Source organism: Pleurodeles waltl, chromosome 10, assembly GCF_031143425.1.
Source record: "Pleurodeles waltl isolate 20211129_DDA chromosome 10, aPleWal1.hap1.20221129, whole genome shotgun sequence".
Classification (NCBI taxonomy): Eukaryota; Metazoa; Chordata; class Amphibia; order Caudata; family Salamandridae; genus Pleurodeles; species Pleurodeles waltl.
Window position 1 is genome coordinate 476,416,737 of NC_090449.1, and position 1,051,196 is coordinate 477,467,932.

General features: G+C 46.0%; 1 protein-coding gene and 1 pseudogene across 2 annotated transcripts; one reads left to right on the forward strand and one right to left on the reverse strand.

Annotated features, from left to right (window-relative positions):
* Positions 1–12,203: 12,203 nt before the first annotated feature.
* Positions 12,204–12,312, reverse strand: LOC138262508 (5S ribosomal RNA; annotated as a pseudogene).
* A 130,024-nt stretch (positions 12,313–142,336) lies between these two features.
* NOS3 (nitric oxide synthase 3) lies at positions 142,337–923,249 on the forward strand. 2 transcript variants are annotated; one of them, XM_069210763.1, is made up of 26 exons: positions 142,337–142,474; positions 288,322–288,424; positions 404,161–404,309; positions 413,920–414,082; positions 467,604–467,695; positions 488,867–489,008; positions 531,631–531,770; positions 532,475–532,649; positions 539,328–539,429; positions 541,183–541,377; positions 543,806–543,885; positions 566,796–566,940; positions 582,582–582,686; positions 604,970–605,037; positions 659,630–659,746; positions 668,254–668,428; positions 730,054–730,186; positions 732,646–732,724; positions 747,238–747,425; positions 790,529–790,710; positions 798,101–798,311; positions 800,246–800,333; positions 824,946–825,067; positions 826,506–826,654; positions 862,509–862,703; positions 921,950–923,249. In XM_069210763.1, the coding sequence occupies exons 1-26, from the start codon at positions 142,362–142,364 to the stop codon at positions 922,058–922,060; spliced, it is 3,522 nt and encodes a 1,173-aa protein (XP_069066864.1). In that variant the 5' UTR covers positions 142,337–142,361; the 3' UTR covers positions 922,061–923,249. The 2 variants fall into 2 exon arrangements, with proteins under 2 accessions (XP_069066864.1, XP_069066865.1); XM_069210764.1 differs by lacking the exon at positions 142,337–142,474 and adding an exon at positions 197,413–197,512.
* The last annotated feature ends 127,947 nt before the right edge of the window (positions 923,250–1,051,196 follow it).

Sequence of the window (1,051,196 nt, forward strand, 5' to 3'; positions counted from 1 at the left end):
GGGCTGGATGTCAGTAGGAAGGGGGCAGAGTTCAGCGAACATGAAGGACTGTGAATGCATGTGCCACATGGCAAGGGTAGGGATGGGGGCCACTCACTTCGACGGTGCAGTTGCTAATGACTTCTCTTCTTCCCCTGTACATGTCATGTAGGTCGTCAGCGCCCACCAGAAGAAGGACATTTGGCGTGCCATCGCCAAGGACGTCCGGACCCTGGGGGTCCACCAGAGACGGGGCACCCACTGCCGTAAAAGATGGGAGGGCATTCGCCACTGGAGCAAGAAGACGGCGGAGGCTCAGCTGGGGATGGCCTCCCAACGTGGGAGGGGTGCCTGTCGCACCATGACCCCCTTGATGATCCGGATCCTGTCGGTGGCCTACCCGGAGTTGGATGGGCGCTTGAGGGCATCACAGCAGACACAAGGGGGTGAGTACACTCTCATTCTGCGGACTTTGTGCGCAGTGGAGTGGTATGGGTGGGGGAGGAGGGATGTGGGTTTCCCTAGGCCAGGGCGAGTTACGTAGGCTAGGCCACTCCGGAATGCAGGCCATGTGGCACTCCACCCCACCTCTGTAGAGTGCCAATGACAGGTATACATGCCCCTGTGTCATCTATGTGTGCAGATGACCACCATAGCCATGTAGGCCAGATCCCAGGAATTGCATCTGTAGAGGCCAAGAGCACGGCGTAGTGCAGTGGGCTGCTGTGTCTGTATTGACCGCCAACGGTAGCGGTAAGCCATGCACTCAACCTGTCTTTCTTCTGTCGTTCCCCCCCCCCCCTTTTTGTGCTCTCCCTGTTCTTGTGTGTATCAGCATCATCAGGCGGAGGTACAGTGGCACCGGAGCACGAGGGAGCTGCATCCCACATGGCCATGGAGGGCCACACCACAGACTCTGAATACACCAGTGGGATGGAGGGCGAAGGGAGGTTCACGTCGGTCACCGGATCACCAAACAGCGACACGGACTCGTCCGCCGATGGGAGCTTCCTTGTGGTGGCGGCACCATCTGTGCCCCCCACTTCTACAGGTGCAGCCGCCACCTCCCCTACCAGCACTGCCCTCCCAGCAGCACCTCAGCCTTCGCTCCGTGCCCGCTCACCCAGGAGGGTGGGCATCACCTTCACCCCAGGCACCTCAGCCCCTGCCCCAGTCACCCCTGCTGCCCTCAGTGAGGAGGCCATTGACCTCCTCAGGCCACTCACTGTTTGGCAGTCTACCATTGTGAATGCCATCCATGGTGTAGAAAGGGAGTTGCAACACGGTAATGCATTCCTGGAGGGCATTCATTCTGGTCAGGCTGCCCTTCATCGAACCCTGCAATCTCCGGCCTCAGCACTGATGGCAGCCATTGTCCCTTTGTCTAGCCTCCCCCTCCAACTTCCTCCACACAAACCCAGTCCCCTGTACCCCAGCCTATCCCAAGCACACCATCAGACAAGCATGCATACACCTCAACACAAAAAAGTAGCTCAGGCAAACATAAGCACCACACAACCCACAGGCACTCAAACAAGCATCACCCACATACAGACACAACAACATCCACTGCCTCCACTGTGTCCCCCTCCTCATCGTCTCCCTCCTCCCTCCCAGTGTCGTCTACACTCTCACCTGCATGCACTACATCTACAGGCACTAGGACTCGCACCAGAACACCCAGCACCACACCCCGCTCACCTGCACTCACCACCCCCACTACAATTTACACGTCCCCTGTGTCCACTCCCAGTGTGTCTGTGATGCCCCTTCCCAAAGTACACAAACGCGGGCACCCACACACCCAACATCCATCCACCTCACGACAGCCTCCAGTACCTGCACCTGCACCCAAATCACCTAGAGTTACACCTCCTACAACCACCTCCTCTTCCTCCACTCCCAGACCCCCTCCAGCTACCCATCCCAGTCTTCGTCAGAAACTCTTCCTCAGCAACGTTGGCCTCTTTGCCACCACCCCCACCCCTCCAATTCATAGGTCCCGTAGTAGCAACTCAGCCAAAAAAAGTCCAGTACCAGTGGTGCGTGTTAAAGGTGTGTGGAGTGCACCGGCCACCAGGGCAGCCAGTGTGACACGGAGCCAAAGCATTGCCAGTCCACCCCCTGTAAAGCACCTTAAGTTGGAAAGTGGCCGACGGGACAGGGTGAAGACTCCTGCCGGCAAAACTGCTCACAAGGGTCCCGGGGGGAGTGCTGAGTCAGCTGTGACTCCTCCCAAGGTGGTGAAGGGGCAGAAGAAGTCTCCAAAGTCCGGTAAGAGCAGCAGGGTGGAGAAGGGCGCCATCCTCCCCGGCGGCCAGGACGCCACCGCCAGCACTGTCGTCACTGGTCCGGAGACCACCGCCAGAGTCAGTGCCCTGGAGGGCAGCACTGTCGTCACTGGTCCGGAGACCACCGCCAGAGTCAGTGCCCTGGAGGGCAGCAGTATCGTCACTGGTCCGGAGACCACCGCCAGAGTCAGTGCCCTGGAAGGCAGCATTGTCGTCACTGGTCCGGAGGAGACCACCGCCAGAGTCAGTGCCCTGGAGGGCAGCACTGTTGTCACTGGTCCGCAGACCACCGCCAGAGTCAGTGCCCTGGAGGGCAGCACTGTCGTCACTGGTCCGGAGACCAGAGTCAGTGCCCTGGAGGGTAGCAGTATCGTCACTGGTCCGGAGACCACCGCCAGAGTCAGTGCCCTGGAGGGCAGCACTGCCGTCACTGGTCCGGAGACCACCGTCGGAGTCAGTGCCCTGGAGGGCAGCACTGTCGTCACTGGTCCGGAGACCACCGCCAGAGTCAGTGCCCTGGAGGGCAGCAGTATCGTCACTGGTCCGGAGACCACCGCCAGAGTCAGTGCCCTGGAGGGCCCCGGCAGGCACAGCCCCGCTGGGAAATGAGGGACCGTCATGCCACACACCAATGCACAGGTCAGAGACAGCAAAGTCAAGCACCGCTGAACAGGGCAGATACAGCCATGTTGAAGACTGCTGAACAGGGCAGAGACCGCCATGGTGAAGACCGCTGAACAGGGCAAAGCACCGCTGAACAGGGCAGAGACCGCCATGGTGCAGACGGCTGAACAGGGCAAAGCACCACTTAAAAGGGCAAAGACCACCATGGCAAATCACCGCTGAACAGGGCAGAGACCGCCATGGTGAAGACCGCTGAACAGGGCAGATACAGCAAAGGCAAGCACCGCTGAACAGGGCAGAGACCGCCATGGTGAAGACCGATGAACAGGGCAAAGCACCGCTGAACAGGGCAAAGACCGCCATGGCAAAGCACCGCTGAACAGGGCAGAGACCGCCATGGTGACGACCGCTGAACAGGGCAGAGACAGCAAAGGCAAGCACCGCTGAACAGGGCAAAGACCGCCATGGCAAAGCACCGCTGAGCAGGGAAAAGACCGCCAAATCAAGCATCGTTAGCCCATGAGCAGCTGTGACAGTGATGGAACAGGGACCGTCACGGGGAGCGTGATGCACTCTGGGCACCAGTCCCCCTCCAGAACCAGTGGAGACTGTTATCCACTTGAGAGACTGTGGCTTTGCACTCCCCAGGATGGTACAGTGGGCAAACCACCCACTGTAGAGACTTGAGAGACTGTGGCTTTGCACTCCCCAGGATGGTACAGTGGGCAAACCACCCACTGTAGAGACTTGAGAGACTATGGCTTTGCACTCCCCAGGATACATCAATGGGCATGGAGCCCCGTCGTGGATCTGGCGTGGTGCTGTAATCCGGCTGAGGTGCCCCCCCCTTCCCTTCCCCCTGAGGTGCCTGTTGTATTTCTATCTGATGCCCCTGCAGTGTTCTCTCCGTTTGTGGACAGGTATCTAGTGTGGGCCTCGCCCATGCATTTTGGGCCCAGTGGTCCACGGACATTGATATGTGCATACCTGCACTACTAATCGTAATGTATAAATTCTGGAATGTGTATATATCTGTATATATTTGGTTACTGTGGTTTGATACATTACAATGTTTGAACTGATTTCCTTTTGTCTTTGCATTCTTCCGGGGGGGTTGTGGGTTGTTACTTTGCTGTTTGGAAATGCATTGGTGTGTATGTTGTAGTGGGTGAGGGTCGGGTTGGGGGTGGGGGTGTTGCTTGTGTGTGTCCCTGACTTTTGCCTCCCCCCTCCCCTATGTCGTAGGTGCAGTACTCACCATTGTCTTCGGCGCCTACGTTGCTGGTGATCGTAGAGGAGCAGGAAGACAAGCGCAGGGAGTATTTGTAATTCAGGCTCCATGGTGGCATCCTTCCTTGTGGAGTGTTATAAGGTGAGCGTTTTCCCATTGCAAAAGCTGTTTCCGCCGTGTTTTTATCCACGGTGAATCCGACCCCGGAAAAGGTGGCGGATTGGCGGGTTGTGGTACTGTGGGCGGTACATTGTCTCCCGCCTGTCTGTTGGCGGTGACCGCTGCGCTGCTTGTCTGTACCGCCGTGGCGGGCAGAGTGTTAAAGTGGCTGTCTATGTTGGCGGTTTCCGCCACGGTCATAATTCCCTTTTTTTGTCCGCCGGCCTGTTTGCGGTATTACCGCAGCTTTAACACCGTCCGCCAGGGTTGTAATGACCCCCTTAGTGTTGGATTAGTATATGGAAATATGAGTACAGTTTTAGTATTATTATGAGTTAATTTGAGCCGCGGATAGGAGAGTTTGTTAGTTAGATTGACTGGAGGAATGGAGGGGTGGAGGAGGGAAGAATCCAGAAGTGTTGATTGGGAGTTTATGGTAATAGGATTTAGGCTTGGGATGTGTAAAGGGGGGATGGAGGAGGGAAGAGTCTGTGGAAAGGGTTAGGGAGATCATAGTAGCAGGGTGAGATAAATGAGGGAGAATATAGTAGGGTCGTTTGGGAGATCATGGTAATAAAGTGAGGTTCGGGTGAGTTAGATGTGGAAGCAGAGGGAAGAGCTTAGGCAGAGTTATTTAGGAGATGAAAGTAGTAGAATGGATTTGGGATGAGTCAGAGTGGGAATGGAGGAATGATTAATAGAGAAATGACATATGGTGATGGGTAGATAAGTGTGATATAAGATGAGAGCAGGGATTCATAAGTATCTATTATAACAACTTATCTAGGAGTTATGCAATGACCTATGAACATGTTAAGCACAGAATAACATACACACACACATATATATATATATATATATATATATATATATATATATATATATATATATATATATATATATATGTATACACACACACATACATACATGAATACACATACATGTGCACACATATATGTACATACATATACATATTTAAATCATGAGTAAATATACTTAGTTAAACAGGTTTAAAGAGTGTGTGTGTAGTGTATTGTTATGACATAGTAGCGATACATATTTTCTAAAGAACTATATATAACTAGAATATACACATAATCAGAACAAAATATTTATCAACATAAGCATATGCAGTCCATATTTGTTTGAATATGGTGGTTATGAAGGAAAGAGACAACTCTTGAGTAGTTTTCTGAAGACAAGATAGTTATCTGTGGCTCTTATAGTTGGGTTTAATGAATTCCATAGTTTGGCTGCTTGAACGCAGAAGGATGTGCCACCTAAAGTCTTTTTCTTGTATGGTGGTGTTCTAAGGAGTGGTGCCAATCTTGAGCGGAGGTTTCTTTGTTGAATGTATATAGTTATTTTGTTTCTGATAAAAAGTGGTCCTGTTCCATGTATAGCTTTGTGGGTGATACAAAGCAGCTTCAAAGTGCATCTTCTGGCAACGGGTAACCAGTGTGGTGCTCTCTAGGCAGGGGAGATGTGGGCTTGTGTCTTTACATGTAATAGTAGCCTGGCTGCGAAGTTCTGAATACGTTGTAGTTTTTTCATAATAGATAGAGATGATCCATGGTAGAGGCCATTGGCATAATCCAGTTTGGATAGTACAAGTGAGATAGTAGCTTGCACCTTGTGTGGAAATCCGAGGTGGGGGAAGATGCGTCATAGAGTATTCAAGGCGATGAAGCTTGTTTGTGCTAAGTTATCCACTTGGGCATTCATAGTTAACTTGGAGTCCATGGTGATTCCAATGTTTTTAACTTCCTTGGATAATTGAGGAGGTGGTCTGAGATCGTCAGGCCAGGCGCCCAGTGAGTCATAACTTTTCCAGTCACCACATATGAGTATTTCTATTTTGGAGGCATTTAGTTTGAGATGGCTCTAGGTCATCCATTGATCAATGGCTCTGAGGCAACTGAAGATTTCTGAGTTTACAATGTTTTTGGGGAATTCTAATTTAAGTCGTATTTGTGCGTCATCTGCATAGTTGTAGCATGTGAGATGAAAATCAATGATAAGTTCTGGTAATGATATCATGTAGATGTTGAAAAGCAAAGGTGAGATGATTGATCCTTGGGGGGCCCCTGCTTTTGTGAGGTAGGATTTGGACGAGAAGGGGGAGAATAGATGATATTAGATCGTTTTTGAAGGTAGGATGTAATCCAGTCGAGAGCAGTCCCTTCTATGCCAGCTTCGTGGAGTCTTTGAATTAGGGTGTCACGGTCAACCATATTAAAGGCAGCCGAGAGTGAAGAATTTTCTACTCTACCTTATACATATAATGCTACTGACCAGTTTTTATTGTCTCTATGGCATATAAAGGTATTGGGGGAATCTTCATTTTATATACTGTTAAAAGGGGGTTAAAGTGTCTATGCCCTGTTGCTCAATAAATTGCCTTTAGTGCATTTCGATGAGCAAGCGACTTGATACATGTGCAATATGCTCAGTGTCACTCAAGTTTGCCAACAATATTCTTCTAAGACACGAGTAGGATTTTACTAATTCTAAGATGTAATTAATAAACAAACAATTATACTTTATATTTATCTGACACCCCTTTGGACAAAAACCTCATGACCTTAGGTTTATATATATTTACCTTCAGGAATTGAGCATCCAGATATGATGACAAGTTATAAAGACGTCTCTGGACCTTTAGGGGTCAGGTCTATCATAACAATATTGTACATATAAAAGAGTATACCTAAAGGATAAGAGCCTATTATTGGGGCATCACCAGCTACCTTACTCAAAACATCAGGCAAATCTGCCATATAAAGCAGGAGAATGGCGTCCCTGTTTCAAGCTATTTCTGGTAGGGATTTTCAGAGTTATAACCCACCTGTCTCCTAACATAACATGATACCACGTTTCAGTATGAAGGGAATGAGTATGTTTCAAAAGGCCCTCTGGTTATCCCATGGTGCTCAACTTCCTCCAGAGGTTCTGACTGACTATCCCACCAAAAGCAAATGAGTATTCAAGATAGGCTGTACAAACAGGCATCCCCCTTCGCTCCACATATTTCTCCAATATAAGCTGTACTGCAGTTCTATGATCCAAAGTCGAATAGCCTGCCCTAAACCCTGCCTTTTCCGGTGGTATAATATTCTTTTCCCTGCCCAATCTAAGAGGTTAACTAACACACATTTAGAGAAAATCTTTCCTCTGGCGTCCAGCAGGGTAATCTGCCTATAACTGCTAGGTGAGTTTAAAGGGCCTTTTTAAGGTCGAGCCTGAGTAGCATGCGCTTGCGCATGCGTGTCGCTTGTGAGACGCTGTAGTAGTTAGAAAAGGGCTCAGAGCCCCGCCCATGTCACGTCAGTGTCATTGGTTCGTGGGCTTGCCTTTTAAAATCTGCTTACTTTTATTAGTGGAAGGCATGCATATGTCATGCCTTTTCCGGTGGTTAGCCCTCCTCGAGCACAGTGACCAAGTACTGAAAACATACGAGGCTTGCTGTTTTCCATCCGGTGTGTGGACTACTTTTTCACTTTATTCGCAGCGTGATCTCGCTTGTCTCGCTGTGCGATCGTGCCCATTTTTTTCCATTTAATGAGGCAAGAAAAGTCAGGTCAGGAGTTTACAACTGCTAATAGCTCTAACTCGGAGAAATGAGAGACCCGTTGCATTGCAAATGGTTGTTTATATATGGGCAGAATACCACTGACCCCCAAGAGCTAGGGGCCACTCCTGTGTAATAGCAGTAGCGAAAAAGTGCCACTAGGTAGGAAGCCCATAGGCACAGATCCAGTTTCATAACATTAATAGGTAATTGATCTGGCCCTGTAGCACCTGCATTGCTGGCAGCCATAAGATGATGCAACACCTCCTGTCTAGTCGGAGGGGAAAGAGGGGTAACTTCTCCTATCTGATATCTCACCTGGGAACTGTGTGTCATTGTTATAACCCTCCTGATGATTCAATGCATAAAGAGAAGTTATAAATTTTTACCAATACATGCTGGTTATATTATTGATCTTAGGTTTAGGGAAAGAACCACCACTGTTCTTCTCTATAATTTTCCGGAAGGCTTTATTATTTTTTTTATTTCACTGCTTTTGTTATTTTGTACCAAGAGGTGATCAGAGATTGATCTTTTTCTAATTCTCACTCACCTAGGTCTTCTTTCAAACAAGAAATCCACTTTTTACGCTCTTTACGTGATTAATAAGCTTATTAAAAACAATGTATTAAAATTATAAGACTGCTTTATAGGGTTTTTTAGGTCAAGCATTAGCGTTCGGCCTGCTGTATACTAAAGTATACAATAGAGTAAGTTCCAGCGTTTTGATTTGTGAGTTGCAGTGTCCTTCAAAAATCCTTGCTTGCTAGTGGTCAGTTCTGCCTCTTTGTCCTGCCTTTTTTCACTTTGGGAGCAGCACAAAGTTCAGTGTAATTGAGCTATGTCCTGTTTATCTCTTCTGTAAGGGACTTTTTGGGGGCATTTGCCTGTTTCACCTCAACAGTGTGGGTGCTTGTTCAGTCCCTCCTCCCCACCAGCTCCCTCTGTAAACATAAACCAACCCTCGCTCTCTTTATTTTCATTCTGTGTGGCAAGAAAAGTCCACTCAGTAATTTACAACGCTAGGAGCTGTAACTCGAGCAAACACAAGAGCATTGCATTACCCCACCCCACCTCCAGCTTTGTAAACTCCTAACCGGACTTTTCTTGCCACACAAATGAAAAAAACGCAGCGCGATTGCGCTATGTAAACCCCAGTGCGATCGCGCTTTGTTTTTTTTTCTTTTCATTTGTGTGGCAAGAAAAGTCCAGTTAGGAGTTTACAACAGTAATAGTTCTAACTCGAGCAAATGCGTGACCCGTTGCATTGAAAATGCTTGTTAACTCCTCTATTTAAAATGCTCTGGGTTACGTCCGATTCTCTCATCTTCACACGCGGCAGCAGCCCCTCCCCAACCTAGCACGACTATCAGATGGCCCCTCTCACACACTCAATTACAATGGACAACCCTGACCTATTTGCCAAAGGCCTTTAAGTTGTGGCTCCGGCAAGCACTCCCTCCAGATTTCTTCCGTTAGGTTAAATTCACCATCCACAATGTCCATCATCAGCCAATACCATCTAGCCACTTCTTTCCTTATTGGAGTATCCAGCTGCATCTGGTCCACAAGTCCATTAGTACTTCCCACATCCTCTGTCACATTCCCAACCCAAGTCTTCATCTGAAGGTATTTAAACGTAGACAGCCATCCTCCTACCTCCATATTAAGGTTATCAAACTCCCTAAGTTCACTATTATAACAGAGATGTCTCCATTGCACAAAACCTGCCTCTTTCAGAGGAATAGGCAGGGCGTCTTTAGTCCACTCCGGGGAGCCAGGAGAATCCCAAATCTGCGCATACACATTATAACATGACAACCTTGTGATCTTCCTCACCTCATACCACAACACTGCCCAATCATGTAGTATCTTAAATCGAATTTCTTTAAAGAACTTCGAATCCCCGAACTTATACAAAAAACTTCTCTGGACCTCCTGACCTTCCATCATAGCAATTAACAGCTGCCCCAGCTCTGAATGATCTAATGCATTAAATCTCTGTCTTACATTTTTTAACAGATAAGCCCATGCGTAGTACTGCATATCAGGAGCCGCCAGACAACCTTTTTCTTTCTTCCTCCTGAGCTTTTTCCATGATATACGAACACCTTTAGATGCCCAAATAAAACTGCTAATTTTCCCCTGCAATTTCTTTAAAGCAGCCTTGTTAAACATTAATGGCAATGCATTGAAAATCAAAGTTAATTTGGGAACAATCACCATTTTTACAACATTAATCCGACCTATTATAGTTAGTGGAAGATTAAGCCATTTTCTCAGTAAAAGGTCCACCTCCCTCATAAACCGAGCAAGATTTGTTTCCGCTATTTTACATATATCATGTGTTACAGTGATCCCCAAATATTTAACTTCTTTCTTTACATTCACTACATCATTGAGTTCCATATTCCATGCCATAATTTCGGTCCTTTGATTATTAACAGCATAACCAGAAATTCCCCCAAAATCCTCCATTAACTCTTGTAGAAGTGGTTTGGCCTGACTTAAATTCACTGAATAAATCATTAAATCATCCGCATATAAAGAAACTACACTTCTGTATAATACTGTTAAACCTGCTGCGTTAAGAAGAAATAATTTATTTTCTATACACAGAGCCTTTTGGACTCCCAAAAAAGTGTCCAGGCTGAGACAGGATACAGTGGTGAGGTGTAAGAAGTGTGGCTCTGCATCAGCTGACAATCTACATATGTTTAATGATTGCCCTTTACTCCGTAAGTTTTGGCAAGAGGTGGGTGATGCAATTAAGGAGATTCTTCCCACAAGTCCAAAGGTAAGACCTCTGATAGTAATGTTTGGCTGTTCATATGAGACGCAGAAGATGGGTAGAGATGGAGCTAAACTGTTGTTTTATATGATGCTTGTTCCCCCTACTTTTGTCGAATGGAAAAACTCTCTAATTTACCATCTTAAGTTAGACTGTCAGAAAGTTTGTAAGAGGATCAGATTTTGGAATCCGCTGAAACACTGGTTGGGAAGTGGTGAGGTATGAATAGATAGGATGTGATCCTATGATTATATTCTTTCCTCTGCTTTTCGCACTGGAGCTTGGGTGGAAAGTTTGTCCCAGACAGGGGCGACGAGGTCGGAGATGGGTGGTGAGCAGTTGTGTGAGAACCTTCGCTGATCACTCCGGCTGGGAGACATATCTCTTCTACACTACCATAACAAATCCAGAAATAAATGGGAAGGCAAGCCCTCTTCTTGCACTTTTTTCACTTAATGGAGAGGCTCTGTCACTCTGTAAGTGCCATCTGCAACATATTCGCCATGCCTTACAGGCAGAGGGTGGCCAGTCTTTTCTTTACTTTTGTCAAACCAGGGTCCCACAGAAAGTATTTAGGAGTTGTTGAAAAAATCAGATCTTTCATCATGGAATCCTTTCTCAAACAACATACAAAATAATGCCCCTTCTTATAATACAAGTAAAACTGAAAGAGACAGAGGTCTGTAGTTTAATGCTTAGGACATAACAGTGAGTAATGTGCTCTCTGCTGGGATGTTTTCCTATGTTGAACAGATTTTATTCTGCACACGCCCTGCTCAACCATTCTTTCTGTGGTCGATAAATTCATTGTTGAGTTGATGACACCTGTTACAGTGCCATGAAATGCCAGAAAATGCTTTGGGATGCTTTTACAACAACTCAAATTGTACGCACCTTTCCTCTTTTTATTCCCTGTTTCTGGAATGCTCTGCTTTTGGACTCTGTTACACTAGTGTCTGCAACTCATTTCATTCTTCCACACCGAATACATCATCGTCCTTTTATCACATTTACGACACGCTGTGCTGATTTTTTCCATTTGGTTGCCAATAGTGGGCTCAAGCACTATTTCTTGGGGGCTAAGGCTTATTCATGGCAAAGGTCTTAAAGAAAATAAGTGGGGGGACTGACCAAGTTAGACACTATGCAAGTGACATCACGGCACATGACACCACGGCATGTGAAATTGCACCTGGAATGACAGGTAGTGGCATCACAACCTATGACCTGACAGGAAATGACATCACAGGAAGTGAGATCTGGTCTTAAGACCTCAGGCATATGCTTACCGCAAAAAAGCAAAGCCTTAGCTAGGGATCCCTTTGCCCGTTGTAGAGCAAATGCTTTCTTCAGCTTGGGCCGAGTGTAAAGTGCAGAATAATTGTACGTTTTCCTTTGGAAAGTGTGTATTTTAGTGTTATTGCTGTTCTTTTTTATTTCTTTTTTTAAGACAGGAAAAAAAGAGTGCAGGAAATAAAAAAGTGGAAAATGAAATTAGCGAGGAAGCTGTGTAATTGAGCTAAGACGTGCAGCACCTAGTGTCTGGGAGAGGCAAAATGCCTACAGCACCTGGTATTCCCAGGCGGTCTCCCAACCAAGTACTAACCAAGCCTGACCCTGCTTAGTTTCTGAGATCAAGCGCATTCAGGGTGGTATGACCGTAGGCAGGAAAAGCTGCAGTTTCAGTTCTCTTCTGCTCACCAAGCCCACCGCCAGGAGCCTGCTGCTCTTAATCGCACCTGCACAGACTCCCCTTGGGAAGTCAGACATGTGCTCACTGCCGGAGGCCCAATGCCCCAACCCACATAGAACACCATTTTTAGGGTTGAGCCTGTGTTGCATGCGCTTGCGCATGAGTTTCGCTTGTGGGACGTATTAGTAGTTAGAAAAGGGCTCGGAGCCCCGCCCACGTCACCTCAGTGTCTTTCATTGGTTCATGGGCTTGCCTTTCAAAATCTGCTTGCTTTCATTAGTGGAAGGCAGGCATGCGTCATGCCATTTCCGGTGGTTAGCCCTCCTCGAGCGCAGCGACCAAGTACTGAAAACATGTGAGGCTCTCTGTTTTCCGTCCGGTTTGCAGACTACTTTTTATCTTTTCTCACAGCGTGATCTCACTTGGCAGAAGTCGAGCGCTTTGCATGACATCAACCCTGTTACATAGTTAATTGCACTTTTGCCTGTTACGTAGATAATTGCACTTTTGCCGATGTGGCAAGAAATGTCCAGTTGGGAGTTTACAACTGCTAATAGCTCTAACTCAGAAAAATGTGAGACCTGTTGCATTGCAAATGCTTGTTTTAAAGGCTACCTGCCAGAACTAGAGTCACCCTTACACGGTTTCCCATATGCTCCTCAAATATATCAATTGGTACGCAACCTGAAATAGGTTGGGTTTCAACAATTTTCTTTAATTCTACCGATAGCGACTGCATATCTTTCTTAGTCCATAAAATCTTCCCATTCACGGTACTAAATAACACATCATCACTATTAGGGATCTGCCATGGAAGTTCATCGTCTGCTTTCCCACTGATCGTTAGGATTAAAATATTGCCATCACTCCACATTTTATTGACTACCTTTAAATCCAAAAGATGGGGAAAACCGTATATGAGCTAACTGCGTAGTCAATTATCGTAAAGGATGTTACTGTAACATGGGTAGGATGAGCTGGAATATCACCTTGTAGTTTCCTATAAAGGAAAATTAAATTATGTTCCCTGCATGCCTCAAGGAGAAGCGTTCTTCTTTTTTCCTTAGAGCACACAGAGGCCCGTATATTAACAGCCTTTTTTCTGTTCTTTATCGGCAAATAAAGCGAGTGGATGGTTAGACACTGTAGCATCAAAATCCCCCACTGCTAGTGTAGTGTAGCCATTTTAAATATAGCCTCATGCACGTTAGTTTAACATACTAGGCCGCTGTGCACTTTGCCCTAGATGTATTTTATTCAGCTTCGCACTGTTATTTTACAATAACCGGTTTTTCGGTCTTGTTTTATTCTCTTTTATCACACTGTTCAGCTTAGTTCAGCACTGTGTTCTCAAATAATGCATTCTTGATCGCCCTGTGCTTTAGTCAAGGCTACAGTCTGGTACATTGCCGGTAAACGTGGTAGAAGTTTAGTCTCCAGTATTCATAGAAAATACACATCCTTACGTAGGGACATTTTCTTAGAACATCTGCGTGTTAGTTATAAAAACACTTCTTAGTCCTAGTACACGTCAAGAGGGAGATTCCAGTCAGGGACCCACAACTAGATGCTGAATGCCCCGTTGCAGATGCTGATGCAGATTACAGGCCTTTGCTCAGGTATGAGGATTGAAGTCCTCCCAGGGGAACCTGAAAGGCAGGCTTAGAGCTTATGATGCTGTACTCTAAATATAACTGAGAGAGAAAATAATCTAGCGGCACTATTATAGCCTTAGTCTTGTGCTTCACTCTCATCGTTACTATTTCAATCTTACTGTGTTGTATAGTTCTGGTTATTGCAGCTCATGCTTTGCTATCCAAAATGCAGTTGTTTTATTAACCAATCTTTAAAACTTAAACTGCCTTTGTCATTTATATATGAGACCGTACTGTGTATGAGAGAACCGGTTGTGACCTGAGTGACCACGACTTCCCTGAGAAGTACTAAGATGTCATGCGCTCGGCTGCCCATTGTCTCTTCCATTTGGGAGAGATGAGGCACTGCTAGTTAGCCGGAACAAAACCCGGAGTTCGACTGACAAGTGTCATTCACCGTGGGTTAGACTCAGTCCCCCACACCGTGGCCGATCTTGTTGCTCAAAATCCAGTAGTCTCATTAGGATAATGAGAGCCTACGCGACACTAGGACCTTTAAGGTACCGACGTTCCGCATTATCATATTTATAATTAAAAAACTTGCTTAACAAGTTGTTACTTGTTAAGCAGGTCAGGTAGCATATACATATTAATCAAACTGAAAAGGAAAATGGAGCAATAACCTGAATTCTGCTCTGGAAATACAATACACTGTAATAAGTTTGACTGATGACAATACACCTGACACGTCCAAGTAAAAGTTGTAGTTAATAATATCGCTAAACCACCACTAGCATGGCTTCTCTTTGACCTAATAGTAGGGCAGGTAATCACATAGTAATTTTCAACATTAAAGGTGGTACGGGCCCACGTTTCTTGCATGCAAACTACTACCAGATTTATAACATCCAAGTTGTGGATTTTCCTCAAATTATTCCAACACCCAGCTGCTATATTCCATGACAAAACTTTAATGGAATGGATCACATTACTAAACACCCTACTTCGACCTGTTTGGAGCAGCCACTTTTCCACTATTTCACCAACCCGCTAACCATGCCCATTGAAAAACATCATAGTTTTTTGGATTCATGCCAGGTTTGTAATCATTACATGAGACCACCCTGGAGCCAGCTTTACAAGAGACTATTATTAACTTTGCATTAGTGGATATCTCTTCCTGTGATGGAGCATATTCTTAAACGGACCGAAGATTTGACACATAATTATTCACACCTACAGGCAAAAACATATTTTTGGGAGGGGAGGGAGCAATATCAATCCCTTGTGCATAGAGAACCCACAATTGTTCAATGTAAAGTTTTCAATAATCGGTGACTTAAATGTATCCCTAGTTTTCTTCTCTAGTTGTGTGCCAAAAAGTTTCACAAATTCCATGTTACTACCCCTTACCAACTTGAGTTGATCAACCTTGACCAGAAGATGTTATATCCTCCTTTCTCCTTTGCATTTTTGGTTGAAACGTTTGAGGATGTTGGGGACAATTTTCCAAAACATCAGACTGTGGCTAAGGCACAAAGTCCGAAGAGATCGGGTTCACAGCCGATGAGGCTACCTTTTCTTTTTTGAGCCATTGAGTCCCAATACGCATGAACATTTGTTGTAGAGTTCTCAGACCAGATATCTTTTCAGCCTGATTAATTGAAAATATTTTTTTTTTGATAGCTTACCCCGGTTCTTTTGATAATTCTTAATCACCAGGATTCTCTGGAACATCCGATGACAATAGCCTGATCCCTATTTACGGGGTTTACTATGTTCAAAATAGGATATATTTACCTAGGGAATCGTACCTTTCTAAACCCTTTTCTGTTTAACCTTCCCAGCTTTTCTTTATCTTTTTTCTTTTCGTTCCTTTTTTTAGGTTCAAAACTGGTACCAAAGGCTTTTACTTTCCTTTTAAAAATTGAAAAGATCTCAATTTCAATGGGTTGTATTGAAGAAAGACAATGTTTAGCCGGAGCAGGCTTTGTGGAAGCTTGGAAAGAAATCTTTTTCCATAAAGAGAAGCTCCAGTGAGGATAAATCTGCTTCTAAAATTAGTTTCTACTTGTGTATTGGCATTTTTGAAATAGGATAGCCAACTTGTAAGCCAACGTCCCTGTTGAATCAAATTTTCTTGGACAGACTGCTTACCATCTAGTACAAACATCCCCTCGAATTTCACAGGGAGGTCTTTTAAAATTACTGTTAATATGTCCAAGATATGATCTGTCTGTTGTTTTTTCCAGAGGGTCATGCTAGGAGGCAAGATTCTCTCAAGGCACTGAAGTGTTTTAGAAAATCAGACATAATCAGCAGGGAGATTCACTGAAGGATTAAGCAATAATTCAGATGCCACAGAAAGATTTGATCCCCATGAGGCATTAACACTGGGTGTACTACATAAAAGTTCTATTGACTTTCTCTCATTATGTGATAATGGCAAGACTCTCTCGGAGATGCTCTTGCTCAAGAATGATAAAGCAGTCTTAAACAGGAATATCTCCAGCAGTGTATATTTAACCACTAACAAAGTGTCTCTAGAGTGGTCAGTTTGTGGGGTTCCCCGATTGGCCTTACCAGGACTCACCAATGGAGCTGGGTCAACCCGTGAGGTTCTCTGATTGGCCTCACCGGGACTGACCAATGGAGTTCGACCAAGAGAACATTGTATAGAATGCTTTATGTTGATGATACCAGCATCATCAAAACCAAACAAAAGAATTTCAGGGGTGTTCTCACTATATAACAGATCTTTAACAGTCTCCTCAGTTTCCTCAACAGGGCCAGTCAATTGTGATTTCGTTTTTATCACCGCTTTCATAGGTAACAAATCAATTCCGGCTTTAGGGTGTTCTTCACCAGTTCTCATGAAATATACTGGGATAATTTACCTCACTTTTAAGCTGTCGGCTTGCTTGACAGGAGCTGGAAGTTGAACAAAATGGCTCCCTTCCCTCCTACAACAGACTCCAGCCCGGCCTTTCTGGAGTGTCACTCCCTGCCAGCACTTTGAGGACTTCAGCCACTGACCAAGGCTACAATCTGATAGGGCCAAGCCACTGCAGAACAGTACCCGTCTGCCCTGCTCATCATCCTCCTTTTCCGTGAATTCTGTGGCCCGATTCTGCTCGGCGTCTGGCATCAGCAAACTGCCAAGACTCCACTCTGCTGGCAGTCAATCACTCCTGAGTTCCCAGTACTCACTGCTCCATGGATGCAACTCTCTTCTCAGCCTCTCTTTCCGCTAGCTTCTCATCCCAGAAGTGAAATACCCATACCGGCTGGCTGAAGAAGATATCCTGATCAACCTCCTTGCAAATAATGGTTGTCAGTGGTATCTTCAGAAGTAGTACAAGGAGGCAGAGTAGGGACATTGTGATGCCCCTGGCACTTGTGGGGTTGGGGGAGGACCCAGAAGGAACTCCTTTATACCTAAAGGAGCCCAAACAAATATTTGTCATAATGCAGGTACTGTGATACCCCATGGTACCGTCGTACTGTGCAAGCTTCTCTGAGGAAAGCTTGCATGGTACTACAGTACTATGTATGTGAAGCTAGAGTACATGTAACGCAGGACTGCCATGGTATCTGCAAAACATGAAGAAAAAAAAATAACAATAAATGAAATGTGGGTTGGGGTCTGCATAGCAATGGGCATCTGGGGAGGATTTAAGAATAGGGCCTGGCTGGGGTGTAGGACCTGAGCCATCCCCCAGCTGCACACTGCATTTGCTTGTGCACAGCAGGAGGTTGTTCATCCATGCTGCACATGGCCTTTGGCATTGTACAGAGTCTTGTAATGAGGGCAGTATGTGTTTGTGTATAGTCTTGTAATGAGAGCTGTGTGACACTGTGCAGATTCATTGTAATGAGAGTAATGCAGGCTTGTCGGAGTCTTGTAATGACATCACTGTGAGCTTGTGAAGAGTCTTGTAATGATTGCAGTGTGAGCTTGTACAGAGTCTTGTCATGAGGGCAGTGTGACCTTGTGCAGAGTCTTGTAGTGAGAGCACTGTGACCTTGTGCAGAGTTTGTAGTGAGAGCAGTGTGACCTTGTGCAGAGTCTTGTAGTGAGAGCAGTGTGACCTTGTGCAGAGTTTTGCAGTGAGAGCAGTCTGACCTTGTGCAGAGTCTTGTAATGAGGGCAGTGCGAGTTTGTACAGAGTCTTCTAATGAGGGCAGTTTGAGCTTGTCAGAGTCTTGTAGTGAGGGCAGTGCGACCTTGTGCAGAATCTTGTAATGCGAGCTCTGCGAGCTTGTACAGATTCTTGTAATGAGAACAGTGGGAGCTTGTGCAGAGTCTTGTAATGAGGGTAGTGCGAGCTTGTGCAGAGTCTTATAATGATTAGAGTATGATATTGCGCAGAGTCTTGTAATGAGGGCAGTGTGTCCTTGTGCAGAATCTTGTAATGAGAGCAGTACAAGCTTGTACATATTCTTGTAATGAGAGCAGCGCAAGCTTGTCCGGAGTCTTGTAATAAGGGCAGTGTGAGCTTCTGCAGAGTCTTATAATGAGAGCAGTGCAAGTTTGTACAGAGTCTTGTAATGAGAGCGGTGCGAGCTTGTGCAGAGTCTTGTAATGAGGCCAGGGTGAGCTTGTGTAGCCTCTTGCAGCGGGAGCACTGGGAGCTTGTACAGAGTCTTGTAGTGATGGCAGTGAGAGTTTGTGTAGAGCCTTGTAATGATAGCACTGTGAGCTTGTGCAGAATTCTGTAATGAAGGCAATGTGACCTTGTCTAGAGTCTTGTAATGAGGGCAGTGTGAGCTTGTACAAAGTCTTGCAATGAGGGCAGTGTGAGTTTGTGCAACGTCTTGTAATGATGGCACTGTGCCCTTGTCTAGAGTCTTATAATGAGGGCAGTATGACCTTGTGCAGAGTCTTGTAATGAGGGCAGTGTGAGCTTGTACAAAGTCTTGCAATGAGGGCAGTGTGAGTTTGTGCAACGTCTTGTAATGAAGGCACTGTGCCCTTGTCTAGAGTCTTATAATGAGGGCAATATGACCTTGTGCAGAGTCTTGTAATGAGGGCAGTGTGAACTTGTGAGCAGAGGCTTGTAGTGAGAGCAGTATGACCTTGTGCAAAGACTTGTAATGAGGACAGTGCAAGCTTGTACAGAGTCTTATAATGAGGGCAGTGTGAGCTTGTGCAGTGTCTTGTAATGAGGGCAGTGCAACCTTGTGCAGATTCTTATAATGAGAGCAGTGCGAGTTTGTACGAAGTTTTGCTATGAGGGCAGTGTGAGTTTGTGCAACGTCTTGTAATGATGGCACTGTGCCTTTGTCTAGAGTCTTGTAATGAAGGCAGTGTGAGCCTGTCTAGAGTCCAGTAATGATGGCAGTGTGAGCTTGTGCAGAGACTTGGACTGAGGCCAGTGTGTGCTTGTGCAGAGTTATGTAATCAGAGCAGTTCATGCTTGTACAGAGTCTTGTAATGAGGGCAGTGTGACTTTGTGCAGAGTCTTGTAATGGCAGTGTGAGCTTGTGTAGACTCTTGTAATAAGGGCAGTGTGATTTTGTGTAGGGTCTTGTAAAGAGGGCAGGGTGAGCTTGAGCAGAATCTTGTAATGAGGGCAGTGTGACCTTGTCTAGAGACTTGTACTGATAGCAGGGTGAGCTTGTACAAAGTCTTGTAATGAGGACAGTGTGACCTTGTGGAGAGTCTTGTAATGGTGGCAGTGTGACCTTATATGGAGTCTTGTAATAATGGAGTGTAAGCTTGTCTAGAGTCTTGTAATGAGAATAGTGTGAGGCTGTGCATAGACTTGTAATGAGGGCAGTGTGAGCTTGTACAGAGTCTTGTAATGTTGGCAGTGTGAGCTTATACAGAGTCTTGTAATGATGGCAGTTTGAGCTTGTGCAGAGACTTGTAATGAGGGCAGTGTAAGCTTGTGCAGAGTCTTGTAATGAGAGCAGTGTGACATTGTGCAGGGTTTTGTAGTGAGGGCAGTGCAAGCTTGTACAGAGTCCAGTGTCGGCTTGTACAGAGTCTTCGAATGAGGGGAGTGTGAGCTTGTGTAGAGTCCTTCAGTGAGGGCAGTGTGAACTTGTGCCGAGTCTTGTAATGATGGCAGTGTGAGTTTCTACAGTCTTATAATGATGACAGGTTGAGCTTGTACACAGACATGTAATGATGGCAGTGTGAGCTTGTGCAGAGTCTTGTAATTATTGCAGTTTGAGCTTGTGCAGAGTCTTGTAATGAGGGTAGTGCGAGCTTGTGCAGAGTCTTGTAACGATTGCAGTGTGACTGTGCAGAGTCTTGTAATGAGAGCAGTGTCATCTTGTGCAGAGTATTGTAATGATTGCAGTTTGAGCTTGTGCAGAGTCATGTATTGAGATCAGTGTAAACTTGTGCAGAGTCTGGTAATGAGAGCAGTGCCGGCTTGTATAGAGTCTTTGAATGAGGGGAGTGTGAACTTGTGCAAAGTCTTGTAATGATGGCAGTGTGAGCTTTTACAGAGTCTTGTAATGATGACTAGTTGAGCTTGTGCACAGACTTGTAATGATGGCAGTGTGAGCTTGTGCAGAGTCTTGTAATGATGGCACTGTGCCTTTGTCTAGAGTCTTGTAATGAGGGCAGTGTGAGCCTGTCTAAAGTCCAGTAATGATGGCAGTGTGAGCTTGTGCAGAGACTTGGACTGAGGCCAGTGTGTGCTTGTGCAGAGTTATGTAATCAGAGCAGTTCATGCTTGTACAGAGTCTCGTAATGAGAGCAGTGTGCGCTTGTACAGAGTCTTGTAATGAGGGCAGTGTGACTTTGTGCAGAGTCTTGTAATGGCAGTGTGAGCTTGTGTAGACTCTTGTAATAAGGGCAGTGTGACTTTGTGTAGGGTCTTGTAAAGAGGGCAGGGTGAGCTTGAGCAGAATCTTGTAATGAGGGCAGTGTGACCTTGTCTAGAGACTTGTACTGATAGCAGGGTGAGCTTGTACAAAGTCTTGTAATGAGGACAGTGTGACCTTGTGGAGAGTCTTGTAATGATGGCAGTGTGACCTTATCTGGAGTCTTGTAATAATGGAGTGTAAGCTTGTCTAGAGTCTTGTAATGAGGATAGTGTGAGGCTGTGCATAGACTTGTAATGAGGGCAGTGTGAGCTTGTACAGAGTCTTGTAATGAGGGCAGTATATGTTTTTATATAGTCTTGTAATGATGGCCAGGTTAGCTTGTGTAGAATCTTGTAATGAGCACATTGTGACCTTGTCTAGAGTCTTGTAATGTTGGCAGTGTGAGCTTATACAGAGTCTTGTAATGATGGCAGTTTGAGCTTGTGCAGAGACTTGTAATGAGGGCAGTGTAAGCTTGTGCAGAGTCTTGTAATGAGAGCAGTGTGACATTGTGCAGGGTTTTGTAGTGAGAGCAGTGCAAGCTTGTACAGAGTCCTGTAATGAGAGCAGTGTATGCTTGTACAGAGTCTTCGAATGAGGGGAGTGTGAGCTTGTGTAGAGTCCTTCAGTGAGGGCAGTGTGAACTTGTGCAGAGTCTTGTAATGATGGCAGTGTGAGTTTCTACAGTCTTGTAATGATGACAGGTTGAGCTTGTACACAGACATGTAATGATGGCAGTGTGAGCTTGTGCAGAGTCTTGTAATTATTGCAGTTTGAGCTTGTGCAGAGTCTTGTAATGAGGGTAGTGCGAGCTTGTGCAGAGTCTTATAACGATTGCAGTGTGACTTTGTGCAGAGTCTTGTAATGAGGGCAGTGTGAGCTTGTGCAGAGTCTTGTAATGAGAGCAGTGTCATCATGTGCAGAGTATTGTAATGATTGCAGTTTGAGCTTGTGCAGAGTCATGTATTGAGATCAGTGTAAACTTGTGCAGAGTCTCGTAATGAGAGCAGTGTGAGCTTTTACAGAGTCTTGTAATGATGACTAGTTGAGCTTGTGCACAGACTTGTAATGATGGCAGTGTGAGCTTGTGCAGAGTCTTATAATGATGGCAGTGTGAGCTTGTGCAGAGACTTGGACTGAGGCCAGTGTGTGCTGGTGCAGAGTTATGTAATCAGAGCAGTTCATGCTTGTACAGAGTCTCGTAATGAGAGCAGTGTGCGCTTGTACAGAGTCTTGTAATGAGGGCAGTGTGACTTTGTGCAGAGTCTTGTAATGGCAGTGTGAGCTTGTGTAGACTCTTGTAATAAGGGCAGTGTGACTTTGTCTAGGGTCTTGTAAAGAGGGCAGGGTGAGCTTGAGCAGAATCTTGTAATGAGGGCAGTGGGACCTTGTCTAGAGACTTGTACTGATGGCAGGGTGAGCTTGTACAAAGTCTTGTAATGAGGACAGTGTGACCTTGTGGAGAGTATTGTAATGATGGCAGTGTGACCTTATCTGGAGTCTTGTAATAATGGAGTGTAAGCTTGTCTAGAGTCTTGTAATGAGAATAGTGTGAGGCTGTGCATAGACTTGTAATGAGGGCAGTGTGAGCTTGTACAGAGTCTTGTAATGAGGGCAGTATGTGTTTTTGTATAGTCTTGTAATGATGGCCAGGTTAGCTTGTGTAGAATCTTGTAATGAGCACATTGTGACCTTGTCTAGAGTCTTGTAATGTTGGCAGTGTGAGCTTATACAGAGTCTTGTAATGATGGCAGTTTGAGCTTGTGCAGAGACTTGTAATGAGGGCAGTGTAAGCTTGTGCAGAGTCTTGTAATGAGAGCAGTGTGACATTGTGCAGGGTTTTGTAGTGAGAGCAGTGCAAGCTTGTACAGAGTCCTGTAATGAGAGCAGTGTCGGATTGTTCAGAGTCTTCGAATGAGGGGAGTGTGAGCTTGTGTAGAGTCCTTCAGTGAGGGCAGTGTGAACTTATGCAGAGTCTTGTAATGATGGCAGTTTCAGCTTGTGCAGAGTCTTGTAATGATGGCAGTGTGAGCTTCTACAGAGTCTTGTAATGATGACTGGTTGAGCTTGTGCACAGACTTGTAATGATGGCAGCGTGAGTTTGTGCAGAGTCTTGTAATGAGAGCAGTGCAAACTTATGCAGAGTCTTGTAATAATTGCAGTTTGAGCTTGTGCAGAGTCTTGTAATGAGGGTAGTGCGAGGTTGTGTAGAGCCTTGTAATGATTGCAGTGTGACAATGTGCAGAGTCTGGTAATGAGGGCAGAGTGAGCTTGTGTAGACTCTTGTAATAAGGGCAGTGTGACTTTGTGTAGGGTCTTGTAAAGAGGGCAGGGTCAGCTTGAGCAGAATCTTGTAATGAGGGCAGTGTGACCTTGTCTAGAGACTTGTACTGATGGCAGGGTGAGCTTGTACAAAGTCTTGTAATGAGGACAGTGTGACCTTGTGGAGAGTATTGTAATGATGGCAGTGTGACCTTATCTGGAGTCTTGTAATAATGGAGTGTAAGCTTGTCTAGAGTCTTGTAATGAGGATAGTGTGAGGCTGTGCATAGACTTGTAATGAGGGCAGTGTGAGCTTGTACAGAGTATTGTAATGAGGGCAGTATGTGTTTTTGTATAGTCTTGTAATGATGGCCAGGTTAGCTTGTGTAGAATCTTGTAATGAGCACATTGTGACCTTGTCTAGAGTCTTGTAATGTTGGCAGTGTGAGCTTATACTGAGTCTTGTAATGATGGCAGTTTGAGCTTGTGCAGAGACTTGTAATGAGGGCAGTGTAAGCTTGTGCAGAGTCTTGTAATGAGAGCAGTGTGACATTGTGCAGGGTTTTGTAGTGAGAGCAGTGCAAGCTTGTACAGAGTCCTGTAATGAGAGCAGTGTCGGATTGTTCAGAGTCTTCGAATGAGGGGAGTGTGAGCTTGTGTAGAGTCCTTCAGTGAGGGCAGTGTGAACTTGTGCAGAGTCTTGTAATGATGGCAGTGTGAGTTTCTACAGTCTTGTAATGATGACAGGTTGAGCTTGTACACAGACATGTAATGATGGCAGTGTGAGCTTGTGCAGAGTCTTGTAATTATTGCAGCTTGAGCTTGTGCAGAGTCTTGTAATGAGGGTAGTGCGAGCTTGTGCAGAGTGTTGTAACGATTGCAGTGTGACTTTGTGCAGAGTCTTGTAATGAGGGCAGTGTGAGCTTGTGCAGAGTCTTGTAATGAGAGCAGTGTCATCTTGTGCAGAGTATTGTAATGATTGCAGTTTGAGCTTGTGCAGAGTCATGTATTGAGATCAGTGTAAACTTGTGCAGAGTCTGGTAATGAGAGCAGTGCCGGCTTGTACAGAGTCTTCGAATGAGGGGAGTGTGAACTTGTGCAGAGTCTTGTAATGATGGCAGTGTGAGCTTTTACAGAGTCTTGTAATGATGACTAGTTGAGCTTGTGCACAGACTTGTAATGATGGCAGTGTGAGCTTGTGCAGAGTCTTGTAATGAGGGCAGTGTGAGCTTGTGCAGAGTCTTGTAATTATTGCAGTTTGAGCTTTTGCAGAGTCTTGTAATGAGGGTAGTGCGAGCTTGTGCAGAGTCTTGTAATGATTGCAGTGTGACTTTGTGCAGAGTCTTGTAATGAGGGCAGTGTGAACTTGTGCAGAGTCTTGTAATGAGAGCAGTGCGATCTTGTGCAGAGTCTTGTAATGATTGCAGTTTGAGCTTGTGCAGAGTCTTGTAATGATGGCAGTGTGAGCTTCTACAGAGTCTTGTAATGATGACTGGTTGAGCTTGTGCACAGACTTGTAATGATGGCAGCGTGAGTTTGTGCAGAGTCTTGTAATGAGAGCAGTGCAAACTTATGCAGAGTCTTGTAATAATTGCAGTTTGAGCTTGTGCAGAGTCTTGTAATGAGGGTAGTGCGAGGTTGTGTAGAGCCTTGTAATGATTGCAGTGTGACCATGTGCAGAGTCTGGTAATGAGGGCAGTGTGAGCTTGTACAGAGTCTTGTAATGAGGGCAGTGTGACCTTGTGCAGAGTCTTGTAATGGCAGTGTGAGCCTGTGCTGAATCTTGTATTTAGGGCAGTGTAACTTTGTGTAGAGTCTTTTAAAGAGTGCAGGGTGAGCTTGTGCAGAGTCTTGTAATGAGGGCAGTGTGAGCCCGTGCTGAATCTGTTAGTGCAGACAGTGAGATCTTGTGTAGAGTCTTAAGATGAGGGCCTTGTGAGCTTCTGCAGAATCTTGTAGTGTTGGTAATATAAACATGTGGAGACTCTTGCAGTGAATACAGTGTAAACGTGTTCAGCCTTTTAGTGAGGGCAGTGTGCGCTTGTGTAGAGTCTGGTAATGTGGGCAATTTATACTTGTGTAGAGTCTACTACTGAGAGTGGTGTGAGCTTGTGCACAGTCTTGTAGTGATTGCAGTGCGAGCTTTTGCAGAGTCTTGTAGTGAGTGCGGTGTGAGCTTGTGCAGAATCGTGTAATGGGGGCAGTGTGACCTTGTCTATAGTCTTCTATTGAGGGCAATGTGAGCTTGTACAAAGTCTTGTAATGAGGGCAGTGTGAGCTTGTGGAGAGTATTGTGATGATGGCAGTGTGACCTTGTCTAGAGTCTTGTAATAAGGGAGGGTGAGCGTGTCTATGGTTTTGTAATGAGGGCAGTGTGAGCTTGGGCATAGACTTGTAATGAAGGCAGTGTGAACTTGTACAGAGTCTTGTAGTGAGAGAAGTACAACTTTTTGCAGAGTTTTGTAATGAGAGCAGTGCATGCTTGTGCAGAGTCTTGTAATGAGAGCATGCAAGCTTGTTCGTAGTCTTCTAATGAGGGGAATGTGAGCTTGTGTAGAGTCTTTCAGTGAGGGCAGTGTGAGCTTATGCAGAGTTTTGTAATGACTGCTGTGTGAGCTTGTGCAGAGTTTTGTAATGAGGGCAATGTGACCGTGTGCCGAGTTTTATAGTGAGAGCAGTGTGACCTTGTGCAGAGTCTTGTAGCGAGAGCAGTGTGACCTTGTACAGAGTTTTGTAATGAGGGCAGTGTGACCTTGTGCAGAGTCTTGTATTGAGAGCAGTGTGAGTTTGTATAGAATCTTGTAATGAGGGCAGTTTGAGCTTGTGCAGAGTCATGTAGTTGGGGCAGCGCGACCTTGTTCAAAATGTTGTAATGAGAGGAGTGCGATCTTGTACAGATTCTTGTAATGAGAGCAGTGCAAGCTTGAGCAGAGTCTTGTAATGAGGGCAGTGCGAGCTTGTACAGAGTCTTGTAATGATGCCAGTGTTTTTCTAGTTGGACTCTTGCTCTAGGCAAGACTGCTGGTTTAGGGATGATAGCACTTTTGTTTGTAGGCAACCAGACAAATCCTACAACAATTCGCGACTGTTGGCTGAACCCTCCTGGCTCACAAACAGTACCTCACCAAAACCCAAATAGTGAAAGGTGATTTCTGGCAGCCTTTACGCATGGACTCAAGAGTCAGACATCTCAGGGGAGATGACCCTTTTCTCACGTGAGCAACAAGTCTCATTCACAAATAGGCAATGAAAGAGATGCAGTAAAGCTTTTAATAGGTTTTGTTAACAATACTGTAATCTACTGTAAACTGCATGGGCTGCAATGATTAGGATAATGAGCAATGCAAGAAACAGAACTGTAAAAACAAGAGTCATAAATATAAAGACCCCCACCATCTTGCAATAACATGAGATGAAAAATAGGTGTGAAATGAACCCTAACATACTAGCATGATGAACCTAATCTCTAATTCAACGAGAGCTCAGTGTGTTAAGCCTAATCTGCCATTTCCATGTCCATGAGAAGAGCCCCCCAACCCTTGTTACCTTGGAATGAGGTCTCTAGACCAGACTCCGTGGGGACATGAAGGCTGGATCTCCATCAAGGCGACGTGTAGCTCAGATATAGTTAATGGCATCTGGTAGGAATCCCTCTGATAACCCTGTTTGCATGAGATGTATTTATACAGATCTTGTAGGACTCCTGACGCAGGTATGTTCCCAACAATAAATAAGAAGGCATGCTTGGGTCGGCAATTATATAAACCATTCTCTAAAAAAGAACTTTATGCTACTGTCACACATAAGTGGGAAAGTACATGATGTGGATACCTACGTATCTCACTTGTCTTTGAGGCTGATAGTGACACCTTCCCATAACAGCACTGATAACTAGAAATCAAAACATCTTCCTAACTATAAACATAGTATCCATCTTGGAAGAAATAATTAAATAAATGTGCTAAAACAGAGCAGGCTAAGTAGTTTAAATGTCACTAGGTGACGGGGGCACCGGCTTGCAAGCCAGAAGGCTAAGCTATTTTCTGATTCCAAATAAGACTAAATAGGATCCACTCCATCCTCCCCATTGCCGGAACAAGTATGACACCATAATGATGACGTCAGAGAAGGTGGATGAACTCAAGCTACAATGCTCAGGACTAAAACAGGCTGAAATCATATCAAAATATAACTAAAATCTAATTAAAAACTTGTTAAAAATAGCTAAAACATACAAAGAGACAAAATATCGACCATGACAAGCACAGCAGGCCAAAGTTAAAGGCAATGTTGGTAAAACTTTGAAAGTCTAGAGTAAGCCAATGGTCAAATTTGTTTAACAGTAGTCATGATCTTGAAGAATGTCTTCAAAGCCTTTGAAAGGAAGGACATCCAGGAACGAAACCACATTGTCAGATGTTAGATGGATGCTAACACAAAAAGAGGGACCGGGAGTGTTGCTGGTCCAGTGTACAATCTCCCTGTAATAGTGACTATATAAAGGTACACTGTTCCAAAAATAGAAAAAAGGAAGATAAAAACAGGGGAGACCTGTAATCTCAGGAGCAAGAGCCCTCAAGCATCACTCTGGATGACTAGCATCATCATCGGGAATAGCTCCTCACTAGGCCGGCACTGCAATGCCTAGTGGGCACCCCGAAGTGGGGGCTCTCAGCCGAATTTTAAGATAGTGACTAGAAAATTCAATAGTGCAAAATAAGGGTGCCGTAAGTCACCACCAAAAGCAAAAAAAGGAGGAAAAGAGGTTTAAAATTGGTTATTCATCCATAAACTTCATCATTTAATCAGTCAAATGTAACAAGGATGAAGACCAAGGTTAAAAGCAGTTTTGAAAGTAAGATTGAGGATTATGCTCATAAACCTTTCAAAAGTAAATGAATGCACTAGAGTGTAGTAAAAATTATAAGGCACCTCTATGTTAGGGTCGACATGTTTCGCGTCTATTGGTCTATATAGATCCACTGATGCTTCATCAGGACCTACGTGACTAGGTAAACAAAACCTCTTTAGAAATACAGTACATGGAAACCGGTCACTTACTTAAGTTGACTGGTAATACAGGTACCCACCCCCTACTCGAGAACAGGTTCCATGGGTAAGGCGTCTCTAGGACTCATGGTGACAATACTCGGTCACTGGTCCTGTACTCGGACCTACCCTCGGAGACAGCCTCCCGGAAAACGTTTTTCCACTATTGAATTTTCTAGTCACTATCTTAAAATTCGGCTGAGGGCCCCCACTTCAGGGTGCCCACTAGGCATTGCAGTGCCGGCCTAGAGAGGAGCTATTCCCGATGATGATGCTAGTCATCCAGAGTGATGCTTGAGGGCTCTTGCTCCTGAGATTACAGGTCTCCCCTGTTTTTATCTTCCTTTTTCCTATTTTTGGAACAGTGTACCTTTATATAGTCAGATGTTAGATGGATGACTGGACTGGCAGACGGATCCACGGAGCAGTAGTGCGCAGCAGCCTCAAGCGCAGGATCACGTGTGAGGGCAGCACCATCCACAGTCCTTAAAAGAGCCAGATAGTCCACCAAGGGTGGCTTGTAAGTGGCATCGCAAATCAGCCTCCATCTCATGGGGCACGACCGTGAATGAACCCTCACCGGGAAGCAGTTCTAGGTTCACAGGAGGCACTGACAGAACAGCAAAGCACACAAAAAGTAGATGTTCGAAGAGGCACCAGGTGCAATGAAAGACTGGTTGCACCCACCTTAAGACTGGTCAAAATGACAGTGACCAATCATGCTCCAATTCTTCCAGCAACGGAGCACCAAAGAACTGCACCATGCAATCACGACACAGCAGGGCTGGTGGTAGTAGCTCCATCACTCCGCTTAGCTGGGAAGACACAACCACTGCGTATCAGGAACAACAGCAGCAGGATCCCACTCATCAATGCCAAAGTCACAGGAAAGCCTCCAAATACACAGGAAAAGAGTAAGTGGATGGCTGAAGGAATGACTCCAAAGACAGTCTGGAAGATGAACATGTATCCAGACCCAACAGCCTTAAAGATAAGCACAATCCCTGTAGTGCTTGTAGCATTGAATATTCTGGATACAGCTCTCCAAAGTGCTTGGGGAAGTTGGTATTTAATATGGATTGTATCTTGGCTGATCATCTTGCTATCTGGAGCGCATCCGTCTCTCTAGCCGATATTAACACAACTTGTTTCTGGAACAGTAGCGCCTTTAGTCTGTTCAACTTGTCATAATTTACATTAGTAGTATCAATGTGAAGCCACATTTCTGCTACTCTTATCTCTTGTGTGGGGGGGGGGGAATAAAACATGTCTGCAACAAGTTACAATCTTAGAGACTGAAATTGCATAGGCAATTCCCGGTCTCATACGCAACAGCTTTGTTCGTTCAGGACCACATAACTTCCATTCAAAAGTATATGAATTGCTGGACGAATCAAAGGGACGGGGGTACCCTTCAGAAAACAGGCTAAGTTTGCGACCCCCACATTGCAAAGGCCATGAAGGAACACTTGTTTGCAAATCATTGAACGACTAACAGTAGTCTCACATTCACTTCCGCAAGGAAAGACCTCTGTTTCGCCATTCAGACATTTATATTCAAAGGGCAACTCCCACTCTTCTTTAATATAGCTATCGTCTAGCCACTCGTATCTGCCCACAGCAAGATGTTTCAAGCATTTCAAAAAATGAAAGGTGGAAATGGGCAGATTTAGAATGCCATGTATGAGCCATATTGTCAATGGCCTTTCTGCAACTGCGAAAGGCAACTTTTCCAATTTCTCTATATGAAGCATGGTGAAACTTGCTTCCCTTTTAGCCATTGTCTGATGTTCCCTGGATAAATAAAAAGCAGCAAACAGATCTCTACTGTTAATATATATCCATGGAACGCAGCCATTTTTCAGAATCTGTAGTGTCCAACCTAATTGCATGATGGAACGCTAAGTGTAAAAAGGAGATGTCATTCTGAATTATGTTTATCACAGATGACACTGTTATTAAGGGTGTATATCCTGTTGGACAGAGTGTTCATGCCATTATCGAAAGCAGCTAAAGCCTTCTCTAAATTTTCCTTATCAATTTGCCTTAAACGCACAGCTGCTTCTATTTGAGAAAGCTTCCAGATCTCATTGTATATGGCATACATGAATCTTTTAGAGTATGGCTTTCTGGGACCTAACAAGAAATCTTGTGTAAGTCTTCAGATAGTTTGCTAAGGTGTTCTTTAACTGCTGCTAAGGTGTTAGTCTGCAACCATTGTTGGCACAGTTTACCCGCACAGCATGTAGTAACTAGTCTTGAGTGCTGACCCGAGACAAAGCGAGGGTCTGGACAGCTAATCTTGAAACCCCGTGAGGAATTAACAAAATGCGTCTGACACCCATTTGTGTCTATTGGCCACAATAACCACTGCCCGGGACTGGAAAGTGAAGAATTATAGGTACCAGTCTGAACCTTTGCATATAATTCTTCTTAGGTGACATTTAGGAAGGACTGCCAATTGGTAAATTTTGCCGGTGTGGGGATACTGGGTGCATTCATTTCCTTTATTTTTGCTAACCCTAAACAAGATGTCTGTTGAATTGTGTAATTTAAAAAAGACCATTTGGACAGGAATAATCTTGTGTTCCCCATACACTCTTTACATCAATAGTGTTCTTCCAGTATTCATATCCTTCAAATGCAAGTCGGGAAACAAATGAATCTGAATAAATCAATTTTGTGTAAACAAATTATTCCTAATTTTAGAAAGTGGTAACTTGAAGTATTATGATTCTGCATTCTTAATGTAATTCCCAGACAAATATGTGAATTTATCTGAATAAGGCTTTGGGTTCCCCACAGGCGGAGTTGAACAGTGTTCCCACTGTGTGTAATTAAATACTGATCAGTAACTAGTTGCTTGGTGCAGGTAGTAATGGCCCCAGTTATTATAACAAAACATTCCCCCATTATTCTTTGTGTTAGTGTACACATCATCACTTTCAAATACAGTGTAATCCTGCAATTCAGCTAGCATGGAATCAACTGTTTGAACATCCCAGTCATCAGAAAAACACCAGGTGTAATTACATTGGTCATTGAGATTTTGAAAACATATGGAATTTGAATGACCTCAGTAGGCCAGTATATATCAAATGGAACTTTATTCCACACAATCCCATTAGGAATTGGTACTGCTGAAATGTTCACAAGGGATAAGTCTATTCGGACCTTATGTGAGAAAAGATGTGGAGTTAAGACTTCATCCACTGGCTCGATGAAGGAGCGTTCAGGAAGATAATGACCATTTATAAGGAGAAAGAAAACATTCAGGAAACCAATCCATAAGAGAAAAGCAAGCAATGTCAGAAATATCCACAGATAGTTCCATGAATAAATTACATAGTTATTTTTATGCCATATGTACAGCTTACACGTCTTTGAATAAGTTTCAGCAGCAGATGCAGATGAAGTTGAAGAGAAGTAATCAAGATTGATGAAACAACCAGAAACAGTCTCTTCAAACACAGGAGCCGGTGCATTACTGGTGGATGGATCTACTTCACATGGAGATTCATAGTAGACGATGTCATCTGTTTGTGTGGAGTTGGAGTAGAAGACATCCCCACCTTGGACAGGTGTTGTCGTTGAAGTAGTAACAGGAATCAGCAAAAGCTCATTTTCCACCCTCGCTAGCTTGAGGAGGCATTTGTAGCATTGTTGTACATGCTTGTGTAGTCAGAAGTGTTGTTGTTTCTTCATTGAAGAGGTAGGTCCTGTCGGGGAGTGAGAGGTGCCCAGGAACTACCCAAGGGACCTCTGGGTCTATTGTGCAGGTTCGGCCACGTGATGTAGTTTGATGTTGTCAATGGAGGTGAATCTCTTTGTTTTAGAACAAGGCAGTGGTGGCAGGATGACAGTTCTGGTACCTTGTATTCCCAGGACTTGGACTGGTGTTCTGTAGGATGGGCTGAATTCCTTCTTCACAGCACTCTTCTCATGAACCAGAGCCCTGACTTTAGGAATCCAGCCAGTAGAAGTTTGTGGCAAATCCCTTATTCCTATGGTAGCAGCACTGGTGGATGAATTATCATTGCAAATTGCTGAAGCTCCTGTAAGACAATGAAACGTTCATTTATGTCAAAAGGTGTATCTGCTGCCGCCAAACCAGGGCCACCTAGATCTGGTGTGGCAAAGTAGCCTCTTTATAGCATGGTTACACCCATTTTGGGTCTGTTTGTCAGTGATTGTCAGTGTGTTTTTACTGTCTCACTGGGATCCTACTAGCCTGGACCCCAGTGCTCATAGTTTGTGGCCTACATGTCAGTATGTTTTACTGCTTTTTCATTATGCTTGACTGTGTCACTAGAGTCCTGCTAACCAGAACTCCAGTGCTTATGCTCTCTCTGATTCCAAATTTGTACTTACATACAGGTAACCCAGTATAAAACTCCAAACTGGCATACTGGACTCCCCTTATCAGTCCCTATTTTATGGTACCTAGGTACCCAGGGCATTGGGGTTCCAGGAGATCCGTATGGGCTGCAGCATTTCTTTTGCCACCCATAAGGAGCTCATACAAACACTTCTCCAGGATTGCCATTGTAGCCTTAGTGAAATAGTGCAAGCACTATTTCACAGCCATTTTCACTGCATCAGGTAACTTATAAGTCACATATATGTCTAACCATCAGTTTCTGAAGGCTAGGTGCAAAGTTACTCTGTGTGAGGGCACCCATGCACTAGCAGAGGTGCCCCCATGTTGCCCAGGACCAATTTCCCAGACTTTGTGAGCGCTAGGATGCCATTATAAGTGTGCACTACATTTATGACAATACATATATGTAGCTTTACAGTGGTAGCTCCGAATATGGCCATGTGAGGTGTCTAGGATTGAGAAAGTGTACCCCCATTCTGATTCTGGCATTGGGGGCCAATTCCAAGTACCCTGGGGGCTCCACCATGGACCCCCAGTACTGCCATACCAGTCTTCTGAGGTTTTCACTGAAGCTGCTGCCACCTCACAGACAGGCTTCTGCCCTCCTGGGGCTTGAGCAGCTCAATCCCAGGAAGGCAGAACAATGCATTTCCTTTAGGAGAGGGGTGTTACACCCTCTCTCTTTAGAAATAGGTGTTACAGGCAAGGGAGGGGTTTCTTCCCAGAGCCTCTGGAAGTGCTTTGAAGGGCACAGATGGTACCCTCCTTGCATAATCCAGTCTACACCGGTTCAGGGACCCCGAGTCCCTGCTCTGGCTAGAAACTGGACAAAGGAAAGGGAAGTGACCACTCCCTGTCCATCACCACCCCAGGGGTGGTCAGCCAGAGCTCCTCCAGGGTGTCCCTGGGTTCTGCCACCTTGTTTTCAGGATGGTCAGGGAACTCTGGGACCATCTGAGTGACCAGTGCCAGCAGGTGATGTCAGAGACCCCTCCTCATAGGTCCATACCTGGTTAGGTGACCAATCTCCCTCTGAGGGCTATTTAGAGACTCTCCTGTGGGTGTTTCCTCAGATTCGGATTGCAAGACTCCAGCAGGGATCCTCTGCATTCTTTACTTCTTCTTCTACCGTCGGATCAACAGCAGAACTGTTCCAGGAACTCTACAACAGAAACAAAGTATCCAAGAAGGCTATTGTAACTCTGTAACTTCAGCTGCTGCCAGCAACTGCAACAGTTTCCAGGTTGTGTACACTCCGAGGACTCCCTGTCTTCATCCTGCACCAGAAGAACCAAAAGAATATCCTGTGGAGTGACAGAGTCACTTCCCTGCTTCAGCAGGCACCTCTCTGCAGCGACGACTGACACTCTGGGTCCCTTCTCCTGACAATGAGCGTGGATCCTGGAACACAGGTGGTAAACTAAAGTGACCATGACTGTCCAAAAGTCCAGCTGTCCAAATTTGGTGGAGGTAAGAGCTTGTCTTCCTGTGCCAGACAGTACCCCTGTGAACCATGTTTTTTGCCACTCCTAGGGCATCTGTGCACTTCAACAAGAATTCCTTCATACACAGCATAGCCCATGTGAGTTGTTCCCCAGCAGCATGGGATCCCTTTGTGTAGTGCTGTAATAACCACCATTTGCCACTCCTTTTTCCCCGTGCTGGGAGACTCCAATGCATGCTGTCTGGTCTTCTGATGGCTCTCTGAGTTGCTGAGAGCCCCCTATGTCCCCACCTCCTGGGTAGTGTCGACCTGTTTCTTTCTTGCCCCGGACAGCACCTTTTTTCACAAAACGCAAGTTTTGGGTTTACCAAGGCTTGTTTGTGGAATCCAGTGACGCATATCAGACTGCATTCATCCATTCCACGTGGGGCATCGTCTGCACCAACTAGGAACCCGCATCTATCTTCTTTGGTGCAATACTGACTTTTGTCTTCTCAACCGTGGTTCTCCTTTTGCACCTTCATCCAGGTTAGCAGGGGCTCCTGTTCTCCCTGGACTCTTCAGTGCTTCTTGAACTTGGTCCCCTTCTTCCACTGGTCTTCAGGTCCAGTAATCCATCATTGGTGTCTTGCAATCTCTTCTGGGTCTTGCGCTGTCTTCTACCACGCCTTCTAGTGTGTTTTAGGAAACTTGCTATGTTTTACTCCTGCTCTCCTGGGCGCTGGGGTGGGGTATTTTCTTACCTTTGGTGTTTTCTTACACTCCCAGTGCCCCTTACCACTCTACACTTGCATAAGTGGGAAACCAACTCTCACATTCCACTATTTTAGTACATGGTTTGTGTTCCCCCTAGGCCCATTGCAACCTATGGTGATTTTCACTATTTGCACTATTTTCTTACTGTGTACTTACCTGTTTCTGGTTACTAGTGTATATATTGTGTGAGTTACTTACGTTCTAAGGGACTATAGTTTCCAAAAGTATTTTTGGCCTTGTGTCACTAAAATAAAGTTTATTTATTTTTGGTAACACTGAGAATTGTCTTTCATGCGTGTGAGTACTCTGTGACTACAGTGGTATTGTAAGACCTTTGCATGTCTCCTAGTTCAACCTTGGCTGCTCTGCCTACAGCTACCTCTAGACAGCGTGGCTTCTAGACACTGACTGAATTTCACTATTAAGTGGACCTGGTATAAGGTGTAAGTACCTGTGGTACCCACTACAAACCAGGCCAGCCTCCTACATCAGGGACATACATAGGTATCCCAAAGAGAACCTCATAAGGAGTGCGTCCTCCTAAGGACCGTTTTGGCAAATTATTCAGTGCTGTCTGGACCCCATATAGGTAATGAAGCCAACTGAGGCCAGAGCCTAGTATGCTAGCTGGTAAGGACTGCTTTAGATCTCGATTCCTCCTCTCCACAGCAAAATTTCCCTTGGGATGGTAGGTTAAGGAGTAATGGAGTTCAACACCCATCATCCTCATAGTGTCCCTGAATGCCTTAGAGGCAAAAGGAGGACCCTGGTCTGAATAGGATGCTTCAACCACATATGTACGGGTAAAGATCAGCAAGTCTTTTATAACAGTTCAAGCGTCAGCCGACCACTGAGGCCATACCCACAGTAATCCAGAACAAGAATCTACAGCGACTAAGATGTATTTGTATGCACCATCCGGTTGAAGCGGACCACAATGGTCCAGGTGCACACATTCTAGTGGCCTATTGGACAATAAGAGAGATGTCTGCAGTGGGCGTTTAATGTTTGAACCCTACATCTGCTGGCAAATGTCACAGCAAAGGGCATATTGCTTGGTCTGTTTGTGTAGACATGGTCACCAGAAGCGTTTATGTAAGCATGTTATTGTGGCCGCAACACCAGCATGTACAGAGGCAACACCCTCTACAATGAATGTAACATCCCCGCCCTCATCACCTAAGCCAAGCCCTATCAGATGTAGTCTTAATGCATATCTGACATTCTCAGGAATGACTATGGCGTTAGCCATATTATGAAACGGGTAGAGAGATGAAACACCAAATGAGGAGGAAGTCCTTTTAAGAGTTCGATCTCAAACAACCTACAGCCTAATTAGGTGCTTACTGTTCAGCTGAGGAGAATTAGCCCATTGACCACGAACGTCTCTGTATAATGGTACTTAGGGTACCTATTGTGTGTGAGACAGAGATACTCAGGGCATCTGTAAATTAGTGCCAAAACACCATTGTTGGTGGCACCATGTTATAGTTGGACTCTTGCTCTAGGCAAGACTGCTGGTTTAGGGATGACAGCACTTTTGTTTGTAGGCGACTAGACCAATCTTACAACAATTTGCGACTGTTGGCCCAACCCTCCCAGCTGACAAGCAGTACCTCACCAAAAACCCAAATAGTTAAAGGTGATTTCTGGCAGCCTTTACACATGGACTCAAGAGTGCAGCACCTCAGATGAGTCATGCTTAAATGGAAATTACCCTTTTCTCACTTGGGCAACAAGTCTCATTCACAAATAGGCAATGAAGGAGATGCAGTAAAGCTTTAAGTAACAAGACAGCAATCTACTGTAAATTTCATGGGCTGCAATGATTAGGATAATGAACAATGCAAGAAACAGAATTGTAAAAATGAGAGTCATGAATATAAATATCCCCACCATCTTGCAATAACATGAGATGAAAAATAGGTATGAAATAAACCCTAACACCCTAGCATGATGAACCTAATCTCTAACCTAAAGAAAGCTAGGTGTGTTAAACTTAATCTGCCAGTACCATGTCCATAAGAAGAGCCCCCCAACCCTTGTTATCTTGGAATGAGATCTCTAGATCATATTCTGTGGGGACACAAAAGCTAGGTCTGCATCAAGGAGATGTGCAGCATTGATACCGTTGATAGCATCTGGTAGGAATCCCTCTGATAATCCTGTCTGCATGAGATATATCTATACAGATCTTGTAGGACCCCTGATGCAGGTATGTTCCCAAACAATAGATAAGAAGGCATGCTTGGGGCGCAAATGTATAAACAATTCCCTGAAAAAGTACATTATGTTAATGTCACACGTAAGTCGGAAAGTACATGATGTGAATACCTAAATACCTCACTTGTCTTTGACGACGATAGTGACACCTTCACAGTACGGCATTGATAACGTGAGATCAAAACATCTTCCTAACTATAAACATAGTAGCCATCTTGGAAGAAATAATTAAATAAATGTGCAAAAACAGAGCAGACTAAGTAGGTTAAAAGTCACTAGGTGACAGGGATACAGGCTTGCAAGCCAGAATGCTAAGCTATCACAATAAAACTAAATAGGATCCACTAAAGTGTGAGCTTCTGTAGTGTCTTTCAGTGAGATTAGCGTGAGCTTGTACAGAGTCTTGTAATAATAGCAGTGAGTGTGTAGAGTCTTGTAATGGTGGCAGTGTGAGGTAGTGCAGAATCTTGTAATGAGGGCAAGTGTGGCCTTGTCTAGAGTCTTGTAATGAGGATAGTGTGAGCTTGTAGAAAGTCTTGTAATGAGGACAGTTTGAGTTTGTGCAACGTCTTGTGATTATGGCATTGCGACCTTGTCTAGGGTCTGGTAATGAGGGCAGTGTGAGCTTGTTTAAAGTCTTGTAATGAGGGCAGTGCGAGCTTGTACAGTCTTGTAAAGATGGCAGTGTGAGCTTGTACAGAGTCTTGTAATGAGAGCAGTGCAAGCTTGTACAGTCTTGTAAAGATGGCAGTGTGACCTTGTTCAGAGTCATGTGAAGAGGGCAGTGTGATCTTGTGCAGAGTCTTGCAATACGGGCAGAGTGAGCGCCTTCAGAGTCTGGCAGTGCAGACAGTGTCAGCTTGTGTTGAGTCTTGTAATGAGGGCAGTGTGAGTTTGTGTAGCTTCTCGTAATGAGGGCGCAGAGCTTGTGCATAGTCTTGTAGTGAGTGCACTGTGAGCGTGTGCAGTCTTATAATGAGGTCAATGTGAGCTTGTGCAGACTCTCGTAATGAGGGCAGTGTTATGTGCAGAATCTTGTGCAGAATCTTGTGTTAGTAGTATAAACAGGTGCAGGTTCTTGCAGTGAGGGTGGTGTGTGTTTCAGCAGAGTCTGGTAATGTGGGCAGTCTGAGCTTGTGTAAAATCTTGTAATCAAGGTGGTATGAGCTTGTGCAGGGTCTTGTGGTGAGCACGCTGCGAGCTTTTGCAGAGTCTTGTAGTGAGTGAGGTGGGAGCTTGTGCAGAATCTTGTAATGAGGGCAGTGTGAGCTTGTGCAGAGTCTTGTAAAGAGGGCAGTGTGAGTGTGTGCAGAGTCTTGCAATGAGGGCAGTGTGAGCTCCTGCAGAGTCTGGTAGTGCAGACAGTGTGAGCTTGTGTTAAGTCTTGTAATGAGGGCAGTGTGAGTTTGTGTAGCTTCTTGTAATGAGGGCACGAGAGCTTGTGCATACTCTTGTAGTGAGCGTACTGTGAGCATGTGAGGGAGTCTTGTAATGAGGGCAGTGTGACCTTGTGTTGAGACTTGCAATGCCTTTCCCTTTCCACATCCAGGGATTATCTGTCTAAGTCCAACTGTTGCTGCTGTAGCCTCAATCTGGCCTCTGCTAACCTCAGCTTTCTGAGTTCCCTATCTAGGGACTGGTCCTCAGGGTTAACCTGAGCTTTCTGAGTTCCGTATCTAGGGACTGGTCCTCAGGGTTATAAGTGTGGGATGCTTCTGAAACAGAAGTAACATGGGAATTGGCAGAGACAGATATTTCCCTAACTTGAGCCAACCTAGTGACCTGGCCTCTAGGTGTGAAAGGAGCCCTGCTAGTGTGTGATCCCTTCACACTCCCCAGTACAGTAGGGGGTTTGTGGACAGAAAGATCAGTGGAAGGACCCTCCCCAGGATTTTCAGAATGCTCCTCTGAGCTTGACTGGTTGTACTCTTCCTCTACCTCCCCCTCTTGCTGATCCTGAACAGTGCTAAGTCCCTGGTTATCCTTCGAAAGGAGATTTAAGAGGAATTCCTTATTGGGGTTCTTCCTAATCCCAAAACTCCTTCCAATGCAGAGATCCCTCAAACTTTTAAAGTTTAAACTTTCATATGTTGTTTTCACAACTCTAGGGGTAGTTCTATACCAGACATGTTGACAAAAAGAGTTTAGGAAAAAGAGTAAAAAGTTAGTAGATTAATAGGCCTAACTTTTTAGAGAAAAGAAAAACTTTTCAGAAACTTTGAAAAACTTTTGCAAAGTTTAAAAGAACTTTTCAGCAAGTTAAAAGTGACTTCTAGGTACAATTATGTATAGGTCTAAGTATTGGAGTAAGCTTTTCTTGTGAAAAGCACTAGTAACAAAGGGGTAAAGCAATTGCAAGTACTTATCCCACGGCTGCACCACCAATGTAGGAGGCTGGCCTGGTTTGTAGTGGGTACATTGGGTACTTACACCTTACACCGGATCACTTATTAGTAAAATGTAGTAGTGTTCTTGCAGTTTAGGCTGATAGAGGTAACTGCAGCAGAACAGCTTAGGCTGAACTAGGAGACGTGCAAAGCTCCTGCAATACCACTATAGTTACACAGTACTTATACACAATAAAAGACAATACTCAGTGGTACCAATAATGAAGGTACTTTATTTTAGTGACACAAGGCCAAAATATCTTAGAGGCAATATTCCTTCTGGAGGTAAGTATTATACACAATATATACACTAGACACCGAAATAAGGTAAGTAAATAGTCATAGGATAGTGCAAACAATAGAAAATACCATAGAATGCAATAGGAAGAAATAGGTCTCTGGCAACACAAACCATATGCTAAGAAAGTGGAATGCGAATCACAAATTCCCCTCTAGACCAGCGTTGTGTGTAGAGAATCGCTGGGAGTGTAGGAAAACCACAAAGGTGAGTAAAATACCCTACCCCAGAGCCCAGGAAAGTAGGAGTAAGTAATGCATGTTTCCTTAGGACACACTACAAGTCGTGATTAGAGTTATTGCAAGAACCAAGCAAGATTGGAAGCAACAGATGGTGGATTCCTGGACCTGCAGACCTGTGAAGAGAGGAGACCAAGTCCAGAAGTCGTAGAAGATTCCAGGAAGGTCAGGAGCCCCTGCCAACCTAGAAGACGGTGCAAAAGAGGATTCTCGGATTGGAAGAAGTCTGCAGAAGAGCACCAAAGAAGATGGCTGTGGGTTCCTGCATGATGCAAAGGATGTCCCACGTGGAGATGCTGGATGCAGTTGAATTGCAGTGCTGGGTTCATCCAACAAGCCTTGGTTCAAGCAATGCCACGGTTTGTGTCAAAATGATGCTGCCTGGACCCAGGAGGGACCTGGGGGCCTCAACTCAGACTGAGGAGGCAGAGGGGGCTCCCAACATTGGAGGGAACCCACAGATGACCAGGCAGCAACCACGGAGGTCCCAGGACACCGGGACAAAGAAGGTGCAAATTGCGGTTGCTGCAGCACTACAAAAGAAGGTCCCATGCCACCGGAGATCAACTCAGCGAGTTGAGCATCACAGGATAGAGTGCTGGGGACCTGGGCCAGGCTGTGCATGAAGGATTCTTGCAAATAGTGCACAGAGGCCTGAGGTGGTGAAGATGACGTAGTGCACAGGGGTACTGTCGCAAACAGGGAAGGCAAGCTCTTACCTCCACCAAATTTGGGCAGCAGGACCTTAGGACAATCTGTGTCGAAGGGGTCTACCACCTGTGTTTCAAGGAGCATGCTTGTCGCCAGGAGAGGAGTCCAAGAGAACCGGTCGGCGTCTTAGAAGGTGCCTGCTGGAGCAGGGAAGTGACTCCATCACTCCATGGGTGATTTCTTCGGGCCTTCGGTTGCAGGGTGAAGACAGGGAATCCGCTGAGTATGCACACTGTGGAAACTGTTGCAGGTACTAGCTGGAGCTGAGGTTGCAGAGTCAAAGAAGCACTTCTGGATAATTTGTTGCTGTTACAGCGGTTCCTGGAGCAGTCTGCGGTTGATCCGAGGTCAGAGAATGAAGCAGCGGTTGCAGAGGATTCCCGATGGAAACTTGCAACCAGAATCTGAAGTGAAACCCACAGGAGAGACCCTAAATAGCCCTGAGAGGGGGATTGGCTAATTAACCATGTATACTCCTATTAGGAGGGGTCTCTGACATCACCTGCTGGTACTGGCCACTCAGCAGCATCCACAGCGTCCCCACACCTTGGAAAACAAGATGGCTGAAGTCTGGGACACACGGGAGGAGCTCTGGGCACCACACTGGGGTAGTGATGGACAGGGGAGTGGTCACTTCCCTTTCCTTTGTCCAGTTTCGTGCCAGAGCAGGGACTGGGGGTCCCTGAACCGGTGTAGATTGTCTTATGCAAGGAGGGCACCATCTGTGCCCTTCAAAGCATTTCCAGAGGCTCTGAGAGGCTACCCCTCTCCAGCCGGTAACACCTCTTACCAAAGGGAGAGGGTGTAACACCCTCCTCCCAAAGGAAATGCTTTGTTCTGCCTTCCTGGGACTGAGTTGCTCAGACCCCAGGAGGACAGAACCCTGTCTGAGAGGTGACAGCAGCTATAGCTGCAGTGCAAGCCTCAGAGAGCTGGTTTGACAGTACTGGGGGTCCATGGTGGAGCCCCCAGGATGCATGGGATTGGCCCCCCAATACCAGATTTGGAATGGGGGGACAATTCCATGATATGATCTAAGACACCTTACATGGCCATATTTGGAGTTACCATTGTGGAGCTACATATAGGTATTGACCTATATGTAGTACATGCGTGTAATGGTGTCCCCACACTCACGAAGTCCAGGGATTTGGCCCTGGACAGCATGGGGGCATTTTTGCTAGTGCAAGGGTGCCCTCACACTTAGTAACTTTGCACCTAGCCTTCAGTAGATGAAAGTTAGACATATAGGTGACTTGTAAGTTACTTAAGTGCAGAGAAATTGGCTTTGAAATAGTGTGTGCACTATTTTATCCAGACAGCAATGGCAGTCTTATGAAAGGGTTTGTCTGAGCTCCATATGGGTGGCAAAAGAAATGCTGCAGCCCATAAGGATCTCCTGGAACCCCAATGCCCTGGGTACCTACGTACCATATAGTAGGGACTTATAAGGGGGGATCCAGTGTGCCAATTGGAATTGGTAAATGAAGTCACTAAACTATAGTGACTAATTTGGAAGCAGAGAGAACTGAAGCACTGAGGTTCTGGTTAGCAGAGCCTCAGTGACACAGTTAAGCAGTTAGTCCTGACCATTAGGATCCCAGTGAGACAGGCAAAAACATACTGACATACAGGTAAAAATGGGGGTAACATGCCAAGAAAAATTGTATTTTCCTACACTTGTGCAGAGTCTTGTAGTGAGAGCAGTGCAAGCTTGTACAGAGTCTTGTAATGAGGGCATTGTGAGATTGTACAGAGCCATGCAATGATGGCAACGTGAGCTTGTGCAGAGCCATGTAATGAGGGCAGTGTGAGCTTGTACAGACCTATGCAATTATGGCAATGTGGCCTTGTGCAGAGCCTTGTAATGATGGCAGTGTGGCCTTGTCTACAGTCCTGTAATAAGGCAGTGTGAGATTGTCTAGAATCTTGTAATGAGGGCAGTGTGAGCTTGTACAGAGTTTTGTAATGAGGGCAGTTTGACCTTGTGGAGACTCTTGTAGTGAGAAAAGTGCAAGCTTGTACATAGTCTTGTAATGAGAGCTGTACGAGCTTGTACAGAGTCTTGTAATGAAGGTAGTGTGAGCTTGTACAGAGCTATGCAATGATGGCAGTGTGACCTTGTGCAGATCCCAGTAATGAGGGCAGTGTGAGTTTGTACAGAGCCATGCAATTATGGCAGTGTGACCTTGTGCAGAGTCTTGTAATGATGGCAGTGTGACCTTGTGCAGAATCGTGTAATGAGAGCAGTGCAAGCTTTTACAGAGTTGTGTAATGAGAGCAGGGTGAGCTTGTACAGAGTCTTTTAACGAGGACAGTGTGAGCTTCTGTAGAGTCTTTCAGTAAGGGCAGTGCGAGCTTTTGCAGGGTCTTGTAATGATTGAAGTGTGAGCTTGTACAGACTCTTGTAATGAGGGCAGTGTGATCTTGTGTAGTCTTGCGATGAGGGCATTGTGAGCTTGTGCAGAATCTTGTAGTGTTGGTAGTATAAACAAGTGTAGATTCTTGCAGTGAGGGTAGTGTGCACTTGTTCAGAGTCTGGTAATGTGGGGAATTTGAGCTTGTGTAGAGTCTTGTAGTGAGCGCGCTGTGAGCTTTTGCAGAGTCTTGTAGTGAGCTCAGTGTGAGCTTGTCCAGAATCTTGTAATGGGAGCAGTGTGACCTTGTCTAGAGTCTTGTAATGAGAAGAGCGTGAGCTTGTACGAAGTCTTGTAATGAGGGTAGTGTGACCTTGAGCAGAGTCTTGTATTGATGACAATGTGAGCTTGTGCAGAATCTTGTAATGGGGCAGTGTGACCTTGTCTAGAGTCTTGTAATTAGAACAGCGTGAGCTTGTATGAAGTCTTGTAATGAAGGCAGTGTGACTTTGTGCAGAGTCTTGTAAAGAGAACAGTGTGACCCTGTGTAGTCTTGTAATGAAGGCAGTGTGAGTTTTGTAGGAGGCTGGCCTGGCTTATAGTGGGTACCTTGTGGTACTTACACCTTGTGCCAGGTCCAGTTATCCCTTGTTAGTGAATGTAGTGGTGTTCTAGCAGCTTAGGCTGATAGAGGTAGCTATAGCAGAGCAGCTTAGGCTGAACTAGGAGACATGCAAAGCTCCTACTACACCACTTACATCATATAGCACTATATCATAAGAAAACACAATACTCAGAATTACTAAAAATAAAGGTACTTTATTTTAGTGCCAATATGCCAAAAGTATCTCAGAGGATATACTCCCTTAGGAGGTAAGTAATATACACAAAATATATACACACAAACCAAAATCAGGTAAGTAATAGTTAGAAAAGTAGTGCAAACAACGTAAAACCCAATAGAATGCAATAGGGAGAAATAGGCCTAGGGGCAACACAAACCATATACTCCAAAAGTGGAATGCGAACCACAAATGGACCCCAGGCCTAGTGTAGTGTGTAGAGGGTCGCTGGGAGTGTAAGAAAACACTAAGGGTGCCCAAGATACCCCACCCCAAGACCCTGAAAAGTAGGAGTAAAGTTACCCTACTACCCCAGAAAGACAGTAAAGTCAAGATAGGAGATTCTGCAAGGACTACAACTGATTGCAAAACACTGAAGACGGACCCCTGGACCTGAGGACCTGTAAAGGAAGGGGACCAAGTCCAACAGTCACACAAGTGTCCGGGGGGGAGGAGCCCACTAAACCCCGGATGAAGGTGCAAAAGGGCTGCCTCTGGGTGGAAGAAGCCGAAGATTCTGCAACAACAGAAGGTGCCAGGAACTTCTTCTTTGGTCAGAAGATGTCCCTTGGCATGCTGGAGGATGCAAAGTTGTTTTCACACAGAAAGACTGCAAACAAGCCTTGCTAGCTGCAAGAGTTGCGGTTGAGGGTTTTGGGTGCTGCCAGGGCCCAGGAAGGACCAGGAGGTTGCCCCTTGGAAGAGGAGACAGAGGAGGCGCTCAGCAATACAGAGAGTTCTTGCAGAAGCAGGCAGCACCTGCAGAAGCACCTGAACAGGCACTTAGAAGATCTGAGGACAACGGTCAACTCAGAGTCACAAATGACGATCCCACGATGTCAGAGTCCAACTCAGCGAGTTGGGCAATGCAGCACGGAGTGCTGGGGACCTGGGCTAGGCTGTGCACAACATAAGTCTTGCAAAAGTGCACCGAAGCCCGAGCAGCTGCAGTTCACGCAGTACACAGGATTACTGTCTGGCGTGGGGAGGCAAGGACTTACCCCCACCAAATTCGGACAGAAGGGCCACTGGACTGTCGGAGGCACTTGGACCCAGCACCTGTGTTCCTGGGACCACGCTCGTCAGGATGAAAGGAGACCCAGAGGACCTGTGATGCAGAAGTTTGGTGCCTGCGTTGGCAGGGGGAAGATTCTGTTGACCCATGGGAGATTTCTTCTTGGCTTCCACTGCAGGGTGAAGGCAGACAGCCCTCAGAGCATGCACCACCAGGAAACAGTCAAGAAAGCCGACAGGATGAGGCGCTGCAATGTTGCTGGTAGTATGCAGGTGTCCTGGAGCAGTCAGCGGTCGATCCTTGGCAGAAGTCAAAGAGGGAAGTGCAGAAGAACTCTGGTGAGCTCTTGCATTTGTTATCTGGTGAGATACCCACAGGAGAGACCCTAAATAGCCCACAGAGGAGGATTGGCTACTGAGGAAGGTACGCGCCTATCAGGAGGGGTCTCTGACATCACCTGCTGGCACTGGCCACTCAAAGCTGTCCATTGTGCCCTCACACCTCTGCCTCCAAAATGGCAGACGTCTGGGACCCACTGGAGGAGATCTGGGCACCTCCCCTGGGGGTTGCTGGTCAGGGGAGTGATCACTCCCCTTTCCTTTCTCCAGTTTTGCGCCAGTGCAGGACTGGGGGGATCCCTGAACCAGTGTAGACTGGCTTATGCCAGGAGGGCACCATATGTGCCCTTCAAAGCTTTTCCAGAGGCCAGGAGAGGATACACCTCCCAGGCCCTTCACACCTATTTCCAAAAGGAGAGGGTGTAACACCCTCTCTCAGAGGAAATCCTTTGTTCTGCCTTCCTGGGACCAGGCTGCCCAGGCCCCAGGGGGGCAGAAACCTGTCTGAGGGGTTGGCAGCAGCGGTAGCTGCAGTGGAGACCCTGGAAAGTTAGTTTGGCAGTACCCAGGCTCTATGCTGGAGACCCGGGGAAGCATGGAATAGTCCCCATAATTCCATGATCCTAGACATGTTACATGGCCATGTTCGGAGTTACCATTGTGACGCTACATATAGGTAGTGACCTATATATAGTGCACGCGTGTAATGGTGTCCCCGCACTCACAAAGTCTGGGGAATTTGCCTTGAACAATGTGGGGGCACCTTGGCTAGTGCCAGGGTTCCCACAAACTAAGTAACTTTGCACCTAATCTTCACCAAGTGAGGGTTAGACATGTAGGTGACTTCTAAGTTACTTAAGTGCAGTGTAAAATGGCTGTGAAATAACGTGAACGTTATTTCACTCAGGCTGCAGTGGCAGTCCTGTGTAAGAATTGTCTGAGCTCCCTATGGGTGGCAAAAGAAATGCTGCAGCCCATAGGGATCTCCTGGAACCCCAATGCCCTGGGTACCTAGGTACCATATACTAGAGAATTATAAGGGCGTTCCAGTGTGCCAATGAGAATTGGTAAAATTAGTCACTAGCCTGCAGTGACAATTTTAAAAGCAGAGAGAGCATAACCACTGAGGTTCTGGTTAGCAGAGCCTCAGTGATACAGTTAGGCACCACACAGGGAACACATACAGGACATACTTTATGAGCACTGGGGTCCTGACTAGCAGGATCCCAGTGACACATAGGCAAAAACCAACATACATACAGTAGAAATGGGGATAACATGCCAGGCAAGATGGTACTTTTCTACAAGTTTGTGTAGCTTTTTGTAAAGAGGGAAAGGGAGGTTGTGCCGAGTCTTGTAGTGAGCGCACTGTGACGTTGTGCTGACACTTGCAATGAGGGCATTGTGAGCTTGTGCAGAATCTTGTGGTGTTGGTAGTATAAATAAGTGCATATTCTTGCAGTGAGGGTAGTGTGCACTTTTGCAGTGTCTGGTAATGTGGGCAGTTTGAGCTTGTGTAGAGTCTTGTAGTGAGCGCGCTGTGAGCTTTTGCAGAGTCTTGTAATGAGCTCAGTGTGACCTTGTCTAGAATCTTGTAATGATGGCAGTGTGAGCTTGTGCAGAGTCTTGTAATGATTGCAGGGTGCGCTTTTGATGACTTGTAATGAGTGCAGTGTGACCTTGTGCAGAGTCTTGTAAATAGGGCAGTGTGAGCTAGTGCAGAATCTTGCGATGAGGGCAGTGTGACCTTGTGCAGAATCGTGTAGTGTTGGTAGTATAAACATGTGCAGACTCTTGCAGTGAGTACGGTGTAAATGTGTTCAGCCTTTTAGTGAGGACAGTGTGCGCTTGTGTAGAGTCTGTAAATGTGGGCAGTTTGAGATTGTGTAGAGTCTTTCGATGAGGGCATTGCGAGCTTGTGCAGAATCTTGTAGTGTTGGTAGTATAAACATGTGGAGACTCTTGCAGTGAGTACGGTGTAAATGTGTTCAGCCTTTTAGTGAGGACAGTGTGCGCTTGTATAGAGTCTGGTAATGTGGGCAGTTTGAGATTGTGTAGAGTCTTGGAATGGGGCGGTCTGAGCTTGTCCAGAGTCTTGTGGTGGGCACGGTGTGAGCTTTTGTATAGTCTTGTAGTGAGCACAGTGTGACCTTGTGTAGAGTCTTGCAATGAGGGCAGTGTGATCTTGTGCAGAATCGTGTACTGTTGACAGTATAAACCTGCCTACGTTTTGCAGTGAGGACATTGTAAACGTGTGCATCTTTTTAGTGTGGGCGGTGTGAGTGTGATCGGGATCTTGTAGTGAGCTAGTGTAAAACTGTGCAGGGTCTTGTAGTGGGAGCGTGCTCGGAGTCTTACAGTGAGGCGATGTAAAACTACACTGAGGCTTGCATTGAGGAAGTGTAAATCTGTACAGTCTTCCAATAAGAGCAGTGCGAGCATATGCAGAGGCTTGCCGCGGGCGCAGTTGTAGTTTAGTTTGCACTGAGCCTTGCAGTGTAGACAGTGTTTAGAGTCTTGCAGTGAGACAGTGCAAACCTGTACATAGCAGTGATAACGTAAAGTTGTTCAGTCTTGAAGTGAGGGCAGCGAGAGTGTGTGCAGTCTTGCAGTGAGGCAAAGTAAAACTGTACAGAGTCATGTATTGAGGGTAGTGTGAGCTTGTGCAGAGTCTTGCAGCGGGTGCAGTTGTGATTTAGTTTGCTCTGAGCCAGGTAGTGTAGACAGCCGTAAAAGTCTTGCAGTGAAACAGTGTGAATCTGCACAGTCTTGCAGTGATGGTAATGTAAATATTTGCAGTCAGCGTGCGTGTATACAGTCTAGCAGTGAGGTGATGTAACACTGTACTGAGTCTTCTACTGAGGGTAGCGTGTGTGTGTACAATCATGCAGTGAGGTGATGTAACACTGTACTGAGTCTTCTACTGAGGGTAGCGTGTGTGTGTACAATCATGCAGTGAGGTGATGTAAAACTTTACTGAGCCTTGTACTGACGGTAGCGTGAGCTTGTGCAGAGTCTTGCAGCGGGCGCAGTGGTAGTTTAATTTGCACTCACTCCTAAAGTGTAGACAGTGTTTAGAGTCTTGCAGTGAAGGTAGGGTAAGCTTGTACGACGTCTTGCCGTGAGGGCAGTGTGGCCTTGCAGAATTTCGTATTTGATGCGCAGCACGTCCACTAAAGCCGCAGCCTGGCCAGGCTGGAAGTGAATAAATCAACGACGCACCATTTCCACTCACAGTCAATTGTTTAGTTCACGTTTCCCTCCCCAGCCTACAGGAAGGAAAAGGAGCTTTGAAAATGGGTGGGGTGCCCCTGCCTCTTACACCCTCAAGAAGTAGAACAATGCTGCTGTTCTCCATCAGTGCCAACCACAACCCATACCACCATTCATCAAAGTCTGGGGCAGGAGGCAGCAGTTTCACCGATCATCCTTCTGAAAACTAGCCTGGCCTTGAGGCAGGCACTGGAGGATACGAACGCTGTGCTTTTCTGCTATGCGGGTGCACTCTTCCAAATTGTGTATTTATTTACATACCTATGGATGCATACATCAATTAATGTGCGGCTCTATTAAGTTATGTACATATGTATTTGTTTCGGTTTTTTTTATTCAGAAGTTTCTTTTGCCTGAGCTTTCAGTAGCAGTGGTTGTTAAGCGCCTTATTGTAGTGGAAAATAAGCAGGAAAAATAGAACACCTTTTAAGGATGCATGGGAATAAACACAATCACAGTGCACAAAACAAGTAACAATTAGCGTGCATTTTTTCATAGACTGTTTCTTGTATGATGGTTGAAACAGGGAAAAATAGATCGGGATACATACTGAGCAAATCATAAATGATTTACTGTGGGGATTGATGATTTATGTCCTATCAAAGTAAAAACTGGGGGCCAGATTTACAAGGCCCTTGCTCCACACTAGCTTAATTTTTTTATCCTAATGTGGCTTTAAGGAGGCCATTTCCCCACATCATATTTACAAAGTGGTGCAATGCTAGCATTGAGACACTTTGTAACGCTGTGCGCCATGTGATTCCTGCGCCAGGTATGATTTATGCGAGGGGGTGTTCCGAGGCAGTAAGGCTCCAAAAAAATGGCACAGTGAAATCTACAAGTTTTTAACACCTGATTGGGGCATAGTAACCCTTGGGCCTCTCTAGTGCTTTACTGCACTAGTGCCATAACCTATGGCGCTAATCCAGCAAAGCACCACAGTAGCGTCATAAATTCTGACGCTATTGTGGAAACGAGCGCCATGGTGCACCGTATTGTAAATACGGCACAATCATGGTGTCACTAGGTGGGGCAGGGGCCGTGCAAGATTTTGTAGTTTTGACCCTAAGGGTGGGATTAAGAAGGCCCAAGATCGAGGGAGAAGCCAAAAAACAAAATAACCCCACTTTTTAGATTGCGGCATACCAGACAGTGCAGCTGTCTGGTTTGCTAAAGACATCTTGGGGACTTTCAGAAAGTTGACTTAGGAATGCATTCTGCCATTGATTACCATCGGCTTTGTGGTTTGTAACTCACATTTTCTGGCTTTCTATTTGCTGGCTTTATTTGCTTTAGGGCTTCTAGGTTCAATTTGTCCTTCCAATTGCCTAAAGTGTGGTCTTCTACAAACTCCCTTTCTGTAAACAGACCTTTAAAGCTTTTTCTTATCTTGTTACATTTGCTGTGCATTTAAGGACCTAGGTCAAATGTCAGGCGCTGTCTTCTGAGGGAGCTTGTTTACTTTTCTTTCTCTGACTTCAACGGAGAGGATTTATGTGCCAATCTTTCTGGATACTGGGGATAGGAAAGAGGTTTTTCTAGCACATGACATTTAAATGAACAGTGTAAGGATTTCAGAATATATCAGAATTAGGAACACAAATGAAGCACATTTTTTGTTATTTCTGAAGTGTTTTGGAAACAAATACTTTAATACGATCAAAACAAATCATTACACTAGATGATGCAATTTTCACACAATTTAATTTGTGCAATGTGTAGTTTTATTAGTGAAACTGTATTTCTGTGCAAATGTATTGTGAGTTCAATTGAAAGTGTGTTGTCTGCTTTGGCAGTGTGCAACTATACCATGCATACTCCACTCTACACCACTCCACTTCACACCACTCCATGCCACTGCACTCTGCACCAGTCCCCTCTATGCCACTGCATGCTATGCCACTTTACCCTTGTAGGAAAGTACCATCTTGCCTGGCATGTTACCCCCATTTTTCACTGTATATATGTTGTTTTAGTTGTATGTGTCACTGGGACCCTGGTAACCCAGGGCCCCAGTGCTCATAAGTGTGACTGAATGTGTTACCTGTGTAGTGACTAACTGTCTCACTGAGGCTCTGCTAATCAGAACCTCAGTGGTTATGCTCTCTCATTTCTTTCCAAATTGTCACTAACAGGCTAGTGACCATTTTTACCAATTTACATTGGCTTACTGGAACACCCTTATAATTCCCTAGTATATGGTACTGAGGTACCCAGGGTTTTGGGGTTCCAGGAGATCCCTATGGGCTGCAGCATTTCTTTTGCCACCCATAGGGAGCTCTGACAATTCTTACACAGGCCTGCCACTGCAGCCTGAGTGAAATAACGTCCACGTTATTTCACAGCCATTTTACACTGCACTTAAGTAACTTATAAGTCACCTATATGTCTAACCTTTACCTGGTAAAGGTTAGGTGCAAAGTTACTTAGTATGAGGGCACCCTGGCACTAGCCAAGGTGCCCCCACATTGTTCAGAGCCAATTCCCTGAACTTTGTGAGTGCGGGGACACCATTACACGCGTGCACTACATATAGGTCACTACCTATGTGTAACTTCACAATGGTAACTCCGAATATGGCCATGTAACATGTCTATGATCATGGAATTGCCCCCTCTATGCCATCCTGGCATAGTTGGCACAATCCCATGATCCCAGTGGTCTGTAGCACAGACCCTGGTACTGCCAAACTGCCCTTCCTGGGGTTTCACTGCAGCTGCTGCCAACCCCTCAGACAGGCATCTGCCCTCCTGGGGTCCAGCCAGGCCTGGCCCAGGATGGCAGAACAAAGGACTTCCTCTGAGAGAGGGTGTTACACCCTCTCCCTTTGGAAAATGGTGTGAAGGCAGGGGAGGAGTAGCCTCCCCCAGCCTCTGGAAATGCTTTGTTGGGCACAGAGGTGCCCAATTCTGCATAAGCCAGTCTACACCGGTTCAGGGGACCCCTTAGCCCTGCTCTGGCACGAAACTGGACAAAGGAAAGGGGAGTGACCACTCCCCTGACCTGCACCTCCCCTGGGAGGTGTCCAGAGCTCCTCCAGTGTGCTCCAGACCTCTGCCATCTTGGAAACAGAGGTGCTGCTGGCACACTGGACTGCTCTGAGTGGCCAGTGCCACCAGGTGACGTCAGAGACTCATGCTGATAGGCTCCTTCAGGTGTTAGTAGCCTATCCTCTCTCCTAAGTAGCCAAACCCTCTTTTCTGGCTATTTAGGGTCTCTGTCTCTGGGGAAACTTTAGATAACGAATGCAAGAGCTCATCCGAGTTCCTCTGCATCTCTCTCTTCACCTTCTGCCAAGGAATCGACTGCTGACCGCACTGGAAGCCTGCAAACCTGCAACATAGTAGCAAAGACGACTACTGCAACTCTGTAACGCTGATCCTGCCGCCTTCTCGACTGTTTTCCTGCTTGTGCATGCTGTGGGGGTAGTCTGCCTCCTCTCTGCACCAGAAGCTCCGAAGAAATCTCCCGTGGGTCGACGGAATCTTCCCCCTGCAACCGCAGGCACCAAAAAGCTGCATTACCGGTCCCTTGGGTCTCCTCTCAGCACGACGAGCGAGGTCCCTCGAATGCAGCAACTCTGTCCAAGTGACCCCCACAGTCCAGTGACTCTTCAGTCCAAGTTTGGTGGAGGTAAGTCCTTGCCTCACCTCGCTGGGCTGCATTGCTGGGAACCGCGACTTTTGCAGCTACTCCGGCCCCTGTGCACTTCCGGCAGAAATCCTTCGTGCACAGCCAAGCCTGGGTCCACAGCACTCTAACCTGCATTGCACGACTTTCTAAGTTGGTCTCCGGCGACGTGGGACTCCTTTGTGCGACTTCGGGTGAGCACCATTTCACGCATCCTCGTAGTGCCTGTTTCTGGCACTTCTCTGGGTGCTACCTGCTGCTGAGAGGGCTCCTTGTCTTGCTCGACATCCCCTCTCTCTTCTGGTCTAATTTGCGACCTCCTGGTCCCTCCAGGGCCACCGCAGCGTCCAAAAATGCTAACTGCACGATTTGCAGCTAGCAAGGCTTGTTGGCGTTCTTTTGGCGGGAAAACACTTCTGCACGACTCTCCACGGCGAGAGGGATCCGTCCACCAAAGGGGAAGTCTCTAGCCCTTTTTGTTCCTGCAGAAACCTCCGCTTCTTCTGTCCAGTAGAAGCTTCTTTGCACCCGCAGCTGGCATTTCCTGGGCATATGCCCATCTCCGACTTGCTTGTGACTTTTGGACTTGGTCCCCTTGTGCCACAGGTATCCTAGATTGGAAATCCACAGTTGTTGCATTGCTGGTTTGTGTCTTTCCTGCATTATTCCTCTAACACGACTTCTTTGTCCTTAGGGGAACTTTAGTGCACTTTGCACTCACTTTTCAGGGTCTTGGGGAGGGTTATTTTTCTAACTCTCACTATTTTCTAATAGTCCCAGCGACCCTCTACAAGGTCACATAGGTTTGGGGTCCATTCGTGGTTCGCATTCCACTTTTGGAGTATATGGTTTGTGTTGCCCCTATCCCTATGTTTCCCCATTGCATCCTATTGTAACTATACATTGTTTGCACTGTTTTCTAAGACTATACTGCATATTTTTGCTATTGTGTATATATATCTTGTGTATATTTCCTATCCTCTCACTGAGGGTACACTCTAAGATACTTTGGCATATTGTCATAAAAATAAAGTACCTTTATTTTTAGTATAACTGTGTATTGTGTTTTCTTATGATATTGTGCATATGACACTAAGTGGTACTGTAGTAGCTTCACACGTCTCCTAGTTCAGCCTAAGCTGCTCTGCTAAGCTACCATTATCTATCAGCCTAAGCTGCTAGACACCCTATACACTAATAAGGGATAACTGGGCCTGGTGCAAGGTGCAAGTACCCCTTGGTACTCACTACAAGCCAGTCCAGCCTCCTACAACCCTCCCCTCACTACTATACCTTGTACCACTCTACTCTATGCCCATGCACTCATTGCCACTCTACTCTTCACCACTGCACTCAACGCAACTGTACTCTACACCACTTCAGTCTAGGCCACACCAATCTACTCTGCACAACTACACTCTATGTCACTGTACTCAACTCCACTCTGCAACACTGCACTTTATGCCACTGCACTTAGTGCCAATACACTATTCGTCAATGCACTTTACCCTGTAGCACTCAAACCTCCTACACTTGCCAATCCACTGTATGCCACTCTAATCTACTCTGCACCACTGCACTCGATGACACTGCACTCTACACCACTTTACTCTATGCCATTACACTCTATGCCACTCTACGCAACTGCACTCTACCCCGCACCACTCCACTCTATGCCACTGCACTCTATGTCACTCTACTCTTAACCATTGCACAATGCATTCTACACAACTGCACTCTATGTCAGTGCACTCTATGCCACAGCACTCTACTCTGCATCACTGTACTCTACACCACTGCTCTCTATGCCACTCTACTCCATCTACGCCATTGCACTCTGACACTCCACTCTGCAACATTCCACTATACGCTACTCTATGCCACTGCACTCTATGGCACTATACTCTACTCTGCACCACTATATGCCCCTCTACTCTGCACCACTCTACACCACTGCACTCTATGCCACTCGACTCTACTCTGTGCCACTGCCCTTTGCATCATTCAACTCTATGGTACTCCGTTCTGCACCACTCTATTCCACTGTACTTTACTCCACCAATCCATTTACTCATCCATCTATCCACACTGTCAGATTTCCTTACCTCTGCCATCCTTTTAACTATCTCCATTCACCGATCTATTCACTCATACTTTCACCCACTCATTCATCTACCCACTCATCCATCCATCCTTCTTATTACGCTTCCTACCTTTCCCTTTCACTCTTCTTTCCTCTCACAATACCTTCCATTCAACACTCCTTTTTAGGTCAAGTGTGCAAGCGCTTTGAGCTGTTTTAAGTATTGTGGGCTTTTATCCACACCTATGTCACGCCCATCATTTTCATGGGCTTGCCTTTCAAAAATCACTTGATTTCATTTGTAAATGCTTTACGTTTGTTCCACCTTGAGGCTCTTTTTGTCACGCCTTGCAGACTGCCCCTGGTACATGGATTATTGCACGACTGTCAATATACTTCAGGGTGGGTGAACTATTTTTTTTTGTCTCTCCCCTTCGTACTGCATGGCGACCATGCCACTCACTGCGCAAACAGGCACAACAATTTGATTGGCGGTATTGGCGGTATTGGAGTGCTAGTTACATTGTTCACAGTTACATAATCAGAGCCATTTCTTGTGTAAATGTTTTACGTAAAACAGAAATCCACAAAGTGAAAGCAGATACTACAAAATGTACTGCACTCGGTAAAACTCGACCCTTAAATATTTGCAGGGCATTATGTGTACTAAACATTTTTGCTCATAACTCAACCTGTGGTGGTCCTAGGACAATGGGCCAAAACCAAAATGTTCACGACAACATGCTCTTTCTGTCTACATCATCCTTGGGTGCCCACATTAGGTTAGTAGGGACCCCAAAATAATAACCCCTACCACCATTCAGTGTCTGCTTAATCTCTCTCATGGCTGGAACTTTTCTCTTACAACCGGGAATAGCTTGGGATTTAAGGGCCTTGCTTGTAATATCATTGTTATAGGCTTGCTATCCCTGAATATATGTAATGTACAATGCTCTCAGGGGGCTAAATATATGGTTATACTGCATATTTACTGCCAAATTCTTTTTGTATGGTTATGCCCTCTCGGGGATACCTATATAATTATCTGACTGTGTTTCTTACAAATGCTATTTTCATTGTGCTGTCCTCTAAGGGCTGTTCTAAACATTACAGTGATATCAACATATTAAAATATTTGTGGCACGAAAACTCGCCCCATAATGCTTTGCAGGGCATTACTTTTACAAAACGTTTTTGCTCATAACTCAGCCTGTGGTGGTCCTAGGACAATGGGACTACCTTCAAAATGGCCTTTCTGTCTACATCATCCCTGGGTCCCCATCCTAGGTTAGTGGGGACCAAAATAATAACCCCTCCCACCAGTCAGTGTCTTTTAAGCTTTCTCATGGCTAAAATGTTTGTTTTACAGGTGGGAGAAGTTTTATTTTAAAGGCTTTGTTTGTAATATCACTGCAGTAGGCCTGATAGCTCTAAAAATGCCTTCTAGTGGCTAAGTATATGATTACAATGCATTACATTCTGCTGTTTTGTTTTAATGGGGTTATCGTGTAGGAAAGTACCCTCGTTTTGGCATGTTACCACCAATTTCTGCCTGATGTCAGTGTGTTTTACTGCGTCACTGGGATCCTGCTAACCAGGACCCCAGTGCTTATGCTCTCTCTCCTCTAAATTTTGTCACTGCATACTGGTAATCCAGTATTTCACCCACAATTGGCATACTGGGCACCCCCTATAAGTCCCTAGTATATGGTACCTAGTTACCAAGGGCATTGGGGCTCCAAGGGATCCCTATGGGCTGCAGCATTTCTTTTGCCACCCATAGGGAGCCCATGCAAAGGCTTCTACAGGACTGCTATTGCAGCCTGAGTGAAATGGTGCATGCACCCTTTCACTCCCATCTACACTGCACCAGGTCACTTATAAGTCACCCATATGTCAGGCCTTCCAACCCTGAAGGCTGGGTGCAAAAGTACCTGTGTGTGAGGGCACCCCTGCACTAGCAGAGCAGCCCCACGTCATCCAGGACCATTTTCCTGGACTTCATGAGTGCGGGGACGCCATTTTGCATGTGCACTATACATAGGTCACTACCTACGTACAGCTTCACAATAGTAACTCCGAATGTGGCCATGTTTGGTATCAAACATGTTGAAATCATATCCCAAGGCTTTTCGATGCTTTGGTTGATGATTCCATGCACTCTGGGGGCTCCTTAGAGGACTCCCAGTACTGCCATTCCAGCCTTCTGAGGTTTTCCAGGCAGCACCAGCTGCTGCCACCTCACAGACAGGCTTCTGCCCTCCTGTTGCTTGATCAGCTCAAGCCCAGGAAGGCAGAACAAAGGATTTCCTTTGGGAGAGGGATGTTACACCCTCTCCCCTTAGAAATAGGTGTTACTGGCATGGGAGGGGTAGCTTCCCAGAGCATCTGGAAATGGTTTGAAGGGCACAGATGGTGCCCTCCTTGCATAATCCAGTCTACACCAGTTCAGGGACCCCCAGTCCCTGTTCTGGGGCGAAACTGCACAAAGGAGAGGGAAGTGACCACTCCACAGTCCATCACCACCCCAGGGGTGGTGCTCACAGCTCCTCCAGAGGGTCCCTGGGTTTTGCCATCTTGGATTCCAAGGTGGTAGGGAACTCTCGGAGCATTTGAGTGGCCAGTGCTAGCAGGTGACGTCAGAGTCCTCCCCTGAAAGGTGCTTACCTGTGTAGCTGACCAATCACCCTTTCAGGGCTATTTAGGGTCTCTCCTCTGGGTGTTTCCTCAGATTCGGATTGCAAGACTTCAGCAGGAATCCTCTGCAACCTTTACTTCACCTTCTTACCAAATAAACTGCATCTGGAGACTCCGGGAACTCTACAACTGCAACAAAAAAGCAAAGACTGTAGGAGGCTGGCCTGGCTTGTAGTGGGTACCAAGGGGTACTTACACTTTGTACCAGGTCCAGTTATCCCTTATTAGTGTAGAAGAGGTGTCTAGCAGCTTAGGCAGATAGAAAAGGTAGCTTAGCAGAGCAGCTTAGGCTGAACTAGGAGACATACAAAGCTCCTACTATACCACTGGTGTCATATGCACAATATCATAAGAAAACACAATACACAGATATACTTAAAATAAAGGTACTTTATTTTATGACAATATGCCAAAAATATCTCAGTGAGTACCATCAGTATGAGGATAGCAAATATACACAAGATATATGTACACAATACCAAAAATATGCAGTAATAGCAATAGAAAGCAATGCAAGCAATGTACAGTCACAATAGATTGCAATGAGAGCACATAGGTATAGGGGCAACACAAACCATATACTCCAAAAGTGGAATGCGAATAACGTATGGACCCCAAACCTATGTGAGCTTGTAGAAGGTCGCTGGGACTGTAAGAAAACAGTGAGGGTTAGAAAAATAGCCCACCCCAAGACCCTGAAAAGTAGGTGTAAAGTGCACCTAAGTTCCCCACAGAGCACAGAAGTTGTGATAGGGGAATTCTGCAAGGAAGACCAACACCAGCAATGCAACAACAATGGATTTCCAGACGAGAGTACCTGTGAAACAAGGGGACCAAGTCCAAGAGTCACCCTCAAGTCGTGAGTGGGCAGATGCCCAAGAAATGCCAGCTGAGGGTGCAAAGAAGCTGCCACCAGATGGTAGAAGCTGTGGATTCTGCAAGAACGAAGAGGACTAGAAACTTCCCCTTTAGAGGATGGATGTCCCACGTCGTGAAGAAGCTTGCAGAGGTGTTCCCACACAGAAAGACCGCAAACAAGCCTTGCTAGCTGCAAAGGTCGCGGTTATGGTTTTTGGATGCTGCTGTGGCCCAGGAGGGACCAGGATGTCGCCAATTGCGTGAGGAGACAGAGGGGGCACCCAGCAAGACAAGGAGCCCACTCAGAAGCAGGCAGCACCCGCAGAAGTACCAGAACAGGCACTACGAAGAAGAGTGAACCGGAGCTCACCCGAAGTCACAAAAGAAGGTCCCACGACGCCGGAGGACAACTCAGGAGGTCATGCACTGCAGGTTAGAGTGTCGAGGACCCAGGCTTGGCTGTGCACAAAGGAAATCCTGGAAGAGTATACAGGAGCCTGAGCATCTGCAAATCACGCGGTACCCAGCAATGCAGTCTTGCGTGGGGAGGCAAGGACTTACCTCCACCAAACTTGGACTGAAGAGTCACTGGACTGTGGGAGTCACTTGGACAGAGTTGCTGAGTTCCAGGGACCACGCTCGTCGTGCTGAGAGGGGACCCAGAGGACCGGTGATGCAGTCTTTTGTTGCATGCGGTTGCAGGGGGAAGATTCCGTCGACCCACGGGAGATTTCTTCGGAGCTTCTAGTGCAGAGAGGAGGCAGACTACCCCCACAGCATGCACCACCAGGAAAACAGTCGAGAAGGCCGCAGGATCAGCGATACAAGGTTGCAGTAGTCATCTTTGCTACTTTGTTGCGGTTTTGCAGGCGTCCAGAGCAGTCAGCGGTCGATTCCTTGGCAGAAGGTGAAGAGCGAGATGCAGAGGAACTCTGATGAGCTCTTGCATTCGTTATCTAAAGAATTCCCCAAAGCAGAGACCCTAAATAGCCAGAGAAGGAGGTTTGGCTACTTAGGAAGGAGGATAGGCTACCAACACAGGTAAGAGCCTATCAGAAGGAGTCTCTGATGTCACCTGCTGGCCCTGGCCACTCAGAGCAGTCCAGTGTGCCAGCAGCACCTCTGTTTCCAAGATGGCAGAGGTCTGGAGGACACTGGAGGAGCTCTGGTCACCTCCCAGGGGAGGTGCAGGTCAGGGGAGTGGTCACTCCCCTTTCCTTTGTCAAGTTTCACGCCAGAGCAGGGTCCCCTGAACCGGTGTAGACTGGCTTATGCAGAGATGGGCACCATCTGTGCCCAAGAAAGCATTTTCAGAGGCTGGGGGAGGCTACTCCTCCCCTGCCTTCACACCATTTTCCAAAGGGAGAGGGTGTAACACCCTCTCTCAGAGGAAGTCCTTTGTTCTGCCATCCTGGGCCAGGCCTGGCTGGACCCCAGGAGGGCAGATGCCTGTCTGAGGGGTTGGCAGCAGCAGCAGCTGCAGTGAAACCCCGGGAAAGGCAGTTTGGCAGTACCAGGGTCTGTGCTACAGACCACTGGGATCATGGGATTGTGCCAACTATGCCAGGATGGCATAGAGGGGGCAATTCCATGATCATAGACATGTTACATGGCCATATTCGGAGTTACCATTGTGAAGCTACATATAGGTAGTGACCTATATGTAGTGCACGCGTGTAATGGTGTCCCCGAACTCACAAAGTCCGGGGAATTGGCCCTGAACAATGTGGGGGCACCTTGGCTAGTGCCAGGGTGCCCTCACACTAAGTAACTTTGCACCTAACCTTTACCAGGTAAAGGTTAGACATATAGGTGACTTCTAAGTTACTTAAGTGCAGTATAAAATGGCTGTGAAATAACGTGGACGTTATTTCACTCAGGCTGCAGTGGCAGGCCTGTGTAAGAATTGTCAGAGCTCCCTATGGGTGGCAAAAGAAATGCTGCAGCCCATAGGGATCTCCTGGAACCCCAATACCCTGGGTACCTCAGTACCATATACTAGGGAATTATAAGGGTGTTCCAGTAAGCCAATGTAAATTGGTAAAATTGGTCATTAGCCTGTTAGTGACAATTTGAAAGAAATGAGAGAGCATAACCACTGAGGTTCTGATTAGCAGAGCCTCAGTGAGACAGTTAGTCACTACACAGGTAACACATTCAGGCACACTTATGAGCACTGGGGCCCTGGGTGACAGGGTCCCAGTGACACATACAACTAAAACAACATATATACAGTGAAAAATGGGGGTAACATGCCAGGCAAGATGGTACTTTCCTACAGGAAGTACCATCTTTCTTGGCATGTTACCCCCATTTTTACCTGTGTGTCAGTATGTTTTTGCCTGTCCCACTGGGATCCTGGTGGTCAGGACGGGAAAACACTTCTGCACGACTCTCCACGGCGTGAGGGATCCGTCCTCCAAAGGGGAAGTCTCTAGCCTTTGTCGTTCCTGCAGAAACCTAAGCTTCTTCTGTCCAGTAGAAGCTTCTTTGCACCCACAGCTGGCATTTCCTGGGCATCTGCCCATCTCCGACTTGCTTGTGACTTTTGGACTTGGTCCCCTTGTTCCACAGGTACCCTCGACTGGAAATCCATTGTTGTTGCATTGCTGGTTTGTATCTTTCCTGCAGTATTCCCCTATCACGACTTCTTTGTCCTTTGGGGAACTTTAGTGCACTTTGCACTCACTTTTGAGGGTCTTGGGGTGGGCTATTTTTCTAACCCTCACTATTTTCTAATAGTCCCAGCGACCCTCTACAAGGTCACATAGGTTTGGGGTCCATTCGAGGTTCGCATTCCACTTTTGGAGTATATGGTTTGTGTTGCCCCTATCCCTATGTGTCTCCATTGCATCCTATTGTAACTATACATTGTTTGCACTGTTTTCTAAGACTATTACTGCATATTTTGGTATTGTGTATATATATCTTGTGTATATTTCCTATCCTCTCACTGAGGGTACACTCTGAGATACTTTGGCATATTGTCATAAAAATAAAGTACCTTTATTTTTAGTATAACTGTGTATTGTGTTTTCTTATGATATTGTGCATATGACACTAAGTGGTACTGTAGGAGCTTCACTCGCCTCCTAGTTCAGCCTAAGCTGCTCTGCTAAGCTACCATTATCTATCAGCCTATGCTGCTAGACACCCTATACACTAATAAGGGATAACTGGGCCTGGTGCAAGGTGCAAGTACCCCTTGGTACTCACTACAAGCCAGTCCAGCCTCCTACATTGGTTGTGCAGCGGTGGGATAAGTGCTTTGAGACTACTTACCACGCTTGTCATTGTACTTTTCATAAGAGAAAAATATACAAAACAAGTTCAGTGTATATACACATAACCAAAAAGTTTTGCATTTCCTCTTTTCTAAGTGCTGAAAAGTACTTCTAACTTTCTAAAAAGTTCTAAAAAGTTTAAAAAGTTTTTTTTCTCTGTCTTTCTAAAAAGCTCTGACAAACTTTTTATCCTTTTTTCTATCACTTTAACTCTTTCTAAAAATGTCTGGCACAGGCCAAAATGTTGATCTGTCCAAACTTGCATATGACCACCTTAGCTGGAAAGGAGCAAGGAGTCTCTGTGTAGAAAGAGGTTTGAGTGTAGGGAAGAATCCTTCCTTGGAATTGTTACTTAACATGCTTAGAGAACAAGATAAGGCTAAAAGTGCCCCATCTGTTGAAAAAGTAGCTAATGGTTCCCAATCTGATCCAGGGACTCCCCCAGGAAAAGATTCAGGAAAGAAACTTCCAAGCCTGCCCATTACTAGACAGTCTAGCATTGTTGGTACTGATGTTGAGTCACACCATACAGATAGTGTTGTCTCACATCATAGCAAGAGCATTCATTCTCATCACAGTAGAAATGATGTTTCTGTTAGCCAAGCTGTTAGAGTGCCCTCTGTAAGGGACAGGTCTCCTTCTGTCCATTCTCATCATACTTCTGTTTCAAGACATGTCCCTCCCACCCACCCTGATGACAGATTGTTAGAAAGGGAGCTCAATAGATTGAGAGCGGAACAAACCAGACTGAAGCTCAAGAAGCAACAGCTGGATTTGGATAGACAGATTTTAGAAGTAGAGAAGGAGAGACAGAAACTGGGTTTAGAAACCCATGGTGGCAGCAGCAGTATTCCTCATAGTCATCCTGCAAAAGAGCATGATTCCAGGAATCTGCACAAGATAGTTCCCCCTTATAAGGAGGGGGATGACATTAACAAGTGGTTTGCTGCACTTGAGAGGGCCTGTGCTGTACAGGATGTCCCTCAAAGGCAGTGGGCTGCTATCCTATGGCTATCATTTAGTGGAAAAGGTAGGGATAGGCTCCTTACTGTGAAAGAAAATGAAGCTAATGATTACAAAGTTCTTAAGAATGCACTCCTGGATGGTTATGGCTTAACCACTGAACAATACAGGATAAAGTTCAGAGAGACCAAAAAGGAGTCTTCACAAGACTGGGTTGATTTCATTGACCATTCAGTGAAGGCCTTGGAGGGGTGGTTACATGGCAGTAAAGTTACTGATTATGACAGCCTGTATAACTTGATCCTGAGAGAGCATATTCTTAATAATTGTGTGTCTGATTTGTTGCACCAGTACTTGGTGGACTCTGATCTGACCTCTCCCCAAGAATTGGGAAAGAAGGCAGACAAATGGGTCAGAACAAGGGTGAACAGAAAAGTTCATACATGGGGTGACAAAGATGGCAACAAGAAGAAGGATGGTAAGTCTTCTGACAAGGGTGGGGACAAATCTAAAAATGAGTCTTCATCAGGCCCACAAAAACACTCTGGTGGGAGTGGTGGGCCCAAATCCTCTTCTAATCAAAACAAGGAAAAGAAACCATGGTGCTATTTATGTAAAATAAAAGGCCATTGGACAACAGATCCCAGTTGTCCAAAGAAAAGCACCAAGCCTCCTACCACTACAACCCCTACTGCTACACCTAGTGTCCCTACTAATAGCAGTGGTGGTGGGAGCAAACCTACTAATAGCCAATCCAAGGGAGTAGCTGGGCTCACTATTGGTAACTTAGTTGGGGTTGGTCTTGTTAGGGAGACCACAGAGGCTATATTAGTCTCTGAGGGGGCTATTGATTTAGCCACCTTAGTTGTTTGCCCCCTTAATATGGATAAGTACAAGCAGCTACCCCTAATAAATGGTATTGAGGTTCAGGCCTACAGGGACACTGGAGCCAGTGTGACTATGGTCATAGAGAAACTGGTCCACCCTGAACAACACCTACTTGGTCACCAGTACCAAGTAACCGATGCTCACAACAACACACTTAGCCACCCCATGGCTGTTGTAAATCTCAACTGGGGGGGGGGGTTACTGGTCCAAAGAAAGTTGTGGTAGCCACAGATTTACCTGTAGACTGTCTACAAGGAAATGATTTGGAGACATCAGCTTGGTCAGATGTGGAGTTGGAGGCCCATGCAGCAATGCTGGGCATCCCAGGGCATATTTTTGCTTTAACAAGGGCTCAGGCCAAAAAGCAAAAAGGACAGGGAAGCTTGGATCCTGGAACAATGGACCAAGTGCTCCCTAAAGCTAGGGCTAGTAGAAGTAAAGCACTTCCTACTATCCCTCCCTCTACAGTGGATTCTACTTCTGAGGAAGAAGAATTTCCACCCTGTGCAGAACCTACATCAGAGGAGCTGGAAGCAGACACTGCTGAGCATTTGGGTGAAGGGGGGCCTGCCAGGGAGGAGCTGAGTGTGGCACAGCAAACCTGTCCCACACTAGAGGGTCTAAGACAGCAAGCTGTCAAACAGGCTAATGGGGATGTCAGTGACTCTCACAGAGTTTACTGGGAGGACAACCTCTTGTACACTGAAGCAAGGGATCCTAAACCTGGAACTGCCAGGAGGTTAGTGATTCCTCAGGAGTACAGAAAGTTCCTCCTAACTCTAGCCCACGACATTCCCCTAGCTGGACATCTGGGGCAAATGAAAACTTGGGACAGGCTTGTTCCCCTGTTTCATTGGCCTAGGATGTCTGAGGACACAAAGGAATTTTGTAAGTCCTGTGAAACCTGTCAAGCCAGTGGCAAGACAGGTGGCACTCCAAAGGCACCCCTTATTCCACTGCCTGTGGTTGGGGTTCCCTTTGAAAGGGTAGGGGTTGACATAGTTGGCCCCCTTGACCCTCCTACTGCTTCAGGCAATAGGTTTATCTTGGTGATAGTGGACCATGCCACAAGATATCCTGAAGCAATTCCTTTAAGGACAACTACAGCCCCTGCAGTGGCAAAGGCCCTCCTAGGAATATTTTCCAGGGTGGGCTTCCCAAAGGAAGTAGTATCAGACAGGGGAAGCAATTTCATGTCTGCATACTTAAAGGCCATGTGGAAGGAGTGTGGTGTGACTTACAAGTTCACTACACCCTATCATCCACAAACAAATGGACTGGTGGAGAGATTTAACAAAACTCTCAAAGGCATGATTATGGGTCTCCCTGAAAAACTCCGCAGGAGATGGGATATCCTGTTACCATGCCTCCTTTTTGCCTACAGGGAGGTACCCCAGAAAGGAGTGGGCTTCAGCCCCTTTGAACTCCTCTTTGGTCACCCTGTTAGGGGTCCACTAACACTTGTCAAGGAGGGTTGGGAACAACCTTTAAAAGCTCCAAAGCAAGATATTGTGGATTATGTACTTGGCCTCAGATCAAGGATGGCTGAGTATATTAAAAAGGCCAGTAAAAACCTTCAGGCCAGCCAAGAGCTCCAGAAGCAATTGCATGATCAGAAGGCTGTTTTGGTTCAGTACAAACCAGGGCAGAAAGTGTGGGTCTTGGAGCCTGTGGCCCCAAGAGCACTCCAAGATAAATTGAGTGGACCCCACACAATTGTTGAAAAAAAGGGTGAAGTCACCTATTTATTTGACTTAGGCACTGCCAGGAGTCCCCTTAGGGTGCTCCATGTCAACCGCCTGAAACCCTACTATGACAGGGCTGATCTCATCCTGCTCATGGCAACTGATGAGGGACAGGAAGAAGACAGTGATCCTCTACCTGATCTCTTCTCTTCCACAGAACAAGATGCTCTTGTGGAAGGTGTAGTTTTGGCTGATTGTCTTACTGCTGAGCAGAAAGACCATTGCATAAATCTGCTGGGTCAGTTTTCTGAACTCTTCTCTACTGTGCCAGGTACCACTTCTTGGTGTGAGCACACTATAGATACTGGAGACAGTTTACCTGTCAAAAGTAAGATCTATAGGCAGCCTGACCATGTCAGGGACTGCATAAAGCAAGAGGTGCAGAAAATGCTAGAACTGGGAGTGGTTGAGCACTCTGAAAGTCCATGGGCTTCTCCTGTGGTACTTGTACCAAAACCCCATCCCAAAGATGGAAAGAAGGAAATGCGGTTTTGTGTAGACTACAGAGGTCTCAACCAGGTAACCAAAACTGATGCTCACCCTATACCCAGGGCAGATGAGCTCATAGATACACTGGCATCTGCCAAGTATCTAAGCACTTTTGATTTGACTGCAGGGTATTGGCAGATCAAATTATCAGAAGATGCTAAACCTAAAACTGCATTTTCAACCATTGGAGGACATTACCAGTTCACTGTAATGCCTTTTGGATTGAAAAATGCACCTGCCACTTTTCAGAGGTTGGTGAACACAGTCCTGCAAGGGCTGGAAGCTTTCAGTGCAGCATATTTGGACGATATAGCTATCTTTAGCTCCAGCTGGGATGATCACCTGGTCCACCTATGGAAAGTTTTGGAGGGCCTGCAAAAGGCAGGCCTCACTATCAAGGCTTCAAAGTGCCAGATAGGGCAGGGTAAGGTGGTTTATCTGGGACACCTTGTTGGTGGGGAACAGATTGCACCACTACAGGGGAAAATCCAAACAATTATTGATTGGGTTCCCCCTACCACTCAGACTCAGGTGAGAGCCTTCCTAGGCCTCACTGGGTATTACAGAAGGTTCATTAAGAACTATGGCTCCATTGCAGCCCCTCTTAATGACCTCACATCCAAGAAAATGCCTAAAAAGGTATTATGGACAGCAAACTGTCAGAAAGCTTTTGAGGAGCTGAAGCAGGCCATGTGCTCTGCACCTATCCTGAAAAGCCCTTGTTACTCTAAAAAATTCCATGTCCAAACTGATGCATCTGAATTAGAAGTAGGGGCAGTCATATCACAACTTAATTCTGAGGGCCAGGATCAACCTGTTGCTTTTATTAGTAGGAGGTTGACCCCTAGAGAAAAGCTTTGGTCTGCCATAGAGAGGGAGGCCTTTGCTGTGGTCTGGGCTCTGAAGAAGTTGAGGCCATACCTGTTTGGCACTCACTTCATTGTTCAGACAGACCACAAACCTCTACTTTAGCTAAAACAAATGAAAGGTGAAAATCCTAAATTATTGAGGGGGTCCATATCCCTACAGGGAATGGACTATACAGTGGAACATAGACCTAGGAGTAGCCACTCCAATGCAGATGGACTCTCCACATATTTCCACTTAGACAATGAAGACTCATCAGGTCATGGCTAGTCTTATTGTCCTTCGTTTGGGGGGGGTTGTGTAGGAAAGTACCATCTTGCCTGGCATGTTACCCCCATTTTTCACTGTATATATGTTGTTTTAGTTGTATGTGTCACTGGGACCCTGTCACCCAGGGCCCCAGTGCTCATAAGTGTGCCTGAATGTGTTACCTGTGTAGTGACTAACTGTCTCACTGAGGCTCTGCTAATCAGAACCTCAGTGGTTATGCTCTCTCATTTCTTTCAAATTGTCACTAACAGGCTAGTGACCAATTTTACCAATTTACATTGGCTTACTGGAACTCCCTTATAATTCCCTAGTATATGGTACTGAGGTACCCACGGTATTGGGGTTCCAGGAGATCCCTATGGGCTGCAGCATTTCTTTTGCCACCCATAGGGAGCTCTGAAAATTCTTACACAGGCCTGCCACTGCAGCCTGAGTGAAATAACGTCCACGTTATTTCACAGCCATTTTACACTGCACTTAAGTAACTTATAAGTCACCTATATGTCTAACCTTTACCTGGTAAAGGTTAGGTGCAAAGTTACTTAGTGTGAGGGCACCCTGGCACTAGCCAAGGTGCCCCCACATTGTTCAGGGCCAATTCCCCGGACTTTGTGAGTGCGGGGACACCATTACACGCGTGCACTACATATAGGTCACTACCTATATGTAGCTTCACAATGGTAACTCCGAATATGGCCATGTAACATGTCTATGATCATGGAATTGCCCCCTCTATGCCATCCTGGCAGAGTTGGCACAATCCCATGATCCCAGTGGTCTGTAGCACAGACCCTGGTACTGCCAAACTGCCTTTCCCGGGGTTTCACTGCAGCTGCTGCTGCTGTCAACCCCTCAGACAGGCATCTGCCTTCCTGGGGTCCAGCCAGGCCTGGCCCAGGATGGCAGAACAAAGGACTTCCTCTGAGAGAGGGTGTTACACCCTCTCCCTTTGGAAAATGGTGTGAAGGCAGGGGAGGAGTAGCCTCCCCCAGCCTCTGGAAATGCTTTCTTGGGAACAGATGTGCCCAATTCTGCATAAGTCAGTCTACACCGGTTCAGGGGACCCCTTAGCCCTGCTCTGGCGCGAAACTGGACAAAGGAAAGGGGAGTGACCACTCCCCTGACTTGCACCTCCCCTGGGAGGTGTCCAGAGCTCCTACAGTGTGCTCCAGACCTCTGCCATCTTGGAAACAGAGGTGCTGCTGGCACACTGGACTGCTCTGAGTGGCCAGTGCCACCAGGTGACGTCAGAGACTCCTTCTGATAGGCTCCTTCAGGTGTTGCTAGCCTATCCTCTCTCCTAGGTAGCCAAACCCTCTTTTCTGGCTATTTAGGGTCTCTGTCTCTGGGGAAACTTTAGATAACGAATGCAAGAGCTCATCCGAGTTCCTCTGCATCTCTCTCTTCACCTTCTGCCAAGGAATCGACTGCTGACCGCGCTGGAAGCCTGCAAAACTGCAACATAGTAGCAAAGACAACTACTGCAACTCTGTAACGCTGGTCCTGCCGCCTTCTCGACTGTTTTCCTGGTGGTGCATGCTGTGGGGGTAGTCTGCCTCCTCTCTGCACTAGAAGCTCTGAAGAAATCTCCCGTGGGTCGACGGAATCTTCCCCCTGCAACCGCAGGCACCAAAGAACTGCATCACCGGTACCTTGGGTCTCCTCTCAGCACGACGAGCGAGGTCCCTTGAATCCAGCAACTCTGTCCAAGTGACTCCCACAGTCCAGTGACTCTTCAGTCCAAGTTTGGTGGAGGTAAGTCCTTGCCTCCCCACGCCAGACTGCATTGTTGGAAACTGCGACTTTTGCAGCTACTCCGGCCTCCGTGCACTTCCGGCGGAAATCCTTGGTGCACAGTCCAGCCTGGGTCCACAGCACTCTAACCTGCATTGCACGACCTCCTAAGTTGTTCTCCGGCGACGTGGGACTCCTTTGTGCGACTTCGGGTGAGCACCGTTTCACGCATCCTCGTAGTGCCTGTTTCTGGCACTTCTCTGGGTGCTACCTGCTACTGAGAGGGCTCCTTGTCTTGCTCGACGTCCCCTCTCTCTTCTGACACAATTTGTGATATCCTGGTCCCTCCTGGGCCACAGCAGCATCCAAAAACGCTTACCGCACGATTTGCAGCTAGCAAGGCTTGTTGGCAGTCTTTCGGCGGGAAAACACTTCTGCACGACTCTCCACGGCGTGAGGGATCCGTCCTCCAAAGGGGACGTCTCTAGCCCTTGTCGTTCCTGCAGAAACCTAAGCTTCTTCTGTCCAGTAGAAGCTTCTTTGCACCCACAGCTGGCATTTCCTGGGCATCTGCCCATCTCCGACTTGCTTGTGACTTTTGGACTTGGTCCCCTTGTTCCACAGGTACCCTCAACTGGAAATCCATCGTTGTTGCATTGCTGGTTTGTGTCTTTCCTGCAGTATTCCCCTATCACGACTTCTTTGTCCTTTGGGGAACTTTAGTGCACTTTGCACTCACTTTTGAGGGTCTTGGGGTGGGCTATTTTTCTAACCCTCACTATTTTCTAATAGTCCCAGTGACCCTCTACAAGGTCACATAGGTTTGGGGTCCATTCGTGGTTCGCATTCCACTTTTGGAGTATATGGTTTGTGTTGCTCCTATCCCTATGTGTCTCCATTGCATCCTATTGTAACTATACATTGTTTGCACTGTTTTCTAAGACTATTACTGCATATTTTGGTATTGTGTATATATATCTTGTGTATATTTCCTATCCTCTCACTGAGGGTACACTCTGAGATACTTTGGCATATTGTCATAAAAATAAAGTACCTTTATTTTTAGTATAACTGTGTATTGTGTTTTCTTATGATATTGTGCATATGACACTAAGTGGTACTGTAGGAGCTTCACTCGTCTCCTAGTTCAGCCTAAGCTGCTCTGCTAAACTACCATTATCTATCAGCCTATGCTGCTAGACACCCTATACACTAATAAGGGATAACTGGGCCTGGTGCAAGGTGCAAGTACCCCTTGGTACTCACTACAAGCCAGTCCAGCATCCTACACTTCCCCACAAACTGTGTAGCAGGGCTCACTCTGGGTAATGTAGTGGGTGTTGGTTTTGTTAGGGAAACCACTGAGGCTGTTTTAGTCTCTGGTGGTGGCATTGACCTTACCACCCTTGTTGCTTGTCCCCTTAATATGGATAAGTACAAGCAACAACCCCTAATAAATGGTGTTCAGGTTGAGGTCTACAGGGCCACAGGTGCCAGAGTCACAGTGGTGATGGAAAAACTGGTAGCCCCTGAGCAACATCTACTTGGTCATCAGACACAAGTGACTGATGCCCAGAATAACACTGTTAGCCACCCTATGGCTGTTGTTAATCTCAACTGGGGTGGGGGTTACAGGTCCAAAGAAAGTTGTGATATCCACAGACCTACCTGTAGAGTGTCTACTAGGCAATGATCTGTAGACTTCAGCTTGGGCTGAGGTGGAGTTGGAGGCTCATGCAGCCATGCTGGGTATCCCTGGGCATATCTTTGCTTTGACAAAGGCTCCGGCCAAGAAGCAAAGGGGACAGGGAAACTTGGATGCTGGAAAAATGTACCAAGTGTTCCCACAAACTAGGGGTAGGAAGGGTAAAAACATATCCACTATCCCTTCCTCCACTGAAAATTCCCCTTTTGAGGAGGAGTACTTCCTGTGCAGAACCCACACCAGAGGAACTTCAGGCTGATACAGCTGAGGTTTTGGGTGCAGGGGGGCCTGCCAGGGAGGAGTTATGCATGGCCCATTACACCTGTCCCACACTTGAGGGATTAAGACAGCAAGCTGTCAAAAAAGAAGCAGGGGATGTCAATGACTCTCACAGAGTGCACTGGGAAAATAATCTCCCATATACAGAGGCAAGGGACCCAAAACCTGGTGCTACCAGGAAACTCGTCATTCTCTTGCAGTATAGGGAGTTTCTTCTGACACTAGCACATTACATTCCCCTTGCTGGACATCTGGGGCAGAGCAAGACTTGGGACAGACTGGTCCCTCACTTTCACTGGCTTCACATGTCAGAAGACACAAAAGAGTTTTGTCGCTCTTGTGTCACTTGCCAAGCCAGTGGTAAGACTGGTAGCACCCAAAGGCCCCCTTGATCCCACTGCCAGTGGTTGGGTGTCCTTTGACAGGGAAAGGGTTGACATAATTGACCCCATTGACCCTCCTACTGCTTCTCCCAATAGGTTTATCTTGCTGGTGGTGGACCATGCCACTAGATATCCAAAAGCAATACCTCTGAGGACCACTACAGTTCCTGCAGTGGCAAAGGCCCTTCTGGGAATATTTTCCAGGTTGAGTTTCCCAAAAGAGGTGGTGTCCGACAGAGGCAGTAACTTCATGTCTGCATACCTGAAAGCAATGTGGAAAGAGTGCAGGGTAACCTACAAGTTCACCGCACCTTACCATCCCCAGGCAAATGTGTTGGTTGAGAGATTTAATAAAACTCTCAATGGTATGATTATGGGACTATCTGAAAAGCTCAGAAGGAGATGGGATGTCCTGTTACCATGCCTCCTTTTTGCCTACAGGGAGGTACCCCAAAAGGGAGTGGGCTACAGCCCATTTGAACTCCTTTTTGGTTACCCTTTTACGGTCCACTAGCTCTTGTAAAAGAGGGGTGGGAGCAACCATTGAAGCCCCTAAACAAGATTTAGTGGATTATGTACTTGCCCTAAGATCTAGAATGGCTGAGTACATGAAAAAGGCCACTAAATGCATCAGGCCAGCCAAGAGTTACAGAACCAATGGCATGACCACAAGGCTCTCCTGACAATGTACCAACCAGGACAGAAGGTGTGGGTACAGGAACCTGTGGCATCCAGGGCACTCCAGGACAAATGGAGTGGCCCAAACCTGATAGTGGAAAAGAAGAGTGAGGTCACTTAATTAGTGGACCTAGGCACTCCCAGAAGTCCTCTTAGAGTATTTCATGTGAACTGCCTGAAACCCTACTATGATAGGGCTGACTTAGACCCTACTCATGGCCACTGATGGGGGACAGGAAGATGTGAGTGACCTTCTCCCTGATCTCTTCTCCAACACCGCAGCCGAGGGCTTAGTGGAAGGAGTTATTATTGCAGGCTATCTTTCTGAAGAGCAGAAGGAAGACTGTAGGAACCTCCTAGGACAATTCTCTGAACTTTTCTCACTCACACTTGGTCAGACCACTTGGTGTGAGGACACCATAGATACTGGAGACAGTTTACCTGTCAAACGTAACATTTATAGACAGCCTGACCATATCAGGGACAGCATTAAGTCTGAGGTTCAGAAGATGTTGGACTTAGGGGTGATTGAGCACTCAGATAGCCCCTGGGCCAACCCAGTGGTGCTTGTACCCAAGCCTCATTCTCAAAATGGGAAAAAGTAGATGATGTTCTGTGTAGATTACAGAGGGCTCAACACAGTCACTAAGACTGATGCTCACCCTATGCCCAGGGTAGATGAGCTTATTGATACACTGGCATCAGCCAAGTATCCAAGCACTTTTGACTTGACTGCAGGGTATTGGGAGATCAAGCTATCAGAAGAGGCTAGACCTAAAACAGCTTTCTCTACCATTGGAGGGCATTTTCAGTTTACTGTTATGCCCTTTGGTTTCAATAATGCACCTACCACTTTTCAGAGGTTGGTGACACAGTCCTCCAATGTCTGAAAGCTTTTAGTGCAGCATATCTTGATGATATTGCTGTCTTCAGCTCCACCTGGGATGACCACATGGTCCACCTCTGGAAGGTTTTGGAGGCCCTGCAAAAGGCAGGCCTCACTATCAAGGCTTCAAAATGGCAGATAGGGCAGGGGAAGGTGGTTTATCTGGGACACCTAGTAAGTGGAGAACAGATTGAACCACTACAGGGGAAGATCCAGACTATATTAGACTGGTCTCCCCCTACAACACAGACCTAGGTCAGAGCCTTTCTTGGTTTCACAGGTTATTACAGGAGGTTTATTAGGAACTATAGCTCTATTGTTGCCCCTCTTAATGACCTCACATCCAAGAAGATGCCTAAAAAGGTATTGTGGACAGCTAGCTGTCAGAATGCTTTTTAGGAGCTTAAGCAGGCTCTGTGTATTGCACCTGTCCTACAAAGCCCAAACTACTCAAAGAAGTGTATTGTCCGAACAGATGCTTGAGAGGTAGGAGTTTGGGTTGTGCTATCACAACTTAATTCAGAGGGCCAGGATCAACCTATTACTTTTATTAATAGAAGGTTGACCCCTAGAGAAAAGCGTTGGTCAGCCATAGAGAGGGAGGCCTTTCCTGTGGTCTGGGCCCTGAAGAAGTTGAGATCGTACCTCTTTGGTACTCACTTCATAGTTCAGATAGAACACAAATCTCTCTTATGGATAAAACAAGTGAAAGGTGAAAACCCTAAATTGCTGAGGTGGACCATTTCCCTACAGGGGATGGACTTTACAGTGGAACATAGACCTGGGAGTAACCACTCCAATGCAGATGGACTTTCCAGATATTTCCACTTAGACAATGAAGGCTCATCTGGGCAAGGTTTGTCTTACTGTCACTCGTTTGGGGGGGGGGGGGGGGGAGTACCCTCTTTTGGGCATGTTACCCCTAATTTCTGCCTTATGTCAGTGTGTTTGACAGTGTCACTGCGATCCTGCTAACCAGGACCCCAGTGTTTATGCTCTCTATCCTCTAAATGTTGTCACTGCATACTGGTAACCCAGTATTTCACCCACAATTGGTATACTGGTCACCCCTTATAAGTCACTAGTATATGGTACCTAGGTACCCAGGGCATTGGGGTTCGACGGGATCCCTATGGGCTGCAGAATTTCTTTTGCTACCCATGGGGGCTGTAGGAAGGTAGCCTCTTTCTAGCCTTGTTACCCCCACTTTTGGTCTGTTTGTGAGTATATGTCAGGTTGTTTTTACTGTCTCACTGGTATCCTGCTAGCCAGGGCCCAGTGCTCATAGTGAAAACCCTATGTTGTCAGTGTGTTTGATATGTGTCACTGGGATCCTGCTAGCCAGGACCCCAGTGCTCATAAGTTTGTGGACTATGGGGGTTATTACAACTTTGGAGGAGGTGTTAATCCGTCCCAAAAGTGACGGTAAAGTGACGGATATACCACCAGCCGTATTACGAGCCCATTATATCCTATGGAACTCGTAATATGGCTGGTGGTATATCCGTCACTTTACCGTCACTTTTGGGACGGATTAACACCTCCTCCAAAGTTGTAATAACCCCCTATATGTGTTCCCTGTGTGGTACCTGACTGTATCACTGATGCTCTGCTAACCAGAACCTCAGTGTTTATGCTCTCTCTGCTTTCTAAAATTGTCACTGCAGGCTAGTGACTAATTTTTCCAATTCTCACTGGTACACTGGTAAACCCATATAATTCCCTTGTATATGGTACTTAGGTACCCAGGGTATTGGGGTCCCAGGAGATCCCTATGGGCTGCAGCATTTCTTTTGCCACCCATAGGGAGCTCAGACAATTCTTACACAGGACTGCCACTGCAGCCTGAGTACAATAACGTCCATGTTATTTCACAGCCATTTTTCACTGCACATAAGTAACCTATAAGCCACCTATATGTCTAACCCTCACTTGGTGAAGGTTAGGTGCCAAGTTACTTAGTGTGTGGGCACCCTGGCACTAGCCAAGGTGCCCCCACATTGTTCAGGGCAAATTCCCCGAACTTGGTGAGAGCGGGGACACCATTACACGCGTGCACTGCACATAGGTCACTACCTATGTGTAGCATCACAATGGTAACTCCGAACATGGCCATGTAACATGTCTAAGATCATGGAATTGTCACCCCAATACCATTCTGGTTTTGGGGGGACAATTCCATGATCCCCCGGGTCTCTAGCACAGAACCCGGGTACTGCCAAACTGCCATTCCGGGGTCTCCACTGCAGCTGCTGCTGCTGCCAACCCCTCAGAGAGGTTTCTGCCCTCCTGGGGTCTGGGCAGCCCAGTCGCAGGAAGGCAGAACACAGGATTTCCTCTGAGAGAGGGTGTTACACCCTCTCCCTTTGGAAATAGGTGTGAAGGGCTGGGGAGGAGTAGCCTCCCCAGCCTCTGGAAATGCTTTGATGGGCACAGATGGTGCCCATCTCTGCATAAGCCAGTCTACACCAGTTCGGGGATCCCCCAGCCCTGCTCTGGCGCAAAACTGGACAAAGGAAAGAGGAGTGACCACTCCCCTTACCTGCACCTCCCAGGGGAGGTGCCCAGAGCTCCTCCAGTGTGTCCCAGACCTCTGCCATCTTGGATTCAGAGGTGTTGAGGCACAATGGACTGCTCTGAGTAGCCAGTGCCAGCAAGTGACGTCAGAGACGCCTCCTGATAGGTGCTTACCTCTCTTGGTAGCCAAACCTCCTTTCTTGGTAGCCAAACCTCCTTTTCTGGCCATTTAGGGTCTCTCCTCTTGGCTATTCCTCAGATAACGAATGCAAGAGCTCACCAGAGTTCCTCTGCACTTCCCTCTTTGATTTCTGCCGAGGATCGACCGCTGACTGCTCCAGGACGCCTGCAAAACTGCAACAAAGTAGCAAGAAGGCTAACAGCAACATTGTAGCGCCTCATCCTGCCGGCTTTCTTGACTGTTTCCTGGTGGTGCATGCTCTGAGGGCTGTGTGCCTTCACCCTGCACTGGAAGCCAAGAAGAAATCTCCCGTGGGTCGACGGAATCTTCCAACGCAGGCACCAAACTTCTGCATCACCAGTTCTCTGGGTCCCTCATCCTGACGAGCATGGCCCCTGGAACAGAGGAGCTGGGTCCAAGTGTCTCCCACAGTCCGGTGGCCCTTCTGTCCAAATTTGGTGGAGGTAAGTCCTTGCCTCCCCACGCCAGACAGCAAACCTGTGTAATGTGTGATTTGCAACTGCTCCGGCTTCTGTGCACTTCTCCAAGGATTCCTTTGTGCACAGCCTAGCCTGGGTCCCCAGCACTCTGTCCTGCAGTGCTCAACACGCTGAGTTGGACTCCGACGTCGTGGGACCCTCCTTTTGTGACTCTGAGTTCATAGATCTTCTAAGTGCCTGTTCCGTTACTTCTGCGGGTGCTGCCTGCTTCTGCAGGGGCTCTCTGAGTTGCTGAGCGACCCCCCCCCCCCGTCTCCTCCTCCAAGGGGCGACATCCTGGTCCTTCCTGGTCCCCAGCAGCACCCAAAAACCTTCACTGTGACTCTTGCAGCTAGCAAGGCTTGTTTGCAGTATTTCTGCCTGGAAACACTTCTGCAACATCCAGCACGCCGTGGGACATCTTCCATCCAAAGGAGAAGTTCCTAGCCCTTTTCGTTGTTGCAGAATCTTTGGCTTCTTCCACCTGGAGGCAGCCTTTTTGCACCTTCATCCGGGATTTCCTGGGCTCCTGCCCCCCCTGGACATTATCATGACTCTTGGACTTGGTCCCCTTCCTTTACAGGTCCTCAGGTCCAGGAATTCGTCTTCAGTGTTTTGCTGGTGCTTGTGGTTCTTGCAGAATCCCCTATCACGACTATTGTGTCTTTCTGGGGTAGTAGGGTAACTTTACTCCTACTTTTCTAGGGTCTTGGGGTGGGGTATTTTGGACACCCTTGCTGTTTTCTCACAGTCTCAGTGACCCTCTACAATCTCCCATAGGTCTGGGGTCCATTCGTGATTCGCATTCCCCTTTTAGAGTATATGGTTTGTGTTGCCCCTAGACCTATGTTTGCCCATTGCATCCTATTGTGATCCTACATTGTTTGCACTACTTTTCTTACTGTTACTTACCTGTTTTGGGTTTGTGTACATATATCTTGTGTATATTACTTACCTCCTAAGTGAGGGTATTCTCTGAGATACTTTTGGCATATTGTCACTAAAATAAAGTACCTTTATGTTTAGTAGCTCTGAGTATTGTGTTTTCTTGTGATATTGTGCTATATGATATAAGTGGTATAGTAGGAGCTTTGCATGTCTCCTAGTTCAACCTAAGCTGCTTTGCTATAGCTACCTTCTATCAGCCTAAGCTGCTAGAAACACCTCTATTCTACTAATAAGGGATAACTGGACCTGGCACAGGGTGTACGTACCACAAGGTACCCACTATAAGCCAGGCCAGCCTCCTACAGGAGCCCATGCAAAGGCTTCTACAAGACTGCCATTGCAGCCAGTGTGAAATGGGGCATGCACCCTTTCAATGCCATTTACGCTGCACCAGGTCACTTATAAGTCACCCATTTGTCATGCCTTCCAACCCTGAAGGCTGGGTGCAAAGTACCTGTGTGTGAGGGCACCCCTGCACTAGCAGAGGTGCCCCCACATTGTCCAGGACCATTTTCCCAGACTTCGTGAGTGCGGGGACACCATTTTACGCGTGCACTATACATAGGTCACTACCTATGAACAGCTTCACAATGGTAACTCCAAATATGGCCATATTTGGTATCAAACATGTTAGAACCATACCCCAAGGCTTTTGCAAGCATTGGTTGTATGATTCCATGCACTCTGGGGGTTCCTTAGAGGACCCCCAGTACTGTCATTACAGCCTTTTGAGGTTTTCCAGGCAGCCCCAGCTGCTGCCACCTCATAGACAGGCTTCTGCCCTCTTGGGGGTTGAGCAGCTCAATCCCAGGAAGGTAAAACAATGCATTTCCTTTAAAACAGGAGTCCTTACACCCTCTTACCTTTAGAAATAGGTGTCACAAGCAGAGGAGGGGTATCCTTCCAGAGCCTCTGGAAATGCTTTGAAGGGCACAGATGGTGCCCTCCTTGCATAATCCAGTCTACACCGGTTCAGGGACCCCCAGTTCCTGCTCTAGCGTTAAACTTGACAAAGCAAAGGGAGTGCTTCTTGGTCTTGGTCCCCTTCTTCCACAGGTCTTCAGGTTCAGAAATCCATCATTGGTGTCTTGCAGTCTCTTCTGGTTCTTACATAATCTTCTTTCTCGTGTTCTTGTGTGCTCTAGGAAAGTTACTGTGATTTACTCTTGCTTTCCTGGGCTCTGGGGTGGGTTCTATTACTTACCTTTGGTGTTTTCTAATACTCCCAGTGCCCCTTTACACACTACTCTTGCCTAGGTGGGAAACCCACTTTCGCATTCCACTATTTTAGTTTATGGTTTGTGTTCCCCATAGGCCCATTTCTAACTATTGTGATTTTCACTATTTGCACTGTTTCTAAGTGCCTTTACAGCTATTTCTGCTTTCTAGTGTGTATAAACTGTGTATATGTCTTACCTCCTAAGGGAGTATAGTCTCTAAGGTATTTTTGGAATTTGTGTCACCAAAATAAAGCACCTTTATTTTTGTAGCACTGAGTATTTTGTTTCATGGGTGTGAGTACTGTGTGTCTACAGTGGTATTACATGAGCTTTGCATGTCTCCTAGTTAGGCTTTGGCTGCTCATTCACACTACTCCTAGAGAGCCTGGCTTCTAGAAACTGACTACATTTCACTAATAAGGGATAACTGGACCTGTTATAAGGTGTAAGTACCTTAAGTGCCCACTACAAACCAGGCCAGCCTCCTACCTATTCCCTCTAGGAGCTAACAATATGGTTACATGACCATGCATCCTACAAATGATATTTTTGTTATGGTGCCCTCTAGGGGCTGTTTTGAGCATTACAGTCTAATGCCAAAAGCGTATTTACGATAAATGTTTATTTGATAATTGTATGTTTTAATAATCTCTCTTTATTACAGTTATGACCATAATTCAGGGAAATTTAACATCCTTATTACACTATGACTGTTTGAACACTCTCCATATGTTTGGGTGACCCTTCTGGTTTATTTCTCCTCTGTGGCTGTCTTGTGTCTTTTTTAGGGAATTGTGGGCCAGATGTAGCAAAAATAAAAATTGCGACTCGCATTTTGCGAGTTGATGCGACTCGCAAAATGCAAGTCGCAATATGTAATGCCAGAAAAAAAAACTATCCGATATTGCGACTCGCAGCCGGACTCGCAACGCAGTGTGCGAGTCTGCAGATTGCGAGGTCGCTTTTTGCGAGTGTGCAAAAAACGAACTCGCAATTAGCGAGTAGGTGTCGCAAATTGCGATTACCTTGAAAATTGCTTGCAGGTGCAGCAGAACACTCCAGAAAGCACACCAGAACACTCTGGAAACACTTCCTGGCACATGATGATGACATCACAGCCAGGAAGTTTACAAATACACCTGGGAGGAGGGAGGACCACACCCTTTTATAACTGCCAGTCTTCACACAGAACAAACAGCAGCTGCCATGGAGGGAACCCCAATTTTCTGAGAGGGAGCTGGAGGTGCTGACAGAGGAATGCTGTCAGCACCATGATGAGCTTTTTGGGAGAGCAGCCCTCAATGTTCCTGAGGCCACAAAAAAACAACTCTGGCAGGACATTCAGGATAAAATCAATTCCCTGGGTGTGAGCCACAGGACAATCGAGGACATTAAGAAGAGGTGGTATGACCTCCGCTCCCGGACCAAGGAGAGGGTGGCTGAAAGGCTCCGGGAGATGAGAGGCACAGGAGGGGGACCATCATCTGTGCCACCACCCACACCCCTGGAAGAAAGGGTGGAAGAAACATTGGAGCAGGAGGCAGTGTGTGGATTTGGGGACCTGGACACCTCAGAGCCCAGCACATCAACCGGTGAGTACCATGTGATAAGCCTGTACCCCTATCAATGCCATACCCCCACCCACCATGTACACAGGTGCATGCACAACCAAAATAGCTCCATTTCAGGGTAGAAATTGCCAGAATGATGCATTATGGGAAATGTAGTCAAATAGGCAGTTCATAGGCAAATGTTTATTAGGATGTGTGCAATAGATAGTAGACACTGACAGTCTGTTCCCCATGTCCCACAGGTCTCCAGCAAGACACCCCCAACACCCCAAGCACCCAGGCCCAGGAGGACACCCCTGGACCCGCCAGCACCCCCACCTGCACGGTCAGCAGCATCCCTGCAGTAGCCACACCTGCTGCAACAATCACGCAAGAAGCTGCCCCAGCAACAGGCAGGGAGGACACAGGTGGGAGCACAGGGCGGCCACCGCTGCGCAGGCGTCGCAGGTCAAGACCATCTGGGCTGCAGTCTGCATCCGGGATACTTCCTCCAACCACCAGTGAGGCACATCTGCTGCGTGGTCAGCGCCTGCAGAACAGAATTTTGGGCAGGATTAGTGGTGTGCTGCACCGCTTTGTGCGAAACAACCATGCAAGCATGCAGCACCTCAACAGACTCATGGACATGATGTGCCAGAACACTGGGGACCTTGCCCTTGCCATTAGGGAACTGGCGGGAGGACTGCTGGCCCAGGCAGAGGCTGGGTGGCGCAGAGATCGGCAGATAATGCACAGACTGGACAGGATGGCCACATCGATCGGCAGGCTCGCCATGAATACAACAGGCCTGTCGAGGAGGACAGTTGGGCTGCAAGTAGAGATGGGCCATTTTGCTGGGGATGTTGCCAGGGGCCTGGGACGTCTCACCCACATCATCGAACTTATGGAGACACGGGAAATGTCGAGGGCCACAGGGGAAACACCCCAAGACAGTGAGGAGGGCTCAACAGTGAGCAGTGTCTCTGCCACTGACAGCAGGGTGCTCAGGAGTGGTAGGCAGAGCACCACGGACGCAGCAGGGACCAGCCAGGCTGGCAGGAGGGGCAGAAGATCATAGAGAACACCCAGGACCATTAAATGTGGCACATGGCGTTAATGTGCCACATGACTGGTTGGCATTTTCCTGCCCATGGACAATTTCGACTTGTATATAGTTTCTTAATTACAGTAATAAAACAGTTATTTTTGTTCCACTTAACAAATGGAGTTTTTGGTCAATAGGTGAGTATAGTGGGAGTTGACACGTACTGTCCAAAATATTGTGTTGCAATGTGTTCCTGTCTCAGTCTGCCTTGATTAGCTAGACTCCTATCCCCATGATGGCGATGTGGTTGTTCTTGCTCTTCATCATCAGGATCTGGGTCTGCAGGGGTGAGAGGTAGCCCACGTCGGGTGGCTATGTTGTGGAGGATGGCGCATGCGACCACAATTTTGAATGCGGTAATGGGGGTGTATTGGAGGGCGCCTCCACTGCGGTGGAGGCATCTGAATCTTGCTTTCAGGAGTCCGAAGGTGCGCTCTATCAGGTTCCTGGTCCTCTTATGCGCACTGTTGTATTGCCTCTCTGATTCAGTGCTGGGTGTTAAAAACGGAGTCATGATCCAAGGCCTGAGAGCATAGGCACTGTCACCTGTTGGGCACAAAAGTACACTGTTAGGAAGTCCAGATAGTCGTGCACAGTGACCTGTGTGTATGTCTGCAAGTGTCTGTGGCTCTACCTAGGAGGTAACTGTCTCCGAATTCCCCACGTTCCAGGCGTTGATGTATCCCACTATGCCTAAAAATGTATGAGTCATGGGTACTGCCTGGAAACTTAGCTACGATGTCCGTGATGACATAATGGGCATCACAAACAACCTGTATGTTGAGTGAGTGGGTACACTTTCTGTTGCGGAAAATGTGTTCCAGATTTGCAGGGGGGCATATTTGAATGTGTGTCCCATCTACACACCCTATGACATGGGGAAAGTGGGCAATCCTGTAAAAGGCCAGCTTGGTGCTGTTCATTTCTGCCTCATTCCTTGGTAAGTATATGAAGTGAGACATGTGCGTGACTAAGGCATCTAGGAAGGCCCTGAGGAACCTTGACACTGCACTTTGGGATACCCCACCTGCCAGAGCAATGACCCCCTGATAGCTCCCTGAGGCCAAGAGGTGCAGTGAGCATAGTACTTGCACATGCGTAGGAATGGCGCAGCCACGCAGAGTCTGGTGTTCTAGCTGTGGTTTGAGTAAATCTATTAATTCTAGAATGGCTGCGCTGCTAAGGCGGTATTTGTCATAGATCTCCTCTTCAGTTTGCTGAAAAAGAGTCTGCCTGGTTCTATATATCTTCTCCTGTCTGTGGCCCTTCCTCCTCCTCTGCTGGGCTGCGTAGACTCTCCTCCTCACTGCTATCAGGTATATCTCCGCCATCTTGAGTAACCCAGATGGCTTCTGGGTCCCCTTTTATACTTTGGTAATGGTTACCACCTGCTCTGAGTTAGTGGTAAATGGGACATGCAAACTGGGCTTTTTGCGACTAGTCGTAATTTGCGAGTTGCAATTGCATAAGGTTTGCGACTCGCAAATTGCGACTTGCTATTTGCGGGTCGCAAAATGGGGTCGCAACGGAAGTGACTCGCAAACGGGTCCCATCGCTTTTTGCGAGTCGGAAATGGGCTTTTTGCATCCCATTTCCGATTTTGCACTGTCGCAAATTGCGATTCTGCCCGTTTGCGAGTCGCAAACCTTTGGTACATCTGGCCCTGTGTTATCTAGCCAGCAACTCTGGCGGTGGGGTGATGAAAGTGGTATTCTATTGGAATTAGCATGGCAGATTGAAATTAGGATGCTAAATGGCAATAATTTCATTTTTTGCTGCAGATAGAGGAAGAAGGTAAACGGAAGTTCTTTTGTTATATGCAGGACCACTGGAATTATAAATCAGGAAAAGACGAAATTATGAGGCAGGATTGAGCAATTTATGTGGCAAGAAAAGTCCAGTTATGAATTTACTATGCCGAAAACCCTAACCCAAGCAAATGTGAGACCTATTGCATTGTAAATGCTTGTATCCCTTTTGTTTTTGCCCATATTCCGTTCTTTGTCACTCCCACTGCTCTTAAATTGATACGAGTATCCCTTTAAAAAGTTAATTATGAGCTTTTGTCTGCTAAGCTGCAGACAAAATGGGACCTTAAAGAATCATATTCCCGCATTAGTTGCTAAAGCAAAGGCTCACCAGGCCCCTGCCGAAGATGTACTGTGATATATTAGGGCTACTTTCCAGCAGTAGAGTAGAAGGTCTGGAGGTGTGCATAGCTTGTGAGCTTAGAGATCGTATACCTGGGTGCCCTCTGGAGAATCACTTGTTTTTGCGCTGAGCAGGTGCTTTTTTGGGCCTGCCTAAAAACAACCTTAACTGTCATGGCTAACTCATATCATCACAAACAGTAATTTATAAAAATACATACACATATACATTCATAGAGAATCAGTGGGTCATCCCTCTTCGTCCATTCAATCGCCATTCACATTTTGCTTTACCACATAACAGGATATAGCATGGGACAATGGGCGTTCCCACTTCAGATAGTGGCCCTCGTGCACTTCAGTGCTTTTTGCCTGATCATGCGCACATCTGCCTCAAATGAAGTCTTCGTCAGTGAAATGTTTGTTTTAGGAGTGCTGATTCATACTGCATGCATGTCCGTACTACTTTCCTATGCCAATGTTGAATCCTAGCCTGCTGCCAAGGCTACAGTTGTTAAATGCCTGCTTTCCAAGTTATAGGCTTAAAAGAGAAAAAGGGCTTTTAACAACTGGTACCATTGCACCTATTAAGGATAGAATGTTCTAAATTAAAAAGGGAGAGGCAGAAGAGATACATTGAAATATTGCAACAGAAAGCATTTATGTGCCATTATTGTCCCTCTCTTTATTTATTGTCTTAAACAGAGCTTTCGACATTCCAATGTTCCCGTTTATTTGCATTACTGATTGTTCTTTTACAGCTTTCCTTACACACCATGTTAGTAATTTCTGAGCTCTTAAGTCAACATTATTCTTTTTTCATATCGCTCTTAGTCATAATAGTCAGCCAATCAACAAAGATTTTCACTGCCTGCATTCTTGATCTAACCTTTGGCAGGTCCATTAAGTTTGTCAGAGACCTGAGCCTTTAGAAACGATGACAGAGTTCAGAAAGAGCATTGCCTGATTTTGAAAACTCTTTTTATTGAGGTCTATTACATGTCAACTTTCAACAAATAGGCACATCACATTGGATCTCAATATTCTCTTGACATACTGGTATTGCGTCCAAACAAAAAAATGGTGGTGCAATATTAGTACAGGATTTCAATTTGTATTGTGTTATCTGTACTGGCCTGAACTGGACCTTTACTTAAATGGAACCAAGTTGCTAGGTTAATAAGGATGTGAACATCTAAGAGTGAGGGAGGGGGGCAACTAAAGATTAGCATGAGCAAAGTCAGTAATATTATCTTTAGGGGGACAATTACGAGTAAGGGGGTGACAAGGGCCGGATCTGCTAATGTCATACACACAGCTCACTGGGCTTGCAAAATGCTTGGCAGGTTTTAACAGTGGTAACCGTAGGAGTTAATGACCCGCAGCAGTTTCCCTGCCAGGATTGGGGGCCAAGACTAGAAGATCTGTTGCAGGACGACAGGACAGTTCGGCACCTGGCGTTTATGGCGTGGAGGGTCTATTCTCACCAGCTCTTGAAACTGTGTGTACGTGGTGTACCAGGCTGCTGCTATGGGTTTTTTGCAGAGGTGCCTAGCCTCCTCATTATGCAGGTTGACTCTCACTGTACAGCTTCTCCCCAGTGGAGGAGTGCCTTTTGCTATAGTGTGAGAGCGGGAGGCAAGTCCGCACTCTAATGTAGTGTGAGGGTCCACTTGGCTAACAATAAGGCCTGGTTTGTAAATCATGCTCACATTTTGTGACCTTTCCTTCGCTTGAAAAAAACACGAGGCAGTTGCTGCCCATTTGTTCAGGTTGGTGAGTTCTGGGCCAGTGGCAAGAGTGTCACGTATGGAGCGCCAGTAGTGCGCTAGAGTGGGGCATTACCATAGCATGTGTTGTAGATCGGCAGCATTGGAGTGACATATGGGGCAGGTGAAGTTCGTCACAAAGAATATTTGATTCAGCTTGGTTGGCGTTAAATAGGCTCGATGTAGTATTGTATTTTTTATGCTCTTAAATATGGCGTTATGGAATACCCCCTCTAGGATCTCTAGTGTTGTGTTACATTCAGAATCATGTAAAGGAGGTGCAATGCTGTCTTTGGACACTGCTCTGAGGGGGGGGGGAGTCAGAAAGATCCCCATATGCTCTCCGAGGGCCTTGTATAGCCATGTAAGTAAGTGGCGCCCAGGGCCCATGGCATAAGAGTTTGCATGACTGCATGGGGTGGCGGTTCCTCATCTACTGTGTGCCAAAGAGGTTCCATGTAGCCAGCAGCTGACAATGGAGAAGAAATTGAACAAGCGGCATGCCATAATTCTGCATAAGTTGGTTGAAGTTTAATAAGTGGCATTCTTGAAACTGATCGCCCACATTGTCTATGGATTTATTGTGCCAGGGAAATAAGTCCTCAGGTGTAAAGGCTCCAGAGAGTCTCGGTAGGCCCTGGAGGGAAATCATGGGAGCCCAAGACTGGACATGGCATGTCAGTTAGAGGACCCAGGCTAAGCACTTTTGAGCTATCCATATATGCAACAACTGCAAGCGCTGTATTGTGACAGTGGGTTGCAGGAACTGCTGAAGGGTATTGGCTAATAGGAGCCTGTCCTCAATGCTGGTTTCATGCTGATTCCTACCTGCTAGCCAGAGGGATACCTAATGGAGTTGGGCTGCAAGGTGGAACAATTCGAAAGAGGGGGTTCCCAATTTCCCCCTCCTACCCTTAGTAGTTATACTTTGCTTAGGGCTATTCAATGCCACGTATCATCCCGATTAATTCCTCGGGCATCAAATTCAACTCTTTGAAGAAGTGCCTGGGTTGGTGAACTGGTACGTTTACAAAATATTACAATAACTGAGGAAGGACAATAATTTTTGAGAGGGCAATTGTGCCTATAATGGCATGTGGCAGATGTTCCTAGAATTTAACCTGGGATTTTAGGGCCATGAGTGTCCATCTCAAGTTTCCTTCAAACAGATCAAGCTGTGAATGACGTAGCTGGATGCCCAAGGATTGGACCGTGTCTCCTGCCCAGGCCAATATATCTCCACCTAATCTTATCTCCTGAGACGATGCATATCAGCATAGTGAGAAGATGTATGATTTAGTCCAGATTACTCATAGGCCCGCTGCTTTTTCAAAAGCTTGGTAGGTGGTGTGTAGCACTTTGGTGCTTGTGCTTGCATTTTGAAGATATAATGACAGGTCTTCAGCATAGGTCGATACTGCATGAGTTGTTCCATCGAAAAGGGATCAGTCATTGTTTTCCTTCGAAAGGAAGGCCGAGTGTTACGGGCTCCATGGTGATGGCAAAGAGTATGGGGGAAAGATGTCAGCCCTGGAAGGTACCGCAACCTACTGAGAATGGATAGTAATCAGCTAATTTGCATACAGGAGGATTGGTATGAGAAAGTAGCCTCTTTCTAGCATGGTTACCCCAATTTTTGGCCTGCTTGTGAGTGTTTGTCAGTGTGTTTTTACTGTCTCACTGGGATCGTACTAGCCAGGACCCCATTGCTCATAGTTTAAAACCCTATTTGTCAGTGTATTTAGCCTTTCTCACTGGGATCCTGCTAGCCAGGACCCCAGTGCTCAAAGTTTGTGGCCTATGTGTGTTGTCAGTATGCTTGACTGTGTCACTGAAGTTCTACAAACTAGAACTCCAGTGCTTATGCTCTCTCTACTTACCAAATTTGTCACTATAGTTTAGTGACTCCATATTCCAATTCTGATTGGCACACTGGACCCCTCTTATAAGTCCCTAGTATTGGTACCTAGATACCCAGGACATTGGGGTCCCAGGAGATCCTTATGGGCTGCAGCATTTATTTTGCCACCTATAAGGAGCTCATATAAACCTTTCATCAGGACTTGCACTGCAGCCTGACTGAAATAGTGCATCACTATTTCATAGCCATTTTTCACTGCACTAAGTAACTTATAAGTCACCTATATGTCTAACCTTCATTTTTTTGAAGGCTAGGTGCAAAGTGACTGTGTGTGATGGCACCCTTGAACTAGCAAAGATTCCCCCACATTGTCCAGGGCCAATTCCCCGGACTTCGCGAGTGCGGGGACACTATTATAAGTGTGCACTACATCTAGATGTCAATACATATATGTAGCTTCACAATGGTAACTCCGAATATGGCCATGTGAGGTGTCTAAGATCATGGAATTGACCCCCAATTCGAATATGGTATTGGGGGGCCAATCCCATGCACCCTGGGGGCTCCCCCATGGACCCCTAGTACTGCCAAACCAGCTCTCTGAGGTTTACACTGCAGCCCCCGCTGCTGCCACCTCACAGACAGGTTTCTTCCTTCCTGGGGATTGAGCAGCTCATTCCCAGAAAAGCAGAACAATGCATTTCCTTTAGGAAAGGGGTGTTACACTCTCTCCCATTGGAAGTAGGTGGTACAGGCATGGGAGGGGTAGCCTCCCAGAGCCTCTGGAAATGCTTTGAAGGGCAGAAACGGTGCCCTCCTAGCATAATCCATTCTACACCGGTTCCGGGACCCAGAGTCCCTGCTCTGGCACGAAACTGGACAAAGGAAAGGGAAGTGACCACTCCCTGTCCGTCACCACCCCAGGGGTGGTGCCCAGAGCTCCTCCAGAGTGTCCCTGCGCTCTGCCATCTTGTTTTCAAGATGGTCAGGGAACTCTGAGAGCATCTGAGTGGCCATTGCCAGCAGGTGACGTCAGAGACCCCTCCTAATTTATCCATACTTGGTTAGGTGACCAATCCCCCTCTCAGGGCTATTTAGGGTCTCTCCACTGGGTTTTCCTCAGATTCGGTTTGCAAGATTCCTCCAGGACTCCTCTGCATCCTGTACTTCAGCTTCTGACCATCAGATCAACTGCAGACTGCTGCAGGAACCGCTGTAGCTGCAACGAAGTATCCAGGATGACTCTTGTGACCTGCAACTTCAGCTCCAGCCAGCATTTGCAACAGTTTCCAAGGTGTGCACGCTCTGAGGACTGCCTGTCTTCACCCTGCAACAGAAGAACCAACTCCCGTGGAGTGACGGAGTCACTTCCCTGCTTCTTCAGGTAACCTCCTGCGATGACAACTGGTACTCTGAGACTCCTCTCCTGACTACGAGCGTGCTACCTGGAACACAGGTGTTCAACCGAAGTGACCCAAACTGTCCAAAGGACCAGCTGTCCAAATTTGGTGGAGGTAAGAGCTTGCCTCCCCGTGCTGTGACAGTACCCCTGTGCAGCACGTCTTCTGCAGGTCATGGGCTTCTCTGCACTTCTTCCAAAAGTTCTTCATGCACAGAGTAGCTCAGGTCTCCAATACTCCATCCTACGACGCACAGCTCCCTGAGTTGTTCTCCGGCAGCATGGGACCTTCCAGTGTAGTGCTGCGATGACCGCACTTTGCATCTTCTTTGTCCCCGTGTTCTGGGACTCCTTGTGGGTGTTGCCTGGTCTTCTGAGGGGTCTCTGAAGTGCTGAGAGCCCTCTCTGTCTCCTCAGTCTGAGTTGAGTCCTCCAGGTCCCTCCTGGGTCCAGGCAGCTCCTCTTTGATGCAAACAGCGTACTTGCTTGAACCAAGGCTTGTTGGCGGAATCTGGCAACGCAAACAGCCTGCATCCAACAACTCGACATGGGACATCTCCTGCACCAAGCAGGAACCCGCAGCCATCTTCTTTGGTGCACTTCTGTTCTTTTCTTCTGACCAGAGAATCCACTTTTGCACCTTCTTCTAGGTTGGCAGTGGCTCCTGTCCTTCCTGGACTCTTCCTTGACTTCTAGACTTGGTCTCCTCTGTCCACAGGTCTTCAGGTCCATGAATCCATTGTTTGTTGCTTGCAGTCTTGCTTGGTTCTTTCATAATCCTTTATCACGACTTGTAGTGTGTCCTGAGGAAACTTGCTGTACTTTACTCTTTACTGCTTTCCTGGGCTCTGGGGTGGGGTACTTTACTTACCTTTGGTGTTCTCTTACACTCCCATCACCCCTCTACACACTACACTTGCCTAGGGGGGAATTCAACATTCGCATTCCACTATTTTAGTATATGGTTTGTGTTGCCCCTAGACCCATTACAATATATTGTATTTTCTACTGTTTGCACAATTCTATGACTGCTTACTTACCTGATTTGGGTTACTAGTGTATATATTGTCTATAATACTTACCTCCAGAAGGAGTATTGCCTCTCAGATATTTTTGGCCCTGTGTCACTAAAATAAAGTACCTTTATTTTTGGTAACACTGAGTATTGTCTTTTATTGTGTATAAGTACTGTGTAACTATAGTGGTATTGCAGGAGCTTTGCATGTCTCCTAGTTCAGCCTAAGCTGCTCTGCTATAGCTACCTCTAGACAGCCTAAGCTGATAGAACACTGCCTAAATGTCACTAATAAGGGATAACTGGACCTGGTATAAGGTGTAAGTACCTTAGGTACCCACTACAAACCTGGCCAGCCTCCTACAATTGGGCAGTGTATAATAGTTTTGTGCATGCCAAGACGTGCATTCCTACAACTATCTTGGCCAGTACCTTGAAAAGGTAGATCTAGGACAGCATATCAAACAACTTCTCTAAGTCCAGTATCAAACATTCTACTTGTAGGAACCTCAGCGATCCATCCCATAAAATAGTCTTCTAAGATTGATCAGGTAGTGGAGGTAGTGGTCTGCGAGCATCTTCCCCAATATTTTGTAGTCAGCGCCCAGAATGGCTATGGGACAATAAGATGGCATGTTTAGGTCCACCAGGAATTAACCCACTATATCGGGCTTTGTAGCAGAAGATGCTCGATCAAGGGCAGAGTAATAGTCATTAAATGCTTGTAATAAAGCATGTTGCGAGTGCACAGGGGCCAGTAGTGGGGATTATTTCGGTAAAGTGAGGTGCACTGACTTCCCAACAAACCAACCATGCCAGGAGATGGCCTGGTTTGTACCCAGTCAAGTGCATCCAAGCTGTATAAGCCGTGAGGTTGAAACACTGCAAGTGATCTATTAGGGCTATGTGGCTGTCTTTGGCTGCTGCTATAGCTAAGCGCTTGGCAGCATCATGAGGGGCTTGCAGCTTGAGGTCTGCCAGAGTCACCTCAGCATCCGTGACATCCCTGTTTAGCGTCCAGCATACTCCTACTATTTTACGAATGCAGATGTCCCAGATGACCACCTTAAAGGAGTCCCACTGCACTATGCACGTAGTAACTGTGGCAAGGTACCCAACAAAAAAGTGGTCTATATGTCTAAGTTGAGAGATTCAGAAGACTAAGTCATCCAGGGTTTCCTGTGGTGGACACCAGATGGGAATTGGTGGGAGGGGTGCACTCCAGTTCATGTCGACCATGTGAGCTGCGTGGTCAGAGATGACGTGACCAAGGTAATCTGAATGCTATAAGTAGGGCAGTATGCATGCAAAGCATAGGAAATGATCAGGACAAACAAATAAATCATGGGGAGCCTAGAATAGAAGTGAAATTGTTGCTTGGTTTGTGGGTTTTGTGTTTTTCATGCATCTGACAGTGACCAGTGTAAAGCCCAGTGGGCAAATTGTGCTGAATAGTGATACATGGGCATTTGCGAGTGCGACCTGTCCAGATGGATGTTGAGGGTGCTGTTATAACCCCCAATTAGAACCCACAGAATGTCTACCATTTGGGCAAGGGCCCCTGAAAGTGAAATCCAAAACCTGGATTTGCCCACATTAGGAGCATAGATACACCCTAGGGGCACCTGTGAGTCATCCAAGCAGCCCTCAATGAAGACATAGCTCGGTTTGTTGTCAATTACCGTGGTGAGTGCCTAGAAGGGCGTACTAGGACAAAGCCAAATCAGTGCTCCTAGTGAATATGCAGAGTATGTTGTGCTGTAAATGGAGCCTCTCCAGCACTTTCACAAGTGTTGAAGCTCCTCAGAGGTGAGGTGAGTTTCCTGAAGGAAGCTTATGTGTGCAATTTGCCTTTTAATGCAGGAGTAGACAGAGTATGATCAGCATGCTGGGTGTATGCCCCTGACATTGAGAGTTAAAAATCTAACCCGGGGGGGAGCCACCATATATTGGGGATGCCTTTGGGGGCCTAAGCCTGATAATACGCTGTTGTGCATCCTTTTCGTCACTTGTCCCCTCCCACCCTGTGTATATTAGTGTGAATTCTGTGATGCGCATGCTAAAAACAGGGATGTAAGTGCATTAACATATAAACAAACTTGAGCAATTTAAAGAGCCTGTAGCAAACAGCTGCACAACTAAACAATAGCCAAGAAAACATTCTGTAGATTGGGGAAGTGTGCTGGGCAGTGACCCAGGAGAAAGATTGGAGGGGTGCAGGCAAATAGCAGTGAATCCGTACTCATGGTAGTTCAGTGTTGATGTGATCCGTGAGTAGACAGTGCAGCAGGATGTCGGGCCATTGGTGATCAAGTGTTATGGGTGGCATAGTAGGGCAGTGTACGCAGAAATGGTGGAGCCTTCAGCATACATAAATAAGTGTGCCTAGTTTAGCACTGGTTGTAGTTCAGCACCTGAGTCTGTAACTATTCAGGATAGGCAAGTAGGTCATTACAGCAGGTCACTGGCCATCTCTAGAGTGACCTGTTAGCAAGAAGCTGACTCTGACTGGCAAGAGATGTTGGCGGACTTGTCGTCCTTGCTAATGTTAGAGTTTGTATCAGAGTTAATTAGGAGTGAGGAGTGGCAGAATGGCAGCACTGTGTCTATGGCTGACTGCTGCTACCTCTGTAGCTCCTGTTGCGAGGATGTACGGGAGTCCCTGGGAGATCTGGCAGTGGCATGGTTGCCATAGCTGCATCCTGGCTTATTTATTTTGTTGTGTGCTCCTTTGTCCATTGGTGGACCGAGCACTAGTGTTGGTGGGTTGCTCATTCCAGTACCATGGTAATGAGGGTTCTGTGAAAAAATATGTGTTGGTCCTAGATGATCTTCAAATTCACTGGATATAAGAGTGAGTATTGAAGGTGGAGGTCGTGGAGCTGACATTTCACACCAAGGAAGGAGGATCACTAACGCTACACAGGTCAGTGTCTAATCTGGAAATACAGAGACCTAGCAGTTCTCTATTTCTTTTGAGGCTGCTTGCCGGGCCGCTTGCAGGATAGCGTCTCTGTCCTTATAGTAAGAAGCCTTGCTACAAAGGGACGTGGTGATGAGCCCAAAGGTGGACGGGCACCATACGCACCTGCTCGAAGGAGAAGTACAGGCATATGTCCTGCACAGGGGTGAAGGATCTCACCTAGTCGTCCAAAAAAGACCATCGTTCGAGAGCCCTCAGACCCCTCCAGGAGCCCCACCACTCTTCTACTGTTCCGTTGTGCCCACCCTCTGCAATCCCCACCTGGTCGTCGAGTCACTAGACCCTTTCAACAAGATCACGGGTACATTTTGCCTGGTTTTCTAGTTGGGATCTCATGTCTTCCAATGCACGTTCTGTCTTGGTCACCATGGAGGTCAGCTTAGGATGGTCTTTGCAGAGTAGGCCGAACTCTGAGTGCAACTCATCAATCTTGGTTTCTACTGATGACAGAGAGGTGTCTAAATCACTTGCAGTATGGTGTCCAGATTGTCTCCAGACTCCAAGGGGCCAGCAGGCTGAGGGCTGTCAAAGCCATCCTGTTCTAGAGAACGGTCCTGAAACCAGTGCTGGAGGGGTAGATTGCTTATGACTGAGCAGCTTCCCGATACCATATAGATGAGCATCCTGGGAAGCATGGGAGTGACAGATAGGAAAGATGGAGCAGGGAGGGTCGAGTGTGCTCCTGCATTCAAATGTCGAATCTGTGGGATGAAGCGTGGTCTTACCCTGTTAAGTAGAGGCACTGCATTCCAGAATTAACAGTAGTGGCTGCTGCTGATACGAGGTTCACGCCGATCACGTTTGTATTTTGCTAAGGGCACTCTCTTGCCCCTGTATTACTCTCTGGCCCAGGTTTGAGCCCACGTTGAGTCTCAGGACACTCAGTCTATGCTTGCAGGTGGGGACAGAGGGCAGGGAAGAGGTGCTGTTCTGCCTTACCCCAGTCGAACGTCCCTTGGTGACTTCATCGATGTTTGTAAAAGAGGATAGCTTTCAGCATTCGCCTAAATGTTTAGTGCCTTTAGGCCACCCCAGAAGTGACTGTGATTTACGCTCGGGTCCTGCTTGATCCTGCAGCACTCACATTAAGGATGCAAGTAGGGCAGAACCCATAGGAAACTATAGGGTAATGGCCCTGGCTCTTGCCAGTTCACTGTTTCTTGTTGGTGGTGCCTAACCCTGTGATGGTATACCACCTCACTGTATGGCATGTGCTGTATATGGGACACACCAGGCGCAGTCTCAACAGTGACCTGGGCTCGCGGTTAGGCCCCCATGGACAGCCGGTGTTTACAATCCTATCAGTGTGGGTGGGAGCGGGGGCGAAGGAGGCCACAGGGTTTTCAGCCTTGCCTTACCCCTGTAATTGGCTCCCCAGTGATGCCGCAAGGGTCAGTTATTTTGGGTCACTTTCATGTTCGCTGCCATCTTGTTGCGAGCTAAGGCAACCCACACTACAGCCGGCCCCACAGGCCTGAGCCTCCAGGCCAGTAGGCAGTGTGCTCCTGAGTGAACTGTGATGAGTGGAAGCATGCTCAACTGACCCGGGCCATGTCCTCAGACTGCCCCCTGGCTCTTCTACCTGGTGTGACAAGCTGGCCTGGTCTGTAGTGGGTACCACAGGTACTTACACCTTATACCAGGTCCAGTGATCCACCTTAGTGAAATGTAGGCAGTGTCTAGCAGTTTAGGCTGTCTAGAGGTAGTTGTAGCAGAGCAGCTAAGGCTGAACTAGGAGAAATGCAAATCCCTTGCAATACCACTGTAGTCACACAGTACTTACACACAAGAAAGACAATACTCAGTGCTACCAAAAATAAAGGTACTTTATTTTAGTGACAAAAGGCCAAACATATCTTAGAGGCTATACTCCCTTTGGAGGTAAGTATCATACACAATATATGCACTAGTAACCAAAATCAGGTAAGTAAACAGTCATAAAATAGGGCAAACAGTGAAAAACACAATAGATTGCAATTGGCCTAGGTGCAACACAAACCATATACTAAAACAGTGGAATGCGAATGTCAGTTTCCCCCCTAGGCAAGTGTAGTGTGTAGAGGGGTGCTGGCAGTGTAAGGAAACACCAAAGGTAAGTAAAATACCCCACCCCAGATGCTAGGAAAACAGGAGTAAAGTACAGCAAGTTTCCTCAGGACACACTAGAAGTCGTGGTAAAGGATTATGCAAAAACCAAGCAAGACTACAAGACACCAATGATGGATTCCCGGACCTGAAGACCTGTGGAGAGAGGAGACCAAGTCCAGAAGTCAATGAAGAGTCCAGGAGGAACAGGAGCCCCTGCTAACCCGGATGAAGGTGCAAGAGTGGATTCTCTGGTTGGAAGAAAAAGTCATTAATGCACCAGAGAAGACAGCTGTGGGTTCCTGTGTGCTGCAAAAGATGTCCCACGTCGAGTCGTTGGATGCAGGATGGCTTTCTTTGTTAGATTTTGCCAACAAGCCTTGGTTCATGCAAATGTCGTACTTGGTGGGTAAAGGCACTACCTGGGTCCAGGAGGGACCTGGGGGTCTCAACTTGGACTGAGGAGACAGAGGGTGCTCTCAGCACTTTAACGAGCCCTCAGAAGACCAGGCAGCACCCACAGGAGTCCCAGGACATGGGGATAAAGGAGTTGCAAAGCGTGGGTTTCGCAGCAATACACAAAGGGATCCCACGCCTCCAGAGAACAACTCAGGGAGTTGATTGTCGCAGGATAGAGTGCTTGGGACCTGGGATATGCTGTGCACAAGGATTTCTGGAAGAAGTGCACAGAGCCATAGGAGCTGCAAAACACACAGTGCACAGGGGTACTCTCTGGCTCGGCGAGGCAAGTCCTTACCTTCACCAAATTTGGACAGCTGGCCCTTTAGACAGTCAGGATCACTTCGGTCCACCACCTGTGTTCCAGGGATCATGCTCGTCGAAAGGAGAGGAGTCCCAGAGTAACAGTTGTCGCTGCAGAGAGGTGTCTGCTGAAGCAGGGAAATGACTCCATCACTCCACAGGAGATTCCTTCGGTCCTTCTGGTGCAGAATGAAGACAGGCAGTCCTCAGAGCATGCACAACCTAGAAACTGTTGCAGTTGCTGGCAGGAGCTGAAGCTACAGAGTTGCAGTAGCCTTCTTGGATACTTTATTACACTTACAGTGTTCCTGGAGCAGTCTGCGGTTGATCCGATGGCCAGAAGCTGAAGCACAGGATGCAGAGGAGTCCTGGTGGAGTCTTACAAACCCAATCTGAGGAAACACCCACAGGAGAGACACTAAATAGCCCTCAGAGGGGGACTAGTCACCTAACCAAGTATGGACATATCAGGAGGGGTCTCTGACGTCACCTGCTGGCACTGGCCACTCAGATGCTCCCAGAGTTCCCTGACCATCCTGAAAACAAGATGGCAGAACCCAGGGACACTGTGGAGGAGCTCTAGGCACCACCCCTGGGGTGGTGATGGACAGGGGAGTGGTCACTTCTCTTTCCTTTGTCCAGTTTAGTGCCAGAGCAGGGACTGGGGGGGGGTTACTGTGTGTGAGGGCACCTGAAGTAAGGCAGTTAAAGCAGCATTGGTTTTAAAATGAATTTAATCCAAAGGATAACAGGAGCATAAAATAGACGTGTATCCATAAAAAGGGGCACAAAGCTCTCTATGGCTCCAACTGTCACAATAGAACATGGAACACTATGACATCACAGAAATGATGTCAAGATGTTCCATGCTTACACAGATCACCACATTATTTCCCCTTTTTTTTTTTTTTTGAAGACTGAATTAATGAAGACTAAAATAAAACAACATCATAACTAAAGGGAAAAAAAAAATAATTACTTCCACATTACTGTAACTTGCTGTAATATACTTATGTTGAAATACATAACACATGCATATAAATATCATGCTAATATTGCTAATACACAACAAAATCTTGAAATTGTTTAGGTTTGTGACAAATTCTGGTACTTATTATACTTTTATAGTACCCACTACCTGGACTACTTATTTTGCTAAAATGAGTATTCTCAAGCCGTTTTGTATTCTCAACCTGTGTCCGGGCAACCGGATCTAATGCAATACGTGAAGTACTCCACCAACTCCCATCAGATAGCTTTACCGCATTCTTACGTATTTCACAGATTTGTTGCGAGTCTTTATATTTGGATAAACCCTTTTTAACTAATACAGGATTCTTTACTTTTACCCAATCACCTACTTGCAACTCCTTAAACTTAAATCTGTTATTCTCGTCTAACCTCTGGAAACTACTCAAATTGGCATGGTGTTCTGCAGCTTCCTAGGCCTCTTTCATGTCACAACCTTCATGGAATAACTTTATCATCCAAAAAGGACATATTTCTGTAGAAGCTAATCTTCCTCTCATCAGTTCAAAAGGGAATTTCCCTGTGGCAACATGAGGTGTGGTTCGATAAGACCATACTAGCTCCTTTATAGCCTGATCTACTGATGAGTGATTCCTGTAAGAAGCTTGAATACAGTCTACTAAGACACGATTAAATCGCTCTACCATGCCATTACTTTGTGGATGATAAAGTGGAGTTCTTATATGCTTGATACCACATTTACTCAAAAATTGGAACATCTCTGATGAAACAAATTGAACTCCATAGTCAGTTAAAATTTGCTCCGGGAAACCTTCACGACTGAAGATTTTCTTAAGACAATTAATCACCACTTGAGTAGTAGGAAACCTTACTGGTTCAACTTCTACCCATCTGGATAGATGGTCAATGATAACCACAAAATATCTCATATCAGGAGGCAGAATGTGATAAGGGCCAAGAAAATCTAAACCAAGCTTTTGCCAAGCTCTCGCGGGAGATGGAACAAATGCACTAGTCACACCTTCAGTAGTTAACACCTTATCACTGGTGTAACATCTCGTACAGTTTCTCACAAAATCATAAATTTCTCTATCCATCCCTGGCCACCAAAAATCAGATCTTAACCTTCTTTTAGTAATCGTGGCCCCTAGATGACCAGCATGAAATGCGGTAATCAAATTCCTCCTCAAACATAAAGGTGGAACTAGCTTCTTCCCTCTAACTAATTTGTCACCTTCGATGGACAATTCTTCAGAGATCTTCCAAAAAGGTTGTAGCTCTGAAGGTAAAACAAAATGATGATGGACGGAGTGCTGACAATGCAAACACTCACCCCCAGTCACAGATCTGGGTTTAATCCATCGTTTTTTTGCTGCCCATACCATTCCAGTTTGGACCCAGCCATATGCAAATCAGTCTTGACCCTGTTCCCTATGGGAACAGTCCAGCCCGAACTGCCAGGCCAGGTCTTCCCTGGACTGGAAACAAGCATCCTGGGACCGGTTTCGGGGTTTCACCCCTCATCAGCCAGGCTAGCTTGAATCCAGTGGCATGGGAAGCACGGGACCCACGTCTGGGCATACCCTTCCCACTTAGGCCGACATTAGTAAAACAAAATGATGATGGACGGAGTGCTGACAATGCAAACACTCACCCCCAGTCACAGATCTGGGTTTAATCCATCATTTTTTTGCTGCCCATGCCATTCCAGTTTGGACCCAGCCATATGCAAATCAGTCTTGACCCTGTTCCCTATGGGAACAGTCCAGCCCGAACTGCCAGGCCAGGTCTTCCCTGGACTGGAAACAAGCATCCTGGGACCGGTTTCGGGGTTTCACCCCTCATCAGCCAGGCTAGCTTGAATCCAGTGGCATGGGAAGCACGGGACCCACGTCTGGGCATACCCTTCCCACTTAGGGCGACATTAGTAAAACAAAATGATGATGGACGGAGTGCTGACAATGCAAACACTCACCCCCAGTCACAGATCTGGGTTTAATCCATCGTTTTTTTGCTGCCCATGCCATTCCAGTTTGGACCCAGCCATATGCAAATCAGTCTTGACCCTGTTCCCTATGGGAACAGTCCAGCCCGAACTGCCAGGCCAGGTCTTCCCTGGACTGGAAACAAGCATCCTGGGACCGGTTTCGGGGTTTCACCCTTCATCAGCCAGGCTAGCTTGAATCCAGTGGCATGGGAAGCACGGGACCCACGTCTGGGCATACCCTTCCCACTTAGGGCGACATTAGTAAAACAAAATGATGATGGACGGAGTGCTGACAATGCAAACACTCACCCCCAGTCACAGATCTGGGTTTAATCCATCGTTTTTTTGCTGCCCATGCCATTCCAGTTTGGACCCAGCCATATGCAAATCAGTCTTGACCCTGTTCCCTATGGGAACAGTCCAGCCCGAACTGCCAGGCCAGGTCTTCCCTGGACTGGAAACAAGCATCCTGGGACCGGTTTCGGGGTTTCACCCCTCATCAGCCAGGCTAGCTTGAATCCAGTGGCATGGGAAGCACGAGACCCACGTCTGGGCATACCCTTCCCACTTAGGGCGACATTAGTAAAACAAAATGATGATGGACGGAGTGCTGACAATGCAAACACTCACCCCCAGTCGCAGATCTGGGTTTAATCCATCGTTTTTTTGCTGCCCATGCCATTCCAGTTTGGACCCAGCCATATGCAAATCAGTCTTGACCCTGTTCCCTATGGGAACAGTCCAGCCCGAACTGCCAGGCCAGGTCTTCCCTGGACTGGAAACAAGCATCCTGGGACCGGTTTCGGGGTTTCACCCCTCATCAGCCAGGCTAGCTTGAATCCAGTGGCATGGGAAGCACTGGACCCACGTCTGGGCATACCCTTCCCACTTAGGGCGACATTAGTAAAACAAAATGATGATGGACGGAGTGCTGACAATGCAAACACTCACCCCCAGTCACAGATCTGGGTTTAATCCATCGTTTTTTTGCTGCCCATGCCATTCCAGTTTGGACCCAGCCATATGCATATCAGTCTTGACCCTGTTCCCTATGGGAACAGTCCAGCCCGAACTGCCAGGCCAGGTCTTCCCTGGACTGGAAAAAAGCATCCTGGGACCGGTTTCGGGGTTTCACCCCTCATCAGCCAGGCTAGCTTGAATCCAGTGGCATGGGAAGCACGGGACCCACGTCTGGGCATACCCTTCCCACTTAGGGCGACATTAGTAAAACAAAATGATGATGGACGGAGTGCTGACAATGCAAACACTCACCCCCAGTCACAGATCTGAAGGTAGACATTTTTCTTTAGGCCAGCCTACTCTGACCATGCGCATTACCTCACACAACATCTTGTCATTCAACACTGCCTTTGTCCATTACTTTTCATCTAAAGGCATGTCACTTTCAGTTACACAGGCAACAAAGCATTCCTCTATCTCTGTTTCCCATTCCTGTTCCTCACTATCCTCTACAGGTAATCTAGATAAACAGTCTGCCCTCCTATTTTTCCCACCAGGAATATATTCAACTGTGAAGGTAAACTCCAGTACCTTGGCAGACAATCTAGCAATTCTCGCCATTGAACGCTTCCTTTTCCTGCCCGATAGTATTTCCACCAGAGGCCTGTGATCCGTTTTCAACGTGAATGGTCTACCCCACAAATACTGCCTAAATTTCTCAATGCTCCACACACAAGCTAGAAGTTCCTTTTCGATAACAGAATACTTGCGTTCAACTTGTCTTAGTGTTCTTGATGCAAAACCCACTGTACTTTCTCTCCCATCGTCAGATAATTGAGAAAGAACAGCTCCAAGACCATATTCACATGCATCAACGGTTACAACCGTACTTCTTTTTTCCGAAAACGGTTGTAAAACAGGAACATCAACAATTTCACGTTTGATCTGTTCAAACATTCTGTTACATTCATCAGACCACGTGAATACAGAGTTCTTCAAAGCCACTCTAAAACATTCTGTATTTTTGGCGAAAAGTTTTAGGAATTTAGCATAAAATTCACATAGACCAAGAAAAGATAACAGTTGGTCTCTAGATTTTGGAGCTGGTGCTTCTAAAATGCCTTTGACCAAACTTGGTTTAGGCTTAACACCACCCTCTGAAAAAACATGGCCAAGATATTCAACCTCCCTGGCTTTGAATACACATTTGTCTCCTCTTAATGTCACACCTCTATTTTCTAAAGTACATAGAATCTCTTCTAGAATCTTATCATGTGTCAATTCATCACATGAAAACACCAAAATGTCATCTTGAAAGATCACTACGTTAGGATTATTAGGAAACATGTCCGACATTAATCTTTGAAACACTGCGGCCGCCGAAGCTAAGCCAAAGGGTAATCTGCAGAATTGAAAAGTTCCATCAGGAGTAATGAATGCTGTTAGATGTCTAGAATCCACCTCTAAATCTACTTGATGTAGGCCGACTTTAAGACCAGTTTGGTGAACCACCTGGCAGAACCAATCTTAGTAATTAAATCATCAATTCTAGGCAAAGGATAACTGTCCACCCATATTGCCTCATTTACACTCCTCAAGTCCACACACATTCTTAAATCACCAGTCTTTTTCTTGGCTAAAACTATAGGAGATAACCATAATGTTGCTTCCACTTTTTCGATCACCCCTTGTTGACACATTACTTTTAAAAGATCGGACAAATCAGATCTGACGCTTAGTGGGACATTTCTTAATTTATGTTTAACAGGAACAGCATCATGCTTGAGTTTTATCTTATGTGTATAATTGGTGATTTTACCTAGCCGTTCACAAAATAATTTTTTTAATTTCTGTTGCCAATCAAGTACCTGACCAGAAGCAACTTTGATAGAACTCAAATTTTCCTTTTCTATTACAACAGGTTTATCTTGACCAGGCTTGATGGTAAGGTTGAATTCAGCTTGATGAAGCAGCCCTAAAACATTCATACCTTTCTTGGCAACATAAATCTTACCTTGCAAAGTCTTATCTAGGATAGTCAATGATGCCCAAAAGTAACCTAATAAGTCAATTTTACTGCCCTCAAATGCAACAGTGACCACATCTGGAGGATAAAGAATCTTGGAGGCCCAACTTTCCTTATAACTGTCTTGTGCTATTATAGTTAAACAGGCCCCTGTATCTACTAATAATTTAATTTTAGTCCCTTCAATAATAACATCAACATCCGGATCAAATACAACCTTGTTGATACCAATAACATCCTTGACAACTAACACATACTCATTCATTCGTTCTCCCACAACACTTTCAGCTTCATCACTCAACACACAGCTAATGTTGTTCTTTCTGGCACTCCTGCATACTCTCGCAAAATGCCCAGTTTTGTTGCAATTTCTGCACTGTTGATGAACTGCTGGGCAGTTTTTAAAAGATGACACATGCATGGAAGAACCACATCTATAACAAATTGGTCTCTGATTAAACTTATTCTTGACTGAAGAGTTGTCTGTTTTTTTTACAAAATGGTCTTGTTTCTTGTTGTTGCTGTTCTGTGCATAAATAGTTGTTGCAGAAATAGTTGTATTGGACATAGAAGCTTCCAATTGTTTGGCGTCTTCCATCAAACACTCAATGCTTTTAGCAATGTCAATAGCTTTGTCTAATGAAGGATCCTTGCATGTTAATAATTTCTCTTGTATCCTTTTCGAATGACATCTGGCAATTAACAGATCTCTGATGAGTTGCGATGTGAAGTTCTCGAATTCGCACTTAGCTGCTAACACCTTCAACGCAGTGATGAAAGAGTCAATACTTTCACTGGAGCTCTGTGATCTCGTAAAAAACTTGTAACGATGTACTACAATGTTCTTTGTTTTAATAAAATATTTATCTAACTGTGCAATAGCTAATTCAAATTCATCCAGCTCTCCCTCTTCAGCCAACTCATAAGCCGGTAAATGATCAAAAATGTTCTGACCTTCAACCCCCAAATGATAATATAATAAACTTTTTTTTATTTCTGGTCTAAATCTGTGGCCATCTATAGCACCGAGATATGCCTTAAATGAGCGTTGCCACAATTTCCATTCAAGAGGTGGGTCACCAGGATCCTGTAGAAAAGGTGCCGGTGGTAAAACGTTTTGCATGTTTTTCTCTATTTCAATAAGTTTGTATTGCTTCTCACATATGTTTGTGTTGCTTCTTAAATTATTTTTTCTTTTATATTTATTTTTTCTAGATGTACAGGCGGAGTCGCCAACTAAAAGATGGCTGAAAAATGAATGAACAACCTATAAAAGTCCTTCGTCTATTGCAATGCTAGAGTTAAAACTGAAACCCTTTTCTATGTTTATCACAAAACTCCTTTTTTTTTTTTTTTTTATGAATTTCAGTTTGAGCGATCACCGATCTCCGGATTCAATGGACTTATGACATTCAATGTGAACGATCGCCGGTCTCAGGTAAGTGTTTTTACTTCCTTCTATTTTTATTTTTTTAACTGACACGCGCTCGTATCAGGACGCGCACACAATGTAAAAATGAAGATTGCACGCGCTCAAGCAGACGCGTGAGAGAAAGCATTCAGTCTCCACATGAAGCCAGTTGTACTCGTGCCGCGCCGCGTGAAACTGGTAGCGTTTGTGCAGTGACACAAGCGAATATGCTCAACGTATAAATAAAGTTAAAGTCTTTTGCACAACCAGTATAGCACGCCGCCCACACGCTCTGTGCCCCTTGATAGTTGAAAATGTAATAAAAAATAGCTCACGTAAACACCGATGAAAGTTTGGTGGAGACCGAACTACTAGTAAGAAGCTTCAAGCGATCCGTTTCCAGTGTTATCAATCCATTTTGATCCTCGTCGCCATTGAAGTAAGGCAGTTAAAGCAGCATTGGTTTTAAAATGAATTTAATCCAAAGGATAACAGGAGCATAAAATAGACGTGTATCCATAAAAAGGGGCACAAAGCTCTCTATGGCTCCAACTGTCACAATAGAACATGGAACACTATGACATCATAGAAATGATGTCAAGATGTTCCATGCTTACACAGATCACCACAGCACCCCTGCACTAGCAGAGGTGCCCCCACGCTGTCCAGGACCAATTTCCCGGACTTCGTGAGTGCAGGGACGCCATTATCAGTGTGCGCCACAGATAGGTCAATACATATATGTAGCTCCACAATGGTAACCCCGAATATGGCCATGTAAGGTGTCTAAGATTGAGAAATTGTACCCCCAATCTGATTTAGGTATTGGGGGGCCAATTCCATGGACCCTGGGGGCTCCACCATGGACCCCCAGTACTGTCATACCAGTCTTCTGAGGTTTTCACTGCAGCCCCAGCTGCTGCCACCTCACAGACAGGCTTCTGCCCTCCTGGGACTTGAGCAGCTCAATCCCAGGAAGGCATAACAATGAATTTCCTTTGGGAGGAGGCTGTTACACCCTCTCCCTTTGGAAATAGGTGTTACAAGCTTGGGAGGAATAGCCTCCCAGAGCCTCTGGAAATGCTTTGAAGGGCACAAATGGTGCCCTCCTTGCATAATCCAGTCTACACTGGTTCAGGGACCCCCAGTCCCTGCTCTGGTGCAAAACTGGACAAAGGAAAGGGGAGAGACCACTCCCCTGTCCATCACCACCCCAGGGGTGGTACCCAGAGCTCCTCCAGTGTGTCCCTGGCATTAGTCATCTTGTTGTCCAAGGTGTGGGGACATTCTGGAGATCTCTGAGTGGCCAGTGCCAGCAGGTGACACCAGAGACCCCTCCTGATAGGTGCAAACCTGCATAAGTAGCCAATCCCCCTCTCAGAGCTATTTAGGGTCTCTCCTTTGGGTGTCCCTTCAGATTCAGCTTGCAAGACTCCTCCAGGAATCTTCTGCATTCTCTGTTTTAGCTTCTGACCGTCGGATCAACCACAGACTACTCCAGGAACCGATGTAACTGCAACAAAGTATCCAGGATGACTCCTGTAACCTGCAACTTCAGCTCCAGGCAGCACTTGCACCAGTTTCCAAGGTGTGCATGCTCCCTGTCTTCATCCTGCACCAGAAGAACCAAAGGAATGTCCCGTGAAGTGACGGAGTCACTTCCCTGCTTCTGCAGGCACCTTCTGTGACGACGACCGGTTCTCTAAGACTCCTCTCCTGATGACGAGCATGCTCCCTGGAACACAGATGGTAGACCAACTGTCCTTAGTTGTCCTAAGGTCCAGCTGTCCAATTTTGCTGGAGGTAAGAGCTTGCCTTCCCGGTTTGTGACAGTACCCCTGTGCACCGTGTTGTCTCCTTGGGATTCTGTGCACTTCTTCCAAGAATCCTTCATGCACAGTGTAGCCCAGGTCCCCAGCACTCCATCCTGCGACACTCAACTCATGCTTTGTTGTCCGGCGGCGTTGTGCTGCACCAACTGCACTTTGCATCTTCTTTGTCCCCGTGTCTTGGGACTCCTGTGGGTGCTGCCTGGTCCTCTGTGGGCACTCTCCAGGGTTGGGAGCCCCCTCTGCCTCTTCAGTCCGTGTCAAGGCCCCCAGGTCCCTAATGGGTCCAGCCAGCACCATTTTGACGCAAACCACAACCTTGCTTGAACCAAGGCTTGTTGGACGAATACAGAGACGCAAATAGCGTGCATCCAACATCTCGACGTGGGACATCTCCTGCACCATGCAGGAACCCCCAGTCATCTTCTTTGGTGCTCTTCTGCAGACTTCTTCTAACCGGAGAATCCTCTTTTGCACCATCTTCTAGGTTGGCAGGGGTTCCTGTCCTTCCTGGAATCTTCTGCAACTTCTGGACTTGGTCTTTTCTCTTCAGGTCCAGGAATCCACAATTTGTTGCTCGCAGTCTTACTTGGTTCTTGCAATAACTCTTATCATGACTTGTAGTGTGTCCTGAGGAAACTTGCAGTACTTTACTCCTACTTTCCAGGGCTCTGGGGTGGGGTATTTTACTTACCTTTGGTGTTTTCTTACACTCCCAGCGCCCCTCTACACACTACACTTTCCTAGGGGGAATTCGTGATTCACAATCCACTTTCTTAATATATGGTTTGTGTTGCCCCTAGGCCTATTGCATTCTATAGTATTTTCTACTGGTTGCACTATTCTATGACTATTTACTTACCTGATTTTGGTCTCTAGTGTATATATTGTGTATAATACTTACCTCCAGGAGTATTACCTCTAAGATATTTTTGGCCTTGCGTCACTAAAATAAAGTTCCTTTATTTTTGGTAACACTGAGTATTGTCTTTTATTGTATATAAGTACTGTGTAACTATAGTGGTATTGCAAGAGCTTTGCATGTCTCCTAGTTCAGCCTCAGCTGCTCTGCTACAGCTACCTCTAGACAGCCTAAGCTGCTAGAACCCTGCCCACATTTCACTAATAAGGGCTAACTGGACCTGGTATAAGGTGTATGTATCTTAGGTACCCACCACAAACCAGGCCAGCCTCCTAAACACACCCTTTCTAACAAGGTATGGAATTCAGTGGGCATAATTTACTAGATTTATATGTTGAGCACTCTCCACTTTACTACAGCCTTATAGACCACTGCCAAGGGCTATACTGGTTGGTTAAAGGCCATGAACCTGAGTTACAGAACAGAGCTGTAAGAAAGAGTCCTTTAACTATAACAATATAGCCTGTGGCAAATCTGCTATAAGGCTATTAGAACATTCCACCCACCAAGAGTAAAATGGTCAAAAGGAGGGAGAATCAGAAAGACACACATAGGATTGTTTAGGCCACAGGCCAATCCGAGCCATTATTAGCCCTGAGCCACTCCATTGTCTTCTGTGGAACTCTCAACATTCCAATGTTATAATGCAGTTTAAGAGCACTCATATGGAAAGCCTAAAAGAAAACGGGATAAGGCCCCTGTGACAAGTCCACCAAACTAATCCCTGTTATTTCCCAGTCTTGTTAGTACAGTTACCACCGTGCCAATTATCTGGGAATGGCAAAGTAGCAGGAATCACAATTGTTTAGGGAATAATCTGGTGTGCACCAATCTCTGCACTTTCTCACTCAGTCTCACATGCCTGTGTTTTAGAATGTTCATCCCAATGTTTCTGACTGATACTGGTGGAAACTAACCCTGACTATGCCCTGGCATCTGCCAAACATGCCCATGGCCAGTGCTCTGAACAATAGGTATATGGTAAAATGGTACAATTACAATTGGCAATGACAGACCCTTGTAAGTCCCTAGTAAATAATAGGGCAAGGGGGATTCAAACTTCCAGTAAGTCCCTAGTATATGATAGGGCAGGAAAGTTTAGAGACCCAGTAGATTTCCTGCACTGGATTGTCCACTGCTGTGTTACCTGCTGTCATTTTTTAAAGACAGCCCTGCCTTGCAGACTGCCTTTAAAAAGTAAAATGTGTGCAAATTCGACTTTGGAATTAAAGGTACTCCCAAAGTGATAACCTACCTTATTGTTACATATAAGTCAACCTTAAGGTCTCCCCTCCATGCCCAGAGATGGGGTGCCATGTAACTATAAGCAGGGAAAATATAAACAATATTTTAGATGACCTGGTTGGGGAACTACTGCAACCTTCATTTTTTCTCATTGTAGATACTTGGCTTCATAGACATGGGGATATTTTCCATAAGCATAATATTGCTAGGAAGGAGCTAAATCTGTCATGAAAGGACTCAAAAGAATTGTAATGATAAATCCAACAAGGTGCCACTGTTGAATGTATCATAATTAATACAGAAAAGACGCTGTAAGACTTTTGTTTCTGTAAACCAAATTCCAGCCTGCTAGTGGCCTCTCTTGATTGGTCAGTCTTAACATGATTAGTCAGGCTGCTTTGAAGAGGTGATAAGTGGTCTACACTGAGCAGAGGTTATCTGATGGGGGAAGGTTGGCAGATGCTGAGGCCAGGCCAGGAAAGGGGCTAGGTAAATCAAACTGGGCTTCAAAGGAAGCAACACAGAAAGGAATACCAGCCAGGCCTACCTTCTCACCCTGTACCTCACAGATAGACAGCAGGCCCAGGAATGGAATTTGCAGATGTCCAGGGGTGGGAGGGGGGTGTTAATGTAAATGAGCCACACCAGTAGGTTGGTTTTGCCAGGCCTTGCTCCTCTGGAGGAGAATCGTCCATCTTGAAATTTAAAAGTGCAGTGCTTTATGGGACAAGAAAATGCCACACTTTGGAGGAAGCTGTCATGCGTTTGGGTGGCACCCTGCAGCTCATTGAACAAGTGTGCCACCCTCCTTGTCCCCCAAGATGATTGAATAAAAGGGGTTGATCTGCATTGCAAATCAGATCTGCTGCCTGAAAACAAAAGAAGGACTGCCCTGCTGGAACCCTGGTCTGCAACCCAGAGGACTGCAACTGAAGTATTGCTTTGTTGCACACTGCAACAACAGCCCTAAGGACTTTGCCTTGCTTCAAAAAGGACTATGGAGTGGACTCCCTGAAAGCAACAGGTTAACAGAGCTTGCCTGCACCAACTTTCACAAAAGTCCACAGCCTGGAGTGCGTCCAGTGGACTTTTAAGGATTTGGCCGTGTGCATGGTGCGAATTGTGGTCCTAAAGTTCAGAGGACCATCTCAGAGCTTCTAGATCCTTGGATGTGTGTTTTGGAGCCTTTGAACCCTCAAGAGGAACTTCAGGAAAATGTTCCAGAAGTTAGGTAAGGTTTGGAGCAATGTTTGGAAAACGTTCCATAAGTGGACCCATTCACCATTGTGAGTCAAGCCAACTACCTTCAGCCACGGCCCGGCCAGGATTTCAGCTTTGTGTCGCTGAAAGCTCCGGAGCACCAGACTTCCAGCATTTGACTGGGGCCTCGCGGAAAAGCAGTCCAACAATCTTGCATCGAAATCGGCTTGCTGAGGAGGACCGCATGACATTGAAAGACAAAAGCTCCAGAAAAGTTCCTAAGTGTGAAGGTTAAATTTTGACCAAGGCCTCCAGCTCAGTGTATCTGAGCAAGGCTCCATTGCGGTTGGCCTCAAACTTGACTTTGTCCCGGTCAAGCACGACCAGATGTCTGCGGCTAGCACTATTGGTTTCTAAGCACCAGAAAGCAGATTTTTTATTTAATCTTTAAAAATTCATAACACTGGTTCTCTATTTTGGATTTTTGTTGTTTTAAAGATGCAAATATTTACAGTTTTTATAATCTGGAGTGGGATTTTTATTGTGTGTTGTGTCTTTCATATTTACTGTATTGGTGTATTTAACTGTTTCACATACATGTCTCCTAAATTTAGCCTGCCTGCTCATTGCCAAGCTACCAGGGGTTGATCCAGGGGCTGATGTTTTTGAGACCTTGACTGGACCTAACAACGCCTGGGGGCATTATTGCTAGTGGTTGGTGTGTACTTACCCCTACTAAAAACCACCCTCCAATGTGTGAAAAACTGAGACTTATTATTCAATTGAGACCAGTAACTTCCATTACCAGAGCAATCAAAGTGTATGGGCCACTCATAATGAGGGTATATAAATGCAAAATCAGTATTTATGCAGAAGCTGCAACAAAATGAAAGACTACGTAACATCTGAAATATTGCTAAAAGGCTCCTGGAATGGTGTTATCCAAAAAAAGAAACCTACTGGCAAAGTGGCAAGTGAAATGATAAATTATGAACCCAAGACTGAAAGAGACGAAAGATGAATGAATGGTGTGTGTCATTACATGTAATACTGAAAGTAATATCTTGGAAAAAGCTTGCTAAAAGCATTGGAATGTTTTAAATCTAGAGGCTGCTACAATTTTCTCACAACCCATTTCAGTCTTACTATTCAGAGACTTGTGTACACAAAATAGAAGACAAGTCAGTGGGTACTGCGCATAGTTCAGATTTATCCCTACTTATGGGTAACTATAAGTGTAGTTCACTGTTAATACGGGAGATGGTGATGGAAACAAAATTCTTTAAATATTCTAAGACCATTACAAAATGTAGGGTTGTACAAGAAGGTGATTTTGAAGTTGACTGTTGGAAGCACTATTAACAATTATTGTTACTGATATTGGCAACTGACGTATGCAATAATAGAACAGAATTACCCCCACATTTCACATCTTCTGTTTTTTTTGGCAACAGGTTCCAGAAGCAGAAATCTGGATAACAATTCACAGGAAATGAATGGAATTTAGACTAAGGATAATTATGCCCTAAATAATTGTGCAGTCAACCATAGGTATGTGGAAAGAAGAAACACTATGTAAGTTTATTTCTGAGAGTGGATTAGAGGTCTCTCTCTTGTTCTCAAGGCAACTAAAAAAAAATTAAATTGGCTGTGATAATGAACAGCCACAATGAGTTTGACATCTCTATATTCTTATACGCAAGTTTACACTTCATGCTGTGCAGAGGATAAAATATGTACACAACAAAGTATGTTTTTGGTGGCTTTCAAAAAGTTAGAGAGCTGAGAATACCATAGTTTAAATGAAGGTTACCAAACAACATTACGTGTTGTCTAGAATGTGATTCAAATGAACAGGACAAAAAAGATTCTTATAAAATGTGATATGTGTTATTACTTTAAAATACAACCAATGACGAAGTTTGTCTAAAATTAAGTGTAGACTAACACTCTGTTTAACTTTGTCTATTTATTGTTATGTATGGTCACAGACAGATGTAGTTTTCTGCCTTACTTATTGTTATCAATGCAGTAAAATACACTATGGGGCCTATTCACAAACTTCACTTTGTAGTATGTGAAGTAGTACTACTGTAGCACTGCACATGTACTACAAACTGCTTTCACAAAGGAAACCTCCACCCCTCCTATCCTCTCCACCACAGTGTCGAAGACCTCTACACATGTAAGTAGACATTTTTGCATAGATGTGGGTGGAACAGGGGGCTACTGGAAAATGGGGAAAATTGAAACCGAAATAGAACGTGTTTAGGAAGAAGTAAGGAAGGAGTTAGGGAGAGCTAAGGAGGGGTTTAGGGAAAGACAAACACCCACCCAAAAAAGAGCAAGCCCATTGCAATTCACAAAATATACTTCTGTAGTTACTACAGTCAAAAAGGTCTGAAAACTGATATAAATGTTCTCCAGCTCAGCCTTGGAGTAAGACTAGCACTACATATAGCACTTCACAGTACCCGCACAACACTCCTGTAGAAAATAATACAGGCACAGACTTAAATTAAAATCTTGAAGGAAATAAGCATATTATATAGAACTATTTCAACTTATAAATATATATATATATATATATTGATTTGCTAAAACACATAGGCCCTCATTACATCCTTGGCGGTAAATCCCACTTACCGCCGTGCTGACAGCCGTCAAGATACCGTCGTATTACGACCCACATCTCGTAATCTGCCACAATACAGACACCCACACAAGTCCTCCACACCAAAGGTCAGTGATAAACTGGCGATAGCAAAACCTACACTGTCACGCCAACAAGAATACACCCACACTATCACGACCCACAATTCAACGCAGCGGTCATTCAACTGCAGTAATCCATTGGCGGTACACACCGCCGCGCTCAAAATTCACACACATTTACAAAACGCAACCACATAGAACAAATAAAAAAACACACAGCTGATAGACATACACATACCACACCACACCCACACACTCACAACACTATAAAACACACACCCATATTACCCACAACTCCTTACAACAACATTTTTGGAAGAAGCAGAGAGAGAGAATAACAAACTCAACACCAGCATCTACAGGCACACAACACCATCACTCATACAACATCCACGCACCTCAAAGAACACACACCAACACAACACATCACACAGCATAACAAACATCACCTCACACATCACCCACACCACATTATGGCACCTCAACGCCACCCCAGGTTTTCTGAGGAGGAGCTCAGGGTCATGGTGGAGGAAATCATCCGGGTAAAGCCACAGCTATTCAGATCACAGGTGCAGCAGACGTCCATTGCTAGGAAGATGGAGCTGTGGCGGAGAATTGTCGACAGGGTCAATGTAGTGGGACAGCATCCAAGAACACGGGATGACATCAGGAAGAGGTGGAACGACCTACGGGGGAAGGTGCGTTCCATGGTTGCAAGACACCAGGTAGCCGTACAGAGGACTGGTGGTGGACCCCCACCTCCTCCCCCACAACTAACAACGTGGGAGGAGCAAGTCTTGGCGATCATTCATCCTGAGGGCCTCGCAGGAGTATCAGAAGGACTAGACTCGGGTAAGCCAAATCTATACTACTATATCCCCCAGACCCTACCTGCAAGTCATCACAAACCCCCACCCCTGCTCTCACACCCATTACCTCAACACCCCACAGATACCCCACTATCACAACCCACACAACCCAAAACCAAGCCCTGCATGTAACACCAAAGCATGGACACCCATCACCAAAGCATGTCCGGTAGAGAGACTCAACCAGGCCCCAAAATCACCAATCACACAAGGGCCAAGCCAATAATGCAAGCACAGGAGTAGAGGGTAACTCACCCATTGCACAAGATGGCACACACAGATACAATAACTATGCATTTACACCCAAACAGGACCCCTACCCAAAGTCACCGGATAGAAGGTGCCAGCCATATCCAGTACCCCCACAGAAGAGGCCCACAGTGACGACAGCAGCTCTTCGCGCATGAATCAAGATGACCAGCCCGGCCCATCAGGGATCTCTGGACAGTCGGTTCCCCTGCCACAGTCACAAACCACCACTGAACCTCCCCCCTCAGGAAACACCACCACAGCACCCACCCAGCGGGCCCATTCCTTTATCCCCATTACACTTCAATCAGCAGTGTGTCCACCACTACAGGGACCCCAGGCAACCCCACTAACCTAAGACAATCAGGGACCTGGGTCAGTGGGCACACGGTTCAGGGGACAGAGGCACAGGATAACAGGGAAGCTGGGAGGACTGCTGTGCAACAGGGGGAGGACAGGCCCAGGGAACCCACTCTCCACGAGGCACTCTCCAACATCATGGGAGCATACCACCATTCCCAGGAGACCATGGGCACGATACTGGACACGTTTCAGGAGACCCAGCAGCTGCAGGAGGAACAGTACCTGGGGATCAGGGGGGACTTGAAGTCCATTAACACCACCCTGGTCACCATTTCAGGGGTGCTGGCAGACATGGCCAACACCATGAGGGAGACAGTGGCACACCAACGGGCCCCTGACACTAGCCCGAACGATGAACAGCCCTCCACGTCCGCCGGTGCTAATGGACAGGAGGTCCCGCCACAGGAACAACAGGCCACCAGCACCGCACCCCCTGTAGAAGGAGAACCACCCTGCAAACAGTCCCTGAGATCTAGGAACAAGACAGAGAACATTGCCAAGACCCCCGCCAGGAAATAAGACTCTCCTGATTGTCACCCTTCTGTCCCACTATGTCACCCCGACAACCTTGAACTGCCATTACTCCACCTCCTATGCCCCCTTGGACAATGCACCTGTGATACCAATAGACTGGACTCCACCATGGGCATTCCTCCGCCATCACCCCAGCCCATTGCACATACCCCTCCACTGAATAGCACTTAAATAAACACCCTTGAATCACAAAACGATCTGGAGTCAGTCTGTACTTCCATAAGTGTGTTATTACAACCTCTCTGACAAATAGCAATGTCGATGTTCATTTTCACATACCAATGTTCGACAGTTGTTGGGCAGCAGTAAACATAGCAGAAGGCAGAAAGTGGTACCCAGATCTGTGAAATGGAAAGCCAACGTGAACTGTCAGGGCCCATACACAGAGGTAAAAAGGCAGAATCATGCAATGTCCTACAGTAGTATGATATGAGGAGAGCAGTGCCAGTCTCTTTTCTGTGTCTCACTGGAAGTATTGCATGATGATGTTGTTTCGGTTGTCTATATCTTCTTCTTCAGGCTCCTCTTTCTCACTGTCCACAGGCTCCACTGCTGCCACAAAACCAACATCAGGCCCATCCTCCTGCAGAAAAGGCACCTGGCGTCGCAAAGCCAGGTTGTGCATCATACAGCATGCTACAATTATCTGGCACACCTTCTTCGGTGAGTAGTATAGGGAGCCACCTGTCACATGGAGGCACCAGAACCTGGCCTTTAGGAGGCCGAACGTCCGCCCTATTATCCTCCTAGTTCGCCCATGACCCTCATTGTAGCGTTCCTCTGCCCTTGTCCTGGGATTCCTCACTGGGGTCAGTAGCCATGACAGGTTGGGGTAACCAGAGTCACCTGCAAATATCGAGGGACAACTGTTAGACACACACCAACCCTTAGGGACTCTCCCATACCCAGACACCTATTCAAACTGTGTTGGGACCTTGGGCTCACCTATTAGCCACACACAGTGCCTGTGGAGTTGCCCCATCACATAAGGGATGCTGCTATTCCTCAAAAACGTAAGCGTCATGCACTGAGCCAGGATATTTGGTATTCACATGGGAGATGTACTGGTCTGCCAAACACACCATCTGCACATTCATGGAATGGTAGCTTTTGCGGTTTCTGTACACCTGTTGATTCCTGCGGGGTGGGACAAATGCCACATGTGTACCATCAAAGGCACCAATGATGTTGGGGATATGTCCCAGGGCATAGAAGTCACCTTTAACTGTGGGCAAATCCTCCACCTGAGGAAAAACAATGTAGCTGCACATGTGTTTCAGCAGGGCAGACAACACTCTGGACAACATGTTAGAGAACATTGGCTGTGACATCCCTGATGCCATGGCCACTGTTGTTTGAAAGGACCCACTGACCAGGAAATGGAGTACTGACAGGACCTGCACTAGAGTGGGGGGATTCCTGTGGGATGGCGGATAGCTGACATCAGGTCTGGCTCCAACTGGGCACACAGTTCATGGATTGTGGCACGATCAAGTCTGTAGGTGATAATGATGTGTCTGTCTTCCATTGTCGACAGGTCCACCAGGGGTCTGTACACCGGAGGATGACGCCATCTCATCATCTGCCGCAGCGGATGTGCCCTATGGAGGAGAAGGGGGAGCAGAGGGTCATACACCACATAGCTTGCACAAGGGTGCTTTGAACAATTGCGATGTAATCGATGTGTGGCGCTGTCTGTCCGTATTCCTGCCCAAAAGTGCTGTGATGCAGTTAGTTGCCATGCCATGTGGCCCCCTGAAATGGCGGCTGCCTGACCTGTAAGGAGGGACAAGGGGAAATGAGCTAACTGCGCTGGCGTTGTGCAGCGTCGCGGTAAGCGGACGAAGACCACGGTGCAATTCAGCATTGGTTATCATTGGGCCCTGTGGGTTCCAGGATCCAATGACGATGTACGCCGGCGGTGACGGTACGCACCGCCGCGGACGTAACTGCCATTTTCTATCTGTTCACTCACTTGATGCCTGACCTTCAACAGGAGAAGACCTACACTGCAAGTGCTGCTGTGACCTGAGTCTGGAAGCAACAATGGCTACAGTGTCTAGGGAAAGGGACCCTGCCTTCTCCACGGAGGAGTTGGACAACCTGGTGGCTGGGGTCCTCCCCAGTACACACTACTCTACGGTCCTCTAGACAAACAGGTGAGTACACTGTGAGCATGATGGATGGGACATGAATGTATGGAGTGGGGTGGATGGAAGATACGGGGGTGGGCTGTGGCCAGCATGTGAGGATGGTCAGTGTATGTGTTTCTGGGCCAGGGTGGGAAGTTGTGGCCAATGAGTAAGAAGAACCGGACGGGGGAGTAAAATCCATTCTTACTTCACTTTTCCTCTAGGTCAGCGCCCCCCAGAAGAAGGGTATTTGGCGTGCCATCAACAAGGAAGTGCGGACCCTGGGGGTCTACCATAGACGAAGCACCCACTGGTGCAACAAATGGGAGGACCTGCGCCGCTGGAGCAAGAAGAAGGCCGAGGCCCAGCTGGGGATGGCCTCCCAACGTGGAAGGGGTGCCTGTCGCACCATGACTCCCCTGATGTACCGGATCCTGGCGGTGGTATATCCTGAGTTGGATGGGCGCTTAAGGGCATCACAGCAGCCACAAGGGGGTGAGTACAGTCTCATTCAGCTTACTCTGCGCACTTTATGAGGTGTCTGGGTGGGGGAAGTGCTCTGTGGTTCCCCTAAGCCAGGGCAAACTTGCTAGGGTAGGTCCATTGTTAGGCAGGCTCTGTGACACTCCAAACCCAAAAGTGGTAGTGGCCATCTACACCTAGTCAGGCTCCTGTGGGTTCCAGGTGTGCATCAAATGGGCTTAGGCACAGTCCCCCACGGGCAGGTGATTTTCCGCAGAAAGCGTTAGTGCATGGCCTAGGGCATAGGGCTGCTCCCTGTGTGTTGTGTCCGCCAACGGTGGTGTTGTTGCTGGCATTGACCATGTGTCTCCTCTGTCTTCCCCCCCTTTTTGTTTTGTCACCCTGTTCTTGTGTGCATTAGCATCATCTGGTGGAGGAGCAGTGGCACCGGAGCAGGAGGGAGCTTCAACCCACATGGCCCAGGAGGGTGAATGTATGGGGTCTGAAGGCACCAGTGGGACGGAGGGCGAGGGGAGCTCCACGACGGGGACAGGAGGAGACACCAGCGACAGCAACTCCTCCTCTGATGGGGGCTCCCTTGAGGTGGCGGGCACCTCTGTGCCCACCGCAACAACAGGTACAGCCGCCACCCCCCTACCAGCACTGCCCTCCCATCAGCATTTCAGCGTGTTTCCCGTGCCTGCTCACCCAGGAGGGTGGGCATCTCCTTCGCCCCAGGCACCTCAGGCCCTGCCCCAGTCAACCCTGCTGCCCTCAGTGAGGAGGCTATTGACCTCTTGAGATCCCTCACTGTTGGGCAGTCAACCATACTGGATGCCATCCAGGGTGTCGAGAGGCATTTGCAGCAAACAAATGCATACCTGGAGGGCATTCATTCTGTTGTGGCAGCCCAACAGAGAGCATTTCAGGCTCTGGCCTCAGCACTGATGGCAGCCATTGTTCCTGTGTCCAGCCTCCCCCCTCCTACTTCCACTACCCAGACCCAATCCCCTCTACCTCTGCCTATCCCAAGCCCACCATCAGACCAGCATGCACACTCATCAACAAACAAACGTGGCTCAGACAAACATAAGCACCACACATCCCACAGGCACTCACACAAGCACCATACTCATGCAGACACACCAACATTCACTGCCTTCACTATGTCCCCCTCCTCCACATCCTCCACCTCCCTCCCAGTCTTGTCTCCACTCACACCTGCATGCACTACATCCTCAGCCACTACCTCCATCACCAGCACGCCCATCACCACACACGGCTCACGTGCAAACCCCACCCCCACTACCATGCACACGTCTCCTTTGTCCCCTCCCAGTGTGTCTGTGAGGCACTTCCCAAAGTACACAAACACAGGCACACACCCACTCAACAGCCATCTACCTCACAACAGCCTCCAGCCCATGCACCCTCACCCAAACTCAGCAAACATACACCTCCCACAACCACTTCCTTTTCCTCCACTCCCAAACTCCCTTCATCTTCCCATCCCAGTGTGTCTAAAAAACTTTTCCTAGCTAACATTGACCTATTCCCTACACCTCCCCCCATCCTTCCCCTAGGGCCAGGATGTCCAGATCCCAGCCCAGCACCTCAGCCACAAAATCCTCGAGCACTGTGATCCCTGCAAGTCCAGTAACATCGCAGGTGGCACCCATCAGGGCTGCCAGTGTGCCACCTAGTGAGGCCAAGGATCACCCTATTCTGCCACCTGCCAAGGTGAAGAAGGGGCCCACATGCCATAGGTAAAAGCTGCATTGACCACCCAGCAAAGCCTCCTCCAAGACATAAGAGGACTGTGCCAAGGTCCCAGCAGCGACTGCCAAGGTGGGGAAGGGACACAAGGCCAAAGGGAAGTCAGCTCAGGGCATGCAGCCTCCAGGTGAGGGACTGGTGTCACCCCTTCTGCAAGACAGAACAGCAACCTGTATGGCGGTGGCCACCGCCGCAACCACCGCCACCTGCACCGCCACCTGCACCACCACCTGCACATCTGCTGCTTCTGCTACAGTCCCCAGCATCATCCCCAGTGGGCAGCCGTCCATGCCTGCAGGAGACGTCCTGCTGTCTCCCTCCACAGGTCCTGACACCTGCACCACCAGCAGCATTTCCACCGCATACACCGCCAGTGCCACCACAGCCGACATCAGCATCATGCCCAGTGGGCAGTCATCCGAGGCTGCAGGAGACGTCCTGGACCCTGAACATACTACATGAGGCACCACAACCAGCACTGGCAGTACCAGCAGTTGGCAGGCAAGTCGCCGCAGGGTGGAGTGTGTCTCTGCCTCCACAGAGTATCATGCTACCTGTTCACAGAAAATCTTGTGGCCCAGACATCCAGGTGAGGGAATGGGAACCGCCACACCCCAAGTGCAGCACACTGGGCACCAAGCCCCCTCCAGAACCAGTGGAAAACAGCATCCTCTACCCCAGTCCTTGGCAGGATGAAGCACTCTGGGCACCAAGCCCCCTCCAGAACCAGTGGAGAACTACATCCTCTACCCCAGTTCTTGCAGGATGAAGCACTCTGGGCACCAAGCCCCCTCCAGAACCAGTGGAGAACAGCATCCTCTACCCCAGTCCTTGGCAGGATGAAGCACTCTGGGCATTAAGCCCCATCCAGAACCAGTGGAGAACTGCATCCACTACCCCAGTCCTTGGCAGGATGAAGCACTCTGGGCACAAAGCCCCCTCCAGAACCAGTGGAAAACTGCATCCACTACCCCAGTCCTTGGCAGGATGAAGCACTCTGGGCACAAAGCCCCCTCCAGAACCAGTGGAACATGTCACCCACTTGAGAGACTTGAGAGACTGTGGCTTTGCACTCCCCAGGACCAATCAGTGGGCAAACCACCTACTTGAGGGACTTGAAAGACTGTGGCTTCGAACTCCCCAGGACCAATCAGTGGGCAAACCACCCACTTGAGAGACTTGAGAGCCTGTGGCTTTGCAGTCCCCAGGACCAATCAGTGGGCAAACCACCCACCTGAGAGACTTGAGAGACTGTGGCTTTGCACTTCCCAGGACCAAGCAGTGGGCATGGAGCCCCCTCGTGGAGCAGTGGCACAGTCCCATCATCCGGCTGAGGTGCTCCCTCTTCCTTTCCCCCTGAGGTGCCTGTTTTTTTTCGACCCGATGCCCCAGCAGTGTTCTCTCCGTTTTGAGGCAGGTGTCATGTGTGGGCTTCGCCCATGCTTTTTGGGACCACTGGTCCACGGATATTGAATGTAACAGTATCCGGACTTGTGTACTTGCTGTTAATATTTGTATATGCTGATATTTTAAAGTTATGTTGGCCTATCTGGATTTTCGATGATTACACTTGTTACAATTATTTCATTTGGTCCTTGCGTTCTTCATGGGGTTACCGGGAGTAAATGTAATGTTGCTGCATGTGTTTATGTGTGTGTTGTTGGGGGTGGGGGTGTTGCGTCTGTGTGTCACTCTCTTTTTCCTCCCCCCCTTCCCTGTTTGCTAGGTGCAGTACTCACCGTGGTGGTCACAGCCGTCTTTGGTGTTCCTGGTAGAACAGGAGGTAAACCAACATTGGTAACACCTGTAACTCTGGCTCCATGGCGTCCTGATTCCTCGTTGGGTGTCGAGAGGTGAGTGGTTTCCGTTCCAAGTCCTGTTTCCGCCATGCTTTTGATGGTGTTGGTACCACCCCGGAAAAGCTGGCGGATTGGTGCCTTGTAAAATTGTGGGCAACAAAGTGTGGGCAAAACGTGTGCAAAAGACATTGGGGGTGATTCTTACCTTGGCGGGCGGCGGAGGCCGCCCGCCAAAGTACCCCCGCCAGAACACCGCACCGCGGTCGTCAGACCGCTGCGGTGATTCTGGGTTTTCCACTGGGCTGGCGGGCGACCGCCAAAAGGCCGCCCGCCAGCCCAGTGGAAAACAACCTTCCCACGAGGACGCCGGCTCTGAATGGAGCCAGCGGAGTGGGAAGGTGAGACGGGTGCAGTGGCACCCGTCGCGTATTTCAGTGTCTGCAAAGCAGACACTGAAATACAAAGTGGGGCCCTCTTACAGGGGCCCCACGACACCCCATACCGCCATCCTGTTCCTGGCGGGCGAACCGCCAGGAACAGGATGGCGGTATGGGGTGTCAGAATCCTCCATGGCGGCGCAGCGAGCTGCGCCGCCATGGAGGATTCATTTGGGCAGCGGAAAAGCGGTGGGAGACCGCCGGTTTTCCACATCTGACCGCGGCCAAACTGCCGCGGTCAGAATGCCCTGCGGGGCACCGCCAGCCTGTTGGCGGTGCTCCTGCCAACCCTGGCTCCAGCGGTCCATGACCGCCGGGGTCAGAATTACCCCCATTGTCTTCCGCCTGTCTGTTGGCGGTTACTGCCGCGGTGTTTGTTGCCACCGCCGTGGTGGTCCGAGTGTTAAAGTGGCTGTCTGTGTTGGCGGTTTACACCATGGTCGAGATTCCATTTTTTTTACCGCCGGCCTGTTGGCGGTATTACTGCCGCTTTATCACCGACCCCCGGAGTTGTAATGAGGGCCAAAATTATTAACTAATTATTATATTACTATAACACATAATATTAAACTGTTTTAACCGTAAAATTAAATTAAAAGTTTAACTTTTTTTTTAAATGTAAATCATTTCAGATATTTATTATCATATGCTTCAGTAGGTTTAGTAAATATCAGTAAACTTTTACTGTAGCTGTAATTTTTTTTTAAAGTTCATTTTGAAAATAATTGTATACATAAATTGAAAACAATTTAATAAATTATTCAATATACATTTAAGTTAATATGTTGTAACGTTTTATTTATTTGTTCTAGTTTTAAAATAAACATTTCAAATTATTTTACATTGCTATGTTACTATCATTTTTTAAAAAGTTTTATATATTTATTATTTTTTCCTATGCTTTACCATAGTAAGAGATCCGCCTCAGTGGCAGAGATCTCCATCTACATGTGAAACGTTACCACAAATAACTTTACACTCTTTAATTCTTCGGTCTTATCTGTCTCCACCTTCTCATTCACTGGGTGGAGACATGTAAGTCTAGAACTAGAATTACATTTTCAATCACAAACGGTGAACATCAAAAAAATGTAAAGTTATTACTATGTTCAAGAATATATGTACGTTTAAGTAATCTAAAATGTTTAAATTTACCTTTGTGATAGGCCAAGTAGAGTGGGTTTTAGCTTAGCCCCAGGCACGTTCATGCTTTCACCTTCCTTTGCAATGCACAAGGGGCTATTTTATATCTACATAGTGCATTCAATCATAACACATTCTTTTCTTTATCCTACACACTGTTACGGGGTGAACAAAAACACTCTTGAGACTCAAACAGTGACCATGCAGACTCTTCTTGGCAATCCTAAGGCAATATTTACTAACTGTCGTAACAGGGAGGAAAACACTGCGGACGCATCTCAGCCCTGCTTGACCTGCAACTACATTTTTCTCAAATGCCTGTTCACAGACAGGTCTTTTTATACACATCAGTACAATATTTTAATATACATGATCAATAATAGATAACTTGGAAGTTTTCAGAGAAGGCCAGAGGGGCACCACATGTGATCTGTTGTTTTAGTTTTTGCTGAAGAATTGTGTACTTGCATTGCACAATCAATGGAAATATATGTATTTGTGAATTTGCCAGAGAAGGCCAGAAGGGCACTGCATGCAATTTGTTTTTTATTGTTGAAGGAATGTGTATATGCATTTCCCAATCAACATAAATATGTGTATTTGTGAATTTCTCAGAGAAGGCCAGAAGGGCACATCATGCAAATAGTTTTTTTTGCTGAAGGGATTGTGTATGTGTGTTGCACAATCAACTAAATATATATATTTGTGAATTTTGTCAGATAAATCCAGAAGGGCACTACATGTTATTTGTTTTTTATTGTTGAAGGATTGTGTAACTGTGTTGCACAATCAACGGAAATATATGTAATTGTGAATTTGTCAGAGAAGGCCAGAAGGGCACTGCATACGATTCTCTTCTTTTTATTTTTATATGGACGGATTGTGTGCATGCTTTGCACAATCAAAAAGGCGCTTACATAACTAGTAGAATATTTTTTTGGGTTGTTGAGTAACTGAAGGTGACTGTGTGCAGCTGGATGAAGTGTGCCCACAGTGTGATGTTGTTGTGAGATATAGGTATACATATGAAAACTGTTGTTTCAAATGTATATTGCTTGTGACAAAAAGCTAATAGTGTAATGTGTCCCTGTAGACTTAGTAAACAGAACTAAAAGCTGAAAGCCTACTGTAAAATGGTAAAATAGAAAAAGTAGACAAAATTATTTCCCTCTAGAAAAGTCGTGTGATTCTACTTTAAAATGATTTAAATCTGGCAGCAGAAAAAATAAAAAGCAAAGGATTAAGAACATCTAAACATGGAGACTCCCTTGAAAACTTATGCTGAAGGTATTCCCCAGGGACAGAAAGAAATTACAAAACTATAGCCAGGAGTGGTTTAAGGTTCCCCAAAAGCATATGTATCTCTGGCCAAAAGAAGGAACATTTGATGATGGAGCAATCGACTGTAGATATGATTGGACAACTTGTATCTCGAGGAAGGGAACAGGAACAAAGAAAGACTGAAAGACTGAAAGCAGTCTGCCCCCTTTGCAGAAGGAGAAGGGAGGCATAGTAGTCTCACCAGAGAGTGTCTAGGACTAGCTATCACGCAGTCAGGATAGGAGAGAGACAAGGGAAGTAAGGACAGAAGTTTTAGAAAATTAGTTGACAGGATAGAATCCATACACCAGCGTGTGGAGAACATGGGTGAAATTCTTCAAACCTAAGAAGAAAATCACCATATTTATGTTCTCCAGAAAAGACCACTTATTGACTTAGACTCCACGAGGGACACATGCAGACTTCCTAACTGAATTCATGCAAGGGAAAGAGAGTGAGATGTGCTCCCTAGAAGCAGGAAGCCCCAAGCTACAGAGCTTGAGCAGTTACAATTCCAAAGCACCCATGGCCAGCAAGAACCCAGAAGGGGATCAAGTGACGTTAGGGATGGGTGACTTTCCACAACAGACCCGATCAGTAAATGAGTGCCCAAGCAAATTCATGCAGCACAGGCCTGACTCCAGTGAGACCGTCACTGAAGGAGAGGATAGATGGGAATTCGTACATGAGGGAATGTCTGCATATATGGCAGAAGTACATCTGACAGCACTGTCCCTAGCATGCCACCACCCCTTTCCATCATATGCTCCTGATATGTAAAGGCCCTGGGGCACCACATTATGTTCCTTGGCCACAAATGGACAAGGAAAACCTCAGAAAACTGTTGCCACTGCTTACAGAGAGAGCAGGGAAATGGATCAGATCATTTGAGAAGCAAACTGTGGGTAGCACCCTGGCAGTAGGGGATGTAAAAAGCCTGCTAAGTTCCCTCATAGGGGACAAAACAAACACAGTATTTCAAAAGGCTGGAGGTAGAAATGTGACCCTCACTGAGACCAGGTGTGATGGATCGTCATTAAATCTTGTCAGATCTGTAGTATGGGATCAGCTGAGGAAGATGTACGTCGAAAGACCAGACATGGATCTCTCATGACTCAGTCTATGCAACCCAATGAGGATCCTGCACAATACATCAATAAAATGAAAGAAAAATGGACCCAGGAAGAGAGTCAGGACTGGGAAGTGACAGGAGGTAATGCTGTATTGTTCTATAATGTAGTTAAGAAAGGATTGCCTCCTGACATACAGGATAGCTAAGATAACATAGTGGAACTGGAAGCCAAGCTCTGGACCGAAACTTCAAGCACACATCATCCATTTTTGCAAGAAGCAGGAAAAGGTGAAAGGTGAATAAGAAGTAGCAAAGAAAGCAGCAGCCAAGTTGGTGCAGCAGAAGTTAGTGAAGAAGAGAGCAGTGGAAGGTGGTGTAGTGGGAGTGGCTACTTAGATGACTGTAATATCTGTAGGAATGGTCCCAAGAGTCACCTAATGACAGTACTCGCAGCAGGAGGATGATATAAGGACTCAAGGAAATAGTAGAGGGGGACGAGGAGGAGTAGGAAGAGGTAGGATGGGTCCTCAAAGAAAGGATCAGGCATGTTATTATTGTCAGAGGTTTGGGCATCTTATTAGAGACTGGAACATAAGGAGATGGGAAAATAGAGGGTGCATCCAGTCAGAGGATGACCTGGTGTATAGATAGCTATCTACAGGAAAGTGAGTAGGGCCACAAGCTTTGCGTGCAATTTCCCTTGATCAGATTCACTTACCAGCTCACACTTCCAGGGATCATTTGGCAACACAAATATAGCAAGACTGGTTTGTCCCCAATGAGCAAGACACAATAACCATGTATCTACATAGCTGCATGATTTGTCATTAGTATTCCCCTAATCCCACTCTAAAAGTGATATGATCCACCATTCCACGACCACAAGGTCCTTTGAAAGCCCTTAATTTGAGCTTTGTGGTTATGATTGACAGGTGCAACAACTACAGGAACCTCACTCTGGTGGTCTGCCTATTTGCTAGATGGATTGAGGCAGGACCATGCGTCCATAGTGATGCCAAGTCAGCAGCCATATTCCTAGTTTGGGAAGTGATTCCCCAATGAGGGATTCCAGAAGCCATAAGATCCAACAATGCCACTCGTTTTTCTAATACAATATACAATACAGCACTGTTAGGGATAAAGCACAAACTTTCCTCTGTGTACCACCCACAAAGTAATGGAGTAGAGGAGCGCCTAAATGAATTCTTAAAGAGCAAGATCAGCAACTTGTGCGCCACCATGAGTAAAAAGTAGCTACACTGCTGGCCAATAGCTCTATTTTCCCTGAGGAATACCCCAAGCTCAGACTATCAATTTGCTCCTCACCAAATAGTGACAGGGAGATCCATCAATGTTGACGCTCCTGCCACTAGAACGAAAGATTCAGGGAGAAAGTTTGTCCCAAGCACTGAATGATGAAATTCATATGTACTTATATGCATATGTGTGAATTAACAAAATGTGCAAAGTTCATCTCTAAACAGATAACCAAAGGGAAAGAGAAGCGTGCCAACGCTGAGTTCGACCTCCCAGAAGTTAAAGCATGAGATTAAGTGTTCATATGCAATTTTGTACGTAAATGGAAAGAGAAACATTTCCAGGGCTCATTCACAATCACCATGGTTACACCAACAGCACTCAAAGTGGATGGTAGGAAACCCTGGATTCATCACAGCCATGTGCATCTCGAACCAGCTGTTCACCAAAAATAATGTACAGTTCAAATGGAACAAGAGGAAGGAACGCAGACCGTCACCTTAAAAGGACCCCCTCACAACTATATTCTGGACTATTTTTTGAAAGGACATTACAAAAGATATGTATTTTTGGTTGTGTATTTTAATTTTGTCTCTTAACTCAGTCCTTTCTTCTCTTTGCTAGCAAACTACCCCCAAATTCGAATATATTTTTTGTCCGGCGAGAGCTTTCTAGTAACAATATGTCTCATAACACTGTGTTAAATTGTATATGGTATTAGCATAACATGCATGATAAATGCAAGTCATTTTTTATTTTTTTTCAGCAACATGATTTTTTTTTGTATGTTTTTTTCAGCATTCAAGTGTGAGCTTCATTCTAAATTGGCTGCTTATTTTTTTTTTACATCAGGATGGCTGGATCCCAAATTGGTCACTCGAAATCTTGATCTTCAAATAGTTCAAGTGGCCATCTTTAGCATGCCCAGCAGTTCCCTCTGATCTTGCCTTTGGGTTGATGATACTTTTCAGTGTCTTCAGTGACCCCATTTCTTTCTGGAACCAGACTGCTATAATTCAGTGGGCCCTGTGCCTCCTTCATTCTTCCACTGTGCTGCTCTATGATGGTGTCTCAAGATGGCTGCTTAAAGTGTTGATTCTGTGAGAATTAGGTGGATATCTAATTTTCCATGCACCCAATGGCTCCCTCTCACTTTTCTGCCACCAGACTGATGCAGCTTTCATCATGCGGACAGGTCCTTTTCATCAGCTGCTGAGCCACTGCTGGTACTCCACATGCCTAGCAGCACCTTGTCATCCTGCTGCCAAGCCATTAATAACATAATTGACAAACACAATGGATCTGTATTTCAACTGAAGTCCAAGTCAGCCCCTTGGTTTTGCAAATTCATGTTTCAAGTGACATTACTGTGATTGTACTTGGAGCTACACAAAAAGCAGTGTATATCAACCCCTAAAAACACTTTCTTAGTATATATTACAGTAGATGGATTTGTAACTATATTGATTACAATGAGCTAAGTGAAGCAAAATAAGTGGCCTATCATTCTCTTTTAAGCCCATGTTAATGTTGTTTAGCACACCAGGAGGCAGATTTAAGGTAAGTGGCACTGCACCTAGTGCAGCACTACTTTCCTTGCGCCCCTTAGTGCCCCCTACCACCACTATGTGTGCACCGTATCTAAAATACAGCACACCATGACGCAGGGTAGGGGGCAATAGCGTCAACATTTCTGACTCTATTGATGTACTGTTCAGGATTAGCAGCAACATTTTGGCTCTAACCCTGAACAGTACATAGGGGCCCATTGTAAACAAAAAGTGCCGAAAAATATATCGCAAATAAATCTCAGAGATTTATTTGTGCCATTTGTTAAGCCCCCCTAACGGTGGGAACGTCCCCTTTGCATACATTATGCATAGCGCATGCATAATGAAGCACAAAGGGTTACAAATGGTGCAATGTATGCATTGCATCACTTTGTAAATATGGTGCAGGGAAAAGGCCACCTTAGCACCACCTAAAATGACGCTAAGGCTGCGCTAAAGTGGCACTGGGCCCAAGTGAGCTCATGCGGGTGTTGACTGCCATGAATATAAAAACATGTTTGACACACATTTAGTCAAATGGGGTACCAGTATGAATTACAATTAATAATTCCTTCTCATGAAAAACATGAAACTTTGCATTTTAGTTAAGATTTGCCACCCAGCATCTTTTTTCAAGATCAGCCATGTATAAACTTGAGCATGTGATCTATAACTGGTTAAACATTTTGAGTGCATTAAGAAAAACTATCAGACTTCTTCAGTGTCCAAAATAGCATTGACAGTATCTTTGAAATAATGTAATAAACTACATGTTTTGTTGCAGGCAGTTGTATGTAATAACTTTTTGGCTTGCAATCTAGGATAATGACTAAGGTATGAACCGACAAACACATGTATGAAGAGGACTTTTATGCACCGTTCAAAAAACAACCCTATTAAGTTCATAGCAGACTGACCCATGCAACATACTAGCAAGGATCGTAGGGGAGACAAGGAAGAAATAACTATGGTGGAAGGAGTTTGGACAACTTAGAATAAATGAGGACAAAGTGTGGTAGATGAGGACCATGAACATTATAACAGCGCAAACCAGTGGAACACAAAATGATAGCACCCCTGAATAATGCGATGAGTGGCCCCTAAATATCCCATATCTCACAGATATACGTTGGCCTTCGGCTGAATGGAGGCCCTTGAAAGGTTGGTGGCCCGTCTAAGGATTTGGGCTCTCTGTGCCCCAGCGGTGCAGTGGCTTGCGTTACACCCCTGACACAGAGTAGTAAGGGAACAGGTGGTAATGAAAGACAAGGTAGTGGAAACAGATAGAGAGTTATATTGGCAAAGTGTGAGTAAAGGTCAAGTGAGAAACTCAATGAAAAAATGGGTCAGCAAGTGGGCAAGGAGTGTGAAGAGTAGCTTAGGGCACAAAGACTGGTTCATGAGACTCAGAGTGGATCGCAGCATTAAGAGCATAAGCTGGGTTAGTGAGAATGTGAAAGGTTTATGTTGCAGGCTTAAATATGAAAACTGGCCTATAGAATACTTTGGGCCTCATTTACAAGCCCTTTGCATCACCGGTGCATAATTTTTTTACGCAGTGGTGGTGCTAGCAGTGCTCTAAACTGCTCCATATTTACAAATTGACATATTGGGCCCATTGCATCAGTTTGTAAAGCCCTGTGTCACATTATACCTGCACCAGATATAGTGTATGCACAGTAGGCATTCCCAAGGGAAAAGGCACACAGAACTCACACAGTGAAATTTACAACATTTCACTGCATCATTCTGCTATTTCACTGTGTCAAAATGTTACCGCCTGCTCACAGTAGGTGTAAAATTGATGCAGGGCTTTTTCCTATGGGAACCTCCTTGCATTGCTGGAGTTGCATCAGTTTAACAATGCAACTCCAGCAATGTGTGAGTTTAGCGCCAACAGATGCTTCAGAAATTCTGACGCATCTATGAAAACTTGTGCCATGGAGCTCTGTATTGTAAATACAGTGCATTCATGGCACCATTAGGGGATGTGCAGGAAGGGCAAGAAATCTGATGCATCAATGGCAATGTGTCAGATTCTTGTAAATGAGGCTCTTTGTGTGTGTGTGTGGAGAAATCAGAAACTGCCTTTGTGAATGCAGGTGATGTATTTTCTACTTCACCCGACTCTGTTAAGACCTGCCGAAAAAGGGCAGCACATCCTGGAGTGCAGAAGAGGGCTCTTGCATAAATGCAACCTTACATGGAGGTAGGAGGTTAACCATGCTTCAGATAGTGTAAAGGGGCATACTGCAGTAGGGGACTCTTATGGAGAATATCTGCCAAGCCTGTGAGTCCATCCTAAGCCTCTCATGGCAATGGAAACAGTTTTCCCCTCTGTGAAGCTGCCCTTTTCACGCAACCAGCTGCGCCCTGCAAAGCTAGAAAAGTTGAAAAAATATGTAAGGTTACAAATCGGTTGACCTTAGAACTTATCACACCAGTATAGTTTAAGTGGAGCGTTGCTCCACTGCCAGCAGCAGCAGCTGCAAAACTTTAAGAACAAAACAATAATAAACAATGTTTATTATCATTTTATTTTTATAGGGGAGGGGCTACGGGGGATGATAGGCACAGAGGGGGAGTGGTGTGCATTCCCCTCAGTGTGCATTTGTGTTTGGCCAAACACATGCTCACTGTGCAGTCCCCAATCTGAGCTGCGTTGCCGACAGAAGGCACCAGCTCCCAGTCTGCCTGGGAGCGCAAAGCTAGGGCGCTCAGGCCAATCCTGACACTGCTCTCATGAGGATTGGCTGCAGGACAGGCTTGGAGCCTGTGTCTGCATACAGTAGAGACCTGAAGAACAGTGGTGCTGCAATGTGGCTGGGATCGAGGTAAGTTTTTTTTTGTTTTGTTTTTGTTTACCCTTCTCCTCACCCCCACCCCACCACGCCACTTTGCACCACCACCATCTGCGACTGATAAAGAATTATGATGCCCCACGCTGTACAGTTTGAGATTCTAACAGAGCGATGTAAGAAGATCTGTGGTTGATTTATAAGTCTGTGTGATCAATTATCAACCTTACCATAAATCATGAGGAAGGATAGTAGGCAGCTAAGTAACACAAAGTGAATGAAGCATGAGAAGTATCTACTGCTTTGTTAAGTAGTTTGATGATGAACTGTGTAGTGAATAAGGAAGCAGAAGGAGGCAGTGAGTAAGGACACGACTAGGGCACTACAGCCATCCACAAGGGGTAAGTAATAAGACAGACACCCCCACCCCTCCTGACCATCAGCTTCACCTAGCGGCCCACAGAGGAGGGAGGGGCAGACTCAGCAACCCCACCCCACAATAGCCCAGCCCAACACCACCCTGCTGACCCTTTTAATGAAGCAGATCAAGCAAACACCGGCCACGTGGGGATGATTAATGCGTGGCCCACGTGAACTCTATAAATTGCGCTCTGCATAACTCTGGTGCTGATCAAGAAATCTTGTGCCCAAACTCTACGGATAACCATAGGTGGGAACTAGCTGCAGAATTCTCAAAGAATACAGACAAGGAGCCAGATTATGCTTTTGTGAGTGCAATGGTAAAACCTGGGCAAAAATTCCACACCATTTAACCATTGGCGACACTCCCAACACAGCACCAGAGTGAACAGCGGCCCTCCCACCTTTCATGCATAGGCCCGGGCTCCCCTGTCTGCAATGACATCCAGATCCTCTCTGTGATTCAGCCCGTCCTGCTGCCTCTTATAGGCCAAAGCCCTAAGCACAGACTTAGCTGGGCAGCTGAGTCTCCGATAGCAACCGGGGAACCTGCAGGACACGGAGCACCCCGGAGACCTGGAGAGGCTCTGAAGGGATCACAGACGAGGAGTGCCCCTTTCCCCCCGTAACATATTGTAACCAACAAAGCTCCACAAAGGTTTGCCGGTGCTGTGGTGAACACATATTGAGGGGCTCTGCATACCATATAAGGAACGGCCATTCTGTGGTTTTGCATTATGGCAACTGTCAAGTCTAAATAGGATCGCTCTCTCAAAGAAATGCTCATGAAAGAGTGGGATCAACAGGATATGCTGGAACACCCCCACATGAGGTAGCTATCGTCCCCCCTGCAGTGGTGGATAAGGAAGGCAGGTAACTAGATCATTCTTAGAGGCTCTTTTTTCTTCCCTCAAAGAAGATTTGCAAGCAGTGAAGAGGGACTTATCGGCAGACCTGAGGGAAGTTGGCCATAACCTACAGGAGCTTGGGGACAGAGTCTCAGAAGTTAGGACCACACAACGGGAAGAGATGAGGGAGTCAAATGGTTGTACCAAGAGGTCCTACACCTGCAGGAACAACACATTGAACTACAAACCCACGCTGAGGATCTTGAGAATCACTCCCGAATGAACAGCATCAGAATTCATGGTGTTCCGATGAAGGCAGAAGGACCGGACCTTGGATGGTACATGAAGGCTCTTTTCCATCACATTCTGGGTGCTACTGAAGACATGGAGATAAAGTTGGATCTGGTTCACCGGGCAGGGCCACCTAGTCTCAATGGGGCACAACCAGCAGACATAATGACTTGCACCCATGATTTTCACCTCAAAGAAGATATTCTTTGCAAAGCCAGTGAGAAACACCTGATACAATTCCAGGATCACACCCCTGTCCTATATCAAGACCTGTCCACAATAACACTACAAAAATTCTGTGAGTTTTGCCCCATAACATTCCACCTATGATATGCGGATTTTACTTACTCCAGGGGCCATCTGTTAAGGATCATATTCCGACATGAGAGAAAACTGCTCCAACAAAGGTCCTTACATGAAGCATGCAGCATATTGGGTATTGTGGATCCTAATGACCATTCTTGCCCGGAAGACTCGCCCTCAGATACAGCCCACAAGAAAGCCCTCTGGCAGCACTCCAAAAGCCACCTACCAATGTTCGCCTTGACTCTGCTAATATGACCAAAGAGAGACAGTCACTGCTCCAGGCACTTTCACGATGTGCTGATAGTCCTGGGGGGCACTGATAGCACAGATACCTGCTATAGACGTATTGTATCTGTTTTGGCATGGGGGCACTCTGGGGGTGGGGCCAGGGAGCCTGTTGTCCTGACTGGCAGCACACTGCAGACCACTTTACTCTCAGTCTGGTAATACTGGCCCTGGGCCATCCTCTTTGTCATCTACCAATGAAGGTTTCTATTGTGTTAAAAGTTCATAGTTCTTTGCACTTTTTCCACTACTGGGGTTATTCATCCTTCCTTATGTCCATGGGTACTGATATATGCCAAGGGTGAGTAGATTTGTGGCCTCTAAGCTACACCTGCTATGGTGAGCTTATACACCTTCCCATCTTCAGCCACCACAACTACAGGTGCCCCCTTAAGTGATTACCTTAGAGGTTAAAGTTTTGAGCCTCAATGTTAGAGGCTGCAACAACCCATGAAGTGGAGATTGATTCTGTCCCTCTTGGAACGCTCGGGAGTTATATCTGCTTACTCCAAGAGACTCACCTCCTCCCTAAATATGTACTCCACATGCACTCTAAATGGTTCCCGCTGCAACTGTGGTCCACTAACACCACGAAACTAGGGGGGGTGGCTATTTTATTTTCCTCCTGGTTTCAGGGCGACTTACTCTCAAAGGTGACTGAAATCCAGGGACGATTTCTGGCCTTTAGGACAGTAGTGGGGTCATTAAAGTTCACCTTAGCTAATATCTACGCCCCCAATGATGGTCAGGAAGCATTTTTTACAAACACACTCATTTCCTTATTACAAACCCTAGACACATCAATATGGATTGGGGGTGACCTCAATCCTGTCATTGACAACGATTTGGACCGATCAGCCCATCTCTTTGACCAAACTGGAATAATGTCCCCCTCTGGCCGTAGCTGGTTAGCAGACTACAAATTGGCTGATGTATGGCGAACATAACATCCTGCTGCTGACGATTATTCCCAGTATCCTGCGGCACATAAAATGTTCGCTCTGACAGATTATTTCCTGGCTATGTTGATCAGGACTCAAACATAGCTCCCAGATCACTCTCGGATCACGTCCCCTTGACTCTCATTATGCGTCTCACATACGCCCATCCAACATCCCGGCGATGGCACCTCAGGGACTCTCCCCTTCAGACCCCCACAACTCTCACAGCTATGTGACAGACAACACTTGACTATTAGCAAACCAACGATACTGGCCAGGTCACTATGACTTCCCTGTGGGAAACACTGAAGTTGGTCGAGAGGGGCAAATTTATTGCCCTTTCAGCCTCCGAAAACCGCCTTCACAAAAAAAACAAGAGTCCCTCGAACAGAAAGTGTCGGAACTCAAGATGATACATAAACGCAGAGGGGAGCTTGAGAGTCAGAAGTAGCTCATCAGCCTATACACTGACAAGGTGATTCTAGCCATCTCGGACCCTTTGGCAACCCTTCCGGCCCTCGTCCAGGAATTGCAGACTTTCGGTAACTGCTCCGGTTTCAAGGTCAACAAGGGGGAAATCGCTTATCCTGAACTTTTCCGCCTCTTCTCAGATGGAAGTGGCTGTCAGAGCCCAATTTCCATTTGACTGGACCATCTCGCATATCCCTTATTTAGAGATCCAACTAGTGAAGTCGCTACAACATACAATCTGCTTAAACTACAACAATCTGATTAGGCAGGTTAGGGCAGATGTCACTGGGTAGGATAAGATGGCCCTTTCTTGGTTCACCTGGATCGCGGCTATCAGGATGATCACACCTCCAAGAATCCTATACCTATTCCAGGCCTTGCCACTAAAGCCACATAGGCATGCCATGTCTTCACTGCAGCTCATTATCCGTGGTTTCATTTGGGGAGGAAGGAAACTCACTTGCAGAAAAAGCTTATAGATCAATCTTCACAGAACGGTGGTTTTGCTGCCCTGTTGCTCATGTGAAACTACCAGGCCTCGCAACTGTGGTTTATGGTGGAGTGGAGTAGACCGCTTACTGGGAAACACTGCTTTTTCATGGACCAGGCAGTGCCAGGCTCCCATATCTGGAAGAAACCATGGCTTCACAAGAAACACTGAGTCTGGGGGAACTATTCCTCACCTGTGACACGAGCTGTCTTCGACGTGTGGGACACAGTGGCAAGGAGAGGGGGGTGATGTCCTTTCCTTCCCCTATGACCCCAATATTGCACAACCAAGCGTTCACACCTGGGCTACAACCTGAGCACTTCTGACTCTAGCAGGAAGGGGCTGTAAAAGGATTGAAGCTACAAGGGATTATCCCCATTGAACAGTTTAAAACGGACTATGGCCTGACTGAGGTGGACCGGGTTCAGTACCTGCAGGTTCAACACTGAGTACTGCATCCCTCTGTAGGCCTTATTCAGAACGGGCGTTGACAAACTTCGAGCAATATCTAATTCTTGAACGCAATGACAAGCACTTCATCTCCGAACTGTATGCCATCCTCATCAAAGGGGAATTCCAAACTTGTACACCTGGACAATGGAGATGGAAAGAAATTCTTGACACATCTCTGTCTGATGATGAATGGGTAGACATATATCACAGAGCCAGACACATGGAACATAATATTTATTGTACAAAGACAGCATACAAGATGGCATCCTATTGGTAATTAACACTTGCTAAAAAAGGGGGTTGGCTTCCAGGGTGGACAAAAGAATGCTGGAAGGGATGCAGGTAGCAGGCACATTGATTCACCTGCTGTGGCACTGTCCCAAACTTTTGTGATTCTGGGAACAGGTACTGAATGATGTAGACAAGGTTTTCGAGACTTGGATACCCTATTTCCAAGCCTATACCTTGCTTGGACTCCCTAATCCTCTTACATTCCCTCTCCACTCTTGCAAGGGCCGGCTCATGGCAGTGGCACTGGGGGCTGTGCAACAAATCATCCTGGCCCTATGGGGATCTGATAAATCCCTCAATACACATCCTGGCTTCAGAAGCTATGGTTTATCTTAGGCAATGAAAGAATGTCCTTACTTTGGACCAACAGCTGGATGACTCTGCCAAGGACTGGGCCCCCTTCATATGTATATTATCCACAGAACTCAATGAACTGACCTGCCCTATTTACCTAAATTGTGAAGGCTGATAGCCCCCCTGGAAGATCCCATCCCTGGCTCAGCAACATAACTCCCCCATCACCGTCACACAACAGGCACTTCATTTCTAAATTTGATAATCGCTTGCATAATAAAGCTTACTCGAATTGGAGGAAGGAAGGGGGTGGGAGGGTTGGGGGAGGGATTGTAGTTTTGAAGTTTTTATGTTTTAGTGAATACACAAGTCGTGAATACTGAGAACGCTGCCAGCCTCTGGGTTGTGGGCAATGAGCTGTGTACATTTTTATTGTCCCGCTGCCGGCCCTTTGGTTTTGTAGGCAACTGGTTGTGTATAAAATGAATGCATGCATATTATTACATCATCATTAATGTTGTATTGATAAGTTTGCATTTTAAAAGTGTTTAATAGAACATAATAATTGAATGTATTGCATTCATTCACTTGCGTAAGGCCTGTTGGCCTTGTATTTTGTGTTTGTGCAGGAAATGCTGATTCATTTTTTCATAATGTGAGCTTTCTTTCAGACCTCGTTCCCATGAGAAGACTAGCTTCGGTATTAGGCCCTGTTGTTTGGACATAGAGAGAAAGTGTAACTGTGTCCTTTAAATCAGAACATCCTGAATAGATGGGCTAATAAATTATACAAATGTTTCAAACCTGTGTGGAGCTACATGGATGGATGGATGAGGTGCCCATGACGCACCTGGGAATGGAAGTCGATGCTTCAACCTGGAGTCTTGTGATCAATTATTATTGGATGAAGGCCTTTCATTGTAATGCTTTTCGGAGCAAATCAAATTGCTTTATGAACTTTAATATACTGATGACCAGTTGGACTTTGGTCAGAGATCCTTCCAGATGCCTGGTGATGAGAAGCTGAGCCCCAGTTCCTGTATTGCTGAATGCTGAGCACCTTGGAGAGGTATCTTCCTCGCTGCTTTGCCCCTTTGAGATGCCCCGCTGAGACTTAGAGAATCTTTCCTTTCCCCTTCCAGAAGACTCTTGACTGTGCTTCTGACATGCTGACACTTTCCCTTTTTACCTATCTTTTGTCCACCTTAGTTAGTACCTTGCTGCCCAAGACTCTGTTTTCCCAAATTCTTTTTTCCCTTTTTGCTCTTTTTTAGTCCCTGGCCCGCATATGTTCTGCCCCACACGTGTTAATCCTTAATTTGGCCAAGGTAGGGTTTTTCCTTGCTCAGCTGAAAACTGTAGCTCTAATGATTTGAAACTGACTGATACTTGCCAAGCCTGAGCAACGTCTATTTTCAATATCGCAATTGATCTTATTAATTTTTTGTCTTTTTCTTATTGAATGTTTAGTCTTATTAACGTTAGTTTGCCTGTATCTATTTTGCTGCATTGTGCAACCCTTGGTGATACTGTATCTTTAAAATTTTGTCTTGAGAGTAATTTACATGACTTTGAGCTTGAGCTTGTAATAAATCCCTGAACTTTATAACTGGCTGGAGTTTTACTTGTATGGCAAAATGGGCCATGCTGTTTAACTTAATTGGTCTGTATTGAAATTGGAATGGTTCTACCACACCCTGTTGCAGGGTCCAAAAGTCCTTCAGCCTTGATGAGCATTAACTTCTGCAAAGGATGAAAATTCTCTAGCAGATCTGGTAGCAGACCCACAAGGGGAGATAATCATTCCTGTGTAGTGTTAGGGGGATAGGATTGACCTATGTGATTGCCCAGTCCAACAATTGCACACTCCAAATTTTGTCCCATGGTCCATTCCGAAGACTGATGAGGCTCCAGCATTGTGCATACAAGTGACGGACATGTGAGTATTATAGGCTTTTGCACTTGCAGTGTTTTGCACTGGAGATTGCAGTGAAGTGTGATATTGTGAAGTGTTTGTGGAGTTGTCATACTCATTTGAATGTGGCACTTATTTCTAAAAAGAAAGTCAGTGTTGTTGTTGTTATTGTTGATGGATCTGTATTGGCCTTAGATCCCGGGATAATGGTCAAGTGTAGAAGACACTTGGTTAATTTATTGTCTGCAGTGAGATGTTTTTAATGAGGCATCACTGACAGTGCCAATAGTTTCTCTTGAGTGAGTTTGAGTCATGGTTGGTATTAAGTGAATCCTGTGTGCACGTTGAGAATCTGTATCAACCAGAGTGAGAATTGCTGGTCAAGTTTCACTCACTGTGAAATTGTGAAAGCTACTCAAAGACTTCAAAGCTGTAGGGAGATACACTTTCCCCATAAAGCTTTGAAGTCTTTGAGTTCTTACCTAGTAGTGCACAGCCAGGTTTTTGGTTTTTGCTTGCAACATTTTACATTAGAAGTGTGTGTTAGCAATTGTGTGAGAGACAACTGCAAAGTGACTGCAGCTGCTTAAAGAAGTGAGTGTGATGTAATTCCATGCCACGCTTGTATAGGTTGGTTGATGTGAAGTCGCGCTGGTATTGGTGGAAAGTATGACATTGCTATTAGTTGAGAACATCATATAAAAAGGATTGTGGGATTGAAATTACTTCCTGATTTGATCAAACGTTTTTGTAATTAATTGAATTTTATTAAAAATGAAGTTCTTCAAAGCTTTTAAGAGTCCATTTAGAGGAGATGTGTTTATTCCAGTTAGAGAGGGTATAGACTCCCCCTTGAAGGTACTGCAGGCTATTATGTGTCATCTGCAAAAGGATTTTCTGCTTGTTTGTGGCTTGAACAGTGGAGTCAAATTACTGAAAAGGAAGATGCTTTAGCATTTCTCTGTTATGGAACTCTTAACCTGAGAATTTTAGACAATTTGAGGTGACTAATGTATGAATTGAAACCGCTTCCAAGACTTGCACAGTTTGAAGTCCTTTGCGTTTGGAAACTCATAGCAAGAGAGAAATGGCCACTAAATATGAGAACAGGATGCAGAAAGCAATTAACACACTTGCAGAGGCTAGATGGGATACCGAACAGAAGATGTGGAGATCAGACGTACTTGATGGAGTCAGAATGTTTCCAGCTATTTCAAACGAATGAGTTCAACACACAAAACTTAAGACTATATAAAAAATAGGAAAGGCAGAACAGGCAACAGAAACTGAGGATAAAAAGACAGTAACATATGAGAGTGGTTCAGATGACAAATTCATAAAGCAGCTTTTGATGAATGTCGGCTTCCTTATCATTCAGTTGAGACAGGAACAACAAGTGGAGCAGCACAAAATGTAACCCCAAATGTGCCAACTGCCCCATTTGCACAGACCCCAATTCCCCAATTCAGATAGTGCCAGGTGAACCTGTAAATTCAGTGACCCAAGTTTCCCTAGTGTATCCATCCGTTCTGACTGTTGCTACAGTTCAGTCCGTACCGAGTCCAGTGGTGAACCAAATGTGTGAATCCAGTGGTCAGTCCAGTTCCATCAACGCCAATTATTTTTTTAAACAATTTTTATGAGGTTTGTAAAACAAAAGATACACCTCTCATCAAGTCAGGGTGGTATGTGGCACAGCATCATTCAACCATATGAGCATTATATTCTTGGTTTGAGTACATTGGCAGTAGGTATGGTAAATGGAGTCAATATGACACGAATAGCATGAAAACCGCCATTGACCCCTTTACTCAACACAATAAATGCCCTACACCCCTGCACCCCTGAGATCCCCCGCCAGCGTGAGTCACCCATCACATAAGTTATATCCCAGGTCTCTCTAACCAGTCCATCATGAGCTACCAGTAGCTCTCAGACCCCTTCTGAGTAGCTCACAGCCTAGAGTTCATTTTTAAATAAACACAGGGTCACAGTAAGGCTGTGCTTATTTTACATTATTGTAATTAGGTTGCAGATAGCAGAGCCTGATAAGGAGCAGTGCTGGAGTCAGATTTATGACCCAGGGCACAGAGGTGAAGAATTGAAGCAGTTAGGTTTTTAACGCTTAAATTAAAGTACTTGTCAACTCAATATTTGAGGTGAGATGAAAATTACTTTTCTCAATTTTGTTTCACTGGAGAAAATTTAAATGAAAAGTTACCTTATATTTAAGTTAACTTTTCATTTTCATTTTCTCAGTTCTTTTTCAAAGTGTTGCATTTACAAACAGCAGTCCTCTTGCTCCCAGTGGCCAGTTGAACTGTGTCATGTTTATAACTGAAAAACACTCATTTTTTAAATGGGAAAAATTTAAAGTGCAGAAAAAAGTTCCACACTATGAACATTTTTGCACTTTAAATTTATTTAATTTAAAAACAATAGTTATATGTTTGAGTTATACATGTAACGGTGCCACAAGTAGCAAAAGGTATGTCCATTGTCACAAGCCCAAATGACAAAGGCTCTCAGTTACCCCATACACATGTATCCCATTCATATGCACACATGTTCATACATGTCCAAAGACCATGCTCTCACTAACACACATGGGAGCCCTGTCATAGTGCCCTTAGTCAAAGTGTTTTGTTCAAACCATGGTATCTGGCACTATGGGCATTAGGCTTCAAGTCGACGTAGATGGGCATGGCGGTGTCTGGTAATAATGCATGAGTTATGTACCCTTCGGTAGCTCACAATGATTTTCAGTAATCAGAAGTAGCTCTTGCTACAGAAAAGGTTGGAGACCCCTGCATTAGATAATTATAGTGAATCTTTCTGAAGGTTTCTACACATTCAGAGGTACTGCAGCATTTGTTTTTAAGCTGACTTGAATTGAACTGAATCTAATATGTTTTTGCAACAAATATCAAATAGGTTTTAATGTGTTTAATTTTGAAATAGAGGTTCTATTTTTGTTCTTCATGTTAGCAAACATGCTTTCTCTTTCATATGAAAGAGCTATGCACCAAGGATTGAAGTGGTTTTTGAAAAAGGTGTTGGTATAATATGGGATAAACTACCCTCTGCCGTACATGATGAAGATATTGCAAGTCACCCCGGAGTTCCATAACCTTATAAGGGAGGAACCTTACAAAGAAGGAACTCAGCCTTTGGCCTTGTTCCTCTATATGTGTATGATACTCCTCAGTGACTTCCTACATCATGATAATGTATGGCAGGGATACATTATCCATTATATAAAAAGAACTCATCAATATGAGTAACCATACTTCACCATTGGCAAATATCATCTCCTTGATATAGTCAGCACTAGAGATTTTGTTACTAGATTACATAGGTAAAAGGTGGGTATATTTCATGTGATCTATGTCCACTCTGCTAAAATGAGATATAGACATTACAAACTGATACATGAACAGCGAAAGAGTTGGCTAAAGAGCATAACTGAGAGTGAGAATAAAGGAGAAGCTGGATTGCTTTCTTGGATAATGAGCAACATCCTGCTGTTATTTAGAGTGCACTGTAATATTTAAGTGGCATAACATGTTTATGGTCAGCACCCTATCTTTGGATACTAGCAGTTCACATTGTATTTTATTTTTGATACTTGAATGTTGACTAAATTTGTAATGGCAACAGGAACATTGATAGGCATTACATTCCCTGCTTTAGTTTTATAAAGGTGCTATTTCACCTGGCACCTGATTTATGTGGCCATTTATTCCACTTGATAAAAATAAGATACCATTTGGTCTACATCACAAGCATTCTTAGGTCTTGGCTCTACATGACGTGCATGCACTATCTCGAACCGAGACATGCTGTATCTACTCTTAGGTCTGCGAGCAATCCCATAATTTTTCATTATTTCTTTAGCACGTCCTATGAAATCCTTGGTTTTCATCGGTGCATTGGTTTTATTTGTCCCAGATTTAGGTATTTTTGTAGTAGTTCCCTTCAGTTTATTTCTTACAGTGCACTATTTGTTTAGTTGGTGTCAGATTGTCTTTTCAGAATATTGTGTTACGCTTAGCTGACAGAATTTTTATTTTACAATCACCTCGCAACGCGTCCACACAATGGGAGATACTGCACCCCCTCACCCCCCCCATGTTAAGTACCACAAACTCCACCCCAAGGTATTGGAGCGCTTTATGCAGAATACTCAAACTGCTCTAGCATTAGCGACATAGTCGGCTACTTTTTTTAGTTGGTGTCGGATCGTCTTTTTAGAACCGCACCCCCTCATCCTCCCGGCAAAGCTTTCCCGTATTCTTAATGTATGTGCTTTTGATCAATACAAAAATGTTAAATACCGCAAATTTCACCCCAAGGTATCTGAGCACTTTATGCAGAATACTCAACCTGCTCTAGCCCCAGCAGAAAGATTGCCCCTCGAGCACTAACTCTACATCCTCGAGCTCTGCATTTAAGATGTCTGGCACTCCTTTGGATGCACCATTATTATGCATTCCAAAGCAGCGCCAGATATCTTGTGTTTTTTTGGGCTGAAGTCTTGCACGACATGGATGAGTAGTGCTAGTTTTATTTTACATTTCGTTTCATTCTAGCCCTTCTTCTATTTTTATTAAAATCTTAGTCTTGTGAGCTACTCGTAATTGTGTCCACTTTAAACAGTTGTGCAGCATATCCTTAGAAGCTCAAAACTGTCCTGATTTGAAAACATGGGGCACTTCTTAGTGAGACTTATTGGCTATGCATGAAGTAACGCGTGTTAAATTTAACAAGGGCAGCATCGCTGATGGTTTCTTGGACACAATGTAGGGGAGGCATCTGCCTTTTTACGTGTTTGTCTTTACCTAGTGCACATAGAATTCAGTTGAAGGATGTTATGCACTTTCGCAAGACTGTTTAAGGTACATATGAATGCTGTGCCTTTAGTGATATTACGAGAAGCACAATCAACTGAAGGGCACCCACATGCATTTGCCGCTACACAAAAATAATGCTGCAGGAAATTGTTGCAGTCTTCAGAGTATTAACTTTCAGGAGCCCCCCCCCCTTCCAAAACCTCTACAAAAGACTATGGGTCTGATCCAGAGTTTGGCAAGCTTGGTTATGTCTGCCACCCTGACAGAGTGTGATTCGCCAGAGATAGTGATCACCTTGGTCCAACAGTGATCTCTATACCTTAATAGCAACCACCTTCATGACACATTTCTTTCAAGGTACAAAAACATTTGGAGGTTGGCTGCCGTCGGCTTTGACAAACTTTGCAAATAGCTTTGTTTTTCAAAAAACAAACTCCTAAAGTGGGAGTTTGTTATTGAAAAACAAATACATAATGATGCCCACAGCCAGTGAGCTTTTTTCCGTGGCTGTGGGTGTCATTATTTGCTTTTTATGTCCCTCAATGACGGACAGAAGAAAAGAAAAGCACCCCATCTACCCTAAAAAGGCCAGCAATGTAATGCCCTTCCTCAGACATCCATTATCCCATCAAGCCATGGGAAGAAGCTTTCCACTGACAACACCATCTGGCGCTTCATTGATGGAAAGGTGGTGGTCCTGTCAAAACAGTTTAGCAGAGGGAGTTCATGTTAGTGACAGAATACAGTATCTGCCAAACTCTAAACCAACCCTTGTGTTTTTTAGCCAACTTATGCTGATCAATGTGCTGTGAAATGCACCATCTGACAGCATTTAGAAATGGGTCATTAGAAACACCACTGGCCCAATTCACAAAGGTAAACTTAGACTGTTGGTCTAAATTTAGACCAAAAGTCTAAGTTTACGACTTTTCAGTATTCACAAAGGTAATTATGAGTGGTATCTTTACGTCCACACTTGGGGCAGAATCTCCACACTTTGGGAGGAGAGCCACCCTGAGTGCAGAGATTTCACTCCTGGTGCAGAGAGTACACTCCGGGTGCGGAGATTACACTTCGGGTGCAGAGTGGAATCTCGGTACTAGGGGGCACAAATTTCTCATTGAGTGTGGAGTTTCCGCCCCAATGTGGATGTAAAGATACCACTTGTAACTTACCTTTGTGAGTATTGAAAAGTCATAAACTTAGACTTTTGGTCTAAATTTAGACCAAAACTCTAAAGATTACCTTTGTGAATTGGGCCCGTGGTTTTTAATGACTCTTTATTAAATGCTGTCAGGTGATGCATTTCACAGCATATCTTTACGTGCGGACGTAAAGGTAATACTTGTAACTTACCTTTGTGAATACCGAAAAGTCCTAAACATAAGACTTTTGGTGTAAATTTAGACCAAAAGTTAACCTTTGAGAATCAGGCCCCACATTTGGTGATTGTGCATGCCCCCAAGGAACTGGGGCTTTCTTTGGCACTGAATTAAAAGTTGTTTGATTGCAAGCTCGTCATCTTTGTCACTCAAATGTCAATTACTTGTATTTAAGTATGTTTATTTATATGATGTTGAAAATGTTTAAAGTAAGAAAAACAAAAGGAGAATGTACTTTGAAAGTTCTATTTTTCTACGCCCATCTGCAGCACATCTTGGTCTCAACCAGAAGCGTTGTACAAAGTACAATCCAGTGTCATGCATCTCATTTCTTACGTTTAGTGCAAATTCTTCCATGTCATACATATTTATTTAAGAAGGAGCTAAACCAGCAATTTCAAACATTGTATCTATTGTTTTCTGTTCTCCTAAAACTGTTTATTTTTATGCAACCTTTGTAGCACATGCTAACGAGCATCTGTGGAGAACAAGTTGGACTAAACATATCTCACTATGTTGCGGATAACTTTTTTTCCGAAGGCCCTTTAGTGTGAGTTCTTTGTGCCTTAGACTGAGTAACTTATGCATTTGCTAGATCTATGTTTTAATTTGATTGGTTCTCTTCATAGGAACCATTTCTAGGTGTAAGGAAATGTAAAAAAATGTTAGTTCAATGTAGACGAAGTCAAATGCCTTTTCTCGTTGGCTTGCAGAAGTGTCTTTGTCTGCAGAATTTCCCTTTTCATTTCTTGCAAGCAGGTGCTTGCTGTTGCCTTTCAGAGGCTTTCTGGCAGAATCCATTCTTCCTGACTTCTCCCAAAATGTCCCTACTTTCCCCTTGCTTAACAAGGAAGTGTTACAGGAATGGAATTGTGCTGCTGAGAAAAGGCTGTCAATGGTATCACAGAATTTAAAGTGATACTATATATTGTCAAGAGACACGTATGTAGAGTGAAGAATAGTAAATGTATACCTACCTGTATGCGCGGTATTTAGGCAGTGAATATTCTGGCTGTGATATTGTGTTAGCACAATATTTAACACTCACCCAGGTGAACATTGGTGAGGCTCATACTCCTAGCTGTTGTCGACTGTAACCAGGGCTCCCGGTTTTATATTTATTTTTTTAGGACAGATATGTCTGTATCGATTTTTTACTATTTTTATTTGTGTTCATAAATATTTTTTTTGATTTTGTAAAAAAAAAAATCCATTACTTGTCATAGAAACAGTGATGAGCTAGGTGTCCTAGTAGAGTACAAAACTGTTCTTTTTTCCTGGTAGAATTTTCGATTGCCTTTTTGCTAGGCAAAGCCAGTGTATCAGTGAGCACCCAATGTCATGTATCCTGCACTCAGCTTTATGGCAGGTACACGTATGATTACTTGTTATGAATAACTTTCTCAAAGACACCGTATGACTCTCAAGTAATAGCAATTATCTGTAAAATTGACGACTTCTTAACCAATATTTTACGAAATAGTGCTGCACAATGCATCCTTTGGCTTTAATTTGTCTAATTTATGTGTGGGGAAATCCACCCCTACTCCTCGCCGGCTTATAATGCTCGCCCGCCTGGTGCAGTGTGCTGCTGCTGCATTTACTTTTCCTAGTGCTCTCGGCCCCTAGTCCAGCCTTGAAACAACACCCTGGAGTTACAGTTCTGTAGAGTGCCAGAGCATCTGCATTTTGGGATAATTCAGGTTTACAAGAGTTATGAGCTTGCAACAATTTGAGGTTCAAAGGACATTGCGTTTGAACTACATTTAACTCTGTAGTTTTTGGAATTTGGAATAATTCCACCTTGTTTGGATCTGACATAATGCCGTATGTAAGTGTCTGGAGTTCGGCCGTGTCCCACCTCGAGATGGTCGAAGTGTAGGATAATATTTATATACATTTAAAGAGGGTCTAAAGTCTGTGGTTTATTCAACTTTGGGGTGTTTATAATTGGGGTTAAATCTGGCAAAGGGTGATCTCATGCTGGGTTAATGGCAGATCTATATGGCAGAGTTTCAGATTCTTTCAGATCACTGACTTGGCCTGCTCTCTAAAGTAAAGCGTGCAGTATTCCCTCGGTACAGGGTCACAAGTGAGTCTTGTTTTAGCAGTATGATATACAAATGCAGCCTGCAGCCAATGGCAGGCAAGGTCTGCATTGATTAAGCAAAGCCCACTTCCCATTCTTCCTTCCAAAGAGGAAAAGCTACTTCCTGTCACCGCCTTTGCTCTTAAGATTTCTATCCTGCAGAGCAGAGAGCGACTCAGACAAGTCGCGATGGGCAACTCTACCAGTGAAAGCAAGGACTTCCCGAAGCCCTTCTCCCTGTGTAGCAGACGCAACAGTGCCGATAACGAAGAAAGTGTTCCACTGGAAAGTCAGCACAATGGGCAAGTACCACCCCTCCTTCATATTGAGCTGCTAGGCTCTCCATTGCAGTGCATCTTGAGAGAATAATGTGCTACCATGGGAGCTGGAAGCTCTATCCTTACTACTTCAAGCCCTATTTGGTGACCTTGTTGCAACTGATTGTTGCAAAAGATTCATGGGTGAGAGGTTAATCATTGTCCTTTCATGACTGTTGGTTGATTCTGGGTTCATGTTTGAAAATGATCAAGGGGTCTCAATGCCAATGCACAGAGGAGTTTTTGAGCATCCACTGCACATACCTGTCTCTCTAGCATTACATCTTGGGGTATACCACCAAATGTGTGCGATAGAACATACTGCTTCACCTACATGTCTTTGTGTTGTTCTTCTGTCATCTTGACTTGATAGATGCTGCCATTCTTGTGTATCAGGTGCTCTGGATTTCCAAGACTATTCACAGATAGAAGGGGTGCTCATACCATGTTTCATCACGGTACCCTTAGTTCCGGAGGTTGCATGGGGCTGTTGGATGGTGCTTGTGCTAGGTGTCCTGCAATTTTATGGCTAGTACCCCAGACCTGTTGGTATGTGGCGCTGTCTTTTTTGTGCCCAAGTGTTGGTTGAATCGGTGATACAATTTGTACATGGTCGTCGATATATGTGTCTGGCTGTGATACAATTTGTACATGGTCCTCGATATATGTGTCTGGCTGTGATACAATTTGTGCAAAGTGATTTTTGCACTGTTTTCTGACATATGAGGGTGTCGTGATCCTCTTTGCATCTTGATGTTTTTTGTAACGGAATGTTGCTGTGGTCCTGTTCGTTCTCTTTCAGATGCTCTATAGTCGGAGTTTTGTCACTGGATGGTTCTGGGGTCTTGTTTCCATAGTATGAGGTGCTGTATACTGTGTATGGTATCCATTTTGTGATTTTACGCCACTTAAGTCCTATTTGTAGTCTTTCAGGTGCTGCACAGTCTTTTGTCACTGGGCTTCTGCGGTCCTGTTTGCACTGTATGAGTTGCTGTTTAGTCTGAGTTTTGCCACGGGATGGAGCAGTGCTCATGTTTGTACTGCATGAGGTGTTTTATAGTGTGTGCTTTGCTGTTGCTAATAAAATGTTTTGTTTGCAAAAAGTTGCCTGTTCTATGTCCAGCAAATAGGACCTGCTGTGATATTGTGTGAAAAGTCTCCGTACTACGGTCGTGTGTTCTGCATCAGCTGTTGTATACTTTGATTTTTGTCCTTGGGTGATGCTGTGGTACTCTTCGCATTGAATTGCCGTGCTGTATTGTCTGTGTTTTGCCATTTGACGACATGGTGGCCCTGTTTGTACTCTTTTAGGTGCTGCATATTCTATGTTTTATCAATAGATTACGATATATTCCTGTTTGTGCTGTGGCTGTAGAAAGTGCTGCGTAGTGTGGGCTTCTTCAGTGGTTGTTGCTCCGGTTATGTTGCTACTGTATGAGGTTTATTGTCTGCGATTTGTTGTTGTTGAAGTTTCCTGCACGGTGCCCTATTAATAGATGATGGTGTGGCCGTGCTTGTACAGTTAGTTGCTGGTGCTACGGCTCTATGTGTACAATAGCAGGGGTGTTTAATTTGATCTTTCTTGTTGGATTGTGCTGTGGTCCGGTTTGTGTTGTATGTGGTGCCCTATAGTATGTGTTTTGTTATGGTTGATGCTAGGAACCTGTTTCTACTGATGAGCTGCCCGAGTCAGTGATTTAATTATTGGAAGACACTGTGGTCCTGATTCCATGTTGTTTCCTCTAATTTATGGTAAAGGGTCTTGTTTCATTTTTGACTCAGCTGAGCCTTCCCTTATTGTAGGACTATCATGCTCTAAGACTGTAAATGAAACAGCAATGACCTATGCTAATAACGAATTGCACAAGGCTGTACTTCTGTAAAAATCAACCTCAACCCAACTGCCTTCAGAGGAGTAGCTATCCCAGCTGTTCACTTACAAACTCGGAGAGCATTATGGAGCAGCTCTGAAGATTACAATAAGGCGCACTCTTTCCAGGTAATCTCCGAGCTCCACCTACTGCGGAAATGTCACTAATGCCTGTAATACATGACATGCATTCAAGGACACTGGAAGGTAATTCTGAAGCTAGGACAGATTCCACAGGAATAGAGATCACACGCCTCATGGCTAGGCTTAATTTGTGCAGTGGTTGCAGGTGGCAGGCACCACCAATCATTTTTGGGAACAGGACTTATTTTTTCATCATCAGACGTTGCCAAGAGAAAGGCACAAAAGGGAGAAAGAAGGAAGAAGCATGAAATGGGCAAAGAGTGACAAGGAAAATAAAGTAAATACGAAAAAGAACCTGCAAGTGGCAGGTAAAGAGACAGGAGGCGTAATATGGGGAAAGCAATGAAGAATGAGTTGGGCCCGTGGCTAGGCAGCCTCGGACTTCGTCAAACCGGGCATTTGGTAGTTCCAGCAGCGGGCACTGATCCTGCGTTTTTACAAAGCAGTGCTTCATAACCTATCAAGTTGTTGGAAAGGATGTTGCATGGGCAGCGCGGTGCAGCTCCTGATATTCTGCAGAAACCGCCTGCTCAGCTTTCACCTGACGACTGATGCCTTCCAACTTCAATGAGCTGAGGATGAACTATCCCCACCGGGGGCATGACGTAGGCCCCTGCTGCCCCTGCAGCGTGGGGGGGGGGCGACCCTTTTGGATGCGCACAACCCTTAAGGGGCCCCATTCCTCCCAAGGCCAATGAATATCTGTGAGACATTGGAGACTCTGGGCCCTTCATTACATTCTGCAGGGGGGCCCATCATTTTGTGCTACACCACGGATCCCCACACTACTATTCCTTAGATTCAGAACCTCCTGTTAAGATGCAGCAGTACTTTGGTGTTCAGTGGAAAACATACAAACCCAAATGTTCGAAAACCATCAAAACAGGCTGGGAAAATGATTATTTCTTTCTAGGGTAATGGAAGTAACTAAGGGCCACATGTAGGTAGCTTTTTGCACGTCGCAAACAGCGAATTTCGCTGTTTGCGATGTGCAAAAAGCACACCGCAATGTACAAACCCAGTTTTGCGATTCGGTAACCTGGTTACAGAATCGCAAAACGGGTTTGCGACTAGCAAAGGGGTGTTCCCTTCCTAATTGCGACTCGCAGTGCAATATAGGATTGTTTTGTGACCGCGAACGCGGTCGCAAACCAATCGCAGTTTGCACCCATTTCAAATGGGTGCTAACTCATTTGCAAAAGGAAAGGGGTACCCATGGGACCCCTTCCCTGTTGTGAATGTCACTGTAAAAAAAAATTCACAGCAGGCAGTGGTCCTACGGACCACTGCCTGCTCTGAAAAAATGAAACAAAAACGTTTAATTTTTTTGTTTTTGAAATGCATCTTGTTTTCCTTTAAAGAAAACGGGCTGCATTACAAAAAAAACCTGCTTTATTGAAAAGCAGTCACAAACATGGTGGGCTGCTGCCCGCAGCAGGCCACCATCCCTGTGACGGCTGCCATTCGCAAGGGGGTCGCAAATTGCGACCCACCTCAAGATTATTCATGAGGTGGGCATTTGCGACCCCCTTGCGAATCGCAGATGGTGTCAGGGACTCGCAATTTGCGGGTCGCAAATCCGAAATTTCGTATATGTGGCCTTACATGCTTAAAGCAGGGTTTAATGCTGAGGAGGAGCCGCTAGCAGGTAAGAAAAATGATATCCAATATTAGGATAATTGCTGCACACATAAATATTCCACCCATTGGATTTATGACACAGCCAGTGGTTCTTCTAATTATTTTCACTGATAGATAAAAGTCTTCTTATTTACCTCTTGGGTTGGGCTGTGGAAAATTTGTGTAATTTTCTTTTGCGTACTAATGCAAAATTTCAGACAAATTGTATGCAATTATGCAAAATGAAAAAAGGCATTTAGCTCTAGATTTACTTCTCCATTTCGGATACAAGGACGTATTAAACATTTTTTTAAAGGGCAAAAAACACAACCGCTGCCAAAAGCAGCCACTCGCGTTGATAACGCTGTTCCTGTGAATTCCTGCTGATTTTTTGCCATAGACGGCAGATTTTTATGCGGCGTGGTGTAGTGGGGTAATTTCTGGTATTTCTCGTAACAAGCATCATGCAACATTACCCAAGATTATGTTGGCGTAACTGAATTGAAACTTCATCCAAGCCTACTCTTGAGTGCGAAATAGACTTACATAATATTCCAACCAGTGCTTAATTTGTGCTTGTTGTTTCCGGTGCTGAGCACCGGCACTTATAGTTGAGGGCCGGGGCTTATTCTTCTGCCCCAAGCATTTGCTGCGAGCAAAAGACACATATGGGAAAGACAGAGGAAGGGAAAAACGAAAAAGCTTCACAATCGGAGAAAGCAGAAAGCTGCGAAAGTGTGCTGAAGTGGCAGGTTGCGAGTTTAAATGGAAAAAAGGGGCCCGAGATGGCTTCAGGATTAGGCTACCTCAATATTTCGTGTTCCCACATTTAATTGCAGCAGCTGCGTGTTTAAGAGGAGAGCTTTCAGCACCAGCACCTTGTTATTTACAAATTAAGCACTGATTCCAACCTAACTTAATATTAGTGGTAGAGAGAACGCCCTGAGAGCTTATGATGTTCCCGTGAATGGTGAATAAAATGCAGTATATTGTTTACTCCATAGATATGTATGTTTTTTCATAAAATTTCTGGACCTGGTTTACAAAGAAAAGTTGTTAATGTACATTCATCCTTTTACAAATGGGTGTAGATTTGCAAGTTTTAGCTTAGAGTTGCGCCAATCGCAGGTTCCGAGTCGTACTCCTGAGAAAGTCACTTGGCACTTTCACTTTCATGCATAGGCACTTCACCAATGAAGAATTGTATCCACAATACAATTTTATATTGGAGAAAATCAACACCACCAATATTTAGAACTGGCCCGGTCTCACCAGTGTCAGGTTTTCCAAACATAAAAAATAATAAATAATAAAAGTACACACATATATATATATATATATATATAGAGAGAGAGAGAGAGCGAGAGAGAGAGAGAGAGAGAGAGAGTGAGAGTAATGCAAAGGGTCCTCCTGCCCTACAAATTAGATTATGAACTGCCCACATTTACAGTGAAGTGTCCTAGATCCCTTGCATTAATTTCTTGGCAAATTACAGAGTGAGTATTGAAATCAAGAGGAGCGCCCTTCGTTTCTCCCAAATTAAGCTTTCAAGGCTGTGCTGAAAACTAGCACATGGCTGGGGGGGCTAATGTAAAGGACGCGCTGTGCATACTGTGAAGAAGAGGTCTTGCAGACAGCTCCACTGTCAATCCTGTCCTAGTTAAATAAATGTATTGAAGAATGCCTAAATAGCTGAGAAGCTTGGTATATGGGAGATATTTCAAGCATGCGTCTTTGTGCATCTTTGCCCACATAGGCAGTAGGATGGTTTGTTGAGATTTATGCTTGAAGGTGACATGTAGAGTGACTTGCAGATCATGAGATTCCACCCAGCACAGACCACTCAGTTTATCATTTTTTCGAGGTCAATTAAATGAGCACCATTATACTTGACAATAGACACAACTATTCTTGACAGGGCTAAGACATGGCAACATTGCAGCATTCAGAGATATATAAAACATGTTGCTGTTATTAGTCATTAAGCAGGGCAGGGGGTGCTAGTCCACGAGGGCATCTCAAGATGCTTTTCTGCACATGTGAACTGTCTCAGACTAAATCGTAGTCTACACTACAAACACTAACTCAGTAACTTACACTAACTCAGTATCTCTATTCATTACATACAGAAAGCACAGTGAGGAGCACAGGTGCACTGCACCCTCTGCACCTGTTCCTGGCTGCAGATGGAGGCTTTGTGAATATTTTCAATGACATCACACTATCTACAAAGTATACATTAACATAGTAACACTTCAGTTTAGTGCATGAGCTTCAGAGCCCACAAAAAAGGCAACCACCCTACATAACCGCTTCTGTGCATTCTCCCGCAAAATCGTCCTCTCTGTAGTACCCCTAGGTGATAGTCCATGGGCTGTGGGGAGTAGATCTCAGACACATGGAGCCGCAACCACTGCACTCGGCCCTTGTGTGCTTCTGTGCACAGGCTTAGAACACAGTGTTGATATGGCCCTAGGTGCTCTCCCTGTTCCTCATTCTGTTCAATAGGAAAACGTTCAGTTCTTAGCCATTAGTATAGGTCATGCGATATTGAGCTTTATTTTAAGTCTGGTGTTAACCAAAATGTTCTATATTATAGCTACTTGTAGAGGTTTCAAGCCACTCCTCTTCATTGATGTGTTATTGTGTCGGTCACATGTTTCTACCGCCCCCTAAGCCACACAGCAAGGCGCAGTGAGTCAGCCCACTCATAGGCTAACTTTGCTGTGAGTAATAACATTCTGCCCTCTCGCAAGGGGGGCATATTCACACTTAAAGTAATTTCCCTAAGGGTCAAGGACTACTATGTCAATGTGTGCTTTTGGAGACAAAAAAAGTATTTTTGTTTTTAGCCAATATTTTGTTTTTAGATTGACGAGGTCCTAGTAGCTAAAGTTGTAAAGTTTTGTATTAAAAAAAAAAAAAAAAAACATTAACAAAGCCAAAAGGCCGCCATTGTGTACGCCAGACCAATTGGCTTTGTAAAAGCTTGTTTTAAAACTGCTTTACTTATTTCCCACATGATGTGATACTCATAGAAAAGTTCCTTGAGCCAGCCCCTCCTGTTTTGATGCGCTGTGATTTTAGAAATGCATTTCGAAAAGTTAGCAGAGAGAAGAAAAATAGCTCATGCTCTTTTTTAAAGGAAAGGCCCGGCCTAGTCAGCAGTACGCTGAATTTTGCGACAGCTCTATTGAAAAAGTTGCTGCTTGATTAAGCAGTTAAATGTATTAAACCAAACACACCATAGTCCGACTCCAAACAGAGGAAATCCGACAACACCCAGGCTCGGGCTGTTTACAGAGGAGCTCGCAAAGAACAGCATCAAGAAAATCGTAAGCCAGAAACAGTCAATCACAAGCGAGGAACTGACTCATCATTAAGCAAAAGTTTCGACATAGTCAGATCCTCTTGTCGCAAGTTAAGCAACTGCTTCCTTTAATAAATAACGGACATCAGATGCTGCATCTCACAGAACTGACTTGAAACAGAATAGTTATATCGCCCCGCCCCCTCCCCGCAACTCACCTCAGTGCTTTCTTCCTCCCAGTGATTACAGCCTCGAGATGAACTCCGAGTCCCCTCTCCAGTTAGGCTCTGTTCATCGCCATCTTTGTTTCGTTTCACTGATTTGTAACGCGCACACCCTAGAGGGTATCCAGGCCCTCTTTGTTTTACTCCTCTTGCTGGGTTCAACCCAGTGACAGACGAGGCTGTTGTTACTTGGATGCACGCTTTTTAGCTCATGCTTCTGCCTATATTTATTTTACCGGCCAATTATCAGTTATCCATTTACTTTCACCTTTTTAGTATACCTCAGCCAGCACGTGAAACACCGTATTTTCTGCTCCCTCGATACTTTATAGCTCTTTTTAGAATTATTCCAAAGCGCAAACTGTTGTAATAGGAAAATTAGATAATCAGTGACCGCTGGAGCTTTTTTGGTCATTTGTTTTCAGTACGTTCCAGGCCAAAGATAGCGCTCTAGCCTCGTTGATATGGGCACTTTGTCTGTTGACGAATAGGCCAAGACTTCATTTAAAACAAACCAGGGCAATCTAAGTTCACAGCAGGCAAAAAGTTGTGGATACGCAGAAGTAGTGCCTCTCATATGCTGGGAATGGGGACAGGCCAGTGCTCCCAACCTGTTGACTTCTGTCGACCCACACTTTATCAATACTGGAACCCGGGATCCCCAGAATCATTATTGGAACACACACCCCAACACTGAGTCATTACTGAAAGCTGGTGACCTAATCTGTTAAAGTTATTACATTTTCTAAGCAGTCACAGACCCCCTGAGGAGGCTTCGCAGACCCACATGGGTCCCTGGACCACAGGTTGGGAATCACTGGTGTAGCCGGTATATTGGAAATCGGTGTTTAAATTGCATGCAAAAAACATACCAGATCTTTTTAACAGCCGCCACTGCTCAGATGGTCCAGTATGGGAACAGGGACCCCCTGTTGGATCCCCTGGAAGTTCTTAGCTGTGCAGACATCTGGCACAGTTTTTATCTCTCTAACTGGATCTGACTGTACGTACCTGTATCTGCTTGTGTCAGCACATCTTCACAAGTCTTTCCCTACCTGAGCCTTCCAGGGTGTTGTCACCTGTTTCTGCCTCTATCTTTACAATAAGAATCTTCCCATACTTATGTGCATCTGACTGAGCCGGTGCCTACTCACACCTATAGTTCTTGTCTGAAACTGCCTATCGCCAACAGCTCTCTGTACTTGGACCTATCTGTATATGTCTATCACAACCAGGGGCCTATGTCTGCTTCTACCTGTCTCTGCCTGAGCATTCCAGTCACGACCTGTTACTGACTGCACCTGCTAGCCTGTGCCTGTCTGTAGTAGGCTGTATCTGTCATTCTCTTCTATGACTACCTGACCTTTCTCTGTCTAACTGTCAGCACTACCTGCACCTTACACTCTGCAATTGGTTACTGTCTGCCTGTGACTCTGCATCTTTACCTCTGCTTGCTTGTAGCTGTCTGCATCTTTCTGCTCTCTCTTTCCATATCTGTAGGCACTTTCTGCTGGACGTGTTTTTGTTTAACTGTTGTGTGTATTCGTGACATTGTCTACACACTAGTCTCTCTGTAACAGCCTGCACCCACTGTTTTCTGAAACTCTGTTTCCATGTTGCTCCTTTTATCTGTACATATTTATTTATTAAAATTGTATTTACCACACGCACCCCTTTACAAAACGACTTGTTTTCTATACTTTAAAGATGGCCTCTGCGTTGCTTGAGGCAAGAGTGTTGTGCCGTCACATTGCATCATGAAATGCAAAACCATCTTCAAAGTATAGTAAACACTGTTTTCTGAACTTTGAGCATGCTTAGTTGCCAGTATTGATTTTGCGAGTCTGGCGCACTCTGAAACGCTTTAGCATTGATAAAGTCAATAATGTCAGTTGCACAACACTGGCAAAGCAAAACTAATTAGCATTGACAATGCTTGTTTGTGGAAGTGTTCTATGTTAATTTAACAGTACATTATTTTAAATGTTCTCTTCAGTCCAGATAATCCTAAACTGACATTGTTAGGTCTCACCTCTCAGCGTAGCGCACTGGAAGTCCTGGTTTACAATATACATAGAATGTACTTTGACCCCCAGGCTTTTAAGATCAGTGATGTAGCTTGGAATTGTTATCTAGTCTCCTCACTTCAACAGGGTGTCACCTTTGACTTTCACCATTTTATGCTGATGACTACCACCTCAACTTGGCAGCTAAAGGAGTTGAGATCCCCAGCAATATCACATTTTACCACCGCATCATCTATATCGTTAGACAGAAGTACTCAGGTTGTTGAAAACCCCTATAACTTGCAAGTGCAAGAATTTGAAGAAGACCATCAGAAATGATTTTTGGTTAAAGGGAGTGCTTGGTGCTGAAAATAAAGTAGGAAAGTAAACTGTCTATGTTCCGAATGGAGGTGTGTAGGGAACTAACCTTCAAGTCAAAAAATCAGAGGAACTCCCCTTTTTGAAATTACCTTCTTGCACAAAAATCCTGAGTTCCCCCTACAGCATGTTCCTGTTGACAGGCTCAGATGGAAGTGTAGGGCCAGATGCTGACTTGTCCTCTCTACTCTAGGATCTGCCCTAGATATCCTGCACCTCATAGATTCTGAGAGCAGAGAACAGGCTTCTGATAGTTTGTGGACCAATTCCTGCCTACAGAAGGTTTACAATAGGTCTCCAGGCTTTATGTGGATTAGAAAAAGGAGAAAATCCCTCAGTTGAGACCCAACCACACTCTTCCAATCACAGAATCTTAAGAGCAGTCGTGGTACAGATAATATCCATCATCCAATCTCATTGCAAAAGGTATTCCACATTAATATGGACTCCAGAATATCGAGCTACCAAAAATTTGGGACGAAATGCTTATGACCGAAATACTGACGACATAAGCTTGTGTACATAAGTTTAAGTTTGCTTTACTTAACTTCTCATATATATATACCCTGAAGATATAGGTAGATTTTCAAGCTACATAGATGTGGAGTTAAGGATATTCACAATATTTTGGTAGCATGATCTATCTGAAGCTGATTTTTCAACATACAACCTCCAGAATTGCCGCACTGACACCATCAAAACACCTGCTGCAGTGGCAGAGGTCCTCAGATCATCAAAAGATACATCAGCCAAACATTGAGCCCGATGTGTCAAAACAACATCACAGTCCAAACCCTTTTCATATGCTTATGCCAAGGGGCAGATATACTTAATCAAATACTTTGAGGCATGTTTGGCATAGGGACCACCCCTTAGATGTAGGTTCAAGCAGGTATATGTCCTCTGTAGAGCCTGGTCTCCTTTCTTTCAACCGGGTCATTCAAAAATACTTTCACCAGAATTCCTTGTTTTGATGAATCCTGCTGACAGCCCACTTCCCCAGGCCTGGCTACTCAGGTCCTTACAATCCAGTGCAACAGCAGTTTGGGCAGTGCCAAGGGCGCATGTCTGTCGAGATCCAGATTGCTCTTCAGTTAACTCCTCACCGGAACCAGTCTTCCATATACAGAGCTTAGAAGGGTTATTGCCCCCGGTCACTGTGCCGAGAATGAAGTGCTGGAATGTTTAGTTTGCTCCCTTTTAGATCTGTTTTACAATCAATCCCTTACCTTACTGCTAATGCATTTGGAAAGACAGGTACTCCAAAATGCACTATTTGGCCTCAATCTTTTGAGGCGAGAGCTCCCTCCCCCATTTCAAATCCAAGCATCCTGGGAGAAGATAGGGCTCACTGGATTCTGGGGATGCTAGTAACATTTTACTCAAGGTGACCTCTGATTCCTAGTCTGGCTTTGCTTTTAGGTGCTACAAGGGAAGGTGATTTAGCATGCTGGATTAGCCTGATTGTTCTCCTCCTGTTTTCCATATATTTGTATAAACTACGCTGCATTGAGTACTTCCTCATGCGCACCCTTTGCTCACTGCCAGATCCGCGCCCCAGAAGTACGATTTTGTACATTACGTTTATTGTAATTGTATAGCGTTCACAGTAACATATTGTCCAACAGTATCAAGCAGCAAAATATGATAAAATATATAAAAAGAGTGATCTAAAAGTACAAAACCAGCCAAGCAATAAAGTAAAGTTCATAGAAAATGCTTTTTGACCCTGTGGTGGGGTTGTTACACGGGTCACGTGCCAGGCTTCCCCTTCACCCTCCTTGCTGTTGGGTGCAACAGGCTTGGGCTGCAGTGTCAGGAGGACAGGAAAGGGCTCTTAGCACCCCCCATATAATAATGTGTCTTGAAAACAAGACTTCATGCCCTGCAAGTAGCAGATATTGCTATTTCCCAACTCAAGGTAGTCACTTTAGCAAGCTTCGGGAAGGACAGAGAGCTGGCCAGGCTTTGCCGGGATTAGAACACTGTGACCTGCTGACCAGTAACTTATCTTCAAGGCAGAACGTTTAAACTATTTCTCCCTCATTCGAACTGTGGCAGAGCCCACGCATAACCTATGGCAAGCCCTTGAATCCACGATTAGGGTGTATGTTTTGAACAACCGCATCCAAATATACAAGTGACAGGTAAAACAATGTCATACTCAGCCCGTAGGCTGCTACACACACCACCTTGCTTTTGTGTATTAGCAAAGGGTGCGTAACCTTTGGAGTTTTTGTGGCGCCACAGTCATTCACTAGTGAAAGGAAGGGACCGTGGTCTAAAGAATTCCTATGACTTGAACCTCAAAATAATATATAAAAATGCAGAAACAAGTATACTACAAACAAATACACAAACTATTAATTCCTTTATCTAATTCACAAGCAAAAACTATTAATAAATCGAACTTTTCATTTTAATGGGATTTTCAAAACTTGATTTTTTTTCTCAAAGTCGAAGCGACCTTCTAAACTCTATCATATCAATTTATTGCTTCTAAAGAAGGTCGTAGCATATAAGAACATCACTGGAGGCCACTAATCCTCCAACTAGATTCTGTTTACTGTACTCGCACTGGTACTTTAAATGAATCTAGGTATGCCAAGGTACGCTTAGCCTCCAATAATGAATTACTTCACATTTAAAGAGCATTTTAAAATGAGAAATTTCAATTTTTGATTTTTTAAATAGTTATGCTTTACAAGAATGCTAACATTCTATACTTTTTTAAAAAGTTACGGACAGCCTAAATAGATTTCTCTGGATCCCCAGGCATTTCAGGCCACAGATTAGGAGCCATGATTATATGGTGACAAAAAAATCTTTGGGTTTATGCAATTTTTAATTTGATGAACAGGTGTATGACCCAAACGCTGTACTTCAATTTTCCAATCGTCAAACTTAAACTGAGAAATGTTGCTATTAAATCCCTTATGGATGCACTCCAATGGGAGTACAATTATTTTCAGGAACATGCTGTGTACAAATTAAACAATTGAAAGGCTGCTTGAAACACAAGACAGTGTTGTCTCTACACAATCGTTTATCACAAAGCTTTTTAAAGATTAAGGGCCTCATTATGACCCTAGCGGCTGGCGGTACACTGGCGGTAACACCGCCAACAGGCTGGCGGTGTTCTGCCAGTGTATTATGACTGTGGCGCATTAGCCACGGAAATACCACCAGACCCTCCACTTGACCGCCAGGCTTCCGCCATGGAAAGGCTGGCGGTAAGGGGGACTCAGGGTGCACCTGGGGGGCCCCTGCACTGCCAGTGCGGGGGCCCCCAGGCACAGCCCCATGGCGTTTTTCACCGCCCGAATTTCAGACAGTGAAATGCGCGACGGGTGCTGCTGCACCCGCTGCACATCAACATTGCCGCCGGCTCTATTATGAGCCGGCTGCAACGTTGATGTGACTTTTCCGCTGGGCCAGAGGACGGAAACGCTGTTTCTGTGTGCTGGCCCATCCGAAAAGTCATATTACATATAAAAAAGGTATAGTGGTGCCTGCGGCTTTGGCGGTCTTTTTGAAAGACTGCCGAAGACGTAATGAGGGCCTAAATCCTGTCTGCAACGATCTATAAACCTCCATCATGGAAATCACAAAATTGTTGGCATCCCTTTCCCCCTGTATCTGCATCCTTCCGAGAAGCAAACTGCCATGTTCTATATTTCCATGCATTTCCTGTGAAATACTGCACAGTACAAAATATTAACAGAATTTAGCTTTAATTATTACACTGGCTTTTTTTATAGTTCTTTACATTGTAACGAATGGGAACTTTTGACCCACTAACCATCCATCAACTTTATATTAGGTTCTATGTCTTCATTGCTGCAAACCAAAAGCAGCAAATGAAAACATTTCTAACCATAAAACTCTAGTGACTCCATTATCATTTTACCCTTCAATCTCAAACAACCAATCCCACTTCAACAGGACTGATTAGAGTTTGGCATTTATTTAGAGACTTGAAAGCAGTCGTTTAAGATCTATCTATCTCTCTCTCTCTCTCTCTCTCTCTCTCTCTCTCTATATATATATATATATATATATATATATATATATATTGTAAAGCACTTTGGTCCTCATTATGAGTGGCCTGCAAAAATCCCTGTTATTTCCCCATTCCGGAATTAGCATTAGTGGGGTCGTAGTAGCTCTGGGACAGGAAAAACTGAGACTAAGGGATTTGGAGGAGTAACACCAGAAAATCAGAGTTTCGCCCCTATCCTGTCTGTTTTTATCTGGAGTTTCTTATGGAGATTTCAGACCTCTGGGTAAAACCCACATAACTTGTAACTCCATGGGAACTCAGGGGTCACCTGCCACGAGGTTTGGGAAGGGCTTTTGGCTAAAATCCTTGATTGGCAAAATGAATACCTATGGGCTGCAATCGCTGTTGATAACCTAGACCACTGAATCAGATACAAGGACGGGTTAGAGGCAGTGAAAAGGGCATTGCGCAAAAAATCAGCAAATTTGCTAGAAAGCAACAATATGATTTTGCAAATGCTAGAGTTCTGCTTAAAATATTATTTTCTGCTTCAACAAAAAATATTATATTCAAATGCAGAGAATGGCGAAGGGAGCAATATTTTAAAGAGCAATTCCTGGACAGAGGATGCTACTTCCCGTCACTTGATGCAACTGCTGAACATTTTAATAACACGGATTGTCGGTCAATCTTTAGGAAGGATTCGAACTGCAAAGAAAACACCATCAGATTCATGACTGGCTTCCACAACCGCCACGTTTACATTAGAAAAGTTCTGAAAAAAAACATTGGTATCTACTGGAGCCGTGTTAAAAGACAATATCAACAGTTATCCACTATTGGGCTTTGTCCTGAGAGAAACCTAAAATAACAACTGTGTGAATGGCATTTTGAGAATAGACTGACCGAAACAATCAAGAAAAAAAACACAAATATCCAGGGATTCTTTACATGCAGAAACTGCTCTATATGCAAACTAGGTTTCACCAAAAGCATATAACCCTTAGCAATGGATACCGACATATCAGCAAACTGATGAACTGCTACAACGCTTTTCTTACCTTTAACATCAAATTTCCATGTGACCACTGACAAATACTATATATTGGCATCACTACTAGGACTCACAAACCGAGAATTCAAGGGTATTTCCGCTATATCTATACAACGGAATCCAAACAACTTTTAGTGGAATGCTTTGGCTTTAAACAGAAACACACCAGAGCATTCCAATTATTGAACATATGCTTCGAAACCCTAGAGGGGGAGATTAGGAACTTACTCTGGGGCAAAAGGATCTTGCGCACAGACCCTGTAAAAATGATCTCAAATCAAGGCGCAGAAATGTACTATAGGTTACTCTATCAATCACAACTGCCCTCGGTTTTGCACTACAGCAGTTACACAGGTCTTTCCAAAATGTCCCACATACCACTGAGCATTTCTACAATAGAGGCAATGCAACATTTTATCTAATCCCATTCCCTCTCTCAACACCCATCACTCTGCAGGCCTACAGCCACTAACGTATCCTCCGGGGCTTTCGTTCATTTTCAGACTCAGCTGCTCCGGCTGGGATTGCACCTCATGTTCAGAATTCGATCTCACGATTGGATGACAATTAACACATAAAAGGCTCCAACAGCTCAACTTTATGTGGCAAAAATATAAAAAACATCACTAAAAATAAAGGTACTACACGCCAGACTCGTACTGCTACCTGCATTGGAGACTGAACCAAAACGCACAGATCCACAAACAATGAACGATGCAGACTTTGCGCACATCACCGGGAAGACTTCTTACACATCCTTTGTATTTGCCCCGCTCTGTTACCCTGGCGAAAGCTGTATCTGAAAAACATTTTTAACACCAGTTGTATCAGAACATGCCGGCAGGCTATCCTGTTTAGTCTGAAAGGATTGACTCCACAACACATGGCCTGTTTTGCAAAATTTATTTTAAAAACAGCCCATTCCTTAAAACATGCCATAAAAAACCAAGATGAGATAACAAGCCCTCACCTTGCGCAGAAGAAGAACACTGGCAGCCCCAGGGTTTAACTGGACTAAAAATCACAAAGAAAGCAGGAATGTATTAATTGTTTTATGGTGTTTCTTAATGCCTCCGCTTGTACGGTTGCAATGATTTTAAGTAATTACGCAACAAAGCATAAACTTCAACTTAAACCTTGCACCTGATGGCACCATACTGTAATGCCGCAAGTCTCCTTTGGCAATCAACTTTCTAAGTTTACATTTTCTGTCACGTCTCCCTCCTATCCTCTCTCAAATGCTTACAGACTGAGAACGGTTCTACAGGAACTTTCTTCTCCATTCGTACACAGGCTTCTAACCAAATATTTCAGGCCTACAGTTGGTGCGCAATCTTCTTGCATCGACGACCCCATTAAATGCGAAAAATCATTGTATTTGTAAGGGAACTATAATATTTCTTGTTCATGAAAATTATGCGTGTACATGCGAAACAAGGCAATGTCAAAAATACAAAACAAATGACTTCATTGTAGAATGAGACCTAACACAATACATTGTTTTTACCTACTTTCTTAATTCTATTATCTCGATCAAGTCTCCTTGTTTTGTTTATTTACTGGCGACTGAAGAGGATTCTTCCAAATTGAGCACAAATGCAGAACTTTACTCATTAATGTGCCTTTGATTGGTTTGGTGAAAATTTGAGTAGCACTTTTAAAGAAATTAGTGCTTAAAAAGGTGCTCAAGTCGGACATAAAGAGATAAATTTTTAGAGATAATTGCACCATTGATTTGCAGTTCCTCTGCCGAATTTGTGAATCCTCCTAATTCACAAATTCACAAACCCACAGTGGTTTTGTTAATCAAGTTATAAAAAATAAAGGCAGACCATTGAAAGAGGTAGATGTTTTTCCCATTAACCATTGCATATATACAAAGAAATGTAAAATACCAAGCATTTGCAATGCAATGGATCTCATATTTGCTCGAGCTAGAGCTATTAGCGTTGTAAACTCCTAACCGGACTTTTCTTGCCACAGAAATTGAAAATGAAAAGTCATACAGTTTCACATAAGCGTGCAGATTCAAAGCGCCACACCGTGAGCGTGAAAGAGACACACAAAAGGAAAAAGAAGTTCGCTCATAGTCAAATGTATCAGCAAAAGTGCAATTAGCCATGTAACAGGGTCAGTGTCCAAGGCGGTAACCAAACCGCCCCAAGGAAGGACAAACATAAAGCATTTACCAATGATAACAAAGGATTTTTGAAGGGCAAGCCCATGAACGAACGACAAGTGATGAGTGTGAGGTGGGTATGGTTAAAGGCCCAAATAGATTACAACACGTCAGAAAAAGCACTTGCGCGCTGCTATGCTCAACCTAAAAAGGTGCTTAATGCACTAATGCTGGGCTTGCCCAATGCAGTAGTTGGACACGGATGGGAAGTTGCAAGAGAGGCCTCGCTCTGGCCAACTCTGCTAATGTTTGAAGTGCATAGGCTGCAGGTGTTGGCTGCCCACAGAGAGTTGGGTGCACAGGCTGACTTGAGACCAGGCCCTGCTCGCAACCTCTGTCCACATGATCAAAGACCGTGCACACTGGGGTTAACAGACTGTGAAGCATTGAGCAATGGCCTTGCTACCAACCTGGCTGTGCAGTGCTGAAGGCTGTGCACTGCATGAGTTTTCCACCTATGAAATGCTCAGCAGAAGGTCTTACCATAGGCCAGGTCCTGCAGTCAACCTCCTCTGCAAATGGCCGAAGACAGTACGTTGTATGGCTACGTGTGATCAGTTAGGTACAGAGGTTGGCTGGAGGTCGGTACCTGCGACCAAATCCAGCTCTACAAGGCCATGTACAGCAGTGATTGGTCACTTGCAGATGCTTGGGAGCAGTGGAGGCCAGACTTTGTGATCAACGCCACTGCACATGGCAGAGGTCTGGCATTGCAGGTATTGACAGTCCATGGATTTATTTTATTTTTTAAAATATTTTTATTGATTTTCCATTCCAGATACATTTAGTATTCTTATGTAATTTCTTCACCAGGATTAGGTTTATCTGATTAAGTTTACATTCAAACAACTAAACAACCCAAAGTGCACACAAGTTAGATCCAATTAGAACAATCAATATAATTTCCTGCTGTGGTAACGGGCTACAAAAATGTATATTTTTGACGTTGAGGAGCCTCTCAAGTGATTACTGGATTGGTCTATTCTCTGCTGAGCCCAGCTTTTATAGTGACTAGGAGCTCCCTTTAGTGTGTTTAATGATGAGGTGTGGTGGGAGTGCATTGAGTATGTGCACTACATTTTGTCTTGCTCATGTGAGCTGGTAGGCGAGAAATCAGGTTTAGGGGGGTGAGGATACTTACTACTTATCAGTGTGGTACGCGTCAGACTGTTACATGATTGTATTATGTGTAGGCGGGTATCATCTGAGTGCATTGTAATTAATATATTCCCTACTTCATGGAGGCTTCTCGTCATTTTTGGCCTCTAGTCTGGTTACCAATGTTTCCCAGGCTTCGCAACCTGTATGTTGTTGACCATCTCGCGCTAGTTTCTTTAGTACCTGATATTCTATGCGGACCCAGCGCAGTGTGAGGGTGTGTCAGGTTTTCAGATCAGGTGCATTGGGCGCTTTCCAGTGCATAGCTATCAATCTTTTATACATCACACAGGCTAGATCCGCGAACTTATGTAGTTGTCTGTGTTTTTTTACTCTTGTCCTCAGCCCCAGTAGGCAGGACTTGGGATCTGCTGCTAATTCGAGTCCCGTCAAGTCCGTGATTTCTTTCACCACCCCGTTCCACTCTCTTTGTACTTGAGGGCACTCCCAGACCATATGATAAAAGTGTGCCAATGGCGCTTTACATCTAGGGCAGGTCGGCTCCGTATCGGGGAACATTCGGTTTATCCTAGCTCGGGATAAGTACGTTTGATGTGTGAAGTTAAACTGAGTGTAGCGAAATCTGGGGTTCCTCGACACCTCATGGGCATGGTATAGAGCTTTCGGATAATCTTCTTGGGGGATCGGGACAGGAAGCACAGTGTTCCACCTATCCTTAGCCCTCTCTAGGTCTGGTACAGGGGGCTTGCTGAGGATCTTATATAGGCTCGATACTACTTTTGCTTGGGCATCATATTGTAACATATGGTGTATTATAGGAGAAGTTTCTGGTTCTAGGGCTCCTGCCCCCCATGTTTTTTTAATTGCGTGGCATATGGCATGGTAAGCCAAAAATTGTCCGGGGTTCACTGCGGTGAGAGCCTGTATAGCCTCGAATGTCATTAGTTTACCATCTTCGAAGCAGTCGCCCACTACTTGTATGCCCGCTTCTGACCACACTGATGGTGGATGCGTTGCGGCCTCAGTCCACCCTGGGAGACGGTCCAAAGGGATGAGCGGGGTGTAGGTGAGCGTCTTGCGCCCCTTATGTACATATTTTCCCCAACATGCGTGTGCCACTTCCAGCAATGGGTTGGCAGGTTCACTTTTGGGGTTTTTGTTTGTTAGCCATGTTATCAGGGGGGTCCCTTGCAGCCAGGCCTCCAACCATACAGACTCAGCTGTCGCAGGCCTGTGGAGCCAATTCAGTATCCACTGTAGCTGTGCAGCAGCGTAGTAAAGTTCAAAATTGGGAGCTCCCAGTCCACTGCGCTGCAGTGTAGCGAGTGCCACTCGCGCTCTGCCCCCACCCCATATGATTTGCAACAACGTTGCATTCAGATTACGGAATAAACTTTTGGGGATGCTAAGTGGCAAAGCTGCAAAGTAATATAACAGCCTAGGCAATACCAGCATGTTCGCCACCGCCACCCTGCCGGGTGGTGATAACAGCAATTTATTCCAGAAGCGCAACAAGCCCTTCATTGAAGCCAGCGCTCTTCCCAGATTACCATCTCTAAGATCCTCGGCGTTATGGTATATATGTACCCCCAGATATTTGAATGTTTCGAAACACCATTTCAGTCGCCCCCTCGGGGCGTTATCCTGTCTTGCCGGTGGCCACCTGATTAGTGGGAACACACACGACTTTTCCCAGTTTACCACTAAGCCGGATATCCCTCCATAATCAGACAGTAGTGATATTACCGAAGGTATCACCACGCTACCTTTCCTTGTGTATATTAAGGCATCGTCAGCATATAATGAGATTGTGTGGTGTATCCCGTTCCTGATTATTCCCCATCTGTCTTCCATGGCGCGTATTCGTGCCGCTAGGGGTTCCGTTGCCATTGCGAAGAACAATGGGGAGAGGGGGCAGCCCTGCCTCGTACCCCTAGTGATTGGGAAGCTGTCGGATATGACTCCACCCGTTTTCACTCTGGCTTGCGGACTGGAGTATAATGTCTGTACCCAACACGTATAATTGGGGCCTATACCCAATCGCCGCATAGTGGCTAGGAGGAAGTCCCACTCTAGCGTATCAAAAGCTTTCTCAATATCTAGTGAGAGTACCATTTCGTCTTGTGCATCCGGGGGAGTGTCTCTCATTATGCTCAATAATCTACGTATATTTAAGAAGGTGTTACGCTTTGGGATAAATTCGTTTTGGTCATCATGTATCAGGGTGTGCATGAGGGGAGCTAACCTGTTAGCTAGTATCTTACCCAATATTTTACAGTCTAAGTTTAGGAGCGAGAGTGGTCTATAAGATTTGACGTCTGTAAGGTCGCGGCCCTGTTTGGGGAGGACCACTATCATTGCTTCTCTCTGGGATGGGGGCAGTAGTTCGTTGGCCCACGCCTCCTCAAACACCTTCAGCAGGTGGGGCTTCAAGCGTGACGGTTAGGTAGTGTAGTATTCTATCGGGAGGCCGTCTATGCCCGGCGCTTTTTTCCTAGGCATCTGCGCTAAAGCTAAATCTATTTCCCCCAAAGTCAAAGGAGCTTCGAGTGTCTCCCTATCTGCCTGAGAGATCTGCGGCAGTGGTGAGCCCTCCAGAAAGGAATCAAGTTGTTGGAATGTAGACAAGGTGCATTTGGTGTATAAGTTTGCGTAATATTCTCTGAACGTCTTGTTTATCTCGTCTTGCGTAATAACCGTTGTACATGCGCCAACCCGAATGGCCCCGATGGGGGATTGCTGTCGGTCCTCCAGTAGAAGCCACGCCAGCAGCCTTCCCGACCTATCTCCCTCTGTTTGCAGTCGCATTAAGTGATAATTATAATCGTGTCGGCGAAGTCTAATATCTACCTCATTATATTTTGTGTGCGCTTCTTTTAGCGCTGTGTAGGGAATTTCCTTGCGCGCCGCTGCTATTTCTGCTGTTCTGAGTTCCTTTTCTAGTTTACCAATTTCTGCATGCAGAGTGCATCTTACTCCCCATGTGGTTGAGATACATTGTCCTCTGGACACTGCTTTATGGGCATCCCATTCTACAGCTCGTGAGTTTGTGGATAAATCATTTGTTTCCCAGTACTGCCTCAGTGTAACGCTCAGTGTTTCTACAAATGCCTGTTCTTGAAGAGCGTCCACCTGTAGTCTCCACGTGGGAATCCCCTGGCATCTCTTGCCCCAGTTTAGTGTTATTCTCAGTGGGGAGTGATCTGATAAGGTCTTAGCTAAATATTCTGTCCCATTGATCAATGCGCCTATTTCCTGGGTTCCCCATATTATGTCAATTCTAGTGTGTGTTTTGTATGGGACTGAGTAGAATGAATATTCCCTCTGTTGCGGGTGCCTCATGCGCCATATGTAATAGAGTCTCATGTCTCCTGCCCATGTCTGCAGTGGGCTCGTGGCGTTTCTCTTTGCTAACGTGTTCTCTTGGGCGTTGGACCTGTCTAATATTGCGATCGGTGTGCTATTAAAGTCCCCTCCCTAAATGGCTGGGGCCGTTGGATTTGTCAATAGTGCCGGCGTGAGCGTGCCCAGGAATCCCGTTATCCCGCTGTTTGGGGCGTATATGCCAATTAACGATAACTGTCTGCCATCTAGCTGGCCTTCCACCACCACGTATCTGACACCGTGATCTATTTTGTGTGCCGTTTGGGCAAATGGGACGCCTCCTGCTATCCAGATCAATACTCCTCTCGCAAAAGCTGAGTATGATGTGCCTATAACCTGTCCTCCCCACTTCGCGCGCAGCTCCTGTAAGTCTGGCTGCAGCAAATGTGTCTCTTGCAGAATGGCAATATGTATGCCCTGGCGCCTAAGGCGTGCATATACTCAGGATCTTTTACTCGGCGCTCCCATTCCCCTCACGTTCCATGTCACTATATCGTATTGATGTGTGTTACGTTTCGCGCCATGTTACATTATAAATTGTGACTAATCGTGGAGCTCTCCCATTTGCAGAATCCTTCTAGTTTGCAACCCAACCAGCAGTGTAATTTGTTAAAGTTACCAATGTCAGCAGTGCTCCCTGCGTTTTGAGAGGATCTATAGTGTACATTTTGACTGGTTTTCTCCCCCCTCCCAACCCAACTGGATCCCTAACCGAACTATTAACGCATACAAAACTACTCAACCCGTGAGTGTGTAAAAAAACCTGTATCCGTCTGGATATCCATGTCAACCAGATGTGGCTCTTTTACGGGGCTCACATCTTTCTGCAGATTTGGTCTGCCGATGCAGTTGGGCACCCCCGGGATGCAATCTCCCCCCCCCCCCACCCGGCCGGCCCGCATAGTGCACTTCAAGAGGCAAATGTAGGTTTATACAAAAGATACTCGTCGTTGGGGGACTACAGCCTCCGGCGTCTGCTCCCGCCCAAGGGCTTTGTGTACCATCCACCTGTATCAACTGTAAGCACAAAAGAGGAGGCGATACGGCTGTGTATAATTAGAGTTCATCTGCAGTTCTGGGGGTAAGTTTCGGTCCCTTCAGCTCATCTGTTATTGTAGAGTCAGAGCTGGCCGCATCGGAATCCAAGCTGAGCTCAGGGGCCGTCCGGAGTGCCTCAAAGGTATTCTGTGTTAGCAGGGGGGTTTCTTTCAGCACTCTTGCTCTTTCCTCCGCTGCCTGTTGGTCAGTAGGTTGTCCCTTAGGTGAGGTACTGGGTTTTTCAGAACCGGTACTGATCCGGTAACCCAGCGGTGCCAGGGTACACCCAAAGACCTCAGGTACTTTCCTGATTCAGACCACAGAAACTCAGAGTCTTCTAGGTGAAGTCAAAGATCGAATTTATTGGCTGCAGCCAAGTAACAAGCGTCCTAGAAGTACAACAGCACGGTTTGTATGTTCTCAGGAGACTGTCTGTCAATGCAAATCAGGTTTCCTTATATACAGTTTTTTAAGCTCCAGGCAAACATTCTTGCCATTTTGGTTGGTCATTCACATGTTCTCACTACAAATGAAAAAACAGTGTCATGATGAAACCTCATATTTCATGTCATCCAACCCATAATAAATAACCCGGCAAGGCCTAGTATTTTCCATCAGATAAGTGTGGACCCCCAATAAAAACGGGCACCTCCCCCTCGTAAAGTAAGAAGAAGAAAAGAGCAGGTGCAGGTGTGAGCAAGATTAGGCAGGGTGTGTTAGCGATAATAAGGGTTTTATGGCATGGTGTGCCTTGATCCTATCTGATTCGGCCACTGGGAGAGGGACTGACCAAACAGGTTTGGCCTGAGGCAATGGTTCCAGCTTGCCCAGGTCAGAGAAAAGTCAATCAAGGTGTACGTGTCCTTGGAATCAAATCTGACTGTATTATAAGCCTATGTGAGGGCAACTTTTAAAAATGGCTGCCGTGTATAGAATGGGAGCCACGAGTGCAGGACGAAAATGGCGATTTCGAGGTGAAAACGCTGCTGGAATTGAGCGAAAATGCTCATGCTTAGTGTACTAGTCATTATCGGTCTTTTGATACTAAAATCGTACTGCTGTGGCAAAGTAAATTACATGGGTCCAGAATTTTTAGAACCACAAACCCTCCTTTTGCCCTTACATAGGCAATAAACCTATTCTCATGCTAATCTGAGTCCAGGTCTATGTTTCTAAAGTCGTTGAGATGTTGCTGTAACATCATCCTAGTATTTAGCTCGTCTCTTGGTGCAGGTTTCCTTATGCATGATGTAACACAGAAACCACATATCGCAGGAGCACACTGCACGCATAGACAGAACAGGAAAAGAATGGCCAAGATCATCCCAATGACCATCAGAATCTTCCATCCCCATGCTGATATCAGTTCCCAGAGCCATCCCATTAATGACCAATCTCCTTTATCTAAATGAATAGATTCAGAAATTCTATGCAGTTTGGAGATGACCTGGTATACTGTTGGAGCGTTATCTGGGACAAAAACACAGCAACTCGATTGGATCAATGTACATACTCCACCCCGGTCTGCAAGTATGACATCTAATGCGACCCTGTTCTGAAGGGTCATAAGACGATCCGACTGGAGCTCAGCAGTCAAGTTACCAAGGGCACCAGCGGTTTCAGCCATGGTGGATTCAACCACTCTTATCAATTGCCTTATGCTCCTGCTGTTACTTATTTGTCCCCAGAACGGCAGAAAACCCTTTACGAAGTCCCCAAATTCTTGTCCGGCAGTGTCTTCTTCACTGAAGACGCCTCTAACTATCCTTGTCTTGTAGTAATCTGCCGCTGCTGTGTAGGTAGGGGGCAACAGGAACGAAACGAAGCATATGCCCGAAAAGTCAGGGGGCAACCATGTAAAGGCTCTATCATGGCAGATGAAATAGGTACCCTTAGCTGCCAAGAGCGGAGGGGAGGTCTGAGATGCGAAGACATATGTCTCAGTGCAGACGCTTTCCCCTAGCTGAGCTCTGGGATTCTTGCCAGTGCCTTGCAGACATAGGTGACCCTGATGGGGTACAACCCAAATCAGGGAAGATATCTTAGCTTGCTGTTTCTCACTCATTGTGGCTTCATATCCGGTCATGTTCCATCCTATATATGCCATTGTCTCATCTCTGGGGATAGTCTCGTAGAAGATATTGTCCTTCATCATGTCTATGATACCTTTAACTAAAGCATTTTTCTTAGGGTTGTCTTCCGCAAAACGTAGGGGGTAGTGTGCATAGATGAATATCGTTCTGAATGCCCACACGGAACCATTGTGGCTGAAAGGCAGGATCAGATAAGGGATACCTTTATCTGCTGTGTGAGGCATAAGGCCACACACCTAACAGTTAGTTGTATTTATCACTAGTTGGTGTTGGTGCAAAAGCTGGATGAAGGAGTTATTAATGAACTCTAGTCTCCTAGCAGATTCATGTTTAGGGAGGAGTTGAAAAGAATGTGTGGAAACAGTGGAAGGAGGTAGTGTAGACGAGGTAGTGGGTGCCAATATCACGTTAAAACAGAATAAAATATATCCTATAAAAAACATAAGTATACTAAATAATATAAAAATGCACAGCAGCAAAAACCGTTTCCTGGTTATCGTTTCACATATTCTCTTCTTGAAACTCAGTCTTTCAACATGTTCTCCATTTTGGAAAGATTCCATCCTCTAACCGTTGCCGTTCGTGGCGGTTGGTTTACTTCACTTAGGAGTGTTCTGAATGTTCCAGGCCGCCCTAGAACAAACCAGACCTGTAGACCTTGTGTCCACAGGCTACCCCCCTAAGTCTTTTCAGCCACGATCCTACAGCTGAACCCGGATGGAGGTTCACAAAACACAAAAAAGCAAAAAGTCATTCAAAAATAATTTTCCATATTGGAGAACTTTGCTAAAGGGAAGAAAAGTAAACTGTTTTATTTGTCCTTTATTCTTGGTCGTAGATTATAACGGTTAGTCCCAGGTGTCGTGTGGTCCTGAAAAAGGAGTTCAGGTTCTGTAGTGTCCAATCGAACTGACGTGATACTGCTGATTGTAAAATGTCATCACTTTCTTTCTCAGTGAGTGTTCCTTTTATTCGTGCATCGCTGAAAGGCAGAAAACGTGGCACGGTTTCAGTCTCTGAGTCGGCGACACCTTCCTGGACCCACCGGTCATATGGCAGAGGTAGGGGTACCCTTTTGCAATGGGTCCCATGGATCCAGTGTTTCTTCCCTTCTACTCGAACAGCTGATCTTGAGAGAAGAACGAGGTGCGGTCCGGTCCACCTGGGCTGCTCGTTTTTGGTTCGCTGAAAGTTCTTTATTAAAACCCAGGATCCAGGCTCAATGGGATGACCTGGAGATTCAGAGACCGGAGGCAGGGTGTCGTGGACCTGTTGATGTAAGACACGCAATTTATCCGTCAATTCATACAGATAGTCAAGCAAAACAGGATGCTCTATCTCGCTAAACTTCTTGGGCCTAGGCACTCCCCATATATTGGCCGGGCGGCCGAAGACTATTTCATTAGGACTAAGTTTCACTCGTGAATGCACAGTCATTCTGGTTGATAGGAGTGCTAAGGGTAGAGCGTCAGGCCATTTGAGACCAGAGCTCGCTTGTATCTTGGCCAATTTTAGCTTTAGAGTGCCATTATAGCACTCCACTAATCCAGCTGATTGGGGGTGATTTGCAGCGTGAAACTTTTGGTTTATGCCTAGCCCTTCGCATACTTTCTTCATCACTTGACCCACAAATTCACTTCCATTGTCACTCCAGATCATTCTCGGCATTCCGAATCTAGGGAAGAACTCTTTCACAAGGGCTTTGGCTGTGGATAGCGCAGTATTGTCTTTTAGGGGATAGGCTTCCACCCATCTTGAAAAGGCACAAACAACAACGAGTACGTATTTTAAGTTGTTGCACCTCTCCATGTGGATGAAATCTAGCTGCAAAACCTCAAACGGATACGTAGGAGGTGCAAAATGACCAGCTGGAGTTGGGGTTCCTCTACCAGGGTTGTGTTTCAGGCATACCATGCAATTTTTAACCACATTTTCTGCGCACTTGGGAATTCCTGCATTTTGCCATACTGGGGCCAACAACTTACAAATCCCTTTCACAGTGATGTGAGCCATTCCATGAGCCATTGTAACTACTGCAAGCACATACGCATCGGGTAGCAACCATCTTTGATGTTCTGACAACTCGACCCAACAACCATTCGCATCCAATTTACCCGTACTTTCTCTCCACACACTCAATTCTCTCTCTGTGGCTTCAGCTTGAATCGATTTCATGCTTTCTATCGTGTCTTCACACATTCCAACATCACCAATCCATCTTGCAGGGCCCGCGACATACATTCGGCTCATCACATTCCTTGCCGTTTCTTTTGCGACCTCGTCAGCAAATGCATTCCCACGACCAACATCATCAGTCACCTTTTTATGTGCGCTACACTTCACAATCGCAACTTGCAACGGTAAAGTAAGTGAATCAAGAAGCTCATTTACCAACTGACCATGCTGTATTTTAGTTCCATGCGAGGTCAGGAACCCACGTTCCTTCCACAAACGCCCAAAACTATGGGCCACACCTAACGCATATTGGCTATCGGTATAGATAGTCACATTCATTCCTTTTGATACTGTACATGCTCTTGTTAGGGCTATTAACTCAGCTGCTTGGGCTGAATTATGTGGGATACGTGCAGCTTCAACAATCGTACACAAAGTTGTCACAGCATACGCCGCAGTCGTGTCACCATTCAGGAGCTTAAAGCATGAACCATCCACCCACAAAGTACCATCACTCTTTGCAATGGGAGTGTCCAGAAGGTCTATTCTCCCTTTCGTTTCTTCTTCTGTTCTATGGAGACAATCATGTTGTTCAGAAGTATCTAACTCCGTCACAATTGGCAATAACGTAGCTGGGTTAAGTGTAGTGCATCTTTTTATATGTACATGGCTTGCTAACAATGTCAACTTGTAACCTGACAATCGAGCACTAGTTAAATGCTATGTCTTGGTTCTGTTTAACAACGTGTCCACTGCATGTGGAACCATTACGATTAATGTGTTATTCATCACTAAACCAGCAGACTGTCGGATAGAAACAGCAGCTGCCGCTCTTAAGCAGCTCGGTAGTGCCTTAGCTACTGGGTCTAAGGTTGAAGAGAAATAGGCGCATGGACGCTCCCTGTCTCCAAACTGTTGTGTCAAAACTGCTAACGCACAACCTTCTTTCTCATGGACATACAATGTAAAAGGCTTGCTGTAGTTGGGGGTACCCAACACAGGAGCTGAACATAATGCATCACGTAATTCGACAAAACTTTTCTGACAATCTTCAGACCATGGGACGGGATTTGGTATATCTTTACAAGTTAATGCCACCAAGGGTTTGGCTATTAACGAAAAATTAGGTATCCATTGTCTGCAATATGATGTAATACCCAAGAAAGCACGCACTTCTCTTTGTGTTCTTGGCACACTCATTGCTGCAACAGCCCTGATTCTCTCCGAGGTCAGTTGCCTTCCCTCCTTCGAAAAGAGATGACCTAAATAGGTCACTTCTTTTTGACAATACTGTAACTTTGAAAGGGACACTTTGTGGTGTAAATCAGACAAATGACACAATAATGACAATGTTGCTTCTTTGCAGATCTCCTTAGTATCTGCGGCAACTAGCAAATCATCGACATATTGAATGAGAGTGGTGCCATCAGGTAACATAAGAGTGTCAAGTTGTGCTTTCAAAGCCTGACTATAGATAGATGGACTTTCACAATAGCCTTGAGGAGCTCTCTTAAATCTGAAGCTTCGTCCTCCCAAATTGAAGCCAAAAATGTCCCTGCTCTCTTCTGCAATAGGGATGCTGAAGAAAGCATTTTTCAGGTCTATTACTGAAAACCAAGTGGCTGAATCTGGAATCATTGTCAACAATGCAGTGATATCGGGGACGACTGGAAACTGTGGCACAACTATTTTGTTCACCTCTCTAAGATCAATTACAAACCTATAAACAGGTGGCTGAGTAGGGTCAGTATGCTTCAAGACAGGCAAAACAGGACTATTGCAAACGTTGCCTCTTGTCTCTTCAATTACATCCTTCTCAATCAGATCACGAATAATTGCCAACAACGCTTTTTCCCCTTCACTAGAGATCTTGTATTGGGGAATACGTGGCATTTTAACATTGGCTTTTAATGTTATCACATATGGCTGAATTTCCAAAAGACCTACATCATTAGGTCCAGTAGCCCAAAGAGTATTAGGAAGAGACGAAAATTCTGGTGGAAATCTGTCCTTTGACAAATACATTGGTGAAACCACTTTCTTACCCAATGTGAGTTGCACTCCAGAAGGAGAGCAATACACTGTCGCATACAATCTCTTTAACAGATCTAATCCTAACAAGTTCTCGCCACAACCTGTCGTCAAAATAAGGGGTGTTTCAAATTTACAAGGTCCAACAGAAAGAGATATAGGGTTAGAAATCGGATTTCTAACTGGGGCGCCGGAAAACCCTACTGATACATTTGTTTCGCCAGACAAACGTGCGCCAGGGAGTTTTGAGTGCATAATAGAACTCTTGGTAGCACCAGTATCCAACAGAAAAGGTTCTGACACACCTGATGCAATCACCTTAACATAAGGCCCACTCTGATCTACTGGAACTGAAACCACTCCCTCTCTTTGTCTATGGCTGTCCTAGCAATCATTACTGTCCAAATGCTCATCCTCTGTATAGTAATCATCAGTATAGTACTGAGCCGTCCTACCAGATGCATTAACCTGTTGATCAAATCTGTTCATTGAGTTTTGAGGGAGGAATGGGCGCGCGCTCTGGGGAACATATCCACGTCCTCTTCCTCTAGGTGCTTGTGGAACACCTCGACCTCTTAAACCGGGAGTACCATTTGCGCGCTGTAGCAAATCAGGGCAACTATACTTGAAATGACCCTCTTCCTTGCAATATGAACACTGATTGGGACCTACTGGGATACGTGGTTGAGCATACTCGGTTCTTTGCGAGTTTCTCTGAAACGGTTGGGGCTGATAGTTATTCTGATAGTTGTTCTGTGCACCACTATTCTGACCACCACGTGGCGGGTACGCTTGTTGTAACAGAACCTTTGTTTTCAATTCTTTTGTTTTCTTCTCTACTCTATCTCTCTCATCTTTATCTCTGTTTTCATAGTACTGTGCAGTAGCCAATATCTGTGCTGAAGAGGAAACTGCCCATGAACTTTCTGAGTCTTTTAACTTTTTACACAACTCAGGAAGCAGATTATGCACAAATTTATCGACGAACAAACGTTGACCACCTTCCGTGCTCATATCTTGACCACTGTGGTCCACAAACGTTTCTTCAAACCTGGTGAAGAAATCTGATACCGTTTCTTCTTTCTTTTGCTTACATGCAGACAATTTATCCCAGTTTACACGCATCGCAGGCATTATAGTTTTCATGTAATCAATAATCCTACCAGGAAGCTCTGTCACTAAAGGCTCAGGTTTAGCACCACCAATTTGTCGGGCATCTGCAGCAGCAATATTAGCCCATGTGTCACCTAACTCTTGAGCATGGTCTGTATGGCGAATCTTTCCCCATAAAGGCTGTGGAACAACATTCCCAAACAACATGTCTATGTCAGCTAAATTCATAATGCAAGACCCCGCAGTCTGTGATAATTCCTTGTAATACCCTGTAGGATTCTTACCGGGATCAGGCAATGTCTGCTTAAGGGCTAAAACTTCAGCTCGCTTCCATGGAACGTGTACCCATACACGCTGGAAATGAGGCAGGACAGGTGGATTAGCATTTGGGTCCCCTTCCCTCCACTGTGGGGGAACTTCTCTCATGGGGTACTGTTTCCCTTTCTTTTTAGCAGAAGAATCATATTTAAACAATAACCTGGAAACACCTTCAGTCCTAAACGACAATAACATCGCAACTGCTTTCTCGACATCTGATCCCACAATCAAACCAGTCGCAAAATCGAACCGTACACGACACAACTTAGGCGGATTGGGCTCCAAACCATTTTCCTCTAAATCCTCAGAAAGAAAAGTACACATTTTTTCAAAAACGTATCTCTGTTTCGGTTCTTCCCACTGATGGAAGACATCCATAACAGACTCTAGTTCATATCTCGCTGGTTCAGTAACCCATTTATGCGCCAAATAATTCAGTGTCTCTTTCTCCATACCATCAGGCAATTGGCTACGCAATTGATTACGCTCTGAAACTGGGGTCGTAGCTAATGACCCAAAGAGAGGGGATAAAAGACTAGTCACAGTGTTTGTCATTCTCTGACGGATAGAGGGAGAGGTTGACAAATGAACAGGAGGAAAAACAGAATGAGACAAGGCAGAGACAGAAGCAGTGTCAGAAACGATACCAGGAGTGGTAGTCGCTATAGTAGTCAAAGTTGTAGGAAGTAAAGGCAGAGCAGATGTCAAAGCCGGTGGCCCTTGAGGAGGCTGCACCGGAGGAATAGGAACCAACTGAAGAATAGCTGGTGGGTGCTGGGGAGGAGCAGGAGGCAATGCAACCACTGGTTGTGCACCTAGAGGTTGCGGAGGTGCCGTGGCATTCTGCGCATAGGGTGGTGGCGAACTTAGCAAATGCGACATTAGGGGATCTTTTTTGTTCAGAATCTTTTGCTGCATCTTGCTGAAGAGGCTGCAAAACTGGATAGCATTTATCTACTGTCATTTTATGTCGCCTATGCAACTGCTCATTCAACTGTTCTACTTCGTTATCTTTAAACTGTATAGCAGCTTGCATAATCGAAATACCTTTTTCTCTCTTATTTTTCTTAGCTAATTTAATTTCCTTTTGCTTGGCTTCCTTACGCCATAAGTGGAAAGAACCAAACATTGCCGGCCGGGCTTTCTTCTTAAAAAGTCTAACTTCGAGGTTATCTAAGATTTCTGTGTCAAAGCTACCATTTTGGGGCCATTTTAAAACACCATCTTTTCTGGTGTAACGGATCCATACTTCATTATATGTGATGGGGCCTACTCCGTGCTTCACATATAGTTCATAGGTTGGAGTTCCAATCGGAGGAACCGGACATGAGTCCTCCAACCGGGAGTCCCTTTTACAACCAAGACAAAACAAATTTCCAAGTCTGCTAAGACCAGGCATCTTCGCTCACTAGTCTAGCTTCAAACTTCAAAGGATTATCGTTTACGATAGTCTCGTGAATACACGAGTCCTTCGGCTTTGGTACTTGCAAGTTCCAAATCAAAGTGATCCCGAAGGGATAACAAACCAAATGTCCAACTAAGGACCAAACCAAGTGTCCAACTAAGGACTGGGAGACGCTCCACTGATACTTAACTGAAAATATCGATGACGTCACCAGAAGACTCGTCTTATCGTTTCGCTCTACCAAACATCAAGGGTCCAAATCAGGGCAATAGCCAGGGCAGCAGTCCTTCGTAGCCGTCGGGAAGCGGGGAACCTCGCAGCAAAGACTTTCGGACCACGTCGACATGCAGGGGTCGATGAAGTGGCCGCCTTCCTCCAGAATTTTCACACGAAGCTCCCCACGGACCTCAGGCTTGGACCGGTACCGCTGGTATCGCCCCACGTTGGGCGCCAACTGAGGTACTGGGTTTTTCAGAACCGGTACTGATCCGGTAACCCAGCGGTGCCAGGGTACACCCAAAGACCTCGGGTACTTTCCTGATTCAGACCACAGAAACTCAGAGTCTTCTAGGTGAAGTCAAAGATCGAATTTATTGGCTGCAGCCAAGTAACAAGCGTCCTAGAAGTACAACAGCACGGTTTGTATGTTCTCAGGAGACTGTCTGTCAATGCAAAATCAGGTTTCCTTATATACAGTTTTTTAAGCTCCAGGCAAACATTCTTGACATTTTGGTTGGTCATTCACATGTTTTCACTACAAAGGAAAAAACAGTGTCATGATGAAACCTCATATTTCATGTCATCCAACCCATAATAAATTACCCGGCAAGGCCTAGTATTTTACATCAGATAAGTGTGGACCCCCAATAAAAACAGGCACCTCCCCCTCGTAAAGTAAGAAGAAGAAAAGAGCAGGTGCAGGTGTGAGCAAGATTAGGCAGGGTGTGTTAGCGATAATAAGGGTTTTATGGCATGGTGTGCCTTGATGCTATCTGATTCGGCCACTGGGAGAGGGACTGACCAAACAGGTTTGGCCTGAGGCAATGGTTCCAGCTTGCCCAGGTCAGAGAAAAGTCAATCAAGGTGTACGTGTCCTTGGAATCAAATCTGACTGTATTATAAGCCTATGTGAGGGCAACTTTTAAAAATGGCTGCCGTGTATAGAATGGGAGCCACGAGTGCAGGACGAAAATGGCGATTTCGAGGTGAAAACGCTGCTGGAATTGAGCGAAAATGCTCATGCTTAGTGTACTAGTCATTATCGGTCTTTTGATACTAAAATCGTACTGCTGTGGCAAAGTAAATTACATGGGTCCAGAATTTTTAGAACCACATAGGTCGCCTCCTGGAGCGCCTCCTTGAGGTGGAGACTAGCCATTTTTCATCCCCCTCCGTGCCCTCTCGGGGGCGCGCAAGACCCTTGGCATGTAGCCATGTCCAGGCGTCCTCAGGAGAAGTGAATATGTGGGTGCGTTCCTCCGTTGCCACTCTTAATTTAGCAGGAAACAGTAAAGCGTATTTAATATTGTGCTCGCGTAAGCGCTGTTTGATTTTAACATAGGAGTTGCGTTGTCTTTGCACCTCTTGAGTGAAGTCTGGATAGGCATTGATAGTTGAGTCCTCATAGCTAAATGGGCCTTTGTTGCGGAACTGCTGTAGTATTGCATCGCGGTCCCTGTAATTTAAAAATCTGGCTATCAATGGTCTGAATGGCTGACCTGGGGCGGAGGTCTCCCCGGAACTCTGTGCGCCCTTTCCACGGAGAAGAACTTCGATGGGGCACCGTTTAGTACTTCTTTAATTAACCATTGTTCTAGGAATATGTCCATGCTTGATTCCTGTATTTTTTCGGGGAACCCCAGGAAGCGAACATTGTTACGGCGCGACCTACTCTCTGCCTCCTCTGCCCGTCTCCAGAGCACCTTCATCTCTGCATCCAGACGTTGGATTGGCTTTTGATTGTCCTTGGCCATAGGGGTTAGTTCAGACAACCCCTCTTCTGCTGATTTCACTCTTTCCGACAGTTTACGATGCTCCACTCGAAGTAGATTCAGATCTTGTGGGACTGCATCTATTCTGTTTTCCAGAGAGGATTTAGGCAGTCATTCTGACCGCGGCGGGCGCCACCCGCCATGCGGTCACCGCCGAATGGCCGCTCCGCGGTCAGGAGACCGCGGATGCCATTCTGGCTTTCCCGCTGGGCCGGCGGGCGACCGCCAAAAGGCCGCCCGCCGGCCCCACCGGGAAAGCCCCTGCAACGAGGAAGCCGGCTCCGAATGGAATGCAAAGCAGACAGTGAAAATCTGTATGGGGCCCTGTTAGGGGGCCCCTGCACTGCCCATGCCAGTGGCATGGGCAGTGCAGGAGCCCCCAGGGGCCCCACAACACCCGTTCCCGCCATCCTGGTTCTGGCGGTGAAAACCGCCAGAAACAGGCTGGCGGGAAGGGGGTCGGAATCCCCTGGGCCAGGGGAAAACCGGCGGGAAACCGGCGGGAAACCGCCGGTTCCCCTTTTCTGACCGCAGCTTTACCGCCGTGGTCAGACTAGCCCTGGAAGCACCGCCAGCCTGTTGGCGGTGCTTCCGCTGCCCTCCGCCCTGGCGGTCAGAGACCGCCAGGGTTGGAATGAGGGCCTTAGTGTCCATAATTGCCTGTAGCACTTTTTTGAATTGTGCGGAGTGGGTCATGAGCATGCTTTCTAATGTTTGTAAGGTCGGGTTTGGCTGTTGGTCGCTGGGTGCAGGTCCATGTACATTTCGGTCTTGATTTTTGGTTGATTTGGATCTACCTGCCATTGTACTAGTCTATTAGGTGCCTTGTATGGTGCGGCAGAATGCGTCCTGACGTTGCCCTCTCTACAGAGTACACTTTACCGTGCGTTGTTGGCTTAGTGCATATTTCCCTGCACTTTAGGTTCCCATTGGGCAGGCAGGGCTGAGGTGGTGTCCACTGTAGAATTTAGCTATCAGGCCCATGCTCCTGCTTATTATCGATCTGGTGCGGGGGCCCCCTTCCAGCCTGGCGACCCCAGGAAATAGTTGCCTTAAGATGTCCGATGCACCCCTTGTTGTACCAGTGTTGTGTGCCTCCCGTGCGACAATGCCATCTGCCACGAGGGCAACGGTGATGGCGGGCGGCAGCTACTCAGCGCTCCCCGCCCCAGCTCCCATCCACCCCTCAGATTATTTGGCCAAGTTTCGAGGTTCGGCGGACAGGGGGGGGGATCCGCTAGCTATATCAAACCGGGGGCAGCAGGCCTGGCTCTTGAGTGTGTCTTCCCCACACACAGCCCGGGCCCAGTCCTTCAGTGGTTGGCCTCCAGGATTAGTGCCCGCAAGTCTCCAGTGCTCCTCTCGGAGGTCAACGCGCTCCAAGCGCGAGGGCAAAAATGTTCGCGAGTGACGCGCAGCGGCCTATACTCCCCGGTGACTCTTCCTCAACAGAGGGAGGGGGGGAGGGAAGCCCCAGCCACGTCGCACTTCCCGCAGCCGGGACCCACACCCCTCAACCGCACCCCCGTACCTCAATGTTCTGTGGATGTTGCCGCCGTGCGCGTCACCCTCCGTTCGAGTCAAGGAGCCGCGGGCCCAGCTCACGAGTGTCTGCGTCGCACCCGGGGAAGCCAGCACCGGCGCCAACAACACGGATGTTCTCCTCGGGGCTCCCGTGGCCGGCCGCCACTCCTGTTGTTCTCGCAGGTTCCACCACTGCGCCGATTAGAGGCGTCACACCACTTTGCGGGGGCGCCGGGAGCCGCCTCGGCCTCCCCGTGTGGCACGGAAGAACTCCGGCGGGGGGTGAGAGGGAAGCCTCCCTCCAGTCCGAATCGGCCGTCGCGGCCGGTCACTCACCGATGTGAGCGCCCAGCCCGCGCCCAGCCCGCGCTCTACGGGGACCCGCAATCGGGTTCACAGATCGCGGCCCGCGCCGTGTCGGGCGCCACTGGCCAAATCACTTCTTAGGCCGTCACCCGGCCATCGACCAGGCTCCGCCACCGGGGCACCATTTCTGCGGCTGCACAGCTCCTCCGGTCCGCGCCAGTACGCCAAGATCGGACCCCGTTCTCGCAGGCACCGAAAACGTTCCGGGGGCGCCCTCCAGGATGTTTACAGCGAGCCCGGGACGGAGCTCACAAATTAGGCGTCCTTCCCTGCCGCCATTTTGGCTCCTCCTTGACAGTCCATGGATGACTGGGCCAGGTCCTGGCTTGAGGCCAGGCCCTGCAGTCAATTCTCCTGGCTGTTGTGTGATCTCTGTATTATGCGCCTAATTATAACTTGCTAATTTCAGTGGCTTTTCGGTTTTAATTCAAAATCATAACTGTATTATAACTGAGTTGTTTTAATTGAAAAAAAATATGCAGAGGGTTTTATAAGAAAAGCTAACCAAAACTTCACTATAAAATATAGTTTTTTCTCCGAATTTGTGCTTTTTTTATCATATCCCATACCTTATACAAATACTTCGAACCCTCCATGGGTGGCCAGCTTCAACTGCATGTGCCATTTAGATGTGCACAGCAGAGGATTGAGAATTTAGGTGTTGGCTGTGTGTGGAGGAAAAGGCACCCGTCCTGGCTTGAGGCCAGGCCCTGCATCCATTCCCCATTGCGCATTGCTGAAGGGCATGTGTATCTGAAGTTTATCACCCTTGGAGTGTCTCATCAATGGTAATTTCATTTATGGGTGTCCAGACAATGGTGATGTCATTGAAAGGTGTCTTGTGAACAGTGATGTCACTGTGTGTCTTATTGACTGAGAATTCATAGACATTCCTCCTAGACATTGTTGTCTTCAAGGCTTTTGGATCATTGGTCTTTTCTGTTCTTGGTGACACCGGTGTTGTCGACGATGATGTTGATGCTGTCACCAACAGAGTCTTGATGTAGATTTTTCTGTGGAGGCAGCCGTAGACCCTTCTTTGCTCATCAATGTGTGAAGCTTCATCAACAATAAGTTCTTCAGTGAGGGTGAGATGAAGGGAGATTGAGAAAAGGTAACTTCTGAGGCTCTGGATAAGGAGCTCTTGATTAAGTATGCAGCTTCTTTTGAAAGGATAACACCAGTTGATTTTTTTTTTTGGCTTTTTCACGGCCTTGGATTCCTGAAGAGAGGGACGCGCTGTCTATATGTTTCTAACTGCCTGTTTTAAGGTAGATGGATCCTCCTCATCTGTACTTGTTTCAGAAATGGGGGTTTCCTTAGATTGAGACCTTTTGTGGGTCTTTTTTTTTATTGAATATGAGTCTTCATCTGAGGTGGTTTCCCTTTTCAGTTTTTGATGCCAAAGAAGTCTTGCCTCTCAAACTGAAACTTTTTAGCATATCTTGCAGTCTTTAGGCTTGTGAGATGAATAAAGGCAATAAATATGGTCTCAATGATGTTCATTTTTTACCACAAAAGCACAAAGATCTAATAAGGCTCTTTTTGGAAGTACCTGACATCCTTATGTATTTTAACACAAAAGGGTTCAGAATTCACTTATAAAAAGTCTTATAACTCTGAAAAATCTATGGGGATAACTTAACTGGGATTTGAGCAGAGCTCAGAGAGTCTCACTTCATATACCATGTGCGGAAGAACTCTGAAGGATGGTTATCTTCAGTCTGATTATCTCTGATTGGCTGAAGTGTGGTTCTTTTAAATATTAAGTGACTAGGCAGCTTAGGAGCCCTGGTTAATGCATAGCCCTTGGCTATGTTTAACACGGGATGCCTATGGTAAGCATTTATTATTATATATATGTATATATATATATATATGTATATATATATATATGTATATATATATATATATGTATATATATATATATATATATATATATATATATATATATATATACACATATATATATATACATATATATATATATATATATATATATATATATATATATATATATATAAATAAATGTCTGTGTTTATCTATTACTACTTTTCTTCTCATATTATGCCCATTTTGATATTCCTTGAGCATATATTCCCTTACTATGTATTTACATATCTGTTTATTTATTACTCTAGTCCTACTGTACTAGAGAAAAATTAAATAAATAAAATATTGATAAATAAAGTTCAAATTATAAATGAGCATATTAAAAAAATATATAAATAATGATAATGAATAAATAAATTAAATACAAATAATGATAACAAATGTGTGTATATATATATATATATAATTATAAATAAAAAAATATTATATATACTTGTAAGCTTTACTTTGTCTACCCATCACCATATGTCATGTCTCTATCAATCTATCCTCCATCCCCACTCTGACTCATCCCAAACCCATTCTACTACTTTCATTTCCTAAATAACCCTGCCTAAGCTCTTCCCTCCTCTTCCACATGTAACTCACCCAAATCTCAGTTTACTATCATGATCTCCCAAACAACCCTACTAAATTCTCCCTCATTTATCTCACCTTTACTCATCCAAAACCCCTCCTGCTACTATGATGTCCCTAACCCTTTCCACAGACCTTTCCCACCTCCATCCCCCTTTACTCATCCCAAGCCTCATCCTATTACTATAAACTCCCAATTAACACTTGTGGATTCTTCCCTCCTCTACCCCTCCATTACTGCGGTCAATCCAACTAACAAACTCACAAATCCGCAGCTCAAATTAACTCATAATAATACTAAAACTGTACTCATATTTCCGTATACTAATACACCACTAATTCCTTTTGGGTTCCGGAGTGGCGTGCTACACGCCGAAAAGCACTTCGACACCTCGTCAGGGGTATTAAGCGCTATATCAATACTATTACAATACAATTACAATATATATATATATATATATATATATATATATATATATATATGCTAACATTACAATCGGAATATATACATATATTTTTTTTTTCAGAGACCAAAAGTTACAGGGACGTTGTAGTTAGGTTCACATTTTACTCCTACAAAGCCATAGAAATTCAGCAGTTATAGTTACAAATATCTCAATAACTCTAAATCGCGCCCTTAAGCAACTATAAGTCACCCCCCCCACCATGCACAGTTATCTCAGCAATAATTTTGCTGCAAATGTTACAGTGATATTATAACATCACTGTAACCTTAGTTTTTTTCAGTAAATATATATATATTCACTTAAAACCACACAACTCTGCCCGAGCACGCTGAAGAGTCTGTCTCTTCGGGTGTGAGAATAGGTGTGAGAGGGTGTCTCTGGGTGTGAGAGTGTCTGGGAGTGAGAGTGTCTGTCTGGGTGTGAGAGTGGGTGGTTGTGTGAGGGTCTGAGTGGTTCTGTGAGTGGATGTGTGACCTTTTGAGAGGGTCTGTAAATGGGTACGTGAGGTCTGAGTGGATATGTAAGTGGGTGCAAGAATGTCTGAATGGGTCTGTGAGTGGGTGCATGAGTGTCTGAGTGGGCCTATGAGTGGGTGCGTGAGGGTCTGAGCTGGTCCGTGAGTGGATGTGTGATGGTCTGAATGGGTCTGTGAGTTGGTGTGTCAGTGCCTGAGTGGGTCTGTGAGTGGGTGTGTCAGTGTCTGAGTGGTTCTATGACTGGGTGCGTGAGGGTCTGGGTGGGTCTGTGAGTGGGTGCATGAGGGTCTGAGTGGGTTTGTGAGTGGATGTGTGATGGTCTGAATGGGTTTGTGAGTGGGTGCGTCAGTGTCTGAGTGGGTCTGTGAGTGTGTGTGCCAGTGTCTGAGTAAGTCTGTGAGTGGATGCATCAGAGTATGAGTGGGTCTGTGAGTGGGTGCATCACTGTTTGCGTGGGTCTGTGAGTGAGTGCACAAGGGTCTGAATGGGTCTGTGAGTGGGTGCGCATGGGTCCAAGTGTGAGTGTGAGTGGGAGAAAGAGATGGAAAGAGAGAAATTGAGAGAGAAAAGAGTGAGAGGGAGAGAGATAGATAGATAATTTTTTTGGCTTTGATGAATGATATACTTACAATGAGATATTTCTGGACAAATTGAACAGAAAAATTTATTTGTCAAGTAAAATAGTGAGATGACCTTAAATATTTGAAGTTGAAAAGAAATTGAAGCAGAGAAATGGCCACTGATATTCCTAGGCTGGGGAGAACTTAACCACTAGGCCACGGGTGTCTGCAACACTAATCTCTCTCTCTCTCTCTCTCTCTCTCTCTCTCTCTCTCTCTCTCTCTCTCTCTCTCTCTCTCTCTCTCTCTCTCTCTCTCTCTCTCTCTCTCTCTCTCTCTCTCTCTCTCTCTCTCTCTCTCTCTCTCTCTCTCTCTCTCTCTCTCTCTCTCTTCCATCCCATAAATCTCTCTCTCTCTCTCTCTCTCTCTCTCTCTCTCTCTCTCTTCCATCCCATAAATCTCTCTCTCTCTCTCTCTCTCTCTCTCTCTTCCATCCCATAAATCTCTCTCTCTCTCTCTCTCTCTCTCTCTCTCTCTCTCTCTCTTACATTATGGGATGTAAGAGACAGAGAGAGTGACAGGACCGCAGGGGAAGCCTCAAGGCCCCCAAGGACCTAGCCAGCGCCCGCATCCTGCGAGAGCTGGCATTGTTCCCACAAGCAGGGATCTGCTTTGAATAACAGCTCCCTGCATTTGCGTGCGGGGAAGACAGATGAAAACTCTGCTTTCTGCAAGTGAGAGCTGTTTGACAGCTCTCAGTTGCAGAAAGTGGACTTTGCTTTTGCTTGGTGGGAGCTGTCAGCTCCCATCAAGCAAAAGCAAACAGCTATGTCCCAGGGGGTGGGCACTCCAGGACATAGCATGAGCCAGCCCTGGGGAGGTGGTGGTAGCCGGGGCTGGGGAGATGAAGGGGGCTGCAAGGCCTCCCTGCATTAATTGAAAAATAAGCCCCCGGGAGCTGGCAGTCCCTGGGGCACTGAAAAGCTCAGGAGGTGGTCCTCGTGCGCCCCCTCCTCATTTTTTACTTTGCCCCTGATACTTGGTCTACCTAAAGGTTTTTTTCAAAATAAAAGCCTGGGAGCCTGCGCTTGTTTAAAAAAAAGATTTACTGCAAATTTAGTGGATTTGTGGCAAAAAAAATAATTTTAAAAGCTTTTTTACCCTGTAGGGGGCCTTCTGGGGACCCAGCATCAGAGCTATGGGGTCAGAGTGTCTCTACACTGGCCCATTTTCTGTTTTTTCTCATTTCTTTTTGAGGGACCTGGCTGAAGATGAGTCCCAAGCTGGCTGCCAACAATTCCTCGGTGAAACGTTGGCAGCCAATTAGAGCGCTGCATTTTCCTGCACACGCTCTTCTTTATTTGCGAAGGTGTCGGGGAGGATCTGCGGCCTTAGATATACAATTTTTTTTCCTTCAATATCTACAAAACTACTGGACAGATTTACACCAAATAAGTGAAAGTGTAATCTGCAAACTGAAAGCTAGCTGTCAGACAAATTTTGTGTCATTCCACCCAGCGGTTCGGCTGTAGCTGTGTCTAAAGGTCCTATGGCAACTATAACTCGCACCCCCGCCATGTACTGCTGATTATCCTAGATATTAAAGCACTCATGACAACTTCCATAACATTATTAAATATAAATGAAACATTAGCAGTCAAATTATTGAAGAAAAAACTGTGCATGGCGAGGGCGTGAGTTATAGTTAGCTTAGGGCACGTGTTATACTTACATTAAATAACTCTAACAGCTGAATTTCTTAATTTCTTTTGTTCTGTTTGAGTAAATTAAGAACCTAACTATAACGTCTTTGTAACTTTTGTTTTTTTAGGTGAATATATATATATATATATATATATATATATATATATATATATATATATAATATTTATTTTATTTTTAATCAATCATTTTAATAATTACTGGACTTAACTGCACTGTAATCTCCCCAGCGATGTACTGGATTCCAATGTAATGGTTCAAAACCTCCACTGTGATGCAGTGACTCCAGATGTATTGGCAGGGATGTATTAACTTTTGACGTACAGTCTTCAGTATAGTGGGGGTGCATCCTTACATTGAAGACATTCAGCATGGTTGTATATTTTCATTCGTGTGCAATTATTTCCATAGTGTAGTAAGGAGATAAAACGAGGAGTGATGTTTCGCTATGCTTTTTTTTCTATCACAGTGCCCCATAATCATTGGGCTCTGATATATTGAAAAGTGCAGCAGAGCGGTGCTGCACCAAAAACAGCAGCGCCGGCCTGCACCACTTTTGAAATGTAGGGATGCACCGTATTTACAAGAATATGGTGCACCCCTGTGTTTCTCACTGTACCGGCCCTGAATTAAGCTGCCTCCGCCAACGCAAGCATCGTTACACCATAACGCAAATGTGTCTGCGTTGAGGGGATACAGTGTTTATGTGCAGGAAGGTGTCCCTTCCTGTACTTAAACAATCTATAATGGCGATTTGGCACTTCTATATGTGCTACAAAATGTAGCACACATAGAAGTACCATAGCATAATTTTAATATGATTGTTTATGTGTAGGAAGGGACACCTTCCTTCACATAAACAATCATCCTTGGCATTTTGCTCTTTCTATCTTTCTATGTCTGTTGCAGAATGCAGTAAACATGGAAAATGCAAAAAACGAGGAGGAATAAAAGCATTCCTCCTCATTTTACCATGCTAAAGCCACCCCTGGGGTGGCGTTAGTTTTTGGCGCTGCCACAGGTTTATAATTACTCGTAAATCTGGGGCAGCATCAAAAGCAATGGGTGTTGCGGTTGAATACCCACTGCAACACCCATTGCACGCCCCGGAAAACTGAGTCAGAGGGGCCCATATTTACAAGGACGTGTAAAGCTAAAAAAGTGGCGTTACACCTCCTTGTAAATATGGATTAGTGGTTAGCGCCCCGGGAGCATCACAAAAAGTGATGCTCCGGTGGCGCTAGGGGCCCTTAAATCTGCCTCTTGGTGCCTATTGATTATACATTTTGAACGAACAGCTCAAATTGCCATAGATCTGCTGAAAATATGACCTTGTAATCTATCACTAATGCAGCTGAGTTGTGAGGTAATGTGCCACATGGATTAATGCCCTGTCATCTATTCTCAGTACAGTTATGCCCTCCAAGCAGAAAATGTCCAACAAACAAATGTACCCTTTATCTCATTTCAAAGGATCCTTTCTTCCATGAACATCAAATGGTCAAGCTCAGGACTGTGAATGTCCTGTATATGTACCCCCATCTTGAGTTGCTGTGTTGGTGCAATTCTGCAGTGTAAAAGGGCTGACTAATTTCACTGCAGAATTGCAGACCGATTGGTTGCAAGGCATTCCACAAAGTGTCACATAACAGGTTGTCATCCATCACAGCTCAATAAGTCTGTTCCACAAACGTGATATTTGAGTTATTTTATATGTCCAGTCAGTGCTTAATTTGAGAAGCTGGTTTCCAGTGCTTGGCACCAGCACTTAATGTCCAACATCGGCACTTATGACAGCTGCCACATGGTGGCGCTGATTGTGAAATTTAAAGATGCGCAGAAAAACAGTTGTTTATTAATTCAATATACATTAAAAACAACTAACACCTGACACCCAAGCCATTGTTATAGTTTTGGAGGGCTCAAACAGTGTGAATTCTCACACTTGTAGCAGTGTGATGGTTAGTGTTAGACCTGGCATCCTTAAAGTGGTCTTACCTCAGACTTTTTGCCTTTACCTCCTGATTTGTTGCTCTAACTTTCTGTTGGCCTTAGGGCTCTGAGCACTTTATCACTGCTAACCAGTGCTAAAGTGCATGCGCTTCTCCCCTAAAACATGGTAACATTGGTGTTTCTACAATTGGCATACTAAAATCACATGTAAGTCCCTTGTAAAGTGATATGCCATATACCCAGGGCTTATAAACAAAATGCTACTAGTGGGCCTGCAGCACTGGGTGTGCCACCCACTTAGGTAGCGCTGTAAACATGTCTCAGGCCTCCCACTGCAGGGCCTATGTGTGCAGTCTCCCTGCCACCCCATCTTGGAATTCAGAACCTCTGCCAAGTCTTAAACTCCCCTTTTCTAGGAAGCCCATAGGGCAGGGTGCTAAATAAGCAAAAGGCATGACATATACTTTTACGTTTTTCATGTCCTAGTAATGAAAAACTCCCAAAGTCATTTTTTATTCCTGTGAGGCCTGTCCCTCTCAATTCCAGCATTGGGGATTCCTTAAAGTACTTTTAAGCTGTAGTTCCTGATCTGAGAGGAGTAGCTGCATCATGTTTAGTGTCATTGGAATGATCAGGATAAATCCTCTTTACTGGTAAAGTCGGGTTTATTATTACTGTTTTAAAAATGCCACTTTTAGAAAATGGGCATTTCTCTGCTCTCGCTGCCCTGTGTGTTTACAGCCTATCGCCAATGCATGTCTGATCTGGGCTGGGTGACAGCCACACTTGGTCATTCCCTCCAGACACCCACAACACAGGATACTCAACTGCATCTGCATTCATCTGCATACTGATGGGTCTACATGGGAAGAAGGTTGGGAAGGGCTCCGACTTACTTCTCAAGGACACTACTTTTTTTTACAAATGTAGCTGTGTCCAGCGAAATACAATAGACACCTCAATGTAAGGGAACATCTCCATACACAACAAAGTGCAGTTTTCACAGGGGTTGAGTTTTTGGTAATTAAGCTAGCTTTTTCCTACATGCCTGCTTCTGTTGAGCTTGTACCAGTGTTACATGTAACCTAGGTGTTTGATACAGTGTAATAGAAGCTGCACTGGTTTCAGTTTGCACCTCAGCTTTAACTCAGTCTGAACTGTCCTATGATAAGACATGCAAACTGTTATGCGAGGGTAGCTACTTCGCTTCATAACATCACAAACAATATCTCCAGAATCGGTCTTTTAACCTACAAGTCAGACCTGCCAGATGTGTTAGTCTAATAAACTCAATGGATGCAGCCCACAACAAAGGGGATAAATTAATTTGCCACATAAAATTCCAGCCCCGGAACGGTAAAACAACATTAGTTTGATATAAATGGGCAAGTAGAAACTGCCACTGCACTATTTGTTTTATACTGGGTAAAAGTGGACTGTCGTGTCACAGTATTAATTTATACCTAGAGTATACAGCAAGTATTTGTGCCCTGCTCCCGTCAATCCAATAAAGTGCATTATTCCAAGCACCCTCAACATCAACCCTAGGACACTCAGAAGGTCATTGGCACAGTGCAGTGTCTCCTTTCATCAATGGCTTTTTGATCAACACTTATCTCACCTGGCAAGTTGCCATTTTGAGCATTATTCTGGTACATGTGAGCGGGACCCTGGTAGGCTGGTGTATTTTGTTGCATATTGAAAACGACACAAACATTGTGAGCAGCCCAGTATTTTAGCACAGAATTTCAAACTGGAGATATTCCTGTGGCATTGTATAGTGTATGCGCATTTACTCAGTGGTGCTTGCTGTGTCAGGCTGACACTGCTTCTTCCAAGCACCTATATTTTTTGCATTTCTTTTTACATACAAACATGATTTTCTGTATTGACGAAATATAGCCCCTATGTACTGTGGCAGACCCCTAAGTATTGTATGATTTAATTGGCTGTCTTTCAGAATTGTCTGTAGATCCTGTTTCTTATTAGCCAATAGATTTGACAAATGTAATGTAATATTTATTGTTTGGTCAAATATTTCTAGCATTTCTTTGGTGGACAATTCTCCCTCCCTGCTACATCCCTCAAACCCACTGTTGAGGGTCAGGCTGACTCACATCCTGAAATGTGCGTCTGGTTTTTAAAATGTTGCCAATTAAGGCAACAGGAGACGAAGGATGCCCTCTGGACAATAAGATGACTCAGATCTCCAGTGTCCCTCCCATGCAGCGGACCATGCCCACGGCGTACACTACTGCTTTGGACACTTTCACACACTGCATGGGATGCAAGAATCAGGAAAGGGAGGCTGCACTCTGGACAGCGCGGGGACTCAGAGGTGTACAGTTCCTCTGGTGTGGTAGGCCCCACTCACTATGGACACTACATCTTTGGGGACTTACCTCCACTAAGAGTGTTGATGGAAGAAGGAGAAGGAGAGGATAGACACCCTTGCGACAGTGAGTTGACTCAGAGGTTCTGAGTCCCTTATATGTGGTGGGCCATGTCCACCACAGACACCACTTTTTTGGGTGCTTTCCTTCATTGCGCAGGTATGCCCAGGTGCAGCCTGGGCCAATAGTGGGCCAATCCATGACCCATCAGAGGCCTGATGAGGCTTGGCTGAGCAACCCTTCCAAGAGCTGTTGCTTGGGAGATTTTGAAGTAAGGGCTCTATCACAAGCATTAGGGTTTACAGTCAGTGTGTCCTCTGGGGCCTGTCAACATCCCTTTTTGTTTCAACCATGTATGCATAAATGAGTTTTAATTATTCATGAGAAAAATGTTACCATTGGAATTGTTTTAAGTAAAATGGAGAAATGAAAGGCATAGGCTGTGTTTTTCCCTGGAAACAAAACCTGAACAAGGAAGAAACGGCAAATGTATCTGTTAATCTGAACAAATAGAAGAATTATAGAGATGGAATCAGCAATCAATCGTGCTGGTGAAAAAACAATCAAACACAAAATAGAAGTTGTACAGAAAGCTAAATCAGAAAATCAAGCCAATGAAGCATGCTAGATAACATATTCTATCAAGTGTGTTCTGCAAGAAAATTGTGAGAATAATAATAGAGAGTAATAAGAGTATTAATAGAGAGTAATAAGAGTAATAATAAAGTATGCTATATTCCTATTGATACAGCATCAATAGTGTGCAGAATGCGGATGGGAATGGCCCCAGGGAAATAAATATACCATGTCATAATAGTCACATGACATTAGGTACTACTGATGAAGTAATAATATGTCTATTTAGTTGTTACAGGTGACGTGTTAGAAATGGGGTTGTTTGGACTCTGTCCAAGCAGGGACCCTCACTCAAGTCAGGGTAGAGTAGATACACACTTGGATAACCCCTGCTCGCCCACTTGGTAGCTTGGCACAAGCAGTCAGGCTTATCCCAAAGGCAACGTGTAAAGTATTTGTACCAACACACACAGTAATAAAGTGAAAACACCAAATAATGGACATCACACCCGTTTAGAAAAATAGTCAATATTTATCTAAATCAAACAAGACCAGAACAACAAAAATCTAACATACACAAGTAAAGTTATCAATTTTTAAAAATAAAGAATCTTACTCCATAGAAAACAATGGAAAAGTTGTTGTTACACAAAGTACCTGGTTTGCGTCAAAAATAAAGCCGCACAGGCAAGCGTGTGTCGGAAAAGTCAGCGATGTGTCAATTCCATACTACCAAGTGAGGCCGTGTGTTGTTTTTTCTCTGGTCGGGTAGGCAATGCATCATTTTTCTCTCCGAAAGAGAGTGATGCGTCGATTTCCGGATGGGCACCTCAGATCCGGGCAGGTTCACGTTAAGCTTGATGCCCAGCGATGTTGTGTGTGAAATCTGGACACACGGTGATGGAGAACCACGCTGCGTGGGGGTTGTATCGTTTTCAGCAGCCGCCAGCAGGTGTTGCATTGTTTTCCAGCTGTGATGCAGGTGATGCGTCAATTTCCCACCTGTGATGCAGGTGTTGCATCGATTTCTCAGCCGTGATGCAGGAGGTGCGTTGTTTTTACAGCCGTGTTACAGGTGATGTGCCGGATTTTTCCCCGCACAGCTCCTGTGCATGGATTTCCACTTTGGTTCTACCAGCTTTTCCTTTCAAGGGCTCAGGGACTGGATAGGGCACCACTTAGCAGGGCAGGAGTCTCAGCAGGGAGTCCAAGTGCTGGCAGAGGAAGTCTTTGATGGCCCTGAGACTTCAAAACAGGAGACAAGCTCAATCCAGCCCATTCTGGTGTAAATGACCAACCCCCCCACTCTAGCCCAAATGGCCCATCAGGATATTCAAGCTACACCCCAGCTCCCTTTGTGTCACTGTCTAGTGGAGATTCACAAACAGCCCAACTGTCACTCTGACCCAAACAGGGAATACACAAGAAGGCAGAGTCACAGAATGGTTTAAGCAAGAAAATGCCCATTTTCTAAAAGAGGCATTTTTAAACCAACAATCTAAAAACCTTCTTTAAGAAAGGATGTATTTTTAAAATGGTAGTTCAGAGAACCAAAACTCCATATCTCTATCTGCTCCCAAAGGGAAACTGCACTTAAAAGATATTAAAGGGCAGTCCCCCTGTTAATCTATAAGACTGATGGGCCTTGCAACAGTGAAAACCAAAGTTGGCAGTATTTCACTGTTAGGACATGTAAAAACACACCAGCATGTGTCTTACCTATAACATACACTGCACCCTGCCCATGGGGCTACCTAGAGCCTACCCTAGGGGTGCCTTACATGTTCAAAAAGGGAAGGTTTAGGCCTGGCAAGTGGTTACACTTGCCAGGTTGAATTGGCAGTTTAAACCTGCACACACAGACACTCCAGTGGCAGGTCTGAGCCATGTTTACAGGGCTACTCATGTGAGTGACACAATTAGTGCTGCAGGCCCACTAGTAGCATTTGATGTACAGGCCCTGGGCACCTCTAGTACACTTTCAGAGGGACTTACTAGTAAATCAAATATGCCAGTCAAGAAAAGCCAATTACACATACAATTTACACAGGGAGAACGTGCACTTTAGCACTGGTCAGCAGTGGTAAAGTGCCCAGAGTACCAAAACAAGCAAAAACACTATCCAGCACACAGTCAAAACATGGGAAGCAGAGGCAAAAAAAGAGAGGAGAGACTATGCCAAGGATGCCAGAAATAATGTCTATCCAATAGGAGTATCACAGCTGACTGCCAGTGTAAACGAAGGAGCTAATTCCTTAGTCAATAAGACTACTCATTGGCTAAGAACAGTGCTTCTTAAAAGTTTTAGAATCATGTCCCAATTTTCAACATGACAAACATTTGCGACCCACCCACCTTTAAAGAACATGAGGTGGGATGATTTTTTAATGTAACTAAAGTATTGTGCAGTAGCGTATTGTCATTTAGAGACAGCACATTTGCCAATGAAATGATCACTAAATACGCACAGACATACAGTTGTATTGACCACACAATATAGCACACAAGTAAAAATGTGTAGAAATTAAATCAGGTTTTGGAGAATATTTATAATTTGTTCATCACCAAGTAAGGTGTCTTGATTTATTATTATCCCATTAAAATATTTGTTTTCAGCATACTTTAGAATTACAATAATGGTGTGCTTCATTTTTGCTTTCCTAACTGCTGAAAGCACACAGTTCATTTACAGGTATTTGCATTTAGTTGCAAAAGCATCCTTTCATAATCTCTGTATTCCAGCAAGAGTGTCACATAATGCTCCTTAAAAACTCCTCTTACTTTGTAGTTAGAGAAAGAAGGGTAAATACCAATTCCCATGTTAAAAGAATAAGTAACAATTTGCCAGAAGACATAGCCTGATGTTTGACCTTTGTCTTTGATGTACCAGCAAATGTCACAAAATAAACAGAGGATTTAAAGGCATCTTTATTCATTGCTTGACTTTCTTCACCCACCAAAATATATTTGTGACCCATCCACAGTTCTGGAACAGCTGGCTTACAGAAACAAAGATTGCAAATCAGTAATCAAGAGTGATGTATTAATGCTAAAAAGGCTCACTCTGTTTTCCTATATAACCTTAGCCCTGTAACTCCCCTTTACCTTAGTAATAGAATTTACTTCCATATTTCAATCGGACACCTACAATCAAAGATGAAAAGCAAAAGAGTGTGTTAACGGTACTTGTAATATAGAGGTTATTGAAAAAATTAAGAGTTTTTATGTTGTTTTCGCCCCATTACCGGATGTTGCATGCAAAGATGGCTTGTTACCCTTCTTATAAAATTTGGGCTGCGCTTACAGAAAGAAGCAACAACGTTATGTTACTTGACAAAATCAGTCATATTGCAATATATCCTTTGTCTAGCCATTTAAAGATTGCTAGCAATGTGACTGAGGGGTAAGGTAATATTAAGCTAGGAGTTATGTTAATGTGTAGAAGGCAACTGAAGTGCTGGAAACTGTTCTTTAACTTGTGTGAATTTCAAGTTTTATTGTATTGCAGCATTTATATAGTTCTTGCTACCCCGAAGTGGGGCTCTGAAACGCTTGCCTTCATGTGTAGTACACTACGTTGTGTAGGGTGTGTGGCTGGAAGGATGATATATTTGTTTTTGTCATTTGTGGCAAGCGTTTTCATGTCATGCGTGATGACCACTGAAATGTGGTTATCGTGTTAAGGGACCCAAAAATATAGCAATGTGGTGGATGATTAAGTGTGACAAACAGACACACAGTTTTAGGGATTTCAGTAAGCTAGCAGCTTTGAACAACTCTGCAGGTCACGTTATGGCATTTCTTATAATATTAACTGATTGCAAAATATATGTATTATACAGTGATGGTTTGGGGGTTTTTGGGTTCATGTACTCCCATGTTGCCATGACCCCACTGTGAGTGCTACGCCATTGTTGAGATTTGCCTCTAATGTTCAGGATTTAGAGCTGTGAACAATGGGAAATGTATTATTTTGGGGCTTTTATTTTTACAACAGAAACAGAACAAAATATTTTTCAGCACTTTTATAAAGGTACTGAAGGTTCTCATTAGAGCGTTTGAAGTAAAAAAAAAATGGTAGTGGTTTTTCTTCTTCATTAGGGTCGAGCCTGCGTCGCATGCGCTTGCGCATGCGTTTCGCTAAGCGAGACGCTTTAGGAATTGAACAGGGCTCGGAGCCCTGTCCACGTCACATCAGTGTCTTTCATTGGCTCGTGGGCTTGCCTGTTAGAATCTGCTGGATTTAATTAGTTGAAGGCATGCTTACATCATGCCTTTTCTGGTGGATAGCCCTCCTCGAGCGCATCGACCAAGTACAGAAAACATGCAAGGCTTGCTGTTTTCGTCCGTGTCGTGGACTACTTTTTCTCTATTTTCCAAGCGCGATCTCGCTTAGCAGAAGGCAAGCGCTTTACATAATATCGACCCTGTTACACAGTTAATTGCACTTTTTCCGGTAACGTACATAATTGCACTTTTGCTGATAGGTTCATTACGAGTGAAAAGTCCGGTTAGGAGTTTTCAACGCTATCAGCTCTAACACGAGCAAACGCGAGACCCGTTGCATTGCAAATGCTGGTTTTGACCGCATCCTTTTTAGCTTCGGTTGCTTAAGTGGGGTTTGCTAACCTGCACATGTCAATACTAATAGACAAGCCAGTGAAACCCTGGCCTCCCTCCACACTAGGCGAAAAATTCCTCTGGATGCAGCACTAATGCCCAAGTAAGAATGCTTCCTGCTGGAGCTCTCCACTCCTCAATGAAGAAAAACTTGGTGAGGTAACGCACCTGCTGCAGGAAACAGCTGTGTGAAGCAGGCTGGTCATAGGTCCGAATCCCTGCAGGCATGTTCGCGTTTCAATCGCGACACGAGGTCCCATGAGGGCGATAATTAACATATAGTGAAAAGTAAAGGAATAAACGTCAACATTATGGCGCTATGTAAAATACGCATCAAGTACTTAAACAAAATTATACATGTCCTGCAACGTGCTTTTCGAGTGGGAAGATCATTTGCAGCAATCAGTCCCGCTGCATAATGTATGAAGGCTGTAGTGGGAAAATATGAGCGTTCTATTCTTTCCTTGGCCTCCATTCAGAAAGCACGGACTCACGGGTGACTGCTTCGTACCGTGGAGTGTGTCAGCCCCATCCCAGCAAGGCCTGAAGAGTACGACCCTGGTGCTCCCACGCCGCGCAGTTTGTGTACGTGCCACTTCTCATGGCATGCCTGGGCTCACGAGGAAAGCTTCCCTTGGAACACGCCGTGCGTCCTGCTCATAAATACCACCCGTGTAGTGTGAGAATAACCTTCCCGGGTGTGGGGCATGTGAGCAGGGTTATTCCTGGAAGGTAGCACGTCTTAATAACAAGCACTGCTCATGTACAGTGCTGACTCTCCCACGAGGTCTGTCGGTTGACACAGGATACATTACCTGGTACTGTGATACACGCGGCCTACCCCAGTATTTCTGAGCTGTGCTTTCTTAATTCCGAGAAATATTGGGATAAATAACTTGTTGTTCACACTGCTGGCGCAAAGAAACGGGAGCTCGAGCCAATCCTGATTATAGTCAGTAGGAGAATAATAAACACTCTTTCGTGGCTCCTTACAGCAAAGAAACAAAGGTAACTGCGATTCAGCAATAACACATTGTATGTGTCAACATTTTCTTCCACAGCAAAAGTTACAGGTGCTCATAATGAGGTTTTTAAACACTCTCCATCATGCTAATTCAAAAGATAAGTCACGCCTCTTTCAAAAATTCTTGCCACCTAATTCCACCTCCACTAATCTGCTTTCATAAAATGGAGGTAAAGGTGTTTGCGCGAAGCACTGTTTTACCACCACGGAGATTTAATAATAACAGCTAAAATCGTTTTGGCATCAGGCCTTCCGTTGTTTAGTGCGATTGGAAAGAAGGTAGGAGTCAAATTCTCTTAAAGTAAAAGGAAATATTTGCTTATGGAGTCTCCTGTATACTCCACAGAATTCCATAGCAATTGGTATTTTTTGATAAATTAACAGAAGATAAAACTGATACTACAGTATTATGGATAGGCTTTGAAGCTGAGCTTTAACCTATGTTACAACAAGATGCACCTCGAAAGACCCTTAAACCTGTATAATTCAGCGAAAATATTCAGTCACTCAAATCCTCAAAGCCCCAACTGTCTCAAATTCCAATCTGTCACTGCATTTCTGGCTCAGGAGATACTGCAGGCCTCAAAGGAATGCCTTTACATCAAATGTCCAGTTAACACAAATATGTTAAAATTCAAGGTAAAAAATCTTTATTGATTTAGTGCCCTGCTGGGAGCAATAAAATAATCATAAACCAATGAGAACTGCAAAAGATCTCTTTCTATGTGCAATGCTTAATAAGTGCAAACTTATGACCTAGAAAATACTTATAAAACATGTTTAAAAATCCACACTTTTTGTGGGTATATAGCTGGTCATAAAATTAGTGCTGATGCCCCCTCTGTTTTTTTGTTAAATAAAGGCCAATGTTTGTGTGAAGATATCGTTTTTCTTTATTTGATCATAACATTAGAGCCAAGATATCCTCTACATTGTACACTCGCGAATAGGTAAAATGGGATCTTTGAATTTAGCACGAATGTATACAAGCTCTGAACACCTAAAGAAGACATGGTCAGGGTTTTGTATTCCATTGTTACACGAAGGACAAATATGGAGTTCGGCAAGAATCCCACTGCAAGCTTCTAAAACTACTGCAGTGGACAATTTGCCCACTCTTAGCTTGAATACAGGTCTTCTAATGTTGTGATCAACAGGCAATAACAAATATAGTTGCTTCTTGCTCAATAGTGATGTGCTTGCAATAACATCATCGTTTTTGAATGAAGAAGAGCACAGTTTATCCAGATTCTAACTAATCAGAGGAATTAGTCTCTTTAAAACATGTCTTAGAGGACTATATTTCCTGGCTAATATGTGACTATAAGGTATTTCCAGGATGGATAAAGGTTAATATAGATTATCATTGAAGACATTCATCGTTTTTTTAATCCAAAAAACATTCTTCCTTTAAAAACTACCTTAATCCTGCTCTGTAATTTAAATTATACCCCCAAGGCACTATGGAGGCACAAAATAAAACATTGGCGCTTCAAATTCCCAAGTCTAATTGGAGAACCTGAACTGATATGCAAGGTGCTACAGAAAAAAAAATAAAGGCCAATGTTTGTGTGGGAATATGATATAAAATAAGGGCCAATGTTTGTGTGGGGATATGATCTATTCAGTAGGACAGCCTATTCCGTAGGACAGTATAGGCAGAATTTTGGCTATACGTATATCTTTATACCAAGTTTACAATTAATTTTTCCAACTGCCTTACAGAGTGTATTTATTGCTCTACTATGACTTAAAGCCTTCGAACATATATGTGCAATGTTGTGTTTTGCATCTAGGCTTTGGCATAGGAGTCTACCTAAGTAGGGATAGATTTTCTTACAGCTCAAAATATCATCCCCATATTTCCAGCAATATGCTCTATTTTGTTTTGTGAGACATCGTGGATGGCATGCTTAGCCTCAACAGGGTCCTCTCAACATGGGATGCAACTTGTCTACTAGCTGTGAGATGCTAAGGTCCTCTGTTAAGAAATAATGTCCCTGAGCAAAGCATGTCCCTCACCATTAGAAGATTAGAAGAGAAATGACGACCAGATCTGATGGTTAAGTGCTGTTTTATCAGCTGTTAATGCTACCTGTTAGGATAGGAGGAACATCATGCCTTCTCCTCTTCAGTACGCTTTAAGAGTGAGACTCAGAAGTTATCGTCGAGAAACATCACTTTACTCTTTCTTTTTAATTGATATCCTCCATTGTGCCTTTAAACATTACTGATGTGTATCAATAATCTGTTTTAAGAGACTTTTTGAGATCTCCGGCGGACAGCCTCTTACCTCAATAGCTCAGGCTCCTGCTACCGCAATTGACCTGAAGTCTTCATCATCTTTAGGCCATTTGTGGTTTTTGACACTGAAGCTAATTTGAAGGAAGAATTTCAATTTTCAGTCACCCACAGGCAAAGACATGATGATGCCAGTCACATTTTGCCCTGTATGCAAAAAAATATATATTTTGAAAGCTCTTTCATATGGATGTAGCCGTGCCCTAGGACTTCTCCTGCGGGTATAGTCCTAGCAGCCAAGGCACCCATCTGATATGAACAGAGAGAGCCCGCTAATGTAAAATGCTCTCTTATTGTTAGACTCCAAAATATTAGCATGGTTACACAAAGTTTCTCTCTGCATGCTTCTGGTTACCCGTTGCTACCTTTCTGTCTCGGTATTTCTCTCTTACGATCTGCATGTCTTTGTCTCTTCTGCCTTCATTTTAACTCTATTTCATTTATAGCGCTTTGACAACTCTACATTGCTTGGACGAAACTGTGTGCCCAGCAAATGCTCAGCATACATCTAAAATGTGACTCCACAGAAATGTTGTGTTTTTCTTCTCTGTGCATATACATTTTCCAGTGGAGGTTAATTTACACCATATATTTATGATTTAGATTGTTCATCTTTGTGTAAGATAAAATTGCATGCAGCTGTTGTGTTGGAATTTAAAAAGAATGGATGAATCGAGGGGTTTGGACACCAAAGGTCTGTCGAGGACTGGGACGTTGTCACTACTAGGCCTGTCTCTGGAGCCAGAGGGCCTGCATGGGTCGACCTACTAGCCTGCGTCCATGGGCCACGCAGTTCCTGTGCATTGGAACCACGGCCTGGTCCTCCGGGGAGGGCTGCTCTGATGCCGAGATGTATTTATACCGCCTGGATCGCATGTCACTGCGGACTCTGTGCCCCCGGAAGGTCAGGGCCGCTGCAACAGAAGCTCCGTGGGCTTCGCTCGGCAAAGTTAGTTCTTACACACCGATTTAGGGGAATTCAGTAACAGCAGAGCCAGGTGTGTCTCGCCTCTGTGGAGAGGAGGTTCCTCCCTTGCACCCTGTCTTGTTATGGAAGCCAGCCGTACTTGGCCCAGCGAGAGGTGACCTCTGACCCAGTCACGATGGAAAGTAGCAGGTAACGCACGCCTATATACCCACAGTCACCGGCAGGTCTTCCCTGCAGCTTAGTCATAGTTAAGTAACGTGTTGTTCCCACTAGTGTAGTGCCCGAACAGTGTGAATTTTTAGTACTACTTTACCATCGAAGTGCCTAGTCAGGAGAATCGACAAATTATATAGTGCGCAAATCCTTTATCAGTGGTCAAAGAAGTACACGCATAACAGGGCGAGTGATTAAAGACGCAATGACGCGGTGAGAGAATGGGCAGGCAACGCGTCGCTGACAGAGCTGGGAACTGGAGGGACAGAGAGCCAAGGCACTGGTGAAGCGTGCCAGCGATGCAGAGACTCAGAGACGCCGTCAGCCAGGCAGGCAGCAGTGAAGTTATGGTTCTATGAGGGAAAGATGCAGTGGGACAAAGGTGTAGTGTGATAATGGTGCAGGGGCGTTGTCACCCCCCTCCCCCCCCCCACCCCCGCTTTAGCGGCTACATTGGGGTGGCGTTTTTGATGGGCATCTTTTGTCTGCAACTCAGTGGCCAAAAGCTCATAATTAATGGAAAAGAGTAGGAAGGTGAATGAGTGCAAGGAAGGATGGCAGGGTGGACGAGTGAGTGAAATAGCAGGTGAGTGATGGGGTGGATGGACAGATGAACAGATTCATGAGTGAAAAAATGGATGTAATGATGGATGTGTGAAAGGCAGGAAGGATGGATGAATAAAGGGATGTGTGAAAGGATGAATGGATATAGAAAGAAAGAATCAATGAGTGAGGGAAAGGATGGATGATGAGCGAAAGGGTAAATGGATGGATGGATAGATGAATTGATTGGAAGGCTCAGTGGATGAAAGGATGGATTGGTGGATGAGTCAACAGATGGATGGATAAATGGATGGATGAGTGAAATAATGGAAGTAAGAATGGATGAGTGAAAGGGAGGAAGGCTAGATGGATGCATAAGCAGATGGATGGATGAGTGAAAGAGTGGATGGATGGTTGATGGATGGATGGATGATGAGAGAAAGGATGGATGAGTGAGTGAAAGGATGGATCAGTGAGTGAAATGTAAATGATGGCTCCATGAGTGGAAGGATGGATGGATCAACGGATTGCGTGAAAGGGTGAATGAAAGGATGAATGTAAGAATGGATGGATGAGTGAAGGATGGATGTAAGGATGGATGAGTGAAAGAACTGATATATGAATGAAGGGGAGAGTAGATGGATGGCTGAATGAAAGGGTGGACAGATGGATGAGTGAAAGGCTGGATCGATGCGTGAGTGACAGGATGGATAGATGAGTGAAAGGGTGAATGGAAGAGTGAAAGGGTGTATGGGTGGATGGATGGATGGGTTGAAAGGTAGATGGACGAGTGAAAGGATGGATGGCTGAGTTCAAGAACGGATGGATGGTCGGATGAGTGAAAGGGAGGGTGAATGAGCAAGAGGATGGGTGGATTGATGACTGAAAGAATGGATGGACAGATGAATAAAAGGGAAAATGAATAAGTGAAAGGAAGGATGATTGAATGAAAGGATGGATATATTTGAAGGACAGGTTTGAAGATAGAGGAATAGGTATGGAAATGGATGAGTAGACGTAGGGATGGAATAGTAACAGATTAAGGGGGTCATTACAACATTGGCGGCAAGCTGTAACCGCCATGCGGCCGCCAATGCAGCCGCATTCCCGCGGTGCCCACTACATCATCCCCGCTGGGCCGGTGGGCGCAAACCTAGTTTACGCCCTCCGGCCCAGCAGGGATGCGGCCGCACCGGCGGTGTTGCGGCCGTGCGACAGGTGCAGTTGCACCCGTCGCGCTTTTCACTGTCTGCTATGCAGACAGTGAAAAGCTGCACGGGGCCCTGTTAGGGGGCCCCTGCACTGCCCATGCCAGTGGCATGGGCAGTGCAGGGGCCCCTAGGGGCCCCAGGACTCCCCTTACCGCCAGCCTCTTCCTGGCGGTGCAAACCGCCAGAAACAGGCTGGCGGTAGGGGGGTCATCATCCCCAGGGCAGCGCTGCCCTGGCGGATTATCATCGCCGGGGCTAAAACGGCGGGAAACCGCCGGCCCCGGCGGTGCGACTGCGGCGCTACCGCCGCGGTCATAATACGGGTCTCCGTACCGCCAGCCTGTTGGCGGTACGGACACCACATTACCCCTGGCGGTCGGTAATGACTCCCTAAATGTTGGATGAAAGACTGAACGGATGAGAGAATGTAAAGGTGAAATGGTGGGTATCAGTGGGTGGATGGAAGAATAAAAAAATGAATGAATAAATGCATGGATGGAAGAGCCAAGCAAGCTCTTCTGGGGAGGGTCACAATGACTTGCTTTGCTTCCTTGAATCCATAAGAGCTTTGGTTCAAAGATGGGGTATTTTAATTTTCTGGCTATTCCCTTGTACCGGAGTACCAACCAAGGGATGCAGTTGGGCTCTGAACCAGTGAAGTTATGGTTCTATGAGGGAAAGATGCAGTGTGACATTGGTGTACTGATTGAGAGATGCCGCCAGGTTCTGAAGCAGTGAGGCAGCTGTGTAGTGAGGGATTTATGAAGCAAAGTACTAATACAGAGTGAATCCCGGAGCCGCAATATAGTTATGGGGTCTAGCATTGATGCTGTGCGTCAATGGTGCAATGACGGGCTGAAGCAGTGAAGCACTGGTGCGATGTGACCCCAGTTGAGCGACACTTCGAGGGGTTGTTCAGGAAATTAAGCTGTAAGGAAATGGTGCAATGAAGGATTGATGCAGTTAAGCACTGTTGCCATGTGAAACCAGTGCAGTGACGCAGTGATGACTCCGGCACTGAAGCTGTGAGGTAATGGTGCAATGCACGACTGATGTAGTGAAGCACTGGTGCGATGTGACACCAGTTCAGCAATACTTTGATGAGTCAGACAATGAAGCTGTGAGACAATGGTGCAAACAAGGATTGATGCAGTGAAGCAATGGTGCCCCGTGAAACCAGTGCAGCAACATAGTGGTGACTCAAGCACTGAAGCTGTGAGGAAGTGGTGCACTGAAGGATTCATGAGGTGAAGCACTGTGGCAGGGTGGTACGGTGCAACGGGGAAGTGATGCAGTCAGATACTGATGCAGGGAGGCAGAGGTGCAATGAGGGACAGATACAGAGATGCACTGGTGCAGAGTGACACCCGCCCAGCAACACATTGATGCAGTCATGCACTCATGTAGTGGTGCAATGAGGCAGCGATGCAGCAAAGCACTGATGCATCGAGGAAGTGCTGAAGCGAGGTTCTGACGAAGTGAGGTTACTGATGTGAGATATAGAAGCCACAGGGCACTGATGAAGTGTCCATAACCTGACATGTACAGTGAATGGTGTGTGAAGGGTGAGTGTTACTGGAAGGAAAGTGCTATCTAGGACGAGTGGAAGATACTTGGTAAGTTACTTGAGACGTGTCGAGCTGCTAAAGGATGCAGTACTTCCAAGAGTTTATGGAAGTTGTCAAAGTAATTTAATTGTTACTTGGAAGGTGCATGTATTGTTTTAGCACACATGTATTACTTACTACCAGTAAGTATTATCAGTTGTAAATGTTACTCAGGAGGGAGTGACAAATTATGGGCCTTAGTATCACTCAGGATGTGAGCATTATTACAGAGGGATGTGTAAGTGTTACTCATCAAGGAACAGAATAAGCATTTTTATGGAGCAAGGTTTGTTTGGTATTGTTAAAATAATGTTAATGAAGAAATTTTATACCAATGAGGTGTTTACATCTCTTCACGTTTCATTAGTGTTATCCCCGGTAAGTGGAGCTCACAGATAAATATTATTCATTAGCGTAAATAATGTTCATGATGAAATAATCACACATAAGGTAGTAGTCATGCAGGAGAAGCATGTCTTTTTTCATGGGGGAAGACCCACTCAAGGCAAATTTGACATGGATAAAGTAAATGATGCTGGATGTGAAAGTGTTACAGAAGTGTGTCTGAGAGTACAATCTCTGTTTTGTTTTGGGCTAGTGTTACTCCTGAAAAGCTGGTGGTGCCACAGGGTAGGATGGGGACTGACACTGTTTGGAAGAACATGTACCCAGGATGTTATGTGGGATAAGGGGTGCAAATGTTAATTAGTGCTTGTTAGTGTAAATGTATGTTTTACTGGAGAGTGCAAGTGTGTCTTAGGGTTGCATGTTGTTCTCCTGGATGCAGGTAACATTATAGTTTGGTTTGTGGGTGATTTGCTGTTCTCTAGTGGATTTGTAGGTGAAGAGTCACATCAAGGTGCCCATTAGACCCATCAGCCTTAGGGCGACCTTCCCCCAAACTTTTTGCCTGCTTCCCTCATATTTTTGCTGTATCTTTTTGTTGGCCTTAGCAAAGAGAGCACTTTACCACTGCTGACCAGTGCTAAAGTGCAAGCACTTTTCCCCTCAACATGGTGACATTGGTGTATACACAATTAGCCTATTTAATTTACTTGTAGGTCCCTTGTAAAGTGGTATACCATAAACCCAGGGCCTGTAAATTAAATACTACTAGAGGACCTGCAGCATTGATTGTGCCACCCACTTAAGTAGCCCTTTAAGCATGTCTCAGGTCTGCCAATACAGAGCCAGTGTGTGCAGTCTCAATGCCACTTTGACTTTACATTTAAAACCCCTTGCCAAGCCTTAAACTCCCCTTTTATTACATGTAAGTCATTCCTAAGCTAGGCTGTAGGTAGTCCATAGGGCAGGGTGTTACGTAACCAAAAGGTATAGCACATAGTTTTAAGTTTTACATGTCCTGGTAGCAGGAGCGGCTCGCAGGGCGCGGATGGGGTGGTGGATCGTTGGGGGGTGTGGTGGTGAGAAATAAACATTAAGGCCCTCATTACAACCAAGGTTTTACCGCTGAGCGGCCGCCTATGTGGCCGCAATCCCACCGGCCGCATTATGATATCCCCGCCGGCCCAGCGGGGATGTCAGCCGTAACATTGGAGCCGGCTCCTAATGGAGCCGGCGGTGTTGCGGCCTTGCAACAGGTGCAGCTGCACTCATCGCGCTTTTCACTGTCTGCTGTGCAGACAGTGAAAACCTTGGTGGGGCTGTGCCTGTGGGCCCCTGCACTGCCCATGCCAAGTGCATGGGCAGTGCAGGGGCCCCGCAACTCCCCTTCCCGCCAGCCTTTCCATGGCGGTCTCTACAGCCATGGACAGGCTGGCGGGAAGGGGACTCGTAATCCCCTGGGCAGCGCTGCAAGCAGCACTGCCCTGGTGGATTAAAACCGCCGGGACAACCATGGCGGGAAACAGCCAGATCCGGAGGTGCGACCGAGGCGCTACCACCGCGGTCGTAATACGCCAGATTGTACTGTCAGCCTGTTGGCGTTACAATCGCGAGACCACCAGGGTTGTAATGAGGCCCTAAATGTATTAAATTAGGAAAAAAACACTTACCGTCTCTGCTGCCGCTCCACTCCTCTGCTGCAGGCAGGCACAGGCTCCCAGCCTGTCCTGCGGCCAATCCTGACGCTGCTCAGTGCAGGGTCCGGATTGGCTGGGAGTGCCCAGCCAGGGTGCCCCCAGGCAAACTGGGAGACTATACAGGCTCTCTCCAGCCAGGCAACACAGTGTCGAGCTGGAGAGAATCTACTATGCAGGTGTGTTTGGCCAGCCGGTCAAACACTCATGTGCTTTAAGGGGGAGTGCTGTGCACTTCCCCTCACTGCTCGTCACCCCCATGACCCTGCCCCTTTAAAAGAAAATGCTAATAAACAAAGTTTATTATCGTTTTCTTTTAAATGTTTTGCAGCAGCTGCTGCTGGAGTGGGGGGGGGGGGGGTGACGCGCCTCTGCCCAAATGGAGGAGCCGCCCTTACCTGGTAGTGAAAAACTCCCAAAGTCATTTTTCACTACTGTGAGACCTACTCCTCTCATAGGCCAGCATTGGAAATTCCTTAATATACTTCTAAACTATAATTCCTGATCAGAAAGGAGTAGCAGTATCATGTGTCATATCATTGGACTGGTAATGATAAATTCTCTTTACTTGTAAAGTCGGATTTAACATTACTATTTTAGAAATGGCACTTTTAGAAAGTGGGCAATTCTCTGCTCTTACAGCTCCGTGTAACTCCAGCCTGTCTCCAATACAAGTGTGGGGTTGGTGACAGGTACACTTTGTGTATTCCCTCTAGACATCTACTAACACAAGAAGGTTAGGTGTGTCTGAGCACTCATCTGCATACATCTGCATTCTGATAGCTCCTACTGGACACGAAGAGGGAAGTGGAGCAGATACTTACACCTGACTAGGGAGTGCCTGTCCCCACACAAAGTGCTGATTGCCCCCTACTGATAGTCCGGAGCAAGGGCTAGGAAGAAAGGACATCTGTGCACTGCAAAGACCCTTCTTTGAAGTCACCCCCACTTCAAAGGCACTTTTGGGTATAAGAACTGGGTTTCTGACCCTACCAAATCAGTACACTACTGAACCTGTGAAGAACTCTGCAAGGATTAATGACTGCTGTTCTACAAGGAGTGCCACTCTGCTGGACTACTTTCCAAGAAGGACTGCTCTCCGCTTTGATGAGTTACTGTGAAGCCTGCCGATGAAGGACTGGAGCTCTCTCATCTGAACCCAGAGTGACTGCAAGGGCTTGTTGGCTTGCCACCTGTTCTCCCACAGTCTCTGGGACATCCAAGATTGTCTGCAACCAGCACCTGGACTCTGTCTGCTGTGAGTCCTGCTCTACCAAGTGGTGCCAATCGAGTCCTGGGCCCTTGGAAGTGAGTACCCATGCTGCAACTCAAGAAAATTGACGCATCGTCGATGTTGAGCTGATCCGAACCAGTGCGTTTCCACTCGATGTCAACACATCGCTGCTGTTGCCCAAACCGTTGACACCACTTTGCCGACTGCACAACACAATGTCCCTGAATTTTGATGCGTCTTCGACCTTGCGCTGCTCAGTGCCTTTGCTTTGCTCCAACCCAGCGGTTCGATGACAATACTTTGCTTCGATACCTAACACAGCCTGATCTTCTTATCTTTCTTTTTTATTAATTTGAAAGATACAGCAATACAAATGGATATGTGAGGTAACACTGTGCAATCAAGTTTTGCATTGTATCGGGTCTCATGCGGTATAACAATTGAGACATCACTATTCAATTGCCCAACAAAAAAAAAACAGGAGAAAAGAAAAATAACAAAGGGGGGACAGAAAGACAGAGGAAAGAAGTGGGGAGAGAAAAACCACTCAGTATACAGAAGCAAGTAAAGGACATCGCAGGGAATTTTCTGTAATTGGTTTACGGTCCTACAAATGCAATCTAAGCTCACCTGGCCCTACCTAATAGGTAGTCTGAGTTGTTTGGTCTGCAATGTCAGGGGCCCCATGTGGGACAGGCACCTCAGGTGTTGCCGTGATCTCTGAGCCCACCTTCTCCGAGGATGGGATCTGATGAGCATCAGCTCCCAACAAGCTGTTCTTGACAGTAAGCTGCGTTTCGCAGACATCAAGCTATCTGCAGAGTCAGTGTTGGCCCCAGTGGATTGCCACGCAATCTTTCGCAAGCAACAGGAGGTTTGGTATCAGTTTACGCATATCTGTGAGGACGGCCTACAAATATCCTAGTAGCGCCGTAAGTGGTGATTGCTCAAGTGCATATCCAGTGATCTCCTCTAGTATATCAAACACTTTGCTACAAAAATGTTGCCCACCAGGACTGAGCCACAAAAGGTCTAGAAAATTTGCTTAGGCACAGTACAGCACACACAGTGTGCATCATCTGTTTGTCCTATTCTATGCAGCCTTTCCAGGGTCCAGTATAGTCTGTGTAGATATTTAAAGTAAATTAGTTGCAGTCTGTAATTAGGGGACAGCGCTCGGGACTTGGTGCAGCAATATTTCCATTGGTTTTTCATGAGGTGTGTTTCCAGATCTGCACACCACACCTGCCTGCTGCAGGAGACACATATTGGTGCGGTCTCCTGCATGCGGGTGTAAAGCCTAGTGATTAGTTTACATGAAGAGGGATTTGTGAGTGTTGCCTCGAGCACCTGAAATAAAGTGGCCGGGGGGAGATAGAAAGGATGAATGAGCTGTCTAAATGGCTGCTCGCAGTTGATAGTAGGTGAGCATGTCCAGTTGGGTCATAGTACACCCCTGCAAAAGCCTGATGTGGTGTGATAAAATTGGTGTTTGGGTAGACCACACCCATGGTAGTTAGCTGCAAGCCATTTAGCCGGGCGTAGGTGCCGGATGGCAATGGGAAGGACAGGAAGTTCTAGGACAGGAACTGAGGGGGCAAACTGATATTCCAGCTGGGCCCATTGTTGAAGTTCATTTCATGCCCACATCCTGCATGCCACAGAATCGATCCGCACTCATGGGCACCAGGGGGGTCAGGTATAGTGCCATTCAATGGGGCATGGCACAACATGATCATGCTGCGGCGCTGTGTGCACCTGAAGCTGTGTAGGGAATAGCCAGTAATGTACAATCTGCACCTGTGTGCTGAAATAGTATAAGTCTAAGACCAGTGCATCCAGTCCTCCCTGCTCAGAAGAAGAGTGTTAATATTTCCAAGGCAATTCGAGGCTGTTAAGGGTATCCACAAAAGGGATACTAAGCATGAGCGAAGTTGACGTTGAAAGTGCAGAGTGAGCGGAGGATTAATGAATAAATAAAGGAATTTGGGAAGGATTACCAGCTTAGCAATGGCCAGTCTCCCAATTAAAGAAAGTGGGAGCTTTAGCCAACCATCTGTTTGCTCATTCAGCCAGGTTAGCAAGCATCTGTATTTGGCTCTCCATAGATCACCCAGATCTCTGCTTAGACCGATCTCCAGATACCTCACCACCTCTCTCATCCACTGCAGTGGGAACTCTGATATAAATTCCTCTATCATGTTTATCAGAGGGAATAAAATTGATTTAGCTCAATTAATAGAAATGCCAGAGAGACCGCCAAATTTGGTGAATTCTCTGATCAGTGGGTCCACATTTTGCTGCAGGTCTTTCACGTACAGGGAGGCATCATCTGCATACCTAGAGATGAGTATACTGCAGGGCGTAGGACAGACCTCAATGTAGATGGTGTTGCCATAAGGGGGCAGCAAGCAGCTCCATGATTATGGAGAATAATATCGGCAACAGGGGGCACCCCTGTCAGGTGCCCCTCATCACAGGAAAAGGGGGTGACCGTTACAATGACCTGCAGTTAGGCCATGGGTTGGGGATGCAAAAGGTGAATGACCTTAATAAATCGAAGGCTGAGACCAAGCTGTTTTAGGAGAACAAAAACGCAAGGCCACTCAAAAGAATCAAATGCCTTGGTTGCATCCAAAAAGATGGCAGCAGCCAGAATGTCCAGGTTGATGGTATGCGCTAGAACAAAGAAGGTACGCAGATTGTAAGCTTTCGATCTGCCCAAATCGAACCCTAACTAATCTGGTCTATGGATAAGTTGTAGAAGTGGGAGCAGACATGAGGCTATCAGCTTCTCTGGGATTTTATTGTCTGTATTAATCATAGATAGAGGACAATAGGATTTGCAGTGGTGGGGATATTTATCTGGCTTAAGTATTGTAACTTTTAGCCCTACATGCAAAGAAGGGGAGAGAGCTTCAGTCGCAAGTGATTTCTCACATAGCATGGAGATGTGGGGACAGAATCTGAGCATAGTCATAAAACACAGCAGAGAGGCCATCAAGGCCCAAGGCTTTATCTCCAGGCATTGCATTGATCACTGGGATTACTCAGCCATAAAGGGCTCGTCCAGAAACTCCTGTGTCCCTCTTCTAACCACAGTAACTGAATAGAGTCAAAGTGAGACAGTCCAGAGGGGGTTCAGTTTGTGTGGTATTATAGAGGGTAAAACAGAAAGGGGTCACTGCTTCCTGTATAGCCTCTGTATCTACATGCAAGTGAGAGTGATTGTCTTGTATTTTCACTATGTGGCCACTCACCCAGGGTTTGCGCAGTAAATTAGCCAGTGTCTTTGCCGCCCTGTTCCCCTCACCATGCTGATTGGGGCAAGCCTGTTTTGCAAAATAATGAGTTTCCCTATGTGTTACTTCTTTGTAATCAGCAAGCTTGTTTCTAATAGACACAAGTGTGAGAGCACTGAAATCTGCAAAGTACTGGGGTTCTAGGGCACAAATGTCTTTTTCCAATCATTTGAAGTCACTGTGCAATGCCCAAAGAGCCCCCGCCTCTTTCGCAATACATACGCCTCTAATAAAAGCCTTAAAGGCTTCCCATAGAGTGGACTGCAATGAGACTGAGCTCAGGTTATGTTCAAAGTTCTCTATGATGGCTGCCCTGACCTCCTCCCTGAAGACTTGGTCGCGCAGAGCTGTGGGTGGCAGATGCCAAGTGAAAGCTCATGTGCTGCAATTTGGCAGGGTCATCTCCCACAGAACCGGAGCATGATCAGATAGTGGTTGTCGCATGTGAGTGATGCTAGTGGTCCAGGTGTCAATATCTTGTTTGGCTAGCCAATAATGGATGCACGACCATGTGGTGTGATCAGCAGTTAACCATGTGCCCTCCATGCCATGAACATGTTGGGAGCACCAAAGATCTGTAAGATCATTGCCCTCCATCAGCAGTTTTATTTGAGCTGACGCTTTTGGTTATGGGATCGGGAGTCGCTAGGCCAGTCAGCATCAGGATCTAACACTATGTTAAAGTCACTTTACCACAGGAGTACCTCAGGCCATTAATCTCCAGATCTCAAAAAAGTAATGGTGGTTCATCGACATTGGGACCGTATACTGACAAGAGACAAAGGGGTGTCCCTGGAGTGTTTCAGAGAGCAGGACATATCTGTCCTACTCGTTGCAGAGCATGTGCCGCATACGCCAAGGGAGGCCCTTTCGGATTATTATTGCCATACCTCAGGCATAATTGAAGAAGCATGCAATATGGCACTCACCTATCCATCCCACCCTCAGTCACGCATGGGAGTATTCCATGAGGTGTAATTCCTGTAGCATGCACATGTCTACCGCATGTCATTGCAGGATTGTCGGAACCTGTCTCACCTTAGGACCTCTTACGTTCCATGTCAGGCATTTAATGGGTGACATTGGGAGGGGTCTGTTGGCAGGGCATGGTTGTAGCGCAAGCCATATGTGCCAATTATACATGCTAATACTTTTTCTGGAGAGAAAGAGAGAAACAAAACATACATGAAAGAATTGGAATATTATCCAGTTCAACAAAACTATATCAAACCTCCCTCCACCAACTTTGACCCCCAGTTGGGCCAAAGACAGCATCACTTCCCCACATTTAACCCAAAATACGTAACCAGTATGGACAAATTGAGAATCATCCAACTGGGGCAAGGAAGGGGCCCGCCAACCTCCCAGCCTGGGTTTGGCTGGCTGATCAGTGAGCATCAGTTTGAGGCTTCTGTGGCCAGCTCATCGCGTCCTCCTTGGCAGCCAACCTGTCTGTTGGTAGCATCAACATTGCTGTATTCACGGAGGTCTCTGTCATATTATTCCAGGGTGTCACTGTGGGAGCAAACTTTTAAAGTTGGCCGGGAGTGCACTATAAAGCAACACAACCAGAGTGACCGAGTTTTTAGGGTCGAGCCTGCGTTGCACGGTTTAGTCATTGTTGCTTAGTTGTCCCAAGTTCTGTTCCTGGGTCGCAGGAGGAGAACTTGGCACAGCCTGCGGTATGCGTTTAACAAATTTGGCTGCAACTTTGGGATCAGTGAAATTGTGAGTTTTCCCAGGAGGGTGAATTCTCAGTTTGGCAGGGTAAATGAGGGAGCCGTTGGCATCTGTTTTCTGCAGCAAGCATTTGTCGAGGGGAAATTCTCTTCGAGCAGCCTGTACAGAAAACTGTGAAGTCTGGGAAAATGGATATCTCATCTCCTTGATAATGGAGGTACTTCTGCTCTCTCGCCAGTTGCAGAACTGTGTGTCTGTCCCTCTAGTTCAACAGCTGGGCTATTATCGGACGAGCCTGTACACCCGGTAGGGGGCGCCGGCCGAGTGACCTGTGTGCCCGTTCAGTAATCAACAGGGTGGAGAGTGCATCTCCACTAAATGGGTGGTGCTTTGTTTCTTCATAGTCTTGCATTTGGTCCATCTCTGTCGATTTTGGTACCCCCACAATTCGAATATTGATTCTCCTCAAGTGTGCCTCCAGGTCTTCGTTTTTGTTGCAGATGATATCTGGGACTTTTCCATTTGGAGTAATCGCTCACTGGCCATAGACTGGCCATCCTCCATGTCTCACATGCTGCGCTCCAATTGATCGATTCTCTTGTTGTGTTTATGGACTTTCTCTTTCAAGCTGCAAATCTGTCCATCAACATTTCAATTTTTGACTCAATCCCCATCAGACTATGCTTGAGTTCCAGAAAAATGGTACCAATATCTTGATGCTGTGGGGCATCACCCTTAGCTCTGAAGCCCGTCTGGTGGCCATCAGATAGTGTCCGCAGTTCGTGTCTGTCTGTGTTGATCGAAGGTGAGCTTGGGTTGCCTGACATCTGTTTTCCTCATGGTGGCCCAGTAGGCTAGCGACGTATGGCAGATGAGTGGTGTATACCCCAGTGGGTGCAATGGGCTGGTGTCTTTTAGTATATATTTCCCTCTCTCCTCGTAAGGTGTTGCAGGTTCGGGGGGCATAAGCTGGTTCAAGTTGCACTGTGAGCACTTTTGTCAATCCACCAGGACGGCTGCTCTCAGTGTCTGTAGCCTGTCACTGGTGTCATAATAACAGCAGGTCTGGAACAAGTTGCAGTACTATGGCAGAGCAGTTCCCTTCTCTCTGCTGGGGGAGCTCTCACTATACCCACAAGGAGTTAATGTCCAGCTGCTCTATCCAACATCTGAGGAAGCAGGCTGTCTCTTGGCTAGGCAGTGATCATCTATTGGGTGGGGGGGTGCTTAGCACAGTTATCAAGGGGGGTTGAATGTCCTAGGGGGCATGTGAAGTTGCATGTCTCCCCTGAAGCCAGACTATCTTTGCAGCCAGTACTAGAATGGCTCTTATGCTAGGTTTAAAAGGCAGAATAAATCAGGAGCCCCCTCAGGGTCACAGCTTCTTAATTATGCAGGCTCTCCCCACAGGGCCCGCTGCACTCCTCAATGCACGGTAACCAATTCACCAGGTAACCTGACCCTCACATGCCACAACAGCACACTGTGAGGCAGTCATCAGGATGTGCAAGATCCACGCTACTTGCAGCATGGTCTCAGCAGCAGGGAGACCACATTACCAACACCTCAGCCCAATCAGAATACTGTTGCAAAGCTGCGCTGTTTGCACATAGCCTCCCCGCAGATTTACCCGGCAGCATGGGCTGTGGCATACTCACCCCCACCGGCCAGCACTCCAGCCGCCTCCAGGCCGTGTCCACTTTCTCAACGGGGCACAGCACTTCTCATCTCTTGAGGAGGTCATCAGGGGGGCCAGGAAAGTCTCTGCGGCAAGCACCCATAGAGTGCACCACCTCCATATTCAGCCCACTGTAGGCCACAGATCACGTAGTGATGGATCCATGCCTCCACGGTGACTCTGTATAAGGTATAGCATTTTAGCAGTGCAGAAGCACAGCACAAGCCTTCACATGCACCGACTGGCCACGATGATCACCTCGAGGCAGGATAAAAGCCAGATTAATGTTGCCGACCAGCAGAGCCTCGCGTCATGGAGGCCATCTTGTGGCTGGACTTGACCATGCCCCCCAACACAGCGTGATCTTCTGTGTGGCCTTGACCCTGTGCAGCTCAGAAGCAACGCATCACCTACATCTCCTCGATCGACAGCAACACATCTCCTCTGTTCCATATATCGAGTTATTGATGTTGACGCCTTTTCCATCCAAGGTACTTTCTCAGTGGACCCTGGGTGTGCTCTGTAGGTGGACTGCCCTCCATCCCGATCAGCCTGAACTTTGGATTTACCTCAGTCTAGCGCAAACTCAAGTAACCTTTTAATGCTATTGACTTCTAAGCACTATTTTTGGCTTATTCTTTAAAAATTCAAAACTCGAGTTCTACTGTTTGGATTTGTGTAATTCTGGTCTTGTTTTACTCATAAAAATATAATCTAATTTTCCAACCCTGTGTGGAGTACTTTTGTGGTGTTTTCATTGTGCTACTGTGTGTGTGTGTGCGTGTGTGTTGCACAAATACTTCACACATTGCCTCTTTAGCTAAGCCTGACTGCTCTGTGCCAAGGTACCAGAGGGTGAGCACAGTTTATCTCTGAGTGTGTATCTAGCTTACCCTGGCTGTAGGGGTGGTAGTTCCTGCTTGTACAGGGTGCATACTCTGACAACTAGAAACGCAGTTGTAACAGTAACAGAAAAGTGCTGTAACCCGTTGCTACTTTTCCGGACTGGTACAACCCAGTATTCTCTTACAATGATGCTTTGTTCTGCATTTCACTTGCGTTTCATTTGCTTCACGAAGTAATATAGTAATTAATTGCGGTTTTAAGTGGTGTCTAGTGTGGGTAATGTGTTTTGTAGTCAAAATTAAGTAAGAGAAAGGCATATGCACCGTAGCCCGAGTCATCAACGAATTGATGTACAGTGGTTTTATTTACTTCTTCATACTGCGGGTAGGAGGAGATTAGCCCACCTATAAGCATTTGCCATTTCTGCAGATAATGAACCTATGCATCTCTCGTTGAAGAGATTTGTCCAGAGTCACGCAATTTAGTGAAGTGTTGACTAAAGCTCAGAAACCATGGCCATCAAAACTAGAACCTCATAACACGACTGTGTGTCCACATCTAGAGTTATTTGGCTGACGATGGGAATTATCAAAAGGAGAGAAAAACTGTCGTGTACCTAAATATAATTTCGAAACAATGCTGCATGTATGATTGTGTTGTCTGGGTGAGACATTTGTTTGAAGAGTTCTCAGTTTTTAAACACATGAATTAAAGCTTTTTATCGAGTCTCAAATGGAATATTCAGTTATGTGCGGTTTTGATTTTGTTTAGTGCGTGTTGAAAATGCTCGCACGGCAATAAACAATTGAAATTAAAGTAGAAATTGCTTTTTTGAATCACTTAGGGAAGTAAAGTGAGACACATTTTCCTTAGTAATCCAACGAAATGTACATGCAGAGCTCTTCATACTTAATCACAAGATCATCATCTCTGATGATACTCCAAAAGGGACGAGAGTGAATATCTGTGGACAGAATAGCAAGAGCATCGCTGCACTCCCTACGTCTGGTGGTCAGAAGCATGCCTGTTGCTGGCACACTAGTAGGTAACATGACTCAATGTCATCAGGACATGGATCAAGTATGAGGTAATGCCAGCCAATCAGCATGCTTTGTATGCTGACATTAACTGCAGATATTTACCTGTATTCTATGTTCGGTGAATAGGTGAAGCAAGGAAATGAATTAGTGGGGACGATACAGATAACCTTATTACAAACATTCTGTTAGGCATTAAAAGCTTTTTAAAACACTAGTATGTTGCAAGCTCCACTGTAAGCAAATGAAGTGGCTCACGGACAAAAATGACTGGCGTAGATCTTCTGCTCCAGCATTTCAATGCTTGCCTTTTAGTTTCTTCCTATTTATTTTAGAATATACTGCCCTCAATGGAGGAAATGTTCTAGATTCACAAAAAATCTCCTGCCTTGGGCTACATCAGTTGTTAAAGTCCCTCTCCCGCTTCATGGGGCCTCGCATGAGGCTGGGGCCTGTAACTCACTCGGATTTGGAGTCTTTAACAACAGTTATAGTCCTCAACAGTGGGCTATAATGCTATACTAATTGGCTTTCATATTGCACCTTTGGTTGGAGCTCTTAATTGCCAGTTGGGCTATTAGCACTGGTTAGGATAGGCCAAAACGATTATATATTGCCTGCTGAGACATGTTAAATCTGTTTGTGGTTGCAAATGAAGAGAACACGGTTTCCAAAGTAAAGTGGGTGCGACAGGATTAATTTTGCGGAGAGGGTTTTCCTCCAAGATTCTTGTAGCATAAATATTGAAATATGTTTTTAAATTCTTAAGATCACATTTGGCATAAAATAAGTTTTGAAGGAACATCAATTTCATGGCACTTTAGGGATTTGTCATCACTCCTTCATCTGTCCTCCATGTTACAGTACATACAAGTGGATGGAATGTAGGGCTGTGATGGGGAGGGCTGTGGGTAAGGATAAAGAAGATTACCACTAAGTGATTAGATACTGTCCAGGTAGTCTGGTGCTTATAAGAGGTCAGACTTCCAGGGCATGGACAGAATCAGTCATGGAGAGAAGTGGTAGACAAACTGATGTGTGATTAAAAAAGAACCTCGAGCTCAGTACCAGCACTGAAGGAGGCTTACAAAGCTCTTTGTGCCTCTTCCATATTCTGTTCTAAAAATCACAAAATGTTTCCAGATAGATTAAAAGAGGGAAAGCAGTGCACCTGGTACTTTCTTGGAGATATAGAGTTAGAGTACTTAACCTGAACCCACCCCGCAAGCACCAATCCATCTCACTCTGTCGTTCACTTTCATTTTCAGAGCCCCGTGAGTCTGAGAGGAAGGACTTATCTGGAACAATTTTAAACCAACCTTTAATATGAACATGTATTGGAGTTCTGGCAATTAATACATTTTAGTGAGATTAGGCAAAACAAAGATTACGAGTGTCTAAATTCAGAATTCTAAATATTCTGGAACACCCAAACGGGAATGATTTTCAGGCTTTCATCATAGCTGAGCAGTTGAGAACGTTAGTACAAACGTAGGAAATGTGGCATTTGGAAAATCTACATTCTAGAGTACGATAAAGGAGTGAGAATGGACTTTAACACCAACCATTTAGGATTACCCAAGAATCAAGAGCCCTATTCTCTTCTGAAACACAATGTATTGGAAGGAGTTGTTGGAACGATATGCTGGATAACTTTTAGGGGGCTGGCCTGGTTTGTAGTGGGTACCAAAAGTACTTATACCTTATAGCAGGTCCAGTTATCCATTTTTAGTGAAATGTAAGCAGTGTTTAGAAGCCAGGCTGTCTAGAGGTAGCTGTAGGCAGAGCAGCCAAGGCTGAACTAGGAGACATGCAAAGCTCTTGCAATACCACTGTAGTCACACAGTACTCACACACACGAAAGACAATACTCAGTGTTGAAAACATAAAGGTACCCTATATAAGTGACACAATGCCAGAAATACTTTGGAGACTATACACCTTTAGGAGGTAAGTAAATTACACAATATATACACTAGTAACCAAAAACAGGTAAGTAAACAGTCAGAAAATAGTGCAAACAGTGAAAATCACAATAGGTTGTAATGAGCCTAGGGGGAAAACAAACCATATACTAAAATAGTGAAATGTGAAAGTCGGTTTCCCACCTAGGCAATTGTAGTGTGTAAAGGGGTGCTGGGAGTGTGAGAAAACACCAAAGGTAAGTAAATTACCCCACCCACAGAGCCCAGGAAAGCAGGAGTAAAACACAGCAAGTTTCCTAAAATACACCACTTGTAGTGATAGAAGATATTGCAAGAACCAGAAGAGACTGCAAGACACCAATGATGGGTTTCTGGACCTGAAGACCTGTGGAAGAAGGGGACCAAGTCCAAGAAGCACTGAAGAGTCCAGGGAGAACAGGAGCCCCTGCTAACCCAGATGAAGGTGCAAAAGAAGAACCACCGGTGAGAAGACAAATTCAGTATTGCACCAAAGAAGACAGATGCGGGTTCCTGGTTGATGCAGAAGATGTCCCATGCCGGATGGATGAATGCAGTCTGGTTTGTGTTGCTGGATTCCGCAAACAAGCCTTGACACACGCAAAGCTCATGGTTAGTGGAAAATGGCACTGCCCAGGATCAGGTGGGGCCTGGTGGCCTCTACCCAGAAGGGGGAGACAGAGGGAGCTCTCAGCAACTCAAACCTCAGAAGATCAGCCAGCGCTCACAGGAGTCCCACAGCACCAGGACAAAGAATTTGGAAATGGAGGCCCACACAAAACAAGGCAAAAGATTCCCACGCTGCCAGAGAACCACTCAGGAAGCTGTGTATTGCAGGATGGAGTGCTGGAAGCCTAAGCTGTGCAGTGCACAAAGAACTTCTTGGAAGGTCGCACAAAAGCGTTGGCAACTGCAAGTCACGCAGTTCACAGGGGTACTGTCTTGCATGGGGAGGCAAGCTCTTACCTCCACCAAAGTTGGACAGCTGGACGATGGGACTGTCGAAGTCACTTTAGTCTACCACCTGTGTGGCTGGATCCACGCTTGTCCTCTGAAGAGGGGACCCAAGCAACCGGACGTCGCTGCAGAGAGGTACCGGCTGAAGCAGGGAAGTGACTCCATCAACCCACAGGAGATTCCTTTGGTTCCTCTGGTGCAGGCTGAAGACAGGCAGTCCTCAGAGGATGCACAAGCTGGAAACTGTTGCAGTTGTTGGCAGGAGCTGAAGATACAATGTTGCAGAAGTCGTCTTAACTTCTTTGCTGCAGTTTTGTAAAGTTCCTGGAGCAGTCAGCGGTTGATCTGTCAGTAGAAGATGAAGTAAAGGATGCAAAGGATTTCTGCTGGAGTCTTGCAATCCGAATCTGAAGAAACACCCAGAGGAGAGACCCTAAATAGCCCTGAGAGGGGATTGGTCACCTAACAGGTAAGCACCTATCAAGAGGAGTCTCTGACATCACCTGCTGGCACTGGCCCCTCAAGATGGCAAATCCCAGGGACACTCTCGAGGTGATGGATAGGGGAGTGGTCACTCCCATTTCCTTTGTCCAGTTTCATGCCAGAGCAGGGACTGGCCGTCCCTGAACTGGTGTAGACTGGATTATGCAAGGAGGACACCATCTGTGCCCTTCAAAGCATTTCCAGAGGCTCTGGGAGGATGCCCCTCCCATGCCTGTAACACCTATTTTCAAATGGAGAAGGTGTAACACCCCTCTCCCTAAGGAAATCCTTTGTTCTGCCTTCCTGGGATTAAGCTGCTCAAGCAACAGGAGGGCAGAAACCTGTCTGTGAAGTGGCAGCAGCGGGGGCTGCCTGGAAAACCTCAGAAGGCTGGTATGGCAGTACTGGGTGTCCACCATGGAGCCCCCAGAGTGCATGGGATTGTGCAACCAATACTGGAATCAGTATTGGGGTACAATTCCCAGATGTTAGACACCTTACATGACTATATTCAGAGTTACCATTGTGAAGCTGGACATAGGTATTGACCTAGGTAAAATGGTGTAAGGAAATGCCTCCTTGGCATGGTTGCCCCCTGACTTTTTGCCTTTGCTGATGCTATGTTTACAATTGAAAGTGTGCTGAGGCCTGCTAACCAGGCCCCAGCACCAGTGTTCTTTCCCTAAACCTGTACTTTTGTATCCACAATTGGCAGACCCTGGCATCCAGATAAGTCCCTTGTAACTGGTACTTCTAGTACCAAGGGCCCTGATGCCAAGGAAGGTCTCTAAGGGCTGCAGCATGTCTTATGCCACCCTGGAGACCTCTCACTCAGCACAGACACACTGCTTGCCAGCTTGTGTGTGCTAGTGAGAACAAAACGAGTAAGTCGACATGGCACTCCCCTCAGGGTGCCATGCCAGCCTCTCACTGCCTATGCAAGTATAGGTCAGTCACCCCTCTAGCAGGCCTTACAGCCCTAAGGCAGGGTGCACTATACCATAGGTGAGGGTACCAGTGCATGAGCATGGTACCCCTACAGTGTCTAACCAAAACCTTAGACATTGTAAGTGCAGGGTAGCCATAAGAGTATATGGTCTGGGAGTCTGTTTTGCACGAACTCCACAGCACCATAATGGCTACACTGAAAACTGGGAAGTTTGGTATCAAACTTCTCAGCACAATAAATGCACACTGATGCCAGTGTACATTTTATTGTAAAATACACCCCAGAGGGCACCTTAGAGGTGCCCCCTGAAACTTAACCGACTGTCTGTGTAGGCTGACTACTTCCAGCAGCCTGCCCCACTAGAGACATGTTGCTGGCCCCATGGGGAGAGTGCCTTTGTCACTCTGAGGCCAGTAACAAAGCCTGCACTGGGTGGAGATGCTAACACCTCCCCCAGGCAGGAGCTGTAACACCTGGCGGTGAGCCTCAAAGGCTCACCCCTTTGTCACAGCCCAGCAGGGCACTCCAGCTTAGTGGAGTTGCCCGCCCCCTCCGGCCACGGCCCCCACTTTTGGCGGCAAGGCTGGAGGGAACAAAGAAAGCAACAAGGAGGAGTCACTGGCCAGTCAGGACAGCCCCTAAGGTGTCCTGAGCTGAGGTGACTCTAACTTTTAGAAATCCTCCATCTTGCAAATGGAGGATTCCCCCAATAGGGTTAGGATTGTGACCCCCTCCCCTTGGGAGGAGGCACAAAGAGGGTGTACCCACCCTCAGGGCTAGTAGCCATTGGCTACTAACCCCCCAGACCTAAACATGCCCTTAAATTTAGTATTTAAGGGCTACCCTGAACCCTAGAAAATTAGATTCCTGCAACAACAAGAAGAAGGACTGCCTAGCTGAAAACCCCTGCAGAGGAAGACCAGAAGACAACAACTGCCTTGGCTCCAGAAACTCACCGGCCTGTCTCCTGCCTTCCAAAGAACTCTGCTCCAGTGACGCCTTCCAAAGGGACCAGCGACCTCTGAATCCTCTGAGGACTGCCCTGCTTCGACGACGACAAGAAACTCCCGAGGACAGCGGACCTGCTCCAAAAAGACTGCAACTTTATCCAAAGGAGCAGCTTTAAAGAACCCTGCAATCTCCCCGCAAGAAGCGTGAGACTTGCAACACTGCACCCGGCGACCCCGACTCGGCTGGTGGAGAACCAACACCTCAGGGAGGACCCCCGGACTACTCTACGACTGTGAGTACCAAAACCTGTCCCCCCTGAGCCCCCACAGCGCCGCCTGCAGAGGGAATCCCGAGGCTTCCCCTGACCGCGACTCTCTGAAACCTAAGTCCCGACGCCTGGAAAAGACCCTGCACCCGCAGCCCCCAGGACCTGAAGGACCGGACTTTCACTGCAGAAGTGACCCCCAGGAGTCCCTCTCCCTTGCCCAAGTGGAGGTTTCCCCGAGGAAGCCCCCCCTTGCCTGCCTGTAGCGCTGAAGAGATCCCTTGATCTCTCATTGACTTCCATTGCGAACCCGACGCTTGTTCTAATACTGCACCCGGCCGCCCCCGCGCCGCTGAGGGTGAAATTTCTGTGTGGGCTTGTGTCCCCCCCGGTGCCCTACAAAACCCCCCTGGTCTGCCCTCCGAAGACGCGGGTACTTACCTGCTGGCAGACTGGAACCGGGGCACCCCCTTCTCTCCATTGAAGCCTATGCGTTTTGGGCACCACTTTGAACTCTGCACATGACCGGCCCTGAGCTGCTGGTGTGGTGACTTTGGGGTTGCTCTGAACCCCCAACGGTGGGCTACCTTGGACCAAGAACTGAACCCTGTAAGTGTCTTACTTACCTGGTAAAACTAACAACAACTTACCTCCCCCAGGAACTGTGAAAATTGCACTGTGTCCACTTTTAAAATAGCTAGTTGTGAATAACTTGAAAAGTATACATGCAATTGAAATGATTCAAAGTTCCTAATGTACTTACCTGCAATACCTTTCAAACAAGATATTACATGTTAAATTTGAACCTGTGGTTCTTAAAATAAACTAAGAAAAGATATTTTTCTATAACAAAACCTATTGGCTGGATTTGTCTCAGAGTGTGTGTACCTCATTTATTGTCTATGTGTATGTACAACAAATGCTTAACACTACTCCTTGGATAAGCCTACTGCTCGACCACACTACCACAAAATAGAGCATTAGTATTATCTCTTTTTACCACTATTTTACCTCTAAGGGGAACCCTTGGACTCTGTGCATGCTATTCCTTACTTTGAAATAGCACATACAGAGCCAACTTCCTACAAATGGCATCCCTGAACTCACGAAGTCTGGGAAAATGGGCCTGGACGATGTGGGGGCACCTCTGCTAGTGCAGGGATGCCTTCACACACAGGTACTTTGCACCCACCTGGTGCAGTGACAATGGCTGTGAAATAATGCATGCCCTATTTTACACTGGCTGCAATGGCAGTCCTGTAGAAGCCTTTGCATGGGCTCCTTAGGGGTGGCAAAAAAAATGCTGCAGACCATAGGGATCCCCTTGAGCCCCAATGCCCTGGGTACCTAGGTGCCATATACTAGGTACTTATACTGGGGTACCAGTATGCTAATTTGGGATGAAATACTGGGTTACCAGTATGTAAGGACAAATTTGGAACCAGAGAGAGCTTAAGCACTGGGGTCCTGGTTAGCAGGGCTCCAGTGACACAGTCAAGCATGCTGACAAAAACAGTGAAACATACTGACAAATAGGCCACAAACCATAAGCACTGTGGTCCTGACTAGCAGGATCCCAGTGACACAGTCAAAACACGCTGACAAACAGGCCAAAAATGGGGGTAACCATGCTAGAAAGAGGCTACTTTCTCACATAACTGCACATAACTTTAGGTTCTCTATTGCCAAAGTTACAAGTGCTGTGTGACTCAATCTATTTATTTTATTTCAGGGAAAACCATCAATGAAATCTATGGAAATTCTGGACCAGGGCCAGTGTGGGGAATGGCATAAGCAAGCCAGGCAGGCTTATCTCAGAGGCAAAGTGTAAAGTATTTGTACACATGCAGAGTAACACAGTGACAACACACCACAAAAGGACTCCACACCATTTTTGAAAATAGCCGATATTTATCTGAATAAAACAAGACCACAACGACAAAAATCCAACATCCACAAACATAGATATTACTGTTAAAACATTAAATGCAATTGTAGTTCCTTGAAATCAATGAAGCACTTCACTGAGGCAAAGTACTTGGGATGTGTCAAGATGCGTCAGTTCCTTACTGCTAGGCAGTGGAGGTGATGCATCCGTTCCTTACTCCCACAGGGGAGGTGGTGCATCATTTGCAGCATGACGCATTGGTTCCTAACTGCTGTGTGGTGACGATGAAGGAAATGGTACTCAGGGAAGATGCGTCAGCAGCCATGGCAAGATGCATCAATCTCACAGTGATGCAGCAGGAGCTAAGTCGGAGTCAAGGTGGTGAGACACGGACTTCAGTGAGGCGGTGCTTGAAACTTATGCAGTGGGGGTTCTTCCTCTGCGACGGAAAGCTGTGGCCTTTGTTGAAATCTGTAGTTGTTGCATCAAGTGAGTTATAGTTACCTTAGGGCATCAGTTATAGTTACTTTAAACAACTATAACTATATCAGTAGAATCTCTATGGTTTTCTACATTTGAAATATGAGCCTGACTATAACATCCCTGGAACCAAAGTTCCCTCTAATTTTGTTACTCGTTGTGCGGCAATGAATGATCTCTGTGCACTAGAGCTAAAGCTATGTGCACCAAAGACATGCATCAAATCATTTTGCAAGTGAGTGCAATGCATGAGCTAACAAATGCTAAAATTAGAACTTTTGATTCACATTGCCATCTCAGTGTCCATAAAAGGCAAACACCTTTACATGCATTCACAGCTGATCTGTCACCTCTGGTGGTATCTACATTTGAACAGTAGAATAGAGTCCAGCAATGTAAAAACCTTGGAAGAAAGGCTCTATCACATTACTTCCCTAATTTCAGTACATTCCACATTGCCAGAAGCTTTCTCTGTCCAGAAATCACATCTTGGGTATAAGTCTCCTGACACAAATAAGGTGCATCCAGGTAGTTTTGAGTGTCTCCAGCCATGGACCCAACTCCAACTTATGGTTGTGGTGTCTAACTAAGGCAAAATTATCAGCAGAACTGTGGTGTTGGAGTGTATTTTGGAAATTCTGACAATCCCACCTAGTCTCCATCATCATAAAGTTAATCAACAACTATCTAGAACCCCAAGCACAATAAAACCTGGCTTCTGCCTAACATGTGCTCCATCAGTTGCAGGTTATAAAATGCAAACTGTGATCCTGTATTTCTGTCACATACACTTTCAGGTGCAGGCGCTACTAAAAAGTAATTGCAACATGATTGGAGCAAACCTTCAAATCATACTACATGTAGGCTACATTATAAACTAATACCAATTATACACCACTACTAAGTTATTCAACTATCCAGAAAGTGCTTTAGGGACCTCATGATGGTTGTGTAGCACTTTGGTAATACTGTGATACAACACTATATAATACTTATATTGCATATGGCCTACTCTGTTAAAGGAAAACACTTTGCTGCACTGGAAACATTGGCATGGTCATTGCATTTCTGAAAACATAAGTAGACAGCTTCAGACAATAAACATTGATAAAACCCTTAACAGAGAGACAGTGGATGGCTCCACATGTTGTTGAGACATGTGGCAAGTTCATCAACCATTAATTGATGTTCTTTTTGTGTTATGTCCCAAATGAAGACCAAAGTATTAAAAAAGAATGTCTAAAAATTACTTAGAATGAAATAGTGTCTTCAGGCACCAACAGTAAACCACCAACTTGGCCCACCCCCCCTGGGGTGTTCCACATAAATATAGTTTCAAATATATTGTGCTATCATAATATTATGGAATAATATCTTTGCTTGGCGCTATCTGGAGTCTAACATCTAGATGCCAATAACATGGAAAGAAACAAAGGTGCACAACTTGGTTCAACTTCACAAGTGCTTAAGAGAAACTACTGGATGCAGGTTTTTAGCTCTGTTGAACTCCCTCTGAAAGATGTACCTGAACTCCAAGAATGCAGGATTTACTGGTCTGTATGAGTAAATGTACAACTATTTATTTTAAATACCACTCACTATATTTTTTATTTAATTGTTTTATGGCACTGCACATCACAGTGTAGAGGGTCAGAATGCTTTACAAGACACACAGAGGCACAATAAATCATACAAGCTTGCAAACAATTTATAAGAAATGTTACATAAGAGAATGTGGATTATAAGGTGTAGGAATAACATATCATCCATACATGTAAACATTATATATTAAGAATGAATGGGCGGGAAAACAAAGTCAAGGTATGAAACGTGTTGGACCTCGCCCTTTTTGCAGGGTTAGCCCTGAACTTTTTGAACTTCTTCCTCCTATCCTTCCTGCTAGCCAGCCCTAAAGCGCATATGCTGTCTGTCTAAAATGTAATGGTGATGGGTTTCTCCATGATTGGCATATTTGATTTACTAACAAGTCCCTAATAAGTGCACTATATGTGCCCAGGGCCTGTAAATCAAATGCTACTAGTGGCCCTGCAGCACTGATTTTGCCACCCACATGAGTAGCCCTGTAAACATGTTTCAGACCTGCTACTGCAGTGTCTGTATGTGAGTTTTAAGCTGCCATTTCGACCTATCAAGTACACCCACTTGCCAGGCCCAAACTTTTCCTTTTACCAAATGTAGGTCACCCGTAGGGTAGCCCGAAGGTAGCCCCAAGGCAGCCCCATGCGCAGGGTGCAGTGTATTTAAAAGGTAGGACATGTACTTGTCTGTTCTACAGGTCCTGATAGTGAAATAATGCTGAATTCGGATTTCACTATTGCACTGCCTATCCTCCCCATAGGGTAACATGGGGATTGCCTTGAAATATCTTTTAAGTGTAATTTCCCATTAGGAGTATATAGCGATTTGGAGTTTGGGGTCTCTGAACACAAAATTTAAAAATACATCTTTTGGTGAAGTAGGTTTTTGAACTTTGAGTTTGAAAATGCCACTTTTAGAAAGTGGGCATTTTCTTGCATACCGATTCTGTGCCTCTGCCTGCCTGCTGAATACAAGTCTGGGTCAGCATGACAGTTGGTCTTGTTTGTGCATTCCCTCTAGACAGTCACACAAAGGGAGCTGAGGTGTACCCTGCATATCCTGAGGGTCCATCACCAGGCTGATGGGTCTTCTTGAATTAGAGTGAGTGAGGAGCTGACACCTGCACCTGCATAGGTTTGTAACTGTCCTCACACAAAGTAGTCTCCAAGCCCCGGCAGTGTGTCTGGGACCAGGGCAGGGAAGGGCAGGGTCTTGTTCACCACAAAGTGGCCTACTTTGCCTACTTGAAAGACAGAAATGGGTGTAAGTACTGGAGCTCTGACACCACAAAGTTAGAATCCTTTTGGACTGAGGACATTCTGCTGAATGCTGTAGAGGGACTGCCACTCTTCCTGTTGCTTTGCTGTGGTGGCCTGCTGCTTGCTGCTTCTGTCCTGGGAGTGGAAGGACTGCACTTTCCTTTCTACATTCTGCTTCCATAGGTTCTCCAAGGGCTTGGATGGAGCAAGCCTCCTGTTAAGAAGTCTCAGGGACATCAAAGACTTTATCTGCCAGCACCTGGGCTTTCTTTCTGACACTCTTGACTTGCCAAGTGGTGCCAAATCCAGTTCCTGGGCCCTTGGGAGTGACTTCTGGTGCAACCAAGAAAAAAACAAGCACATCCACTCAAGAGCGACTTCAGAACCGGTGCTGCTGTCGGAGTCCGTCCCGCTGCCTGCACTGGAGCCGTGGTTCCAGCAGAGTGCAATGACCGCAGCTGACGCCGCAGGCCAGACACCACTACCGCGCCCTGAAGTATTGCTACAATGTGTATCCAGAGTGCTGTGCCACCGACATCCATGGCACCCAGCTCCAACTCCGTAAAGCACCTGTGGCCCAATGGTGTGAATGCGACACCGCGAAGTCAACGCCTCACATCTTTACCAGCTGGATTTATCGACCCTGCCTTGTCGTAAGGAACCGACTCCTCGCTGCAAAAGCCACTTCACCGCCCCTGCAACCGCAAGGAACCGACGGCTCACGTCCCCTGCGTAGCAGAAAGAAACCAATGCCTCACCTCCCCTGTAGCAATAAGGAACTGATGCCACACCAGCTCCAGTGATGCCTTACATTCCCGACTCCGTGCAATGTCTTTGCTTCCTCGTCCCCTTCTAAGGTACTGTATCTGAGGTCCATGCGGCTCTGTGCCTGGCCCACACTCTCTTGTGAGTTCAGTCAGACTGTTGGAAATTACTTCATCAAGACGTTGTGAAAGCCCCAGTTAGAACTAATGTATTTCTAAGTGCTATGCTACATTTAGGGACTGATTTCAGAAATGTGGTGCTGCACCAAGCGCTGCGCCACTTTCCTTGCACCACTTAGCACCCCCCTAACTCACCCATGTGTGTGCCGTATCTAAGATACAGCGTACCATGGCGGTAGTTAGGGAACTAGCGCCAAAATGTTTGATGCTAGTTCGGAGCTTTGGAGGATTGGCGTCATAAATTTTGACGCTAATCCTGGAAAGGCCATTAAGGCCCATTGAAAACAATGTTGTGCCTCCCTTTAATGCGTGCTCTGAGCAGGGGTTACAAATGTCCCAAAAATGACGCAAAGAAATCTCATAGATTTTTTGCACCATTTTTTCAGCCCCCCTAACGGGGGAACGTCCCCTTTGCATACATTATCCCTGGTGCAGGCATAATGCAGCGCAAAGGGTTTCAAAGTGCTGCAATGCATGCATTACGTCACTCTGTAAATTTGGTGCTGTGATTTTGGCCTCATTGGGCTACGTTAGCTTAAGAAAAATGATGCTACTGTGGCGCAAGGAGGCACTCAGGGCTCTTAAATCTGCCCCTTTCCCTTTAAAAATTTGTATCTCTGCTTTTGTATGTTAGATTTTTGTCATTTTGGTCTTGTTTTATTCAGATAAACACTGGCTATTTTCTAAACAGGTGTTGAGTACTTTTGTGGTGTTTCACTGTGTTACTATGTGTGTGTGTGTGTGTGTGTACAAATACTTTATACATTGCCTCTGAGAGAAGCCTGACTTCTTGAGCCAAGCTACCAAGTGTGTGAGCAGGGGATATCTTAGCTGTGACTCCCTTGCCCTGACTAGAGTAAGGGTCATTACTGCCAACTAGAGACCCCATTTCTAACAAAACTTAACACAGTGATTGTTGTCTGTACTAACAAGAATTTTTTAATTCCAAACCAAACCCTTCTTTGCAATCTTAGAATAACAAATTGAGAAAAATTCAATAAGGATCTAAACCCATCACTCGTAGTTTGCATGCAGCTCCTTAATGCTGATAGATCACTATGCTAAATTAGAGCACTTGCAACTTATGAACTGGAAATAACAAAATGATCTCAGAGTCAAAAGCAGTTGTTTAAAAATGACGAAATAATAATGTAATATTATTACAAAATGTGCTGCATTGTGCCACATAATTTGTGTTTTTTTGCGTCGTAATTTACTCAGTCTTGTCACATAAATATGGGCCTCTCCTGCCGCATTTTTCCAGTGGCCCTTGTCAAAACTATGACTGGACAAAACACAGAACTCTCCAAGAACTGTTCTAACCAGTAGGTATATCTAACCTATTACTATCCCTTGCCAAATTGTTGCGCACACAAAGATGTCTGCAGCAGGTTGCTTAACTCTGTCAGATATTTCGAAATGCAGCCTCTTTGTGACCAGTTATGTAAGCTGGAAGATATTTACTATTATATTTGTCCTTTGTTTCCAATTTCTTTGCATCAGATTATTTTTAAATACGTGATAAATCGACTTTCAACTCAGTTTTCCAATCTCTGCTCCTCGTGATTCCACCCCGGTCCTCTGCCACATTGTGACTCCTAATTAAAGTCTAGGCTACATACTGGAAGCACACAAAAATTGACTTGCCTCGATTGCGTGTCCCAGTGAGAGGGCTGAATGTATCTCAGTTCATTTAAAAAAACATACATTTTAATAAACATCTCGCTGTGCATTGATGTAATCTGCTTTACTAAAGTTAAACATTAAAGAAATACAATTCATTCTGTTTTGAAAAGGCTTTATCACATTTGTACTTGGTTTTTGTTGCATGGATTTACTTTACCAGTTATAATTTCAAAGCTGGGCTCTTTCAGTGAAGTGAGACCATAAACCTGTCTTTGCTCTACTTCTAAAATTATGAGCTCAAGCACATCTTCTTGTTAATCAAAGGTACAGCTGCCTTCCTTTACTCTGAGTAGGCCGCTCGCCCGCCCCCTACATCTCCATTACCTTCAGGCTAATGGCACAGCATGCTCCCATCATAGTGTTGGACATTTTGGCCTGTTTCCCGGCTGCGTTCCTTTATCTTTGTTAACATGCCATCCCATCAACAGACGTAATTCCTTTCACATACGTGCCTTTTTCAAAATGCTCTTGACTGGTTTCTGGAGAAGCCTGGGTGTTCCCTAAAAGACTCTGAGTGCTTCAAGGAAACAGGCTGCACTCTCACACACGCATACACCCTAGAGGGAATATAGCTTGTTTTTAAGTACATTTCTATGTTTTCTTTAAATTCTATTTCCTAACTATAATGTCCTTGTAATCTTTGTTTTTTTCAGTGAGTATATATGTGTGTGTGTGTGTGTTCGCTACTGCTGGTCACCAGTAGGTAGTTATAGTTAGGATCTAGTTTCCATAAGAAAAGCACGTTTTTTTTTGCTTTGCTAATAACTTTGGTGTCATTAAATAAATCTTCACAAAATTGTCAAATCTAGTGTACCAGGCACTTCAACTGATGTCTGTAAACTATTGGGGTGATTCTTCAAGCAGCTGCCGAAAAAAGAGGGGGTCCCAAAATGCGTGGTGCAATTTCCCATATTGATTCTAGTAATGAAAACAGCCCGAACCTCTGAACAGAATTACCCCAAAACTGGCAAAAAGCTAGATCTTGGTCCAGAAAGAGTGCTGTTTGTAATTCCATATAAATCTGTTTAGTAGTTTTGGATCAATTAAATCAATTAAAGAAAATAGATGTATGTGTCTCTAGAGACAGCGGATCCAACAGATCGCAAACTGATATCTGATTGGCTGCAACCACTTCAACCAGCAAGCGGTGGCAGCCATCTTAGGCCTGCTATGCAGACAGTGAAAAGCTCCATGGAGCCGTGGCAGGGGCCCCGTGACTCCCCTTTCCGGCATACCGCCATGAAAAGGCTGGCAGGAGGGGGACTCGTAATCCCCTGGGCAGCGCTGCAAGCAGCGCTGCCCTGGGGGATTACAACCGCCGGGACCAAAGTGGCGGGAAACCGCCGGGACCAAAGTGGTGGGAAAGCGCCGGGACCAAAGTGGCGGGAAACCGCCGGTCCCGGCGGTGCGACCGCGGTGCTTCCCCCACGTACGTAATTCCAAGGAAAGCACCGCCAGCCTGTTGGCGGTGCTTCCGACGAAACAGCCCAGGCGGTCTTTGACCACCAGGGTTGTAGTGAGGGCCATTGTCTTTTACCCATGTGATTTGGCCTGGAGTACAGTGGATGCACGTGGATTGGAGTGAAATTGTGTGTGTTGAATTGTGGCTCTTGGATTTGTTTGTCAATGCGGAAAAGAAGCAACAGGTCTTGAAGTTAGGAAAGGGCCCATGAAAGCAGATTGTATATGTTGGACACGTGTGAATTATTAAAGGACATAGGTCCTGACCTGGCATCTCATCCTGCCAATGCTGATAAAAAGGAGCTCCCTGTAGGTTGATATTCATAGTAGTGCAAGCAACGAGAGGGGAAGAGGGGTGGGTGGGACAGTCCCAGGGCCCACAGCATAGAATGGGCAAGCAGTAAGAAACACGTGAGCAAGCTACATTACCAGTGGGGGCAACCAGCAACCATGACAGTGGCAAGCAGCTACAAAGAAGGAGGCGACGGCCAAAAAAACACTGTTGAAGTGGTCCATTTTGTTTGTATGAAGGAATTGTGTTTTCTTAGTTTTTATGAAGTCCTTTTTACAGTAACAGTCAACAGTGAAAGTATATAATGTGTCAAAGTAATAAAGAGGGTGTAATGTACAAACCACTGAATTAATTTGTGAAGGTTTCCAGTAAAGAACATATTAATTTGAGTTTCTTTAAAGTATGTTAATTATACTGCAGATAATATAAACACATCTGAGGCATCACAAGCAGTTTGTGTGCTTAAGATAGCCGTATTTTTTTAAAAGGACACATTTGATCTTTTAAGCTATGTGATTAGGGACAAGGAGTCTGCGAGTGGTAGGTGATGTTTGAATAGTTTATAGGGCACTGTGAAAGTAGGATGTAGGTTATCCAGTAGCAGTCTGAGACTTTTCAGCAGCGCTGGGATCTGTCTGTGTGTCTCTAAGAAGACGCGGCGTGTGTGAGTTAGGGCACCTCACACTGAGCCATCTCCCTACTCCAGCCACTTCCTATCCTGTTCACGTTTATGTTTAGTAAATCGGCCCACTGAAGTTAAAAAACAGCATGACAACTCTTGTCATTGTCAGTGTGCAGCTGTGGCTTGACTGAGAAGGGGCTGCTGTGATCCAGGACGATGTTGGTCCAACCGTTAGAAATGCAGTGGGGAAGTATAACTAACAAAAAACAACAACACAGACTTCATGATGTCACGAAGTTAGGGGCATACAACGATGCAGAAAAGTATTGTCATCAAGTTATTCTGAAAAGATGCGGTTTTACAATTTACTTTTTTAATCGCATTTGATTTATCCATCAATCTGTGTCTCCCAGAACTGTATGTGAAGCACATAAAGAGGTCTTCAAACAATTTTTTGGCCATCATAAAAAATCACATGATTGAAAGTGTAAGATGGTAATCTATGTGGCTTTGTCAGGCACCAAACACCATTACAGTCTGTTTACAGAATTCTGAGCTGGAAGCCGCTGACTATATTGAGCGCTCCTGTGAAATGCTTTTGGAACCCAGATAAGTGTCAGGGAGACCCTGCCCCCCGGGGTATGCGCCATAGCGGCCCTGTCCTGACACCAAGCCCGGCTGCCACTTTTCCAGACAAAAAGGAAATTCCAAAAGCGGCTGGCCACGAACAGCAGCCATTTCAGAAGCATTAACAGACCTCAGTAGGTTTTCACCAGAGCCTGACCCTTTAAAGCAACACTTAGGGCCTGATTCTAACTTTGGAGGACGGTGTTAAACCGTCCCAAAAGTGGCGGATATACCACCTACCGTATTACGAGTTCCATAGGATATAATGGACTTGTAATACGGTAGGTGGTATATCCGCCACTTTTGGGACGGTTTAACACCGTCCTCCAAAGTTAGAATCAGGCCCTTAGACCCTAAAATAACAAGTGAGAGGATGTGGTGTAACATACAGAGCTGTCAACTGTGGCACTGGGGAACCGGGGTCGAGTCTCGGCATCGGCTCTCCCCATGCCTACAAAAAATAAGCTGATCTCAACAATGGTGAAACCAAAAATTACAAGTGCCTTACAAATGCTGATCCCAACTATTTCAAGCCTTCAAGTGAACACGCTTCGGGTGAATGCTTACAAGAACAAAAGCCCAAGCGAGGAGAGAGCAGAAAGAAAAAGAACAAGCATTTGGAATGCAATAGTCTTGTGTTTGCTCGAGTTAGAGCTCATAGGGTTGTAAATTACTGACTGGACTTTTATTGCCACACAGACTGAAAATAACAAGAGGAAGAGAGCGAGAGCGAGCTGGCTCTGGAAAAGCCCCCCTCCGATGTTGGTTTATGTTTACAGAGAGAGCTGGTGGGGAGGAGGGACTGAACACCCACCCACAGTGCAAGGCAAACAGGCCAATACTGAAAGAAAAAGTCCCCTCCAGAAAAGATAAACAGGACATAACGTAATTACACAGTACTTTGTGCTGCTCCCAAAGTAAAAAAAGCAGGACAAAGAGGCGGAACTGACCACTAGCAAGCAAGGATTTTTGAAGGACACTGCAACTAACAAATCAAAACGCTGGAACTCACTCTATTGTATACTTTAGTATACCTCAGGCCGAACGCTAATGCTCGACCTAAAAAGAAACAAGTATGGTCTCATGTGCTTGTTTTTTTAAGGCCCCTGGGTGGGCCAGATCGGGGGTTATAATTTGGAGGAGGGGAAGCATGTGGCCCACTCTCAAGGTCCATTTCAGGCTCAGGGACTCCATCCCCAGGGCCCAGTTCCATAATAAAGGGGGGAGGGGCACATGGCTCCCTCCCTGGGCTGATTTGAGCCCTGGGTCCCCACCTTCCAGGGCCCTTCAGATTTTCAAAAGGGGAGGGGGCACACGGGCTCGCTCCCCAGGCCGAATTCCAACCCGGGAACCCTATCCCACAGGGCCCGGTTGAATATGAAAAAGGGAGGGTGGCCATGCCCCCTCCTTGAGCCATTAATGGCATAGGCAGGGAAACCTCTATATACTCTCGCTTGATAGATGAAATTTAAATCTCATGCCAAGCGGGAGCAAACCCAAAATCCACTCCCAGCAGGCAAGAGCATGAAAAATGCTGATGTCCTCTAGGAGGGTACTTCAGATCTGTTTCCCTGCCCGCATTGATGCAAACAGGGTAACAGAGCTAAAGATTGTTGTCGCCCACAGGGAGCAGCATGCTTTACCTGCTACCTGCGGGCGGGGCATGCGGGTAGCCAGCTAAGGCTAAGGGGACCCCAACGATAGTATGGTGGGTGCCCTGGGTGGACACCCACCCTTTGTTGGGCTGGGCGCTGGGGATGGGTTCTCTGGGCCTAAAATCGGGATGGGGTCTATGGGGTTGAAATCAGCCTGGGGGGGGGGTTGCTTTGGGGGTTTGGTTACATGTGGGAAGTTGGCCACAGGACCTGGCCGAAGGCTAGGCCCTGAAGATAACGCTGTATATGGCCTTGGGCGGTACAGGACGGCAGAACTTTACGGTTAAAAAAACCTAGTAATTCACTGAAAAAAACAAAAGTTACAGGGACATTATAGTCAGGAAATAGTATTAAGAAGAGTAGAAATTCACTGAAAACAACAAAGGTTCCTGGTACATTATACTTAGGAAATAGAATTAAAAAACCTTATAAATTCACAAAAAAAACAAAGGTTACAAGAATGTTATAGTTAGGTTCACATTTTACACACACAAAACCATAGAGCAGTTATAGTTATCTCAAGTAACTATAACTCATGCCCTAAGGTAACTGTAACTCATGCGCTTGCCATACACTGATAATTACCCCACATATATAACATCAGTCATGACATCTTCTGTGGCATCATTGATAATATCACTGCAAGGTTTGCAAGTGAAATTATAGATGAGAAACCTGTGGATGGCAAGGGTTCAAGTTATAGTTACCTTAGGGCACGAGTTATAGTTACTTGAGCTTACTGTTATTATGACTTCTGAACTGCTATAGTTTTGTGTGAAAAATGTGAACCCAACTATAATGTCCCTGTAGCCATTGTTTTTATAGTGAATTTCTTGGCTTTTTTTATTCTGTTTCCTGACATATATATATATATATATATATAGACAGACACACACACATATATATATATATATATATATATATATATATATATATATATATTTATAAAACTAACATTTGAGTTAGAGTCCTTACTGCTGTTTGTAAACTTGATGTAATGGAAGTGATGTCCCCACCTTTTAAATGTCCATTATCTAAGCGAAATCACTGCTATATGAGCAAGTAAATCATGTCTGGCTCTGCGGTCCACAGCCTGACATTCTGAAATGTGAGTATTTAATTAGCATTCCACCCTGCCCCTTACAATAACCTACTTGAGGAGAATAGATGGAAAAATGGAAGAAAGTCAAATATGGAAGTTAAGGAAAAAGTAATTAAAAATGATAGACCATGTGAAATTGAGTTTTTTGAGCTTTTGTTTCTCCTGTGGGCTTTTTTGATATCTGGTTGGACATTGTGTTAAAAAATGCACTATTCTGGCATTACTTGCTAAAGAAATGCTTCACTTGAGTGAAAACCCAGTGCCTCTAGGGAGGGTCAGGCTTGCTTGACATATAATGAAAACTGTGAAATAAAACGTCACTCCATTTTCTAAGTCTAAATAAAGCAATATAATAGTGTAAGTAATGCCACTCTGGGATTTTGAGCATTATTGAGTGATATTACTTTATGATAACGTGCCCGGCTATAAACTTAGTTCCTCCTCCTCCAGTTACTATTGAGTGCAAATTCAAATTTGAAAGAAGAATTCAAATACAGAAGGAAGACTTTTCTCCAGGCAACAGAACAATCAGGGCCAGATTTACTATCATTTCAGGGGTCATTACGACTTCGGCGGACAGAAAAGGCAGTCCGCCGAAGTCCCGACTGGCAGGTTACCGCCATTGCGACCACCTTCCCATGGGCGTCAGTGGGAAACGGCCTACAGCATTGTCTCAGCAAAGCAAACAGTGAACATTGTGATGGTGCTGGCCGCCAGGGTGCTGCACTGCCCATGCCAAGTGCATAAGCAGTGCAGTGGCCCCCCTGGGAAACCCTGCACCCACTCTCTGCCAGGCTTTACATGGTAGTGCTAACTCTATGTAACCGATGGCAGAGAGGGGTGTCGTAGTCCCCAGGGCGGCAAGCTTGCAGCTTTGCCCTTGCGGATTAGGATCGCCAGCACCGGCAGTCCTACCTGTGGAGGTAAACTGGTGGGGCTGATGGTTCAACTGTGGCGCAACTGCCAGGGTTGTAATGTGGTGGTCAGACCGCCACATTGGCGGCGTTCCAACCACCACTGAGGCCCTGGCGGTCTTAAGACTGCCAGGGTCGTAATCACCCTCTTTGTGTCCTGGTTGCAACACTTTTTTGGCGCATCCGTGAGTCAAAATGCTAATAGATATTTATAAAGCCACGCAATGGGCAATTTGTACCGCCTTGCATGGTTTTGTAAAAAATGCAGTGCAGTGGCTTGGGCTACATTGCATTACATTTCATTCAAGAAGGAACTGCATGGGTGGAACATGGGTGTTGCCATGCAGCCACCCATGGATTTCACGCAAACCCAGATTAAAAAATGTTTGTAAAACTGAGATTGCTTGAAATCGCTACACCTCCTAGAGGATACCATAACAAGGAGAAAAAACTTTAATTCTCCTCTTTATTTCCTCTTTCTATGTGTGCTGCAATCTGCAGCACACATAGAAAGCGGAAAATACAGAAAGATATTGTTTTTGTGCAGGAACTTGTCCCTTCCTGCACAAGGACAATTCTCCTTCTAACCCAGGCACCCTTGCACCATGGTGCATAGGTGCCCGCTTTGAAGCTAGGCTGCCTGAAGTGCACCAGCGCTAGGAGTAGAAGTGTGGTATATCTTAGTAGATATGGCGCATTTCTGCTATCTCCCTTTCACGCAATGCAGCACAACAAGTTGCCTAACCTCACTGCGTTTCATGTCAGTCTCTGAAGAGAAATGAAGAAAACCATCAAAAATAGTTGCTAGAACTCCCCAGCTTCTTCTGGTCTGGATAAAAGACTTGACGCTCCTTTACTCCTGTGTCTACTACGTTACACTCGAGCACTGAGCAAACAGCGTCTGGCATGCCTGTCACTGCTGAGTCTTTGACAGTTCTCAGCCTTTGGCTGCCATAGTTGTTTTCAGATTATCGCATTGTTCTCAGCTTTTTCGCGCAATGCATTAAGGTGGGAGTGGATGTTTCAGCTTGTATACATCGCACACTGACTGCTTGGCTGTGTGACTTGATGTTGGGACCACTCTACATTTGTTGGCATTTGCTCATTTGTCCTTTTTGGACTACTTTTGGGTATGCCAATTTTTTAAGTGGGAAATGGAGCACATTCGAATCTTTTTTTCCGTAGTTATCTGCTCCTGTTCCCGATAATGAAGCCTATTGTTAATTTGTCGTCAAACAGATTTTTTTTTTAAATACAGACACGCATACCTTGTACCATACATATGTTTGGCTAAAAACAAAAAAGGAAATTAGTCTGTGGCTCTAGTAGACCGGGTGCCGATAGGAAACGTCAATGTACAGAAGCTCCCTGGTCGTGTTTGTACAGGCGTTGGAGACGGGGACAGGCAGCGTTGTGCACAGAGGTGTCATAGAGGAGCGCTGCCTGGGCGTGTCTGCTCTCGAAGGACATCCCGGCCTTTGTCTCGCAGAGACAGACTTCAATGGTCCGAGTCAGGCTAGCACCAAAGAAGAGTCTCACACAGAAGCCAGCAAGTGCTTGAGAGCGTGTGTAGTGACTGGCTCGAGCAACAGGCAGGGCCACTGGAATTATGTGACAGAAGAGCATCGCATTATGCGACAGGGTTGACTACATTATGTAGCAAGAAAGGCAAATTATGTGGCATAATGCGGCACTTTTTAAAAGTATTACTTCATTACTTTGTATTTTTCACACATTTTAGTTCCACCTGGACAAAGATTTTACATCATTAGTATCGGTTTAACAACTAATACACAAATAAGCAACTGAAAGATGAGAAGTTAACCTTTGCAAAGGGTCTTCCAATGTGTGGGACCACATATCACCACGTTTTTAGTCACTTTTGATCCATTCAAGCTAGAAACAATTCCTTTTTGTCAAAATTATGCAGCAAATGGATTATGTGGCAAGTGCAGCAAATCCTTAATTAGGCAAAAAAAAGCCATAGGTTCGCATAATTCCACTGGCACTGGGCTGGTCTGTGTTTACAGTGCAAAAGAGAGACCTGCGAACCTAAAGCAAGCTCTTTGCTTTGTGTTAAAAACCTGTTAAACCTACCCTGCCTTCTATATTATAACCCCTATGCGCATCCCCTCCCTTGTGATGTATAAATATGAAATCAATACCAATTTCCTGTGCCAGTGCATATAGTCATCATCCATCTGTCCTATTGTCCCCTAAGACCATGGTGCCCAGAGTCCTTACAGTGGAGGCCCCCTGTCCCTTATACTATAGTGCCTAAACTCAAAGAGGCAAAGCTGATATATTGACTCCCTATAGTTGAGGTCCCTTGTTCTTTATACTCTAGGGCCCAAGCTCAGTAGCCCATAGCTCATGTATCAAAGTCCATACAGTCAAGGAACCCTGTCTCTTATACTATAGTGCCTAAAGCCAATAACTCATGACTCATATGTTAGGGTACCTACACTCACGGCCATTGTCCTTTCTACTATTGTTCCTAAAGTCAAAGGCCTATAGCTCTTATACTTGAGCCCCTGCAATCAAGACCCACTATCCCTTATGCTTTAGTCCCTAAAGTCTACAGCGCTTTGGTTCATATGTTAGAGACCCTACAGTCAAGGCCATTTGTTCCTTATACAGTAGTCCCTAAACTCAGTGGTGCATAGCTCCTACGTTTCAGCCCCTGTAGTCAAGGCATGTTGTTCTTTATACTATAGTCAATGACGCATTGCTCCTATGTTAGGGTTCCTACAATCAAGGTTACCTTTTACTATAATCCCTAAAGTTCATTGGAAATATACAAATGCTCCAATGCAGTACAATAGCTCATATATTAAAGTTCCTACATTTAAGTCCACAATGTCCCATATACCTTTCTGATCCACAATCAATGGCCATCTGTCTTGTGCTATAGATCCTGTAAAAAGTCCTTTATTAATTGGGAAGGATAATAGTCCTTGGCATGTAATAAAACCTAAAGTTATGTTTGTTCAACACACAGTTTCGGTAAGTAACCATTTGCTTAATCCCTGGTAGTAATAGCACAAAGTAGCAAGGCTTCGCTTCAGAGAAAATGTGCTAGACATACACAGTAGCAAAAACATTCTTAAAGTCAAGGAATTACACAATTAAAACTCACAAATCAATCCAGAACGAAATTGAATACATTATTTAAAGGATCAACACAAAAATTCTCTCCATGGGTACCAGAGATAAGAAAAGTAAATACCTATTGCCTTTATCACTCTACTCTTTATAAACAAATAAAGCCTACAGGATTTAGTAGGTGGTGCCCATTTGCCTACACTGACTGTTTAAGATGCAGTTCTTCACTTTAGAATCAGTTTAAAAGAGCGGTCCTCTAAGTGGTTAATGAACTACCTTGGCTGTCCTGAGGGATGCTCCCACTTGGGAGACTTAGGGTGAGCCACTTTTTTTCCTGTGCTGGGGCACTTTTGGGTGCAGTGCAGTCTTCCACACAGTGCCTCCAGTTAGGTCTAGGTGGTGCCGGGCCCGCTGGGCACCTAGAAATGTGAGAAAAGGCCCCTTCTGTTATGGTTAGCCACTACTTTTTGCCTGATATTTAAAGTGGTCTCAAAGTTGTTAGTGTCCAGGTCCCTTGCTAACCAGGTTCTGTGGGCCAGATCTCTTTTCTAAAACTGTTGTGATGCATTTGCACAATTGGCAACATCCTTAGCTGCCACTAGAAGTCCCTTGTAACTGGTACTTTGGTAGCCAGGGCGTGGGGTACTAAGGGTAGGCCCCTGAGGGCAGCAGCTCAGATTGTGCCACCCTCAAGGGCCATTGCAGGCTGTGTGTCCTGGTGCAATCCTAAAAATCAAACTCAATATGGCACACAGCCTGTGTGCCCTGTTCACTACACACTCCATGCAGCTTCTCCAGCTCGTCCACAGGTCCAGCTGATGACCTCGACCTATCTGCAAAAGGAGACATTTGTAAACGTATTGCCTGAATTTATATATATTTTAAAAGTATTTCTCCATTGACTCGTATGGTGCATAATTACGTATAGAACTGAGACATTTTCTAAACTTTAAAAAGTAGTTGCCCTAACAGTGTAGGAGGTAGTGGAAGAACATCGGGTCCTGCTGCCTTTATATTCAGTATCCTGACAAGTCCCAGGCCTACCAGGATGAGCAATTGTAGCACTGGCGTAGCTTGGTCAGTAAGTCTGGGGGTGTCGGAGGGGGTGAGCTTCATATTTTCCAACTATCTCACTGGCATATTCTGTTTAAATACATTATAGCACAAGCAGGGTGCAGAACCGGGGCTAAGCCGCAGTGTAAAAGGAGAGAAATGTCGTTTGGTAGGACGAAACAGAATATTCTAAAAAATAACCAATATTTTGAGGACTTTTAAACAGGTTGTGTGTGCGTTTTTCGTCTGTGTGTATGCAAAAATTCCTGCTGAAATCCGACTGACATCTAACAATGCTCAACTGAAAGCACCTGTACCCAAATATTTATAAGAAAATACATTTATTAGGGGTCGTAACACTCCGAACACCCCCTATGAAGCTAGGCCCCTGAGTTCTAGTGGCAATCAGAGGCTAGTGGTGGTGTTTTTCCATGCACGTGTGTCTCAAGAAGCACCTCTCTGCTGTTGGACAGCAACCACACCCATTGTTATGCTGTGGGCCGCACTCCCTCCAAATACAGGCATAGGTAGCTGCAGCACTCGCTCAGAGGCACAGTCCAAGAGCTTCATTTGGGCCTGCTGGCTGAGGGGCACCCTTCATCATTGTGCCAACTCCAACAGGGAAAATCTTTGAAAACGTAAATTGTACATACGGCCGTTGCACTGGAGGCTTATGGGCTATTATAGGAGGAGAGCTTAAACCAACTGAACACTTGTAGTCTCAATTATAGAGAGGGGATATTTCAGGCCTTAATGCTTGCACTTTCCCAACAGTGGTGAGAGAAAATGCTGCATACAAATGGGGGTAGTAAACAGAAATATCAGTATCCCTGATGAACCAGTATCCTGCTCCAACTAATAGCACTCTGGCATATGGGGACAGAATGCATTTTGTGAGGGTTCCTGCAGCTCTTTTCAGCGTTTTGTGCCACTATCGCTGCAATAAGAGATTGGTACACTCACCCTTGTAGTCCACTACAATTCCCGGGTACAAGCTGCCATGGAATATGCACCACAGGTTTTCCCACAGATTAGAGAGTGCAAACAGGCCGTTCCTCTTTTTCAAGCTTGACTTCTTTTTCCATTCATTCTTTCACAAATCCAGGTGTGTTCTCGTAATCAGGTGGTATGGAGCTTCATTTATTCGAGGCACTAGCCAGTGGTGGGTGACAGGTCCCTATCCAATGTCTGGCTACCATGTTCCCACACCCTGCCTGCATCCTCTTTCTGCAAAACCTACTTGCCTAATACAAACTTTCTTCCAATCCACTATTCCCAGCAAATTCAAGATGGTGAAATCTTGAACACAGGTGGAGGCTCTGGAACCTCCTCTGGAGAAGTCTTCCCCGACTGTGAACAGCGGCTGCTTCCACTTGCTAACTGTGGGGGTTATTCTAACTTTGGAGGAGTGTTAATCCGTCCCAAAAGTGACGGTAAAGTGACGGATATACCACCAGCCATATTACGAGTTCCATAGGATATAATGGACTCGTAATACGGCTGGTGGTAAATCCGTCACTTTTCCGTCACTTTTGGGACGGATTAACACCTCCTCCAAAGTTAGAATAACCCCCTGTATGTGAATAAGTCTTGGCTCAGCCTCTGTCTTTGAAAGGTAATGACGTTCTTACTCCCTCCCAAGTGGTCCATCCTCAGATAAGATATCTGTGAACATCCCCACCCGCGCCTTCCTATTGCAGGGATAAGCTACTGTCCACCATCTGTGAATAGCTCACAGCCCATCAAAGCGCTGTGAACTGGCAGGAAAGGCGAGTCCAGGCAGCTTAACTTAACTCTTTTACTATATTTATCAACTATCCAGTTTTACCACTGAACTGGATTTTGATAACTATTAAAACAATCGTTGAATGCAGGCCTGTAGCATTTTGTAGGCCAAATGTACTTTACAATGGATTTTACATGTAAGCATACCTTTCCCTTAGAAAAACATCAGTACCTTTACAGTGAGATTACTTATGGGGGCTAGTCACTGCAGGAACATATATTAATGTCTTGCATGTCACACTTTTAAATATTACGCACCAAGCCTTGCGGTCTACAAGACACTAAAGGCTGACATAGCTAAAATTTAAAAGCAGGATTTTCCTCCTGTCAAATAAGTTTCATTTGAAAGGTCTCTCTGCAGGTTTCTAAGTTGCGGAAGCTATACTACACAGGTAGGCCCAGGGCCATGCTATTCCTTTCGCTCATAGGTGGCACAATACATGCTGCAATCCACATGTGACATTTAATCCCCAACACCACTAGTGTTCACTCCACCCTGTGATTCTGTCCACCTCTAAACGTTTAAGGATCCAGTTGGGTCCAACCGTTTTACCATGTTTTAGGGGCAGGATCACACCAAGTGGGGATTAGTCAGCAGTGTCCCAGTCTACAAAGGTTTAGAAACGCTAGCAGAACAGGTAACCTAGGAAAATGATCCACTTCCCTAGAGTCCTTCTTAATTTTACATGTTGGTGTCTCCAAAGTCGGTAGCCTGTCTCTGTGGTACTGTCCATGTAGTCAGGATTTTGGCAAGAACGTCTTGTTCTGTTGTTGTTAAAGTCAATTGCACTTAATATTTATGCCAAATCCCCTGCAGTCGAAGCCCCTTCTCCTTTACACCACAGCCCCTACATGCAGGGATACGTAGTTCATATGTTAGAGGCCCTACAGTTAAGCCACCTTTCCCTTATACTATAATTTTGTAATTGCAGCGACTCTCTGTTTTATACTATAGTCCTTAAAGTCTCTTGCATGTTAGTGTCCCTCTGGTCAGTACCCCTGTCTTGTGTTTTTTGTTGTAAAGCCAGTGCCCCCCTTTCTCATGTGTGAGACTCTTCTCTGTCACCTATGATATATTTTCTCTAGTCAGCAAGCCTCTGTCCCATGTGCTATTTTAAATGTACTCTGTGCCTATTTGTCTTGTGGTATATTTCCTGAAGTCAGTCACACATTAGAGTTCCCACAGTTAAGACACTTGTCTTATATAGTGTAGTGCCTAAAGTCAGTACCCTTCTTTTTGTGTGGTGGTCTCTTAAGCAAGTGTCTGCATGCCACGAATAACAGTCCCTGATGTATAGGCCTCCCCGTTGTGTGCTATAAACCTGTGTCAGTGTCCCAGTCTTTTGATACAGGGCAATGTTTTTTCATTCATCTATTTATTTTTCGACTGAGACTTGAAGCTTCGCACTGCTTCGGACTGCCACAGTATCAGGCTCGACAACACATGCTTTCTTTCTCTCACAGGTTCTGCTGTCTCAGCAATACCAACAAATTATTTGGTTGTATCACTTGACTTCTGTCAACAGTTACATACTGGCCTTCATTATTACATCAAGCTATCATTGAAATATCAGTGCCATCCATTTTAATCACCCTCTGATATAATCTGGCTTAAAAAGCAATGTGCAGAATTTTACTCGCCAGATATTTCACAGGCACAGAATCTTTTGGAGGCAGCAATAGTAATAGGACAACAAAAGTAATGCCGGAGGCAGAAGGCCTTTGATGTTAGACTAAACATAGAAAAAGGCTCAATAGTCGTATTTTGGTTACCATCTGACACCTATTTTAATTTGTGTGTGCACACATCCAGCAATTAAACAATGCACTATGTTCAAATTGGGTCATTTGGGTCATTTCTGAACCATCAGTGTTGAATGTTAAGAGTGTTTTCCACTGATTTAAAACAAAATTGCTGCCTTTTAGTTTCCTCATATTCTCAGAGGAAGTTTATTCCCTTTTCCTGCCATTGTTCACTGTAGAGTTGTTTTCCACCCCCGGAATGGAGTATCTACATTAAGTCATTATTAGGCTGCAGAAACCAATAAATTATCTAGCATATTTATTATCAAAAAAAATATCCACATCTGCAAATGTACACAGTGCAACCTGGTAAACACACCCTTCACCCAAGGAATTTTTTCAGACGCTTTAAAGACTAGACACATTGCATGCACACAAATTCCAGCCTCAAACCTAGACGTGGTGTCCACATTTGAACCAGTATCCTTTTGGCTAAAGAAAGCAATGGGGAGATTCTTCATAAGATAATGAAATACTGTAATTGCCAAGAAACATCATCTACGAGACTACGAATCTGGGTTTCGTCCTGGTTTCAGCAAGGAAACAGCCATGTTAGAAAACCTGGTTGCCTTTCACACTGCACTGGACAAAGGAGATGCATGTTTAGTTATAGATCTTGAACTTGTGAATGGCATTCGAGTCAGATGATGAAGCCAAGATCTGTGACACCACCTTGGCTTTGCTGATCAGCTCATAAGCCAGCATACCGCCTTCCTAACCAACAGACACCAAGTGATGAAGATTCTGAAATGTATCTCAGAAAGATTTGAATTGAATTGCAGTCTTCACCAGGGCTCGATCCTTTCCCCTGCCTTACATAACCTGTACATGGAGCCCCTGAGTTTGACTAAACACAAACTCACCTAAAAATATGGACAACGGTGTGCATTTCCACTGTTCTCACTTTTCCTGACAGATTCCGTAAAACGTTCCTTGTGCTTAACTATAAAAAAAACTCAGAATTCTTTCTCTTCGCACCTTCTCATAAAAAGAACATTGACCTGTCACTTCTAGAACTATTGAAAATGTAAAATGAATCCCCCTCTATCTGCACCTTTTCATGCAGGTTGCAATGGCAGTCCTGCAGAAGCCTTTGCACAGTCTCCCTATGGGTGGCAAAAGAAATGCTGCCGCCCATAGGGACCCCTTGGAACCTCAATGCCCTGGGTACTTAGGTACCAGATACTATGGACTTATAAGGGGGCACCAGTATGCCAATTTTGGGTGAAATACTGGGTTACCAGTATGCAGTGAAAAGATTTAGAGGAGAGAGAGCATAATCACTGGGGTCCTGGTTAGCAGGATCCCATTGAACACCGTCAAACACACTGACATCAGGCAGAAAATGTGGGTAACATGCCAAAAGAGGGTACTTTCCTACAGTATATACTGTCAAGTTTGGATTATAGTCACTTCAGGGATCATCCAATGTGATTGTGCCATGAAAGTGGCATTCTGTCCCAGAACTCAGAATGGACACCTAGCACAAAACACGTATTCACAGTGATGTCATTGTGCGTAATCAAAGATGCGTTAGGTCACACACTGTTGACAGCCACTTACACACTTTTCCTTGCATCAATTTATCATCACATCAGGGATGACTGTGGCCTAGTATCCATGAAAATATCACCCAACTAGCCAGTCACTTAATTCGGTTGTACCAATGACTGATTGATAATTTTAGAACTTGTGACCTTGGAAGACTACTTGCTACTTCAGATGCACATAAGCTTCACATCTACTTTTGACCTTGGCATGTACTGATTTTGTCATGGGTCTATTGCATACAATTCCAATTTGAGCATATGTTGGGTCTAGTGCAGCAGCACATGCACCATGGTCTACTCCGTCTGATCAAAAACAGACATCCAACAAGCTGGATCCAGTAAGTGATTTTATTTACAAGTGCACATAGGAGCAAGGTACAGTCCTTAGAGCAATAATACCAACATTGTTTGTAAGACATATAAGGCCTCATTACGAGTTTGACGGGTGGTGGAGGCCGCCCACCAAACGTATTCCTCCTTCACAACGGCGGCCCCATTAGGAGTTCACCGCAGGACCGGCGGGCGTCTGTCCGCTGGCCCTGCGGTGAACAGAGCCTTAACATTGATGCCGGCTCCTAATGGAGCTGGGGCCAATATGGCGGTGCAGCGGGTGCAGCAGCATCCATTGTGCATTCCACTGCCCGAAGCCCATGTAACCGCCATGGAAAGGCTGGCGGTAGGGGGACTCGTAATCCCCCACGTTGCCCTGGTGGATTCTAACCGCCGGGACCACCAGGCTGCAGGCTGGTGTGTCGGTGGTCAGACCGTGGTGGCCATGGTCCTAATAGGGCAGTTGGATCGCCATCGCGAGTGTGGGGGTTCTTGAGACCACCACACTCGTAATGAGGGCCTTAATGTCCAGACAGAGACCATGGGTGATCCATTACATTGGGCATGTTGAGGAGAGGAGTGTTTCAGTGAGGAGGAGAAGGCCACATTGACAGTCCACTAATGTGTGAGATCAACAGTTGGGACAGCACATTGAGGACAGTACCTGTTGTGAAGTTCATGGTCATCAGCACTGGGAAAATAAAAAACTGGCAATTTGGCACAGAGAAATGCTACCAGGAAGTTTTACTTTGGAATGAGGTGGCATCCACATCTTCCTCCTTTGATGTGTGTGGTGCTTGCTGTTGAGGTCAGGGTTGTAGGTGCCAGAGGCAACAGTGGCATACACACATCAGGGGCTGAAGATGTGGAGCCCCAGTCCACAGCAGCATTGCTCTGTGTCAACAAGTGAGGCAGCACTACATTGAGAGGGCCCTGCTGGTTTGCCAGCACAGCACCAACATCGGAGTGGTAGGCACCCATTGTAGCGATTTATGTGTCCTCCTTCTGCTCCATGGACTCCAGGATCTTGCGTATCCCCCTAGCTGTTTGGCAACTTTACTGGTGTCACTTTGGCAGGGCAGTTGTTTGTGTCTCTGCTTCATGACACCAGCGATGTCAGCAAGGGACTGTTGAAGTACACAGAGCAGAGAGTAGGTGCCTCATATAGCAGATGAGGTGTCCTTATTTGGACTGAGGCATTTAGGGACTGCCTCTAGGTTGCCGGCCACAGTCTCCAACCCCATCTCCCACTGGACTCCTACCGCACAATGAGGGACTTCAACTTGGGGGTCCTCAGAGTCCAGGGCTTGAGTTGGATGGCAGGTGGTGTTTGTTGGATGCTGGGTGGATCCTCCGAAGACTGTGCAATGCTGTTGGCCCTTCCTGCACCCAGAGATGGTGTGTCAAAGGAGGCCAGGATTTCCCCGAGGGTGTCTTGGTCAAGGATTGGCAGGCTGTCCTCCTCAGCCAGAGTGTCATTCCAGGCAGACAGTTGCTCAGGAAGTGTAGGTACATCCTCAGTAATGACAGAGAGCAATGTTAATAGTGCCCTATGTTAGATGTTGACATGAGAAATCTGATTGATAATCTGACTTGCTAATGTTTGACTTTCAATACAACATTGATGTGTAGGATGTCTGTTGCAAGGAGATACCTTTCAGATGGCAGTATCTCTGTATTGTTAATACAATCACTGTGTGACAAGGCAGACATTTTGTCATGGCACATATTTCAACCCAGTTACACAGGTCACTGGGACTACCATTCCTGGACATATGAGAAGAGATCAGGTCCACATCTGCCAAGGTGATTTGCATGACTTTTCATGATGCCTATAGTGATTGTGCTTTAACATGTTGACACCACTACTGATCAGATTGCACCTAATCCCCAGGGTGCCTGCATTCCTTGTGGCCATTGTAGGTGATGTGGCGTTGGTCATAAATTTATAATGATCCTGACATCTGGGTTTCACACTGTACACTATATCACTCTGTCTTATTGTGCTGTCTGCCATGCACAGTGTGGATTCATATGGGCAAGGGTTGATAGTGTAACACTTATACTGCACAACACTACACACCAAAAAAACCTTTATACTTACTTATCATGTATTTCCTGTATCTGTCTCCTCATTTGGAATGACTGGATACACTTTTGGCTCCATCACTGTGGACAGTCAGCACTGTGTTACAAATCTGAGGCTATCGTCAATATAACACTAGGTAGGCTGCTACCACTGACACTCACCCCAATTAATAATTTCCAGATAGATTTGGGTGTCTGTACAGTGTGACATATCCTTTGACTCAGGGCCGCTCACTTGTACATGTACTTGCCTCCTCTAACATTCCTCATTTAAGTCCAGGGATCCAACTTATCTCCACACAGTGATGTAACCCAGACCATACATTGACTTTCATGTGCCTACAACACCAACAATATGTGTGACCATGTCCAAATTACTGGCATGTCTGGCTGCTATTGAGGGCTATGGATCAAGCTCATCTCCCAACCATTGCTGACTCCTTCCCTTTGTGGTGGTAGACTAGTTTTTTCATGCCCCTTGAACAAATCCTTATTTCACATCCTCCAACGGAGACATATGTGGCATGGTAAGACATTTTCCCTTCAGACTCCCTCCTGACACATGCTATATCTTCGCCCATGACCTCATCAAATGTGGGATGTTGTACCCCAATGGGCTCTTCTCTGTTATTCCTTCCCAGCTGCCACTCACATGTGACAATGTCAGACACAGCAGTGAATATGGTTCTCTTGCAGAACACATATCCATTCAGATTGCCTTGCTATGCAATGTGTTCCCATTCAGACAGTGGCAGTTCAAACTATTTGTCCAGCACTTACGAAGCACTGCACACCCATGGGCCCACCACGGCGACACACCAGCTTTGGTTTCAACACGCATGGTCCTCTGATGAACATCACTTGCATTAACCCTGACTCAATCAGATTTTGTACAGTTCAGCCCGAACTGCCAGGCCCTCTCTGAACCAGAAACAAGCATGCTGGGACCGGTTTCAGGGTATCACCCTTCATCAGCCAGGCTAGCTTGAATCTGGTGGCATAGCAAACACAGGACCCACGTCTGGGCATACCCTCCCCACTTGGGGCAACAAATGCAAAAACAACAGATGATGGGCAGAATTTAGAACAAATCAAACATTCACACCCAGTCACAGATCTGGGTTTAATCTATCAGTTTATTTCCTTGCCGTGCCTTTCCAGTTTGCACCTAGCCATATGCAAATCAGTCTTGACCCTGTTCCCCATGGGAACAGTCCACCCTGAACTGCCAGGCCAGGTCCTCCCTGAACCAGAAACAAGGATCATGAGACCGGTTTCATGGTATCACCCTTTATCAGCCAGGCTAGCTGGAATCTGGTGGCATAGCAAGCACAGGACCAACTTCTGGGCAAACCCTTCACACTTGGGGCAACAAATGCAAAACAACAGATGATGGACGGAATGCAGAACAAATCAAACATTCATCCCAGTCACATATCTGGGTTTAATCCATCAGTTTTTTTGCTTGCCATGCCTTTCTAGTTTGGACCCAGCCATATGGAAATCAGTCTTGACCCTGTTCCCCATGGGAACAGTCCAGCCTGAACTGCCAGGCCAGGTCCTCCCTGAACCAGAAACAAGGATCCTGAGACCGGTTTCATGGTATCACCCTTTATCAGCCAGGCTAGCTGGAATCTGGTGGCATAGCAAGCACAGGACCAACTTCTGGGCAAACCCTTCACACTTGGGGCAACAAATGCAAAACAACAGATGATGGACGGAATGCAGAACAAATCAAACATTCCTCCCAGTCACATATCTGGGTTTAATCCATCAGTTTTTTTGCTTGCCATGCCTTTCTAGTTTGGACCCAGCCATATGGAAATCAGTCTTGACCCTGTTCCCCATGGGAACAGTCCAGCCCGAACTACCAGGCCAGGTCCTTCCTGAACCAGAAACAAGCATCCTAGGATCAGGTTCAGGGTATCACCCTTCATCAGCCAGGCTAGCTTGAATGTGGTGGCATAGCAAGCCCGGGACCCACGTCTGGGCATACCCTTCCCACTTGGGGCGACAAATGCACAAACAGCAGATGATGGACGGAATGCAGAACAAATCAAACATTCACCCTCAGTCACCAATCTGGGTTTAATCCATCAGTTTTTTTGCTTGCCATGCCTTTCCAGTTTGGACCCAGCCATATGCAAATCAGTCTTAACCCTGTTCTCCATGGGAAGAGTCCAGCCCCAACTGCCACGAAGCATAATTATTTGTACTTGTTTGACGCATTCCACACTCAGAAATCACACAGCACCAATTTGCTTCACTTTACATGCCACAAGTAAACCCTGTGTCACTTTAGGAGCAGGAGCGTCAGTTTTCCCTACATCATGGTGCACACAGATGCATTATTTGTTTGATACATGCAGGTTGTTCACTGCATATTGTGGCGTATTGTAAATACATCACATCCATGGTGTAGAATTCTGATATAACGAAACGCAAGTTATTTTGACACATCGCTGCCGCAATGCAGCGTTGCCTCAGTTCTTATAAATGAGGCCCCAAAGTGACTTATTGTCCGTGTTTTGAAGTTTATATTGGGGGTCTGCTTCCTTTTGAAATGTCCTCTCCTCTGTTCTCCCTTCATAAAGAGAGCATTCTGTCACACCAGGAGCAGCTCCAAACCTGGCACAGGCCACAGGAATCACGCATGGATGTCAGCCCCAGCAACATGTGTATTAAAAGGTTACAATGGGTCTCAACCCTACACTTTATGGCTTTCTTATCAGCCCACCCTCCTTCCTGAGATATGCCCCTGCCCCTTACCAGTGACCTAATTCTACATAAAAAATGCACCCTTTGGAGTCTACTAAAAAGCCTGGCTCTCCTATTCTCTAGAGTGTCCCACTCAGCAATACACAAATCTGTCTAAGTGATTACTCTACCTCCTCTGCTCATTGCTCTCCAGTCTGCCATGGGTCGCTGAGTCTCCCAAAATGGAAACCAGTGTCTTCCATGTATTGTACTATTCACAGGCAAACATACATCCAGCACATGCATATAGCATGCACGTGCTGCGGATCACTACATCCTTTAAATATTGCATTGTCAAAGGCACACATACACCCAAAATATACATATAATATATCCACACTACACAGCACTGCGCCATCCCTATATTGTGCCACTCATACCCAGCACATGTACCACACATGCACTGTGCAGCACTCCAAACCAAACTGATGCAGGTCAAGGGTGGGATATGCTTACAGCAGCAAAACCTTAAATAAGTGAGCCAGTAAACCTCACTCCAGTTACATTGGTAACATGCATTTGCAAAGCCAATAGGCCTCACCTTTAAAATGTGATGCATGTTATTATTGTAATCTAGTGGAATGTGTTTGAATGTGTGTGTGTTGTAATATTATTTTTATTGTTTAGACTATATCTATTTGTTTAATGTGTTTCTTTGCAAGCATGGTTTTATTCAATTACGTACTAATAATAACCGTTTATTGTGCATACAAAATATCATTTTTTGTTTAATTAATGCATAACTTGTTATAAAAGCAAGTGGTTATGAAAAATGTATAGACACAGGTATGCACAGGGGAGTAAATACAGGCTCAACTCAAAATACGAGCAGCAGCAGTAAATGATTCTCCAGTCAAATACTTGCTTTTATGAAATAAGGAGTATTTACATACAACTACAAAGTAAAATCTTACATTCATAAACTATATACACAGTCCCTGGAAGTCTGGGCTTTAAAGTTTCATAGTTGGGTCTCTGAGTTCCACTCCCTTCTTGTTAGAAGTAGTAGTTATTCCCCATTCACTATATGCAACATTCAGGTTAATCCCCACTAGTAGTCTGAGTCTTAGGTGTCACACTCCAACTCTTAAGTAAAGTCAAAAGTGTATCAGCACTAAAGCACTATCTGACAAGCTAGTTTCCCTGGAGCCGTCTTGCCCCCAAATAAGTCTTACTCGTACAAGCAGGATCAGAGCAACCAGAGTCTCTGAGTAAGCCCCCTTTGTCAGTGCTGAAGCTGCAGCAGCTGTCTCCAGTAAGTCTTTCACATGCGAGAGTCGTGTGGTTGGGTGTCCTTGAGTTCCTCACATGTGGTCCTACAGCAGCTGTGGGGTTCTCAACGTTCCTCCTGTGCTTAATTAGTTTCTCGGGTTCCTCCCCACAGGTGGGGGGGAGTGCAATGCTCCTTGTGCTGCTGGTGCCCAGTCACAGCTTGGGTCTGGTGAGGTCACCACAACAGCTTCCTTCCTCCACCAACGGTCTCAACCAGACCACGATCCTTATCAAGTACCCGTGGCCCCCCTGGTACATGAGGTTGCTGTTCCTCCTCTTTGCACCAGCTACAGCCTGATCAGCACTGTGACACTCTTCACAGTGGCCCCACCTGGCATTCAGGATCTCCAACCTTGGTCATGTTGGCCATCAGTCCTGATCACGGGCAGAAGTCTTCCAGAGCTTCATCTCCTCGCACAGCCTGACTGGTTTCTTGACAGTTGACAGTTTTTGGGGTCTCAAGGTCCCCTTCTTACATTCCACTTCCAGATACCAAATGTGATTTAAAGTTGTATCTTTGAAGTTTATGTTGGGGGTCTGCTTCATTTTGAAATATCCTCTCCTCTGTTCTCCCTTCCTCCGCAAAGCAGTCTGTTGCAGCAGGAGCAGGTCCAAATCTGACACAGGCTACATGAGTGACTAAAGGTTCACACATGAAAGTCAGCCACAGCAATATGTTTGTCAAAAGGTTATGCACGGGCCTCAATCCTAATCTTTATGGGAGTTTTTATCAGCCCTGTCTCCTTCCTGAGATGGACCCTTGCCCCTTACCAGTGACCTAATTCTGAATCAAAGTGCATTGTTTGAAGTGTACTAAAAAGCCTAGCTCTCCTGTTTTCCAGTGTATTCCACTCAGCTTACAGAATGCAGCAATACATAAATATGTCTGTGGAGGTTTACTCTACCTCTTCTGCTCATGGTCAGCCATGGGTGTCTGGCTCTCCCAAAATGGAACACAGAGTCTTCCATGTATTGCAACATTCACAGTCAGATATACAACCAGCACATGCACACAGCATACACGCACTGCACAGCACTACATCCTTTAAATGTTATACCTTTACAGACACTCATACACCCATCATGTAATAATACGCAGTGCACCATCCCTGTTCTCTACCATTTACAGGTACATATACACCGAGCACATGTGTACCACACATGCGCATTGCAGTTCTCCAAACCAAACTGATGTAGGGCAAGGGTAAGTTAAGCTTACAGAAATAAAACATTAAATGAGTTAGGCAGTAAGTCTCACTCCAGTTACACAGATAACAAGCTTTGGCAAAGCCAATAGGTCTGGCCTTTAATATGTGATGTATGTTATGTTTGTAATGAAGTGGAATGTGTTTGAATGTGTGTGTATACTGTGAGTGTTGTTAAATTATTTTTATTGTTTAGAATACATCTATTTGTTTTACATGTTTTTTGCAAAAATGCACCTATTCAACTATGTATAAGTACTAACTGTTTATTGTGCATGAAAAATATCCAATATTTATTTTTGTTCCTTAATCAATGCATAATTTGTTATGGAAGCAAGTGCTTATTAAAATAAATGTATCATTTTTATTTACAGTTGTTCATTCTTTTGTAGTTTTTGTTATATATCCCCTACGAAATAGATTTTTTTTTATTCATATAGTTGTGCATTCTTTTATTACCTTTGGAATATATCCATTACAAAATATAATTTCACACGGAAGAGGCAGTTGTTTTATTAATTCATCTGCTAAGCTGTCAATACGTGGCCTGATGAGAAAACAGTCCATGATGAGGTCATTACTAATATTCATCAATTGAAAGTTTTCAGAGTTTATCACTTGAGTGGTTAGTTTTTCTTGATTTGCTTCCTCTCTTCCGTACATGTGACTAGTTATGGTTTCTGGTGGTGGTTCTGTAATCTGTAAAGCAGAAATGTGTAAAAAATTATAACATTTTAATTTTTCTTTTAAAAAAAAGATTATTAATCCTTGTAGATAATTGTAGTCATACTTGTAGTTGACTGTGCTTTGCAGAGTTCAAAATGTTTGTATTCATATGCAGTTACATTAGCTATTTTAATGATGCAATCTTCGGTGATATATTTGAAATTGGTTGCTTCTCTCCAAAGTGCTATCTGTATACAGTCTGTTGAGTCTTGTGCTGTAATGGATTTCAAAACGAATTCTTGTCCAGCTATTAAGACTACCCTTGGTGTTTCTTCCTATGAAACATTTTTTTTTTTCATCAATGGTTTATGATGCGTGATTGAATTGAGTTTACATGTATTAGTTATTAGAGTTAGTTAGCGATAGAAGCTGAGGAGGAGACATGTAGTTTGGCTAGGGTGAAGGAGATTACTAAACAGAGAAATAGTAAGTGAAGGCAGTACATGCTGAGCACAGCTAATAAAGGAAAGTGACAATGAAGCCATGTACTTATAAGCATTGTTATTTTGTTATTATTTTATTGTACTGTTGTTATAAAAAATGTTAAATGAATTAATAAGGAATAATTTAAATGTATGTATTAGTTTGTTAATATTTTTATTAATTTGTAAGATTTTATGATTGTATTTATCTTCATACCAATTCCTAGTACTGTCACAAGTGTTTTTGCATCTGCCCTTTTTATTGTTTTACTTGGCAATGTTAGTGGAGGAGTTGGTTCCAGTAGATAGCCAGCTTGTTGTGTAATTGTTGTTGGGATGGAGATAGGTGGTGTCTGTGGGACTTTAGTTTGGTTTGTAATGATAATAATGTTCTTTTTTGACAAGATAATTCTTAAGGAGTATTCCATAACTTTATTTTTTCTTGCTGTAAGGTTTTTCGTTGTTGCATGTTGCTTTAATACTATACTACATGTGGTCTGCTAAAGCCAAATGATAGGGTACTTTGCAGTCCAGTTTTGAATTTTTGTAGTATGTTTTTTTCTGAGCATTTTACTGCATTTGCTTTAATCTGTATTTGATATGGTTTGTTGCTGTCACTTGTTGTGTTGTTGATGATGTTTTTGATTGAAAGCATCTAAAATTAAAGAAAGCAAAAGGTTAATTAGAGACGTTACCTTTTTTTATCATTTTATATCTGGAACAGCTATCCATAAAGCTTTGTGGCTACTGTAGTACTATTTTAATATTCCATGGTTTGTATTGTTTCATTAGAATAAAGGTGATCAAAGATGGATTTGCCATTTGTTGTATAGTTATTTATTAATTGAGAGCGTTGGAGTTGTTGTTTCATTCAATCTAGCAATATAGACATTTGCTGACACTTTCTGTTTATATCAATGCTGAAGTTGTCAAGAATGATAGATGTATAATTGTGGTAAAAGTTAATAATGTTTGTAAGTATTTGGGACACTGTTTGTATTGGTGTTTGTGGTGGTTGGTGTATTATGCCTCAATTACGTACTATTTGTGTTTGTATATGCAATGTGAAATGAAACATGTCTCTTCCTTTTTGATTTGTATAATTTATTACTAGGTGCATGTTTTATGTAGTAAATGACCATACCATGTTGAGAATGTTGATTATGATTATATTCAGGCATTGAAAAGGTATCATGATTTGAGAGTTGTATTGTGCTTATTTCCGCAAGACAAATAATCTCAGCATTCATGATATTATAATCAGATGATATGAATTGTAAATATTTTTTTAATAGATCTTATAATATGAAATATAATTTTAATGTGTAAGTTGTATGGGTTTAATTGGGAACTGAAATTTGGAAAGGCATTTTGTTTCTTAATCTTTTCATTTTTTGTTCTACAGTAGGATGTATGATTTTGTTTTTTTCATTAAATTTCTGAAGGTATACGTTATTTGCTCTACTTAAGGCAAGGTAGTGTAAATCATGTATTTTGTTATTGTTAAAGTGTATGTTAAGTGGTAATATATTATCCTCTCGAGTGCCATGTATTGTTCATGCTGATGCATGTGGTACCGGGAATTGTATGCATAACATAGTAATACAATTTTTGTTTATTAGAATTGTCCTGAAATAGATTGTACAGTCCAATCTTTAAAAATTGATGTGTGATAAAAGTGTTAGTTATTTTGTCTTGTAATTTTACCAACTGTATGAGTATCAAAAGCAATCCAAACAAGAGCGGGTGTATTGTGAATAGTTTCTATAAATATATGACTATTCATAATGCTACATTAGTTAATCCATTATTGACAGCAACATTACAAGAAAGATGATGGTGCAGTTGTACTGCAATATGTAGGGTGTAGAAAAGCCCCTTACTTTTGCCTGGATGTTTTGGTAATTTTTCTAATATTTTTTGTTTGACTTGGTATGTAACATCTGAAAAAATTGTGTCATTGGCTGCTATAGTAAAGAACAGTTATGTTTTTATATATTGCATTTAAACTGCATTGTTAATTTGATTGACTTTATTGTTAGTTGGCATTAAAGGTGAGACAATTTTGATGATGTAATGTGGTTTGATTTATCTTTGTTTAATGATTAAAATATCTTCCTTTGTATGTTTTCCTTCTCGTAATCTGTTTAGTAACTCGGAAAATGGAAGGTCATTTAGTTATCTCATAATTTTGTGCAGTTTATATAGTTTGAAGTATGTCGCCCCTAGGTTCCTACATAGTGCTCCATAAGAGTATCTTACATTTTTAAATATGTATGTGTCAAATACTGGTTTGAATTGGTAAACATCTCCAATAGCTAAAATTGAAATTCCTCCAAATGTCTAATTGGAAGCTTTGACCTCTTATAATCTGTTATGTGTAAAAATGAATATATTTGCTCCGACTATTGAGATTTCATCAATTATTAATACTTTGAGATGTCTTAGTTGATTTTGTAAGACATTTCTTTTTTCATTGGAAAAGTTGTTATAGGTAAAACTTTGTGATAGAGGCATTTTGAATGTGCTGTGTGTTGATATTATGTGTTGCTTTTCCAGTTGGAGCGGTAAGCAATATGTATATATTGTCTGGATTTTCACCAGCTATTGTATTGTAATAGCATAACAGAGCTTGATAAAGCACAATAATTAGAAAGCATTTTCCTTCTCCAGCACCACCAGTACAAAATGTATAGCAAGATGTGTCTTTTTTTGAACCATTGTAAATGATGGTAAACAAAGTTTAACTGTTCTGTTGTTAAAATATGCATTGTTATAGTACTGTGCTCTCTAGTATAGCTTCTTATAACTAAATCTAAAGATAAGTCATAACAATATTGCTGCTTTGAATTAATGTGAGTATATGAATTTAAATCAAATTAATTTAATCATGTTTGTATATTATTAGGGTTTAGAGCGAGAGGAGGTGTTAATGGTATGTCATTTTTAAGGTTGGTATCTAATTGGGAAATTATTTCATTACTTGAATTATATTGATTATGATTTAGATCAACAAGGGGGCGTGGCTAACCGCCGAAGATGGTGGTTGTCTGATCACGGAGCTCCCGATCCGGGCCCGCCAACACTGAAATATCCGTGTCAAAAGGGGCTCGTTTGCCAAAGAGAGGGGCACAAAATGTGTATGAACGAAATGGGCGGCAAACGGGGAGAAAATTAAACCCCGTTCAGGGTGGTAATGGCGAGAGTGACCAAGTGGAGTGTTGGGCCTAAGAGAGGGCCAGACCCGCCTGGAGGCAGATCATAACACCGAGGTGGGTCGGCTCTGTGCAGGGGGGCCCTACACGAGAACGGTCTAGACCAAGGACAACCGAGAGGGGCCTGGCTTAGGGTCCTTCCCCCCCTCCTCTGGGGCATGGAGTGGTGCGGCAAGGGGGCCTCGGCCTGAAGACGGGCTGACGCGTCCAGAGGCGGGAGATGTTGACAGCTGCATCTGGAAGTGATGCGCAGCGGAGAGACCCCAGTGCATTAACATGGCGGGGGAGGACGGTGGCATATAGCGGCAAGTACACACCAGGGAGGAGATCACCGAAGGGCCCAAGACAAGGGGCCGCCTTGGTTGTTCGATCCACTTCGGGGCCTGAGGACAGGGGTAGATAGCGAGAGCAATACTGATATTCACACCTGAACCCCACAATAGACAATCCACACCTGGGGGTCTCGCTAGTGATGCGGACCCCCCGACCCAGAAGTAGGTTCACTGACGTCAGGGGCTGCCCTGAGGGTCCCCCCGCTGGACTAAATATTGGGCCTAGAGTGTAGTCCTACCAGCTTGCATAAAGTCTATGCAGGCACGTGAAAATGGGCCACACAAAAGGAAAACACCTAGACAACGCCGGAACGTCGACATCAGAGACCTATGTACCGGCCACAGCGCCTGACCTGCCAATGGATAAACTGAATGTCATTCTGCAAGAAATTAGAGATTCACGGTTGGCAATAGAGCAAAGGCTGGGTTCCATCACCGCTGAACTTGGCATTTTAAAAGATGACAATAGGAAATTGGCAGACAGAGAAAAGCAAACGTAAATGAACATCGCCACCCTTCTGCCTGTCCAAAAAGACAATGAAAACGCAATTTAACATTTACAAAAACAAGTGGAAACCCTACAGGAGAGAAATGAAGACGCAGAAAAAAGATCACCCTGCAATAACGTTCGTATAGTTGGCCTTCCGAAGGGGACATAGGGGCAAGAAGCCACACAATGTGTGGAGACATGGCTAAAAACTATAGCGACCACCAGACTGTCCACTCATTTCACAATAAAGAGAGCACACCGAGTACCAAACAAGAGACCTCCGCCGCCCTGATCTATGGTGGCTCGAGTATTGAACTACAGGGATTGTGATACCCTCCTGCGATCAGCAAGAGAGGCGGACCCTATCATGGTGGAAAATGTATGAATGTCTCTGTATCCAGACTACACGTTGGCGGTCCAGAGGCAAAGGGCCTTCTTCCAGGCTGTAAAGAAACGACTCTGAGCTGAGGGACTAACCTTTGCCCTACTGTTCCCGGCCTGGTTACGTATCATGCACAATTAAAAAGCTCATTTTTTGAAACCCTGAACTAGGACGTGACTGGTTGGACAAGACCTTCCCTCACTCGGAACAGTCAGAACATTTCGATACCCCGCCACCGAAGAAGACCCGACTCCCACGTGGGGAATGACAAATGCAGCGGCGCCCAGCATGAAGGAATACTGGGCCAACACTATTGCAAGTATTGGAGAGTCAGAGAGCAGCAATACAAACAGCATACACAATATGAAGGGATGGATCTCCTCTACCAAGCATCGCCTCCTCTGCGGACAGCACTGTAGTGTCCAACTCAGAAGGAGTTATAGCATTGTTCCCTTCGATCACCCCTCAGACGGTACAAGAGTTATAACTAGACTGCTGCATAGACATGGATACTTGCTTAGATGTCATCAAATAGAGAGCAGCACTGACAATTGAAGGCCACCTGCCCAAATCAGAGGAAGATGTTGAACGGAAGAACATGCTATGACCTCCCACCTCATTGTAAGGACAGATCTGTGACTAGTAAAGAGAGACAGAACCAGCCATGAAAGTAAGACGTCACTGTGAGTGGTAAATTGTGGACCCCTCCTATAGTAGATGGGACCCTACTTCCTATGTAGGATGACCCTCCTTTCTTGAGTGGTGGGCCCGGGCGGACGGACTCTGGTATCAGTATACCATACGAGATATGTGGTCAATCGCAAGAGATACGCGTATAGCTTGCATCTTACACATCCTCCATTGCAAAGGCTTGTTTTATATAATGGTTGCAAACTGGTTACTTTCTTGTTATGTAATGGTTTGCCTGAGAAAGGTCCTACTCAGCCTAGAACTGAACACAGTTGGGGAAATGTTGACGGTATTGCTACAAAGACATCAACACTTTTATCGCAAACGACAAACGAAGGGTACAGCAGAAATATGTGGATTGTGAGGGAGAGTAGTACACTAATGACATCTCATGTTGTCCACGCGTACTTGCAATATTATCACTTGGAATGCGAGGAATGGGACCTATCCATAAAAGGCACAGAATATTAGCTCAACTGAACCATCGTAAATATAGTATACCTACAGGAAACACACATAACCACCCAGGAGGCAGTAAAGTTATGCAAAAAATGGAGAGGACAGCTGTTCCACACCTCATACTCTGTATTCGTTCGTGGGGCGGCTATATGGATATACTCCAGTGTCCCTTTTGAAGCAATAGACACAAAAGTGGATAGAGATGGCAGATACACTTTGGTTAAGGGTATTTTAGATGGGGAATCTGTGGTGCTAGGAAGCCTTTATGCCCCAAAGAGCAAACAACATGCCTTCCTGACACACCTCTCGAGAATCTTGTTGCAATGGGCACACCTGCCTTGGTATCTAGGAGGCAATTATAATGCAGTACTAGACACATCCCTCGACTGCTCCACCCCCCCTGTTATCGGGTACGGGTGCTCAGAGACAGGCAGAGGTGTTATGAAGATGGATACAGGGCTGGGTTCTCACTGACATATGGCGGGAAAGAAATAAGGGGCTGAGGGAATATTCCTTTTACTCTTATCCACATAAAGTACACATAAGACTTGATCATATACTATGCACTAATACCCTACAGACCAAAACAACCCAAGCTACATACTTAGGGAAAACATTATCAGATCATAACCCACTAGAACTAACGGTGACATGGGGAAGGGCATCCACGCCAATCCCTACATGAAGACTACAACCACTGCTCCTCGAAGATGCAGTACTGAAGGAGGAGGTATCCAAAGCAATAACAAACTTCTTCACTGACAACGAAGGGACCGCATCCTCAATGTTGCTGGAACGGGTGGCATGTAAGGTGGTAATTAGAGGGACGATACTGGGGGAGACAGTGGGTGCCCGAACAGTCATAATGAGGGAGTTAAAACATGTAGAGAATAGCTTAGGCCCCCTGGAGGTGGAGGCGGTGCTTCATGCCCCCAAGCCCAGATGTTGCAGGATGTTTTGGATGAACATGCAGAACTCCTTGAACGGCTGCGAGTGGTGGATTATACAAAATAAAAGGAACGAGCACGCAGGGAAGGGGATAAGGGAGGCACACTTTTAGCACATCTTATAAAAGACGAGCCATCTCCCACTCCAATCTTACATATCCTCACTCCGCAACTTGATAGCATAAATACGCAGGAAGAGATTAACACTGCATTTCGAGACTACTACGCAAACTTATTTTCTGCCCCCCCAGAACTACATCAAATGAAACTCTGTTCCTTTTTGTCTAACATTACCCTGCCGCACCTCAGTGGTGCTGAAAAGCAAACATTGGGAACGAAGATAACACAAGGGGAAATACAAGACGCCATCAAGAGTGTGGCTCGTAATAAATCGCCGGAGTCGGATGGCCTCCCGGCTGAGTTTTATTCCATGTACAGCACAAAATTGATTCCTCAATTGGAAAAATTATACCAGGTCTCGATGGCTACTGGCCACCTCCCTGATACAACAAAGCAAGCAATAGTAACCTTGCTGCTAAAACCTGGTAAACCGGCAACAGATATGTAATCATTTAGGCCACTATCGTTACTGAATACAGAATATACAATATTGGCTAAAGTATTAGCACAGACTCCTCCTTCTAATAAGTACATTTTTTGATATTTGTACTGTACTTTTATGGTATGTTTTTACTTACTGAAATAAAGTTTAAATGATTAAAAAAAAAAGTAAATTGATACATACGGATTAATGTGGATTTTTACCAACCAGCAATACGTCCCTCAATATACGCCACCTGTATCACATTATGGACCATGCGGGAGGGAGATATCCTCGAGCGAGTTGCCTTTCCCTGGATCTTTACCAGGCATTTCATACCTTAAAGTGGGACTACATGTTTGCGGTACTTAAGCGATTTGTGTCCCGAGAGAATACATTCATTGGGTGCGACTACTATATGCCTGTCCCATGGCAAGGGCACAGACTGGACAGAATATATTGGACTACTACCCCGTCTCTCGGGCACTAGACAGGGATGTCCACTGTCTCCCCTGCAATTTGTCCTGGCAGGGGAGCCCCTTGCACAGCGACTTAGGCGAGATGCTGAGACATGGGGTATTAAAATAGGCACTACGGTGCATTCGATATCTTTGTACTCCGATGACATTGTCTTGTACATGAAAGATTTGGGCCAGAACCTAAAGTTGGCTGCACAGATATTTGCAGATTTTGCACCATTGTCTGGACTTGAGATCAATTACACAAAATCCATAGCATTCTTATTCAGTAAGACGGACATAGGAGACACAATTGCTTTTGGTAACAAACCAATGCACGTAGCCACTGACACTTTCCGATACCTGGGAGTTCAAATATACAGAACCACAGTGGATCTGTTGGAGGGGAATCTACAGAGAGCAATAGCTTCGCTCAGGTCGCAGGTCTGCTTCTGGATAACGCTACCGCTGTCCATTGTGGGCCGACTGGCGCTGGCAAAGATAGTAATGCTACTTTGTATAATGTACTATATTGTGAACCCGCTGGTAATGGTCCCTAATGCTTATTTTAAAACACTGCATTCTATACTTCTAGACCTCATCTTGGAGACTGGTAGATGCCGGATAAGCTTAGCGAAGCTGCAAATGCCTGCAGGCCAGGGAGGTATGGGAGCACCAGATTTCAAAGCCTATTGTATAGCAAGTCAACTCTAATGGCTGGCATACTGGCTAACTGGACGCAATTTACATAAAATATGTTCACACAATCAATGCTTGACAGAGGCCGACTCCACTCTCCGATCTGTCCTGGATTCCGACCCCCGGAAGGGCTGCCTCTCCTACTGCGAGTGGCCCGACAATACTGGAAGCTTACCCTCAGGTACACTACTGACACAATTCCCTATGCCTCAAATATCCCATTGTTGGGGCTCCCCACGAATGTTGGAATATTGACCCAGGGTAGGATACAAGTGTGGACAAAGGAGGGAGTGGATGCAATTGAGGCGCTGTTCAAGGATTGCCAATTGCTCACACATACAGACTTCACACATGAACACATCTTGCCTACCTCACTATTTCTGTTACATGCGAACATAGTACGATGTATCAAGGTTCACTGGGCACCGGAGGGAATTGAACCCCCAACGCATGATTTCATTCATGTAATGCACATCATGAGGCATGGGAGACATTTAATTAGATGGCTCTATAAGGGCCTCAGAGTGTAGGTACAGCAGCAGCCACTAACACCCCTGAGAACCAAATGGGAGGAGGATATGGGTAGGGAACTCTCGGTTGAAGAGTGGTCTTCCGTTCTAATATACCCAAAACAACGATCCCGTAATACTAGATTTAAGTTCATACAATACACTATATTACATAGAGCATATCTTACGCCACATAGGCTACACATTTTGTTCCCGATGCTTTCGCTGGCATGCCCGAGATGCCAGACAGAAGACACAGCGCTACTTCATATACTCTGGAGCTACCCTAGTATCACTAAATACTGGGATAGGATTGGAAATATACTGGAGAAGGTGAGAGGGAGACATGACTGGTGGACGCCAGAGGCCTGCTTGCTCGGTCTATTCCCAGATAACAAAAAAGGGAAGGTGACATCACAATTTAAAGACTTAGCCCTACTGTTGGCAAAACACTTCTTAACTAGGCACTGGAAAGCAACAACAGCACCCTCAATGATGCAGAGATTGCCGTCCTCAAAGAAGTGAGGGAGATCCTCACTCAGCTCGAGTACCAGGGAGTAATTGAGCCCTGCATCTCTGCAATGAATACCCCATTATTCCCTTTTTCAAAACCCAACCATTCATACAGAGTAGTCTTTGATTACAGACATTTAAACAGTCATACACGCACATACGCTATACAAAATTCACATAGCACAGCACTAATAAACGACATCGTGTGTAAAAAATACAAAACAGTCTTGGCTATCTCCAACGTTTTTTTCTGCCATAACTTAGCACATGAAAGTCGGGACCTGAGTGCATTCTCATTTGGCTCACAGAAACACTTTTTTGCCTCTAATCCTGCAAAGCGCCACAATAGCATTGAAATCGTTGACGCTATTGTCTTAACATGCGCCATGGTGCATAGTATTGTACATATGGTGCACACATGGTGTTAGGGTGTGCAGGGTGACACAAGAAAAGTGGCTCATCAGGACTGATGCACCCCTTTCTTGTAAATATGCCCCATACTATTATTCCAGTCTGTGTATTTACTGTTGTCTTTAAAGCAGTTGTAATGTCAGGGTACAAAGGATCAGTACACTGTACGGTATCCCCATAATATGGTTTTCCTAGTTTTGAACATAGACGTTATCATGTTTTATTAATTAAGGTATGTCATCAAGATGCATATACATTCTTTGTTATTATAATTCATTTTTATAGAAATCATCCCCTATGGTCATAATTTAGTGTACATTGTCTGCTTGCCAAGTATTAGCTGGCTTGTAATAGTTATGTAAGTGCAAAAATACAGTTTGGGAAGCATTGTTTTCCTCGTGAAATGGGGTTAAATTTTTCATGTCCTTGATGATATTGTGCTTTTGTACTTGTAGTGTTATTGTATTATCATATAATAAAGAAATAACTTACCTTCTGTGGTTTTCTTTTCTGTAAAACATGTTTATTTGTAGTTATTTTGTAAAAACATTTATTGAAATAAATTAACTAGGTTTATAGAGTGGAACATTAATACTTAATTTTTACATAATGTTCATTGCAAGTTATAAATGTGAATGTGTATGGATTTATATAACAGGGTCTTCGAATGGAGTATAAGGTATAGGAGTTTATGGGGTTAGTAACTAAGACAGATAGTCGGTGTTTGTTAGCAAGAAACCTTAAAGTGGTTGTTGTTTTGTAAAAACAAAACATAAGTGTTAAAGCAGGATAGGAGAAAAATGTAGTCATAAACTCGCTATGGTGATTTAGAATTACTGAGATTGAACAATGTTTTGTGTGTATGGTGTCGGTGTGGCAACATAAACTCAAGATTTATATAGAAATGTTTATGTTTTTCATAACATTTAATTTTAGAAAATGTTTTCATTGTCAGCATGTTTTTAATGCACCTTTTTAAATAAAACTGTTGCTGTAAATTGATTATAATGGTTAATTTCTCGGGAATATCTATTTATTTTTCGACAATGGCAATATCCTTTCTCTTTCATAGGAAAGAGCTACGCACCATGGATTACAGTGGTTTGTGTTAAAGGTGATGATGTGACTGTGTATTGTGAGAAACAAAATAAATGTAGATGATAATGATGTTGGATGGCACTTTTTATTTGTATAACCTTGGTGATTTGCAATGTCATTATAATGTATTGCAGAGGTTACTGTATCCCATTTATAAGGCGTGTAGTAAAAAAATGCATGATTTTTAAACTGTAAGTTGTAGTAATAATCAAAATAAAAGGTATGCAATGAAGATATGCCAGAGAATGTTTAACAGCTACTCTACTTGTATTATGCTGTATTAGTGTGATAAATTATGTGCTATAGGGATGAGCAGAAAATGTTTTTGGGGACTTTAAGAGCATTTTAATCAGCAGGCACTTGACAGTATTTTGTAATTAACTTTGTGCAAAGGAATAAAAGAAGTGCACATGACCAGAAGATGAAAATATAATGGTTTAATTTATGGTATAGATCCAGGGAGATGTATTTTTTTTTATGTTGCCAGATGCTGTTGCGGTATTGTACTTGAATCTCGTTGTATTTTAACAAAGTTATAGCTATGGCCGTTAAGTTACATGTAATGCACATAAGCACTTATGAATATAGTGCACCAGAAATCACTTTTGATAGAATAATATGAGCTTGATGACATAGGTTATAAAGATGAAAAGGATAAGCTGCAGTGCTGTCCATACTTTTCAAAATGCCACATATTTTGTGTTTGAAAGGGCACAGATGTGTAAGAAATGTTTTTGTTACTTAGTGGCAGTCTGGGTTGAAGCTTGTGACTGGACCGCATAGCCACTTTACTAGACCCTTGAAACAAGAGAATATATTGCGTACGCAGTATTAATTTTATCAGATGGATGCTAATTTAAAGCGCGTTGCAGACATTAAATTGTAGCAGAGACACAGTACACTTGAAAGCTCTTATGAGGTACAGCGAGTGAATTTTGGGACTACAAGTGCATATTTATCCAGACGGCATATGAGAGCATTTCTGAGGTAACTTTCTGTAAACGGATAAAAGTATTGTGCATGGTCAACAGACCAAAATATTTGAATTGTCCTAATTAGCGCTATAGTGCCAGGGAGATTAATAGATTTGTTTAAAGTTGCCGGATAATGACACAGCACTGCACTTGAACCTAGTTGTATACTAGCAAAGTCATTAGCTATGGCTGTTATGATACACGTGTTATATATAAGTGCAAATGAATATAGTGTGCCAGAAAACACTTTTGATGGAAGCATATGAGATTGATGACACAGCTTTTCGGATGAATACCAATGCAGTCCAAGCGTCATGCCCTTTAAAATGTGACATACTTTGTGTTTGAAAAGGCAAAGATGGGTAAGAAATGTTTAAGCTGCTTAGTGGCGGCCTGGATTGGCGCTTGTGAGTGTACTGCATAAACACTTCACTGGAGCCTTGTAACAAGAGTAGATGTTGTGTCGCAGTAGTTGGCCTGTCAGCTGAATCCTTCTTTAAAGTGCTTGACACATATTAGATTGCAACTGACACAGAATATATTTGAACACTCTTTCGAAGGTACAGTGAGTGAATTTTGGGATTACGGGTGCATTTTCATCAAGACAGCGCACAACAGCCTTTTTTTTTAATTAAGTTTGCATAAAGGGATATAAGTACTGTGCATGATCATGTAAATAAAATATATGAATTGTAGTAATGTGTGCCCTAGGTCCAGAGAGTTTAATATGTTTGCTCCTAATTGCAGAGCGATGATGCGCCACCGAACTTGAACCTGGTTGAGCCTCAACAAAGTTGTTAACTGTGGTTGTTAGGCTGTACGTATTGCACCTAACCGCAGAGCGGCAGAATGCAGTTTTGTTGGAAGGTTATTGATGACACAGGTATTAAGATGAACCTGATCAACCTCATTGCTGTTCAATATATATATGTACTTTAAAATTCAATATATTTAGGAGGAACAGCAAGTGATTTTTGGTTGTACAGAAGCATTTTTATCTAGACGGCACTGGACAGCATTTTCCGCTGAACTCTCCAACTCAGCACATTTAATTACAACAATAACATTAATTTGCGTCAGTGGTCCAGGGAATTTGATACATTATCTCAGAAGAGGAGGATGATGAGGCAGCATGATGATGCTTTAAAGCGCTTTGCATAGATAACATTATAACAGCTTGAATAGTCTGTGGCATCTAAAGAAAGTCTCCTAGGCAAAGACAACAAATTATTGGATTTAAAGATGGCACATATTTTGTGTTTGAAAAGTCACACATCTTTTCAAGATGATAATGTTGCTTAATGGTGGCCTGGCCTACAACAGGTAACTGGACTGCTTGGGTGAAAACACTATGAGAGTCATGTTTCAGACTAGTCTATGCTTTGAACACGTATATACTTTATGTGCAGAAAATAAGCGCAGCTTCTAAACACGTGTTTCCATGGACTGCGGTATAGATCCCTGCCTACACTGCGGAAATAAATAATGTGTGTCGTTTATTGCCTTATTTAAGTGCACTCTGCAGCTAGTATCCATGTGAGTGGAACCTCTTTAGGAAAGTAAATATATTGTATTCACCGTAGTAGTGCTATGCACTGGATGATGCTTTAAAGCACTTTGCTTGGAGTACAGTGTAACAGAGGCAGAGTGTATATGAAAGCGCTTTAGGATGAACAGTGATTGAATTTCGGCACTCCCGGAGCACTTTTATCCAGATGGCGCTGAATAGCATTTGGTAAATCCCAAAAATAGTGTGAGGTGATGCTGCTTTAAAGCGCTTTGAATGTATTACATTGTAACGTTTTTAACAGACCATGCCATTTTCAGAAAGTCACATACAACAAAATGGCGATCAGAAACAAATGCTGATACGATTATAGCTCGGGAAAAAACAACACATGCAAATAGATGGACTGTTGAATAATCCCTGCCATTCAAAGAAAGTAATTTAGAACAATGTGAATTATTGGAAAAGTAAAAATGCATATATGAAAAAATGCAGATCCAAACATATCATCAGGTGAACACTGCTTTAAACTACGTTGTATGTATCACATTGGAACCCCTTGATTAATCCGTGCAATCTAAAGAAACTCACGTAAAATAAAATGCTGATAGGAAGGACGCTCACACGGACTGCTTTGCTAATCCGGGCCAGTGCAAGAAAGTAACTTATAAGAGTGTTAAATGTCTACATTTTAAAAATACTGATGTGCTTAAAATGCGCTTTTCATGCATTACAGTGTAACAGAGGCAGAGTCCATCTGAAGCCATTTTAGAGGGAAGAGTGACTGAATTTTATCTTTACAGAAGCATTTTTTCTGAGTGCAGAGACAGCGTTCTAGAAAATGACTTTGTGTCTGTAGTGTCGCACCAGTCAACAAACTGGTTGCCGGGCACTACCATTAAGGTAAAATGTGTAGGGGTAATGGCGGGCTCGCCATACCTGATTCCCACTCCGTTTCTGTAATTGTTTATTGCGCCTCAGGTCATGGGACCGATGTTATATTTAAAAAGGAATCCTGGGGGCGGGGTTATGATGTCCGTGCGAGCGCACCAGACGGAGCCGGACAGACCGTGCGGCTGACATCGGACCCTGCCCACGGGTTCGTATTTCAACAACCCTGTTCACGTTGTCAGATTCATTATTCAAAGCGTGAGTGGCGGAAACGCCCGACACTACATTTTGGCCACGAGGGTGTCGCGCACATTACATGCTGTTTCTCCCGTGGCGGCCACTCTCACCGCGGTGCTCGTGCCACGTGTGCGACGGCTGGTGCTGCCCACAACCAACGCTACATCCCGTGGCGGCCGCTCTCATAGCGGTGCTCGTGCCACGTGGACTGCAGTCCACAGCCCTCAGTTGTGCAGGGAGCGACGGTCGTTTTTTTGCTGACCAAGTCCTCTGAACCATGGATTTGGGGTCCCAGTCAACAACAGGCATTTGAGACAGTCAAGGATGCCCTATCGAGCGACACCATCCTACGATACTTCGACCCAAAGAAAGACACCAAAGTTGTTGTTGATGCAGGCCCGAAACGTCTAGGTGCCATACAATTCCAAAAGCAAGATGACGGTGACTGGGCTCCGGTAGGTTTCGCCAGTAGATCCCTCATGGAGACAGAAGAGAGATACTCCCAAATCGAAAAATAAGCTATTGCAGTACACTGGGGATGTAAACACTTCCACATCTACGTCTATGGCCGGCCTTTTTTGGTAACCTCTGACCACAAACCACTCATACCCCTGTTCAATGGCACCGCCTCCAAGCCCCCTCCAAGAATCGAAAAATGGATGCTTCAATTGCAAGACTACGGGGGCCAACTAGAATACCGTCCAGGAACCAACAACCCAGCAGATTACCTCTCCCGACATCCCCGAGCAGCCTCTCACCATGAAGTATGTGATGCAGAAGAAACTGAGGGGGAATCAGGTATGGCGAGCCCGCCATTACCCCTCCACATTTGACCGTAATGGTAGTGCCCGGCAATCAGTTTGTTCACTGGCGCGACACTACAGTGTCAAGAGATAACTATGGTGCATATGATCAGCATATGTAATTATATTAATTATATTAATGTGTGTTAGGAGTCCAGGGAGATTAATAAATTTGCTCAAAATTGCGGGACAATGATGCCGCACCATACATGAGGACGGTTTTACGTAAGCAAACTTGATAGCTTTAAAAAAGCAACGCATGAATCTACCTTAAAATGTTGCATATTTTTTGTTTGAAAATGCACAGATGTTGGTAAAATGATTCTGCTGTTTATTGGCGTCCCAACCTACAGTATGTGACTAGACCGCGTGTGTGACAATGCTGTGGGAGTCGTCTTTCTGGGTAGCCAATGCCTTAAACACACACACACACCTTGTGTGTGCAGAGAAGAAGCGTAGCTGCCAACCGCGTGCACTCACAGACCTCGTATAAATCCTTGCCTACTCTGGGAAATAAGTAATATGTGGAGTTTATTGCCTTAAAGTGCACCATGTAGCCAGTATCCATGTGACTGGAGCCTCTTCGCAACAGTAAATATATGGTGCTTGCAGTTGTAGTGATCTGAACTGGATAATGCTTTAAAGCGCTTTGCTTGTATTACACCAGTACAGAGGCAGAGTATATGGTAAATGGGTGGTATACGTCGGAGCTCGCTAAATAAAAACTGCGTTGCAAACAACTTGATCGTACATGGCACTCTGACTATAAATCTGAAGACCTCCCATGCTTTAGGTTGGCCCCAAATATCCTGTCCTAAATGGATGAGGGATGCAAAAAAAAAAGTTTATTTTACGTCCCAAGTGGAACAAGCAAAGCTTAACTCTAAAGTTTTTTTTTCACATTTCTAAATCTTTTCTGCAACCTAAAGCTTTATTGAGGGATATTCTCCCTTCTCAGGCTGTCAGTTTTTTTAAAGAAAAAATTTAAAAAATCAATAGGCCTTTGGCGCCAATTGTTCCAAACCATGTCTGTCACACGGAGATGTGTTGAATGCCCTGCTATCTCAATTTACCCTACCCAATTATCACCCTATCTCTCAAATACAATCACTGCAAGGTATCCTCTCATATAAATCAGGCTCCCCTTGAGATCCATGCCTGCTGGCTATGTTCCATAAGGCTATTGATACTGCGAACCCAGTGATAAACCAGATATTATCTCTGTCCCTTTCTTTAGCTTAAGGTCCAGGACCTTGGAATGTGGCAGAGGTTAAACCACTTTAAAAAAGCCTTTAGTAGACACCTTGATCTTGGCCAGTTTTAGACCCATCTCATTGCTCTCAGCACAAGATAAAATCCTAGAAAAAATGGTAAATAACCAACTGACTACTCACTTGGAAAACTCCAAAACACTACATTAACATAACATATGTATTTGTAAAGTACACATTCACCCAGAAGGGTAACTTGGCACTGAATAACAGATGTTTATTGTTACCCAACTCAATTGTACTCATTTTATTGACCGCAAAAGGATTAAAGGCTGAGTGGACTCACCAGGATTTTAACCCGTGAACACGAAGTCAAATACAGGCCCAACAGTGGGCACAATAGTCCACTGAGCCACCCGACCCAGCTTACTTTTCATTTCTGTCAATCTGGGTTCAGACCCAGGCACCCTACAGAGAGAGTCGGCTCTCATAGAAGTCTCAAAGACCTTTACAATGACTCTGGATTCTGGTAACAATGCTGTTCTGATCCTGTTTGATCTCTCAGCAGCGTTTGATACAGTTTCTAATTCTATACTGCTCCAACGTCTTCTGGACATTGGCATTTCTGACAAGGCCTGGGCTTGGTTTAGATCTTTTTGACTGAAGGAAACAATTTATATCCATTGGCTTGTTTGCTTCAAAAGAAAGATCACTTGGTGTCCCAAGGGGCTTATCACATAGCCCTTCAACATTTGCATTGTCTCTTTGATATCTTTGATCACACCTTTCGGAATTGCAACTACTTCCTATGCAGACAAAACTCAACGGATCCTGGCACTGGACAAGGGTTCTTTTGGGTCCGAACAGAATTTTTAAATCTGTTATGTAAAAATAATTTGTTAGATGGAAAAAAAAATCTAAAATGTACCACAGACAAGACAGAAATTCTATCGTTTGGGAAGTCAAATCTGTTTTCCCCTTGACATGGTGGCCAAACTTGGTGCCTCCTCCAACACTAGAAGTAGCTAAAAATGTGGGGGTTAAATTTGATAATGTATTCACTTTTCGACCAAAAGCACTATCAGTAACTGGTATGTGCTTCTCATTTATTAAACCTTCAAAAAGTTCTTTGGCTTTCTCCCCTTAGCCACCAGGAAAACTGTTGCTTTTGCCGTGATAACATCAAGGCTGGATTATTACAACAGTCTGTATGCAGAGGCCTCTAAACAACTGCTTCACAAACTCCAGCTGGTCCAACTTTCAGCTGCCCGACTGTAGTGACTATGGTCTGGACGTAAACATTAAGAAAACAAAACTTATGATATATAGTACCTCCAAGAAACGATCGCGCGTTAGTATAGAAATGAACTCGATTCCATTGGAGAAAGTAGAAAAGTTCGACTATTTGGGTTTCAGACTATCGACCACAGGCAAATGGAAGGCAGCCATTGATAAAGGGGCTCACATTATAAGCCAAAGAGGCGGGGCCCTTGTCCGTAGATCGAGAAAGGCTCCGAGTCCCCCCTTGAACATACTTGCGGAGATTTACAATGTCCAAATCAGAGCAGCGGCCCTTTATGGAGCGGAACTTTGGGAGTCCCACAAAAACCTGGATACTCTGCAAACCAAGGAAAATAATTTCCTTAGACAGATTTCCCGGTTAGGTATGGGCTCACCAATGACCCCTCTAAGGCTTGACCTAGGTTTAAACAGTATTAAAACCACAGCGGCCCTAAGGCCTCTCTCCTTTTGGATTCGTTTATGGAAATCTGTTGAACTCGAACCATATAGGCTGGCTATAAGAGAGCTCATAGCCGCCCCCCAGGCACTGGAGAAAATTCCATGGCTGAAGGAGATGAAATCTGCCTGGGTCAAAATAGGTTTTCCTTGCTACTGGAAATATCCAGATCAAATCCCCGATAATGCAAGGAAATTCGTCACAAAAAGATATTGGGAGAAAGTTAATGAAGACTCCTTGCACCAAAAGGGGGCGGGCAGGCTAACAATGGAATTTCTCCAACTCAAGCACAAGCCCTGGGCTGAGAACTTCTTGAACCTTCCCATGCCTCTGTACGCCCGTGCTTTATATCTCCAGCTAAGATATGGTACACTGCCTATTAATGGTTTTACGGCTCACTGGTCATCTAACATCGTTTCAAATGATAGATGTTTCTCTTGCCAAAATTGCAAAGAAACAATAGAGCATATACTATTTTTCTGCCCTTTGTATAAGAGTCCCAGAGGGAGGTGGATCATTCCCCTCTGCAAAAACATGTCATTACAGGATAGAGCAAACGCCACCAGAATCTGTACATATGACTCATCCTCCGTGGTAGCTATTACAGTTACCAAATATTTATCGGAGGCCTGGTACATCCGGCGTAGGTTTATTGTATCAAAGGGCATGTGAGCCATCCTGACATTAGTCCACAGAAGGAGTCTCAACTGTTATTTTCTAGTAGTATCAGTAGGAATTTTTAGCAGGAACTTGTTGCCCTCTATATGAACAATAGAGATTGTATAAGCTTATAGAGCCATTTTTTGAGCTGAAATCTGATAGGCTTCTTGTTAAAGTATCCTATATCTAAATGGGAACTCTATTTGTTTTTTGGATTGACGAGGGCCAGGTCTTACGGGAAAATAACTGCACACATTGGTATGTTAGACAAAATTTTATATCCTAGCTTTTATCTTTTTTCTCTTATAATTTTTAGCCATGTGTTATTTATTGTACTTTTTATCTATGATCAAAAACTTAGTCCTGTTTATTTTATTGTTATACTGTCCTGATTATTATTGTTTTTTATATTGCTATTATGTTTTTTTAACAAATATTATTTATCATGTATGATTGTTTTCTTTGTTACTCTAAATGGTCTAGATTTCTAGACCGAATGAACTCAAATAATAAAGCTGCCCGACTGGTGCTTAAACAAATAAAGCTCTGCCTCTAAAGAACTCAGTGCTCATTAACTCTCGATTAGATTATTGTAATTTCTTCTATCTGAACATGGATAGGAGAGATGTCAACAAGTTGCAGGTGATCCTGAATGCTGCTACCTGGCTCATTTTGAACATTCCCAGACAGGTATCGGTGAGGGAAGTTTTGCGGGCTCTTCACTGGCTTCCTGTCAGAAAGAGAATTTCTTTCAAACCCTATCTTAAAAGCACCAAACTGCTTAATGCCATGTTTCGTGGGGATGTATCAGCAAGACCTCTTAGATCTTCCTCTCGTAGACTGGATACTGTTCCTAGATTTTGCAAAGCCAGATGGTGAGGAAGGGCTTTCTCAGTGGGAGCATTCATATTGTGGAACACACTGCCGCCTGATATGGCAGATGCCGAAATCTTCTAAATCTTTAAAAACAACTGAAACCAAGCTTTTCACCTAGCAAGGCTTTGAATGAATGAGTGTTCCTCTGCTTCAGAGCAGATCTCTGCTAGCCCCTTGATACCCTTGGGCGTGGTGCACTCTATAAATGCTTATAACATAACATGACATAACATTGGCTACTGATTCATAAGAGTGTTTTAATTATGATTCTGTTTTTGATTTTTAGAGCTTTTCGCGCTACAGGTCGTAAATACCAAATTGAGAGGTTTTGCCATCATAGGACTCACAGGTCACTCAGTTCGTCCAATGCTAATTTATTTAAACCTTCATCATTTATGCTTAGATCTTGAGGAGGCAAATCATTCATGGTCTTGGGGATCAAAGCTAGGATCCAACTTCCAGGTCCGCATCACCTACTTGAGAACACAGCTTGTTCAAGAAGTCTTTGAAGTCCTGGCTATTTAAGATGTCAGATACTTTGGGGCATATTTATACTCTGTTTGCGCCGGAATTGCGTCGTTTTTTTTTACGCAATTCCGACGCACAACTAACTCCATATTTATACTTTGGCGTAAGACGCGTCTAGCGCCAAAGTCCATGGAGTTTGCGTCATTTTTTAGCGTGAACACCTACCTTGCGTTAATGATATGCAAGGTAGGCGTTCCCGTCTAAAAAATTGACTACGAGGCATGTGCGCCGTATTTACACTCCCAGGCAAAATTCACGCCCGGGAGTGGGCGGGTCAAAAAAAATGACGTCCAGCCGCTTTTGCGCCGTTTTTTAGCGCCTGGTCAGGGCAGGCGTTAAGGGACCTGTGGGCTCGGAAGGAGCCCAGAGGTGCCCTCCCATGCCCCCAGGGACCCCCCCTGTCACCCTTGCCCACCCCAGGAGGACGCCCAAGGCTGGAGGGACCCATCCCAGGGACATTAAGGTAAGTTCAGGTAAGTATTTATTTTTTTATTTTTTTGTGGCATAGGGGGGCCTGATTTGTGCCCCCCTACATGCCACTATGCCCAATGACCATGCCCAGGGGACATAAGTCCCCTGGGCATGGCTAATTGGGCAAGGGGGCATGACTCCTGTCTTTGCTAAGACAGGAGTCATTTCAATGGGGGTTGGGAGTCGAACAAAATGGCGCAAATCGGGTTGAGGCGAAAAATTTGCCTCAGCCTGACTTGCCCCATTTTTTGGTCCCAAGCTCCATATTCCCCTACGCCGACGCTGCCTGGTGTACGTCATTTTTTTTCACGCACACCACACAGCGCCAGCGGCTAATGCCGGCTAACGTCATTGAATACATACAGCGCCCGCATGTTGCTTCAGAATGGCGTTAGCCGGCGCTAATTTTTTTGACGCAAAACTGCGTTAGCGCAGTTTTGCGTCAAATAGTATAAATATGGCCCTTTGTGCCTCTCTTTATTATAGTGGGGTTTTTGGATGTATATTTTTTCCCTTTGTTATTTTTTCGGCTTTCTTACTTCTCCTGTTTGGACTGGTGTTTTGGGCTAGCACCAGGATGCTCCTGTTTGAGTGATTGAGCGCTTTATAAATATTATATTCATTCATTCATATGAAAGCACTTTAGCATGAAGAGCGAGTCAATTTGTGACACTATGGAGCATTTTTATCCAGACAGCATTGGGCAGCGTTTTTGAAAGACCTTTGTGAAAAGAGATACTTGTAGTGCACGAAGTCAGCATATTTAATAATAGGAATCATAATAATGTGTCAGAAGTACACGGAGATTACTAGATTTTCTCAGAACCTGAGGCTGATGATGCCACACTGGACTTCAACCTGGTTGTAGATCAGCAAACTCGTTATTAGCTTTATAAAAAGGCAACAGACGCAGCCTGCAAACAGATGAAGTCATATGGACTGATTTAGTAGTTGGAACAGGCCTGAAGCATGCACCTGGACTGCTAGTGTGTAGGAAAACATATAAGCCAAGGATCAAAGTTATAGACACGGAACAGCCTTGCAGGCAATTAAAGTAACTTTACATTTGGCATGATTTGTCACATATGTGTGAATTTTCTAGAATGTTGCTTGCACATCAAAGCACAACTGTTAAAAGTATGTGCTCTCACTTGTTAATAGTGTGTTAACGGCTGAATGGTCCCGTACTGTGAAAATATGTAAATGTAAGAAGCCACAGAGACTGAGTCTTGAAGGGCGTGCCTTTAGTTGTCACCTTAACTGCAAATATAAATCAAAAGATTTGTTTTTGCAAGTGCGATTATGTTTTTTCCTATGTGGCAATTGGGTTGTCATGCCTGCATGTCTATAATAGAAATTTAAGGGCTCATTTATAAGCCCCTTGCAGCACTGGAGCGTCACACTGTGCCCTGCTCCATATTTACAAGGTAGCATTAAGCCACTTTTCATGGCTTAGTGCAGCTTTGTAAATATTGGCTGCCCGACACAGTTTTCTGCGACAAAGGGGCATGCAATAGGTGTTGCTGTGGCCATTCCCACGCAATACTCATTGCTTTTTGACACTGCCCCAGATTTACAAGAAAACGTAAACCTGAGGCGGAGCCAGAAACTAATGCCTCCCCAGATGTTGCGAAAGAGTGGCGCAACAAGGAGAAATACTTTTATTTCTCCTGATTTATTCTCTTTCTATGTGTGCTGGATTCCGCAGCACACATAAAAGGAGCAAATCACCATTAATGATTGTTTTTGTGCAGGAAGGTCTCCCTTCCTGCACATAAACAATCACCTCCGCAACACAAGCATCCTTGCACCATTGCGCAAGGGTGGCTGCATTAGCGCTAGGCAGCTGATTTAGTGCCGGCGCAGGCGAAAACACAGGGATGCACCGTATTCTGCTAAATCAGGCGCATCCTTGCGTGTTGGAAATGACGCAGACAACGCGCTACGCTATTTCCTCGCAAATGAGGCCCTTATTTTCTTAATTACGTTTTTGACTAATATTTAAAGATCTAGTAGGAGTGTTAAGAAAAATCATGTTTTGAATATTCTTGTGGTTTTGAATGTACTCTGATGTAATAGCGACACAATTATTTGCAAAGCACTTATGGAAGTCAATTTGTTATTCTCTTAATAAAGTGAGCATGCCTAGGGCTTTAGTTTTATTAAAGTGCACCGTGCACCCTGCACTCCCTTGTCCGGACCATCGTTATTTAATAAAATATATATATATTGTGCATGCAGTAGTGGTGCTGTCATCAGGCTGCTGCTTTAAAGCCTTCCCACGGATGACATTGTAACCCCTTGAATAATCCGTGCAATCTAAAGAAACTCTCAGAGAGCAAAATGGCGATCAGAAAAAATGCTGCTGGGGATAGAGCTAGAAAAACAAGGCATGCAGTCAAACGGACTGCTCTTCTAATCCGAGCCAGTGCAAGAATGCGACTCAAAAAAAGTTAATGTACAATGCGAAGTGCTAAACATGCCCATCCGAAAGCAGTGCTAGCGGGCTGCTGCTTTAAATGCAGGCACGTGGACTGCTTTAATAATACGTGAAGTATCAAGAAAGTGAGGTCCAACGAAGTGCAATGGAGAAGCATTAAAATGTCGATGCGATGCAGATGTGAAAAAAGGCAGATCCGAAACACACAAAAAAGGGTTGCCAAAAAAGAGTTCTCAGAAGCACAACACCAGTACCGGAAGATGTGTAAAAATATAAAAAGCAAGTATCAGAAAAATGTAAAAATATTCAAACCGCTGATTCAATGCCGATGCAAATAAAGTGCCGATCCGAAATGAAAAAAAGTGTTTCCCCAAAAAAGTTTAGCCTCTTTACAAAAGTAAATACTTAGCTTTGGCCGTAGTAGTTCTGGGAACTGGATGGTACTTTTAAAGGAGGATTGCATTTTTAGGGAGGCAGAGTACATACCAAGGGGATTTGGCATGAACAGCGAGTGAATTTGCCTCACTGCAGCAGCATTTTTATCCAGGCAGAATTTTGTGCAAAGAGACAAATGTAGTGCAGATAATCAGAACATTTTGCTATTTATAAAGGCTTTTCACTGACTACATTGTAAGCCATTGAATAATCTGTGCCATCTAAAGAAACTGAAGTGGAACAAAATGGCGACCAGAAAAACATGCTGATACAAAGAAAGCTAGAAAAACAAATGCATATAGTCCCAAGGACTGCTTTACTAATCCATGCCAGTGCAAGGACGTAATGCAAAAGAATGTTAAGTGTATACATTATAAAAATGCAGATATACTACCTGGAAGGAGAGTTAACGCATGGACTGTTTAATAATACCGGCCATTTAAATCAAGTAATTTAGAACATTGCGAATAGTGGAAAAATGTATAACGCAGATATGAAAAAAAAACGCCGATCCTCAAATAATACTAGGTCGATGCTGCTTTAACCTCTTTGCATATTTTACTGCTCTACAAATCCATGCTACTACAAACTTGTAACTTAAAAGAATGTTAAATGTATGCATTTTAAAAATACTGATTTGCTAAATATGCCGATCCGAAAGCAGTGCTAGCGAGCTGCTGCTTTTAAAGCAGTCACATGGACTGTTTTAATAATCCGTGAAATTTAAAGAAAGTGAGAGTACAACAAAGTAAAATGGGGAATCATTAAAAATGGTGATCCGAAACAAAAAAAAAGTTCTCAGAAGCACTGTGCCAGTAGCAGAAGGACACAAATGAAGCAAAATGAATGTTTGTCCACGCATGGTGGCCAAATAACAGGTAAGTGATTGCAAGGCTCCAAGCCCTTTACTGTTTACAGTAGTTTCACTTCAAGATACAAAATCGATCTCTTTGATCTATTTCAAATATATTTTTTTCAACCTGAGTAATGCAATGGGTAATATTTCTTACTTCATTAAAGCTCATAAAGTCTACCAAAAATCAGAACTATTTGCTTTATCTCATGATTTCAACAAACCTATAGAAACATTCTTGATTTGTAGTCCAATCTTAATTGCTTTTGCTTTTTTGAAGCATATAATCCCATCTCCCCCAATGCCCCTTTAGTTAGAGACATTGGCAGAAGAAAAGTGACAATTCTCCCAGATCTTGTAAATACCTATGATCTATTTTTGTGTATTTTTGTATAGAAGGTAAACAATTTGAGTAGTGTGTAATTGTATCTTTGAAAGATCTTGCTCTATATTAAAGTAGTCCCTGCTGACCAATACAGATTTTTCTATAGATAGGATAGCTTGACTGTTTATGATTCATTCGAATTTTGTCCACTTCCACTCTTTCAGTAGTGTTAACATTTTTTATATTTCCTGAGAATGCTATTTGTGTCATGTATTCAACATTTGATGAGGTTGATTTCCCCATGTCCTTAGGCTCCAACTATATGTAACAGTATTGTCTCACAGGGCACAGAAACTTTTATTATTGAGTGAATTAATGTAACAAAGAAGGTCAGACCATGAGGCCTCCTTGGGCGCGGATCCCCTGTATTTTATTTTGCACACATGTAAAAAGTGTCATGAATTTGCTAGTTTGATACATTTAAGTCTGGCCTCAGTAATAGATTTGTTTTCACCGAGAGGCAGAGACCTGCTCTTCAGGAGTCCTCCATCCTGCAGGCTGTTTTTTCTCTGTGCCTATCTTGCATAATGATTGGGCCAATAACCTCTGCTGCTTGTTCGGCATCTTCTATGCAGAATGTGCAACATCTTTTTAGACTGTGGAGTCTTGCACTGCAAGTGTGTATAGCAAAGTGGTATGTCGAATCTTCTTTTTCTAACATACAATCTGATGATTAGTCTGTCTGGAAAAATAAACTGACGCTAGGGAAAATGTTTTGCAGTCAAGCACAGTAAAATACTTTTGTGGATAGCTTGTCTTGTTGATTTTGTTGCTTCTGTTGCACGATGCAAGTTGAAAGTTGCAAACCTTTACGAGCAGACAAACAAAATAAGTGCAAATGTTAACATCATAATCACCAAATGTATATGTTTTGTGTCGACATCCACTTTCAGCCAGCAAGTGGAAATGTGACAGAAAGTACATGGAACACCGGGATCTGTCTGAGGTGGCTTTGCAACGTTCTCCAACTAGAAAAGCATGTTCTGTAGAGCAGCTAAAGCAGGCATGAATTATTCATTGCTTTTATGCCGCTGTACTTCACCCAACAAAGTAAAACGGACTATTGTGATGCAGTCAGCACGGCAAAAGGAAATTGCCTACTCATATATCAAGCAAACGGTCCCTTTGTCCACAGTGTCGCCTGCCGCATTATGCATTACTCACAAAACACAATTTGTAGCCAAAGCGCGTACGTGTATGCCCGGTGGGAAAATAAGGAATTAGAAAAAATGTTACCTCTAAAGAATAAATAATAAAGTACCTCAGTTGCACGTGACTATGATGCCACTTACAGAGGGTGTGTTCACAAACGTGGACACAAATCAATGTCCTTTTAAGCATATCTTCGTCAAATAACTACATTCCCTAAAAAATCGCTCAAAAGGAATGCAGACTTAGAAATTGCTCTTCCTCATCTTTCAAATGTTGTCGAGTACCTCCCTTACCAGTTGTGAGTTGCTTATCTGTTCCTTACCACTCGGGTAGTTTTAATTTTGCATTTGTATTGAAAAAATGTGAAAAATACCAGATTACTAAGAAAAAACAAGCATTGGCAAGCCACCTGTCCCTGCCTTGACTGACCAAAACGTTTCCGGAGCAGTGTTTAACAGTTTATCACAATATAAACAAAAATCATAAGTGTGGCCTTTAGTAAGCATACACTGCAGTACTGAAAGAATATGGAACACAAAAAGAAATTATACAGCATATAGCATAGTATTTTATTTACAGTACTTAGAAATGGCAACTGTACAGTATAACCCTATATTAAACAACGACTCATTATTATTACGCTGTGTCTGATTTATATTTATATTACAACATTATTAGTACTAAAGATTAGTCCAGCTACGCCCAATTCCTACCAGAGAAGCACACATACTTTCTGCACAATCACAAAAATACATCCTACCCCCACTGATTAGAAAAGGCCTCTCCAACAAGTAGCTCATGACCTACTGAGAGCTCCCCAGCTACCTGTAAGTAGTTCACCTGTGTGCAGACCAGTCTTCTAAAATAGAAAGTTTTAGTTGTTGAATTGATGCATGCTTATCAAAATTGAAAAAGCATGTATTCAAAACTAAAGTGTGTGTGTTTTCAAAACTATTCTATCTAGTCGATATTTGGAGAACAACAATTAAAGATACAAAATATATTTAAAGTTGATGTTGGGTAATAAATAATTGGGAGTTGTATAACTCATTACTTCCTTGGTGCTAGGGGCATTGCTGCTTTGGCAACCCTACCTGATGCTGTGAGGTGATCACCATCGGTAATCTAGCATGTGGTGACAGCTAATGTAATCTTATGCGGTCACTTTTACAACACTAATACTATTAGTAGCTCAAGATGAATTTCATTGAACATAAGTTGCCCTTATTACAGAAAAGGTTGCAGACTCCTGGTTTAGAATATATACAAGTAAGAGTTAAGTCTATAGTCAAAGCACTTAGGTGGGAAAAGTAACGATTAAAATTTGCTAAAAACAAAATAAAAGAAAAATATTAACCCACTTATCAATGGAACACTTCCATTTTTTTAATTTGTTTTAAAAACAAGCCTCTGCATACAATTAGACATGGCTTCGCCTCAACATAATAGTTTCCTTAATAATTCCAGAAATGTCACACAAGGATAAGCAAAAATGATCCACTGCAGTTGAAGCATTCACCCACTGCTGCTATCCAATCATATCCCAGACTTCTGTGCGCAGGAAAATGCCATCACACGCCATAAATTACAGTGTAAGTACTGAATGCCTTTTCTGTGGGCTCAAAGACAAGACTGAACACCAAAACTAGCCAGGATTAAAGATGGGTGACCCATTCCCATACTTTATGGATGCTTTCCTGTGAGCTGATCCACTATTTCATTAATCCGCCAACAAATTATTAGCTAAGGGAAACTGACTCAAAGCCTCTTTGTGTAAATAATGTTGCTCGTTGCTCCCCTGATAAAAAACACTCAGGGGTTCCCCTAGGCACACCACCCATTACTCCCTGTGCCCATCACCGTGCCTCCTCTGTGGCGCAATAGCAAGTGCTCTGCTGAAGCATATTACCAAGGGCTCTCCCGAGGCATCAAACCCTTGTTTTCGGATGAGGCACAATACCCTGCATTCCTTTGAAGCATAACTGTGCACTTCTTTGGAGCACATTATCTTTCCTTCCCCTGGGCAGATCACATTGCTGAGACAGAACACTATGTGGTCTGCATATTTTTGAGAAATCCTATGAGACCCATCACCCCCTGCTCCTTGAGGCACATCACTTTGTGCTTGCCACAGTCACATCCCTCTTTAAGTTGCTGCTCTTTATTACCCTGTGCCCCTACTTCACTTTGCCACATGCTTCCCATGTGAACATCGCTTGGAGCTCCTCCTGCACATCACTGTTGGCTCTCCTGAAGCACTCTATGTTGCTTCTGCACAGATCTATGTCTGGGTGGATTTTTTTCTTCTAAGGTGCTGGCTGTGCATGTTAGCCTGTGACCACGGATGTCTGTTGTCATGGTTAGCATAGGCATTTGTATATCCAGTGGTTTGTATGCATTGATGCCAATATGTCTGTTAGGCAGTGTATATGTGCCTGTGGTTGTCTGCTTCAATGTGTTTGTGTATGTGTCTATGTGTGTTGGTCTGTATGCATGCATGTGTGCGCTTTGTGTGCCTGTATGCTGAGTGATTGTACTTTGAAAAAGTCAAGCCTACTGTCTCTTCAAAAGGGCCACCCAGGGTAAAGAAAACGGCAGTTCTCTTAACTAGGTCTGGGTGAAATTTCCATTAGCTGGTGTAATCTCACGTCAATTCAAGAATTTCATGTATGCATCTTATGCGATATTCCCCAAATTATGCCATTAAACCAAGTAGCGTGAGAGAACAGGAACAATGGCAACATCCAGAACATGAGCAGCTGTTGTTCGCAGCACTTGTATTTTTTTACACTATTAATTTTGTGTAATACATATCCTCATATCCATAATGCACACGAGGATGCATTTTGCACTAAAATATAGCGCTAAATGCTGACTTTACATTTTACATAATGTCACATAATTGTTTGCAGAATTTTTTGTAACTAAGTGAAAGCAAATTATGCAAATTTCACCCCATACTCTTTACCCGCTCCTACATTGCTACCAACCACAAACAATAGTCATTTCAGATTGTCTAAATGTTGGTTGATTTCAGCTTGAAGTTTGAAATACTGTGTAATCATTCACTGGACAGCCTTTTTAGATCGGCACAGCGGTCTCCAGACATTATGGCCCTCATTACGACCCTGGCGGTTTGTAACCGCCAGGGCCGCTGGACGCGGAGGCACCGCCGACAGGCCGGCGGTGCCCCGCGGGGCATTCTGACCGCGGCGGCTTAGCCGCGGTCAGAGAAGGGAAACCGGCGGTCTCACGCCGGTTTCCCGCTGCCCCCAAGGAATCCTCCAAGCCGGCGCAGCTTGCTGCGCCGGCTTGGGGATTCCGACTCCCCCTCCCACCATCCAGTTCCTGGCGGTTCTCCCGCCGGGAACCGGATGGCGGGAGGGGGAGTCGCGGGGCCCCCATAAGAGGGCCCCAAAATGTATTTCACTGTCTGCCTTGCAGACAGTGAAATACGCGACGGGTGCAACAGCACCCGTCGCACCTTCCCACTCCGCCGGCTCTATTACGAGCCGGCATCCTCGTGGGAAGGGAGTTTTTCCCTGGGCTGGCGGGCGGTCTTTTGGAGACCGCCCGCCAGCCCAGGGAAAAACTCATAATACCCTCCGCGGTCTTCTGACCGCGGAGCGGTATTACGGAGGGCGGAATTCTGGCGGGCGGCCTCCGCCGCCCGCCGGAGTCATAATGAGGGCCTATGTGATCAACCTAAAAAAGGGATTTAATAAGCATTATCAGGAGAGGGACTTTGGCTCCGCCCATATGTTGGTAGACAGGAGTACATGTTTTCATTGAAAGGAAGTTGTGTCCGTCTACAAAAAAAGTGTATGTCCTCCACGCAGCTGTGATCATTAATTAGATATTTTACGATGTTTGTTTTTCTCTGGCTGCAACATAGATGGGAGGAGGGCAGTCATTAACTTTAGTATTGTGTTTGAGAGCCCAGGACCACGCTTCTTTGCATGTCACCTGACCTTATCTGATGAACGAAAAATAGTTTTCTGAGTCTTACTGAGATAGGGCCTAATGCTCCAATCACATGCTGATGAACTTAAATACAGGATTTGGTTGGCCCAAATTAGCTGCTTCCACTAAAAAGACTGCCTCTACTGCACTTTTTAGCTTATGCCAAAGTTTATACTCAATACAGCAGGACTGAGTTGGTTATTGAGACGAGCCACTGATCATGGATATGGGCCAGATCTGTTTATTATGAAACGTTATGATAAAGCCACTGGGCCTGGCGTACTTATTCTAAAAAGCATATGTTAAAGTCAATAGACATAATTGTGTGGATTATTATTTCTCTACATTAAAACTACAAGTATTTTGTTAGATCGCATCTCACAGATTAGCATAGAAGGCAATAGTTTTCATGTTGGTCACCCAAGTGTGGCTAACAGTTTATATAGAAGGTTTGCTCTTAGAATTGTTGTTTGCCATCCTTGGAGAGATAGTTCCTATGTATTATGAAAAGTTAATATAAAGCCATTAGGCCTGGCTTATTTATTGGGAAAAGCATATGGTAAAGTCAATAGGCCTCTAAAAGTTTATCGTTGTTATATTATGCTACAGGCCATAAAAAGTTATTTTGTTACATGTAAATTAACGGATTACCATAGTAGGCAAGCGATTTGGTGTTGGTCACCCACTCTGACAAACTTGGGAGTTGAATTTTACTGTGATGATTCTTGTTAGGCCCCATTAAGAGAGCTTATATATTGTTTTGTCATCTGTAATTGTGTACATATTTGTGATTTTAAAAATATATTCACAATGATTGCAGTAATGTACATTTCAGAAGGCCCTTATTCCATATAGTGTTAAGCCATTGGAAAACTAAAAACAATTATCACTTCTATAGGAAAGTTATGTCAGATTCCTTAGGTGCGATCTGTTTACAATGAAAAGTTATGACAAAGCAAATAGACATTGCTTATTTAGAAAAATATGTGTTAAAAGACAATGGGGGCCATTATGAGTTCGGCTGACGGTTTTCACTGTCCGCCAAACTTCTGAAAGGGAGGCTGCGGCGCACAGGCTACCTCCCTGTTGGCCCCATTGCGAGTTTCCCGCTAGGATGGTGGGCAGAAACTGAGGTTTCCGCCCACAAGCCTAGCGGGAAACAGGCTACAGCAATGCCTCTGGCTCGTAATTGAGCCGTGGCAATGCTGGAGCCCGCAGGGTGCACCAGTACCCTTTCAATGCAGACAGTGAAAATTGCAATGATGCTGGCCAGGGCCAGCCTGGCGCAGAACAAGATCCTCATCTCCAGGGCAGTGTGCTGCTTGCAGCACTGCCCTGGGCGAATAAGATCTCCGCCACCTCCAGACCACCGGGATCCAAGATCCTGGCAGAGCTGGCAGTTCCCTTGTGGTCTGACCGCCAGGGTTTTATTGTGGCAGTCGGACTGCCGCATTGGCAGCAGTCCAGACTGCCACCACAAGTGTCATAAGACCGCAACACACATAATGAGGGTCAATATGTCTTTAAGGGTGAATCCGTATTACACAGTGCTGGAGCCTATGGGCAGGTATTTTATTACATACAATCTCAAAGGTTACTGTTGTAGACAGGTGTTTTGGTGTTGGAGTTTCAAATTTATAAAGCAATAGGGAAACACGATTTGCACAATGGCAATCCTCATTAGGCTCTATCAGCGGGGCTGCATTTTGCACACATTTGTAATTTTACTATAGTATACCTGATGGTTGCCTTATGAGGCTCACAGTAGGTCTGAGTTTGCTATGTGACAAGCCAATGATAAAGGGTATAGACGTGATTGTATATAATGACACATTGCAATAAAGGTAGTAGGCCTGAGATTTTGAGTGAAAAACATATGTTAAAGTCAATAGGCATTTAAGGGTAGCTTGCTATTACTCTATATTAAAGCCTACGGTTAGTGAGTGTGTTGCTTGAAATATCACAGGTTACCTTTTCAGGGAATAAGTTTGGTGTTACTCCCTCTGACAAATTCTAGAGAGTGAAAATTTGCATTGTAATAAGCATTGCCAGAATTTCTTCTTAACTATCAGTCAGGATTTTGTAATAAAAAATAATTAAATAATACATCCATCCATATATAAGTACATCCATATAGATAGATGGCCTTTGGGTCAGCTCTGTTCTGAAAATGGTCTGTCTGAGTGTCATTTACACTCTGTTCCATCCATAACAGCAAACTACATGTGGTAATGGTTCAGTCAGTATGCATTAGACATTGTCTCTCTTGCCCTATGAATGATAGACTTTTCTGATCACATGTGTACATCCACCTGAAAAGAAGTGCATTGCAGTGTCACGGCTGGTTGACTAGTCCTTCTAAGAGGACATTAGAGCTGTCCAGGCAGTGCTAATGGGTCGCTTGCTTGCTGTTCATTTCATCTGGCCACTGCCTGTAAACAAGGAGACCATTATGGGATGCTGCTCTCCATTGTGTATTATTGTTTTATCATTTAATGATGGCTAGCACTTTGTGTGGCAGCCATGCTTGCACTATAACACAAAAATAGACTGTATACAATACCTTTACAAGATGGGCAACTGCTGCTATGTTTACATTTGTTATAGCAAGTATGTGCCTGCCTTTCTATTTGTATTCGTTTAAGGTTTTTGCACAGGCTGTTGAGTTGGTATGTGTTTTACTGTGGTTGTATCACAAGGTGAATGCAAGAATGAGTCAGTGGGCTGATGGATGAATGGAATGAATGCAGGAGTGCAAAGAGGAGTGTCAGAGTGCATTTATGATTATTATTCAGTGCCTAAATCCATCAATGAACCAAAAGGCATCTTCATTCATAACCCAGACTTATTGGCATTGCCAGTGCTTGTTAACTGTTTGTTGACAATTTGATTCTGTATAATAAAGTATCACTGCTTAGCAGTGTAACACCAATCTGTTACCCATAGAGGACCCAAAGGCTGCATGCTATCCAGATATTTGCTGCACCAAGTGGCATCCACCATTTAGGGTTCAGTTTCCACTATTATTTCTTTTGTTGATTTTTTGTGCTGTTAGTGCACACTTCATTTTGTATGTTTTAATTAAAACTGAGCTGCTGTGGGACAGCACAGCTAGCCAAGAGCTAATACCCTCACATAATGTTTCACCTCTGGAATGGCACTATTACAGACCAGAGTTTCTGCTGGCAGATTGTGGATCCAGTTAGTTAGCAATCAAGGTCTGAAAACTGTTGATCAGTGCTAGAAATGGAAAATGTCTTCTCCAGGAATCCATTAATGGCCGGATGGCAGCTTAAGGGAAGTGGTATCATGAGGAGTGGCGCCATCAGAAGAGGAGTATATGACAGTCAGTCTATGCATTATTTGTTGCAAACTCTGCTATTTTAAAACAGGCAACAAGGGCAAATAACAGTAAAACTGTTATGGCTACTTGATTGTACGCAAGCACACTGTATTTTAAACATCTTAGAAGCAGCAGTGGCTGACATAGATATCTAGGGGAGGGACAGTGGAGAGGACAGGGGCAGGAGAGGACTGGGGGAATGAATTAAATGGAGAAAAAAAAAACTTACCACTCATCGCCACCGCTGTCCTCTCCTGCCGCCTCACTCATACTCCTTTCCTGATCTGGTGTCCCAGCATTTGCTGGGAAATCAGAAGAGAATCCCCATCAATCCTGGAGATGCTTACATGCTAAACATAGCATGTAAGCAGCGTCAGGATTTGTCTGAGCAGCAGTGACTGGCACTCAGACACAACCCTGGGGCCTGTGCAGTTTCAGCAGCCCGGCTATGTACAAACCTAAGTGAGCATGTGTATTTGGACAGCCGCCTTAGGCCATCCAAACACACATGCACACTTAGTGCACACAATTCCTCATCCCCACTCCCACCTGTAGGAAAGTACCATTGTGCCTGGCATGTTACCCACATTTTCACTGTATGAATGTTTGTTTTTGCCCATGTGTCAGTGGGATCCTGCCAGGCAGGACCCCAGTGCTCATAATGTATGCCCTGTATGTGTTCCCTGTGTGGTGCCTAACTGTATCACTGAGGCTCTGCTAACCAGAACCTCAGTGTTTATGCTCTCTCTGCTTTTCACAACTGTCACTGCAGGCTAGTGACTATCTTCACCAATTCTCATTGGCACACTGGAACACCCTTATAATTCCCTTGTATATGGTACCTAGGTACCCAGGGTATTGGGGTTCCAGGAGATCCCTATGGGCTGCAGAATTTCTTTTGCCATCCATAGGGAGCTCAGACAATTCTTACACAGGACTGCCACTGCAGCCTGAGTGAAATAACGTCCATGTTATTTCACATCCATTTTTCACTGCACATAAGTAACTTATAAGTCACCTATATGTCTAACCCTCACTTGGTGAAGGTTAGGTGCCAAGCTACTTAGATTGTGGGCACCCTGGCACTAGCCAAGGTGCCCCCACATTGTCCTGGGCAAATTCCCCGGACTTTGTGAGTGCGGGGACACCATTATATACGTGCACTACATATAGGTCACTACCTATATGTAGCGTCACAATGGTAACTCGGAACATGGCCATGAAACATGTCAAGGATCATGGGGTTGTCACCCCAATACCATTCTGGTATTGGGGGGACAATTCCCTGCATCCCCGGGTCTCTCGCACAGAACCCGGGTACTGTCAAACTCACTTTCCGGGGTCTCCAATGCAGCTGCTGCTGCTGTAAACCCCTCAGACAGGATTCTGCCCCCCTGGGGCCTGGGCAGCCCAGTCCCAGGAAGGCAGAACAAAGGATTTCCTCTGAGAGAGGGTGTTACACCCTCTCCCTTTGGAAATAGGTGTGAAGGGCTGGGGAGGAGTAGTGTCCCCCAGCCTCTGAAAATGCTTTGATGGGCACAGATGGTGCCCATCTCTGCATAAGCCAGTCTACACCAGTTCAGGGATTCCCCAGCCCTGCTCTGGTGCTTAACTGGACAGAGGAAAGAGGAGTTACCACTCCCCTGACCTGCACCTCCCAGGGGAGGTGCCCAGAGCTCCTCCAGTGTGTCCCAGACCTCTGCCATCTTGGATTCAGATTTGTTGGAGCACAATGGACTGCTCTGAGTGGCCAGTGCCAGCAGCTGATGTCAGAGACCCCTCCTGATAGGTGCATACCTCTTTCAGTAGCCAAGCCTCCTTTCTCAAAGCCAAATCTCCTTTTCTGGCTATTTAGGGTCTCTCCTCTGGGCTATTCCTAAGATAATGAATGCAAGAGCTCACCAGAGTTCCTCTGCACTTCACTCTTTGACTTCTGCCAAGGATCGACCGCTGACTGCTCCAGGACACCTGCAAAACCACAACAAAGTAGCAAGACGACTACCAGCAACATTGTAGCGCCTAATCCTGCCGGCTTTCTCGACTGTTTCCTGGTGGTGCATGCTCCGAGGGCTGCCTGCCTTCACCCTGCACTGGGAGCCAAGAAGAAATCTCCTGTGGGTCGATGGAATCTTCCTCCTGCCAATGCAGGCACCAAACTTCTGCATCACCGGTCCTCTGGGTCCCCTCTCATCCTGATGAGCGTGGTCCCTGGAACACAGTAGCTGGATCCAAGCGTCTCCCACAGTCCAGTGGCCCTTCTGTTCAAATTTGGTGGAGGTAAGTCCTTGCCTCCCCACGCTAGACAGTAATCCTGTGTACTGCGTGATCTGCAGCTGCTCCGGCTTCCGTGCACTTTTCCAAGGATTCCTTTGTGCACAGCTTAGCCTCGGTCCCCAGCACTCCGTCCTGCATTGCCCAACTCGCTGAGTTGGACTCCGACGTTGTGGGATCCTCCTTTGTGACTCTGAGTTGACCGATGTCCTCAGATCTTCTAAGTGCCTGTTCCGGTACTTCTGCAGGTGTTGCCTGCTTCTGTGGGGGCTCCCTGAGTTGCTGAGCACCCCCGTCTCTTGCTCCAAGGGACGACATCCTGGTCCTTCCTGGGCCCCAGCAGCACCCAAAATCCTCAACCGCAACTTTTGAAGCTAGCAAGGCTTGTTTGCGGTATTTCTGCCTGGAGACACTTCTGCAACCTCCAGCATCCTGTGGGACATCTTCCATCCAAAGGAGAAGTTCCTAGCCCTTTTCGTTGTTGCAGAATCTTTGGCTTCTTCCACCCGGAGGCAGCCCTTTTGCACCTTTATCCGGGGTTTGGTGGGCTCCTGCCCCCCCCCGGACACTTGCGTGACTCTTGGACTTGGTCCCCTTCTTGTACAGGTCCTCAGGTCCAGGAATCCATCTTCAGTGCTTTGGTAGCAGTTGTGGTTCTTGCAGAATCCACTATCACGACTATACTGTCTTTCTGGGGTAGTAGGGTAACTTTACTCCTACTTTTCAGGGTCTTGGGGTGGGGTATTTTGGACACCCTTACTGTTTTCTTACAGTCCCCGCGCTCCTCTACAACTTCCCATGGGCTTGGGGTCCATTCTTGATTCGCATTCCACTTTTGGAGTATATCGTCTGTGTTGCCCCTAGGCCTCTGTCTACCTATTGCATCCTATTGTGATTCTACATTGTTTGCACTACTTTTCTTACTGTTACTTACCTGTTTTGGGTTTGTGTACATATAATTTGTGTATATTACTTACCTCCTAAGTGAGGGTATCCTCTGAGATACTTTTGGCATATTGTCACTAAAATAAAGTACCTTTATTTTTAGTAACTCTGAGTATTGTGTTTTCTTATGATATTGTGCTATATGATATAAGTGGTATAGTAGGAGCTTTGCATGTCTCCTAGTACAGCCTAAGCTGCTTTGCCATAGCTACCTCTAACAGCCTAAGCTGCTAGAAACACCTCTATTCTACTAATAAGGGATAACTGGACCTGGCAGAAGGTGTAGGTACCACAAGGTACCCACTATAAGCCAGGCCAGCCTCCTACACCACCTCCCATGGTCCAGCCCTGCCCCTCCCTACACCTGCTGAAAATAAAATGATATTCAAATATTGTTTTATTTTTCTGCTGCTGGCTCTTAGCCAGTGGGGCGACGCTCCTCCGCCTTTTGTGAAGGAGCCACGGCTGCTTGGAGGTAAATGCACCTGCTGAGATCTAAATTAATCCAGCGAGTGAATCCAGTAACAATACAGTAGGAGAGGCCACAGCGTCAGTATCTTGTGAAATAGATATCAGCCTCAGCCTACAGCACCCAGTCGAGGCCCTGCCAGCCTGGACTCGGTTGCCAAGAATACCCACCATATGCCCCACATCTACACAGGAAGGAAAAAGAACAAATACAGTGTCAAAAGCAGACACCATTCTCTGCTAGAAGAAGTTGGGTGAGTAGCCATTTTATAGGGTATATGTGAGGGGAAAGGAAAGGAAAGGAAAAGGAAATCTTTTCATTTAAATGGTAATGGTGAGGTCTGACAGGTGGTACTGATAGGGATGCTTTTCATTATTAAGTACTGTGATGAGTATGAGAGCATACAGGTAAAAAAACAGTTGAGATCACCGTAATAGAGGACCAGTACGGAGATCCAGAAGAAGTGATCATTTAAGAGAGTCAATGTGGTTGAAAATTCGCAATGCTCATAATTACCCCTCGGATTTCTCCTTATGCAGGTCCGCCGTGGATTGTCCCATCCAAGTGCAGAAATTCCCGCGGATCAAGAACTGGGAAGAAAGAACCATTAATTATGACAAGCTAAATGTGCAGGCTGAACGGGTAAGTAGGACTGTTGCAGAACTTTCTGGTTAAATCACCAATTTAGTATGTGTCTTATTCATGATTCAAAGTTGTTTGGATACACAGCTTAGTTCTCTCCTGTTCGGGGATAGTTTGGTGACTGCTGCATCAAAGATTTTTTAAAGACTAAAATCTTCTACAAGCAAAGACAGTAAACTAACTGGTTGGTAATATGTTTTAGTAAGGAGGTGAAAGGTCCATTGTGGAAGGGTCACACAGCCCTTGGGTTTATTAGCATGGACTCATGGCATCAGGCATGACCTTGAGGGGTCTAATAAGGCAGCCTGCAGATCTATTCCATCTCAGATGGAGAGCCAGCTTGCTGTATTGGCTGTGCTTGTGATGTTCTCTCGCTTCTGCCAGATCTTCTTCAGCATCTAACAGTTAGGGGCATTTTTTGTGATGTGCAATGTTGCAGAATTACACACTTTCTGACAGTGTGTCAAAAATGATGGACTGTCATGCTGCCAGAAGTGATTGCCAAAGCTTAGATTAATTCAAGCATGCCTTTTTCTTATGTTCCTGCATGATAGAGAAGACATTATCTGTGACAGATATACCCAGATGTAGGACCAATGCTCACTGTTCTACAGGAGTCACTCCATACATCAATCACAAGGTTTACCCAGACCAGAACCTTTCTGGGGTTACTTGTCTTCCCATCTTGTGGGGACCTGGCATGGAAGTGTGAGCTGGAGTATTCCTATTGGAGCAGGACCAGACTGTTTTCAATATTCTTGATCTCTACAGAGAATATCATAGTGGGTAAAAACAATGGACTGGGGTGTGGCACGAACTATTGCCATTGGTGATGTGGCCAGAACGATCTCCATTGGCTGAGGTTAATTCATGCATTCCTTCCATCATCTGTCGTTTTTTGCAGCAGGCTTTCTGACAAGGCAGTAACACTGAATAACCAATGGGATTTCGATAGAGTTTGTTTCTTATCAAGGCAAAGCCTAGTACCCGGCTCACTCCTGCACTGCTCTTTCTGAGAGAATGTTTTGATTTCTAGTTGACCAGTTAACTGTTAGCAAGGGGCCCACCTCACACTCTTCTTTCCATCACATAGCACACTCCATGAGGTTCATGCACTGACAGATTACCTCAGTGTCTTGCAAGGATATTCTTGTTAACCAATACAGAGCCCTATTATATTCTTCTTTCATGGCGGTGTGGAGCTTCCCGGCCCAGAGTAGCAGCGGTGCTGTGGCTTCACATGTGGCCATTGCTAGGATTTCACACCAACAAAACTATGGTGACAAAGCATTATTAAAGAGTAGCTACACAAATAACACAACACTGCAGATTACAGATCACAGAGTCCTGGCAGTAGCCCGGTACATTTTCATTGTGGATAAATGGCCAGATAAAAAGATACTGTGACTCCCAATCATACTGCACCTAATTCTCAAACATATTGATCTTAGGATGACCCTTAATAATAATACTCTTTGGAAGCTCAGTGGTGTTTTTTGGCAAAACTGTGTGTCGACAGCCATGCCAGAAGAGAGATGTGTTGGTGATGCACCATGTGGGATTATCTCTTTCACCTTTATTTTATTGGAGAGCTATGTTCGTATGCAGACTTGATGCAAACATAATTTTACCCCTTATTTCATAGATAATCAGGTACTCAAGACAGATACGAAATGGAAAGTCCATGTACCCTGCCTGCTCTTTCTCTGTCAAAAATAGTATTAAACCTGCAAAGACTTCACCAGTTTGTTCCATATAGGACAATGGTAACTTGCCTATGCCTGCCCTGGTCATTCTTAGGTCAGGCTGTGTTCTAATACAATATTGAAAACAATTTCTGGTATAAGGTAAGAAAGGCCTTCTTGAGTTGATTGTATTTTTCATTAATGATTGAAATCCATTAATTTCACAAGTTTTCTTTACTACATCATTGTTAGTTTCTGTTATGCTCTGTCAGTATGTGATAGTAATTTTCAATAATACCAGTTTGATCAATCAATCAATTAATCAATCAAGGCATTTATAGAGTGCACTACTCACCCGTGAGGGACTCAAGGCGCGGGAGGGCTGCTGCTGCTCGAAGAGCCAAGTCTTGAGGCTTCTCCTGAAGGCATGGTGGTCCTGGGTGGTTCTTAGGTGGACGGGCAGGGAGTTCCATGTCTTGGCTGCCAGGTAGGAGAAGGATTTCCCTCCAGCGGTGGATCTGCGGATGCGAGGGATGGTGGCGAGAGCGAGGCTGGCTGAGCGAAGTTGACGGGTGGGTGTGTAGAACAAGAGGCGACTGTTGAGATATTCGGGGCCCTTTTTGTGGAGGGCTTTGTGTGCGTGGGTGAGGAGCCTGAAGGTGATCCTTTTGTTGACAGGGAGCCAGAGCAGGTGTTTCAGGTGGGCAGATATGTGGTTGTGGCATGGTATGTCGAGGATGAGGCGAGCGGATGCGTTCTGTATGCGCTGAAGACGATTCTGTAGCTTGGCGGTGGTTCCTGCGTTTAGGGTGTTTCCGTAGTCCAGGCGGCTTGTGACGAGGGCGCGGGTAACAGTTTTCCTAGTTTCGGCGGGGATCCAGCGGAAGATTTTTCGGAGCATGGGAAGGGTGTGGAAGCAAGAAGACGAGACGGCGTTGACTTGCTTGGTCATGGTGAGGAGGGGATCCAGGATGAATCCGAGGTTGCGTGCGTGGTCTGAAGGGGTTGGGGCAGTGCCCAGGGCAGTGGGCCTCCAAGAGTGGTTCCAGGTGGATGGGGAGTGTCCGAGGATGAGGACCTCCGTCTTGTCAGAGTTTAGCTTTAGGCGGCTGAGCTTCATCCATTCTGCAACGTCTTTCATTCCATCCTGCAGGTTGGCCTTGGCGGTGGCTGGGTCTTTGGTGAGGGAGAGTATCAGCTGGGTGTCATCAGCGTAGGAGATGATGTTTATGTTGTGTTTGCGAGCGATGTTGGCAAGGGGGCTCATGTAGATATTGAAGAGGGTGAGGCTGAGCGAAGAGCCTTGTGGAACGCTGCAGATGATCTCGGTGGGTTCTGAGCGGAAGGGCGGGAGGTAGACTCTTTGGGTTTGGTCAGAGAGGAATGAGATGATCCAGTTCAGGGCCTGTCCTTGGATTCCAGTGGAGCGGAGGTGTGTTATTAGGGTGCGGTGGCACACGGTGTCGAAGGCAGCTGAGAGGTCCAGGAGGATGAGGGCGGTTGTTTCTCCATTGTCCATGAGAGTTCTGATGTCGTCGGTGACTGCGATGAGGGCGGTTTCTGTGCTGTGGTTGGCCCGAAAGCCAGATTGGGAGGGGTCGAGCAGGTTGTTATCTTCAAGGAAGGTGGTCAGTTGCTTGTTGGCGGCCTTCTCGATGACCTTGGCCGGGAAGAAGAGAGATGGGGCGGAAGTTCTTCAGGTCGCTGGGGTCAGCCGTGGGTTTCTTCAGGAGAGCGTTGTCTTCTGCGTGTTTCCATTTCTCGGGGAAAGTGGCAGATGCGAACGAGCTGTCGTGGGCATTTCTGCCAGTTTCCATTATGAAATTAATATTTCAAGGCCAGTTTGCATTATACCAAGTCATACATAACAATGAATTTCCTCAGTGCTCTGCAATCACATCATTGCATCTGTGCATTTCTCACAGTTAACTCATGATACGCAGAAAACCCCTCTCGCACAGTTAGACGATTATATGGTGTTTATACGAAACACAATTAGAACATACTGTTCAATTGTCATTATTATCAGTTAGAAAATGATGGCTGTTTCGTTAGGCGGGGATAACACATTTGTTTCCAAATCACTGCCAGTTTCCAAAATGCTCATTTAGTGAAACATAATTTTCCTGTTTGCCCATTTCTGCATCATGCTTAGTTACCATGATGCCACGCTATCACATCATGACCATCTGCCATTGTGCCCATCTTGTACATTATCGGCAATAAGCATTATTCCCATTATGCACATCATGGACAATTTATATGAGCATTCTTGTGAGCATTTCGTGGCAGGTTTTGATTGGGATCAGTTAGTTTGTCCTGACTATTTATTGTTATACACTGATTAAACATCGTAGCCAGCTTCCATTACCAGTGTCTGGCACATTACAGACCATTGCGAACAGAAAGTATATGACCAGGTGCCGTTATTAAACGTTTTCATTCTAATCGCTTTTAATGTGTCCAGGCCATTTTACTGTTTGTGGATTACTCGCATTTTCAACAATTCCAACTTGGAATATTATGGCAGCTTCCATTCAATCTATTTGCATCATGACTACTAGTTTGTATTGTGCTTATTGAGATTATCATCGAAATTACTATTTGGCTTCTTTTAGCACATCGAGGCCAGCTGTCATTACTCCATATTATTGCATGATAACCACTTGCTATTGTGTTAAGTTAGCCTTAAAGTCATTTGCCACTTGTGAGGAAGTGGGTTCCGACTCTCAAAAAACTCCAGGTGTTTTATTTTGGCCCTTCAGGTTTTTGAATCTCTGTTGTGGAGCCATATTCACTGTAACCTTCTGTTAAAATGGGTTGCAGCTGGGATACGAGGCTCTGCGCTGGTTATACATGAATAAGTGTGTACATTTGTGCATACATTTGATGGCTGAACGAGGAAGGCTTTTTTCTACCTCAACCTGGTAACTGCTTACAGGTTGCCCTGCCACAGATTACGTCCAGAATAAATTGGTTCCTGTAGTGCATATCTGTATATTTACAGTTTGGGTGAAAACTATTTAAAACAAGCATTTCCAATGCAACGGGTCTCGCATTTGCTCGAGTTAGAGCTATTAACGGTGTAAAGAAAAAAAACGCAGCGCGATCGCGCTATGTAAAATGCAGCGCGATCACGCAGCTGGAAAATAAACAGATAAAGTAGTCCGGACTCCAGTCTGAAAACATCGAGCCTCGTATGTTTTCGGTACTTTACCGGTGCTGTGTAGGCGGGCTAAACACCGGAAAAGGCATGACATATGGATGCCTTTCACACATGAAAGCAAGCGGATTTTAAAAGGCAAGCCCACGAACCAATGTAAGTTACTGACGCGACATGGGCATGGTTTGAAGCCCAAAGAGAGATTACTGAATGGACTGAGCGCTTTGCGCTCGCCCATAAAAATTGATAAATTTTGGATTGACTCAACATAGAAAAGATTTTGACATCACTTCTCCAATGTTTCATTGGATCCTTAACACATAAAAATACTAATTTTGCCCTGGATATTTTCTTTGATGTATTTTGGTTTTTGTCATATTTCCCTGAGCCAGCACCAATGCGACCCACTTTTGAACTACTCTGCAAGACTAAATGAATTACTCTATTGGTCATATGGCAGTTCATAGTCACCAAACTGGACAGTAGGCCTATTTGGCAGGGTTAGCGTTCTCCTGCGAAGATAAAGGGGGAGGAATTTACGTACACTGATTATTTGCTGCAAGTTTGAAAGGTCTTGGTATGTTTTTCTTACAGCGAAAAAGCCAGAGCATACATATGTTTGGCACCAATGCCACCAGGTGTTCCCTTTGAGGTATGAGGGTAGAAATCAGGTCTGGGTGAGTAGAGCCAAGATTAGAGAAGAGGTTTCCCTAACCTTCACTTGATGCTATTTTGAAAATCCCTAGAATGCTGTACAAAAGAAGCCTATACGTTGCTCCAATAAAATGTCAGTCAGGTGATGTGGCATCTCTGATTGGGGTATGGACACCAACCTTCTTCAAATCAAATCAAAATCAGCTTTATTCGATTTTCATGAATTAGAACCATAAAGGCATATGGTACAAATATGAAGTGCACAATCGAGTACATAAAATATAATGATAATCAATTAAATATTAATAGCAGACAGTAACGCATCATTGCTGAGCAACCAGTTTTTTCCTTATTCATATTACTGACGATAAAAAGCTGCACATCCTACAGCAAATCGCAACAGAAGACAATTGTTGTAAAAACAATAATGTGGGTCAACATTGTTTGGAATTCAATTCGTAAAGGATTGGCAATACAAAACGCCTCCAGCTAATGTCACAGAAGGGAGAAAATAAAGTAATGTGCAAGGTAGCTTGACAGATAAATTGTCACAGGGACATTTAATCAGTGTGTCTGTCACTCTTTGATGCCAGGGAAAATAACTAAATGATGCAAAATGTCTAATCTATAACAGGCGAACACAAACCTGTGCGGACAGTGCGCGACGCTGAACCAAATTTGGCAATGCCGCGCCCCATCATTTTCAAAACGCAGGGATGTGCTGTGTATACTAGAATTCTGCGCACCCCTGTGTTTTCCCCTGCGCTAAATTTACTGCCGAGCGCCAACGCAGCCACCCTTGCGCCATGGTGCAAGGATGGCTGCACTGAGGGGGAGATTGTTTTTGAGCAGGAAGGGACACCTACCTGAACAAAAACAATCTTAAATGGAGATTTGCTCTTGCTATGTGTGCTGCATTCTGTAGCACATGTACAAAGAACAAAAAACGAAGAGAAATGAAAGCATTACTCCTCGTTGCGTCATTCTAACACCACCCCTGGGGTAGCGTTAGAGTTTAGCGCTTGTAGGAGGCTGGCCTGGTTTGTAGTGGGTACCTAAGGTACTAAAACCTTTTACCAGGTCCAGTTATCCGTTATTAGTGAAATATAGGCAGTGTTCTAGTAGCTTAGGCTGTCTAGGGGTAGCTACACCAGAGCAGCTTAGGCTGAACTCGGAGACATGCAAAGCTCCTGCAATACCACTATAGTTACATAGTACTTATGCACAATAAAAGACAAAACTCAGTGTTGCCAAAAATAAAGGTACTTTATTTTAGTGACACAAGGCCCAAAAATATCTTAGAGGCAATACTCCTTCTGGAGGTAAGTATTATACACAATATATACACTAGTAACCAAAATCAGGTAAGTGAACAGTCATAGAATAGTGCAAACAGTAGAAAATACAATAGATTGCAATGGGCCTAGGGGCAACACAAACCATATACTAAAATAGTAGAATGCGAATGTCGAATTCCCCCCTAGGCAAGTGTAGTGTGTAGAGGGGCACTGGGAGTGTAGGAAAACACCAAAGGTAAGTAAAGTACCCCATCCCAGAGCCCAGGAAAGCAGGAGTAAAGTGCAGCAAGTTTCCTCAGGACACACTACAAGTCGTGATAAAGGATTATGCAAGAACCAAGCAAGACTGCAAGCAACAACAAATGGATTCCTGGACCTGAAGACCTGTGGAGAGAGGAGACCAAGTCCAGATGTTGAAGAAGAGTCCAGGAAGAATAGGAGCCCCTGCCAACCAGGAAGAAGGTGCAAAAGTGGATCATCCAGTTAGAAGAGAAGTACAGAAATGCACCAAAGAATATAGCTGCGAGTTCCTGCTTGGTGCAAGAGATGTCCCATGTTGATTTGTTGGATGCAGGCTGTTTGCGTCGCTCGATTCCGCCAACAAGCTTTGGTTCAAGCAAGTATGTGGGTTGCGTCAAAGGGGAGTTGCCTGGACCCAGGAGGGACGTGGGGGTCTCAACTCAGACTGAGGAGACAGAGGAGGCTCTCAGCACTTCATAGAGCCCTCAGAAGACCAGGCAGCACCCACAGGAGTCCCAGAACACGGGGACAAAGAAGATGCAAAGTGCGGTCATTGCAGCACGACACTGGAGGGTCCCACGCCGCCGGAAAACAACTCAGGGAGCTGTGCATCACAGGAAGGCGTGCTGGGGACCTGGGCTGTGCTGTGCATGACAAACTTTTGGAAGAAGTGCACAGAAGCCCAAGGAGCTGCAGAAGAATCGTGGTGCACAGGGGTGCTTTCGCAGCACAGGGAGGCAAGCTCTTACCTCCACCAAATTTGGACAGCTGGACCTTTAAACAGTCTGGGTCACTTCGGTCCACCACCTCTGTTCCAGGGAGCACACTAGTTGTCAGGAGAGGAGTCCCAGAGTACTGGTTGTTGTCACAGAAGGGTGTCTGCTGAAGCAGGGAAGTGACTCCGTCACTCCACAGGAGATTCTTTAGGTTCTTCTGGTGCAAGGTGAAGACAGGCAATCCTCAGAGAGTGCACACCTTGGAAACTGTTGCAAATGATGACTGGAGCTGAAGTTGCATGTCACAGGAGTCGTTCTGGATACTTTGTTGCAGTTACAGCAGATCCTGGAGCAGTCTGAGGTTGATCCAACGGTCAGAAGCTGAAGCAGAGGATGCAGAGGAGTCCTGGAGGAATCTTGCAAACCGAATTTGAGGAAACACCCAGAGGAGAGAAGCTAAATAGCACGGAGAGGGGGATTGGCTACCTACCCAGGTATGCACCTATCAGGAGGGGTCTCTGACATTACCTGCAGGCACTGGCCACTCAGAGGCCTCCAGAGGGTACCCACACCTTGAAATCCAAGATGGCTAACACCAGGGACACTCTGGAGGAGCTCTGGGCACCACCCGTGGGGTGGCGATGGACAGGGGAGTGGTCACTCCCCTTTCCTTTGTCCAGTTTGGCGCCAGAGCAGGGACTGTGGGTCCCTGAACTGGTGTAGACTGGATTAGGTAAGGAGGGCACCGTTTATGCCCTTCAAAGCATTTCCAAAGGCTCTGGGAGGATTCCCCTCCCATGCCTGTAACACCTATTTCCAATGGGAGAGGGTGTAACACCCCTCTCCTAAAGGAAATGCGTTGTTCTGCCTTCCTGGGATTGAGCTGCTCAATCCCCAGGAGGGCAGAAACCTGTCTGTGAGGTGGCAGCAGCTGGGGCTGCAGTGGAAACCTCAGAGAGCTGAGTCGGCAGTACTGGGGGTCTATGGTGGAGCCCCCAGGGTGCATGGGATTGCCCCCCCAATACCAAATGTGGATTGGGGGGTCAATTCCATGATCTTAGATACCTCACATGGCCATATTCGGAGTTACCATTGTGAAGCTACATATATGTATTTACATATTTGTAGTGCACGCTTATAATGGTGTCCCCATACTCACGAAGACCGGGGATTTGGGCCTGGACAATGTGGGGGCACCGTTGCTAGTGCAAGGGTGCCCTGATACACAGTAACTTTGCACCTAGCCTTCAGTAAATGAAGGTTAAACATATAAGTTACTTAGTACAGTGATAAATGGCTGTGAAATTGTGTGTGCACTATTTCACTCAGGCTACAGTGGCAGTCCTGAAGAAAGGTTTGTATGAGCTCCTTTTGGGTGGCAAAAGAAATTCTGCAGCCCATAAGCATCTCCTGGAACCCCAATGCCCCAGGTACCTAAGTGCCATATACTAGGGACTTATAATGGGGGTCCAGTGTGTCAATCAGAGTTGGAATCTGGAGTCACTAAACTGTAGTGACAAATTTGGTAAATAGAGAGAGAGCATAAGCACTGGAGTTCTGGTTAGCAGAACTTCAGTGACACAGTCAAGTATACTGACAACACATTTAGGCCACAAACTATAAGCACTGGGGTCCTGGCTAGCAGGATCCCAGCGAGACAGGCAAAACACACTGACAAACAGGCAGAAATTGTGGGTAAAATGCCAAGAAAGATGGTACTTTCCTACAGCGCTCCAACAGGTTTACAAAAACTCATGAATCTGAGTGTAGGAGGCTGGACTGGCTTGTAGTGAGTACCAAGGGGTACTTGCACCTTGCACCAGGCCCAGTTATCCCTTATTAGTGTATAGGGTGTCTAGCAGCTTAGGCTGATAGATAATGGTAGCTTAGCAGAGCAGCTTAGGCTGAACTAGGAGACGTGTGAAGCTACTACAGTACCACTTAGTGTCATATGCACAATATTATAAGAAAACACAATACACAGTTATACTAAAAATAAAGGTACTTTATTTTTATGACAATATGCCAAAGTATCTTAGAGTGTACCCTCAGTGAGAGGATAGGAAATATACACAAGATATATATACACAATAGCAAAAATATGCAGTATAGTCTTAGAAAACAGTGCAAACAATGTATAGTTACAATAGGATGCAATGGGGAAACATAGGGATAGGGGCAACACAAACCATATACTCCAAAAGTGGAATGCGAACCACGAATGGACCCCAACCCTATGTGACCTTGTAGAGGGTCGCTGGGACTATTAGAAAATAGTGAGAGTTAGAAAAATAACCCTCCCCAAGACCCTGAAAAGTGAGTGCAAAGTGCACTAAAGTTCCCCTAAGGACAAAGAAGTCGTGTTAGAGGAATAATGCAGGAAAGACACAAACCAGCAATGCAACAACTGTGGATTTCCAATCTAGGGTACCTGTGGAACAAGGGGACCAAGTCCAAAAGTCACAAGCAAGTCGGAGATGGGCAGATGCCCAGGAAATGCCAGCTGCGGGTGCAAAGAAGCTTCTACTGGACAGAAGAAGCTGAGGTTTCTGCAGGAACGAAAAGGGCTAGAGACTTCCCCTTTGGTGGACAGATCCCACTTGCCGTGTAGAGTCGTGCAGAAGTGTTTTCCCTCCGAAAGGACGCCAACAAGCCTTGCTAGTTGCAAATCGTGCATTTGGCGTTTTTGGACGCTGCTGGGGCCCAGGAGGGACCAGGAGGTTGTAAATTGGACCTGAAGAGAGAGGGGATGTCGAGCAAGACAAAGAGCCCTCACTGAAGCAGGTAGCACCCGGAGAAGTGCCAGAAACAGGCACTACGAGGATGCGCGAAACGGTGCTCGCCGAAGTTGCACAAAGGAGTCCCACGTCGCCGGAGACCAACTTAGAAAGTCGTGCAATGCAGGTTAGAGTGCCGTGGACCCAGGCTTGGCTGTGCACAAAGGATTTCCGCCGGAAGTGCACAGGGGCCGGAGTAGCTGCAAAGTCGCGGTTCCCAGCAATGCAGCCCAGCGAGGTGAGGCAAGGACTTACCTCCACCAAACTTGGACTGAAGAGTCACTGGACTGTGGGGGTCACTTGGACAGAGTCGCTGGATTCAAGGGACCTCGCTCGTCGTGCTGAGAGGAGACCCAAGGGACCGGTAATGCAGCTTTTTGGTGCCTGCGGTTGCAGGGGGAAGATTCCGTCGACCCACGGGAGATTTCTTCGGAGCTTCTGGTGCAGAGAGGAGGCAGACTACCCCCACAGCATGCACAAGCAGGAAAACAGTCGAGAAGGCGGCAGGATCAGCGTTACAGAGTTGCAGTAGTCGTCTTTGCTACTATGTTGCAGGTTTGCAGGCTTCCAGCGCGGTCAACAGTCGATTCCTTATCAGAAGGTGAAGAGGGAGATGCAGAGGAACTCGGATGAGCTCTTGCATTCGGTATCTGAAGTTTCCCCAGAGACAGAGACCCTAAATAGCCAGAAAAGAGGGTTTGGCTACCTAGGAGAGAGGATAGGCTACTAACACCTGAAGGAGCCTATCAGCAGGAGTCTCTGACGTCACCTGGTGGCACTGGCCACTCAGAGCATTCCAGTGTGCCAGCAGCACCTCTGTTTCCAAGATGGCAGAGGTCTGGAGCACACTGGAGGAGCTCTGGACACCTCCCAGGGGAGGTGCAGGTCAGGGGAGTGGTCACTCCCCTTTCCTTTGTCCAGTTTCGCGCCAGAGCAGGGGCTAAGGGGTCCCTGAACCGGTGTAGACTGGCTTATGCAGAATTGGGCACCTCTGTGCCCAACAAAGCATTTCCAGAGGCTGGGGGAGGCTACTCCTCCCCTGCCTTCACACCATTTTCCAAAGGGAGAGGGTGTCACACCCTCTCTCAGAGGAAGTTCTTTGTTCTGCCATCCTGGGCCAGGCCTGGCTGGACCCCAGGAGGGCAGATGCCTGTCTGAGGGGTTGGCAGCAGCAGCAGCTGCAGTGAAACCCCAGGAAGGGCAGTTTGGCAGTACCAGGGTCTGTGCTACAGACCACTGGGATCATGGGATTGTGCCAACTATGCCAGGATGGCATAGAGGGGGCAATTCCATGATCATAGACATGTTACATGGCCATTTTCGGAGTTACCATTGTGAAGCTACATATAGGTAGTGACCTATATGTAGTGCATGCGTGTAATGGTGTCCCCGCACTCACAAAGTTCAGTGAATTGGCTCTGAACAATGTGGGGGCACCTTGGCTAGTGCCAGGGTGCCCACACACTAAGTAACTTTGCACCTAACCTTTACCAGGTAAAGGTTAGACATATAGGTGACTTATAAGTTACTTAAGTGCAGTGTAAAATGGCTGTGAAATAACGTGGACGTTATTTCACTCAGGCTGCAGTGGCAGGCCTGTGTAAGAATTGTCAGAGCTCCCTATGGGTGGCAAAAGAAATGCTGCAGCCCATAGGGATCTCCTGGAACCCCAATACCCTGGGTACCTCAGTACCATATACTAGGGAATTATAAGGGTGTTCCAGTAAGCCAATGTAAATTGGTAAAAATGGTCACTAGCCTGTTAGTGACAATTTGGAAAGAAATGAGAGAGCATAACCACTGAGGTTCTGATTAGCAGAGCCTCAGTGAGACAGTTAGTCACTACACAGGTAACACATTCAGGCACACTTATGAGCACTGGGGCCCTGGGTTACCAGGGTCCCAGTGACACATACAACTAAAACAACATATATACAGTGAAAAATGGGGGTAACATGCCAGGCAAGATGGTACTTTCCTACACAACCCCCCCCCCCCCAAACGAAGGACAATAAGACTAGCCATGACCTGATGAGTCTTCATTGTCTAAGTGGAAATATCTGGAGAGTCCATCTGCATTGGAGTGGCTACTCCCAGGTCTATGTTCCACTGTATAGTCCATTCCCTGTAGGGATATGGACCACCTCAACAATTTAGGATTTTCACCTTTCATTTGTTTTAGCCAAAGTAGAGGTTTGTGGTCTGTCTGAACAATGAAGTGAGTGCCAAACAGGTATGGCCTCAACTTCTTCAGAGCCCAGACCACAGCAAAGGCCTCCCTCTCAATGGCAGACCAACGCTTTTCTCTAGGGGTCAACCTCCTACTAATAAAAGCAACAGGTTGATCCTGGCCCTCAGAATTAAGTTGTGATAGGACTGCCCCTACTCCTAATTCAGATGCATCAGTTTGGACATAGAATTTTTTAGAGTAACAAGGGCTTTTCAGGACAGGTGCAGAGCACATGGCCTGCTTCAGCTCCTCAAAAGCTTTCTGACAGTTTGCTCTCCATAATACCTTTTTAGGCATTTTCTTGGATGTGAGGTCATTAAGAGGGGCTGCAATGGAGCCATAGTTCTTAATGAACCTCCTGTAATACCCAGTGAGGCCTAGGAAGGCTCTCACCTGAGTCTGAGTGGTAGGGGGAACCCAATCAATAATTGTTTGGATTTTCCCCTGTAGTGGTGCAATCTGTTCCCCACCAACAAGGTGTCCCAGATAAACCACCTTACCCTGCCCTATCTGGCACTTTGAAGCCTTGATAGTGAGGCCTGCCTTTTGCAGGGCCTCCAAAACTTTCCATAGGTGGACCAGGTGATCATCCCATCTGGAGCTAAAGACAGCTATATCGTCCAAATATGCTGCACTGAAAGCTTCCAGCCCTTGCAGGACTGTGTTCACCAACCTCTGAAAAGTGGCAGGTGCATTTTTCAAACCAAAAGGCATTACAGTAAACTGGTAATGTCCTCCAATGGTAGAAAATGCAGTCTTAGGTTTAGCATCTTCTGATAATTTGATCTGCCAATACCCTGCAGTCAAATCAAAAGTGCTTAGATACTTGGCAGATGCCAGTGTATCTATGAGCTCATCTGCCCTGGGTATAGGGTGAGCATCAGTTTTGGTTACCAAGTTGAGACCTCTATAGTCTACACAAAACCGCATTTCCTTCTTTCCATCTTTAGAATTGGGTTTTGGTACCAGTACCACAGGAGAAGCCCATGGACTGTCAGAGTGCTCAACCACTCCTAGTTCCAACATTTTCTGAACTTCTTGCTTTATGCAGTCCCTGACATGGTCAGGCTGCCTATAGATCTTACTTTTGACAGGTAAACTGTCTCCAGTATCTATAGTGTGCTCACACCAAGAAGTGGTACCTGGCACAGTAGAGAAGAGTTCAGAGAATTGATCTAGGAGATTTATGCAATTATCTTTCTGCTCAGCAGTAAGACAATCAGCCAAAACTACACCTTCCACAAGAGCATCTTGTTCTGTGGAAGAGAAGAGATCAGGTAGAGGATCACTGTCTTCTTCCTGTCCCTCATCAGTTGCCATGAGCAGGGTGAGATCAGCCCTGTCATAGTAGGGTTTCAGGCGGTTGACATGGAGCACCCTAAGGGGACTCCTGGCAGTGCCTAAGTCAACCAAGTAGGTGACTTCACCCTTCTTTTCAACAATTGTGTGGGGTCCACTCCATTTATCTTGGAGTGCTCTTGGGGCCACAGGCTCTAAGACCCACACTTTCTGCCCTGGTTGGTACTGAACCAAAACAGCCTTCTGATCATGCCATTGCTTCTGGAGCTCTTGGCTGGCCTGAAGGTTTTTACTGGCCTTTTTCATGTACTCAGCCATCCTTGATCTGAGGCCAAGTACATAATCCACAATATCCTGCTTAGGAGCTTTTAAAGGTTGTTCCCAACCCTCCTTTACAATCGTGAGTGGACCCCTAACAGGGTGTCCAAAAAGAAGTTCAAAGGGGCTGAAGCCCACTCCTTTCTGGGGTACCTTCCTGTAGGCAAAAAGGAGGCATGGTAGAAGGATATCCCATCTCCTGCGGAGTTTTTCAGGGAGACCCATAATCATGCCTTTGAGAGTTTTATTAAATCTCTCCACCAGTCCATTTGTTTGTGGATGATAGGGTGTTGTGAACTTGTACGTTACACCACACTCCTTCCACATGGCCTTTAAGTATGCAGACATGAAATTGCTTCCTCTGTCTGATACTACTTCCTTTGGGAAGTCCACCCTGGAAAATATTCCCAGGAGGGCCTTTGCCACTGCAGGTGCTGTAGTGGTCCTTAAAGGAATAGCTTCAGGATATCTTGTGGCATGGTCCACTACCACTAAGATAAACCTATTGCCTGAAGCAGTAGGAGGGTCAAGGGGGCCAACTATGTCAACCCCTACCCTCTCAAAGGGAACCCCAACCACAGGCAGTGGGATAAGGGGTGCCTTTGGGGTGCCACCTGTCTTGCCCCCGCTTGACAGGTTTCACAGGACTTACAAAATTCCTTTGTGTCCTCAGACATCCTAGGCCAATGAAACAGGGGAACAAGCCTGTCCCAAGTTTTCATTTGTCCTAGGTGCCCAGCTAAGGGAATGTCATGTGCCAGTGTTAGGAGGAACTTTCTGTACTCCTGAGGAATCACTAATCTCCTGGCAGTTCCAGGTTTAGGATCCCTATGCTCAGTGTACAAGAGGTTGTCCTCCCAGTAAACTCTGTGAGAGTCACTGACATCCCCATTAGCCTGTTTGACAGCTTGCTGTCTGAGACCCTCTAATGTGGGACAGGTTTGCTGTGCCACACTCAGCTCCTCTCTGGCAGGCCCCCCTTCACCCAAAAGCTCAGCAGTGTCTGCTTCCAGCTCCTCTGGTGTAGGTTCTGCACAGGGAGGGAATTCTTCTTCCTCAGAAGTTGAATCCACTGTAGAGGGAGGGATAGTAGGAAGTGGTTTGCTTCTACTAGCCCTAGCTTTAGGGAGCACTTGGTCCATTGTTCCAGGATCCAAGCTTCCCTGTCCTTTTTGCTTTATGGCCTGAGCCCTTGTCAAAGCAAAAATATGCCCTGGAATGCCCAGCATTGCTGCATGGGCCTCCAACTCCACATCTGACCAAGCTGATGTCTCCAAATCATTCCCTAATAGACAGTCTACAGGTAAATCTGAAGCTACCACAACTTTCTTTGGACCAGTTACCCCCCCCCCAGTTGAGATTTACAACAGCCATGGGGTGGCTTTGTGTTATGTTGTGAGCATCGGTTACTTGGTACTGGTGTCCAAGTATGTGTTGTTCAGGGTGCACCAGTTTCTCAATCACCATTGTGACACTGGCACCTGTGTCCCTGTAGGCCTGGACCTCAACACCATTTATTAGGGTTAGTTGCTTGTACTTCTCCAAGTTATGGGGGCAAGCAACCAAAGTGGCTAAATCAATAGCCCCTTCAGAGACTAAAGTAGCCTCTGTGGTCTCCCTAATCAGACCAACCCCAACTAAATTACCAAAAGTGAGCCCAGCTACTTTCTTGGATTGGCTATTAGTAGGTTTGCTCCCACCACCACTGCTATTAGTAGGGACACTAGGTGTAGCAGTAGGGGTTGTAGTGGTAGGAGCAGTGGTGCCTTTCTTTGGACAACTGGGATCTGTTGTCCAATGGCATTTTATTTTACATAAATAGCACCATGGTTTCTTTTCCTTGTTCTGATTAAAGGAGGATTTGGACCCACCACCCCCACCAGAGTGTTTTTGTGGGCCTGATGAAGACTCATTTTTAGATTTGTCCCCACCCTTGTCTGAAGACTTACCATCCTTCTTTTTGTTGCCATCTTTGTCACCCCCTGTATGAACTTTTCTGTTCACTCTTGTTCTGACCCATTTGTCTGCCTTCTTTCCCAATTCTTGGGGAGAGGTCAGATCAGAGTCCACCAAGTACTGGTGCAACAAATCAGACACACAATTATTAAGAATATGCTCTCTCAGGATTAAGTTATACAGGCTGTCATAATCAGTAACTTTACTGCCATGTAACCACCCCTCCAAGGCCTTCACTGAATGGTCAATGAAATCAACCCAGTCTTGTGAAGACTCCTTTTTGGTCTCTCTGAACTTTATCCTGTACTGTTCAGTGGTTAAGCCATAACCATCCAGGAGTGCATTCTTAAGAACTTGGAAATTATTAGCATCATTTATTTTCACAGTAAGGAGCCTATCCCTACCTTTTCCACTAAATGATAGCCATAGGATAGCAGCCCACTGCCTTTGAGGGACATCCTGTACAACACAGGCCCTCTCAAGTGCAGCAAACCACTTGTTAATGTCATCCCCCTCCTTATAAGGGGGAACTATTGTAGGAGGCTGGACTGGCTTGTAGTGAGTACCAAGGGGTACTTGCACCTTGCACCAGGCCCAGTTATCCCTTATTAGTGTATAGGGTGTCTAGCAGCTTAGGCTGATAGATAATGGTAGCTTAGCAGAGCAGCTTAGGCTGAACTAGGAGACGTGTGAAGCTACTACAGTACCACTTAGTGTCATATGCACAATATCATAAGAAAACACAATACACAGTTATACTAAAAATAAAGGTACTTTATTTTTATGACAATATGCCAAAGTATCTTAGAGTGTACCCTCAGTGAGAGGATAGGAAATATACACAAGATATATATACACAATAGCAAAAATATGCAGTATAGTCTTAGAAAACAGTGCAAACAATGTATAGTTACAATAGGATGCAATGGGGAAACATAGGGATAGGGGCAACACAAACCATATACTCCAAAAGTGGAATGCGAACCACGAATGGACCCCAAACCTATGTGACCTTGTAGAGGGTCGCTGGGACTATTAGAAAATAGTGAGAGTTAGAAAAATAACCCTCCCCAAGACCCTGAAAAGTGAGTGCAAAGTGCACCAAAGTTCCCCTAAGGACAAAATAGTCGTGTTAGAGGGAGAATGCAAGGAAAACACAAATCAGCAATGCAACAACAATGGATTCCTGTCTGAGGGTACCTGTGGAACAAGGGGACCAAGTCCAAAAGTCACAAGCAGCTCGGAGATGGGCAGATGCCCAGGAAATGCCAGCGGTTGGTGCAAAGAAGCTCTTACTAGGCTGAAGAACTGTGAATACTGCAGGAACGACAAGGGCTAGAGACTTCCCCTTTGGAGGATGGATCCCCCACGCCTTGGAGAGTCGTGCAGAAGTGTTTTCCCGCCGGATGGACGCCAACAAGCCTTGCTACACGCAAATCGTGCGTTTGGCGTTTTTGGACGCTGCTGGGGCCCAGGAGGGACCAGGAGGTCGCAAATTGGACCTGCAGAGAGAGGGGACGTCGAGCAAGACAAAGAGCCCTCACTGAAGCAGGTAGCACCCGGAGAAGTGCCAGAAACAGGCACTACGAGGATGCGTGAAACGGTGCTCGCCGAAGTTGCACAAAGGAGTCCCACGTCGCCGGAGACCAACTTAGAAAGTCGTGCAATGCAGGTTAGAGTGCCGTGGACCCAGGCTTGGCTGTGCACGAAGGATTTCCGCCGGAAGTGCACAGGGGCCGGAGTAGCTTGCAAAGTCGCGGTTCCCAGCAATGCAGCCCAGCGAGGTGAGGCAAGGACTTACCTCCACCAAACTTGGGCTGAAGAGTCACTGGACTGTGGGGGTCACTTGGACGGTGTCGCTGGATTCGAGGGACCTCGCTCGTCGTGCTGAGAGGAGACCCAAGGGACCGGTAATGCAGCTTTTTGGTGCCTGCGGTTGCAGGGGGAAGATTCCGTCGACCCACGGGAGATTTCTTCGGAGCTTCTGGTGCAGAGAGGAGGCAGGCTACCCCCACAGCATGCACAAGCAGGAAAACAGTCGAGAAGGCGGCAGGATCAGCGTTACAGAGTTGCAGTAGTCGTCTTTGCTACTATGTTGCAGGTTTGCAGGCTTCCAGCGCGGTCAGCGGTCGATTCCTTATCAGAAGGTGAAGAGGGAGATGCAGAGGAACTCGGCTGAGCTCATGCATTCGTTATCTAAAGTTTCCCCAGAGACAGAGACCCTAAATAGCCAGAAAAGAGGGTTTGGCTACCTAGGAGAGAGGAAAGGCTACTAACACCTGAAGGAGCCTATCAGCAGGAGTCTCTGACGTCACCTGGTGGCACTGGCCACTCAGAGCAGTCCAGTGTGCCAGCAGCACCTCTGTTTCCAAGATGGCAGAGGTCTGGAGCACACTGGAGGAGCTCTGGACACCTCCCAGGGGAGGTGCAGGTCAGGGGAGTGGTCACTCCCCTTTCCTTTGTCCAGTTTCGCGCCAGAGCAGGGGCTAAGGGGTCCCTGAACCGGTGTAGACTGGCTTATGCAGAATTGGGCACATCTGTGCCCAACAAAGCATTTCCAGAGGCTGGGGGAGGCTACTCCTCCCCTGCCTTCACACCATTTTCCAAAGGGAGAGGGTGTCACACCCTCTCTCAGAGGAAGTTCTTTGTTCTGCCATCCTGGGCCAGGCCTGGCTGGACCCCAGGAGGGCAGCTGCCTGTCTGAGGGGTTGGCAGCAGCAGCAGCTGCAGAGAAACCCCAGGAAGGGCAGTCTGGCAGTACCAGGGTCTGTGCTACAGACCACTGGGATCATGGAATTGTACCAACAATGCCAGGATGGCATAGAGGGGGCAATTCCATGATCATAGACATGTTACATGGCCATATTCGGAGTTACCATGGTGAAGCTACATATAGGTAGTGACCTATATGTAGTGCACGCGTGTAATGGTGTCCCCGCACTCACAAAGTTCAGTGAATTGGCTCTGAACAATGTGGGGGCACCTTGGCTAGTGCCAGGGTGCCCTCACACTAAGTAACTTTGCACCTAACCTTTACCAGGTAAAGGTTAGACATATAGGTGACTTATAAGTTACTTAAGTGCAGTGTAAAATGGCTGTGAAATAACGTGGACGTTATTTCACTCAGGCTGCAGTGGCAGGCCTGTGTAAGAATTGTCAGAGCTCCCTATGGGTGGCAAAAGAAATGCTGCAGCCCATAGGGATCTCCTGGAACCCCAATACCCTGGGTACCTCAGTACCATATACTAGGGAATTATAAGGGTGTTCCAGTAAGCCAATGTAAATTGGTAAAATTAGCCTGTTAGTGACAATTTGAAAGTAATGAGAGAGCATAACCACTGAGGTTCTGGTTAGCAGAGCCTCAGTGAGACAGTTAGGCACCACACAGGGAACATATACATGCACACCTATGAGCACTGGGGCCCTGTGTGACAGGGTCCCAGTGACACATACATATAGGCCACAAACCTATGAGCACTGGGGTCCTGACCAGCAGGATCCCAGTGACACATAACAACCATACTGAAAACATAGTGTTTTCACTATGAGCACTGAGGCCTGGCTATCAGGATCCCAGTGAGACAGTGAAAACAGTGACAAACACCCTGACATACACTCACAAACAGGCCAAAAGTGGGGGTAACAAGGCTAGAAAGAGGCTACCTTCTCACACAACCCCCCCCCAAACGAAGGACAATAAGGCTAACCTTGGCCAGTTGAGACTTTATTGTCTAAGTGGTGATAAGTAGAGAGTAGCTCTGCAATAGACTGGTTACTCCCTTTATCATCCACTATATGGTTACTTCCCTGTGGGGATGTAAACCACCCTGTTTGAAGTTTTTTAGCTAAGCAACAATGTGAAGATGTATTTTCAGAGTTTCTATCAGTAAGTTTTAGTTTAGAGCAGTGGGAATTGTCCACTGAACCTATTTGTAGTGATGGAAATGCCAGACAGGGATGCTGTCTCAGAAAAGCCATAGCTGGGCAAAAACTTTGTCCATCTGGCTGGAAGAGAGAACAGGGATGCTGTTTCTCTTGAGTTGGAGCCGGGCAGGGATGCTGTCCTATCAGCTCCACACTAGGGCAGGGATGCTGTCCTAAGTGTTGTGAGGCAGTGCAGAGTTTCTGCACTAAAGTTTTTCTGGGAGGGTTGGAGGGATGCTCCATGTTAACTAAAATGGTGCTCTTTTTCTCACCAATGTTAGTTATCCCACAGAGAGGTACTTCTACCTCAGGGAGTCCAGCTTTGCCAGCTGATGATTCCCTTGGAACAGGTGCCACCCTAGGAGAGGTTTCTCCCACCACAGGAATAGTATCCTGAATGGTAGGGTGGTTAGGGGATACTGTGATACCCTTTTTACCTGTTGATGGAGAGGGATCCTGAGTTTTCAGGCCTTCTCTCCTTTGCTTTTTCATTTCACTTGAAATGAGAGGGAACAATTCCTCAGGGATGCCCAGCATGGCTGCATGGGCATAAAACTCTACATCAGCCCAACCTGAGGCCTCTAGGTCATTACCTAAGAGACAGTCTACAGGTAAGCTAGGTGATACCACCACCTGCTTAGGGCCAGTAACTCCACCCCAACTAAACTGAATTATAGCTAAGGGAAGAAACTTAGTGGAGTTATGGACATCAATAATCTTATACTGTTGTCCAATGATGTGTTGTTCAGGAGGCACTAGGTTTTCAGTCACCAAAGTGAAACTGGCACCTGTGTCCCTGTAGGCCAAGGCCTCAACACCATTTATTGAAACTGTCTGCCTGTACTTATCCATTGTAAGGGGACAAGCAGCCAGTGTGGCAAGGCCAATGCCACTAGGTGTGACAGAAACTGTCTTGGGACTGATTACATCAGTTTCCACTATGGACCCATAAGTGAACCCAACTACACCCTTTGCTTGACTGTTGCCAGCAGTCCCACCACTAGTACCACTACTGCTAGGGGCACTAGAGCTTGATGTATTAGTGGTGGTAGGCTCAGGGGGTTTACCTGGACAGGACTTATCCCCTGGCCTATGGCCTCTGTTTTTACACACAAAGCACCAAGGCTTTTTAATGTGTGCAGGTTGGGAAGAAGAGGAAGAATTTGTTTTATCCCCACCCTCTGAAGAGTGTTTAAGATTTGAAGTGGGATCTTTGGTTTTACCCTTATCCCCATGCTTATCTTGAGATGTTTCACCATCTTTCTTCTTATTGCCATCTTTGTCACCCCCTGTATGAACTTTTCTGTTCACCCTTGTTCTGACCCATTTGTCTGCCTTCTTTCCCAATTCTTGGGGAGAGGTCAGATCAGAGTCTACCAGGTACTGGTGCAACAAATCAGACACACAATTATTAAGTATATGCTCTCTCAGGATTGTGTTATACAGGCTTTCATAATCAGTAACTTTACTGCCATGTAACCACCCCTCCAAGGCCTTCACTGCCTGGTCAATGAAATCAACCCAGTCTTGTGAAGACTCCTTTTTGGTCTCTCTGAACTTTATCCTGTACTGTTCAGTGGTTAAGCCATAACCATCCAGGAGTGCATTCTTAAGAACTTGGAAATTATTAGCATCATTTTCTTTTACAGTAAGGAGCCTATCCCTACCTTTTCCAGTGAATGATAGCCATAGGATAGCAGCCCACTGCCTTTGAGGGACATCCTGTACAGCACAGGCCCTCTCAAGTGCAGCAAACCACTTGTTAATGTCATCCCCCTCCTTGTAAGGGGGAACCATCTTGTGCAGATTCCTGGAATCATGCTCTTTTGCAGGATGACTATGGGGAATACTGCTGCTGCCACCATGGGTATCTAAACCCAACTTCTGTCTTTCCTTCTCTAATTCTAAAGACTGTCTATCCAAATCCAGCTGTTGCTTCTTGAGCTTCAGTCTGGTTTGTTCCACTCTCAATCTATTGAGCTCCCTTTCTAACAATCTGTCATCAGGGTGGGTGGGAGGGACATTTCTAGATACAGAGGTATGATGGGAATGAACAGAAGGAGACCTGTCCCTTACCAAGGGCACCCTAACAGCTTGGCTACCAGCATAATGTGAGAGCACATCATCAGTATGATGTGATTCAACCTCTGTACCAACTATGCTAGACTGTCTAGTAATGGGCAGGCTGAGAAGTTTCTTTCCTGAACCTTTTCCTGGGGGAGTCCCTGGATCAGATTGAGAACCATTAGCTACTTTTTCTACAGATTGGGCACTTATGGCCTTATCCTGTACTCTAAGCATATTAATTAACAGTTCTAAGGAAGGATTCTTCCCTACACTCAAACCTCTCTCTATGCAGAGACTCCTTGCTCCTTTCCAGCTAAGGTGATCATATGCAAGTTTGGACAGTTCAACTTTTTGGCCTGTGCCAGACATTTTTAGAGAGAGTTAAAGTGATAGACAAAGAGAAAAAAGTTTTCAGAACTTTTTGGAAAGACAGAAAAAAACTTTTTAAACTTTTAAGAACTTTTTGAAAGTTTAGAAGTACTTTTCAGCACTTAGAAAAGAGTGAAAAGAGGAAATGCAAAACTTTTTGGCTATGTGTATATACACTGACCTTGTTTTGTATATTTTTCTCTTATGAAAAGTACAATGACAAGAGTGGTAAGTAGTCTCAAAGCACTTATCCCACCGCTGCACAACCAATGTAGGAGGCTGGACTGGCTTGTAGTGAGTACCAAGGGGTACTTGCACCTTGCACCAGGCCCAGTTATCCCTTATTAGTGTATAGGGTGTCTAGCAGCTTAGGCTGATAGATAATGGTAGCTTAGCAGAGCAGCTTAGGCTGAACTAGGAGACGTGTGAAGCTACTACAGTACCACTTAGTGTCATATGCACAATATCATAAGAAAACACAATACACAGTTATACTAAAAATAAAGGTACTTTATTTTTATGACAATATGCCAAAGTATCTTAGAGTGTACCCTCAGTGAGAGGATAGGAAATATACACAAGATATATATACACAATAGCAAAAATATGCAGTATAGTCTTAGAAAACAGTGCAAACAATGTATAGTTACAATAGGATGCAATGGGGAAACATAGGGATAGGGGCAACACAAACCATATACTCCAAAAGTGGAATGCGAACCACGAATGGACCCCAAACCTATGTGACCTTGTAGAGGGTCGCTGGGACTATTAGAAAATAGTGAGAGTTAGAAAAATAACCCTCCCCAAGACCCTGAAAAGTGAGTGCAAAGTGCACCAAAGTTCCCCTAAGGACAAAATAGTCGTGTTAGAGGGAGAATGCAAGGAAAACACAAATCAGCAATGCAACAACGATGGATTCCTGTCTGAGGGTACCTGTGGAACAAGGGGACCAAGTCCAAAAGTCACAAGCAGCTCGGAGATGGGCAGATGCCCAAGAAATGCCAGCGGTTGGTGCAAAGAAGCTCTTACTAGGCTGAAGAACTGTGAATACTGCAGGAACGACAAGGGCTAGAGACTTCCCCTTTGGAGGATGGATCCCCCACGCTTTGGAGAGTCGTGCAGAAGTGTTTTCCCGCCGGATGGACGCCAACAAGCCTTGCTACACGCAAATCGTGCGTTTGGCGTTTTTGGACGCTGCTGGGGCCCAGGAGGGACCAGGAGGTCGCAAATTGGACCTGCAGAGAGAGGGGACGTCGAGCAAGACAAAGAGCCCTGACTGAAGCAGGTAGCTCCCGGAGAAGTGCCAGAAACAGGCACTACGAGGATGCGTGAAACGGTGCTCGCCGAAGTTGCACAAAGGAGTCCCACGTCGCCGGAGACCAACTTAGAAAGTCGTGCAATGCAGGTTAGAGTGCCGTGGACCCAGGCTTGGCTGTGCACGAAGGATTTCCGCCGGAAGTGCACAGGGGCCGGAGTAGCTTGCAAAGTCGCGGTTCCCAGCAATGCAGCCCAGCGAGGTGAGGCAAGGACTTACCTCCACCAAACTTGGGCTGAAGAGTCACTGGACTGTGGGGGTCACTTGGACGGTGTCGCTGGATTCGAGGGACCTCGCTCGTCGTGCTGAGAGGAGACCCAAGGGACCGGTAATGCAGCTTTTTGGTGCCTGCGGTTGCAGGGGGAAGATTCCGTCGACCCACGGGAGATTTCTTCGGAGCTTCTGGTGCAGAGAGGAGGCAGGCTACCCCCACAGCATGCACAAGCAGGAAAACAGTCGAGAAGGCGGCAGGATCAGCGTTACAGAGTTGCAGTAGTCGTCTTTGCTACTATGTTGCAGGTTTGCAGGCTTCCAGCGCGGTCAGCGGTCGATTCCTTATCAGAAGGTGAAGAGGGAGATGCAGAGGAACTCGGCTGAGCTCATGCATTCGTTATCTAAAGTTTCCCCAGAGACAGAGACCCTAAATAGCCAGAAAAGAGGGTTTGGCTACCTAGGAGAGAGGAAAGGCTACTAACACCTGAAGGAGCCTATCAGCAGGAGTCTCTGACGTCACCTGGTGGCACTGGCCACTCAGAGCAGTCCAGTGTGCCAGCAGCACCTCTGTTTCCAAGATGGCAGAGGTCTGGAGCACACTGGAGGAGCTCTGGACACCTCCCAGGGGAGGTGCAGGTCAGGGGAGTGGTCACTCCCCTTTCCTTTGTCCAGTTTCGCGCCAGAGCAGGGGCTAAGGGGTCCCTGAACCGGTGTAGACTGGCTTATGCAGAATTGGGCACATCTGTGCCCAACAAAGCATTTCCAGAGGCTGGGGGAGGCTACTCCTCCCCTGCCTTCACACCATTTTCCAAAGGGAGAGGGTGTCACACCCTCTCTCAGAGGAAGTTCTTTGTTCTGCCATCCTGGGCCAGGCCTGGCTGGACCCCAGGAGGGCAGCTGCCTGTCTGAGGGGTTGGCAGCAGCAGCAGCTGCAGAGAAACCCCAGGAAGGGCAGTCTGGCAGTACCAGGGTCTGTGCTACAGACCACTGGGATCATGGAATTGTACCAACAATGCCAGGATGGCATAGAGGGGGCAATTCCATGATCATAGACATGTTACATGGCCATATTCGGAGTTACCATGGTGAAGCTACATATAGGTAGTGACCTATATGTAGTGCACGCGTGTAATGGTGTCCCCGCACTCACAAAGTTCAGTGAATTGGCTCTGAACAATGTGGGGGCACCTTGGCTAGTGCCAGGGTGCCCTCACACTAAGTAACTTTGCACCTAACCTTTACCAGGTAAAGGTTAGACATATAGGTGACTTATAAGTTACTTAAGTGCAGTGTAAAATGGCTGTGAAATAACGTGGACGTTATTTCACTCAGGCTGCAGTGGCAGGCCTGTGTAAGAATTGTCAGAGCTCCCTATGGGTGGCAAAAGAAATGCTGCAGCCCATAGGGATCTCCTGGAACCCCAATACCCTGGGTACCTCAGTACCATATACTAGGGAATTATAAGGGTGTTCCAGTAAGCCAATGTAAATTGGTAAAATTAGCCTGTTAGTGACAATTTGAAAGTAATGAGAGAGCATAACCACTGAGGTTCTGGTTAGCAGAGCCTCAGTGAGACAGTTAGGCACCACACAGGGAACATATACATGCACACCTATGAGCACTGGGGCCCTGTGTGACAGGGTCCCAGTGACACATACATATAGGCCACAAACCTATGAGCACTGGGGTCCTGACCAGCAGGATCCCAGTGACACATAACAACCATACTGAAAACATAGTGTTTTCACTATGAGCACTGAGGCCTGGCTATCAGGATCCCAGTGAGACAGTGAAAACAGTGACAAACACCCTGACATACACTCACAAACAGGCCAAAAGTGGGGGTAACAAGGCTAGAAAGAGGCTACCTTCTCACACAACCCCCCCCCAAACGAAGGACAATAAGGCTAACCTTGGCCAGTTGAGACTTTATTGTCTAAGTGGTGATAAGTAGAGAGTAGCTCTGCAATAGACTGGTTACTCCCTTTATCATCCACTATATGGTTACTTCCCTGTGGGGATGTAAACCACCCTGTTTGAAGTTTTTTAGCTAAGCAACAATGTGAAGATGTATTTTCAGAGTTTCTATCAGTAAGTTTTAGTTTAGAGCAGTGGGAATTGTCCACTGAACCTATTTGTAGTGATGGAAATGCCAGACAGGGATGCTGTCTCAGAAAAGCCATAGCTGGGCAAAAACTTTGTCCATCTGGCTGGAAGAGAGAACAGGGATGCTGTTTCTCTTGAGTTGGAGCCGGGCAGGGATGCTGTCCTATCAGCTCCACACTAGGGCAGGGATGCTGTCCTAAGTGTTGTGAGGCAGTGCAGAGTTTCTGCACTAAAGTTTTTCTGGGAGGGTTGGAGGGATGCTCCATGTTAACTAAAATGGTGCTCTTTTTCTCACCAATGTTAGTTATCCCACAGAGAGGTACTTCTACCTCAGGGAGTCCAGCTTTGCCAGCTGATGATTCCCTTGGAACAGGTGCCACCCTAGGAGAGGTTTCTCCCACCACAGGAATAGTATCCTGAATGGTAGGGTGGTTAGGGGATACTGTGATACCCTTTTTACCTGTTGATGGAGAGGGATCCTGAGTTTTCAGGCCTTCTCTCCTTTGCTTTTTCATTTCACTTGAAATGAGAGGGAACAATTCCTCAGGGATGCCCAGCATGGCTGCATGGGCATAAAACTCTACATCAGCCCAACCTGAGGCCTCTAGGTCATTACCTAAGAGACAGTCTACAGGTAAGCTAGGTGATACCACCACCTGCTTAGGGCCAGTAACTCCACCCCAACTAAACTGAATTATAGCTAAGGGAAGAAACTTAGTGGAGTTATGGACATCAATAATCTTATACTGTTGTCCAATGATGTGTTGTTCAGGAGGCACTAGGTTTTCAGTCACCAAAGTGAAACTGGCACCTGTGTCCCTGTAGGCCAAGGCCTCAACACCATTTATTGAAACTGTCTGCCTGTACTTATCCATTGTAAGGGGACAAGCAGCCAGTGTGGCAAGGCCAATGCCACTAGGTGTGACAGAAACTGTCTTGGGACTGATTACATCAGTTTCCACTATGGACCCATAAGTGAACCCAACTACACCCTTTGCTTGACTGTTGCCAGCAGTCCCACCACTAGTACCACTACTGCTAGGGGCACTAGAGCTTGATGTATTAGTGGTGGTAGGCTCAGGGGGTTTACCTGGACAGGACTTATCCCCTGGCCTATGGCCTCTGTTTTTACACACAAAGCACCAAGGCTTTTTAATGTGTGCAGGTTGGGAAGAAGAGGAAGAATTTGTTTTATCCCCACCCTCTGAAGAGTGTTTAAGATTTGAAGTGGGATCTTTGGTTTTACCCTTATCCCCATGCTTATCTTGAGATGTTTCACCATCTTTCTTCTTATTGCCATCTTTGTCACCCCCTGTATGAACTTTTCTGTTCACCCTTGTTCTGACCCATTTGTCTGCCTTCTTTCCCAATTCTTGGGGAGAGGTCAGATCAGAGTCTACCAGGTACTGGTGCAACAAATCAGACACACAATTATTAAGTATATGCTCTCTCAGGATTGTGTTATACAGGCTTTCATAATCAGTAACTTTACTGCCATGTAACCACCCCTCCAAGGCCTTCACTGCCTGGTCAATGAAATCAACCCAGTCTTGTGAAGACTCCTTTTTGGTCTCTCTGAACTTTATCCTGTACTGTTCAGTGGTTAAGCCATAACCATCCAGGAGTGCATTCTTAAGAACTTGGAAATTATTAGCATCATTTTCTTTTACAGTAAGGAGCCTATCCCTACCTTTTCCAGTGAATGATAGCCATAGGATAGCAGCCCACTGCCTTTGAGGGACATCCTGTACAGCACAGGCCCTCTCAAGTGCAGCAAACCACTTGTTAATGTCATCCCCCTCCTTGTAAGGGGGAACCATCTTGTGCAGATTCCTGGAATCATGCTCTTTTGCAGGATGACTATGGGGAATACTGCTGCTGCCACCATGGGTATCTAAACCCAACTTCTGTCTTTCCTTCTCTAATTCTAAAGACTGTCTATCCAAATCCAGCTGTTGCTTCTTGAGCTTCAGTCTGGTTTGTTCCACTCTCAATCTATTGAGCTCCCTTTCTAACAATCTGTCATCAGGGTGGGTGGGAGGGACATTTCTAGATACAGAGGTATGATGGGAATGAACAGAAGGAGACCTGTCCCTTACCAAGGGCACCCTAACAGCTTGGCTACCAGCATAATGTGAGAGCACATCATCAGTATGATGTGATTCAACCTCTGTACCAACTATGCTAGACTGTCTAGTAATGGGCAGGCTGAGAAGTTTCTTTCCTGAACCTTTTCCTGGGGGAGTCCCTGGATCAGATTGAGAACCATTAGCTACTTTTTCTACAGATTGGGCACTTATGGCCTTATCCTGTACTCTAAGCATATTAATTAACAGTTCTAAGGAAGGATTCTTCCCTACACTCAAACCTCTCTCTATGCAGAGACTCCTTGCTCCTTTCCAGCTAAGGTGATCATATGCAAGTTTGGACAGTTCAACTTTTTGGCCTGTGCCAGACATTTTTAGAGAGAGTTAAAGTGATAGACAAAGAGAAAAAAGTTTTCAGAACTTTTTGGAAAGACAGAAAAAAACTTTTTAAACTTTTAAGAACTTTTTGAAAGTTTAGAAGTACTTTTCAGCACTTAGAAAAGAGTGAAAAGAGGAAATGCAAAACTTTTTGGCTATGTGTATATACACTGACCTTGTTTTGTATATTTTTCTCTTATGAAAAGTACAATGACAAGAGTGGTAAGTAGTCTCAAAGCACTTATCCCACCGCTGCACAACCAATGTAGGAGGCTGGACTGGCTTGTAGTGAGTACCAAGGGGTACTTGCACCTTGCACCAGGCCCAGTTATCCCTTATTAGTGTATAGGGTGTCTAGCAGCTTAGGCTGATAGATAATGGTAGCTTAGCAGAGCAGCTTAGGCTGAACTAGGAGACGTGTGAAGCTACTACAGTACCACTTAGTGTCATATGCACAATATCATAAGAAAACACAATACACAGTTATACTAAAAATAAAGGTACTTTATTTTTATGACAATATGCCAAAGTATCTTAGAGTGTACCCTCAGTGAGAGGATAGGAAATATACACAAGATATATATACACAATAGCAAAAATATGCAGTATAGTCTTAGAAAACAGTGCAAACAATGTATAGTTACAATAGGATGCAATGGGGAAACATAGGGATAGGGGCAACACAAACCATATACTCCAAAAGTGGAATGCGAACCACGAATGGACCCCAAACCTATGTGACCTTGTAGAGGGTCGCTGGGACTATTAGAAAATAGTGAGAGTTAGAAAAATAACCCTCCCCAAGACCCTGAAAAGTGAGTGCAAAGTGCACCAAAGTTCCCCTAAGGACAAAATAGTCGTGTTAGAGGGAGAATGCAAGGAAAACACAAATCAGCAATGCAACAACGATGGATTCCTGTCTGAGGGTACCTGTGGAACAAGGGGACCAAGTCCAAAAGTCACAAGCAGCTCGGAGATGGGCAGATGCCCAAGAAATGCCAGCGGTTGGTGCAAAGAAGCTCTTACTAGGCTGAAGAACTGTGAATACTGCAGGAACGACAAGGGCTAGAGACTTCCCCTTTGGAGGATGGATCCCCCACGCTTTGGAGAGTCGTGCAGAAGTGTTTTCCCGCCGGATGGACGCCAACAAGCCTTGCTACACGCAAATCGTGCGTTTGGCGTTTTTGGACGCTGCTGGGGCCCAGGAGGGACCAGGAGGTCGCAAATTGGACCTGCAGAGAGAGGGGACGTCGAGCAAGACAAAGAGCCCTGACTGAAGCAGGTAGCTCCCGGAGAAGTGCCAGAAACAGGCACTACGAGGATGCGTGAAACGGTGCTCGCCGAAGTTGCACAAAGGAGTCCCACGTCGCCGGAGACCAACTTAGAAAGTCGTGCAATGCAGGTTAGAGTGCCGTGGACCCAGGCTTGGCTGTGCACGAAGGATTTCCGCCGGAAGTGCACAGGGGCCGGAGTAGCTTGCAAAGTCGCGGTTCCCAGCAATGCAGCCCAGCGAGGTGAGGCAAGGACTTACCTCCACCAAACTTGGGCTGAAGAGTCACTGGACTGTGGGGGTCACTTGGACGGTGTCGCTGGATTCGAGGGACCTCGCTCGTCGTGCTGAGAGGAGACCCAAGGGACCGGTAATGCAGCTTTTTGGTGCCTGCGGTTGCAGGGGGAAGATTCCGTCGACCCACGGGAGATTTCTTCGGAGCTTCTGGTGCAGAGAGGAGGCAGGCTACCCCCACAGCATGCACAAGCAGGAAAACAGTCGAGAAGGCGGCAGGATCAGCGTTACAGAGTTGCAGTAGTCGTCTTTGCTACTATGTTGCAGGTTTGCAGGCTTCCAGCGCGGTCAGCGGTCGATTCCTTATCAGAAGGTGAAGAGGGAGATGCAGAGGAACTCGGCTGAGCTCATGCATTCGTTATCTAAAGTTTCCCCAGAGACAGAGACCCTAAATAGCCAGAAAAGAGGGTTTGGCTACCTAGGAGAGAGGAAAGGCTACTAACACCTGAAGGAGCCTATCAGCAGGAGTCTCTGACGTCACCTGGTGGCACTGGCCACTCAGAGCAGTCCAGTGTGCCAGCAGCACCTCTGTTTCCAAGATGGCAGAGGTCTGGAGCACACTGGAGGAGCTCTGGACACCTCCCAGGGGAGGTGCAGGTCAGGGGAGTGGTCACTCCCCTTTCCTTTGTCCAGTTTCGCGCCAGAGCAGGGGCTAAGGGGTCCCTGAACCGGTGTAGACTGGCTTATGCAGAATTGGGCACATCTGTGCCCAACAAAGCATTTCCAGAGGCTGGGGGAGGCTACTCCTCCCCTGCCTTCACACCATTTTCCAAAGGGAGAGGGTGTCACACCCTCTCTCAGAGGAAGTTCTTTGTTCTGCCATCCTGGGCCAGGCCTGGCTGGACCCCAGGAGGGCAGCTGCCTGTCTGAGGGGTTGGCAGCAGCAGCAGCTGCAGAGAAACCCCAGGAAGGGCAGTCTGGCAGTACCAGGGTCTGTGCTACAGACCACTGGGATCATGGAATTGTACCAACAATGCCAGGATGGCATAGAGGGGGCAATTCCATGATCATAGACATGTTACATGGCCATATTCGGAGTTACCATGGTGAAGCTACATATAGGTAGTGACCTATATGTAGTGCACGCGTGTAATGGTGTCCCCGCACTCACAAAGTTCAGTGAATTGGCTCTGAACAATGTGGGGGCACCTTGGCTAGTGCCAGGGTGCCCTCACACTAAGTAACTTTGCACCTAACCTTTACCAGGTAAAGGTTAGACATATAGGTGACTTATAAGTTACTTAAGTGCAGTGTAAAATGGCTGTGAAATAACGTGGACGTTATTTCACTCAGGCTGCAGTGGCAGGCCTGTGTAAGAATTGTCAGAGCTCCCTATGGGTGGCAAAAGAAATGCTGCAGCCCATAGGGATCTCCTGGAACCCCAATACCCTGGGTACCTCAGTACCATATACTAGGGAATTATAAGGGTGTTCCAGTAAGCCAATGTAAATTGGTAAAATTAGCCTGTTAGTGACAATTTGAAAGTAATGAGAGAGCATAACCACTGAGGTTCTGGTTAGCAGAGCCTCAGTGAGACAGTTAGGCACCACACAGGGAACATATACATGCACACCTATGAGCACTGGGGCCCTGTGTGACAGGGTCCCAGTGACACATACATATAGGCCACAAACCTATGAGCACTGGGGTCCTGACCAGCAGGATCCCAGTGACACATAACAACCATACTGAAAACATAGTGTTTTCACTATGAGCACTGAGGCCTGGCTATCAGGATCCCAGTGAGACAGTGAAAACAGTGACAAACACCCTGACATACACTCACAAACAGGCCAAAAGTGGGGGTAACAAGGCTAGAAAGAGGCTACCTTCTCACACAACCCCCCCCCAAACGAAGGACAATAAGGCTAACCTTGGCCAGTTGAGACTTTATTGTCTAAGTGGTGATAAGTAGAGAGTAGCTCTGCAATAGACTGGTTACTCCCTTTATCATCCACTATATGGTTACTTCCCTGTGGGGATGTAAACCACCCTGTTTGAAGTTTTTTAGCTAAGCAACAATGTGAAGATGTATTTTCAGAGTTTCTATCAGTAAGTTTTAGTTTAGAGCAGTGGGAATTGTCCACTGAACCTATTTGTAGTGATGGAAATGCCAGACAGGGATGCTGTCTCAGAAAAGCCATAGCTGGGCAAAAACTTTGTCCATCTGGCTGGAAGAGAGAACAGGGATGCTGTTTCTCTTGAGTTGGAGCCGGGCAGGGATGCTGTCCTATCAGCTCCACACTAGGGCAGGGATGCTGTCCTAAGTGTTGTGAGGCAGTGCAGAGTTTCTGCACTAAAGTTTTTCTGGGAGGGTTGGAGGGATGCTCCATGTTAACTAAAATGGTGCTCTTTTTCTCACCAATGTTAGTTATCCCACAGAGAGGTACTTCTACCTCAGGGAGTCCAGCTTTGCCAGCTGATGATTCCCTTGGAACAGGTGCCACCCTAGGAGAGGTTTCTCCCACCACAGGAATAGTATCCTGAATGGTAGGGTGGTTAGGGGATACTGTGATACCCTTTTTACCTGTTGATGGAGAGGGATCCTGAGTTTTCAGGCCTTCTCTCCTTTGCTTTTTCATTTCACTTGAAATGAGAGGGAACAATTCCTCAGGGATGCCCAGCATGGCTGCATGGGCATAAAACTCTACATCAGCCCAACCTGAGGCCTCTAGGTCATTACCTAAGAGACAGTCTACAGGTAAGCTAGGTGATACCACCACCTGCTTAGGGCCAGTAACTCCACCCCAACTAAACTGAATTATAGCTAAGGGAAGAAACTTAGTGGAGTTATGGACATCAATAATCTTATACTGTTGTCCAATGATGTGTTGTTCAGGAGGCACTAGGTTTTCAGTCACCAAAGTGAAACTGGCACCTGTGTCCCTGTAGGCCAAGGCCTCAACACCATTTATTGAAACTGTCTGCCTGTACTTATCCATTGTAAGGGGACAAGCAGCCAGTGTGGCAAGGCCAATGCCACTAGGTGTGACAGAAACTGTCTTGGGACTGATTACATCAGTTTCCACTATGGACCCATAAGTGAACCCAACTACACCCTTTGCTTGACTGTTGCCAGCAGTCCCACCACTAGTACCACTACTGCTAGGGGCACTAGAGCTTGATGTATTAGTGGTGGTAGGCTCAGGGGGTTTACCTGGACAGGACTTATCCCCTGGCCTATGGCCTCTGTTTTTACACACAAAGCACCAAGGCTTTTTAATGTGTGCAGGTTGGGAAGAAGAGGAAGAATTTGTTTTATCCCCACCCTCTGAAGAGTGTTTAAGATTTGAAGTGGGATCTTTGGTTTTACCCTTATCCCCATGCTTATCTTGAGATTTTTCACCATCTTTCTTCTTATTGCCATCTTTGTCACCCCCTGTATGAACTTTTCTGTTCACCCTTGTTCTGACCCATTTGTCTGCCTTCTTTCCCAATTCTTGGGGAGAGGTCAGATCAGAGTCTACCAGGTACTGGTGCAACAAATCAGACACACAATTATTAAGTATATGCTCTCTCAGGATTGTGTTATACAGGCTTTCATAATCAGTAACTTTACTGCCATGTAACCAGCCCTCCAAGGCCTTCACTGCCTGGTCAATGAAATCAACCCAGTCTTGTGAAGACTCCTTTTTGGTCTCTCTGAACTTTATCCTGTACTGTTCAGTGGTTAAGCCATAACCATCCAGGAGTGCATTCTTAAGAACTTGGAAATTATTAGCATCATTTTCTTTTACAGTAAGGAGCCTATCCCTACCTTTTCCAGTGAATGATAGCCATAGGATAGCAGCCCACTGCCTTTGAGGGACATCCTGTACAGCACAGGCCCTCTCAAGTGCAGCAAACCACTTGTTAATGTCATCCCCCTCCTTGTAAGGGGGAACCATCTTGTGCAGATTCCTGGAATCATGCTCTTTTGCAGGATGACTATGGGGAATACTGCTGCTGCCACCATGGGTATCTAAACCCAACTTCTGTCTTTCCTTCTCTAATTCTAAAGACTGTCTATCCAAATCCAGCTGTTGCTTCTTGAGCTTCAGTCTGGTTTGTTCCACTCTCAATCTATTGAGCTCCCTTTCTAACAATCTGTCATCAGGGTGGGTGGGAGGGACATTTCTAGATACAGAGGTATGATGGGAATGAACAGAAGGAGACCTGTCCCTTACCAAGGGCACCCTAACAGCTTGGCTACCAGCATAATGTGAGAGCACATCATCAGTATGATGTGATTCAACCTCTGTACCAACTATGCTAGACTGTCTAGTAATGGGCAGGCTGAGAAGTTTCTTTCCTGAACCTTTTCCTGGGGGAGTCCCTGGATCAGATTGAGAACCATTAGCTACTTTTTCTACAGATTGGGCACTTATGGCCTTATCCTGTACTCTAAGCATATTAATTAACAGTTCTAAGGAAGGATTCTTCCCTACACTCAAACCTCTCTCTATGCAGAGACTCCTTGCTCCTTTCCAGCTAAGGTGATCATATGCAAGTTTGGACAGTTCAACTTTTTAGCCTGTGCCAGACATTTTTAGAGAGAGTTAAAGTGATAGACAAAGAGAAAAAAGTTTTCAGAACTTTTTGGAAAGACAGAAAAAAACTTTTTAAACTTTTAAGAACTTTTTGAAAGTTTAGAAGTACTTTTCAGCACTTAGAAAAGAGTGAAAAGAGGAAATGCAAAACTTTTTGGCTATGTGTATATACACTGACCTTGTTTTGTATATTTTTCTCTTATGAAAAGTACAATGACAAGAGTGGTAAGTAGTCTCAAAGCACTTATCCCACCGCTGCACAACCAATGTAGGAGGCTGGACTGGCTTGTAGTGAGTACCAAGGGGTACTTGCACCTTGCACCAGGCCCAGTTATCCCTTATTAGTGTATAGGGTGTCTAGCAGCTTAGGCTGATAGATAATGGTAGCTTAGCAGAGCAGCTTAGGCTGAACTAGGAGACGTGTGAAGCTACTACAGTACCACTTAGTGTCATATGCACAATATCATAAGAAAACACAATACACAGTTATACTAAAAATAAAGGTACTTTATTTTTATGACAATATGCCAAAGTATCTTAGAGTGTACCCTCAGTGAGAGGATAGGAAATATACACAAGATATATATACACAATAGCAAAAATATGCAGTATAGTCTTAGAAAACAGTGCAAACAATGTATAGTTACAATAGGATGCAATGGGGAAACATAGGGATAGGGGCAACACAAACCATATACTCCAAAAGTGGAATGCGAACCACGAATGGACCCCAAACCTATGTGACCTTGTAGAGGGTCGCTGGGACTATTAGAAAATAGTGAGAGTTAGAAAAATAACCCTCCCCAAGACCCTGAAAAGTGAGTGCAAAGTGCACCAAAGTTCCCCTAAGGACAAAATAGTCGTGTTAGAGGGAGAATGCAAGGAAAACACAAATCAGCAATGCAACAACGATGGATTCCTGTCTGAGGGTACCTGTGGAACAAGGGGACCAAGTCCAAAAGTCACAAGCAGCTCGGAGATGGGCAGATGCCCAAGAAATGCCAGCGGTTGGTGCAAAGAAGCTCTTACTAGGCTGAAGAACTGTGAATACTGCAGGAACGACAAGGGCTAGAGACTTCCCCTTTGGAGGATGGATCCCCCACGCTTTGGAGAGTCGTGCAGAAGTGTTTTCCCGCCGGATGGACGCCAACAAGCCTTGCTACATGCAAATCGTGCGTTTGGCGTTTTTGGACGCTGCTGGGGCCCAGGAGGGACCAGGAGGTCGCAAATTGGACCTGCAGAGAGAGGGGACGTCGAGCAAGACAAAGAGCCCTGACTGAAGCAGGTAGCTCCCGGAGAAGTGCCAGAAACAGGCACTACGAGGATGCGTGAAACGGTGCTCGCCGAAGTTGCACAAAGGAGTCCCACGTCGCCGGAGACCAACTTAGAAAGTCGTGCAATGCAGGTTAGAGTGCCGTGGACCCAGGCTTGGCTGTGCACGAAGGATTTCCGCCGGAAGTGCACAGGGGCCGGAGTAGCTTGCAAAGTCGCGGTTCCCAGCAATGCAGCCCAGCGAGGTGAGGCAAGGACTTACCTCCACCAAACTTGGGCTGAAGAGTCACTGGACTGTGGGGGTCACTTGGACGGTGTCGCTGGATTCGAGGGACCTCGCTCGTCGTGCTGAGAGGAGACCCAAGGGACCGGTAATGCAGCTTTTTGGTGCCTGCGGTTGCAGGGGGAAGATTCCGTCGACCCACGGGAGATTTCTTCGGAGCTTCTGGTGCAGAGAGGAGGCAGGCTACCCCCACAGCATGCACAAGCAGGAAAACAGTCGAGAAGGCGGCAGGATCAGCGTTACAGAGTTGCAGTAGTCGTCTTTGCTACTATGTTGCAGGTTTGCAGGCTTCCAGCGCGGTCAGCGGTCGATTCCTTATCAGAAGGTGAAGAGGGAGATGCAGAGGAACTCGGCTGAGGTCATGCATTCGTTATCTAAAGTTTCCCCAGAGACAGAGACCCTAAATAGCCAGAAAAGAGGGTTTGGCTACCTAGGAGAGAGGAAAGGCTACTAACACCTGAAGGAGCCTATCAGCAGGAGTCTCTGACGTCACCTGGTGGCACTGGCCACTCAGAGCAGTCCAGTGTGCCAGCAGCACCTCTGTTTCCAAGATGGCAGAGGTCTGGAGCACACTGGAGGAGCTCTGGACACCTCCCAGGGGAGGTGCAGGTCAGGGGAGTGGTCACTCCCCTTTCCTTTGTCCAGTTTCGCGCCAGAGCAGGGGCTAAGGGGTCCCTGAACCGGTGTAGACTGGCTTATGCAGAATTGGGCACATCTGTGCCCAACAAAGCATTTCCAGAGGCTGGGGGAGGCTACTCCTCCCCTGCCTTCACACCATTTTCCAAAGGGAGAGGGTGTCACACCCTCTCTCAGAGGAAGTTCTTTGTTCTGCCATCCTGGGCCAGGCCTGGCTGGACCCCAGGAGGGCAGCTGCCTGTCTGAGGGGTTGGCAGCAGCAGCAGCTGCAGAGAAACCCCAGGAAGGGCAGTCTGGCAGTACCAGGGTCTGTGCTACAGACCACTGGGATCATGGAATTGTACCAACAATGCCAGGATGGCATAGAGGGGGCAATTCCATGATCATAGACATGTTACATGGCCATATTCGGAGTTACCATGGTGAAGCTACATATAGGTAGTGACCTATATGTAGTGCACGCGTGTAATGGTGTCCCCGCACTCACAAAGTTCAGTGAATTGGCTCTGAACAATGTGGGGGCACCTTGGCTAGTGCCAGGGTGCCCTCACACTAAGTAACTTTGCACCTAACCTTTACCAGGTAAAGGTTAGACATATAGGTGACTTATAAGTTACTTAAGTGCAGTGTAAAATGGCTGTGAAATAACGTGGACGTTATTTCACTCAGGCTGCAGTGGCAGGCCTGTGTAAGAATTGTCAGAGCTCCCTATGGGTGGCAAAAGAAATGCTGCAGCCCATAGGGATCTCCTGGAACCCCAATACCCTGGGTACCTCAGTACCATATACTAGGGAATTATAAGGGTGTTCCAGTAAGCCAATGTAAATTGGTAAAATTGGTCACTAGCCTGTTAGTGACAATTTGAAAGTAATGAGAGAGCATAACCACTGAGGTTCTGGTTAGCAGAGCCTCAGTGAGACAGTTAGGCACCACACAGGGAACATATACATGCACACCTATGAGCACTGGGGCCCTGTGTGACAGGGTCCCAGTGACACATACATATAGGCCACAAACCTATGAGCACTGGGGTCCTGACCAGCAGGATCCCAGTGACACATAACAACCATACTGAAAACATAGTGTTTTCACTATGAGCACTGAGGCCTGGCTATCAGGATCCCAGTGAGACAGTGAAAACAGTGACAAACACCCTGACATACACTCACAAACAGGCCAAAAGTGGGGGTAACAAGGCTAGAAAGAGGCTACCTTCTCACAACTATCTTGTGCAGATTCCTGGAATCATGCTCTTTTGCAGGATGACTATGGGGAATACTGCTGCTGCCACCATGGGTATCTAAACCCAACTTCTGTCTTTCCTTCTCTAATTCAAAAGACTGTCTATCCAAATCCAGCTGTTGCTTTTTAAGCTTCAGTCTGGTTTGTTCCACCCTCAACTTATTGAGTTCCCTCTCTAACATTCTGTCATCAGGGTTGGTGGGAGGGACATTCCTAGAAACAGAGCTATGATGGGAATGAACAGAAGGAGACCTGTCCCTTACAGAAGCCACCCTAACAGCTTGGTTAACAGAAACATTACTACCAGTATGGTGAGAATAAATGCTTTTGCTATGATGTGAGACAACACTATTTATATGGTGTGGCTCATCATCATTACCATCTATGCTAGATTGTCTAGTAATGGGCAGGCTAGGAAGTTTCTTTCCTGAATCTTTTCCTGGGGGAGTCCCTGAATCAGATTGGGAACTATTAGGTACTTTTTCAACAGATGGGGCACCTATGGCCTTATCCTGTTCTCTAAGCATGTTAAGTAACAGTTCCAAGGAAGGATTTTTCCCTACACTCAAACCTCTCTCTATACAGAGACTCCTTGCTCTTTTCCAGCTAAGGTTGTCATATGCAAGTTTGGACAGATCAACTGTTTGGCCTGTGCCAGACATTTTTTTGAGAGAGTTAAAGTGATAGAAAAAGAGAAAAAAGTTTTCAGAACTTTTTGGAAAGACAGAAAAAAACTTTTTAAACTTTTAAGAACTTTTTTGAAAGTTTAGAAGTACTTTTCAGCACTTAGAAAAGAGTGAAAAGAGGAAATGCAAAACTTTTTGGCTATGTGTATATACACTGACCTTGTTTTGTATATTTTTCTCTTATGAAAAGTACAATGACAAGAGTGGTAAGTAGTCTCAAGCACTTATCCCACCACTGCACAACCAATGTAGGAGGCTGGACTGGCTTGTAGTGAGTACCAAGGGGTACTTGCACCTTGCACCAGGCCCAGTTATCCCTTATTAGTGTATAGGGTGTCTAGCAGCTTAGGCTGATAGATAATGGTAGCTTAGCAGAGCAGCTTAGGCTGAACTAGGAGACGTGTGAAGCTACTACAGTACCACTTAGTGTCATATGCACAATATCATAAGAAAACACAATACACAGTTATACTAAAAATAAAGGTACTTTATTTTTATGACAATATGCCAAAGTATCTTAGAGTGTACCCTCAGTGAGAGGATAGGAAATATACACAAGATATATATACACAATAGCAAAAATATGCAGTATAGTCTTAGAAAACAGTGCAAACAATGTATAGTTACAATAGGATGCAATGGGGAAACATAGGGATAGGGGCAACACAAACCATATACTCCAAAAGTGGAATGCGAACCACGAATGGACCCCAACCCTATGTGACCTTGTAGAGGGTCGCTGGGACTATTAGAAAATAGTGAGAGTTAGAAAAATAACCCTCCCCAAGACCCTGAAAAGTGAGTGCAAAGTGCACTAAAGTTCCCCTAAGGACAAAGAAGTCGTGTTAGAGGAATAATGCAGGAAAGACACAAACCAGCAATGCAACAACTGTGGATTTCCAATCTAGGGTACCTGTGGAACAAGGGGACCAAGTCCAAAAGTCACAAGCAAGTCGGAGATGGGCAGATGCCCAGGAAATGCCAGCTGCGGGTGCAAAGAAGCTTCTACTGGACAGAAGAAGCTGAGGTTTCTGCAGGAACGAAAAGGGCTAGAGACTTCCCCTTTGGTGGACGGATCCCTCTCGCCATGGAGAGTCGTGCAGAAGTGTTTTTCCGCCGAAAGGACGCCAACAATCCTTGCTAGTTGCAAATCGTGCGTTTGGCGTTTTTGGACGCTGCTGGGGCCCAGGAGGGACCAGGAGGTCGCAAATTGGACCTGAAGAGAGAGGGGACGTCGAGCAAGACAAAGAGCCCTCACTAAAGCAGGTAGCACCCGGAGAAGTGCCAGAAACAGGCACTACGAGGATGCGTGAAACGGTGCTCGCCGAAGTTGCACAAAGGAGTCCCACGTCGCCGGAGACCAACTTAGAAAGTCGTGCAATGCAGGTTAGAGTGCCGTGGACCCAGGCTTGGCTGTGCACAAAGGATTTCCGCCGGAAGTGCACAGGGGCCGGAGTAGCTGCAAAGTCGCGGTTCCCAGCAATGCAGCCCAGCGAGGTGAGGCAAGGACTTACCTCCACCAAACAAGGACTGAAGAGTCACTGGACTGTGGGGGTCACTTGGACAGAGTCGCTGGATTCAAGGGACCTCGCTCGTCGTGCTGAGAGGAGACCCAAGGGACCAGTAATGCAGCTTTTTGGTGCCTGCGGTTGCAGGGGGAAGATTCCATCTACCCACGGGAGATTTCTTCGGAGCTTCTGGTGCAGAGAGGAGGCAGACTACCCCCACAGCATGCACAAGCAGGAAAACAGTCGAGAAGGCGGCAGGATCAGCATTACAGAGTTGCAGTAGTCGTCTTTGCTTCTATGTTGCAGGTTTGCAGGCTTCCAGCGCGGTCAGCAGTCGATTCCTTATCAGAAGGTGAAGAGGGAGATGCAGAGGAACTCGGATGAGCTCTTGCATTCGTTATCTGAAGTTTCCCCAGAGACAGAGACCCTAAATAGCCAGAAAAGAGGGTTTGGCTACCTAGTAGAGAGGATAGGCTACTAACACCTGAAGGAGCCTATCAGCAGGAGTCTCTGACGTCACCTGGTGGCACTGGCCACTCAGAGCAGTCCAGTGTGCCAGCAGCACCTCTGTTTCCAAGATGGCAGAGGTCTGGAGCACACTGGAGGAGCTCTGGACACCTCCCAGGGGAGGTGCAGGTCAGGGGAGTGGTCACTCCCCTTTCCTTTGTCCAGTTTCGCGCCAGAGCAGGGGCTAAGGGGTCCCTGAACCGGTGTAGACTGGCTTATGCAGAATTGGGCACCTCTGTGCCCAACAAAGCATTTCCAGAGGCTGGGGGAGGCTACTCCTCCCCTGCCTTCACACCATTTTCCAAAGGGAGAGGGTGTCACACCCTCTCTCAGAGGAAGTTCTTTGTTCTGCCATCCTGGGCCAGGCCTGGCTGGACCCCAGGAGGGCAGATGCCTGTCTGAGGGGTTGGCAGCAGCAGCAGCTGCAGTGAAACCCCAGGAAGGGCAGTTTGGCAGTACCAGGGTCTGTGCTACAGACCACTGGGATCATGGGATTGTGCCAACTATGCCAGGATGGCATAGAGGGGGCAATTCCATGATCATAGACATGTTACATGGCCATTTTCGGAGTTACCATTGTGAAGCTACATATAGGTAGTGACCTATATGTAGTGCACACGTGTAATGGTGTCCCCGCACTCACAAAGTTCAGTGAATTGGCTCTGAACAATGTGGGGGCACCTTGGCTAGTGCCAGGGTGCCCACACACTAAGTAACTTTGCACCTAACCTTTACCAGGTAAAGGTTAGACATATAGGTGACTTATAAGTTACTTAAATGCAGTGTAAAATGGCTGTGAAATAACGTGGACGTTATTTCACTCAGGCTGCAGTGGCAGGCCTGTGTGAGAATTGTCAGAGCTCCCTATGGGTGGCAAAAGAAATGCTGCAGCCCATAGGGATCTCCTGGAACCCCAATACCCTGGGTACCTCAGTACCATATACTAGGGAATTATAAGGGTGTTCCAGTAAGCCAATGTAAATTGGTAAAAATGGTCACTAGCCTGTTAGTGACAATTTGGAAAGAAATGAGAGAGCATAACCACTGAGGTTCTGATTAGCAGAGCCTCAGTGAGACAGTTAGTCACTACACAGGTAACTCATTCAGGCACACTTATGAGCACTGGGGCCCTGGGTTACCAGGGTCCCAGTGACACATACAACTAAAACAACATATATACAGTGAAAAATGGGGGTAACATGCCAGGCAAGATGGTACTTTCCTACACTGAGGCAGCGTAAAAATGCAATGGGTGTTGCTTTGGCACACCCACAGCAACACACATTGCACGCCCCTTCCATGCAAAGTGCTGCTTTTGAAGAGGCCGTACATAGAAGGTGGCGTTGAGTGGCATTACGTTGTAAATACGGTGCAGGGCATAGCGCCATTAGAGCGTCACAAAAAGTGATCCTCCGGTGGCGATAGAGCCTTGTAAATGTGGCCCTAGGTTTTTTTATTTCCCACAACAGCCTTCAGTCTTCAAGTGAGGATAAGCATTGTTTCTTTACGTCATTTCTACTGACATATTGTAGTGCTTCAGTGTAGGAAGGTAGCTTCTTTCTAGCCTTGTTACCCCCACTTTTGGCCTGTTTGTGAGTATATGTCAGGGTGTTTTTCACTGTCTCACTGGGATCCTGCAAGCCAGGGCCCAGTGCTCATAGTGAAAACCCTATGTTGTCAGTGTGTTTGTTATGTGTCACTGGGATCCTGCTAGCCAGGACCCCAGTGCTCATAAGTTTGTGGCCTGTATGTGTTCCCTGTGTGGTGCCTAACTGTATCACTGAGGCTCTACTAACCAGAACCTCAGTGTTTACGCTCTCTCTGCTTTCTAAATTTGTCACTGCAGGCTAGTGACTACATTTACCAATTCTCATTGGCACACTGGTACACCCATATAATTCCCTTGTATAAGGTACTTAGGTATCCAGGATATTGGGGTTCCAGGAGATTCCTATGGGCTGCAGCATTTCTTTTGCCACCCATAGGGAGCTCAGACAATTCTTACACAGGCCTGCCACTGCAGCCTGAGTGAAATAACGTCCACGCTATTTCACAGCCATTTTTCACTGCACATAAGTAACTTATGTCACCTATATGTCTAACCTTCACCTGGTGAAGGTTGGGTGCCAAGTTACTTAGTGTGTGGGCACCCTGACACTAGCCAAGGTGCCCCCGCAACGTTCAGGGTAAATTCCCCGGACTTTGTGAGTGCAGGGACACCATTACACACGTGCACTATACATAGGTCATTACCTATGTATAGCGTCACAATGGTAACTCCGAACATGGCCATGTAACATGTCTAAGATCATGGAATTGTCACCCCAATGCCATTCTGGTATTGGGGGGACAATTCCATGATCCCCCGGATCTCTAGCACAGAACCCGGGTACTGCCAAACTGCCTTTCCGGGGTTTCCACTGCAGCTGCAGCTGCTGCCAATCCCTCAGACAGGATTCTGCCCTCCTGGGGTCCAGGCAGCCCTGGCCCAGGAAGGCAGAACAAAGGATTTCCTCTGAGAGAGGGTGTTACACCCTCTCCCTTTGGAAATAGGTGTGAAGGGCTGGGGAGGAGTAGCCTCCCCCAGCCTCTGGCAATGCTTTGATGGGCACAGATGGTACCCATCTTTGCATAAGCCAGTCTACACCGGTTCAGGGATCACCCAGCTCTGCTCTGGCACGAAACTGGACAAAGGAAAGGGGAGTGACCACTCCCCTGACCAGTACCTACCAGGGGAGGTGCCCAGGGCTCCTCCAGTGTGTCCCAGACCTCTGCCATCTTGGAAACAGAGGTGTTGGGGCACACTGGACTGCTCTGAGTGGCCAGTGCCAGCAGGTGACGTCAGAGACCCCCTCTGATAGGCTCTTACCTTTCTTGGTAGCCAAACCTCCTTTTCTGGCTATTTAGGGTCTCTGCTTTGGGGAATTCTTCAGATAACGAATGTAAGAGCTCACCAGAGTTCCTCTGCATCTCCTTCTTTGACTTTTACCAAGGATCGACCGCTGACTGCTCCAGGACGCCTGCAAAACCGCAACAAAATAGCAAGACACTACCAGCCACATTGTAGCACCTCATCCTGCCGGCTTTCTCGACTGTTTCCTGGTGGTGCATGCTCTGGGGGTCACCTGTCTTCACCCTGCACCAGAAGCCAAGAAGAAATCTCCCATGGGTCGACGGAATCTTCCCCCTGCTAACGCAGGCACCAAAAGACTGCATCACCGGTCCTCTGGGTCCCCTCTCATCCTGACGAGCGTGGTCCCTGGAACACAGGAGCTCTATCCAAGTGAATCCCACAGTCCAGTGATCCTTCAATCCAAGTTTGGTGGAGGTAAGTCCTTGGCTCCCTACGCTAGACTGCAAACCTGTGTACTGCGTGATTTGCAGCTGCTCCGTCTTCTGTGCACTCTTCCAAGATTTCCTTTGTGCACAGCCTAGCCTGGGTCCCCAGCACTCCGTCCTGCAGTGCCCAACCCTCTGAGTTGGCCTCCGACATCGTGGGACCCTCCTTTGTAACACTGCATGGACTCCAGTTCATAAATCTTCCAAGTGCCTGTTCAGGTACTTCTGCGGGTGCTGCCTGCTTCTGTGAGGGCTCTCTGAGTTGCTGAGCGCCCCCTCTGTCTCCTCCTCCAAGGGGTGACATCCTGGTCCTCAGCAGCACCCAAAAACCTCTACCGTGACCCTTGGAGCTAGCAAGGCTTGTTTGCGGTATTTCTGTGTGGGAATACTTTTGCAACCTTCATCGCGACGTGGGGCATCTTCCATCCAAAGGAGAAGTTCCTAGTCCTCTTGGTTCTTGCAGAATTCCAAGCTTCTTCCATCCGGAGGCAGCTTCCTTGCACCTTCATCTGGTGTTTCCTGGGCTCCTGCCCCACGGACACTGTCGCGACTATTGGACTTGGTCCGCTTGCTTTGCAGGTCCTCAGGTCCAGGAATCCATTTTCAGTGCACTGCTGGTGTTTGTGGTTCTTGCAGAATCCCCCTATCACGACTATTGTGCTCTTTTGGGGTAGTAGGTGTACTTTACTCCTACTTTGCAGTGTCTTGGGGTGGGGTATCTTGGACACCCTGGCTGTTTTCGTACAGTCCCGGCGACCCTCTACAAGCTCCCATAGGTCTGGGGTCCATTTGTGATTCGCATTCCACTTTTGGAGTATATGGTTTGTGTTGCCCCTAGACCTATGTCTGCCTATTGCAACCTATTGTAATTCTACACTGTTTGCATTACTTTTCTGACTCTTACTTACCTGTTTTGGGTTTGTGTACCTATAACTCTGTGTATTGTGTTTTCTTATGATATTGTGCATATGATATAAGTGGTATAGTAGGAGCTTTGCATGTCTCCTAGTTCAGCCTAAGCTGCTTTGCCATAGCTACCTTCTATCAGCGTAAGCTGCTAGAAACACCTCCATTCTACTAATAAGGGATAACTGGACCCGGCACAGGGTGTAAGTACCACAGGGTACCCACTATAAGCCAGGCCAGCCTCCTACATTCAGTCTATGGAAAAAAGAACAGATGATTGACGGAATGCAGAGCAAATCAAACATTCACCCCCAGTCACAAGATCTGGGTTTAATCCATCGTTTTTTTACTCACCACGCCACCCCAGTTTGGACCCAGCCATTCCGTCCATCAACTGTTATTTTTGTGTTTGTCACCCCAAGTGGGAAGGGTATGCCTAGACGTGGGACCCGTGCTCACTATGCCACCAGATTCAAGCTAGCCTGGCTGAAGAGGGGTGATACCCTGAAACCTGACCAAGGATGCTTGTTTCTGGTCCAGGGAGGACCTGGTCTGGCAGTTCGGGCTGGACTGTTCCCATGGGGAACAGGGTCAAGACTGATTTGCATATGGCTGGGTTCAAACTGGAATGGCATGGTGAGCAAAAAAACTGATGGATTAAACCCAGATCTATGAATGGGGGTGAATGTTTGATTTTTTCTGCATTCCGTCCATCAACTGTTATTTTGTACTTTTAGAAACTAGCCATTTTCTTGCTTAACCATTCTGTGACTCTGCTTGTTTGTAGATTCCCTGTCTGGGTCAGTTTGACAGTTGGGCTGTTTACACCTCTCCTCTAGACAATGACACAAAGTGAGTTAGGATGTAGCCTGCATATCATGATGGGTCATCTGGGCTGAGGGGAGGAGTGGTCACTTATACCTGAGAGGGCTGTGCCTGCCCTCACACAATGCAGTCTCCAAGCCGCTGGTGTGTGTCTGGGGCCTGGCCTGGGCCAGGCAGGATCTTGAAAACAACAGAGACTTCTCTTTGAAGAAGGCCTACTTCAAAGGCAGAAAGGGGTATAAGAAGAGCACCCAAAACCCCTGAAAATCAGATTACTTCTGGAACCAAGAGGAACCTCGGCCAAGGAGAAGAGCTGGTAGCTGGAGGAGGAGTACTGCCCCTTTGCCTGTGACTGTGCTTTGCTGGGTTGGCCTGCAGTAGCTGCTTCTACCTGAGAGAGGACAAAGACTGACTTTGCTGTTTGCGAGGCGCAAAAGCCACATCGCGATGCCCATTCCCATTTTGCGAGTCGGTAACCTGGTTACCAACTCGCAAAATGGGAATGCGAGTCGCAAATAGGAAGGGGTGTTCCCCTTCCTATTTGCGAGTCGCATCGCAATTCGCAGTTACCACCAGTGTCACACTGGTGGTAACCCATTCGCAAAAGGGAAGGGGTCCCCATGGGACCCCTTCCCCTTTGTGAATGGCCCTGAAAAAATTTAACTGACACGTTTCATTTTTTCGTGTGTAATGCAACTCGTTTTCCTTTAAGGAAAACGGGCTGCATTACAAAAAAAAAAATGCTTTATTTAAAAACAGTCACAGACATGGTGGTCTGCTGTCTCCAGCAGGCCACCATCCCTGTGAGTGCTGCGACTCACAAGGGGGTCGCAAATTGTGACCCACCTCATTAATATTAATGAGGTGGACCTTTGCGACCCCCTTGCGACTCGCAGATGGTGACAGGGACACCATCCTGCATCCGGCATTGCGACTCGCAAATTGCGAGTCGCAATGCCGGAATTTGCGATATCTGGCCCTAAGACTCTTATTCTTTTTAAAATTCATAACTTGACTTGTGTATGTCGGATTTTTATGTTTGTGGTCTTGTTTTATTTAGATATATTGTATCTATTATTCTAAACCTGTGCTGTGTCATTTTGAAGTGTTTTCACTGAGTTACTGTGTGTGTTGGTACAAATACTATACACCTTGCTTCTGAAGTTAAGCCTGCATGCTCGTGCCAAGCTACCATGGGGGTGAGTGGGGGTTAGCTGAGGGTGATTCTCCTTTACCCTGACTAGAGTGAGGGTCCTTGCTTGGACAGGGGGTAACCTGACTGCCAACCAAAGACCCCATTTCTAACAGGCGGTGACAGGTGGGGTTTGAACAATCCCTTTCTTAAAAATGGGAACGATAAGAGACTCTGACCAGAAGTACAGTATGCCAGAACGGCACCAGGCCTCTAACACCCTGGTCAATATTGGACCCCAAAGAGGTATGTTGGTCTTAAACAGGTCGATAGGGATACCATCTGGACCTGGGGCTTTACCGCCCTTACTGCCCGTCAAATGCCAAAATGATTTCATCTAGAGTAGAAGATAGACTGCTAGAGTCTTGAACTGCATCTTCAGCTGTGACAGGGCTTGACCATGGGTGTTTGTGCTTAAACTGGAGTAAATCTCAGAGAAATGAGCACCCAGTCAGACTCATTAATGGCTAACCCTAACCTGTCACCAACCTTCTTAAACTGTCCACCTCTACTTGTAAACCCCTTAACGGGGCAGACAGCTTGAGAAAACTGAAACCACAGAAGAAGAAGGGCAGAATAGCTTGCTGATGTTCCCCGGTGTGCCGTGGAAGGACTGTGGACTTGTGCTTCCTAAACTTTGTTGCACTGTGACTTCTGTCTTGCAGACCGAGGAGGGTGGACGTGCTGGGAATTCTGAAGATAAAGGGTACTCTTGGGCTCCTGTGGACTGGTGCTATCATGGAGTCCCTTTGAGTAAGTCCTGCTGGAAGTGACCAGGAGGACTTGGACCTGGGGAGTGCAATCTGGGAGTGTAGTTTTCCTAGAGGGCTATCGGGTGTTGCTGCAACAAGACACCAGACTAGGACACTATCAGGAGCTTGGACATGATGACAGGGCCCCTCAGGTGGTCCTCCATCACCCTGACTGTCTTTACTCCATCTGTCAAACACTTGATTGGGCTATTAGTGTGGGATACGACCAGTCACTAATCATTTAACCTCAGGTGGCCAACGCTTATTCTAATTAACATGCTTCGGCCAGAAAATCTGTTAGTCAAGCAATAGTTAGATCATGTTTGGACTATAGTAATACCATTTATTTAAGCCTCTTCAAACATGCTCTCCAGCACTTGCACATCATTCAAAATGCTGCCACCTGGCTTCTCTAATGGCTGCCACATCACAAAGATATTTCAAGACATCTAAAACATCTTCATTGGCTCCCAGTTTAGAAACATGCGACTTTTAAAGCACTTTGCATACGCCATCAGGCTGTACATTGCTCAGGACCTTTTTCCTCCAGTCTCATTTCTCATGGTACTGCCCAGGACTGAATGTCAGTTCCACACATGCTGTTTTACCATTTATTCAGATGGAATAGGACTGGTAGATATTTCTATCACTTAGATGCTAATACATGGAAATCTGTATCTCTCCAAATGCTAGTTACTACCATTCATAGAACGTTCTACCTTAAAACGTGGCTTTTCATCACTCTAAGCCATGCCTTGCTTTTGAATCACTTAGCAGTGAAATCCCTAATATAGGTTACTTTTGCACTCTTACAAAGCTCATTTGTTTATTGATTCTTTCATTTATTCAGATGAATCTTATGTATTTGGCACTATAGCTCCATTAACAAAGGACCTAGGCTTTATGCTAGAATGTTTATAAGCAGTAGACCCAGATAAATTCTGATCTGCTGTCTCTGGGAGAAAAAATTCCTGTGCCCAACAATATATGTCTCTCATTTGTCTTTGCATATCCATTTTAGGTGGATTACTAACAACTCAGTGATGACTGGAGACATTTCCGAAAAAATTAGAAAGTGCCCCTGTTGAAAAAATTCAAACCCAATCACTTCTTAGAGATTTTCAAAGTATAAGCCTATTTTCAATTTAAAATCATACAATTTTTTGTCAATGACCAGTATCCACCTGCAGTCCTTCATTGTGTAAAATGGCATTGTTGATCACAATCAGGCCAGATTTGTCCGATCTAGCCTTACAGAAACTGTAGTCACTGAGGTCTTGGACGATCTATGGCTGATGACTGGAGGTTGATGGTGGCAGTGTCAGAGCGGTGATCTTATTGCATTTCCCTGCTAACTGTGACACTGTCAACCAAACCACTCTCCTTTATAAACTTGAAGAATGTGGTGTATATGGCCGCTTACAGTCCTGGGTGAAATTGTTTCCAAAAGATAGATGTTGAGTTTGTGGGCATACCAACTTACCAGCCCACACCTCAAATTCAATCATATAGCGTTTTGCATGAATCACTTCTGCTGATGACTGTTTTTAATCTGTTTATTTGATTTGTTTTCAATTAAATTGCTCTATGCTTGAGGAATGACATTTGTACACCCAACGTATACATGTTTCTTTCCTCTTCAACCAACATCCAGCTCTTCTTTACTTGTCTGCTGGCCTTTGATCAATGAATGGGGCCTAACTACCTAAAATTGATCCAAACCGACTAGCTCTTATTGAGAGGGTGACAAATGTCGAATTTATCATTGACACATGAAGTAACTTTAGCCCAATAAATGTTGAGGGTGCTGAGCGCAAGTTTAATATATTTTATAGTAGTTACAACATTTATATTTATCAGGGCTTTGCACGATGAATACCAGCTGTCATAGCTATGATACAGTTTACACTGGAGTATGCCAACTGCTTAAGCTAGCTTTGAGCAAGAATCCCATGAAGAACCTTACGAACGATGAGGCATGTGTATGCATGTATGCATATATATGGTATTTCCACTGTGCAAACCTAGCCAAAGGGCATTGGAACATTGAAAAGGATCAACGACCAGCATAAAGTCAACAAGTAATAGAAGAGGTAGCTTGTTTGCAGACTTAATGCAGTGTTATATAGTGTTCTTTAAAGAGGTTCATCTTCAACCCTTTCCTAAATTGGAGCAGCACTAGAGCGGTCCTGATGGGTATGGGTATGTAACCCAGATCCTGGGTGCATAGAAAGAAAAGACTTTCTAGCTTGTCTTTTTTTCTTCTCTTTTTTCACCTCCTGGACTGCAGTCTGATGATGTCCTGCCTTCAGGTGAGCTGAGAACTAGCAGAGATGGTGAGCTGTTCAAGATAAGAAGGGGTTATGTTGTTGATGGCTTTGCAAATGATGCAGCTGGTTTTGAAGATTGTGTGAGACAGCAAGGGGAACCAATGAAGTTCCATCGGGGTGATGTGATCATACTTCTTCAGGCCCTAGATGAGATGTGCTGTGTCATATAGGATGCCTTTAAGGGATGCCAATGTGGAATCTGGGAGACTATGGAGCAGTGTGTTAACACCTTCCTGGGGCAGAAGTACAAGAGCTTGAATAGCAGTTCTAAAGTCACTTTCTGGAAGAAACTGTTTTACTTTCTTTAACAGTGAGAGCTGGTACCAGGCTGTCTTTGTTTTTGTTTTGTTTGACAATGTGCTTTTATTAACCCTAGATGGATACGGATTACCTACCAGCTGCACTTTTTTGGTTGCATGTGAAGAAGTGGACACGTTTTGTGCATTCTGCGTGAACCGTCAAGAGCACCTAAGCTCCCTACCAGAGAACCTTGGTAGTAGTGTCATGGTTTAAAAAAAACAGATGTAGTCGCTCATGAGCAGTGTAGGCAGACTAGGCATGGAAATCCATCTGCACACATACAAACACAATAGAGGATCTCTTGTCTTTCAGATAAGAAATAAAAAGCTTTATTTTTCCAAAATCAAGTAAGAAAATTCTGTTTCTATCATGACATTGCCATATGACTCTACTCGCGATCCAGAGGCTATCTCAATAGTGATTGGTACATGGCACAAACACTCCTAAAATAATATAGCATACAAATTCTTCTTTCATTATGCCAGGTTAGCAGACCATGGCAATTTTCAATTATAGCTAATTGACAAGTTCAAAAAGTTAGCAAAAAAGAGAAGTTGCCATTATACCCAGTGAACAAATCAAGGGCAGTTGCCTTTGTTTCCAGTTACCACTTCGTGGGCCATTTCCATGATGCCTGTTCATCTTTTTCCATTATACTCAGTTAGTATATCACGGCAGGTCTACATCATGCCCAGAAAGTAGGTCACTGCCACTTTCCATTCTGCACAGCCAGTATATCATGGTCTATTCCTATAATTAATTTATCACATTATGTTTAGTTGTCATTCCACCCAGTTAGTAATCAAGATCATTTAGCATTTTGCCCATGCGGCACACCACTTTTTATTATGCCGATTTAGCACATTAGAGACTATTGTCATTAAGGCCCAATAAGAATACCATGTCCACTTGTCTTTGTGTTAAGCTGAACATCGTAACTGCTAACGCGTCCCTTTATGATAAATTATTACACATTGGGACTCGTTTTAGGCCAATGACTCTTTTGACCCAGTTGAGAGACACCTTAGGACGAGATAGCTAATCAACATGTCAATTAATACGTCAATAATGTCATCAATATTTATCACAATAATACATTTCACGTTAGTCAAAGACATTAATCAAACTCAAGACATCACCATGACCTTGCAGTCATGAATAACCACAGCAGTTTAGTATGAATTTAGTGATATTAATTCCCTATTGGTTACAATGCTACTAGCAAATTTATTAGTCCCAAAACCAAGAAACATAATAACATAGTCACAATATGGCAATTCTGATAGGACTTCCGCAAAGCAAGAATCACAAACATTAGAATATAGCACGGCGTGAACATAAACTATCATTAGCAGATTATATCAGCGTATGGTTCAACAAAGCGTAGATTCAGTCACTGTCCATTTGTGTCAGTTTTAGTGAACCCCTCACCTAACCTCAAATTAGCATTGGCATTTTGGGCTTCATGCGAAACAATTTCATAACACCAATTTGGAAAACATCTAACTATGGCTCCTGTCAAAATGAAGCAGTTGGTACCTAGAAAGAAAAAGCAAACAGACAATTACAATTTCATTGTCATATAGTTACCCTCCAAGTTTGGTCAGCACTCAGGTTCTGTCTTCATCTTCAGGACATCAGTTGATTCGCCATCAGTCAAGAACTCAGCTCACAGGGAAAGGGCAGTTCCCTCATAAGGAGGTAAAGTGTAAACGGGTAACCTAAGGGCAAGGATGGTTCTAAGTAAAATCAGCAAAGTCAGTAGGCAAAGTGACAAAGTCTCTGGATCATATCAAATCGCATCAGCATCTCCCTAACTAACTAACTCATTTCCGTGAGTCAAGGGGTTTTATCCCTTTTTCATTGTACATTCCCCTAAAATCTAATTGGACAAGGGGTTGCACCCCACTATCTATAACCAATTAAAAACACATTAAGTCATCAAATTTGTCACCCCACAACAGTTCCCACATATTTTATTGTTGCTTATGATTGACGTCTTTAGCGGGTGGTGTGTCCGGTATGATTTCATAGTCTTGTGGACCTTTGCGCATCTTCAATCAGTGGCTCCATTGTCCGTACCGGTTTAGGTGACCTTGTTAATCTACACTGTTGCATTTAGCTAAAAATGTTACAATAGGCAGGGTGAATTTGATGAGAACGGATCTACTACAGTTACATTCAGCTTCTAACTTTTGAAAAAACAAGAGTTCATGTCCTTTAGCAAGTCAGCACACTGCACGTTAGAAAAATACATTTAATATGAGAGTCAGGCAGCTAGGCCTCGACTCATGCTAACTAAGGCCTACTGCTTTATTAGCAAGAATCTAATAAAGTTAGCCTTTCAACATTAATGTAAAATCACAATTTTAATAAACATTTCACCATTATTAGTCAGTTTCATTAGTCCCCGTATACATTGACGGCCACTCCCTGTGGTCACATTTCAAGTGCACGTTTTAGCAAAACATATTAATACAGTTTCTATGCGGCATTAATATACATTAGTTCATAAACATTTCATGTTAATATTGATTATACAACCTACGCTCTCTCATAACCAATTCACCTTATTCCCAGTAACCACACCGTGACCTCCTGTAATTATGCTCTGCTAGCACACCACAAACAGTTTCCGTTTGGCCCATTAACCACAACCTAACCAATAGCCGTTATGCACACCAACAAGACCGTTTACTGTCCATCTGCCTTCAATATCAAACCTCCCCTATCCTGACAAAATCTAGAGAAGTTGTAGGACAGCTGAAGGAATATGCAAGAAGACGTGGCTTCAGGAAAACGTGCGACCACATCTTTAAAACAAGACGAGCAAGAGTCTCTGACAGTGGCGTAGCGTGGGTTGTCACCACCCGGGGCAAGGCAAGTAATTTGCGCCCCCTAACCCGGGGCAAGGCAAGTAATTTGCGCCCCCTAACCCGTGGATTTAGTCTCTTCCAAGATGTTGCGCCCGGTGCGGCCGCCCCCCCCTGCACCCCCCACGCTACGCCACTGGTCTCTGATACTGGCGGTGACTCAGTAGCGCCCAACCATGTGGCACCACGGGAGGGCCGGATCCAGCAGCGCACTGCCCCTCTTCCTTTGACAACATTTCTAAACCACGGTCGCTTTACTCTAATTAAAGGCCCCTTTACAAACTGCCACATAAACGCACCTAACTGTGAGCCAATACTTGGGAGGGAGATATTGTAGGGTTCTCTCACTGGTTAACACGTTCATAAAATGCAGCGGTCCCAACTCTAAATGGATCATAAATTATCAGCAAATGAAAGAAGGGCTGCGGCGTTCCCTGGCGCTAACTGCCTTTTCCCCAATGCTAAAAATCATTTTCTCACTGTCTGGACATGGGGCGTGGGGTCTGTGCATCCTGCTCAGTCTCATCAAGCCCAGAGACCCTTACTTTAGGTGATGTTTCACAAAATCCTTCGTTTTAAAGTCATGCACAAGGCTAAAGCTCGTCATCCAGTTTGCAGTGATCAGAGTATGGTGTGGGGTGATTGTACAAGTTGGGATGTATATAGAGAACATAAACCCCTTTAGCGTTTGATTGCAAAAAGGTTTGTTTATTAACATGTTTGGGCCTATACATTGTTTAGGCTCTGAATAATTTTAAAGGATAGTCTCTGGGATTCACATGAGTTTGAGTAATGCAAGTTACACTTGCAATATGTTACTCACTAGAGTAAATTAGAATAGATTGAAAATATTCACAGAGAAGGTTATTCAGATTACTTAGGTCCTGATGAAAGCCACATAATTTGATAACACAATTATGTAGGACAGAAACATGACAACCATAGGAACGATGAAGGAGGTTTCCTAACTAATCCAGTGCCCATTCTGAGGGTTTTAAATCGTGTGTGAGTAGAGAAGCGTACTAAATAAAGTAATTGTACTTGATTACTTAATAACGTTTCAAGCTAACCCTTCTTAAACATCAGAACATTATTAATAAAGAACCCTTGGAAAAGCCCACCTTAAAGCACCAGTAGCTGGTAAATTACGACTCCTGTAATGAAGCATACCACCTAGTGTGGGCGGGGGATTGTGTCCTTTTTATAAAATCATATATTCAGAGTTATAGGGTCTTGATCAACCTTTATGCCGGTGAACTAAGGTGGATTACTTTACCTTCGTGAGCAACTCAGCCTTTTTAGGTATTAAAGTTCTAGGTATTCATTATGTAAAATTCCAAGTGTACAAGAATGATGCGCAGATATACATTGATTGTGACAGTTCGAAAGTATAGCATCGCATAATTCCTAGACTACAATAATTCTGGATCACTGAAGTCCTGATCATGGGAGGGGTTGGCTCATAGTTACTTACTCTTAAGTGGCCGCCTAAGTTGGGCACTCCTCCGATCTCTTCCCAACAAGAATCTCGAGATTATTTTCTATTCAGACCTCAATTTTATCCAAAATATCACAGCAGTGGTAAAGGGAACTATCGCCCAGGTCTTTCCCGTGGAAAATGCTTCTGCCCCCACCAAAGTAGTCACTGAATTTAACTAACTCATTCTTTGGTCGTGGCCCATGTGAATTTCCGCAACCTCCTCTAAACAGGCATCCCAAAAAAAAAAAAAAATCACAAAACTGCAATGAGTATAAAATCAGGAATCCATAATGTATCTTCAAAAACTGGGCCACATGAAGCCATCCCGCAAAACTCTCCGTATTGAATCCAGGATGGAGTAAAGTTCAATGCTCTCTGCCTTCTGCACGAAGTATATTGGGGCAAACACCATGGTTACTTTCAAAATCTAATCTTGCACGGCAGTATACTACAGCCAGAAACCTGTGCTGCTCCTCGGCAACCCTCGGAGGACAATAACCCTTTAAGAGACTCAAATATGGCATGTCTTCAGGGCACAGTTATAGAAGAGTCTTAGCTGTCATCTCTGACTGGAAATGATTACCTCCAGTACAGTTTACCACTTCCTGAGCATTCTCCTATTGGATAGGCCAAACTCTCAATGAAACTCAGCATATGGAGCACTCACATCTCACTAATATTCCTCCTTAACTAATGTACTGCAATCTCTGAGCCATGTGTGCTTTATACAGGCTTCTCTTGCAGCCAGGTTGTGATGCTTCTCAAATTGCAAAATTGCACTTTATGCGCTCGCCATGATTACCTTACTACACTCCTATGGGGCTCACTATTCATCCTTCAGGAAGACATGCCTAAAACCACACATGCTTAGCTCTAGTTCTGGGAATAACTATTGTGGAGGCACCTATCACCCTAATAGCAGACTCGCTACACTCATTGAGTGCAATACAGACAGTTTTGCACACTCAAACACTTCTGATATCCCGTATTTGAGCTGTCATCAGACATTCAGTGGCACTCCATATCCAGCAACAACACTACACGACATCATTCTATTCTTGGCTATACCTGGCTGTACTTATGGCAAAACCTGTCAACAACATGCAATGGCACAGCACCAAAGCAGGGTTTGCAAATGGCTGCCTAGTCACAAGTACTTTCACCCACCACACCAACATACACCCTACTCCTCTCTAGTAACAAAATATGAAACTTGCATAAATTGGTGGTTTGGTCGTTATTTTATTGTGTTTTCTTTTTAGACCTCTAATGAAGCATTAGGTGCTAGTACTGTTCCCTAGGTTAAACTGAATTAATGCAATAGGACAAGTATTTTTAACTTGTGATTTCCGTTTTTCGAATCAATAAATCATATTTTATTGTCCTGGGCACAATACTTTTTAAGACCTTAGTACGTTTGCTTGTTTAATTCTTTTGTTTGCTTCCTTTGGGTCTCTTTTTTGCACATACTGCAACCGCCATTTATTTAATTTAAGACCATTAATGTTCAATTGAGAGATCGTAAAGCTGTCTTCTCTTCATCAGTGATAACTACTCTTTGTTGCCTACACCACTGTGTTTCTCACCAACTTTGCTCTCTTGGAAGCAGATGAATTCCTTACTCTGGAGAAAGATAGTAAACCATCAGCTTCATCGGCAGATCGTCTTCCTGTCAAGAATCTTTTGCTTCTTCTTTGATGAATGCCAAGTTATCTAATGGGGTTATTCTCTCTTATCTAAAGATACCCAATGCCATTCCTCTATTGATAAAAACACTTCTTGCATTCTAAGAATGTGAATAACTGTGACTGATCTCACTATTGCCTGATTTAGCAAAATTATTAGCGTGTGCCCTCATTAATTAACCTTTAGATTTTGTTGCTTCTCTTAATCTCTTACACCCTACACAGGCCAGCTTTTGAGCCAGATGCTGACCCGAGACTGTGTTGGTGGTAGCGCTAGATGAGTACCACTGCATCACTGATCTGGCTGTCCCAGATGCATTAATCATGCTAGGCCTTACTACAGAATTTGACTTCATAGATCACCAAATATTGCTAAAACGCCAGTGTCACGCACTCACTTGGTTCCAACTGGGGAGACGATGCTGGACCTCCAAACCCAGCTGGGGCAGCCTAGTGAAACAAATAACTTCTGTCTGATTCCCCAAACTGCCCCAGGGGAGAAAAGGGGATGGGATAAAACATGAAAAGATGAACTTGCATAACTGAGGGGACTGCTCTGCTAACTAGTGCACTGCCTAGTAGGATTGGGTACCCCAAAACCTTGTTATCCTCAATGCAGGTGTGGCACACTAAAAACAACAAGGGGCAATGCTACCCTTAATTTCACGACTCAGAATGATCTATCAGTTCTATGGCAGGACCGGAGGCAAGGACTATGCTTTAACTTTCCTTCATTTATTCTCCAGCAGCATTCAAAAAAACAACTACCTTTCCCAAAAGGGCACAGGAAAGAACTACAAAAAAACAACCAATCAACAGACAGCCAATACAGTCCTATATAAGCTGCCCTCTCCGTCGACACTTCCTCTTTCTTTCCTGTTCCAGCGAGAAAGATAAGGGTCTTCTGGTGTTTCAATTTTTGACTGTTTAGTTTATTGATTCTGATTCATTGGTATTGTTACTAGTCTTCCTTCTCACCGCAGGAACGCATTCCCTGCACCAATCACAGCTTTTTTCTCATTGTGATCAGTGCCCGCAGATTGCGATGAGGCTTGTCGGCCCCAAGAGAGCAGGGCGCTCCTGAAACACGTGTTACACATCTCGTTCTTCCATGGGGGAAGTGCATCTCTTTCAAATTGTCATAGAGACACCTTCCCCGCAGATGTTTCAATTGCCTCCCCCAAGTGCCTTGAAAGCTGTACGCCCCCATTGGGGTTCTGTATTCTAAAATGGATGCAGTGACGCCTGTGGTGGGTCTGTACTCTTGAGAGCAATATATTTTTTCCAAAGGTTTTATTTTAGGGGAGCACGTTGTGCTCTGCCACTTCAGGAGCAGGGACCAGTCTTGAACCCTTCCCGCATTAACACAGGGAGTTGCCCCAGGGCTTGACCTATAGTGCAGCAGTGCTTTTTCATGCAAAAATTCACCTGGGTTCTTTCCCGTTTAATACTATCTGTGAACCTTTTCTGAGAGGAACTTTCTGCTCCCCCTCAGTGTGCCACATTTGCCACGGTGCTTTTTCTGCACACCCTATAAGGGTACCATACATAAATTACACCAAGTGCTGTCTAACAACCTGCAGAGATCCTGTATATTTCACTGAGCGCTGATTACAGCTGTAAGATATCTCTTAGCACTACTCTCTGGAACCATGCAGGCAGCTGATGAGTACATGGAGGAGGAAACCATTTCAGTCCTCCCCGTTGACAATGAATTCTGTGAGGAAATGGGCACCTCGATCCATTATGATGTGGCCTCGGCCATCAAACTGCTTGAGCGGCGCCTTCAACTGACCTACTCCTAACCCATGCCCTTAAACCTTCCATTGACTCAACCCCTACCTAAAGCCACACTGTTGAGGTAAGACCAACCTGTACAATGCCCCCCTAAGCGCAGAATAAAATCTGGGATGGATCTGGCAGCCTTCAACAGAGAGAAACAAGCATTTCTGAAATTTTTAGCTCCCCCCTTTTGGCTACCTTGGAGGACACCTCATGCATCTTGGGGGAGGTACCCGAGGTTTTTCCTTCTGTGGATAAAGATGTTGATGATTTCCCTGGAGACTCCAATGACAAAGCCGGCCCCTCTTGGCTGTGCCTCCCAACTCCAGTGGTGGCCTCCTTGGGCGCAGATCCTATTTAAGGACCAGATGAACCTTCTGATATGTTGGACCCTGATGATCTTGTCCATCCCCGCCCGCTGTGTGGTTTCCCTCAAATAAGGTGGGCTCCTACGTGCCTAGCCATCTTAGAAAGCCTCTGGAGAAGAAGGTCCATGCAAAGCTATGGGCGGAATGCCCTCGCCCCTCTCTGGCAGGCAAAGTAGCCTCTGTTCCTGAGATTGATTCTTGCATGGCTACGTTTCTCCAAAAGTTTATTTATGATTCCAGAAAGGGGTTGACAGGTCTTGCCAATCATGCCAAGACAAACTTCTTGACGTGGTGGGCCCTCTCACCAAAATCCTCTAACTAGCAGAGGAGACAAAAACATTGGGTGCCACACTCTACCCTGAGGTCAAATGGTCATCTTTGTGGGCAACGCTTACTACACACTCTCCACAGAGAGGCACAGTTCGCTGCTCATTAAGGTGGATCCTAAACTCAGGGACCTCGCCTCCACAGAAGCTTGAGTGGTGACACAAAGGGGTCTCTTTGGGGCCCCTTTTGTGAAAGAGTTGGCCAAATTTGTATCTACCTTTGCGCCGTTGGTTAAGGCCCAGTTCTCGATCAAGAAAGTCTTCCAATCCTGCCTTTTTGTTGGGGCCAGTCGTGGTAGAGGGCGCTCGGCCTGCTGCTTCTACGTCCAAGACCCTTCAAGGGGACAGACCTACCATAAAAGACAAGACCACTCCCGCTCTGGAGAGTTCTTTCCCACCAGAAGGGACCAGCAGGAATGAATAATCAGAGTCCCCTCCAGTGGCCACTTCCAGGGATCCCAAACTGGTAAGTGAATTTTCCCATTCCCAACTAAAAGTGGGGGTCGTCATGCCATGTTTCTCCAAAAGTGGGAAGCTCTTACCTCATATACAGGTTCTGCAAACTGTCCGAGGCTTCCAAATATTATTTTATGTTTCCGCCTATTCAGTGTTCGCACCCACATCCTCTCTTTTTTCCCCATCAACAAGAGAGGCTCACAGACTAAGAAGTGGAGGAGTTGCTACACAAGGAAGCAATTGCTTGCTTCTAACTGCATCCTCAGGGTTTTCTGAGCAACATGCTTTTTAGTGGAGAAACAGGACGGCGGTCAACAGCAGGTCATCAACCTACAGAAATTCAACGGCTGGTTGGTCTACCACCATTTCAAAATTAAGGAGATCCATCTCCTCCATGACCTGTTACCTCCCAATGATTGGTTGGTATGTTTAGACCTCAAGGACGCTATGGCATATATTAGCAGAAGCGTTGTCTGATTGTAGAAGGTTCTTTTATTAGTTTAAGTAAGACAATCCAAGAAGCCCCATTCAGTCAGTAAAGAGAGTCTGCGATCTCTCTCCACAGCTTTCACATCAACTGCCACTAGCGTGTTCCTTGTACTATGTCATGATGCGTTCTACATTCCATGAGTACCTCGTCAGCAAGTCCAGTTGCGGAGCGTGTTGCAGCGACTCCTTCACAGGTAGAAAATGGTCGGCAGATGAACAAGTCCTTCATATCATCTGCCTGCAACTCTAAACAGGTTCGTTTGTGGTGCTGTGTTGTACCGAAAAAAAACTCAGTTGTTGCTTGTTGCAGAAGATGGACAATTTCTCAGCAGTTCCCTACATAAACCATCCAGGCCCCTCCCCCCCCAAAGAATTCTGGAGTTATTGCTTGAGCAACAGTATTTTGGTCCTAGCGGAATATCTTCTGGGGCATCCAACAAAATTGCAGATTGGTGCTGGAGGGAATGTCCCAACACCAGTTTGTGGCAGTTAGATCCACACGTTTTTTCACAACTAAATTCACGGTGGAGCCCCTTATCAGTTGATCTATTCACCTCCCGGTTGGATCATCAAGTCCCAAAGTACTTCAGTTGGAAGACGAATAATCCATCTTCGTCGATGGATGCCTTCCTTCAGGATTGGTTGAGGAAGAAAGGCTATGTGCTCCCTCCCTTTGTCATGGTCACAGGATTATCAACGCAGGTAAGGAGGCAGCAGGCAGACATGGTTCTGTTGCGTAGGCTCTCATTATTCTAATGAGACTACTGGATTTCGAGTGGCAGAATCGCCTGCAGTGTGGGAGACTGAGTCTGACCCACTACAGGTGACACCTGTCGCTCCAACCCGGGTTCTGCTCCGGCTAACTAGCAGTGCCTCATCTCTACCCAAGGGCAGGGATGATTGGGCCGCAAGCGCATGACATAACCGGTTTCTCAGGGAAGCTGTGGTAACTCAGGTCTCATCCGTTTCTCTCAGTTACATTAGTCTCATATAAACAATGACAAACAGAGGCAGTATATGTTTCAGTAATGCTTTTAATGAAGCGACTGCATCATAGATAGCAAAGCCTGGGCTGCAATAATCAGGACGATACAGCATGACAAGATTAAAATTGGGACAAGGAGAGTAAAGCATAGAAATAACGCTACCATATTGTCACTACAGTCAATAGGCTAATTCCTACCTAGGCTATAATAGAGCACAGCGTGTTAAGCTCTAATTCTGCCCTTCAGGTTCTCCTGGAAAGACATCATCCTCCAAACCTGAGCAAACGCCTGAAGTCTGCATAAGCAGCTGTACCGAAGCATTCAGCAATCAGAATGCAGTTGTGGTTCTCTGGCTGGAATCTCCCTCTAACGTATTTAAAACAGCTGATGTTCTGAGAAAATGTCCCTACGTAAGGATGTGTATTTTCTATGAATGTCAGAGACTAAACTTATACCACGTTCACAGCAAGCTATCTTGGTGCAGCCTTGGAGGAAGCACAGAGTGAGCAAGAATGTCTTGTTTGAGAACAGAGTGCTGACCTAGGCAAAAACAGTTAGATAGAGAGAAATAAAACAAGACCGTAGAAGTTGCTATTATAACAATAATAAAGCAAAGCCAAATAAAATATATCTAGGTTAAAGTGCACAGCGGCAGGCCTAGTATGTTAAAATAACTTGCATGCAGCTGTAACTAAAATGGCTACACAACACCCTCCCCTTGTCGGTTGAAGGTGGTTCAAAGCCTAAATATACATAAAAGCTACTAAGATCAACCTAAGATATATATGTAAAAATGTCAATAATGACAAGTTAAAAGGTCACATGAGTGTATAAAAGGACAATTTAAAACTCTTAACATGTGGCATAAAAAGGACCCAATTTCAAGAGACAGAGTTATTTTTAGAATTTCCAATCGATTCCGGAACAATGGAGGACAGTAAATCTTGCACTTCAGCAGGTGTTAAAGTTGGAAAGGCATCGTCGAGAAGGACCAAGGAGCAGTCGTGTTCCATAGCCTGAGGCTCAGCCAAGGCGGCATTCCGTGGTGTGCCCAATGATGAGTTAAGAGCCACATCCTCCAGGAAGGGTAATTCATAAATAGCTTCCGTTAGCAAACGCACCCTCAACGCACATGTCTGGTAATGAGCCCTCAGCAAGAACATCAACAGGTCAGCATCCAATGAAAGCGGGCGCTGCATAGAAAGACAAACTTCCAGTGCATGTTCGAAAAAGCACCAGAGGCACCGAAACACGGGCTGCATACAATGTAAAACCTGTCTGAATGACAGGGACCAGTCACGCTCCATTTGCTCCAGGAGTGTTGCTCCAAAATACTGCATCATGCGTTCACGACACAGCTGCGCTGATGGGAGCGCTTTCATTCCTCCTTTTTGTGGCAGGACAGCCATTGCGCATAAAAAATAGCAACAGCAAAACGCTAACTATTATAGCCAAAGTTATTGGAAATCCCCCGAAAATACTGGAGAATATTGAGTGGATGGCTGATAGTATTAAGCGGAACATGGAAGAGAAGGTGTGAACGAAACCAGAACCAACAGCCTTAAAGAAATTTGCGATTCCAGTAGTACTGGACGCATTAAATATTCTTCCCATGAGTTCACCTAAGTGTGTCAGAAAGTTGGTACTTAAAAGGGATTGTATCTCTGCTGACGACCTTGCCACCTGAAGTGCGTAGTTTTCGCGTGCAGATGTGAGAGCCACGTGTTTTTGAAACAATAAAGCCTTGAGTCTGCTCAACTTGTCAAAATTCACATTAGAAGTAGCAATATGAGGCCAAATGTCCGCTACCTCTTTTATTTTAGTGGGACGAAAGAGTATGTTCCAGCAGCATGTAACACTCTTAGATCCCGAAACAACATAAACTATTCCTGCTCGCATCCCACAACAGTCTTCACCATTGAGGAGGACATAGCTGCCGTTTGAAAGCACCTGGAACATATGTCTAATCAAGGGCACTGGAACTCCCTTCAGATAACAAGCCAAGTTTGCTGCAGATGCGTTACACGCTCCATGCAAGGACAGCTGTTAACAAACCATTGAATGGCTGACTGAAGTCTCGCATTCAGTACCGCTAAGAAAGACTTCTTTCATGCCACTGAGACATTTGTACGAAAAGGGAAGCTCCCACACCTCCTAGATGTAACTATCTCCCAGCCTTTCTTACCTGCCTACCGGAATGTGTTTTAAGCAGGAGGTGAATTGAAGTGTGGAAATAGGCAGATTAATGACCCCGTGTATTAACCACTCAGCAGACGGTATTTCAGCCACAGTAAAAGGCAACTTTTCTAATTTCTCGATGTTTAGCATGACATAAGTCGCTTCTTTCTTAGCCATTAGTTGTTGTTGTCGCGTTAAATTAAAAGAAGAAAATATTTCCTTTGCGCTGACATATTGCCAGGGAACTCGACTGTTTTTGAAGTGTCCAACCCAACTGCATAATGGGCCTTAGCTGACTCTGTCCATGATGTAAGGAAGACATATCTGTTTGTATAATGTCTATAGCAGAAGAGACAATGTTATTTAAGGTGTATATCCGGTCGGACAGGGTATCAATTGTAGGAACGTACAATCTTTCTTGGCATGTTACCCCCAATTTTACATGCATGTTAGTATGTTTTTGCCTGTCTCACTGGGATCCTGCTAGCCAGGACCCCAGTGCTCATAGTTTGTGGCCTAAATGTGTATGCCTGTGTAGTGCCTAACTGTGTCACTGAGGCTCTGCTAATCAGAACCTCAGTGCTCATGCACTCTCTGCCTTTAAATTTGTCACTATAGGCTAGTGACTACATTTACCAATTTCAATTGGCATACTGGACCCCCCTTATAAGTCCCTAGTATTTGGTACCTAGGTACCCAGGGCATTGGGGTTCCAGGAGATCCATATGGGCTGCAGCATTTCTTTTGCCACCCATAGGGAGCTCAGACAAACCTTTACACAGGACTGCCATTGCAGCCTGCGTGAAATAAAGCACACGTTGTGTCATAGCCATTTTCACTGCACTTAAGTAACTTATAAGTCACCTATATGTCTAACCTTCACTTGCTGAAGGTTAGGTGCAAAGTTACTACGTGTGAGGGCACCCTTGCACTAGCAAAGGTGCCCCCACATAGTCCAGGGCCATTTCCCCAGGCTTTGTGAGTGCGGGGACACCATTACATGCATGCAATCTATATAGGTCAATACCTATATGTAGCTTCACAATGGTAACTCCAAATATGGCCATGTAACATGTCTAAGATCATGGAATTGTCCCCCCATTCCAAATCTGGTATTGGGGAGCCAATTCCGTGCATCCTGGGGGCTCCACTATGGACCCCCAGTACTGCCAAACCAGCTCACTGGGGTTGCTCTGCAGCTACAGCTGCTGCCACCCCACAGACAGGGATCTGCCCTCCTGGGGTCTGCGCAGCCCAGTCTCAGGAAGGCAGAACAAAGCATTTCCTCTGAGAGCAGGATGTTACACCCTCTCTCTTTGGAAATAGGTGTTAAAGGCTGGGGAGGGGTAGCCTCGCCCAGCCTCTAGAAATGCTTTGAAGGGCACAGATGGTGCCCTCCTTGCATAAGCCAGTCTACACCGGTTTGGGGAACCCCCAGTCCCTGCTCTGGCACGAAACTGGACAAAGGAAAGGGGAGTGACCACTCCCCTGTCCATCACCACCCCAGGGGTGGTGCCCAGAGCTCCTCCAGTGTGTCTCAGACCTCTGCCATCTTGTTTCCTGATGTGTGGGGGCACTCTGGAGGCCTCTGAGTGGCCAGTGCCAGCAGGTGATGTCAGAGACCCCTCCTGATAGTGCATACCTGACTAGGTGGCCAATCCTCTTCTGAGGGCTATTTAGGGTCTCTCCAGTGGGCTTTTCCTCAGATTACGACTTGCAAGAATCCAGCAGGACTCCTCTGCACTTCTCTCTTCGACTTCTGCCAAGCATCAACCGCTGACTACTCCAGGACGCCTGCAAAACTGCAACAAAGTAGCCAGAAGACTACCAACGACATTGTATCGCCTAATCCTGCTGGCTTTCTCGACTGTTTCCCGGTGGCGCATGCTCTGGGGGCTGCCTGCCTTCACCCTGCACTGAAAGCCACAAAGAAATCTCCCATGGGTCGACGGAATCTTCCCCCTGCTTCAGCAGGCACCAAATTCCAGCTTCACCAGTACTCCGGGTCCCCTCTCATCCTGACGAGATTGGCCCCTGGAACACAGGTGATCGACCCAAGTGACCCAGACTGTCCAGAGGTCCAACTCTCTGAATTTGGAGGAGGTAAGTCCTTGCCTCCCCTCCCCAGACAGTAATCCTGTGCCCCATGTGATCTGCAGCTACAAGGACTTCTGTGCACATTTCCAAGAAATCCTGCATGCACAGCTGAGCCTAGGTCCCCAGCACTTCGTCCTGTGATGCTCAGCTCCCTGAGGTGACCTCCGGTGTCGTGGGACCTCTCTTTGCAGTGTTGAAATGACCACTGTGTTCAGTCTTCTTGAACCTGTGTTCAAGGACTTCTGCAGGTGCTTCCTTCCTGTCCGAGGGCTCTCTATGTTACTGAGGGCCTCCTCTGTCTCCTCTCCCAAGTGGCGACATCCTGGTCCTTTCTGGGCCCAGGCAGCACCCTTTTTCTGTAAACGTGACTCTTGCAGGTAGCAAGGCTTGCTTGTGGTATTTTTCCAAGGAAACAACTATGCATCCTCCATCACGCCATGGGACATCTTCTGCACAAAGCAGAACCAGATGCCTACTTTAGTTGTTGCAAAATCTGCAGCTTTTTTCAATCAGAGGCAGACATTTTGCACCTTCAGCCAGGGTTTAGTGGGCTCCTGCCCCCCCTGGACACTTTAGCGACTCTTGGACTTGGTCCCCTTCCTTTGCAGGTCTTTAGGTCCAGGAATCCATCTTCAGTGCTTTGCAGCCTGTTGTGGTCCTTGCAAAATCCTTTATCACGACTTTAATGTGTTTTTGGGGAAATAGTAGTACTTTACTCATGCTTTCCAGGGTCTTGGGGTGTGGGTCTTCTTTACACCCTTAGTGTTTTCTCACACTCCCAGCTACCCTCTACACAGTACACTTGCCTAGGGGTGCATTCATGGTTCGCATTCCACTTTCTTAGTATATGGTTTGTGCTGCCCCTAGGCCTATTGCATCCTATTGTGTTTTACAATGCCTGCACTATTTTCTGACTGTTTTACTTACCTGATTTGGTTAGTTGTGTATATTTTGTGTATGTTACTTACCTCCTAAGGGAGTATATCCTCTGAGATATTTTTGGCACATTGTAACTAAAATAAAGTACCTTTATTTTTAGTAACTATGAGTATTGTCTTTCTTATGATATAGTACCTATATGATATAAGTGGTATTGCATGAGCTTTGCGTGTCTCCTAGCTATAGCTACCTCTATCAGCCTAAGGTGCTAGAACACTACTAAACTCTACTAATAAGGGATAACTGGACCTGGCATAAGGTGTAAGTACCATTGGTACCCATTACAATCCAGGCCAGCCTCATACATTAATCCCATTATCTACAACAGCTAAAGCCTTCTTAAAATGTTCCTGGTCTATTTGCCTTAACCGGGCAGCAGATTCTTGTGTGAAAGCTTCCAGATTTCATTATATACTTCATATAGGAAGCGTTTTCTGCATTGTTTTTTGGGGCCTAACAGGAACTCCTGTAAGTCGGTGTTATTAGACAGGAGACTGAGGTGTTCTCTAACCGCATCTAGTGAGGAAGTTCTTAACCATTGCTGGCATAGTTCCCCTACACTGTATATTGTTACTATACCCGCATGTTCGGACAATATATAGCGAGGGTCCGGCCTACTAGTTCTAAAACCCCCCAAGGAGTTGGTAAAACGTTTGTGACACCCATTGGTATCTATTGGCCACAATAACCACCCGCCAGGATGTGTAAGTGAAACACTAAAGTTGCCATTCTATATCCATTCATCGAGCTGATCTTCAGTTGCATTTATATATTTTTGCCATTTATAGAATTTTGCAGGGGCAGGTATACTGGGCATGTTCAATTCCTCAATCTTTGCTAAGCCTAAACAACTTGTTTGTTGCACAGTTTCATTTAAAAATATAATTTGAACAGGTATCAGGCATGCTCTAAATAAAGCTTCCGTCCCCCGTATTTGCCAATGTCTAGTTCCCCACACACTTTTTAAGTCAATCCACTTCAGCCAATATTCATAGCCTGCTATAGTCAACCGGGAAACAAAGGAACCCGAATATATAAATTTCGTATTTGTCAATAGTATGCGTATGTTTTCTGTAGGTGGCAATTTAAAATAATATGACTCAGAATTTTTAACATCGTTCCCAGAAAAATATGTAAACTTTTCAGAATACATTTTGGAACTCCCTTGTGGTGGAGTTGGACAATGTTCCCATTGTGTATAATTAAAAACAGTATTTGGGCTGCTTGCTCTGTGGATGAAATGGTACTCATAATAATTATAGCAAAACATATCACCATAATTCTCTTTAGATTGATAAACATCTTTGTTTTCAAATACAGTATAATACTGCAATTCAGTCATCGTAGAATCAACTGTTTTCACATCCCAATCATCAGAAACAACTCCGGGTATTATTATATCGTTCATTGAAAGTTTAAACACATATGGTATTTGAATGACATCTGTAGGGCCGTATACATCAAATGTTACTTTATCCCAAACAATCCCATCAGGAATTGGTATAGCGGAAATGTTCACAAAAGACATGTCTCCGCTGACCTTGTGAGAAGAAAAATTTGGTTTTAGGACCTCATCCAACAGTTCAACTGTTGACTTTTGAGGAAGAAAATAACCAGGTATTAATAAAAAGATAGTGATGACAAATCCAGTCCAAAGCAGGAAGGCTAGTACAGTCAAGGAAAGCCACAGATAGTTTCATGAAAGAATGAAGTAAGTTACTTTAAGCCAATTTATCAGCTTACGTGTTTTTACCAGTTCAGGTGTCGAAGGGGAGAATGAGTCTGAGACATCATCATTGATTTCGGCAAAATATCCAGAAGCAGTTCCTGCAAAAACTGGAGCCGTGTTAGTTGGTGGAGTTGGTGTTTCCCGCGGTGGCACCGAATAAATAGCACCATCTGTCTGTGTCGAAGTTGTGTCAAATCAATCAGCTATTTCTGTATTATTTGTTGTTAGTGGAACCAATGCAAGATCATTTTCCACCCTCCCCAAGCTCATAGAGGTGTCAGTGTTGCTGCTTACAACTTGCAGAGGATCTTCTTGACCAGTAGTGAGAGGGATTTAGGAACTACTGGCTGTTCCGTTTGGTCAGCTGTGCAGGATCAGCCACACGGTGTAGTTTGACATTGTCGATGGAGACAAAACGATTTTCTTTGGCACCTACCAACGGTAGTAGAATGACAGTTCTGGTACCGTGTATTCCCAACACTGGGACTGGTGCACGATAAGAAGGACCAAATTCCTTTTTCACAGCAACCTTTTCACGTACTAGATCCCCCACTCTAGGAATCCAGCCGGTAGGCATTACAGCTACATCCTTAATTCCTATGGAGGCAGCACAGGCAGAAGAGTTGTCATCATGGAACTGCTGTAATTCCTGTAAGACAGACACGTTAATTTATGTAAAAAGGTGCTTCTGCCACCTCCACGCCAGGACCATCAAGATCTGGAACATACATTTGAGTTCTGAACAGGCACTCATATGAAGTACGACCCCCCAGGGACCTTTTAGGCAGATTGTTAAGTGTTCTCTGGACTCCATACAGGTGATTAAGCCAACTACGACCCGTACATAAGACTCGGGCTGTCAAGGATTGCTTTAAATCATGGTTTAATCGCTCAATGACACTATTTCCCTTGGGATGAAATGGAGATGAGTACTGGAGTTGGACCCCCAACAATGCCATGACGTCCCTGAATGCCCTTGAAATGAAAGCATGGCCCTGGTCTGAGTGGAAAGCCGCAACTGCATATGTACCAATAAAGACTCGCAAATCTTTAATAACAGTCCGAGCGTCAGCAGAGCATTGTGACCACACCCATAGAAATCTGGAGCAGGAGTCAACAGCGACTAAGATGTATTTGTATGCACTGTCCGGTGTTAGGGGACCGCAATGGTCCAAGTACACACATTGTAAAGGTTTACTAGAAATTAAGAGGGGTGTCTGCGGTGGGCGCTTAGAAGTGGAAATTTTGATTTGTTAGCAGATGTCACAGCAAAGTAAATACTGCTTTGCCTCCTTGTATATGCCTGGCCACCAAAAACGGGCCTGTAGCAATGATATTGTAGCCGCCACACCGCCGCAGATGCTTCCCCCTCATGAGCTGCTTTAATCAACTCTGGTCTTATATCTTTATTGGAAATTTCTCGAACCCCTACGCCTGGTATCTTAACTTCAGTGTTTAAGCAGCCTCCCATTCGGTAGGAATATTTAGCAGGAAATGCTTTTGGATAGGGCGCACCATCAGCCGTAGCTTTCACGGCGGCCCATACGTCTTTGTCCGGTTACGCTCCTGAGCGGGTTACTGCAGCAACAGTGGCTGTAGCAACTGGTGACTTTGCGGCTTCATCAGCCAGTGTATTCCCAGCCACGTGTATTCCAATGCACGGGTGTCCAAGTGTATGCACAACATGGACATTTGGAAGCGTTTCTTTCAGATCCGCTACTTTCCCCCACAGAAGTCTGTGTTTAATGGTGCTGCCTTTAGAATCTCTGAACCCATTCTGGCGCCAGTAATGCAGGTATTCATTGAAGGACTGGACACAATAGTACGAATCATAAACAATCAGCGTGTGCTGTGCAGGATCCGTATGTTCCAGTGCCATCACCAGAGCTTTCAGCTCTGCTAGTTGTGCTGTGCAGTCCCCTAGGATTTGCATGAATGTATGTTGGGGACAACATTTATTATCCTCCATGTAGGCACTTACGACTGCGCAAGCAGCGGAGTATTGATGCTTTGTGCTAATTGCAGGTTGTGCAGAGCCATCGGTGTACATGACTCTATGATATTGTTCAATAGGCAATGTATTTGCTGGAATTGGGTTTTCTAGTTCGTATTGCAAAAATACTTGAGTTTGTAATTTTGGGTCAAAAATGTAGTCTACATCAGTGACTGTCAAAGACGTGTCCCATTTTATCCAACGTGGATGTAATGCTTTAGCGTTTGGAACGCTGGCTTTTGTGATAGCCTCTAGGGCTGGGATGGGAGAAACGACAATAATGTGTTTGCCCTGGGCTGGAGGTCTTTCTTTAATGACAGCCTTCTGAACAGCAGTAAGAATTTTCTCAGTGAGAGCAAAGCGTTGTTTTGCTGCTGAGTACAAATGTGATTTGTAAGCAATCGGGACGGTCTCACCCTCATTAAAGGTTACATAGGTGAAACCTATGGCACCAGCAATTACTCTGATGACTGCGTGTATTTTGTTGTCCCTTGTGTGTAGTTGTTGTGCTGCAAGCGTGTCTGTCTGCAGGTCTCTGAGAATGCGTGTGTGCTCGACGGTCCAAAATTTACTTGAAAAGTCTGGACGTATTAAGTCATATAAAGGTTTTATGCGTGACGCATAATCTGGAATGTAAATTCTGCCAAAATTTAGGAAACCCAATAGAGATTGGAATTTTGTAATCGTATTTGGAGGTTGTAATTGTGCGCATTTTTGTAAGAATTGTGGCGCTAGGCTCTTTTCTTCACTCTATAGCTCATATGCCAGAAACAGGACGCTGAGGAATGCTGCTGTGGTTTTTTTGAAGTTGAATTTGTAGCCAAATTCAGCAAATCCCACAACAATGCAGGCTACCTGTCTTAAATGTTGTAGTAATTCATCATCCGTGAGATAGATACCATCTACATAGGACAGTGCTTCAGGGTCAATGTTGTGCAAAATTGCAGTCATACGAGCTGCGAACGGTCCTGGGCTGTTCTTGTACCCCTGGGGTAAACAAAATAATTTTTCTGAGAGCCTAGTGCACTGAAACTAGTTAAGTCTCTACTCTCAGGCGCTATATTCTGACAGAAGAAACCACTGGAAATGTCCAGTGTTGATTTGTATTTTTTGCGTACTATGTTGTTCATCAGTGCTGTGCTATGTGAGTTTTCTGTAGCATATGTGCGTGTATGACTGTTTAAGTGTCTGTAGTCTAAGACTATTCTGTATGAATGGTTTGGTTTAGCTACTGGGAATAAAGGATTATACTTTGGGGAGACACAAGGTTCAATTACACCCTGGTACTCTAGTTGTGTGAGGATTTCTCTCACGGGTGCTTTTGCATCGTGTTTTATTGGATACTGAAGTTGAGGTTGATTTTTAATCAGAATTACATGGTAGGGGGATTCTTTATCCCATCCTACGTGGTTACGATATAACACGGTTGCCTGTGCCAATGCCCAATCGATGGCGTAGGATTCAGCGAGTTCCTCTGGAACAAGGGGCGAAAAAGAAGGTTTAATAACATCTTCCCCATATGGGCAGGTACGGACAAATTCAGGTGGCCAATCTTTGTTGGCCAATAAAACATCATACATATTTACTACACGATCCCAAAAGATTGCATCTATTGTGCGTTCAATGTCTCCTTCTAACTGTGGCGTTACTTTATACACCCAATCAGGCGTGGAGACTCTCATGTCCGCAGTTTCTACTTGTAGAAAGTCATCAGTTGCTTTCACCTCCAAATGCTCTAGAAGACTCCAGCAAACTATTGTGAGATACTGCAACTGTTGCCACCTTTTTCTTTTTAAATTGGGGTTTTTGCTGGGGAGGTTTCTCTTCCTTTTTAACAGAAACCTCTGATGAGCGTTGTGATTCCTGTCTCGGTTTCACGTACTCTGTTCTTCGCTCTGATCGCCCACCTCTCTCACTGCCTTTTTCCGATGAGTCCTGAAAGGAACAAGATTGGCGTATATCAGTATATTGATATCTATCAGGCGTTTTTATATTATCTCTATTTCGGAGATTATGGCCCTCATTACAACATTGGTGGTAAATTCCGCTTACCACCATGCAGAAGACCTCCAACACACTGCTGTGGCAGTGGAATTCCTCTACAGCTATTACGACCCACAGCTCAGAATCCGCCAAAATCCAGACACCCACACAAGTCCGCCACACCAAAGGTCAGTGATAAACTGGTGATAACAAAACCTCCACCGTCACGCCAACAGGAATACGCCCACACTATCACGACCCACAAATCCACGCAGCGGTCTTTCAACCGCGGTATTCCATTGGCGGTACACACCGCCGCGCTCAAAATACACACACATTTACAAAACACAACCACATTGGACAATTCGAAATACACACACCTGATACACATACACACACCACTCCCACACACCCAATCCAATATAAAACACACACCCACATCACCCATAAACCCTTACGACCAAAATTGAGAAAGAAGGCCAGAGAGAGACTCCACCAGAAACAACACTAGCATTCACAGGCACACAACACCATCACTCACACACCATCCATGCACCTCAGGCAACTCACACAAACACATCCCCTCACACATCACAACCGACACCACCTCACACATCACCCACACCACATCATGGCACCTCAACTACGCCCCAGGTTCTCTGAGGAGGAGCTCAGGGTCATGGTGGAGGAAATCGTCCGGGTAGAGCCACAGCTATTCGGATCACAGGTGTAGCACACCTCCATTGCAAAGAAGATGGAGCTATGGCGCAGAATCGTCGACAGGGTCAACGCAGTGGGACAACATCCAAGAACTAGGGATGACATCAGACAGAGGTGGAATGACCTATGGGGGAAGGTGTGTTCCGTGGTCTCAAGACACCAGATTGGCTATACTGCGTCCTGAGGGCCTCGCAGGAGTAGCAGGAGGAATGGACTCTGGTAAGTCATATCTTAACTATTACATCCCCCACCCTACCTGCATGCTATTGCATACCCCCTCCCTCACCCCCATCACTCCAACACCTCAGAAATGTCCCACTATCACAACCCACACATCCCAACACAAAGGCCTGCATGCAACACCAAAGCATGGATACCCATCACCAAAGCATGTCCACAACAGATACTGACACAGACTCCAAACCAATTATCACACAAGGTCCTAGACAAGAATGCAAGCACTGGAGTACAGGGTCACTCATCCATTGCACACGATGGCACACACAGATGCAATAATCATGCCTTTACACCCCTGCAGGACCCCTACCCAATGTCACCGGACAGGAGGTTCCAGACATGTCCACTCCCCCCACAGAAGAGGCCCACAGTGATGACAGCAGCTCTGTCCAACTGGATCAAGATGACCAGCCCAGCCCATCTGGGACCTCGGGACAGTCGGTTCCCTTGACACTGGCACATGCCTTCAGGAAACACCAGCACAGCACCCACCCAGCTGGCCCATCCTTCTGTCCCCAGGACACGTCAAGCAGCAGTGTGTCCACCACTACAGGGAACCCAGGCAAACCCACCACCCCAAGAAAATCAGGGACCTGAGGGCAGTGGCTGTGGGCACACAGTTCGGAGGACAGAAGCACAGGAAAACAGGGGAACTGGGAGGACAGCTGTGCGACAGGGGGAGGACAGGCCCAGGGAACCCACTCTCCACAAGGCCCTCTCCAACATCATGGGAGCGTGCCATCATTCCCAGGAGACGATGGCAACGGTACTGGCCAACTTTCAGGAGACCCAGTGGCTGCAGGAGGAACACTATCTGGGGATCAGGGAGGAATTCAAGTTCATCAACACCACCCTGGTCATCATTGTAGGGGTGCTGAAGGACCTTGTCAACACCAGGAGGGACACTGTGGCACAACAAGGGGCCCCTGACACTAGCCTGGATGATGAACAGCCCACCATCTCCGCCGGCGCTAGTGGACAGGAGGCACTGCCACAGGACCACGACACCAGCAACCCACCCCCTGCAGATGGAGAACAGCCCTGCAAACGGTCCCTGAGATCCAGGAACAAAACAGAGAACAATGCCAAGATCCCCGCCAGGAAATGAGACCCCCCTGAATGTCATCCTTCTGTCCCACTTTGTCACCCTGTCCATCCATCAACTGCCCTAGCTCCACTTCCTATGCCCCTTTGGACAATGCACCTGTGAAACAAATAGACTGGACTCTGCCACAGACATTCCTCCACCATCACCCCTGACCATTTTACAGCCCCCTCCACTTATTTGCACAGAAATAAACACCCTTGAATCACAAAATAATCTGGAGTCAGTCTGTGCTTTCACAAATGTGTATTTACAATAACTATGGAATATAGCAATGTCAATTTTCTTGTCAACATACCGATGTAACACAGCTGTAGTCCATGAGGTAATATAGCAGAGGTCACACAGTGGGACCCACATCTGTTAAATGGAAAGGCAAAGTGACAAGTCAGGGTCCATACACTGGATAAAAGTGACAGACTTATGATAGGTCAAACAATTGTATGAGATGTGTGAGGCACTGATATCTTCTTACCTGTGTCTCACTGGAAGTATTGCTGGATAATGTTGTTTCTGTTGTTGATATCCTCTTCTTCTGCCTCCTCTTCTTCACTGTCCACAGGCTCCACAGCTGCCACAAGACCTCCATCTGGACCATCCTCCTGCAGAAAAGGCACCTGTCATCGCAAAGCCAGGTTGTGCAGCATACAGCAGTCCACGATGATCTGGCACACCTTCTTTGGTGAGTAGTACAGAGAACCACCTGTCATGTGGAGGCACCGGAACCTGGCCTTCAGGAGGCCGAAGGTTCTTTCTAAATCCTCCTAGTTCGCCCATGTGCCTCATTGTAGCATTCCCCTGCCCTTGTCCTGGGATTCCTCACTGGGGCCAGTAGCCATGACAGGTTGGGGTACCCAGAGTCACCTGCAAATGTCAAGGGACAACTGTTAGACACACACTAACCCGTAGGGACAACCCCAGACCCAGACAACTATTCACAGGGTACAGGGTCCTTGTCCTCACCTATTAGCCACACACGGTGCCTCTGGAGTTGCCCCATCACATAAGGGATGCTGCTATTCCTCAGAATGTAAGCGTCATGCACTGAGCCAGGAAACTTGGCATTCACATGGGAGATGTACTGGTCTGCCAAACACACCATCTGCACATTCATCGAATGGCAGCTCTTCCGGTTTCTGTATACCTGTTCAGTCCTGCGGGGGGTACCAAGGCCACATGTGTCCCATCATTGGCACCTATGATGTTGGGGATATGTCCCAGGGCATAGAAGTCACCTTTCACTGTAGGCAAATCCTCCACCTGAGGGAAAACGATGTAGCTGCGCATGTGTTTAAGCAGGGCAGACAACACTCTGGACAACACGTTTGAGAACATTGGCTGGGACAACCCTGATGCAATGGCCACTGTAGTTTGAAAAGACCCACTTGCCAGGAAATGGAGTGCTGACAGGACCTGCACTAGAGGGGGATCCCTGTGGGATGGTGGATTGCTGACATCAGGTCTGGCTCCAACTGGGCACACAGTTCATGGATTGTTGCACGATCGAGTCTGTAGGTGACTATTACGTGTCTCTCTTCCATTGTCGACAGGCCCACCAGCGGTCTGTACACCGGAGGATGCCGCCATTGCATCACCTGCCCCAGCGGACGTGCCCTATGGACGAGAACAGCGAGCAGAGAGTCAGCCAACACTGAGGTATTACAAAATGTAATTTGCACACATTTGTTAATCCGCAATGTGCCTGTTACTGTGTGTATGTAAGGCCTAGGTAGGTGTGATGCAGTTATTATTAATGCCATGTGGCCCCCTGAAATGGCGGCTGCCTGACCTGTAAGGTGGGACAAGGGGATATGAGGTAACTGCGCTTGCGTTCTACACCGTTGCGGTAGGCAGTCAAAGACTGCGGCGCAATCCTGCATTGGTTAACATTGGACCTTATGGGTCCCAGGAGCCAATGACGATGTACGCCGGCGGTGACGGCACGCACCGCCACAGACGTGACCGCCATTTTCTATCTGTTCCCTCACTTGATACCTGACCTTCAACAGGAGAGGACCTACACTGCAAGTGCTGCTGTGACCTCAATCTGGAAGCGACAATGGCTCATGTGTCTGGGGAAAGGGCCCCTGCCTTCACTTCGGAGGAGTTGGAGAAGTTAGTGGATGGGGTCCTCCCCCAGTACACGCTACTCTACGGTCCTCCAGACAAACAGGTGAGTACACTGTGAGCATGCTGCATGGGCAATGCCTGTTTGGAGTGGTGTGGATGGAAGATACATGGGGGGGGGACTCAGGCCTGCATGAGCGGACGGTGAGTGTATGTGCGTCAGGGCAAGGGTGGGAACATGGGCCAATGACTGTGACGGTCCGGACGGTTAAAGTTTTCCATTTTCCCCTATACTATTCCTGTAGGTCAGCACCCACCTGAAGAAGGCTATTTGGCGAGCCATCGCCAAGGACGTCCTGACCCTATGGGTCCACCACAGACGGAGCACCCACTGCCGGAAAAGATGAGAGGACATTCGCCGCTGGAGCAAGAGGACGGCGGAGGCCCAGCTGGGGATGGCCTCCCAACGTGGGAGGGGTGCCCATCGCACCATGACCCCCCTGATGTTCCGGATCCTGGCGGTGGCCTATCTGGAGTTGGATGGGCGCTTGAGGGCATCACAGCAGCCACAAGGGGGTGAGTACAGTCACATACATCTGACTCTGCGCGCATTACGAGGTGTCTGGCGGGGGAGGTGGCCAGTGGGTTACCCTAGGCCAGGGCGAGCTTTGTAGGCAAGGTCCCTTTGTGAGGCAGGCTATGTGGCACCCCAACCCCACCAGTGGTAAGAGCCATCTACACCTAGTCAGGCTCCTGTGACTTCCATGTGTGCAGCAATCTGGCATAGGCCTTGTACCCCATGGCCCTGTGAATTAACTAGGAACTATAAGTGCATGGTGTAGTGCAGAGGGCTGCTGTGTCTGTAGTGTCCACCAACGGTAGTGGTATTGCATGCACTGATCATTTCTTTCTTCTGTCTCCCCCCCTTTTTATGGTCTCCCTGTTCTTGTGTGCAATAGCATCATCAGGCGGAGGAGCAGTGGCACCGGAGCAGGAGCAAGCTGCATCCCACTTGGCCCTGGAGGGCGAGACAACGGAGTCTGAAGCCACCAGTGGGACAGAGGGCTAGGGGAGCTCCGCGTGGAGACAGGAGGTGAAAGCAGACAGCAACGACAGCGACTCCTCCTCTGATGGGAGCTCCCTTACGGTGGTGGGCCCCTCTGTGCCCCCGCATCAACAGGTACAGCCGCCACCCCCCTACCAGCACCGCCCTCCCAGCAGCCCCTCAGCGTGTGTCCCGTGGCCACTCACCCAGGAGGGTGGGCATCTCCTTCGCCCCAGGCACCTCAGGCCCTGCCCCAGTCAGCCCTACAGCCCTCAGTGAGGAGGCTATTGACCTCCTGAGATTCCTCACTGTTGGGCAATCTACCATTGTGAATGCCATCCTGGGTGTCGAGAGGCATTTACAACAAACAAATGCATACCTGGAGGGCATTCATTCTGGGCAGGCAGCCCAACAGAGAGCATTTCAGGCTCTGGCCTCAGCACTGATGGCAGCCATTGTCCCTGTGTCCAGCCTCCCCACTCCAATTCCTCCACCCAGACCCAAACCCCTGTACCTCAGCCTATCCCAAGCACACCATCAGACCAGCATGCACAAACCTCAACACACAAGGGTGGCTCAGGCAAACATAAGCACCACACATTCCACAGGCACTCACACAAGCATCATACCCATGCAGACATACCAACATCCACTGCCTCCACTGTGTCCCCCTCCTCCACGGCCTCTTCCTCCCTCCCAGTCTCGTCTCCACTCACTCCTGCATGCACTACATCTTCAGCCACTACCTCCGTCACCAGCACGCCCATCACCACACAACGCTCACGTGCCCTCACCACCCCCACTACCATTCACACATCCCCTCTGTCCTCTCCCAGTGTGTCTGTGAGCCCTCCTCCCAAAGTACACAAAGGCAGGCACACACCCACCCAACAGCCATCCACCTCACAACAGCCTCCAGCCCATGCACCTTCACCCAAATTCAGCAAACATACACTTCCTACAACCACTACCTCTTCCTCCACTTCCAAACCCCCTCCATCTACCCGTCCCAGTGTGTCTCAAAAACTTTTCCTGGCTAATATTGACCTCTTCCCTACACCTTCCCCCCGTCCGTCCCCTAGGGCCAGGTTTTCCAGGTCCCAACCCAGCACCTCAGCCACCACATCACCAGGCACAGTGGTGCCAGCAACTGCGGGCTATTGGAGTGCACCAACCAACAGGGCTGCCAGTGTGCCACCGAGTGAGGGCAAGGACATTCCACCACCTGCAAAAGTTAAAAAGTTACCCACACCCCAGTGGGAGAAGCCGAAAACACCTGCCACCAAGGGCTCAGGGAAAACGAAAGGGGATGGTGGCAAGACAGCTGCGCCACCATCCAAGGTGGGGAAGGGCCAGAAAATAAAGGGCAGGTCAGGAGAGGGCATGGTGGCACCGTCAATTGGACCAGTGTCACACCTTCTGTCCACGTCGACGCCAACCTGTACGGTGGAGAAGACCGCCACCTGCACCGCCACCAGCACCGCTGTCATTGAGGCCGCCGCCAGCACCGCTGCCACAGAGGCCGCCGCTAGCACCGCCGTGACTGACCCCGCCGCAAGCACCGCCAGCGGCCCCGTGACATCCTGAGCCAGTGGCACCACTGCAGACATGGCTGCCATCCCCAGTGGTCAGTCGTCCGAGGCTGGCAGTCAGTTCCAGGAGCCCGAGCAGCTTCCATGATGCACGACTTTCAGTGGAGAAAGGCATCCACTACCTCAGTCCTTGGCAGGATGAAGCACTCTGGGCACCAAGCCCCTTCAGAACCAGTGGAGTATCACATCCACTACCTCAGTCCTTGGCAGGATGAAGCACTCTGGGCACCAAGCCTCCTCCAGAACCAGTGGAGTATCACATCCACTACCTCAGTCCTTGGCAGGATGAAGCACTCTGGGCACCAAGCCCCCTCCAGAACCAGTGGAGAAAGGCATCCACTTCCTCAGTCCTTGGCAGGATGAAGCACTCTGGACACAAAGCCCCCTCCAGAACCAGTGGAGTATCACATCCACTACCTCAGTCCTTGACAGGATGAAGCACTCTGGGCACCAAGCCCCCTCCAGAACCAGTGGAGTATCACATCCACTACCTCAGTCCTTGGCAGGATGAAGCACTCTGGGCACCAAGCCCCCTCCAAAACCAGTGGATTATCACATGCACTACCTCAGTCCTTGGCAGGATGAAGCACTCTGGGCACAAAGCCCCCTCCAGAACCAGTGGAGACTGTTATCCACTTGAGAGACTGTGGCTTTGCACTCCTCAGGATAAAGCAGTGGGCAACCCACCCACTGGAGAGACTTGAGAGACTGTGGCTTTGCACTCCACAGGATAAAGCAGTGGGCAAACCATCCACTGGAAAGACTTGTGAGACTGTGGCTCTGCACTTCCCAGGATACAGCAGTGGGCAAACCACCCACTTGAAAGACTTGAGAGAGTTTGGCTTTGCACTCCCCAGGATAAAGCAGTGGGCCACCCACCCACTGGAGAGACTTGAGAGACTGTGGCTTTGCACTCCCCAGGATGAAGCAGTGGGCAAACCAACCACTGGAGAGACTTGAGAGAATGTGGCTTTGCACTCCCCAGGATAAAGCAGTGGGCAAATCACCCACTGGAAAGACTTGTGAGACTGTGGCTTTGCACTCCCCAGGATACAGCAGTGGCAAACCACCCACTTGAAAGATTTGAGAGACTGTGGCTTTGCACTCCCCAGGATAAAGCAGTGGGCAACCCACCCACTGGAGAGACTTGAGAGACTGTGGCTTTCACTCCCCAGGATTAATCAGTGTTCAAACCACCCATTGGAGAGACTTGAGAGACTGTGGCTTTGCACTCCCCAGGATACAGCAGTGGGCATGGAGCTCCCTCGTGGAGCAGTGGCGTCGTGCATTCATCAGGCTGAGGTGCCCCCCTCCCAGTCCCCCTGAGGTGCCTGTTTCATTTCGATCTGATGCCCCTGCAGTGTTCTCTCCGTTTGAAGTCTGGTGTCATGTGTGGGCCTCGCTCATGCATTTTGGGACACTGATCCATGGACGATGTTTGAGTAATATCCGGACTTGTGTAGTTGGTGTACATATTTGTATATACTGATTTTTGAAATTGCACTATCTGATTTTTATTGATAACAATCGTTACAATCATTTCCTTTTGTCCTTGCGTTCTTCCAGGGGGTGTATATGTAATGTTGCTGCATGTATTTGTGTGTATGTTGTTGTGGATGAGGGTGGGGGTGGGGGTGTTGCGTGTGTGTGTGTCACTCTCTTTTGCCTCCCCCCTCCCCTGTGTTGTAGGTGCAGTACTCACCGTGGTCATCTTTGGTGCTCCTGATATAGGAGCAGGAAGACCATCACAGGGAGTATCTGGAGTTCTGGCTCCATGGCGTCCTGGCTCCTTGTGGGGTGTGGAGAGGTGAGTGTTTTCCCTTCCAAGTCCTGTTTCTGCTGTGTTTTTGTTTGCGTTGGTTCCGCCCCAGAAAAGGTGGTGGATTGCCGGGTTGTGATAGGGTGGGCGGTGCATTGTCTTCCGCCTGTCTGTTGGCGGTGACCGCCGGGGTGTTTGTTGCTACCGCCGTGGCGGTCGGAGTGTTAAAGTGGCTGTCTATGTTGGCGGTTTCCACCATGGTCGTGATTCAATTTTTTTTTACCGCCGGCCTGTTGGCGGTCTTACCACCGCTTTAACACCGACCGCCAGGGTTGTAATAAGGGCTAATATCTATTCTGTGGGGTTTACGTACGCGGAGATTCTCCCCTTTCTTTTTTAGGAGTTTGTTGTTTTTTATACCAGGGTTTCTTGTTACCCTCAGGAGCTTGCTTGGAAAAACCTTTGTTTGATTTGCCCTGAAACTGTCGTTTAGTTGGTCTTGCCCCTAGACTATCTTGACTAATACTAGAATAGGTCTCTGCAATAATCTTTGGCAGCTCACGTTCTTGATCCTGTTGAGGAACATCCCGGAGCCGCATGCGCACTGCTAGTGTGACCGCTTCCCCTTTAAGGTTACTCAAAATAATTGAGGATACTGTGGCAAAATTGCTCATTAGTTGCATCCCCAATTCTAGGGCCGGGGCAGCCCCGTATTCATCTTGAATTTGTTTCAACACTTCCAGCAAGTTGGCAAGTGTCGGTGTACTGTGTGTGGTAGTGTAGAGCGCGGCAAACACCGTTCCCCATGTATTACAATTATCCACTGTAGGGACCATCCCAAATGGCAAGCACATCGTTAGAATTCTATGTTTATCCTGAGGTCCCGTATGGGGAAATACTACTTCCAGCGCATTTATTTTTTGAGCTAGCCAAAACGGAATTTCTTCTCGATTGGCAGGAACCTTACCTATGTTAAAATGTACAGTTGCAGGGTTAATACCTGGCGTCACTGCATGTGGTTGCGCTGGAGCAGCACGTGCTGGGTTTGTATTCAATGTTTGCATTACAAACTGTACTAATTGCTGTCAGTTCAGTATATAAGCTACAAACCTCAGCTACTGCTAAATTTGCTACTGCAGGGTGAGGTGTATAAGTGGCCAATAAAGGCCAGGTAGGACCATCATTGCTTAGAGGACCTAACGTAACTGGTAAGATCGTGTGGGGTAGGGCACCATCAAGCCAATTATTATGTTCTTGATAAGATAAGGGTATTTCTAAATATGCATATGCTCTGTATTGTCCAGGTACGTTTGCAAGTGTATAGTGATGAACTGTGTTTGTGTTCCCATCAGCTGCTGGAAATGTGACCCAAGAATAGAAAAGTTCTATCCTATAAGCTGGATGAGCATCCACCACAAATGTGACTGGACCCCCCTGGGCCATTAGGCCGTTTGCCAGTAAATGTGCAGTCAAGGGTTATCTCATATTGATTGCATTTGCTACCTGTTGCGCATTCGCCATAATAGATGGTAAATTTGTTCAGAGAAGGCACGCCAAAGAGGGATTTTCCTTTTAGAGTTCAAGCTTGAAGAACCTCCAGCGTCAGATAGGGTTTCCTACTTAGCTGAGGAGTAAATCCTCAATACCTCAGACGTCTCCGTATATAGTACTGAGGTGTCTTTGTATATAATGAGACAGAGATACTCAGGAGGACCCGAAAATTAGAGCCTGACCAAACATTGGCGGCGCCATGTTGCTTAGGCTCTCATTATTCAAATGAGACTACTGGATTTCCAGAGGCAGAATCGCCTGCGGTGTGGGAGACTGAGTCTGACCCACTACAGGTGACACCTATCGCTCCAACCCGGGTTCTGCTCCGGCTAACTAGCAGTGCCTCATCTCTACCCAAGGGCAGGGATGATTGGCCAGCCGAGCGCATGACATAACTGGTTTCTCAGGGAAGCCGTCGTCACTCAGGTCTCATCCATTTCTCTCAGTTACATTAGTCTCATATATACAATGACAAACAGAGGCAGTATATGTTTCAGTAATGCTTTTAATGAAGCAACTGCATCTTAGATAGCAAAGCGCGAGCTGCAATAACCAGGACGATACAGCATGACAAGATTAAAATTGTGACAAGGAGAGTAAAGCATAGAAATAACGCTACCATATGGTCACTACAGTCAATAGACTAATTCCTACCTAGGCTATAATAGAGCACAGCGTGTTAAGCTCTAATTCTACCCTTCAGGTTCCCCTGGGAAGACATCATCCCCCATACCTGAGCAAAGGCCTGAAGTCTGCCTAAGCAGCTGTATCGAAGCATTCAGCAATCAGCATACAGTCGTGGTTCTCTGGCTGGAATCTCCCTCTAACGTGTAAGGGACAGGGAAGTGTTTTTATAATAAAACATCTGATGTTCTGAGAAAATATCCCTAGTTAAGGATGTGTACTTTCACCGGCAACCTAGCTTGCTGCAGCCTTGGAAGAAGCACAGAGTGAGCAAGAATGTCTTGTTTGAGAACAGACTGCTGGCCTAGGCAAAAACAGTTAGATAAAGAGAAATAAAACAAGACCGTAGAAGTTGCTATTATAACAATAATAAATCGAAGCCGAATAAAATATATCTAGGTTAAAGTGCACAGCGGCAGGCCTAGTATGTTAAAATAACGTGCATGGAGCTATAACTATAATGGCTACACAACAGTTCAGATCCCGCACGTGTATTTTTCAGATTGCAAGTGTGGTTTTCAGATCCTCTGGATCTTCCTTGAGATTTTCCAGTCCTTCTTCCCACACGCCAGACATTCTTCAGGATCTTCTAGGCCAGAGTCACCCTTTAGTCCCCCAAGGCCATTTACCGCTAACGGTGTGGTGGATTACTAGGAAAGATGGAGAGTCCCAGGGCTTTCACAGGAGGCTGAAATAATCCTGGCCATGGCCTGGGCCGATAGCACCTACAAACAATTTAAATCTGCATGGTCCAGGTTGGTACGTCGGTGTATTCAACACAATGAGGATCCCATGGGGTGCAACATTGTTCCAATTATGAACTTCTTGGCGCCCCTGGCATCTCAAGGGCTAGCCTATTGGACAATCAATTCTTATAATTTGGCTTTAACGGAAGGTCTCTTGCCAGTGCAAGGAGCCCACGTAGGGGAACACCGGCTAATAAGTTGGGCTGCTGTGGGTAATCCAGCTATCTTCCCCTACGGAACCTCACTACTCTAACCTTTGGGATGTCAATGTAGTGTCGCTCTTGGCAGAGGAATGAACACTTCTCCAGCAAGAAATTGTTGGCTAAATTGCCGATGTTCTGTGTCTGATATCCTGTCGAAGGGTCTGGGATGTTAGAGCCCTGGACATTTCAAATCAGGTTTTTACCCCACAAGGAGGCACCTTTTACATTTCTAGGACAACTAAAACAGACTTTAGCATGGTTTCCTAACTGACCTTTGATAAACATCCCAAACTTTGTGTGATGGCATGCCTTAGGGTATACGAACATATGACATGAGAATTTCAAGGGCTTGTTGGCTTGCCCCCCAGTGCTTAGGTCTCAGGGCTTTCAAAGACTTAATTACACTCACATTGAGTGCTACACTCTAAGAGGGACCAGCGCCTGCTTTGGCTGATTTACGACTTTGCCATATAATGAGCCACAGTCTCCGCTGCTCGACATTGCCCGGTTTGTGTTTGCATCTATGCCGCAGTGCCAAGGAAAGCCGGCGACCTCAGACTCCAGCGTTTCCTTGCCAACCAAGGCATTCCCCTTTCCACATCACCTTGAGGCCAGCTCAGTCTTCCTGCCAGCCGAAGCTGCACTCAGAAGGGCAGGGCTAGCCGGTACTGCAATCTCTGCTTAGGCTGCCTGGGTCTGTGCCGGCTCCGACCTGCCAGCCCTGCACGACTGCATCCAAGACCATCTCCCAGCATGGAGAGTTCCCAATGTGGTCGGCCTCGATCAAGGAGTCTGACATCTTTGCTTCTCCCACTGGAACCCAGGTACGAGAAAGAGTGAAGCCCCTTGTTGTCAATCGGCATAATAAGGGCACGGCTTAAGCACCACTTTGTGGCCCTCTTTCTTAACACAATAACCACGTAGCCCCCCAGAGCTTTTGTGAACCTTGTTTTCTCACTTCACTGCTGGGGTAGCCCCATTCATGATCCCCAGATGGTAATCGTTGTGCATGGGGTCAGGATTACTGTAATCAATTGAAAATAGAAGTGCATACGTTCCTAAGTACTACATTTTAATACTTACCTTAACAAGCTATAATTTAAGAAAGACTGATTGGATTTTTGTTGTTTTGGTTTTGATAAACAGTCTCTATTTTTCTAATCTGGTCTTGACTATAATTAAGTGTTGCACAAATACTTTACACATTACCTTCTGAGTTAAGCCTGACTGCTTTGTGCCAAGCTACCAGAGGGTGAGATCAGGTTAATTTAGAAAGTGGAACTGACGTGCCCTGACTAGGACTGTGGTCCCTACTTGGACAGGGTGCCTACCCCTGCCAACTAGACACTCAACAGTTATGTATGCTGATGATACTCAGATCACCTTAAGGATCACTGATGATGTGCATCTAATTGTGAGAAATCTCCATGATGAACTACAAAACATCGAAGGAAGAATGTCTCTGAAGCTGAATGGTAGGAAGATGGAAATATTTACGACCTTCAGATCTTCTGTCTGTACTCTTTCCTACTGACCCTCTTGTCTGGGAAAAAACACCTACACTAGTAACCTGCGTGGAAAATGTAGGTATCAAATCAATTCTGCGGTTAGTTCCTGTTTGTTCCAAATCCATGTATGAAAAGTATCATTCGTAATTTCTCCTCTTCTTATAAGGTTGACATTCTAAATTCTTGTGTTCCACTGTATCTAGATTACTTCAAATCTACCTGAATTACCAGTTCGGTTTCTCAGAACTCTAGGGCCAGGCTAGCCCTTACCTCCTGCTTTGGTCTCTACATTGGCCTCACATGAGACAGATAATTCTGTTTACATATCTGTTTCTGACCTATACTTGTAACCACAGATTTCCCACCTTAGAATAAGAATGGATCTAAATGCTTTTTGAAGGAATGTTCCAGAGAGGCGTTAGGTAATGTTGTGCTGTTCCACCATGGCTCCTTTCCGGAGTTCTGAAAAAGATCAGGCCCATCTGTACCCTAATTGTCCTGGCGGGTTTGACCTGGGTCAGGAGAGTGTGGTACGGGGAGATTGTGTGCATGGGCATCTGTCCTCTGATGAGGCTGCCACTTTCCAAGGATCTCCGGTCTCTGCAACAGGGCAGGGTACACCATCTAAATCTATACAATCTATGCCTCCATTCATGGAAATTGAGCAGCAGCAGTTGATTGCATTTTATCAGCCGCCTGAAGTGGTGGATGTCTTTTTATGCTGGGTGCTGAGGCAGGTTTGTGGCCCGGTTTGCTAGTCTCAAGATTGACCCTTTACAAGCCAGGTCTTTGCAATGGGCACTATTAAAGGTTAGCTGTGAGCATTTGTGGTCTTTTCACGTTTACCAGATCAACCGTCCTTGTTTAAATCATCTGTTGTCATGCAGTTTATAAAAGGTTTGACACGTGTTTCTTCCTAATGCATTAGTAATGCCACAACAGGGTTTTAATGTGGTCTTAGCCTTTCTCATGTGCACGCCCTTTGAGCTGATGCTTAGTTTCTCACTGCATCTCTTGATGAGCTGGATCTCTTTAGAGCACTGGATGCGGGGCCTTTTGGAAATGATGATGTAACCACCCTACACCACCCTTTTTTCCACACAAACTGGGGTTGAGAATGCAGCCAACCTTACTGCCTAAAGTTGTGGCCCATTTCTATGTTGGGCAATCTATGACCCCACATGCGTTTTCATCCCCTCTTCACCCCTACAAGGGAGTATGCAAGGTGAGGATGCTCTGGTTAGATAGAGTATGCACCAGAAAAAGTGTTGCCAAAGGTAGGTAACTTGTTTGTCTGGTTAACAATACTTTCATTGCTACCCTTATGTCAGCGGTTTCATTTCTACAAGCCCAATCGCAGGTTCACTGGTCCGCCACTGAAAGTAGAACTTTTTCAGTCGTGGCAGCTGCACATTGGAATTCCCTTCCACTTTCCTTGCGATCACAATGCTCTCTTCAAGTTTAGGAATGCCTTGAAGACTTGGCTCTTTCCTTCTTCCTGCAAGGTGACGAAGATCTATGGGGGTCATTCTGACCCTGGCGGTAAAAGGCTCTTACCGCCGGTCAGAAGACCGCCATCATCCCGCTGCGGCCGCGGTAAACCGCCACGGTCATTCTGACCCACAACAGCCAAACCGCCAAAATCCCTACATCCAATGAAGCCCGCCTCATCAGCGGTCAGCGATAAACTGGAGATGACCAAACCTCCACCGTCACGCCAACACAAACACGCCCATGCCATTACGACCCACGAATCCACGCGGCGGTCTTTCAACCGCGGTATTCCATTGGCGGTACACACCGCCACGCTCAAAATACACACACCTTTACAAAACACAGCCACATTGGACAATTCGAAATACACACACCTGATACACATACACACACCACACCCACACACCCATCACCATATAAAACACACACCCACATCACCCACAAACCCCCACAAATCGAAATTCAGAGACAAGGCGCAATACACAGAGAGAGAGCACAGGGAACGCAAACCACAACACACACAGGAACCCAGCATCATCACCCACACCACATCTACGCACAAAACACCACACACCACCACACTCATCACCACAAACACCACCCCACACCTCATCCACACCACCCCATGGCACCCCAAAGACACCCCAGGTTCACGGACCAAGAACTCAGGGTCATGGTGGAGGAAATAATCAGGGTAGAGCCCCAGCTCTTCGGCACACAGGTGCAGCACACCACAATAGCCAGGAAGGCGGAGCTATGGCAAAGGATCGTCAACAGGGTCAACGCTGTGGGACAGCATCCCAGAAATCGGGAAGACATCCGAAAGCGCTGGAACGACCTACGGGGGAAGGTGCGGTCGATGGTGTCAAGATACAACATCGCTGTGCAGAAGACTGGCGGCGGACCCCCACCCACTCCACCCGAATTCACAGCATGGGAGGAAGAGGTCTTGAACATCCTGCATCCTGAGGGCCTCGCTGGAGTAGGCGGAGGAATGGACTCTGGTAAGTCTAATCTCAACTACTTCACCCCCCCCAACCACCAGCATGCCAACCCACACCCCCACCCTCACCCCTAACCCCCCAGCACACATACTCCCTGTTAATGTCTCACCAGCACAACCCCCCCAACCCAACCCAAACCCCTGAATGCCAACACAAACCTTGGACACCCATCACCTAAGCATGACCACTGCACATACCCATCCCCCACCACAAACCACCCTCACAACTCCTTCCACATGGGACTGCCAGCACTGGGGGACAAGGGCACCCACAAATCGCACGCCACGGCACACACAAAATCAATAACCATATTCTTTGACCCCTGCAGGGCCAGAACGTCAACACACCGGCCAGGAGGGTCCAGATTTGTCCATCCCACCCCCAGAACAGGCCCCCAGTGATGACAGCAGCTCTGTCGACCTAGAACCTGATGACCAGCCCGGACCATCGGGGACCTCTGGACAGTCGGTTACCCTCAGTCAGCCACAGGCCACAGCAGACCTACCCCCCTCAGGAAACACCAGCACAGCACCCACCCAGCGGGCCCATGCTTCTGTCTCCAGGACAGGTCAAGCAGCGGTGTGTCTACCAGTACAGGGCACCCAGGGTAACCCACAACCCCAACAACAACAGGGACCTGGGGGCACTGGTAGTGGGCACACCGTCCAGGGGACAGAGGCCCAGGAACAAAGAGGAACTGGGAGGGCTGCTGTGCGACAGAGGGAGGACAGGCCTAGGGAACCCACTGTCCAAGAGGCCCTCACCACCATCATGGGAGCGTTCCACCACTCCCAAGAGACGATGGCGACGGTCCTGGCCAGGTTCCAGGAGATCCAGGCCATGCAGGAGGGCCAGTACATGGGGTTCCGGGAAGAACTGCGCAGCATCAGTTCCGCAATGGGTACAATCGTGGTGGCACTCAACCAGATTGTCACCACATTGCGGGACCATGTGGCCCCCCAAAGGGCCCCTGCCACTAGCATGGAGGAAGAACAGCCCACCACCTCCGCCGGCGCTAGTGGTCAGGAGGCCCCGACACAACAGCAACGGCCCTCCCGGACCCCACCCCCTGCAGAACAAGAACCACCCCGCAAGAAAGGCCTGAGATCGAGGAAGAAGACAGAGTAGGATGTCAAGACCCCCGCCATGCACGGAAACCCCCGGATGTCATCCCACTGTCCCACTTGTTTACCCTGTCCAACCTTGAACTGCCCCTGCTCCACCTTCCACAGGCATATGGACAATGGACCGGTAGGAACGACAGTCTGGACACTGCCATGGACATGCCTCCACCATCACCCTGTTTGAACTATACACCTATTTTAAAACTTCAATAAACACAATTATTGCACATTAACCAACTGGATTCTGCTATCTATTTATTTAAACCAAATGTATTCGATATAACCAACAAAACATTTCTAGTTACATTGTGATGACAACATACCAGTGTCACACAGCGGTAGTCCATGGGGAAAAAAACCAGAGGGCACTCCGTGGGGATCAGATCACTGAAATAGGAAGTGATATACACAACTAAGTTACCATACATTGGGGTGAAAGGTCAGACAGTAGAGAGCCACTACAGTTACAGATATAATACAATGCAGGAGTAGATTCTTACCTGTGTGTCACTGGAAATACTGCAGTATCACTCTGTCCCTGTTGTCTGTGTCGTCCTCTTCGTCTTCCTCCTCTTCACTCTCCGCAGGCTCCACAGCGGCCACAACACCACCATCTGGACCATCCTCCTGCAGGAAAGGCACCTGGCGTCGCAAAGCCAGGTTGTGAAGCATGCAGCAGGCCACGATGATATGACACACCTTCCTTGGTGAGTACATTAGGGATCCACCAGTCATATGCAGGCACCTAAACCTGGCCTTCAGGAGGCCGAAGGTCCGCTCAATCACCCTCCTAGTCCGCCCATGGGCCTCATTGTACCGTTCCTCTGCCCTGGTCCTGGGATTCCTCACTGGGGTCAATAGCCAAGGCAGGTTTGGGTAACCAGAGTCACCAATTAACCACACACGGTGTCTCTGTAGCAGTTCCATCACATAAGGGATGCTGCTATTTCGCATGATGTACGCGTCATGCACTGACCCTGGGAACTTGGCATTTAAATGGGAGATGTACTGGTCAGCCAAACAGACCACCTGGACATTCATCGAATGATAATTTTTACGGTTCCTGTACACCTGCTCATCGTCTTTTGGGGGAACCAAAGCCACATGGGTACCATCAATGGCACCAATGATATTGGGAATGTGTCCAAGGGCATAGAAATCACCCTTCACTGTAGGCAAGTCACCCACCTCAGGGAAAATGATGTAGCTCCGCATGTATTTCATCAGGGCAGACAACACTCTGGACAACACCTTTGAAAACATAGGCTGAGACATCCCAGATGAAATGGCCACGGTAGTTTGAAATGATCCACTTGCCAAAAAATGCAGTACTGACAGCACCTGCACTAGAGGCGGAATCCCTGTGGGTTGGCGGATGGGTGACATCAGGTCTGGCTCCAGCTGGGCACACAGTTCCTGTATAGTGGCACGGTTGAGTCTGTAGGTGAGTATGACGTGTCTTTCTTCCATTGTCGACAGGTCCACCAGCGGTCTGTACACGGGAAGATTCCTCCGTCTCCTCGCAAGTCCCAGCGGACGATGCCTAGGAAGGACAACATGGAGCACAGAGTCAAGCAACCCACAGGTAAGTGCCCACAGCATGCCCAGTACACGAATCTCTCGGGATTGAATGGCTAGTATGATTGTCAGTGCAAGGCCTAGCCATGTGTGACGCAGTAGGAATGAAGCCATGTGGGCCCTTGAAATGGCGGCTGCCTGACCTGTGAAGTGTGACAATGTGAAGTGAGGTCATTGCGCAAGCGTGGCACACCGTGGCGGTAGGCGGTCGCAGTCCGCGGCGCAAAGCCGCATTGGACAACATTGAACCCTATGGGTTTCAGGAGCCAATGGCGGTGAGCGCCGGCGGTCGCGGTACGCACCGCCGCGGTACGCACCGCCGCGGCCGTAACCGCCATTTTCTCTCGGCTTGATCACACGAGACCTGAGCATCCACAGGAGAGGACCTATACTGCAAGTGCTGCTGTGACCTCGGTCTGGAAGTGACAATGGCTGCTGCGACTGGGGAAAGGGCGCCCGCCTTCAGTTCCGAGGAGTTGGAGAAGCTCGTGGACGGGGTCCTCCCCCAGTATGCGCTACTCTACGGGCCTCCAGACCAACAGGTGAGTACACGGGGGGCAATGCATAGTGCCCAATGCCTGGGCTGAGTGGGGAGGATGTACGATGGAGGGGAGGGCAGCGAATGACGAATGCATGGCACGACAGATGAGAGCATGTGCCACATGGCAAGGTTGGGGAGGGGGGGCCACTCACATCGAGCATGCAGAAAAGTGATGATGTTTCTCTTCCCCCCCTGTACATGTCACATAGGTCAGCGCCCATCAGAAGATTGACATTTGGCGTGCCATCGCCAAGGACGTCCGGGCCCTGGGGGTCCACACCAGAAGGGGCACCCACTGCCGCAAGAGGTGGGAGGACATCTGCCGTGGGAGCAGGAAGACCGCGGAGGCTCTGCTGGGGATGGCCTCCCAACCTAGGAGGGGTGCCAGTCGTACCTTGACCCCCCTGATGTCCCGGATCCTGGCGGTGGCCTACCCCGATTTAGATGGGCGCTTGAGGACATCACAGCAGACACAAGGGGGTGAGTACCAGCACATTCAGCTATTTTTCGTGCAGTGGAGGTGCCTGGGTGGGGGAGGAGGGCTGTGGGTATCCCTAGGCCAAGGCGATTTCTGTAGGATAGGCCCGTCCGTGAAGTATGGTCCTGTGCCCCCACCCCCCACCTCTGTAGGGTGCCTAGTAACACGATTCATGGACCAGTGTATACTGTGTGGGCAGTTGTCGCCCATAGGCTTGTAGGGCATGTCCCAGTGAATGAGTAGTGTACACCAAGTGCGCAGCGTAGTGCAGGGGGCTTCTGTGTCTGTCCTCTCCGCCAACGGTGTCCCCAATGCATGCACTCAACTTGTCTTTATGTTTTCCACCCCCCCCCATTTTCTTTGTTTTACTGTGAATGTGTGCTTTAGCATCATCAGGCGGAGGAGAAGTGGCATCGGCGCAAGAGGGAGCTGCATCTCACATGGCCCCGGAGGGCCATGCAACGGACTCCGACATGACCAGTGAGACGGAGGGCGAGGGGGGCTCCACCACGGGGACCCGTGGAGACGGCAGCGACACGTCCTCGGAAGGGAGCTCCCTTGCGGTGGCGGCAACATCCGTGCCCACCGATCCTACAGGTACAGCCGCCACCCAGCGCACCAGCTCCGCCCTCCCAGCAGCCCCTCGGCCTTCGGCCCGTGCCCGCAAGGCCAGGAAGCCGGCCATCTCCTTCGCCCAAGGCACCTCAGGCCCTGCCCCAGTCACCCCTGCTGCCATCAGTGAGGAGGTCATTGACCTCCTGAGGACCATCATTGTTGGGCAGTCTACCCTTTTGAATGCCATCCAGGGTGTGGAGAGGGAGGTGCATCAAAGCAATGCATACCTGGAGGGCCTTCATTCGGGTCAGGCTGCCCATCAACGATCGTTCAACGCTCTGGCCTCAGCACTGACGGCAGCGATTGTCCCTGTCTCCAGCCTCCCTCTTCTGACTCCCTCCACCCAGTCCCACTCCCCTGTTCCTCTGCCTATCCCATCCACACCTACAGACCAGCCTGCACACACCTCAACACCCAAGGGAAGGTCATCCAGACATAAGCACCACAGGACACACAAGCATTCACCCAAGCAACATCCAGATGCAGACATGCCAACAGCCACTACCTCCTCTGCGTCCCCCACCTCCTCGTCTCCCTCCTCCCTCCCTGTGACGTCTCCACACACACCTGCAAGCACACCACCATCAGCCATTGCACCCATCACCAGCACACCCTCCACACCAGTCCGCACACGTGCAGTCACCACCCCCACTGCCATGTACACGTCCCCTGTGTCCTCTCCCAGTGTGTCTGTCACCCCCGCTTCCCAACCACACAAACGCAGGCAGGCACCCAAACAACAGCCATCCACCTCACGTCAGCCTCCTGCCCAAGCACCTGCACCCAAAGACAGCACACTTGACTCTCCTACAACCACATCCTCTTCCTCCACTCCCATACCCACTCCAGCCACCCTTCCCATGGCTCCAAAGAAAATTTTCCTCTCTAAAGTGGACCTCTTTTCCTCACCTGACCCACCCCCTCCATCCCGTAAGAGTTCCACAAACACCTCAGCCACCACCAGCCCAGCAACTCCAAAGAACGTCGTGCCTGGTTTTTGGAGTCCGCCCTTTCCTTGGGCTGGGACATCGTCCAGCAGCAAAGGCACAGCCAGCCCCCCCCGGGAAGAGGATCAAAAAACTGAAGGGCAGGCGCGACAGGCCTGATACGCCTGCCCCCAAGGAGGGTAGCCTTGCACCGTCACCTGCCACATCGGGTAAGGGAGCCAAGGGCCACGGACAGTCTGCCAAGGAGGGCAAGGGCAGCAAGGAGCAAAAGGCAGGGAGCAGCCGACCTGGCCATGAGGGCCCCACAAGCCCCATTCCGGGGGTATCGAAGGAGAGCCAGGGCCCCAGGACTCCATCACAGGAGGGCCCCGCAACGGAAAGGTCCGATGCAGACTGAGCGGCAAGTATTGGCCAGGTGTGGTTCACTGGAAACACAAGACAGGCACCGCTGAACAGGGCCCCGCCGTGAGGAGCACCGCTGAACAGGGCCCCGCCGTGAGAAGCACCGCTGAACAGGGCCCCGCCGTGACGAGAACCGCTTTACAGGGCCCCGCCGTGAGGAGCACCGCTGAACAGGGCCCTGCCGTGAGAAGCACCGCTGAACAGGGCCCGCCGTGACCAGAACCGATGAACAGGGCCCCGCCGTGAGGAGCACCGCTGAACAGGGCCCGCCGTGAGAAGCACCGCTGAACAGGGCCCTGCTGTGAGAAGCACCGCTGAACAGGGCCCCGCCATGACCAGAACCGCTGAACAGGGCCCCGCCGTGAGGGGCACCGCTGAACAGGGCCCCGCCGTGAGAAGCACAGCTGAACAGGGCCCCGCCGTGAGGAGCACTGCTGAACAGGGCCCCGCCGTGAGAAGCACCGCTGAACAGGGCCCCGCCGTGACCAGAACCGCTGAACAGGGCCCCGCTGTGAGGAGCATCGCTGAACAGGGCCCCGCCGTGACCAGAACCGCTGAACAGGGCCCCGCCGTGAGGAGCACCGCTGAACAGGGCCCCGCCGTGAGGAGCACCGCTGAGCAGGGCCCTTCCTGTCAAGCACCGCTCCGCTGGGCCCTTCCTGTCAAGCACCGCTCCGCTGGGCCCTTCCTGTCAAGCACTGCTCCGCTGGGCCCTTCCTGTCAAGCACCGCTCCGCTGGGCACCGCCGTCTCTGAACTGCTCCGCTGGGCCCTTCCTGTCAAGCACCGCTCCGCTGGGCACCGCCGTCTCTGAACTGCTCCGCTGGGCCCTTCCTGTCAAGCACCGCTCCGCTGGGTCCTTCATCTCAAGCACCGCTGGCCCATTGGCAGTCCCAGTTCTGTGTCGGGCAGGCCTTCACGACGCACTCTGCCCACCATGCCTCCTCCATGACCAGTGGTCTCTGTAATCCACCTGATGGACTGTGGCTTTGCACTCTCCAGGATGTAACAGTGGGCAATCCACCCACTGTAGAGACTTGTGAGACTGTGGCTTTGCACTCCCCAGGATGCCACAGTGGGCAATCCACCCACTGTAGAGACTTGTGAGACTGTGGCTTTGCACTCCCCAGGATGGCACAGTGGGCAACCCACCCACTGTGGAGACTTGTGAGACTGTGGCTTTGCACTCCCCAGGATGCCACAGTGGGCAATCCACCCACTGTAGAGACTTGTGAGACTGTGGCTTTGCACTCCCCAGGATGGCACAGTGGGCAAACCACCCACTGTGGAGACTTGTGAGACTGTGGCTTTGCACTCCCCAGGATGGCACAGTGGGCAACCCACCCACTGTGGAGACTTGTGAGACTGTGGCTTTGCACTCCCCAGGATGGCACAGTGGGCATGGAGGCCCTTCGTGGATCTGGCGTCGTGGACTCATGTGGCTGAGGTGCCCCCCCTTCCCTTCCCCCTGAGGTGCCTGTCTTTTTATTTTAGTGATGCCCCAGCAGTGTTCTCTCCAATGGACTCGATCTCGTGTGTGGGCTTTGCCCATGTGTTGCTGCACATTGGCCCACGGACATTAGGACTTTGAATGACTGGGCCGGACTTTTGCTACTTGTATGGATAGAGTTCTAGATGTGTATTCATTCTTCATATATTGCTAAGGTCGCTATACTTTATTGTTGCAATAATATGGTTCTACTTTTACATTCATTGCCTTTTGTCTTTGTTTTTTGGGGGGGGGTTGGGGGTGTCACTCTGACTTTTTTATCTGCATAGGTGTGTAGGTATTTCGGTGGGGGTGAGGGTGGGGGTGGGTGTGTGGCGTATGTGTGTGCCCGTAACCTTTCCTCCTCCCCCCTCCCCTGTGTCGTAGGTGCAGTACTCACCGTTGTCGTCTGCGGCGAGGTTCGTGATCCTGGAAGAAGAGCAGGAAGGCAATGGCTGGGAGAATGTGGAGTTCGGGTTCCATGCTGTTCCGATTCCGCGTGGAGTGTGTTGAGGTAAGCGTTTTCCATTGGAGATGTCTGTTTCCGCCGTGTTTTTATCGGTGGGGCTCCCGCCCCGTAAAAGGTGGCGGATTGGTGGGTCGTGATAGGCTGGGCGGTACATTGTGTGCCGCCTGCCTGTTGGCGGTGACCGCCGCGCTGTTTGTTTGTACCGCCGTGGCGGTCGGAGTGTTAAAGCGGCGGCCTGTGTTGGCGGTTCCCGCCAGGGTCAGAATTCATATTTTTAGGCCGCCAGCCTGTTGGCGGGTTGGCCGCCGCTTTAACACTGACCTCCAGGGTCAGAATGACCCCCTATGTCTCTTCCCTGCTTACCTAAGTGTTGGGTTAGGTTGCAGTGCCAAGGTACTTTTATGGTGAACTTTATGCACATTAAAAATAACCCGAAAAAGCAACAAACTATGGTTTCACATTGTAATGGACAATCAACCCTCAACTGAGAGAAAAAAAGAAAATCCTTCATCACATCCACACGTACACACAAAACAAAACAAATTTCTTTCGTCAAACACTTTACTTTCATACTAACTCACTCAAATCATTTCAAAACTAAACGCTGAACAAACTCTATTAACTACAACAAACCAGAAAGTATCAACCAAATGAATCCTCCAGTTTGACTGATCCATTTACAGATGCATAGGAAAGGGCACCCAGATACAGAATGAGCTACGGTGTCATAACAATGGCGGATAGTGCTATACACATGTGGAAACTTTAATACCATAACATAACCAAGTCAGAGCTCCATTATCCATTTCCAGTAATCCCAGTTAGCAAACAATGACCAATATCCATTGTGTCCCCTACTAGTTTATGATCAGCTCTGATGTATCCAGGTAGCACTTAATGACCAGTTGCCTGGTTATCACATCATGGCCAGTGACATTATGCACGGGTTACATTACATTACTTATTTGTGTTTAACTCAATAGGCACTTTATGCCATGTGGCGTGTTATTGTCCAGATTCATTAAGCCAGTTAGCTTATCATAGTCAGTCTCCATTGTCACATCAGCATATCTTAGCCATTTTCCATTATAAATAAATAGCACATCGGGAAATCTGGAGATTAAGGGCCACATGTACGAAATTTCGGACTTGCGACCCTCAAATTGCAAGTCACAAATCCGAATGTAGGATGGTGTCCCTGACACCATCTGGGATTCGCAAGGGGGTCGCACATGCCCACCTCATGAATAATCATGAGGTGGGTCGCAATTTGCGACCCCCCTTGCGAATGGCGGCCCTCACAGGGATGGTGGCCTGCTGCGGACAGCAGACCACCATGTCTGTGACTGCTTTCAATAAAGCAGTTTTTTTTTGTTTGTAATGCAGCCCGTTTTCCTTCAAGGAAAATGAGATGCATTACAAAAACAAAAAATGAAACGTTTTCGTTTCATTTTTTCAGAGCAGGCAGTGGTCCGTAGGACCACTGCCTGCTCTGAATTTTTTTTTACAGTGACATTCACAACGGGGAAGGGGTCCCATGGGGACCCCTTCCCATTTGCAAATGGGTTAGCACAAAACAATCCTACATTGCACTGCGAGTCGCAATTAGGAAGGGAACACCCCTTTGCGAGTCGCAAACCCATTTTGTGATTCGGTAACCAGGTTACCGAATCGCAAAACTGGGTTTGTGTAGGAAAGTACCATCTTGCCTGGCATGTTACCCCATTTTCACTGTATATATGTTTGTTTTTGCCAATGTGTCACTGGGATCCTGCCAGGCAGGACCGCAGTGCTCATAATGTATGCCCTGTATGTGTTCCCTGTGTGGTGCCTAACTGTATCACTGAGGCTCTGCTAACCAGAACCTCAGTGTTTATGCTCTCTCGTTGCTTTAAAATTGTCACTGCAGGCTAGTGACAAATTTTACCAATTCTCATTGGCACTCTGGAACACCCTTATAATTCCCTTGTATATGGTACCCAGGGTATTGGGGTTGCAGGAGATCCATATGGGCTGCAGCATTTCTTTTGCCACCCATAGGGAGCTCAGACAATTCTTACACAGGACTGCCACTGCAGCCTGAGTGAAATAACGTCCACGTTATTTCACAGCCATTTTCACTGCACATAAGTAACTTATAAGTCACCTATATCCCGACATGATCTTTGGCTCCTGGTGGGACTACGAGTCCCAGGAGCATTTGCCGATCGGAGGGGGCTGGGCCATGCATCGCGGGCGCTACAAAGCGCGCCGCAATACCCCACAGCGCCATCCCGACCTGATCCTTGGCTCCTGGTGGGACTACGAGTCCCAGGAGCATTTGCCAACCAGAGGGGGCTGGGACCTGCATCGCGGGCGCTACAAAAGCACGACGCAATACTCTGCAGCACCATCCCGACCTGATCTTTGGCTCCTGGTGGGACTACGAGTCCCAGGAGCATTTGCCGACCGGAGGGGGCTGGGCCCTGCATCGCGGGCGCAACAAAGCACGCCGCAATACCCCGCAGCACCATCCCGACCTGATCTTTGGCTCCTGGTGGGACTATGAGTCCCAGGAGCATTTGCCGACCGGAGGGGGTTGGGCCCTGCATCGCGGGCGCTACAAAGCGTGCCGCAATACCCCGCGGCGCGGGACGCGCCCGGGCAAAGCCCGGGCCAAGGGCAGGCCCGTCCGTGCCCGTCAGAGACTGACAGAAGGCCGGGCTGGGCAATCCCTCTTTGTTGTAAGGTAGGAATTTCTATCATTTTAACTCTGTGTAGACACCTCCTCTTTCCAGGCTTTCAGGCATCCTTAAATTATAGCAAGCTGCTCCTGTGGGGAAACGTAAGGCCAGAAACAGCCCGCCAGGGGGAAATGCCCAGCCCAAGATTCCTAAGTTGTTCAAAACATCTTGTGCTCCGTCTGGTTGTGTGGCAGATGATATTGACATTCTAATAGAAGAAGTGGAGGCCTTGTTGACCAAAAACGATAAAGACCCACAGAAGTGCTAAAAAAATGGCTCCCTCACAACTTTTCTTAAACCCTGCGACAAGGGAAAGATCCGTACCAGCGATGTCACCACGAGGCTCTCGCCTTGCCAAAGCAAAGGGGGCCTACATGGAGTCTTGTCAAGTGTGGAGGAAACTCCAGCCAGAAGTGTGATTGTCCATGAGATCCCGTGTTCAAACCGTTTCTCTGTTTTGGAGTCCCTGGGCCATAACGACGATCTGGGCGTCTCCAATGATCAAGTCATAAGTCAACATTCTACTCTTTCTACTCAGAAGGATTTGTTAACTCTTGTTGTAGAATTAAAAGAAGAAGTGAAAGACCTAAAAACTTCTTTAGCTGAGGTCTTGTCTCTACTCCGCTCTAAAAGTACTCCCATGGAACTTTGCAATCTAAATAACCGTGAGCCATCTACTAAAACCAGGCCTTACAAAGTACCTGTTCCTAGGGAAATCAAGGAGAAATCTCCATTACGGGCACTCAGTGCCCAGGTTCAGGCAAGCTCTGTTTCACCGTCTGGCCATAACAGTCCCTTTGTAGCAAAAAATCCTTACGTGCCAACATTGGCCCACCCAAAGCATACAAGGGTTGCAAATCTTGCGCAAAATACACACCAGCTCAGAGACTGTGGCCATTCAATTTACATGTGCAGAGTTCCCTCCCTTGTAACAGATACTAAAGAAGACATGATGTCCCTAAAAAATAAAGGGGGTGATTTTAACCTTGGCGGACGGCGGAGGCCGTCCGCCAAGGTACCGCCGCCAAATGACCGCACCTCGGTCAAAAGACCGCGGCGGCCATTCAAACATTTCCTCTGGGCCGGCGGGCGCTCTCCAAAAGAACGCCCGCCGGCCCAGAGGAAATGCCCCTGCAACGAGGACGCCGGCTCAGAATTGAGCCGGCGTAGTTGCAGGGGTGCGACGGGTGCAGTTTGCACCCGTCGCGTATTTCAGTGTCTGCATTGCAGACACTGAAATACACAGTGGGGCCCTCTTACGGGGGCCCCTGCAGTGCCCATGCCATTGGCATGGGCACTGCAGGGGCCCCCAGGGGCCCCGCGGCACCCCCTACCGCCATCCTGTTCCGCCATGGCGGTAGGGGGTGTCAGAATCCCCATGGCGGCGGAGCGCGCTCCGCCGCCATGGAGGATTCCCCCGAGCAGCGGGAAGTCGGCGGGAGACCGCCGACTTTCCGCTTCTGACCGCGGCTGAACCGCCGCGGTCAGAATGCTCGTGGGAGCACCGCCAGCCTGTTGGCGGTGCTCCCGTGGTCGGTGGCCCTGGCGGCCACCGGCCGCCAGGGTCAGAATGACCCCCAAAGTCTTACATTGGATTTGGCACACTCGCCAATGCAGCTCTGTAATACACTCAGACATAATCTTTGCCCAGCGATATCCCTCATCGGAGGGTCAATTTGAAACAATAAAGCTGATATTATCCACCCTAGATCTGGTAAGGGGTCTTCTATCCCTAGAAACGCGAAACCCTTTGCAAAATGGCTCGAATATCCACTTCAAAATTTGCTGGCCTGAAGATGACCATGTGCCAATTATGAACTTACTAGCTCCTAAGAGAGCCTTGGTCCAACCCAACAACCAGGATAGTCCCCCCGTGAACGTTTTACCAACACTAAAGAGTCCTGTCCAATTACTCCTGGCAGATGAATCTGACTGACTTATTCCTGAACGGGACCATAGGGAGTCCCTCTACACCACATTCCTTGGGGAAAAGGGGGCCCCACCAGAGCCTCCCGCTCAAGGGAGGGAGAAATTTCCACTGTTAGGCATAAAAAATGTTCTACTTAACTCTACCAATAAAAACTCAAATGGTAATATGTGTAGTCTCACACCTCCACTGAAGAGGAATGTAAGCGAGGGGTATTTAACTCCAAACCTTCTGTCATGGAATCTGGCAGGAATTTGTACTAAATTAGCTGATCCAGATTGGGGGGGTCTACATTGACAACTTTGACATTTGCTTTTTTCATGAAACATGGATGATAGATAATGTATTTTTAGGCAAGGTTTCAAATCCTACTGCAAATCAGCAAGCCCTTCCCTGATGGGGAGACCTGCTGGAGGGCATATTACATGGCTAAAGATCACAGTCAAGGGGAAAATCAAAGAAATTGAAGTGGACTCAGAGGATATATTGGCCTTATCCATACAGCAGAAGTGTGGTTCCCTTCTATTATGCGTAAACATTTACAATAGACCAGGTCCCCCAAACAAATTGTCCAAAACCTTCCATGTATTAAATGCTCTAGTTTCAGAACATATAAGTTCGCACTTCATTTTTATTGTAGGGGATCTAAATGTAACGCTTGAACCAAACTGTGTTTTTTCGGAAGTAACTCAACTAGAAGACGTAGCATGGAACATTCCGCCCTTTTCCTCTCTAAAGAAACAGGCCAAATCAAATGGTAGAGTGCTTCAATTTATACACTTCATGATCGCCCATGGCCTTCGCCCTGCGAACGGGCGCTCTCCCTCGGATACACCTGCAAAGCACACTTTTTTTAGAGGCCAGTATAGTAGCACATTGGATTATGCGGTAATTGACACAAGAATTTGGATTTGCATACACAATATGCATGTAGGAAGGCAGTATACTAGCGACCACGCCCCAATTCTAGTCACCTACGAGGGCCTAATTTCAGAAAGAGAGGATACCCATTGTAACAAGAGAGTCTCCCTGCCCCTAACACTGTCCTCCAACAAGCGTACCCTGAAATGGGAGTGCTTCCAAAAGTCAACCAAATTGCGGAGGACTATGTATGATATAGTATCAACACACCATCTTGTGGAAACCCCCTCTTCTCATTCTCCTAATGAGATCTTGAGTCTCCACACGGCCCTATTTGTTACCCTTCAGGATCTTTTCCTAAAAACTAGTAAAGAAGCCAAACGCCCAGTGCGCTTCTGCCACAGGTGGTTTGACAAAACATGTAGGGATGCTAAAAATGGCCTGCCTAAAGCAATTAAATCCAGAGATAAAACCCTGATAACCAACGCCAGGCGAGATTATGCGCTAACAATAAAGCATGCCAAAAATAATTGGGAAATGGCGGCCTGGAAGAAGCTATTGACAGCAGCCAGGAAAAAGCACACAAAATGCTTTTGGTCCCTGGTTAGCTTCCAATGGGCGAAACCAGGACCATAGACTTGACTGCCATATCCCCTCTGACACTTGAGCTGATCATTTCACGAAACTGTACGAAGAGGAAGTTCATGATCTTGAGGTGTACAAAATGGGTTCTATCTCTGAGAACAACCCTATGCCATTTACACTATCCGAAACGAGAAAGGCCATTATGGCCCAAAAAGCGGGAAAGGCTCCTGGTCTCGATGGCATTCCGGCTGACTTATACAAATCTGACCCAGAGATATGGGTCCCATGCATAAACAAAGTATCAAATGCAGTCTTGGCCACCGGAAATTATCCTCGCACCTGGAGGGGTGCTATCATTATACCTATTTATAAAAAGGGAACCAGATCTGACCCAATAAATTACAGGCCAATTAGCCTTTTGGATAACCTCCAAAAAATATTCTGCCATCAGATTCTGACGAGAACCAAGGAATGGATGCAAGAATCACAAATCTTGAGCGACTTCCAAGCAGGTTTTAGGGAAAAAATTAGCACAATCGACCAGATATTCAGATTCCTCACGATTAAATGGAAGTCTGTGGACCTGGAAGGAGGGAAGCTATTCGTAGCTTTTGTGGACCTTAGATCCGCATTTGACTTGGTCCCACGCCAAAAGCTATGGGAGGTACTGGATAGAGTAGGACTCCCATGTACGCTATTAAATACAATCAAAAGCTTGTATAATAAGACCTTTGCTAAAATTAGATGGGGAGCAAATGGGGAAGTAACAAGAGAGATCCCAATTAAAAGGGGAGTGAGACAAGGGTGCGTTCTGGCCCCAACCCTCTTCTTAATATTTATAAACGCTTGTATTCTTTATCTATTTGCCTGCAACAATGATGCCCCCAAACTAGGGGGGGTGAAGACACCATGCCTGCTCTTTGCGGACGATACATTATTGTTATCTCAAACTGCTTCTGGTTTAACAAACTTACTCCAAAAATTCACGTCCTTCTGTAATGACCACGGCCTTGAAGTTAATTCTACAAAAACAAAGTATATGATCTTTGGTGATAACAAACACAAAGTAAGAAAAAGTATTTTTAGGGAAGGGGTAGAGTTGAAGAGAGTTGCTGAATTTGTGTATTTGGGGGTTAGACTGGAGGATACGCATGGATGGCAGGCTCAGATAACGAGGGCATATATGTCACTGAAGCAGAACCTGGGTGGTGTTCTGAGATTTGCAAATAGGTCCCCTAGGTTCGCAATCACTCCAGCAATGGAAATATACAAGCTACAAGCAAGAGGGAGTGCTCTGTATGGAGCGGAGCTATGGGGACATGGTAATCTGAAGGATTTGGAGATTGCTGAAAACTCTTTTATAAAGTCTATCCTCAGAATACCCACTAGTTCCCCTACGTTGCCTGTCCGCATGGACGTGAACTTAGACTCTATTGCACATATAGCAGCGCTGAAACCAACATTATACTGGATCACACTTAGCCCATATAGGACATGGCTGAAAGCTCTGATTAGTGAAAACTACACAGGAAAAATCCCTTGGTGCAATTACGTTAGAGCTAGTCTGACCAAACTGGGGTTGGCCCATTTTTGAATGGTCCCTTATGATCTACCCAAAAATGCGGTACATATTGTAAAGGATGTATATTGGCGGTGGCTAAAATTGGGAAAACTAGCAGAGGTCCCTTTAGGTAGTTTGACAGATAAGTTTACATCAGTCAAATGTCACTACGAGTTTGAATCATATATGGATCTGATTACATTCCCTCGAGCCCGCGCCCTCTACATCAGATTCAGGCTAGGCTCGTTACCGCTACGTTCTTTCACCTGTACTTGGTCTAAAGATGATCCTTATGCCAATTTCTGCCCGATGGGCTGCAGCCTTCCCGAGTGTAGTGCACACGTACTATTCCATTGTCCTGCTTATGATAAACAACGAATCAAATGGATTGTACCTCTTTGTAGAGTCATGGGCTTCCAGAATCGGTTTACTGCCCTTAGAATTTTTAGGTCAAATACCCAGGGCGTGGTGGCATTTGCCTTAGCAAGCTACTTAGATGAAATTTGGCGTGCTAGAACAAAAATGCTAAAGTCATCTCATCAATAGGAGCCTATAATGGGAATGCATTGTACTTTCATCCTATCTATCGTTTTTAACTAGGAATATATTTGTTCTATGATATTTATTATGAAAACATTTACATGTTTGCACAATTTTATAATATGGCACGATTTTAAAGGGAAAATGTTTTATATTCTAGGACTTTTATACATAGTCTATTTTTGTAAAATTGTGAATTTGTGATGCGCTTTTATGGTATTTGTGTTTTACCGAAAGAAAGCTAACAATAATGATGATGACAAGTCACCTATATGTCTAACCCTTACTTGGTGAAGGTTAGGTGCCAAGTTACTTAGTGTGTGGGCACCCTGGCACTAGCCAAGGTGCCCCCACATTGTTCAGGGCAAATTCCCCAGACTTTGTGAGTGCGGGGACACCATTACACGTGTGCACTACATATAGGTCACTACCTATATGTAGCGTCACAATGGTAACTCCGAACATGTCTAGGATCATGGAATTGTCACCCCCAATACCATTCTGGTATTGGGGGACAATTCCATGCATCCCCGGGTCTCTAGCACAGAACCCAGGTACTGCCAATCTGCCTTTCCGGGGTTTCTACTGCAGCTGCTGCCAACCCCTCAGACAGGTTTCTGCCCCCCTGGGGCCTGGGCAGCCCAGTCCCAGGAAGGCAGAACAAAGGATTTCCTCTGAGAGAGGGTGTTACACCCTCTCCCTTTGGAAATAGGTGTGAAGGGCTGGGGGGGAGTAGCCCCCCCCAGCCTCTGGAAATGCTTTGATGGGCACAGATGGTGCCCATCTCTGCATAAGCCAGTCTACACCGGTTCAGGGATCCCCCAGCCCTGCTCTGGCGCGAAACTGGACAAAGGAAAGGGGACTGACCACTCCCCTGACCAGCACCTCCCAGAGGAGGTGCCCAGAGCTCCTCCAGTGTGTCCCAGACCTCTGCCATCTTGGATTCAGAGGTGTTGGGGCACAATGGACAGCTCTGAGTGGCCAGTGCCAGCAGGTGACGTCAGAGACCCCTCCTGATAGGTGCTTACCTCTTTCAGTAGCCAAGCCTCCTTTCTCAGTAGCCAAACCTCCTTTTCTGGCTATTTAGGGTCTCTCCTCTGGGCTATTCCTCAGATAACGAATGCAAGAGCTCACCAGAGTTCCTCTGCACTTCCCTCTTTGACTTCTGGCAAGGATCGACCGCTGACTGCTCCAGGACGCCTGCAAAATCGCAACACAGTAGCAAGACGACTTCCAGCAACATTGTAGCGCCTCATCCTGCCGGCTTTCTCGACTCTTTCCTGGTGGTGCATGCTCTGAGGGCTGTGTGCCTTCACCCTGCACTGGAAGCCAAGAAGAAATCTCCCGTGGGTCGACGGAATCTTCCCCCTGCCAACGCAGGCACCAAACTTCTGCATCACAGGTCCTCTGGGTCCCCTCTCATCCTGACGAGCATGGTCCCTGGAACACAGGAGCTCAGTCCAAGTGTCTCCCATAGTCCAGTGGCCCATCTGTCCAAATTTGGTGGAGGTAAGTCCTTGCCTCCCCACGCCAGACAGCAAACCTGTGTACTGTGTGATTTGCAGCTGCTCCGGCTTCGGTGCACTTTTCCAGGGCTTCCTTTGTGCATAACCTAGCCTGGATCCCCAGCACTCTGTCCTACATTGCCTAACTCGCTGAGTTGGACTCCGACATTGTGGGACCCTCCTTTGTGACTCTGAGTTGACTGCTGTCCTCAGGTCTTATAAGTGCCTGTTCCAGTACTTCTGTGGGTGCTGCCTGCTTCTGTGGGGGCTCTCTGAGTTGCTGAGTGCCCCCTCTGTCTCCTCCTTCAAGGGGAGACATCCTGGTCCTTCCTGGGCCCCAGCAGCATCCAAAACCCTCAACCACGACCCTTGCAGCTAGCAAGGCTTGTTTGCGGTATTTCTGCGTGAAAACACTTCTGCATCCTCCAGCACACACTGGGACATCTTCTCACCAAAGGGGAAGTTTCTGGCACCTTCCTTTGTTGCAGAATCTTTGGCTTCTTACACCCGGAGGCAGCCCTTTTGCACCTTCATCCGTGGTTTAGTGGGCTCCTGCCCCCACTGGACACTTGCGTGACTCTTGGACTTGGTCCCCTTCTTTTACAGGTCCTCAGGTCCAGGAATCTGTCTTCAGTGCTTTGGTAGCAGTTGTGGTTCTTGCAGATCCCCTATCACGACTATACTGTCTTTCTGGGGTAGCAGGGTAACTTTACTCCTACTTTTCAGGGTCTTGGGGTGGGGTATTTTGGACACCCTTACTGTTTTCTCACAGTCCCAGCGACTCTCTACAACCTCCCATGGGCCTGAGGTCCATTAGTGATTCGCATTCCACTTTTGGAGTGTATGGTTTGTGTTGCCCCTAGGCCTATGTCTACCTATTGCATCCTATTGTGATTCTACATTGTTTGCACTACTTTTCTTACTGCTACTTACCTGTTTTGGGTTTGTGTACATATCATTTGTGTATATTACTTACCTCCTAACTGAGGGGATCCTCTGAGATACTTTTGGCATATTATCACTAAAATAAAGTACCTTTATTTTTAGTAACTCTGAGTATTGTGTTTTCTTATGATATTGTGCTATATGATATAAGTGGTATAGTAGGAGCTTTACATGTCTCCTTGTTCAGCCTAAGCTGCTTTGCCATAGCTACCTCTAACAGCCTAAGCTGCTAGAAACACCTCTATTCTACTAATAAGAGATAACTGGACCTGGCACAAGGTGTAAGTACCACAAGGTACCCACTATAAGCCAGGCCAGCCTCCTACAGTTTGTGCATCGCAATGTGCTTTTTGCACGTCGCAAACAGCGAAATTCGCTGTTTGTGATGTGCAAAAAGCTACCTACATGTGGCCCTAAGTCAGCTAGTTTATTTAAGGCCAGTGGCCATAATGTCGAATTAGCATATCAAGGTCCTCAACATGATTCCAATTACCTCAGCAAGCAAATATTGATTAAAGCTAATTAGCAAACCACACACAATTTCCAGTATGCACACCATGGACACATGGAATTTCAATGAGTCACACACTTGTGCACTAGGGGTCTGTGCAAGTGTGAGAGCAGGTGAAACTCACTTGTTGCAATGACTTTACCTAATGAAAAATGCAAATATACATTCTACACAGCATCAGTAATACAATCAAATTAATAATTAGGCCTTCAGTGTCACAGATGATGGCCCCGTTCTACGCCCCATGGCAGATAGGACTAAAATTTAGGGGAGGCATCTGTGGTTCAAAGGGGAACCCTCTGAACCATCCCGTCTTCAAAGGCCCACTACAGTATAACTATTGGTGCCACACTGCAGCAAAGTAGAGATATGCTTGTGGGGACGCAGGGCCGGAGATAATTGACTGCGTGGTGCACACTGCCAGAGGAATCTGTTGTGCACGAAGACAAATTTTTGCCATTGGAAGGGACTGCACACTCTTCCTGAAGAGTGGCTGGCCTGGGCTGATTGCCTGCTGCTGTGTGGCACCCGAAGTGTGCTCTCCAAGGGCTTGTTGGCTTGCCCCCTCTTCTCTAGTGGACGTCTCAGGGACATCAAAGACCTCCCACGAGGAATGTACACCTTCAACCTATGACACCCGAAGAGCAGTGTCCTCTTAAGTGCCCACATCATCTGCTGGATCCCACTTGGTAGCAGGGGTGCGAGCATGGAACCAAGTGCTGTGCCTGGAGACCAGATTGTCTGGTGTGGAGCCCCAAAGGAACTGCCAGCATTCAAGGAGTGTGGCCCTGCATCGTTGGTCCTCGACACACATAAGCGTCCAGTTGGAGGTGAGCAGACTCACCTGTTGCTGGACTCCACATGACCTGCTTAGTTGATTGTGCCACATTTTTTTGTGTGATACACCAACTGCATGCTCATTACATGCTGTGTCTGATTCACAGGTTGCGACCCTCGAAGGTGGGGCAGTACACGTAGCAGTGCCATATTCTACCTTGTGTGGCACCACTGAACCTGCGCCTGTGTGTCGCACTGTCTGGTGTGACTCAAGTCAATGCGCCCCTTCTCGGTATGCCTCATTTCCAGGGAGGTATGGAATTGTTAACTCTTCATTTGTGTGTCCAGAATTGTCTAGTGTGACTCGAATCACCGCACACCAGACGTTGTGCCTCATGTTCAGGGAGGTACGGAATTGGTAACTCTTTGTTTGTGTAATTGGTATTATCTGGTGTGACCCAAGTCACCATGCACCACATGTTGTGCCTCAATACCAGGGAGGTACAGAGTTGGTAACTCTTCATTTGTATGTGACCCAAATCGTCTGGCAGGGCTCGCACCACTGCGCCTCTGGAAGTTGTGCCTCATTCCCAAGGAGGTGCTAAATGTGCTGCTTAGCACTGTGTTTAATCAGAACTGTCTGGTGCGACTCCTACCATCGTGTGCCCTTCGGGTACCTCTTCCTTCCAAGAGGCTCCCCTGCTTCATCTCTCACATTTCAATTGCTCATTTTGATGACATCAGTGCAGCAGACCATCTGCAAGCTCCTCACCCGGCCCAACAACACCTTGTTACCAGGTTGTATTGACTGAACGGGCCTGGGTGGTGAGAGTAAGCAAGTGGGCTACAGAACGCTTCAGGGAACAACCAGAAGCAGGCCCATGGTATTCTCCCCCACCTTTGTGCCTCGCAGAACTAGGCATGTGTCTAACGGCATGGTTGGGCCACCTTTGATTAAAATTCCTGAGGGATGGCCAAACCTCCATTTGTTGACTGCCCCCTGAAACCGTCTCTTGTCTATCCCCCCACCTGTTTCTTCAAGACCCTGAATAAGTGTGACTCTGGCTGGGATCGACCTAGTGCCCAGAGGTGGGAAAGGTATCCTTCAACTCCAGTACATGGGGGGTGGGGTAGTCGGGCTTGGCTGAAGGGTGGAGGAAGGTTTTTGGGCCATGGGGCCTGCGAGTATAATGTCTACTGACATGCCAGATATCAGTGTGCCGCATTAGGGGGCTATGGGTGAGCAAGTGTGTGCCATTCAAACCTGCTGATATCTGTAGCACCGGGTTTTGGTGCTGAGTGAGTGCGTGGGATTGACTGCCTCTGATTAACAACACTGCACAACGGTGTTGCCCTGTGCGTTGATTCTTGCCAAGAGTGTATTACATTTAACATTGGTTTTACCTGTGCGGCTCCAGCCCACAGGGCTATTCAAAAGTGTTATAATTGCCTATGTGTACACATTAGCACTATCTTGGTGAACCAGGGCACACACTATAACTGTGTAGGATTGAATTAGAATAATTGCTTGAGTGGGTCTTGTGCTGACAACGTTTTGCACCGCATGAATATGCTGGGGGTAAAATAGGATCTTTCCCAAGTCCCAAAATGTACATATTACTGATGTCATTTTAACTCAGTTGGGCCTAGTAATGCTAATGATATTTCCAAACGTGATTTAAACCCAGAGATACTTGATGTTCTTGTTGTTTTAACTAATGTGTGTTGAATAAAAACTTTATTTACATATACCTTGTGTGAAGTCTCTTTTGTGACGCTCAGTGTATTTGTTGAGTGAAAGTGCTGTGCCAATGCTTTACACATAGCCCCTGTAATAAGCCTGACTGCTCAGTGACAAGCTATCCAAGGGTGAGCGGAAGTTATACAGTGAGTGTAATCACCCACCCCTGATGGGAGTGGTAGATTCTGCCTGGCTAGGGGCTTGCCTCAGCCATTCAGACTGTGCCGCCTCCAACATGCATCGCAGAATTTCACTGGTAAATTAGTGCATCTCCTCATATGTATTAGTACAAGCATATTGGTAACATCCCTCCTCATCAGCCTCTAGTATGACAGCCACCTGTGCCACTTCCGACCATGGCGCTAGTCTCTGCTTGTCAGTGTCAAAGTGGTGAGCAGAGAGAAGAATTAGCAGCACAGCCACTGCCAACGAACAAGGACACTACCACTCCTTAGAAAGAATGGATGGGACAAACTCCTCCTGCTGCAAACCAATAGTATCATCCAGCTGGCCAGATGGCAGGCAGCAACTGCATGACATCCTTGGTGCAACAATGTCCTTCTTTCTGACTCACTCTACCTCCTCTAGAGTGAGGCACAGTAAGAAAAGCCTCATTGTAAGGTCTGTCTCTTTCAAACCCCAGCTTTCCTCTCTTCTACATGAAATGCAGCGAGATGAAATCAGGACACCGCCTGGGTGATATGGGAAGAAGCGAGCCATTAACTGAAACACACCTCTACCCCCACAATTCCTCACAGCAGGGAGTTTGAGAGCAGGAGGATGAAAGAGTAGCATTCCAATTCTGGTCAGAACATAGCTGAAAGCTTATGTGGGTGTGCCTGCTTTAGCACCTATCCCCCAACCCCTAAGGAAAGAGGCAGGGGCATGATGGTCACTAATGGGCTTCTGTTATGTTATGTTTATGGAAAACAACCTGTAGTAGTTTCTTGCCCTGTAGTTAGCACAATTCTATAACAATTTAGAATGAGGAAAATATTTTAAAAAATGAGAGTTTCCTGGACCCAATTAACAATTAAAAAGCTGGAACATTACTTTTTAATGAAACAGTTGGAGGTGAGGGAGAATATTTAAAACTCATAGAAGGTTATTCCAGGACTTCGCTGCAGCCACGGAAATAGCCCTTTTGCCCATAGGTTATGTTCATGTTTTTAGGGATTTCAGGAACCATTGGTTGGTAGCATGCAGACTACAATGTGGCCTATAAACACCTAAATTGGCAGTCATAAAATCAGGGGAAGCTTGACGGACTGCTTAGAGGGCAATAACAAGAGTCTTAGGGCCTGATTTAAAGTTTGGCGGCTGGGTTATTCCATCACAAGCGTGACGGATATCCCGTCCACTGTATTATGATCGCCATAGGCTGTAATGGGGTTGTAATAAGGAGGACTAGATATCTGTCACATTTGTGACTGTAACCCCCTCAGCCAAACTCTAAATCAGACCCTTAAGCGAGGCACGTTCTCTGATAGTTCAGAGAATTCAAAACGTAGGTGATTTGATCCCTTTTCCTGCTATCGACAGTAAGTCTGCATTCTGAACCATTTGCAGCCTTCGTACCAGTTTGTCTAGAAGGCCAAGTAGATTCAATTGCCATAGTCCAGCCATGATACGATCTAGGCACTAAGTGCAATCACATGATGTTCCAAATCAAAAAAGATATGATAATTTTACTAGTTTAACCTGCCAGAAGCAGTTGGTAAGCACTTTTGCTACTTGTGCCTTTGAGGATAGTTCTGTGTCAGTGAGAATGCCAAGGATGCTAATGGATTTTGATGCTCAAACTGGGATGGCCATGATTTAAACACAAACCACTGCATTCCATTTAGTGTGTTTAATCCTAATCACTGGATTCCATTTATCATGTTTTTTCCTAGTGATGATGACCTCGGTCTTTGATGGATTAAACATCAGGGAGTTAAACGGCATCCGCCACCAAATGATGGCTCAGACATTTGTAAGATCAGTCTTCTGTTACAGTGGTATTGACTTAGGAGGATTAGAAGGGTAAGCCTGAAGATGAGCTTGCTTTAATTGTCTTCCATATGGCATTGAACTCCAGCCAAATGTAGCAAAATACCAGTGGCAACATTTATATGTTAAATAATAGTAAAAACAAAATGGAGTCCTGAGGAACACCATCGCCAATATTTTTAGACTCAGATTTAAAAGGAGTACGGATAGCAGTTTCTTCTCCCGTGGTCAGAAAAATCTTTACCCACTTAAGCATAATGTCTTCGGATCCCATGTATTTAAGTCTGATAATGAGAATAGGATAATCGAAGTTCTGAAAATGCACTTGATGAGGTAGCATTACCTAGAATATGACTTATCCTTGACTAATAAGGTTGCACTTGACATAAGATAATAGTATCATTGCATGTGAGACTGTAGAAGAATACTGAGATTGTCTCTGAGGATACAATGGCTTAACCTTGGTTTATGTGGGATGTAGCTGGGTGCATAATGGTTGAAGGCTGACCAGTGACGAATGCTGTGCAAAATAACGACCAGAGACCCAATTATGTTTGTGGAAAGAGAAAAGCATCTTGAGTCCCACTTTATTTATTAGCTGTGATTCAAAACCATTAAAAAACACTCATTCTAAAATTTAAAAGCAATGTAGTGATGATACAACATTATCAATCATGCAGACCCATGGTTAGCACCAGTGTTTGCATTTCCTTTACTACACACCAACTCCTTCATGGGTGAGCAACAATTTACATATTTTGTTGCAAACCCCCTACCCAAGAGCATTCTAAATTTAGAATTATATTCTCCCCAAACTGGTATTGAGTGCCCCATAGGCCCCCAAATACCAGTTTTAGAAGAAAATCCAGGGTAACTGGGCCAAATCCTGGACTGCTGATGCAGACCCATCACCCCTTACCCAATGGGTTATAGGTGGTGTATGCTTCTAAGCATGGAAAACACCAATAAACAAGCACTATTAAGTCAAACCACAAACCCACTCTCAGCCAACTACTGGGCTTAAAATCCGGTCAAATATCTTATATGTTCCTATACGTAATGATGTTATTTTAGAACTATCCCAATTATAAGGCTACACTATCGCCTAGAAAATAAAATAGAACCAAATTAAGTACTATTACAGCAATTATTAAAACAAGCCTCCAACAAGAATAATTATTACACCAAAACCATGTTCCATACAACCAAAAACAAAAAAGGCCAGTGGATGGAAAAACGGACAGTAGATGGCCCCAGTATTCTGATTGCAATCCAGGGCTGTGGCACAAGGCACCTGGGCATGAAGCGACTGCCTAAACGAAGAGGCCAAAGTGCCTCAGTTCTTGATTTTTAAACCCTAAGCTGCAAACATTGCACCCCAAACGTGCCATCCACAATGCAGGACAGAACTTTTACATTAAAACTGGAAGACCATCTTCCCCACAGCCTCACCCATCTTAAACCCACTGCTCCACAAGCTAGGAAGCACATTCTGCATATTTGAGGTTGATAGGCATACGTAACTGCACCAATTATATGAAGCTTTAGCTAGGATGTGATTTCTGCAAAAGGGCATAAGAGGTGCCTGTTAAACTCCATCATGGTGTTTACCTTTATTACTCCTTGTAGGAGGTTTGCCTGGTCTGTAATGGGTACCAAAGGTACTTACACCTTATACCAGGTCCAGTTATCCCTCATTAATGAAATGTAGTCAGTGTCTAGAAGCCAGGCTGCCTAGAGGTAGCTGATGGCAGAGCAGCCAAGGCTGAACTAGGAGACACGCAAAGCTCTTGCAATACCACTGTTCTCACACAGTACTCGCACACATGAAAGACAATACTCAGTGTTGCAAAAATAAAGGTACTTTATTTTAGTGACACAATGCCAAAAATACTTTGGAGACTATACTCTCTTAGGAGGTAAGTAAATTACACAATATCTAGACTAGTAACCAGAAACAGGTAAGTAAATAGTCAGAAAATAGTGCAAATAGTGAAAATCACAATAGGTTGGAATGGGTCTAGGGGGAACACAAACCATATATGAAAATAGTGGAATGCAAAAGTCGGTTTCCCACCTAGGCAAGTGTAGTGTGTAGAGGGGTGCGGGGAGTGCAAGAAAGCACCAAAGGTAAGTAATTTGCCCACCCCAGAGCCCTGGAAAGCAGGAGTAAAACACAGCAAGTTTCCTAAAACACACTAGAAGTTGTGATAGAAGAGAATGCAAGAACCAGAAGAGACTGCAAAACACCAACAATGGATTCCTTCACCTGAAGACCTGTGGAAGAAGGGGACCAAGTCCAAGAAGTATAGAAGGGCCCGGGAAGAACAGGAGCCCTTGCTAATCCAGATGAAAGTGCAAAAGGAGAACCACTGGTGAGAAGACAAAGTCAGTACTGCACCATATGCAGTCTGGTTTGCGTCGCTGGATTCCGCCAACAAGCCTTGGCTCACGCAAAACACTCAGTTGGCAAAAAATGGCGCTGCTTGGGACCAGGAGGGACCTGGTGGCCTCTACCCAGGAGGGGGAAACAGAGGGGGCTCTCAGCAACTCAGAGAGCCCTCAGAAGACTAGGCAGCATGCACAGGAGTGCCACAGCACAGGGACAAAGGAGGTGCAAATGGAGGCCCATGCAGCACAACACAAAGGATTCCCACGCCAGAACCATTCAGAAAGCTGTGCATTGCAGGATGGAATGCTGGGGCCTAAGCTGTGCTGGGCACAAAGAACTTCTTGGAAGGATGAACAAAAGCCTTAGCAACTGCAAGTCACGCAGTGCACGGGGGTACTGTCTTGCATGGGGAGGCAAGCTCTTACCTCCACCAAATTTGGACAGCTGGACATTGGAACTGTCCGAGTCACTTTAATCCACCACCCATGTCACTGGATCCACACCTGTCATCTGGAGGGGGGACCCAAGCCACCAGTCGTCACTGCAGAGAGGTGCCTGCTGAAGCAGGGAAATGACTCTGTCACTTCACAGGAGATCCGTCAGTTCTTCTGGTGCAGGATGAAGATAGGCAGTCCTTGAAAAAATGCACAACCTGGAAACTGTTGCAGTTGTTGGCAGGAGCTGAAGATACAATGTCGCAGAAGTCATCTTAGCTTCTTTGTTGCAGTTTTGTAGAGTTCCTGGAGCAGTCAGCGGTTGAACCGTCGATAGAAGATGAAGTAAAGGATGCAGAGGATTCCTGCTGGAGCCTTGCAATCCGAATCTGAAGAAACACCCAGAAGAGAGACCCTAAATAGCCCTGAGAGGGGGATTGGTCACCTAGCCAGGTAAGCACCTATCAGAATGCCCCACCACCTTGGAATCCAAGATAGCAAAACCCAGGGACACTCTGGAGAAGGTCTGGGCACCACCCCTGGGGTGGTGATGGACAGGGGAGTGGTTGCTCCCCTTTCCTTTGTCCAGTTTTACGCCAGAGCAGGGGCTGGGGGTCCCTGAACCGATGTAGACTAGATTATGCAAAGAGGGCACCATCTGTGCCCTTTAAAGCATTTCCAGAGGCTCTGGGAGGATACCTCTCCCATGCCTGTAACACCTGTTTCCAAATGGAAGAGGGTGTAACACCCCTCTCCTAAAGGAAATGCATTGGTCTGCCTTCCTGGGATTGAGCTACTCAATCCCCAGGAGGGCAAAAGCCTGTCTGTGAGGTAGCAGCAGCTGGGGCTGCCTGGAAAACCTCAGAAGGCTTGTATGGCAGTACTGGGGGTCCACTGTGGAGCCCCCAGAGTGCACAGGATTGTGCAACCAATACTGGAATCAGTATTGGGGTACAATTCCCAGTTGTTAAACACCTTACTTGGCATTATTCGGAGTTACCATTGTGAAGCTGTACATAGGTATTGACCTATGGCCAGTGCACACTTAAAATGGCGTCCCAACACTCATGAAGTCCAGGAAAATGGGCCTGGACGACATGGGGGCACCTCTGCTAGTGCAGGGGTGCCCTCACACACAGGTACTTTGCACCCAGCCTTCAGGGTTGGAAGACCTGATATATAGGTGACTTATAAGTGACCTGGTGCAGTGAAAATGGCTGTCAAATAGTGCATGCACTATTTCACACAGTCTGCAAGGGCAGTCCTGTAGAAGTCTTTGCATGGGTTCCCTATGGGTGGCAAAATAAATGCTGCAACCCATAGGTATCCCCTAGAACTCCAATGCCCTGGATACCTAGGTACCATATACTAGGGACTTATAAGGGGGGGCAGTATGCCAATTTGGGATGAAATACTAGGTTATCAGCATGTAAGGACAAATTTGGAACCAGAGAGAGCATAAGCACTGGGGTCCTGGTTAGCAGGATCCCAATGACACAGTCAAAACACACTGACAAACAGTCCAAAAATGGGGGTAACCATGCTAGAAAGAGGCAACTTTCTCACGCTCCTGCCTTAAGGAAACGCCATGCATTTATCACCCTCTGTGTTCTTATATTTCTTCTAGTTTCTCCCACCATACCACGACAATTCATATCTCATGGTCTGTCTCTTATTCCTGCGTCCCACCATCATCATTGGAATGCTTATTACTAGCTACCGGTGTTAGACAACTAGACAGGGTTCAATAGACTAAAGTGGCACAATGTAAACTGAAGCTGATGTGTTCTGCTAACATTGCAGCAGCGACATTCTGTGGCCTTTAGTCCATCTTGTCCGCTTGTTGTTGCAGCATGTTCCATGCACAGAAAATAGATGTCTGGCAAGTCTAATGTATCCAAACGAGATGATGTGCAGGCCCCCAAATGGACCCCGTCCAAGAGAAGAACTCATCTCCCTTGCACAGCAATTCATCAACCAATACTACAGCTCCAGCAAGCGGTAAGTATGTGCAAGAGAGGGTGTGTGAGCAGGTGGTAGAGGGCATGTGTGCTATATTTGGGAGGATTGAGCCTAAATCGCGGCAAAACTGGTCTTGGGTTGCGTGTGCAGTGGTTAAGGGAGGACTTAGCTTGGCAGTCCAGGCTGGACTGTTCCTACTAAAGCAGGGTCAAGACTAATTTGTATATGGTGTTGTATGGACCTTTTGGACCTGAGTTGGTCACCCTTGTTTTAGCTTTGTTTTACATTTTCTTATTTTATTCATTTTAGCTACACAGCTTTTAGCAGTGACATTTATTCATATTTCTTAGATAGGGCACGGCAGATGGGTACACCCACTGTGCTCTCAGAGTAGACTTAGGGTTGGGAAGGAACCCCTAGAAGTTCTAGAATCTCTAGAACCATATGCGGTATGGTAGGATTGTTCATCTTTTTTTACCATGTTTGTAAAGCTGATTTACTTTGCATTGTTTCATCTGTCTGATTATCACAGCTCGCTCCCTATATGCAAGATTGTGACTGTTTCATTAAATGTATTGAAAACGTATCTTGCATCTTTTGTGTCTTGCTTGTTCATGAATGAGTGGTATCACAAAAGGGGTAAGATCTGTTTCCATGACTACCCTGGGGAGTCAAAGTGTCATGTTCAGGTTGCCATAATCACCTTTCACCCTTGTGGGGTTGGAGATTGGGTGAGGCACTGTGGGTGCTAGCCAGGAGTTAGGCCGACAGGGACTAACAGTGTGGATGGGCTCAGTCTCCCACATTCCACTGGCCTGCCATCCTAAACACACAATCTTATTACCATGGAAGGAACCACATAACTATGGCTGGGTCCAAAATGAGGCTGCATGGTGGACAAAAGAACAATGGGCTGAAATGTTACCATGAGTGATTTCAAGTAGTAAGGCTTATTGCAATCATTCCTCCCACCACCATTTGGGTGTTTGATGTACCACCCCAAGTGGCAAGGCTATGCCCAGATGTAGGCCCCATGCTCACTGTGCAACTGGAACCAAGCTAGACCTGACTGATGAGCCCCAGTTGGGCAAAACCAGACTCGAGTTGCTGGTGTTCCGGTACAGGGAGGGCCTGACTTTTCAGTTCGGGATGGACTGTTCCTACTGACACAGGATCAAGACTGATTTGTGTATTGCAGGGTCCAAACTGGGTGGTGTGGTGGGCAAAAGAATGATGGGTTGGAATGCTACCCCAAGCGATTGCCAGTGGTAAGACTTATTGCAATCATTACTTCCATCGCTGTTTATCTGTTTGATTGTAAACAGTCCATCATTTTTTAAAGTTCAAGCATGGCTGCCACATTTAGAACCAACGTTTTGGCCACCTTGGAATGGTAAGACAATGATAACTTATGGACAACAGCATTCCATAAGGATTTTCTGGTTTAGAGGAAATGACCATGTGAATGCAGCACACTGCAGATGAAAAGATTAGCAACCAAGCAGCCAGTTAGCACTGCCTGGGGAGCTATACTATCCTCTTAGGAAATATTAAAATAAAGAGGGGATGCAACTGAATGAAAGTGAAACTATATAAAAAGAAAATCCCAACCTAAAAGACTGGCCAACCAGCCCTGATACTGAAGCAAATTCATTTTCAGGTGGGGTAAAAGAGCCAACAACTAATGCAGGCCGAACCAATACCCAATGCAGTTTGCTGTCATGGATGGAAGCAGAGTTTAAATGACACTCAGACTGACCAATGGCAGAATAGAGTGGGCCCAATATCCTTTGGTGTATCATTATGGATATATGTTTATAGATATGTATACATGTATTTTTTAATGATTTTGTTTAGGGGGAAAAGGAAGCTCAGACTACCACGCGAAGCCCCTGCAGATACTGTGGCAGAACCACTCATCACCCAGTCCAGTGCCTGACATGTGGCAAAACATGTGTCCTGTAAGAAGCTGTACCCGTTTGCAAACGTATGTTGCACCAGTAGGCACACTGAAATGGTGCCACAGAAAACAGTGAATACCACTGCTGGCCCTCTTGGAGAGGCAGAACCAGATGACCTGATGGACATGGATTGGATGAGCCAACTGATAGCCATTCTCGACTCTGGGACCTCCGGGACGAGTTTAATTACTGCAACATGTGTGCTGTGCCTGAATCTTTGCTCTCTCGCAGTGTGAACTTGTTGCATGCCATACCATTGTATTAATGGTCACAAGGGTGGTTCACCTTCTGTGAGCCACACAGGCCCTGACACTGCTGCTTCACTATCATTGCCACTGTCTAGCTATGGATCCTGTGGAGCACACGAGTCCCTGTGCCCTGCTGCTGCATTCTGCACAGGCCCCTGCCAAGCCTGGAGGACATACCTGCTCCCTGTCGGGTGTGCAGCATTCTTCACCAGGCTACATTTTCCTCACTGGTGCTGCACCTCTTCTGCCCGTGAGAGGATGCAGTGGAAGTTTGTGTTCACCAGAGGGCACAAAAGGCCACCGAAGCTGAAATTCTTCCTTGAGCATGAGTTTGGTGGAGTCTTGTGCCCATCAGAGGCCATCAGAGCCCTCCAATTAAGTCTCCTGCCTGTGCTGTGATTTGTCCACAGGGCGTATGATGGATTACTTGAGGCATCCTCATGGTCTGTACCTTGTTCCCCCCAGTGGACAAACACTGTGTCTTCTCGTCTTCAGCCCTGCCAACAGCTCCACTGCTTTCTTTTAGGCTATCACTCTTCACCCTTCATGCATTTCTGTTATCCTATGAGGACAGTCCAGCAAAGTTCACTCTGTTACCAGTGGCAATGAGTGGCATCCCTGCCATTCAGCTGTTCATCGTCTCAGAACCCCCCCCCCCCCCAGACACGCTACCCCAAATAGAAATTGTAGGTGAAAAGACTAGCCGTATACTTCATGGCCACAGAAGGCGATGATAAATGAAACAGAGCCTTACTGCTTCACCTTGCAGTAGCTGGACATATAGAAACTCTTGGGCACCCTCACAGCCGCAAGGGCTCCTTACACAATGATTGCAGCCTTGAATGCCTACTTTGAACCTATGGCAAATCCAGACTATGAGATTCATCTTTCGCCAGTCCTGCGAGGAACCAGACAAATCACTCATCGCATTCCATGCAAGGCTCAAAGAGTTGGCTACCACATGCACTTTCATGAAGAAACCTAAAGGGATATGTGCACACATTATCCAGAGGTGTGCATCCTCCCAACTGCAGGAGGACATACTCCAAGTTCTAGGCATGCCACTTAAAAAATCCCCATATTGGGCATTCCAAAGAGCTATCAAGGGCAAAAGCATTCCATATGGAGATGCGCTTCATAAACTGATAAATAAGTTAGAGCCTGTTAACCTGGTCACATCAACCGAATCGCCCACAAAGGGGAAACCCAGCCCACCACTGCAAGGTCTTTGCAGGGCCTGTTTGGCCCCCAGTGGAATGCCTTGTATGTGGCAAAACATGTGTCCAGCAAGAAGCTGAATCCTTTTTCAAAAGTCTGTAGGTGCTCTGAAAGGTTGCAGCAGAAAACAGTGAATGCTGTTGCTGGCCCTCCGGGAAAGGCAGACCAAAACAACCTGATGGACATAGACCATGATGATCTGAATGAGGTAGTCTCATGGTACAGGCAGTAGGATACACATACACCACAATCCTATCCCAGCCCTAGTGCTGGGTCCTGGTAGGGACATCCAAATTAGCAGCCATCATCAACACTGGGGCTGCCAACATCATCATGGCGAGAGCCCCGAAACAAGGGCTGCCACTCAGCCCAGTGAAAGTCACGGTCTACGGATACAGGTAGACACACCCACTAATACTAAAAAGCTGATTCACATCCCATATCACTTATGACGATCAGACAACTGACACCACCATATATGTCACCCACGAAGGCACCCGGAAGCTCTTGAGCTCCCAAACCACTGAAGAACTCAAACCTTTGCAGTTTGCACTATGGGTGTGCACCAACCAGTTGGATCACCTCATGGTTGACTTACAGGACAAATTTGAAGGCATATGTTGACTGAAGTACAGAATGGGGGCTCTCCACATAAACCAAGCAGTACAACGGGTCACTTTGAGGCATCGTCTTATAGCTTTTCATCTAGACCCAAAGTGGAGGCTGAATGATTGTTGTCACCAGGAAGTCAAAGCAACCAAGAGAGGTGAGGATATGTGTTGACATGCGATTCCTGAATGTAGCCATCAAGAGGGAACACAACATCACTCCAATGGCTGATGACATTTTCAGTGAACTGAGCGAGCAGGGTGGTTTTTAAAGATGGACCTTTCCTCTGGCTACCACCAGATCCTGCTGCACTCTACATAGCGATATATCGCAATGTTAATGATACACATAGACCTTCGTGGTACAAGAGACTCAATTCTGGAATACTTAGTGCCACCGAAGTGGTCCAGAATGTGATACTCGAAGTAGTAGCTGACCCTACAGTGATCAAATTAAACAATGATATCCATGTGTATGCCAAATCTGTAGAGAAGTACAATGTCTGACTGAGAGGTGTACTGTAATGGCTCTGAAAAAATGGACTGATGCTTCACACCAAAAAATTGTGAATGTCTGCAAACTACATCTTGCATCTCAGAAGTCCACAGTTTTCTGGGAATGGTGAATTACTGCAGTCGATTTATCAAGGATCACGAAAGCTCAGACCTCATGGACATAAGGAATAGTGCCACGAATAGGCTTTTTAAGGAACCACAGATGCTCTTTAAGCCGACACTATGCTGGTTTATTTTTTTTGTTTATTTTGATCAGATCCAGGACACTAACTTGTCAGTAGATGCCAGGCCCACAGGTTTAGGCAAAACAGAGATATGGAGATTGGGCACCAGGTGGCCTACGAGTACTGAGCACTGACTCCCACCTAAACGTGCTACTCCCAAATTGAGAGAGAAGTAATTGCAATCCACTGTGGATGCCACCATTTCCATTTATATGTGTAAGGACACCCTTTTCTAGTCCACACCGACTACAAGCCCAGAGGCTACAAGGGTCAGCATCCAAACCACCACCTTGCAAAGAAAAAGGCTGAAGGAGTACTCATTCAAGGTGGAAGCCGGATTCCCAGAATCCGTCAGACTATCTATTCTCACATCCCTGTGCACCAACTCTGCTAGAAGAGCGTGAAGACCAGGAGACTGAAATATGCCCAGTACGTCGTAGAACCATCCTGATCATGGCCTATGACTCTGGAGGTCATTCTGGTGGTCATGCAGCAAGATGACTGCCTGAACTTGGACCTTGGAGAGGCAGAAGCCGGGTTAATGGAGATGAGATAAGAGTACCATAAAGCCCAGAAAGTGATAGAGCACTGTTCAATGTGCACCATGAGTTGATGGCAAGGATGACTTCCATGTGGCCACTGCTGGTGGTCCCTGACTGCCTTATACCCCAAGCAATACAACTTGCACACGCCAGTCACCAAGGAGCTTCTATGTTTTTTAAGAACTGTATCTTAACCCCTTCGCTGCCAGGCCTTTTCCCCCTACGGTGCCAGGCCTTTTTTTGGCTATTTGGAGCAGTTCACGCTTAGGCCCTCATAACTTGTTGTCCACATAAGCTACCCTCGACAAATTTGTGTCCTTTTTTTCCAACATCCTAGGATAATTCTAGAGGTACTCAGAGTTTGTGGGTTCCCCTGGAGGAGAACAAGAAGTTAGCCAAAATACAGCAACATTTTATTTTTTTCAAAAAAATAGGAAAAAATGGCTGCAGAAGAAGGCTTGTGTTTTTTTTCCCTGAAAACGGCATCCACAAAGGGTTTGTGGTGCTAAAATCACCAGCTTCCCAGCTTTCAGGAACAGGCAGACATGAATCAGAAAACCCAATTTTTCAACACATTTTTTGCATTTTACTGGGACATACCCCATTTTTACTATTTGTTTGTGCTTTCAGCCTCCTTCCAGTTAGTGACAGAAATGGGTGTGAAACCAATGCTGGATCCCAGAGAGCTAAACATTTCTGAAAAGTAGACAAAAGTCTAAATTCAGCAAGGGGTAATTTGTGTAGATCCTACAATGTTTTCCTACAGAAAATAACAGCTGAAAAAAGAAATATTGAAATTGAGGTGAAAAAACAGCCATTTTTCTCAACGTTTTTCTCTGTAACTTTTTCCTGCGATGTCAGATTTTTGAAAGCAATATACTGTTAGATCTGCTGGACTCTTCTGGTTGCGGGGATATATAGGGCTTGTAGCTTCATCCAGAACCCTAGGTACCCACCGCCAATAAATGAGCTGCGCCTTGCAATGGGTTTTCATTCTATACCGGGTATACAGCAAGTCATTTGCTGAAATATAAAGAGTGAAAAATAGGTATCAAGAAAACCTTTGTATTTCCAAAATGTGCACAAGATAAGGTGTTGAGAAGCAGTGGTTATTTGCACATCACTGAATTCCAGGGTGCCCATACTAGCATGTGAATTACAGGGCATTTCTCAAAAGATGTCTTTTTTACACACTGTCTTACATTTGGAAGGAAAAAATGTAGAGAAAGACAAGGGGCAAACACACTTCTTTTGCTATTCCCTCAAGCTTCCCGATAAAAATGGTACCTCACTTGAAACCCAACATTGACATATCACATTTTTACATTGAAATCTGACATGTTTTTTGCAAAGTGCCCAGCTGTAGATGTTGGCCTCTAGCTCAGCCGGCACCTAGGGAAACCTACCAAACCTGCACATTTTTGAAAACTAGACACCTAGGGGAATCCAAGATGTCACCCAGAATCTTTTGCAAACCTCAAAATTTGGCCAAAAAAACACCTTTTCCTCACATTTCGGCGACAGAAAGTTCTAGAATCTGAGAGGAGCCACAAATTTCCTTCCACCCAGCGTTCCCCCAAGTCTCCCGATAAAAATGGTACCTCACTTGTGTGGGTAGGCCTAGCGCCAGTGACAGGAAATGCCCCAAAACACTATGTGAACACATCAAAATGATAAAACACTAAACTACCTGTTTTTGCGGGGGAACCTGCGTTTTTGGTCCTGGGCTCAGCAGCCATATAGGGAAACCTACTAAACCCAAACATTTCTGAAAACTAGACACCCAAGGGAATTCAGGGAGGTGTGATTTGCATGGATCCCCCAATGTTTTCTTACTCAGAATCCTCAGCAAACCTCAAATTTAGCTAAAAAATCACATTTTCTCACATTTCTGTGTGGGATCACCACACTGGCACATATTTCCTACCACCGAACGTTCCCCTCAGTCTCTGGGTAAAAATTATACCTCACTTGTGTAGGTGTGCAAAGTGCCTGTGACAGGGAAGAGCCAAAAACATGTCGAAATTGAGGGGGAACCAAAGGGGGGTCCAAAAGGGCAGTTTGAAAAAAAACATTTTTAGGCTGACAAGTGCGGCAGAATTTTTATAGATATAGATGGGACAATGCTGGGTGGCATGATTTTGTGGATTTCTGCAGATTCCGGAAAGTTCCATCACAAAAATGTGGGAAAAATGTGTGATTTCCAGCAAAGTTGGAGGTTTGCAGGGCATTATGGGTGAGATAATGGGGGGGGGGGGGTGAATGTGAAGCACACCACCCTGAACTCATCCAGATGTTTAGTTTTCAGATGTGCTGGTCTTGTGGATTTTTCTACATGGCAGCGTCCCAAAGTCCAAAAAGTGCAACCCTCACCATTTCAGGTGAGATGATTTTGAGAGTAGCCACGCTCTCATGGCCCAAATGTAAAACCAAAACCCAAAATAATCAAATGTCCTCTTACTTGCCATGGGATAAGATTTTTTACAGTGTGGGGGGAGAGCTGAAAGACTGTTACCCCCTTCAGTTGGGGTGGGGGCATAACCATGCCCATACTTGTTGGTAGCCACCACCACAGTATGTTTTTGTTTTTAATTCCCTGGCATCTAGTGGACTTTCCCCCGGAGTGTGGATCGAGGGTAATTGCCCCATCTGCCCACTGGTGGGCAGAACAACTTTGGCCCCATTTATTTGGGGTGGGGGTATGGCCATACCCCCACCCTCTTATTTAAAAAAAAAAAATCTTCCCTGGTCTCTGGTGATCTTTCTGCCCCCCTTGGGGGAAGATGGGCCTTCCAAAAATAGGCTGATCTATCCCCAAGGGTGGCAGATATGGCCAACAGTAATGTGCCCCCATGGGAAGCGACCCTTGCCCAAGGGACTGCCCCTCTCAAACAAAACACACACACACACACACACACCAATCCCTGGTGCCTAGTGGTTTCTGCCCCCCTTGGGGGCAGATCAGCCTAATAAAAATAGACCGATCTGCCCCCAAGGGGGGGCAGAAATGTCCTAAAATAAATTTGCCCCCCAGGGGAGTGACCCTTGCCTAAGGGATCGCTCCCCTCACTTGAAACTGACTACAAAAAAATCCCTGGTTCCTAATGGTTTCTGTCCCCCTTGGGCGCAGATTGGCCTAATAAAAATAGGCCGATCTGCCCCCAAGGGGGGCAGAAATGACCTAAAGTTCATTTTGCCCCCAGGGGAGCGACCCTTGCCTAAGGGGTCGCTCCCAACATATAGAAATAAAAACACAAATAAAAAAAAAGATCCCTGATGTCGAGTGGTTTCTGCCCCCCTGGGGGCAGATTGGCCTAATAATAAAAGGCCTAAAAATATTTATCCCCACTGGGGAGCGTCCCTTGCCAAAGGGGACGCTCCCCTTATGTATACATATCAACAAAAAAAAAAACCCTGCTGTCTAGTGGGCATTTCTGCCCCCCTTGGGGGCAGATTCACCTAATAAAAATCGGCCTGGCCTAAAGTAATTTGCCCCCCAGGGGAGCGTCACTTGCCTAAGGAGTCGCTCCCCACATATAAAAAATAATATATAAACAAAACAAAAAAATATCCCTGGTGTCTAGGGGTTAAAATATTTTGTCCCGTAAAATATTTTGCCCCCCTGGGGAGCGATTCCCCTTCCATCCCTGCCCAGAGGGGGGGGTGCTTGGCCATCGGGGGAGCGCTAGCTCTCCCCCAGGGGCCCATAGCAGAGCAAGCTGGTCCCGTCCTTGGCACCGTGCAACCGTTGCCAAGGGCGAGACCAGCTCATCCTGGGCACCAAAGTAGTTAAGGGGTTTAAAGCAGAGATTCAGGTCCTGCTCTCCCCATATACTTGAACAGTGGGTAATGGCGGATGTAGTTTGTTTTGTCTTGTGACTGTTGAATGGCACTGGCTGATAAGGCTTCAGTGTAACACTTCCATTTACTTCACAATCCAGAAGTACCAAACCCAAGGCCAACTGAGGACCCAAACCATGTATTGTGAATTCTGTGCTTAAGCAAGGCTAATGAATGTTGGTGACAAATAAATTGAAATGGTTGGTTGCATACCAGAGCTGTAATAAATAATCTAGGCACAGGACGCTGCATCCAGTAGGTATGATAGAAATGATGGTAGACTTTACATTTACTAGGCATATCAGTGCAGCTGTAAATTATCCAGATAGTGAGGCTCTGCACAATATGTAAGGCTGTTTAAATAGTTCAAAGTTCTCTGCATTTCAGTGCTGTTTAATAGCATAAGATGTGTATTGGTAAAGCACAGGTTCAGTCTTTATGGCATCATCATGCTGAATAATGATTCTAAGTACAAAGGTCTACTCCCTCTAGGTTAAACTCCAAGGCTCATGTGGATCGCATGAAGGAGGTTGAGCAGGAGATCCTCAGCACTGGAACCTATCAGCTTCGGGAAAATGAGCTCATTTTTGGTGCCAAACAGGCCTGGAGGAATGCCTCACGCTGTGTGGGAAGGATCCAGTGGTCAAAGCTCCAGGTAAGAAGGGGCACAAATATCCAGCGACCAACCATAAAGGACAATTAGGTGTGTGTTGAATGGGTGATGGGAGAGCAGAAATTAGAGTATGAAGAAAGTTGCAAGTGGCATTCATGTAATGTTACCAGATGACTCCTTGTCTCCAAGGTTACAGGACTACTATCCTGAGGTTTTCTTAAAAACCCTAATGCATGCTGCAAGTTATAGTTTGTGTTCACTTTTGTTGATCCTATTGAATTAAAACACCTGAAAGCAATTTTCACCCTTTAACTGTTGTGGTATTGTGCACTTCTGTGCTGTGCTTTAAAATAAAAAACATAATTTTTTTTTTTAAGCATATACCGCGGTGGCTCCTCCATTAGGGCGCAGGAGCGTCACTCCCCGCCAGCAGCAGAAGCTGCAAAACCTTTAACAAACGAAACAATATTGTTTCGCTTGTTAAAAGGGTGGGCCCACGGGGGTAACGAGCAGTGAGGGGAGTGCCCTGTGCACTCCCCTCAGTGACCATGTATGTTTGGCAGGCCATCTCGGGCCGGCCAAACACACAAGCACAGTGTGCTCTCTCCAGCCCGGCAAGAGAGCTGACACAGGCTATCAGTCTGCCTAGGAGTGCCCTGGCTGGACGCTCCCAGCCAATCCTGATACTGCTCTGAACAGTGTCAGGATTGGCTGCAGATCAGGCTGGGAGCCTGTGCCTGCAGCAACGGGAGAGAAGAGGAGTGGCACAGCGGATCAGCTAAGTTGTTTTTTTATTACATTTTACCCCCTCTCAGCCCTACCCCTGCGCACCCCACCCCTTTTAAGCGAAGCGAACAGAGACTGAGTATATATACCTTTTTAGTTTCTATGTACATCCGTAGGACAATATTTATAGGCACATTCAGGGCTACGTATTGTTCAAGTCCCACAGAAAGATCTCATTTCAGCCTGGAGAGCTAATAGAAAATGTGGAGATCTTGTCATTTTATAACCAAATGTGCTCAATATTTTGTTGCATTTCCTAAATACACAAACATAAATCCTGGAACACTAACTAATGAATGTTGCCCTGACTGCCTGGAGTCCGACAATACCAAATATAAGTGGATTTTCCTAGAAAATGTAGTCTGTACAATCAATTATGTAATATTAACACAGATCACAAAATTGTGGGAGATTCACTGTTTATGGTGCACTGTTCGTTTGACAGCACATTTCAAACTCAGGACTACATGGAAAGTATAAAAAAAATGTTTTCCTGCTCTGTAAAAAATAGGAAATCAATTGGTGCAAGACAGACGTACCTTGGCGTGAAGGGGTGGCCTGTAGAACACTTTGAACAAAATATTTCTCCTATTTTTAGCAATGTGTTTTTCTAAAACATGGCAATTCTCTCCAGCCTCCCTCACACAAGAACATCCCTCTGCCAAATGTTGGCCCTCCGTTTTGCTCCTCTGGGTCTCATGAACATGGGGGGTAATAGAAATGTATTCTGGTTTTCCTGGGTCCAGTGCACTCACATGCAATAAACAGGGTGTAATGCATTTTGAAAATCTGGAAAGCATCTGACGGCAAAATCCTGTTTCTACTACTTGTTTTTTAATCATAAATATCACCTGTGAACTAAAATCAAGGTCATACTGAACATGACATTTGTCAGATTTGTAACATATTACATCAAAGTTTGTAGGGAGTAAAGTTCAAAAATATTCATCATACAGAAATAAACTCCATCACAAAAAAGTATAGCGATTAAGGTCCAGATGTAGGTAAGTAAAAATTTTGCAACTTGCAAATTGCGAGCCATACCGACTCGCAATTTGCAACTCGCAGAATTGCATGCAGAAAGGTGTCTCAGACACCTTCTGCGACTCGCTATGGGGTCGCAAAGACCCACCTCATGAATATTATTGAGGTGGGTCGCAAATTGCGACCCCACAGCGAGTCCCTGCACTCACAGGTGTCTGTGACTGCTTTTTTAATAAAGCAGTTTTTTTTTTCTTTTTGTAGCCCGTTTTCCTTAAAGGAAAACGAGTTGCAAAAAGAAAAACTTCCGAAACCATTTGGTTTCGTTTTTTTCAGAGTAGGCAGTGGTCAATAGGACCACTGCCTTCTCTGAAAAATTTTTTTTTTCGGCATTCACAAAGGGGAAGGGGTCCCATGGGGACCCCTTCCCTTTTGCGAATGAGTTACCACCCACTTCAAGTGGGTGGTAACTGCGAGTTGGTTTGCGACCGCATTCGCGGTCACAAAGCAACTCAGCATGGTGATGCGGTCGCAAATAGGAAGGGAACACCCCTTCCTATTTGTGAGTCGCATCCTCAAATTGCTAGTCGGTACCAACTCGCAATTTGAGGTTGTGCATCGCGTTCGGCCTTTTGCATGCCGCAAACTGCGTTTTTCGCAGTTTGCGGCATGCAAAAGGCTTCCTACATCTGGCCCTAAGGGCCTGATTACGACCTTGGTGGATGGGCTACTCTGTCACAAAAGTGATGGATATCATGTTTGCCATATTACAAGTTTCATTATAGCCTATAGAACTTGTAAAATGGTGGGCGGGATATCCATCACTTTTGTGACGGAGTAGCCCATCCGCCATGGTCGTGATCAGGTCCTAAGTATTTTTATATATTATCAGTAAGGACAGTATACACATTAGTTAAAGTCATCAATATATCAGCATACTGAACATATCAGCCCTCATTTTGTCATTGGCCGCCAAAGTACCGTCAGGACGGCTACCATCCATCCACCACATTATGAACACTGCCGGACTTCCGCCACAATAAGGGCGGAAATCCGGCAGTTATCATATCACCAGCACCGCCACGCCAGTTGAATGCCGCCAGCCGTATCATGACCTTGGTATGGCCTGGCGGTGTTCTGCTGGCGGGCGCTGCTGGCGGTAGCAGCGTCCCTTCCCTGTTGGAAGACCACCTAGAACATGGTAAGTTGGGCTTCTGACAGTGGAGGTGGGTCAGGGGCGTCAGGTGTGTGTTGTGTGTGTGTGTCTGGTTGTGTGCATGAATGTGTGATTGTATGTGTGAATGCGTCTGTGTGTGTTGTGTTGTTTGCATGGTTGTATGCGTGTGAATAATTGTCTAAGAATGTGTGCAAGGATGTCTGGAAGTATCCGTGTATGAATGCGTGTATGCCAGTGTGAGTGATTGGGTGTATGCGTGGTGCGTGTCTGAAGTGTGTGCATGTATGGGGGTGGGGAGTGAGTGAGGGGATCGGGGGGATGAGGGGGGTGTGAGTATCGGAGGGGGTGGGGGGAAGTTTGGATGGAGGGGGTGGGGGGTGTCAGGTGTGTTATGGGGGGGGCTGCCTACTAGTGACAGGGAAGGAATTCCCTGTGACCGGTATGGCCTACCGCCATGGTTTCTGTGGCGTTGCTAACACCACGAAAACCATGGTAGTGGGCAAGCTCAAAATACCACCTGCGTACTGTGCCGGTCTCCTCGTCAGCTGATACCACCATGGCAGTATGAGTGGAGAAGTGGCGGGTTGGCTGCAGCCAACCCGCCATTCTCATAATGTGGCGTATGTACTGCCAGCCTGTTGGCGGTGCTACCGCCACATTATCACTCACCGCCGGGGTCATAATGACCCCCATAGTCATCATAATGTTCTCCTTATTCATCCATAATATCCATTACCATCAAATAAGAATTGGTTGAAATTCCTGTAATGATATATTCACATGAACGTACCAATGAATTTATTTCTCAATATGGTATTGATGCGCTATCCTAGCACTGAAGTAGCAAACACGTGTTTTGTGGAATCCCTGCTTCCTCAGGGCCATAAAATAGCAAAAAAAAGAGAAATCAAAAACATCAACACATTGAAAAATAGTTGGATTAAACCATTATAAACAAAGACATAGATATTCTGTACAGAGCGCACAGAACTCAGCCATACCTCACCAAATTAGAAAACACAGTGTATCGACTTCGCAAATAACAAAATAATAATATTAGTAATGCAAAATAATAAATAAAGACCCCAACCAAGACCTTATGTAATAGAATTCAAAATCTAAAACTAGACAAAAACCGCACATGCACAATTAAAAAATAATAAAGACAAGGTAATTTTAAAAATTAAAAACCAAAAATGGCACCCAAGTGATCAATCTGCACAATATACCAATTGACAAAAAGTGATCTGTGAAACCCTATACTGAAAACAGTGTTCATATTAATTTCTGCTTCCATTAAACACCCCCACATCAGAATCTACTACATACTCCAACAAATATAACCTTCGAGCAACCACCATTTTCCAAAACCATATTTTAGAGCTAACAGAGAATATAAGCAAAAAAACATACAGAGACATAAATTGCATCTGAGCACAAGTAGGTATCTGCATTATTCGTTACTTGTGAATAGGTGCAACCATCACCAACTATTACTTTCTAATATGTCCAGAACACTAAGGGCCTCATTACGAAGCTGGCAGTCTTAAGACCTCCTGCCTCGCGATGGCGGTCGGACCACCGTAGGCAGGGTGGTCCGACCGTTCCATTATGACCGCCGACACTGCCTGGCTGCAGCCAGCCTGCAGCCTGGTGGTCCCGGTGGTTGTAATCTGCCAGGGCAGCGCTGCCCTGGAGATTACGAGTCCCTATCCGCGAGCCTTTCCATGGTGGTAAACACCGCCATGGAAAGGCTGGCGGAATGGGGGTGTCAGGGGGTCCCCATTCACAGCCCCTTCCCGCATTTCACTGCCTGAATTACGGGCAGTGAAATGCGTGACGGGAGCTGCTGCAACCAACACACCACAACATTACCACCGGCTCAATTACGAGCCAGCGTCAATGTCGTGGTGAGTGTTCCGCTGGGCCAGCGGAACACTCCTAATATGGCGGGCAAAAGACTTCCACTACTGGCGGTCTTTTGCCTGCAGCGGCTTCGCCGGTCCTTAATCATGGCCTCCTAGTCATCTTCCAAAATGAGACAAAAAGAAAGAACAACGTATAAAAGTGCATAATCCCATCACGAATATACCAACCACTCATAATTGCCCCAAATTATAAAATACTATATGCATGATCCACCCCACACTAAGGAAATCCATCATGTTTATTTCTAAAAGAGGTGGATCATATTGCTCAATGTTATTCTCAAACAACCACTCACCAAAATACACTACGGGATCAGGTGAGTACACCATCATATTATCTGCCAATTTCCATATCCATCCACTTAAGATGATAGAACTTGAAAACAGAAGCCAACACCAAAACCATGCATTCGAGCAGCCATAAGTATCTGTTTAGTATGTTGGAAAACCCACACTCTAAATTCCACCCAAACTAAACTATAGAGAAAAGACATTATCAAAAAAGAGGAAGAAAGGAAAAAAAAACAAATGGATAGGCGCATCAGGAATTCATAGGTACTGTATTATCTAGATAACTTCCAAAAAGTACACTTGTCATGACTAACCACTTACACAAACAAGTAAACCACCGTTATTTCACTTGTCGACTCACACATACCCAAAACCTCAGGAAATAACCGGAGAGGAAATCTTCCCTTTTATTTATTTAGTACATCCTGTATTCACAGTAAATAAGCTCTAAATCAAAATTGGCAATCCTCAATCTCCTGCTAGGTACCACTAGAATCATCACTCACACGTTACAATGAATCAACCCCTTATCTCCCTCATCTCTCTTTCGTTACAGAATGTACGTAGCGTCATCTGACTGGCAGAATACTGATCAGAAAACACAAGAGAGAGAAAAACGGACCACAATTTGTCACTCAATAGAATTAAACCACACTTAAAAAAAAAAAAGATTATACCAGCGTATATACTTACAAACATTGCAATGTGTTCCTGCATAAACTTCCCAGGTGATCCTCAAAAACCAAAACATTTAAACAAACCTGTTTAAATATCCCAAGGAAAACTGACGATTTCCATCTAAATACTGCCACCTGGCTATGAGACAACCCCATTCGCTGGGCAAAATTTCAAAACTTTAAAGTCAACCACATATTATACAGAGTAAAAACAAAAAGACATAACGGATCACAAAAGACCTAATTTTAGGCACAATAGTATATCACACATGTTACGCAAATGAACCTAAAGGGAAAAATAAATAAAAAACAAACATCCTTGCATAATCAACATTTAAAAGCCATGCCTAAATCAAACACTAATATTACAAGAGATATCCTCCCAAGGCTAAAAGGAATATCATATCACAGCATATTCTAAAGAGCAGCCCCGAACACTGATATGCATGCAACTAACGTACTGAAAGCCATGGATACTGTATTGTTATGCGATGTAGGGAACTCAAACATCTCAATGTAAAATGAGTATCTGGGAACCTGCTGCTCTGAGCATCTTAAACGAACATACCTTCAAGACAAGTTACCCAAAGACATATCAACCAACTCAATAAGGATTTACCATTTATAATATAAAACAAGAAAGACCGAAAGCGTTTCTATATACAGAGGCAATCCGCATAAATTATTAAAGATGTATGTTCTGTACAGTTGTGTTTGATAAGTATCACATACCTCTATGTGACCAAACAATGAAGTGCAATTCCACTCCAAAAAAAATCAAGAAATCAAAACATCCATCCCTGAGGTGACTCCAACACCCCAAAGTCTCTGCACATGGGCAACTAGCACAAGCTCAATCCCATATTACCACACCGGAGCTTTCCAGTACAAACCACCAAACCTCTAGTCGCATATTAAGCCATCATATACTCCCTTATCAGGGGCAAATCTGCACACATTATCAATATTCTTACATAGAAATGTGTACTCAATTGAAACAAATGTTAAACTCCAACCATAATTAAAAAACGCAATAGACAAAAACAACCATCCCTAAGGTGACTCGAACACCTGAAAGTATCTGCATATTAGCTAAAGAGCACAGACTCAATCCCACACTACCACACAGGAGCTCCCCAGTCCAGACCACAAAACTCTCTCAAGTCACGTATTAGACCTTCATAACTCTATTAAGGGGGCAAGTCTACACACATTATAATTGTTCTCACACTGCAATTTACACTAAACAGATGTCAGACTCCATCCAAGTTGGCCCATTACAAAAAGCAAATATACAACACAAACTTTCACCACCAACATTCAATGTAATATCAATACAGATCGCAATGGGAAAAGTGATGTTATTAATAAGGAAAAGATCAAGAAAATGTGATATCAAGAGTGAGAAGTCCATACGTAGTCTCCACACAAAACATAAAACAAAATAATCTAACATCAGGCCATTATTCAAACTGTAGACTTAACTATTTAGAATAGTGTGCATTTCAGTGTCCGCATTAAGACCAAAAGAACGAGTTACTTACCTTCGGTAACGACTTTTCTGGTGGATACATTAGCTACCTGTGGATTCCTCACCTCATGAATACTCCCATGGCGCCAGCATTCGACGGAAATCTTCTTACTAGTCTCTGCACGTCGACGAGGACGTCACTCTAGCCCACGCGAGGCCGTCTGACGTCATACAGGCAATAAGAGGTCCTCGACGACGTGCGGACGTCAGTACCAATCATTTTTTACGTGCATGAGAACAACCAGGCAATGCAATGAAAGAGCAAGGCAACATCCCATTATATTGTAAAAATACACAACATTGTATGAATAACTGTAAATCTTTTTATATAAATATATATATAAAACTTTCTCTTTTAAAATATATACACACACCAAGTATATACACAAAGATATATACATATATACATATATATAAATATATTATATACACATCTATTGCACCTTCAAAGACCAAGAGGAGCGCACTCAAGGATTACTTGGTAAGACCAGAAAGGCAACGGGGAGGCGGGTGGGACCGTGAGGAATCCACAGGTAGCTAATGTATCCACCAGAAAAGTCGTTACCGAAGGTAAGTAACTCGTTCTTCTGATGGATTCAACTACCTGTGGATTCCTCACCTCATGAATAGAGCCCCAAAGCAGTACCACGCCCGGCGGTGGGTGCCTAAATGGTCAAACCAAGAAATCCTGCAGCACTGACCGTGCAAAATGGCCGTCCCTTCTAACCTCAGAATCCAAACAGTAATGTTTTGCAAAAGTGTGAAGGGACGACCAAGTTGCGGCCTTGCAGATGTCGACCACAGGAACACCCCTGGCCAAGGCCGAAGTGGCCGACTTAGCTCTGGTGGAATGAGCTCTAATGCCCTCAGGAGGATCCTTCTTTGCCAAAGAGTAACATATTTTAATGCAAAGAACAACCCACCTGGATAGTGTTCTCTTGTGGACTACCTTTCCTCTCCTCTTGCCCACGTATCCAATAAACAGCTGATCCTCCAGCCTGAAATCCTTTGTTCTATCAATAAAGAAGCTCAACGCTCTCTTTGGATCCAGACGGTGCAGTCTTTCTTCCTCTTTGGAAGGATGAGGCGGAGGATAGAACGTGGACAAAGTAATTGCCTGAGCCAAATGGAAGGGTGAAACAACCTTCGGGAGGAAAGCAGCCTTGGTCCTCAACACCACCTTATCCCCATAAAAAGTTGTATAAGGGGGCTTTACTGATAAGGCCTGCAACTCACTCACTCTCCTTGCTGATGTTATAGCTATCAGGAAGACTGTTTTTAAAACCAAATACCTCAAGGGGCAAGAATGCATAGGTTCAAAAGGGGACCCCATAAGGAAAGTCAGGACCAAGGACAAATCCCATTGCGGCATAACGAATGGCTTTGGAGGATATTGATTTAGAAGACCTTTCAAGAATCTGATAACAATAGGGGATTTAAATAAAGATGGTTGGTCTGGAAGACATATGAAGGCTGACAAGGCCGATAAATAACCCTTAATGGTAGCCACTGCACAACCTTTCTGCGCCAGAGATAGAGCAAAAGACAAAACGTCCGATAGATGAGCATGCAAAGGATCAATCTGCCTCTCTCCACACCACGCAACAAATTTAGACCACCTATTAGCGTAGATAGATTTAGTGGAGTGTCGCCTGGCCGCTAATATAACATCCACTACCTCAGGCGGGAGAGAGAAGGAACTCAGGTTGCCCCGTTCAATCTCCAGGCATGTAGGTGCAGACTCTGGAGGTTGGGGTGTAGAACCTGCCCCTGCGACTGCGAGAGGAGGTCTGCCCTGAAAGGGAGACGGAGCGGCGGGCACATTGAGAGTTGGAGAAGGTCGGAGTACCACACCCTTCTTGGCCAATCCGGAGCTATTAAGATTACTAGAGCCCGGTCTTGGCGAATCTTCCTCAATACTCGAGGAATCAAGGGTATGGGAGGAAACGCGTAAAGCAACTGGCCGCACCAGGTTATTTGAAACGCGTCCCCCAACGCTCCCTGCATCGGATACTGAAGGCTGCAGAACAACGGACAATGCGCGTTCTCTCGAGTGGCGAACAGATCTAACCGAGGAAACCCCCAACTCTGGAAGATTAAACGGACTTGATCTGGATGGAGACGCCACTCGTGGTCTGCCGAGAAGTGGCGACTGAGACTGTCCGCACGCACGTTCAAAACTCCGGCCAGATGGTTTGCTATCAAGCAAATCCGATGGTCCTTTGCCCAGGACCATAGTCGAAGAGCTTCTCTGCAGAGAAGGTACGACCCCACTCCTCCCTGCTTGTTTATGTACCACATCGTGGTAGTATTGTCCGTTAGGACCTGTACCGACTGACCACGAAGGGAAGGGAGGAAGGCCTTGAGAGCCAGACGTACAGCCCGTAACTCTAACAGATTGATGTGAAACATCTGTTCCTCTGGAGACCAAAGACCTTTGATCTCCAGATCCCCCAGATGAGCTCCCCACCCTAGAGTGGAACCATCCGTTATGACTGTGGCCACTGGTGGCGACTGCTGGAACGGCTTTCCTTGTGAAAGATTGTTGCTTGCAATCCACCACTTCAAATCCACAGCAGCATCTCTGGAGATCTTGACAGTACCCTCTAGATCCCCTCTGTGTTGAGACCACTGCCTTCGGAGGCACCACTGAAGAGCCCTCATGTGCCAGCGAGCATGCGTGACCAACAGAATGCAGGAGGCAAAAAGACCGAGCAGACGAAGGACCTTGAGGACTGGAACTACCGCTCCATTTCGAAACATTGGAACCAAATCCTGAATATCTTGAATCCGCTGAGGCGGAGGAAAGGCCCGACCCAATGTTGTATCCAGTACTGCCCCTATGAACAGGAGGCGCTGAGAGGGCTCTAGGTGAGATTTGGGCTCGTTCACCGAAAAACCCAGGTCGAACAACAACTGGGTTGTTGACTGCAGATGATGCGACACAAGCTCCGGGGACTTGGCTTTGATCAACCAGTCGTCCAAGTAAGGGAATACTGCTATCCCCTTCCTTCTGAGTTCTGCCGCAACCACCGACATCACCTTCGTGAAGACTCGAGGTGCTGAAGTAAGACTAAACGGAAGGACCGCAAACTGATAGTGTTGCGATCCCACCACAAACCGGAGATACTTCCTGTGTGACTTGAGTATCGGGATATGAAAGTAAGCATCCTGCAAGTCGACAGACACCATCCAGTCTTCCATGTTCAACGCCAAAAGCACCTGTGCTAGGGTCAGCATCTTGAACTTTTCCTGCTTGAGGAACCAATTCAAGATCCTCAGGTCCAGAATTGGTCTCAAACGACCATCCTTCTTGGGAATCAGGAAATACCTTGAGTAAACTCCTCGACCCCTTTCCTGCTCCGGGACCAACTCCACCGCGCCCTTTGAAAGCAGGACTTGCACCTCCTGTTCTAGCAACAGGAGGTGTTCTTCTGAACAATACGAAGGGCGGGGCGGGATGAGGGGCGGGAACTCCCGAAAGGGAAGGGTGTAGCCTTTTCCCACAACACTGAGAACCCAAGTGTCCGATGTAACAGTCTTCCATTTGGTGAGAAAATGCTGTAATCTTCCCCCTACAGGAGAGGAGTGAGTGGGAAATGGTGGAAGCCTAAGGCTGCTTCCCCTGCTGCACCCCGCCAGAGGATGAGGAAGAGGCAGAGTGCTGCTGAGAGGCTCCTCTGGTGCGGACCCTACCTCTCCCCCTGAAAGATCTATAGGGATGGGAAGAAGCAGGTTGCTGATATCTCCCCCGAAAGGAAGAGGAGGAAGAGCCACGCCCAAATCCACGAAACCTCCTGAAGAATCTGGAAGAGGCCGTGGAAGAAGGAGCTTGGAGCCCTAACGACTTAGCCGTGGCCCTGCTTTCCTTAAAACGTTCCAAGGCCGAATCAGCCTTAGCTCCAAACAGTTTGTCCCCATCAAACAGGAGATCCAACAATGTGGACTGTACATCTGCCGAAAAGCCGGAGTTACGGAGCCAGGCCTGTCTCCTTGCCACCACAGTTGTGCCCATTGCCCTGGCTACCGAATCGGTGGTATCCAGTCCCGTCTGGATAATTTGGGTCGCAGCAGCCTGGGCATTTGAGACAAGATCCAAAAGACCCTGAGGAAGCTCTGTAAACGAAGAGGAAATGTCATCCATCAGAGCATGAATATACCTCCCCAGGATACAGGTTGCATTGGTGGCTTTTAACGCCAGACTGCAGGACGAAAAAATCTTCTTCGACTGCGCCTCTAGCTTCTTTGAATCTCTGTCGCCAGGCACCGTCGGAAAAGAACCAGGCGCTGACTTGGACGAACAGGAGGCCTGCACCACCAAGCTCTCCGGCGTAGGGTGCCTAGATAGGAAACCAGGGTCAGTTGGAGCCGTCCGATACCTCCTGGCCACGGCTCTGTGAACTGCTGGGGAAGATGCCGGCCTCTTCCACACCTCTAACACCGGATCCAGCAGAGCGTCATTAAATGGTAACAGAGGCTCCACCGCGGCTGAGGCCGGATGTAACACCTCTGTCAAAAGGTTTTGTTTTGCCTCCACCACCGGCAAAGGCAGGTCCAAAAAACTAGCTGCCTTCCGTACCACTGCATGAAAGGAAGCAGCCTCCTCAGTATATTCCCCCGGGGACGAAAGGTCCCACTCAGGGGAAGTGTCCAGCCCACTGGCCGACTCCAGTCCACGCAGCCCATCACCCGAGTCCTCTAGCTCTCCTTCCTCTAGGGCTCGTTGGTACTCCTGCTCTTCTAATACACGGAGAGCACGTCTCCTTGAATGAAGTCGTTGCTCAATACGCGGAGTCGACAATGCCTCCGCCGAAGTCGAAGATCGGCGCCGATCTTCAGAAGCCACCGACGCCGCATCCGGCGCCACAGGTAACTTCGGCGCCGACGGAAGAGCAACTGCCGCAGATGGACCCACCGGAGTCACAGGCCGAAATCCCGACGTCGACGGGATGGAAATCCCCGGGGCCAATCCTTCTGAAGCCACCGGAGCGGCCACCGGCGCCGACACTGGCGCCGAGCCCACGTTCCCAAACGGGAGAAAGGGCATAAAGGGTGCCGGCCGAAGAGGCGCAGGATCACCCAAAGAAAAGGCCAAAGGCCCAGCCGGAGCACCCCCTGGAGCCATCTGTTGGAAGATGGCATACATCGCATTCAAGAATGCGGAACTATCGGCTCCAGGGGTGGGAAAAGCCGGATACTGGGGTGCCTGTCTCGGAGGCGACCCCGACGCCGGCCTCGGCATCTGCGCCGGAGAAAACACTTGAGGCTCCAATACCTCAATCACCGACGCCTGTCCAGGTGAAATTGGAGACGCCGGAGAGGGCAACGGCGTCGAAGGATGCGGCGTAACCGTGGGACTGACCTCCCATGTCCTTCGGCGCCGATCCGGAGACCTGGAACGAGTCTCCTTCGAATGACGCCGAGATTCTCTACGGCGCCGGGAGTCTCGATGACGCCGATGTCTTGGGGAAGAAGACTTCTTGTGATGTTTCTCCTTTGACTTGGCCATAAACAGCTTCGCCTCACGTTCCTTGAGGGCCTTTGGATTAATGTGCTGACATGAATCACAAGTCGAGACGTCGTGGTCGGAGCTCAAACACCAAAGGCAATCGGAATGAGGATCCGACATCTTGCCTCCACACTCACGACAAGGCTTAAATCCAGACTTTCTCTGCGACATTATTTCCACAGAGAAAGACTACGCAGCAAGATATACACTGTAACCGCAAGAGTAACAGTTGCTCCCTCGAAGATAACCGTTTCGAATGCACGGAAAAAAGGGAACTGACGTCCGCACGTCGTCGAGGACCTCTTATTGCCTGTATGACGTCAGACGGCGTCGCGTGGGCTAGAGTGACGTCCTCGTCGACGTGCAGAGACTAGTAAGAAGATTTCCGTCGAATGCTGGCGCCATGGGAGTATTCATGAGGTGAGGAATCCACAGGTAGTTGTATCCATCAGAATGTACAGTTTGTAGACAGTTGATCCACCAACTTTCCTTACGGCACAGCCTCAGATCTCTATCCCTACCTCTATGGCGGGCTGGAATATGATCAATATCCATGAATAATATATTACCCAGTTGATTCAATTAATGGTGCTTAGTGAAAAGAACAGACACAGGAGATCTAGGGTCCGCATGTCTAATAGACCCAAGATGTTCTCTCCATCTCAATTTAAGAGCTTGTTCGGTAGAGCCCACATATTGTAACTTGCACACATGTAAACAGATAGACACAGTGGGGGTCATTCCAACCCTGGCGGTCGGTGTTAAAGCGGCGGCTAACCCGCCAACAGGCTTGCGGTGTAAAAAATTGAATTCTGACCCTGGCGGAAACCGCCAACAGAGACCGCCACTTTAACACTCCGACCGCCACGGCGGGACAAACAAACAGCACGGCGGTCACCGCCAACAGACAGGCGGGAGACAATGTACCGCCCACCCTATCACAACCCACCAATCCGCCACCTTTTCCGGGGCGGTAGCCCCGCCGATAAAAACACGGCAGAAACAGACATTTCAAACGGAAAACGCTCACCTCCATACACCCCACGAGGAATCTGGACAGCATGGAACCCGAACTACACATCCTACCAGCCATTGTCTTCCTGCTCCTCTACCAGGAGCACGAACGCCGGCGCAGAAGACTACGGTGAGTACTGCACCTACGACACAGGGGAGGGGGGAGGAGAAAATATTACGGGCACACATACGCTACACACCCACCACCACCCTCACCCACTACAACACACACATCAATGCATAGCAATACATCACTGTTACAACCCCCAAACCTCCCGGAAGAATGCAAAGACAAAATGAAATGATCATAAACAGTCGAATATATTGTATTATCGGCATATAAAAATATCACACATTTAAAACGAATATATATATAAATATCAAAAGTCCGATAATTTTAGCTGTCATTGTCCTTGGACCACTGGGCCCAAATCACATGGGCAAGGCCCACACAGGATACCTGACACCAACGGAGAGAACACTGCAGGGGCATCAGATAGAAAAACTACAGGCACCTCAAGGGGAAGGGAAGGGGGGGCACCTCAGCCACATGAGTACACGACGCCAGATCCACGAGGGGCCTCCATGGCCACTGTCCCATCCTGGGGAGTGCAAAGCCACAGTCTCTCAAGTCCATACAGTGGGTGACTTGCCCACTGTACCATCCTGGGGAGTGCAAAGCCACAGTCTCTCAAGTCCATACAGTGGGTGGCTTGCCCACTGTACCATCCTGGGGAGTGCAAAGCCACAGTCTCTCAAGTCTCTACAGTGGGTGGTTTGCCCACTGTACCATCCTGGGTAGTGCAAAGCCACAGTCTCTCAAGTCCATACAGTGGGTGGCTTGCCCACTGTACCATCCTGGGGAGTGCAAAGCCACAGTCTCTCAAGTGGATGACAGTGACCACTGGTTCTGGAGGGGGACTGGTGCCCAGAGTGCTTCGTGCAGCCATGCCCGACACAGATGCGGCACTGCCCCTTCCGCCAATGGGCCAGCGGTGCTTGAGATGAAGGGCCCAGTGCAGCGGTGCTTGAGATGAAGGGCCCAGCGCAGCGGTGCTTGAGATGAAGGGCCCAGCGGAGCGGTGCTTGAGATGAAGGGCCCAGTTCAGCGGTGCTTGAGATGAAGGGCCCAGTGCAGCGGTGCTTGAGACGGCGGTGCCCAGTTCAGCGGTGCTTGAGATGAAGGGCCCAGTGCAGCGGTGCTTGAGACGGCGGTGCCCAGCGGAGCGGTGCTTGAGATGAAGGGCCCAGTTCAGCAGTGCTTGAGATGAAGGGCCCAGCGGAGCGGTGCTTGAGATGAAGGGCCCAGTGCAGCAGTGCTTGAGATGAAGGGCCCAGTGCAGTGGTGCTTGAGATGAAGGGTCCAGCGGAGCGGTGCTTGAGATGAAGGGCCCAGTGCAGCGGTGCTTGAGATGAAGGGCCCAGTTCAGCGGTGCTTGAGATGAAGGGCCCAGTGCAGCGGTGCTTGAGACGGCGGTGCCCAGCGGAGCGGTGCTTGAGATGAAGGGCCCAGTTCAGCAGTGCTTGAGATGAAGGGCCCAGCGGAGCGGTGCTTGAGATGAAGGGCCCAGTGCAGCGGTGCTTGAGACGGCGGTGCCCAGTTCAGCGGTGCTTGAGATGAAGGGCCCAGTGCAGCGGTGCTTGAGACGGCGGTGCCCAGCGGAGCGGTGCTTGAGATGAAGGGCCCAGTTCAGCGGTGCTTGAGATGAAGGGCCCAGCGGAGCGGTGCTTGAGATGAAGGGCCCAGTGCAGCGGTGCTTGAGATGAAGGGCCCAGTGCAGCGGTGCTTGAGATGAAGGGCCCAGCGGAGCGGTGCTTGAGATGAAGGGCCCAGTGCAGCGGTGCTTGAGATGAAGGGCCCAGTTCAGCGGTGCTTGAGATGAAGGGCCCAGTGCAGCGGTGCTTGAGACGGCGGTGCCCAGCGGAGCGGTGCTTGAGATGAAAGGCCCAGCGGAGCTGTGCTTGAGATGAAGGGCCCAGTGCAGCGGTGCTTGAGATGAAGGGCCCAGTTCAGCGGTGCTTGCTTTGGCGGTCCTTGCCCTGTTCTGCGGTCCTTGCCCAGTTCAGTGGTTCTTGCCTTGGCGGTCCTTGCCCTGTTCAGCGGTCCTTGCCCTGTTCAGCGGTGCTTGCCTTGGCGGTGCTTGCCCAGTTCAGCGGTGCTTGCCTTGGCGGTCCTTGCCCTGTTCAGCGGTCCTTGCCCAGTTCAGCGGTGCTTGCCTTGGCGGTCCTTGCCCTGTTCAGCGGTCCTTGCCCTGTTCAGCGGTGCTTGCCTTGGCGGTCCTTGCCCTGTTCAGCGGTCCTTGCCCTGTTCAGCGGTGCTTGCCTTGGCGGTGCTTGCCCAGTTCAGCGGTGCTTGCCTTGGCGGTCCTTGCCCTGTTCAGCGGTCCTTGCCCAGTTCAGCGGTGCTTGCCTTGGCGGTCCTTGCCCTGTTCAGCGGTCCTTGCCCTGTTCAGCGGTGCTTGCCTTGGCGGTCCTTGCCCTGTTCAGCGGTGCTTGCCTTGGCGGTGCTTGCCCAGTTCAGCGGTGCTTGCCTTGGCGGTCCTTGCCCTGTTCAGCGGTCCTTGCCCAGTTCAGCGGTGCTTGCCTTGGCGGTCCTTGCCCTGTTCAGCGGTCCTTGCCCTGTTCAGCGGTGCTTGCCTTGGCGGTCCTTGCTCTGTTCAGCGGTGCTTGAGTTGGCGCTCCTTCATTGCCCAGCTGGGCTGTGGCTGGCGCTCCTTCATTGCCCAGATGGGCTGTGGCTGGCGGGGCCCTCCTGGGCAGCTGGGCTGTGGCTGGCGGGGCCCTTCTGGGCAGCTGGGATGGGGCTGGTGGGGCCCTCCTGGGCAGCTGGCCTGCTGCCGGACTTGTCAGGCGTGCTGCCCTTCCCACCCTTCCCTGGTCGTTTGTGGCCCTTTCCCACCTTTGGCGGTGTGCCAGCTGGCACCCCACTTCCAGGCGGAGCCAGGGTAGGGATTTTGGTCCATGGTGTCCTTGGCCTCTCGCGCAGGGCACTGGTGATCTTTGGGTGTTTTTCCGGGGGTGGGCTGGCCGTGCCTTGGCTCCTACCAGAACTAGTTGCCCTTGAGGGTGGGGGACTCCACAGTCCTTGGACAACAGTCCTGATAGGTCCTGGTTTGGTGGTGGCTGAGGGGCTGATTGCAGTCTTATTCGATGGACGGGGTGGGGGAGTTGTTGGAAAGAGGTCAAGTTTGGAAAGGAAAATCAATTTGGAAAGAGAGGGACGGCTAGGTGTAGAGGGTATGGGAGTGGAGGAAGAGGATGTGGTTGTAGGAGTGTGAAGTCTGGTGTCTTTGGGTGCAGGTGCTTGGGCTGGAGGCTGTCGTGAGGTGGATGGCTGTTGGGTGGGTGGCTGCCTGCGTTTGTGTGGTTTGGAAGAGGGGGTGACAGACACACTGGGAGAGGACACAGGGGACGTGTAAATGGTAGTGGGGGTGGTGACTGCACGTGTGCAGAGTGGTCTGGTGGGTGTGCTGGTGATGGACGTAGTGGCTGAAGATGTTGTGCATGCAAGTGTGAGTGGAGACGTCAGAGGGAGGGAGGAGGGAGACGAGGAGGAGGGGGACACAGTGGAGGCAGTGGGTGTTGGTGTGTCTGCATGTGGATGTTGCTTGTGTGAATGCTTGTGTGAAGTGTGGTGCTTATGTCTGGATGAGCTTCCCTTGGGTGTTGAGGTGTGTGCAGGCTGGTCTGTAGGTGTGTCTGGGATAGGCAGAGGTACAGGGGATTGGGTCTGAGTGGAGGAAGCTGGAGGGGGGAGGCTAGAGACAGGGACAATTGCTGCCGTCAGTGCTGAGGCCAGAGCGTTGAACGATCGCTGATGGGCAGCCTGACCCGAATGAATGCCCTCCAGGTATGCATTACTCCGGTGCACCTCCCTTTCTACACCCTGGATGGCATTCAAAAGGGTAGACTGCCCAACAATGATGGTCCTCAGGAGGTCAATGACCTCCTCACTGAGGGCAGCAGGGGTGACAGGGGCAGGGCCTGAGGTGCCTGGGGCGAAGGAGATGCCCACCTTCCTGGGTGAGCGGGCACGGGGCAAACGCTGAGGGGCTGCTGGGAGGGCGGTGCTGGTGCGCTGGGTGGCGGCTGTACCTGTTGTTGCGGGGGGGGCACGGATGTTGCCGCCACCACAAGGGAGCTCCCTTCAGAGGACGAGTCGCTGCCACTGACATCAGCACGAGTCCCCGCTGTGGAGCTCCCCTCGCCCTCCGTCTCACTGGTGAAATCCGAGTCAGTTGCATGGCCCGCCATGGCCATGTGAGATGCAGCTCCCTCGTGCTCCGATGCCACTTCTCCTCCGCCTGATGATGCTAATGCACACATGAACAGGACGACCACAAAAAAGGGGGGGGGGAGAAATAAAGACATGTTGAGTGCATGGATTACCGCTACCGTTGGCGGAGAGGACAGACACAGAAGCCCCCTGCACTACGCTGCGCACTTGGGGTCCACTACGCAATCCGTGGGACATGGCCTACAAGCCTATGGACGACGACTGCACACATAGATGACACAGGGCCATGAATAGCTGTACTTGGCACCCTACAGAGGTGGGGGGCGGGGGCACAGGGCCATGCCTTACGGAGGGGCCCAGCCTACAGAAATCGCCCTGGCCTAGAGATACCCACAGCCCACCTCCCCCACCCAGACACCTCCACTGCACGCAAAGTCACCAGAATGAGAGTGTACTCATCCCCTTGTGTCTGCTGTGATGTCCTCACGCGCCCATCCAAATCGGGGTAGGCCACCGCCAGGATCCGGGACATCAGGGGGGTCAATTGACGACTGGCACCCCGCCTACGTTGGGAGGCCATCCCCAGCAGAGCCTCCGCCGTCTTCCTGCTCCCGCGTCGGATGTCCTCCCACCTCTTCCGGCAGTGGGTGCTCCGTCTGTTGTGGACCCCCAGGGTCCAGACGTCCTTGGCGATGGCACGCCAAATCGCGACTTTCTGGTGGGCGCTGACCTATGTGACATGTACAGGGGGAGAAAAAGAATCATCACCTTCTGCATGCTTGATGTGAGTGGCCCCCCATCCCCACCCTTGCCATGTGGCACATGCTCTCATCTGTCGTCTGATGCATGCCTCAATCGCTCCCCTCCCCACCATCTTTCATCCACCCGACTCAACCCAGGCATTGCCCACAAAGCATGCTCCCAGTGTACTTACCTGTTGGTCTGGAGGACCGTAGAGTAGCGCATACTGGGGGAGGACCCCATCCACGAGTTTCTCCAATTCTTCAGAAGTGAAGGCAGGGGCCCTTTCCCCAGTCGCAGCAGCCATTGTCTCTTCCAGACCGAGGTCACAGCAGCACTTGCAGTGTAGGTCCTCTCCTGTGGAAGATCAGGTATCGAGTGATTAAGTAGATAGAAAATGGCGGTCACACCCGCGGCGGTGCGTACTGCGACCACCGGCGCACATCGTCATTGGCTCGTGTAACCCATAGGATTCTATGTTAACCAATGCGGCTTTGCGCCGCGGTCTTCGACCGCCTACCGCCACGGTGTGCCACGCCAGCGCATTGACCTCACATCCCATTGTCACACTTCACAGGTCAGGCAGCCACCATTTCAAGGGCCCACATGGCTTAATTTCTACTGCGTCACACATACCTAGGCCTTTCCTCAACACTCATACAAACCATTCAATGCATAGTGAATCGTGTTGTGTGCAGGCTGTGGGAACGTACCTGTGGGTTGATTGACTCTGTGCTCGCTGTTGTCCTTCCTAGGCACCGTCCGCTGGGCAATGCGAGGAGATGGAGGAATCTTCCCGTGTACAGACCGCTGGTGGACCTGTCGACAATGGAGGAAAGACATGTCATACTGACATACAGGCTTGACCGAGCCACTATACAGGAACTGTGTGCCCAGCTGGAGGCAGACCTGATGTCACCCATCCGCCAACCCACAGGGATCCCCCCTCTAGTGCAGGTGCTGTCAGTGCTCCATTTCTTAGCAAGTGGGTCATTTCAAACAACAGTGGCCATATCATCAGGGATGTCTCAACCTATGTTTTCCATGGTGTTGTCCAGAGTGTTGTCTGCCCTGCTGAAACACATGAGGAGCTACATCATTTTCCCTGAGGTGGGGGATTTGCCTACAGTGAAGGGTGATTTCTATGCCCTTGAACATATCCCCAACATCATAGGTGCCATTGATGGGACACATGTGGCTTTGGTACCCCCCAGCAGGAGTGAACAGGTGTACAGGAACAGGAAAAGTTATCATTCGATGAATGTACAGATGGTGTGTTTGGCTGACCAGTACATCTCCCATGTTAATGCCAAGTTCCCTGGGTCAGTGCATGACGCATACATCCTGCGGAATAGCAGCATCCCGTTTGTGATGGGTCAACTCCAGAGGCACCGGGTGTGGCTATTAGGGGACTCTGGTTACCCCAACCTGTCCTGGCTACTGACCCCAGTGAGGAATCCCAGGACCAGGGCAGAGGAACGCTACAATGAGGCCCATGGGCGGACTAGGAGGGTGATCGAGCGAACCTTTGGCCTCCTGAAGGCCAGGTTCAGGTGCCTCCATATGACAGGTGGATCCCTAATGTACTCACCAAAGAAGGTGTGCCAGATCATCGTGGCCTGCTGTATGCTTCACAACCTGGCTTTGCGCCACCAGGTGCCTTTTCTGCAGGAGGATGGTCCAGATGGTGGTGTTGTAGCAGCTGTGGAGCCTGTGGAGAGTGAAGAAGAGGAAGCCGGAGAGGACGACATAGACAACAGGAACACAGTAATAGAGCAATATTTTCAGTGACACACAGGTAAGAGTACACACCGGCATATTACATTTACTTAAAAACTCCTACCTCTCTACTGTCTGACTTTTTCCCCCAGTGTATGGTAACTGTGTTGTGACTTTCCCTTCCGTTTTCAGAGCTGTGGGCCCCACTGCGTGACATCTGCTTTGTTACCCCATGGACTACAGCTGTGTGACAGCGGTTTGTTGGCATCACAATGTGAATAACAATTTTGGCACTGTCATGTCTAATACATTTGTTAAAATCACAGACAGACTCCAGATTGTTTATGTGCAATAAGTGTGTTTATTCAAGTGCTCTAAATTGGATGGGTGGTTGCAAATCGGTGAGGGGTGATGGTGGAGGATTGTCCATGGCAGAGTCCAGACTATCAGGTTCACAGGTGCATTGTCCAAATGCCTGTGGGAAGTGGAGCAGGGGCAGTTTAAGGTTGGACAGGGTGACAATGTGGGACAGTGGGATGACAATCAGGGCGGTATCCATTGCTGGCGGGGGTCTTGACATGTTACTCTGTCTTCTTCCTGGATCTCAGGGCCCGCTTGCGGGGTGGTTCTCCTTCTGCAGGGGATGGGGTTCTGGTGGCCTGTTGGTCTTCTGTCGGGGCCTCCTGTCCACTAGCGCCGGCAGAGGTGGTAGCCTGTTCTTGGTCCATGCTAGTGTCAGGGGCCCTTTGAGGTGCCACAGTGGTCCGCAATGTGGAGATTAACTCATTCAGGGCCACTACGATGGTACCCATGGCGGTACTGATGTTTCTCAGTTCCTCCCTGAACCCCATATACTGTTGTTCCTGCAGAAGCTGGATTTCCTGAAACCTGCCCATGACCGTCGCCATCGTCTCCTGGGAGCGGTGGTATGCTCCCATGATGGAGGAGAGGGCCTCGTGGAGAGTGGGTTCCCTTGGCCTGTCCCCCCCATGTCGCACAGCTGCCCTCCCAGTTCCCTTGTTTCCTTGGGCCTCCGTCCCCTGGACCGTGTGCCCACTACCACTGCCCCCAGGTCCCTGTTGTTGTTGGGGTGGTGGGTTAGCCTGGGTTCCCTGTAGTGGTGGACACACCGCTGATTGACGTGTCCTGGGAACAGAGGTATGGGCCCGCTGGGTGGGTGCTGTGCTGGTGTTCCCAGAGGGGGGAAGGTCTGCTGTGGCCTGTGCCTGTCTGAGGGGAACCGACTGTCCCGAGGTCCCCGATGGACCGGGCTGGTCATCTAGATCCAGGGAGACAGAGCTGCTGTCATCACTGTGGGCCTCTTCTGGGGGTGGAGGGGACATTTGTGGACCCTCCTGCGCGGTGACCTGGCGTTCGGGTCCTGCAGGGGTATAAAAGTATGGTTATTGCTTCTGTGTGTGCCAATGGCGTGCAATGGGTGGGTGCCTGTGTACCCCAGTGCTGGCATTCCTTTGTGGGGGCTGTTGTGACGGTATTTTGGGGGGGTGATGGGTATGTACATTGGGCATGCCTTGGTGATGGGTGTCCATGCTTTGGGGCCGCATGCAGGGCTAAGTGTTGGGATGGGTGGGTTGTGATGGTGAGACATTTGCAAGGGGTAGTTGTGATGGGGGTAAGGGTGAGGGTGGGGGTATGAGTTGGCATGCAGGTGGGGTGGGGGGGATGAAGTAGTGAAGATGAGACTTACCAGAGTCCATTCCTCCACCGACTCCTGCGAGGCCCTCAGGATGCAGGATGTTCAAGACTTGCTCCTCCCATGTTGTAAAATCTGGGGGAGGAGGTGGGGGTCCGCCGCCAGTCCGCTGTACCGCGATGTTGTGCCTTGATACCATGGAACGCACCTTCCCCCGTAGGTCGTTCCACCGCTTCCTGATGTTGTCCCTTTTTCTCGGGTGCTGTCCCACAGCGTTAACCCTGTCCACTATTCTGCTCCATAGCTCCATCTTCCTGGCAATGGTGGTGTGCTGCACCTGTGTCCCAAACAGCTGGGGCTCTACTCGTACGATTTCCTCCACCATGACCCTGAGTTCAGCATCTGAGAACCTGGGGTGTCTTTGAGGTGCCATGGGGTGGTGTGGATGATGTGTGGGGTGGAGTGTGTAGTGATAGGTGGGGTGCTATTTAGTGGTGTGTTGTGTGAGGTGTGTGGAAGTTCTGTGGGTATTGGTATTGTGTGCCTGTGGATGCTTGGTAGTTGACTGTGGTGTCTCTCTCTCGCCTTCTCTCTGAATTTCTGGTCGTAGGGGTTTGTGGGTGAGGTGGGTGTGTGTTTTATATTGTATTGGGTGTGTGGGAGTGGTGTGTGTATGTGTATCAGGTGTGTGTATTTCGAATAGTCCAATGTGGTTGTGTTTTGTACGAGTATGTGTAAATCGACCGCAGCGGTGTGTACCGCCAATAGAATACCGCGGTTGAAAGACCGCCACGTGGATTCGTGGGTCGTAATGGCATGGGCGTATTTCTGTTGGCGTGACGGTGGAGGTTTGGTCATCGCCAGTTTATCGCTGACCTTTGGTGTGGCGGACTTTTGTGGATGTCGGACTTTTGGCGGTTTGCCTGTTGTGGGTCAGAATGACCGTGGCAGTTTACCGTGGCGGTGTTATGGCGGTCTTCTGACTGGCGGTAAGTGGCTTTTACCGCCGAGGTTGGAATGACCGCCAGTATGTTGTGTTACAGTTCATAAAACTTCTAATCTGAAAAACCTTTGGAACCATCACTATTGTGGAATGAAGAAACTCCATCATTACATACTGGCAACAAACACTATTGCCACATTTGAAACTCCCAACAATCCCTGTATTTAACCAGGTGTTCCCTGTAACAATAGAGTATTTTGTGGTGTCACTCGGATTCAGTATCTTGGCAGTATACGGTTCAAATTAGGATCTAATTTCAACACTTCCCAATGTTTCAATAAAATTTTGTAAATCTGGCTATTTTTCTTGCACAAAAAGTCAGAATGGATCTAGTCTCAGGGTCAATAGTACGTATTGTTTAACTTTTGCTTTAGCATGTTGCATTAACAACAGAGTGAGTGCAGCTTTTCGAGCTCTGTCTAATGCAAACTCAAGGATTTTGTTGGGATGGTCTCTCTTATTCTAAATCTATGAAGACATTCTGATGCCTGTCGCTCAAACTCTTCAGGATCACTACAATTACATCTGAGTCTGAGCAGTTCCCCATAAGGAATATTGTTCTGTCTGAATGGATGCACAGAACTATAGTGGCCATTGGTTTTCAAAATGTATGACTATGTAAAGCATTGTCCTTCACATAAATCTGTAAATCCAGAAAACTAATTGTATGTCTATCATAATCAATTGAAAGCTCTACATATAAAGAACTGTTATTTAAGAAAGCACGTTCTTCCTCAGAGCCATCGCACATACAAAAGATATTGTCAATATAACAGTGCCATACAAGAACCTTGTGATAACCATCATGCAATCTCTCATTCCAGGTGTGCTTCCTGTCATACCAACCCATAAAGAGATTGGCATAAGAGGGAGCAAACGTGGCCCCTATAGCTGTGTCTCTAAGCTGAAGAAAACATTCCTTCTGAAACAAGAAAATATTATTCTCCAAAACAAATTTAGTCACATCCAAAATCATTTGTACATGTTTGACATGACTAGCACTCTTAAACTAGAAGAAATGTTGTGATGCCAGCAAAGCATATGTATGAGATATAATAGTGTAAAGGCTCTTAACATCCATGGAGACCAATATATACGAGTCCTCCCATGGAATACCAGATAGTTTATAAAGTAAATCCTTAGTATCACAAAGGGACGATGGAAGGGCACTGACCAGTGATGACAGATATATGTAAATATATTGCGACATCCTTTCAGTTGATGATCCTATACCAGAAATGATTGGTCAACAAGGTGGATTTGCACCTTCCTTATGTATTATAAGGAGAAAGTAAATAATAGGAATCATAGGGTCACGACCAATACATTTCTATACTCTTCAACATCAAAGAAAACATCTTTAAGCCAACCTTCCAACATGTTATGACATTTCTGTACAGAGTTCATACAGTCCTAATGAGTACATGTCTCATAATCCATTGTGACACTGAGTTGTCTTGAAGCCTCTTGTTTATAGTTGACAAAATCCATGAGCACCACGTTACCCCCTTTATCTATCTCACGTATAATTATGTTACAATCTTGTCATAAATTTTTCATTGCCATCATCTCTTTATTGATCAAATTCATACTAGATGAAACATTATGTATCAAATCCAAATCTTTCACAGTCAATTCATAGAAAGTAGCAATCAGATTCTCCTTTTAAAGAACAGGAATAAAAGTGCATTTCCTAATCAGCCCATGCGCTTGTAAGTTATGTTATTTAATCAACAAGCCCTTTGCTAAATCCCCAAAATCCATTTTGTCTAAAGCATCAAGACCCATTAACAAATGAGTAATCAACAAATCATGTACTGTAAGTGTTGATAAACAAGGTTCCAACTCAAGTGTCAATATTTAATGGGTTTATTCGAAAACTATTTTTTAAGTTTCAAAAGTCGTACAAATCTGTATAAGTCAGATTTGATTTGGAAATTATCAACATGATGCATGGGGGAAAAAGATAAACCTTTCAAAAACATTGATTTCATCAGTTATAAGGTGCGTGGATGACAAATTCACAATTAATCAGATATGTAACATTTTTATTCCAAAATCATGGTAATACCCTGCAGTCTCCCTTGTACAGGAACAGACCCTGCTACAAATTGACTCCCAACATTGTTCTTCTGGTACTCCTCAACATGGGCTCTCAGACAAGTATAGGTTTTCTATGGATTCAGGGTGCCCATAGATGCATTTTGGAAATTTGGAAAACATCTGCAAGTGAAACACGAGTTTAGAGTATCTGTATCGTAGTCAAAGATATCACCCGTGAGCTGTATGTAAACATACCACAACCATATGTTTTTAACATTTGCACATTTCAAAGTTTCTATTGCTGTATGTCACATATCCTTTTCTCTGATTGGTGGGGTGCAACATCACACCAAAGATGACGTTTCTCATACTTTTAGTATTTTTCCCAAAACATTGAACTCCCTGCAGTATGCCTGGCTCAGGAATAGATCCTTGCCAAGACCTGACCCCTAGATTTGTCCCACTAATTCTCTTGAGATTGTGGGTACGAGACATGTAAGGGTATTCTATGATTTCAGCATGCTCACAGGCAATAAACTGGGGGGCATATTTATGAGAGGCTTGATCCAGAGTTGCACCATAAATTGTGATGCAATGGTGGTGCAACGGTGGTGCAAGCAGTAAGTCATATTTTGAAAATGATGCATTTACCAGTGGTATAAAAAGAGCAACCCCACAAATCAATTTGGCAAACTCAACTATGCCATGGAGATTGTCATTTTTCAAATAGGAGTCGCTAGGAGACCCCAACAAGGTAGGCAGGGAAGGAGGAGTGAGTGTGTGTTACAGAAGCACTTAAACCCTATGGACCTCAGGGAGTTGAGGTCCTAAAATTCTACAGACTCATAAAGGAGTCTATCATTGAATTTCTGCATAAGACTGGGCCAAGGCTCCAGCCACCACCATTTCCTCCCATGTGAAACTTATGGCTGTGCACCACATGCTGGCACCCAGTTCCTTCCAGATCACAACAGCCACCTGGATAGAAATCCCACAGGAACACACCAGCTCATAAGACACAGTACATTTTCCTGATTAACAGAAGCGGTATCGAAAGGCAAGGCACTGGATATAATTGCAATATTATCCAATGTAGAGATCTCACCCAAATAAACATAAGGAACAACTAGATCACCACAGCATCAGTTGTTACAGTCCAAACAATGAAGGATGTCAAAACAATTGCAAGTGGGAACTGAACTGGCCCAGGAAGGGGCTGAGGTGGACGAACATTTGTCACGGTAGGCTTTGACTGAATTAAGGATGCTTTATAGAAGACCCCAAGAGGAAAAACACTAATAGCATATTTGGTAGTATCACAAAGGTAATATATAAAGAGAATATCCTCCACACCCCTTGGGTTTTTGAAATTAACAACCACACAATCACCTTAATATGTTGTAACAGATGAACCTACCCAAGATATTCGCCTAACAAAACCAAACGAAATACAGCTATGTATGAGTTGACTTTTTTAGCCAACATCTACACTACTTCCTTTTTTAATTAAGTTGTAGTTGCAGACAAATTAGATGGAAGAAAGGAACATTAGTCAAAACTAAAACATAAGGGCAGGTTTCAGGTAGTAAATGCAGAAAATTGTGATCCAGAGGTCGATCCCATAGTATTATTAGTGCAATGTTGATAGTAGTAAGAACACATACAAGACTTGCTTGACCGGAGAATGGATGTGGCAGAGTGGGTGCAGCAAGGCGACTGATACCCACTGTGGGATCGGGGCACTAGAAAGAGGGCAACAGCATCATGAGCATCAGCGGAATCAGAGACTGCCACAGCATCGGCAGCTGCTTGAATGACAGAATCGATGGCAACATATGTAAGTTAATCAGGGTCCTGCTCAATCTGCTCCAATCTACCACAGAGAATTAATTTTGCTCATGGACTTCTCCAGAAGATCTCTCAGCAAGGGAACAGTCAATATCTCATTAAGAGTTCTGCTCAGATGCTGGGAAGGCTTTGGCCATGAACAGGCAGCTTTTTTCTTACGCTTAGCATGCAAGCTAAAGGATGGATGGAGAAGTGTTACTGTGTTCAAAAACAGGAAACGAAGCAGGCCCTGGGTCTAAGTCAACAACAGTCACCTTTGAAGGAGCATTGACTCCCTAGGGTGACAGAAGTACGGAAAGTAGAGGGAGGAGAGAAGTGCCTTCAGGAGAGTACTACAGATTCACAAGTTCAATTTCTTTAGTAATCACACCTACGGCATGCTTGAGAAAACAGAGGGGCTATGTCTTGTGTTTCTACATTGGGCTTCAAAGCTCAAAATGCGTGGTCAGCAACGAAAGGGGTTTGGTCTATGCCCGCGCTGCAGGTGTGCAAAATACACTATATAACTAATGTTTTGGTGGGGCTCTATTGTTGTCATGTAAGTTGTATGTTCTTGTGGAACATAGAACATCAGCAGACAATAGTGGGCGCTGGACCGGGGAAGACATGTGCGGCTCCAGACAATAAAGTTGTGTTGAACTTCACATTGTGCGTGAAATTAATGACACAACAAGGTGGTGGCGAGGGTCGGGAGCCGAGGCCCATGTAAGGAGTGTGCTGTGGAATATAAACATGTACTGACAGAGAATCCAGAGTAAGGATTGATAGAGGAACAAGAAGCAGTCGGGACATAATAGTCGACACTCACTTATTAGTGTAAAAGGCCATTTATTAGGACAGGATTGCAAACATAACATAACATTGATATCCACTGTAACTTCAACTTATCGACCTTTCAACCTCCCCCTTTGAACTCTCCCCATTCTTCCTTTTTACTTCATTCCTCCAATCTTGCCTCCGTTCCAGCATCCACATGCATTCCCCCACAAATCCCTCTTTTCCTTCCGTCCCCTGCCTGTCTCGGGCATCCCCCACTCTGTCATCCTTCACCTGTTTCTTCTTCTCCCCGTGGAAGGGTGGCCAGGCCCGCATCTGGCTCTCCACCCTCCCCCATCTACTGCTACCACTGTGCAAACCTGCCCCAACTCTGGCATGCTCCCCCCTTTGCTCTTGCCCCATCACCCTAGCCCCCATTCACTTTACCTTATTCCCTATGTAGGGCGGGTGGGTGGCCAACTTCATGACAGCGCGGCAGGCTGTCGCGGAAGAGGCCGTCCCCCTAATCCCATTCCTCCTATATACTCCCACCATTAGACCCTCCCCCCACCTAGCCCCAGCCAATCCCTGTCCTGGTGTGTCACTTCCTGTCCCGAATGCCCCCGTGGAGAGACTAGACTGCGTCTGCTCTCCACGGGTCCCTACATCGGGACATAATAGTCGACACTCACTTATTAGTGTAAAAGGCCATTTATTAGGACAGGATTGCAAACATAACATAACATTGATATCCACTGTAACTTCAACTTATCGACCTTTCAACCTCCCCCTTTGAACTCTCCCCATTCTTCCTTTTTACTTCATTCCTCCAATCTTGCCTCCGTTCCAGCATCCACATGCATTCCCCCACAAATCCCTCTTTTCCTTCCGTCCCCTGCCTGTCTCGGGCATCCCCCACTCTGTCATCCTTCACCTGTTTCTTCTTCTCCCCGTGGAAGGGTGGCCAGGCCCGCATCTGGCTCTCCACCCTCCCCCATCTACTGCCACCCAGCAGAAACCCCTCTTGGGCGTTTTGCTGCCCCACCAGCGAACCCACAGCAACACTGCAACCTTAAGCCGTTCAGCTCATCATTTTCTTTTCTTTTCTTTTTTTTTTTTTTTTTTGATTTTGACACATTACCATAATGTAATATGCATTCCCCGTCTTCAGAAAAAATGCACCCGTCATCTGTGGAGTGCCCGCTTCCTTCACCATAAATGCCCTTGCATTCCATCACTCATGTAATGAATCCCAACCAAAAACCTTCATAGCCAGATTGATCTTCCTCCAAGCCCCTTTCGTGGGTATGTTTCATTGCCCCTCACCATCTTCTTTTGAGGACCGCTTAGTCCAGACAACACAAATTCCATGCCCATTCTGGGCAACATACGCTATGCCCCGTTGCATGTGTTGCCGTAGGGTGAGCCCCAGGGAGCCGTACCAGGCCATTATCCCCAGGTGTAACCAAATTGTCCATACAGCCCCCATGTTGGCCTAATAGGCATTCAAGAAATGCAAGCTTCCCCACTCCATGTTGCTCTTTCCTCCCACAAAAATGTTGTGATGGCCACCCCCAAAGGTCCAGCAAACCTCTGTAAAGTTGCCCCTCTGCATATATCCCCTCTCGCACATGACTGATGATGCTCAATGCAATGGAACCACGTCCGCTTACCCGGGGCCACTTATGTATCCTGCAAAGAAAACATAGTTTAATGGTGGACTAATCTGCAAAGAAGCACCATAGTTTAAAGGTAGACTATCACAAACCCCCCCCCTCTGCTTCCGCTACCATGCCCTTATACCTCTTGCCTTGACTCTCACTGCTCATGCCCCCCACCTGACGGACACTGCGTTTTACCACCACCCCAACCCACCAGAAGGAAAACCAGTGCCAACCTAAACTGTCTGCCACCGTGGCTGCTCCACATAAATGAAAAAACACGCAGACAATTGGCCTACTGCCTAACCCAGACAATGCCACCCTCAAGACCGCCATCAAATGGAAATGCATAATATATTTCCCCTTTTGCCCGACAAACAGCTTCCTTCCCTCACGTCACCCTGTGCGTCCCGAAACTGTCCCCCATTCACATACCAGCCATGCTGCTGCAACTCCCTCTGTGCTCCCCATGTCTGCTTCCCTGGCCCCCCATTTATTATTATATTATTATTATTTTTTTTTTTTTTAAATATATATATATATATATATATATATATATATATATATATATATATATATACCAAAAATACCAATTATCCCGCCAACCGCCACTCAACTAACCCCCCCCACACCTGCTAACCGACTTCCCTCCAATCGTCAACTCCTAAACTCCCATATGAGCCCCAAACCTATCTACCCTGCCGAAGCTGACCATGCCACTTCCAGTGCACCCAACCAGCATATTGGCAATACGTACAATTTCAAACCGGTGGACAAACGCAATAAACCTTGTTCACCGCTGTTCCCTACCCCAGGTCCTTTCTTTTTTTTTTTTTTTTTTTTTTTTTTTAAACCCCATCAACCTTTCCACAATATCGTTCTCAACGGGATAGCATTGTAAACCAAAATGCCCATGGAAAACACCTGTCCACTTGTCCACCCTTGTGACGTGCGGGAAACCCTTCCAACCCCAAGACAAAACCACGTAAACCCTCCCTTTCCAAGTACGGCTCAGCAGTCCCCAAATTGCCCCGTCACAAACCTACCAAATCTGAAAAACCAACCATGTCAAGCGGGAAACTTCTCTGCATGGGTGGGGCTAACGACCCTTCGGCCCGCTTAATGACCATCCACGCCCCTGTTCCCAAAAATTCCTCCAGAAACCTTGACCTGCCTTCGTTCTTGCTTGAGCCAGGCTTCCAAAATTATTGCCACCTCCAACGATCCAGTGCATCGGCAGCTAAACGCGCGCTGCCTTGAAACTTTTGTGGAGCAAAGCCCTGAAGCATGCAGAAAAATCCACCGCAGATGCAGCACCCTAAAGTCCCTTGCCCTCTGTCAGTTCAACAAAAAACACTACCTTCAGATTGCACACATGTGCTGATGGTTCGAGTGGCCAACCTCTCTCCCCATTCTGTCCAAACCACAAACAGTGAAAAAACTTCTAGAACACCATACTCCTGTCTTAACAAATTTGGTTCCAGCCGTATTGCCGTGCTGTACCGTACATCCCCAAAATTGGCCAACACCCAAGCAGCCCCTGTCGCATCAGGCAATATCCGCACCTGCCATACAGTACCTGTTTTCGCCAAAAACCCTGTATACCCTGTGTAAAACCATGCTAGAAACGTGTTCCACACCCGTATACCCTTCCTCCGGCCCCTTAGGAAATTAAAGTATGCACCCGGCATCTCAACAAATCCCACCCAGCTGCCACGTACCTTGTCCCCCCCATGCGCATATAATTTGATCGCAGTAATTCCTTACACCGCATAGTGCCCAGAAAAATCCCTGCCATGCCTCGTGGCATCTTGCCGTGAAGGCCACTGTGTCCAGTTTGATTCTCCATTGTCAGTACCCCCCCTGGTACCCTCTGTCTGCCATGGAGCCAACAGAAACACCACTCCCTTTTGCGAGCTGCTTGAAAACCTGCAAATCTCAAGCCCCCAACCCCAAAACCGTGTCCATCCCTCAAAGAGAAATCATTTCACCAGTGCAGCCCCGACCGGTGTCCACTCCCCTTGTGAAAGGAAACCAATCAGAAATGAACCAAAGGCTGCCGAGAAAGGACAGTGGATTACACATTCCATGAGCACTCCTGCCCCCTATATTGCCCCCCCCCAATAGCAATTCTCAGCACTGTAACAGTATCTCCCCATAAGTATTCAAATCGACAGTCGCTTCAACTGTCGCCTTCAGCCCATTCATCGCCTCTGCCACACCCCAAAATGAGCCGATTAGCCTCATCCGCTAGCGCATGTACCACCTGCGTCTCCACCCAGATGATGAAATCATTCACCAACGCCTTCCCCATCCATGACGGGTGTGTACAAATCTGAAGTACCACTTTTCGTGAGGGAAACCACACAACCCACTGCCTCACTTGCATGTTCCCAAGTTTTCCCTTTGACCTTTCTTTGTGCACTCCGTCATTTCCGAAACTGCCACTTCTGGTGCAGACCGCAATTTGTCAGCCCCAGCGTCAAAAACTCGGGCCCCAGTGACCCAAACTGAAATGATGTTGATGACCCCCATTCAGCTAGTGCGCCAGGACCATACCCATGCATCCATTTTTATATATATAATTTTTATTTTAATTGTTCAATGTAATTTAATGTTTTTTTTTTTTTTTTTTTGTTTCCTGGGAAGCAGCCCGCAACATCAACGCCTTCCTGTTTCCCCGCAACCTCATCTTTAGCTTACTCCACAAAATGAAAAACCAAAAACTTTGTCCAACCCCTGCACAAGAGCTTTAACCTGTGTCCCCTTCTCTGTCTCCTCACCTTCAGTCTCCCTTACCGATATCGTCTCTCCCTCCCCACTCGTAACTCTTTACTCTTGGGCCACTACCCCCTTCCTGGCGCTCCACCTGTGTTGCACCTATACCGAGGCACTCCGTGTATGGAGTAATCCCCCATCCCAATATGCCATGCAGTGCACCGTAGCTACCCAGCAAAGTATCACACTGGACCCCCAATTCACCATACCTGGCACCACTGTGCGCCTGCTCCAGTGTCCACCATTGCCTTGCAATCGCGATTCTCGTTGCGAAAAAATTCCTTATTTCCATCTTGGCATTCTGCAAAACATTAACTGACAAAAGGGGGGGGGGGTCATGCCGCACCTGCGCCCCTTCCCCTTCCCGCTTCAAAGTCCCACGTACTCATGAATCTCCCTTTCCTCTCAACCTCTACACCACCTCAAAATGAATTGCCCCACATCATCGTCTTTCCCACACACGTGTCCCTAGCACCTTCAGAAAATACGTCAAGCACTCACTCCCCAGCTCCTTACCCCTGATGGCGTGTGCCATATGTGTGGTGTCCACGTTCCCACGTTGTAGAGAAGGCCGCCGGTGACCCCTCTAGTGCTTCGGGCCAACGTCCGAGGGCCGTGTTGCGCCCCGTTGGTTTCGCCACCTTTCTGCCAGCCTCCACAGCTGACTTCGACTCTCGTCGACTTGCATGGCCGTGTGCGCCATGCACTACCTGCGCGCTGCCTGCCCCCTTGGCCGCTCCAGCCATCTGCCCCTTCCTAAGATCCTCATGCGGCACCCCCTCCTACTACTCCGACTAATTCAGGCCCTCTTGACCAAGGCGCCAGCGTCCCCCCTTTCCTTGTCCTGTCCACTAGCCCCCTGCCGCCCCCGGCTACCCGAGCCCACCTCCCTACTGTCTCCGATGTCCCCTGCCAGCCACGCAGATCATTGCCTTCACCCTCCCGAGGGGGACGAGGGGTGGGGGTGGGGGGGGGCCACCGCCACAGTTGCCGCTGTCCCCGCCATACCACTCCCCCCCGCCCGCTGTCATGCTCAACCAGAGGGGGGGGACCTGCACCGGGGTGCACCCCAAACCATCTCCTTTGGTACCCCCTGGGGGGGGAAACACAAACCCCACTATGCCTCTCCTCTCTACCTTTACATGCCCTTACAGCCTGCGTATTAACGGGTAACCTCTCTCCCCAGTTCCCCAGCTTCCCACCTCCCCCCACCACCAATAAAAGTTGAGACTGGGCAGGGCCCTGCTAGTTCCCCCCCCCCCCCACCCCGTCCGCTCCCAACCTCTGGGCCCTACTCCGCGTGAATGGGCTATCCCCGCCCTGCCGAAAAAACGCCCTGCCTGGCCGGCCTGGCCAGGAAAGAACAACATGCGGTGTGCAAATTTGTGAAAAAACAGGTGGGGGTGAATAGCCACACCCGCCCCACAGAAAACCGATTGTTCCCGCACCTGAGCCGCGGACGACGCGCTGTACAGCCGCCTCTCCGCCTTGCGCTGCGCCATGTTTCCAGCGCTCCTTGTCCCCCGAGGCCCGGCCCACAAAACAGGCCTGGGCAAATTTGCCTGGCTGGCCAGGCGACATCGCGGGGCACGGCCCGCGCAGCCCCCACTCACCGCGAGTTCCTCCAAGAACCTAGTAATCCACCCCCTACCTTTACAATATTGAACAAGAAAAAACCCCCACAGCCAACTTCATGACAGCGCGGCAGGCTGTCGCGGAAGAGGCCGTCCCCCTAATCCCATTCCTCCTATATACTCCCACCATTAGACCCTCCCCCCACCTAGCCCCAGCCAATCCCTGTCCTGGTGTGTCACTTCCTGTCCCGAATGCCCCCGTGGAGAGACTAGACTGCGTCTGCTCTCCACGGGTCCCTACATTGCGAGAGACGGAGTCAGTAACAGCTTGCATCTTCAGCTGTATAAAAAAAAAATACAAGATATAAACTTCAGGGAGACTTTAGGATTTTTAGATTATTTTTAACGTTATAGGAATGTTGCAAGGTACGCACGTTGCCGTTGCGAAGTGTGTGTGTTGCTGAAGAGACATGCGTGTGTTCTAGCTCGACTCATACTTCGCTGCATCTATTGCCCCTAGAAACAAATGCAGAAGCCACATCCAGCAAGCTTGGAGAACAAGGCCTGCTCTCCTTAGCAACGGCGTGAAAAGGCGTTGCAGCTGTTATGTCCGGCCCTGGAGTGTACCAGGAGCCCTGACGAGGGGTGACTCGCACCGATATGGTGATGAGAGCAGGGACCCTCTGTTGGTGGATCAAATGGTAGGGTCCTGACGTCAGGGCTCAGAGGAAATAAAGAGAGCCGGGCAGTTTGGCGCCGGCAGGTTGAAACTATGAGCACGGTGTACGGGTGAATTATTTGCTGCGCGAACGCTGCTCCCAATCGCACCGCTGGTGTCCCAGGCCGGTGGTACAAAGTAAACGTGCACTGTTTACAGGGCACATAACAAATTGGCGACGAGGTGGGATCACTCACCGCTCTTCCCTCCGTGTGCACGGAGCGACGGGGGAGAAGCGACGGAGCGCGGCGGCCGGGCAGGTCGGGAGACTCTTCAGGGGACGAGCGCCGGGAGCGGCAGAAAAAAAAAAATAATAAATAACCCCAGCACAGTCACGAAGCGGCACGAAGAGCGGAGGCGGAACAAATAAAACCACGTGGCGCCCGCACTCCGACAAGCCCACAAAGCAAATAAACAGCACCACGAGGCGGCATCATACACGGTGAGAGAAGGGGGCGTGGTTGTTCAAAAGGAGGGATCCCAAAAGGAGGGCAGGCCCGAGGACATTGTATAAGAGCACACACTACTAACTGAGGAGCCTCTATAAAGGACACAAAAAAAAAAAATTAAAAAAAAATAAAAATTTCACCAGTACAATGGCCACATTCCCAGCATTAGAGCTGTTCGTAGTGGAAGGGCCTCCATCAGCTCAGGCAGCTAAGTGGAAGTCGTGGGTGGAGCGCCTGGAAAACTATTTTGCAGCAATGGCGCTGGACCCAGACAGGCAGAGACCGATGCTCCTGCACATGGGGGGAGCCATGATACATAGAATTAGCAAAACAGTAGTGGAGGAGGGACCCCCGTTCAACTACCGAACTCTAAAAAGGGCAATCACAGCCTATTTTGAACCCATGGCAAACCCAGACTATGAACGATTCCTTCTCCGCCAGGCCAAACAACAAGCGGAGGAGTCAGTAGACACCTATTATGCCAGACTACGGGAATTAGCCAGCACATGCACATTACAAGATCCGGAGGATGAAATCAGAGCCCAATTCATCCAAGGATGTTACTCCACAAAACTAAGGGAACACATTCTGCAAGTACCTGGCATGGCAATGGCTGACATGTTAACAATGGGCAGATCAAAAGAACTTTCCAAAGTGAGAGCAGCACACATGGAGTCAGCGCTCATGCAAGGGATTAAAACAGAGCCAGTGAACAGTATCAACTCGGGATCCACCACAAAACGGAAAGACAAACCAAGGTTGGCGACCAACCCACGGCAATGCTACATGTGTGGGGGGACGTTCCCACATCAAGGAAGATGTCCGGCATTAGGAAAACAATGCTCAAACTGTCAAAAACCAAATCACTTCGCGAAAGTATGTCGTTCTGCGACAAAACCGAAGGTAGAGAGACAAAGAGGGAATCATGCAGCGAAAACCATTCAACAATCAGACGTAATTCCAGACATGGATGATGATGATGAACCGGAGGGGACAGTATACGTAATACACGCCACAGAACCTGGCAGCCGCACAAGAAAAAGAGCCCCGAAATGCAAAGTGAAAATAGCGGGCCACCAAGTGACAGCGCTAATTGACACAGGGGCCTCAATCAACATCCTAGCACAATCGGTGTTTAGACAGTTGCAACCAACTCCCCTACTTCGCCGCACAGCTGTGCAAGTATTTGCTTTTGGATCCACCACGCCGCTTCCGCTGGCAGGGGTATTCACAACAAACATCAGTCATGAAGAACACACGATCCAAGCCAAGGTGTATGTTGCCAAGATAGGAGCGGGGATGCTACTCAGCTGCCGCACAGCGGAAGAATTACAATTGGTAACCTTTGCATTCAGCATACATCTAGGAGCGCTGGATAACCTTCAGGAAGAATATAGTGGTCTGTTCAGAGGGATTGGGTGCCTGAAAGGAAGGCAAGTGAAACTGCACATCGACAAATCGATAGAGCCAGTGGCCCTAAAACACCGAAGGATAGCGTTTCATCTCAGGCCGCAAGTGGAGGCTGAACTCAAGAAATTGGAAGATGCAGGTATTATCGAAAAGGTGGAGGGGCCCACACCATGGGTCTCTCCCATCGTAGTCACCACAAAACCGAAACAGCCAGGAGAGGTGCGCATATGCGTGGACATGCGCCTACCCAATGTGGCCATTAGGAGAGAACGCCATCTCACCCCCACAGTCGATGACATCGTGACAGAGGTCAGTGGATCAAAATGGTTCTCAAAAATGGATTTGAGGGCCGGATATCATCAGATCATGTTAGCCCCGGAATCTCGGGCAATAACAACATTCTCAACACATGTGGGGCTGAGGCGGTACAAACGCCTAAGTTTTGGAATTGCCAGTGCGGCGGAAGTATTCCAGGATACCATACGAGGGATACTAGCCGGGCTGGAAGGAGTAATCAATGTTAGTGATGACATTTTAGTACATGCCCCCACAATAGAAATACATCTAAAAAGACTCCGGGCGGTGTTTCAACGACTACAAGTGAGTGGGCTGACCCTACACCGAGAAAAGTGTGAGTTTCTAAGACAGGACATTGCATTCTTTGGGTACCATTTTTCAGAACACGGTGTCCGACCTGACCCTGAGAAAGTAGCGGACATAAAGGCTGCGCCTGCTCCCACATCTGTCACCGCAGTCCGAAGTTTTTTGGGAATGGCGACTTACTGCGGAAGGTTCATGAAGAACCTAGCTTCACTCACAGCCCCACTAAGAGAGCTTACGAAGACAAACACCCCCTGGGAATGGACTCAAACACATGAGGCAGCGTTTCAGGCGACAAAGCAGGCACTGTCCTCAGAAACAACGTTAATGTACTTTGACCCGGCAAGAGACACTGAACTATCAGTAGATGCCAGCCCCGTCGGTCTGGGGGCTGTGTTATCCCAAAGAGGCAAAGATGGTGAGTGGGCCCCAGTGGCCTATGCCAGCAGAGCTCTGACGGTGACGGAACAAAGATACTCTCATATAGAGAAAGAGGCATTAGCCGTAAGTTGGGGATGCCGCCACTACCACTTATACCTATATGGCCATCCATTCCTTGTCTACACTGATCATAAACCTCTGATCCCTTTGTTTAACAAAACAGCGTCTCAACCACCCCCACGAATAGAGAAGTGGATATTACAACTTCAAGAGTATCAATTCTCGGTGGTCTATCGGCCGGGAACCCAAAACCCGGCTGACTATTTGTCACGTCATGCAAGACCGGCCTCAGATGCAGAAAAGGAGGAAGCAGAGAACGTTGAGGAGTACGTGCGACTAGTGGTAGAAAGGTCCAAACCACTGCCGATGTCGCTGAAAGAAATTCAGGAAGCAACTCAACGGGATGAAGTGTTACAGTTGGCCATGTCATGTGTTCAGGATGGGAAGTGGCATATGTTGAAACAAAACTTGGCACGAAGAACTGAGGATGCAGGTGTGGCGCTACAGGCATTATTCCGTGTTCGACATGAGCTGGCGGTATCGTCAGAGGACTGCCTTCTACGAGGCAGTCGCCTTGTTATCCCAGATGCCCTCCAACAACGCACAATTGATTTAGCTCACGCTGCCCATCAAGGCATGGTAAAAACCAAAGCCAGACTGCGAAGTAAAGTGTGGTTTCCGAAGATGGACTCAAGAGTGGAACAGACAATACAGAGGTGTCACGTTTGCCAGATGATGGGGCCAGCGGATCCCCCATCCCCCATAATCACAGAACCGATTCCATCCACCCCTTGGCACCGGGCAAGTGCCGATTTAGGCAGTTTACCAGATGGCAGACACATGGTGGTGGTCATTGATGACTTCTCAAAGTATCCGGAGGTAGAGTTGGTGGAGAGTACCACCACGGACAAGGTAATATCGTGCCTGGAAAAAATGATGGCCACCCATGGAATTATGAAAGAGTTGAGGACTGATAATGGTCCCCCATTTTCAAGTCATGATTTTGCCAAATACCTCGCGTCACACTCGATTCACCACCGCAAGATAACTCCCCGATGGCCTCAGGCCAATGGGGAAGCGGAAAGATTCATGCGTACCCTAAACAAAGTGATACGAATCGCAGTGGCTCAAGGAAAGAATCTAGACTGTGCTATATTTGAATTTCTCAGAGAGTATCGTTTGACACCACACAGCACCACCGGAATATCACCTAGCTTATTATGTATGAGAAGGAATGTGAGAGATACCATACCTCAGATTGACACGCCCACAACAATTCAGGATCAGGTGGAAAGGAAGCTACGAGACAGACAAGCTAAAAATGACAAGATGTCGAAGAAAAGACGAGCTCGGGTGAAAGACATGCAAGTGGGTGACAGAGTGTTGATAAAAAACCGACATCCGGGAGGGAAGTTCAGGACTCCTTTTGAGCCCTATCCATGGGCAGTGGTGAGAGTAAAAGGGACCCTAGTGACTGCCAAGAGGAACGAGGAGATCGTCACCAGGAATATATCTTGGTTTAAACAATACAACTATGATGACCAGGTCGTTGGAGAAACAACACCAAGGGATGAGGTCAAGGAAGAACCGGAGGAATTCGTGATACCCGAAGCACAGGGAAGCATATGTCCCCAGGTGACAGTCCACGGAAGCCCAGAAACTCGGCAAGGAGCGGAGGAAAACAAAGGCGGTGAGTTGAACCAAGATGTTGGAAGCAGAGAAGTGGAAGAGATGCCGGGAGATGGGGTGACAGAGAATGCGCAGAGAAGAGGTGGGAACAGGTATAACTTGCGACCCCGCATCCTTATCCCTAGGAAGCTCCAAGACTATGCCTGTGAATAACTTAATGTTTTGCACAAGGAAAAAGGATTTACCAAGGTACTGTGTTGTGTGATGCTAATGATTTTCATGCCAGAGACCTGGGATTATGTTTATGGTTGTTTTGGTTCATGTTAGATTAAGTTGAGGAGGAATGTTATGTCCGGCCCTGGAGTGTACCAGGAGCCCTGACGAGGGGTGACTCGCACCGATATGGTGATGAGAGCAGGGACCCTCTGTTGGTGGATCAAATGGTAGGGTCCTGACGTCAGGGCTCAGAGGAAATAAAGAGAGCCGGGCAGTTTGGCGCCGGCAGGTTGAAACTATGAGCACGGTGTACGGGTGAATTATTTGCTGCGCGAACGCTGCTCCCAATCGCACCGCTGGTGTCCCAGGCCGGTGGTACAAAGTAAACGTGCACTGTTTACAGGGCACATAACAGCAGCCATCCCCAAGGATTGGGATTGTAATTGGCTTTAACACTACGTGCCTGCTCCTTGGAGGTTTAAATTACGCCGATAGGCACAACTAAATGAGCACGTGTCCATTCTCAGTATTCAGGATATTAGTTACCGGTGATTGGCACACCTTACTATACATTTGCCTATCAACTGTGAATTAATTATATGGTGGTTGGCACACCTAAAAAGGAAACAAATTTAAATTCTCTGAACTGTGATATATCAATACGGTGATTGGCACACTTATAAAGGAAACATATTCCAATTACTCTGAAAAGTAATTACTACCGGTGATGGGCACACCTCATCAAATACATGCGTGTCAATAGTGAATTCATGAATACGGTGATTGGCACACCTTAAAGGAAATATTTGTTCAAAATTTTTTTTTTACAGAAATGAATATGCAATTCTAATAATTTACACAATGGCAACACATAATTTTAGTATATGTCCACATTACACATTTTGGTCAACAGGTATTGAACCCACTCTCAAATGGGTAGAATGAAAGGAGTATTTTGTAAATTATATAGCGACTGTAGATAAGGCTGGAAAAATGTCTGCAGACTAAAAAAAAGAGTATTGTATTTCATTTGTCCTTATGGATTAAAAGTATCTAACTAAATGTTGAAAGCTCCTATAGTGGGAGACTTGAATTTCTTTGAGGCAGCATTGAAAGATCTTGACGTCTATTTTGTTCCAAAGGTTTGTATTGCAGTAACCAGGTGTAATTTTTTCTGACGTAAACAAAATGAGGGAGAGACTGTGGGCAACTATGGAGCTGAATTACAAAAACTAGCTAATGATTGCAAATTTGGGTCATTACAAAATGAACTAATTAGAGATCAAGTGCTGATGCAAGTCAAAAACCAAGGGATTCAGGAACGTTTATGGGTTAATGGAGATTCATCACTTGAGGATGTAATGAACATAGTGCATAAAGCTGAAATTTCGGGTAGATATGCTAAGGAACTATTAACAAAGGATAAGGGAACAGAATTAGGGCCTGATTACAACTTTGGAGGAGGTGTTAATCCGTCCCAAATGTGACAGATATACCACCAGCCGTATTACGAGTTCCATAGGATATAATGGACTTGTAATACGGCTGGTGGTATATCCGTCACTTTACTGTCACTTTTGGGACGGATTAACACCTCCTCCAAAGTTGTAATCAGGCCCTTAGTCTGTAAAATAAATCCAAAACCTGCAAGCAAGAATTTCAATGCCCAATCAATGACCTCTTCAAAAAACAAAAATACAAAAGACAAAAATAGATGTTACAGATTTGCCAGTAAGGAGCATTTGGCTTGCAGCAAAACCTGTCCTACACTTAAAAAGAAATGTAGTAGTTGTGGTACTTTTGGTCATTTTGCCAAGGTGTGCAGGGAAAAAAATGGAATGTCAAATGTGTACTTGAAAATTCCAAACTGGAGGAGGTAGAAAATGGAGAAAATAATGATAAAAGATAGGACAATGTGATGAATCTCTCCAATGCCTTAATGTCAGTCCAAGAGCTTTACCAGTAGGCCACAAATGACTACTGTATTGTGCATCAAAACATCGCTATAACATTTGAACCAAACATATTGCTAGTGTAACACTATGAGAGAGAGAAAGTAAGAGATTAAGAAAGAGAGACATTAAGAGGAAGACTTTTTTCAAAGAGAGAGAGAGAGAGAGAGAGAGATAGAGAGAGTTTTTCTTGACTTTGATGGATGATATTCTTAGAATGAGATGTTTTAGGACAAAATGAAAAGAAAAATGTATTTGTCAAGTAAAAAAGAGTGCAATCACATTTTGGTATATACTTTAAATATTTTAATTTTAAAATTAAATAAAGCAGGAATGTGACTACTGACATACCTTGACTGCAATTTCCAGACATAGATATGAGATTCAACCAAAGATTTTGATGGCAATAAGATAAATGTTCCATTATTAGGAATGTTTAACAGTTAATACACTAGTAAATAAACAGACACACTGCCATGAGATACCGGGATTTGAACCTAGAACGACAGTCCAAGAGCTTTACCTGTAGGTCACCAGTGACTCTGCTGTACTATGCATCCAAACTAAGCTATGGCATGCAAACCAAACATCTTGCTTGTTTGCCACTTTGAAATCATTCTATGGAGAGGCTATTGTTATTTCCATGGTCTCTCCATAGAATGACTTTGAAGCGGAAGACAAGCAAGATGCTAGCTGTCAGGAGAAGACCGGGGGGAGCCTGAAGGCCCTGCAGTCCTAGCCGACTCCCACGGTAGCTGGCATTGCTCCCACAAGCAGGGAGCTGCTTTAAATAGCAATCTCTGGTGTCAGTAGCACATGACAAAAAATAATCCACTTGAGACAGTCACTACATGAGATACCGTGCTAAAAAAAAGCAAGGATGCAAACTCCTCCATCAAGGATTACAGTTAACCTTTCACAGTGGAAATGTAAAGAAAACACACTTGGTTTGTCTTGACATTGCGCAACAAATTAGGATGTTTAGTATTTAACAGAAGTGAAGCTTCAACTTGAGCACCTGTTTTGCTTATAGCTGTAGGTTCTTTCCGTTGAAGTTTAGTTTCTGTGAGATGAGCATCCTGTCTCAATGAATCCTGCCCTGTGTATAAATAAGTAGGGCAGGATTCTTTTTTTTATTTTTATAAACAATGGGGACCGCGGGGGGAGCCTCAAGGCCCTCCGCAATCCCAGCCAACTCCCTGCCTCGTGTGGTAGCCAGCATTGCTCCCGCACACAGGGAGCTGCTTGAAATGCAGCTCCCTGTGTACAGGAGCAATACTTTCATCTCTTACCCTGTCCACATGTCTGCGGGCAGGGAAAGAGATGTAATCTCCGCTTCCAGCAAGCAATTGCTGGAAGCAGAGTGTTTGCTTTTGCTTGGCGGGAGCTGTTATAGCTCTCTTCAAGCAAATGCAAACAGCTATCTCCCGTGGGTGGGCACCTCGGGAGGTAGCAAGAGCAGGTCCTGGGGCGTGGTGGTCCCCAGGGCCATACATGGCTCCAGAAGAGGGACGGCATGCCCCCCCTTATTCGACACAGGCTGGCCTTGTGGGGGTGGTGGTTCCCGGGACCATATATGGCCCAGGAAAGGGGCTGTAGGGTCCCTCTCCCTTCTTTAAAAATTTGAAAAACCCTAGGGAGGTGGTGGGCCCTGGGCCCTGGGGGGGTCGGTGAGGGCCTCCACACTAATTGCTGTATTTGCCCTGGGGTGGTGGTGGTCCCCAGGGAGGGGTCTGCACGCCCCCACCACATAATGGTAATTTCAGCCACGGGGAGGTGGTGGTTCCTGGAGCTTTAATAAGACCTCCATTATTTTCAATACCCACAATGCCCCCGGATCCTGGCCCACCCGGAGGCTAATAAAACAACAAGCGTGGAAGACTGTGCTTGTTTTTAAAAAAATGTTTGGCAAAATCCACTGATCCATCTGCGGATTTTGCTGAAAGTGTTTTAAAAAAAATACATTTTTTGGCCGTGGTGGGGCTCAGGGGTACCTCAGGACCAAGGCTAAGGGGTTAGGGTATTCGTACCCTGTCCCCTTTTCTTTTTTTTGGCCTTCATTTTTGGGACTTGGCTGAAGACAATTACCAAAATGGCTGCCAATACTTCCTGGATGAAGTGTTGGGGGCCAATCAGATTTCAGAATGAGATCTCTGGCATCCACAGAGCTTTTGGGCCCCTAGATACCTGCATATTTTAACCTTTAATAACTCGAAAACTACTGAACAGATTTACACCAAATAATAAAAAGCACAATCTGCACACCAAGATCTAGATTCCTATCAAATTTGGGGTAAATCCATCCAGCGGTTTGGACTGCAGGTGTGTCTAAATACCCTGTGGGAAACGAACGGGGGAAATGCGTTTTGGGACCCCCCCTTTTTCTCAACTACCCCGCTTGACAGATCACCCCCAAAATTTCAAGACAGCAGCTAAATTGACTGTCATATTAGTTTTGAAAATTTCATGAAGATTCATAAACAACACCAAAGATATTGGTAAAACAAAAAGATGCATTTTCTATGGAAACTAGGTCCTAACTATAACTCCCTACTGGCAACTGTGAGTAGGTTTTATATGTATATATATATATATATATATATATATATATATATAGATAGATAGAAAGATATATATATATATATACATATATATATATATATATATATATTCACTGAAAAAAATTAAGGTTTAGGGACGTTATAGTTAGTTTTGAATTTAACACATACAAAACCATAGAAAGTCAGCAATTATAGTTGTCTATATAACTATAACACGCTCTAAGGTAACTATAACTCGTGCCCTCCCCTTGTTCAATTTTCTTATCAACAATTTCACTGCAAATGTTGCAGTGATATTATCAATGATATCATAAAAGATGTCATGAGCGATGTAATATGTAGGGTAATTAGCAGTGCTTGGCGAGGGCGCGAGTTATATTTACATTAGGGCATGTGTTATAGCTACTTGAGATGACTATAACTGCTGAATTGCTATGATTGTGTGTGTGTTAAATCTGAATCTAAATATGATGTCCCTGTAAACTTTGTATTTCAGTGAATTTCTATTTTTTTAATATTGTTTCCTAACTGTAGAGTCCCTGTAAGCTTTGTTTTTTTCAGTGAATTTCTACAGTTTTTTAATGCTATTTCCTACCTATAACGTCTCTGTAACCTGAGGGTGTGAGTGGTTGTGTGGATGTTTAAGTGTGTGTGAGTGTGATGGGTGTATGAGTGTGTGTCTCACTGGATGTGTGAGTCTGTGAGTGAGTGTGAGTGACTGTGTGGGTGTGTGGGTGTGTGAGCAGGTGTGTGAGTGGCTGTGTGGGAGTGTAAGTGGTTGTGTGAGTGTGAGTGGGTGTGTGAGTGCTGTGTGGGTCTGTGAGTGGGTGTGTGGTGGCAGTATGGGTCTGTAAGTGGCTGTGTGAGTGGCTGTGTGGGTGTGTGAGTGGGTGTGTGAGTTGTGTGGGTGTGTAAATAGTTGTGTGAATGTGTGAGTGGGTATGTGGGTGGTTGTGGGGGGTGTAATTGGGTTTGTGAATGTGTGTGATTGTGTGAGTAGGTGTTTGGGTCTATGAGTGGGCGTATGTGTTTTTTAATTTTTGTTCTGGATCCACAGATCCACCTGAATCCATGAGTATCCTGGTAGATTTGGGTGGATCGGCGGATCATTGTATGCTCAAGAAAAACGTTTTGGGGCAATTTCTTGCTCATGAGAAGTCCCTCACAGACCTCTCATTAGTCCCATGGGGTCCAGGTACCTCTACCCTGACCCCTTCTATCACTTCCCACTGGAAACCGAGTCCTGATTAACAAAACAGCAGCTGCAACTTTCCTCTCAGGTTGTGGCTGCTAATCACGGCATTGCTGTTGGTACGTGGATCTGCTAATCTGCACCCGATCCATAGAGGGTCTGTGGCGGATCCACGTCTCTCGATATACATAAATCTTTTTACTTTAATAACTCCAAAACTGCAGAAAAGATTTACACCAAATTAAAAAAAGAGCTCTTTCTGGACCAAGATCTATGTGTCTGACAGATTTGGTGTAATTCTGCTCAACGGTTTGGGATGTAGTTGTGTCTAAAATCCCTATGGGAAATTGCATGGGGAAATAGTGTTTTGAGCCCCCCCTTTTTCTTGGTCGCTGCTTGACGGAACACCCCAAAACCTCACAGACAGCAGCTGACGTTTTGAAAATTCATCAAACAGTGCCAAAGTTATTAGCAAAAAACAAAAAACTTTGCTATTGAAACTAGGTCCTAAATAGAACAACATACTGGCGACTGGCAGTAGGCTATAAATATGTAGACAAATACATATAAAATACTCTTCCCTTCCATAAACAGGGGCTACTTTTCAGGCGTAGATCTGTGTACTACTTATCATATTTTCTTGAAGTAAATCTCACACGTGCAGTGAGTAGTGGGTGGATGAGGACATGAGGACACGCAAGTATGTCACTCCGTGACCATTCACAAATTCCTCTCCAGCCCAGGGCCTCTCATGGATGTGGATTTCATATTTTAAGGAAGTCTCAAAGGGTACCAAGAGTGCACTTGGAATTCAGTGAGAGTCATGGATTTCCAGGAGTAATCATGAAAAAAAGCATTTCTAAATTCCCACTTCAAGTGCTTGTAGAGTGGGAATTTGTTGTGAACAGTTTGGCACGTCTCACACTTCCCTCCTGCGAGTAGACCTTAACTTTTTGAAGTGTTGCCCTATCGCTAGGTAGTATTGCAGATGTGTCAATCAATTTACAATGCAAGTTCACCTTTAGTGAGATCCATTGCTTTCATCAATCAATCAATCAATCAGTGAATTTATAAAGCGCGCTATGTACCCGACAGGGTTTTGAGGCGCTGGGGGGGGGGCGCTGCTAGCGTTCGAAGAGCCATGTCTTGAGGAGTCTCCTGAAGGTGAGGAGGTCCTGGGTCTGGCACAGTGAGGTGGGGAGAGAGTTCCAGGTCTTGGCGGCGAGGAAGGAGAAGGATCTGCCGCCAGAGGTCTTGCGCTGGATTCGGGGGACGATGGCGAGGGCAAGGTTGGCAGAGCGGAGTTGACGTGTGGGGACGTAGAAGTTGAGTCTGGTGTTCAGGTAGGTGGGTCCGGTGTTGTGTAGTGCCTTGTGTGCGTGGGTGAGGAGTTTGAAGGTGATCCTTTTATCCCCAGGGAGCCAGTGGAGGTCCTTCAGGTGGGGGGAGATGTGACATCGGCGGGGTATGTCGAGGATCAGGTGGGCGGATGCGTTCTGGATGCGTTGGAGTCGTTTGATGTCTTTCGTTGGGATTCCTGTGTAGAGTGCGTTGCCGTAGTCAAGTCTGCTACTGACGAGGGCTTGAGTCACCGTCTTCCTGGTTCCTGTTGGAATCCACTTGAAGATCCTGTGGAGCATGCGGAGGGTGTTGAAACAAGAAGAGGAGACGGCGTTGATCTGTTTGGACATGGTGAGAGCAGAGTCGAGGACGAAGCCGAGGTTTCGTGCGTGGCTGGCTGGGGTGGGTGGGGGTCCGAGGGCGGTGTCGTTCCAGGCCGAGGGGGTGCATCCGAGGATGAGGACTTCCGTCTTGTCGGAGTTGAGCTTCAGGCGGCTGTTGCTCATCCACTCGGCGATGGATTTTAGTCCCTCGTGGAGGTTGGTTTTGGCGGTGAGCGGTTCTTTGGTCAGGGAGAGGACGAGCTGGGTGTCGTCGGCGTAGGAGATGATGCTGAGGTTGTGATGACGGGCCAGTTGTGCGAGGGGGGCCATGTAGACGTTGAACAACGTTGGGTTAAGAGAGGAGCCTTGGGGGACGCCGCAGATGAGGTTGGTGGCTTTGGAGCGGAAGGGTGAGAGTCGGACTCTCTGGGTTCTGTCGGAGAGGAAGGATGAGATCCAGTTGAGGGCTTTGTCTTGGATGCCGGCTTCGTGGAGACGGGTTAGCAGGGTGCGGTGGCAGACTGTGTCGAAAGCGGCTGATAGGTCGAGGAGGATGAGGGCTGAGGTTTCGCCGTTGTCCATTTGTTGTCTGATGTCATCTGTGGTGGCGAGGAGTGCGGTCTCAGTGCTGTGGTTTCGTCTGAATCCAGATTGTGAGGGGTCTAGGATGGAGTTGTCTTCTAGGAAGTGGGCGAGCTGTGCGTTGACGATCTTCTCGATGACCTTCGCTGGAAAAGGGAGGAGAGAGATCGGTCGGAAGTTTTTGAGATCGTTGGGGTCAGCCTTGGGTTTCTTGTGGAGGGGTTGGATTTCTGCGTGCTTCCAGCTGTCCGGGAAGGTGGCGGTGTTGAAGGAGAGGTTGATGATCTTGCGGAGTTTGGGGGCGATGGTGGCGTCGGCTTTGTTGAATACGTGATGTGGGCACGGGTCCGTGGGAGAGCCTGAGTGGATGGAATTCATGGTTGTTAGGGTTTCAGCGTCGTCTACTTGGGTCCAGGTGGTGAGGCGGCAGGCGTGGGAGGAGTCGTCGGGGGTGGGGTCTGGCGGAGGTGCGGTGTTGAAGCTGTCGTGGATGGCTGCGATTTTCTGGTGGAGAGATCGTCGCAGAGTTTCTGGGAGGGAGGGACGTCGTTGACGTTGGCGTTAGGGTTGGAGAGTTCCTTCACGATGCAGAACAGTTCTTTGCAGTCGTGGGCGTTGTTGTTGAGGCGTTCTGTGAAGTGGGCGCGCTTGGCGAGTCGGATCTGTTGGTGGTGTTCACGGTTGGCGTCCTTGAAGGTAGCAAGGTTGTCGGGTGTGCGCTCGAGGATCCATTTCTTCTTGAGTTTCTGGCAGGTGCGTTTGGAGGTGGTCAGTTCGTCTGTGAACCAGGCTGTTTTTTTCTTTTCTTGGTTGGCGGTGGGTTTCTTGAGTGGGGCTAAGGTGTTGGCGCAGTTGAGGATCCATTGATGGAGGTTGATGGCGGCGGTGCTCGGGTCGGTGGGTTCGGGTGGTGGGTATTTGGCGAGTGTGCTGGTTAGTTGGTCTTCAGTGACTTTTCCCCAGCGGCGGTTAGGCGGTAGAGGGATGCGGTGGTGTTCGGTGTTTTTCTTGAAGGTGAAGTGGACGCAGTGATGGTCGGTCCAGTGGAGTTCGGAGGTGTGGCTGAAAGAGATGTGGTTGCTTGAGGTGAAGAGTGGGTCAAGCGTGTGTCCGGCGATGTGGGTGGGGGTGTTGACCAGTTGACGGAGTCCGAGGTTGAGGAGGTTGGTGGTCAGTGATGTGGTGTTGGCGTCGTTGTTGTTTTCCAGGTGGAAGTTTAGATCTCCCAGGAGGATGTAGTCTGGAGAGGCGAGGGCGTGGGTGCTTGCGAGGTCGGAGACGGTGTCGCTGAAGGGGGCTCTTGAGGGGTCCTGGAGGGCGGTATATGAGGGTTCCTCTGAGGGTAGTGTTGGGGTCCGTGTGAATCTGGAAGTGGAGGTGTTCGGCTGTCTTGAGGGTGTCGTCCTATTGGGTGTGGATCTTGAGGGTAGATTTGTGGGCGATGGCTATCCCTCCGCCGATTCCGTTGGTGCGATCTCTTCTGGTGATCTTGTATCCGTCAGGTATGGCGATGGCGATGTCAGGGGCCGAAGAGTCGTTCCACCAGGTTTCGGTCAGGAAGGCCACGTCTGGGGCGGTAGTGTCGAGCAAGTCCCAGAGCTCGATGGCGTGTTTTCGTGCGGAGCGTGTGTTGAGGAGGATGCAGTGCAGGTGGTTTGTGTTGGTTGTTGCTGGCTTCGTTGTTCTGTTGCAGGAGAAGTTGCAGGTGCGGCAGGAAAAAGGTCCTTTGGTGTGCTTCGGGGTGGCCAGGAAGCACTCTGTGGAGGGGCCAGGGTTGAGGGCGAGGAGTTCGCGGGCCGAGTATCGGAGGCAGGGGTTGCGGGGGACGTGAGGACCAGTGGGGGTGGTGCTGGGCGCGGTCCAGGCGCGGACGGGCGCAGACGGGCTTGCCTCTGGCGCGCCTCTGGCGCGCCAGCGGCGCGGACGCGCAGCGCCAGCCATTAAGAGGGGAGGGGGGAGGGAGGAGCAGCTGGGAGGCGGGAGGCGGGAGGGAGCGGCGAATGGGGGCGCGAGGGGGGCGGGGCCGCAGGGAGGCAGCGGCAGGGAGCGGAGAGCAAGGGGGAGCGCACAAGGGGCGAAAACACGAAGGCACAAAAAGTCGAGCAAAATACAGTCACAATATGAGAACAATCAGAGAAATACACTAACGGCACAGTATACAATCGGGGAAACAGCAATCAGAGGGGCACAACGGGGGCAGAAGCGCAGGAGGCGAGGCGCTTGAAAAACAGTAAAAACGCACTACAGGGCGGCGAAAAGTGGCACAATCAGAAGGGGCACGGCGGGGGCAGAAGCGCAAGAGGCAAGGCGCTGAAAATAGAAAAACACTTACAGGACGGCGGAAAAACGGCACACGGGTCAAGTGAAGCCTCGAACACGCTAGCAGCAGCGTGGGCGGGGGTCAGAGGCAGGAGACAGCAGGTTGGTGCTGCGGACGTGGGGGGCGAGCTCAGGACCTAAAACAGGTCAGAGGTCGCTCACTCGCGACGCGCAGCGCCAGCCATTAAGAAGGGAGGGGGGAGGGAGGAGCAGCTGGGAGGCGGGAGGCGGGAGGGAGCGGCGAATGGGGGCGCGAGGGGGGCGGGGCCGCAGGGAGGCAGCGGCAGGGAGCGGAGAGCAAGGGGGAGCACACAAGGGGCGAAAACACGAAGGCACAAAAAGTCGAGCAAAATACAGTCACAATATGAGAACAATCAGAGAAATACACTAATGGCACAGTATACAATCGGGGAAACAGCAATCAGGGGGGCACAACGGGGGCAGAAGCGCAGGAGGCGAGGCGCTTGAAAAACAGTAAAAACGCACTACAGGGCGGCGGAAAGTGGCACAATCAGAAGGGGCACGGCGGGGGCAGAAGCGCAAGAGGCAAGGCGATGAAAATAGAAAAACACTTACAGGACGGCGGAAAAACGGCACACGGGTCAAGTGAAGCCTCGAACACGCTAGCAGCAGCGTGGGCGGGGGTCAGAGGCAGGAGACAGCAGGTTGGTGCTGCGGACGTGGGGGCGAGCTCAGGACCTAAAACAGGTCAGAGGTCGCTCACTCGCGACGCGCAGCGCCAGCCATTAAGAAGGGAGGGGGGAGGGAGGAGCAGCTGGGAGGCGGGAGGTGGGAGGGAGCGGCGAATGGGGGCGCGAGGGGGGCGGGCCGCAGGGAGGCAGCGGCAGGGAGCGGAGAGCAAGGGGGAGCGCACAAGGGGCGAAAACACGAAGGCACAAAAAGTCGAGCAAAATACAGTCACAATATGAGAACAATCAGAGAAATACACTAATGGCACAGTATACAATCGGGGAAACAGCAATCAGAGGGGCACAACGGGGGCAGAAGCGCAGGAGGCGAGGCGCTTGAAAAACAGTAAAAACGCACTACAGGGCGGCGAAAAGTGGCACAATCAGAAGGGGCACGGCGGGTGCAGAAGCGCAAGAGGCAAGGCGCTGAAAATAGAAAAACACTTACAGGACGGCGGAAAAACGGCACACGGGTCAAGTGAAGCCTCGAACACGCTAGCAGCAGCGTGGGCGGGGGTCAGAGGCAGGAGACAGCAGGTTGGTGCTGCGGACGTGGGGGGCGAGCTCAGGACCTAAAACAGGTCAGAGGTCGCTCACTCGCGACGCGCAGCGCCAGCCATTAAGAAGGGAGAGGGGAGGGAGGAGCAGCTGGGAGGCGGGAGGGAGCGGCGAATGGGGGCGCGAGGGGGGCGGGGCCGCAGGGAGGCAGCGGCAGGGAGCGGAGAGCAAGGGGGAAAGCACAAGGGGCGAAAACACGAAGGCACAAAAAGTCGAGCAAAATACAGTCGCAATATGAGAACAATCAGAGAAATACACTAATGGCACAGTATACAATCGGGGAAACAGCAATCAGAGGGGCACAACGGGGGCAGAAGCGCAGGAGGCGAGGCGCTTGAAAAACAGTAAAAACGCACTACAGGGCGGCGAAAAGTGGCACAATCAGAAGGGGCACGGCGGGGGCAGAAGCGCAAGAGGCAAGGCGCTGAAAATAGAAAAACACTTACAGGACGGCGGAAAAACGGCACACGGGTCAAGTGAAGCCTCGAACACGCTAGCAGCAGCGTGGGCCGGGGTCAGAGGCAGGAGACAGCAGGTTGGTGCTGCGGACGTGGGGGGCAAGCTCAGGACCTAAAACAGGTCAGAGGTCGCTCACTCGCGACGCGCAGCGCCAGCCATTAAGAAGGGAGGGGGAGGGAGGAGCAGCTGGGAGGCGGGAGGTGGGAGGGAGCGGCGAATGGGGGCGCGAGGGGGGCAGGGCCGCAGGGAGGCAGCGGCAGGGAGCGGAGAGCAAGGGGGAGCGCACAAGGGGCAAAAACACGAAGGCACAAAAAGTCGAGCAAAATACAGTCACAACATGAGAACAATCAGAGAAATACACTAATGGCACAGTATACAATCGGGGAAACAGCAATCAGAGGGGCACAACGGGGGCAGAAGCGCAGGAGGCGAGGCGCTTGGAAAACAGTAAAAACGCACTGCAGGGCGGCGAAAAGTGGCACAATCAGAAGGGGCACGGCAGGGGCAGAAGCGCAAGAGGCAAGGCGCTGAAAATAGAAAAACACTTACAGGACGGCGGAAAAACGGCACACGGGTCAAGTGAAGCCTCGAACACGCTAGCAGCAGCGTGGGCGGGGGTCAGAGGCAGGAGACAGCAGGTTGGTGCTGCGGACGTGGGGGGCGAGCTCAGGACCTAAAACAGGTCAGAGGTCGCTCACTCGCGACGCGCAGCGCCAGCCATTAAGAAGGGAGGGGGGAGGGAGGAGCAGCTGGGAGGCGGGAGGTGGGAGGGAGCGGCGAATGGGGGCACGAGGGGGGCGGGGCCGCAGGGAGGCAGCGGCAGGGAGCGGAGAGCAAGGGGGAGCGCACAAGGGGTGAAAACACGAAGGCACAAAAAGTCGAGCAAAATACAGTCACAATATGAGAACAATCAGAGAAATACACTAATGGCACAGTATACAATCGGGGAAACAGCAATCAGAGGGGCACAACGGGGGCAGAAGCGCAGGAGGCGAGGCGCTTGAAAAACAGTAAAAACGCACTACAGGGCGGCGAAAAGTGGCACAATCAGAAGAGGCACGGCGGGGGCAGAAGCGCAAGAGGCAAGGCGCTGAAAATAGAAAAACACTTACAGGACGGCGGAAAAACGGCACACGGGTCAAGTGAAGCCTCGAACACGCTAGCAGCAGCGTGGGCGGGGGTCAGAGGCAGGAGACAGCAGGTTGGTGCTGCGGACGTGGGGGGCGAGCTCAGGACCTAAAACAGGTCAGAGGTCGCTCCTTCATAAATTAAGTCATTTATCCGAGTAAATGCGGTTCACAAATTACTTTGTGAGTCTGAGTCCAGCCCTTCAATCAATCAATCAGCAGATTTGTAGAGCATGACTAGTCACCCGCTAGGGTCTCAACTGTAGCTTCAAACTGTGGCTATCCTAACACATTTGATGTGCATTGGTTGCTTTTGATGTTAATGTTTACACGTGTTGTTAGGTACTCAATTGAGAGTATTCATGACCAGTCCCAAGTTTTAGTCCATCATGAGATGGCCGCAGATCCCCGTGCATTTTGGGGTGGGGGGTGTTCTGAGCTGTATGCAGACTTAGCTTGTGTCTTACTCCGCAAGTGAATCTGATTGTTCTTGAGTGCTCAGAACATTTGGTAATCCGTATAAGGTCCGCTCCTATCTGGTGGTCCATTACAATGACTCTAGAACTTTCTGTCTGTTGGCGATCGCCCGTTCTGCCAGAAATTCGGTCTAGAATTGAGAAGCGAAACAATGTTTATAATGAAGAACATTTGTACACAAGGAATATGGAGAAGGAGAGGAAGTTTTTTAAAGTTTTAAATTAATCATAAGAGCGATATATTCTAATTTGCTGATTGTTTTAGATTTGGAAGACTTGGATGTGGAATACTGATTGTATATATTCGTTATGTATTTGCTCCAAATTGATTTTCTTCTTTTTAAGCCTCTAGTAAAATTTTCAATAGGAAGATCATTGTTTTTTAACTGTTTGGATTAGAAAAACAAAATAAAATAAATATTTTTTTAAATGAGATGGCCTCACAAGTGTGTGCATGCTTTAATGGATAGTTAACGGTAATGGATACTCTCAAAAGTGTGGTAATAAATAGTAGTGCGAGCTTGTAGCCGTGTTGTTTAGCAATCAAGTTAGTGGGTAAGCGTTTCTCGAGCTCACCACTAAATTTATACAATTTTGTGTGCTCAAATTACAGGTGTTCGATGCTCGAGATTGCACATCAGCCCAAGAAATGTTCACCTACATCTGTACCCACATCAAATATGCAACCAACAAGGGAAACATAAGGTATTGTACATTTATCAGAGTATTGCATCTCCAGGCACATATTTTCCTACTGTGCACTGTCCTCTATCTGGCATCAGCAGCTACCTGTTCCCACTGTTTCATCTACTAGTGCCTGGCATTTCAATGCACGTGCTCCTACAGTGTGCAGTATTTATTGGTGAATATCGCCAGGTACACCCTCATGCATTGTATGCACAGCCATCATGACTGCTAGCTGCACATATTCCCTCATGCGGAAGATTGGCGGAACACCAGGAGTAGGTGCCCAGCCATCTCTCATCTGCTTCAGTGCGACCATGGCTTCGCCTTGCCCTTCTGACTCGTGTTGGTGTCTGTCTCCTGACGTTTTCCTGTTAGCTTCTTGTTCTTCCCCTGACTTGGTAACTACTTTTTCTTACTATGCCATCTATTCTGTCTACCCCTGACTCTGTTTAACTGCTCCTTTTTGCACCCTTTGTTCCTGTCAGTTTGCCAATTTTTGTGTCCTTTGCCCTTCTAACTACTCTGTTTTTCATCTTGGTCTCTTGACAGTTTTTGCCTCCAACTTGCTCAACCAATCGCATTTTTCCACCTTACCGCTCCAGCCTGACTTTACCGCTCTCCCTGCTGGACTTTCCTGCTCTTGCTGAGCCTACCCCCTATGTTCCTCCTATTCTACAAGGCCCTAATTATTGGACTGAGCAGCAGAGGCACCTAGCGGATGTGCCATTTGCAGGCCCATTGACGCCCGTCCTTGCCTGGCCACTCCCAGCACCAGTGAGCCTGGTCCAAACACCTCCCATAGCTACACCACTGACAAACTCCATCTGCTCAACCCTGTGTACCACCACAAACGCTGCTGCCAAGCTGTACCTCAGTCCACACTGGGCCCACAGCACTAAACATGCACCCTGCACAGAAATACCTTCTCACATGCATGCTATTTGTTATGGATCAAATCTGTTTATTATTTTCAAGTTATTAACATGTCAAGTAAAACACTTCACAATAAGACAATCACAATGCAGCGATACTAGTCTGGAAGTGTGGGGGTAGACCATAGCAATCCACACCCGGTCAACCATGTCCAAATAGGCCACCTCCTCACCTCCTCTATGTACTCCCACCCCTTAGGGGTCACCCATCATCATGTGCTGCATTGTGAAGCAATCTCCATGCATGGTAATATACAACATAGAAATGATTAGTAAAACACCAACATTGTTTCCCTGAAATGGCCTGCCATACAGCAATCACTCGAATCCCCCGCCCTACCCCTGCATGGTCTCGGTTCTCCCAGGAATCCCTCCCGCAAACACACTCCGAAAAGCTCAGGTCAAACCCAGCACTCTCAAGTAAGCCGGGCATGTCAACTCCGTGAACTCAGTGGATAAGATCTGCAAGAATGGTTGCCACAGGTCCCTGAAATCACCGCCCTGCTGCTGTGAGGTCAGAGTAAGCTTCTCCATAGCGAGAATGAACCACAGCTTATGAAGCCATGATGTAAATGTCGGAATCCTATCAGTACCCCACATTGCTAGCATCAGCTGCAACGCCGCATTGAGGGCCAGGGCCATCTGCCGCCCTTTCAATGATCTCAGGGGAAAGGTGAGTGGGTTGGGCAGGCCCAACAAGATATACGATGGGAATCTGGGGATCTGAGTTCCAAACGCTGCATCAATAGTGTCTATAACACTCTCCCAGTATCTATGAAGTTTGGGGCAATGCCAGAGTAAGTGCACAAGCGTACCCCCCACCCCCACACCCCCTCCAACAGAGGCTCGACTTAGTGGAATCCCAAGCGTGAATCCTTGCTGGGGTGAAGTACCAATAGGAGGCCACCTTATATGCTGTCTTTGTGCCTGCAGCGTTGTAAGCCGTGTGGTGTGTCCTATAAAAGATGCTATCCCAATCTTCGTCAGACAGTTCCCTTTCCAGTTCCCTCTACCATCGCAACTGACCTTTAGATTTAGGCGGACGACCCTCCCCCTGCAATATTCCATAAAGCTCAGAGATCACCCGTTTATCATCCTTCTTCACTAGGAGCCATTTTTCAAACGGCGTTAGCGGCCTCTCAATTAATGCTCTATTAGCTGGCAACAGGGCCCAATGCCGTATTTAATAGTACATCATCCTGTCTGCCTCTGTTGAGCCATATGTCTCCCTCATCTGGTCAAAGGAGATCACCCCCTGCTCATCAAAAAGACACCCCACCCTTTTACAGCCCCCTTCATACCATCGGCGCAACGCTTCCACTTGTAAGCCCGGTCCAAAGTCAGGATTCGCACCCAGAGGGGTCATTGGGGATGGGAACGTCGTCAGTCCCAATCGACCAGCCACCATGTCCCATACACGCAACGTTACTTCGGTAATCGGGGATGAATAAAGACCACTCGCCCTGTGCCGGAGTCGGAGCCAGGGCTCCTTCCATATATGGGAGCCCGCCACCGCTTGGTCCATGAAGCACCAATGTTTCTCAGTAGACGGGCGACTCCACTCTAGTAACAAACGCAACTGCGCTGCCTGAAAATATCGTAAGAGGCAGGGAACCGCCAATCCCCCCATCCCCTTGGGGCGGTACAGAACCCGACGTGTAAGACGCGTCACTCTACCCTCCCAAATGAATCTCAAAACCGCTGTTTGAAGGGTTGCAATCGTCCGGGCGGAGGCGTCAAGGGAAGCGCCTGGAACACATATAGAACACGTGGTAGGATAGTCATCTTCACCGCCGCCACCCTTCCCAACCAAGACAGCTTAAGTCTCCCCCAGGTCTCCAGACCTCGCTGCACCTCCCGAACCAATTTCGTGTAGTTCAGAGTCGCCGTTCTAACAACGGAAGGTGCCAAATCAATCCCCAAATAAGGAAGTCGCGAGGACGACCATATAAAATGGAATCGGGCCCTCAGGTCACTTTCATGCTCAGCGCTAATAAATCGACTCAGGGCCTGTGACTTCTGCATATTCATCCGGAATCCCGAGACCCGGTCAAATTCATCAAGTATCCCCATTAGCGCAGGCAGCGAAGTCGCGGGCTCCGCCAAGGTAAGAATCACGTCGTCCGCATACAGGGAAATGAGATGTTCATTGCCCCCGAATTTCACACCAGTGATCTGAGGACTATCACGCAGCCGCTGCGCTAGGGGCTCCATATAGAGCGCAAACAATAGAGGTGAGAGCGGACACCCCTGCCGAGTCCCTCGTTGGATTGAGAACAGCAATGATAGCGTCCCATTGACCCAGTCCGCAGCCCAAGGCGCCTGGTAGATACAGCGGATCCATGCCATAAAGCCCTGGCCAAACCCAAAGCGTTCAAGCACCCTGAACAGATATGGCCAATGGACTCTATCGAACGCCTTTTCGGCGTCAATAGAAAGGAAAAGCGCCTCCCTGCGTGAACGATCCGTTTTGTCCAGCAGATGAAGCAATCGCTTTGTATTATCGCTACACTGTCTGTGCGGTATAAAACCCGCTTGGTCAGGATCCACAAGGCCCGGCATGTAGTAATTAAGGCGATGAGCAAGTATTCCTGTAAATAATTTGGCATCAATATTCAAGAGCGAGATCGGCCTATAGGAGGCGCAATCCTCGGGGTCTTTCCCCGGCTTAGGAATAACCACAATAGTGGCATCCAACATACTGGCTGTTAGAACTCCCATCGCTCGGAAGGAGTTGAAAAGCCGCACTAGTATCGGTACAAGTTCCACACAAAAAAGGTCTTAGAAAAAAGAGCCGTGAAACCATCCGGACCAGGGGACTTCCCCACCTGCAAACGCGAGATTGCTGATATAACCTCTTCCGGCCTTACAGGTTGATCTAGTTTAGTAGCCTCCCTCTCGCCTAGGGGAGTGATTGCTATACCCTCTAGAAATGCATCAGGAACCACATTACCCTGATCATCAGCCTCATACAATCCCCGATAAAACTCTGTGAACGCCTCCGCAATTCAGTCGCTCGTTCGTGCTTCCGCTCCCGAGGGAGAACGGACCAGCTTTATCGTCAATGATGCGCGTTGCGTTTGTAACCGGTGTGCCAAAACCTTCCCACATCTATTACTCCCAATATAATACTTGTGCTTAAGACGTGCCACTGCATACTCTGCCCTGTCCCAATCTAGCCGTTTCAGCTGCTTCCTTACCTTCTCCAGCTCCCGCCAGACTCTAGGGGCACCCGTATGTTTATGGGAGTGTTCCAGTACTGCCACCCTCTGTTCCAGCTCCTCCCTCATCAATCTCCTTGCTTTATTATCCCTAGCAGACAACAACATCACCTCACCTCTCACCACTGCCTTCAGTGCCTCCCACAGCGTCGCCAAGCAGGTGCTCCCATCGTCATTAAAACTAAGGTAGTCCGCTATTGCACGTCGGATCGACTCCACTGTTGCGACATTCTGAATCATCGAGTCCCTGAATCGCCACCCCGACGCCCCCACCCGCTCCATGGTCATAGCAACTTCTACAGTGACCAGGGCATGGTCCGATAGGGCCCGAGGGTCAATCGCCGACTCCCTAACTCAGGAAAGGAACTCTTGCGAAGCCAAGAAGAGGTCAAGCCGAGCATATGTCTTGGTCGCTGCTGAGTAAAAGGAATAATCCCTAAGCGTGCCCTTCTCCACACATCCTCCAAGCCACACTCAACCAGCCACTGGCGGCCAGCCGCTGTCAAGTACCCGGTCTGCCCATGGCGGTGACCGGAACGGTCCAGATCACCATCCATCACCAGGTTAAAATCGCCCCCCACCAAAATGGCACCATCCGGCGAGTGCAGCAGCGGGGTCAGAGCCTGCTTCAGGAAGACTTCCTGCTGGGTATTAGGAGCATATAGGGAAGCAATAGTAAAAGAAAAGGCCCCCAACCTCATCCTTATGGCCAAAAGCCTGCCTTGCACCTCATGCAATTTTGCCACCACTTCCCCGGGGAATGAGCGCACTAATAATATCGCAACCCTTACATGCTTCGAGGAAGCTGAAGACCAGAATTGCCTAGGGAACCACTTAGAACGCATGCAGTAGATGTCCTTCTGCACAAGGTGTGCCTCCTGCAAGAGGCAGATATGACTCCCGACCTCTCTAGGGCCGAAAGGATGGCTAACCTCTTAGTTGGACTATTAAGCCCCCGGACATTCAAGCTTATGAATTTAATAGTCATACCTCAAGATGAATAAGGCGGTTAAGAAGGGAGAAACTACACGGGAGAACCACACCCCAGACTGGACCATCAAGCACTGCAAACACCGGGGCCAGAACACACCTCCACACAAAAGCCAGCATCGCAGGGAAACACGCCAACATACAACCAGTACGCACAACAGGTGCTCACAACCAAAAAGTCCTCGCACATCCATCTCCACGAGGTAAAGTCTCCACAGGGCTGTAGAACCACTCAAGTTCATCGAACCAGGTCCATCGCCCCCGCGGCCCCGGCCCCTCTTCAGCGGCCACCGGGCCGAAAATAGTGCGACCATCAGCAGTCCATCTCTCCTTGGCCACCGCTCCCCTAGGCATTAGTTCCAGTGGCCACGCTGCTCAAGACAGATTCCCGCTCCAACCTCAGCTCCGAAGCCGTAGGGCATTGTAGTTTCCTCCTTTTCTCCTTCCGCCGCCAACGTGGGCGATCCCCGCCAGCCAAGCCCACCTTTTTGCTCTAATCCTGCCTGGGATCCTCCAGGCCCAAGATCCGACTGGCCTCCGATATGGACCTCACCTGGCGAAGCTGATCCTCCCACCGGAAGACAAGGCAGAACGGATGGCCCCAGGAGTAAGACACTTCATGCACTCGCAGGTGCTCCGTAATGGGCTTAAATTCTCTCCGCCTCTGCAAGGTCCGTACAGAGAGGTCCTGGAATAATTGTAGCTCATGACCTCTGAAATGTACCTGCTGAAGGTTGCGGGCCCGCTGCAAGATACTCTCTTTAAGCCCATAGTTGTGGACACAGGCTAAAATGTCCGGTGGTCGGTCTCCAGCCCCACCGACACGGCCCACTCGATGAACTCTGTCCAAGGTAATCTCCTGGGTCTCATCCAGGCCAAGTAATGAGCGAAACAGGCCCACCACGTAGTCTCCAATGTCCTCCTACTCAGCCTCCATCGGGACCCCTCTGATACGGATATTATGTCTCCTCGAGCGATTTTCTAAATCCTCCACCGCTATCTGGAGGAGGTCCTGCTGCTTCCGGATGCGGACGACCTCCTGCTGCAGGCCCGCCACTTCCTCGCCACAAGAGATCTCGCCGTCCTCCATCTGTGCTACTCGCTCCCCCAGGGACGTAACCTCACCTCGCAGCTCTCTCACCTCTTGAAAAATGTCCCTACGAAGATCCTGGATATCACTCCAGAGCGATTCAAACAAGGAAGTTAGGAAGCCCTTTGTGACCGGGGAGCTCTCGTCCAGCTCCGTCTCTGCCCGCATCTCTGGGGACTTCGTCGCCGGTGGTTCCTCAACCGCACCACCCGGTGCCAGGCGGGCCCCGGTCAACATTTCTCTAACTGATCGCTCCCGCTTAGATTTGGACACCGCCATGGCATGTGCGTGTTATCACAATCTTACAGGCTGCCCTCCTGGGGCCCTTCTCAGGATCCCTCTGGGACCTGACCACCAGAAGCCCCTTGTGCCCAGGACCGCAACTGGCCTTGCGCTCTTGTGCTTCCTCTTGCCAATCGTCGCCCTACTGTCGCCAGAACCATCACCTAGGGGCCCAGTCCTGCCCCTCAGCCCTGCGTCTTCTTACTTCAAAATCAGAGCGACCCAATGCACCCTTGTATCGCTGCCGCCACCTCCAGGCCTCACGTCGATCAAGGAAAGTCCAGCTGGGGGGGGCGCCTCCACCCGACCCTCAGGAAAAGCCCAGCATGCAGGGCGCCTCCATCTCACGAGGCTCCCACGACTCTTAGCTCCTCAGGCCCCGGCGCTGCCCTCACCACATCCTGGGCCCAGCGCCGCCCTCCTGGGCCTCCACCTCCGCGGCTCCACCTCCAAGGGAGCAGCCGGATCAGGGCCCGCCATGCGGCTCGGTCCGCTGCAAGGAGCACTCGGCAGCCTCGGGCGCAGGCCGAGGCCGGCCGCTCCTCGTCCGGGCTTCGCGGTACCGCCTGTTCCCAGGTCTCCACTGGGCACCGTCAGGTCCGTGGCATCGCTCACCGTCCCTGGGGGTCTTGGGCCAACCCCCTGCTGGGCCGCGCGTCAGTGTTCTGGGGCCAGGGCGGCGGAGCTCGGACGAACACGTCCACTCACGCCGCCATCTTGGCCACGCCCCCATGCTCCTTGTTAGACTTGGCATCATTGGTGTGGTCTCCCCTAACTTTTGGCCTCTGCTTCTCAGGTTGTTTCTGTGTGCTGGACTCTGTTTTTGATGTTTTGTTTGCTCTGGATACTTTACCACTGCTGACCAGTGCTAAAGTGTAAGTGTTCCATGTAAAACTTATATGTGTAAATTGGCTTTTCCATGATTGGCATATTTGATTTACTAGTAAGTCCCTAGTAAAGTGTCCTAGGGGTGCCCAGGGCCTGTATACCAAATGCTACTAGTGGACCTGCAGCACTGGCCATGCCATCCACACTAGTAGCCCTGTAATCATGGCTCAGACCTGCCAATGCAGTGTCTGTGTGTGCAGTTTTAAACTGCCAATTCGACCCACTTGCCAGGCCTACATCTTTCCTTTTCTACATGTAAGGCACCCCTAAGGTAGGCCCTAGGTAGCCCCATGGGCAGGGTGCAGTGTATGTTAAAGGTGGGGCATGCACTGATGTGTTTTACATGTCCTAACAGTGAAATACTGCTAAATTCAGTTTTCACTGTTGCAAGGCCTATCTCTCTCATAGGTTAATATGGGAGCTGCCTTTAAATATTATTAAAGCACAGATTCCCTTTGGGAGCAGATAGAAATTTGGAGTTTAGAGTGTCTGAACTCACAATTTGAGAATACATCTTTTAGTGAAGTTGGGTTTTAGATTGTTAGTTTGAAAATGCCACTTTTCGAAAGTAGGCATTTACTTGCTTAAACCATTCTGTGACTCTGTCTGTTTGTGGATTGCCTGTCTGGCTCAGTTTGACAGTTGGGCTGTTTGTGAATATCCTCTAAACAGTGACACAAAGGTAGCTGGGGTGTAGACTACATAGCCTGATGAGCCATCTGGGCTGGAGGGGAGGAGTGGTCACTTACACCTGAATGGGCAGTGCCTGCCTTCACACAATGCAGTCTCTAACACCCTGGTGTGTGTCTGGGGTCTGGCCTGGGCAAGGCAGGATTTTGTAAACAACAGAGACTTCTCTTTGAAGTAGGCCTACTTCAAAGGCAGAAAGGTGTAGAAGTATTGGAACCAACACCTCTGAAAATCAGATTACTTCTGGAACCAAGAGGAACCTCTGCCTAGGAGAACAGCTGAAGAGCTGGAGGAGGAGTACTGCCCCTCTGCCTGTGACTGTGCCTACTGGGTTGGCCTGCAGTAGCTGCTTCTGCCTGAAAGAGGACAAAGACTGACTTTTGTGTGACTTCCCGCTGGTGAAGAATCTCCAAGGGCTTGAACTGAGCCTGCCTCCTGTTGTTGAAGTCTCAGGGACATCAAAGACTTCTCTCTGCCAGCACCTGGACTCTCTGCGGAGACTACTGCCCTGCTAAGTGGTGCCCTAACCTGACTCTGGGCCGTCGAAAGGTGAAGCTGGTGGAAAAGGACAGAAATCCACGAACAGACCATCGTGTGGGGAAAACTTTAGACACACCATCTGCAACGTGGCTGATAAACAACGCGCCACCAGCCTCACGGCTAAAATCAATGCTCCGCCTGCATTGTGGCTGGAGGATTGACGCATCGTGGCTGGAGAAACGACACACAACACCCGCTAGCAGGTGCTGATAACAATGAAAGCCCCACGCAGCATTGTTTCCTGACACCATGCGACCGGATTTCAACACAACATCGCTGGGTGTGAAAAATCAATGCAAAGCATGCCCGGGCCTGAGGTGCCCGTTTAGGAGTTGACGCATCGCTCTCTTGCGGAAGAGAAGAAATGACGCACGCAGACCCGACTGGAAAAGGAACAACGCACGTTCACGCTTGTGAATGAGAAATCGACGCATTGCTGTTTTTTCTCAACACACACTCGCCCGTGCGGCTTTATTTTTTAAGCTAACCAGGTACTTTGTGTAACAACGGTATTCTCACTGTTTTCTAACAATTAAGACTCTTATTTTTTTTAAAATTCATATCTCGACTTGTGTTATGTTGGATTTTTGTCTTTTTGGTCCTGTTTGATTTAATAAATATTACCTATTTTTCCAAACTGGTGTGGTGTCAATTTTGTAGTGTTGTCACTGTATTACTGTGTGTGTTGGTACAAATACTTTACACATGGCTTCTGAAGTTAAGCCTGCCTGCTCGTGGCAAGCTACCAAGGGGGTGGGCATGGGTTAACTGAGGGTGATTCTCCTTTACACTGACTAGAGTGAGGGTCCTTGCTTGGACAGGGGGTAACCTGACTGCCAGCCAAAGACCTAATTTCTTACATTGGTGATCAGCGGTTTGGATTGGACTTGTATTTGTACTTGACATACAGTGATTAAGTATACACTACTGTTCTCAGTGCAGACCACATACTATTGTCTTTGTGATTTTGCTTTTTCTCTTTTTGGACTTTTTTCCTGCTTCCATATTTTTGGTGACCTCTTGATTTTTTGGAAATACTGATTGGGAAACTGGAGAGTTACACAGTGGCTCAGCTGAAGCAGTTTTGTAAGGATCTTGCCTGTCCCATTAAGGGCTCCACCAGGAAGGAGGAGCTGCATAAGGCACTGAGGGCCTGGGTGACAGCCAAGGAGGCTGAGGGGCACACAGAGGATGGGGTAAGGAGGTGCAAAATGTTGAGGATGTAATAGTAGATGTACCTGTTCTGCCTCGGGGGAGGGCCTCCAGGGCAGATAGCAGTGTGTCCACCGAGGGCCTTACTCCTGAAGAGTTGCAGGTCAGACAGGCAGTGAGGGAATACCAACTGGAGCTAGAGAAGCTCAGGTTCAAAATGTAGAGGGAGAGGGAAGAGAGAAGGATGGCCATTGAGGAGAAGAAGATACTTCTAGCTCATGAGCTTAGCTTGAGGGAGCTGGATCAAAGGAGCCAGTCTAGTAGAGATGGTGGCAGTAGTACCTCAGTGCAGCCAGAGAGGTGGGTACACATTCCTAAAGATCTGATGAAGGATTACATAAGGGAGGGTGGAATGTATTTGTGGTTTAAGGGTTATGAGTCTGCTCTCCACATAAACTTGGTCCCCGAAACACATTGGGGGTGGGTCTGTGGAAGCACTTTGAGGTAGAGGGGAGGGAGACCCTGACATCCTTAGGGGATCCCCAGGGGCTCACCTACACTATCATGGAGGACCCCCTACTCACAAGGTATGGTCTGACCCCTGAGCAGTATAAGGACAAGTTTAGGTCCTACAAAAAGAAAGAATCCCAAACTTGGCTATGTGTTGACTCCTTTTGCAGGTCACTGGATGGTTGGGTGAAGGGCAGTAAGGTAACAACCTTTGAGGGGCTGTACAATTTGATTGCTTGGGAGCATTTGTATAGTCCTAGTTTTCCAGAGCTGCGTCAGCACCAGATTGACAGCAAGCTGACTGACCCCAGGAAGCTTGCACAGGAAGCGGACTGTTGGGAGAACACCAGGGTCCAAAAGAGGTTTGGGGGAGACCTTGCCAGGGGTGGGCAGGGTCCCCATCAGAATAAGTGGGGGGAAGGGTAAACAGGGGGAGTTCTCTAAGGGGCCCCAACCTAGTTCCAAGGGTAAGGAATCCCAAACCCAAGCAGAAATGAAACCATGGGTCTCTACAGGGAAACCTGCTGAGAAGGGTCCCTGCAAGTGCTTTGCATGTGATCAGGAGGGTCACATCAGGTGGAACCCCAAATGTTCCATGTGGACACCGGCACCCACTGGTGCTCAGTCACAGGTTTTGGCCAGTGTAGCGCTTAGGAAGGAGTTGGTTCCAGGTGGGTGGGAGCCAGCTGAGATGACCCTTGTTTCACTAGGGGACAGTGAGATGGTCCAGAGAACCCTAGTGACTGAAACATTAAAAAGTACAGGCAGTGGGTGACCATCAATGGACAGAGGGTGGAGGCTCTGAGAGACACAGGAGCCAGTGTGACTACAGTGAGGAGTCACCTGGTGTCTGAAGAGCAGATAGGTCGCTGTGTACTTCACTAAGTAGTTGCAGTGGACAACTCAGAGCACCTGTGCAGAGTGGCAAAGGTTCCCTTTGAATGGGGGGGTTTCATGTTCCTTGAAAGTAGGTGTGAGTCCAACCATGCCTGTGGATTGTTTGCTTGGCAATGACCTGGAGGATTCCCTTGGAATGAGGTGGAACGCAGGTCAAACTTGGAGATATTGGGTCTGCCTGGGTGGGTGGGTGGGTGTGTCTACCTGGTCCATGGCACCCTGTGAGCCTGAAAGAGTGGCCCAGGTGTCTGCCAGAAGGAGGAAGGGCAGGGGGTGAAGGAAACCGGTTCCAACAGTTCGCACAGTCCAGGAGGAGGCTGAACCTGAGGTGGAGGCCCTGAAGCCTACAGGGGAACAGGTGGCTGACCTGGGTGGGGGATGAGCTGTCATAGTGGCAGCAGGAAGGGGGGCTCACCAGGGAGGCATTCTGTGAGGCACAGAAAGTATGCCCTACTCTGGAGGGCTGCGGCAGCAGGCTGCAGACCAGGCATCTGGCAGGGAGCCTGGATCACATTTGATTTACTGGGAGGATAGCCTTCTACATAGGGATCCTAAGGTTCCTGTGCCTTGGTCAGCTGGTGGTACCCCAGTGCTTCAGAGCCTTCCTGCTCGGTCTGGCTCATGATGTGCCTTTAGCTGGTTATTTGGGGCAGGACAAGAACTTTGAGTGGCTTGTCACCCACTTTTACTGGCCCCAAATGCGCAGGCACTCGCAAGCTCACTGTATGTCTTGCCAAACTTGTCAGGCAAGTGGCAAGAGTGGGGGGAAGTGCAAGGCTCTCTGCCCACCTTTTCCTGTAGTTAGTACCCCCTTTGAAATGGTTGGTATTGACATTATGGGGCCTCTGGATCCCAAGACAGCCATGGGCAACAGGTTTATCCTGGTCTTGGTGGACCATGCCACCCGGTACCCAGAAGCTATTCCTTTCAGCTCAATAATTGCCCCTGTGGTGGGACGTGCATTGATGGGTCTTTTTACTCGCATGGGGTTCCCCAGGGAAGAGGTATCTGATAGGGGTACCAACTTCATATCAAGATATATGAAGTCTCTGTGGAGGGAGTGTGGGTTAACGTATAAGTTTGCCACTTCCTACCAGCCCCAAAGCAATGGTCTGGTTGAGAGGTTCAACCGCACCTTGAAGGGCATGATTATGGGCCTGTCAGAGCCTTTGAGGCATAAGTGGTAGGTCCTTTTGCTCTGCCTTCTGTTCGCCTACTGAGAGGTGCCTCAAAAAGGGTTTGGATTTGGTCCTTTTGAGCTTTTGTATGGCCCCCCTGTCAGGGGACCTTTGAGTCTGGTAAAGGAGGCTTTGGAGAAAGCCCCCAGTAAACCCCCCCCAGGATGTATTCAGTTACATGCTGACTCTTAGAAACCAGACTGCCCACTTCAGGGGTTTCGCATAAGAGAACCTAGGGCAAGCCAGGAGGATATGAAACGCTGGTATGACCTGAATGCCAGGCTGATCGAGTTTCAGCCTGGCCAGAAAGTGTGAGTGATGGTGCCAGTGGAGCGTAGGGCACTCCAGGACAAGTGGATTGGGCCATTTGAGGTGGAGGAGTGCTAGAGTGAAGTCACCTACCTGGTGGACTAGTGGAATCCCAGGAACCCCTTGAGGGTCCTGCATGTGAACCGCCTCACGCCACACTTTGAGCGAACTGAGTTAACAATGCTCCTAGCAACAGCTGATTGGGTGGAGGAAGAGAGTGAGCCTCCTTCTGATCTCCTGCTTGCTAAGGAGAAGGATGGATCTGTGGTGGGTGTGAACCGCTCCTCCTCCCTGACCCCAGGACAACAGAGGGACTGTCGCCAGGTGTTGGGTCAGTTTGCCTTCCTGTTCTCCTTGATCCCGGGGATCACACACTTGTGTACACATGATGTGAACACTAGGGATAGTCCTCCTGTTAAACATAAAGTTTCCAGAGTGACTGACAAGGTTAGGGCGAACATCAAAGATGAAGTTTCTAAGATGTTAGAATTAGGGGTTATTGAGTTTTCCAGTAGCCCTTGGGCCAACCCTGGGGTCTTGGTCCCAAAAACTGCTGCTCCTGGTACCACTCCAGAACTCCGGTTCTGTGTGGACTACAGGGGTCACAATGCGGTCACTAAGACTGACGCTCACCCCATCCCCCAAGCTGATGAGGGGCTGCAAAATACCTACCTTTGATCTTACCTCTGGGTATTAGCAGATTGCCCTAACTTAGGGGGCTAAGGAGAGGCCTGCATTCTCCACACCAGATGGGCACTACCAGTTTAGAGTGATGCCCTTTGGGATGAGGAAAGCCCCTGCCACCTTTCAGAGGTTGGTCAATCAGGTGTTGGCTGGGCTGGATGATTTCAGTGCAGCCTACCTGGATAACATTGCTGTATCCATCTTGACTTGGGAGGAGCACTTACAGCAACTCTGTAAAGTGTTGGAGGCCCTGCAAAAGGCAGGCCTCACTATTAAGGCAAGTAAGTGCCAAATAGGGCAGGGTTCTGTGGTGTACTTGGGACACCAGGTGGGGAGTGGCCAGGTAGCACCCCTACAACCACAAATTGATACCATTCTGGCTTGCAAGCCTCCCAATACCCAGACTGAAGTGAGAGCCTTTTTAGATCTCACTAGATACTATAGGAGGTTTGTCAAGTGGTATGGCACTATTGTTGCTCCCTTGACTGAGTTGACTTCCAAAAAGCAGCCAAGAAATGTGATCTGGACTGAGTCTTGTCAGACAGCATTTGATGCCCTGAAGGCAGCCATGTGCACGGAACTTGTGCTGAAGGCACTTGACTATTCCAAGCAATTTGTTGTGCAAACAGACGCCTCAGAGCATGGTATTGGAGCAGTACTCTCGCAGCTTAATGAAGAGGGCCTAGATCAACCTGTAACCTGCATTAGCAGGAGGTTACTTCCCAGGGAATGTAGGTGGAGTGCAATTGAGCGTGAAGCTTTTGCTGTGGTCTGGGCATTGAAGAAACTAAGACCCTACTTGTTTGAGAGTCACTTCTGGGTTCAGAGAGACTACAGGCTCCTCAGATGGTTGATGCATATAAGGGGTGAGAATCCCAAATTGTTGAGGTGGTCAATCTCCCTACAGGGAATGGACTTTACAGTGGAACACCACCCAGCACAGAACACTCCAATGTTGATGGTCTGTCCAGATTCTTCTGCATTAGTGATGAGAACTCCCATGAGGTTGGGTAGTTGCTCACCAATTTCAGCTGGGGGGGACCCGTGTTAGACATGGCATCATTGATGTGGTCTCCCTGACCTTTTTGCCTCTGTTTCCCAGGTTGTTTCTGTGTGCTGGATTCTGTTTTTGCTGTTTTGTTTGCCCTTGGCACTTCGCCACTGCTGACCAGTGCAAGTGTAAGTGTTCCCTGTATAAATTATCTGTGTAAATTTGCTTATCCATGATTGCCATATTTGATTTACTATTAAGTCCCTATTAAAGTGCCCTAGAGGTACCCAGGGCCTGTATATCAAATGCTACTAGTGAGCCTGTAGCACTGGTTGTGCCATCCACATTAGTAGCCCTGTAACCATGGCTCAGACCTGCCTCTGCAGTGTCTGTATGTACAGTTTTAAACTGTCAATTTGACTTGGCAAGTGCACTCACTTGCCAGGCTTAAACCTTCTCTTTGTCTACATATAAGGCACCCCTAAGGTAGGCCCTAGGTAGCCCCATGGGCAGGGTGAAGTGTATGTTCAAGGTGGGACATGTACTGTTGTGTTGTACATGTCCTAGCAGTGAAATACTGCTAAATTCAGTTTTCACTGTTGCAAGGCCTATCTCACTCATAGGTTAACATGGGAGCTGCCTTTAAATATTATTAAAGTTTAGATTCCCTTTGGGAGCAGATAGAAATATGGAGTTTAGGGTCTCTGAACAGACAATTTGAAAAAACATATTTTAGTGAAGTTGTTTTTAGATTGTTAGTTTGAAAATGCCACTTTTAGAAAGTAGGCATTTTCTTGCTTAAACCATTCTGTGACTCTGCCTGTTTGTGGATTGCCTGTCTGGGTCAGTTTGACAGTTGGGCTGTTTGTGAATCTCCTCTAGACAGTGACACAAAGGGAGCTGGGGTGTAGCCTGCATATCCTGTGGAGCCATCTGGGCTGGAGGGAAAGGGAGAATTGGTGACTTACACCTGAATGGGCTGTGCCTGCCCTCACACAATGCAGCTCCAACCCCCTGGAGTGTGTCTGGGGCCTGGCCTGGGCAAGGCATGATCTTGTAAACAACAGAGACTTATCTTTGAAGTAGGCCTACTTCAAAGGCAGAAAGGGGTATAAGTATTGGACCCAAAACCCCTGGAAATCAGATTACTTCTGGAACCAAGAGGAACCTCTGCCAAGGAGAAGAGCTGAAGAGCTGGAGGAGGAGTACTGCCCCTTTGCCTGTGACTGTGCTTTAATGGGTTGGCCAGAAGTAGCTGCTTCTGCCTGAAAGAGGACAAAGTTTGACTTTTGTGTGACTTCCCACTGGTGAAGAATCTCCAAGGGCTTGAACTGAGCCGGCCTCCTGTTGTTGAAGTCTCAAGGACATCAAAGACTTCTCTCTGCCAGCACCTGGACTCTCTGCTGAGACTCCTGCCCTGCCAAGTGGTGCCCTAACCTGTCTCTGGGACCTTGAAAGGTAAAGCTGGTGGAAAAGGACATAAATCCACACACAGACAGCCGTGCTGGGAAAACTTTCGACACACCATCCGTAACGCGGCTGATAAACGACGCGCAACCAGCCTTGCGGCTCAAATCGATGCTCCACCTGCATCGTGGCCGGGAGACGATGCATCGTGGCTGGAGAATCAACGCACAACACCGCCAGCAGCTGCTGATAAGAATGCAAGCCCCACGCAGCGCGGTTTCCTGACACAGTGTGACTGGATTTCAACGCAACATCGCTGGGTGGAAAAAATCAACGCAAAGCCCGCCTGGACCCGAGGTGTCTGTCTGGGAATCGACGCATCGCTCTCTTGCAGGAGAGAAGAAACAATGTACACCGACCCAACCGGAGAAGGATCGAAGCAAGGTCTCGCTTGTGAGTGAGAAATCGACGCATGACTGGCCTTTTTTGATGCACACTTGCCCGTGCTGCTTCATTTTTTACGATAACCAGGTACTTTGTGTAACAACAGCATTCTCTAAGGATATTGGGCCAGATGTAGCAAAGGGTTTGCGCCTCGCAAACGGCAAAAATCGCCGTTTGCGAGGCGCAAAAGCCTCTTTGCTATTCAGAGATGCATATTGCGAGTCGGGACCGACTCGCAATATGCATTTCAGAATCGCAAATAGGAAGGGGTGTTCCCTTCCTATTTGCGATTCGGAGTGGAATGCAATTCCATTTGCGACCGCATATGCGGTCGCAAATGGATTCGCAGTTACCATCCACTTGAAGTGGATGGTAACCCACTCTCAAATTGGAAACTTTGTGAATGGACCCACAATGATTTTTTCAGGGCACGGAGTGGTCCAAGGGACCACTCCCTGCCCTTAAAAAATACGAAACTAAAGGTTTAGTTTTTTTTTTTTGTGTAGCTCGTTTTCCTTTAAGGAAAACGGGCTACACTTAAAAAAAAAAAAACTGCTTTATTTAAAAGCAGTCACGAACATGGAGGTCTGCTGACTACAGCAGGCCTCCATGTTTGAGAGTGCCTAGACTCGCTATGGGGCCGCAATTTGCGACCCACCTCATTAATATTAATGAGGTTGGTCATTGCGACCCCATAGCGACTCGCAGACGGTGTCTGAGACACCGTTCTGCATACCAATTTGCGAGTTGCAAATTGCGAGTCGCAGGGACTCGCAATTTGCAAGTCGCATATTGGCGTTTTGCTACATCTGGCCCTAAGACTCTTATTCTTTTCAAAATTCATATCTTGGCTTGTGTATTTTTGTCGTTTTTGTCTTGTTTGATTTTGATAAATATTACCTATTTTTCTAAACTAGTGTGGTATCCATTTTGTAGTGTTGTCACTGTATTACTGTGTGTGTTGGTACAAATAGTTTACACATTGCTTCTGAAGTTAAGCCTACTTGCTTGTGCCTAGCTACCAAGGGAGTGAGCTGGGGTTAACTGAGGGTGACTCTCCTTTACCCTGACTAAAGTTGGTGTCCTTGCTTGGACAGGGGGTAACCTGACTGCCAACCAAAGACCACATTTCTAACACTCCTTAACACGCTCAGTCGGCAAGCACTCCACCAAGGTTTGGGACCTCATCGACTCCAAAGCACTGGATCTCCTTTTCTTCAGTAAAATCTGGCTCAAGCCCACTACAGAGCCGGACATTGCTGCAGCCATCCATACTGGATGCAAAATCTCGCACCAAGGCTGACAACATAAACCAAGAGGAGGACTCACCATGATCCATAGAGACACCATCAAGTGTACCTCTCACAGTGACCCAGATGCCACTTTTATGAAACACATGCACTTCAAGCTTTAGACAGTAAAACCACTATCAAAGTCTGCCTCCACTCAGCCTCCCCTGCCGGCACCCAGGACCTCACACCCACTTCAACAACCTTCTCATCGACCTCACCACACCCTTTGCCATCGGCACCAAAGGCTTCATACTCCTAGACGATCTCAAGTTTTATGTCAGCGGCACCACGGACTCCAACTTCACGATCTTGCTCAAAAGTCTACAGAACATTGGCCTCACCCAGCTCGCACAAGGTCCTACCCACATCGCCAGTCACACTCTGGACCCTATCTACTCCACCAGCAACAAGGTTAAAGTCAGCCACATCACTCCACTCACATGGATGGACCACTCCATTGACAACTTCTACATAACAGGGCCACCAACCACCCCTAAAGAGGCTAGCAACACCCCAAGCATCTGCTGGAAAAAGTTACAGAAACAGACCAGCTCAACTCCCTTCAATTAAACTACAGAGACACAACCAGTGACCTCATCAACAACACAAACATCTTCAACAACTGCGCCAATACCCTGGTGCCCCTAAAAAACACCAAACCCAAAGGATCCAACAAATAAGGTTTGCAAACAACTCAAAAGGAAATGAAGAACTAGCCATGTACCCACTGAAAGAAACACCTACAAGGCCATACTTAGACACTATCACCATCAAGTAAAAGAGAACAAGAGGCCCTGACCATCAGAAATAAATCTAGCTCCAAAAACTGCAAGAAACGTTTCTCTATTATTAAGGAATTCACCAACACAACAGCTGCAACCAGCACCATCACCCCTACACAAGCACTCTGCAGCAACCTCTCCAACCTCCTCCTTTAAAAAAACGCCAAGATCTACATCAACGTCAAACCCCAACGTACCCTGATCACCTTCCCAGCCTGCTAACCTCTTCAACCAAAAACTACCAACTGACAGCATGGAACCCTTTATCCATGAAGGACAATGCAGCAATAATGAAGGCAGTGCATTCAGGGATGCCCACAGACCCATGTCCCCACTAGTTGTACAACCTGGGAAGAGCCACAAACAGAGCTGAACTCACTTCTGTCATCATCTCCTCACTCAAGACAGCCAGCTTCCCAGATAGCTGGAAACACACCAAATGCAGTGCCATTCTCAAAACAATACTCAGCTGACGAGAAGTACTCAGCAACAACTGACCCATCCGGAGAAGACCATCAACAGTCAACTCTCTGACCACCTAGAACATCTCAAACCTTAAATTCTGAAACAACCACAGCACTGAAACAGCCTTCATCATTACCACAAATTATATATGCCCCATCCTCGACCTTGGACAGACAAATGCCCTCATGCTCTTGGCCCTCTGTGCTGCTTTTGATACCATCTCCCACCACACACTTATCACCAGACTACACTCAGTGGGAATACAAGGACCAGCACCTCAAATGGATAGCTTCCTTCCTCTCCAGAAGAATACAATGAGTCAGGTTCACGTTGTTCATATGAGAATCCAAGTACTTTATATGCACAGTCCCACATGGATCATCACCCAGCCTCACATTTTTCAAAATGTACATGACTCCACTGGCTAACATAATTAGATCCCATGGAATCAACATCATCTTCTACGCTGACGATACCTAGCTGATTTTTTCCTTCTCAGATGACACCCTCACCACCAAGACAAACTACAAACTATGCATGACCAGAGTGGCCAGTTGGTTGAAAGAAAAGTGCCTCAAGCTTAACACCGACAAAAATGAAGTTCTGATCTTTGGGAGTAAGAGCTCACCTTGGGACTCCACCTGAAAGCCCACCAAACTCAGACGCACACTCACCTAAACCGACCATGCAAGGAATCTAGGTCTCATCCTAAACACCATCCTCTCTATAAACTCCCAGGTCATTGCTGTCACCTACTCAAGCTTCCACATCCTCAGCATGTTATGTAAAATCTTCAAGTGCCTTCCACTGGACACCAGACTTACTATCACACAGGCCCTAATCACAAGCAGATTGGACTATAGTAATGCACTCTATGTCAGCATCCCGACCCATCTTCTTCACAGACTTCAAATGATCCACAACGCCCTTGACCTCCCATGCGGAACTCACACCACTCTTCAGAGAGCTCCACTGGCTTCCCATCCAAAAGCTCTGCCAGTTCAAACTTCTCATACATCCATTCAAGTCATTACACAACACAGGACCCTCATACCTCAATCACTGGCTTCACTTTCACCAACCCACCTGAAAACTTCGCTCAGCATCACTTGCGCACACACCCTGCATCCACTGAAGCAGAACGGGAGATCAATCATTCTCCTATCAAGCTGCCAAATACTGGAACGACCTCCCCCAACAGATCAGGGCCTCTTCCTCACTTTTCGAATTTTGCAAGAAACTGAAGGCCTGGCTTTTCAATTAGTGCTCTTGCAGGACCATCAAGACTGCCTGTACTCAGGCCCAGCCTCACCACAACCCTACTCTCACCTACTGAGCACCTGGATACCCTCACAGGTGACAAGCAGCACTCTACAAATCCACCTTACATTATATTAAAACACAAGTATCTGTATTACTAGAATTAGTAGGAGTTCTGTATATCATTTAAAGCCAGTGGTTCTGAAACAGAAGGATTTGCTGAAAAGTTTCAGACTATTACAGGAGACATACCTACTTTGAGTGTGAAAGTCCAGAATTTGGAGGAGATAGGTCAGATATCATGCTAGGTATGAGGACCACTGGCACTTTCATCCTGACTTTCCTCCTTACTGGGAGTCATGGAGACAGTGGCTCAGCATCCTCCACGTTCACAGTGGTGAACTAGTGGAATCCATAACATTAGTTTTCACTGGGTAAATCCAGCACATCAGTAGCCTCTCGATTTAACAACTCTATGCAGCCGGTCAGAACGTGTTCCTTTAAGGGGGTCAGAGTCCCCTCTCAGTATCCTTTTTATCCACTGATTCAAGGCCATGGCTCAGTAACCTAAGTATTGGTATGTTGAGTAAAAGTGTATTTGTAAGGGTAAAAGTGGGATCCCATTATCTGTTGCAAATAAGACACACCAAGGGACAACTGCAGCAAATGTGGGGCTGCAATTGACTGAGAGCCATAACATCAAATACTTAATTGGCCTTCTTTTCAGTTTGCTTTACAACCGATAGGTTGTTGATTCATGAAAATACCAGGGATAGCAGAAGGGAAATCTTGTTACTTTGGCACGCATTGATATCCCAGGGTTCTAGGGTTCTCCCCTTGGTCCACCCTTAGGCTATCAATAGCCTCCTTGTTGCTTCCAAATAGTTAGGGGCAGGCCTTTTTGACACCTGAGAAGACATTTGTAGGAAGGCCTTGATGACTATTGAGGCTAAGGGTAGGAATGCTAGATCCAGGAAAATATAGGACAAGACACTGACCTGCTGGTATTTTGTGTTTGCTTTTCAGTGAGTTCATCTCAAGTTGTGTCACCTGCTTGCTCATTCCTATCCCCTCCTCTTATACTGCTATTCTTCCCATCACTGCATCCAGACAATCTTTATGGAATAGGGTTTGTAAGCGTCAATCACAAACTGTCATGACCATGCTTCTACTTGCATTTAACAGGTCAGCCATCACTATCTTCCCTCAAAGAACGGATGGACAGAGTGACTTCCGCATCTGGAACAGCCAATTAATTCGTTATGCCGGCTACAGGCAGGAGGACGGCTCAGTCATCGGTGACCCACTCAACGTCGAGATAACTGAGGCAAGGAATATCTTCTTTCAGACTATCTGATGAGAAGGACAGTGAAGGGCATGGTAGTGGTTGGAGCGTGTAGAGTAACAAGTATTGGCAAAGCCAATAGGGGTCGCCAATGAGAAAACTATTGGCTATGTTAATGCTTTTTAGCCATGTTGTACAGCAGAACGCCTGCTGCGCAGCATGACAAGAAGTGCAAAATAATACAATGTCAGAGCCAGCTCTGGGTGCAGGTGCATCATAGTGCACTGAAGGGGTGTGTGGGCGAAAACGCACTATGACGCGGGCAGCGTTTGCCACATCATAGCAATTTTTCACTTTTAGACATGTTGCTTTATGTTTATTGCGAGATGCAACACGGAAGGAAAACAGACGAGGTGAAACACAGAGGGGAGATCTGGCACAAGCTGACAACAACAGAGGCAACAGAGGGTGGGAGGGTGTTACTAGTGAAAAGATGACACTGCTTCGTCTTCTTTCTTTTCTGCTTTATTTCACCAATATTACAGCAATCAGGTTCCTGTATCCAACTCTGGCAAAGCCGTACCACCGACTGCCAACATTGTCTTTCTAAAAGCTTTTACATTCCACCCTCATAGCCAAGGCAACCAATAACATTCTAAATTCCTATGTTCTAGTTCTATCATGCAATACAACATTTCCCCTTTCGTAACAAAACAAAAAAAAATTACATTATCATAATAAACATGAAACATATACAAGAAACTAGACAGTAAGATAATCTCACAAGTAAATTGAGCTTATAAAAAAAACTAGAATAACGTACTCAGTCGGTATAATATTCTTTTAAATAACTCGGCTTCCTTCTCAATCTCTTCTCCATCCGTACATTTTCATCAACCTTCACCACACTTCCATCACCACCATCACCACTTTTCTGCAACTCGCCTTTATTACACTTCACCACACTCTCTGTACTCCACCTCTTTCCATCATCCAAAATCACACTACTGTATAGCTCCTCACACCAATCACCTGTTTAGGCATTGAACACTTCGATAAACCTTTCCTGTTACCATCACATATTCTGGTTCGCACCCAGTCTCCTTCCACAAACGGGCCTCTCTTTACCTCACTCCATCATACTTCTCTTGCACCTTTTTCACTCGACTCAATAACTTCTCTTTCCTTTACCAGCTCTCCCCATCCATCCTGGTATAGCAATGGTACAAGGTTTCCTTCCTTTCAACAACATGAAAGGAGTTTCCATCGTAAGGGAATGTGGGGTGGTACGATAACTCCACAGTAATTTTTTTATTTCTCTCCTCCAATCCAAACCACTTTGAAGTGACAACTGTACATTTTCATTTAGCGCCCTGTTAAACCTTTCTACAAGGCCATTTTTACCTGGGATGAGCTACAGCCGTCTTGATATGCTTGACACCACAACTTTCCAAATAGCTACTAAACTCCTTCGACGTGAATTGGGGCCCATTATCTGTGATAAGTACTTCAGGATACCCCTCCCTTCTCCAGACCTCTTCACAAAACTCAATGCCAGCTCCTGATTTAACATCTTTAACCACACTCACCTCCGGCCACTTGGAATAACAATCCATCATCACCATGGCATTACACTTCCCACTGCCACCAAATTCAAATGAACAACACACATCCATCCCCACTTTCTTCCACAGTTCAATCGGGAACGGTACCGATATAACCAGAGCCCTTTCACATTTATGTGTTTTGTCACTGCAAGCACAACTCATGCAATTTCTCACAAATCGTTCCACATCTCGATCCAAACCCGGCCACCAAAAATCTTCTGTAGCCTTTTCATAGCTGACATGCCCCCATACCCCTCATGCAAGATTTCCAATACCTGCTTTCTCAAACTATTAGGTACAATCAGTTTGTCCCCCCTTCTCACAACTCCATCTTGCTCAGACAGCTCTGACCATACATTATTGTAATTCGCCAACCTACTCACACTCCCATCCAACATGTGCCATGGTTTATCCAAATTTTCCTTCAACATTTGCATTTCCACATCTTCTGCAACAGCAGTCTTCCACATGTCTTCTGATATCGCTTTAATTTTTGAATCACGAATATCCGCCACCAGCCAATCCTTATCATCTTCTTCACTGGTATTCACCGACGGTAACCTTGACAGACAATCCGCATTCACATTCCTCACTCCTGGAACATATTTAACAATGAATGTATGTTCTTGCAAGCGATACAACCACTTTTCAGTTCTAGATGATGCCTGACTGGCCCCTCTGGTTGTGAATAAATCAATAAGTGGTCTATGTCCATTCGCAATTCAAACTTTCTTCCCCATACATAGGCCCTCATTACGATTCCGGCGGGCGGCGGAGGCCGCCCGCCAGAATTCCGCCCTCCATAATACCGCTCCGCGGTCAGAAGACCGCGGAGGGTATTATGAGTTTTTCCCTGGGCTGGCGGGCGGTCTCCAAAAGACCGCCCGCCAGCCCAGGGAAAAACTCCCTTCCCACGAGGATGCCGGCTCGTAATCGAGCCGGCGGAGTGGGAAGGTGCGACGGGTGCTGTTGCACCCGTCGCGTATTTCACTGTCTGCAAGGCAGACAGTGAAATACATTTTGGGGCCCTCTTACGGGGGCCCCTGCAGTGCCCATGCCGTTGGCATGGGCACTGCAGGGGCCCCCAGGGGCCCCGCGACTCCCCCTCCCGCCATCCGGTTCCCGGCGGGAGAACCGCCAGGAACTGGATGGCGGGAGGGGGAGTCGGAATCCCCAAGCCGGCGCAGCAAGCTGCGCCGGCTTGGAGGATTCCTTGGGGGCAGCGGGAAACCGGCGGGAGACCGCCAGTTTCCCTTCTCTGACCGCGGCTAAGCCGCCGCGGTCAGAATGCCCCGCGGGGCACCGCCGGCCTGTCGGCGGTGCCACCGCGTCCCGCGGCCCTGGCGGACGTAATCCGCCAGGGTCGTAATGACCACCATAATTCCTGAAATATTGGACAACTCACCAACATGCAAGTGCTTCCTTTTCTATTGCAGAATATGTACTCTCGCCACCCTTCAATGCTCCTGATGCAAATGCCACCACATGCTCCCTCCCATCATGCACTTGCATCACCACAGCACCTAATCCATGCATACTAGTATCTGTTGCTACAATAGTGAACCTCTGAGCTACAAAGGTTTTCAACTCTACAGCGCCAATCATGCACCTCTTAAGTTCCTCAAATGCACGCTGACACTCCTCCGTCTAAACATACTTTTGACTCTTCTTCATTAACTCACGCAACGGTTGCGCCACATCAGCAAACTTTTTTACAAAGTTCGTGTAATATTCTGCCAAACCTAAGAATGATCTCAATTGATCCTTTTTCCCCAGACTAGGCACTTTCTCAATTGCTTCCAACAACTTTATATTCCACTACCAGAGATAGTATGTCCCAGATACTCTACAACGGAACACCCAAACTTGCATTTACTTAACTCCACCGTCAATCCAACCTCCTCCAAAATTTGACACACTTTCCTCATTACACCATCATGCTCATCCGAATCTTCCACCCACACCAACACATCATCCTGAAAAAACCTCACGTTCTCAACCTCTCTTAGTAAACTTTGCATGACTCTTTGAAACACAGCAAAGGCAGACTCAAGACCAAACGGCATGCGCTTGAATCTGAACCCTCCATCTGGTGTGATAAAAGACGTGAGATTGAGTCCGGGTGCAACATTATTTGGTGGTAAGCGTTCGATAAGTCCAACGTCGAGAACACTTTACCCCCTTGAACCCCAGCCAATAGTTCATTAATGTTTGGCAAATAATGCCTATCAATCCAAATGTTGTCGTTCAAATCTCTCAAGTCCACACACATTCTGATACTACCATTGGGTTTCCGAGCCAACACAACCAGACTTAACCACTCCAATGACTCTATATCCTCTATAACATCCAACTTCAACAATCTCTCTAGTTCAGCCTTTAATGCCGCTTTCAGTACCACAGGTACACTCCTTACTTTGTGTACTCTCGGTGTTGCACCCTCTCTCAAAATGATTTTGACCATTGGAAACAGTCAAAACCTGAGATAAAACTTGTTCTACCGAGTTAAGGTCCAACAACACCTTCAATTCTCTCTGCTCATTCCATCCCAACAAACATCAACCCCTCTCTACCACGTACACCCAAGATGCTATTTTTCTGTGTTTAAACGCCAATGTACCATGGAAACATCCCAAAATGGGTATTTCATTTCCACGGTAACCTACCAGTTTGACTTCCGCCTTGGATAAACTACCTTGGCCCAGACTGTGCCAAGTCTATTTATCGATCAACGTATATGGAGAACACGAATCCACCGACATGTTAACCAACACACCATTAATTTGTACCATGCATTTTGGCGGTCTGTACTGAGTGTCCCCCAGCACCAAAAATGTTTTTTCAGTTACATTTCCTGCAACATCATTCAGCATAAATACCTCTATCTGACTATTTTCTTCCTCATCATGCTGCACTATCCCCTTGTCATCTTGGTGAATTACATTTACACTTTTCTTCTTTTTTTGCATTCCCTTTTGGTTGCAAACTTTAGAAAAATGACCCTTCTCATCGCATTTAAAACATTTGGCTTCTATAGCCAGACAATTTATAGTAGACACCAGATGCTTTGTACTCCCGCACCTATAACATCTCTTCAAGAGTTTTCTCTTTGCAAATTCCTTGTTACCTTTCTCTTTGTCAATCACCTGCACAGACACATTCCCCACATCCCTCTTTCCTAATTCTTCAACGTAACGGAAGGTGTCTTCAACACGCTTTGCAACTGCAACTGTTTCATCCAACGAAGGATCCTTCAAACTAAAATATTTTTCTTGAATTTTCAGATTTTTTTGTACGATTTATCAACTGATCCCTGATAATTTCTTCGTGCAATGCCCCAAATTTACATGTGTTTGCTAATGTATGCAATGCACATACAAATTGATCAATTGACTCGTCAGGAGCTTGCACTCTCGAAAAGAACATATGACGTTCCACCACAATACTAGTTCTCTTACAATAATGAGATTCCAATGCCCCGATCACCCTCGGATAGACATCATCACCATCGTTCTCTTCATCTGAAGCACCTTCCCCTTCTCCTAAACTACTCACTTGTGGTAAGGTTTTCAATACTTTCCTTCCCTCCACCCCCAAGTTATGTTTCAGAAGAGCTAACTTCCTTTTTGCAGTAGAAATGGCTCCACCTAATGCTTCCAAGTACGACTCAAAAGCATCACGCCAATCCTCCCATGTCATGCTTGGTTCCCCAGGCATTGGCAAAAAAATCTGTGGAGGTATTATCGATTGCATGTTGTACCCAAACAATTCACCCAAAACCCTGCCACACCACCAATTTGTGTAAGTCAATAAAAACAACAAACTATAATATAAAAAGTAGTCACCGATGTCACACGCCGATCCAAATACAGTTCCAATATCCGTATTCCAGCAATGTTCTTGTTAAATCACCTAATCATAGCTGCCACGAACAAGTTATCCATGGTTAATGCAGAACAAACGCCTAAAACAACATTTTCCACTGTTCACCACTTTTAAAGTCTCAGTATTGGCATGGAATGTGTAATAGTCACTCTATAAACAAACTTCACCTAGCTTCCCCAGGCAATCCGTGACGTTTCCTCCAAACTGCTCCTCGTTGTTGTGTGATCAATGGTGTAAGTCACGTTTCAGTAGATTGGCCAGGCACTTCACGAAGAGTTGCTAAGCAATTCACAATGCTGCGTGGTACGCGTCACTATGGCATGGCACGGTTCCCACATGTGACGTGCATGCAAAGGCTCGTGCACTTCACGAAGTGTTGCTAGGCAACACAGAAATAACAATACAATGCCGCGCGGTACATGTAACCGCGGCACGGCACATACTCCACCGGTGCTCGCGCACTCAACAGCTTGAGAAATTAACATACAAGCGCGCGACGAGCAAACGGCAACGAACAGAGGTAAACACCTACTTGACAACATTACCTTCTGTTAGCAGAATGCTTGCCAGTCATGTTGCTTTTAATGAAGTTCAAATAATACGAACGCATCCTTGCTTCACATGGGGTTCTTGCTACTCCTAGAAAGGAACTCCTTCTTTCTCAGAAGGAATATTGAAATCCAAATATCACCAGGGATGGTTAGAAACCCTGGTCGCCACTGAAAGGATGACACTGCTTCCTCTTCTTTCTTTTCCGCTTTATTTTACCAATATTACAGCAATCAGGTTCCTGCATCCAACACTGGTAAAGCCGTACCACCAACTGCAAACATTGCCATTCTAAAAGCTTTTACATTCCACCCTCATTGCTAAGGCAACCAATAACATTCTAAATTCCTATGTTCTAGGTCTATCATGCAATCCAACAACTAGGGGCAAGCACATGGACAACGATGGGAAAGGGTGGGTGCACGCAGACAGACAATGGTGAGAGTGAGGTGCTGGAAGCAAGCAGAAAGCAAAGGGTTGGTGGGTGGAAGGAAAATAGAGGTGTACTGGGGAGACAGCTCAAAATGGTACGCTCTTTCATGGAGTATTTCAACACAAATAAAAATAGGTTGACCAGATTCTCTATACCAACAATCGGGACATTTCATTGACATAGAAGTAGGACTATATTTATAGCCGTTTTCCACCTAGGCCCAGAGTATAACGTAGGTAGAGCGATAGTACCCCATGCTTTTTTGGCTACATCTGATTCTAAGTTGTTTGTCTTTTTCCCCAACCACTTTTACTGGGTGTGGGAGAAGTAAACACAATGTTTCTGGTTGGTAAAACCAGCTGAAACAAAAGCATGACACTTTGGCTAAAGGAGCCACGTCTCATTACACTTTTTTTCTGCTAGAATAATGCTTCCTTTCACTCCTATGGTTCCCTCAAACTCTCCCTCAACCTACACCACACCACAATGCACGCACATAGATTTACCACTTGCTCAGAGCAGATGGTAAATTTATGCGATAAAACCACAAGCAGTTTTACTCGTAATTAATTGCATGGTACTGGTGAATAATTACAGCTTGGTAACAGTAAAATCACATGTAATTTTATACCTATCCCATTACTATGCAACTTATAATCAGGACTTTTTCTACAATAACACAGAAGCTAGATAAAATGTTGCATCCATAAGACCATTATAATTATAATAATAATGATAATCATTTCACAACAAAACACAGGCATGTTTGTGGTAGTCACTGAGGATATTACATTCAAGTGTTCTGATCCATATTAAATGCCCGTTTAAGGCATAAAACATGGCAATGACTAGGTAATGGCAGGATGTGAATGTCTGACTTCTTTTATTTTATAGCCACACCTGAATTGCAGGTCGCAAAGTATCGCTTTTGAAATTGCTTTTCAAATGGCACGTGCCACAAAACTAAGGGTTGCTAGGTGGCATATGACTTATTAAGCCACGTAGCAACCTCTTTGCTCTGAATGAAGTTGATAGAATGGAACACTTGTTTTGGAAAAAGAATGTGCTATAGGAATTATCACAAAAGAAGGTCTTAATTATGAGCAGCATTTCATATGCAGAGCTCTGGCTGACCTGATTTTGCTTCAAAACAGGGACATTTATTTTCTTTGGAGAAAGCTATCGGGACATACGTCCAAAAAACTGGACTTTTTGGGCAAATCCGGGACATCTGAGCACTCTAAATAAAAATGTAGCAGCTAAAAATAATGAGAAGTAAAAGGACACAATTAATCCATTCATGCTCAAGAAGAGGGACAAATAAATGCAGAGGTAGGAAGCCTACGGCAGCTGACCAGTAAGAAGCAAGGAAAGGAGAGTGACATTTAAGCCAACCAATGGTAAATATTGGGTAGCCGGTCCCCCCCTACTGTTTGAAAGCAAAATGTCTAAAAGAGAACAGCATATCTGCTGTTTAGTCAAGATCTAAAAATCTCAAAAGTGGTCACATGGGGTGAGCGATAATATAGAAACTGTGCTCTGAAGAGACAAAGAAGCCCAAATTCTTAGCAAAGTTTTTGTGGCCTCTTAAATACAGAATGGAGCAAACAGATTTTGCTCCAATTATTATTAAATAAAGATTCTTGCTCCATGCAAAATTTAAAGAAATAATAGAGATTCGAACAAAGAAATCTTAGTCAAGTAATAAATTCTTTTCGAGAATTGACAAGACTGATTTTGCACTAATTTAGCTAATTATAAAAGCAAAATAGAACAAAATGATTTTGCCCTGAAAATAGGGTCTTACTTAGAGTTTGGGCATCAGTAATGGGGCGGGTGTCTTGTCTGCCCTACTACAAATGGATTACGGTCTGGGCACATGTATGACAGACCACATATGCGTCAAGTTGTGATGTAGTATCTGGTCTGCTAAACTCTCAAAAAGACCCTTAGTCCATGCTTCACATTTGAAGAACAGGCACAATGTATTTCCAACACGTCTCACGCCCTATTACTATTAATGAAACACTTTTTTCTCCACTGTATTATAAAAACACCAAAATGGTGCCAATGGTGTTTCCTTCTTATATATTGTATAAGGCCTTTAGAAACATTCTGCATTATGATTCTTTTAGAAAGGAAGACTATATCACTTTATTTCCACAGAGGATTGTTCAATGCAAATCTTGTTATTATGAGGTGCTCTTTTCAATTTTGTAGATCAAAACAATTAATATAAAGGAGACCGCAGCAATTTAGGTCATTGAGTTTTTTAAAATAAGTTGTCATTGTTATTTAACCAGTTTAAACATATGGAATATTTGTTAAAGACTGAGTAAAATATTTGATATATTGAATCCCTTGTGGTTGATAAACATAAAAGTAATTGTAGTCATTACCTCTATGTTGTTAAACTTCTATGGGACAATACCATATTAGCAAATTCTACATCAGTGGACTTCAAACCTTGATATGCCAAGCCCCCCAGGCAAAATGTTTGGTGGTCAAACCCTCCTTTCAAACCTTCAAAAGGTCAGACTGAAGCAAGGGTAAGAAGGCTTTCTAAATTGTCTGCACATTGGGAATTTCACAGGGCAAAAGCCCCATATAAGTCATCTCATCAAAGTCCATTCAGACCTTCTCTGCAAAGCACCATTCTGACCTGTCATTACAATCTCGAATCCTGAACGCTCTGCAAATTCGCACCTAAACCCGTTCTTTAGAGCCCTCAACTGGACCTCTTCCACAAAGCTCAGTACAGACTCCCATGGCAAAGCCCTACTTCTATTTTCTCTGCAAAGCACCACATGGATCCCACCTACAAAAACAATAGCCAGGCAAAATTCAGACATCCTTTATCAAGCTTCTTCCAGATACCACTCTGTAAGTCATCATTAGGCCCTCCCGTATAACACATTCAGGACCCCTTTTCAAAGTACCACCCACCTTCTAAAACCACTCTTCAAATGCCCAACCAAAACACTTCTGCAAAGTATCATTGTGGTGTCTTCTTTATGGCCACAACCAGCACCCATCTTGAGACTTCCATCCAGGCTCCTACTCAAAGCCATTGAAGAAAGCTATGTCATCACACCTGTAAAAATCTGTCACTACATGCCATTTCTAAAGTACAGTCCAAACATCCTATGCAAAAGCTCCTCCATACACTTTCTGCAAAGCCCATTCTGACCAATCCTTCCTAGTCAGGGTCAGAGTGGCCTATTGGGCAATCAGGCAGTGCCCCACGGGCTGGTGTGACAGGTCAGTGCGTGGGCCATTTTTTTGGCTGTTTGTCAGCCTATTTTATGGTCTGCTGGGTTGGTTTGTATTGTTGATTTCCCTAATATTAAAACAAGCACTGTCTGCAGCAAACTCAAATCCATGCAATCTTCCATCCTTGCAAAACACTTTTTACAGCATGTTTTTAAATGTTCAAAACTGCCCCAATTTGTAAACATGGGCCACTTTTTTAGCTCTCCGTTTCTCTAATGGAGGCAACTGTCATTTTGGTGCTAGGACTTCTCCTCTGTCCCAGTCTGACCCTGTCCAGGGCCCCAAGAAGATCCCCTCTGCAAGCACCATCCATATCACCTCTGTGAAGACCTATGCCTAGCAAGGCCCATATACAAGTTCCCATCCAGAAAACATCTACCCTACTCTGCAAAACCTAATTTCAGGCATCCTTGTAAAGAGTGTATATCACATCTGTAAACACCCATCCAGCTAACCTTGAAAACAGACTGTGTACCTCTTTTGAAAACCACATTACATTTCAAATCCTAATCACCCCATCCTCTAAAAGGTCAGCTCGAGTTTCCCATCTTGAAATCGCAATCCCACACCAGTTCTGAAAAGGCCCGTCCAGTGCGATTTAGAAAGTTTAATCTGTCTCCACTTGTTTAAAAATTCCCATGAAGTAATGCAATTCCATTTGATATGCCTCCATGAAGTTCCCACCAACCCTGTCCTTGTAAGCCATAGGCTGCACAAAATTCCGATTTACTCATCTTTCAGTCATATCTCTTGGCTGCTCTGAAGCAGTGGAGAAGATGTTGAGTTCTATACACAAACTACATATAAGAATATTGTAAATATTCAAGGTTACACAAAGCTACGTCAGGCACTGCTGAAGTTAAAATCCAGAAAGTATCATTACAGTCCTATAGGGTAAAAATGTATATTAACATCACAATCAACTGATGAGCTAGTGATAGCTCGAAAATGAAAATGAATGCAAGTTTTTCCTAATGAAGAATTAGGGGTTTGGACGGGTTACCACAGAGACAAAGGCCATACTTCTAAAGCCAATAAGAAATGTAATTACTTCAGTTTTCAAGGGATTAAAGTTGGACCATTTTCTATTTGGCGCCGTTATAGAGGGCATTCAGCCATTAGTATTGCAAAGCACTTTAATGAGTGCACGAAGGAAATAGCACAGAACTTACATATTGAGCTAACAAAAGTCTTGGAAGATTATACGCCAACACACGATACAGGCGGGATACTCACCATTTACAAGCCCAAATGTCTAAATTTTAGCTGTCTCCTGCCTCAAATCTCAACGTCCTAATGTATGTCAATTGGGAAGTCAATTCCACCTTTTTCCAAACCTCCCTCTTACCATGTTCAAAATGTTTGCATGTGTGGAAGACTGACTTCAACTTTGCAAATTTACTTCATGGCTCTGCCTTTACAAATTATATTGATTAAAGATGCATTCACAGCTGGAAACTAAGCAACCAGCAGGACAGTAATCAGTATTTTGAAACAATGCCAGATAAAAATATGTTTTGTGCATAAAAGGTCTGTGCTTAGCACATTCTAGGTGTCTGGCTCAATTTTAGGAATGCTGGAATAAAATGCCAAAATGCATTATATTTCTCCTGCCAAGCAGTCTTAAAAGTCTGCAGATAATTGAAAAATGAATTGTCTAACCATGATGGCACTTCATAGTGTGGTAGCTCCAGGAAAGACCGTTTCCCTGTTGTTTTATGGAATCTGCCCGAAACGGAGTGAGACTACAGAGAGTGGATCCTATTTTGTTACAGGATATGCTATTAAGGTCGAAACTCAGCAAGTGTGTCAAGTGCATGTAATTCTCTGGTGCTTCATGCATATAATTAATTTGGTGGCCATCTTTACAGGTTTTCCTCTCGCCTGCTTGTAGTTGCCTTAAAGGGGCCATACATTGTTGAGAAATACACAGTTCTCTTTATCCAGTCCTACATCAATAACCATCACCACCCATAAACATCTAGTCCTACATCGATAACAATCACTAAGAATAAACAATCTAGGACATTTTATTGTTTGATTATGTCTGCTTGTGTCTTGAGACATATTGTGACATCACTTACTTGATCGACCATTTAATACAAATGTGGTATGAGGGTTATACAAACACTTTGGAATAAAGACTTTCTAGCTGACTGGTCAAGAATTTTCAATTCTTTTAAGGACTCGGAGGGAGGGTTATGCTTCTCTTTCTTCACTGTTTATTGACATAACTTTCACAGCAGCCAATCAAAAATATACTTTAATATGAACTACATTTCCCATAGTTCTTGATATGGCATCATATATTCTGCAGTTATCATCATATATTTGCCTTTATAAGATGCTCTTTCTTTGCCTCATTGGCTGAACTTAACAATAGAAACTTTCAGTCCACTAAACTGGAGATAAGAGAGTCACTGGAGTAACAAGAGGTCCTCCCACATCGAGACTCAGGAACTTGAGTGATGCACTTGGCCAACTGGAGAACAATGAAATGCATACATGAAAACCTTTCCACTGTCACCTAGTCCTGCTTCTGGTCAGCATCTAAAGGAGGAATGGAAAATGTACACATAATACTTGTGCCATGTAGTCAACAAATCATGTTTATGCATGCAGTATTGCTTCTGGGTGGGTTAAGATAGTCATACATATAATAATAACATTTGACAAATTTTTTAATAGAATTGCTTAGGGTGGGATAATCCTCACCACCGAGTCCTTAATAGAACTGAATATTCTAGACATGTTAGCCAGAAATCTAAAGTCGTTCGGTTTAAGCTGTTCAAACACCACTGAAGCTACATTTAGAATTGTTTTTTAATAAAAAGTTTTGAAAGTTGAGTGTGTGGACCAATCTGCTGCACTCAATATGTCTTGTAAATAGGAACCTTAAGTGTAAGATTTTGATGCCATGGCCCCCTCACCGAGTGAGCTCCGAATTTAGTGGTGTCAACACCAGCTTCTGATAGAATCCATTTCCCCAGCATGCCAAAGTGGCCAATAACACTGGTTGATATGTTTTCTGGATAGCCATTAAAAGTTGACCCCCATTAGACTGACACAACTCCCTAGTGCGATCCTCATATTCTTTTAGATGATATAATGCCCAATTTTGGGTTATCTGGGAAACTAGATTATGTGATGTGTTTCTAGAAGGTTTTTGTTTTCCTAGTCAAGATAAGGAAACCCCATCTGGGGAAAATATCCTACCTGTTAAGGCCAAGGCTTTTACATCTGAAACTCTTCTGCAAGGAACTAAGCATAGAAGCATAGTCAATTTTGCTGAAAGTTGTTTCCTGGAGTGGTCTCAATTGGCTGGCCATATTTGCTAAACCTTTAGGATTATATTGCCGCCCCAGATAAAATAGTATTTCAGACGAGCAGAGTTAGTTAAATATGTGCCTCTCATGACCCTACTTACCAGGGGATGTTCGTTAATCAGTTTCCTCCTCACAAGGGAATGGCCTGCTGAGATTGCTGGATGACAAATTGTTCACCTACAAGTCCATGGCAAGAATCATTGGATCTGGTCTCAATGAGAAAATCATCTCAAACGGAGTGGATAGAAGGGCGGTAAAGAGGTCTGTGCGGCATGGACTCCATTGATCCTGAAGCAAGTGGAAGATTGTCGAGTGCAATTTCCACTTGCTGGAATCCCGGAGGTATCTCGGGTTCCAATGGGCTACCACATTGTTCTGACCGGGAAGATATTCCGATGTCACCAAGACACGATGCTGAAGGCAATAGTGCCAGAAGGTTTTTGCAATCTCCACTAACACTTGTGACTTTGTCCCCCCCAGTTTTGTTTATTTACTGAACTGCTGAGATGTTGTCCATTCTCAGCAGGATGTAACAACTGGATTTGCGAGTGGCTAGGGTCCTTATCACAAAGGATCCCGCTAGAAGCTCCAACCCCATAGACAGGGATTTGACTCCATAATGACATCTGGGTGGGAGCTGAATATTGCTCTGCCATTTCAGGCGGTCATACAGTCCATCTTCATTGGAGATCCACTTTGGTCTCTAGGGTTAGGCTCACTGTCTCCGAGTAGGCATAACCTCCCTGAAGATATTGTATCTTCAGTCATTGGAAAGGACTTGTTGTGAAGTGGGGCAGGGGAAATCTCTTGGATAGAGGATGCCAGAAGGCCCTATCCTAGCCAGGGCTTTTAAGGACACCTTGTCTCTGTGACCAGTGGAACGAATTTCCTTCTGAACTCTCTTCAGGTTTTCTAGTGGAAGGGACAGCAGAGCTGTTAGGCAGTCAATCTTAAACCCCAGAAAGTCTATGCATTGTGCAGGAACAAGGACGGATTTCTTTTGTTTACTAGAAAGCTTAGATCCTGGAGCAGTTGAATCATCCAACTAAAATGCCACAATAGTGAGGATTTATCTTGAGATATCAGAAGGATGTTGTAGAGACAGATAATCAGATGAATACACCTGGTGCGTAGATTCTCAACCACTTGATGCATAACCTTGGTAAAACATCATGGGGCGCAGGACAGGCTAAAGGGAAGCACCTTGAATTTTGTACCAACGGCCGTCCCAGACAAATTGATGGAAGGTACGATGAAGAGGGAGCATAGGGATGGAGATTTTCACTCTTTCAAGTTGAGACACAGCTTCCAGTCCTTGTCTCCAAGGAAATCTCTGAGTCAGTGAATTCCTTCCATTTTAAAATGGCAATAGAGAATCCACTAAGCAAACTCTTTCAGACTGATGACAAGCCTCTGTCCTTTTTGGTCACCACAAAAATATTGCTGAAGAACCCTGAAGGTTCGTGTTGACAGGGGCAAAGAGCATCTTTGTGCAGAAGTTGAGTTACCTCCTCTTGAGGAAAGTTCCAATCTTGTTGGGAAAAATTGATAGGGTGGGTAAGGGAGAGTTGAAGACAAATCCTATAGAACTAGATCTTGTAATCTGTTATTGTTTCCAGGACCCATATGTCAGACTTTAACTACCCTCATCTGGAGAGGAAAAGTTGAGTTCTGCCCCGTCAAGACAACTGATGAAGAATGTTGTAGTTACCTTTGGTGCGGAAGGAGCTACACTCGATCTTTAACGACTTCCTCATACTCTGCCAGAATAGAAGGTGTCTTAGGGCTGGTTGGAGTTACTGCAGCCTCTGTCTTAGGTGGCATTGTGGAGGCTTTGTGCATTTTCTAGGCCAGATAATGGCCCACTGTAATGACAACAAAGAAGTTGTGAAAAACGTTGTGGAGAGATGACTGGGCCTTATCGAGGGTCATAAAGGTGTGGACAAACTTGCCCAGGTATTTTACAAATTTGTCTCTAAAGAGCAAGCCCCTGGCATTAGCATTTTATTCTGCTGTGTGAATTCAAGCAATCTGTGGTAAATTTGAATAAGCATCTCCAATATTCTGCTGAGAGTGCAAAGTTTGTATTGCCCATTGGGCCCACCGTCCACTGGAGAATTGGTGTTCTTGACTGGCACCACCATTTCCAGTATTTTGCACAAGGGTCCGGTCTAAGACTTTGTCCAGATAGGCTTCCATGACCAGTCAATCACTTTCTTGGGGTCTTTGGTAGAGCATTTGAGAAACATGGGTAGGTTCAGGTCAAGCTTGGGAGTCTCCCCTACTTCTAGTCTGGGGCACTCACAGCAGAGACAACTATGGACGTCTCTATCATAGCTTTTGCATATGCGTTCATGGATGCAGCCGTTGACTGCAGGAAGAAGGGCCCAGTCAGAGGACTATTGGTAGATAATGGAGTCTGGGTCAAAGTCCAGGGAAGTGTCTGAGGCTGTGGGGGAGTAGGAGGCTTCCGATGTGGATTGGCCGTGAGGGCTCCACTGGGGTCATTTCAGATGTGGTGTATGGGCATTGTCGGAGTCAGATTAGGGTGTATGTGTACTGTCTGTGTGGAACACCTGCTAGTGGATAGGCCTAGTGCAGAATATGCGTGGTGGGGAGGGAGGGCTAGTGACATGCATGCTATGGCTGCAGAGTTGGGCCAATCGTCAGATTTAGCTGGGGTTTTGCCATGTTGAGAGCGGCTCAGGAGGTGCCAGATCCAGAGGGGGCAGAGACATACTTTAAAGTGGTGGGTAAAGGGTTGGAGGGCTACTGCCAAGGCCCGGTTGACCAATTGTGTGACAGAAGCATCTAAGGCTTCCACGATGCGGTTTGTGAGCATGTACTCTTCATCCTGTTCTTAGGGAATATCTGAGGCTCCTCTGCCATCATGAGAAGCAGCAGCTTAATGAGTTGTAAAAGCTGTATGTCACAGTGCTTAATTTGTAAATAAAAAGGTTCCGGTGCCCAAAGCCCTCCTCTTAAACACACAGTTGCTGCACTTAAATGTGCGAACATGGAATACTGAGGCAGCGTAACCCTGAAGCCATGTAGGGCCTCTTCAATCCATTTAAAGCCACTCCCTGCCCCTTCAGCTCACTTTTGCAGCTTTCTGCTTTCTACCATTGTGACGCTTTTTCGTTTTTCTCTTCCTCCATCTTTCCCATATGTGTCTTTTGCTCTCAGTAAATGCTTGAGGCTTAAAAATAAGTGCTGGCCCTCAAAAATAAGTACCAGTGCTCCGCATCGGGAACAACAAGCACAAATTAAGCACTGGTTTGTCACACCTCTAAGGAGGGATAATGGAGTGGGGCAACCACAAGTAGGCCGTGTTAGGGAGGCAATAAGATGTATAGAGGACACTGCCTCAGTAGTAGGCAAGGTCCGAGAGCCCCTCAGGAGAACCCTGTATAGCAGTATAATACCCCCTTCAGGTGCCAGTAGGTAGAGGCAGCCTATGAGGGAGGAATATGAGCACCTGTACAGACAATAAAACAAAGCACAGCAATAGAAAAGAGAATTAGCAAAAACCTATCTTGGAAGCGAAGCAGCAAAGAAAGAGGATTAAACGACGACGACAAAGCATTTTAGAAAGGTAAACACATGATGATTGGTGCAGGATGTATGATTTCATAGCAAGAACTATGGGAAATGTAGATCATTTTAATGTTTATTTTAGACTGGCTGTTGTGAAAATTATGTTAATAAACAGTGAAGAAAGAGAAGCATAATCCGAAGTCTCCAGTCCTACCAGAATCATAATGACTGAATCTCTGCCAATCAGTGATAAGGGAAGTGAATGAATGAGTTCTGTGAGTGAGGAAGTGCAGATGTGAGGGAACATTCCTATTTAGCAGCATGTATTAAGTATGCTTAGCAAACATAACTTGTTCTATACATCAGAACTGTATTGTATTTCAAGGTGTTGTAATAATTCATATCTATTTCAGAATTCACTCTTTCATTCCATTAGAACAAGTATAACGCTTGTATTTATTTTTAAACTGTTTTCCTTAAAAAATATAACATTCTATTTGGATAAACCTAAAATTGAAAAAATAAATATTTGAATGTGCTTTTTCGTCACATTGCTCAGGCTCCCTGCCCACCCTCCTCTTTTACCGAGTTTTCAGTGTTGTTTCTGCACTTTCTATACCTCCAAACTGAGCCATCTGCTGTACAAGTCCAAGTTCTGGTAAAAATAAGGCCACAAATGCACAATGACGGGAATAAGCTCAAAAATACAACAAAGGACATCAAGATTGACTGCATCGTGGGGCTCTCGCATGCCACTGGGGGACGTAGTCCCCCTTCAGGTGACTCTCTGCCCCACAGTTTGAAAACCACTGTTCTATTGCAATGCCAGGACCACAGGTTATCTGTTTTCATCTGAAAACGTGTAATCCTCGAAACTGTCTGACTTCTGTAATGTAGATTGTTACTTTATCATGGGTGTCAGGTGGAGGTGGGAAAACCAGCAAATTTACAGGGAGCCATAGCACAATCTGAGTCTTCAAATGATTTGCCACGTGAATGACACAATAAATGCCATATTGATCTGTCAGCGCCCTTATCTCCCAAGTGCGCTGGTAGTTTGGAATGGGAGCAATGTAGCCCCTATTGGATTTTAGTGTTCCCTGCTGGACCAGTCTCTCTAGTATTTTGATCTCAAATCATAGAACAATGTGAGAAAAGCATTCTGGTCAAAGAAAGACAGGCAAGGAGTAAAGTTTAAAGATTTACTCAATATACAATATTTACAGCAATGCATAAATTGGGTCATCAATTAGTAATATCAAAGCACATAAATTCAATAAGAAATGAGAAGTCAAAGAGCTCAGCAGAGGGCTAGTAGTGGGAAATCCAGCATAGATTCTCTTTCACAGAATAGGGAAAGAGCTTCCTCCTTGTATGGAGAAACCGCACTCTTTTATAGGTCTTAAAACAAAGGATTTCATACATTCCCTACATCAGTACATGGTTCACAGGCTTTTAAGCAGTTGGAAGCAAGTACAGAGAAACACCCAATGCAGAATATATTTGGTGACTGTCTCATTATTTTGGTACAGTAATTTAGGAGTTTCACAGCGTCTACACATAGAACGTGAAATGTTACATAGTTACACTCTCCATTCCCTCGACTTTAACATCCATTCTTTTTCTTTTTCTTCCATTCGTTGCTAACAGCTTCTTTGGTACACAAACCAGATCAGTATTTGATAAAAGTCTTCTACAGATTTTTAAGAAGAAAAGCACACATGCAGCAGCAATTAGTATGAACAAGAGAGGGATAATAGCAGCTTGAACATGCCTCCACCTACACTTCCTAACCATTCACCTATCTTTGCAAATACCTGTTCAATGGATCTGAATACTGACCCTACTCCTTCCCAGGCACCTACATCTCCTAAAATAGCTAGCTTATAAGTGATATTTGTAGTACTCATGATGTAGTTATTGATCTGGACATCTACTTTTCGGATGTAGGAACAGCATTCTCAAGCATGTATTACCTTGCAAAATCTACCGTACTGTGCAAGCAGCATGTTTAAAGCAAGGCAATTCTGGATGATCATAGCTCTCATAGCAAGCAATTTGGTGAGTGTTCTTGCTGTGTTAGCCACCAGTCTGTCTACAAAAGTTGACAGCTTCCTAATCTTTACGTGATTCAATGCCACTCCCAGTGCAGGAATGAGTGCTCCAAAGAAATCACCCATTATCTGCTTAAAACTCTGCTTATTTCATCTCAAGTATGTTTTGGTTTTTTTTGTTCATGTCATCAGTGTGATAGATTTTATGAAAAACTAAGACTATATAGCAACTACCTATCCAATTGTGCGCCAGCTGAATGTAAGCCGGTTTACCACACATATAGCAGAAGACTTTAATACTTACCTCAAGTTCGACTAAAACCCTATTGTTCGCTAAATAGCTATGTTCGAATTCCCTTCATCCTACATATTATGTTGTTTCATTTCCTCCTTGTCTGTGCACCATGCATAAATTGCCCTCGTTGCCTCATCTGGGCTCAACTTTGGAGGGGGATCCATCATTGTACTCTTTTACCTTCACTCTCTTTCTTCCAATTTAGTCCTTTCACCACCCTTCCTTCATCCTGCCTTATCCTCTCATTTCATAAGTCTACAAAGGTTCTGTCATTGTCAAGAAGTTTGCAGGTTAGCATCAGTGTTAGTGATTTTTATCCTACATCAACTGGGTACCGAAGGGCCCTTTGGTTCTCTGACCCTTGCCTTTTCTAGTCTCTCCATTGGCTTTTGTCAGAACCGTCTGATCAGGTTAAGTCTTTCAGCTTGTCATATCTACTTCATGGAGATTCCGCAAGGTCCATCAGGCAGTCATCAACCTCAGTGCCATTCTTTCCAAAAGAAGCCTAGCCAGGACCTGAATGCTTGCCATTTGCCTACTTCTCTAATCATCTCTGTTTTCTCAGTTTTAGTCAATAGTCTCTTGCTCCACTCTCTGGTCCCTAGGTACTTATTCCAGGCTGATCAATCTCTGCTTTCCAGGAGGTCCAACTCTCTCTGTGAATGCATAACTTCAATCTAGAGTCACTAGCACTACTTATATCTGTGGGACTGAGCTCCTCCTTCTTTTTTGGATGCCTCAGAAACCTCAAATCGGTGCAGACTCAGGGAGTTGGTGGATGTTGGCTCCCCTTCTTCCTCTGCTCATCTCACCTTCTTAGTATGGGAGGCATGGATCGAGTTTGGCAGAATGGTACACTTCACAACAGTGTTGGTGATCAAGATGACTTGGTAGGGTCCTCTCTGACACTCCTTCAAGCACACCTTGCAGATGTAATTTCTCACATGAGTCCAGTCACTAGGGCTCAGATCATGACAAAAAGCCTCTTTCACACATGGAATTGCAATCTTGACCTGGTGGAAGATTAAACACACCACCTCAGCCAGTCCTTAGCAACAATTGGGAATATCTTGTGATATTCACAAGAGTGGCTGTTGGAATTAAAGGGATTGAAGGGATTCTCATGCACTCCCCAGGAGTACTTTGTGGGGGGGAAAGTTCTGTTCTCCTGCATGGAGTGCTTTGAATGCTCATGAGTATTAAGGTAAGTGCACCTGGCCATTTGAGGGACTTTGAGGCACAACCTTTAGCTAGTTTGGCTTTGTTCATGCCAGTCATCCTCTCTAGTAGGCCTGAAGCTTCCGGTTTGGAACTGCAGTGAAATTTCTGGTCAATTCCTAAGGTGATATAAAAAAGCTGCATCACTACCTTCTTGAACTGACTTCCTTGATCTGATTTGAGAAGGACAGGCATTCCAAATCACAGGATCAATTCCCACGGTAGTAGTTTGGCAACTGTCATACTGTCACATCTCCTGGTGGGATAACCCAGCAAGAGAATAAACACACAATGATTAATATGTACCTTAAATTATTACATCAGGGTGTCTCCACAAAATCAATCTGGAGAGGGTTAAAGGGTCCATCTGATTTTCCAATATGGTTCATAGTTACAACTTTCTTGTCTACATTTTGCTTTTGACAAGTGGCACAGCACTTGTGCAGGCCTTTGGCCATAGCTCGAAAAAGGGGGTTGTACCAGTATCCCCTGAAATTCCTTACAATTCTATCCTGATCAATACGGTTTGGACCATGCACATCTCTTACCATAGCGGGCAACATGGAATCAAGCAAAATGGGTCTTCTTTCCCTAGATACCCATACGTCACTAGTATCCTTTGTGTGGCCTGTTTTTCCCCATCTGTCTTTCTCACTCTCAGGAGCTTCATGCTGTAGCTTCCTTAGCTCATTTAAAGTCTGTACTGTGCTTAAAAGCATGTTTAAAACGGGCGCGCCATCCCCACCACACAGCTCATCCAAGTGGAATGTGCTGGGCTCAAGAGCTAAATAGTGAACTTTCTCTTCAGTGTATCTATTGCCTCTTATAATAAAATCGTCCACACTCTGTGTGAAGCACATTTCACTGCAATCTTCCTCAGCAATTGAAGTGCATTCAACAGGTTCAGAATGTACAAGGTACTCTTGATTGGTGAGCCAAATGAGGTCAAGAATCTCCTCTGGGACAACAATTGCCTGAAGTCATGCACAACCCTGAACCTATGCTGGCTATCAGTATATATTGTGACTCTAGACCAATCAAATGTGCGATAGGCTTGAGTAAGGGCAATCAGTTTGGCTACTTGTGAGGAAGTTACATGGCAGAGTTAGGATGCGTCCACCACTCTGTTTAGGATACAGATGGCGTAAGATGGTCTTAAAACACCATGCCAGACTCTCAGACAAAAAACATCAACAAACAGGTTATGGGCAGATTCAACAAGGGGCAAATTCAATATATCTGGTCTTGGCTTTGTGCATAATTCGGCGGCATCAGTGCAGTTGTGGTCAAATGTGTACTTGTCATCTTCCTCATGGGTACGTAAGAGGCCATTTCACCTCCTCAGTGCCATATTTTCTGCAACTAAGATGATTTCCTCATAGCAAGTTTAGTGACTACAGTATAAGTCAGGTGCTGAGTGCATGTATGAGGCATGAGAATTTCAATGGAGTGAGGCACCATTGCTGCGGCTACTGGGTCAAGGGTAGCTGATAGGTAAACAATAGGTCCTTTGGTTCTCCATGAGTCCACATCCAGTCTCCAGATAGTACACACCCATCTTCTTTATGGCAAAATAGCACAAATTCTTTGATACAGCCTGGCATTCCAACAGCGGGTGCACAGCAGAGTAACTTTTTGAGATTGTGGAAGGCTTCCATGCTCTTGTCATTCATTGATACTGGGTCATTGACACCAGTGTGCCTGAGCCTCTGCAAGGTATTCGCCAGAAGGAAACAATTAGTGTTCCCTTGTCAGCAATAGCTAACCATGCCCAAAAACATTCACACTTCTCTCCGGGGGTTTGGTAATTTAATTTTGAGACCAGTTTCAATGTGCTCGTGGGACACTCTCCTAGCTCTCTTCTCAATTGAGTGTTCCAGATACTTGATCTCCTTTTGACAGTACTCAAATTTCTCAGGGGAAACCCATGCCTATTCTCAGCAAGGCAGTTGAGCAGGGCGACAGTGTTTTGCCTGCAAGCCTCTTTTGTTATCGATGCCATGAGCAGGTCATCAATGTACTACACTAGGGTAGAACTACATGGCAACTGAAGGGTCTCTAAGGGCCTGATTTAGATCTTGGCTGTAATGGACCCCAGCCACCCTTACCGCCATGCAGATTTGGATGTGCCTTGCTGCCAAGAAAAAAGTTGCGGTCCGACCTTGACTTCTGAGTTGGCAGATTAGGGAGGAAAATGGGGAAAACTCACTTTTTTCCCCATTGCACCCCCATCAGAGACTGGACATGACTGGACAACACCTGACGTCACTGCTGCTTCTGACCTATGGAGAAAAAATGAGCCCCCAATGCCAGACTTGAAGATAGGGACGCCGCATTGCATGGTACGTTGGGTGGGCACTGCACGGGAAGTCGGGACCACTGAAGACATATATACATGTCACAGTATTTTTTTAAAGTTACTGTGACATGCATATGTCATGGACACAAGTGGGCCAGACACGGGTGGAGACACACTGGTACACAACACATATCGCACACATATACAACTATAATTATGGTGCCAGTATTCATTGACAAATGCATGTTGGCACCACAATCATGGTATATTCACATCTGTCTACTGTGTCCATGTGTACATATTGCCAGGGAACCTGTTCCTGTCATGTTGTGCTGCGAGTTGTGTGTATGAGTCAGTATGTGTGAATGCAATGCAATTGGTTGGGTGAGGAGGAGGGAGCTGGGGAGCTGGAGTGGGTGCTGTGGTTGTGTCAGTATGTGTGCCACCTGCATATGGCTGTGATGCTGGTGTGGATGTTGTGTTGTGTGTTGTTTTGCATTGTGCAACATGCAGGTGAGTGGTGTTGAGTGGTTGTCGTTTTCATTATGTGTGTAGTTGTTCTTGTGTGTGAGTGTGTTTGTTAGATGAGCATGTAGTTGTGTTGGTTGTTGTGGTTGTGTGGGTGCAGTGTTAATGATGAATATATGTTGTGTCCTGGATGTCCATCAATGTTTTTGCAGCATGTACATGTTGTGTTGTAGTGTAATGACAATAGATACGTGAGAGTATGTGGTTTGTTGTGTTGTGTGTACTGCAGGGTAACACATTTGGAAGAGGTACAGTGTGTGTGTGTGTGTGTGTGTACGTGTATGTGTAACTTACATGTATTCCACAGCCACTGCCATTTTCTGCTGTCCATTGGGTACCGCAATGTCCTCCTTCTGTCAGAAAACCGCTGCCAGTCCACCGCTTGCAGAGCTGTAACATCTAAAAACAGCAGGAGGAACACCAGCAACTTGACAGTCTTTTCTGGTCCGCTGCCGACGTAGCTTGGGGGTGCGACTGCCAAGAACTATATTAGGCCAAAAGTTATTTTTCTGTATCTGATTCAAGTACAAGAGGCTCTCTGTATACACTTTAAGAGCAGAGCACCACACAAGAGTTTTCTCTTGGAACTGGAATGGGAAAAGATGCTGGCTCTCTTTGTGGAGGGAAATGGAAAAGAATGCCTGACATAAGTCAGTGACTGTAAACCACTGCACTTCTGCGAGAATGTGTAACAGGATTACGGCAGGGTTCAGTACTGCAGGATAGTATGGAATCACTATTTGTTTTATCTTTCGTAGGTCCTGCACTATTCTCCATTTTTTATTTGATTTTTGCAGGGCCATAATCAGAGAGTTACATGGACTCCCAGTTACTTCTTGAAGAATACCCTATTAACAATGATGGGAGTTATTCCTGCTATAGCTTCAGGTGTAAATTTGTAGATTTGTGTTTGGGAAAAAACACATTGGGTCTGAGGGTAATCTTTAATAGTTTGGCACCTTTGATCAGGGCAATATAATTTCCTCTAAAATCCCATACCTTCTCTCTGACTGTTTCTTTCACATCAAGGTGTAGGTCTTCTCTAGTGAGGACAGGGTACAGACTTACTATGAACTCTTGTGACTGAATTTTTATATCAGCATCAGCCGCCTGACTTTCTAGCTCAATTCCTTCTGGCATTCAATAGACCACGCAGTTGAGCTTACAGAGCAGGTTCACAGAACATGAATCAAAAATGACAAACTGTTGATGATCCTTGTTGGTCCTATTTTTACTGGTATGGGGCTTAAACTTTGTTACTGTGCTGCTGACTTCTTATGCCAACAGCTTGGATCTCTTTTCCCGAGAAGAGCAGGTTTCTTACCTCAAACATACTAACAGTTGAACAAGTGGCTCCCATGTCTATTAAAAAAGACACAGGATGTCCTTTAACTTCTCCTTCTACGTAAGGGCCATTCTGATACACTTCCAGCACTGCACCATCCTCCTCCCTCCTCAGGCACCATCATTGGGCCTGTTCAAATCCAACCGGACTTCCAAACATGATCAAATCAGTGGGGCATGATTCACAAAAGAGTTTTGTTGGGTTCTAGCACTGGGCTGGAAATTAGGATTTCTACTCTGCATCTTTGTGGGCAGTGAGGACGTCTGGGTGGTCCAGGTCCCTGAGCCTTCGGGTTCATCATGGAGGGTCTAGAAAAAGGGGGAAATTCCGCTTGGCTCGTGGTATTAGCCACTTAAGCATCAATCAGTACTCGGTCAGAATTCAACCAACACTCTCTTTTCCAGTGACTGACCTTGTTACAAATGTGACATGGCCTGACCTTCTTTAAAACCCTAATATTTGTGGCGTTTGCATTTCCTCGTCCTCTCTCAAAATCCTGCATGTTTCCCCTGTAAGTCATAGAAGCGCCCTGCACATTTGATACTGCGCTTGTATCAAATTCCAGAGCCAGGTCGCACGCATTCACAGCATTCATACCTCCATTCTGATCTGGCTTGGTTTGTGCAACCATAAACCTTTCATTCAATTGCTTTCGCTTGGTGTCCTGGTCATCTCTGCAATATTTTGCACACTGTTGTATCTTAGCTAAAGGCTTACTTTGCCAGCAGAAAACACCCTAAGTTATCTGGGTATTTATTTCTGGTCGGAGTCCATAAACAAAAGATGTGAGGAACCCTCAGATATTTTCGCCCAAGGGGATATTCATAATGCTATGTTCCCTGTATACATGCATCACTGTCTCCAATCAAGCATGGACAGACTCCTTCGGTTCCTGGGTTATCCCCAATATTTTGGGTCAATTTAACTCCTTCTGTGGAACTTTGGTTTTGAGATGCACAATAACTGTATTGTATTTGGTCATCACTAAGGGTAATGGGGCGTTAGTGTTTACTGCTCTCAAAGGTTCCTGTGTTGGCCAGTCTATGGCTCACTTGCATTCTGCCCACAAATCCTTTGGAACCATTACTTCAAAGAGCATGTCCAAATCTTCCCATAAAACCATAGGAATGGTTACAATGTGATCTATTTGGGTATACCGCTTGTACAAGTTTTCTCTCAGCTTCAGGAGAGTGTTCATGAAATGGAAGAGATCCACTCAAGATTAAGAAACATGCACATATGCTCCTCCCTGTACTTCACTCAAAGGGTATTCCTTTACCACTTCTCCTATGTTCTCCCCCTACACCTCCTTCGGGTTCCTGGTTCCTCTTCACATTCCACTTTTTTTCTTTGACCACAATTCCCTTCACTTCTCCAAATCACTCCATTCTCTGATGCATTCGATCAACTCTCTCACATATCTTCAGCCCTTTCAGCTTTAAGATCTTTAGAACCTTGTCACTCGTCATTGTCCCGGCATTCTTCGCCAATTTATTTCACTGAGTCAAATCAAATCAACATTCATCAGCCAATCTCCCCAGGTTTGCATATGCTTCCTTTGCTACTCTTAAGGCCTCTTTGCCCAGGTAGACAATTCACTCTCAATATCATGAGCTTGGAAGTCTAAACCTACATTACGCTTTACAATCTTTTCAAATTCACTTTTTAGCTTGGCAATATCTATACCTCGTGAGACTACTTCATTGGGTGGTGGACCTAATTCAGGAGCTACAGGTTGTACCTTTCATCTGGTAAGAGGATCTTGCTAAGCACTTCAACTTGTTTTCTAGTGGCTGACATGCTTCAAGCATCTCCAGTTGTTGGAGTACTTCTCGAGGGTTGCTGAGCTAGCGGTGTGCTAGTAATCATTGTGCTGGAAGGCATGCTTGTGCTAGTCAGGGTCTATGAGATGGTCAGTGTTGCTGAATTCAGAAGGCACTTTGGGTTGGGGATGTTGATGTGATGTCAGTTTCAGCATAACTAGGTGGAGCACATGCTTCTGTGGAGAGTGCCATAGAGGACTCATTTCCTGCCGGGGCTTAGATCATCTTCCATATCATGAGTGCTGCATTATATATGGGTGGTCATGTCCTTCAGATTTTATTTATAAAAGCATCTTCCTCCTTACTCTCTGCCTTTGTCTTTCAATCAGTCAATCAATCAATCATTTGTAGTGCGCTGTACTATCACCCCTTGGGGCATCTGGGCGCTGGTGTGCAAACTCTCTGTCGAAGAGCCTGGTCTTGAGTTTCTTCCTGAAGTCCGTTGAAGAAGGTGCTGTGCGGAGGGGGAGAGGCAGGGTGTTCCAGGCCATGGTGGCGGTGCAGGAGAAGAAGCAGCCACTGCTGCAGCTGCAACGGATTCAGGGAATGTGTGTGGGGTTATTGAGGAGGAGCGCAGGTGTCTGGCAGGTTGATGAAGGTTCAGTTGGTGGTTGATGTATGCTGGTCCTTGGTCCTGTAGGGTAGTGGTTCTCAACCTTTTCACTTCTGTGGACCACCACGTTTTCATTACTGGAACTCGGAGACCCCCACTGAATTATTATTGGAATCTATGGACCCCCCACTGAGTCATTACTGGAAGCCAGGGAACCCAGCCTAAACATTGTAGATAATTTGAACCGCAATACAATACAGAAAAATACAGAAGCAAGCATTTATCAAACACATACACAAATTATAACACATTTTATTTAATTTGCAAATGTATAAAAATAAAAAATAAACATTTTAATAGGAAGGTTGGAGCATTTCTAATTTTAATTGAAGCCACACATTATCCATACTATATTCTGTTTGATGCACCTCCACTGCTCCCACAAATCAATCTGAGGATGCTAATTAAATTTTGAGCCTCCAGTTTCAAATTCCTTGACATTTATAGTGTGTTTTTAAATGTTCAATTGTACATTTAGCCACTTTATTTATATACACTTAATTAATCTGTTTATATTAATTAATTTTACAAGAGGTCTTGGACCCCCTGAGGAGGCTTCACGAACCCCCAGGGGTCCCCGTCCAGAGGTTTGAAACCACTGCTGTAGGGCCTTGTAGGCGTGTGTCAGGATCTTAAACTGACATCTCTTCTGGATAGGGAGCCAGTGGAGCTCTCTGAGGTGGAGGGTGATGTGGGCACGTTTGGGGAGCTCCAGGATGAGTTGGGCTGCTGCGTTCTGTATGGTCCGGAGCCTTTTGAGGAATTGAGTGGAGATGCTGAAATAGAGTGTGTTGCAGTAGGCGAGGCAGCTGGTGATGAGGGCCTAGGTGATAGCTTTCCTCGTGTTAACTGGGATCCACCTGAAGATGTTGCTTACCATGCGGAGGATGTAGAAGCAGGAGGAGTTGATTGCTTTTATTTGTCACTTCATGCTCAGTTCACCGTCAAGGATGATGCCAAGGTTGTGTGTGTGATCTGTAGGTGTGGGGGTGGGTCTGAGTTCAGATGGCCACCAGTTGTGGTTCCAGATGCATGTGTTTCTACCAAAGAATGCTGTTTTGTCAGAGTTGAGTTTGAGACAGTTTGCTTTCATCCAGTTAGCTACATTGGTCACGGCGTTGCAGAAGTTCGTCGTAGTAGCGGATGGGTTTTCGGTGAGAAAGAGGATGAGCTGTGTATCGTCCACGTAGGATATAATGTTGAGGCCATGGGATCTGATGATATCTGCCAGAGGGGACTTGTAGGCGCTGAATGGTGTGGGGCTGAGAGATGAACCTTGGGGTAGGCTCCATATGATGTCCTTGGGTTCGAAGGTGAAGGGCGGCAGCCTGATGGTCGAGGTGCACCCTGTCAGGAAGGAGATGATCCATTTGAGTGTGTTTGCTCGAATGCCGATGCTGTCGAGTCTGCTAATGAGGGTGTGGTGGGACACAGTGTTGAATGTTGCTGGTTGAGGAGGATCAGGGCAGCAGTCTCCCCTAGAGCGTTCAGATGTTGTTCGTAGCTGCGATAAGTGGGGTCTCAGTGCTGTGGTTGGCTCAGAATCCTGATCAGGAGATGCCAAGCAGGTTGTTTTGCTCCAAGTATTCAGTGAGCTGTTGATTGATGGCCTTTTTAAGTACTTTGGCGAGGCAGCACAGTGGTTTCTTTAGGAAGGGTTCAATCTCTGGGTGTTTCCATTTGTCCGGGAAGGTTGTCATAGTGACAGAGGTGTTGAGGAGGCAGGTGAATTCATTGCTGATGAAGTTGGTCCCGAGGTTGAAATAGTGGTGGGGGCATGGGTCCGAGGGAACTCCGGAATGGATGGATAACATGATGGCTGAGGTGGATTGAGAGGTGAGCGGAGTCCAGGTGATGGTCGTTCAGATGGAGTGTGCAGGCTGGTGGAGGCTGGTGAGGTCGAGGGCTGCAGGTTAGGGGTCGATGTTGTTGTATTTGGTGGTGATCTTGTGTGAAAGTAGCCTGAGAGGGTCTTGCAGAGTTCTTGTGAAGAGTGGATAGTGTTATGTGTGGCTGTTGGGTTGGAGTTTTCTTTGACTCTTTTGAACAGCTCTTTCGTGCAGTTGGCAGCCTTATTGATGCAGGCTGTGAGGGCTGTTCTCTTGGCTTCCTTGATTTGCTGGTGGTAGTCGCTAAGGGCTGCTTAGTGCCTAAACACCAAAGTTGGGGGCGCCATGTTGTAGTTTGACTCTTGCTCTAGGCAATACTGCTGGTTTAAGGATGATGGTACTTATGTTTGTAGGCGACTATGCCCGTCCTACAACAAGTCGCAACTGTCGTCCCAACCCTCCTGGCTCACAAGCAGCACCTCACCAAAAACCCAAACAGTAAAAGGTGATTTGTGGCAGCCTTTACGTATGGACTCAAGAGTGTGACATCTCAGGGAGTGCCGTGGTTAAACGGAGATTACCCCTTTCTTACATAAACACCATGTCTCAATCGAAAACAGGCAATGAAGAAGATGCAGTAAATTTTCAATAGGTTTTATTTAGCAAAACTGCAATCTGCGATAAGTTGCATCGGCTGCAATGATTAGGATAATCAACAGTGCAAGAAACAGAATGGTAAAGACAAGAGTCATTAATACAAAGACCCCCACTATCTTGCAATAACATGTAATGACATGAGATGTGAAATGTGTCCTAATACCCTAGCATAATAAGCCTAACCTCTAACCTAAAAGAGAGCTAGGTATGTTAAACCTAATCTGCCAATGCCATGTCCATGAGAAGAGCCCCCCAACCCTCATTACCTTGGAATGAGGTCTCTAGCTCAGACTCCGTAGGCACACGAAGACTGGGTCAGCGTCAAGGCGCCGTGCAGCATCGATAGCAGCGATGGCATCTGGTCGGAATCCCTCTGACTATCTGTTTAAGTGAGGAGTATTTATACAGATCTATTTAGACCCCTGACGTAGGTCTGTTCCCAAACAATAGATAACAAGACATGCTTGGGATGGTAATTTATGTAAACAATTCCCTCGAAAGCGTGAAGAGGGAAAGTACCAAATGTGAACACCTACAGTTTGTTTATCTTTGTCGCTTGATATTGACGCCTTAGTGCGGTGGCTCTGATAACGCAAACTAAAACATGGGCCTAACTAAAAACAAGCCAGCCATCTTAAAAGATTTAATTAAATAAATGCGCTAAAACAGAGCAAGCTATGTAGGGTAAAAGTTACTAGGTGACAGGGGCACGAGTCTGCAAGCCAAAGGCTAAGCTAACTCCTGTATCCCATTAAAACAAACTAGGATTCACTACAGTTTCTCGAGTTGGTAGTAGCTGTGCATGGTAGTTCTGGGCTCTAGGGTGTGCCAGCTGGCTTGTCTTGAAGTTCTGTTGGTTCTGGCTGGCATCAGTGGGGAGACTCTGTTGGCGCATTTGTCGATTCAGGTGGAAAGGTTCCTTACAGCCTGTTCTAGATCTGACAAGGCTTCGAGTTGGGAGGTGCTGAGGCACTGGGACCACTGTGTCTCTGTTACCTTGCCCCAGCTGTGATGGGTAGGGTTGTGGCACCTGGTGATGGTGTGTTGATCGGCAGAGATGGTGAAGTGAACTATTGTGTGGTCAGACCAGGTGAGTTCTGTGATGTGGCTGAATTTGACTTTGTTGCTGGAGGTAAAGATAGGATCGAGTGTGTGTCCGGCTTTGTGCGTTGGTTTGGTGACCTGTTGAGCAAGGCTGATATTGTTCATATTTTCCAGAAAAGTGGTGTAGTTAGTGTCGCTGGGGTCGTCGACGTGGAAATTGAGGTCAACAAGTACGATGTAGTTGTTGGAGACGATGGCTAGCAGCGCGATAAGGATGGGAATTGCATCGCAGAACGCAGGTCGGCTTCCTGGGCGTCTTTACACAAGGGTGCCTCTTATAGTTGTCTTGGTGTCGGTTTGTAGCTGGAAGTTGAGGTATTCCATGAGAGGAGAGGGGATGTCATTGGTGGTGATGCATTGGATGGTTTCCTTGAAGATGATGGTGATGCCTCCACCGTGTTTATTGGTGCAGTCTCGGTGTATCATCTTGTAGCCATTAGGTGTGGCGGTGGCTACGTTGGGGTTTGAGGAGGGGTTGAGCCAGGTTTTGGTGGTGAAGGCTACGTCGGGGGACAGTGAGGGGATGGTGTCCCAGATTTTCCATGATGTGCTTACAGAGGGATAAAGCGCTGAGCAGTATGCACTGGAGTGGCTCCGGGTGGTCTGTGGTCTTCTGGTCAGGTGTGGCACGGATCCTGTGCAGGCTGGAGGTCCTGTGTTGCAGGAGAAGGGGCAGAGATGGCAGGGGAAGGGTCCTTTGGTGGCTCTGGGGGAGGAGGTGCAGCATATGTTGTTGCGGCATCCAGGGTGTAGGACCAGGAGCTCCTTAGTGGTGTAGCTGTAGGTGGGCAGAGGGCCAGAATTCCTGGAGCTGGGCACGGTCTAGGCATGGAAGAGCACGGATGAGCTTGCCTTTGGCACGTCAGCAGCACGCCCACTGCACGGTCGCACCGTGGCCTCCATTAAATAGGTCCTGGGGGGGATGGGTGCTGAGTGGCTGGAATCAGGAGGAGGGAAAGGGCAGAAAGCGAGCGGGTTTCGGCAAGGGCTGGTGGCGAGGGCAGAAATGGGTTGCAAAAGCAAAAGGAGGCAAAATCAGGGAAAGCAAAGAAGGAGGCAAAATCAGGGAAAGCAAAGAAGGAGGAAAAATGGATGTGGACAGCAGCGAGGCAAAAGCAAAAGGAGGCAGAATAAGAGGCAAAAACAAGCAAAGCAAAGAAGAAGGCAAAATCAGGGAAAGCAAAGTAGGAGGCAACATCAGGAAATGACAGTAGCAAGGTAAAAGCAAAAGAAGGCAGAATAAGGAAAGGGCAGCAAGAGGCAAAAGAAGACAAAATCAGGAGATGGGCAGCAGTGAGGCAGCAAGGAGGCGAGCAAAGTTGGACAGGCGACAAGTCGCGGCAAAGCCTCACTATCTATCAAAGGGTGTATGCCCAGTGTTTCAATTACATCCTCCCCCCATCACTTTTGTCTCACATCTTCTTACGCACTTATCCAGGAATAGTCCTTATTTTGGAATTTAAGCACAAACGTTTTCCTATTCTTTACATTTGCAGCCTGCTCACAAAGATTTAGTGCCTCGAATTTGGTGGATCTAGGCTGAGGCTTTTATTCATACATCTCTTTCAAATTCTTAAGTCTAGCTATGTAAAATGGCCCACACAATGGGAACCATAATTCCCCATCTTTCAAAGTATATTCATGCCATTGTTTGAGCCTTACACATGTGTGCAACCCTTTCTTGGCCATCATCTCTCTAGGTGGTCATCCCTCTAGTGGGAATTTCTTTTCCTGCTCTAGAGTTTTCTGTGTCTTTGGACAAGGATTTTCCATTTTTCCCATCTAATTACAGTGGTGATCATCATTCTCTTCTCACACACAAGCCTTTCTCTCACTCTCTGAGCTAACCCTGTCAAAGGTCATTCACTCAGCGTGTGCCAACTAACACTCTCACAAGTGACCAAGGCTGTTAGAGTATGATACATACCTTCGACCCACATATGAAGTTTTTGACCAATACCCATCCTTTCCATCGTTCAAAACTAGGACCCCCCCATTCTACTCTGTCAAAAGCCTTTTTGCCATGTAATAAGAGCAGAACATTTTCACCTTTCACTTCCCAAATCATAAGTTATAGAATTTGAAAATGATTGGTTGATCGATCGGGGACATACCATACATAGTCGGCATGTATCAAAAAAGGTAAATATTTTCAAAGTCAACTCACTAATATTTTTGCTAGTATCTTGATAGTGACATTAATGAACAATATAAGTTTGCAATAAAAACATTTTAGTGGGGCTCTACTGGACTTGGGTATGGGACATAGTTAGCCCTATTGAAATCTTTGGGTAGATTAACGTTTTCCAAGGTTTCCCACTATACCAATAACAGGAAAAAGACTATTAGTGATTTAGTAATTTTGTAAAAGACAATACGGAATCCATCCTCCCCTGAACCTCTACCAGTATTCATGTTGTCAATGGCTTTTGAATGTTTGTATCTAACAATTCTAATTGGCCTGTGGTCGGTTTTGAAATCGAGAGACCTTTCACAAAATCAGTTTCAGCAGCTAATATAATTTGGTCGTCCAACCTATCAGGTGTTTCATAGTAATTGCGGACTTTGGTACGAATGTCCAATGACTGTTCAGCGTATACAATAAGGTGGCCCCAAGGATTTGTTTCAGAACCTTTGTTGATCTTCTTTAGAGGGATCTGATTTGGCAGCGGTTGTATTGACCTATCTATGAAGTGGTTCCTTTGCTCATAATTCATACCGACATGGTTACCCGAAGCACTGGGGTTCATAAAGTAGGAGGGAACCTTGCATGCTGTAACCCCAGTGCTTGTATAATAGGAAGAGGTTTTACGTTGTTATCTCTCATGTAAACACATTAAGACGAGGTTTACATTGTGAACTTGGCTGCAAATTCAAAAGTAAGGGGTTTTACATGCAAACTCTGTGACAAATATTAGAGGAAGTGACATTACACTGTTTAATAATCCTTGTGAGTATGATCCAATGGGAGCTATGCTCTATTCTACCTCTGACCACTGTCATCTATGACCAAATATATGGAAACATGAGGGCCAGTGTTAGAAGCAGGGCAAAATGGAATGGGATAAGAGAGACAATAGAGGTACAGGACTACACCACTTCTGCCTCGTCACTTGGCTGGTCAGTAAACTCTGCAGAATATATTGAATTCCTAAAAGGCAAAGAAATATTGTAATTGTCGTGTCATACAGAGAACTAAACATAGCTTCAAATAAGAATGGAGAAACCTGAACTGTAGTTCTATGTAACCAACCCCCTGTGCTTCCACATAGAAATAGTAATTCCTGAACTACACATACAAATAATAAGTATCTCAAGAAAACGTGCATATTATGTCTCCCTATGATTGTAACTACCTCAGCTTTCATCCCTGCGCACCCTCTTGGTGGAAAGACAGTCAATATCATTAATATCATAATGCTCATAAATCTGAAATTATATGTTCTTACTGAAACTTACTGAATACCACATTCATGATGTTTGAAAAGATATATATAATGATCCATCTATGCATTATCCATATTACTTCGCAGGGCACCTTGGTAAAATATAATTCAGGACTAAACAGTGTAGATAAATGTTCAAAAGAATACTTCAAGTTAGCTTCCAGAAACAACACAACTTTAGAATATTCTTTGTAACTCCTTAGCATATTTAACCCACAGCTTCAGTTCAATTTCAACTATAATTTTCATCAACAACACGATCTCAGGATCCTTCTCTATGATTCAATGGTCCATACAAACGGTCTTCAAAAGGCAAAGGGTTTCTGCAAAGGAAAACTATTACACAAATAGCAAGGCCCTGGATTCATCAAAACTATAGCACAGTTTCTTAGGACACCGTGAACCATGAAGAAAATGATGCTTGATAATCCAAGATGACCACCATTTTTCTGGAACATGCAAGCCTTACGTCTGTCGGGCATCATAGTGTACTTCCAGTATGCTGCTGTGCAAAGCACCCTTCCTGTGCAAGCTGCTTTAGTCCACTCTGCGATGACTGCTGACCTTCCTTTGACTGAAATCATGCATCCCTGTGCCTGTTCATCACAGCTAGACTTGCTGAACACCCAGCTTCACTTCCGAACAGTTTTGGTTCCCCAAGGACTTTGGTTTCCCCCCTTAACTTCTTTAAGGTCATTTGATTGGGCAGCAGTTGAGTTAACCTTCCTATTAAGTAGTTGCATTGCCCATACCTCATAGAGACATTGTCAATGCAGATCCCATGTTAAATGCAGTAGGAAGGGACTTTGAATGATATAATTCTGTGGCAAATACAATAGGATAGGGTTTTACATTGTGACCTTTCTAACAAACACAATAGGACGCTGTTTTACATTATGAATTTTATGTTAAATATAATAGTACAGGGTTTACATTGTAAACTCTATGAGTAATACAGTAGTATGGGGTTTTTGATCTTGAGCTTTGACAAACAGCAAAGGAAGTGGCTTTGCATTGTTTAACACAGAAAGTCCCACTTACGCTGATCTCCAGTTCATGGTGCTAGAAATGTCTCATTCTCGTTGTGTGCATTTGCAGTTGTGTGTTTAGTTTTCAGTTGTGTGTGAACCTAAATACTTTCAAAAAAACTAAATGTACTCGCTAGACATTGATTTATTAGGTGTGTTTGTGCTTTGCCAAGCTCTAATTTTCTAAACCACACCACATTCCTCAGTAAGCCCTGGATTGCTCTTCCTCACTACTCTGAGGGTCAACTTTTAAAGGGATGTGCGATGCTTAGTTTTGGTCCAAAAGCAAGGTGGCCTTGGAGTTTGACACCGTTTCTTTGTTGATCGTTTTCTCTTATGGGATTTTATTAGGTAGAAGAGGAGTTAGCCCAGTTAGGAAGTAGTTCCCAGTGCTCCTAACTAGTAAAGACATTGTTAACACAGACCCTTTGCTATAGACAGTAGATAGGGATTTTGCGTGGCGAACACCTTGACATATCAGTAGAAAGGGATTTTAGACCTCCCTGACAAGTGACATACCAGGGAGTTTTACAGTACAAATTATGTGACAAAGTAGAAAGGGATTTACTTTGTGAATTCCATGGCAAATACCCCAGGAAGACAATGTACTTTGTTTAACATTGAGAGACGTTTTTATTCAAATATCTAGAATTAGAAGCAATTAGATAGGTCTGGTTTTGATTGTTTGCATTTGTAATTTTATGCATAGCATTTAGTATATCTTAAATTACATTTTCTTTTTAAAATTAAAAGAACTGGCTGGACATAGCTTTATTGTGTGTTTTTGAGATTTGCTGAGTTCTGTCTATCCAGCGCACTGCACCTTCCTAAGTAAGCTTTTGCTGCTGTGGCTTGCTACCCTGAGAATCAAGGTCCAAAGAGGGTTTACATGGTGTTCAGTCTGGGTCCAACAGTAAGGTGTCTCGAAGACAGTAGAAGTAAAAGGTTCCTTCTGTGACATTTGCTGCCCTGCAATCCCTACTTGCCCTGGAAACCCATTCCCCCTAACAATTCTCACGTCTCTACAGAAATCGCAATGGAGGTACCCAGTAACCCAGAAGAAACCAAATTCAATATTGTCCATCTTCCTCTGCTCCACTCCGCTATGGCGCTACAAGCTACAACAGCTGCAGTGCTAGCCGCTGATGAAAAAAGGCAATACTGCATCAACCACTGGTGTCAGCAGCAGCGGCGCCTGTATAATGCGTCACAATGTATTGTGGATTCCCTGTGCTGTGGACTCCCTACTCCTAAGAGGGCCACAGTGTCCAAAACGGATGAGGCGATGGTGTATGGAGTGGCTTAGTGTCTGCTGCATATTGCAGTTAAAACACAAAAGGCTAAGCTGCTGTGGTGTGCCCCCTGTCTGGTGTATTGCGTTATGTACTATTTAAACTGCAGGAGGGCTTTCCTCTGAGCTGAAACCCATCTATTCTAGATTAAAATGGCAGTTGTGGGTAGAGCCTCTGATGTGCTAGAGAGCCAGCATTGCGCTCTTCAATGCCTGCATAAGCACATGCTCAGTACAGCCTGGCAAACTGATCCTATTAACCTCACTGTACCGTACATGTACGAAAAGGCACTTTAGTACATATGTGATATATATATATATATATATATATATATATATATATATGGAGACAGAGGATCTGGAGTGGCTTCATGGTTAGTGTACTGGGACAGGGGTTGGCGAGAGAGTCAACCTACATCACTGCTGTGACACAGTAATGTGTGGTCAGAGACAGAGTTCCAGAACAGAGGATAAGTGTCTGTGACTGCTAAGGGTCTCAAAGAGAAAGGCTTAGACTGTGCACTGGATTAACTGTGCTTGGTGACAACTGTAGTCACAACCTGTTGTACACACGATTTGGGAGTCATTGATCCATATGGGAATAGCTGGAGGTTATGGGTGGCCAGCCATTGTTCACTGGGCAAGAGTTCTCAAAATCAAATAAATTGACACCTGTACCCTAATGCTCTTTCCAATCTTTGTAAAGCCTCATAGGGAGAACCAGACAAACATGGTTCACAAGCAAAGGAAGAGGACTCTGCCTAGGAATGCTTGCTGCAGTTTTGTTTCAAGAGTAATTCTCTTCCAGCAAGCAGTGCGTTCACAGTGTCTTTAGCCAAGGCCTCAACAAACACATAAGAAAAACTTATATTGGGAATGCAAAACTCCCTAAATTCCAAGAGCATTGTCATACCCCTGACAGCCTAACAGTCACACACTATTAGAAGCACATACAATCCCCTAACTAATTACCAGTCACATACCACCAGAATCATTTTTACACCCCTCACAGGCTAGCAGCCTTGTCCTACTGAGAGCACTCAAACACACAAAACATGGTGCTAGGAATGCTTGCAAATGTCCTTACCACTAACAATTGCTCAGGGTACCAATAGAAACCTCGCGTATTTTGCCCATCATGCCACCTCAGATAAGACACAATCATATGTATATCAGACTTGTCCTACTCCAAAAGGAACAGTCCAGCCTGAACTGCCAGGAGGGGTCCTCTCTGAACCAGAACACAAACAATTCAAAATCGAGTTCTGCCTATTTGGGCCTCTTCAATCAGGTGCAGCTTGGTTCAAGTGACATTCTGAGAATGGAACCATATCAGGGCTTACGTTTAGTCACTTAGGGTGTTACATCAAACACTCAAAATGTGATGGGAGGAATGCTTGTACATAATATAACCACTGGCAATCGCATGCAGTAGCATTCCAGCTCATCGTATTATGGCAGATGGGATATCCATCAAGTTTGTGAAAGAGTAACCCCTCCGCCATACTACGATGTCCATGGGATATAATGGAATTGTAATATGGTGGATGGAATATCTGTCACGTTTGTGAATGAGTAACCCCTCCGCCAAACTCATAATCAGGCTCAAAGGCAGGGAGAAGCCACAACATACCCTGACAACTATGGAGAGAAAGGAGGGCATACACCCAGATCTAGGTTAAACCCTAAAGTGCGATTGCAGGAGGCTGATATGTATGGTTTGGTTAGAAAATTGTGATCCCCAGAGTACATCCTCTGAGTAGTGCAGGAAAACAGTTTTAACAGTTGTGACAACTGAACATACATACTTTCACAGGAGCAAATATGCGGTCTTATTTGTTCCACCACACTGATTTCAATTTGTGGCCAAAACATCTGTTATGGTTATGCCAGCTGCTGCTTGTCATGGCAAAATGCAAGAGAATGTACTCATAGTACTCTACCAGCGGGCCAAGGTACATGAGTGTACACAGATGTGGGCTAAAGTTGGCCACATACATATGCGCAAGGGTGAACCTCTATGGTTAATTATTGCCAGTGGCTGCTGGTGGGGATCAGTGTAGTCAATTTTTGTGTACCAGGACTCTTTTGTTCCCTCCTGTGTGTGGAAATCAGCAGGTACCATCAGAAGGTTTGTGTGTAGAATCAGGCTGCATCTCCTTCCTAGCCTGACCTGCTTCGGGGTTTGTGGTGCTTTGGTTTCTTCTCTCTTCCTGCAGCGGGTGATGATGTCATTACTAAGGTAGCCTTACATGCAGCCTGCCTGTCATTCCCTTCTCCCAGCTTCCCATTGGTTAGCATTCATGAGCTGGAATGACTCAGGTGGCGTAGGGCAGGCCCTAGTGTAGGGCATGAGTGATAGCAGATAATAGTATGCTGGATTGACACCAGTCTAACTTGGCACAACTTAGAACTCCGCTATGTCCACCAGGATGGACTTTCTTCTCAAATTGATAATGAAATCACAGATGCATTAGCATTCCAATGAGAGTGAAACCGATTCTGCCCCACAATAATGACAGAGAAGAATACATTTGCAAAGCATAAAGGTTTATTTACAAATGAGTACAATTGCAAATCTCAAATTAAATCAATTAAGCATATAGCAAAATTCAGCTTAATATAGCATAGACGAATGGGATAAAAACAATTTAATTAAGTGGATACAAAGTTCCGCAGGTTATTAGAAGGAATTTATGTGAATCAATGTAAAAGCTAGTTTCCCTAGGTTATTAGAAGCAATATATATATATATATATATATATATATATATATATATATATATCAAGCTAAAACCTAGGGCCTCATTTACAAGGCCCTAGCGTCACATTATGCCACCAGAGTGTAATGTTTTTGGCGCTTCGGTGGCACAGTGTGTCAGCCCATATTTACAAGGCTACTCAAAGCTACCTCCCATAGGTTTTTATGGCCTTACAAATATGGACCCCTTTCAAGCATAACGCTGCATTAAAAGGGCATTTTATGGGTGTTTCTTGGGGTGTTCCCTTGCAACACCCATGGAAAACGAAGGAATCGGACACATTCCCACATTTACAGGTATGAGGATGCATCAGCTTCCTGCGCCACCTCAGGGGTGGTGTAACAATGACGCATTGGGGAGAAATATCTTTATTTCTCCCCGTTATTTCCTCTTTTTATGTGTGTTGCATTCTGCAGCACACATGGAAAGAGAAAAACACTCCTTGTGACTGATTTGGTGCAGGAAGGTATCCCTTCCTGTACAAAAATAGTCATCCCCGCAACACAGGCATTCTTGCACCATGGTGCAAGGGTTCCTGTGTTGGCGCTAGGCAGCAATTTGTGTGCCAGTGCACGGTGAGAAGACAGAAATGTGCTGCATCTTGTAGATATGGTGCATTTCTGCCCTTTCCCGGTGGCGCAGGTAGCGCAGGCCCTAGCCCTAGTTTAGCGAAGGCCCTAGTTTCCACAAGAGAAACTCACTAATACGAGCTACGATTGTGCGCAGGCTCAGCAAATATAGCGTCGAAAGAGGAGCCAGATGAAGGTTCCTATTAACATGAGAAGGAATGTGCTTGCTCTCAAGAGTATCTATATGAGGAAAATAAGGAGTATTTAATCTCAATAGAAGGGAGTAGTGGCTGCCTACTATGGTTGACAGGGGCAAGTGATCTAACTAACAAACTTCACATAGCGTTAAAACGCAACAATTCATACAAATGATACAATCTTCAGGTTCCCACCGAAAGAAACCAATCGGAATTCAGCATAACTGCTGCATTCAGGATCAGCCTCCTTCTCAGGAATAATACAATGCCAGCTTCTTCCATCACAGCAACCCACCTGAAAAGACCATAAAGGAGTAGTCATTAACCTACAGGTGCTGAGAATCATCGTCCAAATTTGCTAATGGCTATGCAACGACCTTCAAAATGTAAACAAAAACATGACCTTTCTAACTGAGAACACAAAAACTAGTGCGTGAAACAAAGAAGGGCTTATGCACAGCAAATTAAAACACACCATTTATTTCAAAATGAAGTGACAGCACATGTGCGCTGCCCAGGCCTGGCCTAAAAACAAAAAATAGCCAGCGTTCTGAGTCACAATTTGAAATAGGTGTATACATAGGTACATAGGTTCAAATTCTGGTTAGGTAGGATCAGTAGAATAAACACTACATAATATGTATATTGCAATTACTAAGGGCCAGATGTAGGAAGCACTTTGCGAGTCGCAAACGGCAAAATTTGCCGTTTGCGACTCGCAAATGCGTGATTCCTATGCAGAAATGCATTTTGCGAGTCGGGACCGACTCGCAAAATGCATTTCCGAATCGCAAATAGGAAGGGGTGTTCCCTTCCTATTTGCGATTCGCAATGGTATGCAATTCCATTTGCGACCGCGTATGCGGTCGCAAATGGAGTCGCAGTTACCATCCACTTGAAGTGGATGGTAACCCATTCGCAAACGGGAAGGGTTCCCCATGGGACCCCTTCCCCTTTGTGAATGGACCCCATATTATTTTTTCAGGGCAGGGAGTGGTCCAAGGGACCACTCCCTGCCCTGAAAATTCCGAAACTAAAGGTTTCGGAATTTTTTTAAATGCAGCTCATTTTCCTGTGAGGAAAACGGGCTGCACTTCAAAAAAAAAAAAAACTTTATTTAAAAGGCAGGTCGCTAACATGGAGGCTTGCTGACGTCAGCAGGCCTCCATGTTAGCGAGTGCCTATACTCGCAATGGGGTCGCAAACTGCGACCCACCTCATAAATATTTATGAGGTGGGTCTTTGCGACCCCATTGCGAGTTGCAGAAGGTGTCTGAGACACCTTTCTGCATGTCAAATTGCGACTTGCAATTTGCGAGTCGCACAGACTCGCAAATTGCAAGTCGCAATTTGATTTTTTCCTACATCTGGCCCTAATTTCTTTGTAAAGAGTTTTGCTGCGGAGACAAACGGAGGTTGGTACTGTCTACTGAGGCGTATAGGTGCAGCGTACTACTAGTGCAGCACAGGGCCAGTGTGATTGTGGCCTACTTAAGAACTTATGTGGACCCCGATCTCCAGGCAAGCAGTGTAGTCTGGATTGGTAAATGCTGGGACATGGGAAACGTGCGTCGCAGAATACTATTGTGAGGGTTTGGGTATCTCATTGGCAGATCCATTTTTGGAGGGAGATGTCATCTGGCGTCTAAGCTGCTGTTCCCAACCTCATCATTGAACTGAACTGAAAAATGCAGTCCTGCTTAAAATGATTTTTGATGAAGTTTTTTAGTTTTTGTATTTGCAAGAAACTCGCAAGGTGTACACAGTATTCAAGATACAGATGGCTAATGTCTAATTTAAGATAATTTGTCCCATGCTATGCGTTTGAAGGCTTCAAAAAAGAAAGTGGTATTTAACTGTATCAGTGAGTTGTCAATAACCCTAAATTAATACATTTGAAAAAGCATTGTGCTGAAAGAGTAATAGATTAGGGGTCCAAGGGCAATGTTATTTAAACGACTTCTGTCAATCCTGTCTAATCCACTAATACAATTCCTTGCACTTGGAGCCTGTTAGTCATATGTAGTCACTCATATAGATGCCAAAACTGAAAGCAGGACATGAGGAATCCTCCAGCTGGTCTTGCACACCCCCCGCCCACCTCCCCCATTTCTCTTTGCCACAGGATCAGGGACATTTGCAGCCGCCAGTTCCAGCTCTACTCTCAAGGGAGCTCTCCCCTATTTAATGACGTCTGTCACGGTTTTCCTTCAATTTTTTCCTGCAAATATTGCAGCCACTACTGTTTTTCACCGACTTCTATCCAAGCATTCTGTGACCTACTGATTCTTTATTAGTGTTGTCACCCAGGCACAGAACAAGCAGTCACGCTGCGTTGCCCACTGCATATCTGCTAATTCGTTTTAAACACAGGTTGGAAGGAATCTACCCAACACTGCCAGCTTTTGTGTGCTTCGTGCACTTCTGTCATTGGTATGACCTGAGAGTACTGTGGGTTGTACGGATGCCCCAGGATTGCACAACACTGTGCTTGTGAGTATTAGCCTTTAGTTGTGCTCTTTGGCCTCGAGGACAGGTGCAGTGCTGTTAAAATCAGCAGGGCTGCTCTGTTAGAGCGACTTGTCAAAGCACGTACTTGCTGCAGCGGCACGAGGACCACGCCCACCGTCCCCACTCCCAAACCAGACCATCAGAGCACGAGAAGATTTCACGAGCGCCCTGTCAAACTGCCCTTTCAGAGTTTATGAGCATTTAGCAAAGTGTAAGTCACTGTTGGACCATATTTTTTCAAATTTTTTCCTGGGAGGAGAATCCCCTGAATCCTCTTCAAGAAAGTCAGGCTCACTAGCTTGCTCCACTCAAGCTTTGGACATTATTGTCCATGCAGGCAGCGGGCAACACTGGTACTGGAGGTATGTGGTGGTAGTTGGGGCAATGAATGGTGACCTTGTAATAAGAATGTATGGTGCTGCACTTATTTTGTTTCACAATTTAGCACTGGAGAACCTATCTGCTTATATGATGTTTCCCTTCTAGCTGTGTACTCGCCTGGGCTGGAAGCCGAAGAACGGGCGATTTGATGTCTTACCTCTGGTGCTCCAGGCCAATGGCAAAAATCCAGAACTCTATGAAATTCCAACCAAGCTCATTCTTGAAGTGCCTCTTTGCCACCCAACGTAAGTGTGCTTGAAGCGCCCGGCGTACATCAAATTATATCAGTTCACTGCTTAATTTGTGAAAAAAATATGTGGGAGGCCAAGGTATTTCTTGAGCACCAAAGGCCTTCAGTTCTGAATGTGAGTCGCACAATTTCAAGGCCATACAGTCTGGATTCCACCTTATGTCTCCTTCTTCCAAAACCCTACACTTCAGTGTATTTACCTATCTCTTGCACTGCTTCTTCCAGGGTTTACATGTCTTCTCTTCCTTTTTCTTTCTTCAATTTCTGCATTTTACTCTCTTTTGCTCTGGGTCAAAGACGATGAAAAATAAGTACTAGTCCCCAGAAATGAGTACCAGTGCCCATCACTTGCAATCACCGATACAAATTAAGCATTGCCTACCACCCAGCATACATTTCTCTTCGCCTCTATACTGTGCTCCAGTGGCCTATGTATGTACTAGTCAGCTTTTCAGCTCTGCAGAGTTTTCAACGGCACCAGTCTTGTGGGAATATTAAAAATACCATGTTTTCACTGTTTTCCGGATATGCTGGGTGTTATGGGCGGGTGTTGAATGCATTCCCTGCTTTGTGTTCCCTCTACTGAGGATACATTGAGTACCATTACTCACCCATGTTCTTCTCTCTACCTACCAAGGACTTGGTTTGCCCTCCTTGGATGACCTCTTCTTCTGTGCCTGTCCTCCTGCTCTCCTGTAGGTATGAGTGGTTTGCTGACCTAGGCCTGCAGTGGTATGCCCTGCCTGCCGTTTCCAACCTGCTGCTGGAGATTGGAGGGCTGGAGTTCCCTGCGGTCCCCTTCAATGGCTGGTACATGGTAACCGAAATTGGGATGCGCAATTTATGTGACAGCCAAAGATATAACATTTCAGAGGTGAGCACTGCATTATTTCCACTAATTCAGAAGGTAAATATTTGTTTTAAGACCCTAACTGCAATCAAGATAATAATCCTGTTTTGAAGCAAACTCCCATTAGTAACTGAACGCCGATTCCGAGTGCACATGTACTGTTTCCCCGTGTGTAAATCACATACCCGATTTTTCATGATGAAGATCTTGTCGGTAAATAGAACGAAATTCCGATTTGTGAAAATTAGAGTTTCACACCGTTTGCTCACCCTAGAAAAAATTCCAGTTGTGAAAAATTGAATTTGTTTCACTGATTGCTAACAAAATCTTGCCAGGTTTCACCTGCTAAAAACATGTGAACAAATGTCACTGAGTACGTAATATGTACATGTGCTCCTTTTTGCATATGTGCTTGACTCCGGCCCTGTTTCAAGTACACCTGTAATGCAGTCAGACCTTCTGGTGTGATCAGGGCCCAAAAAGGCAATTAACGGATGTACTAAATATATTGTTTATACGTAATGATCTATTTGTATAAAGAGAGAACCCGAAAGGGGACATGAATTTTAGCAGCATGTTCTATTTCTTTTTTGCAATTGAGGGGACTTCCAGACATAATGATAAACCACCTGTTTGAATGCAATATTGAATCATAAAGAGCCTATTACCCAAATTATTTTAGATATACCGTGTACAACTATATATTTTGTTAGACTTCCAATAGTTTGAAAATTATAATACATGAACATGACATCATACCCGTGAATCGTTTCCCTTAATTTCTGGGTATAACATTCGAAGAGCTGTCAAAGAAATACTCTATATTGATTGTGCACCTTAAAATGTTTATTTACTTCCTTCATTTAGTCTGAGAAATAGGCCCTCTAAGCTTGTAAGAAAATGAATAACCTCACTGGGGAAGTAACTTGTTGATTTTTTTGCATCAAATTTTATATAACAGTAGTGTTTTTTCACGGGAACACGAGCTTACACCTGAAATTCGCTATGGTATTGTTTAATTTCTGGGTTTCCTCACTAAATCGGAACTAGAGAAATTGGACTAGAATTCAGCAATTTTTAAAACAACCTTCATAATGAAACACTGGCCCTCATTCCTAGATAGTCGCTATTGCAAAATCTGTCACAAATAGGTTTTTGCCCCCGATTCAGGTAGAATTCGGCATATGATAAACTTGTGAAATTTGCATAGGACAGAGATGTTGGAAACATATACAGTAATCAAGGTGTTAAAATTCACCACAACACGATCGCTTATCCTTCATTTCAGCATCATTAATTCCAATCAGGGCGGCAATACTGCAAGTTATGGTTGATGGGAGCCAAACCACAACAATTTACTGAAACCTGATAATCTATTTCATCTCAAGTTTTAGCTCGGACAGTTCAGCACTGCTGTTCCTGTTGATCCAGCAGCAACACGCACTACCCTCCCCAACATTAAAGCTACCGATTAGCAGAGAAAACATCAAACAGAAACTGGGACCACTCATCACTAAACTCTAGATCGAAAATTATTTTAAGAGGTTTATTACAGAATCCTTAATATAAACGATACAGAAATATGCATAGATTTCCACGTATGCACAGATACAAGAACAAAATCAGAAGAAGAATCCCTATTTAGGCAGTTAAGTCTCTACAGATACTAAGTGTCAAACTCATAAAGTGTATTAACAGCTTTCAAAGGGAGAAGACGGAAGCTTCAGATCTCTCGGACAGAGCCCTAAAGAGGTAAATGAGAAGTCACCCTGAACCTTCAAAACGAGGGATTGTTATGCACATTTTATGCATGAACAATTAGCAGAACTGCAGATATGGCATGGTTAGGTCGCCGTGGCAAATCAAAAGCAACATCGTAATAATTCAAACTCTTAGCAATAACCCATTTCCTAAGGTAAAAATGAAATCTTCTGTTTGCCTCCTCAGCTAATTCACTCCAGAAATGTACAATAAATAATGAAACATCTATCAAACAAAAGATCAGATAATTAAGTTCTTGTGCAGGCCTACAATGGAAATTCCAGCGGAAACCCTTCGAAATGATACACAGAGTACACTGTGAAAAGTTTCATTCACAACACATGTTTTTTAAAGACAATCAGCATTTCCATCATAGTACTCTGCGCTCTGCAGAAACTGTGGAGAGAGAAGACTTGCAACAGGTCACTGATTGGGAAAGAAATGAGCAGGAGCATGACCAGCAGAACACCATCAACTTCATCCATTCTAATAAAATGGGGTCTTTCATGGAAATGTGACATAACTACACTATATTAGAGCATTGGAATGTTGAGAGCGCCACTGAAGACAGTGAAGTAGCTTCAGGCATAAAGTGGCTGTTATAAGCCTGGAGCTCCGACATCCCAATGTTGCCTTCATGTTTCTCCTTTTTAACGTTCTACCCTTAGTGGGTTTTATGTTCTAACAGCCCTTATGCCTAGGGCTATACTGGTTGTTAAAGGCCCTCTCCCTCGTTATAGGCCCGTGCCGGAGTGTTCAAGGCCTTTAACAACCGGTATAGCCCTCGGCAGTGGGATATAAAGCTATATTATTAATCACCCTTCTAACCAAAATAACTAAGTTGTTCCAAGTGCATCTTCTTTAGTTCAATGGTCATGTCCATATGAATAATTAACTCACTAATCTGCCTAAATAATGTCACTCAAAATGTGCACTCAAAAAAAGTTTAACAGTGTCATATTTATCCCAGGAAAAAAATTCCAGCTGATAAATCTGTTTAAATAATGATGAGGGCCACTGTGTTTTGTTGCAAAGCATTCTTCGTTCTAAGGTTTGTCATTGAACTTGTTGCTCATGGGCAGTGGTGTATGTAGTCTTTAAGCTTTGTGCAGCATTTGAATGCAGTAGGATGACTGTTATGCACTGCACTCATGGGTCTGTGTATGGTGAGGGAGTTCACTGCCCTGCAAAACTTATACATTACACAGGGACATGGGGTGAGAGGAATTCCCTTTGTAATTTACAGGAACAATCAAGATTATTGATAACCCCTCTGCACTGTAACAGATTATACATGGCCAAAGGGCGGGATGGATAGAGCTGTTGAGGTTTCAATAACAAAAGTAACAAAGGTGCTGCAAGTGGGAGATGGTTCCATGGAACTAACAGTAATACAGTTCATCCATGAACTGGGAGTGAAAGGACCTATCAAGTCACATAACCTTTCAGCATTCTGATGCCATTCAATTCTGTTATTACTAAGACCCCCCAACAATAGCTTTTGAGTCAGCCCTTCGCCAGTCAGGACACCTTCACTCCACTCCTAAAGCCAAACAACAAACAATGTTTTTGCTGATTTCACTAGTAGCTTGCATGTTCTGTGCAGTAAAGAAAGCTGACTACACTAAGAGACCATTTACACATTGGGTGGCATCCAGTTGTTGATGACACTTCTTATTTTGAGTTAAAACAGGATTGCAAGTACTCAGTGTATTTAGAAAACAGACAAAAATTTGGGAGCAATGGTCCTGTCATACCACTTGGAACAGCCTTAAAAGCATGTTTTTAAGACCCTGAGTCTGCAATACCGCATGCAGTATTGTTCTGCTTTGTTACAAGACCACTTATTGGGCCTTAAATATGGTCTAGAGGCTGAGCATTTGTAGACAGAATTACCAAACCATGCAGGATTTAAGACTGCCTGCTGTTTTAAAATCTCAATTTGAGCCTACCCTGGTGCTATGTGCCCAATTCATTTCCAGTGTTTTCCCAAATATAAATATTATATACGTGGTCATAGCTGAAACTAGAGACAACCTTGACATAAAATTGTCCCTTCGAAGTACTGATGGCCCACGTCAAATGTATTAATACTTTTGCCCCCCTCGTAGATGAAGCCTCAGTAACTCTGCCCACAAGAGCACTAAGTTAGGTTCTACCATTGATGTCTCACCATCATCAGTATTCAAGGCATTTGTGAGCCACCCTTCGGCAGCCAGACGACAAAGTGACATTCTCAACACTTCTCTTAAGAAAATCACTAGATCAGTTTAATACCAAGTTAAGACAGCTCTTGTAGTACTGCTACTAAAATAACGTTCCTGGACCCCTCAGTTTTGTCACATTGTTCCTCCAATTTCTAATGTGCCTCACCAAGCCAACTTACAAGAGAGAGCTGCTATGCACACAATTCAGTCTTTCATTATAGCTTCTCTGTTAAAAGGTGTCCCAGATTGCCTACAATTGACGTCATGCATGTGGGGTTAATTATTTATGTATTTCATTCAATGCCTTAATTTCTTTTTTCAATTAACTTCCCTATAAGAATGGCTTGCTCGCACCCAGTGCTCAAAAGTCACAACAAGACAACGGACAGCATTCTGTGAAACTCTTTAATGAATGCAGACACTAAGAAAAGGGTTTACTTAGCTAGTCACTATATGGTATATGCTGGGGTATTATATTCAAGCATTTCTGTGGTGCTTTCTGACCTCTTGTCAAAGCCTGGAAGCACGTTCAAAATAGATAGATAGTTACCAAACCAGGTTTTTATTTCTCACCTGAATTCATAATGGTCACTAATCGTTATTATCCTCAATGGGGATTTATACCAGGACTTGCTTGTTTGTACTGGGAAGAAACTCCCACTAAGGTGGCCTTTCTTTTTTTTTTTTTTTTAAAGGGGTAATTTTGTGGTGGAGGTCAATCTTGCACTGAACCTTGTCCTTTGATTGTAAAACATGAGACTGGATTGCCCAGTGTGCAGAGGACTTTCAAAGATATTCTTCTTACCACTACTAAATAGTGAAGAGCTTTGAGAACTGGTGTGAATTTGGTCCAGTCTGTTTAAGTTCAGGGTTTACTTGGCTGCTTCATTTGAGTTCTTTGCAGTTTGCCCAGTGTTTTTCTAGAGTCCAATAAAAAGCCAACTTGAATAATACAAATAGGCTATCACCCAGGGACGAAATGCCTGTGTAATGTATTGGAAGTGAAGATACAGCGAAATAGCCTCATCATACAGAATGGCTTATTTCTCACTTTGTTTATTTAGTATTAAAGTGTGAGCTTTGAGCCAATGGTCAGGCCACGGTTTATTACTTGTTATTGGTGGGTATCCAATATTAAATGGCAAAAAGTATGTATTGTTATGATTGTGCCAGAATCCACAAGTAGTAATGCAATTTATGTTGATGATTTAAGTTTGAGGTGATTTCTTTAGCATCCAGTGTTAAACAGCCATTAAACATTTGCCCAATTCATAGGTAGCATTAAAAGTTTGCTCCAGTTTTAGATGATTTGATCAACATTATCATAGTTGTAGATGTGAAATTGAACAATTACACAAGGTTGAGAAGACAGGCTAAAGAAACATTAAAAAGTAGGACTTTTATCGCTTCAACTACTGGGCCAGATCCATACTTGAATAGCACAGGGTGAAAATTTGAAAGAGTTTACTGAGACAATTGGAGATTTTTCATTAAGTTAGGATTCCATCCATTGCAACACCGTGCCCTGAACACATGGTATTTTGGACTAGCAGCTGGTGATCGCTTGTGTCAAATGCTGACAATAGGTCTAGTAGATGTAGAGCAGCTCCTCTGTTATTGTCTGGGGAGATCTTGAGGTTATCCAAATAGAAGATCAGGTCTGATTCTGTACTTATTCTGGGGAAGAAATCCTTTTGTTTATTCAATAGTAGTCTGTGTTGATCAATGAAGGATGTGGCCTCGAAGTTCTAGGAGATAATAGAAGTGGGTGATATTTTGACCTTCCCAGATTCCTTCTGAAATGCCTGGAGAGTCCAGAATGCTCCAGACTATTGCCTTCTGGGCCTCTCCTACCTTACCAGTGCTGTACAGTTTACCCATAGCTTGACATGAAGCCTTCGGGGTTATGCACCTCACATACCTGCTTTCTGTGGCAGAGGCTCTAATCTGTGCCATGTGACAGTTAACACTTTTGCACTCCAACCCCATAAGGCCACTGAGATCTTCCACTGTATTAGTACCATGGTTAGAAGACCCTACAAACCCCTCTTGGCCAACAGATCATTCCAAGTAATGGCTCCCTCTGTGTGATTAACTGCTGCGCCATCTTTAAACTATTGAGAACAAGACATTCTTCAGTAAATCACTGATTGCTTGACTATTCCCTTCTAAATATTTCAGTAACATCTTCCCACATCTCTATCTATTGTCATCATCCTGTGGGCCATTCATTTTTAGCATTCAAACCTTATTTAACTTTAAGAAGCCTCCTTATAGTAAGACAAGTCAATACCACAGAGGTGAGAAGGGCCTTGCTGCAAAAGTAATGTAGGAACTGTGGAACGAAGTGAAGGGGATCTCCTTGTTGAGCTCATAGTCATGCAAGTTGTGGTGGCACAGGGACTGAGAGTGTCTCTTGCCAGGCTAACATTAAGAAAAGTAACAAAGGACCTGGAGGTTAGTGAGGGAGCTCTTTACATAGGACACATTAACAGTTTGTGGAGTAGCATGTGATGAGGGGAAGGTACTGAATGTGCACTATTTCGTTAAGCCTTTCAGAGTTCCCTTGTTGGCAGCATCTGGATCAAAGTGGCATACTAGTAATACAAAATGTCCTTTCCTTAATTGCTTGGAACTTTACATCTCTCGCCTTCATTTGAGGATGCTCTGTTTGATTCAATGGACAGCAGTGTGATATGGTGAATATTTGTCTCCTCTGATTTTTGTTGTACAGACAGTTGCTCTCCGCATGGGCCTGGACACAAGGAACACAATGTCTCTGTGGAAGGACAAGGCTGCCATTGAAATCAATATTGCAGTTATTCACAGCTTCCAGGTAACAGTAAATCTTGGGAAGTGCTGAGTCAGGGCAGGGTGTAAAGAGGGAGACGTGGAAGTTGGTGCTGTGCCAGTTGAAGGGTCACTATGGATGACATGTCTTTTGCCTTTTTCCATGGTACCATTGTGGATCATTAAGTAATCTTCACTCAATGCATTTCCTCGCCATGTCTACGCCATCTCTACTCCCTTTGCCTCAATTTAACACTGGTCTAATTGGCAAGGTGTCGCCTGCACAGGTCCACTCCCTGGCACATCTGCCAGGCTGCCCGTTCTGATTAACAGCCCAGGGCTACTACTGAGAGGTGAGGTAGGACCACTTCAAAAAGATTTGCAAAGGCTGAACATGGCTTTGGATGGGAGACTGGATGATCGTACATTGTGTAACATGGTAATGAATTTATTCATGGCAGCTGCAAGGATGAAGAGCAGGGGAAGAGCTCTCCGTGGAGTGTTGGGTGGAGCAATGGGGGAGAGGCAGGTGAAGAAATGGATAGAGAGATGGTGAAGAGATGATGATTGAATCAATAAGAGTGCAGAGGTTGTGATAGATTACTATATATGGGTAGAAAGAGGAGTGGACTGACGGAGGGATGAATTTAGGAATGGATTTAAGCATATTATTATTTATTCATTCGGTCTAGAAATTTAGACCATTAAAATACAAAAGAGAAAAAAAAAAAGAACACTCTTACATAATAAAGTATTGCATAGTAAAATTTGCACCATTTGAACGTAGGTAATACTGTTGGAACATAAAACCTGCAATCATATAAATATCGACAATGTGCTGGTTAGCATTAAAACTTCAGGCATACTTAAAAACAATAAAAACTGTATAATAAATACTTGGATATTAAGTTTTTGTAAAAAATTAAATATCATAGCAATTCGACTAAAATAACATCTCTATAAACTTGTGAGGTCTCATCTTTTTCTATACGGGGATACAGGTTCGTAACAAAGAAATTCCTGAAAAGACCTCATAAAAGTTTACTAGAGTTCACTTCAATGGCATAGTACCTATTGTATCTAAGGATTTAAAAATTAAACATCAAAAATGTAAATTTCATGTAAAAGCCACCTTCTGTATGCAAGAAAAGTGGTTCAGGAACCCGTGGCTGATTTGTACCGACGACGAATAGACCAGGCTTCAGTTAAGTATTTGGAGACTGCGCTAACTACCAGTGAAGAAGTATCGTATCTACATATTCTGGTGGCGTTAGCTCGGTCCTGCAATAATAGGTTTTTACAGAGGGGGATAATCCACCTCCCTCTAAGCATACATTTACAGTAGATCGGAGGGTTGATAGACAAACATGTGGCAAAATACATAGAGAGATAAGGTTAATTTAGGCATGAAGGGAGAGCTTTGTACTGAAGTTGACTAGAAAAACGGTGCATAGGAAAACGGATGATTAGGTTGATTCTAAGAGGGACGAGGAATGTAAACAGATTGATAACGAAATGGTTGAAGGAGGGTGGATGGAAAGATGCATGCTTTGATGAAGGTAGCGATGAATAGTGGAATAGATGGCGAGATGGTGGCATGATGAATAGTTTAATCGACAGAAGAATGGATGGAACTATGACGGGTGGTGGATAAACAGAAAGAGGGTAGAGGACCAGAGGGATGACTGCATTCGGGAAGGTTTCTAGGTCGCTAGCGTTTCACACTTCCCTTTAACCACTGACACATCACACTGAGTGAAACCAAGGACTCATCGATGTTTTCTCGTCTTTTCCTTAAGGCATCCCACGTGACTCTCGTGGACCACCACGCAGCCACAGAATCATTCATAAAGCATATGGAGACTGAAAACCGCCTGCGAGGGGGCTGCCCTGCTGACTGGATCTGGATCGTGCCTCCCACCTCGGGTAGCCTCACTCCAGTCTTCCACCAAGAGATGGTCAATTACCTGCTCAGCCCATGCTTCCTGTACCAGGTCTGGGAAACGGACGTGTGCACAGAGTCAGCCAGGACAGCACTCATTCTACACGCACACTCACCAGTGTGCATTTCAGAAAAATGCACATGTACACTCATTTGCACATATACACACTAACCTGTGCAAACACACATTTGCACTCATTTTGCACGCATACATGCACTACGTACACACACCTATAAACGTCCATGCACCTATACTTACATGCACATTCACATTTGTGCACGTCTGTGCTCACACGCTCATGATTACACATGCATAATCACCTGTGCACACACACTCCGCAAGGCAGTAACACCATTTATTACATAATGCTCATTACAAAATCTACCCGGCAAACGTAATTGTTTGAATTGATATATTCTGAAACAATCAAAACCCATTTGTATTTATACACAGCAGAAATATGAAAGTCTGCGTAGATCATGCCTGAGATGAGATGTAGTAACGATCTCACCAACAATCATTAGCATGGAAGTGCTAGTAGACAATGCAGCGCACATGGGGATGGCCCCAAACTCACACATATACCTTGACTGCCATAAAAGGGACCATTATAACCTGCTCCATAGACATAGCTAAGGTTGATTTGACTATAACGTTCAAGTATGGGATCTGGGATTCTCTAACATTGCCTACACTAATGAAGTTTGGTGCTACTTTAAACAGGTATGTTTTGGGGGTGGCCAACTTTCAGGGACCCTGCGATAAGTATATGTCAGAAATGAGCCTTCTGCAATCCTTGTGGGGAAAGTGATGTGTTGCTGGTTAAGCCAAGACGAGCTAATCTCTCCTCTGATTACTGCACATTCACAGCAGATCTTTTCTCCCATGTTTATCACTTATTTTTGTTTATCCCTATACTCACCATAGGAAGCACATTTGCCCTCTTTGTGGCAGGCATGTAATTCTCAAAGGGGCTGGTAACTCATTGCATCAAGAGTTATGCGTCCCGAAATGTTACTGTACCATTAGCGGGGGAATTGGGCCCAGAGTTGCTGACTAGCATATCAATTACCCATTTGTTATGGGCTTTCCTGGGTCAATCCATTATCCTCGCTAATAACGCCCCCAAATTTAATAGGATCCCAGGTGTCTTTAATTCCAGGTGGAATTGACACCCCCCAGCACAGGGGCACTTGTAGAGCGCACTAGTGTCTGCTCCTGGGGAATGGCTCATTGTCATTGTCAGTTGCGCATGGGTCTCACTTACTCCATAGAGACGCTCTCGTTGTGCCCATCGCCGGCACGTATGATAGCATCTTAGTTCATCAAATAAGTGTAATCCTTTCCTTATCATCTGGGGTAGAGTGCTCCACAGTTCCAGTTGCAGAGTTAGCTGTGTGAATGCCAATGTGCTTCCTCCTCGGGAACCTTCCACGCCATTAATCTCCCTCAGACCACACATTTTCCTGAGAATTATTTCTGTCTTATGTAGGGCTCTCATAGACAGATGCTATCATTTATTTCAGTTTCTAAATGTCATAACTCACTGCTATGACATGGCAAACGTTGCTAACAAAACTGGTTACTCACTGTTGTGATGTCATAAAAGCCTTCCAGACCAGGTAACAGGCTCTCCGAGAGCCTGCCAGCGCAGCAATGCTTGCCTGCTTTGAATGAAAGCAGAAAGCACAGCTACAGTAGGAAGAAGGAAGTCAAGGAAGGCGGGCGGGGTTGGTTAGGGATTATAGGCAAATTTTGTTTTAATTTGGAATAGGGAGAAGGGGCCATGTTCTGTGTGGCTCCCCCATTTATCCCCTGCTCCTTCATAGCAGATCAAAGCAGGGGAAGAAGATTTTGGGGCCATATATAATTATAGATGGATAAAAAGTGAATTAGGGGATGTTTTTCAACTCTGGGTTCTGAGTGACATCATAGATACATAGCACTTCACTCTCATTGTCTATTTCATGTCACTCAGAACACCATGGTGAAAAACACCCCCCTAGTTCACTGTTACCCATGTATAATTGTATATGTTATATATGAGTTGCATAGTCAATGATTATCGTTAACAGGCTTTTCAAAATGCCGTTATCAACTGTAGTAACATCACAGCAGTTGGAATGGGAAACAAAGCTTTTTTTCCTACTGCCGTAATGACACAATCTTCAGTCCTGGTATCCTTAACTCTATGTTTATTTCTTTGTTTAAAACACTATATTTCGAAACGCCTGTACTCAATAGTGAACAGGTTTGGAACCCATATAACAAAAAATTCTAGATCTATAACTGTGAATAAAGGGAATGTTTTTCACTTCAGAGTTTTCAGTGACATCACTCGAGCTTTGGTCTTGTTGTCTATTCAATGTCAATCAGTACCACTCAGTAAAAAACAAATGAAATTCACTGTTACTCAGCTATAATTCTATATTGACTAAAACAACCAATTAATTTTAAATGTTTGCATATCTGCTTCCAGCCGGATCCCTGGCGGACCCACACCTGGAAGGAACCAAACAGCACCATCACCCGGAAGAAGACATTCAAGGAGGTGGCAAAGTAAGTACATAATCATGTTTTTACGAAACATGGACTTCTGCACCTGCAGTTTGTAGCATAATATGGGTACAGATATCTGAATACCAGGGATGCACAAAAGTTTCCCTCAGCAAGCATGCAAACGTGCAGCAGACATAGGCTTTCAGGCATACTTGTTAAAAACATTTATGTTTTTCAATATTAATCCATACAAAGGCATTTTCTGCCTGTGTGATTGTATACCGTGTACAATTGCCCATGGATAAGTGATTTCCGTTGTGTGCCATTGCACGTTTTCTCCACTGGGAAATAGTTTTCCCATCCTCTGCTATATCCCCAGCACTGGAAGGGGTTCTCAAGCAATTCCCAGCCTGGAATGTCATTTACTCCTGCCTTTTACAGGTGTAAATCGATGGCTATTTCCAGAGTCGGAATGGGATAGAAAAGTGTTTGTGAATAGCCACAAACTAGTGAACTTGTAGCTTCCCAACCCAAGAACATCCATCCATCACCTTCCCCTTGGGATAAATATGCACAAAAATGTTTGTGTGAGTGTATTCTTTAGGAGAGTAAAACAAACAGTATGTATGGGTTACACTGCTGAAAAGGCAGGTAAGCTAAACATTTAGCTTGTAACCTTATACAAACTTGTAGCTTGTACTTTTAGGCATGTAAGCTAAACTCACAAGAATAAATAACTTAGTGAATCAGTTTCTTAATGTCAGTTGTTAATCCTCTCCCAGTCTTGCATGCTAAGTATTAAATCAATTGATACATAAAACAAGTCTGTCTAAGACAGTAATATGACATTCATTTTGCTGTTGAGGCTGCCCTTCAGATAATGTCTTTTTTCAAGTGTGTCCTGGTTCTGCGTGCAAATAAAGTTTTATCATTCAAAAACTGCAATAAGATCTGTGACCAATGTACCTATCAGAGATAGAAAGTTGTAGCTTATTTAAAAATACTAAATGCAGCCAAACATACTCGCTAGTGTTGTTTGGCTGGCATAACTTTTTATGTACTCATTTCTGACTCGTTTGCTACATGTGAATCTAGTGTTAGAAAATGAGGGGCTTATTTATCAAAGTTTTGCGCCGCCCTTGCGCCACTCACAGCGATGCAAAAACCTAAATGAGATTTATCAAGCCACGCAAGGCCACCTTTGTCACCCTGAGAGGCTTGATAAATCTAGACTGCTTTGCAATCCCAATTTAAAAACTGAGTTTTCCACGAACACCCCAAGTCTAGAGGGAAATGTTGCAGAAATGGAACTCACTTTTAATACTCGTTTTTTGAAATTGTCAATAAATTTGCCCCTCTAGCTCCTGTAAAACAAAAAACAAGATCTAAGCTATCAACCCCGTGGTACTCGCAGTCTTTAGCTGAATTATATCACAATTGCAAGCACCCAGAACGGAAATGGAGAAAGGCTTACTTGACTGAGGATCTAACTACATTCAAAAAGGTGTTGAAAACCTATCACAACCAAATTAAAAGTGCCAAAAGGCTTTATTTTGGTTCACAGATTGACAACGCTCAAGCCAACTAGAAGGCTATTTTCAAAATTGTTAATTCATTTTAGCAACCTACAGCAACAGTCAGGGATATTCCACCCTAACATTTCCTTCGTAATAAAATGTCTGACAATTTTGATGATAAAATACGTTCAATTCAACAATTTTTATTCCCACGGCGCTCCTCGCAAGCTTTTCAAGAAATCACTCTCGCTTCATCCCGCCAAACAATTCTGTCGTGTAATTCAGGATCTCCCTTTGACCCATGTCATCCTTGAATTCTTCACAAAGTGGTGGAGTCTATTAACCCACTTAATAATGACATCTTGAATTCCTCTCTGTTATCAGCTACAGTTCACCATGACTGGAAATTAGCATTACTAAAGCCTCTTCCCAAAAAGCAATTAAATTATCTTACAACATTGTCTAATCTTCGGCCCATTTCCCTAATACCAGTTTTAAGTAAAATGCTTGAAAAATTGGTAAATGCACAAATTATGGCGTTTTTAGAGCAAGTTACCATTCTAAACCCGAAACAATCTGGCTTTTGTCCTAAGCATTCTACAAAGACTACACTGCTAGAAGTTTCGGATACCATCAAAATGATATTGGATGGAGGCAAAAATGCAGTACTGATCCTATTAGACTTATCCACGCCATTTGACACCATCTCACATGACATATTGCTGCAACGAGCTCAGGACTGAAGTATCTCTCATCTGGCCCTAGCTTGGATTAAATTATTTCTGTCTAACCTAAAACAATTTGAGGAGGATCTTTTTCCTCATAAGAAAAATTGGTCAAGTCAGGGGTACCTCAGGGCTCTTCATTGAGCCCAGCATTGTTTAATATTTATATGGCCCCCTTAATCACCTTAATTTCATCATTTGGTATCGATGTTGCTTCCTATACGGATGACATGCAATTAATGCTGTCCTTAGATAAGACGTCCTTGGGCTCAGAGATCAATTTTAGATGATGTGTGACTGAAATTATTCGGTGGATGCAAGACAACCATCTCAAATGCAACACCGATAAAACTGAGATTATTCTCTTTGGAAGATCCAACACTTTTGACCCTACTCTCTGGTGCCCCATTTCTAAATCTACCCCGCCTTCCTCCCATCAGTCCAGGTAGCCATAAACGTAGGAGTCAAGTTTGATGCAGGCTTGTCCTTTCTGCCTCAAGAAACGGCTGTAGCAGGTATTTGTTTTGGCCTTATGAAAACCCTTAAAAGGTATTTGATTTACTCCCTTGTGCAGCCAGGAAATCAGTTGTCATGGCCTTAATAACATCAAGGCTGGACTACTGTAACAGCTTGTATGCTGGATCATACAATGCTACTATTCATAAGCTTCTGGTAGTCCAGAACGCTGCAGCCAGACTGGTATTGAAACTTCGTCTCCGGGTTTTAGCATCTGACGAAAACTACACTGGCTACCTGTTCATAAAGGAGTTCTTTTCAAGATCCTCCTTCTTGTATTTAGAGCTTACAGAGCCTTGGGACCTGAATACTTATCCATTAGATTCTCTCATTAAGCCCCTGTGCGCACATTGAGATCTTCAGAGGCTAATCTCATAAAGGTTCCTTCAGTCAAACTTAAAACCAAAGGAGGGAAATCATTCTAGGTCTTAGGAGCCAAGGCATGGAACTGCATGCCCACATACCTTAGGATGATTGAATCAGAGGACGGGTTTAAAGCACAGCTAAAAACCTGGATATTTGGTATATCTGAAACACTTTCCTGCTCTCTAATGATCTGATCAAGGGCTACTGGTTACTATCCTCACTAATTGCTGATATAGCACTAGGATGCTCCTTTGGGAGTGACAGTTGTGCTTTATAAAACACTCTCATTCTTAGAGTAATACGATGCAGCGCAAATCGCTGCCTTGCGTTACTCTACACCAGGGAGGCGTCCCATGGGTGGAGCGTGGGTGTTTCCATGCATCCATCCTTGGATTTTGACACATTCCCAGATTTACCAACTTTGATAAGCCTGGGAATGCATCAGAATTGTACTCCACCCCACCAGAGGTGCAAAGAGGTGAAATATTTTTATTTCTCCTCGTTGTTTCCTCTTTTTAAGTCTGCTGCACGAGGATTGTTTGGTGTAGGACGGTATCCCTTCCTACGCAAAAACAATTCTACCTGCAATGCAGGCAGTTTTCCAAAATGACGCAAGAGTGCCTGCATTTGCTCTAGGCAGCCGAAAGTGTGCCTGTGCTAGGAAAGGACAGGAATGTGCTGTATAATGATAAATAAGGCACATTCCTTCTCTTTTACGCAGCACAGCAAGGTGCCCAGCTCTGAGCATTCATTTTCAATAAATATGGCTCTGACTGTCACACACTGTGAACATGAACTACCACACTTTTTAGCTCGATTTACTTGTAGAAATGGGTACAGTCATTTGTGAGAAACTCGTGGGATGGGATGACCGAGCCAGAGGAGCGTCAGTCGTAACGCCCGGCTTCCAGCTCCTCCTTTGGCCTTACTACCACCACGGCTGCTGGCAGAATGCTAGAATGTGGTGCAGTAACAGCAAGGCAATAAATAAAAGATTATTGGGGCCCTAGATCCACCGGAAACCAAAGCAGCAGGGTCTCTGTGGTCCTCCCACTAAGGGAGAATGCCAGGAGAATGACACACGGAGCTCCATGAAGTGGTGAGGCCCGGTTCACTTTATTGGGTGAAGTGATCATTTCAAATAAGGACTTTTGTTGAAGTTGAATGCGACAGAGCTCTGAAGCCGATTGGTCAGCAATGAAGGTGAGAAACGCAGGAGGCACTTAAAGGCGTAATTTGAGCCCTACAGAGTTTTGCTGTCACTGAGAGCTCAGCTGTCAGGATGACAGAAACAATTGACACAAAGGCTTTTTCTCTCAAATGGCTGCTCTGAGACTCTTGAGGGGCCCTATTGCTGTGCTTTTCAATAACATTTATGTCAACCGCAGTTGCAGACAAGGGTATGAAGCAAAAGGGGCAATGGGCTTTGACAATAGAGAAAAAAGCAATATAAAGGCAAAAGAATAACAGACAGCGTACTAGGACTGCATACACCAGTACCCATCGGAGGTAAAGGGTAATTCTATTTTATGACCTACTTGATTTTTTTTTTAGAATCCCAGTGAATATCTAATTTTTTGGACCAAGACAGTACTGAGAATACTGAGCGAATACTGAACCTATAAGAGATGATACAAAAAGACGATATTGTGATAGATCTAAGGATAAATGTGTGAATGAAATCCCACTGGGGCGTCAAAGACTGAAAAGCCTCTTGCCAAATTATGCCTTCCAGTCCCCCCAGTAGCGTAAAGACCAGTAAGGCAGCAACATCAGTTAAGAAAGGAGGAAGCTCGGGCCTCAGCAGCTTGATGTTTGCCAAAGACCTGGAGTGAACTTTGCAGAAGGAATTGTGGAGAACATACAAGAAGCAGCTTTATGTATAGAAGACACAGCATCCACAAATTTGTCACTACGTTTTCATGAATTAAGAACGCAGGAAGATTAATCCAAGACGGCTCCATCTTCTCCTCCTCAAAGAACAGTGACGTCATCGACGATGGGGGGGAGGAGTTACAGGAGCAGAGGACTCAAGTCTTGATCTCACGGATGTAAATGTTCAGAGTGAAACGCCACTGCTAGCTCCAGTGTCGTGCTAGTAGAATTGCCATTTAATGGAATGACACGTAATTCAGAATCTGGTTGCCAACTAGCTGAGCATGCTAAAACAGCAGAACTGGTTCCCTTGTTTATGAAAAAGAAAGCCATTAGGAATCCATCAGGAACTACGAGAGGCAGTCACCTGGAAAATACTTTCTCAGACTTATTGGACAACAAAGTAGTCTAGATGCTCCATAGCTCATACACCACAAGATTATTGCTGAGAGATTTGTTGAGGCAACCTTAGCAAAAGAGAAGTCAGTTTAATCAAGCAACTGCAAGTTATGGACACTGCAAGTACCTGCAGTGCTGCAAGAAATATTTGTGGAGACCTAACCAATCAAACAGTGCTAACTACACACCACTAAACAACTGTCGGAGTGACTGACATAGATTTCAAACTGTAAGGACACCTCATCCAATGCTTTTGGTTTGGTTGATCGATATGCAAAACAAATAAGATCCCCCCATAATAAGCAGGATGAGCTTGTAAACCACTACAGACGACCTAAATTGAGAATAACCAGGATACCCAAACATAAAGATGAATCAATGACAATATCTTAAGTGAATACTTTGATTTGACATCATGTTCTTCCAGACTGTTCACAGAACTTGCCAATTATGCCAGTACACAGAGTTCCCTTTTGTGCTCCCCCCCATTTTCAAGTATGCGTAAATAGTGCTGGTTAAATTGGCAGACTTTAGGATTAAGAAAAAGGTACGGAGCAAAGCATTACATGAAAAATCCATAGATATTAATAATGAGCTTTGTTTCTGAATTTTCTCAATATGACAATTGATGAGGATTGCAAGGATCTTACATTTTAATGAAATTCTCTCAGCAGGACCAACAGGCTACTATAGTCCAGCCTGAAAAATTGAGACTTTTCTATAAAAGTTGCTTTCATCTGATTTGGTCAATAGAAGAAGTGCAAGTTTCTTTTTAATGAAGTCCAGCAACACCTCAGTAATTTGAAGGAATACATCTTCTATAATATGATGGAGAGAGGTTGGAGGGTATAGCAGGAGTAAGGGAGTAGGAAAGGTCTGGCACAACAATATGGTGCCAGTTGGCATAAGCACATAAGATGCACTAAGGTCACATGGGCAGGATCCCAGTGGATATGGTGGGATGGGCTAGGTAACTGCAGTGTAAAAAATGAGAGAACTTGCAGCTTCAGTAAAAAAGGGTCAAGTGATCAATTAGCTGAAAGTCTTTCCCTTAATTTTTGAAGAATAGACTATATGCACCTTATGCACTCTATACACAATATGTATTTTATGCATTTTATGGATAGTGTTTACATGTATTTTGCTTGGGGAGATGGATCGTACAAAAATCTAAAGTAAAGATGACACCTCAAAGTTATGGGCAGAAAATGATAGGAGAACCTTCTTGGACAAGGTGCTATTGTAGTTTCTCTTCATGCACTTTTCACTTCAGATTCAGAATCAAAACATGTTTATTCGGATAGTGAAACATCCATAAAAGTACAATACATTAAAAGCCCATAGACATGTATAATGCAGTATAATGTTATAATCTGTTAACATGGTAAAAATAGAGTTAAAAATAGTCTATAATCACTATACATTCAGCAGGACCATATTAATCATTGTACGTTGTGCACGAACAGCAGTTCTAAGAAATAAGCCTAGGTGTACACGTCTCCAAATCTGGCATTTGCATTAATATGCTAAAAGCCATCCTAAAATTCCGAATATTATGCTTTTTTATTAGTGGAAGTACAAGATCTTTGTATATTTTAAATAAAATTTACAAAGTGTGAAGTGCCACATAGTCTGACCAGGGCTCCCGTCGCAAGGGCAAGGGCACACATCGGGATTTGATTAGTACCCAAAAGAAAACATTATGGATATTTTAACATGACAGCCCTAAATCGAAACAGCAAACTTCGTTCCCAGCACCGCCTCACTGTGCAGAGACATTTAATAAAAGAGTTAACTGCAACCATACTCAAATAAACTGCCTGGGTTGACTTCCCCCAGTTCTCGTTCAGTTGAATGGTTCACTAGAAGTTAAGCAGGGTTTGCAGCACAAGTGTTTTTCGTCAATGTCCGCAGTACTTTCAGGATCTGTTTAGCTATTCTTACGAAGGCCAGACTCCACTCCTACCAACCATGGCGATAGGTGTCCGCTCTCGCACTCAAGACAATCCTTAATAATTCCCCTGGTCAGAGTGGCCTCTGGATTCTTCCATACTGCTAGCCACAGTAGAGGTGGGCGTGTTCTAATCTGATCTGATACATACGAAAGACCCAGTTTGCCATGACAGATCATAGATGAGGATGATATAGTGGCCGTCAGCACCCTCCTACAGAACCTGTATTCTTCAGTTTGGATAGGTTTGCAATTACAGGAACCCTATATCCCAAATGCATTAGGTTATATAAATGTGCAACACAGGTCCTGGGGCGCCCCCAGGCGGTTGGGGTAGATTGCATAATGAATCAACTGCCCTCGACAGCTTAGACCTACTCTGAGAGACATAGAGTGCCCAGCATCCTGATAAAGAAAAGGTAACCCCCAAAACAGAAACAGCGCTGATGCATCTTAGACTATTTGTGCCTACAGTAAGGATCACTAACTGTTTACTCTTGGACCACATGCCATGTTTTAGGACTGAGAAAAATTGGTTTGCAGGTCCATGGTACCCATAAAACCACAAAGGCATTCACTACAATTGCAGAGCTTTTGAGGCCCTTGCCATGAGCACAGCTTTATCTGAATAATCAAGAGAAGGGACTGGAAGGTCTTTAATTGTGGGTATGTCTGGAGTAGCAGTAATAACAAGTGTTTGCAATGCAATGGGTCTCGCGTATTTTGAACAAGATAATTGTCAGCTTTTGACAACACCGCCCATGAGCAAAAACAAAAAAAAACATGAGTGGAAACTGAGAAAAGACGACTTAAAAAAATTAAATAAAGTTAGCTTTAAAAAAAAACTTGACAATTTTTTTGTCTTGCTGGGCATGTTTTTGCCAGTCACAAGCCTTCTGTTTGCAGGAAACTCGAAGTTAGAATAACATAGTCCTCAATCACGTTGGGAGCAGCGGACGGGCACTAATTAAGTTGAAATCAATTAGTGCTTGACCCCTGCGCCACACAGAGGAACGGAAATTATGCCAGACATGCCTTGATGAATTATGAGGCTGTAAAGAAGAGTGCCACGCAAACCAACAAATGATGAGCAACAGCCGGGCTCCAAGACCTTTACTGATCACAACAGCGTCTCCCATACAAGACGCATGCGCAAGCGCATGCACTTGTAGGCTCAACCCTAAAAAGGGGTGAAGCTTATTAATATATAAAATAAATAAAAGAAGGGCCAAAAAGGCACCCTTGTCTCACCCCGTGAAATTTTTATGTCCTTTTCATCCATGCTAATTCTGACTCTGGCCTTCATACCTCTGTGCTAATATGCCAAAAATCACACCAGTGCTTCATCCATCCCACAAGAAAGGAGGGTCAGGTCCATAAATGTCATATATAAGTGGGTACACATAGCAGCAGTATATTTTTCTGTTACTGACAGATTTAGGCATTGTTCAACTGTTCCCACATGACTTCTAAAACCATATGGGCAAGGATATAAGATGGACGAATCCTGTGTCCACTCTTTAGTTCTGTTGTACAGCACTCTCCCTAGAATTTTGACAGATGTATCTATTAGGGAAATCATTCTGTAATTTCCTGGGTGTCAACGGTCTCCCTTCTTGAGGATAGGTACTATGACAGAGGTTTTCCAAGAGTCAGGTAATGAGGCGGTAGCAAGATTATCAAAAACATTTGCTAAAAGAGTGCCCAGAATTCCAGGTTACACTTCAGAAGTTCGATTGGTACCCCACCTGGACCAGGGGCCTTCCCACCAATACTTGTTAGTCATCATAACGGGATCAGTATCAGCTGACGCTGAGTCATAGATTTTTGTGAAATGTGCCTCCCACTACTAACTAGGTTTACAACAGCTGATTGGGCTCACAGTTAAGTTCGCTCTATGCGTTTTCGTCACAGCAGACTAGAAGGCTTTACTATTCTTAGTGTCTGCTGCGGGCACAAGGGAGTCCCATTGCTGTAGTGTCACTTCTCTCCACCGCTTGTGGGTTACTAGTTTACAGTGCTTCCACAGACTGGCCACCACCCAGGAAATTCGAGGTTTTGTCACAAGTGCCTGACGAAGTTGTCGATTAGCATCTGAGCATTCATGGTTGAACCACCTAGGGGTAGAATGTGTGGGACAGAAGGGTTTCAGTAAATCTTCTCTAATGTTTTTACATAAATCAGTAAAAATACCATTATCACTTGCTGGTTACTGTCTACCTCTACCAAATAGGCCTCTACAAATCATAAATTCTCCTTAATCACTTAGAAAAAGAATTGGGGTGGTTCGCTTAATCTTAACACCAGTTTAAGATTATCTGTTGACGTTTGCCGAATACTAGCTCCACTATCTACTCTACACTGGGGCCTAGGTGATATTAGAAAAGCTACTTCTATTGGACTGTGGTCACCAACGTTTGTGGGGACCACTTTCCCATACACAAGGTACTATATTAAAGGAAATAAATAGTAGGGGAACAACCTCTGCCTCTCAGGGTTGGCACCAAGCAGTTATTTGCACATGCCACATCTATTATATTCCTCAAGTTGCAGGAGGCAAGGTGTATCTGCAGCCCCAGCCCTTTAGAATCAGGACTCTCCAGTTGCGCGCTTGCAAACTAGTTGGATCACTCGTGGCAGCATCAAATGGAACAAGCAGCAAGGGGAGCCTCGTATTAAAAACACCGGCTAAGCACAGAAAAGCTTCCTGCCCTTTATTGACAACATCATCCAACAGTGAGTTGATATAATCAAATAAGACAGGGAATTTAGATTTAGAGGCATTAATAAAATCATTGTTATAGAATTTAACTAGGTACAGGGTCATATCCCTCCATTACCTCACCACTTGGAAGCTGTTATCAGGGGACTTAAGAGCCCTACCGCATCAACCAGCTGCTAAATTCATCCAGAAGGATAACCCCCGATGCACAGCTTGAGCGATAAGGAGTGGCCAAGGTGCTAGAGTACAGGAACCCATCAATTTCTGTTGTCTGGGTATCTGAAGTTTCTTGGAACATTATAATGTCATAGCACCTTATAAAAACTTGCCATTAGGGTAGCAAGATCTTGGACCGAAGCCCTGCCACATTCCAGCTCAATATCTTCTGTGTAGGGTTGGGACAACCAGAAACCTCGTCTAAGTGTTCTGTGTAGGGCATAGAAAGCACAAGTTGGGAGGCAAGCTGGGGGTGGAGGGGGCAGTCGCTATATGGTAAGATTTGTTTTCCTTTGTATTCACTGGTCTGTCTCCCAGTGAGTTTATGTCCGCTAAACCGTTTATCACGGCAATCCTATTTTGTAGTGCAGGTGGTGGCCCCAGGATGAGTGGGTTGAGGGCCTGTTGTGAGACATTCAGCATTCTTGGGGGCATATTTATACTCCGTTTGCGCCGGAATTGCGTAGTTTTTTTGACGCAATTCTGACGCAAAACTAACTCCATATTTATACTTTGGCGTTAGACGCGTCTAGCGCCAAAGTGCATGGAGTTTGCGTCATTTTTTAGCGTGGACACCTACTTTGCGTTAATGATATGCAAGGTAGGCGTTCCCATCTAAAAAATTGACTCCGAGGCATGTGCGCCGTATTTACACTCCCGGGCAAAATTCACGCCCGGGAGTGGGCGGGTCAAAAAAAATGACATACGCCTGCTTTTGCGCCGTTTTTTAGCGCCTGGAAAAGGCAGGCGTTAAGGGACCTGTGGGCTCTGAAGGAGCCCAGAGGTGCCCTCCCATGCCCCCAGGGACACCCCCTGTCACCCTTGCCCACCCCAGGAGGACACCCAAGGCTGGAGGGACCCATCCCAGGGACATTAAGGTAAGTTCAGGTAAGTCATTTTTTTTTTTTTTTTTGTGGCATAGGGGGGCCTGATTTGTGCCCCCCTACATGCCACTATGCCCAATGACCATGCCCAGGGGACAGAAGTCCCCTGGACATGCCCAATGGGCAAGGGGGCATGACTCCTGTCTTTGCTAAGACAGGAGTCATTTCTATGGGGGTTGGGAGTCGAAAAAAATGGCGCAAATCGGCTTGAGGCGAAAAATTTACCTCAACCTGACTTGCCCCATTTTTTGGCGCCCAAGCTCCATATCCCCCTACGCCGGCGCTGCCTGGTGTACGTCGTTTTTTTCCACGCACACCAGGCAGCGCCGGCGGCTAACGCCGGCTAACGTCATTGCTTAAATACGGCACCCGCAGGGCGCTTCAGAATGGCGTTAGCCGGCGCTAATTTTTTTGACGCAAAACTGCGTTAGCGCAGTTTTGCGTCAAAAAGTATAAATATGGCCCTTGGTTTGCAAAATGACCTAAAAAAATAGTGACATTCTAGATTTGTTACTGATGTTAGCCTCTTGTGCCTTCATTATGTATCTCACATAAGAAGGATTACGAAAATTCACCACAATGCAGTTCCCACTAATATCTTTTCTAGCGCCTGCCACCCAACCCACCCTCCACACCATTATGATCTCATTAATACCCTAGACTTGATGTATTTGTGATTGCCCACCTTGTGAGCAGTCTTGTTGCAAAGCTCCCCCCATGATTCCATTAGGTCACGTCTAAGAGGGGCTACTCCTGTTAAAGCTAGCACATAAGGGTAGTCTGCAGGTGGCAAATTTAGGATTTCAGTGTTATGATTTAGAATTCCTTCAGCAGAGCCTGTGGTGATGCCTGTGGTCTGCCTGTCCCCAGTTAAACCTCCGCCCCTGTGGCCACATTAGTGGTACTACAGGCAGCCTCCCTAGACACTGGCTCTGCCTGCTGAGTGGAAATCTGACGGTCTTCCTGCACTGTTGCTTGGGCCCTCGCTGACTCCTGTGTGTTATTGGCTCCGATGTAATGAGTGATATTCATTCCTTGTTGTGTGGGGGTGATAGAGCGGTCCGTAGTAATAATTTACCTGTGTTCGGACGCTCTTTAGGCCGATGAATCTTTTGACTAAGTGGGAACTCTCTGTACTCTTAATCGACCGATTGCATCAAATCAATAATCAATAACGAACATAGGCAATACCTTGATCAACATAACACTTAACAATTAATCCAGAATACATTTCGACGAACCCTGACCTTTCAGTCAGGAATAACCACACCAGTTTATTCAAAGTTAGTGAATTTTATTTCCCTATATTAACAAAGCTAGCACAATATAGATGTGTCTCAACACCAAATGATAAACATATATGAACATTAATAGCTGTCCATAACGGCGGAACAAGTGCAATCTATGTAGCATTTGAACCACAAGGCATTCGATAATAGCAATGCAAATCACCAATACGATAATCTGTAATGAACTAATTGCATACATTTAGTCAGCATAACAAGATCTCAAATTGCATCGTGCGACATATGGAATCCTCGTCTAACCTCAAATTAGCATCTGCATGTGGGACTTCATGCAAAAACAATTTAGCAACATTAATTTAGAAAAAACTCCTAACTAGGGACCTTATCAAAATCAGCAGTTGGTTACCTAAAGGAAACACAATGCAATTTTACAATTTTCCTTTCATATTTACCAATTACGATCAGCAATCAAGGAAGTCTTCGTCTCACAGGTACCGTTCTTCGGTCAGCATGGGTACCGTTTCTTGATCAGCATGGGACGGGGCATAAGGGGCAGGGGTGGACGGGGCAATTGCCTCACGGCGGCAAGGTAAAACTACTACTTCATGCAAAGGGACAAATCAAAGTTAAAGTCTCTAGGGCAAGAATCATTTAAAGTCTCTTTCTCTCGATTAGAGAAAGAATCAAAGTCTCTTTCAAAATGGCGTCGCAGCAAAGTGGGCCATAATAGCTACGAAGTCAAAATGGCGGGATGTCCGATGAGAGAGAGAGTTTCCTCTCGTGCACCTGGTTTTTATAGACAACAGTTCAAGTCCAGTAGGGTCTTCCATTGGAGGGTTCATAGGTTAGCTTCAAATTGACCAATCAAAAACGACAGTTCTCAAGCCTTTACTTAAGCATACATTATCCTTGGAGATGGGTACGCAAGTTGCAACATTGTCTACCAATTAGCTCACTTTCAGAGCCTCCATTGTCCGCACCTGCAAATCGACCTTGAAGTAAGGAGAAAATATGCCAGGCTGGCACGAAACCTTAAGATAAGCATGTGAACAGTTTCTGTGGAAAAGTACAGCTTCAAGCAAAAATACACGTTTATTAGCACAGTGGAAAAATACGAGCATCTAAAACGTGAGACCGGGCAACTAGGCCAAAGCCTCCGCTAAAGTCATGCTAAGCTAAAACAATTCAAACAAGCAAATCGTAGCACACGTTTATGATTATGTCGGATTAGTGCAATTCTAATACACCACGTTATATAAAGCTCGCGTATAAATGATGGCAAACTACTCTGAGGGCACATTTTGTCCCCGTACAATCTTTATTAGTTCGGTTAAAGTCACACATGATTATTTCACACTACGTTTACGCTTTAATAAATCAAAACCTTCATTTTCTGCTTCATCAGGGGCATTCCCATCTGGAGTGGTGGTAGACACTTTAAAACAGTCAGACATGCGGCGTTCCATAAACTTGAGACGCAATGCAATTGGTTTCAATTCCCCCTTTCAGATGATGCTAAATTTGTCACACAAAATATCATAATTTACGGAGTCTGGAATCAAAGAGTTGCATGTCTGGACCAGCTGATAGTTTCTGGGCTAAAAGCAAAGGAGAGAGCTGGTCCTGTTGCTAAATAGCTATTTTCCTTTTCGCCACAGGTGCCTTCCCTTTCGTTTTCTTCCTCTTGACTGCTGGACCTTGTTGCGACTGGGGTGTGGAAAGGCCCAGCGGCTCTGTCTCTTCCTCCGCACTCAAACTTACAGTCATTTGTTGAGGCCACAGACCAGGGTTCAAGGGCTCAAGTGGCACGATCATTAGACAAAAGATGGGCACTACGTTCCTTTATCCCCAACTATGTTCCAAAGTGAGCCTGCACTCAGTCAGGGCAATTTCAGTGGACATTATCCACACCGCCCTTTCAAGGATGCTATCAATTGTAACCGAAGCTCCGGGCATTACATTTGCCCCTGGACCCCCCACCAGCAGTTTTACGTTCAACCATTGTATGCAGAAAATAAGGTGCTCACCTCCAGCACCCGAACTGTGTATTGCCAAGATTCACACACTATAAAAAACCAACAAAAACTTCTAAACGTCACAGAGGATGGCACAGATAATCCCCCTCTACGCCCGGTCTTTGCTGCTAGAGCACTTTTAGCATGTTGCCTGTAAGCCCTTCCAGATGCTGTGAAGTCTGGGGGATGTAGTCCCATCCAAGATACAATGTTCACTGCAGTTTGCGGACAGATTGCGGCAGGCAAGGAAACAGTAAGCGAGCACCGTGAGTCCATGGCAAGGGCAGGGAAAGTAACAAAGATAGCAGTGGCAGTGACAGCATTGAACGAGTATCCAGGTGGCCATTCAGGAGCCCAGTCCAGGCCTTACAACATCTAGATGCAGGCGGACGGACAGTTGTTAGCCAGTTATAGCCTGATGAGGCAAGTACGACCTGTCAGGCCTGCTAGAGTCAATTGTGCGGCATTCGTTCAACAGCAATTAGGAGATGGCACTTGTAGAAAATGGGGACAGGTGTAAAGTCAAGGTGGTGCTAATGGTGCTAACTGAACAATGTAGCAGTGTGGCAATATAGTACCAGTGGTCACTTACCACTTCCCCCTGGTCTTGCTGAAAGCTGCGCCCGTCCACCCACAGCCACACCACAATGGACGATAGTACAATAGAGTTTCTGTCTCTGTTTCAAGGCACAAATAACCTGCTCATGGTATCCTGATAGCAATGGAAACTGAGCAAGTTGTCAGCAACCAGCCACAACCGCCAGGGCTTCGCAATTGGTGCGGGGAGCACCACAGCTGCAACTCCAGCATAGCACAACACACACCAGCCTGCAACCCTGCTGCCCTGTCATACACCCACACCCGCCCTTCTCCACAGGTGAGCCGAGTACAGTGGCAGCAGACAGAGACAGGAGCAGCGATGTCGGCAGCAGCTACATCAGGTGGAGGGCCTCCACAGAATCAGCCATGAGCGTAAGGGAAGTGAAGCAGGGACAGGCGGATGCAAAATGTAGCATACGGCCTGAGAGGACCTTGGAGGGCCCGTCTGGTTAGCAGCAACCGAGAAGCAGCCGCAATGTCCACTTCTTTTCCCGCTTCAGGTCTCCTGGCGTGTGATGCATGAGGGCGGGCATGAGCACGGCAAAAGGGGGAATGGCCAAAACCACAGAAGAGTACTCTTTTCACTTATTCTTCATCACTTGTATGTGGCATGCACTTTGCTTACACTTTATTAATTATATGTATACTGTAAGAAGCTGGCTTTTGATATAGTATACCAAAAAGAGATATGCTGTGTGAAGAGTCCAGTTATCCCCTTAGAAGTGGACAGGGATTTCTCTAAAACTCCCAAATGCTCTATTTGTGGCAGTGTGGTCAAGCAGCTTAGGCTTATCAAAGGGAGTGTTAGACATTTGCTGCATACACACAGTTTTTTAATATATTTTTTAACACCAAGTACTTCGTTATTGGGTAAGTACTTTTTAAGTTAGCAGTTCTGCAGTATACAGCAAATACACTTGCATTTACTTTAACGTGGTAATTTTATCCTAGGGGAAAAGAAGCATATACTACACATGGGTACTTGGCAACGACTTGCATGACTGTTCTTAATGAGTTAAGGTAAGTATGGGGAAAGGTCTAAGGCAGCACCAATAGGTCACCTTGGTTGGCTCTGGGTCATCCAGGTGCAGAGGTGCTTTTTAGCATCAGGTGCTCTAATGTTATCCTATAGAAAAAAACATATAATGCATACGGGTACTTGGCAAAGACATACAGGACTGTTTTTCCGGAGTTAAGGATAAGTATGGGGCAAGGTCCAAGGAACCACCAATAAGTCACCTCGGTCAACTCTGGGGCAGCTGGGTGCAGAGGTGCTTTCCAGCTTTGGGTGTCCCATTCACTTTCGTTGGAAACGGTCCTGAGGAAAAGAGGCTGCAAGTGGGGACTGGGTGACCAGTCTGGCTAATCCCAAAGGGGCCCTCAGGTCACAAGGGTCTTGGGCACACAGGCCCACCATCTGTCCACAGCAAACTCTAAGTGGGGGGTGCGTGTGCAGTGGTGCTTTGTCCGTTGGGGTCACTTTGTCACAACTCCTTCTGGTTCTTAGTTTCTGCACAGAAAAGACAGTAACCGGTGACTGGGGAACCAGTTTGGCCAAACCCAAGGTTGGGTTCAGCTCTGGAGGATTTCTGGACCTCATTGGCACCATTGTCCCACTTCGACTCGAGCTGGAGGGCTCAGGTGCAGTGATGCTGTTTGGGGTCAGGTTTTCCATGGTCCAGGGCTCTCACAGTTCTTCTTGGGTGCCTGCAGGGTGCAGGGGAGTAGCTCCGCTAACTCACGGGAGATGCTGGTGGTCCCTTGAAGTGCTGGCAATCCTCCCAGGCAGAGTCAAGTTCGGGTCAGTTGTCATGGACAGCAGGCAGGCCAGCAGGATTGGAGCCAAGTCAGTTGCTGCTCCTCAGTTCTTGCGTTTTGAAGCTTTTCAGAGTCTCTCTTCTTCTTAGGGCAGTAGATTCAGAGTTCCTGGTGTCAGGGGGGCCACCTAAATACTGAATGTAGGGGCATTAAGGGGAGTGAATCATACTGTAGTTGCCAATGGGCTGCTTACCCTTGGGGTCACTACACCTCCTATAGGACCATTTCCTGTGGGAAGTGAGCATAATCCTGTCCCAGAGTGCCTAATGTCACCACACACAAGATGGTGGAATTCCTATTTTCAAGCTCACTTCAGGTAGCCCACCCTAGGGGTGTGACTAGCCTGGGAGTGTAACACGCCTCCTGACTATATAATGTTCTACTTGTCCTGGTGCCAAATGGGCCTCAGGGAAGGGGGTGGCATCTCCCAGGACTGGAGGATGTCAGGGTCACATATCAAAGGCGGCAGGGACTAAATCACTAGCCATCCTGCTGGAGGAGGTGTGAACACCTTCCTACGGAGCAGGCATTGTTTTTGTCCTCCAAGAGCGTGGGCTCTCACCTGCAGGGGGTCAGAATCCATCACTGGAAACAGTGTGTGGTTATTAATACAAGGTGTTTGGTACAAAACACCATATGTTTCAGTGAAGCCATTATGTAGCAGCTGGGTGCCCAGTACATACTTTAAGATGGCTTCCCTACTCACTTGTAATGTCTAGCAGTGGCACCAGACATTACAGGGGCATATCCGCTCATGTAGGTATGTCCTCACATGTGCTACAATGCACAGGGCTCCACGGCCTGCTGTAAGGGTGACTTACATATAGACTATGCAGTGTCTTTGGAATGGCACACTGGTGTGTGCCATGTCATGTTTTCAGACATGGTTTGCACCATGTCATGTAACCTGCGATAGCGGTCTGTGTGTAATTTTGTGTGTGGATCCTTTAGGGTGGCATAAGACATCCTTCAGCCCTTAGGGACTCTCTTTAGTACTGATGTCCTAGATACCAGGAGTACCATTTACTAGGGACTTACAGAGATGCTAACGTCCATGCCCCTTGGGTTACAATTAGATGTTACTTGTTTTAGGGGGAAGAGCACTGTCACTAAGGTCTGATTAGCAGGCCCCAGGGAACTGTCATAGTCAAAAAACAGCATCTAATAGTTCTAAAGGGGGCATCAAGTGGGGGAACATCTCGAAGAAGTCCAATTTTCTACACCTACAGAATGGCTGACAGCAAAATTGGGATATGTGGCAGATTAGCAGTGAGGGATACCTATAGCAGCATATAATTATATATGCCCAAGGAAATGTAGTAATTTGGCGCATTTATATATATTTTGCATATTTTGTAAAGCATAGGTTGCTGGGGAGGGGAAGAGATAAAATGATGATGGATGATAGCTAGTGATAAACTGAAGATTACATTGTTTATTGTTAATGGTTTGTATAATAAGTGTAAGACGAAAACCACTGAAACAATTATAATAATCAATTCTTCAGATATAATTCAGATCCAAGAGATCCATGTAAAACGAGGCAAATTGGGTGATTTATCAATGTCCCATAGGTAGGGTAGGCTTTGAGTGTGTTTCTTCATCATGTGCATCTCACAGGGGTGTATCTACATGCTTCAGTAAGCAATTGCAGTTAGATATTTGTGCCTCTCAAAAACATAAGGCGAGTAGATGGGCATGGATTAGTGGACAGGTGGATGCTTTTTTACAGTGGCTCCAATATGTGTTCCAACTGAGGACTACCCAGCACCGTTCAAGCAAGTTCTTTTAGTGTATTATGGTCATTCCTGGTAAAGTAATTTTAGAAGGTGATTTCAACTTTCCTCAGTGTTCGAGCCTAGATTCATCAATAACCACTCATAGACAGAATAAAAGTAGAACATCCAGGGCATTGCAGAACTATCACAAGACTTTAAATCTAGTTGAGCCTTGGAGAGACAAATTTCTAAATCAGCGGGAATATACCTGTGTGTCAGCTAGATATTAGTCAGCAGCAAGACTAGACTATTTTCTAATATTGTCTGACTTTATCCTTAAACAACTAAACCACCTGAATGGCTTTCCAGACCATTTATTAGCAGAGATGCATATTTTTGGCACTCAGAAGCCTCGGTCTGCTTGCAGGTGGCTGTTTAACAAATTACATTTGGAAGAAGAACCCTGGGTTTTAAAACATAATACAGAAATAATTTGTTTGTTTTTATTATTTTTGTAGAATGAACACTCTGCAAGTTTTGAGATAGCCTGGGGTGCTTTCCAGGTCACTATTAGAACTGATATAATACCTAGAGATACAGCACAAAAGAGCAACTCTCCTTATATGTAGAACAATTTGAAGTTTCAGTTAAAAAGGCGCATGATATGTATTTGCAACACAAGACTACTATTAGCCATCAAAGTCTTGAGCAAGCAAAGCAGCAGATGCAGAATCTTTAGTATAAGTAGATGTGTATGCCTAGAGCAACTTATATGCAGAAGGTATACAATGAGAGTGAGTATATGGGGCGGTTTTTAGCCCAGTAGACACAGAAAAGATCAGCTAAAAACCCAATTGGATCACTTTATGATACTGAAACAAATACCAGAATTACAGCTTGTAAAAGCATCCACGATATGGTCCTGCAGCACTATTAAAAGATCGATGGCCACCGTCAAGTAGTGGAAATTTATAAGTTTTCAGCATGTTATAGACAGCTTTCGAATTCCAGCCCCGAATCAAACCTCAGTTCAAGCTTTGACAAACCCATATACTTTGGAAGAAGTTGATGAAGTGGTGAGATCTTTCACGAATGAAAAGCTTGTGGCAAAGATGCTTTTCCAGACAAGTTTATTTTTAAAAAATTCAAAGATTTTAAACTAATACATTTTGAGGCCTTCGACCTTGTTCATTGGGAGAGCCTTCTCTGTATTTAAAAACATTGGGATTCCCACCTAAGCTCTTTAAGGTAATAGCTAATTTGTATGAAGGGACAAAGGGTCGTTTGGCCATGATTCCCACAGATATTGGTATGTGCAAAGTAAAACAGGGAACAAGACAGGGTTGTCCACTGTTCATGATTTAGTTTACTTTTTTTATTGAGCCACTTGCTATTACCATAAGGAATATTGCGTTAGTTAAAGTCCTGATCAATAAGATGTCTAAAATTAATCTGTATGCTGATGATAGTGTGCTTTACATAAGACCTGATTTGGAGGTTCATCATAGGGTGTTTAACTTTTTTCTATCAATTTCAGGAGATGAGAGGGTATAAAATGAATATGTCGAAGACAGAGATTTTGATATGCAACTGAACCACATACACTTTAGGCCCGATGTATGTAGTTTTGACTTTGTGATTTTCTAATAGCGAATGTTAATGATTCAATATTAGGAAATCGCAAACTGGGATGTATAACAGTGTGTTTAACACTGTTTGTGATTCCCAATGGGGTCCCAAATGACCTGCCTCATCAATATTCATGAGGTAGGTCACAATTTGTTACCCCGATTGGGAATGGCCTCGCACACAGAGATGGTGGCCTGCTGGGGACAGCAGACCATCATGTCTGTGACTGCTTTTTAAATAAAGCATTTTTTTTTAATGCAGCCCGATTTCCTCAAAGGAAAATGGGATACATTTCAAACAAAAAATGCAAAATTTACTTTTCATTCTTTCAGAGTAGGCAGTGGTCCGTGGACCACTACATGCTCTGAAAAAATACTTTTGCTTCCATTCACATAGGGGAAGGGGACCCTTGGGGACCCCTTCCCGCTTGCGAATGAGTTACCACCAACTTGAAGTTGGTGGTAACTGTGATTGTTTTGTGACCGCTTCCACAGTCACAAAACAATCTTACATCCCCCTGCGACACGCTATAAGTAAGGGATGCCCTTGGCATGCCCCTTCCTAATTGCGATTCGCAAACCTATTCTGCGAGTCGTTAACAGGTTACCAACTCTCAGAATAGGAAGGCTTTCATATATCTTGCCCTTTCCTTTTAATACTGCTCCCACTGGTTAAACAGAAACTGAAAAGATACTTGGTAATATACACAACTATGAATATAGATGATCTCTTTGAATTAAATTATATACCGCTGATGGACAAAATTAAGTCCTTATTTATAAAATGGAACTCCCTCCCTCGTTGAGTTATAGTAAGAATATCACTAATTCGAATGTCGATTTTGCTGCTAATAATATTTTTAAACACAGCACTTCTGTGTTTTTAGCACATGCAATTTGTTAGAAAAAATAAGGGACTGTTTTCTGCATTTATCTGGGTGAATAAAGCACCTATGTTGGCATTAATGATATAATTTAAACTAGCAAATGAGGAAGGGCTGGCCCTCCCTGATGTAAAACAATGCTATTTTGCGAATTTCCTACAGTCTTCTTACCATTTTGATAATATACATTGAGTTTATAACACATTAGAGAATAGTTTTGTGGGTCAAATGCTTATGTAATATATAATCGGGACTTTCTGCACATAACTAAGTCGCCAAAAAACTTTGCTCTAAAACATTGCTGTGGGCGTTAAAAAAGACAGAACAAATGTCTATATATTATACTATTCCATGTCTCAGTGTACATACTCGACTAAAGGATATTTTATTAGAACAATAGCCCCCTTTGGAACAGACCATAGAGCAAGGCTGTAGAATGAATGGCTCATCTGGTAAATGTTTTAAACCAGGATACAAGGAAAACTTGGGGAAATATTCAATTGCATAATAGATTTTCTGTAATTAATCTAATAGCTGTGACTTCTCCCAATAAACAAATAAAAAGTAACCTCATGACCCATAGTTTAAGATAACTTATTTCTATTGGCATTTGTTAAAGCAGTTATAGTCAGAGTACGGCTGAGGCCCCTCGTGGGCATAATGGCCTTCACATGGTGCCACCTGGTGAACAGCAGCACTGGGCTGCTGTTTATTGAATGAGCACTAACATTGGTTGCAAGAGATATAGTGGACAAACAGGCACTTGTGAATACACACATATTAGAACCTCCACTTTTATGCAGACATGCTGAGCGTGGAAAAGCAGGACCAAGCTTCATTGTTGAAGAATGCAAGGACACAGACTAACGTGCCACAGTTAGATTCTTTAGATTAGAGGTTTCACACGTCACCACCCATGGCTAGTCATCTTTACCATTCACGAGTATTAGGTGAATAATCTCAAGCTGTGTACCAGTACTATTGTTTATATATAACAAACTCTTGAGACACTTATAGTTCTGAGAACCAGACAGACTGCTGCACGACTGCCAGTGGGAATGTGCGGGAGAGGTTGAGAGAGCGGGAGAGAAAGGATTATTTGGATATTTATGTTGATTGTTGTGCTTGTTCTCAATAAAAGCAGCATGTTTTGTAAGCACTGGGAAAAAACACGGTTAAGTGTATTTTTGCAGGGTCTGCTATGAAAATATTGATATCCAACTGCTTGGAAAAGACTTACAAAACGCGAGGATGAGTCACAAATCATAACCCTGGAAAAGTGGAAACCCTAAGCATAAGGCTACATGGACCACTCACGGTTTGGCACCCAAGTTTCATATAGACAGTTTGCTGCGCCAGACCATTATGAACTTGTTTACTCTTCCCTGTCTAGGAGAGTTGGAATATTTCAGGGGTTCTACTTCAAAGATACATATAAATCTCTGACACTTTGGCCAGCATATTTAGAACATTGAGCTTTAAAACGAATCATTGGCAGTCATCAAAAAAGGGGTAACTCCACCAAATCCCACTGAAGACACTGGTGTTTAATCAATGACCACATAGCAGATCAAAACTCTCTTCCCAGATTTGCATGTAGCTCGCTCGCCAGCCCTTTCCACTGTTGGTGGTACATTCCCAGCATGAAGATGTCTTTGATTAACAGGTTGAATTTCTGCTGTAGTTGATTATATGAATGACATCGTGTACCAGAACTGGAGTACTAAATTGCCTATTGTTCGAAGGTGAAGGCAGTTTAGACGAGAGCCCAGTCCATAGACGATGTACACCCATCGGTTTCAGCATTTTATTGAGCTCTGGCACTAGAGCTGACCAGACTAGTGGTGCTTCAATTTCATTATCATCTGCATTGTCTCCTTTTTATCCAGTGCTGTGAAATTTTCTGCAAAGCTGATGGGCCAAGCTATGGCGAAAAGAGTGAAGGCCACCATACTGTACGCCACAGAAACGGGGAGATCGGAGTCCTATGCCCAGAAACTCTGCAAAATCTTCAAACGGGCCTTTGATCCAAAGGTATGAGAAATGGGAGTTTAGAAAACACCACCCTGGAATGAAATAAAGGAATTAGAGACAGACATATCAAGCATGAAAGATAAAGGTGGAGAAATGCCTCATGTTGTCAAGGCATTTGCTTCACAAATATATGTGCAGTTTTAAGGCTAAGCTCCCAAATATTGGTAGGGTACTATTTTCATGGTTACTAGGCTGTACCCCGTTATTATAAGGCATGTGAAGAATTTAAGGAAAAGTTGACATGGCAGATACAAAACGTTGAGAAAAGAAATGAGGAGAATGTAATTTGCAAATAATAAATAGGATCACATAATACCTGAAAGAAAAAAATGAACGAGACGGGTAATTGGGCTTGTAACCATTTAATATAGCTCAATTAGGGGAAGAGGAACATAAACTAAAAGGGTCAAAAGGACAAGGGGCTCCATGCGTGCCCACTGATAAGCAAGTAAGGGAGTGAAGCACAGGAAGATAAAGTGATTTTATTCTACTATGAAACCATTTGGTTATGTATGAAAGGCAAGGACTGAACTCCAGATATAACGATTCCAGCATGGGAGGGAAGCAAATAGAGAAAGAGAAAACAAGGGGCGGCATTTGTGCACAGCACCCGAGGATCAGCTTTTGAAAATATTGTAACCCATGCCAACAAGGCGTAACACATATACTGACTTCCTAGCAACTGAGGACTTCATAGTCGTAAACAGGGGCTGCAAGCTGTGGAAAGGTTTGACTCGTGATGATTCGCCCTCTATCAGCTTATTGATGAGACTTAGGATATGAATTTCTAAACAGAAGACGATGCTTCAAAGGTGAAAGATTCTCTTGCTGGTTATCAGGGTGGAGATCCGAACTAAGCCGCATCCATGGGGATGAGCGGAATTACCCTGACTGAAATAAACATCCATATCCGGGTCTGTCTTCTGCCCTTTTGTAAAACTGCCTACATGTAGTCAATCAGCTGAAGCTCATTTTTGAACCTTAGCTACTAGTCCTTAAAAAGGCATTGTACGATGGTGGTACTCAAACATGACAGTTTAGGAAATCTATTGGCTTATGTCCCTCGTGGTGCCCTCATGTTGGATCCTTTGAATCCTAGGTTAAAATATTGATGCACTATTTTATGCTAACCGTCCTGCAGATGTGAAATACAAATTCACGCATTTGTGCTTAACGTTATGTGGTTAAAAAGTGTGTTAATGCACGACTTGTTTTCTGAGACTAGCAGACTTAGGCACTGATTCTGAGCTGTGGAAAGAAGGTGAGATATTTACAAAACCAGTAAATACCATTACGCCTAAGTTATTCATCCTTAATTATCGTAAAATCACAACAATCCATTAATTTTCTTTACTTTATTCAAATGACATCCAGAAGTAAAGCCAACACGTGTTTCGAGGGAAAACCCCCATCACCAAGGCCTATTAGACAACAATAATAAAATACTAACTATCTTTAAAATGTTTTTCCATGAATCACAAGCTATCTGTATTCTACTCTGTTGCCCAATATTGGTATCCGCGACTGAATCTCAGAAACACGTCTTCATGATGGACCTACATGAGCACCAGTTTGGCATGGTTTTGCCTTCCACTGCAGTCCTTTAGGTCTGACACGGAGACTGCTTAAGATCTTATTACCCTCTTGTTAGCAAAATAATTCATAAATACAAAATAAATACATACAGTATATACCTACTTGGAATGATTTGAGTCAGTTTCCTTTACCCATTGGTCTGTTCAGCTGTCATTGACATTTTGCTCTGCCCACCTCAGCATGGAGCAATAGGTTAGCCCACTTATGCAGCTGGCTCTCTTCCGCTTTGAACAACAGAATGTTTTCATACCAATATGTGCACATCGACCTACAAAGAAGTTCACTTCATTAGTGCGTCAATACGTTGGTTTGCCAATGTTTTTCTGTCCATTCTTTATAATTTTTTAGCTATCCTTGTGTGTTTATACTATGTTGTCAAATTACATTAATTCACAGTGAGTAGAACCTTTTCTTTGGACAAATAAGAATCATATTTTGATGAGCATTAAAAGTGAAAGGTTTTTCCATACCTGTTCTAAGCTCACATGCACAATAAGAAGCACCCACACTGTTATATCAAAATGATATGCATTATTTTTTCTTCAAATTACATTTTTTATAAGAAAATGTTTATTTTGTTTGTAGGTATAACAGGTCACATTGAAAACCGAGGGAGGCCAATACCAATACAATGATGAATATTACAGCTGATGGAAGCACATACCAAGAAATGACAGTCTCATCACATTGTTCTCACTATGAGTTCATACCCGTTGCCCCAAGCCATTTACTTTATACTTTGGTATATTTAGCAGGGGACCCAAGCCTCGTACACTGGCTTCTCTTGTTGGCCACTCCAGTCTGCCCCATGTCTCCACTGAGCCATTGTCAGGGACTTGGAAGCCCTCCAGTGGGCCGCTATGTCATGTTTAGCTACCATCAGTACTATCCCCAGGAGTGCTTGGTCCACACGTGTCCCTCCAGCACCCTCAAGTACTCCCAGTCGGATCGAGAACGGGGAGAGCTCTAACTCCAGGTTCAAAACATCGGACAGTTCAGTGATCACCGATTCCCAATACTGTGTCAGTCTAGGACAGGAGCACATCATACAAAAAAAATCAGCAAGGACTTGGGAGCATCGAAAGCATGCAGGACTGGCGAGTAGCCCTGCTTTGCATAGCCTATCTGGTGAGAGACATGCAGTGTCTAGATAGTATGTTTGTACCAAACGGAACCTGGATCATAAAGTGAGGACCTTAGCGGCCATCAGAGCGCCCTGCCAATCTGCGTTGTCTGTGGGTCTGAGCCAACCCTCCCAACGGGCTCTAAGGGACGTCAGCGTGTCCTGAGCATTAATGACCAGTGTGCAATAAATTTTGGATAGGCCCCCCTTACCTGATGCACCCATCATGATCTTTGCCTCTCTCAGGATGAACTCTGGGATCGAAGTATCAGGCGGAACATGTACCTGCAGTGCATGGTCCAGTTGCAAATATTTATGGAACTGTGTTCCGGACATAGAGTAAGCGCGCTGATGTTCCTGAAAGGAAGACATGTGGTTACCCTTTCACACATCTCCGAGGAGCGTAATGCCGATGGCATCCCACCGGCAAATCCTTCAAGTGCTCTACTTCTCTCAGCCATGTGCCATGTCACAGGGTGGTTTGTTCAGTGAGTTTGAACCACCACCCTGTGTGACTATGTGCTGCCCTCCATCCACTAAATATCAACCAGGTCACCTCCGGAGTGATTTGGGACTCGTGCCACCGTCAAGATTACCAGGAATGGGGGGAAACCTATTGTGTTATGTTCCAACCTGTAGGCTGAGTCAGACCACCCACCTCTGAGCCAATCGTTGATAACCAGAAGGTGAGATGCCAGGTAATACAGATACTGGTTAGTCATGCTGTCATAAGGGGCGTCTTCATAAGGGGTGGGTTTGCAGGTCCCAAACACCAGTCGCGGTCTGTAGTTGTGCCATAGGAAGGCGATCGCTGCTGAATCTATCTCCTGGAACCAATGGCGGAGAATTGCCTGTGGGAAATTTTGTAGGAGATAAAAGAATCACCACAATATCATCATCTTGTACAACAATATTCTCCCTGTGACATTCAACGGGAGTGTCTGCCACTTTTTAGATCATCCTTCACCTTGTGAGTAAGAGGGGTAATGTTAAGGGGCCATGTCAGTGCAGGATCCAGGGCAACTCAGATGCCCAGATATCGGAAACTGAGATGGCATATTGGGATACTCGTTTGCCAGTCCACACAGTCCAACAAGGGAATCAATGGGACCAGCACAGATTTGGCAGAGTTGACAGTTAATCTCGAGCTCTTGGAGAAAATATCACAGTAGCTGTAGACTTTGAGAGCCACTGGCAGCTGGATTTGCCTAGGACAGGAGAACTTGGTCCACATAAAGAACTATGTGGTCTTTGTGTCCCATAGCCCGTTCCCGCCCCTGTATTTTTGTGTCACAGCATATGAGCCTCACAAGGTGTTCAATAGTAAGTGCAAAAAGGAGGGGAACAACACTGGCGGGTTCCTTGTCGTATGGGGACCTCAGCGGAGACCACACTGGCCATCTGCCCATCGGATTGGAATAAAGAACTTGGACTAGACCTCAGAATCGTGGTGTGAAACCAGCCCTCTCAAGTACTCTAGTCCAGTACCTCAGGCCACAGTATCAAACGCCTTTTCGAAGTCTATAAAAAACAACGCTAACTGGAATGATAAGTGGTGATAGTGAGCAAGTGCCACATGAAGGCGCTGCAAGCAGTGCCTTGTGTTTCAGGCAGGCAAAAAGCCACATTGGAACAGGTGGATTGGCGTCCGGAGGACCCTTAGCAAGCAGGAATCCAGGAGAGTCATAAAACGTTTTACCTCCCCGTTGATAAGGTAAATGAGGCAACAGTTGGTGCAAAAGACCGATGGAGGAAGCGTCTCAGGTATGGCTAGTATTGCAGCTTGATCTAGGTCTCGTGTGAAGGAACCAATTCTAATTTCCTCCTTGTAGAGGCCCAGCAGGTGGGAATGAGGGCATCTTTGTATTTAACATAAAATTCTATGGGATAACCATTGGGCCTGATGTTTTACCAGTCCCCATTGTTGAGATGGCCTCACCAATCTCCTCTATTGAAATGGGTTCCTCTAATTCTTGGCACTCAGCATCAGAAAGGCAGGACAGTAGTACCTCATCAAGAAGAGGTGCAGCTAAATCAGCCGCTGACTGTGGCGAAGCTGCATAGAATGACGAGGAGCAATCTGCAACACCTTGAGCCATGGTGGGGGAAGTGCAGTGGACAAGGTCATCACCATCTATTTTCTCTGGGATTACCCTGCTGGCGAGTGGCCAGGATGCCAGCCAGTAGTGTAGCTTCCCATTTTATCTCCCCATCCATAAACCCACACCCTGGATGTGCGCCATATCTGTTTCGCTGCTTCTAAGGAGAAGAGTCCAATCTCCTCACAAGTCAAAGCCAAGTGCCTGGTGGTGCCACCCTGTGTTAAAGTGGGAGGATCTGTTTCTAGCTGGAAGGTCTAGGTGTCCAGTAGTGTGTCACACAGGTGCCTCTCTTCTTCTGCTTGTCTTAGAAGACTCGTTGCATGTCCCCTGATAGTGGCCTTGCATGGTGCCCACAGAGTGCCTACTGATTGCACAGATCCAACATTGAGTTGGAAGGATTGCGTGAACTGTTGCTGCATTGCGTGGGTCTTGTCTTTAAGGTGCTCGGCATTAAGGCGCCACATGGGGCGGTGGGCTACGCTGGACTCAGCAATGCAAAGTAGTATCAGAGCATGATCGGAAAGCCCACGTTGGAGGATTTGTACATGAGACACTGAAAGGACATTTGAGGCTGTCAGGAAAAGCATGTCAATGCGTGTGTGGGTATGGTGTGCTGCAGAGGTATGTGTGTTTTGTTGCTGTCTATTGTTCCAAATCCTCCATACATCGCAGAGGCCGAGAGTGTTTATCCATTTATAAAGTGATCTGGCTCTGCTACAACTGGTGTGTGATGGGGGTGCAGTGGAATCCATGGAGGGGTCGATGAGTGTGTAAAAGTCCCTCTATGACAGTGAAGCCTGGTGGGAGCCAATACCACTGGCGTGGTTAGGAAGCAGCCCAATGACACGGGGGTGACAATACACATGACCATTCCTGGTTCAGTGGGCAGCCCTCTATTGAGCCTGCCAGAGCGATATATCAGCCCTGAGGATCTGACCAGCACTAAGTCATTGCAATGGGAAAGGCCTGACGTAGAAGGATCGCCACTCCCTGACCCTCTCTTAAACGCAGCATGATGGACTCTATCAAAACCCTGTCGAGCTATGAATGGGCACCTGGAACCCGCTAAGTGGGTCTCTTGTAGCATCAATATGGATAGTAGGAAGCGTTGGGCGTAATGCAGCATCGCGGAATGCTTGATCTTATCTAACAGACCATTAACGTTCCACAACATAACATTGTAGGGAGTCATGGCGAGGAGTGCAATGTCAGTGTGAACAGGAACAAGAGGGCACTCGGAATTTTACAGACAGCAGTGTGTGAATTATCCTTTGAGGTAGGGTAAGTGTAGGAAACCCACTGCCAATCGAACAATGCCGGGTTAATGTGTTGACCTAAGGAAAAATAACATATGTAAACAGCAACACATGCAGCCTGTCAAAAGAACTCCTACCCCCAACTCTCTCCCTCCCCATACTTTACCCCAAAAAGCATCTGTCGCCCCCAAGCAGAAACCCCAACTCAAATTGAGTGTGTCTTGGATAGGCATGGAGTAGTGGACCTCTCCAGGTGGTACGATGAATGCAAGGTGGTGCTGGCATCTGTGCAAACATACTTGAGACCCTCAACCGTGGTCTGCAGGGTCAGCTTCCCATCAGGGCCCTGTCACTGGCTGACTGTGATAGAGTCAGACAGGAGATGGAGTCTTAGCCAGTCTGCCAACAGAGGCAAGGCCCGAGAGTCTCCTCCAATGTCCAAGGGCGATCTGACCTATGGAGCTGTGATGGGGCCAAGGACCCCGAGCTGGGGAAGGGTGACACATTTCTGGTGTTGCGCCTTGGTCAGGAGCGGGTGCAGACCCTTTCACAGTGTCTGGCGAACTGTTGTCCACTGGTAGGTATCTGTCGAGCACAAGGGGTGAGGAGAGAGATGAGTGGCACAGTTGTTTCTCCTCTGTGAGCCTCTCCCAGGCAGACTCTGGTGTTTCAAAGAAGTAGGATTTATCCTCATATATGACTTTAAGTCACTCTTGAATCAGGAGCATGTATGATAGTTTCAGAGCCAGGAGTTTTTGCTTAACAGCTTTGCACGACGCAGGTGTAGTCCAGAAAGATCAGTATTTTGGAGTTTTGATACTGGAGGTCCGGGTGCGCCCTAGCGTCTCTCAGGATACAGTCTAGATCCTTGAAATTAAAGAATCTCGCTATCATGGGCCATTGTTGTGAACCCAGAGGCAGCTTAGGGGTAGGCGCCCTGTGGGCCCGCTCCGCAGCAAACCAGGAGGAGAGTTTGTTTGTAAGCGTCCCGGATTTAAGTCATTCCTCAAGGAATTCAGTGTGTTGGAGCTCTCCACATCTTCTGGAAAACCTACAAAACATGGGTTGTTGCATCTGGAGTGATATTCAGCCAAGTTAGCGCAGTGATGAAGTTTGTGCAAGTACTGAGGCGAGCCACCTTGGCATTGAGGCTAGCGACCTCATCTTCCACTGTTGAGAGACGACCGCCCACTACTGCGATACGGCTAGGCGTTCCACAGGTCCTGGCAGAGGAGCACCAATTTCACACGCACCATTCCTATATTTGTCTCTACAGCAGTTTGTGAAGATTGCTTGGCTTGGAAGATTTAATCAAGACCACCTTCAGATGTTGCGCCTTTATCAAGTGTCTCCTCCCAGATGCTTCAGAAGGAGTAGTGAATTGATTGATGCGGGGAAGGGGTGGTTTTGTGGTCTTATCTTTTCCCAATGTTCTCTGTATAACAGGACAGACCTGGCACCTATAAGCTTGGCCTGCTTACTGCAACTTCACGGCAGCACTAGCAGCAGAGCAAAGGACTGGCCACCAGTATCAGACAGAGTCGGAGCAGCAGCGAAAAGAGGAACTAGGCTCCAGAGGGCAAATACAGCAGCAACCCATAAAAAAGAAAAAGAAAAAGGTTTTTTTCCAAGTTGGCGCCAACCTAAGATGCGATCACGGCATACGGCTGCCGATTTTCTCGAATAACTGATCCAAATCATGGTACTGAAACCACATATTATTTGATGCATCTTTCTATATTAACTTTTGCAATGACTATATATCATCAGACCATCTGTTTGACTATTGTGATGCCTTGAGAAAGCCCTAGGTGGACTCACCATCGAGGGCGAAACACGTGTCGGCTGTGTTTGATCTGCAATAATTGAATAAATGATTCAATATTAAGTAAAGTCTGCAAATTTGCAATTCAGCAAATTTGGATACCATTGAACAAAATAACAAGTGGGTTCTCACTCTCAACTAGCTCGAAATTATCAAAACATGTTAACCACACAAAGCCCCAGGTTTCACCTCCCGTTTATATAAGGATTTTCCATTATTTTGGCCACTCACATAACCTAACTGTTCAACTCTATTTGAAATAGTGGTATGACCTCCTCAACAATAATCGAAGTGCAAATCTCATTCATTTTAAAACAAGGGCTTGACTCAACTCAGTGCTCTTTTTACAAGCTTACAACCCTCCTCAATTTGGGTGTGAAATTATATGCAAAGAACCTAGTCAAAAGTTAGCAGTCTAGTTCTTCGTGGCAAGGCAGCGCATGTGCGCAACACACACACACAACAGGCATGCATCTGGGTGCATCAAAGGTGTGCCAAATGCAAGTCTGTCTGCATCTCATCAACACTCCACTAGGGCCATGGGCCAAGGACGACAGGTTTGTCCTCCCCTTGATCGAGGGTTACTAAGACCTTGCTTAGGCTTACTTAAAAACCCTATCCCGGCACACTACTCTTTGGGCCCCACCCCACCTGGCATCACTTTGTCCAGCTCCCTTCCTGTGTTTGCTCCCTAACAATTCCTATTGTTCCCTACACATGGCTCAACCCAATTCAAGGTCCTTGAGTAAGCAAAGAACTGAAATCTTGCTGGAAGAGAACTCACTAGACATACTGAGACATATTTATGACAAAGTTGAGTCACCCTTGCCTGGCTTGATAAATATAGAGTAAAGAAACGCAACACAAATTGCTAAATTGCTTTACTTTGCCCTGGGAAGGCATTCCACATGTCGAGCGTGGGTGTTCCCAAGCATCCACCAATGGATTGTGGTGCATCCCCAGATTTTACCATTACTGGTAGACCTGGGAATGCTTCACAATGCTACGCCTCCCCGGTGAGGTGTAACGAAGAAAAATATCTTTTCTTCTCCTCATTACTTTCTCTTTCTATATGTGTTGCATTCTGCAGCACACATAGAAGGAGGAAAATGCCTCTCAGCATTGTTTTTCTGAAGGGAGCTGTCCGTTCCTGCACAAAAACAATCCTGTTTACAATGCAAGCACCCTTGCACCATGGTGCAAGGGTGCCTGCATTGGCACAAGGCAGCACATTGTGCATCAGTGCAGGAAAAAAAACTGGAATGGACCATACAATGTTAAGCATGGCACATTCCTGCCCCACCACGCAGCACAGCACAGGAAGATAACTTGCTGCCCTACGTGATTTTTTATAAATATGCCCAACTCTGTCTTACAGACACCCTTTGCTGGAGGAGTCCTAGAGTCCTCTGTGCCTGATATCTTGAGGGCATTACCCTCTAAATATATTATTTTTAACATCAAAAGGAGGCTCTCACAAAGAAGGTGAGGGGTTGCTATTATCGTCTCCCGCACCCTTAACTCACCTCTTTGCGATCTGTACCACTATTCATCAAGTTGACTTTATGACTGTAAAAAATGAATTCCCCTCTTGCTGTCTAGTGTGCATGGTCATATAAAGGCCACTGTGCTGCCCACTGCACTGCATGTCCAACTTTACTGATTCCTTCTTGAGCTAATGTGCAGCCTTAGCACCTCATATAACCATCTGCTGGTACTTCGATTTCAACTTTTGGTACAATATCCCTCCAGCAAATTCCAAGGACAAAGAGTTCTTTGATCTCATGTCTTCTTTATCTTTCACACAACAGGTCCAATTACCTGCACATGCTAAGGGCATATTGTAGTTTTGGTATGATCACACAGCATACCTATCAAGACGGAGTTTTTTTTTTTTTGCATATGGTCAGATCACAATCTATTAAAATTTGAAGCATTTCTGCGGCCCAGCACTGCATTGAGTAATGCATACCTGAGCACCTTCTGCAACTGGAACAGGGTAAATCTCCAGGAAATGACTAATACCTCCTATGACCCAGTCCCCAACCCCTTTGTTGAACATACTTATGTTGTTTTTTTTTCAAATAGCTGCATCACACTCATGATGTACATAATTGCACTCTGTGGTTCATTGATTAATTGAAAGAGGCAAAGCTCAGTCTACGACAACTTGAAAGACAGTGGGGTAAGAGCTGTGGTACTGTAGAAAGAGAATATTTCAGTGAGGGCTTGAGAAAGTATAACGTTTAAGTTGTTAAACAAACTCACTTTTTCCAAGCGAGTAACCAAAGATTGAGTCCTCCTAAAGTCTGTGCGACACACTCCCCACGCATTTTTAGTGAGAACATTAAATTAATTTAGGATAGCATTCTGACCACTTCTCTGCCTCAACAACCTGGGGAGAATGTGGACTGTGACACCATTAATTCTCACTCCTTGGTACAGGTTTTCCCAGCTCCAGCATGAGACCCTTATATCTCTTATGCATCAGGTGAAATCTGGTCCCCTACTGGATCCCTGTTCCACTACTATTATGCAAGCCCTGTCTCTCATAACAGCCAAGACTCTGTTAGACCTTTTGAATAAATAATTCACTCAGGGCCTTGTCCCTGTCAGTTTTAAAACTTCTGCAAATCTTCCCTTGGTGAAGAAGCAGAGCAACGATCCTTAGCTGCTGAAAAATAATCACCCATTTCACTTCTCACCAACACAACCAAAATTTTAGAAATTATTGTTACTAAGGAGCTAAGGAGATTCCTTCATTCATCCAAATTTCCGCATCCTTTGCAGGCTTGTTTCCGTCCAGCCCACCATACATAAGAAATTATACTTTCTGTCCTTGATGGTCTAAGATGGGAGTTGGATTTGGGACAGGTGTCTGCTATAGTTCTCCTAAATATATAATCTGCCTTTGACACTGTCAACTACACAATTCTGCTGAATCATCTGAAGGCAGCTGGTCGATCAGGCCAAGCTCTAAGTTAGATGTTCTCCTTTCTAGGAGGCAGCACACATGGAGGGGCAGCTTGGCACGCTTTCTTTTTCAAAGACCCTTGTTGTTTTGGGGGTCACCCAGGAATCAGCATTATCTGCTTTGCTGTTTAATGTTTACATCTGCCCATTGATCTTATCCCTGGCTCGTCATGATTGTAGATTCTACAACTACGCTCATGACTCTCAGCTCATCTTCCAGCTATAGGGTACTGCCCAATCCCACCAGGAGTTTCACTCTACCCTCAAGGTTATTTGGAACTGGATGGGTACTAACTTCCTCAAGCTAAGCACCAACATGTCTGAGATGGGAGCAAGAGATAAAACAAGTCTGGGTTCTAGATTTAAGTCTCAACCCCCTTGGTTTTAAAAGGGCTAAACACCTTTATTTTCCAGATATCAAAGTGTGATCTACTTGTTTTCCCTGACTAAGAATCCATAGGAATATTCTTTGTTTATTGTATCCGAATTAAAGTACCTGGTTATCCAGGCTACCATTTTTACCAGAATGGCTGCTCCTCTCTGTAGGAAAGTACCACTTGGCCTGGCATTTTACACCCATATTAAACTGTATGTATGATATTTTAGCCCTTGTGTCACTGGGATCCTGCCAGGCAGGACCCCAGTGCTCATAGTATGTGCCCTGTATGTGTTCCCTGTGTGGTGCCTAACTGTATCACTGAGGCTCTGCTAACCAGAACCTCAGTGTTTATCTCTCTCTGCTTTCTAAATTTGTCACTGCAGGCTAGTGACTAAATTTACCTATTCTCATTGGCACACTGGCATACCCATATAATTCCCTTGTATATGGTACTGAGGTACCCAGGGTATTGGGGTAACAGGAGATCCCTGTGGGCTGCAGCATTTCTTTTGCCACCCATAGGGAGCTCAGACAATTCTTACACAGGCCTGCCACTGCAGCCTGTGTGAAATAACGTCCACGTTATTTCACAGCCATTTTCACTGCACATAAGTAACTTATAAGTCACCTATATGTCTAACCTTCACCTGGTGAAGGTTGGGTGCCAAGTTACTTAGTGTGTGGGCACCCTGGCACTAGCTAAGGTGCCCCCACATCGTTCAGGGCAAATTCCCCGGACTTTGTGAGTACGGGGACACCATTACAGGCGTACACTATACATAGGTCACTACCTATGTATAGCGGCACAATGGTAACTCCGAACATGGCCATGTAACATGCCTAGGATCATGGAATTGTCACCCCAATACCATTCTGGTATTGGGGAGACAATTCCATGACCCCCCGGGTCTCTAGCACAGAACCCGGGTACTGCCAAACTGCCTTTCTGAGGTTTCCATTGCAGCTGCTGCTGCTGCCAACCCCTCAGACAGGATTCTGCCCTCCTGGGGTCCTGGCAGCCCTGGCCCAGGAAGGCAGAACAAAGGATTTCCCCTGAGAGAGGGTGTTACACCCTCTCCCTTTGTAAATAGGTGTGAAGGGCTGGGGAGGAGTAGCCTCTCCCAGCCTCTGGAAATGCTTTGATGGGCACAGATGGTGCCCATCTCTGCATAAGCCAGTCTACACCGTTTCAGGGATCCCCCAGCCCTGCTCTGGCGCGAAACTGGACAAAGGAAAGGGAAGTGACCACTCCCCTGACCAGTACCTCCCAGGGGAGGTGCCCAGAGCTCCTCCAGTGTGTCCCAGACCTCTGCCATCTTGGAAACAGAGGTGTTGGGGGCACACTGGACTGCTCTGAGTGGCCAGTGCCAGCAGGTGATGTCAGAGACCCCCTCTGATAGGCTCTTACCTTTCTTGGTAGCCAATCCTTTTTTCTTTGTAGCCAAACCTCCTTTTCTGGCTATTTAGGGTCTCTCCTCTGGGGTATTCTTCAGATAACAAATGCAAGAGCTCACCAGAGTTCCTCTGCATCTCCCTCTTCAACTTCTACCAAGGATCAACCGCTGACTGCTCCAGGACGCCTGCAAAACCGCAACAAAGTAGCAAGACGACTACCAGCAACAATGTAGCCCCTCATCCTGCAGACTTTCTCGACTGTTTACTGGTGGTGCATGCTCTGGGGGTCGCCTGCCTTCACCCTGCACCAGAAGCCAAGAAGAAATCTCCTGTGGGTCGACGGAATCTTCCCCCTGCGAAAGCAGGCACCAAAAGACTGCATCACCGGTCCTCTCATACTGACGAGCGTGGTCCCTGGAACACAGGAACTCTATCCAAGTGACTCCCACAGTCCAGTGATCCTTCAGTCCAAGTTTGGTGGAGGTAAGTCCTTGCCTCCCCACGCTAGACTGCAAACCTGTGTACTGCGTGATTTACAGCTGCTCCGGCTTCTGTGCACTCTTCCAGGATTTCCTTCATGCACAGCCTAGCCTGGGTCCCCCGCACTGCGTCCAGCAGTGCTCAACCCGCTAAGTTGGCCTCTGACATCGTGGGACCCTCTTTTGTATCTCTGCATGGACTCCGGTTCACAAATCTTCCAAGTGCCTGTTCAGGTACTTCTGCGGGTGCTGCCTGCTTCTGTGAGGGCTCTCTGAGTTGCTGAGCACCCCCTCTGTCTCCTCCTCCAAGGGGCGATATCCTGGTCCTTCCTGGTCCTCAGGACTACCCAAAAACCTCTACTGCAACCCTTGCAGCTAGCAAGGCTTGTTTGCGGTATTTCTGCATGGGAATACTTTTGAAACCTTCATCGCGACGTGGGACATCTTCCATCCAAAGGAGAAGTTCCTAGTTCTCTTTGTTCTTGCAGAATTCCAAGCTTCTTCCATCTGGAGGCAGCATCCTTGCACCTTCATCTGGGGTTTTCTGGGCTCCTGCCCCCCCTGGACACTGTCGCGACTATTGGACTTGGTCCCCTTGCTTTGCAGGTCCTCAGGTCCAGGAATCCGTTTTCAGTGCACTGCTGGTGTTTGTGGTTCTTGCAGAATCCCCCTATCATGACTATTGTGCTCTTTTGGGATAGTAGGTGTACTTTACTCCTACTTTTCAGGGTCTTGGGGTGGGGTATTTTGGACACCCTGACTGTTTTCTTACAGTCCCAGCGACCCTCTACAAGCTCCCATAGGACTGGGGTCCATTTGTGATTCGCATTCCACTTTTGGAGTATAGGTTTGTGTTGCCCCTAGACCTATGTCTGCATTACTTTTCTGACTCTTACTTACCTATTTGTGGTTTGTGTACATATAACTTGTGTATATTACTTACCTTCTTACTGAGGGTACTCACTGAGATACTTGTGGCATATTGTCATAAAAATAAAGTACCTTTATTTTTAGTAACTCTGTGTATTGTGTTTTCTTATGATATTGGGCATATGGTATAAGTGGTATAGTAGGAGCTTTGCACGTCTCTTAGTTCAGCCTAAGCTGCTTTGCCATAGCTACCGTCTATCAGCCTAAGCTGCTAGAAACACCTCTATTCTACTAATATGGGATAACTGGACCTGGCACAAGGTGTTAGTACCTTTGGTACCCACTACAAGCCAGGCCAGCTTCCTACACTCTCTTACTTGGTCTTAGAAAATTTGAGACAGTTGCTCTTCATGTTGCCAAACTTCACTGGTTTTCCATATCTAACAGACATGCCTCCAATACACCCCATTGGTGCATAAAGCCATCCATAACCTAGTCTGGGGGTACCAGTGCACAATATTTGTGTCATGTGTACAGCCCCATCCTCGGAAATAAAGGTCACATTGAAAAAATCGTATTAATTTACACAATCATGAACTGCTACTATTTGGAACACCCCCTCCTCCAGTCTCCCTCCCCAATTTTTATTACACTCCATTGAGATCCTACAAGTTTAGAACCTTTAAACGCATTTCTTTAAAACCTAGTATAATATCTTGCTGACTTCAATACAAAGTGCCAGGATATTTTAAGGTATTAATACATTATATCAAGTTTAAAATTAATTAAATCATTCATTCAATCATTTTTAAAATAACAAAAACTGCAAGTTTATTAATATGAGTTATTGGTTGTATTAATGCACTATGAATGCACTGTTTAAAAATGACATAACTCTAGGTGCAAAAAAGGCCACACTTGAATTAATTTCAAATATGCCTATGGCAGAAAATTGGGCTTTGTATAGTTTACTCTGAGAAGAAAATAGGCTTGTAGAGCAGAAACTGAAAACGCAGGGATTTTATGATGTGGCAGATTTGCTGAGTGGAGCCCTCTGTAACCTAGAAATTCATTAGTGTTCAACCCACCAACATCCTGGGTCATGGCGGCTCCTTTGGAGCTAGTGGTATAACATGCACCTATACAGATGATGGGATTCTGTACATGTTCCTCTAAACAAAATAGCTGTACCCTACACAGGGTAAAGATAGGTGGTGGTTTGGAAATCACAATAGTGGGCTTCACTAAACTGCACCTTTGGGACAGAATTTTGACCCCTGCACTTCACCCCTACTCCTACTCCCTTCAAATGGCATAGTCTGTTCTGAGTATGGTGTCCATCTCTCTATCTAAAAGTGGCATCCTTGTTGACTCCACCAAAATCATGGCACTGGGTAGTATTGCAGACAGCACAGGCACTGTGAGGTATGATAGGCTGTAGATGGAGGAATTGAATTGACCCAAAAAGGGATGTTTTGAGCATAAGTGGCATGGCAACAAAAGGGGTGCTCGTTAGAGGTGGGACATCTAGAAAGGTTCAAGCCTTCCACTAGAAGTGGAAAGGCTTCCTGTTAATTTTGTATTTGAAGAAAGCTATGCATGCATTTACTATTTTGCACTATGTGTTACCTCTGTGTTGACAGGTGGTCTGCATGGACGAGTATGACATCATGAATCTGGAACACGAGACCCTGGTACTGGTTGTGACTAGCACATTTGGCAACGGCGACCCACCAGAGAATGGCGAGGTGAGGATTGTCTACTTCAAGCAAAGATTTCTGACTCCCTTCTCTTATGTGTATTTGCTTACCAGTTCATCCTTTTCTGCCCTGAAGGTCTGTAGAGATTAGGGCACTTATCATCACTGCTTTTAGATGTTAGCGTGGTCTCTCCCCTAAGTAGTCCAGACTTTGAGAAAATCAAAAGGATGGGCACATGTCTAAAAATTGTGAGTATAGTTTGTAAGAAGTAATAAGGGAAACAATGTAACAATAAGAAAAGAGATAAATGCTTCCCCTTCCATTATGTTACTTATAACCACCCTGAGTATTGTAACAAAAACTTTCTTAAGGAAGTCATGACTTGTATTGGAAGAAACTGTCATATATGGGCAATGTGAGGATTTCCTACTTGTGGGCAGTGCAAGGTAATGGTAACGGTAGGAAGTGTGGATACCTCTCAGTTGAGGGCATAGTGAGCAGTCTACAGTTGGTAAGCTAAAAGTAGTTTACTGTGCGAAAGATTGACATTGGTGACCATCTTTTGAGGCTCACACTGTTTGGTAATATTCCTCACCTTTAGGATATCCACGGTTGTCAGACTGAATTCAGAACATTTTAAATAGAAATGTTCCCATGCACTGGTAGGTGACGCCGTGCAGCTCTGCATTTAATTTGTTCTGCCCCGTAAGTGACAATGGAGCCACAAATAACCACCACCCCTGCCCATCGATCTCACTTCCTTTCTTTCCGTGCCTTCATACACAGATCTGAGGCTCACTCCGAACTTTTTCCTCATTAGTTGGCAAATTGTTTCCTACAAAATGATTTTTCCCCATTGTGCAATGTAAATATGGGTCCAATTTATATCTTGGCGTTATAGGTACTCCGTCACATGGGAAGAGAGTGCCTCCTATTCTTGGTAATGAGAGGTGCAGTGGAAGTATTTGATTTACAACTGCCAAGTATGGAATTCGAAACTAATGTATTGACACAGGTTTTGCAAATTTGGCAAATTTCCTTTCAATGAAGCACTCTTATAGGTACCTGGTCTAAGCCTTGTTGCAATCCACCAGTTGACCAGCAGTTTGCCATACACTGTAGGCCTGTGCCAGGTGGCCCTGATATTTTGATGCAGCACCCTGCACCAGAAAGTGTAGTGGGTCAGGCTTCCACCGGTAAGCTAATTCCCAATTCATTCCCCACAATGAATGACAGTCAAAACAATTTGAGACTTTTGGGAACCTGATGTTTTCCTCAGCCAGGCTGGCCCTCCGGTCATTCATTGCTAGCTCCTTGCTGGGTAGATATGCCCATTGTTTACGGGACATGGTTGGCAAGATCTTACCAGCAGTCATTGAAGAATTCAAGGCCAGCCTAGCTCGAACCATCCTCAACCTAGCACAAATCATCCGATCTGGGCTGAACACTAACAACTTTGGGCAGACCATTTGGCAGTAGCTTGGTGCTTCGGCAGCATGATTGGATGAAGTCCACAAGCTTCTCAGGTGATGTACAAGCCTTCTTAATGGACCACACCTGTTTGATGGATCTCACCTATTTGCCAAAAAGACTGATTCAGTGTCAGAATGCTTTAAAGAATGCCAGACCGTCACACATTCCTTGGGTCTTTCCACCCAAACTAACAGTACATTCAACAATGTTGCCCCTTTCATGGCTACTCCAGAGGTTTGGCTTACAGGCTTCGCAAAGGCTTAATGCCCCTGCAACAGGCACCCTAGTTGTTTTTGGGGGTCGGGTGGAGATCAAGTAGACATCACCAAGGCCATCAGCTGAAGTGCACTTACCAGTCCCACGCCCCTGCAGCATCATCTCCAAGACACTTCAGGTTCCCCTTAGTGGCACATAACTAACCTCTGGATTGCTAGATCAGACATTTTTACCAAGGGTGGCAAAAGATAACATTTCACTGTTGAGAACTTTAAATCGTTCAACTGGTTTATGCCCTTACATTCCTGTTTGATCTGCTGCACCTCCTGCCCACATGAGAACATCTTCAGAGGAGCACCTATACATTTTTCTACAAGGAGTGCAGGCTATTTTAGCCAAAGAAGCCAATAGGGGCTCCCGCTCTGGAAAAATTGGTTGATATTTACTCCTGCTGTTTTCTCATGCTGAATAAGGATGTCTCAGATCCCATCATAGATCTGCACCCTTTGAATGCCTTCTTGTGGAAGGACAAATTCAGGATGTTCCCACTGGACCAGTTTCTGTTTTCCCTCGATCTAGGCAACTGGATGATGGCTTTGGACCTGCAGAACTACAGGTGGCATGCTTGCGCTCTGAGGTAGAACCTTAATTCTCAGTGGGCCTACCCCCCAGGGGATCCTGTCAGATTCCTTTCTGGTTAAAGAGGAGACGGCAAAGGACCTGCAGTGGTTGGTCAACTGCAGTTAGGCCTGTGGCAGCTCCCTCTCTCTGGTCCACTCAGAGATGATGATGGTGACATATGCATCACTGCTGGGTTGGGGAGATCATGTGGGAGATTTGCTGACCACAGACACTGATCAGTGGCAGAGACTCGCCTCCACATCAACCTGTTGCATGCCACTCCCCTGGCACTGGAAGTCTTCCAATCATCCTCAAGGGGAGTCTGGTTCCAGTTCCCACCGACAAAACCACCACCATGTGATACTGCAACAAGCAGGGTTAGGTTGGGTTCTGGGTTTAGTGGCTTGAGGCACTTCAAGCTGGCTGGAGTGTCAGGGCTTTTCCCCAGCCATGACCCACCTGGCAGGATCTTTGAATGACAAAGAGGAAGATCTGAGCCAATGGTGCCTGGCAGATCATGAATCAAGGTTACAACCCGAAGGGGAACACAGCATTTTCCAGCATTAGGGAGAACTCTTGCTTGATCTTTTTGCCACTGCTGAGAATGTGCAATGTCAAACATTGTGCACACTGGAATTCCCAAGAATGCTCTCTTTTGGAAAATGAATCCCAACAGAGAGGAGCACAGGACTTCTATATGTCTTTCCGTTGCTACCTATCCTGAGTTATGAAGAAGATCATTTACAACCAGTTCCCGGGCCATTCTGATGGCTTCTGATTGGGCCAGGAGATTGTGGTACTTAGAACCTCTGGGCATGAGCTTCTGTTTCCAGATCAGCCTACAGCTTTGGGGGGATTTCCTGTTGCAGAAGCAGGGCAGAATCTAACACCCAAACCTGCACAATTTGCACCTCCATGCGTGAAGATTGAGCTGCAGCAGTTGACCATGTTTGATCTTCCACCTAAAGTTGTTGTGTAATCCTGGCTACCAGGAGTCTTTCTACAAAGACTGTCTAGACAGGACACTGAGGCAACTTTGTAGCCTGGGCTGGCACATGCAAAACTGACCAGTTGTAGGCAGAACTATCAGTTGTCTTATGGTTTTTGTTATTTCGGGCTCAGCAAGGACTTGCAGTGGGCACCGGTAAAGACTATCTGTCAGCCTCAAACCAACCATCCTTGTTCACATCACCGATTGTGATGATATTCTCAAAAGGTTTGACTCCTCCAAATCTTTTGTGATGCTACAGGGGATCTCAATTTGATCCTCACTTATCTCATGTGAAGGCCATTTGAGTCAATAGTCTGTCCCTGGTCGCGGTACAATTGGATCCCCAAGCTTTCTTGTTGCACTTGCCTCACACCACCTTTTTCCAAGTGGTGTTAAGGACCAGAGCAGCCTCCCAATGGTCTTTTCGCCACCTCACCCCTCACAAAAGTAGGAGTAACTCAATCTTCTGAATCTCTAAAGAGGCTTAGGCTTTTACACTGATCGCACCAAAGGCTATTAGGTGGTTGATCAGCTCTTTGTTGGCTTCTCCAGAACAAAGAAAAGTAAGACAGTGCAGAAAGAGACTGTTGTGGTGGCTAGTCCTCTGCATTATGATCTGCTAAACACTGGCCAAAAGGCAACTTCTGAATGGATTGAGAGCCCATTCCAACAGGGCCAAGGCTGCTACCACTGCACTGGCACATGAAGTGCATGACCTTGACACCTGTCAGGCCGGCAACGTGGGTGTCAGTGTACACACAAGTTCACAAAGCTTTTCTGCCATGTCTTGACAGCCAAGTCCAACGGGATGGGCATTTCGCCTTTTCCGTTCTTTAGGATGTTTTAATCTGATTAATTCCACAGACCTGCCACCTCGAGGAGCAATGCTTTGGTATCTATTCTAAATGAGAGGAATTTGTAGGTAGAAGTATTCCTTAGAAGAATGAGTTACTTTTCTTCACTAACTCTCTTTCTAATGGATACTCTGAACCAGATGTACTAACCTTTCACACAATGCAACACAAGTCTACTTGTTGTGCTGCGTATCGTGAAAACGAGAGAAAACTAAATGTGCTGTATTGATTCGATATAGTGAACTTCTCCCTCATAGCGCTGGTTACTTTGGGCAGCCTAGCACCAACTTAGGCACACTTGCACCATGGTGCAAGCATGCCTGCATTACAGGCAGGATTGCTTATGTGCAGGAAGGAATAGCTTCTTGTACAACAACAAGCCTTGGCGGCATATTCCTCCTTGTTTGTAGAGGAAGTAACAAGAATAAATATTTCTCCATGTTATGCCAGCCTAGAGAAGGTGCACCAGTTTGCAACAAACCCAGGTTCACTACCTTTAGTAAATCTGGGTTTGCATCAAAATAGATGGCAGATGCATGGGAACACTGCTGGTCCACCCATGAAACACATCCCCAACAAAGTTTAGCACAAGGTGCTGCATCACATTATTTTTTAATTTTACAAAGCTACGCAAGGCATCTCAAATTAGTCCTTGTGTGGGTTTGTATATGTGGGCTACCATTTTACACTGTGACTGTGCAAAAAAGTGGTACGACTACAATGCATAATTGAAGGAGGCTGGCCTGGCTTGTAGTGGGTACCAGAGGTACTTACACCTTGTGTCAGGTCCAGTTATCCCTTATTAGTGTGGAAGAGGTGATTCTAGCAGCTTAGGCTGATAGAAGGTAGCTATGGCAAAGCAGCTTAGGCTGAACTAGGAGACATGTAAAGCTCCTACTATACCACTGGTGTCATATGCACAATATCATAAGAAAATGCAATACACAGAGTTACCAGAGTTACTAAAAATAAAGGTGCTTTATTGTTATGACAATACGCCAAAAGTATCTCAGTGAGTACCCTCAATATGAGGATAAGTTATATACACAAGATATATGTACACAAACCAAAATTAGGTAAGTAATAGCAAGAAAAGTAATGCAAACAGTGTAGAATTACAATATATTGCAATAGGACCACATAGGTACAGGGGCAACACAAACCATATACTCCAAAAGTGAAATGCGAACCACGAATGGACCCCAAACCTATGTGAGCTTGTAGAGGGTCACTGGGACTGTAAGAAAACAGTGAGGGTTAGAAAAATAGCCCACCCCAAGACTCTGAAAGGTAGGTAGTAGGCACCTACTACCCCCAGAGAGCACAGAAGTCGTGATAGAGGGATTCTGCAGGAAGAACAAACACCAGCAATGAAACAACAGTGGATTTCCGGACCTGGGTACCTGTGAGACAAGGGGACCAAGTCCAATAGTCGCGACAGTGTCGAGAGTGGGCAGGAGCCCAGGAAATGCCAGCTGAGGGTGCAAGGAAGCTGCCACCAGTTGGAAGAAGCTTGGAGTTCTGGAAGAAAAAAGAGAGCTAGGGACTTCTCCTTTGGAAGACGGATGTCCCACGTCGCGATGAAGCTTGCAGAGGTGTTCTGGCACATAAAGACCACAAACAAGGCTTGCTAGCTGCAAGGGTCGCAGTAGAGGTTTTTGGGTGCTGCTGTGGACCAGGAGGGACCAGGATGTCGCCACTTGGAGGAGGAGACAGAAGGGGCGCCCAGCAACTCAGGGAGCCCTCACAAAAGCAGGCACCACCCGCAGAAGTACCTGAACAGGCACTTTGAAGAAGAGTGAACTAGAGTCCATGCAAAGTCACAAAAGGGAGTCCCACGACGCCGGAGGACAACTCAGAAGGCTGTGCACTGCAGGAAGGAGTGCCGGGGACCCAGGCTTGGCTGTGTATGAAGGAAATCCTGGAAGAGTGCACAGGAGTCGGAGCAGCTGCAAATCACTTGGTACCCAGCAATGCAGTCTAGCGTGGGGAGGCAAGGACTTACCTCCACCAAACTTGGACTGAAGAGTCACTGGACTGTGGGAGTCACTTGGACAGAGTTGCTGAGTTCCAGGGACCACGCTCGTTAGGATGAGAGGGGACCCAGAGGACCTGTGTTGCAGTCTTTTGGTGCCTGCGTTAGCAGGGGAAGATTCCGTCGACACACAGGAGATTTCTTCGGAGCTTCTGGTGCAGGGTGAAGGCAGGCTACCCCCAGAGCATGCACCACCTGGAGACATGTATGCAGACGTGAAGTTGCTACCCCTGTATGATACAACCTGTTTAGGGAAACCAACCCTGGAAAAGATTCCCCGGAGGGCCTTTGCCACTGCAGGAGCTGTAGTGGTCCTTAGAGGAATTGCTTCAGGATATGTTATGGCATGGTCCACAACCAGCAAGATAAACCTATTGCCTGAAGCAGTAGGAGGGTCAAGGGGGCCAACAATGTCAACCCCTACCCTTTCAAAGGGAACCCCAACCACAGGTAGTGGAATAAGTGGAGCCTTTGGAGTGCCACCAGTCTTGCCACTGGCTTGGCAGGTCACACAAGACTTGCAAAAATCTTTTGTGTCCTCTGACATCCTAGGCCAGTGAAACAGGGGGACAAGCCTTTCCCATGTTTTGATCTGGCCCAAATGCCCAGCCAAAGGAATGTCATGTGCAAGAGTTAGGAGGAACTCTCTGTACTGCAGGGGAATGACCAATCTCCTGGCTGCTCCAGGTTTTAGGGTCCCTTGCCTCAGTGTACAAGAGGTTGTCCTCCCAGTAAACTCTATGTGAGTCACTGACATCCCCATTTTGCTGTTTGACAGCTTGCTGTCTGAGACCCTCTAACGTGGGACAGGTTTGCTGTGCCACACTCAGCTCTTCCCTGGCAGGCCCCCCTCCACCCAAAAGCTCAACAGTGTCTGCTGCCAGCTCATCTGGTGAAGGTTCTGCACAGGGAGGAAATTCTTCTTCCTCAGAAGGAGAATCATCTGTAGAGGGAGGGATAGTGGGTAGGGATTTACCCTTGCTAGCCCTAGCTTTAGGGAGCACTTAGTCCATTGTTCCAGGATCCAAGTTACCCTCTCCTTTTTGCTTTTTGGCCTGAGACCTTGTCAAAGCAAAAATATGCCCAGGAATGCCCAGCTTTGCTGCATGAGCCTCCAACTCCACTTTTGCCCAAGCTGATGCCTCTAAATCGTTCCTTAGTAGACAGTCTACAGGTAAATCTGAGGCAACCACAACTTTCTTTGGACCAGTAACTCCCCCCCCCCAGTTGAGATTCACAACAGCCATGGGGTGGCTAAGTGTGTTGTTATGAGCGTCTGTCACTTGGTACTGCTGACCAAGTAGGTGTTATTCAGGGTGGACCACTGTCTCTATCACCATGGTAACACTGGCCCCTGTGTCCCTGTAGGCCTGAACCTCAACACCATTTATTAGGGGAAGTTGCTTATACTTATCTATATTAAGGGGACAAGCAACCAAAGTGGCCAAATCAATGGCACCTTCAGAGACTAACACAGCCTCTGTGGTCTCCCTAACAAGACCAACCCCAACTACATCACCAATAGTGAGCCCAGCTACTCCCTTGGATTGGCTATTTGTAGGTTTTCTCCCACCACCACTGCTATTACTAGGGGCACTAGAATTTGCAGCAGGGGTTGTGGTAGTGGGAGGTTTGGTGTTTTTCTTTGGACAACTGACATCAGTTGTCCAATGGCCTTTGACTTTACACAAATAACACCAAGGCTTTTTAGGTTGATTATTGGAAGAGGATTTGGACCCACCACCCCAGCACTAGAGGATTTTTGTGGGCCTGATGAAGACTCAGTTTTACTTTTGTCCCCACCCTTGTCAGAAGACTTACCATCCTTCTTCTTGCCATCCTTGTCACCTTCTGTATGAACTTTTCTGTTCACTCTTGTTCTGACCCATTTGTCTGCCTTCTTTCCCAATTCTTGGGGAGAGGTCAGATCTGAGTCCACTAGATATTGGTGTAACAAGTCAGACATACAGTTATTCAGAATATGCTCTCTCAGAATAAGATTATACAGGCTTTCATAGTAAGATACTTTACTGCTATGTAACCACCCCTCCAAGGCCTTCCATGAACAGTCTACAAAGTCTGTCCAGTCTTGTGAGGACTCTTTTCTGGTGTCTCTGAACTTCATCCTGTATTGTTCAGTGGTTAAGCCAAATCCATCCAAGAGTGCATCCTTCAAAACTGCAAAATTGTTAGCATCACTTTCTCTAACAGTAAGGAGCCTATCCCTACCCTTTCCAGTGAAAGATAGCCACAATATAGCAGCCCACTGCCTTTGAGGGACCCCCTGTACCATACAGGCCCTCTCAAGTGCAGCAAACCACTTGTTGATGTCATCCCCATCCTTGTAAGAGGGGGACTATCTTGTGCAGATTCCTGGAATCATGCTCTCTAACAGGATTACTATCAGGAATACTGCTGCTGCCACCATGGGGTCCAAACCCCAACCTCTGTCTCTCCTTCTCAATGTGTAGGGATTCCCTATCTAAGGCCAGCTGTTGCTGTTTAAGCTTCAGTCTGGTCTCTTCAACCCTCAACATTTTGACTTCCCTTTCTAACAAATTATCCTCCTTATGCTTGGACACAGAAGACAAGTTTGAAACAAGAGAGGGGGATCTGTCCCTAACTGACTGGACCCTAGAAACTTGGCCTCTAGGAATAAAGACTTCCCTACTGTGATGGGAACCTCCATTACTACCAACATTACCGTGTGTCCTGCTAGGGGGCACATCCTGATCAGAACCCTCCCTACCTCCCTCAATGAGATCCCCTGAGTCGGATTGGGAACCTTCTATTAACCTCTCATTTGATGTGCCTGCTTGGGACTCATCATTTACAATAAGCATGTTAAATAGAAATTCTTTGGTAGGGTTCTTTCCTATCACTAAACCTCTTTCTAAGCAGAGACTCCTTAGGCTCTTGTAATTCAAATTGTCATAAGTAGTATTGACCATTTTAAGAGTAGAGTCTTCTACAGACATGATAGCAAAAGGTTTAGAGACAGTGAGAAGGAAGAAAAAGTTTCAGGACTTTTTAAAGAACAGAGAAAAAACCTTTTTTAACTTTTAGAAAACTTTTAGAAGTTTTAGAAAACTTTTCAGAACTTTGTGAAAAGTTTAAGAGGAGAAAAGCAAAACTTTTTGGTTAGGTGTACATACACTGAACTGTTTTGTATATTATTCTCTTATGAAAAGTACACAATGACAAAGTGGTAAGTAGTTACAAGTACTTATCCCACCGCTGCACAACCAATGTAGGAGGCTGACCTGGCTTGTAGTGGGTACCAGAGGTACTTACACCTTGTGCCAGGTCCAGTTATCCCTTATTAGTGTAGAAGAGGTGATTCTAGCAGCTTAGGCTGATATAAGGTAGCTATGGCAAAGCAGCTTAGGCTGAACTAGGAGACATGTAAAGCTCCTACTATACCACTGGTGTCATATGCACAATATCATAAGAAAACGCAATACACAGAGTTACTAAAAATAAAGGTGCTTTATTTTTATGACAATACGCCAAAAGTATCTCAGTGAGTACCCTCAGTATGAGGATAAGTTATATACACAAGATATATGTACACAAACCAAAATTAGGTAAGTAATAGCAAGAAAAGTAATGCAAACAGTGTAGAATTACAATAGATTGCAATAGGACCACATAGGTACAGGGGCAACACAAACCATATACTCCAAAAGTGGAATGCGAACCACGAATGGACCCCAAACCTATATGAGCTTGTAGAGGGTCACTGGAACTGTAAGAAAACAGTGAGGGTTAGAAAACTAGCCCACCCCAAGACTCTGAAAGGTAGGTAGTAGGCACCTACTACCCCCAGAGAGCACAGAAGTCGTGATAGGGGGATTCTGCAGGAAGAACAAACACCAGCAATGAAACAACAGTGGATTTCCAGACCTGGGTTCCTGTAAGACAAAGGGACCAAGTCCAATAGTCGCGACAGTGTCGAGAGTGGGCAGGAGCCCAGGAAATGCCAGCTGAGGGTGCAAGGAAGCTGCCACCGGTTGGAAGAAGCTTGGAGTTCTGGAAGAAAAAAGAGAGCTAGGGACTTCTCCTTTGGAAGACGGATGTCCCACGTCGCGATGAAGCTTGCAGAGGTGTTCCCACGCATAAAGACCACAAACAAGGCTTGCTAGCTGCAAGGGTCGCAGTAGAGGTTTTTGGTGCTGCTGTGGCCCAGGAGGGACCAGGATGTCGCCACTTAAGGAGGAGACAGAAGGGGCGCCCAGCAACTCAGGGAGCCCTCACAAAAGCAGGCACCACCCACAGAAGTACCTGAACAGGCACTTGGAAGAAGAGTGAACCGGAGTCCATGCAAAGTCACAAAAGGGAGTCCCACGACGCCGGAGGACAACTCAGAAGGTTGTGCACTGCTGGAAGGAGTGCCGGGGACCCAGGCTTGGCTGTGTATGAAGGAAATCCTGGAAGAGTGCACAGGAGCCGGAGCAGCTGCAAATCACTTGGTAACCAGCAATGTAGTCTAGCGTGGGGAGGCAAGGACTTACCTCCACCAAACTTGGACTGAAGAGTCACTGGACTGTGGGAGTCACTTGGATCAGAGTTGCTGAGTTCCAGGGACCACGCTCGTCAGGATGAGAGGGAACCCAGAGGACCAGTGTTGCAGTCTTTTGGTGCCTGCGTTAGCAGGGGGAAGATTCCGTCGACACACAGGAGATTTCTTCAGAGCTTCTGGTGCAGGGTGAAGGCAGGCTACCCCCAGAGCATGCACCACCTGGAGACATGTATGCAGACGTGAAGTTGCTACCCCTGTATGATACAACCTGTTTAGGGAAACCAACCCTGGAAAAGATTCCCCGGAGGGCCTTTGCCACTGCAGGAGCTGTAGTGGTCCTTAGAGGAATTGCTTCAGGATATCTTATGGCATGGTCCACAACCACCAAGATAAACCTATTGCCTGAAGCAGTAAGAGGGTCAAGGGGGCCAACTATGTCAACCCCTACCCTTTCAAAGGGAATCCCAACCGCAGGTAGTGGAATAAGTGGAACTTTTGGAGTGCCACCAATCTTGCCACTGGCTTGGCAGGTCACACGAGACTTGCAAAAATCTTTTGTGTCCTCTGACATCCTAGGCCAGTGAAACAGGGGGACAAGCCTTTCCCATGTTTTGATCTGGCCCAAATGCCCAGCCAAAGGAATGTCATGTGCAAGAGTTAGGAGGAACTCTCTGTACTGCAGGGGAATGACCAATCTCCTGGCTGCTCCAGGTTTTAGGTCCCTTGCCTCAGTGTATAAGAGGTTGTCCTCCCAGTAAACTCTATGTGAGTCACTGACATCCCCATTTTGCTGTTTGACAGCTTGCTGTCTGAGACCCTCTAACGTGGGACAGGTTTGCTGTGCCACACTCAGCTCTTCCCTGGCAGGCCCCCCTCCACCCAAAAGCTCAACAGTGTCTGCTGCCAGCTCATCTGGTGAAGGTTCTGCACAGGGAGGAAATTCTTCTTCCTCAGAAGGAGAATCATCTGTAGAGGGAGGGATAGTGGGTAGGGATTTACCCTTGCTAGCCCTAGCTTTAGGGAGCACTTGGTCCATTGTTCCAGGATCCAAGTTACCCCCTCCTTTTTGCTTTTTGGCCTGAGCCCTTGTCAAAGCAAAAATATGCCCAGGAATGCCCAGCATTGCTGTATGAGCCTCCAACTCCACTTTTGCCCAAGCTGATGTCTCTAAATCGTTCCCTAGTAGACAGTCTACAGGTAAATCTGAGGCAACCACAACTTTCTTTGGACCAGTAACTTCCCCCCCCCAGTTGAGATTCACAACAGCCATGGGGTGGCTAAGAGTGTTGTTATGAGCGTCTGTCACTTGGTACTGCTGACCAAGTAGGTGTTATTTAGGGTGGACCACTGTCTCTATCACCATGGTAACACTGGCACCTGTGTCCCTGTAGGCCTGAACCTCAACACCATTTATAAGGGGAAGTTGCTTATACTTATCCATATTAAGGGGACAAGCAACCAAGGTGGCCACATCAATGGCACCTTCAGAGACTAACACAGCCTCTGTGGTCTCCCTAACAAGACCAACCCCAACTACATTACCAATAGTGAGCCCACCTACTCCCTTGGATTGGCTATTTGTAGGTTTGCTCCCACCACCACTGCTATTACTAGGGGCACTAGAATTTGCAGCAGGGGTTGTGGTAGTGGGAGGTTTGGTGTTTTTCTTTGGACAACTGGCATCAGTTGTCCAATGGCCTCTGACTTTACACAAATAACACCAAGACTTTTTAGGTTGATTATTGGAAGAAGATTTGGACCCACCACCCCTCACTAGAGGATTTTTGTGGGCCTGATGAAGACTCAGTTTTACTTTTGTCCCCACCCTTGTCAGAAGACTTACCATCCTTCTTCTTGCCATCCTTGTCACCCTCTGTATGAACTTTTCTGTTCACTCTTGTTCTGACCCATTTGTCTGCCTTCTTTCCCAATTCTTGGGGAGAGGTCAGATCTGAGTCCACTAGATATTGGTGTAACAAGTCAGACATACAGTTATTCAGAATATGCTCTCTCAGAATAAGATTATACGGGCTTTCATAGTAAGATACTTTACTGCTATGTAACCACCCCTCCAAGGCCTTCACTGAACAGTCTACAAAGTCTGTCCAGTCTTGTGAGGACTCTTTTCTGGTGTCTCTGAACTTCATCCTGTATTGTTCAGTGGTTAAGCCAAATCCATCCAAGAGTGCATCCTTCAAAACTGCAAAATTGTTAGCATCACTTTCTCTAACAGTAAGGAGCCTATCCCTACCCTTTCCAATGAAAGATAGCCACAATATAGCAGCCCACTGCGTTTGAGGGACCCCCTGTACCATACAGGCCCTCTCAAGTGCAGCAAACCACTTGTTGATGTCATCCCCATCCTTGTAAGGGGGAGACTATCTTGTGCAGATTCCTGGAATCATGCTCTCTAACAGGATTACTATCAGGAATACTGCTGCTGCCACCATGGGGTCCAAACCCCAACCTCTGTCTCTCCTTCTCAATGTCTAGGGATTCCCTATCTAAGGCCAGCTGTTGCTGTTTAAGCTTCAGACTGGTCTCTTCAACCCTCAACATTTTGAGTTCCCTTTCTAACAAATTATCCTCCTTATGCTTGGACACAGAAGACAAGTTTGAAACAAGAGAGGGGATCTGTCCCTAACTGACTGGACCCTAGCAACTTGGCCTCTAGGAATAAAGACTTCCCTACTGTGATGGGAACCTCCATTACTACCAACATTACCGTGTGTCCTGCTAGGGGCACATCCTGATCAGAACCCTCCCTACCTCCCTCAAGGAGATCCCCTGAGTCGGATTGGGAACCTTCTATTAACCTCTCATTTGATGTGCCTGCTTGGGACTCATCATTTACAATAAGCATGTTAAATAGAAATTCTTTGGTAGGGTTCTTTCCCATCACTAAACCTCTTTCTAAGCAGAGACTCCTTAGGCTCTTGTAATTCAAATTGGCATAAGTAGTATTGACCATTTTAAGAGTAGAGTCTTCTACAGACATGATAGCAAAAAGTTTAGAGACAGTGAGAAGGAAGAAAAAGTTTCAGGACTTTTTAAAGAACAGAGAAAAAACCTTTTCTAACTTTTAGAAAACTTTTAGAAGTTTTAGAAAACTTTTCAGAACTTTGTGAAAGTTTAAGAGGAGAAAAGCAAAACTTTTTGGTTAGGTGTACATACACTGAACTGTTTTGTATATTATTCTCTTATGAAAAGTACACAATGACAAAGTGGTAAGTAGTTACAAGTACTTATCCCACCGCTGCACAACCAATGAAGGAGGCTGGCCTGGCTTGTAGTGGGTACCAGAGGTACTTACACCTTGTGCCAGGTCCAGTTATCCCTTATTAGTGTAGAAGAGGTGATTCTAGCAGCTTAGGCTGATAGAAGGTAGCTATGGCAAAGCAGCTTAGGCTGAACTAGGAGACATGTAAAGCTCCTACTATACCACTGGTGTCATATGCACAATATCATAAGAAAACACAATACACAGAGTTACTAAAAATAAAGGTGCTTTATTTTTATGACAATACGCCAAAAGTATCTCAGTGAGTACCCTCAGTATGAGGATAAGTTATATACACAAGATATATGTACACAAACCAAAATTAGGTAAGTAATAGCAAGAAAAGTAATGCAAACAGTGTAGAATTACAATATATTGCAATAGGACCACATAGGTACAGGGGCAACACAAACCATATACTCCAAAAGTGGAATGCGAACCACGAATGGACCCCAAACCTATGTGAGCTTGTGGAGGGTCACTGGAACTGTAAGAAAACAGTGAGGGTTAGAAAAATAGCCCACCCCAAGACTCTGAAAGGTAGGTAGTAGCCACCTACTACCCCCAGAGAGCACAGAAGTCATGATAGGGGGATTCTGCAGGAAGAACAAACACCAGCAATGAAACAACAGTGGATTTCCAGACCTGGGTACCTGTAAGACAAGGGGACCAAGTCCAATAGTCGCGACAGTGTCGAGAGTAGGCAGGAGCCCAGGAAATGCCAGCTGAGGGTGCAAGGAAGCTGCCACCGGTTGGAAGAAGCTTGGAGTTCTTGAAGAAAAAAGAGAGCTAGGGACTTCTCCTTTGGAAAACGGATGTCCCACGTCGCGATGAAGCTTGCAGAGGTGTTCTGACGCATAAAGACCACAAACAAGGCTTGCTAGCTGCAAGGGTCGCAGTAGAGGTTTTTGGGTGCTGCTGTGGCCCAGGAGGGACCAGGATGTCGCCACTTGGAGGAGGAGACAGAAGGGGCGCCAGCAACTCAGGGAGCCCTCACAAAAGCAGGAAGCACCCGCAGAAGTACCTGAACAGGCACTTGGTAGAAGAGTGAACCGGAGTCCATGCGAAGTCACAAAAGGGAGTCCCACGACGCCGGAGGACAACTCAGAAGGTTGTGCACTGCAGGAGGGAGTGCCGGGGACCCAGGCTTGGCTGTGCATGAAGGAAATCCTGGAAGAGTGCACAGGAGCCGGAGCAGCTGCAAATCAAGTGGTACCCAGCAATGCAGTCTAGCGTAGGGAGGCAAGGACTTACCTCCACCAAACTTGGACTGAAGAGTCACTGCACTGTGGGAGTCACTTGGACAGAGTTGCTGCGTTCCAGGAACCACGCTCGTCAGGATGAGAGGGGACCCAGAGGACCAGTGTTGCAGTCTTTTGGTGCCTGCGTTAGCAGGGGGAAGATTCCGCCGACCCACTGGAGATTTCTTCGGAGCTTCTGGTGCAGGGTGAAGGCAGGCTACCCCCAGAGCATGAACCACCTGGAGACATGTATGCAGACGTGAAGTTGCTACCCCTGTAGGATACAACCTGTTTAGGGAAACCAACCCTGGAAAAGATTCCCCGGAGAGCCTTTGCCACTGCAGGAGCTGTAGTGGTCCTTGGAGGAATTGCTTCAGGATATCTTATGGCATGGTCCACAACCACCAAGATAAACCTATTGCCTGAAGCAGTAGGAGGGTCAAGGGGGGCAACTATGTCAACCCATACCCTTTCAAAGGGAACCCCAATAACAGGTAGTGGAATAAGTGGAGCCTTTGGAGTGCCACCAGTCTTGCCACTGGCTTTGCAGGTCACACAAGACTTGCAAAAATCTTTTGTGTCCTCTGACATCCTAGGCCAGTGAAACAGGGGGACAAGCCTTTCCCATGTTTTGATCTGGCCCAAATGCCCAGCCAAAGGAATGTCATGTGCAAGAGTTAGGAGGAACTCTCTGTACTGCAGGGGAATGACCAATCTCCTGGCTGCTCCAGGTTTTAGGTCCCTTGCCTCAGTGTACAAGACGTTGTCCTGCCAGTAAACTCTATGTGAGTCACTGACATCCCCATTTTGCTGTTTGACAGCTTGCTGTCTGAGACCCTCTAACGTGGGACAGGTTTGCTGTGCCACACTCAGCTCTTCCCTGGCAGGCCCCCCTCCACCCAAAAGCTCAACAGTGTCTGCTGCCAGCTCATCTGGTGAAGGTTCTGCACAGGGAGGAAATTCTTCTTCCTCAGAAGGAGAATCATCTGTAGAGTGAGGGATAGTGGGTAGGGATTTACCCTTGCTAGCCCTAGCTTTAGGGAGCACTTGGTCCATTGTTCCAGGATCCAAGTTACCCTCTCCTTTTTGCTTTTTGGCCTGAGCCTTTGTCAAAGCAAAAATGTGCCCAGGAATGCCCAGCTTTGCTGCATGAGCCTCCAACTCCACTTCTGCCCAAGCTGATGTCTCTAAATCGTTCCCTAGTAGACAGTCTACAGGTAAATCTGAGGCAACCACAACTTTCTTTGGACCAGTAACCCCCCCCCCCAAGTTTAAGATTCACAACAGCCATGGGATGGCTAAGAGTGTTGTGATGAGCGTCTGTCACTTGGTACTGCTGACCAAGTAGGTGTTATTCAGGGTGGACCACTTTCTCTATCACCATGGTAACACTGGCACCTGTGTCCCTGTAGGCCTTAACCTCAACACCATTTATTAGGGGAAGTTGCTTATACTTATCCATATTAAGGGGACAAGCAACCAAGGTGGCCAAATCAATGGCACCTTCAGAGACTAACACAGCCTCTGTGGTCTCCCTAACAAGACCAACCCCAACTACATTACCAATAGTGAGCCCAGCTACTCCCTTGGATTGGCTATTTGTAGGTTTGCTCCCACTACCACTGCTATTACTAGGGGCACTAGAATTTGCAGCAGGGGTTGTGGTAGTGGGAGGTTTGGTGATTTTCTTTGGACAACTGGCATCAGTTGTCCATTGGCCTTTGACTTTACACAAATAACACCAAGGCTTTTTAGGTTGATTATTGGAAGAGGATTTGGACCCACCACCCCCACCAGAGGATTTTTGTGGGCCTGATGAAGACTCAGTTTTACTTTTGTCCCCACCCTTGTCAGAAGACTTACCATACTTCTTGTTGCCATCCTTGTCACCCTCTGTATGAACTTTTCTGTTCACTCTTGTTCTGACCCATTTGTCTGCCTTCTTTCCCAATTCTTGGGGAGAAGTCAGATCTGAGTCCACTAGATATTGGTGTAACAAGTCAGACATACAGTTATTCACAATATGCTCTCTCAGAATAAGATTATACAGGCTTTCATAGTCAGATACTTTACTGCCATGTAACCACCCCTCCAAGGCCTTCACTGAACAGTCTACAAAGTCTGTCCAGTCTTGTGAGGACTCTTTTCTGGTGTCTCTGAACTTAATCCTGTATTGTTCAGTGGTTAAGCCAAATCCATCCAAGAGTGCATCCTTCAAAACTGCAGAATTGTTAGCATCACTTTCTCTAACAGTAAGGAGCCTATCCCTACCCTTTCCAGTGAACGATAGCCACAATATAGCAGCCCACTGCGTTTGAGGGACCCCCTGTACCATACAGGCCCTCTCAAGTGCAGCAAACCACTTGTTGATGTCATCCCTCTCCTTGTAAGGGGGGACTATCTTGTGCAGATTCCTGGAATCATGATCTCTAACAGGATTACTATCAGGAATACTGCTGCTGCCACCATGGGGTCCAAACCCCAACCTCTGACTCTCCTTCTCAATGTCTAGGTATTCCCTATCTACGGCCAGCTGTTGCTGTTTAAGCTTCAGTCTGGTCTCTTCAACCCTCAAGTTTTTGAGTTCCCTTTCTAACAAGTTATCCTCAGGGTGTGTGGGTTGGGAATGCTTGGACACAGAAGACAAGTTTGAACAAGAGAGGGGGGTCTGTCCCTAAATGACTGGACCCCAGCAACTTGGCCTCTAGAAATAAAGACTTCCCTACTGTGATGGGAACCTCCATTACTACCAACATTACTGTGTGTCCTGCTAGGGGGCAGATCCTGATCAGAACCCTCCCTACCTCCCTCAAGGAGATCCCCTGAGTCAGATTGGGAACCTTCTATTAACCTCTCATTTGATGTGCCTGTTTGGGACTCATCATTTACAATAAGCATGTTAAATAGAAATTCTTTGGTACGGTTCTTTCCTATCACTAAACCTCTTTCTAAGCAGACTCCTTAGGCTCTTGTAATTCAAATTGTCATAAGTAGAATTTACCATTGTAAGAGTAGAGTCTTCTACAGACATGATAGCAAAAGGTTTAGAGGCAGTGAGAAGGAAGAAAAAGTTTCAGGACTTTTTAAAGAACAGAGAAAAAACTTTTTCTAACTTTTAGAAAACTTTTAGAAGTTTTAGAAAACTTTTCAGAACTTTGTAAAAAGTTTAAGAGGAGAAAATCTAAACTTTTTTGTTAGGTGTACATACACTGAACTGTTTTGTATATTATTCTCTTATGAAAAGTACACAATGACAAAGTGGTAAGTAGTTACAAGTTCTTATCCCACCGCTGCACAACCAATGTAGGAGGCTGGCCTGGCTTGTAGTGGGTACCAGAGGTACTTACACTTTTTGCCAGGTCCAGTTATCCCTTATTAGTGTAGAAGAGGTGTTTCTAGCAGCTTAGGCTGATAGAAGGTAGCTATGGCAAAGCAGCTTAGGCTGAACTAGGAGACATGTAAAGCTCCTACTATGCCACTGGTGTCATATGCACAATATCATAAGAAAACACAATACACAGAGTTACTAAAAATAAAGGTACTTTATTTTTATGACAATACGCCAAAAGTATCTCAGTGAGTAACCTCAGTATGAGGATAAGTTATATACACAAGATATATGTACACAAACCAAAATTAGGTAAGTAATAGCAAGAAAAGTAATGCAAACAGTGTAGAATTACAATAGATTGCAATAGGAGCACATAGGTATAGGGGCAACACAAACCATATACTCCAAAAGTGGAATACGAACCACGAATGGACCCCAAACCTATGTGAGCTTGTAAAGGGTCACTGGGACTGTAAGAAAACAGTGAGGGTTAGAAAAATAGCCCACTCCAAGACCCTGAAAGGTAGGTGTAAAGTGCACCTACTACCCCCAGAGAGCACAGAAGGCGTGATAGGGGGATTCTGCAGGAAGAACAAACACCAGCAATGCAACAACAGTGGATTTCCGGACCTGAGTACCTGTAAGACAAGGGGACCAAGTCTCATAGACAGTGTCGAGAGTGGGCAGGAGCCCAGGAAATGCCAGCTGAGGGTGCAAGAAAGCTGCCACCAGTTGGAAGAAGCTTGGAGTTCTGCAAGAAAGAGAGCTAGGGACTTCTCCTTTGGAAGACGGATGTCGCACGTCGCGATGAAGCTTGCAGGGGTGTTCCCACGCAGAAAGACCGCAAATAAACCTTGCTAGCTGCAAGGGTCGCAGTAGAGGTTTTTGGGTGCTGCTGTGGCCCAGGAGGGACCAGGATATCGCCACTTGGAAGAGGAGACAGAGGGGGCGCCCAGCAAGTCAGGGAGCACTCACAGAAGCAGGCAGCACCCGCAGAAGTACCTGAACAGGCACTTGGAAGAAGAGTGAACCGGAGTCCACGCGAAGTCACAAAAGGGAGTCCCACAACGCCGGAGGACAACTCAGAAGGTTGTGCACTGCAGAAAGGAGTGCCGGGGATCCAGGCTTGGCTGTGCACAAAGGAAATCCTGGAAGAGTGCACAGGAGCCGGAGCAGCTGCAAATCACGCGGTACCCAGCAATGCAGTCTAGCGTAGGGAGGCAAGGACTTACCTCCACCAAACTTGGACTGAAGATTCCGTCGACCCACGGGAGATTTCTTCTGAGCTTCTGGTGCAGGGTGAAGGCAGGCTACTCCCAGAGCATGCACCACCTGGAAACAGTCGAGAAAGCCGTCAGGATGAGGCGCTACAATGTTGCTAGTAGTCGTCTTGCTACTTTGTTGCGGTTTTGCAGGCGTCCTGAGCAGTCAGCGGTTGATCATTTGGTAGAAGGTGAAGAGGGAGATCTAGAGGAACTCTGGTGAGCTCTTGCATTCGTTATCTGAAGAATTCCCCAAAGCAGAGACCCTAAATAGCCAGAAAAGGAGGTTTGGCTACCAGGTTAGGAGGATTGGCTACCAAGAGAGGTAAGAGCCTATCAGAAGGAGCCTCTGACGTCACCTGCTGGCACTGGCCACTCAGAGCAGTCCAGTGTGCCCCCAACACCTCTATTTCCAAGATGGCAGAGCTCTGGGACACACTGGAGGAGCTCTGGGCACCTCCCCTGGGAGGTGCAGGTCAGGGGAGTGGCCACTCCCCTTTCCTTTGTCCAGTTTCACGCCAGAGCAGGGCTGTGGGATCCCTGAACCGGTGTAGACTGGCTTATGCAGAGATGGTCACAATCTGTGCCCATCAAAGCAGTTCCAGAGACTGGGGAGGCTACTCCTCCCCAGCCTTCACACCTATTTCCAAAGGGAGAGGGTGTAACACCCTCTCTCAGAGGAAATCCTTTGTTCTGCCTTCCTGGGCCAGGGCTGCCTGGACCCCAGGAGGGCAGAAACCTGTCTGAGGGGTTGGCAGCAGCAGCAGCTGCAGTGGAGACCCCGGAAAGGCAGTTTGGCAGTACCCGGGTGCTGTGCTAGAGACCCGGGGGATCATGGAATTGTCCCCCCAATACCAGAATGGTATTGGGGTGACAATTCCATGATCTTAGACATGTTACATGGCCATGTTCGGAGTTACCATTGTGACGCTATCCATAGGTAGTAACCTAAGTATAGTGCACGCGTGTAATGGTGTCCCCGCACTCACAAAGTCCGGGGAATTTGCCCTGAACGATGTGGGGGCACTTTGGCTAGTGCCAGGGTGCCCACACACTAAGTAACTTTGCACCCAACCTTCACCAGGTGAAGGTTAGACATATAGATGACTTATAAGTTACTTAAGTGCAGTGGTAAGTGGCTGTGAAATAACGTGGACGTTATTTCACGCAGGCTGCAATGGCAGGCCTGTGTAAGAATTGTCAGAGCTCCCTATGGGTGGCAAAAGAAATGCTGCAGCCCATAGGGATCTCCTGGAACCCCAATACCCTGGGTACTTCAGTACCATATACTAGGGAATTATATGGGTGTACCAGTGTGCCAATGTGAATTGGGGAATTTAGTCACTAGCCTGTTAGTGACAAATTTGGAAAGCAGAGAGAGCATAACCACTGAGGTTCTGGTTAGCAGAGCCTCAGTGAGACAGTTAGGCATCACACAGGGAACACATCCAGGGCACATACTTATGAGCACTGGGGCCCTGCCTGGCAGGGTCCCAGTGACACATAGACCAAAACAACATATATACAGTGAAATATGGGGGTAACATGCCAGGCAAGATGATACTTTCCTACAATATTGTTAGTAAATCTGGGCCGTTAGCTCTCTGTTCTGTGGTACTGTCTCTTGTCCAATCTGAAAAGGTCCCAATTTAAGAATCAGCACACTGTTATCTCTGATTATTGCTGTGCTCTGTGTCTGAGGGCAGGGACAGAGTCAAGAAAGAAACTGACGTAGCGCAGGGATGCCACTTAAGTGTGGGTCCATTGTCACGTTTGTGGCGCACTAAGTCAACACAGAGCCACACAACTCCAACCATTGGTGCGTAGGGGCTATCTTGAAAAATCTTCCAGATCCAGTATGACCGTTGGCGAGATTGTAGCGGTGAAGCATCTGTGGTTAGATAGAGTACCCACCAGAAAGACCGTTACCAAAGTAACTAGTTCGTATAGAATATCTGAGCTGTATAGAAGAGGTGCAGTTTATTGTCTAATGTGTTGTGTTGAATATTTTGGGTATTGTGTGGATGAAGGTGCTATTGTGAGTGCAATAATAAGTAACAAAGTGGTGTATCTGCACCATGTTGGATGCATACAAAGTGTTCCATATTTTATTTTTTTATTGGACGTAAGATCTTGATGTCTAGGTGTTCTGCACACTTAAGGTTCTCTTGCTGCATGGTATATTTTAAAAATACCTTTGTTGGAAAGGGAGATTTTACAATGGAAAACTAAGGGTATGGCATCCCTTTCGTGATTCCTCTAATAAACCTCCATAATATAAAAGTAAGGTTATTTTTAAAAAACACTATTCATTGCATGGCATTTAGAAATCTTGAAGGAAAAGTGTCTTTCGACACCAAAAATATTTTGTAATGTCCGTGATGTAAGAGTTTAATTGAATATGTATTGCTAAAATAGATTTTCACAACCTTCAGTAGTTTCAATTAAGCTGCTTTCTGTGTGTCGAATATTTTCACATAATGTTTGCTTTCCTTCACATTTCAGAACTTTTCAGATGCCTTGATGGAAATGTCGTGTCCCACCATTATGATCCCTCAGCCAGAGCTGCAGAAGTGAGTCCAAAGGAGAACAGTGCCGAACATTAAGCACGAACAGACAAAAGAATGGTGTAGTACTGTAACCAGTGCCAGGTCATGTGGCACTCCCAGTCCCCATAGACCAGTGGCGTAGCGTGGGGGGTGCAGGGGGGGCCGGCCGCACCGGGCGCAACATCTTGGAAGAGACTAAATCCACGGGTTAGGGGGCGCAAATTACTTGCCTTGCCCCGGGTTAGGGGGCGCAAATTACTTGCCTTGCCCCGGGTGCTGACAACCCACGCTACGCCACTGCCATAGACTAAAGGTATACCAGTAAGGTACAAAAAGGGTAACAGCTTGAAAAGGTAAGCACTAGATCTAGAGCCAGGAAAAGACAGCAGACATACACCACCAAGCTATTGTATACTACAACTATAAAAGCCAGAACACCATATTGCAAAAATGCACCCATATAACCCAGAACAGGTATATATGTATTTAGGACTTTGTACCAGGACATAGCCCAGTGTCTACATTGCAAGCCTTGGGGAATTGAACCCAAGCAATTACAACGTAAATAATTATAACTAAAGTGACAGCAACATATAGCCATATTATATACCCAGTCTCCTTACATTACATATAGGAAACCCAGGCTATAGGTAGTAAATATATATAACACCAAGACCCATAGAGGGCCTGCTAGGGTCAGTCTGTTTAGGGTCGGAGGATCTATAACAGCTAGCTGAATGTCCTGCTGGGAATGGCTGAAGGCAGAGTGAGGGTCACTGAAGGACATCACAGTGGCCACATGAGGATGTATGTTGTTCATCTGAAGGCTCACCTTAAGGCATTTAGGGCCTGATTTATGAAACGTTAGTGCCGCCTTTGTGTCTTTTTTTGACGCAAAAGCGGACTAAACTTACAAAATATAATCATATTTTGTAAGTTTGTGCTGCTTTCGGATAAAAAAAATGACGTAAAGGTTGCGCTAACTTTTCATAAATCAGGCCCTTAATGTTTTGTTTTTTTAAGTTTAAGGGTGGGCCTGAGATCTTCAGGATTAGACAAGGTGTGCCTGATGGCAGACACAAGAGTGCTACGGCCTGAATAAGGGCAGTCCAATGCTCCTTGAGAGCACTCTGAAGGTGCCGAAGCGTTAACTGGAGAACTCTGACTGAACGCTGTGTGTTCCACTGGTGGTGAGATTTCAGTGCCAGGGGACTAGGACCAGGTAATTATTCTATAGGTTCTTTTTTAAAAATATCTTCCTCGGGTGTTCCCAAATCACAGTACATGCAGAAAAGCTTGAATTGTCTGGTGAAGATCTGACCAGCTTTTATTGGGATCTGTTTGTATTTCAAAAGCGCAAAAACGAAATGACTGTTTGTGGGACACAACCCATTTATCAGGTTCCTACATGCCATGTATGACACCTTCAGCAATCCCTGCTTTTTGCATTTGATAATAGTTTTAGAGTAAGTTTTTTTTCTGCCATACCATGTTAAAAGTGAGAGTAACAGTTTTGAAATGCATGTTGGGTAAAGTGACAGAACATGACTGACTGAAGTTATCAAATAAGACATGAGGCTCCTTAGTAGCTATTCGAATGTTAAGTAGTTGTGTGGTACAGTATACTTTTTTTGGTTGTAAGCAGTTGATGCGAAGAAATAGCCTCCTTTTATATTTCTGTTGTTTAAAGATGTGTTCTCTATACGTAAATTTTGAGATTCCGTGTAAACTTATAGATTCACATATGGGGCTTGGCCACCACCAAAAGACACATACAGGAAAAAAACAGATCAGTAATACCAACTCCATCAGCAGGACCAAAGGCAGATAACAAAGAGATGATAAGGATTTAAGGATACTTATGTAAGACATGTAAAGGCATGGGTTGTGTCAAACTATAGATAGACAGGAGTTATGAGATTGACATACATTGAAATACAAAGTCTTCAAATGGGCTTGATCTGAAGGATGGCTTACAGGCTATGAAGGCCAACGATGTGTGTCTTTTGGAGGTCAATGTGTGCCTATGAGGACAGACTACTGGCTTTAGCATAAATTGGAGGAATCTGAAAACTGCACGAGGACACTGTTTTCCTGTCTGAGACAACCAGACAAAGCGTAGAGGTCCCGAACAGGAATACTAATAAATAACCTCCACACTCTCGGTGAAAACTCCCAGCAAATCAGAGACATGGGTCTCTTGTAATAGGAAACGCATTACACACAAGACAATCATATCACCTTAAAGAGAAAATCGAGAGGCCTGTAATTCACCATTGACTGTCCTGCTTATGTAGGGGCGCCATTAATTGAGTAAGACTAAGAATATCCTCTGTTGCCTATCGAACACGTTTGACCTAGAGAGTGAGTGTGTCACATTTGAAGGCATGTTAGATGGAATTGATGTGTTTCTGGTTAGTGTATATGTTGTAGTACCGAACAGGCTTTATCCTGCAAGGTAATATGTCCTGTTTTGGCTAGGCCCTTCCCTTCTGCTTGTACTGGGGAAGAAAGTTTAATGGTGTGTGCAGTGTGCACATTAATAGGTCTCATACGCCCCTTCCCACTCCCTGGAAAAATATGTGTCCCAAGCCTCACAGCAATGGGCATCCCGGTGGGATTTTGTCGACTCCTGGAGGTTACACAATCCAACAACCAGCAATTACTCTTTCCATATGTGCATGAGCTACATGTCAGGTTAGACACAATTTTTGCAGTACACACTTGAATACCTCAGTTACTCAGACTGAATATCCTTGTAAAACCATCTCAAACCACAACCCTTTACTGTTGGGTGGTATAGACGATGGTTAGCATACATGTCACCATTTCACAACAGGAATGTGGGAGATTTTGAAACAATAATCAGGGGAATGTGTTTTCCCCATTGACTGCTATTGAAGCAGAAGCAAATGCCTGGATGGAGTCTATTGATATATATGGGTTAGAGTGACCATTCCATCTGGGGATTTCCAAACTACTGCACTGGGAGCACCTTCATTTAAGGGGACCAATTAGTGCACTGGTGAAATGTGATGTTTTTAAGGTAGTGATTTGCAGTCATTGCATCAGAACATCATTTAGATTTAGAAAACAGATTGAGAGGGAACTGTCCACATAGAAACCCAAATTCAGGAACTTGAGGTGATTATTGGGTGTGACCCCAAGAACTAGGATGAGTTTTCCCAAGGGAGAGACTAATATGCTACTGTGTTAGAGAAGTGCTGCAAGGATTATAAGGCCTACATAGTAAAACAACAGGAAGAGGCGGATAAGACCATGAGGTTATAGGCTTGGTTTATCAAGGCCGATTCCAAAGCATGATCGAAGATGAGTTGGAGGAAGGGATCTTAGATGGTGGTTTAAAGAGGGAGGATGAAGTGGGTTATAATAAGTATGTCCTGGACTTACTGAAAGATGAGGATGCTTGTGAAGATCTGCTTGGAGACGTAGAGAAAACATCTACTTTCAAAGAGGCTATTAAAGATCCTTTGGAACAAGAGATATTTACTCCAAATATTTTGAGACATCTTAGAAGTGCAGATTGGTGGACCTTGAAGCATGTAGGGAGATTAATCAAAGGATGGATAAGAAAATCATTAGATAAGGAAGTAAGAAGTGTTTTAAAGGTTGAGTGTTCAATACCTGATATTGATTTTTAAAAAGACCTGTTGTTGGTTAAAAGATTTGTAGCCCTCTGAATTTGAAAAACAGCTTGAGAGGGAACTGTCCACATAGAAACCCAAATTCAGGAACTTGAGGTGATTATTGGGTGTGACCCCAAGAACTAGGATGAGTTTGCCCAAGGGAGAGACTAATATGCTACTGTGTTAAAGAAGTGCTGCAAGGATTATAAGGCCTACATAGTAAAATAACAGGAAGAGGCGGATAAGACCATGAGGTTATAGGCTTGGTTTATCAAGGCCGATTCCAAAGGATAGCCAATTACCAGTGCTCAAAACAGTGAGGGGGAGGTATATTATACACAACAAGAGATTAACAAGGTGTTCCTATATTATTATTCTGATATATTAAGGCTAGATGGAGTAGATGGAGCCATTCATTTCAGAGATGGAAGGTTTTTGGGCTTCCACTCCTCTAATCAGGTTGAGTTCTTGGAGGATTCCCTAACTATTCAAGAAATGTGAAAAGCGATAACTACTCTAGCCAGAGGCAAGAACCCGGATACTGATTGGTTATTATTTGAATGTTATAGAACTTAGACGGTTACACTGGCTCGAAGTTAGTTGACATATATACAGTGGATATTGTGAAGGGTGTTTGACCTATTTTGACTAGGTAGGCCTTGATTACATTATAAGACCGGAGGCAACATTATGCATTACATCTTTTAATTCCACTACTGTAGCACTTTAAAGAACCACATTACATCAATAAAATAAACAATCTAGAATTTGAATCTCTTCAACCCATAAATAACCCCCACTCAGAACATTCTTCTTCTTTTAAATGCTGCTCATATGACAGATAAGTCATATTTTTACTGACCATTGTAAGGCCCATATTTATACTTTTTTAGCGCCGCATTTGCAGTTTTTTTTTGCGCAAACTTACAAAATACAATTGTATTTTGTAAATTTGTGCCGCTTTTGCGTTATAAAATGGCGCAAATGCGGCACTAAAAAAGTATAAATATGAGCCTAATTGTTTGATGACGGATTTGTGAATGGACAGAGGTGCTTGCCTCTAATTTATGGAAGCAGCGTATGTTTGTTATTTTTATTATGCCCATATGGAATGTGTTGCTTGTTTAGGAGACGGGATGTATCGTAAACAGATTAGAGTTTCGTGTGGCATGTTTAAAGTGAGGTCGATTATGAATGTGTAAAGATTAACATTTTTTGTTTGGGCGCACCAGAAATGTTTTTTTCCACTGACTTTTAAATACGCGTATATACCTCAAACTTGGGAGTTTTTTCCTTGCGCTTGGTGCATTTAGGCACACGTAACGAGCTCTTGTGCTCAAGTGTATGACTCCAACCATCAGTGGTGAAGGGCTGAGTGACGTGTGGGGAGTGTCTTGAAACACGCTGTCACGCAGTACTCTTGTGTGATTTCAGGCCATTTTGGCTTCGGCTATATCTCAGATAGGACAATGGTGATGTATTGGCGCATTTGTCACATGCTAGGACATCAAATCTGGGAGTTTCATTTAATTGAAACTGTCTAGTGTTAGGTGTCATGGATAGAGTCAAGCACTTTCTGAGGTGGGCAGTAAATGTTGGCAGTAACTTCTTTGAGAAGTTTTGAAACTTGGTTTGTGAGAAGAAAATGTCTTCAGAAAAGGAAAGGGATGTTGAAGAAATTCCTGGCAGAAACAAAATCAGGAGATTATAAAGAAATTGATTCATCATGAAATGAAGTCTTCTGTACAAGAAGCAATAGAGTCTGTGATGGGAAAGATAAAGAAGAATCAGGGTTCAGAGAATAAGTTTTGGTCTTTGTAAGATAAAGACACAAAGTGTAATAAGAAAGGCAGAAGAAAAAAAAAGACAAAACTCTTGGAGACAAAGCAAGTAAGCTTAACAGAGAAAGAAGGTCTGCACACCAGGAAGGGGAAAGGAGTCCTTATTGACACACTAGAGAGAGGTGTGCTTAGTGGCATTCAAGGCATGATCGAAGATGAGTTGGAGCAAGGGATCTTAGATGGTGGTTTAAAGAGGGAGGATGAAGTGGGTTTTAATATGTATGTCCTGGACTTACTGAAAGATGAGGATGCTTGTGAAGATCTGCTTGGAGACGTAGAGAAAACATCTACTTTCAAAGAGGCTATTAAAGATCCTTTGAAACAAGAGATATTTACTCCATATATTTTGAGACATCTTAGAAGTGCAGATTGGTGGACCTTGAAGCATGTAGGGAGATTTATCAAAGGATGGATAAGAAAATCATTAGAGAAGGAAGTAATAAGTGTTTTAAAGGTTGAGTGTTCAATACCTGATATTGATTTTAAAAAAGACCTGTTGTTCGTTAAAAGATTTGTAACCCTCTGAATTTGGATCCTGCATTAATAACTTTTTTGTTCAAAATGGGAAGAAGTCCATGTAAGGGTCTACAAAGCTCTTTAAAAATGAGTCAAGACAAGCATCTGGATGTTTTAGGCCCATTGGCATGTGTCCTGCATATGACAGAGAAAGCGTATCTGATATAAATTCCAATACAGTAGATCTGCATTTATTTAGTGGATGGAGCCAGGGGGCATTAGTTCTTTTATGCAATGATAATGCTGGATAAAATGCAGAACAGAGAAAGGCAGTAATTACCTTATTATACATCAGACCACTGGCAAGAATTTGTACAGGCCAAACAATATCACAACCACATAGAGAATGAGACACAACAAAGGTGTCCTTCTTTTCCTTCTAATATTTGGTTTGGTTATGGAACCCCTTTCAGTACAGTATAATACAACTTTAGAGTAGGAATAAAGGTATTCCTAGGGCTGATCATCACACATCATATTGTCATACACAAATGATGAACTGCTTTATAGGAGAGATGCATAAATGGACTTGGCCCATCAATAAATATGAAGGAGGCAATATCAGAACAACAGTTGAATTGATCAAAATCCTTTATATTCCGTATCAGACCTGTCATAGATGCATGTATCATAATATTCAATCAACAATATATTTTCTGTTTGGGGTCCAGATGTACCACAATGACCTAGATATCATAGAGGCTACATAGGCAGATCAGTGCGGACCCTAGACACCTATGCTTTTTTGCACAAATCCAAGAGGGAGGAAGAGTTGTTTAAGTAGAGACGGAAGTTGTTCCAAGTTTTGGGTGCACTATAGAAGAAGGCCCGGACCCTGCTTCTGGTCTTGTGTATTAATGAGACTTGTGTGAGGGCTAGTCCTGCTGACCTAGGGTGTCCTTTAGGGTGGTAGAAAAGGGTTCTACTGTTGGGGTATAATAGTCCAGTCTTGTGGAGTGCCATGAACGTGAGCATGAACTGCTTGAATGTGATTCTCTTATGGATCAGTAACCAGTGTAGGGTCTGGAGGTGAGGCGTGCTGTGTTCTCAAAGAGGGTTCTGTATGGTTTGAAGTTTGCTGGTTAGGTATCTGGGGACTCTAGCATAGAGGCTGTTGCTGTAGTCGAGTCTGCTTCTGATAAGGGCTTGTGTGACCATCTGCTTGGTGGCGGGTGGGAACCACCTGAAACTCCTTTTCAATATTTTGAGCATGTGGAAGCACAAAGAGGTCACTGCATTGATTTGAGCCAGCATGTCCAGTTTGTTGTCAATGATGATTCCCAGGTTTCTTGCTTTTGTGCCGTGTGTGGTTGTATCTCTAAGATTTGGCGACCACCAGGTTGAGTCCCATGAACGGGAATGCAGATCGACACAGGGTGGCCTTGAATAAACTTGTGCTTCCTGCTGATGATGCTGACTTAGGATTCCTTGATTTGACATTATACTAGTTGGCAGCACTATTGCAAATGGTGGCCAGGAGGCCTTATGAGACCAGCTTTGTCTGAAGCAGGCTAGATGCTACCAAATGTTAGAAGAAACTAATTAATTGCCTTATTGCTGAAGCCTAAAGATAAAATAGGTAGAGTTCCCCCAGTGGAGTGCATGCCTAGCAGTGTTGGGATAGGTGTCATGTGAAAACTTTGTGAAAAGCAACATAAAGGATAGTCCTGATCTCCCAATCTGAAGGCCATCAAGTTTACTGGGAACTGACTAGAAATATACTTCGGCAGTCTTGACTTATGCAGAGGTTATCCTTCTGAAAGATATGCTTGAGGCAGGAATTGCCAGGCCCTTTGAGAAGTTAATGCAAGACACTACCCTACCCTCTGCAAACAAGAAAATTGAGGGGTGTTGAAGGCGAGGAGCTGTGTGCTGTGCAAACTGCTCTCAACAGGGGTTAGGAAAAAAGATGGGACATTATTATACTGAGCCCTGTTAAAAGGCTCAAAGCGGACCTATGGCAAAAATGACCAACAAATGTAGGTCAGATCTTCAGTAAGGAAGATTGGCATGTTATACTGAGGCAGACATATAAAGTCTTTGGAATGCACCATTCAAGTTGCTTAGCTGCAAATTAACCTCTTACGCAGACAATTTTTCACCCTGAGGAAGATAAACAGAATTTACCCCACGCTCTGTTCTCTTTGTCCTAGATCCCAACATAAAGAGGCTGGATTCTGCCACATGACACGGACTTGTTTAGCAATATATGAATGATGGAGGTAATAAATGCAGTTACTGAAAGGGAGGGACTTCTAAAGCTAGAGATACACCTGCCGAGCTTAATGTCACGCCCTAAGACGAATATAACTGGCACTAAGTTAACTGGCCTTATGTTACTTCTAAGTATAAGGTGCATTACTGTGAGCTGGAAATCTGTAAAAGCAACAGATCTTTCCTCTAGAAAGGCAAGTGACATCCTGGGCTGAAATAGAAAGTAAAGCTTTGCACACAGATGGACAAAGGGGAAAACTGAGGGCAGACTGGCCAAGCTTGAGATGAGTTTGTGTAGATAGTTACTAACACTGATAATAAAATTGTGTCCCTCCTTTTGATGAGATTCGTTTGGACCTCAGACTCTCATTGTACAACAACACTGAGGGACTTAGACTGACTAGATTACACTCAGTCCAGTGTAAACCAGATATTGATTACTCAGCAGCAGTATATGTGTACATAACTATAGATCGATCAAACGTTCTCTTTGATATTGATATTATATTATTATTTGTATGTTAATCCACTGTTTCACCTTTCTTATCTGTTCAGATAAGTGCCTTGCAAGACCTATTGTATTCTTCTCTGAAATTAAAGATATATTCCAAGCAAGTACCACCTTCTTGACCTAAAGAGAAATTTAGCGCTGTGAAGTAGTGTCTTTTTCACACCCTACAGCTAGCCAATGATGGATCTGTCTGAGTCCTGCCCCCACTTTTAAGTATACCCTCCAACTTTGTTTGAAAGACAAACTGCGTCCTCAGGGTGTAAATGAGGAAATGTGTTGTATTGTGGCCCAGATTTACTAAAATTTTGCTTCAGGGTCACGTAATGTGTGTGGTGCAGCCCCCACACAAAATCCATTTTGGCATTCACTAAGTCATGCAAAGTCAGTTTTCAAGGCTTTGCGTGGTTTAATTAATATAAAGTTGCATACAGCAGCGCATAGTGCTGGGCTGCGTTATTTTACGTTGGGTAGGTGTTGCATGGGTGGAGCATTGGTGTTCCAGTGCATCGACCAATATATTTTGATGCAAAGTTAGATTTACAAAGACTTGTAGCTCTGGATGTGCTCCAAAGTGGTGCACCTACCCAAAAGAGGCATAACGAGTTAAAATATCGTAGTTTTGAGGAATATTGCATCTAAAGATTGTTTTGTGAAGGAAGGTATCCTGCGCTAAAAATGTCTGCCTGCAATGTAGGCACCCCTGCACCATGGCCACAGGTGCACCAGCCCCTAGCTGGTAAATTTGGCGCTTTTCAGTTCTGTCCCATTCAGTCAATGCAGGACAGCAACTTGCCTTGCTGCGCTGCATCGTGTGAAGTATTAGTAAATATGCCCCTGTGTACTTTTTATGAACATGTTTCGGGCCTCTTGAGTGTGGAGAAGTTGGGAAAGAAGGGTGACACCCCTTGCACCATGCAGAAGGAAAGACAGACCAGGACTAGAAGTGCACTGGTCTACTAGGAATTTCCTTCGTATCTGAAAAAGGTCCAATGAAGCTTGGAATTTATCTGACTCCGTTTCTCTGACGAACATATCGAGGGCCGCAGCTATTTACTGGATAATGAATGCCCTTTTAAGCAAGTAAGTGATGTGGTTAAAAACCATTTTTGAATGTATAAGATGTATCGTTTTAACTTTGCTTCCAACACTGATTTCACCGAATGTTATCGTTTTATTTCTTTGGATTGAAATGGTTTTATTAACTATGCAATAAGAGTGCTTTTGCAGGTTGCACCAAAACAATACAGCACTGCTCTCGCTACTGGAGGGCTTTGACTGTGTGCTGGCGTTAGTTAATTGCTGTTTTACACATCAAACCCCAGATCTCTTTATAGTATGAACAACAGCAGTTGATGGACCTCTGATAATGCATAGTCCTCAGTGGCCAACATAACTAGGAGTGTTACTTCCTGGTAAACACGTGACGTCACAGTTACCATGAGAACGGATAAGCTAGTCATTCTCAAAGGTCAGACAGGAGAGGTGAAATGAAGAAAATGTCGTCAACTGGGAAAAGGGTTTTTATAAATAAATATCCTCCGAGATTAGTAACAAGAGCAGAGGAAGCAGGAACAATAGACAAGCATCCTTCTGCGATTCAGCGGAGGCACCTGACCGTTACCGAGAAGCCTTACATCTTCACTTGTTTGGAAACCTGTCCTACATCTGGTTCCTCATGTTTCTCATGAGAGACGGCTCTTCCACCGCTGCAAGATGGTTGCTCCTGCACAACTGTTCTGACGTCATACGTCACCACATAAATATGGAGATTTCTTGGCAGGAAGCTGACTTTTTAAGACCCTATAGAACTGTTTCAGGACCAGGCACCTTAGACGTACACCTGCCATTGACATGTGACAGGTCTGTCTGCTTATTTCAGATGCATGCTTTACGTGTGACCCACCGCCCCAGCCTCATCAGATTATGAGAGCAACCGGCAGGGCTTTTCAGGAAATGTCCAAATTTCCCTAGTCCGACTCCAAACCTAACCCAACATCGCAGTGTGTTTCAGTGGTGGCTGGTGACTGAAAGCAGTGGTGGGGCACAAATACAAGACGGAATTGCACCTTGTGAGTGAGTCTCACTACCCACATATTTCCATTCACCTACTCACCCACTGCCTTTGGTTACCTACCCATTTACTCATCCACATTGTCATCCACTGCCATTCACACAACTCTTATACACAGACACCCACATTTTCTCAGCCACTCAGTCAAGCCCTGCAAACACTTATTCAAACAAACACACATTGCCTCACCCATCCAGTATCCAGCCGTTTCAGTGATAAAAGGTACACCTTTGAGCTGCAGATTACATGTTTAATACAACATATCACCTCAGTCTGCAGAAGAAATAAGACAAGCCTAACTAGCCATGATAAATTACTGGAACCATTACTGCCTTTGAGAGAGGAATCACCTACAGAGGCAGTGAAGGGAGAGGAGAGCTGAGAGAACAGATTTTTTTCTTATTGTCTGTAAAAAAGATAGAGCTCCAACTTACTTGTGTGCAGGGTTATCTTTGGCATATTTATGACTTGAGGTCTTCAGGTCACACTCCTGTCTCCCAGAGAGCCCTGGATGGAGTTATTTATTGTATTTATTCCATTTCTCTGCCACAGACTGCTTGTAATGCAGGAAAAGGGGATTTTCTTTGTGCAATGCCACATTCTTTTAATAAAATGTGACCTCTGGTACGTAGACCCTTCTCATCACACCCCAATTTGAGTAAATAGGAAAGGATGGATAATAATATCAGAGTGACATGAAGTTTTCAGAAACCTGGGCTGAACAAAAAACCTCCAGGCTGTTTACTATCAGGGCTTCTGGTGGAGGAGGAGATAAGCCAGGGGTGGGCAAGCCCTGTCAGCCCTACTGTGCACCTTTCAGCCACATCGGGACATGGACTCCGACACCCTTCTTTGGTGTAAAAGGCCATTTATTAGGACAGGCTTGCTCAGAAATATACATGTTAACAAATACAAACATAACTTAATACGAAACTTTATTTTAACCTTGTAACCCCCTTTCATCCACTCGCCTTTCAAACCTCCACTTATCCTTTGCATCTCACCAACTCCACTTCTATTTCCACGCATCTCCCTTTTCCTTTTCCCCTTTGCCTGACTCTGACCTCCCCCTGTCTGTCATCCTTCCTCTGCTCCTTTCTCCCCCCCTGGAAGGGTGGACAAGCCCGCATCTGACTCTCCACTCTCCCCCATTCACTACTCGTAAGAAACAGCCTGCCCTAAAACTGGCAAGAGAATTGACCCCATTCCCCACCCCCCCCATCCTCGTCTCCCCTACACACTACCTAACCTTACTTCCGAAAAAACTTCCCCCTTTATATTTTGCATATATTCTTTTATCCAATTTGCAGGGTGGGTGGGTGGCCAACTCATGCGCACAAAGAGGCCGATCCCTCCCAACCCACCCCTTTTATGCCCTCCCTCATGTCCCACCGCCACCCAGCAAGCCGCCTATCTGCTCCCAGGCCGTCTACATCCGGCCCGAGAGCTCCTGCGAATAGACTGGACTGCGTCCAGCTATTCGCGGGGCCCTATACTGACGCAGGCGCAGTGGGGCTTTTCAAAGTGCACAACTTTCACTCGGAAAATGTGCAGAAAATGTTTTACTTTCATCATGTAATTATATATATGCTCCACTAGAGAGGCCAGAAAAGACTAGGGGCGCAGCCCCTTAGCCCTTGAACACCAGCCGCCCCTTGTGTGTTTCTTGAGCACCACTTCCTTACCACCCCCGTCCATAAACAGCATAGTATGCAGGTATAGGAGACAGCAGCACTCCCATGCACCTCGTCGCCGCACTCTCGTCAGCCCCACACGCTGCCTGCAGTGCTCTGAGAAACGGAGCATTGAGGACACACAACACTGTCCTGCCACAAGCAACCTTGATAGTGTACTTGGAGCCGTACAACAGCACTGCAGCACCCAAGGACGAACAAAGGGGTTTCAGCTGACCCAGTAGCATTCTTAGGGGTGGCCTGGTTTGATGTCCTGTAAACTGTGAAGAGGGGACATGAAGAAAGGCCAGCACCTGTTTACATATTGCCTGTGAGGGAAGAGGCTGAGACTGGAGTGTGTCTGAAATGCGTGTTACCTTTATAGATGCTAGTAAGAAGGAGGATTGTAAACACCTCCGGTAAAGGGGCGCTACACCTACAGGTGACGACCGCTATGCATTTCATATAGCCCGGCCCAGTTGTAGATTGCCAGACTGAGCTGCTGGCAGTGCTCCACGACAGCAGTGCAGGAAGCAACATCAGTGCGTCTCACTGGCACATATCTCAGTGTCCCTTGATCCACGCCCACTCCCCGCTGTGCTCTGCGTTGGGGGTGTGTAGGCAGAAGCATAGTTGAGCACTTGCTGCAGTTTGCACATTATTACCATCAGTGACACTGCTTTAACGTTTATGAGAGGATAAAGTCAGGAGCTGAACAGGGTCCACTGGTTGTCTAGTCTCCTGAGGAGGGTCTCCCACGCCTAGCTGGTGGTGACTGACTTGTGTGTATGACTCCTGTATAGTGGCATTCCTAGTTTGAATGCTTCAGCAGCTTATGTGTTCTGTGTGCACTTTCTCATGAATTTGACAGGGTGGCTCAGTGCGGTGGGCCCTTACCAAAGCATCAAGGGCCTGATGTCCGACCAGGGCCGGCTTTCGCGCTACTGGTGCCCCTTGCAACATTCTTTTTTTGCGCCCCCCTTCCCCAATCATGACGTCATCCTCGGATTTTCCTCACTACCATCTGGCAAAAGTGCCCCTCATCTCACATACATTTTGTTTGTTTTAAAGTGCTGGTAAAAGCTGGCTTTACTAATCCACTCAGCTATGCACACAACGTACAGATCTGTTATTTGCAGCAGGTTCATTAACCCACTGAGCTACTTCATGGCAAATTAAAACTGCCACTAGGCAAAACTCAGATATTTATCTCTAGCAAGAACATTCATTACAAGAGTTATCTTTCCATTTTTATTTCTGACTGAAAGCTGGACGCACTAGAAACTCTGCAACATGTACTTTTAAATCATGCAATATTGCAAAACACAGCGCCCCCTCTTTCCAGGTCAGCGCCCAGTGCTGCCGCAGAGATCACACACCCCTAAAGCCGGCCCTGTGTACGGCCATTACAGATTGTGACTTGCAATTTGCGAGCCGCAAAACCGGATGTACAACAATGTACTTTACACTGTTTGTGATTCCCAGTGGGGTCGCAAATGACCTACCTCATGAATATTCATGAGGTAGGTCACAATTTGCGACCCCATTGGGAATGGCCGCCCTCACATGGATGGTGGCCTGCTGGAGACAGCAGACCACCATGTCTGTGACTGCTTTTAAATAAAGCAGTTTTCTTTTTTTTTAAATGCAGCCCGTTTTTCTTAAAGGAAAACGAGATGCATTTCAAAATCAAAAATGAAAAGTTTTCTTTTCATTTTTTCGGAGCAGGCAGTGGGACCACTGCCTGCTCTGAAAAAATATTCTCGCTGCCATTCACAATGGGGAAGGGGTCCCATGGGAACCCTTTCCCGTTTGCGAATGGGTTAGCACCAGTTTGAAACTGGTGCTAAATGCAATAGTTTTGTGGCCGCATTCACGGTCACAAAACAATCGTACATCGCACTGCGACTCGCAATTAGGAAGGGAACCCCCCTTCCTAATTGTGACTCGCAATCCTATTTTGCAATTCTGTAAATAGATTACTGAATCGCAAAATAGGCTCCGTACATACCAAAATGTTTTTTCCCTGTCGCAAACGGTTGGATTCTGCGAATTGGGCCGTTTGCGACAGGAAAAATGGTACGTACATGTGCCCCACAATCCCTTTCTTGGGAGTCGGTAACAGGATACTGACTCCCAAAATAGGGATGGTAGATTGTACAAGGCCATTTTACAGTCGCAAACGGCGAAATTCGCCTTTTGCGACCGCAAAATTGCTTTGTACGTCGGGCCCTAGAGATCCTGCTGCTGCATGTCTCCAACTCTTGGCATGGCTGGCGCGACCTTCCGAGTTCGGTACCTTCACAATGGGTGTTGTTGGTCACAGCTGTTGCTCCTGTAATCAGCTCCCAGCTGAAAGGGGTCAGCTCCTCGCCCGATGGGTTGAGCCTGTCCTTGCTTGACCTCTCGGCCTCTTGCTGTTTGTTGGGGATATTAGTCCCCTGTGGCTTGGGCTATGGGCTTGCCTGTCCTCCTCTTCCTGTTTTGAATGTGCGATGGTGATCTTCTGCGCCGCGTGGAGGCGTTTCGCCCTGGTCCTGCTTGTTGCTGTGCACTTCCAGTACTCTCCCTTTGAGGGTTTACCACCTGTTTAGCTAGTACGGATATTTGTTGTCTGACAGTTCTGGCAGTTCCCACACGGCTCTGGGCTTCCGCTAGGGCACCTGTGCGCCACGTGGAGTGATCTTGTAGATCACATTAATTCCTTTGTCATCTGTTCCTCTATTTGCCAAAAATAAGAGTGCCTCGAAAAAGGGTGAACAGAGCAGTATGTTATGTAAGTAACAATCATTTATGTAATCAGTAGGTTTTGCTTTTATTTAGTGTGGTCACAGAGACAAATGACAGGCTCACATGCAGAGAGAGTTACATTAGGGATATCAGTTCACACAACTTCCAGAAGCCATGAACGCAAGGACATACAGAAACATAAGAGCACATGGTATGGTATCGGAATATTGTAGCCAAAATAACCTCTGACACTAACATGTTCTGCTAAATATTGTTTGTTGCCTTATTAAAGTTAATTATAGAATATTTATACCCAATGGTGAGGTATTTTTGTAAACGCTATTATATGCAGCCAGACAGGCACATGTAAGCACTACATGCAGAATAAATGCAAACAAAGCAGCACACATACAGAAACCCATGTGCATAATGCACAGTTTTGTTCAGTAATCTCGCCTTTTCCTGCGTTTTAGGATTTTCAAAAGTCTCTTGATTTTGTGTTAGCATTTATATCAATTATTTTTTCGATATGCCCCTAATTCTGTCATGCTCCCCCATCTGTAGTTTTTTCCGCATGATTTTTCATAAGACTCTCACCTCCTGAATTCTCTTACGTTCTCATACACAGTTCCCAGAGTCACCCCACGTGGACAGCGCCAGGAGAAGATTCTGTGTGAGGGATGCTTGCACTTCTGCTGTACATTTTATAGCCGTTTTCTGTCTGTCAGGGATGCTGGCACTACTATTTTTCAGGCTTTGTCTGATCGGTTGGTGAGAGAAGCTTGTGCTGCTACTGTGCAAGCTGTGCCTGGCCTGTGTGTGAAAGAAGCTTCAGGTGCTGCCAAAGCTATGCGGTGGCTTAACGAATCGTGACGGCCCCCCCCACAAAGAATATGGAGGGGCCTCCCTCCGGCGTCACTCACGAGCTCTCAGGCCAGGGTGCTGTGTTGAAGGGGCCTCCTGGAGGTCGAGGGCAGTCTGGGCCCCTCCGCACTGCAGGGGATTTGGGGGTCTTTGTTACGCCACTGGAGCTATGCTTGGCCTGTGCGTGAAAAAAGCTTCAAATGCTGCCCCACAAGCTGTGCCTGGCCTGTGTGTGAGAGAAGCTTGCATATATTCTGTCTATGTTGTGCATCTTCTCTGAGAGGAACACATCGCTGTTGCTCGAGACATACGTAGCCTGGCGTACCTTGTTTGATGCAAGAGAATCTTGCGCACACAGCGTTCACAGGTGTAGGATGCGCTTGCTCTTTGAGTGGGTTATGTGTGTGTGTTTCTGAGAATGTTCCACCTGCTGCTGGCTGAACTGTGCCTGCACTGATGTCTGTATCAACGCTTGCACAGCTGCTGTTGGCTGTGCTGTCCCTGTTTATTATTTGAAGATCGAGGTGTTTCTACCATTGTTATATTCAGGTGTGAAAGAAGGGCACACTAATGCTGGCTAAAAGGCAAGAACTGCGTGGTTATTGATGTTTGTTACGATTTTTTCAATATGCAAATGCCAAAATGAGTTGCTTTTGAATGCTTTTTATTGGGTGCATTTGATTTATGGCTATTCTGCACGTCATAGAGATATAAATGCTGAAAGTTAATAAAATTAAATTAAAAGGCCATTAAGAACAAACATTGCTCATTAGGATTTATCTGAGCAATTGTCAAAAGGTAGTTGAAGCTTACTAAAAAGAGACAAGGATATGGAGAGTGGATAAGGGAGAAGATACATAAAGCAGAGCGTAGTAAAACATTGTTACTGATGTGATTTGCGCCAGACGGGTCCATTAGATCGTTTTATTAAGTAAATCATGTATTTTGCTGATTCCCTACTATCTGCCCTCCTGCAAAAGCGTACCGTCTTTGATTGGCTGTGCATGCGTGATGGCGTGCCCAGTGATGTCAGCATGGGGTAGTGATCCTTTCGTGAGTCAATGCTTTGCCTGCCTGGATTGGGGGCTCCTAATCACACTAACTGTGCTATGCTGCCGCCCCTGGGACCTCCTGACCTCTTTTGCCCTTGCTGCTGTGTCTCCTTTATTGCTGCTCATTTTGCTTTTGCCGTAGACTCCTTTCCATGTGATGCTTCTGTCCAGGTCTCATCTCCCCAGTGCACTCCACCTCACAAGTGACCCTCCCATGGCTGCATCTGCAACCCGAATTGCACCTGTTCTCTCAAAGAGAGGCTGAGAAGGTCAGACAGTTTCTGTGGGTGTGGTCTGTGAAATTAAGGAAACATCTGGGCTTTGCGGTGAGGTGGAGCACCAGCGCTGCCGTGGCTGGTGCCTCCTCAGACATACTCTGCTATCGTGAACGTTAACACAGCAGGGGTTGGGGTGCAGAGGTTCACTTTTTCTTGGGCTCAGGTTCCGTTTGGTGAAAAGAACCTGTTTCTTCATATTCAGACTGCGGTATGATTAGTTAAAGATAACCTGATTACCCTTTTATGTATTCTATGTTCTGATGTCTGCCAGTGTTTTTTAAAGTGTTTTAATTGGTATTTGTATCTATTGTGTGAGCTGTTTTTACCGTTTTTGGAGCTTCAATTCTTTCCATTTTCACCCCTTGTTTCTCACTAGTTTTTTCTGATTTGTCATTGTAGTTGGAGTGAAATTTTCGACTTGGGTGACATTTCTAGTGTGCTGCAGGGGCAAGTATTGGCTTAGCATTGAGGGCTCACCTCGTTTCTGTGCTATGTTCAGTAATCAGAGGGGAAGTTGCCATTTTTAGTCCTCGTGGTTGCTAGAGGTCCCATTTTGGGGAAGTCTGCGCTCTAGTCACCCGAGAAGTCAGATGAACTCTCCTTACTTAAGGAGGACAGTGGTGCGGATGCAGTGAACTGCAATTTGATTAATTAACAAGCATTTGCAATGCAATGGGTCTCGTGTTTGCTCGAGTTAGAGCTATTAGAGTTGTAAATTCCTAATTGGACTTTTCCTGCCACTTAAATTGAAAATGAAAAAAAAAACAGTTGACATAAGTGAGCCAACTCAAAGTACCATTGCCGCCATGAGCATGAGCGCAAAGGAGAGACACAAAAAGAAAAAGAAGTTCAGGTGCTGTCAAACACATCAGCAATCATGCAATTATCCATGTAACAGGGGCAGTCTGCAAGGTGGTAACAAAACCACCCCAAGGAGGGACGATGAAGCATTTAGCAATGATAACAAAAGATTTTTGAAAGACAAGCCCACGAATGAGTTAAAGTCATGGGCGTGGTTAAAAGCCCATAATACTTACAACAGGTCAAAGCGCTTGATCGCGCAACTAAAAAAGATGCTGATTGCCATTTTTTGAATTCTGTATTCTGATATCTGCCAGTTTTTTTCAAAATGATTTCATTGGAATTTTTATCTATTGCGTAAACTGTTTTTTTACTATTTTGGGGGGCTTCAATTCTTTCCACTTTCACCCCCGGTTTCTCACTTTTTTCTGCTTTTACATTGTGGTTGGAGTGACATTTTTGTTTTGGGGGGAATTTCTGTTGTGTTGCAGGGGCAAGTTTTTGGTTTAACACTGGAGGTGCTATTGCTCTGTTTAGTAATCAGAGGAGAGGTTGCCATTTTTACTCCTTGTAGTCGACTAGAGGTGCCAATTTGGGGTTTGCACTGTAGTCACCTGAGGAGTCAGATAAACTCTCCTTGTTTAAGGGGGTGTGGCACAGATGCACAGCAGATGCACACAGAGTGCATGCCAGAGGCAAGTCCGTCTGCGCTGATCCCAGTCCATTCCATGGAAGTGCCAGCCTGCTGCCCACAGGGGCACAGCCAGGCCACGTCGACTGACGTACACAGGAACTGTTGCCCTTCAGCCTTCACAATGGTGCCCTATTAAGCTGGAGGTGGACAAATGCTTTGGAGAGGCTGCTTGTCTCTATTGTCATGTGGTGTTCCCTCTTGAGAACTATTCAGGGCAGGGATGGGTGTGGAGGCTAGGCATCATATCTTATTGCCTCAGGCTATGAAGTTGTCAGCTATGTCAATCAATGTCTGTTCTCTGTGTGGGCATGTGGTTGAGATTTTTGATCTATTGTGTAATTCTAGGCTGGATCTCTTTTTCATGATAGAAGCCAGGCTTAATGATTCAACTGCACCTAATATCGCAATGGCTATCCCTGAACGTTATTTCCTGGTGCTCTTGGACAGGGTTCATAAGAGGGGTGGGGTGGGGGTGGGGGTGCGATTGCTTAAAAGCAGTCGCTGCACTGCTCTACCTTCCAACCACCAGAGTTACAATGAGCACAGAATTTTGTGTTCTGTCTTTCATTTTCTGCATAATGTTTGATACAAGGTGTTTTGATCTATCAAACAAGCAAAAGGTATGGCAGCTAAATTCTTTTCTAACCTCACTCAACAGGGAATTCCAGTGTTAGGAACACAGGATCGAAAGATTTTGGACGGAAAGGCCTCATCCACATTTTTGTGGCATGCTTCATCATCAGCCACACCGCACAACCTTATTAGGACAGTGCCAGCATGGTGGTCTCAACCTTACTGGAAGGGAGAACAAGAGAAAGTACTTCTGAGTAGTCGAGGGGTCCAGATTATATTCTAGAACTACCTCTGCGTAAACCCAGGTGATTCCCTTTATTTGGTGGGTATGTATGGTAGGGATAAAAGAACAATATTGGATGTTAATATGAGTTAATGTCTTAAACATCCATCAGAGTCAATAAATAGCCAACATGTTTCAGCCACTAAAAAAGGATTCTCTCATAAAAAGAAGGGGGGTCCAGGGTGTTCGTCAGGACAAAAAGTGAAATACCTCCAGATCGTCCTACATGCATATCCATGCACGTAGATAGAAATAAGTCTTATCTCTAATCATGCATTACACCTCTATTGCCTGCATTGAGAAAACAGTTAAAACCGCATTTATATCTGGATAACTTGTTCTTAATTTGGGGCCTAATTTAGACATTGGCGAACGGGTTACTCCATCACAACAATGATTGATATCCTGTCCGCCAAAATCTAAATCCCATAGGGAATAATGGGATTTAGATTTCGGGGGACAGAATACCCATCATTGTTGTAGTAGTAGTAGTAAAATTTAAAAACACAATATGTAAAAAGAGAGAGGTGTTAGGCTTAGTCTGCTTTAAAGGCAGAACTCTCTCTTATCCGGCGATCTCACAACTGAAAGGCGGATTGCCACCACAATTACTAGTGTTGATCCACAATTTAAGCACATATACAAATTGTCAATGTGCACAATTGTAGTGGGATCTATGTCTGAGTCCCACTCTTTCTCATGTACCACATAGGACACATACAGTCCTATCAAGAAAAGATCGTTCCATACTATCATGGTTCACAACAATGATTTAATGAAGCTATGGCTCCACAACAGAGACATTTAGCATATGTTATTGAAACACCTATAATGTAGGGGAGGCTATTTTTTAATACTGCATATCCCTTTTCACAAGAGTGAGTACTCCTGTGTCCACTTTCCTACAGACACTCATCCACAGTCAGCCAGTTTTGGCAACTGAGACACAACTGTACTGAGAAAAGTCACAATAAGAAACATGCTGAAATATTAAAAGAAAAACTCAGCGATAGAGAATACTCAATGAGGGTTATCATAAGAGACTAGAATAGAGTACAGAATAGCAAACGCAAGCAACTCCTCCAGACTAAAATGAGGGAACCTTGTAACAAACTTGTTTGTTTGACCACATATAGTCCTTTTTCTAGAAATGGAAGAAACCGATCAATAAGCAGCAGAAGTTCCTTAACTCAGTTCCACTAAATTTGGAAAAAACGATGTTTTCATTCAAACAAGCCAGGAGTATAATATATCTAATTGTACACACCAGACCCAAAAAACAATCTGTAACCCAGGGACAGAGAGCCCTATGGAATATGTGCCCTGTAATCGAACACTATCCAGGTGGAGACTATAATGTGTGCTGTCTCACAAAGAAAAGAAACAGTATTGATTTAGTCTGGAAAACAGTGTGGCTTTTGAAGCACCCTAGCAATTGCAATACTAAAAATGCCATCTATATTATAATCTGCAGTTGAGGGCTGATGTATGTAGGTATGACATCCAGGAAATTAAGAGTACAAATTAACAAATATAGGAGCACATTCATGTGTAAAAAGACAGTAACGAAGATGATGTGTCACTTCTTTGAGAAAGACCACCACAAGGATGATTTTACTCTGTATGTATTAGAAAAACTGCAGTCTGGTAAAAATGATATGACCAGTGACCTTCTGTGAATTGAATAGAGATGGATATACATACTGCATATGGACACCCTGGGTCTGAATGATGACATACCTTGGTCCCAGCTGGGTTTTGACTAATTTAGTCAAGTTACGTTAAGAGCTCACCTTACTAGTATGTGGTTGATTATACAGATTCAGTTGTTAACAAAGTCATCAGCATTGATTGGATATAATGCACACCCTTCTGAATAATAGTAAATTGACAGGCTCCAGGAACTGAGTATTAAACAGAGTGATGTGTTTCCAGTAACCTGTCTAATGTAACTGGCACACTCTTATTATTTTACCTTTAAATAAGAGAACATAACATGTTCTATTTCTTATCCTCTCAAGTGTATATGTGTCTGAAGGAAAGTGGACACTGGAGTACACACACTTGGGAGCAGGGATATGCAGTATCAATAAATAGTCTTGCCTACATTATAGATGTTTCAGCAACATATGCTATTTGTCTCTTAGTGGAGCCATAGCAGCGGGACTACATTTCCCCTCAACCCCTACCATGCTCTATTAGCACTGACATGTGGCAGGGGGGCGGAGTCTATGCTGCACTAACAATAGATGGTGGCCTGGGAGGCGATTGAAGAGCACACCAGTGGCATCATAGGTTACCTCGCGGGACCTGTGCCTTGACAAAGTAAGGTGTGTGGGGGAGGTCGCCATTTCTTAAATTCTTGGTGGGGCTGGACCCTTCTTTATAGGATTTTTATGGCAATTAAGTCTTGGAACAGCTTATAATTAATATTTCACAGACGTGGAAGGGGTGTGCAATGGGTGTTGCTGTGGGTGTGCCACAGCAACATCCATTGCATTTTGACGCTGCCATAGATGTGCGAGTTTTCGTAAACCTGAGGCAGCGCCAAAATCTAAAGCCACCCAAGGGGTGGTGTTGGCATGGCGCAACGAGGAGAAATGCTTTAATTTCTCCTCATTTTTTTATCTTTCTATGTGTGCTGCATTCTGCGCAAATTGACATTTGAGAATGTTTTTTGTTCAGGAGGTGTTCCTTCCTGCACAAAAGCAATCTCCCCCTCAACGCAGCCACCCTTGCACTATGGTGCAAGGGTTGTTGCATTGGCGCACAGCAGCAAATTTAGTGCCAGCACGGGGTGAAACATAGGGGTGCATCGTATTCTAGTAAATACAGTGAATCCCTGCGTTTTGAAAATGAAAGTGTGCTACTCTGCCAAATTTGCACCATCATTTTCTATTAAATCTTGCCCTTGATTTCTTCTTTCACATTGTTAAAAACCAGCACACTCACCAATCGAAGCCTTAAAATGTTTATTAACAAAAAGAGAAACATATATATGTGAATCACAGATTTAGTAGGATGCATGGGCCCTCATTACAACCCTGGCGGTAAATCCCGCCTACTGACGTGCAGAAGACCGCCAACATGCTGCTGCGGCCACGGAATTCCGCTACAGGTATTACGACCCACAGCTCGGAATCCGCCACAATACAGACACCCACACAAGTCCGCCACACCAAAGGTCAGTGATAAACTGGCGATAACAAACCAACACTGTCACGCCAACAAGAATACGCCTACACTATCACGACCCACGAATCAATGCGGCGGTCTTTCAACCGCGGTAATCCATTGGCTGTACACACCGCCGCGCTAAAAATGCACACACATATACAAAACACAACCACATTGGACAAATCGAAATACACACACCTGATACACATATACACACCACACCCACACACCCAATCCTATATAAAGCACACACCCACATCACCCACAAACCCTTACTACCAGAAATCTGAAATCAGGCCAGAGAGGGACACTACCTAAAACAAGACCAGCATCCGCAGACACACAACACCATCACTTACACAACATCCACGCACCTCAAACAACACACAACAAACACATCACAACACACACCATCTCACACATCACCCACACCACATCATGACCCCTCAACAACACCCCAGGTTCTCTGAGGAGGAGCTCAGGGTCATGGTGGAGGAAATTGTCCGGGTAGAGCCACAGCTATTCGGATCACAGGTGCAGCAGACATCCATTGCAAGGAAGATGGAGCTATGGCGCAGAATTGTCGACAGGGTCAACGCAGTGGGACAGCATCCAAGAACACGGGATGACATCAGGAAGAGGTGGAACGACCTACGGGGGGAAGGTGTGTTCCGTGGTCTCCAGACACCAGATTGCTGTACAGAGGACTGGCGGTGGACCCCCACCTCCTCCCCCACAACTAACAACATGGGAGGAGCCTTGCCAAGAGTCTTGGCAACACTGCATCCTGAGGGCCTCCCAGGAGTAGCAGGAGGACTGGACTCTGATAAGGCAAATCTTTACTACTTTATCCCCCACCCTATCTGCATGCCATCATATACCCCACCCTTACCCTCACACCCATCACCCCAACAACCCACAGATACCCCACCAACACAACCCACACATCCCAAAAACAAGCCCTGCATGTACCACCAATGGATGGACACCCATCACCAAAGCATGTCCACTACAGATACCCACACAGACCCCAAACCAACTATCACACAAGGACCACTCCAAGAATGCAAGCACTGGAGTACAGGGTCACTCACCCATTGCACACAATGGCACACACAGATGCAATAATCATGCCTTTACACCCCTACAGGACCCCTACCCAACGTCACCGGACAGGAGGTGCCAGACAAATCCAGTCCCCCCACAGAAGAGACCCACAGTGATGACAGCAGCTCTGCACAACTAGATCAAGATGACCAGCCCGGCACATCAGGGACCTCGGGACAATCGGTTCCCCTGACACTGTCACAAGCCACCACAGAGACTCCCCCCTCAGGAAACACCAGCACAGCACCCATCCAGCGGGCCCATCCCTCGGTCCCCAGGACATGTCAATCAGCAGTGTGTTCACCACTACAGGGAACCCAGGGAACCCCACTAACACAGGACGATCAGGGACCTGGGGGCAGTGGCAGTGGGCACACGGTTCAGGGGACAGAGGCACAGGTCAACAGGGAAGCTGGGAGGACTGCTGTGCGACAGGGGGAGGACAGGCCAAGGGAACCCACTCTCCACGAGGCACTCTCCAACATCATGGGAGCTTACCATCATTCCCAGGAGACGATGGCAACGGTACTGGCCAAGTTTCAGGAGACCCAGCGGCTGCAGGAGGAACACTACCTTGGGATCAGGGAGGACTTGAAGTCCATTAACAACAGCCTGGTCACCATTACAGGGGTGGTGCTAGACCTTGTCAACACCAGGAGGGACACTTTGGCACAACAAGGGGCCCCTGACACTAGCCTGGACAATGAACAGCCCTCCACCTCTGCCGGAGCTAATGGACAGGAGGCTCCGCCACAGGAACACGACACCAGCACCCCGCCCCTGCAGATGGAGAACCACCCCGCAAACGGTCCCTGAGATCAAGAAACAAGACAGGGAACATTGCCAAGACCCCCGCCAGGAAATGAAACCCCCCTGAATGTCACCCTTCTGTCCCGCTTTGTCACCCTGTCCATCCTTCAACTGCCATTGCTCCACTTCCTATGCCCCTTTGGACAATGCACCTGTGAAACAAATAGACTGGACATTGCTGGAATCTGGCCTTCAGGAGGCTGAAGGTGCGTTTGATCACCCTCCTAGTTCACCCATGTGCCTCATTGTAGTGTTCCTCTGCCCTTGTCCTGGGATTCCTCACTGGGGTCAGTAGCCATGATAGGTTGGGGGTAACCAGAGTCACCTGCAAATATCGAGGGACAACTGTTAGACACACACTAACCCTTAGGGACAACCCCATACTCAGACACCTATTCACACTGTATTGGGTCCTTGGCCTCACCTATTAGCCACACACGGTGCCTCTGGAGTTGCCCCATCACATAAGGAATGCTGCTATTCCTCAAAATGTAAGCGTCATGCACTGAGAATGGAAACTTGGCATTCACATGGGAGATGTACTGGTCTGCCAAGCACACCATCTGCACATTCATCGAATGGTAACTTTTTCTATATCTGTACACCTGTTCACTCCTGCGGGGGGGGGGGTACAAATGCCACATGTGTCCCATCCATGGCACCAATGATGTTGGGGGTATGTCCCAGGGCATAGAGGTCACCTTTCACTGTGGGCAAATCCTCCACCTGAAGGAGCACGATGTAGCTGAGCATGTGTTTCAGCAGGGCAGACAACACTCTGGACAACACGTTAGAGAACATTGGCTGGGACATCCCTGATGCAATGGCCACTGTTGTCCGAAAGGAACCACTTGCCAGGAAATGGAGTACTGACAGGACCTGCACTAGAGGGGGTATCCCTGTGGGATGGCGGTTAGCTCCAACTGGGCACACAGTTCCTGGATTGTTGCACGATCAAGTCTGTATGTGACTATTATGTGTCTCTCTTCCATTGCCCACAGGTCCACCAGCGGTCTGTACACCGGAGGATGCCGCCATCTCATCACCTGCCCCAGCAGACGTGCCCTATGGAGGAGAACAGCGAGCAGAGAGTCAGCCAACACTGAGGTATCCCAAAATGTCATTTGCACACATTTATTAATCCGCAATGTGCCTGTCACTGTGTGTATTCCAGGCCTACATAGGTGTGACGCAGTTATTATTAATGCCATGTGGCCCCCTGAAATGGCAGCTGCCTGACCTGTAAGGTGGGACAAGGGGATATGAGGTAACTGCGCTGGCGTTGTACACCGTCGTGGTGGGCGGTCGAAGACCGCGGCGCAATTCTGCATTGGGTAACATTGGGCCCTATGGGTCCGAGGAGCCAATGATGATGTACGCCGGCGGTGACGGTACGCAGCGCCGTGGACGTTACCGCCATTTTCTGTCTGTTAACTCACTTGATACCTGACCTTCAACAGGAGAGGAACTACACTGCAAGTGTTGCTGTGACCTGTGTCTGGAAGCGACAATGGCTCATGTGTCTGGGGAAAGGGCCCCTGCCTTCACTTCGGAGGAGTTAGAGAAGCTAGTGGATGGGGTCATCCACAGACTACCACAGACGGAGCACCCACTGCCGTAAAAGATGGGAGGACCTGCGCCGCTGGAGCAAGAAGACGGCGGAGGCCCAGCTGGGGATGGCCTCCCAACGTGGGAGGGGTGCCCGTCGCACCATGACCCCCCTGATGTTCCGGATCCTGGCGGTGGCCTATCCGGAGTTGAATGGGTGCTTTAGGGCATCACAGCAGCCACAAGGAGGTGAGTACACTCTCATTCAGCTGACTTTGAGCGCATTACGAGGTGTGTGGGCGGGGGAGGTGGGCAGTGGGTTTCCCTAGGCCAGAGCGATCTTGGTAGGCAAGGTCCCTTGTGAGGCAGGCTATGTGGCACCCCAACCCCACTAGTGGTTAGAGCCATTTACACTTAGTCAGGCTCCTGTGACTTCCAGGTGTGCTGCAATTGGGCTTAGGCCTCGTACCCCATGGGCATGTGATATATCTAGGAACTATAAGTGCATGGCGTATTGCAGAGGGCTGCTCACTGTCTGTTGTGTCTGCCAACGGTAGTGGTGTTGCATGCACTGAACATGTCTTTTTTCTGTCTCCCCCCCCCCTTTTTGTGGTCTCCCTGTTCTTGTGTGCAATAGCATCATCGGGCGGAGGAGCATTGGCACCGGAGCAGGAGGGAGCTGCATCCCACTTGGCCCTGGAGGGTGAAGCAACGGAGTCTGTAGGCACCAGTGGGACGGAGGGTGAGGGGAGTTCCACGGCGGGGACAGGAGCAGAGACCAGCGACAGCGACTCCTCCTCTGATGGGAGCTCCCTTGCAGTGGCGGGCCCCTCTGTGCCCACCACATCAACAGGTACAGCCGCCACCCCCCTACCAGCACCGCCCTCCCAGCAGCCCCTCAGCGTCTGTCCCGTGCCCGCTCACCCTGGAGGGTGGGCATCTCCTTCGCCCCAGGCACCTCAGGCCCTGCCCCAGTCAGCCCTGCTGCCCTCAGTGAAGAGGCTATTGACCTCCTGAGATCCCTCACTGTTGGGAAGTCTACCATTCAGAATGACATCCAGGGTGTTGAGAGGCATTTGCAACAAACAAATGCATACCTGGAGGGCATTCATTCTGGCCAGGCAGCCCAACAGAGAGCATTTCAGGCTCTGGCCTCAGCACTGATGGCAGCCATTATCCCTGTGTCCAGCATCCCCCCTCCAACCTCCTCCATCCAGACCCAATCCCCTGTACCTCAGCCTATCCCAAGCACACCATCAGACCAGCATGCATACACATCAACACACAAGAGTGGCTCAGGCAAACATAAACACCACACATCCCACAGGCACTCACACAAGCACCATACCCATGCACACATACCAACATCCACTTCCTCCGCTGCCCCCCCTCCTCCATGTCTCCCTCCTCCCTCCCAGTCTCGTGTCCACTCACACTACATCCTCAGCCACCACCTCCATCACAGCACGTGCACTCACCACCCCCACTACCATTCACACATCCCCAGTGTCCTCTACCAGTGTGTCTGTGAGCCCTCCTCCCAAAGAACACAAATGCAGGCACACACCCACCCAACAGCCATCCACCTCACAACAGCCTCCAGCTCATGCACCTTCACCCAAATTCAGCAGACGTACACCTCCTACAACCACTACCTCTTCCTCCACTCCCAAACCCCCTCCATCTACCCGTCCCAGTGTGTCTAGAAAACTTTTCCTGGCAAACCTTGACCTCTTCCCTTCACCTCCCCCACCATCCTTCCCGTAGGGCCAGGCTTTCCAGGTCCCAGCCCAGCACCTCAGCCACCAGATTCTCCAGGCACAGTGGTGCCAGCAACTGCGGGATCAAGGTGTGTGCCAACTATCAGGGCTGCCTGTGTGCCACGTAGCGAGGGCAAGGACATTCCGCCACCTGCCAAGGTGAAAAAGGTGCCCACATCCCAGAGGGAGAAGCTGAAAACACCAGCCACCAAGGGGTCAGCGAAAACTAAAGGGGATAGTGGCAAGACAACTGCGCCACCATCAAAGGTGGGGAAGGGCCAAAAACAGAAGGGCAGCTCAGTGTCACACCTTCTGTCCACGTCCACGCCAACCTGTACGGCGGCGAACACCGCCACCTGCACCTCCTCTGGCACGTCTACAGCCGCTGTGACAGTTCCCAGCCTCTTCCCCGGTGGGCAGCCGTCCGAGGCTGCAGGAGACATCCTGCTTTCTCCCTCAGCAGGTGCTGACACATCCCCTGACGCCACAGACCCCACCGCCTGCACCGCTGCCACAGACCCTGCAGCCAGCACCGCCACCATAGACCCCGCCGCCAGCACCGCCGCCACAGACCCCGCAGCCAGCACCGCCACCATAGACCCCGCCACCTGCACCGCCGCCACAGACCCCGCAGCCAGCACCGCCACCACAGACCCCGCCACCTGCACCGCCGCCACAGACCCCGCAGCCAGCACCGCCGCCACAGACCCCACCGCCTGCAGCGCCGCCACAGACCCCGCAGCCAGCACCGCCGCCACAGACCCCACAGCAAGCACCGCCGCCACAGACCACGCCGCCAGCACCGCCACAACAGACACCGCCGCCAGAACCGCCACAACAGACACCTCCGCAAGAACCAGTGGAGATTGACATCCACTACCTCAGTCCTTGGCAGGATAAAGCACTCTGGGCACCAGGCCCCCTCCAGAACCAGTGGAGATTGACATCCACTACCTCAGTCCTTGGCAGGATGAAGCACTCTGGGCACCAGGCCCCCTCCAGGAACCAGTGGAGATTGACATCCACTACCTCAGTCCTTGGCAGGATGAAGCACTCTGGGCACCAGGCCCCATCCAGAACCAGTGGAGAGATACATCCACTACCTCAGTCCTTGGCAGGATGAAGCACTCTGGGCACCAGGCCCCCTCCAGAACCAGTGGAGATTGACATCCACTACCTCAGTCCTTGGCAGGATGAAGCACTCTGGGCACCAGGCCCCATCCAGAACCAGTGGAGAGATACATCCACTACCTCAGTCCTTGGCAGGATGAAGCACTCTGGGCACCAGGCCCCCTCCAGAACCAGTGGAGATTGACATCCACTACCTCAGTCATTGGCAGGATGAAGCACACTGGGCACCAGGCCCCTCCAGAACCAGTGTAGAGATACACCCACTACCTAAGTCCTTGGCAGGATGAAGCACTCTGGGCAAAAAAAAAACTCCAGAACCAGTGGAGATTGGCATCCACTACCTCAGTCCTTGGCAGGATGAAGCACACTGGGCACCAGGCCCCCTCCAGAACCAGTGGAGAGATACATCCACTACCTCAGTCCTTGGCAGGATGAAGCACTCTGGGCACAAAGCCCCCTCCAGAACCAGTGGAGATTGACATCCGCTACCTCAGTCCTTGGCAGGATGAAGCACACTGGGCACCAGGCCCCCTCCAGAACCAGCGGAGAGATACATCCACTTGAGAGACTGTGGCTTTGCACTACCCAGGATAAAGCAGTGGGCAAACCACCCACTGGAGAGACTTGAGAGACTGTGGCTTTGCATTCCCCAGGATAAAGCAGTGGGCAAGCCACCCACTGGAGAGACTTGAGAGACTGTGGCTTTACACTCTCCGGGATAAAGCAGTGGGCAAACCACCCACTGGAGAGACTTGAGAGACTGTGGCTATGCACTCCCCAGGATAAAGCAGTTGGCAAACCATCCACTGGAGAGACTTGAGAGACTGTGACTTTGCACTCCCCAGGATACATCAATGGGCATGGAGCCCCCTAGTGCAGCAGTGGCGTTGTGCGTTCATCTGGCTGAGGTGCCTCCCCTCCCCCTCTCCCTGAGTTGCCTGTTTCATTTCGATCTGATGCCCCTCCAGTGTTCTCTCCGTTTCCAGTCAGGTATCATGTGTGGGCTTCGCCCATGCATTTTGGGCCCAGTGGTCCACGGACAATGATTGGTGGACTATCCGGACTTGTGTAGTTGGTGTACATAATTGTGTTTACTGGATTTTGAACTTTGCTAATGAGATTTCACATGATTACATTTGTTCAAATCAATTCCTTTTGTCCTTGCGTTCTTCCAGGGGGTGGAGGGATGTATGTGTACTGTTGCTGCATGTATTTGTGTGTTTGGTGTTGTGGGTGTGGGTGGGGGTGGGGGTGTTGCGTGTGTGTGTCACTCTCTTTTCCCTCCTCCTCCCCTGTGTTGTAGGTGCAGTACTCATGTGGTTGTTGCCGCCGTCATTGGTGCTCCTGATAGAAGAGAAGGAAGACCAGCATCGGCACTATCTGCAATTCGGGCTCCATGGCGTCCTGGTTCCTTGTGGGGTGTGGAGAGGTGGGTGTTTTCCCTTCTGTGTACTGTTTCCGCCGTGTTTTTGTTTGCGTTGGGTCCGCCCCGGAAAAGGTGGCGGATAGGCATCTTGTGATATGGTGGGCTGTACATTGTCTTCCGCCTGTCTGTTGGGGGTTACCACCGCACTGTTTGTTTGTACCGCCGTGGCGGTCGGAGTGTTAAAGTGGCTGTCTATGTTGGCGGTTTCCGCCATGGTCATGATTCCATTTTTTTAAACCGCCGCTTTAACACCGACCGCCAGGGTTGTAGTGAGGGCCATGGTCTCCCTGAACCATAAAAACAAGTGAGCTCTTGAAACAGAGACAAGAAACAGATATAGAGAATTTTGGATACAGGTTTTTAGTGAGACACTCATGACTTTGTAGAACAAAGTGAAAGGTCCAGGTGCAGAAGTTTTTGATCATGGTAAAGGGAGAGGTGGCATTTTGCTGTAAAAAGAACATAACATTCTGGCTAAGGAAGCTAGTTAACAGTTTTCACGCCCTGAGAGTCCAGATGTCGAAGGGAAGCTATAAGCCTCATAGACAGGCAAGTACTACAGGCACAGCTAGTATGAGCGAGAAGGGCATGGCTGTGATGGTTACATTTACAATAGTATGCAAGGTTCATGTACAATCCCTTGCTCCCAAACTATTATATTTATGTAGTTAACAACATTTCCATATTTATCAACCTGTTCACTTCCGGAGACAACATTTTTATAACCTTGCAAAGAAACCTAATCAGATTCCCAATCTTCATGATCATTGTCATCATTATACATTTTTAAAGGGCAAGAAGTAGCAATGCTCTTTAGGCTAGTATGATGAGAAGCACATGCAATACATACCTTTACAATAATGAAAATCAAAGTCAAGTTTGACAAAATTGATCAGTACAAACTCAAGAATCTTAATTTCCCATCCATCAATACATCTTTCCATCAAGACCAAACACTTTCAAACCAATTTCCTCATCATGAGAATATAATAATCCCGTTACACATTATCTGAAATGGTCAATATATTAATTTGTGCCTAAGGAAACTTTTGGGATACAATTGTAACGTTATGAACCTGTTTGTACACACCTTGGCAGTTAGGAGAAAATCAAGAGTAATTGTATTTTTTTAGTATCAGAGCTTGCTGTGTGCCCAGCAATTACTCTAAGAGCATTGGCAGTGGAATTGACTACCTCCTCCATTGCTTGGGCAATTGACATATTTTGCAAAGGGACAGCCAGTCCCATTTCGCAATGCATCCAGATCGCCTCCACATGCCTCGTTCTGGACATCCCCCGCCACTGCCACATCACAGACCACCTGAAAAACCTGCACTGGCTCCCAGTCAACAAGAGAACACATTCAAACTCCTCACCCACGCTCACAAAGCACTGCACAACACTGGACCAGAATACTTCAACAAATGACTCTCCTTCTACACCCCGACCTGGCATCTCGGCTGACCTCGCCCTCACAACCGTCCCACGCGTCTGCAGAACTACAACCGGCAGTAGATCATTTTCACACCTCGCCGCCAAAACGTGCAACATTCTTCCCACCCACCTGTGCCAGACCAAAGACCTCCTTACCTTCATGAAACTTCTCAAGACTTGGCGGTTTGAGCAGTAGCAGCACCTTCCCCCCACCTTCTCCACTCCCCTCCTCAGCACCTTGAGACCCTCACGGGTGAGTAGAGTGCTTTACAAATCCCTGACTGATTGGTTGATTTCGTAGTTAGGAAAAGTTACATCTAAAACTTTGCAGCTTGTAAATGATCATTGGGCTGTCTGTTAAGCAGGAGAGGGAGTTTTGTTGCTGAGAGTCTGATATCTGGCCTGCCAATAGCAGAGTAACAAAATCCTGTACGTCTGTGGGTACCCAAGCATAAGCACTGATACCACAGACAAAGTAACAGCCTGATGTCTGACACACCAATAGCAGAGTAACAAAATCCTGTACCTCTGTGGGTACCCAAGCATAATCACTGATACCACAGACAAAGTAAATGCAAGGTCGATCAGGTGCACTACTGCAATGAACAGTTCTCTAATGGGAAGTTTAGAATGATGAGCAATAGGATCAGTTATAGAGGCAAGGTAAAGATGTGTAGTGGGCAATGTAAGTAGGATGACTGGCAGCTGGTGCAATCTGTTGCTGGTGAAATGATAAATCTTAGCTTGAGTGTGGGAACATGGATGCCACATTATCTCATATGGGGATGAGATGCCTAGGTGCAAACAGTTTGCGTCATTGCTCTTCTCTAGCAAATGGGTCTCAGCCATGAACACTCCCCCATCAAAATCAGGGGGAAAATGGTTACAGATCCAATAAGAAAAAGGATTGATATTCTACGTATACTGCTCTTGTAGGAAAGTGTTGTATGTATAGGTAGAGCATTTGTCCTGGATATGGGCATCAGGCTTAATGCAGTTGCCTTCTTCGCCCACCTCCTCTAGACATGGCCACATGGTGAGCCAATCGAATAGGCTCATAAAGAGGGCTGGCCAAACCCATATAGGGATAGGGTAGATAGAAGGCTTTCCACTACTAAAGTTGAAGCCACGGGCAGTAGGAAGGACTACATCATGGTGGGCTTGTGTGGCGGAACAACAGCAGGATCATTTCCAAATGCCAAATAGAAAGAAGTTGATAGTCTAAGGTGGTTATTATTTTTACAGCAGTCGTAGGATATTCACTTGGTCGAGAACAGAAGCAGATGCGACTTGGTTGGCAGACCTTTTGGTTTGGTTATCTGCATGCAGTGCAATGCGTGAATCCAGGGAGGCAATCATTGGTATTTCACAGCAGTGTTTGGTCATGATCAGGACTTGGAAAGCGGTTCACCAACAGGGTTGACTGTTGCTGATTGATTTGAAAATGGACTGAGTCACCAGGCTGCAGGTCTTAGCAAGCTTAGATGGGGTAAGTGGGGGGTGCTGCTTGCACCTGAGAATAGAAGATGTTAAGACAGCATATCCATTGTTTGCAGCATCACAGTCAAGTTATCATTCAATGGAAAACTAAGCATAGTGGAAACAATAGATGGTGGCTTGGGAGGTGATTGAATCATGGAGAAGAGCACACCAGTGGCATCATAGGTTACCTTGCTGGACCTGTGCCTTGACGAAGTAAGGTGTGTGGGGGAGGTGCATAGTGGAAACAGTGGAGGTGTAGAAGGGAGGATCATTGGTCATCCATTAATATCGCATAAGAACTTGGTTTATTCTTGTGACTAGGAATGTCTCGAATTGAGTAGAGTGCCAAAAGTAGAGCATTCAGCCACTTCATCTACGTTTCACTAAACATTTGAGCTATTTCACTTAAATCACTCACCTTTCCCAGAATGCTCCAGGTAAATAAGTGTAAGTGAAGTGCTGTTTGATATCTATATCCTCACCTAGGCCCTGAACTACAGATGACAGAAAAACGGGTACGTTTGTCACTTCCTATCCAATGGAGTACACAAAATCATGATACAGTGTGAGAAGCTGACCTGGTTTGTAGTGGGTACCAGAGGTACTTACACCTTATACCAGGTCCAGTAATCCACCTTAGTGAAATGTAGGCAGTGTCTAACAGCTTAGGCTGTCTAGGGGTAGCTGTAGCAGAGCAGCCAAGGCTGAACTAGAAGACATGCAAAGCTCTTGCAATACCACTATAGTCACACAGTACTTATACACAATAAAAGACAATACTCAGTGTTACAAAAATAAAGGTACTTTATTTTATTGACACAAGGCCAAAAATATCTTAGAGCCAATACTCCTACCGGAGGTAAGTATTATACATAATATACACACTAGTAACCAAAATCAGGTAAGCTCACAGTCAGAAAATAGTGCAAACAGTGAAAAACACAATAGGTTGCAACGGGCCTAGGGGCAACACAAACCATATACTAAAATAGTGTAATGCAAATGTTGGTTTCCCCCCTAGGCAAGTGTAGTGTGTAGAGGGGCACTGGGAGTGTAGGAAAACACCAAAGGTAAGTAAATTACCCCACCCCAAACCCCAGGAAAGCAGGAGTAAAATACAGCAAGTTTCCTCAGAACACACTAGGGCCCATATTTATACTTTTTTAGTGCCGCATTGGTGTCATTTTTTGACGCAAAAGCGGCGCAGACTTGCAAAATACAATTGTATTTTGCAAGTTTGCACTGTTTTTGAGAAAAAAGTGGCGCAAAAGCAGCGCTTAAAAAGTATGAATATGGGCCTAGTAGTCATGGTAAAAGATTATGCAAAAAACAAGCAAGACTGCAAGAACCCAATGGTGTATTCCTGGGCCTGAAGACCTGCAGAGAGAGGAGACCAAGTCCTGAAGTCGATGAAGAGTCCAGGAAGAACAGGAGCCCCTGCTAACCCGGATGAAGGTGGAAAAGTGGATTCTCCGGTTGGATGAAGAAGTCAGAAATGCACCAAAGAAGACAGCTGCAGATTCCTGCTTGGTGCAAGAGATGTCCCACATCGAGTCGTTGGTTGCAGGCTGATTTTCATCGTTGGATTCCGCCAACAAGCCTTGGCTCATGCATATGTCACCGCTGGCGAGAAAAGGCACTACCTGGGCACAGGAGGGACCTGGGTGCCTCAACTCGGATTGAGGAGACAGAGGGGGCTCTCAGCACTTTAGAGAGCCCTCAGAAGACCAGGCAGCACCCGCAAAAGTCCCAGAACACTGGGACAAGGGAGTTGCAGAATGCAGGCATCGCAGCACTACACAAAAGAATCCCACGCCACCGGAGAACAACTCAGGGTGCTGAGCGTCACAGGATAGAGTGCTGGGGGTCTGGGGTACGCTGTGCATGAAGGACTTTTGGAAGAAGTGCGCAGAAGCCCAAGGAGCTGCAGAACACGGGGTGCACAGTGGTACTGTCTGGCATGGGAAGGCAAGCCCTTACCTCCACCAAATTTGGGCAGCTGGTCCTTTGGACAGTCAGGATCACTTTGGTCCACCACCTGTGTTCCAGGGATCATGCTCGTCGACAGTAGAGGAGTCCCAGAGTACCAGTTGTCATTGCAGAGCGGTGCCTGCTGAAGCGGGGAAGTGACTCCGTCACTCCACGGGAGATTGCTTCGGTCCTTCTGGTGCAGAATGAAGACAGGCAGTTCTCAGAGCATGCACAACCTGGAAACTGTTGCAGTTGCTGGCTGGAGCTGAAGTTGCAGGGTCAGGGTAACCTTCCTGGATACTTTGTTGCAGTTACAGCATTCCTGCAGCAGCCTGCGGTTGATCCAACGGTCAGAAGCTGGAGCAGAGGATGCAGAGGAGTCCTGGTGGAGTCCAACAAACCGAATATGAGGAAACACCCAAGGAGAGACCCTAAATAGCCCTGAGAGGGGGATTGGCTACCTAACCAGGTATGCACCTATAAGCAGGGGTCACTGTCCACTCAAAGGCTCCCAGAGGGTCCTCACACCTTGGAATCCAAGATGGCTAACGCCAGGGACCCTCTGGAGGAGCTCTGGGCACCACCCCTAGGGTGATGAGGGACAGGGGAGTGGTCACTCCCCTTTTCTTTGTCCAGTTTTGCGCCAGAGCAGGGACTGGGGGTCCCTGAACCAGTATAGACTGGATTATGCAAGGAGGGCACCGTTTGTGCCCTTCAAAGAATTTCCAGAGGCTCTGGGATGATACCCCTCCCATGCCTGTAACACCTATTTCCAATGGGAGAGGGTGTAACACCCCCTCTACTAAAGGAAATGCATTGTTTAGCCTTCCTGGGATTGAGCTGCTCAATCCTTCGGAGGGCAGAAACCTGTCTGTGAGGTGCCAGCAGCTGGGGCTGCAGTGGAAACCTCAGAGAGCTGGTTTGGCAGTACTGGGGGTCCATGGTAGAGCCCCCAGGATGCATGGAATCGCCCCCCATACCAGAATTGGATTGGGGGTACAATTTCTCTATCTTAAACACCTCACATGGCCATATTCGGAGTTACCATTGTGAAGCTACATATATGGTTTGACATATAGGTAGTGCATAATTCTAATGGTGTCCCCGCACTCACGAAGTCAGGGAAATTGGTCCTGGACAACGTGGGGGCACCTTTGCTAGTGCAAGGGTGCCCTCACACACAGTAACTTTGCACCTAGCCTTCAGTAACTGTAGGTTAGACATATAGGTGTCTTATAAGTTACCTGGTACAATGAAAATGGCTGTGAAATAGTGTGTGCACTATTTCACTCAGGTTGCAGTGGCGGTCCTGAAGGAGTGTTTGAATGAGCTCCTTATGGGTGGGAAAAGAAATGCTGCAGCCCATAAGGTTCTCCTGGAACCCCAATGCCTTGGACACCTAGGTACTATATACTAGGGACTTATAAGGGCGGTCCAGTATGCCAATCTGGATTGGAATATGGAGTCACTAGACTATAGTGACCATTTTGGAAAACAGAGAGAGCATAAGCACTGGAGTTCTGGTTAGCAGAACTCCAGTGACACAGTCAAGCATAATAACAACACAGTAAAACACACTGATATATGGGCCACAAACTATGAGCACTGGGGTCCTGACTAGTAGGATCCAAGTGCGATAGTAAAAACACACTGACAAACAGTTAGAAATTGGGGTAACATGCCAAGAAGGATGGTACTTTCTTACATACAGGAATTGTGTCAGCTCAGGAATAAGTATAGGCTTCAATTCATCTGGAAAACATACATGCCACAACATAAATTGAATTGTTTGAATGATATCAGTCTGAACGTGGATACAGGGACTCAGTGTTTCTGCATTTGCTGCAAACAAATTAACCAGCTCTCCTTAAAATCCATTTATTTGTCTTGCTTTCAGGCTGGGACGCTTCTGTCCCTGATCCGCTTTTCTACCTCATCCTTTACTGAGCAGTTTGATGCTGGCTCACACAATGCAGAGAGTTTTGCACTGGTGTTCCAATGTTCTCTCTTATTTCAACACCAGCTAGTCTCAGTGTAATGGTCAGAGTTATTAGTACCCTGAAATGAGTTTGATAGCTGCTGTGCATTGAATCAGGGACTCAGTCCAGTACTCAAGGGGATTGAGACCCAGCTTCTTCAAAGAGAGGCTTCTGCTGCAAATCCATTCATCACCACTTCTTTTAACAATGCCTGTAAAGAGCTTAATGTCGAATGAGTTTCTACCACACACCACCCTTACCTCAAAGTTCATTGTCCCAAAATTGTCCCTGATTACACAGGCTTAATCACTAGCTGGATTGCCTTTTGGCTCTTGAATAAGAAGCATATTGTTACCCAACACAACAGCACTCATTTAAATAAACTTGATAGGATGAAAGGATGACATTGTGTTGCGGAGATGATAACTTGACAGCAGCTGATTGAATATATGTGGAACATATGTCTTAAGCAAATATATTAGTCACTGTCTCATGTCTTGGTACGTACATAAAGTGCCTTTGAGCTTTAGATGACATACGTCAGCACATCTAATTGGTGCACATGCGCACTTGGAGGATCCAGAGCGCATACATGACTTCAGTCCAGTACTTTAGTCACTCAGTCAGTCAGGCAAATACTTTGGGCCATATTTATACTCTGTTTGCGCCGGATTTGCGTCGTTTTTTTTAATGCAAATTCGACGCAAAACGAACTCCATATTTATACTCTGGCGTTAGACGCGTCTAGCGCCAAAGTTCATGGAGTTTGCGTCATTTTTTAGCGTGGACACCTACTTTGCGTTAATGATATGCAAGGTAGGCGTTCCCTTCTAAAAAATGACTCCGAGGCATGTGCGCTGTATTTATACCCCCGGGCAAAAATGACGCCCGGGAGTGGGCGGGTCAAAAAAATGACGTCCTGCCGCTTTTGCGTTGTTTTTTAGCGCCTGGTCAGGGCAGGCGTTAAGGGACCTGTGGGCTCGGAAGGAGCCCAGAGGTGCCCTCCCATGCCCCCAGGGACACCCCCTGCCACCCTTGCCCACCCCAGGAGGACGCCCAAGGATGGAGGGACCCATCCCAGGGAACTTAAGCTAAGTTCAGGTAAGTATTTTTTTTTTTTTTTTTTGTGGCATAGGGGGGCCTGATTTGTGCCCCCCTACATGCCACTATGCCCAATGACCATGCCCAGGGGACATAAGTCCCCGGGGCATGGCCATTGGGCAAGGGGGCATGACTCCTGTCTTTGCTAAGACAGGAGTCATTTCAATGGGGGTTGGGAGTCCAAAAAAAAGGCGCAAATCGGGTTGAGGCGAAAATTTTGCCTCAGCCTGACTTGCCCCATTTTTTGACACCCAAGCTCCATATTCCCCTACGCCGGCGCTGCCTGGTGTAAGTCATTTTTTTTGACGCACACCAGGCAGCTAACGTCATTGAATAAATACGGCGCCCGCATGGCGCTTCAGAATGGCGTCAGCCGGCGTTAGATTTTTTGACGCACAACTGCGTTGGCGCAGTTGTGCGTCGAAAAGTATAAATATGGCCCTTTATTTGGTTGATAAAATCATAAAAGCAAGCTACATACAAAAACAATAAATACATTAAAGTATCAAGTTACCATAATATTGTTACGTTAACAAAAAAATACAAGGATAACTACAGCATTTCAAGTGTCCTTTCTTGCTTCTAAAGGCACCTGGCAAAAAGCTAGCCACATTGAAACAGACAATAGGGCTTGACAACATTTGGAGGTCGATCAGAGCGGGTCTTACTTGGCAGAATCGTATCCCCCCAAGCAATGGTACAATGTAACAATGTTGCAATTCAGTTTAATGATTGCAAAACATAATAAAATGCATAGCATCTTGGGGTGAACAATTTTCACTTAAAGAAGGCCCCAGGACTTCCAAATTGTGCTTGCCATGAGGCTCTGCTAAGAGCCAGTGCAGAAGATTCAGTCTGAAATGTGTTACCAGAAAGCGGTGATGGGGTATTGTAACCACTATCAGATAAGGCTCCTAGACAAACCAGTTTTTACAAGGGAGTGAGCCCTAACAGAAGGCTTCAAGAGTTCTTTAGCTTCTCTTTCAGCTTTGGTTCTAAGAAAAAATTGATTTTTACCCAGTGTAGGTCTTTCTTAGCAATGTTATCTGGAGACCCAAATAATATTGGGAAGCCCAGTTTCTCCAGTATGGATTTAATATAGAAGAGTCAATGTATAGCATAATCATTGTCTAAAGAAAGGCAGTCTCTGATGATTGCCTAAATCAGTTCTAACTCCGAACTTAGCCAGAGTTTAAACCACCTAGCAAGTGTCGAGAACGACAACATATCAGAGTTATATTCCAACCCAGGTTCTTCATGGGCTATAAAAGTGGCTACCCTATGAGGAAGTGACAACAATCTTCTTATAACGTTATTTTCCACTCTCTGGATAGCTCCACAATCCTTATAAAGCACACCCATAACTAGTGATGGATATGCACTTAGCTTGCTAGACTTTGACCATTGCCTACATGGGCATAGCCACCAGTCTTTTTGCAAAGTCAAAATGTCAGGCTACTTGATCTGGCTAATTTCTTTTAATCTTTCTCTGTGGTGCCCAAGAACTCCTCTTGTCGAAAGTCACTCCCAGATACGGAAAGGTAGAAACTCTCAGCGCTTGCTGACCTTCTCCAAATATCTTTTTTTGGTAGTTACTTCTACTACCAATAACCATTGTGTGGGATTTAGGGTAATTAGTATTCATGTCTAGAGAAGCCATGAATTCTACAAAGGAGTTTACAAGATGCTGGAGGCCCACCATTATTAGTATGGTGTTGTAAGTGTATATAAATGCAGGAATAAGCTGCGACCCCACCCAAGGTATATCCTTAGAAGTCACACACAAAGATGGGCCAAGAAGCTCAATGTACAACGTAAATAGGAGTGAGGCTAGAATGCAGCCTTGCCTAATACCTTTTTGTACCATTAATGGGGATGACAGGGACCCAGTCTGATTATATCTAACTGTGGCTGTAAGATCCCAATGAAGTTCATGGAGGAATTTAACCATAACTCAGTCAAACCCTGGATTGATCAATAAAGACCATAATTTTGCTCGATTGACATGATCAAAGGCTGCAGATAGGTTCATGAAGGCTCTATATCCTCTATATCTGCTGATTATCAAGTGAAAGTTAGTGCACTGGTCCGGTGTGCCTTTTCCTTGCCTAAACTCTGGAGAAAAGAAGTTACATTATTGTGTTCCAGCCAGTCAGACAGTCTAGCTCAAATAAGCCTGAAAAGGACCTTAAATGTTGGGTCAATCAGAGAAATTGGCCTGTAACAGCTGGGGTGAGATCTAGCTCACTTTTTGAACACAAGGACAATAATCAAGCTCTACCATAAAGCCAATGCACCTTTTCTTCAGGCAGCATTAAACACATGGGATAACATTTTTGCCCAGACCAGATGATCCTGTTTTAATAAATCTGCTGGGATCAGATCCGGCCCTGGTGCCTTGTTCTCAGACATATTTGCAATAGCAACTGCAGCCTCTTCCTATGGAATATAAAAGGAGAAAGCCCATTTCCAGGCTGGTTTTCATTCTAAGACAAGTACGATAGACCACTTTGTCAGATTCTTGCTTTGTAAGTAGAAGGTAGTAGATCTTAGAGGGGACAGCCTTTATGTGTCTTTCGACGGCTTAACTTCGGCCTTCAATATGGTCCCTAGAGAAAAGCTTTGATCCACCCTAAGCGAATTGGGTCTTACACTCCCCTATTGCATATTATAATCAGCTTGCACACTGATAACTTTGCTCAGGTGAGATGGGATCCAAATAGGGAGACAACTGAGAGAATTATTGTGGCTATGGTTGTTAGGCAAGACTGTGTTCTCACCCCAACTTTATTTCTTCTTTGTATAAATGGGTGTGCCGACGTTCTTTTGAATTGTGTCAATGCCTCACCTGTCTCTGGGGGCGTCAAAATTCCTGCATTACTATTCACAATTGGCACTTTGCTGGTGTCCAATACCCCAAAGGTGTTAGAAATCTTATTAAGCAGATTTAAGTTGTACTGCTCCAAGAAGGGGCTGACCATAAATGCCTCTAAAACTAATTTTATGGCCATTCACCCTGACATGAATGATTATAAGATTAAAGGATGTGGATCTTGATAGAGTGTTGGACTTTGGTTATCTGGGTATTCGCCTATCCTGTAGAAATTCTTGGACAAACCAAATTTCAAAGAGCACACTCCTGTTGAACCATAGGGAGCAGCTACAGTGCAAGTAACACTTCTCACCATCCCATATCTCCCCCTCTTGAAATATGGAGAGCCCAAGAGGTGCAAGCCCCAACTTATGGTGCGGAATTTGAGGCCACTGCAACACTCATCCCCTAGGAGTTGCTGAAAACAAATTTCTGAGGGCAGCTCTTAAACTCCCCCAGAGTACTCCCTTGATTTTTAAATATGACTTGGTTATCGAATCTATCACTTCTAAGACAAAACTAAAGCTAATTGTATGTTGGCTAAGGTTTTGGTACAGTACTGAGCTATGTCCCTATAGGGATGGTCTGAGAGACATTCTAGAAAGGCAGGCATCACAAACAACACTTCCATGGCTTACCTAGGTCCAAGAGACCTTATCAACCCTGGGCCTGAATTACCTTTGGCCCAATCCGATCTTTAATACCTCTAGTACACCAGGAATGGTTCAATTCCACTTCTGGGAGAACGAAGACAGATTCATGTTACACTCTCAGAATCGTGGTACTCTTAGTGACAGATTCCTGGAATTAAACCAGTACCAGAATCTGAGTCCTTTAGGAACACAATAGACCCTCCCTTCATTAAACCCCTATACATCAGATTCAGGCTAGGTGCCCTTCCAAATGCCAGTTTTACTGCCAAGGGGGAGGGTCATACTGAAGGAAATAAAATCTGTCTAGTCTGTCATAGCGCAGGGGAAATCGATGAGCTCCTTTTGTTCTTTTGCCCAGCATTTGCCCAACAGCATAAGCTCTATGTAGGAACCTAGGAGTTTGCCAGTGGAGGATTGCATTGAGAATATGTAGGACTGACACTTCATCTCACATAGTATTCTCAATCACAACATTTATTGAAAGTGTCTGGCCTATTAGATCAAAGCTTCTTCATCATCTTGGAGTGCCATGATCGAGTTTCTCTTGGGCTGGCTTTGGCCTTCTGGATGAATTTTTGCCTAGGTGCTATTGATTGTTTCCAAGGATCCAGTCTGTATTAGGTAATCTGAGTGTTTTATTTTTCTAATCTTAATGTGATATATATTTTGCGAGTTTTACTGTTCACTTTTTAAGATTGTTATACAAACGCACGTATGTACTTTATGATGTGCCACACTTATGAACATTTTTAAATTCTTTATCGCTGTCTTGATACATATTCTTTAAAATATCTTAAAATATGTAAAACTGTATGATGTTGTTTTGCGTTTAAGGTCTCTGACCGAAATAAAGTAATGATATTACTACTGAAGATGAGGGATCCATTCCCAGGGCTCCCATTTGCGTATCTAGGGTGACCTCTAATACACTACCGTAAATCCCAGAAAAGTGCTCATCCCACACATCTGGGGAAATGGTACAAGCTAAAGCACTATTTCCCACTCCAGTATAAAGAAGCTGATTTATAATTTCCCATAACTTAGCACTATTGCTAAGGGTATGGGGATGCAAAGGTCTTCCCAGACTTTCTCTTTTCCAGGTTGAAAAGGCATAGTTTTAGTCCTTCTTCTCCTGGCAATCTCATCCCTATATCTAGGGGAACTCTTCGGTGCAATTTATAAACTTTGATGGGTCTCAGAGCAACGGGAGTCAAATCATCTCTCACCATTGATAACCTTTTTACTACTACTAGTGTCCATAAGATTATTTGCAATTTGTTGGCTAATCCTTTTAAAACCCCTCAAAAGGGGCTCATCACTCGTGGAATCCTGAATACATAATAAAATATGTTCACAAGTGGAATAACAAGTATGGAAAAATAGTCAAGCAGAACCTTGCTCCATTTTAATCTTCTTCCCTGATCATGTGCTACAATTTTGCTGTTACCAGGGCTGGTATCTTTACTTAAATCATAAGACAGGCCCCCACTCCAGAGTCTAAATTGTGGTCACTGAACTGGTACCCTTGGATCGTGAAGTGGCGCACAAACTGGGCTAGGTAAGCTGAAACAAACACTTAATCAATTGCTGTTTTTTCCCCTCTACCAATAAAATTGGGGACAGTTTCTCCTTCTATACCAACTCACATGGAGACCAGGTTGAAATCCACAATCACATCATCAAGTCCAGTTTTTAATTTGTGCCAGCAGCTGAAGGGTGTTGGGGCGCTGACACTCATTATTTTTAAGGACCAGACTTATTTTTCATTCTGCTTCACACACTCCAAAATGCATCTGGAAACGTGTCCTTTTTTAGGTCTTTCCTATTAGACAGTGGATGCTGCGAGACATATTGATAGCTTTCAGTGGGCTGCGAGCCCGCACATTACTTACCATTGGTTGGTTACATTGTCAGTCTCATTTGCTTGCTTCCTGTTTGTAAGAATATGTGGGCTTTCTTTCCTCTTCTTGTGTTACCTTTTCCCCTGGGGCATGCATGCATTACTGTATCCTTACACTGCTCGATTTGTCAGACACCACTCTTTTCTTTTTATGTACGCACTCTAGGTAGGAGAGTGCATTTGTTTTCGCATTGTCTCCCTAGTGTGTTTGTCTTCCCATCTCCACGCTGCTCCCATTCTGCATTGTGCCTCTCCCCAACCCTTCCCTGATACTCTTGTCATGTGTTCCCCCACCTGTGTTGCTTTCTTGCCTGAGTGCTTCGACCCTATCCCAGTTTCACATACTCTCACTCATTTGCTCTCCTCGCCCTGCCCTAAGCATTCCGTGTTGCTCTCTGTCTCAACCGTTTGCTCCCCCTACATTCTCTGTGTTGCTACAGCTCCCACTGACCCACCATGTTGCTTCAGTGCCCCCCACCCACTTTGCCCCCACTGTTGCAGCCACACCCTGCACCCATGTTACTTCCCCCAACTTGCTTTCCATTAAAACATTTTGTTTGTTTTTTCTTTTTATTTGCAAACCCGAGCTGGATCATCAAATAAGGAAAAAATGGCCACATCATTTTGTAGGCGTGTGCATGCATTGTTTGTGTGCCTAGAAAATTACACACACAATAGGCCTTTTTTATTATGCCCTGCAGCACAGAATCAGGGATGTACAGCATAATTAAAAACTATTGATGAAGCTAGTATGTCACAAAGGCAAGACCTATTACCTTTGCCAGTGCTTGTTAAGTGACTTTCCACCTACCTGAAAGCAATAGTCCTGGTTCGCAGTGGTTTGTCGAGTTGCTCATGAGTTAATACCATCTCCTGCAATTTATAGTCTGCATGTTGAACCACTGACAATCTGAAATACAAGAGATTGCGAAGTAGTCATTTATCAACATGCACATATTATATACATGTACTTGAGGTTATCATCCTTGGTTTATATTCAGCGGTGGCTCCTCCATTAGGGTGGAGGAGCTCCCCCCCTCCCTGCCAGCAGCAGGAACTGCAAACCTTTAAAAATATTATTATAGTTTTATTTTCAAAGGGGGTCGGGCCATGGGGTGACGAGCACCAAAGGAAGTGCACAGAGTACTCCCCTCAGTGCGCATGTATGTGTATGTTTGGCCAGGCATCTCGAGCTGGCCAAACACAAATGCACACAAGGGCTCTCCCCAACCTAGGACTGTGTAGCTGAGTTGGAGAGACCCGTCCCGGCTCCCAGTCTGCATTGATGCACCCAGCCAGCGCACTCCTGCAAATCATAACACTGCTTTGAGCAGCTTCATGATTGGCCGCAGGGCAGGCTGGGAGCCTGCAGTGCAGCGGAGAGCGATGTCGACGTCTAGGTAAGTTATTTTTATTTATATTTGATTTTTTTTAGCCCCCTGCCCTGTCCCGCTACTTTTCCAAATTGCCAGCCGCGACTGGACCTTGATGAATCGCCTCTAATGGATATCATAAAAGGTCTTCAAACATTTTGGATTATTAATATTATTATTCTTACCATTTAAAACTGATCAGTTACTAAAAAACATTGAATAAAAAATCACTAAAATTAGTTTATTCACATGGATACTAATCATATAAAACTTCATGTTTGCCAGTGTTTCATGAATTCAGATCTCTAGATTTAGACTTTTTCCATGAAAAGAGAAGAGAGAGATAGCTAAAAGATAAAGCTATAAATCCTAAAAGTTGGCAGAGTGACTGTCCAATTTCTGGCTTAAATACATTTTCTGTCTTCTTTCCGTGAAACATTCTAAAGAAGCATAGACGGGGGAATTACGTTTCTTTGCTGCAAAGTCAATAATGAATGAAGAAAGCAGTTAGTCTGTAGTCGGTGAGTCGCATGGACTCGATGACAGTTCTTCTGCACGTGGGGATTATTCTTGTTAGAAAAATGGATTTAAGCCAATAACTGCATTCCATCTGCATGGCCATCGATGGTCACATTACCTGTATTGCTTTCTGATGCCAGGGTTGCACCAGCTGCCACATAGGGCTGCAATTGCAGGGCATCGTGGATGTTTAATAACAAGGTGTGCGTGGGATCACCTTGCCGGTGTACTCTTCAATGGTGGAAGAAAGCCGCCTCGTGGTTTTATTAACCGCTGTTTTGAAAACTGAAAACGGAGTTGCTGAGTGCCAGAGGTACCCTAGTTGTAGGTTTCTGATTGCATGATCAAGATATTCCGTTAAGGATGATGGTCCTTGAGTCTGCATTTCTGACCATATAAGTTGGTTTAAAGTGGCAATTACAAACTGCAGGGTTTATGGCAGAGTTATACATATTACCCCTGGCGCATTACATCTTGGCTGATGAACCTAAAATCAAGCCGTATTTGGGATGGGACTGCTCTGTGTGGCAACTTGAAGGCTTTACAATACACACTTGAGACTAGGCTGTCGAGAAGCTGTACATTCCTGCCACACAGGACTTTGGAGCCATGTGAGATGGTCAGGATGAATTTTGCCCTAATTATCTCAAAGAGTGGCCTCAATGAAAAAGATCCAGACATGCGTTTTGCCAATTTTATTAAGGCATTTTGAAGAGCTCCTGCCCTATTACGGATGTATTTTTTTGTTCAGGCAAGAGCCATGACTGACAGTTAAAAAGGCCAAATACATCTAGGTGTTGTCTTTAGGGAACCTGCTGCCATTTAGAAACCATTCCCCCACCTTTTTGATTTTGTTCCTTATGATTAATGTTTTGGTTTTTTGTAGATTCACTATAAGGTGATTCTTATTTAAATATATATAGAAAGTGTTTAACAGCTGATGGAGGTCTATTTTTGCCCAGCTCATAAGGAGTGCATTGCCTTCGCAAAACAAACAGCCCATGTGTTTTCAGCCTATTTTGGGGGGATGTGCTGAGAGGTCATTTAAAGAGATTTCCTGTTCAATCACGTTAGAATTGGGGTCTCTGGTTGACAGTCAGTTTGCACTCTGTCCAAGCAGAGACCCTCACTCTAGTCAGGGTAAGGGAAATACACAACTCAGATAAACCCTGCTCACCCCCTTGATAGCTTGGCACAACCAGTCAGTTATTTCAGAGGCAATGTGTAAAGTATTTGTATAAACACACATAGTAACACAATGAAAACACCACAAAAGCACTCAACACCAGTTTAGAACAATGGCCAATATTTATCTAAATAAAACAAGACCAAAACACACAAGCAAAGATATGAATGTTCAAAGAGTAAACTTCAATATAGCGCTTAGAAACACAATCGCTCCAACTGGGGCTATCATGACGTTGTTGACAGAGTAATTCCCAACAATCCAACACTACTTGCGAGGAGGGCAGTGCCGGTCATGGAGTCGCACAGACCCCAAGGTACAGGACCTTTGGTAAATGAGGAAACAAGCCGGTGCACATGGTTGAGGAGGTGAGGCGTCGCTGGATTCGGTGCAGCGTCTGTTCCTTACTGTAGAGTAGGAGAGGTGATGCGGCATTGGTACAAGGAGTCAGTTCCTAACGATCCGGCGGGGTCGATGAGTCTGGCGGGTCAAGACACGTTGGGCATCCTCTTAGGGTTGCGTTCATGCCACGGGGTTGCAGGCACCGCAGGGGAGTCAGGTGTCACGGACATCCGTGACACAGCACTTCGTGACTCACAGAGTCGCAAAACGTCAGTGAGGCGGTGTTGGGCATGTGGTGTCAGTCTGGGTCGTCGCACTTCAGCGGGGACATGGCTTCAGTTGCAGGCAGCAGTGCGGGGACTTGCAGCAGCACCAGTCCTGGAGTTGGGGTGCCTAGATCTTGTTTTCTCACCAGAACTCAGTTCCAAGGACCCAGGAACTGGATTGGCACCACTTGGCAAGTCAGGGTCCTCAGCAAGAGTACCCAGGTGCTGGCAGGTAAAGGATTTGTTGTCCCTGAGACTTCTCAACAGGAGGCAAGCTCAGTCCAAGCCCTTGGAGAAACTTCACAAGCAGGATTTCAGAAAGCAAAGTCCAGTCCTTTCCCTCTTTAGGCAGAAGCAGCAGTAACAGTCCAGCACAGCAAAGCAACAGGCAGAGTGACAGGTCCTCCTCAAGCATCAAGCTTTCTCCTTGGCAGGGGTTCCTCTTTAACCAGAAGTAATCTGAAAACTCTGGGGTTTTGGGTCCACTATTTTTACTAATTTCTGCCTTTGAAGTAGGCAAACATTGTGTGAGGACAGGCACAGCCCTCTCAGGTGTAAGTATCAGCTCCTCCCTCGTCACTCTAGCCCAGGGGACTCATCAGGATATGCAGGACACTCCTCAGCTTCATTTGTGTCTCTGGCCAGAGGGAATTCACAAGCAGCCCAAATGTCAGTCTGACCCAGACAGGGATTCCACAGGCAGTCAAGAATGGTTATGCAAGAAATGGCCCACTTTCTAAATTTGGCATTTTCAAACAGACAATCTAAAAACCAACTCTATCAAAAGATATATTTTTAAATTGTGAGTTCAGACACGCCATACTCCACATCTCTATCTGCTCCCAATTAGAAACTGCACTTAAAAGATATTTAAAGGCAGTGCTCCTGTTAACCTATGAGAGAGATTGGCCTTGCAATAGTGAAAACTGAATTTTGCAGTATTTCACTACCAGGACATGTAAAACACACCAGTACATGACCTACCTTTAAAATGCACTGTGCTCTGCTCTTGGGGCTACTTAGGGCCTACTTAGGGGTAGCTTACCTGTAGCAAAAGGGAAAATTTGGGCCTGGCAAGTGAGTACACTTGCCAGGTCGAATTTGCATTGCAAAACTGCACACACAGATACGGCAGTGGCAGGTCTGAGACATGTTTACAGGGCTACTCGTGTGGGTGGCACAATCAGTGCGGCAGACCCACTAGCAGTATTTGATTTACAGGCCCTGGGCACCCATAGTGCACTTTACTAGGGACTTACCAGTAAATCAAATGTGCCAATCAGGGAAAATCAATAACAATATCTTTTAGACAGAGAGCACTTGCTTGCCCTTTAGCACTGGTTTGTAGTGGTAAAGTGCCCAGAGTATCAAAACCAGCAAAAAAGAATTACAGCACAGAGTACAAAGACAGGAGGTCGGAAGTAAAAACGTACATGGAAACCATGCCAAGAGCTGCTAGGCCTAACAAACTGAAAAGAGGTTGATAAGAAGAGGGCAAGTATGCATTCTTGCTTCAAACCAGTGGTGTTTGGAATCTTTCTAGAAACAATAATTCCATCCCCCACCTTTATGCACACACACGTTTGCAGCTCCTTATGCTCTGAGATGGTGTGGATCCCAAGTGCTTCCAATATTGCCCATAAGAGGTGTCTCAAGATTGAGTCAAAGGCTGGCTTAAAGTCTTTGAAGCCGAGATAGAGAAGGTTACTATATAATTTAATTTTGTCATTCATAAGAGAGGTGGTCATTAGGTTGCTGATGGCACCCGTTTCTTTTCTAAATCTGGTCTGATGTTTTGGCACGATCTTGTTCTCAGATATTCAGGTCTCAAGTTTGTCTAAGAAGAGGCCCTCTTGGTCGTTTGTGTTGTTATTCAACAAAGAGATTTGTTGGTAATTTCCAGGTATTGAAAAGTCATCTCCTTTAAATATCGGGTGTACAAGAGCCCCTTGCCATGAGTCTGGACTCTGAACTTTCAGGATCGTTTGGTTCTGAGCAGTGTGAGGATTGGGCCCATGTAGACGGATTTGCTTTAAAAAGTGTCTGGTGAAGGCAATTAGGACTGGGCGCTCCGTCAGGCCTGCTTCTGCTGATAATATTCACTAGTTGTGATTCAGAACAGAAGGCGAGCAGAGCTGTCTGGGCATGTTGGTGGTCTGCCACAGTTAAGGTTTGGGGGTCCCTCGACAGCTGTGATGATTAAACATGTGTGACACAGGCATCTTCAGAGATGTTGGCATTGCTATCAGCTACCTGACCTTTTTCAAGGTTATTCATTATTCGTCAGAATTTTTGGGAGTTGCGGCTTTTGCTGGCAGGACGCAATTTGGTCCAAAAGGTGTAGGCATTGTTATTATTGTGCTCCGAGGGTTTACGTTTCTATTGTCTACATAACCCATTAACCTATTCGATGAGATCTTCATTCAAACCGATGTGGGCCAACAGGTGTGATTCCTTATTTAGAGCCTCTTTTACATGCCTCAAGGCTGGAGGAAGATTGTGTTGTCTTGCGTGACTGAGGGCCTGATTTAGAGTTTGGTAGACAGGTTACTCCGTGACAAACGTGACAGAGATCCTGTCTGCTATATTACGCTTCCCGTAGGATATAATGGAATCGTGATGCAGTGGACGGGCTATCCGTCACATTGTGATGGAGTAAACTCTAAATCAGGCCATAAGACTCAGTTGGTGGACTTTGTGAGTTGCTGTTTTTTGACAGGCGTGTAAGTTTGTTACTGAGTCCTTCCATGCATTAATTGTGTTTTGGGGGATGTTTAGGGGGCTGGCTCAAAAAAGCTGCAGGTGCTGACCCAGTGGAGTTTGCCAGTGAATCTTTCCAGAATAACCTCTTCAGGTCCATTGAGTGCACTGAGGTTCACAAAAGCATTTTGGATAAATCGGTCAAGCAGAAAAAAACAACACATTTATGCTGCTTTTATTGACTTTTCCACCACGACTTTTCACCAGGTTGATATTCCCCATTTTTTGGAAAAAACCAGCACAGGTGGGTTTGCCCAAGACAGTTTTGGAATTAGTCGCTGCCCTGCAAATCTCAACTTCTTAAAAGTCCTGCATGGGGAGATTGGGGGCTCGCTGAGCCAATTTGAATTGAAATCGGCTTAAAACAGGGATGCGTTTTATCTCCTCTAGGTTTTCTTTTTTTTAAGCGACTTACCCAACTACTGTTGTTCCATTAATAATTTTCCTCCTAAATTGGGAAACGTTAGGTGTCAATCACTTTGTTAGGTCGATGATCTAATTTTATTGGACATGGCTCCCATTTGCTTTCAAAGAAACTGGAAAGCCCTGCATGATTATACTGAGAAACACAATCTTACAATTCATTTGCAGAAAACCAACGCTGTGGTTTTTACTGTAAGAAAGAAAACATTAACATTTTGCTAGGAATTGGGGGGAAATTGTTTGACCCGTGAGAAACATTGCCCTATCTTGGCAGTATCTTCTCTCAGAATTTAGACATAAAACTTCAGTTTGTACATAACTGCTCGAAAGCACTAATCCACAGTGAAGTAATAAATATGTTTGATGAATCTGTTGGGAAAAGGCATTAACAATATCTCATAAAGGTTTTCTGCCAACTCTGTCCTACGAGATAGAATGTACTTCACCTAAATTTTGGACATTACCACAAAAACGGCGAGGAAAATGCTTTTTATATTCCTCAATGTTGCACCCAATATACTAGTTCAAGCTCTGCGCCTCGAATTTGGAATCTTGAACACCCATGTCTTGATCTGTGCTACTGTAATGAAATGGGGGTTTAATCTTTTAAATTCTAGAGCAGGTTCTATGAGATGGTTTTTAAAGGAAGAACTGCTTACCGGAAAAAAGAGTCTTGCATCTTTAAAGATAACTTGCTCCAAGCATTAGCTACATTGAAAATTCCTTTCAAATATTTTTCGCCTGGAAAGACAGCCACTGAAAGCTGCTGTTAAAAAGAATAATTCCCACCATTAGTTTTAAATTGGATAGATTGCACTGTACTACATTAAAAAGCTGTAACACTATTTTAACTACTGCAACATTGGGAAAGATGAAAGTGTACTTAATGATGGCCTCTGAATATTTTACAGGAAGAACTATACTTTTGTTGGGAGCTGAGAGACTGCCTTTAGTGACAATGTAATGATCAGCGTACTTGTCCTCTTTGCAGTGACAGAATACAGGACTCGAATCATTATTTTTTTACATGTATTCTGCCCATGCATTATCGTGCAAAATCTTTAGTTCCCTGCTTTCGCCATTTGAATGTGTCTTATGAAGGAGGCATTTTATCTTTAGTTTTATCCCTCACCAATGAAACACTAGGTCATCAATTGTTTAAAATTTGAAAATGGTAGGAAAATATTATTTCAGCCTTTATCTTGCTGTAAAGTTGTACTTTATTCCATTTTCACGGAACCTGTCTGTTTTTTTATTAAATGCATGTTGCTATTGTATATATTATCATATATTGTAGTCTCCAAAAAGGGACTAGATCCATAAAGAATTCACTTGACATGACTGTAAGAATAATATGCAATGGCAAAGCCGAAAAGACTGGTCTATTGTTAGGTGTAATATTTAGTAACAGCTGGGTGGCTTTATATGTTGTGTACATAGCTGTCGTAGAACGAAAATCCCATAGCAAAGCAAAATCTGTACTCTCAAAGAAGAGTATTATGAAAAGGAGTCTGAAGGTGAAGTTTGCACTGTAAGTGGTGAATTTAAAGTAACAGTGAACTTAAAATGCATACTCAGCAAAATATTGTACAGGGGATACTTTTGACAAGGAGACGGTATTTCTATTACACTTTAGGAAAGCCGAAGTGCAGGTATGTTTTCAATTTGTGGATAAAAAGTAAAGTATAATGTTTCTTTGACTAAAATCACCAAATCAAATCATCCATACAGCAGGATTTTGTGAAATGTCCTCCTTGCAAATTAGATCAAAGTCACTTTAGCCATCCTCGGTCAGACCAACCAATGTCCTTGATGCCACCATGTGTCACACAATATCATTTCCCTTCACATGGTCACCTGGTGAGGAGCCGATATCACACTTTGGCAGAGCAAGATGAGCCGGAAACCAGGGAACAGAAAGGTTTCCAGCTTGTCCTTGTGGGCATAGAACAGCTGATGTCCCTTACGGGTGTGAAAACACCCCAGGACATTGATGCCGGCCTCAGCAAGCTTTATTTCTTGCGAGGGAGAATTGCCTCTTAGGTAGTTCTCTGCCATATGGCCCGCTATCTACCACACGCCCTACCCACTCTTCACATGGTAAAATATTTTTTAATTTGGCAGGTCTGCCATATTTGCCTTCTACATCCAGAGGATTGTCTTCTAGCAAGAGGGAAATATTTTATTCTCGACTAATTGACTTGAATAAGCTGCCTCCTGTGGCTAAACTTTCTTTCAAACTCACCTCCCAACATTTAAAGGGGCCACTTAGTGAATGATGTAACAACATCTTATAGCCCCGATCAGTCATCACACAAAGGGACATTCCGAACTCTTACTGTTGGTGGTTGATAACGATGTAACATTAAGTAAGCATGCAAGCGTTGTAGTGTTGAAAGAATTAACTCTTTAGGACCGTTCATACCCATACACTATCTTAACATGGCCTGTATTACCACAAGGCAAGTCAGAAGTCCTGTAGCACCACCATTAGGTGAGTTTAAATAACAAGAAAAGTCGTGAATAAACATGAGTTCCCTTAGTGCAGAGGCCTTCAAACTGGGGGGGGGGGGGGGGGCCTCCCTAGGGGAGCCCCAAGTGATCCTAGGGGGAGCGCCAGAATCTGGCCAAAAGAAGCATTATACAGATAACAGGCCTTCGTTTTAAGCAGAAGCATGTTATTGCATCTTTAAAAAGGTAACAGTGCTTAACTGCAATGTTTAAATAGGCCTAGACATATTTAAACATTACCATCCTTATCAAATAATTGTGAAAAATTCTGAGGGGGGCCCAAGGATTTTTATTTTCCAACTGGAGGGTCGCGGCATTAAAAAGATTGAAGACCACTGCCTTAGTGTTTGGGGAGTGCTTCAGTGTCAAAATGCTATTTTTATTGGAATGCTGAACATTATTGCACATTCCTACATCTATTCTCCACAGTTCGTGGAGTCATTCATTATCCTCTGTGATGCTGGAAATCGGAAAAGCCACCAAATCAGAAAGTGCAAATCTTGTGCTCTCTCCCGGTACTATGGAATTCACCATATGAGACATTTTTGGAAAGGATTCCGTTTAAGGAAATGATTTTGTCTGAACCACGTTTTTGTGCTTTCATGTGCTCTCACTGTATAATGTAATTATTCCTGGTTTTATTCACATCTTTCCCGTAGCGCTGTGGAGTACTAGAATAAATAAAGCTACTGCATTATTTTCGGGGGCAGTGGGACGGGGGTTCTGCCTTTCACTAAAGTAAAAATAACCCTTCTACACGTGTTTCAGTTCGTCAGCACAAGCCTGCTTCTATCTTTGTGCTTGCCAGGCCGTTTCTTCTCCAACCAGTTGTTTTCTTTCCTGGTTCTTGCGAGCCAATAGTGTGACTAAGTGCATTACCAATAATTTAATAACTTCTCTTTCTCTCACTTTCTCTTTCATTCTCATCTGCCTTTTATCTTTCTTTCTCTCTCTCCCTCGCCCCTGTGTCTGACTCTTCCGACTTCCTGCCTCTCCCTCTCGGTCTTTCTCACTCTCTCTCGTTCCCTCTCTTTCTTCTCTCCACCTCTTGCGTCTCACTCGCTCTAATCTCTTGTTGTCCATGTTTCTGGCTCTTTCTTTCGTTCTTTCTTTCTTTGCTGTTTTTTTCTATTTTAGGAGCTACAAGACTCGCTTTAACAGTGTGTCCCAGACCGACCCCTTGGTCACTTCTTGGAAGAACAAGCGCAAGGAGTCCAGTAACACTGACAGTGCGGGCCCACTCGGCACCCTACGGTAACTCCCAGTCTGAAGATGTTGCATTTTACATTTTTGAGCCGTTTTCCCTGCATAGCGTCAGCCTGACCAGGAGATCTACCCAACTAGCCCAGGGGTGTCCAGTGTAGGGCGAATTTATGCAAGATTTTTAACTACTCCCTCTCTTTATATGAGTTCTGTTGTGATTTAATTTATGTAAATTTGTCTTGGGTGGAAAGTACAACAATCTATGAGAGCTCTGGATCGACACCCCTGGTCTAGCCCCACTTGAGCGGCTTCTATATAGAGTTTCCAATCCAAGCTGGCTGTTTGGAGAGCTTCCCTAAACCTAATAATCCATTGACCAACTCTCCCTTCCATGACCCTAAGCTCAATCAGAAAGATTTGAGAACACAGAAATCACTGGATCAAAATCAGAGGTCTGGCCGGCCTATGGGGAAATAGCAACTATTTTTATGTAGGCTTGTGCTGCTGAAAGAGTGGTGGACCCAGGGCCCAGTCAAATCACACATTGGCCTTTATCTGTAAGGTTTGTGGGCCTTTGTATTTCTTTTCATAATCACCAGGGGCACCCCTCAATATGACAATCCTACTGACACCCTGGTTAAAGCAACAATCTTCAAATTACACAGAATTTGTCCCACAAGCTTGTCTACCCCATGCGTTACACATATCGGCTTGATCCATGATCCTCACCACTCTATAGCTATAGGGTTACAGTAATATGCGAAAGTCGATTAATAGGAGCCTAGAATAACTCAGGAGACCTCAGCTGATTCAATTACTCTTCCAACCCAGCTTTCAGGTTTCTCTCAAGGCAATGTCGGCACCATTTCCCACAGCACCAGATCCTTACTCACTCCCCTCGCCTTTTCAATACTACCAAACCACAATACTCTGACTTTCACCAGTTACCAGCTGCATGGAAAATTATCACTTTAAGATTTATAGGCCAACTATCATTTCACCAAAGTCACTACTCTCAAAAAACTTTTCACTTTTCTTGAATTTAAGTGCCATCACATCCATCATTAAGTGCAAAAAAGTGTTAAAATAGTTATATGCAAAACACACTGACGTTGCACTCCTCCAGGTCTTGCACTTGTCAGCAATGGAATCCATCAAGTTGCAGAGGGTATGGGTAGGGTCAATGATAAGTAGTGGCAGACCAGAAGTTTCCAACTCAGTATCCTCTGATCTCTTACATATGCCAAAAACGTGTGAGGTAGCAAACCTAGTAAGGAAATCTCTTCCTTACAAAATTCTCCACCAGTGCCGGTCATGGTTGCCCTTGTAAAACTGAGAACCACAAACACAAAGGTAGTCATAGGTCTGTTTAAGCCCCAAACACTGATAAAATTGATTTTTGTATCCCATTTATCCAGACTCTTAACAGCACGTGGTCCAACCCGCCTTCTGATTGGAGGTAACCGAAATGTATTGCCTTGCTTGATTCTAAACAAAACAAGCCATTTGGACTGGAGTCACAACAATAAAGGTTAAATCTTCATGATGCACTAACCTACTTTGGTATGACTGACGCCTGCTGGCTATTTAACCCAAATGGCCGTGAATATACGTACATGTAAAGGGTCCACAAAACCTCAGTATACATAGACTACTATCGATGTGTGCCACACTCCTTACAGGATTATAATGTTACATATTTAAAGCAGTCATATCTCATTGTGCATACAATGCCTAATGTAAAAATACATGATACTTCCCTCCATGCTGTGACGGATGCCTGCATACAGATACAAGTAGCCATAAGACAAAAAACCCTCAGGCCGCAAATGTACTCCCACACTTTACAAAAAAGGTGCAGTTTCCTCTGCCCTACCTAAACAACCATCTAAAATGAAACAAGTACAGATAGAATCTTCTAGTTAATCCCTCTGGGCTCAATGTCAGGCAAATCCTTCTAAAATACCTTCATCGCCTTGAAAGAGAACATCTTTTGATGAATCTTCTGCTCTTGTCCAGTGCCGAATGAGCACTTATGAAACTTAAGTGTTAAAGTTATGTGAGGGGCGAGAAAGTTAGCTATTTGTAGGTGTATCCGTTGCATTGTGGGGAACTGCAGATTGCAATTTCCACAGTGAAGTGCACTGACGGTTCTCTAGTGATGCACCCAATGGAGATTTCAAATGTATTCGCCTCATAATATGCAACCCTTTGTCACTCGGTACCTCCGATTACCTGCTTTATCAGAACTCGGCTGTTGCTTGAATGGGATATCACGAAAAAATAGATCACTCAGGTGATTGCTGACCTTCCATCACGCAAGTCCCTGGGCAAGGACGGACTCTCCAATGAATTCTTTGAGAATAGGAAAAGACATGCTGGTTCTAATACTATATGGCATCTACAAGGAGGCTGAAGCTATTGGTAAATTAGGGCAGATTTCAAACAAATCAACATTAACACTAATACCAATATAGGGGAAAGGCCCTCTAGATTGCAGAAGCTGTCACTCTATATCATTGAGAGATACAGATGTTAACATACTAGCGAAGGTACTCACGTCACTGATATGTAAAGTGATCTCATCGCTAGTCCACGAAATCCAAGACCCATCTCGTTGCGCAACCACAGTTCAATGCTTTTTTATTTGCTTTGGGAAAAGCAGAATAGCCCAAACAGTGTTTCGACTATGTTATCAAAGGCTAAAAAAGCCTTCAGTTGAGTTGAGTGGGACTCTTTAGGAGTCTGGAAAGACCCAACCTGTGTTTGATGGATTTATAGTAACACAGCACAGGCAAACTGTACAGGATTAATCTCAGCCACCTTCCACATTAAGGCCCATATTTATACTTTTTGACGCTAAACTGCGCTAACGCAGTTTAGCGTCAAAAAGTTTTGCGCCGTCTAACGCCATTCTGAAGCGCCATGCGGGCGCCGTATTTATGGAATGGCGTTAGACGGCGCAATCAGACCGGCGCTGCCTGGTTTGCGTGGGAAAAAACCACGTAGACCAGACAGCGCCGGCGTAGGGGGAAAATGGCGCATGGGCGTCTTAAAATGGGGCAAGTCAGGTTACGTCGAAAAAATCGTCTTAACCCGACTTGCGCCATTTTTTAACGACGCCCATCCCCCATCAACATGACTCCTATCATTGTAAAGATAGGAGTCATGCCCCCTTGCCCAATGGCCATGCCCAGGGGACTTCTGTCCCCTGGGCATGGTCATTGGGCATAGTGGCATGTAGGGGGGCACAAATAAGGCCCCCCTATGCCACCAAAACAAAATATAAAAAAAAAAAAATTATACTTACCTGAACTTACCTGAATGTCCCTGGGGTGGGTCCCTCCATCCTTGGGGGTCCTCCTGGGGTGGGCAAGGGTGGCAGGGGGGGTCCCTGGGGGCATGGGAGGGCACCTGTGGGCTCATTTTGAGCCCACAGGCCCCTTAACGCCTGCCCTGAGCAGGCGTTAAAAAGTGGCGCAAATGCGCCGTTTTTAGCCACGCCAACTCCCGGGCGTCTCTTTTGCCCGGGAGTATAAATACCACGTAAAGGCCTGGGAGTCATTTTTTAGACGGGAACGCCTCCCTTGCATATCATTAACGCAAGGAAGGGGTTCACGCTAAAAAATGACGCACATTCCGGGAACTTTGGCGCTATTCGCCTCTAACGCCATAGTATAAATATGGCGTTAGTTGGCGTTAGTTTTGCGTCGAAATTGCGTCAAAAAAAACGACGCAATTTCGGCGCAAACGGAGTATAAATATGGCCCTAAACATGGTGCAAGGCAGGACTGCCTCCTCTCGCCACTTAGAGACTCTATCACTCTATCAGGTGCAATTTTCCAACCTCCCCTAATCAAAGGTATTGAACTCCTTTTTACACGCTGACAACATTTTAATGCTGTTAACTGATCATGAAACCTCACTCCACAGTCTATTGCATATAGTTGCTTCTTTCGCAACATTTTCAGGCTAGACAATGAATTGGTGCAATGTGTAGCTTTTGCTGTTGTCCTAGTTCACCACACTAGGAAAGCTGCTTCATCACCATATCCACTGGGTGACAAGGGCTATTAAATACCTGCATATCAAACTCAGTAGAGGAGTGGAACAGATTATGTAGAATAATCTGAGTCCTCTGATACTGAAATTCCAGAAAAACAAAATACCATAAAATATTGGAAGCCCCTGCAATTCTCAATTGGGAAGGACTTTAGATCAGTAACTATTTTTGAATATTTTCCTTCCTGGCTAGGATCCCAATATTATTTTGCATCAACACAATCAGAAAATCACCTGTATGGGCCCCAAAATGGCCCAGGCTGAAACCACATAACCTGCATGCACACACCACTTCGGGTGGGCTGTGAATGCCATTGATGCAAACGTATTACTGGCCTCATGCACTGACATGGTTTGTATTCACGCTACTTGTGGAAAATGAGGGTCTTTTGTTTGATGTCCTGGAAGATTTTTGCCTTAACCTGTTTTTTGCTGGCATTATAACCCTGTTAACCAGTACTAAACTGCATGTACTACTCCTTTCAAAATGATGACATTGGTATGTCATGGATATATTTGATGTACCTAAAAGTAGCTTGTATATGGTACAGGGAACTGTAAGTTAAATGTCACTAGTGGGCTGCAGCACCTATTGTGCCATCTGCTACAGTGACAGTGTAAAGCATGGCTTCAGGCATGCCAGTGTGGTGTAGAAAATCCTGCAGTTCGAGCCGTCAAAATATACTTTTTTAACAGGTCCATACTCCCCTTTCAAAAATTATTATGTCACCCCTGTGTAGGCCTTGTAGTTCACATGGCAGGATGAATAGTATTTAAAAGTAGAAACTGTATTACGTAAATGTCAACATGTCCTTACAGGGTCTTGTGTACAAAAGCTATATTTTACTGCAGCAGGCATAGCTGTCCCATGTAGAAACCCAGAGTACAGAGTAAAGTACTAATACTGCATCTCTGGAATGGGACCAGCTAAAAATATTTAAACAACTATTTTAATAGTTATTAAAAGCCAATTAAATGGTGAAATCGGATTTCTAATAAAGAGTAAGGAAAAGTAACTTTTACCAATTTACCTTTTCCCTGCCTGAAGTTCTTGGAGGCTAATTTGGATTTGCTCACCAGCTTCTCCCAGCCAGTGGCAAGCAATTGAATTAGTGTGAAATGCTTCCTCTGGGAAAATTATAGGCTTACATAAATGGGCAGAGATAACTCCTCTGAACCTGCCAGAGTTTCAGGCTGGGCACTGTAGGCCTCCTTTTCTATGCACAATGTAAAATCCTACTTGATGGGTCTGCATGTAACTCTTGAAAGTGATACCAAAAGAAATCTTGTGTATCCACTCTCTGGTTCCTGAAGGACCCTGCTTTTTCCATCCAGACATCTGTCTCTGTGTTTTACATATAACATTTGGGATGCACTTGAAAGGGAAGGAACAGGATGCCAAGACGGTCCTTGTGTATTCTCTGCCTGACTGCATGTGTCCTACTAGTCATCTGTCCCTGGGTTTATTGGGGTTATAGTGGCTACTTCATACTGCATTTCATTGCTAGATATGGGAGGACACTAGGATTACCACAGTACACTCCCCCCACACATGCCTAGCCCTTAAAGCCCAAGTTTAGTATAGCTGAACACTTTCATCTTCTTGAAAATGCACAATGCTGGCCCCGGAATATTTACCTCCTTGGTTAAAGCATGCCCAGAAGTCATTCCCACTCACTAGCTCATGCCAGGCATAAATTGGGGATCTCCAGGCACCCGCCTCAGAACCCTTAGGAAGAACAGAAGAGAACTGGACCTTCTGTCTGCAACCTGAGAGAAGCCATAGAGGACTGGACCTGCTCCCTCTTGTACCCAGGACAAAGAGGTGGACTCCAGGGGTCATAATGATGACCTCCTGCTCAAGCTACTGGGATACAATAAGCTACAAGAGGCCTTTCCTACAACTGTCCATCTGACTAGTGACAACTGGACCTGGTCTGGACCATCTGTTGCCTCTGCCTGACACCCTGTGAGTTTCCAAGTGTTGACCCTGAGATCCTAGGGGGGGGGGTTTAGAATTATACTCCTGTTGTGTATTGGGCTTGAAAAGGCTTAGGGCCTGATTTAGAACTCAGTGGATGAGTTACTCCGTTACAACAGTGACGGATATCCCATCTGTCGAAATCTAAAGCCCATAGGATAGTGTGGGATTTCGATTTCAATGGATGGGCTATCCATCACAGTTGTGATGGAGTAACCCATCTGACGAGTTCTAAATCAGGCTCTAAGAAAGAAGGTAGAACCTTTGACCAAGACAAACCTGGTTTGCATGTCTGACTTGCGCTCAATTGCGATTCTGCCTCAAATTGCACCTAGGTCCCATTCTACTGCAACCATTTTCTATCATTGGCACTTTTTTTGCGTTATCCCTACTTACATTTTTAAAATGTATAGCTCCAATTCCCCCATAGGAATTTGGTTATTTTGGTGTCATTTTCTATTATGTCTTACTCTATTGTCCTAATTAGGTTTGGGATTTTATTCATTGTTTTCCATTTTGCCTTTATTACAGTTTTGGTGCTGCATAAATACTTTACACAGTGTCTTAAGTTAAGTCTGTTTGCGCTGTCCATGGATACTGGGGGGTGAGCTCAAGTTCACTTAGTGACTTCGGGGATTCACTCTGACAAGGGTTGTTAATATTTCTTGGGGTGGGTAGCCACCCACCTCAAATAATAATCTAATTTCTTACACTGCTCCATGTTGAACATCCTCTATTAAGGGTGCGTTTGGAACATTTGGTCTTCAGAAAGGCTTAGCACCTAATGCCCCTCCACCAGTATGCCATGCAGAGACACCCAATTCCATCATATATGCAATCTGCCAAATTTGGATACACGCACAAAAATGGAGGTAGATTATTTAATCCACTGCTCTGCCTCCAGTGGCACAATGTGGGGATCCACATTGGGGACACCAGTGTGTACTGCACATGATGGAAACAGGCGAGGATCATGCCTCTACATCACATTATTATGGCCAGCAACCTTAAAACATAAGAAATTCAGAACGGAATTTTCCAGACTAAGAACAACGTTTGCTTTTGGCAATATTTACAGTTTAAACACTATATATGGCGGATATCAAGGGCAGACAATTGATCTAGTGAATTGACCCATTTTTCAATATATAAAAACCCGGGAATCCCACATGGGAGTGCCGACCAGCATTTGCATTGTCTTGGTCGACCAACTTTTTTCTGTCCCAACAATAACAGGTACTAGGCACTACTGGCAGGTGATATTACAGAGAGATTATCAGGTGGAAGATTGGTGGGGTCTAATAGAAGCACATGACAGATACTTTAGAAAGGCAAAACTGACATTACTGCATAGTCCATAGCTGGTACTGGTCCGCTTGCAAAATACACCAGGCACACATACTCCCATATTCCAACTGTTGGCGATGCCAGTCTCCTAGATGCAACTTGGTTCATGTCCTTGGGCCATATATGGGCCTTTTTCCATTCTCAACTGATATATGGTAAGACATAACAACATTCTTGTCCTCCCAGATTAACAGATCAGTACAGTTAAGACTACTGTGCTGACATAAGTGGCCTAACAGGGCTCACGAGACACCCACAAAGATGGTTGGCCACTGACCTTGAGGCGCCAAAGCTCTGCATTTTCATGCAAGTGGTGGTCACAATCTACAACCACACTGTGAGAATAGCTTCCTGAACTTTCTCGAATAACCATTTGTGAACACAGTATAAAAGCTACAGGCTTAGCTGACCACATTTACCTGCATATGGTGCTGTATCTTCTGCCCTTTTGTTGATCTCGACCAAATAGGTTCACAACAAGAGCAACCCTTATTAGGTCCCTTTACTGTACTGATGTGCGACTGTTAGGAATGCTGGGACTAACATTTGGAAACCTATTACTCTGAAAAGACATACATGCATAGTGCAGTACTGATCTGCTGTGGTTTACCTTTATATATTGACGGGCGACCACAAAGACTCCTCATCACCTTCCCTTTCATCATGTCCACCTAATACCATTCCTTCCCTGTCCACCATCTACACCCCCTTTTACTCTCTGGTGCAGCAGATGGTCTTCTATCTAGGGACACAGTATGCACCTTCTAGGCTTCACAATCATTTTGAATGTAATATAGAGTATCCTTATTCTTTGAATGGTTGATGATTTTCTTTCATTGTGTATATTAAATGTTCTGCTTATGTTGTCTGAAAAGCAATTTTATAATTGTACTAAAGTTCAAAACCAAAAGCGTGTGTTGTGGCATTTTAAGGTTTTCCTCCTTTTCAGGTTCTTATGCCCATATTTATACTTTTTTAGCGCCACATTTACGTCATTGTTCTATGCAAAAGTGGCACAAACTTAAAAAATACAATTGTGTTTTGTAAGTTTGTGCCGCTTTTGTGTCAAAAAATGACCCAAATGCGGCGCTAAAAAAGTATAAATATGGGCCTTACTTTTTGATTTTGGATCATAAGCCTATGTTTACATCTACCTTTGCTGTTTTAGGTTCTCAGTGTTTGGCCTTGGGTCCCGAGCTTATCCTCACTTCTGCGCCTTTGGTCATGCTGTAGACACACGGCTGGAGGAGCTGGGTGGGGAACGCATCCTGAAGATGGGTGAGGGAGACGAGCTTTGTGGCCAAGAAGAATCATTTCGAATCTGGGCCAATGAGGTTTTCAAGGTGAGAGTTTGCTGCCATAGATCGGTAAGGCAGGCAAATCTCTTGTTCCTACAATATACTTGTGTAACATATGTTTCTATATTTGTTGCTTGCCAACTTTGGACACTGTTCTACCCTTTATGGGACTGGAGGCTCCAGCTCCATCTACTCTGCATCTAGGTCAATAGGGAGAAAATTCGAGGTGTGTGCTTTTCTGACACCACACGAGCTATGGAGATATAAATATTGGAAGCTGTCTCTTCTTTGTCCCGGAGGCACTGCAAATGATCATCTACTTGCATCTACCCAGGCAACATTTGGGTGCATGTAAATGGGGCTCACAAATCTTTCATGGTTCTTTCGAAATAGTAGTTAATCTGCACGTTCCGGAGAGTGTCTTGGCAAGGCACCAAGATTTGCGTTTGCCATTTTGAGACTACACCTGAATGAGAAGATACCTCACTGTCTGAAACGTTTTGAGACATGACATTTTTAAGACATTTTTATATTGCTTGGAAAACAGGTTCTGCCTAAGTTGCTAGTCACACACATGGTCGGTGAGGACTAATGTGCACATAAATGTCAGAAAGGACCAGCTTCAGATAAGGTCTATGCAAGAGGGATGTTTGGGAATGAGATCCAGCCACAGGGAAATGATATGCCAGGTATCTATGTGGTTTAATAAAAAATATGTTAGGATTCAAAACGTTGAGAAATGTTTTGTGAAAAATGCCACCCATGAGTATTCCAAAAAAATAAAAATAAAAAAATAGAAAATTGTAATTGACTTGCAATCAATCCAGCCTGAAGAAGATAACACATACTAGAAATAGTGAAACATCTCCAACAAACCTTCAAACAGGCATTGGCAAAGCCAATAGGCCTCACCTATCCATGGCTTTGCCAACATGCTTTAGCCATGTTGCACACAAGCGTGGCAGCTGTTCAGCATGGCTAAAGTAAGTGGGATAAAGGAGAGTGGTGTAGAGAGTTCTAAAGAGGAATACAGTGAAGTGTTATGGAGTGGCGTGGAGTGGCATAAAATAGTGTAGAGTAGAGTGAAGTGGAGTGTCACGGAGTGGTGTGGAGTGTCATGGAGGGAGTAGAATGTTGTAGAGTGGAATGGCATAGAGTGGAGTAGAGGTCACCGGCATAAAGTATCTGAGTGGAGTAGAGTGTGGTGGAGTGGTATAGAGTGTCGTAGAGTGGTGTAAAGCAGAGAGGAGTGGCATAGACATTATTGTGTAGAGTGGAGGAAGGTGTTGTAAAGTGACGCAAAGCAAGGTAGATTGTCATGAAGTGGAGTGGAACAGAATGGAGTAGTGTAGGAGAGTGAACTGGCATGTAGTGGAGTGTTGTAGAGTTGAGTGGCTTAGAGTAAAATGAGTGTCATGGAGTGAAGTGGTGTAGAATGAAACGGCTTACAACGTAGAGGATTGGTGTAAAGTGGAGTGGAGTGATGTGTAGTAGAGAGGTGTAGAGTAGATTGATGTAGAGTGGCATTGAGGGGTATTGGCATAGAATAGGGTAGCATAGAGAGTAGTCGGGTAAATTAGAGTGGCGTGGCGTGGCATAATTTAGATTGAAATAGAATAGCTTGCAATGGAGTAGCATAGAGCTGAGAGGAGTAGAGTGTCATAGAACAGACTGCAATAAAGTGGCATGGAGGGGCATAGAGGGAGTTGCACAGAGTGTCAGAGTGTAGTAGTGTTGCAGAATGGTATAGAGTAGTGGCCAGCAACCTTAAAACATTAAGAATTCTGAACGTCAATTTGTAAATGTAAATGGGGCTCACAAATCTTTCATGGTTCTTTGGAAAGAGTAGTTCATCTGCACCTTCCAAATTTGTTGTAGACTGGAGTAGAGTTTAATGGAGTAATGCGTCATAGAGTGAAGTATCGTAGAGTATAATGTCATAGAGTGTTGTAGAGTGGCCTAGAGTGAAGTGGAGGTAAAGTACAGTGGTGCACAGTTGATTGATGTAGACTGCAGTGACATAAAGTGCATTGGTTTTGAGTTAAGTGGTGTAGAGTGCAATGATGTAGAGTATAGTGGCATAGAAAGCAGTGGCGTAGAATAGGGTGGTACAGAGTAGAGTGCAGTAGCATACAGTGCAATGGTGTAGATTAGATTGTCTCGGAGTAGAGTCAAGTGGCATAGAGTGGAGTGGTTCAGGGTAGAGGAGTGGTGCAGAGTAGAGTGCAGAGGTGTAGAGTAGAGTGGTGTAGAGTGTAGAGGTGAAGAGTAGAGTGGCATAGAGTGCAGTGGTGCAGAGTAGACTAGAGTGCCATGTAGTGATGCAGAGTGTAAAGGCGTAGAGTACAGTAGAGTGGTGTAGAGTTGAGTAGCATAGAGGGTGCAGAGAATAATTGATTGGCATAGAGCACAGTGGTGTAGAGTGCAATGGTGTAGTGGTGAAGAGTAAAGTTGTGTTGAGTTCAGTGGTGGAGAATGCAGTCTTACAGATTGTTGTGGAGTGCAATAGCACAGAGTAGAGTGCAGTAGAGTGGTGTAGATTTGAGTGGTGCAGAGTAGAGTGCAGTGGCATAGAGTAGAGTGGTTCAGAGTAGAGTGGTACAGAGTAGAGTGGCATAGAGTTGAGTGGTGCAGAGTATAGTGCAGTGGCATAGAGTAGAGTGGTGCAGAGAGGAGTGGAACAGTGAGCAGTGGCATAGAATATAGTGGTGCAGACTAGAATAGAGTGATGTGGAGAGCAGTGACGTAGAGCACAATGAGTGCAGTTGTGCAGAGTAGAGTGGTGTTGAATTCAGTGGCACAGCGTGCAGTCATGCAGAGTAGAGTGTCATAGAGTGCACCAAGTAAAGTGGCGTAAAGTACACTGGTACAGAGTATAACAGAGTGGCATAGAGTGCAGTGACATAAAGTGCAATGGTGTAGAGTGGTGTAACTTACAGTAGCCTAGAGTCCAGTGGTACAGAGTAGAATGGCGTTGAGTTCAGTGGCAGAGAGTGCAGTCTTACAGAGTAGAGAGGCATAGAGTGCAGTGGTAATGGGAAGAGTGGCACAGAGTAGAGAGGCACAGAGTAGAGTAGCAGAGAGTAGAATAGAGTGGGGTAGCATGCAGTGACGTAAAGTGCATTGGTTTTGAGTGAAGTGGTGTTGAGTGCATTGACATAGACTGCTGTGGTTTAGAGAAGAGTGGCATAGAGGACAGTGGCACAGAGTAGAGTGGTGCAGAGTAGAGTGGAACAGTGTAGAGTGCAGTGGCACAGAGTGGCACAGAATGGAGTAGTGTGACATAGAGTGAAGTAGCGTAGAGTAGATTGTTTCTGAGTAGAGTGAAGGGGAGAGTGGACTAGTGCATGTAGTAGCATAGATTAGTGGCATAAAACGCAGTTGTGCAAGTGACGGTGCAGAGTAGAGTGGAGTGGCATAAAGTGGAGTGGCACACAGTGGCATAGAGTTCAGTGAGGTAGAGTAGATTGTTTCAGACTAGACTGAAGTGGCATAGAGTCGAGTCATGCAGGGTAGAGTGGAATGGTGCAGGATAGGGTGCAGTGGTGTAGACTGGTTACATAGAGTGCACTGGAATAGAGTGTGGTGACACAGAGTGCAGTGTTGTAGAGTAGAGTGGCATAGAGTAGATTGGTGTAGAATGAAATGGTGCAGAGTAGAGTAGAGTGGCCTAGGCTCGACTGGTGTATAGTGCAGTGGCAAAGAGTGTAGTGGTGCATAGTAGAGTGGGGTAGAGTGCACTTGCATAGAGTAGAGTGGTGCAGAGCAGAGTAGGGAAGTGTAAAGTGAAGTGGCATAGACTGTCACACCAGGCGTTTGCAGTGCTAAAACCATCCCTGGTGGTAAGCTGTTGTTGTTTCAGTGGAACATGTTCTCTTTATTCATTGCTGACAACACATGCATCCACCAAATAGTACAAAAATTATGTTTTGATATAGGCAGGTTTTTTAAGGCTTTAGTGTAAATAATGTAGTTTTGTCCGGGCTCCTGTTTGTAGTCTTCTTGAAAGCAGTAATCTGTGTACTACTGCACCTTGCACATACTGAGGCTATTGCTCATTAAGTGTATTTGTGTAGGCTACACCTTTTAGCTTGCCACTGCATGTTATTATGAAAAGGGAACTCCCACTCACTAACTGTAAACAGAAAGATCATAAGACATTCACCAGGGGGTCACATTAATCAAAAGCCAACAATACTTTGGGAAAAGAGCCTTGACAGGAATACTTGTTGCTACGGAAAGTGTGTGCACCTCTTTCCTGGAGGCCTGTTTTAAGGGTTATGTTACAGCATTGTAAGCTGGAGCAAAGGAGGGGCACGAACGGGCTCCAAGAGGAGAGTAATCTGCATTCCTATTGCTTTCCTATAACTGCTCTAACTTTGAAGTCACAGAAAGAAAAGTAAACACCAAGCTCCCTCAGACGAAGGGGGCTGACATTTGATCTCTGTATTTTAATGCACAGCAAATGTGACTAGTTAAGAACAAGATTTAAAGGCATATTTTCAGAAAGTGAGATCGCAGAAGGATACAGTAAGGGCAGAAATGAACTCAAGCCGGACAGCCTACATCAAATAGAGCCAGCAAATAGAAAGCACAGAAATATGAGTTAGAGACCGCAAATCCAATGGTAAGCAATGGGCAGAATTCATTCCCAGGGAAGCTTTCTGAATGTTCCCAAGATGTCTTCAGCAAACCAAAAGCTGCGCTGTCTAGTAGGATTTAACCTAAAAATGAAAACACTGGAAGACAGTATTTTTAAATGGGAAGTACTGCAAAAATATAACATAACATTTTTTAGTTGTGATATTAATTTTTCAAATCTATCACAAATCCACATACCTATGTTTATGTAAGGCATTTCTAAAGGGTGTGTCTACCCCAGAGGACACTCTTGTGCTAGAGTCTGAAATTAGAAAGGCAAAAGAGAAGCTCACAGATTACAAAAAGCCAAGTTTCAAGATGTTTCTTTAAAGATTGGGATGTTCTCTGTGGTCCTGGGTTTAAAACGCATCACATTCCCGAGTTTGCTGGCCAAAAAACAATCACCAGAAACAACTCCTGTTGATAGACTGTTTTGAAGAAATCCAGATAGCAATTGCTTGCATGCTTTGTCAAAAAGAAGTTTCTGTTGTAGATGCTCCTCTGAAATAGAGATGTAGATTTGGGTATTGTCTACATAGGACATTATGCCCATACCGAAAGATGAAAATCAGAGGTTTGATGTAGACACTAAACAATGTATGGCTCAGCGATGAGCCCTGGGGTACCCACAGGTGACACCCAAGGTGTCTGAATGATACTATTGTTTTGGTTCTGTTTCAGAAAAGAACCAAGCCACTTCAGGTCTCTCTTACAAATGCCCATATCAAAAAGGCTAGTGATTAGTGTAAAGTGAGAAACTAGGTCAAAGGCAGCAACCAGGACCACAAGGACCAGTGCAGAAGGAAGTCCACTATCAAGGTGCATCTTTATATCGTTAGTCACTGCCAGAGGTCCGTTTCAGTGCTATGACCAGGGTGACAACTTAACTGAGTGGGTTCAAGCAGCCCATTAACTTCTAGGAACAGGGAAAGTTGCTTGTTTACAGTCTTCTCCGACATGTTTAGCAGGATGGGGTATAAAAGAGATCGGTCTATAGTTTCTAAGATTGTTGTGAGTATTGGAGAAAGGTTTCTTCAGGAGGGTGGTGACCTATACATGTTTCCAGGCAGAGTGAACAAAGCAATTCCTTATATAAAGATTGAAAGATCCTTTAAAACAGGACCAAAGAGCTCCTCGCCAAGGAGAAAAGACAGGTTGGAGAAGGATCAAGAGGAGAAGCAGATCTGATGCTATGTATCAAGACAAGGGCCTCCTGAAGTTAGAGAGATGTGAAAGATTCCAGTTTAAAAGGGTTCTAAAGTGCCACTGAGCATGAACAGAGAATCAGTAGTGGGCTGGGAAGGAAAGGAGTCACAATTTTTAAAGATTTTTTCTGGAAAAAGGAAGCCATGGTCTAAGAAAGGAGGGAAACGGTTGGTGCATGCTGTGGATGTAGGATGATCCTCAACGTTTGAAAAGACAGATTTAGAAGTATTTGAGGATGTACTAATTCTTTGGGCTAGGTAATTATGTTTAGTCTCTCAAAAGAGAACCTGATATTTGTTATGTTATGTTATATTGATTTGTATAGCACACAAATCACGAGAGGGTATCCAGGCGATTGGGCGTATGTGTAAGTGTGAGTCCCCAAGGTGCTTAAATGAATAGCCAGGTCTTTAGCTTCTTGCAGAACTCAAAATGTGAGGAGGAGGAGGCTTTGATGTGGTGAGAGAAGTTGTTTCATGCCTTGGATGTGATGTAGGAAAATAAACACCCTCCAGTTTTGCTTTTTTCAGATGCGGGAAATGTTTGTGAGTGAGAGTGAGGTGGAACGTAGGTGTCTGGTGGGTTGGTGAAAGTGTATGCAGCTGTTCAGGTATTCTGGCCCTGTGTTGTGCACGGTTTTCTATGTGTGAGAAGTTTGAATTAGCTCTTCTTGTCAATGGGGAGCCAACAAAGCTCCCTGAGGTGAGATGTGATGTGGGTGCTGCATGGGAGGTCGAGTATGAGCTTTGTGGCAGTATTTCTTTATAACTCCTTTGTATCTATGCCTAGAATTCTCTTCATACAATTGTCTCCAAGCCCATTCCATTAATTTGCAATTGCACTTCACCTCACGTAATTCTTCAGTATAACAAGATAGCAGAGAAATAGAAGGAAGAATAGGGCGTCAACTGGGTCAAGATAGAATTGAGATTATGATGAGAAGTAAAAGAATTGAGATTGTGATGAGAAGTTAGAGAATTTAATTAACAATGGAGCTAAAAATTCCCCTCAGTACCTTTTTGGAAGAATGTCTTGGGTCTAGAGGCCAATAAATAAGAACAAAAAAAGATAGTTAAGCAAAGAAAAATAGAGATGATCAGGAAAAGGTGTGGCAGTGAAACACTAGTTCAGCAGGAAGGTCAAGAAGGAGCCTGATCATTACGTTCCTATTGTCATTTTGACAGTAGAAGTGCAACAGATAAGTGTAGGAATATAATTAACATGCTCCATTGTGGGTCACTTAAGTTTCACCCCAATATTCATGTGCAGTTTGTGTCTGATACGCAGTGGCGCGATCAAGCATATGCTAACAACAGAAGCGGTTTTTATAGTGCCTACGAAGAGCATTCAGCTCACCAATAACCCTGACATGAGCAGAGCGTGGTCTCCTTGTCCCCACCTAATCCTTTCATTTGCTGGCCCAGCGGACAGCCAGCCAGTCTGTGACGGAGACAGGGTCTGGGATGGACAGTGCAAAGCCGACTTTTATGCCTGCACTCGTCATAACCCTCAATGATGCCTGCCTCTTTGTCCCCTACTGTCAAGTTCCTGTCTGCACTGAACCTGTTACCCACCAGACTCTCCACGGAGCCTTACTGCTCTTTATGCAGGTGCTAAACCTCCTGAGTACTAAGGGGGCAGGGGGCTGTCCTCCTAAGCCCTAGGAGGTCTGTCACCACAAGTCTTGCTGAAGCAGGCCGTGTGGCCCCCTCGACTCGCGTTCCTGTACCGTACGGCAACATGATCCTTGAAGGGAGGATAATGGAGTTGCCGGCTGTTTTCACTGCCACAGATATGCAGTGAGGTAGGGTAGGGGCCAAAAAACAGGAAATGAAAATTTTGGGTGCATGATTGCATTTCTGAATGTGTGCACATATATGAATAGGTGTATGTGTATCCATGTGTAAGAAGAGTCTGGGTGTTCTTTTGTGCGAGTATACATGAATGCCCTTGGTTGGGGTGCGGGGAACTTGTCTCTGGGTAGATGAAAGTCATTGAATTTAATTTTGTGACCCTGACACTTACAACTGGTGTAGTAGAGGCCTTCCCTGAACATTTTGGGGCATTACTGACAAGGTTTTGGCAACTCCTGGCATAAGATAATGGGGACGTTCTTGACAGCATTGTGACTATGACAGGCAGACCTGTGGGCCATACTTGACTTGTTGTGGGCATTTCACAGTAGAATACTGCTATCCCTGGCAAAAAGGTGTCCTATATGTGACATGTTGTTGACAACAAATTTGTCAATACTAGGGCCCGTATTTATACTTTTTGACGCTAAACTGCGCTAACGCAGTTTAGCGTCAAAAAGTTTAGCGCCGGCTAACGCCATTCTGAAGCGCCATGCGGGCGCCGTATTTATTGAATGGCGTTAGCCGGCGCTAGCAGACCGGCGCTGCCTGGTGTGCGTGGAAAAAAAACAATACACCAGGCAGCGCCGGCGTTGGGGAAAATGGCGTTAGGGCGTCTTAAAATGGTGCAAGTCAGGTTGACGCAAAAAAATCGCCTCCACCCGATTTGCGCCATTTTTAACGAAGCCCAGACACCATTTACATGACTCCTGTCTTAGTAAAGACAGGAGTCATGCCCCCTTGCCCAATGGCCATGCCCAGGGGACTTATGTCCCCTGGGCATGGTCATTGAGGCATGTAGGGGGGCACAAATCAGGCCCCCCTATGCCAAAAAATAAAAAATAAAAAATTATACTTACCTGAACTTACCTGAATGTCCCTGGGATGGGTCCCTCCATCCTTGGGTGTCCTCCTGGGGTGGGCAAGGGTGGCAGGGGGGGGTCCCTGGGGGCATGGGAGGGCAGCTGTGGGCTCATTTGGAGCCCACAGGTCCCTTAACGCCTGCCCTGACCCAGGCGTTAAAAAGAGGCGCAAATGCGGGTTTTTTTGACCCGCCCACTCCCGGGCGTCATTTTTTCCCGGGAGTATAAATACGACGCATTTGTGTCGCAGTCATTTTTTTGGACGGGAACGCCTACCTTGCATCTCATTAACGCAAGGAAGGCGTTCATGCAAAAAAATGACGCTCTTTCCTCATACTTTGGCGCTAGACGCGTCTAACGCCAAAGTATAAATATGGCGTTAGTTTTGCGCCGAATTTGCGTAGAAAAAAACGACGCAAATTTGGCGCAAAAGGAGTATAAATATGCCCCTTGGAGTCTATAATTTACATGTTGAGAACATTCTTGACAACCATTTTTCTTTCGCTCACATAATAGTGATATGTGGGCATTCATTAGAACATTTTGTCTCTCCTCGGCCCGATCGTGCGATATTCTTGATATACTCGGGAAATTGCACACAACATTCGGACTATTCTTGACATAATAGTAGCTCATTCTGATCACTGTTTTGCTTTCCCTCACATAATAGTGATATCTTGGCATTCTCGAGAACATTTTGGATATCCTTGGCACTGTAGTGTAATTTCCTTTACATACCATGGACATACTTGAAAACATTCTGGCTATCAAAGACATAATAGTTGCCCATTATTGACATGTTGTGGGCATCCCTGACAGCATTTTTTTTTAAAATGGGCACACACCTGAAGTGGTGTGGGCTTCCTCAACAACATTAGGCTACCTCTGGTGTAGGAGCACCCCAAACTGAAATGTTAAAGTCATTCGTGGCAAGTGCTTGGCTATTCCGAGCACATTTATCTTGCTACACTTTATATGTTGTGGTCCTTATTGACAATATTTTGGCTATTCCAGACCACATTCAGGTTATTCCTGGCTTAACAGTGCCCTATCCCTACTGTATTGGGGTATGTGTGTCACCATTTTAGCTATCCCTAGCATTACAGAGGCAATGACGTACTGGGACATTCGTGACACCATTCTGGCTATCTTCGACGTAAAAGTAACCAGTCCTCACTCTATTACAGGCATCCTTGACAATAGTTCCTGGTGTACTACTGTAGGAAAGTACCATCTTGCCTGGCATGTTACCCCCATATTTCACTATATATATGTTGTTTTAGTCTATGTGTCACTGGGACCCTGCCAGGCAGGGCCCCAGTGCTCATAAGTATGTGCCCTGTATGTGTTCCCTGTGTGATGCCTAACTGTCTCACTGAGGCTCTGCTAACCAGAACCTCAGTGGTTATGCTCTCTCTGCTTTCCAAATTTGTCACTAACAGGCTAGTGACGAAATTTACCAATTCACATTGGCATACTGGTACTTCCATATAGTTCCCTAGTATATGGTACTGAGGTACCAAGGGTATTGGGGTTCCAGGAGATCCCTATGGGCTGCAGCATTTCTTTTGCCACTCATAGTGAGCTCTGACAATTCTTACACAGGCCTGCCAGTGCAGCCTGAGTGAAATAACGTCCACGTTATTTCACAGCCATTTACTACTGCACTTAAGTAACTTATAAGTCACCTATATGTCTAACCTTCACCTGGTGAAGGTTGGGTGCAAAGTTACTTAGTGTGTGGGCACCCTGGCACTAGCCAAGGTGCCCCCACATCGTTCAGGGCAAATTCCCCGGACTTTGTGAGTGCGGGGACACCATTGCACGCGTGCACTGTACATAGGTACAGCGTCACAATGGTAACTCCGAACATGGCCATATAACATGTCTAAGATCATGGAATTGTCCGGTTGGACAATTCCATGATCCCACGGGTCTCTAGCACAGAACCTGGGTACTGCCAAACTGCCTTTCCGGGGTCTCCACTGCAGCTGCTGCTGCTGCCAACCCCTCAGACAGGTTTCTGCCCTCCTGGGGTCCAAGCAGCCCTGGCCCAGGAAGGCAGAACAAAGGACTTCCTCTGAGAGAGGGTGTAACACCCTCTCCCTTTGGAAATAGGTGTGAAGGCTGGGGAGGAGTAGCCTCCCCCAGCCTCTGGAAATGCTTTGATGGGCACAGATGGTTCCCATCTCTGCATAAGCCAGTCTACACCGGTTCAGGGATCCCCCAGCCCTGCTCTGGCGCGAAACTGGACAAAGGAAAGGGGAGTGACCACTCCCCTGACCTGCACCTCCCAGGGGAGGTGCCCAGAGCTCCTCCAGTGTGTCCCAGACCTCTGCCATCTTGGAAACAGAGGTGTCTGTGGCACACTGGACTGCTCTGAGTGGCCAGTGCCAGCAGGTGACGTCAGAGGCTCCTTCTGATAGGCTCTTACCTCTCTTGGTAGCCAATCCTCCTTCCTAGGTAGCCAAACCTCCTTTTCTGGCTATTTAGGGTCTCTGCTTTGGGGATCTCATCAGATAACGAATGCAAGAGCTCACCAGAGTTCCGCTGCATCTCCCTCTTCACCTTCTGCCAAAGGATCAACCGCTGACTGCTCAGGACGCCTGCAAAACCGCAACAAAGTAGCAAGACGACTACTAGCAACCTTGTATCGCTTCATCCTGCCGGCTTTCTCAACTGTTTCCAGCTGGTGCATGCTCTGGGGGTAGCCTGCCTCCTTTCTGCACCAGGAGCTCTGAAGAAATCTCCTGTAGGTCGACGGAATCTTCCCCCTGCAACCGCAGGCAACAAAAGACTGCATCACCAGTCCTCTGGGTCCCCTCTCAGCATGACAAGCGTGGTCCCTGGAACTCAGCAACTCTGTTCAAGTGACTCCCACAGTCCAGTGACTCTTCAGTCCAAGTTTGGTGGAGGTAAGTCCTTGCCTCCCCACACTAGACTGAATTGCTGGGTACTGTGTGATTTGCAGCTGCTCCGGCTCCTGTGCACTCTTTCAAGATTTCCTTCATGCACAGCCAAGCCTGGGTCTCCGACACTCTAACCTGCAGTGCACAACCTTCTGAGTTGTCCTCCTGCGTCGTGGTACTCCCTTTTGTGACTTTGGGTGGACTCCGGTTCACTTTTCTTCTAAGTGCCTGTTCAGGTACTTCTGCGGGTGCTGCCTGCTTCTGTGAGGGCTCCCTGACTTGCTGGGCACCCCCTCTATCTCCTCATCCAAGTGGCGACATCCTGGTCCCTCCTGGGCCACAGCAGCATCCAAAAACCCTAACCGCAACCCTTGCAGCTAGCAAGGCTTGTTTGTGGTCTTTCTGCGTGGGAACACCTCTGCAAGCTTCTTCACGACGTGGGACATCCATCCTCTAAAGGGGAAGTTCCTAGTCCTCTTCGTTCTTGCAGTACACCAAGCTTCTTCCAACAGGTGGCAGCTTCCTTGCACCCTCAGCTGGCATTTCTTGGGCTCCTGCCCACTCTCCACACTGTCGCAACTCTTGGACTTGGTCCCCTTGTCTTACAGGTACTCAGGTCCGGAAATCCACTGTTGTTGCATTGCTGGTGTTTGTTCTCCTTGCAGAATCCCCCTATCACGACTTCTGTGCTCTCTGGGGGTAGTAGGTGCACTTTACACCTACCTTTCAGGGTTTTGGGGTGGGCTATTTTTCTAACCCTCGCTGTTTTCTTACAGTCCCTGCGACCCTCTACAAGCTCACATAGGTTTGGGGTCCATTTGTGATTCGCATTCCACTTTTGGAGTATATGGTTTGGGTTGCCCCTATACCTATGTGCTCCTATTGCAATCTACTGTAATTCTACACTGCTTGCATTACTTTTCTTGCTATTACTTACCTAATTTTGGTTTGTGTACATATATCTTGTGTATATATCTTATCCTCATACTGAGGGTACTCACTGAGATACTTTTGGCATATTGTCATAAAAATAAAGTACCTTTATTTTTAGTAATTCTGTGTATTGTGTTTTCTTATGATATTGTGCATATGACACCAGTGGTATAGTAGGAGCTTTACATGTCTCCTAGTTCAGCCTAAGCTGCTTTGACATAGCTACCTTCTATCAGCCTAAGCTGCTAGAAACACCTCTTCTACACTAATAAGGGATAACGGGACCTGGCACAAGGTGTAAGTACCTCTGGTACCCACTTCAAGCCAGGCCAGCCTCCTACAACTACCGACCCATAATTGAAGTGTTTTGGGCACTCATGACAACATTTTGGCTGCACCTGGATTGATGGTGGGATATGCTTGACATAGTGTGGACATTTATTTACTTTCCCTGTATAACAGTGTACCATTCTTGACACATGAAGGCGAGCATTCTGAATTTCCCCAGAATAACGGTGCTTACTGTTGTCATATTGTGGGTGTTTGTGACATAACTGTGGCTATCCAGATCACAGTTGAGTCTGTCTTTGAATGGCATCCCTGGTATTTGGCGATGATTATAAATAAGCAAAAAAGTCAGAATTTGTCTTTATGACAGTAGTGCACATGAGTGCTTGGTGGGAATGACAAACTGCTGTTCATGTACAAAACATGGAGATGCTAAAAAGTGAAATCTGGTAGTGTAAAACAAAGAGTGTTTTGTCATGAAAACGACCACTCCTCGCAATGGGAAATGTGTTTATGCAAAAAACAGTTTATCCATAAAGGTCAGACCATCCCGGTCTAGCACCGCCTCTATGTCCAATGCTTGAAGTATAGTAGAAAGACGCTTGTGCTGGATTTTCTCTCTTAAGCAGATCATTTTCACTTATATCATTGTCAATCATCCAGCATTTGGTCCACCCCTGTCAATAGAAAAAGTACCCTATTTAGCTTGTTTGCCTGAATATTTGTAAAAATGTTTATGTCTGTTTTCATCTGCACAATTAGGGGTTGTGATGCACAGTATAATGGGCCCTTCCCAGATCTGGGGATTACGGTTAGCTCCATCTCTGACTGTGTGACTCCCAACATGCTCACTGAAAGTGTTAAATAGGTTTACTTTACGGGGTTAGCAGAAAATTGATAAATTATTCATAGAAGCTAATGGTATCAGTGTCTGGCCTTGGTGCTTTATTGGGTTTCATTTCTCTGAATGCTAACTTTACCTCCTGCATATCAACAGAACCAATGAGCTTTCCCTTTGCACCACAGTTTTTGTAGGGATTGGGACATACTCTTTGTATATTTTGTATCTCCCTGCTTTTTGGTCCCTATTGTTCTATAAGTGTTCGTAGAGAGCTCTAAAATGTCCAGTTTTACTTCCCTGCACCTAATGCATATTCTTTCCTACACATCTCCTATTGACGTTCACCTTGAGTCATTTGGCCTGCACCTTCTCTGCCCTGTTTCACTTTTCATAGAAAGTTTGCCAAAGTCTGAACAGGTCCTCCCTATTTGCCTTGGAATTTTCAAATGGCCTCTGATGCAACAAGGATCTAGTATTGTACTGCTGTTGTTGAGCCTCTAACTTCCAGTTTCCAGGTTAATCTCTTCTCATGGATTCTATGCTGTCTCCTCTTTTGGGCACCTAAGAGTATTAGGTTCCTATGAATCATAGTCTTCCAGACCTTCCAGTTAGTGGAAGGCAGAATAAGACCTTGATCATTAATATAAATGTTGGAAATTGCCCTTTCTGCAGGGTTATCCCCAAACTGTTTGCCTTCCTCCTCCTTTAGTTCTGACCTTTTTGTTAGTTTTAGGACTCTGGCCATTTTACCACTGCTAATCAGTACTAAAGTGCATGTGCTCTCTCCCCTAAATCTTGGTGTGATTGGCTTACACCTGTTTGGCATATTTTATTTACATGTAAGTCCCTTGTAAAATGGTATACAATATACACAGGGCCTGTAAATTAAATGCTACCTTTGGGCCTACAGTACTGATTGCACCATGCACTGAAGTAGCCTTTCAAACCTGTCTCAGGTCTGCCACTGCAGAGCCTGCGTGCACAGTTTACTGTCACGTTGACTTCGCATTTCAAACTACTTGCCAAGGCCTAAACTCCCCTTTTAGTACACCTAAATCATCCGGAGGCCGTAGGTAGCCCTATGGCCATTGTGCTGTGTCTGTAAAAGGTAGGACATATAGGGCCATATGTACGAACACATTTTCGCATAGACACAGAATGGGTAAAACCCTTTGCTACATCTGGCCCATAGTTTTATGTTTTGCATGTCCTAGTAGTGACAAACAGCCTATGTTTTTTTTCACTACTGTGAGTGCCGGCTTCTCTCATAGGTTAGCATTGGTAACAAGCTTATATATTTTTAAGTGGTAATTTCTGATCTGAATGGAGTAGTGTGGGCAATGTCTTGTATGTTTTGAATGGTAGCTGCAAATCATGCTTATTGGTGTAGTTGGATGTTGCATTACTATTTTAGAAATGCCACTTTTAGAAAGTGAGCATTTCTCTGTGCTTAGAACTCTATGTGCTTTGCAGTCTGAGTCCAAACCACGTCTAGGGCAGAGAGGCAGTTACACTTTGTGCATACTTTCCAGACAGCCACAACACAGGAGGGGCTGGGTGTGACAGAAGAGGCATCTGCATCGGTCTGCATATTGACAGTCTTCCTAGGCTTGGAGAGGGAGAGATCATTCACAACTTTCATGACAATAGGTTGTATCCTGCCCTCACACAAAGGGCTGATTTACTCCCTACTGATGTCTGGAACCAGGGCTGGGTTGAAAGGGGTTTGTGTTGTACTTCTAAGGTTTCTTTTGAAGTTCCTCCTTAGATCAAATACATTTTTGAGTATAAGTACAGGAGATCTGATCCTGTGTTTTTTAGAGCACCTTTGGAACTGGGACTGAACCGCTGGCAGAAGGAATGCTGTGCTGCATAAAGGACTCATCTAGACTGCTTTTCTGCTCTTGCCCTGCAACTGGCTGAGTGACCTAAGGGACTTGCTGGATTGCTTTTCTGCTTGTTGCCCTGCTGCCAGCTGCTTCTTGACTGTGGGTCACCAGGCACTTTTGGACTGCCAGGAAGAACTGCCATTGTTGCCCTCATGCGCTGGCCTGCCTGCCCTTTGGTGCGCCCAGCTGTTCTCCTTTGACTGGGCTGCCCCAAAAGTGGTCTTGAGATCGTGAGTCCAGCCCTCGCAGTCCCCTTTAACAGCTCATGTTGGGCATTGCCTTTTTACTTCCTCTTTTCATCAGTGCATGGTGGGCGTGTGGTTATCAGCCCCTGGCCTTTCAAGTCAAGCACACAGTGAGTGGTTTACACTGTCCTAATCTCACCTTCTACAACTAGCTCCGGGAGAGTGCTCATACTACTCTTCTCCAGGACATGCGCATTTTGCTGCTTTTCAGTACGTGTTGTGCTCTGTGAGATACCAGTGTACAATAGGTGCCTTCCAAGAAGCTCTGGTCTGCCATTGCCGCCACTACTCTAACAGGAGCCCCTGAGCACTGGGAGAGGCAGAGGGCAGCTCCAACTTTGGCATGGCCCTACCTGGCACACTGAGCCACCAAGCCGCATTCCACAGGATACTGCACCCAGCACAGCGAGAGACACCGGCAGACGTCCCTGTCACAGAGCCTGCCCTCACAGGACGAGGCTGAATAAGGTGACTTTGGCCCTGTTCTTAGTCTGCCCTGAAGCAGAGAGCTTAAGACTCACCAGAGAGTGTGGCCGCGTCCCTGAAAGTTCGGCAGTGGCCCGGTGCATTTGTCAAGGCACCCTGAGCAAGGGACCCAGCAAGGTCTCTCATGGATTGCATAGGTGTCTTTACCGTGGATTCTGGATACCATACCTAGGGACATTTTATTCTTGGGTGGTATCTTACTGCCTCAACAGAGGCCCACATCAAAGCCTTGTGGGTGCCAGAGCCCCGCATTAGAGAAATTACAGTGTATTGCCTAGTAGGTGCACAGGAGTCCCTGAGCCTTATGTTTTTGCAATAATTGCAGTAGGCTCTCTCATTACTGTAGCACACCTAATATGAGTGCCGGTGTGCTGCACCCTCAGGCCTTGTGGGGAATGTGTTAAGACCCATGCCTGTTTTGCAAAATGTGGTGATTCATTGGTGCTACTGTTGCATTTCATGTCCTGAACAAATAGTGTGTATTGTTTTTGATGCTCACAATGTCAGGATAGCAAGTAACATTTTAGTAATTACATATTATGCACAGTACTTATGAATTATGTTTTGCCCGCAAGACCTGGCCTGCAGCCAGACCCTGCGGCCAACCTCCCTAACCACCCAACCACATGCTGTGCATTGCCTTTTGGCAGTGCATGTCAGGAGTTGTCCGCGGCCTCACTGGGTGTGAGAATAGGTGTGCAAGGGCAAATCTGGGGGTGAGAGAGGCTGTCAGATTGTCTGGGCGTAAGAGTGCATACATCAGTGTTTTAGTGGGTGAGGAAGTGTGTGTGTGCGGGTCTGTGAGGGGGCGCATCAGGGTGTTGGTGGGTCTGTGAGTAGGTGTGTGACAGTCCGAGTGAGTGTGTGAGTGGCTGTGTAACTATTTGAGAGCGTCTGAGAGGGTGCATGAGGGTCTGATGGGGGTTGCAAGTGAGTGCGTAAGTGTCTGAGTGGGTGTGCGAGAATTGATTGAAAGAGGGACAAACAGAGAGAGAAACAAAGTGATAGGGAGAGAGAAAGAGTTATTTAGGCTTTGATGTCTGATATACTTAGAATGAGATATTTCTATACAAATTAAAGTAAAAAACGTATATTTTATTTGAAAAAATATAATATTTTTTTATTTTAAAATGAAAAATGGTAATTAGTCCAGCTGGACTCAAACCCCCAAAGCTCAATGTGAAGGTCTGCGACCTTCACACTGAGCTACGTTTTTTTATTTTTTTTTATTGTTTTTTATTTTAGCCCTTTTCTGGGCTTTCTGGGCCCTGGTCCTTCCTTATTTATTTATTTATATAAAATCTTTATTTTTAATGAAATGCCCTTTACGGGGTACCTGGCACTGCAGGGGAAGCCTTAAGGCTTTCCCTGCAGTGCCATTGCTTCAGCAAGCACGGAGCTGCCTTGACAGCAGCTCCGTGGTTGCTGAAGCATTTCATCTCTGTCCTCTGCACGCGTGCAGGGGACAGAGATGAAAGCCCTGCTGTTTGACAGCGGGACCTGCTTTAAAAGGTCCCACTGTCAGACATCAGAGTGTTTGCTGTGGCTTGGCTGTAGCCAATCCACAGCAAACAGCTATGATAGCTGGAGCCGGCCATGGGAGGTGGCGCTCCCCAGGGCCATCAGGGCTCTAAGAGGGGGCCCTCCAATGTGGACATTGATCCGGGGAGATGGTGGGCCCCCAGGGTGCGGGGGTCCCATAGGGATCCCCTTTCTTTTTTGAAGATTTGCCCAGGGTGGTGGTCCCAGGGGCAGTGGGAGTCCCCCCTCCAATGATAACATAGCCCTGTGGGGAGGTGGACCTTGGGGTTTGGGGGACCTCCTTTATTTTTTTAGTCATTGGCCTCGGTGGGGTTGTGGTCCCTGGGGCACGGAGGGTTGTGTGCCCCCTGCTCCAAATAAAGTGTAGCCCCGGGGGGTGGTACCCGCATTAATTAAATGTATAGCCCTGGGGAAGTGGTGGTCCCTGGGTCTGTGGGGGAGGCCATCAGGCCTCCTCCACTAACTTAAAAACATTTGTGCCTCAGTTGGTGGTGGGCCTGGGTCGTGGGGTGCTGCGGCCCCTGCCCTTATTTGGACATTCGCCCCGGGGAGGTGGTGGTCCCCGGGGCTTATTGAAGAACAAGGAGAGACGCCCTGGGCATCCCCCTTATTTATGATGCCCCCGGAACTGGCCCACTCAGAGACACATTTTTAAAAAGCACGGGAGGCCACGTTTTTTTCTTTAAAAAACATAGGAAAAATCTGCTGATGTATCTGCCGTTTTTTCCAATGTTTTTTTTTTTAATGCTTTTTAGCCCTGGCGGGGTCCCTCTGAGACACCAGCACCAGCCTAAGGAGTCAGGGTGACTCTACCTTGGCCCTTCTTTTTTTTGTCTTTTTTTGTCTTTTTATCTGGGACTCGGCTGAAGCCGAGTCGTAAGATGGCTGTGAAACACTTTCTTGCTGAGGCGTTCTGAGCCAATCAGATATCAGCACAGGGACAGTTGGATTCGCGGAGAATCCACATCCCGATATATCTATATTTTTTGGCCTTAATTTTCTCCAAAACTATTGAACAGATTCGCACAAAATCACAAAAGTGTGATCTTCGGAACAGAATCTAGCTTCATGCCAAACTTTGAATTATTCCGTTCAGGGGTTCGGACTGTAGGTGTGTCTAAAGGTCTAATGGAAAAATGCATGGGGAAAACATGTTTTGGGACTTCCCCTTTTTCTCAGCCCCCACTTGACAGATCACCCCAAAACTTTCAAGACAGAAGCTGAATGTAGCAAAGTATATGTTTTGAAAATTTTGTGAAGGTTCGTCAAGTGGCACCAAAGTTATAGGCAAAACAAAAAATGCTCTTTCTATAGAAACTAGGTCCTACCTACTACCTAATGGCGACCGCCACTAGGTTATATATATATATATATTAATATAAAAAAATATATATATATATATATATATATATATATATATACACATATACATATGAAATAAAAGCATACTTTTTATATAATCCTCTGTGGAGTCTCTTTTGCTCTTTTGTCTTTTTATTATGTCACTGGTACGAGAATATTACACAAATGCTTTACACATTGCCTCAGGGGATAAGCCTGACTGCTTTGTGCCAAGCCACCAGGGGGTAAACACAGGTTATCTCTGGTGCGTAACTTACTTGTAAAACCAAAAGAGGGGGGGCTCAGAGCCAATGAAGGTCCAGTACCCAGGCTCCACAAATACACATCTAATGCAAAAGGAGGTACTGTTCCTATTACTGAAGATAGTAACGGGCATCTATCTATTAATTCATGTTGCCCTCACACATCCCCTATGTATGTCATGCTTCATCATTGGGCTGCTCCATTTAGGACTGGCGCTGCAATGTCCTAAGGGCCCCTTGATGGGTCACTGTATGATGGAGCTGGTAAGTGTGAGGGTGTTCTAGTAATGCAGGATCAAGTATCTAACGGTAAGTGTAAGTGAGGAAAAAATGGTGAATGATTAAAACCATCTAAGAGATGCCAATGTCATTTATTGTTGTGGCACTCAGCAGAATTAAAAGAACTATATAAATCTGTGGGACGGCCATCTGGCTGCCAGCGGCTCGCCAGACTGGCCATGACAGCTGCAGACTTTATAGTTGCCCACTTTAGCAAGCACAACACAGCTGCTGTGCACCAGGCCAGCCAAGGCTTTCTGTAAATACAAAAGACAGCCCCTGGAGCATGCACGATAACAACATCACTGTGCATGCCCCAGTGTTTCCTGTCAGTCCATCTTTATTAAGGATGTCACTGCTGCTCCCTTGACACCACCAGCCTCCCCTCTGTGCTGGCCATGAAAAGAAGTGCAAAAAGCAACAGGGAGCCTCCTGTGGATCAGGCCAGCCTGATCTCCTCCTTGCTTCCTGCCGGGCAGTTTGTTTCCCTTCTTTGCCACCTGCCAGGCTCTTCTCCTCTCATTGCCGCCAACAGGCCTGCCCTTCTTGTCTTGTGATCTGGAGCCAGAAGCAGCAGGATTCTCCCTTGCATCGGGAGGGCCTGCCTTCCTTGTCCCGCACCAACCTGCTCATCTCGCCACCCAAAGACAGCTGCAGGACTTCGCAGGTAAGTGGTGACCTCTTTTTTAAAAATGGTTTAGTGTGGCCTTATTGAATGTTTAGTAAACTCTTTCAGATCCGTGGTGGACTGTTTTTTGGTCACTTGTGGACCTGGTTTATGGCCTGTTGAGTTGTTTTTATTGTTTTTCTTCACATTAAAACAAACATTGCCTAAATCAAGCTCAAATCCATGTAGTCTTACACACCTTGTGAAAACCTTATACAGCATGTCTTTACAAGTTAAAAACTGCCCTAATTTGGAAACGTGCACCACTTTTTTTTTAGCTTTTCTTATTCACTAATAGGGGTCATTTTTATTTTGGTGCCTGGGCCTATTTCCTGTCCCAGTCAGACGCTGGTAATACAAAATGCTTACTGGCAATAATGAATGTGACTTAATTGCCTTGTCTGAGCCCCTGCACAACCTTAAAACTAGTGGTGCTGCCCTGGGGAGTGGTGCATCCTTGTCGGATAGGACCTCTAATTGCCTTGACCCCCACTGCCTCCATCACTACCAGCTGCAGTCAAATAAAATAAAATATAAAAAATTGGCTTGTTCTTTTTTCACATTTTATTTCCTCCATTCCATGTGTTTTATCTTTTTTACAGGGTGTTGTATTTCTGTTGCTATTTTCATGCACTATGTTACTCCTGTACTGGGTGTGCTCTAAGAAGAGCAACCTCCATATCAGTTTGGGTTCATGTTGTGGGTAGGTGTTTATAAGAAGGCACAATTGAGAAGTATGCGGTTTAGGCCTAAGGCAAAGTGAATTTCTCACTGTACCAGTCAGTGGGTCATACGTGGGTTAACAATACATACTCATCCAATCATTGGCCTCTCTCTGCCGAGCGAGCACGAGAGCAATGGTCAAGTGTGCCAAATACAAATGTGCTTGTATGTGAAAGTGTGCGGATGAGGAATACAACTGTTGAAATATTGCCATGAAAAAAGATATATAAAATGTGTGCCCATTGTAGGTTTTATCTGTGCCTCCCCCTTAAAAATCACTCCTAGAAGTGAGCAAGTGTCTGGTGTTTTTATCTGGGAATGGTGGCAAATCTACTTATGGGACATTTTAAAAAGTGAAAATGCTTGTCTTGACTCCTTAGCTATCGCCCATAAAATATACTGTGGTCCTGTATTAGCTTAGTTTTCTGGCACAATTTTCTTCCACAGCTGATTTTGTGACCTTCGTTTTCTTTTCTTGGAAACCTTTATATGGGAAAGTACTTCTAAAAGCTGTAAATATACCTGGGGACCATCTCTACTCATGCTGATTTGTATAGTCTCAGTTAAGCTGATCTGCCAAGGCAAGAGAGCAGTGCTTCTCTAGATAGGTTTGACATGTGCCCAAAGGCAGCTAAACAGGCCATATTTAGTCTGTGCTTGCTCGACGACCCCAAATCTCCAGTCCAGACCCTGTGTACCTCCTGAAATAAGTATTAGTAATTTTGCTGCATAGTGAAGTGAGACATGACTGCTCGCTATTGCAATTTTTGGAAGGCCAGTTTAAAAAATGGATATCCAAACGGAATGAAATAGTATTTTTTTCACGACAGTGGTACATTTTGCTGTCAGTAAATACTGTCCAGTAACTGCCTACCACCAAAGGATCCACAGAAAAGGTTGTGAGTGGTATAAAAATGTTTGTTCCAACCTTTAATAAGGTAGGAAAGCCTCTGGGGTGGGCGGATATAACTAGATGTGGGCAAATGGGCTACCTTTTAGCCATCTAACTAGGATACTTGACATCTTACCCCAGCCTGACCACTCCAACTAATTATGTTGGGAATGAGCACTGTATTCTAAAGTTGGGGATGTTGAAGAGTGAACTCAGAAATAAGCTTACAGACGTACTTCTGAATGAGCTCTTGAGGCTTGCTGACTCCGACATAGTTCCAGATTACAGGATACTAATAGAAGACATGAAATGTAAAATAAGTTGCGAGTATACTTGTCCTGTCACTAACTTATGTAATTTTCGGAACCGGTTAAACCTCTGCTACAATGGGCCTCTGTTGAATATCAAATTAATGAGAATGATCATGCAATTCCTATTGAGTTTGCTATTGTGTCTGATAATAAAAATGCATTATCAAAATAGCAATAGAATGTGTTTTAGTGTTCATACCTTTAAACGTTCAACCATGGGTATTCATTTCTACCTCTTTTGTTTGAAAAGCTACCCCATGTAGCGGTTGCAGTTGAGCTGCAATATAAATCTGACTTTGAAATACAGCATAGTCCACTAATGTTTTGAAAAGGCGTGATTTTTTTACTCTAATAACCTGGCCCTGCACCCTACCTCTGCCCCACCTCAGCCCCACCCCCATCCACAGGTCCATCTGTGCAGCCCTCGGCCCCAAACCAGACCGTACTTTTGGCCCTCAAGAAAAAGTTTGTGAGTACCATTGATATAAATGGTAAGGGCTACCCTTGGGAAGTTATGAGCTCAAGTAACCTTAACACTAAGAGTGAATACAGGTCAACATGTTTTGTGCCTGCCGGTCCACAAAAATAGGATCCACAGGGCTTCTTCAGGACTACGAAAAGTAATTGGCCCCCGTATGGAAAACTCTAAGGTAATAGGGGTGGTACCAGAAAGGTCTTCACCACATATATTCTGCAAACAGGGCATGTAATAGTGTCCAGAACAAAAGGAGTTGCCTAACATAGTGATACCTGTTGTGTCATATAGTTGAGACATATGTTAATGTTCAGCCTGAAAAAGATTTGAAAGAATTAAAAATAAGAGACAAATGAATTAATGGGAAACTCAAATAGTGCTGTCATGCCACTGTTACAAGCCAAATCCTTGACTACGAAACAATGTCATAAGTGATTAAAAAGTACATGTCATGTCATTGTTCCATGCCATAGCCTTAATTATGAAAGCCAGACTAGTGATGTCGAGAGTATTTCCACCACTCGCCAAGTAGCACACTAAAGTGACTCCATTATCAGGCACACCACGGTAACACATATAATGAGACACAGCAAAATGGCCAATCGTACATAATAGTATAGAATATCTGAATCTCAGTCTAACACACTGCAGTGGTGCCCCCAGTGAAGGTAAACAGAAAGAGTGAGTCTTACACTGCGCATAATTGAGGAATGTCCCATAGGTCGAGGGCAGAGGCTAGCACACAGCTGCTAGCTATAACAATAAAAATTATGTCTAAAAAATTAAGTAGTAACAGGCATCAAAGACCTATTCGGCCGTACTTACAGGTCTGTTGTGCTTTGAACAGGGATGACCTACCTTCCTCTGCTCTCCTGGAAAGAGACTGAGCAGAGGAGGTGTTTCACTTTTTAAAGGGCGACCTAATTCCTAATTACCTTCAGGTGCTGCTAGGCCGTCTGGATATGCCCTTGTATCGACATAAAGGAAGGATCATCCCTTGACCGTATCTCGATTGGGCCGCCATGGTACAGAGGAACTGTTAATTCCATCTTTCTTAACTGTAAATCAAAAGTACATCAGGGGGGTCAGGGGCATAATACCTTAACAATGTCCTTGTCCCCATAACCAAAGCAGTCAACCTTGTAGTTGTCTAGTGTGCAAGAAGACATACAAGGTAAAGCGTGTCCGTAGTGCAAATGGCAGCCTTCTTAGAATGGTTTCGAAACTAGGGTATTAAAATACATCTAGAATATGCTCATCTCATTGTATAAAAACAATAGTTATGCAATACTCTTCTGTCCAATATTCTGCTCTCCATGTGAGGGCCTTATGGCTTAAGATCCAGGGGCTAGTGTATATTTATTTATATATATATATATATGTGTGCGTGTGGATATGACCCCCCCTTGTGTATGAATGGCTGGAGAGAGACAAAAGGTACTGGAACAATCACCTATTCACACCTTCCTCCACATGCCATCAATCGGTGGGTTTTATTAATCAAAAAATTAAAACCAGTGCAAGAAAATCAGACGAATGTGAGTGGTTTGTGAGGAAACAACGCTGTGTGCACCCTGGTCAGCTGTGTACACCCTCATAAGTTATCATCCATTGCTACCAAGTTGATTTAGTACATTGCCCCAAAGTTACACGGGCGTGACCCACACTATGGCCCATATTTATACTTTTTTGGCGCCACATTTGCGTCATTTTTTGACGCAAAAGAGGCTCAAATTTAAAAAATACAATTGTATTTTAAAGGTTCGCACCGCTTTTGTGTCAAAAAGCGGCGCAAATGTGGCGCTAAAAAAGTATAAATATGGGCCTATATATTTATGATATGACTTGCAGTGCTAAGACGTTCACCCACACCCACGCACTACCACATGTATCAGTTGGTGAGGGCAGATGAAAGTGAGTCAGAGTCCTGAGACTGTATCAGGAGAACAAGGGGGTGAGACTTATAGGTGTTAACAAATGTCTGTGGTCAAGAGGCATTACTCATGCCCCTCCCATTACATCTGTACTAATCAATCCCTGTGGGCTACAATCAATTCCTACCATGTAAAGACATCCTATCTCAAATATGTGATGGTGGGACAAAGTTCTATCTCACTCCTCATTAGTGTAGATCGCACTTCGGACCATGAGATATCATCGTTAAGGCCAAACGTATTCGTTGAAAGGCGTTTCTGAGTACAGCTGTCACGCCATTGTTCTTGAACGCCCTCAGCTTCTGATCGTGGATTGCAGCAGCAGCATGGACCCTCCTGCTCATAAAACCGCCAATACATTTTGTAAATTAGGCAGTGGCAGAAGGATGAACCCAAGGGTAGGAGGTCAGAACTAAATAACAAACTAAAATAATAAAGTTAGATACAAGACAGTAAGCACGTCTCTCTGTAGAAAAAACAATTAGGTTTCAAAATCATGGGTCGAATCTACTCCTTTTCACTTTCTTTGGATTCTGCAATTGAGAGCTAAAGTCAAGAGTCCTACATGGGAGAGACGATGGTTCAAACTATCAACATATCCTCGTCTTTAGGTTTCTCTTTGGTGCTAGTTATCTCCAAATCTGCCTGTCCGGCGAAGCAATAGATACTTAGAAGCCTTCCTTAAATGGCCAGCATTTCTTCAGTGGAAAAAAGAAGGGAAAACGCTGCATTTCTTGTGGACAATATACAAAAACTGAGAACCAAGTGTTACTGTAGTTTTAACTTGACAACCTCTTTGACATTCACCAAACCATTTAGTCGTGCAAACTTATCACTAAGTTGGTTCGATAATAGTATACATACATGAATAGGCATCTGTTCTTTTTCAAAGAACTTCATAGTGTGTTAATTCAAAAAGTTATGTGTATTCTCACTTCACACAGTTATCCCACCATAGTTCTGGACAGTATCATAAAAGTAGAAGTTTTTGCAGCTCAGTCTTTTCTCAATGTCTCTAGGTTTTTTAACCTATCCGTGTAGTGTGACTAAAATCACTTTGCTTCTTTAAACTCTTAACGTTTTTCATTAAAGATTGGGACAACAAACCACTGTCAAAGACAAATCCAAGTCTTGTAATGAAATTAAGTACTTATCTCATCTGGCGGATGTGCTGTGTCCTTTTTGAGTCACAGTCTTTGTCAGTAAGGTCAACTTTCTTCGAATCCTCAATGGGAAGAATCAAGAAGCCAAATGGTATGGCTTTTATTGGTACCTAAAATGGCTGCCGACACCTCCTGATCTTGCAAGAGCTTGGATTCTCGCAAGATTTGGCTGTCAATTAGCTGCGAGTAGGTCAAGTGGCTGAATTGTTGTAGGCTGTCAAGGCATGTAAAGTTTTTAGAGTGCACAGCGGGTCCATAACCAGATTCTGCAGGTGAGAACTGAGTGTGTTATGGTCAAGGAATATAAAACAGTAATTACTACATATATATTCATGATATGGCATTTTGATAAAAGCAATACCTTATCTCTCTTCATGAGCGTTCTATTGTGTTAAAGATTCTTCCAAGATAAATGCACCATGGTGTTTCCTGACAATATCTTTCCAAGATGCTGCCAAGGCTTAGATTCACTGATGAGTTGTCTCGAAGTAGAGATTGTAAAAATATACCACAGATTATTGAGTGTGGGTATCCCTCCCCTGAAGAACACCTCCCCCCCATCTAAAGAGCCTTTTCTTCTCATGGTAACTTCAGAACCAGCATATACTTGTCATCTTCCATGAAACTTAGAAGCTTCCCTCAATTCCTTACCAAGCATATATAATAAACATAACACAGTACCTCCTTCTGTATCCATTGCTTCTGCAACTCTTCTTGAAGTGGTCTCATCTTCAATCGTGCAAGAGGCATTAGATTGATTGCAGAAGACATCATGCCTAGCAAGGACTTGTACAGACGTACTGAAATTGACCTTTATCTTGAAACCTTGATTGCCAGATGTTTTCATTTGTGTTGTCATTGACGGTATTACAGGCAGCATGGGTTTTGTCATCATTGGTGCATTTGGTGTTGCCATCTCTCCGGGCAAAAGGAAGGAGAATGAGATGGCCTTGTATATTGTGATATTGCTGCAAGGTGGACCTTGACCAAAGTATGAACCAATCAAGATTTAGCCAGAAATAGGAGTTACAGCAGTATCTGCTCAGGTGCTGCTTTTAAAGGATGTAAGGTAGATTGGTGACACCATATACAGAATCTTTTCAGCTCCCACTCATGACAGCTGCCTGTTGTCCTGCTGAGTGTGTCAAAAGGGCATTCCCCCACGACCCTGGGAGCGGGTACCAACTGGCGTAGAAGTGGGCAGTAGGCCACAGTCATGACAACAATGTCTTTACCCTCCCGTTGCACGTGAATGCCTGTTGGAAAAAAACATCAATACCTAATTTATTTGGTGGTCAGCTTTTTAATTATTGTGCAGAATAGATGCCATTTTGCATCGAAAATGTTATGGTACTGAGAGACTGCATTGTTGAGAAAATATATCTGTCCTTGCCTCCAGCCACTTTCATGATGCAATGTTTCAAATGGTTCAATGGCATCTTGACCATCACCTGATGTCTCTCCTGGATTTTTTGTATTACTCCTTCCCCCACAGTGCCGATACTTGGAGTATATTTTTTATATTATAGGTAAAACATACATCAAGTCATGTAACAGAACTTCCTAAGTCTCAATAGTGGAGATATAGTGATCCTATAATCTATAAGTTATTCCATTTGTAATAATAATGTATGTTTTACTTTGTTGCACCTGTAATGGCTTCTTTTGACATTTCCTATTTATGTAACTGAAACAATTTCCCTCACTCCTATTGAGTAGCCCTAATTAATTCTATGTCAGATTTGTTTCTCTTTTGCCTAGAGTTAAGGAGATTGATTTCACTTACCATTGTGAGGAAGCCTATCAAGATTCAGTCCCTCCTTTCTCAAAGTACACTGACTTTGATTTACATTCCGGCATATGGGTATTTTTATATTAATATGATCCTAAAGCGCTGTCAGAGATTGGTGCAGTGTGAGGTCACGCCCACTGCCCCTCTTGTCTATGGCATACTCCTTTTTCTAGTGTGCTTGTTAAATCCGATGTACTGATTACTGCGTCTCTGTGGTGCTTGGGTTGAGTTACCTTTGCTACGTGTTGGTAAGTGAACTATAGTCATTACTGCACAATCCTATGAATGCCTGTTCCCTTTTTAGGTCAAGCCTAGCAGCACATGCACTGTCTCTCAAACCATGCTGTATTCACTCTGTGGGCTTACAGCCCGTCCACTGCCTTTTTCACTCCTCACTTCTCTTGCCCTAAAAATGGCTTCCTCGCTCGTGGTTAATCCTTCTTCTTTGTCCTGCCTTGTTGGCATTTGTATCCTCCAGTGAAGCAGTGCCTAACCGTCATATGTTTACGCTGTATCGTCTTTATGTGTTGTTTTTATGGAACTCTGTTTTTCTTTCACTCGCTCCAAGCTCCTTTGCAGTAATTTGTTCCTGCAACAGTACGGCACTATCATTAACCCAATTTTTAAAACTAAAATGCTTTGCCAACAAACACTTCTTATCGCGCTTAAGGTAAATCCATGAAAAGAAAAGTCAAGCACAATGCAATTTATTTTTCTATCTGTATCTCCGAGCACACTGAGCAGAGCTGAGTCACGAGCTAGGCTAACCACATTTTGTATTTACTCCACTCACATACACACATGGGGTGGAGCCGAGTCACGAGCTATCCATATGGTGCATCACTACTGTCCTTGTCGTACAACTTGCAATCATGCCCTGGAAATCCAGTTTAAAGACCTCAAAGCGCATGATGAAGCAAAACATATGCAATAGTGATTTATGTTAAAAATCAGCAGATGCCGTCAGATCTGGTTTAGTTTTGTGCCTGCACCTACATTATTTTTATTCTTCTACCCTCAAAAACACAAGGCGGAGCCAAGTCACTCCACAGGTGGTCTGCTGTCCCAGTGTTCCATTCAGGACCCGTCTCTGCCATCATTTCAATTTAAAGATCTGCATACGGTGCGTCACTCCTGTCTTTGCCATACAGTTTTTTATATATCTAGCTAAATGGACTGTGGGCAGTGTCCCGTCCCTCATACCTCCCGCCATGTTACTGTAGCTGCTTGAATTTTTAAGCACCTCTCACCTCCTCCCATGTTGCTGCATGCCCCTCCCACTTCCTCTTGTGCCTGGTTCAGTACCTCACCCCTCCCACCCGTTACCTATTCTAATTGTGGTGATCTTGGAATACCACTCCCAGGCTGCATCACACTGATAAATAGTAAGCCCACACTGGAACTCTGTGTTGCTGATGATGTGCATGGTATTGGTATCTGGTGAGTGCTTGTCAACCCATTGCAAGGCTCACAGCGCTTTCAGGGCAGTAGACTCCGTAGCTAACCTATTTATAATACTTGTCCATTTCTTTATTTTGAGTTGTTAACAGAAACAACATTTGAAAACTTCACTGCACAAAATAAAGCTTTCACAAAGAACACTAATGAAGAGAACTTTATAGGGGAATGCACTAGTGAGATGGAGGGCCATGATTAAGACAGACGGACTGCTCTTAGACTGAATGCTGTGTCTGGCTTTTGTCGAGCTGTTTTTCTGCCTCATTCAGTACATACAAACTTCTGACATTGAAGCTCCTGGAGGCCTGCTTTCTGCTACTTGGTATCCCAAGGCTAGTGTAATCAGACTGTAGTTGTTTTTCTGCTCAAGGATTGAGTTGCAGCTCGCAAGGCAAAACACTGCAGGTGAATGAGCTTCTGTCTTGTGTTAAGCCTCTTCGCCCTTTATGTTTTAACTACAATTTCTTTCAGTGACTGGAGAAGCTTCACCCACACCCTGCGACCATGCAGGGTTTGCGTACTCCTCGCAACATCTGGTCTCCTTCCCATGACCCATATAAATGAAGGGGTAATTGTGCTGTTCATCATTACAGAACTTTTTATCAGCAATACTTTTTTTATATATCCAGCTAGGCAGGGACCCTGTAGGCAGGGTCATTGGAATTATGCAGTTTTGAGCCATAGCATTTCCAGATAATTGTGGATTTGCCACATAATCCATCATACATTGCATAATCTTCAGATTTTAACAAACACTCTTGCTTCTAGCTCAAACGGATCCAAAGACACTAAAAACACAGTGACACGTTGCTTTGCAGTGGAAGGTACTTCACAAAGGTTGGCTTATCACTTGTCAGTTTCTTATTGTCGTGTTTGGATGTTACACTGGTACTTATGAGATAAAACCTTTGCCCAAACAATGTTGACACGAGTACAACTAACAAAAAGATCAAGAAATACCATCAGAAAATGTGCCACATTATGCCACATCATTTGCCTTTTCTTGCCGTATAATACAGTCAACGTGCTGCATAATTTGGTCCCACGTTGCCGCTGCTACTCGATCCCTGGTGGCGCAGCACCCAGAACCCAGTGCTGCATGGCTAAACACTTACAAGTTCCCAAAGGCGAGGTCTATTAGCTATGTCATGTTTACCAAATTCTCACAGGGCTATGAATCATGGGTTTCTTTTGATGTCACTTCTGTGAACATACTTTTCAAGCCAGATGCTTTTGAGCCAAACTAGTTTGTGCATTAATTGATTATATGAAGTTTGGGATAACTCCAAGCCTATTATAATGATCTGGGTTTGTGCTCCACCTTTTACGTATGAACGAACTTCAGTATTGCTCCACGCAAAAATCGTTTGCTGGATTCCTATACCCAAGGGCCAATACACATTGTAATTGGGCTCTTACTGTTGACTAAAAATTATAGGTAGAAGAAAAATAAATGATTTTACCACATTTGTCAAACTACACGCCATGCCTTGTAATAACCATATTGTAATTTTGAAGACTAATATGTTATCTAACATTGACGAATATTTTGTGACAAAAGCATGAGGTGCCTTCTGATTCTTTAACTACATATCCCAAAATTATCTAAACGTATTTTACATTATAATACCAAATTCTAAGCAGTAAATAACAAATTTAACACAAGGAACTACATCCTGGTCTGCTAGGTTATGTGCCTGTCACATTTGATAATTTACATTAGATTATATTGAAAAAGGTCAATGATGAACACACTGCCCTTTTTTAATTGTTTAATTAAGCACTAATAATTGCGCATCTGCAGCGTCTGGCAGCATGATGTTCTCCCTTTAATGTGAGTGAGAGTTTTTCTCCTACAATATCACAGATACAACTGAAACTGCCAAAGTAATGGTTAATGCCCTTTACCATATTAGTTTCCAGGACAGGTACACGCTACATGTCACCTCCTCCTTTTGTTAAAGTTATTTAGTTCAGCAGGTAAGCACATACTAATGGTCTCACCACATTACTTCCTTTTGATCATATCAATTTGTTAGAAATGGGGTCTCTGGTTGGCAGTCAGTTTACACTCTGTCCAAGCAGGGACCCTCACTCTAGTCAGGGTAATGGAGATACACAATTAAGATAACCCCTGCTCACCCCCTTGGTAGCTTGGCACAAGCAGTCAGCATTATCTCAAAGGCAATGTGTAAAATATTTGTACCAACACACACATTAATACAGTCAAAACGCTACTAAATAGACAACACACCAGTTTAGAAAAATAGCCAATATTTATCTAGATAAAACAAGACCAAAATGACAAAAATCCAACATACACAAGTGAAGTTATAGATTTTTAAATTAAAAAGAGTCTTACTCCATAGAAATCAATGGATGTGTTGCTGTTACACAAAGTACCAGGCTTGTGGCAAAAAATAAAGCTGCATGGGGAGCGTGTGTCGGAAAAGTCAGCGATGCGTTGATTCCTTCCTCACAAATGAGGCAGTGTGTTGTTTCTTCTCCGGTCGAGTAGGCAATACGTCGTTTTTCTCTCCCACAAAGGAGCTTTGCGTTGATTTCCAGAAGGGCACCTCGGATCCGAGAGGTTGACATCGATTTTGATGCCCAGCGATGATGCTTACGAAATCCGGTTGCACGGTGACGAGGAAACGTGCTGCATTTTCAGTAGCCACAAGCAGCTGTTGTGTCGTTTTTCCAGCCACGATGCAGGTGATGCATCAATTTCCCAGCCGCGATGCAGGTGGTGCGTCGATTTTTCAGCCACGATGCAGGTGGTGCGCCTATTTTACAGCCGCATTGCAGGTGGTGCATCAAAATTTTCCTGCATGGCTCCTGTCCGTGGATTTCACTCTTGGTTCCACCAGCTTCACCTCTCAAGGGCCTGGATAGGGCACCACTTGGCAGTGTGGGAGTCTCAGCACAGAGTCCAGGTGCTGGTAGAGGAGGTCTTTGATGACCCTGAGACTTCAAAACAGGAGGCAAGCTCAATCCAAGCCCTTGGAGACACTTCACATGCAGGAATATACCACAAGGCACACTATTTGTCCTCTTTCAGGCAGAAGCAGCAACTGCAGGGCAACCCAGCAAATCACAGTCACAGACAAAGGGGCAGAACACCTCCTCCAGCTCTTCAGCTCTTCTCCTTGGTAGAGGTTCCTCTTGAGTCTAATATATGTGTTTTGGGGCTCCTACTTACACCCCTTCTGCCTTTGAATTTGGCAAACTTCAAAGGAAAGTCTCTGTTGTTCACAAGGTCCTGCCTTGCCCAGGTCTGGTTCCAGACTCACACTGGGGGTTGCAGACTGCATTGTATGAGGGCAGGCACAGCCCTCTTTTTTTATGTGTAAGTATCAGCTCCTCCCTCCACTCTAGCCCAAATAGCCAATCAGGATATAGAGGCTACATCCTTGCTCAATTTGTATCACTGTCAAGTGGAGATTCACAAACAGCCCATCTGTCAGTGTGACCCAGACAGGGAATACACAAGCAAACAGAGTCACAGAATGGTTTAAGCAAGACAAAACCCACTTTCTAAAAGTGGCATTTTCAAACTGACAATTTAAAAACCAACTTTAACAAAATATGTATTGTTAAATTGTGAGTTCAGAGACCCCAAACACCATGGGGGTCATTCCGACGGGCCGGGGACCGCGGATGCACCGCCAACAGGCTGGCGGTGCATCCAGGCCAATTCTGACCGCGGCGGTAAAGCCGCGGTCAGAAAAGGGAAACCGGCGGTTTCCCACCGGTTTTCCCCTGGCCTGAGGAATCCTCCATGGCGGCGCTGCAGGCAGCGCCGCCATGGGGATTCCGACCCCCTTTCCGCCAGCCTGGTTCTGGCGGTTTTGACCGCCAGAACCTTGCTGGCGGGAACGGGTGTCGTGGGGCCCCTGGGGGCCCCTGCAGTGCCCATGCCAATGGCATGGGCACTGCAGGGGCCCCCTAACAAGGCCCCACAAAGATTTTCAGTGTCTGCATAGCAGACACTGAAAATCGCGACGGGTGCAACTGCACCCGTCGCACCCTTTCCACTCCGCCGGCTCCATTCGGAGCCGGCATCCTCGTGGAAGGGGGTTTCCCGCTGGGCGGGCGGGCGGCCTTCTGGCGGTCGCCCGCCAGCCCAGCGGGAAACTCAGAATTACCGCAGCGGTCTTTTGACCGCGCTGCGGTATTTTGTCGGGGGAACTTTGGCGGGCGGCCTCCGCCGCCCGCCGAAGTCAGAATGACCCCCCATATCTCTATCTGCTCCAAAAGTGAGACTGCACTTAAAAGCTATTTAAAGGCAGCCCCCATGTTACCCTTACTTACTAGTAAATCAAATATGCCAATCATGGAAAAGCCAATTACGCATACAATTTACACAGGGAGCACTTGCACTTTAGCACTGGTCAGCAGTGGTAAAGTGCCCAGAGTACCAAAACCAGCAAAAACAAAGTCCAGCACACAGTCAAAACATAGGAAGCAGAAGCAAAAAGACAAGGGAGACCACACCAAGGATGCCAGGTCTAACACCACTGATGGGCTCTTAGATTGGGTTTCTGTTTTCCTAATTTCACTGATCCAAATAGGTGAATCTTAAAGAATGCCTGATACTTATGCTTATCATTTAAACTTAGGTAAGCGTCCATGTGTTTTTATTTACAGCATTCCTGAAATTTTCCACTTCTCTTCTTTACTCTCCAAAGCTTCTGATTCTTTTGTTTCATGGTGGCTCCCTCTTCCATTTATCTATCCTGATGACACCTTAAATTTTCAGTTGAGGAGACAGTTGGAAAGAGATTAGCATCAACTCACCTGCTGCTGAACATAATAGTAGCCTCTGAATTGTTTTAGTCTGTGCTTTTTCCTGCAAGTTTTGTAGGCATGAATATATCACACAAGTGTAGCGTCCTCCCCAGCCTCGGTATTTGTAAATGATTACACCACACACAGAGCTTGATATTACACGTCTTTATTCATCAGTGTGTAACCATGAACTCAACAGTCTAAATCATGAATTCGATTCACCACGCGTGAACTCTTACATCACTCTGCGGAGTCCATCAGGAACAAAAAGAGACCCATCATCTCCAACTCAAAAAATACTACATCTCCCCCCTAGTTAAATAAAAAGTACAAATATTACATATATATAAATCGCAACTCTTCAATAAGTAGTCATGGAGCTTGAATCAATGGCCCATGATGTGCCCTGTGAGGCTGTGAATGTACAAGTGAGGTGTGTCTGACTGGCACTGCTGATATAGAAACAGGTGAGTCAGTGGGCTCTCAGAAGTCTCAGTTGAAACAGGTTTATTTCTGACATCTGAAATTGCCGAATGATGAGGCCGATGCTTGCAATGCGAACAATCTGGGTAACAGATTTTCCAGGATGGTAAGCAGTCACCATGTGTCCTTTACTAGCCATAACTTTAAAAGGTTCAGCATCAGACTTGTGTTTTTTCCTTTGTCTTACTAGAACTGGCTCCCCTTCTGTAAACACAGTGTTCTTAGTACATCAGCCTTGACTGCGTACATGTTCATCTTGTGCTTGTGATACAAATCAGTGTGATGCCGTTTACCATCATTTGTTGATCTTTCATTGGTCCGCCATGGCAACTTGGTCGTCATGCTCTCCCGGCCATCAGGGTGGCAGGATTTTCACCTCTTGTTGAATGAGAAGTTAACCAATAGGCATGAAGAGTAGAATGAAGAACTGATCTGAGGTCAAGCTTCTCCAGTCCAGCATTCTGAAGTTGTTCTTGAGTGTGCTCATAAACGGCTCAACAACGCTATTTGCTTGTGCCGTTCTTAAGAAAGCAGTTATTTCTAGAAACATCTCCAAATACATTATTTCTCTTTTTAAGGTCAGATTATTTTTAACAAGACACTTATACTATTCACAAGCAATATGAAGTTCTATTCTGCAGGGCTGTTTCTTAATGGAATGAGGCAATTCCAAGGACCAGTCAGAAAACACAACTGGGGTACACAGTGCAATACATGCACTTCTTTTACTGAATAAGTGTGCAGATGTGGACTTCTTTTCTGCTGGGTGCAATATTGTGTATTTTACATGAACTACTTTACTCTGAGACTTACAAGGGGTAGTATTTATAAAATGATGTTCCTGCGCTTCCATGCAGAAAAATATATGGTGAATACTATTTTCAATACGATGCTGTAAATACTTTGCGGTCTACCTACACTTTCTAGTCAAATGACAACATATTTGCAGACTAAGGCCCATACTTTCTGTCCTTCACACAACAGAAGGGAGCATGAAAAATTGCAGCAATGTGTTTCTTGAAAATCAACAAGTAGTGTATTACTTGATTTAACATAAGTTGCCTGCTGAATACATCATCAGTGGCCCTCATGCTAAATCTGGCTGTTCTGAGTGACATTCAGTCTCACGTTCTTGATTAAATGCAAGATAGCAGTGACTAGCCTAGGATTTGTACTCAAGGTACAGCCTCCATGAAAATAATATTATGAGTAAGAAACAGCACAATTGTGTGCTGAACTAAAAGGTGCATACATTTCACATAAACATATCAGACAATTTACTGCCTGGCCCCTTGCATGCTCCTTTCATGCACCTGCTTTTACTTCATGTTAGGACTTGCGCCAAGGCCAGATCAAGCAACTTCAGTAGATCAAGCTTTCCACCAAAACCCATAATGTTTGTGGGGGCCGAGCTCGGATTTGTCCTTTTTGGATACATTAATAGGAGATGACACTAAGAGCTTTGGGTCAACATTCAGCACAAAATAGCTGTTGCATGTAGATGACCATTCGACAGTGCCAAATCTACTTTGCACCACTTTCTGACAAGGGTACGTTACTGGTGTGGATAAACTTAAAACCCTTAGGCTTTGACTCAAACCTCGATCTACAAACATAGCCAGGCCAGACTCTATGTCAACAACTAAAACATAGTTAAAGTAGGCGAGGGGGAATGCATTAATTTGACCCAGAAACTGACACATTGCATTTGTCCTGCAGTGCACAGCATATAACCAGTGAGCTGGAACCTTCTGCAGTTGTCTACTGCGAGAAATTGGGTTGTTGGTTGACTACGGTTTGAGTCCTAGTCAAGCAGACAGCACTATTCCTGTCAGGGTAAGGCACAATAACGCCCTAAATTAACCTGTGCTTACCCCCTGGTAGTTTGGCACAGAGCAGTCAGGCTCAACTTGAAGACAGTGGGTGAAGTATTTGTGCAGCGCTTCAAACAGTAAAAACAGAGAAAACATCACAAAAAAGGGATCCTACACCAGGACAGAACATTAGAACTCAAGACTGAAACAGGAAATATCCAATAAGTAGAACTTGAGTTATGAATTTTTGAAGAATAAGTTGTAAAACAGCGCTTAGAAACCAAAAACGCAAACCAGGGCTATCTGGTTGCACCGGATTGGGACAAATCAAAAGTTCAGGCCGACCATGATGGAGCGCAGTCTGGCTACAAGAACCCAGTTAGGCCCACTGAACCAAAATCCTGGTTGAGGTGCATTGCGTTGGTCTGAAACAAAGATGCATTGCGCAGCCGAAGCGATGTGTCAGTTCCGATATGCAGGAAAGTTGTGGTGCCTGATCCTGATGCGCTGACGTTGAGGATCTTTTCGACAGGGCGTGCAATGTGAAGGCTGCTGTTGAGGATGCATGTCATAGTTGAGGCACTTTCACAGTTCCAATGGGCACTGAGTCTGCAATGCGGAGCTGTAGCAATGTTGTCTATGCTTTCGTCGATGAGGGATGTGAGGAGCTTGCGCTGGGGAAATTCGTTGCACGATGGCAGCTCCAAAGGTGATGAGCCAGTCCCAAGATTTAGGAATGCAAGTCTGTTGCATCAGTTCTGACCCACCAGTAGAAGTGATGCGCCAGTTCTGCTCCTAACAGCAGCGATGAGGCATCAATTCTGTTCCTGAAGCACAGGATGCATGGGTTTCCCTGGAGCAAGCACCTAAGGCCCACTTCCAACGGTCCAAGAATGGGGTGGCACCACTTAGCAGGGTAGACTCACAGAGGGCAGAGAACAGGTGGAGGAGCAGAGTGGTTGGAAGTCTTTTATGTTGCTTAGACTTCAGAAGCCAGCCAACTAACTGTTGGAGTCCCTCTGGGTTCTGGCTTGGAGAGATGCAGGTACAGCATTCTCACTTCCAAGCAAGAGGGCAGCAGGCAGCAGGTCAGTACACCAAAGAAGGAGTCCAGCAGAGTAGCAGTCCAGCAGAGTGCCAGTCCTTCAGAAGCACAGCAGTCCTTCTTCCTGGTGAAGTATCCACAGGTCCAGGAGTGTACTGAAGTGGTGGTGTCAGCGTTCCAGTACTTATACCCAGTTGTGCCTTTAAAGTGGGGGAGACTTCAAAGACATGTCTTTGAAGTGCACAGGGTCCCTCAGGGAAGTAGAATTCAATAAAATATCTATTTGTCCATGGGACATCTTGCTTCATATACCTACTTGCCCTGTAACACAATCAACTTGTCCCTGTGGTGCCATGTGGTATGGCGACAAATTATGCCAGAAATCTAGTTATATAGGAGCTCTGCTAATAGCCTCTCTGATTATGCCAGGGCTCATACTATAGTAGGGTTTGAATACTAGCAATTACCTTATTTTGCCACCTTTCCACAGATGTACATACTGTAGCTGAAGGGAGCAATAAGTAATAGATGCAGTCTTCAGCTTTGCGAAAAGGTTGGGCCACAAACCAGTAAGTGAGTTACTCTGCATTTACAAGAGTAAATGTGTGTCTATTGCAACATTTGGGGCCATATTTATACTTTTTGACGCAAAACTGCGCTAACGCAGTTTTGCGCCAAAAAAATTAGCGCCGGCTAACGCCATTCTGAAGCGCCATGCGGGCGCCGTATTTATTCAATGACGTTAGCCGGCGTTAGCCGCCGGCGCTGTCTGGTGTGCGTTGAAAAAAACGACGTACACCAGGCAGCGCCGGCGTAGGGGGAAAATGGCGTATGGGCGTCCACAAATGGTGCAAGTCAGGCTGAGGCAAAAAAATCGCCACAACCCGATTTGCGCCATTTTTTAACGACGCCCATCCCCCATTGAAATGACTCCTGTCTTAGCAAAGACAGGAGTCATGCCCCCTTGCCCAATGGCCATGCCCAGGGGACTTCTGTCCCCTGGGCATGGTCATTGGGCATAGTGGCATGTAGGGGGGCACAAATCAGGCACCCCTATGCCACAATTTAAAAAAAAAAAAAATACTTACCTGGACTTACCTTAATGTCCCTGGGGTGGGTCCCTCCATCCTTGGGTGTCCTCCTGGGGTGGGCATGGGTGACAGGGGGTGTCCCTGGGGGTAGAGGGGGGGAACCTCTGGGCTCATTCTGAGCCCACAGGTCCCTTAACGCCTGCCCTGACCCAGGCGCTAAAATCTGGCGCTAATGCGGGTTTTTTAGACCCGCCCACTCCCGGGCGTCATTTTTGCCCGGGAGTATAAATACGACGCATATGCATCAGAGTCATTTTTTAAGACGGGAACGCCTACCTTGCATATCATTAACGCAAGGAAGGTGTTCACGCAAAAAAATGACGCTAACTCCATGAACTTTGGCGCTAGACGCGTCTAACGCCAAAGTATAAATATGGAGTTAGTTTTGCGTCGAAATTGCGTCGAAAAAAACAACGCAAATTCGGCGCAAACGGAGTATAAATATGCCCCTTGGCGTGGGTATTTGGGGCTTTTCAAATTGCATTTCTCTGCAGATTGAACAAAACAAGTTCATACAAAGGTTTTGGCAGATCCACCGTCCATAGCAATATCATTCTGTCATGATGAGGTAGGGCTAACTTTTTTATTAAATTACAACCATGTTTACTATGAACACAAATCTGGAAAAACTGCTGAGTAGACTTATCTTGACAGATTGCATGAAAATGGATAATTCTGTAGAGATTCCTTGGTTAAATTATGTTAGAAAGAGCTTTCAGGGGTTGGGGACCACAGCATTTTACCATAATCCAGATGGTCTAACGAGCATTCCAGTGAGCAAAGTTAAAGAGCTTTTTTTAGAGCAGATGTATAGGGCATGCTTGCAAATTGGCTGTGAGGTAAGGGGAGCCGTATTTGGGACCACACCAGCCCATCCGGCACTTTGCTAGTTATAGAAAATTAGAGAAATAAGTTTCTACTGACAAGATTTTGACTTAATACAATGCGCTTTCTATTAGCCTAATGTGGTCTATATTGGCCTATATTGGCATTTGAGTCTGTGCAAACCTACGAACATACCTGTTTTAGGGATTTTCACCAGCTCTTCTCTAATCCTTTCCCATACTGAAAAAGCTTGGACATTTATTTCGGACCAGCTGAGTAGTAAAATTCCTTCCAGGGTTGGGAAAAAGTGGTTGGAGGGAAAGAGACCTTGTACAAGCTCAACAGATTTTCAAATGAGGAAATCTACAAATACATATTTGCTCGTGCTAAAATGCAGTACATAAATATTTTCTATTAGTACCATTTCCTGGCCTACTTCTGTATATCCTTGGTAATTCATAAAAGTCATAAATCTGCACTAATGTAAAGACATATACCATGAGTGCACTTTTGTAACCTTCTTGGGCTCCTAATTAGGTCTGGCATTAACCAAAACCTTTTGCTTGTATGAAAATTGTGTCTGTTTCTATCTACCGGATGACTTTACCATGAATGATCATCACTGTGCTCTTCGAGAAAGAGCATCTCGGCACACAAAGCAGTTTTGTTCAATGCTAGGAACTACTATGGCAATGTGTGCTTTTTGCGACCAAAACATATTTTGGCTTTTTGTCAGTGTTTGTTATAACAGTGGGAGTCTAGCAGCTCCCACAATATTAAACTTCTACAAAACCATGTCAAAACAGGACAAGTATTGACAAAACCAAAAGGCTCACCATCCTTGTCGCACCTAATTGGATTTGACAAGGCTTGTTTATTTTAATGTTTCTCAGTATCTTGCTGAAACTGCTTACCCTGATTTTCCATTATGAATATGTTTTTGAAATACTAGCATGCATCAACACATTTTAATAAATTATGCTTCAAAGAAATGGTACCTAAAATTTCACAGTAGTTTCGCAAAATTTCTTTTTCTAGTTGCATTTTTTTGTAAACATTTTATTTTGAAAGAAAAAAAGCATCAATCTTACTTTCAAGAATCTGTAATTATTTTCACCCAATTAGAGAGCATTCAGGGAGCATTATACTTAGCTTCATACTGTTAAACTTTGCAAACATGTGTACATATTTTTAAACTGAAACTACTATCAGTAGTGCAGTCTGAGCTTACAACATTTCCTTAGAGGGCGCAACCCAATAATAAAGGTTTTTACATTACTAAACCATAAATATAAGTTTGAGCATGCACTAACATATCGATGCAAATATTACCTTTGACAATGCCCTTACTTGATTTATATTGTGGTACAGTTCACTGGCAGCCAAAAGGTTTGTGCTACAGGATGTTGGGCCTGATTGTCCCAAGGACAAAATAAATATGAAAACATGTTGTCCTTGACCTCAAACAATATGTCCTGAGCATTAGGCTGTACGAATTCCACACCCCTCGTCCCTGTCCTATCCTGCCCTGGCTCACTACAAGGGGTTATGCAGTCCTTTGAGTGTGGGCAATACACAGCCTATTCAAGTGTAAGGGAGACTGTGCCCAGCTCCTCCTTCGCATCCTGCCCAGGATGGTCATCAAGGCCCATTCAGGTTACACGTAAAGTCCCATTATGTGGCTGTCTAGGAGGAATACATAAAGTCCAGCTGTCACCCCACCTCACCCTAAATGTGAGCAGAGACAGGAAGCAGGCACCAAATGGCTACAGTAAGAAAATGCCAACTTTCTAAAAGTGGCATTTTTAGAACTGCAATTTAAAATCCAACTTCGCTGTTCGACCTGGCATCCTTGGCGTGGTCTCCCCTAACTTTTTGTCCTCTGACCTTCTGTTTTTATGGCCTATTTTTCCTAGCCTTTAAAAATCTGTGCATTTTATCACTTCTGACCAGTGCTAAAGTGCAGGTGCTTTGTCCTCTAAAACATGGTTACATTGGCTTCTCCATAACTGACATATTTAATTTACTTGTAAGCCCCTAGTAAAGTGCACTATGGGTCCCGAGGGCCTGTAAATTAAATGCTACTAGTGGGCCTGCAGCACTGATTGTGGCACCCACTACGGTAGCCTCTCAAACATGTCTCCGACCTGCCACTGCAGAGCCTGTCTGTGCAGTTTAAAACTGCCATTTCAACCTGGCAAGTCTACCCACTTGCCAGGCCTAACCCATCCCTTTTATTGCATGTAGGTCACCCCTAGGGTAGGCCCAAGTTAGCACCTAGGTTAGGGCGCAGAGTATTTAGAATGTGGGACATGCATTTTTTAAGTTTAAGATGTCCAGGTAGTGAAAAACTGCTAAATCTATTTTTCTCAATTGCAAGGCCTTTCTCTCCCATATGATAGCATTGGGGACGGCTTAAAACATCTTTTAAGTGTGACTTCCAAATGGGAAAAGTTAGAAATATGGAGTTTGGTTCCCTGGACTCACAATTTAAAATCACAACTTATGGTGAAGTCGAAATTTAAATTGTAAGTCTGAAAATGCCACTTTAGAAAGTTGGTATTTTATCACTTTAACCCTCCTGTGCCTCTGCCTGTCTCTGAATACACATCTGGGGTAGATGACAGCTGGGCTTTGTGCATTCTCACTAGACAGTCACAAACAAAGGGAGCCTTGGTACGGCATTTGCATATTGATGGCCGATCACCAGGCTGATGGATCTTCCGAGCTGGATGGTAGGAAGGAGCTGACACCTACTTTTAAACAGGATATGCCTCTCCTCAGACAAACTGCTGCATACCTCCCTTTTGTGTGTCTGGAGCCTGGGAGGGCAGGAAGGAACCATGTGGACTTCAAAGGAAGGTCTGGAAGTTTCTCCAACCTTCCAGAACCTGGGCACCAAAGTATAAATGCTGGACCACAAACCCAACAAAATCAGAACTCTAATGGAACAAGGACACTCTGCCAGGAAGAAGGGCTGCTGTGCTTCCAGGAAGGGCTGCTGTGCTTCCAGGAGGGACTGCCACTCTGCAGCTGCTTTGCTGTTTTGGCCTACTGCTGCTATGTACTAACTTGTGGGAGGGACTGCCACCTCGTGTTGGCCTGCTGCCTGCTGCACCTACCCTGCAGGGGTAATGTGGCATACACTACTACTTGCACTTTGAATCAACTGTCATTGATTCCCACTAGCAATTATTCATGTCTCTCTCTGCTCTTCTCAATGGGTATTTTTTTATTCTCTCTGATTGACATTTTTATTTTTACCCTAAATCATGTCTCTGTTTGGAGGTTCTACATCTTAAGGGATGGCATTTGAGCTGGCCAAGCTAGAGGAGTACACTGCGGCCCAGCTCAGGGATTTCTGTAGGGGTTTGGGCTGCCTACAAGGAGCAAAAAGCCAGGATTACAAAAGGCAGTGAGAGCCTATTCTGAAGCCCGTGTTTAGCAAATGAGACCTCAGAGGAGACTGAGGAGAAGGTGGATATGAAGGATGACATGGACCAGTGTCTGTCTGGAGGCTTGGGCTGCTGTCTATAATAGAGGTGAGCAACTTACTCCCAGGATTAAGGGCCCTTTCCTGGGAAGGGAGCAGGGTGTCATCCAAGGTCCTGTCCCCAGAGGAACTGGATGACAGGCAGGAGGAAAGAAAGTTAAAATTAGAGCTGGTTAAGTTTGAATTGGAGAAGGAGAGGGCCTTGGAAGGGAAACGATTGGCCATGGACAGAAACCAAAAGAAACTAGCCATGGAAATGGAGAAGAGCCAGAGGAGATTGGCTATGGAGGAAAAAAGACGATGCTGGCTCAGGAGCTGAGCCTAAAGGACCTGGACATCAATGGTAGACAGGTGGAGTCCAGCAAGGATGGTGGCAGCAATACTACTGTGTCCTCCAAGATACACATACCCAAGAATCTGGTGTCTGATGTTGTGGTGGGGAATGACATTGACAGATCGTTGGCGACATATGAGATTGCCCTACAAATGCACAAGGTCCCTGAGGCGGATTGAGGGGCTGGTTTGTGGGGACACATCCTTAGTGAAGGAAGGGACATTCTTTTAGCCCTAGTATGGAGTGACAGGATGAAGTATCCCCTCATGAAGGAGGCTCTGATCAGAAACTTTGGTCTGACTCCAGAGTCAGACAGGCAGAAATTCAGTGATAGTCAAAAGCTTTCACAGTAGAACTGGATAGATTGTGTGGATACTTTTTTGCAAGTCACTGGATGGTTGGCTGAAGGGCAGTGGAGTAACAGATTACCAGAGGATGTACACTTTGTTTGCAACGGATCATCTGTTCAATCTTTGCTTTACAGATCTGCAATAACACCTTGTGGTTAGTAAGCTCATTGACCCCAGAGAGCTTGCTAGGGAGGCTGACCGCAAGCTTAACACCCAGGTACGTAGAAGGTATTGGGGGGCACTCCAAGGATGGGTAGAGTCCTCCAGAAGAAGGGTGGGACAAAAAGAGTAAGAAGTTCTCTAAAGGGCCCCAAAATAGTTCTGTGGGACAGGGTTCCTCTCCCACTTCGGAGAAGAAGAAAAAGTGGTGCCCTGAGACCAAGTTAGCAAGGAAGGCTCCTGTGAAGTGCTTCAAATGTCAGCAGGAGTGGCAGTACAAGGGATGTGTCAAGTGTCCCAAGCAGGCACAGCCCCCCACTGGTGGGCAGCCACAGAGCGTTTGCTAGTGTAGGGCTTGGGGAGGAGGTACAGTTAACCCTCGTGTCCCTGGGTGATGGAGCGGTGGTCCAGAGAGGCCGCTTGCCTGATAATACTAAAAAGTACAGGCAGAGGGTGACCATCAATGGCCAGAAGGTGGAGGCTCTGAAGGACACAGGACCCAGTATGACCACCATTAGGTGTCATCGGGTGTTCTCAGAGCAGATAGTCCCTAACACATTCGACCAGGTGGTTTGCTGCTGACAACCGTGAGAGCCACTACTCAGTGGCTCAGGTTCCCTTTGAGTGGGAGAGGAGGGGGCTCAGGTCTGCTGAAGGTAGCTGTGAGTTAGTCCATGCCTGTAGATTGTCTGCTGGGCAATGACCTAGAGCACACCATTTGGAAAGGGGTAGAGCTCAGGTTCCACTTGGAGATGATGGGGTTACCTCAGTGGGTGTGCCTGACCACACTGTCCACGGCAGCCCGAGAGGGTAGTCTGAGGGACCTGGAGCCTGAAACTATGGTCCAGGGTACTGCCAAGAAGAGGAAGGGCAAGGGGTGCGGGAAACCCACCCTAGAGATTCTGGTGGATCTTCTGCAGCAGGCCAAAGCAGAGGCATCTGGTGAAGCCCCGGCAAGCACTTGATCTATTGGGGGAAATGGTCTCCTGTATAGTAAGCCTGAGGATCCTGAGCCTGGTGCAACACATGTGTTGGTGATCCCCCAGTGCTACTGATCCTTCCTACTGGGTCTGGCTCATGATGTTTGACTGGCAGGTCATTTGTGGCAGGACAAACTACCCCTAAGGTAGGCCCTAGTTATCCCAAAGGGCAGGCAGTGTTGTATTTAAAAGGTGGAACATTTACTTTTTAAGTTTAACATGTCCAGGTAGTGAAAAACTGCTAAATCTATTTTTCACTATTGCAAGGCCTATCTCTCCCGTAAGATAGCATTTGGGTTGCCTTAAAACATCTTATCTTTTAAGTGTAACTTCCAAATGGTAAAAGATAGAGACACAGCGGTTGGTCTCCCTGGACTCACAATTTAAAATCACAACTTTTGGTGAAGTTGGATTTTAAATTGAAAGTCTGAAAATGCCACTTTTAGAAAGTTGGCATTTTCTTACTTTACCATTCATGTGCCTCTACCTGTCTCTGAATACACGTCTGGGGTAGATGACAGCTGGGCTTTGTGCATTCCCACTAGACAGTCACACACAAAGGGTACATGGGTGTGGCATTTCAGATTAGTGGCCCTTCCCCAGGCTGATGATGGGAGGGAGCAGCTGACACTTACTTCTGAACAGGACTGTGCCTCTCCTCAAACAAAGAACTACATACCACCCTATTGTGTGTCTGTGCCTGAGGTGGGCAGGAAAGGGACCTTGTGGACTTCAAAGAAAGGTCTGGAAGTTTTTCCAACCTTCTAGAACCTAGGCACTAAAGTACAAATGCTGTATCCCAAACTCCACAAAATCGGAACTCTACTGGGACAAGGACACTCTGCCAGGAAGAAGGAGTGCTGTATTGCCAGGAGGGACTGCAACCGCGTTGCTGTGTTGACCTCCTGCTGTTGTGTACTGACTTGTAGGAGAGACTGCCACCTTGCTGGCGCTCTGTTGTGTTGGCCCGCCTTGCAGGAGAAGGACTGGACTCTTCTCTCTGTCTCTGCTCCAAGAGTCTCCAAAGGCTTGCTGGCTTGCCCCCGGTTCTGCTGTGAGGTCTCCGGGACATCTCAGATCTTGCCTGCCCATCAATCACACTTGGTATGCTATCTGTTGCCAGAGCGCACCTCCCATCTCAAGAGTAAGTGTGCAAAGACCAAAGAGTAACGTATTGTGCCCTAACTTCCTCTGGGGCCACTGATCAGGCCGATATACACTGGGCCACAGCCTGCTCACACCAGAGAGCACTGGCCATGTGTTTGAGCCCGCTTGGATCAAAATCAGCAGTTTTTGGGGTCACCGCCGTCCCAAGGCCATGCCGTATCTACTTTCCCTGCCAGTGACGTGAGCTCTGAAGAGAAGAGTGAGGCCCACTGGCATCAGAGCATCAGGGCCCCAGGGCAGTGTTGCGCCACAAGGATAAGGCGCATCATCCCCCAGCTTGAGGAAAGTCGGAGGAAGAAGGGCTCACCTGTGTGGCCACATGGGAGTCTCCCTGCCTTGGGACGCAAGGCTGCATCAGCATCTCCTGGATTCCAGCAACCAAGAGGGCCACAGAAGGAACCACGCCATAATTCTTCTAACAGGAGCACCCCTCACTTCTCACCGCCCCACAGCACCATCACCGACTTCGCTACTTTGGACCTGGGCGGTCCCAACGGTCTACCCAAGCTCCTTGCCACACTCCCTCCCGATTACCATACCTCCCGAAAGGGAGCACCCATACATTTTCCGTGCTTTAAGTTCCTAAAAGCTATCACAGTGCATCATTCTAACAATGCAGTGGAAGGCTCATGAAAGCTGCTCCCTCATTCACTAGTAGCGATCAAGGACTCTATTCTGACATTCTGAGGAGCCCTAAATAAGTGGGTGATTACTAGCATGCAGACTCACTCTATTTAAGATATTCTGAAGGGCATAACTTTTGACTGGATAACTGCATTTTTGTTTTGTGGTCTTGTTTTACTCAGATAATTATAATCTATTTTCCTAACCTGGTGTGGAGTCTTTTTGTGGTGTCTTTCACTGTTTTACTTTAATTAAGTGTTGCACAAACACTTTACACATTGCCTTCTAGGTTAAACCTGTCTGCTCTATTCCTAGCTACCAGAGGGTGAGCACAGGTTACTTTATGTTGCATTTCTAACTTATCCTGACTAGGATTGTGGTCCCTACTTGGACAGTGTGGATACCTCTGCCAACTAGATACCCAATGTCTAACATTCACCATAGGTTGCTATTTTAAATTGTGATTCGAGAAACACTAAACTAAGATAATCAATCTTTTCTCAATTAGACGTTATACTTATAAAAGTTTATAAGGTACGTCCAATGTTATCCTATGGGAGTGATAGGTCTTGCAGTAGAGAAAAACACATGTAGGAGTTTTTCATTACCAACAAATGTAAAACTTAGTACACATCTGACTTTTTAAATTCCCTGCACCCTGCCCTTGGAGCTGCATAGGGCATGCCTTAGGGTTGACATATTTATTAAAAGGGAAGGTTTGGGCCTTGCAAAAGTGTTATTTTGCCAGGTCGACATGGCAGTTCAAAACTGCACACACAGGCTCTGCAATGGCAGCTCTGAGTCATGTTTCAAGGGTTACTTCAGTGGGTGGCACAATCAGTGCTGCAGGCCCACTACTAGCACTTAATCTGCAGGCCCTAGGCACAAGTAGTACATTTTACTAGGAATTTATAGGTAGATTAAATATGCCAATTGGGTATATGCCTATCTAATCATGTTTTAGGGAAATGGTACAAGCACTCTAGCACTGGTTAGCAGTGGTAAAGTGTGCAGAATCCTTAGGGTAGCAAAAACAAAGGCAGCCACAACAGGAGGTCTGAAGCCAAAACGTTACGGGAAACCACACCAAAGATGCCACGCGTCCCCTCTAGCTGATTTGAGTAGAGCTGCCCAACCCCTTGGGAATTCTCTTCACTAAGGGAGATTGTCCGCCACAACAGTTTGGGATTCTCACCCCTCATCTGCATTAACCATTTGAGGGGTCTGTGATCTGTCTGAACCCAAAAGTGAGTACCAAACAGGTACAGTCTCCACTTCATTGCCCAGACCACAGCAAAGGCTTCTCTCTCTATTGCACTCCACCTCTGTTCCCTGGGAAGTAACATCCTACTGATGAGGTAAATAGGTTGATCCAGGCCCTCTTCATTTATCTGTAAGAGCACAGCCACTATGCGACGGCCTGAGGTGTCTGTCTGCACAAGGAATTCTTGAAAGAAGTCAGGGGCCTTGAGCACGGGTGCTGTGCACATGGTCTCTTTCAGGGTGTCAAAAGATTTCTGGCCATCCTCGGTCCAGATCACCTGACTGGCTGCTTCTTGGAAGTAAGCTGTGTCAAGGGGGCAACAGTGCTGCCATACCCCTTGACAAATTTGTAATAGGCAGTGAGGTCTAAGAAGGCCCTCTCCCCTGGCTGGTTCTGTGATCCCAAGCCAGGATGATTTCAGTTTTGGCCTGGAGGGGCTGCACCTTGCCTCTTCCCACTTGGTGACCCAAGTAGACCACTGATTTATGCCCTATCTGGCACTTACTGGCATTGATGGTAAGGCCTGCCTTCTGCAAAGCCTGACACTCTTCCTTGAGGTGGCAGAGGTGGTAGGGCCCAGCTAGAACTGAAGACTGCAATGTCGTCAGCACTGAAGTTCTCCAACCCAGCCATGATCTCATCGACCAACCTCAGGAAGGTAGCAAGGGCATTCTTTAACCCAAAGGGCAATACCTGGAACTGGAAGTGCCTTTCTTAGTTAGGGAATGCAGGCATCTCTTAGGCCCTCTCGGTCAAAGCAAGCTGCCGGTACCCAGAAGTTAATTCAAATGTGCTGAGAAACTTGGAAGCTTCTAGCTGATCTTTGAGCTCATCAGCTCTGGTGATGGGGCATGGGTCAGTCTTGGTGACTGCATTGAGCCCACGGTAGTCCACAAAGAACCTAAGAGCATGTATGACACCCGTAGGGGCATCCTTGGGGGCCAACACCACTTGGCTGGACCCAGGACTATTTGAGGGCTCAATAACCCCTAACACCAGCATCTTTGAGAACTCCTCCTTAATGCTGGCTCTCATCTTGTCAGACAACCTGTAAATTTTGGAGTGAGTCCTGGGGTAAGGGAGAATAAATTGCCTTAGCAGCTGACAGCAGTCACTCTGTAGGTGTAGGGTCAGGGTAGAGGAGAGGCTGACACCCTCCAGTGACCCATCCTGGTTCTTAGAAGAAAGGAGGTTATATAGAGGTTCACTCTCTTCTTCCATCCCATCATCAGTGACTAGGAGTATGTTTAGCTCAGATCTCTCAAAGTGTGATTTGAGGCAATTGACATGAACGACCCTCAAAGGGTTCCTGGGAGTGTTGACGTCCACCAGCTAGGTGACATCACTCATTTACTTCTTCACCTCATACAGCCCGGAGCAGCGGTCTTGCAAGGCCCTGAGCTCCACGGGATCCATAACCCACACTTTTTGACCAGGCTGACACTCAACCAGAGTGGCATTTTGGTCATACTACCATTTCATGTCCTCCTGGCTGGTTTCCAGATTTTCCTGGGCAAGTTTCCGGAAGCACGTTGTCTGGTTGCAGAGTGCCAGCAGGTAGCTGACAACATCCTTGGGGTCCTATTTGAGAGCTTGCTCCTAGCCCTCCTTCACCAAAGTAATAGGTCCTCTCACAGAGTGCCCATGTAGAAGCCAACCCCCTTTTGCAGTACCTCCCTGTAGGCAAACATGTGAATTGGTCTCCAATCCTGGGAGCATGTTGCCTCCCTCCTCAACAGGTTGCAGTCCAAGACCCTAATGTGAGTCCTGCTCTGATCCTTCCTCACTCTCCTCATCCTCCTTTTCAAACTGCATTTGTCAAGCTGCCTCGGCCAGCTTGACATGCGTAGTTTAAACTTCTCCAAACCGAGCTTCATTAAACAGCCGGGTAAATAGACAGAAAAGGCCCCTAGTGCCAGTATGTACGCTGAGCCAGCCCGCTCCAAGCAATCCTGGCACTGCTTTCATGCTGGTTATCAGCATGAGAGCAGCATCAGGACTGGTTAGGGGAGTTGGCTCTGGGGATGTCAACCAGACTATCCTGGCGCCACCAGTACAAAACCACGCGTTGACCCAGGAGGACACCGTAGGTCAGTGCATCACTGCCCGCACGGAGGGAGCAGACCAGACCTTAGCGAAAACAGTCACGATCTCCACGAGTCAGGGAATGACTTGGTGATCTGCTTGTAAGGCTTTTTATGTCGTTGTCAGCCTTGGCAGCTGGTACGTGTTACACGGGGACTTGTGGGTTTTAAAGCATCGGGGGGGTGTTCGAATGCATTGTGCTTGCTGAAAAGGAGCCTGCCTCAACCCCAGCGGAAGGGTTCAGGGCATGTTTGTTTACTGTCTGTAAATAGTTTATCTTTCTTTCGTGTAACACCAGTGAGTGGAACAGTAATGTGTGATTTACCAGGCAATAGCTCAGAGGGTTATGGCGCTCAGCGCTGACAGCCGATCTACCTGTGATATACAGTTGACATGCTGGAGCCCCTTAGGGCCGAATCAGCCTTTCATGTTTCTGTAGTGAATAAAATGAGGAGTATGTTAATAGCAGCTCGTCTTAAAATTAGTCTTATTTTTCTTGGTGTTATTTTTACTCTTAAAGTGTATATGTTTTTCTGCATTTCGTTTAATATAGACTACTATTACCAGTGTCACACGTTTAGCTCTCTCTATTCCAATTTTGTCAGTATTGTTGTTAGTGTGGATTAACTTTCTTCTTTCATGTTGAGTGTCATTTTGTATTAATGTCCTTGTTTGCTACAGTTTTTGGTCTTTCGTTTTTTCGTAGATTCAGATTGAAGGTTTCTTGCAATGAACAAAGACAATGGTGAAATAAACAATTGGTTGTGCGACTGGTCCTTGTGCCTTGGTTCAGAGTCTGCGTGCCGGTGCTTCCCCGGAGCGCAGGAGTGAGTTCTGTTATTTGTGGTTATGGAAGGAAACGGCAAAGAAAGGAATATCAAATAGGAAGATAAATCTGTGAACTTTGAAGAGAGAGTGAAAAATGAAGGGATGAAATAGTGAAAGATGCCAAAGAAGCACGATTTGTGATAAGGGAGGACACGCCATAAAGAAGGATTTCAGATCGAGAAGAAAGGAAACAGTGAGAAAAAGCAAGACAGTAAGACCACCACTTTGAAATGTCTCCAGCCACCACTGTGGTTCAGGTGGAGTTAGGTTGGGTTTTGGAGTAGTATGGTTATATATTCTTGAGACTCATTCTGTGAATTGTTCCTTTTGCTCTGTCATTGTGAGAAGGTGCAAGAGAAACATACAGAATCTCATTTACTATTGTACCGTGTCGGCGCTTGTGTGCCACAAAACAGACCCACTGATTAACATTCCCGTCCAAAAGTGTTTTGCACTGGAATGGTGGAGTTTCACAGCGCCAAATCCACTTAATGTCGCTTTCTGTCTAAATAGTGCTTCTGGGGGCAGATTACTGCAAACAGCCATAGATTTTCATGCAAAGTGCAGTCTACCAAGGTGGCCTGGCTTAACTTTGTTTTAAAAATTAACACCTGGGTGCTAACACTGTCGTCTTTCCTGGGTGGGAGTTACACTTGATTCATGTGAAGCACCCTCTGGGGTTCCCAAGTGTTAGGTAGTTAACATATGAAATCTTTCTGTCACACTTCATAGAGACCACTCTATTTGTCTTCCAAAGCTTGATGGCAAATTGGCTTTAACACCAATAAGCCTGATTCAATTGGTACCCAATAAGCATTGCTTTCTGGCCTTACCACTTCTTCATTAGGTCTTGGCTAGCCTGAAAAGTCTTTGTCTTGTTCATCAATTGAGCCATCAGCTTCCTGAGGCCCAGAACATATTCCCTACATCATGGCTTGAGGACTCACAGGTACCATTGCAGAACTTTCTCACAAAATTGAGTTAACCAAGGACAGAATGCCAAAATAGTAGTTCACAATCGTTGTTCCACCCACATGAGTAGCCCTGTGAACATGTCTCAGACCTGCAACAGCAGTGTCCGTATGTGAAGTTTTAAACTGCCAATTCAACCTGGTAAATGTACCCACTTGCCAGGCCCAAACCTTCCCTTTTACTACATGTAAGGCACCCCTAAGGTAGCATCTAGGTAGCCCCATGGGCAGGGTGCAGTGTATGTTAAAGGTAAGACATGTACTGATGTGTTTTACATGTTCTAACAGTGAAATACTGCCATATTCGGTTTTCACTGGTGCAAGGCCTATCTCTCTCATAGGTTAACATGGACACTGCCTTTAAGTATCCTTAAAGAGCAGTTTCCCTTTGTCAGCAGATAGAAATATGGAGTTTGGGGTCTCTGAACTCACAATTTAAAAATACATCTTTTGGTATAGTTGGTTTTTAGATTGTCAGTTTGAAAATGCTACTATTTTCTTGCTTAATCATTCTGTGCCTCTTCCTGCTTGTGTGTTCCACGTCTGGGTCAGACTGACAGTTGAGCTGTTTGTGAATCTCCTCAAGACAGTGATACAAAGGGAGCGAAGGTGTAGCCTGCATATCCTGATGGGCCATCTGGGCTAGAGTGGAGGGAGGAGTGGTCACATACACCTGAAAGGGCTGTGCCTGCCCTCACATAATGCAGTCTCCGACCCCCCGGTATGTGTCTGGGGCCAGCACTGAGCAAGGCAGGATCTTGTCAACAACAGAGACTTTCCTTTGAAGTTTGTCTACTTCAAAGGTAGAAAGAGGTATAAGTAATGGACTCAAACCCCCAGACTTTTAGAATCTTTCTAGATCAACAGGAACCTCTTCTAAGGAGAAGAGCTGAAGGGCTGGAGTAGGAGTACTGCCCCTTTGCTGTGTGTGCTCTGCTGGATTGGCCTGCAGTTGCTGCTCCTGCCTTAAAGGAGAGGAGCAAAGGGTGAACTTTGCTGTGTATTCTGCTTGAGATAGTTGTCCAAGGACTTGGAGTAGAGCTTGCCTCCTGTTGGAAGTCTCAGGAATACCAAAGACGTCAGTTTCATCTGCCTACAGCACTGGGAACTGTGTGTTTTGTGCTGTTCAAGAAGAAAAACCACTGAAACGTCACCAATGACACCGCTGCCCTGCACCATTACCTGCTGATGCCGCACAGAACCGGACCGCCCGTTTCACACCGCAACCCTGGTCTCACCGATGCCACCATATGATGCCACCACCGAGCCGCTGCTTGCACCGTGGCCTGTGGGCCCCGCACTCCGGCATCACCTTGCTCACACCGCAGCCTGGGCATCCCCGACGACGACGCTCCTGCTGACACCGGCGCCGCTGCCTGCACTGTGGGAACATTTCTCTCCTTTTGATTTGAAACGGTGCTGCTCCAGCCACTTGTTCACTCTGTTGGCTAATTACTTGTCAGCTATCATAACAAACGTATCTGAATCCTTCTCAGTTAGTTCAGACAAGCACCATTTGAGCACTCTTCTCTAAAAAGCTCTGCTATGATTAACTGATTTAGGGACTGCTAATCTTTCACTTCGATCCCTCTCACCCATTAATTTCAATCAGATTATGTTATGGATTTAATTACCTAAGGAAATTGTACACGCCTTCTTGTTTCACTTAGTTTCTGCAAGTTCTGGGCTGGATTCAACCCAAATCGTCCAATCAGATCGTCTTTCATGCACATATAAATCAGATTATCATTCTCGAGCATCTAGTCAGTAACCGCAATTCTTTGAAAAACAAAGACGACTCATTACAGTCATTGCCTTAAACTTATCATTCAGCTTTTGTGCCTTGAGTGCCGTCTAAAAACAGTAGAACTACCCTAAAATGTCAGTGCTTGACAGATAATTATGTATCAGTGCATTTGGTGCATTAGTGCTGACATTCCTGGACTTGGTGGGTGAATCACTTTCCCCAGGGTTTACTCCTTTTTCAGCCACTAACCTGAGCCTCTCTTTTTCAAGGGCTATCCACTCCCTCTCAAATCCTCCAGCTTTAATTTTTCCTACCTCTCTTGTTCCCACTTCCTCTCTTCCCAGACCCACTGATCCCATCCATCTTTTCACCTCGCCTCTTCTTCTTCACAGGCTAATCCGCATTTCCCCCTGGAACTCCCTAATCTTCTTCTGCCACTCTTCCTAAGCTTTCTGGAGTGCAAGCTGAAGTTTCAAGGTCTCCGTAAAATCTAGCCTGCATGATTCCTGAGACATGTTACAGGGGAAACCTAGTAGTGGGTAGAAGAGACCAACTGGAGGAAACCCTAGGAAACACTTTAGGGGACACTGTGGGAAACGACTAGCAGAAACCTGTTTTAAGGACTCTGAGAGCCAGTGTCCACAGCCCTCTCCTCTGTTTATGGTGCCTTCTACTAAACCCTCTTTTTCCTACTACTCTATCCTTTTCTCTAATGGCCCGTTTCTCCAATTGAATCAGCATGAAGTCGATAATGGCCTCCCTATCTTTGGAGCTTGGAGCCCTCTACCCACTATCTCAACACACCTCCCTCAACTCATCTAGAGATAGGTTTCTCAAAATTCCATCCTTCCATTTGTAGTCTGTCATATGTATGTGCAGGATATATTTGAAGAAAATGGATTTATTTACCTTGTTTGCCATTACAGAGAATTTTAATTATCTGTCACCCTTTGCCACCCAGATTCTGTCAGTCAGCGCCTTTCACTCCCGGTGTTCTGGGGCTTAGCCTTACTGCTAAACCCCTAATTATGCACCATGTATACCTGTTAGCTCTTGACCCAGAGGGAAGCAAAGGCAAGCAGCCGAAGCTTACTCAAGGAGGAAATATTTAACTCTAATAACACAACGAAATGCTGTACATAATGTTCCTGAAACAATAAATATACCAATTAGTACCAATACTCTTCAGTAACTACTGAGGGGGCAGCTTATTCAGGTCCCCAGACTAACCTCCTAGGATACCTCTGTGTGCCAGTTCTAGTCTCTAGAGCTTCCCTTGGAGTGGTGTATTATTGGGAGTGTCCCCAAGCAGTGCACAACCGGTTGTAGGCCAGCATGCCAGAATATTTGTTCCCCGTTTGGTACAGATCCTGCTTCTCCCTCACGAATTTACCGGGTACCCATAATAGCTTTTCTGTTATCTGAGTCTGCTAGCGATAAAGGCTATGCCTGTCTTTTGCAGGTAGGCAGGGTGCGCTGCGTGACACAGTGTGCACTGCAAAATCCATGAGCGTGAGGAGCAAAGATCATTGCCTTGGGTCTGCTGACTGGTGCACCAGTGACATCTTTGGTCCTGGAACGAGGAGAGTAGTAGCAGTACCAGTCAAGGAGGCTGTGTGGAGTGTTAGTGCTCACATTTTGATGGAACCTGCAATCTCAGTTCCTCCTCCTACCCAAATACAAAACCAAGCAAAAATAAGCTAGGTGCCCACTCCTCATTTTTGTGGTGAGTATTTACTTCAGTTATTGTGGTTCATCTCTACTCCTCTAGTGTCTATGTTGCAGGAACCACAGACTGTGGACCAGTCTTTTTTAACACTGTATGGTTTCTTGGCACTAAATTCTGAAACTGAACACAACTGGGCCCAAGTTCCTCAATATCTCCATCCATGTGGTACCCAACTCCTCGCACAAGCCAGGGTCTCTTTAAGATCCCTGGACCACTCCCTTGCTGAAATATGCACAATCTTCCCTGCTGCAGCAGTGGGCATCTTCGGCTCGTCCCACCTCGGAACCTTCACAGACATCTCCATCTGAGGGACATCTTCCTGGTGCAAGTGCCCCTGCAATGTCCCTCTTAAGCAGTCAGTTAGCTCTCTCCCTTGAAGCAGAATCTATGCATCTCTTCTGACAGTCTTTCCTGCCCCAAACCTGTGAAGGGGAGGTGCCGGTGGATACTCCACCCCTACAGCATAATAGAATTTCTGTGTGGCTAGTGGGATGGAAACTCCAGAGTCTGGTGAAGCAATCTTAACAAACAGAATGGGCATTTCTGTCCTGTCTTTATATTAAAGTTGCAGGCCATAGTTGGACATTTCAACAGTACATTCTGGGACCAGTTCTTGGATTTTCTGCTTTTTATTTATTCCACTCAGACTTTCCCAACCAAGACCAAGGTCTTTAGTACAAGGTACTAGCTGGAATGTGTTAGGAGCTGCAAGTATTTAGGCAGGAGAAACCCAAAAAAGGGTAAAAAAAGAGAAGGAGGTAGTCCCACTTACCTGGCTGTAAACCAGTGTGTTGTAGCTCTTCCATAGAACAATAAGCCAGGCTAAGACAGTGGAAACTTGCTGTTTCTTTTAACCAATCTCAGTCCACTATAGTCCAGCAAGTTGGCAATAGTCACGCTACATGCTTCGTAAAAGGGGGGATCACATGGTGTTCCTTCATAGACCACATAGCCAAACACTGCAGCTCAGTCCATGTCAAAAAAGTATTTCCAGCGCACATGCATGACCATCGTGTGTATTGACGTGGAGAGATTAGCTACAACTTGCTATGATGAACTGGAAGCAGGTGCACACACTCTCCATATCCATGCATAGGGCTATTCTTTGTCCAAAACGAAAACGAAATGTAGCATTTTTGTCTACTATCCTGTTGTTGGGATGGGAATGTCAACTGTGTGGTATACATTTCTGTTCCCCTTCCCTGAGTCCCCAAATGCATGTGTCTAGTCTCTTGATTTTAGCTTTTTGGCCTTGCCATCATGCTACTCTGGCTTATATGCAGAGGCCTGGGTCTATCTCTTGAGAAGCGTAAAGTACTAGGCTTGTTCTGTGATGTAGTGGGATGGACCATGATCACCCGTATTAACAGGCAGTGGACTACTGTCCCTGTCATGCATTTAGCACATAGACAGGTGATTTGATCGCAGTGTACTGTGTTTTCTGAGTCCATAGATGTGGCCAGACATTTTTATCCCTTTCACTGGAGTGGAGGCCTACTGGCCAATTTGTGTAAAGCCTGATTTCTGTGTGCTTACCCAACGTGTAGTGCTAAGATCCCAAGCGCAGACCTCTTACACATCTTTCTACCTTTGTTGTGTGTGTTCCAGGCATGAGACAGTCCTGCTGTGAGAAATATCAATCTATGCAAAGGCTGTGTCTGGAGAGCAACCTAGAAAGTACACTTGAAAGGAGACACCCCCCTAAAACAGTTCTGAACGCATAAACAATGGCTACACATCTCCTGTTTGCTTTGACTCTATAAAACGTGTACCTCACCTATTGTTTGAGTACCAAGTTCTCTAGGACCAAGGGAAGGAGTGCTCTGAAGAGTACTCAGAGGACTAAGGCTGGTGTCTGCCTGACAACCAGCATCCTAGAGCCCAACTGAGTCCAACTCTCGCTGCTTACCTGTTCTGAAACACCTGGAAAGTACCCTGCCTGCTGAGAGAGGAAAGATGCCTACCAGTCCTGCAGGAGTGACTATCCTGGAGGATCAAGGTGCTGGTAGGATCTGTCAGAAGCAGGCATCTGCCTACAGTGATCTATCTGCCTCAGTGTCAGCGGGTAATAGGCCCTTCATCCACTTTTTCTGACTGTAACCTATCCATCACAGACTGAGCTACTGAATCACACCTGGTGACAACGGTAAATGCCCAGACCAATAGATATGCCTATGCATGTCTTTTGAAGGATGGCACACAGGAGCCAATCCTTCCCGAACTTCTTAGAATCCTGAAGTAAGGATGGAACGATTCCCGAAGCTACATTGCCTTTTCCGTAGTAACACTGGTTACAGAAAAATGCCTTGTGAAAAGCAGGGGCAAAGAGTACGAGAAGAAAAAAAAGCCTAAATGCATACAAATCCTTCTCAGTAGTATGCTCTGATTATATAACATAGGCGTGTACTACTGGATCAGGTAGAGCTGTCCAGTAAGGAAAACAGTTTTCAGTTCCTGACATGCAACTTTCAAACATGCAGGTTGTGACACCCAGGATGAATGAACCCGACAGCAAGGAATAGAAAACCAAATGAGTTGTAAAAGCACTAGAACCAGGAGCGCTAAGGTGAAGCAAGATCTACATGACAGAAAATGGCAACCTTGAAGGGGACACAACGATTTGGGGAGCATTTAATATTAGCATATTTAGTGAGTAAGTTGGTAATGTAGAGCAATGCCTCAACCATGGATAGCTCATCGTCTCAACAGTGACTTCTTGCCCTTATGTTTATCGGAGCTTCACCCTCCTTCTTACTTATTTTTTTTAATTATGTCAGTAGAGGTTAGTAGCCTGTTGTTCACTATTGATATAATAAACAAATGCTGACCCATTCTGTAGCCAGTACATCTGTATGATGGCTGGCAGCAACAGCCAGCCAATCAGATGTCACAATAATTGTAAAGAGTGTGCATCAGTATGACATCACATTTAGTAAACAGTAAAATGAGGCGCAAGCAACATCGCCCTTGGTGGAACACCAGCGTGAGTGTCACAAATAACTGTAAGCCAAGCTGTGAATCACGACCTTAGTAAAAAAAAAAAATTATTTATGTACAAAATCAGGTTTAGCTGTGAAACTATGTTGGTGGAGCAATAACAAGAGGGTGAAAAACATGTTTTGGAGCACAAATTCAACTCACTTTGCAATGCATTGATGCTTCGTTTCACTGTCAAGTACTACAATTAGAAGCATGCATTAGGCAACCGGACTAAAACCCCTAATAGCCAATAGCTAATAATGAGACTTAAATACTTCGCTGGCTGATTCAAAATGGGGATGACGCTTTTTTCAAACAATAGCTGAATAAGCGAACCCAAACAAACACATGGCTGAACTGTGCTAATTTAAAGTCCCACTTTGTATATGTTTTTTGATGTTGATGACATGAGCTGTAACAGACTGCTAAAGGTCTCTCTCCCTCAAGGCCTAAAAAGTGGTTCTGAGGTACTGGATGATTGTTGGAAGGTGTTGAGGTGCCAGCTGTATGTTTCCTTAGAAGAAGTAAACTCCTGCAGAGTTGATGCAAGATTAGCATGTATTAGATGTGATGTAATAGTTAACAAGCATTTGCAATGCAATGGGTTTTGCATCTGCTGGAGTTAGAGCTATTGGCATTGTAAATCCATAACTGGACTTTTCTTGCCATATAAATTGGTCAACCCTGCCTCATAATTTGGTCTTTTCTTGCTACATAATTTCAGTGGCCCTGCATATAACTAAAAGCATTTCCATTGACCTACTTCCTCTATCTTACTCAAAAATGAAAATGTTGCCAGTTGGCATCCGAATTTAAATCTGCCATGCTAATTCTAGTAGAATACCACTTTCATTAGAGTTGCTGGCTGGCTAACACAATTCCCAAAACAAGACAGCCACGGAGGAGTAACGAGAGAAATAACCTAGAAGGGTCACCCACACATATCGAGAGTGTTCAAACAGTAATAGTGTAATAAGGGTGTTAAGGTGGCCGAATCATGGTCATATTGCCAATGAGGAGAGATTCATAAAAAATATGCAATTTTCATATAAACCCAGTAAAACCTTTATCAGAAATAAACTTTTGGCATTAGACTGTAATGCTCAGAACAGCCCCTACAGGATACCACAATAAAAATCTAATTTGTAAGAAACATGGTCATGTAAGCATATAATTAACCCCTACATGGCATAATCACATGAAAACAGAATGGCACAAAGTAATGTAGTGCAACCATATATTTAGCCCCTAGACAGCATAGTGTCTTACACATTTTCAGGCCTAGCAGGCCTACTGCAATACTAAGGCCTTTAGAACACAAACTACTCCAACCAGTAAAACAAAAGTTCCAGCCATAAGAAAGCTTAAAAAGGACTGAATGGTGGAATATGTTATTTTGGGGTCCCCACTTACCTAGTGTGAGGTCCCATAGATGTCCTAACCAGAAAGAGTGCATCATACTGAACGTTTTGGTGGTGGTCCCATTGTCCTAGGACCACCACAGGCTGAGTTATGGGCAAACATATTTTGAAAAAGAATGCTTGCAAAGCATTATGGGTGACTTTTCCTGAGTGCAGTGACTATTGTAGTATCGGCTCTCCCACTGTGCTGGGAGAGTCACATTTTAGATTTCTGTGTTTTTTAGTAAAGCATTTAGCAATTGTAAGTATTTTTGGGAAAGCTATGGAGCGTGAAGGGGCGAGCCAAAAGAAATTACTCTGATTAGATAACAGTGTGAACAATGTGACCAGCGCTGTAATACCACCAATGGAGTATACGTTGCTGGCGCTGTGAGTGATGTGATGGCCAGGGCTGCCATGGAGCATGAAGGGAAGAGACAAAAGAAAAAAATAGTTTACCCATGCTGAAGTATATCGGCAATCGTGCAATTATCCATGTAACAGGGTCAGTCTGCAAGGTGGTAACAAAACCGCCCCAAGGCGGGACAAATGTAAAGCAATTACCAATGACATCAAGGGATTTTTGAAAGGCAAGCACATGAACTAGTGAAAGTGATGGGTGTGAGGTGGGCTTGGTTAAAAGCCCACAGTACTTACAACAGGTCAAAGCGCATGCGCGCTCTATCTAAAAAGAGTGGTCAGACATAGAAGATTACTGTTTCTGGTAACAGACTGATGTTCTGAGGACGGAAGGGGCCAGATGGCACACAGGATGGGTTTGTGCTTTGATTGCAGGACTGACTTCCATTGGGGATAATGTGATAAACTGTGAAAGTATAGTTGTGAATGATGTGGAAATGGGGATGTACGAGGGGAGTAGTGGAGCAGTCACCAGTGTTATCATTATGTTTCTTATAAAAGGGTAGGATTACACACTGTCTGGCAAGACTGATGAATACATACAATATAAAACAAACGTAAAGGGTTTTCAAGTACAGCACTGCATTACAAAACGCAAGTGACTGCTTGTCAATGGTGAATAATAACTGTCTGTATCATTTGGGAGCTTGGGTTAGTCATGCTAGTGAGTGTACAACTCAATCCCTTTGATTGATTGCATCAGACTCTTGCTCATTAGGAGAGCTGTTGATTTGTTTTCCAGAGATCGCTGTTAGCACCTGGTAGGTGTACTGGCACTCATCCGTGAATAATAGGTTTTTCAATTTTGAGGACTGGACGTTGTTGAGCGTGTGGGATGTTGTGTGGTTTGTGTGATTGCTGGTGTGGGCAATGTGAGCTAGTGGTATTGAGAGTACAATACAGTTTGCATACAGTTGGAGAATAATTTCTGATGAAGGTTTTATTACCTAAACATATTGCGATGTTAATCCTACTTTGGGGCACTGAACTACAAGTAGGGACTGGTGATGTATTATAAGGTTTTTCAAATTGTTTGCTATTTTGTGTGGTCTTTAATGTTTCTGCTGAGGCGCATAAAGGGATTTCACTAACTGGAGGATTCTGAACTTTTGGATAATATACTGGAATAAACCAGTTTTCATTTAGTTATATTTCACAGCATGTGCCTTTATTGAGGTTAAATAATTTGAATTGTGTACCTTGATGTTCCATGGAACATTTTGTAAAAGTATAGATTGTAGTAAAAAATGATTCAGGCTACATTTTAACTCTCCAAGATGTGTGAAGATGGCCAATTGGATTCTCCTTTGCATGGTACACAGCAAGGTTGTATGTCAGAATGTCCAGAGCATAAACATTGTTCTGCAAAAATATTGAGGTCAAAATATTGAAAACCAAAATATTGCGAAAGTAAGTATGTACAGAATTACCATTAATAATTCCACATTCATGTGTCTTGACAATATATTCAAGGTACACTGTTGTGGGGTTACACATTGTAAACAGATACTGACCTATACACACTTACCTTCATGTTATTTTGGTAATCAAAATTTAGAACACTATGGGGGTTATTACAACTTTGGAGGAGGTGTTAATCCGTCCCAAATGTGACGGATATACCACCAGCCGTATTACGAGTTCCATAGGATATAATGGACTCGTAATACGGCTGGTGGTATATCCGTCACTTTACCGTCACTGTTGGGACGGATTAACACCTCCTCCAAAGTTGTAATAACCCCCTATATATTTTTAGTGGACAATATTTCGTCTATTATGTCAGGTATTATTCTATATTCTTCAAATAAGAGACTAACACGTGGGTGTAATATGCATTTATGCGAAGCACACTCTGGTGTTTTTAGGTCAACCAACCGGCAGAATTTCATTAAATGGATGTCTGCTAGCTGATAGATGAAGTAGAACAACTTTCGCAGGAAATATCTTAACCAGGGCTCTCATCCTCAAGCAAACATAGCAACAGCTTTATCTTTTAATATTTGCTGCTTAAGAATTACATTTTCTACTGTTGTGTTTCCCCTTCTATCCCCAAACCCTTCCTTTTACATCCTTTATCCCACTCCACTCCGACAGGCCGCCTGTGACACATTCTGTGTTGGAGACGATGTTCAAGTCGATGGAAAGGACTTTTTTACAGCAAAGAGCAGCTGGAAGCGACACAAACACCGACTATCTCTTCACTCCAGCGCCCCAGACCTCCTGACAGGTAATTAAAGTGTCAGACCCTATTCAAAGGGCCAAAGGGTAGACAGGGCCTACTCGGCCAAAAGGGTGGTTGAAGTTGTTTGCCACGGACCTCACCTCGCATTACTAGGGACAGGCCTAGCCCTCTGTGCACACACTTGATTAGCATAATGACAGGACCAAACAGGAAGTCTGGACACCAGATCACACAACCAAGGCTTTCCATCCCCCCCCCCCCTCCGCAAGGCAGGTAAAGACACACACTCACCCCTGTACTTGAACTGAAGACTGAGTCAGCCTCCTGCAGTGAAAAGAAGAACAGCGGTTTCAAGCAGCTGTTTCATCGTTGACTAATGTGATGTTCTCAGTGCAAGTTTAAAACTCCAATTGGAATAGCGTATTTTTGGTAATGGGGTGACATTTTCTGTCTGTCAGGGGCAGATCGGAAATGTGTGCTTGAAGTGTAATACGGCCCATGGGGTAGGATTATATGCTGTGCACAGGCAGTTATGTACAGTATGTAGTTGGATTGGTGCCCACCTTTTGCATTGCACTACAATGTTGCACAAAAAATGACCTGTGCTGGAAAGCACTGGCATCTTTTGTGGACTTTAAACGTCTTTGTAGTTGCTGTTTGTAGCTGAAGATAGGCCGTTTTTGTAAAGCGTATTGAGAAATAGATCAACATCAAGAAGCTGCTCGAAAACCACAAGATTCAGGTTTGCTGTTAGTTTCTCAATTTTTGTTATTCTGTGGTTTGGTAAATGATATATAAATGGTTAATATTGAGGTTAGTCATTGATCCGACATTCTTATATTCTTATTTTCCAAGCTCAGTATGTAAGCGATGTCTTAAGTACAGAATTTGGAAAAGTATGAAGCTCACCTCTAAATCATAGATTATCTCTTAACCACTGTTGATATGACCAGCTTGGTATCTATGGCTCCTGGGTGGCACTGGTCCATCAAGGTTTTAGGCTCCAGCTAGCTTCTAGACTCGACTAAATGGAGTGCCGATGGCTTGGAAGTGAGGCATTTGTGCTGGGCACAGCAGGACCTGGAAATATGGAGCTCCTCCCTCACCCCTGAAGCTTGCTGCTCTGAACCCAAAACACACAAAGTGCAGTTGTGGCTGAATACGCCCCCGAATCTGCAAATTGGCTCAATAGTAACTGATAGATCCATGATTCGGCTGGATCCCGCTCTTCTCCAGCCCCTTATTAAGTGAACTCTGTTCCATAAGAATGACGCTACATTTATTATGTATTTTTTAATTCCAAAATGTTTTACTTTTAAGAATTGAAACCATACAATAAAAGTTGGTACAATGTCTTAAGACACAGTACAATGCACGAAGATCCGTGGAAGATCCAATCGTGAAAGAGAAGAAAAGAGACAGGGAGAGTACGAGAGAGAGTGGGAAGAAAGGGGGTGTCAGTGGGTGTTGTGTGTTTACGGAGGTTGCACTTTCTGTAAAAATATGTCAAGTTTCGACCAGAGTTGGTGGGAGGATCTGTTGTTAACATTAACGTTATGTATGATATTGTCCGAACTTCTGATAAAGCAAACCCAAGCCCACCATGTGTGATAGGAAATGTTAGTGTAGTTTTGCCAGTTGGATAAAATGGTCTTAATTCCAGCTCTTAATAAGTAAAGAAGCATTTTGTCCCAGAAGTGTAGAGTGCTTGGAAAGGTGTTGTTAGATTCTGCATGAATGCCCAGTGAGACTAGAGTATGAGTCAGTTGAATCTTGACTTTAAGGATATCCTTTAGAGTGTTTTCAGTATCTTTCCAGAAAGGGTGCACATGTTTGTAATAAAAGATTAAGTGGTTGAAATCCCCTTTTTGTTCATTACAGTGCCAGCAAGAATCTGATTCTAGCAGGCCTCTATATGTAGCCATGTCTGAGTCAAGTATGTTCTGTATATTGTCCAAAGTTAACATTGGGATGTTAGAGGCGAGATTCTGTATTTTGATAAGGAACCCCAAATATTTTTCCAGTTGTCGTTATTATTAATTAAACGTTTGTGAAATGCAGGTCAAGGAGCCGCCTCAGTGGTCACATTCTACAAAATAAATATACATCAATATGTGTCACAGAGTACAGAGTTATTGATCTGTATGCCAAAGAGCCCCTCAGGGTGAGAGGGAGAGCCTCCAAGAGATAAACCCAAATAAGCATGGTTTGCTTGGCCTGAAGCTTCAGTACACCTGCATGCATGCCAGAGACTTCTTATTCTTTTTAATTGCACGCACGCCAACACACATGATTCATGCAGGAGACACCTGATTTTTTTCACTTGTTTCATTTTACCATTCTTCCACCTAAATTTGCCTCCACTTTAATGCAAGTCAAGGGGGAAAATACATTTCATCGATTTTTTTTAGGTTCCCCTTTTACCTATTCCTAAATATTGCCGTGTATGCAACTGTATTTTTTGCATTTTGGCTCAACTGTGGAATAATGTCCTCTTGTCCCAGGTCTGTCCCAGCTGCACAGGAGGAAGGTCTTCTCTTCAACATTCATCTCCAAAAAAAACCTACAGAGTAGCAACTCCAGGTAATTTCTTGTAGTAAATGTAACTGACTGACTATAGATGATCCCATTTCCAAATGATGCATTTCTCTTATCAGTGTTGGTTATAACAAGATGTACCACGTTTATCCCGCCTAGAGCATCCTATGTGCCCCAACAGTGGCAGGCTGGGTCTCCGAATACTATATCAGCCTCAGTACTGTCAACAATCTGCATTGCTTTACTCTTACCTGCAGAAAACTGTGTCTCATTACTCCTAACGGTAGCACATATCTCTTTACTACCAGCTATCTAGCATGTGCTCCTTGCTGCCACCTTTGGCAGCATGTGTCTTTATAAGCCTACTATAAATGTTCTGTTCTTCTTTATTTTGCTACATACTCTTGTCTCCGAACTATGGTACTTGTGTTTGTAGTTTCTATTTGGAGTTGAAGTCAGATTGTTGTAGTGCCCGATTAATGAAACGGGTGCTCTTCAGCACGGAGCTAGTCATTTTTATTCCTTCGTACTCCTTGCTACAGCAGCCTGCATCTACTTACTTGTTGTATCTTCTTACGCTCAGATTTAGGGCCATATTTATACTTTTTGACGCAAAACTGCGCTAACGCAGTTTTGCGTCAAGAAAATTAGTGCCGGCTAACGCCATTCTGAAGCGCCATGCGGGCGCCGTATTTAATCAATGACGTTGGCCGGCGTTAGCCGCCGGCGCTGCCTGGTGTGCGTGAAAAAAAACGACGTACACCAGGCAGCGCCGGCGTAGGGGGATATGGAGCTTGGGCGTCAAAAAATGGGGCAAGTCAGGCTGAGGCAAATTTTTCGCCTCAACCCGATTTGCGCCATTTTTTTCGACTCCCAACCCCCATAGAAATGACTCCTGTCTTAGCAAAGACAGGAGTCATGCCCCCTTGCCCAATGGCCATGCCCAGGGGACTTCTGTCCCCTGGGCATGGTCATTGGGCATAGTGGCATGTAGGGGGGCACAAATCAGGCACCCCTATGCCACAAAAAAATTACAAAAAATACTTACCGGAACTTACCTTAATGTCCCTCGGATGGGTCCCTCCAGCCTTGGGTGTCCTCCTGGGGTGGGCAAGGGTGACAGGGGGTGTCCCTGGGGGCATGGGAGGGCACCTCTGGGCTCCTTCCGAGCCCACAGGTCCCTTAACGCCTGCCTTGTCCAGGCGCTAAAAAACGGCGCAAAAGCGGCCGTACGTCATTTTTCTTGACCCGCTCTCTCCCGGGCGTGAATTTTGCCCGGGAGTGTAAATACGGCACACATGCCTCGGAGTCAATTTTTTAGACGGGAACGCCTACCTTGCATCTCATTAACGCAAAGTAGGTGTCCATGCTAAAAAATGACGCAAACTCCATGGACTTTGGCGCTAGACGCGTCTAACGCCAAAGTATAAATATGGAGTTAGTTTTGCGTCGGAATTGCGTCAAAATAAACGACGCAATTCCGGCGCAAAGTATAAATATGCCCCTTAGTGATTTGTTTTTTCTTATGCCTCAATGTGGCATCCTATATTGCTTTACCCCACCTGCACAGGCTTGCTCTCCTTAGGCCCTGTTTCCTGTTACCCCCAGGTTTAGCAGTCTGAGGGCCAGCTTTATCAAGGCTTAGTGCCAGTTTAGTGTCACAAAACGTGATTCAAACCGGCACAAAGTCTTAAATTGGGATTTATTTGTGCTGGAAAGTAGCCCAAATATAATGCAAAGTAGTGCTTTGTGGTACTGTGTTGTATTTTGCGTCAACGGGGCTTCCTATGGGTGAATCATGAGTGGTCCCATGCAACCTTCAATGGTTTTTGATGTAAAACCCTATCTACTAAAAAAAAGGTAGACGGTCACTTCAACACAAATGTATGCCTCCTTGAGGCAGGTGTAATGCATAAGAAAAGCTTTCATTTCTCAAGCCCTTTCTTAATGTGGATGTGTGCTTATTGTAATGAAATGCTGTTATGAAAACATACAAATTTCACGATCAAATAAACTTTATTCGACTTGCGATCAAGTCATAAAAGCACAGCATTAAATTGCTATACATGCACAAATTAGCAGGAAAATCCATGTGCAATCCTCACTAAATACAAAAATGTTACAGTTAAAAACAGAGAACAAATCATTAAAAAAACACACCCAAAAACCGTAAATATATCTATTAGATAAAAATAATGTGTTAATCTTCACGGCTATTACTCAGTCTCAAAGCCACTTCTAAAAAACTAACCACATTCAAAGTGACGTCCACTGGAAGCATTTGAAGATACATATGGGCTGGGCGGACCTGATTAAAATTCACTTGCTTTAAAATAGGAATGATAAAAGTTTTCCTGTGAATCACATTAAAACTACAGAACATAATAAAATGCAGGGTGTCCTGCGGAGGCAGATTGCCCCAGCTGGTGCCCCTTCAAACAGCCCCTCTGAACAGCAAACAGAAATTGAAGCAAATCCAATCTAAATCTGGTAAGTCAAAAGCGATCATACGTACTGAGGCCCAATGTGAGGTGAAGCTCCACATTGGGACCTGTTCTCAACATAAAGTGATTACATACGTGTTGTTTGGATAAAGTAACCAGTTCTCTAATCTTAGCCCTCTGCTGCAGAAAAACTGAGCTTTAAGTTTGACTGGTCAGCCTTCACTATACGCTCAGGGGTAACAAATAGCTCACTCCTGCCTTGGGTATACAAAGTGTCCTTGATGTACTTGACCCATAGAATACTATGAGCATGGCCAGGGGAGAGACAATCTTTTAAATAATCTCTATTCAGCTTGGCCTTGGGTCTAATCCAGACATCTAACCAGAGGGAAAGGGGGCGAAACACTAGAATATCTGATATATAACCCGTCCCAAGTTCTTCATGTACTAAAAAAGTAGGGGCCCATTGAGGGACACATAAAAGACGCCACAAAAAGCATTTTCCAATGTTTGTATCTCAGACTGCTGAACATAACCCCATACCTCACTCCCTTATACCACCCTGGACGCACACTTGGCTCTATACACTTGCAGCAGGGCACCCACCGTTTTTCTACCCAAACATGCAGCGAAATTAGAAACTGCAACATTAGCGCTGACGAAAGCATTTCTTTTCTTGTTGACCAGAGGGAGGCAATTCAAATGTGAATCAAACATTATTCCTAAGTAGGAAAGTGTGCTAGTCTCGGGCAAAGCACTAGCACCTACATAAAACATATTTGTTTTAGTGCAGCGCAGACCAACCACAATGCTTAACTTGGAAGGCAATGTGTAAAATATTTGTGGAATAAATCATGCAATAAATCAGTGAAAACAACACAAAAGTACACCACACAGGTTTAGAAAAATAGAAGATATTTATCTGAGTGAATGAAAGTAAAAAAGATCCAGATTTGATAAGTACACTTTGAAATATCACTTTTGCAATGATAAGAAGAGTGTTAACTCTTTAAAAATCAGCAATTGTCGCTTGTGTGCACAAAGTATCTGGTATGCGTCAAAATTACATGCACAGAGATCGCAGAGGAGGAAATGCATAGAAAAAGGAAGGTGTGCGTCAGATTTCTGGGTGCACACAGTTGATGCATCGATTCTTTTCCAACCAGCAAGGGCTTTGCGCCAAATTCCGGTGTGCAGGCTTGAATCCTCCTTGTGATGCGGGGTCTTTTGATGCCCAGGGATGATGCATTTAAATCCTGGGCGAGCTGGACAAAGTCACAGGTGCTGCGTCAATCCAGTGGGCGATGCGTTGGAGTTTCTGTCGCACGGCAGGTGCTGAGTCGATTCCTCATGCAGGAAGTTGGGCTGCGTTGTTCCAGCTCAGCAATGCATCGATCCGGTCGCACCAGTGGCGCTGCGTCGATCTCCACTCGGGGAGCCAGGCTGCGTCATTCCGGGTCGGCAATGCAGTAATTCTTTCACCGCTAGGCAGGCTGTGCGTCGATTCTGGCAGACTGTGCATCGATTTTCACCGCACAGGGAGTTCCTTTGAAGAGAAGAAGTCTTTTTGGCCCTGAGACTTCAGGAAACAGGAGGCAAGCTCAATCCAAGACCTTGGAGAGCACTTCTCAGCAGAGCCAGAGGCCAGCAAGGCAGCAGGGCAACAGCAAGGCAGCAGCCCTTCGCAGCAAAGGAACCAGATGAGCCCTTTGGGCATCCAGGCATCTCCTTTTGGCAGGTTGCAGGACCTGGTTCAGAGTGTCTGTCCCAGGAAGTGGTAGGGTCAGGAACCCAGTTTATATACCCAAAAGTGCCTTTGAAGTGGGGGAGACATCAAAGAGTGGTTTTGAAGTGCACAAGGTCCCCTTTCAGTACAGGTCTCTCTGCTAAGGTCCCAGTAGAGGGTTTGGCAGTCCTTTGATTGAGGGCAGGCCACTAGCCTTTGAAATGTAAGTGTCAAGCCTCTCCACACTTCCAGCCCAGGAAGGCCCATTCAGTATGCAGATGTATGCAGGTGTGACTCAGCATCCTGTGTTTGTGGTTGTATGGGTGAAATGCACAAGGGAGCTGTCAACCAGCCCAGCCTAGCCAGATGTGGATTGGAGACAGGCTGTAAGGCACAGATGGATCTTAAGTACAGAAAAATGCTCACCTTCTAAAAGTAAAAAGAACAGATGAGGGAGAGAATGCTGAACAATGCAAACATTCACCCCCAGTCACAAAGATCTGGGTTTAATCCATTGTTTTTTTACTCACTACGCAACCCCAGTTTGGACCCAGCCATATGCAAATCAGCCTTGACCCTGTTCCACATGGGAACAGTCCAGCCAAAACTGCCAAGCCAGGTCCTCCCTGGACCGGAAACAAGCATCCTAGGACCGGTTTCAGGGTATCACCCGTCATCAGCGAGGCTACCTTGAATCCACTGACGCAGTGGGCACAAGACCCATGTCTGGGTATACCCTTCCCACTTGGGGCAACAAATGCAAAAAGAATAGTTGATGGACAGAATGCTGAACAAAGCAAACATTCATCCCCAGTCACAAAGATCTGGATTTAATTCATCGTTTTTTTTGCTCACCACGCCACCCTAGTTTGGACCTAGCCATATACAAATAAGTCTTGACCCTGTTCCTCATTGGAACAGTCCAGCCCGAACTGCCAAGCCAGGTCCTCCTTGGACCAGAAACAAGCATCCTATGACTGGTTTCAGGGTATCACCCTTCATCAGCTAGGCTAGCTTGAATCCAGTGGCGCAGTGAGCATGGGGCCCACGTTTGGGCATTCCCTTCCCACTTCGGGAGACAAATGCAAAAAGAACAGATGATGGACGGAATGCTGAACAGTGCAAACATTCCCCCAAAGTCACAAAGATCTGGGTTTAATCCATAGTTTTTTTGTTCATCACGCCACCCCAGTTTGGAAATAGCCATATACAAATCAGTCTTGACCCTGTTCCTCATGGGAACAGTCCAGCCCGAAAAGCCAGGCCATGTCCTGGCTTGGTCCAAGCTGGAATGGCATGGTGAGCAAAAAAACTGATGGATTAAACCCAGATCTGTGACTGGGGGTAAATGTTTGATTTGTTCTGCATTCCGTCCATCAACTGTTCTTATTGCATTTGTCGCCCCAAGTGGGAAGCGTATGCCCAGATGTGGGTCCCGTGCTCACTATGCCACTAGATTCAAGGTAGCCTGGCTGAAGAGGGGTAATACCCTGAAACCGGTCCCAGGATGCTTGTTTCTTGTCCAGGGAGGACTTGGTCTGGCAGTTCAGGCTGGACTGTACCCATGGGGAACAGGGTCAAGACTGATTTGCATATGGCTTGGTCCAAACTGGAATGGCATGGTGAGCAAAAAAGTTGATGGATTGAACCCAGATCTGTGACTGGCGGTGAATGTTTGATTTGTTCTGCGTATAGTCCATCAACTGTTCTTTTTGCATTTGTCGCCCCAAGTGGGAAGGGTATGCACAGACTTGGGTCCCATGCTCACTATGCCACCAGATTCAAGCTAGCCTGGCTGAAGAGGGGTGATACTCTGAAACCGGTCCCAGGATGCTTGTTTCTGGCCCAGGGAGGACTTGGTCTGACAGTTCGGGCTGGACTGTACCCATGGGGAACAGGGTCAAGACTGGTTTGCATATGGCTTGGTCCAAACTGAAATGGCATGGTGAGCAAAACAAAATGATGGATTAAAACCAGATATGTGACTGGGGTGAATGTTTGATTTGCTCTGCATTCCGTCCATCAACTGTTCTTATTGCATTTGTCGCCCCAAGTTGGAAGCGTATGCCCAGATGTGGGTCCCGTGCTCACTATGCCACCAGATTCAAGGTAGCCTGGCTGAAGAGGGGTAATACCCCAAAACCGATCCCAGGATACTTGTTTCTGGTCCAGGGAGGACTTGGTCTGGCAGTTCAGGCTGGACTGTACCCATGGGGAACAGGGTCAAGACTGATTTGCATATGGCTTGGTCCAAACTGGAATGGCATGGTGAGCAAAAAAGCTGATGGATTGAACCCAGATCTGTGACTGGGGGTGAATGTTTGATTTGTTCTGCATTCCATCCATCAACTGTTCTTTTTGCACTTTCTAAAAGTGGTATTTCTAAAATAGTAATATAAAATCCAAACTCACCAGTCAGCAGGATTTTGTATTACCATTCTGGCAATACTAAACATGACCTGTTTACCCATTTCTGATCAGAATCTACCACTCAAACAGTACATGACGGTAGCCCTAATATTAGCCTATGAAAGGAGCAGGCCTCACAGCAGTGGAACACGAATTTAGGAGTTTTCCACTACCAGGACATATAAAACACATAGGTATAGGTCCTGCCTTTTACCTACACAGCACCCTTCCCTATAGGTTACCTAGGGCCTACCTTAGGGGTGACTCATATGTAGAAAAAGGGGAGTTTAAGTCTTGGCAATGCCAAGTCAAAGTGGTAGTAAAAATGCACACACAGGCCTTGCAATGGCAGGCCTGAGACATGGTTAAGGGGCTACTTATGTGGGTGGCACAACCAGTGCTGCAGGCCCACTAGTAGCATTCAATCTAAAGGCCCTGGGCACAAGTAGTGCACTTTACTAGGGACTTACAAGTAAATCAAATATGTCAATTGGATATGAACCAATGTTACCATGTTTTGAGGGAGAGAGCATATGCACGTTAGCACTGGTTAGCAGTGGTAAAGTGGGCTGAATCCTAAAACCAGCAAAAACAGTGCAAAGAAGTGGAGGGAGGCAGGCAAAATGTCAGGTCTAACATGGGCATACAAAAGCGCCAGCAAACATCCTTGCCCTATCTGTGGACAATCCGCATTGTAGGAATTTAAAGCCTGTTCTAGATGGTTCACGAAAGGTTAAAAAGAATTGGGGCCAGAATACAGCCCTTCCTCACTCCCCAGTGGATACTAAAATCCTGTGCGTATTGAAGATCTTTGGTATATTGCACTGATACCCTGGTGTTCTTGTGCAGGTTCCTAAGAAATTAGACAATAGCCTGCTCCACCGCCATAGATAACATAATATGCCACAACTTGCCTCTGGATACCCAGAAAAAAGGCCAAAGTAAGATCCATGAATGCCAGATGCATGGATTCCTGTCTTGCAACTGTGTATTTGTCCAAAGTCATATACAAATTTAAACACTGGTCAACAGTGGAGAGCACTGCTCGGACACCATGCTGATCATCAGCTAAGATATTGTGCTCCCCAGCCCAGGTCTCAATCAATTCAATAAAACTCGTCCCCAGACTTTCACCACTGAATCGAGATGGGCTGATAACATTGGGAATTGTCCCTGTTGTCCTTCTTAAATACCGGGATGATAACTGGGGATGCCCGGGACCAAGGAGGCTCCACAACAACCATTGCATTGATAACTGATGTGACCACAGAGGCCCAAACCTCAGCATCACTAATGTACAAGTCAGGGGGAATGCCATCAGGGCCAGGGACCTTGTTTTTAGATAAACACAGTGTCCCCGCTTTGACCTCCTTAAGGGTAAAAAAGAACTTGGGCTTCCCCTTAAACAGGCTGAGCTCACTGTAACCACTACTTAGAGCTACGTCCTACGCCTACTCAAAATGGGATACCCAACTGTCCTCGATAATGTGGGAACTCAAAGATGTTATAGGCTCTAGAGCTAAAAAGAAACTATTGATTATCCTCCAAAATGTGACACTGTTTTTCAATATACTTGCCTCTAAAAGAGACTCCCAGGCAGCATCACTGAGGCCACGCTTATGCCTCCCCAGTTCTCACTTGTAATGTTTACAACAAGTTTTAACAAACTCCAGTTCCCTAGGTCTGGCACTTAGAGCACATTTCAAGTTCTTCAAGGCTAAAGAACTTCCCTTGTCAAACCATTTAGGGGATTCAGTTGTAGTCTCCTGCACCTCCCCCCAACATCAGAAGAAAGGACCCAGAGGTGGCAATCACCATGAAGGCCCCCAGAATGTCACCAGAGCTTGACATAGGAGATTAATAAACACTAAGTTCCATCCCACAGTGGGAATAAAGGGTCCTAAGAAAGCTATCATGACCAACTTGGGACCACCTAAGTCTTCTCCCATAATTACATGCTCTTATAGCACCCAAAACCTTCGAACCCTGCACCAGCATTGGTAGGAGCCATCCTAGGGATAGAGGGCCAGATGTAGCAAAGTATTTGCACGTCGCAAACAGCGAAAATCGCCATTTGCGAGGTGCAAATGCCTCTTTGCTATGCAGAAATGCATATTGCGAGTCGGTACCGACTCGCAATATGCATTTCCGACTCGCAAATAGGAAGGGGTGTTCCCTTACTATTTGCGAGTCTGAGTGGAATGCAATACCATTTGCGACCGCGTACGCGGTCGCAAATGGCATCGCAGTTACCATCCACTTCAAGTGGATGGTAACCCACTTGCAAATTGGAAGGGGTCCTTATGGGACCCCTTCCAGTTTGTGACTGGACCCACAAATATTTTTTCAGGGCAGGGAGTGGTCCAAGGGACCACTCCCTGCCCTGAAAAAATACCGAAACTAAAGGTTTCGGGTTTTTTTTAAGTGCAGCTCGTTTTCCTGTAAGGAAAACGGGCTATACTTAAAAAAAAAAAAAAACTGCTTTATTTAAAAGCAGGCACAAACATGGAGGTCTGCTGACGACAGCAGGCCTCCATGTTTGCGAGTGCCTATACTCGCTATGGGGCCGCAATTTGCGACCCACCTCATGAATATTCATGAGGTGGGTCATTGCGACCCCATAGCGAGTTGCAGTCGGTGTCTGAGACACCGTACTGCATACCAATTTGCGAGGTGCAAAGTGCGAGTCGCATGGACTCGCACTTTGCACCTCGCAAATTTTAAATTTGCTACATCTGGCCCAAAGTCACAGGATCATGATTGCTAAAGGGGCTTGACAAAATGTCCGCCTTAGTTACACGGGAGTAAAGGGGCGCAGAAACAAAGATAAAATCAATAAAAGATTCACACCCCCTCCCCATAAACATACAAAAGTAGACAGTTTAAATCTATGCCTAAGCATAGTGTTTTATACTCAAAGGGTTTTTCTCAAACCTTTTATAACTGTGCGTGGGTGTTGTAATGTACAGCATTCATAAAAAGTTAGAAATGTTTTAATTTATTTCTAAGCATATTTTTTGTACTGACAGGCTACCCTTCCAGTACAAAATCTCTGCTAGACATCATGCATACACACTTTCACTGTGGTGCAAGGGTTTCTGTACAGCTCACAGCACCCTAGAATGCATCAGGAGCACCATACATTAGTAGCTATGGCACTGTTCTGCTGTCTGCCTTTAATGCAACGCAGCACAGCAGATTTGGTCTAAGTAAATCAGGCCCTGTATCCCTCAACTTTCATCTGCAATAGACTGCATCTCGCCTAACGAAGCATAATATCCTGTAGCCCTTTCTTCAAGGTGTCACAGTAGTCTCTCCTCACTTATCTTCATACTCTGCACTTGGGAAGTCGGTGTTTCCTCACTGCAAGCTGTGGCAGCCTTTGTCTTATGTAGCTAGATTACTTTTAGACCAGCATCAAAAGATCACCCTTTTGGGTAACAGTGTTATATAAGTGAAGTCTGTCAGTTATGATGGGCCTTTATGTGATAGCTTAGTCAATCGCTTACCAAAGATGTGTCAATAATAGCCATCCAATAACCTTTCTTCCCTCAGTATTTACCTACATTACACCTCTTTGGCACTGTACAAGCTGGAGGCAAACTATTTGTCAGTGTGGCGGAGGGCATCACAGCTGCCACCCTAATGGACTACCACCTGCCAGGTTTACAGATCACCACCGGCCAGTGGTGATCTCTGTACCTTCAGTGGAACCACTGTTACAGCAGTTCCTCTGAAAGTGTCAAATGTTGGATGAACGGGGGATGTTAGTTTTGAGTTTCCGCCATCAAGCATTTTGGGTTTGTTATGTTATGTTGATTTGTCTAGCACACTAATCAATCGAGAGGGTATCCAGGTGCTTGGGCAGGTGTGTAGGTGTCTGGTACCCAAGGGGCTTAAATGAAGAGCCACGTTGTCAGCTTCTTGTGGAAATCAAGAAGTGAGAAGAAGCCTCTGATGTGTTGAGAGCATTTGTTCCATGTCTTGGGTGCAATGTAGGAGAATGACTGACCTTGAGTTTTGCTTTTTTGCTTTTGTAGAGGTGTGGAGTTTGGGCAAGTGATGCAGAGCATAGGTGTCTGGTGGATTGGTGAACGTGTATGCAGCTTTTCAAGTATTCTGGTCCTGTGTTATGTAGGGCTGTGTATGTGTGCATGAGAAGTTTGAATTGGTTGCACTTGTGAATGGGGAGCCAGTGAAGCTTCATGAGGTGCGGTGTGATGTGGGTTCAACATGGGAGGTTGAGTATGAGTCTTTTGACAGAGTTCTCAATGGTCTGGAGTATGTGTAGGAGTTGTTTGCAGAGTCTAGTGTAGAGAGTGTTGTCATAATCCAGTCTGCTGCTGATGAGTGATTGTGTGAAGGTCCGTCTGGTGTTCTGAGGCAACCATTTGAAGATCTTTTGCAGCATGCGTAGGATGTGGAAGCAGGAGGTGCACACTGTGTTGACTTGAGCTGTCATGTTGAGCTTGTCGTCTAGGATGATTCCTAGATTTCTTGCGTGGTCTATGGATGTTGGTACTAGCTCCAACAGCCACCAGGTGGAGTCCCATGGTGAGGTCTTGTTGCTGAAGATCAGTAGTACTTCCATCAGAGAGATATATATATATATATATATATATATATATATATATATATATATATATATATATATATATCTTGCCACCTAAAAACCCTACTCACCCTACACCCTAAAAATACTCTTACCACCTTAAAACCTATACCCATCCTAAACACCTTTTACCACCCAAAACCCATACCCATCCTAAACACCCCATACCACCTAAAAACCCATACCCACTATAAAATCTAAAAATGCCCTTACCACTCAAAAACCCATACCCAACCTAAACACCCATTATAACCCAAAATCCCTACTCACCTTGAAACCTAAAAATGCCCTTACCACCCTAAAACCCATACCCATCCTAAGACCTAAAAACATCCTTACCAACCAAAAACCCATACCCACCCTAAAACCTAAAAATGTCCTTATCAGCCAAAATCCCATACCCACCCTAGAACCTAAATATGCCCTTACCACCCAAAAACCCAGACCAACCCTAAATCCTAAAAATGCCCTTTCCACCCAAAAACCCAAACCCACCCTAAACCCGAAACATCCCTCACCACCCAAAAACCATACCCACCCTAAACCCTAAAAAATACTCTTACTACTCTAAATCACATACCCACCAAAAACCCATACCCACCTTAAAACCTAAAAACATCCTTACCACCCAAAAACCCATACCCACTCTAAAACCTAAAAATGCCCTTACCACCTACAAACCCATACCCACCCTAAACCCTAGAAATGCCCTTACCACTCAAAAACCCATACCCATCCTAAAATCTAGAAATACCATTATCATTCAAAAAACCATACCCACCCTAAAACCTAAAACCCCCCTTACCACCCAAAAACCAGCACCTACTCTAACCCCTAAAAACTCTTTCTCCCTCTCTCTCTCTATTTATGTATATAAATATATATGACTTAAAACGCATAGGTGGTCATTACATGTAAAAAGACCGCTGAGGGACTGCCGTGCGGAAGACCACCAGTGGTGGCGGTTGCCGCTCGGCCTATTATGACCGTTGGCAGCTCTCCATCCTTTTACGGATGGAGAGCCGCAAACAGCCATACTGGCGGGAGGCGGGGAAGTGGAGGTTGCTCCACCTCCACCGCCAAGCCAACAGAACACCGCCCAGCGAATCACGTCCTGTGATTCGCCGTGGCGGTGTTCTGTTGACGGTGTGGTGTCGGCGGAGCTGCCACCATGGCTCCCATACCCTCCCGGAGGATCGACAGAACAGGTAAGTCGATCGTCCGTTAGGGGAGGGGGGTGGGGGGTTGTTGTGTGTTGTGTGGGTGCATGGGGGTGTGCGTCTGTGTATGTAGAGGGGGTGTGTGAGTGCGTGTATGCTTGCGGGGGTGTTGCGTGTTTTGGGAATGAGTGTGTGTATGTCTGAGGGTATGCCTGTATGGATGTGTGCGTGTATGTTTGTATGTGGGTGTGCGTGTCTGACTGTGTGTGTGGATGTAGGCATGTATGTCGGTGTGTGTGCGTGCGTGCGTGTGTTGGTGGTGCCTGCGTGCGTGTCGTGTGTGTGTGAGTTTCTGTGATGTTGGGGATCGGGGTGGGGAGGGGGGCCCTGCCACCTTTGGGGGGTGGCAGGGGTGGTGGGGGGTGTAGGGGAGGGAGTCGGGGTGGGGGTGGGGGAGACCCATATCAGTGCCAGGGAAGGAATTCCCTGGCACTGATAGTGCTTACCGCCATGGATTTCATGGCGGTTCCAACCACAGGAAATCCACAGTGGTAAGCCGGGTCAAAATACCGCCGGCGGTATAGTGACGGCCTCCGGGCTGGAGACCCAGGTCTCCAGCCTGGCGGGCGGAACGGAGAACCAGCGGATGACCATGGCGGTAACCGCCATGGTCATAATACAAAAAAAAAGACCGCCAGCCTGTTGGCGGTCTTACCGCCGCTTCTCCGCCTTCCGCCAGGGTCATAATGACCCCCATAATTCTTACCTGTAAAACCTTTACCACACATATACCTTTATCATTCATGCCCTTACAAAATAAAAATTAAAAATACTTTTAAAACCTTTACCACGCATATGCCTTTACCATTCATGCCTTTAGAACAAAATTTGTTGTAAAGGCAAGCGTGGTAAAGGTACATTTGTGGTAAAAGCATGCATGGTAAAGGCATATGCGCAGTAATGGTTTTGTGGTAACGGTCATGCGTGGTAATGACTGCGTTGTAATGGCTGTTTCGCTTCTGATGGTGGTTGTCTTGTCTATCAGGGAGAGGATGAGTTGGGTGTCATCAATGTAGGAGATGACAGTGATGTCTTGTGATCGAATGATGTTGGCAAGTGGTGTCATGTATATGTTGAAAAGGGTAGGGCTATGAAAAGATCCCTGTTCGACTCTGCATATCAGTTACTTGGTCTCTGATGTGAAGGATGGCAGCCTCATCCTTTGGGTTCTTCCTGTGGTGCAGAAACAGATCCATTTGAGAGCTGATCCTTGTATCCCAGTCTTGTGGACTGTTCTGATAAAGGTGTTGAGAGAGAAAGCATTGAAGGCAGCAGAGAGGTCGAGCAGGATAAGGACCGCTGTTTCTCCTCGGTCTAGGATGATTTGAATGTCATTGGTAGCCACAATGAGTGATGTCTTGGTGCTGTGATTCTTTCTGATTCCAGATTGAAAGTTGTCTAGAAGATGATGAAGTTCAAGGTGGGTTGTGAGTTGCTTGCAGAGGGAATTTTCAATCACTTTGGCTAGAAAAGGAAGCAGGGAGATGGGTCGGAAGTTGCTCAGCTGATTTGGGTCAGCTGTAGGCTTTTTGAGGAGGGCATTGATTTCTGAAACTTTTGGTTATCATAAAACAAATAAATAATGGCCCCCACACCCAGGGAGGTTTTTTTTTTTCCTGAATGCGGAGGGCCACTATTTTAATATTTTTCTATTTGTCTCTGCAGGGTTTTTTCTGGTAATGACAAACAAGGACAACAAACAGTCAGCCCTAAATAGGTTGGGTGCAGTGATGTCTTATTCTGACTGTCAGCACTCTGTTAGAGTAAGCTTTCCATCAACTGAGTCAACAGGGGTACTACAGTCTGGAAGCTGGCAATTTGCCCTACTCCAAATCAATCAGGCAGACCTAGAGTTTGTTAAACAGGGTACTCCATCACACTTGGGATGGATTACCCTATCCGCCAAACTCTAAATTTAGCAGACCCCTTACCGTTAAGAGTCTGGTCGTAAATCCAAGCCAGGGGTCTGTTAAATATCGGTATGGACTAGAAAGCCATAGTTGGTACACACATTGCATCTTGCCCACATACTGCCAGTGAGATGCTCTAATTTATGAAGAATCCTTGTTTAGCAGCTGTTGAGCTTCTCCAAAATGTTCCTTTTAATGACCATTCCTTTTCCCCCTTTTCACCTGGGCACTTTGCAGCCGATCCACCATCCTCGTCCGTCTGGATATCGGAGGAAAGAAGGAGCTACAGTACGTACCTGGGGACCACGTTGGAATCTTTCCCTCCAATCGTTCAGAGCTGGTAGAAGCACTGCTGGAGCGAGTGGAAGATCCGCCACCTGACAACGAGACCGTCCTGGTTGAGGTCCTAGAAAAGAGTGATGCAGGTAACAATAACTTTACACAGCCTGTACGGCCACCACTCCTGCTCCTCTTAATGCGCAATTCGGGGTACGATTCTGTAGTCAATTCTAATATCAGCAAAAGGGAAAGCGCTAGTCTCAGTTTCTGAGGAGACCGAAAGAAATGCTGCTTTTTCCAGAGACCGGGGTTCTTGACGCTTCAATTAACTCTTTAAAGCAGGGGTGAATGTGAGGGAGGCCGCAGCATGTTCCGGTGCAGGCGCCAGGACGTGGGGATGGAGGGGGGCGGGGGGGGGGGGGGGGGGGGTATCATACATGCCAGCATTTTACACCAGGAATGTTGGAAATTTTAACAAATAATCGGGAAAGTGCATTTTCCCCACTGACCTCTAATAAAGCAGAGGCAAATTCAGGCGGCAGGCAGTGAAAATCAAGTCCTTTTTAGCTTCAAAATTCGTGACAGTTATTTTAGTAGCCTCCCCATACCACCCGCCCACACACCCCGATGCCCCACCCTCCCCCCTCCCACTCCAGGGTATTTTCTCCTTACAAGCTGAGGTAAAGCCCAATGATTCCACTACCAGTCGGAATCATCAAATCGCTTCGAACCCATATGTCACTGTTCCAAAAGTGTGAGCTGGGCCCAGGAGGACAGTAATAAAACCGTTGTATTTGGCAACAAGGCGTCAGCTCTGCAGGATGCAGGAGTGCGAGTGACGTGTCTGCGGTCTATCTTTGGAAGGACTGGGTGGCTCAGGGAGTGAGGTTATCAGCAGTGGGAAGGTGGTGGGACCAGGGCCAAGCAGGAAGCATTAGGCGGGGCAGGGAATAGGGCGTCTCAGGGCCTCATCTTAAGGTCATTTGTAGCGCACGAGGTCCCACTGTTCCTCTTCCTCCATTCTTTCATGAGAAAAACATTTTCACAGCCAGGAAGAGTCGCAAAAATCTGGACAGGGTGTCGCTGATAATGAAAACAGAGCGCGCTCTGTGTCCCACCCTTCCATAAAGGAAGTAGAATAAAATACAGAAGTTCTGATTGTAGCAGAAATCAGCAGTAGATGTTCGGGTTCACATGCCCGCCTTCAAAACGTCACAGTGATTATATACTGGCCTGGGACGGCTGCAGGTGGGGACTCTTCATTACTCACAATAAGGATACTTTCCAGATTCTGGCCATTCACAGATAGGGGCTGGCACACGGCTGCTAACAACATGGACGTGGTACCCTGATTCTAACACGAACACCTGGCACATCCTGACTGCACAAACACAGGACACCAGACCCACCCTGATTCTATCCGAACTCCTGGCACACCATGCATTTTCAAACACAGGGATTCTATGAGCACTCACACACAAAATACCTGACAAACGCAGTCGGCTACTAACAACAAGGGCACATGCCACACACTGCCCGCTACTAAATACCAAGGACATCTGGCACACCATGAATATTTCCACACAGAGCCCCTGCATACCACGGCTACTGACACAAAGGGTAACTGCAGACTCTGAGTAACAATAACAAGTGCAATTGGCACACCCTTGGTATAACCACCAAGGACAAATATGGCAATGTCACTTCTCCAGTCCAGGATGCACGGTATACCCTGGGTGCCCGCACACAGAACAACGGCACACTCTGAGCACTAGCGCAAAAGGCAGCGCCACACTCAGCATACCCAATACACAATACAGGACTTTTGGCATGCCCTGATTTTAATAAGAATACACAGCACAAGCTGACAACTAATGCCAATGACATATGTTGTACCCTGATCACATACATGCAACAGAGAAGCTGCACACACTGAATACAACACAGAATTAAGTACTAAAACAATACCTTTTGACTCATCCTGAATTCACAAACACTGGACACCTGGCACAAGATTTCTACTAATGTCAAGGACACCTGTCACATCCTGACTATACAAACACAGAACACCTGCTATATCCTAATTACACAAGTAAATGACACTTCCTATAGGGCTAAAAGGGCTTTAAACCTCCAGCACATCCACCTTGCCACCCCACAACCTTCAGGTGTCTTCTCCCGGGCTGCTGCAGCTTCCGGGACACACACAATTATGTGACTGTTGTCTGTTGGCCTGCGCTGGAGATCGGTCCCCATGTGATAGCCTCGAACAAAGTACTTTGGAGATCATCCACAGGTTCAAGTGCATAGAAAGTATAAAAACTGTGTTAAAGTAATCCAGGGGAACTGCATTTTTATATTATGAAAATTCAGTTGGTTTGTGCGATCACTGCAGATCTCTGTATGTGTGTAACCAGTCACAGAGCAGAATTCTGGTTGGTGCACTGTTTATGCCCCCGAGAAGACAGCATGCATTCATCCAGTGGAATTGGGGCTTCATGCAAGATTTACTGCCGCCGTTCGAACACTGGACCTCAGGCACGCAGCATGGTGGCCTGGGAGTGAATGCGTGGCCTCTGCTGGCTCGCAGTTAGTAAGCAACCGCACCAGTGAGGTAGTGATCTCCGCCTCACAGGGTTTCTCGTGAATGCTCAATTCCACCTTTGCAACGGGGGCCCTCCCTCAAGGGCTTCTTGGATTCTCTGATTGCCCAGGAGGCCGCAGAGGGGAGGGCCATGCCCTACTCCCTAAACAGGGCCTCTGAATCTGTGGCAGCTCACCGGGGCGGAGGCAGGACTACTGGGTCCATCACCGAGGACTTCTTGGGGGGCGCAGGCCCAAGGGACTACTAGCCCAGCAGCCAAGGCCCTCACAACTTTATTTGGCCAGTGGCACCAGCTGCTCATGCTGCTCGGGCTCTGTACCTGGTGTAAGCGGGTCGGTTGTGGCCTACAATGCCACTCACAGGCATACTCTGTGCCCCTGTTGTCACCCTTGGGGTAAAATAACACCACAAAGCCCACCACAATACATCTCAGATGCAAGTTACTCAAACTTAATAACTCAGGACGGGCAGAGAAAAGGGCCAATCAGCCCAAGTCAAGATGGACAAGTACACAATCCCCTCTGGAATACTGGGGATGCCTCGGGGACCATACGGGGTCCCCCCCACTCAAAACTAACATGTCCCTCAACCTCTAAGCTAGTAATGACTCTAAACTACTCTTGAAAACTAAAATTGGGGAGGTGCAGATGGATATTTCTCAACTGCGACAAGACCTTCGCCAAACTGTTGAAAGGGTCTCAGAAGAAGAAATGATAATTTCCACTCTAGAGGTGTAGGAAAGTACCATCTTGCCTGGCATGTTACCCCCATTTTTCACTGTATATATGTTGTTTTCGTTGTATGTGTCACTGGGACCCTGGTAACCCAGGGCCCCAGTGCTCATAAGTGTGCCTGAATGTGTTACCTGTGTAGTGACTAACTGTCTCACTGAGGCTCTGCTAACCAGAACCTCAGTGGTTATGCTCTCTCATTTCTTTCCAAATTGTCACTGACAGGCTAGTGACCACTTTTACCAATTTACATTGGCTTACTGGAACACCCTTATAATTCCCTAGTATATGGTACTGAGGTACCCAGGGTATTGGGGTTCCAGGAGATCCCTATGGGCTGCAGCATTTCTTTTGCCACCCATAGGGAGCTCTGACAATTCTTACACAGGCCTGCCACTGCAGCCTGAGTGAAATAACGTCCACGTTATTTCACAGCCATTTTACACTGCACTTAAATAACTTATAAGTCACCTATATGTCTAACCTTTACCTGGTAAAGGTTAGGTGCAAAGTTACTTAGTGTGAGGGCACCCTGGCACTAGCCAAGGTGCCCCCACATTGTTCAGAGCCAATTCACTGAACTTTGTGAGTGCGGGGACACCATTACACGCGTGCACTACATATAGGTCACTACCTATATGTAGCTTCACCATGGTAACTCCGAATATGGCCATGTAACATGTCTATGATCATGGAATTGCCCCCTCTATACCATCCTGGCATAGTTGGCACAATCCCATGATCCCAGTGGTCTGTAGCACAGACCCTGGTACTGCCAAACTGCCCTTCCTGGGGTTTCACTGCAGCTGCTGCTGCTGCCAACCCCTCAGACAGGCAGCTGCCCTCCTGGGGTCCAGCCAGGCCTGGCCCAGGATGGCAGAACAAAGAACTTCCTCTGAGAGAGGGTGTGACACCCTCTCCCTTTGGAAAATGGTGTGAAGGCAGGGGAGGAGTAGCCTCCCCCAGCCTCTGGAAATGCTTTGTTGGGCACAGATGTGCCCAATTCTGCATAAGCCAGTCTACACCGGTTCAGGGACCCCTTAGCCCCTGCTCTGGCGCGAAACTGGACAAAGGAAAGGGGAGTGACCACTCCCCTGACCTGCACCTCCCCTGGGAGGTGTCCAGAGCTCCTCCAGTGTGCTCCAGACCTCTGCCATCTTGGAAACAGAGGTGCTGCTGGCACACTGGACTGCTCTGAGTGGCCAGTGCCACCAGGTGACGTCAGAGACCCCTGCTGATAGGCTCCTTCAGGTGTTAGTAGCCTTTCCTCTCTCCTAGGTAGCCAAACCCTCTTTTCTGGCTATTTAGGGTCTCTGTCTCTGGGGAAACTTTAGATAACGAATGCATGAGCTCAGCCGAGTTCCTCTGCATCTCTCTCTTCACCTTCTGATAAGGAAACGACCGCTGACCGCGCTGGAAGCCTGCAAACCTGCAACATAGTAGCAAAGACGACTACTGCAACTCTGTAACGCTGATCCTGCCGCCTTCTCGACTGTTTTCCTGCTTGTGCATGCTGTGGGGGTAGCCTGCCTCCTCTCTGCACCAGAAGCTCCGAAGAAATCTCCCGTGGGTCGACGGAATCTTCCCCCTGCAACCGCAGGCACCAAAAAGCTGCATCACCGGTCCCTTGGGTCTCCTCTCAGCACAACGAGCGAGGTCCCTCGAATCCAGCGACTCTGTCCAAGTGACCCCCACAGTCCAGTGACTCTTCAGTCCAAGTTTGGTGGAGGTAAGTCCCTGCCTCACCTCGCTGGGCTGCATTGCTGGGAACCGCGACTTTGCAGCTACTCCGGCCCCTGTGCACTTCCGGCAGAAATCCTTCGTGCACAGCCAAGCCTGGGTCCACGGCACTCTAACCTGCATTGCACGACTTTCTAAGTTGGTCTCCGGCGACGTGGGACTCCTTTGTGCAACTTCGGCAAGCACCATTTCACGCATCCTTGTAGTGCCTGTTTCTGGCACTTCTCCGGGTGCTACCTGCTTCAGTGAGGGCTCTTTGTCTTGCTTGACGTCCCCTCTCTTTTCAGGTCCAATTTGCGACCTCCTGGTCCCTCCTGGGCCCCAGCAGCGTCCAAAAACGCCAAACGCACAATTTGCGTGTAGCAAGGCTTGTTGGCGTCCTTCCGGCGGGAAAACACTTCTGCACGACTCTCCAAGGCGAGAGGGATCCGTCCACTAAAGGGGAAGTCTCTAGCCCTTTTCGTTCCTGCAGAAACCTCAGCTTCTTCTGTCCTGTTGAAGCTTCTTTGCACCCGCAGCTGGCATTTCCTGGGCATCTGCCCATCTCTGACTTGCTTGTGACTTTTGGACTTGGTCCCCTTGTTCCACAGGTACCCTAGATTGGAAATCCACAGTTGTTGCATTGCTGGTTTGTGTCTTTCCTGCATTATTCCTCTAACACGACTTCTTTGTCCTTAGGGGAACTTTAGTGCACTTTGCACTCACTTTTCAGGGTCTTGGGGAGGGTTATTTTTCTAACTCTCACTATTTTCTAATAGTCCCAGCGACCCTCTACAAGGTCACATAGGTTTGGGGTCCATTCGTGGTTCGCATTCCACTTTTGGAGTATATGGTTTGTGTTGCCCCTATCCCTATGTTTCCCCATTGCATCCTATTGTAACTATACATTGTTTGCACTGTTTTCTAAGACTATACTGCATATTTTTGCTATTGTGTATATATATCTTGTGTATATTTCCTATCCTCTCACTGAGGGTACACTCTAAGATACTTTGGCATATGTCATAAAAATAAAGTACCTTTATTTTTAGTATAACTGTGTATTGTGTTTTCTTATGATATTGTGCATATGACACTAAGTGGTACTGTAGTAGCTTCACACGTCTCCTAGTTCAGCCTAAGCTGCTCTGCTAAGCTACCATTATCTATCAGCCTAAGCTGCTAGTCACCCTATACACTAATAAGGGATAACTGGGCCTGGTGCAAGGTGCAAGTACCCCTTGGTACTCACTACAAGCCAGTCCAGCCTCCTACATTGGTTGTGCAGCGGTGGGATAAGTGCTTGAGACTACTTACCACTCTTGTCATTGTACTTTTCATAAGAGAAAAATATACAAAACAAGGTCAGTGTATATACACATAGCCAAAAAGTTTTGCATTTTCCTCTTTTCACTCTTTTCTAAGTGCTGAAAAGTACTTCTAAAACTTTCAAAAAGTTCTTAAAAGTTTAAAAAGTTTTCTGTCTTTCCAAAAAGTTCTGAAAACTTTTTTTTCTCTTTTTCTATCACTTTAACTCTCTCTAAAAATGTCTGGCACAGGCCAAAATGTTGAACTGTCCAAACTTGCATATGATCACCTTAGCTGGAAAGGAGCAAGGAGTCTCTGCATAGAAAGAGGTTTGAGTGTAGGGAAGAATCCTTCCTTAGAACTGTTAATTAACATGCTTAGAGTACAGGATAAGGCCATAAGTGCCCAATCTGGTGAAAAAGTAGCTAATGGTTCTCAATCTGATCCAGGGACTCCCCCAGGAAAAGATTCAGGAAAGAAACTTCTCAGCCTGCCCATTACTAGACAGTCTAGCATAGTTGGTACAGAGGTTGAATCACACCATACTGATGGTGTGCTCTCACATTATACTGTTAGCCAAGCTGTTAGGGTGCCCTCTGTAAGGGACAGGTCTCCTTCTGTTCATTCCCATCATACCTCTGTATCTAGAAATGTCCCTCCCACCCACCCTGATGACAGATTGTTAGAAAGGGAGCTCAATAGATTGAGAGTGGAACAAACCAGACTGAAGCTCAAGAAGCAACAGATGGATTTGGATAGACAGTCTTTAGAATTAGAGAAGGAAAGACAGAAGTTGGGTTTAGATACCCATGGTGGCAGCAGCAGTATTCCCCATAGTCATCCTGCAAAAGAGCATGATTCCAGGAATCTGCACAAGATAGTTCCCCCTTATAAGGAGGGGGATGACATTAACAAGTGGTTTGCTGCACTTGAGAGGGCCTATGCTGTACAGGATGTCCCTCAAAAGCAGTGGGCTGCTATCCTATGGCTATCATTTAGTGGAAAAGGTAGGGATAGGCTCCTTACTGTAAAAGAAAATGATGCTAATAATTTCCAAGTTCTTAAGAATGCACTCCTGGATGGTTATGGCTTAACCACTGAACAGTACAGGATAAAGTTCAGAGAGACCAGAAAGGAGTCTTCACAAGACTGGGTTGATTTCATTGACCAGGCAGTGAAGGCCTTGGAGGGGTGGTTACCTGGCAGTAAAGTTACTGATTATGACAGCCTGTATAACTTGATCCTGAGAGAGCATATTCTTAATAATTGTGTGTCTGATTTGTTGCACCAGTACTTGGTGGACTCTGATCTGACCTCTCCCCAAGAATTGGGAAAGAAGGCAGACAAATGGGTCAGAACAAGAGTGAACAGAAAAGTTCATACAGGGGGTGACAAAGATGGCAACAAAAAGAAGGATGGTAAGTCTTCTGACAAGGGTGGGGACAAATCTAAAAATGAGTCTTCATCAGGCCCACAAAAACACTCTGGTGGGGGTGGTGGGTCCAAATCCTCCTTTAATCAGAACAAGGAAAAGAAACCATGGTGCTATTTATGTAAAATAAAAGGCCATTGGACAACAGATCCCAGTTGTCCAAAGAAAGGCACCACAGCTCCTACCACTACAACCCCTACTGCTACACCTAGTGTCCCTACTAATAGCAGTGGTGGTGGGAGCAAACCTACTAATAGCCAATCCAAGGGAGTAGCTGGGCTCACTTTTGGTAATTTAGTTGGGGTTGGTCTGATTAGGGAGACCACAGAGGCTACTTTAGTCTCTGAAGGGGCTATTGATTTAGCCACTTTGGTTGCTTGCCCCCATAACTTGGAGAAGTACAAGCAACTAACCCTAATAAATGGTGTTGAGGTCCAGGCCTACAGGGACACAGGTGCCAGTGTCACAATGGTGATTGAGAAACTGGTGCACCCTGAACAACACATACTTGGACACCAGTACCAAGTAACCGATGCTCACAACATAACACAAAGCCACCCCATGGCTGTTGTAAATCTCAACTGGGGGGGGGTAACTGGTCCAAAGAAAGTTGTGGTAGCTTCAGATTTACCTGGAGACTGTCTATTAGGGAATGATTTGGAGACATCAGCTTGGTCAGATGTGGAGTTGGAGGCCCATGCAGCAATGCTGGGCATTCCAGGGCATATTTTTGCTTTGACAAGGGCTCAGGCCAAAAAGCAAAAAGGACAGGGAAGCTTGGATCCTGGAACAATGGACCAAGTGCTCCCTAAAGCTAGGGCTAGTAGAAGCAAACCACTTCCTACTATCCCTCCCTCTACAGTGGATTCTACTTCTGAGGAAGAAGAATTCCCTCCCTGTGCAGAACCTACACCAGAGGAGCTGGAAGCAGACACTGCTGAGCTTTTGGGTGAAGGGGGGCCTGCCAGAGAGGAGCTGAGTGTGGCACAGCAAACCTGTCCCACATTAGAGGGTCTCAGACAGCAAGCTGTCAAACAGGCTAATGGGGATGTCAGTGACTCTCACAGAGTTTACTGGGAGGACAACCTCTTGTACACTGAGCATAGGGATCCTAAACCTGGAGCTGCCAGGAGATTAGTGATTCCTCAGGAGTACAGAAAGTTCCTCCTAACACTGGCACATGACATTCCCCTAGCTGGACACCTGGGTCAAATGAAAACTTGGGACAGATTGGTTCCATTGTTTCATTGGCCTAGGATGTCTGAGGACACAAAGGAATTTTGTAAGTCCTGTGAAACCTGTCAAGCCAGTGGCAAGACAGGTGGCACTCCAAAGACACCCCTTATCCCACTGCCTGTGGTTGGGGTTCCCTTTGAAAGGGTAGGGGTTGACATAGTTGGCCCCCTTGACCCTCCTACTGCTTCAGGCAATAGGTTTATCTTGGTGGTAGTGGACCATGCCACAAGATATCCTGAAGCTATTCCTTTAAGGACCACTACAGCACCTGCAGTGGCAAAGGCCCTCCTGGGAATATTTTCCAGGGTGGGCTTCCCAAAGGAAGTGGTATCAGACAGGGGAAGCAATTTCATGTCTGCATACTTAAAGGCCATGTGGAAGGAGTGTGGTGTAACATACAAGTTCACAACACCCTATCATCCACAAACAAATGGACTGGTGGAGAGATTTAATAAAACTCTCAAAGGCATGATTATGGGTCTCCCTGAAAAACTCCGCAGGAGATGGGATATCCTTCTACCATGCCTCCTTTTTGCCTACAGGGAGGTACCCCAGAAAGGAGTGGGCTTCAGCCCCTTTGAACTTCTTTTTGGACACCCTGTTAGGGGTCCACTCACACTTGTAAAGGAGGGTTGGGAACAACCTTTAAAAGCTCCTAAGCAGGATATTGTGGATTATGTACTTGGCCTCAGATCAAGGATGGCTGAGTACATGAAAAAGGCCAGTAAAAACCTTCAGGCCAGCCAAGAGCTCCAGAAGCAATGGCATGATCAGAAGGCTGTTTTGGTTCAGTACCAACCAGGGCAGAAAGTGTGGGTCTTGGAGCCTGTGGCCCCAAGAGCACTCCAAGATAAATGGAGTGGACCCCACACAATTGTTGAAAAGAAGGGTGCTCCATGTCAACCGCCTGAAACCCTACTATGACAGGGCTGATCTCACCCTGCTCATGGCAACAGATGAGGGACAGGAAGAAGACAGTGATCCTCTACCTGATCTCTTCTCTTCCACAGAACAAGATGCTCTTGTGGAAGGTGTAGTTTTGGCTGATTGTCTTACTGCTGAGCAGAAAGATAATTGCATAAATCTCCTAGGACAATTTTCAGAACTCTTCTCTACTGTGCCAGGCACCACTTCTTGGTGTGAGCACACTATAGATACTGGAGACAGTTTACCTGTCAAAAGTAAGATCTATAGGCAGCCTGACCATGTCAGGGACTGCATAAAGCAAGAAGTTCAGAAAATGTTGGAACTAGGAGTAGTTGAGCACTCTGACAGTCCATGGGCTTCTCCTGTGGTACTGGTACCAAAACCCAATTCTAAAGATGGAAAGAAAGAAATGCGGTTTTGTGTAGACTATAGAGGTCTCAACTTGGTAACCAAAACTGATGCTCACCCTATACCCAGGGCAGATGAGCTCATAGATACACTGGCATCTGCCAAGTATCTAAGCACTTTTGATTTGACTGCAGGGTATTGGCAGATCAAATTGTCAGAAGATGCTAAACCTGAGACTGCATTTTCTACCATTGGAGGACATTACCAGTTTACTGTAATGCCTTTTGGTTTGAAAAATGCACCTGCCACTTTTCAGAGGTTGGTGAACACAGTCCTGCAAGGGCTGGAAGCTTTCAGTGCAGCATATTTGGACGATATAGCTGTCTTTAGCTCCAGCTGGGATGATCACCTGGTCCACCTATGGAAAGTTTTGGAGGCCCTGCAAAAGGCAGGCCTCACTATCAAGGCTTCAAAGTGCCAGATAGGGCAGGGTAAGGTGGTTTATCTGGGACACCTTGTTGGTGGGGGACAGATTGCACCACTTCAGGGGAAAATCCAAACTATTATTGATTGGGTTCCCCCTACCACTCAAACTCAGGTGAGAGCCTTCCTAGGCCTCACTGGGTATTACAGGAGGTTCATTAAGAACTATGGCTCCATTGCAGCCCCTCTTAATGACCTCACATCCAAGAAAATGCCTAAAAAGGTATTATGGACAGCAAGCTGTCCGAAAGCTTTTGAGGAGCTGAAGCAGGCCATGTGCTCTGCACCTGTCCTGAAAAGCCCTTGTTACTCTAAAAAATTCTATGTCCAAACTGATGCATCTGAATTAGGAGTAGGGGCAGTCCTATCACAACTTAATTCTGAGGGCCAGGATCAACCTGTTGCTTTTATTAGTAGGAGGTTGACCCCTAGAGAAAAGCGTTGGTCTGCCATTGAGAGGGAGGCCTTTGCTGTGGTCTGGGCTCTGAAGAAGTTGAGGCCATACCTGTTTGGCACTCAGTTCATTGTTCAGACAGACCACAAACCTCTACTTTGGCTAAAACAAATGAAAGGTGAAAATCCTAAATTGTTGAGGTGGTCCATATCCCTACAGGGAATGGACTATACAGTGGAACATAGACCTGGGAGTAGCCACTCCAATGCAGATGGACTCTCCAGATATTTCCACTTAGACAATGAAGACTCATCAGGTAATGGCTAGTCTTATTGTCCTTCGTTTGGGGGGGGGTTGTGTAGGAAAGTACCATCTTGCCTGGCATGTTACCCCCATTTTTCACTGTATATATGTTGTTTTCGTTGTATGTGTCACTGGGACCCTGGTAACCCAGGGCCCCAGTGCTCATAAGTGTGCCTGAATGTGTTACCTGTGTAGTGACTAACTGTCTCACTGAGGCTCTGCTAACCAGAACCTCAGTGGTTATGCTCTCTCATTTCTTTCCAAATTGTCACTGACAGGCTAGTGACCACTTTTACCAATTTACATTGGCTTACTGGAACACCCTTATAATTCCCTAGTATATGGTACTGAGGTACCCAGGGTATTGGGGTTCCAGGAGATCCCTATGGGCTGCAGCATTTCTTTTGCCACCCATAGGGAGCTCTGACAATTCTTACACAGGCCTGCCACTGCAGCCTAAGTGAAATAACGTCCACGTTATTTCACAGCCATTTTACACTGCACTTAAATAACTTATAAGTCACCTATATGTCTAACCTTTACCTGGTAAAGGTTAGGTGCAAAGTTACTTAGTGTGAGGGCACCCTGGCACTAGCCAAGGTGCCCCCACATTGTTCAGAGCCAATTCACTGAACTTTGTGAGTGCGGGGACACCATTACACGCGTGCACTACATATAGGTCACTACCTATATGTAGCTTCACCATGGTAACTCCGAATATGGCCATGTAACATGTCTATGATCATGGAATTGCCCCCTCTATACCATCCTGGCATAGTTGGCACAATCCCATGATCCCAGTGGTCTGTAGCACAGACCCTGGTACTGCCAAACTGCCCTTCCTGGGGTTTCACTGCAGCTGCTGCTGCTGCCAACCCCTCAGACAGGCAGCTGCCCTCCTGGGGTCCAGCCAGGCCTGGCCCAGGATGGCAGAACAAAGAACTTCCTCTGAGAGAGGGTGTGACACCCTCTCCCTTTGGAAAATGGTGTGAAGGCAGGGGAGGAGTAGCCTCCCCCAGCCTCTGGAAATGCTTTGTTGGGCACAGATGTGCCCAATTCTGCATAAGCCAGTCTACACCGGTTCAGGGACCCCTTAGCCCCTGCTCTTGCGCGAAACTGGACAAAGGAAAGGGGAGTGACCACTCCCCTGACCTGCACCTCCCCTGGGAGGTGTCCAGAGCTCCTCCAGTGTGCTCCAGACCTCTGCCATCTTGGAAACAGAGGTGCTGCTGGCACACTGGACTGCTCTGAGTGGCCAGTGCCACCAGGTGACGTCAGAGACTCCTGCTGATAGGCTCCTTCAGGTGTTAGTAGCCTTTCCTCTCTCCTAGGTAGCCAAACCCTCTTTTCTGGCTATTTAGGGTCTCTGTCTCTGGGGAAACTTTAGATAACGAATGCATGAGCTCAGCCGAGTTCCTCTGCATCTCTCTCTTCACCTTCTGATAAGGAAACGACCGCTGACCGCGCTGGAAGCCTGCAAACCTGCAACATAGTAGCAAAGACGACTACTGCAACTCTGTAACGCTGATCCTGCCGCCTTCTCGACTGTTTTCCTGCTTGTGCATGCTGTGGGGGTAGCCTGCCTCCTCTCTGCACCAGAAGCTCCGAAGAAATCTCCCGTGGGTCGACGGAATCTTCCCCCTGCAACCGCAGGCACCAAAAAGCTGCATCACCGGTCCCTTGGGTCTCCTCTCAGCACGACGAGCGAGGTCCCTCGAATCCAGCGACTCTGTCCAAGTGACCCCCACAGTCCAGTGACTCTTCAGTCCAAGTTTGGTGGAGGTAAGTCCTTGCCTCACCTCGCTGGGCTGCATTGCTGGGAACCGCGACTTTGCAGCTACTCCGGCCCCTGTACACTTCCGGCGGAAATCCTTCGTGCACAGCCAAGCCTGGGTCCACGGCACTCTAACCTGCATTGCACGACTTTCTAAGTTGGTCTCCGGCGACGTGGGACTCCTTTGTGCAACTTCGGCGAGCACCGTTTCACGCATCCTCGTAGTGCCTGTTTCTGGCACTTCTCCGGGTGCTACCTGCTTCAGTGAGGGCTCTTTGTCTTGCTCGACGTCCCCTCTCTCTTCAGGTCCAATTTGCGACCTCCTGGTCCCTCCTGGGCCCCAGCAGCGTCCAAAAACGCCAAACGCACAATTTGCGTGTAGCAAGGCGTGTTGGCGTCCTTCCGGCGGGAAAACACTTCTGCACGACTCTCCAAGGCGAGAGGGATCCGTCCACCAAAGGGGAAGTCTCTAGCCCTTTTCGTTCCTGCAGAAACCTCAGCTTCTTCTGTACTGTCGAAGCTTCTTTGCACCCGCAGCTGGCATTTCCTGGGCATCTGCCCATCTCTGACTTGCTTGTGACTTTTGGACTTGGTCCCCTTGTTCCACAGGTACCCTAGATTGGAAATCCACAGTTGTTGCATTGCTGGTTTGTGTCTTTCCTGCATTATTCCTCTAACACGACTTCTTTGTCCTTAGGGGAACTTTAGTGCACTTTGCACTCACTTTTCAGGGTCTTGGGGAGGGTTATTTTTCTAACTCTCACTATTTTCTAATAGTCCCAGCGACCCTCTACAAGGTCACATAGGTTTGGGGTCAATTCGTGGTTCGCATTCCACTTTTGGAGTGTATGGTTTGTGTTGCCCCTATCCCTATGTTTCCCCATTGCATCCTATTGTAACTATACATTGTTTGCACTGTTTTCTAAGACTATACTGCATATTTTTGCTATTGTGTATATATATCTTGTGTATATTTCCTATCCTCTCACTGAGGGTACACTCTAAGATACTTTGGCATATTGTCATAAAAATAAAGTACCTTTATTTTTAGTATAACTGTGTATTGTGTTTTCTTATGATATTGTGCATATGACACTAAGTGGTACTGTAGTAGCTTCACACGTCTCCTAGTTCAGCCTAAGCTGCTCTGCTAAGCTACCATTATCTATCAGCCTAAGCTGCTAGACACCCTATACACTAATAAGGGATAACTGGGCCTGGTGCAAGGTGCAAGTACCCCTTGGTACTCACTACAAGCCAGTCCAGCCTCCTACAAGAGGATACTGTCAAACATCTTTCCTCACAGGTGACATAGGTTTCCTGTGACATATAACTCTTCTAAGACCAGAGAGAGGATGCTGAAAACAGAGCACGGCGCAGCAACCTTCACTTTATCAGCTTTCCAGAGGGGTCTGAAGTCTTCTGAGAGATTCCTTGAACAATGGATCTGCGCTTGGTTAAAACCTGAGGAACTCTTTGTTCTCAAACTGGTGCATCGATCCCTGGCGACCAAACACCCTCCTGGGTCCACCCATGCCCTCCTGTTGCTTGCTTTTTGAACCTCAGAGATTGTGATACAGTCTTGCGGGGTGCTCGACAAACCAGCAACCTTAAACTTTAAGCGGGATGAATATTGACTTTTCAGACTTCACTTACCTGGTTCAGGCACAGCGTAACTCCTTTGTCCACGTCAAGGCCAAGCTGCAATCTCTGCACATCTCCTACATGCTCCTTTCTCCCACAAAACTCAGAATCATTCATCATTCTGAAATGGTCTTCTTTGAAGCCCCTAAAAAGGCCTGGACTTGGTTCACGAAACAGTGTACCCTTTCTATGAACTCTCCTCTCCCCTGGGGTTCTTCTGGCCTTCCCCAGATGGACTAACAACACCCAGGGGGACAGCCAAAAGTCAACACCAACAAAAACATTCATTCCGGTGCCACATAGGCTGCATGGATTTGGATGCTGCTGCTGACTCTGAAGGGGAGGAGATTCAACAGCTCAGGAACGCCACACCTGGAGAACACCCTGTGCCCGATCCTAGCACTAACACAAATTGTGGTTGACTGGTCTCACTCTGTGGGAGGCGGATCAGTCTTATATGTGGGGTGTGGCCTGCTCCTTTATCCTTGGAGGCCGACCGCAAAAACATTGTTAGATGATTAAGCTTGAAACTTTGTTAAGAAATATTGATCTCATGGACCCAGGGACATTTACAGTTCTAGAAATATATCAAGCAGAATTAAATAGGACTTTGTTGCGTCAACTATGTCTGGACGAAGCCTGTAAATGCTGGATGGTATTCACATGCCAGGTCTACGAATGGGGCAACAAGTTGAGTAAGCCTTTGCAGTGACTTGCTACACACCAATCGGAGACCAGGGTGATACCTCTCGTTGTGGGGAGTTCCGGGTTGTGGGTGGAGGACTCGAAAGGGATTTCTGATGTCTTTGCTCAATACCATAAGGAGCTTTATGCCCATAAACCAAATCCCAAAAACACCACTGTGGTCCCCCTGGTGGAGGAGCTTCTTCTGCCCCATCTTTCTTCTCAGGTCAGGACCCAAGATATCACTAAAGTTGAAATTAGGGAGGCACTGGGAGACCTCATCTCCAGTAAAACTCTGGGACGGACTCCTGGTCAACATTAATCACAGGCTAGGCTCTGACTTGATCCGCCCCCACATAAACTGTATACTGAGGCAATATCTTACGGCCACTTCTCCCCAGGGATTGGCCAAGCCACAATCATGGTTTTACCCAAACCGGGTCGTGTCCCGACTACCTGCGCCTCTTGGCCCATATCCCTCATCAACAGTGTGGTTAAATTGTTTGCCAAGATCTTAGCTAATCTACTACTAAAGGTCCTCCACTTCCTGGACCCCCTGGACTGATGTGGGTTCATGAAGTATTAGACACTGTATCCATCACGTTCACATAGCATTGTCCCGCATCAGAGTTTTGGAGGCCCCACTGCCCTCCTGTTAATAGACTTTGAAAAAGCTTTTGATACAGTGAACTGGATCTACTTAGATGAGGTGCTTGGCGGAATGGGCTTTGGCACTCAGTTCCCGGCAGATGTGAGGGTCCTCTATGCAGTGCCTTGAGCACGGGTGAGGATTAACAGTGTCCTAGGATTAACAGTGTCCTATCAGACCCCTTTCTGGGGCACAGCGGCACCAGGCAGGGGTGTCTATTGTCCCAGCTTTTAGTCACGCTTTCCATTGAGCATCTGGAGGTGTGGATCCGGTGTGACACCTAGGTATAGGTATTTGACTTGGACTGTTGATGGAGGACCACATAGCCCTATATGCAGACAATGTCCTCTTGTTTATGTCTAGACTGGCTAAGACAGGGTCTATAGTGCTTCATAAATTTAGTGTCTTTGGGGAAGACTCTGGACTTCAGGTTAACTGGGGCAAACCTCTGTTGGTCCCAGTACAAAGGGACCACCAGGACGAGGCCTGGCAATCAATAATCCCGGATTGTCAGATTAGTTTCCAATACTTGGGGGGGTGCAAGTCTCATGGGAAATGGTCCTGGCATGGACCTTGAATCTCACCCCTGTGATGCACCGGTCCAAAGACAACCTCTGACTCTGGCTTAATCTTCCTGTCAACACTATGGGTAGAATAGCCTTGTATAAGATGATGATTTTGGCCAAATTCCTCTATGCTACTTACCTCTTCCATATTCCACAAAAATGGTTCGATTCAGTTTTTGCCATGGGGCGCAGATTCATCTGGGCTGGAGGCATCCCCAGAGAGGCCCTTGGGAAATGTACCTGAACAATGCATTAGGGTGACTTGGCCAGGGTGGACATTCAATTATATTATTGGAAAGTCCCAGCTTCTTCCCATTAATGACTGGGTACACATGGATGAGACGATCCGGCCTACAGGGGCAAACTGGCCCTACGGGGACTTAACAACGTGCTCCACATCTTGTATGGTGGCCCAATATCCTCTGATATTCTGGAGGTCACCCAGGTGGCCTTTAGGGTGTGGAGGGCACCTCTCTGCCAGTTGGGATGGAAAATTAGACTTACCTTGGAGAATCCCCTTTGGATGGACAGATGGTTGTCTCAGGTGTCCCCTCACCAGGGATTTAAAGGATGGGACTCTATTGGACTGTTACAACTTGGCAATGTCTGGGACGGCCAGCAAATGAGGTCCTTCCAGGACCTCCAGATGAAATTGCACATGTCTTCTTCTCAGTTCTGTCATTATTTGCAACTCCATCATTCCCTGCAGGCCAACGGTGATGAGCTCCAAGATCCCCCAGAATATAGCCCCTAGAAAATAAAATCCTCATGGGCCACCTGGGCAAAAGAGGGGTATCCCAGATTAATAAATCTGTAGTGCTCCTCTCCCCAATCTCATTGATTCAGCTGAAAGAAAGGTGGGAAAGCTCGATTTGCTCGTAATTGGACCTCCTCAACAGTCTCTGCGAAGAAAGTATGGATTAAAGGTATGGATTGGTGTGGCAAAATGAAAGAAATAATTTATAAGCCCTGGGGATGCCCCTGCAAATACAATAAAGTATGGAAGAAATGGTGGGACTATCACAGACTGGCGACCTAGCCGTCATTTATTACATCCCTGGCTTGAGTGGGGGGACTGCATTGTGGGTTTCGCTCCAATTTCCTGTCACTCACTATGAAGCAATTTATATTGGTTTTTATTCTGTACAAGGCAAAAGGTTTGTTATTTACCTGTAAAATGCTCAAAAAGTTCTTATAAAAAATGACTAAAGTAACACAGAGTAGTGCTGCACACTACTTTCAAGGAGGTGTACTATAGGAGGTTCATTTGTGTTCCCATGTAACCGCCCATGGGTTTTGCCACAAATCTCTATGTACTAACATTGGTGGACAGGGATTTGAGACAAAAATGTATCCCTTCTCAGGGCAGGCATAAAAGTAGAGCAACTTAAAAAAGTTTCCACATTTTTCCACCCTTGCATGTGTGCTGTACTGTACAGCACATTTCCAAAGTTGGGAAAGCTTTGAAGCATAGTTTTTTTGTACCGGAAAAGTCCATTCCAGGACGAAACATATGCTTGTCATCACATATACAAGTTTGTACTATGGTGCAAGGGGTGCGCTAGGCACAAGGCAGCATAAAGTGCACCATCACAGGGAGAGAGGGAAACAGTGCCATATCTTAGTAAGTATGGGGCTGTTCTGCTCTCTCTTTCACTCAACGCAGCAACATTCTTTTCTGAGCTGCACAACATGACAAGTTAGTTAATCTGTCCTTCGGTGTTTCACATCAAACAGGTGCAATATTTTTAGTAAGACCCAATCAGACTGTACCTAGTACAGACTTAAAAATATATATATATATGTTTCTATTAGAAGGATGCACTCAAGAACTGAGCTGAAACGTCTTTGCATTAGCTCTCAAAAATAATTAATCTTTGTCACCATGAATACTCAAATGACTCCATCAATTAAAGCCATATACTGGCTTCTAAGCAGCCTTTAGATTAGCTGATTAACCAATTGAACACCTTTGCATTTCTTTCAGGAAGTAGGTATCCTGGAGAGAAGGTGAGTTTTTTCTTTGTCTGCCTCTCTATTGGTTTGACACAAAAGGAGAACCTCTCCCCTTCTCTTTCAGCAAGAGGCACCTAAAGATTAGCATTTTCTGTTGTGGAACAGTTCGTTTAAAAAAAAATCAAAAATCAGGGCTATTATTGTAAAATTAAAAAGTTTGGGAACGTTGTGCCCAATAGATCCTGCCCAGTTCAACCACTGAGATCATTTAAAAGCTTTTTGAAGGTAGAGGGAGGAGGCTCTATTTAATTTTTTCAAGCTTCTCTCCACTTCCAGCCAACGTTGTCCCCTCCTTCCCTCATCCTCCACATCGCTCCCCACCACCCTCACTTTATAACAGCCCCCCGCACAATTTTACCACAGCCCCCCGCACACTTTCAAGTGGGTTTAGAGCATTTTAAAAATAAACTTTCAAAGCGGGAGTTTATATTCTCAATACAAAATACAGGTGGTGTTACACACACAGAGACGTCTCCCAGCGTTTGGAGGTCATTTTACATTTTTTATGTCTGTATCCACCATGTCTCGACAGGGAAAATGAATCATGGTATGCGCACCCTCAAGAGTGTGGGACGACCATCATTGTGACTTGGCAACCCCTTGGCAGATGGGCCCCAGGTCAGAGGTTGCACCATAAGAGCCAGCAGAGGACACACCAGTGTAAACATCTCCCTCCTGCCAGCGAGTTTGGCGAGGAGGAAGCACCTGCAGAAGTACTGTGGTGCTTCAGCAGTACAAAACTCTAAATGAGACCCGTAGTTGCCTCTCTGTCTTTGCTACTGGTGCCTTCAAGTTACCAGCATGATGTATATAGTGCTAACAAAAAATACCATAATCGTTTGATAAACTGCAAAGTATTGTTCTTTAGAGAGTAGGACAGGCTGGAGGTTGTTTTCACACATCCTGCTGAGGTCAGGGATGATAGTCAGTGCTGCATCCCTCCACCTTTGTATGTAAAATATATCCAATTTTTCATTTAGCAAAATATAGACCTGTAAGTGCACACATATATACCAGAGTTTGAAATCACTACATAAATGTCAACAACTCAGCCAACACAAATTCCCTTAATGATCTTGATATCTCTTTTATTTCAACTTCTATTCCTCAGGCCTCCAAACCTTCTATTTCAGGCAGTCTCCAATCTCAACAATATGCCCTGTGCAAAAAATACCATTACCCCACCCAAACTGTTTGCAACAATTTGCCCTCTTTTTTCTATAAGAAGAGGGAAGGATCGAGGCAATTCATCATTGTATTGGCCATCTTATGGTTTCATCCTGTCTCATGCGCCATAATGAAAAGCCTTATTCCTTTTTGTCACTCCTATAACAGCTTTCCCAATTATTAAGGAAAAGGAGACAGTTTACCCTTGTTTAGTATCCTACAGTTATATGTCCAGCTGGGACACTAAAATTGTTACATCTGCTTTTACCTTTACCCTTAAAATCTATTTTCATCTGTCACTGTGTGGCTAGTGGATGGAAGGAAGGGGTCGCCAAACCCCTTTTTGAGTAGTCAAACTTGGGCTCTAGGGCAGACACTAACTATAAACTCATTTCTATTATGCCAGCTGTCACTAAAATTGGTGATAATTCTGGCTCACCAACTTTCTACGCATCTCAAACAGTGGCAGTTCCTAGATGCTAGCCAGATTAGTCTAAAACCTGGTTTAGACACTGAGGTTTCCCCAGTGGATGTATTGAATTACATCAGAAAGATTACAATGAAGATATTTACACCTGTCACATCCTGCCATTGCAGTTGTTTCCTTCGTTTGCCTCCAAACGAGGATCTTAAAGAAACATCTTCTCTTTCATCTGTTCCACATAAAATCCTGTGTTAGTTTTACCATCATTTGTAGACTGAATTATGCCAATGCTTGCTACACTGGCCTTCCTGATTCAGCTATTTACAGTCTTAAAGGTGCTCAGACTATAGCAGAATGATTTGTCACAAACTTATTTTTCTTTTGTTGCTTCCTCTATTTGGAATGTACTCCGACTTGGCCTATGCAAAATAGAGGACCATGGAAAACCTCTGCTGAATGCGACCTTAGACCCTAAATTCCACAACAGAAACAGTTTTTATCCTTTGCGTTGCAACACTCCTTGCTCCTGCTGGTGTGTCTTTACTCCTACTTGTGTATCCTCACTACTTCTGTTGTCTCCTTGCTCCTGCTGGTATAGCATCACTTCTTCTAGTGTCTCCTTGCTCCTGCTGGTGATTCTTGCTCGTGTTTCTTCTCTTCTGAACCTTTCTACTGTATTCTCCTTGTTCTGGCATTTTCAACTCGCCTTGTCTGCGCCTTCTGAGCCTTGCTACAGTCCTGGTCTTCTACCATAGGGTACCAGTCCTCATCAGCCTCTCCAAGTGCCTTCAGAGGTTTTTTTCCCCATTGCGGGTTTTCATCTTGGGGGCTCCTTCTGGAGGACAATATCGGTTTAGAAATTCCATTGTCAGCGGCATCGTGGTTAGCAGAAGGGATGGCCCCTACCTTTAGCAGACAAGGACAGTCAAAACTTGGACTCACAAATTTTCCCATTGCTCCAAGGCTGCAAATAGAAGTCCATCCTCTGAGGAATCTGACACTTAAAGCACCTGAAGAACACCACTTAGAACACCTGGAAAATGGAAACTATGCTGAGGGCTGCCTTAGAACCTACATCCCAAAAGGGTGAAAATCCATGACCTAAACAACCAACTGTGTGCTTCCTACAACATATACCCTCAGGATGTACTTGCCAACAGGTCTTTTGCATCTCACATTAAAGTGTGCATGGTGCTGTGCTCCATACAATACTACAAAGCAAGGAGGAAGCAAATTCGGGCTCAAAACATAATTGAAAGTATGTTTTTATGATACCACATGCTACTAGAGTGCATTATTTCAGTTTCTGTTAGAGTGACCTCTTTACAGGACATTGCAAATCCTCCATATTATCTATGTGGTTTGGAGATTCAAAGAATACTTATATTCTTTGCATGCTAGAACACCATTTGTTGTAAAGTTATTTCAATCAACTAAATTTTTTGACAGTTCTTTAGGGTGGTGGCTTTCTGCATGGATGTAGCTCTGTCATGTCAGATGACAAATGATCAACGTGTATTGCTATTTTATTTTGATTTAAGATAGTACCTCATGATTGTCTTGAGGACTCCATTGGAATTCAATGTCACAGAAGATTACAATGATATTCATATTTATTACAATATGTTTGCAAAGGATCATAGTTGTAGGAGGCTGGCCTGGCTTGTAGTGGGTACCAGAGGTACTTACACCTTGTGCCAGGTCCAGTTATCCCTTATTAGTGTAGAAGAGGTGTTTCTAATAGCTTAGGTTGATAGAAGGTAGCTATGGCAAAGCAGCTTAGGCTGAACTAGGAGACATATAAAGCTCCTACCATATCACTGATGTCATATGCACAATATCATAAGAAAACACAATACACAAAATTAGTAAGGTACTTTATTTTTATGACAATATGCCAAAAGAATCTCAGTGAGTACCCTCAGTATGAGGATAAGATATATACACAAGATATATGTACACAAACCAAAATTAGGTAAGTAATAGCAAGAAAAGTAATGCAAGCAGTGTAGAATTACAGTAGATTGCAATAGGAGCACATAGGCAACACAAACCATATACTCCAAAAGTGGAATGCGAACCACGAATGGACCCCAAACCTATGTGAGCTTGTAGAGGGTCACTGGGACTGTAAGAAAAGAGTGAGGGTTAGAAAAATAGCCCACCCCAAGACCCTGAAAGGTAGGTGTAAAGTTCACCTACTACCCCCAGAGAGCACAAAAGTCGTGATAGAGGGCTTCTGCGGGAAGAACAAACACCAGCAATGCAACAACAGTGGATTTCCGGACCTGAGTACCTGTAAGACAAGGGGACCAAGTCCAATACTCGCGACAGTGTTGAGAGTGGGCAGGAGCCCAGGAAATGCCAGCTGAGGGTGCAAGGAGGCTGCCACCAGATGGAAGAAGCTTGGAGTTCTGCAAGAAAAAAGAGAGCTAGGGACTTCTCCTTTGGAAAACGGATGTCCCACGATGCGCTGAAGCTTGCAGATGTGTTCCCATGCAGAAAGACTGCAAACAAGCCTTGCTAGCTGCAAGGGTCATGGTAGAGGTTTTCGGGTGCTGCTGTGGCCCAGGAGGGACCAGGATGTCGCCACTTGGAGGAGGAGACAGAGGGGGCGCCCAGCAACTCAGGGAGCCCTCACAGAAGCAGGCAGCACCAGCAGAAGTACCTGAACAGGCACTTGGAAGGAAAGTGAACCGGAGTCCACCCAAAGTCATAAAAGGGAGTCCCACGATGCCAGAGGACAACTCAGAAGGTTGTGCACTGCAGGAAGGAGTGTCGGGGACCCAGGCTTGGCTGTGCACAAAGGAAATCCTGGAAGAGTGCACAGGAGTCGGAGCAGCTACAAATCACGCAGTAGCAAGCAATGCAGTCTAGCGTGGGGAGGCAAGGACTTACCTCCACCAAACTCGGACTGAAGAGTCACTGGACTGTGGGAGTCACTTGGACAGAGTTGCTGAGTTCCAGGGACCACGCTCGTCTGGCTGAAAGGGGACCCAGAGGACCAGTGATGCAGTCTTTTGGTGCCTGCGGTTGCAGGGGGAAGATTCCGTCGACCCACGGGAGATTTCTTCAGAGCTCCTGGTGCAGGGAGGAGGAGGCAGGCTACCCCCAGAGCATGCACCACCTGGAAACAGTCGAGAAAGCCGTCAGGATGAGGCGATACAAGGTTGCTAGTAGTCATCTTGCTACTTTGTTGCGGTTTTGCAGGTGTACTGAGCAGTAAGCGGTCGATCCTTTGCCAGAAGGTGAAGAGGGAGATGCAGAGGAACTCTGATGAGCTCTTGCATTCGTTATCTGGTGAGATCCCCAAAGCAGAGACCCTAAATAGCCAGAAAAGGAGGTTTGGCTACCTAGGAAGGAGGATTGGCTACCAAGAGAGGTAAGAGCCTATCAGAAGGAGCCTCTGACATCACCTGCTGGCACTGGTCACTCAGCAGTCCAGTGTGCCACAGACACCTCTGTTTCCAAGATGGTAGAGGTCTGGGACACAATGGAGGAGCTCTGGGCACCTCCCCTGGGAGGTGCAGGTCAGGGGAGTGGTCACTCCCCTTTCCTTTGTCCAGTTTCGCGCGAGAGCAGGGCTGGGGGATCCCTGAACCGGTGTAGACTGGCTTATGCAGAGATGGGCACCATCTGTGCCCATCAAAGCATTTCCAGAGGCTGGGGGAGGCTACTCCTCCTTAGCCATCACAACTATTTCCAAAGGGAGAGGGTGTTACACCCTCTCTCAGAGGAAGTCCTTTGTTCTGCCTTCCTGGGCCAGGGCTGCCTGGACCCCAGGAGGGCAGAAACCTGTCTGAGGGGTTGGCAGCAGCAGCAGCTGCAGTGGAGACCCCGGAAAGGCAGTTTGGCAGTACCCAGGTTCTGTGCTAGAGACCCGGGGGATGATGGAATTGTCCCTTAATGCCAGAATGGCATTAGGGTGACAATTCCATGATCTTAGACATGTTACATGGCCATGTTCGGAGTTACCATTGTGACGCTGTACATGGGTAGTGACCTATGTACAGTGCACGCGTGTAATGGTGTCCCCGCACTCACAAAGTCCGGGGAATTTGCCCTGAACGATGTGGGGGCACCTTGGCTAGTGCCAGGGTGCCCACACACTAAGTAACTTTGCACACAACCTTCACCAGGTGAAGGTTAGACATATAGGTGACTTATAAGTTATTTAAGTGCAAATGGCTGTGAAATAACGTGGACGTTATTTCACGCAGGCTGAACTGGCAGGCCTGTGTAAGAATTGTCAGAGCTCCCTATGGGTGGCAAAAGAAATGCTGCAGCCCATAGGGATCTCCTGGAACCCCAATACCCTGGGTACCTCAGTACCATATACTAGGGAATTATATGGGTGTACCAGTATCCCAATGTGAATTGGTCAATTTAGTCACTAGCCTGTTAGTGACAAATTTGGAAAGCAGAGAGAGCATAACCACTGAGGTTCTGGTTAGCAGAGCCTCAGTGAGACAGTTAGGCATCACACAGGGAACACATACAGGGCACATACGTATGAGCACTGGGGCCCTGCCTGGCAGGGTCCCAGTGACACATAAACTAAAACAACATATATACAGTGAAATATGGGGGTAACATGCCAGGCAAGATGGTACTTTCCTACACAACCCCCCAACCCCAAACGAAGGACAATAAGACTAGCCATGACCTGATGAGTCTTCATTGTCTAAGAGGAAATATCTGGAGAGTCCATCTGCATTGGAGTGGGTACTCCCAGGTCTATGTTCCACTGTATAGTCCATTCCCTGTAGAGATATGGACCACCTCAACAATTTAGGGTTTTCACCTTTCATTTGTTTTAGCCAAAGTAGAGGTGTGTGGTCTGTCAGAACAATAAAGTGAGTGCCAAACAGGTATGGCCTCAACGTTTTCAGTGCCCAGACCACAGCAAAGGCCTCCCTCTCTATGGCAGACCAACGCTTTTCTCTAGGGGTCAACCTTCTGCTGATAAAAGCAACTGGTTGATCCTGGCCCTCAGAATTCAATTGTGATAAGACTGCCCCTACCCCTAATTCAGATGCATCAGTTTGAACAATGAATTTCTTGGAGTAACATGGGCTCTTTAGGACAGGTGCAAAGCACATGGCCTGTTTGAGCTCCTCAAAAGCTTTCTGACAGCTAGCTGTCCACAATACCTTTTTAGGCATCTTCTTACTAGTGAGATCATTAAGAGGGGCTGCTATGGAGCCCTAGTTTTTAATTAATCTCCTGTAATACCCAGTGAGGCCTAAGAAGGCTCTCACTTGGGTCTGTGTTGTAGGGGGAACCCAATCCATGATTGTCTGGATTTTCCCCTGCAGTGGTGCAATCTGTTCTCCACCTACCAGGTGTCCCAGATAAACCACCTTTCCCTGCCCTATCTGGCACTTTGAGGCCTTGATAGTGAGGCCTGCCTTTTGCAGGGCCTCCAAAACTTTCCACAGGTGGACCAGGTGCTCATCCCAGGTGGAGTTAAAGACAGCAATATTATCTAGATATGCTGCACTAAAAGCCTCCAACCCTTGCAGGACTGTGTTCACCAACCTCTGAAAAGTGGCAGGTGTATTTTTCAAACCAAAGGGCATCACTGTAAATTGGTAGTGCCCTCCTATAGTTGAAAATGCAGTTTTAGGTTTAGCATCCTCAGCCAATTTGATCTGCCAGTACCCTGCAGTCAAATCAAATGTGCTTAGATACTTGGCAGATGCCAGTGTATCTATGAGCTCATCTGCCCTGGGTATAGGGTGAGCATCAGTTTTTGTTACCTGATTGAGACCTCTGCAGTCTACACAAAACCTCATCTCCCTTTTTCCATCTTTTGAGTGAGGCTTTGGTACAAGCACCACAGGACTCGCCCATGGGCTTTCAGAAGGTTCAACCACTCCTAGATCAAGCATTTTCTGAACCTCTTGTTTTATGCAGTCCCTGACATGGTCAGGCTGCCTATAGATTTGACTTTTGACAGGCATGCTGTCTCTAGTATCAATTGTGTGTTCACACCAAGATGTGGTGCCTGGCACAGTTGAAAAGAGTTCAGAAAATTGTCCAAGGAGATTTATGCAGTTGTCTTTCTGTTCTGCAGTCAGACAATCTGGCAATACTACTCCCTCCAATAAAGCATCATTTTCAGTGGTGGAAAGGAGATCAGGGAGAGGGTCACTCTCTTCTTCCTGTCCCTCATCTGTTGCCATGAGCAGGGTGAGATCAGCCCTGTCATAGTAGGGTTTTAGGCGGTTGACATGAATCATCCTAAGGGGACTCCTGGCAGTGCCCAGGTCTACCAGATAGGTAACCTCACCCTTTTTCTCAACAATTAGATGGGGTCCACTCCATTTGTTCTGGAGTGCTCTTAGGGCCACAGGCTTCAATACCCACACCTTCTGTCCTGGTTGGTACTGGATCAGAACAGCCTTCTGGTCATGCCATTGCTTCTGGAGCTCTTGGCTGGCCTGAAGGTTTTTACTGTCCTTTTTCATGTACTCGGACATTCTGGATCTTAGGCCAAGTACATAGTCCACTATGTCCTGTTTGGGAGCTTTTAAAGGTTGTTCCCAACCCACCTTCACAAGTGTTAGTGGACCCCTTATAGGGTGTCCAAAGAGGAGTTCAAAGGGGCTGAAGCCCACTCCTTTCTGGGGTACCTCCCTGTAAGCAAAAAGGAGGCAAGGTAACAGTTCATCCCATCTCCTCCTGAGTTTTTCAGGGAGTCCCATTATCATACCTTTGATAGTTATATTAAACCTCTCTACCAGTCCATTAGTCTGTGGATGATAAGGAGTGGTGAATTTGTAGGTTACACCACATTCCTTCCACATAGCTTTTAAGTATGCAGACATAAAGTTGCTACCCCTGTCTCATGCAACCTCTTTTGGGAAACCCACCCTGGAAAAGATTCCCAGGAGGGCTTTTGCCACTGCAGGTGCTGTAGTGGTCCTTAGAGGAATTGCTTCAGGATATCTTGTGGCACGGTCCACAACCACCAAGATAAACCTATTGCCTGAAGCAGTAGGAGGGTCAAGGGGGCCAACTATGTCAACCCCTACCCTTTCAAAGGGAACCCCCACCACAGGTAGTGGAATAAGGGGAGCCTTTGGGGTGCCACCTGTCTTGCCACTGGCTTGGCAGGTCACACAAGACTTGCAAAAATCTTTTGTGTCCTCTGACATCCTACGCCAGTGAAACAGGGGGACAAGCCTTTCCCATGTTTTGATCTGGCCCAAATGCCCAGCCAAAGGAATGTCATGTGCAAGAGTTAGGAGGAACTCTCTGTACTGGAGGGGAATGACAAATCTCCTGGCTGCTCCAGGTTTTGGGTCCCTTGCCTCAGTGTACACGAGGTTGTCCTCCCAGTAAACTCTATGTGAGTCACTGACATCCCCATTTTGCTGTTTGACAGCTTGCTGTCTGAGACCCTCTAATGTGGGACAGGTTTGCTATGCCACACTCAGCTCTTCCCTGGCAGGCCCCCCTCCACCCAAAAGCTCAGCAGTGTCTGATGCCAGCTCATCTGGTGAAGGTTCTGCACAGGGAGGAAATTCTTCTTCCTCAGAAGGAGAATCATCTGTAGAGGGAGGGATAGTGGGTAGGGATTTACCCTTGCTACCCCTAGCTTTAGGGAGCACTTGGTCCATTGTTCCAGGATCCAAGTTACCCTGTCCGTTTTGCTTTTTGGCCTGAGCCCTTGTCAAAGCAAACATATGCCCAGGAATGCCCAGCATTGCTGCATGAGCCTCCAACTCCACTTCTGCCCAAGCTGATGTCTCTAAATCATTCCCTAGTAGACAGTCTACAGGTAAATCTGAGGCAACCACAACTTTCTTTGGACCAGTAAAGCCCCCCCCCCCCAAGTTGAGATTCACAACAGCCATGGGGTGGCTAAGAGTGTTGTTATGAGCGTCTGTCACTTGGTACTGCTGACCAAGTAGGTGTTGTTCAGGGTGCACCAGTTTCTCTATTACCATGGTAACACTGGCACCTGTGTCCATGTAGGCCTGAACCTCAACACCATTTATTAGGGGAAGTTGCTTGTACTTATCCATATGAAGGGGACAAGCAACCAAGGTGGCCAAATCAATGGCACCTTCAGAGACTAACACAGCCTCTAACAACACCCTAACAACACCAACCCCAACTAAATTACCAAAAGTGAGCCCAGCTACTCCCTTGGATTGGCTATTAGTAGGTTTGCTCCCACCACCACTGCTACTACTAGGGGCACTAGAATTTGCAGCAGGGGTTGTGGGAGGTTTGGTGTTTTTCTTTGGACAATTGGCATCAGTTGTCCAATGGCCTTTGACTTTACACAAATGACACCAAGGCTTTTTAGGTTGATTTGAAGAGGATTTGGACCCACCACCCCCACCAGAGGATTTCTGTGGGCCTGATGAAGACTCATTTTTACTTTTGTCCCCACCCTTGTCAGAAGACTTACCATCCTTCTTCTTGCCATCCTTGTCACCCCCTGTATGAACTTTTCTGTTCACTCTTGTTCTGACCCAGTTGTCTGCCTTCTTTCCCAATTCTTGGGGAGAGGTCAGATCTGAGTCCACTAGATATTGGTGTAACAAGTCAGACACACAGTTATTCAGAATATGCTCTCTCAGAATAAGATGATACAGGCTTTCATAGTCAGAAACTTTACTGCCATGTAACCACCCCTCCAATTCCTCCACTGAACAGTCAACAAAGTCTATCCAGTCTTGTGAGGACTCTTTTCTGGTGTCTCTGAACTTAATCCTGTATTGTTCAATGGTTAAGCCAAATCCATCCAAGAGTGCATCCTTCAAAACTGCAAAATTGTTAGCATCACTTTCTCTAACAGTAAGAAGCCTATCCCTACCCTTTCCAGTGAAAGATAGCCACAATATAGCAGCCCACTGCCTTTGAGGGACCCCATGTACCATACAGGCCCTCTCAAGTGTCACCCCCTCCTTGTAAGGGGGGACTATCTTGTGCAGATTCCTGGAATCATGCGCTCTAACAGGATTACTATCAGGAATACTGCTGCTGCTGCCACCATGGGGTCCTAACCCCAACCTTTGTCTTTCCTTCTCCAGGTCTAGGGATTCCCTATCTAAGGCCAGCTGTTGCCGTTTAAGCTTCAGTCTGGTCTCTTCAACCCTCCACTTTTTGAGTTCCCTTTCTAACATGTTGTCTTCAGGGTGGGTGGGTTGGGAATGCTTGGACACAGAAGATAAATTGGAAACAACAGAGGGGGATCTGTCCCTAACTGAAGGAATCCTAGCAACTTGGCCTCTAGAAATAAAGACATCCCTACTGTGATGGGAACCTCCATTACTACCAACATTACTAGGTATCTTGTTAGAGGGCAAATCCTGATCAGAACCCTCCCTACCTCCCTCAAGGAGATCCCCTCAGTAAGATTGGGAACCTTCTATTAACCTCTCATTTGAAGTGCCTGCTTGGGACTCATCATTCACAATAAGCATGTTGAATAGAAATTCGTTGGTAGGGTTCTTTCCTATCACTAAACCTCTCTCTAAGCAGAGACTCCTTAGGCTCTTATAATTCAAATTGTCATAAGTAGTAGTGACGATTTTCAGAGCTGACTCTACTTCAGACATGATAGTAAAAGGTTTAGAAATAGTGAGAAGGAAGAAAAAGTTTCAGAACATTTTAAAGAACAGAGAAAAAAAACTTTTTCTAACTTTTTAGAACCTTTTAGAAGTTTTAGAATACTTTTCAGAACTTTGTAAAAAGTTTAAGAGGAGAAAAGCAAAACTTTTTGGTTAGGTGTACATACACTAAACTTGTTTTGTATATTATTCTCTTATGAAAAGTACACAATGACAAAGTGGTAAGTAGTTACAAGTACTTATCCCACTGCTGCACAATCAATGTTGGAGGCTGGCCTGGCTTGTAGTGGGTACCAGAGGTACTTACACCTTGTGCCAGGTCCAGTTATCCCTTATTAGTGTAGAAGAGGTGTTTCTAGCAGCTTAGGCTGAAAGAAGGTAGCTATGGCAAAGCAGCTTAGGCTGAACTAGGAGACATGTAAAGCTCCTACTATACCACTGGTGTCATATGCACAATATCATAAGAAAACACAATACACAGAATTACTCAAAATAAAGGTACTTTATTTTTATGACAATATGCCAAAAGTATCTCAGTGAGTACCCTCAGTATGAGGATAAGATATACACACAAGATATATGTACACAAACCAAAATTAGGTAAGTAATAGCAAGAAAAGTAATGCAAGCAGTGTAGAATTACAGTAGATTGCAATAGGAGCAAATAGGTATAGGGGCAACACAAACCATATACTCCAAAAGTGGATGCGAACCACAAATGGCCCCCAAACCTATGTGAGCTTGTAGAGGGTCGCTGGGACTGTAGGAAAAGAGTGAGGGTTAGAAAAATAGCCCACCCCAAGACCCTGAAAGGTAGGTGTAAAGTGCACCACCTACTACCCCCAGAGAGCACAGAAGTCGTGATTGGGGGTTTCTGCAGGAAGAACAAACACCAGCAATGCAACAACAGTGGAATTCAAAACCTGAGTACCTGTAAGACAAGGGGACCAAGTCCAATAGTCGCGACAGTGTCAAGAGTGGGCAGGAGCCCAGGAAATGTCAGCTGAGGGTGCAAGGAAGCTGCCACCAGAAGGAAGAAGCTTTGAGTCCTGCAAGAAAGAAGAGAGCTAGGACTTCTCCTTTGGAAGACGGATGTCCTACATCGCGATGAAGCTTGCAGAGGTGTTCCCACGCAGAAAGACTGCAAACAAGCCTTGCTAGCTGCAAGGGTCACGATAGAGGTTTTTGGGTGCTGCTGTGGCCCAGGAGGGACCAGGATGTCGCCACTTGGAGGAGGAGACAGAAGAGGCGCCCAGCAACTCAGGGAGCCCTCACAGAAGCAGGCAGCATCCGCAGAAGTACCTGAACAGGCACTTGGAAGGAAAGTGAACCAGAGTCCACCCAAAGTCACAAAAGGGAGTCTCATGACGCCGGAGGACAACTCAGAAGGTTGTGCACTGCAGGAAGAAGTGTCGGGGACCCAGGCTTGGCTGTGCATGAAGGAAATCCTGGAAGAGTGCACAGGAGCCGGAGCATCTGCAAATCATGCAGTACCCAGCAATGCAGTCTAGCTTGGGGAGGCAAGGACTTACCTCCACCAAACTTGGACTGAAGAGTCACTGGACTGTGGGAGTCACTTGGACAGAGTTGCTGAGTTCCAGGGACCACGCTCGTTGGGCTGAGAGGGGACCCAGATGACCAGTGATGCATTCTTTTGGTGCCTGCGGTTGCAGGGGGAAGAATCTGTCGACCCACAGGAGATTTTTTCAGAGCTCCTGGTGCAGGGAGGAGGCAGGCTACCCCCAGAGCATGCACCACCTGGAAACAGTCGACAAAGCCGGCAGGATGAGGCGATACAAGGTTGCTAGTAGTCGTCTTGCTACTTTGTTGCTGTTTTGCAGGTGTCCTGAGCAGTCAGAGGTCGATCCTTTGGCAGAAGGTGAAGAGGGTGATGCAGAGGAACTCTGATGAGCTCTTGCATTCGTTATCTGGTGAGATCCCCAAAGCAGAGACCCTAAATAGCTAGAAAAGGGGGTTTGGCTATCTCGGAAGGAGGATTGGCTACCAAGAGAGGTAAGAGCCTATCAGAAGGAGCCTCTGACGTCACCTGCTGGCACTGGCCACTCAGAGCAGTCCAGTGTGCCACAGACACCTCTGTTTCCAAGATGGCAGAGGTCTGGGACACACTGGAGTAGCTCTGGGCACCTCACCTGGGAGGTGCAGGTCAGGGTAGTGGTTACTCCCCTTTCCTTTGTCCAGTTTCGCGCGAGAGCAGGGCTGGGGGATCTCTGAACCGGTGTAGACTGGCTTATGCAGAGATGGGCACCATCTGTGCCCATCAAAGCATTTCCATAGGCTGGGGGAGGCTACTCCTCCCCAGCCTTCACACCTATTTCCAAAGGGAGAGGGTGTTACACCCTCTCTCAGAGGAAGTCCTTTGTTCTGCCTTCCTGGGCCAGGGCTGCCTGGACCCCAGGAGGGCAGAAACCTGTCTGAGGGGTTGGCAGCAGCAGCAGCTGCAGTGGAGACCCCGGAAAGGCAGTTTGGCAGTACCCGGGTTCTGTGCTAGAGACCCGGGGGATCATGGAATTGTCCCCCCAATGCCAGAATGGCATTGGGGTGACAATTCCATGATCTTAGACATGTTACATGGCCATGTTCGGAGTTACCATTGTGACGCTGTACATAGGTAGTGACCTATGTACAGTCCCCATGTGTAATGGTGTCCCCGCACTCACAAAGTCCGGGGAACTTGCCCTGAACGATGTGGGGGCACCTTGGCTAGTGCCAGGGTGCCCACACACTAAGTAACTTTGCACCCAACCTTCACCAGGTGAAGGTTAGACATATAGGTGACTTATAGGTTACTTAAGTGCAGTGGTAAATGGCTGTGAAATAACGTGGACGTTATTTCACGCAGGCTGCACTGGCAGACCTGTGTAAGAATTGTCAGAGCTCCCTATGGGTGGCAAAAGAAATGCTGCAGCCCATAGGGATCTCCTGGAACCCCAATACCCTGGGTACCTCAGTACCATATACTAGGGAATTATATGGGTGTACCAGTATGCCAATGTGAATTGGTAAATTTCGTCACTAGCCTGTTAGTGACAAATTTGGAAAGCAGAGAGAGCATGACCACTGAGGTTCTGGTTAGCAGAGCCTCCGTGAGACAGTTAGGCATCACACAGGGAACACATACAGGGCACATACTTATGAGCACTGGGGCCCTGCCTGGCAGGGTCCCAGTGACACATAGACCAAAACAACATATATACAGTGAAATATGGGGGTAACATGCCAGGCAAGATGGTACTTTCCTACAATAGTTAATTATACATACAAAACATAATATTTTAAAATAAAATAGATGTTTAAATTAATTACAAAGATGGCACTGGGCAATGTGCTAATCTGTTGTGTACAACCCAGGTGTAAGCAGTACAAAAATCTGTTAAAGTTCCTCAATACATGTCAAATAATTAAAAACTCGGACACTAATGACAAAAAAGACGGATTATTTGATGTCCAGTTTGAAAAAAGAGCTAACTCATGTTTCACCTGCTAGACTTAGATAGATAGATAGATAGATAGATAGATAGATAGATAGATAGATAGATAGATAGATAGATAGATCACAAAATTGAGATAGCATCCAAAAACTGGAAGTTGCAGGATTGGTTAGGTTCATGTTGGTGTGACCAGACAGCAGACACGGAGCACACTGTCTCTTGTGGCAAACCTCACCTTTGTGGGAAGTTCCACAATTTCTAACAGCACCCTGGAAATCTCTGGTTGTGGTGAGAGTCCCGTCCCCCACCTTCCCCTGGAACTGGACTACATATTCTCGCCTCATTCTCGAATTTAGCAGATTCAGTAACCGGACGACTACAAGGCCAAGGAGGGTTTCAGTCCATTTCAAATTAATACCAGCTGTCGCCTCACACAGTGAGGAGTGCCTCTCCCTGAGTTTCCGCTGGTTCCCTGATCATCACACCTCCATTGATGAAGACCGTTGGAGCTGAGGTATGTGGTGACTTATGTGGCATCACATCAGTAGCTCTATTTGCATGATGAGCTACGTAATACAATTCCAATCTTGTTCTCATTTTATTCACTCTAATTCCAAACAGCTTCTTATAAATGTCAGTGAAAGCATATTGCAGTTTAAGGAAGGCCAGACCTTGCACCCATTTTTGAAGACATGCGCATGTGCATAGTCGCACTGTTCACATGTGCGTGAACACAGACATACACACACTAACATTTTAATTCACAACAATTTTTTTCCCCTAAGTGCTTTAATGTGTGTTCATTGCAGCACTGGTCCCCATAGCCATGTCACCATGGAAATATAATGTTGAGGCGTGTGCTGTGTTGCCAGCGCTCCCTCGAAAAAGCAATTGTTATGTCAGCTCGACATCATTACATTAACACAGAGGGAAAGTGATGACAAATGCCCGTTCCTGAGCAGCCCTATTACGCTGTAATAAAAACAAACATTTGCAATGCAATGAGTCTCGCATTTGCTTGAGTTAGAGCTATTGCCATTGTAAATTCATAACTGGACTTTTCCTGCCACATGAAGTGGTCAACTCTGTCTCATATTTTTGTCTTCTCCTGCCCCCTTACCATATAATTCCAGTGGCCCGGCATATAACTAAAGCACTTCCATTTACCTTCTTCATCTATCTGCAGCAAAAAATTTAAATGCTGTCAATTAGCATCCTAATTTAAATCTGCCATGCTAATTCCTATAGAATACCATTTTCATCACCCCACCATCAGGGTTGCTGGCTGGCTAACACAATTCCACCCAAAAGACACAAGACAGCCACAGAGGAGAAATAAACTAGAAGTGTGACCCAAACCTAACAAGAGTGTTCAAATAGTCATAGTGTAATAAGGATGTTAAGTTGCCCTGAATCATGGGCAAAATTGTAATAAGGAGAGATTATGAAAACATATACAATTATCCTATAAACCTTTATCAGAAATAAACTGTTGGCATTAGACTGTAATGCTCAAAAGAGCCCCTAGAAGACACCATAACAAAAATATAATTTGTAAAAAAACATGGTCATGTAACCATATTATTAGCCCCTATAGGGCATAACTCCATAAAAACAGGAGAAAGTAATGAAGTGTAACCATATACTGAACCCCAGAGGGCATTTTTTAGGGCTAGCAGGCCTACTGTAATGATTTTTCAAACAAGGCCTCTAAAACAAAACTTCTCTCAACTGTAAAAAAAAAGTCCTAGTCATGAGAAAGCTTAAAAGACACTAAATGGTGGGAGGGGTTATTATTTTGGGGTCCCCGCCTAGTGTGGAGACCCAGAGATGATGTAGACAGAAAGAGCATTTTGAAGGTTGTGCCATTGTCTTAAAATGTTTTGTAAAAGCAATTCCATTCAAACCGTTATGTGGGAGGTCTGGAATACTATAGTATGTTGAATGCAATGCTCAGAACAGCCCCTAGAGGACAGCACAATAAAAACAGCATTTGGAAGAAACATGGTCATGTAACCATACAGGCAGCACTTAGACAGCGCATAAAAAAAGAGAAAGTAATTTAGTATAACCATATATTAAACCCCAAGAGATTGTAGTGTGCTACACATATTCAAGACTAGCAGGCCTATTGCAATGATATCACAAACAAGGTCTGTCAACCATAACTTCTCCCAGTTATAAAACTAAAGTTTTAGCCATGAGAAAACTTATAAAGATAATGAATAGTGGTAGGGGTTATTATTTTGGAGTCACCTCTAAGATAGCGTGGGGACCCAGAGATGTAAACAGAAAAAACACATTGTGGTCAATGTTTTGAAGGTGGTCCCATTGTCCTAGGTCCACCAGAAGCTGAGTTATGAGCAAAAATGTTTTTAGAAAAGTAATGCACTACAAAGCATTATGGGGCAAGTTTCCGTGCCATGAATATTTTAGTATTTGATATGACTATAATGCTTAGAACAGCACCAAGAGAACACCACAATGAAAATAGCATTTGTAAGAAACATGGTCATATAACCATAAAGTTAGCTTCTGGAGAGCATCACCACACAAAAAGAAAATGGCATTAAACAATGCAGTGTAACCCTATATTTAGCTCCTAGAGAATATAGTGCATTACACATTATCAGGGGTAGCAGACCTATAACAATACTATTTCAAACAAGGCCATTAAAACACAAGCTATTCCCAGCTGTAAAACAAACGTTTTAACCATGAGAATGCTTAAATATAAACTGAATGGGGGGAAGGGTTATTGTTTTGGGGTCCCCACTAACTTACTATGAGAATCTATAGACGATGCAGACAGAAAGTGCACGCCATGCTGAACATTTTGTAGGTGGTCCCATTGGACCGCCATAGGCTGAGTTATGAGCAGAAATGTTTTGTGAAAGTAATGCCCTGCAAAGCATTATGGGCAGAGTCTCCTGAGTGCAGTGGATGTTGCAGTATCAGCACTCCCGCTGTGCTGAGAGAGCCTCCTTCGCTTTGAGGATTTCTGTTTTACCTAAAGTATTTACCAATTTCAAGTGTTTTCAGGGGAGAGCCACAAGAAATGACTCAGATTAGGTAACTGTGAACAATGTGAGCAGCGCTCCAATACCACCGATCAAGTTCACGATATTGTGCTATTCGCTATGACAGCACCCTGGCCACCTTGCAGCATGAAGGAGAGAGACAAAAGAAAAAAAATAGTTCACCCACGCTGAAGTATATCGGCAATAGTGAAATAATCCATGTAACAGGGGCAGTCTGCGATGTGTGACAAAAACAGCCTCCAGGCGGGACAAACGTAAAGCATTTACCAATGACATAGAGTGATTTTTGAAAGGCAAGCCCAGGAACGAATGAAAGTGTTGGCGTGAGATGGGCATGGTTAAAAGTCCATAATACTTACAACATGTCGAAGCGCTTGCATGCTTGACCTAAAAAGAGTAATGGCTGTCTCTGGCAGGGCCTTGAATTAATGCGATTTTGGATGGTCTCTCCTAGTTCCAATTAAGGAACAAAACAGAGAGAGAACAGGAGCTTCAGAATTAAAAAAAGAATAAGAACAAACAACTGCCATGCAAGCTGCCCTGGTTGAGTCTTTAACAGCCAAAGGCAATCCCTCACCACTAAGCTCTATTCAAGGCGCTGCATGTTTTAACCCTGCTCTTGCCTCACCATACACAGCATCACTTGGCAGGAGCCTTGGACCTGCACATGGAGCCATGTCTATGCAAACCCAGCCTTCAACAAGTTTGGCGGATAGACAGGACTGCGTACATGGCTAGGGGGATGTCATTAGATAAACACACATATACATAATGGTGTACATAAATAGCTTCTAGGTGTATTTGTCCACATATAAATAAGCATGGGTATTGTGTGTGTGATTGTGACCATATATTTCACACTATAAAAGTGAGTGGCATGACCACAAGACAATTTTATTACATTAGAATGTTGGTTTAATTTAATAACAGGTATTTTTTTACCACCAGCTCAGTGGAAAAAATGATTATGTCCTTTGTTCACACAGTGACAAAAATTTTCTCATGTGTAAATAAATCTTGCATATGGAAAAAGTAAAGAAACTTTGCATGTAACAAAGGCAGGTGATATATGAAGCTAGTTTTTGTACGTGCAAGTGTGGTTGCATAAATACATATTATTGCCTTGCATGGTGTAGTGCGGGGCAGAATTTATGACATCACTACAACGTATTTTGGACTTGTGAAAACTGTGTAACATGAGCGGGATTTTCTCTTCATTAGTAAGTCCTACCCCGAGAATAGTTTTTGATGTACCTGTGGTAAGTGTGCTGGCAGGAGTCAGGAAAATGAAATGATCCAAACAAGTGTCAGATGATCCCTCTGAAGCTATTGGTAAGAAACGCTAATTCAGGGACTTCTGTTTTATTGTGTGTGCAGTGCTTCTAGTGTTCGCAGCTCCACAGAAAGGTGAAAATGTATTGGGAAGACAGTGTTCTCACTCAGTAGATAAGGCTCATGATAGTTCATTAATATATTAAGAACTGGAGCTCCGCCTCCTTAGTATCAGTGTTTGCTACAGACCGGAAGCTCTGCACCAAGATCTATTAATCACATTTTAATGGCACTCACTGATGCGAAAAGGGATTTTTGGAGGTGGGTTCAAAGAACATAACAGGACTCTAAAAGATAGCAGAAAAATGAATTGGTAGAGTTTATAACCCGTTATGATGTAAGGTAATGCACTGTGTGTGCTCAAAGTCACACCAAGACAGCCTTTTATATATCTACATTTTTTCCTTGTGTAAAAACCAACGTACCGCACAAATGCATCTTTGCTTCATTAAAAATGTAATCTTTTGTTAGGTCTGGGCTACAGACTCCTGCTATAAAGAAAAAAAGATACATTTAGGGTAAACAACACATATAGAGGGGCTTTGAGCCAGTTTGGTGACTGAAATGATTGCTCAGTGATCTGATGGTTGGATGTCAGGAAGAACATTTCAACAGTTAAAAAAGTCATAACTGTCCTGGTGAGTTTCTGTAATACTTACAGTTAAATGGGTTTTGTAATCTGCCTTTAGATGGGACCATGGAAGCTCTCGGAATTGAGAGATGTTTTTATTAAGAGAGCACCAGAAGCTCCATAATATGCAAAGTAGGATAGCGTGTGTGACGCATTACAGGCTTAAACCTAAATCTTAATAGCGTCCTGAATACAATTGCGTTATTAACCTTCTTTATTTCTCAAATTTGCTTGAAAATGCACCATTTGCCCACTCTTTTATCAAAATTTTCCCCAGAGGGAGAACTCCCCTGAAACTGCTTTATGACAGTTGGGCTCCCTCGCTATGCTCGCTCCCCACAGGACACTCATCCCAAACTTTTATGCCCCCCCCACTTTCAAATGTCACCAGCCACTACTGGTAGTTACAACACCAAAGTCAAGTGACACACCGGGATACCAGCAACCAGATTGAATGGCAAGACTTCACTACTGCAATCCAGGAGACTGGAATACCCTGTCTACTCACACATAGGATTATTGCACACCCTGAGTGCCAATGCAAAGGACACCTGTTACACCACAAATACACAAGTACCACAGGTATGTAAAGACACAATGAGCACTAACATCATGAGCGCCCAGCACGTCTTGGCCACAAAAACATAGGACTTCCGGTACTCCTTGACTACACAAAGACAGCAGTACTGGCAAACCCTGACTACACACACGCAAAACATTTCTCACGTGCTGATTACTAACACCAACAAAACTTGGAACATCCCAACTACACAAGCATGTGATACCCGGCACACCCTGGCTACACAAAGACAACAAAACTAGCACATCCTGACTACCTAAACACAAGACACCTGGCACACATTGATAACTAAAACAAAGAACACCTGGCACACCCTGACCACGCAAGCACAGTACACTGGGCACACCCTGATTACACAAAGACACCACAACTGGCACACCCTACTTACACAAATAGAAGACACCTGGCACTTGGTGACTACTAACATGAAAACATCTGGCACGCCCTAACAATACAAACACACGATTTCTGGCACACCGTGACTACAAAGACAGCACACCAGGCAAACACGGACTGCACAAACACAGAACACGTGTATACATTGGCTACTCATCACACTTAAATCAACTGCAGATTCTGGGTACTAACCCCAAGAACACTTGGCACCTTTTCACTACACAGCAGTAGATGTGCACCCCGATTCTAGCAAGAAGGCCTCGGACATAACCTGGGAACATACCCAGCACCCTCTGAAAAGGAAATCTGTTACATACTAACTACTCCAACTCAGGACACTTGAGTATCTTGCTGGCTCGCACAGGGTGACAGCAGACCCTGATTATCGACACCAAAGGCAAGTTGGGCATGTTGAGTACTAACAGAACTCCTGGCACAACTTCATAATTCCGGTCCAGGACGAGTGTAGATCCAGGCTACTCAACACAGGACAAACAGTTAGGAGCACACCTGCCTAACATCCCAGCAAATAATATGCCCCATTGCATCATGATAAATGTAGTTTCCTCAAAAAACGAACTCCGTTACTTTTAAATATTTCACCTCTAAATAGGTGCAGCCTTTGCTGTGCATCTCTGGACACATGTGTTTCTGGGTTAATCCCTTCTTCAGCAGAGAACAAGTTTGCGGGGTGCTGGAAATGCTGCCATTAATCATCCGGTTTCAATACCTCTTCACTGGCATGCTCCAGAGCTCGTCAGCCCAGTGGCTCAAGGGAGCCTTTTTAAAGTCACAAACAGTTAGGAGCACACCTGCCTAACATCCCAGCAAATAATCTGCCCCATTGCATCATGATAAATGTAGTTTCCTCAAAAAACGAACTCCGTTACTTTTAAATATTTCACCTCTAAATAGGTGCAGCCTTTGCTGTGCATCTCTGGACACATGTGTTTCTGGGTTAATCCCTTCTTCAGCAGAGAACAAGTTTGCTGCCATTAATCATCCGGTTTCAATACCTCTTCACTGGCATGCTCCAGAGCTCGTCAGCCCAGTGGCTCAAGGGAGCCTTTTTAAAGTCACAAACAGTTAAGAGCACACGTTTTTTGAGGAAACTACATTTGGGATGTTAGGCAGGTGTGCTCCTAACTGTTTGTGACTTTAAAAAGGCTCCCTTGAGCCACTGGGCTGACGAGCTCTGGAGCATGCCAGTGAAGAGGTATTGAAACCAGATGATTAATGGCAGCATTTCCAGCACCCCGCAAACTTGTTCTCTGCTGAAGAAGGGATTAACCCAGAAACACATGTGTCCAGAGATGCACAGCAAAGGCTGCACCTATTTAGAGGTGAAATATTTAAAAGTAACGGAGTTCGTTTTTTGAGGAAACTACATTTATCATGATGCAATGGGGCAGATTATTTGCTGGGATGTTAGGCAGGTGTGCTCCTAACTGTTTGTCCTGTGTTGAGTAGCCTGGATCTACACTCGTCCTGGACCGGAATTATGAAGTTGTGCCAGGAGTTCTGTTAGTACTCAACATGCCCAACTTGCCTTTGGTGTCGATAATCAGGGTCTGCTGTCACCCTGTGCGAGCCAGCAAGATACTCAAGTGTCCTGAGTTGGAGTAGTTAGTATGTAACAGATTTCCTTTTCAGAGGGTGCTGGGTATGTTCCCAGGGTATGTCCGAGGCCTTCTTGCTAGAATCGGGGTGCACATCTACTGCTGTGTAGTGAAAAGGTGCCAAGTGTTCTTGGGGTTAGTACCCAGAATCTGCAGTTGATTTAAGTGTGATGAGTAGCCAATGTATACACGTGTTCTGTGTTTGTGCAGTCCGTGTTTGCCTGGTGTGCTGTCTTTGTAGTCACGGTGTGCCAGAAATCGTGTGTTTGTATTGTTAGGGCGTGCCAGATGTTTTCATGTTAGTAGTCACCAAGTGCCAGGTGTCTTCTATTTGTGTAAGTAGGGTGTGCCAGTTGTGGTGTCTTTGTGTAATCAGGGTGTGCCCAGTGTACTGTGCTTGCGTGGTCAGGGTGTGCCAGGTGTTCTTTGTTTTAGTTATCAATGTGTGCCAGGTGTCTTGTGTTTAGGTAGTCAGGATGTGCTAGTTTTGTTGTCTTTGTGTAGCCAGGGTGTGCCGGGTATCACATGCTTGTGTAGTTGGGATGTTCCAAGTTTTGTTGGTGTTAGTAATCAGCACGTGAGAAATGTTTTGCGTGTGTGTAGTCAGGGTTTGCCAGTACTGCTGTCTTTGTGTAGTCAAGGAGTACCGGAAGTCCTATGTTTTTGTGGCCAAGACGTGCTGGGCGCTCATGATGTTAGTGCTCATTGTGTCTTTACATACCTGTGGTACTTGTGTATTTGTGGTGTAACAGGTGTCCTTTGCATTGGCAGGTGTGCTCCTAACTGTTTGTGACTTTAAAAAGGCTCCCTTGAGCCACTGGGCTGACGAGCTCTGGAGCATGCCAGTGAAGAGGTATTGAAACCGGATGATTAATGGCAGCATTTCCAGCACCCCGCAAACTTGTTCTCTGCTGAAGAAGGGATTAACCCAGAAACACATGTGTCCAGAGATGCACAGCAAAGGCTGCACCTATTTAGAGGTGAAATATTTAAAAGTAACGGAGTTCGTTTTTTGAGGAAACTACATTTATCATGATGCAATGGGGCAGATTATTTGCTGGGATGTTAGGTAGGTGTGCTCCTAACTGTTTGTTACTCAACACAGGACAACTGCACATTCTACGTTAATGTCAATGGCATCAAGTGCACCATAACTGCAGAAACACAGCATACCTGCACATCCCGATAGCTCACAGCAAGGACATCTGGCACACCATAACTATTAACGGCAAGGACATGTGGCACACGCTGACGACAAATTCACAGGAGCTCTGGCTAATCCTGACGACATATACTAAAGGCACCTGGCACACCTTGAAAACACATGCACAGGACCCCTATCACGTCCTTGTCACTACATACCTAGTTATCCGGACTACACAAATACAGGACAGCAGATACGCCATTATTACTAATAACAATACACAAGGCACACATCAATTGCACTAACACGGTGCACTCTGATTTTCAAAATGAAAGTAATGCATATTTATGAACTGAGTAGGCACAAAAACACATGGCCCACATTTGCTAATCTGCAACTTTTTCTCAACTTGTCTGGGTGGTCTCAGAGGGGTGTGGGACCACATTTTTGATGTGCTGCAGGCAGTGTGCGTGGTAATATTCAAGAAATGAGGCGGTGAAATTCACTAAATTCCTCCCGTATCAGAAAGATAAACACATTGACACATCCCTGCCCTTTCAATCACAACGTGTGATTGGTCCTTCCGCGTTGCATGCAATGAGATAACAGCATCCACAGCCTGCACCGTGGTGCTTGCTACTGCCGCCAAGCCTTCATTTAAAGATATTTACAACACGAGACTAAAACAGGCCCACAGACCGATCTGTCAGAATGGCCCATTTGACACTGCCAGAATGCACTATAGCTCGATCTGACCCTGTCGGTGTCCTCCCAGCCTATGCTGGTGCAACGGATGAAAAGGCCTCCCATTTTGAACAAAACTACAGAGAGCTCTCAGTAGACTGCGGTATGTAAAAAGTATTACATATGTATGGTACCCGTAACTAAGAGACATCTATAACACTTGACTCGAGATCGTGTTTAAATTTATATATTTACATGAGTGCAAGTCGATCTGTTTTAACGTGTTGTATTCTGTTATGCGCTTGTTCCTGATGGTATGAATACTTTTTGGGACAAACTGTTGTTTGAGCATTTCCTTGTTTGTTTCTAGTGACAAGATCGGGGGCCATAAGCACTTGGGTGTCAGATAGCCGGCTACCACCCTGCACCCTGAGGCAGGCGCTGACCCACTTCCTGGACATCACCACCCCGCCGACGCCACAGTTTCTGAAGCTCTTGTCCACGTTGACTGAAGACTCGTCGGAGAAGGAGAGGCTGGAGCTCTTAAGCCAGGTACTGATCCTAACTTTAGGATCGATAAGGCCTCTGGGCTGAAAGACAGACCAAAGCCATTGCTACGCTTGTTTACAGTTAACAAGACTTCTTGCCAGGGTGCTGCTGCTGCCTGAAAGAAAGGTAAATGTGCACAACTGATTTTAACTGCAAATGTAAAGGGTGCCTGGAAGCCGGTATTGGCTTTAATTGATGGAATCACTTGAAGCTAATTGACGACACACATTTATTCTTTTTAAGAGGTATTGTAAGGGAGCTGCCAGCTAAACTGTGAAATCTGCGCTTTTAAAAGACAGGTTATAGCACTAAACATACACGAGTCACTATTTTCAACTGAACCAACGAGGATCTATGCAGAGGCGGCACGTCCATTAGGGCGGAGGGGCCACGCCCCCCCCACTTTTTGCCCCTCATGAAGAGTGTCTGTCAGGCTGAACAAAGGTCAGCCTGACAGACACTCTTCATTTTCAGCTCAGACAGCCAGGAGTGAGCCATGCGTGATTTGCGCAGACTCCTGGCTGCCTGAGCTGAACTTTGCTGGGCTGAGGAGGTCACAGCTCCTATGGGCGTGACCTCCTCGGCTCAGCAAAGCTGCCTCGAGGCCCTCCCCTGGGTGACGAGGAAAGCGTCACCCATTGACACTCACCCTGGGCGCTTCAGGTTTAAGCCCTGAAGCACCCAGGGCGAGTGTCAATCAGGGCGAGCTGTCTCACTGACCCCATCCCACTCTGTGACGAGGCTGGGACTGCTGCCTTCCCTCAGGAAGGCAGCAGCCCCAACCCTCCTGGGTCCTGGAGGCTGAAGGTAACTGTGTGTGTGTGTGTATGCGTGTGATGTTTTAAATTGAATGTTTGGTGAATGCGTGCATGTTTGAGTGTAATGAGTGTTGTTAATGGATGTGCGTGCGTGCGTGTGTGTGTGAAAGAATGAGTGTGTGCGATCTTTTAAAATGAATGTTTGGTGCCTGCGTGCATGTTTGAATGGTATGAATGTTGTTAATGGATGTGCGTGCCTGCGTGTGTGAAAGAATGAGTGTGTGTGATGTTTTAAAATGAATGTTTGGTGCGTGCGTGCATGTTTGAATGGTATGAGTGTTGTTAATGGATGTGCGTGCATGTCTGTGTGTGAAAGAAAGTGTGTGTGTGTGTGTGTGTGTGTGCATGTCCCGCCCGCCCCCTCCCTCCTAAAGCTGCCCGCCGCCACTGGATCTATGGCTCTCTGGTGCAGTGCGTTAACTAATAGAGGTTTCATCATGTACAATAGTGCATTTCCCACTGAATAACATAACTTGCATTTAATTCTCATTTAAGCTGTGTTACTAAATATATAGTTACATGAAGGTGAAAGACAGAAAAAAGTTACAGAATATTTTTTTTTTTTAGCCATGCCTTTGACCACGCCCCAGTGTTCACTAAACCCACCCCCATTGCGTGCAGCATCACTGTTCCCATGCTTCTTTTAATACACTTTTAATGCACTTATGATGGTGGCTCATCATCTAATTCTCAGGTGCTGGAACCACATGTACCCACCTTACCATAATTCTGTGCACCCCCTTTCATTCTGCAATGGCACCTCAGGGGGATTGCTACCTGCATGGCAAATCCTCAGAATCTGACCTAGGATAAGGCAATTCTCCATCCTAACTTGCTTGCTTTGTGCTGGCATAATCGCAAATCTCAGAATCTTGACTTTCCTGCTCTGCGAGTACCCCCATAGGTCAACTTGATCTCATTATATCACTACTTTACTAAATTTCCAAAGCTTCATTTGTCTAAGGATTTTAATAAATTCCTACCTGAAAATCATAAAATTTGAAATACAATTGAGTAGAAAAATATGCCTAATTCAACAAATCTGTAAATGTTTAGAGAAGAGAGAACAGACATCATTAATCGTGTATGTACAATGGGTCAACTGTAACTGCCATCACTGCCAAATGCCAGTATAAACAATCCCTGCTAAACTTAACACCCCCACAAATGTAACAGTGTGGACAATTCCAGGCAATTCAAAGCAATAGGAAGGGCCTGGATGCGGTAGATTTGTTTTTTTTAAAGTGTATTTCATTATTAATCTGAAGTGCGGTGTACAAAAATAGGCAAACAGCTCCACCATGTAGTGATCTGTCATAAGTTAGTGCCGATGTTAACAATTAAGTGCTGGTTCCGAGAACCAGAAAATGCCGGCACAAATTAAGGACTGACAAGGGTATGCTACCAAAATAAATAGAGAATGGGAAAAAAGCCACCGCCTATACGTGACAGATATGTGCTTGTAATCATATATTTAAAAAAATTTAAATACATAAATAATACTGGTGCTTCCTAGCAGGCAGACTGAGAACAGGTATATAAACCATTTTCTGTTTTACCGCACATTACATGAAAATATGATTATTATTGGTACAAAGAAATTGGAGTATTTGCGTTCACTTGCTGTAACCTTAAGACATAGTTTAACCACAAAGCAACACTAAACAAATAAAAAAGGATAAAGAAGGAAAAGGAAAAAGTATTGGCCCACAGCTTCTGGCACTGAAGGGCACTTCTTTTTAGCTGGATATGCACTTGTGTTGTGAGCACGCAAATTGCCACCACTCACAGTGCAAAGACAGTCAGTGGTTGAAGTGGGCTGACCAATTTGACCCTTAACGCATGCTGTGGTGGGCAGAACGAAACAAGAATGACAGTTGAATAGACTAATGAATGAAGAGAGGTGACCCAAAGCCCATGTAAGTATGTATGTGAGTTACGTGTTTTTCATCCATTCATCCATTATTTTTTCATTACACATGGAGAAGCTAAAGTTGTCTCCACGGCAGACCTAAAAAGAAACTTTAAAAATATGGAGATTAAACTAAAGAAAATTTACTGGATTTCCTGGTAAGACAATGCAAACATAACAGTATTAGGGCAGGGGAAGGATCTGTCACATGGGCTATCTTGGGCTAGCCATTCTCATTTGGGGCAACCTGGCATACGAGTGTCCTTCCAGCACCACAGTTCCATTTCCATGTACATTTTGCTGCCCCACTTCCTGTTCAATCGAGCTATTTTTGATGCTTCTGTGGTTAACCTGTGCCTCATTGATGGAGACAGCTGCCTGGTGATGTGTTAATATGGCACAGAGTTTGCCACTAATCTACTCATAAATCCTCCCATTTTACTATGGACCAGTATGCCAGAACACCATTCAGAGGGCCACAGGGTAAGCAATTGCTACTGGGCCCAACCACTGGGGTTGAAGCTTTTCATTTCTGATATCCGGGGTCCAAACTACTGTGGTCCTGAGTAATGAGACCAAGTACTACCCTGTCCAGCACTTGACTCTCAGAAGTAGGTCAAGTTGAGCAGTCTAAGGCTGTTCAGAGAGATGTAGGTGGAACACATACACATTCTCCAACTCAGTTAACTATAAGGTGATTTTCCAGTCAAATATTTTCTTTTGTGAAAAAAGGAATATTGTGAAGTAACACACAAAGCATATCCTAGGCACGCTACAATAACCTCAACGGCCTCTTAAGTTTGGCAAGTTAACATTGTCCTGGGCAGAATCTCTGCTGTAACTGTCCAGACCGAGTGTCTCACACTTCATAAAGAGCTTGACAGGATCCCCGCTGGGCCCCACTCCCTCCAGGGTCTATCCTTCTCCTTAAGGGGCTCACTGGTCTTGGCTGGCAGGCAGACTCTAAGCACTCTCCTCCTCATAAGGTACTCTGGTCTTGGTGGGAAAGCAGAAGACTGGTGCTTCAGGCTCAGGGCAAGTGTCTTCCCCTCACCCAGCAGGAAGACTGGCAGACATATGGCCCCAAGCCCTGGTTCTAGCAGCATAACATTTTAGTGATCTTCCGTCTCCTGACAAGAGGGTACTGTTCAGCAAATTATGGGACTCAATCTCATTCCCCCACCTTTACAGTCCAAATCCTGACACATACATGATTTAGTGCCTTGCCTTTGAAATTCGCGTTGGGGTGTCAGTTTCTTTCAAGAGCTTTTCTCCTCTACACTGCCCTTTGTCAAAGGGACAGACTGCCACAGCAAGAGTGGCTCAACTTCTGCTTGACCTTCAATACAGGCCCAGGGAGTAACAGAGATTCACGCCAGACTGCCAGCCTCCACTGAAAGATGCCTCATGAAGTTTCTAAGGCCAATCTCTCTCTTTCAAGATTCTCAGGTAGTACCAGTCTTATCAGTCGCCTAGGTCATAGCGCACATGCTTGATCTATGTTCGCTCATGACCAGAAATCATTACTAGGTATCCAGATATCCATGCTGCTCAGGCAATCAGGGCAGGAGTGCACATTTGTCATTATGCAGAGGGCTTTTCCATCCCAAAATAGTATGCGCCAGCTTTTACCATCACTGGTCTCTGCCCCACTAAAGATCCACTAAAAGTACTCAACACAGATGGTGGAAAAAATACAAACTGTATGCTCACTGTTTCTAATGCAAAGTAACACTTTGCTAAGCATTTTGTGTTGGAAATAGCCTTAAAACTATGAGCTGCTTTGCTCTACTTTTTTTCAAGTGTGCATCCCATGAACATTCCCACACAACCACCCATGTTATTCTATTCAAAGCCATTTCTACTGTCATATGTAAGCAGGGTTTTATGCCAAAAATGTATGCCTCCTCAAGGGAGGCATAAAGTTGGAGAAATGTTTTCTTTTTTCCAGACTTTCAAGCGTGCTTGTGCTGTGTAGCTGTAGGAGGCTGGCCTGGTTTGTAGTGGGTACCTAAAGTACTTACACCTTATACCAGTTCCAGTTATCACTTTTTAGTGAAATGTAGGCAGTGTTCTAGCAGCTTAGGCTGCCTAGAGGTACCTGTAGTAGAGCTGCTTAGGCTTAACTAGGAGACATGCAAAGCTCCTGCAATACCACTATAGCTACACAGTACTTATAAACAATAAAAGACAATACTCCATGTTTCTAAAAATAAAGGTACTTTATTTTAGTGACACAAGGCCAAAATTATCCTAGAGGCAATACTCCTTCTGGTGGTAGGTATTATACACAATATATACACTAGAAACCAAAATCAGGTAAGTAAACAGTCATAGAATAGTGCAAACAGTAGAAAATACAATAGACTGCAATGGGCCTATGGGCAACACAAACCATATACTGAAATAGTGGAATGCAAATCACAAATTCCCCCCTAGGCAAGTGCAGTGTGTAGAGGGGCGCTGGGACTGTAAGAAAACACAAACACCAAAGGTAAGTAAAGTACCCCAGCCCAGGAAAGCAGGAGTAAAGTACAGCAAGTTTCCTCAGGACACACTACAAGTCGTAATAAGAGATTTTGCAAGAACCAAGCAAGACTGCAAGCAACAAACAATGGATTCCTGGACCTGAAGACCTGTGGAGAGGGGAGACCAAGTCCAGAAGTCCCGCCAGCCTAGAAGATGGTGCAAAAGCGGATTCTCCAGTAAAAAGAAGAGTACTGAAGAGCACAAAAGAAGATGGCTGCGAGTTCCTGCTTGGTGCAGGTGATGTCCCACGCCGAGTTGTTGGATGCAGGCTGTTTGCGTAGCTGGATTCTGCCAACAAGCCTTGGTTCACGCAAATAGGCGGTTTGCGTCAAAATCGAGTTGCCTGGACTCAGGAGGGACCTGGGGGTCTCTACTCAGACTGAGGAGACAGAGAGGGCTCCCAGCACTTCAGAGAGCCCACAGAAGACCAGGCAGCACCCACAGGAGTCCCAGAACACAGGGAAAGAAGATGCAAAGTGCGGTCATCGCAGCACAACAAAGGAAGGTCCCACGCCACTGGAGAACAACTCAGCGAGTTGTGCGTTGCAGGATGGAGTGCTAGGGACCTGGGCTACACTGTGCAAAAAGGATTCTTGGAAGAAATGCCCAGAAGCCCAAGGAGCTGGAGAAGACACAGTGCACAGGGGTACTGTTGCAGCACAGGGAGGACCCAAATTTGGACAGCTGGACCCTAGGACAGTCGGGGTCACGTTGGTCCATGGGTTCCAGGGAGCACACTAGCCATCAGGAGAGGAGTCCCAGAGTACTGATCGTCGTCACAGAAGGGTGCCTGCAGAAGCAGCGAAGTGACTCTGTCACTCCATGGAAGATTCCTTTGGTTCGTCTGGTGCAGGATGAAGACAGACAGTCCTCAGAGCATGCACACCTTGGAAACTGTTGCAAATGCTGGCTGGAGCTTAAGTTTGCAGGTCAGATGAGTCATCCTAGATACTTTGTTGCAGTTACAGCGGTTCCTGGAGCAGTCTGCGGTTGATCCAACAGTCAGAAGCTGAAGCAGAGGATGCAGAGGATTCCTGGAGGAGTCTAGCAAGCTGAATCTGAGGAAACACTCAGAGGAGAGACCCTAAATAGCCCTGAGAGGGGGATTGGCTTCCTCCCCAGGTATGCACCTATCAGGAGCAGTCTCTGACAACACCTGCTGGCACTGGCCACTCAGAGGTCTCCAGAGGGTCCCCACACCTTGGAATCCAAGTTGGGGAATTGGCCGGAATTGCTAGTGCAAGGGTGCCCTCACACTTAGTAACTTGGCACCTAGCCTTCCATAAATGAAGGTTAGACATGTAGGTGACTTATTAGTTACTTAAGTGCAGTGAAAATGGCTTTGAAATAGTGCGGGCACTGTTTCACTCAGGCTGCAGTCGCTGTCCCGAAGAAAGGTTTGTCTGAGCTCCTTATGGGTGGCAAAAAAAATGCTGCATCCCATAAGGATCTCCTGGAACCCCAGTGCCCTGGGTACCTAGGTACCATATACTAGGGACTTCAAAGGGGGGTCCATTGTGCAATTGGATTTGGAATGTGAAGTCACTAAACTATAGTGACTAATTTGGTTAGTAGAGAGAGCATAAGCACTGGAGTTATGGTTAGCAGAACTTCAGTGACACAGTTAAGCATACTGACAACACACACATAGGCCACAAACTATGAGCACTGGGGTCCTGGCTAGCAGGATCCCAGTGAGACAGTAAAAACACACAGACAAACACTCACAAACAGGCCAAACGCAGGGGTAACCATGCTAGAAAGAGGCTACTTTATCACAGTAGCCCACATATAAAGTTTTAAAAGCTTTAAACTATGATAAGTGTGTTTTATTTGTACGGGAAGGGTACCCTTACAGTAAAAGAACCTATGCTAGGCATGGCATAGGCACACTGAACTACAGTGCACGCGTGTATGCATGGCACAAGACAGCTTAAAGTGTACCAGCACTGGAATGAGAGCAACAGTGTTATATGTTAGTAGATATGGCACAGTCCTGTTCTTTCTGTCTCACACAAAGCAGCAGCCACTTTGGCAGCATTGCATGACTTCTAAGTAAATTTGTCCCGGCTCCCTTAAAAGACTGCGTTGTTGTTCGCCCTTGTACCTTAATGCATCACCTGTTTTCTCCTAGGATGCTCGTATCTACGAAGAGTGGAAGTGGTTCCAGTGCCCCACGCTCTTGGAAGTTCTAGAGGAATTCCCATCTGTCTCTATCCCATCCTCTTTCCTCCTCACACAGCTCCCCTTGTTGTCACCTCGCTATTACTCCATCAGCTCCTCCCTGGATGTGCACCCCAATGAAATCCACATCACTGTGGCAGTGGTTTCTTTCCAGAGTCAGGGTAAGTGTGGCTTTCTGTCTGATGAGCCTGGATGCCATTCTCGATTAAGCAACTGGTATTGGAATCTCGCCTGTAGACCTATCAGGCTGGGCACAAACGGGGAACTGGTTATAAACCAGCCAACTAACAGGTGATAACACTGATTTGATTATTTATGCAGGGCTTCCTACAGCACTTTTGCCAATTCTGTGTCTATAAATAACAAATAACTTGTTCTTATTACTTAGTGGTGTTCAAGTAGCCAACCTTGGAAGGATAGAAGGTTCCAGTCCAGCTCTGTCATGGATACAAGCCCATGCCCTTCTGTTTGCTGCATATGTCAGCAGGGACCATTCAACTCAATGAGCCTTCATGCTAGCAATACCAAAAGGACATTGTTTGGGAAAGAACTGGGCATCAGATGCTGACAAAAATGTGGCCCCTTGCGCACCTTATAGATGAGGCCCATCTAGGCTTAACCCTATCAGCGGTTGCTTGTGTCCCTGTTCAGAGGAGACGGGGCCTGGCAGTTAGGTTTGGGACGTTTGTTTTGGAGGAGGACCAAGTCTTATTTGCATATGGCATTCCTGTGTGAGGTGACATCATGACCAAAATAACAATGACTGGATTGAAGCACAGAGTAATTAGCGTGGTCTGAGATTAATTTGTCCGATATCCTCTAAGGGCTTGTTTAAGAGATATTGATCAGGAGTAATTTGAGTGCAGTGTCGACATAAATTACTACAGTCATACTTTTTTCTATTGCGATGGCACCATTATCCTTTGCCTGCAACGTTCACACCATTTTCCATAATTTTCCCCACAAAAATAGAGTTAAACCTAACACAAATTTAAAAGAATCCCCTCATCACCACGATCACTTCCCAAGGAGAAAGTCTTGAAGGACAACAAAGAGATGTAGGAGCGTGGTATAGGAGCTCTGCCTTCACCCCGTGAGTGGATCTGAAGCACTCTCTGAGGAGGAGGTGGGCCACCTCCTACTGGGTCATCACGGATACTGTGTCCAGCCTGAACTTTTGTGTGATCATCTAATGCATTCTGGGCATTTTTAATCTACCGCTTCTTCCACTGAACTAATTATGATAACAATGATTTGTAGATGAAAAAGACAGGAATGGATGGGGTATGCATGGTGGCCTGAAATGAGGAGTTCACCATGCTGGGAAGTGTGAAGACCATGATGCAGTAGAACTTTAATGTCCAAAGCACGTATTCACGTTCCTTACAAGAGCACCACGTCATGAGCACATAAAATTGCACAAAAGTCATGAAGCGGTTCACTAACATTGTGTGCTAAACAAAAAACTCATTCACGTGCTCCGTGCTGTCAGCGAGTGAGACCGGTGCTGGGCAGTAAGTGACCAGTAACAGTTAATGACCAGCAGGGACTGGAGGCACTTGGGTAGCATTCCATGCTGTCGCATTATGAGTCCAACATAACACTCAAAATGAGTGGCTGGAAACTAGCACTTGTTATAGGTTGGATATTTCCACTAACTGCAAATGGTTTGGGGCACAATGGGACCTTAGTTGTGTGTGTCTTGGCACTGGGCAGGACACTAGCTGACATCCCTGCTCCAGTTCCTGTACGCCCTTGCATCATTCGGTCTGCCCAAGGACATGCACCGGTCACATTTTAGGTCCATGTTGCTTCAATAGCTCATGATTAAACATATAACACGTGTGTCTAGCTTACACTTCCCCTACCATCCGTAGATGCCCACTCTTTTAATACGTTTGTATAGGATATTTCTGCCTCCTGAAGCCAAAGCCCGCTAGTTATGTGCCTGCTTATTTGATAATGTTTGGCGTGGTGCAAGATGCCCTTCAGCTCCCTACTCAAGCCCCTCTATCTGTTACTTTCAACAATACATTCATTTGATATCAACGTCCTTTGTTTCTTTTTCCTTTGTTTCTTTCTTTCGGCTGCATAGACGGCAAGGGGCCCGTACACCAAGGAGTGTGTTCAACTTGGCTGGACCAGATCAAGCCTGAAGAGAGTGTTCCCTGCTTTGTGAGGGGGTAAGAAGCGCCTCAAGGCCTTGAGCAGCAGTTTAATTCAGTGGCCTCTATCATCTCTCCCAGACTGGCCAACAGCAGAAGCATCTTACTGCGATAGAAGGAAAATGTTTTCCACCTGTCACACAAGCTTCCAATCCTACAATGATCCTCATGAGCCACATTATACACACGTTTCCATCTAAGGCACTGCCATGGCGTAGGGTCCTACCGGTCTGCAATGTGCTTCAGAGCCTCGCCAGGGGAGGAAAGCGCGATATAAATGCAATTAGAATAGAATACCAAAGCCTTCCGCGAACTGAATCTGCCTATGTTGTTATGTGATATAATCCAGTGATTTGTAAAGCATTTAGCTCTAAAAGGCCTTAAGAGTTGAGTGCACTAACGGGCCAATTTAGACCCATGAGCTAGCGCTATAATGGGTGTAAATTATATTTTCACCTGTTTTAGAACGAAATCACAATAGGTATTAAGTGAAAATTGCACAAGTCTCTCATTGGGCGCAAGGCTTACCTGGCATTTGCCACCAGGTTTTTCCTGGAGGTAATTGCCAGGCCTCCCAGTGGACAAATCAAATACCACGAGCAAAACACACGCAATTACCATTTACATGAATGATTCTATTTATTTTTGGTGTTTTATATAGCGCAAACTCGACCCGAAGGTATTGGAGTGCTTTCCATGAGTACCAGTTACATTACACAGGGACATATTCATGTTTTGAGAGGTACAGGGAGATAAAGCGATTTGCCCAGAGTCACTGAACCCTGAGGTGACGCCAAGACTCAAACCTGGTTCCCTAGCTTCCAAGTTGGTAGCTCTGACCGTTACCCCATATTCTCTCCCCTGATACTAAATTATTATACACCTCGTGTATATAAATTACCAAAAAACAGACAAGCCTGGAGTGCTATTTGGATGTTATTAGAATATGTTATTTTCACCTAGGTGTAAATGACTACCTCAAGTTTCACTTCAGCATTATTTATTGATGTGTTTATTTACTTATTGAAACGGCTCCCTGTAATGCTCATGCCACATATAAGCCACTTCAGAGCACTAATTGGTGATAAGTACACTCTTAGATTCAGTAAGATCCAGGAAACTCCCTGCAGTTATAGTGGTTCAGGTAGAGCATTCCCCGAGGTTTAAGTATCGCTCGGCTCATAGTAGAGAGAGAGCTCAGTCTGCTTGGGCAATATTAAAGATGACTTGGTAGGTTCCAGCATGTAGGGAGAGGTGTGGTTGCATTCAGGCACTATACTAAAAACACACATTATGTACTTATACTATCTGGGCACACAACACAAACAACTCAACACTTCGGATGCGGAGTATAGCATGGGTCCAGAGTACTGTATATGAATTGTAATTGCATTTCTATAGCGCTTACTACCCCCGAAGAAGTGCTGAAGTGTTTTAAGCTGGATAGCACGCTTCTACAGAACCCAATGTTAGTGGCTAATTTAGTGGTTATTGCTGGAAACTGGGGTCGGTTTTGTGATCTCAAGGAGACCATTCCATGCATTCACTCAAGTATCTTTGTAATAAGTTAAATTACAAGTAGTGTGATCATTAGTGAGGGGTTTGTGTGTTCATGCTGATGGTAGGTGAGATTAGTAGATGAACTAGAGGAGATCAGGTATGTCTAGGTTGCAGGGTAGGACTGCCAAAGAAGTGCAGGGCGTGATACTTGAGATGAGGTGTGGGCAAAAAAGAAATATAAAAATATAGGTTAAGGCAAACATGCACAGAATATGCTGTACTGAGAGAAAGGACGCACGCAGAAGATGAAATCTAAGAAGAGGGACTTTCAAAGACAAACAAAGGCAATAACTGGAATTTTTAATTCAAGGTCAAAATTTTCCTATGGGTTTTTTGGGACATACAGTAGATTTTTAGATAGCATGCACTCCAATGATGCAAAACTGTAGAAAGAAACATCATTATTTACATGTGAGATTGTGCTATATGAGGTACATTTTGATAGGCACTAGCTTTAGATCTTTTCCACTGTTAGGCTATTGATAGTCCACTGTTTCAGCAATGACAGGTGATCAACTCAGGGTCTGGAGGCAAAAAGCAAGTTTTGGACACATATATAGGGAAATATTATGAGCTTTAGGCTTTGCTTAATCGAAGAATTAACTTTATGACCAAAGCAACATTAGTCAGTACACAGGTTACTAAAGCAAACATCTAGTACAAAATTTGAAATGGAAATTCTGTAAATGCTGGAGAAGATTCCTTCTTTAACCTTAAAGTTTGTCTCGAAGTATTAATTACCAAAGCAATTTGGGATCCATTTGAATCCCTCTGGTTTAGCATGGTACTGGATGACTTGAGCATTTTGTACCAGACAGTGGAAGTGGAATGCCTTTATTGCTAGGATGGTTGGAGAAGGCCTAGACATTGAAGTGAGAAAGGGGAGACTGAGGTACTTATAGAAAGTCTATGAGACCTCTTGTTTAACAGGGCGATGCAGATTTGTCCTCTGGGCACTATCATTTGGTAGATGGTGGGGCGAGGGGTGGGACTGCTGTTGCTGTTATTAAAGGAGGTGAAGTATCTAAGTCCAGCAGGTCGTTTATCTGTCTCTGATTGCTGATCAGTAAAAATGACTTAGCCAGGTGCTGAGATTTCACACTTCATTAAGCGTTTGTTTTTGATGCTTCTGCTTGGACCCAGCTCCAATGCTGCCTCCTGCAAGAATCATTATTTTGAAAGACGGTGTCTCAGGCAGCCTGAGAAAGAGAGCTGAAAGAGAAGCTACCCCAACCCAATGCGTTCTTTATATTTGTGTGCATGAGATAAAACAATCAGGCTATGCAACAGGAAGCTGGTTGAAGCCTCTGTGCAGGCGCTGCTTGAACTCTACACACAAAACATAGGAGAGCAATAAAAGGGCCATTAAATGTGTGAATCAGAAGCCTGTAGAGCCTGAGAATTTTACAAGCACTCACTCCGACTGTTTGTGTGAGACCCCAGAGATTGTGCTGCACACCAAAGAATAAAGGGGTCAGGACACACAAAAGTTGCTATTGGTTGGCCTGCCCACGTGTAGAGTACCACATCCGGCACGCGCTCAGCAATTTATTACTTTATTACTGGGCCCACATGACCAGCAGGCAATTCCACTGATGTCCTGTTTACAGGGGATGGAGGAAACTGGGAAATCCCCCTACACAAAGTGTTACCCAGTTTATGCACCAGGAAGACTACATCCCTCCTTAACCTTGGAATAAATTACATAAACAGTCAACACAATGCAACATACAGTACGATTATAACATGAAGTCTCTTAGTTTGATTGTGGGGGTTGGATTCAGCCATAGGTGATACCTCATCTGGTTGGATGGCCACCTGTTGAGGGCAGCTTGATGGGTCTTTGTGGGAGGGCCTGCCTGACATCTCACTGCTGGTTCTGAGACCCCCAGCTGATGGGTCATGAGCAATCTAGGGAAGCTGCTTGTGGATGGTCACCATCCCCAAGACTAGCGTTCTCCTCGTGTCTCTGGGTGACATCTCCAGGGTTGTGATCTGCTGTCTGAATCATTTGAAGAGTGATGTTTTCCAGGTGACCTCTTCCCTGCTGCATCATGCCATTACCAGAGGGTCTTGTCCAGAGGAGCTCATCCAGGGTGTTCCTGCAAATGGGAGTCTGAACTTGCTCTCTGGGAACCTGTCTTTTAGTAGGACATAGTTTCCCACTTGAATGTCCGAGGTCTTCGCTCATAGTCGGGTGCTGACCTGGTCATTTGTAGCTGTCTGTCTCTTTTCGGTCAACCACCAGTGGCCTCCATTGATGGTGGTGTGGGTTGAAGACAAATATTACTCTCCCCATGCAGACAGGCTCCAGGGTTTTTCCTGTGGTTGAGCATGGGATCTGCTGGTATTCCCGAAAAAAAAGAGTAGCTGTCCCATTCTAGGAGCTGCTAGTTGGCATGGGCTATACAAATTACTTTGAGTGTCCTCATAAATCTCTCTATTTCTCCATTAGCCTGAGGCCACCTGGGGTAACCTTCCTGTGCATGATGCCGAGTCAATGTATTTAGTTTGCTAACTCTTGTCCTTGGAAGGGAGGGCCGTTGTCGGTATGTACATTTTTAAAAGCCCATTGGTGGCCAACATTTTCTCCAATTTGGGAGTGACTTCACTGGCTTCCTGGGTACTGACTAGTTTATTTCTGGATATTTGGTGTAGTCATTGATGGGGACTATTGTGTACCTTCCATCTGGCAGACACCCAAAGTACAAGCTGAACCGCTACCATGGGTTCCAGGGACTCAGCTCCATGATGACCATGGCCAGGGGCTTCTTGGACCCGTCAGCTTGGCACCATGGGCAGAACCAGACTGTCATCTTTATGAGTTAATCCATAAAGGGGAACCACACTTTGGTGCAGAGACAACTTTTGGTCTTGATGAGATCCTGGTGGCCTGCATGTGCTATTTGGACTGCTTAGGTGGTGATGCTTGCTGGTATTGCAATCCTGTGATCATGCAGGAGGCACCCACCAGATCTGCTGCGAGCTTGTGGCATATCTGATGCATGGAGTCAAGTACTGTTTACATTTCAGGGGCTCAATGAGGCCAGTGTGTCTTGAGGTTGTCCCATTGACCTGATTGGATGGCTGATAGCCCTAGTTGGAGACACTTGTTGGATTGATTGGTTGGATGGATTGTTTCCAGAGACAGGGGTATGGGTAGGGACCTTTCAACCACATAACAGACGTATTCCTCGGTCTCTGCTGCCCTATTCCCTTTCATTTCGGTTGCACTCCAGGGGTGTCTTGACAGGTAGACGGCTTGGTTGTTGCGTCCTGGACGATACTCTACCCAGCAGTTGTATTCTTGTAGTTGCAGGATCCACTTTTCTATCCTCTGGGGTATTTTGGAGGATGTGCCTCGGAAGAAGGGATGAGTGGCTTGTGGTCTGTGGTCACCACAAGCAGGTGTTTGTATACGTAGATGTGGAAGTGTCTGTGCCCCAGGAATGGGGATGGGCTCCTTTCCTATTTGGGAGCAGTATTGCTCTCTGGGGACTAATGATCATCTGGCACCGGGACCACTCTCCATAACTTTGTTTTTGGTGAGGGCCCTCTCCCAGTCCTTTTGGGTCTACATCCACTGCTAGGACTGTCTCTCTTCGGGGTTCAAAATAGCTAGGATGGTGGTTGCTGACAATTCATCTTCCATGGCCTGGAATGCTTGTTCCTATTGTTCTCCCCAGGTACATGTTGCAGATGCTTTTATGAGGTTTTGGAGTGGATCAGTCAGGTTGGTGAGATCCTTGGTAAAACTACTGCAGGACTTTACCATGCCAGGAAAACTGCAGATTTCCAAGACATTTGTCGGAGGAAGGGCTTTCTTCACATCCTGCTCCTTGTTGGAGTCTGGGGCTACACCCTCAGCTTAGAACATATACCCCAAAAAGCTGAAGCGTCTCATCAGGAATTATCACTTTTCTCTGTGTAAAAAGAGTCTGGCTTCTTGTATCCTTTGGCGGGCCTCATTCAGGCGCAGGTTGTACTCTTTCTCTGTAGTGGCATATGCAAGGATATCGTCACTTACGTTGAGGACTCCTGACAGCTCTGTCAGGACTTCTTGAACTGTGTTTTGGAACACTTTCTTTATGCTTGATAGTCCAAAATTTGGTTACTGCTATCAGTGGAGTCCCACATGCGTGGAGAATGTTGTTATATACCTGGAACCTTACTGAGCTGGTGATAGCCAGCTAAAGTTCTACTTTTCAGAACCAGCTGGTGTAGGAAAGTACCATCTTGCCTGGCATGTTACCCCCATTTTTCACTGTATATATGTTGTTTTAGTTGTATGTGTCACTGGGACCCTGGTAACCCAGGGCCCCAGTGCTCATAAGTGTGCCTGAATGGGTTACCTGTGTAGTGACTAACTGTCTCACTGAGGCTCTGCTAATCAGAACCTCAGTGGTTATGCTCTCTCATTTCTTTCCAAATTGTCACTGACAGGCTAGTGACCATTTTTACCAATTTACATTGACTTACTGGAACACCCTTATAATTCCCTAGTATATGGTACTGAGGTACCCAGGGTATTGGGGTTCCAGGAGATCCCTATGGGCTGCAGCATTTCTTTTGCCACCCATAGGGAGCTCTGACAATTCTTACACAGGCCTGCCACTGCAGCCTGAGTGAAATAACGTCCACGTTATTTCACAGCCATTTTACACTGCACTTAAGTAACTTATAAGTCACCTATATGTCTAACCTTTACCTGGTAAAGGTTAGGTGCAAAGTTACTTAGTGTGAGGGCACCCTGGCACTAGCCAAGGTGCCCCCACATTGTTCAGAGCCAATTCACTGAACTTTGTGAGTGCGGGGACACCATTACACGCGTGCACTACATATAGGTCACTACCTATATGTAGCTTCACCATGGTAACTCCGAATATGGCCATGTAACATGTCTATGATCATGGAATTGCCCCCTCTATGCCATCCTGGCATTGTTGGTACAATTCCATGATCCCAGTGGTCTGTAGCACAGACCCTGGTACTGCCAGACTGCCCTTCCTGGGGTTTCACTGCAGCTGCTGCTGCTGCCAACCCCTCAGACAGGCAGCTGCCCTCCTGGGGTCCAGCCAGGCCTGGCCCAGGATGGCAGAACAAAGAACTTCCTCTGAGAGAGGGTGTGACACCCTCTCCCTTTGGAAAATGGTGTGAAGGCAGGGGAGGAGTAGCCTCCCCCAGCCTCTGGAAATGCTTTGTTGGGCACAGATGTGCCCAATTCTGCATAAGCCAGTCTACACCGGTTCAGGGACCCCTTAGCCCCTGCTCTGGCGCGAAACTGGACAAAGGAAAGGGGAGTGACCACTCCCCTGACCTGCACCTCCCCTGGGAGGTGTCCAGAGCTCCTCCAGTGAGCTCCAGACCTCTGCCATCTTGGAAACAGAGGTGCTGCTGGCACACTGGACTGCTCTGAGTGGCCAGTGCCACCAGGTGACGTCAGAGACTCCTGCTGATAGGCTCCTTCAGGTGTTAGTAGCCTTTCCTCTCTCCTAGGTAGCCAAACCCTCTTTTCTGGCTATTTAGGGTCTCTGTCTCTGGGGAAACTTTAGATAACGAATGCAAGAGCTCATCCGAGTTCCTCTGCATCTCCCTCTTCACCTTCTGATAAGGAAACGACCGCTGACCGCGCTGGAGGCCTGCAAACCTGCAACATAGTAGCAAAGACGACTACTGCAACTCTGTAACGCTGATCCTGCCGCCTTCTCGACTGTTTTCCTGCTTGTGCATGCTGTGGGGGTAGCCTGCCTCCTCTCTGCACCAGAAGCTCCGAAGAAATCTCCCGTGGGTCGACTGAATCTTCCCCCTGCAACCGCAGGCACCAAAAAGCTGCATTACCGGTCCCTTGGGTCTCCTCTCAGCACGACGAGCGAGGTCCCTCGAATCCAGCGACACTGTCCAAGTGACCCCCACAGTCCAGTGACTCTTCAGCCCAAGTTTGGTGGAGGTAAGTCCTTGCCTCACCTCGCTGGGCTGCATTGCTGGGAACCGCGACTTTGCAGCTACTCCGGCCCCTGTGCACTTCCGGCAGAAATCCTTCATGCACAGCCAAGCCTGGGTCCACGGCACTCTAACCTGCATTGCACGACTTTCTAAGTTGGTCTCCGGCGACGTGGGACTCCTTTGTGCAACTTCGGCGAGCACCGTTTCACGCATCCTCGTAGTGCCTGTTTCTGGCACTTCTCCGGGTGCTACCTGCTTCAGTGAGGGCTCTTCGTCTTGCTCGACGTCCCCTCTCTCTGCAGGTCCAATTTGCGACCTCCTGGTCCCTCCTGGGCCCCAGCAGAGTCCAAAAACGCCAAACGCACGATTTGCGTGTAGCAAGGCTTGTTGGCCTCCTTCCGGCGGGAAAACACTTCTGCACGACTCTCCAAGGCGAGAGGGATCCGTCCACCAAAGGGGAAGTCTCTAGCCCTTTTCGTTCCTGCAGAAACCTCAGCTTCTTCTGTCCAGTCGAAGCTTCTTTGCACCCGCAGCTGGCATTTCCTGGGCATCTGCCCATCTCCGACTTGCTTGTGACTTTTGGACTTGGTCCCCTTGTTCCACAGGTACCCTAGATTGGAAATCCACAGTTGTTGCATTGCTGGTTTGTGTCTTTCCTGCATTATTCCTCTAACACGACTCTTTTGTCCTTAGGGGAACTTTGGTGCACTTTGCACTCAATTTTCAGGGTCTTGGGGAGGGTTATTTTTCTAACTCTCACTATTTTCTAATAGTCCCAGCGACCCTCTACAAGGTCACATAGGTTTGGGGTCCATTCGTGGTTCGCATTCCACTTCTGGAGTATATGGTTTGTGTTGCCCCTATCCCTATGTTTCCCCATTGCATCCTATTGTAACTATACATTGTTTGCACTGTTTTCTAAGACTATACTGCATATTTTTGCTATTTTGTATATATATCTTGTGTATATTTCCTATCCTCTCACTGAGGGTACACTCTAAGATACTTTGGCATATTGTCATAAAAATAAAGTACCTTTATTTTTAGTATAACTGTGTATTGTGTTTTCTTATGATATTGTGCATATGACACTAAGTGGTACTGTAGTAGCTTCACACGTCTCCTAGTTCAGCCTAAGCTGCTCTGCTAAGCTACCATTATCTATCAGCCTAAGCTGCTAGACACCCTATACACTAATAAGGGATAACTGGGCCTGGTGCAAGGTGCAAGTACCCCTTGGTACTCACTACAAGCCAGTCCAGCCTCCTACATTGGTTGTGCAGTGGTGGGATAAGTGCTTGAGACTACTTACCACTCTTGTCATTGTACTTTTCATAAGAGAAAAATATACAAAACAAGGTCAGTGTATATACACATAGCCAAAAAGTTTTGCATTTCCTCTTTTCACTCTTTTCTAAGTGCTGAAAAGTACTTCTAAACTTTCAAAAAGTTCTTAAAAGTTTAAAAAGTTTTTTCTGTCTTTCCAAAAAAAGTTCTGAAAACTTTTTTCTCTTTTTCTATCACTTTAACTCTCTCTAAAAAATGTCTGGCACAGGAAAAAATGTTGAACTGTCCAAACTTGCATATGATCACCTTAGCTGGAAAGGAGCAAGGAGTCTCTGCATAGAGAGAGGTTTGAGTGTAGGGAAGAATCCTTCCTTAGAACTGTTAATTAATATGCTTAGAGTACAGGATAAGGCCATAAGTGCCCAATCTGGTGAAAAAGTAGCTAATGGTTCTCAATCTGATCCAGGGACTCCCCCAGGAAAAGGTTCAGGAAAGAAACTTCTCAGCCTGCCCATTACTAGACAGTCTAGCATAGTTGGTACAGAGGTTGAATCACACCATACTGATGGTGTGCTCTCACATTATACTGGTAGCCAAGCTGTTAGGGTGCCCTCTGTAAGGGACAGGTCTCCTTCTGTTCATTCCCATCATACCTCTGTATCTAGAAATGTCCCTCCCACCCACCCTGATGACAGATTGTTAGAAAGGGAGCTCAATAGATTGAGAGTGGAACAAACCAGACTGACGCTCAAGAAGCAACAGCTGGATTTGGATAGACAGTCTTTAGAATTAGAGAAGGAAAGACAGAAGTTGGGTTTAGATACCCATGGTGGCAGCAGCAGTATTCCCCATAGTCATCCTGCAAAAGAGCATGATTCCAGGAATCTGCACAAGATAGTTCCCCCTTATAAGGAGGGGGATGACATTAACAAGTGGTTTGCTGCACTTGAGAGGGCCTGTGCTGTACAGGATGTCCCTCAAAAGCAGTGGGCTGCTATCCTATGGCTATCATTTAGTGGAAAAGGTAGGGATAGGCTCCTTACTGTAAAAGAAAATGATGCTAATAATTTCCAAGTTCTTAAGAATGCACTCCTGGATGGTTATGGCTTAACCACTGAACAGTACAGGATAAAGTTCAGAGAGACCAAAAAGGAGTCTTCACAAGACTGGGTTGATTTCATTGACCAGGCAGTGAAGGCCTTGGAGGGGTGGTTACATGGCAGTAAAGTTACTGATTATGACAGCCTGTATAACTTAATCCTGAGAGAGCATATTCTTAATAATTGTGTGTCTGATTTGTTGCACCAGTACTTGGTGGACTCTGATCTGACCTCTCCCCAAGAATTGGGAAAGAAGGCAGACAAATGGGTCAGAACAAGAGTGAACAGAAAAGTTCATACAGGGGGTGACAAAGATGGCAACAAAAAGAAGGATGGTAAGTCTTCAGACAAAGGTGGGGACAAATCTAAAAATGAGTCTTCATCAGGCCCACAAAAACACAACCAAATCCTCCTTTAATCAGAACAAGGAAAAGAAACCATGGTGCTATTTATGTAAGATAAAAGGCCATTGGACAACAGATCCCAGTTGTCCAAAGAAAGGCACCACAGCTCCTACCACTACAACCCCTACTGCTACACCTAGTGTCCCTACTAATAGCAGTGGTGGTGGGAGCAAACCTACTAATAGCCAATCCAAGGGAGTAGCTGGGCTCACTTTTGGTAATTTAGTTGGGGTTGGTCTGATTAGGGAGACCACAGAGGCTACTTTAGTCTCTGAAGGGGCTATTGATTTAGCCACTTTGGTTGCTTGCCCCCATAACTTGGAGAAGTACAAGCAACTAACCCTAATAAATGGTGTTGAGGTCCAGGCCTACAGGGACACAGGTGCCAGTGTCACAATGGTGATTGAGAAACTGGTGCACCCTGAACAACACATACTTGGACACCAGTACCAAGTAACCGATGCTCACAACATAACACAAAGCCACCCCATGGCTGTTGTAAATCTCAACTGGGGGGGGGGGGGTAACTGGTCCAAAGAAAGTTGTGGTAGCTTCAGATTTACCTGTAGACTGTCTATTAGGGAATGATTTGGAGACATCAGCTTGGTCAGATGTGGAGTTGGAGGCCCATGCAGCAATGCTGGGCATCCCAGGGCATATTTTTGCTTTGACAAGGGCTCAGGCCAAAAAGGACAGGGAAGCTTGGATCCTGGAACAATGGACCAAGTGCTCCCTAAAGCTAGGGCTAGTAGAAGCAAACCACTTCCTACTATCCCTCCCTCTACAGTGGATTCTACTTCTGAGGAAGAAGAATTCCCTCCCTGTGCAGAACCTACACCAGAGGAGCTGGAAGCAGACACTGCTGAGCTTTTGGGTGAAGGGGGGCCTGCCAGGGAGGAGCTGAGTGTGGCACAGCAAACCTGTCCCACATTAGAGGGTCTCAGACAGCAAGCTGTCAAACAGGCTAATGGGGATGTCAGTGACTCTCACAGAGTTTACTGGGAGGACAACCTCTTGTACACTGAGCATAGGGATCCTAAACCTGGAGCTGCCAGGAGATTAGTGATTCCTCAGGAGTACAGAAAGTTCCTCCTAACACTGGTACATGACATTCCCTTAGCTGGGCACCTGGGTCAAATGAAAACTTGGGACAGATTGGTAACATTGTTTCATTGGCCTAGGATGTCTGAGGACACAAAGGAATTTTGTAAGTCCTGTGAAACCTGTCAAGCCAGTGGCAAGACAGGTGGCACTCCAAAGGCACCCCTTATCCCACTGCCTGTGGTTGGGGTTCCCTTTGAAAGGGTAGGGGTTGACATAGTTGGCCCCCTTGACCCTCCTACTGCTTCAGGCAATAGGTTTATCTTGGTGGTAGTGGACCATGCCACAAGATATCCTGAAGCTATTCCTTTAAGGACCACTACAGCTCCTGCAGTGGCAAAGGCCCTCCTGGGAATATTTTCCAGGGTGGGCTTCCCAAAGGAAGTAGTATCAGACAGAGGAAGCAATTTCATGTCTGCATACTTAAAGGCCATGTGGAAGGAGTGTGGTGTAACTTACAAGTTCACAACACCCTATCATCCACAAACAAATGGACTGGTGGAGAGATTTAATAAAACTCTCAAAGGCATGATTATGGGACTCCCTGAAAAACTCCGCAGGAGATGGGATATCCTTCTACCATGCCTCCTTTTTGCCTACAGGGAGGTACCCCAGAAAGGAGTGGGCTTCAGCCCCTTTGAACTTCTTTTTGGACACCCTGTTAGGGGTCCACTCACACTTGTAAAGGAGGGTTGGGAACAACCTTTAAAAGCTCCTAAGCAGGATATAGTGGATTATGTACTTGGCCTCAGATCAAGGATGGCTGAGTACATGAAAAAGGCCAGTAAAAACCTTCAGGCCAGCCAAGAGCTCCAGAAGCAATGGCATGATCAGAAGGCTGTTTTGGTTCAGTACCAACCAGGGCAGAAAGTGTGGGTCTTGGAGCCTGTGGCCCCAAGAGCACTCCAAGATAAATGGAGTGGACCCCACACAATTGTTGAAAAAAAGGGTGAAGTCACCTACTTGGTTGACTTAGGCACTGCCAGGAGTCCCCTTAGGGTGCTCCATGTCAACCGCCTGAAACCCTACTATGACAGGGCTGATCTCACCCTGCTCATGGCAACAGATGAGGGACAGGAAGAAGACAGTGATCCTCTACCTGATCTCTTCTCTTCCACAGAACAAGATGCTCTTGTGGAAGGTGTAGTTTTGGCTGATTGTCTTACTGCTGAGCAGAAAGATAATTGCATAAATCTCCTAGGACAATTTTCAGAACTCTTCTCTATTGTGCCAGGCACCACTTCTTGGTGTGAGCACGCTATAGATACTGGAGACAGTTTACCTGTCAAAAGTAAGATCTATAGGCAGCCTGACCATGTCAGGGACTGCATAAAGCAAGAAGTTCAGAAAATGTTAGAACTAGGAGTGGTTGAGCACTCTGACAGTCCATGGGCTTCTCCTGTGGTACTGGTACCAAAACCCAATTCTAAAGATGGAAAGAAGGAAATTAGGTTTTGTGTAGACTATAGAGGTCTCAACTTGGTAACCAAAACTGATGCTCACCCTATACCCAGGGCAGATGAGCTTATAGATACACTGGCATCTGCCAAGTATCTAAGCACTTTTGATTTGACTGCAGGGTATTGGCAGATCAAATTGTCAGAAGATGCTAAACCTAAGACTGCATTTTCTACCATTGGAGGACATTACCAGTTTACTGTAATGCCTTTTGGTTTGAAAAATGCACCTGCCACTTTTCAGAGGTTGGTGAACACAGTCCTGCAAGGGCTGGAAGCTTTCAGTGCAGCATATTTGGACGATATAGCTGTCTTTAGCTCCAGCTGGGATGATCACCTGGTCCACCTATGGAAAGTTTTGGAGGCTCTGCAAAAGGCAGGCCTCACTATCAAGGCTTCAAAGTGCCAGATAGGGCAGGGTAAGGTGGTTTATCTGGGACACCTTGTTGGTGGGGAACAGATTGCACCACTTCAGGGGAAAATCCAAACTATTATTGATTGGGTTCCCCCTACCACTCAGACTCAGGTGAGAGCCTTCCTAGGCCTCACTGGGTATTACAGGAGGTTCATTAAGAACTATGGCTCCATTGCAGCCCCTCTTAATGACCTCACATCCAAGAAAATGCCTAAAAAGGTATTATGGACAGCAAGCTGTCAGAAAGCTTTTGAGGAGCTGAAGCAGGCCATGTGCTCTGCACCTGTCCTGAAAAGCCCTTGTTACTCTAAAAAATTCTATGTCCAAACTGATGCATCTGAATTAGGAGTAGGGGCAGTCCTATCACAACTTAATTCTGAGGGCCAGGATCAACCTGTTGCTTTTATTAGTAGGAGGTTGACCCCTAGAGAAAAGCGTTGGTCTGCCATTGAGAGGGAGGCCTTTGCTGTGGTCTGGGCTCTGAAGAAGTTGAGGCCATACCTGTTTGGCACTCACTTCATTGTTCAGACAGACCACAAACCTCTACTTTGGCTAAAACAAATGAAAGGTGAAAATCCTAAATTGTTGAGGTGGTCCATATCCCTACAGGGAATGGACTATACAGTGGAACATAGACCTGGGAGTAGCCACTCCAATGCAGATGGACTCTCCAGATATTTCCACTTAGACAATGAAGACTCATCAGGTAATGGCTAGTCTTATTGTCCTTCGTTTGGGGGGGGGTTGTGTAGGAAAGTACCATCTTGCCTGGCATGTTACCCCCATTTTTCACTGTATATATGTTGTTTTAGTTGTATGTGTCACTGGGACCCTGGTAACCCAGGGCCCCAGTGCTCATAAGTGTGCCTGAATGGGTTACCTGTGTAGTGACTAACTGTCTCACTGAGGCTCTGCTAATCAGAACCTCAGTGGTTATGCTCTCTCATTTCTTTCCAAATTGTCACTGACAGGCTAGTGACCATTTTTACCAATTTACATTGGCTTACTGGAACCCCCTTATAATTCCCTAGTATATGGTACTGAGGTACCCAGGGTATTGGGGTTCCAGGAGATCCCTATGGGCTGCAGCATTTCTTTTGCCACCCATAGGGAGCTCTGACAATTCTTACACAGGCCTGCCACTGCAGCCTGAGTGAAATAACGTCCACGTTATTTCACAGCCATTTTACACTGCACTTAAGTAACTTATAAGTCACCTATATGTCTAACCTTTACCTGGTAAAGGTTAGGTGCAAAGTTACTTAGTGTGAGGGCACCCTGGCACTAGCCAAGGTGCCCCCACATTGTTCAGAGCCAATTCACTGAACTTTGTGAGTGCGGGGACACCATTACATGCGTGCACTACATATAGGTCACTACCTATATGTAGCTTCACCATGGTAACTCCGAATATGGCCATGTAACATGTCTATGATCATGGAATTGCCCCCTCTATGCCATCCTGGCATTGTTGGTACAATTCCATGATCCCAGTGGTCTGTAGCACAGACCCTGGTACTGCCAGACTGCCCTTCCTGGGGTTTCACTGCAGCTGCTGCTGCTGCCAACCCCTCAGACAGGCAGCTGCCCTCCTGGGGTCCAGCCAGGCCTGGCCCAGGATGGCAGAACAAAGAACTTCCTCTGAGAGAGGGTGTGACACCCTCTCCCTTTGGAAAATGGTGTGAAGGCAGGGGAGGAGTAGCCTCCCCCAGCCTCTGGAAATGCTTTGTTGGGCACAGATGTGCCCAATTCTGCATAAGCCAGTCTACACCGGTTCAGGGACCCCTTAGCCCCTGCTCTGGCGCGAAACTGGACAAAGGAAAGGGGAGTGACCACTCCCCTGACCTGCACCTCCCCTGGGAGGTGTCCAGAGCTCCTCCAGTGTGCTCCAGACCTCTGCCATCTTGGAAACAGAGGTGCTGCTGGCACACTGGACTGCTCTGAGTGGCCAGTGCCACCAGGTGACGTCAGAGACTCCTGCTGATAGGCTCCTTCAGGTGTTAGTAGCCTTTCCTCTCTCCTAGGTAGCCAAACCCTCTTTTCTGGCTATTTAGGGTCTCTGTCTCTGGGGAAACTTTAGATAACGAATGCAAGAGCTCATCCGAGTTCCTCTGCATCTCCCTCTTCACCTTCTGATAAGGAAACGACCGCTGACCGCGCTGGAAGCCTGCAAACCTGCAACATAGTAGCAAAGACGACTACTGCAACTCTGTAACGCTGATCCTGCCGCCTTCTCGACTGTTTTCCTGCTTGTGCATGCTGTGGGGGTAGCCTGCCTCCTCTCTGCACCAGAAGCTCCGAAGAAATCTCCCGTGGGTCGACGGAATCTTCCCCCTGCAACCGCAGGCACCAAAAAGCTGCATTACCGGTCCCTTGGGTCTCCTCTCAGCACGACGAGCGAGGTCCCTCGAATCCAGCGACACTGTCCAAGTGACCCCCACAGTCCAGTGACTCTTCAGCCCAAGTTTGGTGGAGGTAAGTCCTTGCCTCACCTCGCTGGGCTGCATTGCTGGGAACCGCGACTTTGCAGCTACTCCGGCCCCTGTGCACTTCCGGCGGAAATCCTTCGTGCACAGCCAAGCCTGGGTCCACGGCACTCTAACCTGCATTGCACGACTTTCTAAGTTGGTCTCCGGCGACGTGGGACTCCTTTGTGCAACTTCGGCGAGCACCGTTTCACGCATCCTCGTAGTGCCTGTTTCTGGCACTTCTCCGGGTGCTACCTGCTTCAGTGAGGGCTCTTTGTCTTGCTCGACGTCCCCTCTCTCTGCAGGTCCAATTTGCGACCTCCTGGTCCCTCCTGGGCCCCAGCAGCGTCCAAAAACGCCAAACGCACGATTTGCATGTAGCAAGGCTTGTTGGCGTCCTTCCGGCGGGAAAACACTCCTGCACGACTCTGCAAGGCGAGAGGGATCCGTCCACCAAAGGGGAAGTCTCTAGCCCTTTTCGTTCCTGCAGAAACCTCAGCTTCTTCTGTCCAGTCGAAGCTTCTTTGCACCCGCAGCTGGCATTTCCTGGGCATCTGCCCATCTCCGACTTGCTTGTGACTTTTGGACTTGGTCCCCTTGTTCCACAGGTACCCTAGATTGGAAATCCACAGTTGTTGCATTGCTGGTTTGTGTCTTTCCTGCATTATTCCTCTAACACGACTCTTTTGTCCTTAGGGGAACTTTGGTGCACTTTGCACTCACTTTTCAGGGTCTTGGGGAGGGTTATTTTTCTAACTCTCACTATTTTCTAATAGTCCCAGCGACCCTCTACAAGGTCACATAGGTTTGGGGTCCATTCGTGGTTCGCATTCCACTTCTGGAGTATATGGTTTGTGTTGCCCCTATCCCTATGTTTCCCCATTGCATCCTATTGTAACTATACATTGTTTGCACTGTTTTCTAAGACTATACTGCATATTTTTGCTATTGGGTATATATATCTTGTGTATATTTCCTATCCTCTCACTGAGGGTACACTCTAAGATACTTTGGCATATTGTCATAAAAATAAAGTACCTTTATTTTTAGTATAACTGTGTATTGTGTTTTCTTATGATATTGTGCATATGACACTAAGTGGTACTGTAGTAGCTTCACACGTCTCCTAGTTCAGCCTAAGCTGCTCTGCTAAGCTACCATTATCTATCAGCCTAAGCTGCTAGACACCCTATACACTAATAAGGGATAACTGGGCCTGGTGCAAGGTGCAAGTACCCCTTGGTACTCACTACAAGCCAGTCCAGCCTCCTACAGCTGGCTCCACTTAGTTCTCTGTTTATTTAATCAATAGTCATGGTCCTGTTTGATGGTTACATTTGGTTGCCTCAGACCCAAGCATATGCGAACTTCTCCAGGACGCTTGGGTTTTCTTGTGACGACAATGCAGGACACTCAGAGGTAGGTCCCTTGACTTTCTCAATGATGATAGCTATCTTGAGTTTTTCCAGATCTTGTTCCACTTTTGGTCTGAGATGGAGCGCTATCTGATGGTGTCAGAGGGCTATTGGTTGTATCGATTTGTGGATGTGTAGAGCTATTGTTTGTGTTTCTTCTCAGGCTGCTGGTCCCTTGGAAAATGTCTTTGAATTCAATCGATTGGTATGTTTTGTGTGACATAATATCAATGGATGCTATGTGTCGATGATTGTGATGATGGCATTTCACCCTACTTTCAACTTACACTCTGGGGGAGAGCGTCAGGTAGCAGGAGCGCTCCCTATCATGAATGCTGAATGCACCATGTCTTCATCATTCATGTCTTCCATCCCAGTGTAGATATTCTGTTCATTGTTGCTGTTGCCTTCCTGTCCAAAGCAAACCTTCGCAAAGTGGTTGTACCTCCCACATATTGTGTCTTTTTTTCCTTTTGCTGGGCACTCTTCGGGTCAGTGGCTTTCACCTCCACAGTTGCCACACGTCTTCGGTGTTTCTGAGGCCTTCTTTTGTTTCCCTGGTGGTCTTGTGTGACAATGCAGTCACCGGTTCTGCTTTTGTAGTGTTCGATAGTTCTTTTGAATGCCCCAGCGTAAGTATGGTGGCCAGAAATTTGCTGTATTATTGTAGAATGCTTATTCAGAGCTTTACTGAAGGGCAGCCACAAATTTCTTCCTGCCATATTGTCAAATGCACAGGTGCTTGTTAGTTCTTTCAACCTTGCACAAAATGCATCTAACGATTTTTCTTGCTCTTTCCTGGATTGTCAAACTACAAAGCATTAGTAATCCGTCTTCGCCATGGGTTTGATGTGGGCACTCGAGACCACTATTAGTTTGGGGCCAATTGCATGACCATTTTGGATACTTTGTCTATATCTATTTTTACAAAGTGCAGCAACAATGCTCTTTTCCTGCTTGCTGTGGCCTCTGTGACCTCAAAGTAGAGTTCTAACCTTTCCACCTTGGTGCTTGAGTGGATGGGGCCCCTTCGATGGCGAATGGCTCTATGGGTAGTATGTGCAGCGTGGCTGGAGGTAGGCCTTGCATGCAGCCTTGTGAGTCGTCCTGGCTGCTCAGATATTTTGACCCATCTGCTGAGCTTGTCAGTAATCTTTATGTTGCATTCTTCATTGTGTGGCATCTTTTACCGGTGATAGTATAGCTGGGCTCTTAATCGGCCTCCAGTATGTCAGGATGTCTATGTTTTTACCCTTCCTGCACCACTGTGGTGCTTTGTTGATGGTGTCTGTGCGTGTGGAACAGGCACCGCTGGTGCTTTCTCTCAACTGGGCGGCTGACACCCATGGCTGTGTACTTCTCGCAGAGTGCCATGCCAGGCAGGTGTTCTGCATTTTATTATAGACCCATGTGACCCACGGGAAACCTCACTGATCTCCCAATATTGAAAACTCCCCCTTACACATGCTATCTAATTTGCGATCTGGGAACACCTCAAAGCAAGCATGCACCTACATTACAAAGTCAATAAATATGTGTGACTGTTGCGCGTAGCACCGCTCACAACTTTAGCAGCGCAACAGACAAAGAGCGAATGAAATGATAGCGAGATTCCCACATATCATGGTACAGAGTGTTGCTGTGTTGCTCAACCTGCGCTGTAAACAAAACACAGTGTTAGCAGAGACTTCCAGCTCATCCACTCTCTGCCCTTAAAATGCAACCCCTCCCTGGACTCCACCTTTACACTTCCTGTGTTAGCACTTTCATCCCCTGCATGAGGCCTAGGCTGTTTTTTTAATGAATCCACTCTGTTACCCCCTCTCATTTTGTACTGATGATTCATTCGTGAACTGCTTACATTGTAACAGTGACTATATAGAGCTTGATGCCAATGCCTTGCTGATGCTTGGCAATTTACATACAGGTTCAATTATTACCCAATTGCAAGGCAGTTTGTATAGCTTATGAAAAGAAGAGGTACAAATATTCAGTACTGACCAGACAAAGTGCCTGATTTAGAGTTCTTCGGAGAGAATACTCTGTTACAAAATGTGTTGTCTACCTTATTATAAGTTCCATAAGATATAATGCATTTGTAATACTGCAGACAAGATGTCTGTCACGTGTGTGAGAGAGCATCCTAGTCCACCAAACTTTAAATCAGGCCCAAAGCCGCCCAAATAAAAAGCTGTGTAGTCCGTTTCACAGATAGAAGTAGCAGATATGGAGCAATCTGAATTTTCTCCCTTCTTGGTACGAGTGAAAAACTTCAAAGAAATAGTACAACCTAAGTGTTGCGCCGCGTGGTGCGGCGCGAGCCGAGCATTCGGCTCGCGCCGCGCAGCGCGTTCTCAGGACGCGGCGCGCCCCGAGTCTTCTTTGTACAGCGCGAGGCCCCAGATATTATTTTGGGCCTCGCTCTGTCTTCTGTGGTGTCCCTGTTCTCCCCTGACCCCTCCTTACCTGTTTCTTTTTCTTTCTTCTTCTTCTTTTTGTTCTTTACTTTTTCGAGGCATTTTCTGTCCTTTCTTTATGTCTTTCCCCCTTCCCATGTTACCTTTTTCTTCCCAGCATTCCTTGGTCCCTATTTTCTATGGTTCCTGTTCTATTCTATCCTATGTACTTTTTCCCTATCTAAAAAGGTGTCTTTTTACTTCCTGTTGGTCACTTCCTGTTTCTTGGTATATAAGGGCTCTGTTTTCTCCCTTTCCTTGCGCTGCATCACTTTCTGCTCAGATTGTGTCTTCGCTCCTGATTCTTAGCCTTCGGTTCTGAATCTTTTCAATTTGGCATTTACCTGCATTTTGTTCCTGTTTGATTCCTGGTTTTGTTTTCGTTTCAGGAATCCATTTTTTTGAGGTTTTTTCCCCTTTATTGGGGTTTTTTCCCTCTGGCACTAATTCTAAAGGGCACGGTCTGTTCTTGGCGTTTCCACTGCCTGCAGCACCGTGGCTACTAGAAAGAGTCGCCCCGTTCTGGGCCAAAGCCGAACCCTCAAGACCTACGCCACTAGATCTGCGGTTTCCAGGCGCCAGCAGCACGTGAGTCGTGACAGAATGCAGCGCCAAACCATTCCGACATCTTCTGATACTATGGATGACACAGTGGCGGCGGCTGCAGATCCTGATTCATCTTTTTTGACTACTATTCAACAACAAGCTCAGGAATTGCAACAATTGCGCAACGAGAATGCGGTCTTACGACAGGCTTTGGCCCTCCGCAGTGGCGATGTTCCGACTATCTCCGCCTCAACGCCTCACTTCTCTGGTGAACCAACTAAACTGCGTGAATTCCTGGATGCATTAACGGTTTACTTCGCCTTCAGACCTAGCCAATTCTCTCATGACAGGACAAAGGTGGGATATCTTATTAGTGCATTATCCGGTCCTGCATTGGCCTGGGCAACCCCGATGGTGTCATCCAACGATCCAGTATTGTCGGACTATTCTGCCTTCGTGACCCGCTTCAAACAAATGTTTAGTCGCCCAGGATTGGAAGCCTCGGCAGAGGAAGCATTATGTGATATCCAGCAAGGTTCCCAGGATGTCCTCCGATATATTACACGTTTCCGTCAATTAGCGGCAGAGACCACTTGGGTGGAGCGTACCCTGGTAACTTTGTTTCGCAGAGGACTTAAGGAAGAAATTAAGGATGAATTAGTACATTCCACCAGAGTTGAAGATCTTCGTGGCCTCATGGATCAAGCACTTTCCATCGAGTATCGTCTTCAAGAACGACGAATGGAGAAGAGAAGGAGTAGAGGAGCGTCTCAGCCAAGCTCTTCACGGATGTATCCACCCCATCCTGAGGAATCTCGTCCTCCTGCTAAAGATATAGAAGGGGAACCCATGCAAGTGGATACTGCTCGAGGGCCACTCTCTGCTAGTGAGAAGGAAGACAGACGGAAGAAGGGATTGTGCCTCTACTGTGGTTCTGCTGGTCACCTGCTTCGTACATGTCCTGTACGTCCACCTAGACCCTTGGGAAACGCCACCTCCCGTCCTCTGTAAGAAGGGAGGGGACGGGATCATCAGCTATACCTTCTATCAGCTCATTCAACGACAATACAACTTACTTGTTCGTGTTACCAGTCATATTACAACTACCTGATGGCCGCCAAGAAAGAACTATGGCATTATTGGATTGTGGTGCTAGTGGTATATACATGGATAAGACATTGGCCACTAATCTGCAAATTCCCACTCAACCCAAAGACATTCCTGAACAAGTACACAACGTGGATGGATCTTTAATATCCTCAGGTCCAGTCGATACTACGACCTTGATGTTAAATTTACAGTTTGGTAATCATCAAGAACACCTCTCTTTTGATCTCATTTCATCTCCCAACCATACCGTTATTCTCGGAATTCCATGGTTTACTAGACATAACCCATATGTGAACTGGGTAACCCAGACAATTTCTTTATCCTCACAGTTTTGTCAAGAAAATTGCTTTGCTTCCGATAAATATTGGTCACCAAACAGATTAACACCTATGAAGAGTACTACGGAGTATTCCATCAACACTGTCCAAGGGGTTCCTGAACATTATTTAGAGTTCCAAGACGTGTTTCAAAAACCATCCAGACCTGTATTACCTCCACATCGAGAGTACGATTGTGCTATTCCTTTGGAACCTGGAACAGTCGTTCCCTTTGGGAGGATGTATTCTCTCACGGAACCTGAAAAGGAAGTTCTTAAGGAGTATCTGGAGGAAAATGTACAGGGTGGTCTCATTGTTCCATCATCTTCTCCAGCAGGGGCTCCTCTCTTTTTTGTACCTAAGAAGACCAAAGATCTTCGTCCTTGCATAGACTTTCGAGGCCTAAACAAGATAACTATAAAGGATCGTTATCCTTTGCCCCTCATTAAGGATATTTTAGAGGCAGTCAGAGGGGCTCAACGTTTTACCAAGTTGGATCTTCGGGGAGCTTACCACCTTTTATCGTTTTCATCGTTTGTTTCCCTTCAAACCTAGACTTTCGGGGGGGGGACCTACTGTTGCGCCGCGTGGCGCGGCGCGAGCCGAGCATTCGGCTCGCGCCGCGCAGCGCGTTCTCAGGACGCGGCGCGCCCCGAGTCTTCTTTGTACAGCGCGAGGCCCCAGATATTATTTTGGGCCTCGCTCTGTCTTCTGTGGTGTCCCTGTTCTCCCCTGACCCCTCCTTACCTGTTTCTTTCTTCTTCTTCTTTTTGTTCTTTACTTTTTCGAGGCATTTTCTGTCCTTTCTTTATGTCTTTCCCCCTTCCCATGTTACCTTTTTCTTCCCAGCATTCCTTGGTCCCTATTTTCTATGGTTCCTGTTCTATTCTATCCTATGTACTTTTTCCCTATCTAAAATGGTGTCTTTTTACTTCCTGTTGGTCACTTCCTGTTTCTTGGTGTATATAAGGGCTCTGTTTTCTCCCTTTCCTTGCGCTGCATCACTTTCTGCTCAGATTGTGTCTTCGCTCCTGATTCTTAGCCTTCGGTTCTGAATCTTTTCAATTTGGCATTTACCTGCATTTTGTTCCTGTTTGATTCCTGGTTTTGTTTTCGTTTCAGGAATCCATTTTTTGGAGGTTTTTTCCCCTTTATTGGGGTTTTTTCCCTCTGGCACTAATTCTAAAGGGCACGGTCTGTTCTTGGCGTTTCCACTGCCTGCAGCACCGTGGCTACTAGAAAGAGTCGCCCCTTTCTGGGCCAAAGCCGAACCCTCAAGACCTACGCCACTAGATCTGCGGTTTCCAGGCGCCAGCAGCACGTGAGTCGTGACACTAAGGGTAGAATCCAAATAGCATCCAGGACTCCTGTCCAATAGTTGCAACTCAGTCACTAGTCTGCATTTCCCTCTTGCTATTCCCAAGTCACCCTTGGACCCGGCAATGCGCCTCTTGCTTTAAGAGTTCAGATACTCACTAGTCCAGAGTGTATTCTGAAGTGTCTGAGACGTAACCCTGCCCTTGATCCCTCCCTCTGAGATCTTCCCAGATGCCTTCTCTTCTGCCTCCCTGCTGGCCTCCAGAGATGGAACTACCATATATCGTATATCTACAAGAATTCTAATGCTTCAGCCTACACCCAGGCGGTCCTACCACTATAGGAGTTGCCTCCAAGGCAGATGTTCCGCCTGCTGGGCCAGCTCCATCTCAACCATCAAATTGTCAAGAAGAGAAACTTAGTGATCATGAAGCACAGCTGAAGAGCTGTGGAGGCACGTACTCTAATTTTCTTATGATGGCCCAAGGGGACATTCACCTTCAGGAGGTGGATCCTGTTCCTTGGCACTACGAGGGAACTTTTTGTTACTCGTTGGTCAGAACACGTGGAAATCTTACAATCCAGACCAGAAGAGAAAATTACTTTGGCAGCCATTTATTTCCTACCTTCACCTTCCATTTTCCTTCAGCATACCATTTTGTCTGATAGTCATCAGGGCACTAGCTACACACTTTATAATACTAGCTCCTTAGGGCTTCTTCCTGCAGCTTTAGTTTGGAGACTCATTACCTGCCTCCTCCTAGGGGTCTCAACAGTTACATAAGTGCGACACCTTAACTTCCCATTCACTTTGCCTCCTTCTGCTTTCCATCCCTGGTGCAGAAACTGGAGCCTATCAGCATTTGTGCAGGGAATGGGTATTGGTTGTAACTAGTTACTTGAGCAAAAATGTGAAAATTCAGCTATTTATCAACACAGTGCCTCCAAGAGCCCATGACATCCTCTCTTCCACTAACATTCATACAAATACGTTTAGGGATGTCCTTTGCAACATGTCATTTAGCAAGAGAAACAGAAGCATGTCTGATGCATGATAGAAATAAAAGAAAAAATATCTGCATTACTCCACTACAGAAAACCCCCCTCCTTCAAGTTTTAACAAGAAAATACCATTTTACTCCTGAGAGTTAAAATAAAGGATTCCCCACGGCAGTAGACACAAGAACATCCTTCTCAGGATTTTCTTTGGCAGAATATCTGGCTGAAGTTGGTCAGTGGAAGAGGTGCTATCTCTTTCTCTCCTTATAGCAAATCCCCTTTATTTCTGTCATCACACGTGTTACCACCACCTTGTTGTCGATAAGCGTTGCCCCCACATTTCATTCCACTCGACATGGAACCTGATTATTTCCTAAGTTATGAGCAACCAAGATATTTGTAGCAATTTTCTCATCAGCCTCTCAGGAAATGTTTACCTCGAATAGAGGGCCTTTAACAGCCGGTACAGCCCTGAGAAGCGAGCTATAATGCCATAGTAACACGTTTTACAAATTAAAGTCATTAGCAGCAAGCCGTGCGGATTATAGACAACAGCATGTTATATGCATTATTGTAGAAGCTGGTCAGCACTGACAGGCATAGGGTCAATTTCAGGGCCTTTTGGGGGCTTTGGATTGTTAAGGTGATGAACGGGAGAATGTTGGTGTTAAAATGACTTAGAAAAGTAGTAGAATTTGAGTGCAATATTTTCTTTTGATTTCATTTTTTCTTCAGAGCAAACTCCTTCCGGTTGCCTGCAGATCCAACAGCCCCCTGCATGCTGGTGGGACCTGGCACCGGCATTGCCCCATTTAGAGGATTCTGGCAGCAGAGACTCCATGACATTGAGGTGAAAGGTATGGTGTTCTAGAACATGACTCCATAGGGGGTGCATGGTTTTGTATTAGAGTTTCTAGCATAACTGCTTCTCCACGTCTTGAAAACGTTACTTAAGACCCAAAAACTGAAGGCAGGGTAGGTGGCATGCAAGGTTGGTCCAGTTTAGAAATCTACAGACTCCATAACTAAGGGCCCATGGTAATGTAGAATTAATATGCCCTGTGGTTAGTGCTTAATTTGTAAAAAAAAAAAAAAACGTGACGGTGCCCAAAGCCCTCCTCTTAAACATGCGGCTGCTGCAATTAAATGTGCGAACACGGAATACTAAGGCAACGTAAACCTGAAGCCATCTCGGGCATCTTCAATCCATTTAAAGCCACTCACTGCCCATTGAGCTCACTCTTGCAGCTTTCTGCTTTTCCCATTTGTGACGCTTTTTCGTTTACCTCTTTCTCCATCTTTCCCATATGTGTCTTTTGCTCGCAGTAAATGCTTGAGGCAGAAAAATAAGTGCCGGCCCTCCAAAAATAAATGCTGGTGCTCCATTCCGGAAACAACAAGCAAAAATTAAGCATTGCCTGTGGTTTGTCTGTAACCTACTTGTTAAAGTTTACCAAATATTGAAGGTGTTGTGGTTGCCCTCTCACTCACTAATAGTGGTTCGGAGGTGCGTATGCCGACATATAGACAACTTAACTTTTGTTTCGTAGAGTATGATAGATGTACTGTAACCAGTGTTATCACTGAAGGTGACCTTTTTACCAATGTTAGGGACAGATTTATAAGCCCTTTGCGCTACCTTGCGCCATATTAACATACATTTTTTTTCGCTAATGTGGCCCAAGAAGGCCAAAATCCTGGCACCACATTTACAAAGAGGTACAATGCATGCACTGTGCCGGTTTTTAACACTTTGTGCTAAATTATGCCTGTGCCAGGCATAGTGTATACAAAGTGGGCGTTTCCCCTATTAGGGGGACGAAAAAATGGCCTTGCGTCATTCTGTTCGGCATTTTTAACGCCTGCTCAGGCAAGGCGTTTATAGGGGCTTCCATTGTTTATAATGGGCGCTTATGTACTATGCAGGAGTAGCGCCAATATTTTGGCGCTACTTCTGCAGAGTACATCAATAGCGTCATGAGAAATTACGCTATTGCTCCCTATCCTGCGCCATGCTGCGCAGTATTTTAAATACGGTGCACACGTGGAGGCGGTAGGGTGGTGGTAAAGGGCACAAGAAAAGTGGCGCGCCACTTTTCTTAATTATGCCCCTTAGTATTTAAGGAGCTGAACAAGTTACTTAGCCAGTGGTGAGTATTTAAGGTGCTGTAAATGTGATGCACTCAATGATTAATATTAACAATGCCTGTGAATGTAGCCCACTAGTTAACATCTTCTCTGAATGGTTTTAGTGGAGACTTAGTTTAAGTTTTGTGTTGTCTCACACTGGTGCAGGTCAGAGACCTGGGGAAATGGTTCTCCTCTTTGGCTGCCGATGTGCTGAATTTGACCACCTCTACAAGGAAGAAACTCTGGAGGCCATGTGCAGAGGAGCCTTAACAGAGGTGATCACAGTCTATTCACGGGAGCCAGGGATACCCAAGGTAGGTCATTTAATTCTAAAAGGCTAGTGTTACAGAGTATGCCAATAAATGATCCTGAGAATCTGTGAAGACTCATCTGAAGATAACAAGCTTCAGCACAATTTATACTTTCAAAATCATTGCTGTTGGCCTGGCCCCAGCTGCTCCTCATAGCGGACCTAGACACCTGCAACATGTGCTTTTTTCTCTGGAACCCAGACAGTAAACGGAAGGTAGTGTGGGAATTTGTCTGTCAAAAATGAAAGTTTTGAGAGCAATAATGCTGGGCCTTGCGTTTCAGCCCTTAGAAGAAGACAACAGTGGCAACCAGGACAAATTCAGAGATATAAAGCATTGGGAGTGAAAGTTGCAGCATTCTGTACTACCAGCACAGACAAATAGTCTATTTGTGTATTTCAAAGATCCTTCTCAAGGACCAGTTTCCATGTTTTCCTGGCTTTTGTGTATTATAAACTGGTCAAGCCACAATCTTTGATCACTAGTGTAGTGTCTTCCCCAGCCTGGTATCTGCTGAATGTCTAGGCCACACCATTGTCAGGCTTCATAGTGGCTGTCAAACACCATGTTGCAATATGCCATCAAGTTTTTCGATTACTCGACTGTGTGTTGTGGATGAGAGAACTTTGACCAATGGAACACATGAATATTCATCTCTTATCTCCATTAAAGGATGTCCATCGTCAAGTGGGCCAAAGAAATCAATGGCTACTTTCTTCCAGGCATGTTTAGGGAGTTCCGACATGCTTAGCTTATGTTGAGTGACTTTGGTTGAAAGGCAATTGCATACATGACAGGCTTTGAGCACCTTTTCAACTATTTAATCGAGGTATGGAAACCAAAATCAATCTCGCAGAGCTCTCTTTGTAGCAACAATGAAACAATGTCTTTCATGACCAAATTCTATCACTTTTTGTCATAGACTCACTGGAATCAACATTCTTGATCCTTGCAGGATAACTCCTTCTGAATTTATGGGCAATTCATCCTTGACATTATTGTACTTTTGATATTCATCATCTTTACTTAGAGGTTGACCATGTCTGTGCCATGACGGATGTGTAACTATGTCTTTGAACTTTGACATGTCACTATCCTAATTCATAGCAGTGACAATCTGGGATAGCGATAGAGCAGCTGGTGTACTTGACTTGACAATTACATTGATGTAGGCCTCAGCCATTTTGGCAGGACTGCAATGACTTGAATGGACACTCTTGAAAAATAGCAGGATTCAGATCCTTTCAGTTTGATGCACAATTGTATAATTATATGCTTGCAATTGTAGTCCTCATCATTCAATTTGAGGAGGCATCTTGGTTTTTTAATTGCCAAAGATGACTAGCAAGGCTTGATGATCATTTGCCAGCATAAAAGGCCTTCCACCCAGAAATTCATGGGAATTTTCACAAGCCCATACTACAGCCAAACTCTTTTTCAGGCTGTAAGTAAGCACTTTCTGTTTGAGATAAACTTCTACTAGCAGAGGCCCTAATATGTCATCTTGCTTTTCGGTGTCCACTATGCTGTACAAGTATAGGGCCTAACCCAAAGGGGCTAGCGTCAACCACAATGTTGGTATGGAGCTTTGGATTGAAGTATGCCATTTCTGTAGCATTTTCTATGGCATTTTTAATTCTCTTGAAACTCTTTTCATATGCCTGTGACCATTTAAAAGAAACATTTTTGATCTCTCAGAGACTTCTAGCTGCAGATTCATTACCTTTGAATTCCCTGGCATCAGCTTCAAATCCTGAATTTTTTGCTGAGCAATACCCTGCGCACGCTGTCGGGCAGCATCGTTCCGATCCGCGTGCGTCGTCCGGCTCCGCATGGCTTTGTCAGAGTTGTTGGAGCCATCTGTGACGTCACCTATAAAGGCACCACCAGTGGGCTCGTACATCAGTTCTTATCCGTCCGCACTGGTTAAGCGAAGGTTCGGGATTGAGCTACCCTTTACCTTTTTTGCAAGCCTTTTTTCAACCGTTTTGTCGAAGATCTTTTCATGTCCGTGCAAATCACGGGACCACTCCAGGATCCCCAAGTCCTCTTCTTCGCACTCGAGGTCCTCGGGGCACTTGGGGAAGAGGCACAAGAAGAAGAAGAAGTCCAAGCGGACTTCGACTTTGCCATGCCCGTTTGCCGACGAGGTGTCACAGGGACGTCAACGTTCTGACCACAGTTCCGTGGAGCCGATGCCAGGGCCGACTTCACGCCTCCCCCCTAATCCAGGAGCTGGAGTGACCACCGCTCAAATTAAAGACTTCTACGAAGCCAAGTACCTCGATTTTTAGCAGGCTGCCCCCGTAGGTGGATCTTCAGACGGGGACAGCACAGGCCACATCGGGTTCAACGTCGGTGGCTTTGGCCTCAGCGCCATTGGCGACCCCAGGATCCGATATTGGATCCACACAGTCAGCGTCCTCCTGCGCCGGATCTGACATCGACGCACCCCCCACTGCCAGCACCCACCGGTGGTGGGAGGCCCATCCTCATTCCAGATGATCCGGAGCTGGAACGACAGCGTACAATGCCAATTCTGACTTCAACGGTGCCGACACAGCCCAGATCCGTGCCGGAGGCTTATTTTGAACAGCCAGGCGAGGAATGGCAGGGCCCTGAGGACCCTGTAGAGTATGGATTAGAGGAGCAGGACTGGTATGAGGATCTAGGGGAAGCCAGCAGTCTGGATGCTTCTTCAAATGCTGGTATGCTCTCACCTCCTTCTGTGGCTATGGAGGAGGGAGCGTCATATGCAATGGTGGTGCGAAAGGCAGCTGAGGTCTTGGACCTTGACTTGCCTACTGTGATGGTCAGGACTAACATCCTGACAGAGGTGCTTCAACCGTGGGTTGCTACATCGGAGCTGATGTTACCCTTTATTCCTCCATTGAAAGAACAGCTGATGGAGGATCATTTAATCTTGCTCCACAAGGAAGTTGCAGCTCCCTTGGCCAAAAAAGCCATAGAAAAGGTCCCGATGTCAGAAGTAGGTAGTGGTTGTTATTCCCAAAAAAGAACAAGGGTCTTCGCCCTATCTTGGATTTAAGGGACGTCAATCTCCTCCTCAAAAAGGAGAAATTCAGGATGCTCACTCTTGCTCAGGACTTGTCTGCCCTAGACCAAGGAGACTGGATGGTAACGTTGGACTTGCAGGATGCTTATTTTCACATCCCCATCCTGCCTGCCCACAGGCGATACTTGCTGTTCAAGGTGGGCCACGAGCACTTTCAGTTTACCGTGCCCCCCGTTGGTCTCACCAGTGCCCCTCAGATTTTCACCAAGGTGATGGTGGTGGAGGCAGCTCATCTGCATAGGGTAGGGATTTCAGTCTTCCCCTACCTCGACGACTGGCTGCTGAAGGCTCCTAAGCCCCAGGCTCTCATCACCCACCTTCAGACTACAGCAGACCTCCTGCATTCGCTCGGGTTCACTATAAACGTGCAGAAGCACACCTGACTCCCCCTCAGAACCTCCCTTTCATCAGGGCTGTACTGGACACAGTGCAGTTTGCGGTTTATTCTCCCGAGCAGCAAGTCCAGGATATTCAGGTTATGATACCAATGTTTCGGCCTCTCTCCTGGATTTTAGTGAGACAGACTCTGAGGCTGACCCAAGGGTAGGTCGCTCCCCCTGCCGCTGCAGCTCCTCCAGCTCCTCCAGGTTCCTGAGTTCCTGAGACCCACCTCACAGTAAGTACCCCCCACCTCCCAGCCCCTCGCTCTGCCCCGCGCTACTCACCCTCTCTCCTGCTCCTGCTTCTTTTCTTCTTTTCTTCTTCTCTGTTCTTTCTTCCTCGCTCCTCGTCTGTAATCTTCTTCTGTACTCTTCTTTTCCCCGTCTTCTCTCTTCTTCTGTGTGCTTCTCAGCCTCTCCTGTCGCCTCTCTTCTACCTCATCTTCTTCTGTGGTCTTCTGCCCTCTGTTCTTCGTTTTCTGTATCTTCTTCTGTGTTCTTCTGTGTTCTTCTGTGTTCTTCTGTGTTCTTCTGTGTTCTTCTGGTCTTCCGGTCTTCTGTTCTTCCGGTCTTCCGTTCTTCCGGTCTTCTGTTCTTCTGTTCTTCTGTTCTTCTGTTCTTCTGTTCTTCTGTTCTTCTGTTCTTCCGTCTTCTGTCTTCTGTCTTCTGTCTTCTGCCTTCGGCTCTTCTGCCTCCTCCGTCTTCTTCTCCCTGCGCCTGCCCTCCTGCTCCTGCCTCATCCCCCTCCCTCACTCGCATCCCCCTCTCTATCTCCCCTATCTAACCCGTTCACTATCTACCTCCCTCACTCCTCCTATCTACCTATCTCTCTATCTCTCTATCCCACTATCTAACTCCCTCACTCTCCACCTCCTCATATCTTCCTATCTCTCTATCTATTTCTCTATCTATCGATTTCTCTATCTATCTATTTTCTCTATCTATTTCTCTATCTCTCCCCCCCTCCCGCCACCCCCTCTATTACCTATCTTCCTATCCTCTCACTCTACCTCTCACCCTCACCCACCTCTACAACCCCCCCTCCCCTATCTTCACAACCCTACTCCTATCTTTCTCCCTAATCTCCTAAACCTCCTAACACTCACCCCCCTCCACCCTTAAACCCCCCTCCCCCAGCTCTTCTCACTCTACCTGTCCCCCCCTCCCTCGCGCTTTCCCGCCGCGACCTCCTGCACGCCCCCGCCCCCCAGCTCCCATTCGCCCCCAGCTGACCCCTCCCCCCCCCTCCTACCTAATATGGCGCCCGCTGCGCGACAGTGGTAGCGACCCTTGACCCAAGGGTAGGTCGCTCCCCCTGACGCTGCAGCTCCTCCAGCTCCTCCAGGTTCCTGAGTTCCTGAGACCCACCTCACAGTAAGTACCCCCCACCTCCCAGCCCCTCGCTCTGCCCCGCGCTACTCACCCTCTCTCCTGCTCCTGCTTCTTTTCTTCTTTTCTTCTTCTCTGTTCTTTCCTCCTCACTCCTCGTCTGTAATCTTCTGTACTCTTCTTTTCCCCGTCTTCTCTCTTCTTCTGTGTGCTTCTCAGCCTCTCCTGTCGCCTCTCTTCTTCCTCATCTTCTTCTGTGGTCTTCTGCCCTCTGTTCTTCGTTTTCTGTATCTTCTTCTGTGTTCTTCTGTGTTCTTCCGGTCTTCTTTTCTTCTGTTCTTCCGGTCTTCCTTTCTTCTGTTCTTCTGTTCTTCTGTTCTTCTGTTCTTCTGTTCTTCTGTCTTCGGCTCTTCTGCCTCCTCCGTCTTCTTCTCCCCGCGCCTGCCCTCCTGCTCCTGCCTCATCCCCCTCCCTCACTCGCATCCCCCTCTCTATCTCCCCTATCTAACCCGTTCACTATCTACCTCCCTCACTCCTCCTATCTACCTATCTCTCTATCCCACTATCTAACTCCCTCACTCTCCACCTCCTCCTATCTTCCTATCTCTCTATCTATTTCTCTATCTATCGATTTCTCTATCTATCTATTTTCTCTATCTATTTCTCTATCTCTCCCCCCTCCCGCCACCCCCTCTATTACCTATCTTCCTATCCTCTCACTCTACCTCTCACCCTCACCCACCTCTACAACCCCCCCTCCCCTATCTTCACAACCCTACTCCTATCTTTCTCCCTAATCTCCTAAACCTCCTAACACTCACCCCCCTCCACCCTTAAACCCCCCTCCCCCAGCTCTTCTCACTCTACCTGTCCCCCCCTTCCTCGCGCTTTCCCGCCGCGACTTCCTGCACGCCTCCCCCCCCAGCTCCCATTCGCCCCCAGCTGACCCCTCCCCCCCTCCTACCTCATATGGCGGCTGCTGCGCGACAGTGGTAGCGACCCTTGACCCAAGGGTAGGTCGCTCCCCCTGCCGCTGCAGCTCCTCCAGCTCCTCCAGGTTCCTAAGTTCCTGAGACCCACCTCACAGTAAGTACCCCCCACCTCCCAGCCCCTCGCTCTGCCCCGCGCTACTCACCCTCTCTCCTGCTTCTTTTCTTCTTTTCTTCTTCTCTGTTCTTTCCTCCTCGCTCCTCGTCTGTAATCTTCTGTACTCTTCTTTTCCCCGTCTTCTCTCTTCTTCTGTGTGCTTCTCAGCCTCTCCTGTCGCCTCTCTTCTTCCTCATCTTCTTCTGTGGTCTTCTGCCCTCTGTTCTTCGTTTTCTGTATCTTCTTCTGTGTTCTTCTGTGTTCTTCTGTGTTCTTCTGTGTTCTTCTGTGTTCTTCCGGTCTTCCGGTCTTCCGGTCTTCCGGTCTTCCGGTCTTCTGTTCTTCTGTTCTTCTGTTCTTCTGGTCTTCTGGTCTTCTGGTCTTCTGGTCTTCTGGTCTTCTGGTCTTCTGGTCTTCTGGTCTTCTGTCTTCGGCTCTTCTGCCTCCTCCGTCTTCTTCTCCCCACGCCTGCCCTCCTGCTCCTGCCTCATCCCCCTCCCTCACTCGCATCCCCCTCTCTATCTCCCCTATCTAACCCGTTCACTATCTACCTCCCTCACTCCTCCTATCTACCTATCTCTCTATCTCTCTATCCCACTATCTAACTCCCTCACTCTCCACCTCCTCCTATCTTCCTATCTCTCTATCTATTTCTCTATCTATCGATTTCTCTATCTATTTTCTCTATCTATTTCTCTATCTCTCCCCCCCTCCCGCCACCCCCTCTATTACCTATCTTCCTATCCTCTCACTCTACCTCTCACCCTCACCCACCTCTACAACCCCCCTCCCCTATCTTCACAACCCTACTCCTATCTTTCTCCCTAATCTCCTAAAACTCCTAACACTCACCCCCCTCCACCCTTAAACCCCCCTCCCCCAGCTCTTCTCACTCTACCTGTCCCCCCCCTCCCTTGCGCTTTCCCACCGCGACCTCCTGCACGCCCCCGCCCCCCAGCTCCCATTCGCCCCCAGCTGACCCCTCCCCCCCTCCTACCTCATATGGCGGCCGCTGCGCGACCGCGCCGCTGGCGCGCCGGAGGCGTGCCAGAGGCAAGCCCGTCCGCGCCTGGCCCGCGCCCAGCACCACGACCCCTGGTCTCCCAAGCCACGCTGATCCGCTAGGACCCCACCACCCTCCACGCCCTCAACCCAGCACGCTCCAACACCTGCTTCCAAGCTCACCCCAAACGCACCCACGGACCCTTCGCCTGCAACTCCTGCAAACGCATCTTCCACCATGCAACTACCACGACCACAAGCCCACGCGCCATCAACCACCTCAAGTGCAACCTAGTCAATGCTCGCTCCGTCCACAAACACGCCGTTGAACTCTGGGACCTCCTGGACTCCACAGCACCGGACGTCGCCTTCATCACGGAGACCTGGATGAACGCCTCCTCTGCTCCAGACATCGCCACTGCCATCCCCGAAGGCTACAAGATCTCCAGGAAAGACCGCACCAACCAAGCAGGAGGAGGTATCGCCATCGTCTTCAAAGACTCCATCAGCGTCACCACCTCCACCGAAGACACCCCTCTCGCCGCTGAACGCCTGCATTTTCAGATTCGCACCGACCCGAGGACCACCCTCAGAGGATCCCTCGTCTACCGTCCTCCCGGACCACGCGCCCCTTTCAGAGACGCCATCGCCGACTTCATCTCCCTGCACGCCCTCGCCTCACCGGACTACATCCTCCTAGGCGACCTCAACTTCCATCTGGAACAAAACAACGACCCCAACACCACCACCCTGCTCGACAACCTCGCCAACCTCGGCCTCAAACAACTAGTGAACACCGCCACCCACATCGCCGGACACACGCTCGACCCTATCTTCTCCGCCAGCAAACATGTCTTCTTCAGCCACACCTCCGCCCTACACTGGACCGACCACAGCTGCGTCCACTTCACATTCCGACGCGAGACCCGCCACCTCCGCACTCAACCCATCCCTCGTCGACAGTGGAACAAGATCCCTGAAGAGCAACTCCTCGCCGCCAACCAACCCACCCTCACCACCGACCCCAACGACGCAGCCCTCAACCTCACAAACTGGATCGCCAACTGCGCAGACAACCTTGCTCCCCTCAAACGCACGCATCGACAGACCAACACCAAAAAACCTCTCTGGTTCTCTGACACCCTCAAAGAATCTAAGAAAACTTGTCGCGCCCTTGAGAAAGCCTGGCGCAAGGACCACACCGCTGACAACATGACCGCCCTCAAGAACGCTACCCGCGAACACCACCACCTGATCCGCGCTGCCAAAAGGAACTTTTTCACCGACAGACTGGACAAAAACAGCCACAACAGCAGAGAACTCTTCAGCATCGTCAAGGAGTTCTCCAACCCCAGCGCCAACGCCGTCACGCCCTCACAGGATTTGTGCGAATCCCTCGCCACTTTCTTCCATCGCAAGATCAGCGACCTTCACGACAGCTTCGGACACCAGACCCAACCAAACACCACCGAACCCGCATTCCCGGCCATCACCCTCAACAACTGGACCCACATCAACACGGAAGAAACCAAATCCATCATGAACTCTATCCACTCCGGCGCTCCTTCGGACCCCTGCCCGCACTTCATCTTTAACAAAGCCGACGACATCATCGCCCCGCACCTCCAGACTGTCATCAACTCTTCTTTTTCTTCTGCTACCTTCCCCGAATGCTGGAAACACGCCGAAGTCAACGCCCTACTAAAGAAACCTACGGCTGACCAGAGCGACCTGAAAAACCTCCGCCCCATCTCTCTTCTGCCTTTCCCAGCCAAAGTAATAGAGAAGACCGTCAACAAACAGCTGACCACCTTCCTGGAAGACAACAACCTGCTCGACCCCTCACAAACCGGATTCCGAATCAACCACAGCACTGAAACCGCCCTCATCTCAGTCACAGACGACATCAGAACCCTGATGGACAACGGTGAAACAGTCGCCCTCATTCTTCTCGGCCGCCTTTGACACCGTCTGTCACCGCACCCTAATCACCCGCCTTCGCTCCACCGGGATCCAAGGCCAGGCCCTGGACTGGATCGCCTCCTTCCTCGCAAACCGTTCCCAAAGAGTTTACCTCCCTCCGTTTCGCTCAGAACCCACCGAGATCATCTGCGGTGTACCTCAAGGCTCATCGCTCAGCCTGACACTCTTCAATGTCTACATGAGCCCCCTCGCCAACATCGTATGCAAGCACGACATCATCATCACCTCCTACGCCGACGACACCCAACTTATACTCTCCCTCACCAATGACCCCGCCAGCACCAAGACCAACCTACAAGAGGGTATGAAGGACGTCGCAGATTGGATGAGGCTCAGCCGCCTAAAGCTGAACTCTGAAAAAACGGAAGTCCTCATCCTCGGCAACACCCCGTCCGCTTGGGACGACTCATGGTGGCCCACGGCCCTCGGCACCGCACCGACCCCCACAGACCACGCCCGCAACCTCGGCTTCATCTTGGACCCTCTTCTCACCATGACCAAGCAAGTCAACGCCGTGTCCTCCGCCTGCTTCCTCACCCTCCGCATGCTCCGCAAGATCTTCCGCTGGATCCCCGCCGACACCAGAAAAACCGTGACCCACGCCCTCGTCACGAGCCGCCTGGACTACGGCAACACCCTCTACGCCGGGACCACAGCCAAACTCCAAAATCGCCTGCAACGCATTCAAAACGCCTCGGCCCGCCTCATCCTCGACGTACCCCGCAGCAGCCACATCTCCGCACACCTGAGACACCTGCATTGGCTCCCAGTCAGCAAAAGGATCACCTTCCGACTTCTCACCCACGCACACAAAGCCCTCCACGACAAGGGACCGGAATACCTCAACAGATGCCTCAGCTTCTACGTCCCCACCCGCCTCCTCCGCTCCTCTGGCCTCGCACTCGCTGCTGTCCCTCGCATCCGCCGCTCCACGGCGGGTGGGAGATCTTTCTCCTTCTTGGCGGCCAAGACCTGGAACTCCCTCCCCACCAGCCTCAGGACCACACAGGACCACTCCACTTTCCGGAGACTCCTAAAGACCTGGCTGTTCGAGCAGCGATAACCCCCCTGTTTCCCCTAGCGCCTTGAGACCCGCACGGGTGAGTAGCGCGCTTTATAAATGTTAATGATTTGATTTGATTTGATTTGGGACTCATGGCCTCCTGCATCATGTTAGTCAAACATGCCAGATGGCATGTGAGGGCTCTGCAGTGGGATCTGAAGTTCCAGTGGGCACAGCATCAGGGAAATCTTATCAGCATGGGTCAGATCTCAGCAGGAACTGCAAAAGACCTACAGTGGTTGTTAGTGAACTGCGATTGGATCAGAGGCAGACTCCTCTCCGTTCCCCAGCCAAATCTCACAGTAGTGACAGATGCGTCACTTCTGGGATGGGGCAGACCCCTGGGAGAGGCGGAGATCAGAGGCACGAATCCGGACTCCATATCAGCTTGCTGGAGCTACGGGCGATCAGACTGGCGTTGAAAGCATTTCTTCCCGTTGTGAAAGGGAAGCTAGTGCAGGTGTTCACGGACACCACCACCACAATGTGGTACTGCAACAAGCTGGGCGGTGTGGGGTCGTGGGCCCTTTGTCAAGAGGCTCTGCATCTCTGGACATGGCTGGAACAGCAGGGCATAACCTTGGTGGTTCAACACCTGGCAGGTTCTCTGAATGCCAGGGTGGATGAACTCAGCCGTCAATGCCTAGCGGATCACGAATGGTATCTCCATCCGGAGGTGGCGCAAGGACTTTTTCAGCAGTGGGGAGAGCCTTGGTTAGATCTGTTCCTCCACAGAGAACACGCAATGTCAGCAGTATTGCGGATTGGAGTTTCCAAGGCAGAAATCACTCGGCTACGCTTTTCGTCGCGAGTGGAATTCAGGCATGCTGTACACTTTTCCACCCAGACCACTTCTGCCCAGAGTTCCCAAGAAGATCAAGCACGACCGGACCCAAGTCATCTTAGTAGCTCTGGATTGGGCACAAAGAGTCTGGTATTCTAAGTTTCTCAAAATGAGCATCAATCCTCCGATCAGTCTGCCCCTTCTGGAGGATCTTCTGTCGCAGTTGCAGGGGAGGGTTCTCCACCCGAACCTGTTAACTCTGCGCCTTCATGCATGGAGATTGATTGGCGGCAGTTGATGGCTTTTGACCTTCCTCCCGAAGTCTGTAAAGTTATTTAAGCAACCAGGCGTCCCTCCGCTAAAACGGTATACGCCTGACATTGGAAACGCTTTGTGTATTATTGTACAGAAAGGTCTATCGATCTGCTTCTCTTTCTGATATTCTTCTCTTCATACTTTCCCTTGCCCAGCAGGGTTCTGCCTTGGGGACTCTCAAGGGCTATCTTTGTGCCTTATCGACATTTCTTCTGCTCCCTGATCAGCCATCTCTGTTTAAATCCCCCTTTGTACATAGATTCCGCAAAGGGGTGGTACACATGTTTCCCCCCTACGCCCTTTGTTATGCCCCAATGGGACTTAAACCTGGTCCTCACATTTCTGATGTGCGTTACTTTCAAGCCTTTGCACAACTGTCCACTCCGGCTGCTCACCATCAAGACAGCCTTCTTAGTGGTGAAAACATCTGCCAGGAGGGTGAGTGAGATGCAGGCTCTGTCATCGAAGCTATCATATCTCGCTATGTGTCTGGACAAGGTGGTACTCAGAACTCGTGCCTCTTTCCTCCCCAAGGTGGTGAACCTATTTCATCTGGGTCAGGACATCACCCTGCCCACCTTCTTTGCTCCACCGCATCCCTTTAAGAAAGAGGAGCGACTCCACCGACTGGACCCAAAAAGAGTTTTGACATTCTACCTTGACCGCACAAAAGAGTTCCGTGTGGATAACCAACTCTTTGTGGGGTACGTTGGAGCAAATAAGGGTCAGGCAGTGCAGAAGCAAACCATTTCGTGCTGGGTCGTTCTCTGCATCACGATCTGCTACGCATTGGCCAGGAAGCATCCTCCTGAAGGATTGAGGGCTCATTCTGTCAGGGGCAAAGCTGCTACCACTGCGTTAGCTCGGGTGTTCCAGTCCTGGAGATTTGTCAGGCAGCAATGTGGGCATCTTGCACACGTTTGCAAAGCATTACTGCCTGGACAGTCAGGTACGGAGAGACCAACAGTTTGCCCATTCAGTCCTACAGGACTTTTTATTGTAAGTAGAGGTAACTGCAGCCCACCAACAGGAGGTTATGGCTTGGGTATCTATTCAAAGGTAAGGAATCTGCAGCTAGAAGTCTCTGCCAGATCAACAAGTTACTTACCTTCAGTAACGCATTATCTGGTAGAGACTCTATCTAGCTGCCGATTCCTTACACCCATCCATGCCTATCCTCTCTGCGGATATGTCTAGTAGGGTTAGGGTTTATCCCTTTTGAGGGCCCTAGTATTGCACAGACAAAATGTTGGTTCTATCCATGACTCTGCGCTTCTGGCTTGGAAGTTTTGTGGATGAAAGAACTGATGTACACATGCTGGGGTGGTGCCTTTATAGGCGACCGTGACTTCACAGATGGCTCCAACAACGCTGACGAAGCCACGGGGGAGCCGGAAGACACACGCAGATCTGATCAATGCCACCCAACAGTGCACACAGGCTATTGCTCAGCAAAAAATTCTGGATTCGAAGCTGACGCCAGGGAATTAAAAGTTAAGGAATCTGCATCCAGATAGATTCTCTACTAGACAATGAATTACTGTAGGAAAGTAACTTGTTCTTTGTTAACTCTTGTAATGGAGCACTGACAGTGGCAACGTCCTTCATGTATTGTGAGCAGTACCTGGCCATTCCAAGAAATAAACCCGATCAGAAAATTTGTGGCCAAAGGATTTCAGTTTTGTTTTATTGAACTCACACTTGTCGGCATTTAAAGTCAAACCTGCATCACTGAGTAATTGAAATACTTATGTGAGGGCTCTATTGTGCGCTTTCTGTGTAGCTCCAAAAAACAATATGTTATCTCTATAGTTAAATGCATTTAGAGGTTTATGAGTCGTATGACATCTTGGAAGAGCTCGGAAGCCGAGGGCTCACCAAAACTATCAATCAATCAATCAATCAAGGAATTTGTAGAGCGCACTACTCACCTGTGAGGGTCTCAAGGTGCTATGGGGGGCGCTGCTACTGCTCAAACATCCAAGTCTTGAGAAGTCTCCTGAAGGTAAGGAGGTCCGTGTTCTGATGCAGGTGGGTGGGAAGAGTGTTCCACGTCTTGGCGGCGAGTTGCTAGAATGATCTGCCTCCGGTTGTAGTTCTGCAGATGCATGGGACGGTTGCGAGGGTGAGGTCGGCGAAGCAGAGTTGTCGGGTCGGGTGTAGAAGGTGAGCTGTCTGTTGAGGTATTCTGGTCCGGTGTTGGGTAGTGCCATGTGAGCGTGGGTGAGGAGTTTGAAGGTGCTCTTGTTGACGGGGAGCCAGTTCAGGTCTCTCAGGTGGCCTGTGATGTGTGCAATGGCGGGGTATTTCCAGGATGAGGCGCTCAAAGGCGTTCTGGATGCGTTGCAGCCTTTTCTGGAGTTTGGCCATTGTTCCTGCTTAGACAGCATTGCCGTAGTCCAGTTTGCTGCTTACGAGGGCTTGGGTGACGGTTCTTCTGGTTTCCGTGGGGATCCATTTGTAGATCTTTCGGAGCATGCGTTGGAGTGTTGAAGCAGGAGGAGGAGGTCGCGTTGACTTGCTGGGTCATGGACAGTGAGGAGTCCAGGATGAATCCTAGGTTGTGTGCGTGGTCGGTGGGAGTCGGAGCGGATCCGAGTGTGGCAGGCCACCAGGAGTCATCCCAAGCAGACGGGGTGGAGCCGAAGATGAGGACCTCAGTCTTGTTGGAAATTAATTTAACTAAGTCTTTGTATTTGAACAAACCAACTGGTGTAGCAAATAGAATATATCTGCAGTTTTCCTTGAGTTCTAACTGATGAGCACCTTCATTTAAATCAAGTATAGAAAAGATTTTGTCACCATTCAATTGAGTAATCATGTCTGCAATGTGTGGCCCTATATGTTGCTCTTATTCAATTGCTTTGTTCGCTTGGTGCATGTGACCTCATATGTGCACAGCTCCTTCATGGAACTTCCTAGGCACTACTACTATGGGAAAGACCCACGGCATTGGACCAGTAGAACGCCCAATAATGTCATTCATTAGCAAGGATTTGAGTTCTTTTTTAACAGTTTCTTGTAAATGAAAAGCAACTCGTCTATGTCTCTGAACAACAGGCCAGACATACTTATTAATATGCAGTTTTGCTTTCATAGGCTTTAACTTCCCAAACCATGAAACAATGAAGGGAATTGACTCACTATTTTGTGATGAGCATTCATGTTGTAATTCACTGAAATCAGTCCCATGTCAGCAGCCATGTTGAAGCTGAGCAAACATGCACTTGCTGCTGTACCTTGAAGTACATGGATCGGTGCTTGAACTTTTGTTTCCTTATGTCTCACTGTCACCATAAGTGAACCTTTACTTTTCATGGGTGTAGATGCAGCCCAAGTGTATACTTTAGTCTTTGACGCTGTGAGTTGCAGTAATGAAGACAGTTCATTCTACTTTTCTTCATGCATATTTATCAAAGAACAACTGTGAGAAAGTAGCCTCTTTCTAGCATGGTTACTCCCACTTTTGGCCTGTTTGTGAGTGTGTGTCAGTGTGTTTTTACTGTGTCACTGGAATCCTGCTAGCCAGGACCCCAGTGCTCATAGATAAAAACCTATATGTCAGTGTGTTTTGCCTGTCTCACTGGGATCCTGCTAGCCAGAACCCCAGTGCTCATAGTTTGTGGCCTAATGTGAATGCCTGTGTAGTGCCTTACTGTGTCACTGAGGCTCTGCTAACAAGAACCTCAGCGCTTATGCTCTCTCTGCTTTTAAATTTCTCACTGTAGGCCAGTGACTTCATTTACCAATTTCAATTGGCATACTGGACCCCCCTTATAAGTCCCTAGTATATTGTATCTAGGTACCCAGGGCCTTGGGGTTCCAGGAGATCCATATGGGCTGCAGCATTTTTTTTGCCACCCATAGGGAGCTCAGACAAACCCTTGCACAGGCCTGCCATTGCAGCCTGCGTGAAATAATGCACACGTTATTTCACAGCCATTTTCACTGCACTTAAGTAACTTATAAGTCCCCTATATGTCTAACCTTCACTTGCTGAAAGTTAAGCGCAAAGTTACTAAGTGTGATAGTGACAGATAGTTCAGGGCCATTTCCCCAGACTTTGTGAGTGCGGGGACGCCATTACACACATGCACTACATATAGGTCAATACCTATATGTAGCTACACAATGGTAACTCCAAATATGGCCATGTAACATGTCTAAGATCATTGAATTGTCCCCCATTCCAAATCTGGTATTGGGGAGCCAATTCCATGCATCCTGGGGGCTCCACGATGGACCCCCAGTACTGCCAAAGCAGCTCTCTGAGGCTTGCACTGCAGCTACAGCTGCTGCCACCTCACAGACAGGGTTCTGCCCTCCTGGGGTCTGGGCAGCCCAGTCCCAGGAAGGCAGAACAAAGCATTTCCTCTGAGAGCTGGGTGTTACACCCTCTCCCTTTGGAAATAGGTGTTACAGGCTGGGGAGGGGTAGCCACCCCCAGCCTTTGGAAATGCTTTGAAGGGCACAGATGGTGCCCTCCTTGCACAAACCAGTCTACACCGGTTCAGGGACCCCTTCTCCCCTGCTCTGGTGAGAAACTGGACAAAGGAAAGGGGAGTGACCACTCCCCTGTCCATCACCACCCCAGGGGTGGTGCCCAGAGCTCCTCCAGTGTGTCACAGACTTCAGCCATCTTGCTTTGCAAGGTGTGGGGGCACTCTGGAGGGCTCTGAGTGTCCAGTGCCAGCAGGTGATGTCAGAGACCCCCTCCTGATAGGTCCATACCTGATAAGGTAGCAAATCCCCCTCTCAGGGCTATTTAGGGTCTTTTCAGATACTGCTTGCAAGTTTCCTTCAGGAATCCTCTGCAACAACTTCAGACTCTTCTGACCTCGGATCAACCGCAGCCTGCTCCAAGAAATGCTGTAACTGCAACAAAGTGTCTACAAGAGATACTTTTCTTCAGCAACCTCAGCTCCAAGTCAGCAACTGCAACAGTTTCCACAGTGTGCACACACGGGAACTCCCTGTCTTCATCCTGCACCAGAAGGACCGAAGAAATCTCCTGTGGAGTGACAGAGTCACTCCCCTGCACCAAGCAGGCACCTTCCAAGACGAAGACCAGTACATTGGGACTCCTCTCACAGCGACAATCATGCTCCTAAGGACACAGAGGGTGGACATCATCGACATAGACTGTTCTGAGGTCCTGCTGACGCAATTTGGAGGAGATAAGACCTTGCATTCCCCAAGAACGAGGTACCCCTATGTACTATGTCTTCTTCGCCTCCTGAGGCCTCTGTGCACTCTTTGCAGAATTCCTTCATGCACAGCCTGGCCCAGGTCCCCAGCACTCCATCCTGTGATGCACAACTCGTTGAGTTGATCTACGGCGGTGTGGGACCTTCTTTTGTTGTGCTGCATCAACCATGTTTTGCACCTCCTTTGAACCCGGATCCTGTGGCTTCTGGGGGTGCTGGCTGGCATCCTGAGGGCTTTCTAAAGTGTTGAGAGCCTCCTTTTCCTCCTCCTATAGAGTTGAGGCCTCCAGGTCCCACCAGGGTCCATCCAGAGCCATTTTGACAAAAACACACTTTTGCCATAGACAAGGCTTGTTGGTGCCTTCCAACACAAAATCTCATCTGCAACGATCGTCACTCCGTGGGACATCTTTTGCATCATGCAGAAATATGCTGGCATCTTCCTAGGGTGCACTTATGCAGTCTTCAACTAACAGGAGACTCTTCTTTTTCACCCTCTTCTGGGTTGGCGGGGGCTCCTGTCCTTCCTGGAACTTCTTTCGACTTCTGGACTTGGTCCCCTTCCTTTGCAGGTCTTTAGGTCCAATAATCCAGCAGTTGTTCTTTGCAGACTTGGTTGGCTGCTGCAAAATCCCCAAAACGAGGTGTAGTGTGTCCTGAGGAAACTTGCAGTACTTTACTCCTGCTTTTCTGGGCTCTAGGATGGGGTAATTTACTTACCTTTACTGTATTCTTACTCTCCCAGCGATTCTGCACACACTACACCTGTCTAGGGGGGAATTCGTGATTCACATTCCACTTTTTTAGTATATGGTTTGTGTTGCCCCTAGACCTATTTTCTCCCAATGCATTCTATATGATTTCCTACTGTTTGCATTGTTCTATCACTATTTACTTGTCTAATTTTGGTGTCTAGTGTATATATTGTGTATAATACTTACCTCCAGAAGGAGTGTTGCCTCTAAGATATTTTTGGTACTGTGTCACACAAATAAATACCTTTATTTTTGGTAACACTGAGTATTGTCTTTACTTTTGTATACATACTGTGTAACTATAAGTGGTATTGCATGAGCTTTGCATGTCTCCTAGTTCAGCCTAAGCTGCCATGCTATAGCTACCTTTATCAGCCTAAGCTGCTAGAACACTACTACATTCACTAATAAGGGATAACTGGACCTGGTATAAGGTGTAAGTACCCAAGGTACCCACTACAAATCAGGCTAGCCTCCTACAACCACTATTGATGATGTAAGGTATTGAATATCCATTTATTTTCAAGGTAATCTTTGGACAGTGTTTTGTTATATTGGCACGTCGCCCTTTCTTTGACTGACTTTCCTCCTCACAGGCAACTAGTCTGACATGTGCATGTTTTTCTGAGGTAAGCATTGACGTGGCACAGTCGCTTTCTTCACTTTCACTTATTATCAAGGCTGAAGAATTGTTTGATGATGATTTAGATAACAACCATCTATTTGACTGAAATTATGTCTCAGCTTGGCCTTGTGGGCATGCATCGAACAATGCTTCTGGAATGTTCTGGCAGCCATTTTGTCTTTGTGCCATAATGCACTTGGTTTTTCCTCCACTCTCCACATTGTCACAAAATGGCTCTCTTTATCACAGCCTTTGCATATCTAACCAATGGAGGGACTCTTTGCTTCATGTGGAAACTTAAATCCACATCAGAAACAAACACAACTTATTTTTGTGTGTAGACATCACTTTGTGTCCTTCAGTCTTTTGGTTCAAATTTATTTTCAAACTCATGACTGACTCCTTCTGGGCACCTCTGCCCTGCATGTCTACAGCTTGTCTGTCAGCATGTTCCACAGCTCTGGCAGCCATCAACACTCGCTCCAGGCTCAGACTTTGTCTTAGCATTCATCATCTGAATGAATCGGACAAGCATCCATTGATTACTCTAAGCCTCATTGCTTCTTCATCATTAATTTAATTGAACTTACAGTGTTTGATAAGTGTGTTAAGCCTTTCCACAAATTCATAGATTGTTTCACCATCTCTTCGACATTCTTGACCGAAGACATATCATTCACAGTCAACATTTGGTACTGGATTAAGCTTGATATTCAGCGCCATCTTAATATGATGATATGTGACATTTTTGTCAGTTCTTGGCATTTTCTTCATGACTCCTTTCATACCATCACCAACAAGATTCTAGAGATATTTAATAATCTTTTTATCAGTGTCTTCAAGTGCATCAATGAAATCTTCAAATGTCTCGATCCATGCAATCCATCTATCTCCAATATTTTACTTTTTGGCAATGTTGAATGGTGGTGGTAGTTTGAGGAAAGTGGCAGCATTGTAACTGTTCCTAGGAGGGGCTGATGTCGATGGTGGAGCTCTGTTAAATGCTGTCAACTGCCCCTGGGAAAAAGCATCATCACAGAGGCCCGGTGATGTTTCAGCCTCTGGATCATCCAGCACACCTTTGGAGTTTTGACCTTCCTGATCTCTATTGGGGCCTCGTCACTCATGGAGACCTCTGGCATTGTTCTGAGTCTCCATTTGACAGCTTTGATGGTGACAGTTCACATATTGGATAGATCAGTAAGCACAACCTGGGTGCTTCTTCTTAGGTCTCCTCACCTGGTGCTGAGGTCATAATGCTCCACTTATTAAGACTCAGGTAACAGTAATATCAGTATGCTTCCTTTTTCCTTATTCTGTCAGCCAACACTATTTAATATCTGATAACTGTCTAGAATTGTGCTTTGTAAACTTGTTTGCCTCTGCCTTTAGTGTTAACGCTCTGTACATTGTATAACTTTACCTTTTTGTAGGATCTTAGTCATAGTCTCTTAACCAATGATGCGTAGACTTTTTCCCGTAAACTCTCTTTCTATTCACATGCTTCATATTGGCTGGAGTTGTGCTTTTACTTCACATACGCCAACCATCGACTCAGCACTTTGACAAAGGCACACGTGACACGCACAAGCAGTTTGCTTGGACCACAGCAAACTCTCCCAGAGAGCAGTTTCTTCTTCAGGTTACTTATCCCCTATCTAATTGCCAGTTGTAGCATCTTCCCCAGCCTGGTACCCGCAGAAGGACTAGGCCACACACAGAGCTGTAAATCACACGTCTGTATTCCTCTCTGTGTGGCTGTGAACTCCAACATCCTAGCGCAAACTCTCATTTATTTTATTATAGCAATTAGGTCATACACTGATACAGATTCCTCGGGGAGCCAGAAAGGTTCCTTTCTAACTCATGCAAGACACTACAACTAGTGTCTACAGAAAAGAGGGTTGGGCTTGGAGCTGCTTGTCAGGGAGACTCAAATCAAAGGCACAAAAGCAAGTGCAAGACTTTCTCACTAAGCCATCTCGCAACCATTGGTCGGTAAAATTTTTGTGAACTAATAAATCAAAAAGTGGGTAAGGACTGGTCTCAGGGCACAAGTTGGGGGGGGTACACTCAGGTAGAGGGTGTCCACCAACTATTTTCACAGGGCGGATGCCATCTACCCTGTCAAGAGGTTGGGTCCCACTAAAATATGCTGAACTTCTCCTGGTATCATTTGCAGACACCAGGACACATTCAGCAGTGCCTGCATGTTATCTGGTTTGGTTCTGAGAAGCAACTTGCAGGCAGCGAGGGGGCTTTGTTAGTTTAGATTCCAGCTGGGCACAAAACAAAGCCCGAAATTAAGGGGCCATCAGGTGTTCTTTTGTTGGAGTGTCCTGACTGGGAGCTAAAGGGAGCCTCACCCCTAGATGTAAATGCAATGAGGGGAAACTAAGGCACATAGCTTGTTGTTAGTTCACAAGTACTGAACAGAGGCATGGTTTTGACTTTGTTCAGTGCCTGTATATAAGAGATATGCGTGCACTGTTAAGAATTTCGAATGCATTGGTCTGTGCCAAGATTCACACAAATAACAATTCAAATACCACTATTTTGTTTTATTTCTTTCATAGCGCTACTCATCCAAATCCAAGGTCTGAGAGCACTTTACATTACATGCACACATTCCAGTTGGGCACAAAACAAAGGCCAAATGCAGACTTTGCAATAAATTAAACAAAACATGTTTCTCCTTGTTGCCTATTACTTTGTGGCAGAGATTTTACAAAATGAATGTATAAGTCGTGGCCCAGATTTTGCGCTGGAGTTGTATCACTTTTTTGGCACAACCAGATGCAAAATCTAATTTGTTAAATCTTAGAATGCACCAAAAGTTCTCAGGACAGACTTACTAATAATATGTATGAGGTGTTAAGAACTGATGTCACTTCTTGTGATGTCATTTTCTGTGACATCATGGGTTGTGGTGGCACTTCCTGTGATGCCACATAGAATGTCACTCACCATGATGTCACTCGATTATTGCCTAACTTGGGTAGTGTGAACGCTGAATTTTTACTAAAACATATTAATGTTCTCTGAATTATGAATCTGCAGAGACTTTAGACTTAGTATAGAAAATAATGCATGACTTGGAAAATGTTCCTACTTGAGTGGCCGTGAGGAATCACGAAGTGTCCTTATTATTTGTTTATTAAAATGGATTGATGTGCTCATGTTTAGATAAATGTAGTATTATGTTATATTAATGATTACTTATTGTGTATTTTCTTCATATAATTGTAGGCCTTAAATTAGTGAGGTTTTGGGCCTATTTGCACAGCCTCATGTTAAAAAATGTTTGCTTGGAGGAACTAGTACCTGAATTGTTCTTTACCACTGCGTTGACCAAACACTAGTTATTATTTTATTTTCCCATGAGAACTGCTTGCTAGAATATGCTGTATTAGCTATTTTTACAATGTAAAGTTTAGTGTGTGAGAAAGCGATTTTCCCAGGAGCTAACAATGGATGTACTGACTGAAGGACAGAGAGACATAAAGGCCCTCATTACATCCCTGGCGGTCAGTGTTAAAGCGGCGGTAAGACCGCCAACAGGCCGGCGGAAAAAAATGGAATCACGACCACGGCGGAAACCGCCAACATAGACAGCCACTTTAACACTCCGACCGCCACGGCGGTACAAACAAACAGCATGGCGGTCACCGCCAACAGTCAGGCGGAAGACAATGTACCGCCCACACTATTATGACAGGCCAATCCGCCACCTTTTCCGGGGCGGATTCAACGTGAAGAAAAACACGGCGGAAACAGGACTTGGAAGGGGAAACACTCACCTCTACACAACCCACGAGGAACCAGGACGCCATGGAGCCTGGATTCCAAATACTCCCTGCGATTGTCTTCCTGCTCCTCTACCAGGAGCACGACCGACGGCGGCGACGGCGACGACCGCAGTGAGTACTGCACCTACAACACATGGGAGGGGGGAGGGAAAAGAGAGTGACACACACACGCAACACCTTCACCCCCACCCTCACCCACAACAACACACACACCAATACATGCTGAAACATTACATTTACACCCCCAAATCCCCTCTGGAAGAACACAATGACAAAAGGAAATGAGTAGAACAATTGTAATCATGTAAAATCCATTAGTCAAAATTTTATATACACTATAAACAAATATGTACACCAAGAATTCAAGTCCAGGTACTGCACCAATATAGTCGGTGGACCACTGGACCCAAAATGCATGGGCGAGGCCCACACAAGATACCCGATCGAAACGGAGAGAACACTGCAGGGGCACCTCAGGGAGGAGGGAAGGGGGTTCACCTCAGCCGGATGAGTGCACCACGCCAACTCCACGAGGGGGCTCCATGCCCATTGATGTATCCTGGGGAGTGCAAAGCCACAGGCTCTCAAGTCTCTCCAGTGTGTGGTTTGCCCACTGCTTTATCCTGGGGAGTGCAAAGCCAGTCTCTCAAGTCTCTCCAGTGGGTGGTTTGCCCACTGCTTTATCCTGGGGAGTGCAAAGCCACAGTCTCTCAAGTGGATAACAGTCTCCACTGGTTCTGGAGGGGGCTTTGTGCCCAGAGTGCTTCATCCTGCCAAGCACTGAGGTAGTGGATGCCTTTCTCCACTGGTTCTGGAGGGGGCTTTGTGCCCAGAGTGCTTCATCCTGCCAAGGACTGAGGTAGTGGATGCCTTTCTCCACTGGTTCTGGAGGGGGCTTTCTGCCCAGAGTGCTTCATCCTGCCAAGGACTGAGGTAGTGGATGCCTTTCTCCACTGGTTCTGGAGGGGGCTTGGTGCCCAGAGTGCTTCATCCTGCCAAGGACTGAGGTAGTGGATACCTTTCTCCACTGGTTCTGGAGGGGGCTTTCTGCTCAGAGTGCTTCATACTTCCAAGGACAGAGGTAGTGGATGCCTTTCTCCACTGGTTCTGGAGGGGGCTTTCTGCCCAGAGTGCTTCCTCCTGCCAAGGACAGAGGAAGTGGATACCTTTCCCCACTGGTTCTGGAGGGGGCTTTGTGCCCAGAGTGCTTTATCCTGCCAAGGACTGAGGTAGTGGATGCCTTTCTCCACTGGTTCTGGAGGGGGCTTGGTGCCCAGAGTGCTTCATCCTGCCAAGGACTGAGGTAGTGGATGCCTTTCTCCACTGGTTCTGGAGGGGGCTTTCTGCCCAGAGTACTTCATCCTGCCAAGAACAGAGGTAGTGGATGCCTTTCTCCACTGGTTCTGGAGGGGGCTTTGTGCCCAGATTGCTTCATCCTGCCAAGGACTCAGGTAGTGGATGCCTTTCTCCACTGGTTCTGGAGGGGGCTTTGTGCCCAGAGTGCTTCATCCTGCCAAGGACTGAGGTAGTGGATGTGACAGTCCACTGACGGTGGGGCAACATGGAAGCTGCCCAGGCCCCTGGAACTGACCACCAGCCTCGTACGAATGACCACTGGGGATGGCAGCCATGTCTGCGTTGGTGCCACTGGCTCAGGATGTGGCGTGGCCGCTGGCGGTGCTGGCGGCGGGCTCAGTAGAGGCGGTGCTTGCGGCGGTTATTGGGCAGCGGTGCTGGTGGCGGGCTCACTGACGTCAGTGCTGGTGGCGGTGTCATGAGCGGCGTTGCTGGTGGCGGGCTCACTGACCTCGGTGCTGGCGGCAGTGTCATGAGCGGCGGTGCTGGTGGCGGGCTCACTGACCGTGGTGCTGCTGAAGGACACAGTGTCTGCGGTGCTGGTGAAGGGCTCAGTATCTTGGGTGCTGGCGGGAGTGCCCGTGGCAGCGGTGCATGTGGCGGTGCCGGTGGCGGTCTTGTCCGCCGTGCAGGTTGGCGGCGACGTTGACTTGCCTTTCTTTTTCAGGCCCTTCCTCACCTTAGATGGTGGTTCAGCTGTCTTGCCACTTCCAACTGTTGTCTTGGCTGAGCCCTTGGTGGCAGGTGTTTTGGCCTTCTCCCTCCGGGATGTGAGCAACTTCTTCTGTTTTGGAGGTGGGGGAATGTCCTTGGACTCGCTACTTGGGACACTGGCAGCCCTGTTGTTTGGCGCACTCCAAAATCCGGATATTTCTTGCACCACTGTGTCCGGTGATGTGGTGGCTGTGGTGCTGGGTTGGGACCTGGAAAGGCAGGCCCTAGGGGACGGACGGGGGGGAGGTGTAGGGAAGAGGTCCACATTTGAGAGGAAAAGCTTTTTTGACACACTGGGACGGGTAGATGGAGGGGGTTTGGGAGTGGAGGAAGAGGTAGTGGTTGTAGGAGGTGTTCGTATGCAGACTTTGGGTGAAGGTGCATGGGCTGGAGGCTGTCGTGAGGTGGATGGCTGTTGGGTGGGTGTGTGGCTGCGTTTGTGTAGTTTGGGAGGAGGGCTTACAGCCACACTGGGAGAGGACACAGGGAATGTGTGAATGGTAGTGGGGGTGGTGACTGCACGTGAGTGGTATGTGGTGATGGGTGTGCTGGTGATGGAGGTAGTGGCTGAAGATGTAGTGCATGCAGGTGTGAGTGGAGACGTGACAGGGAGGGAGGAGGGAGATGTGAAGGAGGGGGACACAGTGGAGGCAGTGGATGTTGGCATGTCTGCATGGGTATGATGCTTGTGTGAGTGCCTGTGGGATGTGTGGTGCTTATGTTTGCCAGAACCACCCTTGTGTGTTGAGGTGTGTGCATGCTGGTCTGATGGTGTGCTTGGGATAGGCTGAGGTACTGGGGATTGGGTCTGGGTGGAGGAAGTTGGAGGGGGAGGCTGGACACAGGGACAATGGCTGCCATCAGTGCAGAGGCCAGAGCCTGAAATGCTCTCTGTTGGGCTGCCAGGCCAGAATGAATGCCCTCCAGGTATGCATTGGTCTGTTGCAACTGCCTCTCTACACCCTGGATGGCATTCAGAATGGTAGACTGCCCAACAGTGAGGGATCTCAGGAGGTCAATAGCCTCCTCACTGAGGGCAGCAGGGCTGACTGGGGCAGGGCCTGAGGTGCCTGGGGCGAAGGAGATGCCCACCCTCCTTGGTGAGCGGCCACGGGACACACGCTGAGGGGCTGCTGGGAGGGCGGTGCTGGTAGGGGGGGTGGCGGCTGTACCTGTTGATGTGGGGGGCACAGAGGGGCCCGCCACCACAAGGGAGCTCCCATCAGAGGAGGAGTCGGTGTCGCTGGTCTCTGCTCTTGTCCCCGCCGTGGAGCTCCCCTCGCCCTCGGTCCCACTGGTGACTTCTGACTCTGTTGTCTCGCCCTCCCGGGCCTTGTGGGATGCAGCTCCCTCCTGCTCCGGTGGCACAGCTCCTCCACCTGATGATGCTAATACACACAAGAACAGGGAGACCACAAAAAGGGGGGGGGAGGGGAGAAAGAAGAAAGACATTTTCAGTGCATGCAATACCGCTACTGTTGGCGGACACTACAGACACAGCAGCCCTCTGCACTACGCCATGCACTTAGAGTTCCCTAATTAATCACAGGGACATGGGGTACATGGCCTATGCCCGATTGCGGCACACCTTGAAGTCACAGGAGCCTGACTAGGTGTTGATGGCTCTTACCACTGGTGGGGTTGGGGTGCCACTTAGCCTGCGTCACAAAGGGTCCTTGCCTACAAAGCTCGCCCTAGACTAGGGGAACCCACTGCCCAGCTCCCCCACCCAGACACCTCCAATACACGCAGAGTCAGATGGATGTGACAGTGCTCACCCCCTTGTGACTGCTGTGATGCCCTCAAGTGCCCATCCAACTCCGGATACACCACGGCCAGGATCTGGAACATCAGGGGGGGTCATGGTGCGACAGGCACCCCTCTCACGTTGGGAGGCCATCCCCAGCTGGGCCTTCCCCATCTTCTTGCTCCAGCGGCGAATGTCCTCCCATCTTTTCCGGCAGTGGGTGCTCCGTCTGTGGTGGACCCCCAGGGTCTGGACGTCCTTGGCGATGGCACGCCAAATATCCTTCTTCTGGTGGGCGCTGACCTAGAGGAATAGTACAGGGCAAAAGGAAAAACTGTAACCGTCCAGACCGTCACAGTCATTGGCCCATGTTCCCACCCTTGCCCAGATGCACATACACTCACCGTCCGATCATGCAGGCCTCATTCCCCTCCCGCCCCCGTATCTTCCATCCACACCACTCCAAACAGGCATTGCCCATACAGCATGCTCACAGTGTACTCACCTGCTTGTCTGGAGGACCGTAGAGTAGCGTGTATTGGGGGAGGACCCCATCCACTAGTTTGTCCAACTCCTTCAATGTGAAGGCAGGGGCCCTTTCCCCAGACACATGAGCCATTGTCACTTCCAGACTGAGGTCACATCAGCACTTGCAGTGTAGGTCCTCTCCTGTCGAACATCAGGTGTCAAGTGATTGTACAGACAGAAAATGGCGGTCACGTCCGCGGCGGTGCGTACCGTCACCGCCGGCGTACATCATCATTGGCTCCTGGGACCCATAGGGTCCAATGTTAACCAATGCAGGATTGCGCCAAGGTCTTCGACCGCCTACCGCGACGGTGTGCAACGCCAGCGCAGTTACCTCATATCCCCTTGTCCCACATTACAGGTCAGGCAGCCATCATTTCAGGGGGCCACATGGCATTAATTTTAAATGTGTCACACATATCTAGGCCTTGCGTACACACAGAGACAGGCACAAAGCGGATTGACAAATGTGTGCAATTAAATTGTATTTTTCCTATCTCAGTGTTGGCTGACTCTGTGCTCGCTGTTCTCGTCCATAGGGCACATCCACTGGGGCAGGTGATGAGATGGCGGCATCCTCCGGTGTACAGACCACTGGTGGACCTGTCGACAATAGAAGAGAGACATGTAATAGTCACCTACAGACTTGATCGTGCCACAATCCATGAACTGTGTGCCCAGTTGGAGCCAGACCTGATGTCAGCTATCCGCCATCCCACAGGAATCCCCCCTCTAGTGCAGGTCCTGTCAGTACTCCATTTCCTGGCAAGTGGGTCTTTTCAAACTACAGTGGCCATAGCATCAGGGATGTCTTAGCCAATGTTCTCAAACGTGTTGTCCAGAGTGTTGTCTGCCCTGTTGAAACACATGTGCAGCTACATCTTGTTCCCTCAGGTAGAGGATTTGCCTACAGTGAAAGGTGACTTCTATGCCCTGGGACATATCCCCCAAATCATCGGTGCCATTGATGGGACACATGTGGCCTTGGTCCCCCCACACAGGAGTGAACAGGTGTACAGAAACCGGAAGAGCTACCATTCTATGAATGTGCAGATGGTGTGTTTGGCAGACCACTACATCTCCCATGTGAACGCCAAGTTTCCTGGCTCAGTGCATGACGCTTACATTCTGAGGAATAGCAGCATCCCTTATGTGATGGGGCAACTCCAGAGGCACCGTGTGTGGCTAATAGGTGAGGACAAGGACCCTATACCGTGTGAATAGTTGTCTGGGGTTGTCCCTAAGGGTTAGTGTGTGTCTAACAGTTGTCCCTCGACATTTGCAGGTGACTCTGGTTACTCCAACCTGTCATGGCTACTGACCCCAGTGAGAAATCCCAGGACAAGGGCAGAGGAACGCTACAATGAGGCACATGGGCAAACTAGGAGAGTCATAGAGAGGACCTTCGGCCTCCTGAAGGCCAGGTTCCGGTGCCTCCATATGACAGGTGGTTCCCTCTACTACTCACCAAAGAAGGTGTGCCAGATCATCGTGGCCTGCTGTATGCTGCACAACTTGGCTTTGTGACGACAGGTGCCTTTTCTGCAGGAGGATGGTCCGGAAGGGGGTCTTGTGGCAGCTGTGGAGCCTGTGGACAGTGAAGAAGAGGAGGCAGAAGAGAAAGACATAGACAACAGAAACAACGTGATCCAGAATACTTCCAGTGAGACACAGGTAAGAAGACATCACTGCCTCCTACATCTGATAAAATTGTAAGACCTATCATCTGTCTGTCACTTTCACCCAGTGTATGGGCCCTGACTTGTCACTTTGCCCTTCCATTTCACAGAAGTGGGTCCCACTGTGTGACCTCTGGTATGTTACCTCATGGACTAGAGCTGTGTGACATAGGTATGTTGACAAATTGAATGGACATTGGTATTTTCCTCAGTTATTGCAAGTACACATTTGTGAAAGCACAGACTGACTCCAGATTGTTTTGTGATTCAAGGGTGTTTATTTAAGTGCAAAATGGTGGAGGTGGTATTAAAGTGGTCAGGGGTGATGGTGGAGGAATGTCCATGGCAGAGTCCAGTCTATTTGTCTCACAGGTGCATTGTCCAAAGGGGCATAGGAAGTGGAGCTAGGGCAGTTTAAGGATGGACAGGGTGACAAAGTGGGACAGAAGGATGACAATCAGGGTGGTCTCATTTCTTGGTGGGGGTCTTGGCATTGTTCTCTGTCTTTGTCCTGGATCTCAGGGACCGCTTGCGGGGTGGTTCTCCATCTGCAGGGGGTGGGGTGCTGGTGTTGTGGTCCTGTGGCGGTGCCTCCTGTCCACTAGCGCCAGCGAAGGTGGTGGGCAGTTCATCGTCCAGGCTAGTGTCAGGGGCCCCTTGTTGTGCCACAGTGTCTCTCCTGGTGTTCACAAGGTCCTTCAGCACCCCTACAATGGTGCCCAGGGTGGTATTGATGGACTTGAGTTCCTCCCTGAAACCCAAATACTGTTCCTCCTGCAGCCACTGGGTCTCCTGACATTTGGCCAGTACCGTTGCCATCGTCTCCTGGGAATGATGGTACGCTCCCATGATGTTGGAGAGGGCCTCGTGGAGAGTGGGTTCCCTGGGCCTGTCCTCCTCCTGTTGCATAGCAGACCTCCCAGTTCCTCGGTTTTCCTGGGCCTCTGTCCCCTGAATGTGTGCCCACTGCCACTGCCCCCAGGTCCCTGCTTTTCTTGGGGTGGTGGGAGTGCCTGGGTTCCCTGTAGTGGTGGACACACTGCTGCTTGACGTGTCCTGGGGACAGAGGTATGGGCCCGCTGGGTGGGTGCTGTGCTGGTGTTTACTGAGGGGGGAGGCTCTGTGGTGGCCTGTGACTGTGTCAGGGGAACCGACTGTCACGAGGTCCCAGATGGGCCGGGCTGGTCATCTAGGTCAAGTTGGACAGAGCTGCTGTCATCACTGTGGGCCTTTTCTGTGGGGGGAGTGGACATGTCTGGAACCTCCTGTCCGGTGACGTTGGGCAGGGGTCCAGCAGGGGTGTAAAGGCATGATTATTGCACTGTGTGTGCCATGGTGTGCAATGGGTGGGTGACCCTGTACCCCAGTGCTTACATTCTTGTGTAGGACATTGTGTGATATTTGGTTTGGGGATCTGTGTGGGTATGTGTAGTGGACATGCATTGGTGATGGGTGTCCATGCTCTTTTGTTGCATGCAGGGCTTGGTGTTGGGATGGGTGGTTTGTGATAGTGGGACATATGTGAGGAGTTGGAGTGATGGGGGTGGGGTGAGGGTGGAGGTATGTGATAGCATGCAGGTAGGGTGGGGGATATGGTAGTTAAAGATTTGACTTACCAGAGTCCATTCCTCCAGCTACTCCTGCGAGGCCCTCAGGATGCAGTATAGCCAAGACCTGCTCCTGCCATGTTAGTTGTGGGGAAGGAGGAGGGGGTCCACCGCCAGTCCTCTGAACTGCAATGTGGTGTCTTGAGACCACGGAACGCACCTTCCCCCGTAGGTCATTCCACCTCTTCCTAATGTCATCCCGTGTTCTTGGGTGCTGTCCCACTGTGTTGACCCTGTCCACGATTCTGCGCCATAGCTCCATCTTCCTAGCTATGGAGGTGTGCTGCACCTGTGATCCGAATAGCTGTTGCTCTACCCTGATGATTTCCTCCACCATGACCCTGAGCTCCTCATCAGAAATTCTGGGGTGTCTTTGCGGTGCCATGGGGTGCTGTGGGTGATGTATGAGGTGGTGTGTGTTGTGATGTGTGAGGTGATGTTTAGGGGTGTGTGGTGTTGTGTGCCTCTGTCTGCTGGTGTGGTCTTTGCTTTTCTGTCTCTCTGCTTCTTCCAAATTTTTTGTTGTAAGGGTTTGTGGGTAATGTGGGTGTGTGTTTTATATTGTATTGGGTGTTTGGGAGTGGTGTGTGTATGTGTAGCAGGTGTGTGTATTTTGATTTGTCCAATGTGGTAGTGTTTTGTAAATGTGTGTGTATTTTGAGCGCTGCAGTGTGTACCGCCAATGGAATACCGCGGTTGAAAGACCTCAGCGCGGATTCGTGGGTTGTGATAGTGTGGGCGTATTCCTGTTGGCGTGACGGTGGAGGTTTTGTTATCGCCAGTTTATCACTGACCTTTGGTGTGGCGGACATGTGTGGGTGTCGGACTTCCGCAGCGGTGTGTTGGCGGTCTTCTGCACGGCGGTAAGCAGGATTTACCGCCAATGTTGTAATGAGGGCCAAAATTGTTTCCTGACGAGTCCAACAATGGGAACAGGAGAAGAGGAGCCAATCATCGACATGTGAAAGACAGTTTAGTTATATCTTGGATTTGACGGTCTACTTTCATTGGACTAAATGTAAACTTCCAATTCTTTGACCAATGGCAACATGGGAAGAGTTTTAGATGATTTTAACTTAGCCTGACGGCACAGAGAGGGATGAGGCATATTCCCATTTTCATTCTCCACCGATGAGGTGTACTCGCCTTGATTCTTTTACTTAGAGAAAACTATCTTTAACTTTATTGCTTAGACTTCTGATGCTGAATGCTGATCCTTAAGCTATGCTTTACAAATGGTTCAGATAGCTTAGTCCCTTTAGTCCCCTTAGTCCCCTGTTCTGAACCATTTCCTTTCATGGTCCGTTGCTGATGCTGACCGAACCGATGTCCAATTGACAAAGACAGTCGCAGCTTGCTGATCCATACTGAGTAGAGGTATAATCAAATGTTATTATGTTTGATGTAATTTGTCTTTTGTTTCTAGGTACCAACCGCTAATTTTGATAGTGCCCTAGCTAGATGTTTTTCCAAATTTGGGTCGATTATTAAATTGTTTTGCATGAAGTCAAAACATGCTATTCTAATCTGAAGGTTAGTGAGGGATGACCATAAATGCCAGTAGGTTGCTATTAATATTTAATGGATGTAACTCAGTTGCTGAATCTAAATGTATGCTATTTCTGTTGTGCAATTGTTCCTACTATTGATTTGTACGGTGACTCTAGAGTGCGTTGTGATTCATGCTTTGGTTAAATAGAGATTCTTTAGAAGATTTGGTCAACAAGTGTTGTTTCTGTATGTATATCATTTGATTTTGAGATTGAGTTACGTGATATTAGCATTGTTAATATAGGGAAATAAACATTCTAATTTTTACATAAAGGTGTGGTTATTCATGGTTAAAGGGGTCATGGTGCATGGAATTACTGACTCCAAAGATTACTGATAAAGTAGATTGATATTTGTTCTTGATTTGTATTGAATTTGAGTCTTATGGTGGGAGTTACTCTAAGCGCAGTCAAAAGGTCCATCGAACCTCTAACGCATCCCTTTAGGAATTAACCCAAATAAGGTTGGATGCGCTAACAGTAGCCCACACTTCTGCTTTTTAGGACTTGTGCTCTGACTGTCCTTATATTTCGAAGGAGCCCATTGTCTCCTATAATCCATGCCCTATAGTGTGGTTCATTTTAAAGGACCCTAATAATGCTTCTTGGGAGCCATGTATCAACACACTGTCTTGCAAGCTCACTCCAAACTTCATCTTATTGACCACGCACATACAGGAGTTTGAAAGTGGATTCGTAGTAGTATCAGACAAACTCAGTATGTGCTCCCTAGCCTCATCCTACTTACACATCTATAATGTAAACACACATGTGGCATCCATGTCCTACATGCCAGAATGCAGGGGATTGCAGACAACTTAAAGCAAGAGAGACTGGTAGGCTACTCCTCGGTTCAGGTAATAGGTAGAAAGACCTGTCCTGCATGTATAATCTAATCAGTTGTAATTACTCTGGTCTGAATTCAAGTCCATTGGATTTGTTTTCACTGTGTCGTTAGAGACATGGACCAACCCTGCCAGATACCTCATGCTGCATATTCTATTCTTTTAAACGTGTCTCTTTGAAGCGTCCCTATATGCGTACAGACACCCTGTTGTCCACACATATCTTTGAGCGGTCTGTGTGCTCTGCTGGTTCATCAACCCAAATTACAAAACCACCCTTTTTAAAATGTCATAAATGTACTATAGTTATTTCTTTCCAAAGTCTTTCTTCAATTCGCTCCCAGAATTTCATAGTATGAGATTATGTTTTAAAAGTATGTGAAAGAACTAGAAAGCAATTGTCTACAATTGGTGCAAATCAAACATGATTCTAATTGTCATTTTGGCATCATTGTTAAAACATTAGGGCGAAAAGATAATCACATTCAAATCAACTGAATGGCATTCTTTATTTGGAGGACACTGTGAAAAGAAATTACAATTTTTCTTTAAAAAATTGCAACCTCCCTTGAAAAAACAGTAATTATGTCACCAGAGCTGGCTTTAGTGTGATGAAACCAGTGCTGCCGCACTGGGCCCTGACCTGGAAGGAGGGCAATGACCATGGGAGACTGCTGTGTTTAGCAATAACATGATTTAAAAGCACCTGCTGCAGTGTTCCTTGTGCATCCAGCTTTCACGCAGCAATAAAAATGTGAAGATAACTCTTATGATTAATGTTCCAGCTAGAGAGAGAGATAGAGTTTTGTCTAGTGGCAGTTTTGACTCGCCATAAAGTAGCGCATATGGTTAATATGCCTGATGCAAAGAACAGTTTTGTACTTTATGTGGATAGCTGAGTGGATTAATAAAGCCTGCCTTTACCAGTGCTTTGAAACAAATGAAATGTATGTGAGAAGGGGCTATGGAGAGATGAGGGGCACTTTTGCTGTGTGTAGGAAAGTGCCGCTTTTGACAGGGTCCCCTCTCCCCACTTTCTTGCCTGGTTTCCATTGTAATCATGACAAAACGTGCATTGGGCCCCTGCTAAACAGGTCCCCAGTGCCAGATCACATTCCCTAAAATGGCACAGTCGTTATTCCCAATTGGCAAACCTTTAGTTACCACTGTAAGGCCCTAGTAAATGGTACCCCGGATACCCAGGGCATGGGGTACTAAGGTAAGGCCCCTGTGAGCTGCAGCACAGATTGTGCCACCCTCAAGGACCCTCTCATTTAAGTACACACAGTACTGCCTTTACAGGCTTTGTATGTTGGCGCAGACCCAAAATGAAAACACGACATGGTACACAGCCTTTGTGCCCTCTCCTCTAACACTGCATGTAACATATGTTAGTCACCCCTCCGGCAGGCCTCACAGCCCTAAAGGCAGGGTGCATTATATTACATGTGGGAGCATGCCTGCATGAGCAGATATGCCCCTGGTATGTCTGTCCGATTATCAGACATAGTAAGTGAACAGTGAAGCCATTTTATGTACACGTGCTGAGCTCTGGTCATTATGAGTTCCCCAGCTACATGATGGCTTCACTGACGATAGGGATGTTTGGTATCAAACATCTTGTATTAATAAACCCTTGCTGAATCCAGTGATGGATTGATTAATACATACACTCTGAGGGCACCTTAGAGGTGCCCCCTGCAACTCCTACCAACTCCTAGCGTGTGCACTGACTGGTCAAAACCAGTACAGCCACCTTAGACAAAGTTCTGGCCCATGAGGTGAGAGCCAGTGCTCTTGAAGGCTCGGAACAAAGGCATGCTCTGGGCAGAGGTGTGACCTCCTCTCCTAGGGAGGATGAATATTCCAGGGCGGGGAGATTCAGAGGCCTTTCCGCATTTGCAATGTGACCCAGGCCTCTCCAAATGGTGGAGGAGTTCGACCCCCAGTTCCAGACCCCACTTTTGGCTGCAGGACTGGCAGGAAAATTAAGTAAATTAGTAAGAGTACTCACTTCATCCCAGACCCACCCCTAAGGTGGACGAGCTGAAGTGGACACTACTTTTTAAATTCCTCCATCTTGCATGGAAAGAATTAGGCCAATAGGGTTAGGGCTATGCCACTTCCCAAAGGAAATGCCATATAAAGGGTGTAGCCACCCTAAAGATGAGTAGTCCATTAGCTACAACCTGGCATTCCCTTTAACACCTCTAAATTCAGTATTTAGGTGGCACCCCTTAACCCTAGAATCAGATTCCAGCAACCTAAGAAGAACCAAACCTGTTGCCAGCAGAGAAGACTGAAGATACCCACTGACTTGGACTTAGCCCTACTGGCCTGTCTGCAGCCTTCAAAGAACCCCGCACTCAGAAGACGACCGTCCTGCAGCCCAGTGACCTCCAAAGCCTTGGGAGTACTACCTGCCTTCAAAAAAGAACAAGAACTCCTGTGGGCAGTGGACCTGTCCAGAACTAACTATCTTTAAAGAAGAGGAAGCTTGCCTGATGAACCGAGAATCCCGGCATCAGAAGTGACTACTGCACCTGACGCCCCTGGCCCGAGTCCATGTGGCCCACCCATCCAGTGAAGGTTCCCCAGCACTTGGGACGCAGAGTCCTCCGAGGGCTAACCCCTGCCAGACTCCCCAGAATGCCTGCAGCCTAAATCTGAGGGATCCCCCAGACCACGACCTGCCTTGTGAGCTGATTCTGACATTTAAAGGCACCCCTGCACCCAGAGGCCCTGGGCCTTGGGGAGCTGAACTGATAGTGTCCCTATGAACCCTGGCATCTCAACGTACCTGAGTAGCTGTGGGTTGACCCCTCCTGGCCAAAGCCTGCAGGCCATTTCTGGCAGCCATCTCCTCGATTGAAATACATTGGACGTCTGATGCTGTGTTGGCACTCTGCACCCAGCCGCACCATAGCCGATGAGGGTGTAAGTTTGGTGCTGCCTTGTGGCTCCCCTTGTATTTACCTCAACTTCAGGAGATCGACCCCTGATCAGGCTTTACTCACCTGTAAGCAGCCCTGCAGCGGATACTCCCTGTCTCCATTGTAGAACATTGGGCACCCAGCGCTGTGTTGGCACTCTGCATTTGGCCGCACCTGAGAGTGTACGTTTTGTGCTGACTTGTGGCCCCCCGGTGCTCAACTTAATGCACGGAGAGCAACCTCTGCCACCTCTAGTACTTACCTGTGAGCAGCGCGTCAACTCCCCCCTCCAGACTCCATTGACTAACATTGTGCACTGACCACAACTGCAGCCTCAGCACTCAGCCACCTCATGCCACTGTGGGCACACCTTGAATACCAACATGAACCTTGCCCGATGCTAGTCTCAACCCCTGAAGACTGGGACCTTAAGTTGTGTACTTACCTGCAAAACTGCATCTTTTTTTCCTTCTATAGGTTAACAATAAAGACCTTGAAAATTGCAGTGTTGATCTTTGAAACAGCAAAGTTTTTTTTATTTGAAAACTGCTTACCTTATAACAAAGTTCTTTGGTTCAAAGCATATTTATTAAAGCAACTGTTATTTTTATAAATTGGCCTCCGATTTATTGTTTGAGTGTATGCCTCATTTATTGCGTCTGTGAGTACAACAAATGCTTAAAACGACTCCTTTGATAAGCCTAGCTGCTCACCCACGCTACCACAAATAGAGCTCTAGACCTATCTGTTTCTGCCTCTGCACATCTTTGGGGATCCACTGGACTCTCTGCACAGTGTACTTCATTTTAATACACTAAATAGAGAACCAGCTTCCTACATTGTGTGGTAGTGAGGGATTCGAGTAGGAGGTCATAGAGGCACCAGAAAAGAGTGTTGCACCGGGTGCCACCAGTGCTAAAGCCAACTCTGTATGTTACATGTCTTGAACATATGCTTGAGCTGTACAGTGTGTTTGATCTGAGCCCCGTGCCTGCATACTACCATGCATTTGGGATATGCTGTGTGCCTGTGCAATGCGCTGTGACTTGTGGTAAACGGCTATATATGCCTGCACTGTGCCTCTTGTGTGAGTGCTGACATGCACCAGTGTGTCACATGCCTGATCTGTTTGTTCTCTATGGTCAGGAAGCAGAGTATATATGCAAAACATGGACAGGCATATAGACAAAGAAAGAAATCAAATCCCTACTCGGTTGTCTGTTGGGAATGTCCTGTAAATGTTGCTCATTCTTCATTAGTGCTTATGTCTTCTTCATTATGTTGACTTACAATAGGAATGCAGCCCATTGAGGTTTTTGAAGTCAGTCTGCCAATACGGTACATCAGCCAATGCCGGCTACAAGGTGTTACAAAGTTAGCATCCATGAACAGGAATGCATATATGGTATGCGTTTTTGTCTATGTTTTTTCATTACTAATTTGTGTCCGAGTGGTAACTGCCATGTACCTCTTGTGCCAAACAGACCTACGTGCAGAACGTCCTACAGGCCGAGCTAGCAGAAAAAGTCTACACCTTACTGTGCCACGAGAACGGGCACATGTATATTTGCGGCGACGTCACCATGGCAACTGATGTGCTCCAGACTGTCCAGCAGATTCTAATGTCTGAGGGGGGCATGACGGTCACCGAAGCAGGAGACTACATCGGCCAGCTCCGGGTAGGTCTGCAGTCTCCCAAAGCCCTCTTTGGATGTCTGAACTTCAAGCTGATAAAATACCTTTGTAGTTAATTCACCTACATCAGAAATCTGTGTCGGTGAGCAATTAGGCTCGCCCCTTCATTTTCCTAGGATTGATACAAGTCGCATTTGCTTCCAGTACCTAAATATACATAAAACCTTATTAGATTCATTTATTTGGATAGAAGGCCCCTAACCCCACCATGCACCCACACCCACACAGGCACAAGCACTCTCTATAAGTCAAGTTCTTTCCTTCATAACCCAGTGCCCCTTGTATGTCCTGATTAATATATTTGCACATTGTACTAGTCATCGTTTTCCCCTAACGTCCTCTTCTAAGTGGTCTGAGTACCTATAGAAAAATGGCAGAGCTCCAGAAACCAATCAGATGGAGGCTAAGTGATAGGCCATGCCTTGCCTGACCTGTGTCAGACACCACCCCTGAACTCGCTGATCAGAGATTTATCCTGCCCAAGAATGTCCCAGATTCCATCACATCAGCATGTTGCATCAGGAGTTTATGAATACAGAACAGTAGTTGTAATTTGTAAATCTTTATAATACACTAGAGCCTGCAATCCCTGTATAAAAACCCGTCTCTAATTTCCTTATTCCAGGTGATGTATGATATCCATAGCTGCCTGTAATTAAGAAAGGACTAGCTGATCGACTGTGATATGCTTTACAGTTGAATTCTGACAACATAATGCCTGCTACCAGAGCCAGCAGCCAACTAGGTCTTGGAGCATAATTAAAGTTGTACTTTAAAAAACAAACAAGAAATTTGACTTTTCCTCCTGCTCTGTTTTGCTAGATGAAGAATGATAAGCATGAAAGAGCTATTTATGGCAACATGTTTATTTTTCAATGCTATAGGTAAGGTAGGAAAGCTAGAATATGTCTGCATGTTTCTACACATTCTGAGCTGCAGCATTTTTTTTACTCCAACTTGCATTTAACTGGTTCTAATGTCTTTTTGCAACAATCCTCTAACTGCTTTTATGTGTTTCATTTTGCACTAGAGATTCTAATTTTATTCTTCAAGTGGGAAAACATTCTATCTCTTTCACATGAAATCACCAATGATGTGGCCCATGGCTTATAAGGAATAAAGTACTCCCTTCCATACATTATAAAAATGTTGCAAATCACCTCGAACTTCCAAGACCTTTTAGGGAAATTCGGCTTTCGGTCTTGTTTGTCTCTGTGGTCACTGAACTCTCTGGTCACTCGCAATATCCTTAAAATATACAGCAGCAGATACTCTATCCCATTTAAATTGCCAGAAATTGCTATTAATTCCACCAAACACGTACAGTTCAATATTCTCTGTGCACCAAGCGCAAGGAGAGGTTTTTCTCTTCTTCATAAGACCACCATCCAGCATCATATGTTTTAATTACAAGTACTCCTCTTTAGTCGTTCTCTTCTGAGTTTGACTGACTACCTTGAAAATTCCACAACTTACATCCACACCCTTAGTAACTCCCTTAGAACCACATCACTGCAGGCACTACCACTCACTCTACATATGGCTCCTGGCATACCTGATTACATCATCTTCCTTTCTAAAAAGATAAACAACGTTTTGCTTCTCCCTAGGCCACCCAAATAGTGGCTTACCAAGGGCTCTTCGAAACCATGCATCTGCTGGAGCATTCTCTGCACCCTGTAGTTAATGTTTTACATATATGGTTGCGAAGACAGCAGCGATCAATATGAGGTGAGACAGGGTCTGATTTTATAGCATCAGACTTTGTCCATGAAGAATAGAGACAAAGAAAGAAAGGGGAAATAGAACGAGAACGAGAAACAAAAACAATGACAAAAGTAGAGAGCATGGCAGAAAAACAACCCATAAGAGTGGGAGAAAGATTGCTAATGTAGGTTGGTGTAGGAAAGGAGTTATGAAGTTGAAATAAGGCAGTCTTGGTATCTTGCAGATCAGACATTTGGCAGCACCAATAGCGGGCCTCTAACAAAAACATTGGACATGCACTACGTTTTTTATTTATTATTTATTTATTTGCTTTATGTATTTATTTTACAAATTAAGCACCGGAAGAAGGCCCTAAAAATAGAAAGCTGTGCTTCTTTTCAATTTACACTACTTTCCAGATTTTTTTACCTCTTTCGAAGCAGTTTGACGTACTTAGCAGGGTGGGGCGCAGAAACTGGCATCCTTCAGGAGCTTAACGATTCTTGATGTTGGTCTGGGCATTTTTTCTCGACTCTAGAGTGGATCTTTGCAGCTTTTGAACATTTGATAACGATTGGGCATTTAACACCTTGAATGCTCAAAAGGCAACATTCTGGCTAAAGGTGGTTAATATAATCCACTCCGCCGACAGAAATGGTGGAACTTTAGCCACTCAAGTGGTACGTTTGTAATGCAGAGTTCAGGCCAAATTCCACCAACCGCCGTGTGATGGAGTTTTTTTCTCGCACACGGCTCAAAAACAGTAAGTTGGTGAGCATGAGCAAGATTTGGCATCCCCTAGAGCGATTTTTGGTCGCTGGGGTGGCACCCAGCGAGATTTCTCAAATGCGGGCGGTCGCGCCATTAGGGGTCAGAAAGGTACTAAGAAATCTACTCAAGAGGCAGCAAAATCAACTCGACAAGCTGCACCCTCTGGCTCGCCGCATGTTGCCGTTTGCACTGATTTTCAGTGCATGGTGGACTCCCAGAGCTATATCCCAGCCCATGCAGCGGGACATGCCTGTTGCCTCCCATTTGCATAATACAGCTGAATCTCATTGAGTTTTTTTGTAACTCTGCAGAATTCTGCGGGTTAAAACTGCAGTTCTGCCCAGGCCTAATCCTGACCTAGTATTCCTCATTCCTTTGCCCAAGATATTCAGTGCTCAATTTGTGGTATTGGCTGAGGGTGGTGGGCAGCTGCACTCATTTTTCAGGACCTGGACTTATTTTTCATTATAAGACTTCGATCCAGAGCTGGAGAGAGAGGCAAACAAGGGATGAAGAATGAGGAAGAGAAAGATAGTAAAACCATGAGAAAGAGACAAAACGGGGATAAAAAAAGAATGAGATATAGGGCCACGAAATATAGGATGCTGGAAAAAAATAGGCATGACGGAAAATCAAGACTAGTCAGTATTTGTGTCAGAACCCCTTTCAGAAGGTCATAGGGCAACCAGCATCTACTGGGCACAACCACATGGGTTGAGGCTTTTTACACCTGATGTCCCATCACCTGACTGACTATGGGTCTTGAGTAACTGGGCCAAGTAATACCCAGTCTAGCACTTGACTCTCAGTGGTAGCACAGGTCGGGCAGGCAGAGACTCTTCAGGAAGGTAGGTGCAAGGCCTACACAGGCTCATAACTCAACACATGTATAGTAGCATCAATACAATGATTTTTCAGTCAAATAATAGCTTTTAATGGAAAAAAGAAGTATTTAATCTAAACAAGCAAGTACGACACGCTAAATAAAACGCACAGCTCAATGTGCTAGCGATATCCGGGTCAGGATCCTCAAGTCTCTCCCCTCTCTCTCTGTTTTTGTAGGGGTTGTTATTTCCCATTCAAATAGTGGTGGTGACTCCCAGATTCAGCCTACGAAAGCCCCACGCTCCCCAAAGATCTACGCTTTTCCTTTAGAGTTCTCCAGTGCCTCCGTGCAAGTGGTGCTGGAAATATTTTCAGAGTGGGGTGCTGCTGTCAATGTTATGTCACTGAAGTATAGAATTTTGGAAAAAATCAAGCGTTACACAAAGACCAAGTGCAGCAAGTGAGCAAGGCCAATTCAACAGCAGAATGGTGGCAGAGCAGTTTGAGTCCAGTGGTGCATTTTGAACAACACTGTCCTGAATATATAACTAAAGCTTGGTGTAGTAATGTCCTGCCATTTACAGAGATCGGATTTCCAATGAAATGGCCTCTTGAAATGGGTACTAAATTTGCACCGGACGTGCAGTTTTCGTGGTAAATCAGTACGGCACAGAAGCTTTAACATTTAGAAATCGGATTTCTGTTCATTTTCAATATTTGTGCATCACACTAGTGTCTTTGTACTTTGTTTTGATGTCTGTTTCCATTAAACTTCGGGATTACACATAAACAAAGTGCCCAGGGGTGGCTAGTAACCTTAAAAAGTAGTGCGGCGAGCAAAGTGCCCCACCACTTTCCCCCCAAAAAAAGAAAACACCCCTCCACCCAAAAGCCCTTAATAAGACACCCCTTCTTTCAAACTTCCAGGATAAAATACTTCCTCCCTCCAAAAGCCCATAATAATTCAACCCGTCCCTCCAAAACCCTAGAATAAAAGTACTGTGTTAAATTAAAATTAAAGGTACTTACCGACTGCAGCATGTACTTCTCGGTGTTCTGAAAACTTCAGTCTGCTGTGGAGCTTCCCTGTCCAATCCAGACACTACTCTTATGTTGTTAGCCAACATGAGAGAAGCGCCTGGATTGGATGGAGCGGGCTGGCCGGATGTTCCTTCAGGCCCTGGAGGTCTGTGCTTGTTCCCCACTCAGCTGTTATAAGTCAGCTGAGTGGAGAGCTTCAAAGTGTGCATGTCACTTTGGCAGACAGAAAACAGCCAGACAATTTGACATGCGCACTTTGGAGCATCCAGCCAGCCACTGCTCCAGTCCTCTGCTGCCAATTGGCAGCAGAGGACACGCCCCCAAGTCTTTTGCCTCAGGGGCACTGCAGCACGCACATCGGGGGAAAAAACTGAATGGCAGTGAAATAATTTAATTGCCATTTTATGTTTTTCACCTGTGGCTCGCAGAGGGGGCGAAACTCTCCCGCCCTCATGGCGAAAACATCTCTGATTGTCCCTCATATATACTTCCTATGCCACCAGTATATTTTCAAATAGTTAAAAAGTTTATTTACATTTTGGTGTGTGTGAGAAAGCAATTGCTGTCCTACAGCTTTTCCTTTCACACTGTATCCCAGTAAGTTTGTGATTTATTTCACATTACAAAATTGCCTTACTTTGCAACCAGCAAAATGAAAACTAAAGTAAAATCTCTGTGTTAAATAAACAGCAATTTGTCAGAAGACGTTGTCTGACACAACTTTTGCCTTGAACTCTTTATGACTCATTTACCTTCTGACATCCTGCCAAAAAATAGTGGGGGTGCTGCCTCACCCCACAACCGCTATTTCCAGCCTCCTGCTTGGTGCTAAATGCGTGAAAGTCCTCAGTGACCCCAGTGGCATAACGAAACTTGAAGGGCACCCCCTGCAAAATACATAGAGGGGGCCTCCCCTGTCTCCAGACCCAGTCAGGAGCACTCAGTCAGGTCCCATTCACAGTGCTGGAGGGGGCCCCCTGATTCTCGATGGCCTCTTGCACCACGGGGACTACAGGTGCTTCTGTTATGCCACTGAGTGACCCCAATAGTCCTGAACAGTCTTACCCGACCTGATGACAACCAGCGATCATGGGAGGAACAGGATGCTCCTTGGCGTGTTCTGATCTACTCTCTCCAAGGTTCTGTGACCTCTTGTAGTCCCTCTCCTAACATCACGTCAAGCCTCATCAGTCCTCGGATGGCCCACATTCTTGTCAGATGCCCTCTCACAGCTCCAGTAGCAATTCTTAAGTGTTCTCTGCAGCATGTTTATCACGACAAACTAAGGCAATGGCTCTGTCTCCAAGGTGGCTTCATCCAGGCACACAGGTCACCGAATATACAGCTTTCAGTGCAAAGGCCTGCAATTCATGTTGGCCAACCTCCTAGCACATGGGATGATCACTGACTACAACACTCCCAAGGCTGATGACCCACACTTCACTGTGGCCCCCTCCAGGCACACTGGGTCGCTGACCACAGTGCTCCTATGGATGACAACTTGCATCCCACAGTGGCCCCGTCATGGCAAACGGGGGTCACTGACTATAGGAACCTGCATGTGATGGCCCTCTCTTCACTGTGACACCCTTCTAGAACACAGGATCACCCAATACAACCCCCACACACCAAGGCATTGATCCTAGCTTCTGCAGGATCAGTGGATGGTCTGCTCCCTCACAACGGTCCCAAAAGGAGCAGGCATCTCACACATCGCTCACTGGGATCCACTCAACACGATCCCCACTCAGCCTCCCTCCGACCAGGCACTATCCTCCTTTTCAAAGGGCTCTCTGGTCTTGGCAGGAAGATAGACTTTAGACACTCTCTTCCTCATGGAGTACTCCAGTCTTGCTAGGTAGGCAGACTCTAGGCACTTCTCCTCACAGAAGGCTCTGGTCTTGGCAGGTAGGCAGTGCCTCCAGGTTCTGGGTAAGTGACTCTGACTTCTTGTGTGGTGTGCTCTCACTCAGCAGGGCTACTGCCCGACCTTGGTCACCCCAGCCCGGGTTCCAGAAGCACAAAGTCTTGGCAATCTTCCCTCTCTTGATGAGACGTGCTGTTCAACAAAGGATGGGCTCAAATCCAGACACATATGGGCTTTAGGGTCTGATCTTTGAAATTGCTGTTGGGGGTTTCAGCTGCTTCGAAGTGCTCTCTCCTCTTTACTGCCCTTTGTCAAAGAGACAGTCTGCCACGGTAGGAGTGGCTCCAATTCTGAATGACCCACTATGCAGGCCAAGAGAGAAACAGAGATCACAACTAGCTGTCAGTTTCCACAGAAATATGCACCATAAAGGTTCAAAGGACTAAGACTTTCTCTGTATCAGATTCTCAGGTACTCCAACCTTATCACTCCCACTGTCTTCCTGACAATGAGGCTGAACCTATTGACAAGTACATTTTTGGAATCAAAGAGACCTTTGATGCGCACACAGGATACTCTGCTCCTCTTCCTTCAGTGGGCATGACCTGCTCGAGCGCTCAATAATGTCAGCAATACACATCTTCTGCCAGTGGGTTGCAGTTCTCACCTCTCCAGCCTCAGCAGGCTTTTTGCTTCTAAAATAGAACCCACAGGCCTTGTGAGCGCATCCGTCCTTATTTGGTCTTTAATATTTAATTCATAAGGGGACACGTTAGAGGTTCAATGGATCTGTCGACTACGCTTAGAGTGATTCCACCATAAATCTCCATTACACCACAATATCTTCAATAAAATCAATAAACAACATCAATTACCTTTGAAGTCAGAAATCTTCACGCACCATGACCCATTTGGCCATGAATAACCACACCTTTCTGTAAAGTTAGAATGTTTTATTTCCCTATATCAACAATGATAGTATCACGTAAATTAGTCTCAAAACCAAATGGTATACATACAAGAACAACATTGGTCGACCAAATCTTCTAAAGAATGTCAATTTAGCTAATGCATTGATCACTAAACATTCGAGAGACACAGTACAAATCAATACCAGAAATAACTGTGCAATAGAAATAGCATACATCCAGATTAATCAACTGAGCAACACCAATTGTTATTAATTGCAACCTGCTAACATTTCAGGGTTTCCCTTACTAACCTTCTGATCAGAATAGCATGTTTGGACTTCATGCAAAACAATTTAGTTAACATAAATTTGGAAAACATCTAGCTATGGCTCCATCAAAATAGCAGTTGGTACCTAGAAACAAAAGACAAACTTACAACAAGAACAATAGCATTTTGTTATACCTCTTCTCATATGGATCAGCAAGCTGTGATTATCTTCATCAGTTGGACATAATTTCGGTCAGCATCAGCAATGGACAGTGAAAGGGAAAGGGTCAGACGCTGGGACTCTAAACTATCTGAACCATTTAAAGCAATGTCTACTAATCAGCATTAAGATTTAAGCAACAAAGTTAAAGATAGAATTCTCCACGGAGGAACTCAAAGTAGGAATGAGCTCACTTCTCACTGTGCAGTCAGGCTAAGTTACATTTGTCTAAAGAACTTCCCACCTTACCATTGGTCAAATGATGGTATGTTCACAATTAGTCCAATAAGGATTCATTCCCAAACCTAAGATATAACTAAACTGTCTTTCACATGTCAATAATTGGCTCTTCTTCTCCTTTTCCCACAGTCGGGCTCGTCAGGTAAAATATTCTTAATCCATCCGTACTCCAGTCAGTGCATCCATTGTTAGCTCCTGGGAACATCACTGTCTCATGCATCAAACTATACAATGTATCAACTACAAATAAAACACATTCCAGCAAGCAGTTCTCATGAGAAAGTTAAAGGCATCTGCTAACGTTTGGTCAACTCAGTGAAAATAATACATGTATTGATTTCTCTAGACATACATTCTGACAATATTGTTGAAACAGGGTAGCTTAATATGAGGCTGTGCAAACTAGGCCCAGACCTTACTAACTTAAGGCCTATTATTAATAAAGCAAATACATAATGCAAAATCATTAATATAACACATTACTACAATACAATAACCTAAACATAGGCCCTTCGATTTATATTAATACGCATTTAATAATGACACCATGATCGATTGAGGCCACTGAAGTGGGCACATTTTCCACGTCACACATAATTTTATATGCTAGTAAAACTCTATGCAGATTCATAATCCAAAGTACACACACAAGTATCTTGTACTGTCTCAGCACACACTCTCAAGTATCACATGCTTTCCAGCGCTGCCCACCGTTTCTCAAGCCATAGGTGACTTAAGTACACAGCCATAGAACTTTGCATGAGTGAGCCAGTTCACATTACTGATTCTATTGAACAAAAAACTGGATAATGCTGCCACCACCATGCTCATTTCACTTAACTCCAGGTAAGGGCAGTCGCACTCTACCTTCAAGAGGGTTGCACTTGGTGCCCCCTCCCAGTCTAAAGAAACACAGTACTGTGAGACAGGCCTAGGCCATGGCACACATGCATGATCTGTGTTCACCCATGAGCAGCACCAGAGATCCAGATATCCAAGCCGCAGGGGCACTCAGATTATGGGTACACACCCCTCACCGTGCAGAAGACTTTCCGTCCCAACAATTGATTATTCAGCAACCCTAGCATTTGGCAGCACCATTGGTGGACTTCTATTAAAACGTAGAGCCCCTCCACTTACACTTTATTTTATTTTTTACAAATTAAGCACTTAAAGTTGTATAAGAATATTATAAGGGAGGCCAAATAATGGCATTGTCCCTGTCCACTTCATAGTCCACAGGGCTTCGTTTTTGTACCTGTGTTCTCAGGGGTTAAATGAATGTAGTCAAAGGGGCCCACCAGCACTCTTTTTTGGGGATCTGGTCTAATTTTAATCATCAAACTTTGACCCAGAACATGAGAGAGAAAGAAGGGTGAAAAGGAAGACAGAAACTGTGACAAAGGGAGAAAGCAGACCTACAAGAGTGATATACAGAGGAAGGTACAGTATATTAGTGAAAGAAGAAATAAGCATGAGGTTAGCTCTTATCTTTGGCTGTCATCATCCCTCAGACATATAAAATATTGCACCAGTTATAACACTGTCTGAAGTTGAAGCATGTCAATCTCAGGAGTTTCTTGCTGTCTTCTTGCAACTGGCATTCCAACACTGCGTCGTTAAACGTACCCAGATATTCTCAGAACTGCGGTACGGGCATTGATGGCAAGATCCTTAAGGCTCATTTTCTTACTCAATGCTTATCTCAAAACATCATATTCAAGGCTTTATCATTTGTCTCCTGTCTCTTCTGAGAAAGCTATAACGTTATTCAGAGTTTGACACATGCAATACATCAGCAAAAAAACTGTGGATGTCCCATCACCTGTCTTAAGAGTTCTTGGATGTCAATGTCACTGTAAATACAGTGGACAGGCATCTGTCACTGTGTGGCAGATGCCCCACACCACCAAATTATAAACAAAGCCCTATATCTCTATGTTGGTTCCTTACGGAGGTAATTCAGCGTTGGTTGCGAGGCATCAGTTGCTTACAACAAAGCAGGGTCGATGAATCCAGTCAAACTTCAAAGAGAAGCCTTTGTAGTGCACAAGACCCTGCATTTCCCTTACTTGTCCCCAGGCACAGTCCGGGGGTTAGAGACTGTTTTGCGTGAGAACAGCCACAGCCCTACAGGTGTAAGTGTCAGCTCCTCCCAAAACTCTAGCTTGGTGATGGGCAATCAGGATGTGCAGGGCACACCCCAGCTCCTTTTGTGTGACTGTTTAGAGTGAATGCACAAACAGCCCAATTGTCATCCTGACCTAGACATGTATTCAGCAGACTGGCAGAGGCACAAAATGTTTAAGCAAGAAAATTGTCACTTTCTAAAAGTGGCATTTTCAAACATACAATTCAAAAGCCAACCTTACCAAAAGATGTATTTTTAAATTGTGAGTTCATAGGCTCCAAACTCCACATCTCTATCTGCTCCCAATGTTACATTACACTTAAAAGATATTTCAAGGCAATCCCCATGTTGCCCTTTGGGGGTGTTAGGCCTTACAATAGTGAAAAACAAAATTAACAGTATTTCACTATTAGGACATGGAAAACACACCAGTACATGTCCTACCTTTTAAATACACTGCACCCTGCCCATGGGGCTGCCTTGGGCCTACCTTAGGGGTGACTTGCAGGTAATAAAAAGGAAAGTTTGGGCCTGGCAAGTAGGTGCACTTGCCAGGTCGACATGGCAGTTTAAAATTGCACATACAGACACTGCAGTACCAGGTCTGAGACATGTGTACAGGGCTACTCATGTGGGTGGTATAATCAGTGCTGGAGGCCCACTGGGAGCATTTGATTTACAGACCCTTGGCACACATAGTGCACTTTACTAGGGTCTTACCAGTAAATCAAATATGCCAATTATGGATAGACCAATCACCAATACAATTTATACAGGAAGTACTTGCACTTTAGCACTGGTCAGCAGTGGTAAAGTAGCCAGAGTCCAAAAGTTAGCAAAAATGAAATTCAGCACAGGATCAAAAACAGGAGGTCAGAAGTAAAAAGGCAGGGGGAACCACGCCAAGAGCTGACAGGTTTAACAAACACCCCCCCAGCTGAAAGTGTGGAGAAGTACCCAACTCCTTGGTAGTTCTCATCACTAAGGCGGAAGAACCTGGACAGACCATCAGCATTGGCATGTTCTGCTCCAGGGCGGTGTTCCACTGTAAAGTCCATTCCCTGTAGGGAGATGGACCACCTCAACAGTTTAGGATTCTCACCCCTTATCTGCAGTAGCCATCTGAGGGCCCTGTGGTCTGTCTGAACCCGGAAGTGAGTCCCAAACAGTTAGGGTCTTAGCTTCCTCAGTGCCCAGACCACAGCAAAAGCTTCCCTTCCCATTGGGTGCCACCACTGGTCCCTGGGTAGTAACCTCCTACTAATGAGGACTACCGGTTGATCTAGGCCCTCTTTGTTTAGCTGTGGAAGCACGATTACCACACCATGCTCTGAAGCATCTGTCTCCACCACAAATTCTTTGCAAAAGTCAGGAGCCTTGAGCACAGGTGCCATGCAAATGACTTCCTTCAGGGCATCAAAAGCAGTCTGGCACGCCTCTGTCCAGATCACCCGATGGGGCAGCTTCCTGGAATTTAGCTCTGTCACAGGGGCAACAATCGTCCCATACCCCTTGACGAATCTCCTGTAGTACCGGGTGAGACCTATAAATGCTCTCACCTCTGTCTAGGTCTTGGGGGGTGTCCAAGGAAGAATGATGTAAATTTCGGCTTGTAGGGGCACCACCTGGCTGCTATCTAACTGGTGTCCCAAGTACACCACAGACCCCTGCCCTATCTTGCACTTACTGGCCTTGATAGTGAGGCCTGCACTCCGCAGACTCCTCAACACTTCCTGGAGGTGGTATAAGTGGCCTCCAAGCTAGAGCTGAAGACAGCAATGTTGTATAGGTAGGCGGCACTGAAGTTCTTCAGCCCAGCCAGGACCTGGTTGTCCAGCCTCTGGAATGTGGCAGGAGCGTTCTTCAACCCAAAGGGCATCACACAGAAATGATAATGTCCCTCTGGTGTTGAGAATACCAACCTCTCCTTGGCCCCCTCGGCAAAGGCAATCTGCCAGTACCCAGACGGTGGATCAAACATACTGAGGAATATGGCAGCTCTTAACTGGTCAATTAACTCATCAGCTTGGGGGATGAGGTGCTGGGCAAGGACTGTTGGAGTTCTCAATCACCCCTAACTCCAGCATCTTAGAGACTTTGTCTTTGATGCTGTTCCTAACTGTTAGTCAGCTTGTAAGACCTGTCCTTTACAGGAAGGTTGTCCCCAGTGTCAATATCGTGGGTACACTATCAGGTGACTATAGGGATTATTGAGAACATAGAGGCAAACTGTCCAAGTAACTGACGACAGTCCCTCTGCTGTTCTAAGGCCAGATTAGAAGAGAGGTTCACAGCCTCACTGACCCATCCTGCTCTTTAGAAGACAGGAGGGCGGGTAGAAGTTCACTCTCCTATTCCAGCTCATCATTCAAGACCAAGAGCATAGACAACTCAGACCTCTCAAAGTGTGACTTGAGGCGCTTCACGTGCAGGACCCTCAAAGGGTTCCTAGGAGTCTGGATGTCCACCAGGTAGGTGACATTACTCTTGCTCTCCTTCACCTCAAATGGCCCAGACCCGAGTTCTTGGAGAGCACGGGCTCTACCAAAGCAGCAATTACCCACACTTTCTGGCCAGGCTGAAACTCGACTAGAGTGTTATTCTGGTCATACCAGCGTTTCATGTCCTTCTGGGTGAGTTTCTGAAAGTGGGCTGTCGAATTACTGAAGGCTAGCATGTAACTGAATACATCCTGGGGTGGCTTCTTAGGAGCTTGCTCCCAGCCCTCCTTCACCAAACTGAAAGGCCCTTTCACAGGGTGCCCATACAGAAGTTCAAAAGGGCTGAAGCCAACCTCCTTCTGTGGTACCACACTGTAGGTAAACAACAGGCATGATAACTGGACACCCCACTTATGCCTCATGGGTTCTCAGAAATTCATAATCATGCCCTTTAGGGTACAGTTGAACCTTTCAAACAACTCACTGCTTTGGGGGTAGTAAGGCGTAGTGAACTTGTCGGTAACACTACACCCCTTCCACATGGCCTTCATGTACAGTGACATAAAATTGGTACCCTGTTCAGATACCACCTCCTTGGTAAAACCAACATGGGTAAAGATCTCTATAGGTGCCTTGGCCCCGGAGGGTACAGTTACTGTCCAGGATAAGCCTGTTGCCCACGGCTGTTTTGGGATCCAGAGGCCCCTCAATGTCAATGCCCACCAATTCAAAAGGAGTACTCATGACAGGAAATGGTTGAAGAGGAGCCTTGCACCTTTTCCCAGATTTGCCACTTCCTTGGCAGGTTTGACAGGTCATGCAGAACACATCTGAGTTTTTCCTCATTTGGGGCCAATAAAAGTGAGGCGACAAGCCTGTCAAAAGTATTGTTCTGCCTCAAATGGCCTGCCACTGGCACATCATAAGCCAGACCCAGTAGGAGGGCTCTGAAACCCTGGAGTACCACCAGCACATGGGCTGCCCAGGCTCAGCAACCTTAGGCTAACTATACATGAGGTCATTCTCTGGTCATCAGGTGAGGTCCAAAGGCATCACCAGCTGCCTGGACCTCAGCCTGTTTCTGCAGACCCTCAAGTTTCAAGGAACTCTTTCTGCGCTGAGCAGAACTCCTCCCTGGTGAAGCCTCCTTCCTAGTGCCAATGGGTCTGCTCAGGTAGGTTCCTCGGTTTGGCCACTTATTCCCCTGTAGGTTCCGTGGCATCCCCCTCAGGTTCAGCCCCCTCCCTGACCATGGGAATCTCAGGATTGGGCTTCCCAAGCCCTTTGCCCCTCCTCCTCCTCGCAGGCATCTGGGCCACTGTTTCAGGTTCCAGTTCCTTCTGATCACCCTCTCTGGCAGCCATGGACCATGTGGTCATGCACGCCCACACTGGCAATCCTATTACTTCGAAGTGTGACTGCAGCTTTACCTCTTTCCAGGTGGTATGCTCCAGGTTGTTCCCTAGCAGACAGTCAACAGGCATGGATGGGCTCACAGCTACTCTCCAGGTACCTGAGACCCCTCCCCAATTCAAAGGAAAATTGAGCTACCAAACATTGATGCTCACTGTTGTTTACTGCTACAACTTGGTGGACCACATTAGAGGTTACCTGCTCCTCAGGCACCCAGATGACAGTGGACATTTATCATGCTGGCTCCTGTGTCTCTCAGAGCCTCCACCCACATGGCCACCCACTGCCTCTACTTCTTAGTGTTCTCAGGCATGATGCTTCTCTGGACCACCTCACCCTCACCCAGGGAGACTAGGGTTAACTAAGCTAGCTCCCCACCACTAACTGGGCCAACTCCTCCCCAAGTGCTACACTGGCCACCCCTAGTGTCTGCCCACCAGTGGGGGGCTGTGCCTGCTTGAGAGACTTGGGGCTGAATTGGCCTTCCTGATTACAGGTGAAACACTTTAGGGGTCCCCTCCCTGCAGGCTTTCCTGAAGGGAACCAACTCTTCTTTACAACTGGGGAATGGGAATCCTAACCTTGTGAGCTAGTTTGGGGCCCTTTTGAGAACTCCTGACTTTTGTCTTTGTTTACCACCCCTCTCCTTCTTCTGTTGGGGACCCAGTCCTCCCTTGGCTGAGTCTCCCGCACACAACTTCTTGTGGACCCTGGTACTCATCCAGCGGTTCACCCCCTGAGCAAGCTTCCTGGAGTCAGTAAGCCTGCTGTCAATCAAGTGCTGGCACATCTCTGGAAAACATAGACTAGACAAGTGCTCCCATACACACAAATTGTACAGCCCCTGATAATCTATTACCGCACTGCCCTTCACCCAACCATCCAGTGCTCTTCAAAAGAAATCCACACACTCAAACCAGGGGTGGGAATCAAGTTTCCTACTCTCCCTAAATGTCCTTCTGTACAAATCTGGCATTAGGCCATATCTAGTGATAAGGGCACCCTTCATGGTAGTATAGTTGAGCTCGCTAGCTGCACCTAGTGCCAACAAGATGTCCCTCCCTTCCACTGTGAAGTAGTTCCATAGACACGCCTCCCAATCTTTATCAGGAATACAGTGCATGTGGAGAGCCCTGAAGCCACTTGTGTATGTCATCCTCCTTAGTGTACTTTTTCTGTAGATTCTTGGGTAGGTGCACCCTACTCTCAGACTGCACTGATGAAATGCTGCCACCATCTGTGCTGCCCTTACCTTTCAAGTCCAACTCCTTCAAGCTCAGCTCATGAGCCAAGATAATTTTCCCTTTTTTCATAGCCAGTTTCTTTACTTCTATTTCCAGCCTGAGCCTTTCAAGCTCCAAAGTGTGGTTTCTACCTTCCTGCCCATCCTCCAGCTCCTCTGAGGTCAGGCCATTTGAAGTAACAGCGCTGCCTACCCTGGAGGGTGCCTTTCTCCCCAGCAGATCCTGTTGTGCTACAAAATCCACAAGCAGGCACTCTTTCTCTAGATTCACACTGTCCTCCTCTGCATGCTCACCAGCCATCCTGGCTGCCAACCAGGCCCTCAGCACCATCATCAACTCCTCCTTTCTAGTGAGGTCTTTAAATGGACACCTGAACTCCTTGCAGAACATTTTGACCTGAGGCACTGTATAGGTCATCAACCTCTCCTGCTCAAACACCAAATCTTCAATAACTGCTGATGGCTCACCAGTCTGGGACATGATTGTGGATGAAACTCAGAAGTTGCCCAAAACTTCCAGAAGGCAAAGAAAAAGAAGGCCAAAAAGAAAAAAGAAAGCATGTGGTTGCCTAATTGTCTGTGATATGGAATTAGTGTACATTAATCACTCTATGTCAAGCACAAATACAAGTCCTATCCTCACTGCTCATCACCAATGTTAGAAATGGGGTCTCTAGTTGGCAGTAGCTTACACCCTGTGTAGGGATCCTCACTCTAGTCAGGGAAAGGGAGTCACAGGGCTAAGATAACCACTACTGACCCCCTTGGTAGCTTCGCACGAGCAGGTTGGCTTAGCTAAGAGGCAATTGTAGGAGGCTGGACTGGCTTGTAGTGAGTACCAAGGGGTACTTGCACCTTGCACCAGGCCCAGTTATCCCTTATTAGTGTATAGGGTGTCTAGCAGCTTAGGCTGATAGATAATGGTAGCTTAGCAGAGCAGCTTAGGCTGAACTAGGAGACGTGTGAAGCTACTACAGTCCCACTTAGTGTCATATGCACAATATCATAAGAAAAAACAATACACAGTTATACTAAAAATAAAGGTACTTTATTTTTATGACAATATGCCAAAGTATCTTAGAGTGTACCCTCAGTGAGAGGATAGGAAATATACACAAGATATATATACACAATAGCAAAAATATGCAGTATAGTCTTAGAAAACAGTGCAAACAATGTATAGTTACAATAGGATGCAATGGGGAAACATAGGGATAGGGGCAACACAAACCATATACTCCAAAAGTGGAATGCGAACCACGAATGGACCCCAAACCTATGTGACCTTGTAGAGGGTCGCTGGGACTATTAGAAAATAGTGAGAGTTAGAAAAATAACCCTCCCCAAGACCCTGAAAAGTGAGTGCAAAGTGCACTAAAGTTCCCCTAAGGACAAAGAAGTCGTGTTAGAGGAATAATGCAGGAAAGACACAAACCAACAATGCAACAACTGTGGATTTCCAATCTAGGGTACCTGTGGAACAAGGGGACCAAGTCCAAAAGTCACAAGCAAGTCGGAGATGGGCAAATGCCCAGGAAATGCCAGCTGCGGGTGCAAAGAAGCTTCTACTGGACAGAAGAAGCTGAGGTTTCTACAGGAACGAAAAGGGCTAGAGACTTCCCCTTTGGTGGATGGATCCCTCTCGCCGTGGAGAGTCGTGCAGAAGTGTTTTCCCGCTGAAAGAATGCCAACAAGCCTTGCTAGCTGCATATCGCGCGGTTAGTGTTTTTGGACACTGCTGAGGCCCAGGAGGGACCAGGAGGTCGCAAATTGGACCAGCCGAGAGAGGGGATGTCGAGCAAGACAAGGAGCCCTCTCTGAAGCCGGTAGCACCCGGAGAAGTGCCAGAAACAGGCACTACGAGGATGCGTGAAATGGTGCTCGCCGAAGTTGCACAAAGGAGTCCCACGTCGCCGGAGACCAACTTAGAAAGTCGTGCAATGCAGGTTAAAGTGCCGTGGACCCAGGCTTGGCTGTGCACAAAGGATTTCCGCCGGAAGTGCACAGGGGCCGGAGTAGCTGCAAAAGTCGCGGTTCCAAGCAATGCAGCCCAGCGAGGTGAGGCAAGGACTTACCTCCACCAAACTTGGACTGAAGAGTCACTGGACTGTGGGGGTCACTTGGACAGAGTCGCTGGATTCGAGGGACCTCGCTCGTCGTGCTGAGAGGAGACCCAAGGGACCGGTAATGCAGCTTTTTGGTGCCTGCGGTTGCAGGGGGAAAATTCTGTCGACCCACAGGAGATTTCTTCGGAGCTTCTGGTGCAGAGAGGAGGCAGACTACCCCCACAGCATGCACAAGCAGGAAAACAGTCGAGAAGGCGGCAGGATCAGCGTTACAGAGTTGCAGTAGTCGTCTTTGCTACTATGTTGCAGGTTTGCAGGCTTCCAGCGCGGTCAGCAGTCGATTCCTTATCAGAAGGTGAAGAGAGAGATGCAGAGGAACTCGGATGAGCTCTTGCATTCGTTATCTAAAGTTTCCCCAGAGACAGAGACCCTAAATAGCCAGAAAAGAGGGTTTGGCTACCTAGGAGAGAGGATAGGCTACTAACACCTGAAGGAGCCTATCAGAAGGAGTCTCTGACGTCACCTGGTGGCACTGGCCACTCAGAGCAGTCCAGTGTGCCAGCAGCACCTCTCTTTCCAAGATGGCAGAGGTCTGGAGCACACTGGAGGAGCTCTGGACACCTCCCAGGGGAGGTGCAGGTCAGGGGAGTGGTCACTCCCCTTTCCTTTGTCCAGTTTCGCGCCAGAGCAGGGCTAAGGGGTCCCCTGAACCGGTGTAGACTGGCTTATGCAGAATTGGGCACATCTGTGCCCAACAAAGCATTTCCAGAGGCTGGTGGAGGCTACTCCTCCCCTGCCTTCACACCATTTTCCAAAGGGAGAGGGTGTCACACCCTCTCTCAGAGGAAGTTCTTTGTTCTGCCATCCTGGGCCAGGCCTGGCTGGACACCAGGAGGGCAGATGCCTGTCTGAGGGGTTGGCAGCAGCAGCAGCTGCAGTGAAACCCCAGGAAGGGCAGTTTGGCAGTACCAGGGTCTGTGCTACAGACCACTGGGATCATGGGATTGTGCCAACTATGCCACGATGGCATAGAGGGGGCAATTCCATGATCATAGACATGTTACATGGCCATATTCGGAGTTACCATTGTGAAGCTACATATAGGTAGTGACCTATATGAAGTGCACGCGTGTAATGGTGTCCCCGCACTCACAAAGTTCAGGGAATTGGCTCTGAACAATGTGGGGGCACCTTGGCTAGTGCCAGGGTGCCCTCACACTAAGTAACTTTGCACCTAACCTTTACCAGGTAAAGGTTAGACATATAGGTGACTTATAAGTTACTTAAGTGCAGTGTAAAATTGCTGTGAAATAACGTGGACGTTATTTCACTCAGGCTGCAGTGGCAGGCCTGTGTAAGAATTGTCAGAGCTCCCTATGGGTGGCAAAAGAAATGCTGCAGCCCATAGGGATCTCCTGGAACCCCAATACCCTGGGTACCTCAGTACCATATACTAGGGCATTATAAGGGTGTTCCAGTAAGCCAATGTAAATTGGTAAAAATGGTCACTAGCCTGTTAGTGACAATTTGGAAAGAAATGAGAGAGCATAACCACTAAGGTTCTGATTAGCAGAGCCTCAGTGAGACAGTTAGTCACTACACAGGTAACACATTCAGGCACACTTATGAGCACTGGGGCCCTGGGTTACCAGGGTCCCAGTGACACATACAACTAAAACAACATATATACAGTGAAAAATGGGGGTAACATGCCAGGCAAGATGGTACTTTCCTACACAACCCCCCCCCAAACGAAGGACAATAAGACTAGCCATGACCTGATGAGTCTTCATTGTCTAAGTGGAAATATCTGGAGAGTCCATCTGCATTGGAGTGGCTACTCCCAGGTCTATGTTCCACTGTATAGTCCATTCCCTGTAGGGATATGGACCACCTCAACAATTTAGGATTTTCACCTTTCATTTGTTTTAGCCAAAGTAGAGGTTTGTGGTCTGTCTGAACAATGAAGTGAGTGCCAAACAGGTATGGCCTCAACTTCTTCAGAGTCCAGACCACAGCAAAGGCCTCCCTCTCAATGGCAGACCAACGCTTTTCTCTAGGGGTCAACCTTCTACTAATAAAAGCAACAGGTTGATCCTGGCCCTCAGAATTAAGTTGTGATAGGACTGCCCCTACTCCTAATTCAGATGCATCAGTTTGGACATAGAATTTTTTAGAGTAACAAGGGCTTTTCAGGACAGGTGCAGAGCACATGGCCTGCTTCAGCTCCTCAAAAGCTTTCTGACAGTTTGCTGTCCATAATACCTTTTTAGGCATTTTCTTGGATGTGAGGTCATTAAGAGGGGCTGCAATGGAGCCATAGTTCTTAATGAACCTCCTGTAATACCCAGTGAGGCCTAGGAAGGCTCTCACCTGGGTCTGAGTGGTAGGGGGAACCCAATCAATAATTGTTTGGATTTTCCCCTGAAGTGGTGCAATCTGTTCCCCACCAACAAGGTGTCCCAGATAAACCACCTTACCCTGCCCTATCTGGCACTTTGAAGCCTTGATAGTGAGGCCTGCCTTTTGCAGGGCCTCCAAAACTTTCCATAGGTGGACCAGGTGATCATCCCAGCTGGAGCTAAAGACAGCTATATCGTCCAAATATGCTGCACTGAAAGCTTCCAGCCCTTGCAGGACTGTGTTCACCAACCTCTGAAAAGTGGCAGGTGCATTTTTCAAACCAAAAGGCATTACAGTAAACTGGTAATGTCCTCCAATGGTAGAAAATGCAGTCTTAGGTTTAGCATCTTCTGACAATTTGATCTGCCAATACCCTGCAGTCAAATCAAAAGTGCTTAGATACTTGGCAGATGCCAGTGTATCTATGAGCTCATCTGCTCTGGGTATAGGGTGAGCATCAGTTTTGGTTACCAAGTTGAGACCTCTATAGTCTACACAAAACCGCATTTCCTTCTTTCCATCTTTGGAATGGGGTTTTGGTACCAGTACCACAGGAGAAGCCCATGGACTGTCAGAGTGCTCAACCACTCCTAGTTCTAACATTTTCTGGACCTCTTGCTTTATGCAGTCCCTGACATGGTCAGGCTGCCTATAGATCTTACTTTTGACAGGCAAGCTGTCTCCAGTATCTATAGTGTGCTCACACCAAGAAGTGGTACCTGGCACAGTAGAGAAGAGTTCAGAGAATTGATCTAGGAGATTTATGCAATTATCTTTCTGCTCAGCAGTAAGACAATCAGCCAAAACTACACCTTCCACAAGAGCATCTTGTTCTGTGGAAGAGAAGAGATCAGGTAGAGGATCACTGTCTTCTTCCTGTCCCTCATCAGTTGCCATGAGCAGGGTGAGATCAGCCCTGTCATAGTAGGGTTTCAGGCGGTTGACATGGAGCACCCTAAGGGGACTCCTGGCAGTGCCTAAGTCAACTAAATAGGTGACTTCTCCCTTCTTTTCAACAATTGTGTGGGGACCACTCCATTTATCTTGGAGTGCTCTTGGGGCCACAGGCTCCAAGACCCACACTTTCTGCCCTGGTTGGTACTGAACCAAAACAGCCTTCTGATCATGCCATTGCTTCTGGAGCTCTTGGCTGGCCTGAAGGTTTTTACTGGCCTTTTTCATGTACTCAGCCATCCTTGATCTGAGGCCAAGTACATAATCCACAATATCCTGCTTAGGAGCTTTTAAAGGTTGTTCCCAACCCTCCTTTACAAGTGTGAGTGGACCCCTAACAGGGTGTCCAAAAAGAAGTTCAAAGGGGCTGAAGCCCACTCCTTTCTGGGGTACCTCCCTGTAGTCAAAAAGGAGGCATGGTAGAAGGATATCCCATCTCCTGCGGAGTTTTTCAGGGAGACCCATAATCATGCCTTTGAGAGTTTTATTAAATCTCTCCACCAGTCCATTTGTTTGTGGATGATAGGGTGTTGTGAACTTGTACGTTACACCACACTCCTTCCACATGGCCTTTAAGTATGCAGACATGAAATTGCTTCCCCTGTCTGATACCACTTCCTTTGGGAAGCCCACCCTGGAAAATATTCCCAGGAGGGCCTTTGCCACTGCAGGTGCTGTAGTGGTCCTTAAAGGAATAGCTTCAGGATATCTTGTGGCATGGTCCACTACCACCAAGATAAACCTATTGCCTGAAGCAGTAGGAGGGTCAAGGGGGCCAACTATGTCAACCCCTACCCTTTCAAAGGGAACCCCAACCACAGGCAGTGGAATAAGGGGTGCCTTTGGGGTGCCACCTGTCTTGCCACTGGCTTGACAGGTTTCACAGGACTTACAAAATTCCTTTGTGTCCTCAGACATCCTAGGCCAATGAAGCAATGGAACCAGTCTGTCCCAAGTTTTCATTTGACCCAGGTGCCCAGCTAGGGGAATGTCATGTGCCAGGGTTAGGAGGAACTTTCTGTACTCCTGAGGAATCACTAATCTCCTGGCAGCTCCAGGTTTAGGATCCCTATGCTCAGTGTACAAGAGGTTGTCCTCCCAGTAAACTCTGGGAGAGTCACTGACATCCCCATTAGCCTGTTTGACAGCTTGCTGTCTGAGACCCTCCAATGTGGGACAGGTTTGCTGTGCCACACTCAGCTCCTCTCTGGCAGGCCCCCCTTCACCCAAAAGCTCAGCAGTGTCTGCGTCCAGCTCCTCTGGTGTAGGTTCTGCACAGGGAGGGAATTCTTCTTCCTCAGAAGTTGAATCCACTGTAGAGGGAGGGATAGTAGGAAGTGGTTTGCTTCTACTAGCCCTAGCTTTAGGGAGCACTTGGTTCATTGTTCCAGGATCCAAGCTTCCCTGTCCTTTTTGCTTTTTGGCCTGAGCCCTTGTCAAAGCAAAAATATGCCCTGGGATGCCCAGCATTGCTGCATGGGCCTCCAACTCCACATCTGACCAAGCTGATGTCTCCAAATCATTCCCTAGTAGACAGTCTACAGGTAAATCTGTGGCTACCACAACTTTCTTTGGACCAGTAACCCCCCCCCAGTTGAGATTAACAACAGCCATGGGGTGGCTAAGTGTGTTGTTGTGAGCATCGGTTACTTGGTACTGGTGACCAAGTAGGTGTTGTTCAGGGTGGACCAGTTTCTCTATGACCATAGTCACACTGGCACCAGTGTCCCTGTAGGCCTGAACCTCAACACCATTTATTAGGAGTAGCTGCTTGTACTTATCCATATTAAGGGGACAAGCAACTAAGGTGGCTAAATCAATAGCCCCCTCAGAGACTAACACAGCCTCTGTGGCCTCCCTAACAAGGCCAACCCCAACTAAGTTACCAATAGTGAGCCCAGCTACTACCTTGGATTGGCTATTAGTAGGTTTGCTCCCACCACCACTGCTATTAGTAGGGACACTAGGGGTAGCAGTAGGGGTTGTAGTGGTAGGAGCATTGGTGCTTTTCTTTGGACAACTGGGATCTGTTGTCCAATGGCCTTTTATTTTACATAAATAGCACCATGGTTTCTTTTCCTTGTTCTGATTAAAAGAGGATTTGGGCCCACCACCCCCACCGGAGTGTTTTTGTGGGCCTGATGAAGACTCATTTTTAGATTTGTCCCCACCCTTGTCAGAAGACTTACCATCCTTCTTTTTGTTGCCATCTTTGTCACCCCCTGTATGAACTTTTCTGTTCACTCTTGTTCTGACCCATTTGTCTGCCTTCTTTCCCAATTCTTGGGGAGAGGTCAGATCAGAGTCCACCAAGTACTGGTGCAACAAATCAGACACACAATTATTAAGAATATGCTCTCTCAGGATCAAGTTATACAGGTTGTCATAATCAGTAACTTTACTGCCATGTAACCACCCCTCCAAGGCCTTCACTGAATGGTCAATGAAATCAACTCAGTCTTGTGAAGACTCCTTTTTGGTCTCTCTGAACGTTATCCTGTACTGTTCAGTGGTTAAGCCATAACCATCCAGGAGTGCATTCTTAAGAACTTGGAAATTATTAGCATCATTTTCTTTCACAGTAAGGAGCCTATCCCTACCTTTTCCACTAAATGATAGCCATAGGATAGCAGCCCACTGCCTTTGAGGGACATCCTGTACAACACAGGCCCTCTCAAGTGCAGCAAACCACTTGTTAATGTCATCCCCCTCCTTGTAAGGGGGAACTATCTTGTGCAGATTCCTGGAATCATGCTCTTTTGCAGGATGACTATGGGGAATACTGCTGCTGCCACCATGGGTTTCTAAACCCAGTTTCTGTCTCTCCTTCTCTACTTCTAAAGTCTGTCTATCCAAATCCAGCTGTTGCTTCTTGAGCTTCAGTCTGGTTTGTTCCACTCTCAATCTATTGAGCTCCCTTTCTAACAATCTGTCATCAGGGTGGGTGGGAGGGACATGCTTTGAAACAGAAGTATGGTGAGAATGGACAGAAGGAGACCTGTCCCTTACAGAAGCCACCCTAACAGCTTGGCTAACAGAAACATCACTACCAGTATGGTGAGAATAAATGCTTTTGCTATGATGTGAGACAACACTATTTATATGGTGTGGCTCATCATCATTACCAACTATGCTAGACTGTCTAGTAATGGGCAGGCTAGGAAGTTTCTTTCCTGAATCTTTTCCTGGGGGAGTCCCTGGATCTGATTGAGAACCATTAGCTACTTTTTCAACAGATTGGGCACTTAAGGCCTTATCCTGTACTCTAAGCATGTTAATTAACAGTTCTAAGGAAGGATTCTTCCCTACACTCAAACCTCTCTCTATGCAGAGATTCCTTGCTCCTTTCCAGCTAAGGTGATCATATGCAAGTTTGGACAGATCAACATTTTGGCCTGTGCCAAACATTTTTTAGAGAGAGTTAAAGTGATAGTAAAAGATAAAAAGTTTGTCAGAGCTTTTAGAAAGACAGAGAAAAAAACTTTTAAAACTTTTTAGAACTTTTTAGAAAGTTAGAAGTACTTTTCAGCACTTAGAAAAGAGTAAAAAGAGGAAATGCAAAACTTTTTGGCTATGTGTATATACACTGACCTTGTTTTGTATATTTTTCTCTTATGAAAAGTACAATGACAAGAGTGGTAAGTAGTCTCAAAGCACTTATCCCACCGCTGCACAACCAATGTAGGAGGCTGGACTGGCTTGTAGTGAGTACCAAGGGGTACTTGCACCTTGCACCAGGCCCAGTTATCCCTTATTAGTGTATAGGGTGTCTAGCAGCTTAGGCTGATAGATAATGGTAGCTTAGCAGAGCAGCTTAGGCTGAACTAGGAGACGTGTGAAGCTACTACAGTACCACTTAGTGTCATATGCACAATATCATAAGAAAACACAATACACAGTTATACTAAAAATAAAGGTACTTTATTTTTATGACAATATGCCAAAGTATCTTAGAGTGTACCCTCAGTGAGAGGATAGGAAATATACACAAGATATATATACACAATAGCAAAAATATGCAGTATAGTCTTAGAAAACAGTGCAAACAATGTATAGTTACAATAGGATGCAATGGGGAAACATAGGGATAGGGGCAACACAAACCATATACTCCAAAAGTGGAATGCGAACCACGAATGGACCCCAAACCTATGTGACCTTGTAGAGGGTCGCTGGGACTATTAGAAAATAGTGAGAGTTAGAAAAATAACCCTCCCCAAGACCCTGAAAAGTGAGTGCAAAGTGCACTAAAGTTCCTCTAAGGACAAAGAAGTCGTGTTAGAGGAATAATGCAGGAAAGACACAAACCAACAATGCAACAACTGTGGATTTCCAATCTAGGGTACCTGTGGAACAAGGGGACCAAGTCCAAAAGTCACAAGCAAGTCGGAGATGGGCAAATGCCCAGGAAATGCCAGCTGCGGGTGCAAAGAAGCTTCTACTGGACAGAAGAAGCTGAGGTTTCTGCAGGAACGAAAAGGGCTAGAGACTTCCCCTTTGGTGGACGGATCACTCTTGCCGTGGAGAGTCGTGCAGAAGTGTTTTCCCGCCGAAAGAATGCCAACAAGCCTTGCTAGCTGCAAATCGTGTGGTTAGCGTTTTTGGACGCTGCTGAGGCCCAGGAGGGACCAGAAGGAGCCTATCAGAAGGAGTCTCCGACGTCACCTGGTGGCACTGGCCACTCAGAGCAGTCCAGTGTGCCAGCAGCACCTCTGTTTCCAAGATGGCAGAGGTCTGGAGCACACTGGAGGAGCTCTGGACACCTCCCAGGGGAGGTGCAGGTCAGGGGAGTGGTCACTCCCCTTTCCTTTGTCCAGTTTCGCGCCAGAGCAGGGCTAAGGGGTCCCCTGAACCGGTGTAGACTGGCTTATGCAGAATTGGGCACATCTGTGCCCAACAAAGCATTTCCAGAGGCTGGGGGAGGCTACTCCTCCCCTGCCTTCACACCATTTTCCAAAGGGAGAGGGTGTCACACCCTCTCTCAGAGGAAGTTCTTTGTTCTGTCATCCTGGGCCAGGCCTGGCTGGACCCCAGGAGGGCAGATGCCTGTCTGAGGGGTTGGCAGCAGCAGCAGCTGCAGTGAAACCCCAGGAAGGGCAGTTTGGCAGTACCAGGGTCTGTGCTACAGACCACTGGGATCATGGGATTGTGCCAACTATGCCAGGATGGCATAGAGGGGGCAATTCAATGATCATAGACATGTTACATGGCCATATTCGGAGTTACCATTGTGAAGCTACATATAGGTAGTGACCTATATGTAGTGCACGCGTGTAATGGTGTCCCCGCACTCACAAAGTTCAGGGAATTGGCTCTGAACAATGTGGGGGCACCTTGGCTAGTGCCAGGGTGCCCTCACACTAAGTAACTTTGCACCTAACCTTTACCAGGTAAAGGTTAGACATATAGGTGACTTATAAGTTACTTAAGTGCAGTGTAAAATGGTGTGAAATAACGTGGACGTTATTTCACTCAGGCTGCAGTGGCAGGCCTGTGTAAGAATTGTCAGAGCTCCCTATGGGTGGCAAAATAAATGCTGCAGCCCATAGGGATCTCCTGGAACCCCAATACCCTGGGTACCTCAGTACCATATACTAGGGCATTATAAGGGTGTTCCAGTAAGCCAATGTAAATTGGTAAAAATGGTCACTAGCCTGTTAGTGACAATTTGGAAAGAAATGAGAGAGCATAACCACTGAGGTTCTGATTAGCAGAGCCTCAGTGAGACAGTTAGTCACTACACAGGTAACACATTCAGGCACACTTATGAGCACTGGGGCCCTGGGTTACCAGGGTCCCAGTGACACATACAACTAAAACAACATATATACAGTGAAAAATGGGGGTAACATGCCAGGCAAGATGGTACTTTCCTACAGCAATGTGTAAAGTATTTGTACACACACACAGAGTAAAACAGTGAAAACACCAAGAAAGTACTCCACGCCAGTTCAGAAAAATAGCCAATATTTATCTGAGTAAAACAAAACCAAAACAACAAAAATCCACACACACAAGTAAAGATACAAATTTTCAAAGATTAAATCTTAGTAAAGTGCTTACAAACACAATAGCTCCAACTGGGGCTATCACAACGTCTTGACGAAGTCGACTCCAACAGTCCAATGCCATTCGCGAGGGAGTGCGGGCTGGTTATAGAATAGAATTCAACAACACAAGGACAGAGTGTACTTCAAACCTTGGAAAATGGCAGACTCTAATACAAGACTAGACAGCATGCATTTGAAGTGATGAGCAGCATCTCGTGTGGCAGATATCTCTAAGGGTTGCAGCCCATTATGCAACACTACCTGATGATAAACTGGCCTTAGATCCAGCATAGAAACAGATGTACAACCTTGAGTGTTGCAAAAATCGCATTACTTTTGGCAAAGCATGGCAAACAAATAAGGGCATAGAAAAAAAGGCTGCTAGGTTCACATAGAAATGAACATCTCATGGTGACTAAATTGTTGGTGTGCAATTATAAACCAAACCCATGCCTCTCCCTTGTTTACTTACAATTGACCACCTACACTCCTCCCTCAACTGAACACCATGCCATAGGCCTTTGTGAAAAAAAACAATATGAAATGCCACTCTTCTTAAAATTGTTGCTTCTATCAGTTAAAGATAGGCACAGACACAGCCCCCCATTCACTGCTACACAGAAAGCCACAGGCCACAAGGCTGAAACACCTACCAAACCTTAGCACATACACTTCACAGCTACTTTGTTCACCAGATGTAGGGTAGCCCTATGTAACACAGTCAACAAAATCACCTTCTGCAGGTGAAAAATCAAGTGGAATGGAGTTGTACGATCCCACTACTCAGGACTCAGCTTTAAGTATGTGCTGTGTACACTATTGGTCTTACTGATCTCAGCAGCATGGAACAACCTCTTGTCCTACACCCGCTAGAAGGGATGTATGGGAACAATGTTCACCAGCTGTCCCTGGGCTGGTACCTCACAGAACTCTTGGAAGCAATGGGTTCTTCACTTTCGTAGCTTACCTAAGAGTGTTCATGCGTACACACTAGAAATGTCCAAACTGGTTCAGGTTATAGCTTTTTCCCTCACCTTTGACTGGCTAGGCAAACTACATTTTAGTGCCTTTGTAGCTCCTGGCTGCTAATTGACTCTAACCATTTCACATATCCCCTTGCAACCCATATGCAGCACCTGCTCAGCCAACCATAAACAGCCAAGATATTTTTCTGCTACCCAAAGGCAGCCCAAAGGTGCAAATTGTGTGCCTTACATTGGGAGCACAAAAGTGTAGTGTGCAACAATCATATTCAGGGCAAAATGCTCCAGTTATAGGCTCCTTAAGTCAGCCAGTCATCATTAGCCCACCATTATTGTCCACAGTTCTATTTGCTCTAGTCTTCAGCAGTTCTTGCTCATATTATCACTAGCTTCCTTTTCAAATAATGTATTCCTTTGACCAGACGTATGTAGCGCTTGAAACATACAACACAAATGGCCCAAATGGACATTATTGATAGGTTAACTCAATTAACTTATCCTCACACCATCCAACTTTACCAATCCACAAGAGATATATAAATCACGTTTCTTAGAAGGGAGAAGTAAACACAAAAACACATCACAAAAAGAAATACAAAATAGATGCAAGGCATACAAATTGTACTGAAAAACATTCATATATGAACATTATTTACATCTAAACAGGTGCTACATTAAATACAGCAAAGTGCTCAACAGAAGTGCATGTGTAAAGATTGAAAAGGGAAAATAAAAAATAGGATAATCTATCTTCATTTGAAGCAAAGCCTCTCCTTATATCCAATCAAATATTTAAATCAGTTCCATTTTCCAGAAGTAATTGCTTGAGTCAATCTTGCCTCCCTGTGAATAATGTACCCAATCCAGGCTATAAAAGCAGGGCAGTGGCAACGTTTCAACCCGAAAGAAAGGAAAGCAGGCCAGTTAGGACCTTTGAACCCAGGTCTTCATCAGGACAATATAGTGAAACAAGCCTTTGCAATGCAATGGATCTCGCATTTTCTCAAGTTAGATCTGTTTATGTTGTAAAATCCTAACTGGATTTTTCTTGCCACATAAATAGAAAATGAAAAATAAAACGGTTGACATATGCCAACCGATTTGAAGCACCATGAGCACGAAGGAGAGACACAAAAAGAAAAAGAAGTTTGCTTGCAGTCACACTTATCGGCAAAAGTGCAGTTATCCATATAACAGGGTCGGTGTCCAAGGCGGTAACCAAACCATCCCAAGAATTGACAAATGTAAAGCATTTACCAATGACTAAAAATTATTTTTGAAAGCCAAGTCCACGAACGAGTGATAACGATGGGCATGCGGTGGGCATGGTTAAAAGCCCACAGATAGATTACAGCAGGTCAGAGCGCTTGCATGCTCGATCTAAAAAGGGGAGCAAACAAAAAATGATTTTATGATTTGATAAAAAATGGATCTATTAAAAATGTGTGTGAAACATTGCAAAATCCTTCCCAATAGGGCACAAAAACACTCACATGGAGACATGTGACCTCCAGCATAGGATCAATCACAGAATTATCAAAATAAAGGCCAGTCGGCTTCTCATCTGGGGGATAAAATATCCTGTCAATGCTGAATATATCAGACTGGAAAACGGGCTATGTGCACCAATTGTAGTCAATTCTATAGACAAGAACACATAAAATATTGTGTATACATGCCAACAATAATGAATAAATTATACGAGCATGGATTTACTTACCAAAATCCCCTGAATTAATCTGGTTCACTCGAAAAATAGTCCCACGTTGGTGCGTCAGTTACTCAGCTCTTAAACAAGACAAAGCGATACACTAATCACCAATGTGAGTCGAGGTTTCAGATAAATCAACAAAGCGTCTTCAGGCAACAAAGTTGTTTACCCTGCCCCATACAAAGTATCAATGGCTCCCTCTCCGCTGCTGCAAATATGCACCGTTCTTGAGAGGGGAAAATAAAGAGGACAGGATGTAAATGGGCACGTTACTGTGCACGTGTCTGTATTGGGCAATAATGACGTTAAATGCATTCACAAACCCATGGAAGAAACCATAGTGGTGAACCTAACAGAAATCGCTTCACATGGCCTCTATCCTGCAAAAACGACAGGCAATTAAGCTCCGTCAAGGAGCTATGTGCACACTCTTAATTAGCCAAAACCATCATTATCGAGATGTTAAATGCCTACTAGCCTTACTCACGTTGTTGTTGTCACATCAACAAGAACCCGCCTTAAGGATCCTAAAGAAGGCAACATTGTCCCAGCACTACTTCATGATTTAAAGAAGTCAATGTAAAAATAAAACAATCCCAAAAAAACATTATCCATATACAATAAATTAAAAACAAATGATGCAATGCAACAAAAAAAATCATACAACATAATTATTGACCGTTTGCAATTTTAAACACAACAATGTTAATTAAGGTACATTCTCCTTAAATGTTAGGTATTGCACCTAAACCGACAGAAATATAGGCAAAAGTTACACATCCCCAATGTAAGCGAGCACGATACCTATGTCTAATCAAACAAGTACCCATATAGGGAAAAAACAGAAACAACTGTATTGCATTGATAATTTAAACGTCGATATGCTGTATATATTGAAGATTCACGTCTACAAACATATTGTGATCATGTGCTAAATTCACAAGGTTTATCTCTGGCCATAATATCCAGTTATGATCTAGGTGTATTAATTAAGATCATCAACAAAAAAACAGTTGTGAAACATCATCCTTAGTCATTGCTCAAGGTACATTGACTGGTTATATCGATGATATCCACCAGTGCTTTAAATGGGCCAGTACTTTCCCGTACTGAGTACCAGCACTTTTTTATTTTGAGAGGGAGGTACCGGCCCATCTCAAGATAAACGTAATACTTTTAATTGGAGAGTACCGGCACTTCTCAGAAACAAGCAAGTACTCTGGCACAGAGTACCTGCACTTTAATTTTTCCCTTTCAAGCACAGATATCCACATCACACAAGACATTGCTCTTATAATTAACGATCAAGAGACAATGGGGGTGATTCTGACCCCGGCGGTCACGGACCGCCGGGGCCAGGGTCGGCGGGAGCACCGCCAACAGGCTGGCGGTGCCCCGCAGGGCATTCTGACCGCGGCGGTTTGGCCACGGTCAGAAAGGGAAAACCGGCGGTCTCCCGCCGGTTTTCCGCTGCCCTATTGAATCCTCCATGGCGGCGCAGCTTGCTGCGCCGCCATGGGGATTCTGACACCCCATACCGCCATCCTGTTCCTGACGGTTCTCCTGCCAGGAACAGGATGGCGGTATGGGGTGTCGCGGGGCCCCTGGGGGCCGCTGCAGTGCCCATGCCAATGGCATGGGCACTGCAGGGGCCCCCGTAAGAGGGCCCCAAAAAGAATTTCAGTGTCTGCTTTGCAGACACTGAAATTCGCGACGGGTGCAACTGCACCCGTCGCACCTTCCCACTCCGCCGGCTCAATTCTGAGCCGGCGTCCTCGTGGGAAGGGTTTTTTGCACTGGGCTGGCGGGCAGCCTTTTGGCGGTCGCCCGCCAGCCCAGTGCAAAAGCCAAAATACCCTCAGCGGTCTTTCGACCGCAGAGCGGTATTTTGGAGGGGGGAAGTCTGGCGGGCGGCAGACTCAGAATGACCCCCAATGTTTTTTAGGCAGTGGGAAGAGTGCATTATAGTGGTCTCAACAATAGTGGGTCTTGCACAGAGTGAGAGGGGTAAGGCGAGCACAGGGGGTGTTCTCTCGCTCAGTATGGCTAATTTAGCAATGTGCCAAGGAGAGCAGGTGGGGGCATATAGTGGGTGTGGGGATGGGGGAAAGGAGAATGCATATCAGTCCTAGTCTTCCCCCTCCACGGTGAGCAGATAAGCATGTAAGGGGATCCAGATGTCTTTAGGTCTGGAAATGAGTGGCTCTAGCTGTGTGTTGTCTGTGTCAATCTGGTCACACTGTGTTATGCTCCTCAAATACGCCTGTTTAGAGGGGTGATGACTATTTCCCCAGTGTAGTGAAGTTCTCGCTTTGCAAGTAGTAATGCAATGGGTGTGAATCGGCATACCGACCAGGGAATGTCAAAGGTATAGCCCAGTAATGCAACTAAGGTAGTGGGCAGGGTTTCATGGCCAGACTAGCAAAATACAGTGGGAAATCGGGTTTCCCCTGTCTGCGTCTGTGGCAATCAATGTCAGTGGTAGGAAGCCATCAGGGTATGATGGCAAAAGAGCTTGCAAAGCACTTTGAAGTTGCTGAAGCACAAAGTGGTCCATATATGAGGTGTTATTGAAGTACGTAGGGTCATCATGTGAAAGGACATGGCCCTCCGGGAATAGATCCTCTATAATATGGAAATCATGGCTACGTAGAGTGCATGGTACTAATTTCTTTTAGGTGAGAGGGAGCCAGGGGTTATCCGGTTATGGTAAGGCAGGCGATTAGAGCAGTTCACCTCCCAGCAAGCATCTAAGTTTACACCACTCCCAGCAAGTGGTGGACAATGTTTGAATATCATTGGGGTTTAGGGAGGATACCTTTGGGTAGGATGGAGAACAATGGGAAGTCTCCGAAAGGGTCTCTCTCAGGCTTGAGATAGAGGGCCCGTGCATCCGGATGATACCACTGGTAGGCATACTGGTATTGGGCAGTGAGGCAATATAGCTGTGGGTCTGGGACTTCAGAGCTGCAGTGCTTGTAAGGTACTGTGAGCATGTCCCAGCGCTGCGAGGGGTGCGCCCTGCCTACATGAGTCATAGAAGAAGACCTCAGAGTGTGAGGAAGAAGCGTTGTGTCAGTGGTACAGGGATGTTCAAAAACAGATGAGGATAACAGAGGAGTATGACTATCTTAATTAATGCTAAGCGGCCGCCATTGACGGGGGAGTTTCATCCATCATTCCAACTGTGCTGATAGTTGATCGACCACGGGTTCGGAGTTGAGGCGGATGACTTGCTCTTTTTCCCTATGCAGGCGACTACCTAGATATTTGGTGGTTTCAGTACAGAATGATAGGGGATAATCCAGGAGTGTCCGGCCGGGTGCAGTCCAACAGAGGAAAGAACTCAGACTTGGTCCAATTTATCTGGGGGAGGGAGGGGGATAGATTGTCAATAGGTTGCCAGAAGAACAATAAAATATAATCGGCATATAGAGAATTTAACAAAGGACCACGGGTCAGTTGGAGGCCACTGGGAATATGTTTTTCCCGGAAGTGTCTAACTAGCAGGCCCATTGTGATAATGAATAAAAGAGGGATGAGGGAGCAGCCCTGTTGAGTTCACTGGGTATAGGGAATGCGTCTGAGAGAGAGCTGTTTACCAGTATGCAGGCGATAGGGTCAGTATAGAGAGGCATGAATAGCAATATAACATTTCAGGGTATTCCCAATTTGAGGAGTCTTGCTTTTATGGAGAGCCACTCCAGGGAATCAAATGCCTTCTCAGCATCCAATAAGGCAGTCACTGCAGGGGTTATTTTGTGCAGAAATTAAAACAACATCTGTAAATTAAGAAATGTGGACCTATGGGGAACAAAACCTTTTTGGGCACGCAATATAATATTTTCCATTAAAAGGGACAACCTGGTGGTAAGGACTTTGGCTAGAATTTTATTATCCAAATTTAGGAGAGAAAGGGGGCAATATGAAACACAGTATTTTCCCAGTTTTAGGAGAAGTGTGAGGACCACGTCAAGTAGCATAGGTGGGAGTTTGCCAGCAGTCATAAATTCTGAATATAATACAAGGAGCTATGGGCCCAATTGCCCTTTGTAGACCTAGTAAAAGGCACATGTGAGCCTATCTAGGCCGGGTAAATTGGAGTCGTCGATGGAGTCAATAGCTTTCCTCACCTCCTCTCAGGTAATAGATTCACTCAAGAATTGTTAATGAGCGTTTGTGATCCACACCAGTGCAATTTAATCAAGATAATTTGATAATTCCACATTAACATCTGGGGCTCGGAAGGAGTATAGTTGCACATAATTATGACGTAGTTCAGCAGTGAAGCCTGGGGTATCTGGAATGTTGTCTCCTGAGGGAGATGTGAGATAACTATTGAGATAATTGGGATGGAGAAGTCTCGCCAGGGTACGTCCGGGTCGCTCCCACTCCCTGTAGCATCCTATGTGGCGTTCTTCCCCATATAAGCTATCTCCCTGTCAGCTAGCTCTTGAAAATCCGTCAGAAGTGCTGAGCGTCATTGTGAGGAAGGGGCACCATGCTGGTGAGAGCATTCCTGGTTCATGTGCCTCAGCTCAGTTTAAATTTTAGTAAGTTGGGAGCGTGTCACGCAGCATACCAGTGTGTTTGGATTTGCAGATTCCTCTGATTTAGGCTTTATAGGCCTTCCAGAGAGTAGATTGGGTCGAGACGGGGCCTCTGTTGAGAGTGAAGTATTCTGCAATTGAGCCATGCACCTCGGATCAAAACACAGCGTCATGGAGTGCCTCATTTGGAAAGTGCCAGTGCCGTTCCAGATCGGTCCCTAGCAGGAAGCGTAAAAAGAATTGTACCAGCTAATGGTTCAATAGCATACGCAGTAAGTGCACAGCAGCTATCGTCCAGAGTGTGGCGTTAGCGGTGAGGATCCAATAATCCAGTCAAGTCCAAATATTGTGGGGTGCTGAATAAAAAGAGTAATCCGATGAAGAGAGATAGTGAGTACATCAGATGTCAGTGAGGGCAAGTCAGTGAGGGCACAGGAGTCAATAACATGGTTTAGAACCTTCCATACAGGTGGCTTGCTACGCTTTAATGTGCTTGTGGAGTCAACCTGAGGGTTCAATGTCATACTGAAGTCCCCTCCTATGATAATAAGGTCTGCTTCGATCTGGCTCATGTGTGTATTTCATGAAAGTACTCAGGCATGTCTAGATTTGGAGCATAAAGTTGACTTTCAGAACTCTGTGTTCTGCAAGAATTCCAGTTAGGAGTATATACCAGCAATTTGGGTCAACTATGCTAGAACTGGGTGAAAAAGGGACACTTTTGTTTATGAGGCTACATACCCCCCTTGAGTAGGAGCTGTAGACGGCAAAGTAGCTGTGAGGGCCCCATGCTGACGCAAAGGATTAGGAGTCCCGAGGAGGTAAATGGGTTTCCTGAAGCAAGGCTGTTTGGATCCCAGGCCTTGTGAGATAGAAAATAATCTATTTCTCCTTACGGGACTGTTAAGGCCACTGGTGTTACAAGTGAGGAGAGCGAACTCCTCCACCCTCTTTTGACTGTGAGATATAGGCATCTGGGAGTGAGTGAGATAATAATGTGTGTGAGGAAAATGTGCAATATGGCATTAATAGTGCGGGTATTAGTAAACAAGCAGAACTAAATATCAAGAACATCAATTTCCCACCCCCTATCCAAATCGAAATCAATGGCATTCAGTAAATTCCAGTAAAAATGACAACTAAATATAAACACCAAAAGGAAAAGCAATGAAGCGGTGAACATCTCAGGAGGGAGGCAACGCGACATATGGTGTGGACTACATATTGAAGAATAATCTTTGACATGGGTCAAGATTTGCAGTGAATACACATTGCATGCAACATAGAAGTATTATCAGATGGTAAATACAATGAAGGCATCTGTGGAGTCGAATGTGGGAGTCCGTCCGGTGGTCCGTTGGTAGAGTTGGCAGTAGGCTGCTTAATCGGAGTGAACCTAGGGAGCAGGTGTCGGGGATCGAGAGCAGTCTGGGGTCGATCATCCAGAGAAAAACCCGCTCACAGTGCGGTGTCTAAAGAAATCCGCCACATCGGATTCAAGCACGGCCATCGACATCGACTTGCAGTCGTGCAGGATAAAGCATTGCATATTTAAGGCCTAGTTTGTGTAAAGAGTTGTTGACATTGGAATATTTACGGCGGGCCTCCTGGAATATCCACTGAAATTCGAAAATAGTGAGATGGAGGATCTCTGACATTGGAGTGGTGCCTTCTCATGGGCAAGTCAAAGGGCAGTGTCTCCACTTGTTCTCAAAGCCCCACAGTAATTTTTTCAGCTTCTTCATCCCAACTGAGGTTGATAGGCATTATTCCTCTTTAGTTTCCCCATAACTCTTTGCTGGTCCCCGTTATTTCTTGGCCTCCCCAGACATCCATGAAGTTCAGGGCCTAGGCTATTCTTAGGGGCTAGACCATCCTGCAACACTGCTCAGGACTGCCGTGAATTGCAACTGTTTGTTGCACCTGGTCCAGGAATGAGCACCTTCACATCTCGTATGCTGGTTTAGGAACCTACATCCTGGTCCCATTACGTTCTTACTTTCTGGGAGCATACTTTCAGTTACTGTGTTCACTCCAGGATGCTAAGGGGCTGCCTCACAGTGAGCACTGGACCCATCCCCAGCAACCCATCAATAATGATAATTTGTGGACCCGTTTACAATTGAGTTCTTCATCTTAAGCCTCCAGAACCTCTCATCTTAGGCACATCGATCACTGCTGGATTTGTTGCCATCATAAAGCTTCCAGATATTTCACCATTCCATCAATACAGTGAGGTGTATTTCTCTTCTCCTTCCACAAGCAGTAATAAAAACTTTAAAAAGCTGCTTCAGCTTGAGTACTTTCTCTGTTTCTGTGAAACAGGTTCAGATCTAGCCTCTTCCCTCTCATTGTATTTCAACCTAACAGAACAATTCTCAGTTCTGGTTTGCCTCCACTACCCTCATTCCTCCTTTTAATGTCCTTATACTCTCCATTACCGTTTTTACATGTGTCCTCTGTGAAACCTTCCAACTGCAGCAGTGCAGCATCTACTTTATTACCCAGTCTTCCTTTAAATTGGCGCACTTTGCCCCGCTTGCTTGCCTTTCTCATTTTGCATGCTGTCATTTTCCCACGCTTACATATGTTCCTCAACTGCTCCCTCATCACCAGATGTCAGTCCAGCCAACCCAGCTAGACTTCGTTTTCTTCTCCCAGCCTTATTTTTAATGCCTGATGCTTCTCCATTACTGTTGGACCTCGCCCTCTGTTGTGTCACCCTAGATTGTTGCCTTTCTATGCTGAACCCATTTTGTTCTGCATACTCTTGCTAATCAATGGTAAAATATTTGTTCTCTCCCTCTTAAGCATGGTAGAATTGGGATACCCCTTATTGGCCCTTTGAATTTATCTGTAAGTTCCAAGTATATGGTACTACCTGTTCTCAGGGCCTGTAAATTACATGCTACTAGTGGCGTGCAGCACTCATCGTGCCACCTACTAAAGTAGGTCCTTAAAACATTTCTGCCTGCATTGACTGTCCACCAACACCTTTCCTCTCAAAGTCTACCAGAAGGGGGAAGATAAGAGCAGCCGAAGTGGGGAAAAGGGTAGCCCCAAGACCTACCGCACTGTTGGTTGTAGATGGATGTGGCTTGCAGTGCTGTAAAGTGGTCTGGCCCTAATCGCTGATCCGCCCACATGAGACAACAATGGACTTCCAGAACCAAACTCCTCTGCTTCACTACTTCGAATATGGCTCCGCCATTGACTTCAAATGTACCAGGGAACCTTCAACAACGCTGGCAGCCGCCTCCAACTTCCAAAGGAAACGCACTCCCTCAACAAAGGAGTGCATGCAGGAACATTATAGAGGCAGCCCCAACAGTCAACATCCTGATGGGTGGCAAACAGCTAGAGCAGATCCAGCATACAGGGAACAAGCCCAACTTTCCAGCAAGATGCAATGGGCCCATAAGAGAGCTGAGCTCGGGCACTTCCATGGTGAAGAGACCTGCAGTTAGGGTTGAGTTCAGTACTGATGCCTCTGGACCAGCCCAGCACCTGAATTCCTCACCTCCCTGTCAAGGGACGTTGGGCTTTGGGAAACCCACTAGCACTCAGCCACACCACTGGCCCAGCACCAATACATCAAATCTTGCACCGAAATGTAATCCAGAGGAAGCCACAACAGTCTGAACAGGGGCAAAGTTCTGCGGCTTCTAGGAGCAATTCCAAAACTCTCTGATCTGCAGTCAAGAGACATTGCAGCAGTTGAGTTTGTGCACTTCGACGCATCACCTGGAGAAGAAGCAACTGAAGTCACTTGGTACTTCACTGAAACAGCCCAGAGTGTGCTGAGAGAGTCTTACCTTTATGAGGTGGGCCATAAAGATCTTCCCACAGCATGACCCAGGTTACCCCCTACCCATCCTCCTCTCTCCAGATCCACTGAGAATGAGGGCTCAGAGGCAAAAAACAACTTTTTCTGTGCTCAGGGGGGCAAGGGGTCTGCCTCCAGGGAACTGGATGCACTCATTGCCTAGCAGGAACCAGCTGAACATTGCCCGATGTACCCAGAGGAGGTGAGAGTTGGGCTCTAAGAACAATCACCTTTTCTTCTACGAACAGATTACAGCACTCTGTCCTGGGGCCCTCAGGAGGAGTCAGAGGGCCTCCAGTGTGCTTGTGCTCCTGGCACATCAACAGTCCTGCCACCAAGTTAAACAATCCAGGATTCTTATACTATGTGAAGAAATTTGACATAATTCACCTACAGGTGACCTGGCTTTCTGACCCTGCACACATACAAGGATTTATGAACTTTTCTGTGCCAGCTGTGAAAAATGTTAAACATGGCCATCTCTTGGGCAGGCTGGCAACTTATGTCTCTATAGCGACCATAGCTTCCGCCTCAGCCTTGAGCATCAAGTCCCACGAACTCAGCACAATCAAGTTCACCATCTTATTGTACAACAACAAACTCAAAGTGGCCCTCATTAATGCCTACATTCATCTGAAAAATAAATGGAAGGCCTCTAGGCAGCTGGTGCAAGGTCTTGAAGATCATAGAGGAGGAAAGAGCCTCGTACTCCATTGTCCCTGGAGACTTTAACCTAAATTTAATGGGCTGTTCCTAGAGTGATAGCGTAATGGCCCAGTCGGAACAATGGGATCTCCCAGAGCAAGGCAGGAAGCAGCCAGGGGATTTGAACAAAACTGGAAGGCAACTGCTGGAGGACCTAGAACACCTAAACTTGAGAGCACTGAATGGCAGGTTTATAGGAGACGATCCATTGGCTGCCACTTATCACTCCTCCAGATCCAGCTCAGCATTGGATTACACTTTCTTTACTCTCCTGCTATTCTAACATGTAATAAGCATACCCGATAAACAATAGATCTGACAGCGACCACCTCCCCCAAGAGGTGACCTTCTCACCTGGGTTATCTGCTTGGAGCCAAATAAAGGAGGCCCTGGACACTATGCACACCTATTCCATCAACTACAAGAGGATCAAAGCCTCCTCGGCTACCACCAGGGACCTGTCCCTGGCTGCAACTGCTATGCTGCAAAACTCTAGGACACTGTCTACCAACACTGGAAAACTTCACCATAACTTTCTGGAAGGCATTTGTTACATCGGTAAGGAGGAGACCTGTCAATTTAGGCCAACCCAGGAACGAGCAAAGTGCACAGGTGACAGCATTTATGCCACTCCAAAAAGCAATAAACAGAACTCTTAGGTCTTTGCGGAACAGACCAGGAGAGGAAAGGCTACGCTTCACCCTAAAGCATCAGTAGATCCCGCTAAAAAAATGAAAAGGGCCATCAAAAGGGCACAGGATGATGACCTCTGAGCTAAACTGTATTCAGACTCAAAGGATAACAACAGTGTCTCCAACAACAAACTTGTTTGGCTGAACACGGAGGCATTACCTCCCACATCTTCAAGGCCACCTGGCCAAAATTTTAATGGATCATTTCAACCACCATGACACCGGCAGTACTTTGTAGCCCACCCAGGAAGCTGCACACTCAGTCTATCCTACAGGGTCAAACACTGTTGATGAGGCACTAATTAAGTGGCAGATGGCAAAGGGGTGAAGGGAGGGGACCCCGAGCTCCATCTGCATTCCTCCAGCAGGACGCCTCCTTCTGGGTCGAAATCCTTGCACTGTTCTACTCCCAGGATAGAAACCTAGGTGTTCTACTGGCATCATGAAGAGGCTCCATAATTTCGCCTATATTTAAAAGTGGTGATAAAACCTTGCCTGACAATTATCGACTAATAGCACTCATTAATAACAAAGCAAAGTACTTCCCCCGGACCTTCCTCGAAAAACTAATTTTGTGGTCCTCCAGCAATGATATCATCCCATTGAACCAGACTGGCTTTTCAAAATAGTCAGGGACAGCAACAAATATCCTGGCAATTTCTCTCCTAATGGACGCAGCAAAGAACGCCAAAATGACGTTGCAATTCTGCTTCTTTGACTATAAGGCAGGGTTGATAGGGGGAAGCTCTAGACCAATTTGGTAAGCTGGAACATTACATAAGCCCTGCTTCACATGTTAATCTTGCTTCACAAAGACACACAGGTGCAAGTCAAGTTGGGTGCTGGGATGCACCTATCCCTGAAAATTACAACAAATGAAGGCCTGAAGCAGGGGTGCGTCTTGCCACCGTCCCTTTTCAATCTTTTCTTGGAGGATTTAACACAACTGCTGCATACTGCAATGCCCACGCTCCAAAAATAGCGGGCTCCAGAATCTCCAGCTTTCTTAACACCAACAATGTGGTCTCAGTCAGTCTCACCCAGATAAGGCTTCCTAACACCACAAGGTCTTGTTCTTTGACCAATGGCCTGACCATCAATCTCGAGAGAGAAAAACACATGACATTTAACAGCAGGGGAAACAAGCTCCAACAGGTTTCTGTGAAGATACCCGGATTAAAATTACAGATGAGTATAAATACCTAGAGGTTATTATTGACAAAAACGGTGCCTTCACTGCCCAGAAAGAAGCCATTAAAAGCAAAGGCTTGGGCATGGCTAAGACATTAAAGAAGAAGCCTCAAACGGAAAATGGCAGGACCATCCTTAATGCTCTTCCTCCGCGTAGTGCAAGCAAAACTGACACCCATGATCGCATATGGGAGCAAGTTATTCAGAGGTAGCGATGCTAAAGTTTTAGACAACATAACGGTGTGCTGTTATAGAATTATTTTCACACTCCCGCACTTTACCTCACCAGCACAGATCCGCCTGGAGTTTAAGTTGCTAAATCAGTCCTTGGCTAGACGGAGAACTTATATAATTTTCTTGAATAAAATTAGGGAAACGGAGCCCAATACACTGAATTACCTCTTGTGGAGGGAGCTGCAAGACAGAGACATGTCTCCGGCCAGGGTAAATCCTTTGGAAACTCTTGCAATCACGGGGCTTACACGGCTCTGTGATGTGCCTACAAACCATCAGACATTCAAAAAACTTGTCTAGAAATCCTTAAAAACATCCTTGCTCAATGAAAACAAGTCTTTACTGGCACGCAGAGCTCGTGGGTGGATGAGTTAAATAATTACAAGGCTCTCGCCCCTGAAATATTTCAGCACCGTGTATTCAGCTCTCGTTAAGAAGCAGCTCCTACGGTACTGGCTGGAGTTGCTTCTTCAAACAGGACTTTCCTCATGGCTGTGGCAGGGTTCATCAAACAAGTGTTGACTGTGTGATCTGGGGGAAGGCGTTTTGCTTCATTTGGTCTGCTCCTGCGATGCACTGAGTGAAGAAAGGAGACAGCTGTTAGAAGCCCCGTTCAATCAAAGAGGCACATGCACGCTGAGGCAAGTGGTACTGGTCTGCTTCAACCCAGGGGATCTCCAGCTGAATTGTCACTTTGTTAAGTTTCTGCTGAAGGCGGGCAAAAAACTGCCTTACTACACAGTGATTTTACCTACCACACAGGTGCCGGACAAAATCAGTGAACAAGGGGATGGATCTATAGCCGAACTACAGACTTGCTTGCCATATCTATGCTGAGGGCAGGCAAAAAACTACTTTAAAACTGCCCACCCCAGAAGTGCCGGACATGACTCGGGAATGGGGGGAGTGATAACTTCCGTGGGGTATAGCCTTGCCAAAGTCAGAGGCAATCTGTCTATGCGTGCAGCCCCGCTGTCACCGTGAAGGGGGTTTGTCTGGAACTAGTCTCTGTGTGAGGGCGATCAATTCTACCTAGTGTGCAGTCTCCATATCACCAGGAGGGGAGTCTGGTCGTCTGACATTGGTTACCACGGGAGGGAGACTACTCCTCTATGTGTGCAGATCTGCTCTCACTTTGGGGGAGGGGGGCATCTGGCACTGGTCATCGTGGAAAGGTGATTGCTTCAAGCCTGCCTCCTCTCCATGCTTTGCTGGTCCCTGGGGAATCCGCTCCTTTTTTGTACTCTGTACTTTATTACTACGGCAAGGCTGGTTCCCTGCCCTTTCAATACCTAGATGAGCCCTCTCATGAAGCTGCTGTTTTACACTAGTCATTCAATTTCAGTTATGTGATGTGGAGCACGAAGCCTCCATGTTGAAGATGCTCATTGTAGTTAGTTGCTACTGTGGAACATGACTGTGCAGCAGAACTTACTCATGGTTCTAACCTGCGTCATTTCCTTATAATTGATATTGGGGCATGTGTTTATGTATGTTTCTCTATCAGCTTAACAACAATAACTATGGGGGCTCACCTGCTCATGTATGGGGTTTAAACCAGTTTACACACCCTGTGGCTGCTACTCGTACCCATTATAGAATTTGTAATTTGCATGTCGTGTTTTTATGCTGTCATTTTACTGCAAAGGTTTTAAGTAACTATGCAATTAATACAATTACTTACTTACTTACAGTCCTGACACTGCAGGCTGTAGTGCAGTTTTAAACTGCCATTTTGACCTGGCAAAATAAACCTTTTTGTCTGGCCTATACCTTCCTTCTTAATACTTAGAAGTCACCCATGAGGTAGGCCCTAAAGGCTCATGGAGCAGATTCCATGGTATTTAAAAAGGAGGGCATGTGCACTTAAATTTTACATGTGCTGACAGTGAAAAATGCCTAAAGACGTTTCTCACTTTAGCAAGGCTAACTCTCCCATAATCTAACATCGGGTTACCTTATTACACTTAATAAGTGACAACTTCCTTTTATAAAGATATAAATACCTCTTCTACTCATGTGAACTGTAATTTAAAATCCCCTTTAATGGTAAAGTCGGAATTTACATTACTATTCAATGAATGCACCTTTAGAAAGTTGGCATTTTTCTGTCTAAATCAAATGTGTCTTTCTGTCAATGTCCAGGATCACATGACTGTTAGTGTCTCCTGTGTGGTGTGATGTGCATTCCTTCCAGACAGGGGGCAAAAGGGCCTTTGATGTGGGGAAGAATATTTTAAGTTATTTGTAAAGCGCACAATCATCCACGATGGTATCAGGGCACTAAGCAGGTGTGTGTGCCTAGCCCATTCTACCAATCCATTAGTCTCTGAATGGTAGACACAATTTCTTATCTGTACTCCTAACACATGACTTATCGGAGTCCCCAGTTATAATGTAAATGGAATTCCTTGGTCTGTGATTATCTCAGGAAAGCTTGGCATAAATATTATCATAGCTCGCACTACAGTAGATGCTGTCACACTGGTTAATGGATTAGTTCCAGGATACCTGGTGGCACAGTCCACTAACACCAGAATTTACTGCCTACAATTTGAGGAAGGAAATAACGGCCCCCATAAGATCATTCCCACTCTTTTAAATAGAGCACCAATTGTGGTTAAAGAAAATAAATTAGCTCTTATTATCTTAGGGTTGTACAACTGGCTTCTACGATATACTGAACAATATTTGTGGGTAATGGAATAGTTTCGGGATACCTGGTGGCACAGTCCACTAACACCAGACTTTACTGGTTACCTTTTGAGGAAAGAAATAATGGTCCCCATAAGTTCACTCCCACTCTTTTAAATAGAGCATCAATTATTGTTAAAGAATATAAATGAGCTCTTATTATTTTAGGACTGTACAACTGGCATCTATGATATGCTGACCAATACTTGTGGTGAATGTCTAAAAAAACACCCTGGCCAATAAAACATTTCCAATAAGTTATCTTTATCACCTTCATTATGGCGTCCTCCTGTTTGATTGCAGTTTAGATACAATACTTGTTCTCTCAAAGGTTTTGGTACTACTCAACATTTCTACTCCTGATAATCTATATAGCATTCCCATACAAATAAGAAAATAAGGCCCTACCATATGATCATCAAATTCATTTACCACTTGTTGTCAGCCACCCTTTAATGTTGGATCCTCCAACTAGGCATCTTTAAATCTCTAATAATGTTCCCATGGAATAACAAGGAGGGAGGATTAATAGTATCTTCCTCATTTCCCAAATGTACATTGTCTTGCCTTTCTGTTTCACTGTTCTTTGTTCCTTTGTAGTCTTCCTAGATTTGTTGTTACTCTGAATTTCTTCAGTGGCTAAGGGCGCTTCCTTTAACTACTCAGCTGACACCTCAGTTTTCATACATTTCCTTAAAGAAAGTGCAAAAACGTGGTTGTCAGTACCCAGAATCAAATCTTCAAGTAGTGATGGGATGACCGAACACTCATAGCACCTTCCTAGCCCGTTGTATACTGGAATTTGGGTTGAATAACAGAGAACTGACAAGCTGACTCTACCAAATCCTTTAGAGACTTGCTCCCTAATTTGGCCTTGCTGGTGTAAGTATTCAGTGGTTCTCTCATGCAATACATTTTCTCCCTAGTATATCCAGTGGCCATTAGTTCTCCTCCAACAGCTATATGAAGATAGTTCCTGGCTAAGTAGTCCCACTCTCCACAGGAAAACTATTGATGTCCGATGTTATGTGAAGGATTTGGCCATAGTGGAACTTTCCCTCGTTTTAGTAAAGGAAAGTCTAGAAGACACAGAGGCAAATATTATGCCTTCTTTTCTGGAGTTAATTAAACATCAGCCAACATAAAAACAAACTACCTTTCCAAGCTGTCATCTGGAAAACAACTACAATATGATGTCATAAAGAGAACCAACCAAAAGTAACCTGCATCAATATTAGTCTTGACTGCAAGCAACAAGCACTCTTTTCTAACTAGAGTAGTTACAGATCATGTATCATAGGAAATATAACAATTATAATTATGACAGCCTTTAGAAAAGAGGAAAAGTTTTTGGCCATGTCTGAAGGAAGATGGAAAAAGCACTGATCCAGGATCATCGATCACTTTGATTAAGTAGATAGAAAAAAAAATGAGTTTGTGACTCACCCAAACATATTGGTCGATCAAGGAAGATTCTTAAGAGGAAGGAGTTGGTGCAGTCAGCACTACCAAGAATAATGGGATGATGAGAATAAAAATGGTGGGCTAATACTCTCCTCCATGTTTTTGATCAATTCCAGACTTACCTTCACTAAAGCTAGGGAAATCTCAATTTTATTATTAGCCAGAACCTTATATTATGCTTGATCAAAACATAGAAACAAAAGTGTATGTTAAGTGAGTGATAGGTGTGCAATAGAAGGACTAAAAGTAGAAACAATGGCCAAATTACAGCTCTAACTTAGAATATCCTCCAGACTTGCACTAGCCTAAAACACTTTAGATGCCATGGCACCTTTAGTAGAGTGCATTCTAAAACATCTAAGGTCAATGCGCACCAAACGCAAAATCCATTTGACCAAACGATCTAGGGTAGTTGAAGAGACCAGTTTGGTAGGTTTCTGAAAAGAAACGAATAATTGGACAGAGGAAAACGTTCTTTGATTTTGTATTCTTTCAATATACCCTTCTAAACAATTTCAAACACAAAGTTTAGGCCAAGTAGGGAATTATATATAATACACAGGCGTTAGATTAGCTTTTGTTCTCCTATGGACCTAAACAAAAACATTTGTAGCAGAATATTGAACTGAAGAAACATCTAGAGCCTTGACGTCAGATTGGTGTTTTAGAGAAACCAGACACAGAGCCATAGTTAACTTAGTTGACAGATATGTCAAAGAAAGGCAAATGTTATAATTCCAAGAATTCAACAATTTCAATATTATATTAACATCTTGCATCTGGTTATATTTAGGTAAAGGAGGTTTAGAAAATCTAGCTCACCTTAAAAGTGAACAAGTCAATGGATGTTTTCAACCAGACCTTTCATCCACTCTGGTGTCTCCGAACTTTTCTGCAGAAACAGCTGACCTGTAATTATTTAGTATTCTATATGCTTCAACCTGTGAAGCAAGGGAGGCTAGGACATACACAAACAAGGTTACATTTCTTGAAAAAGGATCTGAATCCCTGTTTAGACACCAGAAGGAAGTTATCAAGGCCAATTGAGCACGTTGAAGACATATTTGAGCTAAAACTCTTGCAATCGTGCTGAAAAGGGGAAGGTGTAATTGAGATATTGGGACCAGCTCTGAAAAAAGGCATCCATTGCTATAGCCTGGGGATCTGGTCTCCAGTTGTAATAGGAGTTGAGCATTCAAACAGGAAACTAATAGATTTATTGACATTGGACTCAATAAGACACACATTTTTCTTCATATGAGGAATGAAGACACTAATCGTTGAAATTGTGTGGAAATCTGGAACAACAATCTGCAAATACACTGAGGTTTCTAGGGAAATATTCTGCTATAACTGAACATTTTTGCTGAAGGAAGAACTCAGAAAACATTTGTTGAGTTCTGCCAAGGGTCTTGATTTTGTTCCTCCCAGGGGATTGCTGTATCTCACAACTGAGTGGTTGTCCATCCGTAGCGGTACTTAATAGCTTATTTATTTGTAGTGCAAAGGACCCTGGCAGCATCTCTAAATAGTTGATATGCAGAGATGACTACTGTTCTGACCATGTACCCCTAATCAATTATTGGCCACATCTTGCTCCCCAACCTGTTAGGCTTGCATCGGATTGTAGGGCTAGATCAGGACAGTAGCAAGAATTGCTCTGCTGTTTCATGCGCCGAAAAGGTACAACCACCACTTTAGCTCCACATGAGATTTCTGGTCTAGATTTGAATAAAAGAGGCCTCTGTGAAGATGGTGAATTTTTAACCTTTCTTGAGTGTGATATTCACAGGGATCCTGGATAAATGGCCTGAACTGGCTAAGCCAGAACGCCTCCAAAATGTGCTAAGGAGTTTAGGGTGATGAGGAAGGAATCCAAAGTGTGTTGTATCTATATTTCTTTATTAATAGCACTTTTTGGGGCGGTAACTGCAGAACTGATTTCTCTGTATTGATGAGGAAACTCAAGAATTCGACTCGGGTTGAAGCAGTGAAGGATGACTTTTCCACGTTAATTAGGAAGGCTAGATTCTGGAGCAACTGGAGATACTTGTTTAGCTGACTTAGCAATTGATCCTTGTCCTTGGCCATTAAAAGAAATGTGTCTGGATAGACAATCAAGCACATGCCCCCAACTCGTAGATAAGCTATGAAGCGTGTCATTATCTTTAGAAAGCACCAAGGCGCAGGCGAGAGACCAAAAGGAAGAGTTTTTAACCGAAAGATGCAATGTTCCAATTGGAAATGTAGGTATTTTCTGAAGTTCACACGAACCAGAACAGTAAAATAAATGTCAAAAAGATCCAGACAAACCTTCCAGTCACCCCCGAAGAGTGAATCACTTAGGTGTACAATAGTTTCTATTTTGAAATTATAGTAAACAACAAAATTGTTGAAAGATTTTTGGTTTATGACTGGAAGAAATTTCTTATTTTTCTTTTGTTCTAAGAAAATTGTGTTTAAGAAATCCAAGAGATCGTAGTCTACAAACTTCATTGCCTCATTCACTAGTAGTGCTTGAAAGTCCTGAGATATCAAGTGACCTTGCTCTAGGTAGAAAAAACAAGGTTGAGGAGGAAAGGTTTGAAGGGAGTCTGATAAAGGTCAAACCAATAACCTTTAACCGTCTGCAGAGTCAAAGGATCTAAAGTATTATTTTGCCATGCTAGAAGACAATGAGTTAAGCAACCCCCTCTAGAATGAAGGCAATAATTTAAAACTCTTACCTGTATTCTGGGCTCCTCCATCATGGAAATCCCTATTTTTGAAACCTCTTGATCTTTGAGGGTAGAACTGGGGGTTGTAACCAAAGGTGCCTTTGTCATTATTGTTTTCCCTGGAGAGGAAACGTGTGGAAAACCGACTCTTTCTTTTCCTGCCCCTGCCAAAAGTGCTGGAGGCAAATATTGGTGGTCATTACAACCCTGGCGGACGGTGTTAAAGCGGCGGTAAGGCCGGCGGAAAAATAATTGTTATTACGACCGTGGCAGAAACCGCCAACAAAGACAGCCACTTTAACACTCCGACCGCCACGGCGGTACAAACAAACAGCACGGCGTTCACCACCAACAGACAGGCGGAGGACAATGTACCGCCCACACTATTATGACAGGCCAATCCGCCACCTTTTCCGGTGCGGAAACACCGTGGATAAAAACACGGCGGACACAGGAATTTCGAAGGGAAAACGGTCACCTCTACACACTCCACGAGGAAGGAGGACACCATGGACCCGGAACTCCAAATCCTCCCTGTGATAGTCTTCTTGCTCCTGTACCAGGAGCACCAACGCCGGCGGCGAAGACCACAGTGAGTACTGCACCTACGACACAGGGGAGGGGGAGGGAAAAAACAGGGACACACACACCCAACACCTCCACCCCCACCCTCAACCACTACAACACACACACTAATACATATCTATACATTATAGTTACACCCCCCAACCCTTCCCCGGAAGAATGCAAAGACAAAAGGAAATGAGTGGAACCATTGTAATATATCAAAATGCAGTAAGCAAAAATATACATATATACACTATTAACAAAATATACACCAAGATTAGTAGTCCAGGTATTGTACCATTCATAGTCCGTGGACCACTGGGCCCAAAATGCATGGTCGAGGCCCACACACAATACCAGATCAAAACAGAGAGAACACTGCAGGGGCATCAGATAGAAATACAACAGGCACCTCAGGGGGAAGGGTAGGGGGGGCACCTCAGCCGGATGAGTGCACGACGCCAGATCCACGAGGGGGCTCCATGCCCATTGATGTATCCTGGGGAGTGCAAAGCCACAGTCTCTCAAGTCTCTACAGTGGGTGGGTTGCCTTCTGTTCCATCCTGGGGAGTGCAAAGCCACAGTCTTTCAAGTCTCTACAGTGGGTGGGTTGCCCACTGTTCCATCCTGGGGAGTGCAAAGCCACAGTCTCCCAAGTCTCTACAGTGGGTGGGTTGCCCACTGTTCCATCCTGGGGAGTGCAAAGCCACAGTCTCACAAGCGGATGACAGTCTCCACTGGTTCTGGAGGGGGCATGGTGCCCAGAGTGCTTCATCCTGTTAAGGACAGAGGTAGTGGATGCATGTCTCCACTGGTTCTGGAGGGGGACTGGTGCCCAGAGTGCTTCATCCTTTTAAGAACAGAGGTAGTGAATGCATGTCTCCACTGGTTCTGGAGGGGGACTGGTGCCCAGAGTGCTTCATCCAGCCAAGGACAGAGGTAGTTCAGCCGTGCTTGAGTTGGCGGTCCTTGCCCTGTTCAGCGGTGCTTGAGTTGGGGGTCCTTGCCCTGTTCAGCGGTGCTTGCCCTGTTCAGCGTTCCTTGCCCTGTTCAGCGGTGCTTGAGTTGTCGGCCCTTGCCCTGTGCAGCGGTGCTTGCCCTTTTCAGCGGTGCTTGAGTTGGCGGCGCTTGCCCTGTTCAGCGGTGCTTGCCCTGTTCAGCGGTGCTTGAGTTGGCGGTGCTTGCCCTGTTCGGCGGTGCTTGCCCTGTTCAGCGGTGCTTGAGTTGGCGGTCCTTCATTGCCCAGCTGGGCTGGGGCTGGCGGTCCTTCATTGGTCAGCTGGGCTGTGGCTGGCGGGGCCCTCCTGGGCAGCTGGGCTGTGGCTGGCGGGGCCCTCCTGTGCAGCAGCGATGATGGGGCTGGTGGGGCCCTCCTGGGCAGCGACGATGGGGCTGGCGGGGCCCTCCTGGGCAGCTCGGCTGTGGCTGGCGGCGCCCTCCTGGGCAGCAGCGATGATGGGGCTGGCGGGGCCCTCCTGGGCAGCGAAGATGGGGCTGGCGGGGCCCTCCTGGCCAGCGGGGATGATGGCGGTCTTCTCCGCCGTGCTGCTCCTCCCAGACTTGCCGGGTTTCTTGTGGCCCTTCACCACATTGGGAGGAGTCACAGCTGAGTCCACACTCCCACCGGGACCCCTGGGAGCGGCTTGGGTGGCTGGAGTCTTCCCCCTCTCCCACCGGGCACTGGCCAACTTCTGGTGCTTCACGGGGGGGACTGGCTGTGCTGTGGCTCCGTGCCACACTGGGTGTCCTAGTGGCCGGTACACTCCACACAGCTGTGACAACAGGCACCACTGGTCCCGTAGATGTTGTGGCTGAGGTGCTAGTTCGGGACCTATGAGTTGGACGGAGGGGTGCGAAATAGGTTAAGAGTGGACAGGAAAAGTTGTTTGGACACACTCGGACGGGTAGGTGGAGGGGGTTTGGGAGTTGAGGAAGAGGTGGTGGTTGTAGGAGGTAAACGTTTTGTGGCTTTGGGTGCAGGTGCATGCGCTGGAGGCTGTCGTGAGGTGGATGGCTGTTGGGTGGGTGTGTGCCTGCGTTTGTGTATCTTGGGAGGGGGCGTCACAGACACACTGGGAGAGGACACAGGGGACGTGTGAATGGTAGTGGGGGTGGTGACTGCACGTGAGCGGGGTTTGCTGGTGCGGGACGTATTGGCTGTAGAGGTAGTGCATGCAGGTGTGAGTGTAGACGAGACTGGGAGGGAGGAGGGAGACGACGAGGAGGGGGACACAGTGGAGGCAGTGGATGTTGGTGTGTCTGTATGTGCGTGATGCTTGCGTGTGTGCCTGTGGGATGTGAGGTGCTTATGTTTGCCTGAGCTTCCCTTGTGTGGTGAGGTGTGTGCAGGCTGGTCTGATGGTGTGCTTGGGATATGCAGAGGTACAGGGAATTGGGTCTGGGTGGAGGAAGTTGGAGGGAGGAGGCTAGACACAGGGACAATGGCTGCCATCAGTGCTGAGGCCAGAGTTTGAAAGAATAGGTGAAGGGCCGCCTGACCAGAATGAATGCCCTCCAGGAATGCATTAGTTTGTTGCAACTGCCTTTCTACACCCTGGATGGCATTCAAAATGGTAGACTGCCCAACAGTGAGTGACTTGAGGAGGTCAATGGCCTCCTCACTGAGGGCAGCAGGGGTGACAGGGGCAGGGCCTGAGGTGCCTGGGGCGAAGGTGATGCCCACCCTCAGCTCCTGTCCCCGCCGTGGTGCTCCCCTCGCCCTCCGTCCCACTGGTGTATTCTGAGTCTGTAGTGTGGCCCTCCATGGCCATGTGGGATGCAGCTCCCTCGTGCTCCGGTGCCAATGCTACTCCGCTTGATGATGTTAATGCACACAAGAACAGGGAGACCACAAAAAAGGGGGGGGAGACAGAAGAAAGACATGTTGAGTGCATGGATTACCGCTACCGTTGGCGGACAAGACAGACACAGCAGCCCCCTGCACTACGTCACGCTGTTGGGCTCTACAGTGCAATTTCTGGGAAATGGCCTACAAGGCTATGGACGACATCTGCACACATAGATGACACAGGGGCATGAATAGCTGTACTTGCCACTCTACAGAGGTGGGGTGGGGGGCCACAGGGCCATGCCTTACGGAGGGGCCTAGGCTACGGAACTCGCCCTGGCCTAGGGAAATCCACAGCCCTCCTCCCCCACCCAGACACCTCAACTGCGAGCAAAGTCAGCTGAATGAGAGTGTACTCACCCCCTTGTGTCTGCTGTGATGCCCTCAAGCGCCCATCCAACTCAGGGTAGGCCACCGCCAGGATCCTGAACATCGGGGGGTCATGGTTCGACGGGCACCCCTCCCACGTTTGGAGGCCATCCCCAGCTGAGCCTCCGCTGTCTTCTTGCTCCAGTGGCGAATGTCCTCCCATCTTTTACGGCAGTGGGTGCACGCCAAATATCCTTCTTCTGGTGGGCGCTGACCTACATGAAATGTACAGGGGAAGAAGAGAAGTCATTACCAACTGCGCCGTCAAAGTGAGTGGCCCCCATCCCTACCCTTGCCATGTGGCACATGCACCCACCGTTTTTCATGCACGCAGCACTCTGCCCCCTTCCTTCTTACACCCAGCCCTCTCCACACAGGCATAGCCCATACAACATGCTCCCTGTGTATTTATCTGTTGGTCTGGAGGACCCCATCGACGAGCTTCTCCAACTCCTCCGCAGTGAAGGCAGGGACCCTTTCCCCAGACGCACAAGCCATTGTCTCTTCCAGACTGAGGTCACAGCAGCACTTGCAGTGTAGGTCCTCTCCTGTCGAAGATCAGGTATCGAGTGATCAATCAGATAGAAAATGGCGGTCACGTCCACGGCGGTCACGTCCGCGGCGATGCGTACCATCTCCGCCGGCGTACATCGTTATTGGCTCCTGGGACCCATAGGGTCCAATGTTAACCAATGCAGAATTGCGCCGCGGTCTCCGACCGCCTACAGCGACGGTGTACAACGCCAGCGCAGTTACCTCACATCCCATTGTCCCACTTTAGAGGTCAGGCAGCCGCAATTTCAGGGGCCCACATGGCCTAGTTACCAACTTCGTCACACATACCTAGGCCTAGTCTCAACACACGTACAGGCCACATTTTGGGTATGAATGGTGTTCTGTGTAGACTGTGGGTACATACCTCTGAGTTGTTTGACTATGTGGTCGCTGTTGTCCTTCCTAGGCACCGTCCGCTGGGACATGTGAGGAGATGGCGGATTCCTCCGGTGTACCGACTGCTGGTGGACCTGTCGACAATGGAGGAAAGAAATTTGATTATCACCTACATGTTTGACCGTGCCACAATCCAGGAACTGTGTACCCAGTTGGAGCCAGACCTGATGTCAGCAATCCGCCATCCCACAGGAATCCCCCCTCAAGTGCAGGTGCTATCAGTGCTCCATTTCCTTGCTAGTGGGTCTTTTCAGACAACTGTGGCTATGGCATCAGGGATGTCCCAGCCTATGTTTTCCAACGTATTGTCCAGAGTGTTGTCTGCCCTGCTGAAACACATGCGGAGCTACATTGTTTTCCCTCAGGTGGAGGATTTGCCTACAGTGAAAGGTGACTTCTATGCCCTTGGACATATCCCCAACATCATAGGTGCCAGTGATGGGACCCATGTGGCTTTGGTCCCCCCCCCACAGGAGTGAACAGGTGTACAGGAACCGGAAGAGTTATCATTCCATGAATGTACAGATGGTATGTTTGGCCGACCAGTCCATCTCCCATGTGAATGCCATGTTCCCTGGCTCAGTGCATGACGCCTACATCCTGCGGAATAGCAGCATCCCTTATGTGATGTGTCAACTCCAGAGGCACCGTGTGTGGCTATTAGGAGACTCTGGTTACCCAAACCTGTCACGGCTACTGACCCCAGTGAGGAATCCCAGGACAAGGGCAGAGCAACCCTACAATGAGGCCCATGGTTGAACTAGGAGGGTGATCGAGCGGACCTTCGGGCTCCTGAAGGCCAGGTTCAGGTGTCTGCATATGACAGGTGGATCCCTATTCTACTCACCAAAGAAGGTGTACCAGATCATCGTGGCCTGCTGTATGCTTCACAACTTGGCTTTGCGACCCCAGGTGCCTTTTCTGCAGGAGGATGGTCCAGATGGCGGTGTTGTTGCAGCTGTGGAGCCTGTGGACAGTGATGAGGAGGAAGCAGAGGAAGAAGACATGCAGAACAGGGACTCAGTCATCAAGCAATATTTCCAGTGAAACACAGGTGAGAATACATTCCTGCCTACTACAAGTACTTTAACACTTCTACCTCTATCCTGTCTGTCAATTTCACCCAGTGTATGGTCACTGAGTTGTCACTTTCCCTTACGGTTTCACAGGTGTGGGTCCCAACGTGTGTCATCTGCTTAGACTCCTCATGGACTAGAGCTGTGTGACATAGGTATGTTGACATTACTATTTCAAGAACATTTTGTCACTGTAATTGCAAATACACTATTTCGAAATCACAGACAGACTCCAGATCTTTTGGTGCTTTAGGTGTGTTTATTTAACTACAAAATATTGGAGGGGTAAGTTAAATGGTGAGGGGTGATGGCGGAGGAGTGTCCATGGCAGAGTCCAGTCTATTAGTCTCACAGGTGCATTGCCCATATGGGCATAGGAAGTGGAGCTGGGCCAGTTTAAATGTGGACAGGGTGACAAAGTGGGACAGTGGGATGACAATCAGGGTGGTCTCTTTTCTTGGCGGGGGTCTTGGCATCATGCTCTGTCTTGTTCCTGGATCTCAGGGACCGTTTGCAGGGTGGTTCTCCGTCTGCAGGGGGCGGGGGGCTGGTGTGGTGGTCCTGTGGCAGTGCCTCCTGTCCACTAGCGCCGGCAGAGGTGGTGGGCAGTTCATCGTCCATGCTAGTGTCAGGGACCCATTGTAGTGCCACAGTGTCCCTCCTGGTGTTTAGTACTTCCTTCAGCACCCCTACGATGGTGCCCAGGGCAGAGCTGATGGTTCTGAGTTCCTCCCTGAAGCCCAAATACTGTTCTTCCTGTATCCGCTGGGTCTCCTGAAACTTGGCCAGTACCGTTGCCATCGTCTCCTAGGAGCGGTGGTATGCTCCCATGATGGAGGAGAGGGCCTCGTGGAGAGTGGGTTCCCTTGGCCTGTCTGCCCCATGTCGCACAGCAGCCCTCCCAGTTCCCTGTGTTCCTGGGCCTCCGTCCCCTGGACCGTGTGCCCACTGCCACTGCCACCAGGTCCCTGTTGTTGTTGGGGTGGTGGGTTATCCTGGGTTCCCTGTAGTGGTGGACACACAGCTGATTGACGTGTCCTGGGGACGGAGGTATGGGCCCGCTGGGTCGGTGCTGTGCTGGTGTTTCCAGAGGGGGGAAGGTCTGTGGTGGCCTGTGCCTGTGTGAGGGGAACCGACTGTCCCGAGGCCCATGATGGTCCGGGCTGGTCATCTAGATCCAGGTGGACAGAGGTGCTGTCATCACTGTGGGCCTCTTCTGTGGGTGGAGTGGACATGTCTGGACCCTCTTGTCTGGTGACGTTGGGTAGTGGTCCTGCAGGGGTGTAAAGGCATGATTTTTGCATCTGTGTGTGTCATGGTGTGCAATGGGTGGGTGACCGTGTACCCCAGTGCTGGCATTCCTGTGTGTGAGCTTGTGTGATGATGGTTTAGGGGGGTGTATGGGTATGTGCAGTGGACATGCTTTAGTGATGGGTGTCCATGCGTTGTTGTTGCATGCAGGGCTTGGTGTTGGGATGTGTGGTTTGTGATATTGGTACATTTGTGAGGATTTGGAGTGAAAGGGGTGAGGACGAGGGTGGGGGTATGTGATAGCATGCAGGTAGGGTGGGGGGTGTAATAGTTAAGATTTGACTTACCAGAGTCCATTCCTCCACCAACTCCTGCGAGGCCCTCAGGATGCAGAATCGCCAAGACCTGCTCCTCCCATGTTGTTAGTTGTGGGGGAGGAGGTGGGGGTCCGCCGCCAGTCCGCTGAACCGCCAGGTGGTGTCTTGAGACCACGGAACGCACCTTCCCCCGTAGGTCGTTCCACCTCTTCCTGATGTCCTCCCGATTTCTTGGGTGTTGTCCCACTGCGTCGACCCTGTCGACTATTCTTCGCCATAGCTCCATCTTCCTTGCAATTGAGGTGTGCTGCACCTGTGATCCAAACAGCTGTGGCTCTACCCGGACGATTTCCTCCACCATGACCCTGAGCTCCACTTCCAAGAACCTGGGGTGTCTTTGCCGTGCCATGGGGTGGTGTGGGTGATGTGTGGGGTGGTGTGTGTGGTGATAAGTGTGGTGATATGTAGTGGTGTCTGGTGTTTTGTGTGTGGAAGTTGTGTGGGTGATGGTGTTGTGTGCCTGTGGATGCTAGTTTATTGATGGTGGTGTCTCTCTCTTGCCTTCTCTCTGTAATTTTGGTCGTAGGGGTTTGTGGGTGATGTGGGTGTGTGTTTTATATTGTATTGGGTGTGTGGGAGTGGTGTGTGTATGTGTATCAGGTGTGTGTATTTCGAATTCTCCAATGTAGTTGTGTTTTGTAAGAGTGTGTGTATTTTGAGCGCGGCGGTGTGTACCGCCAATGGAATACCGCGGTTGAAAGACCGCCGCGTGGATTCATGTGTCGTGATAGTGTGGGCGTATTTCTGTTGGCGTGACAGTGGAGGTTTAGTTTTCGCCAGTTTATCACTGACCTTTGGTGTGGCGGACTTGTGTGGGTGTCTGAATTTTGTCAGATTCAGAGATGTGGGTCATAACAGCTGTGGCGGAATTCCGCGGCTGCAGCGGTGTGTTGGCGGTCTTCTGCACAGCGGTAAGCGGCTTTTACCGCCAATGTTGTAATGACCGCCATTGTCTTTAGAGAGAACTGAGCCTGGTCAATGAAGACAAAGGTTGCCATGTATTTACTCACTTCTATGGTGAAAGAGTTTCCAAACAACAAGACGTTAGCTTGTTGACTCTCTTCTTTAGTAGCCTGGGGATCTGGTCTCCAGTTTGATCGATTCAGATCACAATAGGAGAATTTTGAACCTGTCTTGGAAAATGGTAGCATTCTTATTGCCCACCATGCAAATTGACCTTTGTACCAATCTGGCAACGTTTCTGGATCTACTTGAGAGCTTTCAGCTGTAGCCTATTCAGCTAGGTCAAAAATCCTAGTAAATGATCCTGATAAATCTAAACATGGGATCCACCATAAAATCCAGGACCGTTTTGTTAATGGTTTGAGAACATTCATCTAAGTTAACTTAAGAATGTTTTCACCTCTTTTCCAGTGATTCTTGCCAGAAATATCATAACCATTATTATAATTAACCTGGTTGTTTCTGTATCCTTCATATTGGAGACCTTAATAGGGAGGAATAAAGCATTCATCGAATCAGAAACCTCTTGTGGGGGTGACCAGAAACTTGGGTGTTGGTATTCTTGTTTAAAATGTATTTATTTTGAGGAATGGACCAATTTTCTCTCTCTTTGCACAAGAATCATTTTTCTGCATTAATGTGCACTGCATTTAGGGTCCCAGGTTTTTGGTGGTACTTAACAGAGCCTGAAACCACGCGATGGACTGAATCCTTAATAAAAGTATCTCTAAATATTTTTGCTTCCTCCTCTTTGTTGAAGTTTGAATTATCTTCTGACATGATAGCTAGAATATAGAGGCTGTTAAACAATTAGTTCAAGTGAATGAAGACTCTGCAAGTAAATCACTCTGAAAATGTGAGGAAAACAGAAATAAGATTAACTGGATATAACAATAATAACAAAATTATCAAGAAATTAATGTATAGCGCTATTGTAGCTCTGAATTAAAAAAAAATAAGTAAACAGGAAAACCAAACTCCTGAAACCTGAGGAAGGATTATGCCTGGTAGGGAGCATGATTGTGAGTATCGGCCTGGAATGGGAAAACTCCCAAAGGACGGGCGGAAGAGCTCAATAAGACCTGCTAGTAGGAGGAGTAAGAAGCGGCACAGCAAAGCATTCAGCTAAGAAGAAGGCTGAGGAAATCCACACTCGATAACAAGAGTGTGTTCCTTCAAGAAAAAGGAGCAGTAAACATCGCTTCAGTGAGTGGGAAGAAGCACCACCTCATCTGGCTGATGTTTTTTTATGAAACGATGAACGTCCCCTCAGGCACTGAGAGCCAAGGCTGCGCAACAATGCAAGGTTACACACAGGCCTCGAGCACGGCCATTACTGCAGCACCAGATCATGGCGAGGTGTTTAGCAGAAACAGATATATGTAAGGAATGCACAAAGAGTGTGTCACTTATAATATAATAAAGCACATAAATTAAAATTTTAAAGTAACAGCAAGTTATCTTAGAATTATATCTAATGTAACCAATTACTTGAATGTGAGCACCAAGAGAAGAGGGCTTGTTGCTTGCAGTCAAGACTATTATTGATGCAGATTACTGTTGGTTGGTTGTCTTTCTTACTGGAATCATACTGTAGTGGTTTTCCAGCTGGTAACTGGGAAAGGGAGACTTTAATTGTGGCTGCTGTTTGATAAAAAAAGAAAGAAAACATAATATGAGCTTCTGATCTTGCAATAAAATCAGATTTCGCTGAACTGGGTAACTGAGTTTTAGAGCTTCTTTTGAGATTGTGAACACTGAATTTTTACCAATAAATATTAATGTATTTTGAAGTATGAATGTGCATAGAATTTGACTCAATATAGAAAATAATGTGTGACTTGGAAAATGTGCCCACTCGAGTGACCGCCAGTGATCATGAGGTATCCTTATTAAATGCTTATTAATATAAATTGATGTGCTCATGTTTAGATTAATGTAGTAGTATGTTATATTAACGATTACTTATTATGTAAATGCTTTATTAATGATAATCCTTAGGTTAGCAAGGTCTTGGGCCTAGTTGCACATCCTCATGTTAAACTGTACTGTCTAGATAATGCTATGAGAAATGTTTGCTTGATCCCTTAGACATTGCTTTCCATATGGTTCAGATAGCTTAGAGTCCCTGGTTCTGAAACATTCCCTTTCATGGCCTGATGCTAATTTTGACCGAAGAGATGTCCATTTGACGAAGATATTCGCAGCTAGCTGATCCATACTGAGGATAGGTATAACAAAATGCTATTGTTGTTCTAATTTGTCTTTTGTTTGTCGGTATCAACCACTATTTTGATAGAGCCATAGTTAGGTGCTTTTCTAAATTTATGTTGACAAAATTGTTTTGCATGAAGTCAAACATGCTATTCTAATCAGAAGGGTTAGTGAGGGAAGGCCCTGAAATGTTAATAGGTTGCTATTAATAAAATAGTTGATGTTACCCAGTTGCTGATTCAGATGTATACTATTTCTGTTGTGCAGTTGTTCTTGCTATTGATTTGTACCATAACTCTTGAGTGCGTAGTAATCCATGCTTTAGTTAAAGTGAGATTCTTTAGAAGATTTGGTCAACGGGTGTTGTTTTTGTATGTATACCATTTGATTTTGAGACTAAGTTATGTGATATTAGTATTGTTAATATAGGGAAATAAACATTCCAACTTTACATAAAGGTGTAGTTATTCATGGCCAAGGGAGTCATGGTGCGTAAGATTACTGACTCCAAAGATTATTGATATTGTTGATTGATTTTGTTGATGTTTTGTATTGAAATTGAGTCTTGTGTTGGGATTTACTCTAAGCGCAGTCAGAAGGTCCATCGAACCTCTAACTCGTCCACTTATAAAGTAAAGATAAGAACCCAAATAAGGTCAGGCACCCTAACAGGATTGTTCCTAGAGAAAGCCCTGTGACCTGTTATAATAGCAAACGTTATGGCATGAGGTTTAAATCTGAGGACCTATTATGCACAAGCCCACTCATTGGCTTTCTTCAATATTATGTTCTTTAATCATACTCTGGGTGTTGTTATTTACTTTTAGCAGAGAAATGGGAGTAAACCATCAAACATTCAAATATTTCAGTTTATAATTCAGAGCCCTGAGAGTTTCGTCAGGACTCCATCTGAGATTCCGAAATTGTAGTCTATAGGCTTTTAAGTCCTTTCCTAATCTCGGTGGCACAGCTTTTTTACAACAGGGTAAGTATTAATTCCATCTGTATTTACAGCCTCATAAATTGCTTATAAGTCCCTGGTCAGTAAAGGAGCTATGCATTGTAGAATACACTTTAATCCTGAGTAAAATCATTTTCTCCCACTTTTCAGAAGTAGGGAGTAGTTTACTACTTCGTTAAATATGTTAACAGCAGTCCCAATAGAACATGCTTTGGTGTTTGTTTTGTTGTTGTTTGTTGTATCACAGGCTTGCTGTTGGGTCTAATGAGAGCCAGATTTACAGATTATTTGAAAGGGAAGTCCTCATACTTGTTCTTATCTCGTTCCCCTGCTAGGACCAGAACAGATATCATGAAGATATATTTGGCATCACTCTAAGGACCCACGAGGTGACCGCCAAGGTACGGTGCCAGTCCTTCTCTCTACAAGAGAAGAGAGGAGCATGAGAGAGGTCCGCTGCTTCACGACCAAAATGGGCTCCTGCGTCTGGGTGAAGAAGGGAGACATACAGCTTCAGCACTACAGCATGCTTGCCTCGTGGGTACATTGACGATCCTGCTCTTCCTGACACGACTAGAAGTATCTCCCTTTATGACAAAACAAGTACTAAGCCTAAATAAGCATTCTCCTCCAAATGAATCCTGTGCCTGGACTATACCTACACAAACATGGGTGTTTTTCGTCATCGGGCTAAGCATATTTATGTCCTTACATAAAAGCCTGCTTTTTCTTCTCCATAGAGAACCCAAGTTTTAAACAGGCGCAGTCACGGTGCAATTCCCTTACCACCCACTGAATTGTCCGAACCCACTGCACAGACTGGGAGTCGGGTTAATTTAAGCATTTACTTATTTTTCCCTGTGTGCCTAATTGGCAAGCAGAGAGGGCATGGAGAAAGAAAAAAATCAACAATATCTGCTTCATGAAACACTAGACAAGTAAAGACTTCATGTCTAAATTATAGTAGAGAAGTAACTGACGAAGAAACAGAAAATGACTGGCGATAAAGTGTTGTAGAAAGAAAAGAAGGATAAAGAGGATGGTGCAAGAGATGGATGTCGGGGAAGGGTGTTAGATAAATTAAGGCGGCTCTACACTAGATATTTAACGATGCAAGTAGTTGGTAATGAGTTAATGGGAGAAAGTTATTGAGTAAAGGGGAAATGGTTGATGTAGTATGACTGAGAAAGGCAGGCCTTGAAGGAAAGTGTAGATTTGCCGACAGATTTATATTTCTGAAAGGGAAGCAGCAGTTAGCCATTGAGAAAACTAGCAAGTCATATGTTAGTGTAGGCCCGACTTGTCATTGTTTTGCCAGGAGGCTTTTCAGAAGCATCGATCAGTTGTCAAAGTTATTAGTTTTTCTCTGGACACTTACACTTATGGTATCTGGAGAAGTTCACACTCTGTCACCCAGGAGGGGCTGATCGATGAAGAGATGTCTTCATTTAGCATCACATGTAACAACCACCATTTGTTATTCTTAAACGGTTGTCAATAATATTTCTTTTACAGATGTTAGTATTTTTCGAATAAAGTAATTTTAACTTTGAAAATCAGAAGGAACATAGGGTAAAATGCTAAAAAATTGAATTTCTAAATAAATTAAATGTAAACAAATATATAGTACTTAAACCACTGTGTCCGTATTGGAATGTGTGTCGCTTTTGCATTGTGGCTGATACTCACAGTAGACTATTACCAGTAGAAATCCCCACAAAGCACAATCAAGGCCACCTGCTCACTCCTATCACCGAACATGGAGTGGACAACATGAAGCCAAGAAATTGACTGACACTATTTAATGAAAATAACTCACTATCACATATTCTCGCTGGGCACCATTATAAAAATGATAATTGCAATAGTAAAAGTGTTTGACACAAAATTGAATAGGAGGGCGTTGAGGAGAGTCATGAATCTGATTACTTGCGTGACAGTGTATTCAAAGAACCAGGAATCGGAAATCTTCCATCTCAAGCCACAGTATCCACATGTAGTGCCCGGGACCAGGCGGCTAATGGTGAAGGGGCACTGAAAAGCCCGTTGGTTGATCTACGAAGTTATTTGGAATGCACTGGGGGAAGTCTGCTCTCCCTAATATAAGCGTGGCTGAGACTCTTCTTAGCAACTGTACCCTGCTTATATCTTCTTAGCAACTGTACCCCGCTTATCGGAACTATTGCCAATATCGTCGGAGGGTGAACAGCAGTTGTTCCCATTTTGGTCATGCCTTTTCTACCATAATTTGAATGATACATATACCTGCACAAAATGAAAGTAATGTGGATATAATGCACATGAAAAGGGTGAAATAATGTTTGCAGACAATATTCCCCATTTACGGGTTATGTACACACACGTACATGGAGCACACGCACTCTTGATGTCTAGCACAAATATTATGTGTGTGGCTGTTTTGAACCTGCAATTCATTCTAGGATCTTAATTACAACTCTAATGCTTTGGATTTAGGAGGCCTGATCCAGAGGCATCTGCTTGAAAAGAGGAAACGGGCCTTATTTTATTCTACTAAATGTCTTTTGTTCTCTGAAGACTAATGTTTGTTGTAGACACTAGGACAGAAGGTTAGAAGTGATATTTGAGAGAGGACCATACATTGACTGGTGTGAATGGCTTAGAGAGGGTTGGTCAAAGAGGGCGGTGTAAGTATGGAAAAGAAAATATATTGGCATGTGCTGGATGAATTGATGCTAGATGGAGGCTTGATCCGAGATTTTGGATTGTTGGTGGTACCTGTAGGGATGAGGCAAAAGGTCATAGCGTTACCCAATGTGGGCTTCACAGACATTAGGGAAATTAAGAGACATGTCAAACGATCCTTCTAGTAGCCAGCTTTGCACACAGAGTTAGAGCTTTTTATAAGGAATTGTGTGGAACATTTGGTGAGTGGTAGGGTCATAACTGAAATGGCTGTCAGATGATTTTGCAGGAGATGGGGGAGTTTTTAACTTCAGTTATTGTCCGCCACATAAAAACATCATTGTAGCATCAGGTCATAATAGGTTTGTTAAGCACACCAGCAGAGTAACAAAGGAGCATTTGCAGTTATCCATGGTTAAGACGCTGTTGTAGAAAATCATCTTTCATCATGAGCTCTTGTAAGCAGTCAGAGCAATTCCTCGTGAAAAAGCAGCTGAGGTTCCTTTTGTATTGTTACTGGATCCTTAATGAATCAAGAGGTGGTTTGTGAAGAGAAGTCAGAGAAGTCAGGTGGTGTGGTCGACATAAGAGGAAGGGTCGAGGACAGAAAAAGGGGAAAGAATTGCCAGATAGTTTGTAGTGAAGACAGGAGATATGCTGAGAGTAGAGAAGTCTGGATAGACAAGGAAAGGCGATTAAAGGTTTTCCAGTTCCAGGAAAGTAATAAAGGGAATTTGCTTTGGTGTTAGGTGATAGTAAAGTCTGGAGTAAGTGTGATTATTGTTGCCCCGAATGAGAAGACAAAAATGGCGTGTCAGAAGTTGGGATAGGAAGTCAACTTTGAAGTCAAAATTGATAAAACGCAAAATAAAATCCCAAGTTGTGTGATTCAGTCCAAAATTATAGCCCATATTTATCATAGTGTTGAATGGCCCCTGCATAGCTTGATAAATCGGGTGTAATGCAAGGCAGCACAAATCACTGCTTTGCATTTATCTGCCCCAGGAAGAATTTCAAGGGTGGAGCATTCCCAAGCACCCACCCATGGATTTTGGATCATTCCCAGACATACCATTAGTGGCAGACCTGGGAATGTGTCAAAATGATATGCCTCTCCAGGGGGGGGAGGGGGGGGGTGTAACGAGGAGAATATCTTTATTTATCCTTGTTTTTAATTCTTTCCATGTGTTGCATTCTAGAGAAAAATGCCTCTCATGATTGTTTTCATGCAGGAAGGTGTCCTTTCCTGCAGAAAAACAATCTTGCTTACATCACAGGCACCCTTGCACCATGGATCTGCCTAGGACCCCACAGGACTCACTCTAACAGTATGCTGCTAACCTCTTCACACAAGGTCACAGCGGATGGCAAACACCCATCCACGACTCCTCCCCAGCTCAGGCACAACTCTGGGCAGCCAATTGTAGTATGGTCTTTCCATATGCTACCCTCACAGTCAATGACCAGAAGAGACACACAACACTAACTGCATTTGCTGGCGCACAGAGAAAACCCAGGACTCAACATGCTGATCACCATGGGTAGGTAGAAAACAGCTAAAACCCAATCTCACCTGCCCTCACCAGTGTCCAAGTCCCCCAGATGCTATGAGGAGAGGGGCTCCATAAATCCACAGACCCAAGACTCCTTTGTCAAATTGGCTGCCATACTACAGGCTATTGAAATGTCCTGCACATCTGTCGAATCCCAAATAGAAACGTATTGGTTGGACTTTGGCCTTCTACGAGAAGACCAGAGGAAACTGACCTCCAGAGTTACCACAGTGAACGAGCCATCACAGATATCCAGCCACAAATGATAGACCAAGCATGTACTACCTTTGACCTCCTTGAAAAAATACAGGGACTGGAATGTCGAGCGGAGGATGCTGAGGGTAGAGCACGATGGAATAACATTCGAGTGGTGGGCTTACCGGAGGGCTCAGAGGGTGCCAGATCCATGACTGACTTCTTAGAAGAATGGATCAAGTCATTTACCCATGTCCAATCTCTCTCACCCCACTTCTCCATGAAAAGAGCACACCGAGTACCGAGTACCGTAGGGTCGTTCACTTGCCCATTGGTTGCAGTGCTCCTCCACTACAAAAATAGGGATGCAATCCTACAAGCGCCAAGGAATGTAGCTCTTGAATGAGAAAACTGTTGAATCTCAACTATCCCGGATTACACAGTGCAGACTCAACACCAGTGTTCCTCCTTTTTGGCAGCAAAACATTACCTCAGGGATCCTAATGTCCAATACTCCCTGTTGTTCCCTGCTAAATTGAAGATAATCCACGACAAACATACTCATTCCTTTACGGAACCGGACATGGTGCAGGACTGGGTAGAAACACACTTCAAGGGCAGCAACTGTTCCCTAACATCCCAACCTAACACACCCATCAAGGTAAATGTAAAAATGGAAAGAGCTAGAAGCAGAACAAATCCGAAGGTGCTGTCAGGTCTCCATCCCCACAAGAACTGAGACAAAGCCAACAATCAGGTATTGATGCAGCATTCACTTTCAGACAATCCTCACCCCAGCAACAAAAAGATTCCAGCTTGGTTGAGAACGAAGAACATTCAGCCTCAGAAAACTTCAGTCTTGCAGGCTTATTGACTGGCCCTATGGTAACACCAGAAACCGTAGACAATCTTCTCTAACCCCACATACTCAGCCCACTCCATGGATTCAGCAGCAAAAGGGAACCCAACTAGAACTTCTGCTCCAAGTGGACAATTGTCTGGACTCATCTCACCTCGTGCTCCTTCCTCATCTTCTCCCATACCAAGATGCCAGACGTCCCCTGCCCCTGACCAGTAGGTCTCCTGAGAAATCAACAGAGGGCCGATCGCCCCATTGGGACAAGTCAGTGATTGCACACCTACCATCGGACAGTCCCCTCTCTCAATCTTTCATTGGATTCCACTGCAAACCCCCCCTACTTGTTCTGGCTTAAAGAACATATGTTTGGGCGTGCGATTCCCAACAGAAGACTCCAGTTCAAGTTAAAATGTTTTAGCATGTTGTTCCCTTTCTTATCATCACATGGACCCCGACAGATCACTAGATTGGTAACACTAAATGTTATGGGGAGGCATTCAGCACGTCACTGATACACAATTTATGGTTACATTAAGAGACAACAGGCACACATTAGCTTCCTACAAGAGACACATCTAACCACTACTGAACTCCAGCGGCTCAGTGAACGCTGGTGAGACACAATCTATGGCATGTCATTTTCAGCATACGCTCAGGGATCACTGCTCTGGATTCGTCCAGGCACCCACTTCCAAATTCATAACACAGTAATTGTCAAGGAGGGGACGATATGTGTTTGTGGAGGGCCAGCTGGACGGAGACCAATTCCTCCTGGGAAGTATATATGTCCCTAACTAAGATCAGGAATCATTCTGGCCCACACTCTCAAAAGTGTTTATACAAATGGGTGGGTCTCCCCTGAATATTAGGAGGTGCTGCAACAATGTACTTGACATCTCTCTCAACCGATCGCACCCTTCCTTACTCTAAGCCAACAACAATCAAGGCAGGTTTCCCAGTGGGTCTGATAATGGCCCCTCTTGGATGCCTGGAGATCCTATAACCCATACCAGCACCTATATTCCTACTATTCAGCCACCCACAACCTACACGTCTGTCTGGACCAATTCCTCTGCTCCTCTGAATTGATCCCCTGCCCTATATAGTTGGGTTACTTGGCCCGCGTGCTGTCAGACCACACCATTCACAATCTGGACATTGAATGGGGTACCCCACTCCTCCAGTACCCATTTCATGGCTGTCAAAGGACGTACTAGGTGACCAGGTCTTCTGGGATACACAACTAAGTCACATTTCCAAATGTGAAACCAACCAGGACCCAGCCGCCTCCCGAGCTATTGCATGGGAATCCTTCAAAGTGGTTACAAGGGGTTTCTGCATTCATCACATCACTTGTGTGCATAGGGAATTACCCATCACAGCTTGGGTGGCGACACTTGCTAATCGCCCTCTCCCGGATGATACCACCCACCAGTTTCTCACGGAGGCCAAAGCAAATCACGCTTCTCTCTTAGAGTGCTTGCGTTGTTTTAATTATACAGAATACACAATCAGACTCTATGCAACAGGAGATAATCCCGGATGGCTACTCGTCTGGCTAGCCTGTCAGTACACTCAGGCCCCCCCATTCACAGATACAGCCCAAACCATAGGGGCCCCCCTACACTCACAAACTGCCATATTCCAAGCCTCTGATGCCTACTGTACAGACCTATAGGGGGCTTCCCTGCCCCTCCTAGCAATATCATTAGATGCTTCCTGGTCCCCTTCCTCTCCCGACCATAATCGCCCTACAGCGCGTTGACTTAGGCAAGTTGATTACTACAGAGAGGGTAAAAAAGGCAGCACACAACCTAGCCCGTAACAAGACTCTGGGGTTGGACAGACTCCCTCTGGAATACTACAATCGCTTCTTGACCTATCTAGTACCAAAATTAGTTGAATTTACAACAAGGCCCTCACTTCTGGCCCCTTCCTTCCTTCCCTCCAGGAATCCCTCTTGTCCGCCCTACTAAAACTGGGCAGGAACCCCAAATCCTAACTTCCTACAGACTGGTAGCCACTTTGGGTGGCGATTATAAAATCCTAGACAAGAACCTTGCAGACTGATACTAACACATTCTCCATGCTATAGTTCACCCCAACCAAAACGGCTTTGTTCTGGGTCGCAATACCTTCAATAATATAAGGCGCCTTTCCATATCATGTACCAGGCGTCGCTGAACTACCCTCAAGCGGTGAATATTAGATCTTGAGAAGGCCTTCAACTCCCTCTCTTGGGACTACCTTTTTGAGGTCCTTTGGATGGTGGGACTAGATCCAGGACTGCCGGCATATAAAAAACTCCAATACACAGGCCCGACTTCTGGGGCACAAGTGGGATGCCTCATTTCAGCCCCATTCCCAATTGGTTGCAGCACGCAACAGGGCTGCCCCCTCTCCCCGATCCTCTTTGTGATTGCCATAGAGCTTCTGGCTCACCGGCTCTGCCTAGAAGAAGGGCATGAGTTATCCCCCTTGACGTGACTATACAAGCCTTATCAGTCTATGCCGATGATGTCCTTCTATTTTGTCAATGTCCCAGTCTTTTCCAATTAAAGATTCTTCCAGGATCTAGACCGAATACTAGGAGACCTCCAATGGGTCGACAGAGGAGAAGAGTTTCCCTTAATAAGCTCCAGTTACCAGTGGGTTGAGGAGGCCTCTGAGTGCCTTCTTATTAAGCGTACTACCTGGCAGCTCAACTACAATGGGTCTCCCCGTTGGCTGGTAGGTAGGAATTTTAATGAGACAAGCACAGGGGACAGCTCTCTTCATCACCACATACTGCACCAACTCCTCCACCCCAATATTAAATAACACTGCTCTTGGTCCCTTAACGTATGAGTTTCTAGGAAGTGCCTGGCCCAAATCACTCAACTGGCAAAGCACATCCCTTCTTACCCTTCCTCGATTTCCCTCCAGGGCCACCCTAGACCCTTAGGACCTTTCGCAGCTGACCATCTGTTGATATGGCATGAACACTCCCTAGATACAGAAGGTGAGCTCTTTCAAAATTCCCAGCTCCTCACATTTGACCAACTACAACAAGACTACAGTGTTCCCCCTGGACCATTCCTATTGTATGGACAACTAAAAGTGACATTACGGTCAATATGGGGCCCAACAGACAACAAACCGTCTACCCACGCGGCAATACACACAATACACATTATGTGGGAGGGACATCACTTAAATAACATGGGTCTAGAGAGCCATAAGGGAGCCAATGGGGCCCACATTGACATGACTTCAACAGCTCTGGGAAGTAGCTGACCACAACATGATATGGAATGGTCCAAATCCCTTGCGGCCCCCAATCCGTTTCCAGAAATGCGTGTTTAAAAAATATTCAATACATGGTACTTTAAAGTTGGTATCTCACACCCTCCCAATTAAATCGCATGCTTCCAACAGCAAACCTAGAGTGTCCTAGGTGCCAGACCCAGACAGCTGACCTTCATCATATGCCTTGGACCAGTTCCACCATCACTAATTACTGGCAAGCTGTACACCCTAGCAATAATTACTGAATTACCTATTTTAAACACTTGGGAGGCAACAGCTCTTTATCTCTTTTGTATTGGGGAAACCGCAAGTTCAGAGTGCGTTTCGCTAACCTAGGTCTCCTACTGGCAAAACACTTTTTAACCCTACACTGGAGGGCTCATCATTCTCCTACCCTACCCCAGTGGCTAAGAGCAATGCTGCACTGGGGGAAGGCAGAAAGTTCGAGGCTACATTGGAAAGAGGTCTGATGACTTCGCAAACACCCCATTGCAGCGGCTTGAGACACCATGCTCACGCAGCTTAAGGGCCTCACTACCACCCCCCCAGACTACATAACCTTTTAAGGTCTCCTCTCCCAGAAACTCCAGGGGTATCTGCAACTTCTCGCCACATACCCAAAGATGCCCCAGCAACTACCACCTCACCAATATGCTGTCCTACCATCACTCACCTACCTCACTTTCCACCCCGTGAGGGACCATCCACATTACTGCCCTAGCCCTTACACGGCTGTGGCCAAGTAAGTACTCTCCACTGCCTGTAGTTGCTCAGCAGAGTACCATGCTCCATTTCAGCCAGTGCCCTGTGGTTTACTTCCTTAGTGGACCAACTCCGACCTCCCTTGATGAGTTCTTCCTTAGGATGTAACACCCCTGCACTAGTGGGTGGTACCTCTTTCGCCCCTATGGCCTATCTTTGGACTCTGGAGGATTTGCTTTTTGACGCCCACCAATGTGACAGTGTTTTCTGTTTGCCTGAGTAATTTTCCCCAGTGCTTAATTTGTAAATAAAAAGATGCCGATGCCCAAAGCTCTCCTCTGAAAAACACAGCTACTGCAATTAATTTTGTGAGTACAGAATACTGAGGCAGCGCAATTCTAAAGCCATCTCTGCCTCTTTAATCCATTTACAGCCACTCCCTGCCCATTCAGCTCACTCTTGCTGCTTTCTGCTTTCTCCCTTTGTGACGCTTTCCCGCCTTTCTCTCCCTCTGTCTTTCCCATATGTGTTTTTTACTCGCAGTAAATTCCCAATGGAGAAACAGTCATGGCTCGCTGCATAAGGGTGGAGGTGGCGCGCGGCAGGGGGGCCCAGGTGGGACAAATTAAACAATTTTAAAAAAATAAAAAACTTACCTGCCTCACTCCCGCACCACAGCACTCCTCTTTCCTGTTCACTGAAGGCACAGGCTCCCAGCCTGCCCTGCGCCCAATCCTAACGCTGCATGAAAGCAGAGTTGCGATTGGCTGGAGTACCCTGGCTGGGCACTCCCAGGCAAACTGGGAGCCTGTGCCTACTTTTGCCAGCCTGACAACAAAGTGCCGGGTTGGAGAGAGCACAGGGCGCATGTGTGTTTGGCCGACCAGAGATGGCCCGCCAAAGATACAGGCTCACTGAGGGAGAGTGCTGTGCACTCCCCCCCCCCTTTGTCCCTGTCCTTCTCCATGGCCCTGCCCCTTTAACAATAAAACAATGATAAACACAGTTTATTATCGTTTTATTGTTAAAGGTTTGCAGCGGCTGCTGCTCGCAGGGGGGGCGACACTCCGCCATAGCACAGGAGCCACTGATGCTCACAAATAAGTGCTGTGCCCCCCACCATAAACCACCGGCTCAAATTAAGAACTGTATTTTACCCAAGACCCTTCTCAAAAGATATTGAGGGCCCACCAGTGTAGTACACACTCCCACTAATGTTGCCCTTTGAAGCCTGCTAACAGCCCCCCTGCGGGCTTCTACTGCTTTGAAATGTCCCCAACAAAGAAAATCCAAGCAGCTCTCTGACCGCCTGCAAGAAAGCAAGAGCAGCAGAAATCTCTTCAGCAGAGAGGACCCTTGGCAACATCCGCCATTGTCTCCTGAGGGAAAGGTGTTTTCAGCGGCAGCTCCTCGCTCCTCGGTTATGGCGGAGGAGCATCCCACCATTCCCACTCACGCGAGCAGCAGTCGCTGCCAACCTTTAACAATAAGAAGATAATAAACTGTGTTTATTATTGTTTTATTGTTAAAGGGGCAGGACAATGGGGGATGACGGCCGTATCAGGCCGGCCAAACACAAATGCGCACAGTGCTCTCACCACTCTCCAACCTGGCACTGTGTTGCCGGGCTGGAGAGAGTAGGCACAGGCTTCCAGTTTGCCTGGGAGCGCCCAGCCAGGGCGCTCCAGCCAATCCTAATGCTTCTTTCATGCAGCGCTAGGATTGGCCGCATTTTTTAAATTGTATGTTCATTTTGTTGCCCCCCGCCACATGCCCCTTCACCGCGCAACATGCCACAACTGGGTGTTTTTCTCAGGAGAAATGTGATAAGGTCATCAGCTGCCCTTTTGGATGCTTGGTCATCACACCTGCACCGGCTTTCCCTCCAATTATGCCCGAGCAGAGACATCAGGATCCGTCCATCCACCCCTGCCACACAGGGCCTGGTATCTTCATGTCACAATGTAACTAGTTGTGCAACCCTCCTTATACTATTATTCCTATCAATTTTACCTATTCTCTGTCTTTTTCCTCTGCTTTCTAAATAACTGATGGAAATTGTTTTTGCCAGGAACGTTTACCCCCCCTCTCCCCCATTGCTTGAAGATCCTTCACATTCTCATTCTTGCTATACTCTCAAGGGGCTTCTGGTCAATGTAAGACCTTCTGTTAAACATAATAGCAGGACTCATCTGTGATATGTCTACAGATATAGCCTGCACGACTAAGTCCTGACAAAGCCCATCAGTGTGTCTCTTTTTAAAACTTCACTACCCCAGATTACAATATTTTGACCTCCATTCTCGTCCAGGTGGAGATGTAACATTCTTTTGCTGCTCTCACGTGCCTGCCACCTTGATTGCCCCCCACACCCATACAATTAGTGGAAATTCTGATTGCGGCTCCGAAACCAAACATTAAAAACTTATTTTTTGTTCTGCCATACAGGCAGCCAGATAATCCGTTTATTACCTTATATGGCTTTTCAGACTGTTTGTGCCACTTTATGCTGAGACATGACGCAATTGTAATTCTTAGAAATCTTAATGCCTGGCTTACTTTTCCCTCAGGGGCTTCTGAATTCATTCTGTCTTATGTCAGGTCAGGTCTTAACTTCCAAAACACAAATACCCACAAATAAAACTGGACATCTACTTTATCCTATCCTTGTTCCTAATAAACTGATCTATATCTAGTTTCCTCGCCCTATGAGTTGGTCAGATCACCTAATTGTTCCTTTTGAAATTCCTGAACACGACTTCCTTAATAAAAATACCACTTCATTGCCATCCTCCTTTTGTGGTAACAATTAAAGGTTTCTGTCTTCCAAGGCTTAGTCAAATTGCAATCGCTCAATTGCTCTGCTGAATTATTCCTCTCGTATCTAGAACTTAATTTATCCCTCCTCCCTGCCTCGTTTACAACACCCTCTGACTCCCTGATCGATTTTGAGGGCAGTTCTAGGCCGAAAGCCTGTCAAAATAAACAAAACCGTAGCTGACCAACGACCTTGGCGCGCTCAGATTAAAAACTCATATGAGTGACAGAAGCTGGAGGAAAAACTCCTGTACTGAACAGAATATTATGTACAATCAGAAATACAGACTACACAGAGTAAAACGCAAAAAAGTATTTTACTAACCATATTGCACACTCTCTTAACATGGCAAAATAAGTATTTAGAATAATTTCAGCATACACCTACCCAAACACTCTTCACTCCTGTCTCGTTTCTTGTCAAAACCGACCCTTTTTTGGGGGGGAGAAAAGGTAGCTTCTTTTCTTCTTAAAATTGAATCGGAAAATCTGAATCAGGAAATCTGAAAATCTGCATACCTCCTTACCTTCCTCCTACCTGTCACTTCAGTACGTGACACCCCCTACCCGCTCCTATCTTCAAATATTTTACTGCTTTATCTCCTCAAGAAGTACTAATACTGTTTGATACATCAGCCCATCTGGCTCAGCGGCGGATCCGTGCCTAGCCTGCGATCATTACTGAACCTCTATGTTTGTGCTCTTCGATGTCCGCCTTGTTTTCAGCAGCTGGGAAAATACCATTGTCTCTCGTCTGCTGGAAAAGCCCTTGACTGACCATTTGTCACCAACCAGTTTAGGCCCAGTCCCCTACTTAGGCAAATTACTGGAAAAAATGTAGCCTCTCAACTTCAGACCTGCTTAGGAACCAAAAATACTATCGGCCCCCACCCAAGCAGGTTTTCACTGGGCTGCAGCACTGATCTTAACATTCTCTCTGCCAGTGGCATAGCCAGTGTGTCATGAGTCCCAGTGCAAGGGAGGAACTGGGCACCTTGCCGCACCTTGAACTGTGAAATACAGCAATAATCAGGGTTCAGTGGGGCCTTCAGGCCTCTGAGCCCCGGTGCCCGTGTGAAAGCTGAATTAATCACTAAGGATTTTCATTTGTTATGGGTTAAGAATTTGCATAGAATTAAGCTGATATAGAAAATAATGTGCAACTTGAAAAATGTGCTCACTTCAGTGACCACCATTAAATACGTAATGCTTTTAGTAAATGCATATTATTATTAGTAGAAGTGCCGGTGTAGAGAAAATGGTAGTAGTATGTCATATTAATGATTTCATGCAATGTATTTGCTTATTTTACTATAGGCCTTAAATTAGCGAGGTTTGGGCCTAGTCTGCAAAGCCTCGTATTAAGCTGCATCGTCAAATAAAATAGTGGGGAATTACAACCTGAGATTTAGGCCCGTATTTATACTTTTTTTAGCGCCGCATTTGCGCCGCTTTTTGACGCAAAACGGCGCAAAACTACAAAATACAATGGCATTTTGCAAGTTTGCGCAGTTTTTGCGTCAAAAAACGACGCAAATGCGGCGCAAAAAAAGTATAAATACGGGCCTTAATGCTTTAATTTTCGCACTGTGCTGACCAAACATTTTGCAGATGTCTTTAATTTTCTCATGAGAACTGCTGCTAGAATGTCTTGTGTTAGAAATTGCAACTTTGTAAAGTTTGATGCGTGAGACAGCGATGTTCCCAGGAACCAACAATGGATGCACTGACTGGAGTACGGATGGCAACAAGAAAGTTACCTGACGAGTCTGAAGATGGGAACAGGAGAAGAGGAGCCAATCATTGACATGTGAAAGACAGTTTAGTTATATCTTAGATTTGGATTTTTATTTCTATTGGACTAACTGTAAACATAAGATTTTATGACCAATGACAGGGTGGGAAGTTTCTTTAGGAAACTCTAACTTAGACCGACTGCACAGAGTAGAGGGATGCTCTTTTCTATTCTGACTTTCACTGTAGTTGTTCTGTTTGAGGAGCTGAATAAGTTCCTGATGACTTTATTTCTAACTTTGACTTTATTGCTTAAGTTTTTATGCTGAATGTTGATCTCTTAGATATTGTTCTTAAATGGTTCAGATAGTTTAGAGTCCCCGTGTCTGAGCAATCCCCTTTCACTGCGCGTTGCTGGGGCTGACCAGACGGATGTCCAACTGACGAAGATAATCACAGCTTGCTGATCCATACTGAGGAGAGGTATAACAAAATGCTTTTGTCCTTGTTGTAGACTGTTTTTTGTTTCTAGGTACCAACCGCTATTTTGATGGAGTCATAGTTAGATGTTTTCCAAATTAACTTTAACCAAATTGTTTTGCATGATGCCCAAACATGCTATTCTAATCAGAAGGTTAGTTAGGGAGCCCAGGAATGTTTGACATTGAAATTAATAAACAACTGATGTTGTTCACTTGTGGGATCAAGATATATGCTATTTCTATTGCGCAGTTATTCTTGCTATTAATTTGTACTGTTACTTTTGAATGCTTAATTGTTAATGCTTTAGTTAAACTGACATTCTTTAGAAGATTTGGTCAAGCGGTGTTATTCATGTATGTTTATCATTTGGTGTTCAGATTAATTTACTGATTTTAGCATTGTTAATATAGGGAAATAAACTTTCCAACTTTAACTTCAAGGGGTGTTTATTTGTGGCCAAATGGGTCATGGTGTGTGAAGATTTTGACGCCAGATGAAATGTTTGTTTATTGATTATGTTGAAAGGATTGATGTTTAAAGGTGAAGCTCTTAGTGGAATCACTCCAAGCGTAGTCAAAAGGTTCGTCGAACTCCTAACGTGTCCCCTTATAAATTAAATTATAAAAATAAAATAAGGTCAGACATACTCACAGTTCTTGGTAGAAGAGTTGGATGGTTAGACTCCTTGTTAGGCCACTAGAGATGGTTGGTTAGTCCCACTAGAGTTGATGGTTAAACTCCTTAAGAGATCACTATAGGTCACAGATTTGGTAGAAAGGTTGAATGTTTAGTCTCCTTAAGAGGCTGCCATAAGGTCCTTTTTCTTGCTAACAGAATGGATTTGGTAGTGCAAACGAAAGATTATGGCCCTCATTACAACCCTGGCGGTCGGAGGTAAAGCTGCGGTAATGCCGCCAACAGGCCGGTGCTAAAAAAAATGGGATCATGACCATGGCGGAAACCGGCAACACATACAGCCACTTTAACACTCCGACCGCCACGGCAGTAGCAACAAACACCGCGGCGGTAACCACCAACAGCCAGGCGGAAGACAATGTACCTCCTACCCCATTACGACCCGCCCATCCGCCAGCTTTTCCGGGGCGGTTCCAACGCCTTCAAAAACACGGTGGAAACAGTACTTGGAAGGGAAACCACTCACCTCTCGACACTCAATGAAGAACCAGGACTCCATGGAGCCCGAGCACATGCAACAACATTACATATACACCCCGTAACCCTCTGGAAGAATGCAAGGACAAAAGGAATTGAGTCAAATTTGTGTAATATGAGAATTATCGAGTAATATGTTCATAAATAAATAAACAGTATGTACAATATATACAATATATACAAAATGAGGGACAATGTCCACACAAAAATAGTCTGTGGCCCACTGGGCCATAACACATAGGCCAAGCCCACACTTGACTCCTGCCTCAAAACGGAGAGAACATTGCAGGGGCATCAGGTCGAAAACACACAGGCACCTCAGGGGGAAGGGGGGGGGCACCTCAGCCAGAAGATGGTACAGCGCCACTGCTCCTGAAGGGGGCTCCATGCCCACAGCGATGTCCTGGGGAGTGAAAAGCCACAGTCTCTCCAAGTGGGTGGTTTGTCCACTGCTTGGTCCTGGGAGTGCAGAGCCACAGTCTCTCAAGTGGGTGGTTTGCCCACTGCCTGGTCCTGGGGAGTGCAAGGCCACAGCCTCTCAAGTGAGTGGTTTGCCCACTGCTTGGTCCTGGGGAGTGCAAAGCCACAATCTCTCAAGTGGATGGTTTGCCCACTGCCTGGTCCTGGGGAGTGCAAGGCCACAGTCTCTCAAGTGGATGGCTTCCTCCACTGGTTCTGGAGGGGGCTTTGTGCCCAGTGTGCGACATCCTGCCAAGGATAGGGTGAGTGGATGCCTTTCTCCATTGGTTCTGGAGGGGGCTTGGTGCCCATTGATGCAGCACTTGGGGGGTGCCAGGTCACAGTCCCTCACCTGGGTGTCAGACCCACAAGATTTGCAGTGGTCAGGATGCATGATACTCCATGGAGGCAGGGCTATAGTCCATCCACCGCCGGTACAGCTGCACAGTGGTGGTATTGCCGATGCTGGTGGGGATGCTACCAGTGGTGGGGGAAGGCTCCAGCCCCTCTCCTGCAGCCTCTAACGGCTGACCAGTGGGGCTGCTGCTGCTGGCAGTGGTGCTGCTGTCAGCGGTGCAGGTGGTAGTGCTTGCGGCAGGGCTTGCGGCAGGGCTTGCGGCGGTGCAGGCCGCGGTGGAGGTGCCTGTGCTGGCCGCGGTGCAGGTGTCGGTGCTGGCGGTTGTGCTGGTAGCCACAAGGCCTTCACCGGCAGGCTTGGACGGCTGAAGTGCCTTGGCTGGTGTTTTGTGCCCCTTCCTGCCCTTGGCAGATGGTGGTGTCACCTTGGGTCTGGAAGCTGGAGACTTTGAGGTGGCCTTGCTGGGTGGTTGTGGCTCCTTCCCCTTACTGAATGCTGTCCCCTTCTTCACCTTGCCAGGTGGCGGAATGTTCTTTGCCTTGGAAGGGGTTGGTGGCACACTGGCTGGCCTGACAGGTGCCCCCTTTGAGTCTCTGACAGCTGCAGGAACCACAGCGGACATGGACTTGGTGGCTGAGGTGCTGGGCTGGGTTTTGGCCACCCTGGCCCGACGGGAAGGACGGTGGGGGAGGAGGGGCAGGGAACAGGTCAGTGTTGGCTAGGAAAAGTTTCTTAGGGACATTGGGGTGGGAGGAGGGTGAAGGTTTGGGAGTGGATGAAGAGGGAGTGGTTGTAGGAGGTGTCAGTCTGCTGTGTTTGGGTGCAGGTGCATGAGCTGGATGCTGTTGTGAGGTGGATGGCTGTTGGGTGGGTGTGTGCTTGTGTTTGTGTAGTTTGGGATGAGGGGTCACAGACGGTGGGGGAGGACACAGGGGACATGTGCATGGATGTAGGGGTGGTGACTGCCAGTGAGGGGTGTGTAGTGATGTGCGTGCTGGTGATGGAGGTAGTGGATGAGAATGTAGTGCATGCAGGTGTGAGTGGAGAGGCTACTGGGAGGGAGGTGGACGACGAGGAGGAGAGGGACACAGTGGAGGCAGTGGATCTTGGTGTGTCGGCATGGGGATAGTGCTTGTGTGAGTGCCTGTGAGATGAAGTGTGGTGCTTGTGTTTGCCTGAGCCACTTTTGTGTGTTGATTTGGGTGAATGCTGGTCTGAAGGTGTGCTTGGGATAGGCTGGAGTTGAGGGGATTGGGACGGGGTAGAGGAAGTTGGAGGGGGGAGGCTAGAGACAGGGACAATGGCTGCCATCAGTGTGGAGGCCAGAGCCTGAAATGCTCTCTGTTGGGCCGCCACGCCAGAGTGATGCCCTCCAGGTATGCATTTGTTTGTTGCGAATGCATCTCGACACCCTGGATGGCATTCAGAATGGTTGACTGCCCAACAGTGTGGGATCTCAGGAGGTCAATAGCCTCCTCACTGAAGGCGGCAGGGCTGACTGGGGCAGGGCCTGAGGTGCCTGGGGCCAAGGAGATGCCCACCTTCCTGGGTGAGCGGGCACGGACAAAAAGGACTGAGGGGCTGCAGGGAGGGCGGTGCTGGTAGGGGGGGTGTCGGCTGTACCTGTTGTTGGAGTGGGCACAGAGGGGTCCGCCACCGCCAGGAAGCTTCCATCAGAGGAGGAGTCGCTGTCTGTAGTGTCCCCTCCTGTCTCTGTCGTGGTGGCCCCTCGCCCTCTGTCCCACTGGTGCCATCACCCACGGTGGATTCAGCCTCCAGGCCCATGTGGGATGAAGCTCCCTCCATCGCCGGTGCCTTTGCTCCTCCGCCAGATGATGCTAATGCACATAAGGACAGGGTGACAAAACAAAAAGGGGGGGAGAGACAGAGGATACACTTGGTCAATGCCAGCAACAATACTACTGTTGGCATACACAACACACAGGGAACAGCCATATGCACTAGGCCATGCACTACCAGTTACAATGCTAGTCACCAGCCCATGGGGGACATGGCATAACACCCTCTGCTGCACACCTGAAACCCACAGGACCCTGCCCAGTAGTAGATGCCCACTAACACCATTGGATTTGGAGTGCTTCAGAGCCTACCCAACAAGGGACTTACCCTGCCATGTTCGACCTGGCCTAGGGGCACCCACAGCCCACATCCCACATCCACCGCCCAGGTAACCCCTTAACGCGCGCTAAGTCAAGAATCTGAATCTGTACTCACCCCCTTGTGGCTGCTGTGATGCCCTCAAGCACCCATCCAACTCTGGATAGGCCACTGCCAGGATGCGGAACATCAAGGGGGTCAGGGTACGACGGGCACCCCTTCCTTGTTGGGAGTCCAGCCCCAGCTGGGCCTCCGCCGTCTTCCTTGCCCAGTGGCGCAGGTCCTCCCACCGTTTACGGCAGTGGGTGCTCCACCTGTCAAAGACCCCCAGCTTCCGCACCTCCTTGGCGATGGCACGCCAAATACCCTTTTTCTGATGGGCGCTGACCTGCAGGAAAAATACAGCAGAAAAGGGATTAGTAATACCGTCCGGACCGTCACACTCATGGCCCACCATATCCCTCCCATCCACTAACGCACATACATTGACCACCATACATGCAGCACTCTGCCCAGGACACCTCAGCCCCCCTACATGTGGCTTACACACATAACACTCCATACATTCATGGCCCACGCATCATGCTCACAGTGTACTCACCTGTTTGGCTGGAGGACCATAGAGTAAAGTGTACTGGGGTAGGACCCCATCCACCAGTCTCTCCAACTCCTTCGAAGTGAATGCAGGGGCCCTTTCCCCAGACACATGAGCCATTGTCGCTTCCAGACAGAGGTCACAGCAGCACTTGCAGTGTAGGTCCTCTCCTGTTGAAGGTCAGGTAGCAAGTGAGTGAAGAGATAGAAAATTGCGGTCACGTCTGTGGCGGTGCGTACCGTCACCGCCGACGTACATCGCCATTGGCTCCTGGAACCCATAGGGCCCAATGATAACCAATGCGAAGTTGCGCCGTGGTCTTTGACCGCCTACCGCAATGGCCCGCAACGCCAGCGGAATTACCTCATTTCCACTTGTCCCTCCTCATAGGTCAGGCAGACGCCATTTCAGGGGGGCTCAGGCGATGGCACCTAACTGCGTCACAGCAGACATTGGCACATCAACAGATTCTCGGATTCACATACTAGTTCTGTAAATGAAGAGATGCCTCATTATTGCAATTGATGTGTGAATATGACCATCTGCTCACCGTTTTCCTCCCTAGGTTTCAACAGCTGAGGATGAATATGAGATGGAGACATCCTCCAGTGTACAGACCCCTGGTGCACCTTGCGACAATGGAGGACAGACACATTATCCTAAAATACAGACTTGATCGGGCCACAATCCAAGAACTGTGTGCCCAATTGGAGCCAGACCTGATGTCAGCTGTCCGCCTGCCCACTGGTATCCCCCCTCTAGTGGAGGTCCTGTCAGTGCTCCATTTCCTGGCAAGTGGTTCCTTCCAAACAACAGTGGCCATGGCATCAGGGATGTCTCAGCCAATGTTCTCCAACGTGCTGACCAGAGTGTTGTCTGCCCCACTGAAACACATGCACAGCTACATGGTATTCAGCAGGTTGAGGATTTGGCCACAGTGAAAGCTGACTTTTATGCCCTGGGACATATCCCCAACATCAATGGCACACATATAGCATTTGCCCCTCCCTCCCCCCACCTCCCCCCCCGGAGAAATGAACAGGCGTTCAGGAATAGAAAAAGCTATCACTCTATGAATGTGCAGATGGTGTGTTTGGCGGACCAGTACATCTCCCATGTGAATGCCAAGTATCCTGGCTCTGTGCATGACGCCTGTATCTTGAGTAATAGCAGCATCCCATATGTGATGGCTGAACTCCAGAGGCACCGGATGTGGCTAATAGGTGAGCCCAAGGTCCCCACCCAGTATATGTTGGTGTCTGGGTTGTCCCTAAGGGTTAGTGTGTGTCTAACAGTTGTCCCTCGATATTTGCAGGTGACTCTGGTAACCCCAACCTCTCATGGCTACTGACCCCAGTGAGGAATCCCAGGACAAGGGCAGAGGAACGTTACAATAAGGCACATGGGCGAACAAGGAGGATTATTGAGAGAACCTTTGGTCTCATGAAGGCCAGGTTCAGGTGCCTCCATCTGACAGGTGGATCCCTGTACTGCTCACCCAAGAAAGTGTGCCAGATCATCTTTGCATGTTGCACAACCTGGCCTTGAGGCACCAGGTGCCTTTTCTTCAGGAGGATGTGCCTGGAGATGGTCTTGTGGCAGCGGTGGAGCCTGTGGACAGTGAGGAAGAGGAGGCAGAGGAAGAAGATGTGGACAACAGAAGTAATATCATACAGCAGTACTTCCAGTGACACACAGGTAAGACACTGTAACTTTACTTTTTTTCAGTTTTCTGTTGGACATTGTACATGGCAGCATGCTTTTCCTCTGTCTATGGCCACTTACTGTATCCTTTGGCATCTCTATTTTCAGATCTCTGTGCCCCACTCTGGCTCCTGGGATGTTTACTGCTGCCCACTACAGGTCCTACCAATGTATAAATTACTGTACATATGAATTTTAATGTTTTCAGAATGTTGTACTAATACATATTTCAATCAATTGACAGACTCCAGAATTGTATTTGTTCCAAGGGTGTTTATTTAAGTGCTAATAAGTAGAGGGGGTGTGCAAGGGGCTGGGGTGATGGTGGAGGAATGTCCAGTTAGAGTCCAGTCTCTTGGTATCACAGGTGCATTGTACAATTGGGCATAGGAAGGGGAGCAATGGCAGTTCAAGGTGGACAAGATGACAGAGTGGGACAGAAGGGTGACAATCAGGAGAGTCTTATTTCCTGGCGGGCTCTTGGCAATGTTCTCTGGCTTCTGCCTGGATCACAGAGACTGTTTGCGGGGTGGTTCTTCTTCTGCAGGGGGTGGGGTGCTGGTGGCCTTTTGTTCCAGTGGCGGGTCCTCCTGTCCACTAGCGCCAGGGGATGTGGAGGGCTGTTCATCGGTGTGGCTAGTGTCAGGGGCCCGTTGTTGTGCCACTGCCTCCCTCATGGTGTTGGCCATGTCAGCCAGCACCCCTGCTATGGTGACCAGGATGGTGTGGATGTGTTTGAGATCTTCCCTGATCCCCAGGTACTGTCCCTCCTGCAGCCGCTGGGTTTCCTGCTACTTGGCCAGTATCTGGCCCATCGTCTCCTGGGAATGGTGGTATGCTCCCAGGATGTTAGTGAGTGCCTCCTGGAGAGTCAGTTCGCTGGGCCTGTCCTCTCCCTGTCGCACAGCAGTCCTCCCAGCTTCCTTGTTGTTCTGTGCATCTGCCCCCTGAACCGTGTGCCCACTGCCACTGACCCCAGGTCCCTGATTTTCTTTGGTTTGTGGGGTTGCCTGGGGTCCCTGTAGTGGTGGACACACTGCTGATTGACTTGTCCTGGGGACAGTGGTATGGGCCCGCTGAGTGGGTGCTATGCTAGTGTTTCCTGAGGGGGGAGGATCTGTGGTGGTATGGAACTGTGGCAGGGTAACCGACTGTCCAGAGGTCCCTGATGGGCCAGGTTGGTCATTGTGATCCAGGCATGCAGAGCTTCTGTCATCACTGTGGGCCTCTTCTGTGGGTGGACTGGATGTTGGTGGCACCTCCTCTCTGGTGACGTTGAGTGGGGGTCCTGTGGGGATGAAAATGCAGTGTTATTGTATCTGCGTGTGCCATCTTGTGCATGGGTGTGTTTCCTTGTATGGTGTGGTTGCCCTGTCAGCTTTGCCTTGTGTGCATGGTGATTTTGTGGGCTGGGTGATTCTCTCTAATGGGCATGCTTTAGTGATGGGTGGCCAGGCAGGTCTGTGATGGACGTCCATGCATAGGTGTTGCATGCAGGGCTTGGCACTGGGATGGGTGGGTTGTGATAGTGGGGTATTTGTGAGTTGGTGGAGTGATGGGGTGAGGGTAGGGGTAGGAGTTTATGATGGCATGCAGGTAGGGTGGGGATATAGTAGTAAAGATTTGACTTACAAGAGTCCAGTCCTCCTGCTACATCTGCGAGGCCCTCAGGATGCATTATTGCCAAGACATTCTCCTCCATGTTGTTAGTTGTGGGGGAGGAGGTGGGGGTCCACCGCCAGTCCTCTGTGCGGCTACCTGGTGTCTTGGAACCACGGAATGCACCTTACCCTTAGGTCATTCCACCTCTTCCTGATGTCATCCCTTGTTCTGGGGTGCTGTTCCACGGCGTTGACCCTGTCCACAACTCTCCGCCATAGTTCAATCTTCCTTGCAATGGACGTCTGCTGTACCTGTGATCCGAATAGCTGTGGCTCTACCCAGATGAAATCCTCCCCCATTACCCCTAGATCCTCCTCTGAAAACCTGGGGTATCTTTGGGGTTCCATGGATGTGGTGTGAGTGGCATGTGTGAGGATATGTGGGGTGATGTTTTGGGGTGTGTGCTGTGAGGTGCGTGGATGGTGTATGGGTGATAGTGTTCTGTGGCTCACATTGAGTGGGTGCTCCTGGCTTGTCTCTCTCACTGTTGGCAATCTTTTTTTTCGCTGGAAGGGTTGTGGGTAATGTGGGTGTGTGTTTAATAGTGGTGTGAGTGTGTGGTGTGTGTCAGGTGTGTAGTTTGAATTGTCCAATGTGGTGTTGTTTTGTTAGTGTGTGTATTTTGGGCGCAGCAGTGCGTACCGCCAATGGTTTACCACGATTGAAAGACCGCAGCAGTGATTCATGGGTCCTGATACTGTGGGCGTATTCCTGTTGGCGTAATGGTGTGGGTTTTGGTACCACCATTTTATCACTGACCTTTGGTCTGGCGGACTTGTGTGGGTGTCTGTATAGTGGCGGATTTCTCTGTGTGGGTCATAATACCCGTAGCGGTATACCACTGCGGTCACGGTATGTTGGCGGCCGTCAGCACGGCGGTAGGTGGAATTTACAGGCAATGTTGTAATGAGGGCCTGTGTCTCCCTAAGAACCTACCATGACTTTCCCAAAACCTTTGAGTTGCCAATGCTTGTTTGAGGATGTTCTCAGCGTTTCAAGTGACAGTGTGAATAAAATAGGTTTTGTGCTTGCACACCTTGAGCAAATTGCAGGTGAATTGTGATGCTTGAGAGTGTTTAGGGAGTTTGCGTACTCCAGATGAAATTGTTTAGGGAGTTTGCGTACTCCAAAGTGTGAGAGAAGGAAGGTTGTTAAATTTCACATGCGTGTGGCGCTTTGTGCTCAAAAATTGTCCACGTAGTTGTTGGTACATGGACTCTGCGTGGTATAAGACTCCGGAGTATTAAATAAGTGTATGAGACACTTGGTTTATGTTGTAATTTACCTGTTTAATAAGTCAATCGTGCGTGGTCGACAAACTCAAGAGTGCGTGTTAAAGCATGGATAGTTTTTCGACTGCGATTTGGTGAGTCCTATGTGCACCAGGATGATACACTGATCAGTTGAGAGTAAAATTTCCTGGTCAAATTTTGCTTGCAAGTCAGGGAAACTGAGAGAGAAGGAGTAGCTGTCAGAGCTAAATGCTGCAGTGAAAAGTAGTAAGGTTTCTGAAGCGAGTGTGTTACCTACCTCTAGTAAACGGACAAGCTATGTGTTGATTTTATTTAGTGCCCGCAATATTTGCATTTAGTTTTGGGTGGATCTGAGATTAGAAGGGCAAGCCAAAAGACTTTGGGGGTCATTCCTACCCTGGCGGTCCGAGACCGCAAGGGTAGGGGACCGCGGATGCACCGCCAACAGGCTGGCGGTGCATCCAGGCCCATTCTGACCGCGGCGGTAAAGCCGCGGTCAGAAAAGGGAAACCGGCGGTTTCCCGCCGGTTTTCCCCTGGCCTGCAGAATCCCCCATGGCGGCGCTGCAGGCAGCGCCGCCATGGGGATTCTGACCCCCTTCCCGCCAGCCTGGTTCTAGCGGTTTTGACCGCCAGAACCAGGCTGGCGGGAACGGGTGTCGTGGGGCCCCCTAACAGGGCCCCACTTTGAATTTCAGTGTCTGCTTAGCAGACACTGAAATTCGCGACGGGTGCTACTGCACCCGTCGCACCCCTTCCACTCCGCCGGCTCCATTCGGAGCCGGCTTCCTCGTGGAAGGGTGTTTCCCACTGGGCTGGGGGCGGCCTTTTGGCGGTCGCCCGCCAGCCCTGTGGGAAACCCAGAATGACCGCCGCGGTCTTGTGACCGCGGTACGGTCTTGTGACCGCGGTACGGTCTTCTGGCGGTTCCCGCTTGGCGGGCGGCTCCCGCCGCCCGCCAAGCTTAGAATCAGGCCCTTTGTCTGCCACAGTATGTGTGACTTCATTTGAGCCATGCTGGGACAGGTCGGTTAGTGTGAAAAGCCGCTAACGTATTGGTGGACAACCCTGAAGTGTAATTGGTTGAGAAGGTAGGCAAAAGGGTTTTTGGGATTGAAATTCATATATTACAGAAATAAGAAATTTTCGAAGCTTTAAAGAGTGCCCTAAGGGGAGATACATTCCTTCCAACTAGAATAGGAGAAATTACACCACCAGAAGGTACACCCGCCTATATCATATTTGAAGAAGAAGGTGCTGCACCATGCCTTTGGCTGAGGTAGTGGTGCACAGAAACAGAGAGAGATGGGAGCTTAGTATTCTCTGCCCATGGAACACTTAATTTGAGGATTTTAGAGAATATGAGGAGAGCACTGTATGATTTGAAACCTCCTCCGAGACCTGCACAGTTTGAAGCATTAGCTATTTGGGAACTAGTGGCTAGACAGCAACAGCAACTGAAATTTGAGAAAAGAATGAGGAAAGCTGAATAAAGTTTAGCTGAGGCAAGATGAGATAAAAGAGTACTAAGAAGAGGGATTCCTATCCTTCAGATGACAGAGAACAGGAATCCACAGAGTCTAGGAAGTCTTTGATTTGCATTGAAGAGTCAGATGATAAGTTTATTTTGCAGTTACTGAGAAATCGTCCCCCACCTTATGCAGGACATGAAAGAAGTTTAATTACTTCTGTAGAACCTACAGCTCCGATATCAATTGAGTGTACACCGAGCCAGAAACAGGTTAGTCATAATGTTTCTGCTACTTCTGTGATTCAAAGGCCCATGCCGCAGACTGGTATGCCCAGAATTTATCCAGATGTACCTATTATAGATATTGCAACAAACTTAGTAGTGCCGACAGGATGGGCTGCCCACATGAGACAGGTTTATCAAAAGCCGAGGCTGATCCAGATAGAGTCTACCCCAAATTTGATGGCCCAATACAGACGATCCCAAGATACACCCCAACAACAGGATCACAGACAGAGATGTCTGCATTGACAATTCAGAATACAGGAATAGTGTACCCTAGAGATCCAAATGTCCGATCAGGTCCAGATGCAGCGTCAGTACTAGTTATTATAGGACCGGTCATACTGTTGTTTGCCCAGGGAAACAATAAGAGCAGCGAGCAGAAAATCCTGAATTGAAGTGTAGAGAGGGAGAGATTTAATGAGAATGCAAGAATGATGACTCCCATGAGACCGACATTTGATGGAACACGTCCGTTAATTGATTTGAGCTACCCTAGGACTCCAGTGAATGATTTGGAAAGACAGAAATTAGGTCCTAACCCAGTTGCATTGACACCAGAGACCCTAAGCCTAACGTTACAGCGAGTGCCTGGTGTGAGTAATAACAACATTTCATTACAAGGTTTAACAGCTCAGCAGTTAACTGAATGGTTGAAGAAACTGAGTAGCACCCAAGGAGATTCTAGCGGGGGAAGTGCCCTGAATTTGACTATGCTTAGACTAGAGGCAGAAGACCTAATTGAGGAAATGATGGGGTTGGACAAAATTGACGAGTTCCCCTATTTGTGCAAACTGATTACCAACAAAGCAGGAATAGTACATCAGAAGTTGGCAGATCTGGCAGAGAAATATGATGTAGAAATTGAGAAAACCAAACATTTAAAGAGGAGTTACAGATTAGAGTTTCACTCAAAAGACTTTGAGAACATGAGAGTACCGGGAATGAAAATTCACATTAGGCAATTAGTTCAGAGCATTCAAACATGGGGAGCATTAGATAAGTGGGTAGGCAGATGGGTGAAGAAAAGAGACAAGAAGTAAAGGGATTCTGTGAATCGTACTGCGAATGTGCATCAGGTTGAGGATCCAGTGAAAATATTACTGATGAGAGCAATTCCTGGAAGGAATTTAGTTAATGTCCATTGGAGCAGAAGTGACATTTTGTCATTTACAAATGATTATCCCAGGTTGAGAGAAAAGCCAGGGGAATGGTACCAGCAAACAGGTAGGTTTGTGAAACTCGCAAAATGCCTGTGGGAGGATTTGAACACCCTGTTAGAAATAGTAGTTCCAGCAGAAATATGGGTAGTGTGCAAGAGAAGTGTAGATTGGCCGAAAAAGTACCTCAGAGAGATCCAGCAACAGGTGCACTGTCTCCTGATGTAATGAAATATTACTATGAAGTGATTGAATTTTTTAAAATGAGAATTTCGCCCAAGAATATTGCCTGGGAGAGAACAGACAGGACAGCTCAGAAAGGGAAAGAGTCAATACATGCATACTATGAGAGACTGTTGCAGGCATTTAAACATTGCAGTTGCACAGAAACAATTGAGCCAAAAGACATGATTCAATTTGTGTTCAGATTTGTTGAAGGACTGCGACCCAAAATTAGCCAGATGATTAAGAGTCATTTGATTTGTTGGCAAGCAAAGCCAATTGATGAAGTATTGCAGTATGCAAAGTACTGTAGTGATGAGATCGAGCTGAAACAGAGAAAGTTGAAAGAAAAGGCAATGGTGAAGCAGATTAAACCAGCACTAACAGGAATGCAAGGATGTTTTCTACAGCAGCAGCAGGGAAAATGTGGTTGCAAAATCAGGTGAAAGGTAGAGGTCGTGGTGGAACTGGAAATATGAAACGTGGTCCTGATTTGAATACTGTGGTTATTCAGAATGATGTGCAAGGGATGAAAAGAATGTTACCATGTTACGCTTGCGAAGGCCTCGGACATTGGAAACGGAAGTGTCCGATATTATTGCAGGAAGGTGTTCTTCAGCAGACAAACAAAATCAATTATTTTTCAAATATGAGAGGACCGAGAATGAGAGGTCTAAATCTGTTGTGTAGCCCTTTTAGTTACAGCTCCATGCACGTTATTTTAGCATACTAGGCCTGCCGCTGTGCACTTTAACCTAGATATATTTTATTCAGCTTCATTTATTATTTTAACAACAGCCACTTTTGCGGTCTTGTTTTATTTATTTCTGTCTAGCTGTTTTTAGCTTAGGCCAGCACTATGTTATTAAACAAGACATTCTTGTTCACTCTGTGCTTCTTTCAAGGCTGCAGTAAGATAGGTTGCCGGTGAACGTGGTACAAGTTTTGTCTCTGACATCCATAGAAAACACATATCCTAACATAGGGACATTGTCTCAGAAACATCAGCTGTTTTATTATAAAAACACTTCCTTGTCCCTTACATGTTAGAGGGAGATTCCAGCCAGAGAACCAAGACTGTATGCTGATTGCTGAACTCTTCGCTACAGCTGCCTATGCAGACTTCAGGCTTTTGCTCAGGTATTGGGGATGATGTCTTCCCAGGGGAATCTGAAGGGCAGAATTAGAGCTTAACATGCTGTGCTCTGTCATAGCCTAGGTAGGAATTAGTCTATTGACTCTAGTGACAATATGGTAGTGTTATTTCTATGCTTCACTCTCCTTGTCACAATTCTAATCTTGTCATGCTGTATCATCCTGGTTGTTGCCATGCATGCTTTGCTATCTAAGATGCAGTCGCTTCATTAAAACCTTATTGAAACATATACTGCCTCTGCCATTGTGTATGTGAGACTAATGTGAATGAGAGAAACAGATGAGACCTGAGTGGCCACGATTTCCCCGAGAAATCAATTATGTCATGTGCTCGGTTGCCCAATCATCCCTGTTCTTGGGTAGATATGAGGCACTGCTAGTTAGCCGGAGCAAAATCCGGATTGGGGAGACAGGCATCACCTGTAGTGGGTAAGACTCGGGCGGTCATTCTGACCACCGCCGCCCGCCATGCGGTTACCGCCATTTGGCCGCTCCGCGGTCAAAAGACCGCGGCGGCCATTCTGGCTTTCCCGCTGGGCCGGCGGGCGCCCGCCAAAGGAGCACCCGCCGGCCCAGCGGGAAAGGCCCTGCAACACAGAGGCCGGCTCCGAATGGAGCCGGCGGTGTTGCAGGGGTGCTACGGGTGCAGTGGCACCCGTCGTGATTTTCACTGTCTGCAAAGCAGACAGTGAAAATCTGTATGGGGCCCTGTTAGGGGGCCCCTGCACTGCCCATGCCAGTGGCATGGGCAGTGCAGGGGCCCCCAGGGGCCCCACGACACCCGTTCCCGCCATCCTGGTTCTGGCGGTGAAAACCGCCAGAAACAGGCTGGCGGGAAGGGGGTCGGAATCCCCATGGCGGCGCTGCAAGCAGCGCCGCCATGGAGGATTCCCTGGGCCAGGGGAAAACCGGCGGGAAACCGCTGGTTCCCCTTTTCTGACCGCGGCGGTAAGAATAACCCTGGAAGCACCGCCAGCCTGTTGGCGGTGCTTCTGCTGCCCTCCGCCCTGGCGGTCAGAGACCGCCAGGGTTGGAATGAGGGCCTCAGTCTCCCACACTGCAGGCAATTCTGCCCCTCAAAATCCAGTAGCCCCATTAGAATAATGAGAGTCTACGTGAGAAATCCAAATTTCCAAAGTATTGTGAATCAGGTACAAGGTTTTCAGCCTATGCTACAACTGGAAATGCCACGCCTACAGATGCTCCAGCCACAGCAAATGCAACCCCTAGATCAAATGATACATAGGCAGCAAGTTCAAATACCTCAAGCCCCAACGGAGCAGCAGCAGGTGATGCTTCCTCAGCAGGTCACAGGGCAAAAGCTTAACCAAAGTAATAACCCAATACACCAATTCCCATTACACAGTGAGGATGGAATAAACAATGATTGGGTGAGTGAGAGTTCGTGTTAGCTGCTTCGTTAGAAGTAGACCAGAAAGGTCCATGTATGAAGGGAAAAGTGATGGGTCACAAAGTGTCATTTTTAGTGACACAGGAGCTACATGCTCTACACTAACAACTGAAGAAGTTCCAAAACCTGCCCCTTTCAGGGAAAACAGTACAGGCTGTAGGAGTGGCAAATCAATATTTGACAAACCCAATTACTGAACCACTTCAGGTCAGAATTGGTAACCTTAAAGGATTACACAAATTCATAGTTTGTGATTCAAGTCCTGTATCCTTATGAGGGAGAGACATGCTATGCAAAACAAGATGTTTGATTAATTGCTAAAATGAGGGAATTGCCATTCAGACAAACTGTGATAATGAAGATGACTTGTCCACAGATAGGAACTGATTGTGACACAGTGAATGAGGAGTACCCTTTGATCAGTTTCTTTACAGTTTTCACAATGCAAGATCTTCCTTCTGACTTACAGGGAACAGTTAAAATGAAAGTGTGGAATTTTACAGGAAAATACATTGGTCTAATTAAAGGAGTTGAGCCAGTTATGGTTCCAGTCAAACCAAATGCAATTTTTTTCCCAGATTCCCGAATACCACATGACACAGGATACAATTGAAGGGATTGCACCTATAATTGCAGAATTTGTAAACCAAGGCGTCTTAAAAGAAGTATTGAGCAGCCCATGTAACTCACCAATAATGGGATTGCGAAAGCCATGTGGGAAGTTTCGAATTGTTCAGGATTTGAGGAAAGAAAATTACATTGTGGTTTAATGTTGTCCCATGGTGCCAAATCCAGCAGTGATATTGTTTCAGATCCCGAGCAATGCTGAATGGTTCACCATAGTAGACCTGTCACAAGCATTCTTTTCGGTACCTCTTCATGAGGATAGCCAATTTATTTTCTGTTTTACATTTTTGGATCGAGTCTAATGTTGGTGTAGAATTCCTCAAAGGTTTTCAGAGTCACCGTACATTTTCAACCAGATCCTGAAAAAGAACCTGGATTCATTGGAAATGCCTTTCCAATCAACGTTAGTCCAGTACATTGACGATTTGTTGGTTGTTTCAAAGACAAAGGAAGCATGCAAATATGACACTATTGCCTTGTTGAATCATTGGGGAAAGAACGGACATGAAGTGTCCCCAGCGAAATTACAGTACTGTCAGAAAGAATGGGACACCTAATTGAGAAGGGAACTAGGAAAATCTTTAGAGAAAGCGTCACAGCCATATTACAGATGAATCTCCCCGTTACACAAGGAGATGTCAGAATGTTTTTGGGAATGGTGAGCTATTGTCGTCAGTAGATTCCCAATTTTTCAATCATTTCAAAACCACTGCAGAAGCTGACTCATAAAGAAGTTACTGATCCCTTAGTGTTAGACCAAGCCTGTATGAAAGCCTTTACTGAACTGAGAGAAAATCTGTGCAAAGCCCCGGCTTTGGGAATGCCTGATTACACAAAACCCTTCATGTTGTTTTGTTATGAGCGTGATGCATGTTCTTTGTCTGTTCTGACTAAAGTCCATGGTGGTGTAAACCACCCAGTAGAATATTTTTTAGCTACTTTGGACCCAGTTGCAGCAGCTTTACCTGGCTGTTTATGCACAGTAACCGCGGTTGGACTGAGCCTCACTCAGACTGAGAGCATTATGATGGGACATCCTTAAACCGTTATGGCCCCTCACTCCATTGAAGTTTTATTTACCAGAACCAAGACCCAACAACTGACTAATGCCAGACTGACACAATCCAAGACCATTATTTTAGGGTCTCTGAATGTATCGCTGAAAAGGTGTGCAGTGCTGAACCCAGCAACGTTTCTTCCAAAAGAGAATATTGAGGTTGACCAATTAAAGGAAGTTGAACAGGACTGTCTAGAGGTTACTGATTTGTGCACAAAACCTAGACCTGATATCCGAGATACTTGATTGGAAGAAAATTACCAAATTATTTTTGTTGTTGGTTCCTGTTTAAGAGATAACATGGGAACATTGAGAGCAGCATATGCTGTGTGTACAATTTCTAGTATACTCGAAGCGTCCTGGCTCCGAGGACTGTGCACAAGTGGATGAATTGGTAGCCCTAACGAGAGCATGCCATGTCTCTGCACAGCTTAAAGTCACTATTTATATAGACAGCCAGTATGGATATGGAATAGTCCACGATTTTGGCCAGCTATAGTCAGAGATAGGTTTCCTCACCTGTTCAGGTCCATCAGTTAGAAATGGTGACAGAATTCATGATTTGTTGCAAGCTTTACAGATGCCTGAAAAGATTGCTGTGGTGAAATGCAGTGCACACCTGAAGTCACAAGATTTTGTGTCAATGGGAAATGGATATTGTTAGAAATGGGGTCTCTAATTGGCAGAGGTATTCACCTTTGTCCAAATAGGGACCACAATCCTAGTCAGGGTAAATCACACACAATCCAAATTATCCTGTGCCCACCCTCTGGTAGCTTGGCACTGAGCAGTCAGGCTTAACTTAGAAGGCAATGTGTAAAGTATTTGTGCAATGAATCATACAGTAACACAGAGAAAACACCAAAAAAATACACCACACAGGTTTAGAAAAATATATGATATTTATCTGGTTAAATTAAGGCCAAAACGATAAAGATTCAATAAGCACAAATTGAGGTATCATGTTTGCAAGATCAAAAAGGCTTAAATCTTTGAAATCAACAGTTGTCACTTGGTTTCACAAAGTACCTGGTTTGCGTCAACACTAACATGCACGGAGAGTGCAGAGGAGGAGATGCGTGGAAAAATAGGATGTGCATCAAAAATTCGGGGCAGCACAGATGATGAGTCATTTCTTTCCATGATGCAAGGGGCTTTGCGTCGGTTTCCAGTGTACCCTCTTGGTTCCTTACTGTGATGCGTGGATCTTTTTGACACCCAGAGAAGGTGCATGGAAATTCTGGGCATGCAGGGACAAAGTCACAGGCATTGAGTCGATCTGGTAGGCAATGCGTCTAATTTTTTGTCGCACAGCAGGCACTCCGTCAATTCTTCACTCGGGAAGTCGGGCTGTGTCATTGCTGTTTGGCTGTGCGTAGATCTGGTAGGGCTGTGCATCGAATTTCCGGCAGCAAGGCAGGTGTCACTTCGATTCTTCACTCTGAAGTCAGTCTGCGTCGTTCCAGTTTGGCTGTGCAGCGATTTTCTTGTCCCAAGGTAGGCTGTGCATCGTTTCTGGCAGGCTGTGCATCGATTTTTGCCGCACAAGGAGTTCCTTGAAAACATGAAGTCTTTTTGGCCCTGAGACTTGAGAAAACAAGAGGCAAGCTCAATCCAAGCCCTTGGAAGCACTTCTCTGCAAAGTCAGAGGCCAGCAGGGCAACAGCAGGGCAGCAGTCTTTCACAGTAAAGCAGTCCAGATGGGTCCTTTGGGCAGCCAGGCAGTTCCTCTTGACAGGTTTCAGGTTCAGGTCCAGAAGTGTCTAATTTGGTGGGGTCAGGAACCCAGTTTATATACCCAAAAATGCCTTTGAAGTGGGGGAGACTTCAAAGAGTGGTTTTGAAGTGCACAAGGTTCCCTTTCAGTACAGGTCTGTCTGTGAGGGTTCCAGTAGGGGGTTAGGCAGTCCATTGTGTGAGGGCAGGCCACTAGCCTTTGAAATGTAAGTGTCAGGCCCTCCACCCTTCCAGCCCAGGAAGACACATTCAGTATGCAGATGAGTGCAGGTGTGACTGAGTGTCCTGTGTTTGTGGTTGTCTGGGTGAAATGCACAAGGGAGCAGTCAACCAGCCCAGCCCAGATGTAGATTGGAGACAGGCTATAAGGCACAGATGGATTATAAGTGGAGAGAAATGCTTACTTTCTAAAACTGGCATTTCTAAAAGAGTAATATAAAATCCAATCTCACCAATAGGCAGGATTTTGTATTACCATTCTGTCCATACTAAATATGACCTGGTTACCCCTTTCTACTCAGAATCTACCACTCAAACAGTATATGAGGGTAGCCCTAATGCTATCCTACATAAGGAGCAAGCCTCACAGTAGTGGAAACCAATTTAGGAGTTTTCCCCTACCAGGACATATAAACCACACATGTCCTGCCTTTGAACTACATAGCACCCTGCCCTACGGGTTACCTAGGGCCTACCTTAGGGGTGACCTATATGTAGAAAAGGGGGAGTTTAAGGCTTGGCAAGTACTTTTAAATGCTAAGTCGAAGTGGCAGTGAAGCTGCACACACAGGCCTTTCAATGGCAGGCCTGAGACATGGTTAAGGGGCTACTTAAGTGGGTGGCACAACCAGTGCAGAAGGCCCACTATTAGCATTCAATTTACAGGCCGTGGGCACATGTGGTGCACTTTACTAGGGACTTACAAGTAAACCAGATATGCCAATTGGGTACGAACCAATGTTACCATGTTTGTAGGGAGGGAGCATATGCAGTTTAGCACTGGTTAGCAGTTGTAAAGTGCGCAGAGTCGTAAAACCAGCAAAAACAGAGCCAGAAAAGTAGAGGGAGGCAGGCAAAAAGTTGGGGGATGACCACCCTAAGGCTGTCAGTTCTAACAGATATACGGACCAAGTTGCAAGGTTTTGCGTATTGAACTGTATATTGTTGAAAGACAAATGGTAATTGTTGCCTGAGGAGGAAATAGGTGCTGTTGTACTCTAAACGTGATTGACACTTGGGAGGAATTGAAAGCACTCCAGGATAATTTTGACAAGGATGAAAACAAAACATGGCTAAAATTGAAATGTGTTCAGCGTGAGGACAATGTTTGGGTGTCCGGGGAGGGACAAGTGGTTTTACCAAACAATTTGTTGACTCAAATGGCTAGATATTATCATGGTCAAGCACATGTGGGAGGGGATGCCATGATTCGAACATTTAAGCAGCTTGGTTCAATCCAAAGTTTAAACAGGTTGCCGAAGCAATTTGCCATTGGTGTATTATCTGCCAAGAAATATACGTAGGAAAAGGGACTGTGGTCAACATGAGCCAAATTAGAGCAAAAGGCCCACTTGGCAGTATGCAAATGGATTTTATTGAGATGCCTGTGTGTGGAGGATTGAGATATGTGCTGGTGACTGTTTGTATCTTTAGTCTTTGGAATTAAAGCTTACCTCACATGAAGAAATGAAAACCTCACAGTAGCAAAGTTATTGCTTAGGGAACTGATCCCTCGTTTTGGTTTTCTGGTCTCTATAGAATCAGATAGAGGAAGTCACTTCAACAGTGAAGTAATTAAATGACTATGTTCAGCTTTAAACATTAAGCAGAATTTGCATTGTAGCTACGGCCGTGAAGCCTCAGGACTTGTTGAGCAAATGAATGGTACTCTGAAGTCAAGAATTGCAAAGATGTGTGCGTCCACCAATCTGAAATGATCAGCTGCACTACCACTAGTTCTGATGAGTATGAGAAACACACCGACAGGAAAACTAGAATGTTGCCGCATGAAATCCTCATGGACAGAGCAATGAGATTGCCAGCAGTTCCTGCCAGTGCTCTTGTGAACATAATAGATGATATGGTGTTGGATTACTGCAAAGGTCTGGCTGTGGTTCACGTTTTCTCTCATCAGGTGGAAGCCACCACACGGCAACCGCCTCAAGATCAAAGCCAGAACCTGAGAGCGAGAGATTGGGTTGTGATTAGAAAACACCTAAGGAAGACTTGCTTGGAGCCCAGTTGGAAAGGGCCGTACCAAGTAGTACTAGTTACTACTACAGCTGTGAAGTGCGCTGGAGTTCCGAACTGGATTCATTCCAGCCATACGAGGAAAGTACCCTATTCATTGGACAATGAAGAAGAGTTGTTGAGAGTGCCAAGAACTTCCGGACAAACTCCAGAAACAGAGGGGGAAACAGGAGAATCAGAGACAGAGGCCCTAATTTCGACTACAGCAGTTTTCGGGCAAGGCCGCCATGCAAAATGCCTCCACCATGTCGCCAGTGGCGGTGGAACAGTGACCGCTGTATTACGAATCACAAAGAGCAAACCGCCCAAATACAGCCACAAAATCAACACCGACAGGCCGCCTGATGGCGAAATGGTTACTGACATACTGCCTGCCCAGCAACGCCGACCACATTCCGACCGCCCTATTACAAATTAATTTTCAGCACAGCGGCACATGCACGGTGGTAAAACAATGGTGGTCTGCACCGCCGTGGTACAAAAAGGCACCACCAATAGTAGCCAACACGACACTGGACAGTTCAAATTCCCCACACCTGAGACAAATACACACATCACACACACCTGCTCACTGTACCATGTAACACCCCCCCCCCAACACACCCACAATCCCTTGCGTCTAATACACCCAGCCACAGATACATGAGCCGCAAAGCACACCCCATACCCTACAAACACCTGCACATTGCACACTTTGCACACCACCACAACCCACCAGCACCCACATCCACTAATTACCCTCCACTGCACCCTACCTGCACAGCACACCCACCCCACAATATGTAATGCCAGAAACACCCACGTTTCACAGACAATGAGTTGCAGGTCATGGTCGACGAGATCGTCAGAGTAGAGCCACAACAGATGGGAGTCCAGGTCCAGCAAACATCATTGTCCAGGAAAACTGAGTTGTGGCAGAGGATCGTCAACAGAGTCAATGCAGTCAGTACCTACCCACACACAAGGGAGGATATCAGGAAGAGGTGGAACAACCACAGGGGTAAGGTCCGTTACATGGTGTCCAGGCACCAGATAGACCTCAACAAGACTGGCAGTGGTCCCCCGCCTCCTCCCCTTCACTTAACATCCTGGGAGGAGAAGGTCATGGACATCATGCATCTGAGGGCCTCACTGGTATCATCAGAGGACTCAACACTGGTAAGTCAACAGTACCCCTCCAGGCACCAACCACTCCTAACCAGCATGCCTACCCACCACCCACCAAGCCACCCCATCCAACACCACTGCAACCCCACAATCACCCCACAGCCCTCCCCTGCATGCCACACCACCCCTCTCCCACCATCCCCACACAATCCCACACAATGCACGGATAACAATCACAATGTGAGGAACCACAACTCCCACAATGCATCACACCCACACAGCTAAAATTCACTGTACCACTTCACAGTAGAACACTTGCATGGACAACCATGGCACAGCCCACACCTACTGGTTGCTACAACTGCCTCTCAACACAATGACAGCAATGCCAACCACCATCCACAACCCACCATGGCACATAGAAACCCGGGCACTATCCCCACCAAATCAATGTCTGCAGTGCTGCAGCTGTCATTGACATTACTGGGAAGCAAATCGAGCCACTGCCTGCACCACACCATGAAAATGACAGCTACACATCCACATCCAAACTCTTCCTCTTTCAATAACAGGTAACCCTGCCACTGCCACCCAGCAGAGGATGCCACGGTCAGACGGCCCTCCCCAGGATGAAGCCCCCAGTGGATGTCTGGATGGGGACAAGTTCCTGGGCAATCTGGGTTGACTGGTCAGTCCACTCCCAGCAGCCCCACCCTGGACACACCAGACTCCCCCTCCCATGTGGCTACAACACCTCAGCCAGCCCCTCCTCCCTAAACCTGTGCCCCAGGGACCTCACAATCAGAAGTGGGTCCAGAGTCAAGGGCACACACCCTAAACAATGAAGGGCTAGTGCTACTGGGAATGGGCACACTGTGCCAGGGGCACAGGGTGCTAGGGGCAGTGGGAGGAGATCAGTGGTCCAAGGGTCGGGCAGCCACAACAACTGACTGCTCAGGAGGCCCTCACCCAAATCCTGGGTGCATACCACTAAACCCAGCACACCATGGCCCAGATCCTCACCACTGTGAAGGAGACCCAGATGCTGCAGATTCTTTCCTTTCTTTCTTTATTTAAATGCTTAGTTAATCAAAACCGTTGCATCATCCATACTACTTACACAATCTTAATACATAATTTATATTAAAAAAAAACATAAAGCATTTATCCATGCAAACACTAGTGCTCATTAATAAAATTAATTGCACATGTATAAAATTATGTTGCCATATCCACCGATACATATAATTATAAAGCAATCATTGCTTATCTTTTCATCATGAAAACCACAGGACTGATTTGTATGAGGGGCATCCAGACTTAAACAAAAATATATTAGCTGAAGCCCATATGTAGAAGGACAACTATAGATCCAATAAAACCGCATTACCCATGTTCCTAAAATTAGACAAAATTTATGAACTGCCAAGACACAAACTCATATTACACCCTGAACTGGAATTATATTAATGTGGGTGTCCATTTTTTTTTAAGCCTGACTTAAAAGTTTAATTATTTCGGTATTCAGCATAGTGTCCAAGGAATTGAAACTGCCGATCACTGCTTGTCTGCATGTTTGTATGACTCTCTGGTCAAAGGCAACCTTAAGATATTTTCTACGTTCTTGCCTTAAGCCTAGCCATATACAAATCAAATGTAGTCGGTTCCTGACTCCACTTCCACATAAAAGTCAAGGCTAATTAATATCAGAGCCTGCCGTGGAGCAGAGTTTAGGCCCCCTTGGAAAAGACCAAATCGATATTTGGTAAATTAGTCTTTTTCTTTTTTTGACCAGCCCAAGTCCAGATATAACTGACGTTTTAGAGTTTTGTACTTGTTTATTACAGCCCAAGCATGAGATCTACCAGCAAGAAAACTTTTGTCCAAAGCTAAAGATTTTCTTTTCACAGTACGGTTAATGGTTAATTTAAAAGCATCAAGTGGTAAAGACTTTTTCCACAGTGAGCGGGTCCCCAGATCATCTAGGACCTGATCTAAATATAGCCGTGATGGGGCCTTTAGGTTAATACTAATCTCTTTCCAGAGTGCTTGGCTTAGCCCGTTTCCCTTAGCTTGTTGTACTTGTTTCCAGATTTTAATGTAGGCACCCTGTCTTGTTATTACTTGGTTCGAGTAATCAAACTTCAGCCTAATTTGGGCCTGGGAGGCTTTAATTCGGAGATGGAAAAGATTTCTGAACACTTTCCCAAGTATCCCGTTCAGAATAATAACATCCCTGCCTCTCAAAGCTCGCTACCATAAGCAACACTTGGGATTAATTTGGCGGTTATCACTTGTAGCAGTGATCCGTAGCTGGGCCATGTAGTGATCTTAGTAGGGTACAGAAAGCAAGTAGCAGGGTGTTGCCTTTTCGTGTTAAGTCACGTTTCTGGGGAGTAAAGGACCCCTTCTCATCAAATTGAACCCCCAAGTACCTGTATGTTTTAACTTGTTCAAGTATTTGGCCTTGGAGGAACCACTTATGTGATTTGTGTATTCTGCTGCTTATTTCCATGTTTTTTGACTTCTTCTTATTTATTTCCAATCTGTTTATTACTGCGAATTCTGACAATTTCACTATCAGATGCTGTAGACCAACTTTGGTATAACTTAAAAGGATTACCTCATCTGCATAGAGCAATTTCGAAATGAGTAAGTCACCAATCTTTGGAGGGTGAGCATTTACCTCGCCTAACAGGGAGGACAGATCCGATACAATAATGTGAAAGAGGTAAGGCGCAAGCACGCAACCTTGTTTTAGACCGCGTTTGGTCCCAATTTTCCTTAATAGGAAGGAGCTGTCCCCAATTTTCACTCTAACCCATGTATCTGTTCATAGCATCTGTATTGCTTTCAGTAGTGTTGCCGGAATACCCCAGGAGGTTAATTCTTCCTATAACTGGCTGCACTGTACTGAATCGAAAGTGGATTTAAAGTCCACGAATCATAAGTAAGGGGTTGTTTTTTTCTGTTTAGATTTTTCTATAATGGTGGTGATAGAATGTTTACAGCTGTTCCAGGACCTTTAATAAAGCCTGTCTGATTAACTGGGATAATATTATTTCCTTCAGCCCAGGCTCGGAGATCTTCCAAAAGAGAGCTAGCATAGTATTTTGATTCCGAGTCAGTTAGAGTAAGTAGGGGAACATTTTCGGGGTTGGTACGGTTGCCGCCGTTAAAGACTGGGCGAATAATGGCCCCCTTCCAAGAGTTTGGAATAATTTCGAGCTCCAGTACATTATTATAAACCACAACCAGCCTCTCTGCCCAGAAACCTAAGTTTGTTTTATTATTGGGGACCCCGTTTGGGCCAGGTGCCCGCCCTGCCTGCTGTTATCGATGAGTTTGGTAATCTGAGCAACGGAGAACATTTCTTCGTTAAGCCTGTGGCAGGTTAGCTTATCACTGGTTTGCTGCCCTTAGTCCCAAATGACCTTCCAGTACAGAGCACCACTTTTTGACAGTTTTTACCATGGTTAAAATATTGGGTTGAAAAGTCAAACCAAGATGATTCGAAAATATCAGAACTGGTCAGCATTGTGGGGGCTTTGTTTAGGTTATTTACTATTGTCTGGAATGCCTGAGAGCTCCTTTGTTTACTTAAAAATAGGCCCTTTGCCCAGAAGTCCTGCCTGTTCCTTACTTTTTCCTCCCACATCTGTCTCCAATATAAGATATTTATAGTCTTTAAATCTGTATGTATAGTCGAGTGGGTGCTTTTTTGCCAGTCTTAATAATCTATTCCTCTTCTTCCTTAGTTGCGTAGTAACAGCTGTTGTTTTTATTATTTATTTGTTTTTTATGTTTTCCTGCATATAATTCTGATGAGGTTTCTGGGAAGTGTAAAAAAAAATCATGGTTGCAAACTCCTCCAGGAAAACTGACCATAAAATTATTGGATCGGTCATTGGATCACACTTGAGTTTATTAAATTGTGCCTCTGAGTTTTTTCCAATAGTTTCAATTGAATCTCCGCACCATCAAAGTTTCTTATAATTGGTTGAGGCAAGGTTCCTGGAAGAGGGTGCAGCTAGTTTGTGCTTTGGATAACTATGACTGATCTCGATACTTTGCAGCCCATGGTCACTTAGCTCAGCCGTTACAATACAATGAGAGGAAACTAAGGTTGCAAGGGGCAATGTAACCAGTGCATAATCAATTAGGGATTGCCTTCCAAAGGCGTAGCAGGTGGCCACAGGAGGGGTATCCTGTTGATACCTACCATTCAGAATTCTAAGATCAAGCGCCTCCAGATTCTTAATAAAAGTAGCCTATATTCCCTAAAGATTGCTGTGGGACTGACCATTTAAAACCCTACTGCACAGTCTGTTCCTCTCTTTCATAAGGTTGCAATAATTTCATATTGAAATCCCCTGGAATTAATAGCTCTGAGGTATCTGGTTCTTGGAGCCCGGCTAAAATTACTTCGACAAGTTTGGAGGACAGGAATTGCTTAGAGTGGGTATCAGGATGTACATAGACATTTACATTCAGAAGGAGTCTCCCTATCGTTTTATGCCAGTTTGACACTCTTACTACCAAAAGGTCTGCAAATTCTTCTTTTAGCTGTGTGTAGGTTACTTTCAACCCAGCTGCAATAAAAATCGCCAACCCTCCCTTCGGGCGCCCAAAATTCTGCGCCTCATTGTATGGGGAAAAAAAGCCCAGATAGCCATGAATTGTGAATGGTTTAGTGCCCTGGTCTCCTGAAGAAACACAATTTGAAAATCTTTTAATGGGGTTAGATCTTTTCATTGCTTGTTAGCACTAATCCTGTTTATATTCCAGGAACAGATTTTTTGTAAATTACAAACATTTGGCACTTTGGAAGAATTTAATAAGGTGGGGTATTGTCAGGAGCTGCCACCGTTATGAAGAGCAGCTGAGAGCCATCCTAAATTTAATTGGCCAGATCATCGCCCCTTATCCAGTGTGTAGCTTAGTGGGTGGTAGATGGCCAGTGTGGAATTTTCAATTGCAGTTTTCAAAATTTAGTAGGGATTTTGAACTTTGTTCTTTACAGTGAGTTCTGCTGTCCAATTACCTGAATCCAAGGGTTCGGTATAACCGATTTGTTGGGGGATTTGTAGGTCAAGTCCCCATTTGTGACAAACATTTTTCTCCTTAAAGACCTAAAGTGATGAAGACCTAGTCACCAAAGTGGATTCTCGGTGGAGCTGTTTGCCGACTCTGCAGTGATTATAAATTCTATGTAATCAATACCCACCAATTGGATTCCTCCAATGGTGGTATTGCTCACAAGAGTGTTAATATATTCCCACGATTTAAAATATCTTGTGGGGCCCTACTCTGGTATCTTGGAGAAAAGACTATCTTATTTCCACTTCCGGGCAGATCCTGTCGACAACCCTCCAATATTGAATCCTGACTAGCTTCACACGCTTGACTGTACAGGTCATTCGTAGTAGTGAGTAAAAACCTTTCTCTATCGTTCGATGGCTGATATTCCCGAACCATAAGGTAGTGAGCAGCTCAGAGCAGGTGGCTAGATATTATCTAATCGGGCTCTTCAGAAGATTTGTAACCTTGATTGTGCAGGTGATGTCCCAAGACTAGATACCTATGTCAAGTGTGTTTTCACTAGTGACTGAACAAAAATAAAATTTCATTAGTGAGTGAACTCAACACTCCATGGTGCGGCTTCATCCACATTGGATGCTGTATTCTAGGTATGGTCTTACTAATAAGCGGACACAATAACCTAGCTGATGCTCAACAAATGAGTGTTTAGGAAACATTTGTACATTCATCCTGCTCTTTAAGCTCATCCATTATTGTGATCTGCTCTGTGGTAGGCCTTGGGTGCCTGCCCCCTCCCTGGGGCTCAAACACAAAGGGGGGCGTCATTCTACCTACTGGCCCACTTCACCTATTTACAATGGTGTCTGTTGTAGAAGCTACTGCTACAGAACCATTTTCAAATACCTTCCTTTTAAGCTTCCCTCTTTGCCCCTTGTCTAACCTATGTTTGGAGTTGGCCCCTTGTTTTTGGTCTTTCCCCCCAGGTCTTCGGGCGTTTGCACTTTTATTTCCACATAGCCTATGGTTTCCAAAATAGGTACAGCCCCTACCTCCTCTAATCGTGGAATATACTCAATAGAGACTGGTGGATGATGTCCCCCTTTATGACTATTAAATAATGGGTACAACTTAGCCTCTGAAGTACTGCTCTTGTTACTTATGTCTTTTTCCAATTTTTTTTTCCCTTTTCTCGTATTCGATACTTGTGGAAATTGGTATATTTATCATGGCGTCACCAGTAGCACCCTGGACACCCTTCATCTTTTTCCTGGCTTTCCTTAGTTTTTTCGTTTGCCTTTTGGTTGCCGGTAATTTAAATGCGTTTTGGGTTTGGGTCTTTAAAACCATGGGGGAAGTGAAGAAAGGGACAGTAGGGTCTGACTAAGTGATCCTTCCCGGGGCTCTGATATTTCTTTTGCTAGTACCTTTGTGATACCTTCGTTCCCTGGGCTTAGGTTCACCTCCACTACATCTTGGTCTATTATATCCACTCTCTCCCTTCCACCAGGCAGCCCTACCCCTCTGTTCCCCCACATGCAGCCCTATTTCATCATCCTTTCTTTCCAGGGTAATAAGATTGGCTTTGAAATTGGACATCAGAGTGCTTACGACCTCAGGAAGAGCAGCTAATTTGCTAAATATTGGGGCGCAGGTACAGTCATGCTCTGTTATTTCGCATAGTTCTGAGCTCGTTTAATCAAAGTATTTAGATCTGCCAATTTTTGATCAATCCCTGAAACAGATTGCGCAATTATATTTAGCAAGTCCACCTGCACGTCCATTTTTGTAGATTGATAAGATAAGGCATCCAGGGTTGGTTGTGAGGTTTTAAAAAAGAAGTACCACACTTTATCACTATGCCATTCCTTGTTAAGATAGTTATGTTGTGGGGCTTCCATTGGGTAGCTATCTATATAAATGTTTTGACCTTGTAGTGATGAGGTTATCTGGTTGATACCCGTGCTGCTCTGCGCTATAAGTTGCGTGTTTTCTGGAACAGATGGAGAGCCAGTTTTAAGATCGGTGAGTAGACATTTACCAAAGCCATGCTGAGTACCTTTCTGACAGTCGTTGACTTGGCTCCTACAGCCCACACTGGGGCTTAGAGCCCCGGTTTCCGGAGAATGGGGGGCAATAGGCATTTGCTTTTCACAAGTTCTTTCTCCATCCCTCATTTGAGAGTTTTCCCTGGCCATTGCCTTCTTGACAATAACATTCACCTCAAGGGGGATCGGGTCTCTTCTCTTCAAAGAGTTTTTAGGACTGTTAAGAGATGGAGATGGAGGATGAAACGGCGATCTCAAAGTGAGTTGGTCCAAATCACTAATTGATCCCCAAAAGTTTCCTTTACCAACTGGTGTTTCAGGTGAGATACCAAGGGGGGGTTTTGCTCCCTCCTCGTCTACTTCTGATTCAATTTGATCCCCTTGTTGATATTCCAAATTGCACCCAGTTGAGTCATTTATATTTGGAGAGATCGGTATAAGGAGTTGCCCATGGGTTTTGAAAAACTGAAGAATGGAAGATTTTCCGTGGATACTTGTTGACTCCATTTGAGCCGCATCTGAGCCAACGTTCTCCCACTTTCCATATTCAAAGCTACCTTCACTTTTTATTGGGGAGATGGGATGAGAAAGGGCTCTTTGATCTTTGGTGGAGGAAAAAAGATCTTCCACTGCGTCCCTCAAAAAGTCAAATTTATGTGGCATCTTTACTGTCTTCCGAAACATACATGCAAGAAATCAAGGTCGGGCACTCTTCCACAGTCTTTTTAATTGCTTGGCGTGTACAGTTTGCAAGTTGGGGGTTTTGTGTTTCCTCTTACTTCTTTTTGATGGTAGGGGAGGTGCCCTCTCTTGTCCTGAACGCATTCTCCCAAGTGAGAAAAAAGTAACTCTTACACTGTAATTTCCATCTGTAGTAACAGCTCTTATGGACTTTGAGACTCTAGGTATACTAGAATGTGCCGCCACACCTCAAGAATCAAGGGGCACGAGCACGCAGGGAGCTGTTATTTGAGGGGGGGATAGAGGGAATTAAAGAGGAGTTTGTTGTTATAGTTTCCCACCACTTTCCGATTGCAAGCTGCACCCATGAGTGGGACCGCTTCCACAATCCACAGAACACAGATCAACACCTTAACACCTCACCCCACTAAGGGATCTATACTCCCTTTGAGCCCTATGGCACTTTATGATCACAGTCATGGCCACACTAACTTCTCCTTAGGCACTTAAACTGCCACGCTGAAATCTCCAACCCTCCAATCCTCCCCACGATTCAGAGCCACCAACTGCTCCGATCTACTCTCCTTCAAGTCAAAATCTGCCCGACTCTCTGCATATAGGACCATAGGCTGTAGGGCTACTGCAGGATCCGGAACGGAAGTGGGGGGCCAGGGGGGCAGAGAGAGGCACGTAGCTCCAGGCGCCAGGCAGGTAGAAGACAGGCAGGCTGACGGACAGTGGGCAGGCAATGGGCGCAGGGCAGAGGGCTGGTTGACAAACGGGTGAGGCAAAATGGGCGGGGAGCGTCCTCGCCTCACAGATTTCAGCCCAGCTCACCTGTGATGGCCCTACGGTGTAGCACGCAGCACTCCTCATTATCCTCCGGTTAGGCAGGCCCTCTAAAACCCTGCGGCAGCAACACCAACATCTGCAGTGCCTCGCGGCACTCATTTCCTTCCTCTTTCCTCACCTCTCGCCTCTCCGTGCCTGAAGCCACCTGGCGCTGGCGTTCTCTGAGTTAGGTGGGCGTGGATCAACATTTTCCAGGCTTTTCCACTGCACTACATAGGTTCAATACCATAAGGAGGCCATTCAGAAGTGGCAGACCCACAATGCCACCATGGCCTCCATGGCAGGGGTGCTGAAGGAACTCACCATCATCCTGCGTGAGTCCATCTTCCACCAGCAGGCCTCTTCCATTAGCCACATCCCATCTGAGCTCTCCACGTCAGCAGCAACTAGCGGCAGCTAGTGGAATGGATGCCCTGCCACAGGCCCCACAGGACACCAGCACCCCTACCCCTGTAGCCGACAAGCCTCCATGCAAGTGAGGACGTCCAACCAGACATCCAGCCAGAACTGATGCCAAGACCAAGACCACTGCCAAGAAGTGAGCCTCTCCTGAACATTCTCCTTTGTGTGTCTCTGAGGCACCCTGTTGACTGTCCACTGTCATCTCTCCGTTCTCCCATGGCCACCACACTGGATCTCAACTACCGACACCTATCTCAAGTACTCCAATGATCCCACGGCCATGACCCCACTCATCCTCCCTTGCAGTTGTACCTCCCTAATAAACACCACTGAGCACAGTTACTACCTACATTTTTATTGTCATGAGTATGAAAGATACTGCCATCACATGTGCAACAGTTAACCCAATGTCCTGCAACTGTTTGTGTGAGTGACAGAGGGGGAGAAATATGTAGCAGGGTTACAGTGGAGCAGGCAGTGGCTGGAGAGATGGATCAAGGGAGGCAACAGGTGAGGCAGGGACCAGAGAGCACCACGACAATGTCCTGAAAGTAGAACAAGACAGGGACATCAATCACTATAGGCGTCACATATGCCAAATAAACACACATGCACTGAAACTACAGGAAGACAAGGCTGAGATGGCAAGTCAAGTTCAAAAACATATGGCAACAACAAAACCACATTGTCAAAAAATACCTCCTAAATGGTCCCTCCCTCAGAGCTAACAGAGCCACATGTTAGGCAGTTCAAACTGCACATAGGATCTCTCTCAGGACGTTGCTGCACATGGGTTGTGACATTCCTGCTGCCAAACCTGCTGTCATCTGGAAGGACCCTGAGGCAAGGAACTGGAGGACTGACAACACCTGTACTGCGGGAGGGATGGCATTGGGATGATGAATGGCAGGCATTAGATCCTGCTCCAACTGGGTCACCAGCTCCATGATGGTCTGATGGTTCAGATGATAGGTCTGTATGACGTGTCTCTCTTCCAGGGTGGCAAGGTCTACTAGGAGCCTGTGCACCGGGGCATTCCTCATCCTCATCCTTACACCGTACCTGCAAATAGGAGTGAGTAGTAATCATGATGTGCAGCATTGACTGTGTGGACGTAGCTGAGCAGTGCACAGTTCACAAAATGTCACCCATGATGCACCTTGAATGCACCGTCAATGGACATTGCACATATAAAATGGCAGCCGCCTGTCCTGCATGCACTGGACAGATGCAAGTGAGCTTATCCCACACATCATGGTGGTCCAAACCGCCGTGCAACTCCTCATTGGTTAATGGTTGCCTATGGGAGACAGGAGCCAATGGTGATCGCCGCCGGCGTTGATGGTGATGTCTGCGGCGGCCGTGACTGCCATTTCATGTGCTCATGCTCACTTGACTCCTGACAGTCATGCACAACAGACCTCCACTGGTGTGACGCTGTGTTCTGACTCTGGTAGCCAAGATGCCATGTCCTGCAGGAGATAGGGCCCCAGCCTTCACCCAGGAGGAATTGGAGAAGCTCAGGAGGGGGTCCATACCCCTGTATGGACAGCTGTATGGGGTGCCAGAGCAGCAGGTGAGACCAATGTGACTGTCCTGTCTGTGAGTGGTCCGTATGGGGATGGGAGCCTTGGGACGAGGCAGAGTGACTGGAGAATGGACATGAGTGAAGAGTCCGAGCTTACGTGGAATGATGACATACGAGTTTGGTCGTGTGATATCTGCTACCCAGTGCTGTCCCTGTGATGCCACTCTACATGACGTTTTCCTTCTGTCATTGTCACCCATGAAGATCAGCACTCATCAGAAGAAAAGGATATGGTGTGCCATCGCCAAGCAAGTGCGGATCCTGGGGTCCATGCCCGGTGGAGCACCCGCTGCAGAAAGAGATGGGAGGACCTGAGACACTGGGCCCGGAAGATCGGGAAGGCCCAGCTGGGGACGTCCTCCCAACATGGGAGGGGTGCCCGTCGGACCCTGACCCCCCTGATGGCCTGCATTTTGGCAGCGGCCTGCCCTGAAGTGGATGGGCGCATGAGGGCAGCACAGCAGCCATGAGGGAGTACACACTCTCACTTAAGATATGTGTTGCCATAGTGGCTCTGGGTGTGCACTATTGGGAAGCTGTAGCTTGGGTACTATGTGGATTCATGTCCACTATGGGTATTAGACAGCCAGGCAGGATTGGCATCATAGATGTGTGGCCATACAGTCAGTGAATGGAGGGGCAGTCATCTCCAATGTGGTATCTGTGTTGTCATCTACTCCCAAGATGTGCTAGGCAGCGCATGCTAACTGGATCATAGCATCTGTGGTGTCAGGCCATTGTAATTAGTTGATGCCAACCACTGTGCCAGGGGTGAATGTAGGGTCCACAATCTGCTGCCAGGTACTGTTGCGTAGGTTCTCACTATCCTAATGAGACTACTGGATTTGGGCAGCAGAATCACCTGTATTGCGGGGGACTGAGTCTGATCCCGCACCACATGACCCTGTCAGCCTAAGCTAGGTTTTGTTTCAGCTAGCTAGCAGTGCCTCATCTCCCCCCAAGAGCAGGGATGATTGGGCAACCGGGTGTATGACACAGATGACTCCTCCGGGAAATCGTGGTCACTCAGATCTCATCTATATCTCTCAATTACATTAGTCTCACATACGCAAGGACAATCAGTGTCAGAGTAGAGGTCAATAGGGTTTTATTGAAGTAACTACATCTTAGATAATAAAGCATGTGGTATTGCAATAACTAGGACGATGAAGTACAATAGGATTAAAATTGTGACAAGGACAGAAAAACATAACGCTGCCTTATTGTCACCAAGATTGTTAAGGATAGGTCCTCCCTAAGCTATGTTAGAGCACAGCATGTTAAGCTCTAATTCTGTCCTTCAGGTTGCTCTGGGAAGACGTCATCCCTCATACGTGAGCAAGAGGCCTGTAGTCTACATAAGCAGCTACAGCGAAGTAATCAGCTATCGGCATACAGTCGTGGTCATCTGGCTGGAATATCCCTCTAACGTACATAGGTCAAAGTAGTGTTTTTATAATAGAAAGACTGATGTTTCGAGAAAGGATCCCCACATAAGAGTGTGTATGTTTCTGTGAACATTGGAGACGAAGCGTACCAATTTTGCTGGCAACCTATCTTACTGATGCCTTGAGAAAAGCACAGAGTGAAAGAAATGTCTTGTTTAAGAACGCAGTGCTGACCTAGGTTAAGAACAGCTAGATAGAGAAAATAAAACAAGACTGCAAATGTAGCTATTGTTAAAATAATAAAACAAAACTAGAATAAAACAATTCTAGGTTAAAGTGCACAGCAGCAGGCCTAGTTTGCTAAAATAACGTGTATAAAACTATAGCTAAAATGGTTATACAACACCCTTTCCTTGCCGGTTCAAAGGTGGTTCAAAGTAAAAGCCACTAAAATTAATCATAAGATATAGATGTGAATGTCAATAATGACAAGTTAAAAGACACTTGAGCATGTATTAAAAGGACAATTTAAAATGTTAATTGTGGCTTCAGGAAAAGCTGAATGTTAAAAGTCAGAGTCATTTTAGAGGTCACCAATTGAATCCGGGATAATTGAAGACAGGAAATCTTCCACTTCAGCAGGTGGTAAATTAGGAACTTCATCACCAAGGAAAACCAAGGAGCATTTGTGTTCCAAAGCCTGAGCTCCAGCCAAGGTGGCAGCATTCTGTGCAGTGCCCAACAATGAGTTTAGAGCTGCATGATACTCAAACAGCAACTCATAAACAGCTTCCCAAAGCAAACACACCCTCAACGCACTTGTCTGGTAATGAGCCCTCAGCGAGAACATCAACAGATCAGTGTCCAATGAAAGCAAATGCTGCGTAGAAAGACCAACATTCAGTGCACATTCAAAAGAGCACCAGAGGCACCGAAACATGGGCTGCACACAATGCAAAACCGGTCTGAATAACAGAGACCAGTCACACTCCAATTGCTCCAGGAGTGATGCTCCAAAGAACTGCATCATGTGTTCACAACACAGCTGCGCTGGTGGAAGCGCTTTCAGTCCTCCTTGTTGTAATGGGACAGCCATTGCACAGAAAAAGTAGCAAAAGCAAGATGCCACCTATTATTGCCAAAGTTATTGGAAATCTACCAAAAATATTGGAGCATGTTGAGTGGATGGCTGAAGGTATTAAGCCAAATATAGAGGAGAAGGTGTGAACGAAACCAGAACCAACAGCCTTAAAGAAATTTGCAATTCCAGTAGTACTGGACACATTAAATATCCGTCACACAAGTTCACCAAGGTGTCTCGGAAAGTTAGTGCTTAAAAGGGACTGCATCTCTGCCGATGACCTCGCAACCTGAAGCACATAGGCATCGCGTGCAGATGTAAGTGCCACATGTTTTTGAAACAATAAAGCCTTAAATTCACATTTGAAGTAGTGATATGGGGTCAAATCTCAGCTACTTCCCTCTGTCAGGTAGAAGGAAAAAGTACATTCCCGCAGCATGTAACAATTTTGGAGACCGAAATGACAAACTATTCCCGCCCATATCCCACAACAGCTCTCACCATTGAGGAGAACATAGCTGCCATTTGAGAGCACCTGGAACGCAGGTCTAATCAAGGGGACTGGGACTCCCTTCAGATAACAAGCCAAGGTCACTGCTGAAGCGTTACACGTCCCGTGTAAGGACAGCTGTTTACAAGCCATCGAATGGCTGACAGAAGTCTCGCTACAGCTAAGAAGACCTCTTTCATGCCACTGAAACATTTGTACAAGAAGGGTAGCTCACAGCCCTCATGGATGTAACTATCTCCTAGCCTTTCATGTCTGCCCACAGGAATGTGTTTTAAGCAGGATGTGAATTGAAGTGTTGAAATAGGCAGATTGATGACCCAGTGTATTAACCACTCAGCAGATGGAATTTCAGCTACTGTAAAACACAAATTTTCAAATTTCTCAATATTTAACATGACATAAGTTGCTTCTTTCATAGCCATTATTTGTTGTTGTTGTGTTTAATTAAATGTGGAAAATATGTCCCTTTCGCTAACGTGTTGCCAGGGAACACGACCTGCCTTCAGTGTTTGTAACATCCAACCTAACTGCATTATAGACCTTAGTTGACAGTGTCCATGGTGTAAAGAGGACATGTCACTTTGTATTATGTCTATTGCAGAAGAAACTATGGGCCAGATGTAGCAAAATTAAGCGAGTTGCAAAACGGCCCGAATCGCTATTTGCGTCCCCGCAAAATCGGAAATGGGATGCAAAAAAACCATTTCCGAATCGCGAATAGCGACGCGAGCCATTACCGACTCGCAAAATTTGCTACCCCATTGTGTGACGCGCAAATAGGAAGTCGCGATTTGCGAGTCGCAAACCATATGAAAAAGCCACTCGCAAATTGCGACTAGTCGCAAAAAGCCCATTTTGCACACCCAATTTACCACTAACTCAGAGCAGGTGGTAACCAGAACCAAAGTATAAAAGGAGACCCAGAAGGCATCTGGGTGACTCAGGATGGCGGAGATATATGTGATAGCAAGGAGGAAGAGAGTCCACGCCGCACAGCAGAGGAGGTGAAGGAGCCAGAGACAGGAGAGGATATACAGAACCAGGCAGACACTTTTCCAACAAACTGAGGAGGAGATTTATGATAAATACAGACTCAGCAGTGCAGCAATATTAGAAATAATAGATCTACTCAATCCGCAGCTTCAACGCCAGACTGTGCGCGGCTGCGCCATCCCCACACATGTGCAAGTGCTATGCTCACTACACCTCTTGGCCTCGGGTAGCTATCATGGGGTCATTGCTGTGGCAGGTGGGGTATCCCAAAGTGCACTCTCACAGTTTTTCAGATGTTTCTTAGATGCCATACTCACACACATGTCCAGATACATATACCTACCCAGGAATGAGACAGAAATCAACAGCACCAAGTTGAAATTCTACAGGATTGCCAACTTCACCCATGTAATAGGGTGTGTAGACGGGACGCATATACAAATGTGCCCTCCTGCAAATCTGGAATATCTGTTTCGCAACCGGAAGTGTACCCACTCACTGAACATCCAGGTGGTATGTGACGCCCATTATGTAATCACTGACATGGTAGCCAAATTTCCAGGGAGTACACATGACTCTTACATTTTCAGGCATAGTGGGATACACCAACGCCTAGAACGTGGGGAGTTTGGAGACGGATATCTCCTAGGTATAGCTGAATACACCTTGAAGACATACACACAGGTCAATGTGGAAACCATCCATGCCCTGCTAACATTGTTCATTTTTGCCAAACAGGTGACAGTCATATGCGCTACGACCATGGATACTTACCCCGTACTTAACACCCAGCAATGAGACTGAGAGGTGATACAACAGTGCACATAGGAGGACCCGAAATGTTATAGAGAGGACCTTTGGACTGTTGAAGGCAAGATTCAGATGCCTCCACAGAAGTGGAGGTGCCCTCCAGTATGCCCCAATAACAGCATTCAAGATCGTTGGCGCATGCGCTATACTGCACAACATTGCCACCAGACGTGGGCTACATCTCACCCCAGAAGACCCAGATTCGTAGGATGACGAGCAAGAGCTACCACATCGCCATCATGGGGATAGAAGCATTGCAAATCAAGGCAGACAGAGACGGGACCACATTGCAAACCAATACTTTGGAAGGTATGTGCTGCCTGTCACCACACACACGAATGTCACACACAAAGAGCCCAGGTGTGAAGTGGAACAAACAAGAACTTTTATTAAGTGAACCAAATAACTAAAGAACCGAACTGTTGGTCAGGGGCTGAAAATGTCCACCTGCAATGAGGACATATTCACCTCATGTGCCTCAATTGTCCGTAAGTGCGTAGCTCAACTCCTACGCCTGGGACGCCCAGCATGGCTAGTTCCTGGAGTGTCAGCAGATCCCTGATGTGCACTGCCACTCCTCAATACCCTGGTATCCGTGGCAGATGCACTACTGACAGTGGAGCCCTCCTCACTATCTTGAGGTGTGTCTGCCGTGCCCCTAGCCACCTGTCTTGCTTCCATCATGTCCACAGCGTGGCTCATCCGTCCCAGTCCACGAGCCACATCCCCTGCAAAGTGGCCCAAGTCTACTTGTAAACAGTCTGTCCGGCGTGACAGCCAGGCGGACGATTGAGGCAGCCATGAGGTCTAAACGGTGTATGAGTTGGCGTTCACGGCGCCTTGCACTCTCTCTCTCTGAAACACGTTCAGTCACTAGTTGCCTGATGGAGAGTGCAAGGTCACCGACATGACTGTTCAGGCTTTGGAAGTCTGTGTGCACCTGTGCCAGCCCTGTTGTGAAATTTCTCTCCATACGCTGCATGGTCCCTGATATGACTCACATCTGACTTGTTTGCAGGCGCTGACCTCTGATGAGAGCTGCCTCGGCGGCGGACATGGAGGAGTCCCCTACATCTCCCTGGGACACTGCAGGGACATGGACACGTCGTCTGCGACGCGGTGGCGCATCAGTGTCCTGTTGGCTGGCACTGTGGCTGGGACCGGGTGCGTGCTGGGTCAATCTCCACATTGTCCAATGGTCCATCTGGAGGGGTCTGTGGTTGGGTGGTGCTGGGCCCTGTGGTGGCTGCTCCTGGGTCTTGTGCTGCCTGTTGGCTGATCTCTGCACCCTGGACGGACTGGCTGGTGGGGATGTCTTGTGGGAGACCTGTGGGACATAGGGAACACACTGTCAGTATCTAACATCTGTTGTATGCTTCCTAATAAACTGTTGCCTATCAGCTGCCTACTGGACTACATTGCCCATAATGCACCATTCTGGTGGTTGCTACCCTGAAATGGAGCTCATTTGGTTGTGCATGCTGCTGTGTACTGGGTGGGTGGGGGTATGGCAGATATGGGTGTACATGCATGTTTCATGGTACTCACTTGTTGATGGTCCTGGCGCTGACGTGTCCAGCTCTCCTATTCCAGCCACTCCCTCTGGCTCCAGGGTCTGATGCACACGTTCCTCCATGGGTGTGGGTGGTGGGACGGTAGATGGGCCTCCTCCTGTGCCCCTCATCTCCCGGAGGCGCTCTGCCACCCTCTCCTTGGTCCTGGAGCGCAGGTCGTACCATCTCTTTTTCAGCTCTTCAATGCTCCTGTGGCTCACCCCGATTGCATTTACTTTCTCCTGGATGTCAGTCCAAATCCTCCTTTTGTCAGACTCTGGCACACTGAGGGCAGCCCTTCCAAATAGCTGGTCATGGTGCTGGCAGCATTCATCTGTCAGCACCTCCAGTTCCTTCTCTGAAAATGTAAGTTTCCTCTTCCTGCCAGAGTCCTCCATTCTTGCTGCTGTTCCTCCTGGTGGTTGTTCAGCAGTTGGAAATGGGTGTGGTCCTCCCTCCTCCCAGGTGTATTTGTAAACTTCCAGCCTGTGATGTCATCAGCAAGAGCCAGGAAGTGTTTTCCAGACTGTTCTGCTGCACCTGCATGCAATTTGCGGCACAGTCACAATTTGCGACACCCACTCGCAATTTGCGTGTTCGTTTTTAGCGAGGTCGCAAAAAGTGACCTCGCAAACAGCAGACTCGCAATCTGCGGTGCGACTTCATTTGCGATTCGCAAAATGAAGTCGCTTTTTCTTGTTGGATACCTGTTTGCGAGTCGGAAATTGCGAGTCGCAACGACTCGCAATTTCCGACTCGCAATTTTTGGGCTACCTACATCTGACCCTATGTTGTTTAAGGTGTATATCCGGTCGGACAGAGTATTAATCACATTATCTACAACAGCTAATGCCTTCAGTAAGTTTTCCTGATCTATTTGCCTTAACCGAGCAGCAGCTTCTTGTTGAGAAAGCGTCCAAATTTCATTATAGACTGCATATAAGAAGCGCTTTCTGCATTGTTTTTTGGGGCCTACCAGGAAATCCTGTAAGTCAGTGTTATTGGATAGGAGACTGAGGTGTTCTCTAACAGCATTTAGTGAGGAACTCTCCAACCATTGCTGGCATAGTTTCCTTACACTGTATGTTGCTACTATACCTGCATGTTCAGATGAAACGTAGCAAGGGTCAGGCCTACTTGTTCTAAAACTTCCCATGGAATTTATAAAACTTTTATGTCACCCATTGGTATCTATTGGCCACAATAACCACCCGCTAGGATGCAGAAGTGAAGCATTAAAAGTGCCTTTTTGGACCCATTCATTGACCTGATCTTCAGTTGCATTTATATACTTCCGCCATTTATAAAATTTTGAAGGGGCAGGAATACTGGGCGCATTCAAATCCCTAATTTTTGCTAATCCTAAACAGCTTGTCTGCTGTACAGTTTCATTTAAAAATATTGTTTGTACAGGTATCAGGCATGCTCTAAACAAAGCTTCCTTTCCCCTTATTTGCCAATTTTTTGTTCCCCACACACTTTTTAAGTCAATTGACTTCAACCAATATTCATAGCCTTCTATAGCCAACCGGGAAACAAAGGGATCTGTATTAATGAATTTTGTGTCTGTCAATAATATATGTACATTTTCCATTAATGGCAATTTGAAATAACATGACTATAGCATTTTTATCATTGTGCCCAGAGAAATATGTACATTTTTCAGAATATGTTTAAGAACTCCCTTGTGGTGGAGTCGGACAATGTTCCCATTGTGTGTAATTAAAAATAGTCTTTGGGGTACTTGCTCTGTGAATGAAATGGTGTCCATAATAATTATAGCAGAACATGTCTCCATAATTTCCTTTGGATTGATAAACATCCTCACTTTCAAATACAGTAAAATACTGCAACTCGGTCATCACGGAATTAACTGTTTTCACACTCCAGTCATCAGAAATAACTCTGGGTATTATTACATTGTTCATAGAACGTTTAAACACGTTTTAGAACGTTGAATGACCTCCGTCGGGCCGTATATATCAAATGTGACTTGATCCCAAACAATCCCATCAGGAATTGGTATAGCGGAAATGTTCACGAAAGACAAGTCTCTGCGTACCTTGTGAGAAGAAAAATTGGGTTTTAGGACCTCATCCACCAGTTCAACTGTTGGTCGTTCAGGGAGGTAATGACCATGTATCAGCAGAAAGAAAACAATGACAAAGCCAGCCCAAAGGAGGAAAGCTAATACAGTCAAGGAAAGCCATGGGAAAATAAAATAATTAGTTTTAAGCCAATTTATCAGCTTATGTGTTTTTGGCAGTTCAGATGCAGAAGAGGCAAATGAGTCCAAAAAGGTGTCATTGATGTCGGCAAAGTATCGAGAAGCAGTTTGTGCAAAAACTGGAGCCTTATTTGAAGGAGAAGGACTGGTAGAAGTCTGCTGCGGTGGTTCACTGTAAATGACGCCATCAGCTTGCGTGGAGGTTGAAACAAATTGATCAGCAATTGCTGTGCTTGTTGCAATAGATGTTAGTGGAACTAATGCAAGATCATTTTCCACCCTCTCGAAGCTGGGAGAGGTGTCAGCGTTACTGCTCATAACTTGTAGAGGGACCTTTTACTAGTAGTGAGAGGGATTCAGGTACTACTGATTGTTCATCTTGGTCTGCTGTGCAGGATCAGCCACATGGTGTAACTTGACATTGTCGATGGAGACAAATCGGTTTTCTTTAGAACCAGGCAGCAGTGGTAGAACAACAGTTCTGGTACAGTGGATTCCCAGGACTGGAACCGGTACACAATAGGAAGGACCAAACTCCTTTTGCACATCAACATTTTCACATACTATATCCCCCAATCTTTGGAATCCAGCCAGTAGATGTTATTGGTACATCTTTAATTCCTAAGGAGGCAGCACTGCCAGAAGCATTGTCATCACGAAACTGTTGTAATTCCTGCAAAACACTAACACGTTCATTTATGTCAAAAGGTGTTTCTGCCGCTTCCACACCAGGACCATCAAGATCTGGAACATACTTTTGAGTGCCAAACAGGCACTCAGATGAAGTACGACCTCCCTGGGACCTCCTAGGCAGATTATTAAGTACTCTCTGGACACAATAGAGGTGATTAAGCCAACTACGACCCGTACCTAACACTCTGGCTGTTAAGGATTGCTTTAAAGCTCCACTATACTTTTTCCTCTGGATGAAATGGAGACGAGTAATGGAATTGGACCCCTAACGAAGCCATGGTGTCCCTGAATACCCTTGAGGCGAAAGCAGGGACCTGGTCCGAGTGGAAAGCTGCAACTGCCTATGTGCCGATAAAGGCTTGCAAATCTTTAATAACAGTCGAAGCGTCAGCCAAGCGTTGTGGCCACACCCATAGAAATCTGGAACAGGAGTCCACAGTGACTAAGATGTACTTGTATGCACTGTCAGGTGTCAGAGGACCACAACGGTCCAAGTACACACATTGTAGTGGTTTGTTAGAAATTAAGAGGGGGTGTCTGCGGTGGGTGTTTAACGGTGGACCCCTTAATTTGTTGGCAGATATCACAACAAAGAACATACTGCTTGGTCTGTTGGTATAGACCTGGCCACCAATAACGTGCTTGCAATAATGATATTGAAGCTGCCACACAAGCATGGGCAGAGGCAACTCCCTCATATGCTGCTTTGATCAACTCTGGTCTTAGGAATTTGTTGTAAATTACTCAAACTCCCACTCCTGGTACTTTTACTTCTGCATCTAAGAAGCCTCCCATTCGGTCGGAATATTTAGCAGGAAATGCTTTTGGGAATGGTGTGCCTTCAGCCTTGGCTTTTACGGCAGCCCATATGTTATCGTCCGGTTTCGTCCTAGAACGAGTTACTGCAGCAACAGAAACCGTAGCTATTGCTGATTTGGCTGCTTCATCAGCCAGCATATTACCAGCAACGTATTCCAATGCGCTGGTGTCCAAGTGTGTGTACAACATGGACATTTGGTAGCGTTTCCTTCAGATCCGCTACTTTTCCCACACAGAAGTCTGTGTTTCATGGTGTTACCTTTAGAATCTCTGAACCCATTCGGGCGCCAGTAATGCAGATATTCATTGAAGGACTGGACACAATAGTACGAATCACAGACAATCAGCATTAGCTGTGCGGGATCCGTATGTTTCAGTGCCATCACCAGAGCCTTTAGCTTTGCTTGTTGTGCAGTGCAATCCCCTAGGGATTGCATGAAAGTATGTTGTGGATCGAAATTATTACCCACCATATAGCCACTTATGACTGCGCAAGCAGCGGAGTATTAATGCTTTGTGCCTACTGCGGGTTGTGCTGAGCCATCGGTGTACATGACTCTTTGATAGTGATCACTAGGCAATGTATTTGCTGGAACTGGGTATTCTAGTTCATATTGCAAGAATTCTTGAGTTTGTAACTTTGGGTCGAAAATATAGTCAACATCAGTAGCTGTCAAAGACGTTGCCCATTGGATCCAACGTGGATGTAATGCTTTAGTGTTTGGAACGCTGGCTTTGGTAACAGCCTCAAGGGCTGGAATTGGAGATATGACAATAATGCGTTTCCCCTGGGCTAGTGGTCTTTCTTTAATGACAGCCATCTGAACAGCAGTGAGAATTTTCTCAGTGGGAGCAAAGCGTTGTTCTGCTGTAGAGTACAAATGTGATTTGTATGCAATTGGGACTGTCTCACCCTCATTGAATGTTACATAGGTGAAACCAATGGCACCAGTAATTACTCTGATGACCAGATGTTTTTTATTGCCCCTTGTGTGTAGGTGTTGTGCTGCAAGCATGTCTTGTTGTAATGCTCTGAGAATGCGTGTATTCGACTGTCCAGAATTTACTGGAAAAGTCAGGACGTATTAAGTCATATAAAGGTTTTATTTGTGATGCGTAATCTGGAATGTATGTTCTGCGAAAATTTAGAAAACCTAATAGGGATTGGAGTTTTTTTAATGGTATTTGGAGGTTGTAACTGTGCGCATTTTTCTAATAATTGTGGCTCAAGGCTCTTTCCTTCACTTGATAGTTCGTATCCCAACAGGACGCTAAGGAACGCTATTTTTGGGTTTTAAAAAAATTTTAATTTATAGCCAAATTCGGCCAATCCTACAACAATGCGGGCTACCCGTCTTAGATGTTGCAGTAATTCATCGTCTGTAAGGTAGATGATATCTACATAGGACAATGCTTCGGGGTCAATGTCGTGCAATATTGAAGTTACACGAGCAGCGAATAGTCCTGGGCTCTTCTTGTACCCCTGTGGTAAACGACAGAATTTTGCTGTGAGCCTAGTGCACTGAAACTTGTTAGGTCTCTACTCTTAGGTGCTATGTTTTGGCAGTAGAAGCCATTGGAAATATCCAATGTTGTTTTATATTTTTTCGCAGCATGTGGCACCATGTTGTTCATAAGTGCTGTGCTATGAGAGTTTTGTATAGCATATGACTGTTTAAGTGCCTGTAATCTAAGACTATTCTGAATGAATGGTCCAGTTTAGCTACTGGGAATAAGGGATTATTTATTGGTGAGACACAGGGTTCGATTACTCCCTGGTACTCCAGTTGTGTGAGGATTTCCCTCACGGGTGCTTTAGCTTCATGTTTTATTGGATACTGGGGTTGAGGTTGGGGTTGATTTTTTATTGGAATTACATGATAGAGGGAATCTTTATCCCGCCCTATGTGGTTGCGATACAACGCGGGTGCCTGCGCCAATGACCAATCAATGGCGTAGGATTCTGCGAGCTCATCAGGAACAAGAGGTGAGAAAGAAGGTTTGATAACCTCTTACCCATATGGGCAAGTACCGACAAATTCAGGTAGCTAATCCCTTTCGACTAGTAGAATATCATCAATGTTTATGACGGGGTCCCAAAAGATTGCATCAATTGTGCATTCAATGTCTCCTTCCAACTGTATTGTTACTTTGTACACCCTGTCAGATGTGGAGACACGCATGTCTGCAGTTTCAACTTGTAAGAAGTCATCAGTTGCTTTCACCTTCAGATGCTCTTGAAGATTCCAACAAACTATTGTGACCTCTGCTGCGCTGTCTAGCAGAGCTAGTGCCCACGTCTTGTTCTTCAATAGAGCCCTCCCCTTTAGTGGCATGACGAATCGCAACTGCTGCCACTTTTTTCTTTATAAATTGGGCTTTTTGTTGGGGAGGTTTCTCTTCTTTTTTAACAGAAACCTCTGTAGAGTGTTGTGATTCCTGTCTCAGTTTCACATACTCAGTTCTTCGCTATGACGGCCCACCTCTCTCACTGCATTTTTCCGGTGAGTCCTGAAAGGAACGAGATTGGCGTGTATCAGTATATTAATATCTGCCAGCCATTTTTATATTATCTCTATTTCTGAGATTATATCTATTCTGTGGGGTCTCCATATGCGTAGCTTCTCCCCTTTCTTTTTTAGGTGTTTGTTCTTGCGTTTTTTAGAACCCTCAGGTGCTTGCTTGGTAGAATCTTTTTAAATTTACCCTGAAATTGTGGTTTTATGGGTCAGGCCCCCAGACTATCTCGACCAATACTCAAATAGGTCTCCACGATAATCTTTGACAGCTCACGTTCTTGATCCTCTGGAGGAACGTCCCAGAGCCACCTGGGCACTGCTAGTGGAACTGCTTCCCCTTTAAGGTTACTTAATATGATTGAAGATACTGTGGCAAAATTGCCCATAAGTTGCATCCCCAAGTACACGGCCGGGGCAGCCCCGTATTCATCTTGAATTTGTTTTAACACTTCCTGTTGACTGGCAAGTGTTGGTGTAGCGTATGTGGTAGTATAGAGCGTGGCAAATACCGTGCTCCAAGTGTTGCAGTTATCTACTGTGGGAACCATCCCAAATGGCAAGCACATAGATAATATTCTATGCTTATTCTGAGATCCCGTATGAGGAAATACTGCTTCCAGTGCATTTATTTTTTGAGCTAACCAAAACGGAATCTCTTCTCGTTCGGCGGGTACTTTACCCATGATCGAATGTACAGTCGTAGGATTAATGCCTGGCATTACTGCTTGTGGTTGCGTCGGGGAAGCACATGCTGGGTTTGTATTTAATGTTTGCATTACAAACTGTACTAACCATATATATATATATTCGTAAGCTCAGCATATATGCGACGGACTTCAGCTACCGTCAAGGTTGCTGCATCAGGGAGCGTTGTATATGTGGCCAACCAAGGCCAGGTGGGACCATCCTAACGTGTAGAATTGCATGTGGTAGGGCGCCATCAAACCAATTACTATATTCTTGATAAGATAGAGATATTTCTAGATATGCATCTGCTCTATATTGTGCAGGCATGTTTCAGGTGTATAATGATGAAATGTATTTGTGTTCCCATCAGTTGCTTGAAATGTGACCCAAGAATAGAAAATGTCTATTCTATAGGCTGGATGAGCATCAACAACAAATGTAACTGGACCCCCCTCGGCCATTAGGCCATGTGCCAATAAATGTGCGGTAAGGGGTGGTCACATATTGACTGCAATTGCTACCTATTGCGCGGTCGCCATGGTGAATGGTAAATTTTGTTCAGAGATAAGCACACCAAAATTATACTGGGCGCATTCAAATCCCTAATTTTTGCTAATCCTAAACAGCTTGTCTGCTGTACAGTTTCATTTAAAAATATCGTTTGTACAGGTATCAGGCATGCTCTAAACAAAGCTTACTTTCCCCTTATTTGCCAATTTTTTGTTCCCCACCCACTTTTTAAGTCAATTGACTTCAACCAATATTCATAGCCTTCTATAGCCAACCGGGAAACAAAGGAATCTGGATTCATGAATTTTGTGTCTGTCAATAATATATGTACATTTTCCATTAATGGCAATTTGAAATAATATGACTATAGCATTTTTATCATTGTGCCCAGAGAAATATGTACATTTTTCAGAATATGTTTAAGAACTCCCTTGTGGTGGAGTCGGACAATGTTCCCATTGTGTGTAATTAAAAATAGTCTTTGGGGTATTTGCTCTGTGAATGAAATGGTGTCCATAATAATTATAGCAGAACATGTCTCCATAATTTTCTTTGGATTGATAAACATCCTCACTTTCAAATACAGTAAAATACTGCAACTCGGTCATCACGGAATCAACTGTTTTCACACTCCAGTCATCAGAAATAACTCTGGGTATTATTACATTGTTCATAGAACGTTTAAACACGTTTTAGAACGTTGAATGACCTCCGTCGGGCCGTATATATCAAATGTGACTTGATCCCAAATAATCCCATCAGGAATTGGTATAGCGGAAATGTTCACGAAAGACAAGTCTCTGCGGACCTTGTGAGAAGAAAAATTGGGTTTTAGGACCTCATCCACCAGTTCAACTGTTGGTCGTTCAGGGAGGTAATGACCATGTATCAGCAGAAAGAAAACAATGACAAAGCCAGCCCAAAGGAGGAAAGCTAATACAGTCAAGGAAAGCCACAGATAATTCCATGGGAAAATAAAATAATTTGTTTTAAGCCAATTTATCAGCTTATGTGTTTTTGGCAGTTCAGATGCAGAAGAGGCAAATGAGTCCAAAAAGGTGTCATTGATGTCGGCAAAGTATCGAGAAGCAGTTTGTGCAAAAACTGGAGCCTTATTTGAAGGAGAAGGACTGGTAGAAGTCTGCTGCGGTGGTTCACTGTAAATGACGCCATCAGCTTGCGTGGAGGTTGAATCAAATCGATCAGCAATTACTGTGCTTGTTGCAATAGATGTTAGTGGAACTAATGCAAGATCATTTTCCACCCTCTCGAAGCTCGGAGAGGTGTCAGCGTTACTGCTCATAACTTGTAGGGGGACCTTTTACTAGTAGTGAGAGGGATTCAGGTACTACTGATTGTTCATCTTGGTCTGCTGTGCAGGATCAGCCACATGGTGTAACTTGACATTGTCGATGGAGACAAATCGGTTTTCTTTAGAACCAGGCAGCGGTGGTAGAATAACAGTTCTGGTACAGTGGATTCCCAGGATTGGAACCGGTACACAATAGGAAGGACCAAACTCCTTTTGCACATCAACATTTTCACATACTATATCCCCCAAACTTTGGAATCCAGCCAGTAGATGTTATTGGTACATCTTTAATTCCTAAGGAGGCAGCACTGGCAGAAGCATTGTCATCACGGAACTGTTGTAATTCCTGCAAAACACTAACACGTTCATTTATGTCAAAAGGTGTTTCTGCCGCTTCCACACCAGGACCATCAAGATCTGGAACATACTTTTGAGTGCCAAACAGGCACTCAGATGAAGTACGACCTCCCTGGGACCTCCTAGGCAGATTATTAAGTACTCTCTGGACACCATACAGGTGATTAAGCCAACTACGACCTGTACCTAACACTCTGGCTGTTAAGGATTGCTTTAAAGCTCCACTATACTTTTTCCTCGGGATGAAATGGAGACGAGTAATGGAATTGGACCCCTAACGAAGCCATGGTGTCCCTGAATACCATTGAGGCGAAAGCAGGGACCTGGTCCGAGTGGAAAGCTGCAACTGCATATGTGCCGATAAAGACTCGCAAATCTCTAATAACAGTCGAAGCGCCAGCCAAGCGTTGTGGCCACACCCATAGAAATCTGGAACAGGAGTCCACAGTGACTAAGATGTACTTGTATGCACTGTCAGGTGTCAGAGGACCACAACGGTCCAAGTACACACATTGTAGTGGTTTGTTAGAAATTAAGAGGGGGTGTCTGCGGTGGGTGTTTAACGGTGGACCCCTTAATTTGTTGGCAGATATCACAACAAAGAACATACTGCTTGGTCTGTCGGTATAGAGCTGGCCACCAATAACGTGCTTGCAATAATGATATTGTAGCTGCCACACAAGCATGGGCAGAGGCAACTCCCTCATATACTGCTTTGATCAACTCTGGTCTTAGGACTTTGTTGTAAATTACTCAAACTCCCACTCCTGGTACTTTTACTTCTGCGTCTAAGAAGCCTCCCATTCGGTCGGAATATTTAGCAGGAAATGCTTTTGGGAATGGTGTGCCTTCAGCCTTGGCTTTTACGGCAGCCCATATGTTATCGTCCGGTTTCGTCCTAGAACGAGTTACTGCAGCAACAGAAACCGTAGCTATTGCTGATTTGGCTGCTTCATCAGCCAGCATATTACCAGCAACGTATTCCAATGCGCTGGTGTCCAAGTGTGTGTATAACATGGACATTTGGTAGCGTTTCCTTCAGATCCGCTACTTTTCCCACACAGAAGTCTGTGTTTCATGGTGTTACCTTTAGAATCTCTCAACCCATTCGGGCACCAGTAATGCAGATATTCATTGAAGGACTGGACACAATAGTACGAATCACAGACAATCAGCATTAGCTGTGCGGGATCCGTATGTTCCAGTGCCATCACCAGAGCCTTTAGCTTTGCTTGTTGTGCAGTGCAATCCCCTAGGGTTTGCATGAAAGTATGTTGTGGATAGAAATTATTACCCACCATATAGCCTCTTATGACTGCGCAAGCAGCGGAGTATTAATGCTTTGTGCCTACTGCGGGTTGTGCTGAGCCATCGGTGTACATGACTCTTTGATAGTGATCACTAGGCAATGTATTTGCTGGAACTGGGTATTCTAGTTCATATTGCAAGAATTCTTGAGTTTGTAACTTTGGGTCGAAAATATAGTCAACATCAGTAGCTGTCAAAGACGTTGCCCATTGGATCCAATGTGGATGTAATGCTTTAGTGTTTGGAACGCTGGCTTTGGTAACAGCCTCAAGGGCTGGAATTGGAGATATGACAATAATGCGTTTTCCCTGGGCTAGTGGTCTTCCTTTAATGACAGTCATCTGAACAGCAGTGAGAATTTTCTCAGTGGGAGCAAAGCGTTGTTCTGCTGTAGAGTACAAATGTGATTTGTATGCAATTGGGACTGTCTCACCCTCATTGAATGTTACATAGGTGAAACCAATGGCACCAGTAATTACTCTGATGACCAGATGTTTTTTATTGCCCCTTGTGTGTAGGTGTTGTGCTGCAAGCATGTCTTGTTGTAATGCTCTGAGAATGCGTGTATTCGACTGTCCAGAATTTACTGGAAAAGTCAGGACGTATTAAGTCATATAAAGGTTTTATTTGTGATGCGTAATCTGGAATGTATGTTCTGCGAAAATTTAGAAAACCTAATAGGGATTGGAGTTTTTTTAATGGTATTTGGAGGTTGTAACTGTGCGCATTTTTCTAATAATTGTGGCTCAAGGCTCTTTCCTTCACTTGATAGTTCGTATCCCAACAGGACGCTAAGGAACGCTATTTTGGGGTTTAATTTTTTAAAAAATGTATAGCCAAATTCGGCCAATCCTACAACAATGCGGGCTACCCGTCTTAGATGTTGCAGTAATTCATCGCCTGTAAGGTAGATGATATCTACATAGGACAATGCTTCGGGGTCAATGTCGTGCAATATTGAAGTCACACGAGCAGCGAACAGTCCTGGGCTCTTCTTGTACCCCTGTGGTAAACGACAGAATTTTGCTGTGAGCCTAGTGCACTGAAACTTGTTAGGTCTCTACTCTCAGGTGCTATGTTTTGGCAGTAGAAGCCATTGGAAATATCCAATGTTGTTTTGTATTTTTTCGCAGCATGTTGTTCATAAGTGCTGTGCTATGAGAGTTTTGTATAGCATATGACTGTTTAAGTGCCTGTAATCTAAGACTATTCTGCATGAATGGTCCAGTTTAGCTACTGGGAATAAGGGATTATTTATTGGTGAGACACAGGGTTTGATTACTCCCTGGTACTCCAGTTGTGTGAGGATTTCCCTCACGGGTGCTTTAGCTTCATGTTTTATTGGATACTGGGGTTGAGGTTGGGGTTGATTTTTAATTGGAATTACATGATAGAGGGAATCTTTATCCCACCCTATGTGGTTGCGATATAACGCGGGTGCCTGCGCCAATGACCAATCAATGGCGTAGGAATCTGCGAGCTCATCAGGAACAAGAGGTGAGAAAGAAGGATTGATAACCTCTTACCCATATGGGCAAGTACCGACAAATTCAGGTGGCTAATCCCTTTCGACTAGTAGAATATCATCAATGTTTATGACGGGGTCCCAAAAGATTGCATCAATTGTGCATTCAATGTCTCCTTCCAACTGTATCGTTACTTTGTACACCCTGTCAGGTGTTGAGACACGCATGTCCGCAGTTTCAACTTGTAAGAAGTCATCAGTTGCTTTCACCTCCAGATGCTCTTGAAGATTCCAACAAACTATTGTGACCTCTGCTGCGCTGTCTAGCAGAGCTAGTGCCCACGTCTTGTTCTTCAATAGAGCCCTCCCCTTTAGTGGCATGACGAATCGCAACTGCTGCCACTTTTTTCTTTATAAATTGGGCTTTTTGTTGGGGAGGTTTCTCTTCCTTTTTAACAGAAACCTCTGTAGAGCGTTGTGATTCCTGTCTCAGTTTCACATACTCAGTTCTTCGCTATGACCGCCCACCTCTCTCACTGCATTTTTCCAGTGAGTCCTGAAAGGAACAAGATTGGCGTGTATCAGTATATTGATATCTGCCAGGCATTTTTATATTATCTCTATTTCTGAGATTATATCTATTCTGTGGGGTCTCCATATGCGTAGCTTCTCCCCTTTCTTTTTTAGGTGTTTGTTCTTGCGTTTTTTAGAACCCTCAGGTGCTTGCTTGGTAGAATCTTTTTAGATTTACCCTGAAATTGTGGTTTTATGGGTCAGGCCCCCAGACTATCTCGACCAATACTCAAATAGGTCTCCACGATAATCTTTGGCAGCTCACGTTCTTGATCCTCTGGAGGAACGTCCCAGAGCCACATGCGCACTGCTAGTGGAACTGCTTCCCCTTTAAGGTTACTTAATATGATTGAAGATACTGTGGCAAAATTGCCCATAAGTTACATCCCCAAGTACACGGCCGGGGCAGCCCAGTATTCATCTTGAATTTGTTTTAACACTTCCTGTAGATTGGCAAGTGTCGGTGTAGCGTATGTGGTAGTATAGAGCGTGGCAAATACCGTGCTCCAAGTGTTGCAGTTATCTACTGTGGGAACCATCCCAAATGGCAAGCACATAGATAATATTCTATGCTTATCCTGAGATCCCTTATGAGGAAATACTGCTTCCAGTGCATTTATTGTTTTAGCTAACCAAAACGGAATCTCTTCTCGTTTGGGGGGTACTTTACCCATGATCGAATGTACAGACGTAGGATTAATGCCTGGCATTACTGCTTGTGGTTGCGTAGGGGAAGCACGTGCTGGGTTTGTATTTAATGTTTGCATTACAAACTGTACTAACCATATATATATATATTCGTAAGCTCAGCATATATGCGACGGACTTCAGCTACCGTCAAGGTTGCTGCATCAGGGAGCGGTGTATATGTGGCCAACAAAGGCCAGGTGGGACCATACTAACGTGTAGAATTGCATGTGGTAGGGCGCCATCAAACCAATTATTATATTCTTGATAAGATAGAGATATTTCTAGATATGCATATGCTCTATATTGTGCAGGCATGTTTCAGGTGTATAATGATGAAATGTATTTGTGTTCCCATCAGTTGCTTGAAATGTGACCCAAGAATAGAAAATGTCTATTCTATAGGCTGGATGAGCATCAACAACAAATGCAACTGGACCCCCCTCGGCCGTTAGGCCATGTGCCAATAAATGTGCGGTAAGGGGTGGTCACATATTGACTGCAATTGCTACCTATTGCGGGGTCGCCATGGTGAATGGTACATTTTGTTCAGAGATAAGCACACCAAAATTATACTGGGCGCATTCAAATCCCTAATTTTTGCTAATCCTAAACAGCTTGTCTGCTGTACAGTTTCATTTAAAAATATTGTTTGTACAGGTATCAGGCATGCTCTAAACAAAGCTTCCTTTCCCCTTATTTGCCAATTTTTTGTTCCCCACACACTTTTTAAGTCAGTTGACTTCAACCAATATTCATAGCCTTCTATAGCCAACTGGGAAACAAAGGGATCTGTATTAATGAATTTTGTGTCTGTCAATAATATATGTACATTTTCCATTAATGGCAATTTGAAATAATATGACTATAGCATTTTTATCATTGTGCCCAGAGAAATATGTAAATTTTTCAGAATATGTTTAAGAACTCCCTTGTGGTGGAGTCGGACAATGTTCCCATTGTGTGTAATTAAAAATAGTCTTTGGGGTACTTGCTCTGTGAATGAAATGGTGTCCATAATAATTATAGCAGAACATGTCTCCATAATTTTCTTTGCATTGATAAACATCCTCACTTTCAAATACAGTAAAATACTGCAACTCGGTCATCACGGAATCAACTGTTTTCACACCCCAGTCATCAGAAATAACTCTGGGTATTATTACATTGTTCATAGAACGTTTAAACACGTTTTAGAACGTTGAATGACCTCCGTCGGGCCGTATATATCAAATGTGACTTGATCCCAAACAATCCCATCAGGAATTGGTATAGCGGAAATGTTCACGAAAGACAAGTCTCTGCGGACCTTGTGAGAAGAAAAATTGGGTTTTAGGACCTCATCCACCAGTTCAACTGTTGGTCGTTCAGGGAGGTAATGACCATGTATCAGCAGAAAGAAAACAATGACAAAGCCAGCCCAAAGGAGGAAAGCTAATACAGTCAAGGAAAGCCACAGATAATTCCATGGGAAAATAAAATAATTTGTTTTAAGCCAATTTATCAGCTTATGTGTTTTTGGCAGTTCAGATGCAGAAGAGGCAAATGAGTCCAAAAAGGTGTCATTGATGTCGGCAAAGTATCGAGAAGCAGTTTGTGCAAAAACTGGAGCCTTATTTGAAGGAGAAGGACTGGTAGAAGTCTGCTGCGGTGGTTCACTGTAAATGACGCCATCAGCTTGCGTGGAGGTTGAATCAAATCGATCAGCAATTACTGTGCTTGTTGCAATAGATGTTACTGGAATTAATGCAAGATCATTTTCCACCCTCTCGAAGCTCGGAGAGGTATCAGCGTTACTGTTCATAGCTTGTAGAGGGACCTTTTACTAGTAGTGAGAGGGATTCAAGTACTACTGATTGTTCATCTTGGTCTGCTGGGCAGGATCAGCCACATGGTGTAACTTGACATTGTCAATGGAGACAAATCGGTTTTCTTTAGAACCAGGCAGCGGTGGTAGAATAACAGTTCTGGTACAGTGGATTCCCAGGACTGGAACCGGTACACAATAGGAAGGACCAAAGTCCTTTTGCACATCAACATTTTCACATACTATATCCCCCAATCTTTGGAATCCAGCCAGTAGATGTTATTGGTACATCTTTAATTCCTAAGGAGGCAGCACTGGCAGAAGCATTGTCATCACAGAATTGTTGTAATTCCTGCAAAACACTAACACGTTCATTTATGTCAAAAGGTGTTTCTGCCGCTTCCACACCAGGACCATCAAGATCTGGAACATACTTTTGAGTGCCAAACAGGCACTCAGATGAAGTACGACCTCCCTGGGACCTCCTAGGCAGATTATTAAGTACTCTCTGGACACCATACAGGTGATTAAGCCAACTACGACCCGTACCTAACACTCTGGCTGTTAAGGATTGCTTTAAAGCTCCACTATACTTTTTCCTCGGGATGAAATGGAGACGAGTAATGGAATTGGACCCCTAACGAAGCCATGGTGTCTCTGAATACCCTTGAGGCGAAAGCAGGGACCTGGTCCGAGTGGAAAGCTGCAACTGCATATGTGCCGATAAAGACTTGCAAATCTTTAATAACAGTCGAAGCGTCAGCCAAGCGTTGTGGCCACACCCATAGAAATCTGGAACAGGAGTCCACAGTGACTAAGATGTACTTGTATGCACTGTCAGGTGTCAGAGGACCACAACGGTCCAAGTACACACATTGTAGTGGTTTGTTAGAAATTAAGAGGGGGTGTCTGCGGTGGGTGTTTAACGGTGGACCCCTTAATTTGTTGGCAGATATCACAATAAAGAACATACTGCTTGGTCTGTCGGTATAGACCTGGCCACCAATAACTTGCTTGCAATAATGATATTGTAGCTGCCACACAAGCATGGGCAGAGGCAACTCCCTCATATGCTGCTTTGATCAACTCTGGTCTTAGGACTTTGTTGTAAATTACTCAAACTCCCACTCCTGGTACTTTTACTTCTGCGTCTAAGAAGCCTCCCATTCGGTTGGAATATTTAGCAGGAAATGCTTTTGGGAATGGTGTGCCTTCAGCATTGGCTTTTACGGCAGTCCGTATGTTATCGTCCAGTTTCGTCCTAGAACGAGTTACTGCAGCAACAGAAACCGTAGCTATTGCTGATTTGGCTGCTTCATCAGCCAGCATATTACCAGCAATGTATTCCAATGCGCTGGTGTCCAAGTGTGTGTACAACATGGACATTTGGTAGCGTTTCCTTCAGATCCGCTACTTTTCCCACACAGAAGTCTGTGTTTCATGGTGTTACCTTTAGAATCTCTGAACCCATTCGGGTGCCAGTAATGCAGATATTCATTGAAGGACTGGACACAATAGTACGAATCACAGACAATCAGCATTAGCTGTGCGGGATCCGTATGTTCCAGTGCCATCACCAGAGCCTTTAGCTTTGCTTGTTGTGCAGTGCAATCCCCTAGTGTTTGCATGAAAGTATGTTGTGGATAGAAATTTTTACCCACCATATAGCCACTTATGACTGCGCAAGCAGCGGAGTATTAATGCTTTGTGCCTACTGCGGGTTGTGCTGAGCCATCGGTGTACATGACTCTTTGATAGTGATCACTAGGCAATGTATTTGCTAGAACTGGGTATTCTAGTTCATTTTGCAAGAATTCTTGAGTTTGTAACTTTGGGTCGAAAATATAGTCAATATCAGTAGCTGTCAAAGACGTTGCCCATTGGATCCAACGTGGATGTAATGCTTTAGTGTTTGGAACGCTGGCTTTGGTAACAGCCTCAAGGGCTGGAATTGGAGATATGACAATAATGCGTTTCCCCTGGGCAAGTGGTCTTTCTTTAATGACAGCCATCTGAACAGCAGTGAGAATTTTCTCAGTGGGAGCAAAGCGTTGTTCTGCTGTAGAGTACAAATGTGATTTGTATGCAATTGGGACTGTCTCACCCTCATTGAATGTTACATAGGTGAAACCAATGGCACCAGTAATTACTCTGATGACCAGATGTTTTTTATTGCCCCTTGTGTGTAGGTGTTGTGCTGCAAGCATGTCTTGTTGTAATGCTCTGAGAATGCGTGTATTCGACTGTCCAGAATTTACTGGAAAAGTCAGGACGTATTAAGTCATATAAAGGTTTTATTTGTGATGCGTAATCTGGAATGTATGTTCTGCGAAAATTTAGAAAACCTAATAGGGATTGGAGTTTTTTTAATGGTATTTGGAGGTTGTAACTGTGCGCATTTTTCTAATAATTGTGGTTCAAGGCTCTTTCCTTTACTTGATAGTTTGTATCCCAACAGGACGAAAAGGAACGCTATTTTGGGGTTTTAATTTTTTTTTAATTTATAGCCAAATTCGGCCAATCCTACAACAATGCAGGCTACCCGTCTTAGATGTTACAGTAATTCATCGTCTGTAAGGTAGATGATATCTACATAGGACAATGCTTCGGGGTCAATGTCGTGCAATATTGAAGTTACACGAGCAGCGAACAGTCCTGGGCTCTTCTTGTACCCCTGTGGTAAACAACAGAATTTTCTGGGAGCCTAGTGCACTGAAACTTGTTAGGTCTCTACTCTCAGGTGCTATGTTTTGGCAGTAGAAGCCATTGGAAATATCCAATGTTGTTTTGTATTTTTTCGCAGCATGTGGCAGCATGTTGTTCATAAGTGCTGTGCTGTGAGAGTTTTGTATAGCATATGACTGTTTACGTGCCTGTAATCTAAAACTATTCTGCATGAATGGTCCAGTTTAGCTACTGGGAATAAGGGATTATGTATTGGTGAGACGCAGGGTTCGATTACTCCCTGGTACTCCAGTTGTGTGAGGATTTCCCTCACGGGTGCTTTAGCTTCATGTTTTATTGGATACTGGGGTTGAGGTTGGGGTTGATTTTTAATTGGAATTACATGATAGAGGGAATCTTTATCCCACCCTATGTGGTTGCGATATAACGCGGGTGCCTGCGCCAATGACCAATCAATGGCGTAGGATTCTGCGAGCTCATCAGGAACAAGAGGTGAGAAAGAAGGTTTGATAACCTCTTACCCATATGGGCAAGTACCGACAAATTCAGGTGGCTAATCCCTTTCGACTAGTAGAATATCATCAATGTTCATGACGGGGTCCCAAAAGATTGCATCAATTGTGCATTCAATGTCTCCTTCCAACTGTATCGTTACTTTGTACACCCCGTCAGGTGTGGAGACACGCATGTCCGCAGTTTCAACTTGTAAGAAGTCATCAGTTGCTTTCACCTCCAGATGCTCTTGAAGATTCCAACAAACTATTGTGACCTCTGCTGCGCTGTCTAGCAGAGCTAGTGCCCACATCTTGTTCTTCAATAGAGCCCTCCCCTTTAGTGGCATGATGAATCGCAACTGCTGCCACTTTTTTCTTTATAAATTGGGCTTTTTGTTGGGGAGGTTTCTCTTCTTTTTTAACAGAAACCTCTGTAGAGCGTTGTGATTCCTGTCTCAGTTTCACATACTCAGTTCTTCGCTATGACCGCCCACCTCTCTCACTGCATTTTTCCGGTGAGTCCTGAAAGGAACGAGATTGGCGTGTATCAGTATATTGATATCTGCCAGGTATTTTTATATTATCTCTATTTCTGAGATTATATCTATTCTGTGGGGTCTCCATATGCGTAGCTTCTCCCCTTTCTTTTTTAGGTGTTTGTTCTTGCGTTTTTTAGAACCCTCAGGTGCTTGCTTGGTAGAATCTTTTTAGATTTACCCTGAAATTGTGGTTTTATGGGTCAGGCCCCCAGACTATCTCGACCAATACTCAAATAGGTCTCCACGATAATCTTTGGCAGCTCACGTTCTTGATCCTCTGGACGAACGTCCCAGAGCCACATGCGCACTGCTAGTGGAACTGCTTCCCCTTTAAGGTTACTTAATATGATTGAAGATACTGTGGCAAAATTGCCCATAAGTTGCATCCCCAAGTACACGGCCGGGGCAGTCCCGTATTCATCTTGAATTTGTTTTAACTCTTCCTGTAGATTGGCAAGTGTCGGTGTAGCGTATGTGGTAGTATAGAGCGTGGCAAATACCGTGCTCCAAGTGTTGCAGTTATCTACTGTGGGAACCATCCCAAATGGCAAGCACATAGATAATATTCTATGCTTATCCTGAGATCCCGTATGAGAAAATACTGCTTCCAGTGCATTTATTTTTTGAGCTAACCAAAACGGAATCTCTTCTCGTTTGGCGGGTACTTTACCTATGATCGAATGTACAGTCGTAGGATTAATGCCTGGCATTACTGCTTGTGGTTGCGTCGGGGAAGCATGTGCTGGGTTTGTATTTAATGTTTGCATTACAAACTGTACTAACCGTATATATATATATATATTCGTAAGCTCAGCATATATGCAACGGACTTCAGCTACCGTCAAGGTTGCTGCATCAGGAAGCGGTGTATATGTGGCCAACAAAGGCCAGGTGGGACCATACTAACGTGTAGAATTGCATGTGGTAGGGCGCCATCAAACCAATTATTATATTCTTGATAAGATAGAGATATTTCTAGAAATGCATATGCTCTATATTGTGCAGCCATGTTTCAGGTGTATAATGATGAAATGTATTTGTGTTCCCATCAGTTGCTTGAAATGTGACCCATGAATAGAAAATGTCTATTCTATAGGCTGGATGAGCATCAACAACAAATGTAACTGGATCCCCCTCGGCCGTTAGGCCATGTGCCAATAAATGTGCGGTAAGGGGTGGTCACATATTGACTGCAATTGCTACCTATTGCGGGGTCGCCATGGTGAATGGTAAATTTTGTTCAGAGATAAGCACACCAAAATTATTATTTTGGGGCTTGAGCAATCTACAGTGTTAGTTAGGTATTCTCTACTTAGCTGAGGAGGAAAATCCCCAATACCACGGACATCTCTGTAAATAGTACTGAGGTGTCTTTGCATGTAGTGAAACACAGATATTCAGGAGGACCCGAAAATGTGTGCTTGCCCAAACATTGGTGGCACCATGTTGCGTAGGTTCTTGATATCCTAATGAGACTACTGGATTCGGGCAGCAGAATCACCTGTATTGCAGGGGACTGAGTCTGATCCTGCACCACATGACACCTGTCGCCTAATAAGGGTTTTGTTCCGGCTAGCTAGTAGTGCCTCATCTCCACCCAAGAGCGGGGATGATTGGGTAACTGGGCCCATGACACAAATGACTCCTCAGGGAAATCGTACTCACTCAGATCTTATCCGTTTCTCTCAATTACATTAGTCTCACATATGCAAAGACAATCAGAGGCAGAGTAGAGTTCAATAAGGTTTTTTTTAAAGTAACTGCATTTTAGATACTAAAGCTGTATTCCAATAACTAGGACGATGAAGCAAAATAGGATCAAAATTGTGACAAGGAGAGTAAACATAAAAAAAATGCTACCATATTGTCACCAACATTGTTAAGGATAGTTCCTACCTAACCTATGATACAGCACAGCATGTTAAGCTCTAATTATGCCCTTCAGGTTCCTCTGGGAAGACCACAGCCCTCATACGTGAGCAAGAGGCCTGTAGTCTACATAAGCAGCTGCAGCGAAGCAATCGGCATACAGTCGTGGTCATCTGGCAGGAATGTCCCTCTAACGTACATGGGTCAAAGCAGTGTTTTTATAATAGAACAGCTGATGCTTCAAGAGTGTGTATATTTCTGTGAACACTGGAGACAAAGTGTACCACTTTTGCTGACAACCTATCTTATTGCAGCCTTGAGAAAAGCACAAAGTGAAAGAAATGTCTTCTTTAAGAACACAGTGCTGACCTAGGCTAAGAGCAGCTAGATAGAGAAAATAAAACAAGACCGCAAATGTTTTTTTTTTTAAATAATACAACTAAGCTAGAATAAAACATGTATAGGGAAAAGTGCACAGCGGCAGGCCTAGTTTTCTAAAATAACGTGTATAAAGCTATAGCTAAAATGGCTACACAACAGTACTGTATGTGTAGTGAGGTAAAGTGGGCCAAGATGTCACTGTGCAATTTGACTTTGGCCTAGTTGGCATGCCAACTAGCGATGCAGGACTGTGTTGGTTCTGTAGTCCAGGAATAGTGTCTCTCTACAGGCATATGAAGATGGCAGGTCCTGAGCAGGTGTGGCAGGTATGTCTCTCATCATGTACACAATTGCATCTGTATCAGTTCCAGCGGTATACATGTGCATTGCTCATGTGTCCCCCATGGTGTCCCATAGATGCAGCATGTGTGAGCGCAGATGGTGTAGTTACTCTGTGTGACTGTTGTGCTGGCATTGACTGATTGCACCCTGTCTCTCTCGTGCCCACCCACTCTCCCTCCCTGTCCTCCTCTCTTTGTGTGCATCAGCATCATCCGGTGAAGGAGAAGGGGCACTGGGGATTGAGGATGCTGCAGCCCACGGGACCCAGGAGGCTGATACAAGCGGAGCCAAGGGGACCAGTGAGATGGTGCGCAAGGGGAGTGCGATGCGGGAGACAGGATAAATGACAACATCTTCGGATTTCTCCTCAGATGGCAGCTCCCTGGAGGTGCAGACCCATCTGGGACCATCCTAACACCATCCTTGTCCCCCCCCCTTATCAGCACCGCCCTCCCTGTAGCTCCTCACCCAGTTGCCCGTGCCCACTCACCCAGGAGGGTGGGCGTCTCATTCGCCGCAGGCACCTCTGTCCCTGTCCCAGACAGCCCTGCTGCCAACAATTGGGAGGATTTGGACCTCCTGAGGTCCATCTCTGTGGGGCAGTCAACCATTGTGAATACCATCCAGGGACTGGCATCCCAGATGCAGCAGACCAATGCATTCTTGGAAGGCATTTATGGTGCCCTGACTGGCCTGCAGAGATCATTTCAGGCTCTGGCCTCCTCTTTGATGGCAGCCAGTGTCCCTTCTTCTTCCATCCCCACCTCCAGCCACATGTTCCCAAACGCACATCCCTCTCCCCTCACCCATCCAAGGCACACTTACTGACCCACATGCATCCACAGCAACAGACACGGTATGCAAGGAGAGACACAAGCATCAGAGACGCAACCAACTGCATGCACACAAACCACTTTAGGACTGGCCCTTGGGTCCCATTTTGTAAAGTAGTTTGTTCATTTTTATTGTATTTTAATATATCTGCACCAATGCACCATTGGTGTTGATGGTAACAACCTTGTTGTGGCTTTCGTTCAATGTGTATGTGTTGTGGTTGTGCGATTTAGTGTTTGTGTGTTGTGTATGCGTGTACTAATGTCCCTCCCTCCATGGTGTGCTTGGCTGGTATACTTACGGTTAGTGTCTTGGTCAGCATCGCTGGTCCTGGAGGTCAATTGCCAGCAGGAACATTGGGAAGATTTGCAATTCACGTGCCATGCCAACTGCGGACATGCCTGTGTTCCTGAAGGTGAGTGTTTCCTTTTGTGATGTTCGTTTCTGCCATGCTTTTCGTGGCTGTGATACTGCCCCAGAAATCCTGGCGGGGTGCAGCCTCGTAAAACGGTCATGGGAAACTGTCTGACTGCCGGCCTGGAGATGCCTGCCGCTGGCTGCGGCGGTCCAGCCACACTGGGGGTTCAGAAGGAAACTTGGCTATGTTCTGCAATATGTCAGTCTTCACTGCCGGGCCCGCGACAGTGTGACCGCCACCTTCACCGTGCCAGTCCACAGACCGCCATAATCGTAATAAGTGCCTGAATCGGAGCAGAACGAAAACAGAGTAAACACTCCTGTGAGAAACGAAGTGGAAGACATACAAGAGAGTGGCAGTGAACCAACCTCAACTGAGGTAGCAGGAGAGTCTAGTCAGAGGAGGGCTCTCCAGGAAGCAGACGGTCTTGAAAGGCAAACAGAGCAAACTACAGACCCAGAGGTGGAAGGAGCTGAGGCGGATCAATGCCAAAATGACCGCATCCTTCTGAACCAGTCGCAGGTACATCAAGAGAAAATCTTGCAAAACAAAGAGAAGTTACAATTCCAGCACTAAAATGAGCATTGACAAAAAGTCCACTGAAAGGAGATAAGTGGTCGAAATCACAAACCAAGAGGAAAGAGGCAATTACAGTGACAACAATTGAAGAAGAAATCGACACAAGAAGAGAAGACTTGAGTGATGGAGAGGTAAATGGAGATCGAAGATTGAAAAGAAAGAAAATTGCAAATCGGAAATATGCAGGTCTTGAATGGGCGTATGCAACGACAAGTGTATGTCAGAGCAACTTTTTGTTTTGATTGAGAAATTCCAGGTCAATACTTTGGCACGTTAAAATCAATGAACTGAACTTTGTAAAAAAAAACTGTGAAACTAAGCAAAGTGCAAAAGAGACTATTGAAAGTAACCAGAAGAGACTTTTAAATAATTTGACAAGCTGCTAAACTGATTTTGACAAGCTACCTATTTTTGACAAGGTCCTGGAAGAAAGACAAAAAAAGCTGTAAATAACTGCTAAAGAAGATTGATGATGTTGTTTTTAGTTTTGCTGCATAGTTATAATTTTTTTCTTCTACTTTCTAATTCTTTACAGATCACAAGTAACCACAACCCGCAGGTTAGGAAAAATAGGTGCTGTAAATACATAGGTATTGGTTTGGCGATTGTATGCATATTGTGTTTGGTGTTGATTGTGAGTATGACTCTTCTTGACAAGATTGTAGCCAACCATACTTCTGCTTTAGAGACAACAATTACACTCACAGAATTAGACAAGTTTAGAATAGATAAGAAGTACTTGCACGCAGACAGCTCCCAAGGAGAACTTTTGTCTAATGTTTTCTATTGCTTATTGCGTGAGTATGTTGAGACGATGAATGCGAGAGAATGTTGTGTTTGCACACAGATTCCTTCATCAGCAGAGGAAGGAATTAGTTACCATAGTTTGCCCTGTACTTATGTAATAAGTTGTAGTCTTTAAATAACAAGATTCTATACCGAAGAATACATTCAGTATTTCTACTCAAATCATGATGTAGTGTTTTCGTTTGTTCCTATAATTAAGTACATGAGCAGAGTAGCTAAGGAAAATACCATAGAATTAGTGAGAGGATTCTTTGCACCTACATTAACCTTTGGCACAGTTTACACTCAAAGAAACAACATCACATGCTTGCTTACACATATAGAAAAGAGTTTCTTAGATCAGACTGACGACAGGGGAAAGGCATTAAAATAGAAGTTAGAGAAGGGCTTAGAGAAAAGGACATTTAGAAATGATCATGCGTTTAGTGACATAAAGACGCAAGGGAAATTAGCTTAGTACAGCACATAGGGAAGCTTTGTGTATATAGGCCTAAATCTACAACTGACACATTGTTTGTTGGAACGAGTGAATGTAGACATGTTTTTGTTTCAGAGTAAATGGCCATTCATGTTAAATGGACAAGACCCAGCAATTCCAGGAGTTTATTACATCTGTGGACCAAATGTGTATTACTGTCTTCCAAGAAGATGGTATGGCACATGTTACTTGGGGATTGTTTTCCCAAAGATTTATCAACTTGAGAACCTGAATAAAGTACCTAAAATGAATGAATTACATCATGTTAGACAAAAGCGAGAATCTCATCCTGGCATAATTGGAGACATACCTGGAGAAACAATTCCTTCAGTGGGAGTTATTCTAAATTCTTTGAAAACTCTAAAGTTGTCTACTATTGTGGATAACATGCTGACAAATGTATAGGAGCCATGATCCTAATGGATACAGAAATGTCTGCGGTAAGATCTATGACTCTTCAGAACCATCTTGCGTTAGACATCCTTTCAGCAAAGAAGGTGGAGTTTGTAAAATTCTGAACTCGCAACTTTTTTGCACATTTATACGTAACAATAGTGAAGAAATTAGAGGCCTAATAAACAATCTGACGAAAGATAGCACTGATCTAAAAGAGTTAAAGAAACAAGAAGTTTGGGAAAAGGTTGGGAAAGGTTTTGCTCCTATGAGACATTTGCTGGGTAACTTAGGGAAAAGGATACTTTTGACATTTATACAGATATTATTGATTATTGTGACTTGTATAATTGGAGCATGGGGAATTTACAAATTGTATCATGTCATTAAAATGAAGAAGTTGAAAACTGATCAGAGGAGGGAAGAAATTAAAATGGAAAAGTTCTTTAGAGAAAATTTGAAAAGGGAAAGGAAAAGAAAAGTTACAGAGAATGCAAATTTTAGGTGAACAAAAATTTGTATGGAATGATGTAAAGTGTGATGACATATTCAGTCATCAGAGGAGGGATTGTGAAAGCTGAATTAATCATGAAGGATCTTCAGAATTAAGCTAATATAAAAAATAATGTGCGACTTGGAAAATGTACCCACTTAAGTGACCGCCATTAAATACATAATGCTTTTAGTAAGTGCACATTATTGTAAGTAGAAGTGCAGGTGTAGAGAAAACTTTAGTAGTATGTCATATTAATGATTTCATGTTATGTATTTGCTTATTTTAATATAGGCCTTAAGTTAGTGAGGTTTGGGCTTAGCCTGCACAGCCTCATATTAAGCTGCAATGTCAAATAAAATAGTGGGACATTACGACCTGAGATTTAATGCCTCTGTTGTTCGCACTGTGCTGACCAAACATTTTGCAGATGTCTTTAACTTTCTCATGAGAACCGCTGCTCGAATGTCTTGTGTTAGAAATTGCAATTTTGTAAAGTTTGATGCGTGAGACAGTCATGTTCCCAGGAACCAACAATAGATGTAATAAATGGAGTACGGATAGCAACAAAAAAGTTACCTGACAAGTCTGACTATGGGAACAGGAGTAGAGGAGCCAATCATCGACATGTGAAAGACAGTTTAGTTATATTTTGGATTTGAATTTTTATTTTTATTGTACTAACTGTAAATGTACAATTTTCTGACCAATGACAGGGTGGGAAGTTTCTTTAGGAAATTCTAACTAAGCCCAACTGCACAGAGGAGTGGGATACTCTTTTCTATTCTGACTTTCCCCGTAGTGGTTCTGTTTGAGGAGCTGAATATGTTCCCGTTGAGTTTATTTCTAACTTTTACTTTATTGCTTAAGTTCTTATGCTGAATGCTGATCTCTTAGATATTGTTCTTAAATGGTTCAGATTTAGAGTCCCTGTCCCCGAGCCATCCCCTTCCAGTGCCCATTGTTGAAGCTGACCGAACGAATGTCCAACTGACGGAGATAATCACAGCTTACTGATCCATACTGAGGAGAGGTATAACAAAATGCCATTGTCCTTGTTGTAGATTGTTCTTTGCTTGTAGGTACCAACCGCTATTTTGATAGAGTCATAGTTAGATGTTTTCCAAATGAACTTTAACCAAATTGTTTTGCATGAAGCCCAAACATACTATTCTAATCCGAAGGTTAGTTAGGGAGCACAGGAAAGGTTGACATTGCAATTAACAAAGAATTGATGTTGTTTACTTGTTGGATCTAGATGTATGCTATTTCTATTGCACAGTTATTCTTGCTATTAATTTGTACTGTGACTCTTGAATGCTTAATTGTTAATGCTTTAGTTAAACTGAGATTCTTTAGAAAATTTCGTCAACCGGTGTTATTCATCTATGTTTATCATTTGGTGTTGAGATTAATTTACGTGACTCTAACACTGTTAATATAGGGAAATAAACATTCAAACTTTTACTTAAAGGAGTGGTTATTCATGGCCAAATGGGTCGTGGTGTGTGAAGATTTTGACTCCAGAAGAAATGTTTGTTTATTGATTATGTTGAAAGGATTGATGTTTAAAGGTGAAGCTCTTTGTGGAATCATTCCAAGCGTAGTCACAAGGTCTGTCGAACCTCTAACACATCCCCCATTAAATTATAAAAGACCAAATAAGATCAGACGCGCTCACACTCCTTGCTGCACCAATGGAAGCTATGCTCCTGCTCTCAGCCACAGATGATCTTCCAAAACATTTCGATGCTGGAGGGATAGGGGCCCTGGTCCAGCTTGATTTTTCCCCTACTGTCCGTCAACTCAGTGGCTCCTGGAAATTGGCTGTTGAGATAAAGACTGGTTCTTATATTTTCTAATTAAAAGAACCCAGAATTACCCTCACACAAATTTCATACAGAGAATACGTCAGGGCGTCATTCTTTCTCCTCGTCTTTTCAATATGTTTATGCTACCTCTTGCTCATCGGCTATATATGCATGATGCCCGTACTTCTATGCATGCAGGTGATGCTCAACGTCTTTTCACTCTTACTCTGCAGCCGTCCTCTGCCTTCCACCTCAACTCTTGCCTTCATGCTGTAAAATGCTGGATGGCCTTTCATTTCTTAAAGTTAAACCCACCAAAGTCTTGCTAGCTGATGTTCTTCACCTTACTGGTTTGCCATCAAATTTTATCTGTGAATACAATACACTGTCCTGCACATATCGTCAGCAAACTAAGCATCCTACTGAACGAAAAGCATACTTTTTGAACTGCAGATCCCTGCAGATGCTCGATCATGTTTCTTTTACCTTAAAATTATTTGTAGTCGTTTGCCTTTCCTGGACCTACAGTTTGGTGCTGAAATGGTGTATGCTTTCTTCCAGTCTGTCTAGTCTAGAATAGATTATGGCAAGTGTTTACTGATGTCTTCCACAACATCTCTCAAACACTTGCAGCTAATGCTAAGCAGCAGGTACGCCGTTTACAGACTGCAAAAAATGGGGTTCATATCTATCTCCTTAGGTAGTACAAATTAGAGACCAGTCAGGAAGAGTAAATCGTTATCGATTGCCCATTAGGCAGTCTACTCCTCTGAAAAGTCATTTTTTGGCTGCTCAATTACACTGGCAAGTTCCTTCTTGAGCCTTAAGAACCACAAACCAATTACGTCTCCTACTGACCTCCCACAAACTTTGATCGACTAACAGGGTGTTTTCTGTGGCAACTGCTAGGTTCTGAACTCTCTTCCTCTACAGATCTAGGCCCTGATTCTAAGCTTGGCGGGCGGCGGTAGCCGCCCGCCAAGCGGGAACCGCCAGAAGACCGTACCGCGGTCAAAAGACCGCGGCGGTCATTCTGGGTTTCCCACTGGGCTGGCGGGCGACCGCCGAAAGTCCGCCCACCAGCCCAGCGGGAAACACCCTTCCCACGAGGAAGCAGGCTCAGAATGGAGCCGGCGGAGTGGGAAGGTGCGACGGGTGCAGTTGCACCCGTCGCGAATTTCAGTGTCTGCAAAGCAGACACTGAAATTCATTGTGGGGCCCTCTTACGGGGACCCCACGACACCCCATACCGCCATCCTGTTCCTGGCGGGCGAACCGCCAGGAACAGGATGGCGGTATGGGGTGTCAGAATCCCCATGGCGGATTCCCATGGGCAGCGGAAAGTCGGCGGTACACCGCCGGCTTTCCGCTTCTGGCCGCGGCTGTACCGCCGCGGTCAGAATGCCCGGCGGAGCACCGCCAGCCTGTTGGCGGTGCTACCGCCAACCTCCGCCCTGGCGGTATTTACCGCCAGGGTCAGAATGACCCCCCTAGTCTCGAATTTCTCTCTTAATCTTCATGAGCAGCTTAAACCTTCATATGAGTCAATTATCCATGTTTTTCCTGAAACTCTTCCATATATTTATATCTTAACGTCAGGGAGCTTTGGCATCAGTGTGCACTGTAGGTATTTCATAGATGCTGAGCAGACTTTTTTATGCTGAGAGAAAAAAATATATATATATATCCAACCCAATACGTCGCCTCCGTGCGTAGGATCCAAACGCCTCATAGGCGTTCCATGTGAACCCGTGAGCAAGAAGCGAAGGTTGCGAAATGCGTTGGGTTAGTTTTTGTTGTTGTTTCACGCTGTCAAAATAGATGCTGTGTGGACTTGAGCCACGGTACGTTGTCTATGAGGCGTTTGTTTTGTACGCACCGAGGCGACGCATTAGGTTGGGTTCGTTACCCTACTGCGAGCTCGCCGCTAACGGAATTAAGCGATAAATTGTGGATATTTTATATATATATATATATATATTTGACCTACTCCTGGCCCTGGATGCACAGCTGTGTAAACATTCAAGAGTAAAGGCAATGATTTGATTTAAATATTGATCCTACCAGTCCCTCCATTTCATGGCAGGGTTGTAAGTGTTAAAAAAAAAAAAAAAAAAAAATTAAAAAAGCTGAGGTCAGGCACATGAAAGTTGCTTCGAAGCTCCATATGGCTCGAAGGATGACCAAAGTGCACTCTATTAAGGGACCCGAACCAGTCAACGGTAAGTTCATACTAAAGTACTATCAATTTTTTACTAGTGAGATATTTGAATCCAGGTTAATGATATTTAACCAATATTGTAGTAACTCAAACAGTGTGTATGGTGGTTCCCCTATACCGACACGCCGTTAGAAGTTATGGTATTTAAGTGGTAAGGAGGAGTGTAGGTGTCTTGTAGGATCCAGAAGTATAAGATGCATTTTCAAAATAAAGAGTGCAGTGCAAATCTGAGGTTACCCGTCCTTTGAAATGACTAGAATTCCTCCTAGAATTTCTATTGTGTAAGCATTAGTGGTGAATGCTTTTACTGCATGGCATGAGGCAGTGTTCACCAAACTGGTTTGAAAGTGGAGTATGAGAGGATTTTGCAGGAACATGCAACCCTGGTAACCGTGTTTCCCATAGTGTGTGCGCAGATGAGAGTGTTATTTGTCACTGAGTGGGGTACAAAGTATTCATCCCCTAGTCATCAATTTAATGAAACAATAATATTTATCAGTTTAAAGACAGTTTGCTTAAAGACCGATCCCTGTGAATTTGTTTTAGAGTTGATCAGTACAGAAGATGTTCTGTTGGGATAGTAACGTGCATCTAATTGGTGGTTTCGAAATAAGCGTGTCTTAAGAGGAAAGTGAGTGGGGAAGGGCTGTATGCCTATGATGTCAGAATAGATTGTATGGTGACAGAGGAAAAAAAAGATGACATATGGAATCTAAATTTGGCTTGAAGCTGCGAGGCCAAATGGGAAAAGCTTGTGTCGCTGCTGTACTGGAGAACATCCCACGGTTAAACTCAGCATTTCTAAATAAACCTAGCATCTTCTCAGTGCTACCTAGGGAGAGGACTACTCTCAACCTGGGAGTTGTGTTTCTCTTTAGGAGCTGACAAGATTGGAGAGAAGCAGACCCTGCCTTAATATTCCAGGTGTACTCCAGATGTCCGTATGTCTTTAGTGAGCATGTCATCCGACGAGGACCTGGGAACTCAGGGCACATTAGTAACAACTACAGAATCAACTCCTCAATCAGAGATCGAGAGGGAGACCACGTGGACCTTGATGTCCTTGCAATTTCTCTTTTGATAAAGTGACGGTATGGGGTTGAGTCCTGCTTTGCTTTCTTATATTTCTCATGGATTTCGACTCCCTCAAGGACTCTGACTACAAAGAAGGCTTCTCATGTGAACAGCCTAAAGAGAGGGAGCGGGAAAGCGTCAGTGCACTCAACTTGAAGTGAAAGTGAGATTACGTGAGGTCTGTGATTTCTTCCTATGTTTTGTGAGGTACAACTTTGCTTCACAGTCTCAGATCAGCTTCTAAAGTGCATGTGGGTGCAATCTGTACACGACAAAGGTATACACTGATCCCAAACACCAAAGACAGCTTCTGCGAGTCCATGGCTGATATCTGTTTACTGCAGTTGCAGCATAGTTTGAATCCTGTAGTTTGGTAATTAGACATTATTCCCTTGCACACTCAATTTCGTTTTAGGAAGCCTTGAAAACGGACAAAAGAGAGCAGAGCTCTGAATCTGTGTTTAAAGACAAGGCCAGAATCGAACTGACATCGACGTGCAGCGTTGGCATTAATATGCAGCTCTACACCGTCACTTCTAGGGTTGCATGAAGCCAATAAGGAAGTGCATGGCGCCACCCAGCAGCGATCTAGACCACTGCAATGGAAAGTTTCCCGACCCAGTAAGGCATATCGGGAATACTCTAAAGGTGAGGAATCTGCAGTTAGAAGTATCGATCAGAAATACACTTTCAGTAAACATCTTGGATTTTTGTGCAGCTTCAATGTCTGGTTCGTGTTTCTTGTAGGGGGACAGTTGTGAGTTTGGGCTCACAGAATGATAAAGGTTTCCTATACAGTTTGTCCTATATACGTCTTTGTCATGGGTTTCACACATGCAGCATTGTGGGGAAGCATAATGTGTTTTGTAGTAATGGAGTCTGCCCAGGCCTCTTTACCTGTGTTGTGGCCCACACAATCAAAGTTACACAGTTCACGTTGAGCCTGGAATCCTAGTGCCAAGATTCCCATGCTCTTGAGCAAGTGGTTGTACACTAGTAGCATTGTGTGCACTACATGTGCATATGAGTGAACCACAGTGACAGTGGGTTCCATTATGGAAGTCCATGGCGTGTTCATGTGCACAAGATGGAAGAGAGGTTGCTTTCCCAGACAGTGGAAGTCTATCACTGACATTCTTTAGATTGGAGAGAGGGAGCCCAGACACTGAAGTGGGGAAAGTGGAAGACAAGCTTTCCCTTGAAAAATCGATCATGTACTCTCTGACAGAGTGCTTCTAATTAGTCTTACTGAAACTGCCATTTGGTGGATGGCAGAAGTGAAAGGTCTAACTGCAGTATCTGTTCTCAGAGTGTGAAAGGTCCTTAAAAGGGGAGCAGCCTTTATTTCTCTTCCTGATCAGTGTCAGATATGGCTGTTGATCGTCAAGGTGTAGGCTGCTTGCACCTTTTTTTGTTCCTGTTGTTAGTGTTCCAGCCTTGAGACAACTCTGCTGTGAGGAGCATAACTCAAGACAAGGACTGAGTCTGGAACACAGCCTGTTAAGTACACATGAAAAAGGAACTCAGACAAAAAGGTTCTGAAAAGGCAGACTGGGAGTTCACATGCCCTGTCTGCCAACTCTGTAGAACAGCAGAAGCAGCTGATCCACTTGTTGTTCCAGTTCCAAGTTCTCTTCAACCAAGAAAGGTGTATCCCACAGAGAATTCTGAGGACCACTGCACAACCAAGTGTTGGTGTCTGCCAGACAGCCTATTCCCCAAAGGTGAGGAGTCTGATCAGAAGGAAGAATTGCTGACTTGTCATGGGACCCAAGGAATCCTGCCTCAGCGAAAGGAAAGGAATGCACCAACTCTGCAGGAGGAGCATAATGTTGGAAGTGGCTGTAGTAAATGACCTAGCTCTTGGGGTCCATCCAAGAGAGAATCACAACCTGAGTGATCAATATGGATAAGAGTACTGTTGATCTGAGCAGCTTCATCAGAGGAACTGCAGCACTGCACCAGACTGTCTCTATGACCTATCCTCATCATCACCACCATGGAACTGGAGCTTGTGGGCACAAGTGGCTGGGCTGACTGAAGCAGGGATAGAACATTTTTGGGTGTGGCATGCAAAGTGTGCCAGGGAACATGGACAGTGTGGCCATGACTGTCAGTTTGTGCTGCGTGATCCAACTGCCCAAGGAAGTAAAGACTGCAACCTAGAGGTGCCTGCCCAGGGTGATCCTCCACTAGAAGAGAACCCAGCACTGCCCCAGATGTGCTGACGAGCAATCCCTATTTGGAAGATCTGAGGCCATTGTCCCGTGCCACTACATGCCAAAGACAGTACCCGATCGGGGTACTGGCAATGTAACTCAGGGCATTGCCTGGAAGTGTGCTGCTAGTACAGAACCCCGAAACTGGAGAAGAGGAATGGAAACCACCTGCACCCGCAGAGGAACCAGCATGCCATACCAAAGACTCACTAGAGTGAGGAGACCTGATCTGAAAAATTGTCAAGGCTTGCTCACAAAGAGTGATTAACTGAGCCCAGAACAGGGCCTACACCAGAAGTACCTTCCCCTGCCACGTTCTCTCCAAGACTCAGAGGGTCATTCTGACCCTGGCGGCCACCGGCCACGGGAGCACCGCCAACAGGCTGGCGGTGCTCCAATGAGCATTCTGACCGCGGCGGTTCAGCCGCGGTCAGAAGCGGAAAGTCAGCGGTCTCCCGCTGACTTTCCGCTGCTCTTTGGAATCCTCCATGGCTGCGGAGCGCGCTCCGCAGCCATGAGGATTCTGACCCCCCCTACCGCCATCCAGTTCATGGCAGGAAAGCCGCCATGAACAGGATGGCGGTAGGGGGGGGTCGCGGGGCCCCTGGGGGCCCCTGCCGTGCCCATGCCAATGGCATGGGCACGACAGGGGCCCCCGTAAGAGGGCCCCGAAAAGTATTTCAGTGTCTGCCTTGCAGACACTGAAATACGCGACGGGTGCCACTGCACCCGTCGCACCTTCCCACTCCGCCGGCTCGATTATGAGCCGGCATCCTCGTGGGAAGGTCGTTTTCCCCTGGGCTGGCGGGCGGTTTTACTGGAACCGCCCGCCAGCCCAGGGGAAAACTCGTAATACCCGCTGCGGTCTTTTGACCACGGCGCGGTAATTTGGAGGGCGGGATCCTGGCGGGCGGCCTCCGCCGCCCGCCAGGGTCATAATGAGGCCCTCAATGTCTGACCGTCAGGTTCTCACCTGCAGCAGTAGTGTTGCATGCTGGGTGGGAACGCCCTGCCCATTGTTGTGAACTCGCGACCGTGGGGAGGCTGAACAGCACCCAGAGTCGTATCCCCACAGACAGGAGAGAGACTGACATGGGCCTGCAGCCCTTCAGGCTGTATGCTGTGAGAAGTGGGGGAAACGCTGCAACCATGCGAGAGACTATTAACCCTGAGAAGCCTGCGACTGAGACAAAGGAAGAAAGAGATGGGTAGAGTGCCTAATGAGAGGAATACTACTTTGAAACATAAAAGACTCAAATCCACAAGTCAGTTACTCCTCTATTATTATTGGATTGTGTAGTATTTTGCTTTCTGCGTAATTAAGTACTTGTCTTTTATAAGGAGAAGCACTGGGCTGAACAATTATCTTGTTGTGCTGCTAGGGATGGTGTTGAATGCTACACTGAACTAACCCCACAGAACCTCCCTGAGAAGCTTGTGACTGCTCGTCATTGCAACCACTGAGAATCAAGTGCTGAAAGAGTTGCACTTAGCCCAGTTTTCAGAACCATAGTAGGATGGACACCAGGAGAGTAGAGGCAAATAAACCCAACAACCACAGCTGTGGCCTAGTAGCCCCTCCCTGACCTGTGACCTCCCGAACAGGGTCTGACAGTCACCTACCAAAGAATAAACAGCCAGAGAAATAGTGGGAGAGAGGTAGGTAAACTAGTTTGTTTGCTGCCATATACTCACACTGAATAAGCACATCACAAAGGACACTAATCGGGTGCAACAGTAAAGCATATGCTCGACTGGATCCCTAACTGAAGGAGGAATATATGGGGTATGCGTAATGGGAAAGGTTTCATTTCATACATTACTACAGAGAGATAGGTTGTGCCACTGGCAGTATTTAATCAGACGTCTGAATGCATTTTCTAGAGCTGTACTGATTTTCAAGCCAAGGTCATTTTTATATCTGAGTACCATTAAAATGGACACTGCTAGCAAGTTAGTGCTTAGAATAGCAGAGTTTAACATCCAACAAATGTTGGCTGCTCGAACTACACTTTGTAGCCTGTCACAAAAGAACTACCTACATACACAATTATAAGCTGCATATATTTGAGGTAGTCTGGGGTCCTTCCCTTGCGAGTGACAATGTAGCCCCTCGATGACTCTCTCCTGTCCTCTCCACACTCCTGATGGTATGGTGTGAAATGCCATAGACCACCTCATGAGTTTGTCCATGGACTGCTACCCCTTCCACATAGTGAATCACCAGCATCCCCTTTTGTGGCTCTGCCCTGACCTCCCTCCTCCCCTACAGCCTTCTTTACCTACCGCTATCCCGCAGTGCTCTCATTCTGTATCCTCAGATAGTACATTTGTAGGATAGTTCTTTCTGATTCTGTTCAGGGGATACTTTGGCCGACTATGGGATATTACGTTCAGGTTATCCCCATCCATTCTAGAGAACAGTTGTCTCCTTAACATTTTTCACTGATTGCATGATTTGACTCGGAAGCTCTGCACTGTGTTGATACTTATGTTTATCCCTAGCACTGCTAAATAATAAACAATGAATAAAGGCTGCAAACAAATGAAATGGAAGAATTGCAGTATGAAAACTTGAATAAAACTTACATCATTATCATGAAGATATGTTCACAAATAAGTTTAGTTGATAAATAAACATGCAGTATTTGTCAAGCAACATTGAGGGAAACCAGCGTTTCCTTTGTGGTAACCCTAGGTTTTTTGCCTTTTGCTGGACCCTATTTTTGCGGGTTCTACAACTCTTTGAACTTTATCCCTTCCAACCAGTAGTAAACTACCTGTGCTTCCACTTTAACCTGTGTAAAATTGGCTTATTCCTCATTGGCACATTTAACTGATATGTAAGTCCCTAGTAAATTACATAATCTGTGCAGCAAGTGCCTAGGTCTTAAATAGCACTAGTAGACAACAGCACCTATTATATTATCCACTACAGTGCAAACACAGCTACCGGCTACCCTTTGTTAGCCTTGGCTTCTGCAGTGTAAATCTGCAGTGCGATCTGCTAAAATAACCCTTTTGACAGGAAAAACACCCTTTTAATTATAGGTGAGTAAGTAACCCCTATGTTAGCATTTTAGTCCACAAGGTAGTATAGTAATTAAAAGTAGGACATGCAGAACATTATTATGTCCAGACAGTGACAAGGTCCAAAATGCTATTTTCACGGTGTCAGGCATTTATGTCCTACGTATATATAAAAATAAAAGAGTGCAGATTAAAAAACTAATACTGCTAACTCAGGAAAGAGATCAGTTAGAAAAATAAACAACTATTTTTTTATACTTATTAAAATCTAATTCAACGTCAAGTTAGATTTTAAATAAATAATATGGAAAAGTAACTTTTAGAAACACAAGTTTTTCTTGCCCGAAGCTCTTAAAGGATAATTTCCATTAGCTCTCCAGCAGTACCCCAGCCAGTGATCAACCTTGAGTGGTGTGAAAGAGGTTTGAAATGCTTCCTAGAAGCTAACAATAGGCTGACCTGAATGGACAGAGATGACTTCTCTGAGCTCAACAGAATATGCATGGTGGCGGCTATCGGCCGCCTTTAGATAGCAGTGTTAAATCCTGCTTTGACAGGTCTGCTGATCTACATGTAACCATTGGGTCACATTTTAAAGGGAGAGAACAGGATGCCAAGACAATTCTTGTGTATCCACTGTCTGGTCACTGAATGACTATGCTTTTGTTTTACCAGACTTCTGTCTCTGGGTTTGTTGTGGGTACAGCACCTGCTTCACACTGGATTGTAGAGTGAGATGTGGGAGAACACGAGAATTACCACAGTACGCTCCCGGCTCACAACCCTAGCCTCTGAGTCCATGTTTAGTGTGACTGAAGACTTTTCCCATCTTGAAAGTGCCCTGATACACCATTTTGTCAGTAAATCAAACAAGTACTGAAAGAAATGTAAGGTTGGTCTCTGGAACCTATTACCCCATTGGTTAGGGAGTGGCCAGGAGTCACCCCCACTCACCAGCCATACATGTTGCATCCCCAGTAAACCTCTTCAGAACACTTTATGGACCTGCAGAAGATCAAAAGAGTACTGGACCTGCTGTGACCTGGGAGGAACCCTGAAGGATGGCCCTTTTCCCTCTTGTACCCAGGACAAAGAAGTGGACTTCAAGGGTCTGTTAACTGACCACCTGTGTGACCACAGGGAGACAAAAACCTACTTTTCTGTGAAATACAAAGATAACTATAGGCAACTGGGTCTGGACTTGCCCCTGCTGGTGATCTCTGTCTGAAACCCTGTGAGTCTCTGAGTGCCTCCACTGAAGTCCTGGGGGCCCTAGAAGTGGACTCCTGTGGTTGGTTGGGACTATAAAAAAAAAAGTGGATTCTTGTGGCTGGTTGGGACTAAGTCAGAAGGTAAAATCTTTGACCAGAACAAACCTGTTTGGTGTATCTGACTTGCGCTCCATCTCGGGTGGCCTTAAATCGCACATAGGACCCAGTCTACTGCAATCGTTGACTATCATTGGCTCTTTGGGTCTATTTTTACTTAAAACTTCAAACATATATATCTCTGAGTCATCTTATTGGATTGTTGTGGTATGATTTTATATTTTACTCTATTTTTCAATTCGGTTTGAAATTTTCATTGCTTGGCATTTTAATTTTATTACTGTTTTGGTACAGCATACATTACACATGGCCCTAAGTTAAGCCCATCTTCTCTGTGCCACAGCTACTGGGGGTTGAGCTCAGGTTAATTTAGTGTCTTTCAGGGTTTACCTTGATAAATGTTGTGAGTATTCCCTGGGGTGGGTGGTTCCCACCCCCATATAAAAATCCTGTTTCTCACAAACATGTTCTAGGAAGGCAATAATTTCAATCAAGGCGTTTGATGCACAGTCTTTCCATTTTTGAAAATGTATGTACATTTTGGCTAGTTCTGATGCTCAATGTATACACCAATAAATATAGTAAGTCTAACAGTCTGTCAGACTACCTTCAGAGGGCACAGAGAAAGCAGGAAGTTACTGGGTCTCAACCATGGGGGCTTAGGTCATTTGCCTCTGATGTCCCTGGGTCTGTCCTTTTATTGCTCTGCAGAACAGGGCCAAATAAAATCCTACTTGCACTTGAATCTCAGTGGTAGCGATGGTGGGAAGTCTCAATCTTCTCAGTGAGTTAGTGCTCAAACCTCAATAATCAATCAACATTTCAATAAGGAATTTCCACCCCACTGCTTATCTTTACAAGAAAGAAAAGTACTTTATTAAAAAGTAGTACACCATGTTACACACTACTACTCAGTAGAAAAAATTGAGGGCCCAGAATTACTAAGAATTTGCATCACGGTTAGGGTACTTTTTTTGGTGCAGCCCTGAAGCAAAATCTATTGTGATATTTACTAAGCCACGCAAAGCCGGACTTGCAAGCTTTGTTAAAAAAAAAAAAAAATGTATTGCATAGAACTGTCTTGTGTTATGTTGCGTCAGAGAGGCGATACAAGAGTGGAGTATGTGGAGTATGGCTGTTCCTGTGCATCTACCCATGTATTCTGATGCAAACACATATGTATTAAAGTCAGTAAACATTGGTTTACTGCTGCACATTTTCGAGGCAGACATAACGAAGAGGAATGGATTTATTTCTCTTCACTACTGCCTTTTCATTGGGTGCCGCATTGTGCAGCACCCAAAGAGAGGAACACTCCTCTAAGAGTAGCTTTTGTGCAGAAAGGTGTCCCTTTCTGCACAAAAACTATTCTGACGGCAATGCAGGCACCCTTGTGTCATGGCACATGGGTGTTTGTGTTGGCGTTAGGCAGCCACATGGACACCAAGACTAGGAGAGAGCACAATTACACCATATCTTTGTTAATGCGGCAAAGCTTTATTCTCTACCTTTCATTCAACACAATGCAGCAACTCCCCTTGCTGCGGTGTTGAAAAGTTTCCATAAATAAAAATAAAACGCCATTCTGGTAGAAAGCGCTCTCCTGTAAGACCTCATCCACAGAAAATTAGTTTCAACTACCAAACAAAAGAATACTGCAATGCAAGCACATTGACACCCTGGACCTCACAGTGTAGAGCCAAAATAGGACATTACACTTCCTCCCTTTTTATAAAAACAGAAACTAATATTAAAATACACTGTAAGTATTCCATCTATGTTTATGTATTTTGCTATATGAATCATGACCCAATATACTGAAGTACTTTCATCCAGAATCTGATTATACAATGGAACAAACAGTGATATATATATTTGACAAAATGAAAATAAACTTGTACATTTTCATTCAAATAACCAGTTTTTTTTAGTCCTCCTTTCACTTCTTTGTTGGCACACAACTCTGACAATTGTTGTCAACTTTATCACCATCAATACCTACTTTGCATTTTTCAGGACATTAAGCAATTCTTTTTAAATTCCAGATCCTATTGTCATTGGTTTTATTAACATTCTCAAGTATTTTCACTACTTGTTTAGACTCAGTAAACTTTAACCACATTGCATGTCCAACAGGAGCTTTAACTTTGACCCAATCTCCAATTGCTCAGGTGAAAATTGCTCATCCTATTGTTTCGTTCTCTCATCCTGAAGCAATCTTTCTTTCTCACTCCATTCCCCATCACCAACACTCTTTGTAAAACCTTTTGCCATACCATCCACCTAGGAAACGAATATGTGCTACTTTTTCTTCCCCTTAACAGTTCAAATGTAGATTGCCCAGTTGTGGAACGTGAACACATGTGATATACGTGAATATACAATATTTAAGTTCATCTTTCCATGAAGTTTGAATACCCACGATATTTGAATACCTTCCAGAAGCATTTTATTGAAATATTCAACTACCCCATGGGTGTCTTGATGGGAGAGTGCACACTTCTTATGCACAATAACATGTTTCCTCAAAAACTCTTCAAACTCATGCAAAACAAACTTTATCACATTTTCAAATAATAATGATTTGGGATATCCTCTATGAAAAACATCTTCCAAGAATCTGATCACCTCTTTGGTACTAGTACCTTGAACACACTTGATCTCAGGCCACTTATGATACAAATCCACTAAAACACCCAAATATTGTGTGGCATGTTCTCCTTAAATAGGACGCAACAAATCAATAGCAATCTCTTCCCACTGTGACTTAGTTAAAACCTTGTTTTGCACGGGAGTCTTCTTAGTTTTTAAAAAGTAATAACTATGATAACATGAGATGCAATTTTGTGCAGCCCTTTCTTCCATCAATCCAACTTAGGCCACCAAAAATCTTGTCTTATCTACTCCTTAGTTTTTACAATTCCCATATGTCCAACATGACCAATCCTTTCTCTTAAAGACAAAGGAGGGACCAACCGCGTTCCTCTAAACAACAATACATCTATATTACCCAACTCTTTGCTTATAATGCAAAAGTGTTTCAAGAACTCTTCTCGTTCTTTCACATTATGACTTCAATCAGATTTTAATCTTGTAAACAGCTTTTCAAGAAATGGATCATCTTTCACTTCCCTATTCCATTCTTCTTCACTAATGACACAATCACAAACGTTCCACTGCATGGTTTTATCTTGATCAGCCTCATCTGACTCCTTAATTCCCACGTGCACCAATCTGGACAACAATCAGAAGCATTTATACACACTCCAGGGATTTACCACAAAAGAAAATGCCTGTAAATCTATCACCCAGCGATGAATCCTAAATTATACTGAATACAGTCCTTTTTTCATAAAACTTTCATGATGCAGCTTATGATCAAATTTCACTACAAATGAATCTCCCCACAAGAAAGTCCTGAACTTCTTCAATGCCCAGTGGATCGTCAACATTTCTCTTTCTATAGTAAATAACTTTTTCCTGTTCCCTTAAGGATTGACTTGTGAAAGCAAATGACACTTCTTGGTTTTCATCATCCTGCAAAGGAACTGCCCCAAACCCTTAACTCTCACATTATTAACTATAAATGTCTTCTTTATTGGAAAAAAAACCCAGCAAGCTTGGAGCTTCCTGTAGAAATCTTTTCGTTTCATTAAATTCCAGTTCAAATTCTTCCGCCAGATAAAATCACTCCATTCCTCAACAACTTCATTTCAACAGTTTTTGTCAACAGACCTTCATTAAAATGACTATAAAACTGCAACATACCTAAGTAAGGTAACAATTCCTTTTTACTCTAAGGAGATGTCCATTTACTTATGGATTCCACCATCTCACATTTAGCCACAACACCCCTCCAGACAGTGTACGGACTAAGTAACTTATTTCTTTCAAACCAAACCTGCACTTTTTGGCTTTCAATGTCAAACCCTTCTTGTGGAACGCCTTCAAGACTTGCCCAAGTCTAAAATTATGCTCCTTCCATTTACTGTCAAATACTAAGACATCACCCTCATAGCTTTTTACACAAGTAATTCCATCAAGCATATGCTCCATTAATCTTCGGAAAACTGACAACGCTGACACCAAAGCAAATGGCACACGTTTACATTTAAATGAACACAAAGGAGTAATAAATGCCGTTGAATTCTGTGACTCTTCATGCAATCGTAATTGATGGTAGGCTGAGACCAAAAACAGTGTGATATAAAATTTGGCCCCACCCATCACTGAAAGCAATTCCAAGATGTTGGGAATAGGACGATGAGCCACAGTAACTGACCTATCAAGAGCTCTCAAAACAACACTAACTCAAATTTCTCAACCGGCCTTCTTGGCTCCCAACATTGGAGCCAACCATTCACTAGCCTCCACACATTTTAATTTTTTTTATTTTTTATTGTTTTTAAAACTTGCCAGTGATATTGATATAGTGAATTCCCCAACAACATCCATGGTACCCCCCTCACCCTCATTCATGCACTTATGTCGATGTATAATGGTCCTGAGTTGAAAATTCTCTATTGAGATAAACAGTATATCACCCATACACAAAGTTCTATGTTATAGGCGTGGAGGCAGGTTCAGATTCGGAGTCCGAGGTGGTTGAGGCATCCTCCGTGGCGGGGACGTCAGGGTGGGTCCTCATGCTCTCCAGTATTGAGTCCCATTGTGTGGCATTGTCTCCAGGTCTCCGCCCCTGTAGTGCCTCTTGTAATAACACAGCTCCCTCAATTTTCGCCCATTTTCTTTAAGGCGTTTTGCCATCTAATTACTTGTGGGCCCGCTGAGTCCTTCCAGTGAGAGGTGATTTCTCTTTTGGCGAGGACAAGAGCCAAGTCGATGAACCTGTTAGATGTTTTGAGAGCTGAGGGGCGTGGAAAGTCCCCCAGTAGGGCCACCATAGGGAACAATGACAGCACCCTGTCAGTAGAGGTAGAGATTTTCCTAAATATATCTAGCCTGTCTGAACTGAGCTGGGGGCAACTCCATAGCATGTGTACAAGTCCTGCCGCTGGTTCAGCACATCGGGGACAGCCTATGTCGTTTTTACTGTATATTTTGGTTATCATTTGCGGGGTTTAGTAGGCCCTGTGGTAAATATATAAATTTATTAGCTTGAATCTGGCGTTTCTGGACACTGAGTAGATATGGGAGGTGATCCTAGCCCACTGTGATTCTTCAATGGTGATATCTAACTATGTCTGCCACTTGATTTTGAGTTTCTTTAGAGGTAAGCATATGCTATCTTGTAGGAATTTATATATTCCTGATATCACTCCCTTCTGTCCCCCTATTGAGCAGAGAAGGTTACAACCTCCATGAGTCAGCGGCTCAAGTGTCCCCGTTCCCCATGCCTTTTGTGTGATTCTGGTGACAGCGATATAGGTAATGAATAATCCGGATGGAAGATCTAACTGATCTTGTAATTCTGTACATGTGTGAAGTTTCCCGTTGCTGTATAGATCTCTCAGTTTTGTGATATTATGTGCCACCAGTTTACTGCACTAGCCTCCACACATGTAATCACAGTTTGGTCCATAAGTCTGTCCAACCCCACCTTCACTTGTTCTTGTACCCCCAGCAGCAACCTCCTTACTGAAGATACATATGCAATTGCTTCTTTCTTCAATTGTATTTTAAGATGATATTCGCTGAAACACCCTATCTCCAACTTGAAAACCTCCGGAAATGAATTCACTGCATTGATACAACCCATTTCTACTGCATGAATCTGAACCTGTGGATTGCCATTAGGGTCCAGATACATCCCAACGGCTCTCTGCATCAGCCATTCGAGACTACTGTCTTTTTCAGAAACATATATTTTCCCTTCTGCTTCCCTACCTTTAAACTCCACACAATCTTAACAATAGCAGTGAATTGGAATGTCCATACTTCTATACCTACCAGGTTTTACATCCATTTCCTCTAAACACCTACACACATTTTCAACACGACAATACATTTTGTATGAAATTATGTCCAACAGTGACAAAAAAAAAACATTTTTTCATCTGTACCACACAACTTTACTACTTCACTGCATTATCGTTCACCTCACTTTTCATTTGTAATACAATCTAACCACAACTGTATGATACTTTATTTGTTTTCTTTGTTTGCCATTTGGAAAGGCAACATTTCATTAAATGACCGTTCTTTCCACATTTATTACAAAAGGCTTTAAGTGCAGGACATTCCTTGTAATTGGCCCTATGCCCAAACTGTCCATACCTAACGCATAATCCTTTCAAATTACTATCATTATCTTTACTACCTTTTATCTTTTTCCTTAGAATTCTTCACCACATTAACTTGAGATTGGACATTAGTCTTTGTGTCATTTTGTAACTCTGAAACAAATGCTAACATATGCTCCACTTTTTTTATCAATAAACAAAACCTCTGTTAAAGGAGGATCATCCTTTCACCAAAGTTCCCCTCTTAATTTGGCATTTTTACAAGTCAGTGAAAATTGGTCTTGTATCCGTTCATGAATCAATCAAACAACATTTATAGAGTGCAGCAAATCACCAGTGAGGATCTCGACGAGTGGGACTGCTCTGTGGAGGAACGACCATTCGAACATCCAGGTCTTTAGTTCTCTTCTGAATGGCTGGAGTGACAGTGCGGTCTTGAGAAACAGGAAGAGGTTGTTCCAAGCCCTGGCTGCAAGGTGCAAAAAGAAGAGTCCTCCTCTGTTGGCTCGACGGATCCGTGGGGAGTCTGCGAGGGAGAAGGAAGCTCATCGGAAGTGTCTGGTCAGTTGGTGGAAGGTCAGGAGTTTGATGACAGTTTTAAAACAAATAATGCTAAAATTCTCAACTAATGCTAACAAATGTTTAAAAAAGATGTGCTTGTTCACATTGGCACAAAATAATCTTCTTACTTGATAAAATCCCCTCAAATGTCCTTTTTTCTTAACATAGCATTATTCTAACCAAAAGGTAACCATATTTTAGTATGAGGAATCACCAAGCACAAGCCAGCTTGGTAAGTTGGTGATAATGTATTAGTTGTCTTGTCTGGAGTAACAAAACCAAAGACATTTTTGATTTACTGCCTTGCTCTGATATACAGTGACCTTGATAGTCTAGCTGACTAACCATAAATTATAATTTTTCCTTTTGAAGAGTGATGCCAACATACTGAAAAACTCTAAGTACTCTTTCTAAGATCAAATTGTGTTCCCTCACACTCTTGGCAAATATGAGAACAGTGTCCTGAAAGTCTTGCGCACTTGGAATGCCCCTAAGAACAGTGTCCATAAATTTATGAAACACACTTGCTGCAGAGGCTAATTCAAAAGGCATATGTAAAAATGTTTATGCTCCAAAGTAAGTGATGAAATTTGTGAGATTTTGACTCTCCGCAGCAAGTGATACTTAATGATATGCTGACCTAAGATGGAGTAATGGGAATATCTTAGATCCGCCCAGGTCAGTAAATAATTCCTCCACCTTGGGTAATGAATGGCAGTCAATTACAATTTTCTTGTTTAAAATACGTATGTCTACACATAAACATTTCTCACCCATTTTTTTCTGACTATGACCACTAGGCTGACCCATTCAGAACAATCAGTGGTTCTGCACACAGCTTGTCCAACAGATTTTTGAGTTCTGATCTCACGCTCAGGGGCACAGGTCTAACTTTGTATACAACATGAACAGCACACTCCTCGAATTTAATCAAATGCTCAAACTTAGATATGTTCCCTATACTGTCACTGAAAATTCAATGAGACTCGTTGATTACCTTTTCCAGGTTTACATCATCATTGGATTCAATAAATTAAATTAACTGTCAGCCACAAAAATAGGATTTTCATCAACAGGAATTGGCATAATGCCAAGCCTAGGTTGATCTTACCAGCCTATGATATTCCTGCCCTTAATAGCAACATCATTTTTTTAAAACAATGTTTCTTTCTAAACAAGTGAGAGTACTTGTCAAAGAAGATTTGTTCCACTTTTCCTCAAACAGTGTATATGAGATTATAGTGATAGAAAATCTGGAATCTGTCATTATGTTTACCGCCATTTCCCCAATAAGCACTTTGCACCATGGACCTTTTGCCTCACCTGACATACTGTGCTCTGAAGAGAGGGTCAGAACTAGTTTAAGACAAATCCATGGAACATTGATCAATGTCTAGCTCAATACTATTTACTCTCATTTGTGATTTAGAACTTTTACAAACACCCTGAAAATTACCAATTTTCCCAAACTTTTTTAACACTTGTTGATGGCTGGACAGCCTGGGTTGATGCTTGTGTGACCTGGACTCAAGTTTGTAGCAACTGTTTGTTCCCTTTTTGAGTGCATCTTTTATTTTTTTTACACCAATTGCTCCTGTTGATTCATGTTTAATGGTTACATTTACAGCTGATACCCCCTTAGTTGATACCTCTGCTAACATAATTTTGCATGAAATAATCAATCTCTCTATGCTCTTTGCAATGTCAATCGCTTTTGTAAGTGTGGCACCTCTGAAGCTTAAAATTCTCTCTTTGATCTTTTTTGATGCACAACTATACACAAATTGGTCTCTTACATATGTATTTAGTGAAACTCTGAAGTTGCACGAAAAAGCTAACATTCTTAGATCTGAAATGTACTCCCGACAGACCCCCTCAATACTATGTTTTTGCCTAAAGAAATTAGATTGTTCGAATAAAATGCTTCGTTCCTCACAAAACGTGTTTGTGAGTCTGGTGACAGCCTCCATGAATTCATTTATGATCCAAAATGTTCTGCTAGATCATCCACCTCAGGGAGAATATCCAACATTTGGTGTAAATCTGTTCAGTAGTTTCTGGAATATTTAAGGAAAACCTAATTTGTATATTTAGAGGTGTGAACACTTCACAAATCCTCCCGATCACATGCAGGGATCGGACTGGCTGTGAACACTTCAACCAGGAAGTGTTGGCAGCCATTTTGTGAATCTGCCTCAGCCGAGTCACAAAAAAAGCCCCCCCCAAAAAAAGAAAAGGGATCAGGGTAGGAATACCCCAACTCCTTTGCCTTGGTCCTGGGGTCCTCCTGGGACCCCACCAAGGATAAAAAGTATTTTTTAAACTTTTTTGGCAAAATCCAAAGGTGGATCAGCGGATTTTGTTGAGAATTTTTTAAAAAGCGCAGTCTCCTGGCTCCCACCAAGCAAAAGCAAACATAACTCTGCACCCAGCAAGTGGGAGCGTTAAATCTGCTCCCGCTTGCTGGAAGCGGCGTTTTCATCTCCTCTGCCCGCGGTCATACTTGCCTTCATCCAATATGTTAATGGAAACAATAATTGAGGCCTTGGGCTTAGATACAGAGCACCAACAAGGCATGAAAATGACATGCATTATTTTACAGAGGCTGTGCCCATTGTCGTGCATGGCACACACAATTAACAAGGCAACAGAATAAAAAGGTTTATGACCTCAGAGCTATGCCATTCTGTGTTATACGGAAAAGAGTAGAAAAACAGATAGATTGAATTATTCTACATAACCTTAGCAGTGTAGCAATATTCGGATAGCACAGTGAAATGGGGAACAAAGCTCTTGGTGGGCCAAGCAACAGACAAACAGCTAAGAGAATCTAAAAAGTAATACCTGGGACACACAGCAAGAACACATTCTCGGGGAACCATGGGGACCCTTGTGGAACACATGAAGAAGACATTAAGCTCAGACAAGGCAAGAATACAGAAGCTCTATGAAGAATAGTACAGCGAAACACAGACGCATAACTACCCCTGGCTAAAGGAGGTCACACTCAATGAAAAGACAATAAAACACATTACTACACACCTTAAGAGTAAGCACAAAGGGAAGAAACAAGGGAAAAGGGAGGTCACTTTGGCCATATAGTGGGTTTTCCGTCAACAAATAGACCCAGATGCTGGCAACACTACACCTCCTAATGCACCACCGCCTCCCCATGCTTCAGATCCCACACCAGGAATATATACGGCCATACATAAGCAAGAGCAACCAGCCATATGATATGAAAATCCTAAAATAGACCTTCCCCTGATGAAACAGAAAGAACACCCCCGCAACTGCATAGTAGTAGTGGAAGTAAACAGAGTGTGTAAAGAGATCAGAGGAGTGGACAAAGGAATGGCCAAGAGTGCTTTTACTGCATAAGTATGGCTCTTCCAAACAGACTGTAGGACAAGGATGAGAGATACGCAGCAACAGGGGCAAGGCAACTATAAAAAGATGGGCCAGCCCCAGGGTAACACGCTAACACCTCAATATCAAGGCAATTTCCACACTCCCCACATACAAGGAAACTGGCAGCAAAACAACAGGCAGGCACCACCGCAGCAACAGCAAGGTCTCTCAATGGTAGTACCTGGGTGAGTGGAGGTAACCTGTGTAATCCAAAAAACAACATTGGCAATTACGGGTCATCAAGGTGCCTGCAGAGTAGTCCCATGTGTCCAGTTTTTCGGTGATGCACAGAACAGTAGCCATTAATAACAAGCCATATACTTTCTTAGTAGGCATGAGAATGACCAAGTGATGTATTACAAAGGGTAACATTCCACTCTCCCATGCATCAGTCAACACACATTGATTCTCTGGGGCATTGATGAGGGTTCTATTTATACAATGGGACACCATGGATATAGAAGGCAACCATGTGGAGGAACAATTACTGTACTTCCCCCACTGCCCCAGCTAACTTATTAGGTCTAGACCTACTGTCAAAATTAAACATGACCATCCTATTTGAGTGAGATGTACAATGATAAGTTCCAAACCAGCAGTGCCCCCGCCAGCCAAATTATGCTTTCTATAGACATGTCAACAGGAAACCAGAGTAGGGTGAAGTCAACGGATGAGGTGGCCTTTGTCATGGCAGTGTACGCCATCATTGCCGAGACACCATGCTTGCTAGGAAAATCACTCCAACTACCCTTTTGTTCCGCCCCTGTAGACAAATATCATAGGAGCACCCTGAAGTTATACTTTACATATAAGCTATTGAAATAAGGCCAACAAACGGAGTAGTGATGGCAGATGACTGGGACCACAACCAGTGGCCATGGATCATATTTACTGATCCAGAAAAAACAATAAAAGAAGTGACAAACTACCAGCTGTTTGGGGAGAGCCCAGTGACTATCACAGTCATATTCGAAGAGGAGTGTTAGATTTACAGATTAGAATAGCATCCCTAAGGCCAATACATGACACATTTCGAGACTAAGATTTGGCTCAAGTACCATCCACATTGTGGTACAAAGGCCCACATGATGTAGGGCTGATACAGACAGCCACCCCAGTACGGATTACAATGAAAGCAGGTGCCATAATACCCAGAGTGCACCAGTATCCCCTGTCCAAAGAGGCAGGAGAGGGCATAGCTCCAACTAGAAATTCACTGCTGGAGCAAGGGGTAATATACCCATGGGTTTCCCCGAGCAAAAAACATAATTTTTCAATGAACACAATCAAATGGTAGTATTTGGCACATAAATCAAGACCTGTGCCCCATGACAGCATAATTCCAGTAGGACCAGACCACTCCATCATAGTAACAAACATTCCCAAGGACGCAAAGTACTTCTCTGTGACAGACCTCGAGAATGCATTTTTCAGCGCTCTACTGCACCCATATAGCCAATATTTGACTGCATTTACATACTGCGGTTCCCAGTATCTCTATCCTTGATTACCACAAGGGTGTTCAAAATCCCCAAGTATTTTCAAAAGAACTGTGAAGCAAACCTCTTAACTTTCAGTACAATAGTACTTTTCTTCTATATGTCAATGACATTTTTATCTGCAGCCCCACAAAACTAATTTGCAGAGCTGACACTGTTAAGTTGTTGATCACTCTTGCACAAAGGGGTTACAAGGTGGAGAAGGATAAGGTGCAATGTTGCCAGGAAGAGGTACATTACCTAGGACTCTTGATTTCGGCCTCAGGAAGGAAAGTGACACCTGAGAGTGCTAAGTCGATAAGGAAGATACCAGAGCCCTGCGCAGTAAAAGACATGCACAAATTCTTGGGCCTTTGTGATTATGTTAGACAATGGATTTTCTATTACAGCACCATCATCCTGCCCATATTGACAGCAATAAAGGAGGCCAAGATTAGCAGGGATGTCATAGAAAGGACTCATTAAAGAGAGGCCACATTTAGCAAATTGGATAGAGAAATAACAAACGCCCCAGTACTTGGTACACTAGAATATTCAAAGGAATTTGAATAACTTCTTCCGCAGTGGTGTTGCAATGACAGCAGTTCTGATGCTGAAGTATCCTCCGGGTCATAAGCCAATAGCATATTTCAGCAGTCTACAGAGCCCAGTCAAGAAGGGACACTATCCTTGTGAACAAGCCCTAGCCACAGCCGCATTTGCAGTAGAGAAAAGTGCTTCTATAGTGATGGGCTCGACCCTAGCACTGTACACGGAGCCTGCAGTCTTTGCTGTCATTCAGAAAGCTAAGACGTTATTGACCACTCAGAGAGTCTCAGGTGATTTATGCAGTGATTTAATCATTACCATAACTGAAAGTTGTGCGGTGCCATACAGTTAACCCAGCTACCTTTTTTTCCCCACCCCATGAGGGGGAACACAATGTCTATGATTGCGCCAAATATGTGCCAGATGAATGCAGCCAAGCGGAAGAGCCCATACCAGGCAGCACAATGCTTTTTATTGATGGCTCCACTACAACAGATCAGGAGATAGGAGTGAGACACACAGGTGCAGCAGTAGTTAGACCATCACAAAACCAATCCTCAGATTTTGATGTGGTAGATTGAATAACGCTGCAGCCACAGTTCTCAGTGCAGGCTGCCGAACTAGTATACCTCATAGCAGCTCGCAAGCAAGCAAATGGAGATATTGTGACCATCTACTCAGATACTGCATACGTCAACACCACAGTCTACTTTCCTTGCTGGAGGAGAATAGGGTTCCTTAAATCAGATGGTACCAATACAATTACCTTTGAGAGTAGCCATAGTTAAATGTGCAGCACACACACAAATAATAAAGACTTTGGCCCTCGCCAGACTAGTGGTGGCAGTCCGACCGCCACATTATGACTGTGGCGGAGCCGCCAGTCGGACCACCGACACTGCCAGGCTGGCGCAAGCCGACAGTCACAGTGGTTTTCATCCTGAAGGGCAGCGGATTATGAGTCCCAATCCGCCAGCCTTTCTATGGCGGTGCACACCACCAAGGAAAGGCTGGCTGAATGGGGGTGTCAGGGGATGCCATGCACAGTCCCGTCCCACATTCCACTGCCCGAATTAAGCACTGCCCCTTTGGCGCCGGATCCATTAGGAGCCGGCGTCAATATTAAGACCCTGTTCACCACAGGGCCGGTGGGTGAAAACACTGTTTCTGCCGGCCGCCCCTGCAGTGAAGTCATGTTAGGGCCGGCGGGGTTCAGGCGGCACAGGCGGTAGGAAGGCGGGAAGAGTTTGGCAGGCGGCCTCTGCCACCAGCCAAAATCTTAATGAGAGCCTTTGTGTCCCAGGTCAACGCACTGGCAGATGGGCAGCCAAGGAAGCAGCCAAAGGCATACTGTCTAAGTTCTCTGTCTTGTTCGTTAAGCCGCCCACTACAGATGCTCCGGATACTGCTGGCACCCCTGATACCCACAAGAAATACCTCTTAACCCTGACCTTCCCTTCACTGAGACAGCACCACAGCACAAAAAAGTTATTTAGAAACAGAGGGGATGCTGCCTGAGTAATCAGAATCTAATTTACAGGCATACACTTACGGGCAAGCCCATCTTGCCACAAGCACTCCTACTAGTAGCCTTGCAGCAACTACATTTACCAGCACACACCTCCAAAGACACCACATCTGCAACACTGCAGACAGAGTGGTTTATCTTCAATGCAGCTGAAATGATAACAATATACATCTATAATTGTGTCACTTGCCGGCAAGACCCAAAGCCACTCTAAAGGTCATAACCTCTGCCATACCAAAGCCACAGGGCCCATTTAAGGAACTACACGTTAATTTTGTTGACATGATTGACAGAAGTATTAATTATAGATACCCAATTGATGTTGTAAGTCCCTTCTCAAGTTGGATAGAGGCAGGTCTCAGTGCTCACTGCAATGCCAACTTCATAGCGTGTGAGGTCATACCAAAATGGGGAGTACCAGAATTAGGTTAAGCAATGGCAGTCTCTTTGTCAATATCTTCATGTATCTCTGCACCATGCTAGGCACTAAACGTAAACATAAATTATCCTCGGCACATCACACACAAAGTAATGGTGTAGTTGAATGCCTCAATGGCCTTTTAAACAACAAAATAAGCAAGATATGTGCCACCTTGGGTAAGAAGTGGCAATACTATCTTCCAGTAGGGCTATTCGCTATGTGCAATAGTCCCATTGAGGATCATCATCTCACACTGCATCAGATAGTCACAGGAAGACCAATGCCTACTGCAATACCAGTTACCAGACTGGCTTCCAGTGCACATAGCACCGTAGAAATGCTTGAGATTCATGTATATTTGTCAGAACCAACCAAAGCTGGAAAGTTATTTTTTCAAACAGGCAGCCAAATGAAAAGGAGAAGCGTGCCACCGCTGAGGTCTATCTCCCAGCTGTGCAAATAGGAGATCAGCTGCATATAAACAACTTTGGGCGAAAATGGAAGGATCCCAAGTTTAACAGCCACTTTTCAGTGACAATGATGACCCCTAGTGCCATCAAAGTTACCGGCAGGAAGCCTTAGATTCACCTACTGGATGTTTGACTAGACCATTCCTTAGATAAAACACCTCCACAGACAGAAATGGAAAGAGAGGGGAACGGGGGCTCAAATGTGACTATAAAGGCCCTTCACTCCAACTCGCTAATTTCTCAATGTCAATGGACAGTTATGTATTTCTATGTTATTTTTCCTTTTATGTCTATTCATGCTGCCATTTATGCTGTGTTTTACAATGATTTGTGCTTAGCAGTATATCACGCCACACACCTGAGAAGAGAAATAGCCACATATAACAATGTATCTCATAGTATTCATGCTGGCATGTTAGATAATACGTGCTCCCAACATAGGTCAGAAATAGGACAAAAAAGCACCAATAAATCATGCTTTGAATGCTCATTAATGCTCCATGCCACAGAGTCAGATAGATTGCGCTCAACGAAAGACATACCATGGGAACAGTCTTATGCTTCTTACAACTCTACCTCTGCAGGATTAAGGCCAGAATGCAACCAACACATGTCCGGGTAGCACATGTTAGGGTTAATGCCACCAGGTATGACTCATTAGTAGAAACATTACATATCATGACAGATAGACAGACCATTGAGAGCGAGTTAGAACAAATGCAGGAAATAGGTAATTACAAGACCAAAGAATGGATAGCACTAGTTTGACACACAGGGATTTGAGGGGTGGGGTGCCTGGGGCGCCACACACTGGGTGAGGTGATTACTCAGCAAACCCTTTGCGATGGGAATGTGCACACAGGCCAGGATTCGAAGTTGCCAGATCAGTCTAATCCCATGGCCAGTGGCATTCCGATATCAAGTTTAGGTGCAGGGCCATATCTCTGTAGAATGGCACTGATTTCAGCGAGGACGTAAAGAGAAAGTGCCAGAGCACATGGGACAACACTGCATGATATACATGGATGGGTGGTGCAGTAAACCTTAGGTCAGACATGAGATTAAAATCAGCATCTTTATGATTCAGAGGGAATGGCACAATCAATGTAGGGAACAACACCAACTGCAACATAAACAATTTACAAAGCTGACATGCTACGGGGCACCTCCAGCCTCATGGACTATTATTGGCAATGCGGGGAGCGGCTACATGTCCAGATGTCACCAAACTGGAAAGGCCTCTTCTCTGTGGTTACTGTGCACACGCCAGCCCTGGTAATCCCAGGAATTAACATTTCTAAATTACATGACCACCCCATAAGCTGTCCAACCACCTTGCTTCTTAATCACCGGAAGAGAAGAGCTGCAGCTTATTTTGGTACTTTGGTCTAGGAAGATGTTCCCCAGGAGTACAGGATATTCAATCATGCCCAGTTGTTCTTTGGAAGTATCCTACCATTTCTTACGGCTAAAGCAACTGCTCAATGGTTGTAAATAACCAGATGGGAACTGATGAAGGTGATCAATGGCACTGAGGACGGATTCAATGCCATAAAGGAAGAGCGGCAGGCTATGAGAATGATGGTCATGCAGCACTGTTATGCACTTGATCTTATGACGGCCATTGAAGGAGGGGTGTTTATCAAGATAGGAACTGCTTGCTGTACATACGTCCCTGCGAATGTGGACAATGGGATATTGGGGAGGGGGGAAGTTTGGGGGGGCTCGGTGCGGGTGGGAGGGTCAATACAAAGCCAGTTTAAAATTTCCATCAGAACTGTCAGATGAGGGACATGAGCTCAAGGATGCAGGTGGTGCGATGTCTACGTGGAAATGTATTATTGTGTACTATTCCATGACTTTGCTTAGTGTTTTTTTTAAGATAACATACATGAAATCACCCTAACCTTTGAGTATATAAGAAGCTGCATGCATGCAGCTATTGGAGAATAGTTTTCAGTTTCACAGAGCTGACTGCTCTCCCAGCCATATGTGATTAAACCTACATTATACTGCCAACAGGTCTAGTCTTTCCTTTTCAGCCAAGTTTGTCATCTTCCAGTGTGCTGATGAAGCCCTTTCCATCTCTTTCCTAGTGCACCCAATATTTTGCTGTACTTATCTATCAATTGACTGGATGCTGTTAGTGCATTAGCCCTTTTGGAAATGGTCTTCCGTAATAGTGAAGCATCTGGAACATTATATTTTACATTTGATAGCTCCTGAGGAGAAGTTTATATTGTTTCAACACCCTCCAATTACTGCCTTGGATACAGCTTGTTCATTAAAAACCTGTCCTCATGTTACTTTCTGGGCAACATTGGAAGGAAATGGTTTTCTTTCTAGTACACCAGAAGAATCTAATGCTCTTTTAATAAGAGTATGGTACAAAGACAGGGTCCTCCAATGGTGATGGTTTGGAAGGGAATACACCCATTTCTTCATCTAGAGAGTCTGTGTATATTGTTTTGCCACGTGTTCTCACCCTGATCTGTGTCATGTTCCTCTACTAATCTCTGAGAATGTTAGTAATCATCCTCATATGAAATGCACGTCTGCTGTTCCTAATCATCTTGCTGTTCATGAGTTAGGGGTAGAATATCTTGAGTTTCTCTTCTTAGGAGTTGAATATCTTCAGTTTTTCCTATTTTTGCTTCCTCCTTGGGCCATTTGTGTTCTGTTCTGTTTTTGCTAGAATCATTCTTAAAAGGACTTAATGGCTGGTCCACTTCTTATTCCTTCTGTGATACTTCAGTATCTCACCTTTGAGTCGCCACTTTTTCTTTTCGATGTTGTACCTTTTCTTGTGCTTCAATGTTAAGAATGTTTTAGCTCTTTTTACCTGAATAAGGACCACCTTTCTCCTTAGCTTGAGTCTCTTTCAGAGTTGAGCGAGATTGTTTAGGCTTGTCCACACTGCTAACCAGTTTTTTGGGAGCCACAGGACTCCTAATATGTCACCTTAGACTGACAAATGATTGGATGTCAAGGATGTTTTCTTTATCCTACGAGTCCAACATAGTCAGTTTCATAATCATACTTTCCTGAGGCATTGTAGGCTTATGCCTTAGCTTTAAAAGTATTTTCTTCAGCACACAGTCTGGTGTTGTCCAGTCTATGGTTTGGTTTTCAAGAACTTAACACCTCTACCCTGAAGTTGCTCTGCAAGAACATCTTTAGTTACCTGGACTTCATGTGACCCTTTCTCTTCCAAAAAGCCAAAATCGGACATAGGGGGTCATTCTGACCCTGGCGGTCGGTGATAAAGCGGCGGCCAACCCGCCAACAGGCTGGCGGTCCAAAAAACGGAATTCTGACCCTGGCGGGAACCGCCAGCAGAGCCCGCCACTTTAACACTCCGACCGCCACGGCGGGACAGACAAACAGCGCGGCGGTCACCGCCAACAGGCAGGCGGCAGACAATGTACCGCCCACCCTATCACAACTCACCAACCCGCCACCTTTTCCGGGGCGGGAGCCCCGCCGATAAAAACACGGCGGAAACAGACTACGAACGGAAAAACGCTCACCTCTATACACTCCACGAGGATGGAGGACAGCATGGAGCCCGAATTGAACATCCTACCTGCTCTCGTCTACCTGCTCATCTACCACGAGTACGAACTCCGGCGCAGACGACAACGGTGAGTACTGCACCTACGACACAGGGGAGGGGGGAGGAGGAAGGGTTACGGGCACACACATACGCATTACACCCACCCCCCAACTATCTACACACCAATGCAGAGCACCAAGTCAAAGTGACCCCACCCAAACCCCCCGGGATAACGAAAAGAGATGATTAAAGTGAGAAACTAAATTTATGTAAAAAATAGGTTCATTGAAGTCATGGTAAAATAGGAAAATGAAACAAAAAAATCCAAGTGTAAACATTGCGTAACCGATAAATAGAGGCAATAAGTCCAGCACAGTCACTGAAATTGCAAATGTCCGTGGGCCAAAGTGTATCAACACATGGGCAAAGCCCACACAGGAGACCTGAGTCCGGTGGAGAGAACACTGCAGGGGCATCAGATGATAAAACTACAGGCACCTCAGGGGGAAGGAAAGGGGGGGCACCACAGCCACATGAGTCCACGACGCCAGATCCAAGAAGGGGCCACCATGCCCACTGTTCAATCCTGGGGAGTGCAAAGCCTCAGTCTCTCAAGTCTCTACAGTGGGTGGCTTGCCCACTGTCATATCCTGGGGAATGCAAAGCCACATTCCATCAAGTGGATAACAGTCTCCACAGGCAATGGAGGAGGCAGGGTGGCCCGAGTGCAGCGTGAACATTAGCACGACACAGAACCGGCACTGTCATTGGGCCAGCGGTGCTTGAGACGGCGGGGCCCAGCGGAGCGGTGCTTGAGATGAAGGGCCCAGCGGAGCAGTGCTTGACAGGAGGGGCCCAGCGGAGCGGTGCTTGACAGGAAGGGCCCAGCGGAGCGGTGCTTGACAGGAAGGGGCCCAGCGGAGCGGTGCTTGAGATGAAGGGCCCAGCGGAGCGGTGCTTGAGATGAAGGGCCCAGCGGAGCGGTGCTTGAGATGAAGGGCCCAGCGGAGCGGTGCTTGAGACGGCGGGGCCCAGCGGAGCGGTGTTTGACAGGAAGGGGCCCAGCGGAGCGGTGCTTGAGATGAAGGGCCCAGCGGAGCGGTGCTTGAGATGAAGGGCCCAGCGGAGCGGTTCTTGAGATGAAGGGCCCAGCGGAGCGGTGCTTGAGACGGCGGGGCCCAGCGGAGCGGTGCTTGACAGGAAGGGGCCCAGCGGAGCGGTGCTTGACAGTAAGGGGCCCAGCGGAGCGGTGCTTGAGATGAAGGGCCCAGCGGAGCGGTGCTTGAGACGGCGGGGCCCAGCGGAGCGGTGCTTGACAGGAAGGGCCCCTGTTCAGCGGTGCTCCTCCCGGCGGTGCCCTGTTCAGCGGTGCCTTTCTGCACGGCGGGGCCCTGTTCAGCGGTGCCTTTCTGGACGGCGGGGCCCTCTTCAGCGGTGCCTTTCTGGACGGCGGGGCCCTCTTCAGCGGTGTCTGTCTGCACGGCGGGGCCCTGTTCAGCGGTGCCTTTCTGGACGGCGGGGCCCTGTTCAGCGGTGCTCCTCCTGGCGGTGCCCTGTTCAGCAGTGCCTTTCTGCACGGCGGGGCCCTGTTCAGCGGTGCCTTTCTGGATGGCGGGGCCCTCTTCAGCGGTGCCTTTCTGCACGGCGGGGCCCTCTTCAGCGGTGTCTATCTGCACGGCGGGGCCCTCTTCAGCGGTGCCTTTCTGGACGGCGGGGCCCTCTTCAGCGGTGCCTTTCTGGACGGCGGGCCCTCTTCAGCGGTGTCGGTCTGCACGGCGGGGCCATGTTCAGCGGTGCCTGTCTGCACGGCGGGGCCCTCTTCAGCGGTGCCTGTCTGCACGGCGGGGCCCTGTTCAGCGGTGCCTTTCTGGACGGCGGGGCCCTCTTCAGCGGTGCCTTTCTGGACGGCGGGGCCCTCTTCAGCGGTGCCTTTCTCGACGGCGGGCCCTGTTCAGCGGTGCTCCTCCCGGTGGTGCCCTGTTCAGCGGTGCCTTTCTGCACGGCGGGGCCCTGTTCAGCGGTGCCTTTCTGGACGGCAGAGCCCTCTTCAGCGGTGCCTTTCTGCACGGCGGGGCCCTGTTCAGCGGTGCTCCTCCCGGCGGTGCCCTGTTCAGCGGTGCCTTTCTGCACGGCGGTGCCCTGTTCAGCGGTGCCTTTCTGCACGGCGGGGCCCTCTTCAGCGGTGCCTTTCTGGACGGCGGGGCCCTGTTCAGCGGTGCCCTGTTCAGCGGTGCCTTTCTGCACGGCGGGGCCCTGTTCAGCGGTGCCTTTCTGGACGGCGGGGCCCTCTTCAGCGGTGTCTTTCTGCACGGCAGGGCCCTCTTCAGCGGTGTCTTTCTGCACGGCGGGGCCCTCTTCAGCGGTGCCTTTCTGGACGGCGGGGCCCTCTTCAGCGGTGCCTTTCTGGACGGCGGGGCCCTCTTCAGCGGTGTCTGTCTGCACGGCGGGGCCCTGTTCAGCGGTGCCTGTCTGCACAGCGGGGCCCTCTTCAGCGGTGCCTTTCTCGACGGCGGGGCCCTGTTCAGCGGTGCTCCTCCCGGTGGTGCTCTGTTCAGCGGTGCCTTTCTGCACGGCGGGGCCCTGTTCAGCGGTGCCTTTCTGGTCGGCGGGGCCCTGTTCAGCGGTGCCTTTCTGCACGGCGGGGCCCTGTTCAGCGGTGCTCCTCCCGGCGGTGCCCTGTTCAGCGGTGCCTTTCTGCACGGCGGGGCCCTCTTCAGCGGTGCCTTTCTGGACGGCGGGGCCCTCTTCAGCGGTGCCTTTCTGGACGGCGGGCCCTCTTCAGCGGTGTCGGTCTGCACGGCGGGGCCATGTTCAGCGGTGCCTGTCTGCACGGCGGGGCCCTCTTCAGCGGTGCCTGTCTGCACGGCGGGGCCCTGTTCAGCGGTGCCTTTCTGGACGGCGGGGCCCTCTTCAGCGGTGCCTTTCTGGACGGCGGGGCCCTCTTCAGCGGTGCCTTTCTCGACGGCGGGGCCCTGTTCAGCGGTGCTCCTCCCGGTGGTGCCTTGTTCAGCGGTGCCTTTCTGCACGGCGGGGCCCTGTTCAGCGGTGCCTTTCTGGACGGCAGAGCCCTCTTCAGCGGTGCCTTTCTGCACGGCGGGGCCCTGTTCAGCAGTGCTCCTCCCGGCGGTGCCCTGTTCAGCGGTGCCTTTCTGCACGGCGGTGCCCTGTTCAGCGGTGCCTTTCTGCACAGCGGGGCCCTCTTCAGCGGTGCCTTTCTGGACGGCGGGGCCCTGTTCAGCGGTGCCCTGTTCAGCGGTGCCTTTCTGCACGGCGGGGCCCTGTTCAGCGGTGCCTTTCTGCACGGCGGGGCCCTCTTCAGCGGTGTCTTTCTGCACGGCGGGGCCCTCTTCAGCGGTGCCTTTCTGGACGGCGGGGCCCTCTTCAGCGGTGTCTGTCTGCACGGCGGGGCCCTGTTCAGCGGTGCCTGTCTGCACAGCGGGGCCCTCTTCAGCGGTGCCTTTCTCGACGGCGGGGCCCTGTTCAGCGGTGCTCCTCCCGGTGGTGCCCTGTTCAGCGGTGCCTTTCTGCACGGCGGGGCCCTGTTCAGCGGTGCCTTTCTGGACGGCAGAGCCCTCTTCAGCGGTGCCTTTCTGCACGGCGGGGCCCTGTTCAGCGGTGCTCCTCCCGGCGGTGCCCTGTTCAGCGGTGCCTTTCTGCACGGCGGGGCCCTCTTCAGCGGTGCCTTTCTGGACGGCGGGCCCTCTTCAGCGGTGCCTTTCTGGACGGCGGGGCCCTGTTCAGCGGTGCCTTTCTGCACGGCGGGGCCCTGTTCAGCGGTGCCTTTCTGCACGGCGGGGCCCTGTTCAGCGGTGCCTTTCTGGACGGCGGGGCCCTCTTCAGCGGTGCCTTTCTGCACGGCGGGGCCCTCTTCAGCGGTGCCTTTCTGGACGGCGGGGCCCTCTTCAGCGGTGCCTTTCTGGACGGCGGGGCCCTCTTCAGCGGTGTCTGTCTGCACGGCGGGGCCCTCTTCAGCAGTGTCTGTCTGCACGGCGGGGCCCTGTTCAGCGGTGCCTGTCTGCACGGCGGGGCCCTCTTCAGCGGTGCCTGTCTGCACGGCGGGGCCCTGTTCAGCGGTGCCTTTCTGGACGGCGGGGCCCTGTTCAGCGGTGCCTTTCTGGACGGCGGGGCCCTGTTCAGCGGTGCCTTTCTGGACGGTGGGGCCCTGTTCAGCGGTGCTTGTTCTGTAAGTCAAGGGAGTCAGACCTGCCCACGACTCCCTGCTCAGTCGCCCTCCGACAGTGCAGTTGCTGGACCCTTCGGTGACGGTGTGCTGGGCCCTTGGGTGTCCTACCTCACACCCGGGATGGGGCTTGTGGGGCCCTCCTGGTCCGCGCTCCTGCTGGCTGACTTCTCCGCCCTGCTGCCCTTGCCCTCCTTCGATGTGGCTCTCTGGCCCTTGCCTCCCCTGGATGTTGTGGCAGGTGAAGTGGCAGAACTTTGGTCCTTGGGGGCAGCCGTGTCAGTCGTCCCACGGCGTCCCCTTACTTTACGGGTCCTCTTTCCAGTGGGGGGGGGCTGGCTGTCCCCTTGCTGCTGACCGATGTATCACTGCTGGCAAAGGGGGGACTCCAAAAGCCATGCACTACGGTGACCCTTGAAGCCGGGCTGGTGGTGGCTGAGGCGCTCTTGGGACTCTTAGCAGATGGAGGGGGGGGGGTCAGGTGAGGGAAAGAGGTCAAGAGTGGAGAGGTAAACTTTTTTAGGACCAGGGTAAAGGGTAGGTGTAGTGGTTATGGGAGTGGAGGAAGAGGAGGTGGTTGTAGGAGAGTCAGGTGTGCTGTCCTTGGGTGAAGGTGCATGGGCTGGAGGCTGTCGTGAGGTGCTTGGCTGTTGGGTGGGTGGCTGCCTGCGTTTGTGTGTCTTGGAAGAGGGGGTGACAGACACAGTGGGAGAGGACACAGGGGACGTGTAAATGGCAGTGGGGGTGGTGACTGCACGTGTGCGGACTGTACTGGAGGGTGTGCTGGTGATGGAAGTACTGGCTGTTGGTGGTGTGCATGCAGGTGTGAGTAGAGACGTCACAGGGAGGGAGGAGGGAGACGAGGAGGTGGGGGACACAGAGGTGGTAGTGGCTGTTGGCATGTCTGCATCTGGGTGTTGCTTGGGTGAATGTTTGTGTGATCTGTGGTGCTTATGTCTGGATGAGCTGCCCTTGGGTGTTGAGGTGTGTGCAGGCTGGTCTGATGGTGTGGGTGGGATAGGCAGAGGAACAGGAGACAGAGACAGGGTGGAGGCAGTTAGAAGAGGGAGGCTGGAAACAGGGACAATGGCTGCCGTCAGTGCTGAGGCCAGAGCATTGAACGATCGTTGATGGGCAGCCTGACCCGAATGAATGCCCTCCAGGTATGCATTGCTACGATGCACCTCCCTCTCTACCCCCTGGATGGCATTCAAAAGGGTAGACTGCCCAACAATGATGGTCTGTAGGAGGTCAATGACCTCCTCACTGAGGGCAGCAGGGGTAACAGGGGCAGGGCCTGAGGAGCCTTCTTGGGCGAGCGGGCACGGAGCGAAGGCTGAGGGGCTGCTGGGAGGGCGGAGCTGGTGCGCGGGGTGGCAGCTGTACCTGTAGAGGCGGGGGGCACGGATGTTGCCGCCACCGCTAGGGAGCTCCCATCCGAGGACGTGTCGGTGTCGCTGGTGTCACCACGGCTCCCCGTTGTGAAGCTCCCCTCGCCCTCCGTATCACTGGTGGCCTCGGTGTCTGTGCCATGGCCCACCGGGGCCTTGTGAGTTGTAGCTCCCTCGTGCTCCGGTGCCAATTCTCCTCCACCTGATGATGCTAATGCACACATGCACAAGAAGATAAAGAAAAAGGGTGGGGGGAGACATAAAAACAGGTTGAGTGCATGCATTGTCAACACCGTTGGCGGAGAGGACAGACCCAGGAGCCTCATGCACTAAGCCGCGCAATCGGGGTACACTACTCAGTACTTGTGACTAGGCCAACAGGTCTAGGGACAACAAACGCGCACATGCAGGACCATGGATAGCTGTACTTGTCACCCTACAGAGGTGGGGGGCGGGGGCACAGGGACATGGCTAAAGGAGAGGACTACACTACAGAAAGCGTCCTGGCCTAATGTCACCCACAGCCCTCTTCCCCCACCCAGGCACCTCCACTGCGCGCAAAGATAGCTGAATGTGCTGGTACTCACCCCCTTGTGTCTGCTGTGATGTCCTCACGCGCCCATCCAAATCGGGGTAGGCCACCGCCAGGATCTGGGACATCAGGGGGGTCAGGGTATGACTGGCACCCCTCCTAGGTTGGGAGGCCATCCCCAGCAGTGACTCTGCGGTTTTCCTGGTCCCGCGGCGGATGTCCTCCCACCTCTTGCGGCAGTGGGTGTCCCGTCTGTTGTGGACCTCCAGGGCCCGGACTTCCTTGGCGATGGCACGCCAAATTTCGACTTTCTGATGGGCGCTGACCTATTTGACATGTACAGGGTGGAAATAGAAATATCATCAATTCTCCGCATGATAGATGCGATTGGCCCCCCTCCCCAACCTTGCCATGTGGCACATGCTCTCATCTGTCGTGCCTTGCACTCGTCATTGTCTCCCCACCCCACCATCTTACATCCACCATACACAACCCAGGCATAGCCCATTCAACGTGCACACAGTGTACTTACCTGTTGGTCTGGAGGACCGTAGAGTCGCGCATACTGGGGCAGGACCCCATCCACAAGTTTCTCCAACTCTTCTGTAGTGAAGGCAGTGGCCCTTTCCCCAGTCGCAGCAGCCATTGTATCTCCCAGACCGAGGTCACAGCAGCAATTGCAGTATAGGTCCTCTCCTGTGGATGATCAGGTCTCGAGTGATTAACCATATAGAAAATGGCGGTCACGCCCGCGGCGGCGCATACCGCCGCGGTGCGTTCCGCGACCGCCGGCGCAGCTAGTCATTGGCTCGTGAAACCCATAGGGTTCGATGTTAACCAAAGCGGCTTTGCGCCGCGGTGTTCGACCGCCTACCGCCATGGTGTGTCACGCCAGCGCATTGACCTCACATCCCACTGTCACACTTCTCAGGTCAGGCAGCCGCCATTACAACGGCCCACATGGCTTAATTACTACTGCGTCACACAGGCCTAGGCCTTGCATTGCCACTCATACAAGCCATTCAATGCATTGAGAATCGTGTACTGTGCAAGCTGTAGTTACGTACCTGTGGGTTGCTTGACTCTGTGCTCCATGTTGTCCTTCCTAGGCACCGTCCGCTGGGACTTGCGAGGAGAAGGATGAATCCTCCCGTGTACCGACCGCTGGTGGACCTGTCGACAATGGAGGAACGTCATATAATACTTCGCTACCGACTTGACCGAGCCACTATACATGAACTGTGTGCCCAGCTGGAGCCAGCACTGATGTCCCCCATCCGCCAACCCACAGGAATTCCCCCTCTGGTGCAGGTTCTGTCAGTCCTCCATTTTTTGGCAAGTGGGTCTTTTCAGACAACAGTGGCCATGTCATCAGGGATGTCTCAGCCTATGTTTTCTAAGATTTTGTCCAGAGTGTTGTCTGCCCTGACGAAATACATGCAGAGCTACATTATTTTCCCTGAGGAGGGTGATTTGGCCACTGTGAAGGGTGACTTCTATGCCCTTGGACATATCCCCAACATCATTGGTGCCATTGATGGGACCCATGTGGCCTTAGTACCCCCAAAAGACGATGAGCAGGTGTACAGAAACAGGAAAAGTTACCATTCGATGAATGTCCAGGTGGTCTGTTTGGCTGACCAGTACATCTCCCATGTAAATGCCAAGTTCCCTGGGTCAGTGCATGACGCGTATGTTATGCGAAATAGCAGCATCCCTTATGTGATGGAACAGCTACAGAGACACCGTGTGTGGCTAATTGGTGACTCTGGTTACCCCAACCTGCCGTGGCTACTGACCCCAGTGAGGAATCCCCGGACCAGGGCAGAGGAACGGTACAATGAGGCCCATGGGCGATCTAGGAGGATCATAGAAAGGACCTTCGGCCTCCTGAAGGCCAGGTTTAGGTGCCTGCATATGACAGGGGGATCCCTAATGTACTCACCCAAGAAGGTGTGCCAGATCATCGTGGCCTGCTGTATGCTTCACAATCTTGCATTGCGACGCCAGGTGCCTTTTCTGCAGGAGGATGGTCCAGATGGTGGTGTTGTAGCAGCTGTGGAGCCTGTGGAGAGTGAAAAGGAGGAAGACGACGGGGACGACACGGACAACAGGGACACAGTCATACAACAGTATTTTCAGTAGCACCCAGGTAAGAATCCCCCACGCCATTTTACATTTACTTCTGGCCTCCTGCATCTCTACTTTCTGTGTTTCCCCCAGTTCCTTTCAACTGAATTGTGACTTTCCCTTGCCTTTTCAGAGCTGTATGACCCACTGCATGACTTCTGGTTTGTTTGCCCATGGAGTAAAGCACATTGACATTGGTATGTTGTCATCACAATGGAACTGAACAACTTTGAACCGTTAAGTGTAATACATTTGTTAAGAATACAAGCAGACTCCTGAGTGTTTTAAGTGCAATTAGTGATTTATTTAAAGTGCTACATATAGGTCCATGATAGTAAAACGGTGATGGGTGGGGGTGGAGTGATGTCCATGGCAGAGTCCAGTTCTCGGTCGCACAGGTGCATTGTCCATATGCCTGTGGAAGGATGGAGCAGGGGCAGTTCAAGGTTGGACAGGGTGACGATGTGGGACAGTGGAATGACATCCGGGGGGATCTTAGGCTGGCGGGGGTCTTGGCATCCTACTCTGTCTTCCTTTGAGATCTCAGGTTCCTCTTGCGGGGTGGTTGATCTTCAGCAGGAGGTGGGGTTCTGGTGGCCCGTCGTTGTGTGGGGGCCTCCTGTCCACTTGCGCCGGCGGAGGTGGTAGGCTGTTCCTGGTCCGGGCTGGTGACAGGGGCCCTTTGGGGTGCCACATGGTCCCGCAATGTGGTGACTATTAGGTTCAGGGCCAGGACGATGTTCCTGAGCTCCTCTCTGTACCCCATGTACCGTTCCTCCTGCTGTGCCTGGATCTCCTGGAACCTGGCCAGTACCGTTGCCATCGTCTCCTGGGAGCGGTGGTATGCTCCCATGATGGTGGTGAGGGCCTCTTGGAGAGTCGGTTCCCTGGGCCTGTCCTCCCCCCCCTCTCGCACTGCAGCCCTCCCAGTTGCCCTGTTTCCCCGGGCCTCTGTCCCCTGGCCGGTGTGCCCACTACCACTGCCCCCAGGTCCCTGTTGTTGTTGGGGTGTTGGGTCAGCCAGGGTGCCCTGTAGTGGCGGACACACCGCTGATTGACCTGTCCTGGAGACAGAGGCATGGGCCCGCTGGGTGGGAGCTGTGCTGATATTCCCAGAGGGGGTTAGGTCTGCTGTGGCCTGTGTCTGTGTGTGGGGAACCGACTGTCCAGAGGTCCCCGATGGTCCGGGCTGGTCGTCAGGTTCAAGGTCGACAGAGCTGCTGTCCTCACTGGGGGCCTGTTCTGGGGGTGGGATGGACATATCTGGACCCTCCTGGCCGGTGTGTTGGCGTTCGGGCCCTGCAGGGGTGAAAGAGTATGGTTATTGCTTCTGTGTGTTCCATGGCGTGCGATTTGTGGGTGCCCTTGTCCCCCAGTGCTGGCATTCCCTTGTGGCAGGAGTTGTGAGGGTGGTTTGTGGGGGGGATGGGTATGTGCAGTGGTCATGCATAGGTGATGGGTGTCCATGGTTTGTGTTGGCATTCAGGGTTTTGTTTTGGGTTGGGTGGGTTGTGCTGGTGAGACATTGGCAGGGAGGATGTGTGCTGGGGGGTTGGGGGTGAGGGTGGGGGTGTGGGTTGGCATGCTGGTGGTTGGGGAGGGGGGGAGTAGTTGAGACTAGACTTACCCGAGTCCATTCCTCCGCCTACTCCAGCGAGGCCCGCAGGATGCAGGATGTTAAGGACCTCTTGCTCCCATGCTGTGAATTCGGGAGGGGTGGGTGGTGGTCTGCCGCCAGTCCTCTGCACAGCGATGTTGTGTCTTGAGACCATCGACCGTACCTTCCCCCGTAGGTCGTTCCAGCGCTTTCAGATGTCTTCCCGGTTTCTGGGATGCTGTCCCACAGCGTTGACCCTGTTGACGATCCTCTGCCATAGCTCCGCCTTCCTGGCTATTGTGGTGTGTTGCACCTGTGTGCCGAAGAGCTGGGGCTCTAGCCTTATGATTTCCTCCACCATGACCCGGAGTTCTTGGTCCGAAAACCTGGGGTGTCTTTGGGGTGCCATGGGGTGGTGTGGATGAGGTGTGGGGTGGTGTTTGTGGTGATGTGAGTGGTGGTGTGTGGTGGTGGTGTGTGGTGATGTGTGCGTAGATGTGGTGTGGTTGATGATGTTGGGTTCCTGTGTGTGTTGGGGTTTTCGATTGCTGCTCTCTCTCTCTCTCTCTCTCTCTCTCTCTCGCCTTCTCTCCGATTTCCAACTAGTGGGGGTTTGTGGGTGATGTGGGTGTGTGTTTTATAGTTGCTTGGATGTGTGGGGGTGGTGTTTGTATGTGTATCAGGTGTGTGTCTTTCAAATTGTCCAATGTGGCTGGGTTTTGGAGCTGGGTGTGTATTTTGACTGCGGCGGTGTGTATCGCCAACGGAATACCACGGTTGAATGACCGCCGCGTGGATTCGTGGGTCGGAATGGCATGGGCGTGTTTGTGTTGGCGTGGCGGTGGAGGTTTGGTCATCTCCAGTTTATCGCTGCCCGCTGATGAGGGGGCCTTCCGTGGATGTCGGGTTTTTGGCGGCTTGGCAGTTGTGGGTCAGAATGACCGTGGCGGTTTACCGCGGCCGCGGCGGTAGAATGGCGGTCTTCTGTCCGGCGGTAAGAGCGGTCCGAATGACCCCCATAGTGTATTACTTCGTCTGTCCCATGGTATAATGAACCCTGTGCTGTTCTTCAAAAACCTTATGAGTCCAAGATTTAAATCAGTTGCATGCCTTAGAGGCTTCAGAGCTATGGGCCTTAAGAAGGCAAAGTTTTCAAGCCTTGTGTGCAGCATTTTATGCCAGTTTATAATTGCACTTCAGATGTGGTACTTTTCATTACATCCACTTTAAGGACCATAAGAGGCCCAGATATTACAAATGGCCCAGAACAAGTTACCTACCTTCAGTAATGCCTTCTATGGAAGAGATTCTATCTAACTGCAGATTCCTCACCTTGCAAATTTCTCCCAGGTGCCAAACTCAATCCAAAAACTTTAAAGCAATTTCCTTCTGCATTAACAGGTGGCATTGTGCAGCTCTGCATCAGTTCCAGATTAAAAGATTTGGGCCACTATAAGAGTACCACCTTTCATGTACTGATATCAGTTCCTTTCCGATTTCCTGTCTGCACCCACAGACACGGAGCCACAGAAATCAGAATATGCGCTGTGCAGATGTTATATATTGGAATCCAAATAACAAACTATAGGATACCATTCCACAGACAGGGAGGAGGGAGGGGGGGATCATTGAGGAATCTGCAGTTAAGAGTCTCTCCCAGGAAAGGGGTTACCGAAGGTAAGTAACTTGTTTTTCTTATAGAAACTTCTAACTGCAGATTCCTCAAGTAGGGAACAGATGCCACAGCAGTAAACCAAACCTCCTCCTGTGGGTGGCATGTCCAGAGGATATGACAAGAAAGGGAGGTAGTATCCTTGCTCTACAATCTGCAGCATCCATTGATCTGTAGTGATGCTTCGCATGCCGGGGAGGTAAAAGGTGACATAACCCCCCCACAGGGTGATCATTGGCTGCCAAGGACAAATTAAAAGGGTTCTGCGGCAGCTGCAGGGGGAGGGATTTAAGTCTGGGTAGATAGTTGGCCCAGGACTGCATGCTACTGGATGATTCCCCAGCATAGGCCTTGGCCTTGAAAGGCCTGTCGCTGCTGAGAGGCATGTATTGGTGTTGCGTTTGCGGGTAACCCCTCCCGAAGCCTTAACAGGGGCGCTGCTGTTGGGGAAAATGCTGAACTGGCTGAGCTAGGCCCACAGAAAGGGCTGTGGCCATGCTCTCTTTTTAAAATTCTGAGGCCGAGTCAGTCTTTGATCTGAACAGCAGAGAGCTAGCAAAGCGTATGTCCATTAAAGATTGTTGGGCTTCAGAGGAGAAGTCCGTACAGCGAATCCAGGAGTGGCTGGTTCCAACTACCCTATCCAGACAGTCGGTAGTGTCCAGAGCAGGATGAACAGAATATTTTGCCGCAGCTTGTCTGTCCAAAATGAGGCCTTACAGGGTTGGACAAAGTTTTTCTGGGACAGTCTCCAAGATATCCGCCACATTATCCTAAAATGCGTCCGAATATTGCCTCAGGAGTCATTACGTGTTAACCGACCTAAGAGCAAGGCTAGTTGAGGAGAAAACTCCCTTGGAGAATGTTTCCACCTGCTTTCATTCCCTGTCAAATGTTAGTGAATGCATTAGGGGTTCATCCAACTTGTAGAGGCTTGAACTACTACACTTTCTGGAGTGGGAAGCTGGAGAATAAAGTTTGGATCTTTGTGGGCAGGTCTATACTACCTTGTCACCTGTTTATTGGCCCCCAGGCAAGATCCTGAAAGGTAACAGGGGTTCTTGGCTTCGTTGTCCAAGGTTCAGGACATCTAAGCAGGTTGGACTTTACTTCCTAGGTTGTTACAATCAATTTGAGCACATCTGCTGCCCCCCTGCTGGCCCTCTCAGGGTAGTGGCAAAGGAGGCATATTCCTCAGGGGCCTGGGCTGGGGTGGATGAGGAGAGACCAGGATCAAGGGAAGTGTCCTGGCCACTTACATACTAAAGACCATCAAATAGGTTACAATTGTCGTAGTATTCATGGCCACCACCTTCCTCATGACAGGTGTCAGGCTCAGAGTTCGATAAAACAACTAGATTCTCTTCCGGTGTTGGTGACATCAGAGCCAGCATTGGTGGGGAGGTTGACTTGGTGGTGTCAGCTGACGCGACGGAAGCAGCAGTGAGCACATCGCTGGTGGGACACCTTCCAAAGGAGGGGTTGTATCAGACATGGCACTGAATCCAGTCAGTAGGTTCTGACCCCACATGGAGGTCGAGTGGTGCAGTCAGCTTCAGGGAAAGATGTGCCCATGGGAACCTGACTGTTGGAAGGAACCTCTGATCCTTAGGGCCAAGGGTGCTCCAGAGGGATCAGGTGAGGTACCACAGATCTTCTTATAGGCCATTTTCAGCTTGGTTATATGTTGCAGCATTGCATTCTGCTCATGTTAGGGCCAACTCGGGATCAGCAGTGGCATGTACTCCCTAGAAAGAGACTGGCTCCGCGGCCTAGATGTGCCTGGTCAGTCGCACTGCTCCAAAAGTTAGGAGTGTCAATATGGGGAGCGGTGCTTTGTCTTTGCATTTCTTGTGTAACCTCTTGGACTTACACAAGCCAGGCCACTTCGAGGCATGCCATTCGTGGGAGTGAACTGGAGTGGGAACAAGTCTGCACCTGTGACCTTGAGCAGGACCACTTCTTCAACTTCCAGACTTCAGGGACTGCTAACTTGGCTTTGCATTTTCAAATTGGCCTTTTTACTCATTTTCTTGCAGCATTCACACAACTCGGCACTAAAGACAAACATGTTAGGTGTCAGTAACCAACATATGTCAGATTCAGGACCCCACATGGCTTGAAACCCATTGTTTTGGGGGTGGGAGGGGAGAAATACCACACACTTTTTTTAACAAATTGAGGTAAATCTCTGTCAGAATGACAGGAGGAAGAGCTCTGGATCCTTGTCGGCAGGCACAGAAAGAAAGGAAGTGACATCAGGTGGTGCTCTCATACTGGCCCAACATCAAATCCAGAACCGACATGGAGTCACATGATGCCACCTGTCGATGAACAAGAAAATTGCTTGAGAGTTTCTGAATCCAGTCTGGGAACCTAGGGGAAAGTTGCAAGGTGATGAATCTGCAGTTAGAACTCACTATAAGAAACATGCATTCTTGTACCCTTTTCTGATTGAATCACGAAGACAAATCTGTCTTCCTTGACTTTTTGATGTCAGCATCTCCCACTTTCCACGAGGAATGGCAGATCAAAGTTGTTTGTATCTACTTCAATAACTCTGTAGCACAGAGCTCCTGTTTTTGCTTCTGTATAAAGGGACGGGAAACAAAAGGTTACTTATCTTTGATAATGATATTTCTAGAGATTACCATATTCTTCCATATGTTCCTCACCTCATGAATATCCCATTGGTGCCAGACTGGATCAGGAAAGTTTCCCCCAACTATGTGGCTTCAGCCACGAATCCCTCTGCGCCGCATGTGCCATCAGATAACAGAATGTGCCAATGGTCATGATGGTGTCACTTTCTGCCACACCCCTTCAAAGGGTACAGAGAGAAACCAAGAGCAGATAAACAAAAGCAATAATACAGCATGATAGGCCTGCACACTTTAGGATCGTAATAACCAAGGCATTAACTCACAGTGGAGACAGTAGGGAGTTAAGAATCAGAAAGAAAATATGGTATACACTAGAAATGTTGTTACCAAAGGTAAGCAACGTTTTCTTCTGATGGAGACTCCATCCCACAAGCAGTACCTGTGGGAGCCAGTCCCTGTGCCTTGGGGAGCTGTTGTGCTAAAGGCTAAATAGCCCCAATTTTTTATTTTGCCACGCAGAAAATGTGTGCTGACTATGAAAGCATTGGATGCAGTACTGAAATTGGCTCAGAGGGCAGCATCATGCGATAGGGGTCAGCACCTTGGAGGGTACAGGCTTTATTGTAAGCATTGCGAAGACCAAAGCCTGTGGATGCAACAGGTTTCAGGTTTGGAGCCACCCAAATGTAGATGTTGTATGGTTTGTCATGGATATATTCTAACTGCCCCAGAGACAGAATTTAAACCCCAAAATCTTAGAAGATATCTAACCAGGTCACTGTCGAAAGGTGAGGAAGCGGTCCGATCCACATTAATGAGGTCTAGAAAAACAAAAACTGCCACAAGTTCCCAGATTGTAGCCTTACATCCATCAAACCCTTGGCTACCGTTGTGAAGGGTATGATCATATGGCATCACCTAGAATGCTGGAGAGTTATTGCTGGGTCTGGATATGAGGTTAGTTAAAATAATGTTTCTGGACCCAATCACTAAATTGTGGAATAATGCATAATGTGTGTATCTAGAAGGGGTTCCCACTGGAAAAGGACAATAACAAGTTATGCTCAGGAAGGCTAGGGATTGCTAGGAAGAGTGTAAATGAGTCAGAGCTGAGAGAATGAGTGGAGGAAAAACATAAAATGGTGAAAAGGACGGATGACTGTAAGACAGCTAAGGAGGTGAGGTAAATTGTGAGGACTGGCTAAGAGTGAGACTCCCAAATATGGCCACAAAAGGGAGAAAGGTAGTTAGATCCGATTGAATTATGGAACCCATGTTTTAAGCTGTTAGAATCATAGATGGGGAGGTTGGGACACTTTAAAGGATGGTGTAAGTCGCCAACAGAAGAGAGGAGGATGGCAATGATATGATGGAAAAGAATAGCAAGGAGAACAATTAAGTTGATGAACAAAAGAGCATGGGGTGTAGGATTAGTAGGATATCTAAGAGATATGAAAAATATGTTATGCATTCATGTAAGCATTTCCTATATTGTTTTTTTCCCACTTGTTTATGAACAGGAGCGTCTGTGGTACCTTTGGTAATCCAGCTGCTATAGATATTTATTCCTGTGTTATGACATCACTCTAACCAGCAGTTAGTTTTTACTTATGATAGCTGGGCGTAGGCTTTCACTTCATTTTATTCTTAATAATCTACTTTTGTCTTTTCTACATATTCTACTGTGATGCTTAAATCTCCACAAGGTCCCTGTGAAGACAGTGCTCTAGGCTGCATAATACAATTAGTCTAGAGCAGACAGCTAAACGTAGGACCTTTTAGCTAGGTTTCTGATACACAAATCACATGCATACATAACAAATAACCTTCTGAAAGAGAATTTGTTCTGCACTCCTTAGTTTGACTGGCACAGAGAAATCCAGTGAACAAGTGATGGTTATGTCAGGAGCTGTACTGTAGAAAACTTGATGCACTTAATTAGTGATATGATTTGTCATGCTCTTAAAGCACAGTGGTAGCAAGACCAAGCATAAACCACCTAATGAACTCAGAGATGCAAACCTGTCTCAACACGCCCTCAGGCTTGAAAAAGATTACGTGAAGCTTCCAGGCAGCTTGAAAAGTAAATCGTCTAAGTTAACTTTGCCAGTTAATTGATATTTTTTTTAATATGTAGTTCATATTCCTTCCAAGACCATGGAAATGTCATTCTATGTTGTATGTAAAGCTGGTAACTTATCCGCCTCAACACAGCAATAACATGTCCAGCTAAATGCATCAACTTATAATTTTAAGAATTATCTCTAGATGGATACCACTAGGACCTCTGTAGTGGTGCAACTCAAACATTATAAAACCATCAATAAATCATGTCTCCCCCTTTCACGACACTACATATCACCAGTACTAAGTAACCTTTTAGGTGAAAAATGTAAGTTCGACAGTCGGCTATATTGTCACACTACTGTGTCACTTGTTGCTTCAAGCTTCATGAACACGTATCCACAAGCTGATAGCACATAAAAAGACTAAAACCTCACAGAGAAAGCTGCCATGTGCCTGTTCAGAGGAGCTCCGGAGAAGCAAGTGTTTAGTATTCAGGAACCAGAGGTTTAGGGAGGCAACATATGGGAGAAGAAAAGAATGCAGAACGTAATTGACTCAAGTCAAAGTATGACGCCCTTCCTCTGTGCGGCACAAGCTGGGCACTCTGCTTGGTGGGAAAAAGCAAAAGCAATCCTGCGATCTCCTTTCATTGCAACTAAGAAGGGGGTTGCAGCCTATGGCAGTCAATGGAGACTTAAGTTGCAACAAGCATTTGCAATGCAATCGGTCTCGCATTTGCTCAAGTTAGAGCTGTTAACGTAAATTCCTAACTGGACATTTCTTGCCACTTAAATTGAAACTGAAAAGTAAAAGATGACATAAGCAAGCTGAATCAAAGCTCCACAGCTGCCATGAGTATGAGCGCGAAGGAGAGACACAAAAGGGAAAAGAAGTTCGCTTGCAGTCAAACGTATTGGCAATCGTGCAATTATCCATGTTACAGGGTTGATGTCCAAGGCGGTAACCAAACCACCCCAAAGAGGGACAAACGTAAAGTATTTACAAATGATAATAAAAGTTTTTGAAAGGCAAGCCCACGAACGAGTGATAGTGAAGGGTGTGCGGTGGACATGGTTAAAAGCCCACAGATAGATTACAACAGGTCAGAGCGCTTGCGCTCTCGACCTAAAAACTACAAGCACGGCCGGCTTTAGGGAGGCACGGCTGCACCGGGCACTGACCTGGAGGGGTTTTAAAACACCTGCATGCTGCAGAAATCTTGGTGGGACAAGCTTTCAGGCAGCAATAAAAATGTCAACATAACTCTTAAGATTAATGCTCCTGCTAGAGAGTTCTTACTCGCCATAAAGTAGCACAGAGGGTTAATATGCCTGCTGCAAATAACAATACTGTATTAAATGTTGATAGCTCTGTGGATAAGTATAGCCTTTACCTGCACTTTAAAACAAATTAAATGTATGTGAGAGTGGCTGTGGAGAGATGAGGGGCATTTTTGCCAGTTGGTAAAGGGGGAATCAAAGGAGAAGGTAGGGTGTGGGGTGGTGAGGTAAAAAAGATTGTCACACTGGGCGCCACCAGCGCTAAAGCCGGCCCTGACTAAAAGGGTTCTAGAGCCTGGGGATAGGGAAGCGTAATCCAGGACGCTGGGACATGGAACAATGAAATCATCAAGTTGGGACAAATTAAGGAAACAGGTTGACAAGGGGCAAATACAGAGCCTGCTCACTTGTTTACCTTTGGATGAGCGGATTATTTCCTCCCTGAGCTTATTACCAAACAGGGCTGCATGGGAATGCAGGCTAATACACAATTTGTCATTGTCAGGAGGGGGATTGGGGGCTAGTGGGAGCTAGGGAATCAGTGAACAATTTCACCCACAGGGAAGAGCATATAGTAGCGTGTGTATTTGAGTGTGGATTAGGTGATTGTGATGGTGAATGCATGGGAACTGATTGCATGGGAACAGAGAACAGATAGGGCAACTGCAATGTAAAGTTAGCATTTTACCTACTGCCAAGTGCACAGAGACAACCTTAATTTTCTTCACACGCAAATGGAGGGCAATATATTTTCGGATGAAGTAATTCCTATTGGCTGTGCAATGATTTTGGCAAAGTTCAGCCAGTTTTTAAGATTCAGAGTTTAAGTGGTGCAGTGACAATAACCAAGTTTAGCATTACGCAGATGATTTCCTGCTTGTGGACTGAACAGGGGAATGTGCAACATTGCTTAACACGATATCGGGGCTGGCGAAGGAGCTGAGCATGCCCCTGGCAGAGGAAAATATAGATGGTCCCGCAAAGGCATTGAACAGAATTGGATTCAGTGGTTATGGGAAATCATCTACCATAATATAAGCTAGACAAATGAACAAATTGTTGGCCGAAGCAATGAGGATGAAGAAATAGGAAGTGAAGCTTGTGCAACAATTGGTGGGGCATCCGAATTTCACACAAAAATTTACAGTGCCTGGAACAGACTTTTTCAGGAGATTGTCCGTCTATGTTGACCAGAGGACTGAGACTGTTCCATCATACAGCACGCATGAAGAGCAGCGTGAGAGAACAGCTGGAGCTATTGAATTAATTTCTAACTGGCTTCAATGGAAGTTGCATGCCGCTGGATGAGTAGATGAGGGACTGGTAGTATAAAGTAAGTTCGCATGCTGCAGAGGCATTAGGATTTGTGGTTTCTTGGGCTCCAGAATGGTACACACAGCAATGCCCAGGAGACTGGGTTAGCTATAGACCTAGCATTGCATTCTTTGAGTTGTTCACAGTGCTGGTGGCCTTTACTATTTGGAGTTTGGTGGAGTGCGACACACGTACTCCCTGTGGTGGACAGTAGGACCGTAATGCATATTTGAATCAGCTAAAGGCTAGTGGATAAGCTGATTGAAAAGGGTGACTGTGTTGCAATCCATAGTTCTGAATGAGGTGTGAGGCTGCTTCATATACTTGTAGAGTCTAATGAGGACCGACATGCTGTCCTGCTTTCAGTGCATAAAGTTTTGTGGCATGGCTTCAGAGGCAAAGGACAAGCACACACCAAAGACAGTGTCTATGGCAATAGGAGAGCTGAACACAAAAAACATGGTGGAAGCTTTGATACGGATGTCTATCAATTAATTTGTAGAGCAGTGGTCGTCTCCCATGAGGGTATTCAGGCGCTGGCAGGGTTCGTAGGCCAGCCGAAGAACCAGGTTTTGAGCATCGTACAGAATTTTAATAAAGTAGCTGATGGTCATTCCATGCCTTGAGTGCAAGGTAGGAAAAGGAGCATCCTGCCCTGCTCAAGTGGATGCATGAGTGTGAGCTAACATGAGGGAGGTATCTGGTAGGTTGGTGGAATCTTGGGCAGTCATTGATGTAGGCTGGTCCATGGCTGTGAAGTACCTGGAATGCGTGGGTGAGTAGCTTGAACTGGCATCTCTTCTGAACTGGGAGCTAGTGGAGCTCTCTGAGGCATAGGGTGATGTGCGTTCATCGTGGGAGACTGAGGATGAGTCTGGCTGCGGCATTCTGGACAGTTTGGAGTTTTTGCAGGAGGTGGATTGCGATTCCTGCGTAGAGAGCGTTTCAGTAGTCCGACCACCTGGTGCTCAGGGCCTTGGTGGTGGAGCTTCTGTAATTTTGGGGTAGCCACTTGAAGATCTTCCGTAGCATGCGCAGTATGAAGAAGCAGAAGGATGGTTGTGTTGACCTGAGAGTTAGCTATCCTGGATGATGCAGAGATTTCTGGCATGTGGGGTTGGTGCGAGCTGTGTGGGCCACCAGGAGGCATCCCAAGGGGAGTTTTTGTTGCAGAAGATCAGTACTTCTGTCTTGTCTGTGTTAAGCTTCAAGCAGATGTCCTTCATAAAGTTTGCGATGCTGGTCATGCACTGGTGGAAGTTGGCCCTGGTGGTGGAGTCTTCGAAGAGGGAGAGGATGAGTTGTGTGTCATCAGCGTAGGAGATGATGTTGAATCTGTAGGAGGTGATGGCAAGTTGGGTACTAAAAAGACAGCCTGGAAACAATTTGTAAGGGCTGGCATGCACTTGAGAATGAATAATGGCAGAGGCAGAGTTTTAAAGCAGGAGGACATAGAGAGGACTGTGGTGGGGATGGTAAAGAAATGAAAGTTGATTCATTGATAGCTAGGAAGATGACAGGCGTAGCAATCTAAGGGAAGATGCCAGGTCGACATGGTGCAGTGGAGTTGGGGAGAACTGAGTAGGAGGATACTGGAAGGCCTATAAAGGGTTAGAGGAAGTGGACAGGAGGAAGCCAATAACATTAAGTAAACGTGTGAGATTTCTCTGTACAGTTTGTTATGATGGCTGAGAGAGACAGCTTTGTACAGCGCTTTGTTTGTCACAATGTTCTCAGGGGCTTTCAGAGTGGTGGAGATGGTCAGTTTAGGGAGTGGAACGGGAAATTTTCAATTGCGAGACATGCAGGCAAGCATGTGTAAGGTAAGGAGTATGGGAAGTAGACAGGCATGTCTTTCAGAGAGGTGATCTTGATGTGGACAGGGAAAGGAGATACAATGACAGTGATGTTTCAGTTGGAGAATAAGTGGAGGAGGCCGGTTGTGGTGATGATACATTTTGGGGAGAATGATTTGTAGCACAATGCGCTTGGCATTAATAAAACTGATGAAGGACATGGTGGAGTTGAGCTGGCTGGGAGTGGAGTTAAGTTAGACCAAGTTGTTACCAAGGAGAGTTTGGAGGGAAGCTGTTCCTACAACAGATGTGGAAAGGGCCAGACGAGCGCTCAACAGAGAAATAGAAGCACCTGGGGGTCTGAGACAGCAGCTTATCAGCACACAGTGTATGCATGCCTTGAATCTCAAGAACTGCGGTTCATTCATTCTTAGCAGCTACAGAAATGTATTTCATGGCACTGATGACAATGGTGAAGGCGTTTGTGAGGTCGAAAAAACAGCAAAACAGACAAGAAGGTGGGGGCAGAAGTAACAATATCCGGAGGTCATGGAAGATATTAAGAGATATTAGGAAAGTGTGAGACATTTTATGTATACGTTTAGAAAACGTAAATTAAAAAACATTGTATCCAGGTGCAGACAGGCTAAGATGGAATACAAGGCTTTGATGGTCAGGACAACAGAAGAAAAATTATAAAATAGATTAGGAGGCAAGAGGAATATAAACCTCCCCAACAAGGGCAGGAATCGGACATTTGGTGTACGTTGGTTTTTGTGTAATAATGTATTGGCTATCCAACTGTAGTAAAGAGACCTTTACACACCATTCCTGAAATATCT

Excerpts from the sequence above, each read along its gene's own strand:
- NOS3 (XM_069210763.1), top strand. The coding sequence starts at position 142,362 with ATGGGCAACTCTACCAGTGAAAGCAAGGACTTCCCGAAGCCCTTCTCC. Across the intron at positions 532,650-539,327 it reads AAAGATATAACATTTCAGAG|ACAGTTGCTCTCCGCATGGG; the intron begins GTGAGCACTGCA and ends TTTGTTGTACAG. Across the intron at positions 668,429-730,053 it reads GGGCCAATGAGGTTTTCAAG|GCCGCCTGTGACACATTCTG; the intron begins GTGAGAGTTTGC and ends CCACTCCGACAG.